General features: G+C 40.5%; 20 protein-coding genes, 10 long non-coding RNA genes and 1 pseudogene across 45 annotated transcripts; 17 read left to right on the top strand and 14 right to left on the bottom strand.

Annotated features, from left to right (window-relative positions):
* Positions 1-40,321: 40,321 nt before the first annotated feature.
* Positions 40,322-43,718, top strand: LOC308394506 (OX-2 membrane glycoprotein-like; the record flags this gene model as incomplete). The annotated part of the gene is made up of 5 exons (XM_080878863.1): positions 40,322-40,331; positions 40,447-40,785; positions 40,911-41,237; positions 41,395-41,496; positions 43,648-43,718. The coding sequence occupies 5 exons, from the start codon at positions 40,322-40,324 to the stop codon at positions 43,716-43,718; spliced, it is 849 nt and encodes a 282-aa protein (XP_080734989.1).
* Positions 43,719-43,862: 144 nt separating this feature from the next.
* On the top strand, positions 43,863-48,186 carry LOC308394508 (nectin-4-like; annotated as a pseudogene). Its single transcript has 6 exons — positions 43,863-44,030; positions 46,798-46,882; positions 47,062-47,399; positions 47,514-47,840; positions 48,005-48,087; positions 48,178-48,186. The product of its transcript is annotated as a nectin-4-like (transcript).
* Positions 48,187-49,041: 855 nt separating this feature from the next.
* On the top strand, positions 49,042-68,546 carry LOC308394130 (nectin-3-like). The gene is made up of 8 exons (XM_080878303.1): positions 49,042-49,173; positions 50,786-50,868; positions 51,009-51,138; positions 52,513-52,836; positions 53,635-53,964; positions 56,677-56,961; positions 57,301-57,402; positions 65,568-68,546. Exons 3-8 carry the CDS (start codon positions 51,069-51,071, stop codon positions 65,570-65,572), a joined length of 1,116 nt encoding a protein of 371 aa, XP_080734429.1. The 5' UTR covers positions 49,042-49,173; positions 50,786-50,868; positions 51,009-51,068; the 3' UTR covers positions 65,573-68,546.
* Positions 68,547-85,188: 16,642 nt separating this feature from the next.
* On the bottom strand, positions 85,189-92,946 carry LOC308394509 (B- and T-lymphocyte attenuator-like; the record flags this gene model as incomplete). The annotated part of the gene is made up of 6 exons (XM_080878864.1): positions 92,839-92,946; positions 89,613-89,936; positions 85,685-85,726; positions 85,482-85,607; positions 85,373-85,407; positions 85,189-85,290 (listed from the first exon to the last, which is right to left on the bottom strand). Exons 1-6 carry the CDS (start codon positions 92,921-92,923, stop codon positions 85,189-85,191), a joined length of 714 nt encoding a protein of 237 aa, XP_080734990.1. The 5' UTR covers positions 92,924-92,946.
* A 16,302-nt stretch (positions 92,947-109,248) lies between these two features.
* Positions 109,249-110,767, bottom strand: LOC308394138 (uncharacterized protein). Its single transcript, XM_080878311.1, has 5 exons — positions 110,682-110,767; positions 110,501-110,542; positions 110,301-110,423; positions 110,185-110,219; positions 109,249-110,106 (listed from the first exon to the last, which is right to left on the bottom strand). Exons 1-5 carry the CDS (start codon positions 110,710-110,712, stop codon positions 109,780-109,782), a joined length of 558 nt encoding a protein of 185 aa, XP_080734437.1. The 5' UTR covers positions 110,713-110,767; the 3' UTR covers positions 109,249-109,779.
* A 4,075-nt stretch (positions 110,768-114,842) lies between these two features.
* Positions 114,843-127,520, top strand: LOC308394569 (splicing factor U2AF 35 kDa subunit-like). 2 transcript variants are annotated; one of them, XM_080878944.1, is made up of 8 exons: positions 114,843-114,937; positions 117,121-117,208; positions 118,873-118,939; positions 124,004-124,053; positions 124,586-124,684; positions 124,783-124,916; positions 127,061-127,153; positions 127,242-127,520. In XM_080878944.1, exons 1-8 carry the CDS (start codon positions 114,894-114,896, stop codon positions 127,348-127,350), a joined length of 684 nt encoding a protein of 227 aa, XP_080735070.1. In that variant the 5' UTR covers positions 114,843-114,893; the 3' UTR covers positions 127,351-127,520. The 2 variants fall into 2 exon arrangements, with proteins under 2 accessions (XP_080735070.1, XP_080735071.1); XM_080878945.1 differs by lacking the exons at positions 114,843-114,937; positions 117,121-117,208 and adding an exon at positions 123,258-123,324 and having other exon boundaries at positions 118,882-118,939.
* Positions 127,521-128,272: 752 nt separating this feature from the next.
* On the top strand, positions 128,273-138,935 carry LOC308394568 (cystathionine beta-synthase-like). Of its 2 annotated transcripts, none has more exons than XM_080878942.1 (15): positions 128,273-128,524; positions 132,033-132,293; positions 132,628-132,734; positions 132,918-133,052; positions 133,150-133,229; positions 133,964-134,168; positions 134,247-134,386; positions 134,481-134,606; positions 134,725-134,809; positions 135,608-135,713; positions 135,835-135,912; positions 135,996-136,130; positions 136,284-136,392; positions 136,689-136,773; positions 138,145-138,935. In XM_080878942.1, the coding sequence occupies exons 2-15, from the start codon at positions 132,040-132,042 to the stop codon at positions 138,276-138,278; spliced, it is 1,779 nt and encodes a 592-aa protein (XP_080735068.1). In that variant the 5' UTR covers positions 128,273-128,524; positions 132,033-132,039; the 3' UTR covers positions 138,279-138,935. The 2 variants fall into 2 exon arrangements, with proteins under 2 accessions (XP_080735068.1, XP_080735069.1); XM_080878943.1 differs by having other exon boundaries at positions 128,290-128,524; positions 134,295-134,386.
* A 3,298-nt stretch (positions 138,936-142,233) lies between these two features.
* LOC308394387 lies at positions 142,234-145,199 on the top strand. Its single transcript, XR_013971204.1, has 2 exons — positions 142,234-142,924; positions 144,645-145,199. It is a non-coding gene; the product is annotated as an uncharacterized lncRNA (long non-coding RNA).
* Positions 145,200-147,083: 1,884 nt separating this feature from the next.
* LOC308394037 (uncharacterized protein) lies at positions 147,084-166,997 on the top strand. Its single transcript, XM_080878153.1, has 10 exons — positions 147,084-147,261; positions 148,791-148,936; positions 156,783-156,864; positions 157,102-157,237; positions 157,572-157,774; positions 157,901-158,037; positions 158,199-158,340; positions 158,432-158,713; positions 159,059-164,537; positions 165,906-166,997. Exons 1-10 carry the CDS (start codon positions 147,136-147,138, stop codon positions 165,920-165,922), a joined length of 6,750 nt encoding a protein of 2,249 aa, XP_080734279.1. The 5' UTR covers positions 147,084-147,135; the 3' UTR covers positions 165,923-166,997.
* A 1,485-nt stretch (positions 166,998-168,482) lies between these two features.
* On the bottom strand, positions 168,483-190,106 carry LOC308394412 (vascular endothelial growth factor C-like). 2 transcript variants are annotated; one of them, XM_080878728.1, is made up of 9 exons: positions 189,990-190,106; positions 188,151-189,116; positions 180,475-180,715; positions 178,528-178,718; positions 177,381-177,511; positions 177,160-177,260; positions 174,973-175,107; positions 174,405-174,606; positions 169,275-171,129 (listed from the first exon to the last, which is right to left on the bottom strand). In XM_080878728.1, exons 2-9 carry the CDS (start codon positions 188,250-188,252, stop codon positions 171,018-171,020), a joined length of 1,215 nt encoding a protein of 404 aa, XP_080734854.1. In that variant the 5' UTR covers positions 188,253-189,116; positions 189,990-190,106; the 3' UTR covers positions 169,275-171,017. The 2 variants fall into 2 exon arrangements, 1 of the variants encoding a protein (XP_080734854.1); XR_013971209.1 differs by lacking the exon at positions 189,990-190,106 and having other exon boundaries at positions 168,483-171,129; positions 177,164-177,260; positions 188,151-189,219.
* Positions 190,107-203,079: 12,973 nt separating this feature from the next.
* On the bottom strand, positions 203,080-204,057 carry LOC308394294 (trace amine-associated receptor 13c-like; the record flags this gene model as incomplete). The annotated part of the gene is made up of 1 exon (XM_080878550.1): positions 203,080-204,057. The coding sequence occupies one exon, from the start codon at positions 204,055-204,057 to the stop codon at positions 203,080-203,082; it is 978 nt and encodes a 325-aa protein (XP_080734676.1).
* A 2,342-nt stretch (positions 204,058-206,399) lies between these two features.
* LOC308393870 (trace amine-associated receptor 13c-like) lies at positions 206,400-207,386 on the bottom strand (the record flags this gene model as incomplete). The annotated part of the gene is made up of 1 exon (XM_080877890.1): positions 206,400-207,386. The coding sequence occupies exon 1, from the start codon at positions 207,375-207,377 to the stop codon at positions 206,400-206,402; it is 978 nt and encodes a 325-aa protein (XP_080734016.1). The 5' UTR covers positions 207,378-207,386.
* A 2,411-nt stretch (positions 207,387-209,797) lies between these two features.
* On the bottom strand, positions 209,798-210,775 carry LOC308394510 (trace amine-associated receptor 13c-like; the record flags this gene model as incomplete). Its single annotated transcript, XM_080878865.1, has 1 exon — positions 209,798-210,775. The coding sequence occupies one exon, from the start codon at positions 210,773-210,775 to the stop codon at positions 209,798-209,800; it is 978 nt and encodes a 325-aa protein (XP_080734991.1).
* A 22,346-nt stretch (positions 210,776-233,121) lies between these two features.
* Positions 233,122-234,907, top strand: hemk2 (HemK methyltransferase 2, ETF1 glutamine and histone H4 lysine). 2 transcript variants are annotated; one of them, XM_080878729.1, is made up of 6 exons: positions 233,123-233,435; positions 233,517-233,603; positions 233,703-233,793; positions 233,864-233,947; positions 234,031-234,172; positions 234,257-234,907. In XM_080878729.1, the coding sequence occupies exons 1-6, from the start codon at positions 233,311-233,313 to the stop codon at positions 234,370-234,372; spliced, it is 645 nt and encodes a 214-aa protein (XP_080734855.1). In that variant the 5' UTR covers positions 233,123-233,310; the 3' UTR covers positions 234,373-234,907. The 2 variants fall into 2 exon arrangements, with proteins under 2 accessions (XP_080734856.1, XP_080734855.1); XM_080878730.1 differs by lacking the exon at positions 233,864-233,947 and having other exon boundaries at positions 233,122-233,435.
* On the bottom strand, positions 234,639-246,229 carry gart (phosphoribosylglycinamide formyltransferase). The gene is made up of 23 exons (XM_080878727.1): positions 246,097-246,229; positions 245,837-245,930; positions 244,237-244,386; positions 243,545-243,640; positions 243,292-243,466; positions 242,543-242,654; positions 240,179-240,247; positions 239,914-240,039; positions 239,729-239,816; positions 239,564-239,649; positions 239,308-239,476; positions 238,723-238,954; positions 238,351-238,445; positions 237,901-238,010; positions 237,607-237,805; positions 237,262-237,513; positions 237,028-237,180; positions 236,659-236,862; positions 236,415-236,573; positions 235,878-236,008; positions 235,523-235,664; positions 235,320-235,435; positions 234,639-235,217 (listed from the first exon to the last, which is right to left on the bottom strand). The coding sequence occupies exons 3-23, from the start codon at positions 244,379-244,381 to the stop codon at positions 235,023-235,025; spliced, it is 3,054 nt and encodes a 1,017-aa protein (XP_080734853.1). The 5' UTR covers positions 244,382-244,386; positions 245,837-245,930; positions 246,097-246,229; the 3' UTR covers positions 234,639-235,022.
* A 3,010-nt stretch (positions 246,230-249,239) lies between these two features.
* On the bottom strand, positions 249,240-253,104 carry LOC308393520 (uncharacterized protein). The gene is made up of 5 exons (XM_080877341.1): positions 253,005-253,104; positions 252,533-252,819; positions 250,058-250,324; positions 249,824-249,976; positions 249,240-249,649 (listed from the first exon to the last, which is right to left on the bottom strand). The coding sequence occupies exons 2-5, from the start codon at positions 252,804-252,806 to the stop codon at positions 249,477-249,479; spliced, it is 867 nt and encodes a 288-aa protein (XP_080733467.1). The 5' UTR covers positions 252,807-252,819; positions 253,005-253,104; the 3' UTR covers positions 249,240-249,476.
* A 5,371-nt stretch (positions 253,105-258,475) lies between these two features.
* On the top strand, positions 258,476-285,350 carry LOC308394454. Its single transcript, XR_013971217.1, has 3 exons — positions 258,476-258,662; positions 280,646-280,709; positions 281,695-285,350. It is a non-coding gene; the product is annotated as an uncharacterized lncRNA (long non-coding RNA).
* A 125,333-nt stretch (positions 285,351-410,683) lies between these two features.
* Positions 410,684-872,985, bottom strand: ncam2 (neural cell adhesion molecule 2). Of its 3 annotated transcripts, none has more exons than XM_080878982.1 (17): positions 872,834-872,985; positions 574,548-574,622; positions 554,646-554,852; positions 537,703-537,846; positions 535,143-535,280; positions 515,275-515,392; positions 505,909-506,078; positions 490,107-490,252; positions 474,706-474,856; positions 472,877-473,064; positions 471,929-472,025; positions 466,005-466,178; positions 459,550-459,669; positions 458,323-458,444; positions 454,073-454,247; positions 425,375-425,582; positions 410,684-413,863 (listed from the first exon to the last, which is right to left on the bottom strand). In XM_080878982.1, exons 1-17 carry the CDS (start codon positions 872,883-872,885, stop codon positions 413,749-413,751), a joined length of 2,400 nt encoding a protein of 799 aa, XP_080735108.1. In that variant the 5' UTR covers positions 872,886-872,985; the 3' UTR covers positions 410,684-413,748. The 3 variants fall into 3 exon arrangements, with proteins under 3 accessions (XP_080735108.1, XP_080735110.1, XP_080735109.1); XM_080878984.1 differs by lacking the exon at positions 872,834-872,985 and adding an exon at positions 695,314-695,427; XM_080878983.1 differs by lacking the exon at positions 872,834-872,985 and adding an exon at positions 630,684-630,762.
* On the top strand, positions 545,225-547,470 carry LOC308394593 (uncharacterized protein). Of its 2 annotated transcripts, none has more exons than XM_080878986.1 (4): positions 545,225-545,390; positions 546,195-546,389; positions 546,478-546,554; positions 546,811-547,470. In XM_080878986.1, exons 1-4 carry the CDS (start codon positions 545,361-545,363, stop codon positions 547,448-547,450), a joined length of 942 nt encoding a protein of 313 aa, XP_080735112.1. In that variant the 5' UTR covers positions 545,225-545,360; the 3' UTR covers positions 547,451-547,470. The 2 variants fall into 2 exon arrangements, with proteins under 2 accessions (XP_080735112.1, XP_080735111.1); XM_080878985.1 differs by having other exon boundaries at positions 546,301-546,389.
* LOC308394594 lies at positions 565,458-567,984 on the top strand. Its single transcript, XR_013971248.1, has 4 exons — positions 565,458-565,544; positions 566,010-566,088; positions 566,467-566,562; positions 567,325-567,984. It is a non-coding gene; the product is annotated as an uncharacterized lncRNA (long non-coding RNA).
* On the top strand, positions 642,902-644,772 carry LOC308394116. Its single transcript, XR_013971118.1, has 4 exons — positions 642,902-642,951; positions 643,319-643,471; positions 643,835-643,922; positions 644,509-644,772. It is a non-coding gene; the product is annotated as an uncharacterized lncRNA (long non-coding RNA).
* Positions 768,468-821,317, bottom strand: LOC308394595. The gene is made up of 2 exons (XR_013971249.1): positions 820,862-821,317; positions 768,468-771,641 (listed from the first exon to the last, which is right to left on the bottom strand). It is a non-coding gene; the product is annotated as an uncharacterized lncRNA (long non-coding RNA).
* An 18,252-nt stretch (positions 872,986-891,237) lies between the features above and the next one.
* On the top strand, positions 891,238-894,012 carry LOC308394127 (uncharacterized protein). Its single transcript, XM_080878298.1, has 4 exons — positions 891,238-891,464; positions 892,269-892,463; positions 892,552-892,628; positions 892,885-894,012. The coding sequence occupies exons 1-4, from the start codon at positions 891,435-891,437 to the stop codon at positions 893,522-893,524; spliced, it is 942 nt and encodes a 313-aa protein (XP_080734424.1). The 5' UTR covers positions 891,238-891,434; the 3' UTR covers positions 893,525-894,012.
* A 1,064-nt stretch (positions 894,013-895,076) lies between these two features.
* LOC308394020 lies at positions 895,077-896,037 on the bottom strand. The gene is made up of 3 exons (XR_013971080.1): positions 895,947-896,037; positions 895,495-895,630; positions 895,077-895,212 (listed from the first exon to the last, which is right to left on the bottom strand). It is a non-coding gene; the product is annotated as an uncharacterized lncRNA (long non-coding RNA).
* A 55,080-nt stretch (positions 896,038-951,117) lies between these two features.
* On the bottom strand, positions 951,118-952,382 carry LOC308394139. The gene is made up of 3 exons (XR_013971122.1): positions 951,797-952,382; positions 951,598-951,706; positions 951,118-951,524 (listed from the first exon to the last, which is right to left on the bottom strand). It is a non-coding gene; the product is annotated as an uncharacterized lncRNA (long non-coding RNA).
* A 26,992-nt stretch (positions 952,383-979,374) lies between these two features.
* LOC308393740 (uncharacterized protein) lies at positions 979,375-984,372 on the bottom strand. The gene is made up of 5 exons (XM_080877695.1): positions 984,285-984,372; positions 981,991-982,042; positions 980,974-981,129; positions 980,645-980,740; positions 979,375-980,494 (listed from the first exon to the last, which is right to left on the bottom strand). Exons 3-5 carry the CDS (start codon positions 981,085-981,087, stop codon positions 980,255-980,257), a joined length of 450 nt encoding a protein of 149 aa, XP_080733821.1. The 5' UTR covers positions 981,088-981,129; positions 981,991-982,042; positions 984,285-984,372; the 3' UTR covers positions 979,375-980,254.
* A 62,113-nt stretch (positions 984,373-1,046,485) lies between these two features.
* LOC308394010 (uncharacterized protein) lies at positions 1,046,486-1,051,854 on the top strand. 7 transcript variants are annotated; one of them, XM_080878101.1, is made up of 7 exons: positions 1,046,816-1,046,982; positions 1,047,383-1,047,592; positions 1,047,697-1,047,757; positions 1,047,869-1,047,917; positions 1,049,486-1,049,641; positions 1,049,845-1,049,937; positions 1,050,880-1,051,854. In XM_080878101.1, the coding sequence occupies exons 5-7, from the start codon at positions 1,049,570-1,049,572 to the stop codon at positions 1,051,192-1,051,194; spliced, it is 480 nt and encodes a 159-aa protein (XP_080734227.1). In that variant the 5' UTR covers positions 1,046,816-1,046,982; positions 1,047,383-1,047,592; positions 1,047,697-1,047,757; positions 1,047,869-1,047,917; positions 1,049,486-1,049,569; the 3' UTR covers positions 1,051,195-1,051,854. The 7 variants fall into 7 exon arrangements, with proteins under 7 accessions (XP_080734228.1, XP_080734225.1, XP_080734227.1 ...); XM_080878102.1 differs by lacking the exons at positions 1,046,816-1,046,982; positions 1,047,383-1,047,592 and adding an exon at positions 1,046,486-1,046,792; XM_080878099.1 differs by lacking the exons at positions 1,046,816-1,046,982; positions 1,047,383-1,047,592 and adding an exon at positions 1,046,486-1,046,792 and having other exon boundaries at positions 1,047,869-1,047,913.
* Positions 1,051,855-1,085,695: 33,841 nt separating this feature from the next.
* Positions 1,085,696-1,089,150, top strand: LOC308393816. Of its 2 annotated transcripts, XR_013971029.1 has the most exons (4): positions 1,085,696-1,085,727; positions 1,085,805-1,085,983; positions 1,086,062-1,087,990; positions 1,088,373-1,089,150. It is a non-coding gene; the product is annotated as an uncharacterized lncRNA (long non-coding RNA). The 2 variants fall into 2 exon arrangements; XR_013971030.1 differs by having other exon boundaries at positions 1,085,699-1,085,983.
* Positions 1,089,151-1,096,301: 7,151 nt separating this feature from the next.
* Positions 1,096,302-1,104,290, top strand: LOC308393426 (histone H1-like). Its single transcript, XM_080877188.1, has one exon. It carries the CDS (start codon positions 1,099,350-1,099,352, stop codon positions 1,099,791-1,099,793), a length of 444 nt encoding a protein of 147 aa, XP_080733314.1. The 5' UTR covers positions 1,096,302-1,099,349; the 3' UTR covers positions 1,099,794-1,104,290.
* Positions 1,104,291-1,106,836: 2,546 nt separating this feature from the next.
* LOC308394263 lies at positions 1,106,837-1,108,413 on the bottom strand. The gene is made up of 2 exons (XR_013971149.1): positions 1,107,998-1,108,413; positions 1,106,837-1,107,615 (listed from the first exon to the last, which is right to left on the bottom strand). It is a non-coding gene; the product is annotated as an uncharacterized lncRNA (long non-coding RNA).
* A 20,031-nt stretch (positions 1,108,414-1,128,444) lies between these two features.
* On the top strand, positions 1,128,445-1,139,130 carry LOC308394648. The gene is made up of 5 exons (XR_013971268.1): positions 1,128,445-1,128,559; positions 1,128,845-1,128,943; positions 1,134,123-1,134,453; positions 1,138,488-1,138,583; positions 1,138,659-1,139,130. It is a non-coding gene; the product is annotated as an uncharacterized lncRNA (long non-coding RNA).
* The last annotated feature ends 14,303 nt before the right edge of the window (positions 1,139,131-1,153,433 follow it).

Here is a 1,153,433-nt window from a genome sequence, read left to right on the forward strand (position 1 = left end):
TTTATGGCTTTATCTTATAGAACTCAATATCCCCGTGCTGGGCAAACAGGTTTTGCAGCCGATTGAGCTAAGATTTTAAAATTATTCACATAATGAAAACCTATACTTTGTCTCGGGCGAGTTTCCCATTCAAATGCATGTAACAGTGAGAAACACACTGTCTTGGCGAAAGAAAGCGTTTTCGTACAACTTCATATAAATCGCTGTAACTTTTGATAGAAGACTCAGACAAACATGTTTATGGCTTTATCTTATAGAACTCAATATCCCCGTGCTGGGCAAACAGGTTTTGCAGCCGTTTGAGCTAAGATTTTTAAATTATTCACATAATGAAAACCTATACTTTGTCTCGGGCGAGTTTCCCATTCAAATGCATGTAACAGTGAGAAACACACTGTCTTGGCGAAAGAAAGCGTTTTCGTACAACTTCATATAAATCGCTGTAACTTTTGATAGAAGACTCAGACAAACATGTTTATGGCTTTATCTTATAGAACTCAATATCCCCGTGCTGGGCAAACAGGTTTTGCAGCCGTTTGAGCTAAGATTTTTAAATTATTCACATAATGAAAACCTATACTTTGTCTCGGGCGAGTTTCCCATTCAAATGCATGTAACAGTGAGAAACGCATTGTCTTGGCGAAATAAAGCGTTTTTTAACAGCTTCATATAAATCGCTGTAACTTTTGATAGAAGACTCAGACAAACATGTTTATGGCTTTATCTTATAGAACTCAATATCCCCGTGCTGGGCAAACAGGTTTTGCAGCCGATTGAGCTAAGATTTTAAAATTATTCACATAATGAAAACCTATACTTTGTCTCGGGCGAGTTTCCCATTCAAATGCATGTAACAGTGAGAAACGCATTGTCTTGGCGAAAGAAAGCATTTTCGTACAACTTCATATAAATCGCTGTAACTTTTGATAGAAGACTCAGACAAACATGTTTATGGCTTTATCTTATAGAACTCAATATCCCCGTGCTGGGCAAACAGGTTTTGCAGCCGATTGAGCTAAGATTTTAAAATTATTCACATAATGAAAACCTATACTTTGTTTCAGGCGAGTTTCCCATTCAAATGCATGTAACAGTGAGAAACACACTGTCTTGGCGAAAGAAAGCGTTTTCGTACAACTTCATATAAATCGCTGTAACTTTTGATAGAAGACTCAGAAACACATGTTTATGGCTTTATCTTATAGAACTCAATATCCCCGTGCTGGGCAAACAGGTTTTGCAGCCGTTTGAGCTAAGATTTTAAAATTATTCACATAATGAAAACCTATTCTTTGTCTCGGGCGAGTTTCCCATTCAAATGCATGTAACAGTGAGAAACACACTGTCTTGGCGAAAGAAAGCATTTTCGTACAACTTCATATAAATCGCTGTAACTTTTGATAGAAGACTCAGACAAACATGTTTATGGCTTTATCTTATAGAACTCAATATCCCCGTGCTGGGCAAACAGGTTTTGCAGCCGTTTGAGCTAAGATTTTTAAATTATTCACATAATGAAAACCTATACTTTGTCTCGGGCGAGTTTCCCATTCAAATGCATGTAACAGTGAGAAACGCATTGTCTTGGCGAAATAAAGCGTTTTTTAACAGCTTCATATAAATCGCTGTAACTTTTGATAGAAGACTCAGACAAACATGTTTATGGCTTTATCTTATAGAACTCAATATCCCCGTGCTGGGCAAACAGGTTTTGCAGCCGATTGAGCTAAGATTTTAAAATTATTCACATAATGAAAACCTATACTTTGTCTCGGGCGAGTTTCCCATTCAAATGCATGTAACAGTGAGAAACGCATTGTCTTGGCGAAAGAAAGCATTTTCGTACAACTTCATATAAATCGCTGTAACTTTTGATAGAAGACTCAGACAAACATGTTTATGGCTTTATCTTATAGAACTCAATATCCCCGTGCTGGGCAAACAGGTTTTGCAGCCGATTGAGCTAAGATTTTAAAATTATTCACATAATGAAAACCTATACTTTGTCTCGGGCGAGTTTCCCATTCAAATGCATGTAACAGTGAGAAACACACTGTCTTGGCGAAATAAAGCGTTTTCGTACAACTTCATATAAATCGCTGTAACTTTTGATAGAAGACTCAGACAAACATGTTTATGGCTTTATCTTATAGAACTCAATATCCCCGTGCTGGGCAAACAGGTTTTGCAGCCGTTTGAGCTAAGATTTTTAAATTATTCACATAATGAAAACCTATACTTTGTCTCGGGCGAGTTTCCCCTTCAAATGCATGTAACAGTGAGAAACGCATTGTCTTGGCGAAATAAAGCGTTTTTGAACACCTTCATATAAATCGCTGTAACTTTTGATAGAAGACTCAGACAAACATGTTTATGGCTTTATCTTATAGAACTCAATATCCCCGTGCTGGGCAAACAGGTTTTGCAGCCGATTGAGCTAAGATTTTAAAATTATTCACATAATGAAAACCTATACTTTGTCTCGGGCGAGTTTCCCATTCAAATGCATGTAACAGTGAGAAACGCATTGTCTTGGCGAAATAAAGCGTTTTCGTACAACTTCATATAAATCGCTGTAACTTTTGATAGAAGACTCAGAAACACATGTTTATGGCTTTATCTTATAGAACTCAATATCCCCGTGCTGGGCAAACAGGTTTTGCAGCCGTTTGAGCTAAGATTTTAAAATTATTCACATAATGAAAACCTATTCTTTGTCTCGGGCGAGTTTCCCATTCAAATGCATGTAACAGTGAGAAACACACTGTCTTGGCGAAAGAAAGCATTTTCGTACAACTTCATATAAATCGCTGTAACTTTTGATAGAAGACTCAGACAAACATGTTCATGGCTTTATCTTATAGAACTCAATATCCCCGTGCTGGGCAAACAGGTTTTGCAGCTGTTTGAGCTAAGATTTTAAAATTATTCACATAATGAAAACCTATACTTTGTTTCAGGCGAGTTTCCCATTCAAATGCATGTAACAGTGAGAAACACACTGTCTTGGCGAAAGAAAGCGTTTTCGTACAACTTCATATAAATCGCTGTAACTTTTGATAGAAGACTCAGACAAACATGTTTATGGCTTTATCTTATAGAACTCAATATCCCCGTGCTGGGCAAACAGGTTTTGCAGCCGATTGAGCTAAGATTTTAAAATTATTCACATAATGAAAACCTATTCTTTGTCTCGGGCGAGTTTCCCATTCAAATGCATGTAACAGTGAGAAACACACTGTCTTGGCGAAAGAAAGCGTTTTCGTACAACTTCATATAAATCGCTGTAACTTTTGATAGAAGACTCAGAAACACATGTTTATGGCTTTATCTTATAGAACTCAATATCCCCGTGCTGGGCAAACAGGTTTTGCAGCCGTTTGAGCTAAGATTTTAAAATTATTCACATAATGAAAACCTATTCTTTGTCTCGGGCGAGTTTCCCATTCAAATGCATGTAACAGTGAGAAACACACTGTCTTGGCGAAAGAAAGCATTTTCGTACAACTTCATATAAATCGCTGTAACTTTTGATAGAAGACTCAGACAAACATGTTCATGGCTTTATCTTATAGAACTCAATATCCCCGTGCTGGGCAAACAGGTTTTGCAGCTGTTTGAGCTAAGATTTTAAAATTATTCACATAATGAAAACCTATACTTTGTTTCAGGCGAGTTTCCCATTCAAATGCATGTAACAGTGAGAAACACACTGTCTTGGCGAAAGAAAGCGTTTTCGTACAACTTCATATAAATCGCTGTAACTTTTGATAGAAGACTCAGACAAACATGTTTATGGCTTTATCTTATAGAACTCAATATCCCCGTGCTGGGCAAACAGGTTTTGCAGCCGATTGAGCTAAGATTTTAAAATTATTCACATAATGAAAACCTATTCTTTGTCTCGGGCGAGTTTCCCATTCAAATGCATGTAACAGTGAGAAACACACTGTCTTGGCGAAAGAAAGCATTTTCGTACAACTTCATATAAATCGCTGTAACTTTTGATAGAAGACTCAGACAAACATGTTTATGGCTTTATCTTATAGAACTCAATATCCCCGTGCTGGGCAAACAGGTTTTGCAGCTGTTTGAGCTAAGATTTTTAAATTATTCACATAATGAAAACCTATACTTTGTCTCGGGCGAGTTTCCCATTCAAATGCATGTAACAGTGAGAAACGCATTGTCTTGGCGAAATAAAGCGTTTTCGTACAACTTCATATAAATCGCTGTAACTTTTGATAGAAGACTCAGAAACACATGTTTATGGCTTTATCTTATAGAACTCAATATCCCCGTGCTGGGCAAACAGGTTTTGCAGCCGTTTGAGCTAAGATTTTAAAATTATTCACATAATGAAAACCTATACTTTGTTTCAGGCGAGTTTCCCATTCAAATGCATGTAACAGTGAGAAACACACTGTCTTGGCGAAAGAAAGCGTTTTCGTACAACTTCATATAAATCGCTGTAACTTTTGATAGAAGACTCAGAAACACATGTTTATGGCTTTATCTTATAGAACTCAATATCCCCGTGCTGGGCAAACAGGTTTTGCAGCCGTTTGAGCTAAGATTTTAAAATTATTCACATAATGAAAACCTATTCTTTGTCTCGGGCGAGTTTCCCATTCAAATGCATGTAACAGTGAGAAACACACTGTCTTGGCGAAAGAAAGCATTTTCGTACAACTTCATATAAATCGCTGTAACTTTTGATAGAAGACTCAGACAAACATGTTCATGGCTTTATCTTATAGAACTCAATATCCCCGTGCTGGGCAAACAGGTTTTGCAGCTGTTTGAGCTAAGATTTTAAAATTATTCACATAATGAAAACCTATACTTTGTTTCAGGCGAGTTTCCCATTCAAATGCATGTAACAGTGAGAAACACACTGTCTTGGCGAAAGAAAGCGTTTTCGTACAACTTCATATAAATCGCTGTAACTTTTGATAGAAGACTCAGACAAACATGTTTATGGCTTTATCTTATAGAACTCAATATCCCCGTGCTGGGCAAACAGGTTTTGCAGCCGATTGAGCTAAGATTTTAAAATTATTCACATAATGAAAACCTATTCTTTGTCTCGGGCGAGTTTCCCATTCAAATGCATGTAACAGTGAGAAACACACTGTCTTGGCGAAATAAAGCGTTTTTGAACAACTTCATATAAATCGCTGTAACTTTTGATAGAAGACTCAGACAAACATGTTTATGGCTTTATCTTATAGAACTCAATATCCCCGTGCTGGGCAAACAGGTTTTGCAGCCGTTTGAGCTAAGATTTTAAAATTATTCACATAATGAAAACCTATTCTTTGTCTCGGGCGAGTTTCCCATTCAAATGCATGTAACAGTGAGAAACACACTGTCTTGGCGAAAGAAAGCATTTTCGTACAACTTCATATAAATCGCTGTAACTTTTGATAGAAGACTCAGACAAACATGTTTATGGCTTTATCTTATAGAACTCAATATCCCCGTGCTGGGCAAACAGGTTTTGCAGCTGTTTGAGCTAAGATTTTTAAATTATTCACATAATGAAAACCTATACTTTGTCTCGGGCGAGTTTCCCCTTCAAATGCATGTAACAGTGAGAAACGCATTGTCTTGGCGAAATAAAGCGTTTTTGAACACCTTCATATAAATCGCTGTAACTTTTGATAGAAGACTCAGACAAACATGGTTATGGCTTTATCTTATAGAACTCAATATCCCCGTGCTGGGCAAACAGGTTTTGCAGCCGATTGAGCTAAGATTTTAAAATTATTCACATAATGAAAACCTATTCTTTGTCTCGGGCGAGTTTCCCATTCAAATGCATGTAACAGTGAGAAACGCATTGTCTTGGCGAAATAAAGCGTTTTTGAACAACTTCATATAAATCGCTGTAACTTTTGATAGAAGACTCAGACAAACATGTTCATGGCTTTATCTTATAGAACTCAATATCCCCGTGCTGGGCAAACAGGTTTTGCAGCTGTTTGAGCTAAGATTTTAAAATTATTCACATAATGAAAACCTATACTTTGTTTCAGGCGAGTTTCCCATTCAAATGCATGTAACAGTGAGAAACACACTGTCTTGGCGAAAGAAAGCGTTTTCGTACAACTTCATATAAATCGCTGTAACTTTTGATAGAAGACTCAGAAACACATGTTTATGGCTTTATCTTATAGAACTCAATATCCCCGTGCTGGGCAAACAGGTTTTGCAGCCGTTTGAGCTAAGATTTTAAAATTATTCACATAATGAAAACCTATTCTTTGTCTCGGGCGAGTTTCCCATTCAAATGCATGTAACAGTGAGAAACACACTGTCTTGGCGAAAGAAAGCATTTTCGTACAACTTCATATAAATCGCTGTAACTTTTGATAGAAGACTCAGACAAACATGTTTATGGCTTTATCTTATAGAACTCAATATCCCCGTGCTGGGCAAACAGGTTTTGCAGCTGTTTGAGCTAAGATTTTTAAATTATTCACATAATGAAAACCTATACTTTGTCTCGGGCGAGTTTCCCCTTCAAATGCATGTAACAGTGAGAAACGCATTGTCTTGGCGAAATAAAGCGTTTTTGAACACCTTCATATAAATCGCTGTAACTTTTGATAGAAGACTCAGACAAACATGTTTATGGCTTTATCTTATAGAACTCAATATCCCCGTGCTGGGCAAACAGGTTTTGCAGCCGATTGAGCTAAGATTTTAAAATTATTCACATAATGAAAACCTATTCTTTGTCTCGGGCGAGTTTCCCATTCAAATGCATGTAACAGTGAGAAACGCATTGTCTTGGCGAAATAAAGCGTTTTTGAACAACTTCATATAAATCGCTGTAACTTTTGATAGAAGACTCAGACAAACATGTTTATGGCTTTATCTTATAGAACTCAATATCCCCGTGCTGGGCAAACAGGTTTTGCAGCTGTTTGAGCTAAGATTTTTAAATTATTCACATAATGAAAACCTATACTTTGTCTCGGGCGAGTTTCCCCTTCAAATGCATGTAACAGTGAGAAACGCATTGTCTTGGCGAAAGAAAGCATTTTCGTACAACTTCATATAAATCGCTGTAACTTTTGATAGAAGACTCAGACAAACATGTTTATGGCTTTATCTTATAGAACTCAATATCCCCGTGCTGGGCAAACAGGTTTTGCAGCCGATTGAGCTAAGATTTTAAAATTATTCACATAATGAAAACCTATACTTTGTCTCGGGCGAGTTTCCCATTCAAATGCATGTAACAGTGAGAAACACACTGTCTTGGCGAAAGAAAGCGTTTTCGTACAACTTCATATAAATCGCTGTAACTTTTGATAGAAGACTCAGACAAACATGTTTATGGCTTTATCTTATAGAACTCAATATCCCCGTGCTGGGCAAACAGGTTTTGCAGCCGTTTGAGCTAAGATTTTTAAATTATTCACATAATGAAAACCTATACTTTGTCTCGGGCGAGTTTCCCCTTCAAATGCATGTAACAGTGAGAAACGCATTGTCTTGGCGAAATAAAGCGTTTTTGAACACCTTCATATAAATCGCTGTAACTTTTGATAGAAGACTCAGACAAACATGTTTATGGCTTTATCTTATAGAACTCAATATCCCCGTGCTGGGCAAACAGGTTTTGCAGCCGATTGAGCTAAGATTTTAAAATTATTCACATAATGAAAACCTATACTTTGTCTCGGGCGAGTTTCCCATTCAAATGCATGTAACAGTGAGAAACGCATTGTCTTGGCGAAATAAAGCGTTTTTGAACAACTTCATATAAATCGCTGTAACTTTTGATAGAAGACTCAGACAAACATGTTCATGGCTTTATCTTATAGAACTCAATATCCCCGTGCTGGGCAAACAGGTTTTGCAGCTGTTTGAGCTAAGATTTTAAAATTATTCACATAATGAAAACCTATACTTTGTTTCAGGCGAGTTTCCCATTCAAATGCATGTAACAGTGAGAAACACACTGTCTTGGCGAAAGAAAGCGTTTTCGTACAACTTCATATAAATCGCTGTAACTTTTGATAGAAGACTCAGACAAACATGTTTATGGCTTTATCTTATAGAACTCAATATCCCCGTGCTGGGCAAACAGGTTTTGCAGCCGTTTGAGCTAAGATTTTAAAATTATTCACATAATGAAAACCTATTCTTTGTCTCGGGCGAGTTTCCCATTCAAATGCATGTAACAGTGAGAAACACACTGTCTTGGCGAAATAAAGCGTTTTTGAACAACTTCATATAAATCGCTGTAACTTTTGATAGAAGACTCAGACAAACATGTTTATGGCTTTATCTTATAGAACTCAATATCCCCGTGCTGGGCAAACAGGTTTTGCAGCCGTTTGAGCTAAGATTTTAAAATTATTCACATAATGAAAACCTATTCTTTGTCTCGGGCGAGTTTCCCATTCAAATGCATGTAACAGTGAGAAACACACTGTCTTGGCGAAAGAAAGCATTTTCGTACAACTTCATATAAATCGCTGTAACTTTTGATAGAAGACTCAGACAAACATGTTTATGGCTTTATCTTATAGAACTCAATATCCCCGTGCTGGGCAAACAGGTTTTGCAGCTGTTTGAGCTAAGATTTTTAAATTATTCACATAATGAAAACCTATACTTTGTCTCGGGCGAGTTTCCCCTTCAAATGCATGTAACAGTGAGAAACGCATTGTCTTGGCGAAATAAAGCGTTTTTGAACACCTTCATATAAATCGCTGTAACTTTTGATAGAAGACTCAGACAAACATGTTTATGGCTTTATCTTATAGAACTCAATATCCCCGTGCTGGGCAAACAGGTTTTGCAGCCGTTTGAGCTAAGATTTTAAAATTATTCACATAATGAAAACCTATTCTTTGTCTCGGGCGAGTTTCCCATTCAAATGCATGTAACAGTGAGAAACACACTGTCTTGGCGAAAGAAAGCATTTTCGTACAACTTCATATAAATCGCTGTAACTTTTGATAGAAGACTCAGACAAACATGTTTATGGCTTTATCTTATAGAACTCAATATCCCCGTGCTGGGCAAACAGGTTTTGCAGCTGTTTGAGCTAAGATTTTTAAATTATTCACATAATGAAAACCTATACTTTGTCTCGGGTGAGTTTCCCCTTCAAATGCATGTAACAGTGAGACACGCATTGTCTTGGCGAAATAAAGCGTTTTTGAACACCTTCATATAAATCGCTGTAACTTTTGATAGAAGACTCAGACAAACATGTTTATGGCTTTATCTTATAGAACTCAATATCCCCGTGCTGGGCAAACAGGTTTTGCAGCCGATTGAGCTAAGATTTTAAAATTATTCACATAATGAAAACCTATTCTTTGTCTCGGGCGAGTTTCCCATTCAAATGCATGTAACAGTGAGAAACGCATTGTCTTGGCGAAATAAAGCGTTTTTGAACAACTTCATATAAATCGCTGTAACTTTTGATAGAAGACTCAGACAAACATGTTTATGGCTTTATCTTATAGAACTCAATATCCCCGTGCTGGGCAAACAGGTTTTGCAGCTGTTTGAGCTAAGATTTTTAAATTATTCACATAATGAAAACCTATACTTTGTCTCGGGCGAGTTTCCCCTTCAAATGCATGTAACAGTGAGAAACGCATTGTCTTGGCGAAATAAAGCGTTTTTGAACACCTTCATATAAATCGCTGTAACTTTTGATAGAAGACTCAGACAAACATGTTTATGGCTTTATCTTATAGAACTCAATATCCCCGTGCTGGGCAAACAGGTTTTGCAGCCGATTGAGCTAAGATTTTAAAATTATTCACATAATGAAAACCTATTCTTTGTCTCGGGCGAGTTTCCCATTCAAATGCATGTAACAGTGAGAAACGCATTGTCTTGGCGAAATAAAGCGTTTTTGAACAACTTCATATAAATCGCTGTAACTTTTGATAGAAGACTCAGACAAACATGTTCATGGCTTTATCTTATAGAACTCAATATCCCCGTGCTGGGCAAACAGGTTTTGCAGCTGTTTGAGCTAAGATTTTAAAATTATTCACATAATGAAAACCTATACTTTGTTTCAGGCGAGTTTCCCATTCAAATGCATGTAACAGTGAGAAACACACTGTCTTGGCGAAAGAAAGCGTTTTCGTACAACTTCATATAAATCGCTGTAACTTTTGATAGAAGACTCAGAAACACATGTTTATGGCTTTATCTTATAGAACTCAATATCCCCGTGCTGGGCAAACAGGTTTTGCAGCCGTTTGAGCTAAGATTTTAAAATTATTCACATAATGAAAACCTATTCTTTGTCTCGGGCGAGTTTCCCATTCAAATGCATGTAACAGTGAGAAACACACTGTCTTGGCGAAAGAAAGCATTTTCGTACAACTTCATATAAATCGCTGTAACTTTTGATAGAAGACTCAGACAAACATGTTTATGGCTTTATCTTATAGAACTCAATATCCCCGTGCTGGGCAAACAGGTTTTGCAGCCGATTGAGCTAAGATTTTAAAATTATTCACATAATGAAAACCTATTCTTTGTCTCGCGCGAGTTTCCCATTCAAATGCATGTAACAGTGAGAAACGCATTGTCTTGGCGAAATAAAGCGTTTTTGAACAACTTCATATAAATCGCTGTAACTTTTGATAGAAGACTCAGACAAACATGTTTATGGCTTTATCTTATAGAACTCAATATCCCCGTGCTGGGCAAACAGGTTTTGCAGCTGTTTGAGCTAAGATTTTTAAATTATTCACATAATGAAAACCTATACTTTGTCTCGGGCGAGTTTCCCCTTCAAATGCATGTAACAGTGAGAAACGCATTGTCTTGGCGAAATAAAGCGTTTTTGAACACCTTCATATAAATCGCTGTAACTTTTGATAGAAGACTCAGACAAACATGTTTATGGCTTTATCTTATAGAACTCAATATCCCCGTGCTGGGCAAACAGGTTTTGCAGCCGATTGAGCTAAGATTTTAAAATTATTCACATAATGAAAACCTATTCTTTGTCTCGGGCGAGTTTCCCATTCAAATGCATGTAACAGTGAGAAACGCATTGTCTTGGCGAAATAAAGCGTTTTTGAACAACTTCATATAAATCGCTGTAACTTTTGATAGAAGACTCAGACAAACATGTTCATGGCTTTATCTTATAGAACTCAATATCCCCGTGCTGGGCAAACAGGTTTTGCAGCTGTTTGAGCTAAGATTTTAAAATTATTCACATAATGAAAACCTATACTTTGTTTCAGGCGAGTTTCCCATTCAAATGCATGTAACAGTGAGAAACACACTGTCTTGGCGAAAGAAAGCGTTTTCGTACAACTTCATATAAATCGCTGTAACTTTTGATAGAAGACTCAGAAACACATGTTTATGGCTTTATCTTATAGAACTCAATATCCCCGTGCTGGGCAAACAGGTTTTGCAGCCGTTTGAGCTAAGATTTTAAAATTATTCACATAATGAAAACCTATTCTTTGTCTCGGGCGAGTTTCCCATTCAAATGCATGTAACAGTGAGAAACACACTGTCTTGGCGAAATAAAGCGTTTTCGTACAACTTCATATAAATCGCTGTAACTTTTGATAGAAGACTCAGACAAACATGTTTATGGCTTTATCTTATAGAACTCAATATCCCCGTGCTGGGCAAACAGGTTTTGCAGCTGTTTGAGCTAAGATTTTTAAATTATTCACATAATGAAAACCTATACTTTGTCTCGGGCGAGTTTCCCCTTCAAATGCATGTAACAGTGAGAAACGCATTGTCTTGGCGAAATAAAGCGTTTTTGAACACCTTCATATAAATCGCTGTAACTTTTGATAGAAGACTCAGACAAACATGTTTATGGCTTTATCTTATAGAACTCAATATCCCCGTGCTGGGCAAACAGGTTTTGCAGCTGTTTGAACTAAGATTTTAAAATTATTCACATAATGAAAACCTATACTTTGTTTCAGGCGAGTTTCCCATTCAAATGCATGTAACAGTGAGAAACACACTGTCTTGGTGAAAGAAAGCGTTTTCGTACAACTTCATATAAATCGCTGTAACTTTTGATAGAAGACTCAGAAACACATGTTTATGGCTTTATCTTATAGAACTCAATATCCCCATGCTGGGCAAACAGGTTTTGCAGCCGTTTGAGCTAAGATTTTAAAATTATTCACATAATGAAAACCTATACTTTGTCTCGGGCGAGTTTCCCATTCAAATGCATGTAACAGTGAGAAACGCATTGTCTTGGCGAAATAAAGCGTTTTTGAACAACTTCATATAAATCGCTGTAACTTTTGATAGAAGACTCAGACAAACATGTTTATGGCTTTATCTTATAGAACTCAATATCCCCGTGCTGGGCAAACAGGTTTTGCAGCTGTTTGAGCTAAGATTTTAAAATTATTCACATAATGAAAACCTATTCTTTGTCTCGGGCGAGTTTCCCATTCAAATGCATGTAACAGTGAGAAACACACTGTCTTGGCGAAAGAAAGCATTTTCGTACAACTTCATATAAATCGCTGTAACTTTTGATAGAAGACTCAGACAAACATGTTTATGGCTTTATCTTATAGAACTCAATATCCCCGTGCTGGGCAAACAGGTTTTGCAGCTGTTTGAGCTAAGATTTTTAAATTATTCACATAATGAAAACCTATACTTTGTCTCGGGCGAGTTTCCCCTTCAAATGCATGTAACAGTGAGAAACGCATTGTCTTGGCGAAATAAAGCGTTTTTGAACACCTTCATATAAATCGCTGTAACTTTTGATAGAAGACTCAGACAAACATGTTTATGGCTTTATCTTATAGAACTCAATATCCCCGTGCTGGGCAAACAGGTTTTGCAGCTGTTTGAACTAAGATTTTAAAATTATTCACATAATGAAAACCTATACTTTGTTTCAGGCGAGTTTCCCATTCAAATGCATGTAACAGTGAGAAACACACTGTCTTGGTGAAAGAAAGCGTTTTCGTACAACTTCATATAAATCGCTGTAACTTTTGATAGAAGACTCAGAAACACATGTTTATGGCTTTATCTTATAGAACTCAATATCCCCATGCTGGGCAAACAGGTTTTGCAGCCGTTTGAGCTAAGATTTTAAAATTATTCACATAATGAAAACCTATACTTTGTCTCGGGCGAGTTTCCCATTCAAATGCATGTAACAGTGAGAAACGCATTGTCTTGGCGAAATAAAGCGTTTTTGAACAACTTCATATAAATCGCTGTAACTTTTGATAGAAGACTCAGACAAACATGTTTATGGCTTTATCTTATAGAACTCAATATCCCCGTGCTGGGCAAACAGGTTTTGCAGCTGTTTGAGCTAAGATTTTAAAATTATTCACATAATGAAAACCTATACTTTGTTTCAGGCGAGTTTCCCATTCAAATGCATGTAACAGTGAGAAACACACTGTCTTGGCGAAAGAAAGCGTTTTCGTACAACTTCATATAAATCGCTGTAACTTTTGATAGAAGACTCAGACAAACATGTTTATGGCTTTATCTTATAGAACTCAATATCCCCGTGCTGGGCAAACAGGTTTTGCAGCCGATTGAGCTAAGATTTTAAAATTATTCACATAATGAAAACCTATTCTTTGTCTCGGGCGAGTTTCCCATTCAAATGCATGTAACAGTGAGAAACACAGTGTCTTGGCGAAATAAAGCGTTTTTGAACAACTTCATATAAATCGCTGTAACTTTTGATAGAAGACTCAGACAAACATGTTTATGGCTTTATCTTATAGAACTCAATATCCCCGTGCTGGGCAAACAGGTTTTGCAGCCGATTGAGCTAAGATTTTAAAATTATTCACATAATGAAAACCTATTCTTTGTCTCGGGCGAGTTTCCCATTCAAATGCATGTAACAGTGAGAAACACACTGTCTTGGCGAAAGAAAGCATTTTCGTACAACTTCATATAAATCGCTGTAACTTTTGATAGAAGACTCAGACAAACATGTTTATGGCTTTATCTTATAGAACTCAATATCCCCGTGCTGGGCAAACAGGTTTTGCAGCCGATTGAGCTAAGATTTTAAAATTATTCACATAATGAAAACCTATACTTTGTCTCGGGCGAGTTTCCCATTCAAATGCATGTAACAGTGAGAAACGCATTGTCTTGGCGAAATAAAGCGTTTTTTAACAGCTTCATATAAATCGCTGTAACTTTTGATAGAAGACTCAGACAAACATGTTTATGGCTTTATCTTATAGAACTCAATATCCCCGTGCTGGGCAAACAGGTTTTGCAGCCGATTGAGCTAAGATTTTAAAATTATTCACATAATGAAAACCTATACTTTGTCTCGGGCGAGTTTCCCATTCAAATGCATGTAACAGTGAGAAACACACTCTCTTGGCGAAATAAAGCATTTTCGTACAACTTCATATAAATCGCTGTAACTTTTGATAGAAGACTCAGACAAACATGTTTATGGCTTTATCTTATAGAACTCAATATCCCCGTGCTGGGCAAACAGGTTTTGCAGCTGTTTGAGCTAAGATTTTAAAATTATTCACATAATGAAAACCTATACTTTGTCTCGGGCGAGTTTCCCATTCAAATGCATGTAACAGTGAGAAACACACTCTCTTGGCGAAAGAAAGCGTTTTTAACAGCTTCATATAAATCGCTGTAACTTTTGATAGAAGACTCAGACAAACATGTTTATGGCTTTATCTTATAGAACTCAATATCCCCGTGCTGGGCAAACAGGTTTTGCAGCCGTTTGAGCTAAGATTTTAAAATTATTCACATAATGAAAACCTATTCTTTGTCTCGGGCGAGTTTCCCATTCAAATGCATGTAACAGTGAGAAACACACTGTCTTGGCGAAAGAAAGCATTTTCGTACAACTTCATATAAATCGCTGTAACTTTTGATAGAAGACTCAGACAAACATGTTTATGGCTTTATCTTATAGAACTCAATATCCCCGTGCTGGGCAAACAGGTTTTGCAGCCGATTGAGCTAAGATTTTAAAATTATTCACATAATGAAAACCTATACTTTGTCTCGGGCGAGTTTCCCATTCAAATGCATGTAACAGTGAGAAACGCATTGTCTTGGCGAAATAAAGCGTTTTTGAACAGCTTCATATAAATCGCTGTAACTTTTGATAGAAGACTCAGACAAACATGTTTATGGCTTTATCTTATAGAACTCAATATCCCCGTGCTGGGCAAACAGGTTTTGCAGCTGTTTGAGCTAAGATTTTAAAATTATTCACATAATGAAAACCTATACTTTGTCTCGGGCGAGTTTCCCATTCAAATGCATGTAACAGTGAGAGACACACTCTCTTGGCGAAATAAAGTGTTTTTTAACAGCTTCATATAAATCGCTGTAACTTTTGATAGAAGACTCAGACAAACATGTTTATGGCTTTATCTTATAGAACTCAATATCCCCGTGCTGGGCAAACAGGTTTTGCAGCCGTTTGAGCTAAGATTTTAAAATTATTCACATAATGAAAACCTATACTTTGTCTCGGGCGAGTTTCCCATTCAAATGCATGTAACAGTGAGAAACGCATTGTCTTGGCGAAATAAAGCGTTTTTGAACAGCTTCATATAAATCGCTGTAACTTTTGATAGAAGACTCAGACAAACATGTTTATGGCTTTATCTTATAGAACTCAATATCCCCGTGCTGGGCAAACAGGTTTTGCAGCTGTTTGAGCTAAGATTTTAAAATTATTCACATAATGAAAACCTATACTTTGTCTCGGGCGAGTTTCCCATTCAAATGCATGTAACAGTGAGAAACACACTCTCTTGGCGAAATAAAGCGTTTTTTAACAGCTTCATATAAATCGCTGTAACTTTTGATAGAAGACTCAGACAAACATGTTTATGGCTTTATCTTATAGAACTCAATATCCCCGTGCTGGGCAAACAGGTTTTGCAGCCGATTGAGCTAAGATTTTAAAATTATTCACATAATGAAAACCTATACTTTGTCTCGGGCGAGTTTCCCATTCAAATGCATGTAACAGTGAGAAACACACTCTCTTGGCGAAATAAAGCATTTTCGTACAACTTCATATAAATCGCTGTAACTTTTGATAGAAGACTCAGACAAACATGTTTATGGCTTTATCTTATAGAACTCAATATCCCCGTGCTGGGCAAACAGGTTTTGCAGCTGTTTGAGCTAAGATTTTAAAATTATTCACATAATGAAAACCTATACTTTGTCTCGGGCGAGTTTCCCATTCAAATGCATGTAACAGTGAGAAACACACTCTCTTGGCGAAAGAAAGCGTTTTTAACAGCTTCATATAAATCGCTGTAACTTTTGATAGAAGACTCAGACAAACATGTTTATGGCTTTATCTTATAGAACTCAATATCCCCGTGCTGGGCAAACAGGTTTTGCAGCCGTTTGAGCTAAGATTTTAAAATTATTCACATAATGAAAACCTATTCTTTGTCTCGGGCGAGTTTCCCATTCAAATGCATGTAACAGTGAGAAACACACTGTCTTGGCGAAAGAAAGCATTTTCGTACAACTTCATATAAATCGCTGTAACTTTTGATAGAAGACTCAGACAAACATGTTTATGGCTTTATCTTATAGAACTCAATATCCCCGTGCTGGGCAAACAGGTTTTGCAGCCGATTGAGCTAAGATTTTAAAATTATTCACATAATGAAAACCTATACTTTGTCTCGGGCGAGTTTCCCATTCAAATGCATGTAACAGTGAGAAACGCATTGTCTTGGCGAAATAAAGCGTTTTTGAACAGCTTCATATAAATCGCTGTAACTTTTGATAGAAGACTCAGACAAACATGTTTATGGCTTTATCTTATAGAACTCAATATCCCCGTGCTGGGCAAACAGGTTTTGCAGCTGTTTGAGCTAAGATTTTAAAATTATTCACATAATGAAAACCTATACTTTGTCTCGGGCGAGTTTCCCATTCAAATGCATGTAACAGTGAGAGACACACTCTCTTGGCGAAATAAAGTGTTTTTTAACAGCTTCATATAAATCGCTGTAACTTTTGATAGAAGACTCAGACAAACATGTTTATGGCTTTATCTTATAGAACTCAATATCCCCGTGCTGGGCAAACAGGTTTTGCAGCCGTTTGAGCTAAGATTTTAAAATTATTCACATAATGAAAACCTATACTTTGTCTCGGGCGAGTTTCCCATTCAAATGCATGTAACAGTGAGAAACGCATTGTCTTGGCGAAATAAAGCGTTTTTGAACAGCTTCATATAAATCGCTGTAACTTTTGATAGAAGACTCAGACAAACATGTTTATGGCTTTATCTTATAGAACTCAATATCCCCGTGCTGGGCAAACAGGTTTTGCAGCTGTTTGAGCTAAGATTTTAAAATTATTCACATAATGAAAACCTATACTTTGTCTCGGGCGAGTTTCCCATTCAAATGCATGTAACAGTGAGAAACACACTCTCTTGGCGAAATAAAGCGTTTTTTAACAGCTTCATATAAATCGCTGTAACTTTTGATAGAAGACTCAGACAAACATGTTTATGGCTTTATCTTATAGAACTCAATATCCCCGTGCTGGGCAAACAGGTTTTGCAGCCGATTGAGCTAAGATTTTAAAATTATTCACATAATGAAAACCTATACTTTGTCTCGGGCGAGTTTCCCATTCAAATGCATGTAACAGTGAGAAACACACTGTCTTGGCGAAAGAAAGCGTTTTCGTACAACTTCATATAAATCGCTGTAACTTTTGATAGAAGACTCAGACAAACATGTTTATGGCTTTATCTTATAGAACTCAATATCCCCGTGCTGGGCAAACAGGTTTTGCAGCCGTTTGAGCTAAGATTTTTAAATTATTCACATAATGAAAACCTATACTTTGTCTCGGGCGAGTTTCCCCTTCAAATGCATGTAACAGTGAGAAACGCATTGTCTTGGCGAAATAAAGCGTTTTTGAACACCTTCATATAAATCGCTGTAACTTTTGATAGAAGACTCAGACAAACATGTTTATGGCTTTATCTTATAGAACTCAATATCCCCGTGCTGGGCAAACAGGTTTTGCAGCCGATTGAGCTAAGATTTTAAAATTATTCACATAATGAAAACCTATACTTTGTTTCAGGCGAGTTTCCCATTCAAATGCATGTAACAGTGAGAAACGCATTGTCTTGGCGAAATAAAGCGTTTTTGAACACCTTCATATAAATCGCTGTAACTTTTGATAGAAGACTCAGACAAACATGTTTATGGCTTTATCTTATAGAACTCAATATCCCCGTGCTGGGCAAACAGGTTTTGCAGCTGTTTGAGCTAAGATTTTAAAATTATTCACATAATGAAAACCTATACTTTGTTTCAGGCGAGTTTCCCATTCAAATGCATGTAACAGTGAGAAACACACTGTCTTGGCGAAAGAAAGCGTTTTCGTACAACTTCATATAAATCGCTGTAACTTTTGATAGAAGACTCAGAAACACATGTTTATGGCTTTATCTTATAGAACTCAATATCCCCATGCTGGGCAAACAGGTTTTGCAGCCGTTTGAGCTAAGATTTTAAAATTATTCACATAATGAAAACCTATACTTTGTCTCGGGCGAGTTTCCCATTCAAATGCATGTAACAGTGAGAAACGCATTGTCTTGGCGAAATAAAGCGTTTTTGAACAGCTTCATATAAATCGCTGTAACTTTTGATAGAAGACTCAGACAAACATGTTTATGGCTTTATCTTATAGAACTCAATATCCCCGTGCTGGGCAAACAGGTTTTGCAGCTGTTTGAGCTAAGATTTTAAAATTATTCACATAATGAAAACCTATACTTTGTTTCAGGCGAGTTTCCCATTCAAATGCATGTAACAGTGAGAAACACACTGTCTTGGCGAAAGAAAGCGTTTTTGAACAACTTCATATAAATCGCTGTAACTTTTGATAGAAGACTCAGACAAACATGTTTATGGCTTTATCTTATAGAACTCAATATCCCCGTGCTGGGCAAACAGGTTTTGCAGCTGTTTGAGCTAAGATTTTAAAATTATTCACATAATGAAAACCTATACTTTGTTTCAGGCGAGTTTCCCATTCAAATGCATGTAACAGTGAGAAACGCATTGTCTTGGCGAAATAAAGCGTTTTTGAACAACTTCATATAAATCGCTGTAACTTTTGATAGAAGACTCAGACAAACATGTTTATGGCTTTATCTTATAGAACTCAATATCCCCGTGCTGGGCAAACAGGTTTTGCAGCCGTTTGAGCTAAGATTTTAAAATTATTCACATAATGAAAACCTATACTTTGTCTCGGGCGAGTTTCCCATTCAAATGCATGTAACAGTGAGAAACGCATTGTCTTGGCGAAATAAAGCGTTTTTGAACAACTTCATATAAATCGCTGTAACTTTTGATAGAAGACTCAGACAAACATGTTTATGGCTTTATCTTATAGAACTCAATATCCCCGTGCTGGGCAAACAGGTTTTGCAGCTGTTTGAGCTAAGATTTTAAAATTATTCACATAATGAAAACCTATACTTTGTTTCAGGCGAGTTTCCCATTCAAATGCATGTAACAGTGAGAAACACACTGTCTTGGCGAAAGAAAGCGTTTTCGTACAACTTCATATAAATCGCTGTAACTTTTGATAGAAGACTCAGACAAACATGTTTATGGCTTTATCTTATAGAACTCAATATCCCCGTGCTGGGCAAACAGGTTTTGCAGCCGTTTGAGCTAAGATTTTAAAATTATTCACATAATGAAAACCTATACTTTGTTTCAGGCGAGTTTCCCATTCAAATGCATGTAACAGTGAGAAACACACTGTCTTGGCGAAATAAAGCGTTTTCGTACAACTTCATATAAATCGCTGTAACTTTTGATAGAAGACTCAGACACACATGTTTATGGCTTTATCTTATAGAACTCAATATCCCCGTGCTGGGCAAACAGGTTTTGCAGCCGTTTGAGCTAAGATTTTAAAATTATTCACATAATGAAAACCTATACTTTGTCTCGGGCGAGTTTCCCATTCAAATGCATGTAACAGTGAGAAACACACTGTCTTGGCGAAAGAAAGCGTTTTCGTACAACTTCATATAAATCGCTGTAACTTTTGATAGAAGACTCAGACAAACATGTTTATGGCTTTATCTTATAGAACTCAATATCCCCGTGCTGGGCAAACAGGTTTTGCAGCCGATTGAGCTAAGATTTTAAAATTATTCACATAATGAAAACCTATACTTTGTCTCGGGCGAGTTTCCCATTCAAATGCATGTAACAGTGAGAAACGCATTGTCTTGGCGAAATAAAGCGTTTTTGAACAGCTTCATATAAATCGCTGTAACTTTTGATAGAAGACTCAGACAAACATGTTTATGGCTTTATCTTATAGAACTCAATATCCCCGTGCTGGGCAAACAGGTTTTGCAGCCGTTTGAGCTAAGATTTTAAAATTATTCACATAATGAAAACCTATACTTTGTCTCGGGCGAGTTTCCCATTCAAATGCATGTAACAGTGAGAAACACACTCTCTTGGCGAAATAAAGCATTTTCGTACAACTTCATATAAATCGCTGTAACCTTTGATAGAAGACTCAGACAAACATGTTTATGGCTTTATCTTATATAACTCAATATCCCCATGCTGGGCAAACAGGTTTTGCAGCCGACTGAGCTAATATTTTAAAATTATTCACATAATGAAAACCTATACTTTGTCTCGGGCGAGTTTCCCATTCAAATGAATGTAACAGTGAGAAACGCATTGTCTTGGCGAAATAAAGCGTTTTTGAACAGCTTCATATAAATCGCTGTAACTTTTGATAGAAGACTCAGACAAACATGTTTATGGCTTTATCTTATAGAACTCAATATCCCCGTGCTGGGCAAACAGGTTTTGCAGCTGTTTGAGCTAAGATTTTAAAATTATTCACATAATGAAAACCTATACTTTGTCTCGGACGAGTTTCCCATTCAAATGCATGTAACAGTGAGAAACACACTCTCTTGGCGAAATAAAGCGTTTTTTAACAACTTCATATAAATCGCTGTAACTTTTGATAGAAGACTCAGACAAACATGTTTATGGCTTTATCTTATAGAACTCAATATCCCCGTGCTGGGCAAAAAGGGTTTTGCAGCCGATTGAGCTAAGATTTTAAAATTATTCACATAATGAAAACCTATACTTTGTCTCGGGCGAGTTTCCCATTCAAATGCATGTAACAGTGAGAAACGCATTGTCTTGGCGAAATAAAGCGTTTTTGAACAGCTTCATATAAATCGCTGTAACTTTTGATAGAAGACTCAGACAAACATGTTCATGGCTTTATCTTATAGAACTCAATATCCCCGTGCTGGGCAAACAGGTTTTGCAGCCGTTTTAGCTAAGATTTTAAAATTATTCACATAATGAAAACCTATTCTTTGTCTCGGGCGAGTTTCCCATTCAAATGCATGTAACAGTGAGAAACGCATTGTCTTGGCGAAAGAAAGCATTTTCGTACAACTTCATATAAATCGCTGTAACTTTTGATAGAAGACTCAGAAACACATATTTATGACTTCATCTTATAGAATTCAATATCCCCGTGCTGGGCTGTTACGAACTTGTATGTCCATGTGTTTGTTTGTGCAGGTGTTGTGTTTTTTCTATGTTAATTTAGCTGTGCCAGGGCCCTGTTCCGATTGGTGCGTGGATATACTGCCCCGGCGTGATTGGATCCAGCTGGAGGACCCGCCTATTAAAAGGAGGCTGGAGTGCTACAGCGGGAGAGGTCCTCGCGTTTCTCCTCATCACCCAGCAGTAGTCCTGTGGTAGCCGCTGGCTGCAGTATACGCTTGACAGTTGTGGAAGTGGAGTGGGTAGGGGTGAGCTGCCGTTTCTTTTGATCACCCGTTTTCTCCTGTTTTGAGTTAGTTAAGGAGGTCAGACTGTCTTTATTTTTGACTTTGTTTTGGTAAGGTCAGGGGTGCGGGATTTGTGTAGGTTTGTTTTGTTTATTGTTTTGGCCTTGGCTCACCCTGAAGTGTTGACACTCCCGTTTTGGTTCTCTTTATTCACATTGTATATAAATCACCTCACATCTAACGGATTTGTTTCGTGTGACTGCTTGGGTCTTGGGGGGGAAGCGAGTGCCTCGCTCATGTTATGGCCTGGCCCTAGACGGGTCGTAACATGAATTGGGGGCCCGTCCTCTGCCTTTTTCTGTGGGTTTTCGCGTGTGTTTGGTCTGTTGGCAGTTTTCTTGGGTGTGGGGGTGGTAGGTGTTTGGAATTATGGAGTTTTCTTTGGATGATTTTGTTACTTCGCCTTCATGGGATAAAATAGTGAAGTGCAGGAAAGCGGATTTGCTTATTCAAGTGTCCTATGGTGCCCGCAAAGCGGAGGTTAGGGACGCTTTGTGTGCAGAGCTGGTGGAGCGAGGCATCCTTCCTGCCCCGAAGGCAGCTGTAGAGCAGCCTGATGGCGGGGGTGCTAAGGTGGCTCCGGAGGCTGAGCCGGGGCCGGATGCCAAAGGGCCTGTTAACGTGCTACCAGCCAAGGCGGACTCTGATGCAGCCGAGGCGGGCTCTGATGCAGCCGAGGCGGGCTCTGATGCTGCTGGGGCAAAGATTGAAGCAGCTGGGTCTGGTACGGCCGGGGAACCCCTGGCGGGGCGGTCTACGGAGGATCTCCGTTTGACCCTCCGTATAAGGGAGGTGGAAACCCGTGCTAAAGAGCTTGAGGTACAAGCAATGCACCTCCGTGTCAGAGCTTTGGAGCTGGAGCGAAAGCCCTCCACATCTGCCTCTAGTCATCCTAGTACGTCCACCGCTGTCCCAACAGGTTTTGACATCACTAGGCACGTTAAACTGGTTCCCCCGTTTCGTGAGGCCGAAGTGGATTCCTATTTTAACGCTTTTGAGCGTATAGCGGCCGCGTTAAGCTGGCCGAAGGAATTTTGGCCGCTGCTGTTGCAATGCAAACTGGTTGGCAAAGCCCAGGAGGTGTGTACCAGTTTATCAATTGAAGATAGCCTGGATTATGACATCATGAAGAAGACTGTGTTGCAGGCATATGAGCTCGTCCCAGAAGCCTACCGTCAAAGATTTAGGAAGTGTGAAAAAACCGCCAATCAGACATTTGTGGAGTTTGCCCGTGAAAAGAGTCGCTTGTTTGAACGATGGTTGCAGGCCAGTAAAGTAAAGGATCTCGAGGGGCTGAAAGAGCTTCTTTTGTTAGAGGAATTCTAAAAAATGTTTGCCGGACCAAGTAGTCATTTATCTGAATGAGCAAAAGGTGACCTCACTTGCTAAAGCGGCAGTGATGGCTGATGAGTTTACTCTCACCCACAAAACTATATTTTCGGCCGCTGTCTCACAGAATATCAGGGTGGGACAGGAAAGGAAAATAAAGTCCCCAAAGCTAGGACCGAAAGATAGACAGGAGGATGGTGTTAATCATGTCGCGAACCCGGACATCTGATCGCTGTCTGTCCTGCGCTCCGGAAGAAAGAGCAGCGCAAAGGCTCTAAAAATCCAGCGGGCGTAGGTCTCATCAAAGTTGTCCCTTTGCCTAAATCGCATTCCACTCTCACCCGTGATTTGCACCATGCGGATGTGGAAATAGAGCCACGTTTTAAACCATTTATCACGAAAGGCTTTGTTTCTGTGACGGGAGAAGAGAGGGATAAAGTGCCTGTTACTATTCTTCGGGACACAGGTGCGCATCAGTCGTTTATGTTGGATAGTGTACTGCCATTGTCAGATAAAACTGCTTGTGATTCAGATGTGTTGGTTTGGGGAATTAAGATGAGCATTCTTCGGGCGCCGCTACACAAGGTGCATTTGCATTCGCCCGTGAAAACGGGGCATGTTAAAGTTGCGGTGAGTTCCCAGTTGCCTATTAAAGGGGTTTTATTTATTCTGGGAAATGACTTGGCTGGTGGAACAGTTTTTCCACCGCCTGAAGTGGTGGAAACGCCTATTTCTTCTGTCACTGATGTTGCCGCCCCTTTATCAAGAGTGTTTCCTGTTTGTGCTATTACTCGTGCGCAATCGCGCAAATTTGATGATGTTGTGGATGTTGCTGACACGTTTATGGCGACGCTAGAGGAAAGAAAGTCTCCTAGCCGTGAGAGTGGCAGAATAGGAAGCGGAAATGATGTGACAAAACTGATGGCAGAGCTGGATGAGAAATTGAATAGGGATGCATTGACAACCGCTCAGCAGAATGACTCATCACTGGCTCCCTGTTTTCTATCTGCAGCTAAGAGTGCAGGAAGTGAATCTCCCACTTCTTATTTTGTGCAAGATGGAGTTCTTATGAGGAGGTGGTCCTCTGACCGGTGTGGTTTGCCTGGTGCTACGCAGGTGGTGGTGCCGAAGCCACATCGAGGGCAGGTGCTTAGCTTAGCGCATGATGCCAGCATGGCTGGACATCTTGGGGTGAACAAAACTTATCATCGGGTGTTGCGCAACTTCTTTTGGCCAGGGTTGAAAGCTGATGTGGTGGCATATTGCCGTACCTGTAGCACATGTCAGATGGCGGGGAAACCTAACAGACCCATTCCACCTGCTCCGTTACATCCTATTCCAGTAATAGGTGAGCCGTTTGAAAAAGTAATATTGGCTTGTGTGGGTCCCCTGCCAAAAACTAAATCCGGACACCAATACATACTTACAATAATGTGTTCAGCAACAAGGTTCCCGGAGGCAATTCCACTACACACGCTGAAAGCAAAACTGGTGATAAAAGCACTACTTAAGTTTTTCTCTACTTTCGGGCTTCCAAAGGTTATTCAAACAGACCAAGGAACGAATTTTACTTCAAAAGTGTTTGCACAGGTTGTGGAGGAGTTGCACATAAAACATGTAAAATCCAGTCCATACCACCCAGAAAGTCAAGGTGCTCTGGAGAGATTCCATCAAACCCTCAAAGCTATGCTGCGCAAGTTCTGCGCAGAGTCTGATAGAGAATGGGATGAGGGTCTGCCGTTATTGTTTGCCGTCAGAGAAACCACTCAGGAATCCTTGGGCTTCAGTCCGATGGATCTGGTGTTTGGACACGTGGTCCGCGGTCCCCTCCGCCTTCTGAAGGAGAAGTGGTTGTCAGAAACTTCTGAAACCCAGCATAATGTTCTGGATTATGTTAGCGGACTTCGGGAAAAGCTTCACCTTGCATGTCAGTTAGCTCGAGAAAATCTGTCATATACGCAGGCAAAAATGAAAGCTCGTTATGATAAAAAGGCTGTTCGTAGAAGTTTTCAGCCGGGAGAGAAAGTGTTGGTGTTGCTGCCTGTGGTAGGGTCCAGTTTATTAGCTCAGTTCGCTGGCCCATATGTGGTGGAACAGAAACTCAGTGACAACAATTATGTGATCCAGACCCCAGACCGCCGGAGAAAGTCTAGGGTTTGTCATATTAATATGTTAAAATCGTATCACTCGAGGAGTCCTTCGGGTGCGCCGTCTCCAGTGTGCGCCGCTAGTGCTGTTTCTCCTTATGAACCCTCCGATGACGGGCTACTCCAGAAAAGTGAAGCGCTGGGTAGCGGCCGATTGAAAAATTCGGAGATCTTAAATGATTTAGACACATATTTAGCCCACCTATCTGAACCCGCTCGAGCTGACATCACTGATCTGATAAAGGATAATTTATCACTCTTTTCTGACCATCCTCGTCAAACTGCTGTCCTGTGCCACGACATTGACGTGGAAGGACATAAACCGATTAAGCAGCATGTGTAACCCTGGTTAACATAGCTAACAACAAATAAAAGCCTGTTAGTAAAAACAGTCATAAGAAATATATTACAGGTGATAAATAGTCAATAAATAGATCATAATGGTTAGAAAATTCATTAAAAACATCAGCAATGATATAATTCATGGTATAGGATTTCATTTGTGTTTAAAAACATGTTAAAAGGGTACAGAACTTGCTAATTCATGGTGTTTTATGTTAATTCAGGTAAAATGGCTAAAATATGTGTTGACTCTTATTGTGAAAGGGCACGCTGCAGCGTGACTCCTGTGATTAGCCACACCCAATCGGGTTGTTCCTTCTTTTTGATGCTCGAGAGGGAGAAATGCAGACAGTCCTTGCAGAGCTGCTGCTTAAATGAGTGAAAAAATAGTAAAAATAAGCCAAAAATCTACTTAAAGCCATTTTTGTACTCTGGAGAATGTATTTTTGTTTTTCCGACCTGTCCTTGCCTTGGTGACGTTGTGAACATAACCGAACGGGACTTGGTGAGTTCAGAAATTGTCTTTTATTTCATGCAAGAAATTTTTGTTGTATTATATTGCTCATTTCATGCAAATGGAGAGCCAAGGTAGCAGATTTATGTTGTTTTATGTTAAAAACGGTGGATTCGTGCTTAAACGACACACAGGCTGCAGTTCAAAGGCCTTTGACGGTGTTTCAGCGCGCCATATTGGCATCACCTCATTTACGGCTAAATAAGCTGGAAAAAACGGACTTTTACTGTTATTTAAGGGCTACCCGTGTGTTATTTTCGAATGTTTATGCACTTTATTTTGTTGTTATGGTAGGCCATTAAGGTTTGGATCGGGAAATGCTGAGCTAGAATCGGAGTTTGATTCGCTGAGCGAGAAACAAGATGGCGAGCCACCCACGGACCCATTGAACTGTACCGAGCAGGAAAAAGGAAAACGCCCCCTGCTGGACGTTGAGCTCTTTCGCTGATAAAACTGGTAGGATTAATCCATACACCTCTGCAAAAGAACAGCGGACTTTTCAAAGCACTGGATAATCATTCGGAGTAATTCCAGGACTAATAGTTAAAGGACACAAAGACAACTTTATTTTGTTTATTTGTTTGTTTAAGGGATTTATTCAGCCTTTTGCTGAATTGTTTTCAGTTTTACATTTATTTATTTATTTTTGTAATTTATTTTGGTCAACCTTACATTTTAATGCTGTAATGGTGTTAATGGAAGTGTAAATAATTTTGTTGGGTTAAAACAAAATAAGAACTGGTTGAGAATTTAAAGGTGAACCTAGACCAAGATTAAATTAAATCTTGGGCCTAAAGAACTGAACTTGATTTAAAATAACACTGATCTATTTGCATTAACACTAAGGATAAACTTGAACTTAGAACTTGAAATAAATAAAACAATAACCTAGGTTGAGAATAACATCCTTCTAAAGCCAAATAAAAGGTTTTGAGATAAATAGGATGAACTAACAGAACATACTGAACTAAGAAGGGGAAAGAAAACATCTTGTTTTCCTTAAATGTGTGATGTTGAATGTTTTATGTAATGTGTCTATAACTGTCTATTCTCTGTCTTCACAAAATAATAAGCCGGCAATTTAAACGTATTTACTGGTCTGTGGTCTTTATTACATGCTACGCTCATTACTGCTCTAGTAGTCGAACCTAACTGGTCCTAGTATACTGTAACGACTCCAGAAGTGTTACACATGCTTATCGAGTGAACCCAGTGAAAAGAGCGATAATGCAGAAGGAAGTTGACTATCTCTTAGAACACGGTTTAGCCTTTCCGAGCGCCAGCGCATGGAGTTCACCGTGTGTGCTAGTACCAAAACCTGACAACACTCCTCGGTTTTGTAATGATTACAGGAAAGTTAACGCTGTTACCAAACCTGATTCATTTCCTCTTCCTAGAATGGAGGATTGTATTGATAGAGTGGGATCGGCATCTTTTGTAACCAAACTTGATCTGTTAAAAGGTTACTGGCAAGTACCTTTAACTCCCAGAGCCTCTGAAATATCTGCTTTTGTCACGCCAGATCATTTTCTCCAGTACACGGTTATGCCGTTTGGGTTGCGTAATGCACCCGCTACTTTCCAGCGCCTTATGGCCAAAGTACTGGCGGGCGTGAGTAACTGCGATGCCTACTTGGATGATGTTGTCATTTACTCATCCACCTGGTCTGACCACTTACAAACACTCTCCCTCGTTTTCAGCCGTTTTCAGAAATCCTCGCTTACACTAAACCTAGCCAAATGTGAATTTGGCAGAGCCACCATCACATATCTGGGAAAACAGGTGGGTCAGGGACAGATACTGCCGGTGACCGCGAAAATACAGGCGATCGTTGAGTTTCCAGTCCCACAAACGAGAAGGGCGCTGCGCCGATTTCTAGGAATGTGTGGTTATTACAGAGGTTTTTGTAAGAACTTTGCCACTGTTGTCGTTCCTCTCACCGATTTGATCAGTCTGGTGAAGCCTTTTGTGTGGACGCCTGTTTGTCAGACTGCTTTCGAGTCCGCGAAAGCATTACTGTGCAGTTCCCCTGTTCTTACGGCACCAAATTTCATGTCCCCTTTCAAGCTCGAGGTTGACGCTAGTGCGGCTGGTGCAGGAGCTGTCCTTATGCAGGAGGACCATTGCGGCGTGGATCGCCCAATTTGTTACTTCTCAAAAAAATTCAACAAACATCAGATGAACTACACTACTATTGAAAAGGAAGCCCTTGCCTTGTTGTTAGCCCTACAGCATTTCGAAGTGTATATCGGATCCAGCTCTATCCCTGTACAAGTGTTCACTGACCATAACCCATTGGTATTTCTCTCCCAGATGCAAAACTCAAATCAGAGACTTATGCGTTGGTCCCTTCTTTTGCAAGACTTCAACCTGCAGATCAAGCATAAGAAAGGGACGGAAAATGTCATCGCGGACGCCCTGTCGAGAGCAATTTTTTAGGTCAGGAATTAAACAATATGAGGATTGTTTAATTCTTATGGAAGGGGGTGTTACGAACTTGTATGTCCATGTGTTTGTTTGTGCAGGTGTTGTGTTTTTTCTATGTTAATTTAGCTGTGCCAGGGCCCTGTTCCGATTGGTGCGTGGATATACTGCCCCGGCGTGATTGGATCCAGGTGGAGGACCCGCCCATTAAAAGGAGGCTGGAGTGCTACAGCGGGAGAGGTCCTCGTGTTTCTCCTCATCACCCAGCAGTAGTCCTGTGGTAGCCGCTGACTGCAGTATACGCTTGACAGTTGTGGAAGTGGAGTGGGTAGGGGTGAGCTGCCGTTTCTTTTGATCACCCGTTTTCTCCTGTTTTGAGTTAGTTAAGGAGTTCAGACTCTGTCTTTATTTTTGACTTTGTTTTGGTAAGGTCAGGGGTGCGGGATTTGTGTAGGTTTGTTTTGTTTATTGTTTTGGCCTTGGCTCACCCTGAAGTGTTGACACTCCCGTTTTGGTTCTCTTTATTCACATTGTAAATAAATCACCTCACATCTAACGGATTTGTTTCGTGTGACTGCTTGGGTCTTGGGGGGGAAGCGATTGCCTCGCTCATGTTATGGCCTGGACCTAGACGGGTCGTAACATGGGCAAACAGGTTTTGCAGCTGTTTGAGCTAAGATTTTCAAGTTATTCACAAAATGAAAACCTATACTTTGTTTCTGGTGAGTTCCCCATTCAAATGCATGTAACAGTCAGAAACGCACTGTCTTGATGAAAGAAAGCGTTTTTGTACAACTTCATATAAATAGCTGTAACTTTTGATAGACGACAAAGACACACATGTTTATGGCTTCATCTTATAGAATTCAATTTCCCCGTGCTGGGCAAACAGGTTTTGCAGCTGTGTGAGCTAAGATTTTCAAGTTATTCACATAATAAAAACCTATACTTTGTTTCTGGCGTGTTCCCCATTCAAATGCATGTAACAGTGAGAAACGCACTGTCTTGGCGAAAGAAAGCGTTTTTGTATAACATAAGATAAGAGAACTTTATTAATCCCTCGGGTGGGTTCCTCTGGGAAATTCGTTTTCCAAAAAAGCACAGCACCGACAGAAGTTAGAGTTACAGAATATTATATATATATATAAAAATACAGAGACAATATAAATAAAATATACGAAGGGGATAAATAGGAATAAAAAATAAAAATAGAAGTGAATTGCACATTTCAAGTATTGTCTATTGCACTGTTGACTATTTACAAAAGTATTGCACAGTGAGGTGAAGAGGCACTACAGCTTAGTTGTTCCCCTCTCCTTTGTCCTCCTGTTTCCCCTCCCTCTCCCCTCCAGAGAGGAGTTAAACAGTTTGATGGCGTGTGGGACAAAGGAGTTTTTAAGTCTGTTAGTTCTTGTCTTTTGGAGAAGCAACCTGTCACTGAACAGACTCTTCTGGTTGTTAATGGCCGTGTGCAGAGGATGCCTGGCATTGTCCATAATGTCCATCAGTTTCTTTAATGTCCTTTTCTCTGCCACTGTCACCAGAGTGTCCAGCTTCATGCCGACCACAGAGCTAGCCCTCCTGATCAGTTTCTCCAGCCTGGATGAGTCCTTCTTTGCTGTGCTGCTCCCCCAGCACACCACAGCATAGAAAAGTACTCCAGCAACCACTGACTGGTAAAACATCCTCAGGAGCTTCCTGCAGATGTTAAAAGACCTCAGCCTCCTGAGGAAGTACAGTCGGCTTTGTGCTTTTTTTATACAGGTGCTCTGTGTTGCATGACCAGTCCAGTTTATTGTCCACCCACAGCCCGAGGTACTTGTACTTGTTGACCACCTCCACCTCCTCCCCCTCTATCTGAACCGGCAGTGGACCTGCTCTAGACCTCCCGAAGTCCACAACCAGTTCCTTAGTCTTTGAGGTGTTGAGTTGCAGGTGGTTTGTGTGACTCCATGCGACAAAGTTCCTCACCAGACTTCTGTACTCCTCTTCCTGATCATCCCAGATACACCCCATGATGGCTGTGTCGTCTGCAAACTTCTGAATGTGGCATAATTCAGAGTTGTAGCAGAAGTCAGAGGTGTACAGGGTGAAGAGAAGAGGGGACAGCACTGTTCCCTGTGGTGCTCCTGTGCTGCTGACCACTGTGTCAGACGTGATGTCCTTCAGCCTGACGTACTGTGGTCTGTCGGTGAGGTAGTCGGAGATCCAAGCGACCAGGCAGGGGTCCACCTCCATCCTGTTCAGTTTTTCCTGAAGCATACAGGGCCGGATGGTATTAAAGGCACTGGAAAAGTCAAGAAACAGGATCCTGACCGTGCCTTTTCCCCCATCCAGGTGTGAGTGGGCTCTGTGTAGGAGGTACAGGATGGCATCCTCCACTCCGACACCCGCCTTGTATGCAAACTGTAGTGGGTCCTGGGCATGTTGTACCTGTGGTCGGAGGAGGTTGAGGAAGAGCCGCTCTAGAGTCTTCATAAGATGTGACGTCAGTGCCACCGGTCGGAAGTCATTCAGCTCATTGGGCCGGTTCTTTTTGGGGACCGGGACGATGCAGGATGTCTTCCATAGGGCGGGCACTCTCCCCAGTCGCAGACTGAGGTTGAAGACTCGTTGTAGTGGCTCCCCAAGTTCAGCAGCACACGCCTTTAGCATCCTAGGACACACCTTGTCTGGGCCTGCTGCCTTTCTGGGGCGAAGCTTCCTCAGTTGTCTCCTGACCTGATCCACTGTGACACTGGGAGATGTTTGGGAGGGGGGGAGATGTCTTGCTGCTGAGAGAGGGATTGGAGGAGGGGGGTATCATGGTGTCAGGAAGGGGGGGAAGCGAGGGAGGTAGGAGAGTGGGGATTGGACTCTGTAGTGAAGGTGAGGGTGAGGGTGGGGGGGTTGTGGGCTGGTCAAACCTGTTGAAGAAGTTGTTGAGTTCGTTTGCCTTCTCCACAGTCCCCCCCACTGTGCTTTTCTTGGTGTTGTGGCCTGTGATGGTTTTCACCATTCCAGACCTCCCTCATATTGTTCCTCTCCAACTTCTGTTCCACCTTCCTCCTGTAGGTGTCCTTTGCTTCCCTCAGGCAGCGTTTCACCTCCCGCTGTGCTGCTTTCATCTCCTCCTTCACTTTGCTCCTGAAAGCCTTCTTCTTCATGTTGAGGACAGCTTTGACTTCCTGTGTTACCCACGGTTTGTTATTAGGATAACACCGTACCGTCTTAGCAGGGGCGACCGTGTCCACACAAAAGTTGAGGTAGTCTGTAAGACAGTGTGTCGCCCCCTCTATGTCCTCACCATGTGGGCTCAGGAGCACATCCCAGTCTGTGGTGTCATAACAGTCCCTCAGAGCATCCTCCTTTTCTGGGGTCCACCTCCGGATGGAGCGCGTTGTGACCGGCTGCCTTTGGACGAGGGGTGTGTATTGTGGCTGTAGGTAAACCAGGTTGTGGTCTGACTTCCCTAGTGGGGGGAGGGGGGTGGCTCTGTATGCATCTCTCACATTAGCATACAGTAGGTCAATTGTCCTGTTGCTCCTTGTGGGACAATTCACAAACTGGTGAAAAGCAGCCAGAGTAGAGTCCAGTGTGGCATGGTTAAAGTCTCCAGATATAATAATGAAAGCCTCTGGGTTTTGTGTCTGAAGTCTTGCTGTGATTGTGTGTATTTTCTCACAGGCAGCTGTTGCGTCGGCCCTCGGAGGGATGTAGACACACACACAGATCACATGACTGAACTCCCGAGGTAGATAATATGGCCGCAAGCTAACAGCTAGCAGCTCCAGGTCCGGACGGCATACCGAAACTTTAACGGAGACGTGTCCAGGGTTACAGTATCTGTTGTTAACGTAGACAATGAGTCCCCCCACCTCTGCTTTTTCCGCTGGCCTGCGTGTCCCTATCATAACCAGGTGAATCAGGTTATGATCTGACCTATCAAGTGGGGGGAGGGAGGAGGAGCTGTATGCATCCTTGACGTTAGCATACAGTAAGTCTAAAATTTTCTCTCCCCTGGTGGGACAGTCCACATATTGTTTGAATGTTGGTAGTGTATTGTCCAGTGATACATGGTTGAAGTCACCCGAGATCACAATAAAGGCACTCGGGTGCTGAGTCTGTAACCGAGCTATGGCAGAGTGGATAGTGTCACATGCAGCTGTGGGGTTAGCAGAGGGAGGAACATAAACAGCCACCAAGATGACGTGAGAGAATTCCCAGGGTAAATAATACGGCCTGAGTCCAACAGCACACAGTTCAGTGTCCGGGCAACAAATCCTTTCCTTGATTGTTATGTTGGCAGGGTTACACCACCGGTTGTTAACTAAAACAGCAAGCCCACCTCCTTTCCGCTTACCACTAGCGATGCTGTCCCTGTCCGCCCGAACAGTGTGGAAGCCTTCCACGGAAGCATTCTCATCGGGAATGTCCTGGTGCAGCCATGATTCGGTGAAACACATCAGGCTACAGTCTCGGTATTCCCTCTGACTCCGTACCAGTGCTGAGAGCTCGTCGATTTTAATTTCCAACGATCGCACATTTCCCATCACGATAGACGGCAGACACGGTTTATACCTCCTCCTCGCTTCGAGCCTCCGCTGTCTCACCGTCACCTTTTTTCTTCTTTTCTGTCCTTGACCTCTGCATCCCCGATGTGTTTTCCTCCAAATTTCAGCTGGTACTTCTGCGGGCCTGGCCAGCGAGCCGGCCGGCATCAGGGCGATCAGCTGATAAGTTGAGTCATGCGCTTTTGTATTGCAATAGCACTTTCAGTTTTGTTTAAAAACTGTTAGGTTGAATGCCAGTGTGTTTCTAGGTAATGCTGATACTGTGTGGTTTGTTCCATGCTGGAAGCCGATCCTGAGTTCAGTATGATTGAAATGGTAAAACAAATAAACCACAAATGCAATATACAGTGGCTTGCAATAGTATTCGGCCCCCTTGAACTTTTCCACATTTTGTCACATTACAGCCACAAACACAAATCAATTTTAATGGTAATTCCACATGAAAGACCAATACAAAGTGGTGTACACATGAGAAGTGGAACAAAAATCATACATGATTCCAAACAATTTTTACAAATGAATAACTGAAAAGTGGTGTGTGCGTAATTATTCAGCCCCCTGAGTGAATACTTTGTAGAACCACCTTTATCTGCAATTACAGCTGCCAGTCTTTTAGGGCAGCGGTCCCCAACATTTTTTGCGCCACGGACTGGTTTATGCCCGACAATATTTTCATGGACCGGCCTTTAAGGTGTCGGGGATAAATAAAACAAAATAAAACTAGTACCGAAAAAAAGAAAATTTATTCATAACACACGTGAAAAGACCAAGGAAAACCGAGTTAACAATAAAAACGATAACAAAATAACGCTGAAAACCAATAAAAACCCTGAAAACTATACATTTCACATCTGAGCCTCAACTCTAGCGGCCGGGTACCAAACGACTCACGGACCGGTACCGGTCCGAGGCCCGGGGGTTTGGGACCGCTGTTTTAGGGTATGTCTCTACCAGCTAGAGACTGGTAGAGACATTGGTCTTTCACGTGGAATTCCAATAAAATTGATTCATGTTTGTGAATGCAATCTGACAAAATGTGGAAAAGTTCACGGGGGCCGAATACTTATGCAAGCCACTGTAGTAATTATTTTGTCATCAAATTCGTAATGTTGGTTAACACACACACCCCCCCCCCCCCCCCCCCCCCCCTCTTCAGGTGCAGTGCGAGTTTTGTCTCAGATGGGCACATTTTGGATGTGCTCAATAAGAGAGCAGCCTGGTCAAGTACTTGTGTAAAAAAATGTGCATAATTTGTTATGAATACTGTTTCTTTTTCAGTTCTTTCTCCCTGTGTTCTGTTGGATCTATAAATGTCAAATATATGTATCTGTAAATATATTCAATAAATATATACTGTAACCATAATGGAGTGAGTTCATTGTCAAAGTTTATATAGTCAGGTGTTCCAATCACTTCAATGGTGACAGCTGTATAACTTAAGTACCTTGGCATGCAGACTGCTTCTACAAACAAGTGCCAAAACATGCTAGCTTTATTATAAACTAGAAGCATGCTCTGATGGGAAGAATTACGTGCCAAAACATGCTACCTTTGTTAATAAGAGCAAGAAGCATAATTCTGATCGGAAGAATTACGTGCCAAACCATGCTACTGTTGTTATTATAAGCTGGAAGCATACTCTGATGGGACGAATTACGTGCCAAACCATGCTACCTTTGTTAATAAGAGCAAGAAGCATAATTCTGACAGGAAGAATTACGTGCCAAAACATGCCACCGTTGTTAATAAGAGCAAGAAGCATAATTCTGACAGGAAGAATTACGTGCCAAACCATGCTACCGTTGTTATTATAAGCTAGAAGCATACTCTGATGGGACGAATTACGTGCCAAACCATGCTACCTTTGTTAATAAGAGCAAGAAGCATAATTCTGACAGGAAGAATTACGTGCCAAAACATGCCACCGTTGTTAATAAGAGCAAGAAGCATACTCTGACAGGAAGAATTACGTGCCAAACCATGCTACTGTTGTTATTATAAGCTAGAAGCATACTCTGATGGGACGAATTACGTGCCAAACCATGCTACCTTTGTTAATAAGAGCAAGAAGCATAATTCTGATGGGAAGAATTACGTGCCAAAACATGCTACCTTTGTGAATGTGACCTACAAGCACACTTTAATGGGTAAAAAGAAGTGTCAAACCGTACTGGCTTTATGAATATCAGCATACTGTGATGGGCAAAGTTAAGTGGCAAACCGTCATACCATACTTAAATTTGTGCTGGAATTATTGTTTGGCAGCAGAAATGTGCATAAATTATGTACAGTAGGACATTTTGCCAAAGTAGGGCAGTTTGTCATAAGGCAGCGTAAAATTATCCTACTGTTAGGACGGTTTGCCAAAGTAGGACTGTTTGTCAGGGGACACTGTAAAATTATCCTACGGGTAGGACGTTTTGCCATAGTAGGATGGTTTGTCAGAACACCGGCTCGAAGAGCCATTTCGTTCGCAACCGACCCATCACTAGTAAACACAGCACACCGGTGGGATGTGCAGCATGAGTGCTCTCTGCTCCTCACAGAGAGCTGACTGTGATGATTCCTGAGGTCCAACAGACACCTGATGATGATGGTGATGGTGAAAAACTCTTTCGCACATTTACAGATTGGTGATTTCTGGGTCAGTTTGACTGGGATCTAACATCATTGACATCAGTAAGTCTCAAGTTGATCCATGACTGATGTATCAGTTTTGATCTCTGTCATATTTTGTTTTTTCTCACAGATTCTTCCTCGATCACTGTAATAGCTGCAGTAGTGGTGTTGGTCTTTGTTCCTTTCGTTGCTCCACTGTGCTGCTTGACGAAAAAGACAAGAAGAGGTACCTTTCACATGTGGTTTAATGTGTGTCTTATTGTAATGCATCTCTTTCTATTAACATGATAATGATTTATGACTCCAAGAGCCTAAACCCACATCTATCCAGTAATAGCTGCAGATATTTATTTAAACTACAAATCCTTCTATCACTCAGTGATCTTTAGAGGAGTAAAACAGCAGAAAAATCAACCAATAACATTCATGGGTAAGACTGTTTTCCTCACTCAGTTTAGTTCAGTACATTTTAAATATATTTGGGTTTTTTTGGGTTTTTTTTTTTTATCTGAACAATCAGAGCACCTATGAAGAAGAATAACGACAAGGTGAACAAACACCAAATTACAACAATCCAAAAAACGATCAACGTAAGCGTGTTGCTTACAAGACGTAAGCAACACGCTGTGGTGAACACACAGCTCACAGCAACACAACTGTTTAATATGAACTTTCTGCCAAGTGAGTTGATCTTAACAAATGCACCAGACACAGAAGCTAAACGCACATAAGCTAAAGGAATGATGTTTTACTGTGAGTGACAGAACTTTTGCACAGCTCTCTGAAGATCCCACTACAGCATTTGAGTCAGTTTGAGCTCTTGACTTTGGGTCATTGCAACACCCCGAGTCCTTTATTTTTTAGACATTTGCTTGGAGATCTGTTAAGGCTCGTTGTGCCTAAACATGACCCAGTTGGGGCTGAGCTTTAGCCACTCTTCCAGATTTCAATTGTTAATTTTTATTTTTTTAATGCTGATATTTCTGACACTTTATACTTTAATACTAGATTTTTTTTAATATTTGTCTGTTTTGTTTTGAATGTCACACTCCAGCGCTCCGTCCTCGCACAGTCACAATAAGGCTACGTCCACACGTACACGGGTATTTTTGAAAACGGAGATTTTCCGTTTTCATTTTAAAAAATAATCCCGTCCACACGTAAACGCAGAAATGAAGGAAAACGCTGCTACGAACATGCCAAAGCAACAGGTGGCGATATATTCCTAACCGTGTAGAAATGTTGGCCAATCAGAAGTCTAGAAGCCTCGGTGGGAAATAGTAAACAAGGATGGGGCATAGAAGCAGAACCGAGTCGTATGTGTGGAGGGACAGCAACTGTGTGTGTATATGTAAGCATTTAAACACTGCAGAGAGTACAATTAACAGTAACAGTATTGTAGAAATTAATTTCACCAAAACAACGTGGCGCACAGTGTGACATCAAAAAAGGCGCACACCTTTGACACTGCGTTTTCTCCGTTTTTCTCGTCCACACGTAAATGCAAAAACGGAGTTTTCAAAAATATCCACCCTGGCAGGCGTTTTTAGAAATCTCCGTTTTCAGTGACCGAAAACGCCGTTTACGTGTGGAAAAAAAGGTGCAAACGCATAGAAAAATCTGCGTTTTCAAAAATACCCGGGTACGTGTGGACGTAGCCTCAAGCTGTTGAATCCTAAATTGTTTGTTTGTTTGTTTGTTGTTATTGGTTTATTTTCATTGCAAAAGTGTAACCCATTGTGTAACCCATTCAATCAGGAATTATGACAACCTCAATCAGGATTTTTTCTTTAAGTATTTTTATTCATCTTTTCATGCCTAAAGATTGAGGTTGTCATAATTCATGCATGACAGGATGAAATAACAATAATTAAAATGACACATGTCGTACATCTATAGTAACATTAAATGACCAGAGTTGTGATGGAGTGACACATCAGTGTCCAATGTAGTGGTTTATGTGCAAGTACACCATCAACACTGACACAAATACAAGCAAACAGCCTTTGAATAGCTGTTCACTGTAGTGACCTCTATGCATGAAAGGGTTAATGTAATTAACTGTATTTTTAAAAAAAAATGATTTAGTTATTGTCAGGGGGAAATTGTATATAGTGTGATCAGCTTCATGAAATGTGTTCTTTTATTGAACACTAAGCAAATGTCTATGTGACTTTTGACATGAACTCTTGTGTGATAAACAACTAACAGCTTCCTCTTTCTGTAAGAACATGCAGACTTAGAAAAGGGGAACCTCAGCTCTGAGTTCTTAGAATAACTCTGTTATCTTTGTACACACAGACACAAGCTTGTATAAATAAAGAACGCTGACAGTGATACAGCGCGAGTCCGTGAGTGCCTCCTGCAAGGAAGAGCGCTCTGTGACCGTCCTCGCAAGTAAAAGACAACTGCAGTGTTTGTGTTTTCTAACTCAGGTGTCTCAGCTGAAGAACTGCGGGGTGATGTTTAGAAATCCCCTGTCAGTTATATTAGCCTATATTACAGGATTAACTCGAACATGAAGCCGACTACAGACTTAAACATCTAACACTAACATTGTTTTCATATTAACTAAATGATAGCAGATTAAACTGCAGTGGACATACAATCTAAATTAGAATCTGAACTTGTGCTGCTGTTGTTGTTCAGTCCTGTAAATTACTGAACAAGTCCTGATGTCGTCTCTGGTTAAGATGATTGTTTTGGAACAAAGTAAACAGAGACTTTAGAGGATAACTATGCTGCTTCATAGTTATGTGGAGATGGAGGATGTTTTCTCACCTGATACAGTGATATAATGGTAGAGTTACCGAAGCTAATAGGCATCACGTTGGCTCTTTATGTCAAGGCTGTGTGCAGGCAGGCAGTATGGAGGAACCAAACGCAGGACTCATAGAGGCAAACCGTGAAGTCAAAACAGCTTTAATGCTGAACTCAAAAGTAACAGACTGAAAATACAAAAATAACCTTACACAGGCAGGCAAACAGAACACACAGCATAAGATGAGGGTACAGCGTGACGCTGAACACTGGAGGACACACACTATAAATACACAGGCAGGAACATGAGGGAACAAGGAACGGGTGGGAACACAGTCGGGAGAAGTTAGACCTAACAAGACAGAGCAACCGAAACTAAAAATACTGAAATAGGACATGGACCTTCAAAGAAAAACAGGAAATACACAGACTGGACTCAGAGACGCTATACAGACAGAACAGAGGGAACACACGGGCAGACACTAAACAGAGGGAGCACAGAATCAAAACCCTTGGAACTAAAAAGTCTAATAAGAATAAGCTAGAACGCAAGAACATAATAATAGTAAGAAACACAAACCGCTGGGTCAAAAGACCCAGGACCGTGAAACTTTAAATAAAAATACCCTACAACCAAAGGCCTCCTCTGCATTAGACTAATGGGAACTTGATGCAATAGTAACTCTAATTATTAGGCGAAGAAGCATGAAAAGGGAAGAAACACCCACGCTTGCCTGTGAGTGTTAAAGCTTAGTGTTTCTTGTGTAGTCTGTGTCTATATTTACTTTGTTTATCTCTGAGTGTTATGCCCAGAGCACTTTAACTAAAACTTGACCATTTGCAACAGTGATGGCACATGGTCACATTTCTACCGCTGTTTAATAAAGTTGATTAAAAAGCTGTGGCTAAAAACACATAAGAGGGTCAAAGGTTTTAACATCCAGCCTTTTATGTTTAAAATGATACAGAGTGCTATAACAGAGCTTATTCATATTCTATAATAGTAAAACATCTTTATTCTTAATCAAAGATAAATTGAGTCTGCATAAACTGAATGAAACATGAAGTTTGTCAGTCTGTGCAAATATTCACGTTAGAAACAAAATTATAGAAACAGACCCATAATGAACACAAGTGCAGTCATACAGCTCTGCGACACCACAAACACATAGTTGGTTTTCTTCGTTCTCAGATATCTGATATACAACATTGAAATATCTGTTTTAATGCAATAATTAATGAGACTCAGAATGATCCAAAGAGTCTCAGATTAATGTCTGCATATTACAGTACATAATGCTGACTTTAATAATGTGACAAACAGCAAAACCACGGTCATGTGTGTGTGACATCAGGTCACGACCAGGCCATAACTGATGGGATAATTTGTTTGAGGTAATATTTTTTGCTTTTTGGCATTCCTGTTAAAAAGGATGTTTTTTGTAAACTTGTTGAGGATCTGATACAGACTACTGAGAAAGCACAAGGAAGTGATCTGATGCAGATCCCTTCCTTGTGTTAAAAAAAAGAATTGAAGGAGAAGTCAATTGTTTTCGTTCAGTTACTTTTTAACTCAACTGTGAGTGTGCGGTATGTCTGCCCTGATTTCTGTGTAGTTTCAGTGTGCATTTATTCACTTACTACCAACCTTTTACACCTTTTGATATCCAAAAAGGTCTCCTATTCATCTCAAACGTGTTACTTTGCAATAGCGATGGCAGATTGTGTGCTTGTGTATCTACTTTTTGTGTGTGGAGTCTTTCAAACAGGTAAGGAACAGATGCTTCAGTAGCCAGTCTTTCTGTTTGCTGATGACTGATTCATTTTTCTCTGTTAAAGGTGCAGCAGCAGTGATCCAAACACAGCAGACTGTGATGGCAGCAGTGGGAGAAGATGCTGAATTGAGCTGTCAGCTCTTGGAAACTAAAGACGTCCTTCAGGTCACATGGCAGAAAAGTTCAAATGATGTGGAGACAAATGTTGCCACCTACAACAAGTACTTTGGCCAGAGAGTGAATGACGGCTTTACAGATAAAGTTAAGTTTAAACATGCTGGTCTATGGAACTGTTCCATAGTCATCAGGAATGTGACAGAGCAGGATGAAGGATGCTATCGCTGTCTGTTTAACACTTATCCTGAAGGAGCCTTTATTGGTAGACCCTGCCTCCAAGTCTATGGTAAGAACTTTTACCTTCTTCAAATTACAATAGGCTCCAGCAAAAAAGATAACAAATGAAAATTTGTCAGATGTTGATCGCATTTTAAAATCATTTTTCTTAAAGTGTTTGTTGATCCTTCACAGAGCTACACGAACCTGTTGTTGATGTCAGAGAGTCAAACTCTACTGAAGAGTGGGTTGTATCTTGTTCAGCCACTGGTCGACCTGCTCCCACTATAACACTCAGTGTCTCACAACAAGACCTCAACTTCTCACAGTACAACACTGTCAATGTTTCCAACACCAACGCTACATTCACTGTCACCACTACAGCTGTGCTCTCAGGTTCACTTAAACAGAGCACACAGGTGGGATGTGCAGCACGAGTGCTCTCTGCTCCTCACAGAGAGGTGATGGTGACGGTTCCTGAGGTCCAGCAGGTGTATGCTGCTGCTACTGCTGATTATAATGGTGAGAAACTTTTTCAAAGTCACAGATTTATAGAGTGATGCTATCTGAGTCAATTTGGAGCTAATAACAATGACTTCAGTAGGTCTACATTTCACTGTGATCCATGATTGATGTGTCAGTGTTAATCAGTGTCATATTTTTCCTGCTTTTCTCACAGTTTCCTTCTGGATCATTGCATCAGGTGTAGCAGTGGGGCAGATAGTCTTTGCTTGTGTAGCCACTTTCATAGCTGTCCTGCTTAAAAAAAAGACAAGAAGAGGTAACTTTCACTCTTGACTTATTTTGTGTCCTATTTTAATGTGTCTCTTCCTATTAAAACAGAATGCTTTATGACTCTTATATGTGACCTACACTGACACCTGTCTAATATCTGCAAATATTTATTATTTAAAAGTTTGAAATCCTTCTGTCACTCAGGGACCCTGAGAACAACAAATAAAATACCACAAAAATCAGCCAATGACATTATTGGTAAGACAGTTTGATAAATATCCATTTTCTACATGTTTATTTAATAATTCTTTGGAAGATAAATCGATGTGTCTTTGTGTAAGTATTAATTTTCCTCCCTCGGTTTATTAAATCTGCACCACATAGACACCAATATTGGGAGATGTTTGCTGGGTTCAAATTTGCATGTATGGATTCAGTGTGTGTAGAATCTCTAGATTCGCTGACTCTTTAGTTGACTGAACCCCCAAAATGTTTCTTTCACAGACTGATGACCCCTCCACATCTTTACTTCTCTAAAACTCAGCTTCCATCTAAGGCTCTTTACATACGTTTTATACAGCTCACTGTAAAATGTTTATCTTGTTTTAAGCACTTCAAAAAAAATACCAATCTTTTGTTGCTGCTGTCTAAAATGTTCTGCATTATGTTGCTAAAATGAAATAAATTTTTTATAGCAATAAAATATCTAAAATATAATATTTTATACCTTGCCGTTATACCATGTGAGTTACATGCACACTTTAAATGCGTGGCATTTTTTTTTACTGTTAAACTGAATACAGTCTAACAGCAGTTAAATACAGTGCAACAAGGATCACCTAAAACCATCAGCTGTAACTCAGACGTAGACATAAATACATGCCTCAGAGTAACACAGAGTTGGAATGTGAACATGTGTAACTTCTGGTAAAATTATTTTTAAAGATGTACCTGACATATATCCTATATCCCATCCTCTGCTCTGTCTAAAGCTGTAGAAAGATTAAAATAATTTGGCAGAGGACTGATGATGGTGAAAATGATGGTAAAATGATTTCCACTTCACTAATATTCTACTTTGTATTCATGGTGCTAAAATAATTCAGTATACAAAGGAGTTTGTGGTTGACTCAGTGACTATGAGCTGCCAAGGGCCCTGTACTGTGAAGCTAGTTTAACATACCCAGGATATCTTTCAGTAACACAAAGCTGGTCATGAACTTGCTTAGCTAATCAAGGGTTTCCCCTACACGTTCACATGAAAGGGATGGTGTTGGAAACAGTTTAAATCCACCTCAAAAATATGAAGAGGCTACACACATACCACAGACTGAAAGAAACAAAAGAGCTGCAGAAAAAGCGGCGGTGTGAGGTTACGGTCACAGGTACATTTTGGTGAACGTAGCTTTGGCCTTTAGTCTGAACGTAAATAGTGTTTCGGTATCAGTAAAATAGGAGCTTTTCAGAAACTCCTGCCAGCCCATTTATCGCGTAAACATGCAAACAAAATTCCTAAAAAACATCAGTGTGTGTGGACATAGTTTGAGTTTAAGTAAGAGTAAAAGCATAGCAGAGTAATATTTTAAAAGTGAGTTCTTTAAGTGCTTTTGTCAGTATGCCTGGAACAGAGTTACAGTACTACATTAATAAAGTTGAGACTACTTGAAGATAAGATAAAAAAAAAAATAAAAAAAAGTGACAGAGAGAGATTGAGCTGGAAAGGATGTGCAGCTGGTTAGCGTGGTTAACTATAGGTTCAAGGTTCTTTATTTGTCACATGCATAGTTATACAAGTATAACACACAGTGAAATGTAGCCTGACACGCTCCTCGACATGTGCAAAAATTGGGGGGGGGTGTAGAGGAAGAACATTATATATATATACATGTAGTATGTACACTGGGTGAATGTGCAGTAGTGCAGTAGTAGCAGCAAGCAGGTGAATTCTGTACATTAATATGAATAGACATCTGACATCTGACTATTTTACAGGAGCGATTAACTACAGCGAAAACTGCTCAGTAACAAGGAGTACTGTTAGGAGATAATGAATGAAGCAAGTGGCAGAGCAAGGTAGAGTGAATCAGAGTGTTAATGAATCAGAGAGTGGAGAGAATTAGTAAAGAGGAAGTGAGGGCAGCTATGATGAAGACGAAGAGTGGAAGGCCATTGATCCTGATGACATGCCTTTAACCAGGATCAACCGCAGGTATGGAAGTGTCTAGGACAGACAGCGGTGGACTTTTTAGCCAGACTGAGGATGCCTAAGGAGCGGAAAAGAAGTGTACTGGTATCAGTTTTCAAGAACAAGGGTGATGTGCAGAGCTGTAGTCACTACAGAGGAATAAAGCTGATGAGCCACACCATGAAGATATGGGGAATAGTTGTTGAAGCTAGTTAAGAAGAGAAGTGATGATCAGTAAGGAGTATGACTTTATTCTGAGAAAGAGGAATACAGATGTGACGTTTGCTTTGAGAGTGTTGATAGAGAAGAATATAGAAGGACAGAATGAGTTTCACTGGGTATTTTTGGATCTAGAGAAGTATGTGAGGATGGGCCAGGTCATAAGACATAAGGATGTGAGGCAGTGCTGAAGCGAACGTTTTAGTGACAGGTAGGTTCAGGAAATGAGATTACATCAGTGATCAGCTCTGAGCTCCTTCTTGTTTGCAATGGTGATGTGGCTGACTGATGAGATGAGGCAGAAGTCTATGTGAACTATGATGTTTGCAGATGATACTTTGATCTGTAGTGACAGTAGGGAGCAGATGAAGAGCCTGGAGCAGTGGAGGCATGCATTGTAGAGAAGAGGAATAAAAGAAAGACAAAATACATGTGTGTGAATGAGAGAGAGAGACAGGTGGAAAGGTGAGCATGCGAGGAGTACACAACTGGGGTCAGCCATCAGGTGGACTTGCAGAGTGTTGGTGTGACAGAGGAGGATGCTGGCAATAGACGGAGCTGGAGGGAGATGATCTGCTATGTTAACCTCGAACAGGAGGAACTGTTTTATGCATGACTGTAGTGAAAATATTTTTCATGTTGTTATCTTTTATACTTTTAATAAAGGATATGTACTTACCTCTGTCTTGTTTTGAATCTCACACTCCAACGCACCATAGCTGTAACTTTGCCATAACACAGTGACAATAAACCTGTTTAATCTTGAATTTTTTTGTAAGGACATGCAAGTTGGTTGTGTTTTATTGTGTGGCTCGCAGTTTTTGAAGCACTTTAAATTCTAATTTAATAAGACAATATTATTATTCAACGTTTAAAAAAATATTATAAAAGATAAAAATGACACAAAATGAGGAACATAAAAGATTCTGCATGTCGTGTGTCATTCTGCAGACCCACCATCTATCCTGCTGCTGTTTAATGAAGGTAATCAGGTGGGACAAAGGTACATCAGAATAATATTGCTGACAAACCCCTGATGGCATTCACTGACACAATTCTCTGTTTATTAACATCTCCCATAATTAAAAGTTGCATTTTATTCTACATGAACACATTTCATCATGACTAATTGGATAAATAGTTTATGTAAGGTTTTTTCTTTCCTGTTAAAAATTCATCATGTGCGATTGCTCAGGTTGTTTCAATGATCTTTACTTGAGGATCTGATACAGATTACTGGGAAATGGCAAAAATATAAATGTTTCTCTTGCTTTTCACTTCCTGGGGATACAAAAACAGAAAGAAAAGCAACTTGTTTTTCTTCAGGGTTGTTTTTTTAGACTTGTCTGTGATTGTGTGGTATGTCTGCACTGAGTTTGCATATATTTTTTCACTATAAACTTCTTCATTGTTTTATACCCATAAAAGTCTGCAGCTCAACTAAAACAATGTCACTTGCAACGATGATGGTACGTTGCGTTCTTGTATACTTGCTTTTTGTGTGTGAGTCCTTCCAAAACATAAGAAGCGGATGCTGCTGTAGCCAGTGTTTCTGTTTGCTGCTGACTGATTCATTTTTCCCTGTTAAAGGTTCAACAGACACAACAGACTGTGCTGGCAACATTCAGGAGACAATATAAGATAAATCATTTCATGTAATTTATTTCATAAAAACACTAAATACTGCTTTGTTTTGTTATTTTATTTAATCCCACAAAAATATGGCTGATTTTCTTTGTGGCAAATTAGATATGCTGAGGAATTATTCCACAATGCAAACAATGCGTGAATTTCTTCTATTTCTTTCAGCAGCAGGTGCTCAGCTTGGCCACTGGAGGTCTCTGTTTCTTCAGGTTTCCCAGAGTAGAGTTGAGAGTTTTGTAGACATCAGAGACTGAAACTAAACAGAAGAGAAACAGCATCAGACCATTCTGCATTTAACTGATGGGAACCAGAAGCGGCACAGTAATGAATGCATATCATTTTCTCAACAAAGTCTGCTGTGCAAGTCAGGTCTCACACACAGTCACTGTCACGGTTCGGGGCAGCGGCCGTGTGAAGAGTGGAAGGACTCAAATGCAGCACTTATTCAGATGTGAAGGGTGATTTATTAACAATACCAGACATAAAGTGGAGATGGCAAACAGAACTAAGGACGAACTAAACTGGGATAAACTACACAAAGGAGTGGCAAACCTGAACATGAAGGGAGAACAGCAGGGAGAGCACGCAGGGGATTTCACAAGGTATGAATACAGACGACGCGACGAGGAACAGAGGCAAACACACACTATAAGTACACAGAGAGACACTGGGAAATCACACACAGGTGGGAGACACAGCTGGACCTGATTAACCTGACGAGACAGGGGAACACTAACACCAGGGACCAATAGAGGGAGCACAAACCCAAAACCCAGTATCTAAAATCCCAAAACACAAACCATCCCAAAACAGCCCAAGAATAATAAAGAGAATAATAACAATAAAGAACACAAACACAAAGTTACCGAGTCATGGTCGCAGGACCATGACAGTCTCGTTTGGTGCCAGCTCATATAGTTCGGTACGCTTGGGATGTTAAATCTTCAGGGATGAATATTTAGAGGTGGTGTAACTTAATGCATTTTGTTTAAAAAAAAGTGAGCAATTTGTATGCTTGTTGTATGGCTTGTTGTATGTAGTATGTTTGTTTGTTTTTAAACAGTGTGAAACAGACAGAGGTATACCATGAAGTTGCTCGTCACTTCTTTTGTGGTGTGACACCCTACATTTTATTCTCAGGAAGCCAAACTAGCTTTGCAAAAGTAAATAAAAAGCAGGACGTTTTGTTGCTTTTAGTGATTTTAAGTGCTTTTTCTGCGTTGGCTTTGAGCGTGGGAGTAAATGTGGTCACATTTGCTCAAAATAAAACTTTTCCATTTTTTTTTTTTTCGCACTCAGGAATCTGCAGTTCAGCTACTTGCAGCAATGATGCGACAGAATGTGCTTGTATATCTGCTTTTTGTCTACGGAGTCCTTCCAGCAGGTAAGAAGCCGGTTCAGCAGTAACTGATGTTCACATTAGAGGTACAACAGGTGAAACGTGTTTGCTTTTGTCTATCAATCTTTGAAAAGAAAAGAAAAGCTGAGGGAGGTGGCATCTGTTTCTTTCACTCAGTTTAAGTTTGTTGCATGAAATTCTTACTGTTCATTTCCTCCATGCAGCTCTAACAGCAGTGATACAAACACAGCAGACTGTGCTGGCAGCAGTGGGAGAAGATGCTGAACTGAGCTGTCAGCTCTTGGAGACTAAAGACATCCTTCAGGTTGCATGGCAGAAAAGTTCAAATGATGTGGAGACAAATGTTGCCACCTACAACAAGTACTTTGGTCAGAGAGTGAATGACGGCTTCACAGATAAAGTTAAGTTTAAATATATTGGACTACAGAACTCATCGTAGTCATCAGGAATGTGACATAGGAAGATGAAGCCTTCTATCACTGCCTGTTTAACACTTATCCTGAAGGCTCCTTCACAGGTAAACCCTGCCACCAAGTTTATGGTGAGAACTTTTACCTTCTTTAACCAACAACAAGTGCCTCAAGGAGGACATAAATGTGTAGGCAGCTTGTGTGTTTGTAAGAGCATGTTGATAATATTTCCTGATCCTTCACAGAGCTGCATGAACCTGTTGTTGATGTCAGAGAGTCAAACTCTACTGAAGAGTAGGTTGTTTCCTGTTCAGCCACTGGTCGACCTGCTCCCACTGTAACACTCAGTGTCTCACAACAAGACCTCAACTTCTCACAGTACAACACTGTCAGTGTGTCCAACACCAACGCTACATTCACTGTCACCACTACAGCTGTGCTCTCAGGTTCACGTAACAACAGCACGCAGGTGGAATGTGCAGCACGAGTGCTCTCTGCTCCTCAGAGAGAAACGATGGTGATGATTCTTGAGGTCCAACAGGTGCATGGTGGGAATGACGATAATGATGATGGTAAGATGGTAAAGGAAGGTACCTTTTTCAAAGTCATTATATATATTAGGGTTTGTCACTACTCTGTAATCCTCATGTCTAAAATTCTAGATTTTAAATTAAGTCTAATATTTCCTGATTTCTTTCAAGTGTTTTATGTCACATTTCCATTTGTTTTCTTCCAGATTTTACTTGGATCATTGTGTTGGGTGCAGTGATCTGCGTTTGTGTTGTTGCTGTTGTCACTATTCTTACAAACAGGAAAAAGGTAAGTCTTTTAAATGCTATCTGAATTAATCTAACACCTTTGCTACTGTAGCCTAACTCTTTGGTTTGACTCCTTTGTTTTGTCCTGCAGCTGCTCTAAAATATATGATGTGATTCAATCCGCAATCAAAAACACATATGGCTAAGATACCTTTGTCATATTGTTATTAGAAACCCTGATGCTCTCAAGTTTTTTTACTATATCTGAAACCTATTGGCTGTCTTCTGTATTTTTCTAGCAGACAGCTGATCATTGTATACTTAACATACAGTACTTAACAAAATGCATTTAATCAAACTGAATCAGAAGGTCTGATTGTGTTTAATGTGTTCTGAAGCTTTGAGAGTTTGTAATTAAATTTAATTGTCTGGATGCATGTTTGTAGCTGTGTGTCTTTATTTTTTTGTCTGTGTGTTTATTTTTTGTAATTTTTGTTAATACAATTTTCACATTGATTTTTATTTTATTTTCATGTTTTCTGTTCATAAAATAAATCATTTTATATAACTGCTTCCACTTTGTCCATGTAATTGTTTTCACCTTCATATTTACTGCTGCTTTCGGTTACATTTAAAAGATGTATATAATGTAACAAAGGTTTAGGCCACTAAAAAAACAAAAAACAGGTTTGGGGTCATGACCTTTTTCAGAATAATCTAAAATCCAAATTCAACAAAGAACAGAAAAAAGGTTTTTAATAACTCATAAATATTTTTAATTTTCCCTTTATTAAAAAAGACGACTTAGTCTACTTGAATAAACACTTTAAATAAAATAAATTAAGGTTATTTTTGAGCTTCTTTGTGGCAGATTAGCTCTAATAACGAATGGTTGAACCTGTGCAGTTGATTTCTTGAACTGCAGTTGCGCCATTCGGCCTCTGGGGGTCTCTGTTTGTTCATCTTTCCCGTCCTCAGAGGGTCGTTTGCAAAGTTCATGGGCTGAAAAAACGCAGAAGGAAACAACACGCTGGAGTATTGGTTTAATGTACGAGCTGTGGATTATACTTTTCCAGTTTCACCTCACCTGACGCACAGGGCGAACGCCGGGTCCCATTTGTCTTTGCGGATTAAACTCTGTCAGCAGGTATTTATTTATTTTTATTTTTTTCCTTGTAAATTCTGAGCAGTTTTAAGTAAGCACGTGCGGAAGGACTGAAATATTTTTAAAGGTTAACGCTTGCATGCTTTGCATTTGTTTCTTTGAGCGTTTAAATTGAACCCACCTGCTGTCAAATTCTTCACAGCATCTCTAACTTTGACCTTAACCTTCATAGCGAATGACTGTGATCGACTTAAAATGACTTGGATTAATATAAACTCAAACTTTATCACACTTTTCCTGTTTTGCACCTGTGACTAAAGTATTTTAAAGGATTGATATTTACTTAGATATGCTTACTGATATTTACTGTGCATTTTTCATGCATTGCACTAATCTGTCCCTATTATTTTATACTATAGTATTATATAGTATATTATTAAGTACAGTGATTTTCTCATGAAAAGAGAATTCGTTTTGTTATTTGAAAAATAAAAATGTGATAACTTTGTTTTTAAATGTGGGGGAAATTATCTTTGTGTGTGTGTTGTTGTTGTTGTTGTTGTTTTATTTATTTATTTATTTATTTTTAGAAATCTGTTCAAGATGTGTTCAGTCTGTCTCCTGAGGCTGGATTTTGGTTGGCACCCAGGTTTCACTTCCTCACTTGTTGATCTTGAAATGTTGTTGTCAGTCAACTTCTAGCTCCCTCGCTGTCTCTTCCATTGATGACTTGCCTTGGATGTGAAGAAAATTAGGCTGGACTTTCACAATAAAAGCCTACATCTGTTTGGCCTTGTTGACTGAGTCTCCCAGCCTACTGTGAGACATCAGTATGGCTTTATAGTGGAAAAGTGATTTAACTGTTGCCCAACAGGAGCAGGCAGCTTGTTTGAAGCCAGATGGCTGACAGTGTAAATGGTGCAAAATAATGCCCGTAAAAGCTGTGAGGTCTGGACGTGGTCTGTCTTGTGGTTTAGGCAGGTTTCTCTTTACCAGTAAGTCCACTTCACCTGACTCAGAGCAAGTTTAATCAAAAGTCACTTTGTGCCAAATTCCTCCAGCCTTTTTCTCCAGGATGCGGAGAGCTGATGCAAGCCAAGTACAATTCACAAGTAAAGCCACAGTGGTGACTTTCTATTGTCTCTGTGAAACAATGAGAGCAGAGCTATGCCAGAGTATGATGTTTACAGCTTACTCACTGCTGGGCTCGGCTGGTGATTGCACACCCTCTGCTTTGCATGTCCTTGTGCATGCTGTGCTCACCTTAATGACTCCCTCCAACCTCCATCTTCAGCATCCGGCCACTGTAATTCCTTTGTGGTTGCAGGTATCGATGTCGAAACCTCAGGGCTTGATGTTGTCTAGACATGTAAGAGGTGTGCTTGTGTTGCGTTGCCAGATAATTATGGGCTCACCGGAGTGAGCGCATGCTGTTGATTAAGATATAAAACCCCCTATTAGACCCCAGGTAATGTTCCTTGAATCAGCATCTGTTGTTGTTGATGCTTACAAATCGCCATAGCAGCAACTTTTAAAGGAAACTAACCGTGGGATGCACAGATGTCCAAAAGAAAAAAGAATACTAAAGAAAAAGTTTAATTTCTTATGATGCTGACGTCTTTGCTAATGTCCTCCTCTGGCTTTTCCATTACAGCTGACAGCTTCCCAAGAACATGCAGGATCTACAGTTCTGACCAGCAGCGGCTCAACAAGTAGAGCACTGGACAGCTGACAGGGGTATGATTTTTAGGAATATTATTTCCTTTTTTCTTTGTCCTGTTTATTTAGCCAGAAGCTGTAAAAAGTGCTTAACCTTGAGGTTTCCCCGCTGCGATTAAGGTTGTGGTCAAACTCCCTGACTGCGTTTGTGTGTGCAGCTGCAGTCTGGATGTAAGATTGGGTCAGTACTTGAGTCGGTTACCCTGCTTCAGTGTGCGATGTGTGGGTCCTCTATCCCGCTGCGTCTGCTGCTCTGGATCGTAGGAGCAGCTGTCTCTACGACGCAAGGTATTCCAGATACGTGTGCGTGTTTAATTTTTGAGTTTCTTCTTTTTTTCTGTGTTTTTGCAAAATGATTATAGCCTCCTTTTTTACATGATGATTACACTTGCTGCTATAACCAAAGTTTCACAATGGCCTAGGCTGTTTTCAGAGCAGACTGTTAGCTTACAAACTGTAGGCATGAGATTGCAAAAGTCAGAAAGAGAAAACTCTAACTTTATTGAGTTCGTTTTTGTTTAATGGTGAGCTTGGTTTTGCATGGAATTGCCTCTGCAAGAAAGTAACTGCATATGTCCTGGTTTGTCTTCATATTACTCTTGCTCTATATCATAGCTGTAATTATTTTTTATTTTTAAGAGTTAAAAAAAATGCAATTATCTAAGATTGAAGCAGTTGTGCCCAACCTGTTTGACTTCTGTTTCGTGTCGCTGATGTGATTATTTCTACATACCTTACTAGACTCATTAGTTCGATGCATAATTGCACAATATTTTTGCACAGCAGCAAATGTGTTTATCAAAAGCTGTTTATAAAAAATGGAATTAGCCATCGTGTCATCACCAGTTGGTTGTGGATTTTATTCTAGGACTTTTACCCATTGCTGTTTTATTTTTTTAACCACATCTGACAAGTTAGAAGCCGAGCACAATGCACTGTCATACAATAGCAATGAGGTAGCCTCACACCACGGAAGACAGTAATTGATAGTCTACCCTACTAGCTTACTCTAAGTGGGACCAGAATTTAATAAATGAGTTCCACAATGTGTCAAATAACACTTGAAACTAGGGATCTGGTTGGTTTATTGGCGTGCTTCAATAAACCAACCACAAAGTCTGTACTGACATATCAGTAAAATTTGAAAAACCCTAAAGAAAATTTAGGGAACCCTATTTTTTTAGGGTTCAGAATAAAGATTTTAAATTATATTCTAATTTTATTCCATCTAGTCATAGAGTTCAGGAATCTGATCTGGAGGTCCCCTCCTCCTTCTACTTGTGATGTGTAATGAGTATGTCCTGGGTAAACCCAGGACACATTGGTGAGATTATGTCTCTTGGCTAGCCTGGAAACACCTCTGTATTACCCCACGTGATCTAAAAATGGATGGATGGAATTTTGTATTTTTGTGTAAACTTCATTGTAGGTTCTCCATTACCTGGGCATTAAAAAGGCCAATCAGACCACTTTTAGTCAAACATAAAAAAAATTTTCCAGAAAAAAACAAGTCCAGATGCCCCCTTTTCAAGCCCTCACAACTTTGTAATGCAATAGGGTTTTGTTTTTAAATTCAGTGTTACTCTTACTTCCCCACATAATTACCAGTGAAAAAGTCTTTAGAGTTACAGGAGCTGACTCTGTGTTTGTGCCTTACGTCAGGTAAGGTTTTAGGTCCCGCTAATCTGACCGCAGAGGCAGGTCGTCCCTTACTGCTCGGCTGCAACATCACTACGGAGCCAGGTGATATGGTCTACCAAGTGCGCTGGCTCAACAAGCACCACAAGCTCATTCTGGCGTACGAACAGGGGACGTCGCCCCACATCAGTCACCAAGACCAAAATGTGCAGCTCACTGTCTCTCATCACAACGCTAGCTACATAACCTTCATGAAAGTGCAGGCTGCTGACAGCGGCTGCTACCACTGCATCTTTGATGTTTACCCCAAGGGCACGCAACAAGGCTTGGCGTGCTTCAATATCATCGGTGAGAGTAAATCTTACAAATATGTCTAAAATGAGCTTTAACCTCAGAGCCGTTTTTAGGAATGTTCCCATTCTGTCATGTCTGTGGAAGTGACTGAACTTTGAGTTTCTTGTAGGTGTTTAAGCTCTCATCTGAGAAGCTTCTTCAGTTCTAAAACCAAATGATGGAGAGTCTCAGGTATTTAAACCCTAGTGGGACTTGTTCTCCTGGAACTGAAGAAGCTTCTTGATTGAGAGATAAAACCTCTTCACTAGCCTCCAAGCTCCTTAGACCCATTCTGCAATAATATCCTTACTGGTGGTTCTCATAACATCCCCTTGATTCTGTTTTCTTAAAAACAACAGTCTTCGGTCTGCATTTTTCAAGGTAGCAGCTCCAACTGACATTTGAACTTTTGTGCCTTTATGATAAAGTCAAAGCCTCTTTTGCAACTGTGTTTATTTGTGGAAGTCACATTGCACAGTATAAGCTTTGTTTTGCCTGAGGGCAGCAAAATCCTGTAAAACCGGAAGTAGCAGGTTAAAGTCTGAACTCTCAGATCAGCAGGAGCAGGAGAGCCCACCCAGGCTGCTAACCTTAGTGCTTTCTGTTGTTACTGCTAAATGTGCTCATACATTATTCTTATTTAAAGACCATCTCTTATACCCTAAAAGCTGCATGGAGTTAATGAATATCAGTGTAGACAGCTACTTTTCCATACTAGATGACTATAAAACACTTTGGAGCAACTCCTGTTATTTTAAAATCTGCTGTATAAATAAAAATGACTTGATTTGGCTACAATTTTCTGTGTACCAGGAAAAGTGCATTTCGATGGCAATAAGACTGCCATAAGTGGAAAGCCGACCACCCTTTCATGCTGGTACAGCCTCCCTGGCAGGGTCCGACAGGTCTTGTGGAGGAAGACAGCCGAGCAGGGTGACACCACCACTGTTGGCTCCGTTGCTGAAGGCAACCATTACAAAATAGAGGAACAGTTCAAGGGTCAGGTCAGCCTGAGCCGAACCCTGGGACACACTGAGTTGACGATAAAGGCTGTCCGAACGGAGGACGAGGCCTGCTACACCTGTGAGTTCCACACGTACCCAGATGGCACCCGGGCCGCCACCACATGCCTCTCTGTTTATGGTGAGATCTTATTTTTTTGTTTACTTGGTTGTTTTGTTTTGTTTTTTACTGTATTTGGTCCTTGGAAATTGTTCCCTATTAGGTGATGAATTCTATGTTATCCAAAGTCTGTCATTACATATAGCTGACAAAGTTGTCATGACATTTAGTCATTAGCAACTCAGTAGCCATATTTAATCAGCGCCTCTATATATGGCTAATCTCCACAACCCCAGCTTTGAATATACTCTTCAAAGTTAAACTACAACCCTCCTCGCTCGAATTGAGACAAGCAAGGATCATACACTGGATGATTGCTCAGGCGCTATTTCAGGCAGGCAGTAGCCATGATAAGTAGTCATGGTAGCTTATCTTATTACCATGCCATGTCAGCTGATACCCTTCTACACATCTTATTGGTAAATCTCATATAGAGCCCCCAATTTAAGTTGCCTTAGCTTGACAACAGCTGCTACCCACCTGCAAGCCACTTTGCAACCCATATCTCCCACAGAGCCTACTTTCATGCTTGTGAGTGTCGTACCTATTATATGTGTTGGCCCTTGCTGCTGCTCTCCCAGCCTCCAGTTTTCCATATATACACATAAAACGATTGGGAGATCCCACAACAGAGCAACGGCAATCTTCTCATTGAAATACACAAAAATCTCTGTCTGTTAGTTTCTTTGACCACCAACTTGTCCTTCAGAATTAAGAGTTGAGGAACCAAATTTGTCACACAGGTATATCTGAGACCCCTGATTGTTCTTATCTATCTCATATATTGTGGCATAATCATGTTGCCGTGCAACTACCTAGCAACAAGCTAAAATTGCATGTTTTTGTTGTTTTGTTTTTTTTGCCTTGTTGCATCTATAGCACCTTGTGAAATTATCCTTTTGCTATTTCGCACTAACATATCAATTATACCCACAAATCCTGAAAGATCTAGCAATGTGGGTTTTTTTCTTTTTTGTGTTTAGACACATAGAACAGCTTACAGGTACAAACAATACTGGAGCATGAGCATTTGCTAGCAAATATAAACTAGAGCAGATTAAAAAAAACAATTTTCTTTTAGCTTTAGTTGTATTAGGAGGCACACCTACAATTTTCATTTTATAATGGGAACACTTAATAATAATAATAATAATAATAATAATGATAATAATGATGAAGATGATGATAAGACTATTTCTGGACATCTGGAAATGACTAATGTGAGCTGTTTCCAGGAAATGTCAGATAAATATTTCGCTGGGTGTTGACATGGAAAAGTGTTTCCATCCTTTCCATCAATCTGTGCCCATTGTTAGTGTCATTTAGAATAAAAATAATATGTTGGAAAAAAATTTAAATGGCATGGGACCTTGAACTGACCAAACTGATCATTCCAGTTCAATGAGTAGCGCTATTGTTAATTTCCCACGCGGAACATGGATCTCTGAAAGTAAAACATATTATTAATATTACCAATCCTGTATTTGTTTACAGGAACATTTATACAGTATGGGTTAGTGTCACATGCTAGAAAGTTAAACTAGTTTTCTTCCCTAAACCTGCTCCTAACTTTAACCCAGAACATGATACACAAAAGAGGAAAAACAAGGTGTGGCTGTAAAGTTCGGGCTAAATACACTGGTGCTGGCGCCTTTCTATGGTCTCTGCCTTATCTTTCACCCTCTCGGAAAAGGGTCTTGACATGTACCACAATGAGAATATACTGAGGGCTGAGAGGAAATGTGTACTAGTGTATGTGTGTGTGGATCCTGTATATAGCTCAGGAAAAGGAAAAGCAGTGTATAAACAAACCACAGGCAGCTCAAAGGTGAGAGGTACTGGAGAGGGTCATTAACTACTGTTCTGATCTATTTTTCCCCTCAGTGAGAGAGAGTTGCTTAGACCACTATTACACTTTTACACATGAATTATACTTCTGCATCAGATCTACTCAGTAACTTATGCCAGAACCAGAGTCCCATTTTAATTGTATGCTGTGAGCTTCCACGTAACCTGGCCTGCGCCTCCTGAGAAGTGTAACTGCATTGGATCAGTGTATACCACAACTTGACTTGAATGGTGTGCAAGATTGTGGTATAGAGAAAAAAAGGAGTTTTGGGTTAAAACGTCAGTTGGGACGTAGATTTCCATCAGAAGACTAAATGTAGCTCTAGTGATCATGAGCAAAAGTTCCAGGAGTGAGAGTAGTTGCTGATCTTCCTCTGTGAGTGCGTGTGTGGGTGCTTTTGGAGTGATAATGAGAGAGGGGTGTCACAGAGGGGAAAGTGGTGATTAATGTGGGATCAAGCCCAGGGGATGAGTGGTTTACTGTTTCCCTAGACACAAAGCCTAGTGTGTTTGTGTGTGTGCGTATGTTGCTTTCCTAACAGGCTTTGCTTTTGTCTGAACTGTTGGAAGCAGACACCAGATCCAGACACACACATAAACACACACACAGTCAGTAAAAGCTGCTCTGGCTCTGTTCTCCGTCTGGCTTTTGTTTCCAGGCCTGTCGGAGGACGACTTGTGTCACTGTGTCGTCGGGGCAGAAAGATTGACAGGCGATGTTCTCTGTTTGTCCATCTTCATTAGGAAGGCAGATGAGCAAATCTTTGTTTTCTGTGGTGTAACTAAAAGAATACCAAAAAAGAGTAACACAGAATGAAAAAATGACCTAAGAAAAATTGCAAAATAAACTTCAAGCAGCCATTAACTCAGTCTGTCTCTCTACAGTTTTACCCAAACCAGAGGTGAGCCAGGTGACCTCACCTTCAGGGATCACTGAGGCCAACTGCACGGCCAAGTCCCGGCCTGCAGCGGAGATCATGTGGAACGTCGGCAGTGACAACCGAACCCTAGGCCCACCATTTTCGTCGGCCTACGAACAAGGCGACGGTACAACAATAGTGACGAGCACGCTACTCTTCCAGTCTGGGCTGTTCAGCGACCTGTCCATCAAGTGCATCGTGCACCACCCGGGTTTGAATAAACCCCTGTTGATGTCCCTCAACACAAACAGTGAGGACCTCCTGAATGATGTCTTGTCCTGTCACACATTATAGCAAATATAATATGCCATAATGTGTAAAAGCTCCTTTACTAGGAACAGGAGCTTTTGTTGACAAATGTGAATTCTCTGCTATTTTAGTGCTGGGTAATTATGGCTGCTTTGATGGGGTCCCGAATCCTGTAATGCCACATAGTACGGGAAGGATTATTTTTAGTACAGAGAACCTTTCTTGTCTTACCACATCACCTAACATGTTTATTCCAGATGTCATACATAATATATATCCTACTTTTAGACATCATCTGTGTTTTGGAGGAAATGTGAGCTTGTGTGTTTGTGTGCCACAGTGGGTCCAGCCATGGTTATCCTCATCTCTGTGTGCGGTGTGGCAGCGGTCCTCCTCTTGTGCTTGTGTGTGTGTCTCTGCAAGTGCTTCATCTGTACGGATGGTGAGTCTAAAATCTAAGCTTTTTTTTTTTTTTTTAAAAAGCTTCACATTTGCATTTCTTAAATAGCATTCAGTTACTGGAGTGCTAGGATTTAGCTTGACGCAACAAGGCCAGCTTTGCCGTTTAGTGGTGTCAAAAGGCATTTCAGAAATGCAGTGAGTGTAGTTTTTGCAATAATAAATTACAGCCTGTCATCAAACATAGACTAACTTCTGTTACGAGACCATATGAAGATTTCCCTTATATGGTTGGCACTCTCAATCCTAGTAGCTCCAGAAAACATGGCTGAAGAAAGTCCATGAGAAGCCCTTTGAGGTATTCCCTCAAAGTTCAGCAAAACAGTTATTCTGGGAAGCCTTTATGAGGAACCATGTAATTATATATGTCAAGCAGAAGAAATTACCAGACTTTTTTTTGTTGTTGTTGTTTTGTTTTTTTTTTATTAAATTCTGCTTTACTTAAGGTTTTCTAGGCTTTCCTTTATCACAGGATGTCCATGATGTGAGAAAAACCCTCAGTGCATATGCAGTGTTTGTCTAGTGGCCTGCTGTGCTGGCCAAGTTTTGAGTGCCTCTTGTCACCGTGACTGTGATAAAGTGTCCACATTTCTTCTGGTTACATGAACAGAAAACATCTTGGCATTTATGGACTGTGACATACCAAATCAGCCTCCAAGAACTACAGTGGCACAACTACTGCTTCAAGGACTGACAGATAAAACTTGTTTTCTTTTCAAAGTTAAACCTAATTATTTTGTCATTTGTAATTTTGAAAATGAACAAAAAGGGGGAAAATTATTGAATGCTTGTATATAAAGGAGGTAGATCATATATCATTACCATTAACATTTTAGCTAGTTTTAGCTCAGAGTTTACTCTCGTCACCCCTATTTTCTAACATACTTACATACTTACTATATATATATATATATATATATATATATATATATATATATATAATTATTATTTTTTTTTTTTTAAGATTGTTGGTGTCTTCACTACCAAGTTGAAACAAATGTGACTCTAACTTACTCTAACGTAGTAAAGATTTACAACACTGACAGCAAAGATGTAAATATTTGTTTTTGTAGCAATGGGAGAATAAATAACTTCTCAAAATGATGAGCAAACATCAGGAACTGAAAAACAATTTCAAGAAAGACATAAAAGCAGCTCCTCAATTGACCACTTCAATCAGCCTTCAAAGTGGGTCAGTTCCCAAAGAAATATCTTTGGAGCATAAAACAGTGTTGGTCTCTAGAGCTAATTTGCCCCTTCTTGGTGACAATGATAAGTTACCAATTTCTGATATTTTGATTCTGATAACTCATTTGTGTCTTTACTAATTTTTTTTTTCAAGCCCTGTTTTTGATGAAGATAGAATCCCATTTTATACCACAGATAGTATAAAAGTACAGATGTACCTTACTAACCAAGCTAACTAGCCAGCATTAGTTGGTGACAGTTGGTGATGTCACAGTGGCATCTTTAACTTAGTCTTTGGAGTTCAAGTTGAACTAATTAGAAATTAAGAATGTGGGTTTTTGTATTTGTATTTGTTTTTTGTTTTTTTTTTAGTTCCCATTGGGCATAAAAAATGTGATTCTTTTAGCTGACATTATTAATCCATTGTGTTTTGCAGACAGGGAAAATAATAGGAATACAAGGAAGCATAAATTGCTTATTAACAATAAATGCATAGCCTGAAAGATACTTAGCTGCCAGGAAGGAAACCATTCACAGCTTAGTTCTGCCAATGTTAATAGCTGTGTCTGCCAATTTTGATTACAAAAAAGGATATTACAGTTTATATTTTTTATATATATAATTACAGTTAAGTTGGAGATTTCTGATGTTTCAGCTGTTTTTATTATAACAAAACATGAAACACACTAACAGTTACCAGAAAACACCCTCTAAAGGTCAATATTCAGCTTCTTTTCACACTTAGGCGACATGGCAGATGCCTTCTCCGAGGTCATTGACACTACCTTCTCTGCTGTTAACACCTTTCCCACAATAATGACTGAGTGAGTTGCCAATGTAATGTGGCATGTGGGTGGTTGCCCATTTCCCCCTTATGATAAATTACCTCCACACCAAAGGGAGCCAGGGAAACTCTGGCTTGTGCTGTATTGACAGAGGCCTTGGCTTGAAGCTGGTGTTCTGGCTGGCAAAACAAAAGCTGTAAAGGAAGAAAAACAAAAGTGGAGCTGATGTGTCAAGGTTGGGTCACATGACTGTTCTTGACATCCATAGCTAATACAATCTCACGCATCAACAACAGTCAAAAAACTATAATCCATTATAGCTTAAATATGCCATCCCCTCATGGACATTTTCATGTTTGATTTTTCAAAGATTTTTTTTTCAATTTTTAAAAAAAGTTTTCAGCGATGTTGTAAAGGTGGGAATTCACTGCACTGCACCCTTGTCACCTCTTCATGTCAAGTTTCAAAGCTAGGTTTTGCCCACACAAGAGAGTCCCCATTCATGCTGCTGATATAAGGGTGGTTCTGTTTTTGTCAGGAACACTCTTAAATACTATGTTAGCAGTGTGATTGATTGTGCCATGTTTGACCAGAAAATTGAGCTTGGGATATGTTGAATAGATTGCAGTGGCTTCGTTGTAAAAATAGATTTTTCCCAGGAAATGAAGCCCTTGTTTCCTTGAAACATTCCTTGAACCACAAGTTTCCTTGTTTTCCAACTATGTGGGACTTGAGCAGAATAACAAGTGATTGTGCCGATTGTCTGGAGTTAGCAGGCAGAAGAAAAGACCCTCTTTCTTGGTCTAATCCCTGAGACTAAGAAAGAAGGCAGACATTAAGGGGGCCTGGATGAGGGAACTGTGACAAGTCCTAAGCTGAAAGGCTGCCCAGTTGATAACAACGTCCCCTCTCATACTCAGCTGTACAGACACACTCTTACCATATGTATTTCCCAGTCTTGGCCAAGTTGGGATGTGGAGCAAACACAGGCTTTTACTGTGATGTGATTCAGATTGCAGTTAAAGCTGTGATGCAAAGTGTCTTTGTTTTTACTTTTAGATAACCTGACAAGTTTTGTTTTATTTTTTAAAATCAGACAGCTTCATGTATACTGATCATTTAATGATTTTATGATATCACCTGATGACACAGTGATTAAGCCAAGATCATCGCTGTCATTAATAGAAAATTTAATTCTAGTTACAGGATCAATTCACAATATAAACATAGTATCACGTGTAAAAATTCAGCTGCAATGCATCTTTCCCATACTTGGATCTAGTTTATACATATGGATCAAGAGTTATTTGCATATGAAAGTAGAGTACTGTGAAAAACTCTTGACACACAACTTTGCAAAAACAATCTTAAATAGTATCTTTAGGTAGATTGTTGCTAGTATTTTGCAAAACAAAAAAACAATTTCTTTCCATTTCTTTTGTTGAATCTGTGAAAAATGCCAAAGATAACACAGTTTGAAGGGCAGAAAATAGTATTTTTGGTGACTACCAAGGTGATTCCCAAAGAGCTATTAGCTGAAAACTGGTTATGTCTGCATGGTGTATGGTGTGCAGTGTGTCCTTAAGAAATCTGAGGAAATTGGACAAGTGGAGGACAAAAGAAGAAGTGTCATGCCTGAAAGACTATACAGCAGATGAACAGTATCTGAATGTTGTCTCCTTAAAAATAAAAAACAAATCACACAGAACCTGAGACATCTGACTCTTCAGAAGGCTCATCAGAAACGATCTCAGTGGAAGGTTAGCTCAAGTCACGGTCTTGAGGAAAACTGGGAGTAAAAGCTGAGGTATGCCAAATTACACAATAACTGGACTGAAAATTAGTGACAACAGGTCTGATGGAGTTAAGAGTTCAAGTTTGAAATTTTTGCTTCAAATCATTATCAATATGTACAGAGGGGGGCAGCAGAGAGGTAAAATAGTGCATTTCTACAGCCATCTGTAAAAGTCCCAGGCACAGTCATAGTTTGGGGACACATTTCAGCCAGTAGTGTTAGTGATCTTGTCAAACTTGATGGAAGTATGAAAACAGAAGAGTACTGTCAGATTGAGATTGACCATGCAATACCATCTGGAAAGCATCTGGTTGGAAAAAGCTTCATTTTTCAGCACGACAAACACAGTGCCAATGCCGTAAAAAGGTATCTTCATAGAAAAACACACAGTGGAACACTCAGTCATGGATTGGCCTCTCCAGAGCCCAGACCTCAACATTATTGAAGTACTGTGGCATCATGTTGACAAGAGAACAGAACAAAAGGCAGAAACATCCAAAGAAGAGCTTTGAATGTCCTTTAAGAAGTCTGGAAACCTATTCCTGAAAACTACTTAAAGAAATGACTACAAAGCTTCCTAAGAGAGTTCAGGATATATTTAAGAATAAAGGTCATCATACAAAATACTGACTTTCAAGGTGATTAGAATGGTTTCTGGTTTCCCTTTGTAGCACATTCAGTGCGCATGCGCCAACCAGCGTGCAGCCTGTTACAGTCGCTCCTGCTCAAATAATTTCCCCCAGGGATCAATAAAGTATTCTGATTCTGATAGTCCACTTGAAGTCCAAGTTCTTTTGACCAGCTGTTTTTGAAATGGCGTTGGCTGCATGAAGGTTAAAATCTTGTGTAGAGAACAAGCAAGAGATTTAATTTGATTAAACGCAATCTAGAAACTCTTCTCATGGTAATTTAGTTTTTTATTAGCTATTGTAAATTTATCTGCTTTTGTCTCCTGGCACGCAGGAGAGGGAGTCTTCAATCGGGTATGAGCTATCCAGACATCCTGGCAATACTGGAAGCATAGAAAAGCTAGTTACTTTCCCCAGCACTATGCCAGCACACTATTCAATGGGTTTTCAAATTGGGCCAGTTGTAGTTTACAAAGAATGAAACAAACATGAGTGACATTCCTTTTACAAATCAGAACGACCTTCTGCTAAGTTTGTCTGTGTTTCAGTCCTGCTAAGGATCTAATATTGCTTGTTAACATCCACCTTGTAATTGTAATCTTGTCTGTCATTTTTGTAGGCATGGTCGCTGCATGTGATTTGTCGGATTTAGCTACACATAAGATGCTAGGGGACCTGGCTGTACTCAGCTTGCACTGTTATGAGAGCAGAACTGTTGTTAATGAAACCATGAAATCCACCAAAGAAATAGTCTCCATGCAAGTCTTGTTTTTACATTACTTTTCCTAAATATATCTGTGGAAAAATAGTAACAACCACAGTTAAAACATCAGTTTATGCATTAATTAAAAGTATTAATCTAATTTATAAGGACTGGGAAGGATATTAACAGCATAATCACCCAAACCAACAAGAACCATCATGTTTTGATTCAAATCTTGCTGAGTGCTGGAAACAAATTACAAAATAACCTCTTTTGGTGAATAACCAAAACAAAACAAACTATAGCAGGTTACCATGTGTTTCCAAAGATGCTCTGACTAACAAAATTAAGTTTATGGCTTGTAATGTAATTTGCCTTAATATTTCCTACCATGTCATTTTTTTAAGCAATTCACCTCAGGACATCTGTACTTCCTCTCTGAGTTAGAGGAAAAGCTGAAAATCCTGCACTGTGCACCAGCCGGTCTCTAAAACTATTGCTGACAAAAGTCTCTGAAATGCCCAGTTCCAGAGAAACCCACTGTGAACCCATTGAGGTACTGTAATGTCTGCGGTTGAAGACAGACCATGAAAAAGCCACAAATAGGCCCCGGTAGTTCCTGCTCAAACAGTGGGTGTAATTCGCACTCTGCCTGCCTCGATCTCAGCTGGGAAGAAGGACCAAGGCCGGGGCCTCTTCCAGTAAAATGTTGCTGGTCTATTTGGGGCAGTGTTTGCATGATTTTTGTCGTGGTTGGGTGGTGATATGTGGACCGCAAGGTCTGCCGCTGGCTGAACTACAACTAAAGATAAGAGTGTGAAATCTTTAATCATGGAAAGAAAATGTTTTCAGTGGCATCTTTTAATCTGAGGCACCAGAGGAAATATGGGGCTGGCACCACATCCGGTCCAGCACACAAACACAGTTACCACTTGAATCATGGGGGCAGAACTGATAGCTCCCAAGATATCAGAGGGAGGACAAAGGAACAAACTTTAGTCTCATGTTATCTTAAAAGGAACACAGCTTCCTAATGTGGAGAAGGTGACACCTACTGGTTGCCACACTGAAACAACAAACAGCTTTAACAAGCATTAATTTCCATCTGCACTAATGATTTTCCACTAACTCACAGCACAGTTAACCTGTCGCTGATGCTCTAATTGTCTTTTAGCCTCCATGTGTCGATTTTGCAGTGGTGCTATAGACTTTCCTAAATAACTCACATTACTGCCACATGTAGATTTAGGTGTGGCAGGCAATTATGTCTGTGGAATTCATGCAGTGTTTCATTATTTTGTGTATGTGATCTTTTTAGATATGAGGGGGCGTTTTGGGGATTTTGTGAGTGCACAGACGTGTAAGGGCTTGCTGTGTTTCTTTTTGCATTCCTGAGTGGGATTTATATCAAGTTAATACACCCTGTCGCCGATGATATTGTGACATTTTTACATTTAGAAATACTCTGAGGGCTTCTTTTTATAGACTAACCTCAAACTCCGATCTTGATTAATAAAACTGGATGATCAATCAAACAGTTATGTATAGCCACAGCTTAAGAGCCACTTTGGATTTAAAATTACAAGACTGAGTTTATAAACAGTCCAGTTACTGACAATGCCATATAGACTGGGATTTTTTTGGTCAGCTTGTGTAACTCCTTTCAATGTCTCAACCGGTATTTTTGATGGATTGACATGAATGTTGCTCATGTCCTAGTTGCTACACCCATCTTTCATATCATGCTCCTTTTTCAGTGGTCTTAAATGCACATACTAAAAACTACGTTTCCATAAAGCTATGTTTTATGAAAATGGCTATAGACTGGTCCATTAGCTTTTCTTAACCCATATAATTATCATAGCATATGTATGCATGTCTGTTCAAGACTTCTCCTAGACACATTACACAGTCTGGATGGAACTTTTTACCAGGATTATAAAAATCTATTTAGCTTCTGGGAATTATGTTTATAATTCTCAAATCCTAATAGATCATCAGCTGATGTCAAAATGAGCAAATGTTACGTATACGTGTACCTTGTTGTCATTACCTGTACGTGTACATGTATGTGTTTTTATATACATTTTGCGAACTTTTTTTAGGCCAGTGAAATGTTTCGCTATTCAATACCTGTAAATAAGCATTTGTCAAACAGTGACACTAATAGTGCCTGTCACTGACTACTTTGTCTTAGACAATATGAAACTTGCAAAGAAGAACAATAAGTACATGTTTTTATTATTCATTTGCTTGGTTAAGGCGATCGTGGCTCAAGAGTTGGGAGTTCGCCTTGTAACCGGAAGGTTGCCGGTTCGAGCCCCGGTTTGGACGGTCTCGGTCGTTGTGTCCTTGGACAAGACACTTCACCCGTTGCCTACTAGTGGTGGTCAGAGGGCCCGGTGGCACCAGTGTCCGACAGCCTCGCCTCTGTCAGTGCGCCCCAGGGTGGTTGTGGCTACAATGTCGCTGCCATCACCAGTGTGTGAATGGGTGGATGACTGAACGTGTAAAGCGCTTTGGGGTCCTTAGGGACTAGTAAAGCACTACACAAATACAGGCCGTTTACCATTTTGGTGTTGTGAGTTTTTGCATTCTCACTTCATACACTTCATACATATAATGAAGATAAAAATGATAACATGATAAACTGACATACACACCTGTGTTTTCATGCATGATCTAAATGAACAAGTGCTGCAGGTCTGGAAAAAAATACCAATAGGGTGGGTTTTGGCCTTAGTGTTGTTGGTTTCTTGATAGTGGTTTAAAATCGATGGAAAACTTAACGAGTGACTAATGGACCAATGTCCTAGAAACCTGATGTTGCCCTCATCAACCTGAAAAAGTCTCTTTACTAATGAAATCTAAACAACATCCTACCAGGAAAAGGCGGTTACAGTCTGAACAGGACATGCAAGGCTGTCAAGGAAGGATTGTGTGATAGATTTTGAAGTGGAAAATTAAACACTGAAAATTTTCCGGTGTTCTTGGGACAAAGGTGCAGGCATGGCAAATAACTTTGTGTGTCTGTCTCTTTCTATCCAGACTGATTTGGAGTCTGCCCTCACCGCTGCTTTGATGAAGGTCCAGTGAAGCTCTGAGCCTGACCTAGCTGCTCAGCACCGTGCCCTTCAATTCAGTATTCAGAGGAAGGAGGAAGGGAACAGAGCTGAGCCAACACTGGGCTGAGCTGGGAGGGTACTGCTAGTGTGGACACCAATTTACTACAAAGTAAACAGAACTAAAACCACATTATTTAATGCTAGTTATTATACTTACGGTAGAGCACTGGAGATGTTTGTTGATGAAACCCTTTTATATAAAAGATAGCAAGGCTGAGAGATGCAGAAGTAGATGTGGCAAAATGGAGCTCCAGTGGTGAGATTAAACAGTGCTTCCTCTCTTAAGAAGTCGTTGTAGTGTCTGTACATGTGTGTGTTTGTATGTGTGTTTTAGTTATTCTCTGATGTCAGAAAATGGTGTGATGAGTTATATATTTTTTCAACTTTCAGTAGCTATATGATTGCATGAAGTGTCATGTAAATTTACAGTTGTGGTCAGAAGTTTACAAACACTCATCTAGGGTATGAATGTCATGGTTATTTGAGGATTATAATGATTTCTTTGAACTTTACTTTTTCCAGGGTGGAATGATTGTGCAATATAAATCTTTAATTACTTTAAAAAACAAGACTTGAGTGAACAAGTTTGATCTGATTTTGGATTTTCTTTAATCCACACAGGGTCCAAATTACACAAAGCTTGAAACACCATACTAACATTTGGTTAAGTGTCCTTTAGCAAGTTGCACTTTAGCCAGATGTACTTGGTAGTCATCAAGAAGCAAAAACCGCTCTTGTTGCCAAAATTTGTAGACTTCATTTAAGTTGGTTGGTTAGCTGACACAGACCTGGCTTTAAAGTGTTGTTCACAAATTTTCAGTATGGCTGAGGTTTAAGAAGACCATTCCAACAGCTTCTTGTCAGCCCGTTTATACCTTCCAAAACCAGTTTTGATGTGTGTTTCATTGTCCTGTTGGAACACTCAGTTGTGTTGTCAGTCAACTAAATGTTGATTTGAGGTGAAGTTGCAGAATTTGGAGGTAGTGATTCTCATTCATTATTACATTTACTCTGTGGAATGCCCCCAGTACCACTGGCTGCAAAACAGTCTCCATGCCTTGTGTCATTGTGGCTAGACAGCTCAATCTTTGTCTCATCTGACCATGAAACTCTTCTCCAGAAGGCATTTGTTCCATGCGGGCTGCTACAAATTTTAGTCGAGCTTGAAGGTGTCAGTTTTGGAGCAGAGTTGGCATCTTAGTCCATGGTGATGTAAAACTGGCCTCACTGTGGACAGTGTTGCTGGTGTTCCAGTAGTTTCCAGCTCATGGCACGCTTGAGCCTTGATGTTCCTGAACATCCTAAGCAAATTCCTCAAATCTGATGGTGACACTTTTGGTCTTTTTCCAGATCTTGGCAAAGTGGTGATGCATCTGAATACCTTGTACTTACTTGCTTGAACAGTCTGCAGTTGTTTAAAAACGGCTTCAAGAGACCTTCCCAACTTGTAGATATCTACAATTCTCCTACTTAGAACTTCTCAATTTTTACAATATTGGTAAATCCAATGAGTGCTGAAAAAACAAATCCTTTTTTTGCTAGCAATTGAAATTACCAGTTGTAGTCAATTATGATGACTAGTGAGACGTTAACAGGCTTTGCTCTTGTCAAGTTAAAGACAATGTAAAACCTTTAGCGCCACTTATTCAAAGATTTAAATAAGGAAATGTATGTATATGAGTCTGTATGCATGTTTGAGCCTGTGTGGATTAGAGAAAATCCAAAATAAGTTCAAACTTATGGAATCCTGTACAATCATTCTACCCTGGAAAAAGAACAGTTCAAAGAAATCATTGGAAGCCCAAAATTACTATGACATTCATGTCCATGATGAGTGTTTGTAAACATCTGACCATGACTGTAACTACACTTTTCTATATATATATATGCATATATATGCATATATATGCATATATATCTCTAAAACCCTTATATAGATCACTAAACTAGAAAAAATGTTGATGTCACATATATGTAGGTGTCATCAGATATTAACTGAAAATCTCTTCAGAATTGGAAGACCAGAGGCACAAACAAACGTGACACAGAAAAACCGAAACCACCAAAACCGTTTGGACTTTGTAATTGTGAAAATACTTTGTTTCTGAACCTTTTAAGGTGGCTGAACATTTCAAGCCACATCACTTGCTCTTTGCCTGATTGCTGTGGGACACCAATATCACCACTGCGAAGCTGTTGCTTCACCTGACATCCCTCCATTTGTGGTTGTGATGTAGAGAAGAACGATGGCTAAAACGGCACCAATTGTGAACTTGCAAGTTACGGGAAAGTAAAAAAAATCTGACTTTTAGTAAACGGGCCCGTGTGAGTCACCCTGAAGGATGGTTTGTGGTGGAAAAGAATGAAAAGTTTGTTATTTTTAGCTGCTGCCTGCAGGACAGAGACGGGTGGTCGACCTGTAACCTTTGTGTGCTCGGTGGTTAACACCGCCCAAACAATTTCTGTGCACATGAATCCTGAGAATTACTGTTTGCATAACTGTCTGAGAGATAGAAGGCGTTTGTGTGTCTTTCTATGTGTCTGGGTGAGTAATCTGAGTTCAAAAGAAACACAGAGTGCATCTATGTCTATGTGTGTGTTTGCATTTGCTGCCATTGCTGTACAGTATTATAATTTACAGAGTTAAACTGTAGGGAGCACCAGTGCTAGGTTTATTGGCCTGCATGGGCAGTTATTGGTTTATCATAGAAACTCAGAGTATAATGCTACAGTGAAGTCTGTTATCTTTATATATAAACACAGTTTGAAGGTTTAAATATTAATAAATGTCTTTGATGATAAGAAGCTAACAAGCTGATTGTGTTGCTTTTACAGTGTTTTTCCTTTTTTGTATCAATAAATCTGTTAAATAGTGTCCTGCACTTGTGCTGCAAGATAAATCTTAAGCTAATGTGGATCGGCACTGGGTTAAATAAATAAAAAACTTTATCTGCTGTCTTTTCGCTGCTTCTTTTAATTGATTTTGCTGAATATCACAATAGTATGAAGTGATACCCTCATACTAGCTTGGATTCTTTTGAGATTGTTTGGCAGTGATGTATGGGGACCGTGGGTGTTACATACTGAAACTCATTTCCTCCACAGCCCACTGCTGTGACTGTACTGTTTTACTTTCAGAACCTGTGAGTGGTATAACGGCATCTCCTTCTTTGGAAAAAAAAAAAGAACAAAAGAATAAATCTGTGACTAACCAATGCAAATATTTTAAGATTAAAATAGCTTTAACCAGTTTAAAAAATTTTTTTTTTTTTTCGAATATTATTTAAATGACTCACTTGTGAGTCAATTTTCACACCAAAAAAAACCTGAAAGTGTGCATTGAGTTAACCCTTACAGTTTGTATGCTTTTAAGCTTAAACTGGATTTTGGTTTCATTTTGAATTCAATTACCACGTATAAACTAACATCATTGGTTTCCTATTATTTTGTTTCAAAACGGCTGCTATGAAATAGGTGCATCCATCCACTTTCCACTCTATCCAGTCTGGGAGACGAACAACCATATGCCAAATAACCTAAACAAGCATTTCTTTGGGCCGTGGAAGGAAAGTGGAGCAGCTGAAGGAGTGTCGCCATGCAGTTCTTTAAGTACAAGTCAGGTATTACAACACAATGGATGCCTAAAATAATCACACTATTTTCAACATCTACAGTCTTTTTCATAAGACTCTATGCAGTCCTGGGAAAAGCTAAGCAGACAGTATGATTCAGTAGTCTGTGGAACCACCTTAAGCAACAACAACTTGAATTGGTGTGTTTGGCTTTTTCTGTCTCTCGTATCATTATGGAGGAATTTTTGCTCAGTCTTCTGTACAACGTTGCTTCAGTTCGTTTACATTTGCAGGCATTTGTTTTCTTTTTCAGCCATTCTGATTTAGATTTGCTGCTGTGCTTAGGATCATTTTCCTGGCTGTGCCAGGCTTTAGCTCTCAGACAGACAGCCTCACATCTAAGTCTAAAACACTTTGGTCTATAGAGGAGGTCAGCTCAGGGCGCCCAAGTCCTGTGGCAACAGGAATAACCCCAAATCATCACCTCTCCACCACCGTGCTGGGGGTGTTTGTGCTGATATACTGAGTTTGATTTTTGCAAACTTGGAGCTATGCATTATAACAAAACATCTGTACTTTGCTCTTATTTGTCCAAAGGACATTGTTCCAGATATCTCGTGGTTCTTTCAGATGCAACTTTGCAAACCTAAACCATGTTGCCATGTCCTTTTTAGTGAGAAGAGGCACTGTCCCAGAAACCCCTCCAATCAAGCCATACACGTTCAGTCTTCTTCCTGAACTGTGTTGAGCATTTAGCATGCTAACTGAGGCCTGTAGAGTCTGTGGGGTAGCTCTTAGATTTTTTCAGTTTCAATCTGAGGTAAGGGGATTGTAGAGTCATCCATGTAAAAAACTGTGGCATAATTTGCAAAAAAAAAAAGCTTCAGATCTTCTGTTTTTATAGAGGTGCTCATACTTAATTAGCTGATCAGTTAATCAAATACATTTGATTACCAGCACCTCACTGCTACTTACCCTCTTAATTCCAGTGGAAGCAGTAAGGATGTACGCAGTTTTTCACAGGACTACATAAATTGTTATTATTATTAAAACTGTCTTTACATGTGACTTGCATATGTTATGAAAACAAAAACAATGTCTTCTGCTAATTTTTCTGGGGGTTTTTTCTCGTTTTTTTCTTGTCTTTTTATAATACTGTTTTTATCTTCTTTTTTTGTTTGTTTATGTTTTTGGTTTATTTATGTTTCTTCCTGAGGTGAAGCATCTAACGATTTTTGTTTAGTTTCCACAGTAACAATGACAGGAAAAAAATTCCAAGTAGCTCACTATATATTTTCAGTGTTATCAGTGACCCCGCTGTTATTAAAGCAAATAATTTGACTGAAAACATTGACTGTTATACCAAACAAGATTGTTATACAGGCTTATCTGGCGGAAACAATGTCCTTTTCTTGTATATTTTACAATAAAAGCACTGGACCACTAACAAGAAATTATTTTACTCATTGCTCAACTTCATTTTAGAATATTTTAAGGATTTATTTATTCAACTACAGCGTGGCAGAAATAAGATATCATCAGGCCAGCTGGCTGCTAAGTGCGAAACAGAGGTTTACTGTTCTGCCACTAGAGGGCGACCTTGTCTAACTTGATTTAAAAGTCAAAGACGTAACCCACACATCTGTCCAACTTCAAGTACACTTTTTTTTTGGGGGGGGGGGCTCAGTTTCCCTACCTCTGTTATATCTGCCCCTCATACAGTATACAATTTCACATACAATCACACTTCCATGTTTATTCCCCCAAAGAGGCAACGGGGTGCTCTGAATGTGTCACATGGTGGCCGGTGGGCGATGTGTTATCTAAGGTGGGATGTTTGTGAGTATGTGCTTGTGTGTCTGTGCCAGATTTTGCAGCAAGGCACGTCAACTTTTAGTACCTATGAAACCACAACGTCCTACAGGTGCCACATACTCCATGAAGGCCTCCACTGTCAGTCTGACCCCGTCTACCTCTGCAGTACCCTCTGCTCACTATAAAGTAGTTATTAGAGGCCATTTTGTCCACATTTAAAAATAAATCTTACACTTTTTGTAGCTTTAAAACAGCTGCAAACTGCTTTTTTTGCCAATGTTGGTGTCGATTATATAATCTTTATCAGATAAGCACTGTGGTTAAAGCCACAAATTAGAATTTCAAAGCCTAAACTCAAGCGCTTTCCTTTTAGTGTTATTTATATACATGTGTCATTTACAAGCATGAATGTAATGTTGCTGCAGGCTGGGTATCATCAGTGTCAAAGCATGTGACTAAGAACAACATTTTCTTAATATCCGTGAGATTGCGTTTGCATCGTGGATTCTGCATGACTGAAAAACTTTGTTCTTCTTTTTCAATGCTAATTCTCTGTACTCTTCTGTACTGTGCATGATTTAAATTCTAACACCATTTAACTGGTGAGAAATTGCCCTTTTTTATTGTCTGTGAACGTCAGTTTAGAAATGGTTCCTGTTCCAGACTCAAGGTAACGTAAATATGGGAGACTCAAGAGAATTTCTTGGTTCATTTTTTTATAAGCGTCTGTAGCTGGTTTCAGTCTGAAGTGAAAGGTGTCACTTCCTGCATTCAAGGTGTAAGAAAGTACGTCACATCTTTGGATGAGCCAAAGTTAAAAAATAGGGGGGCGAGGTTTCATTGACTGCGCCAAGCATGTGATTCTGCACATGCTGTGAGTAATCCAGACAACGGAAAGTGAAAAATATGACATAAAAATCACATGCTCTCAATCCCCACCTTCCAAAGTCCAAACTGTTTATGATTCTCAATTTAGGATTATAACTTGAGAGTATATTTCAGGTTAATTAGCAAGAACCAGCATGTAGCATGCATCGGAAACAAAAACATGTAAGTCAAACTAATAATGGCTTGAAAAGGCTGCTCTGTGGTGCGGTGGTTGGCACTGCTGTCCCACAGAAAGGATGCTATCTGGTCAACTGGGGCATTTCAATGTAGAGTTTAAGTGTGCTCAGTGTGCCTGTGTGGGTTTTCTCTGGAGTATAGCGACGATGTGTTGCACTGCATGAGGCAAATGGTGTTCACACCAGATACTGACCGGTTCTGGGTCCCCAGACCCCCAATAGCACAAAAAACTGCACATTCCAGGGTGGCCTTTTGTTGTGGGCAGTCTGAGGTACACCTGTGCACTACTCATGATGTCAGATCAGCATCCTGATGTGGCACACCTGTGAGGTGGGATGGATTATCTCAATATAGCAGATGTGCCCACTACCACACATTTGGACTGATTTGTGACCACTGTTTGGGAGGGATGGTTATATTGTGTATCTGGAATGAATTTTAGGTCTCTACGTCCATCCCATGGGGAATGGGAGCAGTAACAAAGGTGTTGCGTTTATATTTTTGTTGAGTGTAGTATCTGAAACTAGGCCCAAACATTTAGCCAAGGTTTCTGCTTTTTAAAATAGCCATCTTTCATAAGCTGCACTAACTATCACACATAGCATTCTGTGATAATGGCTTTACTATTAGCCTGCAAATTATACTAGTAACAATTTTTGTTTCCTACAAAGTTTGGTTTGTGCAGACTAGTGATGGGTCGTTTGCGAACGAAATGGCTCTTAGAGCCGACTCTTTGAAGTGAACAACGCCAGCCGGCTGTGAGGTTTTTTTTTCTTTCTCTCACCCTCTCTCTCGCCCTTTTTTCCGCTAAACTCCACACACGCGGCCTATACTTTGCGCAGGCCAGAGGGGGGAAGGGGCGTTAGTTACACTCGCAGTAGCACAGGAACAGAGCCAGAGAGAAAGAGAGCGAGGGACAACAACGTCACATTAGAAAAGTATAGTAATCATCCACTATTTTCAGTTGCAAATGATAAAGGATTCAGAAATCATGCAGGCCCATATGACAGAGAATGTGCATCTTCTTTTTGTTTTAATATTTAAATTTATATTTAATTGTGTTGTGGTTTGCAGTGTTTTGTGTTGTTTCACATTATTTGTTTAAAAGGAAAAAGCTGAAAATTTAAATAGTTAAAAGTTTAAAATGTAAATAGTTGTTTTTTGTATTATAAGATTTATTTATTACATTTTATGTGGAGTGAATAAATAAATTATATTTATGGTGGCCCTTAGAGACAAAGCACGTACAAACTCCAAAACACGTAAAAACTCAGAAGCACGTACAAAAGACAACAGAAGTGCTCCAGGATGCTAGGGCGCAGTGTTGAGCTTTTGTTACCTAGTGGCTACACAAGCCAGGAAGTATCAACAACCGGATTTGGTGTGTGGTAGTAACGGGTAAATGAACTTTTTTTAAAAATTATTTGAATAAATATGAGTGCTTGTCTATAAATACACAAACAATACACACATGCTTTCAATTGTGTAATTTAAGTGATCTGGGTAGCTCTGTTTTGGAAGTTCAGCTAACGCTAGAAATGTGTTTTGGAGTTTGTATATGCTTTAGAGTTTGTACGTGCTTTGTCTCTAGGGGCCATATATAAACATATAAATAAAACCACTTTTTTTACATTAGTAATTCCTTTTCTGCATAATTTTATATTATTGTTAATGATAAATTAATTAAAGCAACAAAACAGCCTGAAGATCCGGTTCGGAGCCGAAAGAACCGGCTCTTTTTAGTGAGCCGAGCCGGATCTCTAAAAAGAGCTGGAAATCCCATCACTAGTGCAGACCTAGGGAAGAAGCATATCTTCCCTTTGATTTCACCTGCACAAGTGCCAAGGTAGGTCTCCCCTGCATAATTGGTTTTCCCTGCATCGGGAGCACGCGCTGGGCTCTTCAAATCACGGGCAAACAGTATCCCACATTCTTGATTTTTAGTTCACAAACACTTCTCATAATGACTAACTACTCCTGACATTTTGGAGATGTTAGCTCTTTATACAGTAAAGTTACAGTGGGATGCAAATTTGTCCCCCGGTTCAAATCATGGACAAACAGTATCCTACAGCTGTTTATGTTTTTAAACCCATTTTGCACAGAGAGGCATTCTTGGAAAAATGTATTGACAGCAATGTTGAATATTATTACACGGGGAAAAAATAACTACACGTAAAATAATTACACCGTGACACCTCTGTCTTTCTAAATGGAGGGACAGTAACTGCGTGTGTGTATGTAAGCGTGTAAAACTTGAAGATAGTCAGATTAACAGTATTTTGTCTCTATCTGCCATTCTGCAATTCATCTCATGTAAACAGTTTTTAAAAAATGTCAATTTTCGTTGATTCAAAACGCTGTTTACATGTGGATGAAACAGCTGCGTTTTCAAAAATACCCGTGTAGGTGCGGACGTAGCGTAAAAGAGTTAGTATTTCATTTTATTACTACCTGTAATTTATTGCAGATTACTTGTATTTGCTTAATTGTTTACTAAATGTTTGAGGTGTGAAATAAACTGCAATGGAGCAAAATAGGGGTGTGTGTGGTTGGAGGATGTGTTTGTGTTTGTGCCCGTGCGGGGGGGGGGGGGGCGAACATTTTTCTTGTAAAACAAAGGGGGGCCTAGCAAAAAAAGTTTGGGAACCACTGGGTTGGTGCAACATGGTAGTAACATTCCTTATTCTGATGCTTGATATTCTATGCTCAAAAACACTGGACCTGAGCATTGCTGTATTGTTACAAAAGAATGTTCTAAATATATTTCATCAACTTTTTAAAATGTTTCACAGTTATTATTACACCATTACCCCAACTGTGATAGAAAATTATGGGTGCAATCTGTAAAATACATCGTATTACTGTTTTATTACATTGCTGCAATGTTGCACAAGTGTCTCATTGCGGTTTGGTTAGTTTGTCACAATAGAGCGATGCTGCGACAATATCACCATCTGGTTATAATGGAAACTTTCCAAACTATGAGCTAATGCATTGCAGCCATTGTGCAACGTGTTGTAGTGTGGTTTATTTTAGACACATCAAAGTATTTTGTTATGTTGTTATTTAACAAGTAACTTTTGAAGTAAAATTTAGTTTTCTTAGTGCAATAACAGCTGTGGGATAATGAGTGGAAGGCTAACTTTATGAGTTACATCTTCCTTTTCTTTTTCTGTAAAACCATTGGAGCCGTTGTCTTCACATATGCTCATGTGGTGTGTGGTTCAATTCTACTTCCTGCTCCCAAATGCAAAGACACTCAAATAACAAAGAAGAAAAGCTTCTTTAATCATCAACGACAGAGAGCAGCGATGCAAACACACTAATTCAATCATAAATACAGTCAAAGGTCCTGTTTGCACAGGATGTGTGCAAAACTGTTACCTGTACAGGAAGCAAAACTATTACCTTTCCAATGTGTCATACACCACACACACGCACGTACACACATGCACACTTACGCACACACACATGCACCCGCAGTCTTTGCAGACTAAACAATAGTGGTTTCTCAAGTAGGAAATTTCACTTCTACAGTTTGATTTGATTTACAGGAATTCAAAAAATGCTAAACTGGGTACACGGTAACACACACCAGTGAGACACCAGTAGATTTAAATAAGAAATTGTAGCAAGGCTTAGCTCACACATCAGTAAAATATGCTGATTATAATAAATTGAGCTTTACAGACTGATTTTAGAGCATTTCAGACATGAGGATCGTCATCATACATCGTTGTCATAGATATGAGTGTAGAGCTCCTGACTTGGTTTTGTTGTCTTCCTCGGTTTTCCTGGATAACACAGATGAAAGGAAGTCAGTTCATCTTCTCAGGATCATGATAGTGAATGTGCATAGCATGACATAAGTATTAACTTTATGTGCAATTTTAATTAATTAATTAATTAATTGGGGGGGGTTTTGTTTTGGTTTTTTTTTACTATTTTTCGGTTTAAACTTTATCCTTTCAGCAACACAACCAGTTCCTCTATGTACAAACCCAAACATCTCACCTTTGCAACCTTGCTTCGATGTAACACATATTAATATTACTACGGTGACAAATACCACACTCCCAACAACACGGTATATGACTGGCCAGAAAGTGTCAGCAGAAGTTGTATTCACTGCAAGAAATCAGAGGACGATTGATGTAGCATCAAAGAAGCAGTGATATAAAAATTAGTGTGGGAAACATAATGTTCGCAAAACAAGGCAAACAAAACGGTAAACGGAAGTCTCTTACCTGGGCCCTATTTCAGGAAGCCGGTTTAGTGCAAACTCTGAGTAAGTATACCTTGAGTTAACGAAAACTCTGGGTTTTCGGTTTCACAAAGCGAGTTTAGATTAATTCTGAGTGAGTTATGACGACACACTCCGTGAAGCTAACCTGCCCCCTAGCAGGTTTACTTCAACTAACCCTGACGTTCTCCGCCTCTTTGTCGGAAACCTGACTGTAGGAAGTGTCAGACATGGCGTGTCCCTTCCTTGAAGAGCCAGTAGATGTTGAAGCCCAAATTCTCCGCAGAGCTCTCCGCCGGGAGAGAGTGATCAGAGCGCGTTTGGACATTTTATCATTTCCTGATGATTTCCTGTGTGAACGTTACCGTTTTTCAGCACAATCTACAATTTATTTGAATAACATCCTCAGGCCTAATATTGCTCATGTGACACATCGTGGACATCCTCTCAGTTCTGTACATATTATTTGTATTGCACTTCGTTTTTTTGCAAACGGGAGCTTTCTGTATAATATTGGTGACGCTGAGCACGTTTCCAAGGCTACCGTCTGTCGGGCAGTCAGGAATGTTACAGTTGCACTGAAACGTCTCCTGTACTCGTTTGTGGTGTTCCCCGGTCATAGACCCACAAGATTTATCAAAGAGGGATGCCACAAAATTGCAGGTAGCAGGATGAACAAAACTTAATTCATGATGTGGTGATACTTGGACTACTACTTAAATTTTACATTTATTTTCACGGTTCCCAGGCGTGATTGGCTGTATAGATGGCACTCACATTCCAATCATTGCTCCTTCAGTAAATGAAGGATTCTATGTGAACAGGAAGTCTTTCCACAGCATTAATGTACAGGTACATAGTTCCCTGTAGCATTTCAAACTAACAAATTATTTCATTATTAGTAATGGATGCTAATTTATGTTCTCTGCACTGTGAAGATCATATGTGATGCTGCCAACATTATCACAAATGTGGAAGCCAAGTGGCCAGGCTCTGTGAGTGGTGGTGGTGGAGGACCCCCACCTGTTTTTCGGGCCTCCGCTTTTTTTCTAGTGGCCATAATGGGTCACATTTGAGCATACAGAGTAAGCAAATATGTACTTGTAATGCTCAGATAATTTCAATAAGTGCTTACAGAGGGGAAATTAATGTAGCCTCTAACTGCAATTGATTTACATCGGACAAACAGACCAAGCACTATGGCTCATAATACAATTACACCATACCTGTTTGGACTATATTTTTATATTTAATTTTTACTTGCTGCCAGGAACGTTTGGGGCCTGTTGGGTTGCACCTGCGCTCACATCACATCACAAAATAAAATGTATGAAATAAAAAATAAAATATAATAAAATAACGTGTTAAATGGGTGGAAATCCCTAGATCAATGTTTAAATTAACACTCACGCATTGACTCTGTCGGCTATGTTTTGCCATGCATGCTCCCTTTCTTTTGCAGCTGAGGCTGTGTTACTTTTTTTCTATATACTGCCATCAGAATTTCGGCCTCAAGCGCTGTAAAATACATTGACCGCGCCTTCTTTCCCTCCGTCTCCATGGTGACTCGCTTAATCTGTGCTCCACTAATCAGGGCTTTATGTATCCTCGTGCGTGCGCTTAATTTGGGGTTAAAGCAACTCCGCGTTGATTGAACTAATTGTTATCAGCCTTTCTGAAACCGAATATTCCGAGTTGGACAGTTCGGGGTTACTCAACCCTGAGTATCGTTTTTCACTCTGAGTTTTCTAAACCGGCTTCCTGAAATAGGGCCCTGGTGCCAAAGTTGTCCACAAAGCTGTGGTGAGCTTCACATTATCTGAAAAAGATTTGAGCTGTTTGTTTTTCAGAAATCATATCATAAATCAGATTATCTGAGAATTAATGAGGGATGTTGAATGAATTATTCTGTAGCAGGAAAAAATAAAATCATGTAGTCATCATTTAGTCTTGATATGTATAAAGGATCACTCACCGTGGACATTGACAGTGATTGCATGACTCATACTCCCTCCACCATGACACTGATACTGACCAGAGTCACTTCTGAGAATGTTTTGGAAGATCAAATAGAAGATCCTTGCTGACTTGTTTAAAGGTTTCCACTCTGTTTTAATGTGATTGTCACTGCTGACATTGACGGGGACATCTGTTTTCTCAAGTTTATACCAGGTTACTGTTGGTAGTGAATCACTGCAAAAAATAACTGTGCAATTAATCCTAAGTTGATGTCCAAGTGAGGCATTATGAACTGTGTTGTGACGTACTCTAATTTCTGTAGAACAGTCAGAGTCATCACCTGCAGAAACAAGAACAACAAAATATAGATTAGGAAAGACTGAGCATATATTTACCTAAATTAAGTTTTTCTAAATCTATCTGAATTAGATCACAGAAAAAGCTTTATAGGTTTCCATGCTGCACCTGTGTCACTAAACAGTACAATCAGGTTAGAAAGTCAGTCTGTGGTGTATTTATGGTTTGAGCACGTTGCTGCTCTGAATTGACTGAAACAAATTCTTTAAAAAAAAAAAAAGAAACAAACAGATTTAAGCCTTTTAAACTTTGGAATATTAGAGTCTGACTGTTTTTAGGATTTGGAACTAAATGTTCACAAAGTGGTTAAATATAAGTTTCCTTTAATGAGTCCAGTCCTTCAGTACAGATTTGTTAAAAGAATCATCATTTTCAAAAAAGTTTTTTTTTTTAAATTCAGATTTATATTGATTCAAGATTGGCACAGTATTGTGGTATTGTTGTTGCTACTATTAACATATCTGGAAAAAGTCTAAAAATCATTCACATGTTGAGCTAAAATCTACATCATAGCATCAAAGACCATTTCACAGCGTTTTGTCCTTCGTGTTGAGGCTTTTGGTAGACAGAGGGTGTGAGCGCTGCACGGTCAAGCCTTTTGGTGCACCTTAAGAATACTATAAAAAAAATACTAGACGCGTGCACTGAATTAACATTTAAGGTAAACAGTAAAGGATATTTACAATTTTGTAGCTGTTTTCTGCATTTTGCACCTGTAACAGTGCAAATATTAAACTCAGTAGGGTTCAGACTGAAATAGAGCCATTTAAAGTTAGTAAGAATCACTTACTCTGAGCATCCGGAGTGATAATGAGGACTGGGAAGATCAGCAAATAGAGGATGGTCCAGCACAAGTAATGTTTCATGGCAGACATTTAAGGAACCAGCTGTGTACTTGTGTAAAACCTGTATGTGCTCTGTATGTGACAGTGCATGATATATGGTTGACTTCACTTCCTGTTTCTGATTACAGGGGTCTTCGGATGCATAATAGTGTTACACCCAGTATGTACCTACCACAGCACCAACACACCTTGGTGTATTTTTCAGGTTTTTTTTTTTTTACTTTAGTGCTTTACACGAACACAGTATGAGAATAATTCATTATCATGATCTAGAAAAATCAGTATTATTTAATTGCACAAAATGACTAATATTACATCCTAAACTTCCAAATGAATCACTAAAACTACAGGAGCTCATCAGTCAACAATGTAGTTCTTTCTTCTTTCTTTTGTCCCTAGCCAGCGGTTGACAGGAGAGGTTGTCCACAAAGCCAATACATTGCTGTGTGTACCGTAGGGTTTCCATCTTGGTCAACAATGCATTTCCAGGCCAGGTGATCTCTGGCCTTGACCTTTGCAACTACATTAATGTAGTTGGAAAGTGAGTGGATAGCTGATATGGTACAGACAGTGTGTAAGACATTAAACGATAACTGTTATCAGAGGTGTGGTTTCACAACAGTACGGATGTCATGGATGTGCACTGACACCACTGAGACTAATTTTAGTAGCAGGTTAATAAACATTTGATAAACCAGTGAGCATTAATGGCAGGATGATTGTGTGCATAGCATTGGCTGAAAATAACAGCACCCACATTCTTGGTAATGAACTAACATGCCAACAGAACAATTGTGCAGCTGTTTAACATCATTTTGTAGCAACACTGGAGCTCTGCAGCACACAGGAATAAGGCCGATACAAAATTTTGGAAATAACAACAATTTGCAAAAGAAAAAACACACAAGCATTTTAGCAAATCAACAGTTCAACAGAATGTCTTCTATTAGCGTGGATAATATTTTTTAACCTCCTGCAAAACCTATTTATTAATGCATTTTAGAAGTCCTTCATGCAGGTGGCGCATCTATGTAAATACATCTGTCAACTGAACTAGGGCGTAGAGCACAGGTGTCAAAGTCAGGTCCTCGGGGGCCGGTGTCCTGAAACTTTTCCATGGGTCCCTGCTGCCACACACCTGAATAAAATTAGTAGTTCATTAGCAAGTTTTTAAAGAACTTGAGTGTATGTTGAGGTGCCAATTCAGCCACTTGTTTCATGTTACAGCAGCTCATGACTAAATGAACATATTTTAACAAATGGCAGGATTGTAAAAGAGGCTATGAAATGTTAGCTATGTCCACACTAGCCTGGATAGATTTGAAAACGGCGTTTTCATCTGAAAATGCTCCGCGTCCACATTCAGTCGTTTTCACAGAGTTGTGCGTCCACATTGAAAGGGCCCAAAACGCTTACGTTCAAGTCCTACACATGAGCAAAAGCGAGTGAGAATTAAAGAATTTGAAGAAAAGCTATCTGGAGCATGTACAAACTGATATTAATCTTTTTGTAGGGCTGTCAGAATTGAGAGCAATCAAAACAACTGCTGTACAATGCCCTCTGTGTTTAATTGGTCACATGACTGCATCACATGACTAAAATGTGTCAACATTTTAGAAAGTCTGCCTTTTTGATTGTCCACACTGCGACGGGACAGCTCCGTTTTGAAATCTATGTGTTTTTGAAAGCATTTTCAAAACGCTGTGTTTTTCCTTGGGGAAAACGCCATCGCAGTGTGGACGGGAGGCCAAACCGAAGAGAGAAAACAAAGCGTTTTCAAAGGAAAACGCATTAGACGTAGCCGTTATCCAGTGACCGTAAAAGTACTAAAGAAATTTTGTCTGCTATTGCCAGTGTACTTGGTGCAAATATTGTGGCAAGGAGAATGTCTGCAATGTCTGCAGATGCATTATAACAGCTGGAATTGGACATGCATAGGTGCAAATCATTTTTAATTCAGTGTGCGGAGTCAGCTGGCTGTTGTCAATCAGATGGTGTTTGGTGACTTTTTTACTTCAACTGAAAACTACAGGCAGAGCAGCAGATATTTACAATTACTGAAAGACTACTTTGCAAAACAAAGAAAAAATGCCTGTTGAAAAGCTTGTGTCTGTGACAACTGCTGTGGCAGGTTGTTACTCAGGAGTTTAGTTTCTAAACTGTCATTGCATCACTTACCAACAGGCTATACCCATATGGAAAAGATATATATAAATCTTATAAAGTTTGTATCTGTCTTGGGTGAAACTTGTATGAAAAGCATATAAGTATGAAAACAGATATAAAATCCCTTGAAAAATTATATAATGAAACTTGTATGTTTTGGATACTTACTAAAACAATATATGAAAGTAAAGTACTTTCATGAGTGATTTACTCATGAAAGTACTTTACTTTCATGAGTAAATCATGTAAGCCTTATATGATTTACTCATGAAAGTGGCCACTTTAATGAGTAATCACATATAAGTTTTTACTATTTCTTTTCCATATGGGTATGCCCAAAAGTTATGGAATTTGACCATGTCGTGCTGCCTGTTGTTAATAATGTTAATGTCATCAGCTCCATTCGGGCAAAGGCAAAGCAACACCGAAGCTTCAGGTTGTTACTGGAGGAACGCTCTGCCGAGTATGGGGATGTCCTCCTCTATACTGAAGTCAGATGGTTAAGTCGAGGTAAGATACCAAAGTGCTTTCTTTCATTCATCTGGAAAATGAGGGAGGAGGATACCACACTATAATCTGATGAAGGGTTGCTTCTTGATCTTGCTTCCCTGACAGTTGTAACCTACAGTTACAAGGCAGAGATTAAAAAAAAAAACTCTTGAGAAGTGAAACAGGGATATGAATGAATAAGTAATATCTTTGTATCTGCACTGTTTTAATTTAGTGTGAGATACATGTCTTTGCAGTGTATACAGACATACAACATGCACTTGGTGCAGTGTCCCTGTGTCTACCCAGCTGACTCAGTGAGGCTACATGTTTTTTTGTTTTGATTTTGTTCCTGCTCTCACTCTTCCTCCCTATTCCTCTGTCTCCTGACTGCCTGGGCAGAGCTCATCTCAGGCTCCCGCCATTGGCCTACGCACCTGGCTGTAATCACACACCTGAGGCTCATTACCTGGCAGTCTACGGTCTCATCACTGGACCGTTACTGACTCTCATTAGCAACAGGGCTACTAGCACTAGGTTAAAAGTAGTCAAAAAAGGCCAATTATATTTTGGACCTCAGAGGGGTAACCCAACAAATCATGAAAAACTAGGTTTAACCTTTTGTTCACGACAGTGTAAATTTAAGCATGTAACAATTAGATTTTTTTTCTAACAAAAAACAGTTCAACTTAAATTAGACTTGTGTTTGTAAATGAACCACCCCGTGGTTTGTAGCTTTCTGGATTTTATAGTTACTGGGCTACATATTTATTTATTATACAGGCTATACAGTAGATTAAATCAGCATTCAAATGTGTTATTTAACTAAAGTGTTTAATTATGTGGGCTACAGAAATAATTAAGTTATAGACTATATTTATATGAAACGTGTATATTTACTGGATTTTAGTCATTTTAACCATATGTAACACCTGCATATGTGTTTTTAAAAAGGCTTTGATTTTGCCACCCCATTTGATTTCCATGCCATTCTCATGCCACCCTAAGAAAATTTCTTTAGATTCGCCCCTGGTTAGTGAAACCCAGCTTAGTGAGTTCCCTGGTGTTCTTAGCGGTAATTCTCTCATTTCCCTGGACCTGCTCCTGTGTTTCCTGAATGACTGCGCTTGTGTCTTTGGAGTGAAGCCAGTTTGCGTGAGGAGATTCGGAGTGCGGAAATGGAGCGACTGAGCGAGGAAGTGGAGCGTGTGGAGTGAATGGAGTGAGGATCAAAGAGCAAGTGTGGAGAGTGTGTTTCTTCCCTCCATCTGCTGGGGATCCCTGGAGCCCTGTCTGTCCCCTCACGTTGTATATAGTTCACATGGTGCTTTGTGTAGATAAAGACTGTTTTCTGCTTTGATTCCAAGTCTTCATAGGAGTCCATTCAGTCAGCCCTGACACTTGCAAGTGAACTAAATATTTTTTTGATGTGTTAATGCAAAATGTTAGTTGTGGACAACATCATTTTGTAAATATTCAGGACAAACAAGCTTTTTGGGTTGTTTGAGTTGAAATTAGGTATGAAATATTAGAAAGCATGAGTAGCTCTCGGGGGGGTTGGGGATCCCTGCCTTAGAGTATCTGTTGGTAAAGCTAAAAGCTAACCATTAAAACCAGCACACATGTTAACCCTTAATAAGATTTAAAAGAAACTTATCCAGCTGTTTCAAGGTGTTTAATATGAGGAGTGAATCAGATGCACACTTAATGTAACGGCTGCTGTTATTGTGTATATATATATTTATATTCCTTCATACATTCTTATATATTTCTATACTGTGTATTGTGTATTTTGTTGTACAGTTATTTTATTGTCAACTTTAATTTATATTTTTTATCTTATTCTTTCCCAGTTAAATTTACCCTTCATTCTAATTTGTGTTGTACAGTTATTTCATTTTTAACTTTTATTTTCATATTTTACTTTATTCCTTCCTAGTTAAATTTACCCTTTTTAATTTTCATATTTATTTCCTATCTTATTCATAGCCTTTTCTTTTTTTCTTTAGGTCATGAGCAGTTGTCTAAGCATTTCACTGCATATCGTACTGTGTATGACTGTGTATGTGACAAATCAAATTTGAATTTGAATTTGAATGCAAGCCATTTATTGTGGACTGAAAGCAGGTTGTACAAAACTTAAAACAAGTACAAAATAATAAAAATGGACAATGAACCAAAAACTAGAAAACATACTAAGGCTAACAATAGTAGGATAGAACAGACACTGACAAAGGACAAGGAGAGAGAGCAACTTTATGTGCAAAGAAGGGCAATTAGGGGAAGTGGACAGATGGGGGGAGATGGGGAGGATGAGACAGTTGAACAAAGTCAAAAGCAAAACTGAACACAACACATGCAAGACTAGCAAAATAAAACAGGAAGTAGGTAATTAAAGGAACATCTAACAATATGATGGAGAATAAACAAGATATGGACAAACATGGGGACGAAAAAAACTAAAATAAGGAACAGAAGACAGAAACTTCAAGAAAAAAAGCCTTAGGCTATATAACAAAATCAACAAGAAATAACTAATAGAGATTTAAAAAAAAAATTGTTTAATTATGTGACTAGAAGTCAGACAGAAAAAATAAAAATGACAGAAATTGAAAGTAGAAAAACTGAAAAGGCTGGATCGAAAACTCCAGGATTCTGACAAGCTAATGAAATAAACTGGGAAATTAGCCACAGAGACCAAAACCATTTTCTTGTACCATCCTGTAACCATGTTTATTTCTGCTGTAAACTTTGAGACCGCCTCAAGTGGACATTTAAAGAATTGCAGGCTTTGGCACTTGGACATCATTTTTCAGCCCTGGAGATGACTGCTTATGGTTTACAGGTTGTATTTTATACTTCAAGTAAATCTTTGCATCACCTGCTAATTGTACAGCTTGTGGTTGGGAGCAGCAAACACAACATAGCTGCTCTCCTCCTCGAGCAGGCATATTGCCCTCCTTGGTCAATATGCCTGTTCATCATATCTTGATAATGTCAGCTCATTGAGTTACGATGATGGTGTCCTTGTTACATCTCCGAGATCGCAGAGCAGAGGGTCTTCCTCTTTCCTCTTTCCAAGTGCTTGAAGATGACTTTTGAAAAGAATTGATCCACCATGGGGATCTCCATCTGCTTTAAACATTCAAAAATGTTTGTGGGTTAACATTATTGATGGAAAAATGTGATAAGCTTGAAATATTTTATATCTTACCTGATTTTCAACTTGACTGTCTTTCTTTGGCTTCCCTGCAGGATGGACAGTTTACATGTTCAGTACGTCTGGTGATGTTTTATTTTGAAGAGGAGAGAGAACAGCTCACCTTTACAGCCTCGCATTGATATGACAGATATGATTATGACTATGATGACGAATGTGGTGATCCCAGCAGCAGAGTACACGTACAGCAACAAGGTTTCTGTATTTTCAGGAACAGAAGTCGTGCTGACTGCAAGAAAAACAGGTTTCAGTCAGTTTGGATTTAATAAAGCTACAACAACACAAATTATATAAAACCTTTCTTACCTGTGAGATTATTCTGTGTAACAGTGGTAATTTCACCATGATCTGTAAAAACAAAACAGGGAAGCTGTCTGAGATCTGAACAACAGAAAAATATCATGAGATTCAGAAAAAGTCCACTGTTCAGGGGAAAAGTAATTTGCATGAACTCCAGCAGTTCAGCAAACTGTGAGTGAACCCGTCCTAACACAAAGGGAAACCTAAAGCCACGTGTATTAATTTCATGTCTCCCTTTTACTGTCAGATATTCCACTGCTCTTAAATACTGAGCTCACACTTTCTCCTGTAAAAAGAAAACCTTTAAGAGATGATTTTGCTTTTCACCCAGAAGCAGTTTAAAAAATAGCTGTCAGATGTTTGCTGTGAGAATATCAATGTAGTTCAGTCCACCACTGGCGCCCTCTGTTTTTCACCAGTGAGAGCAGTTTCACCCTGAGCACATGTGACAGATGTAAATGAGAGTCTGTGGAGATTATTCTGCCATTGTGGGGGGTCACACACACTGCTGAGCACTATTTTGAGTTGCTACAGTAACAGTTTTCCAAAATGGACTAGCCTGAAGTCATAATTTTTGTCTGACTTTGAATTCGGTCTTTGTAGTGCATGCTGCACTGGTGTCCGCCAAGCAGTAAATTCACGTAAGTAAGTCATCTGTGGTGTGATGGCTGCAGTTACAGCCACACATATTGGGTAATATCCACCAAACATCACAGTGCTACAATCAGTGATGGGAATAATGGTGTTAAAAGTATTGGCATTACTAACACCATTACTTTTTTCAGTAACAAGTAATCTAACTAATTATTATTTCTATCGTTACAAGGCCATTATCATTACTAGCAGAAAATGCAGTCTGGATTTTTTTCAACACACGGATGGGTGAAGCTATCTTTGTCTTACCAGGAGCTAGAGGGGCGAAACAATTGTACAAGTGCTACTGCCTGGCTGAGGAAGAATAAAGTAGTCTGTAAACTGTAAACCAATCACATGACCAATTTAAGATGACATAGCAAGAAGATGCCATGTCAACCCAAGACAACCCCGAGTCTCTATTTTTGTGTTAAAAGTGGAAACTTCAAACTATGTACCAGTTTTTAAATGTTCGGTAACAGTAAAAATATTAAACTCAGCCATGAATAGAGAAACAACAGCCTGTTCAGACTGCAATGGAGACATTTAAAGACAATAAGGATCACTTACTCTGAGCATCCAGAGTGAGGATGAGGATTGTGAAGATCAGCAAATAGAGAATGGTCCTGCATGAGTAATGTTTCATAGCAGACACTTACAGTGGGGCAAAAAAGTATTTAGTCAGCCACCGATTGTGCAAGGTCCCCCACCTAAAATGATGACAGAGGTCAGTAATTTGCACCAGAGGTACACTTCAACTGTGAGAGACAGAATGTGAAAAAAAAATCCATGAATCCACATGGTAGGATTTGTAAAGAATTTATTCGTAAATCAGGGTGGAAAATAAGTATTTGGTCAATAACAAAAATACAACTCAATACTTTGTAACATAACCTTTGTTGGCAATAACAGAGGTCAAACGTTTACTATAGGTCTTTACCAGGTTTGCACACACAGTAGCTGGTATTTTGGCCCATTCCTCCATGCAGATCTTCTCGAGAGCAGTGATTTTTTGGGGCTGTCGCCGAGCAACACGGACTTTCAACTCCCGCCACAGATTTTCTATGGGGTTGAGGTCTGGAGACTGGCTAGGCCACTCCAGGACTTTCAAATGCTTCTTACGGAGCCACTCCTTTGTTGCCCGGGCGGTGTGTTTTGGATCATTGTCATGTTGGAAGACCCAGCCTCGTTTCATCTTCAAAGTTCTCACTGATGGAAGGAGGTTTTCAGAATCAGAATCAGAATACTTTATTGATCCCTGGGGGAAATTATTTTTTGTTACAGTGCTCCATTTTAAACCAACATTAAGACAAGATTTTGGCTCAAAATCTCACGATACATGGCCCCATTCATTCTGTCCTTAACACGGATCAGTCGTCCTGTCCCCTTGGCAGAAAAACAGCCCCATAGCATGATGTTTCCACCCCCATGCTTCACAGTAGGTATGGTGTTCTTGGGATGCAACTCAGTATTCTTCTTCCTCCAAACACGACGAGTTGAGTTTATACCAAAAAGTTCTACTTTGGTTTCATCTGACCACATGACATTCTCCCAATCCTCTGCTGTATCATCCATGTGCTCTCTGGCAAACTTCAGACGGGCCTGGACATGCACTGGCTTCAGCAGCAGAACACGTCTGGCACTGCGGGATTTGATTCCCTGCCGTTGTAGTGTGTTACTGATGGTGACCTTTGTTACTTTGGTCCCAGCTCTCTGCAGGTTATTCACCAGGTCCCCCCGTGTGGTTCTGGGATCTTTGCTCACCGTTCTCATGATCATTTTGACCCCACGGGATGAGATCTTGCGTGGAGCCCCAGATCGAGGGAGATTATCAGTGGTCTTGTATGTCTTCCATTTTCTGATGATTGCTCCCACAGTTGATTTTTTCACACCAAGCTGCTTGCCTATTGTAGATTCACTCTTCCCAGTCTGGTGCAGGTCTACAATACTTTTCCTGGTGTCCTTCGAAAGCTCTTTGGTCTTGGCCATGGCGGAGTTTGGAGTCTGACTGTTTGAGGCTGTGGACAGGTGTCTTTTATACAGATGATGAGTTCAAACAGGTGCCATTCATACAGGTAACGAGTGGGGGACAGAAAAGCTTCTTACAGAAGACGTTACAGGTCTGTGAGAGCCAGAGATTTTCCTTGTTTGAGGTGACCAAATACTTATTTTCCACCCTAATTTACGAATAAATTCTTTACAAATCCTACCATGTGGATTCATGGATATTTTTTTCACATTCTGTCTCTCACAGTTGAAGTGTACCTCTGGTGCAAATTACTGACCTCTGTCATCATTTTAAGTGGGGGAACTTGCACAATCGGTGGCTGACTAAATACTTTTTTGCCCCACTGTAGTAAACCAGCTGCCTACATGTGTAAAGCCTGTATGTGCTCTGTAGAGACAGTGCATGGTATCTGGCTGACTTCATCACTTCCTGTTTCTGATTACAGGCGTCTTTGTTAATAGTGTTAGAGTTTGTGTTTTGGAGGCTGATACACTCAGTATATATCTACCACTTGAAACTTTGGGCATTGATGAGATTAAAACAAAAGTTGTTTGTTTGTTTTTTTCATTGCTTTAGAAGAAACACAGAATGAGAATAATTTGTTATAATATTTTAAACCTAACAGATATGGAGAATATTTAATGTTTTTTTAATCGCAAAAACAATTAATTTTACATTTTGCATTTCCAAATGAACCACAAAAATTTCAAGAGCTCATTAGTCATTCATGTAATCGGAAAGTGAGTGGATAGCTTGTTGCTGTACGTGATATGTACACATAGAGCAACAAGCCTTCTGTGTTGTCAGGAGCAGAAGTTGTGCTGACTGAAAGAAAAACAGTTTTCAGTCAGTTTGGATTTAATACAGCTACAACAACACACACTTAACGTAAAACCTTTCTTACCTCTGACATTATTCTGTGTAACAGTAATTTCACCATGATTTGTAAAAACAAAACAGAGTCGCTGTCTGAGGTCCGAACAGCACAAAAAATATCATGAGACTGAAAAAGACCACTGTGCAGTGTGAGTGAAGGTTTCTTAGAGAAGAATCCACACTCACCGTAGACATTGACAGTGATGGCATGATGGCATTATATAAAACCTTTCTTACCTGTGAGATTATTCTGTGTAATAGTGGTAATTTCAGCATGATCTGTAAAAAAAACAACAACAGAGAAGCTGTCTGAGGTCTGAACAACACAAAAATATCATGAGATTCAGAAAAAGTCCACTGTTCAGTGTGAGTGAAGGTTTCTTAGAGAATTATAATTGGTGAAAAATCCACACTCACCATAGACATTGACAGTGATGGCATGACCCATACTCCCTCCACCTTGACACTGATACTGACCAGAGTCATGTCTGAGAATGTTCTGGAAGATCAAATAGAAGATCCATACTGATTTGTTTAAAGGTTTCAAATCTGTTTTAATGTGACTGTCTCCGCTGACATTGACGGGGACAATAGCTTCCTCAACTTTTTTATACCAGGTGACTGTTGTTGGTGAATCATTGCAAAAAAATACTGGGCAATTAATCCAAAGTTGTTGTCCAGCTGATGCATTATAAACTGTGTTGCGACGTACTCTAATTTCTGTAGAACAGTCAGAGTCACCTGCAGAAGAGAAATTATACCAAACACATAAAGAAGAACAATTAGAAATTAAGAAATGTTTGATGTTAATTTTAATTTAATTAAGAACATAAAACAATATATTACACAAGAGACTGATCAAAGGTGTTTAGACAATACATTTATATAAAGACTGTTTAATTGGACAAAACAAATAAATATATAAACAGAAATAAAAATTGTGCACATTCCTATAACCTTTCTAGAAAGATATTAAAAGTATAATGAATACTCACTGTACAAAAGAAAGAAAAAGTATAATTTGCAACAATAAGATCAAAAGAGAAGTAAACATGAGGTATGACAGACATCAAAAATGGAAAAAAAAAATCTAGAATAAAAAGTGTCACTGGGTGACATTTATTTGATGATGTCATGACAGGCTGTGTGGCAGGCAGGCAGCAGGAGTGGTGGACCAAAAATGCAGGACTCTTGGAGACGGGACTTAAATTCAAAACCCAGCTTTTTTGCTGGAAAAAACTCTCAATCAATTAAACTCACCAAAACAAAAACAAAATCCAAAACTCTACGGACTGAATTGGAACAGAGAACCTAAACAGGAGCCAATCACACAGCAGCTAGAGGGTAGCAACATTGATGACATGACAAAGAGTAAAGGAAAACACAGGGCTTATATACCCAGGGGAGTAATCAGGGAATGGGAAACAGGAGGGAGACACAGCTGGGAGGAATTAGGGCAAACGAGACAAAGAGACGTAAAAGTGAATTCACTGACATAAGTCATGGACTTTCAATGTAAAACAAGAAACAAGTAACAATGATGCAGACTGAACTAAATCTAGAATAATGATAGTGAACACAGCACAACTAAAGAATCAGAACATAAATCCTAGTACAGAAAAAAACACCAAAATATAAGAAAAAGAAAATGTTGGGTCAAAATGACCCAGAACTGTGACAGGAAAAGTAATTTGCATGAACTCCAGCAGTTCAGCAAACTGTGAGTGAACCCATCCTAACACAAAGGGAAACCTAAAGCCATGTGTATTAATTTAATGTCACTGCTCTTAAAAACTGAGCTCACACTCTCACTACAAGATCCACCAGCAGGTGTCACGGAGCCGTTTATCATATGACAGAAAAACTGGAAGTTTAAACTTCTGTGACAGCACGTATCATTACTGTCCTCTAGAAAACCTTTAAGAAATCATTTGCTTTTCATTTTGTACCAAATAATTTTATGTTGAGAAGAATAAGATAAACCCTGAGGATTCACAGTAGTTTAAAAAAGAGCTGTGAGAATATCAGTATAGGCAGGTCCACCACTGATGTCCTGTGTTTTTCACAGATGGTTTGGTGGAGGGTCAGTGGTGGAAGGAACGATGACTAAATCTGGGAGTTAAATTCTTGCACCCACTATCAGATTCTACACTGGTGCAGTGGGTCCTGGGTTCCTCCTAGTCAACAACAGTACCCGGCCTTATGTGGCGAGAGTTTGCACATGAGAGGATGAAAGAATTTGCACCACTGACTGGCCTCCACACCAACCTGACATAAATCCAACAGAACACCTGTGTAACATTATGTTTCAGTCCATCTTACACCACCAGGTTGCACCTAAGACTGTCCAGGGACTCAGTGATGGCCTGGTCCAGATCTGGGTGCAGATCCCCAGGACACCATTCCTTCCTCAGGAGCATGCCCCGATGGTGTCTGGCATACATTCAAACATGTGGGGGGTGGGGGTCACACAAACCGCTAAGCACTATTTTGAGTTGCTACAGTAACAGTTTGCCAAAATGGACTAGCCTGAAGTCATAATTTTTGTCTGACTTTGAATTCAGCCTTTGTAGGTCGATAATTTTCATCTCCAGTACAAAATGTGGCATCCTTGTTATTCCTAACACACTACCCAGTCCATAGTTTTCCCCATTGAGATTTGTTGCATTTTCAAAGTTTTCCTTTAATTTGTTTTTAGCTGTATAGTTTAGAAATGACTATGCACTCCAATCTTAACTAGTGCACAGAAAATGTTTCACAGGTTTGTGTCCACCACACAGTAAATTCAGGGAAGCAAGTCATCTGTGGCGCATCTGTGGTTTGACACTTTGCTGCTCTGGGGTCTGAGTTGGAACCAATTCTTTCTTTTAAAACAAGTTTCATGTTCAAATTTCTGAACGTTAAAGGCTGGGTATTTTTATGATTCGCTCAAAATGTACAAAAAGAGACTAAATATGAGGTGAAACAGCTGCATTGTGACGTTTAATGAGTTTCTGTTATGTCAGAAAAGTTGAGGAAAAAATATTCAGATTTTATATTGATTCAAGATTGGTACAGTAAGTGGATGGTATTGTTCTAGTAATTAAAAATGTATTTTATTAAAAGCGGGTGTGAATGTGAATGCAAATTGTTGCCTGTGTCTGTGTTAGCCCTGCGGCAGTCTGGCAACCTGTCCAGGGTGCACCCTGCCTCTCGCCCCAGGTCGGCAGGGTTCCAGCCCCCGCAACCCTGAAAAGGGATAAGCAGAAGCGAATAGATGGATGGATGAATATTAAAACATCCAGAAAACCTCTAAAGATCGTCCACATGTGTGAACTCAACTAAAATCTCCAGCATAGCATCAAAGACCATTTTACAGTGTCTTGTTTTGTCCTTCATGTTGAGGCTTTCTTTGAAGGCGGAAGGTTTGAAGGCTGCGCGGTCAAGCCTTTCAACGTGTCCTTTTCAATTACTATAAAAACTACTAGATGCCTGCTTTGGGTTTTTGTGTATAGCAAAAGATAAAGGATATTTTAAACCTTTTACAGCTGATTTCCACAATTTTCGATCTGTAACAGTAAAATTTTTAAACTCAGCCGTGAACAGAGAAGCAGACGTGTTCAGACTGAAATGGAGCTATTTAAAATGAATAAGAATCACTTACTCTGAGCATCCGGAGTGAGGATGAGGACTGTGAAGATCAGCAAATAAAGGATGGTCCTGCACAAGTAATGTTTCATGGCAGACATTTAAGTAACCAGCTGTCTACGTGGTTAAAACCTGTTTGTGCTCTGTATGTGACAGTACATTGTATGTGGTTGACTTCACTTCCTGCTTCTGATTACAGGGGTCTTTAGATGCATACTGGTGTTAAAGTTTGTGCTTTTGAGGCTGGTGCACCCAGTATATACCTAACACTGGCAACATTGGAGCAGCACACAGGAAAAACACACTGAGATAAAACCTTTAGTAAGAAAGTCCATTTGCAAGAGAAAAACACAAATCAAGAGACTGTCTTTTTCTGTCAGAGTGTTATTATTTTTGCTAATTTCTGGCTAACTCTATACTTATGCATTTTAAAAGTCCTTCATGCAGGTGGTGCATCTATATAAATACTTCTTTCACGTCTCAGTCTTTTGCATTTGTTGGCAACAATCACCTTACATCTTCATCTCTAGCTACACTGGCCATTGTGATCTCACCCACAGGTTTGAGGTCTGTTGTTTTGAATTCTTGACTTTTTGAAAGGTGCCGTTTTGTTGTTTGTTTGTTTGTTTATTTATGTATTTTTAACAGAGTGTGACCATATTCAGTTCACAGGATTAGGCAGACTAGCTCATTTAGTTAGGCTAGCTTGATTAGTAAAATGCTTATCCCTGTGACACTAGATAGCATGGTACCTTTAGCTAACTTAAAAAAACATTCTTAAAATAAAAGGAACTTTCTGGAAAATCTGGACAGCATACTTCTTAGAGCAGGAGCCTCCAACATGTTGTTCCTTTTCAAATACATTTCAAAACTTGTGTAGTCAAATTTGATTGGTCAATCATCAAACCAACTTATATGTACGAGGAATCAAATTCATAGTTTTTCTATCAAATGATTATTTGACAATTAGGTGTCAAACAGTTGCAATGCTGTCAAACTTGATGAGTCAGTTTTGATGGGCAGTACGAAGAAGGTCAATGCCGCGACAGAGGCCTTGTTGAAAGTGGCAAATCACTCAATGAAGCACTAAAAGCCCTTCACTGATGGCAGGATTGTAAAGGAAACTATGACTGCATGGCTGAAACGTTATTAGGTGACTGGCAAGGAGTATGTCTGCACTGTCTGCAGATGCATTAAAACTGCCGGAATTGGACGTGCAGAGGCGCAAATCATTTTAAATTCAGTGTGCTGAGTCTGTCGACTCCAGTGATACAGCCCAGCTGGCTGTTTTCATTCAGATGATGTTTGGTGACTTTTTTACTTCCACTGAAAACTACAAGTAGAGGAGCAGATATTTACAACCACTGAAGGACTACTTTGTAGGAAAAAAAAGATCCCTGTTGAAAACCTGGTGTCTGTGAAAACTGATGGAGCACCTGCTGTGACTCAGGATTTAATTGGACCCGGACTTTCTTAAGTTTCTAAACTATCATTGCATCACTTACCAACAGGCTCTATGCCCATAAATGATGGAATTTGACCATGTCATGCTGCCTGTTGTTAATAATGTTAATGTCATCAGCTCCATTCGAGCAAAGGCAAAGCAACACCAAAGCTTCAAGTTGTTCCTGGAGGAACGCTCTGCCAAGTATAGGGATCTCCTCCTCCACACAGAATTAGACGGTTAAGTCGGGTTAGATACTGAAATGCTTTCTTTCATTGATCGGTGAAACCGAGGCTTTTATGGAAGTGAGGAAGGAGGATACCACACTATTATCTGATATTACCTGAGTTGCTGCTTGATCTTGGTTTCCTGACAGATGTGACTGAGAGAGAAAATTAACCGCCTGAACCTACAGATACAAGGCAAAGATAAAAACATATTTAGTGTGAATGCTTTTGAGAAATGAAACAAGCACATGTAACGAAATCATAATTGAATAAATAATATCTGTGTATTTGTAATTGCATTGTTTTGTTTTGACAGCATTGTTTTAATTTAGTAGTGCGAGATACATTTCTTTGTAGTGTATACAGACATAAAACATGCACTTGCAAGTGAACTAAATATTTTTGTGATGTTAATGCAACTTTTAAGTTGTGGATACCAACATTTTTGTAAATGTTCAGGAAAAACAAGCTTATTCGGTTGGTTTGTGTTGAAATGAAACATTTGAAAGGATGAGTAGCTCTCAGAGGGGAAAAAGGTTGGAGACCCCTACCTTAGAGTGTCTGCTGCTGAAGCTGAAAGCTAAACATTAAAAAACAGCACACACGTTAACCCTTAATAAGATTTAAAAGAAACTTATCCAAAAGCTGTTTCAAGGAGTTTAATGTTAGGAGTGAAGAGGCAGACTGAATGGAACTGAAAGCAAGTCATTTATTGTGAGCTGTACAAAACTTAAAACAAGTACAAAATAATAAAAATGAAAACAATAAACTTAATGAAACCAGAATCTAGAAAACATACTAAGGCTAGCAATACCAGGATAGAACAGACACTGACAAAGGACAAGAGAAGACAGCAGCTTTATATACAAAGAAGGGCAATTAGGGGAAGTGGAGACAGTTGAACAGAGTCAAAAGCAAAACTGAACACAACACATGCAAGACCAGCAAATTAAAGGAACATCTAACACTGTAAAGGAGAATAAACAAGATACGGGCAAACATGGGGACGAACAAAACCTGAAATATGCAAGAGAATACAAACAAGCTAAAACCATGGACAGAAGACAGAAACTACAAGTAAAAAGACCTGAGGCTACTGATTTAAAAAAAACTACAACAAAGAATAACTAATACATCTGCACAGCAGTGCTGATTTTCTAACACTGGAAAATAACTCAAAATGTTAGAAATATTCCAGTGTTAGAAAATCAGCACTGATCAGTGTTAGCCATTGTTAATCTTCAAAACTGACTAGGTTACTTTTAAACATATAACACTGTCAAAAGTGTTAATTTAACACTCAACAGTGTTTAACACTCAGAGGTGTGGGCCCATATAGACACTCTCCAGTGTTAATTTAACACTGGAGATTTTGCTGTGTGTGAAGGTTCTCAGTCATCCAGGTCATCGTAGTCAAAGGAGCTTGCAAAGAAAAGCGTCTGGACTTCTTTAAGTTACTTGAAGACGTTTCACCTCTCATCCGAGAAGCTTCTTCAGAACTAACCCTAACCCTAACCCTTCTTCAGAACTGAAGAAGCTTCTCGGATGAGAGGTGAAACGTCTTCAAGTAACTCAAAGAAGTCCAGACGCTTTTCTTTGCAAGCTCCTTTGACAATAACTAATACAGATACAAAACCAAAATACGACTACAACAAGAGTCAGACAGAAAAATTAAAAATAACAGAAAATGAAAATAGAAAAACTGAAAAGGCTGGATCGAAAACTCCAGGATCATGACAAGCTAATGAAATAAACTGGGAAATTAGCCAAAAAAACAGAAGCATTCTCTTGTATCATCATTTTATCTATAAGGACTGGCTTTTGGACACAGCCTCAAGTAAACATTTAAGGATCTGCAGGCTTTGGCACTTGGACATCTTTTTTCAGCCCTGGAGATGACTGCTTATGGTTTACAGGTTGTATTTTGCACTTCAAGAGAATCTTTGCATCACCTGCTAATTGTACAGCTCGTGGTTGAGAGCAGCATACACAACAGATCTGTTCCTCTGTCTCTCTGCCCACGCGGATTGGTCAATATGCCTTCTCATTATCTCTTGATAATGTCATCTCAATGTGTTGCATTGATGGTGTTCTTCCCTTGTTACATCTCCGAGATTGCAGAGCAGAGGGGCCTCCTCTTTCCAAGTGCTCAAAGATTACTTTTGAAAAGAACTGATCCACCATGGGGATCTCCACCTGCTGTAAACATCCAAAAATGTTTGTGGGGAAAACTATTGATGAAAAAATGTGATAAGCTTGAAATATTTTATATCTTACCTGATTTTCAGCTTGACTGTCTTTCTTTGGCTTCCCTGCAGGATGGACAGTTTACATGTTTAGTATTCAGTATGTCTGGTGATGTTTTATTTTGAAGAGGCGAGAGAACAGCTCACCTTTACAGCCTCGCATTGATATGACAGATATGATTATGACTATGATGACGAATGTGGCGATCCCAGCAGCAGAGTACACGTACAGCAACAAGGTTTCTGTATTTTCAGGAGCAGAAGTCGTGCTGACTGCAAGAAAAACAGGTTTCAGTCAGTTTGGATTTAATAAAGCTACAAAAACACAAATTATATAAAATCTTTCTTACCTCTGACATTATTCTGTGTAATAGTGGTAATTTCAGCATGATCTGTAAAAAAAAACAAAACAGAGAAGCTGTCTGAGGTCTGAACAACACAAAAATATCATGAGATTCAGAAAAAGTCCACCGTTCAGTGTGAGTGAAGGTTTCTTAGAGAAGTATAATTAGTGAAAAATCCACACTCACCATAGACATTGACAGTGATGGGATGACCCATATTCCCTCCATTTGACACTGATACTGACCAGAGTCATGTCTGAGAATGTTCTGGAACATCAAATAGAAGATCCCTGCTGACTTGTTTAAAGGTTTCCACTCTGTTTTAATGTGACTGTCTCCGCTGACATTGACGGGGACAATAGCTTCCTCAACTTTATACCAGGTGACTGTTGTTGGTGAATCATTGCAAAAAAATACTGGGCAATTAATCCTAAGTTGATGTCCAGCTGATGCATTATAAACTGTGTTGTAGAACAGTCAGAGTCACCTGCAGAAGAGAAATTATACCAAACACATAAAGAAGAACAATTAGAAATTAAGAAATGTTTGATGTTAATTTTAATTTAATTAGAACATAAAGCAATATATTACACAAGAGACTGATCAAAGGTGTTTAGACAATACATGTATATAAAGACTGTTTAATTGAAGACTAATAAATATATAAACATATCCATCATATTGCAACAATAAGATCAAAATAGAAGTAAACATGAGGTATGACAAACAGTAAGAATGGGGGAAAAAAAAGATTAAAAAGAAAAATCACTTTGTGACATTTATTTGATGTTCAGTGGAAAAGTAATTTGCATGAACTCCAGCAGTTCAGCAAACTGTGAGTGAACCCGTCCTAACACAAAGGGGAACCTAAAGCCATGTGTATTAAATTCATGTCTACCTTTTACTGTCAGATATTCCACTGCTCTTAAATACTGAGCTCACGGTCTCACTACAAGATCCACCAGCAGGTGTCCCGGAGCCGTTTATCATATGACAGAAAAACTGGAAGTTTAAACTTCTGTGTTTTCAGGACAGCACCTATCATAACTGTCCTGTAGAAAACCTTTAAGAGATGATTTTGCTTTTCACTTTGTTCCATTTGAGAGGCAGAACATAAAATCAGAAGCTTCAGAGGAGTTTAAAAAATAGCTGTGAGATTTTTTTCTGTGATAATATGAGTATAAGCCGGTCCACCACTGGTGACCTGTGTTTTTGACAGATGAGAGCAGCTTCACCCTCAGCACTGTCCGGTATGCATACAAGCACGTGGGGGTCACACAAACTGCTGAGTACCATTTTGAGTTGCTGCAGTGACAGTTTGCTAAAATGGACTAGGTCTGAAGCAAATGGTTTTTTAATTGGATTTTCAATCTGTCTTTGAATTCGGCCTTTGTAGGTCGATAATCATCATCTTCATTACACAATGTGGCATCCTTTCATTCCTAACACGTTACCCAGTCCACATATTTCCCATTGAGATCTGATGAATTTTCAGTTTTCCTTTAATGTTGTTAGCTACAGATTAGAAATGACTGTGCACCCCATTTACCAAAATTACTAAAGTAATCTTAACTAGTGTTCAAATTTTTAAATATTAGAGGCTGGGTGTCTTTATGATTGGATCACAATGTTCAAAAAAAGAAGCTAAATATGAGGTGAAACAGCTACACTGTGACATTTCGTGAGATTCTGTAATGACAGAAAAGTTATAGAAAAAAATTATATTGATTCAAGATTAGCATAGTAAGTGGATGGTATTGTTTTAGTAATACTAACATATCCAGATAACCTCTAAAGATCGTCCACATGTATGAACTCAACGAAAATCTCCAGCATAGCATCAAAGACCATTTCACTGCGTCTTGTTTTGTCCTTCATGTTGAGGCTTTCTTTGAAGGCGGAAGGTTTGAAGGCTGCGCGGTCAAGCCTTTCAGCATAACCTGTAAATTACTATGAAAAAATATTAGTTGCCTGCTTTGGATTATTGTGTATAGCAAAAGGTAAAGGATATTTTAAACCTTTTACAGCTGATTTCCACAATGTTTGAACTGTAACAGCAAAAATATTTAAACTCAGCCGTGAACAGAGAAACAAAGACGTGTTCAGACCAGAGGTGGGACCAAGTCATTGTTTTGCAAGTCTCAAGTAAGTCTCAAGTCTTTATCCTCAAGTCTCAAGTCAAGTCTCAAGTAATGTCAGGCAAGTCAGAGTCGAGTCTCAAGTCACTGGTGTAAAAGTCCGAGTCAAGTCACAAGTCTGAAACTTTGAATTTCAAGTCCTTTCGAGTCTTTAAAAAAAAAAATGAAAAAATAATGTTGCAGTTATGCTAAATGTAAATATTAGACCATGTAATTTTAAAATCTGTGTTTTTCTCAACACATGACAAAATAGTGAACTTAGAAAATATACACAAATTGTGAAATTGCACCTCTTTAAAATGCAGCTCAATTAAACCTAGCTCCAAGAATAATTTTCACCGACAGTTCTGAGATAAGCTGCATGTTATTCTTGGATGCGGTTGTAGGACCGGCTTTAAAATCGCATGACAAAAATATCATACATATTAAAAAAAAAACTGTATCACCAACGTAGCCTGGACAACATTTGCTAGTTAGATGAAGTCAGCTATCTCATCTTAGCATATTTATATGCATATTTATAATCATACGCTTCTTGGAGTGAGTGCATACACTCATGAAGTTTAGTAACTTCAGGTCACTGCAACAAGCCCAGGTACAGTTTACCGACGGATGGGTGCAGGACCTTGAAATGCACCGTGTAGAAAGTAAAGACCATCGTACGTATCATAAGTTTACCAGTCTCACAAATCGTCGTCATAAATACACATTCGTTAACCGTTTATTAATAGGACCTTTGAGCTCAATGGTAATCAATTAGTAGTGGAAATAATTTCTGGTAGCATCACAGAAATGTAGCAGTGACAATAATACTGTATGCTGTAATCGTACTGGGCAATTAGTGATACAAAACAACTGTTTTATCCTGTGAATAAAAGTATATGTTTTTGTCAATGTACCATAATAACAGAAGCGAAACGCAATATTGTGTCAGGACAATTCACTATTTATGCACAATAAATAAAGGAGCATAGCGCGACAATTTCTGTTCAGCGCCAGACTTGCTTGTAACCTATATCACTAATTATGTTATGAAAATGACGCATTAACTACTAAAAAACACTGACCTTCGTGTAAATGCTTGGAGCAGACTAACCTGTGAGCTGGAGTGTTCTGGGACGTTATATTTGGTCTTTGAATGGCTGCAATCCAGTCGCCTCTTTGTTACTTCGGAAACATGGCTCGAACAATTTCTCTTCAACGACGTAATCCGATAACAACCGATCTCTTTACCCGTCAGCTTCTCGTGGCTGTCATGTGACCGGCTATTGCAGTTAATAATACAACAGCTTCTTGACATTTTTGTGTTTCTTTTTATCGCTGTGTGACTGATTTCAATTGAAAGCCTGCGTGCGCTAGTACCGCTTGCCACGAGTTCCCAGAATCCTTTGCGGTTCTACCCGTGAATGACGTCACATTTTCAATCTCTATATAATATGCATGTTAAATTTTATATTTGGGGTAAAATATCAAGTCTTTTCAAGTAAACCGGTTCAAGTCCAATTCAAGTCCCAGGTCATTGGTGTAAAAGTCCAAGTCAAGTCACAAGTCTTAGAACATTTTTTCAAGTCAAGTCTAAAGTCATAAAATTAATGACTCGAGTCTGACTCGAGTCCAAGTCATGTGACTCGAGTCCACACCTCTGGTTCAGACTGAAATAGAGCATTTAAAATGAATAAGAATCACTTAATCTCAGCATCTGAAGTGAGGATGAGGACTGTGAAGATCAGCGAATAAAGGATGGTCCTGCACAAGTATGTTAGGAGGTGGTGGGTAGGTGTACTGTTGTTGTTTGGGTTTTGTTTTCCTTTTGGTTATAGGTAGGCGAGGCGGGGCTTGATGGCATTCCAACACACCTGCGACGCATCGGACGTCATCAGTGAGCGCTTTTAGGGAGCAGAGTCACGGACGTCTGGTGTCGGAGTATTATCGCTGTCACAAGTGGTAACGAGTTAGCACAGGCTGCATCTGTTGATTTTACGCTGTGGAGCTGTATGTTTTAAAGGATCCACGTTTCGCCTACTTTTCTTTGTCTTAGCCTGTTCCATCGCCTGCCCGCCTACCTAGGATTTTGTGTTGGCTATTCTGGATCCGCGACGGAGTGCTACGTACCATCAGGCGGCGATCACCGCAGCGGCTGTGGTTTGGGGTGGTCAAGTAAGCTCTCCAACTCTCTCTGTCCACTTGTGTTTAACGTTCGGCTATCAACGGTATGCCATAAACCCTGTTTTGTTCCCTGTTGTCAGGTAGCTCCGGTGCGTCTGCTACCTACCTGTATGCTTCGGCTCCATCTCATCGGCTCGGTGTTTTCCTGCTGGCACATTTTTATTTATCACTGTATATAGCCCTTTCCCTTGTAAATATTCCCCCTTACTCGTGTATATAAAAACTTGCATCACAAACTATTCTGCGTCCGTGTGTGTTTCTGCCACGTAATCCATCTGTGTAATCCAGCTAACCTAACAGAATACTCCGACCATTTTTGATGGATTCGGCAGAACACACAGGTCCCGCGTCCGGCGATTTACTCCAGAAACACGAGGAGTCTTTGTCTAGTTTGTCTCGGCAGTTGGCGGCGTCCGAGCAATGGGCAGGCCGAGTTAATGAGACCCTGTCGGCCATTCAAGAGACTTTGGCTCGGCTAGTTCCTCCTACTGCTCCCGTTGTTCCTGCTCCCCCGCCCATACCGTCTGCCTCACTGAGTGTGGGCTCTGTTCGTGACCCCGCTCCCCCGGCTCTGGTGCCTTTTACGGGAGAGTTGGGCCGTTGCGGGGGTTTTTTGATTCAGGTTTCTCTGCTTTTTCAGCGTTATCCCCAAGCGTTTTCCAATGATGCTGTTAAGATTTCTCATGTTATCGGTGCCCTTCGTGATCGTGCTTTGGACTGGGCCGAGGCTTATCTCGCTTTGCATCCCGTGGAGACTGTCACGTATGAGCAGTTTGTTCAGGATTTTCACCACCCCCTGCGCTCGGACGAGGCCGCGCGGCAACTGCACGGGCTCCGCCAAGGGGGCCGGTCGGTGGCGGAGTTTTCTATTGATTTCCGGGTTAAAGCCGCGGAGACGGGGTGGGGTGAGGACGCGTTGCGCGGGGCTTTCGTCATTGGATTGGACGATCGCATGAAGGATGAGCTCGCCACTCGTGACGAACCGGAGAGTTTCGAGGCTCTAGTTAATCTGGCTATTCGTATCGATAATCGCCTTCGCGAGCGTGAGAGGGAGAGGGGTGGCCGGGTCTGTGCTGGAAGTGCTGAGCGCGCCGCGGTGCGCACAATATTCCGTCCTCCTCCTCCCGGTCCGGCCCGCGCACGGTCTCCTCCGGCGTCTGCCGCTGAGGAGCCTATGCAGTTGGGTCGTACACGGCTGACGCTGGAGGAGCGTCGGAGGCGGTTTGAGGGACGGTTGTGTTTGTATTGTGGCCAGTCGGGCCATTTTGTGTCCACCTGCCCGTTGCGGTCAAAAGGCGGTGCCCACCAGTAACTGTGGGGGTACTGGTGGGTGGCACTTCCTCTCTTTCCCAAATTCCCCGCATGCAACTTCCTGCTGTCGTTAATGCCGCGTCTGGCGCTTTCTCTACTAACGCGCTTTTGGATTCTGGCGCTGAGCAGAATTTTATTGACGGCGGTCTCACGAGGCGCCTCGGGATTAAGACTATACCCTTGCGGGTTCCCGTCTCTGTTGTGGCTCTCACCGGTCAGTTGCTGCCCTCCGTCACTCATGAGACTGAACCGGTTTCGTTGATTCTTTCTGGTAATCATCGTGAGGTTCTTCGTTTTTTTGTTTTTTCCTCCCCGGAGTCTCCCATCGTTTTAGGTTATCCGTGGTTCGAGCGTCATAATCCTCATATCAATTGGTCCTCCCGTCGCATTGAGAGTTGGAGTAGCCACTGCTTGTCTCACTGTTTACAGTCTGCTCTTCCGCCTTCGCCTGTCTGCTCGTCTAAGCTGGCGCCCGAGGAGGTGGATCTTTCGTCTGTACCTGAACAATATCATGATCTGGGGGCGGTTTTCAGTAAACGCTGTGCGCTCTCGCTTCCCCCCCATCGCCCTTATGATTGTGGCATTGAACTGTTACCTGGAGCTCCTTTGCCCACCAGCCGGCTGTATAACCTCTCTGGTCCAGAGAAGGCAGCCATGGAGAGGTATATTACGGAGTCACTGGAGGCGGGCCTGATTCGTCCATCGTCTTCGCCGTTGGCGGCGGGTTTTTTCTTTGTGGATAAGAAGGATGGATCTCTCCGACCCTGCATTGATTTTTGGGGTCTTAATGACATTACTGTGAAGAACTAATATCCTCTTCCCCTGATCTCTTCTGCTTTTGAACCTTTACAGGACGCGGTCATTTTTACGAAGCTGGACCTTCGCAATGCGTACCATCTGGTGCGCATGCGCCAGGGAGATGAGTGGAAGTCGGCCTTTAACACTCACCGTGGTCATTACGAATACTTGGTAATGCCTTTTGGTCTGACGAATGCGCCGGCAGTGTTTCAGGCGTTGATTAATGATGTGCTTCGGGACTTTTTGAATCGGTGTGTGTTCGTTTATTTGGATGACATCCTTGTTTTTTCGCGGTCGTTTGAGGACCATGTTCAGCAGGTGCGCAGCGTTTTGCAGCGCCTCCTGGAAAACAAACTTTTTGTGAAAGCGGAGAAGTGTGAGTTTCATGCTCATTCTGTGTCGTTCCTGGGCTATGTCTTTGCTAAGGGGCGGGTGGGGCCGGATCCTGGCAAAATCAGGGCGATTGCTGATTGGCCGACTCCTTCCTCGCGCAAACACCTGCAGAGGTTTTTGGGGTTTGCTAATTTTTATCGCCGATTTATTAAGAACTTCAGTCAGATCACCCTTCCGCTCACCCGGCTTACGTCCTCGGCTCGAGTTTTCTGTTGGTCTCCTGAGGCCGAGCAGGCGTTTGCTCGGTTGAAGGAGTTGTTTTGTTCCGCGCCCGTTCTCGCCCACCCGGATGGTGCCAGACAGTTTATGGTGGAGGTGGATGCTTCTGATGTGGGTGCGGGGGCGGTGTTGTCGCAGCGCTCGTCCGATGATGGCCGTCTCCATCCGTGCGCATTTTTTTCGCGGCGGTTTTCTCCGGCTGAGCGGAACTATGACGTGGGTAATCGTGAGCTGCTGGCGGTTAAGCTGGCTTTGGAGGAGTGGCGTCACTGGTTGGAGGGGGCGGAACAGCCGTTTGTGGTTTGGACGGACCATAGGAACCTCTCTTATATTCGGAGTGCGAAGCGGCTTAACTCCAGGCAGGCCAGGTGGCAGCTGTTTTTTTTTTTAGCCGGTTCCATTTTACGATCTCGTTTCGCCCAGGTTCTCGCAATGTTAAGCCGGACGCTTTGTCCCGTCAGTTTTCCCCCGCGTCTGAGTCTACGGGGGTGGTTCCGATCATCCCCTCGTCTTGCGTGGTGGGGGCCGTGACATGGGAGATCGAGAGCTTGGTGCCCCAGGCACAGCGGCAGGATCCGGACCCGGGTTCGGGCCCGCAGGGTAAACTGTTTGTTCCGGCGGCCGTGCGCGCGCGTGTCTTGCACTGGGTGCACACGTCTCGTTTTGCTTGTCATCCTGGCGTGCGTCGTACGGTTTCCCTGCTACGGCGCTCCTTTTGGTGGCCCGCTTTGGCGAGGGATGCCCGCGAGTATGTGCTGGCCTGTGACACTTGTGCGCGCAATAAGAGCCGTCACCTGGCCCCTCCCGGGTTGCTGCATCCCCTGCCTGTCCCTGGTCGACCTTGGTCGCATATTGCAGTTGACTTTGTTACCGGGTTGCCGCGTTCCGCTGGTCACTCGGTGATCCTCACCATTGTGGACAGGTTCTCCAAGGCGGCGCATTTTGTCCCTCTGTCTAAACTTCCTTCTGCCCTGGAGACTGCTCGCGTGCTCGTGGATCATGTTTTTCGGTTACATGGACTTCCTTTGGACATTGTGTCGGACCGGGGGCCTCAGTTTGTTTCTCGGGTGTGGAAGGCTTTTTGTACCGCGTTAGGAGTGGGGGTGAGCCTTTCCTCGGGCTATCACCCACAGTCTAATGGACAGACTGAAAGGGCCAATCAGCAGCTGGAGTCCGCCTTGCGCTGTGTGGCCTCCTCTGACCCCGCTTGCTTGGATTGAGTATGCTTATAACTCGCTCACCTCGGCAGCTACGGGGTTTTCTCCGTTTGAGGTCTGTCTGGGATATCAGCCGCCGTTGTTTCCTTCTCAGGAGGCGGAGATTGCGGTTCCGGCCGTGCGGGATCATCTACGTCGCAGTCGGAGGATTTGGCGCCGGACCAAGGCGGCGCTGCTCCGGACCGTGTCTCAGACTCGCCGGGCTGCTGATCGGAGGAGAACGCCTGCGCCTCAATACACCGTGGGCCAACAGGTTTGGCTGTCCTCTGCGAATGTTCCTTTGAAGTGCGTGGCCAGGAAGCTTGCCCCTCGCTTCCTGGGTCCTTTCACCATCCAACGCATCATCAATCCTGTTTCTGTGAGGCTGCAATTACCGGCTTCTATGAGGATTCATCCTACGTTCCATGTTTCTCAACTGCAGCCAGTCTCTCACAGCCCGCTGTGCCCACCCGTGGAACCTCCTCCGCCCGCCCGGGTGGTGGACGGGGGTCCTGTCTATTCAGTCCGGCGGCTGCTGGATGTGCGCCGTCGTGGCCGAGGTTTCCAGTTTCTGGTGGACTGGGAGGGGTATGGCCCGGAGGAGCGCTCCTGGGTCTCGAGGGCCTTCATTGTGGACCCAGCGCTTATTGTGGATTTTTACAGGAGGCATCCTGACAAGCCTGGAGGACCGCCGGATGGCGTTCCTTGAGGGGGGGATACTGTTAGGAGGTGGTGGGTAGGTGTACTGTTGTTGTTTGGGTTTTGTTTTCCTTTTGGTTATAGGTAGGCGAGGCGGGGCTTGATGGCATTCCAACACACCTGCGACGCATCGGACGTCATCAGTGAGCGCTTTTAGGGAGCAGAGTCACGGACGTCTGGTGTCGGAGTATTATCGCTGTCACAAGTGGTAACGAGTTAGCACAGGCTGCATCTGTTGATTTTACACTGTGGAGCTGTATGTTTTAAAGGATCCACGTTTCGCCTACTTTTCTTTGTCTTAGCCTGTTCCATCGCCTGCCCGCCTACCTAGGATTTTGTGTTGGCTATTCTGGATCCGCGACGGAGTGCTACGTACCATCAGGCGGCAATCACCGCAGCGGCTGTGGTTTGGGGTGGTCAAGTAAGCTCTCCAACTCACTTGTGTTTAACGTTCGGCTATCAACGGTATGCCATAAACCCTGTTTTGTTCCCTGTTGTCAGGTAGCTCCGGTGCGTCTGCTACCTACCTGTATGCTTCGGCTCCATCTCATCGCCTCGGTGTTTTCCTGCTGGCACATTTTTATTTATCACTGTATATAGCCCTTTCCCTTGTAAATATTCCCCCTTACTCGTGTATATAAAAACTTGCATCACAAACTATTCTGCGTCCGTGTGTGTTTCTGCCACGTAATCCATCTGTGTAATCCAGCTAACCTAACAGAGTAATGTTTCATGGCAGACATTTAAGGAACCAGCTGTGAACTTGTGTAAAAACTGTATGTGCTCTGCATGTGACAGTGCATGATATGTGGTTGACTTTACTTCCTGCTTCTGATTAGGAGTGTCTTCGGATGCATACCAGAGTTACCAGAGTACCAGAGTTTATGGTTTGAAGGCAGAAACACTCAGTCTATATATACCACTTGAAACTTTGGGTATTAATCAGATTAAAACAAAAGCGTAGATTTTTTAAATTCATTTCTTTACAGGAAAAACAGGATGAGAATGAATCATTATAATCTTTTTTTTAAATCTAACAGATATGGAGAAAATATTATAGTTTTTACTTGCACAAAATGATTAATATTACATTTCTATTCCCAAAAGAATCACAATAAGTACAATAGCTCATTAGTCATTCATGTAGTCAGAAAGTCAGTGGATAGCTGATATGATACAGACAGATAACCATTACTGTTATCATAGGTAAGTTTCTCAAGAGTTAATTCAAGTCATGGATGTGCAACAGAAGAACATCACAGTGAGTGCATGACAAAAAACAAACAAACATTCAAATCAATACACACAATCATAAAAATCTCCAAAAATTTGTTTTGTACTACGACTTAACCTGACTACAGCTTCTGTGACACCTCTGTCTTAGAGGACAGTTTACTCATGTGTCATGCACACAAATACAGTGACAATAATCCTCAGAACAATGATCATCTCTCTCTCCCTGAGTTTGCTATACCTGTATATGGCTCTTAACCCACATCCCTGCAGAAGTTGTACATCTTTACAGATCTGGTCACAAATCTACATTTTTAGTATTTTAAAATGATGCATTAATATCCCAGCGCAGATATATTTTCAACAATTTTTACTGTAACACAAAAACAGTGGGAACCTAATTTTAGTAGCATGTTAATAAATATTTGGTAAACTAATGAGGAATAATGGCAGGATGATCGTGTATATAGAATTGAACTAAAATTCACTACAATGTGCACATTCCTGCTAATGAACTGACATGCTAACAGGAACAGTGCTGTTGTTTTACATCATTCTGACACAGCACTGGAGCTGCAGCACACAGGAGCAGTGTTGGTCAAGTTACTTGAAAAATGTAATCAGTAACTAATTACGGATTACTTCCCCAAAAAAGTAATCCCGTTACTTTACTGATTACTTATTTTCAAAAGTAATTAATTACTTAGTTACTTAGTTACTTTTAAAAAACACGATTTACAACCTGAATAGGTGATAAAGTATGGAAAGCAATAGATCTTTCAGTCCAATTCTACTTTTTCTGCATAATCCATCATACAAAATGTAATCAAATGGAAAAGTCTCTTTTTAAAAACTTGGTTTATTAGTTTTAACCTTTTAACTTTATGCATCAAGCAAAACTTTAATTATATGCAACATTCTCTGACTGGAAGAAATTTGTTTAACATTTAAACCTATTTTCTACACATTCCAGCACATAAAATAAAATATATTTTTGTTTACACTCACTCCTTCAAATAGATGCAAGTAAAACACGGCAGAAAATAAATAAAATCAAAGACTTGCGGTCCTGTTGCTATATTTTCACCTGTATAGCAGGAGTGGCGTAGGCGGAGGTTTGCCCTGGTGCAGGTGTGCCGCAGGCGGTCAGTTGAAGAATCCGTGAGTTTCTCTGTGAGTTTCCCATTATGTCGTAGCGCACTCGGTGCTTGCTTAGAAGTTTGGGGGGGGGGGGTGTTTCGCTGTAAAAAGAAGTTTTGTTCCCACACACAACGGACACTAATATTTTTGTCACTTTTTATGGAATCAAACTCAAAATAAGGTCAGTACTTCCACGCTTTAAACGCTGCACGCTCATACTCTCTCCTGCACTCAATATATTATCCATTGTTGATCTGCACACAGCTGTTTTCACGAATGTTGCACTCGCTTACGTCACTGTCATGAGACATTCTCGCAAAAAAATCACGGTTTTAGTAACGCAGTAACGCAGCGTTCCTACGGGAAAGTAACGGTGATCTAATTACCGTTTTTGCAATAGTAATCCCTTACGTAAAGTAAGGGATTACTATTGCCAAAAAGTACCTGAAAAAAGTAATCGATTACAGTAACGCGTTACAAGTAACAAGTAACGCGTTACTGCCCATCTCTGCACAGGAGTAACCTACAGAAATAAGTAATGCTGACTGATATTACCAGCTAGTTTGGTATTATTTTCAAGCCTTTACTTTTTGACATGCTGCTATGTTATTCCTGGTGTAAACTTGGACATTTTAACTACAAGGATTGACTTTTGTAGTCAACCTCAAGTGGACATTTGAGGAACTGCAGTTTTTGGCACCTCTGTCATTTTTCAGCCCTGGAGATGACTGCTTATGATGCCACATGACACAAAATGCTTCTATTAAGCACCATTTGAGGCAACAGCTTTGGTGTTAGAATCCCTAACAGCTTTAAATCTAAACACAATGTGATGTGTGTGCTCAGACCATACTCTTTGCAGTTTGCTTGGCACAGGTTGTATTTTATGGTTGATTGACGTTGTAGGTGTAATTTGCTAGGTACACTGGGTGGTATTGTCTGTGCTGAGACATTGTGCCCATATATATCAAACATGCTCTAACACAGCTCTTGTTAGTGTACCCATTGTAAGTGACATGACATCTGGTGAAGAATCTCAGCATAACTCTGCTAAATCCCAAACTGAGCAGAGGCATAATCAGCGAGAGTAAAAACACTTATGAAAGCTTGTAGGCTTTTAAATATTGACCAAAATGTGAGGGTGCTGATTCTGCTATTTAAATTATTAACAAGTCTTCAGGATCTCAGGTAAACAAGGTGTGATGGTCTGTGCGGTATAACTCAAAGATCAAAGAGCAGTTTTTACAGAAGTGATGAGTTGTGTTTTTGGTATCCACACTCTTTACTTCGAGTCTCTGCATTCCCTTCTAACTGTCCTTCAGGTCTCCTCTGGTGGAGTTACACCAGCTTCAGATATTCATCAGTTGTCCTCTAGTGTGATTTAGTCAAGCAGTTCTTAGTCTTTATGCCAAACGGATGGCTGCGTACTCTGAGGTCTCTTCCACCTCCATCCGTGGCCGATTAACCCGCTGAGGCAGCTCGTGGTTAAGAGCAGCATACACAACAGAGCCGCTCTCCTCCTCCACGGTGTTCCTCTGTCTCTCTCTGCCCACATGACTCGGCCCATAAGCCTGCTCATTATCTCTTGATAATCTAAACTCATTGGGCTGCCTTGGTGGAGTTTTCCTCTTGGTAGATCTCCGAGATGGTGCAGCATAGGGGCTTCCTCTCTGTGAGGGCTCCAAGCTGGGTTGAGGAAGAGGTCGCTCCACCATGGGGATCTGCATGTACTGGAAACATCCAAAAATGTTCGAGTTAAAATTATTGATGGAAAAAATGTGATAAGCTTGAAATATTTTATATCTTACCTGATTTTCAGCTTGACTGTCTTTCTTTGGCTTCCCTGCAGGATGGACAGTTTACATGTTTAGTATTCAGTACATCTGGTGATGTTTTATTTTGAAAAGGCGAGAGAACAGCTCACCTTTACAGCCTCGCATTGATATGACAGATATGATTATGACTATGATGACGAATGTGGCGATCCCAGCAGCAGAGTACACGTACGGCAACAAGGTTTCTGTATTGTCAGGAGCAGTCGTGCTGACTGCAAGAAAAACAGGTTTCAGTCAGTTTGGATTCAATAAAGCTACAACAACACACATTATATAAAACCTTTCTTACCTGTGAGATTATTCTGTGTAATAGTGGTAATTTCAGCATGATCTGTAAAAAAAAAAAACAACAGAGAAGCTGTCTGAGGTCTGAACAACACAAAAATATCATGAGATTCAGAAAAAGTCCACTGTTCAGTGTGAGTGAAGGTTTCTTAGAGAATTATAATTGGTGAAAAATCCACACTCACCATAGACATTGACAGTGATGGCATGACCCATACTCCCTCCACCTTGACACTGATACTGACCAGAGTCATGTCTGAGAATGTTCTGGAAGATCAAATAGAAGATCCATACTGATTTGTTTAAAGGTTTCAAATCTGTTTTAATGTGACTGTCACCGCTGACATTGACGGGGACAATAGCTTCCTCAACTTTATACCAGGTGACTGTTGTTGGTGAATCATTGCAAAAAAATACTGGGCAATTAATCCAAAGTTGTTGTCCAGCTGATGCATTATAAACTGTGTTGCGACGTACTCTAATTTCTGTAGAACAGTCAGAGTCACCTGCAGAAGAGAAATTATACCAAACACATAAAGAAGAACAATTAGAAATTAAGAAATGTTTGATGTTAATTTTAATTTAATTGAGAACATAAAGCAATATATTACACAAGAGACTGATCAAAGGTGTTTAGACAATACATTTATATAAAGACTGTTTAATTGAAGACTAATAAATATATAAACATATCCATCATATTGCAACAATAAGATCAAAGAAGTAAACATGAGGTATGACAAACAGTAAGAATGAAAAAAAAAAAGATTAAAAAGAAAAATCACTCAGTGACATTTATTTGATAATGAGTGGAAAAGTAATTTGCATGAACTCCAGCAGTTCAGCAAACTGTGAGTGAACCCGTCCTAACACAAAGGGAAACCTAAAGCCACGTGTATTAATTTAATGTATACCTTTTACTGTCAGATATTCCACTGCTCTTAAATACTGAGCTCACAGTCTCACTACAAGATCCACCAGCATGTGTCCCGGAGCTGTTTATCATATGACAGAAAAACTGGAAGTTTAAACTTCTGAGTTTTCAGGACAGCACCTATCATAACTGTCCTGTAGAAAACCTTTAAGAGATGATTTTGCTTTTCAAGTTTTACCAAAGAATATTATGTTAAGAGGGAGAATTTGAACCCAGAAGCTTCAGAGCAGTTTAAGAATGCCTGTGAATTTTTTTGAATTAATTATTAGACATTTTTACCAAGACAAGAATTTGATAATAATAGTTATGCTTTAAGTGAAGTCCATATAAACCTGTAATTGCAATTTATAAAAACATTACTTTTAGCTGCTGTTGTCCCACAGTGTTTCTGTCGTTTAACATTCACCATAAAAAAATCTTTTAGCAGGCGTGTGTTTAGGCAGAGTCCAGCATTATGGCAGACAAATATTTAGGTCCCACCTTCATGATTACTATTAATATTAGCACTGACAACTGTATCACCTTTAGACCACATTTAAAGACACCTTGTAGTAGACCAGAGTGACTATAGCAAGTAATCTGTAGAAAAAGGTGTTTTAATAAGCATTACTGTGAGGGGATATTTAGATTGTCAATTTTTTTAAATATGTGATTAAGACCATTGATACTTTTTAAACATTTTTTGAAACAGAAATTTTACAGGGATGTGAGGCTTCATTGGGCCCAGACGAGTATTGCATCATCGCAACAGGTGACCATGTCTGTGTTATCATTGTTTCTCCTCTTGTGTAAATACACAACATACTGTAGTAAATACTACAGTATGTTTGTGATCATTGTCATGAGGGAAAATCCCTCTCTGAGCAATATTCTTGTGAACAGGAGTCTCTTAGTATTTTTATAAGAAATACTGCCACGTAAACAAATGTATTTAATTATCTACACCACACCCTTTATTCTTACGAAGCCTGATATCTGCCCATTCTGACGCCTCACACTGTGCGGTGTCTGTAGCGGGCCTGACCAGATCCACGTAAAACACAACAGATTTAATCTGAGCCACAGAAATATTTTGATTTCATTTAACTAAAGATTTTGAAGCCATTCATCAGCATTCTTTTTATCAGCGTTGGGCGAAGCTATTTTGTGTTTTATGAGCAGTTTATTTGTCACTTCATGTCTCGCCCACTCCAGTCTTTTTGTTGTGTGTCTTTCTGTTTGTCTAGACCATTGTTGACCTTTGGTTTTGGACAACATTGCTCTTCCTACTCCATTAAAACCACTGCTGTACATCTTGTGTCCTCTCTAGGAAGTTGCACAGTTTCATTTCTTACTTGTGTGGTCAATTCCTTTTGACACAGACCCACAAACACAGCCTCTCCCAGTCCACACAGTCTTTTTAACCTTATTCATAACTAAAAATTACAGCAGCTCTATTATGTCTGATTCACTGATGTTATACTTTTTGCTTCCTAATTTTCAACTGTGTTTCTTTTTAATGACGGCACACACAAGATTAAATACCTGACACTTCACTTTTAATATTTTAGTTATATTAAAGGAGTGCGCTCATTTGCGTATGTCACTATACTGGCTGTGAATAAAGTCACGTGCATCTTACGTTTCCCATGAGAAATTAAAAACAGGAAATTACACGGAGCTAGTATCTCCCCTGATCCAAACCATCACACACATAAAAAAGCACAAGGAACATAAAGTAGGCGATTAATTGAGCTCTGAGAATTTCTTTTTAATATATATGATCTTTTCCTCCTGTGCAAATTATTTCCATCAAGCTCCCACACGTAAGAAACCCTGCTGCTCTGGGAGAACAGAAGCAAAAGTTTTAGCATCTGAAACAGAAAGCTCTGCAGATGTTTAAAGGCAGGCTGTGCCATTTATGGCAGAATCTGCCTTCGATATCTGATACCACTGATAGTTTGAGTTTGAGATTTTGAGATCTAACTGAATTCTGCCTCTGATCTTTTTTTAAAGCTGCACGACTGGCAGCCACTTTTCACTCAAAAGTTATATCATATGTGGATGTGGCACTTTCCGGGTCACAACCTTTAAAAATATCAGGCCAACAGCTTTTATCAGATCATTTCCAGTACGATCGCAAACACTTTACTTCTCAGCCTGACTGCCTGAGAAGAGAAGAAAGCAAATATTCCACAAATACTGAGACGGCACAACACGATCTGTACAAAAACATCAACTTACTCTGAGCATTTAAGGTGAGGAGCAGCCCAACCAAGATGGACACATGGAGGATGGTCCAGCATCGATTAGCCCTCATGATGCTGAGAAAAGCTCCCGTCATTGTCCAGTAACAGCCAGCCCAAGGCAGTAATGTTCCTCCAAGCGCATTATTATGTGATAAACCCAAAAGAGAAACACTGATATGAAACTTGCTCCTTCCTCTTTCTGCTCACTCCTTTCCCCTTATCTCTGTCTCTCTCCCACCCTCTGTGTGATTGAAGCTGGGGTGTGTACACCAGTGGGTGGTCTTGCTTCTGCAAATCTTGCAAGTCAAATTCAGTGAAATATCTCAAAAACAGGGGGTTCCCACATGAGCCCTCTCTCGCGCACACTTTTCATTTCAGAGTCTTGTTTCGCTCTGTGAACCTGTGCACCTTCATCATCACTTCTGGGTAGAGTGTGTGGTTTACCTTCTTTAAGCTGACTTCCTTTCCCCTCTCCTTTCCTTTTAAGTTGCCGTCTGCCTCTCCTGCAAACTTGTGCGACCTTGTGCAGAGCACTGTGGTTTGAGCGGAGGGTGTACATTGCTCTGAAGAGGAGATGGGGACTTTGTGGCTTTAATGCCCACTCTGTTGACATGTGTGTGTGGTTGCTGTTTTGGTAAGACCATCAACCCGTGGACCCCTTATCTGTCAGTCAATCACCTTCAGTTGGGTTTTAATGGAGTCCTCTGGGAGGTTTCTGAAGATATAAATCACCCCAAAGATGTCAGGGTTGCTTTTTTATCTTTTGAATAGAAATATACTGTGGTTGGGAGCTTCACCTATACTTAAAAGTACACTGAGCTTTTTTTCTTTTGCCCATATCTCTCAGCTTTGGCCACCAGCATGTGGAAAAGTAGCTATCCACTTAAAAAAAATAATCTGGCTGTTTTATAAGTAAAAGTATAATTCTAATAGCCTACTTTGTAATGCTGCGTCCCAACTGGAAATAAATTTGCTTAATTTTTTCCAATTCTATATCTGGAAACTAGTCCTCATTTTGGTGGGGAATAACGTAAAACTACTTAATCAAAGGGGAATTTTCATGCTATTCGAGAAAATTAAAAAAATGGCACAGCGCTGTTCACCCGAGGAGGGAACTAATTTCTGAAACAACAGCGCTGTCAGCCGGCGGTACGGCTAAGTACAGGATGAAAACCATACGCAAGCGCCCACTCTTTACGTAATGACGTAACGAGGACGTTTCCGACGACCCGAAAATGGCGGAGTACCTGGCATCCATTTTCGGTACAGAGAAAGACAAGTAAGTTTTGAACAGTTTTCAGTCAGTTTTAAATATTATTCGTTCTTAAATTCGTATAAGATATCGCTTTTATGTAAAGTGTACTTGCAGTGGTTCTATTTTGCCGGCGGTGGGGCTTATTTTGTACCCACAGCTCAGCTGCATGTCCCAGTCAAGCTAACCTTAGCAGGAGGAAGCTAACGTTAAGCTAACGCTTTGAATGAAACTCATGCCCTGGCTACTTTGCAGCCTTTGCGTGCTGTTAGTTTGCGCCAAAACATTCAGTTGTTTTAAATGTTTCCAGTTTGTGCGTGCACAACTGGAGTGTATGTTAAGTGTATGTTAAAGAAATTTTCAAAGAGAAGAAGAAACCGCTAACGCGTGGCCCGCTCAGTTAAGAAGCTGATTAGCAGAGTACCTGTCTGGCTTGTATTGTTCCGCCCCACCGGTGGAGTGCAGCAGAAAGCATCTTCCACTATGTGCCTGCTGAAGTCTTAAAAGTAGCTTTAAGTTAGCTATACGTTTATGTACTGATGTGATGATTTCCACAAGTAGGATCTTTGGTTTCGTACGGGTGAAACACAACAGTGGTTGAGATACCCAAGCAGAGCCAGAAACGTACATCCATTTGTACTGTGCGTATTAAGAGGCTAGAATCAATGTAATTTAATTCCCGGACAAACTTTGATCAAGTATCGCGTTAATGAAAGATCAGTAAGTAGGCCAGCCGTAGCTGTAATGTTCACACGGTCTACTATGCGACTGATGTCTTTCAGTACTAGTAGTGAGCCCCGCAGTGCTTCATTGCTTCAGTCTTATATGAAAAAGACGTGACTTGGTGGTAATGATGGTGAAAAAAAGTTGTTCCTATACACCAAACAAATGAGTAACATGTATTTATTGTTCTTCTTACACATTCATTGTATAAGACAAAGTAATCCGTTACAGGTACTATTAGTGTTGCTGTTTGATGATCTCTTATTTACAGGAATGCGTGACTTGTCCCAAATAATTAAAAAACAACAACTGAAAATTGTTTAGAAAACTGTATTTACAAACAACAATGTACACATATTGTAGATGCTGGTTTTGACATAAGCTGCTACACATAATATATATATAATTTCAACAGATTTATGGGTCATAAAGTATAATTCCCAAATTCATTATAGTTGTTGATAACCCTGGTAACCTAAGCAGTTTATATAGTAAGTTTAGTCCATATTGCATCATTATATTAAGATTATCATTTGTATACAATCAACCAATTTCACAGAGAGCTATGAGTTGATTAAAATGCTTTTTAATAGTTAAAAGAAATGCAAAATATATGTTTTGGAAGTTTTTTGGTACCTTTTTTTTCTTCCCACATCTTTTCGAGTATGTATTAAATGTAAAACGCATAACACCTCTGCACCTGGTGTCTGCACTACTCTGACATTTCACATGTCCTAAATGAAGCAGACACAGACTTTCGTTTCCTGACTGGGTTTTGCCCTGACTTCCTCTGGGAGTGGATGAAGTTCCAACTTCTTGTATAACTATGACTCCCAAGGACCTGACGGTCATGGCCCTGATACTTTTGGATTTCATTCTGTAATGCACCCCTCCCTCCCATTTTAGACAGGCTATGTAAATCTGGTCTTTCTGTTTTGCAAGGAAGCGTCTGTGTTTTGTGGACTTAGCCAGACGTCAGGCCTGGTCTGGCAGCGACAGCACCTGCAGGACTAGAGCATCTACAACAAGTTATCGGGTTGTGAAGCGTAGTTAGTCTCATTTTCTAACTTTGTTGGCTTTATGGTCTTTAAAACCAGCCTCAGATGTTAACAAACCTTCAACCAAACCTTTGTATTTATCACAGTCATTTCATTCGTTATCTTACCAGTCGGAGTGTGCAGCATTGTGCTGTTTCTGTGCAGTGTTATGGGTGTGGTTGTGTTACTGTAGTGCAGCTACTGTTATTGTATGTTGCATCTGTAATAAAACAGTTATTGTCTATTGCTTATAAAGGTTATATCTCTACGCTCCGTATTAGGTTTTGTCTATAAACGGTTTAAGACCCATCACTGATGGTTCAGAACAAACAGGGTAGTTGCATTCTGCTTTTTCATTAGTTCTGTTAATATGTCAACATTCGTACACCTTAGCAACACCCAAGGTCAGATTCTAAATATGTGTGATAATGATTTTTCTTCTTTTTTCAGGGTCAATTGTTCCTTCTACTTTAAAATTGGAGCTTGCAGACATGGAGACCGCTGTTCGAGATTGCACAACAAACCAACCTTCAGCCAGGTGGGTATCCCAGCAAAGTACCTTTTTAAATTGATGACTTTATTGCATGAGGTCGACCACGAACCCTCAGCCCTGCAGTACACTGATAACCCAGTGTACCTCCTGACCCACTTAGGCTATGTTCACACTGCAGGCGAAAGCGCATCAAATCTGACTTTTTTGACCCTATGCGACCCATATCCGATCATGGTGTGACAGTGTTAACAGCACAAATCCGATATTTTCAAATCCGATCTGGGTCACTTTTGTATGTAGTACTGAATCCGATACATATCTGATGTTTTAGAAAGCGACTGCTGTTTGAATGGTCATGTCGCATTAAATCCGTCTTTTACGTCACTGACACAAGACAGACACCAATTATCAGTGCCCGAGAAGACATCGTGAACGCTTCCTGGCCATCCAGTGAAACTGCTGGGAAGACAACGTTGGAGAAACGTGAACATTTTATTTGTACTGTATAATCTGCAGATTCTGACAGACAACTATACTTTGAAGCACTGCTCCTCTCTAAAACAGCAATAAGGATAATTATCAGGCCATATGTAAATAACAAAATAACTTTATAACTTAAAGCAAAACTGGGAAACGTAAAGTCTGAAACAAGTGTTTATATTAAGGGCCATCAGTCGAACAACACTGTTTGGTCTGGGTCTAAACAGAGCGTGTTGTGTGTGACGTCTTCTTTTGCGCATGTAGGCCGCTTTGAGTGTTCACACTAGAGCGCGTTTGCTGTCACATTTTATTTGTAGTGTGAATAGCAGACAAAAAAAACGGATTTGATCAAAAAATCGGAATTGAACATTAAGACCTGCAGTTTGCCCTCTTGACTTAATGAGTTGCATGCCGTGGCCCTGAAGGATTTAGACACAAGAGCATAAAATTGCTCATATGCGCTCAAAGTCTTTGTGGTTTTAAAGTTATGTTAGGTTTGCATGGTGTGTGTAAAAAGTGAGGGTTTTTCTTGGCTCAAAATGAGCCTTTAGAAGTGGCTACGCTCATAAGCACAATTGGTCTGCATGCATAAAGCAATGAGTCTGTTACCCTAAAAAGTGTCTGTGAATTTTCCTGTTAAATGTATCCCATGCGTGAGTATATTTGATCTCTTTTACAAGAGAACTTGTCCTGGTTCTAGTGATTTTCATTCTGTGGGTGGGTGTAAATGTGAGAAAAGTGTTCTGGTCATTGTCCTGTTCATGTTATTCCAAACTCATGTGCTTTGTTTGTCTTTGCCTTAATGTGTCACTGACTTCTTGTTGATCATTTTCAGTGTGGGGGTTTTTTTTTTTTCATTTGTTTTTTTTTTTTGTGTGTGTGGTATTCAGTAACCTGTGTTTTGAAATTGGGAAAAAGTTGGTGCTTTATGTTATGTGAAGTATGTGAAGTTGCGTGAGGTAGGTTAACTGAGGTTACTGTGAGTGTGGGCTAAAATGTAGAGAGTGGGGAAGACATGGCAAACTTGCCGCAAACACACGGCCAGCCTACATTCCAGTGTAGTTTTACATTGACCCTAATATGTCACACTTATCACATTTCTTTTTCTTTTAAATGTGCTAAAGCATGATATTACTGACAGGCTCAAACTGAAGTCTTTGTTACCAGAAAAGGTTGAAAACCTGACACTCCTGGCTCACCAGATGCACTTTTTCTTGTTTTCTCCACAGACCATCTTGATTCAGAACATCTACCGCAATCCTCAGAACAGTGCGCAGACAGCCGACGCTTCTCGCTGTAAGTGAAACTTTCATCAGCAACGTTTTCTTGCTCTGTTTCCTAAAAGCACTGGTCCAATATAAAAGCACATCCAAGGGACTGCTTCAGCCTTCTTCACTGGAGAACTTGTTCGGACCCCATTATCTCCCACGAACCCCAACACAGTTGATGTGTAATATCTAACCCTGTGGTTCCCAAACTAGGAAGGCACAGTTATGAGAGTAATGGTCCAGCAGTGCTGAATAAAATGACACATGGGTCTCTGAAGCAAAGCGTGGACAGTACAACTGCCAAAAAGACCACAAAATATACTGAGGCATATCTCAGTCTCTGCTTCACCACAGTGTGTAATGAAAATGGACCACTGTGTCGTATAATGCTATGCCTCTTTTCCACTAGCACCTGCTGAACTTGGTTTCAGCTGTTTTACATTAAAACTGAGGACCACCTTAACATAGACATAGACATCGACATCGTTTTAGTAACGCGGCTCGAAACTCCCATGACGTTGTTTGCACGTGACACAAAGCAAACCTCGAGCTCCCTACGGATTCTGTCATCAGCCATCTCAAACACAACAACGTCTGCCACTTAAAAAAAAAAAAAAGTACCTCCTAACAGGCACTACCACCTAATGGAAAACCATAAAAATATAGTCGAGTAAATTATTCCACATTAAAAAATAAATAAACATGGTTATACTCAAAATAATGTGCAGTATATTAAAATGGGTTTCAACAGGGAGAATAACAAAAGTCTGCACTTTGTTGTTCAGTCAAAACAAGTTCAAACTTTTTAAATTACGTAGGCAGTTTTTAAATTGCTGCCTTGGTGGAGGTTTGTGCTTCCTGAGTACTTGTTGCTTCTTATTTGTTATTTTTCTTTAGGTTCACATGCTTAAATTGTATTTCTGTATTGATCACTAAAAAGCTGTTTGGAGTTTGTGAGAAAAAAGTGTGTATAAGATTGCATGTGAGGGGTGGCCTTGAAAAATGTTTTTATCTACTGATGGAGGCCCTGCAGAAAAAGTTTGGGAACCACTCGCCTAATACAAACAAACAAAAAAGCATGAACACCTGCTTCTGATGCCTCTGCTTTCACGTAACTCAGAATGCAGTAAACAACCGTCTGACCAGTGACACTAAAGCAAACAGTGCTTACAAACTGTGCTGATTATGGAAGAAATGAGATCAGTAAATATGTCGAGCCCAGTCTGGCAGAGCTGAAGCAGACCCTCTCATGCAGGTAGGTTGGTAATGGAGTCATAGGCTGCCTGTGGATTGAGAATTAGCTTGTCTATTTGTCTTTGGGCTCTGTGTTCAAACTACACATCCAGCTAGCTTTGACAGGCCTGTATTTGGTTTAATGTTGATAGACTGTCTTTTAATACACAGCTACTCTGTACTTGATAAATTAAAAAAACAAATAGAAATTTGTAGTACTTGAAGTGGAGCTATTATGCTTTTTCTTATAGTCTGTTATATATGTACTTTTAAATGTTGTCCAAAGTTTCAGATAATGTGAACGTGTGAGCATATGGACAAGTAGTGCCTGTGTGCCTTCAGACTACTCTGAATGCTCAGATTCTGAGAGTTTTTTTTATACTCTTGGTTCTGTATGATGTCATAGAGAGATGGGTATAGAAACGCCTCCCACCTGCTGCTCTCGTTATGAGAGGAAGCTGATCAGAACAGTTTGCTTAAAGAGAGGGCTACAGGAGCCAAATCAGATAGATGTAGAAAGATGGTGAAATGGGCTTTTGTGCCAAAGCATGAATCACGCAGAACTACCCTAGTAGGAACCAAAAATTAAAAATTTGGAGCTTCAAGTGAGCATAATGGGTACTTGTGGTTAGAGCTGGGCGATAGAATGATAACGATATGTATCGCGATATAACTTTTACTCGATAGAGAAATTAAGCTATCGCGATAGACCTCGCCGCTCTTGTCCTCTTAAAAAAAAATAAATAAAAAAAAAAAAGGTCAGCCAATCTAAATTAAGTAGCGCAGAGCCGAACCAATCACAGCCGCAGCGTCACGTCGCGTGACTTGTTACGTACAGCACAAGTGCCAAGCCGCACGTGTGTTTGTTTGGGAAGCAGCCAGCGGGTAATGGAGCCAGCGCGTAATGGAGGAAGTGGAGAGTGTGCCGACTAGAAAAATCAACCGAGCGTGACCGAAGAGAAAACAGATGATGGTTCCAACGCCAGAGAGATTGTCGAACGGAAGAGCCATAGAAGTTCCGTAGTGTGAAGGTACTTCGGCTATTTCAAGTCTGACAAAAAACAGAGTAGCGTGCACTGTAAATTGTGCCGAAAGCAAGTCTGGAAATACAATAAACTGGTGCATGCGTCACACTGTGCGCCACGTTATTGTTTCGGTGAAATGAATTTCTACAATACTGTTAATTCTACTCTCTGCAGTGTTTAAATGCTTACATATACACACAGTTACTGTCCGTCCACACATACGACTCGGTTCTGCTTCTATGCCCCAGCTTTGTTTACTTTTTCCCACCGAGGCTTCTAGACTTCTGATTGGCCAACATTTCTGCACGGTTAGGAATCTAGCGCCACCTGCTGCTTTGGCATGTTCATAGCAGCGTTTTCCTTCATTTCTGCCTTTATGTGTGGACGGGATTCTTTTTTAAAACGAAAACGGAAAATCTCCGTTTTCAAAAATACCCGTGTACGTGTGGACGTAGCCTCAGTCTCTGACTGGAAGCGCTAATTCGTCATTCGGCTTTTGTCAGACTAAAGTAACTGTTAAAACAGTTTGAAAAGCTAAGCTATACAACAAGGAGAGATTGAGAATTTCCTTTTAGTTCTCAGTTTATTTGATATTGACAAAAGTTAGTCAGTTTTGTCTGTTCTTCTGTAAAACAAACTAAGATTTATTTTTAGAATTAATATTTTGTTTCTAAGTGGAATTGACAATTTAGTAGTCTGTTTCGTTTGTTCTGTTTTGAAACTTAAACGCTTTAGCGGCTGCCTTTTGTGTAGTTTGCAATATTTGCCTTTATTTATCTGAAAAAGTCTCATGTTCCTTAAGTACATCTACCCTGTTGAACTTATTATGGGAAATAAATATTTAAATAAAAACAAGCTGCTGATTATTTCACATTTTACTTGTGAGCAACAGCACATTTAAATCTTACAAATATAGTTATTTGGCTTATATCGTGATAGATATCGTTATCGCCTGAAATGAAAAAAACATATCGTGATATGAAAAAATCTCATATCGCCCAGCTTTACTTGTGGTGGATTTAGAAGTAGAATGGGAGGCAGAGCCTTCAGCTTCCAGTTTGGAATCGTGTGACAGACAGTATCTCTACTTTCCTTTTTGATAAGTCATTTGGTTAGGGCTGGATCAGGTGACCCTGAATCCTTCCTGAGTTATACTGCAATAGGTCTAGGCTGCTGGGGGATTCCCATGATGCATTGAGTATTTCTTCTTCTTCTTTTTTCACTCCCTATGTGTTTATACACCTCTGCATTTAATTATTAGTTATTATTAATCTCTGGCTCTCTTCCACAGCGTGTCTTTGTCCCGTCTTCACTCGCTCATCCCCAACCGGTTGCAGCAGATTGCCGCCCCTCCCTGAGCCTGGTTCTGCCGGAGGTTTCTTCCTGTTAAAAGGGAGTTTTTCCTTCCCACTGTCGCCAAAGTGCTTGCTCATAGGGGGTCGTATGATTGTTGGGGTTATTTTCTGTTTTTTTTATTGTAGGGTCTTCACCTTACAATATAAAGCACTTTGAAGCAATCTGTTGTAATGATTGGGGGCTATATAAATAAAATTTAATTTTAATAATAGATCCACTTCAAAGAAAAATCCAAGTGAGGCTATAAATGTTTTAAAGAACAAGTTCAGATTATCCATTATTTTGAGGTGAATCTTTAATGAATGAATGAATCTTTAAGCAGAGTTTTCATCTAATGAATCAACTCAGAAACACTTTAAGAGACTAAACAGGTGTGATTGATGATCTGTTACCTCCAAAATTAAACTTTGAGTCAAGCAGTGTTCTTTTAGACCTTTATTAATATTACAGCCTTTTCATGATGAGCTAAAATATTCAAAAGCTACATTATACAGCGTGATTGTGCAGTCTTGCCTTCTTGTACCACAGATCTGCTATATTAAGGGGAAAAACAGCGGAGTGGTCTATTTTTTATTTTTTTATTTATTTTTTTGAGATTGTGCAAACGGGTGTAACCATCACATGATCAGCAGGAGCAATTTCACAACAGAAATTATCTAATAACATTGTTTTCCTCCCCAGCTCTGTATTCGGTTGGATTTATATCACAGCAGTTTACGTTTTGTATTTCAGACCATTTCCCTCTTGAACATTTACCTTCATAACCTTGAAAACTGCCCAGTCTGCTGATGCTTACACTGTAAGTTCTCCCTTCATCCGCAGGACCCTCCAGCACTGACTGCACTTAATTCATTATACCACACCTCCCCACATCAAATTTGGTCAAGTATAGAATTGTGTCCTCTGTACACACACACACACACACAGAGTTTTTGGGCCTCATGCTGTTTTGCATGTTTTCCAGGCCTAAACTCCAATTAGCCCAGTCAGTGTCATGCACTGATGTGCAAAGAGCAGCTTTTCTTTCACTTCCTTCATTTTCAAGATGTGATTAAACCAAAAAGCTATAATTAAAGTACTGTTTCTGGGTTTTCTACACTTAATGTTTTCATACTGAGTGCACAGTGATTGCTTCTGCATTACTGAAGCTGGCTTCTACTAGTGATGCCCCCGACTTAGTCAGGGGTTTGTCATTAAAATGCATATTTAATGTTAGGATCCCTGTGTACTCAGTGAACAGTTCTGTAAAGGTGGCAAAACACTGCAAGAAAAGTCATTTTAAAGTAAATCCACCAACCTGGAGAAGACTAAAGGGTTTTCTTGTTAAAGACAGTTTGTGTAGCATCTCCTTCAGAATCTTTACTTTATATTATTAACAGGGTTTAGCAAGATTTGATGTTGCTTAACATGGTCTGAGTTTTTAACCACCAGTGTCTGTCTAGCTTTGACATGACTGTCCCTTTTTGGGCGTTTTTTAGGTGCCGTCAGCGATGTGGAAATGCAGGAGCACTACGATGAGTTCTTTGAGGTGAGTGAACTTTTGTTTCTCCTTTGTGTCCCACGTGTGGCACTGTTGGACGTCATGAATGTGTTATCTGCATATTTCAGCCAAAAAGAGCAACTGGGGCAAGGTGTTATTGACAGTGTATTCATGAAGCAAGGATCTTTTATTGGTTTAGAGGGGCTGGTATTTGGCTAACTAATAACCCAATAAAAACTGATTGTGAGTTTATCATGTTCATAGGTTTTGAATATGAGATTTAAAAACAGTTTTTATAATATGTGTTGTAGAGATGATTGTTTGTAAAGGTTAATAATCCTTCTTAGTTGTTATATAACTTATTACTCACTGATTAAAAGCCACTCAGCATGACTCCACAATAATAACATTACTTACTACTACATATTATTTACTACACAGTTTTTACATTACCGCCGCTTTGTACTTTGGTTAGTTTGTGTGGTAGGTTTTCCTGGTTATAAGAGGTGCAATATAAGAATAGAACTGGTTTGACAGGTTTCGATTGTGCCCCCCCCCCCCCCCCCAATATCCAACACAGGAGGTGTTCACAGAGATGGAGGAGAAGTATGGAGAAGTGGAGGAGATGAACGTCTGTGATAACTTAGGCGACCACCTCGTCGGCAATGTCTATGTTAAGGTCTGTTTTAGGATCTTGGTTTATTTAAACGGGGTTGAATTGTTATGATGAGCTTAAACCAGTAATTTCCTAAGTATGTGTGTGTCTTTTGGGTGTAGTTTCGTCACGAGGAGGATGCAGAGAAAGCCGTTATGGACCTTAACAACCGCTGGTTCAATGGCCAGCCCATCCACGCAGAACTCTCCCCAGTCACTGACTTCAGGGAAGCCTGCTGCCGTCAGTATGAAATGGGGTGAGTATTGTGAGAAAACGTGTTAGTGTTTAATGAAAGCATTTTACTGTATTTAATTAACCAGCTGACTAATAGACTATAGCAGCGGTCTCCAACCTTTTTAGCGCCACGGACCGGTTTATGCCCGACAATATTTTCACGGACTGGCCTTTACAACAAAATAAAATTAGTACCGGTACCGAAAGAAAGAAAATGTATTCATAACACATGTGAAAAGACCCAGGAAAACCAAGTAAACGATAACAAAATAACGCTCAAAACCGATAAAAACCCTGAACATTTCACACCTGAGCCTCAACTCTCGCGGCCCGGTACCAAACGACTCACGGACCGGTACCGGTCCGAGGCCCCGGGGTTGGGGACCGCTGGACTATAGGAAGGGAAAAAAAAGTTTTTTATCTAGAGCCAAACCACAACAACAGTTGCCCCAAGATGCTTCATATTGTAAGATAAAAACCCTATGATAATACAAGAAAACCTCTACAATTGGACAACCTCTATGAGTAAGCATTTGGTGAACGTGGGAGGGAAAACTCCCTTTTAACAGGAAGAAACCTCTGGCAGAACTGGAGGGGCGGGGCTGTAGTGAGTAAAAAAAGGAGTAGAGGTTAAACTTTCTTAAAACAAATACTGCATGTGCATTTAAGAGAATTTTGTCACTTTGTACTATGTGTAACATCGTATGCTCACAGTGTCACATTAGTTTGCTGTTAATGCTGGCACTATCGGCCTCTTTAATGCTTGAAAGGTTATATACAGGGGTGCACATAAGTGGTCTGCAGGTGCGCTGTCAAAATAAAAAACGCGCACTAGATAAGAAGTTGTCCACTAGAGTGGGATTTTCACGGCATATTCTGCACCACATCGCTGTGCGTTCATCATTTGTTTGAAGCCAGCTCACCTCCTGCAACCACTTTTCCAAGAATACGCACTCCTTTTGCGCTTTGGACTCCTGACATTTCTTTGGAGGTGGAGGAACACCAAAGTAATTGCTTAAAGGAGCCTGCTTCTTTGACTTCTTTAAGAGTTCTAAACAAATCTGTCCTCCTCCAGAAAATCTTATGTACGCAAACGCGTGTTGCAACTTCTTAGCTGGTGTGCGTCTTGTTTTATTTTGAAGGCGCATATACAAATACAGGCCAGGCCATTTACTTAGACAGTCTACAAGATAATGTAGACAGTGTCATCCTGCCGCTGATGGATAGATGACAGAGCCTCACTGTTCACCCTGGAGCCAATGCTTGTCTACCAATCAAGGATGCTAGCCTCAGGATGCAGCACTCGAAGCAACTGTAATGGGCCTGTCTCCCTGAGTGTAAAACAATCACATTTAACTAAAAGGACAGCATCAGCTGACACGATGATGGCACAGAGCAAAGGAGAAGCGTGCACATGTAGTTACACTCTGTCCTTGGTCAGTGATAGGGTCTTTGCGATCTTTTCCTTTACAAGTCCCTCTGTGATTTTTTTTTTTTTTTTTTTTTTTCCATTGGATCAACGGGGTTGTTTGCTCTCCCTCAACTCTGGAGGCAGATAAAGATTAGGTGTTCTGCTTGGTGGGTTGGCAGGGCTCCTCAGAATGTGCGACTATGAGCCAACTTTTCCTCGTGGCACAGATCTACAAAATGCAAGGCCAGCAACGTTAACCCTTCACATCCTGTTTTCCTGTGTTACATACTGCCAAGCTAAGTCACATTGTTTCACACTCTAAACCGGTGACTGTTATTCATGCATTTATTACATCACATCTGGCTTTATCGTTCACTTGTTTATGCAGAAACTCTAGAATGGCGTACTCTCACATCACACAGTTGCTGATCCAGCTCCCTGATGAATCCAGGGTCCATTTTAAGATTCTGGGTTTGACTTCTAGAGCTTTTCATAGGCAAACATCAGCTTACATGAGCAAACTTTTAGATCCCTGAGTTCATGTGATCAGAGCCTGCTGGCTGAGTGTCTTGGGAACTCATCTTCTTTACGAAAACTAAAGGAGACAGTTTTGGGCTTCTGGAACACTCTCCTTCTGAGAGATCTGTGACTGGAACTTGATAATTTATATTCTGGTGTTTTGTTTGAAGCACTTTGTGATGTTTATGTAGAAAGGTGCAATAGAAATCAAACTTCACACACTTGCTTACTTACAGAGAGTGCACCCGAGGTGGCTTCTGCAACTTCATGCATCTGAAACCAATATCAAGGGAACTGAGGAGGGAGCTGTACGGCCGCCGCAGGAAAAGGTCCTGTAAAGCCCGAGAGCAAGACAACTGCTTTTGTGTATGGCTTTTAAATTTGAAAATAAATATCTTTTGCTCTCTTCTTTACCAGACACCGCTCACGCTCGCGCTCCCGGGAACGACGTTCCCGCTCCAGGGATCGACGGCGGGACCGCGAGAGGCGGAGGTCGAGGGATCGAGAACGCTCCGGAAGATTCTGAAAGTAGACGAGATGGACCCACCAAAATTCTCCCCCTAAAGCCCAACAGTGATGACAGTTATTTTGTTTTTTGTTTTTTTGTGAATTGTTGGAAGTGTTCTTTCTCTTATTCCCTTTTTTTTAAGACAAGCTTGTGCCGCTTTCTCAATAAAAAACAGATTTGTAACTGCATCTGCACCGCTTTTCTTCAAGACTCAATCCTATTCTAGGAAGGATTTTATTATGATTTATTATTACTCTGCTATATTTTTATACCAAAGCTGCTAACCAGAGACTAATTTTAAAGCTCCTTCGTAGTCTGTCAGACTGTAAACTTTCCTTCACACAGTCACTAACAGCGGACAACTGTTGCTGCATTTTTTTTCTGGTAAATGGCTGATGCAATGCTAACTAATCAGCCTGTTCTTTTACTAGTTCCCTTTTTTGACACTTCGCTTAAATTTGATGTGATAAATATTCTGGTAGTTTAAGAAGGGGAAAAAAACCCCCTCTAAATTAAGTAAGAAAAAATTATCTCCAGATAGATCTCAAATCTAAACTTATTTTGTCATAGTATTGATTGAGCAATTAAGATGGTGGGTTAAGATCCACTTAAGATGGTTTAAGTTTAATGTGCATAGTCTGGAGTTATAAAGATACAAATACTACAATAAAGTACAAATACATCAAACTTCTATGCAAATACAGTACATGTGTTGTACTTTTAAATGCTGCTTGGGAGTTGAAAAGTATTTTATTTGTATTTTTTTAAGAGAATTTATAAGTCTAGTTACGTTGTCAAAAAAATAGATTATTAAACCCTTGCTTACTTGAATTCAAATGTTAGCGAAAAAAAGACGTTCATGAGAAGCTTTCAAGTTGTTACACGCGGTGTCTACGTGCGCGGGGGTGTGTTTGGTCAGTAAAAAGTAAACAGGTGCCACGGACTACTTTACCTCAGCGTTTTTTTCCCCCTCAACCCCTTTTAAAGAAATCTCCGTACAGCCCACAAACAGACGCCCCCACCGCAGCCAATAAGAGCGTCTCCCTAAAAATTCTGCGCTCCATACAGTTTAGTCCACGTGCGTCGGCACGTTAAAGGCTTGCTTTGTCGGAAGTTGATCCCTAGGCTGTGCAGTCGTCTGCTCGTCGTACCGGAGTACAGTTTTCTCGCAGATTTCAAGATAAATCTCCAGGTGAGTGAAAATAAAGCCGCCTGACACAGAGAATGGAAACGAGGAGAAGCCGACGTATTTAAACACTTTTTTTCGAATTAAATTAATTTATATTTTCCCATGGGCTGATAGAAAGCTGCCTCCAGCTCCTCAGTTCTGATGCAACATTGTAGCTGCGCAGTTCAGGCTTTTGTTGGACCTTTTCCAGCCGATGTGTTATAATTCAGGTGTTCGCATACACACTGCGGTGTCCTATATTTATTATATTAAATTATGTAAGCATTACTGGGGGGTTTTGTTTTTATTTTTTTTTACAATTAATCGCTTTTTTGCTTTCCCCCCCTTTTGGTTACCTTTTGTAGTTTGTCTCCTTTGTATCCCGCCACATCATCTATTATTTTCAAATGACGCAGCGTTTATTTCTATCATGCTGTTTCCGTGCTCTGGTTCGTTTTGAGCAATGCAGCCAAGTGAGATTTTTCCCCTTTTTTTGTCTTAAATCTTTTTTTCCCAGAAAATTGTGACAACCTTTTTCCTTTTTTTCTTTTTTTTTTTTACTTCGATAGCCTTCAGTGTTATCGTTAAATTGTTTTATTAAAAGAGGCAAAAACAACTATTTTCCTGCGACCTACACTGTCCTATTAAAGGTTATGCATGTGGGTGAACCTTTATACGGCCTTTCTATGGCCATCATTACTGCTATTCGCATTGGCACATCATTTGTGATGGCTCAGTGGATATCTATAGTGTGCTGTTGTATTGCCAACAAGCAGATACTTCGGTTGTGTTTGTTGCTGCCAGAGCAATTAAATGCTGCAAACCATAAAGGGATGCTGCAAGTCATAGTCACCACTGGACTCCCAAGAGTGGTGAACATACCATTGGTGCTTTCCTTTTTCTTTTCTTTTTTTCCTTTTTAAAGCAGATAAACGTATGAGGGGGGATTTTTCATTAGAGTGGACCGATGTTGCCAAACTCTGATTTTTTATGTTTCTTTAGCCTGGGACCTTTAATTAGGGATTGGACTCTTGGCTGAAGTATGGTGTATTAAACCAAACTTAAGTTTAAGCTGGGCAAATCCTCTTTCAAGTCTTTCTTGCCCTGCAAGCCTGGCTCAGACTTGTTTTGTGTGTGTGTGTCCTCCACCAGGAGGATCATATTTCCCTGTTAAACCCTGTAAGGCCGACACATACCACACACATTTGCCAGCATCGATGTTGCAAGTGTTACTGTAATTAGCAGTGTGCCTAGCAGTGGTTGTAAGGAAAAGGTAGGGTAGGTGGTTTGTGCTTCTGTTTAAATTTTGATAGCAGATCAAATGCATGTATCATCGTAACGGCAACATTCCACAAAAGCGCGTGAAAGCCAGCTCCACTCCGTGTAGAGCAGGGAGCTGCAGGCTTAAGAAAATGTGTTTAGTCCACTCCTGTGGACATTGTCTGAACTCATTCTGCAGTCAAAGACAGGGGCCCCGTTGTAACAGCTGGCCCTGTCGGTGTGTGCTCTGTGTGTTAGTGAAGCCTCATGTGCTACCATTGCAGCTGGGGGATGGGAGGGAAACAACAGGATGTAGTAAGAGGAAAAAGTTGGGCTTGTAAATCTGTGGCAGTCTTAGCAACTGGTACTTACCTTACTTTATTCTGTTCTGTAGTTTTGTTGTTTAACTCATTGACTGATTGATTTAAAGTCTTAAAAAGTTATCACAGTGACAGAAAGTAGTAAGATTAAAATGTACTGAAAGTTTGAGAAGCTCTTGTTGTACTGCTCTCGTGTTTGGAGTCATATAACCGTCACATGAAATGGCAAATTATCATGTTGCAGAGGCTGTGACTGTGACTGAGGTTTGTCTTGTATTTACAAGTGAAATTTTAAAATTGTAACTTGTTTTCCAGCTAATCTTTCTTTTGTTCCTGCCAGTTTAGCCAAACTGCCACTCAGTGGTTTAGCTCTCTTCCTGGAAAGTTATTGCTGAAGTTCATGTCAGGTATTTCACCTCGTCCTTAATTACCCAGCTTATTTGTCAAATTAATGATCAAAGACTGGATTTAAAGCTTCCCTTTGATCTCATCAGACTCTTAAACACCCGACTCAGATTTAAGGTAATGCTTAACATTTGGTTAGCCATTAGTAGCATTTATAACCAGTTATAACTGATTACAAAATCTTTTTATGGTTTAGATTAACTACATTTACAAACAATGAGAAAAGCAGTAATTTTCTTTTCTGTAGATCCTCAAAACGGATGCGTGCCTGTCGGTGTTGTGTGTCTAAATCTTGATATGTGGGAACAGCAATCAGTCTTATGATTTATAAAAACAATACTGCTTACCAACCCCCTAAAAAGAAGCTTTTGTTTTTTCCTGTGGAGAAGAAATGATGAAATATTAACTGAAGTTTTATCAGCCCCACCCCCCCTTGCTTACTCCCACTTTTGCTTTCTCACGTAGCTTTGATAAGGGCAGAATTTGGCCACTCGTCATGACTAGGCTAAACTAGACTAGACTGAAAAGCGGTGGTAGATGGAGATGAGCTGTGGATTTGTTTTAGCAGTGCAGATGTCACTCAGCATTAATAAAAGAAAGGAGTGGTTCAGTGTTTGCTTTGCACTGTGTTTGCTGATTGGTGAAGTTGAATGTAAGCTTTAACAGATTGTCCTTTAGCTCACATTTGTCATCTCTTGGAATTTTTTTCAGGTTATCTTATTTACAATAAAAATAGCCCTTTTATATTGTACGGTAAAGATGCTACAATAATAGAGAGAAACCCTAACAGTCAGACACACCCCGTGATCACGTAATTTGTGACAGTGGTGAAGAAAAACTCCTTCCTTAACAGGAAGAAAGCTCTGGCAGAATTTAAAATTAGAGAGGGTCCTTCCCAAAGCTGGTTCCACAGCTGTGGATAATCAGTCCAGCACTTGTGACTGAAGTATCTCAACTTTAAGTTGGGTTGCCATAAAATCGTGCATCAAACTTGTCCAAATATCCAACAAGAAACCCATCCAAATTTTAGCATTACCATGCATTCATGCGGTTCTTGGATGGTCGGATTTCCTTCATTTGGAAATTGTTCCACTTACAAACATGACACATTGGATTTTATTGCTCAGAGGGTTTAAACTGCACTTTAATAGTTATTTCTGTAAGATACACCTCAGTTGTCGAAACTATTGGTGATAACTTTTCTAAAAAGTAATCGAGGTCACACAAAGAAAGTGATTGAAGGATTGAGCCCATCTCCTTGGTATAAACTCACAGGGTTGAATATTTTGAGCCCAAATGAGCAGTAGAAACTGGAGCTATTTAGTTAATAATAGAGAAATGCATCATGCCTTTGATGCAGGTTGCAGAGAAGGAGACTACTGCTTGTGTCAGTCAAAAACAACATTATGAAAGTATTTAATTTCCTGGCTGTCAGCCAAGTCACTGATGATGCAGGAAAACTTATCAGAACATGCTGTAAGAACAGTGTGTTACATAATTGGATAACTTTACAGTTGTTTTTTTTTTTTGTTTTTTTTCCCCTTAAGTTAAGCAATGCCATCAGTTCCCTCATCCAAAGAGACCACAGTCAACAGCCCTGTGTGTCCACACGCTGGCAAGCTGCACGGCTTCAGCAACGGAGAGAACCTGAAGACGGAGGAGGAGTCGCAGGAGGCAGCCAGAAACATTCAGATCAAAACAAAGAACTCTTCTCCCGAAAGGAAATGGATCCGGCCCGACCTTCCCAGCCGCTGCACGTGGAGCCTAGAAGCCTCAAAATCCGACTCCCCCCACACTCAAGTTTCAAGGTCAGCGTGCCAGTCAGATATCCACTGCTTCTTGCATCTCAGCACTGTTGTATTGATCTGCTGTTACAAATAAAAAAACTGTCGTAAAGGCGTTACACTATTTGTTTAAAGCTCTGAAAAAGAGGCTGTTATTTTTGTTGTTGTTTAGACTTCTCAGACCAGTGAAGTGAGTGGAAATGGGTGCTATTATCTCACACTAGTGATAGCAATAAAAGACAGTCTTAGCCTGATAAAGAAGTGATTACCGTCCAGTCTATCTGCACAGCCAGACGTGGCGCTTCTGTTTATCATCTCGCTGAGGTTTCTTCTTCTTTTTTTCCCCTTCTCCTCTCAGGACTGTTGCACCAGCCATTCTCCCCAACATCCTGAACAAAATCGGTGACACTCCCATGGTACGCATCAACAACATCCCCAAAGCCTTTGGACTCAAATGTGAAATATGTGAGTCACACCACATTCAAGCCGAGACACATTCAGAAGTTGGTTACGTCTGCCTGGTTACTGTGCAAACTTGTGAGCGCTGGTTGGGGTGTGAGCGTTTCTTCAGATCACAATTGTATCTTAATTGTTTCATTTGGCTCCTGTGATTTTTAATATGTTATTGTGACACTTTTTTTGGTGTAGTGGCCAAGTGCGAGTTCTTCAATGCGGGCGGCAGTGTCAAGGACAGAATCAGTCTGCGGATGGTGGAGGACGCTGAGAGAGCCGGGATCCTCAAGCCAGGAGACACCATCATAGAGCCCACCTCTGGAAACACTGGTAATCCCCTGCATGCGCCTGTGCTGGTGTGAAAAAATACACGAAAGCCTGTGCTGATAATGCCACTCAAATCTGCTTCTTTCTTTTGTTCCTTAAGGTATCGGACTCGCTCTGGCTGCTGCAGTGAAAGGCTACCGTTGCATCATTGTCATGCCAGAGAAGATGAGCATGGAGAAGGTGAATTTCCTGTCATATAGAAACCACAACTCACAGAAACATGGCAGGTTTTTTTTTCTGTCAGAGTAAAACATGTCTAGACTGCTACAGCTAAATTGAAGGGTATGATTTCCTGATAGAAAAGTGCGGTTTCTGTTCAGAGGGGCTTTTCCTGAAAATGTTGCGACTAAGTATGCAAATCGCAGCCTGTTATAGAGGCAGAGGTCACGCTTTAGCATTGCTGTTGCATCATATGATGCAATCTTTAAAAGCTGTGCAAAAATATAAATCTAGTGTACATTTGTACAAAATGTTCAAAGTTTTTGTTTGAGGTCTATATTATATCTTATCTTGTTTTTTTGTTTTTTTTTGTTTTTTTAAATAATCATATATCTTATGTTTTGTTTCTAAAGGGATTTTAATAATATTTTCTGATTATTTGTTCCTTTTTTTTGTTCAATTTTTTGAACATTACAACAAGCTCAGTATTCCTTTTTAATTTCTTTTTTTAATGAATTTATTTTATTAATTTATTCTTTTTTTTCAAGCTGTTTTTCCACAGTAGCTTTCATTAAATTACATTAAAATAAAAACATTAGTACCCTTTTAAAAAGACTACTGTTCTTCAAGCTTACTGCATATCTATTAATTCTAATGAATCTTGAATGTTTTAAAGAACAAATTCCTGTCGGTGTTTCTCACTGCAGTCAGGCCATCGTGTACAAGTGTTAATATTTGTCAGATGTTCTCGACAGGTGGATGTCTTGAGAGCACTCGGAGCAGAGATCGTACGTACGCCCACCAGCGCCCGTTTTGATTCGCCAGAGTCTCACGTGGGCGTGGCCTGGCGCCTTAAGAACGAGATCCCCAACTCGCACATCCTGGACCAGTACCGCAACCCGAGCAATCCCCTGGCTCACTACGACACCACAGCCGAGGAGATCCTGGAGCAGTGTGAAGGTACGAGCATCCTGAGCTGTAAAATTTACAGAAACTTCTTCAACGGCATTATTGCTTTTTCCTTAAAACTCACTTTAGAAGTTCACTGGAAATCAAGTCAACAAGGTTCTGTGTTTCTGCTGACAGGTAAGGTGGACATGCTGGTGGCTGGTGCAGGCACAGGAGGGACGATCACAGGCATCGCCCGCAAGCTGAAGGAAAGATGCCCAAATATCAAAGTAAGCTCTTTCTTGAGATTATGTTTCTCCTCTTTTTTCAGATAAATATCTGCTGAGCTACTTGTGGCTTATGAATGGTGTGTTTTGTGCGCAGATTGTTGGTGTTGATCCTGAAGGTTCAATCCTGGCTGAGCCAGAGGAGCTTAACAAGACCGATAAGACCCAGTACGAGGTGGAGGGCATCGGGTACGACTTCATCCCCACCGTCCTCGACAGATCGGTTGGTTCAAGCGGCGTCTATAATCCCATCTCCTTTTCATGAATGCTCCTAAGTGAGCATGGTAATGTCGTATGTTTAATATTACTTTTTTTTTTTCTTCCCCCGTCAACATTTCCAGGTGGTCGATACGTGGTACAAGTCCAACGATGAGGAGTCCTTCAACATGTCTCGTTTGCTGATCAGAGAGGAAGGCCTGCTGTGCGGTAAGTCTTTGTGGTTCCTGATTTAGGTAGGCTCTTCTACCCCGGGACTTATTAGTTTTTTATTTTTTTAGTGGCCAACACACAGCACTTATTTCAGGGCCTGTTCTGAGGTAGTGACTTGTGATTGGCCTTGAAAAACAATATGGAGCTTTATGCTGATTGGTTCGATTCATTCATTTTTTGATTTATCCTACCACTGATGGTCACAAGAGACTTTGCTTCAACCAGGACAGGCAGGAGGTGGAACTAAAATGTTTTTCATAGTTTCACTCTGGTTAGTTTCTAAAGCTCTGAAACTCCTCCAGAGCCCAGTAGATCACCACAGGAAGGTGCTCCTTATAAACAAACGGCAGAATTCATCCTATTCGAGGGGACGTGGGTGTGAATGGTTACTGACTGGCATACAAGACAACAGAAGAAGCACAAAGCCTCCAGGAATACTTTTGCTCCCAGGGAAAAGCTTCATGAGGAAGATGTTGTGGGTACCTGGGTGCCAATTAAGGCAAACTAACCTACCGGCGATCGTGGCTCAAGACTTGGAAGTTCTCCTTGTGATAGGAAGGTTGCCAGTTCGAGCCCCGGCTTGGATAGTCTTGGCTGTTGTGTCCTTGGGCAAGACGCTTGACCCTGCTGGTGGTGGTCAGAGGGCCCGGTGGCGCCAGTGTCTAGCAGCCTCGCCTCTGTCAGTGTGCTCCAGGGTGGTTGTGGCTACAATGTAAAGCGCTTTGGGGTCCTTATGGACTAGTAAAGCGCTATACAAATACAGGCCATTTACCATTTTGCTTTTTCCTGTAACAGGAGGCAGCTCGGGGACGGCCATGGCAGCAGCTGTGCATGCCGCCAAGGAGCTGAAAGAGGGCCAGCGCTGTGTGGTGATCCTGCCGGACTCCATCCGCAACTACATGTGAGTTTCCATATATGTTTGTGCTAGAGGTCCTTCAGATATATGCAGACAATTTGTTTGCTTTCTTTGTGTAAACACAGATCAGTCTTTTCTTTATCTTTTCTTCTTTACCCCCCTCAAGGTCAAAGTTCCTGAGTGATAAGTGGATGGTCCAGAAGGGCTTTTTGAGGGAGGAGGACCTCATGGTGAAGAAACCATGGTGCGTGTCATTTAAAAAGACCAAATCTCCAGTTTTTAAGTCTCTCTCTATGTACGCTCATTAAACATGCCGTGTTCTCACAGGTGGTGGAACTTGAAGCTGCAGTGCCTGAACATGTCTGCCCCGCTCACTGTCCTGCCTACCGTTAGCTGCCAAAAGACCATCCAGATCCTCAAGCATAATGGCTTCGACCAGGCGCCGGTGGTCGATGACACAGGGTGGGTGTGCTATAGGTAGAAAGATTAGCTTTACAACAGAAAAGCACAGAATATTAGATCTTCACACATTCCTGGAAGCTGTGTTTTAGACCCTGAAAACCTTATCCTTGACTAACCTTTAACTTCACTTCTTGTTTATGTTTTTGTGTGTAGATTGATCCTGGGCATGGTGACTCTAGGCAACATGCTATCTTCGATCCTTGCAGGGAAGATCAACTTGTCAGATCCTGTCAGCAAAGTGCTTTACAAGCAGTTCAAACAGGTTAGTTTGGTTGGAAATTTAATGGATTTTAAAGACTACTCTTTTGATTCTGATTGGCTGAGGATGATCTCCAGGTAGGGAGAAAAAAAAGGATTGTAAACTTGCTGAACTAGAAAATTGGGGTTTGAAATAAGACTTGTTTTTAGTGCTAAAAAGACAAATTTGTGTTATGTTCTGTTCCATTTCTTTGTGTATACAGAAAGTTTTACTGTGACAGATGTTGTGACAGCTGTGTATATATCTATATATTTCTATGTATCTTTATATCTTCAGCACATCCTCTTATTTTAATTCAGATCACACTGACTGACAACTTGGGAAAGTTGTCCTCGATTTTGGAGATTGACCACTTCGCACTGGTGGTACACGAACAGATCCAATGTGAGTACAGCAATGCACACACACTGCCAGAAGTTTGTGCTGTGGCTGGTTGAGCTGCTGTTGTCTGTGGATATAAGTCTTGACAATCTGTGCGTTTAAACTATGACCAGGGGTTAGTGATTCAATGTGTAAAAACATTGAGTTTGTGTATTTGCAAGAACCACATTTTTAACAGCTCTGTGAGCTCAGTATATCCGCTTCCTGCTGCTCCTTGCTTGAGTATAGATGCACAAGCTCAGTGTGAGAATCTGGGGGCAGGCTTTAGATGACCTTGACCGTCCAAGTAGAGACAATTTAGCAAACAGCAAGCTTTGTCAAGGTTACATTTAAGCAGGCTTTTTTTTTTCTTCAGTATTGAAATCCAAAATGTGCAGGCTGAGAAGGAATCTTCAATCTTTATCTTTTTCCTTTGGCTGCACCCATTAAAAGTGGCCCTACACCTAACATCCTCCTTTGTCACACCAACCCTTTGAAGGGTGTAGTGAAATAGGATAAGCAATCTTTTCTGTGGTCTTCCTCTTTTCCTCCTGCACAGCAGCTTCATAATAAAACCAATTCTGCATCTTTAAATTGATCAAAGATGGACAAACAGACCTATCAATCAAACTTGCACTGTGCAACTTTTATCATCCCCATATGGCTGTCGGAGTGGTTACACAGACCAAGTAGGCATTAATTTAAAAAGGTTGAACTGTAAAATACAGTATACCTGCCACTGATCGTAATCAGCTTTAGATGGCGAGTAAGGCGCACAATGTGGTGTGATCAGCTACATTTATTTATTCTCCTTCCCCCCCCCCCCCCCCCCCCACCCCCCCCACCCCATACTGCACATTCTGGCATGAGCACTCCCTGTTGCTGGTAAAATGGAGCTCTGACAGCAATAAATAAACTCCAGAAAGGTGGCAGCTACTGTTACGTGTCAGCTGATACACATGTGTAAGTGTAATATTGCTGATGTTGAACCTAACTGACATATCACGTGCATATTTAGAATACTGCATGTGTCTCATTTACATTCGTATACTGACCATAGTATGTGACCATGCTGCATACTGGATCCTCAGCATCAAATGGCTAAGGGACATGACTGTCCATTTGGCAGCTAAAGAGACAATTCCAACAGAATATTGAAAAGTTTAAAGAGCCCACTTGGCTTGTTCCACTGCCCCCTAGTGGCCAGAGTCCTACATTACAGTTGTAGGAATTATTATTATTATTATTATTATTATTATTATTATTATTATTGTTATTGGGGGTTTTTTTTTAAAGTTTTTAGTGGAAGCACTGCAACACTTTGATAGTTGAGTTAAAACCTTTAGACTAATAATTGCTCTGATACTATCTTTTCTACTCCTTGTCCTCCACCAGACTTGACTGATGGCTCTCATAGCAAAAAGCAGATGGTTTTCGGGGTGGTGACAGCTGTCGACCTGCTCAACTTCGTCACAGCCCGGAAGAGGCAGGAGCGCTCCATGTCAGAATCCACCGATGAGCTGAATTAAAAGCAAAGACACTACAAGCCTTTACATTTCTTACTTTAGAATGACAAACACATTGACATTTAGTTTAGTGTCTTAAAGATGGCAGAAAGTTTTTTAGAAGTTTTGGTTTGAGTTTGGCTCTTATTTCTCTCTTTTTGAATCATTTTTGTATGTTTGACCTTGAGTCTTGAAGTGTAATAAGCAGAATACTTTGTTCTACTGTCAGCTTATGATGGGGGTTGTTATTATTGCTCAAGCCTGTAGTGCTCGAATCTTTTATAAGTTTTGTTACAGTGTGTAGACTTTTATTGTTTTGTATCGGACTTGAAGAGAGGCTGCGAGGAAAGTAAATGATTACATCATCACTTTGGCTTTGTATACCAGACAGGAATACAAAAGTCACATTCAATTCATTTATTATGGGAATTGCTGTGTGTATGTGTAAAATATGCATATTATATTTTCATTATTGCTCGCTGTATGCTGATTTCATGATTGTGTGTACACAGAATAATCCATGTCAGGTAATGTGAAATCTGAATATAATCATGGTGTTATTCAAGTGTAAAGTAGTCTGGACTACTTAATCTTTGCAGTGTCTAGGAGAAAATATTTTTCTATGACATCATTTTTCCTTAATGGATGTATAAGGCTAAATAAAAATTACACTCTGTAGCAGTGTGGCTTCTTTTTTCCCTTTGTCACAATTTGAGGAAAAAAATATTCAGAAACAAAAAGATGCTTAGGGAAACTTAGGAATGAGGTTAGGTAGGTTGTACCTACTTTGCCTTCAGAACTGCCTTAATTCTTCACAGCATAGATTCAGCAAGGTGTTGGAAACTTTCCTCAGAGATTTTGGTTCATGTTGACATGATGACACCACACAGTTGCTACAGATTTTTCACCTGTACATCCATGACTGGACTCTCTTGTTCCACCACATCCCAAAGTTCAGAATCAGAATCGTGTTTATTGGCCAAGTATATGTGCAGACACATACAGGGAATTTGGTTCCGCTAGATGGTGGCTCTCAAGCACAGCAATGTAAATCTCACACACACACACACACACACACACACACACACACACACACACACGTGTCTATATATACACATTACACATACATACACAAAGCTGTGTAAACCAACTATAAATAACAAATCTAAACTTATATACATAAAATACAGAAATGAATGAGGTGGAATGAATACTACAAAATGTACATAAGGTGCAGCTGCAGTCTGGCAGTGGGAGCAGTGTGACAGGTCAACTGTTAAGAAGGGAGATGGCGAGGGGAAAGAAACTATTCCTGTGTCGGGTGGTCCTGGTCTGCAGGCTTCTGTACCGTCTGCCAGAGGGCAGCAGATCAAAAAGTCTGTGTCCAGGGTGTGAGGGGTCTGTGATGATTTTCCCTGCCCGTTTCCTGGTTCTTGAGAGGTACAGATCCTGGATGGAGGGCAGGGGCATGCCGATGATCCTTTCTGCTGCCCGTACAGTCCGCTGCAATCTGCTCCTGTCCTGTTTAGTGGCTGCTCCATACCAGACTGTGATGGAGGAGCACAGGACAGACTTAATGACCGCAGTGTAGAACTGGATCAGCAGCTCCTGTGGAAGACTGTACTTCCCCAGTTGTCTCAGGAAGTACATCCTCTGCTGGGTCTTTTTGAGGATGGAGTTGATGTTGGTCTCCCACTTCAGGTCCTGGGAGATGGTTGTACCCAGGAACTTGAAGGTCTTCAGAGTTGACACAGGGCTGTCTGATATGGTGAGGGGGAGCAGAGTTGAGGGATGTCTCCTGAAGTCCACTGTCATCTCTACAGTCTTAAGAGTGTTCAGCTCCAGATTGTGCTGACTGCACCAGAGTACCAGCCGCTCAACTTCCTGCCGGTATGCAGACTCATCACCATCTTGAATGAGGCCAATGACAGTGGTGTCATCTGCAAACTTTAGGAGTTTGACAGCCGAGTTCTTGGAGGTGCAGTCATTAGTGTAGAGGGAGAACAGTAGTGGTGAGAGGACACATCCTTGAGGGGCACCAATCCTGAGGGACCGGGTTTCAGAGGTGATCTCCCCCAGCCTCACTTGTTGCATTCTGTCTGTCAGGAAGCTGGTGATCCACTGACAGGTAGCTGGTGACACGCTGAGCTGGGAGAGTTTGGAGGAAAGAAGTTCAGGCACAATGGTGTTAAAAGCCGAACTAAAGTCCACAAACAGGACCCTGGCATAAGTTCCCGGGCGGTCAAGGTGTTGCAGGATGTAATGCAGCCCCATGTTCACTGCATCATCCACCGACCTGTTTGCCCGGTAGGCAAACTGCAGAGGGTCCAGCTGGTGGCCTGTAATGTCTTTCAGATGGGCTAACACCAGTCGTTCGAAGGATTTCATGACCACAGACGTCAAGGCGACAGGTCTGTAGTCATTCAGTCCTGTGATGGTGGGTTTCTTGGGAACAGGGATGATGGTGGAGCGTTTGAAGCAGGAGGGAGGTCGTTGAGTCTGGGTTGGAGAGGGTGGTGGTGGTCGTTGAGTCTGGATTGGGGAGGGTGGGGTGGTCGTTGAGTCTTGATTGGGGAGGGGCAGGGTGAAGGGGGGAGAGGTGGAAGGTGTGTTGGGGGTCAATGTCTGAAGCAATGTCCCTGGGGAGGGGAGGGTGGGGCGTGGGAGTCTGTCCGTCTCAAACCTGCAATAGAAAGTGTTTAACTCGTTGGCCAGGTTTTTTTTTTTGCTTCAATAGTGGGTGGGGGGGCGTCTGCAGTGTTGGGGAGTAACGGAATACATGTACCGCCGTTACGTATTTAGAATACAAAATATGAGTAACTGTATTCCGTTACAGTTACCGTTTAAAAAGGTGGTATTCAGAATACAGTTACTTTGTTGAAATAAACACTGCGGTACTTTCCTGTTTCATTTTGTCGCGGGTCAGGACTGTTTGGGTTTTGTTTGACAGCTACGTTCTTTCGTTCCAGGCGGCAGCGTTACGGTTGCCATGGTTACAGGGCGACGCTCTCTCTCTCTTTCTGCGACTGTGTGTTTCCTGGGTGAGAGAGCGCCTTTTCGTTGTTGTTGTTGTGCTAAGCTAACAGGCAGAATGCTACAAGCATAGCTCTAAAGAATGTAGCATCAAAGGCAGTACAGACGCCGCGTCTGTAGCTGGTGATTTCCTGCAGGCCCCTCCACACTGACGCAGGGTCGGTGGCTGAGAGCCGTTCTTCCAGTTTCTGGGAGTAGATGCTTTTAGCTGCTTTGATCTCCTTGGTCAGTGTGTTCCTGGCTTGCTTGTACAGGGCCCTGTCACCACTTCTGTAGGCATCCTCCTTGGCCTTACAAAGAAGTTGCTCTATTGGATGGAGATCTGGATCACTGTGGAGGCAGTTTGAGTACAATGAACTCATTTTCATATTCAAGAAAGTAGTTTTAGATGACTTCAGCTTTGTGACGATGTTTGAACAGTGGTCTGTTGGTACCAAGGAACCAAAAGTGCACTAAAAGCATCACACCCTGACATTATACCACTTAACAGCAGGTTGAACCATTCACACAAAGTAGGATGGATCTGTTTTTGTTATTTACACCAAATTCTGATACTTTCATCTGAATTTCACAAATTTGAGACTGCCAAGAACAGTCAATGTTTTTACAATCTTCCATTGTCCAGATCTAGAGAGCCTGTGTGACATGTAGCCTCAGTGTGGTCTTCTGCTGCTTCAGAGATGGTCTTCTGCATATAACAAGTGGTTATTTGAGTTACTGTTGCTTTCGTATCAGCTGGAAGCTGTCTGGCTGTTCTCCTATAATTGTTGATATCAACAAGGCACGTTTACTCATGCAGAAACATGTTGAGTTGCTGCCATTTGATTGGCCGAATAGATATTTGGATTATCAAGCAGTTAAACAAGTGTACCTATTGAAGTGGCCATAAGTGTGATTTTTTTCAGTAGTGTTAGGTGGTCTTTACATACACTGTCAAAACCAACCAATGACAATATTCACAATCATATGCATTGCATTACTAGATTCTAATTATTAATTAATTGACGTGTGTATATATCTATTTAATGTTGCAGCCATTGTTACGGTGGCTGGGAAGTGCAAATCGCAACAAATTAAAAAACTGCAACAAATAAAAAACAAACCACAACAAATTACAAAAAGCCCACAACAAATTACAAAAAGCCCACAACAAATTACAAAAAGCCCACAACAAAATACAAAAAGCCCACAACAAATTACAAAAAGCCCACAACAAATTACAAAAAGCCCACAACAAATTAAAAATCCTTGACGGAAAGGGATTGTCTGAAATACCGGAAGTGACACAAGCGTGATGTCACGAGAGGGGGCGTGGTCAGGGTTTTTGGTTGAGGCGCCACATTTCTGGGCCGAACAAAGCGCTAGCGAAAGAGCGAAAGTACACGGATAACACCAGCTATGGTTCGTACTTGCTGTGCGGTCGGTTGTAAAGTTAGATCGCACGACCGGCAAGGGAATAAGGTTGAAAATGGTTTATCTTTTCATTCTTTCCCCACCTGGAAGCAACATGAGGCAGCTCATGTATCGGATGTTACCAAACGAAGGCGTCTAGCCTGGATAGCAGCTGTGAGACGAGCTGATATCCAGTTCTCTTCCATCTCCAAATATCTGTTGGTGCTCCAGACATTTTCATTCCCGTAAGTTATAGATATGTTCATATCACTCTTTATCCGGTCTTTAAGTCTGACGTCACTAGCATGGGCTCAAACGCTGCTGCAGGTCCATAAATCACAGGATCACTGTGGCATTACTGAGAGTTGAAAAACTGTCTAAAGTCTTTCATCTGTAATAAAATTATCAGCGTTCTGCTCTACCATGTGTAACAATTGAGTTTAACATCCAGGCATCCATGAAAACGAAACGGAATATATGACATTTAACAGAGTTAGAAATTAGCAGGAAGTTAGCTCGCTAGCTTCCATCTAAATGAGGGATTTTGGAAACAAATTCAAACGTACAACTCTGCTATCACTTCCAACATAAATGAAGACAGAAAACTAAACAGCAGTGACGTTTGTAGGGCACTGTGAGTAAAATGCGTTTGATTTCCTCCCGAACATTCAAATTAGTGCAATCATAAATTCATTCATGAGGTGCAAATTAGAGTGAGAACACGTGGAGGCTCTGGCTACGTTCACACTGCACGCGAAAACGCATCAAATCCGACTTTTTTGACCGTATGCGACCCATATCCAATCATGGTATGACGGTGTAAAAACAGCACAAATCCGATATTTTCAAATCCGATCTGGGTCACTTTCGTATGTGGTACTTAATCCGATACATATCTGATGTTTTAGGAAGCAACTGCTGTTTGAATGGTCATGACGCATTAAATCCGTCTTTTATTTCACTGACACAAAACATATGCCAATTATCAGCGCTGGAGAAGACATTGAGAACACATGAGCGCTTCGTGTGCATGTTGGGAAGATAACGTGAACATTTTATTTGTACTGTATAATCTGCAGATTCTGACATAAATCTGCAACTATCCTTTGAAGCACCGCTCCTCTCTAAAACAACAATAAGGATCATTATTAGGCCATATGTAAATAACAAAATAACTTAAAGCAAAATTGGACAACGTAAAGTCTGAAACAAGTCTTTATATTAAGGGCCATCAGTCAAACAATGCTGTTTGGTCTAAACAGAGCGCGTTGTGTGTGACGTCTTCTTTTGCGCATGCGGGCCACTTTGAGGGTTCACAAAGGACTGCGTTTGCTGTCACATTTTATTTGTAGTGTGAACAAGCAGACACAAAATCAGATTTAAATAAAAATAAAAAAAAAAAAAAAATCGGAATTGAGCATTAAGACCTGCAGTGTGAACGTAGCCATAGTGAGTTCAGTGCATTGATGTGACATTGTCCTGAAGGATTTAGTTATTCTCAATGGTTAAAGAAATTGCAATTATTTATTCATATTTATTATAAATAATCCTAATTATATATCTTGCTTCCATGTTTGTGTCCTGTGTCACAAAAAATAAATTTTTTACTATAATACATTGATTAATGACCTGCAGAATCTCCTTATCATATTACGTGTCCATAATTGTCACCTAAAGTCAAACTTTATGCTTTCTCCATCTTGAAAGTGATGACATCCTTGCATTACATACTTTAGGTTCATTTTCTGAAGGCAGGTTTCTGAAAGAGAACAGGCAGATTTGGAATATAACATGCAGCGTTCTATAGATGGATACATAAAAAAATGGAAAATTACATGTATGTGCTAACTTTCTAAATACTTTGTTACATTTATGATAAAATGGATTTGAAAGTAGATAAAACAAATTTATGTCGGCCTTGGCTCATTAGAGTCCTTGTCTTTAAATTAACTTTGTATGTTTCAGGTACTGCACTCTCAAAGACTGAATGAACCAGCATTGGGTCATTGTGAGCATCACAGGGAAGGTTGAAGCCGCCCACTGCACCTGTATGGCCGGAGTCCTGGAGACCTGCATCCATGGCGCTGCTCTTCTGTTTAATGTAGAAGCAACAGTGCAGATCTGTGGCACAAGGACTGTTACAGATGAACCTGCATACTGGGGTTTTCTGGGTAATATGACCAAGATACAGCCAGAGGTTGGCCATAAGATGGACTTCTCCTCTTCAGCTGACCAAAAACTGCTCTCAATCAAAACATAAACAGACCATCTGTAGTGACAGGTAAAAGGAGCCGTCCTCAAAAAAGAAAAATCCCACCTGCTACTGTGGAGGAGTTGTCACTGCTATTGGAATCTTTGCTGGAACACAGTAAAGCTGTGGGTTGTGGGAATGACCCATAATGTTTTATATAAGGGTCTAGATTTATGCCTGAAGTGCACTGCCGTGTAAATAATTTGCATTTACTGAATATGTACTGACTGAGTACCACTGTTCAAAAGTTGAATAAAGAAACAAACTAAGTTTTGCTCTTTTTTTTTTTTTATTAAAACCACCTTACAGAACATCACATCAGTTACAATGTAGAATCCATGTCATAGTTTATAAAGGACAAAATGTTTACACAAAATCATGACAGCATTTACACGATATCACCCACTACTAACGTTACTTTATTTACTATCAATTACTTCAATTTATGTTCTGAAAAATTACCGCTATTTATACAGCACAAGACTAAAGAATATTTAACAGGAGCAAGTTTCATTTTCCCCTGGTTTTACTACCACACTGTTCACCAAAACGGCAGCAAACCTTCACCATCTTATCCAGAAGGGTCACCTCTTCACCCTCACATGGAAGAAGTAATCTGATTGGCATGGTGGTATGTTTGAAGCAGGTCCCTTGTGTAGCGCTGGAACTCAGTCACGATGTTTCATCCATTTCATGGGCTGGTTTGCTGCAATAATGCCAAATAATTAGTAACTCTATAAATAGAAGGTAGTTCTGCAAAATCACTCAGTAGGATGTTTTTTTCTAATTTTCTATGACCTCAGAGTGCATCGAAAATAAAACTAATAGGCTATAAAGATATGAACATATTTAGAACTTACCGGAATGAAAATGTCTGGAGCACCAACAGATATTTGGAGATGGAAGAGAACTGGATATCAGCTCGTCTCACAGCTGCTATCCAGGCTAGACGCCTTCGTTTGGTAACATCCGATACATGAGCTGCCTCATGTTGCTTCCAGGTGGGGAAAGAATGAAAAGATAAACCATTTTCAACCTTATTCCCTTGCCGGTCGTGCGATCTAACTTTACAACCGACCGCACAGCAAGTACGAACCATAGCTGGTGTTATCCGTGTACTTTCGCTCTTTCGCTAGCGCTTTGTTCGGCCCAGAAATGTGGCGCCTCAACCAAAAACCCTGACCACGCCCCCTCTCGTGACATCACGCTTGTGTCACTTCCGGTATTTCAGACAATCCCTTTCCGTCAAGGATTTTTAATTTGTTGTGGGCTTTTTGTAATTTGTTGTGGGCTTTTTGTATTTTGTTGTGGGCTTTTTGTAATTTGTTGTGGGCTTTTTGTAATTTGTTGTGGGCTTTTTGTATTTTGTTGTGGGCTTTTTGTAATTTGTTGTGGGCTTTTTGTAATTTGTTGTGGGCTTTTTGTATTTTGTTGTGGTTTGTTTTTTATTTGTTGCGGTTTTTTAATTTGTTGCGATTTGCACTTCCCAGCCACCGTACATTGTTGACTTTAAATATTTACATAATGCTCAGCAGGGTGATAATAATGCAACTGATGTGCAAAACCAAAGCTTCAAAATAAATAGTATGGAATTTAAAGTACAGTAATTGCATCTGAAAAATCTGGAGTGTGTAGAAATACTGAAATAATCATATTTCGGGTGGGGGGGGGGGGGGGTTGTGCCACCTCACGCCCCCCTTCTACACACGCCTCTGACTAATCTTTAAAAAATGTCAAATTGTATCATTGTATATTGAAATTATAATTATTTTACTTTGTATATTTTACATTTTTTCTATTGTTGTATAGTAGTAATGGGACTAATAAATGCTATCTTATCTTATGACGTGTAAAAAATTGTATATGAGCAAAACTTAAGTTAGACCAGTTCAAATGCACAATAATTTTTTCCAAGCTTATAAATGGGACGTGAACGCAAATGTTAAGTCATGTTTGTGTTCGCCATGTGGTTTGTGGCGCATGTAATGGTGTTCTGGTAGCACCGTAATTACCGGGAAGATAGCGTAACTGGGCATCTATAAGTTGTCATAGGCATCCCGCCCTCCCATCGGCGCGTGCTGGTCTAGTAAATGAGCGCGTCACTTCACGCTCCCGGTATCCAATCAGCGCTGTCAATGCAAGTCGTTGACTGTGGCGATGTATGTGTTGTGTGCTGGCTGCTACGAGCGAGGCTAGACAGGCAGTATGGCGGAGGAGAGCAGTGTGTACGAGTTAGAGGGTCTAGAAAAACAATTGCAGACTTTGTTTAGCCGCTACTCAAGCGATGAACTCCGAGGCGACAGCGAAGCGTTCTGCTTTGACTTTTGCAAGGTATGGAGCCGTAGCTGAAGTTAGCGGCGTGCTTGTTGTCAAAGATAAGCATATATGTTAGCCGACTCCCCTCCCCCAGAACTACTAGTTACACACGGCTAGCATTAGCGGCTAAGCCCGTTATCATTTAGCTAACTAGCAGTAGTCGCTTTAAAAACAAGCATATTTGCGTGACAAACAGCGTGTCAAGTAATCCGAGCCCGCATACACACGATTTTAGCAAAACATGCGAGCCACTTAAGCAGTGATTTAGTGACAGTGCATGATTTCAGGCTGACTTTGCTAATCGTATGAGCCAGCTAGCCCAGAATTTTCTTGCAAGTTAGCATGGTTGTACGCTGAATGTTTACTAACTACCCGCTGGTCAGGATTTTGCACGATTACACTACGTTTTGGCAGCGAATACGCTGAAATTGGGTTAATATTTGTTATCCTGTGCTGTCGGGCGTTTGTTTTACAGCCCACCTTTCACAGCAGTGGGAAAATAATTCCTGCCATCACTAAATGGTCTCACAGTGGTTGCATCTTATGCAAAAGCGCATTGGAATGGCAGTAACTAATAACCCTGCACTGTTAACAACAGAGAGATAAAATCATGTTTGCCCAATTACTGACACTAGAAATAGCCAGGCGTACTACTTCCTGTTGACAAATCCCAGCTGTAAGCCATCCAAACTTTAAAAGTAAGCATTAAACGCGTGACGCATAGGCATATGTAATTTGACTTGATTTCTTTGGAGCTGAAGTTGGGGTGCTAGAGCTTGGGAGTATAACAAAATGAGAAGTAATTATTGCACCACATATTTTAAAATGATATCACACATGGTATTGAGTTTGTTGTTCATAAAGAAGGTGCCAGACTCGGGCTGTCATGCTTTGCTAACATGGTTACATTTAGCTTAGTAGGGAACTAATTGTTGCAGTTGGATGAGGGCCTAAACCAGGGGTGTCAAACTCCAGGCCTCGAGGGCCGGTGTCCTGCAGGTTGTAGATATCACCCTAGGTCAACACACCTGAATCAAGTGATCAGTTCATTACCAGGCCTCTGGAGAACTTCAAGACATATTGAGGAGGCAATTTAGCCATTTATATCAGCTGTGTTGGATGAAGGAAACATCTAAAACCTGCAGGACACTGGCCCTCGAGGTCTGGAGTTTGACACCTGTGGCCAAACTAAACACTGGCTGAGGGTTAACACTTCACTGCGTTCCACTGCAGATGAGCTGGATTTCCACCATTAGAGGGCAACATAAGGATTAGGATGTCATAGGTCAACTGTAAACAGATATTGTTTCGTGATGGGCCTGTAGTACATGTTCAAGTAAAAATAATCTAGGTAGCTGTCCAAAACACACAGATCTAAAGTATAACATGATATAAACAGATCTTTGTAATCGAGTGCGATTAGAAGCATCAGCAGTGTACTTGCGTTTGCACTCAAAACCTTTAAAAATGCCATATCCATAGAGATGCTGTGCAATTGCACTTTGTATTGTACTTTTGTTTAGATGTTGTTTTTGTCTTTGCAGCTGGTGGAGGAGTACGCCTCTCGCTGGCAGGTGCTCCTGCCTCAGCTCAGGATCCTTGAGATTGCTCTCTGCTATTTTGCGCAAGCCTCATCCTTCTTCACGTCAAACTGTGATCACGTGCTCCGCACACTCAGTAGCCTGGCTTTGTAAGTACCCAGTCCTACCTAAAAAGGTTGCTTTCAGTCTTTGCTGATCTAAATACCTCTCACAGATTTGCTGTGATTTTTGGTTGTTTCCAGGCTGAAGTTTTCTTATCTTATAAGTAGTCTGGATTATTTATAAGTGCTGTTGTAGCTCGTACTTACACTATATAAGTCAGAGGAAAGCAGCACCTTTGTTTCCCAAACATCCCTCTTTTCTGGATAGTTTTGCTTGTAATGTAGACAAAGCCAGACACACATAGTTGGACACAAAGTTGAATTGTTTATTAACGACACAGCTGCCTCTGTAGCATGGGCATGGTGCGGTTATGAAAAGTCTGACACGGAGCAGAAAACCCGTCCCTACCACAGAAACAATCCCCTTCTACCACCTATGCAACAATCATGTAAAAGAGTACGGAGAATTTACAAATGAGAAGAAAAAAAGATCTGCCAGGTGCTCAAAATAAACCTCATACGCAAACTCTAGAACAGGCTTTTCTCTGCAGTACGCCATATAATAAAGACTCATAAATATACTAGCGGCCAAATATATGTTTTCACACATTGGTCAGAGTACTCGACTCCAGGGACACTACGCCCAGCTGAAAACACTTCTCACAAGTAGAGTTGCCTCGTTTATATTACGCGTCAGACCAAAGTATTGGAGGAAATTTGCAACGTAGCATACCACGTTGCGCCAACAGATATGTGGATGAACCGAACAGCACATCCTTGTATGAGCTTAATGGAGCGCGTCATTTAAGACTGCACACTCTTCAGTCGATGTTCGTAGACAGGCTAGTTTCCTGACGATCATACAAGACCAGTAATGATAGCCGGGGGGCCTCAGGAGGCTTTTGCGTGACTGCGTGGGGTCATTTAGTTTGTGTCACTAAGGGATAGCACCTTGTAATTTATTAAATTTTTGATTATTTAATTTGAATGTAAAAAAATAAAGAAATAGTACTTTCAATTTGGTGATTAAATAAACCAGTGACTTGATTTACGGAAAATACACTATGTTGTGATATACACTGTTATGGGGATAAGAACGACATGATTTTGGTCTTATCAGTACAACCAAGATGGAAAGTAAGAAAGCTAACAGCAGCTTGTGCTAATGCAGCTCTGCATGACTTGTATCTAGAAATTTGTCATTGGATCTCAGCTGTATTGGCTTAAACTGACATAATAAGCACTTGACCTGAGCAGTGTGTGACCACATTTTGCACAGGCGTGTGGTCTGCTGGTGCAGTGTTTGCTGCACTTGACAGACTAATTTCACTGTGTGTGTGTTTCACACAGTGCGAATTGTCATACATGATCATGAGTCATTAAAAATATAATCTAATCACTTCCTTTCATACTCAAAGGTTTGAAATGGCTCTAAAATACACAATAAATATTAGCCTCATCTTTTGATTGTTTCCTCTGGGTTTTTAATTAATTCTTTTTAGTTTTGGAGTAGTCAGTCCTTCTGATTATATTTTCTTCTCCTGCTTAAATAGCTTATAAATTAACTCAGTGCCATCTTCAAATGAAGGAAAAGAGACAAAATTAAGAGGCATAGTTGTTTTTAAATAATGATTAGAAGAGCACTGGTTTGTGCACATGTAGCTGGAGCCCTGCTCATTTCCTATTCTCCTAGTGATCAAATATTGATGGTGGACCGCTGCCATTTCTGTCTGGCTGCTATAGACTTTTCTCAGTTTCTAGTTTAAGAGAAACATTTTTAGACATAAATAATTGTTATCTCGTTAAACAACCACTGTTAATGTTAAAGATGGGAAGTGCTGATAGCATTAATATTACTGTTTTATTATTAGCCATAAGCCAGTTCCTTAATGATAGCTTGGCAGACAAATAATATGGGTAATTGCTAATAGTTAAAAATCAAAGGTTAATGTGTGTACAGGCCAAATTAACATTTAGGATAACTGTTTAATACTTCAGTATTGTTGAAATAGGAGCCTTACTGACCTCACAAAGTTCCTATTAAGACCAGGGTATCAGTTTGCTGTTCCAAGTGTTCAGCTGCTAGTGAGGGGAAGGGGCTGTGTGCCTGCCTGTCTAGTAAGGGTGTGAAACAGAGCCTCAAATGTTATCGTGGTATTTCATAGGGCACTTTGATATAATGATATACATTAAGTGACGATATGAAAACGTCTATCGTTTCATATTACGCTATCGTTTGCTTCGTGGTGTCGTGGTGCCGTAAATATTGCTGTTTACGGCAATATTTTTTCCTCTTTTTGATGGTCACTGTAGTGGCTCTATTAATTTCTTAAAGTTCTCTCTTTCTCTTATATTGAAAATAACCACACTACAGACGGATAAACGACTGTTTTTACGCATTGTTGTTAGCAACAACAACGGTAAAGCCAGCGTGTAGCTCCGCCGTCTGCTTGTTTATTTTCCACATAAACCTTTCACAATAAAGCTGAAGGTCCTTTTGAGATTTTTCAAAATAAACTGAAATAATGAGAAACAAAAGGACCAATCAAAACAAATCGAAGACCTTATTTCTAAATGAGGGGCTACCACTGTAGCATGGACATGGTTTGGTTATGAAAAGTGTGACACAGAGCAGAAAACTGTACTATGCGAATTATGCAGGAAACCGGTCCGCACCTCAGACTCAAACACGACAAACCTCGTCTACCACCTATGCAAGAATCATGTGAAAAGGTATGGAGAGAGTTTATGGATGAGAAGCAAAAAAAAGAGCCGTCAGGTGCTCAAAATAAACCTTAGACTCAAACGTTAAAACAGGCTTTCCCCCACGTTGTTGGGAGGATAAATATCTTATATCGGGATATGAGGTTTTGGTCATATCGCACAGCTCTAGTATTTCAAGAAAATTATTAGAATAATTATATTTCTTGAAATATAGAAAAAAAAAAAAGCTGATATATAAAAATTGTTTTATTGCTACTCTCAGCTTGCAGGCGGTGGCATTTTTAAGTGTAAGTAAATGAAGGGCCATTTCCATCCTTCTCTTCCAATGAGCTTGCCATTGTTGACACACTGCCTAATTTGAAGTGTGACTCTATTGCCACTTGGTGACAGCAGCAGTATTACAGCTCAGTAGCACAAGTCAAATGTAAGCTACAACGTAGCCTGGGTAGTGTTTTTAAGTAAAAGCATAAAAATAACTCCTTAACACTTACACTCAGCTGCTTAGAGCCCTGCTTTTCCACCATGTAGCGGCATCAGTAACTTCCATTTTCCATTTGCTCTTCCTGTCATATGTAGTGCAACTAGCATGTGCTCAAGTGATGCTCTGGAGTCAGCTGTTTACATTGGGTCATACCTTCTGCTAGTATCTTCTCCTTTGTAGTCTGATTGTAGTCGATAGTGTGTCTATTGATTTTTGCTTCAAGTGGCAAAATACTAGGGGTGCAACGATACACAAAATTCACGGTTCGGTTTGATACTTTGGTGTCACGGTTCGATATTTTTTCGATACAAAAAAAGTTCATGCCTTTTTAATTTGTCATTTATTAAAATTACAAATGTATATTTTAACTCAAAAGTACAGTTTTTAAATTTAATGTTGCTGAAACAACAAAATAATAAAAAAAAAATCTATCTGATCAAGAAATCACTCATCTTTGGAAAAGAGAGTTTATTACAGAGAAGTGGCTCTTTCCAAAATAAAAGCTATACTAGACGCTTCTTCTGGGCTATATTTCTCAGCAGCATATTAAACATATCAGGTCCCCATAAGGAGAATCATGTCCTAACGGCTGTTTAAATGACTCGGGTAAAGTTTGTAGCATGCGTGCTTGTTGTTTTTGTCTGCTTCCACTTGTCTTTGGGCGATCGTGGCTCAAGAGTTGGGAGGTCACCTTGTAATCGGAAGATTGCTGGTTCGAGCCCCGGCTTGGACAGTCTCGGTCGTTTTGTCCTTGGGCAAGACACTTCACCCGTTGCCTACTGGTGGTGGTCAGAGGGCCTGGTGGCGCCAGTGTCCGGCAGCCTCGCCTCTGTCAGTGCGCCCCAGGGTGGCTGTGGCTACAATGTAGCTTGCCATCACCAGTGTGTGAATGTGTGGGTGGATGACTGGATGTGTAAAGCGCTTTGGGGTCCTTAGGGACTAGTAAAGCACTATACAAATACAGGCCATTTAGGATGATGTCGGCGTAAATGTGCCGTCATATTCGTTGTGTTCCCTCTAGTGCTGTCAGCGTTTACCTCATTAAAATGACATTAACACCATAACGCCGCAAATCTCTCTTAACAAGTTACCGCGGATCGCCCCATGTGTGGTGCTGGACTGCGTCAACACGTTAATGAGCAAACTGTACTAACACTCTAGTTCCCACCATTTGAGTATTGCGTGGCACTTCCGACATACTGTTTTACTTTTGTCCATAACGCGGCTTATCTTGGTTTTCAAGCTTCACATGAAAACCAAGATAGTTCCTAACGCCAGATCTGAATGAGGGTGGGGAAGGTTCTATTTCGGGTAGCGTTGAGGCAGTTGCCATGTTGCAACGAGCTTAGCTTCTAGGGGTGGGTTTTTATAATCGATTTATCGATTAAAATCGATTCTGGCTTCTGGAATCGATTTTTTTAATATGAATTTATTTTGCCCGAAATGCCAGAACCTCAGGTGAAACCCCACAAAATGTCAACAACCACCAAACAGCTAAAACAGTGAATGAGAGCAGGAACACGGATTCTACACAAAGACGTAAACACAAAGCGCGGACCGCAGATCAGAATCAGTGAGATGTCGCCTTTCTCACCCGACGGGACGGACACGGTCGGGGCTGAAAGAGCCGACAGGTCGCTGATTCTGATCTGTCGGCGGGTCCGCGCTTTGTGTTTACGCCCTTTTTGTGCTTATTCTAAAGCTGTTAGTTTTTATCTCTCTCCAAACATTATTGACTGAACCAGCAGCAAAAGAAGATCCAAACTACGCTTCACATAAACACCGTCATGAATTCACTCTGACTTTTACTGTTTTGCTTCCACCACAATAAAAATCACACTTCATGCAGCGCTTTCTCTCTCTCTGTACTTCAAGAACAGTTTCCCGTCTAAAATCTTTTTTCTGCATTATTCACTTGCTTGTTACGCACAAGTCTACCGGTGTTTACAGGCTGTCGGCCACTGTTTTTTTTCCTTTTACATACTTCCGAAAAGAAAACCTAATTTCTGCTGTTCAATACTGAAAAAATTTAAACTTTTTAAAATTATGCAAAACGCTTAGCCATAAAACCGCTGTAACATCAGAGGTAATGTTCATAAGTTGATTAATGATTTTCTCTCGTTTTTGATGTACTGCAGAATATTTTTATAAAATCCCAGGCCAGGAAAATCACCTTCATGTTTTTCTGTGTTTTATCTTCAGCTACTTTGACACAAAGGCATCTGCTATGATGCTTACACATTTGATAAAGTCTTGTGTGTGTCAGCTTCCTTTTTATAGATACAAAAATATGCAAATGTATTGATCTGAATTATAATATTTCTGACTGTCAAAATTTCCCAGATTCAAATCGAATGAAATTGAATCAAATCGAATTGAATCGAATCGTGGATCGAATTGATTCTAGAAATCAGTGACGATACCCAGCCCTATTAGCTTCTGTCTTGCTAGCTTGCGCTGCGCTCAGTGGATCTGCACTCGACAGTGCAGGCTAGGCGGAGTAGTCGAACGCAGATCCACTGAGCGCTCAACACAGACAGCATCATCAGAAGAAAAGTTGATAAAGTAAACAAAAATTTGTATTGTTTGATACATATGCGTACAGAACCCAAAGCACTTTATCGAATGGTTCAATATCAGTAAGAGTATTGTTGCACCCCTACAAAATACATATGTTGTTTTCACAGAAACAGTTTTCTTGCATATTTTGCGAACTTGTGCTTTGTTGGAGGTTGTTGAAGAAACTCAATTTTCAGGTACGGAATTATGATCGGAGATTGACATGCAGCTCTTGCTCTCAAACGTGCCTGGGCTAGTGTTGTTGTTATGCATAACGGAGACGATAAATTCATGATATTGCTATAGCAATATACGATATGGCATTCCTAGGTGTTATTAGGGATGATGTGAAATGGCACAGCACTGAAGTTTGCAGCAATCCTGTGTGAAGTTGTCATTTGGAAGAGGCAAAGATGGCACTGTTGGTATAAATAGTGTTGTAAATAAATGACTCTAATCTGACAACCCTACGTGATATCTATACTGTTTGTGGTACTTACGGTACATAAATACTAGGGGTGCAACGATACACAAAATTCACGGTTCGGTTCGGTTCGATACTTTGGTGTCACAGTTCGATATTTTTTCGATACAAAAAAAATGTTCATGCATTTTTAATTTGTCATTTATTAAAATTATAAATATATATTTTAACTCAAAAGTACAGTTTTTAAATTTAACCCTAACCCTTGTGCGTGTTTTTTATTTTGACAGCGAATGCGCACCTGCGGACCACTTATGTGCAGCCCTGGTTATTTAGCTTGTCAGAAATTCTTTTGTCCATGAAACCATAAAGCTGCACTTTCTTTTTGCCTTATAGTCTGATTTGTCATAACTTCTCCGTTTTGTGGTAAGCTTTTCTTTGGCTGTCACTTCTTCACCCTGACCTGTCTTATTTGGCTCAGCAGAACTAAATTATATATCTGTCTGTGAAGGTCATTGTAGTCAAATATATATCCTGCTGCTTTTACACACGCACTCACATAAGCTCAGCGATTCTCTGCGCGATCAACCTCTCACATGTTTAAGCTGCGTGAGATTTCACTTGTCATGTTTGCATAGTAAGCTAACAATTAATAAGACGATGTCAGAGGAATTGGTGCGCAAATTATCATCACTCACAGATTAGTGCTGTCGCTCTCTATACACAGTTCGCGCGATTGCAAAGTGAAAGCAAAAAAACAAGCGCAAATTCAAACGCGATTTCAATATGTCACATATTGACAGTGGCTCACCGATGCCAATGACATAATTACCCAGCTACATTTCCGAAAGAATGCAAAAGCATTGACATATATTTTTCCTTCCTACAATCCGGTTGTTCAGTGATGACGCGACGAATCCTACTTCCGGGTCTAAAGTAGTCTGCATTTAATATGGCTTTTGTGTTGTTAACATGTTTAATGTTATGTATTTTCTTCTATTTAATCTCAAAAAGCTCCTAAAACAGTCAGTGATCCCTGTTGACCTCCCTCGGCTTTTATTACCGCTAATCATTTATTTAAGCTCAGTTTTTAAAACCTTAGGATGTAACTGCAGCCCAGCCCATGCAGCAGTATATGAATGACTAACCTCGTATTGTGGATGGATTATCTCAGTTGTTCTCCTGGCTAAAGTTTGGTCCTTTTACAGCATCCTGCCATGCGATTACATTTGTTCCTGACCACCGAGAACACTCACGTTAACTTTTATCGAGTGGAAAAAAAGTTAGCTTGTTTATATTATGCTGTGTCGCTAGCGGTCACGTAGCACATCATTATATACCAGCTAGCCCAACTTCAGTAACCCTACAAACGTCACTGCTGTCTTCATTTATGCTGGAAGTGATAGCAGAGCTGTACGTTTTAATTTGTTTCCAAAACCCCGCAGTCAGGACATGCTATATTGTATTTAGATAGAAGCTAGCGAGCTAAAATATCGAACCGTGACACCAAAGTATCGAACCGAACCGTGAATTTTGTGTATCGTTGCACCCCTACTAAATATATCCATCAACCCTTTATAGTTCATCACGTCCCTCAATAACAGAGTTCCTTAGAGCCACACAGATAGCTAGTTTACTCGGAATATCCAGATTTAAGTTTTAAAGTAGCTTGGAAATGAGCATTTATTCCTTTGATTTCTCCACAGGAGTGTTTTTGAGTTGCTGCTTTTCTTTGACCAGAACGACTTCTATCAGGAGCCACTGAAACACTTTACTGATACATTCCAGGTGAGAATAAAGAGCTTATTATCTTCCCAATAGAACAGTGAATGCATGTTTGTCAAATCTGATTATGTTCATTATCATTCATTTCACTGCATATTTTGTTGTCAGGGCACTCCATCATTTGGGCTAGACCTTTGCTGCTGTACCTAAAAAGTTATTTTGTGGTCCCATCTTTTATGTACTCTGTGGCACGATAGCGCAATTAAGACACTTTTGTGTTTTTTCTTTATTCTCCTCCAGGAATGTTATTTGGCTCTTGCAAAGCACCAGAATGTTCACTTACTTCAGGTGGAGGGTTTGGTTCAGGGCGGCGGGCCTTGGGCCAACCCGACCGTACAGGCAATCCTCAGCGAGTCCAGTTTACCTCAGAATGACGGTCAGTGATGTAGTTATTATTTGTAGAAATGCTAATACTGGAGTAACTGTAACACACCAGCTACCTTTAAATTTTAATCAGCTGTCTTTTAAAAATTAAAAGAAAAATTTATAATACCATACTTTGTTTTTTTTTTCTTAATTAATAATAATTTCTCATGTTCTGTCAGAAATCAACCATTTCATTTGCTGAATGGAGGAAAGTTAGGCTTCTGCTCCTCCAGAGGCCATTGTAAATTCTTAATGCTGTCTGCAGGTTATCTAACATAAAACTGTGTTATCACTGGTTGTTCTCATACAAAGTAAAACTCTGTTCTGACTTGGCTTTCCTTCAGTGGATGGATACATCAGCTCTCAGCTGCCGGTGTTCTTTGAGCTTCGCGTGCGCTACCTTTTATCCTGTGAGCGTATTGCTGAGGCTATGGCCCTGGCTAAGTGTTGTGCTCGGCATCCCAACACAGGACAACACTTGTTCTTCCTCCAGGTCTACCTCACGTGGCTTTACAAAACTTCACAGCATGACTGTCTACATAAAGAGGTGGGTAGAGTGCAGTAATAAAATACTTTTTCCTTCCGTGTAAACTTACTCTGTGGACATGCTTGTATTATATACGTCTTTACTAAGACTTGCCTGAACTAGAAGTCATTTTCCAATGTTTTTTAGGTTGCGGATCTTAATGGTAAAAATGCAGTGCACATCATCTGTAACTTGGAGTTTGAAGAAACGGATGAGTTACTGTTAGCTCTCATCACAGCCTTTCTGTCCCAGCAGCTCTGGAGGGGAGATATGTACTATTTGTGGTAAGTAAACAGTATTATAAACAAATAACTTTTTCAAATTTATTCTAAGTGAGGGCTGTTCTACAAATATTACAGCAGGCGAGTTATTTTTAATGCAATGTTTACATCCCTACATCTTATTATCAAGAACAGATTTTACTTCTTTCTCCCCCCCTTTGCAGTGATCTTGTGTTCTTGTGGACTAAACTTCATACTCGGTTGAACACATCCAAGCAAGTTCTTCTAGAGGAGACTCGCCAGCTGATGCTGTCTGCCACTAATGTCAACTCGATCTTCCCGTTCATCAGATCCATACTGCAAGAAGTTAGACCATATAATAACACGTTAACTATAATAATATTATATATATATTCATGGAGATGAATATTTAACTCCTTTGTTTATATCTCATTAGGTTGGAGACGATGGTATCCAGCTTTGTGTGGAGCTCTGTGCTAATGCACTGAAGTCTTGTCTTCCCTGTGATACCCTCACGAAATCACTAATCTACAAAACCATTGCCGGCCTGCTACACAATGATCTGGAGGTATGCCGGGCGTGTGCTCTTCTCGTCTTCTTCTTGGAGCGCACTGTTGAGTCCTACAAGATGGTCTACCTTCTTTACATGCATCCTGATCAAGAGTACGACGCAGAGTACAGCTCTATTGGAAATAATGTTCGCTTTGAAACGCTACAGGTTGGGCATCTTTTTTTTGTGTGTATATATTAACAGACTGAAGTTTATTTTAAGAAAAGTAAAGTCTTAGTAGTATAGACATTTCACTTGTGGAAATAAATATATTCCTGTATCTGATAAATTTGCACTATTCTGTTTCTTCTTCCTACTTCTATTTATTGTCATAAAAGCTAGCTATAAGAAGAAATCCTTGTCTTCCAGTAGTTGAATGGCTTGCAAATAGCTAAGTGGTTAAAATACAAGTCTACAAAGTTCTAAATCACAGTGTCAGATGTAGTAATTAGAAAATTATCCATGTGTGTAGAAATGGTGCTAAAAGACTTCATTCTTTTGTTCTCTTCTCAGGTCTTGAAGAAGGATCTGTATTTTGATCCAGAGTTTTGGAACCTCATTGCTTTGAGGACCAACTGTTTGAAGCTGATGAATGAGAAAGTGGTTAGTGCTGCTCTTGAAGAAATCATGGAGGACAAATGGATTTCAAACTACTGCACCAAAGACTCTGCTTTCCGATCAAGTGTGTTGGCATGTCAGAAAGGAAGTAAAAGTGTACTTCAGGCAGAAGCTAAAAAGCGGCATCATAAAGAGGATACGAATGCTGCATCAAAAAGACTAAGGATGGGCACAGGAAAAACACCAGTAAATGTTGATCACAGTGCAAAGAAGAAGGGCAACCAGGGGTCAAGACCTTTGAAAGAAAGATCTGCTGAACCTTTGAGGCGCTCATTTTGGCAGCTAGACAGAATACGGGACAGTGTAGGCCAAGCTTACGAACAACATAGACGCATTACACGGTTGTCTGAAAAGAATCTCCCAAAACGGAGAATTAGAAAACCAAAGTGGCTCCTAGAAGACTCGGGAACTCTTGAAGAGAACGTTCCCCTGAAGGTCAAAAGACATGGGTTAAAACATGACAAGCACCATCGATCATCTCTCAGATCAGAAACTGGTCGTATCAGGAACCATGCCAAACACAAATCTTCAGTGAACCTTCAGTTAAATGAAAGTGAAGACATTAAATACCAGAAAGGGTTTTCTTTGGATTGTTCTAAACCAGATTCTCCTCCACAAGTAATTCTGGAACTTTCGCTACCAGACAATGAACTTGTGGGTGCGTTTAATGAAGATGTTTGCAACCGAAAGAGAGGGTTCCCACAAGTGCTTCTTTACAAACCTACTGTGAAGCTTCCTGCAACATCACCACTCGTCAAGACTGTGCATCGTAACAAGGTGATTCTCAGAGCACGGGATCCATCCATATTTGTCCAGCAGTTGCATTGTTATGCAAGGCGGCAAAAAGGAAAAGGAAATGGGCTGAATATTCACAGCTCAGTATCCACAATCACACGGTCATCTGTGCACGGTAGCCCTCCAAAAGATCCGCTTTGTGGAGAACCTGCCACTGAGACAAAGGATACAATTGGCTTTCCAGCAGCAGCAGTTAAACATAGAGGGTCCTCAGTTGGAGAAATTCAGACTTCTGTCTCAGGAAAGATATCTTCAGTAAGAGAGCTCTCTGAGAAGTCAGCTTCTGAAATGGGAGATACCACAGCGTCTTCAGCATCAACAGAAATTCCACGTTTAGATGAAATCCGCGAAGTTTCCACCATTGCTTCAGCAGAAGAGGCCTGTGAAGAGCCCACTGTTGAAATGAAAGTTACTATTGCCTCGAAATCCACGGTTTTAGGCAAAGCTCCAACAGCAAAAGATGTCTCAAAAACTGAAGTTTCTCAGACTTTAATATCAGGGAAAAAGAAAGTTACTGACAAAGTCCACCCAGTTTCCAATAAAGGGATTGCTTCCAAGTCTAGGAATGCTGATCGTGCACAGTCACAGTGTCAAGATAGAGAACAAGAACTTAACTCTTTCCAGACCGAGAGTGAAGAAGGCAAAAGCGATGTTTCTGTGATAGATCTCACAACGGTTTCACCTAAAGATTCAAGAGGACATGTGCCTTGTAAAAGTGACTCAAGTTGGGGAAGAAATGAAGCCGCTCTAAGGAAGTTAACCAAAATTGAGGCTTCATGTACAGACCATGACAGTATAAGTGACATATCTTCGCTAACACTAGTAACAGAGATGGTGACTGATCTTCCCCCTGGGCACCTTACTCAAGACCTGGAGAATGAAAAAGAGCGAACTCCAACCAATAGTGCCTCCAAAGACTCTAGAGTTGGAAGTAAACCTAAAAATCCTCAAAATATACGGACTACCTCCAGCTGCTCTTTACAAGAACAGGAGGCCTTGGAAGTTGATGGGACAGTGCAAACTCAGGATGGCAGTTTAGATACATGGGAGAACAGCGAACTTATGGAAACGCCACAAGAATCGGAGGAATCCAAGTTGGAGTACTGTTGTACCTTCTGCAAAAAGGATTTCAAGGGAACTCGTGTTGTGGCACATGCAATGTTCCATTATCGTAAAGATGAGTGCATGTTCTGTGGAAAAGTATTCACGGATGACCTCCAGGCCATGATGCACCTGTCTGATCATATAGAGAAGCTAAAGAGGATTAAAGCTGAAGAAAATGGGGTGCCTGACACCAAAGAAGTCTCAACACTTAAACCCAAAGCTAAGATGGCAAACACATCTTCTGGGAGTCAGAGTAAGGGGAGACCAAGGAAATCAACTGCCTGTCCTACATCAGTAAGCCCACCACCTGAAAGCAGAAAATTAAGATCCAATGACAAGCCTGTGGATGGTTCATCTTCACAAGAGAAACATAACACGTCTAAGCACCTTAATAGTAAAAGTCCTGTTCACAAAGTAAATGGGCATATCGACAAAAAGAAGGAATTTAACAGACAGAAAAAGGATGTGGAAGCTATGCAGATACTTGAACAAGATGCAAATATAGGCTCTTCTGCAGCAAACAAAAAGTTGGCCTGTTCCACAGAAGATAAATTAAAGGTGAAAGCTACAAAACAAATTTGGAAAGTTGTTACAGAAAAAAATACAGAGCCCCAAGAGAAAATTAGCTGTCCCGCAGATGGATGCTCTTTTTTTACTGACATTTCAAAGAACCGTGTTGCACTTCTATACCATGCACTCGATGATCACTACGGTGAGCTGAAACCTTTAGAACTGGCGTTCCATGTCGGAAACAATAAATGTAGTATTTGCATGAGGGTTTTATGGAGTTTCGAACATTTTCAACATCATGTTGAAAGACACAGATGGAGTCCAAGGCATCCTTGCCTTCATCAGGGTTGTACTGCCAGGTTCAAAAGCGGAATGGAAATGAGACGCCATGCCAGGAAGCACAGTCCACTGCAGGCAGTGTGCTGCCTCCCTGGATGCTCTCATTTATTTATTTGTCTTTGGGCACTGAACCTTCATGAAAGAGAACACTATGCTTCAAAATCTACTAATTCAGACAAAAACACAAATGCACAAACAGGCGACAAACTTGATGATGCATCAGCTGGGAGGCAGCAGCAGAGTTTGCCAGATAGTCTCACCGCTGCAAAGAAGACAGAGAGTGTGAAGACTGCACTAAAGTTACCAGAACAGGCAAGTCAAGAGTTGTTGGTAAGAATACAAGATAAAGCTGCTCCTCTCTCCATCAGCAGATCATCTTTGATAAAACAGAAGTTGAAAAAGAAAAACGAGAGCAAGAATTCAAATGTATTGAAGAGTCTTTCCAACAAGGAAACCTCTGCACAGCCTACTGATTCAAGTAATAGATTAAGGCATAATTTGAGAAAAGGGCAAGTAACAAGTACAGCCCTGATGGCTCCCAAAATTCACAAAGTTATCTCATCATCATTGTTAAAACACAGCAGCAAAGTGAGGCATAACCCGAAGCAGAAAAAACAAATCAAAGTAAACACAAAAGGTCCTAAAAAAAGAGGTCGACCACCCAAGTTAAATAATGCAATGGATGATGAAAAGATTAACGCTGGTCAAAAGGGTGAAATGGTGAAAGAAAAAACTGCAATGGCCAAGGCTCAGAAGAGCCCTGCCCAGCTTCGAGAGAAAGCTGTCAGTGCAATGGAGAGTAACAAGCTAAACAAAGAGAAAAGTCAGCAGGTCCAAGATGGAGGCGAACGTAGAGCCATGTCAACCAGCAAATTGAAGAAATTGGTGGGCAAGGAGATCAGAAGGAATTATGTCCAACTAAAGTCTTCATCATTTAACAGTTCAAAACCATCAGGCATCACCAACTCTGGAATTAAAAAATACAGGTCACTAAGAAGATGGGTTAAAATTAAAAATCATTCTGCACCTTCAGATCTCAAGAAGACAAAGAAGATTGCAAACAGTAACAACAATGAGACTTTGAAGAAAAACCCAAAACCTGCCTTAAAAAGCCATGCCACATCCAAATCTGCTGTCCCACAAGTCGAGGCCAAAGGAGCCGCAGTAAAAGGTTTTGCTGATGATGAAGTAAAAGTAAAGGTGGAAAACAAAGACTTGACTAAAAAGGTTACTAGTGACTCAGAGCTTTCTGTCCCAGCTCCCTGCTTAAACGTACCTCCCACCACTGAGAAGGCACGCAAGTTAAAAACAGAGGAAAAATCAAAGAAATCACTTGTTATAAAAGAAGACAAAAAAACAAGGACTGCTTCCTCAGACTCGAACAAGGAAAAGAAGCACAAGATGGTAAATGATGAAGTCAACACGGAGACTGTCAGGAGGGATTCCCAGACTAGAGAACCAGCCTTAATACAAACTGTTGAGTCTAAATCGGAAGTCCCACACGTTGAGGCCAGAGCAGCAGAAAGTTCTGCTGATGAGGGAAAGGTGAAGGTGAAAAACACAGATGCGACACACAATGGCTCCTGTGACTCTGTGCCAGCTAACGGCTCAGGTGTTCAACCCACACCACAGAAAGTGCAGAAACTAAAAAGGGAGAAAAGGTCAAAGAAATCAATAGCAACAAAAGAAGGGAAGACTACTCGAACTGCTTCTTCACACTCAGGCAATGTAAATAAGAAGCACAAAAATATTAACAAAAGAGGGAACAAAAAGTCTGTCAAAGCAGATCGCAGCAAAATGTCTAAAGAGAAAAAGACGGCAAAGTCAAAATGCATTCAGCAAAAGGGTGACTCGGCAGAATCTGCTCCTGTTGACGAGGAGGGAAAAGGAAAGCAAGAAGACTCAGTTGCACCATTAGACAGCTCAGTTTCCTCCACACCTGCTGCTACTTGTGACATCCTACATGAAAAGACTTGTCTACCTGCTGCGCCTGAAGGAAGCAAGCCGAAGGTAACAAATAAGGAAAAATCCCAGAGAAAGAAAGCCCTAGACCCCAGTAAAGCAGATAAGAAGCGAAAGCGTGTTCAGAAAGATGACGCAAAGACAGTGAAGAAACATCGCAAAGACAATGCGGCTCAGTCAGGATCTAAGAAGCCTGCAAAGTCTAAATCTGAAGTGCAACCGCTTGCTGAGGCCAAAGCGATGACTGATGGGAGCCCAGTGGGTGATGGAGAGAAACCTTCTGCAGAAACGGCACAGGCTACAAATAATGGACCTGGATACTCTGTGATAACAAATGGACAGATGTCAGGTGACGCTGAAGACACAAAGGCCTCTGTGTGCAAGAACACTCTTGCAGAGTACAGCAAAAAGCCGTACATGCGTCTGCCGCCTACAGCATACCTGGATGAGAAGTACATCACCATGCCAAAACGAAGGAAGGATGCGTTGTCTGTCCTGGTGTCTCAGATGAGCAACGATTTAGAGCAGGCCTGTTTGACATCAGCCGTGCAGAGACAACGATGTGCCAACTGTTTTGCCACGTTCAACAGTGTCGAGGAACTGCAGAGTCATCGCCAGCTGCAGAAATGCTCAGACCTCTTTGGATTTGACTCCGATGACGAGGGTGAGTAAGCTGTCTTGGCTACTGATGGAAATCATACTCTTAAGTTTTTATGCAATACATAGTGGTCCAAATCAGTAAAAAATGGTGAAAGAGAAACATGCTTTTCAGTGCAGAAGTTTATAAACAGTCTGTGCATAGTCATAACAGTCTGCTGCACATACAGACAAGTGTTTAAAGAGTAGAACAAATGAGTTTGTCTATCTAAATGGTATAATTGAAAAGAGGTGCTGTGGGTGTGAGGTGTGTTCTAATAATGTTTCTTGTGTTTTATTGATGCCAAAGTTCAAATATGTGAATTTATTTATATATATTAGAGTGACAGAGCCGTAAGACTTTTCTTGCGTTCAGCTGACACTATCACTCACTTTTAGTAAACTGACTTAAAGAAAAATGACCTGGGTAAACTTTATTTTTATTTTTTAACAGCCCTCTGTATGTTTAGTATTATTAAAATTCACGGTTCGGTTCGATATTTTTTTCGATACAAAAAAATATTCATGCCTTTTTAATTTGTCATTTATTAAAATTATAAATATATATTTTAACTCAGTAGTACAGTTTTTAAATTTAATGTTGCTGAAACAACAAAATAATTTTAAAAAATCTTTGGAAAAGAGAGTTTATTACAGAGAAATGGCTCTTTCCAAAATAAAAGCTATACTATACGCTTTTTCTGGGGTATACTCTCAGCAGCATATTAAACATATCAGGTCCCCATAACGGCTGTTTAAATGACTCGGGGTAAAGCGTGTAGCATGCGTGCTTGTTGTTTTTGTCTGCTTCCATTTGTCTTTGCACTAAGATGATGTCGGCGTAAATGTGCAGTCATATTCGTTGTGTTCCCACAAGTGCTGTCAGTGTTAATCTCGTTAAAATGACATTAATGCCATAACGCTGCAAATCTCCGTTAACGAGTTAACACGGATCGCCCCCGTGCGTGGGGCTGGACGGCGTCAACACGTGCGTGGCACATCCGACATACTGTTTTAGTTTTGTCCATGACGCCATTACCTTCAGGGTAATGCGTCACATGAAAACTAAGATGGTTCCAAACGCCAGATCTGAATGAGGGTGGGAGAGGTTCGGGTAGCGTTGAGGCAGTTGCCAACCGAAAGCACTGTATCGAACGGTTCAATATCGATACGAGTATTGTTGCAGCCCTAATATGTATGTATGTATTTATTTAAGTGGCTTTTTTCCCAAGGCTGATTTAAGTTTGTGAGGGGTTTTTTTTGTTTGTTTTTTATAAAGAGCTGCATGGTGCTTTATGTAGTTATTGTAAGGCCAGGATGTTGTAGGATAACATTATTTTATGATTCTAACATAATTTTCTCTCTCCTGTTCTTTCCTCCTCTTTGTAACTTTAAGGCATCGTGTTTAATTGAAGTGAAAAGAACTGAGGCTTGGGATACAACACCTGTGGACCTACATGGAGCCCAAGGATGGATTGTACCTCAGCAGATTAGTGCACTCTGAATGGCTTGCTTGTTACTCTGTGCAAAGACTCGTGCATCTGGAGATGCACAGCAAGAACTGAAAGGCTTACCGGATTTCTGCTGTGGGGTGTTTCTAAAGAGTAAGGCCCGAGAGCAGCCTGATCTAATAGCCAATCAGTGCAAACAGCTACTGAACTGAATCCCAGTCAGTTTGTGAGAAGGAGAGATACTGAAGTGCCTGCTCTGGAATTGCCATGCTGTTTTCCAGCTGTTATACCTGGTTTGGACGCTAAGCATTGTGGGTTAAAGACAATGAAAGCTGTTGAAAGCTGTGAAAAAACAAATAAACTGACAAGGCTGTTGCTGTAATAAGGATACATATTTTTCACAGTAAGCCATAAAATATTATTTGCTTTTTGCACTCTTCTCATAAAATTTCTCAGTTAATTTGTCCCACCCTTGACTGGTAATGGTGGGAATATACAGTGAAAGAATCCTTTGCAAGTTCATGCTGATTTAACATGCTAATTTAGACAGTCTAATCTCTAAAGTTGTAAGATTGTGGTATCAAAGTCCTCTTTGAGAAGTTTTTATTGAATATTTCTTGTTTAAATACTAATTGTATTTCTTATTAAAAAATGTGGTTGATTAGGTCTAAGCTGCTTGACCTTACCATGAGCAACCAGTAGGAGTCAGTGCTCACCAATCTCTTAATCAGTTAAAAGTTTTATGTTTTGGTTTTCTTTTGGCAGTGAATTCAATATTCTTTGCTCTTTTTGCAACATAAAAAGCTGCTCGTGTTCTTTAACACTGTATGATATAAAGAAATTGCTTCATTTTCAATCATATCTGGAAAACTGAACCAAGCAATAACTGAGACCCACCAAAATTTGCCAGTATCCCACTAATTTATTGTTGGATTTGGTTCTTTATCATAGTTTGTTTGTAATTCCCTGACAGTTCAGGAACTGACCCTCTGGCTTCTATTTAATCATGTAATCGTAATTTTTTTTTTTTTTTTTTTTTTTTAAACCACAGAGACATTTTTGATTTCTTTATTCAGAGAGAAACAGAAGCGGCAGGAATAAACAGTTTAAAGTGTTACTGGGAGGCCAAACCAGTCTTTTCTCAAGCAGCAGCAGGTTATATTTATTTGTTTTATTTTCTATCTTTTGTAAATATTTGAAGAGTTTCAATGGCTAATTATATAAGGGGATATTGGAGCTGGGTTTATATTTTGTTCTTGAAGAAAAAAAATAAAACTTATTTCAAATCGTGTTGATTCTGCTGGTCTAATATATGCGAGACATATTGCCTTTAAATTAGAGGAAAGAACTGCTTCCTCCATAATTATGAAATGAAATACTTTACTGCTCTGGATAAAAATATGACACAGACGGTAAAGAAAATATTACATTATGTCCTGAATGGAATTATAGTATCATTTTTACCTTTTTGCATGCCTTTAAGCCCATGTTAATATTAAAGTTTCAAATATTTTCATGTGTTTCAAAGGTGTGTTTCTACAGAGTGGTACGTAACATGGCTATGCAATAAATCATATTGCAGACTGTCATGGTCAGAACAGCCTAGTAAGATATTGGCTTATAGTGATATGACCCTCATCTACAATAATTATATACATCCATTCGCTTCCGCTTATCCTTTTCAGGGTTGCGGGGGGCGCTGGAGTCTATCCCAGCTGTCATAGGGCGAGAGGCGGGGTACACCCTGGACAGGTCGCCAGTCTGTCGCAGGGCCAACAACCTTCTAGTAGTGGGTTGAACTTCTGCCTTCGGATTTGTCCTAATTCTTCATGGCACATATTCAACAAGCTGGAAACATTCCTCAAAGGTTTTGGTCCATATTGACATGATGGAGTTACACAATACATCCATGATGTAAATCACCTGTTCTACTACTCCTCAGAGGTGCTCTGTTGGTAACTACTAACTGTAGGGATACAGTGAACTCAATGTCATGTTCACGAAACCAGTTTGAGATGATAATGACAACATGATGTGTTATCCTTTTATAAGCAGCCATCAGAAGATTGGTACACTGTGGTCATAAAGGAACGGACATGGTCAGCAGCAATAATCAGGGTCTCAAAGTGTATCAAGACAATATTGCCTATAACCGTTACATCAACAACAGCCTGGCACCAACAACAGTGCCACATTGTCCTTTAAATCACCTTTCATCTTTCAGCAGGCATCTTGACCATCGACATGGCTTTCAGTTGTTGTGACTGGCCACTTAGAGGTTTGTGTTAACAAGTAGTTGGATAGTTGCTCCTAATAAAGTGGCAATTTGCCAATTAAGGAGTCAAACATCTCAAGAAGACTCCCAGCGTTGGAATTTGGATTCAAAAGGACTCTCAATGCAAAACCAAAAATCTATCTGCGAGATTATGGGACCATTAAGGGTATGTTGTGTGTGTAAGTCGGGGGGGGGGGGGGGGGGGGGTGTTCTATTCCACTGCGGGTCAGTGGGCAATAAAGCCTTGATTAAGGGTATATATGTTACCAGTAAAGACTATGGCAGTGATGATCAAAGAAAAAATGCATTAAGGAGGTAGGCATGTTATCATCCAACCCAGCTCTGAAGAGAAGAGTTCATAAGAGTCAAAGCATTCATAAACTTTGATAACAGATGGACAAAAGAAAAATGAAGCTGCATCAGGTGACCCTGAATAGTCTCTTAGTTGTGCTGTAGTAGGTCTAGACTGCTGGGAGCTTCACATGATGCACTAAGTGTTTCTTCCTCACTCACTTTTTTCTTTTCGTTCACTATGTGTTTATACACCACTCTGCAATTAGTCATTAGTTATTATTAATCTCTGGCTGTCTTCCACAGCATGTCTTTGTCCTGTCTTTCCCCAACTCATTGCTGATGGCCGCCCTCCCTGAGTCTGGTTCCGCCAGAGGTTCCTTCATGTTACAAGGGAGTTTTTCCTTCCCACTGTCGCCAAAGCAGTCCTCATAAGAGGTCATATGACTGTTGAGGGTTGTTTTTCTTTGTATTATTGTGGGGTCTTTACCTTATAGTACAAAGTGCCTTTAGACCACTGATGTTGTGATTTGCCATTGAATAAACTGAATTGAATTCAAATGAAGTGAAATGTATTGAATTGAATTGGTCATGTCAGAGATATCTAGACGGACTAGATAGTGATGTCCATGGTTTCCAGTTTTCAAAATTGTGAAAACTGTACAAATTCCTGCATTTATGTAGCTGAGGCTTTCTGTGTTTAATGTTAGTAACTACTGTTAATCACCGCAATCAGATAATAATGTAGACAGATGGAGAAATCAGACACACAAGTCCTGAGCCCATTTAAGAGGCTGACGGTCACGAAGGCCAGACAGAAAGCCGATATCTTTGTTTTCCATGACTTAATACTGTTTGTTGTCTTTAACCCAGACATAGTAAGAGTGAGAAGGCTGAAGAGGAGGGAGAAGAAGAAATGAGAGACCACATAAATAGTCAAATTTCCCCCACAGGTGTCTGTGTAACTAAATAATGCATTTTTCATGCATTATGGCTTTTAAAGGCACCAGTAACAATCTTCCAACTCATTTTGTCAATTATTATAGTATATATGTATTATATTTATGTATATTTAGATGCAGAAAATGGAAAGCAATGTAGCAGAACATTGTGCAATAAAATACATATTATACCTACTGTATTTCCTTGGCTTTAGAAAAATTTGTTTTAATTTAAAAGCAAACCAAAAAAATGATTAAATTAGCACATCTACAGCACAGACATATTAGACAGACAGGGCTTTAAATCTCTACTTCAGAACTACTTTTAAATATTAAAGCATGATAAAGTTCTCTATATCTATATAGCTCAAAACTGCAATAATTACCACAATGCAATAAATATATGTTGTTTTTAAAAGAGCATTCTATGTGTCAAAATAACCTATTAGAAAGAATATTTTGCAGGGTAGAAAAAAGTAAAAAGACATGTAAATTGTTTTGTTCTACAACAATATTTAGTTATGAGTGACTTAAATACAGAATGTTACAAATCACTTTTTTAAATATGACAAAATTTAAATATGTACAAATAACATTATTTGGAGCATGTGAAGTTAAATTAGTAGAACACCCAGAACTGTACCCAAATGTTAACTTCAGTCACGACTGGATTCAACCATGCATGAGAGAAATCTTCAAAAAGCAGCGCTGCAGTAGAGGCAAGTATTAACTGGTAAATATAATAACAGTTGGGAGTGTTTCAGTTATCATTTGATTTAACAGGGTCTGGTATGTAACCTCTACTGAAACAGCACTAGAGCTTTTTTTCATATAAAATACAGTTTTATCATCAGTCTAATTAAAAAAAACAAAACCCTTTCTTCAAAGTAAAGTATGACTATAAGGCCCCAGGGACCGTTCAGTCGCATCCCAAGTATTTCCCTCAGCCCCTCAAGTATCTCGTCTCTCAGGGATGCCAAAGTTTGAAGTTGGCTGAAGCTTTTTTTATTTTTTCAAAAAGCACAGAGTCTACTCTGTTATTATCTTATTCCACTTTCCATTTCACGCAAGTGTGAGCGGTGCCTCTACTGTAGGTTGGTGGCTGGATTTCTTGCTCGAACACGTCGCAAGGATGAATGCTGGCTCAGTCTGATTGGTCCATGTTCACTGTTGTACTTTTAGCTAGTCTCTGGGTTTAATCGGTTGTTTCCAGCTGGGATCATGTTCTAAACAATGTTAAGAAGACAACAGTCCCAGAGAGTCAGATGCCTCTCCACATTGGGCTCCTTTTGACTGCTTTTCACTCTGTGTGGCCGGCTGCTTTGGTCTTTTTGATCAGGGAAGCGCTCTAATCCTCCTTTTGTTGATAGAGAAGCAACACTGCTTCTTGCAGTGGTACTTGCAGTCTGTTGTAAGTCATCACATGTAAATATGTAGGTCCACTTCCTGCCCTTTTGACTAGAGACATTCTCACCTTTCTGACCTTTTGTTTCCAGACTAAACAGCCCAATAAATGGGAGGTATGCAGTCCTGCTCCTGCCTTTGGTTTCTTAATTCCACTCAGACCTCAGGTGGTTGGGGATACATTGACACACTAGGCGGCTGTAGTAAAATCCATCCTGGCACATGCGTCTGGGGTTTCTGCATGGCAACCTGTAACAACTAGAGACAGGAAGGGACAGATCAAGAGAAACAGAGGGGATCAAGAGGTAGTGTAAAAAATAATAGAAAAGGAAAATAAGATAAAGAAAAGAAATGAAAGCAGGAAAAGAAGACAAAGGGGGAAATGAAATGAGAACATCCAGAAAAAGATTTTTGAGAAGGGTGAGGTTGAGAGTGGGAAGATAGGAACAGAAGAGAAATACAAAGGAGATTATTTTTGTCTTGGCATGCTTACTATTGATTATTCAGATCATCATATCCCTTTTGGGCAAACCTTCATCCAAGTTTTGTTTGCATCAAAGGACTCTGTGTGTGAGGAAAAAAAGAGGGAGTACTTTTCCGGGGGGAAGGGGGGGGGGGGGGGGGATTGAAAACTCTCACTTCAAAATCACAGTAGGTGTACGGTCCTTTGTGAGCCACCTCCTGCGACCAGATGTTAAATCAGACTTAACCTTTTAAAGCCCAAACTATGAAGAAATTACCAGAAAATTATTTTTTTCTTTTTGGTAAATGGAGGGTCTGTTGGACCTTATAGCAAATGTTTTAAATAAAATATTTATGTATGTATGTTTAAGTTTTAATTTCTGTTATATTTACATCTGACATGTTTTTCCTGCAAGTTATTGCTTAAGATGTGCCACATACTGGGATGAAAAATGATGTAAAGTCTCAAAATCCCATATGTGAAATAGGATAAACTAGGCATTAAAGGTTAAGTAAAAAAGTAAGTAAGAAAGTGAGAAAGTGAGCAAGAAAAGAAAAACTACAAAAAAAAAGTGGAATTAGTTTGCTATTTGTGAACTATGCCTGTAAAGTCCGTTCTAAATGACTACTTATCCTTTGTCAAACATAAAAAATGCAAATGTCAGCAAAATAAATTCCAAAACTTAAATGCAGCTTAAGGATTGGTTAATTTAACTTCTAGTTTTTATTTGCGCATCTGAATTAATTTGACTTGTGTGCAAACACTTTAGAGATTCTGCAGGAGACATTTACTGTGTACTTAACTAGGAAGAGACAATTTTTTAAATTTAATTTTAAGTTCCTAGGCAACTCCTAAATGAGGTATTCAGGGCATGGCCCCCTGAGAGGAGGCCCTGGGGCAGAACCAGGATACACTGGGGAGATTACATCTCTTGGCTGACTTGGGAATGCCTTGGTGTCCTCCCCGGAAAAGCTGGAGGCTGAGGGAGGTCATGGGTGTCTCTGCTTATGCTGCCCCCATGTTCCGGACCCAGATAAACAGGATGGATGAATAGATATTTTATGCTTTCATATCATTTTAGATTAAAAAAAATGAGTAATAATGACTGAATAGACAAAAGGTGGCTAAAATGGAGGCTACAATTTTCCACAAAGAGTGAATTTATTTCAGCCCCCCTAAGCTCAGAAAATGTAGAAAACTGGCATTAAAGGTCACTTGCACGTAAATCCGTGAACTTTACCACATGGAAGGCCACTAATGTAAAAGCCGAGGTCTGCGGTTGTGTTTTCTTTGTGCCTGTCACTCCATCTGTCTCTGAGCTGGTCTCTGTCTGCTCTGATGGTTGCTCTGCTCACTGTCATCAAGTTCACCCAGTCTCCTTCTCTGTCTCTCTGCAGGCCTCTCGGGTCAGGGGAAGGTTGATCCCTTGCATGCTAACTGTGGGAACCGAGGCATGCACGCAAAACACACGCAAATATTTAGAATGCCTCAAGTCCATAAAAGGTCACATGGAAACATGTGAGCAAAAGAAAATGGAGGGAGATGTTTGTGTGGAATGTTTGACGTCTCCATCGAGAGTTGTTTCTCTTAATGCTCTCACTCTTTCCATGGGTGATGGCACCCCAGTGGGTCACCAGCCATTGGAAGCATCACGTGCAGGAGTAGCTCCCGCAGTGTAAGCCACTGTTTGAGGGAGCAAGTATGGAAGTGGCTGTGTACATATTGTACTCAGATTGCAGCACAACAGTGAAAATCTACACCGTGTGCAAACTCTTTCCAAAATAAAACTCCCATATCCGCAATTCTAAAACACTGAGCCAGTTTACCAGTCGTTAGTGCCAAGTTGTATGTTTTCAGTGATTGTTGTAATCACTCTCCAAGAGATCACCTCCTGCTGTGGTTTGAATAAATGATAAATGATTTCCATTGGCACAAACATATTGTCATGGTCTCCATTTCCTGGTTAAATTTGATTTCTGATCCCTGCTTGGATTTAGCTGATACTGTTCACTTTGTTACTGTCCCCTTTGTCCTCACTTCTTTGTCCTTCTCTGTTTTGTCTGTGTGTTGGCTTCTTTGTGTGTTTCAAGTATTTGTTTTCCCTCCTTTTATTATTGTCACCTGTGTTCAGCTGTTTTCACCTGTAACTAATCAACCCTGTGTGTGTGGTCTGTCTGATATCCTCGTGTTGGTTATGTACCAGCCATGTTATAGTTTTGCAACTTGGAAAAAAGTCCACAGGGTTAGGTTAGGGTTATGGGGTTAGGATTACGATTTGGTGTGCGGTGTTACAGCGTTTCCACGTTTAAAAACTACAACATAACTATATTGTGACTGGTCACTTTTGATGTTGATCCTGGACCAGCATCCAGGAACAACTTTGACACAACAATCAGATTGATTAAACCAGTTTACTGAACTTTGTGTATTTCTGTTTTTTTGGAGCAGGCATTAAAGGCTCAGATTGGTTTATTTAACCCACCTCATTGTTTTATGTTTGTGTCCTTTAAATCTCTTTCAGAGATTTGTGTTCTTAGCCACATGTGTCAGTCAGTGCATTTACATAATACAGAGGAAGTGTTTAGTTGGGGATTTTTCTTTTTACATTGGAACTAAGAAGAGGGATTACTAATTCCAGTGAATTGTTTGGATGACACATGCATAGCAACCAGACTTGGATACTGCTTTTAGTGTGCGTAAGTACACTTTATTGGTGGTTGCATGTTGGATTGTGATTTTAAACCAAGAGGAGGGTATTTTATGTCACATAGAGACAGTGACAGAACAGAAAGTAGTCTGATGCCAGTGGAGGTGTAAGACATCTGTGATTAGTGGTGGATTCAGGTTTTTTAAATACAACAATCAACTATTAACAGATATAATTAAAAACCTAATTAATGTCTTTAATTAAATTTGTCTGTGGTTAAATATTTTCTTTGATCAGATAAGGTTCTCTTGAGTTTAGTTGGCAGACGCCCACAGTGTGGATACCTGAGATGAACAAACCAAACAGCCACTTTGGCTCAAAGCCAGTAGCAGGAGTGGACTTCTGACTGCTTTTTACACCTACCTGCAGGTGTTTGGGTTGAACTTCTTGCCCTGCCGCATGCACGACTCATGACTCTCTCTGCACTGACACAGACAAGTATCTGGGTTCAGAGGCTGATGTCCGGGACATTCTGCAGCGCACACACAGCCGCAGAGATCATCATCCCACCTCTGGCCAGCAGGGCATGACTTCCCCTCGCCCTGACCTTCGCACTGGCATTCACCTGAGAGAAGATCACCGAGAAAACCGAAGAGGGAGAAGGATTTTATGAATCAAAATGAAACTTTATCATATATTGTGTCACACATGCCTGACAGCACTGTCGGGCTAAGTATTTGATGGTCGTGTTTCTACTTGTAAGACATTTGCATGAAGCTATCTTCCCCAAACTTCCCTGTATCTGTGTATTTTTGTCTCTCGAGCTTGCTCATTTACTGTCAGAGTGATGGCTTCATGGCGCATTTATTGTAAACTGCTCACAGTGAATCCAAAGGCTTGAGGAAAACTTAATTCTCAAGAGCTGCACATTACCATTTTGCACAACGCAGCCAAAACATATTTAAATACAATAAATGAAACCCTTGCTTACAAGTGTTGTGGTCCAGTTTCCAGCCTGGATCACAGCTGGCTTCAGTGAGTCCATTTTGACAGATGCATTCACATGTGGACTCTTCCAGAACCCGATTGGGCCCACAGAGAGCCAGAAGGCCAGAGTCCAGCACTTCTGGAAAACATAAAAAAGTGAAAAATTGTATTCTGTCAGGGTTTTTTTTCTTTTTCAGATTTATGAAATATTGTGCAGAGTCATGATCCCCAGAGGATGAAACACTGTAACTGTGAGGTTGGCATTTTCCCAGGAAGAGAAACAGATTCCTTTAATGTTGTTTCAGGAAGGCCATCCGGTGTTTGGCACTGCCCACTGTGGCGATCCCTTACGAATAAGGGAGCAACTAAAACTAGCTCATCTATACAGACATTTGATGGATTGTCATGAAATATGGGTTAGGGTTAGATGTTCAAGTTCCCCAGAGGATGAAATCTAATGCCTTTGATGGCCTCCTGATTACATTCAGGTCAACATTTTAATCTGTCCAGTACAAAAGATTCCCTGCAGCTGTACCTTGAACTAAGATTTGACTTCATGATATGTCAGCTAAACATCAGCCTGTTAGCATGATAGTATTATGTTTGCAGCCTCCCAAAGTTTAGTGCTTTCATGGCCGTCAGTTTGGCAGGCAGCTACAGGAACTGTGGTTAAGTTGCAGAGAGACTGGCATTTTCTTTTCTTAGGACACATACCTGTGGTAAATCCAAAGAAGAGAATAGTTTTTGGTTTACACTTATACTAATGTTGCCTGTGGAAACAATAGTTCAAAGACGGACCTCTCAGTATAGATCAGATGAACAGCTATGAAAATGATAAACAATAATATATGTCAAGAGAGGTTACTTTAATGTAAAAAAGAGTGGTAGGAACTGTAGTTCACTACATGATTGTACAAGTAAAACGGCACAAAAACATTCCTGCTACAAATGAATAGGCAGTACCTCAGGGAAAGATTTGCCACCCAAACGCCATCATCATCACCATCATCATCATCATCTGGGTGTTGTTACTCAGTTTTTTTTTTTGGTTCACATCCCAAAACGTGCTCAGTGGAAGTTTTTTGTACTATTGTGCATTCCACTTCAGAGCCGTGACCCAATTAAAAGGACATGTCTTGTTTAAAGGACATGCCTGAGTTTAAAAAAACAACACTATTTCTAACACGTTGGAGTGTCCGTGCTGTCCATTACGGAGCCCCACAGGGGACATGGGAGAAAAAAAATTGAGACGGACTTTTGCGAGATCTCGCAAAACTATCTCGGGATCTCGCAAAACTTTTGCGAGATCTCGCAAAAGAAACTCGGGATCTCGCAAAACTTTTGCGAGATCTCGCAAAACTAGCCGCATTCTTCGGACGCCGGCTCGAAGCCAACCGGGAGGTCGAGGCACGATGTGCCGGGAAAGCAGTGTTCCTCCCGGCTGTAGTAGGTCTAGACCTCCCGTTAGCTTCGAGCTAACGGGAAGAATGCGGCTAAAACTTTTGCGAGATCTCACAAAAGTTTTGCGAGATCCCGAGTTTGTTTTGCGAGATCTCACAAAAGTTTTGCGAGATCTCGCAAAAGTCCGTCTTAATTTTTTTTCCTCCCATGTCCCCTGCGGGGCTCCGTAGTCCGTACTGCAGAAAGGGTGGGTCAGACAAAAATATCAAACTCTGCAGTGAGATTTTGACCCATGAATTAATCTCTGTTTTTCATGTCATCAAAATGACGCTCAAACTTTGACATCCTCATTTAAAGGCTTTATTTGGAACATAAGTCAGCCTTGTTCACTGGATTTACCACTTTGGTTTCATTTGCCAAAAAGTTTACTCTTCTATGACTCTTTTTCCACCATTGTAGTTCTGGTACCAATGCAGATCCCATTCTGTGTTGGTGCCTTTTGAGTACCAGGGGCTCAAGAGGATTCAGAACCAATTATTATGTTGCGTCATTAGGAGAAGTTGGGGTAGTGGTCTCCTTGGCTCTGGTGCTAGTCTTTTTTCAGTGCAAAAGGGTGGAGCTAGTTCTAGATTGGCCATCTGCGCCACATCAGTGGAAAAACTGTAATTGTCAGTTTTGTCTATAGTGGGTGTCAACCACATGCTTGAGAACCACTGATGGACTAGACTGAATATGCATCAGCATGAGTAGAAAATGACTAATTTGACCAACATGACTCATGCATGCTTACCTGCCTCTCTCTCAGGGTAGTTTATCGTGTCTGCAGAGACGCACACACAGTTTGCTGGATCCCATAAGCCCGAGGCACAGGCACGTTCAGGAGGAGAGCACCTATCAAAACACAGACACGCACTCACGCTATATTATAAATGCATGGATACACAAAAGAGTGAGTCATGAATGGCTGTAAAGGCACCCACACGTCACTCTTCACCTATCACTCCAACTCACAGGCGATCTGTTGCTGCTCGTCTGATGATGGAGCGGAGTGGCCGCTTGGGGAGGCAATCGCATGAAGTGTGGTTGATGAAGGTTACCGTGACAGCAGTGTAATCCAACCTGGACTGGGATCGTTCCATCAGCTAGGAGTGGGAAGAAGAAAGTTAGACGTGCATGTGTGCATAAAAATCTGCATTGTGGAAGGAATTAGTGTTTGTTCTTTTCTTTCCTGTTCTTCTGCTGCAGTACTGCTGATGTTTAGATGCTGATGTAATTGTTGTAAGATTGTGCAACTGTGCGTGACTCAACTGTGTATATTGTCTTAACATCATGTCCATTTGCAGCCAAAGGCTGTCCCACTGGAGAAGGGTGTGTTGTGATACAGACAAGCTGGTTACATAAATGGGCAGATTGGTTTCTGTCCTCTTTCCTGATGCAGTTTGTGGCGCAAGAGCATAAAATCTGGAGCAGAGTGTTAAATAATTCAAGCGCTGAAGAGTGTACAAGATACGGTGGCCCTGAGAGGCCAAACGGCCTGCAACTTAAGAAAACACCAGCAATAAGAAAAACGCTGCAAAAGCACACAAAACACAAAATAGGAAAAATGACAACGGAAATAGGAAAAACTAAAACAGAAATAGGAAAAAAAAGCTGATTTCCAAAAGTACAAAGGAAGTGTTTCTGGGGAGACAATAACCCGACGGACCAGTTGTAGGAACCAAAATATGTTAAGTATTGTGCTGGGAGACACTTAAAAAAGTGGAGGATTTATCGGTTTTGTGAGGAAAGAAAAGATGAGAGGTAAGTGTGTTAACCTAACCATTAACCCAAAAATCTGTCATCAGTATTATATGAATCATGATAAAACACGCCTACCATGTTTTGGGTTCCTGGAACTGGTCCGTCAATGGTTATTGTCCCCCCAGAAACACTTCCCTTATATTTTTTCCTATTTCCCTTGTTGTTTTTCCCTATTTCTGTTTTGTTTTTTCCTATTTTTCTGTTGTCGTTTTTCCTATTTCCATTATGTTTTGTGTGCTTTTGCAGCATTTTTCTTATTGCTGGTGTTTTCTTAAGTTGCAGTCTGTTTGGCCTCTCAGGGCAACCATAACAAGATGTTAGATACAAGGAGGTAAAATAGAGACTTTGCATGGCTTACCGTCTTGTTCACAAGAGCGTAACTTGTATTTGTGCAGTAAAAAGCTTCGTTGTTGCAGCATCCACTGCAACGATGCAGTGCCACACAATGAGGGAGGTAGAATTGACTGGTGGATTCTGGGTATTCTTTAGCGACTTCAATGCACACCTCTCTGGGCTGGCACGAGGTTCGTTGGATCTCCTCCAGGATGACTGAAAATACAGCCAACAATGCATGACAACAGGAACTGCACCCCTCTGTGAAGGCCACACCAGACATCTTTGAACCACACCTTCAGTTTAATTCTAAAATTACTTAAACACAATCTGAGATGCTTATAGCTTAAAGATCCACCTTTAGCAACATTCACTTCAAGCAACGGTATTCTGTATGGCTTTATTAGTCGGTTACATCATTATGGAGGAATTTGGACCCACGCTTCTTTACAGTGGTGCTACATTTCATTGAGGTTTGCGGGAATTCAGCTCTCTTAAGTTCCCAGCACAGCATTTCAGTGGAGCTGAGGTCTGGACTTTAACTGGGTCGTTACAACGCCTTGATTATTTTCTTTCTCTGTCATTCTGTTGTTGACTTGCTGCTATGCTTGGGGATCACTGCCCCTTACATCATCTGGTTTGGGCCAAGCTTTAGGTGTGGGACAATGGCTTCACATTTGACTCTAGAACACTTTACAGAGGAGTTGATGGTTGACTCAGTGACTGCAGGGTGCGAGGTCCTTTGGCTGCAAAACAAGCCTAAACCATCACACCTCCACCTCCGTTCTTGACAGTCAGTATGAGGTGTTTGTGCTGATATGCTGGGTTTTCTGTCTATCACTTTGGTCTTGTCTGTCCAAAGCACAGAAGTCTTCTGATTTGTTCAGATGCAACTTTGCAAACCTAAGCCATGCTGCCATGTTTTTTCAGAGAGAAGAGGCCTTCTCCTTAAAACAGTTTCAAACACATCATACATAATTGTACTGCCGTTATCTTTAATATTGAACATGCTAACTGAGACCTGTAGAGTCTGAGGTGTGTTTTTTTCACTCTAGGCATTGCATGGTCTGACCTTGAGGCATCAATTCTTTGGATGAGTGGAGGCTGTCTTGAATGTTTTCCACTGGTGAGTAATCTTTCTCACTGTAAATTGTTTGGAAATGGCTTTGCATCCCTTTCCAGACTGATGGGTAGCAACAATTGCCTCTCTAAAGATCATTGCTGATGTCTTTCTTCCCTGGCATTGTGTGAACACACACCTGAATGCGGCAGATAAGCAAACTTCCAAAATTTCAGCTTTTCTCTAGAGGTGGTCACACTTGCTGATGATCAGTTAATCATGTGCACTTGATTAGCAGTGCCTGGCTGCTACTTCCCCTTTTAATTCTTATGGAAGCGGTAAGGGTGTATTCAGGGTTTTACATACTGCTTCTGCATGTGGGTTTTTTTTTTTTTTGAGATAGTGAAATATTTACCGTGTTGTTGTTCACATATTTTTCCACATGAGTGTATAAACACCCACCTGAGGATTCAGAAACCACATTTGGGATAATTCTCGCCACAATTTGTTTCTGCAGAAGCACATTTTTGACATACAGCTGCTCAGTGAACACAACAGTAATTTCCATTGTATGCTGGTAATTTATAGGTAGATTCTGTTTGTTTCCCCCTTTCTTCGTTTTTCTGTTTATTAGAGGTTTTAGGGAGAGGAAATGCTCATTCTCTGCAATACCAGCTACTTTTTCTGTCTCCAGTACAATGAAATCCATCTGTTAGTCCTTAAAAAACACAATTGTGTGGTTATGTCACTGCTACATTTTTTCCACTTTGCCAGTCTGTTCAAGTATTTCAGACTGCTGTGATTGAAAGGCTGACATTAGCAGCAATAACACTGTCTTGACTTCCACAAATCTAATGATTCTGAAGAAATAATAATAAACAGACTACCTCTGTGCAAGCCATCAGTGTTTACCTCGCCAAGTGTCATCAACTTTGTAAAGAGCCTCCTCCCTCATCGGAACCCACATGTCCTGATTGTTAGCGTTGAGTAAAGGGCTCATTGAAGATGTGGATAAAGATGATGAAGAGGGGGATGAAGAGCTGTGCCATGACCTCTTCTTTAGGCACTGCTGAATCACACTGTATTCAGGGTATAGGAACTGTAGAAGGTCATCCACACTTTTTATTGTCTCCAAACTGAGCTGGTCATTTGACTGGAACAGAGCATGGGGGGGAAAGAAGAATAGAGAAATTATACTTTTTACATATGTAGTCAGCACAAAGAGTAAAAAGAGTTATGTAGACAGAAAATGAACCTAAAAGATGATAAACAAACGTCACAAATCTTGCAGCTAAGAGGGTGTTTTGGTTGTGTAATAAAATAGAAATTATTTAAAAACACTCTTTTTATAGTTTGGCTTCAGAACGATTTAGTTGTGTATTTTTGGTGAAAAATGGTTTGATACAGTGGAATTTACAGCATGGAGTTTGCTGGTTTGTTCTGGGTAAACAGTGAATACCTCAGCTGCCAATGTGTTGTAACATGTTGTTTTTGGCTACTGTTAGTTAAGAGCATGCATGTCCTCTCTTCACCTGCACACACTGCTATTTTTTAATGACAAAAAAAAAAAGAAAAAAAATCCAAAGCAGGAAAACTTAATTTGAGAATACACATAGGGTATACATAAGTCTACAAATAAATACACAGTATATATAGCACTATGTAAAAGTCTTGAGTCACCTTCATTTCTTTGTATTTTGCTAGGAAATTGGGAAATAGGTGCAGCGATTTATTGAAATAACAACAGAGTTTGTGCAATTCTAACAAGCTTGAAAGTCAATATTTAGTATGACCACCTTTATTCTTCAACACAGTCTGAACTTAAGAGAGTTCAGAGTGTGTTGAATAATAAAGGCACACTCTTCTAATTTCTATAAGTAGTCTTCAGGAATAGTTCTCCTGGCTTCTTGAAAGACATCCAAAGCTCTTCTTTGGATGTTTCTGCCTTTTGTTCTGTTCTCTGTCAACATGATCCCACACTGCTTCAACAGTGTTGAGGTCCGGGCTCTGGGGAGGCCAATCCATAACTGATAGTGTTCCACTGTGTGTTTTATGTATCCAGGTATGGTTTTACTGCACTGGGAGTGGGTTTTTCATTGTCTTGCTGAAAAATTAAGGTATTGCATGGTGGATCTAAATCTGATGGCACTTTTTTTGCATACAAGATTCCATCAATTTTGATAGTCCCCAAAACAAGTGGTTGAAATGCAGCAAAACCATGACAGAGGCTCCACCGTGTTTTATAGATGGGCACTCACCGTCCTACCTCTCTCCTAACCTCCAACATATCAGTTATGATTTGAATGAAACCTTTAACATTTGGATTCATCACTCCACCACATGTGTTGCCCCCTGTTTTCACTCCAGTTCTTGTATAATGTGGCATACCTAAGCCTTTCCTCCCTGTTTCTCCACCTTAAGCCTTCTTGACAGCCACCCTTCCACTGAGATTATTTCTGATGAAGCTTCAGTGAACAGAAGATGGATCAACTGAAGGTCCAGATGCATCTCTTAGGTCCTGTGTCAGGTCTTTGATTGCTTTCCTTCATATTTCTTAAGGACATGACTTTCAGATATGGTTCATCTGCTGTAGATAGGTTTTAAGCCTGGCACTTCTTTTTTCCTCCACTTGTATAGTTTCCCCTAGTTGTTTCAAGACATTGCACATCGTGCTAAAGAGCCATTTTATGCCTGTCAAACTGTGTCATCTTTGGCATTTTTCATAGATTTGGCTACAAAAATGAGAACAAGTTTTGTGTTTTTGTGACAGCTGCTGGTAATAAAGTGCCTAAAGATACAATTTAAAAGTGGTTCTTTGCTAAGTTGTCTTTTATGTGCAGACAAAACACTGCTTAATCCCTTCAGTTAGGAGCCTTTTTATGCTTGAATGATTCATAGGTCAGTCTCAACTGGCTTAACAAACAAAAAACATTCATCTGAAAATTAGCAGGTACACAGACAATAAGTGAAAAAGCAGCCAATGTCCAAAGAAAAACTTTGAAAGAACTTCAGAAATCCTGGATAACTATAGCTCAATGGCACTTTAAAAAAACTACAAGAAAGTCTGGCTGCTTAGAAGGAAAATATAAAGAATTGAGGGGTGACTCAATGGTTTTGCGTAGTACTGTATGAATCATCCAGAGTTACTCTACTATAATCTAAAAACAAAAGACAGAGCTGGAAATGAGCATAACAGGTCAGCTTCCATTGAAGCCTCCTATGTAAGAGCTTTTGGAGTTTACTCTAGGACAACACTGGGCCTCCTTAAATAGACAAACGTAATGGAGATTATTCAATGTGGTGGATGAGATCCATACAGTAAATCAGTTTAAAGCAGATATCACTCTATAAACCCTTCCAGCTGTGAGTCATTCCCTTAATGATTTTCCCGCCATCATGATAAACGACTCTCTTCTGTTTTAATAGAGTAGATGAAAGATGAGAGATTAACGGACTAATAGACGCTGCTGTATTATCTGACTAAATGTCAGCAGGGAGTTGGTCTTTGAGTGTCACATTTGAAGTCTTCCTGGGAACATGGGTGGGTTGTTTAATTTCCCAGGCTGAGAGAGAGCAGACTGGCACAGCTGGCACTGCCTAAACAGAAACTGGATCTCTGCAGTGTTATCACTATTTCCATTTATCTCTTTCTGTCTGCCTCCCCCCTCCTTTTTCATTTCCCTCCATCCGTCTTAACAAATATCAACATACTTTACTGTCATTATTAACCTCCCCTTCATAGCAGTTTTTTATGTCCACCTGTTACTATAAATATGGAATTCTGAATTTAGTGTAAAAACAAAACTGCATAAAAATCTGTATACACGAAGCTCCAGCTTGATGATCCATGACAACTTCATGGTGCCACTACTGGAAATAAGAGATGCTGTTTTTAGACCATATCTGCTTTTGAGATACCTAAGTTAAAAGAACCAACACTGGTCTTGTTTCCACCTCAGTGAACCCAGAACCTTTAATCCCAGCAACTTTTTTAATGTTCTTTCAGACAGTTGTTTGTCTGTGTTTCTCCCCAGTCTCTAAAGGCCTGTAGACAGCTGTTTTTACACATGAGTCTCCTTTGCACTCCGTCATCCCCTGAGCTGTGCCACACGTGTAACTTTTGTTTTGGATGGAAATAGCTGTCAGGTGATATAAATCTATCTGACAGCCATTTTGCACATTTATAAACTATAAAATAGAGCTGAGTGCATTTCTAAAAATATAGTTGATCAACTTCAGCAGAACAGAAAAGAACATACTTGCCCTGTTTGTACGGAATTAATTCAAGGATCTTTTGATTTCCTATTAATCTTTTGACCAACCTAGGTTGCTATTTAAAACCAGTAGAAAGAAAAGTTTGTGGTATATTTACTGTAGAATTGTTTAGCGCTGTACTTCTCATTACAGAGCAGATGACAGACTCTTCTCTCTCATTTTGCCCTTTTTCTCCTGCTCTTCCTCCTCTCTTGCATTGTTAGTTGATCACATAACATGAGGTAATCGCTAAGGGACCGTGAAGTCATAATTGACTGATCTTGCATCCATTGTGTCTAACATCAGGCATTGCTGGCATATAGACACACACATGTGCACACACCCATTCATTTCTCACTCTTATTATTATTGCTGTTGTTGTTAGTAGCTGTAGTAGTAGTAGTAGTAGTAGTAGTAGTAGTAGTATTACAACCACATTAAGTCTGAAGTTATTGTGACTTAAACAGAGTTTAAAAAAGATACATACACGTATGGAAAAAGTGCTCAGAAGAAAAACAAGTCCTCTATCTTAAGCGTGAAAAGCACTATGACTCATTGTTGTCATAGATGTTTTTGATAAGTCTGAAGTTTTTCACTTATGCACCGAGCAGCTTCCACTAAATGAGGTCTACTTTCCTAGAGCAGGAAACCAAACACTGAACCATTTCCTGGCTGGCTCGTAAACAGCCTTTGTTGTCAGGTAAACTTTCAAAACCATGCTGACTTTTGTTTTTTTCTTTCTTTAGTCATAACTTAATAACATCACAGAAACAAGCAGTTGCTTTACAAAACAAAACAAAAAAGTTGTGTAAAACAAATGCATTATATAAATGCATATCTTCTAATTTTGTGTAATGAAAAGCAAATGATAACCTCTATATTTAGAAATCTACTCCATGTTTCTGTGATCATACTATTTGTATGATTTATTAATAAGTTGCTTTCTAGAGGCTGCAAGGATTCTTCTTATAACTGGTTCTTAAAGTTTCTTATAATTTGTGTTTTAAGCTTTTGAAGGATTTAGGTGTCCCACAGGGATCAATACTTGGCCCCCAGCTGTTAATGTTATACATTAATAAGTTATATTACAATATAACTTATTAATTAAATATAATAGTTATATTGTTATACAATATAAATTATCTGATAATATCACACAATCTAAACATTTTACAAAGGAACATCAAATGTTCACTTCTATGCGGATGATACCATCTTGTGTGCAGCCAGCTCTATGGTGAGGAATCTTCATGTTTTAAGTTTTCACTGAAAGAAAAACTGTTTGCACTTGACTACTGTTAGTTTTGGAGTATGCATTTGCATTCAAGCACCTAAGAAGATGGTGTTTTCTTTAATCTTAAGTGCATTACACTTTTTTTTGTTTACATAGTATACAAAAATGATGCCACTTTCTTTAGGTTCTGATAAATCTACCAAATTTGATTCACATGATACAATCTGGTGGGAAACTAAATATATTCCATGACTCAGTAAAGTAAAGTAAAGTAAAGTGTGCGTGTTAGTCCCCATAGGGAAATAGTTCCTCTGCATTTAACCCATTCACCCAGTGAAGCAGTGGGCAGCCACCAATGCAGCGCCCGGGGAGCAGCGTGTAGGGACGGCACCTTGCTCAGGGGTACCTCAGGGTAGCCGTTCAGTGGAGTCGAACCTCAGTAGCTTGTAGAAGAAACTTTGCCAGCAGTAACTGGAAGCAATTGTTTTCTCTATGACTATCAATCACATGCATTTTTGTGGAGGAATTCTCTTTATAGTGCCCCATATATTGAGGTTTGTGGACATTTGTTTTTACGCTACTTGCTTCATCTCCCACACAATTTTTTTTAGGTTGAGGCCTGGACTTTAACTGGACTAAAGCATTTTATTGTTTTTATTTTATTTTAATTTATTTTTAGCCATTTTATTATAGTCACTGCTCTATTTGGGCTCATTGTCCTCTTACATCAATGGTTCCCAAACTTTTTTTGCTTGGCCCCCCTTTGTTTAGTAAACAATTAAGCAAATATGAGTAATCTGCAATAAATTACAGGTAGTAAGGAAATACACTACTAACTCTTTTACGCTACGTCCACACCTACACGGGTGTTTTGGAAAACGCAGCTGTTTCGTCCACACGTAAACGGCGTTCCAAATCACCGAAAACTGAGATTTTTTAAAACTCCCTTTTTGCGTTTACGTGTGGACGAGCAATACAGAGTTTGTCACACAACATCACGCTGTGCCACGTTATTGTTTACATGAGATGAATTGCAGAATGGCAGATAGTCAGATTAACAGTATTTTGTTTCTATCTTCAGGTTTTACACATGAAGTTACTGTCCCTCTATTTAGAAAGGCAGAGGCATCACGGTGTAATTATTTTACATGCAGTTGTTTTTTTCCTGTGTAATAATATTCAACATTACTATCAATACATTTTTCAAAAAATGCCTCTCTGTGCAAAATGGGTTTAAAAACATAAACAGCTGTAGGATACTGTTTGTCCGTGATTTAGACAGGGGGAACAAATTGTGGCAGGATCAGCCTCATATTATCTGTATCCCACTGTAACTTTACTGTATAAAGAGCTAACATCTCCAAAATGTCAGGAGTAATTAATCATTACAACAAGTGTTTGTGAGTTAGGGTAAAAGGGAAAACCAATCATGCAGCAGAGACCTACCTTGGCACTTGTGCAGGTGAACCCAAAGGGAAAAATATGCTTCACCATATTTTCTAGTCTTTGGCTTAGAATGAAGTTGGTTTGGAAACATATTCAGCTATGCTTTATCTCCTGCTTTGCGTTTGTGTGGTGCTAGCAGTGTCCGAGCATTGTCCCCCCCCCCCCCCCCCCCCCCCGGCATACCACCCCCCCCCCCCCCCCCCCCCCCCCTGCAATGGCTCTGCGCCCCCCTTAGGGGGCGGGCCCCACACTTTGGGAAGGTCTGTCTTACATGATTCAGTTTGTTTGACCACTAAAACCAAGCTTTGGCTGTTGGACAGATTCACATTCAACTGCAGAATACTTTGGTATACAGAGGAATACATGGTTGACTAAATGACTGGAAGGTATCCAGGTCCTGTGTCTGCAAAATAAGCACAAATCATAACTCTTCCGCCACCATGCTCAAGTTGAATTTCCTGTGACGTCCCAGGATTGTGACATAGTGACAAACATAACATAATTATTATTAATGGGATGACTGTGGCTCAAGAGGTAGAGTGGGTTTTCATCTCAGAAGGTCAGTGGCTTAATCTCCGGTGGTTCAGGTGTGCATCCTTGCGTGTCAAAGTATCTTTGGGCAAGATATTGAACCCCAAGTGGCCCCACTATATCCTTTTTAGTGTGAATGTTGGGTTTAAAGCACTTATGCACTTTATTTTTCATTTGACTGTATGTATTTTATGCTATTGAAGTATGCCAGTGTACCACAAGAATGAACACTGTGTTTTTCCCCTAAAACATAATTGTATTTATTTTCCAGTTGAACATTTTAATGGCCATTGTTATGCTCATGATGCCATTATTGAAAGCTTATTCCAAACTCCATTTAGACAAAATGTTTGGTTTTCACTGCATTACTTATCTGTAATGTTCCTACTCTGCACAATAACAAAATTCAGGCTAAAGCAAGGCATCACTGAGCTCCTTGCATTTTGTTAAATAGCTTATAGTGTGAAAACACATCATGAAGGAGCAAAACAATTGCTGGAAGATTTAATATTCACAATTTGATGACATATATGAGACAGCTACAACAATAGCTAGTTGAAGTTCTGCAAAAGTTACATGTCCCAAAAAGTCACTGTTGGTTGGAAGGCATCAGGTTAGCTGTGTGTTTTTTTTTTATTTTATTTTTTTTATTAAGGACATGCTATCAAGCTTAATCAAGTTTAAAATGAACAACTGGAAGTTGTTAGGTTTATATACCCCATGTGGATTTTATTGATTTTATGATGACTCCATTGTGTAAACCACTGTGATTGTTGGAAATGTTGCTTGTGTAAAAAAGATTACATCTGTGAGATTGCCTAAGTAAATACAGCTTAAATAACGCAATCCTTACAAAACGTATTCTCACATATAATGTTTCAGTGCTGACGGTGCAGAGGACAATCTCAACAGTTGGGCAATCTGCTGTCTGTGTCTACGTATCAAGCACATAGGTTAATGGTTCTTTAATACTATTTCTATAACATCTGTGTGCCATCCATGGAAGCATCTACAATTCTTTGTTCATTCAGCTTTTTCTCTAAAATGTTCATCGTTATGGAATCGATTGTAAGAAAAACTAACATAATTATCATGTTGTGAGGTGTGAAGTGTAAATACTTACCTGTGTGCCCATGTCTCCAGATTGGTAATAGTCTGTATAGTCTTGTCCTGAGCACAAATTGCTGATATTAAGCATCCATAGGAGCACAGCTGGTATCCACATAGTGAGGATATAGAGAGAAGGGGGGGAAGGAGAGGAGATGTCAGGACAGAGGAAGAGGAAGTTGGCGGATTTAAAGCTTGATGTAAAGAGAAAGCCAGGAAGGAGGAGAGGAAGGTGGAGGATAAGGAAAGAGGTTTCCGCAGATTTTATAGGTATCTCTCAGCTCCTCTCTTCATTCTATCCTGGGACGAAGTTGCTCTTCTGGCACAGGTTGGTTAAATTTGGGAAATCAGCTGAATAAATCATGATGAGGAAATCTACTCCTCTTCCTCGTGTCAAACCACAGCTCGTTCTCGTGCACGCTCTCTCTCTCTAGCCTCTCCTGTCGTCTCGCTGCTCTTCCATTCTTGCCGTTGGCCGTGATGTCAGGTGTCTGTTAGTCGCTGTTTGTCTCAGTTTTGTCTTCACTTTGTCTCCTCTTTATATCTTTCTTGGCCTTGGCCTGGACCTACTCCTCGGTCTCTGGCCCTTTTTTGTTTGCTGACTCTCGCATTTATCTCCCTTTTTCCTCTCTCCAGCCTTGGTCGTCCTTGTCAGTCTCCTTTCCTCGCCCTTCACACTTGTGTACCTCCTCGCCTTTTTTATCTGTATTTTTTTCCTCGTCTTTGCACAACAGCTGTGCTCTTCCCTCCCTCCTCTCTCTCTCTCTCTCTCTCTCTCTCCCTCAGATTATTTCTGACTCTTTATCTGTCTCCTCTTTCTTCCCCAGAAAGCTTCAGGGCACAGCTCTGTCTGTCTGTCTCTCTGGATTTCCCCCCTCCTGCTTTCTGAATCAGTCCCAACTTTTCTGTCAGGGTGTGTGATCCTTAGAAAAGCATCAAAGGGAGTTGAAACAATAGAAAGTGGCTTATTTAAAATCCTGCCCTGAAAAAAAAAATAGAAGAGAAAAAAAAAGAAAGGAAAGAGTCAGTCGTTTTAAGTTCCAGTCCAAACAGAGTGAACATGCGTCCTGTTCGCAGGCGTCCTGCTGGAGTGAATGAGACAAACAAGAATGGCTTGTATTTAATGGGCGGGGTAAAGGATTTGAGAGACATGGTTTGTACAGCTGATTATACTGACCCCCGCCACCCAGCCCAGAAATTGCAGGCTATGCAGCGCCTGGGCACTGGCACATTTTCCCTTAGCAGATGCCATCATCTTCTTTATTTTAAGATTTAAATTCACTGGACAGACTGTTTCCCCCCCGCTGCTGTGGGTTCTATAATTTGATTCTCTCAGACACATAACACGCTGAACTGTCACTTTTTAAAATCAGATTATCCTCCCACATTCCCCATCACTCTTCTGTTTCTCACACAGTTGTTATCGTGACATCTTTTGTCATTCTGTCTCTGTAATTCCTGGTAACGGGAGCAGCTGCTGGTGGGGAAGAAAAAAATGCGCATGTTCGCTCACCTGGGAGTGATGAATGTGAGTTTCCTAACTGCAGCTCTAAGTGCCTTTTTATGAGCTCCTAATACCTTTGCTGCCTCTCTCTCTCTGGTTTATCTCAGCTGCCCCCAGTTCCTGTCGATTTCTCTTCACCCCCATGAGCACTATTTCTTTGTCAGGACTAGTCTGTGTGTGTGAGAGGCACATATGAAGCTCTCACACCTGCAGCTCACAGCCTTTTCTGACATTTTTTACCCCTCTCAGGTTCCATCTTTGCCTTTTCTTCACTCTGGCTTTCACTTTTTTTTCCTGACCACCTCTGGTTTTGTCCCTTACAGGTCCTAAAAAAAGACAAACTTTACATACCTCCTTAACTATACTGCCCCAAGGCTGTGGGCATGTGTGTCACGGAGCAGCAGGAGGAGGAGGAGGAGGAGAAGAAGGAGAGAGGAACAGCAGAAGGAGCTTTTATCTTTTTCTATATTCTGAAATCTTTTTTTCCACTTTCCCCCTTTACCGACAACTATAAAGTAAATTATGGGGATGTCAGGCAGACAGACGGTATATAGAAGTGGAGAAAAGGCAGGAGGAGGAGGCAAAGAGAGGTGTGTCTGGGAAACGCTCGAATGAGAAAACATCCGATTTTTGGGCCAGTCACTGCCAGCCTTTTGAAGGATTAGATGCGCACGCATGCATGCAGGCACATGCTGGCAAGTGCCTGCATGCAGTTTGCTTTATGTGTCGGAATCTGCTCAACCAAACTCCACATTCCAGTCATTGCTTTCCCCTCTTCATCATGTGAGCACAGAATTACTAAATAGAGATCAATATGTGAAGAAGGGCTCTATCAGCATGATTCTGTGGCACCACCCAAGAAATCTTTTATAAAGAGAGCGATAACCAGCTATATAAAATTCACCAAGATGCTTACAATGGTGTCGTCTGTTTTCTTTGGGCTGTGAAGGGAATTTGACCTCACTGAATCATTTATTAATTGATCAGAAGGTCTCCGGTGGCTGACAACAAAACCAAAGATCCCATAAACCTACGCAAAAGTGACGTCAGACATGAATGACATGACATTTGAAGGAAAAATTAATTTGTATAATTTGATGGTGGTGGTGTGCATGGTGTTCTTTCAGAAATATCAGGTGACACAAGCTACTAACCAGTTTAAAACAGTTAGACGGGTATGTGCTGTGGATGAAGCATAAACAAGGCTACACAGTAAGGCTAACAGTAATTTAACAGGCTTTATTCACCGAGCTGTCAAAATGACACCTCAAGCAAATCTTGTTATGAATACAGCCCAGATAGTGGACATATTTGGCCCAATCTGGGCTACTTTTGGTACCTTCGCCTCATCAGAGAGCAATATGGCCGTAGCCAGACTGTCTTGAGTCAATTCCCCTTAGTCATGGCCAAATGTAGCCCAAAGAAATCTGTAGCCCAAAGATTTTCTTAGTACTTCATAAGAGTCACATTTTAAAACTTGATCCATGAAAGGTTAGACCATCAAGAAAATATGTTTCCAGCTCAGACATGTTAAAAATGCATGCAAGAAATTAAATGGCAAAAAGATATAAACCGCAGGGGAATTTTTTTTTGATTAAAGATCTAAAAGACATCTGAGGCCTCAAAGCCATCGAAACTAACATCCTGTTACATTTGGTTTGAAAGAGAGTTAAGCAAATGTCTTGTTGACACTTGGACATTGTTTCAAAAGTCCACATGTTGTAGTGTATGGCACATTTTAAAAATTATATATAGATTATTTTGCCATTTATAACCACTCACTGAACACTTGCTAGGTACCATGTGACTCTCTAATGAGCCAATCACATGGAAACAATTTTAGACACGTAGACATGGTTAAGATGACCTACTGAAGTTCAAACTGAACATCATAATGGAAAAGAAAAGAAAAGAAAAGTGATTTATGTGACTTTGAACGTGGCATGGTTGTTGGTGCCAGACAGGGTGGTCTGAATACTTCAGAAACTGCTGATTTACTAGAGTTTTCAAAAACCTTTACCTTTAGGGTTTACAAAGTATGTTTCGAAAAAGAGACAATATCCAGGGTGCAGCAGTTCCCTGACCTCTGGCGTCCCTTGTTGATGCCAGAGGTCAGAGGAGAAAGGCCAGCATGCCTCAGACTGAGGAAGGCAACAGTAACTCAAATAACCAATTGTTACAAGAAAAGTATGCAGAAGAGCATCTTAGTTTGCAAAAGAGCCCCCAGTATGGTCTTCTGCCACTCCTGTCACCTAAGAACAAGACACTAAGGCCACATTTGACAAATGTTCACCAAAATCTGACAATAGAAGAACATTTCTTCTGATGACTCTGAGAATTTCTGCTGTGAGCATTTAGATTGTAGGGTCAGACATGAAATCCTGCCTTATATCAATAGTTCAGATTAGTAGTGGTGGTATTTTGGGCCCTTAGCATCAAATGAGCGTTGTTTAAGAGTTACAGCGTATGTGACTATTTCTGCTGATCATGTCCATCACTTTAGGACTACATCTTCTGATGGCTTCTTCCAGTAGGATAACACACCATGTCACAAAGCTCTAATAATCTTTTTTCTGTTTTTTGTCTACATGATAAAGAGTACACTGTATTTAGATGACCTCCACAGTCACCAGATCTCAATCCAACAGACCACCTTTGGCTCATGGCGGAACAGGAGACTCTTACGTATGAACATTATGCATTATGAGTGAACAGCCGAGAAATCTGCAGCAACGGTGTGATGCTATCATGTGAGTATAAACCACATTCTTTGATGAATATTTCCAGAAGGTTGTTCAATCTGTGCAGTGAAGAATTAAAGTTGTTCTGAAGCCAAAAGCAGGTCAAATCCAGTACAAGTGGCCAGGGGCTATCTATAAGAAAAGGTTTTTTCTTGGGGGTCATGGCTTATTGTGCGTTGCAAGTTGGCCTTAGGCGGAAATTCAGAACTTATTGTTTCCACTAGCACAGGTGGCACAGTCCTAACCAATGTTACCTGCCAGAAAACTACATGTGAATTTGAATCTCCTGAAAGCAAAAGAAATATCCTCTCTCTTTGTTTTTTGAAGAAAGTTGCTGTTTTATTTGTGAGAGCTACAAAGGCTAGCTGTGACAAATGAGCCTAAAATCAATGTGGCAGGTGACCTGCAGCTGAAATATTAGAGCAGTGATTCTTGAGATAAGGGACAAAACATGTCCGGCAGATAAAACCCAATTATGTGGTTAAAAATATGCATAGAAGTGTTAACCCAACTGCCTAAAAGACAAACCAAGGCAATGTTTATACAACAAAACTATGATTTTGCATTTTTTATAAATATATATTTATTTTAAATGGTACAATACATTACCAGTACCTTAAAAATCCATTGTCCAGAAGCAGGTGTGATAATATTAAAATACAGAAAAAAAAATAAAAGTAATGTAAAATTAAACATGTTCTCGTCACTAAGTATATAAGTCAATACCTTATATAATATCAAAATATGCAATTGAAAATTTATTTTTAAATATTTTTTAAGTGATTAAAATCGTGTCCAGAGTTTGTGTCAACACCGTCAGATTTTTTTAAATGTACAAATAAATCAGGAATTATTGTGGGTAGCTTACACTCTGAGGACCCCTTTACCACTTCCTGTTTGATACACATGCCATGAGGTCACTGCTGTGATAATTTGTTTGTTTTTATTTCATTTATTGCACACCTTTCTGATAAAACTCTGTGTCACAACCATAGTGCGTCAACACCAAAGTCGATGTAATCCAAGGTTTAATTATTTTTTCTTGTAAAAACAGCCTCATTGAGGTAGATTGTTGAGGCCATAAGCAAATGATGAAAAACAAGATGGCTTCTGTCAGAAAAACATGTGTTATGAGAGAAGTAGGGTATTTTGTCAACACCATCAGATGTCAACACCATCAGAATTTTTGTCTGATGGTGTTGACCCTTTTTCTAATGCTGTTTTTACTAATATTTCAGTCATATTACTTCCTGTGTATTTTACTGATATTTCTGCTTCACAGATGTGTCAAATATTATCAAATTTGCCTTATCTTGAATCTAATTGTTTATGTATACATTATTAATCCTGTAGGAAAATGCTTAGTACTCTGCATTTAACCCATTCACTCAGTGATGCAGTGGGCAGCTACCAATCCAGGATAGCCTCCGTTCGTTGGATTTGAACGCCCAACCTTTCGATCATGTGGCATCTACTGAGCTAGCTGTGCCCCGAGAGCTGTTCTTTAAGTGATGATGTATGAATCCTGCTACCGGGCCCAAACTACTCTGTCATTTACTTTTAAATGTGGTATAATTACTTTGAAAACATATGTGCATAAACAATAGAATAGAGAAGCTGCTAATAGTCAAAATAGCTGAAACAACTTAATTTAAAATATATATTTCTGCATTTCTTTGTGTCTGACGGTGTTGACAAAAACCTTGCACTTCTCCAGCAAAAACATAAATTATTAAAAAATGTTACACCTGGGAGATTGTACCAAAACATGGTGAGACAGCCAAAACTTTGTGTAACAATTATATGTAAATATGTTTTTGAAAAATTAAAAAATATAATTTAGAAAATTAAAACCTGTTTTGTCCCTAATCTCAGGAATCACTGAGAGGTAAAATTGTGAATTAGTCCAGCTTTCAAACAGCAGGCAAACCAAATAGTATAAAGGTTTGGGTTAAAATATTCAGCTCATCACATGAGTTGAATTAAAAACCTATTTCTTATCGAGTGTAAGCCCCAAAGTGAACTCTCCTCTCTGAGTTATGTAGTACTTTTAAGAACTTCTTACTATAACCACTTTTGAAATGGTGACAAAACATTTTTAAATCATAAATAACTGAACAAACAGAGAAATGTGGCTGATTTAGAGACACAGTGGCAGAATCACTGCTTGCTAGAGCCTGAACAATTGCACAGCCACACTTGCCATTACTGAAGCAATGGTGTCTTTATTCTGTCAGAACAAAATCCCAGATTACAGAAGGAACGAGTTCAGGTACAGCACCTATCCTACAAAAGTAATCAGAAGTCAGACAGCAGTCTCTCTTTTCCCCCCCAGCTGTCCTTGTGAAGTGCTGATGGTCTCTCTCGACATCCTGTGCTCAACATTAAAAAGGGCGCCCTTTGCATTAGGCAGTGAGAGAGCCTACACAGCGGTGCCATTGTACTCCCAAATTGTGGAAAAACCACTTCCTCTGTTTTCAGTGTCTGCTGCAGTTCAGAGCAGTACTGCTGTCCTCTGCTACTGAGCTGATGTTGATGAGACTTGAGGCCCTTCAACTGCTTCCTCTGTCTTGGTCTTTGTTCATTAATCTCTAAGCACTAACTTGGACATTGTGCTGTAAATGGTCATAGCATGAGTGCAGAAGTGCAGGATGGAAAGTGCTGCCGATATGCAATGTTCCTTCTAATTTTTCATGTGTCTGAGCGAACACACACTTTTATCATAACTCTGGTTTTACGTGGCCCATCAACACAATTTAAAAACTGGTATAAAGGCCACACTTTTTCTGTCAATTGTTCCGTCTGTCCTGCTCACATCTCCAATGGTTGTACACCATTGGAGGTGGCTTCACTCCACATCAACCACGCCGCTTTGCTAGCGAAAACATTGGTGTCGGCACATAAGGACGCTGTCATTGCCTGTCAACAATGCTGATTAGCTGCGTATATACGAATGTGAATCGCATCATTGGCTGGACTATGGGATGAGGTGGCATCATTCTAATCCCATACTGGAGCAGCCAGTCACTTACTGACTAACACTACAAAATAGAATTGTTAATGTATTTATTTTAATTTCAATTCAGGTTAGATTTTTTTTGTGTGCGCAATGCAGATTTTCTGTGCGCAGAGACCGTGCCAGCAGTGCGCAGCTTAGAGGGAACGTTGCCGATATGTGGTTTTCTTTCCCCAATAAAGCAATAAATTATTATTATTTATTTATTTATTATTGGCAACACGGCAGTTAGCACTGTTGGATCACAGCAAGAAGGTGAGTTCAATTCCACCATCAGGCTAGGTTTGCATGTTCTTTTCGTGTTTGTGTTGGTTCTCCCCGGGTACTCTGGCTTCCTCCCAACATCAAAAGACATGCACTTTGTGGGGATAGATTAATTGAAAAACCTAATTTCCCTATAGGTGTGAATTGAGTGCGAATGGTCTGTCCCTGTGTGTTAGCCCTGCGACACACTGGCAAACTGTCCAGGGTGTACCCCGCCTCTCGCCCTATGACATCTGGGATAGGCTCCAGCACCCCCTGCGACCCTGAAAAGCGGAAGCGAATGGATCAATGATATATTTATTGATTTTAAAAGTACAGTTTTCCAATAGATGGTCAATTTTTCCCCCTTCAGACATGTGAAAGAGATGCAGATTTCTCTAAAACGTGCTACGCCTCGCTACTTTTTACTCATTTACACCATCAGCTGGTTGTGTGCTGGTTTACCAGCACACAACCAACTTCCACATTGGTTGTGTTACCGATATGCAAATTGGAGAGTGCCCTCTGTTGGACAAACCCTTTATAGATGAAGGGTGTTTGTCCCTGCTTCTGTTTACTTTAAAATTTTCATTTGGGAGGGGGGTCTACAAAACACTAACATTAAAGGCGTTCAAACACTGTACTCACCTTTTCTACATGCATTTGTTCACACCAAACGCATAATTTGCTGGACAAATTTGCTGCATTTATTGTTTGGATCAAGCGGTACTGGATATTCATTGACATTTTAGTAAACTGGTAAAAGAATCCTATTTCACCTCAGACACACAGCTAAATGTTGCTTATGGTCAGTCGGCTCTCTGAAATTATTTCTTTGCCGCCTCAGATTTGGTCCCAACTCTGCCAACAAGAGCTCAAACTGCTCCACTGACGTCTCAAAATATGTACGAATATGTACGAAAGCATCCGTGATACAGCTTTAAACCATGAAATGATGAACCCAGAATCTCTCTTTCTTCCTTTTTAAGATGAATGCTATGCAAAATCCAAACTCTTTAAGCGTGTATGTAGGTTACACGACAAATTTGAGCGCTTCAGAATTTCATGGGTTTTTTGGAGCGTGCTCTGTGCATAAAGGCCTTTAAGGCTTCAGAATGTTGCGTACACAAACCATTTGGCTATGTTACGTTGGCTGCATCTTTAAAATACAGTCTATACTGAGATTTCACGTTGAGCTCCATAATCAGTCTTCTGAGTCATTTTTAAATCTTTGTCAGAACCCCTAAGACTGTATCGTGCTGTGCAAACAAACCAAAGAAAAAAGCGAAGCTGTGTTCCAACCGTCTATTTGTTCGTAGGCAGTTTCACCCACAGATGCCTGGTATTATAGCATGAATCGCGCCACCAGGATTAGAATATAGAAAATATAATATAGAAATGTTATTTGTTTCATGTTGCCATGAATAGTTCAAGACTTTGAGGTGATACGCTGAGTTTTTTTGGGTTTTTTTGCCTGTAAGTTAGATTTTCTTTCCTTACAAAGCTGCAAAGAGGACAAAGTTAGCTTAGTACAGTTTAAAGAATGAAAATAGGGGGGTGGAGTTGGTCTGGCTGGATCAGAATGTAACAAGAGTCTTATTTATACACTCACTGCAACCCTGAACTTTTTAAGACTCAGCAGACAGAGGTGTATGCGAGACCCAGTCAAATTGGACGACTGGAAATTCTGGAAGGTCTGTGACCTTCCAGCTCCTCAGTGCAAACTCTGTGATGATGGATTGTGTGAACGTGTGAGCAGGCATCATGTATCCTACTCCTGCCTTTTGCATGCTCTATTCCAGTAGCTCCCCTCACCTAAACCAAACAGAGTGTTCTTCCCTGTGTCCAGCAATGAAAAGGTGTCTGACATTAATGCACAACAGTGGAAAATAATTTGATAAAGTCAAAATTCACTGTGCGATTTAAGGATGGTGCTGTCCTGAGAGCATTCACCCAAATAATTGCCTTAGAAAATTTTAAAAAATCCTAGATTTTATTTAGCGGGCAGAAAGCAGGATACCTTCCCAACCATCCCACTGACATCAGCAGTGTTGGTAGGCAGGACGACGGTGTTGAACTGTTTGGCCCAGCAAGACGTTTCCATTTCTATCTGTCAACAGCAAGTTACAGAGAGTACCTGGAAAAATTTACACAGGTACACCAAGCACCTGTGATTTATGATTATTTATAATCCTGAGGTAGTAAACGAAGCATTAAATTCTGCTTTAAACCTGCTCAGCCAAAGCCTCTGACAGCAGACGGATGGCCTTGGATTTGACTTGTGCTTTGGCCGACGCAGCCTGAGTTTTTGAGGATTTAAATGTCCTTTCCCAACGTCCCTCTCGGTTTGATGTCAGCGCCCTTGTTTGACTTATCTTATGTCTATGAGTCGTGAGATTGTCATGCGGTGTTGTAACGCAGTCTGCGGGCGTGTAATTAGATGCTTGGTGGATTCAGTGTAATGACAGCTTAAGTTAACAAGACCTTCAATTACATTACGGAAAACTCCTAGTTAAACTGTTTATTTAAATCATTAAAAAAACTCAAAAATGTAACTTGCTTGGGACCCTCTGTGATGTTTATGGTTGCTTCCTGTGTCCAGCACATTGGTTCTCTTCCTGTACTACCTGTAGTCTCTCCACCTACACAGGAAGTAGAGCGCACATAGTCAGATAATCCTGAAATCATCCCTGAAGCTGGCTGCTGCAGTTTTCATAACCTCTAGGATTTGCCTTTGATTGTGTCATTAGACCTCCCGGGTTATATGTGCGCATCTAACTTGCATTCGCATAGACTCTCTGACACAAACTCCTATGTCTTTGATTTCATAACATGTGCATCGAATTCTCCTACTCAATCATCTGATGCCTGGTTAATGCTGTGGATGAAGATTCCCTTTCCTTAAAAAGCAGTAAGGCGGCAGATCACGCCTCCCCATCATCGTGTTATTTTACACACCAGACACCCTGAATACTTTCTTCTTGGTGTCTGGTATATGCTTTTTCTGATATTTTCTGGAATTTTACACCATAACTGGACTGGAAAGACGTGAAGGATCAGCATTCATGAGGAGATAGTTCATGAGCAAGACAAGAAGCTGGTGCCCCCTGCTGGCTAAACCACAAGACTGCACTGAATTTAGGGCTGGAAACAGTATAATTACAGGAAATTATAAATAAATCAGTACTTATATAATCTTTTTTACTCTGTTTGAGCACTCTCTTAATACCACTTTAAATCTAACATTCACACTCTAATAGGGCAACTCAGGGTTTAGCCTTTTGTCCATGGATACTTCAACAAGCTGGGGATTGAACCACCAACCTTCCTAACAGTAGGCAACCTGCACTCAATCTTAATGGAGTTAGTGATTACTGTAAATCCATATTAAAGCAAGGGCAATGTGCAGCTTATTGTTTATGTTCCTTAAATGGATCCAACATCCTTTAAATACAGCACTGCGTTTATTTCCGGTGCCAGTACAGTAAATACCAGTTCACTGAGCAGAGGGTCAGGGTTTGTCATACAAGTACAATCTCTTTAAGGCTTTATATTTTTTGAACTCATTCCAGTTTGGGAATGAGGAAGTTCAGTCCCTGTGGGAACAGAGGTAACACAGATGTGGTTAATTTGATGTGGATGACGAAGCAACTGGCGGGAAGATCTGAGCTTGGTGGATAAAAGGAATTACTGGCTATAAAATCTGGTGAAAGCGGCCCATCCCTTTCAATCACCCAAGCCAGCTGCTGTGGCGCAAACAGCACCACGGTGTTCATGGAGAGGATCATTGCTGCTGGGCTGGAGCCAACCTGGGCACAGTTCACTGGGAATTCTGCAGAGCGGGAGGAGATACAGCAACGCTCAGTTCAGGTACAGCGCTGTGAGAAAGTTTTTGCATCTTTCTGAAACAGATCGGATACTGTCAGGGGTAGACATTTGTTCAAACACAAGTAAGAGAACAGATGTTGAAGAGAGGTTAAACATTAAATCAGCTTATCTGATCTTTCACACACTGGGATAAGAATACAGAAGTATATCATGCTTTATCTGACATCACAGACACTGAAGTAAAGAATGCATCATTATATCATGCTTGTCAAACATCTCAGACACTGAGGTAAGGAATGCATCATGTTTTCCTTTAACAATAGACTTGGTTAGGTGATTCTTCAACAATAGGCTTGGTTATGTGAAAATATATGAACACACAAAATATAAGGCATACTTGGTTAGAATATAAGGCACACTTGATTATATTGTATTATAGAGATTTGGTTATAATGTATAATGTAGAAAATCTCTAACAGATACTAATTACACAAAGATAATCCAAGTAAATAAAAAAATGCAGTTTTCAAATTATAATTTAGTGAGGGGGAAAAACGTACTTGTGTGAAAATTAATTGCCCCTAAAGCTGATAATTGGTTGGGCCAACCCTGGCAGCAAGAACTGCAATCAAACATTTGTGACAATCGAGGAGTTTGTCACAAACTCTTTGCAGAATTGTTGTAATTCAGACACACTGGAGGGTTTTTCAGCCACAGCAGGTCACTCCAAACCCTTCATTTTGTTTTTTTAAACCATTCAGAGGTGGACTTACTTCATCGTCCTGCTGCATAACCTGCTGAAGTGAGTTTCAGGGCATGAACTGATGGTCAGGATTTTGGGGCAGAGAGCAGAATTCATGGTTGCATCAATTACAGCAAGTCATCCTGAAGCAGCAAATCAGCCACAGACCCTCACACCACCACCATGTTTGTGTGTTAGTGTGATGAATTTCATTTTCGTCTATGGAGAATGAGACCTGCAGTTCTTTAGATGTTGTTCTAGGTTTTGTTCTGACCTCCTGGATGAGTCATTGATGCGCTCTGGGAGTAATTTTGCTCAGCGAGCCTCTTGGAAGCTTTACCGCTGTTTCAAGTTTTCACGATAATGACTCTCACTGTGGTTCACTGAAGTCACAAACTCATTTCTGTGGACTGAAAGATATCAATGACTTTGTCTCTCATCTGTTTCTTTAGATTGTGGCATGATGTGTTGTTTTAGCCTACCTCACTTTGTCAGACAGGCTTTATTTGAGTGATTTCTTGATTCAGCTGGTCTGGTACCAATCAGGCTTGGGTGTCACTAAAGAATTTGAACTCAGCTTTCCCAAAAAAAAAAGTGGTTAATCACATTTAATTCATCATTTTACAAGAAAAAAATCCCCCAACTAAGTAGAAAGCAGGAAGGGGATAAATCAGTTTTCACAGCACTGTATCTATCAGTATTTACATTTCCAGTCATGTATCTGTTTGTACTATAGCCCTAATGAGGCAAAGAACAGTGATCAGTTCAGTTTCAGTTTTCAGTTTTATTTGTCATATGCAAGTTAGCACAGGGTCAACATCGCAATGAAATGTATTTGACGAGCAGAAGACAGTCACTCAGCAGAATGGTACAGTAGAAGAAAAAATAAATAAAAATAAAAAATAAATAGAAAAATAGAAAAGAGCAAAATATTAATAAGATGTAGTAAAAGAAAAAAATAGATTTCCAGTTAACTGACTAAATATAAGTATATATAAATATATGTACACACTAGTGATTAAGTGATTAAAAAGGTGATGCTTAACGCCTCTGCCCATTCTAAATATGGGTGGGGGCTGTCACACCTTTGCAGCGTTGGTTACTGATCCTGCTCACCTCTTTGACACAGGAGACACTAACTTTGAAACTTTATTCATATGAATACAAACGAAACCAAAAGAAATAGCAGGTTCTTTCACATACATTTTACTGAATGAGGTTATCAATCTACCAACTGACAAGCTGCTTAGACTATCTTTTAGCTAGCACTGACATGATGCTCATTAGATATTTTTACCTTTAAATCAGCAACACCAAACAGACACCATGTCTTCAACATTATTATTATTATTATTACTATTGTTTTTAAATACAATCAGATAAATGTTAATATTATAGGAGAACATGAAAGCCCAAGAATCAGTAGTCAGGGGTCATGCCCTTTTTCTTTTTTCTAGTTTTTTTTCCTTCTTCTGGTAAAATATATAACAGAATAAACCGCAGACAGGACCACTGCTGCCCTCTACAGGTTGTTTGCACTGATTTGTTGTGAATAGCTTTAATCGTCAAACGTCATGCAGCACTGAGCAGGGAACATGCTGCTGGTGCATGATGGGTGTAGAAAGCCTGCTGTTTCCTGTCCCATAGGGTCTAAAACAGGCAATATATGAGTTTACTATTATAGTTAGATGACATGCTCACAGACCTGGAGTTCAAGAAGCTTCAACAATGAAGTCAGAAACCTTTTCAGCAGAATAGATTTCACATATAATAATAATAATAATAATAATAATGGATTGGATTTATATAGCGCTTTTCAAGGCACCCAAAGCGCTTTACAATACCACTATTCATTCTCTCTCACATTCACACACTGGTGGAGGCAAACTACAGTTGTAGCCACAGCTGCCCTGGGGCAGACTGACAGAAGTGAGGCTGCCATATCGCGCCATCGGCCCCTCTGGCCAACACCAGTAGGCAAGTAGGGTAAAGTGTCTTGCCCAAGGACACAACGACCAGGACAGAGAGCCCAGGGATCGAACCGGCAACCTTCCGGTTACAGATGCGATTCCCAACCCCCTATATGAACATTGATCCTAACAGGTTCATTGTTATTGTTATTATTATTATTATTATTAATATTATTGTCTAAATAAGAAGTGCAAAGAAACTCTACTTGAAAGCCAAATCATCACATTGATAAGAAAATCTGTTCCATGTGTTTACTATGCTGCCGTCCACCTTTAACCTCTAAATACTCACTTATGTTGATAGTTAGCACTCAGACATGTGCTGGAAGTATTGTGGTATGAGTTAGTTTGTTGCTGTGTGCAGGTTGTATGGATCCTTGAGAAAGCACAGGGTGATACGAGTTTGGGTATTTCTGTTTTTATTTCAAGGATTGTAAATGTGGTTTGTTAGACATAATATTGAACATGTTGAGAAGATTTTCAGATTGAAAGAGTAAGACGGCTGCAGGTATTTCTCATACAATGACAATGTTTTTGATTCAGCAAAGTAAAGTCTGAAAGAGCCCTTTACAGTTAGTCTGTGTGACAATAAATGACAACATAAGCAGACTTTAATACCTTCACAGGGATTATGCAGACAAAAAAAGCCATTAAGAGAAGCTGACTAACCTCTTTTATTGCAACTTAGCACATATTTATGATGAGTTACATTAAAGGTCATATAGTGCAAAGCATGCATTTAATTCCTGCAATTTTCAGGTGCACAAGAGATCTGCATGCAGAGTCACTATCTGCGCGGGTCTGCGCTTCTGCTCATTATGTACTAAACACAAAGTGATGCTGGGCAGATGAACACCCACATTTAAAGGTGAAAATTTAGGTGAAAGTTGTATTGCGCTGCCTACAGGATTTTGACGTCTCTGGAGTGAGGCTGCAGTATTCTGAGGCTGACAATGAATCTGATAGCTCTTCTAAACCAGGGGTAAAACAGAACATAAATCACAGGGTTCACACAAGCATTTATTAGCATGATCCAACACACCATGGCGTACGAAGGCAAGCTCAGAAAGGTGTCCACACCTGCAAGGGAAGGATAATAATAAGGGCAGAAGCACATTACAAACACAGCTATCAAAATCCCGAGTGTCCTGGCTGCCTTCAGCTCTGATTTTTTAGCAGCTGGAGCTGCTCTCACAGCTGCCTGCGACTGAATGGCACGCACCTGAGAAACAGCAACCACAAACACCCTCATGTACAGAACAAACATTACGCCACAGGGGCCAAGAAATGACAAAAAGAAATCTACTGTTCCTGAAGTTCGGCTGATGAACACAACACACTCCCCGTGACAGGAGCTGAACCTGTCTGGCCACCCTATGTGCTCCATGAGAATGCAGCCATTGTAGAGAAGAGAGCAGGCCCAGCAGACACAGACTGAAAGCTTCACTCTGTTCACTGTGATCTTTGAGGAATAGAGCAGAGGGTCACAGATGGCTATATAGCGATCTACAGATATGAGCACCATGCTGCCCAGAGAGACAGAGATAAGGCAGTAAGACAAATAAGGACTGAGAGCACACATCAGCCTCCCTAGCAGCCAGCACGTCTCGATGTAGCGCAGGCCCTCGATGGGCATCACCAGCAACCCCACCAGCAGGTCGGACATGGCCAGGGACAGGAGCAGGGCGTTGGTCGGGGTGTGGAGCTGCTTGAAGTGGGAGATGGAGACGACCACAAGCAGGTTGAGCACCACAGTAAGCAGTGAGACTGAAGCCAGCAGAGTGTAGAGAAGAGCGGCCTGGGAGGTGGGTCGCAGCAGCCGCCTGCAGGAGGAGTTGAGGTTAGGGAAGCAGAGGGGAGGACCTCCAGTGCCGTCCATCGGGGAGAAAGGGAAGACCTGCAACTGTGCTCGAGAATCTTCATTTATCTTCTTCAAACACACACCGTCATTTTTTTCTTTTTCTTTTTTTAAACATGAATGATGAGACTTCTTGTCTTTGTTTTCATCACCTCTCCTTCTTCCTCAACCTCAACTCCTATATATATTCAGCTGGGATTTAATTTAGTTGAGCTTTGAGAAAAGTTTCAGAAATGTGCTATTAACCAGTTACTTTGTATATTAATATTAATCTATAAGTGGTCCTTCCGAAACCTTTCGCACCTTGGAATTCGACTGGGTTGATACTGATATAACAATGAAAAACACCAGAATGTTCCAAAACTGTAATTGGAGCTGTGATGTTAATTCCAGAGTAGCTTTGCCGGATGATTCTAGAGTAGTTCACAATTTAAAAAAGACCTAATTTGTATGATGCTGGGCCTTGGTGCTGCCCTTCAGCCCAAGACAACTCTCTCTTTAGGGTCAACCTGTCCTTAAAGCGACTGGTCTTCTTCTGATTGGCTTCCCCTAGCAATCAATATGTTTCAATTAGGATGTTGCAGGGGAGAATGCTGTGCTCAATGCTAGAGATGGACATATCTGCTCTAATGGACTTGATATAGATCTTTGATGATCTGAAACATGTAAGTGAGACAAATATGCAAAAAATAAGAACTCAGGAAGCGGGTAAAAACCTTTTATGGCACTGAATGTGCTGCAGATCAGGAAGGTTGGACTTGATGGTCCTCTCGACTGAGTGGACCACCCCCCTAGGAGCCAAGAGGTCTGATCGGGTGCAGTTTGGTACTCCCTCTAAGAGTCCTCTCTATAGAGCAAATGTAGAAATTCCAAAGTCCCCTCTAACACAAGCAGAAGTTTAAAGTCACTGATGCAGTAGAGGTGTTGATGGGCTTTCTTCACCAGGGTGTTAACAGAGTATAGGACCATTTCATCTCCTGGGAGATGTAGCAGATTTTCCTTTTCTGGACTTTGGTGCAAAGTTTTCCATGTTCCAGGAGGCTGTAATATATTGACTTATTCTGTTTTACAGCAGGAATTTTGAACTTAGATTTTACTTTAATTCATTTCAGCTGCAGTGCGCACAAAGTAAAAGGAGTCCAGCAGGTTATTTGGGAGCATTCATCTCAGTTGATGATGCACTAGCTATAGGAACAGAATAATATGAACACCGTGAATTGCATTCATATGCAACACCACATACTGTGGATCAGTGAAACACAAATTGGGGGTGTTTGTTTATTATTTAGGTATCTGTGTTATCTGTCATGTAGAGAAATCATTTTTTCTTTGCTCTTGTAGAAATAAGCAGCACTTCAGCATTTTTATGCCTACAGATAAAAATGACTCAGTCACAGGTCTGGACTGATATTTGCTGAAATGGTATTTGCCTTGATTTATCCATTAAATCCAACATTTGAATTTTTTCTCTCCCCTGACTCATACACCAAACATTGGTGTATTAAATTCTTATCTTCTCTTTCACGGGGGATAGAGTGCCTCGTATTAGTTAGGCACACAGATGGGAATTCTCTATTACTTCAGTTTAGATTTGTCTGTATTTTTGAGCCACTGTCGAGCTGCTGAGTTTCACAGACCTGCTTCATGCAGACACCAGGAAGTGGCTTTCTTTGTTGCAAGTCTGCAGGTAGCAATCTGGATGTGTGATGTTCTACGAACGAACTTTGGTGTCGCTTTTTCCCTCCATTTCTTGAGGGGACGGTGTATTTCACAGTTTGTTTTCACGTTTATTTAAATGAAACGTGGCAGAGACAAAGACCACTGCAGATCAGTTATTGTTTAAAAACACAGCTGGAAGGACAAGTACATAAAAGCTCCAGTGAAATGCTGAATGACAGTGAGAATAATTAATCAGCATTTGCCACTGCAGAGGGTAAAACACACATAGTTTATCTGAAAAGGCCCGCTGATCAGCCTGTTTAAAATCATGCATGCATTTATTATATTGCATCACAGTAATCTAGCATTTACTATTATTGCATTCACAGCATGTGGCTTCACGTATGTGATATTTTTGTACAACTTGTGGTTATATTTTGCAGTAAACTATGCAGTTTTTAAAAATGTGAGTATTCTGGTAGTGACAGAATTCATCAAGATGGACTTTAGATTATATAGCTTATAGTCATTTGAATGATTTGTAGCTTAGTATTTGCATGTGTATTATTTCCCCAATAGACGCAAGTGTGGTGAACATTGTTTGATCGTGAGGCCACTGTGAAGGATCTCTGTGGAGCAGTGGCATAGTTGTTTTTGATTATTCTTTTAAGAAAAGACTAATGACTGGTTTGTTTTACTGCTGCCTACAGGATCTTGACATCTCTGGAGTGAGGCTGCAGTATTCTGAGGGTGACAATGAGTCTGATAGCTCTTCTAAACCAGGGGTAGAACAGAGCATAAATCACAGGGTTCACACAAGAATTTGTCAGCATTATCCACGAGAATAGAGCGTAATAAGGTAAGCTCATAGAGGTGTCGTCACCTGCAAAGGAAGGATAATAATAAGGGCAGAAGCACATTAGAAACACAGCTATCAAAATCCCGAGTGTCCTGGCTGCCTTCAGCTCTGATTTTTTAGCAGCTGGAGCTGCTCTCACAGCTGCCTGCGACCGAATGATACGTACCTGAGAAACAGCAACCACAAAGACCCTCATGTACAGAACAAACATTAAGGCACATGGGCCGAGAAATGAGAAAAAGAGATCTATTGTACCCAAAGCGCGGCTGATGAACACCACACACTCCCCGTGACAGGAGCTGAACCTGTCTGGCCACCCTATGTGCTCCATGAGAATGCAGCCATTGTAGAGAAGAGAGCAGGCCCAGCAGACACAGACTGAAAGCTTCACTCTGTTCACTGTGATCTTTGAGGAATAGAGCAGAGGGTCACAGATGGCTATATAGCGATCTACAGATATGAGCACCATGCTGCCCAGAGAGACAGAGATAAGGCAGTAAGACAAATAAGGACTGAGAGCACACATCAGCCTCCCCAGCAGCCAGCACGTCTCGATGTAGTACAGGCCCTCGATGGGCATCACCAGCAACCCCACCAGCAGGTCAGACACAGCCAGGGAAAGGAGCAGGGTGTTGGTCGAGGTGTTAAGCTGTCTGAAGTGGGAGATGGAGATGACGACAAGCAGGTTGAGCACCACAGTGAGCAGGGAGATGGAGGCCAGCAGAGTGTAGAGAACAACGGTCTGGGAGGTGGGTCGCAGCAGCCGCCTGCAGGAGGAGTTGAGGTTGGGGAAGCAGAGGGGAGGACCTCCAGAGCTATCCATCGGAGAGGAGCGGTCCATGCATGTGCATGCAGTCAAAGGGAAGAGGTTGAACTATTTACCAGGTTGTCCCTTTATCCTCTTCTAACACCACCCTGTAATTTTTACAGGGACCCAACAAGAGTGATGTAACTCCCCTGACTGAGCATCATCATCTTCAATCTCATCTTCATCCCCTCTGTTTTCTCTGTTGTCGTTACAGTTACAGTACACTTTCAAATAAACTGTACTTTACAAACACTTTAAAAGTTAAATTGTTTATGAGCTGTAGGTTAACAGCTCATAAACTGTTAAACTGGAGCATTTTACTCCAGGCAAAAATGCTCTAAAAGTTTAACAGGGACTTTCATCACTGTCTTAGAAGTTGCAGCTTTAAACACTAATGGGTCATTAAAGCCCTTTAGTGTTTCACTTAACTGTCTGAAAAGACAGTTATGAACAGGATATAAGAAGCACTTCAAAGTACACTTGTTATCCTGGTTAGCCAGGACTCAAAAGCAAATATTGACACCATTGCTTCTGAAGCCACTATTACTACATCTTTTTGAGCAGTTTGAACTAATGAGTGTTAATTGGTGACTTCAACAGAATTTTATTACATTTTGGGGAGCCTAATCTAACCAGACCAGTGGCTAGCTTCTCATTTACTGTAAAGATGGCAGAGTGGGCTCAGGCTATTCTCCCAGCTATATGTCAGGTGGTGTTTTTAGTAATGTGAAGTTACTACTCACTGAAGAACAGTGTGAGACTGCACGCTTAGATCCTATATTATTCCAACAATCATTCACTGACTGAAAACAATTTCGGTCTGAGACCTCCTCCTACACAATCAAGAGCGCAGCAGCCAAAACTGGCACACAGTTACATCTTAGGCCTCTGATGGTTCTTATCTATATCACATATTGCCAAGCAACCACCTACTGACCAAAATTATCCATTTGTACCACTCATGCATTTATAACACCTTATAAAACACTTTTCTGCATTTGTGTCTATATACACAAATGCAGTCATACTACACCTATATATATGTAGTATGATGTCATCACTTTACCTACCTAACAACAGACTAAAGCAAGATTTATATAATACAGCAGGACAAGTAATACCAGGGACCCACAATAATAGGATTGTAATACAATCAACCCCATATTTGTTTTCTATTTATGCATTTAGGAAATAAAATCTGTGATTTTCCCTCTTTTGAATTCTTAGTTGTTATGTATATTTGTTAGACTTGGAAGTTTCAGGTCATCATATAAATTTTAAGATTTTTTATATTAAACAAAGATAATCTTGAATTAATACAAGTTCAGCAAATTCAGCAAGTTTGACAGTTACCAAGCTTGCTAGGGTGATTAATTATAATAACATTTATTCCGTGAGGGCTCTTTCACAAGTGCCTAATGTGCGTGTTTCTACCTACCTACAGTATAGATAGATACACACAAATGATTATAATTAATCACTTTTTTCATTTGTTCAAGAAGCTATATCAAAAAACCCAGAAACCTTAGTAGAATAGATTTCACATATTAACATTGATCCACATATTATTATTATTACTACTACTACTACTACTACTACTACTACTACCACTAATAATAATAATAATAATAATAATAATAATAATAATAATAATAATAATAATAATAATAATAATAATAATAATAATAATATTGTCTAAATAAGAAGTGCAAAGAAACTCCACTAAAAAGCCAAATCATCACATTGGTAAGAAAATCTGTTCCATGTGTTTACTATGCTGCCGTCCACCTTTAACCTCTAAATACTCACTTACGTTGATAGTTAGCACTCAGACATGTGCTGGAAGTATTGTGGTATGAGTTAGTTTGTTGCTGTGTGCAGGTTGTATGGATCCTTGAGAAAGCACAGGGTGATACGAGTTTGGGTATTTCTGTTTTTATTTCAAGGATTGTAAATGTGGTTTGTTAGACATAATATTGAACATGTTGAGAAGATTTTCAGATTGAAAGAGTAAGACGGCTGCAGGTATTTCTCATACAATGACAATGTTTTTGATTCAGCAAAGTAAAGTCTGAAAGAGCCCTTTACAGTTAGTCTGTGTGACAATAAATGACAACAACATAAGCAGACTTTAATACCTTCACAGAGATTATGAATTAAAAAAAAAGCCATTAACAGGAATCAAACTGACTAACCTCTTTTATTGCAACTTAGCACATATTTATGAGGAGTTATATTAAAGATTGGTGCATGCATTTAATTCCTGCAATTTTCAGGTGCACAGGAGATCTGCATGCAGGGCCACTACCTGCGCGGGTCTGCGCTGCTGCTCATTATGTACTGAACAAAAGGTGATGCTGGGCAGATGAACACCCACATTTAATAATTTTTTAATTTTCATGGTAAATTTTCACCTTTAAGTTGTATTGTACTGTCTACATGATTTTGACATCTCTGGAGTGAGGCTGCAGTATTCTGAGGGTGAAGATGAATTTGATAGCTCTTCTAAACCAGGGGTAAAACAGAACATAAATCACAGGGTTTACACAAGCATTTATTAGCATGATCCAAAACAGCACAGCGTAATAAGGCAAGCGTGTAGAGGTGTCCACACCTGTAAAGGAAGGATAATAATAAGGGCAGAAGCACATTACAAACACAGCTATCAAAATCCCGAGTGTCCTGGCTGCCTTCAGCTCTGATTTTTTAGCAGCTGGAGCTGCTCTCACAGCTGCCTGCGACTGAATGGCACGCACCTGAGAAACAGCAACCACAAACACCCTCATGTACATAACAAACATTACAGCAAAGGGGGCAACACATGACAAAAAGAGATCTACTGTGCCTGTAGTGTAGCTGATGAACACAACACACTCCCCGTGACAGGAGCTGAACCTGTCTGGCCACCCTATGTGCTCCATGAGAATGCAGCCATTGTAGAGAAGAGAGCAGGCCCAGCAGACACAGACTGAAAGCTTCACTCTGTTCACTGTGATCTTTGAGGAATAGAGCAGAGGGTCACAGATGGCTATATAGCGATCTATAGATATGAGCACCATGCTGTCCAGAGAAAAAGAGAGGAGGCAGTAAGACAAATAAGGACTGAGAGCACACATCAGCCTCCCCAGCAGCCAGCACGTCTCGATGTAGCGCAGGCCCTCGATGGGCATCACCAGCAACCCCAAAAGCAGGTCGGACACGGCCAGGGACAGGAGCAGGGCATTGGTTGGGGTGTGGAGCTGCTTGAAGTGGGAGATGGAGACGACCACAAGCAGGTTGAGCACCACAGTAAGCAGTGAGACTGAAGCCAGCAGAGTGTAGAGAAGAGTGGCCTGGGAGGTGGGTCGCAGCAGCCGCCTGCAGGAGGAGTTGAGGTTAGGGAAGCAGAGGGGAGGACCCCCAGTGCCGTCCATCATAGAGAAAGGGAAGACCTGCAACTGTGCTCGAGAATCTTCATTTATCTTCTTCAAACACCCCCCACCTTTTTTTTTAAACATCCTATGAATGATGAAACTTATTGTCTTAAACTTCATCACCTTTCCTTCTTCCTCTGTATAAATTCAGCTGGGATTTATATTAGTTGAGCCTTGAAAAAGTTTCACAACTGTAGTGTGTTGTACTCCCGAAGCCTTTCACAACTTGGACTTTGACCCATTGGGTTTATGCTGATATAATAATGGTAAATGGCCTGCATTTGTATAGCGCTTTTCTAGTCCTTAAGGACCCCAAAGCACTTTACACTACATTCAGTCATTCACCCATTCACACACACATTCACACACTGGCGATAGCAAGCTACATTGTAGCCACAGCTGCCCTGGGGCGCACTGACAGAGGCGAGGCTGCCGGACACAGGCGCCACCGGGCCCTCTGACCACCACCAGTAGGTAAACATGGGGTTAGTATCTTGCCCAAGGATATTTAGCATGCAGCCAGGAGGCAGCCTGGGATCAAACCACCGACCTTCTGATTAGTGGCTGACCTGCTCCAGCCACCGCATTATAATGAAAAACACTAGAATGCTCCAAACCTGTAATTGGAGCTGTGATGTTGATGTTGATTGATTGAATATGTTGAATTCTCCCAATTCTTTGAATCTTTGGGCTGAAGGAAGGACAATACTCGGTGTATAAATGCTCAATCAACAAATCATTTATTTCCATACAATTCAACAGTCAGAGCATTACAACGTCCGGACGGGAGAGATGCTACCAGAGGGTCAGGCACATGTCTCAAAATGGTGACGGGTTGCTCAGCTTTTTATAGTCTCTAGTGGCCCCCAGCTAGTCGTAAAAGCCAAAACATCACATTTTTTCTCTGTTACAGCGCCTAAGTTATGACCTCGGCAGTTGTTTCTCTGCTTTCTGTAAGGTGGGGGTGTGGAATGTGGTCTATCTATCTCCCCTGTCTTTAGACACAGAGTCTCCTGCTTACAACCTTCTCTTCATGATTCAACAATTAAGCATGTCAAGAAAACAGTGTAACACATTCCCAGCAGATCAAGGATACAGAGTGATGCACATTTATCTAATGAACTAATATGTGAATATGTTCTGTTAACTCAAAAGTATAATGAGAACTAAACTACATACAGCTCACACACTCTATATTAAAGGGTATAATGTGATCTACAGCAGTATTCTAATTCAACTACTCTGATTACATATATAAGGTAACATATAATAACAGAATAATCTAATAGTAAACATGGGGTTAGTATCTTGCCCAAGGATATTTAGCATGCAGCCAGGAGGCAGCCTGGGATCAAACCACCGACCTTCTGATTAGTGGCTGACCTGCTCCAGCCACCGCATTATAATGAAAAACACTAGAATGCTCCAAACCTGTAATTGGAGCTGTGATGTTGATTTTACACTAGCTTTGCATGATTATTGCAGAGTAGCTCTGCATAGCTGACGGTTAAAAAATACCTAATTTTTATCATGCTGGGCCATGCAGATGGGTCTGCTGGGCTTAAAGCTAGAGAATGAAATATCTGCTCTAATGGACTTTATATAGATCTTTGATTATCTGAAACATTGTAAGTGTGACAAATATGCAAAAAAAAGGGACCCAGCAAGGGGGCAAAAGCTTCTTCACAGCACTGAATGTGCTGCAGATCAGGAGGACCTCTTGACTGAGTGGAACACCCTCCTAAGAGCTAAGAGGTCAGATCAGGTGCAGCTCGGTACTCCCACTAAGAATCCTCTCTATAGAGCAAGTGTAGAAGTTCCTGAAGTCTTTCAATCCACTGATGCAATGAAGTCTTGATGGGCTTTCTTCACCAAGAGTGAATTGTTATCCTTTACGCTTACTTCCTATTTAACTGAGAACATCTTAATCGCAACCATCATCATATATAACTATTTCTCAAGACTGTGGAATTTTAGAATGAACAAAGTTACGAACCTGGAGAAAGCCAAAAAAAAGTGGTCTCTAGGAATATTAAAATTTGACTGCTCATCAGTGTGTTGTTTTGATACAAATCGCATATTACCCTTAATCCCTTTTTGTGCCACTTATCGAACATACTGCGAGACATTCCTGGAACAAAGTCTTTGTTTCTCAGTAAAGGAGTCAAGAATGAAGTGTAATCTTCTCGACCCAACCTTTTACGCATTTCCCCCCAGACCCTTATTGATTGGGTTATTCTTAATCCCCATTTGTAATATTGTTTTTTTGTCACAGACAACTAAGCTCCAAAGGGAATAAGGTAAAGTGGACCAAGAGTCTAGGTGAGAGTGAGAATTTAGATAAGCATATAGCCACTTCCATAAGACATGGCAATGACATGCCCAATTACAGGGAGTGCAGAATTATTAGGCAAATGAGTATTTTGTCCACATCATCCTCTTCATGCATGTTGTCTTACTCCAAGCTGTATAGGCTCAAAAGCCTACTACCAATTAAGCATATTAGGTGATGTGCATCTCTGTAATGAGAAGGGGTGTGGTCTAATGACATCAACACCCACCCTCAGGTGCGTGTGCATAATTATTAGGCAACTTCCTTTCCTTTGGCAAAATGGGTCAAAAGAAGGACTTGACAGGCTCAGAAAAGTCAAAAATAGTGAGATATCTTGCAGAGGGATGCAGCAGTCTCAAAATTGCAAAGCTTCTGAAGAGTGATCATCGAACAATCAAGCGTTTCATTCAAAATAGTCAACAGGGTAACAAGAAGCGTGTGGAAAAACCAAGGCGCAAAATAACTGCCCATGAACTGAGAAAAGTCAAGCGTGCAGCTGCCAAGATGCCACTTGCCACCAGTTTGGCCATATTTCAGAGCTGCAACATCACTGGAGTGCCCAAAAGCACAAGGTGTGCAATACTCAGAGACATGGCCAAGGTAAGAAAGGCTGAAAGACGACCACCACTGAACAAGACACACAAGCTGAAACGTTAAGACTGGGCCAAGAAATATCTCAAGACTGATTTTTCTAAGGTTTTATGGACTGATGAAATGAGAGTGAGTCTTGATGGGCCAGGTGGATGGGCCCGTGGCTGGATTGGTAAAGGGCAGAGAGCTCCAGTCCGACTCAGACGCCAGCAAGGTGGAGGTGGAGTACTGGTTTGGGCTGGTATCATCAAAGATGAGCTTGTGGGGCCTTTTCGGGTTGAGGATGGAGTCAAGCTCAACTCCCAGTCCTACTGCCAGTTTCTGGAAGACACCTTCTTCAAGCAGTGGTACAGGAAGAAGTCTGCATCCTTCAAGAAAAACATGATTTTCATGCAGGACAATGCTCCATCACACGCTTCCAAGTACTCCACAGCGTGGCTGGCAAGAAAGGGTATAAAAGAAGAAAAACTAATGACATGGCCACCTTGTTCACCTGATCTGAACCCCATTGAGAACCTGTGGTCCATCATCAAATGTGAGATTTACAAGGAGGGAAAACAGTACACCTCTCTGAACAGTGTCTGGGAGGCTGTGGTTGCTGCTGCACGCAATGTTGATGGTGAACAGATCAAAACACTGACAGAATCCATGGATGGCAGGCTTTTGAGTGTCCTTGCAAAGAAAGGTGGCTATATTGGTTGCTGATTTGTTTTTGTTTTGTTTTTGAATGTCAGAAATGTATATTTGTGAATGTGGAGGTGTTATATTGGTTTCACTGGTAAAAATAAATAATTGAAATGGGTATATATTTGTTTTTTGTTAAGTTGCCTAATAATTATGCCCAGTAATAGTCACCTGCACACACAGATATCCCCCTAAAATAGCTAAAACTAAAAACAAACTAAAAACTACTTCCAAAAACATTCAGCTTTGATATTAATGAGTTTTTTGGGTTCATTGAGAACATGGTTGTTGTTCAATAATATAATTATTCCTCAAAAATACAACTTGGCTAATAATTCTGCACTCCCTGTATGAAAAATTTAATTTAGTAAGCCTAAGCCTCCCCTATCTATAGGCAGTAGTAAAGTTCCAATCCTTAATCTAGGTTTCTTGCCACGCCAGATAAATTTTGAAAAGGCTTTTTCTATATCACAAGAAACTTTCTGGGTGATCAGTAAAGGTAGCATTTGTAGGGGATATAATAAACGCGGGAGAACACTCATTTTTATTAAGTTCACACGCCCCATAAGAGAAAGCGGCAATTTTTGCCATCTATCGAAATCTTTTTTGATTTTTATTATAACTGGTGATAAGTTCAGTTTCCATAAATCTTTAAGAACTGGTGGAATGTTTAGCCCAAGGTATGTAAAGCCGCTGGGGGACCATTGAAAGGGATTAGAAATATCTGGCAAAGAGTTAATCTGATCACCCAGCAGCATGACTTCTGATTTCCCAAAATTAATTCTGTAAGCAGAGAATGAGCTGAACTCATGTATAGTAGACATAATAGCTGGTGTTGATTGTTCTGGTTTTGATAAGAACAGCAAAATATCATCAGCATACAATGCTATCTTATGATTTGTTCCACCCACTGTTATACGATGCACATCTTGGTGCTGGTGAATGGCCTCAGCTAGAGGTTCAAGTGCTAATGCAGGAGAGGGGACAGGGGACAGCCTTGCCTCGTACCTCTTTGCAGTGGAAACGCTGATGCTTGTACACCATTAGTTATTACACAAGCTTCTGGAAGTTTGTAGATAGTTTTAATCCATGCAATAAAACCCTCACCTAAGCCAAATCTTTCTAACACATTAAATAAATATGTCCACTCGATTCTGTCAAATGCCTTTTCGGCATCTAAAGATATACCATAGGCTTTATAACGCTGAATTCTAGAGATGAATGCAGTGCGTTTTATTCAGAGTGAGTGACAACAATCCAACAATAATCCCCTTTGTGCTCCCAACTCCCGTGCAGTGTCCATTCCTCCGTGCTCCACGTCTTGAGTCTGCTGCCCTCCTGTGCTCCACTTTCCTCCTGGGGAAAACAACAGAGGCAGCCATTAGTACAATCCCACGGTCGCGGCAAAGTCACACTAACTATAGCTGGAAAACTGATGGGTAGTAACGCGTATTATCCAGCTTTGAGGAGCTCTCAGCTACACTCCTATGTAACTCCGCTGACGAGCCTGATCAGCTGCAGGTGTGTGTAATTCTCCTCCACAGGTGTGGCCAGGCGGTGAAGCCGGTGACGGCTGAAGTGGCCCCTCAGACCCTCCAGCGGAGACAGACACGTGACCGGTATGGAGACCTCTGGCCAAGGGAATGCTGACTATGACTGTACAGGGCACACAGCCGGCTCATGATGCTGCAGCTCGGCCTGTGCAGTCCTCTGCTGGCAGACTGAGCTTCTCTGAGCATTCAGCAGAGGATGGAAGTGGCAGTGTTGCCGGCTGAGTTACAGGCCATGCTGCCATGGGCTGAGCTACAGTCTGGACAGCTATGGGCTGAGCTACAGGCTGTGCAGCTAACTGTGCTACAGGCTGGGCAGCTTACTGTGCTATAGCTACAGGCTCGGCAGCTGACTGAGCTTCAAGCTGGGCAGATGACCGAGTTACAGCTACAGGCTGTGCTGATGGAGAAACTAATAATGGCACAGCAACCGCAACAATTTCCAGGAACCCAGAGCTAGCTGAGGCCTCCAGTTCAGTCACTGTGGAAGCCCTGGAGTGAGGAAATGTCTTGTGGCTGTCAGGCTTAGCTAAACATAGCTCAGGTATCGGGCTCTCCAATACCGGGCACTTCAACACATCAGCAGCCACGAACTCTCAAGTTCTCAAGTTCTTTAACATTAGTAAAGTCAGGAGCTTTTTCCTCCAGGCTCTTCTCCTCAGCCAGTACTTACCTGCCTTCTCTTTTCCATCTTAGCCCTCTCTCCACCTCTGCAAGCCTCTTCTTCTTTGCCTGTACTCTTATCCTTTCCTCCTCATCTCTTTTCTTCCTTTCTTCCTCCTGAATTTTAACAGTCACAGGGAGGGAATTTGCAAAATTAGCAGAGCCAATTTTACTCACCATAGCGTCTTGGGCTGCTGGAGTGGTTAGCAGGGTGGAGGCTGCCATAGGTGGAGCAGATGGCTGAACTTCAAATGGCTTAGCCGATGGACAGGCTACTTTAGTGTTTGCAGTCTCACAGTCTTCTGTTAACAAACAAAAAGACGGAGTGGGTGGAGAAAAATTGTCCTTATTACTCACCACAGCCGACAGTTGGAAAGTCCGGGAATCCGGCTGCAGTGAGGAGCGCCGAGCGGCGCTTCCTTGACGATGCCGGGGTCGGCGTGTCAGGCTGAGGATCCGCCAGCTGGCCAGGCTGGGAGAGCAGCCTGAGTTGGAGAGTGGAGGGTGTTAATTAAGAAGTCAGCGACAATTGGAAAGAGACGGTCCATTACCCAAGGGAAACAAGCCAGTTTTTCCCGCAGCTGCTTTTCCACTGTGCGACGCACTTTTCCCCGCCAGCTACAGGTCGCAGAGTCCGTTAATTTTATCCATCACCTCCCTCCTGAACCTCTCCGATGAGTCTGCTGGGTCCATCTGGCTGGATCGTTCTGTCACGGTTTGCCAAGGCAACCCGTGGGGAATGTGGGGATGGAGGGCCCAAACGCTGGACTCTAGAGGTGAATGCAGTGCATTTTATTCACAATGAGTGACAACAATCCAACAATAATTGCCTGTGCGCTCCCGACTCCCGTGCAGTGTCCATTCCCCTGTGCTCGACGTCCCTGCTCCCTTATACTTGAGTCTGCTGCCCTCCTGTGCTCCACTTTCCTCCTGGGGAAAACAACAGAGGCAGCCATTAGTACAATCCCACGGTCGCAGTAAACTCAAACTAACTGTAGCTGGGAAACTGACGAGTAGTCACATGTACCATCCAGCTTCGAGAAGCTCTCAGCTACACTCCTATGTAACTCCCCCTGACGAGCCTAATCGTCAGGCGTGTGTAATTCTGCTCTGCAGGTGTGGCCAGGCTCCAGGCAGACACACCCACACATGCCCACATAGATCACCCACATACACAAACATGGATCTGGGTCACCCAGAACCAGGTCCTCAGAGAAGCTCATTCTCATTCCCACCACTTCACACTCAGCTGTGAACAGTTCCAAGCCGAGCTGGAGGCTATTACCCGATGAAGCCAACAGAATCACATCATACGCAAAAAACAGAGATGAGATCCTGAAACCACCCAAGTAGAAGCCTTCCGCCACTTGGCTATGCCCAGAAATTCTGTCCATAAAAATTATGAACAGAATCAGTGACAAAGGGCAGCCCTGGTGAAGCCCATCACCCACCAGGAACGAGTCCGACTTATTGCTGGCTATCTGGACGAAGCTCTTGCAATGGTTGTATAAGGACTGGAAGGCCCGTAGCAATGGGCCAGACACCCCATACTCCTGGAGCACCCCCCACAGGATCCCTGAGGGACACGGTCGAATGCCTTCTTCAAGTCCACGACACACATGTAGACTGGTTGGGCAAACTCTCTTGCACCCTCAAGTATCCTTGAGAGGATGAAGAGCTGATCCAGTGTTCCACGACCTGGAAAAAAACCGGATCATTCCTCCTGTATCCAAGGTTTGGCTAACGGATGGACTCTCCTCTCCAGCACCCTGGCATAGGCTTTCCCAGGGAGGCTGAGGAATGTGATTCCCCTGTAATTGGAACACAACCTCCTGTCCCCTTTCTAAAAGATGGGAACCACCACCCCGGTCTGCCAATCCAGGGGTACTACCCCTGATCTCCAAGCAACATTGTAGAGGCGTGTCAACCAAGACAGCCCTACAACATCCAGAGCCTTCAGGAACTTGGGGCGGACCTCATCCACCCCAGGGGCTCTGCCACCAAGGAGCTGTTTAACTGCCTCAGTGACACCTCTGGTGTCCACCATTTGGTTTGAGGATTACCACCACGACAGTGTAAAGCAAGTGTTCTTAACAATATTAATAAGTCTGCAGTTTGTTACAATCCACTTGGCAATTGTGTAAGTCAGTGTTTCTGAGGTAGACTTACTGAGTCCCTGATGCTCCGTGAGTGGTTTGTCGCAAGCTGGGTGACATGTTAGCCAAGGTCCTAGCAGCATCCCAGACTAACATATGCTTCACCTCAATGTGATATTTTAAGCTGGAAGTACCTCGGTGAAAAGAAAATTCATTCTTGCACATTGTGCATAATACTTTATGTCGGTCGACTGTTCCATCTTGTTATTTTTTTAATACTCAAATTTCCCAATGTGCATTTAATAATAATAATGGATTGGATTTATATAGCGCTTTACAACGCAACTATTCATTCACTCTCACACACTGGTGGCAAGCTACAGTTGTAGCCACAGCTGCCCTGGGGCAGACTGACAGAAGCGAGGCTGCCATATCGCGCCATCGGCCCCTCTGGCCAACACCAGTAGGCAGTAGGGTAAAGTGTCTTGCCCAAGGACACAACGACCAGGACAGAGAGGGCGGGGATCGAACCGGCAACCTTCCGGTTACAGATGCGCTTCCCAACCCCCTGAGCCATGGTCGCCCCATTTATCATTTTCCATATTGAGTTGAGTGGATCAGCTGCCCATCACTACCAGATCAACTGCCCATTTGCGCATGTAACTGTACTTGGACAAACTGCCCGAAATGCGTTGAAAAAACATTGCAGTGATTTTGAGTCATTTTGCACTCGAGATGCATTAATTGCGTTAAAAATTTGAATCGTGTTGACCGCGATGGCAGATTAATTTGCGTTAATTTTGACAGCACTAATTCATATGCAACAGCACATACTACATACAGTAAAACACAAACTGGGGCTTTTGTTTATTATTTAGGAATTGTATCTGTATTATCTGTTATGTAGAGAAGTCATTTTTTCTTTGCTCTTGTAAAAATAAGCAGCACCTCACCTTGAGGATTTTTGTGCCTACAGATGAAAAAAATAACTCAGTCACAGGTCTGGACTGATATTTGCTGAAATGGTATTTGCCTTGATTTATCCATTAAATCCAACATTTGAATTTTTTCTCTCCCCTGATTCATACACCAAACATTGTTGTATTAAATTCTTATCTTCTCTTTCACGGGGGATAGAGTGCCTCGTATTAGTTAGGCACACAGACGGGAATTCTCTATTACTTCAGTTTAGATTTGTCTGTATTTTTGAGCCACTGTCGAGCTGCTGAGTTTCACAGACCTGCTTCACGCAGACACCAGGGAGTGGTTTCCTTTGTTGCAAGTCTGCAGGTAGCAATTTGAATGTGTGATGTTGTATAAACGAACTATAGTGTCGCTTTTTCCTTCCATTTCTTGAGGGGACGGTGTATTTCACAGTTTGTTTTCACCGTTATTTAAATGAAACGTGGCAGAGACAACGACCACTGCAAATCAGTTATTGTTTAAAAACACAGCTGGAAGGACAAGTACATAAAAGCTCCAGTGAAATGCTGAATGACAGTGACAATAATTAATCAGCATTAGCAAAGGCAGAGGGTAAAACACACATAGTAAAGGTCCGCTGATAAGCCTGTTTAATCATGCATGCATTTATTATATTGCATCACAGTAATCTAGCATTTATTATTATTGCATATACAGCATGTGACTTCATTTATGTGATATTTTTGTACAACTTGTTTGCAGTAAAATATGCACTTTTTTAAAAATGTGATTATTCTGGTAGTGACAAAATGCAGAAAAAGTCATCTTCATCAAGATGGACTTCTATAGCTTATAGTCATTTGAATGTTTTGTAGCTTAGTATTTGCATGTGTATTATTTCCCCAACAGACACTAATGTGGTGAACATTAGTTTTTACTGGGACCCAAGAAGAGTGATGTAACTCCCCTGACTGAGCATCATCATCTTCAACCTCATTTTTCTTCCCCACTGTTTTCTCTCTTGTCGTTACAGTTTTCAGCTTTTGAGTACACTTTCAAATAAACTGTACTTTACAAAGGCTTTAAAAGTTAAATTGGTTATGAGCTGTAGGTTAACAGGCCATTATAAGTACCCCAGGCAAAAATGCTCTAAAAGTTTAACAGGGACCTTCATCATTGTCTTAGAAGTTTAGTTTTAAACACCAAGAGGTCATTAAAGCCCTTTAGTGTTTCACATAACCATCTGAAAAGACATAGCTATGAACAGGATATAAGAAGCACTTCAAAGTACCCTTGTTATCATGCTTGCCAGGACATAAAAGCAAATATTGATATCATTGCTTCTGAAGCCACTATTACTACGTCTTTTTGAGCAGATTGAACTAATGAGTGTTAATTGGTGACTTCAACGGAATTTTATTATCCGACCAGTGGCTAGCTTCTCATTTACTGTAAAGATGGCAGAGTGGGCTCAGGCTTTTCATCCAGCTATATGTCAGATGGTGTTTTTAGTAATGTGAAGTTACTACTCACTGAAGAACAGTGTGAGACTGCACGCTTAGATCCTATATTATTCCAACAATCATGCATTGACTGAAAACAATTTCCGTCTGAGACCTCCTTCTACACAATCAAGAGCGCAGCAGCCAAAACTGGCACACAGTTACATCTTAGGCCTCTGGTGGTTCTTATCTATATCACATATTGCCAAGCAACCACCTACTGACCAAAATGATCCATTTGTCACTCTTAAGCACTTATAACACCTTTGTACTTGTATGTCTATATATATATCACGTTACCTACTTAACAACAGACTAAAGCAACATTTACAGTTGAGGCCAGAATTATTAGCTCTCCAGGAATTATGGAACATTTTCCTAAACTTCTTCTCAATGTTTGCAGCATTGATGAAACTTGATATAATCAAACATTCACCAGTGCTATTTAGTAGCTTTTTGTACATTTTGCAGTGGAAAATACATTTTTCGGTTTGCCTTATATTAAATACAGTAAAACATGGTGTGGTTTAGCCCCATGTGAATGTTTGCTTTCAAAACACACCTACAGTAATTAACCAGTCTGCTTTGAAACCACACCTCTGCAGTCACTTTGCTTCCTAACACCATTCAATAAGCATAAAAAGACTCCAAGGAAGAGGGCACTTGAACACATGAGAGGGACTACTGTCACAAACCATGCCAAAGACAAACGAAATCGGTCTTGAGCTCAGAAAGAAGATAGTACAGGCTCATGATAAGGGGGAAGACTGCCATTTCCAAGCGATTCACAGTGTCTAGAACCGCTGTATGTTGCATCATTGCCAAGTACAAGGAGACAAATTCTGTAAGAAACATACCTGACCGTGGCCATAAGTGCTCTGGAGAGGAAAATAGTCAGACATGCCAGCAAGGAACCCTGGACATCTGTCAAGACAATTGTTGCTGACCTGGCCTCTTCTGGAGTTGATGTTTCAAGGAACCCAGTTGTGAGGGCTCGTCATCATGGTGGGCTTCAGGTCCATCGTCCCAGAAGAACCCCTTTACTCAAATAGCAGCACATCACAGCCCGACTGAGGTTTGCTCGTGAACATTTGAAAGGTAAAGACGAGTTTTGGAAGTCTGTGTTTTGGTCTGATAAGACTAAACTGGAACTGTTTGGGCACATGGATGTTGCTTATGTTTGGCGAATAAAGGGACAGGCCTTCAACCCTAGGAACACAGTTCCCACAGTTAAACATGGTTTGGGGCTATTTTGAAGCCTCAGGCACAGGGAGACTTGTTCGGGTGGATGCCATCATGAAAAAAGAAAATTATGTTGACATTTTGAGGGGGGATATGTAAAAATCTTCTCGTAGTCTAGGCTTAGGTCATTGCTGGGTCTTCCAACAAGACAATGACCCAAAGCATACATTGAAATTAGTCCAACAGTTCCTCAAGGATACCAAAACCAAGATCCTGGAGTGGCCCGCACAGAGCCCAGACCTCACTCCTATTGAGAATTTGTGGCAAGTGCTCAAAGTGAATGTCCATGATTGGAAACCATGCAATTTAGACCAGCTAGAAAGATTTGCAATGGAGGAATAGACCAAAATCCCTCAGTAGACCTGTGCCAACCTAGTAAAGACCTACTCTCAGAGATTGTTGTTGTTTGTGGTTCAGAAAGGGTACAGTATTGTCTACTATTAGCCATAGGAATAATAATTTTGGATGTCTCATTTTTGCCCTTTCTTGTTTCAATTCGGTGTATCAATAAAATATCCTAATTAAACTTAGTGGACATTGTTATCTTGGAAACAGATACACTATAAAAACAAATACTTGTTGTTAGTGGTCATTTCTATATTGAAATCAAGAGTGTTGTCTAATTTCACAAGGGCTAATAATTTTGGCCTAAACTGTATAAAGTACAGCAGAACAAGTATTGCCAGGGACTTTAATACAACCCCATATTTGTCTTCTATTTATGCATAAAAAAAATAACATCTGTGATTGGCCCTCTTTTGATTTTTTAGTTGTTTTGTGTATTTGTCAGACTTAGAAGTTTCAGATCATCATACAAATTTATATTATTTTATATTAAATTTTTTTAATATTAAACAAAGATAATCCAGAATTAATACAAGTTCAGCAATTTTGGCAGCTACTAAATACACACAAATGATTATAACTAGGGCCGTCAACGTTAATGCATTAACGCGGATTAATCAGTCATCTCGATTAATGCAATTACATTTTTTTTAATGCAATTAATATATCTGGAACTCAAAATCCCTGAAATGTTTCTTTCAATGCATTTTGGGCGGTTTGTCCAAAGTTTGTCCATTCTGCGCTCCAGGTTTTGGCCTGGAGCGCAATTAAAAATTTTAATCATGTTAATCGTGATGACACGTTAACGTTGACAGCCCTAATTATTACTGATCACTTTTTTCAATTTCACTAGTCCCATTCAGGCCTGGTAACTGCCAAACTTGCTTAATCAAGAAATCACTTAAATAGAGCCTGTCTGACAAAGTGAATTAGGCTAACAGATCTCAAAAAGCAACACATCATGGCACAATCTAAATATACTGCTGAGAAACTAAGTCATTGACATCTATAATTCTGGAAATGTTTACAAAGCCATTTCTAAAGCTTTGGGACTCTGGTGAACTACAGTGAGAGTAATTATACAGAAATGTAGAAAACTTGGAACAGTGGTGGAGCTTCCCAGGAGTGACTGGCCCATGAAAATTACTCCAATAGTGCATAAACGACTCATCCCTGAGGCCACAAAAAAACCCCAGAACAAAATCTACAGAACCACAGGCCTCAGTTGCCTCTCACTTAAGGTCAGAGTTTAGAAAGAGACTGGACAAAAATGACATCCATTAAGGAGTTCAAGGAAAAAAACACTGCTGACAAAAAACAAACAAAAAAACAAACAAAAAAATTTTGATGATCCCCAGGACTTTTGGGAAAATATTCTGTAGACTGATGACACTTAGTCTCATCAATTTTTGGAGTGTTTGAGTCCCGTTGCATGTGACATAAAACTAAAATCAGATTGAGATGCTGAGGCATGACTTTAAATAGACAGTTCATGCTGGAAAACCCTGCAATGTGTTTGAGTTACAACAATTCTGCAAAGAAGAGTGGACCAAAATTCCTCCACAGCTATGTGAAAGACTCATTGCCAGTTATCACACTTGATTACAGTTCTTGCTGCCCAGGTTGGCCCAAACTATTTTTAGGTTTAGAGGACAATTACTTTTCACACACGGCCATGGAGATTTGGATAACTGTCTTCCCTTAATAAATGAAACTGTCATTTAAAAACTGCATTTTTTTATTTACTTGGATTATCTTTGTGTATACTTAAAATAAGTTTGATGATCTAATACTGGCTAATAAATGTTGAGAGACTGAGTTTCAACAGATTTATCACAGTAGTTAGCACCATGACTGCCACTTCTGTAGAAATGGATGACATTGGATTTAGCATTCACCTTCAGGATGATTTTGAAATGGTTTCATACAGGAATTATCCCATATCCACATGGTGCATAGGGAAGGGGAACATTGAAAGTGCTTTTACCTTGTCATGTTTCAAGGAAGACATGAAGCTAAAGGCGAGGCGCAGTGAAGATGTGTAACAGGAACACTAAAACAACAAATTATGGCAACCAAACAGGTCATAGTATTATACTGGAAAGCTTTTATTCGATTCAGAGCAGTAAAATAAACTGTTGTAAATGTCAGTAGGCACACTGTAAACAGATGGCAAGTCTAGCTGCTAAGGTTTTACTGTAATCTAACAATGACATTTATTGCAGTGCTGAAAAAAAAACACCAACTGTGCAGGATTATGGTTGGTGAGGCATTTTAAGCACGTTTTTCTCCACAGTATGATTAGAAGCGGGTATTACATGTAAAGTCTGCACAGACCATCCAAACTTTGACTGTTTAAACAGGCGATCATAAAAAAATGTTTACCTGTCCTTATGTGTTGTGTTGCATCATTACAGTATATTTGTTTTAACACCTCAGATTGGCCCAGTGCCTCGGTGGCAAAGAAGTGCTACCTAACAGAGTCATGATGAAACAAGGAAGCTTGCTAATGAGAGGCACCTCACTGGTATTAACCACGGAAGGCAGTTGTTTTGCTGATGGGTGAGAAGCTATAATTTGATCTCAAAGGTATTATTATTTGTGTGTATTAGTTTAATGAGTTTGCTGAATGTTTTGGGGGATTAGGTGATGGAGGGGTCTGGGGGCCAAGTGAAGCTACTGTTGTAGTCTGTTAAAAATTACAAACCCAATTCTGAAAAACACTCATATTTCCCTAATAGAACATAGAAAACATAAAATTTTGAATTCTGTGGCAGCAACATACTGCAAAACATTGAGATTAGGGGGGTGGGGCAACAAAAGGTTGGGAAAGTAAATATTACTAAAAGCAAACAGATGGATGAACATTTTCTAACCAGATTGATTCATAGGCAACTGATCAGTGACATGATTGGGTATAAAAGGAGCATCTTAGAGAGGCAGAATTTCTCAGACCTTTGGGGTTCGTCAAGCTGCAGTAAATGTTTCTAATATGTGAAATTGTGAGGACTTTGAATAATTTATTTCCTACAGGCCATAATTTAATCAAAAGATTGAGAAAATTTGGAGAAATCTCTGCGCAAGGGATGAAGCCAAAGATCAGTACTGTATGCTTGTAGATCACAATTTTTGGCCTTCAGGCAACAAACTAAATGATTTTGTGAACCTGGAAAAACTAGCTAAAATAAAACAAAAATATTGAGTAAATATCTTTAGTTTTAGTATTTGTTAGTTTGGTAAAAGCAAAGCTAAAAAACAATTTACCTGATTTGGGATGAGTGTTTATTGAGACTGATATCTATCTCTGGGGCGATCGTGGCTCAAGAGATAGCAGTTCGTCTTCTAATCAGAAGGTTGCCAGTTTCAGCCCCAGCTCCGACGGTCTCGGTCGTTGTGTCCTTGGGCAAGACACTTCACCTGTTGTCTAGTGGTGGTGGGCAGCTGTGGCTACAATGTGGCTTGCCATCACCAGTGGGTGGATGACTGAATGAAGTGTAAAGTGCTATACAAATACAGGCCATTTACTGAGCTGATTGAGTCAGCTGCTTTCAAAATTTTATTTTAATACCTGTACTAATTTTCCTGCTTCCTTGTCTCTGACATATGCCCTCCGTAACATAATTATAAAGACTAAAACTAACACTGAAACTAATAAAAACTCTGAACTAAACATAATAAAAGAATAAACTGAAATAAAAAAAATCAGCTCTGGAAACTAACTGGAACTAAACTGAATTGAAACCAAAAACCAAAATAAAATAATAAATACAAAAAAATGCTAATAAGAAAAAACCAAGACTATAACTCTGTACAAAATTAGTTTTTTGTACAAAGGGAAGGGTGGCCATTTTAACAAAACGAAATTTTCATTTTATTAATTCATTTTATGTATTTATTTATTTGTTTAACTTTTTCAGACTAAAAGAAAACAATGATGTATTGCTGGCAAAATATTACACTGGCTTGTCAATAAATAGATGAATTTTAGTAGATTAAAAAAAAATGTAACATGCCTGTAAATAATTCCAAAATGCAAATGATCCTGTTTTGGGACTACAAATGTTTCAAATAAGTAAAACACCCAATACATTGTTTTAATGTTGTTTGTTGTATAAATTATTAAAACCACCTTTTGTTTTATGTTTATTTTGGTTAGGAGTGACGTCACCGTGACGTTGTTGTATATAGGGCTTTGCCGCATGATGTCATGGACGGAGGGGGGCACGCCCCCTCCCGCCATGACAGTAGGCCAGACAAAGCACATGGAAGCGTCAGCTATGGTTCGTATGTACTGTGTTGTCGGTTGCAACGGTAGATCACACAATAGGGAAAGGAAAGAAGCTGGAAAATGGGATCTCTTTTCATCGTTTCCCCTCCTGGAGGCAACGGGAGGGATCTCATGTATCCGATAATACTAAACGAAGACGTCAGGCTTGGATTGCAGCAGTCAGACGAGTGGATATCAAGTTCTCTGCCATCCCCAAACGAGAGCAATTGCCCACCTGAGAATTCATGTTGAGCGAGTAATAGGTAGTTTGCGTAACAAGTTCAAAATGCTACCACTACAATGCCAATCCGATTACTCACATCATGTGAGGGTGAAGACACAACACTGCTTGATAAGATTGCTAAGGTGTGCTGTGTTTTGGTGAATATGTGCCCCAGTGTGGTTGTCAAACCAGGGCCAAATGAAATTTGCTCTTTGCTCGTATTGCATGTACAGTTCATTGTAAATAATTGTACTTTCTGTAAAGTGGTTTCAATAAAACAGAAAAAAGTATGTTTATTTTTTTATTCAAGATCCGTTCACATGTACTTAGCAAGTACATACACATGAAATGCAAACTATTTACATGGCAACGCACAGCTGGCATCAATCGTGAACCGTTCATCTAGAGCAAATTTTGGGGCAGGTGTTGAGAAGTCAATGTTATGTGCAACCTCTGGCTGCATCTTGGTCATATGGTCAATGTACTCACAACGTGGAGGCTTAAAAACGGCCAAATCTTGTACCCAACCGTTTGTGAATCAGATGTGCGCCTCCAGGGATTTATAATTACGAAAATGATTTCCCCACAGGCAAGGTACGCGAAGATATTGGGATAGGACAACAGCGGTAGGCTGTCTGGGTTTCCACTCCACTGCCTTATTTCATACAGGTCCACATTACCGATGCACGCTATTTTTTCCAAGTACCGTCTCTTGGCTTCTGGGCGCAATCAGTCACGATACAGCCCTTTTGCGCTGATTTTAAGCATGGTTCTGGCAGTCCCGCTTCCAACACCGTGGCCCTTTCTCAATATGCGTACTTGTGTGTACTTGCGTTCTCGTGATACGTCATCAGTCGGAGACCAAGTACTGTTCCAATTCGAAGTACGCATCAAGCCGAGAACGCGAAAAAGTCCCGGATGTGTTCTCACTCCGCCCGTTTTATCGAGCATGCATCGGTGGTGACTGTCACTACCCGATCTGTACCGGAAACCCGATCGGTACCCCGCATGCGCGAAAGGTGTCTACTTCCGGTCGAAGCATTTTACGATAGTTACAGGTCAGAGTATCTGTTAACTCATTCACTGCCATTGACGTCTATAGCCGTCAATGGCAGTGAATGAGTCAATGGGTTTAACTCATTCACTGCCAATGGCTGGCAGTGAATGAGTTAAGAATAACAAGTATCTCTTAAAATGTTTCCGATAATGAAACATTTAATATAATGTAGACAAAAACAAAAAAATAAAAAGATAGTGACAGATCGGGACTCCCGATCCTTACTGCGCATGTGCAAAGTCGGACCGTACAAATCGGGTCTACCCGATCTGTACCGTGCATGTGCAGGGGTTTTCTTCTTCTTCTGTTCGTTTAATGGCAGTGTACTCCCCAGTGTACGAGGGCACCACCACCTGCTGACTGAGCGAATGAACCCTATTGTAAACTAAATTAGCGTCATTATAAACGTGTGTTAAATTTGATTTAGTGATAATCGAGTGTGTTTATGCTTGTCTGTGTGGAGAGGATTGTTGGAAAAGTGATGATAATGTCCGCTATCACTGTCAATTGCCAGTAAACACTTCATCTGGCTGCTGAATCTTCACTTGACATATTATAAAGTCTGTATTATTAACTCTGTCATTAGGCACCATTCTTCTTATTTTACGGCGCTGTTGTTCAATCGACGAACGCTCTCTGTTGAGGAGAAAAGCAAAAATTTGTTGCGGATACGGATTATCCATTGTTTAAATGTCCCGGTAGTCGAAAAGGAGGCAGAGCTGCTGAGAAATGCTAAGAGCTAACTGGGCGCTAACCGTGTCATTCAAATATATTGAATGTCGCAATGTTGGCAAAGAGAGGAAGTGACGTAAGATTTGCGCATGCGGGGTACCGATCGGGTTTCCGGTACGAATCAGGTAGTGACAGTGGCTGTATCCCAATTCAGGGTCTGCAGCCTTAAAGTACGCAGCCTCAACGGTCTTCAAGGGCCGCGTACTCAAAGACCACTAAGGCCGGAAGTGCGAGGCTTGTGAAATGGGACGGTCTAGCCTCCGTCGCGCTGCCCAGGTTGCCTAGCAACCATGATACTAACAGCTGGAAACGTTTCATACAGCTTTGTTTGACAGAAATGAAGAAGAAAATCTTTTGTTCATTTGTTTGTTTGTTTCTACATGAGCTTTGATCATTCTCTGTAAAATGAAGGTCAGCTATTGAAGGCGTATATTTTAAAGTAAAGGCTTTAAAACCAAGTTAGTACAAATGTCACTAATGTCACATAACTTTGCCGACATGTGGCCAACAGTAATGTTTTAATGTTCTTCGTTATTAAGCATTTGCACATAAATAAGTGACATAATATTCAGTACTTACTTAAAGTTTACTCTTCGGGCGCCCCTCATCCGCCGTTTTTTTTTCGGTAAAATTATCGTAATCGGCCTTAAAATGCGGCCTTTAAGGCTGCAGACCCTGAATTGGGATACAGCCAGTGGTCGTGTCCAAATTCATGGGCTGCATCCTTCTGAGGCCGCATTTGTAGACCGATTACGTCACAGCGACGCGCCGAAGGCTGTCCAAATTCGTAGACTCCTCCGAATGCAGCCGACAAATGCGTCCTCCTTTTCCCCGAATTTGAAGGATGGGTCAGGTGTGTCCTTCGTGGCATACCATATCCCAGAATTCATAGCGCGGCCCAGCCAAACTCCAGTTTCCAACAATGTTTCCAACTACTAAGTTTTAAAATTACTCATACTAATCTTTCTGGGTCACAAAATAAACTTTTAACATATTTTCAGGCGAGAAAGTAGCTGTGTAAACATCAAATATCTGCTCGGTTTATCAAGATATCGCATATTTGCAAAAGTGCCTCGACGTTTTCGGAGACGTCTGCTACCCACCAGCTCGATAGCTAGCCGGGAGCTCGAGGGTTACTGATGCGGCCGAGAACGGCACAACTCCCGGCACATCATTTTCAGATCACCGCGGACTGCTCGGGTTAAACGTAATATATAAGTCACTTAGACAACCTAAAAATGTTATTGTTGGGCTTTTTTTCAGTGTTTTGTTTGTTCGTGAGTAAATCGGTTTGGCTGAGATTAAAGTTATTAGATTAGATTAGATCAAATAAAACTTTATTAATCCCCTGGGTGGGTTCCTCCTTGGTTTTTACACAGCTGACTAAACGTCAAACAGAAAACTGATTAAACAGAAGTATGAGACAGTCGAGAATTTACGCCAGTGTCCTGTTATATTTTAGATAGCAAGGAGCAGACGGCTGAGTTTATTAAACTCCACCGAGACAGCGGTGACGCTAATCAGAAGGCTAGACCGTCCAATTTCACGGCCGTTTACTTCCGGCCTACCCGACCTTCTGAGGACCCGGCCCACGTAGACCGCGAAGGCCGGGTCTATGGGCTCAAAATGTGGTCATAAATAGTTTGTACTTGTAAATCAGTCTCGTATGTGTAAAAAGAATTTGTGTGTGTATAAAAGATTTGTATGTGTAAAAAGAATTTGTGTGTGTGTAAAAAAGATTCGTATGTGTAAAAAGAATTTGTGTGTGTAAAAAAGATTTGTATGTGTAAAAAGAATTTGTGTGTGTGTAAAAAAGATTTGTATGTGTAAAAAGAATTTGTGTGTGCACAAAAAAGATTCGTATGTGTAAAAAAGATTTGCGTGTGCGTAAAAAAGATTCGTATGTGTAAAAAGAATGTGTGTAAAAAAGATTTGTATGTGTAAAAAAGATTTGCGTGTGCGTAAAAAAGATTCGTATGTGTAAAAAGAATTTGTGTGTGTAAAAAAGATTTGGGTGCTTTTTTGAACTGATTTGAACACACAAATCTTTTTTACACATACAAATCTTTTTTACACACATACAAATCTTTTTTACACACACACAAATTCTTTTTACACATATAAAACTGATTTACAAGTACAAAATATTTATGACCACGTTTTGGGCCCATACGGGTCCTCAGGAGAATGCAGTCCATGAATTTGGACACGACTTGTGTGGACTTGGTACAGCTAAATATCCCAAAATGCATTTCGTCCAAAACTCAAACGCGGCAATGGCGGACGAGCGGGGCTAATAACTTTTAAATATTACTCTTTCTGGGTCACAAAATAAACTTTTAAGTTATTTTCAAGCGAGAATGTAGCTGTGTAAACTTCAAATATTGGCTCGATTTATCAAGATATCATATGTTTCCAAACGTGCTCCGACGTTTTCGGAGACGTCTGTGACCCGCCAGCTCCAAAGCAGACAGCGAGGTCGAGGATCATTAGAGCCGGCGAGAACAGCGACTCCCGGCACATCGTTTTCACCCCCCCGCGGTCTTTTCGCTACTCAGGTTAAACAAACCCCAAACCCCAGTAGCTGTCTATTGTATTGAGTGTCCACTAAAATAAAGGCGTTCTAACATCTCACCTGCTTGTTTTTATTAAGGTATGTACACGTATGTACATGTACACTATTTTTATTAATAGAGCTTTCACTACTGAGGTTAAACATGATATATAAGTCACTTAGATCACTTCTAAATGTTAATGTTTGGTTTATTTCAGTGTTTTATTTGTTCCTGAGTAAACCGGTTTGGCTGTGATTAAAGTTAAGCTTCATAACATATTACTCACAGTTAAATTAAGAGGGGACGGCAGTAAAAGCTCTGGACCTGTGACATCATCAAGTACGCTGGTGTTCCAATTGTACAAGCCCGTGCTCGCGTTCTCGCCAAGTCCGGTCTCGCCGAGAACGTGAGTACGTACTCGCGTACTTTTTTTTTTATTTAAATTTGCACAGAACAGTACAACAATTATGGCAATCTCTACAAACATTCTATTTTCCCAACATGAAATAGTATCAGAACAGGCTGAATTCCAACATATAGAAGATAGATAATGAACAGGAAGTACAAACAACAACAAATAAATAAAAACAAACCCCAAACAGAATCAAAGCAAGCAAACAAACAAACAAACAAAACAACAACAACAACAACAACAACAACAACAACAACAAAAAAGACGTTATACCTTAGGGGTTTTCTAGCAGATCTAGTTCAATAATCATATGATTCAGAACCAGAGCTTGGTTTTTTGTCCATAAATTTAACAGATGAGAGGAAGAGGCAGAGGTCTTTGTGAAAAGTCAAAAAGGACGGCTTTGTTTTCAGAAAACGACATTTGTGAATGAAGAATTTGCCCATAATTATTACATTTAGAACATTTTCAAGCTTCTTTTCTTTTCTTAGAGAACCCAAGATAATATCATTTTTAGAAAATTCAAGTAAGTTTGGAATCTTTGGAAAGAGCCAGTAGTGCACACAGGGCTTTACAGAATATACAATTATAAAATAAATGTTCTGTTGATTCAATATCCCCGTCACAAAAAGAGCAAGAATTATTATCAATAGCAAAGCGACGTCTGAGAAATTCTTTGGAAGGGTAAATACCAGAAAGGATTTTGTAGTGGACCTCCTTAGCTTTGGGAGGAATGGGAAGTTTTAGGTAATTTTTTCTGATCTCTTACTTTTGATCACTAGAGAACAGATGTGAGATGGAATTTGGATTGGATCTATAAGGGAAAAAAACATTAGTAAATAATTCCCTAATTTGGGAGTTTTTTAGACTGTTAGCTGTAATGTTATGCCCATTTACCAAGAGTTCAGGGAGGTCAGGGGATCTAGTCAGGGTTTTGAAAAAGATTATATGCTGTACATAGAATGTTTTGAGGGATAGCCTTAGTAATTTTTTGAAATTCTTTGTTATTTATTTGCAGATTATAATTGGTGGTGAAATCTTCTAATAAAATTTTACCTCAATCATTTAACAAATGCATCACACTCGCGTACTTAGAATTGAGAAAGGGCCAGTGTGTTTGTTTTGATTTGTTGCCTTCTGACATGGCGCCGCGATCCCACAATACACTGCGGCGTGACGTCAACTCCAAAGCCCTATAAGGAAGTACAGCGAGAACGTCTCCGGGGCTGAGCTACCTTTATTTTTAGCATGAGTTTAGGCATATTGTCATCAAACATTAAACAGTGGCTCTGCCGAGCTTGATTCCTTAGTGTGGGCCAGCAGATGGAGGAGCGGATATTTAGTGAGCTGTAGAGTGAGCATGAGTACGCCGCTTTATTCCCACGCTGGACGAGGAGACTTCCGAGAGGTTTACGAGCCGGCGGAGGACTCCTTCCTCCTGATTGATGCTCTGGAGAAAGACGCAGACCGGCTACAGCGGATGAGGTAGCCATAGATCGAGTATTATTTCCAGTAGACACACACACATTTTTATCAGAGTCTTAACTGCCTCTTCACCGTTTTCAGCCCGTGTGTATGTTTGGAGGTGGGCAGTGGCTCAGGAGTGGTGTCTGCATTCCTGGCGTCGGTGGTGGGACCTTCGGCTTTATATATGTGAGCCATTCTGGTACCTAGCAGCAATGTCCAGCCAATGGGACTTACTGATGTAGAACATAGCATCCAGTTTCATGTACGCATGCATTTATGTTTCAGTTGCACTGATGTGAATCCTGCAGCAGCACAATGCACAGCAGAGACTGCTTCTTGTAACAGGGTGTCCCTGCAGCCGGTGATCACAGACCTGGTAATCTTTAGCTGCTCTTATGGTTTGGGGTTTTCACAACCTGCATATCTGAATGTTGTTCCTCCTGCAGGCTGACTCTCTTCTCCCCCAGCTGTGTGGGAAAGTGGACATACTCCTCTTTAACCCTCCCTACGTGGTTACGCCTTCAGAAGAGGTGCATCACATAGCTCAGCAGGGTTAATGAAGTTCAGGCATGGTGCATTAACCTCCAGTTACTCAGTGGGTTTTCTTTTTCAGGTGGGCAGCACAGGCATCGAAGCCGCCTGGGCTGGAGGGGAGAGAGGGCGAGAGGTGACAGACAGATTTCTGCCAGCTGTGGTGCAGCTGCTGTCCGATAAAGGGCTGTTTTACCTCATCACAATTGCTGAGAATGATCCAGGTTGGTTGACTTTATTCATTGCAAATTATTCATTGTAAGGAATTGAAGCTTGAATAGTTGTTTCCCCCCCTTTTTCTTAACCAGAGGAGATCATCCACCTACTGAGCCAAAGTGGCTTGAAGGGAGAGTCCTGTTTGTCTACAAGAGCGAGAAACGAGAGGCTGTCCGTCCTGCGTTTCCACAGGAACCAACAAACATGACCTCCTTGGACATGTTTGTCCAGGATGCATTTCTTTTAGCCCCTGAGGTAGAATTCAACAAGAGCAAATCATGGACAACTGGACAGCTGTTGAATCTCCAGAGGACGAACAGCATGGGAAAACTGCAAGGAATTGGATCAGTCAAAGGATATTTTTAATCCAAGCTGGCTCCATGGAAGGACATTTAGTCCTAAATGTCCTTCCATGTAGCCATGGACAAAAAACAGCCACTATAAAAATAAATGATTGAAATCCTTATAATTGACTGTTTGCATTCAACCACAGTTTTTATTATCAAGTCACCAATGATAACATTCAAAACCTCATAATCAAGCATTCAGATACTGTAACAAGAAGGCTCATCATGCTAAATCTGTTATTTAGTGAGTCCAATGCAAATCTACAAGATATATGTGGAATGTAGTTAATGCAGTCATTTATCTGGGTTTTTTCAAAAGCTTTAAGTGACCCTACAGCACATGTGTACAAAAGTCAGCTGAAGACTTTTTAAAGAGTAAACTTTTTCTACTCATCACTCTGTTAGTGCCTCAATTTCTCTAAAACCAGTTTTGTGTAACGGAAGTAAACTGGAATTGCTGTAAACAGCACATAATTATTATTAATTTTTTTATTTTTTTTATTTTTTTATTTTAACTTGAGTGAGATTTCCAGCTTATGCGTCCATCCTCTCCAAGGCTCACAGCGCCGCTCGCCACCAGCTCCAGAGCTGCAGGGAAGGCTCGGTGCTCGGCCTCTCTGATTCTGTCGGAGAGACTCTCCTCTGTGTCGCTACCCAGCACGGGCACCGCCTCCTGCACGATGATGGCTCCTGCGTCCACCTCCTCCTGATCGAGTACAGAAGCCACAGCAAAATGTTAAACTTTCCTGCCTCCCACGACTCTGCTTCTTGGTTTTCACATCTGAACTAAACACAAGCTCCTACTTACTGCTACAAAGTGGACCGTGCAGCCGGTGACCCTCACACCAGCCTGCAGAGCCTGTTTCTGAGCGTTCACACCCTTGAACGAGGGTAGCAGAGACGGATGGATGTTCAGCAGCTTACCTGTGACAACAAACGCACTGAAACTGTAAGAAAACTTAAATCTCTCTGATATTTCACAGAAGAAAAGATGCGCTTCAGGGAGCCTACCATTCCATTTCTTGACAAAGGTTCCAGTGAGGATCCTCATGAACCCAGCCAGACACACCAACTCCACCCCAAATTCTTCCAGCACGCGATCAATGGTGCCATCGAACTCTGCGCGGCTGCCATATAGTTTGTGGTCTACCACCTATTCAGAGCCAGACAGACAGGTTTTTCCCCCAGAAAGTGTGCACACATGGATCAGACCACTGCTTAGGGTGTATTTATTTATTCATTTAATTCCAAACTCACATCAGTGAGCTCATCCAGACTTTTTAAATCTCCAAAACCCCACTCAAAGTTATCATAAATGCATTTTTTTTCCCCCCAAGTTAAGTGAAAAGCTACTTCTGGTTGTTACCCGGGTCTGGATGCCAGCCAGTGATGCTCTTTTCAGGCCTTGAACTCCTGGTTTGTTGGAAATCACCACCACAATCTCAGCTGAGCTGCACGGACGCTTGGCCTGCTCTATGAGGGCCTGCAGGTTTGTGCCTAGGAGAACAGAATAGTCATTTATTTTTAGACACCAGTTTAAAAAATATGGTCCTTCATTATCTTGACTCTGAAGGAGCAGACATACAAGGATACAACTTCTCTTCTCCTTCGCTTTTTTGCACACTACATGTGACCTCTCTCCAGCCGCATACATTTAAAACAATTAGTCAGAAGGAAGACGTCCTCACCTGACACTGTACTTCAATATTTTGGAAAACAAAATGACTTTCAAATTGCAAATACCTTGTCTAGATGATATTTTGTCACTGAAACATTGCGCCTGATAGTGGCAATGTTAGACTTATAAACTCTTCTGTTGCTTTTATGTGACACACACAGATTTCCTAAACCACTTTTCAAATGGTACTTGCATGAACTCATTTCACCATTATTAGAAACACACCTGTGCCAGAGATGAGAACGCCTACTTTTGTCCTCTTGCGTGGTACCATGCTGTTGTCGTGACAACCCCCATTCGCCTCGACTGCCACCTCTTTGCTGGAGGCCTGTCCCGCATTGAGCAGGCTGTTTTTCAGGTTGCGGACCACCACAGGTTCGGCCCCTGCGTGAACACAAAGTTCATTTTTAGTCTCTTTTGTTTCTGTCCCGCCAGCCTGTTTTTAAGCATCAGCATTTCACAGTCTCACCAGGTTCCTTGTGGGCCAGCGAACCGACAATCCAGGCCTCCTCGTGGGCTTGAAGCTGGCTCAGGACCCTCTGAGCGTCCACGGGGGCGACCACCAGCACCGCTCCCAGGCCGCAGTTGAAGGTGCGGGCCATCTCCTCTTCACTCAGACCTCCTTCCTTGTGGAGCCAGGAGAACACTGGGGGGATGCTCCACTGAGAGGCATCTGTACCGTGCATAAACCGTGTAAATAATCAATCAGGAGGTGCTGCAACTGTGCTGAATATAAAAACACTTCTGTTAAGTGTTTTTATACATTCTTATTCTTCCTCTCCACATTGTTCAGGTCGTTGTCTCTATGCTATAGTTTGCGTTTGTGCTTTCGTCTCACCTAAATCCACAGCCAGCTCCTGTGGCAGCACCCGTGGGATGTTCTCCAGGAGTCCCCCACCTGTGATGTGAGCGTAGGCTTTGACAGCACCGCTGCGCAGGATCGGCAGGAGCAGGGGGCTGTAGATCTTCGTTGGAGTCAGCAGAACCTCCCCTGGAATCAGAATTACAAACAATTGAGTTCAACTGTTAAGGGTAACCTGGAGGAAAGGCACACTTCATCTCTTTGACTCACCAACAGTCTGTCCTGACTTGCCAAAGGGAGCAGGGGAGCTGTAGCTGAGCTTTGCCTTCTCCAGGATTTTACGGACAAGACTGAAGCCGTTGCTATGAACCCCAGAGGAGGCCACTCCAATCAGCATGTGCCCCTCAGAGATATCCCCCAGTCTGGGCAGCAGAGCTCCTCGTTCCACTGCGCCGACGCAGAACCCGGCCAGGTCGTACTCTCCCGGAGGATAGACGCTCGGCATTTCAGCCGTCTCACCACCTGCAACAGAAGCAGATGGCATGAACTCAACATAACGTCAAGACCGGATCTACCTTACCTCATAAGCCTCAAATGGTATGTCTTGTTTCTCACCCAGCAGCGCGCAGCCGGCCATTTCGCAGGCCTTTGCGATGCCCCTGACCACCGAGGCGGCCACGTCCACATCCAGGCTACCACAGGAGAAGTAGTCGAGGAAGAAGAGCGGCTCAGCACCCTGTGCCAGCACATCGTTTACACACATGGCCACCAGGTCCTGACCCAGAATGCCGTGCTGCCCGCACGCCTGGGCGATCTGATGATTTAAAAAAGAAAAAAAAAAAATTAAAAGAAAATCCAAACACTGCTAGGTTTACAGGCTCTATTCTCCTTAAAGGACTGAAATCCCACCTTGAGCTTAGTCCCAACTCCGTCTGTTCCAGATACAAGGATCGGGTCCACAAATCCAGCCGCCTTCAGGTCAAAGAGCCCAGCGAAGCCTCCGAGCTCTGCATTACATCCTGGCAAAGACAGAAAAACAAGTGACTCATTCGTTCTAGTTTGTTGTTTAGACTACGGCTGCTTTATCTGAATAAAACAGATGTAATAAAAATCACAGCATTTAATGACTACAATTACTGAAAAGGCAGGAAAACGCGTTTTCTAATTAGAAAAAAGGTTTCCATCAGCAGAAGAGGAAGAAAATAAAATGAGGTTTACAGAGTGGCATTTAAACAATTTCCCCCCAATGTTGTGGGTTTGACATTCGATCACAGATACAAGCGCATAAGCTGTGTGTAAACACAATACAAACCCTTTCTTCCTTTTGTGTTCAATTTCTGCAGATAAGAACAAAATTACCAGAACGGGAAGTTGCCTTGGCCAGGGGTTTGATCACGTCCACCAGCCTGTTTCCGGCAGCAATGTCCACACCGCTGTCCTTATAGGTCAGACCTCTGTCAGAGACAACTGATCAGCACTCACTGAACTGTGACAGTCGGTAATATCGTGTTGGTCTGCAGCTGCTATCACAGTGAAGCTAATGAAAGAGGCTAAAAATCAGTCGGGAATTCCTCACTGTGAATTAGATCAGCTACATGACAACTTAATTAGCTGAAGATGAAAATTAATACCCGCGGAAAGAAGAACAAGGACGCAGTTTATTATTCAAATACATGATATCCAGCAAAGGAATGAACAAAAGCACAACAGAATTTTTAGCCACACACACACCTGTGCTGTTTCAAGTGAGCGATGGCTCGGTGACCGATGTCGCGCCTGTACACCGCGTCCGGGAAGCCAACTGCCGCCACACCCTGATTGGCCGCCTGCAGGGCCAGCTCCAGAGACGACTTCACTGCAGTGACAGACAAGACCCGCCCGCCGCTGGAGACCACGCTTCCTTCTTTCAAGGCTGTACCGGCATGGAAAATCTGCAGCCCCATGTCCTGAATCAGGGACAACCCTGAGGAGGAGCCAAGGTGTTACACTAATAGTTCCAAGCACTATAACGTGCGCAAACACAGTATATGTCCCAAAAATCTAGATGTAGTGTTTTCAGTAAAGCACTTGCAGAAATTAATGCATTACATTAACTTGATCATTTTTTGCAATAAAATGTGCATGTTTTTTTTTTTCGATTGCAGAATTATTACATCCACAGAACCACAGACTGAAACATTAACATGAAGGAAAAAGGAACTAGAGTTTTGCACATGTACAGACTGAGAGGCTCACAGAAAAAGTGAAGCCACACTCCATCTTCACTCACAGACGATTTTAAACAAGACTCCTGCTGAAATCGCGGATTTCCTGTACCTGTGATTTCGACTCCTTTCTTGTAGGAGCCGGGGTAACCGCCACTGGCCATGACCACAGTGACTGCAGAGCTGTCCTGGTGCCACACGGGGGCGTTGGAGGCCAGTTTGCCATTCATGGTGTTCATGATCACTTCATATAGGTCGCTCTGCAACAGCGGCAGCAGCACCTGGAGGAAAATGGCAAGAGCGGAGAGAAACGCTTAGTTTTAAAGAGAGGAGATGCAAAGGTGGACGTCTGCCTGTGAAACACACACCTGACACTCGGGGTCTCCGAAGCGGCAGTTAAACTCTAGCACCTTCGGGCCCCGCTCTGTCAGCATCAGGCCTGCGTACAGCACGCCTGAAAGACAAGGGCATAAACGATAAGTGAAAATAAATGAAGGCTGCTGCAGCAAACATTGACTACAGATGGTACTCACCCACATAGGGTGTTCCCTCCTCACGCATCCCATCCACAGTCTTCTGCAGAACAGTCTCTGTGATTTGCTGCAGCAGGTCCTGACTCACCTGTACCACAGTGACAGAAAGCAGCTTAACCATTAGCCAGCAAAAACTAAAGTAGAGCACAAACAGGGTGGTGCAGAACGACTACAGTTAACGTTACCTGAGGGGTGGGGCAGTAAGCTCCCATGCCGCCTGTGTTTGGGCCCAGGTCACTGTCCTGCAGCCGCTTGTGATCCTGTGCAGGGGGCATCTGTGACACCGAGTGGCCGTCGCTGAAACACAGGCACTACAAAACCAGAGCATGCGGGATAAGCAGTTTGCCAATTTTGATGGAAGAAAAAAAAATATACACGCACATGTATATAAAAAAAATTCTTAAGTTTGTTTAAGTTTTCTCAGACTTTAACTTAAACTATTGCACTCACAGATACTTCCTCTCCCTCCAGAAGCTCCTCCACCACCACCGTCTCCCCTGCAGATCCAAAGGCTCCGTCCTTGAGCGCACAGTAAACACAGCAAACTGTTGACACTGGAAGATCCAATTACCTCCCCCAAAATTCTTCAACAGCTCAATATATCGGGTAAAAAAAAACTCCCAAAAAAACAAAACAAAAAACCCCAACAAACTTCTGAGACTCCACCAGCGATTATTCTACTGACTAACCAGGCGACTCTGCACCAGAGGCTGCTGTGCAGCTTTAAAGGGAAACAGTCTGAGAGAGAAGAAGAAAGGCGTTTAAAGGCTTCTGCAGTTCAATTTCTTTTGGGAGGATACAGGGCAGAGAAGCAGCTTTGCATAAACAAGGCACACCAAAGTCTAGAAAAATGAGGAGCTGCCTACAGAAATATAATCCACTGCAGGATTTGTTTAGCACACAAAATAATGGTAACAGATTACGACAGCTGTGTAGCATGTTTCTGCCATCAGAAAGAAAAAAGTAGCACGTTATAATTCACTTCACTGCAGCACTTCTGGATGCTCACAACAGGAAACACGATGCAGCAGATCAAAGCAGATGACTTTGACCTGGAAGAAACGTGTTTGAATACTCAGTGAAGCAGACCTTAATCGTGCTTTCCTGAGTAGGTCGGAATTCCAGAGTTTCCAGCAGGAATTGCAGGGTTTTTTTTGATGAGTAAATATTCTAAATTATGTTAACATTAATGAGCAGTCATCTGTGCCTGCACTGCTACACTCTACTGATGCTCAATACTAACTAGAATAGCACTTTACCCTCTCGTCCAACCCTGGTCACCACCCCAATGCCAAACTCCAGACTTAAAACTGTTAGTTTGTGAAATCCCATTTTAATGTTTACTGAGGTATTTTCTGTGTTTTATTGCAGGAATAGTTTGAAAAATTCCTCCAACATTCCTCATGCTAATAGTAAATAACTCTCAATAATATAGTAACATACTCTGTTTTGCATTCCTGTTTAAAAATTACTTCCCAATACTTCCAAAAAAGAAAAACACCTGAAAACATGGAAGCTTGTTTCTGCCACATTTCTCCTCCCCCTGTTTTTTGGCAACTGAAACTTCAACATAGCTCAAAACTGACAAAAACATGTTTTTTTTGTCAAGTTGGTAAACTCAAACTGTGATTTTGAATTATTACATTAAAATTTAAATGAAGTAACATGAAATTTTGAATTACGGATGGCAAATTATTTTCTTTTTTTTCCTTAAGTGGCAGAAAGTTTCAGCTCACAGTAGCAACGTTTAACGTTATACTTCATCAGGAAATACACGTTAGCTTTCTGTTTGAGACAGAGACATTGTTGGTGCCAAGTCAGTTTTGTTCCTTAGCCGTTTCAAAACTTTTGAAATGTGAATGTGAGAGTGACTGAATAGTGGCATTGTAAAGCGCTTTGGGTGCCTTGAAAAGCGCTATATCAATCCACTCCATTATTATTGTTATTATTAAATTACTTACGAGTTTAATTTGTCAGCAACTTTCTGCCAGCCCTCTCTCCTTGCTTTTGCAGCCTTTGCAGTGTTCCCTTGCGTTCTGATTAAACTCTGAAACTCCTGAAATCCCTCACTCAAGAGTTCTTGCTCTGCTGCCGAAAAATACCGAGCCGAGCGCGCTCCGTCGACATTTTCGCCGACCAATCAGAGGGTTGCCGATCAATGTTTCTACTATCGATGCGTAGCCCCTTTTACGACACCCAGTGATGTCACATTACTGCGTCCAGCTGTACTAATCGTCAACAGCAGGTGTGTTCGGGGAACCGGATTAGCGAGCTCACGGTTAGCGCGATGGTTTGGTCTTGGATGTAGTGAGCGACGTACGAAGAACGGGCCCCTGAACCATGTCCTTCTCAAAAATAAATAAAACAAGGTCCATTGTCTGCAAATGGTGTAAAATCTGCATCTGAAGACATTAAAAAGACTGAGGAGTGCGCCATAACAGCACAGCTACAACATAAAGGTGAAATTAAGAGGAAGAGCAGAGTTGGCACTAATTCCCACCCTTTTCATATACACAAAGCAGTTTGGTCCAACATTCATATAAAAATAATGATTACAGCAGCTTTAAGTAGCCCAGAAATGTGCTGGGAAATGAGCATTGAGAACATTACATACATCACTGATCTAGGAGGACTGCTCTGTGGGCAGCTGTGACTGAATATTCAAAAAGGAAGCTTTTACAACACTCATTCATCTATTTTCAATTAAAAATTTTAGCCAAATACTGCTGCCCATTTCCCCCTCTTTCCCCTCCTTGCTATAACATAAGGCCAGGGATTAATGAAGAGCTGCAGTATTGCTTAATAGCCTCACACCTTCATAATGTCCATCACGGCCTGACAGGCCTCGTCCTGATCTCGCGCCACGATCACTCCCTTCCCTGCAGCCAGACCGCTTGCCTTCACCACCAGAGCTGGAAAGTCGGCCCTGGAGAATCAAAGAGATGAAATAAACCTGGATAATGTGCAACAGGAATCTTTTCTCTGCCTCCCCGCTGCCGCCACAGACATACACTGAACAGATGCTGATACTGAGCATAAAATGTTTTTTTTTGTGCACCATTTAACATTTGCAGTGCGCGCTGCTGTTGGGGAATGGGTTTGCGATCCGTATGGATGAAGGCTGTCAGAATATGGCAGCTGTTGTTCTGCCCAAGATGCTTTACATGACCAGAGAAACGGCTCTCATTGAGCGCAAGACATTTTTTTTCCCCTTTTACCCTCCCCTTTGTCGATAAAAGTAACAAATCTGTTTATGCCGGATTGCTCCGTGCGGCTTCGCTCATCAGAAAGGCGGTCATTACATCTTAGATCATTAACTCATGAAACCATCTGAGGAAGGAAACTTCCATCTTCTTTCACGGTGTCGCTTTTTATGCGTTTCACGGCTCTAAAAACAAAACTTCGCAGCCATAGACAGTCTTTTACCGTAAACAGAAAACCCCATCTCCAATCCCAACTACTTCTTCAATTAAGCTGGACCAAGACGAGTTTTCAACAGTCCAAAACCAGAACTGTAAATTTAATGAAGTGTATTGCCTCACATATCCTTCTATAGTACTGACGTGCGGATGTAGTGACAGGCCTGCTGGGGGTCGGTGAAGGACCCGTAGCGAGCTGTGGGGATGCCGTGACGTTCCATGAAGGCCTTGGAAAAGCTCTTACTGGCCTCCAGCTGAGCTGCTTTGGCTGAAGGACCAAAACATGGAACTCCTGCGGCCGTCAGGTCATCCACAATACCTGAAAGAGAAGCAACAGGTGCATTTAATATAAAAATCATACCCATCATACAAGTTTAAACAGACGGCCGGCACTTACCTGCTGCCAACGGAACTTCAGGTCCGACCACAACCAGCCCCACATGGTGATCCTTGCAGAACTGAGCCAGGATGGTGTGGTTGCTCACTGATACCTCTGCACAGAGTGTGAGCACTTAGACATCATTCAGTCTTCAGCTGCTTGACGGTGTAATCAGCATGGCATACCGAGCATATCCCATTAGGCTAATTATGTAATTAACTCAATCAGTGCATTAATTAATACATATCTGTGCGAGCGTCCTCATCGTCACCTTAAACAGAGGTGCTGTAAAAGTTTGTGCTATATTTATTAAAGCTCTTAATGAGTAACGCTAATGAAGAAGGATATGAAACGCAAAGAAGTTCATCTGTAAGATAAGAAACTTAGAATGTTGGCAAAGTGCAAAAACGTGTCATATCGCAGCTTTAGTGTGGAATCTGTGCAGCTACCCTTGCATAAAGCAGGCAAGCCAATTCCTCCGATTTACAGGTTTGATGCTTTGCAGCTTCTGGTTTAATGTGATGTGCATAAGTCTTGAGTCATCCTTCATTTCTTTTCATTTTGTTAGGAAAATGTGTAAAAGGTGCAGTGATTTACGCCACAGCAAGACCTTCGAAAATTGTCTGAACGCTTGTGTCTCAGAGGGACACCTGATCTTCACAAAGCTGCCCGTCACTCAAGTATTAATATAGAAAACACTTCCCACTTACCAGAATTGCTGATTTTTCCACAGCCGGCCGTGCCCGCGTTACCCGGCGCTACCAGAACCTGCTGAACCTGTGGCGACTGGGCCAGCTTCCACGCCAGCGCGTGCTCCCGCCCGCCGCCACCAACCACCAGCACCCGCCCTGCCATGACACCTGAGCGGCAAAAGAAGAACAACACCACCACCAAAACTCATCTTGTCATCCACCTTTAATTGACAGCACTCGTGCCAATTTAATTGCATGCAAACGGTGACCTATAACTGCACAGCTGCGAGGAAGCGGTGACCTTTTCAGTCAGCCTGCTGCTCTCATATCATCTTGTATCGCCGCAGTAACAAGGATCCAATCAAGCAGAACATAAACACAAGTCAACAATTACACAGAATGGTCACCAGGCAAGGCTAAATCACCAACAAGTGGAAACACAGGCTCAATTTGCATAGAAAAATAAAACCATAACAGCCACAGTGTGGCTGGGCAGTTATTCGGCAGTCCCTCCATTTTTGGAGTATTCATCCAATGCATTTTTTTAAAAAAAATCCCTGTCATGGAAATTTAATTAACAAAGCTAGCAGACACTGTAGTAGCAGTAAAAACACCTTTAATTCTTCTATCGCATGCATGAGGACAGACATCAGTCAGGGGGCACTGAGAGCCGTCTTTGAAAATGAACAGTACTGGCCTCTTTTTAATACAGTCAACAGAACAAACGAAGGCCTTAAACAGCTGTTCCTTACAACTGCTTCCCCAAGGAAAGAGTTTACAATCCTTTACAAGAGCAGTCTGGGGTGATAAAGTCAAAGTACTGTTACTAAGACAATATGTGACCAATACGTAAAAAAAAGTCCAACATATCCCTTTTACTTCAAACTATTGGGAATCTATTAGAAAGCAGGATACGGATATAAAACAGCTGAAAGGGACTACAAAGTTGTTTGTTGGCCCTTGAAATCAAACAAACTGGGGTCAGAGTTTAAACCATCCCCATGTGCGCTGACCTGAAACCCATTCCTTGAACCCTGGGAGGTTGTGCAACTGCATGGTTTGCTACAGTAAAGGCCAGTTTTTGCAGATACACTGCATCAGTGCAGTGACTTCAGGGATAAGACAACACAAAGGCGTGTGTGTTGCACAGTGGTTGCGCATGCTCAACAATTAACCAAATCATCGGGTTTGATTGAAATCACTCCGCTCATGTGACTCGCTTTTAAGATGCACGAGTCCAATAAGGGTTTAAGAAAGTTTTTTTTTTCTTGAGAACCTTCACTGACAAAGCTGTTTATACGCTGTTACACAACATGCTGCGCAAAATGATGCATTTGAAACTGGTATTACTGCACTGGCATGTGCCAGAATGTATATGAATGAATTTCACTGCTATACTCTGGGAAAACAGTGAAAAGGTGGCAGCATGTACACAGAAATCCATGCATTTATTCTAGAATAACAAAAAAAAAAAACATCCACTGCATTTCTAATAAACTTTCTTGGATCGTCTGTGCAATGCATTCAATCCCATTCTTTTCCACTAAGAGTACATTCAGCGACATTACCGCGTTAAACTGGGTAAAGTGAGCATGTCGCGTGCCATTTTAACACTTACCTGCGCGTGTTAAGTGTATGTGTGAAGCAGGAATTAGCCGGAGCCCAGACCAGGACAACAGTCAGACGTGTAGCCTCTGCTCCCAGCCCGCTGACTGACCGAGGGGATGCAAAGTATGTCATCACACACACATACAACACACCACGTGGATCCAATGTAACAAATACATATTCACTATACGTTAGCAAACGCTACGAAAAGTTAGCTTAAAGTGCTACGAAGCATAACAAAGTGTATCGGCGTTTGTGTTCGCTGCTTACCTTTATGTGTTGTACAAACTAATCTGGGACACTTTTTTGGGGAATTCTACAACTTCCTCGGGGTGTAACTGGCAAGTGCATCATGGGAATTGTAGTTTGTTCGCCATCTCGTGCTAGTGTGGCGACCATTGACTGTAGAAAACACAGTCAATGGTGGCGACTCGAATTAGGAAAACCGGTAAAGGCAACTAACTAGATGGTGATGACAGCAACACCTGGTGTAACACCCCAGGAGAGATTGCCGGCGCAAACGTTGTAACAGTTATAAAAGGCACACAGGCTCGTTATTATCGGGCAGAGACGAGGCAGGTCAAGTTCATCAAACAAAGTTTATTGGACAAAATCACTAAAATTGTAGAGCTGAAAAAAAGAACTTCTTAAGTAGCAGGGCTGGGAATACCGAACCGTTAATTAAGACACGTTATTTACAAACATTACTTAAAATAACAAGGTTCAGTAAAATGATCCTGTGTAGTCTGTCTACAATCCTCACTGCAACTTAAATGGTGCGTAATACCCATTTCCCGGTGTGTATGCTCACATGCATCAGAGGGAATTCCACTACACGTGCCTAGCCCTCACAAGCATAGTGGAGCAACCCTCCACTAAAGCAAAATAAACCCATAAATCAATATATATTAAACATAAAACAACTCAGTAAATGAGATGCAAAAGAAACAAGAACCAACAAACACAATTAACCAGTACTCAGAACAATGTGCAAGTCCTGGAACTCAGTGAAGATTAAAGAGAACGACAACTGCAAGACAACAGTATCATCACTTGTATGTAAATGTACATTATTCACATGTGTCACTACTTTGCCAAGATCTGGAAGAAAACCTAAAGTATTACCCTCACGAGAGGAAATTGGTTTCTGGTGCAACAGCGTCACTCCACACAGTGTAGAATGATGCTGCCAGAGCTTTACATCTGCTCCAAAATTGACACCTTCAAGCTTGACTGAAATTTGCAGCTGCCCACCTGGACTAGTTATATGCTTTCTCAAGAAAAGTTTTATGGTCAGATGAGACAAAGATTGAGCTTTTCAGCCACAATGACAAGTGGTATGTTTAGAGTAGTAAAGGTGAAGCTTTCAAACCTAAAAACACTGTACCAACTGTCGAGCATAGCGATGGTAGCATCGTGCTGTGGGGCTGTTTTGCTGCCAGTTGTACATTGCACAAAGTGGATGGAATGATAAAGGGCTACTTCCAAATTCTTTAACTTCACATGTCTGTCTGCTTCCCAGGTGTTTTTGGTAACTAAAGCTTGAGCTTTACATCACTTCCACTTTTCCACTTTTGTGAGATCACCGGTCTAGTCCAATCATCTTTCTGCCGGCCTTCTTTAGGCCAATCAACCTTCACTCCGTGTACTTCAAATCTCACTGCACATCTGTCATTCTTCTTTGCAGACACCTATTTGCAACCCACCTCCTCCCTATCACCGCCTCTCACTCATCATTCAAGCCTCCATCTATTTCTACCACCAGCGTCTAGACTTCAGGGGTGTCCTGCTCTAGTCTCTTTCACAGATGGGGTTACGTTCTGCTATGCTGGGCCATTGGAGTTGCCAAATACCTGAAATTGAATTCTGTACATCTATTAATTATGCTCAATTCCTTCTAGACCTGCTAGAAGGCTGAAATCTGGGCGTTCCAACAAGTAAATGATGTTAAATACATGAAACGTGCATTTTGAATAGAGAACGCAGACTACCATTAAGCTTCTGAAAATCTTCCCAAAGCCCTGCTTAAAATTTGTGGACAAGGGATAAAACCTGTGTTTTGCCAAGAAGCAAACCACTTTAACTGAACTCAATTCAATACCAATTCTGCCAGAGTGGTGAAATATTTGCCCAGAATTATGTCAGAAGATTGTTGATGGCTACCAGAAGCATCTGGCTGAGGTGCAACTTGCTTAGGGACATTTAACCAAATATTAGCGGATGTATATGCATGTTGTTAGCCCGTGCGGATTAGAGAAACTTGTACAAGTTACTAAAGATGTATACTGTACAATCATTCCACCCTGGAAAAAGAACAGTTTACTTAAAAGCCCCAAATTACCATGATATTCATCCTCATGGATAGTTTATGCAAACTTCTGAACTTTACATTCAAACCATCACATAATGCTATTGGCATCCCTATAATGTTAACCTAATGCAGGCTTTTTAAAAAATATCTTTTTATCCACAAATTCTTTAATTTTGATCATAGCTTCTAAAAAACGATTCAGGAAACACTGACAAACTTTAGGAACGATCACAGCCATATCAAGCTGGGATAACAAACGCAACATAATAAGTGTTAGAGTTGAATTGTTAAATGTTTGTCATTTTTATGTTTACCATTTGTACAGTGTTTTAACTCTGATGAAAGAAATTCCACTGTCCTTCCCCCCAGATTCTCGAGGTTCTGGTGGGGGCTGTAATGTTTTATTGCAGATATATCCTATCTGGAAGATCTGCTTCGTTTGATGTAAGCTTCCTGCGTTTACGACCCTTTGGTCAGCAGGAGGTCTGACACACACACACACACACACACACACACACACACACACACACACACACACACACACACTCTTACAGAAGTTCACACATACACATTTACATACAGTCCTTGTCTTTGTAACCAAAGGGGGTTGCAAGGGGAGGTGTTTAGTAAACTATTGTTTGAAGTTTGTCAATAAAAGGCAGCGAGAGGAGGCCACCATTGGGGTCATTGTCGTGCTGGACACAGATGAGAGGCCTCCCTTGCACAAGTAATCGATCGATCGACTGTCTTGTTTTCTTCATGATGAATACGTCTCTAGAATTAGCGGGGTTTGTGGAAACACAGACCCAACAATAAGTTATACAAAAAGAATCCACTTTTCATGCAAGTGTGACAGTTTTTTCCTTCTCAACTGTAGCGATTTGTAGCGCCCTAACTGCAGCGACTCCATCACTTTTAATGTGGCTTTGGAAGCAATCACAGGAGATTAACCTGCTGATAGAAGCTTCTTCACAAAAGCACATAACAGCTCTGAAATACATGCTGGAGCTGTGCCATTTATTGCTTTTTGCAAGCGATCAATAAATTCTGAAAGTCAATCTTGAAGTTAACATGGAGATGTGTAAAGTTAGCAAATAAGGGCTGAGAGCAGGGTGGGGGCTTTTAATGATGTTGTCTTTAAAACAAAGATACAAACATGTACATCTCTTAAAATGTGATTTCTAATCAATGTTGCCACAGAAAAATGGACAGAAAGTCAGAGTTCACTTTGAGCTTTGATTTAAATCTGCTGATCTTAAACATTTGGATCAATACAAAGTGTTATTGATAGTATAAATAGATCTTCAAGCTTTAAGTCCATCCACATGTGGCAGTGCGGTCACAACAGAGGGAGTTCAGGAGCATCGAGGAGTTCTTGTCCCAATTCTGACTCTCTTATGGCAAACAATGTGACGCCTGAGCTGTATGCTGCAGGGATCCTGATGTGAGTCATCTTGGGCTGATTATTTTCTTCTTCTCCTTCCTCCTCCGTGGCCATCTGCCTCACCTGACCTGAGGAAAACAGGAAAAACAGTGTCAAATATCACATCGGGCACAAAATGTAAATGTAGAACACCATGATGACCATGTTGTGAGTAACAAATGCTGCACTGTCCAACCCGAGAAGAAACAATAGACGTTCGTCTTCTTCAATACCAATTCAGTGAAAAGGAGCTGCTGCTTTACCCTCGACATCCAGGGCCTTCCACCGTGGGTCGGACTGGCTCTCCGAGAGGCCCGACAGGGAGCAGTCGGGCGTCAGTCGCTGCAGCACGTCTTCTCGACGAATCAGCAACATGGATTCACTGCAGAGTCGCTGGTGCACCTCTCCCTCGCTTACTACAACGCACAATAACCAACACCAGCATGAGGAGCTGATTCCTCTTCCCTATAAGCAGCTATTTCCTTTCCCTTACTCACCTACATCTAAAGGATTGGTCATAAAGACAGCGTTGGATGTGACTCCGAATATGAGCTGGTGGTGCCAGGCGTCGGGCACCTCCTCACCCTCGGGTACAGCCAGCTGCATGTTCATGGTCGCCACGGGAACAGCGCCTTTTCGGATCCAGCGGGCGAGCCAGGGGACCAGTCTGACTCGCCTGCTAGGGTGGAGGTGGAAGAATCGGCCCGTCACCTGGCCTCCGCTGGCCTCCTGCGCTCCCTGGATGAGCTGGATGTGAGTCGCACCTGAAAGAGCGGGATGAAACGGGACGCCGACATTTATCGCATCTGAATCATAACAGTTGAACAAAAAGTACGTGTCACATCCGCTCAGAAGCTGAAATGTCGGTGTAAAAACTGTGTAGCAGAGCCGAGAAAGTCAATTACAGCCTCTCCTGCGAGAGACATCAAACTCTTTGTCTAATTCAATAGGGTACTTTTGAATTCGCCTGGTTGGCAATGCAGCCAGCTGTCACACTTGTGGGAAGCAGCACTTATGGGTTCAAGACATTACAGAACGGGGCAGTTATAGTCCCTGTTAGCATCTGTGACACCCCAGATATTACTGTCTGTGGAGCTAAATTAAGATATGCACCTATACCACACTTTATGTATTAACATTTCATTACCTGAAATGTCATGGAACAGCTTGCCGAGAGAGTGAGAAATTTTGAGCTTGAGCCAACGGCTTACAGTGTAATACCTGCCAATTTAGGGGGAAGCTTTTAAATTGCACAAAAACACACATTTTTAGGGAATTGTAAATGCTAAAGAGACTGCATTTATGTGGCTTTTCTAGTCTTAATGGCCACTCAAAGTGCTTTAACACCAGAAGCCACGCTCGCCCGTTCAGGCAGAGGTTTATAGTCTAGATCAATTCTGTTTGAGCTGTGTAACCTTCTCGGTCCCCTGGGTTCTTGAAGCAAATGGCCAAAAGCAGCCCTTGGGATCATTTTATGCAGCCCGTGGAGCAGAAAAAGGAAAGAAAGCAGTACTGTATGCACAGGTATAGCCAAAAGACATTTTTTTAACATCTGCGGTAATTTTTATTTAGCAACATTGCTCTGTGTTGGTACCTCATCACCGCTTTCATTTGAATGTGAGATGGATATAGAACTGCAAGACCCCCTACTGCCAGCACCAACGCCATGCAGAATAGAGCAGGCATCACTAAAAACAGATATTAAATAGTATTAGTTAAAAAAAACAACATGAAAGGAAGAGCTGGGTTGCAAAAAGGCTTGCAGGGGCAGCTTAAATAGGCTGCTCACTTATTTGGCAAGGGGTCACCACAGCGAATGGATCCACAGATTTGACATCAGATGCCCATCCTGATGCAACCATCCCCGACTGGAACTCAGAATTCAGTAGCATGTGACCTCTTCAGGCTGGGTTTGTTTCTCCTTTTGGCAAATGTTTTCACCACTATACTGAGGGGCACTACAAGAGATTTTTCAATGGGATGTGAGATGTATAACGTAGGCCAACACTGAGCTCAGCCGATCTGCAATCAAGACAAATCACAGTTTAATTCCATCTCTCCAAGCTGTCCACCTGACAGCTTTTGTTCAGATTTCTTAATTGTCTATGTCGCTTCTGCAAGAACTCAGAGGACCACGTGCATTGTTATTACATCAACTTGTCAGCAGTCAGGACTGAGATTTGTTTAGTAAGGCGTAGCAAAGAAAAAAAAAATCCTCTTATCTTGGAAGAAGCAAGCACAATAAAGCACAATAAGAAAATAGACCCTCATGTTTTGCATCAACTACTCGTTGCTACATTCTTATTAAAGAGGAATCAAGACTCATTAGGGTTTACACAAAAACATATTCCAGTATGGAAAGAGGGATTCTGACCAGTTTAAGTGCGCACACATCAGACACATTCAGCTAACGGTAAAGACTTCCTGTAAGATGGCACTCAGACAGTTAGAGTGCTCCCCACATCTCCACCACCCTAAGCCTCAGTATGGGCTCCTAACAGGTTGTATGCCATGTCCCTTGTTCTACTCCATGATTGCACCCCATCCACCACAGCAACACCATCCACAGATGACACCACGGTGATGGGGTTCATGTCTGTGTGAGATGAATCGGCCTGCAGGGACGAGGTGGTGCAGATGACGGTGAGGTGCAGAGACAACAACTTGTTTCTTTTGTGTGTGGTGCAGCTGCACAGTGGCAAAAAGTCGTCTTTAGAGGAACTCAACAACACTCGCTGTGTCAGGAAATCCCAAAAACATTTTGTCTGACTCATCACACCCAGACAATGCAGTACAATAAAATCAAGGACAATGTTACTTCCCCACAACTATTTAAGCATAGTTTTCATTTATTTTGTATATATTATTTGTATCCTCTTTAGCACACGGCATTTTCTGCACATTTATGTGCACTTTTTGCGTAAAACAAGCACACCCCTCTCACTCTCTTTAGCCATGTTTAGTGTTCTCACCAGCTTCACTGCGGGACAGCAGGTAGTCCGGCAACGGTGACTCGTTCCTCCGCAAACGGGTTTGGACGCAACGGTCAGCTTCCTCCGGGGTCACGTCTACTCCGAGCGCCTTCAGCACGTCCACCACAGCCGTGGCCCCGCAGGCGGACGCTCCGATCTGCAGGGCCTGCATCTCCAGAGCCTCCTGGACGGACCACAGCATGGCTTCATCGGCCCCTGCCTCCTCATCATCCTCACGACCTCCCCGCACCTCCTCACACACAGCCGCCTCCATCTGAGAGCCTCACCTGGAATATAAGTAAAGGTACAAAGTCAAAGTAAAACACCTGCAGCCATTAACCATGTAGCCCATGAATACGGAGGGGAGAGCTTAACGAGATCCAACACATATGTGCACCGAAATTACTCCTCATAGTCCACTCGGGCCAGTCTAAACAACGGATTTATTTACGTTTATTTTACATGTCCTCACCATTTCTCACGCTGTCAGACACAAACCGACAGCTGCAGCTACAACAACAGTGTGCGCATGCCCGTACTGCGCGTGTTCTGCTCCTCACCGCTTTCTTTACCAGCAGGGGAGAGGAGGAATGAGGCGACTGGCGCCCCCACTGGCCGCTTTCAGCTATGACCCACGACCACTACAAGTGCATCTCTGCAGGCTGAAGGCATTTTTACACCGAAAACAATTCAGTTTGCATATCTGTCTACAAACCGTGTTTATAAAGTAGTACTGCTGCATTTTAATGTATTTGGAGATCTGCAACAGACTTGTATTAAATCATTTTGGCGTATCCAAACAATTGTTTTTTGTTTTTCAACTGTGCATGCTCTTTAGATTTTTTTTAAATTCATTTATTTATTGGTAAAGTCTAATCTGGTCTTATTGTACTTGAGTGTAACCAGATGTTTGTAGCTCGGAGTAAAGTCTCTGTATGTACATCCATTAAGGCATCGCTTATAGATTTTAATAATGATTCTCCTACCTTTCTGAAAGTGTATTTGACTTGGTTTGATGCTGTGAAGTTGTTCTGTTTAACCACTGAATAATAATTTTGTCATCATCCACTTTATTTGTCTTCTGTGCTCTTTCAGGCCTTTGTTTGTAGCTGGCCATCATTCTTTTAATAATGCACAAGATTATTGATCTAGCCACTCATAAAGTTGTTGCTGTCTCTCTGACAGGTTTTTCTTTGGTTTCTTTGGTTGATCTTTGGTTTCACTGAATGATGGCCTCCCTCACTTGCACCAACATCTCTTTGTACTTTACAGTGTAGAGTATGAAACAACAGGAGAGCAGGCCTCACCTGGCCATGAAACTACTTGTCAGTCAATTGTCCAATTATTTCTGGGGGTTTGTGCATAAAAATGGCAGTAATTCCTAAACACTCAGCAAAATACTTTTGTTAAACACTTGAATTAAAGCTGAAAGCCTGTACTTCAGTCACATCTTGATTGTTTGATTTGAACTCCACTGCGATGGCGTACAGATGCAAAACTACAAAAAATTGAAGCCTTTGTCTAACAAGTTATGGAGCTGACTGCATGACCACAAAGCCCGGACAGTTTTCCATCAAGCCAAAAGATGTCAGTGTGGCTACATGCAACTGCAGCATGCAGAAGCGCAGCATGTGTGGTAACAGCAGATATGTACGTGGTGTCACAATGTTTGATGCTTTGTGAAAGAGCCTGAGGCGTGCAGCACGTCGCCGATGGCCGCGTCTTCTTTTTGCCGTGCACGGTTATCACAGGAGGAAGGGGGGGGGCATCGGGGTGAAGTGTACAGAGAGCAGACAATCTGAGGCATTAAAGGAAATAGTGTAACAAGGCCACTGTAATCAAGATGGTCTTTTTCTCTTTTAATGTGCTAAATAATTTTTCTCGTTGAGCTAAATTTTGAGCCAACCTGGTTGCACGCCGCACAAATGAAAAGCATAACAGAACAGTTCAGGATAGTCAGCTCAGAATCATCCAAACAGGAAGTCCCACGGGACGTCACTGTTCTCCCAATTATTTCTGACTTAAATTCTACAAACAGCCAACGCTGGCTCTGCCTCAAAAACACATGAGAAGCACATGGAAATAAAGTAAGCCAGCTCTCTGCTCAATGCCATCTGGTGGCTGGAAAAGAGAATCAGAGTTTGCAACCGAAAGTGACCTGCGCTGGAAAAAAAGAAAAAACCCCAGACTTTAAGATTTGTATTTGATTAAGAAAGCCTAATTTTTATTCCCCTTGCACACCTTGCTTTGATCTCTCCTACAGTAACTTTATCTGTACTGATCCAGGATCACCCATCAGCATGTGTAATCACGAACACCAAAATCCTTGTTGGTATTCGCCTCACCCTTACTTTCGCCAGGTTTTCTCTCAGTTGCAGCAACTGGCTGCTGGAAACACTACAAGCAAAGTGTGATTAAAACTGACGGGCTCGACGAACGTGACCCGGCTGCCAATAAGCCAGCCAGGAGATGAGGTAGATGGGATGGGATGAAAGACAGAAGCAACCTTGGCGTCACCATTTTTTTTCACTTGCAGATGTAGCAGAAGCTTAAAGGGAGTTTCCTTCTAAGCCGTCTAAGCTTTAGCTCTTCGTTATCAAGCTTGCCAACAGATATGCAGATCAATATTTTCCTGAAGTGGGCTATGAATAATATGAATACTGTGGGGGTAAAATGTGGGATGTGCTAGTCATTTTAGCAGATAATTCGGAAGCTGCGGCGACTGTACAGAATCAATAGCTTTTTCCTGTGAAAGCATTAAACAGTGTGGATATGCAGCAGCTGTAATATGATAATGCTGTGCTACCAGCAGACTGTAATGTTGTGCAGCCGTGAATCCAAACGGGTGACCAAGTGCCATCACAGGCACATTCAGCCGAACTCCAGTATTGGGACTAATGCGGCTGTTTACACTAGTTCTCAAGTGGCTTTATCTGAATCCTGCTTTACTTGTTACATAACCGCTCCCAATGCAGAGACCATCAAAAGTAGATCCTTCATGCACTTTCAGTTGAAACCATTAAAGAGATTAAATGAGAAGGATTTAGAAACCGTGCTTCACGGGCCCAGTCTTTCATTGAAACACCAAAGCGGTTTGATTTAGCAAACAGCTGGATGGAAACGCTTTCTTTTAGAGGTCTGCCGTTTCCCTGAACTTTCCTGTCCTCTGGATGACCTTTTGGGTGCTCCACCATCCACTCACTTATTTTTGATTTTTTTATTTTATTTTCCAGATTTCTAAAGTATGAAATACATTTGTGAATATAAACAGCACCAAAGCCTATACCTACTGACACGTCATTCATATTTAATGATGCATTTCTGTTGTTGTTGACTTTGCCTTTCATGAGTAAACTGCAAATCACTGAGGCTGGAGGATGAATAGGTAGTTTTTTCCTCTGTGAATACAGACCATTAATAAAGAGACACATACAAGCTGAAGATGCAGCTGTGTGCCCGTCTCATAAATAAATAGTAAATAAAATAAACGAATGCACTGATCACAAATTAACAGTGACTGCTGTGAGGCAGGCTAATGCAGATTCATGCATCTACTGAAATAGAGGTGCAGGTTAAAAAAGTAAAAATGCCACATCTTTGGCTTCACATTTGTTAAGAGTGAACCATTACAAATGATGGTGGGAAAATAAGAAATCAGGACGGAACCTTGTTAATTGCTTGTTATAATGCAAAAGTTTTCCCCAAAATGTCAGACCACAGTGCCCAACAACAAATGCTTTAAGGCAAGGACACACACAGCTCAATTTAATCTTAAAACTCACTTTTCTGTCCAAACAAAGAAGTTTAAGGGCACTTTTAGCTGAGACATCTTAATATAAAAGAAGATGTCATTTTAAAGGCAGTTCTTAGTTATTCTGTAGGATCACGAATCGCTGCTTTAATTAATAGAAAAGAAACGTATCAGTATGACTTAAATTATAAGAAATAAGATTGTAAAATTACAGAAAACGACAAAGAGAAAGCTTGTCTAAATTCAATTCAATTCAACTTTATTTATATGGCATTGTTGATGATTTCCTAACTATATGAAGAAACACACAGCCTTCATTTTCACTGCTGAGCAGATAATTGTGGTCAGACAATTACATCCACTCATCAAGAGCATGAATGTAACAGTAATTCGGGCCTTTTAATAATTTCTTTGAATTCTTTTTGCAGGGTTGAATGATTGTACAACATATGTCTTTAATGACTTAATGACTGGATTAGATTTGATTCTACTGTATTTTATTTGCTGTCATTTTAAAAGTATATTACTCAAACAATGAAAGGAAGTTTGGCATCCAGTTCAAAGTGCAAACAATATATACATGCGTTGCTATCAGTGATCAGAGTTTAGCAGGCTGACAGCAGTGTGGAAGAAAGTGCTCTTCAGTCTGCTGGTTTGGGAGCAGAGGATCCTGCACTCCTTCCAGAGCGACGCAGAGTGAACAGTTTGTGGTTTGGATGTGAGGAGTCTTTATGATGTTGTGAGCAGTCTTCAGACTGTGATTCCAGACTATGTTAGCAAAGGAGGGGAGCTGAGTCCCAATGATGTTTTGGGCAGTTTTCTCAACTCACTGTAGAGCTGCTGTTAAACCACAGTACAATGCAGCTAATCAGGATGCTCTCAGAGGTGCATCTGTAAAAGTTCAGGAGACATTTGAGGGTTTTCTTTATCAGGCTAATTGTATTGGTGTGCCAAGTGAGGTCATCGCCGATGTGGACTCCCAGAAGCTCAAAGAGACACACTGCCACCTCACTCCCTTAGATGTTAAGTGGAGCGTGTGATGTGTCACTGTATCATCATAAGTCCACAATAAGCTCCTTGTTCTTCATGGTGTTAAGGGTAAGATTGTTAACTCCACACCAGTGAGCCAGATGTTCCACCTCCTTGCTGTAAGCCTCCTTGTTGTTCACACTGATCAACCCCACCGTTGCAATGTCATTTGCAAACTTCACAGTGGTGTTTTATACACACACAGGAATGCAGTGATAGATTAGCAGTGAGTAGACGAGTGGATTGAGTATGCAGCCTTGTGGGACACTGTGGTTAGCGTCAGAGTAGAGACGATGCGGCTGTCTACTCTAACAGGCTGGAGTGTGTTGGGTGTAGTCCAGTTGCAGAGTGCTGATGCCCAGCTGTCTGAGTTTGGATGGTACAACTGTGTTGAATTCTACAGTTCATCCTGTTAAAACTAAAGCTGAATTTAAAACCCTTCTCCTCACATACAAAGTCTTAATTAATCAGACTGCATCACAGCTTGAAGATTTCATATTAGGGCTGCTCGATTATGGCAAAAATGATAATCACGATTATTTTCACTGAAATTGAGATCTCGATTATTTGACGATATTTATTTAACCCTTTAAGACCTACCATAGAACCAAGTCCGCCAGAGCTTATATTATTTTTTTACATGTTGTAGTGCCATTTGTGGGAGCATTTCAAGTTGCTATACAACTTTTATAGCCCATATTTTAATAATATGTATGCACTAAGTCCATAGTAATTACATTAATTGCAAAAAAGTGCAATAAACTACAAAAAAATTGAAAATCGTTTTTGGTTTTTTTTTACATATATTTCTACTTGGAGAAATTTAAGAGGTTTATCCCGCAAAACTGTGAATACAAAAAAGTTGCAAAAAATAGTTTACAACAACAGGAAATTTATTTTGAGTGTCTTCATAGTTTTATTTTGGAGATACACCAATTTTTATATACTGCAGGAAAAACAAAAAAAACAATCCTATGATGCAAATTTGCAAAGAAAACCGCAGGTGCATCAAAATAAACTATTTCCAGCAGTGCAATTTGAGTTCCAAGCATCCCAGAAACTATTCAGAAAAGTCAAACATGACCAGTATAGGCTTTTAAGGCTACAAGTAAAAAACTACAATTTCCGCGAAAATGACGTCACTTCCGGTTTCGGCCAGGAAATGGCGGACATGCGATAGTTCGCACTGACCTCTGTTTCACTGTGGGAAGTGTTACGAACAGCTGATCGGACCGGCAAAGCTGTTTCTGGAATATTATGTTTTTGTTCCTGCAAGCGCTTTTTATGCAATTTTTGCAAAGCTTTGTGTGGAAGGAAACTGTGACCGAGGACAAGCTGATGGCATGAGATGTGAGTACAACTCCTCTGGTTTATTGCGTTAGCTTACAGGGTTCGTGTTCTACAGGGATTTAAAAATAGTTACACAAAACGGAGCGTGCTGCTCTGACCGGCTTTAAAGGGTTAACAATGACTTTAAAAAATAATATAAAATAGTGTGCAACACCACTGAAGTTTTTTTTACCTCTCTTTTCAACCAACGGCAGTCCCTCTCCTCTCCAAATAACTTCTGCTTAGCTTTCCGAGCTTCCCTCGGGTCCTCTTAATCAGCGGTCTCCAACCTTTTTTGCGCCACGGACCGGTTTATGCCCTCCAATATTTTCAAGGACCCTGTTTCATATCATCGTAATAGACCACTTTGCTCTCTAATCGCAGGCTTGTGTGGTTCCTCGAGTTTTTAAAAGTAGAATGGGAGGCAGAGGGTTTGGCTTTCAGGCCTCTTTTCTGTGGAAACCTCTCCCAGTTTGGATTCAGAAGAAAGACACCCTCTCTACCTTTAGGATTAGATACAAAACTTTCCGTGGATCAGGTGACCCTGAACCCTCCCTTAGGGTGTGGGGAACTTTTCATGATGCACTGAACACTTCGTCCTAGTCTTGCCACTACTGCATATCATTGAATTTTACCTTCTCTCTCTATGTAGTAGTCCATTTTTCCCACATTCACCAAGTCCTTGCATATTAGAAATATATCCTTTTCTCCAATATTGTCGGGCATAAAGCACCTTGAGTCAATTGTTGTTGTTAATTGTTGCTATGTAAACAAAATAAAACTGAATTAAATGGAACATAGAATTGGGTTGGGGTACTTGACTAGCGTGCTTAGATGTCACAGGGTCTATAACTCTCCTCCTGGTGGCTGACACTGTAAAAGTCACTGCTGAGAATCAGTTGCTACCATTTCAATGTTGCATCTCTTTCTGATTCTCAAGACAGTTGTTGGTATGTAAACAGCTACATACATTTTCTAGTAGCTGTCTATTAAAGTGAACAGCTGGAGAGCACTGGAAATTGTTTTCTCCTCTATTACACAGTGACCACATTTGATTTTGCTGATTCAAATCCACAAAGAGCCAATGTCGGCGACAGCTCAGTGTGAGCCTCCAGGTTATGACTGCAAACGAGGTGCAGAGCTCAGAGATGCTTTGTGCTACACCAGAAATAAAGAAACATTCAGTTCTGTAATCTTTGCCTCTTTTGTGAACACTAAATGTGCAGGAAAAATGGAAGAAACTGCAAAACTGTCAGCTGTTTACAGACCTGTGGTCGTCCCCTTGGAATAATACGTTAAACAGAGTCTATTTAAACACTATCTCTATGACCCCTTGGTACAGAGCAGCTCTGCAGGGATCTACAGGATTAACCAGCGCCTCTGAGGTAAGCTGAATCATAATAAACAGCAGCAACGCTTTGAAAATACCCATAACGGCACATTAGCATTGAAATGAGGTGGCACTTTTGTCAGTAGGTAGTTCTGGGTCACGGAGACAAACGCTGAATACTGCCGCGGGGACGACGGCACACACTCAGCTGTCCTCTCCACAGCCCAGTATGCCTACATCGCTAATGTCAATAGTGTTAACATGGCGGCTCGTTTGCAGAGGAGCACGGGATGAATTTGCTCAAAGCGCTGGAAGCCATCCATTTTTTGGAGAGAATTCACATCAACCCTGCTTCGTACTATGGGCTACATCCATGGCACTTCTACTCATAGGCTGTAAAATTTTAAGGGTTCGCACAAAGCCATGAGGTCTATGAGATTTGCTCCTTATATTCTTCACTTCAACTGGCTGTAAAACATCTCCCGCTGTTAACTTACCTTTATATAGGCCATTATGGCAGGCGAGTGCCTGCCCTCTCCGGCATGTCCCCCTCGTCTCCTGCAGTAAAAGTTCTCCGGATTTCAATAAGGCAAGTGCATAAATAATGAGACAGGGCATTTAGTCTCCACAAAGACAGCATTCCTTGTCTTTTGTCAAACGCATAATGTGGATTTTGCACTCCAGGAAACACTTAAGTGGCAGCTCTACGGGATTGTATTCAGAGTCCAAGTCACATAAGAGCAAAATCACAGTCTACCACTAATTAAAACGATAGAGGGAAACAGAGCTGAATCGGAGACACACACGGTCCTATAACTGCCAAGCTCAGCTGTCACAAACCTGTGATTTTTTTTTTAATGGTTTATTCAAAAGCCTGTGCTCTGGAGTGGATACTGTATAGCACAGGTTGTTCTTTCAGTGGCAAATAAAAGGTTTCCTTTTTTTTATTACTGTTCTTTTATTTAGGAGCCTATTACAGCGTGTTCAGCCACTCGGAGCAACTGCAGTCGCCATGCTGCGTGTCAGGCCCTCCTTAGTGAAATTTAATCGCTCAGGCTAAGTCATACTTTCACATATTTAGAACAGTTAAATTACATACACCCATGCACAATTAACTCAACCGGTTGTAGAGAATACTCTCGATACTTCCTGAATGATGTCGACACAGTTTAGCAATTAAACAGCAATGTAAAGCGTTTCCCAAGGAAACGGAAGGCACTTCCTGTTGTCCGTCCAAACAGCCGATGTGAAGTTTGCATGAACAGCAACGGCAACAGCTTGACAAGAGAGCGGCAACAGCTGCACGGCTCGTTCATGAATACAAATCAAACCGTGTGCCACTTTCAATTAGGCCTTCGAGGGGTACTTGTGGGAAACAATTCACAAAGGAGAAGATGTGACATGTTTCATCACTGCGTCATGTTTCACATGCGGTACATGCAGGAAAACAACGTGGAGTCATTATTTATGACTGTCTGATGCGCCTAAAAGTTGTTGTTTGGGCATTTGTGCATAGTGTTGCAAAAAAAAAGAGAGAAAAAAGAAAGAAAGGGCTTTACAGCCCATTATCACATCTAACCAGGATCAGATTCAGCTTAGCCTGACGACCAGAGGAACGCACGCCTAAGCTTGATGTGCAAAAGCTGTACATCATCACCTTACTGCAAAAACAAACTGTCCTTGGCAGATAATGTTCCATAAAGTTTCTCGAGCCGGCTGATTTTCCTCTCTGCGAGACATTTGTCAGGTTTCCCTGACACCGGGACAATTTCTGCTCCTCGCTCGTACATCACGGCGCAAAAGGCTGATGAGTTCTTTTCTGAAGATGTCAGCCTAAAATAGCCGTGCTGACATTCCTAATCACACACACGACATTCACGAGGCGAGAGGAAAACTTTCCATCTGCTCCCCCCCCCCAACTCTTAACGGACCGATCTCTCACACGCCGATGTGACTGAAAGGTGCTCTTTAGGTTCAGACACCTGCATCAAGGCAGCCTGCCATTAGCGTATGATGCGCACTGTGGTAGCTGTCACTATAGCTGAGTGTCTCCACAACAGAATGCCATTTTCTCTTGCTTTGTTTCTCCAGACCCCCCGCTACTCGGCCCACCGTTTAGCTATCAACCTCTGACATTTGTCAGCTTCCCTCCAAAACACCCTTTTCAGTACAGAGGAAGAAGTATTAAATGTTCAGGGTGGCTTCAGACAGGTTTACAGGAGGATGAAACACTTTGTGTCGTGCTTTTTTTCCTGCATTAGCTGGGAGAATCTTGTCAGTTCTGTGTGACGAATGTAGTAGTTTCAAAAGTTGAAACCCCCCCCCCCCCCCCCCCCCCCCCACACACACACACACACACACACTAAGCAACTACTCAGTCCTCCATGAACTTTATCTGAAAGTACTGGAATACAAAACAAGGACAGGAATATTGATGTGAGGGAAATGAAAGGCTGCATACTGAGCTGGTTAGCTTACTGACCGATCTAGCCCATAGTATGTTTTTCCTTTCATTGACCCAAACTGTATATTGACACAATGGGAATGCTGTAGGATGGCGCTTCTATGGTGCTGCCACGGAACAAGGCCATAGAAAGTCCTTACTCCATCAGTAGGACCGATATCAGCTTCTTTTGGGCAAAAGGATGAGGAGAGCCACAGGAGAGCTAAAAAATTATCTCCAGCAGGACACTGGTCTGAATGTCTCTGACCAAGCAACCAGAAACAAACTTCATGAGGGTGGCCAGAGGGCCCGATGTCCTCTAGTGGGCCCACTGCTCACTGGCTGGCACCGTGGAGCCCAATTGGCATTTGCCATAGAATAACAGAATAAGCAGGTCTGCCACTGGTGTCCTGTGAGAAGCTGTGGAAAATGTTATTCTGCCTGTATCATTCAGCATGACTGGTTTCATGGTGGGTCAGTGATGATTTTTCACTTAGATTTTTGCGGTATCTTTACATTCAGTCCTGTGTAGGTGATCCATTTGTTTCTTACACATTATACAGCCCATATGAGTATAGCTCTCCAGCATGACTTTTCCCCCCATTGAGATCTGATATGTGTTCTAAATTCCTTTATTTTTTGCAGGAGTGTGTCATTTAAAACCTTTCCCCCCTGATTAGCATCACTGAGAAATATAGATGCTTCAATATAACTTAACCAGCAATAAAATAGTTGTAAAGTATTAATATACATTCGTAAAATAGAGTACCCGTTTGTACTTTGTAACCAAATTTGCACATAGACTCAGCCTTCATTACTCAGACCCTTAAACACCACCAGGGCTGGGGCTGAAAGAATAGAAACACTATCAGATTCTCCCGTGTCTTAATCATAGAGTTGTGATATTCATAAGTCCATTAACTTACAGTCTGCATTTTTTGTTTGTTTTTGTTTTGCTGTCTTTCCTTCCTGGCTCCAAATAGCTCAGACTTTATTAATATTTAATCTTACTGACCAACGCATGTACAGTGCTCACACGTTCATGCAGTACACTGCCTTTTCTTCTCAGACACACTCACACCACTGCTTCGTCTGCAGCATCTGTGTTACATTCAGTCTATAATGTGGTTAACCTCTTCATTTTTTCCCCATTTTTCTTCTTTTGTGAAATCATCTGCTCTGCTGACAGTACACTTATTCATAACTGTGATCGGTCCGATGCTGCCAGCACCACCCCAATCACCCCTTGCAAACGTGCAGGGGAAACCCCGGGTTAGCTTAGTGTGCTAATAATCAGCTTTGTGTGACCACTTATCCTGATTGCCAGTGTTAAGCCAGATAACAGAAGGATACACTGCGTATTTTAATACATTTCATAATACAGGGCCCAGGACTAGCTTCCCTGCTATCAGACTTCTAGATTAGGTAGCAGGTGTGGTTTTAGCTCAGCTGCAGGAAGTCAGGTGGGGCAGAGTAGTTCAGAGAGCCGTGCCAGGTGGATTAATTGGTGCACCAACTGTGTGTTTTCTAATCAACTTGGTGCGCTGGGGCCTGAGAACGAACACACACACACACACACACACACACACACACACACACACACACACACACACACACACACACACACACCTAAAGAAACGTCGCAATTAATGCCGCCTCATCTACTGTATGCTCAGTTGAAAACACTTGAGTTGTTATCCAAGTTGAGTGCACTCTGGTAACACTGGTCAAGCACCACTGGAGCACACAGTTTTGTGTTTGTTTGCTTGCTGTCCGGCTCAGTCTCCACCACAGGGGTAATGGGGTCTTCTGCTACACAGATGTTTTGGGTTTGGTCCACCTTTTTTTAGATGAATTACAAGCTAAGTTGTCACACAATGCTCTCTTCTGTTATCCCTACTGTGCTCCACGCCTACTTACACAAAGATGGAGGCAGCAGTGGGGAGAAAAGACAAAGGAACTAGCGTGACCATAAATGACAGCAAAATGCAGTAGAGCAGCAGTGTCAAACATAAAGCCCAGGGGCCAGAATTGGGCTGCCAAAGGCTCCAATCTGTGCAAATGTGAAGCAGAGCATACATTTTGTGCTTGCAAGTGTATTTTTACAGGTTTTGCAGCTTCTTCTACTGATAAAGCGCTATACAAATACAGGCCATTTTTACCATAAAGAGCTCCCCCCCACATGTCACCAAAGTAAAAAAGTAATGCAACAATTAATAAATAAACAAACAATTAAATGACAGAAAAATACATTTTTTTTCACTATCTACTTTAAAATGTATGCTTCTTAAAGTGGTTTCACAGCCCAAAGACAGATTTCATTTAGTACAGCAGCATTTGTTATCATATATTAAAAAAAGAGATGTATTGAATAAATTCCACTTCTTTTTTTATATTAAATTATTTTAGGCATTAACTCTTTCTCCGTATGTATCTGGAAGTACGACAGGATCTTAGCTCGGTCCACACCCTCTATTGCCTCCCCGTGTATGAGGAGAGGAGCGTGTTCTGTCTTTCTGGACCTCCAGCATGACCAAAGAGGTCATTGTGGATTGCAGGTGTTCAGGACGAGCTTGTTGTCTAAGCACCACTTTGTCAAGTGTTGGTACATCCTCTCTCATCATTATCCGATACGAGAGACACCACTGTGGTATCATCCGCAAACTTCATGACTGTGTCAGAGTGAATATGGCCAGGCTGAGCACACAGCCCTTTATCTAATGTTCCATAGAAAACCGCACGCTCCTATACAACATTAAACAACTGTTTTTTACAGCGTGGCTTAAACAAACTTTAAGCTTGGTTGAAAGCAGTCAATATGAATTTCCATGTCACTAGTAGCCATTTTGAACAGCAATGACAAACAATATTGACTTGCTGATGTGCTCCTCTGTTCGGTCTCCACAATGCAGAAAGAATATGTGTTGTTAAGGGCTCGTAAACTGTAAACAACCAGTTATATAATCAATAAATGAATATAAAACAACTGGAGATTGCTGGAGCTCCAAAGGCATGTAAATGACAGATATATTAAAGGGAATATTAAAATGCCATACAGAAGACTTCTGCATTGCAAATCCTCTCTTGTTGCCACTCACCTTTTTTTTTGGTAAACACGTCGAGTCGTCCTCATGTCCTCATTTTTCTCATCATGTCCTCGCCTCTGACTTCCTCGAGGAGGGCTCATTGTTCTGAAGTGATTGGACCTTAAAGGAGCAGACTCTGTATATGAGTTTATTTGTGTTTGACACAGAAAGCAGGGTGGATGAGGGAGGAGGAGCATTTGTGAGGGCCCCATCTACCGATCTAGATTCAATTTCTATGCAAATTTGACGACTCGTTGTGGAAGAAGCTGCCTTTGTCTTGCGTGGGCAGGCGAGGCCGGCTTAAGGTGTCGCAACGCTCAGGAGCCGTGTGTGCACGGGCAGCGAGTGTGCTCATATTTTCCCCAACTGACAAACTTGGCGTGTGATGCATTTCGGTGCAGCAGCTAGCAACTGGAAGGCAATACTTTACGCGGTGGTGACAAACAGCTGCAGGGGGAGAATCACACCTAACTGGTGGAAGAGGCCAGCAAACTAATTGTGAGTCTGTGGGGAAATGTTCCTCTCAGCCAATGGGGCAGAAACCTGAGCGCTCATATTTCTTGGCCACTATATCACCCCCCGCCCCCAAGCATCATTCACGTAACAAATATCACCATCTGCCTGTTGCGGTGTTTCTCAAAAAAGCAGCCTGGGCCCTGCGCCTTCCATCAAATGCTACAGGGGGACAGTGTGCACACTGCAGTTAGTGGTTGTTTGCCATGATGGTTAGCTGTTGTTGTTGTCCATAAAAAATAGTATAGAGCAGCTGAATGAGCACAAATGCAACAGGCGCCGTGTTTCCAGGCTGTACCAACCTTGAAAGTGGAAGAGAAAGCTGCTCCAAGATTTTGAAAAGAAAATATAAATAGCAAAGAGATTTTCCCGCCTCGCATTTTCATTCATCTCCATCCCACACACACACGCCCACTTATGCACGCTTACAGAAGGGAACTTTGTGTGAGTAGAGAGAAGTGCAGTGACCCCCATTTCACTTACGTGTTCCTGGATTCGGACGTAGGGTGGGTGGGAGGAGAGCGTATGCAATATTGCCTTCAGCTCCAGTAATCCGCTGCTCTGCATTTGTTATGTGTGATTCTGGTGTGAGCAGAAACTACCTGTGTATTCTGTGGGCAAGGCTGCATCACACCTTCAATAAAATCTTCCTTATCGCTATGCAAACATGCACTGAAGAAAAGTTTTGTAGTCTTGCCATCACGGGCAAGCGAGCAGGGCCAACTCCTCGAGTTAATTATGTGCTCAGATGGTCTCGCTGACACATGGTACTGTAGATCAGTGGTACTCAAAGTCCCGCTTGGGGGCCACTTGCAGCCTATAAAAGACTTCTAAGAGGTCCTTGAACATTTTCCAGGATGAAACAAGCCCATCTTGGGCTGCTGAACCACCTCCTACGTCCATGAAGACGGCAGGATCTATAATTAATGTCTGATAACTTCATCTGCAGTTCCAGTGATTTCATTACCCTTCTGGAAGCAGTTCTCCCTAAAGAGGGTCAGTCTTCAAGTAATAATCCGTTGCATCATTATTTTAAAAAATTTCTGTTTTTCTACACTTCACTGCTGATTGCACGATGAAGCTAATTCAATTAGCTCTTCTAAGTGCTCTCAAGTCATTACTTGGAAAGATTTCCTGGGAAAGTGATGAGCTGAATGTTTACAGAAAGAAATGGCAGCAATTTAAAAATGAGAAGAATGGGTAAGTGATCGGGCAGGGTTTTCTGTGGGCTTCCCCATAGAAAACTCATACAGGGGCCCCAAAGGGCACAACTGCCTGTGTGGGTGCACCCACTTGGACACTTGGAGTCCCTGTGGGAGAAATGTTTGGCCTGCTGACAAACATTTCCTGGCACAATATGTACAATAAGGAAACACCTTGTTATACATAATATTATATATGAACATGTTTTAATAGACCGTCAGAAGTATGAAGCAGGCGATTGATTCCATCCCAGAGTAAAATCAAAGTCTTACTGGATCTTGTAATACGTCAAAAGAACTACAGAGGTCAAATTTATCAGATGATATTCAAGTTACTGCAACAGAATAACTTGATTTTTTTTAGCTAATTGTTTCAAAGTGCCATGTATACATTTGCCTAGCAATTTAAAGGCCCTGGTTTAAGCTTGGGGCTTCTGGTGTAAAGACCCGTCAAATCTCTGTATGCCACCAACTGGTGCCCAGTGCCACCAGTTGGGCCATGCACTGTGCAACTTACATTTGACTTCAGTACTCGTGCCCAGTGGGTGGGCTTGCTGACTGTGGCCCCACATGGAGCCCCAAGTGGGCATGTTTGCTGGGTGCCTATAGTACTCATTCTATAGTGACTTGTCAATGTCAAGGTAGGCCACACTGAAGAATATTTTACACAACTGTAAGTTACACATCCAATAAACTAAGACTACAAAATAGTGAATTGAGTCTCCAAGTTAATTAGGAAAGTGTTTATTGGGTTATTTAACAGCCACTAGAGTCACCTCTTAGAATTATTCCTGGTTATTATAAAGCACTTTTCAGACTCGGTGTTTATATCTCTTTTTTCATTTCAAGTCCATGTCATAAATAAAGCCAAATATCCTGAATAAAACAGATTTAAGGTCTCAAACAGGCCTCAGCTCACTTTCAGACTGGTTGGCAACCCTGCTTAGGAAAAAGGTTCATTATCTGACGGGCTGATCAGTCTTTGCATTATGCTGCATTAAACTGATTGCTAAAGTCTCTGTCAACAAACTGGTGGTGCTAGTCAGTAAGTTATTTGACTAGTTGGTGGGCGGTTGCAAGGAGGTATACAGAACTGCACTGAAAACCTTCTACCTGAAAACCTGAAAACTAGCAGATTGCCAAAATTGCTTGCAGTTTGCAACTACATTACAAATCAGATCGTTTTTACCCTCAAAGTTTTACTCTTTTACTCTGAAGGAAACCCATCTTCATTTTATATTTGCATTGTCCGTCAAGTGGGTTTATTGGTTCAACAATCCTCTCGCCAGCAGGGAATACCGGTCTTGTGGCTTGTATGACTGAAACTAAACAGCCAGTTTGGAAGGACCCCAAGAACACATGCTCGAGTGAACAATGCTTTGATTGCAGAATCACTACAGCTCTGCCTCCACCAAACCAAAACAGAAAAATACATCTCAATATGTTTCATACTGTACAATCTGATTAGGCCAGAAAGTGATATGTATGAGCCATAAAATTATGGGCCTTCATTTCCGTCATGCAGATAGAAATCTAAGAGGGATGAAATGCAAATTACCGAAGCAGTAAATGTGTGCCGTGTTAGTGACACGCCTGGATGAGCGAAATTCCCCTTAATGTCATGCATTAAGAAACAAAACAAATAACCAAAGACGTACTGGAGCATAAAAATAAAGCATGAAACATACTCTGACACCCTGAATATAATTTTTTTACACATAAACCCAGAGTTGACCATGACAAGTAGATTGGATTAACGGGCACAATTAAAGAGAGGAGGATAAGAAGTGATGACACATTCAGCAAACCGCACATAATACTGATTCAATATTCTAAATACATCAACTTTATTTTAATGCAGACATGCATTTTGAACCTTTGCACTAATTACTTCACTTCCTAAAACAGGAATTGGGATTCATTTTAAGTTTAATTATCTGTGCCCTTGTTTTTCGTACAGTTTGATGTTTACTCTGCTGAGAAAACAAAACACCATCAGTCTTCATCATTGCCAAGCAGAGCATACCACAAAACCTCTCTCATTGCCAAGACGATGAGAGCAGATGATGAGCAAAATCTTTTATTATTTTGGAAGACTTCTCTTTGATGTGGCTTTAAAAAAACCCCAGCTTTTCTCTAATGATTGTGCAGATGTAGAAATACACTTCAAAACTGGGAGTGCTTTGTTTTATCCAAGGTGGTACATGAACTTTAAAGCTCAAGTTAAAAAGAAAGAAAAATGACATTTTAACAGCTGAAAATACACCAAAGAAGACATGCAAAGCACAAAAAAAGAACTAAATTAGCACAATCAGGTTCCAAACACACCTGCGGAAGAAGAAAGAAAATCCTCTCTTGATCGTTTTGTTTCTTTTCAATGAGACTTTTTGCACTGCGGCGATTTTGCCCACCAAGAACTTGTATTTTTTTTTAATGCAATCTGCTTCTGTCAGTCAATTTAAAAGAAATTGCACATTTTCCTCTAAAATCATCGCCATCTTGCCTTTCAAGTCTCTCAGAAACTGTAAAAACTCAAGAGTCTCCAGTATTGGCGAATCAAAATCACGCCGCACCGCTGATGGCTGTTTCTGAACCACTCAGAGCTGTTAACCTCGTTTCATTCTCGGGATTAATAAGCATCAGAAGAAGCAAAGCCTCTCAGGGTGCTGCTGAGATCTTTGGCTCAGTGGAAGATTGCTCTACGCTCTCTTTCTCCCAGCTGCCTCCCTTTCTCGCTGGGTGTCTCATTACAGTGGTGCAGCACCAGGTAGGGTAGAATCTGTTGGAATAGCCACCGACGGTCATTTTTAAACCTCTCTCTCTACTTGTAGATCTGTCATCATACCACACAGGGAAGACATTTAAATAAAAATCTAATTAATAGACTGACTTTTATTGGCCTCTATCTAGATATAGATATTGCATCAGGGAGTTTCTAAATAATTAGCACCTGCACCTAAGGTAGCTAGGATAAAAGATATGATTAATCACCATGCATAGCATGCATGTGCAGCTCATATCTTTGGTTAAAATGTCTTTGAAAATACATGGGGTACAGGAGATGTGAGCTTCTTTTTTAATATTTGCAGGCTTCATTTTGTGCTCGATGATGACAGGAATCCAAGGCAAGGTGATACGATCATTAAGTTTCACAAGTTTGCTCGTAAAAATCAGAAACTTCAAAGCCCTCCCACGGGGCACCAATTTCAGCACTGCAGCTACTTTTAGATTCCTCACTGGGAGTTCTGTTATGACCATTTGTGCCTCTATGGTGTGGACTGGATCCTCCTTTACTACGTCAGAACACCATCCTTTCATTCTGAATTGTATTTTGTGTAAGAGGATGAAATTGCAGGGAGTTCTGTCTGGCGAGTAGGGCGAACGTTGTGTGGTACGGCTAAAAAAGCCCACTATTTTTAATGACACGCTATAGTTCAGGACATTTCACCATGTGTCTATACTGACAGGTGCAAATTCGAAGTAGAGTAATTCTTTGCAGACTGAATTATACCACTCTAATTATAATTACTGTTAATGACAAAATATGAAAAAACATTTTTTTGTATGTGCAACTCTGACAGTTTTGCTACAGTGGGATATCTTTAGCAAAGTTTGCTAAGCCTAACATATCCAACTGTCTGTCTGTGTCCTGAAAAGTGCTTTTTGATGGCCAGCAGGAGGGGACTCCTCTGGTTGTTTCCCCCCAAAAATGCTGCTCTGAATTCCTATCCAATTCCAACATTTAAGGAGTTTTCACACAGGAAGTGATTAGCTTATCTCACATTGTTTGGCGCTAGCAGTCGTTCCCTGCTCCAGTTGTCTGGGCAATTCTCTAACCTGACCAATCACGTATCACCGATCAACACCATCCTTCACTCTCACTGGTAGTTTCTAAAGTTGCTTGCCTTCAAGGTAAAAAAAGCTTATCTTGGTACCCGCTCACTTCACAAGCCACCAGTTATTTTGCCCATCGTTGGGTTCAGTGAGTGTCGACTTTCTCTGGACTCTTGGCACAACATTACTGCAATTCGCTTGTTGTGTGGTCTTCCTTTAAGCCAGTGCTGGAAATGAGCAGGTAAAAGCCAGATGTACAAGACATATCAGGACATCAGATTCTCTCAATTTGAGATAAATACAAGGTGTCCTTTTATGCTAATGATAATACGTAGAGCTAACCGTCCTTTTTCTGTAGAGTACTGGAGTCAAGAGTGATGGTAGCAACTTAGGACCCCATTATGACTTGCAAATTACAAAGCTGATGTTAAATTAACATAAACTCTGCAGTCGCAAGCTACTGTTTCTGCTGGACACTTCACCATTTCAAATTCAAAATTCAAATTTTATTTGTCACGTACACAGTCATACACAGTACGATATGTAGTGAAATGCTTGGACAACTGCTCGTGACCTAAAGAGAACAAAAAAGGAAAAGGCTATGAATAAGATAGGAAATAAATATGAAAAATTAAAAAGGGTAAATTTAACTAGGAAGGAATAAAATATAAATTAAGGTTAAAAATGAAATAACTGTACAACACAAATTAGAATGAAAGGTAAATTTAACTGGGAAGAATAAGATAAAGATAAATATATAAATTAAAGTTGAAAATAAAATAACTGTACAACAAAATACACAATACACAATATAGAACTATATAAGAATGTATGAAGAAATCTAAATATAAATAAATATATACACAATAACAGCAGCTGTACAAGTATTAACCGGAAATGAAGAATATAGTGACCAGTGTTGTGCAAAACCAAAGTCCAGAAAGTCCAGTGTGTGTGTAAGAACCATATGTGTGGGTCAGTACTGTGTGGTGGTGTGATTGAGAGACCGTATCGCCTGCGGGAAGAAGCTCCTCCTCAGTCTCTCTGTGTTGGTCTTCAGGGAGCGGAATCGCTTTCCTGACCTCAACAGAGAGAACAGTCTGTTGTTGGGATGGCTGAGGTCCTTCACGATCTTCCTGGCCTTGGTCCAGCACCGCCTGCTGTAGATTGAGTGCAGGTCAGGGAGCTCGGAGCGGATGGTGCGCTCAGCTGACCGCACAACCCTCTGTAGAGCTCGTCTGTCCTGCATGGTGCTGTTCCCGAACCAGGTTAAGATGTTTCCCGCCAGGATGCTCTCTATGGTGCACGAGTAAAAGTTCCTGAGCACCTTGGAGGGCAGTTGGAAGTCTCTCAAGCGTCTGAGGTGGTAGAGACGCTGTCGGGCCTTTTTCACCACGGTGTTGATGTGACAGGACCATGACAGGTCCTGCGTGATGTGAACTCCGAGGTATTTGAAGCTGTCCACTCTCTCCACTGGGCACTCGTTGATGACGGGGGTCTGGTAGTTCCTCTCCTGCTTAGTGCTGAAGTAATTTATTGATATATCATTTAAATGATATATCAATACAGATGCTCAGAAATTAAACACAGATTATCACAGATTAAACCGAGGAAGCTTTTGCAACAGTTTAAAAAGAAAAAACTCTTTCTTTACTCCAGATTTTGACTTCTTCTCCTCCTGTACCAGGAGATACCAGGAGTGGTGATACCTATCGTTCAAGAAAATATTGCAAAATACCTGGAGCAGAAATGGGTGTATAATGATGTCACTGGTGGTGTGTGAAGGGACAAATGTGGTGGTTATACTGAGATCCCTAGGCTTCAGTTGTACTCCGTTGTGAATATGGATACCTGGAGAGTGGAGACTCAATGGCCCAGTAGTCGATCCTGTTATACTGATATAGCATCCACTGTCTGGGGTACGTGTGTAGTTAGGGTTAGGGCTAACAGACTAGAGCTAACTGTCCTTAGCAAACCATTAGCACCCCATTATATCTCACAAATGGCACCATGTAACAAAGTTGAGGTCAAATTGCAGTGGAGTCAAGACCCTAGCACAGGGGTCGGCAACCTGCGGCTCTTTAGTCCTTATAGTGCGGCTCCGCGTGGTTTGGGAAAATAAATTAGAAGTATTTAGCTGAAGTGTATTTTATTTATGTTAGTTCTTTTTTAACTTGTAGTTCTAAATTGGAAGATTATTGTAATATTGAAATATAAAAATAAAATTATAGCTTTGCGACAGACTGGCTATAAGGGTGTACCCCGCCTCTCGCCCTATGACAGCTGGGATAGGCTCCAGCGCCCCCCGCGACCCTGAAAAGGATAAGCGGAAGTGAATGGATGGATGGATGGATGAAATGTAAAAATAAAATTATATTCTACTATTTTTCATTGCTCAAAATAAGCATCACACTTACGGAAGCCGGTATACCCGCCTAAATGCCGTGCATTTATCGAGACTTTCAACCCCAGGTAGGCCATTTATGGATCTTCGGATCCACATTATGTCAGCAGCTGTTCTCCACCATGAACTATGTTAAAAACAAACACCGCTCACGTCTCACAGATGACAGCTTACAGTCCTGCGTAAAGATGAAAGTGACTTCGTACAGCCCCGATTTGCAGACGCTGTGCGCAGAGGTTCAGGAGCAGCAGTCCCATTGTAAACATACCACGGCAGACCCGACGATGTTTCCATGAACATGCTTTTCAGCATCTCTTTATTGACCACTTTTCACACACGGCTGCTTTACGCACACAGCCGGCTGTAGGTTTTCAGCTCACAGCCCGACATATACCAACAACACGCGTTACTGTAATCTGATTACTTTTTTCAAGTAACGAGTAAAGTAAGGGATTGCTATTGCAAAAACGGTAATTAGATTACCGTTACTTTCCCGTAGGAACGCTGCGTTACTGTGTTACTAAAACCGTGATGTTTTTGCGAGAATGTCTCATAACAGTGACGTAAGCAAGTGCGACGTTCGTGAAAACCATTGACTGTAGAAAACATGGACGACGCGACAGCTCCCCAAAAATGAAGCTAAAACGTCTCTATCGCCCCCTGGTGTCTGGCTGCAGTATAGGTCATAAACCCCGCCTCCTCCATGTTGGCGGATGGGACTTGGGTCTGACTAAAATAAATTCTCCTCCTGGCTCCTTAGATAATTTTTTTCCAAAGATTCTTTCTTTTGTTATCAATAGTTCTCATCATGCTGATTGATGTCCGAGAGGTCTCCTTTCCCATAAGTTTGATTCTAATTCCTACCGCGGTGATGTTAAATTGGGGTGAAACGTCATTATAACAGCTTTGACTGGCAGCTGCAGTCGCGGAGAAACTTGCGTATCTCTGTCCGGAAATAGCAGATAGAGCGTAGGCTCTGAGAGGAGGGCCAGCGTTTACGTTACGAAAACACGACCGAGTGTTTTAGCCTGAGGTGTTCTTCAGTAAACTGGACTACCCGACAGAAGGACCCGAGGCCCCGCTGCACTTTTTCGGTAAGTTAAACGTGTTTGTAAGCTAATCCGTAACTACCGTCCTTAGCTAGCTCCTGAGACCTAGCTAGCTAAAATGAGCACTCGGCTGTCAGGGTTCGTTTAGCTAATCCGTGCAGGGGAATGAATTTACTAAAGAAATCAAGAGAAACGCTCCGGGCTGCTCAGTCACTAATTACTGTTACTGTACTTTTATTACAAGTATTATACTGTAAAAGCAGCAGGCTGCACCCTGCTTCAGCTCCTGTGCAGAGCTGATTATTAAATATGTGCAAACAACAGCATGTTTTCAGTCTCTTGCCACATCTGTAAAGACAGTAACATTTTTTTTAAAAGCTTGTACTTCAGTAACTCCTCATTAATCCGGAACTATGGTTTAAAGTACTGTAGTGTACTGTAATACTGAAAAAAATGTAAGAGAAGAACTTCAGATCCTGAGTGTGTGAGGACAGAAGAATCAGCTTTATTTCAATATTGAGGGATAAAATTTATATCTGAGTTTGATGGTTCTGTTGTCTTTGTGATTACAGGAGCTGCCCTCAGATTCAGACCTCAGCTCCATTGAGTGACAGCAGACAGATCATCCAACATGTTCACATGTTAACTGTAAAATGAACTGATGAAAACAGTGCAAAGGTTAAAGTACCACACGTGCTGTAGTGAAAGCTGCAGCTGTTTTATTGATAAAGTTAAAGACAAAAAAACAAAAGGATTAATCACTCATGTAACTGTGTCACTATATATCAGCATTAACAGGACCTCAGTTTGTATCTCAGACCTGCACAGCTTCTGTTTTAAACACTTGATGTACTCAGCTGCATGAAGAGCATATGAGATTTTCTCTAACACAATTAAATAAAACCTGATGAAGGTCAAAGGTCGTCACTTGTATGTTGAACTACAAACTTGTCATCTGGAATTTTTTCACAGTTTTTTTTACACATAGTGTGTTATTTACCATAAAGTGATGCAGAGTTATTCATACCAGAGTAATGTAACGGAGCGGAAAGGCTGATTTTATTTCCAAGATGTTTTGTGTTTTTAAAAGGAAGGAAACCTTCCTCAAAACGGGCAGAGCAGTGGAGCCGCCAAGGGAAAGCACACAATTTAAACTGTAAGATTAAAAATATAATTTATTATATTTAAATAGTTAAAAATGTAAAATGAATTAAAACAACCTTGGCCAAGGGATAACACAATAAAAATCAATAAAACACAACATCACTGCTTCTGCTCTCCCGCAGTGCACAAGCTGGCTCTTGTCGTTATTGCCGTCTGACTGCCCGCTGCGCGTCCCTAGTCGCTGGTGGTGGCGCGTCCCCAGTCGCTGGTCATGTCTCCTAACGCCCAGCTCCACCAGCCCCTTCGGCTTGCAGGCGCCGCCACCTGGCACCACTTACTCCTGGCCGTCTCTCAAGCCTCTCGGTCGAACTCCTTCCTTTAGTCTGCCAGGCCCTCTTATTGGCCTCTCTGGGATCTCTCGCAGGTGTGATCAGTTTATTATCAGGTAGGGGCGGAGTCTTTCCAGGACAAGTCACCAAATAAATACCATTAAAACATGCAGTAAAACTCATAAAAATAACCCAATGTACAATATTAAAATATTAAAAAGGTAAAACGCAGCAAAACATGCATAGTAAAAAAACTTAGATAACTTGTCCCTTTCCACCCTGTGACAGTAACCAGAGAGGATCACATATTTTTAAATATATAACTTTCTACAGGACTGAATATAATATCTTTATGTAAAAGTCCGGAGCCTCTGGGGAGTATCCAAGTATTTATAACATTACACAAACCAAAGGTCTCATCACAGTGTTCATGAAATGCTGGGTTTATCCATCTCCTGGGGCGGGCCTACAGAGGAACTCTGAAGATTTCCCTGTGAGGGAGCTGCTGGCGAAGATCATGAGTCCTGCTTGATCAATGCGATGAGCTTCAGTGTTCCTGGTGTTTCTTAAATGAAGCCTCTTTCAGTGGGTCAGCAGAACTTCTGGCACAGGACAGCTGTGATGAAAGAAAAGGAAGAAGTTTCTCCAACCCTCTGGACCCAGAAACCCAGCTTGGTTCTGATGGTCTCCCTCACTAGTTTCTCTCCAGGGTGAATGTAGCTGTTATACATAATATGGATTATTATTAAATGAAAAGAACACATTAGACTACACTACTGAAACGTTCTGCTGCTGTTTTTAAAGTTTCCATGTTACCAGGCTGTAGACTAGAGATTTAAACAGTTTTAGATCCATTACACTCACAGTCTTATGTTAAAATCTCAAAGGACAGCATTATATTTTTGATATTAACAGTAACTCTGGGCCTCTGTGGAGTGTGCAGCTGATCTCATCGCTGTCTAAAAATGGATAAAAAAACATAAGTGTTAAAGACTATTAAGCGTAGCAGGTGTGTAGCATCGCTAACTAGTTAGCAACAAGCCTCCAACACAGTGCGTATGCTAGCGGCTAATGTAGCAAACGAATTAACAACAGAGCGATTTTAGAACTATAAGATGATAAACTGTGTGTCTTTTTTTATAACAGTGACATGGTTGTATTTACCTTAATTAAACGAGTCGTCAGTCGCGGTAAACCGGCAAAAAACTCGAACCACAGGTGCTACGTAAAAAGTGTAGGGGGGCGTGTTTGCGGTCACGTCCAGCCAGTGTTGCCAACTCCTCAGTAAGGAAAATCGCTATTGGCTGTCCTAAAAGTTGCTAGAAGTCGCTAAATGACGTCATCGCCTAATTTGCATAATTGGTCATGCTAATGTAATTGTGACCTATGTTGTTGGAGAGAGAAATAACATCGTGGAAGAGACATAAAGTGAGTAAAAAACGTCCTAAATGCATTTAGAATTTATTTAGAACTACAAATTAAATTTCTTTTAGCAATTATTGTTTTTTTTAATGTCACAATTCCAACCCTGCTCCTTTACCCGGGCTTGGACCGGCAAAAGTGACCCGAAATAGGCACTCTGGTGGAGTTACTTTGTGTGTGTGTGCTTATAAGTAGTTTTAAACCTTGTGATTCACAAAACAGCATAAGAGTAAAAGAGTAAAAGAAGAACTGACTGCATTGCAGCACCCGCTGCTTGTTGAGAGTAAAAGCGATACGCGCTTTCACGTCTTTTTAAAAAAAAAAAGTCGCTAAGGGGTCTGAAAACTCGCTAAATATAGCGACAAAGTCGCTAAGTTGGCAACACTGAGTCCAGCGGGTGTGTGGGCGGGAGTGTTACACAGTCACTCCACCTCAAGTCACTACTGCGCAGACTCTGGCTCGAAATTTGCAAGATGGCAGCCTCCACAAGTGGGATAGTTTGGCTTCATTTTTGCACAATGGTAGGAGGCGGTGTCGCGTCGTCCATCTTTTTTCTACAGTCATTGGTGAAAACAGCTGTGTGCAGAGCAACAATGGATAATATATCGAGTGCAGAGAGAGTATGAGCATGCAGCGTTTAAAGCGTGGAAGTACTGACCTTACTTTAAGTTTGATTCCATAAAAAGTGACAAAAACATTAGTGTCCATTGTGCATGGGAAGAAAACTTCTTTTTACACCGAAAACCCCCCCCCCCCAAACTTCCAAACACCGAGTGCGCTACGACATAATGGGAAATTCACAGAGAAACTCGCGGATTCTTCAACTGACCGCTGCGGCACACCTGCACCAGGGTAAACCTCCGCCTACCCCACTCCTGCTTTACAGGTGAAAATAGAGCAAAAGGACCGCTGAGTGTTTGACTTTATTTAGTTTCTGCTGTGCTTTACTTACATCTATTTGAAAGAGTGAGTGTAAACACACACACAAAAAAAATATTTTATGTGCTGGAATGTGCAGAAAATAGGTTTAAATATTAAACAAATTTCTTCCAGTCAGAGAATGTTGCATATAATTAAATTTTTGCTTGATGCATAAAGTTAGAAGATTAAAACTAATAAAACAAGTTTTAAAAAGGGACTTTTCCATTTGATTACATTTTGTATGATGGATTATGTAGAAAAAGTAGAATTGGGCTGAAAGATCTATCGCTTTATCACCTATTCAGGTTGTAAATCGTGTTTTTAAAAAGTAACTAAGTAATTAATTACTTTTGAAAATAAGTAATCAGTAAAGTAACAGGATTACTTTTTGGGGAAGTAATCAGTAATTAGTTACTGATTACTTTTTTCAAGTAACTTGACCAACACTGACAACAACACAACAGCATAGATAGCACAGACGTTAAGGCGGCGAGGCGTGATTGCGGGTGCCGCTCAGGTGTGTCCGCCTCCCCTGCAGCGGCTGCAGACCACGCCCCGCCACACACATTAACCTGGTAAAATACATATTTAGGCAGAAATTTGCAAATATCTATTTTTCATATTTCAGCAGCATAGTGCTTTTTTTCCAATTATTTTTTTAAAAGTCAGGTCAAGGCTCCAAAAGCCCAAACGTGATATGAGGGTGGCGGCTCACAACAGTTTTTGCTTGCTACATGGATCATTTTAGTTCAGCTTTCCTTTTGTTATATTTCTTTAAGAGTTCAAAATGTGTTAATTACACAAATAAAATGTGATTTTCTCTATAGCACTTCATGGATTTCATAAGCAACACACCTTAGTTGTTCACACAAAGTATAAAGGTAAAAAACAATATATACAGTGCTATCTTCATTTTAGGTGTCAAAAAGTATTTGTGGCTCCCAGTGTTTTCTTTTGTGTGGAAACCGGGTCCAAATGGCTCTTTGGGTCTTAAAGGTTGCTGACCCCTGCCCTAGCAGATCCTCATGGACATGGAAAGTATAATCCCAAATTTCTCAGCCAGGTGATTACAGATTGTGGCCTCTTCAGAACATTTCTTCACAGGTTAAAATATTCCAAAGGGTACTGTGTTTAAATGTGATGGCAAGATCTCCTAAACAAAAATCTATATGGGGCAAGTTGGGGAGAGCGACTGGGGTCATGTATGCTGTGCTTCTCTCTTGGCAGCAAAAGCCAGGGATTACAGTGAGAAAAGTGTCAAGTAAGAGACTAATTGCTGTCCTGTTACAGTTTCAACTTGTTTGCCTTTTTTGTCATCACTTTGCCAAGAGGGTGCACGGCGTGGACACCCAAGAATTACGCAACGTAGGATTTTCACCAGTGCAGCAGCAAGGAAGCTGAGGGTAACCAGTGGCAGTCAATATTTTTAAACTGTAACCCCAGTGTTAGCTTATTCAAGTTGATCTACTATTGTCCACATTTAAATGAGACTTGAATAAAGTTAGACTGAATATAAAATCATGTTGTAATTATTATGGCATTTTTCCTGAAATTAGAAGAGAGAGTAGAGCGACGAGGATTGGTTTTATTTAAAACTGCTCAAGCTTGAAGAAAGAACAGTGAAGTGTAGTAGCCAATATGTTTTCATCTGACAAAACAGAGGGTGTGCTGTGAGACAGTCCAGAAAGTAACAAGTGGTGAGTTTAAAAACCTTATCAGACGCCAATAACTTTGCTTGGTTTGGCCCAACTTTTTTTTGTTTTTTCAGTGGACCTGTTTTGCCAGACCCTCGCTGTGCTGAGACTCCTGCTGTGTTGGCTACAGATTTCCCTGGAACGAATGAGGGAATTGTATTTTTTTCCCCAGCCTGAAAATCCAAACATGAAAAGTAAATCCATATCTAGTTCCACAATGTTTCTGCAAAGGCTTCTCTTTATTTTTTACCCTTTTCAGAAGTAGCTGAGCACTGGGTGTGCCAATGAGGAACTGGTGGTGCACTCCAAACAACAAAAAAAAGATGCAAGCACATGAAACAAGCACTTAATTATAGTGAGGAGAGGTACCTGGACTTATTCATTTTCCGTAGTGGGGGGAAATTATAGTTTCTAGTAGAGTTTGGAGAAAAAAATAAGCAGAAGTTAAGTTTATTAAAAAAAAGAAAGAAAATTACCTGTTTTTTACATGCACACAGACTGAAAATGTAACACTCGTGTTTTTGACCTTGGTTGTGTGAAAAAGTAATAAAGCAGTTGGGTGGCCTAGTGGGCATAGAGACCTTCCTTTATCAGAAAGGTCGCAGGTTCTATCCCAGCCGACAGCAACTCTGTATCCATCAAAAGCTGTTTATCCTCTGCAAATGTCCTTCAGCAACCCGGCGAACTGCTTCCTGCTCACCCACTGCCGCTCTGGCTGACAGCTCCATATCTTAAAGGTAAACACATTTCAACATCACCTGTGACCTAGCAGGGTACACATTATCTAAACAACACTAATGAATATTAATGTCTGCCCATGCCATGTCTATTATGTCGTTTATTCATCTTAAGGATTTCCTAAAGCAAAGCCTCAGCACCTCTCCCATGTACCTGGATTCAGCTTGATCGACTGGCTCGATCGAGGCATTCATCAAACGTCAGACTCTTTTGGCAAAGTGCAACCAGTCTCGGCCTGAATTATGCAGAAGGAGAAAAAAAAAGCTCTAATATTTCTCCCAAAGCCGTTGGTCGATGTTGTATCAGCCGACCCATTTTTATGCTTCTGCTGCTACTGTAGTGATTAATTTTCTTCAAAGTGTTTGAAAACCCATAGCGGAAATAACTTCAGAAGTCCCCCTCAACTCCAAAAATAAAGTCCTTACAAGTTTTAATGTGTCACAGCATTTTTTGGGGAGGGGTGGGTAGGTGGGGTGGGGGTCCAGAGTGTGGTAAACACAGCAATTTATGCATATCCGGTAAGTCAAAGCGCCATGCAGACAACCCGAAATACTGAAGCTCCAACTTGTGACACTAATTATGACATGTCAATGTGCTGAGCATTTACATCTGATTGAAAGCCCTGCGGCAACAGCACAAAGAGTGCAGTTGTTGCTGCTGTAAGCCACTAAGCCAATTTGTCAGAGTAAAAATCAGTAAATCTTTCTCTTTTTCTGTGCTGGACTCCCCCGAGAGTCATACAGTATAAACTGGTGTGAATGCAGACAAAGACAAAGAGGCGAGATAGAGAAAGAAGAAGGAACGCCAGGTAGAGCAAAAGGGGATAAACATTGTTTATGATCCCTTTTGTGCAAGGTCCCAATTTTAATTAGCTCCCAGCTCACGAGGATTTCAGTCAAGGTCCCTGGTTATGTGCAAATTGTTTTATTTGGATTCTCAGCAAGAACCTGCTCTTTCCTCATTGTTTTCTTTTTCCCCCTCCAGCTGCTGATATTCCATAAAGGGAGCTGCACCGGAGACGCGAGCTGACCCCGCTGAGAAGACGTAAAGGCTTTGCAGCGCAGCCAGCGTGGAGGGAGCCAGGCTGGACACTGGCCATGCTTCAGATTAAACGCCATAATTATTAATTCTGCAGCCTCTAATAGAATAGAATAATGTGCCAGTTGCCAAGAGACCGCTCCGCGCTTTCTACGTGGAGAGGCTTCCTGAGACAGACAAGAATAGAGCTTATTCGCCGTGAGCACCGAGGTGAGGAAATACAGGAAAGGGCTTATGAGAGGTTTTTGTTCCAAACATAAAATGCTCACTTCTGGGGAAAAAGTTAATAAAATTTTACTTTTACTGTAAAAGAGCTTTATTTTAGAGAATGGATGATTATTTTAGAAAATGCTGAGAGTTAGTCCTCCAACTATGCAATCCTATCAGTCATTTGTTCCCGCTGTCTACAACATACAGTGAAAGAAGTTGTGAAACAGCAATATGGTGTCACAAACACAATCAGCCCGTGTGCTACACAGGAAGTCTAGTTACAGGCTTTTTCACGTAGCTACATCTTCTAGTCTTTGGCTTGTCTGACCCTGCCCCTGAACCACTCCTGCTTCAAAGGACTCTTGGTGATTACTTTCACTAGAGGCCATCCTTAACCACCTGGATGCTGCCACTCTGGCTCTTCCTTTCCCTTGTTTTTTCAACTTGGTAATAGATATTCTGTTTAGGTTCCTAATTAGTAAAAAGACTAAGGACTCAAAGACACAAAATCACATCTGCGCTGATCAATAAAACTGTGTATAACAGTTGCAATCCTGTCTTGTTCCTTGGTCCTGCAAGATATCTGCAAATGACTATCAAACATTTGGTAAACTTTGTTTTTCTGTGATTTGAGCAACAGGCTACCATTTAGCCACAACCCCAATTCTAAAAAAGTTTGTATGCTGTGATAAATGTAAATAAAGACAGTGGCAGTGGTTTGCAAATTAAGGAAAACCCACATTTTACCACAGCAGAACACAGAAAAACTGTTATCGCCATAACAGTCATCAAAAAAGTTTGAGGGAGAGGGAAACAGCTAGCGTGATGTACCAAGTTTTCTTTTAAAAGTATTAGTGATAGCTAAAGACTTCCCCAAAGTGTATATTTAATATAATCATATTTTTAATTATGCTGATATAATTATACATGCTGTCATGTTTCTGTAACAAGTTTCAGTCCATGTGGGTGATTTGTTTGTATGTATGAAGAGCAGCACTTTGAAGATTAACCTTTTCTGTAACTTTATAATAAATCTATTATTATAAGACATAGCAGCTATATATTATTTCCTTACAGATTTCAATTGAATTTGTGTATCTTGTTAAGCCGTACCAGTTTCATTCTGTTTCCTTTTTTTATATCATTGCGTATATGCTGTACTGTGCAAAAGTTTGAGGTAGTTCATGTTTGTTAAAAGATTTATCCAATCTTTCCAGAGGACAGGGTGAAATTTCTCTGTAGAGACTAGAGATGGCACGATACCACTTTTTTATGTCCGATACCGATACCGATATCATAAATTTGGATATCTGCCGATACCGATATGAATCCGATATAGTGTGTTTTAATCAATAAAACTGTTTTTTTAAAAATATCTTGCTGCATTTTGTATAAGTTCATACTCAAGTTTAAAACAACAACTACACTAAAGCTATTCTGTTATACCTATATGCAAAAAAAAAAATATTTATAGTTCAGCAATACTGATCAATCTAATAAACTTAAACCTACACCATCCTCCCTATTCTGGTATTTTAAAGAGTACTTAGCGTAAATATTAAGCAACCTAACTAATAGGGTTCCAACTCCCAGCAACAACAAAAATAAATAAATAAAAAATAGGGAACCACCCCTCACGCTCCACCTCATGATGCTTAATCAACGTAATCAACCTTAATTTGATGCAGTGTGAAAAAAAATGCACAGAAATCAATTATTTTTCAAGAAATATTAAATAGATTCAACATCTTTCTTCAACAAAATTGCAGACTGTACAGATGGTACCTTCCCAAAGGAAAAAGTACTATAGCTTACTAGGGTATATATATTAGACTTAATAGTTACTATATACAGTAATTGACTTCTATTCATTTTACATCAAATTAAAACTTTCGGTGTAAGATTCGGATAATTATTTATTAAAAGCTAGACATTTTAAATGAGAATAAGAAAGAAAAGTATGTCTTTGTGCCCCCTTTTCCCTGTTAATGCCCTATCGGCCCCCCTGGCTAAACTTTGCTAGATCCGCCCCTGCACAGTTACCAGCGTCAGCTACGTAGAAAAAGATCCTCGAGTAGAAAGTAATAATAAATAAATTCTAACAACAGCTGATCAAGCTTAAACGTGCTGCTGTTGTTTAGCCGCTGGTTTCCTCTTTCTGGTGCAAAGTGGGCCAAAAACAAACCAGAGAGATGGACTCGCGACAGAAAAGCCGATCAGCTGATCATTAAGCAGTTTCATGATTGAAGTAGCAGCAAGAAGAGGCAGTCGCTCCATATATCGCTTGTTAAGCTTAACGCAGGAATGCTTTACAAACATTCAGAGATGGACTTACACACTTGCTTTACTTCTCTCGGGGATAACTTTGTCGGAGATGAAATGCCGGGTTGCTAGCGAAGCTCCACATGCTATCCAGACCACCGACAGGTCCCGCATGCCACAGCCGCTCTATCACGTGATGCATACTGCTCCGACGTGCTAACGTTCTGAGGTGAGTTACGGCGTGTTGCAAGTTTTGTGAGGTGCTTTCGTGATATTTAATGGATCGGATTACATTTTTTATTTTTCTCCGATATCCGATCCAGTAATTTAGGTCAGTATCGGACCGATACGATACGTAATATCGGATCGGTCCATCTCTAGTAGAGACAAAAACTGTACATAAAAGATGGACATGTCTACCTATGTGAGTCAGAGACAATGATCATGATCAATATGGCTTCTGCGCTCCATCTCTGCAATAGAGGCAACATTACTGCTTTGGCCAACACCATGGTGTTGTTTTGGAGCCACAATGGCTGTATTTGGACAAGCGGCAAAAAAAGGCTCAGTCAAAGAGATAGCAGCAGTATTTGCCAAAACCTTCACCAGATTTAGTGACTCAAATCACTACCTCAATCTGAAGAAAAAGCAAAGCAGAAATTGCAAAGAACCTTGGTGTGATTTTCGTCTGAGCTTTAATATTAGCTCCGCTGTCAAGACCAACTTCTTTCAACCAAGGTGAAAACTTAGCCACCCGCCACATGACTTGGAGAGCTTAATTCATGCTTTTATTACCTCTAGTCTAGACTGTTGCTAGGTGTTGCCGGCAGAAATGTTATGATCACATCATACCTCTATTGGCCTTCTTATACTGGCTTCCAACCCACTTCAGGATCCAATTTAAAAAGGTTTGGTGCCCCCTTAAAACGTTTGAAATCCTACAATCCTTCCCAAGCACAGAGGTCTATGAACCAGCTGCTCTTGGATATTCCTAGAGCAGAGCCGATAGAGCCTTTTTAGTAGTGGCTCCTTAACTTTGAAACTACTTAGCTTTTTACATTAGAGTTGTCGATCTCTCAGTCTTTTAAAAACCTATTTATGCTTGTTTATTTTTGGGTCTAGTTGAGCATGGTATCTTAATTACTTTTATTTTGTTTTATTTGATTTTTACTGTATATTTATTGTTGCTTTTGAGACTGTTGGTGCATAATTTGTATAACTTGTATAGCACTGTGGTCAACTGATATTGTTTAAGATGTGCTGTAGAAATAAACTTTGACTCGACTGACTCGACTATAGCCACCTACTTCAGCATTCACCTGCCAGTCTATGCGGCCATGCCCTCTAACTTTAAGCCTTAACTGCATTCAGATGGATAGATGGGTGGAAGTTCCCATTTCACAAAAAACAAAAACCCTAAAATTCAACACTACATCCATCTTTATGTAAAACTGACACATTTGTTTGTTGTGTTTTGTTTCCAATGCAAAAGAAATGGGTTCAGTCACATTTCTGTGCTCCATATTGGAGCCAAATTGATTTCTAAGTAAATTGTCAGAAAAAAAAATGAAGAACTCTGAGTACTTTGTGGGTGCCCGGTCACGGTGTGAAATAAATCAAACTGACATCAAAATTAATCATGCGCATTACCGAGAAAACAGCCGACCCATTTGTATTTGGCACATTTTCCAGGGATGCGAGGGTTCACGTGTTAACTAAAAAGTTGCTGTAATGTGATTCAGAAAATAGCAGAGGGACTTTTTGGGTGTTTGTCTGATGGAGCATTAGTTGTTATATACAGGGAGTGCAGAATTATTAGGCAAATGAGTATTTTGTCCACATCATCCTCTTCATGCATGTTGTCTTACTCCAAGCTGTATAGGCTCGAAAGCCTACTCCCAATTAAGCATATTAGGTGATGTGCATCTCCGTAATGAGAAGGGGTGTGGTCTAATGACATCAACACCCTATATCAGGTGTGCATAATTATTAGGCAACGTCCTTTCCTTTGGCAAAATGGGTCAAAAGAAGGACTTGACAGGCACAGAAAAGTCAAAAATAGTGACTGCCAAGATGCCACTTGCCACCAGTTTGGCCATATTTCAGAGCTGCAACATCACTGGAGTGCCCAAAAGCACAAGGTGTGCAATACTCAGAGACATGGCCAAGGTAAGAAAGGCTGAAAGACGACCACCACTGAACAAGACACACAAGCTGAAACGTCAAGACTGGGCCAAGAAATATCTCAAGATTGATTTTTCTAAGGTTTTATGGACTGATGAAATGAGAGTGAGTCTTGATGGGCCAGATGGATGGGCCCGTGGCTGGATTGGTAAAGGGCAGAGAGCTCCAGTCCGACTCAGATGCCAGCAAGGTGGAGGTGGAGTACTGGTTTGGGCTGGTATCATCAAAGATGAGCTTGTGGGGCCTTTTCGGGTTGAGGATGGAGTCAAGCTCAACTCCCAGTCCTACTGCCAGTTTCTGGAAGACACCTTCTTCAAGCAGTGGTACAGGAAGAAGTCTGCATCCTTCAAGAAAAACATGATTTTCATGCAGGACAATGCTCCATCACACGCGTCCAAGTACTCCACAGCGTGGCTGGCAAGAAAGGGTATAAAAGAAGAAAAACTAATGACATGGCCACCTTGTTCACCTGATCTGAACCCCATTGAGAACCTGTGGTCCATCATCAAATGTGAGATTTACAAGGAGGGACAACAGTACACCTCTCTGAACAGTGTCTGGGAGGCTGTGGTTGCTGCTGCACGCAATGTTGATGGTGAACAGATCAAAACACTGATAGAATCCATGGATGGCAGGCTTTTGAGTGTCCTTGCAAAGAAAGGTGGCTATATTGGTCGCTGATTTGTTTTTGTTTTGTTTTTGAATGTCAGAAATGTATATTTGTGAATGTGGAGATGTTATATTGGTTTCACTGGTAAAAATAAATAATTGAAATGGGTATATATTTGTTTTTTGTTAAGTTGCCTAATAATTATGCACAGTAATAGTCACCTGCACACACAGATATCCCCCTAAAATAGCTAAAACTAAAAACAAACTAAAAACTACTTCCAAAAACATTCAGCTTTGATATTAATGAGTTTTTTGGGTTCATTAAGAACATGGTTGTTGTTCAATAATAAAATTATTCCTCAAAAATACAACTTGCCTAATAATTCTGCACTCCCTGTAGACTCTAATGGGATTAAATCTGCACTGCACACTGAAATGCTGCTCTTTAGAGGTTCCATTAGCAAGCACCACAGATGTTGCTGCCATGATGGCGACCCTTAATGAAGACGGTCAAATAAGAGGCCGCATACCATTCTGCCGATTATATATATATTTATGTTGGGGTTTAGTTTGTTTTACAACTTGGAATCACCCATCAGTTTGTTTCTGATCAGCGGCAGGCCTTTCTACCTTCTGGGTTTGATTAATGCATCAAAGCATGGCCTTTGGTTTTGATCAGCACGCCTCGCAAAACAACAATAAATCTTTTCAATCAGCACGGCTCCCTTTCTGTACACCGACACACCTTCTGGAAGGACTCAAATCAGTTTTGCTTGATTTTGAAACTCGGGAATATTTGTGAGACGCCAATAATAGATTCACACATGAATTAGAGACTGCCCTGACTTCCTCATGTGGACTGTTGCAATCAGGAAATACCCCTTTAGGATACCTCACGCTCACCATCGAACAGACACGCAGCAGCTTCTAACCCCACAGATAAACCTGTTACATTTTCATACTGCCAACACACACACACACACACACACACACACACACACACACACACACACACACACACACACACACACATTGCAGTATAGAGCTGTGGGAGCTTCAGTGAAAGCGCGACAGGAAAATGAATGATTGAGAATAAATAATCACGGCTGTGCAGTCTCCAAGGTGACAACACGTGAGCCTCCTTGAATGTGAAGAAAGACTCTCAGTAGCCTTCTTCTTATGAATGAAATGCACTTCACTAAAAGTGTGCTTTTAGTACAGAGACATGAAGCAAATAAAAATGTTATTGGGATGTTATTTCAGTCTGTAAGTGCATCTAAATTCATCCCCAAAAGAGAGTAAATGGGAAATCATGTCAAAGCCTGGTTTTGTATACCACTGTGAATAGTGTGGCGACATCAGTGGCTGAGCTACTATCGTCAGAAGTCCTGACGGACTTTGTGGATACTGTTCCAATTTTGCAAATGGTCCCAAAATTTAAGGTAAATCCTTCTTAAAGCCACTTGCATCACATGAATTTGAATGAGGCGAGGGGAGTCTTTACAGAATTTTAGGTCTAAAGCTAACAATTGTTTCCTTTAATCCACTGTTTTTGATTCATGTGGGATCAAAATAAGGACCTTATCATAGTTGTTAATACTAGGAAGTGAGGCAAACGACAAAGAAACTTTAATGAAGGTTGGAAAAAGGGGAGAATACAAGGCTCTGGAAAATATAACATGAATTAAACCAAAGAAAAAATAAAATAAAGCTGAACTGAGGCAAATAACACAGAGGCATGAGAAAACAGTAAAATACAACTTTATCAGTCTCAGGAGGAATTTTGTTCCACTCTTCTTTAAAACAGTGATTTATTTCACTGAAGTTTGCGGGCATTCATCTGTGTGTAGCTCTCACAGCATTTGAAATAAGTTAACTTCTGGATTTTGGGGCATTGCAACACTTAATTTTTCAGCCATTCTGTTTCAGATTTGCTACTGTGTATGGCATCATTGTCCTCTTACACGATTCAGTTTGTGCCAAGCTTTAACTGTCAGTCAGATGGCTTCACTCCTAATCTTTGGTATACAGAGGAGTTCAGTGACAGCAAAACAAGCCCAAATCATCACCCCTCTGCCACCGTGCCTGACAGTTGGTATGAGGTGTTAGTGCTGATATGCTGGGTTTGGTTTTCACCACATGTGCTGCTGTGCATTCTGTCCAAAGATCTCTGATTTGGTTTCATCTGTCCAAAGTCTTGGTTTGTCCAGATGCAGCTTGCAAACCTAAGCCCTGTTGCCAAGGCAACCCTTATGTGTGCAGTCTTGGTTTTTTTTTGTTTTTGTTTTTTTTATAAATGTGCTGTCATGAACTTTAACATTTAACATGCTAGCTGAGGACAGTAGAGTCTGAGATGTAGCTCTTTGGGGTTTTTTTTTTTTTTTTTTGCAGTTTCTCTGATTTCCAGTTCTGACCTGGGAAGAATCTGCTGGGGCATCCACTTCTGGGAAGATTGGCAGCTGTCTTGAATGTTTTCCACTTGTGTAGAATGATGGACTTCAGATTGTTTGGAAATTACCTTAAAATCCCTCCAAGATTGCTGGGCAGCAATAGTTGGATCTCTAAGATCACTCCTGTTGTCTTTTCCCAGTGGCATTGTGTCACCTGAGTGCTGCAGACCAGTAAAATGACAAAACCTATGATTTTATAGAGGTGCTCACATTTGCTGATGATCAAATCAGCTGCATTTGATTAGCAGCACCTGGTAGCTATTGGACCTCTTTATTCCTGTGGAAGCAGCGAGGTTGTACTTTATTTTTCACACACTGGTTCTGGATTTTGACTTAGCTCTTGTAAAAGAAATAATAGCACTATTTAATATGGTTGGTTGCATTTATCTAGTTTTAGAACCTGCTGAGGATCAGTTTTTATGTCCTTTACGTATTTGCTTTTTCACATGACTATAAATATAAATTAGGAGTCAATAGAGAAATTAAAAATATCCAAGTGGAAACATTCACACCAATGGAATTGCTAATTACTTAACACAGGGAAAAAACAAAGACAGGGAGTAAAACAATCAGAAACACACAGACAAAAATGTCTAAAATAAATAAATAAAATAAAACAGGAGTTAAAACATACCCCAGAAACTCTTGTTTTTAATCTTACATGTTATTTGGTTGAAAAAAGTTTTTTTTTTGTTTGTTTTTTTTAAAAGCTCTTGTAATTTTAAACTAGAAGAAAAATTAGCATTTTTCTTAAAAAAACTTAAATGGTTATTCAGTAATTAAACTACATAGATGGGATCATAATAATAATTGCATGAGACAAAACATTAACCATTTTACAGGATTCGCTGAACTTGTTTTTAAAGAGGAGGGACTCTTATTAAGTTATTAAGAGTTAAGAAGTGCAGACTGAACTGGAAACGAGTTATTCATTTTAAGAAGAGGGTTGTCTTTTCTAAACAGAGGTTGAAAGTGCACATAAGTTTTTGCTTAATATATTTAAAAAAAGCACTTAGTCTTTGTGCACACTGATGGGTAACAAAGGTTGCATTACTTGTTTATTATGGACATTTATATTTATTATATTCCTTTTGATATCTACTAAAAGCAAATGTTAAACATTTTACAGGAGATGGCGCTGGCACTTGGAGGCTTAGTGTATGTGCTGTTTCTCTAACACAAGAGATTTCATATATTGTCATATAAATGGAGCAGCATTGGAAGTCTTTTGTTTAAAGCACAACAGCTCTATCATTTCAGAATACACTGGGGCTGGAGTACCATAGCGTGACACTAAGTAATACACATCTCAGCTGGGATGCCCCAGTTATTCACCCCTGCACAAAGCATGAAGAGGTTGTTGACACTGCGGCGCTCCAACGATCCAACACCAGGCGGACAACGCTCCAAGTGGCATAAGGGTCTCAGAGCCCTGACGTGGTGTGGCAGTGCTGGGGGAAAGTGTGTGTCTAGGGAGGGGAGGAGGTCCTCATACCCTCATTGTTGACCTATGACTCACATCCAGGGACAGTACAAAAACATATAGCAAAAGAAATTGGCTGGGAGGTGAAGTTGCCCCACTGGGAGAGGGTGATAGTGAACTCTATTACAGCGAGTGCAGATTGAACTGTGAAAGGAGCAGGAGCACCGGGCATGAATGGGGATGAGAGGATTAATGTGTTAGAGAACTTCATGGAGGTGATATGTGGTAATATGGAGGTGTCAACAGGCATGTATGAAGTGGGTGGCGTGGTTCAAACACACACACACACACACACACACACACACACACATATATATATATACACATACATATATATATATATATACACACACACTTCTTTCTTAAGTCGTCTTGGCATGGATTCAACAAAGTCCTGGAAAGTCCTCAGAGATTTTGGTTCATATTGATATGACAGCTTCACACAGTCATTGAAGATTTGTCAGCTGCACATTCATGAGGCAGATTTGGTATTCCATCACATTCCAGAGGTGCTCTGTTGGTTTGGGATCTGGAGACTGTGGAGTACAGTGAACTCATTATTAGGTTTAAGAAATCAGTTTTTTGAGCTTTGAGACATGGTGCGTTATCCTGCTGGAAGATAAGAGCAATGTGGTCATAAAGAAATAGACAGAGATAACAACAATAAGCTGGTAGCCTGTGGTGTTTAAAATGTGCTCAACGGTCCAAAATTTGCCAAAAAAATATCCCCTGCAAGCCTGAATTGTTGATACAAGGTATGGTGGATCCATATTTTCATGGTGATACCAGGCTATGTTGTTCCAGTCTTCTATGATCGCATTAAGCTGACAGGAGTGGTACCTGGTATGGTCTTCTGCTGCTCTTGAAATGCTCTTCATAACTTGGTTATAATGAGTGGTTATTTGAGTTACTGTTGCTCTACTATCAGCTTGAAGCAGTCTGACCATTATCCACTGATCTCTAGCATCATCAATGCATTTTCTGACCCTTCTTGTCATGAATCGCTGTGCGGCAGGCAGGAGTTGGACCCAAAATGCAAGACTCACAGACTCAGGAGATGAACTCAAAAATCACAGCTTTTTTTGCTGGTAGGACAAACTAAACTAAACTGGGAAACAACAAACTAAGAACACACAGGGAGATCCACACAGCATGAGGGACAACACGACACTGACTCAGAGAAACACAGGGTTTAAATACACTGGGAAGTAACGAGGGGAATGAGACACAGAAGGAGGGCACAGCTGGGAGAAATCAGGACTTACGAGACAAGCAAAGCAGGACACATTCACATAAGACACGGACCATCAAAGTAAAACAGGAAGTTTCACACAGAGACGCGAACTTGACACAGTGGGGACAGCAACTAAGAAACACAGAGACATAAACCATAAGGCAGAGGTTTAAGAACCAAAATACACAGAGGGAAATACTCAGCTTGGAACACAAGAGACTAGACTAGAGGGAGTAACAAAAGACCAACCATGAGAACATAATGCACAATGCAGAGTGACAGAAAACAAGAAACTCAAACATGCAAAGACCGCACCCGATTCATTCTGCAGAGCAGGAACAGGACCCACATGTGACAGGCAATACAGTAAAACTACTTAGTTGCCATGCTTTAATCACTTTGTCTTTGTTTCCCCCCTCCAGGTAGCTTTAATTTCTAAATTTGGCTTTTTAATCACATGATCCTTGTCAAACAAATGAGTTTTCCATTTTCATAACAGATCCACTCAAAACCAAATTTAGCACAAGATAAGGGCCTTTCATAAATGGCGACGTATAATTGAGTAAAGCTTATAATTCAGTATCTATAAATTATGAAGTTACTTCATTAAGTAATATTAATAATATAGAAAAAAAAGCTATCAGGATGTGTTCTGGTTTAATGATTCATGATATGTAAGCAATAGGTAATATCCATCGTAGAACTTTATCTTTTTCTGATGTTTACTTACATGTTTAAGCTGTACTAAAGAAAAATGTGGACCCAGCGCAAATGATCTTTGACTCTGTAAAAGTCTCAAGATGTTTTTTTTATCATGATTACAGGTAATTATATGCTGCTGACAGCATTTAATGTAACCACAGTACCTGCAATTACAGAGGTACCTCTTTTTTCTTCCTTGCAGGGTGCTTGTACTCTGAATGGCTGAGTTGTACTTCAAAGACACATTATATGATTTTAAAGATTACAGTTACAGAAACGGAAAACATGTATTTCTCTGTGGGGACTCTGGAGTATTTGAAAATTGAATGTTCACAATGCTCTTCTAGGTGATTTATCTAAAGTATATAATCAAAATGTTCTCTGACTCTGCTTATGAAACAAATGAAAAACATTTCAGTTTTTTACAATATTGGCAGGCTTCTATTTTTAGATGGCTTCCCAGAAGCCTTATTTTGAGCATGTGCACTTGCATATCTGCAATTTCTTGTTCAAACAGCAAAGAACAACTTTTGTGTCAAACTTAGCAATCTTCATGATATGTAACGGTACCAGAGACAAGAAGCTGGTCCCCATCTACAACCCAGAGACCAACGAGCAGTCAGTGGACGGGTCTGCAATGTGAAGTCTGCAGGAGTGCGAACAGGAGCATGTTTGTTTTTCCTGTTTTTCACAGAGTTTGACCGTCTACTTCACAATTCACAGAGACGTTAGTGCATCTCAAGATGGCGATAAAATGGCAATGAGCCAGATCAGTGTGCAATTGAATGAGGTGAAGTTGGCATGTAACTGTAATAAATCTGTGAAAATTGCAAATCTGTTGTCTTCTGTGCACACATATATTCACATTAACTACTTACACAGAGAATTCAGCCAGAAGCTCATAGATTTGAAATACATATTCTAAAACTCATTCAAAAACAGTGACAGAGCTGTTGCAGAACTGATTTAACAGCAAAATGACATAGGTGCTCAGCAACTTTGCTTTTAAATTGGAATATAACAAGAATACAACCAGTCGGCACTTGAGTCATGCTCTTGTAAAGAGAAATGTTGCAGAACAGTTTTTGCTCCCTGGTGCAGATTGACTTAGATTGACTCACTTCTTTTATAGAGTAGATGGCATTTACTCGCAAACCTTCACCAGTCCGCCAGAGAGTGATTGCAGCTAGTCTAGCTAGCTTGACAATAAACAACACTAAGAATGTGAACTTATTGTAAATAGAAATTCAATTCGTTTCAGCCAGATGAATTTGGCGATCTATCTTTGTTTAAGCATGAAGTTCGAGTGGCGGAGAATGGGTAGCCAGAAAATTGCTGTTGAAAGAAACAGGTATATGTAGCACCAAGTTTGGACTCACTTAAGTCCACAAAAACCATTGCAATGATAGTTAAGCTGTCTCTTCACCAGAGCAGTCATATGGAGGGAAGAGCAATCTGGCAGAGACTGGAAGCACAAGCTGGTCTTTAAAAACTGCTTGCTGATGAAGAAATGACAAAGAGGTGAATGAGATGCACCGTAAACAAATCTGAACAGCTGACCCAGCGACCACCTGAGAGAAAATGACAGACTACAGTACATTTTCAAATCTGTACCACAATGAGGTTTCATAGAGAGATTAATTGGCTCTTGATGACATCATACAGAGCCCTAAGTCTGGCTCACAGGGGCTATATGCACATAGTCTGACCTCATTTTTTTTTTTATATTAACATAAATCCTTATAACATCATATGTACAAATAATGAAGAGCATAGTAGGTACAGTTTGTCATTGTGATAAGGACAAAGTATTAAATTTTTTTTACATTTAAACTAATGGGACAGTTTGTGTTTTTAAAAGTAAACCTTTAGTCTTAATATTTTCCCTTAATTTAAATAAGCTGAGCGATGTGAAGCATGAATGAAATATGACATACATATGCAAATATAAAGGAGCTCTGTATAATAAATGAGTGTGTTCCTGTAAGCGCATTGTGCTTACTTCAGCAAGGCTTTGGGTTTATAATTTAGCATGATGACATGTTCCCAATGCAAGGGAGAACAGAGCAGAGTCAAACAGTAACTCAATATAATGAAACAGAAATGAGGAAAAATTAGAAGAAAGAGGCAATTACACAAACAAATAAGAAAATAAAGAAGAAAATGTAGAAATAATAGAAGTCATAGGTCGCAGATTAAATTGTCTAAATGTGTATACATGCATATGGACTCCAATTTCCTCTCCGTAAATACAGAAAATTAAAAGGCTTCTAAAAATATAATTTGTGGGCCTGATGTGGTTGTGGGATGTTAGAGGTTGCAGTCATCGAGGTCAGAACATTGTACATTCATTAATTTTTTCCCCGTGTGCAGAAATGATCTTATTAATCTCTATTAACCGTGTACAAAACCGACCGCGGTCCTGTAATTACTTCCCCACGCACGCAAAATGACAGACTACAGCACGTGTACGAGTCGGCACCGCAGTGCGGCTTCATAAAGACATAAATGAGGATGGAGAATTGTGCTGTGTTTTCATGTCTAAGTACATAAAGTACTTGCTGTCTCATCAACACCGGGGTCACATTATAGCTCCAATTTCTTTTCTTTTTTTTACACATTAATTATGAACATTTCTGCTTTTGTAGTGTATAGTTGCTTTTATTTTATTTTGCGGGTTAGAATGGCAAACTACTGCAAAAACTAATTATTTTAACACACTCAAAAAGCCTATTCTCTATGCTGCTAGTGTGTAAAACATTTCTGAGAAGCATTATATAAAAAATATGTAGTTTTTCAGTTCTTCTGGCACTGAGAGACAAAATACAGAAAGACAGACTGAATGAAGATGCTGCTCTACAAGCGTGAAAAGAATATCTAATGGAATTCCTTCAAACAGAGTTGTTGCACCATGAGTTAAAGTTCATCATTCTTCAGGATACTTGCATTATTTTTCATTTGAAGCTTGGTCAGCTGCCCTGTGCCGACTTTCTACCTGCTTGTGTGGGCAAAGTTCAAGTAAACTGAACTTTGACTCAAAATATGATGACCTTCACAGCATACGTCCAGGCAGAATGGCAAGTATAGGCTACTGAAGAAATGAATTTAAGTTGTGTTTCCACCACAGGGACTCTTGATGAAGTTTTAGGAGATTGGTTTTCTCCCACATAAGTCACTGCTTTCGAGGTGAGACATGCAGTCCTGAACCACATCGATAGGTCAAGTATAGCAACTGTAGGCAGTTTTATTTAGTTGTTGTCTGCTGTGCTTCAACTCAGAGAGAATGAGCTACAGGATGAACTCACAATGAAGTCTGTGTGGACAACATCCAACAAGAATTTGAGATACAATAAAAACATCCACCCTTACTGACCTCACCCTGACTCTCACCGATTGCATCGTCTTGATTCTTTTCTTTTTCAGCTATTCTGTTGTAGATTTGCTGCTGTGCTTTGGCTCATTGTCCTGTTGCATGACCCAATTTCAATAAAGCTTGAGCTGTCAGACAGATGGCCTAACATTTAACTCTAGAAATTTTGGCATACACAGGAGTTCATGGTCTACTCAGTGACTGTAAGGTGCCCAGATCCTGTGTCTGTAAAAGAAACAAATCATCACCTCTACACCACCTTGCCAGACACTTAGGATGAGGTGTTGACATGCTGTGTTTGAGTTTTGTCAGATGTGGTGTTGCACATTATAACCTTCTTCAGCCTTTTTCTAATTGTACTGTCATGAACTTCAGCATTAAACATGCTCAGGCCTCAGTCCCTTTTTTCCAGTTTTTCTGAAAAGCCTTCAATATCTAGAACATTGCGATGATACCTGGGGCTAGGAAAAATATATCTCCCATATTGGCTTCTTTTTATTGGTTTCCTGTTCAATCCAGAATGTATTTTAAATTCCTTCTCCACACATACTAAATCTTGAATAATCAGGCCCTGTCATAACTTAAAGACCTCATAGTATCCTACTATCCCAACAGAGCACTTTGCTCTCAGATTACAAACTACAAGCAAGCCTAAGCCTTTATTAGTTTCAGATGTAGCCATTCTTGTATTTTGCTTGTTTACATTATTGTATTTTGCACAACTCTGTTGCTTGTGAAGCTCGCACACAAGAATTTCACTCAAATGTGCTGTACCAATGTACCTGCACATGTGATGTGACAATAAAAGTGATTTGATTTGATTTGATTAAAAAGTAAAATGGGATACTTCTCTTCTGTGGAACCAGCTCCCAGTTTAACTTTTGGAGATGGACATCCTCTGTACTTTTAAGACTAGGTTTAAAATCTTCCTTTTGGATACAGCTGAGAGGGCTATAACAGGTGACCCTCAATCCTCCCTTAGTTATGCTGCAAAACAATTAAACTGCTTGGGAGGGCTTACCATTATGCACTGAGCATTCCTTCTTCACCCACCTCTTTTGACATGGCGTGTTTATATACCACCTTCTATTTAATCATTAGAAATTATTAAACTCAATTAATTATTAAAACACCAGTGAACTGGACACAATTGCTGTTAATCACATGCATTTGATTAGCAGGAAATGGCTGGCATTAAAGCGCGCGCACACACACACACACACACACACACACACACACACACACACACACACACACACACACACACACACACACACACACAGTATTAAAGTCTTTCGGCAAAAGCATCTCTTTCTACAACTTTCTGGTCTTATTGGTTGGAAAGGCTTTAGGAAGTCTGAATATATTCCCTTAAGGTCCCTGTTTGCTTTATATTCGGAATGACTCTGCTGCAGTTTATTCAGTTGTGCATTCAGCTTTAAAGTAAAAAAAAACAAATGACACAATCCAAAGAATGCTCTAAAACTCCCTGATTTTATTGTATAAATCCTCCAAGAACTACAAACCAAAGATGGAACTTTTTCTAGTAAAGTTTGTAGTCACAAAGCCGTATGCTTTTTTTTTTTCTTTAGAAATACTTTGATATTGAGGCCCTGATAAATACAATTCAGTGGGGACAATATGAGTCTGTGCTTGATATTCTACTGAACTGCAAGCAGCCATAAAAAGCTTTTACAATACTGCACAGGAAAGTTACGGACATGTTTTTAGCCTAACAAATTACAAATACACTCCAGCAATGGAAACAAGTTGATGTGGTCTCCTACCGATCCTTTGTTTTCTGCTGGTCTCTCTCGACTCTGATCTGATTACTAGTATGGAACTCATGTAGCATTGGCTTTGTCAGTCATTTGTCACGCGTAGGTGGCAGGTCCGGTTTCCTGCTTCTCTGATGGACGGGTAGGGGCCATATCCGTACATCAGCTCCACGTCTATACATCAACTCCCGGCGCCTCATCTTGTTTGGAAATGAAAGTCTTTATTATTGATTTTGACTCTGACTGTACATCCGTCTCCAATTTGTACCCCATCCCTCCTTGTCTAATGCTGTCTATATTAAGCCAACTATCCATCTCCAGTCTTTGCTCACCGTCTGAGCATGAGTGAATTTATAAGTGTGTGTGGGTGGCGTAGTGATGTGTTTTATTTTTCCTACCCGTGGTTCTTAAGCCTTAATGTTCTGACAAGTAAAAAACACTGATGAAAACTGGTTTCCCAGATATAACCTGAGGTTGGTACTACATTTAAGATTTCATATATATGCATATATTTCCTTCCACTTTCTTTCTACTCTGTCTTTTACTAAGTTTCTTTTTATCTGTCCATTACTTCTCTTTAGTGGTCGATGCCTTTTTCAGAACACTGTGTGACTGCAGTGGCTACCACTGGTAACTCTACAACTAAAACTCTAGGTCTGAAAAGTAAATAGAAAATGTTTTATTCCCTCAGCAGCTTCACAAGTGAAGGTCAGAAATGGGAAAAGGTATAATTTCCAACCTCTTTGGAGGATGTTTTGTTGAAATGAAAATATAATGTTCTGCTCTAAAGATAAAAGCATCAGCCAGTTGAGACATGGTGGTTTCTTTAAATGTGCTCTCCTCTCACACTATTTATTGTTAATGTGACCTTAAGGGAGTTAAGATGCCCTTAAGATGCCCAACGGATTTACTTTACCAAATGGACCATCCCAGCCTTGCTGTATTGGTCTATTTGATTCACCTTTTATTGTTTATTTTATTTTCACTTGCTAAATACGGGACAGACTTGACTGGGGAAAAGAAAGGGGACAAAGAAAGAGGGAAAGAAAAACAGCGGGGAAGAGGGACAGGGATAAAGGGCAAAAAACAAACAAAATAAGCAGACAAAAAATACATATATCAATCACCTGGATCACCTGTTGAGAAAGAAAAAAGAGAAAACAAGCAGAAGAAAGAAAAAGAGCAACATAATAAACAACATCACGATGATCTATGGGAATATCACAGTAAATGCTAAACATTATTGTGCAGCACGTAAGATCGACAGCACACGGTGTGCTTTGAGGTAGGAGCCAAAAAGGGTGTAGTTTGTGTGTGTGAGCACCCGTGTGTACACCTGTGAGCATGAGCGTGCTTGTATTTAAAAGGTTCCTTCATGTAATGATCTGCTAGAGGGTGTGGGGGGGCCACAGCCCCGTCCTCCAGGGCATGAAGCAGGTATGGAGGAGATCAAAACTCCAGACATCCAGAGGCCCTCAGAACACAAGAGACCAAGGAAGACCAGTAGGCAAACATGGGGTTAGTATCTTGCCCAAGGATATTTGGCATGCAGCCAGGAGGCAGCCTGGGATCGAACCACCGACCTTCTGATTAGTGGCTGACCTGCTCTGCCACCTGAGCTACAGCTAACCCGACCAACAGAGGGGCAGCTGCGCCACTATCCCAGAAAGAGCTGAGGACAGCCCCAGATGAGGGGTCACTCAGCAGCCGCGGAGCAGAAGCCGGGGGGGGTGTTATAGTGACGTGCCCGTGAGCTCCACCGGCAGCCAGCTGTGCCAGAGTGACCGAGCCCCAGGCCGAGAGGCTGAGGGCACCCCATCCCCGAAGTGGGGTGACATTCACAAACGCTTGGTCTTGCAACGCCTTCTGGAAAATAAGTTGTTTGTGAATGGAGACAAATGTGAATCCCACATTGATACAGTCTCTTTTTCTAGGCTACATTGTGGTGAATGGACAAATCAGGGCAGATCCAGCCAAGATCCAGGCTGTAATAGATTGGCGCATACCAACTACCTGAAGCAGCTCCAAGCTTCCTTGGGTTAGCCATCTTTTATTCATAATTTTGGAAAGATTGCCCTGCCTCTAAACTGACATCTTCCAAGATAGCCAGTGGAATGAATCGGCAGAGAAAACCTTCACCACTCTTAAGGACTTGTTTGCTGCAGCACCAGTGCTCATTCAGCCAGATACTAGTCAGCTAGTGTCTACTACTAGCGTCTCAACTAAAGCCCACTGTTTCCAGTCCGAGTCTAAAGACGGAGTGGAATTTATCGGACTATCAGCTTGGATTCTGTACAGAGAGGCTGTCCAGAGGTTGTTTCCTCTTTTTGAAAGCCACTTTAATAGTTTTTTCATATTGCTGTAAACTCACCAAACTGCATTCTGTGTTTGAATCCTGCCTGCTCTTGAAGTATGACAACACCAAGAGGCTTCTGGAACCCTTAATGCAGTCTTTGCAAAATAAATTGCTGGAACCTGAATGCATCACGGATATTACTTTAAAACCTGATCACAGCTCACTGCTTTTTTTTTGTAGGACCAAAGAACAAAAATAAATGTCTAAAATACCACCGTAACTAATAATTTTATCATTTGACTGGTGGTTACCTAGGAGCCACCCACACAGGTGATTTTACTCTCTAAGGTTAATTAGACCACTTGTCATAAGTGCATAGGTGTATACAGTGGGGCAAAAAAGTATTTAGTCAGCCACCGATTGTGCAAGTTATAAATCATATAATACAAAAAAACAACTATTTACATTTCAACTTTTAACTATTTAAATTCAGCTTTTTCCTTTTAAGCAAATCTAGAGTGAAACAACACAAAACACTGCAAAGCACAACACAATTAAATATAAATTAGAATATGCAAAACAAAAAGAAGATGCACATTCTCTGTCATATGGACCTGCATGAATAAACTTTCTGAATCCTTTATCATCCGCAACTGAAAATAGTTGTGGACCATTACTATACCTTTCTAATGTTACGTTGTTGTCCCTGGCTCTCTTTCTCTCTCTCTTTCCCTCCTGCTCTGTTCCTGAGCTACTGCGAATGTAACTACCGCCCCTCCCCCCTCTTCCCAGCGCAAGCACAAGGCTCGTGTGCGGAGTGAAGCGGAAAAAAGTGCGAGAGAGAGAGGGTGAGAGAAAGAAAAAACAAAAACAACACTGCTCCCAATAAGGAGCCGGCTCGAGTCGTTCACTTCAAAGAGTCGGCTCTAAGAACCATTTCGTTTGCGACCGACACATCACTAAACAGTTGCATGTTATGGACTTGGCCTCAAGGATTCGTAGTTCAGATTTAAAAGCACTTCATGAAATGAATTCCGTCATTTTCCATTCGTTCTGCAGTTTGTTCCAAGCCAAGGGTGCTAAATGGACAAAAGCTCTTTTACCAAATTCAGTTCGGGCAAATGGAACAGAAAGCAACAAGTAACCATACGGACGAAGAGAATACTGACCAGCATGTTTCATTGCGAGCAGGGAACATATATAAGAAGGCAGCAACCCAAGTATTGCCTAATATATAAAACTGTATAAATGAGAGTTCCTCTGACTTATCAAAGCAGGCCATCCTACCTGAGAGTATACAGTGGGGCAAAAAAGTATTTAGTCAGCCACCGATTGTGCAAGTTCCCCCACTTAAAATGATGACAGAGGTCAGTAATTTGCACCAGAGGTACACTTCAACTGTGAGAGACAGAATGTGAAAAAAAAATCCATGAATCCACATGGTAGGATTTGTAAAGAATTTATTCGTAAATCAGGGTGGAAAATAAGTATTTGGTCACCTCAAACAAGGAAAATCTATGGCTCTCACAGACCTGTAACGTCTTCTGTAAGAAGCTTTTCTGTCCCCCACTCATTACCTGTATGAATGGCACCTGTTTGAACTCATCATCTGTATAAAAGACACCTGTCCACAGCCTCAAACAGTCAGACTCCAAACTCCGCCATGGCCAAGACCAAAGAGCTTTCGAAGGACACCAGGAAAAGTATTGTAGACCTGCACCAGACTGGGAAGAGTGAATCTACAATAGGCAAGCAGCTTGGTGTGAAAAAATCAACTGTGGGAGCAATCATCAGAAAATGGAAGACATACAAGACCACTGATAATCTCCCTCGATCTGGGGCTCCACGCAAGATCCCATCCCGTGGGGTCAAAATGATCATGAGAACGGTGAGCAAAGATCCCAGAACCACACGGGGGGACCTGGTGAATGACCTGCAGAGAGCTGGGACCAAAGTAACAAAGGTCACCATCAGTAACACACTACAACGGCAGGGAATCAAATCCCGCAGTGCCAGACGTGTTCCGCTGCTGAAGCCAGTGCATGTCCAGGCCCGTCTGAAGTTTGCCAGAGAGCACATGGATGATACAGCAGAGGATTGGGAGAATGTCATGTGGTCAGATGAAACCAAAGTAGAACTTTTTGGTATAAACTCAACTCGTCGTGTTTGGAGGAAGAAGAATACTGAGTTGCATCCCAAGAACACATACCTACTGTGAAGCATGGGGGTGGAAACATCATGCTATGGGGCTATTTTTCTGCCAGGGGGACAGGACGACTGATCCGTGTTAAGGACAGAATGAATGGGGCCATGTATCGTGAGATTTTGAGCCAAAACCTCCTTCCATCAGTGAGAACTTTTTTTTTTTTTTTTTTTTTTTTTTTTTTTTTTTAAATGACATCAGAAACAGCAGTATGCGACATTACGTGATGGCACAGCTTCAGTTCATCCTTTGTCATTTTTTTTTTTTTTTTTTTTTTTTTAATAAATAGGACAGGGGGAATGAATGAGAGAGAGGGGGGGAGAGAAAGAAAGAAAACCAAAGGGGAGAAGAGACGGTGAGAAGGGGGGGGAAGAGAGAGAAAAAAAAACAAAAAACTCCTGGGTCACCTGTATGGAGAAAAAAAACAAAAAAAAAAAAACAAACAAACAAAAACAAACAGAGGAGACAGCAAACAACAAAGAGCAACATAATAATAGAGAAAACAAAGCACCATCACAATAAACTAGCTAGTCATAGATATCAGTATTTACTAAGTAATAAACGATATTGTGCAGCACGCAAGATAGACAGCGCACAGTGTGCTTTGAGGCAGCAGCCAAGAAAGCTTTAGTCCGCGTCTGTGAATACCCATGTGTGCATACCTGTGTGGATCAGCATGCTTGCATTCCAAAGGTTTCTCCATGTAATGATCTGCTAGGGAGTGTGGGGGGGGCCACAGCCCCGTCCTCCAGGGTGTGAAGCGGGTATGGAGGAGATCAAAACTCCAGACATCCAGAGGCCCCCAGAACACAAGAGACCATGGAAGACCAACAGAGGGGCAGCCGCGCCACTGTCCCAGTAAGAGCTGAGGAGAGTCCCAGATGAGGGCTCGCCCAGCAGCCGCGGAGCAGAAGTCAGGGGGAGTTGCAGTGACGCGCCCGTGAGCTCCGCCGGCCCCCAGCTGCGCCTGAGTGACCGAGCCCTAGGCCGAGAGGCCGGGGGCACCCCACCTCCAAAGGGGCCCGAGCGAGCCCCAGGCCCCAGGCCCCGACAAGCGGCCGCCAAGGAGTGAGCCGGTGTGCACCCGGACGCCCACCCCCAGACACAAAGAACCACCAACACACCGACACCTGAGGGAGTCCGCCACCGGCAGGGGAAGTGGTGGTGGGTGGAGATAGGCCTCCAAACCTTGGAGGGCCTGAGGTGTCCCCAGAGAGGTGGCGTCTGATACCCAACCTGACATATAGACACAGACATACAGGCACACACAGACACAAACATCCATTCCCACCCTCATGCTCTCATATGCACTCACTCCACACTCAACCAACGTGGAGACAGACATAAAGAGACGCTGTACACACAATCACACTCCCCAAGCGTACTCTACAAACCGGGTCTAGGTACCCTTGCCCCTGGAGGGGGGAATTGCACCCAGACCCAGGTGGTGTTACCCTTTTCCCTGCGGTGGGGAGAGGCAGACCACCCCGACTCCGCAGCAGCAGGGAGGCCCCACACCCCAGACCGCAGTCGGACGGCCAACTCCTCCTACTAGCCCTCCCGCTCCAGCAGGCCGCAGAGAATGGGGGTGGGAGAAGACTCCAAACCTCCCTCCACCCGCTCATTGTAGTGTTGATGCATATGTGTTCTAAGGTGCAATTAAAACCCAGGAGGGCATGGAGCTACCTGCCATGGAGCAGCAGGTAAGCGCATAGTCCCTCCTGCTAACCCTCAATGACTAAGTGTATTTAAAATTGAGAGGTGGGCAACGACGTCAGGGGTGAGGTATACACCCTGATGGTGATTTGGACTCCGTGATTGTGCCCACCCCCAAGATCCTATATGTATGTGTAATGAGAGTGTGAATAATGTGAATGTCTAAGTTGTGGGATAAAATTGAGGCAGAGGCAGCCAGAAGGGGACAGGGGGGGGGGGGGGGGGGTAGCCTCCTCTGCACCCTGGTGACATACCCCCACTCCAAGGCCCTGCATGTGTGGGTGGTTGTGGAGGAGCGGGAAGAGGGAGGCAGCTGGAGATGGGGAGGGAAGGAAGGGAGGGGCAGGTAACCCCTCCCTGGGGCCAGCTCCCCCGCTGACCCCAGTAGGCACTCCCACCCTCCGCGACCCGCCAGGGAAGGGGGGCCCAGGCCCATCAGACCGGGGCCCAGTGCAGTAGCGCCCCCCGGCTCCACAGAGCCCTGGACAGTCCACCCAACCCCACCACAGAGAAAACTGCACCCACCCCACCAACCACACATCTTCCAGACTACATAAGACGGTAAACGCCCAGGCTGAGATCTTCCTCCACCTCTCCTGTATCTCCCCCTCCTGCAGAGAGTTCCTGAGAGAAGAAAGCTCCTGCAAGATGTGACCATCCCCCCCACCAGTTGAAGAGCCCCCCAGGCGGCTCGATGCACCGGCGGCACCCTGCTCCAGGGCCGGGCCCCCATGCACCCACCCGCCCACAACCCCGGCAACACACCAACCAGGACCCGAGCCCCCGAGGCCCGGCCCGGGCCCCAGCCCAGAGACGGAGCGCCCCCAAAACCTCACGCCCATCCCGGACCCACCCAGGGGCAGCCAGGTTGCCAGGTCAGTAACCCACGTCCGTCAGCACAAACCCTCCCCTAGCCCCGCTCGTCGTGTTTGGAGGAAGAAGAATACTGAGTTGCATCCCAAGAACACATACCTACTGTGAAGCATGGGGGTGGAAACATCATGCTATGGGGCTATTTTTCTGCCAGGGGGACAGGACGACTGATCCGTGTTAAGGACAGAATGAATGGGGCCATGTATCGTGAGATTTTGAGCCAAAACCTCCTTCCATCAGTGAGAACTTTGAAGATGAAACGAGGCTGGGTCTTCCAACATGACAATGATCCAAAACACACCGCCCGGGCAACAAAGGAGTGGCTCCGTAAGAAGCATTTGAAAGTCCTGGAGTGGCCTAGCCAGTCTCCAGACCTCAACCCCATAGAAAATCTGTGGCGGGAGTTGAAAGTCCGTGTTGCTCGGCGACAGCCCCAAAACATCATTGCTCTCGAGAAGATCTGCATGGAGGAATGGGCCAAAATACCAGCTACTGTGTGTGCAAACCTGGTAAAGACCTATAGTAAACTTTGACATCTGTTATTGCCAACAAAGGTTATGTTACAAAGTACTGAGTTGTATTTTTGTTATTGACCAAATACTTATTTTCCACCCTGATTTACGAATAAATTCTTTACAAATCCTACCATGTGGATTCATGGATTTTTTTTTCACATTCTGTCTTTCACAGTTGCAGTGTACCTCTGGTACAAATTACTGACCTCTGTCATCATTTTAAGTGGGGGAACTTGCACAATCGGTGGCTGACTAAATACTTTTTTGCCCCACTGTAACTCACAGTGGTGAGTCTGAGATTTACGGTTAGTGATGAACCTCAGAGAAGCATGATACACAGTATCAACCATTCGAAGACATTGAGCAGAAGCATTCGTATATAGAATATCTCCATAATCCAGCACAGGCAAAAATGTTCCAGCAACAGCAAGCCGCTTCTTTGTATTAAAAGAGAAACAACTTATTTTGAAAATAAAATATCAATTTCAACTTCAGATTTTTCACAAGATTCTCTACATGTGGTTTGAAGGTGAGTGAGTCATCAATTAAGATTCCCAGATATTTATACGTGTGAACCAACTATTTTATTACCTTGTAGCGTGGTTACTGATGGGATTGTTTTGGGCCCATTTCCTTGATTTAGAAAACAACATCAGGTTTGTTTTGTCTGCATTGAGAACACGTTTAAGCTGAAGTAATCAGTGCTGGACAGCAAAAAAGGCTTTCTGCAAGGAGTCAATGGCTTGGACAAGAGTTGAACCATAGCTGTAAATAACTGTATCATCAGCATAGAAGTGCAAGTTTGCATCTGGCACATTTAGACCAAAACTGTTTATGTAAATGATAAATAGAAGGGGACCTAATACAGAGCCCTGTGGCACTCCGTTGTGCACTGTAACAAAGTCAGAACATAGACCGTCAGATTTCATGCACTGAGACCTATTACTGAGGTAGTTCGAGAACCATGCCACTGCTCTCTCAGAGAGTCCTGACTGGAAGAGTCTAAGTTTTAAAATACAATGATCAACAGTGTCAAATGCTTTTGACAAATCAATAAAAAGGGATGCACAGTGTTGTTTCTTATCAAGTGCAATAGTAATATCATTTACCACTCTCATTGCAGCTGTTATAGTACTGTGAGTCTTCCTAAAGCCTGATTGATATTCAGATAAAATGGCATTGGTGTGTAAAAACTCCTTTAACTTAGTTAACACTGCTGAGGAACAACAAAAGCTGATTTCCATACTGAGGGAATTTCATTTGTATCCAGTGTGAGGTTGAAAAGTTGAAAAGTGTTGTGAGAGGCTCTGCCACAAAATCAGCTGCCAGTTTCATGAAGTAAGGATCTAGTAAGTCTGGCCCTGGAGATTTTCTAGGATCTAACACTTTAAGAGCTTTACAGACCGCACAGAGAAAGGAAGAAAGTTAAATGGGTGACCAGTGTACACCGGAAGGTTTGTTCCAGATTTTACAGAGACTGGGTTCAGAGAGTCAAAGAAAGAGCCAGAAGATATAAAGTGCTTGTAAAAGCAATTCATAATCTCCTTCCTATCATAAACAGGAACAGAATCCTTAAAAACATAGATGGGTAGAGCATGGGAGCTTTTACTTGCTGAAAGAGACTTAATGATTTTCCAGAACTTCTGTGGATTATTTAGGTTCTCAGTGGTGACAGACAGATAATATTCTGATTTAGCCTTCTTAATAGAGGAAGTACATTTGTTTCTTAGTTGTCTGAAAAGAAGCCAATCAGTGGGGTAGCCTGTTTTCCTAGTTTTGGCCCAAGCCAGGTTACGTTCATGAATGATGTCTGTGAAGGTTCTCAGTCATCCAGGTCATCGTAGTCAAAGGAGCTTGCAAAGAAAAGCGTCTGGACTTGACCTTAGAACTGAAGAAGCTTCTCGGATGAGAGGTGAAACGTCTTCAAGTAACTTAAAGAAGTCCAGACGCTTTTCTTTGCAAGTTCATGAATGATATCAGCCAGCTCTGGCGAGAACCAGGCTTCACTTAAGTCGTTACAAAAGACACCCAAGGATGAAAATTTATGAGGAACATTTGTCAAAATCAAGTCAATCAAAATAGACTTTTCAGGGCTTTTGAGATTTGGCTGAGTGGGTAAACTGACCAGCTGGGTAAGATTGATAGAGTCACAAAAAGATTTAAAATCATCTGAAACAGGTTTGAGCCAATCCAAGTTAAAGTCACCAGCTAAAACAAGCTCACCATAATTTTGTCTGGACAACAAAAGGTTTAAAGAATGCAGAGCTTCTGTGGAGGCAGAAGGAGGTCGATAGCAACAGGCAACTGTTATGCAAAGATCCTTTGCAATATTCACATTCAGAGCCAAAAATTCCAATTGTTTGCAAATGGATTCTGATAGAACTATTGTAGTATCAAATTTTGACTTAACATAAGCACCAACACCACCACCTTTCTTACGCCTATCGGTACGATAGATATTGCATCCAGCCATGCTAATATGTTCATCAGATATATATTTAGACAACCAAGTTTCAGAAATGAGGACAATATCTGCATCTGTTGACTGAACCCAAATCTTGATCATATCCATCTTGGGTAACAAACTGCACACATTAAGATGAACTATCTTCAGCCCAGGTGAGGATTTAAATTCAGATGGTGTCTGACTACATTGCAGCTCAGGGCTGGGTTAAGTTTCACATTACCCGATAAGAGCAGTAGTAAGACAATCAGAAGTCTCTGCTTTGTAACATTACTTACTGATTTTGACTTGTGAAATATTGAAACAAAGCAGAATTTTTCATAACTAATTTTGTAATCGTACAAAGTAAATGTGTAAGTGTAAATGATAAAAGTGAAAAGGTGTAAATGATAAATTCATGTCCTGTTCCAAATACATTGGAAATTGCACAGGATGTACAGCAGCAGTGACGCATGTAGATCTGGGAACCATGTCTCGCAGAATGAGGACACTGTTAAATGTGCTCATCTTAGAAAAATTTAGTGTCCCAAAGTCCTCCACAGCCAATAAGCAAAGTAAAGTTTGCTTATTGGCAAACTTTACTTTGCGAATATTTATTTTCGTTTTTCCTGCAGTATATAAAAATTGGTGTATCGATAGATAAAACTATGAAGACACTCAAAATAAATTTCCTGCTGTTGAAAAATATTTTGTGCAACTTTTTTGTATTTACAGTTTTGCGGGATAAACCTCTTAAATTTCTCTAACTAGAAATATATGTAAAAAAAAAAAAAAATCAAAACAAACAAATTTCAATTTTTTTGTTGTTTATTGCACTTTTTTGCAATTTATGTAGTTATTGACTTAATGCATACATATTTTTAAAATTTGGATTATAATGGTTGTATTGATGTATAGCAACTTGAAATCCCAAAAATGAATTCCCAAAAATGGCACTACAGCATGTAAAAATATAAAGATAAGCTCTGGCGGACTTGGTTTTATGGTAGGTCTTAAAGGGTTGAGTAATCCAAAGTATTCAGAATACGTTACACTGAGTAATGTAACAGAATACATTACAAAATACATTTTGGGGCATGTATTCTGTAATCTGTAGTGAAAGGTAGTAAAAGTAACCTTCCCAACACTGGAAATAAGTGCATGTTTTAATGGGTGAAAGAGACATGTTTTATAAAGCACTTTGAGTGCTCAAGTAGAGAGAAAAAAAACTGATATATAAAATCCAGTCCTTTTATCAAAATGCTCAATTTTTACTTTAAAGATTCTTCTTCATTTCTGATTTGTGTTGCTCTTTTCACAGTTCACTAGTCAGGTCTGCCACTTACATTTAAGCTACAACTGCTGGATTATGCTAGCCAAACAATCACATGGGGGTTTATGGAACTGGAAACATGTGGAATGCAGAATACACATTTTTCCATTGTGATAGGTGGTTACTAGGTACATACATACATGGTTTAGGTGATATACTGAATGTGTCTCCCTTTAATTATTCAACTGTTTCCCGCAAACCACATACCAAAAGCTCTATTTGATTAAAATCTGGTGACTGTGGAGGCCAAGTGATTCTCTCTATTATTGTGGGGCCTTTACCTTACAAAAAAAAAAAAAAACACCTTGATAAGTGATATTGTGATTTGGTACTTTATTTAAAATGTTATCTATCTATTTATCTGGCTTCAACAACAATGTCGTTTGCCTTTATTGTGTTTACATGCCTAAATGCATTGTGCTACTGCCATGTGATTGGTTGATTAGATATTTTCATTAACAAGCAATTGAACAGGTTCCCCTAACAAAGTGACTAATGCTGCAATGCGCATTATTCAAAAATGTGCAGCTATTTCTTTAAACTAGGTGACAAACTAATGATGCAATAAAACTAGATGCAAATATTGTGGAAAGCAAAACAACAACAAAAAGAGGAAATCTGACAGAAAGGTTATTTTTTTCATTCCAATTTTCACATTTCAGTGCATCTGCAAGGGATTGATGCTCTTCTCGTCAATGAGTTTAGCTTGTTTACTTTGTATGTGTATACTTGTGTGCGAGTGTCTCTGCCCGCTTACAAACCCTAACAGTAATTTGTCAAGAGATTCCCATCAGTATCTGGAACAATTTGGTCATTATTGGGTCTGTTGTTCAATCAACTTATTTTTTCCTCCTCATTTGAACACATCCGCGCTTTAAGCTCACCGTAATTACTTCCCTTGTGGTTGTTGCTTTACAACTCGCCATCTTGTGGGGGAATTTCACTGGCGCCAGGGGCATAGAGACAAATAAGGAGGAGGGAGCAGAGGTTGAAACACAGCCTGTGGATTGTTCTTCCCTTCCTATGCTAGCATCTCTTTCAAAACATCTCTGAGCAAATGGATTCAAGGGATTAACCTCATCTAACATTTCCTCCACACAACTCAATGGCATCATCTCTTATTTGTTTATGAATGCGCCCTCCCCCCCCCCCCCCCCCCCCCCCCCCTCACTTTAGTTAACGCAGTGGGAGTTAATGGAATTGTTTTGATGGTGATGTATGGGGGATTGTGTGAGGAGACAGATGGGGAAATGTAATTACGGATGTTTCAGGGCTTCGGGGAGAAAAGAAAACTTGTCACAAAGGAGAGTTCAAGAAGCAAAGACAGCACCATTCGTCATGTGAGACAATAGTCAGAGAAAATTAAATCAAAGGATTTTTACATAAACCGCTTTCTCTTAAAATTGCGTTTCACCCGCAGCACAACGGAAAAGTATTTTGTCATTATCTTGAAGAGAGTTATGTAATATAGTTTTGCAAAAGCCTTTGTTGTTTTGCTTGCTTTGATTTTATATTCGAGTGTACTTTTGGAAAAATAATGAAACAACCATTAATGTTTCCAAAGACAAAAAGGCAATTTATGCTGATTTTTATTTTTTATTTTTTAGATGAGGCAGTGTGAGCATTACTGTGGATGGATTCTATTAAAGTAAATGAATACTAGGATGTATTGTCTGAAAGTCTTCCTTAGGCACACAGACTTCTACAATCTGATCTTTTTCTTGTTGTTCTTCTACCTTTCAGCTATTGATTTACTTCTGTGCTTTGATTCCTTGCCTTATTAACTCGCCCAGCCTTTCCAAGCTTTATACTATGACCTGGAGTTAAAGTGAACTACCTGGAAATGCTTTCCAGCACTTTCAGTCAATGACCAATTAAATCTCATAGGGAGGTAAATGTATATTATTGTCGAATTAATTTATTTTTTGTGTCCTGCAGCCTGGTATTACTTCCAGTGACAGTGGAATAAAATAATAATAAAATAATGGCATCCCATCGCACTCTTACACCCACACCATCCCTGCGATGCGTTCATGGTGCAAATGTAAACAAAGTTGTGGTCACAGTACTTCACCTTCTACTACATAAGTAGTTGGGGAATTTCAAATGCAGTTATTAAACAGTCATAAAAAAACATCTGTTTGTGGGAAGTACAGGTGTTGCATATTTAACTAACAGGTCAGTGAATATCAAAGTAGTACCAGAGACTAGCTAATAAGCTCAAAAAAGTATATAAAATCAACTGAAGTTCTTAGAGATGCATGTACTGCTACACTTGATCTTAAGGTTCTCTCAGCAGACGGAGGGGTGATCTGTCCAGGGTGTACTCCACCTCTCACCCTATGAGAGGCTCTATAGGCTCCATAGGCTTTTAACAAATGACACCTGAGGGAACATTGTGTGCCCTCAGATCATGGCTGACAAAGTTTAATGTTGAGAAATGTTGATTTGCTTTACTTAATAAAAACTGAATAAAGTGTGATATAGTGAATATAAATATTATTTTTTACTTGCAAACATCACTTATCTAAGGATATGCTAATAAATACAAAATTCTTTAAACTGGAAGCTGTGCAGCTGACTGTTTCTGAAAAGCTGCTCCTCTACCAGTGCAGCCTAATGACTTCAATGCTGATGAGATTTGCATAACTGAAAATGTGACTATCTCAAGCTCTCGTCAAAGTTACTTGCTATCATTATCAAAATAAGTCTGCCGTTATTAACTCGGGACCCATTTAGCGCTGTCTTTGAGGATTTCTTTGAATGTTCCTAATTAGACAAGCAGCGGCTGCAGCTTCATCAGTGGACAGCAGACAGACACCCAACTCAAACTCATTCTCAATCATTAGATAAGGGGAAACGAGACAGGAAAAAAACAGAACGTCACAGAGCTGCTGCCAAGTTAATTGCAAAAGATTCCGGGGCTAGAGAGTGCAAGCACTTCACTCATACTGGCAACAAAAAACTGATGTGTGCAAGCTGTAAACTGATATATTATTAGCAAGTGTATCTTCAAACTACAAACCTCAGCCAACAAAATCACTGTTAAACATTTAGTATAACAATATTTACATTTCCTACTGTTATGTTTTACACAGAAGAGGCTTGTTAGGCTGATATAAGCTGTCAAGAACAAGCTGTTTGTTATTTTATGGTGAAATCCGTTGTTTAGAGGTTGCTACACCAAAAACCTCCTTTGGACTGCTTTGGCCACTGGGGTCACCCTGAGATAGCATGGAAAATACTGCTCTGTCTGCAAATTCTCACCATTTACTCTCTAAGCTGTAACAAAACTTGAAAAAGAGTGATGGTTCACAGAGATAAATATATATTCACATGCAGTCACACCAGGAACAGGATTTACAGGCCTTTCTCTTCTCAGAATATACAGTATCTCACAAAAGTGAGTACACCCCTCACATTTTTGTAAATATTTTGTTATATCTTTTCACGAGACAACATTGAAGATATGACACTTTGAAGTACACCTCCAAAAAGACCTAAATAAACTGAGGATAAAGGTACTTGACTGGCCAAGCATGTCTCCAGACTTGAACCCTATTGAGCATCTGTGGGGCATCCTCAAATGGAAGGTGGAGGAGCGCAAGGTCTCTAACATCCGCCAGCTGCATGATGTCATCTTGAAGGAGTGGAAGAGGATTGCAGTGGCACCCTGTGAAACTCTAGTGAACCAACAGAGTTAAGGTTGTGTTGGAAAATAATGGTTGCCACACAAATTATTGACACGTTGGGCACAGTTTGGACATTTTCACCTACGGGTTTACTCACTTTTGTTGCCAGCAGTTTAGACATTAATGGCTGTATGTTGAGTTAATTTGAGGTGACAGCAAATTTACACTGTTAAACAAGCTGTACACTGACTACTTTACATTCTATCACAGTGTCATAGGTTCAGTGTTGTCCCATGAAAAGATACAATAAAATATGTACAAAAATGTGAGGGGTGTACTCACTTTTGTGAGATACTTTACATGTTCACCCAATGACTTGAGGCTGTAGCACTAAATTTCTCACAGAATACACACTCTTCCCCTACAACCAGTGGTTGCCTAATGGTTGCCAACAGGTCTCTGGACTTTTTGACTAAAGCCTTAGTGTAAGCTTTCCTGACAACCAGATATAACTTTTATTAATCATAGCTGTTTCTCTTTTTTCCAAATATTGGTCCCGGGAGCCGCGGAAAACTCAACTGGGGAATTTAAAAAGGAGTTACAAGTAGCCATTAAAAGTGTAATAAGCAGGGGGGAGGTAATCATTGTGTGGAATTAATTAAATTATCAGTAAGTCAATAAGAAAAGACAATAAGAATCTTGAGTTTTCAGAAAACCTGCAAGAAATGAGAGACAGAACAAATGCATTAAGTTATATATAGCGAATGACATAACTCAGCAGTCTTAATAAACAACACAGCATGTTGAAACCCGCTATGCTCCAGATGCATGAGAGGCAATAGGCAGGACTACGACACAGAAAAGCAGGTAGAAAGAAAGAAGTGGATGATAGATAAAAATGATCTAACATGACTGAACGGCAGATGGGTCGAGCATGAGCTCACACTGAAGGAGACAACAAAGACAGGGTCATGACACAGACTCTCTGAACCAGTGGGAAACTGGGCTCATGGCGAGCTTCCTCTGAAACGATAACCACCGCACTGCACAAACAAACACACGACGAAACATTTTCAGTTCCTCCTCTTTCCTCTCTTACAGACACAGTCTGTCAATCTTCCTGCCCTCTCCTTTTAACCTTTCATTGGACATGTTTCATGGTGCGAGTAAAGTGGCCGTCAAAGCTGTGGGGAGGAGCAGGTCACAGAGGGGTTGGTAGGTTACTTTGAGGGCATGGTGGTATATTGAGGCGGTATTTTACTTGATGCGAGCAACAGTCTTGTTTCTAGCTGTTCAGGGCCATCTTTGGACCCTTGTATTGTCATTAGATCCTACTATGGCCGACAATAACAGCAGAGAATAAAGACATAGAGGCATACAATTCAGTGGAAAGGATAAGTGGATGAAAAACCCACTACAAGCTGAAGTACTCTCATCAATTAATTACCACATAATGCAGGTTTTTGTTGTTGAATGTGTGCCATCTTTTAATGTGCATATTTATCTTTGCTGTGCAGCCAAGATGTTTAACATGTTAAAGTCCTTGTGATTTTTCTGATTGAAGAATGCTCTGATAAATTACGGAAGGTCACTAATGTAAACTCACAATCCCAGCAGATCTGCTGATCTCAATACCAACCACAGCTCAGCTAATACCATGCGACACATCAAGTTGGTATATAAATCCTACAGTAGCTGCGCATCTTTGCAACCCTTTCCCACATCTCCCACAAGTCTCCTGTGGCTGAATTAATCACCATAAAATCTAATGTCACTGCTCTCTATGGTTCTGTTCTCCACTTCCAGCTGTAGTATGATTCCATTCCCAAGACGAAACCATACTACCAAATATAAAAGACCAAACTGGAATTTTGCAGAGGTTTAAAGTTATTTTTAAATACAGGAAATATCAATAAAATTACAACAGACTGAATCAACACATTTTTTCTCTAGATAGTAAGACCCTAAACAGTCACAAATGCAGGATAATTTCACACATATGCAATATTTTTTTTTATAGAGAAAAGTGATCAATTCTATTTTAATACTGTAAATATACTTTAATAGTGTAAATACGGATATAAAAAGTATATAACATCTACAAGTGTTATATACTGTCAAAATGCTGTTTTTGACACACGGGATTTATTTGTGTCAAAACCTTTAAAAGTTTTCATTGTCAAACTAAATCTTCATCATTTGATAATTTCTGTCATTCAACTACATATTTCTTTGTAGTCTTACATAAATGAAAATTTCTATTAACTAATGAAGTGGTTCTACAGCAGCAGCAGGTTTAAAAAAATATATAATGTCTAATAATAATGGTGTATGAGATCACTATTATTACATTATTAAAAAAGTAATAAAACACTAATATTACATGTAAATCATTCAGTGTTTATTTAATACACATTGTGTTATGTGGAATCATAAATTAAATCTACAAAGATGTGGTTATGTTCCTCATTTACCCTGAGCACACAAAGACACTGTGGAGTAGTTTGTTTTCACTCAAACGAACACACATCATCCTTCTACAATTAAAGATTTCCCCAGGTTTAATGTTTCAGTACCTGGATATGGAGCCCCCGCTATACACGGTCCCAACATCCACGTCTGGTGGTCAAAACAGAAACAGCTTTTCTGTCACTTAGAAATTCATTTCACATCTTCAAACCTACCTCTGACAATGGCTTTCATTGTGTGAATCACTGGATAGCTTAAAATATGCAGGTAGTAGGAATCATTTAAATAAAACTGATAAAAACAAACACAAAATCCACTCTTCTCAAACTCCCTACCGCTCATAGGTATTCAACTGATGTTAAAGGGGCCACAAGCCACAAAAGGTTTAGAATTACTGCACTACAAGTACTCCAGTGCAAATGTGTATTATTCAACTGCTGAAAATAGTCCACAACAAATGCACCATTTATGCCTGTTTCAGCAGCACTTGGTAAATTCAAAGGTACCCAGCTGTTTCAGTAAATTACACAGCTTTTCTTTTTTTTCTTTTTTTTGGAAAAATGAAACTATCTGCAATCCATGTTTAAAGATTAACATCTTCAGTGAGAAGAGCGCAGGCGTGAGTGTTACAAACAGCATACTGAGAAAAACATTGCTGTTTTTGGTGTTTTTTATGGATTTTGTGGAGAATTGCAAAAAATGTACATAGAGGGGAAGAAAAAAAGCATCTTTTAATTGCATTTCATTGCAAAAGAATAATTATAAAAAGCTGATGTCTACACTAAAACTGGCTATAAATGAGGGCCGCTGTTATGTGAACTAAAACATCATGCAACAAATACTCTGAATGTTTGTTAATAAGTAGCAGTAATCCATTCTTTCAGGAGATTTAGCTATGATGACATTGTAAGACAACTAAGCAACGTCTGACTTCTGCACTTGCTCTACACTAGTATGTGTGGGTGGCTGCCTGATAAACGCACTGCCAGAGCATGTCTTTCATGGTCCGTATATAAAACTTATGCACTCACTAGCCAGTTCATTAGGTACATCTTTTGCCTTTGTCACTGGGATTTTCCTTGTGGCATAAATTCAACACTATTCACATGATGACATCACATGGTTGGTTTTAAACTCCCGTTTGTCCACATCCCAACGATGCTCACGACCTGAGTTGTGTTCTGATGTTGATATGACTAAAACCGCATTTTGTGTTCTTGTAATTATGATGCCATCTGGTGCTGTAAGTTGGAGGATTCATATCATTGTTAACATTGTCTTATTTCAAATACTGTGTAATATTCCCAGTGTGAGCAGGAGGAACTGAACAATGTGTAGTGGAAGAAGTGCACTGATATTTAGTTCGTTATATGCCATTCGTTATAGTTGTTATAGGAACTATAGGAAGTGTTATTAACACCAAAACATGCTGAAAATGTGAAATGCAAATAATTGTACTGTTCAATACTGTCCTCTGTGACTGATATATTAGTACACTCACTGGGAACTTTGTTAGGTACTTGATCAGACCCCCTTTTGCCTTCAGAACGGTCTTAATTTAACAAGGTGCTGGAAATATTCCTCAGAGATTTTGGTCCATATTCACATAATAGTATCACACAGTTGATATGAAACTAATGTTCCACCACATCCCAAAGGTGCTCTGTTGGACTGAGATCTGGTGACTGTGGAGGCCATTTGAATACAGTGAACTCATTGTCATGTTTAAGAGACCAGTTTGAGATGAGCTTTGTGACATGGTGTGTTATCCTGCTGGTTGCACTGTGGTCATAAAGGGACAGGGTTAGCAACAATACACACGGAGGCTGTGGAGTTAAAATGCTCATTTGGCACTAAGGAGCCCAAAGTTTGCCAGGAAAATATCCCCCACACCATTACACCACCTGCACCACCCTAAACCGTTGATGCAAGGCAGGATGGATCCATGATTTCATGTTGTTCACACACCTCAGATGAGGCACCATATCTCCAACCCATCCATGTTTTTTCATGTGAACTCTGGCATCAACGATGCCTAAAGAACTGCAACTCAAGGAATATTTTCTCTTTTATAAGTCATACCACTGCCTCAGACCCTTCCCCAGAGATGGTTAGTGAGAAAATTCCAGGTGATCTGCACTTTCTGAAATACTCAGACCAGCCTGTCTGGTGCCATGCCACATTCACAGTTACTTAAATTACCATTCTTCTGTATTCTAATACTCATGTTGAATCTCAACAGGTCATCTTGATCATGTCTACATTTCTAAACGCAATAAGTTGCTGCCATATCGTTGGCACATTAGATATTGTTGCACAAGTTCACAGTATCCTTGGTGTGAAAAGGGCCTTAAAACTGGGAGAGACTAAATGAACACCAGTTGTGGAAAAACTACCATACTGCTCACTGCGTAATTTACTAGTCATTTAAATAAGAAAAATTAATAAATTTAAGGAAATAATCAGAAAACATTCAAAAATCAATCCTTTTTTGCATGCTGGCCTGGTAATATGTACATGCATGTGAAGAATGCACTCCTGTGACGTGGTTATATTTTAGTTTCGTCTGACAGCTGACATACAACTCTTCGTTTTTGGAGGATTCTCTCAGACAGTTGCCCTTTGGATCATACCTTCAAAAAAAGACATAATTATGTCTAACAACTTAATCCAACAGTGGATTACTTAAATATTTTGCAAATTGCTATTCTCCCAGCTCAAATATGATATCACAGTCATTATTGTGCATTTATTTCTCTCTAAAATCCATTTTGAGTTCAACCCCTTCACAGGCGGTTTGATCCCCATGTAATCATGATTAAAAAGATATTGTATTAAGTTCTTGTACAAACTGAATGATGTAATGTCCTTGGTGGAAGATCATTTATTAAACATCTTATTTTTACACAAAAGTATTTCATGGTCAAAAGCGAACTTTATTTAATCTAGTTTCTCAAAAATATGCAACAACATTAGGATTTGATAAGACTTTAATATTTTTGTAAATTGCACATGTAGTTTAAATAACATTAACCTCATATTTCTTGTTATCATGAAAATGTTATTAAAGTCTATCAAGTCACATGATTGAACTCAGCATTATGGGGTTGAAAATGGTGGTTGAAGGGATGATCAGCATATTTTAATGTGATATGAATTTAACCTTGAAATAACAATATAAGGTTGAACAGCAATGATGTATTTTGTACTACTTTTTAGGTTTATTCTGGGGTTTTCTTTGCTGCATGTCTGAGTTGTAATATTTCTTGATGCATTTTGGATTTATCTTTTCTTCAACTTTTTTGTACACAATGTTTCTTCAGTTCATTGATGTTTGTAGATATTCATTTATTTCAGCTCTCTTAAGGTCCCATCACAGCATTTCAATCAAGTTAACATCTTGATTCTTTTCTTTTTCAGCCATTTTGTTCTAGATTTGACTCTACATTATTTTGGTATACAGAGACGTTCATGGACAACTTATTGAGTTGTCCAGTTGTCAAAGGCCTCAGGTCCAGCAGCTGAAAAAGAAGCCCAAATCATCACCATTGTGCTTCACAGTAGGTATTATTTGTTTGTGCTGATATGGTGTGGTTGGTTTTCTCCAAATGTTGTACTGTGCATTATGGGCAAAGATTTCCAGTTTAATCTGGTCTGTTCAAAGGACATTGCTCTAAAGGTCTTGTGGTCTGCTCAGATGCAGCTTACCCAAAATTGTTTATTCGTGCTGTGAAAGCAAAGGTTATCTTAACACCACTGCACTTAGCATGTATTCACCAGCTAAGATATAATATGTCTAAAAATTGTGATTAATCATGAAATGGGGTAAAATAATAAATACATGGAATTTGTTAACTTTGAATAAGACTAAATAAAATTTGATTTTTTTAATGATATGTCCACAGATAGTTTACACTAAGCTATTCTGTCAATTTGCATAAATTAATCACACACATGCAGTCAAGTGGAGTAGATCTGAAGATTGAGTGGGCTACCGCAATGTTGTTCTCACTGTTGGTGCCAGGTTAAAGGTCTCCCCGTGGTTCCTGGTTTACTTTATGTTTAGCTTTCCCAGTTTAGTTTAGTACTGTTTTCGTGTTCCACTTTTTGCCAGCATTAAAGCTGTGTTTTTGAGTTTATGTTTTGTCTCCGTGAGTTTGCGTTTGGGTCCTCTCCTGCCTGCCACACAGCCGAATCATAACAAATGGTTGCACTGTTTAAACATGTTGTTTGTAGCTGCACCAAATAGTTCAGAAATGTGCACTTATGCCTAGTGTTCAGAGTTGTATACTTTGAGAGTTTATTTTTGGACATTCTGAGAAGTCTGGGTTTGAAACCAAACGAGTTCAGTAAACAAGCTGTTACCAGATAAAGCACAAGGAAATAGTATACTTTAAAGCGTGCGGGTCTAATCTGTTTTCTTGGTTATATCCCAGCATCACATCCTATTTAGTAGGGGGGATGTAGTATCAGATAAATGTTAAGAGGTAGGAACGTTTCTGCTGGGTTGTTGTGGGGGGAGGGGGGTGAAAAATAATAAAGGACACTCAATGGAGTAATGGCGCGTCTCGTGTGTCTGTGAGTTATGTCTCCAGTCAAATAACATCCATAACCTCAAATAACGGAACAGGCTTAATGACACTACCCGCGCTTTACGCCGTGTGTCGGAGCGCTGAGAGAAGATGGAAAAAAGATAAACAGATTTCTTACGACATGCTACGGACTAGCCGCTTAAAATTCCAAAGTGCTGCTAAAATGGCCAAAGCATCTTTCTTATCCAAAATCATCCTGGCCAGTGGTCATAACCCCCGCACCTTATTTAAAATTTTTAACTCAGTGGTTAACCCTTGCCCAGACCTTATTCTCAGGCTCTTTGTGAGCGATTTCAAATTCTCTTTTTAGATAAGCTCTCATCTCTTAAGTCCTCCCTTCCCTCTGTTTCATGTCCTCTCCCAATTGATGAGTGCATTTCAACTTTCCACCAGTTTGAACCTGTGTTACTTTTGACTCTTAAGCGGCTAGTTGATCAAATGAATAACACCAATACTGTGCTTGACATTCTTCCATCTCGCATAGCTAAGGACTGTTTTGATGTAATTTGACCTGTAATTTCTTATGAACTTTTCCTTGCTCTCAGGCTGTGTTCCTTTGGCTTTTAAGCATGCTGTAGTCCATCTGATTCTTAAAAAAAGAAACTCTGACTGTTATGGCCTTTTAAACTACAGACCGATCTCTAAGCTTTCGTTCTTGTCCAAGATCCTGGAGAGACTAGTTCTCTCCCAGCTCCAGGCGTACTTGGACACTTCCTCTTGATATTCGCGCCTCTGATTCTATTGCACTGTTTAAATCACGACTAAAACCCTTATTCAAGCTTGCCTTTCCCTCTAGTTAACATTTCTATTATGATTTTATATTATGCACTTTTATGCTCATTTAATTCCTTGTTTGTTCTGTATCTGCTGTTTTCCTATGTATCAGTGACAGCTGTCTGCTTGCATACCTAGCACTTGCTTTGGTCCTATTTATATTATCTTCCTTTTATTCTCTATGTTACTTGTTAAGCACCTTGGCATACCCTTGGTTTTAAGTGTGCTTTATAAATAAAGTTTATTATTATTATTATTATTATTATTATTATTATTATTATTATTGTTATTATTTATTATAATAATAATAATAATAATAATAATAATAATAATAAAGCAACAGGTTATTAAAAGAAATCTCTATTAACAGAAAAAAGTGCATTAAATTGTTTTGAGGTCCCAGCCATGACCCCTGTTGTCCTCCACACTTACAAGGTTAACCTGCCTTCTCTTGCCTGCAGATGTTGCTGCTGAGGTTTTTAAATTAGAATTCATATTATGCATAATTTCATTTTATTTCATAAATTCACAGTTCAATGTAGTCCCATTTTTCTTACACTGGACTTTTGGTGCAGCCTCTCGATTCACCCTCATCTCCCTTAAAGCCACACCCACTTTTTTCTTATTGGCTGCCCCTCACAAACAGAAGGTTTGAACTGCAGTTTGGTGGATCTCCCTTGATCACAGCCAGAGCTATATGCCTGAGATGACTTCATTATTCGAAACTTAGGAAAATAGGGAAAAACATGGTCGGTTTACAATAAAAGAAGGGAAATGCAGTCCAACTCGATAACTTTTTCATGCAGGATAAATGTCAAATGTTTGTGTTTCACCTTAAACTAAGATCATTCCTCAAAACAAAAAGAACAAAAACAAAATGACACTTTTCTTAAAACCCTGTTACTTTTGCATTTGAGGATTATTATTTTTTCCACACTGTGTGAGACAAGCCCTTTCATACACAACAAATATTTCAGCAGGCATGATCGTCAAACAAATAACAAGTTATGAAGTACAGAAGTGCTTTTTCAGAATAACATTTTGACATGCTCATGAAGAATTTACAGTGAATGCTCTCAGTGAATGCTGCGAAAATACTGCAGCAGTGCGGTGGCTCAGTGAGAGCAGCTGGATGATCTGGGCTCAGACCCTTGCCTGGTTGGCAAGCATCAGTCCTGCTGAAGTGTCCCCGAGCAAGACATCCAATCTTCACTGCTGACCCCAAAGATCTGCCAGTTAGTTATATCACCCGTGAAAATGCACAAGCACATTATGAACTGAGATTTTCTGCAAATGTTCCACTGGCTGGTTTTTGTCCTCCAGCAAAGTGCCTCTTGATGCACTGGCATTTAACCTGGCTCGCGTCTGTGTATTTCCACAAAGCGTGAGTAAAGGGGCGATCAATGAGGCCCTAAATGAAGATGCTTCATTGGCTGGTTGGAGTAATGGGGCACAGAGAGGTGCCATGCATTTGGCTGCCTGCGTGAGATGTCTTGAAAGATAGATGGAGAATGAAATCACTCGTCGTCATTTCAGCTCTATTATTTTCAGCACTTGGTCATTCTGCCATGATGGCCGTCAGAACGTGACGCCTAAGCAGCTCCACATCGCAGCACTGGCAAAGCCAAGAAGTTGTGAACTCTAAGGCTGAGGAGAAAGGAAAAAAAGATGCTCAGAGCTCATTCTGTCAGCTTAAGGAAGAGATGTGTTTCAGCTGAGATAAAACAAGTCAGCTCATTGAGGTGCATTCTTATCGCGTATCTCCTAAAGACACTGGGCGATCCTGTGGAGAGTTAGAGAGGCCGTCAGATGAAGCTGTGATTTGTAACTTTCACCTTCCAACCAAAGAGAGGGGGATGTGAGACTGTAAATTCTGCCCGAAGGCGCCAAATAAGAAGAGAAGCACCTTGTATTCCATGCATTATCACGGGATCTGACCCAGTCATGCTGCATATATTTATGAATAGCGGCTCTTCTGAGGTGTGAAGAGGGAAACGGAGCATCGGCGAGAGCAGGGTAAAATTTATTGTGCAGGTGCAGGCTTTTTTTTCAGCTTGAACTGACCAGGTTCAGCACAGTGCCAGGCTCCTCTCAGCAGCTGCTGCCATACACATGAGCGAGATGAGTCATTCTTGTGTCGGGCTAATTTGCAGGTTTCCCTTTTAAGTGCTGGAGTTCGCATGAGAATAACCTCGATCCTCGTGTGCCACGGCGCTCCGCTCGGGTGCTTGGCAATGCAGTTCGGCCTTAGTCTCCTTGCTCAGCAGAGAGGTAGAAAGGAACATTAATTCTTAACCCTGTGGGAGGAGCAGCGGAGAGGAAGGAGGGCGACTGCGAAATCCATCTCTGTCTCGTCCCCCTTGAGAGCTGAAAGGTCACTCAGCTGTCAGGAAGTAAAATTCAATACCTCAACCTTTCAAGCATGTCTCTATCCTCCATGTCCTTCATCAGAGCTACACAATCCCTCTCTGATGCATCCCTGACAGGCCCCGGCTTCTCTCTGTATGGACAGTTCGTGTTCACCGCTGCAACAATCCACATCCATCGACAGTCACCGCTGACAGCCACACTGATATCCGCTCGGTGTAACAGGTTGCATTAGCACAGCCGAGTACATCTTAAACTGACCTAGACATTATCCTTACCTGTGTAGAATGGCATTTATCAATTGATAAAGAAATGTTTGAGACCACAAATTATTAGGTACTTGTATTATTATTAGGGGCGATCGTGGCTCAAGAGTTGGGAGCTCGCCTTGTAATCGGAAGGTTGCCAGTTCGAGCCCGGCTCGGACAGTCTCGGTCGTTGTGTCCTTGGGCAAGACACTTCACCCGTTGCCTACTGGTGGTGGTCAGAGGGCCCGGTGGCGCCAGTGTCCGGCAGCCTCGCCTCTGTCAGTGCGCCCCAGGGTGGCTGTGGCTACAATGTAGCTTGCCATCACCAGTGTGTGAATGTGTGCGTGACTGGGTGGATGACTGACTGTAGTGTGAAGCGCTTTGGGGTCCTTAGGGACTAGTAAAGCGCTATATAAATACAGGCCATTTACCATTTGTAATCTACAGTATTTCAGCATTGAAAACAGCAAGTGAAGATGAGTTGACTGCATGTTTTTTTTATCTCAGTGGGGTTGAGATGAATGTTGAGAAGGAAGGACCGGTGTGATTTGGCCAATGCGCTTGTTTGACAAGGTTAAAGGTCCAGGATGTTAGGGTGTAGCTATTCCGTTGAAGCATTTTGTTTTTTTTGCAAATCTTGGTCTTGATTTTTTACTATCCTGTGGAAACAGTGTTTTTTCTTTTTGTAGCGCTGGCTTTTGGGGTTAGTAAGAACTTTTTTGAAGTCGAAGTAAACCTGGTGTTAAAATCATAAAACCTTTTTAGGATTAACTTGTCCTGTCTTTCTCTACTCACCCCAACCAGTCACAGAAGATGGCTGCCCCTTCCTGAGCCTGGTTCTGCTGTCAAAAGGGAGTTTTTCTTTCCCACTGTCGCCAAGTGCTTGCTCATAGGGAGTCATTTGACTGTTGGGGCTGTCTCTCTGTTACTGGAGAGTCTTATATATCTCAATATAAAGCGGTGACTATTGTTGTGATTTAGTGCTAAAACAATTAAATTGTATTGAACTGAAGTGGTTCATAGAAGAAAAGAAACTTAGAATATAAATACGCTTGCAATCAACTTGCAACATCTCAGGAGGAAGCACAATACAGCTCCAAATAAAGTCTTACACATCTCAGGAGGAGATTTATGCTTTATGCAAACAACTCCATCCCCATGACTAACAACCAACTTAATCATTACTAGACTAGACTTTTAACATGCACTGTTTTTCCACATCCTTGGTAAAACATGCATAGGCCTTTGAATGACTACGCTCTTTGTCACAGGATCAGTTATGTCAACTAAAACTTTGTGACAGGTTCGCATAAAAAAAAAAACACTAAAAAAAGCAAAAACCTGGCCAAGATCTCCCGAGTCGACCGTGTAAAGTTACTGCCTGTTCATCAACAGTGTCCGTGAGTTTTGAAGGGCTCTGTTGTTTTGTTGTTTAAAGGAGTGAAAATGACAGCAGCACAACAGAGAGAGCCAGCGCTTTGGTTGTTGCTCTTTGATCATCAACCATGACGGCTGCCTTTCATGCCACTTTGAAGAGAAAGGTTAGGGAGAAAAATACATAGACAAAGTGTTGAGTTAAAAAAACAACAACACATGCACACACACAGAAACACAGAGACACATAAACAACATCAATACAAACACAGATCCCATCTGCTGTGAAAAGAAATGTCATTGTGCAGGCGTGCAGAAACGCATTTCCAGTCGACACTTTATATACAGTCAGAAGCAGGATGTAGCATTACATTGGTCCCTTGATAAAAAGCAAACACAGGTAGGGCTGGCAAGTATCTGCAGCTTCCTGCAGCGCTGGATGTGTTGTACAATACAAAAAAAGACAGGAGCAGACATTCCTCAGACTGACTCCGAGGCATAGGGAGCAGACTTGCTTATCCAAAGTTTCACCCCCACTATCCCACTGGGAATAAGAGCAACCATACAAATGCATGCAGGATGCAGACGACTCTGATTCTCACAGAGCTTCATTTTGAATTCAGGCTGAGATCGAAGAGTTGTCTAAATTACAGTGGAAACAAAGAGTGTATTTTTTTCCAAGTATAATGGAGAAACTATTAAAAAAACATGTTACAGTGCATTTAAATATTATACACAGATTTAGTGATAACATAGTTTAGTAGGCACACTGTTTACTAACAGTACATCTTTGTTAGCTATCTAACCTTATATGCTCTGTATGTAGACAGCTAGCTAGATTGGCAGCTACCTAGCTAGCTAGCTAACTAGGTAGATGGTTACTTTGTTGATCCCATGAGATAAATGACTGTTACATTAGCAACAAAAAGATTAAAGACAGAAATAGTACAATCTGCAATAAAAACTACATTATTAGAAACACAGATGCATGCTGAAGGCCTTCTTACATGAGGTAGTGCAAAATTTTATATATAGCATTGACAAAATAAGAAATAAAGATATAAAGTTAAGGGGGAAAAGATAAGACTGATAGTGTGCAAAAAATAGTGTGAATGGCATTAATAAATAACATGCACACTCTAAATCTCAAAACAGCAGCAAGAAGGTTTGTCACAGAAATGTGTGGGGAATCTTATGTTCTGGCAGGTCTGGCACAAAAAGGAGAGTTGTTTTACAGTTTTATAGAGAACTGTAGGAATGATGTCCTGAAGCGTTCTTCATGGCAGCAGGGTTGAATAAGGCTGAGGGAGTGTAGTGTACTATGGTGCAATGGGTTGTCCATAAAGGAGAGCAGATTGTTCAGTGTCCTCCTGTCCCACACTGACTCAAATGCCTCCGGATTCTGGTGAATGATGGTTTGAGCCTTGTGGATTAGTTTGTTCATCCTGCTGGCATCTCTGGCACTGATGCTGCAAGCACTAAAAGTAGCAAAGTAAATGGCATCCGCTACCACAGCCTGGTAGAAGATCTCCGGCGTCTTGCTGCAGACATTGAAAGATCTGAGCTTCCTCTTAAAGTGGAGTCTGATTATCCCCTTCTTGTGCAGTATCACTGTTGGTCCTCTGGTCCAGCCAGCTATCCAAATGTAAGCAAATTAAGTTCTAAATAAGAGGTAACTATATCCATCGTGATGCTGGCCATTAAATAGTAAATGAACTGGTTCCTATAGGATATAGTAGTTTTTCTACCCTGCTTAAGCAGTGCTAAACATGCCTCATTCACCCATTCATACTTATCCATACCAGCACCTTTTCTCTTTAAGTTTCAAACTCTATAAACGCATCAGGACTAATTCGCTATTCAGTATCTTGCTAACTGTACACAGAGACTGTACGTATGTAGTAGACAGAGTGTGAGTTACATGGTAAAATGGCAAGTGGACTGCTATTTATTAAAATGCCCCAATCAACTGGCTGGAGACTGAATTCGACTGATTCCAGCATTTTCAGCCCAGACTGGCGACTGGCAGGTCAGCCTCAGGTACGTCAGTTTATCAGCCGATCTGTTTCATGACAGCCACAAGCCAGCAGTCTCAGTACGAGCCTCGGTATGAGCAAAATATCTGGAGTAAGGATTATGGAGAGTGAAAAAGAAAAAAGGGCTGATGTCCTGTTATCCAGTGACGTTATAAGAAAATGATGTACCTGACATCTCTTGTTACATAAATCTGTTTAAAAGCACCTGCTTTTGTTTGCCAAGGGAAAATATGCCAGGTAAGTGTGGATATACAGCAACATATTTTCAATTAATTATCTGTACTAGAGTTTTTTTTTCTTGTTTAAATTCACTGCCATTTTAGAGAAATTGTAATGTTTGATAAGTTTTATTATCAAAATAATATTTTGTGTTGAAGGAAAGTTGATTTTTGTTTGTATATGCTATGAAAACTGGAATTGGTAAAAAAAAAAAAAGATAAGAATATCTCTTAACAAAACTGGAGCACAGACCTCATTTGAAAGTCTGTTAGTAGAATTACACATGACAAGTCGTACTATTTGTCAGTGGCCCAGTTCAGTAACTCAAGCTGTCTGCTGGATGTCATATAGCCTGTCATCAAGTTGTATCAGCATGCACCTGTCAGTCAAAATAGCCACGTCAGTAAATGGTTATTTCTTCTGTCAACCTGTCTTAGGAATGCAAGTGTATTTGCCACTGGAGCTGGCCTTCAGCGGCCGTTCAAGTCACTGGTCTAGGGACTTCTTTAGTGGCTTCATTTTCAACCCCTGGGAGTTATTGCTTGCTTGTAGGCAGCTTTCTAGACAAATCTGGACTGCTACTCTTATGCAGTTGTGAGATATTAAGCATGAAAAAAATAAGAGGCATTCATGACTTAAATCCAATAGAGTCATATATCTCTGGACTAGAGGTTTGTCAGTCTTTTTTTCCTATTTTGCACCAGATTTTCCGTTTAGATTTTTTCAGCTGATAAGAGCTGGTGCTAAGATCACAGATTACAGGCTGAGTTTTACTCTTTGAACTGCTTGAACCGCTGTGAGCCATGCTACTAAGTTGTTTCAATTACCAGTAGTCTTGCTTAATGGTTAGAACATGGTCCATTTGTCAGATCTGAACACTTGAAGATGTTGTCTTCACATCCCATAATTACTTTGTGTTGGGAAACTACAATCTCCACATTATTCACGTCCACAGTGCATAATTGGTGTTCAGAGTTTCACTTGATTTCATCAAATTTTGAGAGGTTTTGCCACTCTCCTCAGCTGTCATTGGCATAATAACCTTTTAGTTCCACTTCTATTTTTGCTAGCAGGGTCTCAAACACTTAATTACAGCGCTGCCTCTCACCCGACACCCACATCTCTTTGATCCATTACCACGGTGGAGCTGTGACACTGACAGCCAGGCATGCTCAGTCCAGCAAAGCTTCACAGCCATCTAATCAAGCCCCTCACCATCTTTTTATGGACATGGCACAGCAAGGACTGGTGGGATAAGCCTATTGGAAATCAAGTCTCTTCCTACAGCTGCTGGGACAATGGAGGGAGGCCTGCAGATCGGTCAGAGAAGCTTAAGAACCACCCAGAGCTCTGTGTGTGTTTACATCAATATCCTGCTTCTCTGGGAACCAAAAGAAAGGACAGAGAGAAGGGGATGGAGAGGGGGGGGGGGGGGGGGGGGATACAGGAAGAAAGGGCAGAAGCGAGGTGGGGTAGACAAAACAGGAAATAAGGGAAAGGTGCAGAGAGCAAAAAGATGAAGGAGGAAAGGTAATAAGCAGAGAGGGAGACGCAGAGATTGATCTGGAGAAAAGGGAGTTCAATGCTAAAGAGGGGGGAGGGAGGGACATTGAGCGGCATTAGTAACAGAGAGACAGAGAAAGGAAGAGAATTTGGAGATAAAAGGCACTGAAAAGAAGAGGATGTGGGTGGTGGGTGGCACTGCTAAAGAAGAAGAAAAAGGATAGAGAGGGAAAGAGAAAGAGAGAATTCCCCTGGGAAGGGAGCCAGTTCAGTTGAACAATAGGGGTGCATAGCAGTACTGATTAGGGTGGCGAGGTGGGAGATGACAATATGCTTACTGCTGTTCTTTATCCGGACTCGAGCGCTGCCAGTGCAGAAGGCACTCCACACTCAGCAAGACACTTTCTTTCCAACCAGCACTTTGGGCAATTAACCCAGCCACCTGCTGCTTGCCAACAAATTGCTTCTCGTCATTGCCAATCCGTCTCCGGTGAAGAAAAAAGGCAGCTGAGTTAAAACATCAAAACACTCACAACTCTTTATTTTTTTCCCTTCCTTTCTTCAAATGCATGACTCCAGTGGATTATATAGATTTATTCAAATGACTAATGAAGGAAGCAGTCCGAAGGAATCCATACTGAAAGCAAAATCTGGACCAAGCTAACCTCGATGACCGATGGGGCCAGATCTGGTGTTGGTGGGATTGGAAACATCTGTGGAAAAAAAGATTGATTAAAAACAAAGCATGGACTCTTCAAATCTATTTTTCACAGCGAAAGTAACACTCGGAATTTATCCTAGATGCCTGTACAGCACAAGGTTTGCTTGTTTAGACTTACACTTGCATATTTCTTTGAGTTATCCTGTCACAGTAAGGCAAGGGTTTGTGAATGTCAGTTAAATAAATACTAATAAATATAAATCCAAACATGTCTTAATTAGAAGTTTTGCAAATTTTCTGTTTTTCTTTTCAAACATCTCATAGCATTTTATATTTAGTAAAAAAGTAATAATATTGAAAAGAGCCCAAATGAATTGAGAGAATTAAATGTTAGCTCTATTCAAGTAGAAAATAATAATGCAAAAAGATCTAAGATAATAATGTGACCGAAAGTCAATAAATTAAACTGAGGTTATAGTGATAATAATGCTATATAGAGCTATTTAAAGGTTTTTTTCTTTACTGCCATCCATCAACCAACTATGTACTGGTTCTCATCTGGGTTCAGCTCGCAGGGACACCTGTCTGAGCAGAGAAACAAAGACTTCCCTCATCCTAGCCATCTCCTCCAGCTCATCTGGGGGGACACTGGAATGATCCCCAATCATGTCAATCATGTCTTTTCAGCGAGTCCTGGACCTGCCCTGGGACCTCCTCCCGATAGGATATGCCCAGAATACCTCACCTAGGAGGTGTCCAGGAAGCATCCTAGCTAGATGGCCAAACCACCTCAATTGCCTCCTTTCCTTAAAGGTAAATACTGCCCAGCGTCAGTTTGCAATCAAATGGGATCAAGTTGGCAATTAACTCTAATCTGTTTATATTATGGTCATTAACTGTGAAAAATTAAGAGAAAAGTGCAAATCTGCTGTTGTCTGCATGAACAGAAATTGATGCAATTGCTGCAAGATCGCAATTTAACTGCAAAAAGACACAGGTAGTCCCTGTGCTTTTATATAATATAAGCAGAGTCCAACCAGTTGTGTCGACACACGTTGTAGACAAGTTGCACTTATTGGTGCAGACTGGATAAAATCATTTCCATCATTGGGAACCAACCAATTTTTCCAAGTCACAAGGAGGCTGTCATCTTGTTTTTACTGTAGCGTGGTAGAGCCTTTACTATATTTTAGGGAAAAACCACACAAGAAATGAAAAAGTATTCAGCGAATAGATTTGAAACTATTAAATATTCCATTTCTTACATGTTTCTTTGATTAGAGCCAGTTTGTGGTTGTTGGCCAGTAACAATGAATACAAATGAATGCACAATAAATTTAAAATGAAAAAACATCAAAGTGAAATGTAACATCTGAAAATGCAATTTGGAGGATGAAGGGATGCATTCTGGGCAATGCACGTATGAATTAAAATAAAACTATTGTATTAATCATTTGCAGCATTGTGTTAGGATTTAAAGAGCAATCTAATCCCAACATGGGAGCTACTTTCTAAAATAAAAAAAAAATTAAAAATCCTCATTCATTAACTCCACTTCGCATTTATAATTAATCCCACACTGAGCTTCGCATGAAGCAGTAAACAAACTTGATCTCACATTCGTGTAAATGTGAGTGAGGGTGGCACACATATAAATGCACGTGTGCACACATGTTGGTGTGAGAACGCCTGGGGATTCTCAGCAAACATTGGCACACGCGCATAAGTATGAGAAATTTTTATTTGCTTGGTGAGTGCTCCCTGTTGTCCTTCTGTGAATAGGCCAACACAGCACACCAAGTGTTGACAGTCTCTTAGCTCTGGGAGTAAGGCTCCTTCAGGGCGTTCCTGATGGCCGCCTGACACTTGCTTCCCTCTTCACTGTCCATGCATTGATGCAATATGACCTGATCTCTGTCTCTGCTGCACTCGCTACCTCAGCCCTCTCACCTCACTGTCTCAGACTCTTCAACACCAATTTCCTCTCTCTCTCTTTCACTGCCACATATTTTTTGACTTTTGCTATTCACTCCTCCTTCGCACGCGTTTCGGTCACCTAGAATCTTCTATTCGGCCCTAAAAACAAGGAAAGCTGCTCACCCCGAAGAGAGATTGCTCAGCTCTCTGTGCCTCTGCTGTGTCAGAGGTTAAGCTTCTCAATCTCTTCTTCTCTGAAAGGCAATCTTTGTCATTTTCTCTGTGGATCTCTGAAAAGCAACTGCTGCAGCACCACAGTCCACAGCAGACAGTCTAAAGAGTATGCTATGCATCAGGGCAGCATTGGTATTATTTCAGTGGATCACACAGTATAATAATATGTCTGCCTTCTGAAAATATGTGCATCTTTTTTTAAACACAATAATTAAAGAAACCAGCATCCCCTCATTCAATTTTAAGGTTTTAGTCATCAAGACACACAACAAAATACAGACAGTGTGCGACAAACTAAATACACTGACTTTATCTTTCTCTCCCATTGTTGGAGAAGAATTCAGGCCCAGTCTTCTCTACATGACTACTTCAGTTTATTAACCCTCTGGAGTCAAGGGAATAATTTGGCTGTTTTTGACCGGTTTTGATTTCACCTTTATATTTCGTCTTTAAAAACTATTCACCTTGCTTTGTTTGTTGTAATTCTTTTTTATTTTTCGTTTTCCCATTCTGTATTAACAAAGTGGACCTGAATGGATAGAAACAAGTAACCTAGAAGGAAAAAGTTTTATTTTTTTGGACCACGAGAGGAACTATGGTAATGCATAAGGAAGTCATGGATGGCAAAGAAGTGTGTGAGGGCAGCTGACAGATGGATTCAAGGTGGGATAACATTAGGAATCAACTCTGATCCCCTTGTTGTCTAAAGTGGTGATGGACAGGCTGACAGATGAGGTCAAACTATGATGTTTGCAGATACATTGTGTTCTATAGTGAGAGTATGGAGCAGTTGGAAAAGACAGTAGAGAGGTGGAGGTATGCTCTGGAGGGAACAGGAATGAAAGTCAGTAGAAGCAAGTCAGAAAACATGTGTGACTGAGTTGAAGGTAGATGAGATTATATAGCTGGGGTCAACCAAGTAATGGACAGTGCACAAGACAGATGAAGAAGACAGCACAAGAGAGAACGTGGGTGTATACAAGCTTCAAGGGTGACAGAGGGAGAGCAGCAAGAGTGAAAGGAAAGGGTGAGACCTGCTGTGATTTATGGCTTGGAGACGGTGATACTGACAAAAAGACAGGAGGGCGAGTTGAAGGTGTTAAGATTCATTGGGAGTGACCAGGATGGACAAGATTAGAAATGAGTACGTCAGAGGAAGAGCCCAGGTTGAGCAGTTTGGACACAAAGTTAGAGAAACGAGGCAGAGGTGGTCTGGACGTGTGCAGAGGAGGGATAGTGGATATATTGTACAGAGGGTGCTGATGATGGAGCTGCCAGGCAGGAAGAAAATAATAAAGCCACAGGGAAGATTCATGGATGTAGTGAAGGAGGATATGAAAAGGTTCGGTGTGACAGAGGAGGATACTAGGGATGAGGTGAGATGAAGTAAGAAGAAAAAGAAGAAGTCGCTACATCCACCGCAAGAAATTTAGCAGTAAAACAAGTAAAAAGACACGTGTAGGTAAACCCTACTAACTGTGTATTCAGAGAAGAAGAGACAAGAACTTTCCCTTTAGGGGATAACCTCCAACAAGAAGAACCGCATAACTGTGTCCTCTGAACTCACTGGAAGACTAGTTCTGAGGATGAGATGGGGGGTGGGAATATGAACTTTTGAAAGCCCATTACTGGATCCATCGTCTGCCATTAGAGCGCCCATCACCACGGGTGTTAATTTTTGGTAATGACTCATTATCTGAACTCCACACTTCTAAGGCCTTCTAACTTCCCTGCTGCATAACTGAGACAGCGCTCTTTCTCTGGAATCTGAGTGGCTGTGGATGAGCTTCTTGACCTCTGATTGCTTTGGAAAACTGCCTGCACTGCCTTTTAGAAAACTCACTACCAATTTGGCCCTCTTAAGCCTAAGGGAATCCACACACAAATCTTTACATCTGTCCTTCTATTACATTATTTATCTGTAAACATACCACTTGGCTTGACACGTGTAAACAGGTGCGATATCGCTAACAGGTTGCCCATCAACAAACCGTGCCCATTCGAGTTCTTCTACGCTCGTGAAATTGTCGTTCTGCTGTGCTGAAATTGCCTCACCCTGGCACTGAGGGAGATATGTCAAAAAATTGCTTGCCTTTTTTTCTCTCCCTCTCTATCTCTATTGTGCAGTTTGCTGAAGCGTCCCAGACAGACCTCGTCCACACCTAAGGCCATACATGAGTGGACAGCAGAAGAAAAGAGGCGGTTTTTAATCCAATATTACGAGCACGGTGGCACTGCAGTGGAAAATTACTGGGGTTTTTTACATGAGGGAGATCAAAGTCATTGGTCTTATTCTGCCTTTGGTGCTTGGGATTAAATTTACCCTCTTTCCATGGCCTCCTGATCGCCTAGCAACATCAAAGCAGAAAAAAAAAAGCACAAGCATCTGATTGATCAGAGAAAACATTTGTCAACACACTCACTTAACCAGGCAAGTCTTAGGAACAAGGAAGAATTAGAAAAAGAAAATTCAGCAACGGTCAAATAGACGGCTAGATATAAATAAAAACTTTCAGCGAGTTGGCAGTAGCTGCCATTCAGTTGGCTTCTCCAAAGGCTTAGCAAAGATCCAGTTGGCAGCAGACTGTCTCTGCAGAGCACAGATGGATTAGAAACCGACAGTCCAGACCATGCTAGCAGGCGTCAGAATGACAGATGTGTCGCTAAGGCCCAACACATGCTTTATGAAGGTCTTGGATTAGCTAGAACTCTCCGGCATGGTGGGAGCTGTGTGCACATTTCAGAGGATGCCATGTGAATCGTTATGCCATCTCACAGTTTAGTCAAGTGAGGAAAAAAGGCTGGGATGCAGGAAAGTGTGCAAACACATTTCTAAAAAAAAAAAAAGGTCAGTTCTTCTATTTTCCCTAGTAATGATTTCCCTATTTTTCCAGCTCAGAAGCGGCGGGCTTTCCTGTTGCCAGCATTTACGCATATATTTACAGGCAATTTAATGTTATACTTACATCAACTTTACTGTTTTTCATAAAAAAGCAATGAATAGTCAAAAAGACTGGAGGATTGCCATAAAAAGTTCCACACTTTAAATGGCAAAAAAAAGAAAAAAAGTCATTTAATTCCAATGTTGTGTGTGAGAGGTGAAATGAGTTTTTCTGTCCTGTCGTATGAAGCTGCTCGACTGCGGTTCAGGGAGGGTGCGGGGAGAAAGAGTTCTGGTGAAAAAAAGTAATGATTTTAAATGGTCTGAAAAAAAGCAAATAGCTGTGGTTTAAAACCATAAACTGACAGAAATGGGGCTACCTGTGAAAACAAAACAAAAAAACGCAAAAAAAAAAAAAAAAGAAACAACCAGGGGAGGAAAATGAAACAAGCCAAACAATGAATAAATAAATAATTAAGTAAACAGCCTGGGCTCAGTATAATACTTGCATAATTCCAGAGGCAGAGAGACACTAGCCAGAGTGATCAAAAGCAGCACACGTGGCATTGCCAAGTGTGACCCATTGGATTTAGCATCGCTCATTAGCGGCGTCCTCTCTCATTAACCGACATCTGTATCTTAATTAGGCAAAAGAAGACAGGAATAGATGCAGGTGGCTGTCCAGGTCGGCTACTTAAACATCCAGGCAGCGTTTCCCCTCATCGTTATTGGAATTTTTAACAACTTTTATATAGTACGCGGGGCACTGAGCAGCAGTCCTGTTTGGATTTCTAATAAGGCAGTACTGCTGTTCTGGTTTGCCAGGGCTTTTGCTGGAAAGTGACTTCAAAGAAAAAACAGCAGTGTTTGGTTTTTCATTCGAATCTTTAACCCTCAGGACTGTGCAAACTTCCTACAACCCTATTAATGCTAAGATTTCATGCACTGCTAACATGGCCTCAACGTGGAGCTCAGTTTAACTTCCATATGAATCATCTGATTTCACATAAATCAATAAGAAAATGGCTTCTTCATTCACAAATGCTTAGTCTTTTCGTTTTTCTTTTCTTTTTTTGGAATAATGCTTAACAAATAAGCAAATAATTTATATGTTATTACTTTTTGCATCACTTAGCGTCTGGGGACCACAGCCAGTGTTTCAGGGCTTCCTGTTCCCAGCACTGGTTACAAATGTATATCAATTAAAAGTTTGCTTATAAAAATTAAAGGTGCAAGATCCTCAAATAAATTCAACCACAAACACCAAGGCCTGATCATACATTACTAGAGAAATCCCCAAAATATTATCTCTCGCCTTAAGATTTGGGCTATTTATATGCACATATCATGTACAACGATTAAAGCCAGTAAATCAAGATATGTAGACATGATTGAAACGGATTCATTGAAGTAAAAAGTGAGAGTCAAAACAGGAATGAAAGAATTTTGTAATATTCAATGTGGCATGGTTCTTGTTTCTAGAGAGGTCAGTTTAAGCATTTCAAGTTCGAGGTGGAAAATACTTTAAGAGTCAGAGAAGAATAGACAGACTGGTTCAAGATAAAAGAAAAGGCAGCAGTAACTCAAATATCTTTGAGATATTCAAGGTATGCATATGCGCATCTCTGAACTCTAAAGCAGATGGGTGACTGCAGTGGAAAATCACATGAGGTCTGAATCCTGTTAGTTGAGGACAGAAAATGAAGCTACAGTGAGCTCAACATAATTGGTCAATTCTTGGTTGCAAAACTGATAAATGGTTTGATGACCCTTAATAGCTCATGATGATAGAATCAAAGTTCAGCACAAATCATGATGGCATGGATCCATGCCTTGCCAACAATTCTGGGAAGGTTTTTTGCCAACCAATGCTTGAGAAGCAACCACTCTATTGAGGTTTCTCTTGTGATGTCATGTACATATTAATCTAGAGTTGCACAATTAAATGGTTTCCTTGGTGAAAAAATGTATATTTCTTGTCTGTTCGGCAGTGGTTCTTGGAGGCTTCTTGCTGGAAATTGGTTGCAAAAGAATGAGGTGTACCAAAAAAAACCTCCCAGTGCTTTGGTTGCTAGTAAATTGCCAAGATGCATATAGTTTGTCATATTTCTCTGCAAAAACTGGATAACTACTGGCCCTGTGGTAGTAAAACTTTAAAAAGTGCACACAAACCAGAAGTTTTTGTAAAATCTTTTTCTTTTGTTGGCTGCAGCGCTTAGGCACAACTTTCTGAAGGCAAATTCACAGTTTCACCTACAAGTCCATCACTTCCTTTCCAAATACCTCAACATAAAAGATGAATGTAGGTTTATTTCAAGTGTTGAAAGTGAAGCTAATGTAAATGTTCCTTAAACATGAATTTGTTTTAATAGCCTGCAGGATTACTACTGCAACTACTTCTCAATGTATTTATGCTCCCAGTAAAAAACTTTCCTGATTCGTTTATAGTCTCAGTCTTTAGCTTAAAGTCATAGTTACTAATATGTCACTGCTTGCAGTATCCTCTGTTTCTCAGTCAGCTATAAAGGCCCCCCTTATTAAAGGGGGCCACCATAGCGCTTGTTTTATTTGGCAGATTTTTACACTAGATGCCTTTTCTGATTCAGCCCCACCAAGAGAATTGTGTCTCCTCCTGGGATCAAACCTTTTGCTTGTTAGGCAAATGTGTAAACCACTACACTATCCCTCCCGCTACTCATGGATGATTTCAAAAAGCTAAGATAGTCAAAACACTCAGTTTGAAAATGGGATTGCACAATGGGTGACATGGCTACACGCAAGGTTTATGCACAGCTCATTGAAGCAACAGGAGATTTATCGTCAGGGGTGTGCAGGAACTGCAAGAAGTCATGGTGTTAATATGGACCACAATCTCTGAGAAATGTTTTCTCTTTGCAAACAAAAATAGATCAACCCATTACAACCAAAGGGTGACAAACAAAGCGGCAGTGAGCATGTGATGTATCTTTATCATTTATGAGCGCTAAACTTTGAAAAAGTCATTCTTTGCACAGCTAAAATAAGAAACCATTAACCAGAGAATAACCTTTAAAATGCCATTTTTCCTTATTAAATATGACATGACAGGTGCTCTGGATTCTTTGTACCCACAGTCTTCTAAATCCTTTGCACTGACAGATGAATGAGAGAAACTGCTGAAGGCCTCTTCATTCCCAATTACGATTCTACTATTATTATCCATAATGTATTAGCTATTACTGATATTAATCAATTATGCAAGTGGTTGGAGATACTGTAAGGTAGGGCAGGTTGGAACGATGCAGAGGACCGCAATTTGAATTTTAACATCATCTCTCTTCGGTGTTTCGTCAAACGGACAAGCAAATTGGTTTTATGACATTTACATTGGGCAGTGCGACCAGAAGAATTTACAGACGTAGTGTTCAGACACATGGCAGGTGTGTGAGTGTTAATTAGTGAGAAATGTAAAAGCCTGCAGCACAGTTTGTATTAGAGCAGATGGGAGGACCATACCTCTGGTTTACAGGCTTTCACGGCACAGTAACAAATATGATTTATCACTGCAATGAGGATAATGGACTAATGGTCATTTGTTATTTAGTTTATACGAGCTTGTATTTTTTTTGTCTTCCTGTATAATATAAATGAGATGAAGTTATTTACCGGCAGACATGTCACCTCATAAAATACTGAGTCACACGAAATCAAACAAACAAGTTAACTGTTTCATCTTTGTGTTGTAGGTTTATCAGCAGCTAAAGCCAGACCCTGCCTTAGTCTTTGTTTGGTGACAGTTAGGATATTTCTGAGTTGTTCTAGCCTTTACAGTGACAGGACAGTTGTGAATGCGTGACTGAGGCATGTTGTATAAAGGGCTTTGAGGGTTCAAGCTTTATATAAGAACCAGTCCATTTCCCATTTACCAATAATCAGGGAATCACAGACAGGAGAATATGAGAGGAGGTCAACACATTCAAGGAAAAGCAAATAACAAAAATACACAAATGAAAAAGGAAAGAACATAAGAAGAGTAACACACCAAACAGAGGGAGGCAAAGGCAAGGAAACACTGTAGACATTAAGAACAGCAGAATCAAAGACACAAATCAAAACTCAACAAAAGCACTACAAGAACCTGTAATGATGGCATCGTCACTCTTTGAAATGTTGGCCTTCTGCTGGATTTGAATCTGAAAGAGTCTCCACGAACTGATAAATGCTCTTTGGACTGTCGTGTATACCTGCTAATGCAGCCTCTGTAATTCTTCTGCAGGAAAGAAAGACATGGAGAACAAAAAAATCTTTGAAAGCAAGAAAAAACAAGACCATTATCACCGGGATTCAAACAGGAGTAACAGGACTTTTCAATAGAGACCTCTGCGTTTGCTGAAATGCGGTAGATCGATTGCAGTGGAAATCTTTCTTTACAAATTACAAACATGGCGCTGAATTAATAACTAGAAATTACTGGGTATTCTTAAGAAGTATTGGACTCTTGGCTTTTTGAAATAACTATTTAGAGCAACCATGCATACAAAAATCCCTCTCACGGGGCAGCTTTAAGCTTAGAAAAGGTTCTGGGTATAGCCTGCTGCAACTCCAACTCTATGCACTACACATTCACCTACCACTGGGACTTCCACACACTCTTTACCTCGCTGTAAAGGTCACTCGACTTCCTGCTTGGGTACTGAGCACATACAGTGCTGAATCATCCATAACAAATATGATCTGATGGGGAAAGAATAAATCTACAGTAATTTCGAGGGCATGCAGCAATAACCTTAAAGTGAAATCTAGTCTTTCACCACTATACAGATCAAGTTTACTTAACACAGGATCTGAACATATGCAAGAAATCACGAAGTGTGGAACCAGGCAGGTGAGTTAAACAAGAGGTTAGAAGATTTTCAGCAATAACCATCAAATTGTGGACCCTAATGCTGCTGCCTCGAGCATGGAGGAGGGCAGCTGATGAACTAAAGAGCCTCAGAGCTAAAATCAAAATCCAGCAAACTGAAAATTAATTAGGTCTATGTGTCATTACTAAGAAATGTGCTGTGGGACTCAACACAGGCTGTACGTGTTTAATTAGGCTCTGTGAATCTTTGATAATCTCGTCCGTTAAAGACGCAGAAAGGCAGACTTTCCCGAGCGTCTGTTGTACAGCTGCCCTCAAATCGCACCGTGGGGGGGCTCCTCCAACACGTTCCACATCTTTCAGTAGACCATCTGCTGGTTCAAAATACCCCAAATATCATTATCAGATAGAGCATCTCCCTATCTTTCAAATGCCTATTGATGCGGCCTTAATACTTACAGCAGCCATGATACTGACACGGATAAAAGCATCCATCAGGTGGGAAAAAGCGACTATTTATTTATGCATTACATTAAGTTTCCACATGTATCCCGCACACATAAACCTGCTCTTGAGCGATACTCATCGTATCTAGATGGCGTTCTGCCTGTCTCATAGTCATCAGTCCTGGCTCGATCTGCATTACGTCCTCCACTTCCTCCCTGCCTGCTGTACCGCTCTATCGACATTCAGTCAAGCTGACAGATGTTTCAGTCACCTGGGATTAAAAATGAGGCAGTGGTGATGTATGGCCTCCATTGTGAAGGATACCATTTTTAAAATGGCCCTACATATTGAACAAGGCATGCAAACCACAATAAAGTATAGTGTAAATTGAAAGCAGCTGAAGATATTTTATGTTGTGTCGCTTTTAGAAAGAGCTCCAGTGTTTAAGAACTTATTAAATTGACTTATGGTATTACACGAGTCCTTTACTCTGGCACAGACATAGAAATTTCTCTAAAAGGAGAACTTGTGGACAGTGCTGTCGTTCGCTACCATGTAAAATCAGTTTTCTGACTTTAAAACCAGCCTGGACCTTTTATTGCTTGTTACTTTTGCTCTTTTCAACTTTTTTATACTGTGAACTGTCTAATAAAGCAAAAGTGGCATGAAAGTAGTCTTTACAAAGTCATTTACACTGAAATGCCCCAGGGCACGATATTACATTTAGGAGAACTTGCTGGAAATCTGCTTTTAAAAAGCTACTTTCTGGTGAGTTTTTGGCACAGGAGGGTGTACATGCTCTTTCAGGGGAATAAATGCAATATGCTTTTATTTTTCCTTTTTCTCCTCCTAAGTGAATTTCAATTATGGGGATAAATGAAAAAGCATTATGAAACTTAATCAACTTAAAGTATCAAAGAGTACTTTCTTTCGCTGGGTAGATCTTGTCATGTCACTTTAATATTATTTTTTATAAATACCTCTTAAGTACAGTCATTTTTATTTATTTGTACTTTTTACTGTATGGTAAATGGGACACTGGCAGCTTTGCTGTTTTTCTACATGTGAGGGTTGCTGTTTGCTTTTGAGGTAATTTTACGCTTCCTATTGGATACACAATCTGTGACCTACTTTAACATGTCAGCCCAATAGTTCACTTCTTCTGAACATTTGCAATCATTATGTATGTCATATGTGTCATATGTGGAGTGTAAGGGTGGTGACCCAAATGCAGGATGCAGGAAGGGCTATTTATACAGAGAGCTGATTAGAGATAGACAAACAAGAGCATAACAAAGGGAGTGTTGCATGCCCAGATACATTTTAGAGGTTTATATGAGGAAATAAAGGCATTCGGTATAAAATATTTGGCAAATCAAACAAACATGACTGATTGATTTCCATAGCAGATTGGTCGAGGTTAACGATGGTCACCTATGGTGACCCAGAGTTTTTGAATTTTGTCTATTCAATAATTTTTATTTTTTTTATTTTGAGAAGTGGTTTATGTTCCTAGTTTTCTGCTAAAAATGCTTTGTGTTTTTGTTAAGGTCAGTTTAATCATTGTCCCTGGTGTCCTCCATGTATAGCTTAGTCTCTGTCAGTGACATCCCCTTGTTTGGTTGTTCCTGAGTTATTTTGTAAGTCCTTACAAAATCCTTGTGCCTTATTTATTTACCTCCAGTGTCTCATTAGTAGATTTAGTTCAGCTGTGTGTTTCCTGCGATGTCTCCTCTATGCCCTCATCACCTTGTGTATTTATTCCCTCAGTTGGTCTTAGTTCATTTATTGCATTATCCTGGTTCCCGTTCCATAGCCTTTATGATCTCTGTTACTCTGTTTTCCTTTCAGCTAAAGATTGCTTTATTGGACATCTGCCTGTCTTTGAGTCTCCATTTGGGGTCTTCAGTCTTCACTCATTATGACACAGGCTGATGGTCGATGAAGACAAAGATGGAGGATACGTTAAGATGTGTTCAGGAGCAGAGAGCAGGGACTTTAAATGTAGGAATGATGATTTGTAAAGGCTTCAAGGCTTCAAGGTTCAAGGTTCAAGCCTGTGTCATAATGAGTGAAGACAAGTATAACACACAGTGAAATGTAGCCTAACACGCTCCTCGACATGTGCAAAAATTGTGTGTGTGGTGGGGGGGTATAGAGGAAGAACATTATATATATATATATATATATATATATATATATATATACGCTGAACAAAAATATAAACGCAACACTTTTGTTTTTGCTCCCATTCCCCATGGGATGGACGTAGAGACCTAAACAAAAATATAAACGCAACACTTTTGTTTTTGCTCCCATTCCCCATGGGATGGACGTAGAGACCTAAAATTCATTCCAGATACACAATATAACCATCCCTCCCAAACAGTGGTCACAAATCAGTCCAAATGTGTGGTAGTGGGCACATCTGCTATATTGAGATAATCCATCCCACCTCACAGGTGTGCCACATCAGGATGCTGATCTGACATCATGAGTAGTGCACAGGTGTACCTCAGACTGCCCACAACAAAAGGCCACCCTGGAATGTGCAGTTTTGTCTCACAGTAAAATGCCACAGATGCCACAAGCAATGAGGGAGCGTGCAATTGGCATGCTGACAGCAGGAATGTCAACCAGATCTGTCGCCCGTGCATTGAATGTTCATTTCTCAACCATAAGCCGTCTCCACAGGCGTTTCAGAGAATATGGCAGCACATCCAACCGGCCTCACAACCGCAGACCTCGTGTAACCACACCAGCCCAGGACCTCCACATCCAGCAGGTTCACCTCCAAGATCGTCTGAGACCAGCCACCCAGACAGCTGCTGGAACAATTGGTTTGCACAACCAAACAATTTCTGCACAAACTGTCAGAAACCGTCTCAGGGACGCTCAACTGCATGCCTGTCGTCCTCATCGGGGTCTTGACCTGACTCCAGCTCGTCGCCGTAACAGACTTGTGTGGGCAAATGCTCACATTCGATGGCGTCTGGCACGTTGGAGAGGTGTGCGCTTCACGGATGAATCATGGTTCACATTGTTCAGGGCAGATGGCAGCTGAGAATGTCCCAGTTCTTGCATGGCCAGCATACTCACCGGACATGTCACCCATTGAGCATGTTCGGGATGTGCTTGACTGGCGTATACGACAGCGTGTACCAGTTCCCACGAATATCCAACAACCTCGCACAGCCATTGAAGTGGAGTGGACCAACATTCCACAGGCCACAATTGACAATCTGATAGACTCCATGCGACGATGTGTTGCACTGCATGAGGCAAATGGTGGTCACACCAGATACTGACCGGTTCTGGGTCCCCAGACCCCCAATAGCGCAAAAAACTGCGCATTCCAGGGTGGCCTTTTGTTGTGGGCAGTCTGAGGTACACCTGTGCACTACTCATGATGTCAGATCAGCATCCTGATGTGGCACACCTGTGAGGTGGGATGGATTATCTCAATATAGCAGATGTGCCCACTACCACACATTTGGACTGATTTGTGACCACTGTTTGGGAGGGATGGTTATATTGTGTATCTGGAATGAATTTTAGGTCTCTACGTCCATCCCATGGGGAATGGGAGCAGTAACAAAGGTGTTGCGTTTATATTTTTGTTCAGTGTATATATATATATATATATATATATATATATATATATATATCACCTGCACTCATGTATATATCATGTATATATCTATCCACTTAGCACTTTTAATTCTTATTCTTATTTTTATATTTTTATGACAGTATGTTTGCACTGAAGCACCGCAGCAATTTCCTAATGTTGTAAACCTGCTCAACATTTGGCAATAAAACCCTTTCTGATTCTGATTCTGATATATATATATATATATATATATATATATATATATATATATATATATATATATACATATATATAGTATATACATTGGGTGAATGTGCAGTAGTAGCAGCAAGCAGGTGAATTCTGTACATTAATATGAATAGGCATCTGACTATTTTACAGGATAGACAATATAAACATATTTAAAATTAAAGGAATTTGAAATGTACATTGTGCCTTGGTTTAGTGTCTGGAAGAGAGTCCTGTCTCAGTCAATTATAGATGATGTGAGAGGGCGGGTGTGTGTGTTTAGGGCCCGGATGGCTTGGGGATAGAAGCTCCTCTTGAGTCTCTCTGTCCTTGCCCGGATGATGCGGAACCTTCTACCAGATTGCAGAAGTTGGAACAGTTTGTTGCCAGGATGGGACGGGTCCTTCAGTATCTGCGCTGCTCTAGTCCGGCATCTCCTGGTGTAGGTGTCCTGAAGCGGGGGGAGAGCAATCCTGCAGCAGCGTTCTGCTGTACTGATCACTCTCTGGAGAGCTTTTTGGTCCTTCACACAGCTGTTCCCAAACCACGATGTCATGTTCTGTGTGAGGATGCTCTCCACAGCGCCTGTATAGAAAATCCTGAGGATCTTTGGAGAGACCCTGAACTTCCTCAGTTGTCGTAGGTGATACAGGCGCTGCCTAGCCTTTTTGGTCTGGACCTGAATGTGGGCAGCCCATGTCAGGTCTGAGGAGAGCTGATAGAAAGAAAATATACATGTTACAAATAAGAGAAATTGAGTAGGTGTAACCTTGAGGGAACAGTATGTGGATAGTTTTGTGGCATCAAAGAGAGTGTCGGACAGGATCATGAGTTTGAAGCTAGTCATGATCATGAGATGACCATCTGACCATCTCAGAAAATCCTTAATAGCAATAATGCAAAAAATTCAGATCCCTGCTGTCACTGGTTATCTCAAAATATATTTGAGAGCGTTACCATGGATTTCATTTTAGACATTTTTCTAGAGACCATTTCAAGATTCCTTTATCTCATCAGCTTCTTCAGGTCATTCATAGATTTTAAGGTAAACATCTGGTACTGTGGTTCTACTAATATGGATTGCCAGGAGTGTATTTAATATTGAATGATGGATGTTTAAAGACATCAAAATATATTTAGAGACCTGATCAATGCAATTCAGTTTAATTCAGTTTTATATATATGGTGCGAAATCACAACAACAGTCACTTCAAAGCACTTTAAAAACTACAATTTTGTACAGGAGAAGCAGTTTCTTGCATGATATTCCCCAGGTATGGCACCATGAAGCAATTCCAATTTAACTTTATCTGAAAGAACCCATAATTAACAATAAGTTAATATTTTATCCAAAATTTCTAATGTTTCCTATCAGTTCCTGAATATGAATCTTTGAAATACTCATATTTATGTACGGCAGCCAAAGCATAGCTGGCTGTCGTGCCAACATAAAATGCAAAAAGAAGCGCTTGTTCTCTGAGCAGTATTTACTTTTAAGGGTAATAGTAGAGCATTTTTTTATATATTTGTTTTGTTTTCTAGTTTTTTGTCTTTAGTTAAGCATAGTTTTACAGATAAAAGATCTTTTATGAGGAAAATGAAAGGCAATGGGAGAAATTAAGGCCCCGAATTTGATAAATATTAGAATCTGCTATAATCTTTGACTGCCATCCATAAATATTTCAAAAATTCATACTGGGAAAATAAGAGTGAGTGCCATAACAACATTTTGCACAAAATATTAGCAGAAATTCACTTTTTCTTCTACCAGAAAAATGTCTAAACCTACCTTCATCAAAGTGTCCTTCTTTGAGAAACCTAACCACTGACATTTTGCATAAAACCTATTAATAAATATATTTTTCCCCTGGGAGTTTTTTTTTAGGCTAGTTAGTTTTTCTTTGTCTAACTTTTTTTGTTTTTATAATAATACAGTCGTGTCGGTGTGTGTGTGTTCAATGTGTCACAGAAGAAGTTCAGAATAGATATGACAAGCAAACACAACACATTGTGAAAGCAATTAACTCACAATCATATTGACATCCCAGTCTCAGTAAACATTTTCTCATCAGAATAATTATTGCAGTGACAAATTTGACCAAATTGTTAAATCATTTCACATCAGGTAGATTTTTCTAAAGTCACATTTTTATTTTAATTGCTTTTAGTTAATTAAAATGTTTTTTTCCATTCCTGATTTTAGTTCATAATTACATTTTTGGTCACTGTAATAACTTTAATAAGACAGAACACAGTTTTGAATGTTGCCCAATTACAAAGAAGCAAAGCCATTTTTTTTTTCACATCCTTCTGAGGGAAATTCTTCATTTATCCATCCATCTCCTACTCCTTATCCAAGTTTGGGTGCTGAACTTCAAACAGAGATGCCCAGATCTTTCTGCCCAGCCACCTCCTCGAGCCCCTCCTGGGGGATGACGAGCGTTTAAACCACCCAGGAGACATAATCTCCCCACAGTGTCCTGGGTCTGCCCAGGGGCCTCCTCCCAGTAGGACATGCCTGAAATGCCTCGCTGTCCTGGGGGCATCCTAGACAGATGCCTGGACCACCTCAACTGCCACTTTTGGATGCCAAGGACCAGGGGCTCAAGTCTGAGTCCTTCACGAATGACTGAGCTCCTCAAGCTAGATAGCTTGAGGAGGCTGTGCCCAGACAGTGCTTGAAAGGAAACTAATTTTAGCCAACTGTGTCTGCAATCTTGTTCTTACAGCTGCCACCCACTAAGCTGAAGGTACATAGATAGACCAGCTAGCTCGGCTCTCTCATTGCTGTGTTAGACATTGGAGAGACGGTGATCCAAATTTCTTCCATTATGTTCCTTTATTTGTGGAAACAAGCTCACAGTTCTTTAAGGAGACAACAGTTATAAAGGCAAACTTGTGATGGACAGATTTCTGGCACCAGCAACATGTGCCTCTGTTTACAGACATGAGTGTAATAGACCTCTATATCATTAACCAGTCCACTGAACTGGCTAATAATATGACTTACATGAGGGAGGCCAAACCACTGGGTGCCAGTTAGGTTTTTCAGTTGCCATCAAATCCACACTGTGCGTTGTTAGATGCTTGCTTTTATTCCCCGTGCAGACCCGGGTTATAGGTAATACTCGAAGCACAAATTAGTTTCTTTTTTCCATTTAAATTTGATTTGAATGACAGGCAGAGCAGAAAGGCAACGTGGTTTACTTTGGCAGCCAGCTCGATGTAAATTCGCAGAAATCAGCATATGCAACATGGAAGTCAATTTAAAGAATTGTTGAAATTGTACCTGCGCTCTTTGATTGGATGATTAACATTTGCGATCACCCACTGCTCTTGCCAACAACAAAACAAACCGGCAAACTTCTTTCCGTGCCACTCCTTCGGTCGGAGGAATCCGGGAGCTTTTGATTCCACATTAACACCGCAGCCCGGGGAACGCTCTTGCATTCATAAAAAAACATCATCCTACTTAGTATCGAAGTCTTCGCTCCCAGTGATTCTAATTGATTCCCTGTGGAGTTGTGCCGCTCACTGGCATGACATCAGAGATTACGAGGCATGACTAGCAACGCTTTCTGTTCTGGCAGTTTGAGCAGTAACTGTTTGCACATGTCAGTGACAGTTTTCGCGCTGCACGTGACTACTTATTTCTTCGGTGTAGGTTTAAATCTACTGTTTTGATATGGGGCCATTCGATATTGCCATGAAAACACAAATGCACCCAATAATCACAGAGTGTGTGTTTGTGCGTGTGTATGTGTGTGTGCGTGGGGGGGGTTTAACAGGCAAGGCAGACTGCTATCACAACAATCCAGCCCCTGTGTGCCTCTCAGAGAGCTTGTTGGACGAGATGTGATAATAATTACACGAGAAATCCAACAGAACGAGCCGAGCCTGCCAGACTGATAGGGCGATAAGGAATTGCTAATGCAAAAGTAATAAGAAAAGGCGAGATGAAGAGCTCGCTAAAATAAACACCTCATTTATTTCTTGCAAGTTGCTTAAGGATTATAGCATTTTGCTGCGATTACAAAAATACAAATAATGAAATCACAATGTTAAAGCACCTTCTATCTATAATTTATAGGTGCCTGAGGAGTTGGAGTTGGAATAAACAAGACTCAGTTCCCCACGAGTGACATTCAAAGCCATTATCTTTGATTAAAGATTTTTATAAGCCTTTTTCTTTCCAGCATATGAGGATGGTTTCTCAAAAAAGCAAGCGCACCCAAATTAGATCAAAGCAAATTGCAAAACACACTAATGCATCGGATTAGAAAATGATTTTCACTTGTATTGGACTGAAATCACAGCTTATAAACATACGCACACACACACACGAAAATAAAGCAACAAAATATTAATTAAAACTAAAAGCAAGATCATTTTCATCGTCACTAAAATCTCAGGACCTGGCTTGTGTTCTGAAGCTGCTAAAACTGATATGACTAACGCCACATTTGGCTTTCTGATGCCATCTGGTACAGTACAGTAAGTAGTAGGATTCATGGAATCACTTGGCACTGCTTTTATTTCAAATACTGAATACTATTCCCAGCTTTCAAGATAAATCACATACTTGACACTATAAGCAGGATGAATTAAACAGTGCTACGATGTGATCTGTTCAGTCTCTATAGGGAGTGCATTAAAAATATCCCCATACACTATTGCTAACACTGGCAATGTGCTTAAAATATGAAATAATAACTGTATTGCTGTGACTTCTGTGACCGACCTATTAGTACACTCACTGGACAATTTTTAGTGTCCAGTGATGATATCATTTGAGTACACATCTTAAACATCATTTGAGTGTCACGTTTAAGAAACCAATTTCAGATGATCTGAACTCAGAGTAATAAAGAATAAAGGGATGGACATGGTCAGCAACAAGTTAACCTGTGGCATTTAAATGATCTTTGGTTAGTCTTAACAGACCCAAAATGTGTCAAGAAAACCATACCAACACACCGTCAGCCAGAACCACTCATACGAAGCAGTGTGGATCCATGCCTTCATGTTGTTTAGGACCTACCATCTGAGTGTTGGAGCAACTGAAATTGTAAAATTGATTTTCATTAGATCAGGCAATGGTTTCCTAATCTTCTATTGGCCAATTTTGGCGAGGCTATGTAATTTTCAGCCGCAGTTTCCTGTTTTTGCACATCTGCAAGTTTTGATGGGTTGTGCATTCAGAGTTGCGCTTCTGCATACGTTTGTTGTGAGATTTTTGAGGTACTATTGCCTTTAGATCAGCTTTAAGCAGTCTGGCCATTCTCCTCTGACCTTTTCACCCAAACAGCTGCCACTCACTGGATATTTTCTGTTCTTCAGACCATTCCCTGTAAACGCTGAAGATGTTTGTGTGGGAAAATCCCAGCAGGTCAGCAGTTTCTGAAGTGAAACAGCCATCAAAATCATTTAAATCAGTTTTCGACTTTTCAGTTTGAACTTAAGACAAAGACGATGTAAACATGCCTAAAATGTACTGAGTTTCTACTATCTGACTGAGCTAATGAGCAGTTGAGTAGGTGCAGTTGAGTAATATTAGCAGTTAGAGAGTTAGAGCCATTTGAAATGACCTAATTACAGTATAGTTCATTAGTTTTAAATCTATGAGAACCACTGTATCTAGGTTGATCCTCCTCAAAAGCCTTAGGTCAACACAGAAACTCTCTGTGTATCTACATTCAGATAAGGTACTGAGCTGCAGGTCACCCAGAATATGGAACAACGGAAAAGCCGCCAGCAAAAACAGGAAGCCAATGTGGAAGTGTGTTCCTCATGGCCATTTGAGGCTGGACTACTATGTAAACTCCCATGTTAAAATAGCCAAGTTTAAAGCATTAATATGTGTGAATGTGTGTGTGAATGGGTGGATGACTGGATATGTAAAGCGCTTTGGGGTCCTTAGGGACTAGTAAAGCGCTATACAAATACAGGCCATTTACCATAATATGCAAAAACCTCACCTGTTTAAAAAGTTTACATTTTGCATTACTGGGACTGTTTTTGCGTACAGTGTGCGAACTATTTCACCTTATGTTAGAGAAAAGTTATATGGATCACTATGAGGTTAATTTATCTAACAGACTATCACATAAATCTATATTCCAGATTTGGGAACTGAATAATGAGGATTTTATTTTGTAAGTTAAACTTACAAAACCAAGTTTGTTATTAACCATACCTGCTAGCATTAGCTGAAAACATATCATTCTGCATTTTCATCCAAACATGGTCACTTCTGGTTCTAATGTGAAAGCAAGGCTTCAAGACAAGAACCAGTCACTGTAGTTATACATACTGCATAAAAGACAGGACACCTAGGGCACTGGTTTAGCTCAATGCGTTGAGCAGGTGACCACATGCCATACGGCTGAGAACGGCCAACCCAGGTTCGAATCCGACCCATGGGTCTTTGCTGTATGTCTGCCCTGCTTTCCTGTCCTTTCTCCACTCTATCCAAAGCTGAAAAGGCCCAATAAATAAAACACAGGTCACCTTCAAACAAACGCGTTAACTTTTGATAATACTTATGGTGATATACTCTGGGGGCAATGTGCTCCATTACACTGTCAGTACTAACAGCTGGATTGTACATGTGTATTATTAGATACGGTGAGATATAAAAACTAAAATCAGTGGTTAAACATGATTTCTGAATAAACACTAGTTAAATAGCTGCATGATGGGAAATAAATTTATTTTTGGACATTTTTCTAATCCAACCGTTTCCAAAGTGACAAACACAGCACTACGAGGAGCAAACTACATACAAAAATTCTTTTCAGATTGTTGCTTTAACAGTGCCTATATTTTCATATCATGCTTTTAAATGTATCAAAACTGAACAAGAATGTAATTATCACATTATGAATCCTGATAAATATGCAATTATGCTTCATTATGAGGATAGCTCATAGCTGATGATGGTCCTACTGAGGTATCTCCACACAGCAGTGAGAAATAGCATTCCAGTGAAAACGAGGCAGCTTAAAAACTCCAAGCACATCCTTTAGAAAGCATACTGTTTATGTGCCATTTTAGCAGCAGAACAGTCTCTTCATTCACAACACATTGCATCAACTTTGAATGTGTTTCCCATGCAGCCCACCACAGCAACTCAGCTGTTTTCAAATGAACTCCAGAAGGTCACTGGGCAATGCTTGTCCGCAGTGGCCCGAGGAGACGAAGGGGTGGGTGGGACATCCCCTGTGCCCTGTCTGGCCCTGTAGAGATTACCAGCGATGTAATAGGATCACCCAGTTTCAGTAATGGAACACAGAAAGGCTAAGCCCTGGCTTGGGCCTTACTAACTCTGGAGAGCACCACCAAGGCAAAAAGAAAAAAACCCACATATATGTTTAGCTTCTAGGTCAGAGGAAAAGGAAGCTTACCTTAGCTCAGACATAGGCAAAGATACACAGTGGTTTCTCTGCACTAAAAAATAGGACGACCACTAAAGCATTAATGGGAAGTGAATGGACTGCGATGGCTGTGAAAGGGATGGCTTTGGATGGATTTGTTCGTACAGCAGCATTGTGTATTTCATGTTACTTAATTGGCTCATTTGCAAACTGATTCTAAACATCTGAGCAATACTGTAGTGGCTGGATCATCTGTACTGTCATGCCCGACATGACTGCGCTTACTGCAGAGTTGCACAAATAATGTCTCCTTTTTTATTGAAAACTCGAACGCTGCAGATAACAATCAGCCCAATATGTCTGAAATATTGAGGATAAATAGTTTTTCTGCGGTCTCAAGTTATTCCTTATGAAAATACTGAAGGAGCAGCACATTCATCGTTTTGATAATGCCAGGCTTGTCACTGTGTTGAAAGACAAAAAAACATTATTTTTTTTAATTTGGTCTCCTGTGAAATCCCAGTTTTGCCTTAAACAAGTGAGCTGTTTTCTCAGAATTGCTCCCGTGCACTCTGCGGTTGCTCCCCTGAGTATAATGCTGTGCGATCCTTCAAAAGGTTCTGAATTTGTACTGTCAATAGATGTTTTGGTTCAGCAGGGGAATGTTTTTCAGAAGCAATTTAATCTAAAAAGATTTATTGCTTCATTCATCCTCCTAAAGGGTGGCTCTCACAAGCAGAAAGAATCCCCTGTTCATGAGACAGTCCTGCCGCTACTCTCTTTCGTGGCTCTTTAGAGAGGTGACTCCAGGTTAAACTTACTTTGGCCAGCTGTCACCAGTCTGCTGAGTTGCTATAGCAACTGCATTTCATTGTTCAAACGAGATGCAATGAAGTTAGGCGGAGAAATCTCAGAGCTACCCTGAGGCGTCTCTGGAGGACAAAACCAGAGACATTATAAGCAGAGACAAGGCTCTCAAAGAATCCTGAATATAAATCTGTGGGAGAGTTCAGCAACACCGAAGATGGCGGCTGCCCAATAACTGCCCCAGAGACTATGGTGACGTCTTCAACAGGCAGGCCATGAAACATGTGAACTAAACCTGTTGCATTGATTCAGGGACACAGCTTAGGATCACAGTAGTTTAAACTATGATATCAGGTATTTACTTGAAGGCAGGTATATGGATAACTGTGCTAATTGTAACTTTGGTTTCCTGTATCCATAAATTGATTTAGCATCACATCTGTTCAAGAGTTCTCAGCCGGAAAAGGGTGGAGTGCCCACTCCGGGTCGGGGATGAGTTCCTGCCCCAAGTGGAGGAGTTCAAGTATCTCGGGGTCTTGTTCGCGAGTGATGGGAGAAGGGAGCCGGAGATCGACAGACGGATTGGGGCTGCAGCTGCAGTAATGCGGACGCTGCACCGGTCCGTCGTGGTGAAGAGGGAGCTGAGTGTAAAAGCGAAGCTCTCAATTTACCGGTCGATCTACGTCCCTACCCTCACCTATGGCCACGAGCTGTGGGTAGTGACCGAAAGAACGAGATCGCGGATACAAGCGGCAGAAATGAGCTTCCTCCGAAGGGTGGCTGGCCTCTCCCTTAGAGATAGGGTGAGAAGTTCGGCCATCCGGGAGGGGCTCAGAGTAGAGCAGCTGCTGCTCCACATCGAAAGGAGCCAGCTGAGGTGGTTCGGGCATCTGACAAGGATGCCCCCTGGGCGCCTCCTGGGTGAGGTGTTCCAGGCATGTCCCACCGGGAGGAGGCCCCGGGGCAGACCCAGGACACGCTGGAGAGATTATATCTCTCGGCTGGCCTGGGAACGCCTTGGTATTCCCCCGGATAAGCTGGAGGAGGTGGCTGGGGAGAGGGAGGTCTGGGCCTCTTTGCTAAGGCTGCTGCCCCCGCGACCCGGCCCCGGACAAAGCGGATGAAAATGGATGGATGTTCAAGAGTTTAGAAACTGTCACCAATGCCCATAGTGCTATAAATGAAATTACAATTTTGAAAACTTTTCAAATGCAAAGTACAGTAAGAGTAAATCTGTGTGGAAAGTTACACAAGAACTGCACTGGTGGAGTGATCAAATCTTTGTCAGTATGTGTGGAGGAGGTCAGGAGAGAGGTAGGGGGGAGTATCAATAGCCATTTGGAAGTTCTGTCATGGTTTGGAGCTGCATTTCAGCCAGTGGCATTGGAGATCTTGTCATAACTGATGGAATTGTGAACACAAAAAAGTACCATCTGATTTTGATCCACCAGGTAATACCATCTGGAAAGGAATCTGATTGGACACAGCTTCATTTTTCAGCATGACAATGATTCCAAACACTATGTCAATGCAGTAAAAGCACACAGCAGAACACTATCAGTTATGGATTGGCCTCCCCAGAGCCTGGACCTCGACATTATTGAAGCAGTGTGGGACCATGTTGACAGAGAACAGAACAAAAGGCAGAAAAATCCAAAGAAGAGCTTTCAATGTCCTTCAAGAAGCCTGGAGAACTATTCCTGAAGACTACTTAAAGGAATTACAAGAAGGCCTGCTTAAGAGAGTTCAGACTGTGTTGAAGAATAAAGGTGGTCCTATGAAATATTGGCTTCCAAGCTCAATAGACGTGTACAAAAGTCTGTAAATCACTGCACCTGTTTTTCATTTTCATAGCACATTCATCAAAGAAATGACGGGTGGCTCAAGAATTTTGCATAGTATTTTAAATTCCTTCTTGGAGTGTCCTATGACTTCTCACCATTTTACATGTTCAGCCAGTGTCCATTCACATTACCTTCTTTCAGGGTGGAAATGGGAAATAAAGTCCCGCAGTGTCTCTCTCCTCCCACATGCATCTGTCTGTGCCACCACTCAATTAGCGTTATAGCGGGCGGATAGCACTATGTGAAGCTCATTCCTTTAGATAGCTGCCACAGAATAACTGCTGGGAGGTGTTGCTAAGATGTCTGCCAAAGGGTAAGACTTATTCCCTTTTTTTGTTTCTTTTTTTCTGAGTCTTTCACTAAACACTCAAAATGAGTGTGTCAACCAACTCAAAAAGAAAGCACCAAGCTTTCACAAGCTTCCAGTATAGAAAACTGTTTCTCAAAACAGACCACTTCTGTCTTTCTCTGTCTTTGGGTCTAGAACAATAACCATCTGTTCTGACAATTTCCCAGGAAATAGCATCTGAATTTCCCCTTAATGAATGCTCAGGCACTGCAAGTATAGTCAACAGTGACATGGTCCTGGGGTGCTAATGAAACCTGAGGAGGGCAATGTGTGTGTGTGTGTGGGGGGGGAGTCAAGAGCTTCATTAGCTGCATCTAATCCATTCATTTCACACCATTTCAAACAGGGAGGTATGAACAATGCTTCCCAATCCAGCTAATGTTTCCTGGAGCTAAAACTATTTAATGCCTAACTTCTGGAAGGGGACACTGATGCCTGAGTACAGGTAATGAATACACAACACACTGTTAGTGACGAAAGAGGAGCCCTTTAAACGAGGGGGGGAACTTGGAGCCCTAATGTGCAAGGAAAGCAGGAAGAAACCTTGATTAGCCAACCGCTGTCACCTGGCAACCACGACCATGCAGTTTGTTTACTACATCTTGAAGTCGTTTAGATTCCTTCCTCGTCCCTCCTAACGATTCATTATCGCATTGCAACATTTAAGTGTTTTCCACAGTGATGCGTGCGCACACATACGTGCACTTCAAAATCAGCTGCTGGAGAGTGTGAAGTGGTGTATAATCCATCAGAAATCACAACTCCTGCTGAGAGTCGCACAGCAACTTCTCAGTATCCAGTGAGTCAGCTTCCCCTTTCGCCCACACAGGCCAAGCACTATCTAGCCTTTGCACTGAGACAACTGACCACTGTAATTATAAAAGGATATATTGTCACTTATTTGTCATTCAGTATGTATTTATTATACAAACTACTGTTTACTAGTGTGAGTCAGTGCGATGTCTTAAAACACAGACATGACAAATGGCATATTCTGTTCACTTGCACCCACTGCACATTCTCAGTGGAAAAGAAAACAAAAAAGGAAAACTTTGCTAGCTGTTCTGATCAGAATGTGTTAATTTCTGGATTTTATTAGCTGCTATTTAAATAGGCAATTCTATAACAAATGACATGCACACTCACTAGCTGCTTCCCTAGTGGACATGTTTTTGCCTGTAGAGTTGTCTTAATTCTTCTTGACTCCTCAGAGATTTTGGTCCATATGTCACAACAGCATCAAACAGTTTTGTCAGTTGCTCATCCATGATGTGAATCTCCTGTTCCTCCACATCCCAAAGGTGCTCTACTAGATTGAGATCTGGTGACTGTGAAGGCCATCTGAGTACAGTGAACTCGTTTTCGTGTTCAAGAAACAAGTTTGAGGTTGCTGGAAGAAACCATCAGAAGATGTACGGACACAGTCAGCAAGCATACTCAGGCAGGCTGTTGTGTTTAAACAATGCTCAGTTCATAATAAAGGGGCAAAAATGTGCCACGAAAATACCTCTTACAGTGTTATACTATCATCAGACAGGAATGAACAATTTTTAGGTCGTTTATACCAAATTCTGAGCCAACTATTGGAAGATTACAACAGAAAGCAAGACTCAGCAGACCAGGCAAATGTTTTCCAGTATTCTATTGTCCAGTTTTGGTGAGCCTGTGTAAATTGTAGCGTTGGCTTCCTGTTCTTAGGTGAGAGAACTGGCACATGGTGTGGTCTTCTGCTGATGTCGTCAATCCACTTCAAGGTTCAGCATGTGGTCCATTCAGACATGCTCTTCTGCAAATGTTGGTGGAAACGAGTGGCTATGTTACAGTTTGGAGGAGGACTCAAGCGCAGGACTCCGGTTCTGATGCTCACAAGAAGGATTTATTTACAATTCACCAGGTGTATATACAAGAAGGTGCGGGGGGTGCTATATACAGCTGAGTGAGGGAAGAAGGGGTCTCCAGGGAAGTCCAGGGGGAAAGCACACGTTCTTCAGATCATCCACACACATGATCACAGGCTCACACTCTGACACTGCCACACGGGAATCACATGGGGAAAAATCCAGGAAGCTCTGTAGACAGGGTTAAGTACGACGCACAAAGGAAAATACTCTTAACTAGACTTGCTGTAGCTTGACTTCACTAACGCATGGTAGACAACGATCCAGCGATGAACAGCAGTCGCCTCCTGGTTTAAATGCTGATTGTCCTAATGAGACCCAGGTATCTCATCTGTTGAGGGCGTGGGCCGAGGGCGTGAACCCACAATGAGTTCCGCCCCGGTGAGAGAGAGAGCTGATCAGCGTGCAGCTGATCTGCCTGGCCATGACAGGCTATTTGAGTTAGTGTCGCACTTCCTATCCGCTCAAATCAATCCGGCCATTCACCTCTGACATCAGCAAAACATTTCCACCCAGAGAGCTAATGCTCACTGGTTATTTTCTCTTTCTCTGTGATCCCCAAAGATGCGTGTGTGGAAAAATCACAGTAGAGAGGCAGTTCTTGAAATACTCAGACCAACAATTATACCATATTAAAAGTCACTTAAATTACCTTTCTTCCCCATGATGATGCTCGGTTTGAAATTCAGTGGTTCGTCTTGACCACATCTGCATGTCTAATTGCACTGATATCAACATTGAAATCAGACAGAAATAAACTGTGGGCTCATGTGTTTCAGCCTGTAGCCTTCTTTCAAGAAGAAACACAACAGATGTCACTTACATGATCAGATCTCACCTTCTTTAGTTTGCTTGGTTTGTTTGCCATGACTAACTTAATTTTTCAAGGATCTCCAGCCCTTATGGATTTTTTTTGATGCAAGCTGCGACTTTTTCTCCTCCCTCACCTGACAGAAAGTCTGCTCGCTCTTTGTTCCAGTCCTCCCTGATTTACAAATTGAGCAATGGGTTCCCTCTCATCGTTTAATGAAACGCAGACTTCAGCAGTGTGGACTGATGCTCTGTCTCCCTACATGTAGCTAATAAATTTGCGACTGAGGCTCAGAGATGCAGAGGGAGAGAGTGAGATGCGGCTGCAGGCACGCATTGGTAGGATGAGGTGGGAGGTAATTTACATATTCTTATATTTGTGGACTCCAGCAGATGAGGCAGGTGAAGAGTTGTGAAATTCCTTTCAAAGAAACAAAACTTTGAAGGTTAAAAAGGTTAGTTTTTGTCAGGCCCGAAAAGCAGACACTAAGACATGCAGTACACTGTTGTCTCCTCTCTTTTGCACTTCTTGAGTGATTTGGGAAAAGCTGCACTGGAGTGGTGATGTGGACTCATTACCAAATTCTCTTTAAGATATTCACTGTTTGTGTTCATTTAAGATTAGCTCCTTGACAGGTCATAAAAAAGCTTATGTGACTTAACCTTTTAATTTGATAGTCTACTTTTTGACTTCACGCTAAAATCCCACTCTAAAGAAACCACTCAAATGCAGCAAAGTTTGTTTTAACCATGTGTGTCTGTGTCTCCTGCGTCATGTCCAATTGGTGTGCGGATTATCTCCTGCAAATCCCTGGCAGCACAGACAGACAACTTGAATTCTGTCTGACAACATTTTGTTCTTGCGGCAGCAGATCTCCAGGCCTTTATCAGCAGATGGAGTTTGTTCAGTTGTCTTGGATGCGGTTTAATTGGTCATAAACAATCAAGTCATGTTCTGTATAGATATTTTTCAGTGAGCTTAACTGCAGGGTTAGAATAAACAGTCAAGTGCCATTTGAATCTTGTGCAAGTAAACACTAATGAAATCCAGCACAGTTAATTCATTCCCTAAAATTATACGAATAGCATTAATAGCATATTAAATACATTAAAACTGTGTTTCATTTAAAGAAAATCCTATTGACCATAAATATTTAAAATATGCAGTAATTTCACACAGAAATGTAATGGGAGGGGGGGGACAGATAATCTGAATGGTTTACCCCAACAGACTGGAGATAATTTAGCCCAACATTGCTGAGTTCTGCGCTACAACAGGCAGACAGTTTTGATAATATACAGCGATGGTAAAGTGACTGTAAGGTTTTATGTATCAGGACCAGTGTTGGGTAAGTTACTTTAAATTAGTAACTTAGTTACATTACTAGTTACTTCTATCAAAAGTAATTCAGTTACTTCAAGTTACTCGTTACTTTCAGAGTAACTAGTTACTAGGGAAAGTAACTTTGGTTTTACTCAGAATTCTCTTGTTAATGTGTTGCTTCCATAACTGGATACCCAGCAAGACTGCCAGTCTTCTAGCTTGCTTACTTGCCACAAGTGCACTGTGCCACCTACCAATAGAAAGGAAAAAATAATGTGCACATTTCCACGAGAGAAATCCCACACCTTATTCTATCCTAGCCTGTTTTTTACATCCAACACAAAAACTGCAGTCGTGGTGCTTTCGATTGTACTCAGAACTCGGAAATTCTGCCTTCTGAATAGGAAGATGTAGGTAACACCAGACTGCAGATGAGCTGCATACAGAGCTGGACTGGGACAAAAAATCATCCCGGGCATTTTGACTAGAGACCGGCCCACCATTATAGGAAAATTCATAAAGCCTTTGAATGAAAATAAACACTGTTGTGACAGTGATGTACACTGTTCTGATGGTATATATGCATCAATCTATCAATTGTTTGTTGCAAGACTCAGATAATTATTTTTTTAAAAGTGAGATATTTTAAATGAGAATAAGAAAGTATTTCCTTGTGCCCCCCTTTCCCTTTTAATTCCCTACATGGACCCCTGGCAACACTGCTAGACCCGCCCCTGCACAGTTACCAGCTGTCAGCTACTTAGAAAAGGATCCTGGTGTTATTTGTCTCTCAGAAACTGTTCATAACTTCCCTTCAACTCATTCATGTCACCTAAAAGGTAAACCTGTTTCTCCATCACCTGTTCAGCTCTGATGATTCAGTAAGGGCATCTCCTGGTTAAATCTTCATGTTTCCCTCTCACCAGATATCCAAACCGATATCATGACCAGCAGCTTTTACAGCTGTGGCTCCAGCAAACATCAGCTGATACTAGAAATTAATATTAAATAAATTCTAACAACAGCTGATCAAGCTTAAAAGTGCTGCTGTTGTTTACTGCGACATCCGCTGGTTTCCTCTTTCTGGCGCAAAGTGGGCGATAAATAAACAAGAGAGAAAAGCCGATCAGCTGATCATTGATCAGTTTCATGATTGAAGTAGAAACAGGAGAGGGAGGGGGAGAGGATAAGAGAAGAAGAGGCAGCTGTGCAGCGTAAACACAGAATAACTCCAGCTTTGTGTCTTTTTCATTGTAGCTGAAGTCCGGGACAAACTGTGTTCCTTTTCACCTAAATACGAAACGCATGATATTTTCTCTGAATACGAGACGATTCCGTTTTTTACGGGACGGTTGGCAACTCTAATAATTAACCTTATGAACAAAATAAAGTTCAACATCAGTAACATAGCACCGACCCAGCTGTATAGAAACTCCGTCATGCTAGCTAGCACGCAGTACGAAAAAGTCAGCATAACGAAAATAAACTCCACCTAAACTTGGTTCATATCTGACCCAGATGGACTGCAGGTTATAACTTCTTACCTGAAGTTCAGTTCACCTGACACTCTCGGAGCAGCGGCCGCTTCGGGTCTCTCCTCCTGCCTCCCTTTTCCTTCATCCACCTGCTGGCCTCCACCACTTGCTAATGTTACTGAATCTGTGGAAGCTCCGCGATAGCCACCACACAAAGTAACGAATAACGACCCTATCTAAATCCCAGCAACAATTAACGCGTTCCCGGTTTTGGCATAATAACTAGTTACCGTGCTCGTTACCACAATAATAACGTAGTTACTGTAACGCGTTACTTAATAACGTGTTAGTCCCAACACTGATCAGGACATAATAAATAATTAATACCATCTGGTCTTTAGCATGTCAAAAAAATTAACTGCAGTATTATGCAGAGTCCTTATTTATTTAACAAACAGTGAGCCAAAATGCAGAAGCAGTGTGTGTAAAACTAAGTACACCCTCACCGCTTCCATTAAGGCTCAATAGCAGCCACATGCAACGTTATTAAATGATCGCCAGAATGTACGTCTTTAAAAGCAGAGGTTTTGGCAATTTGGTGGCCTGGAGAATTCCGATGTGTGGGAGGGGCTGTAAATGTATTTAAAATAATGAAATTAAGTAAATTCAAATGACCAAAGTCCATCATCCTACAGAGGAAAACATTCAAGTTTATTACCCAATTAGACCTCTCAGCTTATCAGATTGTTTAAATGTTCATAGAATCAGACCCAACTATGCAGAGGGTGCTTTCAGTTATTGATCTTTGGAACACAGTGCATTCTGACCTCAGATCAGTTATATCTGTGCCAACATTCAAAAGCAAAAAGTCCAGACCTCAAAAACGTTTTATTCACACGCTCAACAGCTGTGTTTGTGTGTGAATGTATTTCTTACGTTTTATTTTTGCTGTTTTCACCACCTTGTAAACCTACACCGGATGTTTTTGTCTTCTGTGTTAAGTGCATTGTGTTTATGTATAATGAAATATGCTCTCTATAAATACAACTGCCATTGCCACTTAAGACACTAACATATTAAATGTTAAAGATATTTTAATTAAATGGTAAAATGGCCTGTATTTATATAGCGCTTTACTAGTCCCTAAGGACCCCAAAGCGCTTTACATATCCAGTCATCCACCCATTCACACACACATTCGCACACTGGTGATGGCAAGCTACATTGTAACCACAGCCACCCTGGGGCGCACTGACAGAGGCGAGGCTGCCGGACACTGGTGCCACCGGGCCCTCTGACCACCACCAGTAGGCAACAGGTGAAGTGTCTTGCCCAAGGACACAACGACCGAGACTGTCCAAGCCGGGGCTCGAACCGGCAACCTTCCGATTACAAGGCGAACTCCTAACTCTTGAGCCACGATCGCCCCATGGCTTTTTCTAATTTTCTAATTAGAAAAAGACTGAAGAGTTTTGGCTTGTTTGGAAGGGTTGCCAGATGACAGCTTCTTCTATCTAAAAAGAAAGTGACAGCATGAGCAATAGTGATGTGCGGATCGATATTGAAATATTGTTTTCTCCGATACCAGTTATTTATGTTCTAGAATCAATTCTCATATTAAAATATTGATATTTTAGTAATTTGGGGTAAATTTGCAGTTTATCACTATCAGGAACACAGTGGAAAGAGGCTATAGCATCGTCTAACTTGGAAGGAACTACTTCCTTTTCCCCCTTTCATAGTCATATGCGAAATACGGCTGTCGCAGCCCCTTGGCGTGCTCACTCACAACAATGGCTGAGCGTAAATGGAGTCATAAGTGGACTATTTTACCTCCAGAAACAGCCAAGACGTGGTTTGCGATACATGTGGCAAGACAGTGAGGTGTTGTGGCAACACCACTAACCTCGTCAAACACCTCAGAGTAAATCATATCACAGAATATGACGAGCTTATGTTGAGGCGAAATGAAGAGGAGGAGAGGACAGCGACAGGTGCTGCTAGGGCGAGACCGACGTCTCTCACGGAGTCCTTTAGTGCTGCAGGCCGATAACGTGTTGAAATAGCGCACAACTAAAGGTTTTTTATTTCTATATGATAATTCTACATTATTAAGCAATAAGTAGTCGGATGTGCTGTAATCATTATGAAGCTATAATTTGAAATACAATGAAACATTATGTGTTTGTACAAAGTATCGGTATTGGATCAGTATCGTCGATACCACCCTGAATTTTACTTGGTATCGGATCGGAAAGGAAATCAGTGGTGTCGCACATAACTAATGAGCAAACCACAAGTCATCTGGAATAAATAAACAAGACCAAAGTGAAGATGTCTGGCTATATTATACAGAACCATGTTTAGAGAAAACCAATCGGAGAATATCAGCACAAACACCTCATACATACTGTTAAGCATGGTGGTGGAGGGGTCATGATTTGGGCTTGTTTTGCAGCCATATGACCTGGTAACCCTGAACAATGATCCCAAGCACAACACAATTACTACAAGCTACTGCTTCTAAAAATGGTTTTACACAGTATTACATTTTGGGTTGTACTGAGTTTTGCACACTATGCTTCTGCATTTCAGCTTAATGCTTGTTCAATAAATAAAGACAGTGTTATATTTCATATGTTGCTGTTCATCCAAGGCTGTATTTAAACCTGGAAAATGGTTTATTATGTGCTGATAACATTTGTACATATATTTTTTCAATGCTCTTGTGCACAGTTGTGTGTAATTTCTCCCGTGAAATTGTGTACTTTTTGGATGAATCCTATCAGTTAATAATAATAATAATAATGGATTGGATTTGTATAGCGCTTTTCAAGGCACCCAAAGCGCTTTACAATACCACTATTCATTCACTCTCACATTCATACACTGGTGGAGGCAGCTACAGTTGTAGCCACAGCTGCCCTGGGGCAGACTGACAGAAGCGAGGCTGCCATATCGCGCCATCGGCCCCTCTGGCCAACACCAGTAGGCAAGTAGGGTAAAGTGTCTTGCCCAGGGACACAACGACCAGGACAGAGAGCCCAGGGATCGAACCGGCAACCTTCCGGTTACAGATGCGATTCCCCCCTGAGCCACAGTTAATTATCTATTTAAATGCAAACGATGAAACAAAATGTGTCGCCAACTAACTGGTAACAGTGATACGTTTTCCCTAGTGAGACTTTTGTGTTGCTTATTACAATTGGCAATTGGTTAAAACAAAAGTATAGCAAAGAGAAAAGAAAAGAAGTGGAAGAGAGCTTTGGCAAAAATAAGCTCACCACAGGGTGCACCGTTTTCCAAAACTGGCTGTTGACCTCCATCTTACAGGGTGTGAGCAAGTAACGAGCTCCCGGGAGATCGGCACATGAAAAATACATCTTTTTAATGGTACTCTTTTATTTTTGGAGTTAGAGGGAGGTCGATTTGCACTCATTGTTATGATTATTCATGAATTTGCAAAAAGCTTGCCGCAGAAAAAGACAAATCAGTTGCTCTTTGACCCGTCTTTGAGTTCTCCAAAACACATTCATTATTAGAAACATTTTGTGCTCCCCTGTGTTCACTGCAGACCTACTTAAGTTCTTTCTGCAGATGTACAATGTACTTAAAGAGATTCAGTGATTCTTTTGTAGATTTACGGCTTGAATTAGACCTGAAATTCTCAGCAGAGTTGAAAAGGGACTGAAATCAATACAACAGCTGCATGTATGCACATTAAAACATCTTACAGGACGTGTTTCTGCTTCTCAAGGTCTGCTGCAACATTAGAATGATAGGGCAAGAAATTGATGCAAACAATATGAAAGCATGGATCCTGGCCCATATCTATGGCGTTATTTTTGTGCCACTATTCTGAGCGCACTTAAAAAAATTTGCAGGTGCAAGTGTTGCATTTTGAGGAGAAATTTATTTTGAGCGAAGAAAAGCTAAATTTGAGTGAACAAAATTCATTGCTGCGTGGAAAAATGTATTTCAGTGTTTGCTATTATCCACACACACACAAAAGCAGCCCCTCTCGCTCAGTTTTTGCATTTGCACTTGTTCGCAATGTGTTGCTTGCACTCTCAACATTTCTGCCTGTGCGCGCTCAACTCTTTCTGTACACCGTTATATTTGTGCCACAAAACCAGCCAATCACAGACTTGGATGCAAAAAAATCTGATTGGCTGTTTTGGTCTCCAATCAGCTCGTAATGACAAAATGCAATATCCCAGAATCCATTTCGTCCAAAACTCAAATGAGGCAGTGGCAGAGGAACACAGAGTGGCGGAGTTTGAAATATTACTCTTTCTGGGTCACAAAATAAACTTTTAAGATATTTTCATGCGAGAATGTTGCTGTGTAAACTTCAAATACCTGCTCGATTCATCAAGACATCACATATTTGCATAACTGCTCTAACGTTTTCGGAGATGCCTGTTACCCACCAGCTGACCGGGTGGTCACTCGGGTTAAACATAATATATAAGGCTGAACTGACAAAACCACCACCAGGTATTATAGGAAAAACCATAAAGCCTTTGAACTAAAACAAACGGTGTTGTGACAGTGATGTACACTGCCTTGTTGGTATATATGTATGGTTTGTATCACCTTCATGTTTCCCTCTCACCACATATCCAAGCCGATATCATGAGCAGCAGCTTTTACAGCTGTGGCTCCAGCAAACATCAGCTGATACTAGAAATTAATATGAAATAAATTCTAACAACAGCTGATCAAGCTTGAGCGTGCTGCTGTTGTTTACCGCAACATCTGCTGGTTTCCTCAATAAACAAACGAGAGAAAAGCTGATCAGCTGATCATTGATCAGTTTCATGATTGAAGTAGCAACAGGAGAGGGAGGGAGAGAGAATGAGAGAAGAGGCAGCTGACAGCGTAAAGACAAAATAACTCCAGCTTTGTGTCTTTTTTTCATTCTAGCTGAAGTCCAGGACGAATCGCGTTCCTTTTACCCTCAATACAGATGTATTGTAATCAGTCCAGCCCAGAGTTCATCATGACCAATTGACTAATCGCTGGTGGGTAACAGGCATCTCCGAAAACATTAGAGCACTTTTGCAAATATGTGATGTCTTGATAAATCGAGCAGAAATTTGAAGTTTACACAGCAACATTGGGTGCCATTTTTCTCCAGTCTCTTTCTTATTGTTGAATCATGTATACTCTGACCTTAACTGAGGCAAGTGTGGCCTGCAGTTCTTTAGATATTGTTCTGGGTTCTTTCTTGACCTCCTGATGAGTCAGTGCGCTCTGTGAGTAATTTTGGTAGGCCACTCTTTTAAGTTTTCTGCATTTGTGGATAATTATTCTCACTGTGGTTTACTGAGTTTACGGATTCTCAAAACCTTAGAAATGACTTTTTATTACTTCTTTACACAGGGCCAGGTAGGGGTGGTTATTTTTTGCCCTTAATAAATGAAACCATCATGTATAAACTGTATTTTGTATTTACTTTGTTAATCTTTGTCTAATATTAAAATTCATTTGATTAACTGAAACATGCAAATGTGACAATTATGCAAAAAAAATCCCGTAAGAAATCAGGAAGGGCGTAAATAGTTATTCACAACACTGTATCCTAGTGTCTCATATGACATGACCCAGGGCAGAATAATTACTGTAGAAATAAAAAGTGGTCCACCAATAAAAAGCACTCATTTAATTTATGACACCGTGAACAGTCCTATTTATTTGAGGACTCAATTAAATTATCTGATAGTGTGATAACTGCAATAGTAATTAGCGTTTATTGTAATTACAGAGCACGATTCAGATGAATAACTCACCAAACGATTCAAGCGCTGCCTACGTAGCATCATAAGTCAAATTTATCCATAGGTTAATAATATATTTCAAAACCTCATACTGCGCTTCAGTATAGTTTCACCGCAGTGCACTGCCTCCAGCATGGAGCGTGATTTAAGAGAGTTTCAGCTGACAGAAAGGAAATCACTAAAAGCCACAGACCTCTTGCAGTATGGGGGAAACATATATATTGGAGCACTTTTATGTATCATAGTAACACAGATAACCCTCCTTTCTCTTCTCTGATACACAGTATATCTCTTTAATGGTATTTTCAATTAACAGATGTGAGGGATACAGTCAAAGATGGATACGTATAGCTGAGATCATGGGGAAAATAACAGATTTGAGCAATAATTCATTTATTTATTTTTTTTACAGTAACACTTTCATGTGATACGAGATAAACTAAAGCAAGGGTAGATAGTATAGCCGTGCTTGTTTATATGTGGCAGCTCAAAGATAACTTGCAGCACCTTATCTGCTGCAGCGCTATCAAAGAATTCAAGCAAATTCAACACAGGGTTATAGAAGACGAAGAAGGCTTACTTTTATACCCTTAGGAAAGCCCTTGCTGCTACCTTTTTCAGACTTTTCTTACCAAAGGAAAATAATATAAAATTAAAAAAATCCTTTCTTCTAAAACCCTCTTTTCCAAGACGGAAGGCAAAAAAAAATCCCAATTCAGCTAATGAGCATTAAAGGGTACACGTCTCATTTGATTGTGAGTGGGTCAAAAGTGGACGTGAGTGAACCTCAAAGGATATGAAATCTTTCATCTAAATGAGGGAGTTGCCATGTAATGTGACTTTTGTTTCCCTTACTGCCTCTAAATGTGCCTTTGTATTCAATTATTTCACAGCATTCTACGTCTGTGTTTGTAGAAGCTCATTAATGCAAAACCACAATTTCCCGCTGCACACCATTAAGATAAAATATTAGAACAAGGAGCTGATAACCACATATTATGCATATCATGGGCTTTTAAGACTTGCAACAACCCCAGGCGGCTGATATCGAACGCTGTCGCCAACTAATCCTAACCTAATTTAAAGTAACAAACTGTAGTGGCGTTTTAATTTGGAAGTACAGAACAACGGCTGAATCCGTGCTGATTCTGCCACGCTCAGTGCAGCATAAGACTGCACCACGGTCCCACCAAGAGTCTACAACTCTCCGAGGCATCCTGACATTTCCATATGAACTGCATCTGGCTAGGTTCACAAGCAACTTCATGCTCCCGCCTCACTCCCCCGTCCTCTTCCTCTTCCTCATTGCTGTTTGTTGCAAAAGCATTTGTGAGTCCAAACAGAAATGTTAGATTGCACCCGGGGGATACAAACGACATCGCAACAGGAGCAAATTGGGAACTGAATGAAAGAAAAATCAATTATGCCAAAACCCCTTATTAACAATTAGTGCCGGTGAGGGGCCTTTCTCTTGCTTTTGTTGCAGCTGATTGTTTTGAAAGTGGCATCCAAGGCAGCTGGGGTTGTTTGCCTATTGTTTTCTATACTGATTGTCAGCGCCCGATGAGGAATCCTGACGAAGACAATTTCCAGGTCTGCAAGTTTTCCAGGAGACAAAGTGAAACTAGTGGGTCATAAGGTTAGCGTTAACTACCACAAAGATCTATAGGGTAATTACAGGTATTATTAAGTATTCAATGAAGCTTTCTCCAAATGAAGATGACCAAATTCAATCCCCCCTCCCCTCTATCACTGTGCACTGTACCATATCACATTAAACTCTGAGCTGGTCTTTAATTGAACACCAATCAGACTTAATTTAGCACTGAAAAAAGGTAACCTAATAGTGTTCATTTAGAGTTTAAAGGGGGTAATATATCAGGACTTTAAGTGGAGCAAAAACTCTTCAGCATCCACAGCTAGCAACTCTAAACGCTAATATCAGAATTGTGCCTAGAGAAACAAATGTGTCTTGAATTATTATTTGCAATGTAATAATAATTCACCGCCTCTCCATGGATTAAGAATTTGATGCGTTTCAGCTGACCAACTATGACTGGTGAACGGCTAATCCGCCCCGGATATATCTAATTAGCCTGCCCCTTAGCTTGACCTGCACCTTTCCAGAAATGTAATTACAGGCTGCTGCAACGCAGACCACAACAACTGTGATTGTTTCTCTTGGTAGCAATATGTCATCTAAACATGTTTATCAATGCAAGAAATGAAACAAAATGCAATGTGCAAAGAGCTTTGACTGAATATCTGTAAGAGCAGCCACATGTTGTGCTCTCATTTTCAAAGCTCTGCAGAAGGACTTCCAGGTGTTAGGGACACCACAGCGCCACGAGCTACAGTGTTACACCCTCTGCTGTTTTGATTTCAGGCAAGAAACAAGTAGTAGTGGAACTGACCATCTTTGACCGACACACCCAGTTCATTCTTAAACACATATAAAAAAATATATGGTCTACTGAGGTTTCACTATGCTTCTGCATATTGTTTGGAAATGGGTGAAAACTTAAAATTATATAAATTAATAGAAAACAATAGAACGAAAAATATTCTTGTAACAGTGCACATATAGTGCATTTAGTACAATTGGCTTCAGTTGAGGTATTTCAGCTTTTCTAATGCTAATCAGCTGCTCCTGTTTGTAAACCCGCTTGTTCCCATGATTACGCATCATACCTCATCATCATTATTAATCTATGTATTAATTTTATGTATTAGTGATCTATTTGCTGTAATCATCTATCCTTGCAGTTGTTTATTACACAAAATAAATTATATTAACTATATAAATTATAGGGCCGATTTGGTGATCGGCCCGATTTTGGCCTTCATCGTGCATCGTGTAGTATACGTGGGGTAACGAGACACGATTAACACCTCACGACCAGCTCCCGATCATCAATCGCTCGTGACGTGTCACCGCAGCCGCTCACACTGCTCACGTGCAAACACGTAAATGTCGGTGAAAAAGACGGTGCAGCACGGCAGTGCAGCGTGTGATCTGGACACAAGCGATGGAGGCACAACTTGTAGAACTTTGGAAAGCTCATCCGAGCCTTTTCCATGTGGCGTCACAAAATTATCACGACGACAACAACCGTGAAAATAGTTGGATTTACATTGCTGCTCAATCACAGCTGCCTGATCAATGTTTTTCATTAGCAATTTAGCAAAGTTGATGGTGGTGGTGTGTCTGTGTGAGTGAAAGACAGAGAGGGAGAGCGAGCGACAGATTTTCTGTTATAACCTTCATTTTATGGAGGCACAGTGTGAGCACTCAGGTCGCATCAGAGTATAGTGTGAGACCCTGCATCGTGACCTACCAACTTCTAACCCCTGCGAGTCAATCGTGCAGTTTGAGCAGGAGCTGAATAACGTGACTGAAAAAAACCGCACAGTGTTTGCCCAGCTTTAGGTGTACTGTCGTCAGAGACTTGCACAGCAGTGTCGGTGTTTGTTTCCCTGTTGGCCATGCTTGTTGGAGAGGGGCTGGGAATTATGTTTTCAAACAAAGCGTTAATTCCATAAACATTTATAGACTACTTTTGATTCTCACTGTATTACGGGACAAAGTGCGTCCCTTATTAGCTCAATACGGGACGTGTACTTTTGTTTCTAAATACGGAACGATTCCGTTTTTTAAGGGACGGTTGGCAACCCTACCTGATGCTGCTGAAGTGAAGTAGAGCAAAGTTACAGAGGTTTTATTAGAGACACAGTTAAGCGTTTTCCAATTTGGCATAATTTTAAAAAGTTTAAATTTCTTCGAAGTTAAACAGCAGAAATTAGGCTTTCTTGTCAGAAGTAATTTTTTTTTTTTTAAAAAAAGCAGCAGTCGACAGCGCCGTACACAATGGTAGACTGGTGCATAATCAAGAGAATAATGCAGAAAACAGAGATTTGAGATGGGAAACTGTTCTTGAAGTATACTGAGAGAGAGAGAAAGCGCTGTGCAAGTGTGATTTTATCGTGGTGGAAGGAAAACAGCAAAAGTAAGAGCAAATTATTGCCGATGTTTATCAAATGTGAGGCGTAGTTTTTGATCTCCTTTTGCTGCTGGTTCAGTCAATTTTGGTCAGAGAGTGACAAAACCTGCAGCTTCAGAATCTGTGAGATGTCGCCTTTCAGCCCTGACGGCGTGTCAGTGTACGTGCCGTCAGGTCCACACTTTGTGTTACGTCTTTGTGTGGAATCCGTTATTCTCCTCTCATTTACTGTTTTAGCTGTTTGGTGGTTGGTGAAATACTTTTGTGAAGTTTAACTTGAGATTCTGGCATTTCTGGAAAAATACATTTATGTTTAAAAATCAATTCAGGATTTTATGAATCAGTATCGCTTTATTCAAGCTAAAAATAGATTTTAATTGGAAAATTGATTATCAAAACCCACCCCTAGTTTTTACCCTTGACTCACCTCTGCCTGCCATCTAGTGAGTATAGACTGTCAGCGCTAGCATGGCTAACTTTTAGCTACTGTTTACCTCTTAATGGCATGTGTGAAGCATAAATAACTATTTCCTCTGGAGGAGGCTTTAAAACATTGTGAAAGGAGTCTGATATGAGTTGATGAGTCAGTGTAGCTCACTGTCCGCTAACAACAATACTAAGGGGAATTGTTGATGATTTCTAGAACTTTCCAGTCATTAAGCCCCGCTGTTTTTGCCACTGTTAGCTGCTGTTAGCCAGCGTTACTGAAACTTTCTTCAAAGCAGATCTAATGCTGTCAGACTTCTGTCACTTAGTGACTTCAAATAATTTTTATTATGGTTTATATGTTGTGTGTTTTTAATCAGAGATGGGCAGTAACGCGTTACTGTAACCCGATTACTTTTTTCAAGTAACGAGTGAAGTAAGGGATTACTATTGCAAAAACGGTAATTAGATTACCGCTACTTTCTCGTAGGAACGCTGCGTTACTGCGTTACTAAAACGGTGCTTTTTTTGCGAGAATGTCTCATGACAGTGACCTAAGCAAGTGCGATGTTCGTGACAACAGCTGTGCGCAGATCAATGACTGTATAAAACAATCTTTTATAAATCTTTTATACAGTCATTGGTGCAGATCAACAATGGATAATATATCCAGTGCGGGAGAGAGTATGAGCGTGCAGCGTTTAAAGCGTGGAAGTACTGACCTTACTTTAAGTTTGATTCCATAAAAAGTGATAAAAACATTAGCGTCCGCTGTTCACTGCGTAGGAAGAAAACTTCTTTTTACAGCAAAAAAACCCCCTAAACTTCCAAGCAAGCACCGAGTGCGCTACCACGTAATGGGAAACTCACAGAGAAACTGCCGTATCCTTCCACTGACCGCTGTGCACACCTGCACCAGGGTAAATCTCCGCCTACCTACTCCTGCTTTACAGATGAAAATAGAGCAACAGGACCGCTAGTCTTTGACTTTATTTATTTTCTGCTGTGTTTTACTTGCATCTATTTGAAAGAGTGAGTGTAAACACAAATATATATATGTATATATATGTATATATATGTATATATGTGTGTGTGTGTGTGTGTGTGTGTGTGTGTGTGTGTGTGTGTGTGTGTGTGTGTGTGCGCGCGTGTGTGTGTGTGTATACAGGGCTCTAGACTAACTTTTTGCCATGGGCGTACCGGTACAATAGTTAGGCGTACACAAATTTTATAATAATTTATATAATATAATGTGTTTTTCTGGATACACTGTGCTTTTTCAGCATTCAAAGATTGATGACACCGTGTCAGAGCACTGGCTATGAATTTCAGAAGGATCAGGCCTTAACTTAACAGAAAAGTTAGCAATAGTTCTTTTCCTATTACAGCTACATCCACTTCTGTCGTGCCTAGGCTGCTCACTAGGGATGGGTATCATCACTGATTTCTATAATCCATTCGATTCCGGTTTTCAAAGTCCCGATTCAATTCAACTTAGCCTCAGACAGTCAGAAATATTATAATTCTGATCATTTATCAGTACTGACTTCTTCAGAATTGTGAACATCACAGCAGATGCCTTTGTGTGAAAGTAACTGAGAATAAAACACAGAAAAACATGCAGGAGATTTTCCTGGTCTGGCTTTTTATAGCAGATAACCTTAAAAATATTCTACAGTGTTCTGCATATAAAGTTTAAATTTCGTCAGTATTGAATAACAGAAAAATAGGCTTTCTTGTCCAAGGTCATTTAAGTGAAAAAAAGAAAAGAAAAAGACAGCAGCCACAAACAACGGTAGACTGGTGGGTAATAAGTACGGAAGAGGATTAGGGCCACTGGAAAAAAAAAAAAAGAGAGAATTCTGACTTTATTCTCAGAATTCTGACTTTTTTCTCAGAATTCTGACTTTAATCTCAGAATTCTGACTTTTTCTCAGAATTCTGACTTTAATCTCAGAATTCTGACTTTATTCTCAGAATTCTGACTTTTTTCTCAGAATTCTGAGAATAAAGTCAGAATTCTGAGAATAAAGTCAGAATTCTTTTTTTTTTCAGTGGCCCTAATCCTCTTCCATACAAAACAGCAAAATGCAACCAAATATTTTTTTAGTCGCACCACTGAAAAATTTGGTCGCAAATGCGACCAAATTTTTATATATATATATATATATATATATATATATATATATATATATGTGTGTGTGTGTGTGTGTGTGTGTGTGTGTGTATGTATATATATATATATATATATATATATATATATATATTTTTTTTTTTTTTTTTTTTTTTTTTAATGTGCTGGAATGTGCAGAAAATAGGTTTAAATATTAAACAAATTTCTTCCAGTGAGTGAATGTTGCATATAATTAAATTTTTGCTTGATGCATAAAGTTAAAAGATTAAAAGTGATAAAACAAGTTTTAAAAAGGGACTTTTCCATTTGATTATGGTCTGGTAAATGGTCTGTATTTGTATAGCGCTTTACTTGGTCCTAAGTACCCCAAAGCGCTTTATGCTATGCACAATCATCCACCCATTCACACACTGGTGATAGCAAGCTACAGTGTAGCCACAGCCGCCCTGGGGCGCACTGACAGAGGTGAGGCTGCGGGACACTGGCACCACCAGGCCCTCTGACCACCACCAGTAGGCAACGGGTGAAGTTTTTTGCCCAAGGACACAATGACCGAGACTGTCGGAGCCAGGGCTCGAACCGGCAACCTTCTGATTACGAGGCGAACTCCCAACTCTTGAGCCACGATCACCCCACGCTCATACAAAATGTAATCATTTTGTATGATGAATTGTGCAGAAAACAGAAAAATTCAACTAATAAAATCAAATTCTCATGTTCTGGTTTTGTACAGGGGCTTATTTAAAGTTAGCAGCACAGTTCAGCTCACTTATCTGTGTAGAGGATATGGCTGATCCGACCTGGGTTCCCCGCGGGCCAACTGGGCGACCCCTGACATCCAATCACAGCTGGTGAAAGGCTGGTCGGGCAGCAATGAGCAGCTGGCTTTGTCACATTAGCCATGACCATGTGTGACCCCAGGGTGGCTTGGCAGGTTGCTGCCTTACCTAGAGGCATAGGAAGCAGCTAGGCGTGGGGATCGGGCGAGGAAATGAGCCAGAAACAGTAGCATCTCTGACAGGACACTACTGGACTACATGAAAAAGATGGGCATGCAAGCGTGCATTCACCTCAGCACGCACTATTTGGCAGCCAGCTGAAGCAGATGTTTTAGGCTGATTTGATGACTTGGTTGCTCAAGGGGGTTATTTAGAAAAAGATGTCATGGTCAAATGTGGTTTTAGCAATGTGTAAATGTGTGTTTATGGAAGTTAAAAAAATATTGGCTGGCGATGCACACCTTTGCTTTTCTGCACATCTTCTACATGCCATAAATAGTACAGATTAATCAGTTACATACGACGCTGGAAGTCAAAACTACAGTCATGTGGAGAAGTAGAAGTTCACATCATGTGGAAGTTGTTACAGCAAATAAACATTTAATTTCTTCAAAGGACTACAGATGATTCCAGATGAGGAGGCAGAAAAGAGGAGCTTCATTTCATTTTTCTTGTAAAGTGATCTTGAGCAATAGTTCTTTCAAAGTCTTTCAAAGATTTATTTTGGACATCACCTTTTTTTCAGTCCAGTCTTTGTACCTGGCCATTTTCAGGGGAATTTTTTCTTCACTAAACGGTGACCTATAAATTGTTCAAGGATTCAAAAGGCACCTAACTGAAGGGACGAACCAGTGTTGCTTCTACACGTAACACAGCGGTCCCCAACCCCCGGGCCCCGGACCGGTACCGGGCCGCGAGAGTTGAGGCTCGTACCGCACAGAAAAAAATAAATAACTTACATTAATTTCATTTTATTTATTATCTGACTCTGAACAGTGTTTTATTTTGAAAAAGACTGAATTCTCTCATTTACTTCCGTCTATGACTGACTCTTGACGCATGTCAAGCTACATTAGTAGCTAATATTAAACCTACAAGCTAGCAAAATGAGTAAAAAACAGATGTCTTTGGAGGGTTGCTTTGCAAAGGGAAAAAGGCCCAGTGAGGAGACAGAAGAAGAGTGTATGACAACCACTAAGAAAAAGAAAGCTGCATTTAACAGACAACACCAAAATACCTACTTGAAATATGGATTTATCGCGACAGGTGATTCCCACGCACCAAGCCCGCTCTGCATAATATGCGGTGACCGGCTCTCCAATGAGCCAATGAAGCCTTCAAAACTGCTTCGTCACTTGGAGACCAAGCACCCAACATTAAAAAACAAGCCTTTGGAGTATTTTGAAAGAAAAAAAGCAGGAACAACAGGGACAGAAGCAATTACTGAGGGCCTCCACAACAACAAATACAGGTGCACTGAGAGCATCATACTTGGTGGCTAACCGTATTGCTAAGGCTAAAAAGTCATTCACTATTGGTGAAGAATTGATCCTTCCTGCCACTAAAGCCATTTTGGGGAGGTGGCGGCTGAAAAGATAGCACAGGTGCCTCTGTCAGCTAGCACAGTTACTCGTCGCATTGATGAAATAGCAGAGGACATTGAGACACAGTTGTTGGAGAGAATTCATTCATCACCATGGTACGCTTTGCAGGTTGATGAGTCTACAGATGTGGACAATAAGGCAATACTGCTTGTTTATGTGCGATACAGTTATCAGGAGGATATGTTGTGTGCACGATCGTTGACAACCAAAACCACAGCTGCAGAACCAGTCAGGTCACTGGATGATTATGTATCAGTGTTACATCCCCACATAAAAGCTAGGCAATGAGGGTGGGGGACAGTAACAGTTGGATCCGGGTGAAATGAAAAGAACACCAGGCAGAGGTATTTAACACAAAATCTTTATTATAATCAAATACCTCAACAATCATATAAATGGTAACAACAAAAAGAGACAACACCGCTGCTTTAATGATAAATCAGACAGGTCAACCCAAAGAGAGTGACCACTTCAACAAAGAAAACAAATGGTAAATGGCCTGTATTTATATAGCGCTTTACATATCCAGTCATCCACCCATTCACACACACACATTCACACACTGGTGATGGCAAGCCACATTGTAGCCACAGCTGCCCCGGGGTGCACTGACAGAGGTGAGGCTGCCGGACACTGGCGCCACCACCAGTAGGCAACGGGTGAAGTGTCTTGCCCAAGGACACAACGACCGAGACTGTCCAAGCCGGGGCTCGAACCGGCAACCTTCCGATTACAAGGCGAACTCCCAACTCTTGAGCCACGATCATCCCCGCAACTATAACAACTATAAACAACTATAAGGCTTCAACAGAAAAAGACAGCAACGCTGCTAGTAACAATACCGAGGCAGGCCAAACAAACTAATGGAGGCCGCCGTCACTTATGGGAAACCACCACTCAGTTAAGCACTACTCACAAAGAGCCACACACAGTGGGGCTGGTCACACACAGCAGGCCATTTCCATACCTAAACCAGTATCACCCACTGACAGTACCCCCCCCCCCCCCACACAGAGGGAAATCCACCAGAAGCCTCTCCCACCTCCACACTGCTCTTCTCCAGCTTATATCACCTCTGAGGGTAATTGGTGGTAAACGAGGGCAGATGAGCAGCAGGTGTGTCCTAAAGGAGAAGGCAGGGGCGGGGAGGGGCAAGAAAGAAGGAGGAGGAGAGGGAGAAGACAACACCACGCCCACACACTCCCACAGCCTCACAGGATGTAACAATCAGGAAAACCTAAATGGGCTTTTTGTGTCGGCATATGCACAGACGGAGCTGCTGCCATGACCGGACGGCTGTCTGGTTTGACTACTCGGATTAAGGAGGTTGCACCTGAATGTGAATCTACACATTGTGTCATTCACAGAGAAATGCTGACAAGCCGAAAAATGCCACCAGAACTTAACAGCGTATTGAATGATGTTGTTGGAGTTATTAACCACATCAAAGCACACGCCCTCAAATCACGCCTGTTCGAGCAACTTTGTGAGGAGATGAACGCGGAGCATAGGCGCCTTCTCTTGCACACAGAAATAAGGTGGTTGTCCCGAGGGAGATCACTCGCCAGAGTTTTTGAATTACGAGAGCCGCTGCAGAGATTTTTCTCAGAAAAGTCACCGCTGGCAGCACATTTCAGTGACAAGGAGTCAAAAACTCGCTTACATATGCGACGTATTCGGCCTACTAAATGAACTCAATCTGTCCCTTCAGGGGAAAATGACAACTGTCTTCAAGTTGGCAGATAAGGTAGCTGCATTTAAAGCCAAACTGGACTTGTGGAGACGCCGCGTAAACAGTGGCATATTTGACATGTTTCAAACATTGGCTGGATTTTTGGAAGAGACTCTGCCTGAGCAATCATTCTCCCAGCTAGTGCACGATCACCTGTCTTTGCTTTTAAAAGAGTTCGAGTGCTACTTCCCAATCACAAAAGACCAACGAACCGACAAGGAATGGATCCGCGACCCATTTGTCAATAAACCGGGTGAATCCAGCTTGTCTTTGCAAGAAGAAGATCAACTGTTGGAAATCACAAATGACGGCGAACTTAAAAGTATGTTTGAGACATCAGCTTTGCCGGTATTCTGGATAAAAGTCATGGCAGAATACCCCGAGATTGCCACAAAAGCACTAAAAACCCTGTTGCCGTTTCCAACATCATATCTGTGTGAAGTGGGGTTTTCTGCAGTAACAGCGATGAACACAAAATTGAGGAGCAGACTGAACATAAGCAACACACTTCGGGTGTCATTGTCCCCCATTACGCCCAGGTGGGACCGTCTCATTGCAGAGAAACAAGCACAGGGCTCTCACTGATTGAGCGTTATGGTGAGTTACATATTTTCTTGTACTTTTATATTTGTTTTGTAGTTGTGTGTCCTATTTTGAAAGAAATGTTTACGTGTTACCATAGCAACCAGAGTATTAAGGGGGAGAGAGGAGGATGTTATTCTCAATGTTATTGGTGCATTTCAGGAGAATGCTGCTAATAAAGTTACACAATTACACAGTGAATTTGCGTGTAATATTATATTTACAAAATACCACAGTTTTTGTCTTGGTCGTATCATTTTATTTTGTTGTATTTATCCGTGACACCTGCCAGTCCGTGAAAATATTGTCTGACATTAAACCGGTCCGTGGTGCAAAAAAGGTTGGGGACCGCTGACGTAACAGGCAACCTAGCAGAAAAATAACTTTAAATTGTAGCTTTAGGCACATTGTTATCAGCAGCATGTCACAAAAACACACAATTCCCATTTATTTAGTTGAATGTATGAAAAATGTCGAATATTTGACAGGCATAATATAGTATTTTTGGAACAAGGTGATGCTCAAAGAGCTATTAGCATGAAACCCTGTGCCCTTAAAACATCTGAGCACACTGGACAATTGAAGGACATAAGAAAAACAATAACAGTTTGCAATTTGCAAGAGCTTGACTGAAAATCAGTGGCAAAAGGCGGTGAAGTGATTAATCCAAATTTGAAATTTTTGGTTCAAATCATCATCGGGGAGGGGGAGGTACAACAGTGAGTGTGTACAGCTATTTGTTTTCACTCACTCAAACCATGCTCTGCGATGCTCAGCCAACCAAATACACTGGCAGTTCAGAAAAAGGGATCATGTTGACAGAGAACAGAACAAAAGGCAGAAACATCCAAAGAAGAGCCTTGAATGTCCTTCAAGAAGCCTGGAGAACTATCCCTGAAGACTACTTAAAGAAATAACAAGAAAGCTGCCTAACAGAGTTCAGACTGTGTTGAAGAATAGAGATGCTCATATTAAATATTGACTTACAAGATTTTTAGGATTGTACAAACTCTATTTCAATTCAATTCAATTTTATTTATATAGCGCCAAATCACAACAAAAGTCGCCTCAAGGTGACTATTTCTAGCCTATATACTGTACTTCCATGTGCATTTGCACATATTTTAATAAATCCCTGAACTAAAATCACATTTTGCACATTGTAGGGAAATGGGGGGTAGGGGTAAAGATCAGGGCATTTGGAACAAGTCATCACAAGTCAAAGTTATAGTTCACATATGTATAGTAGACATATTTAGCACAGACCAAAGACAGCTTTTCAGGAGAAAAGCCTTTTACTACCTGTGGCAGAAATGTTCTGGTTTGAGGTTTGTTTACTGCCTCAGGGACTGGACACCATGCAGCACTGATTCAACTTTTATTTTACATCATATCACCATAATGTGAAGCTATTTGTCCTAAAGTAGAATTTGAGCCTGAAGTGGATCTTTCAACAGGATTATGTTCCTAAGCACACTAACGAATCCACTAAGGAATGGCTCAGAACGAAGAAAAAGGAGGCTTATGCAATTGCCGTGTGAAGAAAAAGAAATGTTGTGGGAGGATTTGAAACAACCAGTACAGTAAGGAAACCCTGAAACATTTTGCATCTGACAGAATTATGCAATGAAGAATGGTCAAACATTTCAGCAAACCGGTGTCAGAGACTGCTGGACAATTATGCAAAATACCTACCATGAATTATTTCTGCTAAAAGAGTGAATGCCAGCTTCTGAGGCCAGGGGTGTCACTACTTACAACAAAAGAGCTATCACTTTTATCTGCAGACACAGGTTCAACAGGGATCAGCTGTTTGCATGTTCAAATATGCCAGAAAACCAACCATTTGCTTTTACCTTTTCACAACTCTCCTTTCCTAACATTCAATTAAACAAAGTATTTTTACAATGGCTGTCCAAAGCTAACATGCAGGGCATTAAAAATGGATTTTAATGGGGGTTCTTATTCCAGTCCATCATTAATAATAGCAAAATACCACAAGGGTAATGTCCAAATGTGAACAGACGACATAAAAAGTGGACAGAGGTTACCGCAGGCAAAAAGACAGCTAGGAGCAATATAATGAAACTTTTATAAGATGTAAAAGCTGCTTTAGAGTTTGGCCATGACCACCTTATTCTTTTAGTTGGCCTACATACAACAAAGGCAGGTTGAATCCCGAAACTCAGTTTCCTGATAAGACAGGAGCATTTTAAGAAGCAAGCCTACACACAATGAGACAGAGCATATGATTTAACACGTCGGGCTAAGCTGGGTCAGAATAGTAAATGAAACTCGACCTTCAGAAAAAAAGCAAAAGTTCTTGTGAAGAAAGAGAAGCTCGAAGTCAAAGTAAAGCCCCAGGCTCGACCCCTATCTGACAGCATATGAAAGGACAGGAAGTGGTAAAGGGAGAATAAGCACCTGTTAAGATTGGGAGAACAACACAGATTGAGAGATAAAGACTAAGGTGAAAGAGACAGATACACAGGGGGTGTTTCTCAATCATTTCACCTTACAGCAAGACACATAAAACAACACGAAACAACACAAAATGGCTTATTAAGGGGGAAACAAACAGGAGTAAAGTAATCATTTGCTTTATAACTTTATCATCCTCTCCTGTAATTGTGGAGGAATTTTGGCCCACATTCCTTTACATAATTGCTTTATTGTATTGAGATTAGCAGGCATTAGTCTATACACAGTTATCTTACAGTTGTCACGGTTCTGGGTCCGTTGGACCCAGTATTTTGAGTTTATTGTGTTTTGATTTAAGTTTGCATCAGGGATTGTGTTCTTGTTCTCTTGTCGTGTTATGGTGATGAATATGATGTCTATTATGAGAGTTCCATGTTTCTGTTTGTCTGGGTTTAAGATGTGGGCTTAGTTTCATATGTCATTTCCTGTCTGTCTCTCTATGTCGAGCCTGCGTGTGATGTTTTATTGTGAAGGTCTGCGTCTTATGTGAGTGTTCAGTTTTACCTCTGTCTCGTCTTACGGATTATTCCCAGCTGTGTCCACCACCTGTGTGTAATTCCCGTGTTTCTCTGTGTGTATTTAAGTCGTGTCCTCCGTCATTGTAGTTGCTGGTCCGTCTGTGTAACCACCGTGTCTCGCTCGTGTGTTCACCCTGCTGTTAACCATCGTCTGCTTCTGCTCGCCCTGCTTCATGTTCATGTTCTGGTTTCTGCGCTATAGTTTAGCTGTTTCCCTGTATAGTTTAGTTCGAGCTCCATTTGCTGTTTGTCCTCATTTTGTGTTCAATAAACCACCTTCACCTCTCCACTACTGCCTGCGTTTGGATCCCCCTTCATTTCCTCCACACGGCTCCTCTCACTCGCCGTGACAGTACGGACCAGCCACAAGATGGATCCAGCAGCTTTGTCTGGAGAGAGCGACCTCGCACGCATCCGACGCCTGATGGACTGGGTAACCCACACCACCAACGCAAGGGCAAGAGTGGTGGGGTTAAAAGCCATCGAGGCAATCCTGGAAGGAAATCCCTACCTCTGCCAGCTTAAGGGAGTTTCAGGCTTAATCTGCAACCTGCATAAAGCCCGGGGGGTGGTGCGAGCTCGGGAATCCACAGACTTTGTCCAGCAGCAGCGGACTACGGCCGCCCCGGAACAGTCACGTCAGCTTCTCCCGCCGGAGGTTTTGCCCGGCCCGCCGGAGGTTTTGCCCGGCCCGCCGGAGGTTTTGCCCGGCCCGCCGGAGCAGTCGGCAGGGAGGAAGCGACGTTCGCGTCACCGGCGCGGCACCCCACAGCCGGACTTCAGGATGTCAAAACAGTCGGCTGTGGTGGGTGAAGCAGACACTCTTTTTGTTCCTTTTTACCCAGATGCTAGGTCTATTTCTTCTGGAGCTATTTTTTTGTGTCTCCTCTAAACATGATAAGGATTTCTCCGTCTCACCCATGACCATTGCTCCTAAGACTGCCTTTGTTGAGCCGACTTTTCGTGCTAATGACTATGTTCACGCTGTTGTTCCCATGCCCGGAGTAGCTGAGCCTAGCACTACGAACATAGGGAATTTAAGTGTAAGGGAAGCTTTCTTGTCTCTGTCAGTTCCTTCAGGGAAAGCTATAAACCTTTCTGAAACTGGTTTTTCTGACCATATTGTTCCATCCTTACTTTCACCTCAGTCTGTAGCCCAGCTGCCCTCAGTTCAGTCTGTAGCCCAGCTGCCCTCAGTTCAGTCTGTAGCCCAGCTGCCCTCAGTTCAGTCTGTAGCCGCTTCACTGCCTATAGCTCTGTTGCCACCAGTTCAGCTGTCTGCCCACTCATTAACCCAGCCATCATCCTCGAAGCCTCATCACAAGCAGGGAACACACTTCATACAAACTTTAGCTGGTTCACTTAAGCTGGCCATCTCAGAGACAGTTGCTCCCTCTAGGGCCTCCCCAGAGGCTGGGTGTCAGTCACCAGCCAACTCTGGACCCCTAGAGGTCAAGACACCAGCACCAGCAGCCTCACCGGAGAACTCACCTGAACAGTCTCGGCTCTCAGCACCCCCTGAGAGCTCAAGTGAGTTCACCCGTCCGCCTCAGTCCTCTGCTGAGTGTATTGGGGAACACTTCCAGCCCTCTGAGGACTGTATCCCACTGTTGCTGCCTGAGTCTAGCCACGGTGCTGCTCAGTCCCAGCCAGTGTCCACACTGGCAGAGGTCTCCGTACCTGCTGCTTCAGAGACTGCTTTCACTGGAGGGCCTGAGGAGCCCGTCCAGTCTCAAGTCATGTTAGCTGGGGGTTCAGGTGAACCCAGCCAGCGTCCTGCCTCGTCGGCTGGAGGGCCTGAGGAGCCCGGCCAGCCTCAAGTGTCGTCTGCTGGGGGTTCAGGAGAACCCAGCCAGCCTCAAGTGTCGTCTGCTGGGGGTTTAGGAGAACCCAGCCAGCCTCAAGTGTCGTCTGCTGGAGGGCCCGAGGAGCCCAGCCAGCACATCCTCACACCTGCTGACGGTCCTGGAGGACCCAGCCAGCACATCCTCACACCTGCTGACGGTCCTGGAGGACCCAGCCAGCACATCTCCACATCACCTCCTGCAGCGTCGCTGCCGTCAGGTTCCGCAGCCGTCCCGCTGCCGTCATCCACGCCTGGTCCAGCCTCCGCTTCTGTCTCGTCGCCGTCATCCACGCCTGGACCGGCCTCCGCTTCAACCTCAGTCTCGCCTGGACCGGCCTCCGCTTCAACCTCGTCTGGTCCGGCCTCCGTGTCTTCAGCTTCGTCTGGTCCGGCCTCCGTGTCTTCAGCTTCGTCTGGTCCGGCCTCCGGTCGGTCCCCAGAACTGTTTGCCCGTCGCCGCCATTGCTGTGTGCATGGTCGGCCCCCTGACTGTGTTATGGACTAGTGAACAGTCGTGTTTTGGTTCTGGACTCTCGTGCTCCTGGTTTTTTGTGTTTCGGGCCCTCCTTCCTGGGCCCCCTCCGCCCGCCCTGGCTTGGTGCTTGTGCTTTTTGTTTGGGGCTGTCGGGAGCCAGCCCTTTGAGGGGGGGTACTGTCATGGTTCTGGGTCCGTTGGACCCAGTATTTTGAGTTTATTGTGTTTTGATTTAAGTTTGCATCAGGGATTGTGTTCTTGTTCTCTTGTCGTGTTATGGTGATGAATATGATGTCTATTATGAGAGTTCCATGTTTCTGTTTGTCTGGGTTTAAGATGTGGGCTTAGTTTCATATGTCATTTCCTGTCTGTCTCTCTATGTCGAGCCTGCGTGTGATGTTTTATTGTGAAGGTCTGCGTCTTATGTGAGTGTTCAGTTTTACCTCTGTCTCGTCTTACGGATTATTCCCAGCTGTGTCCACCACCTGTGTGTAATTCCCGTGTTTCTCTGTGTGTATTTAAGTCGTGTCCTCCGTCATTGTAGTTGCTGGTCCGTCTGTGTAACCACCGTGTCTCGCTCGTGTGTTCACCCTGCTGTTAACCATCGTCTGCTTCTGCTCGCCCTGCTTCATGTTCATGTTCTGGTTTCTGCGCTATAGTTTAGCTGTTTCCCTGTATAGTTCGAGCTCCATTTGCTGTTTGTCCTCATTTTGTGTTCAATAAACCACCTTCACCTCTCCACTACTGCCTGCGTTTGGATCCCCCTTCATTTCCTCCACACGGCTCCTCTCACTCGCCGTGACAACAGTCCCATCACAGCATTTCAGTCAGGTGGAGGTCTGGACTTTGACTGGGCCATTGTAACACTTTAAGTCTTTCTGTTTTCAGACATTCTGATGTAGATTTGCTGCTGAGCGTGGGATAATAGTCCTGCTGCATGACCTAGTTTAGGCCAGGCTTTAGCTGTCGGATTGATAACCTCACATTTGACTCTAGAATACTTTGGTATACAGAGGAGTGACTGCTGAGTGCTTAGGTCCTGTGGCTGCAAAACAGGCCTAAATCATCACCTCTCCATCACCGTTCTTGGTAGTTGGTGCGAGATGTTTGTGCTGACAAGCCCTGTGGTTTTCTCCAGACGTGGTGCTGGGCATTATGACCAAGCATCCCCATTTTTGGTCTCGTCTGTCCAAGGGAGCATTCTTCCAGCAGTCTTCTGGTTTATTCAGATGTACTTTTCCAAACCTGAAATGCTCTTTTTAGAGAGTAGTGGCTTTCTTCCGACTATCCTTCCAAACAAAGCATACTTTCTCAGTCTTTCTCTAACTGTACTTTCATGAACTTTAACATTAACATGCTATCTCAGGCCTGTAGAGTCTGAGAGGTAGCTCTTTGTGGGGTGGGTTTTATTTTTTTTTTTTTTGTTGTTTTTGTACCTTCTCTGTGTTTTATGTGGTCGGACTTTTGTGCGAATTTGCTCGGACGTCATTCCATGAGACCATAAAACTACCAAACCTTCAGCTTTTATACTGGTGTTAACACTTGTTTGTCAGTTAATCAAGTGCATTTGATTTGCAGTGCCCAGCTGCAACTTACCTACTTAATTTCTCTGGAAGCAGTAAGGGTATATTTACTAGTTTTTCACAGGATGACAAAGAGTCCTTTGAAAGCTATCTTCTTCACATGACTGCATATCTATTTGTAAAATACAGCACTGAATCAAAATTGACAGGATAGACAACACAGTGAACATTGAAACAATCAAAATCATTTTTAAAATCACAAAAGAACACCACCATCTAACACCCAAATTGCTTTATTTGGTTAACAGAGATTGTTCCAAGTGCAGATAGACATGCATCCATTCAATTCAGGCTTGCAGGGGACTGAATTATATACCGACAGTGACAGATGCTGACTCCTGCTTCATATTCACCAAACAGACTTGAAAGTGTCATTTATCCTCACGTCAAGCTGAGTGTTCTGAAGCAAATATTTCCTAAAATACCAAACTATGCCTTTAACCACCTCCAAACTGATGTCTTTTATCCTTGTATCATACAACTGTCCTGAACTTATGGGTGTGTTTTTTTAAGCTGGGCTGCACACAGACCTACTATATACATGAAAGCAAAGAGAGATTGCTTTGAGGGTTTAACTGTGGCACAGCTGCAGGTGCTCACTTAACATTAACATTACTTTGACATTTCAAAGGAGGAATGATCTTGCATCACAACTCTGACAAGGCACAACAATGAGGAACGGACCAGGAAACAGTGAGGATCTGTTGGCTGAATAAAAAAAAAACAAGAACAATAATGAAAAACAGAACTCTGCATGGCAGTGACAGTCTACCTCTAGCGGGCATTTCTACTCTCATGTCTATTTAACATGCATCCTGCTCACTTTGATGAGGCAGGGTTATGATAGACACAAAAGTTAAAAAAAAAAAAGTCAAAAAATAAGAAATGTGTTCTAAACAATGATGACTAAAGTATCCTTTTAGTATTGGGGTGACTCCTTTGCTACATTATTGCTAGTTTATCAAATACAATAAAGACAGGACATCTCTAAACACAACTCCTACAAACAGACCTGGAGAACCCATTTAGTGAAATGAAAATCTTAGAATCTGTCGTTACTCAGCACAACAAGCCATGGAGAAAGAATATTTTTAGCCTCTAAGATCAGCTGGTAATTTAAGGGTGAAATAAAAGTCTGAAGTTTTCAATCGATTGCATAATTTTCAATCATGATGGAATTGTTTTTGTTTAGAGAACAGCAATTAGTCAAACCCTGATTTACAAAATGTGTTTAATAGAGTGAATCATGGATGGCACAGGCAATGCAGAGTTCTGAGGTTTTGAAGAAGTGTTCTTGACTCTGTTAATGCTCCAAGAGGTCTTAAAACTACCTTTAAAGAGTGTGAACCTCGCCAATCCACAGTCAGACAAAGTGGTACAAATGGAAGAAAATTCAAGCCCATTGTTGTCTTTTTGAGGAGTGATTGACCAACAAACAACCCTGAAGAAGTGTGGCTTGAAAGGTCACAAAGGAACCTATTGTAACTCGTAAGCAACTGAAGGCCTCTTACAGTGAAGTGATGCGTATACACGGTGATAGACTGACAACATTTTCAGGGTCTTTCACCCTGTGATAGCTCAGAAATGCTCCAGCACTCCTGTGACCATGAAATGGATATACGGAAGAAATGGATGGAACAAGCATATTGTATCAGTGGCTAATGTTAATGTTCTTAAGTACATAATCAGGTTAATACTGAACAACAATTGTGTGCATGGCAGTGGTGCAGTCAGAAGCATTCTATTTTAAGAAAGGAAAAAACACTATAGAAAAAAAATCACATCCCACCCTATCAGCAAATTCAAGGAGAAAATATCAGGATATCTCTCCATGAATTGAATCTCAACATAAAGAGGATGATGCCTGGCAATAAGGCAAATCTCCTGAGCACCCAAATTGTTCCACAAAAGGAAATTTGAAAAAATAACTATGCAGTCTGCCACTTGGCTGAGTTGCTGTATCACTTTGCAATAATACAACTTCCAGTTACTTACTGCTCTTTATTGCAACTATCAATATGCCTTTAAGAAGAGTGTATGCCTATTTACTCTGCAAGTAGTTATACATATATTACAATATATAAATATATACATCATGTATTCTATATATGTCTTTGTGAAAGGAGTCCAACATCAGTGAAGCTCACGTCTGTCCAATGACAGCGATACTGAGGTAAGTTGTTGAGGACTTTTCAATCAATAAGCACTGCTGTTAGCTTCTGTTAGCTGCTGTTAGCCAGTGTTAGTGAAACTTTCTTTGAAGTGGATCCAGCGTTGTCAGACTCAGACAGTGGATAAACTCTAATACGATATGTGAAAAATAAATACATAAAAATTGCAAATGTGACATAGTGTTAATCTCCTAAAAACCAGTTATTGTTTTTAGCTGACTTTTGTCAGCTGTTCGGAGACATGTCTAATCAGATGACAGTAAGTAATGTGACAATATCAGGAATAAAAAAGCATGTTTAGGCACGTTTGTGTGTGTTAGAGCTCTGACTTCAGTTCAAGAGATGAGGATGAAGATGTAGAGGAAGAGAATAAGGTGGAGATGAGAAAGGAGAGAGAGCACCTGATAGCAACTAACTACTAAATGCACCTTTAAGAACGACTTGTTCTTTCACAAATATTTGTAAAGGCAAACTAAGCTAGATGCCTAATGTTATACAACTATGGCAATGGGACTGAAAATGCCTTAATTCAAAAACCAAGAGGCTTCTATATTACTACAGTCCTCCTTACATCAAATAAATTAAATTAAATTAAACAAATAACTAAGTTAACCCAATTTCTCTATTTTTCTCTCAAATATATGATTTAAGGACACATTAAGGACACATTTATGCAGATATAAATCCTTCACAAACCTTTTTATGCAGCTTTATATCCTGTAGCAGATATACTGTATGCAGATCCAACAATCATCTGAATGGCAATTGGAGCTGGAGCAGAGCCTGTTCTCTTGCAGTGAGAATATAGCTTCATATTTCCAAGCAGCAGGAGCTTATATAGGGTTCACTAAGGAGTATCAAGAGCCTAAAATGTAAAGTTAACAAGGTGGATTTAATCATCTACATTATGAAAGAGCTACTGCTGCCTCAAATATCTGCACTTGGTTTTAAAGAACATTATCAGTCAGTGACTCATCAGCCATTATTTCTATTGAATTCTCCGTCGTATATGGTGTTAAACATGTATTAGAAATACCGCTGGCACCATTACCTCAGGAGTCCCTCGGAAATAAAGTGTGAAAGAGACGACAGATGTTCCACATGCATTAGTGCTCCTCCACACTGCAGCACTGGAAAGCACATTTAGCTCAAAAGCTTTAATTCTTCTCAGCATGAATGTGTAAGGTTGCTTTGTTCTTTAATGAGGACATTGCATTGTTTAAAGCAATTACAGCAATTGACCTAGTAGAAGCAGAAGACATTACTTTTCCTCATTTTTCTGTCATATGCACACTTAAATATACTGATGATCAGTTTCCAGTAATTAGATCAGGGTATGCGCAAGTACTCTCTGTTAACCATCGGTTGTCAATACTGAAGTCCGGCCTGCCAAACCTGCTTGCGAGGGGCAGCCAATCAGGAAAAAGGTGGCTTAAAGGTAGGGTACATCTTGTTTCAGACAGTGGATGACTCGTGGAGCTTTAAAAAAGGCCCACTATAACATAATTAAGGATTATTTGACAAAACACCAGAATAAATATTTGCTACCAAGCATACAATGATAAAATATTTCTGCAGTCCTGGATTATAGCAAAGAATGATTACAAGTACAACATTTTCTTCCTTAATTTTACGTCACATTTGCTGTGAATCTTTAACTATGCTGGGAAATAGACGGTTAGGATCTGGTTGAAACCTATAAGGCATAGAAGGGAGAGTGGCTCAGTCGCCACTTAGTTGGCTGCACCTGAATGATTCATAGGAATTTAGAGACATAAAGCTATTTCTGTTTATGTAGTGCATCTGTCACCTTTTCAGAGGGTGGACATCTCATTTTGATTCAGGATCCATATAACATATAAAGTAATGGATGTGTGCACATCTGTGTGTGTGTGTGTGTGTGTGTGTGTGTGTGTGTGTGTGTGTGTGTGTGTGTGTGTGTGTGTGTGTGTGTGTGTGTGTGTGTGTGTGTGTGTGTGTGTGTGTGTGTGTTTTGTTCTGGCTTTCTGGACTCTATGGTCTCCAAAATTAAAGTAAGTTAATTTAGCGGTCTATTGAGTAGTCCATTCTATTTCCCATCACATCCCAAGGTGACAGCATGATACTCCATAATACACTTTGCTGTTGTTTTGAAGAGAGAGCAAAGGGAAGGAACGGGCAAAGAGATGGCTGGTGTGTTTGCTTTGTCCTCTCCTCATACACTATAGTGCTTTCTCTGACACAACCTGCTATTACAGCCCCTCTAATCAGATTTACCGAGCGAGGCCAAATGCAGGGCTCCTATCTTGACTACCTTAACACAGCGAAATGGGTAAGCCATCAGAACCCTCTTTGGACAGGCAGCTGAAATAACAGTGATCACTCCTGACAGCAGCGCATAAGTGGAGACTGCACTCACATTTGGCACGGTATTCAAATGTCATTTCACCTATGACGCGCGCTAAAAGGTGATGGGCGTCATCTTTCTTGCCACACAGGTTGGCTGTAGGCGAGGACTCAGGGGACAGATACTGACACCAATATGAATCGCAGAATGAAATTGAACAGATATGTTGATGACACGCCACAAATGTCACACGGGCAAGGTTGACGCTCAGATGTGCAGTGTATAATTAGATAATATTTGAGGGCAAATTGCTGTGTTGATGGGTTAATGCGGCTGAGTCAATAGCAATAACAAGTCCAAAAACAGGTCAAGTATCATCTGAAAAATGATGCAGGAAAGTCTGCCCATGCTCAGTGAGATAATGCTTTCAAAAAGATGCAAATATAATCAGTTTTTCATAATCAGAAGGTAGGAAAGTTTAGCATGTTTCTTGCTGCTTGTGAGCAGATAATTTCAGTAACAGCATATATTACAATTGGGAATTAGTAAGACAAAGGAAGGAAGCAGAAAAAATACATATAATAAAGCCAAATAGCTGGTGTTTGGGGAAGTTATGACATGATAACAACAATGATGAAATGTGACACTTGCGACAATTTAAAATTCATTAACAGGAATTGAGCACCACAATCTGGTTACCACAATGTTTTGCTCACAAAATCAGACAATAAGTAGTAATGCACTCTATCGTTCGGTTATTATAAAAACCAACTCTTGCAATTGAACTGAAACTGTAACAAAATTTGACCTTTATACTGGTGAGTCTAAGGTATAATTTTGATATTTTCACTTTCATAATTTAATTAAAGATAGTCAAAGGAGCTTGCAAAGAAAAGCGTCTGGACTTCTTTAAGTTGCTTGAAGACGTTTCACCTCTCATCCGAGAAGCTTCTTCAGTTCTAAGGTCAAATGGTGGAGAGTCCCAGATATAAACCTAGTGGGAGTGACCCCCCACAGAGGGACATAAGGACCCCCTGATGATCCTCTAATCGCCTGAGCCAAGGTGTGAAACTGGGCGTGGGTCCCAATCAGCCAGAGTTTCGGGTGTGTTCATTGTGAAACCTGGCCCCACCTTATCCCTCTAAGCCTGAAGGGAAAAAGAAGGAACACACACATGTAAAGGAAGCACTCAAAACGTGCGGCTATCCTAAATGGGCGTTCTTAAAGTCAGCAAAGAGGCACAGAAAAGAAGACCAGACACCAGCGAGGGAGGATAAGAAGGACAGACGCAACAACATTGTCATCCCCTATGTAGCCGGTGTATCAGAGAAACTCAGGAGAGTTTTCTCCAAGCATGACATCCCGGTGCATTTCAGACCCAGCAACACGCTCAGACAGAAACTGGTTCACCCGAAAGACAAAACGCCAAAACACAGACTTAACAATATGGTGTATGCTGTACAGTGCAGCGAGGAATGCCCAGACCTCTACATTGGAGAGACCAAACAGCCACTTCACAAGCGCATGGCACAACACAGAAGAGCCACCTCCACAGGACAAGACTCAGCAGTCCATCTGCATCTTAAGGATAAAGGACACTCTTTCGAGGATGCCAATATTCACATTTTGGACAGAGAGGACAGATGGTTTGAAAGAGGAGTGAAAGAAGCCATCTATGTCCACTGTGAGCGACCATCTTTGAACAGAGGCGGGGGTTTACGACACCAACTCTCTGCCATCTATAATCCAGTTTTGAGATCCCTCCCCAGACGCCTTAACGCCCACTCACATCCTGGGCCATCTGACCTCAGGAATTCGCATGATAAGGTGGGGCCAGGTTTCACAATGAACACACCCGAAACTCTGGCTGATTGGGACCCACGCCCAGTTTCACACCTTGGCTCAATTAGAGGATCATCAGGGGGTCCTTATGTCCCTCTGTGGGGGGATACTCCCACTAGGTTTATATCTGGGACTCTCCACCATTTGACCTTAGAACTGAAGAAGCTTCTCGGATGAGAGGTGAAACGTCTTCAAGCAACTTAAAGAAGTCCAGACGCTTTTCTTTGCAAGCTCCTTTGACTACGATGACCTGGATGACTGAGAACCTTCACAGACTTAATTAAAGATACAGACACAGATGCACTGCAGTAAACAGATAAAACTGAAATACAATAGAATAAATGTCAGCATAAAGCCAGGGCTCTTATAGTGTGACCTATCCATACACTATTTACACTGCTATACATATGTTTCATCCAAAGTTTGTGTTATACTGTCATATACAGTCGTGTGAAAAAGAAAGTACCTTAGTTCTAATGCTTAACTAGGTCACGCCTAGTTAGACCAAAAACCAAAAAACAACATTTTGTGTTTTGGTTATTTTAGCCATTCAGAGGTGGACTTGCTGGTGTGTGCTGGTTCTGGTCATTGTCCCAATGCATAACCTAAGTGCTCTTGAGCTTCAGGGCATGAAATGATGACATAGAGAACTGAATTCGTGTATGACTGTTGGTATGATGTTTTCTTTATGAAGTGCTGTGTTAGTTTTCTGACAGCTGTAATAATGGATTGGATTTATATAGCACTTTTCAAGGCACCCAAAGCGCTTTACAATACCACTATTCATTCACTCTCACTGGTGGAGGCAAGCTACAGTTGTAGCCACAGCTGCCCTGGGGCAGACTGACAGAAGCGAGGCTGCCATATCGCGCCATCGGCCCCTCTGGCCAACACCAGTAGGCAAGTAGGGTAAAGTGTCTTGCCCAAGGACACAACGACCAGGACAGAGAGCCCGGGGATCAAACCGGCGACCTTCCGGTTACAGATGCGATTCCCAACCCCCTGAGCCACGGTCGCCCAACTGAACACAACTCAAACAAAAAGCTCCAAAAAGTTCAGCTTTCGGTTCGCAGTCCAAACAATATTTTCCCCAAATTTTGTTTGGGTTTTTTTTGGCAGATGTGAGACACTCTCGTAGTTTGGTTTAGTATCTGATAGTCATTTAATGTAATAATGAATAACAAAATATCGGAAGTTGTATTTGAATTATTTTATTTTATTGCATTGTGTCCTGATTTATGAAAAAATAAGGTATCAACCCTTTCTTTTTCACCATGACCATAGCAGTTCAGACTGAGAATAAAGAAGTATCTCCTTTCAGTTTGAATTCATTTCACCACTCCATCACAGGGTAACCTCAGAGAGACTAATAACCATGATGCTCATTCTACACCTATCATCCATGTCTAGATTTTTAAAGAAAACTAGAGCAACTCAAATTACCCTCACCAGAAACCCAGAACGTGTGAGCAGTGATGCAGCAGTACTAACCACTACACCATTCATTTATGGCACCACAACATGTACTGCACTCATGTGTCTTGTTTTAGGAACTTTGTGACCCAAAAGTCTCTCTGAGAGACAGCAGCAGGTAGTAGGAAGCGTGATCTAGCACTGATCATTACATTAGGTCACTGTAATCAAGTATGCAACATCTAGATTTGCATACATGTTAGTACAGCTGCTTTTGAATCTTGTGCATCTTGTATTCTGGCTTGAGAGAATAAAGTAAAGGTCAGTTTAATGCAACATTATGATACAGCATATCTCTCTACATGGCAGTCCTGATCCCAACATTCCAGCCAAATTAAAAAAATTCTCCCTTATGCATGTGTACACTGACAGCTGTAGATAGCAAGAGCCACTAGGCTTTTTTTTATTGTACTTTTTAGTCTGCTTAGAGGATGCATGCACAGTTGGTGCCCTTTAAGCACAGTGTTTATAACGAATTGGTGGGTAAGGAGAAATTGGCACATAGCCATACATACACACAGCCTGAGGAAATTTACTTTGAGCAGACCAAGACCTAGACAAAGACTAGTGCTTGAAAGGAATGATGGCAGGACAAGTGACCACAATATAACCAAATAGCAAAGCCACAACAAGATACATGAGAACTTTTATTTAGTAAAACAGACAGTAGTGCAACAACAGATCCAAATGATAATTGTGACAGTGAATTGGCGAACCCTATTTGTCAAGAATTCTGATTCGGAGGAAGTCCTAAAGTAATCATTACCCAAGAATAAAAAGTGAGTGAACATTTCATTCATTTCAGTGCCACGCACCTCAGGCAGACTCAGGCTCAGGGAGGGCAGCCATCTGCTGCAACCATTTGGGTGAGGGGAAAGAGAAGAGAGGCAGAACATTAGGTATTCAGAGATTTATAGTTAGCTACAAATTAGCATTCATCTGTGTTTCTTAGGCTCTTTTTGAATTATTCCATAGTCACTGCAAAATTCAAAGATAAAGCTATTTGAGTAGGAATGAGACAATTTGGATTACCTACCTGTGATTTAATCTCAGTGCTTATGGAGCTACCACTGCAAAGACTAAAATGTCAGTAATATCAGTTAACTATCTGCAGAAATATTACATCCTGTCTCTACAAAGCTGGACAGGAATGCCATCGAGTGCCATGCTGACAATCAAGCGAAGACAAAGAAGCTGCTGCATGAGTCATTTCTCAGCAGGATAAAGTGAGAAAGCTGTCCACGGCCCACCTGATCCTCACATTAAAATATCACTGAACCTTCAGAGGAGTACAAGGTGTAGAGCAGATTTTAAAATCCTTCATCTCTCAAAGAACCAGATGCGTTTCCTTTGATCAGATCAGCATATCTCCCACAGCTCACAGCCATGGAGGACTGAAGCTTATCTAAAGGCAAGAGGAAAGTTCTGTCACTTAATATATACAGTAGGTGGGTGTTACATCAATCCAGCTATTTTCTTAACCGCTTATCCAAATCAGGGTTGTGGGAGTGCCAGAGTCTAAACCTGGCTGTCAAAGGGCAAGAGACAGGGCACAAACTCCACACAGTGAGGTCTGGAGTAGGTGTGGGTGTGCCACTGTCTGCGAATACATTGCACTCAAGTTTGAAAATGCATTACTGTGAAATACTGCCTATAAGTAATGTAAGTAACAAAGAAAAAAACAACAACAACACAATTTTCTGATATAGTAATCCCTTTTTTGCCCGATAATGTATGTTTTGTTCACTTTGATGCATATTCCCCCAGTTAACCTCTAGCCAACAAAAAGAACAATGGACATCTTTTCATATTATTCCTTGTAAGTGATTGATACAGCAGAGGAAGGAGACAATGAGATAAGGGCAGGAGTATCAATCATCGTTTGCGGAAGGTCATCTGTGTGGACACTGAAACCATTTCGTCCCTTTACTTGAGTTTTAAATTTAGCCTCCTGTCAGCTTCAGTCTGGATATTATGGCAAAAGATCCCTCTTACAGTAATTAAGTTGACCTTCAGGATGCTGATTATTCCCCTACACGTTCTTGTATGGGTTGGCTGTATGTTAATACAGCCATATTATGCAATCCAATTGATTACACCTTCTTAATTAGTTTGACCTAGCTCAGTAACGTGTTCATGTTCAGTCAGGAAATGCACTTAAGACCAATGCTATGAAAACTGTCTAACATATAATGAAAACAACAGTAGCTCCTTGTTCCTAATGACTATTTTCATGCTCTTATCTACCATCTGCTGCACTGACAAGGTGTTGCCTCTCCGTGATGCTTAATTATGTCCTGTACAGTGGCAGAAATGCATTAGTGAAAGTGCTGTTCCCTGGTTCATGCACTGAACTCCACCTTTTAATGCCGTTCAGCTGATTAAACCATTGCTTAAAAGTTAATAAAAGTCGAGCATGCTTTTTCTACCGTTGTGCACCCCTAGCTACATCCACCATTAAACATTTTCATTGTTGCCTAGCAGCAAGAAGGGAGACTGATTATGAAAGAGACCTCTAATCATTCCCTTTACTCGAGTGACATTCAGAAAGTGCTTGAAAGCAAATCCTTTTGAAATTAATTCAGTCTCAGCACTTACATTTACTTCACATATTGTATGCCTGTATAGCAATTCTGGCTGTCTGTTTTAAATCGTGCATGTATAGGCATCCTAGATTGTGGCTAACACAAGCTGTGAAGGGTAAACTTTTAAGAAACATGCCTACCAGGCCATCTACGTAAGGACTTATGTAGATGAATGGGAAGTAAATGAATGGGAAAAAGGTTATTCCAGCACAACAACATGATTGGCTTTCTCCTTCTGGTTTGGTCGTTTTAAAGCAGATGATTGACTTCTGGAGTTTATTGGCAGGAGTGGTAGATGTCCTACAGTCACCAGCTGATGGAATTATCTCATATATATATTAAGGATTTGTTAAGTGCTTTCTCTCTGATGTAACTTGGCTGCACTCATACTAACTTCAAGGTAAGTCAAAAACTTTGTCGTCTTTTATCTCTTTTATGTCTTTTACCTTTTACCTCTGTTTTGCATTATCTTGCTGGAAAAAGCCATCAGAAGATGGGCACACTGTGGTCATAAAGAGATGGATGCGCTCAAAAACAATACTGCATTGTTTAAACAAGCTCAGTTGGAGCTTATTTAAATCCCACTAACAGCCTGGAGCATTAATAAAATAAAAACGATATGGACTCATGGTTTCATGTTATTTATATTAAATTCTGCAGCAGAAATTCACACTAATCAGACCAGGTAACAGTTTTTCAATGTTCTTATCCTGTTTGCATTGTAGCCTTATTTTCATTTTTTCATCTCTTAGCTTACCTGTTCTCAGTAGAACACTGTGTTATCTTCTGCTGCTATAGCCCACATGTTTCAAGATTCAATGTGTGGTGTGTTCAGAGACGCTCTTCTGCATACTTGGCTGTAATTACCATTACCATAGCATCTCCCTGGATATTTTCTTTTTTTCAGACAATCCCCTGTAAACCTTAGAGGTGGTGGGAAAACATGTCATGCTAAGTTAGTATAAAGATTCCTGCAAAGAAACAGGCTCAGAACTGGATAACTATACAGTAGGTCTGCATGTGAGCTCATGCTTATTTGCCTTGATATCAATACTGCTGACTAAAATCTCTACAAGTTATCTGAGTTCCCTGAGTGGATTTCCTGCTGAACTAAACCTTAGTATGAGAACAGTTTGAATACACTGGTGCTTGGTAGGTGGCATACAGTGTATAATGAAAACAGCTGCCAACGGCATTGGAAAATGACACAGAGGAAAACTGCAAGAGTGTCTATGCGCTGTAAATCCAAAGCAAAGAGTTTGAAAGGTGCTAAAAGGGATAATTTTCATATGCAATCAGATAGTATTAAAATGTTTAGAACAGCTCCAAGTTTAACTTCTAGCCTTCAAAACATTCACTGTATGTAGGCACGGCTCTGTCTGTGCTACACTATAGCCTTCACACATATGAAGTGGTTCCAGGCTATGCTATTGCAAAATAGAGCCCAAATGGCATATGTTTTTTAAGACTGATATCGATATGTGATTATTTAAAAGTCGGATATTCTGATAAATCAGGTGATACTTTTTTTTGTCAGACTCACAAAACAGAAATAGATTTCAGTAATATTTGCAGTTATATTTGTACAGTTATTAATTTACACATTTATTAATTTAATCTCTGTCCAACTGCTCGGTTCAACTTGTTGTTGTTTTTGTGGATTTCCAAACACATGTTGCCAACAGGGAAGTTTCAAAGTGCCTGAAATGGCTGAAGGGTGTTTCTCTTCTTTACCTTTTACATTTTCATTTACCAGCCATTACAAATTCCAGTACAGACAGGTTGGTAAATAGCTGATATGGGCCGATACTGGCTTGCCAATTAATCACTTAGACTCCGATGCAACTGGCTTGGCACTGATTGAGAAATATCCTAAATTTCAACATGTTGGTAAGCCAAGTGATATGCTGAGAGACTGCAGAGTACAGAGTATATGCAAATGTGTTGCACCAGCTGCTCCCTTAGTTCTGTGGAGCCAAAGGCTGATTTGGTCAAGTACAGTAAACCTTGACTTCATCCTCACCCTGTTACACTCTTAAAACTGTAATCTCATTACATTGATTACAGTAAATTTCATTTTTATTTTATTTTTTTAAATTTTGTTGGTTTTTGACAGATAACAGATGACAGCGAATGTTTCTTCTGGGACATACAGAGAATAAGTGGTAAAGCACACACATGATTCAACCAGGAACTTCATCACATCAACAAAGAAACCCTGACTCTCCAATATTGCTCAACAAGCAGCTTCTGACTGTTAACTATGCTTGTCATGCAAATTATTTCCATATCACAGTGCATCAGTTTATCAAGAAGCTGAAAATATGAGGTCAGCCTTAACTACACTACTCCCTTAATGACACAGCAATGCATAATATAACATGTGCGCTTGAAAACATCCACACTGCTTCAGCTGCTGTTTGGTTTACAGTGTGCTGTTTCTGCTATGACACCATTATATTCAAGACAAACTATCTGCTTTGCAAAACCCAACTCTACCGCTGTGCTGTGGGATCTCACCATCAATTATTCCTGAATTTCCTTAACCCCAAAGTCACCACTGTAGAAGTGACAACTCAGTCGTACTGGCTAGTTGTGAGCAATCATTCAAAACATCACATGCTCTGAAATCACGATACTACGCTGCTGATTCAGACAACGAGGCAGCAACCAGATCATGGATCTGAATATAGATATTTCATCTTTGCTGGATGCCTCCCCTTTGATAGTCTTATGCATATTCATTAGCCGTGATATCCACCAGAAGGTTATTATCCATAAATGTCACTCTGTAATTAATTAATCCTGTCTGCTGGTTGCTCTCCCCGCTTCATTAATGAGCCAAGTCTAGCTGATTGTATTCATATTCATGTGTCCAAATATACAGCTCTATTTCAGATTCAGATGCCAGAATATTTCACTTCATTAGCAGCAGGAATCGCCGGAGGGCCATTTGACAGGCAGGATCTGCATTCTGAGTTTCCTGTCAGCAGTGTGCTCAGGATCCCGTTTGTCTGTTTGGGTTGTTACAGTAATGAGGGAGCACATGGCTCTGGAGTCAAAAGTGAGGGGAATCTCTTGGTCAATGAGGCAAAGTTTACTCACATCGGAATGAGAATCACCTTCGACGGGTAATGCGGTCCAAGGAGATGCTTATGGGGGTAATTTTGTGCTGTTTAGCAAATTGATTTTTAAAGCTACCCCAGAGGCACATCTATTAATGTTGGTTTGAGTTTTAATAAAAATCCAATATGAATTTGCACAAAGCCGAGAGGAGTAACTCTGGCACATTAGGCTAATAGAGAAGAATAACGCAGCTCACGAATGGCTTGCAAATAGTTTGACATTTACCCTGCCATGCACTCAATTATTGGCTGAGAATTTTATCCTTAGGCTCTGCTCAGTTATGCATGGTGCTTTCTCCAAATGGTAATAATCTATATGGGCTTTAAGGGAAACAGTAACACATGCCCTGCTGATATGTGGCCAAAGTGTGTGCTTAGCAGCATGGCTTAGCGCTACGAGAGATAGCATCATAATTGAAAAGTCACATGTCAAATCCCCCAACATTGTCTGGATGTAAAGTGTTCTCGAGTAAAACACTAAACCACTCATCGCAAGCTGATAGGAGCATGAGCAAAATATATAACGCATCAATGTAAATTGAAATACTTGAGCGGAAGGATTCTTTTGTGTTTTCCAGGGCTTCTGATTTAAATCACCTGCAGCTGGATCTCTTATATTAAACTACAATCCCTCAGCAGTTTTCGAAAGCCATTGAGTACACTGGCTTGCTAACTTTAGGAAAACGCCAACTGATAATAGAGATGAGCAGCTGGTGCAATACTCTTCATTAATGACACTTAGACAGATGCTTTAGTTTTACTTGAAGTTGGCTAAAGCTTCTTTTAGTCCTTTGCTTTAGTTTGATTAAAACAGTACATTATGAATTGCTATTTGGGCTGAATGCTAACCTCAACCACCTGCTAATTTTTCTCAGACCTTAGTTTTGAGCAAATAATAAACAAATTAAATGTGAACAGTGCAATAAATGTTTTGGCAGTTTGCTGGAGAATTCAGGTGTATATAGCGGACATCCCGGGAAATCCATCCCAAAATGGTGCAATGCTCAGAGAAACTTGATAAAAAAATTTAAGAGCTGCATCTCAGGCTCTGTTGGCCTCAGGTAGCATTTTAAATGATACAGCTCATGACAGTGCAATTAGAAAAAGAATGAACAAGTATGGCATTTTTGGAAGAGTTGGTCACACTGCGTAACGTTGTATCTGAACAAACCGCAAGACTTCTGGAACAATGTCTTTTGGAGAGATGTTTGCTCACGATGCACATTTGGAGAAAACCACACAGCATATCGGTGCAAACACCTCATATCAACTGTCAAATCACAGTGATGATTTGGCCTTGTTTTACATGCACATGACATGGGTACCAGAGTATTGTAGAGTCTAATGTGAGGCCATCTGTCTTACAGCTAAAGCCTGGCCTATGCAACAGGCCTCAACCTTATTGACATATTAACTTAAGAAAGCTGTATATGAACCAATATTGCAAAGGAGACTGAGCCAAATTTCCACCACAGTGATTTGAAAACTTTCCCTTTCTGTTAAATTTAGTTCTACAAGCTACTGGGGTGTACTCTCTCTCACACGGTTGTACACAGTGTTACAGTGGTTTATCCTGATGTAAAACATCACCAAAATTCAAATGATGATTTCTGCTGTATGAAAATAATACCTATGTTACAACAGCCATTACATAATTTAAGACTACCACAAGAGCTTGTAGAAACATTGTTTTTTGTTTTTTTTAATTAATTAATAACCTTACATAAAAAAGCAAGAAGTGGTATGTCCCAAAAGCAAACCTCAGGCATGCCTTTATTCCCACCCTGTCAGTTATAGACAATTGTCAGTTAAGCCTTGGCAACATCCAGAGACTCTTGCACTGCCACTGCAAGGTGAGTACAGGTTGCAGAGAAGGAGAACACCTGTAAGCCAAAAGCTTCTGCTTGAAGTACTCTAAGGACTTGATTTTGTACTCGTGCCTGAGGACAATGACAGTGAGGTTGAATATCCTAATACGGTCAACAATGTTTGGTCTGTGAGCTCAGCAGCCCCACTCAGCTGCTGTTTAAGCCTTTTGTTTCTAAAAGAACAGCTGATCAGAAGAAATTTTAATCTTATAAGGAGGGTGGCTTTATAGGGATAGGAGCTAAAACTCATGAATTGAAGGGCTTCTCCAAAGCCTGGCATAAGATAAATAAGGATTATTTTGAATTACAAATCATGCAAAACTAGTCTAAAAGACATCAAGAATAGGAATATGACACTGGAAATGTTCATAAATGCCCCCTTAAAAGAATGTAATTACTTTCCCAATGACGCTGGTCCTGGTTGTTGCTGTTTAGATTAAACACAAAGTTTATGTCACGGTTCGCGGGGCAAGCCGTGTGGATTTGTAGTAAGGACCCAAAAGGCGGCAGCTCTGGTGCAGGTGAGTGTTTATTTACAGCAGTGGGTACAAACAGCAACGGGGTGTGAACATGAAACCGAAACCTAAACTGGGTAAACTAACAACACAAACCAGGAATGACGGTGCAGGGAGGTCCGGGGAAATACATACAGGGAGACCGAGGGGAAACAACACAGACGAACCAGCGATTACTAAGACAGAAAATACAACTTAAATACACTCAGAACACAGGGAGATTACACACAGGTGGGAGACACAGCTGGGAGTGATTAACATGACGAGACCAGGGAGGCAAACTGAAAACACTCACATAAGACGCAGACCTTCACAATAAAACAGGAACACACGGGGGGAACAGGGTAAACACCAATTAGAGAACAGAACCAAAATCGCGAAGAGAAAACACAAAATGCTGGGTCAAAAGGACCCAGGATCATGACAGTTTAAAGCAGACACTGACATCATTTTTCAGTTCATAAACCAAAATATTGGACAAATTAAACATATAACATGATGATAATGTAAGTCATTATCTACTAAAATTATTAAAAGACATATATCCTCAGTGTTTGTTCAAGAAAATGTCATGATAATCTAGCTGTGATGACGTATTCTCTAAAGCACAAATGTCACACTGATGTTGATGCAAGATGAAAAATTGGGAAATCACTGAAGTCATTAGTGGTTCATCTTCATCTATAATAAATTTCCCAGTGATTGACATCATCATCTCTGAGGCCAGGGTAGTAGCTTAAAAAAAAGGACTCCCAGTGATTATGAACTAATGAAATATACAGAAATACATAAAGGTTAAAAAAAAAGAATAATTATCTGTGATATGTGTGATAATATGTGATCAGCACCCCTCCCTTTGCCAGAGGAGGCCAGCTGATATATGCCACTTTGTACTACAGCGTGTGGTGAGTCATACCTCAGGTCTTTCGGTGAAGAATGGTGTGGTTAATTGAAAGCTCCTCTGGGTCTCAGTTAGGACTGAATCTTGTTTGGCATTGGAAGCACTTTTTCCCTGGGAAAAATCTATAGTAGATTAAAAAAATATCTTCACATTTATTAACTTTGAGCACATGGGATTATCTCAAAAAACTACACGTCAGCAAGCTCAAATCAAGGCACTTTTTCTAGATGATACATGTTTCACTGGAGAGCCGTGTGTGAGCTCATTAATCCCAAAAGCAACGAATTACCATGATTAGCTGACATTAGCTGTCTTTAATCAAGCTTTGTGGTTAATGCACTCTTAAACAACTCTGAAAGGACTCGAGGAATTTAGTGCAGTGCAGACTTTACTGACTTTCAAATTTTAAAAGTTTCTTGGTAAGTTTCTGTTTTTATAGCCGTCTGAAAAGAGGAAAACTTAATGCTTCAGCACTGCTATTAACTAATTGCTCTTTTGTTGACAGTTAGCATAATGTTAGCTACTGAGTGACAAGGCCTGATAGAAATAAAGCAGGATTGCTCAGTCTCCAATGCAATTTTTGATAAAAGCAGTTGACGCTGTATCTTTTATAGTAAAATCAGATAATTATCCCGTGTAAAAATACAGTAGTTGATGTGGTTGTTATTAGTTGCTGTTATTTTTAGAGCAGCTATTATGCCCTTCTGTCAATTTCATGCTTGGTGCTGTTGTTCTATTACTCACATTTATGCCATGGCCAAATGTAGATAAAAGCCATATCACTGTTTTACCAGCCCAGCTGCTTCTGCAAATGAAAGCAATTACAACATTTTATTGTAAAATACTGCACAGAGCATCACTAATTGATGATGATGCCTAATTGTGTAAGATTATCCAAGGGTGAATATTTTCTTTAAACTCCACAAGCGGCAGCCGTTTTTCAGTATTGCGTATTGTATTTTCATTTTAGAAAGGAGGAGATTCCTAAAATTCATCCTTCCGCTTTCTACTGCGAATTTGGGTCGGGTTTTTTGGGATCGAAGTCTAAAGCAGAGATGCCCAGATGCTCCCTCCCCCCAGTTACTGCCTCGAGGGCTTTCAGGGGGATTGTGAGGTAACTGAGAAACATAATTTCTCCAGATTGCGTTCGTCTGCCCCAGGTCCCCGCCCAGTTAGACATGCCCGAAACACCTCGCCTGGGAGGCATTTTAATCGTATCCCTGAACCACCTCAAAGCAGCTCTGCTCCGCATCCCTCCCAAAAACCTTACCTCCTCATCCCATCGCTGACGGTGAGCCTAGATACAATGGGATAAAGCTCATCTCCACCATGCGAATCTGTAATCTTATTCATTTACAAATCCGTTATGTACTGAAACTGAGGTGGAACATAGTCAAGTGAGAAAAGATTGGGTGGAGAATTAACACCTTCAAGTATGTAGTCAAGCTTCTTAGCTGGTAAACTCTGAATTGTCCAATCTGAGCTAGGGATGAGTTGTTGCCTTAAGTGGATGAGTTCGGGTATCTTAACTGGTAGTAAAATATTCTCTAAAGATATTGTATAAAAGGCCCCAAAGTTCATACCGGAATTAGTTCCTGTGTACTGACGGTTGCTTAACCTCGCACTAATGCTATTTAGTTGCATAGTGTGAGCAGTTTGAAGTGTATTATATTTTTCTGATCTTTATATGTGATTATGTTAACTATGTTGTATTATGTTTATATTTGAGTATTTGACTTGTCTATTCTCTTTATTTATTGTTATTTCCCTTGTTTATTTCCTTTGTAGGAAACCACACACACACACACACATAGACACACACTTGTGTACACCCGCTGTGTTTACAGCCCCAGAGATTAAGTGGTGACAATAAAGTCCCTCAAACGGAACCTCAAGCTCCCTTCTTCTTTCATACTCTGGGACAATTTGGCCTTAAGTGGTGTTCTGGCCGACACACCGGGGTGACCGTAGTGCTCAAAGACGGAATCAGTGCCACAGCCGTGCCTATCTTTGATATCTCCACTACAGATATTGCTTATAAGACCTATGCCTAAAGATAGATTTAATGGATCCTTTACAACATTAGGAAACATAAACGCTTACTAATAAGATTCTGGCATATAATCCCCCCATGTCTTCCTTCATCCAAGCAAAGAAACTCAAGTGTTTCTCTGGAAATTTTTTATTGTGTGAGGAAAGCTTTCTGTCATCTGGCTCTAAAAGCCTTTTCTCACCACTTGGATATATATGCACAGACTCAATTATGCTTCCTGTACAGTAGCGCCAAGCTTTATAATGAAAGAGCCCCGCATCACAGCACAGAGAGATAAAGTGACCAGGATACGTGACTTCGTCACGATTTCCGTCCTAATGCATTAATCTGTGTCTGCTCCGAATATCAAAACGCCTTTCTCACCTGAGCTCAACGCACCGCGGTGTTTCTCTTTTTTAAGGCGCTGCATCAGTTTGAAAAAGTTACAACCTGAAGTAATTTAGGCCTATTCCCTTGGAAATATCTGGTGTGCCCTTGAACATTGAGTCCGCGATGCGAACAGCCATAAAGCTCTCATTTGTCATCTGGATTGTGTCTCGGTTCCCCCCAGAGCTGGCTTGTCGGGACAAAGAAAGAGACAACATGAGGGCTACTTTATTGCCTGATGTTTAGTTGCTTTTAATAAGAAAAATAGAGTTTGGGCCGCTTCATTTTCTCCCACTGCAATTTATGTTCCCAATTCCACTCCATCTTTTTTTGAGTGCACTGTTTCCACCCTGAAAGCTGATTTTAAAAGCTTCAGCAGGTGATGTGACCTCATCTTGAATTTATAAAGCATAAATCAGCGAGTTCTTGAAAGCGCTGAGAATTCACTGCCTACCTGCTCCCCTTTGCGCCATTTAATAAGGTTATATTGAGTCTGACAGGTGTGAATGAAAGCAGTCGTGTTATGGCATATTCATCTCTGTTCCCCCCTCTTCAAGTCAATGACGGTATAGGCATGTAATGGCTTCCATAGAAATGCTAAGTGAAGCTTCTTTGCTGAAATGACTGGTAGAAGTGCTTATGAAGGAATTACAGAGAAACCTCAGTCCCAGATACACGAATCTGCTGAAAAGTCAAACACATCTTCTTTGCACCAAAACATGGCGTGCCTCCAAGTTTTCTCACCTTTTCAACCCTCCATGCAATTCTCAAGGTGCTTGCTTTGCTCCCAGCATTAAATATTTGTATCCATCCTTCATGGTACGCTTTTACTTTACCACGTGCTCCAGCTACCAGTCAGTTTCTAAACCTACGAACGGTCAAAACAATATTGATCTTCAAGTTATATTCTGTAAAATTCATGGCTAAATGTATTTATTGGGGGGGGGGGGTTTGCACCAATACCAGTTTGTACAGAAAGCTTTTTTTCTTTAGTAGAGATAATTTCTCTTCTGCTCAGGATTTTAAGTGGAAGAGGGAAGTCAATTCTTTCAAACAAGAACAATGAATTTTATTGTTAATACTGCACTATGTACGTTACATACACGCAATCCTAATGTGTGCAACTAGAATAAATATAAGATAACATTCTTATGACTGTCTGGTTTTTTTTAACTTACAGATATGTAAATAAATATGAGGGATAAATAAGAATTGGACAAGAGATAAACATATATCATTGCAGTCAATTTACATTATGGTTCGAGTGAATAAACATCAGTCCCAGACTGATATAATGACTTCACTATTCTAATAGAATAAGCATTTCTCTAAATTTATAGTAAATAAAGGCTAAAGAATACAGTCCTGCTTATTGCATTAGGGTTAACAACCCACAAGACCCACAGGATCCATAGTTATGACCTTTAATCTATTGATTTGTGTTGCCGAACATGATTTTTCAGTGTTCTTTGTTTTCCTCAACACCGTCTCATTTTGGTGATCAACAAAAACTTTATGCATCTGACATTAAATATATATTTTTATTCAAATGCTTTAGTTGCAAATTTAGGTTCACTGACATAAAAAATAAAATAATACAAATAAAATGCATGTGAGAGGATTATCCCATGTTTGGTTTAAATGCAGTAGTTGGCTAGTGAATAGTAAATTTGGAACCACTGGTGCACAATTATTTTAAAGTGAAATGGGTCTGTGAACCACAGCTCCTCCTTACAAAATCTATAAATATACCAGTCGAGACATAATCACTGCTCTTAGTTTGCCTTGCTATGCAAGACAACTGCAGAGATAACTGATATTGAGCCCAGTCACGACTTTTGTTTTTGCAGCACTCCTGCGCTCTGTTTCGTCATCTGTCTGGTCAACACAGCAGAGGAGCCAAACAGAAAGCACAGGAGCAAAGTGAAACAACAACCGCACATACTCAATTAAACAAACAAACAGGTATACAACATAAATATTAGTGCTGTCAGCATTAGTCTCGTTATGCGGTTATGGCATTAACGTCATTTTAACAAGATTAACGCTGGCAGCACTAATAAATATACTTAATATTCCATACTTCTGCTTACTTTTAGTTACATGTTTTTAGTGATTCTCCTGAGGAAGCCACTATATCTTTAAATAACAGTGTTGTTTGCCGCTAAATTCATGTTCAAAAGTTAATTTTGGGCTTTTCCATTCTATCAAAGTAAACATGAAAGAAAACGTCACCTGACTGAGGGTAAACATCTGGCTTAGAAAGATGCCAAACAGTGGACGAAATCTCATTATGATCCCTCCTTAAGGAAACCTTATATCACCGCTCCACCTAGTCGCAAGTTCTACAAAGTTTCAACTTTCGAACTCTCGTGTTTTACTTTTTCTCTTTGAGGAAAGTGCCGTTGCAGATTTATTGTATCATAACTCTTGAATGACAATTAGTACAGCTCCAGTATACTCACAGACATACCGTTCTCTTCCCATCTCCTCTCCTGACAAATCAGGAGAGATGGACCTCTGCGGGGAGAGTCTGAAATAAAGCAGATTAAGGAAGCGGAGGGTTGTACCTGCCAAGAATCTCTCTGCTGGATTTGCCCATGCGGCTAAGAATTTGGGGAAGTTTCAAAAATTAGCCTGTGAACACGCCTCATGATGGAATTCTCTGTGCAAGCATGTGAGAGGAGGCGTTTAAGTGCATGTGTGCTTGTGAGTGTCTGAGAGAGAAAACTTGAACAATGGCATGGAGATTTCTTCCACTTCTCTAACTTCTCTCATAGTTGGGATTAAGGTGCTGTCTGCGCACAGTGTCGTGGGACTCTCTGCAAACGGAAAGATTAGAGGGAGAAATATTACCTGAAGGCTTACTCTGCTATCTTTTCACATTTTGCCTGACTTCCGTGCTGTGTTGAATGTCCTTTAAACACAGTGTGCTTATGTGTGTGTTTGTGAGTGGTCCATCCCTTCTGTTGTTTGCCAAACTTCCTGTCTAGCAAAAATAAAAAGAACCTGCAGAAGACTGCCAGCCAGTCCACCATGTGACGAAAGGAAGGAAAGTGTCTTCTCTTCTCTTGTGATTGTTCAGCTCGTTCCCACCCTCCTCCTCTGCACCCCTCTTCTCCCCCCCTGTGAGCGGCCAATATCGCTCCTCTCTGCATCTCCTCATCCAAATGAGGCTCAGTGTTTGATGTGCAGACTTCCTTTGAGCCCCTGTGGGAGATGAAGTTGAAGTTTGTTCCCCTTGTTAACAGAGACCCTTGCAGCCAGGATCCAACAGGCAGCCCGCTGCTTCCCTCCCTCCCTCTTGTAGGAGGGAGACGTCTGAGAAACGTTATCTGCTGACTTCAAATGAGCGCTGAAGAGGGGGCAGCTTTGTTAAGGAACACTGTGGCTCCTCCGTGCTATTCAGAATTGTTTTAATTCCTCCTTTGAGCAAAGCTCCTCAGTCGCTCTGGTTTTTATCATTAAAGCACTTCTTCTGTTTCGTTCGAAGGGAGGCCAGATTTGGATGCAACACAGTTGCTGCCTTTAAAGCGGGTGTAATGAAGGTTTAGGAATGACCTTGATGAGAATAGCATCTCTGAAAAAAAGGAAAAAGGAAAAAAAAAGAGTTTCGTCGACTAGAACGCAGGGAAAAAATTAAAAGCTATTAAAGTTGTGTCTTTGTGGAGCAGTCTACTTTTATCACAACTGGACCAGACTAAAGTGTAACCCATTACGCTGGAGAGGATTATAAAGAAATGTTCGCCCAGTATCAGTGTCCTTTGACTGCATGGTGGTCAGTGTTACATTACCTCATTAAGAACTTGTGCAAGCTAAAAATGTGAGAAACTGCAACCAAGATTTACAACCAAATTGAATGCTTGAACTAATGATGGGTTTATGTTTTTCATTGTTCATTACATTTTCTTTTTTCTTTTTTTCTTTTTTCTTTTATTTTCTTTTTTAAAAAAAAAACAAAAAAAAAACATTTTCTTTTTAAATTTTTGCAGGCTCTCTTTACTGCTTGGACTCAGGTCTAATTCACACAAAGGGTTTGGAATATCGAGATAAATCACTTTTTAATTTAATACAGCCAAAAATTGTACCATACAAATTGCAAGTAGGTCCCCCTCTCTATCTACCAGCTCTGAGCAGAAAGCCAGGTGGACCACGTCTCAAAGAGTGCACTGACTTCAATGTCATGTTCATAAAACCAGTCTGAAATGATCTGAGCTTGTTGACATGGTCTGGTATCCTGCTGGAAGCAGCCATCAGAAGATGGGTACACTATGGTCATAAAGGGATGGACATTGTCAGCAACAATACTCAGTCTTTGGCATTTAAACAATGACCAGTTTCTACTAACACGGTAAAGTATGCAAAAAATATACCACACACTGTTACTCCACCAACAACAACCTCAACTACTGATACAAGGCAGGATGGATTCATGCTTTCATGTTGTTAAGTTGTGTTTCTTAATGTTTACAGGCCTCCCAAATACTGCACAGACTTTTTTAATGACCTCAGTGAACTGCTGTCTGTGATCTGTGTTGATTTCGACTGTGTAATTATTGTTGGGGATTTTAACATCCATGTGGACAACCCTCAGGACAAAGGGACTAAAGATCTGAGCAACACTCTGGGCAACTTTGGGCTGACTCAGCATGTAACAGAGGCCACACATAACAGAGAACACACTCTTGACCTACTGATCTCCAAGGGCCTGAGCATTTCAAAGGTTACTGTGTCTGATGTGGGCCTGTCTGATCATTACTGTGTTTTCTTTGAAAGTAAAATCTCAGCCCACACAAATATATCAACAGCAGTGATCACAAAACTGTGTATAACTGAAGACAGTAGTGAGATCTTTAACCAGGTCTTCCCATTAACACCTGGCCTGTCCAGAGGTTCAGTCAATGAGCTCGTCAATAGCTTCAATGCTAAAACGTTAAATGTAATGGATACAATTGCTCCCATTAAGGTGAAGGTTATCTCTGGAAGGAAAAAGTCTCCATGGAGAAACTAGCGAAAATGAAAAAAGAGAGTGTAGGAAAGCTGAGCGCGGATGGAGAAAAACAAACCTCCAGGTTCATTATGACATCTATAAAGAGAAACTTCACAATTATAATTTACAACTGAGAAGTGCAAGGAGGTCCAACTTCTCTGACATCATCACTAAAAACAGCCATAATGCTCGGGTCTTATTTTCTACAGTTGACAGGCTAACAAACCCTCCTGTGTCAGTGGCAGCTGAACTTCATTCAACCATGGCCTGCAATGACTTTGCCAAATTCTTCACAGAAAAATCCAAAAGATTAGACAAGCAATTGGTACATCAACAGCAGATCCAGGATATGTACTGTGTCCACCGAAAAACTGTTTAAACACCATAAAACAGTTTCACCCTATTAACAGCAAAGACCTGGAGGACATCATAGGTCAACTGAACTCCTCCTCTTGCTGTTTAGATGTCCTGCCAACAAGTTTTTTCAAAAAGGTCTCAAAGACTTTGGAGTCAGACCTGTTACAGATCGTCAACTTTTCTTTAATATCAGGTGTGTTTCCAGAATCACTAAAAATTGCTGTAATAAAGCCTATACTGAAAAAGGACAATCTTGACAAGACACAAATGAACAACTACAGGCCGATTTCAAATCTCCCATTTTTAAGTAAGATCATTGAAAAAGCAGTTTCTCAACAGCTCAGTTACTTCTTAAAACAGAATAACTGCTGTGATGCCTTCCAGTCAGGTTTTAGACAGAACCACAGCACTGAAACCGCTCTGACCAAAGTGTTTAATGACATATGTCTGAATACAGACAGTGGAAAAATGTCAGTCTTAGTTTTACTGGATCTCAGTGCAGCATTTGACACAGTTAACCACAACATATTACTCAAACGACTGGAGAACTGGGCAGGTCTTTCAGGAACTGTACTAAACTGGTTCAAAACATACTTAGAAAACAGGAAATACTTTGTATCAATAGGTAACTTCACATCTGAGCAGACAAGTATCACATGTGGAGTTCCCCAAGGTTCCATCTTGGGACCCTTTCTGTTTAACATTTACATGCTCCCACTGGCACAGATTATAAAGAACAACAAAATAAACTACCATAGCTATGCAGATGACACACAAATATATATCACAATGTCACCAGGAGACCGAGACCCTGTACAGGCTCTTGGTAAATGCATTGAGGAAATTAATGACTGGTTGTGCCACAATTTTCTCCAGCTAAACAAAAACAAAACTGAGGTAATAGTCTTTGGCGCCAAAGAAAAACGATTACAGGTCACCAGAGAACTTCAATCTATACATCTAAAAACCACAAACCAGGCGAGAAATGTGGGTGTAGTGATGGATGCAGACCTAAACTTAGAAAAACACATTAAGACAATAACAAAATCAGCTTACTATCACCTCAAGAATATTTCAAGGATAAAAGATCCGGGATAGCTAGGGCAGGGATAGCTCAGGGATAGCTCAGTAGGTAAAGTGGTCGCCCCATGATCGGAAGGTCGGCGGTTCGAATCCACTTAACGGCTACCCTGAGGTACCCCTGAGCAAGGTACCGTCCCTACACACTGCTCCCCGGGCGCCTGCTTAGTGGGCTGCCCACTGCTTCACTGAGTGAATGGGTCAAATGCAGAGAAAAACAAGTAATTTCCCCATGGGGATCAATAAAGTATCCATTATTATTATTATTATTATGTCTCAACAGGACCTGGAAAAACTAGTCCATGCATTCATCTTTAGTAGGCTTGATTACTGTAACAGCATCTTTACAGGTCTACCTAAAAAATCAGTCAGACAACTACAGCTCATTCAGAACTCTGCTGCTCGAGTCCTCACTAAGACCAAAAAAGTGGACCACATCAGTCCAGCTCTGAGGTCTTTACACTGGCTGCCTGTGCGTCAGAGGATAGACTTTAAAGTTCTGATGCTGGTCTATAAAGCTCTGAATGGTTTAGGACCAAAATACATCAGTGACCTCCTGACCCAGTATGAACCTTCCAGATCTCTCAGGTCATCTGGATCCGGTCTTTTATCAGTTCCCAGAGTCAGAACCAGACACGGAGAAGCTGCATTCAGCTTTTATGCTCCTTATATCTGAAACAAACTCCCAGAAAGCCTCAGATCAGCTGAAACACTCAGTTTATTTAAATCCAGTTTGAAGACTCACCTGTTCTCAGCTGCATTTGAATAAAGCACCAAATCCGCACTTAAGCTTAAATTTCAAAACTTACATTTTAACTATTGATTTTATCTACTGTTCTGATTTTATCTGTTTTGATTTTATATACTGTTTTGTTTGTTTGTTTGTTAATTAGTTAGTTAGTTTGTTTGCTTGTTTTAATCAATTTTAAATCATGCTTTTTATTTGTTTTTGTTTCTAATGTCTCTGTAAAGCACTTTGAATCACCTTGTTGTTGAATTGTGCTATACGAATAAACTTGCCTTGCCTTGTTTATGCCAAATGCTCACCAGACCAAATGTAACAGCAGAAACTGAGACTCATCAGATGAGGCAACGTTTTCCAATCTTCTTTTGTTGAGTTATGATGAGCCAGTGTGAACATTAACAAGACATCTTTGTCAGGAGAGAACTGCTGCTTACTGGGTAATTTCATTATCAAAGCCTTCTTTGTAAACGCTAGAGATGGTTGCGCCAGTGGATCAGCATTTTTTGAGACACTCAGAAACACTCACAGCTGTCTGGCAAAAACAACTGTGTCAAGATTAAAGTCACTTAAATCACCTTTCTTTCCCATTCTGATGCTTTGTTTTAACTTCAGCAGATTATCTGTACCTTGTTTACATGCCTAAATGCACCGATCTGCTGCCATGTGATTGGCTGATTAGATATTTGTATTAACAAGCAGTTGAACAGGTGTACCTAATACAGTGACCAGTGAGTGTATATGCTAACGTATCATAATAACATTTGAAACTGGTTTAAAATGATTTTCACAAAGGCCGGCCTACAACTTTTCATTTAAGCCTTGGAGGTGCTAGTTTTGAAACATGACCTTTTCATTATGCTAAACTTACCTGTGGCTTTGTGGGCTAAAGGGATAAACTACTGTATAAATAAAAATGTTTGCTTTTAAAGCTTTTTTGCACACCCACATATAAGATGGAAAGTCGGTAGAAAGAAAAAAGTGAGATCAGGAACGACAACGTCTCGCTGTCTTCTACCAGGACATGTTTATTTACAGCGGCCAATGATAGGAGTCACAAGTGTTCCACAGGTACGTACAGAGAGACATCAATAGTTCCCACCTCCTGCACAAAGCACACTCAGCGGGGACAGTCCAAGGGACACGGGGAGCATGGGGACAAAGAGGACACATACTGTACACTGAGCTCAAACACACCTGTTTTTTTAACCCCCCTTTTACAGAAAAAAGGGCTGATGGATGATGGAGGAGACAGAGAGGAAAGGAGGACGAGAGAGGGGAGGAGAGGAGGGACCAGAGGAGAAGAAGGACAGGGGTGGGGGGGTGGGGGGTTAGACTTATATTCAAATACAAAAGAACATGTACAAATCGTATAGCCCCCAGGCACTGTGCTCCCATATTTACAGTGATCGTAACAGGCAGCGGAACCACTCCATGGCAGGACCATCCTTTAGAGATATGCAGGTACAAGGGCTCGCTGTGAGAAAACAAAGCCAGCACTACGTAAGTCTGAGATAAAAACCAGTGGAGTCTGAGAGGCAGGGAACAGTGGTGGAGAGGGGGGCAGGTGGGGAGGACAGGAGGGGGGCTGGCAGACACATGGAAGGAGTGCTGCAGCCTAGGGAATTAATCACTGTCGAGAGCTACATAATCAGGTTTTAACTATCAGAGCACACCCCGGAACTCGGCGTGAGAGCTCTCGCCAACTCGCACCACGGTTTAAAAAAATGTTTTAAAAAGGAAACACTCCATGCACTTAGAGCACTCTGACATTCACACTTGGCATGTGGTCATCATCACCTTCGCATCATCACCTTCGCTTGCCACATGGTGCACCATGGAGATGGAAAGTGTACTCGCACTTTATTATAAATAGGTAACAACATTAAAAAATAAATATAATAAATGCCAGAATAGCACTTAACTCTTTAATGTAGTGTAAGGTTTGGAATCTGGAGACTCTTATTGTGGAAAATTGAAAAAAAACAAAAAAACAGTAAAAATGGGAACACATCCTCGCAAACATACAAATGGATTAACTTACAGTACGTGCAGATACATTCAGCGGACATACATGCAACCTGATTCATGTAGACGAGTGTAGTTACCCATGGATGTATGCACACATACATGCGCACACACACAGTCATGTAATGATTCATGTGATGCCATCAGACCACTCAACAGCCTCGACCTGACATCTAGTTGTACTAGGTAGTTGCACACGTCCGTTCCTGTCCAGTGTCGGTGATTAGAACCCACAACCCTATGACTACGTTTCCCAGAAACCACAGCATCACAATACAATTCAATCTTATGACACATTCTGTGGCACAAAGCAGCTAAGCTGTGATCAAAAGTTCATTTGTTGGTCTACACTGCTACAGCGACTTTGGGCCACAAAAGGGGGGGTTTAAAAAAAAAAGAAAAAAAAAAGAGAAGGCACACTAATGCCGTAATTACTGCCTCCATTGAAATGCTGTGAAATAGCCTCAGGACATGGGTTTTTCTTAAGGGAAAGCAAATGACTAGGAAAAAACAATATTACACCATCACTGAACTTTGGACCAAAACACAAGAGAAGGAAAAAAAAAGAAGAAGAAAAGAAAAAAAAAACAGCCAACAGCTTTTCATCCAAGGAGTGTTCACAAAAAAAAGAAAAGAAAAAGCCAAGCCTTTTGCATTTGGAAAAAAGGACACATCCTTTAGGGTATATTTACATAAAAGCTTTGTAAAATACTCTTTTTTTTTCATCTATGTACAACACGTGACAACATCAGAGAGAATAGTGACCAGACCAAAGAAAGAAAAACGGCATCAGAGGCCAATCTGAGGCAAGAATAATCAAAGAAACCAAAGTTTATCATTTAAAACAGACATGACGTAAATGTTGATTTATTTCTCTCGAGCATACCTTTTCTCTTTTGTTCCCATGCCTTGAGTGGTACCTTGCTGCTACTTCTGCTTTTACAGATAGCAAAGATTACTGGTCAGGGCACTCACGGGGACGCCTTTCAACACATTAACATAATTTTTTCATTACTCATTGTATACCAAAGTGTAAATTGACTTGCAGTGCGGCTAACCTCTGGCAACAATATACGACACATTACGGTGTATGCAGCTGATGAATAAAACATTCTTATGCGCACATTGTTAGAGAGTGAGACGCCTGAAGAGCGCCAACAATATTCGGCGTCAATTTAAAGGCTTTGCTAACAGTGACATCAATGCACATGTGTGGTTTTTGTACTGTATACTTCATAGACTGCAACACACTCTTCCTTCTTGTGATTTTTGGATACTGTTGAGTACTTATAAAGAGTCGCAAAAGCCCTTCTGAAATCAAACCAAACCAAATATTAGGCCTAAAGTCTTCTGGAAAAAATTAATATTGTTTCAGGTAGAAATGCTAGCGAAGCCTGCTAGCTTAAAGTACAATAACTGAGAATTTGTCTTTGTAAGCTAGGCACCTAGCTTGGCTATCACAGGCATAAAAAGGATGTTGTAGAGTAACACTCAGGCATGGAAACAGGCTTAAATCACTGTGACATCCTGCAGTGAAGGTCAGCCCATGCATTGCTCTTACAAAGACAAAAAAAAGCATTAGCATTGAGATATTTGGGGCACACCAGCGTACCAGCTTATGCCTCCGCTGGTGATTGTCTTTTTTGAGAGACATCAAAGAGGAGAGTGCTAGAAACACCTTTCAACTGCATGAAAATCCCATGTGGGGTGTAAAACAGACAAATAAACAAACAAAAAAAAAAAACCCCAGAATCTGAGAAATAATACTTAAGGCAGAAAATAATATACAATCATTGATCAACAAGAGCTTTCCACTGATGCCATGTTTGTAAGAACATGATACATTAATCACTCAGGGTGTCTAAAAGGTTGACACTTTCTTCCTTTCTATTTTCTCTCTATTATTTTTTGTATTTACACATGCCTTTCTCTGGGGCATTGCTATAAACAGATATGGTATTTTACTCCACTATTTTCCAGTGTTGTAGTTTCTCTGGGTTTTGGTCTTGTGATCCGAATGTTCTTTTGGCGGCGGGAGGACCGACCCTTTTACGCTTTGCTGTCGTCGGGCTTTGTGTGGATGCTGTTGTCACTGTGCACTTTGATTTCAATCGTATCCGGCTTGAGAACCTCTCTTCCATTTTCTTCCTTCAGCGGTAGCTTCCTGCAGAGACACAGAAATGCACAACGTGGAAGTGAAATACGCAGTTTGTGCATTTCAAAGCTTGGTCATTACAAGAACTTAAAGCATACATACCATTATTGTGAACAGACGCACAATAAATTGTACATAAAGCAGAGCTGAATTACTGCTGTAAGAGAGTTTAGGCTTAATGGTATTCTTCAAAAAATGTGTGCCTAACAGCATTGAACTCCACCTTATAGACCTTTCGGTGTGTGAATGAATTGCCTCCTTTGGGATTAATAAAGCTAAATTTAATTGAAGAGAAAAGGCAGCAGGAATATTAAATATAACAGCCTCCACGGGGCTTCACAAGGGGTTAGAGAAAGCCAAATTATTCCTATTTTGCCTGTGTTTGGTCTGGATGGTTGGAGAGCTGATCAATTTGTCAGCTTGTGTTTGTTTTCAGTGCTCTAGATGTCTGATGAGGATGGAGATGAGACATGAATAATTATAAGCAACGTGACTTAGCAGGCTTTTTACAGGACTTTCTCCATCTGTTCACCAAGGATGAATGGCATCCACTTCCGTTTTTAAAGAAATCAGTGCACACATATGGTACATAGACGCTAAAGTATTTGTTGGTTTCAGCAATCTGTGATAGTTCATCTATTCCCAACTAAGCCATACTATGTATGTTCAGGAATAGCAATGTAGATCGATCGATTTGCTTTGGTCCTGAAAGAATACTTTAAAAGAATGGCACTGATTGAAATTAATTTTATTCAGCATAATCATTCTGTTATCCTTATTTAGAACCCAAATTTTCTTTTACGTTATTATTAAAAATCCTTATTATCTTACGCTGTTTCTAACAAGTCAATTTCTTTAGGTTTCCCCTCCCTAATGGCATACTTTTTCTGACTGACATTCCTCCCAAAAAACACCACATGTAAGCCTCAACCCCATATTGCACATACAGCAGGAAATGTGGCTTTGGCTAGGCCTAAGATGAACCCTATAACACCAGAGTTACACAGGTCTACAGCCAGATCAGTGACCATCTGACAAATAGTCCCAAGTAAATAATATGTATTACCCAAACGGTTGCAAGTAACCGCAGGAGGTTGCTGGCTGATGCGCCTTGGACAAAACTGGTTGCAAAGAGTTTGCTGCACCAAAAACTTCAGTGCAATTTCTTTGGCCCCAAGTAGATTGCCACTGTCATTCGCACTTTGCATTTTAATCTCAAAGCTGTTATCAAACTTGAAAAGGTGTGACACAAACTGGAAGTGGGGAACGTTCTCCAGTAAAGCAGAAAATGTGCCGTATTGCCACATCCAACATATTTCAGAAGGGGCAACTTTTACTGTGAAAGCAAAAGCTCTCTGGTTTCACTTTCACATTCTTGCTACCACTTGCTAGTGTTTGCAACCAAGTTGTCATCTTCCTTGCAACCTGTTGGTGAACAAAATCATTGCTCATGACTCGGTAAATCCAGAAACCATTTGCCAAACGGAATACATACTCTTCTATAGCAACCTGGTGGATGCCAGCTTCTCAGTGACTAGTCTTTAGGCCGGCGTAAATGGATATGTGGCAATCACATTCACATATGTCAGCAACCACTTGCAACTAATGATGGAATACAACTTGTCATCTCCCTGCGTCTGAAACATTTGCTTTAAAGATAGGGACAAAGTCTGAGACCACTTAGTCTGCCATCTTTACATCGACACTGGTGCATTAAGACAGGGATAAACCAACAATAAGATTGAGTCAGTCAGTTTTCCACTACACAAAGGTGTTATACTCGCTTATGCAAGACTGAAGGAGACAAAGTTCATAATTTTTTTTTATTATAAATTTATAAACAAAGATACAGCGAGTTCATTTCATTAATAACCACCATTCTACCAAGACCACTGCAAATCTGCAGCTTAAAAATGAGTCGCCAGAGCTTGAAGGTGCTGCACACTCAACCTTAAAGTTGGGGAAACTGGCATTCAGCTGAGACTGAAGAAGTCACTTGGATGAGCGAGGAAACATTTCTCCCACTGAAAACCCTACGTCCAGATGAACAGGATCAACTTTTTTGGACTGCAATAACTTCAGAGCTCGCACATCTTCAATATGGTGCAAGTCTGACTCATTTTGAGACGGATAGAAAAGGAAATAGGCACGGGCTATTTGACTTACTCACAGCCCTGTTTCAGGCACGCTTGTTCATCTAATCTTCCACGAGTTTTGTTTTGAGTAATGCAGCAGAAGGACATCACAGCTTTATCTTTATGCTAATATGCATCAGTATGATGAAAATCCAACCAGCTTGTGCTTCAAGCAATATGATATATGAGAGCTTTCATCTGCATTTGGCTGATCTGGCTTTATCCAAGTGCGGTTAATACAGGCAGTGGGTCAGAATAAAGTAATGCTGCAACATAATGAGACCTAAAAAGTAGCATTTTCTAATATCTTTTGTTGTAATGACCCACATTTCTATTCTAATTTGACTTGCACAAATTCAAACATGCAAAATGACCCATAACTAGGGAGTAGCTATTAGAAAAAAGCTATATTATTCCCCCTTCTGCGCCATTACAGGTGGCTTCTTGCCATTATGTGCACTCTGTCAATCGAATTAGTATCCTTTGATGTGTTCATATGCCAGGAGGACAGACATTTCAAAGAAATATCTATCAGCAGTGTCAAATCTCCTCATCTTAGCCTCTAAAACACTAAAGCCTAACCAAAAACCACTTATTGACAAACCAACAGGGACACATTCACCGAAAAAATACGAACCACGGGGGGGCTACCCATGTAAAATCAAACAGGCGTCTGTCTTTTGTCATTTCATTTTGGGGAATAAAAACCCTGCTCTGAAATTTCAGCAAGGGATGTCTAAATGCAATTTTACTCTCAGCGGTAGCTTGCGCCTACACCAAACAACCAAAAAAAAAAAAAAAAAGAGAGAGAGAACAAAATAAAGTAAATAAACAAAAATAAAAGAAAGAATGAGAAAACAGATGACAATTACAGAAAATGCAAAGCGAACGTGGCACTGAGTTGCATCTCTTCCTGCTACACAGCCCTTTCTTTTACCCTGCGCCTCTTGGAAGTAAGACAAGTTTAATAAGGAGATCAATAAGGAACTTTGGCTTTTACATTGATTCACATTGTCAGAGTCCTCTTGCTCCTAATATGCGCTTCATTCAATGCGTATTTCTCCAGTTCTATCAAGACGTTGAGGGAAAAAAGAAGGGGGGGGGGTTAAGTCACAAACAAAGAAAGGTATTATAGACCTGTACCAGGCCAGTATTAATAACACTTGACCTTAAAGATTCTCATTTTCCGGAGTTCATGAAGCGGTTCCACTTTTTATTTTGCCGCTGCTAGTCTGTCATGACTCAGAGACATAAACAATCTGTCAAATGAAGGTTCTAAATGAAAAGCTCTATATTGTCTTTTGAGTATAAAAAAAATCATTTGGATTTTTTAGAGCTTTTTAAAAATCTTTTTTATTAGTGTTAATGGTAGATATATCCACATGATAAACATTTCCCGGATGACTCATACATTAATTCTTGGAGCAGAACTTCTCCTTTGAAAGAATACTTAATTCGAGGCTGACACGACTCTCTAAATAAACACGAACCTGCAGCTAGCAGGGGTTGACCGAAACAGCTTGTTGTTTTACTAATGCAGTTCTTATACAGCTATTGACATTTAATAAAACATTGCATATGAATCAGTCATCCCTGCTGTCATTGAAATGTATTCATTTAACTAAATAATTCAATTTTTTGCATTGTTTCTTTCTTCAAAGGTCTGAGATATCTCATCTAGTGCATCAGTGGACACTTTTATTATTCCCATTACTGGATGTTTTCACTGTGTAAACGCTGAATTTCCTCGACTAAATTGTCAATTTTAAAAGGCACTCTACATCAACACAAAATCACCCTCAAATTGCCATGCTGGACGTTTTACCAAGCTCCGGGAGAGTTCTTCAGTGAGCGAGATCATGAACGTAAAACAGTAACCCTGCATGATACTGTACCTAATAAGCCCAAATATTGCAACTGGCCAGAGGGGGGTTCCCCCTTTGGTTGATTGGTGGATGTAAAAGTTCCTGCACAGTGAAGCCAATTTCATGTCTCATTAGCTCCATGCAAACCTAGATTTGACTTATACTCAGATGGGGAGGTTTCCTCAAGTTCTGCGAAGGCTCTTGCTGTGCGACGTTTCCTGTTTCTTCAGTGAGGAGGCAAAATCAAAACAATCCCGAATCCATTTACTGAAGCAAAGTATCAGTACAGTTTGGAAGAAAAAGAAAAAAAAAAGAAGAAGAAATTATATCAAAAAAATATTGGAGAGGCAACTGTAACTGTTAAAGCGTCTGCAGTTGGCATACGGCATGCTCTTTGCCTTCTCTGCAATTTGATAAACTCCTTAACATAGTTGTACCGTTTTAGTTATTCAAATGGTCAAAAAAAGTGCAATGAAAAACATAAAACTACTAGAACTTCTAGAACTACTTGAGGTTGGCGTTAATAATTATTGATGGGGCTCTGTGTGATGAGAAAGCAATATTTCGCATGCTATATGTTGATTCAAATTATAAAAAATTGCAGTCATACATCTGCCGTAGCCCCAACTGGTTGCAGCAGATGGCTGACTCTCCCTGACCCTGGTTCTTCTGGAGGTTTCTTCCTTCTAAAAGGGAGTTTTTCCTTCCCACTGTTGCCAAGTGTTTGCTCATAAGGGCTTCTTTAATTTTTATTTATTTATTTATTTATTTATTTTTTTTTGGGGGGGGGGCTGTCTTTTGGCTGCTGCCTTCAAGAGTCACCACAGCAGATCATCTGTCTCCATCTCACTCTATCCTCAGCATCCTTCTCTTTCACACCAATCCTCTGCATGTCCTCCTTCCCTATATCCATGAAACTTCTCTGAGATCTTCCTCTTTTCCTCCTGGCTGGGAGCTTCATCTTCCCTCCTCTGCACATGTCCAAACCATCTCAGCCTTTGTCTCCAAACTGCTTAATCTGAGCTGTCCCTCTGACTCCGTTCTAATCTTGTCCATGCTGGTCACTCCCAATGAAAATGTTCAGCTCTGCTACCTACAGCGCAGCCTCCTGCCTACATTTCCAAACCATACAGCTTCAAAGTCTCTACCATCTTGTAAACCTACCCTTTTCCTTGGTTGGGTTACATTTTCCTCTATCACAACAGCACTATGACACAAATCTGTTTGGCACAAGGATCTCGAGATATCTTTGCTTGTGCAGTATTTAACATTGTGGCCACAGTTAAAAGCAAAAATTGTGTAGATAGTTTTTCTCCAAATGCTAAAAAAAAATAGAGCCATTTGGAGTCATTTTTCATCACTGTGAACATACTATCTCATGTGCATATACTGCTTGTTTGTCCAAAAATATGCACACACCATCAGAAGTTCAATTCAAAACATTGTTTGGCACACAAGGCAAACAGCAATGCTACTGGGTCTTGACAAACCTCTGATTATGCTGCGAGAGCCAGCAGCTGTGTGAAGATATGTGTGAAGATATGCGTGATATCAGAGTGCGTATGCAGATACGTATTTGTAATCTGTAAGCTTCTAAGTGACACCAAAGCGCAGCAGGGGCGACTTGTTCTTTCCTCTGCAGACATTAATTAAGCACATTGCCATCTATGGCAGGCCATGAAGGCAGGCTACAATCTTTGCTTTTTCACTGTGATAAATTAGGTGGCTTGCAGTCTTAGCTGCGGTATGTGCCTGGAGAGTTTGTTTACACCCTTATCAAAATCTATACACGTATATATATTTTTTTCCAGCAAACATTTTTTTTTTGTTTTAGAGTTGGCATCCGGGATCTTACTGTGAATTTAGAAGTGGAAGTCTTTGTCAAAGGCACTTTGACGGAGCTGCTGATGGACAATTTGGCTGTTTACATGTGGATCAGACGCCTTGTTCCCTGACCTGATGTAGAAATGAGCTTGTTTACACGACTGTGGAGTAAGAATGTAGGGAAACGAAGACCAGACAGATATATGTCCTTTTTCTCATTTTTACACGGTCAGGTATGCTCCAGCCAAAGCCTTTTAGCTTCTCGAGACAAGCAGATTTCTGTTTGCTCTGGAGTTAAGAGTACTGTGAGCTCACACTTAATTAAATGTCATCCACCTCAGTCTGCTGCTCCAGAATTTGAAATTTATGTGCTCTCTACATGTCAATAGCACAGACTGTCTTGTCTTTCAAAAAAAATTGGAGAATCAAGAGGCTCCGAATCCCTGTAATGATGTTTAATTTTATTGAAACAGGAAAACAAAGGGAGAAAAATGAATGTGCTTGCGCTGAACAATACATTATGGAAAAACATGGTGAAGAGCTAATTAGACTAGGACTCCTGGTATATTCTTGAATGACAGCAAATGTAGTAACAATAATTCTTCTTTGATTAATTCACTTTACCTTTAACTTCACTTTCTCTAATGCAGTATCCTTCAGCTAAACAAAGTTAAATTTACATATGCAAAATATAGTTATACTTTCATTTGTTCCTCTTGTTTTGCTATATTAGATATTATTAATGACTTAAGGTGTCACCAAAGTCATAGCTTTAGAACTCAGAAGCTATTTCTGGTGATTTTTCAGTGAATTTGCCTTTTTTATTTTGATAATTTTGTCGTGCCCTTAAGATTTTAGGCTTTGTATGGTCGATGCTAAGCACTGTGGAACCATTAACATGTCTGACAAATTTCTAGGCTAACATGGTACCTCTGAGCTGACGCTAGGTAAGCTAGTCCCCTGATGCTGACTTTTTTTTTTTTTGCATCTCTTTGCATTTACAGATTTCAAAGTGTCTTTCAACTGGTTATTTCGTTTAGGTCCTTTAGCCCCCCACTTTTTGTTTAATTCAAACAAAAATAATCAGCTTTTTTTTTCTTTTCTTAAGAGTACGTGTGCACATGCACAGTATGTGGGGTTCGAGGTTGCTTTTGTTGTCTTTGCTTGGACTGCCAGTGTCCAGCTGGAAAAATTTAAGATAGCGTCAAACCAAGTTTTTCATTGCATTGCTTATCACATTATACGTATGGGAGGGGACGAACTAGCATAGCATTACAACAGTCCCAGTAATTGCTAACTTTAGGTTTTTATCTACCTGCTTCAATTATAGGACACTAGTAGGAACGAAGTGTGTTCAGACTTCATTTGGGATTCGTGTGACGTCAACAGGGGCAAATAAAACACTCTGACCTTCTTTTTACGCCATTGGTTTAGTACTCCATGTTGTTAGTGGACAGGAAGTCATCATGAACAACACGGCTGACTGGCATCTCAAACAGATTTTTCTTTAGTGACTGACACTTCTGTAGAAATTCTTTCTTGCTCCATCCCCAGGCTGCCATGGCCTTAACTGTAATCTTCCATTCTGTTTTATATTTCCTGCCGTGAGTCATCAGGTATATATAAACACTTTCAAAAGTCTATCGACTCCAAGCCAGATCTATCACTGAGCCTCTACTCAAACTTCTTAAGCCTGAATAAACAACAGACTTCACCAGACGCCCCTCCTGCGCCACCTCAACGGTTAAAATGTCACTGTGACATATCATCAGCTTTACTCAACACTGACTTTTTGTCTCTGGGTAAAAGATTATCAGCAGCTGTTGTTTTGTATTAAACGTCAATACCAAACTGTTCTTCTGGGTTTCTTGCCAGCAGGTTACTGGAGAGCCCGACAGGGGCACAAATCTATTTCTGGTTCACTGACTGACAGGATGGGACTGGAGCTGGCTGCACAACTATGACAAGCAATGAATATTAGGAAGGGAAAAAAAACTTCCAGAAAGAAAAAAAAAATGAACACAGAATCCAAATTAAATGCAGGTAGAAAGAATATGAATCAATTTAAGTTTCCCTGCATAAACATGTATTTACTTTTTCTGTCTTTTGCCTGAATAGTGACTTTTTAAGGTCGTAAGGGGTTAAACAGTATAGCTGGAGTCACATTTGACTTGATGCTACAGACTAGAGGTCCATTAGGTGTACCAATTCTCTTCTATCTCTATATGGGTCCCATTGATATCTCAGCACACTGTTAAGAACTTAAGACTGAAACTGGAAGTGAGGACTTTTGAAGTCAACAGTACTACTTGAGTCTTTCAACTTTCCCTGAAGCAGCTATGCAGCCCAGTGTGTGCCGCAGATTCATAACAGAAAGACACCCACACACTCTCTGTCGTGCGTTTGTCCACTAGCCTAGCTCCAACTTCAAAATAACCCTGCACTGCTGGGTGCGTGGTCGCTCTGCTAACCTTCAGCACCACATTGAGGTTGGAAAACTGTCTCTATAACCCCGAATATCAAAAAAAAAAAATCTGCTGTGTCAGAAGTGAACTGACGATACCCTCCAGATTTTCTTCTTGGTTCCAAACCAGCCCACACACTCCTCAGCTCACATCCTCAGAACAGACACCCAGCACACACTCTGATCTGTGCCACTCATCACCTTCCTAATTTGAAGTTCACCCCATGCTATTTATCACCGTAGATGCTCTCCATTGATGTTATTATTGACACTGTTGCTCACGCTTCGCTAGTCTTTACAACTTATTACCCCTCAGCACCTTCAGACTTGCACTATTGACATCTTGGAAACTCAGTTGGAGTTGTATTATTTCAAGTGTTATCTTATTAGTCTCCAGCTCAGTGGCATGACTCATTGTAAAGCAGACCACGGCATTTACTCCATTCTCGCTACACTAGTTCAAAGAAGTTATGACCATCTTCACTGCCAGTTATGAAACCAATCTCTCTGCAGAGACACGGACTGCAACAGGACAACAATCAAAAGTGCTCAAACAACCAGAAAGTTTCTAACAAGTACTGTAGAATCTCTGAGGTACTGTCAGATGGACTCAAGTACCTCCTTCATCAACACAACCGTCATTCAAAATGTGTTCTTTTGGCATAATTTTAAGCTTGCTGTTGATTAGCCCTGTCAGTTTTAAATAAAGTTAATAACAATGTGCTGATCATAGATTGGTCCATGTTTAGAATTAGTAGCTTGGTTTATATGACAATTTCAACCACTTGCCTTTTAGCGATTCTGACTTCTCTGCTTGCTTCTACTAGATTTTTATGAACTGCAGCATTTCATATACATGTTAGTGTTGATCCATGTGTGGGGGTGTCATTTCCTGTGAAATCCGAAAATGTTGCCGGTAATTTGGAGCTATTTGTGATAACAAGAAGTCCTCCAACTAAGTTTGTTTGTGCCAACTTTTTGAAAAGACCCATGTTAATGTCCCTGGCACCACACGGGGAGTGATTTCATTTCAAAATACCTCCAGTGTTTTGGAGTTCGAGCCTCATTTTTAAGCCTCGCTTTCCATTGCTGTTTGATGTCACCATAAAAATCTACAAGTACTTTTTGGTTTTTTCACATTCACACGATGGCTGCAGGTCTCGTACTGAAAAACTGAAATAGATGTAAAAATAAAAGGTTGCAGAAACATCTGTGGGGTAGTTTTACACAGGAGGACTAATTCAGATGCTAAAACTCAACAATTAAAAGGGAATGCCCTGAATCCAAGTCACATTTAACTGCATGTGTCTGAAGAGAAAACCACGAGATTCTGTGGTGACTGGGCATAATAATTCTATTTAATACAATACGTTACACTATTACTATAAACACTATGGTTTAAGCCCTGAGCTTGATTAACACTCATACAAGCATGTAATTACATTTACAGCAATATAACCTTTAGATTTATATGACCACTGATGCCAAAAAAATAGGAAATTTAGGATTCATCTTTTACTCAAAATTGAAATCTCAATTTTGTTGGTTTTAAAGACTCCTCTGTAGGTGGATTTACTTAAAAGAGGAGTGTTTTTAAGTTTAATCGAGTCATTTGTGTTATTTTAATGAAAAAGCCATCGAGTTAACCTGAAAAGCAAGATAGTATTTTATTCATTGCAATAATGCAAATGATGTGAATGAAGTGACCTGAAATATTTCTTAGCAGTTAATTAACACAGTTGCATGAAACCACTGACATTGACTTTTCTGAAGTAAATGAAAAAACAGGCACAAAGAATTTTTGATTGTTCTTTCTATCGTGTTGGAGTTTTCTCTCGTCATTTGCTCTACCTCATGAAAGTGAGATACTACACTGCTGAAGTATGGCTTTGACAACGTAAATCCAGTGTTGCTATTGCTGCAGTAATCACCTGATTGCCCAACTGACTCTATTTTAACAATCAGTCACTATGTACCTGTATATCGTCACCTGGACCTATACTACCTTTAGGACTATTTTGTATCATCCTGCTGTACTGTATGTGACTGTGACACTAGTCACATGCACACATCAGACAGAGTGTAAAGTCTTGTGTGAGTTGCTGCTCTGTAGATTCCGTGTGCTGTCTGGGCAGGCAGGCAGTCAGCCCTCCAGTGTCGCGAGATTAGTGACTCAGCAGAACTCAAACCCCTCCCTCCTCCACCTCCTCCTCACATGTGCCCCCTCTCTCCATCTCAGACACTGCTGGCACACTGACAGGCACGGCTGTGGCCAGTGACTAAGACTCTGTTTGTGCTATCTCACAGACACCGCGATGTAGTTAGCACCCTGCATAAAACAGTGGGACTACATTTTTTTTAAAATCAGTTGTACCATGAATTTCACGGGGGTGGGCTTCTAAATTGCATGCTGTCTGATGAGGGGGAAACAAAACAAAGAAAATGGTTTTCAGAGATGCTTGTGGCAACACTCATGGACTATTAGCATGCATATAGCAAGAAATAAAGGCGGGTACACACACACACACACACGCACACACAAGACTGAAAACAAAGCGTGACAGCACAAAATGTACACGGTTGTACATGCATGTAACGAATGCACGCTCACATAACGCATGCAAATGGATACTTAAAAGGTGAACTTGCTTCACATCATGTAAAAGGCACTGATGTAAGTGAATAAGACGTAATCAAAGACATACTGTGGTTGAAAGGGTGGCTGGGCGGCTGTTGTAGGTGTACCTACAGTAAATGGTAAAAAGAAATCTCCTTTTCTCATTCAGACTAAATATATATATGTATACATAAGAGGAATGAACATGGCATGAACAGCTAATGTTATTGCTCAGCGAGTCACTCGGGGATGAGATCCTTGAAAAAAACTGTTTTTTTTTCTCCTTTTTTGCAGGCCTTATTGTTCATTTCTGAGAAATGCGAAGGCTGTTTTTTGTTCTCTGTTAGATGTTTTCATACCAATTTCTCAAAATCTTTGTATTGACTTGTATTCACCCATTCAGGGCTTTCAATTTATTACTGCGCAAAAATTATACAGCGAGAAGAAGAAGAAGCATAACCCTCAGCCATAAAGATACACCCACAGCAGATGTTCCCTCTTCAGGCATGAGCTGGCAAAATTGATACTGTCACTACACAAAATCAAACGCTTGGACTGAAGCAGTCAAAGGTTTCAAAAAAGAACAATGCAAAGAAAACCAAAGGGGATACTCACAGATAGGCGGCCTTCCCCTCCTCGATTTCTTTGCCCTTGCCGCTGGTGGCTGTTTTTTTGCTGCACAGGGTGCGCGTGATGCACATGAGCAGGCCGCAGTGACGCAGGAAGAAGCAGCTGACGTCCACCAGCACGAGGAGCAGCAGCAGCGCTCCCAGGCCGAGGCCCACCACCGCCCCCAGCCCCAGACCGCTGAACAGGGATTCTGCTAAGGCAGTGAAACACACAGGCAGACACACACACACACACACACACACACACACACACACACACACACACACACACACACACACACACACACACACACACACACACACACAGCAAGGATAAAACCACTGTTAGCAATTTGGTTCGCTGACTTGTTCTCTAAGACACGTTCAGAGTTTAGGGTCAGATTGGGTGTGGGATCAGTGGAGCTGGAAGGGATTCATTCTCTCACTCCTGTGTCTTCAGGCTGGACGCCCGCAGAGTCGAGGCTGGAGGTCAGCTTCCTCCCCGGGAAACTATAAAGCTGTACCAAACTTTTACTCCAAGGTCAATGAATTCCTCCAGAGCCAGTTGGATGGTTTCCAACACACAGATAAGTCCTAATCCACAATTCCTCAATGCGCACAATCCTCGGAGGAGGGTGGAATTATCTCGATTATTAGCGTAAATCCACCAAATCTCCTCCAAAACAAATCAGTTCTTGCCTTATAAAGTTTCTTCTGTATATATATAGTTCATTGAATGAAAGTTTGAAAGATTTTAAATAATTGAACAAAATGAGATTTATAGTGCTCCAAAATAGGTGGAAATGTAACAAATGTGGCTTCATCTTCACTTAGAATACAGTAAACGCTTCGTAAAACTGAGCATTTAATTGGCAGAGAGGGCAAAAACAAAACAGTTCTTCTCGGCCATATTTGCCCTCGGGCCTTGCATCTACCTCCTGTATCATGTGCTAAATGTGAACATCACACAGGTGCAGAGGTTGGCGTACACGTTCAGCTCTGCACTGAAGCCCGAGTACGCGTTAAGCATTGACACACTGATGCTCTGGCCACTTCGTCCACTGTTTTATACCTCGCAGCACTAAACAGAATCACGTCGGGAATTAAATTAAGTAAATGCTCTCTCTCAGAGCGGTCAACACACTGCTCTTAAAAACACGCAGAGATCTCGGCTCAGTTGGGTACAAGCAGCGAGGCCTGCTTCCATTTGAAAGTAATACAAAAATGAAGGTAGTGCAGAAAAGAGACGCTCCCAGTGGGTGTCTCTGAATGGAGCTGTGGCCTTAAGTGATCCTGGGGTTGAGAAATGGAGCATCCACTGCAGGATCAACGCTGACAGCTGGAGGTCGGACCTTGCCAGAAGTAATCAGTGATGGAAGAGTGAGAGTGAATGACCTTTTCTACTTAGGTACGCTCTCATCTGCGTGTTCAGTAGCCTGTAAGTAAAAAAAGGGAGATCAGACAATAATGGGAAGGTGTAAGCACTCAGAGGCAGCTGAGTGGTGTAGTCTGGCACCTCCAATTTAAAAATAAAAAAATAAGTGAGCAAGGGGAAAATGCTGCAGGAGGCTTTGTTCGACTTCCTGCATCCTGACAAACCAAAGAAAATGCAAGCTGAACGCAGGAGGTGTAAGCCGCCTTCTACCTATATGTTATATGTTTGATAGAAAGATGAATTTACACACATGAACCATTTGGTTTTTCAAGGGGAAAAAAAGGAGATGGTTTTATATCTCATTCTGGATGTTATCCAATTGAATCTGCGCTAAACTGTGTGGGGAACTATACACTGTTTGAAAGCACAAAGCCTCAGGCTAATCAGTGTAAACAATTTCAAGGTCCAGATAGCGCTCCTACAACAGTTTATCTTTGATAACAAGAATTTTAAAAAAAAAAGGTCAAAACCTGTGAGGCAGAAAGCAGTTTGAGTTTTAATCTCTTAAAAATACCAGATCATTTTCTCTCAACAATACAACTTAATAGCACGTTACACTTCATTCTCCAGAGTATTTACCTGCTTGCTAATTGATGAAGTACCAACCCTCCAACCTGCTACGACATTTGTTCGCTGCAACATGCTAAGGCTTGACTGAACAGTGACAGATAAGTATACCTAATGATTCGGTAGCTTGTTGAACCACCTTTAGCAGCATTAACTAGAAGTAATTGTTTTCTGTATGATTTGATGAGTCTCTCATGTGGTTGTGGAGGAATTTTCGTCCACTCTTCTTTACAAAGTTGCTTCACTGCAGCAAAAGTCCAAATGATATGCTGATATGTTGTGTTTGGTCTGTCCAAAGGATGCTGCTTGAGAGGTCTTGTGGTTTGCAAACCTCCACCATGCTATGTTCTTTTTACAGAGAACCTTTGTCACAGCAAATCTTCCATATGAGCCAAACTTGTTCAGTTTTTTCTAATTGTGCTGTCACAAACATTAACATTCAACATGCTAACTGAGACCTGTAGACTTTGAAATGCACCCTTGGGCTAGTTGCAGTTTTTCTGAGCATCGTATGGTCTGACCTTGGGGTGAACTCCGTGGAAGATCATGGTGGTGTGTTAACACAAACCTAAATGCTCCAGACCAGCAAACCTCAGCAAGGTGATCACACTAGCTGATAATCAGTTAATCAAGTGGATTTAATTAGCAGTAATTGTCTGCTGCTGCACTCTTACAGTTTGAGTTTTAATCTCTTAAAAATACCAGATCATTTTCTCTCAACAATACAACTTAATAGCACGTTACACTTCATTCTCCAGAGTATTTACCTGCTTGCTAATTGATGAAGTACCAACCCTCCAACCTGCTACGACATTTGTTCGCTGCAACATGCTAAGGCTTGACTGAACAGTGACAGATAAGTATACCTAATGATTCGGTAGCTTGTTGAACCACCTTTAGCAGCATTAACTAGAAGCAATGGAAGCAGTGAAGGTAGAAAGAGTCATGTGAAAACATTATTTGTCACATGAGTTTAACACCTGTGACAAAGTGTTGAAAGAATATGGACGGTTTTTAACTCTCAGCGGAGCTTCAGCGCTTGTTTGCTTTTAGCAATAAAGACGCGTTTGGAACAGGAAATGGATAAGTGCTAATGGGCTGACAAGAAGGTGGAGAAGTCTATGTGCCTTTTAGAAGCTGAACTTCATGTGTAACATCCGTGAAGTGGTCCTTCAAGAGTATGATCTCCAAATGTATAAAGGAAACAATTTGGAAAGAGGCATGTATTTAGGCATGGTCTGTTTTCGACACACTGTGGTTTACATATTTGAGGATGCAGGAATCCTTATACTAGTGTCTTTTTGCACCATCCAAAAAAAAAAACAGTGATACAGTCCCCTTCTCGCTGAAAATGCCTTTCGTTTAAAGCCAAGAGCGAGCACTTCAACCTCAACTACTGTTTCAAATCCAGTGCGGTGGAGTATGGAGCCAAACAAACAACAAAAAAATGTGTGAATTCCCAAATACTCCTGCACCGCACAGTGTCACGACCCAAATGACTCTTATGTCAGTGACTTTGTTCTTGACTTAGAGCTGAGACGGCAGACAGCGGATCCTGGCAGCGAGTCAAAGCACAGCGAGGCACAGACAAAGAACCTTGTGGCAAAAGGAACTCTAATTAAAACTTTGCATTTTCGTGGAATCAGAGGGATTTGGGATTTGAAACTTGTCGACTGAATCAATATTTTCGCTGCGCCGAGGGCTACAGTTTTATATCTCACCTTTTGAAAGTCTGTCTAGGTTCCACTGGCTTCTAAAGTCACAGATTGAGAAATGGTAAACAACACCTCTACAGCTCCCAGGAAGCATCCACATATTCCAGAAAAGTCAGAAAATATCAGTTCATTCTTTAAGCCATACTTAACTGTTTGTCATCATCACACAGCTGTAGCTTCAGGCTTTCAAAGCAGTCACTCTGTCACTGCCACAGTCTGCTCTGTGTCTTTAAGCTTTAGGTGCTCTCCCTTGACGATGGGCCATAGACATTATACAGTGTCTATGTCATAAAACTCAAGGCACTTCTGAGTAAGGATGGGTACCGGTATCCACATAAACGGTAGTAACCAGACTGAAAAGCAGTGCACATTTCGTTGCTTTATTTCGGTGCCTTTTTTCCTTCTAGCCAATCATTTTACCTTTCCAAAGATAGAAGGCGGGCCCAGGTACGTACGTTCTTTAAGAGCAGAGGTACAGATTAAAAATGCCCAAGGTGAAGCGGTCAAAAGTCTGGCTGTATTTCACAGCAAAAGATGCAAACTCAGCAGCCTGCAACAAGTGCTTTAAGGTGATACTGTGCAAAAGAGGTAACACCTCGAATCTGATGAAACACCTGGCGACACATAGCGTTTTTTTAAAAGCTGAGAAATGCACCGTATTTGATAGCTTGCTACGAGCCCTCACACCGTGTGCATCTACTGCGGGTGTGGTGCCTGTTCTCGGACCCGGAGTCAGCAACATCCCCCAAGAACCCGAAGAGTAGAGTCCTGGCCCCTAGGCCTGCCAGTGTAGCAGAAATGCGGATGGATGATGTTGGCAGCAGCAGCAGCTTCTCTGGGTCAGTAGCTTAATGTTGTTTGTGTGTAATTTACATTGAGTAGGCTACCCACGTTATTAAATTAATGCACGTAAGGTGAACTAGCAAACACCATCGTAGTTACATGCGGCTGTCTTCTTGTTTGATAGAGTGATACCATATATGCCCTATAGCTGCAGAAAAGTCTAACATTGTTATCTTTTTACAAAAAAAAACAGTTAAACACGAGAGGTTTTTGGACAAAGTTTTCGTTTTCCACTGTTTAAGGACCGATCCAACCAAAGGAAGTATGTTGTATCGACACAAAAGGCTAACTTGGTTATCATTTTGCAGAAAAAAACAGACTGCTAAAAATAAAAACATAAGAGGTTTTTGGACAAAGTTTGTGTTCTCCATTCTTTAAGCACCGGTTTGGCACCGTTATCGGATAAAACCTAAAAGATACCCATCCCTACCTCTGAGCTACATGACCTTAACACCGGATCCATTTATTAACACTTTTATTCTGCCTTTTGTTAACAAATGGCTAAAAATGTCATTATGAGAGTTTTTCCTGTGTTGTACATTTACAGTAATCCCTAAGGTGTCATATTTGATACATAGAGTTTTGTGATTTTTTTTAAATGTTTAAAAAAAATGGCAGATGTAGCAAATATGACACAAATAAAACCCCCCCCCCCCCCCCCCCCCCCCCCCCAAGACTTCGAAGTGTCCCGATAAAGTTTTTTTTTAATTGTCTTTTTTTTTTCTTTTGAAGGGATGCCAGCAAAAAGTCTTGAGCCTGAAAGACAGAAATCCATAAATATCAGGCTTCCATCCGATAAGGAGTATTACACTAAAGTGCTTAGCAGCAGCTTGACAGTTTGAGGTTGGATTGATATGTTACATGCTTGTTTACTTGTAGCTGTTTTTCCAGCCATTTTATTCGATTTATTCCCAGGTTCTGAAGTGATTTAGGAAAAGAACAGTGTGAGCTGTGCTGAAACACACACACACAATAGGGCTGTTTCTGGATAAAGGTATACCTCAGAATACTTTTATCAAAACTGAGATATCAGCTGTTCTTGTCAGCATTAAGAGTCCTCAGTGTCTGCTGTAGTTGACACCTCTATGGTGGTCCTAACGTGCAAAACAAATCCAGATGAAATACTTACAACAACAAAAAATGATAAAGTACAATAAAATTAAAAAAACAAAACTACCCGACATGCATTAGAACTGTTCTTAATTTGCACACAAAATAAATGCATGTTTCAGGAATTAACGGTAACTTTGTTGAGTCAGTGACTGTTACTGTTTTAGCGAAACCAAATCATAATATATTTAATATAATATAATACATTTAATTTATTATTAATGGATTAATATTTTAAAATAACATATTTTAAAACGTGAACAACTTATTTAGGACGATAGCCACAGAGCAATGTCTTCATATAAAAAAAACCCAAAACATGTCAGTTAGACAATTGAATGATGGTGAAAGCATGCCTAAAAAAAAAAAGCTTACATTAAAGTCAATACAAAAGAAGGAGAAACAGAGCAGAAGAAAAAGACGTCACCACACTGATATCAACAAGCACCTGATCTGTTAGCTCAGGAAGGCGATCAGCCCAATTACTGGAAGAACCTCCATGAGCGGGATTTTTGCCAAGAAATGGTGATGAAAGCGATAAGATCAGGAAAGCATTAAAGGGTATCAGTTTCATATCATATCATTCATATGTGTTATTCAATAAATGTTGCCAGTGCATTAGTCAATTTACAGATTCAAATGTTGTTTCCTAAGAAAGGCATTGTATTTAATGTGATTTTAATAGGCTCATCTTTGAGTTGAAATATGTGCGTTTGTATTTTCTAGTACAGCGCGTACTGCCAGTGCATCATCACTGCTTTGTACGTATGGTCTGAGGTCATTTAAATTAGTTTGCAAACAATGACCAAATTCAGTATGACAACACTGACGAATTTGGGACTTGATTATGTGACACCATCAGTCATGGATTGGCCTCCACAGAGCCCAGACCTCAACATTATTGAAGCTGTTGTAAAGGCTCACCTTTTAGAACATTCACTTCACCAGATGCACCTTGTTTCTTTTCCTCACCTTTGATTGGGTGTGGTGCTTGGCCTTAATTGCACTCACCTATCACTCGTTATATAAGGACTGCACTCACCTACCCCTCACTCTTTCTTCACTCCGCCCTGGCAGCTGAGGTGAGTTTCTCTTTGAGTTTCCTGAGTTCATGTATCATTTTGAGTTACTTAAATCATACTTTGTCCTTTTTAGAGAGAGCAGTCCATGTGTGTCTTTCTTTCCTTTACCCGTTATACAATAAAACGACAAAACCTGCAAATGATTGATGACTGCTTATTCTCATTCTAATCGGATGAGCCCATGATGATGACTACTGAAACCCTGAACCTTCCTTCCTCCAAAACAGAAGCAGTGTGGGATCATGCTGACAGAGAACAGAACAAAAGGCAGAAACATCCAGAGAGTTCAGACTGTGAAGAATAAAGGTGGTCACACCAAGTATTGACTTTCAAGCTCATTAGAATTGTACAAACGTTTTTCCCCTATATACATTTCTATGTATGTGTGCATAAATTTGAATACATCGCTGCACGTAAATCCCAAAACGAATCAGGAAAAAAAGATGTCTCAAGACTTGCACGGTACTCTACTCTTAGAGCTACGTTCAAAGGTTCAAACTGTTGTTAAAGGAATCCGACTGGCATTTATATAATCTCATTCCTGCTCTTCAAAGTGCTTAAGATTACAGTTTACCCAAAGCCATATGGTTATATAGCCGTTTATTCAATATACTTAAAGTGCTTTATCTATTTCAGATCCATAGTCACTTCCAATTTAGTGTCACCAGTTAACCCAAAGCTACTTTCGGCTGCTCCTTTTTTCACAAGGTGTCACCACAGCGGGTACCCCACATATTTGATTTGGCAGGTTTTTTTTGGGGTTTTTTTTTTTGTTTTTTTAACATCACAAGCTCTTCCTTGACACAACCCCAAAGGGATTTGGACATGCCTATTTATTTTTGTGTGTGTATCTAAACTCATCTTTCAATGCAAGCTTTTACAATTACAACTACACTTTCAGGTTAGGGACTCCGCTGTGGCTCTGTAAAAGTCTATCAATTTTTATTACAGAAAATTTTCAGCCTTCACCTTTACTATATGAAACGGGTCAGATCTCTGCGTAAGAAATTTTTAAATTGCTTTATTTAAATATAACAAATGTGTGTCCACAAGGCACATCAGGAGAGCTGCTAGAATGCCTTCCAATAATATGCCGGGAAGAGAGAAACATGCACATTACTGCTTACATGTGATCAACTACTATTTCCTGTTTTATTTGTTGGTGATGCCCAGTTTTTACTAATGTGCAACAAACGCTCATCTGGTCACCTAGAGTTGCCATAGTTGATTTATAATATCAGAGTAAAGAGAAGTAATGAGGTCATTTCTGTTGGAGGGTCTTTCAGGAAATAGAGGGCAGTGCTGCCTTCCCCTTGCACTGAGTGATCACCTGCACTCAAACTGATGCAACGGCAGCAGTGAAAACCATCCTCTGTAATAACCCACAGGTCAGAGTGATAAACTGCCTGCGGGGCTTTGAGGGCAGAAGTTGCACTATGGATGCAAATACCCTTTGCTGGCTAAGAAAGGGAATTTTCATTGGATTTAAAGCTATTATTTATTCAAAGGCATGCTTCATTATCAAATGAAACAAAAAAAAAAACTGCCATGCTTTACGTCTGAGTCACGTACCAAGTTATCTACTTGGATAACAAAAAAGGTTTGCTTCTGATCTTCTTTGAACTTTCTACAGTGCCAATAAAAAGGCAGTGATGTGACTTTTCACTAGTAGAAATGCTTATCATCTGTGATGCTGGCATCTCTTCTGGCACATGTTTCCCACAATTTAGACATCAAGAAAAGGTATCTGAAAGCTATCGTTTGCACTTGCCTTTTTGTATTTGGATATCCGGTCATTAAGTCTGACGTCACTAGCCGTGTCTGGGCCTAAACTCCGCTGCAGGTCCATATATCAAACGATCACTATGGCATTACTGAGAGTTGAAAAACTGTCTAGTCTTTCATCTTTAATAAAATGATCAGCGTTCTGCTCTACCAGGTGTAACAATTGAGTTTAACATCCAGGCATCCATGAAAATGGAATTTATGACATTTAACGGAGTTAGAAGTTAGCCAGAAGTTAGCTCGCTAGCTTCTATCTAAATACAATATAGCATGTCCTGACTGCGGGGTTTTGGAAACAAATTAAAACGTACAGCTCTGCTATCACTTCCAACATAAATGAAGACAGAAAACTAAACAGTGACGTTTGTAGGGTTACTGAAGTTTGGCTAGCTGGTATATAATGATGTGCTACGTGACCGCTAGCGACACAGCTATGTTAGCATAATATAAACAAGCTAACTTTTTTTTCCACTCGATAAAAGTTAACGTGAGTGTTCTCGGTGGTCAGGAACAAATGTAATCGCATGGCAGGATGCTGTAAAAGGACCAAACTTCAGCCAGGAGAACAACTGAGATAATCCATCCACAATACGAGGTTAGTCATTCATATACTGCGCCGGGCTGTAGTTACATCCTAAGGTTTTAAAAACTGAGCTTAAATAAATGATTAGTGGTAATAAAAGCCGAGGGAGGTCAACAGTGATCACTGACTGTTTTAGGAGCTTTTTGAGATCAAATAGAAGAAAATACATAACATTAAACATGTTCACAACCCAAAAGCCATATTAAACTCGGACTACTTTAGGCCCGGAAGTAGGATTCGTCGCGTCATCACTTATCGACCGGATAATACTCCAACTGAAAACTCCCAAAATCAATGTTTGTGCCTTCTCTTCCCCATGATGTTCCAAAATCAGGTGCACTATGATGCACAGGACATATATCCAACATCATTCACTATGCAGAAAGGGGGAGAGAGTCTATCTTTACCTCTGTGTCTATGGTTATATTTTCACTTTCTGTATCTGCAAATGAGGCCATACTGCAGCATCACTGTGCTTTCTCTCTCCAACTTGAGGTCTGCCTAATAGAAACGCAGACAGGCAGTCCAACACTCGTGTGCTTGGCGCAGTCATCACTTCTGTATTTTGGACTGAGGATGGCAACAAATTTGACTTTATCTTGAAATTTACAATCTGGCTGTGGGCAGAGCACATAGACATGGAGATACTTTTTGGCTAACAGTTCCTTAAGAGTGTTTTGTTGATGTCAAAAAACAAATGGTGGCTAATTTTTCTGTTGTCACATTTTTATTTTGCTGTTAATTTCCAGTATTGGCTGACTAGTATTATAATTTTTCCATCCTTGTATCTTCAATCCATCCATGACTCAGACATAAATTCAAAGCATTGCAATAATTACTATGTTCCATTTTGTCCAACATTTTTCTTTCTTAACTACAGTTTAAATGAAGTCTTTTTTGGTCTAGAGTTATTAGTCCCTCGTACAAAAATTTCATATTTTAAAAGAGTGTTTCTTAAGTGCTGTTAAACAGAGCAAGGAATTTTTAACACAGCTTTTTCAAGTAAACTAAAACCACCTTTTCTTTCAAAATCTTCTCATATCCTCCTTTCTTCATTATTCCTTCCAACAAGATGACATTCCCTTTTCCAGATGCACCAAAGCAGCGTAACTAAATAATAATATTTCCAAGACAGTGTTTCATTGTGGGGGCTGCAGTGTTCTTTGGGTTATATTCCTCTCACTTCTTTCTCCAAACATAAGCAGGATCTCTGTGGCCAAATAGCTCTAGTTTCATCTCATCTGACCAAAGGATGCAGTTCTGGTATCTATACTCTTTCTCCAGGTTGCCTTTAACATACTTAAGTCTGGTTTAAAGGTGTCTCTTCTACAGAGTATTTCTTAGTCTTCAACCTCTCAGTCCATTCCTGAAGATGAGCAGGGCTCTAGTGCTAGTCTTCTTTGAGACTACAATTCCCAACTTGGCTAAATCCTTCACTACTGTCTTGACAAAGATGTTTTAAACCATTTATCACTTTAAAAAAAAAAAAAAAAAAAAGGAATCACGTAACGTGCATTATAAACAGTGCAAGTTATACTCCAGAAAGGCAATATAAAAGAAAAACAATTGAAACAAACCAATGTTTAATGTAAAATGAGACGCTCATGTATTACTAACATGTGACAAGTTAACATCTGAAAAACTAATAAACACTGAAAAGTGTGGCGCGTTGCCGTGCATTATGAATGACGCACACTGTTTGAAATTTAATGACAGCCACTAAAATAAAAGTTCAAATGTAAAATAACAAAACAATAGATCATCCTGCTGTTTTCTTAAGGTTATCTGAAGTCAGTTTGCGGAAGCATTAGTAGGAAAGACCAGACCTCCTACTTGCTGCGTCCTCCAGCTTATCTGGGGAAACATTGAGTCTTTCCAAGGCCACCCTATAGAGGTAATCTCTCCAGCATGTCCCGGGTCTACGCCAGGCCTCCTCATGGTACAGTAGGACAGCGGTCCCCAACCTTTTTCGCACCACGGACCGGTTCATGCCCCACAATATTTTCATGGACTGGCCTTTAAGGTGTCGCGGATAAATACAACTAAATAAAACTAGTACCGGTACCGAAAAAAAGACGATTTATTCATAACGCACGTGAAAAGACCCAGGAAAACCGAGTTAACGATAAAAACGATAACAAAATAACGCTAAAAACCGATAAAAATCCTGAAAACCATACATTTCACACCTGAGCCTCAACTCTCGCGGCCCGGTACCAAACGACTCACGGACCGGTACCGGGGACCACTGCAGTAGGACATGCCAAGCTAGAACACCTTAGCCATGATGCAACAGCCTTAGCTGTCTCCTTTTGATGTGGAGGTGTAGCGGCTCCACTCTGAACCTCTCCTGAATGACTGATGTCCTCACCCTATTGCTAAGAGAGACCGCTGTATCTGCAATCTCATTCTAATAGTGTAAACAAAAAGACCAGGGGCCCGTTCTTCGTACCTCGCTAAGTAAGTTAGCTGGATTTGATTGTTGACGATTTCGCGTGATCTTGGATCGTTCGGTTCCCCGAAGCTCATCCGGGACTTGCTGTCATAGCAACAGAGCCGTAAGCGTAAACCTGCTCGGGAGCAGGTTTACTTTATGTAAACAGGATTAGATCGCGGCCACGCAGGTATGTCCGCTTCATTTATACGAAAGCAACAGCGATATTCCACCACTGTTTCACCATAAATAAATAACATCAATGTAACTAAAGACAATGCAGCACTTGATCCTTTTATTGATGTCACACAGATACATACAGGTCATTTCCTAAAAAAGGGAAATGTACTATTAACATTCTATCACATGTATGTGATTATTACAGATGTAATTCATATTTCAGAGTAGCAATTGCAAATTACTTTGTAATCAAGATGGGAGACCACGGCTATAAAAGCGAAGGTGGATTTGGGAAGCCTGTCGCAGCCATGTCCTGTCCGTATACGCGAGCCACCCATTGCGGAAGGTGCAAGATTGATAAGGAGAGTCCTCAGAATTCAGCGTATATTGCGGGACAGACAGGATCCGTTAGCTCAGCGCGACAGTGTGCTCATAGAGAGATATCGATTTTCCCGTGAGGATATTATTTACTTAACCAACTTGTTGACGAGGGGGTGCAGGACCACCACCTGTCTTTTTTTTGCTCTGCCCTTTTCTTGGTTGCTGTTATAAACAAACAGATCATTCCAGGGTCTCTTTTCAAGAGACGAAAAGCAATATAAGTGATAAATATTACCATTCTGTAGAATATTCTTATATTTCACTTTTACCTGTTCCCATGTTCTAGTGGGTCCTGTTGTGGCTCTAATGTGAAAGGGGATATAATATAACATATTATAATATAATATAATGTAATATAATATTGGATAATATAGTGTGATATGATAAATCTACCCTACCGCCTACTGGTGTTGGCCAGAGGGGCCGATGGCGCGATATGGCAGCCTGGCTTCTGTCAGTCTGCCCCAGGGCAGCTGTGGCTACAACTGTAGCTGCCTCCACCAGTGTGTGAATGTGAGAGTGACTGAATAGTGGCATTGTAAAGCGCTTTGGGTGCCTTGAAAAGCGCTATATAAATCCACTCCATTATTATTGTTATTATTAAATTACTTACGAGTTTAATTTGTCAGCAACTTTCTGCCAGCCCTCTCTCCTTGCTTTTGCAGCCTTTGCAGTGTTCCCTTGCGTTCTGATTAAACTCTGAAACTCCTGAAATCCCTCACTCAAGAGTTCTTGCTCTGCTGCCGAAAAATACCGAGCCGAGCGCGCTCCGTCGACATTTTCGCCGACCAATCAGAGGGTTGCCGATCAATGTTTCCACTATCGATGCGTAGCCCCTTTTACGACACCCAGTGATGTCCCATTACTGCGTCCAGCTGTACTAATCGTCAACAGCAGGTGTGTTCGGGGAACCGGATTAGCGAGCTCACGGTTAGCGCGATGGTTTGGTCTTGGATGTGTCATTTGATCTTGGATGTAGTGAGTGACGTACGAAGAACGGGCCCCAGACCTCCATTAACAGATTAGTGGCGCTTCTCAAAAACAATGCGCCATCTGGTGGGAGATAGCTGCATAACATTTAAGACACGATTTATCGTCATTGGGCATCAATTAAAACTTTTACAATTACATTAAATGACTAGTAAGTCTGGTCCCGGCCAGTGACAACAGTGACCATTAGGCGGCTAGTCGTGCACATCCCTAGTTTTTAAAAACATCTCTCACTAGTCTTTTGTCCAGTGTCTTTGAAATCATCCTACCAGGCTTGTTATTATACTGTGTGTAAATTGGAAGATAACTCACACTGTTAACTTGATGTTACAAGTTTTGAGCATTACAAAGTTAAAGCACATCATTTCACAGTAGTGGTTTGTGCTATGGCTCAGTTCAAAAGGTCAACATTTCAGAGGGTTGATAATGCTGACCCTGAACATTTTTATCTGTTACTGTATGCAAATAGAAATAATTTATGCTTTCTAAAAAGAACAGCATGTGAATTATTCCCATATGTAAGATCTGAGTTCCAAATTGATGCTTAAATGGTTCAAGATATGTTCATATCTGCATAGATGCTACTTTATATGTTAAAGTAAGGAATTCTTTTTATCTTGCAGCTACCTGGCAAAACTTAGCAACACATTTTCCCCAAAGCATTTGTGTAAAAAAACAATTGTGTGTTTTTTAAGACTTAAGTTTTCAAAAACTTTTGACTTCTGCACACCCAGTGTTCATTAATTCTTATTTCTCTGCTCTATTAACTAGTTTACTTCCTTCTTCCGATTACTTGTTGATATATAGGCCCATTAGTACCATTCGGTGGCTAGACATCCAGCTTCTTGCGTGGCACCTGAAGCCATTCATACACATCTTTGACAATACAAACTCATTAGGTCTGACCAGTGATTGACTGTCTCTAGATGGGATCTATGAGAAAGTGACTCAATTAATGATGACCAAACGGGCAATCATTGATTAAGAAGGTAGCAGGCTGCGATAAACATCATCATTTGTGGAGGGGAGCAAGTCTTCCTCCTAAGTGCTCACTTTGCGATGTGACGAGGAGTGGAGAAGGGGAGTTTTTTTGAGGACATCCTCAAAAAACTCAACATTATAATTAAATCCTCTCTAGTTCGCGAGAGATGGATGGGTTCTTGTTTTCCGTCCATTTTCAAGGAGGAAGCAGATCAGCCCTGATGCGATTCAAGTGCCAGCGTAGAGGAAATGAAAAACCATGGGAAATTACTCTTAGGTTCGAAGAATATGGCATCCTTAACAATCAACCTCAAAAGACTTCAAAGAAATTCAGCTTCCTTTTCTGTAATTGCTGCTGTCTGGGGTTATGGCTTTTTAAGGAGTAATTCAAGTGTCTGTACCTTGATCTTTGCAGTTACAATTCAAAGTTTAAACTCTGCTTAAGCAGTTTCCTATGCATGAACAAAAGTTTAAAAGCCAAAAGGTTACAATGCCATGCAACCCCTGAGTGTTGAAGGTCCTACAAGACCCCACCTGAATCTTGCTGTACTTCACCACCAACAGTCACTTCCTGCTGTTGTTGTTGGTTAACAATGTATTGGCTTCTTTTCCATTGTTTTTCCTCTCTTCACTTTGCCCTCCTATCCCAGCTTCGGTATCTAAATAGTATTTTAACAGTGCAGTGTTGATTCATGACTGTTCCCTCACAGTTCTCAGCATCCCGACTCCCCAAGTCCACAAGATCTTTCTTGACTAGAGTTGGGATATCGCCCATACAAGCTGGTTGCAATCAGGCATCATTTCTGAAAATACTTCTATATTTTTTTCTGCCAAAAGGGCTTTCAGAAACTTAACTTTGTGAATATCAAGTGTTTTCTTTCTCTCCCAACAGAATCTGTCCTTAGAAGGTGTTTGGAGCTGAGACTCAATATCCTTGAAATGTTCAAAAGGATCTTTAAAAAAAAAATAAATTAATAACTGACATCAAGGACAATACATGCAGATTTAAGTGTTTGGAGATGGAGATGGTTTCTTTACCCAAGTACTTTTTACCATATTGAAAGCCAAATGTTTTAGTGACACACTGGAAATGGTGCCACAACAGGTATTAATCTCACAATTCAAGTGGATTCAGAGACACCAACATTCACACATGCATATATAGTCTTATTATCTGTGCCTGCCCATTGATCAAATGCAGATTAAAAGCAAACGTGGCTAACGTGTCCTAACTTGGTTCAGCCTGTGTGTGATTAACAATATCTAAACTGCAATTGTAGCGTAAAAATATATAAAATGTTAAAACTTGGGAATCTTGGATGATTGAAAAGGATTTTCCCAAAAGCCTCTTTGCAGATCAGCTCCATGTTGCTGCACCTTTTATCCATTTCCCAAGAAAATATAAAGAAATCACTTGTGGTTAAAGACTTTTGCACAGTATTTCAGAATGCAATTGAATGCCACTGCACTTTAGTGATTAAAAAGGCTAGTCTGTGCATATTTATTTATTTGCATGCCTATTCTCTCCTTCAGTGATCTATAGTAATGCGCCATTACAACCGACACTGATACACTAGAGAGTGCACTCACTGAAAGGTTTTGTCAATAGCTGGTCGTTTGCACACTGCCACATCCAGAGCAGAGGGATGTCCACCCAGACCGGACTTTGTTATAGGTAATGTGAAGCGACATCATCCCTTCTGGACAGTTCTGAATGTAAATGTAAAGTCTTTGTATGTATAAGAATTTCGTCATTGCTGCTACGCGCACACAAATGTACACCTATGGGAACTACAAATCCTAGTTTAATCCCTGGTCACGGGCAAAACAAAGATCAGACAGTCTTCAAACACCATAAACCATCTGTGTGAGCCATTGTTCCTGCTCGCTTTCCTTTGCAGTAGCTGACATCAATTTTGTCTGATGTTAAAAGTGCTCCCTCGGAAATGCAATCTTTTGATCTCGACAGGATTATCTTTGTTCCATGAATAAATGAGGAAGTAAACACGTAAACACCACCATTGATCTCCTATTATATTGGCCTTCTATACCCCAGTAAGTATTACAATCCGTATATTGACTGTGGTGCATTTTATACAAGGCAAACAAATGTAGGTCTTGGATTAAAGCTTTTACAATTAAAATCCCTGCGGGTCAGCTTTGCTTGTACATCTCTTGATGTCTGACAGTTTTGTCAACTTCAGTCTGAATTTTCAGCTTTAATCTGACAATCTTTCCAGCCACACATTCAGCAGCAGATGCAGTTGTTATTTTGGAGTGGCAGTTTCAGAGCAACAGTACTTCAACTGATTATACCAAATGACGCAATCCACTTTCATATGGAGAAAAACTGAGCAAGGACTTCAGAGACTGCAGTTAGTAAACATAATGTAAATGATGCTTTATTATAATGCTCCTTTTAATCTCACAAATATATATTGGGAAGTGTATCAGCTGGTTCAGTATCAGCAGTAACAGCAAGTGATCGTGTTGAGAAAGTTGCATTTTTACACACTAAATGATTGAACAATAGTTTTCTTCATTACACTGCTTGGCTTTCATTTTGAAAATTGATGAAAGACTTGATTTATGTAACGGGCAGCTATAAAAGTATTCATTTCCCATTTTGATTTGCTGGCAACACTTCCAGGAAGAAGTTTCATTTGAGCTCCACGGGGGAGGAGAGAGTGCTGCCTAGATTATTTCTTCAAGTGCTTTGATGAGATTATTACGCACAAAATCTATGATGCCTGTTACTATCAAAGCTTTTTATGGCACATGACTGGAAAGAGAAGAAAGCGAAAGCCAGGAAAGAAATGCGGCAGCCACAACAAAGCTTAACACAAGCAGTGTCAGACTATATCAGGCCGCAGGGGCAGATTTAGGCATACTCGGGCATCATCGTGTCATATTTTTTTCTTTTTTATGTAAGCGAGAGTACAGCGATCGGTGCCAGGTGCAATTACTGTAAAAGCCTATGTGACTTTAGTCGCTTTCCACACAAAACAAATAAAAACAACGCCTTCTGTTAGAAAAGGTTTTCTTTTTTTATAGTCCTATGTGTCAATCTGGTGTACTCCGAGGTTACAAAGAACATGCATAAAATAAAGCAATAAAATGCTGTTATTACTCTTAAATTGGCCCTTGGTTGTTTGATATGCACCACAGCATGAGGCACTGATGACATGATGCATTATGGGACTCAGAGAAGCCTGTTTTAGTGTCACCAAAGTTTACAGCTTATCATGTCTACATGAATGAATGAAAGTATTATTATAAAATATTACTCACAGTAAGCAATAACAGTCATGTTCATTTATTTCCACAAGCACGAACCTAATTAAAATGATTTTCTTTTCTGTTAGTCCGTGTGTAACCTTGGCGACTGCTAACACTTGTGTCATTTAAAATCATTGCAGTACAGACTCGGATCACAGAATAAACAAATAACCAAAAGATTTTTCTAATGTTTACTGTTTATTTAGTTTCCATTCTTTATTTTGTAGGCCTGTGACTAACGTTTGAGGCTTTGTGTTATCTGGGAACACATACTGGTGGAATCCCATCTGTTGTCACTTGCCTTGCAGCCATCAGTGTAATTCTGATTGATTCAGTAGCTTGCAGAACCACCTTTAGCAGCAATCACTTGAAGTAATCATTTTCTTAGTGACTTTATTAGTCTCTCATATTGTTGTGCAGGACTTTAGTCTCATTCTGTGATACAGTGTTGCTGCAGTTCATTAAAGTTTGTGCACACTTTTTTATGCACAGCTCTCTTAAGGGCCTAAATTAGCATCGATCAGATTAAAATCTGGACTTTGCGTCATTGCAACACCTTGAATCTTTTTTCTTGTTTTAGTCATGATTTCGTCTGATTTGCTGCTGTGTTTGGGATCATTGTCCTGTTTCTTGACCAGTCTTTAGCCAAGTTTAGTTGCTGGACAGATGGTCCCACATTTCACTCTAGAATACTTTGGTATACAGAGGAGTTTGTGGTTGACTCCATGATCCATGATCTAAAAGCTCAGACTTTAGACTTCTCTAAACACAATTCTGGATATTTTGTTTCTACTCTTGGCTCTGTGTTCTGACAAATGCGGAAATCGTTTACATGGTGATCGCAGGTACACAGGTCTGGCTGTGAGCGCAAGTGGAGCTGTGTTCAATTCTTTTGATTTTGAAGGGCAGCCAATCAAAAGAAAGCTAGCTTTAAGGGAACAGGAACCAGAAGGTGTTGCTTCTGACAGCATAACTTGGGTACAGTTATGCTTTTTGTTTTTAGGATTTTATTTTATGTTATTTTATAGACATGTGGGACAACGTGCCTATAAAATAACATGGGAAACATGTGGGACAGTTTTCCAATTTCACTGTACTACTGTACTAATTGTGACTGTGCAATGAAATAAGAGTTATCATATCTTATCTTATGGTCGCGTTTACTGAGCAGTGAGTTTTAAAGCTGGAGCTTGAGCTTAGATTGAACAGAAATTATGCATTAATGTAGCAATTCCAAAATCCAGCCTTTTCTCATTCCCAAGTTGACCAACAGAAACATGACTGGGATCAGAAGCTTTCAATCAGTGATTTTCACTATTCAACTGTTTTCGCGCTGCTTTCAAGCCATTGTGTAAACGTCTAAATGCATTTGAAAAAGGAGACTGCAAAAAATCTCTCCACCAAGAAAGCAGTTTGGTTGACAAGCCAATAAAAGAATAAATAAATACAAACTGGTGTTAGAGAGACAATGTTGTAACTGGGTAGGGAAGAAGGACAGCTTAGTGGTTGAGAAGGTGAAAAAAAATATTTTCGTTTGAAAGAAAAAACTAAAATAAAATAAAAAGATGGAAAGGAAAGGGAGTAAATTGAAAAGTGTTGCAATCAATGGTGTTTTTCTTAAAGAATTCTCTGTAAGCAGGACGTGAAGAAGGTTATTCAGCCTTTTACAAACTAAAATAGGATGGAGAAAGCAGATGGATGAGGAGGAAAAAAAGAAAACACCTACTGAATACAGTAGCTGCATAACACACCGAGAGAGAACTGAGGAGAGAATGGCTACTGGGAGATAGAAAGTACCGATATAGCCTGACCCTATTTTCTGTTTTGGGAAAAAAAAAGAAATAAACACAACAATTAGAAAGATGGCCCGCAACTGAGACTAGGAGAGATTTCACTTCTAATATTGTTCATTGGGATAGATGGACTTCTTTATGTCTACTTTAAGTCACTGAAGCAGAGAATGTAAAGGTGGAGTCTTTCCCTTTTTCTTTGCTAAAGCTGTATGATCAAATCAATATGATTTTGTCCGGAAGTATCAAGATGCTTTTGGTCAATGAAAGTTAAACCTTAAAACAGATACACCCAAGCTATCAGCTGGACTGGGTCAGTGGTTTAGAAATGGGAGTAATTAGAGTGTCCTGTGAAATATAACCAAGAGACAATGTTTGATAAATGACTGAGTTCTCTGTGAAAATCCTGCTCCGTCCTTGCTGCGGGACACGACAGCTTCCTACCCTCTGTGTCTACTGTAAGCCCCTTTATTGCCTTCGTAGATGGAAAGCTCAGCCGACTTATTCTTTCAAACAAACACATTAGGAGGAAAAGTGTTTTTTCCCAATTTCACCCTCTTCTCTCTCCCAGGCTCTTTCCCACGATGCACCTAACAAGATAGGACAGCCAATCGAAGTGACCCGCCTTAAGCTTGCCGTTTCCCTTGTCTTGTTTGCTGTTTGAAAAGAAGCCCACACTCTTACAGGCTATTTAGCCAGTGCAATAATGACAGAGGCAAACATCCAAAATAGCATAAATGGATGCGGTAAAAGGCTCCGAGAAGAAAGCAAAACAACACTGAAGCAGCCGTCCTTTGATTTTTTTTTTTCTTTTAAATCACATGTGAAATTGGGGTCTGTACGCCTGCATGGGATCAATGAAAGAAAAAACATTTTTATGTTTCTGTATCGCTTCACATATATTCCAGCTTCAAAGTGTATCCATGTTGCATGTTATACACTTCAAAGATATTTTTGCTTTACTGTGCATGTGTGCATTTGCATAAGTGCATGTTTAACAAACTGTGGAGGATTTAGTAAAACAAAACACTGTAGTTAGCTAAAAGCTAGAGTTTTAGCTAGCTAAAAGTAGTAATGTTTTTAAACAATAACGTTAGGCTAACAGACTTGTGGCATTGTTTTGTGATTATGTGTGTTCAATGTTCCTATTCCCTTTCAGGAAAATTTAATTTATGTGTTGTCAAAGGTTTGTCAAAGGTTTGTAACCGAAAAAAAGAAAATTTATTCATAACACACGTGAAAAGACCAAGGAAAACCGAGTAAACGATAACAAAATAACGCTGAAAACTGATAAAAACCCAGAAAACCATACATTTCACACCTGAGCCTCAACTCTCGCGGCCCGGTACCAAACGACTTACGGACCGATACTGGTCCGAGGCCCGGGGGTTGGGGACCGCTGCTTTAGAGCAGTGGTTCCCAAACTTTTTTCGTTGGGCCCCCTTTGTTTTACAGAAAAATGTCCCCCCCCCCCCCACCCCGCGCACACGCACGCACCAACACGTCCTCCAACCACACACACCCATATTTTGCTCCATTGCGGTTTATTTCACACCTCAAACATTTAGAAAACAATTAAGCAAATACAAGTAATCTGCAGGTAGTAAGAAAATAAACTACTAACTCTTTTACGCTACGTCCACACCTACACGGGTATTTTTGAAAACACAGCTGTTTCGTCGACACGTAAACAGCGTTTCGAATCACCGAAAACTGAGATTTTAAAACCAAAATGGGTTTAAAAACATAAACAGCTGTAGGATACTGTTTGTCCGTGATTTAGACAGGGGGAACAAATCGTGGCAGGATCAGCCTCATATTATTTGTATCCCACTGTAACTTTACTGTATAAAGAGCTAACATCTCCAAAATGTCAGGAGTAATTAATCATTACAACAAGTGTTTGTGAACTAAAAATTAAGAATGTGGGATACTGTTTGTCCATGATTTGGAGAGCCCAGTGCTGCTCCTGACAAAGGGAAAACCAGTTTTGCAGGGGAGACCTACCTCGGCACTTGTGCAGGTGAAACCAAAGGGAAGATATGCTTCACCATATTTTCTAGTCTTTGGCTTAGAATGAAGTTGGTTTGGAAACATATTCAGCGATGCTTCATCTCCTGCTTTGCGTTTCTGTAGGCGCCCAGTGCTAGCAGTGTCCAAGCGTTGTTTTTTTTGTTTTTTGTTTTTTCCTTTTCATGCCGCACCCCCCCCCTGCAATGGCTCTGCGCCCCCACCTAGGGGGCGGGCCCCACACTTTGGGAAGGTCTGCTTTAGAGAGTCTTAGCTTACATGTGTGTTTATTTCATATTTTCAGTTGTTACCCTCCACGGCTAAATAAATCAGTTTCAGTAATGTATGGGCTCAAAATGTGGTCATATATATTTTGTACTTGTAAATCAGTTTTGTACTTGTAAATCGGGATTTTTATGTGTAAAAAAAGATTTGTGTGTGCGTAAAAAAACATTTGTATGTGTAAAAAGAATTTGTGTGTGCGTAAAAAACATTTGTGTGTGGACTTAGCCAAAAAAAACCCTGCAAGTTACAAGTACGAATTTTGACCCTATTTTTCTTCCTTTAACCTGATTGGTCAATGCCATGTCAATCACAAATGTAACAATCCAATCAGAGAACAGATGGGTTTGGCTGTCGGAGGGGCGCTTTTTTGAACTGCAGGTCCTTGAAGGGTGATACAGTTTGAAGCTGGAGGATCTCTATATAAATATCCGATAGCAGCTAGGTCCCCTAACTTTCAGCAGCTGTTGAAAGGATAAATCTGTGTTATATCAGTGGTTAGAAATACCATTATTACTTTAGGATTAGTTTAACACAAAGTCAGGGCTGACCCGGGACCATTGCTGTGAGTCACAGTGCGCAGCATAAAAGTCCTTTCACATCGGATGCAGGAAGTGCTGCAGCTACCTGTACTAGATGCACCTGCTGCTTGTCGTTTCTATCTCTGACTTTATGTCCTCTACAAGAGTTTGTTTTTTTTGCTAGTTCTTCAAATGTTCAATAAAAACATGTATGCTAATTCATAACGAAGAAAGCTTTGTAATGAAGACTGTCATTTCCAAAACACTGTCGTCGTCGCCGTCCCCCCGCGGTCCGCAGCGCTGTCGAAAAGGCTGTGGAAGTCCCTGTATTAAACACGTAGACCTGTGACACAGAAACCACCAAACTCAGACGACCACAGACTGTTTTCCTTCGTGGTGATGAAGGAAAACGCTGGGTTTTTCATGTAAAAGGGCATTTATTCCCTTCAAAGACCTGCAGTTCAAAAAAAGCACCCCTCCGACAGCCAACCCCATCTGTTCTCTGATTGGATTGTTACATTTGTGATTGACATGACATTGACCAATCAGATGAAAGGAAGAAAAATAGGGTCAAAGTTCGTACTTGTAACTTGCAGGGTTTTTTTTTTTTTTTTTTTGGCCAAGTCCACACACAAATCTTTTTTACGCACACACAAATTCTTTTCACACATACAAATCCTGATTTACAAGTACAAAATAATTATGACCACATTTTGAGCCCATAGTAATGTACTGATATACAAGAATGGACATAAGGGGCTTCTTTCAAAGAAAAAACTATGGTAGTGCAATATGGAAAATGTTATTTTAGATATTATGCTTTGTATGTTGTTCAGTATATTTCAATGCAAACAGGAGGAATTTCAATACACAGCAGTATATTCACAGTTTAAACCAGATACTTACATACACTTTATGGAAAACACAAGAACATTTTTTTACTGTACAACATCAATTTAGAGTAAACCTGTTTTGTTTTGGATAAATAAATATTGAAATATCTTTTGAATTAGTTAAATGTCAGAATAAAGAGAGAGAGAGAGAGAGAGCTGTCTCTCTTTTCACTTTCATCAAATTTAGGAGTACATATACACTAAGTTTATTGTTAATTAATAAGAAAACTCCAGACGATTCCATTCTGAGCTGAAGAAGCTTCTGATAGGTTAGTAGAGTCCATGGCTGTATCCCAATTCAGGGTCTGCAGCCTTAAAGACCGCATTTTAAGGCCGATTACGTCACAGCGACGCGACGAAGGCTGTCCCAATTCGAAGGCTGCTCGAAATGCGGCCCTCAAATGCGTCCTTCATTTCCCTGAATTTTAAGGACGTGGCTTCATGGCCCAATATATCCCAGAATGCATAGCGCGGCGGTGGGTGTGGATAATTTTGCCGAAAAAAAACGGCGGATGAGGGGCGCCCGAAGAGTAAACTTTAAGTAAGTACTGAATATTATGTCACTTATTTATGTGCAAATGTTTAATAACGAAGAACATTAAAACATTACTGTTGGCCACATGTCGGCAAAGTTATGTGACATTAGTGACGTTTGTACTAACTTGGTTTTAAAGCCTTTACTTTAAAATATACGCGTTAATAGCTGACCTTCATCTTACAGAGAATGATCAAAGCTCATGTAGAAACAAACAAACAAATGAACAAATGATTTTCTCCTTCATTTCTGTCAAACAAAGCTGTATGAAACATTTCCAGCTGTTAGTATCATGGTTGCTAGGCAACCTGGGCAGCGCAACGGAGGCTAGACCGTCCCATTTCACAAGCCTCGCACTTCCGGCCTTAGCGGTCTTTAAGTACGCGGCCCTTGAGGATCGTTGAGACTGCGTACTTTAAGGCTGCAGACCCTGTATTGGGATACAGCCTAACTCTTTGTTTTGTCGAGGCTCCACCTCCTCTGTCCTGATTGGATGCTGCTCAGAGTCCGGCTAATTGTTAATCAGCAGAGCACTACTTAAGGCCTGTGGAGCTGTGCTTCTGTGCCCTCTGGCCATTTTGGTTGCCATACCTGTACAGGCTTGCATGCCTTTGTGATTTGTATGTGCATTGTTTTCATGTTCAGACTGCTTGTAGGGGAGAGCTGCCTTTTGTTTTGACATCCCGTTTTCTCCTGTTTATGTGTTGTTAGGTAGGTTATGGTTATAGGTTGTGTATTTTGTTTTCTTTGGAGTTAGGTAAGTTTCTTTTATTTTTACATCTGGGATGTTTTGTTTGTTACGTTGGCCTTGGCTCTCCCTGAAGTTATACCTCAGTCTGAACCCAAATCTCATCACCAGCATTAAATAAACCTTTTAAAGTTATCATCTTGGCTCCTCCTTCACTATCCACCTTTATGTTCGTCCATTCAACCCCCTAGACTAGCCAGGGGACGTAACACCTGTGGATCCATATAAGGCAAAACACAGAGCCTGTTTCTTTGACATGGGAAAATCAAGAGATGTCAACCAAAACACCAGGAAAAGAATTGTGGAGCTCCATAAGTGTGGCTCAATTTTGAATACAATTTGGTGCCATTTACAATTGATAGTTTCTCTCTTTACTCTTAAAGTTAACAAATATGTTTTTTATATTTATCAATCTAAAAAAAAATAAACATTTAGTCTGATTTGATGTTACAATTAAAAAAGTGTTTGTGTTTTTACCTGAAGAGTTTGTAAATATCTGGTTTCAACTGTATATTTGATGATGTTGGTGTTTGGCTTGATTGTCAGCACAAAGAGGGAGAGAGAGGAACGACGACAGAACAGAGGTGGAACAAGAGCAGGTGAGACAGATGTTAGTCAAATGGTTGTTTACCAAAAGTATCACCGTATCATAGTCATACTCATGTATCTCGTACCTAGTGTTTCTTTTTAGGTTTGTTATTTTTCAAATTCTATATTTATTAAGTTATGCAGGCTTGTTTGCACAACAAGGCTAAATAATTATATAAACTTTTCTCAATCTAAATAGTGGACTTTATAATAATGGATTGGATTTATATAGCGCTTTTCAAGGCACCCAAAGCACCTTACAATACCACTATTCATTCACTCTCACATTCATACACTGGTGGAGGCAAGCTACAGTTGTAGCCACAGCTGCCCTGGGGCAGACTGACAGAGGTGAGGCTGCCATATCGCGCCATTGGCCCCTCTGGCCAACACCAGTAGGCGATAGGGTAAAGTGTTTTGCCCAAGGACACAACGACCAGGACAGAGAGCCCAGGGATCGAACCGGCGACCTTCCGGTTACAGATGCGATTCCCAACCCCCTGAGCTACGGTCGCCCCTTTTTTGCAATGTATGTAATTACTATGCACTTAATGCAGACATTATTAAAATTTGGGCTATAATGGTTGTATTGATGTATAGCAACTTGAAATGCTCCACAACATGTAAAAATATAATATAAGCTCTGGCGGACTTGGTTCTATGGTAGGTCTTAAAGGGTTAAGTTGCATATGTTAAAAACATACTACAGCTAGCAAAATAGTTGGTCAAAATTGCAGCTGTTACTTCGAGTGAGCATTTTGCTGTGTTCAGTTTAAGACAGCACTACTCTCACTAAATTCACATGTTATACAAGTACTCTACATAGTGTACTTGCATAGTGTGTATCATACAATAATAGTATCACAATTAAGAAACAGTCACAGTCATAGAAGCTAGCTCAACTTGCTAGTCAACACTAGCAGTAAATCATAACAATTTTCCAATCAAAAGATAATTATTTATTTCTAAAGATAAACCTAGAACAAACAAAAAGAAAAAAAAATCTAAATGAATACTACACAGAAGATGCTGCAGTAGCTGTAACCATCTTTGTCTTTAGAATTTTCTAGCTTTTTTTGCCCTCCCCGAACAAAAAAACAAGAAGGCTCAAGTCAAACTATCAGGAGAGAAACAAGCACATACACTGTTATGCAGCAGAACAGCGCAGTCTCAACATAAGAATACCCAAGACCAAGAGCTGAAGAAGTTATCTGTGTCTGTATATTGGCTTATGTAACCGTGTGCGTGTCGCTCTTTCAAATGAGAAGCGAGCTCGACTAGAGACGTTCCATCTGCGCTCCATTCTCAATGAATTTCAGCAGAATTGCAAAGCAGCACCACAGGAGGACCATAAGATAAACAGCGAGAAAAAATAAGAAGAAAAGAATGATATTTTAGAGAAGAAAAGTACAGCCTGAGGGTATTTTCACTCGTGCTCTGCTGGGTTTCTTTGAAGCGAACCGTGGTGTGATTGTAATACTTGTGCTGTTTATTAGAGCAGACGAGAATGAAGCCCTAGCAAGGATGCCGACAGTCAGAGTACCTGAACAGGAGAACGGTGATACATTTACAAGAACCTTGAGGTGAAAGCATAAATAAGAACAGTCAAAAAATATAATTCTGATAAAAACAAAAAGCAACAATATTAGCATCTTGACATGTTTGGCCAAATGCCAAAAGGGGCAAATACAATAATACAAGGCACATTCTTTACGGTGACAAATCTTAAAGCAGAAAATACTTGGCATTTTTGCATGATGAGTGGCTACAATCTACAGTTAGATTGCTGACTATTCTCCAAATGCTATTTTTTGATATGCCATCATTACAAGAAATTTTGTTTTGGCCATTTGCTTTATAACCACCGCTCAGTTTATAATGTTGGGAAATATTTACATCCCTTACATTTTAGGTTCTTTTTTTGGCCAGTAATTGGAACAACATTAAATATGTTAAATTTTCCCTTAGTTCCTGCTTGCATTTTATCCAGGGACATTTGAATAGAATGTCCAAACACATGAGACTGACATGTTCTGGACTTCTTTCCAATGATTTCTAAGCAGAATTGTTGTTGTTCATTTTCTGAGATTAGATCCTAAAAAAAAAAGTTAGATTTGACTACTGTAATTCATTATTATCAGGTGGCTCTGAAAGCTCCCAGAACAGCTTTCAGTTGATTCAAATGTTGAAGTGAGACTACTGACAGAGACTAGAAAGACAAATCATATGTTTTTCATCTTGGCTTCTAGAGTTTCTAAAAGTATAATGGGAGGCTTCAACTTTCAGGCCTCTCTCCTGTGCAACCAGCTCCCATTATGGATTTGGGAGACAGACATCTCTACTCTAAGATTAGGCTTAAAACTTTCCTTTTTTAATAAAGCTTATAGTTAGCGTTGGATGATATGATCCTGAACCTCTCCTTAGTTATGCTGCATTAAGCCTAGGCTGCTTTGAGCTTCCCATGCTGCACTGAACACTTCTTCACTCACTTCTTCTCACTCTCCATTGGTTTATACACCATTAATCATTTTAATCATTAGTAATTATGAAACTCTGGCTTTTTCCTATATTGTCTATGTGTCTTTTGTGCTGCCTTTCTAATATTCTAGTGTCTTTACCCTAGAATATAAAGCCCCTTGAGGCAACTCTGCTCCTAATTGGTGCTTTCTAAACAAACCTAAGTTGAAACGAATTTAACCACAGGTGCTTTCCACATCCAAGTTTCATCCACTTTTACTGCTCCATCATATTACCATGTTTTTAGCAGCATGGCTCAAGTTTCACAGGCAGAAAACAACTCTTTTTTCCCCATCAGGACTTCAGCGTATGTAGCACTAGCCTCAGGTAGGCAGACAGAAGCAGATGGGTTACTCCAAGGCGAAGCATCGTGAAAACAAAGTGAAAGACATCTTTTTCTTATTTTCATCTATAAAGACTCAAAAGGAATACTATAAGCAAACTACTTCATTATTATTTCAACAGCATTTGTATAGAAAAGATACTGTCCAATGCTGTCCCAGCGATCACTGTGAACACTGGAACTGCTGACTGTGTCGCTAAATGGGCCACATTTATAGTCTTTCTGTTTTTGGGACACCGACATCCACCTGTCCCTTTCACCTCATGCAACTGTGTGCGTCTTGTCTCTCAGCTTGAAAACCTGTGGTCTCGACTAAGCACTGGTGTGCACAAGCCCTGAAGCAGTTTTAAAGGGGACTGCACTAATGCACTGAAGTCAAGGCTGCTGCTCAAGCTTCCTGTAAAAAAACAAAACACTCTTCCCTTAATCGTTTGAAAACGTGATCCTGATAATGGAAATCGCTATCCGAGTACAATATATTTTGGGAGCATGATCCTGTTAGAGATTACTAGTTTGAATAGTTCATCCTTTACAGCTTCTTTCACTTTGTGGAGTATTGCTCTAACACTTAATATCTGTTCTCCAAACTCTCCAGTTAGTTGTTTTGTTTGCTCACTTTTTCTTATGCCTTCAAAAAACTGGCCAAATGTAGACAATCGGCTGTCAAACTAAGGACGTTTTGGCTTTTCACAGAGGAAAAATTCTCAGCTTTTCAATGCGCCTTTAAAAAACTTCGGAGTAAAGTGCTTCTCTGTGGGATTTAAACCCCATTCGACAATCATACAGAGAGAAATCTGTTGCCGGAGAGGCCAGGGCACTATTTCTGAGATGACAGCAGCATCATTTGTCCAGAAAGCAAAGCGGCAACAAGGCCTGCTGCGTTTTCAGGCTCGCTTTATCTTGACTGGAACATCTTGCTCTCCTGCTTTTGTTATCGTCAGCGCTCCTTCTAGTGGCACGACTGACCCACCACTTAACACAACAAGTTCAAAAGTGTTCTTTGGGGACTTTCAAAAGGCATTTAAGAGCAACTCAAAAAGGCATCTATGAGAAAGTGGAAATGTTAAAAAAGGGCAAATTACAAGCTGAAGTTTTCCTCTATCATGCTTTTACCTGTAATGTCAGGTTTCTGTGGCATGAAGAACTGATAGAAGGTGGGCTCCGACAGGCCTTTCACGTTGCGCGCTGTGATTTCCACTTCATATCTCGTGTTCCACTGGAGCGGGTGCAGCAAGGCATGGTCCTTCGCACCTGGAACGAGCTTGGTCATCCACTGTTCCTCTTTATCCTGGCGGAGGGAGGGGTAAGAGAGGGATAGAAAGATAAAGAGTATCAAAAGACACCCTTATTACCTGGTTTTAATCAAAGCTCTATGTTTCACTTTGAATCAAAGGCGATCAGCGAAAGTGTTGTTGTATTTGATAAACAGCAATTTACCCTTTGTGTTTTTAATCTGGGAGTTTTGAGAGTTACTACAATCAGGCTCGGTTGTGAAACGCCCCCACAGATGTGTTTGAATAGGTATAAAGAAACAGTAATCCTGAGCCTGTCATCGGTATCACACAGTTCTCTTTGTGGCCTCAGCCTTTTGTCTCTACTCCTTCCCGAGCCTTCATAAAGAAACCAACTGCAAACAAAGCACTGGAAACTGAAGAGTCAGTCTGAGAGTGTGGCGCTGAAAGCATGCTAACTGTACTGTGTGCTTATTAGTCTCACCTCCTTGGCAATTTTTTCCTCCCTGAGTTTGAGAACCATTAAAAACGGGATTTTACAAAAGTCAAGGTGCAGGACTTAAAAATATGTAACATTTCATCTGAATTGTAAAATCCTGACTAACGAGTCTGTGCAAAAACTGTGTAGCAATCCCAGCAGATCAGCTGATCTCCATGCCAACTCACATCAACCAATGGATCGGGTCCCTTCTACTGTAGGGCTTGCCATTTAAGCTACTTTGCAACTAAATCTACAAGCTGCTTTGCAACCCACTTCTATCCCTGTACTTTTCTGCATTCGCAACTCCATCTATTTCGATAAGATTCCCAAACCACTGGCAGAATTGATAAATGGACTAGCTCTTATATAGTGCTTTTGTACTCAAACACTCAAAAGCTTTTATACAACATGCCTCATTCACAAATTAACACTCATTCACACAGTTACTTTTTGTAATACCTAAGTGCCTTCTATCTAACTTTCACACACATTCACTCAACCATGAACGCATTGGAGGGTTCAGTATTTTCTGCAAGGCATGCAGACTGGAGGCTGGAGCAAGCAAAGCGCAAACCACTAACTTTCAAACTAGGAGAACCTGTTCTATGGCCACCTCATAAACTGAGAGAGCAGATCCTGAACATGACAGAGCCTCCACCGTGTTCTACAGATCGGTATAGATACGCACTCTAGTACCTCTCCCCTGACCTACTCTGTACATTTTGACAACGACATTCCTAAAATTTCAAGTTTGGATTTATCAAAACACAACAACAAACAAAGTCTGGCTCCAATCAAGAAATGATGATACTTAAAATATCAGCAAAGATCTCTTTTATGTTGACTCAAAAACACACATTTTCAGGGTGAATCTTCATGAGGGTCAGCAATGTCATGTCTGATGTCAGTGAGGTAGCAGAATAGAGTCAATACCTCCAATTATAAATGCCCGCAGATAAAAATAAGAATCTTCTGCCTAAAGCGATCCCTACTGAAATGCTGTCTGCTTTCAGGCTCTCTGTTCCATCCACAGTGAAGCAGTTTGTGTGTTCCTGACGCCAGACAGGGGCATTAGATTAGTGGGGTGTGAAACATCTTCACTGGCATCCTTTTCGGCCTCCAAAAGCCTCATTGAGACTCCCTGACCCTCTTTTCAGCAGCATGGTTTTATTATTTTAAATCTCTGCCGCTTTCTCAATGAGACAGAGAAATGCCTGCTTGGACACATTAGCACTGGGGAGATAGGAGATTTGGACCAGCCTAAATCCACTTAGTCCTGTGGAGAGTTTTTGTGCGAGTGCCATCTATTCTGCTTCCTGGCCTCAACTCAGTCGCTCCTCTTATCTTGTGAGTTTAAGCTGCTTTTTGCATTTTAACACACACACACACACACACACACACACACACACACACACACACACACACACACACACACACACACACACACACACACACACACACACACACACACACACAATATCAACTACTTGCTCACGTGTGTACCCCCATTTAGAACAAGTGAGTGAAACAGGGGCTGAAAAAAAGATACTCAAGAAGCATCATCTAGTAAACTCAGTCACAACATGTCAAACTAGAGAGTCACACACACTCCAGTGGAGGGAAAAGGCATTCCCAGTATTGTGTGCCATCTAATGACTGTCAAAAAAAAAAGACATACTTGGAACTATTAGAAAACACTGACTTCTGCTGAATTTGTTGCTCTCATTTTTCTTGATTTTGAAAATAGTTTCTAAAATCTGCCAACTGCGATGGGTTTATTGTTAAAAAAGCCTCAGTGACAACAAAAATACATTGATTGAACAAGTGAAATCTACTTAAAAAGTGTAGCAGCAGAAAACAGTGTTACCAATCACTACAGGTTCTCTATGCCAAATCAGATTAAAGTTACTGGACTCTGAAGCATAAAAAGGCCCCCAACTCAAAGGATGAACTAGTGTCTACACATAACAGACAACGTAGTAAAAAGAAAATAACTAAGTTGTCAGTTTGTTACTAGCAGCCTGCCACAAAAACACATTATTTGTTCCCATTTCTTTAGATGAATCTATGAAAATGCCAAAGACTACACAGTGTGAGACAGGCATGAAATAGTATTTTGCAACAACAAAGTGATCCCAACGAGCTATTAGCTGAAAACTTGTCATATTTCAACATGGTGTTGTTAAAAAAAAAAGATGAACAGTATCTGAAAATCATGTCGAAAATCAACAGCCAGGAATGATTTTACATTTACATTTACATCGGAGAAACCAAACAGCCACTTCATAAATGCATGGCACAACATAGGAGGGCCACCTCGACAGGACAAGACTCAGCTGTACGTAGGCATCTAAAGGACAAAGGTCATTCTTTCGAGGATACCAATGTTCACATTTTGGACGGAGAAGACAGATGGTTTCAAAGAGGAGTAAAAGAAGCCATCTATGTTCACTGTGAACGACCATCTTTGAACAGAGGGGTGGTCTACAGCACCAACTGTTTGCCATCTATAATCCAGTTTTGAAAAACTTAAAGAAGTCCAGTCGCTTTTCTTTTCAATCTTAGAACATTCATAACATTCATAGAAAAACAAACAGTGGAATCCTATCAGTCATGGATTGACCTCCCCAGAGCCCAGACCTCAAGATTATTGAAGCAGTGTGGGATCATGTTGACAGAGAACAGAACAAAAGGCAGAAACATCCAAAGAAGAGCTTTGAATGTCCTTCAAGAAGCCTGGAAAACTATTCCTGAAGACTACTTTCCTGAAGAAATGACAAGAAAGCTGCCTAAGAGAGTTCAGACTGTGCTGAAGAGTAAAGGTGGTCACACCAAATATTCACTTCCAAGCTCATTAGAATTGTACAAATGCTGTTTTTGCCTTATATACTGTATTTCCATATATATTTGCACATTTCAGTACATCCTTTCACTCTTTTCCCCCATTTTCCTAGCAAAATGAGGTGGCTCAAGAGTTTTTGCACTACTGTAATTCACTAAGCGGGCATAAAGTGGTACTTTCTTTGTATTTCAGTTTTCACTGTGTCCTTTCAGGTTTCTCTCCAAAAAGCAACAAGCATGTGTAATTTGCTACCTGGAAAGGTAGCAATTGGGAGGTAAACTGCTGACCTAAGGATGGAAAAATGGACGAGTGACAAATGAGTAGTGCCGTTGATTTAATGTGACCATTTCACAACGAGGACAAAAAGGCAGTGAAATGACTCACTAAAACTTTGAAATGCATTGACATGACATGAAAAACACCCTTAAAAGCAGCCTACTACAATTTAAACTTTGTGCTTCCAGCTGATTAATGATACAGAAATACAAATGGAGGCCAGTAAATGAAGGTTTAAAATTGCAGCAGCATTTCAGTCATCCTTTCTCAAAAAAAAGGTTAAGAAAGATTTTTCCTTTTTTTTTTTTTTTACAAAACAAGTACAAAATGTGAACCTTCTACCTGTGTTAAATGTGCCTGCGTTTATTTACCTTGCGCATTAAATGTGGATGGGAGTGACCGGAGCAGGGATACATTAATGAAGGTATTAATGTATCAAACTGGACTTGCCACTTATATAGGCTCGATATAGTGGGGCTGTCATGAGAAACTTGAAGGCAGCAGCTGTGTTTAACTGTAATAAATCACTCACAGTCTTGTACTTGACTATATACTCCACAATGGGCATCCCTCCGTCGTCCTGCTTGACCAGCCCCAGCCTGTAGGCCCTGCCCATGTCCCTCTGCCCATGGACTGCTGGCGGACTCGGCTCTCCTGAGGAAGACATGAGGCAGAGGCTGAGATGTAAAACAATGTCTTTGTGTGAGTATGTGTGTGTTGGAATGTGCATTCCCAAGGAGGGGGGCAGGTGGCAACGTGACATATGAGATAAGGATGCAGTACAAGGAGAAAGAAGGTTTAAAGCTGAATTAAATTCATATTACAAGGTAACTCCCATTGCCTGGCTATAATTAATGTTGACTCCAGGTTTTTATTATTCACTGTATTTTGCTAATTGGGTCTTCTTTCTAACATTCATTCTCGGAAGCTGCACTGCTGTATATTATTAAGGATGGAAACACTTTTCCTGTGGCCTTGCCTGGATTTACTGCAATCCCGCCGTGCCAGATTGCTAGAATAAATAAAATGCTTACCGTAAACCCCTGCAGTGCATAATTTTTAATGCAGCAGTTTTACATCAAGACACAAATTTGACAGGATCTATTTCCAAGCCCAAATAATCTGAATTCATATCAGAGAAACAGGAGCAGGAAGCCGTCTCTGATAGAAACATGGCAAGGCTGCAGAGGATTGCAAATAGGCTTCATTTCACTAAGGTGCTGGTGCCTTGAATAGATTCCTGAAGAATGTTTGCATTCCAGTCACGTGGCTTTATTATGATCTATAGTTTCCACAGATGTTTTATTTCATCTGTATTTTCTAATCCTAACAGCTGATATATGCCAGTAGCTAACAATTAACCCAGTATAACTGCTATCAAACTATTATATATTAATAATATATTATTTCATTCCATACGTTGTGGTCAGAAATGTACATATACTCCTCATGGGCATGAATGTCATGGTATATTTGGACTTTTAATGACCTCTTTGAAGTGTTCTTTTTCCAGGGTAGAGTGATTGTACAGCATACATCTTTAATAACTTACTAACTGGGTGTGCTTTACACGTTTGTTTTTTGGGGGAATTTTCTAGCAAGTTGTACTTCAACAAGATGCTTTTTGTAGCCATCAACAAGTCTCTGGTGTAATTCTTGCTGGAAATTTGACCACTCATGCCCATGACCAGTGGATGTAAACTTTTGACCACATATGCATACGTCACTGATTCAGATTTGAATAAGTAAGCGGACTTACGGATGGGTAAGGTCTGGAAGGTTTCCGTGTGGCTGAAGTCGCCCTGGCCCTTTCCGTTGACAGCTGCCACTCGAACCTCGTATGTTGTGTTGGGCTCCAGTCCTGTCAGCACAACTGTGGCTGCAGAGACACAGGAACAGACATCGTGTCACCTGGAAGCAAGTGGTGACCATCCATCATGCAGATAGCAAAGCAAGTCATTAAGAAAGGGAGCTGGTTATTTTTCAGAGGGTTTCCAGTGTCATTGGAAGACAAGGAAAAAAGGGGAAATGGCAGCCTGCTGTTTAGACCTCTCCAACTAGTATCCACCTGTAGGCTCCTGTGCCTATATGACTTCCCCAATTTATTTGCAGGAAGTGTAGATCCCAAACTTTAATAGCTATATTCTGCTGCTAATAAATTATTCAAAATCTCACTTGTCTGACTGAAATATGTTCAATGCTTTATTGACCTGTTAAAACTAACTAGTTTAGACAGTTACGCCTACAATTACAGGTTGGCAAAGCAGGCTTTTATAATAGAGATAGTTGGTATGATGGGAATAATGGTGCACACTTTTAAAAATTGTGGACTTTTAAAGGAAGGTATTACACACTCTTGAGCACATGAATCCCAAACACTTCTAGAGACTTCCTGTAGAGAAGGTAACTGATGATAACTCCCTCCCCACTACCAAGAACTACCTGGCATTCATCTTTTGTTATTGTTGTTGTTTTCACTGACACTATTAATAGGAACTCTGAACTAATGTAATTGCCAGCCAGTGGTTGGTAGTGAAACATGGGCTCTTGCTGTTGTCCCATATTTTCTCATAATCCTATTTCAACCTCTTCATTTTCGCTCCAGATTGCTTCGCTGTAGTGGATACCGAGTAGCAAGCTGAAGGGAATTTTGTGCAAGGATTTTTATATTTCCCCCTGATGAGCTACAATCACACTGTATTTCCAACATATCATGTAGGCGCAATACAGTTTGGACTTCACTGCTGGTTCATTTCTCTCTGTTTTGTTCTAGAAGGGTCAACATAATAGCTGTTTGCACTTTTTTTAATGGTGGTGGCCATTGATGAATTCATACTTCTGACAATTTACTGTACATTTACAGCTGGACCAATCACTGTAACACTCAGGTCTCTCAAGGTTAGCTGAAACAAGAGACCTTAAGATTGAGTTGTATGAAGTACAGTAGATAATAGATCCTGAAGCACAGACATAGGAAAAAAGGAGGGCGCAATCAACCGTTCAAAGAGTTAATAGAAGTATGAAAAAGTTCCTGCAGTCCAAAAGCATCTACATTAAGAAGGGCATTAATTAGACTAGTACTGATACTGCAGTTTTCTGGCCTTACTGAACAGTCATAGAACTTTTTACGCTATAAACTACATGCAAAGTCACGTTTGAAAGCCTTTTAAAGTGTCTGTGTGGTTCAGCATCTTGCCCAAGGACTCTTTGACATGAAGACTAGAAAAGCCAGGAATTAAACCCCGACATTATGAAACTTCTACCACCATACTTACAACCGTTTAAATTAATCTATTGCACTTGTTTTTTTCTTTATATTGACTTAAATGCATTATTATTGCTTAGTCTGTGAAATATAGAGAGCTAGATGCATGCAATGAAAGTTAGATTTTCTATCTATCTTAGGTCATTTGTTCCAAGACTAAAAGCTTTAACTGTGGTTCTAAAATACAAGGGAGCAACCGCTTGACTCTGCTAAATGATCAATAATGAAAAACATAAGAAGATTTAGAAACTCACCTTCAACAAAGTCATAGCAAACAGTGTAGTGGAAGAGTACATGTGCCTCTGACTCTAATGAAACCACAGTAAAATATCAGATAGAATATTAATACGATAGTAACTCGGAGAATTGTGCAATGCGTCACGTTCGTACTTTAAATTACATCTAATATTGAAGAAAACAGGCAATCTCATTATCAGACCACATTACAGATTCCTATTTAAATTCTACAGTCACTTGAGCCCATTTACATAACCGTCACAACTCAAAAAATCTGGGAGAGAGTGTGTAGTGTAATGAGCTTGAGTGAAAGTTGTTGTTTTTGTTAGTCTGCACAAATTAAATACTTGAATGGTAATAGGTGCTTTTGCAGTTCTTTAGTCCTGGAACTGAAAACAAATTCTGCAATTTGCAGCCGTGCTAGGTTCATTCCAGGCTGTAAGCGGACATTTCAATTTGGGCAGAAGCATTCAAATGAAACGAGGCCAGGCGTCTCATTATATGGAAGGGTTTATTGTGTAAGGATTTTTTGCTGAGGTTATCTGAAATGGCTTCTATGATTATATGACGACACTTGGTGTGGCTTGTAATTAGTCTGGCTCACTTTAATATTTCTGCTTTTGCATACAGAGCTAAATGTATCTATATTAAATTGACAATCTTGTGCATTGTTCCTTTGTTCTTCTACACTATCTGCTTATATGTGCCTATATGTGATGTATGTATTTTTAAGTTCACTGCTGAAGTGCTAGTTCCTATTTAGTATTCACCTCACTGCATCTCCATACTGTAATTGACTCTGAAATGAGGGGATATTAGTGATAAGCCCTTCAGGTTTGTCAGGCCCGCTTATCACCCGACCATTCGTCCTCTGGCTTTCATATTCCATCCATCCATCTATCCATCCATCCTTCACCTCATGGTGTACTTTTCACCAACAGGCTCAGAAATCAATTTGCAGTCATAAAGCATAGGAAGAGGAGGAATGCGATCTTTCAGCTCAGACAGATTCTGGCGCTCTCCCCATGACGTGTTTGAGTTTCTTCATGACCCAACAACATCTCAGAGCCAAGGCTTTGAAGGAGCACATGGCAGCTCATGCAATACGGTGGAAACTTGGAGACCGTATTGCATGAGGTGTTAGTTGGTGTATGTGAGGTAGACAGAGAGAAATATTGATTTAAACTAGATAGGATAATCTGGTGTGTTGAAGCATAATCTTCACAGTCTGATAACTAAGTTTGAAACTATGAATAGAAGATAGAACATTTCTATCTTGAAGTTCATGTGCTTTATCAAAGTGGAACTGGTAAATAGCAGTAATTACTTAAGGGTCAATAGTATATAATCTATGTGAATGTTTTTCATGTATTTAATGTGGGAAAAGAAAAGAAACAGCTTTCTTTATATTCAACCGAGTTTGAGGAGGTCATTTAATTATTTGAGTTTATTGATTAGTTTATCAACTAGATTAAGTTGACAATGCTTTCACAGTAAATTATTTACATTTCTGTTTTTTAATGTATTATTTAGATAATTTAATATTTATGTACTCATCTTTAAAACAGTGAGAATAACTTAACTGTTGTGTGGATCCCTCATATTTACTCACTGACTATATATAAAAGACCCTGAGTCCTTTAATTGTTTGTGAAGTCTGGATTTGAAGCTTCAACCTGAGCTTGATTGGTTACATTGTAACCCAGGTTCTCTGAGGGGAGAGAATATCGGTATATAAATCCAATTCTACCTTCCTGGTTCCTGTTACTTCGTTTAGAAGTACCGTACCCCCCCCCCCCCCCCCCCCCCCCCCAAACAGCCCTTTTGAATGTCTCCCTAGTATGGCCACAACACCTCACTCTTGGAACACTTTTTTGCCACATGTACAATGGGGCAAAAAAGTATTTAGTCAGCCACCGATTGTGCAAGTTCCCCCACTTAAAATGATGACAGAGGTCAGTAATTTGCGCCAGAGGTACACTTCAACTGTGAGAGACAGAATGTGAAAAAAAAATCCATGAATTCACATGGTAGGATTTGTAAAGAATTTATTCGTAAATCAGGGTGGAAAATAAGTATTTGGTCAATAACAAAAATACAACTCAATACTTTGTAACATAACCTTTGTTGGCAATAACAGAGGTCAAACGTTTACTATAGGTCTTTACCAGGTTTGCACACACAGTAGCTGGTATTTTGGCCCATTCCTCCATGCAGATCTTCTCGAGAGCAGTGATGTTTTGGGCTGTCGCCGAGCAACACGGACTTTCAACTCCCGCCACAGATTTTCTATGGGGTTGAGGTCTGGAGACTGGCTAGGCCACTCCAGGACTTTCAAATGCTTCTTACGGAGCCACTCCTTTGTTGCCCGGGCGGTGTGTTTTGGATCATTGTCATGTTGGAAGACCCAGCCTTGTTTCATCTTCAAAGTTCTCACTGATGGAAGGAGGCTTTGGCTCAAAATCTCACGATACATGGCCCCATTCATTCTGTCCTTAACACGGAGCAGTCGTCCTGTCCCCTTGGCAGAAAAACAGCCCCATAGCATGATGTTTCCACCCCCATGCTTCACAGTAGGTATGGTGTTCTTGGGATGCAACTCAGTATTCTTCTTCCTCCAAACACGACGAGTTGAGTTTATACCAAAAAGTCCTACTTTGGTTTCATCTGACCACATGACATTCTCCCAATCCTCTGCTGTATCATCCATGTGCTCTCTGGCAAACTTCAGACGGGCCTGGACATGCACTGGCTTCAGCAGCGGAACACGTCTGGCACTGCGGGATTTGATTCCCTGCCGTTGTAGTGTGTTACTGATGGTGACCTTTGTTACTTTGGTCCCAGCTCTCTGCAGGTCATTCACCAGGTCCCCCCGTGTGGTTCTGGGATCTTTGCTCACCGTTCTCATGATCATTTTGACCCCACGGGATGAGATCTTGCGTGGAGCCCCAGATCGAGGGAGATTATCAGTGGTCTTGTATGTCTTCCATTTTCTGATGATTGCTCCCACAGTTGATTTTTTCACACCAAGCTGCTTGCCTATTGTAGAGTCACTCTTCCCAGTCTGGTGCAGGTCTACAATACTTTTCCTGGTGTCCTTCGAAAGCTCTTTGGTCTTGGCCATGGCGGAGTTTGGAGTCTGACTGTTTGAGGCTGTGGACAGGTGTCTTTTATACAGATGATGAGTTCAAACAGGTGCCATTCATACAGGTAACGAGTGGGGGACAGAAAAGCTTCTTACAGAAGACGTTACAGGTCTGTGAGAGCCAGAGATTTTCCTTGTTTGAGGTGACCAAATACTTATTTTCCACCGTGATTTACGAATAAATTCTTTACAAATCCTACCATGTGAATTCATGGATTTTTTTTCACATTCTGTCTCTCACAGTTGAAGTGTACCTCTGGTGCAAATTACTGACCTCTGTCATCATTTTAAGTGGGGGAACTTGCACAATCGGTGGCTGACTAAATACTTTTTTGCCCCACTGTATTACAAACCACGTCTCAGCTGTTTGTGGAGGTAAAATACGTCCGCACAATTACGCTCAGCCATTGTTGTGAGTGCGCGCCAGGGGTCGGCCAGACATTTATACAGCCGTATTTCACACATGACTATGAAAGGCGGAAGAGGAAGTAGTTCCTTTGAATGTAGACAATCCGAATGTTATAAGTAAGTAAGTAAGTAAGTAAAATTTATTTATATAGCACATTTCACAGATAAAAATCACAAAGAGCTTGGTGGGTTATAGTTTCTTTCCACTGTGTTCCTGTTAATGATAAACTACAAATTTACTCTAAATTACTAAAATATCAATATTTTAATGTGAGAATCGATTCTAGAACATAAATGATTGGTATCGGAGGAATCGATATTTCAGGATCGATCCGCACATCACTAGCGCGGAAGTAGGATTCGTCACGTCATCACTTAACGACCGGATAATCCCATGCGCCTTATGGTCCGAAAAGTACGGTAAAACAGCATGCTAACATGTTAGTAATCTGCTGTATAGGAGATGTCCTTCATAATCAGTTCTATACTAGACACAACTGTGATTGCCAAAATGATCATCAAAGGTCTGTCAAATAAGACATGAAACAACCAACTATGACTACAAATTTCTTAGGAAAGTCTTTACGTAGGTTGTAAATTAAGTAAGAATTGGGTTTACTTAATGATGGACTTCAGTGCAGTCAGATAACCCCTTCAAATCAGGATTTTTTATTCCATAAAGACATTATAGAAAACTGAAAAACGCAAAAAACACATGAAACCTGAAAAATAAGAAAGCATTTTACACATCATTAGACTGTAGAAAACTCAGAAGGCTTATAGTGAAAATATGAGTAAGAATCAGTTGTTTACAGTGTTTTCAACTTGCTGGTATATTCTGGTAAAAAATCTTGAGATTTCCATAAAATAAGCTGAGAATGTAAATAGATTCATGCTTTTTCATTGATCTGATAAAATTCAACCTGCCTGAGCCATAAAATGAAAATGGGTATGGAAAAGAGTTGAAGAGGGCTTTTAGCAGACTTCACAATAACCATATGTAATTGGGTCAAACTTAACAGCGGATAAATGTTTTTCCCATTTCACTCAGTCAGTGTATATTACAGCGATTTTTAGGGAAGGTAACTGGCATGAAAAAAAGGGGGGGGGGGGGGGGGGAGAAGCGAAAGCTGTGGATAAAAATAAAGTTTACACTTACTCTGGACACTGTGTGACTTGACATCCCTCCAGTCCTGTGAGCCCACCTCCTTGTACTGGACCAGATAGTAGTTGATGGGAACGCCTCCATGAGAGTCTGGCTTCATAAATGTTACGGTCGCTAGGCGCTGGGAGACAGCTGACAGACGAACTGAGTATGGATTCGATGGCGCAACTGGAAACACAAAAAATAAAGGCATGACACAAACAAGCAGACAATTTCCATGTAGTTGTTTTCCTTTGCAATCGTGTTGTTTTGCTATGAAATAAGCCTTGTCTAATCCACTTGCATGGTGTCAGAAACAGAATCCTGTTTCACAAACTTAGGAATGAATTCAAAACAACCTTTTCCTTTGCCTTATGCACTGACTGTGTAGAGAAAGGAAAAGACTGAGTAAGGCTGAAAGCACCAGATATAACCTTTAATTTTTCAGTTGTCATGCATCAACATCATTCATCATGCAACTATTATTTAAGAGTAAATCAGCGAATACTTGATGAGGAATTATAACTACAAACATAGGTCTAAACACGATAAGATAACCTTTATTAGTCCCACACGTGGGAAATTTGTTTTGTCACAGCAGGAAGTGGACAGTGCAAAAGTTATATAGCAAAAATTAGAATACAATAAGAATAAAATACTGTACACAACTGTACAGAATAGAATAAAATAAAATACTATATACAGTAGAATAAATAGAATAAAATATACAATAGGATAAAAATAGAATACAAATGCTTAATACAACTGAGTAAAAATACAACTTTGTCAGATAAAGAGTATTGCACTTAGTGTTATTGCACATGTGTGGATGTGTGTGTTTGATCAGTTGGAGTCTTTGTTGTGGAGTCTGACAGAAGTGGGGAGGAAAAACCTGCGAAATCTCTCCGTCCCACACCGTGGGTGCCGCAGCCTGCCACTGAAGAAGCTGCTCAGTGCTGTCAGAGTTTTCTGCATGGGGTGGGAGATGTTGTCCAACAGGGATGAAAGCATAGCCACCATTCTCCTGCCACTCACCACCTCCACTGGGTCCAGAGGGCATCCTAGAACAGAGCTGGCCCTTCTGATCAGCCTGTTCAGTCTCTTCCTGTCCCCGGCAGAGATGTTGCCACCCCAGCAGACCACACCGTAAAAGATAGCTGAGGCCACCACAGAGTCATAGAAGGTCTTCAGGAGTGGGCCCTCCACTCCAAACGACCTGAGTCTCATCAGCAGGTACAGCCTGCTCTGCCCTTTCCTGTAGAGGGCTTCTGAATTATGAGTCCAGTCCAGTTTGTTGTTCAGATGAACACCAAGGTACCTGTAGCAGTCCACAGCCTCAATGTCCATACCTTTGATGTTCAGTGGAGGATGTTTGTGCCTGCGGAAGTGTACCACCAGCTCCTTGGTTTTACTGGTGTTGATGTGGAGGTAGTTCAGCTGGCACCAGTCCACAAAGTCTTGGGTCAGTCCTGTGTACTCCTTGTCGTCCCCATCAGTGATGAGGCCGACTATTGCAGAGTCATCAGAGAACTTCTGCAGGAAGCACTGGGTGGAGTTGTGGGAGAAGTCTGCAGTGTAGATGGTGAAGAGGAACGGAGCCAGAACCGTTCCCTGTGGGGCCCCCGTACTGCAGACGACCCTGTCCGACACACGGCCCTGAGTTTTCACATACTGTGGTTGGTTGGCGAGGTAGTCCAAAGTCCAGGTAGTGAGGTGATGGTCCACTCCACAGTTCTCCAGCTTGTCCTTCAGGACCGAGGGAAGAATAGCGTTGAAGGCACTGGAGAAATCAAAGAACATGATTCTCACAGTGCTTCCAGCTGTCTCCAGGTGAGCGAGGGAACAATGTAGGAGGTGAATGACGGCATCATTCGCTCCAATGCCAAGCTGGTAGGCAAACTGAAGTGGGTCCAGTGATGAGCTCACCAGGTGCCGAAGCTGAGCCAGGACCAGCCGCTCCAGGGTCTTCATCAGGTGGGATGTCAGAGCCACCGGCCTATAGCTGTTGAGGTCCTCGGGGCGTGAAGTCTTTGGCACTGGTACAACACGGGAGGTTTTCCAGAGCTGTGGGACTCTCCCCAGCCTCAGGCTCAGGTTGAAGATGCGCTCCATCACCCCACACAGTTGGTCCGCGCAGGACCTGACGACCCTTGAGCTGATGCCATCTGGGCCCACCGCCTTCTCGGCATTAATCCTCCTCAGTTCCCTCCTAACCTGGGTGGTTGAGAGAGACAGGCTGGAGCCTTGTGTTGAGTGTGTATTGGATGCTGTTATTGGGGGTGGGGAGGAGTGAGCAGGGTGAGTAGAGGAGGTGTGAAGCAGTGTTGCCAATTTAGCGACTTTGTCGCTATATTTAGCGAGTTTTCAGACCCCCTTAGCGACTTTTTTTCTAAAAAGCGACTAGCGACAAATCTGGCGACTTTTTCTGGTATTACTGGAGACTTATTTATGACGACTTTTTGACGTGAAAACACGTATCGCTCTTACTCTCAACAGGCAGCGGTGCTGCCTGGGGCACCTCATCCGTGTCAAAGCACTCCCAGGCGGAGGATAGTCCTCCCCCAGCTGCTATCAGGGCGAAGCCGCTGCTCCCGCACTGACTGTAACGCAGTCAGTTCTTTTACTGTTATGCTGTTTTGTGGATCACAAGGTTTAAAACTACTTATAAACACACACTCTCACACACAAAGTAACTCCACCAGAGTGCCAATTTCCGGTCACTTTTGCCGGTCCAGGTCCGGATAAAGGAGCAGGGTTGGAATTGTGACATTAAAAAACAATAATTGCTAAAAGAAATTTAATTTGTAGTTCTAAATAAATTCTAACTGCATTTAGGACGTTTTTTACTCACTTTATGTCTCTTCCACGATGTTATTTCTCTCTCCAACAACGTAGGTTACAATTACATTAGCATGACCAAATATGCAAATTAGGCGATGACGTCATTTGGCGACTTCTAGCGACTTTTAGGACAACCAATAGCGATTTTCCTTACTGAGGAGTTGGCAACACTGGTGTGAAGTGTCTGAGGTGTCAGAGTTCTGATGTTTGTGGCCCGAGATGGTTCTGAGGCCTCTCCAGACTTCGCCAACGTTTTTTTGCTGAAACTGGTTCTCCATCTTCTGCCTGTAGCTGTCCTTCCCATTCCTTATCAGTCCCCTCAGCTCTCTCTGCACCCTTTTCAACTCCTCTTTGTCTTTGGATTTGAAGGCCCTCCTCTTCTGCTTGAGAACAGCTTTAATTTTTGGGGTAATCCAAGGTTTCTTGTTGGAGAAACACCACACAGTCCTGGTAGGTACGGTGTTATCCACACAGAAATTAATATAGTCAGTAATGCATGTAGTAAGGCTGTTGATGTCCTCTCCGTGGTCGTCACAGATCACCTCCCACACAGTCGACTTAAAACAATCCTTAAGAGCCTCCTCGCTCTCCTCCGACCATCTCTGTACTGTGCGGGTGGCTGGTGGCTCCCTGCGCACTAAGGGCTCATACACAGGGACAAGGTGCACCAGGTTGCGGTCAGATCTGCCCAGAGGAGGGAGAGGTGATGAACTGTATGCCTCTTCTGCATTGGCATACAGTAAGTCCAGTGTTCTATTGTCTCTGGTTGGGCATGTCACATACTGGGTGAAGGTGGGAAGCGTGGAGTCCAGTGAGACATGATTAAAGTCCCCTGATATTATGAGAGGGGCTCTCGGAGATTGTGTTTGCAGTCTGCTGACCACTGAGTGGAGAGAGTCACAGGCTGCATCCGCGTTGGCTGAGGGGGGGGGGCATACGCTACGAATGTGCCCAGCCACATTATTAATGAAGGAAAGAAAAAAACTATAAAGCATTTAAAATGTTTATACATTATGCAGGCAATACATCCCATTGTTGGTGGGATATTTCAGTCTAGAACAAAGAGCCAGAAAGACTGACTGTTTGACTGACTCAGATTTCCACTCCCATCAGCTGATAAGAAGCAAGCACCAGCTGATGGCACCGCTGATACCCTTATACACATCCTACTACCCAAGCTACTGAATTTGCTCCTAGCTTTTCAAGCAGCTTTGCAACCCACCTCCACAAAAGCTCATTGTTTTCATGCTGTGTGTGAATGATCAGCCATTCATGTCATTCATACCAGCTCTGACCTGTGCTGCAATGTAGTGGGGGAGGGAATTCTTGTGTTGGAGGGTGCACACTGCCAAACAGCAGATACTGCAGAAGGATAAAAAAAAAAAGAAGTCTTCTAGCGTGAGTAATTTGACTAATGTAACAAAACAAATGGGAGGACCTCAGAGTACAGAGGCAATTGTCTTAATATTTATGGACCTAACTCTGACATTTACACAGCAATAACCAACTACACTGAATGTATTTTTGATCAAAGATAAATGGCACAGTGCCACCGTAATAAAACTAAAGACAGACATTGTAAAAGATTATTTTTCTATATTTGGTAAGCTTTCAAGGGTTATTTAGGAGAGATGTAATAATTCAGCTTATACAACGCCTGAGAGGAGCCTGTGTACTTTAATTTTAGGTGAAAAGATAGGACATTAAAAACATAACATTTCTATTCATGCAGATTAAAAGTGCAGGAGCTGTGTTAGTCTTTTCTTTTAGCTGGAACAGACAGGAACAGAATCTATTCTGCGCAGGATGAGGATAGATATATTAAGAAATGGCCACAATGTCAGGTTTCTGTAAGTAATTTCTATTGTACATCATTTCTTTGCTAGTTTTCCCTCCTTTGTGTCACCCATGTTTAGTGTGCAACACCTTAGCCTTCCTTGATTCCTAGTTTGTTTAATTGCTTGAGTTCTGCTTTTTTTTTTTAAATCCAGTACCATATTTTTTTATCTGTTTATATAGACACTGTGTTTTGCCTGCGTGCCGCTCCACCTGTCTCCCTGTGCATGACCACTACCTCATTGTGGGTTAAATATTTGGATTATTGGACTATAAATCCGTTCTCCTGCTGTTGCCTCCAAGATTGTTCTAGAACTGGGTGGCAATAAGCAGTGTCCATCTTTGTTCTCCTTGATATTAAGCTCACTGCAATAAATGCTTCTGCGTAAGACCTCTGAATATATTTCCTGCACAAATAAACCTTGACTCTAAAAACTTCCTGACATCACTGCCATATTAAACCTAGCCGACTCTAGACTCTAGCAATTTAATAGACAGCAACTTATTTTATTTTCAGGTAAGTTGCCACATCACTTGACTGCATCACTTGTCCTTGGATATGTTTTTGATGTGACTCAAGGTGTTTTGGTTGTATTAGTGATTCTCACTTAAAACATCAAGGCAAAATTCAGAACAGTTTGACTCACTACAAACACACTTCCACCCTCAGATTCTTCTATCAGTTTATGATCGAGCTATGAAGACAGTGTATTCTACATAAGGTACGTCTCAAATATCCGTTAAGAACACAAACATGTTCACAGTGTGTTTTCTTGCGTGTGCCTGAGTGTGTGTTGTGCTGAATTGTAAGAGTCACAAACTCTTCTAAAACCTACTGTTTCCTGCAAGACGACATTTTTGGTCAGCTTTTTGCTCACTACTTTTTTCTTCCTTAGCTAGAGCAATTCAATCTGCACTAAAGATAATTAGACTGCACTATTGTGTATTAGCCCTCGCTACCGTAAATTAGGGAGTACTTCAGTTAAATTGCGAGGGGTATGGTAAATCAGCCAGCACTATTTGAGATTAGGCGAGGCTGAATAGGGGTTGGGAGTTGTAGTGGAATTTATCTTCCTGAGAATTGCAAATAAGGCTATTACCATTAGTAGAGAGGTAGAGGGTTACAAAGTAGTTGAATGGCTGGAGTTACTGGGAGAGCGGTTATTGAAAAACTGCAGGGTCCCTGAGACGTCCACATGTTCTGGTCTTGAAATTGAGTTGCTAGCCTCATTAGCGCATTAGTGGCAGTTCTGCAGACTCACCTGCCTGGGCCAAAATGAACTCCTGGTATCGAACTCCAATGTTGTTTCTGGCCGTGCAGTTGTAGCGGCCAAAGTCTCTGTCGGACATAGGAGTCACCTGGACGCAGATAAACAATACAGTCGATCACAATTCATATTAAAACTAAAGATTTCACTTGGACTTTTCTGCTTTCGCTCCAACTGTGCTCGATATATAACTGTGCTTTATATACTAAACATGCACTGAATAATATGTGTTTTTGGTGTTCATAGGACTGATTTGAAACAGAATTATACTGATATGCTTTGGCATGACCTTAAAAACACCTTCCAGTGGGGCTGATTTGAGACAATTCTGCAAAAACGAGAGGATCAAAATCTTCCACAGCCTTATGAAAGACTTGAATGCTTCATTGCCGTTCTTGCTGACAAGATAACCAGTTATTAGGTTTGGGGGGTGATTACTTTTTCACACAGGTCCATGTAGATTTGGATAACAACTTTTTCTGTAATAAATGAAATCATCATTTAAAACTGAGTATGGGTGTCTAGTTTTCATGACTTCTTCAGTTAAAAGCATCCTTTATGACAAACTATTCACAATGACCACCACTGGGGTTTCGCTTACTTCCATTAAACTGGGATGCCAATAGAAACATCAAAATCTGAATTTTGTCAAATTTTTGAAAACTATATCAGTGTGAGTAAGTCTTCATAAAGAGCCATCAGAATTTATTTTCTTTTTAAACTCATTAAACTACAGGTCTGTCTTCCACTGTTGTTTTTATTGTTTATTTAATTGTTTTTTTCCCTCAAAGAAGAAAATTCAATTCATTACAAAAAACTCCATTTCTTTTGCACCTCTGTTTGATAAACCACACTGACAGAGTCATTATTAAACTTTCAAACACATTTTTTGTCTCGTGACCCTAAACCTAACCTGGCTGCCACCGGAGGACTTGAACTCACCTCCAGCACAGACTTGCCCTCGGCGCTGTGCACCCTCATGTTGGCGGTTCCCTCTGTGGAGATAGTGAAGCGCTCTCGCCTCCACAGCATGGTGGCAGGTGGGTTGGACATCACGTCGCAGCTGATGTTCACCGGATTTCCCTCCCATGAATAATAAACGGTGTGGTTGGTCAGGAACTTTGGTATATCTAAACAAAACAGAGTAACGTCACTTCTTGCACCCACCTCGTTTACATGGAAAAGGAGCTTTTTAAAAAAAAACTAAAACAAGACCTGAATTGCTAAAAGAGTAATTGCTGGTGTGTCTGGAATTTGTGGCAGCCAATTAAACACTCAAATCAAAGGTGGAGCTGTGCTGGATGATCAAAGATGTAAATAAATAAATAAATAAATAACTTGCTGAGGCTTCACCTTAAAGAGAAGACAGGGGGGAAAGCATTTAATTGCTGCTTCCTCAACTCCTTCGGCAGTGTAAAAAAAGAAAAACTTAATTGAAGCTACCTCACGCTATGGGTGGGGGTCTCCATTGCGATCGTGCCCCCCAAGAATAGGAATAAAGCATGCAAACAGAAGCTCATTGGCGCCGGCAAATAGAAAGGGCAGTAATGGACGACTGCGGCGGCGAGCTGTTGTGCGGATTTCTTTCGGCCCGGTCGGCCCCGCTCAGTCGGAGAGGCATTATGGTTGTTTTATGCTCGCTTGCAGGATTCCATTAAAGAGATTGATGCCTGGCTCTCTGTCACAGCCGAGGACGTGTTATCCCCCTGCAGCCTGCAGTGACTTAGTAAATGAGTTCATTAGTTCGGTGGCAACGGCTGGCTCAGCCCCTCCACACTCAGACTCACAGCCTGTGTCTCTGTGCAGAGCGCGGGCGCGAGTTGTCAGCTGTGGCTCCAGCAAAACAAGTTTGCAGTGTAATGACAGCAACTTTGCTTCACGGTTAGAGAGTGGGTGCATGAATTTGGGATTGTTTTTTTGCTACAAGTTTTTCCTAAAATGTCAACTTTTCAGGAACCGTGCAAAACAAAATTTTGAGGGGAATCCATGAACTCAAAAAGTCACCTCAGTATGAAAAGGAGAAAATTGGTTTTCATGTGACAACGCAGATATGGTCTTCATTTTTCCCTCGCTGTCTCTTTGGATATATTTGTTTGCCTGGCCTAGCTCTTTGTTGTTCCTCTGAGCTTCAAGGTGGAATCAATTGCTACCCAAAGAAAAAGGAAAAAAAAAAACTCCACTGAACCTCGCTACTAATGAACCTAATCATTCTGAGGCCAAAATGGAGATCTTTGCTTCAGAGCTCATTAAGCAGGGGAGAGCCCGCCCCAAATAACCCCAAACAACCAGCACTGAGGAATGGATGCACTCGTTGGGAAGTAGCAAAGCTGTCAGCAGGAGAAAAAAAGAAAGGCGATGCATGATATCCTCTCACTAATTAACCCTTCTGGAGGCAATGTGCGTGGTGGGTGACTTGTTTATAATGATATAATGCATTTCAGAGAGGGAAAAAAAGATGAAATAGCCAGACTACAAAAAGAATTATTAGAACTGAGCGTGAGTGAACTTTTGAACTCTGCTTAAATGTGTTTATGTGTCCCATTTCCACAGCAAGGACCGCAAAGAGCCGATAGAAAGGCAGAAAGGAGAAGCTTGTAAGAGGCTGTAACAGGTGACCAGGGCTCTGCAAAAACAACACTCCTCTGCATTTTACCCACAGGCAATGTTAGGCAACTTGTTGTTTGAATATCTCCAGTTCTTGGAAGCCTGCTGTGGAGTACATGTGCACTCTAACAAAAAGTGCGTGCATGGCGTTTAATGGGCGCGCTTACATTCAATGTCCAGGAACATGCTCTTCTGATGACCTCCGATCCTGCTGAGCGCCTCGCAGTCAAATCGACCCAAGTCGGAGAGCCTCACGCCGCTGATGGTCAGCACCGACTTGCCGTGACGCCCACGAACTTCAAACCTCCCATCCTGGCTCTGAGGACACAAACACAACAATAATTTTAAACTCAAATCCAAATGTAACAGACAGCTTAAATGGCAGAAGTTTCAAGTAGTAAAGACAGCATATGTACTAGTAATCCCAATAAGCCTATAGCTTAAGCTTCAAACTGTTCTAAATGCTTCATTTCAGACAGTTTTCTTTCTACTCTTGGATCTGTATAATGTCATAAAGTAGGATATCTTTTTATGTGGTCATTTCAGACACACACGTCTGGCTGAGATCACAGAAATCATAACATGCTGATCAAACCTTCTGTTTGGGAGTGACGACGTGTCAAAAGAGAGTTCAGTTCAAGCAAAACAGAGAATGGAAATAAAACCAAACGCCCCAAAGGAAAAATACAGCAGGTCGTCTTTTCACTCTCTGACTTTTTCCCAAACAAGACACGGATTGCCTACTTGGTCTCTTCTTACTGACAACAATAAAACCTGTACTGGAGACACACACTGGGTCTCAAGTTATTGGACGTTAACTGGAAAACTGCCACCGCTTCAATATACTACCCACTATACTACAAGTTAATCCTTGTCTTAAATATGTACAAGGTCCTCAATATGCTATACTCATTGTCCAGAGATATTGAATTTTATTCAACATAGTAAAACTTGAAAAAAAAATGTAAAAAAGTAAAATAAACTGTAGAAACACCTTTCAACTGTTATGAGTATCGAGACTGCATAGTTTGTCCACCAGAGGGCACTCTGGACAACTTTTCTGATGGAAACATGTTTGAAAGGCTGTAAACCAGGGGTGTCCAACTCCAGTCTTCGAGAGCTGCTGTCCTGCAGCTTTTGGATGCCTTCCTACTGCAACACAGCTGAATCAAATGATTAGATTACCTCTTCAAGTTTGCCATCAAGTTTGGCAAAGGCCTGATAACAAGCCATTCAATTGATTCAGGTGTGTCGGAACAAGAATGTCTCTAGACTTGGATGAACAAATAATGGCAAACAAGTACACAAATTAAATACACATAGCAAGTGTTAGGGAAATGTTATTTATGTTTCATGTATCTGGAAGAAGAAAATATCCTTGAGTATCACAATATTGGAATTTAAATCAGCAAATATAAGTACCGGTATTGAAAAACTTAGTCAGAATTTACTCAACTGTCTACCACAATAGCATAATTTAAAGTTAAATGTACTTCATTTTATGATAAAGTTTATAATAAATAAACTCAGAAAAAATATAAATATAAAATATAATTACAAATGGTCAATTAAGACTATTTGCACACATCTCTTAAATGATCGAGAGAACACATTTTTTTTGTTTTGACCCATACATCACACGGTTACATGAAAGCTGTTTATATCAACATCTGAACAACATCAAGTCCACCTCCAAAGCTGCATGGCGACCTGTTGCTCGCTACACCAAATCACACACCAATAGGAAACAAACATGGATAGGAAACCAATATCAAATATTAACCACCTCACTACTATCAGTGTTGGGGAGTAACGGAATACATGTACCGCCGTTACGTATTTAAAATACAAAATATGAGTAACTGTATTCCGTTACAGTTACCGTTTAAAAAGGTGGTATTCAGAATACAGTTACTTTGTTGAAATAAATGGATTACACTGCGGTACTTTCCTGTTTCATTTTGTCGCGGGTCAGGACTGTTTGGGTTTTGTTTGACAGCTACGTTCTGTTGTTCCAGGCGGCAGCGTTACGGTTGCCATGGTTACAGGGCGACGCTCTCTCTCTCTCTCTCTGAGACTGTGTTTCCTGGGTGAGAGAGCGCCTTTTCGTTGTTGTTGTGCTAAGCTAACAGGCAGAATGCTACAAGCATAGCTCTAAAGAATGTAGCATCATGGGCAGTGTAGTCCGTGTTGCAGGGAGAATGGACTGCCATACACGTTATGGGTCTGTGAGCGCGAGGAGCGAGAAAAAGGGGAGTGGAAAGGTACGAGTTGTCATCGAGGAAAAACGGGAGCTGGAAGCATGTAAATATAATAATAACCACTGCAGCCAAGAAGAGAGCCTGACGAGCCCAGTTGTAAGTAAGCTATTAAGACTCGACTGTACGCTGTGTTCGTGTTTTCCTCCGAAAACAATAAGTTCCGTTGGAGCAGCCTTTCAACGCCTCTCTCTGTCTCTCGCAAGAAAAGTTGACCCACACAACAAAGTAAAGCTATTTTTCGGCTACAAGCCGACAGGGACCCCGCCGTATTAGTCAGAGGTCCCTTTACTACAGTTCGGAGTCGCGGACCTTCAGTAATAGTAATAAATCACACAGCAATAGTACATTCACATTGTTGTAAAAAGCATGATAATATATTAAGTAATCCAAAGTATTCAGAATACGTTACTGTCATTGAGTAACGTAACGGAATACGTTACAGAATACATTTTGGGGCATGTATTCTGTATTCTGTAATGGAATACATTTTAAAAGTAACCTTCCCAACACTGACTACTATACACTGTTGGGATCATTAAAGATGAATAATGATATGAGTCTATGAGTCTATAAGACTGGCTCTTTTCTATATTTAGAAAAATACAGCATAGATTCAGAATTTAAACAAGAATGGATAAACTATATATCACAATATGTGGTAAACAAGTATACCTTAATATTAATTAGTTAAAATAAAAATGAAAACTTACATCAATTATAGTCATCGGCACTAATTTAGTGGTTTGAATTAGTTTGAGGCAGCACATAAAAAATAAACAGAAGTGAGCATATGAAAAAAATATAAATGCAAACAAGAATTCAAGCCTAATAAAATCAACTTTTTAAAAATCCCATAAGTATTTATTTGCTGACCAGACTTAAAAGAAAACAGTATTATGCCGTTAAAATACAGAAGATGCTTCAGAATATCAGTTAGTTTTAACAAACAGCCTTGATAAAGAAAATATTCGCAAAGAGGCAAAATATGTGCCGCTTTCTGAGGGATTTGTTGGTTGCAAAAAGAACCCAGATCTCTTTGTTTCACTCTGATGATCTTAGAGAAGATTTTAACAATGCTGTTCAGACTGTTGCGAGGCTGTGAACCCAGCTGATAGAAGAAAAACTCAAAAGAGTCAACGCTGCAGTGTCATCAGAAAATGTAATCAAGACTCTGTTCTCCTGAGTGCTTCTGCATCCTTCAGTGTATGTAATAAAAAAGTAAGCAGTATTAGATGTATCCTTGCATACACAGAGAGCCTGTGGACAATCCTACGGGGTCAGAGAGACGGTCATTTGCTTCCTGCTGTAATGGTTTTAGATGTTGTTCTTTAATGTTTTATTGTTTTTATTGGCTCGCTCTAATCTGGCCAGGGGGAAAAAATTGAAAATTAGCCATTCTGCCAGCACTTGTAGCTTTACAGTAACGCTGAATAATGTGCATTTTTAAAATACAATTTAAAACATATACAGTCTTTCCTAGCGAGTTGAAACTCAGGTGATGGAATAAAGCCAGAAATGAAGGTCAGCTTCTAGCTGTGAGCTCTGTTTGAAACTTCCAGACAGAACGGGGATGCTAAATCTGGAGAAGATAATAGGTCCAACCGTGAATATGATACTATTTTTCATTCATGGTTATGTAAAACTGGAGAAATGACAAAGCAGAATCCAGGAAGGCTTCGGGTCTGTCGCCAACTAATTTAGAGAAAGTTGTTGGTCCAACTTTGTTCTTGCCACCGAGTGGCGACCCCTTGATCCATTTTGACACCTCCCTTTGCAGGCAATCGTCACTTGTCACAAAGAGTCAGGGTTAATGCAATAAACTGTCGATTTATTACAAGGTCATTACATCTGTATGAAGACAGATGGTATCAATTTGAAGCAACGGGTCAATTACGGCAGACGAGGCTATCATTCCAGTAATCGACATTCCCCCGTAATGAGAAAAAACACCTCAGGAGCATCCCCGCTGCAGACATGATACGGCCATAAGCCTTCAGACTGTTGCCATCAGATAACCTCCGTGACCCCAGAGAAACTACTTTTCAGTGATGCTGCCTATGGATGCAGAGTTGACACAATAGAGACCCGCAGCAGAGGATTTGAAGGTCACAGACAATAGGCAGAAGAACCGTTTCAAACATTACCTTCCATCTCCGTTTCGGCTGATTTCGAAGATAATTTATCTCCTGTTGACACAGAGAAAGACTCTATATCTTTGTGTTATGTGAAATGATATATCATCGCAACGTTAACACTTGCACAGGAAACACAAGTTTGATTCATTATTGCTACTTCATGTCATGAAGTTTGCTGACATTTATTTGCACATAAGGTATCGCCATGAATAGGAAACACAGCTTTAGTTGAGCTCTTATTATTCATAGAGGCTTGGTGTGCTGGAGGGTATTTTTAATGCAAGTACCCGCCACACCACATATGACACATTATGATAGCGATCTCTCCCAGCCTCTTGAAGCCTCCGTGCACAAAAAAGACACAGCAGCAGCAGATTATGATTGAGCTATCACTGCTAAGTAACACTGAAATGGCACACTGAAATAGACTCACATAATCACCAGTGCTATGGGTTGTGTAGCTGCTTGTAGCAAGACAACAAAGGGATCATGATCAGGGACATGTCTGAGGGGTGAAAGATTGGTCAACAAATGCACTGACACATTTAAGGAAGCTTGGGATTGAGGTGAATGTTAACCAACCCAAAGTCATGATACCACTCCAAACTTTCATGCATCATTGCCAACTAATTAGTCAATTAATAGTAAAAACTAGAAGAGATGGTTTTTGGCTCCAGGCTTGATTTAAAACGGGGTTCCAGTTAGTAATGAAGATGTGTTACTAATAAAGGAATTATTAGAATTTGTGAAAAAAAGGAGCGGGAAATCTGAGGCTGAAAGTCAAATTGAGTTTCTATTAAATCTGTTTAGTAGATGTTTATGCCACAGGGCTTTGCAGGCTTTTGTAGCGATAACTGGAGGATAAAAAAATAATAATCCTGTGGCCATACAGAACTATGACGTTCTGTGTTTTGACAGTTTGTGTTTTCAGTTAGTTATCTTCAGGTACTTAGCCACAGCTCAGTTGACACAAATTAAGGCTATATATGTAACACATTTTGATATTGACCGACGTAATCTTACTTACTTGCAGCAGCACAACAGAGCGATGACATAGAGGATTGTGATCAGGGACACATTTAAGGGGAAGTTTTAAAATGTCTGGCTAAAAAAATAGAACACTATTAGCTTAACTACAGCAGTTTAATTTCTGATTATTCCGTTTATACATTTAAGTCCACAAGATTTTGTACAATTACACTTTTACAAACAAGAGTTTTACAAACAAGCTTACGATGTTCCCCCCTCTGGACACACAGCGAGGATGTCAGGAGCAGTGTTGGGTAAGTTACTTTAAATTAGTAACTTAGTTACATTACTAGTTACTTCTATCAAAAGTAACTCAGTTACTTCAAGTTACTCGTTACTTTCAGAGTAACTAGTTACTAGGGAAAGTAACTTTGGTTTTACTCAGAATTCTCTTGTTAATGTGTTGCTTCCATAACTGGATACCCAGCCAGACTGCCAGTCTTCTAGCTTGCTTACTTGCCACAAGTGCACTGTGCCACCTACCAATAGAAAGGAAAAAATAATGTGCACATTTCCACGAGAGAAATCCCACACCTGATTCTATCCTAGCCTGCTTTTTACATCCAACACAAAAACTGCAGTCGTGGTGCTTTCGATTGTACTCAGAACTCGGAAATTCTGCCGTCTGAATAGGAAGATGTAGGTAACACCAGACTGCAGATGAGCTGCATACAGAGCTGGACTGGGACAAAAAAAATCGTCCCGGGCATTTTGACTAGAGACCGGCCCACCATTATAGGAAAAATCATAAAGCCTTTGAATGAAAATAAACACTGTTGTGACAGTGATGTACACTGTTCTGATGGTATATATGTATCAATCTATCCATTGTTTGTTGCAAGACTCAGATAATTAATTTTTTTTAAAGTGAGACATTTTAAATGAGAATAAGAAAGTATTTCCTTGTGCCCCCCTTTCCCTTTTAATTCCCTACATGGACCCCTGGCAACACTGCTAGACCTGCCCCTGCACAGTTACCAGCTGTCAGCTACTTAGGAAGCACGCAGTACGAAAAAGTCAGCATAACGAAAATAAACTCCACCTAAACTTGGTTCATATCTGACCCAGATGGACTGCAGGTTATAACTTCTTACTTGAAGTTCAGTTCACCTGACACTCTCGGAGCAGCGGCCGCTTCGGGTCTCTCCTCCTGCCTCCCTTTTCCTTCATCCACCTGCTGGCCTCCACCACTTGCTAATGTTATTGAATCTGTGGAAGCTCCGCGATAGCCACCACACGAAGTAACGATTAACGCATTCCCGGTTTTGGCATAATAACTAGTTACCGTGCTCGTTACCACAATAATAACAACGTAGTTACTGTAACGCGTTACTTAATAACGCGTTAGTCCCAACACTGGTCAGGAGTCACTGCAGCCACTGCTGTTTTTATTCCACCTACTGGCAACCATGTGAACCTCACCAGTCTTATTTTTCTAACAGTACATGTCTTCAGCATTACCAGTGAATAACTGTGGAACAACCTTTGACGATTGCTAATACTTTAATACTTTGAACTCCTTTGTAGACAATGACTGCCTAAAGTCTATAACTCATGGACATCCCAATGCGATGGTGTACAAAACTGACAAATAGACAAAACTTTTAAAAAAAGTGTTATTATCAAAAAACACAGGGATCTGAATGCATATCACACATATATGTAAAAAGCACACTTCAAGTTCATATGTAATGCTAAAGTAATTTCTAGGAGAAGGTGAGCCGTAGCCCCAGGCTATATCTACAGTAAATGACAGCTGAGTGTAGTCAGAATTTTTCTAATAGGACACAATAATATTTGACAACTTCTGTGATGAGGTGGCCCGCCATTTCTACTTACAGCACTTTTTCAAATGAGAAAAAAATATACTTTTTCGCCCTGCACACATAGCCCTAAATTGCATTACTGTTTCATCATGTGATTTTTTTTGGCAAAATTATTTGTACAGCCCCCTGGATGGTCACATAAGAAATAATAAGCCTAAACATAATACTTCCACATATAGCTTTAGTTTAACCCTTGTGTGGTGTTCGTATTTTTGTTACTCAGCCAGTGTTCATGGGTCTGGTGGACCCGCTAGAGTTTTGGCTTTCCAAATTAACACTATCAAACAATTTTATGTTAAATTACTCAACAGATGTTTACTTCATCCCAATTACAAGACATATGAACAGCAAACATGGTTAATTTTTTCCCTTTACCTTTGTTAGATCACATTTATGAATTAATGTGCTTCTCGTTTTTCTTTTATATAAAATGTTATAAATAAATCAGTTATAATCAAGTGGAGTGAGTGGAAAGACACAACACATTTACACGTGAAAAAATAATTAATTGTTTAATTTTTCTTTTGAAAAAAACTGAACACGGGTCTCACAGACCCGAACACCATACAAGGGTTAACATAGCACACAAACCCAAGGCTCATGGGTGAGTTTGAGTTTGAGCCTTTCATCCACCAAAACCTCTTCTTCATGTGGACTTTGTTGATCTATGTGACTTACAGGTCTAGCTGCGCTTTAGTACTCCGCCTCACCACCCGTATATTACATTTGTAGCCATAGAAACTAGAAAAAGGGAGGTTTAGTTTAAATATGTTCCTTTTTTTGAGGCCATCACCCTTCTTCTGTTTTATGTCTGCATTGCTAAAATCTTGCATTTTTCTATATTCCAATCTACTTGCATGTTTGCATACTGAGTGTGTATTTGTGTGTACCTTCTGCACACCTTCATAGATTTCCCCAGTAAATCAATGCACATCCTGCCCCTTCTACTGCCCTCCTGTCACAACGCCCCCCCCCCATCTCCCCACCTCAGGTAATACTCATTATGTGTCTAAGCCCCTTAAGCCTCGGCCCTGAAGCCCCCTCTTCTGAATCACACACTCTTTATGTTGTCGCTCGCAGACTGCTTGGGCATTATCCTGTTTAGAATGGCTTATCTTTGCTCTTATCATCGCAATACTATCAACCAATGAGGTGAAGCGGCGTTTAAAGGCTTGGATCTGGTCTCTTTGTGCTGCCACTGCAGACTTTGCTTGTTTGCCTCGCCAGCTGAGGTCAATGGGATTGAGAGTGTGTGTGTTGAATAGGAATGCTGAGGGGGAAGGAGAGGAAATCTTCGAGGAGAGAGCTTCTGAGTCAGGAAATTACTTGCTAACACCGCCGCCTCCCCGCAATCCATCCACCCGCCCCCCCATCTCTGCCAACTGACAGGGTCTGTGTCTAGAGACGAACTCAGCCCCCAAAGCACAGCCTGTTTGATATGCAGCTCAGTCGGACGGCGAGGCGAGCGGCCAGAAGCAAACACAGCAGCGACATGCACGCCCATGAACTGCACATACGTGTTGCTGCAACGGCACACTCACTGCAGGTACTCTGCGCACACGAGCAGCAAACAACATAAAGACATATATTATAAGTAAAAAGAAAGAAGGGAGTTTAAAAGGATGGGGGAGATGACTAACGAACAAACGGGTAGGCATGAGCAGGCATAAAAGGGGCAGACACATATGAAATCCTGTCTATAACTGATCCATAATTTCACAATAAAAACCAGGCATGTCATGTGCCACATCAAAACACATGAAGCTATATCTGAAATGCAATCTCTCAAATGGAATTCTGGAGCGTGTTCCAGTGTTATTTCAGTCCAATTGTTGGAGAGTTTTCAGATATTAAAAATGTCAGCTGTAAATGTCAGCGAGGCTGGAAACACAGCTAGTCTAATTCTGGCAAGTGCAGCTAATTCTAACAGTTGGGTGCTGGGGCTGAACATGGGGGTCTTCATATTTGCACAACTATAATGATTACTGCATCACCTCAACCTCAAGACAACAACAAAATGACATTTAATAATGGCTTCTTGGTTGAAGGAAATGGAGGCCAACGAGGGGTTTCACATGGGATGCGACAGGAAATGATTTGCTAGACACTGCTATTATCTATTTTTGGGTGTTGCAGTGACTGAGGGCCTGTACTGTCAGGCAAGAGACTTCAGGCTTAACCCTGATGTCTTACTGGCCAACAGTGGTTCATTTCTTTCTGAGTACAGTGCCTCTGTAACTTGAGAGACTGGAGAAGTTATCTTTGAGATAACATGTTAACTGACTGATCAATTGTCTTTGAAAATAGCTTCAAAATTCCTTGAAGAGAGTAAGAGGCTTTTTAGTTTTTAGAGACCAAAACCTTTTGGCTTTCTCTGACAAGCGTCAGTGAGGGAAAATGTCTCAGAAAGGGTGGAACGTTTGTGCTTGATGCCACCAATTTCAGAGCAACTCCATTGTTATTTAGGGCCTATTACAGCAATACGGATTTGAGACACAGACTCATTGGCACTAAGGCCTTCTGCCTGTTGACCCTGCAAGATTTGAAAGAAGGGCTGCTGAAGGAATTCTACCGTATTGCTAAAAAGTCTTGAGTCACCCTTTATTTCTTCATATTTTGCTTGGAAAAATCGGAAAGAGGTGCATGGATTTATTGAAACATTGGGAAAAATATATGGAAATACAGTGTATGAGGCAAAAACAGAGTTTGTACAAGTCTACAATCTTAAAAGTCAATATTTGGTGTGACTGGCTTTATTCTTTAACACAGCCTAGACTCTTTAAAGTTGAAATGTATTCATCACACATTGCTTTGAAACTGACACACGCTTACAGATGTTCCAGAAATCAGTTGCTAAGGTAACCTACCAATATAATTACTACAAGGTCATATGTTAATCAACAGTACTCATTATTCTCACTGGTAGTTGCTTCAGCCTCTCACTCGGGAGTTGAGAAAATTTATGTCAAGTGCAACCTACTTTCTACAGTATCGGGTCACCATATTGCTTCCAGTGTGTACGCAGCTTTAGAAAAGCTTTCTTGTCATTTCTTCAGGAAAGTAGTCTTCAGGAATAGTTCTCCAGGCTTCTTGAAGGACATTCAAAGCTCTTCTTTGGATGTTTCTGCCTTTTGTTCTGTTCTCTTTCAAGATGATCCCACACTGCTTCACTAATGTTGAGGTTGAGGATCTGGGGAGGCCAATCCATGACTGACAGTGTTCTACTGTCTGTTCTTCCATCCGGGTATGTTTTTACAGCATTGGCGGTGTGTTTGGGATCATTGTCATGCTGAAAAGTAAAGCTGTTTTCCAGACACTTTCTAGATGGCATTGTATGGTGGATTATGGTGGATTCTCAGCTTATAATTCCATCAATTTTGACAAGATTTCCAACACCACTGGCTGAAACGGAGGCCTAAACCATGACTGTGCCTGGGACTTTGTTTTTCTTCCATATATCTGTTTTTTTAAGGACACACTGCAAACCATGCTATGTTTTTGGCTAGTAGCTCTTTGGAAATCAAGTTTTTAGTATTTTCCATTGTATGACAGGCTGACCATAACGAAGATACAATTAAAATTTTTTTTATCTTGTCTATTATGTGCAGGCATAAGACTGGTTCAATCCATGAGCTAAGTGCCTGTGTGTGTTTGAATGATTCGTAGGCCGGTGTTAAGTGGCTTAACCCCAAAAAGTTTTTTTCCAGGTATTAGAAGTGGACTAAAAACGCCTGAAAAAGCAGCAAATGTCTAAATCTTTGAAAGGCCATCGAAAAGCCTAAGAGAACTAGTGCTCAAGACCCCCTAAAAGAAAGAAAGAAAAAACACTCAAAAAACCCACCAAAAAACAAGAATGTATGGCTCCTTCGAAGCAAAATATAATGAAATGGGCGGTCGTTCAAGACTTTAGCGCAGAACTATACTTTTATCGGGGCGATCGTGGCTCAAGAGTTGGGAGTTCGCCTTGTAGTCGGAAGGTTGCCGGTTCGAGCCCCGGCTTGGACAGTCTCGGTCGTTGTGTCCTTGGGCAAGACACTTCACCTGTTGCCTACTGGTGGTGGTCAGAGGGCCCGGTGGCGCCAGTGTCCGGCAGCCTCGCCTCTGTCAGTGCGCCCCAGGGTGGCTGTGGCTACAATGTAGCTGCCGTCACCAGTGTGTGAATGTGTGTGTGAATGGGTGGATGACTGGATATGTAAAGCGCTTTGGGGTCCTTAGGGACTAGTAAAGCGCTATATAAATACAGGCCATTTACCAGGCCATTTATACTTTTTTTATTTTCTTCAAAGATTGCTGAAAGAATAAGGCTATATCTGTCGTATACATCCATAAAGTTAATAAAATGTGCCCAGAGATGACTACTGTCGGGACAATCACATTGAACTAAAAATAACATTGAACTGAAGTGAATATAAACAATGAGCATAGTTTGAAGAGTGAAGTCGCTCAGGAAGTGCTTTAAACCTGCATTCTTTCTAAAGACAAGCCAGAGGTGACTCTTCTGGTTCCAGGAAAGGCATGCAACGGTACAAAAACTGATACTTCCCTCTCTTGTTTTATGCCCTCCATAAAAAATTTCTTCAAGGCTTTATGTTATCAGTCAATAGTTTCAAGTAATTTTTAACCAAGCAATATGTTTACTTTGTAAATGACAATTGCATGTAAAAATACTTTTGAAAAACTAGTTGTTACTGTATGAGTGCCATGCATTCTCTTGCAAAAGAGCAAGATAGCAAAAAAGAGTCCACCCATCCATTTTCTTCCACTTATCCAATTTGGGGTTACAGTAGGGCTGGAACTACTCCCAGGTGTCACAGGGTAAGAGCAGTGGATACCCTAGATAGGTCACCAATTTGTTGCAGGGCTAACACAAAGAAACAGACAAGCATTCACAAACCTACGCCCGATTTAGAATATCTTTGGACTCAGACACGGGCCCCACACAGAAAGGCCCCGGCCAGCTGGTGGATTCAAACTCAGGAATGGCTTGTTCTGGGGCAGTGGTGCTAACCACCACACCACTAGGCGAGGTCAAAGTGGCATTTATTACATGCTAACATACATGGATTTGGAATACATACAGCTCTAATTGCAGTGTGGTGTACTAACTGCCCCCTCAATGATTGGGGGTAGTGAGTTACTTTGGTAAGCCTGTCAAACTAGACAGCTTTTCTTTTTCTTCAGCAACTGTGTTACTTTCAGTCTTTGTTACACGTGCCTCATTATGTGGTTTGCACTTCTTGTGAGAGAACTGCAGCTTTATACCTGTCTGCTTTCTTTTTTAAAATTTCAAAAACCTGGGTTTACTTGCCAGGTTATTAATCACAATGGTGTGACCGCTTCACTGCAGTCTTTCGGCACAGAGAAGTCAGGAAACAATTGGTTGGAGTCTTCTTATTTCAAGGTTTAGCTGTGAAATCAACAGTTGAATCACAGCAAATATGTCAATCTTTTCAGAAGTCATCTACACAAAAGCACGGAGTTAATGACACTTGCTCTCTAGCCTTGGATATTCTGAATGACTACAACAGCAGACAGTAACTTTGATCAGAAGCAAAACAATACCCGAGGTGTCACAGAATGCTCTGCCTCGATTCATAATTAAATTCCAGGAACTGCATCCCATTATGCACTCATACCCTGGGTCAGGGTGTTAGCCTGACAAAGAATGAAAAGGACGGAAGCAACACTATGTAGTACGTAACATTACATGTAGGACTTTCCGAAGCTTAACAACTCTAAACGGGAGACACGTGTGTGGCGGCTGGATATGCAGATTGGAGAGCAAATTGAGAGAGGAACATCCTGCTTTAAACCTAAATGACTGCTGCCATCCATCACGCCTCGCACTGCACGACTCATGTTTGTCTTTGCGTATGTTTAGGTGTGTTGGTTTGCACTGCGCATTTCCATAATTGCATTTGCTGTGGGAAGAGAAGCACTTACTCTCATTTTCGGCTGTGATTTATCAACCCGAGCGATTCGAGCCAATGCACACACCCATTTATCTCTGCGATGACCTTTTTCCCCAGCAAAAGGAACGGCTGCCATCTTTGTTTTTTGGGGTTTTTTTCTTCCTCTTTTTTAAGCTGCTTCTTACCCCTTGCCATGGAAGCGAGTATGGTTTTGACATTGATGGCATGCCATTCAGGAATAATTACTATTTCAAGAAAAGGCTTCTTTCAGTTTGTCACTTGTGTGGCTGTTATTATGGAGAAAGTGAATAATGGATGCTGGGAGAAACAAGTAAAAATAGAAGCTTTGTGTTGCTTCGGTTAAACTGGATTGAATATAATGTCAGCGAGTCTGAGGGAGGTACTGAAGACAGAAAGAAAGTACAAACTAAAAGATTTGACCTGAAAACTTCAAGGTCCTGGCTTCCAAAATAACCAAAATAAAAGTGTTTACTGATTTCCCTTGAGATAATAATGTGAGTACAAGGTGAATGTGCATTTGTTGTTTGAGGGTCGCTCTCTTTGAGGCTTCACAGAGCGTGAAAATAAAATCTTGTCAAAAGGAAAAGATCCGGATCAATCACTCTGTAATGTACAGCAGTGGCACCAATGAATGGCTGTAATTGCAACATTTCATATAAGGCAGATGGGAATGCTTTAATTTTAACGGTGCAACATATACGAGTAATTAGCCGTTACTGTCTGCTGTTGCTTTTTTGTAGTCCGCGGCAATAAGAACCAAGACTTGGTTTTTGTTCATATATATAAAAAATAAAGTGACATTTTAATGGTCACCATGACAACAAAAGCTGGTATTTTCTCTGTAGCTCCAGTTAAGCGACTCCATGACCTCGTGGGGTTTGACGGAGAATTTTAGGACACCTTTCCTTCATTAAAAAAAAAAACAAAACTCATTAGTGAAACTCCTTAGAGTTGACATTTGGCAAATCCGTGGCTCTCACTAGAGAGAAATTGTAGTCATTTCATAGCCAAAGATGCATTTCAAACCACAAGAACACACAGCCACGAATAAAGATTTGTGGATTCAAATGACACGTTTGTTTCTTCTCCTCATCTTCTTCTTCGGTCGTGGGTGAACTCAGTGAAGTGTGGTGCTGCGTTTTGCTGCACAGTGACTGCAGTGTTTTGATTCACACCACTGACTGACTTTCTCCCATAGCAACAGTGCCCGAGGCTCACTGGTAGAGCCATCTGCCGCGCCACAATGAGAGACAAAATGTGACTTCTTCGAAACAAAGCTATAATGAAATTGAATGAAGCGATGCTTCCATAAAACCAGCAGCGCCTCCGTCTTCACCCCTCTGTGCATTACCAGTACGTGCACTGTTTTATTTGGCCCAGGACACACAATCTGTGGTTGACTCTCTAATGATTGGATTCTTTTAAGTCAGTTTTTGTACCTGTGATTATAATCAAAATACAATTTAAGTAGCTCCCATCCATATACATATGAATACTGTCAAATCTGTGTCTCATCTGTAATGTAGAGTGATCAGTTGTGACAATAAACTCAGGCATGTGACATAAGAATCGAATAAGATCAGTTGTGGAAATTGCCTTAACACATATCACCCACCTAAAAATTGTAGCAGAACAAGTAACAATAGCAGTGACACTCCCCGATGACTGTGGTCTCTCAGAAGACTATCCAGGTAGATCCTGAGCTGAAAACCTAAGGGTGTTTTTCCCTCCTCATTCCAGCAACACAACAAACACAGTAAACTAGACAAAAGACTCACACGGATGAACTTTCCACAGGATTCACCTTTACAGAAACACATAGGCCAGGGATGTCAAACTCATCCACTTTAACTGATAAAACTGCCCAGACATTTCTGTCATTTAATGGTTTATCTATTACTGAACTACTTTCGTGTGGTATGAATGGCAGTGTCTGTATCAATAGGCAAAGCTGTAAAACTTATGAAAATACAGTTAGGAGTTTAAAATCTGTGCACTTCTTCACATTTTCCAAAGCCTTCCAGTCGGCCAGATCGGAGTCTTTGCCGGCCTTATTCTGGGCCCTGGGCCTTATGTTTGACACCCCTGACATAGGCCTTACCTAAACACCCACAAAAGCAAGAGGTGCCAGACACACCCAGACGTCACATGAGCCTGTTAAGCAGCACTAAGGGGACTTGCACAGTATTAGGCAGGTGTTTTAATGTTTTGGCATATGGCTGTAAATGCATTTGGTATGCAACCCCAGTAAATTTCCCATAAATCCTTCCTGCCTAAGTCATATCCTTTGAGCACGACACTCATGCCGTAATTCCAGCCTATGCTGTACGATGATGAACACAAACACACACGCACAGCCAGATGGGCTTTCTGGCAGCTTCTACCTTGTCTCCGTCCACGAAGGTCTGACCGTCGCTGGCTCTTCTCCAGGAAATGTCAGGCAGAGGCTCGCCCTCAGCCACGCAGGAGATCATGGCAGCGCTGCCCTCTACGGCTGTCACGTTTTTCAGCTGGGTGATATGGGGCTGGACTGGAGATCACAGAGGACAAGCGGGGGAGAGAAGGTAAATAAGAGGAAAAAAAGTGAGTAGAGGGGAACAGATTTGAAGGCCAGAAGAAAAGGTGTGAGTAAGGAAGGAGAAGTGAATAAAAGGATGAGCAGGAGAGAAACTGTCAAAGATCTAACTCATAAAGTGAGTTAGAAGATGAAGGCTATACCATGGGGTTTAAACACCAAGCTGATGCATGACTTTGGTACTGACAGAGTAGGCCAAGATAATTTATACAGTGCAGTCATACTCTACAGGTTTGATATAGTGAGAAAGCATGGCCTCTGGCCTATTTTGCACACACTCATTGGACTAGATGAGAAAACTGACTTTGCTAAAGTTTGAAAGAACAAATCAACTGATCCACGTTTTTTATTTTAAATGAATACAGATTTCTGTCTGGAAGGATGCCTCTCCAGCACCGTGTGATTTGCTTTTGGCACAGAGTGAGCACCGCGATAAGTGCTGAAAAGCGTGCCGTTGGGGGCTGGTCCCTGCTCGCCTCCCCCTGATAAGATGCTCTAAGCAAGCCCTGAAACCTGATGCATGTCAAGGGCATAGAGCATGTCACATGAATCATGGATTACTTCTTTTTTCCCCCCACACACACTGCACTTACGTTGTTAACAGGGTGCTTGCAAAGTAGCATGGCATAAAATCCGAAAGGCAAAGGGAAGTGAACAGGAAATAGTGACTACTGTACTGAAGGCTTTTAACACCGCCCGGGGGGAAGTGTTTGGCAATTTCACATGGCTTCAACCTCGAGGTGAAGGAGCCATCTTGAGGGATTTTGGGAGCTTGTCAAAACATGGGGGTCACAAAAACATACACACAGGCAACCAGGCAAATATTCCTCTGCCTACAAGGACTTTTAGTAAGTGACCAAACTGCGTAGGCACAAATAACCAACAAAGATGGTTAGACAAAATTAGCCTGAATCTCAACTTTAATAAAAAAAAAAGGTTTACAGTAACAATAAACTCACTAAAAACATTCACGAAAATGGCTCGATTTAACTTACTGTATTCATGAGAAATTCACAAGTTTTGTTATTGGATGGTAGATGAGACATGGTTTAAAGGTTTAGGATGATATCACTGCAACAGCCCTTTAAAAAGGTTCTTGGTTTGAAACAACCCTTCTGGAAGTAATAAAAAAATCATTAAAACTACAATCATAGGTGGGAAATGTACACAGATGCTTCACACAGAGAAAAAGTTGAAGTACTGATTCAACTTCTTTACTCAAGTCAAAGTGAAAAAGTTCTGGCTCTGAATGAATGTACTTACAGCGTCAAAGTAAAAAGCAGCTCTTTGAAGGACTTTTCAAGCAGCTATTTTTGTGTAACTGACCTTCGTTTCCTGTCATGATGTCACAAACTGTACTTTTCTCTGTCATAGACGGGTTTGCTTTGCACTCGTTTTCCCCGAATATGTTATTTTGCCTCTTTCATCTCTGTCTCAGATCCCTTCCCTTCATTTAGGTTCAAATCAGTTTGATATCGAGAAGGCGCGCAGTGACAGGAAATAACAATAGCAGCCCTCACATATCTTGAAGCAAAAGTAATAAGGCTCCTTTGAAAATGTACAAATGTTGGGAGCGAGAGTAAGAAAAAGCTTACTTTCTCACTGTGTCAGAAAAACAAAGGGTTCTAGTAAGTTGTAGATACTTGGGGATACCTAGGGATTAGCGAATGGTCAGCTGCACCAACAAAGAAAACAGCCAATAAACAAGAAAAGGGGGTTTGTCAGATTACTGTATTTGGAGATAAAATAGTAAGATATAATTTGAGCAATTTAATCAGGTATGTGAAGAGGTTAATGTGGGCTGGATAATCTAGCTGTACTCTAACTGTACTGAGAGAATTAATAAGCAACGCAATCTTACATGCATTGAAGCAGGTTAATGCATGTCATTCTTGAATGAGTTAATCTTTCATGTGCTGCAGCCTGGCATTGCTTCTAGTGACAGTGTGGAGTTAGTGCACAGTGGTGAGAAAATAATGACATCACACAGCCCCGTTACACCCTCCAAGGTTCAAGGTTCAAGGTTCAAGGTTCTTCAAGGTTCTTTATTATTTGTCACATGTATAGTTATACAAGTATAACACACAGTGAAATGTAGAGGAAGAACATTATATATATGTATATATATATATATATATATATATATATATATATATATATGCACATATAGTATATACACTGGGTGAATGTGCAGTAGTAGCAGCAAGCAGGTGAATTCTGTACATTAATATGAATAGATATCTGACTATTTTACAGGATAGACAATATAAACATATTTAAAATTAAAGGAATTGAAATGTACATTGTGCCTTGGTTTAGTGTCTGGAAGAGTCCTGTCTCAGTCAATTATAGATGATGTGAGAGGGCGGGTGTGTGTGTTTAGGGCACGGATGGCTTGGGGATAGAAGCTCCTCTTGTCACGGCGGGGTGCGCCGATGTGTGTGGAAACAGGACCCAAAAGCAGATGATGACGAGGAATTGTAATGATTAACAGAAAGGTGAACCTTTAATGCGATGACGGCAGGGAAATGAACCAAGAGACCAAAAACAAACAGGCAAAACACTAAGAAACAAAATACTAAATGGTACTGAGACCAAAACCTAAACTATGACTGTGGTGGAAAAATAATAAACAAAGACCATGACTAAGACTAATAATACATAACAGATGAAAACTAGAACTATGACTGAGGTGAGGTAAACAGGCTAAGACCATGACTAAAACTGTGACCCTGGTGAGATAAACAGACGAACCGACAATGGCATGAAGAAAACAAAAGGCTTAAATACAGACATGAGGTGATATGGGGAAGTGGGGACACATGGGGGAACAGCTGACAGACATAAACCTAATGACAGGACCAGGAGAGAAAGCTAAATACAATGAACAAAGAACACATGACATTGTCAAAATAAAACAGGAAATACTAACAACTAAACATGACAACACAACTCAACAGACCCAACACGTGATGAATAAATACCAAACCCCAAAACATAGAAAACCCAGGAACAATAACCAATAACTGCCTAAACTAAAGGCAAAATAGGAAATAACACAAACTAATAACATATCAAAAAATACAAAGAAAACTCAGAGTGCTGGGTCGGAGACCCAGCCTGTGACACCTCTTGAGTCTCTCTGTCCTTGCCCGGAAGATGCGGAACCTTCTACCAGATTGCAGAAGTTGGAACAGTTTGTTGCCAGGATGGGACGGGTCCTTCAGTATCTGCGCTGCTCTAGTCCGGCATCTCCTGGTGTAGGTGTCCTGAAGCGGGGGGAGAGCAATCCTGCAGCAGCGTTCTGCTGTACGGATCACTCTCTGGAGAGCTTTTTGGTCCTTCACACAGCTGTTCCCGAACCACGATGTCATGTTCTGTGTGAGGATGCTCTCCACAGCGCCTGTATAGAAAATCCTGAGGATCTTTGGAGAGACCCTGAACTTCTTCAGTTGTCGTAGGTGATACAGGCGCTGCCTAGCCTTTTTGGTCTGGACCTGAATGTGGGCAGCCCATGTCAGGTCTGAGGAGATGTGGACACCAAGATACTTGAAGGACTGCACCCTCTCCACTGGAGCTCCATTGATGATAATGGGCTTGTAGTCTCTGTGCTGACCCCTTCTGAAGTCCACCACCAGCTCCTTGGTCTTGCTGACGTTCAGCTGGAGGTGGTTGTCCTGGCACCACGATGCCAGATTCTTCACTTCATCCATGTAGGCCGCCTCATCGTTGTTGGAGATGGCACCCAACACCACTGTGTCGTCAGCAAACTTCACAATGGTGTTGGAGCCATGGGTGGCCACACAGTCTGAAGTGTAGAGGGAGTAGAGCAGTGGCGAGAGGACACATCCCTGATGTGCTCCTGTGTTGATGGTGATGCTGTTGGAGAAGCACCTGCCCACCCTCACCACCTGAGTTCTGCCAGTGAGGAAGTCCAAGACCCATGCACACAGACGGCTGTTAAGTCCCAGATCCCTCAGCTTTGTGAACAGTCTGCAGGGCACTATTGTGTTAAACGCTGAACTGTAATCAACAAACAGCATTCGCACATAGTTACCCTGTTTCTTGTCCACGTGGCTGAGAGTGGTGTGTAGGACGTGGGCGATGGCATCCTCTGTGGATCTGTTGGATCTGTAGGCGAACTGCAGCGGATCTGTGGTGTCTGGGATGGAGGAGGAGATGATGTTTTTCAGCAGCCTCTCAAACACCTTCATTACTACCGAGGTCAGTGCAACTGGCCGGTAATCGTTCAGGGATGAGGGTTTGCTGTTCTTGGGCACAGGGATGATGGTGGATCTTTTGAAGCATGTGGGGACCACAGACTTCGCCAGGGACTCGTTGAAGATGTAAGTGAACACACCTGCTAGCTGGTCAGCACAGCAGCGCAGCAGACGGCCGGTGATACCGTCTGGCCCCGCCGCTTTCCTTGTGTTCACTCTCCTCAGTGCCGCTCGGACGTCATGCTCCGCGATGCTGGTCACCGGTCTCTCGCTGATGACATCACTGTCCTCGGTAGTCAGGCGGTAGATAGCATTAGCCGCCTGGCTAACCTCGAAACGGGCGTAGAACCGATTCAGCTCGTTGGTGAATGCAGAGTCGGCGTTGATCGGCGCAGTGTCCCTGGCTTTGTAGTCCGTACTGGTGCGTAGTCCGTGCCACATACTCCGTGTGTCGCCCTGGTGGAAGCGGGACTCCACACGTTCCCGGTACCTGCGTTTGGCATCTCTCACCGCGCGCCGCACGCCGTATGAGGCCGCTTTGTAGGCACTCAAATCGCAAGTGGCGAGACCTGCGTTGTAGGAGGCGGTCCTGGCGTTTACTGCAGTGCGGATCGATCTGTCCATCCACGGTTTCTGGTTTGGGAATGTGGTGACTCTCGCAGTGGGGATAATCTCCTCCGCTAGCATATTGACGAAGCATACTGCTACTTCCGTAAACTCGTTGATGTCGACTGCGCATGCTCTGAACATGTCCCAGTCTACGTCGTTGAGTGCGTCCTGTAGCGTAGCTTCTGATTGGGCAGTCCACCGTTTTACTTCCTTCGTGGTCACGTCTTCCCTCCGTATGCTTTGTTTATACTGGGGAATGAGGAAGATGGCGTTGTGGTCAGACTTCCCAAAAGCCGGGCGTGAGACAGCTTTGTAGCCCTGCTTGTATGGCGTGTAGCAGTGATCCAAAATCCGATCCCCTCTCGTTGGACACGAGACATGCTGGTAAAAGTTTGGCATGACTTGTCTGAGGTTCGCTTTGTTAAAGTCTCCTGCTACAATGAGGGCTGCGCCCGGGTCCTTGTTTTGAAGCGAGCTCAGCACATCATGTAATTCGGACAAAGCCATACCTGTGTCCGCTTGGGGTGGGATGTAGACCGCCGTGGCGAAGACTGAGGTGAACTCACGGGGCAGATAGAAAGGGCGGCACTTAATGCTCAGGAACTCCAGATGTGGCGAGCAGCCGCTGGAGAGAGTAGAAATGCTCCTGGCATCACACCACTTTCTGTTTACCATGAAACACACTCCCCCACCTTTGGTTTTGTTCGACTCTGCCGTTCTGTCCGCGCGGAGCACAAAGAATGAATCCGACGGAGTTACGGCCTGGTCCGGCACGGTGGGGGACAGCCATGTCTCTGTGAAGCACAGAATGTTGCAGTCCCTCATGTCACGTTGGAAGATGACCCTTGCTCTTAGGTCATCGAGCTTGTTCTCCATGGATTGTACATTGGCCAGTAGGATACTGGGCAGTGGTGCGCGATGCGCCTGCTGTCTCAGTCTGTTCCTAATACCAGCGCGTTTTCCCCGGCGCTTCTTTGTTCTGCGCCTCGGATGAGCGGCCCGTCCTCCAGACATTAGTTTTTTTCTTTTTATTACTTTGATGCGTTCATGGTGCAAATGTCAATGAAGTTGTGCATGTGTCAAGCTAGCACTACAGAAGACGAGCTTCCATGAATGGAGTAAAGAATTTTTAGGTGGCAGGCGATTGCAGCTCATCAAACATCATCAAAAGTTGGTAAGCTAACGGTACAGTTGGGAAACAAAGGGGGATTGCACTTTCCACAACCTAGCAGCAATACTGTGGAATGGTTTACCTCCTCTACGCACCATCGACTCTGTGGCTTCTTTTAAAAAACAGCTGAAAACACATCTATTTAGATAGACATCTTGGTCATGTTCTTGTTTTTGTGTAAAGCACTTTGTAACAGATTCCTGTAAATAAATTTTACTTACTTACTACTAGTCTAAGGAGCTTGGAAAAAGAAAAGCATCTGGACTTCTTTAAATTGCTTGAAGACGTTTCACCTCTCATCCGAGAAGCTTCTTCTGTCACAATCCTGGGTCTTTTGACCCAGAGTTTTGAGTTTTAGTTTATGTTTAAGCCCTTCAGGTTTTCTAAGTTCATTTTTTATCATGCCTAGGTTGTTCTAGTTCTTTGTTATTAGATTCCCCTTGTGTCTTCCGCCCATGTCAAGTCTCCCTTCCCCTTCATGTGTTTAATGTCTGTGTCTTACGTTTTCAAGTTCAGGTTGTCATGTCTGCGTCTTATGTTTCCTGTTTTATTTTGAAGAGGTCTGGTGTTCCTGTGTTCATCGTGTTAAGTTTTTCTCTTCCACTGTGACGTCGTTATGTTCATGTGTCGGCTGTTTCTCCATGTGTTCCCACTTCCCTCATTATCCTCCTGTGTGTATTTAGTCCGTGTGCTTTCAGTCATTCTTTGTCAGGTCGTCTGCTCATCCATGTCACAACTTCAGGTATCTATGTCAGTTCACCATGTTTAAGGTTTTTTCATGTTTAGTTTTAGTTCACCCAGTTTAGGTTATTGTTTAGTTTCATCAATGCCCTTTTGTTTGTACCCTCTTTGCTAGCTTCAATAAACGGCTTGTTTTTTGTTAAATCCACGCCACGTTCAGTTTTTGGTCTGCGTTTGAGTCCTCTTTTGCAAACACATACAGTCTGCCCCAGCCAGACTGTGACATCTTCAGTTATAAGGTAAAATGTTAGAGAGTCCCAGATTTAAGCCCTATGAGAGTATCCCCCCAAGAGGGACGATGGACCCCCTAATGATCCTCTACCTATTTACATAAGCCAATGTGTGAAAATAGGTGTAGGTCACAATCAGCCAAGGTTTCCTAGCTCCACCCTATCATGTGACTTCCTGAGGTGCATTGGTGACCTCAGGAAATCACACGATAGGGTGGGGGCTACGTTTCACAATGAGTTCACCCGAAACCTTGGCTGATGGACCCCCTGTCCATCGTCCCTCTTGGGGGGAACACTCCCATAGGGTTTAAATCTGGGACTCTCCACCATTTGACCTTAAAACTGAAGAACCTTCTTGGATGAGAGGTGAAACGTCTTCTAGCAACTTAAAGAAGTCCAGACACTTTTTTTCCCCAAGCTCCTTAGACTACAATGACCTGGATGACTGAGAACCTTCACAGACATACTTACTACTAGTTGCTGTATTTCTCAGGGAGAGTAACAAATGTTAACGTTTGACACAGACATTTTTTTCAAAGATAAGAATTGCTCAGCGAAGTGAAACTTTTTGAACTGGAAATGCAATCAGATATTGGATCCATACATGATGTGTTGAATTATGTTTTTGTGAAACATCTCACAAAACGAACTGAAGTATAGGAGTTTTGCATTATTCAAGGTTGCATGAAAGTTCTGCACTTTGACAAAAATGTCCAACTTAGTAGACATTTATGGTCCCAATAAATTGAGTCATTGGGTTTTTTTTAATGAAGAATGTTTACATATGGCATGTGGTATTGTAATGTTAGTCAGCTAATAGCCAAGCAGCCAAGGAGCTAATGAGTCATCTCATTTTTACATTTTTTTCTTGACTTTTGGCCTCCCTGTGAGTCCTGAATCTAACATCTTCCATATGCCAGCATGTGCAGAAAGTATCTTATCATTGATAAGACACTTTTATATTTCTATAAGCATTTTGGATATGATTGATGCCTTGTGCCCGGTCTCAGTGCAGTTATACGAATATCGGCAGGCAGTAGGGATGAAGCAAACAATAAAAAAGAAAATCACTTAACAATAAACATCTTCTCAAATCCCAGCACAAACAACCACATTAATGGCTTATTTACGCTACAACCAAGTCCTCAACTCGTGTTTTCCTCAATCAAGTCAAATAGATTTGCTGGGAATAGCAAGGATAATTTTACTTGTTTCAACAACAAATCAGAGCACTTCAGAACTCATTCAGAATCAAGTGTCCTTTTCTTGAAAATAGTGCAACAATCTGCTTGATTCTGTTTTGTGTCAATACAAAAGGCCACATAGAGAAGAGGCGAAATTATCTCAACCGTCGGGTTTTTCCCCCCCTTTTTTTGCTATAAGGCCCCATAATGAGGCACAATTTCTTTGTTAGGATGATGTCTGCAGAGTGAAAGATGTTAAAAGCATCATGTTCTGACAGCTCTTCGTGTGCAAACATACAAATACAGATTCAAAACGATCCGACTGCCAAACACAGAAAACTGTTAATGGCTGAAACTGGTCTGAACCAGTTCTACAGTTCCTATCCACAGCTGTTTGCCTCAAATGCCCTTCATCATAAAAATATTAAATGAAAAAACTCACATTTGTCAAGCGTGATGCACAAACCACTCTGCAGGGACTGCTATTAATAATGTTTTATTGAAAACATTTCCTCTTTAAATGAGAAGCGTTCTTTACGCTAAAAGACAAAAATCCTAAATTTATTTGACCTTGGATTTTTACTAAGTGAACTTTATTCTTATTCAGTTTGTAAATTCAAATGAACTTCTTTAAGTTTCTCTTAAACTCAGCATGACAAAAAAACTATTAGTATTTTACTCTAACACATGGTAATACCTCTAATTACGCTTAATTATTCTAATTACAGGTATTATAATAATTGTACTTGCAAATGTTGTATTTTGCTACTGCACATTGTCAGCCCTGGCAGGCTCAATCCTAACCATAACCCATGAAAAAGCCATTAATATGTCAGAAAGAGAAGAAAGTGGCATAAATGTACAGTTTGTCACATTGTTAGTTCATGAAAGACCAAAAAAGATGGTTTGCTTTGACGCCTCTTGGCAGACAGTTAATGCAGGAACAAGCCTGCTTATGCAGCTAAACAGTATTTTCATCCTCTCTATAGTAATATTTGACATAAGGCTCTTTTCCCACCCACTGACAGGTATCAGAAGGTAAAATGTGGTACTGACTGTATCTGATAATTATAACCTCTGCATTTGTTGTTTCAGCTGTGCCAATCCACAAAGCAAATGTCAGCACAGATTCTCTCCTGTCATCCCTGATGCCTCTTGTAATGTTCCAGAGTTTAGAGGGTTTAACTGAAAAATCATTTTTGTTATTTTTATGGTGATGTAATTTACTGTCTTTGCTGTCAAGACTTGTTCTTGGCTACATGCATGAAGAAACAGAAATGGTAGATTCAAGTGAACATACATAGGGAATAAACCCCCCAGAAAAGAATGTATTTGTGATGTGTTCAGTGAACGTGTGCAAATTACAGAATGAAAAACCCATTAAAGTGGGTGCTGTGTTTCATAGACTACTGACAATGGGGGGAAAAAATGCAAACTGTGGCAAACGCTTAAGAGTCTGTCTGCAGATAGATGAAAATCTCTGCTTCTGTGATAAATGTCTCCCGGTACAGCTGCTGAGTGTTGCAGGGAAAATGTAGGATCTGCTTACTCTTTTTCTGAAACCTGACATTTACTGTTGATGCTTCAGATAGCTGAAGAATTATCTTCTATCAAACTGTATCGCTGACAACATTTAGCCATGGAAGCTGTCAAAAACGTATACTCTGCTGGTCAAAAACTGTTGCTGTAGCTAACAAAAGTTACTGTGCAGCAATGCTTAGCTAACTGCTAATATTGCTATCCTAATATGATGAGAGCGCCAATCATAACACTGTGTTTGTTAGCACTCTTTTTTCAAAGGGATCTCTTTCATTCTAAGACTCTGTATTTGCATTCAGAGACTTTAAAAACATAGCTTTGCATGCTGCCATATAAATGGGCTCTTTTAAAGAGTGTCTGAAACAATCCATTTTAGCACGTTTCTTACAGGTCACCTTGCTTACAGCCCATTTTCTTCTTCTTTTCACAGTCTTTGTAGAAGCTTTTGCTTGTTGGCATTTTCATAATTTACATAAAAAAGATAAACTTATAAAAGATAAACGTGCATAAAGATTGCAATCCTTTTTCGTTCCAATCTCGATAAAAGTGACTTATAGCTCATAAAAATCCCAAATCCAGTATCTCAAAGTGTTCCTAAGATCAATCAGGATATATACACTCAACAAAAATATAAACGCAACACCTTTGTTACTGCTCCCATTCCCCATGGGATGGACGTAGAGACCTAAAATTCATTCCAGATACACAATATAACCATCCCTCCCAAACAGTGGTCACAAATCAGTCCAAATGTGTGGTAGTGGGCACATCTGCCATATTGAGATAATCCATCCCACCTCACAGGTGTGCCACATCAGGATGCTGATCTGACATCATGAGTAGTGCACAGGTGTACCTCAGACTGCCCACAACAAAAGGCCACCCTGGAATGTGCAGTTTTTTGCGCTATTGGGGGTCTGGGGACCCAGAACCGGTCAGTATCTGGTGTGACCACCATTTGCCTCATGCAGTGCAACACATCGTCGCATGGAGTCTATCAGATTGTCAATTGTGGCCTGTGGAATGTTGGTCCACTCCACTTCAATGGCTGTGCGAGGTTGTTGGATATTCGTGGGAACTGGTACACGCTGTCGTATACGCCGGTCAAGCACATCCCGAACATGCTCAATGGGTGACATGTCCGGTGAGTATGCTGGCCATGCAAGAACTGGGACATTCTCAGCTGCCATCTGCCCTGAACAATGTGAACCATGATTCATCCGTGAAGCGCACACCTCTCCAACGTGCCAGACGCCATCGAATGTGAGCATTTGCCCACACAGGTCTGTTACGGCGACGAGCTGGAGTCAGGTCAAGATCCCGATGAGGACAACGGGCATGCAGTTGAGCGTCCCTGAGACGGTTTCTGACAGTTTGGTTGTGCAAACCAATTGTTCCAGCAGCTGTCTGGGTGGCTGGTCTCAGACGATCTTGGAGGTGAACCTGCTGGATGTGGAGGTCCTGGGCTGGTGTGGTTACACGAGGTCTGCGGTTGTGAGGCCGGTTGGATGTGCTGCCATATTCTCTGAAACGCCTGTGGAGACGGCTTATGGTTGAGAAATGAACATTCAATGCACGGGCGACAGATCTGGTTGACATTCCTGCTGTCAGCATGCCAATTGCACGCTCCCTCATTGCTTGTGGCATCTGTGGCATTTTACTGTGAGACAAAACTGCACATTCCAGGGTGGCCTTTTGTTGTGGGCAGTCTGAGGTACACCTGTGCACTACTCATGATGTCAGATCAGCATCCTGATGTGGCACACCTGTGAGGTGGGATGGATTATCTCAATATGGCAGATGTGCCCACTACCACACATTTGGACTGATTTGTGACCACTGTTTGGGAGGGATGGTTATATTGTGTATCTGGAATGAATTTTAGGTCTCTACGTCCATCCCATGGGGAATGGGAGCAGTAACAAAGGTGTTGCGTTTATATTTTTGTTGAGTGTATATATATATATATATTCTATACAATATAAAAAGAAGCCTGTCGCACTTCTGAGGTGTTATTGAAGCCTGGGTTGTGGTGTTCAGGTCAGGCGAGGTGGCTGGCCAATCAAGCAAAGTAATAGTATGGTCAGCAGATAATTTGGTAGTAGTTTCGGCACTGTGCCAGGTGATAAGAAATTGGCATCTCCACAAAGCTCGCATGCTCTAAAATCACTTGGTAGACAGCAGTGTTGACTTTGGACCTGATAAAACACAGCAGTCCATCTGCCAGCACCTGAACCAGCAGATCACATGTCACTCTAACTCAGGCGTGTCAAACTCAAATACACAGTGGGCCAAAATTCAAAACTGGAACAAGGTCGCGGGCTAACATTAATATTTATTGGGAAAAAAAATCTTCCTCCAGATTTAAGAATGAATCTCTTCTAATGGACTCAAACAAGTTTTGCTGAAAAACAGAATATGGAACAAGGAAAGCTTAATACTAAACAATATATATATTAGTTGTATAATACCAGTAGGCCAGCTCTAATAATAATTTGGTATGGCTCGCGGTATGGCCAAATTTGGCCCGCTGGCCAGAGTTTGACACCTATGCTTTAACTCATCACTGACTTCATTGTAGACTTCAAACACCTTGGATTCTGCTCTTTGCTCTTCCTCCAGACTTTAAGAACTTGATTTCCTAAAATACTGAACTTACTTTCATCTGAAAATAAGAATGTGTCACAGAACCTTTGGTTTAGGAGTGTCTTGATATAAGGGGTGAAACAGTTGTTTGTTGGCTCTGACAACATGCACATGTTAGTAGGTGTACAACAATCACCATCACACAAACGTTCATGCTATTAGCAACAACATTTGCTAAAAGCCATTAAAGAAAAAAAAAAAAGCAGATCTGAAAGGAACAAAATTAGTTTTGCAGGTTTGATGGATTTACATTTTGACATAATGGTGGTAGATAACTAGTAAAGAGGAAACTCTCACCAGATCCCAACTCACGGTTGTTTTTTTTTTTTTTTCTTTTTTTTGGGGGGGGGGGGGGGGTTGGGCTTAATCAGGTCAGTTAGTTATAACCTTTAAAAAGAAGCACCCTTTACCTCTAAATTTGGTTGAAATGTGTGATGGAAAATTTTTGTTTCACCTCATCTAACCTCTGCGTACTATTGATATGCAATTGTAAATTTCTTGTATAACGAAAGAGTGTATGAAGACGGGAAAACAAATGACTTTAAGATTTGCTCAAGGCCATGATACACTTCATTATCAAGCTGGTGCCTAGATGATGGCGAGGATTTCACTCCCAACCACTGAATAGACAAAGATTGTATCCACACAACGGCTTTAAAGGAGCTGTTATTATTTTACCTGTTGGTCAACGCTGGTACAAACCCCGTTTGCATTGTATTGATCCCTTTGCAAGGGTTTAACTTTCTTTCAATAAATCTCAGAAAATCTGTTTGGTTTCAATGCTTAAATTATTTTTCCGCAACAAAAGAGAAGAAGTGATTCATGATTTTTTTTCTCAAAAAAGAGCTTGGCATTTTTACTAAATTAAATAAATAAAATCTTATCCATACATCCATCCATTCGCTTCCGCTTATCCTTTTCAGGGTCGTGGGGGGCAGTGGAGCTTATCCCAGCTGTCTTAGGGCGAGAGGCAGGGTACACCCTGGACAGGTCGCCAGTCTATCGCAGGGCTAACACACAGACACATTCACACCTCTTTTCAATTTAGAGTTTCAAATTAACCTGTCCCCACTAAATAAAATCTTATTTGGTTGTGAAATGTTAGAATGTGGACATATAATGTCGACTAGCCCTGAAAGTCATTTTTTAAACAATAACAAATTTAGTTTTATAAATCTCATGTCATTATGTGCTTCTGTCACTGGAAACAACATTAGCAGGGCAGCGGGCCTGATGGCAAGAATGGCCTAAGCTCTAATCTCCTGTTTGTTTGATATTTATATTTTATTCCTACATAGCTGCCGTAGAGCACCCACAATTTGGTTTTAAATGTACAATGAAAATAAAAGACTATTCTCTTCTCTTCTATTGTTGGCATAGTTGAACTGTTGATAAAATACACCGTTTTACTCTTTAATAGAATTTAAGATATGTTTTCTAGACTATTTTTTGAACGAAACTGATGAAGACAGCATTTAGGTTTTACTTTTTTTTTACCAAATCTCAGTGTTGTTTAGAATTCTCCAAAGTGATCTGTAATATCTTCTCAACAATATTTGCTGGGTAGGAAAGTTAGTGGACCAACAAAGTCATAAAAGTCATTAAAGTAAATGGAAATCCACAGAGAAATTGTTGAGATATTTCAGTCCAGACTAAAGTAATAGAGTGACCAACCAAGCATCCCTTGAGCCACTCTTCTAGCATGTCTAACAAGTACATGCAGCTATTCCTTAATAGTATGGATTTTCTTCTACAGCAACAAATGACTCATTGCCTGAAAAGCAGGACAAGTTGACATAATCCCCGAAGACTGCAGGCTTCAGCCTTTTACAGCTCATGGACTGCTCTTGCAACTTTACAGAGCAGCCAAAAGACACACTATGTTTCCTGGAGGCCCCCAGATGTGAACATCTTAGAGTGTATAAAAGCAAACACCTAACAACAAACATGTGCAAACAGATCTGTGAAAGTGCCACAGAAAAAGATGAGGCTCACAATGGGTTACAGCGCCTAAACACGAGTGAAGCGCACATACACACCTGCACACACCTTGTCTAACTTAAAATTCCTGTTTTCCTCCTGCCTGTGCTGTCAAGGGTAATAAAACTAACTTACAACTGCGTTCTCCCACCACACGGCCTGGAAGCAGAACTCCTCCCACCCCCTTAACTTCTTCATTTAAATGTGCATTTTGAAGAACAAGCGCTTTTCACATCTCCAAAGGATGTTGATGACTTGAGCACAAATCTCCATACATTTTCATGAGCTAGAAGCAGCGCTATCACGTCGATCTGTGAGGAAATAGCTGGCAGGTTTATGAAAATATAAATTGAAATTTTTTATGAGGAGCGCAGTAATTGAAATATGAAGCAATAAATGAAATATTTATTTTTTAACAGAAATATATCACTTTGATAAAGCTGTTATTGGTGTGGGCCGACTGTCATATTTGGACATTTTTTTCTGCATTTCTTTATAAAATGGAATTTGTGGATGTCCTTACAATAAAGCTTTATGGATCAACATAAAACACTGTTTACTGTCATGGGTAATGCTATTACATTTAAAATCTTTGGTGGGGCACCAAATAACAGATAATGGAAAAAGAAAACAAACCCTTTAAAGTGATAGGAAGGGATTTTTTTATGTTAGTCCTGGTTTGGGGAGATAGAAGGAACAACGTGGTTTTTCTTACACTTATCAGTTGGTGCTCAAATAACACTAAAATGTTCCAAGAAAAAGTCCCCCAAACCATTACACACCAACAGACTGAACTATTGATATGAGGCAGGACAGCACCACACTTTCATGTGAGTCGACCAAAGACTGACTCTACCAGGAGAAGAAATTAAGACAATTTTTATAGTCTTCTGTTGTCCAGTTTTGGTGAGGTGTCTGTAGTTTCCGTTTTTTAACTGACAGGAGTGGTACCCGTAATTATGAGCACTGTTGAAGAGATGTATATAATAAAGTGGCCAGTGTCTGTAGAAAATTAGAAAATTAAATTTAATTAAACCTTATTAATATTTTATATATTGTTCTAAAACCTTCATATTTCTTGAACATGTCTTATTATATTTTGATTTTGATCCACAGTGCCTCTTACCTTATGGATCTATTTTATCTTGTTATATTATTGTATATTTTCTTTTACTAATCTTTTTGACATTATTTGCACTATTTTTAATAGTTGTGATTAATATCTGAAAATTTAGGATAAATAAACTGTATCTTATACAACTATAGTATTTTACTCAGATTGCATGCTTACCAAACACTTTGAGGAAGAGCTCTCTTTCCTGGGATCCTGCCTTATTGGTGGCTCTGCAGGAGTAGGTGCCTCCATCACCCTGCCGGATGTTGCGGATGGTTAACATGCTCCGCCCGCCATCAAGCCTGTTCAAAATGTACTGGTCCGATGGCTCCAGCTGCTGCCCTTTCCTGCACGAGTGAAAAGCAGAGGCACATAAGTAAGGAGTGGAAATATTTGGCAACTACCTCAAAACTGACACTGAACTCCTAAAATATGAATGCGTCAGTACACGTTTGATGTTACAGATGTATAATCTCTGTATTTTGGGTGTCAACCGATCCCATAAAAATCAGGCAAAGTGCAGACACCTCGGCTTTGAAACTATTTCTATCTATAGCAGGTAAACAGGTGAAAACATGACGGCACTTTTTATAGACACTATTTGAAGTGTGATGAAAGGATTGTTTTGGATAAACAGATCAGGCAATAATTGAAATAACAATTGCTCGATGAATAGTTTGTTGTATGTCATCAGAGTTGTGAAACTCTGCCATGCAGAAAAGTAACATCTTTATCGTGTCAGTTACAGGCCTGCCAGCACTCACTAGTGTTGCTGTGAATGTTTTCTTATGGACTGCAATGCTCACTAAATGACTCCGGTGTGGTGCGGAGATGCATTGCTGACTTAATGTCTTTTCTTACTGGGCTCTGTGGGGAAATTATCCAGAAAAATCAAACTGATAAATTGACGCATGTCTATATTTAAGCTTCATAACAAAATCATAATAGTCTGACGCATGTTAGCTGCCTCCTCCGCTTGTTTATTTGCAGCTAGTTAACCAGGCGTGTAGTCTAAAAGGTTCAAGGGATAGCTTTGTTTTTTTTGATTTAGACAACAGGTCCTTTTACAGCATTTGTAAGTCGCTAAAAATAAGATTAGCTTAGTTACTGAATTCATGTAGGATCAAGCAGCAATGGCACCCAAAACACGGGAAATACTTGTTTACATACATTTAATTTTGTAGCACACAAATTTAATTCTCTGATATGTAACCAGAATTTTCTTTTAAGATCTACTTTCCTATACTGCATATCAGCAAACTACAGACAGCTGAAGTTTGTGTTTAGTATGTGAATACCCAATACAGCCCAATACTTTACTTGTGAGCTTATGGATATTACAACAAAACAAACTTAGTATTGACCTGGGGGACACAACATGGGAAGATCGCTGATGTTGCTCTCCATGTCCTGGATTTGTAAATACGTACCTTTGGTAACATGGTAGCATTCTTACTATGAAAACTGATAATACTGTTGTGCCATTTATGAATATTAATAAATAAAAATGCCAAAAAAGGACAAATTTGGAAGGGACTCTTTAAAACTAACATATACAAACCAGTGTGTACAGTGCAGATTTAACTAGACTTTGTTTTGCATATTGCATTTCCTCAAATAAAATAACTGCAGCCAGTTAAAAGCTGTGTCTCTAATAATAATAAACACTTGGGAAGTGGTTGATGCAAACAAATTAAAGCCAGACAAAATGAATGTTTGTTCATGTCTGTGTCAGTTTAAGTAAACTGTGAGAACATGGGTGCAGCAGTTTCTGGGTTGCTCTCTGGCAAAAGTAAGATCTCTACAGAGATCCAAACTGATCTTTATTATGTGTGACTTACTGCGCTCTGCAGTTTTATCAGTACATGCATTAACTTTACCAAAGCAAATGGAAAGTTTTTTAGTGAAATATACTACTTATTAAAAAAAACCTTAAAAACAAATACAGGCCTGCCTTTGATCCAAGCCCTGGTTACTACTTCCTTCTGATAACTTGTGAAGACCCTTCTTCTGTCATAAAACAAAAAGTTATTGCTTCAACACAGCTTTTCTCTACTTTGTTGTTATAACTAAGCTTTATTGGAGCTTTTCTAGTACTTATATTTAATTTAAGCTCTATGAACGAACCCTAACAAGTAAGACGTTTATGTTCTGGGAGTTTTCATGTAGGATAGCATGTTTAAACTTGAACAAGAGTGCCACAGTCACCATTTTTTGCCCAATTTATGTATTAATTAAGTAAAAATTGGATTTCAGACAGTTCATTATCAATTGAAAAATGGCTCATTTACTGCAGGGTTTGCACTTAGTTTTTCTCCCCAATTCTCACTCAGTGAAATATTTAATCTGCCCAGGGGATCTGAAAGGCTTACATATAGTTTTATGTATCAGTGTGAATGTGAAGCAGAGCATAAACGGATGAGATTCTCGAAATTAAAATCATTAAGGGTTTACATAAACGAACACAAAACAGATAAAGCTGATCTGATGTTTGCAAATGTGCTTCAGCATATTCAGTTGTGATTCATTATTAATCTGCCCCACTCGCAAATATAAAGAAAAGGTATGAAAAGAGATAAAAAAAAATAACATTTCGTTAAATATGGACAATAGCATCTTGTTTTTTTATTTTATTTTACAAGTTATTTTATGTAATAAATTCAGAACAGATATATCTCAAGTCTTCAGTTCAGGCTGTTGTATTATTCACAGTGTATATTTTACTGTTCCACTAAAAAACTCTTATTTTTTTAGAGATTTCACATGAGGGGATTTGAAGACTCAGACACAAATAGACACGAGTGCAGTTATACTGCGTGGTGAGCTCAGCCTCATTGTACTGTAGGAAAAGCGAGAGGGAGGATAATTGAAAGTCGTCAGAGGAAACACCAAAGCCAAGTAATAATAACTCTGGTGAGCCAAAGAGGAAATGAAGAGAGGCCTCATCTTTGGAATGGACAGTGGAGGGCGTGCTGCAGTGCTGAATGTCATTATACTGACTGACTGCTGACAGGTAGTCCATTACCCAAGATGCACAGAGGATGAGGTGAAACCTCGCTCTGACAGGAAATGCAACGGGAGAGCCTGGAATTAGTTAGGAGGGGTGGCATCAAAAGAAAAACTAAATTGGAATGTGATGCGTTGTTTATACCGAAGCCTTTGTTGTGATTTACGCATTTTAATTCTGTAGTCTGGGACTGACACACAGGACTTATTGACCTGGGAAATGAAACAGACTACACAGAAATGTTTGGCAGTCCATGGTCACTAAAAAAGTTCAAAATCTGCAGTCAGCTGAAATGAGACCTTGACAGGTGATTTATATTTTATTCAGTCAGCATTAAAAAAAATAGTACGTGAGCATTAGAGTGAAGTGGGAGCATGCAAGAGTACCCTTTCAAGTAAACCTCGCAGGATGGTATGCTGAAATAAAACATGCAGCACATTATGTACATTATGCAACTGACATCCACTGGGGTTTGGGTGTATTTTAGCTCCATGCTAAAGCACGTATGATATGTGTTATGGTTTTATGGTTTTTCTGTTATGCACTTTTTTCATTTCATGGTGCTAAAAGTGGCAAAACAATTCATAGAAAGAGGTGGATGTTGCTCCAATGTCACCATAAGCCTGTATCTAACCCCAAATGTTACGGAATCAGTCTATAACTGACTGTGCCTGGTCACTGATGACCTTGTACTGTGACACATCTCTTTGCAGTATGGAACTTGACCTTGAACCTTTCTATCTATTCTATTTCTATATAAAACAAGGTTGTCAGGACAAAATGTTGTCCTGCAGCAACTATGTTAATATTTGTTTACTCATTTTTTAGTTTTGATTTTTGCCAGTTTATCTCAAATAATTGCCATTTTTCATATTGCCGATTGCAAGTAATTGCCAACTGGACTCCGTTTAGCTGCAGACTGATTCCTACTGATTCTTAGTGCTCTCTTGATGTACCAAAGTTGCTTTAAAGACAGCAACTGACTGCGAGTGGTCTTCAAAGGCAATGAGATCACAAGTTCGTTTCACAATGTCTTGTTAATATTTTTTCCAAGTATGACTGTGTCATAATAGGTTAAAAAGCACTCGCACAAAGTTAACATGCTAATTCAAATGGTGATGTTGAACTTGCAATTTTCATGCCTCTGATAAAGACTAAGGTGTCTAGGTCTGGCACAAGGTTGTGCCATTATCTACTTGTAGCAGGGTAGTGGCCAAGCCACATTACTACAGCTACACTCCATGAGACTAAAAGTGTCACAAAACCCCAAAATATGTCAAAATAGAATCTCAGTATGACCCACACTTTGAGAGCGAATGACATACTGCCAATGTGCAAGCCTAAGAACCACAGAGCAATGAAAATACATGTGCACAGCAGGTTTTAGTGCCTCAACCTGCTATGTTAGGACACAAAGTTACTCCAATCACATTACAGTAATCCAAAGCATTACTGTAAAAACAAATCAAGTAATCATATTAGCCAGTAATCCCTCACTTATCCCTTTCCGACACACTCACCCATTCAAACCTTCAACTGGTACCGCAAGTTCTTCAATTATCTGCATGATGAGTACTCAGATAAAACAAAATCAAGGGTAATGTTTTTTCTGTGCACTTGGGCTACAATCAGCTGACTTCAGCTGATGTAGTAGGGGAAGAAAAATAGCAGAGCGGTGTCCAGCTTTCATTTTTCGCACAGTACTTTCGACAGCATGCTGTCAAAGTGAGCAGTGAAGAACTCAGACTGATGTCAGAGTATATGCTGACCCCAGCCAAGCATCTAAAGCTTCATTTTCAACAGGCAACAAAAGCAGTTACGGCACCTGTTCCTATCACAGAATCACTGTGGCCGTAACATTTTTCTTTGAAGTGCTGCATTTTAACTTTGCCCTCGGCTTTGTGTGAATTCTTAAACACTTACAAAAAGACCTTGTGTGTGTGTGTGTCCTCATTAGGATAGGCCAGGATGCCAGTGTGTGGAACAAGGCTCATATTGTTAAACGGCAATTGTGTGCCAATGCATCTCAGGTGGTTATGCGAAATAACACAAAATTAATGTGATGAGTGGTGTTTCTAATTAATTTCTACAGGTATAATTAAGTAACATAGCATTTTAACCTTTAAAAAGTAACGAGTTATGTGTAATGCATTACTTTTTGGTGTAATAACCCCGATCTGTTAATGCTCCTAACAAGAATCACTTTGCAAGATGAAAGAATTAGGCTCAAGGATACCCAAGGTAGCGTAAGTGTAATGTCAAGGGGTTCTGAACAAGCATCCAAGTGTGACGAGCTGGGTGTCACCATTATGGTGACCCCTGGTATTCCAGCAGAAGCCAAAATACACCTTGGGCATATCTCTGAGAGACCAGCAGCTTTAAAAAACAAAAAAAACCAAAAACAAAACCTGGAAGAATCTGAGCACTGGGAATGAAAACAGGCTGCCTTCTGACCTGAAACCGCAACACTTCAGAACGGGGGTATCAAATATAAGGCCCAGGGGCCAGAATCGGCCTAGCAAAGCCTCCAATCTGACCCACTGGAAGGGTTTGGAAAATGTTATGGAGGGCATACATTTTAGACTTTTAGATGTGTTTTCATAAGTTTTACAGCTTCCTCCAGTCATACTGCACCAACGTAAATAATTAGATAAACCATTATGAATTTATTTGGAATTAACAGTCGCAATGAGCTAACAGAACGTTTTCTGTAATTTTACATGTGTATTTCTTACAATTTAAGCCCAAAGCAGCGTTTCATTATCATGTAGAAAAACTGAGATATATTGTTGAAATTACACTTCTTTTTTAAAATTAAAATATCTCAGGGATTAAATGTGTGATTAAACTTCTTTACGCTGACAGAAATAGGAGTTTCACTGGTCCGTCCCACTTAAGATCAAAGTGGGCTGTGCATGGCCCACAGTGTGAAACGAGTTTGACTTCTCTGCTGTAGAAGAACAAAGAATAAAGTCTCATTAGCTCTCGGTACTACGCTGAGTTTCTCTGAGACTTGGTTTAAACCTTTCTTGATCTTGCGAACATCAAATTTTGTGAATGGCACATCTGACCATGCAAGAGAATTTTATTAAGAAAAAGGTTTAGTCGCTTACTTCTGTGGTTATTTTTAATTGCCTCAGCACATCAGTGAGCACCATGTAAGAGTGAATGCTTCTGTATCTAAGCCTCTTTCATTCTGTGATACTATGAGAAACCTATCAAGATATCTTATTTCCCAGGCTCCTCATTTTAACGGGCTTATTGTGAAACAAAACTCACAACGTCAAACAAAACTCACTTTTACACTTAAAGCAAAACTGAGACTGAGGTCGTTAAGCTGTCACAGGGATTGTCTCAATATAAAAGTAAGGATGGAGATGTGCACTTTGCCATCTTCACACTGAAATATTCTGCAAAATATAACGCCAGCTGTTAAATCATTAAAATTACATTTCACTGTTGTGCTCCAGAGCTGAAAAGCCAAGGTAAGACACCCCGGAGTAAAAGTAATTCCTACTTTTTTGGAGCCCCAAAACAAGGGAGCAAGATGAATGAGGTTTACAAAGTTTAGGCTGCTTCCAGCTGTGCGTCACCTTTCAAATTTTGTTTGTACTTCACAAAGTGATGCATGTGCCTCATTTTTTTCTGCTGTATTCAACCTCTCTTTCAAACAGACAGTTCAGTTCTCATTACATCTGTATTACTCACAGAGATGATGTCACATGAAATGCAGGAGTGAAGAATTCACCTCGCTGTGCTTCATCTTCTGCAGAATTGTGCAGCGCTCCTGTGATGAAGGTAAGCGCTCTGAGAGGTATGTGACCTCTTTGTTAGGGTGATGAATAAAGGCATCTGTGTTTACCATTGATGCACATGCTCAGCATCGGTTTATGTGCTTTTATCTGCTGCACAGCACTGACCAAGTTACTTAAAAGTACAATAATAATAATAACAGATCATAGGCCCACATCATAATTATGGACTATGAAAGCATTAATTAATGCCCTTTGCTACAGTTCAAATAATGCTCAGCTGATATATTAACAGAGAGCTAATATCTGCTGATATTGGCATATATTCTTTGAATGCCACAAACACAGCTGTAAATGAGTAATCCATGACTGGTTGCCCCTTCCTGAGTCTGGTTCTGCTGGACGTTACTACCTTCAAAAAGGCTAAAAAAAAAAACTACATACAGCAGATGAACAGTTTCCTTAAGAAACAGAAAAAATTCCAGCAAACACCTGACGCAGGATCTGAGAGATGTATCTGGCCCTTCAGTTGATCCATCTACTGTTCACTGAGGCCACATCAGAAATCATCTCAGTGGAAGGGCGGCTGTCAAGTCATTCTTAAGGAGAGAAAACAAGGATAAAAGGCTGAGATATGTACACAAGAACTGGACTGAAAATGTGGAGCGATGAATCCAAATTTTTTGAAACTTTTGGTTCAAATCATCATCAATGTGTATGTAGAAGGTCAGGAGAGAGGTACAACAGTGAGTGTCTATGACCATCTGTAATACATAGTGGAGGCTCTGTCTTGGTTTTAGTTGCATTTCAGTTATTTGTGTTGGAGATCTTGTCAAAATCCATAAAATTATGAACACAGAAAAGGACCATTGATTGATTCACCATGCAATACCATCTAGAAAACATCTGATTGCCATTAGCTTCCTTTTTCAGCATGACAATGATCCCAAACACACTGCCAATGCAGTAAAGCATACCTGGATAGAAAAACACACAATGAAGCACTATCAGTCATGGATTGGCCTCCCTAGAGCCAAAAACATCCAAAGGAGAGCTTTGAATGTCATTCAAGAAACCGGTAGAATTATTCCTGAAGACTACTTAAGGAAATGACAAGAAACCTGCCTAAAAGAGTTCAGACTGTGCTGAAGAACAGAGGTGGTCACACCAAAAGTGGAGCTTCAAGGATGTTAGAATTGCACAAACTCTGTTTTATACTTTATTTCCATGTATGTTTGCACAAATTTCAATAAATTGTTGCAGCTATTTCATTTTCCATTTGTACGTGGTAAATGGTGGAGCTCAAACTCTAGTGGGGAACCAAAATATCTTAATTTAAGACTAAACTAATATGTTGTTGAATTGTTGCCCTCTTTTTGCCCTTTAGAAACGTTGCCAAGCCCACAGTATTTATTTTACCAAATTAACTACAAAATATAGCAATTATGAGGAGCCATGAGGTCACTTGTAAGTCATGTTTGTTTGGATTGTTTATAACATTTATAAAGACATCATGTCTCAAGAGAAGATACTACAGGCTTATTTTCAGTTTATTATGTTTATTCTAGGATTCTATTAAAGTAGCTTTGCGTGATTTCAGAGTTCAAAATAACCCTCATTTATCTCAAACTGGGCCTTTAAGCCCCCTTAAATATAGAGATGGTTTAAACAGCAGGTGGGTAGGGTCAGATCTATAAGCCTGAGCTGACCACAGACCAGGCAGGGATATTCATTCTCAGTGACATCACACAGAGACAAAAACAGGCAAAAAAGAGCTTTGGTGATTACTTTTACATGCACGGACCTCATTACTTGAAACGTGTTTAATATGAGCATCCACAAACTACTCTTTCCAGTAAGTTCCAATAAGGAAAACTGGGGGGGGGACGACACCATTTTAAGCAAACACTAAAAACTTCAATGGAACAACAATAAAGTGTTATCAATAGATGCTCAGGTGCAAAGAGCTTGTTATGATTGCCTGCCGAGTGGGTGCAAGCTAATTGCTCGATGTCAAGCTGTAGAGAGGATAGTGGAGTGTCAAATGCTCTTCAGGTGCAAATTTTCGCTCTGTTGCTATGTGCCATGGATATTACTGTGTGGCTGCTGAGGGCAATGTGCGAGGGTGGACTATAAATTCCTCAAAACTATGAAAGAAAGTTGCTCTGAAAACAATATATACACATTTGTACATAGGCACGAATGGGTAGTAGGGAACATAATAGCCTGTATTATTTGAAAATTAAGGTTAAATTTGACTTAATTAAGTGACTTCAATCCAGTAATCAATCAAGCAGTGCTGTTTTTGTCCCTTATGTTTTCTAACTGAATATATGGCTATTTAAGGAGTTGAACCTTTTGTGTATGATGGCCTTAATCATTTGGTTCAACATCATTTCCTCTCTTAGATGGATACAGCCATTTTTTCCCAGTCTGGAGTGGAAGAGTGGGCTCGTGTAGAGCTCAGCTCATACTTTATGGGATAAATTGGGGCGCCAATGCAAGCCAGGTTTTATCGCCCAAAATCAACACTGAGCCTCACAAATGCTGTTGGAGCTGAATGGGAGCAAATCCTCAAAAGCAGGCTCCAAGAATCTTGTGGGAAGCATTCCCATAAGTGTAGGCGCTGCTATATCAGCAGATTAATTCTCATGGTTTTGGAATGAAATCATATTAGGGTAGCACTTTCGGGTGTCTACTTGGGGATAAACCTATCCTACATCCTTGAGGGAGCACCAATATTCTTTGGATGTCTCCCAATCCCAATATCTCTTTGAACTTTACCTGTGCCATGTGACTATGGGGTCCGGAGATCCAGAAGTGATGCAAGTAAAGGTGACAGATTCCTGGTAGTCAGCTGTGGCATTGAAGGACTGCTGGAACACTGACAACACTGGAGGGACTGCAGACACACACAAAAAAAAGAAAAAAAGGAAATAACACATGGCGCTATTAGATCCTGAGAGTTAATCAAATCAATCCGGACTGAAAGCTAAAATTGGACTATAATCTAGCAAAACGTTCAGTATTCATAATGCTACATGGTGCAGGATTTTCACAAGAAGCAAATAAAAGACTTTCATGAGGATTGAATTGGCCTTGCGAGTGGCCTGTATGCAAGCGCTGGAAAAACGCTACTTCTGCTGGTAATCCCGTGGGGATTTCAAATAACATTTTGACCCAGCTTTGGTAAAAAAAACCCACAAAGGAACCGAATACACTGACGTGAGGCCATTATTCTATTGTGTGCCTCAGAAATGCTCCGTTAAATCTATATAAACAATGGCAAGACAGAAAATGTGTTTCAACATGAAAAAAAAACAGCTGTGAAAACTAACGCTTTCCTTTTGTGAATAAACTATTCCTGTCAAGCGCTCGAGCTCTGACAATTGTTCCTCTTGTCAGGCCAATTTCTGCAGAATCAAAAGCAGAAGTGCTTTGCTGCCCTGATTTTATAGGTCTGTGGTTTGATGGACATGCAAATGCAAACTCTTTTTTTAGGGCTACAAATGACTCGTATTTATTTACGCAGTGCTTCTTTCACTTTTCTTGCAATCAAAGTGAAATACGACAAGGACGCCCTTTGACAAATCTTTAAAATGTCTTCACAAATCATATTTACATATTTTTTGTTCATCTCCTATGGTTTATGTATTTTTTAAAGCACCTGGATCTTGATTTCTAATAAGAGTTTTCAGATGTATTTTTTGGGCCACCTGACACCACTAAATTCAAGAGAAAGGAGAAACTGGGACTCATATATATGTACAAAACAGATGGATAAATAGAACCAGAGGCCTGAAGATTGATGCATTTGACTTTGGAGTGAACATTTATTTGCTTCAGTGCCCATACAACAGAAAAGCTTGGACATCAGAATCAAGAATGAACAGATGTGTCCAACATGATTTCATTTTACCGATAACAATGTTTCAAACAGTCACGATGGTACCGTACCTCATTTCACTGTATATAACCCTCATCTGCATGATGTAAGAGACTGCATCAGTCTCTTACATCATTGTGAAGGAATTTTGGTCCAATCCTCTTTAGAGCATTTATTCATACAAAATGTATTATTCAGGTCATTTAGATTTGTAGGTGGTCTTTTATTTACTTCTTTAGGTCCCACCACAGCATTTCACTTAGGTTAAAGTCTGGACTTTCAGTTTCAACCATTTTATTGTAGATTTGCTGCTCTGCTTAGCATCATTGCACTGCTGTGTGACCTAATTTGAGCCAAGATTTAGATTCACATTTGACTCTAGAATACGTTGGTATACAGAGGAGTTCATGCCCAGGGTGCCCAGGTGCTGTGGCTACTAAATAAGCATTAATCATCCACCACTGTGCTTGACAGCAGCTATGACGTGTTTGGTTTTCACCTAAGTGGCCAAACATCTCCACTTTGGTTCCGTCTGTCCAAAGGACATTGCTCCAGAAGTCTTGTGGTTTGTTTAGATAAAGCAAACCTGACCCATGCTTCATGTTCTTTGTAGCATTCCAGGCAAACCACACTTATTCAGCCTTTTTCTAATGCTACTGTTATGAACTTTAACATCACAACAACGTGTTAACTGGGAGCTGTAGTCTGAGTTGTAGCTCTTGTGTGGGGAGGAATTGTAATTGTCTTTGTCACTGCAGAACGATGGACTTTAAATGCACTCATAATTCTTCCCTGACTGATAGGCAGCAATAATTCCTTCTCTAAGGTCAATACTGATGTCTTTCCTCCTCAGCACTGTGTTAGCACACACCTGTAAGCTACACGTGTGCACCCTCTGCAAACGTTCTGCTTTTATAGAGGTGCTCACACGTGCTGATGATCAATTAATTAACTGCTACCTATCCTCATAATTTCAATGGAAGCAGTAAAGGTGTACTTAGTTTTTCACTGTAGCTTGCCATCGCCAGTGTATGAATGTGTGTGTGAATGGGTGAATGACTGAATGTAGTGTGAAGCGCTTTGGGGTCCTTAGGGACTAGAAAAGCGCTATACAAATGCAGGCCATTTACCATTTTACCATTTCACAGGACTTCAAAGATTCTATTACTCTCAGTCATATATTTTTGCACAAACCATACCAAACTACTAGAAGTTCCCTTTAAATTCCTCTTTGTTTTTGCATGTTTTGCCACTGCATGTACTCTCCTTTGCTAAAATATGCGGTTATATCTGTCTAACTAACTGACATGCATCAGTCAGTGTCCACGTAAATGCGGCACGCTTTGCTAATCTTCCACAAGCAGCTGCATTGGCATGCTGGTAAACAGCAGAGGCCTTGATGACTTTATCAAGAGTATATGGTGAGCGCTGTCGGGAACATGTAGTGTGCCCCTGTCATGCAATCACCTGAGGGCTGTCATCTTGTCATTCAGTGAAAGGAGAGCGGAGGAAGAGCAGGCTTTTCTTCGTCACAAGGGCATGACAGCTTCATGGTGCAAGCATGTTTATCAGGCATCTCAATCCGTTTCACAAGCCTGTATTTACGCTGTACTTTGACTACCACTGTAACTGCTCCGCTGTGGTCCTGACTAGTCACAGTAAGTGATTAATCATGTCTGGAGCAGCTTATTGGAGCTTTGGAACATTTACTCCTCTATTTTGCTTCTGCTGGGCAGTTGACGACTATAGGTGAAAATCAATTAAGTGCACTACCTGAAATCCACTGAGTTAGAATAAGTGAACCAGTGAGTTGCAGTACTGTTGTTGATGTCTGTGGTTTAAGCTTTGAATTCAGGTCCATGAACCACCTAAAGTATCTTTGTGGCCTTTTGTTGTATTGTTTGTATAGTATTTATGGGTTTGTGTTTTCTACTTATTTTTATTTTTATTTCATTTTGACTTTATGTTTTGAATTTAGTTTAGTTTCCAAATTAAATTTTCTTATTTCAATTCAGTGTTTTTCAGAGTTATTGTATGGAGGGCATATGTCAGAGGCAGGACTGAGAAAAAACAGTAGGTAAAATCAGAGGTAACACAAAAAATAAACACAGAAACATCCACAGCCTTTTGAAAGCTGTTGACTCACAGGTTTGTTTCCATTCAGAGTCTCAATAAACATGTTTATCAATGTGTCATCAGTCAAGGTGTCATAAACTATACTACCTCTATCTTTTTATTTTAGTTTAATTCATTTTCCAACTCACAAAATTATTTCAGTTAATTTGCTTTTTTTTTTTTAGTCTAGCTTTTTTTTAATTTTTGGTTTAGTTTTAGGCAACTATAATGTAAATTCTTTCCTATCTATTATCAAATTATAAAGATACTTCATGCACCATGCATGAAGAAATGCATTGTGGGTAAGCAAAAGCACAGGCTGGAAGGATACTGGATCAATCCCATCACATCTGAAGGAGAAGATCAATGCTATCTCCACTTCTCTGTCTTCTCTTGATGAAAAGTCTGCTTTGCATGTTGAAAGGTCACCAAACTCCTCCTCCTTCTCTTTTTTCTCCCTTCTTTTCTAAACGAGGACCATCTAAAAGGTACGGGAGGAAAATAGTAAAAACGACTGAAGTCCAGACAACACGATGAGGACGTGCTATATTTATCAATTAGCCCACCAACTGCACCTACTGCATTTGCATAATTTCATCCGATTACAGCGTGAGCACAGTCGAGGTAAAGGAAATACTCGGTGTAATCATGTCCATCATGTGTTAACATCCAGATAACATCCAGCACACCTGGATACAGGCTGATGTGTAGGTTTAAATCAAGGTTTTAGCTTTATAGAAGCTAAATTTCGCTTCTTCCACAACGAGCTACCAAAATGAGGCATGTGCTGCCACCGGTGTGTTTACAAGATCTGGTCTGCTTGTAATTAGAAGGCATTAAATTAAAACAAACAAAATGCCCCAAATGCAGCAAATTAAAAACTGAAAATTTGTTCTGTGTGATCAAACATGCACTCATTCCAATTCTCTAATTCTACCGCCATCTCGATATTTGAGCAAGTTAATTTATTCTCTAAGAAGAGGATCAACAAAACATTAGACCAACGCTACCCACACAGAGGTGTTGGAGCACATGAATGATGAAATTGCTGAAAAATGGGGACGCTTGCTATTAGGATCCAAACAAAAACCTGCTTCACAGGTACTGCAACTGGCAGCTGCGAAAGAGATTTTTTTCCCTTTGATCACGTCGAAAGGGTTGAAAAAGCTTGAAAGGTCTCACAAAAAAACAAGCTAAACGTGTTTTTAATATTCAAAAAATGTAAACAGCTCCTCAGTTGGGGGTTTTGGAAGTTATTGAGAGATAATGAAAGGAATTTGTTCTCCAAGTGATGACATCCAGAGGACACTTATTCCACCTAGATCTAACCCCCCCCAACAACTCAAAGATGAAATTAAATATTAAAAATAGCTTCAGGACTCATTAAACTGCTGCTTTTTGATGAAGAACAGCGGTAAAGCAGGTAGACTTGCCTTTTTTAAAAAAAAAAACATACTGTGGATAGGGAATTCTATCAGTGCAGAAATGAAGCAATGCTTCTGTTCTGTAGTCTTTTTTTAAAGATCAGTTACACTAACAGCACCAGTGTGTATTACTATGAAGAAAAATACATCGGTACATCTACAGTTCCATAGTGTCTGATCTATGTGCTATCTCATGTTGTCTATGTACTGTTTCTCCTAAAAACAAAGAAAAAAATCAATGAAAATCTCCTTTTTTTGTCTGTAAAATCAACACAATATGGAGTGCACGCACACACACATTTTAGGTGCAGAGAGCTTTTCAGGGATAAAAATGGCCTAAGCAATAATCAAACACTATGAGTCCTTTCCAATAGTTCTGACTCTGCGAGTGAGATGAGCAAGCATCTGGCTGACATGATAACCATTGATTTCCAAGCCAATAGATCTCTATTCTCCAGTGTGTGCCCTCCTCCCCTCTCTTTTCCTATGCAATACGCTCCCACATCAGCGGGCCTTGTTGAAACAGGCCTGTTAATGAGACAAACTGCCAAGCAAGGAGACTTCAAAAGAGCAAATCAGCAACAGGGTTTAAGCATCCAAAAAGAATCTGGCAAGCTTTATGAATTCTTCATGTATTAGTCATATGCTTGAAACTTCAGAGGCTTGGGCGAGATAATGCGAGGTTCACAGACATGCCCACCAATGTGAGAATACATGAAAACATATTTAAAGATGACTCATTTTAAATGCAGGAGCTGGAGGACTTGTTTTCTGTTAGCCCTCTAATTAGCTTCAATAAAGTCAGGATAGCCCGTGTTTAGAAGTTGTGAAATCTTCTTGGTTAATGTCATGACTCTATTACACCTACTACAAATTAAGTGAGTCAGTGTTTTGAGACGAGACCCCTGCTGGGTTCTCTATTCAGGATTTGTTTCGTTTTCTAGATTAACACACAAGTTGGAGCCAAACCAGCCCTGATTTACAACTGGGAATGTAATGTAACAGAGATGGGTATTTATATTCCCTTATTGCACGCGAAGCAGTTTTGATTGATGTTGCTGCAAAATCATGTAAGAGATCCTGAAGGACACAGCCAGTAGTTTCACTGACAGCTCAAAGGGAGAAAATTGTGGGGCTTCGTGTTTGAGTGAGCGAACCCACAATTAATTGGATTTGTTGAGGAAGAATGCAGGCAAAAAAAATCAGGAAGTTATTTCCATTTTACATCATCATCGGTTGCTATAGAAACTGGCTGCTGTGGCTATTGGGTCAGAGATGAATGAAAATCTGTGTTAAAGTGTTAAAAACGAATACAAGTGGCAGATGACAGTGCCGAACACTACAATCTGAACCAACTAATCCAAAAATTATTGGAAAGTGGAATTATTGGAAAGAAGTTTTTTGAAAATGTACTTATTTTCTTGCTGTGCATTTTGTAATTTATGGTTTATAAAAGTAGACACTAAATTCAGTGACTGAATGTGTTCACAGGTCACAAATCAAGCCAGAAGGGGGGTCATTGTCCCATAAACATGAATATATTTAAAATCATTTTTGAAGCTAGATGAGCTAGAGGAGGAACCATGCAGATTTCATCTTCAAACTTGACATCTGTCCCTCATATACATTCTACAGTCTGGCTCCATTCAAGGGCAACAAAATCTGTCTACCACAACCTATTAAGCTAACTAGCTTAGTAGCCCCTTAAAGCTACTTCCTTATTCATTAGAGCTCACCACAGTACATAGTTCCACATACACCTCCTCCTGTAGATTTATTCGCAGATTTGTGTTAGGTGAATGTGTTAACCACTACAATACAGGCCCGCTTTGTCGTGCTTATACTTACTGAACCTAGCAGTACTGGACTTTCTCTGGGTTTTAACATATTGTCTTAAATTTGTCTTAAGTTCACATAAGACCAGAGATGGGCAGTAATGCGTTACTTGTAACGTGTTACTGTAATCTGATTACTTTTTCAAGTAACAAGTAAAGTAAGGGATTACTATTGAAAAAACGGTAATTAGATTACCGTTACTTTCCCGTAGGAACGCTGCGTTACTGCGTTACTAAAACCGTGATTTTTTGCGAGAATGTCTCACGACAGTGACGTAAGCGAGTGCGCCGTTAGTAACAACAGTTGTGTGCAGATCAACAATGGATCACATATCGATTGTGGGAGAGAGTATGAGTGTGCAGTGTTTAAAGCGTGGAAGTACTGACCTTACTTTGAGTTTGATTCCATAAAAAGTGACAAAAACATTAGCGTCCGTTGTGCGTGGGAACAAAACTTCTTTTTACAGCAAAAAAACCCCTAAACTTCCAAGCAAGCACCGAGTGCGCTACCACGTAATGGGAAACTCACAGAGAAAGTCGCGGATTTTTCAACTGACCGCGGCACACCTGCACCAGGGTAAACCTCCGCCTACCCCCAGTCCTGCTTTACAGGTGAAAATAGAGCAACAGAACCGCTGAGTGTTTGACTTTATTTATTTTCTGCTGTGTTTTACTTGCATCTATTTGAAAGAGTGAGTGTAAACACAAAAAATATTTTATGTGCTGGAATGTGCAGAAAATAGCTTTAAATGTTAAACTAATTTCTTCCAGTCAGAGAATGTTGCATATAATTACATTTTTGCTTGATGCATAAAGTTAAAAGATTAAAACTAATAAAACAAGTTTTAAAAATGGACTTTTCCATTTGATTACATTTTGTATGATGGATTATGTAGAAAAAGTAGAATTGGGCTGAAAGATCTATCGCTTTATCACCTATTCAGGTTGTAAATCGGGTTTTTAAAAAGTAACTAAGTAACTAAGTAATTAATTACTTTTGAAAATAAGTAATCAGTAAAGTAACGGGATTACTTTTGGGGGAAGTAATCAGTAATTAGTTACTGATTACTTTTTTTCAAGTAATTTGACCAACACTGCTTAAGACACATATTGTAACATTTAGTGTAAATAGATGGTGCAAACTTTTGCTCACCACCAGGGGTCAGCATTTTTCCAGGGGTATGGTATTTATTTTTCGATTTTTCCTGCTGTTCTTTTATATTTGACATGTCTTATTGTTATCCTACTGCTCAAAAGGCTTTGCCTTTTCCCATGCTGCCAAATATAATAATGCACAGCAGTTATGATGTGTTAGTAATGACTTAACAGGCTGATGTTCCCCATCTTGGCTCTATATTTAAGTTTAGTTGATATCTATTCAACAAAGTATATGCATGTTATGGAAGTTCCTTTAAATTTTGGTAACAGCTTTAGCTCATTTTGGAAGGCTGCAAACTACTTTTAACCGCAATAAATTATAGTAAGTGAATTTCACAAACCATGACAGAAAGCAACAAACAAAAGTAACAAATGGTGAAAATGTGCCAAGGAAATTACAAAAATGGAACTCAAACTGTTATGCAACTGTGCTTTATATTTTCATTTGAAAAACAGCATGAATGGTTTTACAACTTTGTTAGTTTGTAAGTAACTTTCTGTTCTATTGAATCTTTTCAGAATTTTTCTTTAAATTATGTTAAATATAGTCAATAAAAAGCTTCCTTGACTCATATGTGGATACTTTTGAGATCACTTCCTGAAATGTTCTACATTCTTCTAGTCACCAAGCTGTTTTTGCCCTCAGGTTGATTAGCCATTCAGCAGGTAGCCTCCTTCTCTCGATACACCATCATCTTCATCTATGGTCTGCTTTGATGATACGCTGGAGACTGGGAGCTGCAGCAGGTCAGCAGAGCTTCATTCGCTGCATGCTTGCGGGGAAGAAACCACTCTTTTATCAACTGACACATGAATATTTATGACTTCACATTGGTAGGGGAGTATACAGTAAGTTATTTCAGCTCTGCTTCTCGAAAAGAAAATGTTGTTCTGCATCACTGGCTAAAGTAATGTCTGTTAACATGTTGCTGAAATAGAGTAGACACTTCTTCTGACGTGCTAAATCAAAAGAACAGCATGACGTATTGTTGCTGCATGCTGAATATAAAAGCGCAACGCCCAACTTGAAGATGGTTATCAAGTTCAATTCTACTTCACAATAAAAATTAACTAAAAAGACAATGCGGCATTCAATCAGCCAATCATCTCAGCTGGTAACTGGATGTGCAGAAACCAATTCAGGAATAAAATTTACAATTTTGTGCAGAAACTATAAAAAAATATTGTTTGACTGCTTTTTTAACAAAATGCACTAATTCAAGAGGCAATCTCACATATACATAAAATGACTCAATGAAATAATCAACATTATTTTGGGACAAAACACGCTAAATACTCTTTTTCCTGAGCATGCCTGCACTGTGCTGGAAACCTTTGTTTTTGTTTCCTTGACAATGTCACTAAATAAGATGCTTCTGCTGGCAAAGTCTATATAATAAAGTTGGCAATGTTCCCTCTAATTTTTCATGTGTCTGAGCAACACACAAACTCCCTGAGCAGTCCCTTGGACCACTGTGAGCAACAGCAGACGTGTGCACTGTGGTCACGCCAGCATCGAATCCATCCAAGTTACATGGTTTATTAAAACAATCAAATTACAGCATTTACATTTATGTTAGACTACTTTTAATTAACTGCTTTAGCCCACTTACAATGAAAAATTAAAAAAAAATCTTATTCATGACCTGTGTAGTATGTTAACACTATTGGAAGTAAAAATAACTTGAACTCCAAGTTTGAAAACACAACTTTCTTTTTTCTTTTTTAAATAAATAAATAAATCCGCACATCCTCCTCAGACACAGTGGACGTCAGTGCGCACACTGTGTCTGAGGAGGATGTGCGGAAGTGCTTCAGGAAGGTGAACGCACGCAAAGCTACTGGTCCGGACGGGATTCCCGGCCGCGTCCTCAGGTCATGCGCGGCTCAGCTGGCTGGAGTGTTCACGCACATCTTCAACCTTTCCCTCTCTCTGTCTGTAGTCCCAGCCTGCTTCAAAATGGCCACCATCGTCCCTGTACCCAAATCCTCCACCATCTCCTCATTGAACGACTGGCGACCTGTAGCCCTGACCCCCATCGTAAGCAAATGCTTCGAGAAGCTGGTCAGGGACTTCATCTGCTCTGCACTACCCGACTCACTGGACCCTCTACAGTTTGCATACCGCCACAACAGGTCCACTGATGATGCCATAGCCCTGACACTACACACTGCCCTGTCACACCTGGAGAAGAGAGACACGTATGTGAGGATGCTGTTTGTAGATTACAGCTCAGCATTCAATACCATCGTTCCCTCGAAGCTGGACAGGAAACTGCAGGATCTAGGACTGAGCAGCTCCCTCTGCAGCTGGATCCTTAGCTTCCTGTCTGACAGACGCCAGGTGGTCAGACTGGGCAGCATCACCTCATCCCCCATCACACTGAACACTGGTGCTCCACAGGGGTGTGTACTGAGCCCTCTCCTGTACTCACTCTACACCTACGACTGCACAGCCACTAACAGCTCCAACATCATTGTGAAGTTTGCGGACGACACTACAGTGGTGGGTCTTATCACCAACGGTGATGAGACGGCTTACAGGGAGGAGGTCAGCGCCCTGACCCACTGGTGTCAAGACAACCATCTCACCCTCAACGTCGCAAAGACAAAGGAGTTGATAGTGGACTTCCGGAGGTGCAGAGAAGTACACACCCCCATCACCATCAACGGTGCTGCTGTGGAGAGAGTGAGCAGCTTCCGGTTCCTTGGAGTACATCTGGCTGAGGATCTTACGTGGTCAGTACACACAAACAAAACAGTGAAGAAGGCGCAGCAGCGCCTCTTCTTTCTCAGGAGACTGAAAAGATTCGGCATGAGCCCCCGCATCCTCAGGACCTTCTATCACTGTGCCATTGAGAGCATCCTCACTGGATGCATCACCACCTGGTATGGCAACAGCACCGCCTACAACTGCAAAGCTCTCCAGCGAGTAGTGCGGTGCTCTGAACGGATAATTGGAGGTGAGCTTCCCTCCCTCCAAGACATCTACAGGAAGCGCTGCCTGAGGAAAGCGGGGAGGATCATCAAGGACTCCAGTCACCCCAGCCATAAACTGTTCAGACTGCTTCCATCAGGAAGGAGGTTCTGCAGCATCCGGTCCCGTACCAGCAGACTGAGAGACAGCTTTTTCCATCAGGCCATCAGACTGCTGAACACGTCATAGACACCTCAGCTTCACTACTGGAACTTCAACATTATGCACTCCACACTGTATATAAATGCCACTTGTTCTGCACATATTCAACTCTGTATATTTTATATATTTTATTATTATTATTATTTTTTTTTTTTTTACTATTTAATTTGTAAAAATGTGTATACACACACACACACACACACACACACACACACACACACACACACACACACACGTAGGAAAATATTTAGTATACACATCCAGAAATGCATACACTATTATATATTGTACATATATTTATTAGTTTCAGGTTGGCCATTCTTGTATTTTGCTCGTTTGTGTTATTGTGTTTGCACATCTCTGTTGCTTGTGGGGCTCGCACACAAGAATTTCACTCGCATGTGCTGTGCCAGTGTGCCTGCACATGTGATGTGACAATAAAAGTGATTTGATTTGATTTGATTTGATTTGATTTAAAGCTCTGACTTGTATTATGAGTATGAGTCTGTGGTCTGGGAGAGAGTCCTGTAACTCTGTCTGCAAAATACAGTATATAAGGACCAATGTTGGGCAATTAATTATATAGTTACTTCCTCAAAAAATTAACTGAGTTATGCAAACAACAAAGTTTTTTGCAGCTGTTTACCTAAAAATGCGGCCAAGGCGTTTTTTTTAAAATAAACATTTCAAACTATTTACAGAACAATCAGCTGTTCTGCATCAAAGTTGATGCCACACAAATCATTTGTGCCACTCCAAAAAATAATTTCTGTCCACAAAAAGGAGAACAACAGCCTGATACCTGCAGGCCTGACAACAGCAGATGTATCACTCCTGTAACACCTGTAACACTCAGCAGTCGCCTCATTGTTCTGACACACACAACAAAACTATTGACTACACTACACACTAACTACACAAGATTCGCACTAAACGTCACAAATCTCTCACATCTCTAAACACCGCCGTCACTCCTAAAACGTCCCCCTTCCTAAACAATAAATGCCATGTTGCCATATCATTTTTTGATTGGTCCACATGGTACATTTTTCCACCAATAGGAAAAGGTGGGTTTTTTTTGGTGTTGTTTTTGCTCACAGGCCGAGAGTGCTTTCGAGCGTTTTCCTTATAAAACACCATTTTTACGGTTTCTTCCCGCAGTAAATATAAACAATGATAACATTCAGGAAGAAAACCAAACATTGCATATATTTTAACTCTGGTTTTACGTGGCCTATCAACACAATTTAAAAACTGGTATAAAGTCCACACTTTTTCCGTTAATTGTTCCGTCTGTCCTGCTCACATCTCCAATGGTCGTACACGTTGTGATTAACGTGGCTTCACTCCACATCAGCCACACCGCTTTGCTAGCTAAAACACCGGTGTCGGCACATAAGAACGCTGTCATAGCCTGTCAGCGACGTTGATTAGCTACATATATACGAATGTGAATCACATTACTGGTGGGACTATGGGATAAGGTGGCATCATTCTAATCCCATATGGGAGCAGCCAGTCACTTACTGACTAACACTGCCAAACAGAATTGTTAAAGTTTTAATTTTAATTTCAATTCAGGTTTGATTTTTTTTTCTTTGCGCAACATAAATTTTCTGTGTGCAGAGACCGTGCCAGCAGTGCGCAATTGCGCACGCGCGCACCTTAGAGGGAACATTGTTGGCAAGGTACTTGGAGGTTGGCCTAAGGGCTTTTAAAACTTATTTCAAACATGAAGTGTTGTGCTGAATTCATCCCTCTTTAAACTGAGCTGTTATTCATTCAGAAAAATATTCTGATTAAGGAAATGTAAAGCTTAAATGAATGGATTATAAGATTTACTTTGATGGATACGCATTGATACAATTTTGAAATTATACACGTTGAAAACGTAAACATTGCCATCCTTTTTCCCAATTTTCCTGTCTGAATACAGCAAAGTAATGTGTGAAACCTCATTCTGAGGTCTCAGGTTGAGCATTTCAGCCATATTGTTGTAATTTAGTAACATTCCATCAGGGAATGGAAAAATGGTTAGCTCTGATTTACTATATTTGATGGGAGTTGTACAGCATGTTTGGATTTCATCTTACAGTTTCTGTTTATTTCATCTTATAGTGTCTGTTGATTGTGTCCTATTAGCAAAGACTGGCACTTGTGAAAATTGTGAGGTCAGTTGCTAAAGTTGTTTGCATATGAGCATTATGAATTGACCTTTGGTCTTTGATGGCAGACTAATTGTAAATAAGTGTACCACACAGGCTGCCACTGGTTTCACTTTTTCCTGCTCCTTTTTTCAGAGAGACCGCTCATAACTTGCTGCAAAAATACATCGCTTTATTCAAGTAGTTTATGACCTAGAATGGTTGTGAAGCAGAATTCAGAATTCAAGGTGAAACTTGCACATGCAACAGAGTGAAAGGTGTTAAAAAATGAACCATAGCAAGAAATGGGATGAAACTAGCTAGTATGACATTTCAAAAAGCAGTTCAAGTGAAGTTTTATATAGATGTGTCCAGATTTAGCTTCTTTTCATTGTTGGCTGTAACTATATCTTGGATAAGAATCAACGTCCAGTCTTATTTGGGCACAAATGAGTGTTTCAAGTTTCCCATGTTACACTGATAGAAATTAGGATGAATCCAAACATGCCCTGTAGCTGTATCAGTTTAGTTCTTCATAATTTCTTCTTCTCCTTTTTTCAGAATTCTATAAACACAGAACTGTGTTTCTACCTTTTTTCGCCACAGTTTGTGTCTTACTATGCTGCCAAATCCCCAGGCGTCACAACAGGAAACCGTTTACAGTCTGTAGCTGACAGATAAAACATGTACCCTGTTGTACTCATTGACACACCTGAGGCCCCTAGCAATCTACTTAATCTCCATCTGGTTGTGTTGTCTGACCAATGCAAGGTGTCAATACAGTAGATCTTCTAGCTGCCCCTGTGGCTTACTTTGGAAAATCTTGGCACGAATAGTACTTCTTGCTCTAATTTGGTTTCACAGTTGCAAAGGAAGGGACTAATCCTAGTCAACACTACTGAAGTGTAATGCTCTACAAATGAAAGGCAGTGTTTTGGGGATCAAATAAGACTCAAGTTCTAGCCTCTTCCCCAGCCTACAAAAATAGCTCTTCAGATGAGATGTAGCTTAAGGGGTTGAAATGGAAATAACTGGAATGCAGCTTTTACTCTCAGTTATTTGCTTGTTCAAATAACTGAGAGTAAAAGCTATGGTATGGGTGCAATATGGCTTTCCATAGTTTAACTGCACAGTGCCTCGTACACTTTAGAAAACTCCTTAGGGACTATTTACACCATCAGGAAGAAAGAAAACGTGGATGTAAGTCAGATAGAGATGTCAGAGGAACCATAAGGCAGCACATCCACTGCTTTGTTCTTGGATACTTTGCATACTAACATAGATTTGTTGAAAAGAAGCAGAGCAGCAGTTTTTCAGATCTCTAAGTATTACTGTGAAGAGCTGAGTGGATGACATGTTCACTTTCTACAGAAAAAAGATGGGGAGCTTATACTATTTGTCTGCCCCATGACACTAGGTGACATTTAAGCAAATGCCCTCTCAGTCTTTTCTACCTTCAGACCAACTCTTTTATGCTAGAGGCTTAACTACAAGTCTCTCTGAACCACTGCTATCTCAGAACTAAATACCATGATGGCAGTTTGAGAAGTTGTGCAAGAAAAACATCAGTTTGCAGTAGTAGATCTTCTACACTACTTGGAGGCCATGCAGCTGTAAACACACAATGGTTTGATTATACAACCTGCTGAGACAGAGAGCAGAATTAACATTTACTGAGGCAGGAGGGGTTTAAGTGACCCAACGAATGTACTGTTTTTCCCAGCTTTGTTTTGGTTTCCACAAATTTATGAATTAAGTACCTAGCTATTTAGGCCTTTTGTTTGTCATTTGCCAGTAGGTAAATTTATTGTTTGAAGCTGGTCAGTTTATGTACAAAGGTCATAACAGACTTTAAACAGACACAAACAACTGTGGAATAAAAGCAGCACTACCACACACACTTTTCCTGGTGTGAGGAGTGACTGGCAGTGAGATAGAAAGAGAGCAGCGAATGTTTTAGCTTGCTATAATTGGGGAACATAAGTGGACAGGTATCAGCTGAGCAACCGAAGCTTAACTAGATTAATGACTGCACCTTTATAGCAAATGTGCACCTTTGGGGTGTATGTGAGACCAGTCTATGTAGACCCATGAGCCCCACAGTGGGCCCCTTACTTTTAAGAAATGTGGGACATATGTTGGCCTCACATGGTGGGGCTGTGTGGACAGGACAAATCCACAGTTACTTCATGCAGGCTTCACAGCAGTTTTTTTTTAATTTGGATCCCCACAAGGGTTTTCTGAGTTCAAGCACACCTGCTTGAGGCCCAAATGGGAAAAAAATAATTTGCCCCTAACCACATATCCCCAGAGTTCACGCAGAGTTGCCCAATGTGTACCAGCATAGGCATGTTTGGTGGTTTTCTTTCCCACTGCTTATGGCCAACAGTGGTCAGTTTAGTCCAAACTGCCAATAATAGCAGATGGTTTACAACCCAGCTCTGCACCAGAGAGAGTAAAGTAACATTTGAGCCCCATTTGACAGTACTTTGGATTTTGGTCAGTTCGTGGCACCAAGAGGAAAAGAAGTACTGCTTGTATAGTGAAATCAATTCTTAAGTGCTATAAACCTGCATTCCTTCTAATGACCAGCAAGTAGCGACTCCTCAGGTTAGCTTAATCACTAGTTTCAAAATCTTTCTATTGATGAAAGAGCAGTCCTCACTCCTCACATACCCGTTCAATAAAATGAATGTGACTTGACGATTTAAAATGGTAGACAACATCTTAATGGAGGACATATCATTGTTCGTGCCCACTTTTACAGTTTATATCGTGAATGAGCAGTTGCATCAGAATCATCCAGTTTTATTTCCTAACTTCCAGGTGGACAGCTTTAAGGGAACATTTCGAGTGCTCAGAAAAAAAGGAGACAAAGGCGCTGGTGTAACAGATGTCCCCTAGTCTAGTGGTACCGTACCAAAACTCATTAGTTTCAAGAAGACTTATTTAGCTCTAAGTGCTTTATATATTTCATGAGGACCAAATGGTGCAGCTTTTGTCTCACTCATGCAAAATGTTAAAAGTCTTCACAGACTTGCAGAATAAGTCTCTTGGAGGCAAAGTGAAGTTCACTTTAATGCATCTCCCTCTGGGTGTGGCTCCCTTACGGAGTTAGGATGCTTAGCGAGGTCTGGTCGCCTCAGCACCACATGGCGAGTGTCGTGTCGCTGCAATAATAGGTCGTGCCTCATTGAGCAAGCTTATTGGATCTTCCTCAGAAGTGAGGTAAGTGGTGTGCTAAATTGAATGCAATTCATAGTTTTTGGCGGAGGCTTGATCTGCTATTACATTAGGAGTGAGAGAATTACATAGGCAGAGACAATACTGCAGCTGTTCAACCGTTACAAGATGCTTGTGGCCGTAGTAAAATCACATTTCAATCACCTCAACAGTCTCAGGTGACTCACGGTAGATGAGGACAAATGAGAAAATTAATATGACATCCTTTGATTTTTGGGGCCACAGAGCCCGAAGGCATCGCTAATTAAAATTTTCAATCATACTAAAGAACAGAGAGAATTACAAACTAAAACCACACCCCATAGTAGCCAGTAGACCAGCTAGTAAGTATTTATAATTCACTGAAACTGAATCTGTCAGAGCTGACAGCTCTTTTCTGATACTACAACTACAGGTCCATGCATTCAACCTGAATTTCCATATGAGTTGCTGCACGACTGTAGGAGCTGTTTCAGAGTCACTGCCTTCACTCTGCAGATGATCAAAACTCTGCAAACACTCAGTGAAATATGTCAGCTTCATGCTATAATACTCTACTAATCTTAAGTAACTGTTAACAAACTGACAGCTTACAGGATGCAGCTATTTTACCCCCAGTCTCCAGACTTAACAACAACAAACTAGAAAACAAAAAAATTAAAGGAACCAAATTAGTGCTAATTAATTATACGAATGATACCTTGTTATATTTTATCTTTTTCTGCAGTCACAGAGAAACGGTACTGCTAAACTAACCTTGATCATGTATTATGTTTTTAACCTTGGGCACCTGCAACCCTTAAGGTTTTGTAAGTCCAAAAATGAAAAGAATGAAAGGCGTTGAATTTTGAGAACAACAACAACAATACTGCAGAGAGGAAATTCATACCTTAATGTATGCTAATCTATTGATACTATGTGTGCAGGAGCATGGTCTGCAAATCTGCAAAGCTAAGTTTGTAGTCAGTACCGGTACAATGTTGGCTAATAGCTATAAAACAAAAGTGGTTGGTGGTATTGGATACACATTAAAGTATTGGTTAACATTAAAGCACTTGTGTGAATGGTTGAATGAGGCTTGCAGTAAGCAAGCACTTAGAAAAGCACTAAATAAGTACCAGTCCAAATATGATGTCAAGTCACCCGCAGCACAGATGCCCAGCAGTCTAATAATACTGGTGATTTAGTTTTTTTGATTTTTGCACTATCTAAGAGAATCCTCTGAGATTCAAATGAGACATCTCTGTCCCATTTGAATTCGTCTTCCTCCCCTCAACCGGTAGGATGAGAGAGGGTATGTCATCTGAATGTGATACAGGTCTCGTTGTTGATGGCAGTTTTGAGTAACTAAGTAACTGTCGTCACTAGGGATGGGTACTGGTGTCCGGTGCCATGATGGCACCGGTTCTGACATAAACGGTAGTAACCAGACCGAAAAGCAGCGCACATTTCGGTGCTTTATTTCGGTGCTTTTTTTCCCTGAGCTGTGATACACTTCTAGCCAATCATTTTACGTTTCCGAGGATAGTAGGCGGGGCCAGGTACATACGTTCTGTTAGAGCAGAGCTACAGATTAAAAATGTCCAAGGCTAAGCGGTTAAAAGTCTGGCTGTACTTCACAGCAAAATATGCAAACTCAGCAGCCTGCAACAAGTGCTTTAAGCTGATACTGTGATACTGTCAAAGGAGGTAACACCTCAAATCCGATGAAACACCTGGCAACGCATAGCGTTTTTTTTAAAAGCCCAGAAATGCGCCGTATTTGATAGCTTGCTGCGAGACCTCACACCGAGCACATCTACTGCGGGTGGGTTGCCTGTTATGCAACATCCCCCAAAAACACGAAGAGGAGAGTCCTGGCCCCTAGCCCTGCCAGTGTAGCAGAAATGATGACGGATGATGGTGGCAGCAGCCGTTCTTCTCTGCGTGAGTAGCTAATTTACGTTGAGTAGGCTAACCACGTTATTACATTAATGCATGTAAGGTGAACTAGCAAACACCTTAGTAGTTACATGCGGCTGTCCTCTTGTTTGATGGCAGATACTCCCTTCACCCTGGCCAAAAAGGCTAAAATGACCAAAGAAAAAGTGGAAAACAGTTAAACATGAGAGGTTTAGGACAAAGTTTGTGTTTTTTCCATTGTTTAAGCACTGCTTCCAGCCAAGAGTGATACCATATATGCCCCATAGCTGCAGAAAAGGCTAACATTGTTATATTTTTACAAAAAACAGCTGAACATGAGAGGTTTTTGGACCAATTTTGTGTTCTCCATTCTTTAAGCACCGGTTTGAGCACCGTTTGAGCACCGGCACCGTTTCAAAAGTACTGATTTGGCACCGGTATCGGATAAAACCTAAACGATACCCATCCCTAGTCGTCACCCCCAACCGGTCGCAGCAAATGGCTGTCCCTCTCCGAGCCTGGTTCTGCCTGAGGTTTCTTCCTGTTTAAAGCGAGTTTTTCCTTCTCCTTTCTCTGTATTATTGTAGGGCCTGTATGATACAACATAAAGTGGCTTGAGCTGACTCCTCTTGTGATTTGATGCTATATAAACAAAACTGATTCGAACTGAACTGAATTGAATTAAACTAAATATCTGCCCAATCATCTCTTGATGGTACTTTATGTGCGTGCCATCGTGGCCATGAGTAACCAGGAATCCGGATTTAATCCTGTAGAGGAACCCTTGGACACAGCTACTATATCCAAGGAAGCCAACAGTCACACAAATTACCCAATCTCAGTTCAGAGGGGTTATGATGAAAAATAACAATACCGAACTCGTTGGGGGATCTGTAACTGGAATGGGTACAGCTGAATTCCTTTAATAACCATCTATTGGGGGGTAAGTCAAGCAAGGGCGGTATTTCCAGAGTGTTCCAGAGTGCTTTACCGTATCTTATACCTGTGTTACTACACTTGGATATTTGGACACTTTAGATATACACAACACAGTGTTGCCCTTGTTATTCTTTGCTGTTGTAATCTTTTGTTTTAAAGGCCTCATAATTTTTGTGATTTGTTTTTTCCTGGTTACTGGTATCGAGTTTAAAATTCTACCAATGTTATAACTCCAGCACACCCTTGGAAACGCTGAGGCAGAAATTACAGCAGGGGAATCCCTCCATCGTCCTAATCCATTAAAAAAGCTAATTTTGCTTGCTATCCACATTGCTAAACTTTTCCCAATCTGTCACTGACAAATTCCCCAACTGTCAAGCTATACTGAGCACAGATCCACACAAAACCGTCACTGTTAAATTGCACTGAAGTTCTGGCACCCCGATATGTCAGCATGTATCAGCAATGTGTCTATTTTAATCTACAACAACTTTCCAACTGCTAAACAAGCAGGACTGTGCCAGATCTGTATGTATGTTCAGACTTTACAGCACTAAACTATCAGCTGTTTTGTAGCCATTACACTGACTATTAGGAAAAACAAAGATTTTAGCACTATGGATATTTTTTATTTGGGTGAACTGAATCTCAGTCTGCACGTCCTTGCCCATTTACCCTGATTTTAGTTTTGTGTCCTCCCTGAAGATGCCAGTAGACCACACTTGATTTTTTACTGCAGAAATCTTGGTTATTGTGGTCCGTTGGCAGCTAGACCTCAACATTGCTCTTGTCCATAAAATCCTGGAAATAACCTTAAACAATCTGTTATTGTTGTACATCAGAATGTCATCACGAATTCAAGTAAATGTTAAAAAAATCCTCACTCACCATTGACCACCACTGCAATGTCCACAAAATCGATCTCCCCGCGTGCCTCTACGCTGGCTTCACAGCGGTACACACCCTCGTCAGCCTTGGTCACCTGATGGATCTGCAGGTTGTTGTTTGGCAACACCTGGAACCTGCCTTCACAGCACACGTGAAAAGGAGGACAGAAGGACAGCCGGAGAAAGGCAGAAGGGGAGAGTGGAAATAACAAAAGAAAAACAGCATACGATAGGGAGAGAAGCGAGATAGGAAAGTTAGAAAAACAGCGGGAGAAAATTGCCATCTCCACTCTTCAGTAGTTAGACTGTCAATCTTCTCTTCAGCACATTTACCTGATAAAGTCCACACAGATAAACACTTGCGCAATTACAGTTCCACACAGTCTCCTATTGTGGCCACTGGGAGATTGGCCGGGATTGCTCGGGCCTCTATCTCATTTCTCCCAAGCAAATATATTTATAACCACGAAGCGTAATTAGAGTGAAATGATTAAAGGAAAAAAAACATTCTTCTCCATGTTTCATCATTACCTTGCTGCTGAAGATTTGAATTTCAATTAAAAACCGTGACAGATTCAAGGGGTCACTTTTTCTAATCTGTTCAGGCATGTGTTTTGTCTGGAAGGAGGACGGGGAAGCGGTGTAGAGAGTTGTAAATCAGGGAAGAGGCGAAGACGAAAATAATGAGTCCTAGTCTGCAGCACCTGCTTTCTATCAGGGAAGACTGTTACTGAAAGTGAATCTTTCTTTTCTTTTAATATTAAGTAGACTACTCTTCTGACATTTAGCACTATTAGCGCTGAAAAGGGTGGTATTACCAGAAAGAGCTTCATAAATGACATACATCAGCCTTCCCTCGAATAGGATGGAAGATGATAGACAATAGTGCCACATAAATACACCCATTAGCTGGCTTTTTCCCAAAAGATGCAGGGTGTGGGTTTGCATTTTATCTCATGGGAAGCGGTATCTTCGAATGTCGCTATCCAACTGCTCAATAATCCGTCCTCTCAGCTGCTTGTTAACATCGTCTCTGTCTGAGTTAGACGCCTCCCTCCGGGGCTGATGGGGTTTCTATTCATAGAATTTTAGACTTTTGTCTTATTGTGAATCCACACAAAAGAAGGGAATAGCATTTCCCAGAGACCTGAATTTTTGCCACATTAGTGAGCCTTTTCAATGACCGAGAGAGGGAAACAGTTGGGCAGGCTGAGACTGACAAGCTTTTTTTCCTCTCAATAATTAAGTGTTTTTGGCATATTTACATTCGTCATGCAATCCTTTTGAGATTATCACTCACATGCAACTTTTATTATTACCATAAATTACTAAAATATTCAATATCACTATACACACTGACTATTCACACTTAAGCAGTGGTACTTTATCCAAGTACTTTCTTTGACTAGAGACTTTGGGATGATTTGATCAAAAGCATTTCACACTTAAAAACAATATATGTATGTATGTATATATATATATATATATATATACATATATATATATATATATATATATATATATATATATATATATATTTGTTTTGTTTTTTTAACAGGAATTTACCTTTAACACAAGATTAAACAGATACATTATATGCTTATAAACAAAAAACAGATAACTTAAGCAGATTTAGCCAGAGGATGAGAAAATGAATAACGACATATAACCAATGCCAGGAAACTGTATTTCTGTGTGTCTGAAAGAAAAAAAATACTGAATACCGCTATCGGTCTCCTGTATTGGTCACGCACTAGCCTAATACAGTTAAATATTTGTGTGTTATTAGGCAGGTAGTTTTCAGCACTGGAGGCTCCTACTTCTGTTTTGTTAGCCATCTTCTTCTCCTTGGGACTTTGCACATTTGTGGGCGTGCAACTCAATCAGCGTGACCATTGACAGGAACGATGTATCATGTATTCATGCATAAAGTAGAAAACTGCTCTTTACTACTCTCAGTGGACAAAAACCTTTACCAGGATTATATTATATATGCTACTGGCCTGTTACCAGTTAACCTAATCACATGAAAAATGTTCCTGCAGCTGTTTCTTTTTAGCATTACTTAATCGCCCTTTGTCGCCCCTGTTGCAGCTTTTTTTGAGACTAGTTGCTGCCACCAAATTGAACATGAGCAAATATTTTCCTTAGAATGGTGCATTTTTCTCACGTTAAACACTTGATATGTTTTCTGTTTTGTGCTCACAAGATTTGAAAAACTTTGGATTCTACTTTTATTTATATTTTTACAGTATATAGCCTCTCAAATTTTGGGCAATTACAACTCAATTACTTTTAAAGAACAGTCATTGATACTGATCTTTGATTACCTACTGTAATTCAGACTTCACATCCCAAAACATAACTTTATATTGTGTCCCTGATCTTGAGGCCTTCTGAATACCTTTGAGCTAACCTAACAAGCCATTCTTTGTTTGGTCACTGCAAATGACAGAGCAGTAGGATGTAATTTCCCACGGCAATTAAAAAAAACAAAAGAACAAAACCAAGAAATGTAATGAAAAAAGTCTATACGTGAAATCAGGGGGGGCAAAACTTACTGTGGTGCTCCTCAGTGATCTCTTTGTCCTGGTAGTACCACACCACCACGGGCACCGGGGAGCTAATGACATCACACACAACTTCTGCTGTCTCACCATAGCGGAACTCCTGCGGTGACTGAACATCCTGGAATGTCAGCCTCTCTGCAAGATCAAACAAGATGGAGATTGAACAGCTTTTTCCCCCTCTCTGAGCATTCAGAACAGACAATTTATTGCAGGTCTGAACATCAAAAGGAAAATAAGCAGAAATTGTTGCGCTTTTACTGCCCTCTTAACTCATTCACTGCCAGCCATTGGCAGTGAATGAGTTAAACCCATTGACTCATTCACTGCAATTGACGGCTATAGACGTCAGTGGCAGTGAATGAGTTAACTATGACTGTTTGGAGACAGAACATAAAGTTAGGGCTTTAAAAAAATTGTTTCCTTCCACTTGTCTTAATCTTGGCTGTATCCTGTGAGGAAGGAGTTTGACATTTTAAAGTACTTTGCTGTATTTCTTGATAATATGGGTTAACGTGTTAGGGTGACCTACTAGCTGCTCATCTTGTGGCTAGGCAAGAACAGTCCCTTCAAAGGTACAACAGCTTTTTTTGTTTCGAGAATACAACTCTTGAATTTGTGGCTACGTCCACACGTACCCGGGTATTTTTGAAAACGCAGAGTTTTCTATGTGTTTGCACCTTTTGTCCACACGTAAACGGCGTTTTCGGTCACTGAAAACAGAGATTTTTAAAAACTCCGGCTAGGGTGGATATTTTTGAAAACTCCGTTTTTGCATTTACGTGTGGATGAGAAAAACGGAGAAACGCAGAAAACGCAGCATCAAAGGTGTGAGCCTTTTTTGACGTCACACTGTGCGCCACGTTATTGTTTCGGTGAAATGAATTTCTACAATACTATTGCTGTTACTTGTAGTCTCTGCAGTGTTTAAATGCTTACATATACACACACAGTTACTGTCCCTCCATACATACCACTAGGTTCTGCTTCTCTGCCCCATCCTTGTTTACTATTTCTCACCGAGGCTTCTAGACTTCTGATTGGCCAACATTTCTACACGGTTAGGAATATATCGCCACCTGTTGCTTTGGCATGTTCCTAGCAGCGTTTTCCTTCATTTCTGCGTTTACGTGTGGATGTGATTATTTTTTAAAACGAAAACGGAAAATCTCAGTTTTCAAAAATACCCGTGTACGTGTGGACGTAGCCTGTAAGTATACAAGAAAAAATGCAGCCATTATCTGAAATCATGAAGTCAAGTAGCACATCTGAATCAATTTATAGCCTAATTTGCAAACGGATTTGATGGTAAGGAAAAAAAGCCATCTGTGATTTTAGCACAGAAGCACCACATTATCACATTTCTGCAGAAATGGGAAAAAAAAAACAACACGCTGATATGGATGACTTAATAGCTGCTATCCACTAGTTCAGGGGTGGGCAATTCCAGGCCTCGAGGGCCGGTGTCCTGCAGGTTTTAGATCTCACCTTGGGTCAACACACCTGAATCACATGATTAGTTCATAACCAGGACTCTGGAGAACTTCAGGACATGTTGAGGAGCTAATTTAGCCATTTAAATCAGCTGTGTTGGTTCAAGGACACATCTAAAACCTGCAGGGACACCGGCGCTTGAGGCCTGGAGTCGCCCACCCCTGCACTAGTTCCTAGTGCAGCACTTAAATTATAAATAACTTCATAATTTAAGTGAACATTTGATCTTTTTTGCAAATGTAACCACCCATCCTACTTCTTATCCAATAATTGGCGGCGGGTGGTGTGGCGGTACAGTGATTAGCATTGACATTGCCCAGCAGATGGCTTCCAATTCAGGCTGACGACTAGCTTAAGTGGTCATTCTAAATTAGCCACAGCTCTATGGTATTGCATCACCTGGCTCCACAGTAAAAAAAAAAAAAAAAACAGCAATGAAAGAGAGTAAGAACATAATTTTTCCACTATGACAAACTGTTTTTTTTATATATATAAACCATGTTACCACAATGTTTTATTGGGTGCAACAACAAATCTGAGTTAAACAGATTTAACATAAGATTAGTTAAGAACGACTGCCAATTCATTCTGAGTATGACATCAATGTTTTGGGGTTTTTGTTTTTATTTATTTTTTTCTTTGGGAATCTTCCAAATCGTCCAGTTTTTTGGATCAACAAACCAACAAAGGGATGACAGACTACCAGTGTTGGTCAAGTTACTTGAAAAAGGTCATCAGTAACTAATTACTGATTACTTCCCCCACAAAGTAATCCCATTACTTTACTGATTACTTATTTTCAAAAGTAATTAATTACTTAGTTACTTTTAAAAAACACGATTTACAACCTGAATAGGTGATAAAGCGATAGATCTTTCAGCCCAATTCTACTTTTTCTACATAACCCATCATACAAAATGTAATCAAATGGAAAAGTCCCTTTTTAAAACTTGTTTTATTAGTTTTAATCTTTTAACTTTATGCATCAAGCAAAAATTTAATTATATGCAACATTCTCTGACTGGAAGAAATTTGTTTAACATTTAATAATAATAATAATAATGGATACTTTATTGATCCCCATGGGGAAATTACTTGTTTTTCTCTGCATTTGACCCATTCACTCAGTGAAGCAGTGGGCAGCCCACTAAGCAGGCGCCCGGGGAGCAGTGTGTAGGGACGGTACCTTGCTCAGGGGTACCTCAGGGTAGCCGTTAAGTGGATTCGAACCGCCGACCTTCCGATCATGGGGCGACCACTTTACCTACTGAGCTATCCCTGCCCCCTATTTTTAAACCTATTTTCTGCACATTCCAGCACATAAAATATATATTTTTTGTGTGTTTACACTCTCTCTTTCAAATAGATGCAAGTAAAACACAGCAGGAAATAAATAAAGTCAAAGACTAGCGGTCCTGTTGCTCTATTTTCACCTGTAAAGCAGGAGTAGGGTAGGCGGAGGTTTGCCCTGGTGCAGGTGTGCCGCAGCGGTCAGTGGAAGAATCCGCGAGTTTCTCTGTGAATTTCTCATTACGTCGTAGCGCACTCGGTGTTTGCTTGGAAGTTTAGGGGGTTTTTTCGCTGTAAAAAGAAATTTCCTTCCCACGCACAACGGACACTAATGTTTTTGTCACTTTTTGTGGAATCAAACTTAAAGTAAGGTCAGTACTTCCACGCTTTAAACTAGAGATGGCACGATACCACTTTTTTATGTCCGATACCGATATCATAAATTTGGATATCTGCCGATACCGATATGAATCCGATATAGTGTTTTTTAATCAACAAAACAGTTTTTTTTAAATATCTTGCTGCATTTTGTATAAGTTCATACTCAAGTTTAAAACAACAACTACACTAAAGCTATTCTGTTATACCTGTATGCAAAAAAAAAAAATGTTTCATAGTTCAGCAATACTGATCAATCTAATAAACTTAAACCTACACCATCCTCCCTATTCTGGTATTTTAAAGAGTACTTAGCGTAAATATTAAGCAACCTAACTAATAGGGTTCCAACTCCCAGCAACAACAAAAATAAATAAATAAAAAATAGGGAACCACCCCTCACGCTCCACCTCATGATGCTTAATCAACGTAATCAACCTTAATTTGATGCAGTGTGAAAAAAAATGCACAGAAATCAATTATTTTTCAAGAAATATTAAATAGATTCAACATCTTTCTTCAACAAAATTGCAGACTGCACAGATGGTACCTTCCCAAAGGAAAAAGTACTATAGCTTACTAGGGTATATATATTAGACTTAATAGTCACTATATACAGTAATTGACTTCTATTCCTTTTACATCAAATTAAAACTAATTAAAATTAAAAAACAGATAATTATTTATTAAAAGCTAGACATTTTAAATGAGAATAAGAAAGAAAAGTATGTCTTTGTGCCCCCTTTTCCCTGTTCATGCCCTATCGGCCCCCCTGGCTAAACTTTGCTAGATCCGCCCCTGCACAGTTACCAGCGTCAGCTACGTAGAAAAAGATCCTGGTGTAGAAAGTAATATTAAATAAATTCTAACAACAGCTTATCAAGCTTAAACGTGCTGCTGTTGTTCAGCCGCTGGTTTCCTCATTCTGGTGCAAAGTGGGCCAAAAACAAACAAGAGAGACGGACTAGCGACAGAAAAGCCAATCAGCTGATCATTGATCAGTTTCATGATTGAAGTAGCAGCAAGAAGAGGCAGTCGCTTGTTAAGCTTAATGCAGGAATGCTTTACAAACATTCAGAGATGGACTTACACACTTGCTTTACTTCTCTCGGGGATAACTTTGTCGGAGATGAAATGCCGCTCCACATGCTATCCAGACCACCACAGGTCCCGCATGCCACAGCCGCTCTATCACGTGATGCATACTGCTCCGACGTTCTGAGGTGAGTTACGGCGTGTTGCAAGTTTTGTGAGGTGCTTTCGTGATATTTAATGGATCGGATAACATTTTTTATTTTTCTCCAATATCCGATCCAGTAATTTAGGTCAGTATCGGACCGATACCGATACGTAATATCGGATCGGTCCATCTCTACTTTAAACGCTGCATGCTCATACTCTCTCCTGCACTCATTAATGATCCATTGTTGATCTGCACACAGCTGTTGTCACGAACGTGGCACTCGTTTACATCACTGTCATGAGACATTCTCGCAAAAAAATCACGGTTTTAGTAACGCAGTAACGCAGCGTTCCTACGGGAAAGTAACGGTAATCTAATTACCGTTTTTGCAATAGCAATCCCTTACTTTACTCGTTACTTGAAAAAAGTAATCGGTAGCGTAGTAATGTGTAGTCTGCCCATCTCTGCAGACTACACATATGGAAAAGAAATAGTAAAAACTTACATGATTTACTCATGAAAGTGGCCACTTTCTCATTACTTTCATACATTGTTTTAGTAAGTATCCAAAACATACAAGTTTCATTATATAATTTTTCAAGGGATCTTATATCTGTTTTCACTCTTATATGCTTTTCATACAAGTTTTACACAAGACAGATATATATAAATCTTATAAAGTTTGTATCTTTTCCATATGGGTACAGACAGGATAGAAGGCGAGCATTCCTTCCATGTCTGAAGAACCAGCGAATGTGAAGTTTGCCAATCAGATCCACCTCATCCAAGACACTACAAACATAAAAAACCCAGAGTTTGAGGTGTCTTAACAGGACTTCACATACAACAGGTGACATCATTGTGTCAGTGTGACAGACCAACACTGCTATCCATAGGACTATTTCAAAACTATAATATTATACAAACCCAGCGTGCACACATTCACTGTTGACATTCAGTGCTTGAATTCTCAATAACACCCCTTGTGTGCACAACAACCACGTTATTAAGCATAGCTGTCATGTTAAATAATGCCCATTGGTTCCCACCGAAAGCATTTGGAAAGACACGCAGGAGAAAAATTATGCACAGTGCAAACTGACGATGAGCTTTTACTCTGAAAATCAAACAAAGCAAAAGCTTAATCCCTCCTTGACTGTTTTTCTGGGACACAGATAAGGCAAGTGTGATGAAACAGCACCAGGTGACAGCAAAAAATAACTCGCTTTAACTTGCTGCCAGTTATAAAAGAATCAATGAGCAGAGTTATTCTGCAGCCTTACTGTTTGAAAAATTTGACAAAAGCACAGGCAGGCTTTGATTCACTCCATCTTGGTTTCAGCATTCTTTAATAGGTTCCCCTTGGTGCTTGTTTAAAGCTGTGTCCTCTTCCTGGCAAACATTGGGTGTTTTACGAGGACGCCGTTCTTGGACCAGCATTTCCCCACAAAGATCTCACACGAGCTCTCGTCGAACCCCACTTTCCTTGGCTTTTGATGTGTGTTCGGGCTGGCTCTGCTAGCGCCGCAACCACCTGCTATCACCTGCGTGCTATATTGTGAGGGTGTGAATAAATCAGCTACAGCTCCTCTATCAGTCCCTTCCCTTAGTGAGGCTTCAGCATTAGCATTTTGCTCTGTGATTTATGCCAGGCTGCTCCCCAAAATGAGCTTTCACTCCCCGGCTGCATCCTCCGCCTGTGAACGTGTCTGGCATCTCAGTGTCTTCATTAACTTCAAGGATGCCTTTGCGTGATTTTGTCATTCACTCCGTTGGCTTCTTATCATCCACCCTCCCCTCCATATGTGTTCTTTTTATTTGCAAAATCTGCTTTCTCCCCCTCTGCCTCCCTCTCAGGTTTGAACATTCTGGTGTCACTTGTTCCTTCTGTTTGTATCCATTTCCTGTCTCTTTTGTAGTCGTGCTGCTCTACAAGAGAATCAGTAAGGGAAACATCCTCTCTGGAGTAACACTCTACTGCACACTTGACACTGGCGAATTGAGAATGTACTCAGTACTCTGGAGTTTCTTTGCTGTCGTTCGTAGACACATCACTGCAAAGATAACTGTCTGATAAGCTGACGAGCCAATTTCCCTGGACCTGCCTCAAATGTGAGACAGATTTGTTTCTGTGTGTTCTGGCCAAATTAGCTGGTTTTGGAAAATGAGCTTGTGCAGCATTATTGCGTTGTCCATTAATAAACTAACAGGAAATGAAAGGCTTAGACATTGTACTGGCTCACTCTATAATGACTATGAATTTTCTGTCACTGAATACAGTTGAAAACAGCACCATATTACACCAGCTAATTGATGTTGCGGCTTTTGTCACCAAAATAGGTTTTCATGATTTTGTGACAGTAAAGGGTTTATCTTGAAATAAGAATCACTTTGATGCTTACATTACTTATACTATTTTGACTGCATAAGTCTGGTTATGCTAACAAGTACAGGTAAACTGCTTGCAGTACAATATAAATACCCTGATGGTGTGGAGGGTGGAACACTATTATAGGCCTTAATGGATTCCATTTTAGTTGGCAACAGAGGAGGGATTACTAACTATTTTCGGTGAGTAAAAGGACATGAGAATGACAATTACTATGCTACCTAGCTAACAGCTAGATAACATGTGTTACATGTGACCTTGCATGTCGTCATTCTTCATTAGCAGAAGAATTTACTGTTAAAGAAGTTGCATACATTCACGAAATGTGACAGCTGACTGAGTTCTCCAGGCTTCTTGAATGACATTCAAAGTTTAACTGTTCATCTGCCAACATGATTCCATGCTGCTTTAATAATGTTGAGGTCCGAGCTCTGGGGAGGCCAGTCAATCACTGATAGTGTTCCTTTGTGTGTTGTTCTATGCAGCTTTGATTTTACTGAATTCCCAGTGTGTTTGGGATTATTTTTGCCAACCAGAAACTTTCCAGATGGTATTGCATGTTGGATCAAAATGTGATGGTACATTTCTGTGGTTGTAATTCCATCAGTTTCACAAGATCGCCAACACCACGATTGGATTCATCAGTCCATAAGACCTGTTGCAACTCATTTTCAGTCTGTTTCTTTGTAATTTACCCTATTTCTCTCCCTTAAGAATACGGTAGCTTATGGACTACTTGCACTAACACTTCCGCGTTCTATGTAGTCCTGCCCCAGTGCTTCCGGTGCGGTTAAACCATGGCGATGTTCTACACTCGCTGCCTACAAGAGCTCCCAAAATTGAACATCACCGATGTTCATCGGATTTGCAGAGTGACGACTACCCCCGCCAGCAAATTAGATAAAGGATTTAAGTTATATGCTGCATCATATATACACAACTACGAAGGTAAGAAAACGTAAATTAACCGACAAAGAAACGCTAGCTAACGTCAAATGCAAACACTACGTTACTCCGCTATGTCCTTCATTTGATGTCAGTTCTCTACATTACATGTTTTCTTAAACGGTGTTTTATGTCGTCCTAAACTATAGTTGAGGTTTTCTTAACTAATGTCACTTTTGTAGTTAGACACTGTTATAATGGCGTTAGGTAGTTGGCTAACTATGGAGGTAGTTAACTACCTAATGCTACTCTTGCTAAGTGTAAAATATATATGTTTAAGACATGCTGAAATGAGTAATACAGAAATAATGCTAATGGTACTTGTATCTTTATTCAGTGTCCAATAAAGACAGGTTGTCAGGGGAGGTCGGTGTGAGAGCCCTGTGCTACAGGTCAATGAGGAAGAGTGAGGCACCACACAGACTAAGTGTAGGCAGGAAGCTGTGTAAAGTTGTTAATCCCCGTTCAGTGGGGTTCAGTTCATTTAAGCATTAGTTAAGTTCATTCCTAAAGGCCCATCAACTTGAATGTTTTCCTTGTCTCCCTGCTTTATCACTCCTAATTTGACTAGTCAGATAGTTAAATCAACGTGTGTTTGGGTGATCAGAAACATTTGACAACAAGTTAATACTGCAAATATACACAATCTAAGTTATTACAGTTATCAAGCATGGTTAAGTTGTTTTAATAGGGAGAGAAGGAAACACTAAGCATTCAGGAGGGTGCGTAACCATAACACTGAACTATGTTCCTGTTCGGCTCTTCCATGAAGATGTTACATTTTTAATTTTCGTTCTTTCTTCTTAGATTAAGCTTCTGGATTCATCGCCGGTGATACTGACACATAGCCAGTGCTCCTGTGTGGCAGGCGCTGTTATGTGCAATCACACAGTGGCATTGCTCTTCCAAACAGCACACTACTCACAACTCAGAGTGCCGGTTGTCCCCCCTGTGCATAGCTGCACGGAATCTGAACAGCAATGGCACAAGCCACGGACAGTGGTAATTTAAATGAGGTTAAAGTTTTTGAATTAGTCCATGTTTACATATGAACAGCAACACCATCCATAGTAAATGTGTCTTCTGTTAGGGTGTGAAGCCAGGACCCATCAACTCCATGATCTTCACTAAGCCAGTACCAAATAGGATGGCCCAGACTGGAGTACGGTAATTACATTTGTAAAATTTGGTTTCACGTGTTACAAATGTATGTTGCTATTTTTTTCATACATACATGTGTCAGAATAGGTATTAATTTACATACAACATTACACTTTCTGAAGACGGCTAACTCAGTCATGTACATATACATCCCAGTCTCTAACTTATGCACCACTGTTTTACACCTTTTAGTTTTTAGTTTAGTTGTTGTTCAGTATAACAACCTTCTTCCTTACATTATTGTCATTGATGTTTTCTTTAGGAGTGGCTTCTACAGAGGCATGGTGGGTCCGTTACCAGATCCCTGCTTGTTCAGAATAACGGAGGCATATGCAAAATTTAATATTGAGGACAGGCCACTTGTGACCACAATGAACATGAGACCTGACAAGCCCCTTGTGGAAAGTGCCTTTGGGCTGGTGCAGGAGGGCAGTGTTCTGTCATATCAGCAGCCGGTTTTGACAACCCGGTACATCACACTACACCGCGATGCACCACCAACACCGCACTTGCCTCTGGAGGGGTATGACATCTTGCCATCAGATTGTGTGTTTGTGTGCTCAGAAGAAGAGCTTCTGCATCTGAAAAGCTTGTCTGTAACTCTGGAAATGGCTCACAAAATAGAGGAAGCTACACGTGAGCAAAGCTCTTCGTCTGAGTGGCATCAGCTCTGCAGGCCCAGAGTGACTGCCTCTAGGTTTCGGGAGGTGTGTCACGTCAGAGGCCAGAGCTCGGCCGAGTCACTAGCAGAGCGTATATTGAAGGGAACAAGGCAGACAGCAGACATGAGGAGAGGAACTGAGATGGAGCCTGCAATAGCAGCAGAGTATAGTAGGCTAATGAATGTTAACTACTCACCCTGTGGTCTGGTCATTCACCCCATTGCTTGCTGCATCTCCTGATGGTGTTGTTTTTGACCCCAATGAATCCCATATGGAAAAGATATATATAAATCTTATAAAGTTTGTATCTGTCTTGTGTGAAACTTGTATGAAAAGCATATAAGTGTGAAAACACATATAAGATCCCTTGAAAAATTATATAATGAAACTTGTATGTTTTGGATACTTACTAAAACAATGTATGAAAGTAATGCGAAAGTGGCCACTTTCATGAGTAAATCATGTAAGCCTTATATGATTTACTCATGAAAGTGGCCACTTTCATGAGTAATCACATATAAGTTTTTTACTATTTCTTTTCCGTATGGGATACCCCCAGTTTGGCTTCATCGAATTCAAATGTCCCAATGTACAAAACTTTATTGACTGCAAATATGTGCAGATGGAATGTGGTACCCCTAAACTAAAAAAGAGCCACGCATATTACTGGCAAGTGCAAGGACAACTGCTCATCAGTGGGATGCAGTGGTGTGACTTTGTTGTGTGGGCACAAGAGGACTACCTAGTGCAAAGAATATACATGGATACAGATGTGCACAATGCAATCAGAGAAAAGGCAGACTATTTCTTTTTTTACATATATATGCCAAGATACCTGTGTTTGAAAAAATGAACAGTGAAAACATAGCAAAAAGAAAAACAGATCCTTCAGGCTGGCTGGAACAAAATAACTGATGTTTTATTTTCAATATATTTCATGAATTCTTTTGTTGTTACATGTTACCTTTATGTGACATCAATAAACTGTTATTTAAGCAATGGCATCAATTTAATTTTTAAAAACACACATTAAAACGTTGAATTTGTGCAGAACTTATTTACATGGTAAGTATTTAAAACTCCATGCCTAGCATACTGATATACATTTAGACAATAACACAACTGAACTGTAGAAAATGACAAATGGTATTTTTGATGTTCCAAAAGCTCAATGTCACTTATGATTTTAAAACGATTTAGTGATTTACTTTATAATTTTGATAAACAGTTTTGTTGAATCTGAATAGTAATATAGTAATATAATTAAACAGTATTATTAACATTAAACATTTGCAATGAATTTGAATTATCAATAACTGCAACTCAACTATCAGCACTCAAGTACCAGTTCTGTAATCAAGTATTGTCAGCTGAGAAGGAAGAAATTCAACTGTAGTGGCCTCAGCTGCAGGTCATTTTCCATAAGTTACTGGCACTGGTGTCTTGGGAAAAATCCATCTTGTCTCACTTAACCCATTTTTTAACTAATGCTGTGTTCTGGTAATTTGACAGCATACATGCCACTGCAAACAGTTGGTTGATATTATAAACAGAGGTGGGACCAAGTCATTGTTTTGCAAGTCTCAAGTAAGTCTCAAGTCTTTATCCTCAAGTCTCAAGTCAAGTCTCAAGTAATGTCAGGCAAGTCAGAGTCGAGTCTCAAGTCACTGGTGTAAAAGTCCGAGTCAAGTCACAAGTCTGAAACTTTGAATTTCAAGTCCTTTCGAGTCTTTAAAAAAAAACAACGAAAAAATAATGTTGCAGTTATATGCTAAATGTAAATATTAGACCATGTAATTTTAAAATCTGTGTTTTTCTCAACACATGACAAAATAGTGAACTTAGAAAATATACACAAATTGTGAAATTGCACCTCTTTAAAATGCAGCTCAATTAAACCTAGCTCCAAGAAAAATTTTCACCGACAGTTCTGAGATAAGCTGCATGTTATTCTTGGATGCGGTTGTAGGACCAGCTTTAAAATCGCATGACAAAAATATCATACACATTAAAAAAAAACTGTATCACCAACGTAGCCTGGACAACATTTGCTAGTTAGATGAAGTCAGCTATCTCATCTTAGCATATTTATATGCATATTTATAATCATACGGTTCTTGGAGTGAGTGCATACACTCATGAAGTTTAGTAACTTCAGGTCACTGCAACAAGCCCAGGTACAGTTTACCGACGGATGGGTGCAGGACCTTGAAATGCACCGTGTAGAACGAAAGACCATCGTACGTTATCATAAGTTTACCAGTCTCACAAATCGTCGTCATAAATACACATTCCTTAACCGTTTATTAATAGGACCTTTGAGCTCAACGGTAATCAATTAGTAGTGGAAATAATTTCTGGTACGAGTTACAGAAATGTAGCAGTGACAATAATACTGTATGCTGTAATCGTACTGGGCAATTAGTGATACAAAACAACTGTTTTATCCTGTGAATAAAAGTATATGTTTTTGTCAATGTACCATAATAACAGAAGCGAAACGCAATATTGTGTCAGGACAATTCACTATTTATGCACAATAAATAAAGGAGCATAGCGCGACAATTTCTGTTCAGCGCCAGACTTGCTTGTAACCTATATCACCAATTATGTTGTGAAAATGACGTGTTAACTACAACAGCAGACTGACCTTCGTGTAAATGCTTGGAGCAGACTAACCTGTGAGCTGGAGTGTTCTGGGACGTTATATTTGATCTTTGAATGGCTGCAATCCAGTCGCCTCTTTGTTACTTCGGAAACATGGCTCGAACAATTTCTCTTCAACGACGTAATCCGATAACAACCGATCTCTTTACCCGTCGGCTTCCCGTGGCTGTCATGCGACCGGCTATTGCAGTTAATAATACAACAGCTTCTTGACATTTTTGTGTTTCTTTTTATCGCTGTATAACTGATTTTAATTGAAAGCCTGCGTGCGCTAGTACCGCTTGCCACGAGTTCCCAGAATCCTTTGCGGTTCTACCCGTGAATGACGTCACATTTTCAATCTCTATATAATATGCATGTTAAATTTTATATTTGGGGTGAAATATCAAGTCTTTTCAAGTAAACCGGTTCAAGTCCAATTCAAGTCCCAAGTCATTGGTGTAAAAGTCTAAGTCAAGTCACAAGTCTTAGAACATTTTTTCAAGTCAAGTCTAAAGTCATAAAATTAATGACTCGAGTCTGACTCGAGTCCAAGTCATGTGACTCGAGTCCACACCTCTGATTATAAACATGTGACATGGTAATGATGCTATCAAAAAGTTTGTTCTGTTTGATCCTCCTAATGACTCGCTCCACATGTACCCTGAGTCTGGCTATGGCCTGCGTCTCCTTAACCTGGTATGCTGGCATCTGCTTCTGCTTAGATAGAAAAGGTGGGCAGTACACTTTGCATTTACAACAATCAGTGATTAGGAAGCCCTTACCTACCATCACTGCCATGTCTTCAGTCAACTTCTCAGCAATGCCTGATTGTTTGAATAGTTCCTTGTCACTAACCGAACCAGCATACAGATTAGAGATGAAAAGTAAATATCTATTTTGTTTTCATTAAGACTGGAAAAACTTTCGAAATTTAACTGATGGTGACCTTGGTATATTTTAAACAGTTAGCTTGAATAGAACTTAGGTGTACCTGGTATAGAATCGGATGTCAGTGTCGGAGCCAGCAAAACGCTGTAACCCAAATTCTCGCTGGACACGTAACTCCTGTATTTCCTTCCTCAGAGTCTCCACGTCTTTGGACAGGTCTTCTGCAGCTGATGCAGATATGTCCAATGCAGACGGCTCAGGGACTGAGCAGTAGTCATGATCTCTTGTAAGACTTTGCTCTTCTTGATCGTCAGGAGGAACTAGTTCAGGGCGTCGCTCCGTTCTCTCCCAAACACTACGCCGCGGTGGTTCAACTTTATAGCCATTCCACTCAAAAAGTGTTGGTACAGCACCTTTAATAAGCCTCCTTCGACCATCGAGGGTTGTTGGCTCTATGAGTTGATCACTGGCAAAGTGTCTGCAGCAGACCCTGGTGTGAGAGGTGATCGTGAAATGATCCCGGCGTATGTTTACCGGCCATTGTCTTCTCAAGTCGGAATGGGTCGGAAAGGCATGAAAACTTAGTATGCCATTAAATTTGGCTGAAGCTGAACAAAGTGGGACACAGCAATGCTCGGAGTATTTCTTCTCCTGTTTTTGAAAATGTTCTGTTTTAAATACTTTCCTTTTTATACTCATTCTGAAGCGACATTAGCATAGCTACCGATAGATAAGCAAACGTACCGGAAACGCACAAGCGGTACTATTTGGAAACGGAAATACGTCACATGCCCTAGTGCAAGTAGTCTATTGGCAGTCACTAAAGACAACTTTGAAAAACCTCCACAAATATGACTAGCTACTTGTTCAGAAAATGAAAAAAAAAGGAGTGGCTCAAACAGTAGTGCTAATATAGTAGCAACCATACTGCATTACACTGGAGTACTAACAGAAATCAAGCTAGCAGGCACAGCACACAGAACAGCAATGTTTTTGCTTAAATGGCAATCCTAGCATGCTACATTCTCACGTTGACAAATGTACATGCTAACCAGATAATGTTCTTATGGAGAGCATCAGTGTTAAATATGTTATCTTGCTAAAATTTCCCAAGTATCACTTTCTGTAGCTAATTGGCCATAAACCATGGTGCATAAGAAGCACAAATTTTGAAATGACTATAGATAAAAAGCAAATTGGTTACTTAACTTTTCTTGTTGTTTAGGACTCAAATGTCAAAATTTCATGGCAAGATTTGCTTTTAGATTTTACAGTTCTAATTAAAATTAGAAATACTAACCTCACTGTGGCTTTGGTGGAAAAAACTGAATCAGAGGATCCCTGAATTAATTAGTTGCCATCTCAGGGAACATGTGTGTACTAAATTTAATGTGAGTTAGCACAAGATTGGCCACTAACTCATTGCTAGCTACTGCTTTGTTCATCAGACTGTGGACCAGCTTTTAATTCCAAACTGATCTGACAATCCGTGCTGCATGATTACATCTGGCCATCATAGAGAAGTCAGCAACTGCGGAGAAGATGTCAACACTTGGTCTCCCACAGGTCATGAATTTCATGTAGAACATGTTGCAGCACGCAGGTCTGTGCACCGTGCAGAGGAGTCCTCGCCTGTTCCGACTGTGCGCTGGCAGAACACCTGGCTGGATTTTAGGGTGGTTTTCATCCGCCTGCTGCTCATGGAATCTACACTGAGGACCCCAGTGAGTGATGCCTGGTTACCATGGAAACAATGATTTTGGGGAATTGGTTATGTGTTGAATGAGGCAAAGGCTGAGTGGTGGCAGGTGTGATTGAAGCTGTGATGTCTCCCCTAATGGTTCGCTGGGAGAGGATGAAAAGGCAGCCACACAGCAGGTGATGATTTCCAGAGTGTGTGTACATATAACTGTGTGTGTGTGAGTGAGCTCTGGAATCAAATCCATGTACGTTTTCTCCAATTAAACTTTGTGTAGACTCCTGATCAAAGACTCACACCTCAGAGGTCACTTGGCTCTTATGTTATCTTTTGTGCTTGTAGCTTTTGGAATCTTTGTCCTCTCACCTGCGAACAGAGAGAGTTCTACCTATGATCTTTTTTTTTTAATATGAACCCTGCTCTCGCAAGCATTTTGTCAATAGACTAATAAAAAAAACTTGGATTTCTATAACCCACTTTAAAGTGTTCCACTAAATGACTTCACACCTTGATTTGACACCAAATTCTCTTGAATAGCAGGCTAATACTAATTCTACACAGATACAGCCATAGATACAGTATATGGCCTGTATTTGTATAGCGCTTTTACTTACTCCCTAAGGACCCCAAAGCGCTTTACACATCCAGTCATCCACCCATTCACACACAGGTGATGGCAGCTACATTGTAGCCACAGCCACCCTGGGGCGCACTGACAGAGGCGAAGCTGCCGGACACTGGCGCCACCGGGCCCTCTGGGGAGGCCGATCCACGACTGATAGTGTACCACTGTGTTTTTTCTATCCAGGTGTGCTTTTATTACACTGGTAGTGCATTTGGGATCATTTTCCTGCTAAAAAACAAAAAAAAAACAAAACTAATGCTAATGAAACACTTTCCAGATGGCACTGCATGGTTGATCAAAATTTGATGATACAGTTCTGTCTTTATAATTCATCAATTTTGGCAAGATCTCCAACACCGGTGGTTGAAACGCAGCCTCAAACCATGACAGAGCCTCCTCACTGTTGTACCTGTCACTTGAATTCTTCTCTATAAACTGATGATTTCTGAATCAAAAATATCCAGTTTGGATTCATCGCGCCATCAGACTTGTTGCCACTGATAATCAGCCTTTTCTCCCAGTTTCCCTTCCTTGACAGCCACCCTTCCACTGAAATACTTTCTCCTGATGTTTCAGTGAACAGTGGATGGATCAGCTGAAGGGCTAGATGCATCTCTCAGGTCCTGTGTTGGGTTTTTGCTGGTCTTTTCTTATTTATGTCCTTTTCTTAAGGACATGACTTTTAGACACAGTTCATCTGCTGTAGATAGTTGTTTTTAGGCTTGACACTTCTTTTGTCCTCCACTTGTCCAATGTCCCCAAACTGTTTAAGTACACACCGCACATATGCCAAGTTTCCAGCTAATAGTTCTGGGAATCACTTTATTGGTGTAAAAATGCTATTTTATGCCTGTCAGGCTTTGTTAGCTTGAATTCCTTTCCACTTAAATCCGCATAAAACATGTGTTTGTGTTTTTTAGATCTACATTGTAATTTTCCCTAAGTTGCACAAAGCTCCCTGCTCCAGGAGATGATCTTAGTGAAACCAACATGTTTTTCTCGTTTTATTTCTAAATTAAATCACAGCAATAAGCTAGTGGGGTTTCAGTCGGATGTCTTGCTGAACAACAATTTAAAGATGCAAATTCACTGATTACTGCTAGAATGGAATCAGTAAAAAAAGAAAAAAAAAAAGGTCTATAAACACCAACACTATTTCCTGGGCAAAACATTAAGTTTTTTCCCAGGAAATAGTGATTGGTCAGCAAGGCAGGTAAGTCAGTGCCCGATCTCTCATTATTCCTGACAGGATCTAAATCCTGTGGCATTGCTAGCCGTCATTATAATTTAATCACAAGAATCAGTCTAACTCACACAGTCACACACAAAGTCAAAGGTACATGCATCTTAGAAATCTTAGGTTTCTAAGATGCATGTGCACACACAGAGAGCTAACGCAGCTTGTGGCTGTGGAGAGGGTAGAGAGAATATGAATCAGCTGGTTGTCCTGGTGATCAAAAGCTAATGTGAGATGTTTATTCTCTTCGTGTCCTTATGTTCCAATCTCCTTAGGAAGCAAACACAGAGCATCTGTGGGTAAATGTGTCAGCTAGTGTGTGTGTTATCAAGCTTACGGTAGATCTCCAGCACAACGGAGGCCTCCTCAGTGTGACCACTGACATCGGTGGCCTGGCAGCGGTAGATACCCGCATCTTCGATGATGGCATTATAAATAACGAGCTTGGATCTGGATGCTTCTGTGTGGAGCGCCATTCGCTTAGAGGCCACGATGCGCTCGCCCTGGGGGTTATACCACTCCAACTTGACCGGCTCGCCGATAGCTAGGAGCAGAGAGAGAAGGAGATATATCAAATAAACTGATTACAAGGAGTGTATTTTACTCCGTTAGACCGGCAAAGTAAAGATTATGTCACAACACAGCATAATGTTTACATTCATTCGTTGAGAAAGAGCAGTTTTCATGATTACTCACATTCACACATGAGATCTATAAAGAGGGCAGTTTTAAGTGCATACTTTGCACCTTCTTGACCTTCAGCAGCTTTATGTATTTCAAAATGAATCCAATGAGAAGAAGCTGCAACAGTTTCAGCAGTTTAAAGCCTCAAGATTGCTTGTGAAAATATACCAGATTGCCTTTGAGTACCATGTACTTGGCATGGCTATACCGGAAGACCTGTAGCAGATAACTAAGTTTGCTCACAACTGTGTCCCCACCCACTCTGTAAAAACAAGCTTTTACAGAGTGAAACTTTTACAACTGAAGCATCCACAAACCGAAAATGGAGTAGTCCAGGTAGCTCCACAGCAACTAACATTAAAGTTAACTTGAATTTTACAGTTATGTTGAAATAAAAATCAACTAATTATTTTAATTGAAAACATGAAGGCTGCAAGCTGCTTCAGACCTGCTTAAAAATGTTTTCTGGAAACTAGTCATTATTATCAGAGTTCAAAAATATCAAAGCATCAAAACAACAAAGTGGTCCAATTATTGTACGTATTTTCAGCTGATTCATAAAATGTGATTCAGCCTCTCCAGTACAATTTTCATATTTTTGTAGGTTTCTTTTAACTGGACAAAATGATCAATTAGTATGGGTGCAAAGTAATTGCCATTATGCTGTAGGGCACATCTTAAGCTTGCTTTTGACCTGTCAATGAACAGCCCATTGTACCCAAAAGACATTCAGCATCAAAACAATAGTCAAAGGCATCAACCATTTCAAAGACTTTTCACATGATGCCTACAAAAAGAAAATCTGGTTGCTAGGAAGAGGTTTTCCTCACTGAGCCTAGACTGAAGCAACTCAACTGCTTCGTTTGGCAGATCCAAAACTCATTCTTGGTTATTTAACCCTGGGTAAATGAATAACTAGGGGAGAGATGAGCTATTAGAAGATGGATCTTCAAAGTCCTCATCATTAGAACGGTGTGCATCTGGAGACAAAATATAATAAGACGCTTCTCTCTCATCAAATAAGCCAACAGAAATATTTCTGTTGGTATTTCTATTGGTTTTCATCATCTAAATGTGAACAGGTCTGATTGTGATGGCAGGTTAGCGTAACTAAGTAACTGTCGTCACCCCCCAACTGGTCACAGGAGATGTATGGCCCCTCCCTGAGCCTGGCTCTGCCATAGGTTTCTTCCTGTTAAAAGGCATTTTTTCCTTCCCACTGTCGCCAAGTGCTAACTAATAGAGGGCAGTTTGATTGTTGGGGTTTTCTTTGTATTGTTGTAGCATCTTTACCTTACGATATAAAGTGCCTTGAGGCAACTACTAATGTGATTTCATTCTGCATAAGTAAAATTGAATTTAGTTGACAGATGATTTGGTTTTTGAACTGTATCCAGAAATACTGATTTAACCAAAGTATCACAGTGATTCTGTGGCTCCATCCATGCCACCAAAACCCAAAGCTCTTTGTCTTCCTATAGTCCACACTCGGTTTTCGACACAACCTGGCAAACTGAAAGTGCCCATGACTTGTCTTGGTTGCCATTTTTATGCTAAAATAAGCACACCTTTTTTTTCCACAGAATCTGCGACGGTTTCATCCTGTTTGGATGTAGTGAAACATCCACAAATATAGCACAAGAAAACTTGTGAAAAAACATGATGCAATGAGCAAACATGAGGAAAAATGAACATTACTTTTTGAAATCATTAAAGAACAAGTGTTAGGTTTCATATAGTAAAAATGACGCAGGGGGTCAAAATCCCAATTGAATACCCTTTATTTCATTAGATATTACATGTGAGTACTTTCTTGGTACTGTTTGGTTTGCTCTGCAGAGCTGAGGACCATCTACTGTCGTTGCTGGAACTAGTTTAGCGAACAGACGGGCTGAAATTACATGATTATGTCATAATCTTGGATTTACATAGCTAATAACTCTGTACAGGAACAGGGACATATGCAGTCCATAAATTCCACTCTTGTTCCTGTGTTTATGCACAGCACTCCTACGATTGCAAACACGGATAGATTCTTAAACATGGGTGCAAGCAGTAGGCCTGCTGAAAAGCTAACCTGAATTCTGATTAAAATGGCGCCCATATGTACCTTGTGAAACATGAACTCATCTGGCTACTGTAGGAGATGATAGAACCATCTGCCCGCAGCAGGTGCTGCTTGCCTGTAAATTCTGCAAATAAAAGTGTCAGTGTGGAGGGCCATTACTTGGCCCATCAATCAGGCAGAGACTGGAACAAGAGAGGATACAGACAGAGGCTTGTCCAGTTAGGAAACAAAAGATAGAGGAAGAATAGAAATGGCAGACACTGTTATATCATATCATAATAGAAAAACGGCAGTATGACCCCTCAGAAAGAGGGAGTAGAAAGCAGACAGTCAGAATTCCCTTTCCCCCCCTCTCTGCTACTGTCTGTAAGATGCCCTTGAGCAAAGCTTTTATCATTCAGGTGCACAGCAGCCTGCATCAGAGGCCTGCAATGGCTCAGCTCACAACAGGCAGGAGTAACTGTGAGGGGATGGCTTCAGGTATGACTGGATTTTTGCTAGGGAAATATGCGGATTATAAAAAGAGCATAGAGCTTAGATAAAAATCTATTTTAATGGCTCACAAACACAAGAAGGTACATGATAACAAAGTTCCCTCTTGATATCCATGCTTCCAAAACGCCGGCTCCAGCTTACATACCCCAACTCCGATCATCATCACATGTTTCCAACAACCATCAGCGTTGCATGCTTGGCGTGTGCTGCTCATTAGTTTCAAAGCCAACAAATCTGATGAGGCAATCAAACACGAGTGTTGCTCAAATCACATTACAGCACCAAGCGTCCCGGGCTTTCCGACCGGAGGCTTGTGGGGAGCAGATAAGCGTCTAGCATCCCCGCGGCCGTCTCTTTATACCTGTTAGTATCCCAACGTTATCAGCACTTTCCATTTTACAGTCTGTTGACAGCAGAGACAGTTAAATATGCTCACACTGATGCAGCTAGTGTGGTGACAGGCCATTTGCTTCACAGATGATCTGAGAAGACAGGAGTGCAGAGCGTGATGCCCTGTTTTTCACGCTCAGCCCTGCCTCCCCTCTGTGCGTCTTTACAACTGCATGAATAGCTTGTGGAAATTTTCTGTCGAACAGCTCTGAAAATCTGCATAATCTCTGGTGTTATTACTGATTTCTGCTGGAAGACAATGACCGTCTCTTCTAAATGTTGTGCGGTAAGACAATGATCACTTTTTCTAACCGAAACGTCTACTGCGGCACTGTGATTGAATGACAGCTTAATCCTGAAAATCACAAAGAAGTGACCCTTCAGATGGAACCGGGACAAGCGGAAAGCTTTGTGTCCTCCTTGGCAGTGAGAGAGCAGCTGAAAGAAATACCGAAGCAATCTCCTCAGCTCCTGCACAGGGTAGATTATTGATTAAGGAGGCCTCTTGGTGCCAAAATTAGCTGAGCACAAGCCTAAACACTCTCAGATTCCCACAGCACCTGGCATTGGGGTCTTGGTAGAAATTGATTTAGGTCTCCAGGGAAGTAGATAGCAGCAGAGTAAAAGGCTGACCAGGGAAAGAATCTCACCGGTCAGCGTGTTTATGTGTGCCGCTTGGTATCAAAATGATTGGTTATATATCTATCTCTGTCTACTCTGTAATGTCTAGCCACTGGGAAAATGCAGGTCTACTGGGACGAGGGATGTGGCCCTCCCTGCTTTGGTTATCTGAAGAAAACATGGAGAAACACATTAGCTGCTGGATCTCGGCAGGCTACCGAGGTTGCTTTTGTAGCTGTCTCCTGTCTTCTGCAGCAGCCAACACTTGTTCTGGCTCTCTGCCACTTCAGTCACATGGGAGGTTAAACACACACCTAAACACCCATTTATCCACCTCCTTTATCCACCACGGAACACCGCCTTTGCCTCCGCGAACACATCGGACTACAAACACGCACATTACCAACTCCGGAAGACGATCAAAGCAGCCAAACGTGAGTACAGGGACAGGGTGGAGCAACAGTTTGACAACCCTCGGAGTATGTGGCAGGGACTAAACACGATCACAGACTTTAGAGGGAAAACCAGCACACCGCAGACCACGGCCTCTCTGTGTGAGGATCTAAACGTATTCTACGCTAGATTCGACACAGCGAACACCATGAGACCGGACAGTGTGCGCACCGCGGATGACGTCAGTGCGCACACTGTGTCTGAGGAGGATGTGCGGAAGTGCTTCAGGAAGGTGAACGCACGCAAAGCTACTGGTCCGGACGGGATTCCCGGCCGCGTCCTCAGGTCATGCGCGGCTCAGCTGGCTGGAGTGTTCACGCACATCTTCAACCTTTCCCTCTCTCTGTCTGTAGCCCCAGCCTGCTTCAAAATGGCCACCGTCGTCCCTGTACCCAAATCCTCCACCATCTCCTCATTGAACGACTGGCGACCTGTAGCCCTGACCCCCATCGTAAGCAAATGCTTCGAGAAGCTGGTCAGGGACTTCATCTGCTCTGCACTACCCGACTCACTGGACCCTCTACAGTTTGCATACCGCCACAACAGGTCCACTGATGATGCCATAGCCCTGACACTACACACTGCCCTGTCACACCTGGAGAAGAGAGACACGTATGTGAGGATGCTGTTTGTAGATTACAACTCAGCATTCAATTCCATCGTTCCCTCGAAGCTGGACTGGAAACTGCAGGATCTAGGACTGAGCAGCTCCCTCTGCAGCTGGATCCTTAGCTTCCTGTCTGACAGACGCCAGGTGGTCAGACTGGGCAGCATCACCTCATCCCCCATCACACTGAACACTAGTGCTCCACAGGGGTGTGTACTGAGCCCTCTCCTGTACTCACTCTACACCTACGACTGCACAGCCACTAACAGCTCCAACATCATTGTGAAGTTTGCGGACGACACTACAGTGGTGGGTCTTATCACCAACGGTGATGAGACGGCTTACAGGGAGGAGGTCAGCGCCCTGACCCACTGGTGTCAAGACAACCATCTCACCCTCAACGTCGCAAAGACAAAGGAGTTGATAGTGGACTTCCGGAGGTGCAGAGAAGTACACACCCCCATCACCATCAACGGCGCTGCTGTGGAGAGAGTGAGCAGCTTCCGGTTCCTTGGTGTACATCTGGCTGAGGATCTTACGTGGTCAGTACACACAAACAAAACAGTGAAGAAGGCGCAGCAGCGCCTCTTCTTTCTCAGGAGACTGAAAAGATTCGGCATGAGCCCCCGCATCCTCAGGACCTTCTATCACTGTGCCATTGAGAGCATCCTCACTGGATGCATCACCACCTGGTATGGCAACAGCACCGCCTACAACTGCAAAGCTCTCCAGCGAGTAGTGCGGTGCTCTGAACGGATAATTGGAGGTGAGCTTCCCTCCCTCCAAGACATCTACAGGAAGCGCTGCCTGAGGAAAGCGGGGAGGATCATCAAGGACTCCAGTCACCCCAGCCATAAACTGTTCAGACTGATTCCATCAGGAAGGAGGTTCTGCAGCATCCGGTCCCGTACCAGCAGACTGAGAGACAGCTTTTTCCATCAGGCCATCAGACTGCTGAACACGTCATAGACACCTCAGCTTCACTACTGGAACTTCAACATTATGCACTCCACACTGTATATAAATGCCACTTGTTTTGCACATATTCAACTCTGTATATTTTATATATTTTATTATTATTATTATTATTATTTTTTTTTTTTTTTTTTTTTTTTTTACTATTTAATTTGTAAAAATGTGTATACACACACACACACACACACACGTAGGAAAATGTTTAGTATACACATCCAGAAATGCATACACTATTATATATTGTACATATATTTATTAGTTTCAGGTTGGCCATTCTTGTATTTTGCTCGTTTGTGTTGTTGTGTTTGCACATCTCTGTTGCTTGTGGGGCTCGCACACAAGAATTTCACTCGCATGTGCTGTGCCAGTGTGCCTGCACATGTGATGTGACAATAAAAGTGATTTGATTTGATTTGATTTATTTGTCACGCCACGAGTCCAGGTTAATTTCAAATAAGAAGAAAAGAGCTGCAGTAGGTGTCGTTATTGCTGTTTGTTTTCCAACTGTAAAAAAAACCCCAAACTGGTTACAATATTGAATACTAATAAAGTCATAATTGTTTTTAATGACACTTAAAATAGTTTGGAAAGTCTTGCTGACATGATTGTGCTAGTGTCTTCAAATAACAGGCAATAATTTCCCAAGTTTTAAGAAATTTACATCTTCCTGAATGGACATTAATGAGACAAAATGTTTAATTGACATTTAGGCACCTCTCATATCTTTTGCTTGAAAAATGAGAAATCTGTGAAGCAATCTATTGAAACCTGACAAAACTACATGGAAATAAAGTGTATAACTTCTCTTTAAGTAGTCGTCAGGAATAGTTCTCCAGTCTTCTTGAAGGGTAATCAAAGCTGCCTTTTGTTCTGTTCTCTGTCAACATGATCCCACACTGCTTCAGTAATGTTGAGGTCCGGACTCTGGGGAGGCCAATCCATGACTGATGGTGTTCCACTTCGTGTTTTTTCTATACAGGTATGCTTTTACTGCATTGGCAGTGCGTTTGGGATCATTGTCGTGCGAAAAAAATAGATACTTTTCATCTGCTGTAGATAGTTTATTTTGTTTAGGGCTGGCACTTTTCAGGTTTCGTCTAATAGCTCTTTGCTGGTGCAGGAAGTATTTGCACCAGCAAATGCAAATAAAAGATATATTTAAGGGCCTGTCAAACTGTGTTAGCGCTGGCATTTTGAATACATTCAAATAAAGTCAACTCAAGAAACTGGAATAAATTATCTGTTTTAGTGACAGGCTGCTAGATACAAAACTAGTTCTTTCCAAGTTGTCTGTTATGTGTAGACACAACACTGTTTCATTCCTTGAGTTAGTTTTTGGATGCTTAAATGAGATGAGATGAGAGATGAGATAGCCTTTATTTGTCAGTTGCAGGTCTTTTGCCCACAACCGAGATGACAGACTGTACATACAATACACAAACATCACATTGGGGAGACAGGTCAGGCTAGGTAGCGAGGAAAAAAAACATCGAAATGTGTAACACAGAAGGATAATACAGGAATGCACAGATATCAACACACCATAGCACAATAAACACAGACAGCAACATGGGAAAGAGTTCCAGTGTGTACATCTGATCTGGGACTGCTACAATCTTTCGACTGCGCCTCCAACTGACCCGATGTCCACATCATAGGGGAGGTAAGCATTGGAGGTGGCTTCTGGGGTAGGGAGGGTGATGCGTCAGTGAGTGCTTATCAGTATCAGTATATGTATATGTGTGTGTGTCCATAGTTCAGCTGAGACAGTGTCCTTCGCCCTGCTAAGTAAACAGTCTTCCAGCCAACCCAGGTGGCCTTGAATGGGAAGAAACAGACTAAACACAGTTGTTATCAGGGTGTTTTGTTCAGCTCCGGCCTTGCAGCTGGCGCCAAAGGGGTATGCGCATAAGTGATGGTATTTTTTACTTTAGTGCGAACAGCTCATATGAATTTCAAAGCAGTTCTACAGTCCAACACTGGTCTCTCAATCTCCCGTTGGAGAGCCGCGAGCTTCGCCATACTTGCGTTCTGTGATGTTGTCATTTCTTGTGCTCAAGGAGCCAATTTCTGAGAACTCACGGCAGTGTGCCTCCCCGAGATATTATCCAATTTGCGCCCAGAGAGATGTTATTCCAGGCTAGCCCTTCCGAGATGTATCCAGTCTGCAGTCAGAGATCTTATTCTGAGTATTCACAGCAGCCGTAGCCTCTCCAAGATCTTATCCGTGCTGACCCAAGCCCATTTTGAGAAACTCACGCTTCTCCCATCGTTCCAATCCCAGCGGGCAGCCTTGTGGGGGTTTGAACAGCCGGTTCCGCTTTCTTAATTCTTCGATAAGTCAGGGCCAAGCCAGCTCCGATCAGCCAGAACCCTGTTACCATGGTTCCGAATAGGTAGATATCTTCAGCACTCAGGCTCACCCAAGCACAAACTTCTCGTTGAGAAAGGGGGTGTCAAATGACTCATAAGTTTGTTAAGTCGCTTAACAAACTGGCCTCAAAATAAGTAAGGAGTAAAGAACCAACGTCCAAAGGAAAGTTGTCAATGACTCCCGAAAAACCTGAAGAACTATTGCTCAATACCACTTAAAAAAAAATGGCTCCTTCGAATCAAGATATAAACAAATCAAGGGTGACTCAAGATTCATTCTTACAGTACTGTAAGAATCATGAAGGTATGTTATGAAGGCTGTTAATGTTTATTGATTGACTGGAGGTACACTACTTACAGCAACTACTGGTCACTATGCAGTGTTTAAAGATGGCTGTTGTAGTGTAAAGTCTAGCAAAAATATATAATTTGAGCTACCAATGCCATACGCCACCTGGTGTGTACCTGTGAGCACTGGCAAAAATGATGGTATTTGACTTCATGGCAACAGTTTCAGAGACCAGTGAGATGATGAAAGATCATCTATTACGTTTGAAGTTTGCACAGCAGGTCCATGGGAGGTTAGCATTTTATCTTCTGCTGTCATAGCTACTAAATAAATAGCAGAAATACATAATCAACCAGGTTAATGCACTTGACTAGTCAGTGGCACTTCTTCAAAGACTGAAGTCCACCTATTTCTTGACAAAAAGGTCCAACGTTTTGCAGTGGGCTCCTTTGCAACTCTCCCTCAGAGCCTCATTGAAATGAATAAAGGGGCTGAATTTTTTTATTTAATGGCATGAACGCAGCTTTATGCTGTGAACCCAATACTGACACTGGGAGTCATTTCAGTTTGCATTTTCTGCATCATATCCCTGGTAAAGTACCGTAAAAGTACTGGACACAAAATATTTTACTTTTAAAGAGATAAAATAAACTATTCTGAATATTTTAAAAGGAAAGTTTAATTATGGTTTGTAGATACTGTGTTAGTAATGTTTTTAATGTAGCATGCATTTTTTCCAAACCATTTCCTCAAAATGTATAATTACCATCCAAACAAATCTTCCCATTTGGTAATAATCCTTGGCTTTCTCACCTTATTGTCTTGCCAGTTTTCTCCAGTTCAGCAAAAAAACTCACGCTTCCTGTTTTCACGGGTTCGGGACTGCATTAGCAAAAAAACAGCCCATTAAAGTGACAATGGGCTAGCAATAATTAAATGAGGGAGTTTTTGGTGGGTGTTGTTTTTGTTTTTAAAGGTAAATGCAATTAGCACTGTCAGTTGGCAACAATACTATTTGTACCTGGGATGAATATTCAGTGTGGCTATTTGCACCCATGTATAGCACAGTGTACAAAGCACGACAGACACAAGCATCTACCATAGCCAGCAATGCCATTTTCATCCACACACACATTGCCAGAATGGCTTTCCAAAATATGGATAATGTTGTGAAAGGATTTATTTTAGTCCAAACTATTTCTACAAGAATCATTCATATCTCTCAGTCTTCAGTCATTCATGTTTTGTTTTGCTTTTCCTGACCTGTGAGATCTTCAGGTCTTCGCTGTCTCCCGTCATCTCATGGTCTCAAATAAAAACTTCACTGAATGTCATCTTTATGGAGTAAGTTTATTGAAAGAAAATGTGCTTAATTTATTCTTTTGTGTATTAATAAGAGCTAATTCTGCCTCTCATATTCTCTTTTTAAAGCAAAGGTCACTGAATAGATAGGACTTCATTTACTCTCAAGTCAATGGTCTATGTTTTAGAAGAGTTTGGTGAAAATGCCAGTGCATTAATGATCTATGTGATAATTAGCTGTAATAGAAATACTACGAAGGTCAAAGTTCACAGATCTAGTCATTCTTGACCTTTGTAGCAGCAGCTGAAGACAGGATAGAGGAGCTAAAGAAGATGTGAAGGGGGAAGGCAACAGGAGTCTCCAAACTGGCGGAGTGTTTCCAGCAGATCACAGAAACGACATCAGGAACATTTCTGTTCCTGATGTCAAGCTCCCGGGCCTCTGGTAGAGGACCCGAGCTTGAACGATAAACAGACCACCTGCAGGACAAGTGGGAAATGTATTTGATATATATTCATTAATTTTATAGAAAGTCTTTATTATAAAATTATTATTTAAAACGGGACCAGCAGCCTCCTTAAAGGTGTCTTGTTTAAGTCATTGCTCTTTCCTAATAACTTAAACCCTTGCATATTATTCGTACTTCATCCCTTCATAGTACACTGTAAACCCCAACAGTCTACCTGACTTATAAAGTTTGTGGATATAACAATTAAAATTCCTCACAAAGTTGAAACAACTTAAAACTTTTCTGTTCGGTTAACGATTCAAACAGTTATAATTGTACATGGCTTAGAAGTTAAGAGTAAATACTGCTTTCTTAATTATGATTTTTGAGTAAATGTTTTTTTCCGAGCTCCGCATGTGGACGTCATGACGTCATGACGTCTTCTCTCTAACCTGAACGACGTTGACAGAAAATTCTGTTCAATATGGCTGCCCTTCTCGAGCGACTGGAGAACACATTTGGAGAAACTTGTAAGTAAAACGGAACCTTCGTTATGTTTATTTTTTCCGTAAAAAAGCAAGTATATTAATATGTTGCAGCCAATAACTTGTTTTCGAATGCGCTGTTGTGTTAAAAAGCACAGACCCAGGTGGTGAATAGTTGTTCGCGGTTGTTCGCGCTCTTTTTCAAACATAGATTATGTCGTCAGTTTTACAGTTTTAACCGATTAAAACACAGTTTTACGAAGAATCACACATAAAGAAAGGGTCTTAGTGATATTTTAACGACCCCTTGCCAACGCAAGAAAGTTGGCGTTTTTACAACAGCAGCCTCATTGTTCGGCAGGTTTTTGTTTTTTTTTCTTCTCATTAGCATCATTCAAAAGTGACTTAGCTAGCAGTGGCAACTTCTATCTAAAACAATTGAAATATAGCAAGGTGTTGTATATTTAGTGTGCTGATAAGGTTTTCAATATTTTTATTTTTTCTTCCAAGGCTGAAGGCCAAAGACAAAAAGACAGAAGAAAAAAAAATTCAGACTGCAATTAATTTCAGGTGGAGACAGTAAACACAGGTGAGTTGAAAGATCTATTGAAGAAACCATTCATTAAGTCCCTTAAGGTGAAGATTTCATATATTGATAATGATAAAATTAACACAAATTAAAAGTTTCACTGATAAACACACAATTTTTCCTTGCTTTGAACCCCATGTTCTATATAGATCACAGCTCTGATCTGGAGAACACTATTTTAAAATACTGTGTAGGGTTTTTGTCAAATGATTAAGAAACATACTCTCTGTCACAAGAGACAGAAAGGTTGTATCTTAAAAGAAAAGTCTCCAAAATTTAGTAGAGTCTGATGTCATGCAGTTTCATAAACATGTATTCTCCCCAAAGAATGACACCTGAAAACTTTGCGTTAAATGAACTTTTCTTTTCCCTTTTTAGGAGGCGCCTGATATCAACGTGAAACGCACTGCAGTACTTCGTGCCCTTCCTGTATACCTGCGGGAGGAGGACCCAGAATTCTTTTAGACATGTAATGTAAGTGTATTTTTGCATTACTTAAATTCTGCCAGTAAGATAAAATGCTATGGATTTTTTTAAATACAATTTAATACCCTAGCAGCTACCAAATTGTACAAACAAAATACCCTCTCTGTAGAAAACCCACACACACACAGGTCAGGAGCAGGGCACAGGCGTATCACAGCACTATGGCTATGCTGCAGGTGGCCCAAAAACCAGGCTGAAGTCAAGATTTAGTTTCTTTTTGAGATAAAGTCATGAAATAAAAAATTACTTTTTTTTTTAGAAAAATAATAAAAATACAAATTATGTAATGCAAGAAGCTAACACGTTAATGTACATTTTTCAAAAAAAGTAGAGTACCCTAACTCGTTACAAAGTAACCCACTACACTGCTGAATGTTTTGCTAGATTACAGGTCATGCTTGTCACATTCTCTCAAACCAACCTTACTTATTTAATTGGGGCGATCGTGGCTCAAGAGTTGGGAGTTCGCCTTGTAATCAGAAGGTTGCCGGTTCGAGCCCTGGCTCCGACAGTCTCGGTCGTTGTGTCCTTGGGCAAGACACTTCACCCGTTGCCTACTGGTGGTGGTCAGAGGGCCCGGTGGCGCCAGTGTCCGGCAGCCTCGCCTCTGTCAGTGCGCCCCAGGGTGGCTGTGGCTACAATGTAGCTGCCATCACCAGTGTGTGAATGGGTGTGAATGTCTGGATGACTGAATGTGTAAAGCGCTATACAAATACAGGCCATTTACCATTGATACTGTGTCTATTCCAGGCGGACGCATTGGATGAGTCGACCCTCATTGACACTCCAGTTGCCCTTCTCACAGTGGTTACCGACGGCGCTTCCCAGTCCAGTCCATTTTACTTCCTCAAGCATGGCTGTTTTGGTGAAAGGCGACTAGGTGATGCGTGATATTCCCAGATTTGCAAATGCATTTGCTTTATTGTTTGGCTTGATCTATGCTCTGCATTTAGACTACCCCAGGAAGCTGGTTCACACATTTGCCTTAGTCCAAAATATCTTCATGGGGCTTGATGACGGCAAACCCCTGAAACCCCTGCCTACATGCTCTTAAGGAATATAAGGCAATGTTTGTTAGGACACGCACTCTGTTACTGAGCACTTTGTTTGAAGCACTTTAAGCACTTTAAGTTTACTACAGGCTTTGGGTGGATTTAACTCCATCAGTTTACCTAATTTTCCTATACTTGACTGCCTTATCTGGTTATTTGGAAGCTGATCGTCTTTGTACCCATTTTAAAAAATTGTTTTTCATTTCTATTTAAAAAAAAGTGATTAGTATTTGACTTTTTGTTTTGCATTTTTGTGTATTTTGAGAAAGATGCAATTAGGACTGATGTCGTCCTTCGTGAGTTTATAAAAAGATAAATGTTCTACACAGAATTTATAATGCTCACTTTATGGTGCCGATGTCCATGTTAGTTGTTTTATAAAAACATTTGTGATGTTTTTAAATTTTCATGAAAAAATGTTAAATAAACAAAATGTAAAGTAACTGAATTTCCGTACTTTTTTTTTTTTTAGTAGTCTACACTCACAACATAATCAGATAATTTGAGTTTAGGTTGTAATATAATTGCATTGTGTTGCATCAAAATAATAAACTACAAGAAACACAAAAATATTGAAATTAAAGTATACAGTCTTTGAGTAAAGCTCAATTAATAAAATATAAAATATAATTTAAAATTTTTAGGTTAACAATAAATACAAATTTTGAGTACCCCATACTTAGAAGATATGAGTTTTTGTACTTAAATCTTTTGAGGTAATCAGTTTCCACAAAAGTTTTAAGTTCAGTCAACTTGTTCGGGTTTACAGTGTATAATCCTAGTCAACTTTAACCTGGGCCATAAATATCCTCACAATAAGTGTCTAAATTGGACTTTGAGCATTGATAAATGGATGGTTAACCCTTTGTGAATATTTCATAGAGCAGGGAGAGTGCATTCCAACACTCATTTTGGTTTATTGGAGAAAACCCTCAACTATCGCACAAAATCATAACCTGTTTTACATAAGACATGAAAACATATTAGTCATACTGCTTTAAATATAATTAAAGAAATGTTGGGATTTATTATTGAGTGATGTATAAACCTTACAGCTGTTGAACACTGTCCTCATTGCTATAGCATAAAAATCCTCACATCTACAATAGCTTATGTTAGCCGCTCCCTTATTAACAAAGGATCATGTTGGATCTTTAGTTTCGAATGCCAAACCTGATGGAACAAACAAACTCTTCTTTGGGTGTACCAGAAATGGCTCTTTCACATATAAAGTGAAATGCACAAGATTTACTACAAGGTTGGGTGCATGGCCAAACATTTTTGTCACACTAGCCAATTCTGATATATGTGCACAATCTGCACCTGCGTCCTGTAATTCTTCATTTTTTAGTTGTGCAAATGTACAGCAGTTGTGAGTGCTCCCCAGACGGCACACTTGGACTGCACTTCCTTTGGTCTATGCAGTAAAAAAGCATTCATGCGTGCCACAGACCATAGGGAATAATGGGTTTCAGAGCACAGCAGTGCCAGAGTAGCAATGCATCTGAAAGAGGCTTTATGGTTTTTTACTGTTTCATTGTTTCAAGATCGCCCCCGTGACCCTTCAAAGACCAGCAGGTCTCTGCCTCAGTGGGAACTTGGGCAAATGTAGTGGGGACAAAGAAAGTTCTCAAGGCAGTGCCGAGGTTTTCCGCTGTGCCATAACAAACACACACAGACACTGCATCTACAGTTTCACAGTTTCCCTGAAGGAGTGCCTAAAACCACAATTATCTAAAATAGATAACCCTAACCCTAGGTATGGAGCAAACTTGAGTCAGGTTTGCTCCAGATCTTTTGACTCTGTCAACAAGTTATCCAAAACTTAGCTGATGAGCTTTATCGGGTAGGTGGGAATGTGGTGGGATCAGACATTACTGTAGCCAGCAGCAACACCATAGCGGTGTCCCAATTCCTAGACCGCATCCTTCAGAGGGCGCATTTGAAGGCCGATTATGTTACAGCCAGGCGACGAAGGCTGCTTCAAATGCGTCCGACAAGGAAGGATGGGTTGGGTGTATCCTTCATGGCCCAACCTATCCCAGAATTCATAGCACGGCCAGCCAATTCCAGTTTCCAACAATGGCAGCAGCTATCTAGTTTTAATATTACTCTTTCTGGGTCACAAAATAAACTTTTAGCATATTTTCAGGCGAGAATGTAGCTGTGTAAACTTCAAATATCTGCTCGATTCATCAAGACATCACATATTTGCAAAAGTGCTCTGACGTTTTCGGAGACATCTGTTACCCACCAGCTCGATAGCTGACTGGGAGGTCGAGGCTCACTAGAGCCGGCGAGAACACCGGACTCCCAGCACATCGTTTTCAGACCCCAGGTCTTTCGCTACTCAGGTTTAACATGTTTGACTTTTTCATTGTTTTATTTGTTCCTGAGTAAATCGGTTTGGCTGAGCTGGTGATGCAAATCTGAAGGCTAGACCGTCCCATTTCAAAGCCTTCCGGCCTTCTCGGTCTTCGAAGGATCCGGCCCATGTAGACCACAAAGGCCAAGTCCTTCGAAGGATGTGGCCTAGGAATTAGGACACAGCTCATGACTGTAGACAGTAGACTGGGTTTCATGTTTCTAAGCACTACCTGGTGCGTCAAAGTGCATAACATCTTATTCCAAAGTAATTAAAGTGACTTTCCTAATAAAAAAGTAAGAACAGAACTCTCAAAAATGACGTGCTCATGTTGGATCCCACCGAGCTGACTGCATTTCCTTCGACTGGGAAAGTTGTGCAGTTTGCATTAACAGCTGTTTCATGGACCAACATGGAGTTGGTCCATGTCAATCAAATGTAATTGATGCACACTTACACAGCCACGCTTAGCAGAGCAGCTGAGTTTTCTCTATCATTTTTACTTGAAATTTGTTTGGAGAGTTGGAAACCTTCTTCTATAGGCTGCTCCCTTCCCCACTGTCAGCACAGTAGATCATCATCTGCCTCCTTCTCACCCTTTCCCTACTATTCTCCGCTGCCACACCAACCACAAATCACGATCTAAAGAAGCCGCTAAGAAACAAAGCCATGCCATGTATCAGTGTGCAAAGGTTTAAAAAGCCATTTCTGAGGCGTTTTGAAATAAATGAAATTGATAAAGTTTCAGCTGAAATTATTTAAAAGAAAGATTTGAGATCAGACATGAATAATGCAAAAGCACTGACATTCAGCCAATATGATAAAAGGATTCTTCCTTCAGGCTACCACGTTGACTCACAGTTGACCATATTTTGACCTTTGCTTTAATGTCTTTAAGAAAAAAGAGAGGTTGTAATCTTTTGATATAAAGAATGTGTCTATCAGTAACCCTCTGGCTTGTTCTTCATGGCAAACTTTTCAGAACAAGAAAGACAGGCATCAAATACACAAATCACTTCAACTCACATTCTTTTTGTCTTTTTAAAGAGAAACGTACTCATTCCTGCTCTCCAATCCGTGAATCAGCATACGACACAATTGCCTCTCTGCCCTTTCTGATCCTTCCTTTTATTGATATTGAAGCGGGTCAGGGCTGTTCGGGGTTCTGTTTTTACAGTTATGTTTTGTTTATGTTACCATAGTGACGGGTGACGCCCTCTCGCTGCGACGGTGTGTCCTTCCGGGGTCAGAGGGCGCCCTGTGTGTTGTTGTTGTTGCTGTGCTGTTGCCGCGCTGAGCAGTTAGCTAGCGGCAGTGTTCTTCTGGCAGATGTAAATAAATGGCTGTGCTCCCTGGCTAAGAGGGCGGGGGAGCAAGACCGAACGGAATTGTGTCTCCTCCTTGTCTGAGCTCGCCACAATATTGACATAGGCCTAATTCATTCGGTGCTATGTGGCGACTGAAAGGTAAAAAAAAGTCACTTTACTTGTTTGCGGGTGGGTCTCAGTTTCACTGAGTTTTCTCTTTTTCTTGTCTCTCACTGTTTCTCAGTTGGCAGAAATGCATGTGAATATGGTAAAACTCAGGCTCGGCGTGGCCGCCTGTGGTGAAAAAGGCCAAAAGAAAGCAGCGTGTGACACAAACACCTCCTCCCGTGCACTTTGACAGCAGATGGTGGCAACTTATCTCCCACCTACATCTACAATTCTTTTTCAAAGCCTTTTCCATTCTTCTCACTTCTGAGCTCTCCACAGTGAAAGCTCCAACTTTTCAATCTTTGCCAGTTTGATTCCATTCGCCTCGGTTATTTTTCTGTTTTTTTTCTGTCCCACCGAAGCTCGTATTAGACTTCGATGCCCCCTGGATGCTCCTCCCAGTACGTGTATCTAGTCCCTTTGCTGTTAGCTCCACACTGAGTGTGTTGGCAGGGCAGAAGAGGCAGTCAGCAGGGGACGGCCTGGGCTGCCAGAGTGTGCCGCCACCCCACTGAGCCACTGGCTCCCACCATCGGGTTTTCTGCTATGTTGATATGATGTTCAGAGAGGACAATGAGAAGGAGGAACGGTAAGCCAGGAGCATCCCCCCCGACCCCGTGTGGATTGAGTCACAGTGGGGTCGAAGAGTCCCTCACCATATGGAGGTTATGGATTGTTTTATGTTATCTGTCAGAAAAACAGACATTCATGAGCGATGATATAAGACTCCCACCGTTGCCTCCAAACAGTCACAGATACAATACATATGCATAATATTAAAAAGAGACCCTTTATGGTCATTTTCAACGTCCTCCTTTTACTTCTTTGACTTTTGCACCATCATCAAATCAAAATAATGCTTGTTTATCTGATACTGGGCTGTAGTGAAGTGAAAGTCATTTTATCTCTTCTCCTTTTAAGGTGTATATGATATCCTCATGTTGGTATTGTTCCTGAATGATCATAATAACATCGGTCTAGGATCAGCATTGCTACTGACCAATCACATTGTTGCTTTGGAGTGTTGAGGAAAAAAACAATGAGGAATTTGGTAAGCATTTAAATTCTTTGTTAATTCATACAGTATAATAAATATGTTATCAAGTTAGGTTTGCTGTTAGCCAAATTTAGATCACCCAGGATGGTTTGCTAGTGAAGCTTTAGCTAACTTCTTGGCTAATGCTAACTGAAAGCTCAGACAATATGATTGGTCCAGTGCAATGTTGATCCTAAACCAGCTTTGTTATGACGTAAGAAAGGAGTGTCAAACATAAGGCCCGGGGCCTAGAATCAGCTTGGCAAAGACTCCAGTCCAGCCTCACAGGATGACTTTAGAAAATGTGAAGACGGGCTTAACTTTGTGGACTGTTAAATGTATTTTAATAACCTTTTTTTTTTTTTTCTTTTTTTTTTACAGTGGGTCTACAAAAAATGAAATTTTTGTGAGTTCAGTTTTGTAATTACAGGACATAATCAGGTCAGCTTGTTTGTCTTTATGTTAACAATCCAGTGTTCACAGTTTTCAAGATATCATTTTCGATGTTTCTTTGATGGTCGACATCAATAACAGCTCAAGCTCATTTAATTTTGGTGAAAATCAAGTCAAGGTGAAAATCAATTTTTGCTACCAGTTTGTTATGGATCAATAGACCTTCGGGCACATGAGTTTGGCTAAGCATTTGAGCTTGACCTTCACAAGGGTTCACCGCACAAGGAAAAAGCTGACCCTAAAAAATATTCTCAACAAATCATATCACGTAATATATCATATGAGTAGAGAGAGCTGTACAATACATGTTTTATTTTTTCAATATGACACACTCCACCTCATGATGCTTAGTCGACGTAATCAACCTTAATTTGATGCAGTGTGAAAAAAAAAATGCACAGAAATCAATTATTTTTCAAGAAATATTAAATAGATTCAACATCTTTCTTCAACAAAATTGCAGACTGCACAGATGGTACCTTCCCAAAGGAAAAAGTGCTATAGCTTACTAGGGTATATATATTAGACTTAATAGTTACTATATACAGTAATTGACTTCTATTCATTTTACATCAAATTAAAACTTTGGGTGTCAGATAATTATTTATTAAAAGCTCGACATTTTAAATGAGAATAAGAAAGAAAAGTATGTCTTTGTGCCCCCTTTTCCCTGTTCATGCCCTATCGGCCCCCCTGGCTAAACTTTGCTAGATCCACCCCTGCACAGTTACCAGCGTCAGCTACGTAGAAAAAGATCCTGGTGTAGAAAGTAATATTAAATAAATTCTAACAACAGCTGATCAAGCTTAAACGTGCTGCTGTTGTTCAGCCGCTGGTTTCCTCTTTCTGGTGCAAAGTGGGCCAAAAGCAAACAAGAGAGACGGACTCACGACAGAAAAGCCGATCAGCTGATCATTAAGCAGCAAGAAGAGGAAGTCGCTCCATATATCGCTTGTTAAGCTTAACGCAGGAATGCTTTACAAACATTCAGAGATGGACTTACACACTTGCTTTACTTCTCTCGGGGATAACTTTGTCGGAGATGAAATGCCGGGTTGCTAGCGAAGCTCCAAATGCTATCCAGACCACCGACAGGTCCCGCATGCCACAGCCGCTCTATCACGTGATGCATACTGCTCCGACGTGCTAACGTTCTGAGGTGAGTTACGGCGTGTTGCAAGTTTTGTGAGGTGCTTTCGTGATATTTAATGGATCGGATTACATTTTTTATTTTTCTCCGATATCCGATCCAGTAATTTAGGTCAGTATCGGACCGATACGTAATATCGGATCAGTCCATCTCTAGTTAAAACATTGCACAAACAAAAAGGGGTGTTTGACCGGTCTGGCGATCATAGCACTGAATGTCAGTGCTATGATCAAAGTGATAGGGACAAAGGTTTAACACAAACACACGGATATCAGATTGTGTTTTCTTTTAAAGCCAACCTTTCTTCTGATTGGCTCTCATTCTGCACTCATGACATCACAAAGAGCCAAAGGAGGGGGAAAAAAGTTTCAAAGAAAGAGTATAGAGAAGTTTAAAAAGAATAGCTCGTGCAGGTGGGGTGGGTGCCATGCCATTTGTGTACCTGTGCAGATGAAGAACTTGGATTCTCCGACACTTAACTCCACTTTGTTCAAGGATATAGACACTTGCAGGGCGGCTGTAAGAGAACAAAAGAGAGACAGAGGAAGAGCGGATAATGGATTAGTTATTGCAAGTGAGACTACAAAACACAAAGAAGTTTCACATTTGTTGACTGGATAGACATAATAATAGAAAATTGCTCCCAAAACGCATCACCTTCCACAGCAAAGTAGGCTGTTTCTGTCCCTCTTTAAGAGATTCTGTTACATTATCTGTTTGCATCACTTGTGTGTCGGGCTTACGTGCATGAACCCTTGCCGTATAAAAAAAGCGCTCCTCAGATGTGTTTTTGGCTCGTTCTTGTATAAGAGGCATTGTCAGAGCTGAAAAGAACAGTTTATATATTCTTATTCAACTTTAACTGCTTTTCAAAGTTTCCGTTCAACAGAACAACAGACGCCTATTCCGCCGCACAAAGCTCAGAGACAGATTGGCTTGATACCTTCTATTAGGCACATGGCTGTTTGTGACAAGCTTGTCAGTCAGCCTCACAATGAACGGGATTCCTTTCAGCCTGAGGTAATGCTATTTGCTGTTATCTCTCTCGACAATGGTATATGAATTGAACAACAGTGCAATGCGGGATTTTAAAAGCTCAAAACGAGCAGAAATCGGCAAATAACTCAATAATGCCGGTGTTTTCTTTGCTTGCAAAACTTGTCATGCAAGGCTTTTTACACCCTCGCTAAGATACACCAGACTATTGTGCGGGGGGGCAATATGCTGCCTGGAGGACAGTAAAAACTTGCAGCGGGTGGCAGTGACAGAGGCAAAGTACAATCAGAGGCCATTTGTCGGTGCTGGTCCATTGTAAGTGGCACTATAATACCACACAATAGGCGATCCAGTGAAAGTTTTTAAAGGCTGCAGTGAAAGGCAGGTATCTGAAGTATGTGAGACTGTGTCAGAGGAAAACGGGAGGAGGAAAAATAATAAAATAAAGCAGGAGCAGAGATGCAGCTCAACAGCACCGTGGAGCTGAGTGTGTCTACATGTCTAATGTGATGAGCGGTGATTGGCAACTCAGTGGGGACAGGGTCAATTTTAGGCCAGGGCCTCTCGACGCAGCAGTAGTCACACGGCATCGTGAGACATTTTGATGAGCCTGTCATGTCTCAGCTCCTCGTTCTCAGCCCTTGGAGCTGCGAGTCTAGTTAGAATCAAAATCAAACCCCACACAGATACAAACACACAGGCGCACACAGGCACGCAGATGAAGGCTGAATAATACTCTAATGGATGTTAATTCTCTCTATAACACTGGGAACTTAACAGGGCGGCTGTCAATAATTGAGGAAATGATGCAATGATTAGCTGCAGCTTCTCCAGGGAGAATGACTCTAACCAACAGCAGCGCCACACTCAAGCTGCTATCACTGGGAGAACTCTGTCATAACTGGGTGCCACCTATAGATGGCAGTAAAGAGGCACTGCCACATTTCCATGGTGGGGGTAGAGAAGCAGCTTTCAATACATTTGATCGTTTCTGCAGTGCAGCTCGATTGTTACGATGTCAAATAGTCAGTGGTGGAAGTTCAGAGACTTAGTGGGCTCATTCGTATTGGGTGGATTATTTTCTTTTGGTGTTGCACAATGAAAATTCAATAGAATTCAATAGAAAGTCCATTCCACTTGCAGAGTTTGAAGTAGAAACAATTACTGTACCACTTTCACACAGAGCTATAATTTGTATAAAGTACAGTTTTTGTGCTTAGTGTCAACTAACTTTGGACTCCACTGCTAAATAACAGAAGCTAAAGTTTGAGCATGTTTGGTTGCTTCACCAGCATCTAGAATTCAATTTTTTAAAAATGTTTTTCAGCTCTGAGCAGTTCACTTGCCCACTTTGTGCCATCATTGTGGCAGAGGGAACATCCATCAACAAGACACTCAAAATAAAAGCCACGTGACACCTGTGAGTACGTTTAAATTGGCCACTAATTGCCTGATGTGAAAGCACAGTAGACTTCAAACATACGTGTAATTAGTCTGGAGTATAGCTACACACACCACTACTGTCTACACACACATATACACACACACGCATTGTTTCAAATGGATGCAAATGCTATTCTTAGGTTGATTAATCATGTCTATTTAACCCTGTGCCCTTCCGCACCAGCTGCCTTTGACTTAAGGCAGATTCCAAACAGTGCTTCTAGCACTTTAACGGTTTTCAATTATTAATTGATTCTGGTCTGTTCTTGCTGTATGTGATTGATCACATAATAAGTCGCTCATAAAACTCAGTGGGAAAAAGAAAAATTGCCTGATTTTTTTTTTCTCCCCATGCTGCTGGAATCTTAGGTGTGAATCATATAATTAAGTCGAACCTGGGGAACATTAGTGATCAGTTGGCATTTTTGAGCTAGAATGCACAACATAGAGTCCACACGGTGACTATACATTGACATTTTAATGAGAATGCTGATGGGATTTGGAATATAGCATGGGATGGGAGAATTTGTTTACTCAACACTGTCTCGCCTGGAGGGGACACAAAGAGACATGCTATTTATATCAATTTTCCGGCATGGAATGTTTTTCGGCTGCATTCAACCGGCTTATTACAGAGCTTGGGTCAATACGTTATGTGCCTGGTAGCAATTATCAGCTCCAATTATTAGCTCCTTTGAGAAGCTTTGGAGACAAGCAAAATAAGACAACAAACAAAACCATTGATTGCCATTTGTAATGTGTCAGAGGTGGTCAATACTATACATGACTCGCCAGCTTTCCTAACAACAATGAGACATGATTAATTCCAGCATCAGTTATGGTATCTGAACTCGGCAACAAAGGTGAGAAAAAGCACAATGTTTGCCTCAGAGTTGCCAGATTAATACACACAACTGGCTGGTCATAGTACTCAGGAGGGCTACTGAAAAAATACAACCTAATTTTAAAAAATGAATCATAACTTTCTTGTGAAAAATTAAGAACAAATTATCCTCTCCCACTTATAGTGTTTGCCAATACCCTCCTAAAGATATTTAGAGGGTATTGGCAAGCAGAGGATAATGGTCCCAGGTACCCATGTATGTGACACTAATGCAACATTTTCTTCTTGGACATAGCTTGGCACTGAAATGTAGCATGAAGCTCAGGAAAGTTGAGTACAGTAGAAAATGCTCCACTAACTTTGGGCACGTGGCTTTCACAGCCTGGATTCATGTGTGACTGTAACGGCTCATTATCTCACAGAGAAATACCTGTAATAGCACAGTAGCCCACATGTTTGCATTCAGTTTGTGGGAGTACAAAGACTTGATTTTGTCAGATGCATTCAGCATTTAGAACAGGTTTTAATGACTGTGTCACTTGGTAATCTCATTTTTGCAATAGCAAAAACTGACAACCGATAGTTGCAGACTGAAAATCTTTCTCATTTGGTAAATCAGATACCATCCATCTATCTATTTACTTCCACTTATTTAGTTCAGAGTCACAGGGTAGTTGGAGGCTATCCCAGCTGTCCAGGTACTGTCCACCCTGGATAGTTCAAAAGTCTATCAGAAGGCTATCACAGAGAGACAACTATTCACGCTCACTTTCACACCTTTGGCAAATTTAAAATTGCCAGTCAACCTAACTCAAGTAAGTCTTTGGACTACAGGAACATGCTAAAATAACCAGAGAGAACCCAGGATTTTAACCCAGACTATGCTGCTGTGAGGTGGCATTGCTAACCACTGCACACAGTGTGATTAAGGCATTTACTGTAAATTAATTTGACATTGCATGTGGTCAAAAGTGCAACAAATGTTCATAAAATGTAACAGGAAGCAGCTCTGTCACTGTCAATCTTCCTCCCGCATTCTAACATAGCACAAATGCTCTTTTAAGTCCAAAAGGCAAAGCTAGATGCACCATTAAGGGTGAATGGATCTAAAGTCCCAAAAATTAGTGAAGTGAAAGACTAGTGTTGCATTTTCTCCCAGGTGGTATAATCACAGGTCCACGAGTCCTGGAAAGAAAATAAGCTTTCGGTGATTTTCCAAAGAGTGGGTAGCTAGCTAGCTAGTACAAATGTGGGAACTTCAGAAAAGACAACTTTTAAGCCTTTGAGCATAAACCAAAAAAACAAAAAAACAAAAAAACTGTATATGCTTTGCAGTTGTTTCTCGTTTTTAATTGTTTTTTTTTTTAAAAAACCCACAGCTCTAGCTCTTTAGGAGTACAGGGTGAAGGTTAAATGATTTTCAGTACAGGTGCTTGCCGAGGGTCAGTCAGCGAGGTAGTTCTGCAAGTGCCATGTGAATCATAGACAACTGTCATCATATGGCAGAGCAAAGACACTGAAAATGGATGAAAATTCAGCCAAGAGAGCGTCTGAGAGAGCGAGGGGTCATACAGAACACGAGTGAGTGTTCTTCAGCCGTTAAGTGGTTGACTCGAATCACTTCGAGTGCCCCCGTCCATATTAACCACATTTACAGCAAATAGAAAAACAGAGGGATTGCTTTACAACTGCAGCTAAACACAGGGATGCTGCTGGCATGTTAGCAAAGCTTTGTGGTGAAGTCCACAGTTTAATTGAGCATGTAAACAGCATGTGTAAAGTACAGTGCAAGAAACAGTGATGGAGAAATAAATGCTAAATTAGCCATGTGCTTGTGTTGCTCATGCAAGGCTAATTAGCCACAGGGAGATGCCATGGGAAGGCCTGGTTAACATGAAGACCATAATATTAAAAACGTGTTGAGGTAAGGAGCTGTCGGCAAGAAAAGTAGGATTCATTACAAGAGAGGGCAAGTTATTTCACAAGTTAAGTTTTACAGAAGCTGCCTCATGTCTCAATCACTGGATTTCTCAATGGAAGTGATTAAGGTCAGCCGAGGAGGAGCTGACAGAGCTGGCCTTGTGACATGATTCAGCGACATCTGGAAGCGGTACAGCAGGGTGCAGGAACTTGCCAGCAGCTAAGTTGGTGTGACTAAATCTAGAGCAGACTGAAGCGGGCTAAACGCACCGTTGCATTTAGCAGCAGGATAAATCCAGTCTTTGATTGACAGAGTTGAGAGTGTCCAATCAGCTGGAAGCGAGAGAGAGGGATGTGATTCTGTAATCCTGTACTCAATAAAAAAAAAGAAAAGAAGAAGAAGCCCCATTAAAGCCATGGCCAAATAAGTGCACCGCAGAGAACATGCTTTTGTGTGTTTGTTTGTGCGGCTGTACATATAAGAACGCGTGGGGGTGTATATGCGGTTTGGGCCTTTACTTCATTGTGTGTGCGCACACGCAGGTTTTTTTAAGCACACAGAGCAGCGAGGGCCCGAGGCAAAAATGCTCTGCTTTAATTGTGTGTGATTTTGTGGAGACATTGAAGGGATTTCTTCCCTTGAACCACGGAGACGGCGAGAGAGACACACGAGTGGGATAGAGCGAAAGAAGGAAGGAGATAAAATACTACTTACAATGTTTTGTATTCACCTGAACCTGCATGTCTTACACACTTCTTCAAAGGCGTTAACAAAGGGCGACAAAAAAGGTGTTTGCAGCAGGAAATCATCGTCAAAAACACTAAACAGGCAGATTGTTTTTTTTTTAAGCTTCATCGTCTCTAGGTGAGCACTGGCACACGGGACTGAGCGATGGTGTGAGTATATGAAAGTAAAGACTATGATCTGGCTCTTACTTTGGTACTTTCAGCTCCTGTTTCTGTATTTTTATTGGTTATTGTGACACAGCCCCCCCAAATTAAGTGACATTAGGTCATTGTGCATACAATCTGCACAGCATTATCACTTTTTATTATTTGAACCTCAACCTGGGTAGGAAAAAAACAACAAAACAAATATCCATGTTCTTAATATATACATCTCTGTCAAAATATATAATATATATCTTGACAGAGACGTTGACACGACAGGTCAAAGGTGACCAAAGTTGCTCTACTGGATAGAACAAAGCAGGGGTGTCAAACTCCAGGCCTCAACAGGCGGTGCCCTGCAGGTTTTAGATGTGTTCTTGATCCACCACAGCTGATTTAAATGTCTAAATTACCTCCTCAACATTTCTTGAAGTTCTCCAGAAGCCTAGTAATGAACTAATCATTTGATTCAGGTGTGTTGGCTCAGGATGATATCTAAAACCTGCAGGACACCAGCCCTTGAGGCCTGGAGTTTGACACCCCTGGAATAAAGTCTGGTGACTATGGAGACCATTTAGTCTACAGTAATTTCACTGTCATGTTTAATACACGGACTGCTAATTATATAGCACTGTCGTGCTCTGGACACCCAAAGAGTGTTTTACTATAAGCCGCATTCCCCCAATCATGTTAGCAGTCTGGCTAACATTTGTGCACACCCTCACAAGGATGCACATGGTTCAGTATCTTTCTCAAGGATAATTTGGCATACTCTTCCAGTAGATAGGCGTACTTTACTTCCTGAGCCACAGTCGCCCAAACTACTTTGTTCTCTGGCAGACTGTTGCATTTTAATGATGTCAGTTGGTATTAAGGACCCAAAGTATGCAAAGAAAATATCCTCCACACCAACACATCACCACTAGCAGCCTGAACTGTTGATTGAAGGGGGGATGGATCCATGCTTTCACGTTGTTTATGTAAACTTGTGATCCTACCAAATCTCGCAACAGAAATCAAGACTTATCAGACCAGTTGGTGTTTCTTCAACTTTTAATTGTCCAAGTTGATAATCCTGTGTGAACTGTAGTCTTAGTTTCCAGTTCTAAGATGAGAGCAAATTGTGAGACCTGGTGCAGTCTTCTGCTACTGTAGCCCATTGACTTCAAGGTTCAAGGTGCTGTGCATTTAGAGGTACTCATTTGTATACCTTGATTGTAACAAGTGGTTAAGTTACCATTGAAGGAGTTGGCCTTTATAATTTTTATCCTGAGGAATGTTTCTCACTGGATATTTTTGCTTTTTTCCAACATTCTCTGTAAACCCTGCAAATGTTTATATGCGAAAAACTTCTAGAATACTCAGACCAGACTGTCTGGCACCAGCAAATATGCCACATTCAAAATCACTTAAATCACCTTTCTTCTTCACTGATGCTCAGGTGGAGCATGAGCAGGTCATCTTAAACATATCCATATGATTGAATGTACTGAGTTGCTGACATGTGATTGGCTGATTAGATATTAACAATTGAAGCTAGCTATGGGGATCTGGTGGCTCTGTTATGCTGTGGGCTATGCTTTACTGGCATGGCATGCTTTGAGTCCACTTGTGGGACTAATAAAGGTATATCAATATAAATATCAATATCAATAGATAGCAGAACACCAGGCACCCTCATTGACATTGAATGACCTGCTGAATTACCTTGACAGTCACCAGATCTGAACCCACAACAATGTGCACAACATCACAGTCAACCACAGTCATCAAAACACACATGCATTAATATTTCTTGGAAAGCTTGTGTTCCAGTAGAGTAGCAGTAGTGGAGATTTAATGCCATACTGTGCAGCAATCTTATGGCAGCACAGGTGACCATGTCAGTTTCTCCTGTCTTAGTGTCAGTTGGTAGCCTTTTATTATGTAAGAAAGTGAAAGCATTTTTGCTGTAGGACCTTGACAATGAATAAGCACTTGATTGAAAGCAAAGCAGTAACCTTTTACTGGGAACACTGAATGCTGGAAAAGAGCTACAATGCAACGCTATTACAAAGATTAATTTCCTCCAGTGCAGCAAGGACGCTTTCATAGTATCTGGATCTTTAATTCGCATAATATAGCAATGCTCCTGTGAAATACTTGTTGCCAATTTTGCCTGTGGATTCATCTGAAGTTGTTTTGAAGTCTGTCAAAACATACCTGTATGTCTGCCAATGCTGCCTCCCTCAGTCCCCTGCTCTATGTATCTGTCCCTCTACATAACAAGCCTGCTTTCATGCTGCAGAGGAGAGGATAGAAAAGGAGAGCGTCGGTTCTACTCAGCCAACCATATCCAATCGTACCGACATACAGGCTCAGGCCACGTGTACAGTCTCAGGCACAACCCACAGCTACCTATTATCTCACCACTTTCCCGCACACCTTCTCTGTATCTCTGCTTTTTGCTCACTGGCTGCTTTGCGATTTAGGTTCCCATCCTTAAGCTGCTGCGCATTGGGCTGAGGCGGCCGTGACGGACCACTCACTCTCTCTCTGCAGTCACGGATGCATACGTGTTATGTGGCGACATGCAAATGCACAGATGCGTTGTTTCAGACAGATGTGAAATCTTCTGCTAATTAGCACGAAAAGGCAAGATGATCTTATCTAGCAGGTGGCCATAATAGCATGTTTTGCTCATTTCACCACCACTGGCTCTCTATCTCCCTGTGGCTACTAGGCAGAATGAAACACTGTTTGTGTTCATATATATGGGTTGCTACAGTTCGCCTCTGGATCTTATTAACAAGCCCATTAGCATTACAGTAAACACCATACACATACTGCCTGTTATTAAAAACTTTGCTGTTTTCCAGTCTTATTGCATGTTGGTTTTTGTGGCTCACATTGTATCAGAGTGGAGAAAATATGTAAGCTGCCCTTAGGGCACTTGCTAAATGAATGCCATTGCTTTTAAAGAAAGCCCTAAGAGGACTGGCATGAAATTTCATTAAAGTGATATTTCTTAAAAGTACAGAATTACTTTACTTCCTTCTACCATAATTTTATATTAGCCCCCCTAACTTTCTTGAGCTACTTGCATTTATTAGACCCATAAATATTTTAGATCAGAGTAGTCTTTGTGATTGTGAAAGACAAACTGTTTTTGTCAAACGCTTTTAATGATGATAGAGCCTAAGGCAAGGTCGATAACAGGTCAAACAGCTCCCATGTTCAGGTTGTGTAGCTCCCAAAAGGAAAGAGGTGTCTGCATTCATTAGGTCTACACTTCTCTGATAGAAAATGCAACTTGTCACGTCTTTGTCACTGGAAACAATGAATTCGAACAAGAGAGGAAGCTTGCTCATAACTCAGAGATACTTCAGCAGTGGCTGGATCATAACAGATTCTGATTTGCTATAAATCTTGTAATTAGTAAATCAAAATGGGCAGCACAGTTGTGTGGTTAGCACCATTGCCTCCCAGCAAGAAAGTCCTGGGTTTGTCTTTCCATGTGGAGTCTGCATGCTGGATCTCTGCGGCTTCCCACAGACACGTCTGGTATCTTAACTGGTCATTCATATGGAGACGAATTTCAGAAATTGGACCTGTGACATCTGAGATAGCCTCCAGTCCAAACCGCAACCATGAATTTGCTAAGAGTAAGAAAACAAATGATTCAGTCAAAGATTATGCATGTTTTCAGCTGGGTGTTCTTTGCCTATCTCAACAACTCCTCATACAATCTACATCAAATTTGGCATTTGACGTAGATCAAGTGCAGTATCATGTTTGAGATCACGGAGATGATGTGAAACATCTCTGTAACCTCGTAATAATGGCCAGTACCATTAAAATGGCAAGTGCAAATTATACTGCGAAAGTCAAAGGATCTTAAATGCCCCCTCAAAAAGAACTAGCAACCTTGGTAAAACATTATATTCTTCTGTATTTCTTAACCAAATTCTCAAAACAACTGGTCCAGAAAACCCAGATGCCCTCTTGGATACAGCACTCCAAAGAAAAATGTGAAGGGAAAAGTGACAGAAAGTCAAAACAAGAAGGTATGAAGTTGCCTTATGTAGTAGTAATATTCCTAAAGGACCACATGTTCCACAAATCAATCACCAAACTCGTGAAGCCAGACAGACAATCGAGGCTGTGTCAGAGGGCAGATGAGTTACCAGAAGGAAAAGCACAGAGCCCCAAGTGGCAAGGCAATCACCAGCTATGATAGAAATAAGGGGAGTCGAACAACAGGGCTCCAATTTGAGTTTTCAATTGTTACCTTGCAATCAGAGTGTCTAGATGTCAAAGGTGATGGCAAATGTGGGGAAAGAGACTCTCCAAATGACATCGGAGTGCATCGAGAAGCACACAAAAGCAGGTCGGCATGCAGATCCCAATGTTTAGAGCATAAAATCTCCAGCACATAAAAATACACCACCGCCATCCCAAAGTACCTCTCAGACAAACACGCTCTGGTACAACCTTGGTATTGTCTCATGACCTTTGTCTCCCCTATCCTCCATCACCAAAACGATTTCTATTCCAGATTGTGCAGTAAAGTGCAGCCTCACACTGTGACAGAATAAATCCAATTTTCTTGGATATTGTGTTTGTATTTATGGAAACATAAGGGGGGAAGCCAGCCTTTAAGCATAGGTGCAAGATAATGCCCTTATCCTCATTCCCTTTCTCAAAACAGAATCATGCTCCACTGGAAATTATACAGAAGCTCTGACCATTTCATTGCTATTTTGTTTCTTTTTTATCCCCCACTCACTCAGCACGCCTGAGTCCTGTGACTAATCTATTAGCCTTATATTTTCTTATCTCTGTCACCCTACCATTTCTGTTCCTCTATTTCCTTCCTTTATCCTTTCTCTTCTCATCGGGCTGCAACCTGTTTCTCAACATGGTGGCATCAGTGCGCTTCAGGGATTGGGGATAATATTCATACCTTACCCAGACATGATAAAAAAAAGTTTTTCCATTTTATTACACAAAAAAAAAGCCAAAAAGTTCTCAAACAGTGTCAATCAAAAATCTTCTAATTAAAACTGATGCTCGGATAAGTACAATCAAGGTGTCAATCCGTCACCTCCTCAGTCTGTATGCCAGCCTAGATTGCTAATGATGTGTTGATCAGGTGTAAAATTGCACTACAAAGGTAGAAGAAGAAGAAGAAGAAGAAGAAGAAGAAGAAGAAGAGCATCGCTGACACTGTAAATGGGTCGCTTGAGTGAGTTTTTTCTTTCTTTCTGAGGAATGTGGCAGCTTTCTTTTAGGTATTAATAAGGTCATCCATCAAGACAGAAAGGTTCCAGTCAAATGATCAGGTTAATAAGGCCAATTATAATGACCAACCATTTTTTCTGCATACAGACAAGCTAATTAAATATATATTCATGAGATGCCAGTGCTGTCACTTTAGTGTCGCTTTGCAATGTGCGCTGAGAACTTTCCAAACTACGTCCTCGGAGTCGACAGAAAAGGACCGTTTTTAGGTGACGTCACTAGCTAATCACTTCAGATTTGCCTGAAACGCAATACAGGGCTGATGGCCTGCTCCTCTATTACACGTTTTACACCCCAGATTCTAAAGAGGACTTTACAAATGTGTCATATGTTCACACACATACACACAGAGGCAAGCGACGGCGACCGTATGTGGCTCAGGAGGTCAGCTTCTAATTGGAAGGTCACTGGTTTCGTTCCTGGTTCCTCCGGTCTGTGTGTCTAAGCGTCCTTGGGCAAGACACTGAACTCCAAATTAGCCCCGATGTATCTATCGAAGTCTGACAGTTTGCCTGATAGGTAAAGAGAGCTTAAGGCACAGCCTAAAGCTTTGTATGAATGAATGAATGCCCCCTCTGAAAATAGTCTGAGTGCTGAGTGAAAATAGAAAGTACCAGTCCATTTACCACTCACTCTCATATGATCACACGCAAGGTCATTGCAACTGACCTTAGCTAAAGGATGGCTTAACATGGAAAGGACCAGGACCAGGAATCACACTGACAAACCTGTGAGTATGTCACCCAGCCAATCACTTGCATTACTGTTCTTAAATTCTCTAATCCCATTAGAGTTCTGCTTCTTCTTTTTCTTTTGACTTTTACCTTTACGGGTTGCCACAGAGGATCATCTGCCTCCATCTCACAGTATTCCTAATATCCAGTCCTCCCTAACTACATCCATGAATCCACCACTTATTGTAAATAACAACCGCAAACCTCCACCAAGGCAGTCTCTGGGCAGTGTTCAGTTTTAAAGGAATCATACTGTATATTGCATATATTCTTTTTTTTTATATATATATTTTTAATGTTTAAGAATTTTGTAGCGCAATACTTGACATAATTTTAAGTATAATTATTATAGTTTTTAAGGGGCTATAGTACATGTGTAGCACTCATGTCATTGTTTAGTAACATTTGTTTAAGTGTAGTAATGATTATCATGTGAAAGACATTTTTGATATTGAGTTTATTTTATTTTCCATTAAAATAAGATGAGTGTTTTGTATTTAAAGGGTTCTAGCTTGTAATTGCAATCTCCATAACAAAGTCAGCATAAAATAATTGTTGCCATTAAAAATGCAGGCACCTGTTTCATAAAAGACATTTTATGAAAGTTTGACCTCATTTGACCTTGAAGAAAAGGTCAGAGGTCCAATGTGATATTTAGAATCTCCACATATCATATGTCTATATGTTGTCAATACAAACAATGGCATTAAGAAATATCGCTTTATTAAATAGGTCTATATAGCATTATTATAGCTTTGATCTTCACATCATTCTATTGACCTAGAAGTAGAGGTCAAAGGTCATATCTGATCTGATATTTTAAATCTTTACATGGGACTTTCAATATGATGAAAATACCACACTAGTACGAATCATACTTCAAGTTATGAGGCTTTTTTGTCAATTTCAAACATTAAATCATTAGGCTGACCTTGAAGACCTTGGACCTACTTGTACACCAAATTAAAGTTTAAAAGTTAAAGTTATCAGAATCCATGTTTACACTATTATCGTATAGTGTATAGTTATATTATTGTGTAGTTTTTTATAATGTGCTATAAGCACGTGTGCACTGTTTCCAATTTCGTTATATTATGTATAATGACAATAAAGGCTTTCAATTCAATTCAATGTTTACAGACATAATGACACATCTACATGCACACAAACATTCCCCAAAACAAACAGAACCTCATTGGCACATGCAATTATATTGTAGGTGGTACACTGGTGCAATGGTTAGCACTGTCCTGTCAGAGCAAATAGGCTCTGGCTTCTGACAGACTGGAGTGTTTCTGTGTGACATTTGGGCACACGTGAGGTTTCACTTTACGCTTGTAAATAGAAATGACTTGACAACGGATCTCAGGGGATTTGGCAATGGCATGCAAAAGTATGTAGTGCATTGAATTTAAAGGTTAAAAAAAGTATTATTTTTGATGGCAAAGGCTAACTTCAGACTTCACTAATATTGCTGGATGCGGAAAGGTTCATCCATCCATTCGCTTCCACTTCTCCTTTTCAGGGTCGCGGGGGGCGCTGGAGCCTATCCCAGCTGTCATAGGGCGAGAGGCGGGGTACACCCTGGACAGGTCGCCAGTCTGTCGCAGGGCCAACACATAGGGACAGACAACCATTCACGCTCACATTCACTCGCACATTCACACCTAGTGGCAATTTGGATTTTCCAATTAACCTATCCCCACAAGCTGCATGTCTTTGGACGGTGGGAGGAAGCCAGAGTACCCGGAGAGAACCCACGCAAACACGGGGAGAACATGCAAACTCCACACAGAAAGACCCCGGCCTGATGGTGGAATTGAACTCAGGACCTTCTTGCTGTGCGGCAACAGTGCTAACCACCGTGCCACCGCGGAAAGGTTCAGGTTTACATAATTACAATTAGATCAGAATTAAGTTCTGAGCACACCTCTCCATGCCACTACTGAAGACTGTGCTCTCTGATCTCTTTTGACTTGCCTCACTCAATCACCAGTGTTTCTCAATGTTTCTATGGCTGCCCTCCTCCCCGAAAATGGAACGTTTTCTCATGTTCTGCAAATAATATAGAAAATGCATGACTAACGTCATGGTGTTCAAGATAATGGACCCCAGTATATGTTGGTGAAGGGTTTGATCATGAAGATCTATTTGAAATTCAAAAAGTCCCTGCCATCAAACACACACTACATATTGATCTTCTGAAGAGGGTCGACTGAGTTCACCTCATTGCTACGCCAGCCCCTGTATAAGTACACTGAGATGAGGGAACCCACGTGCAGTGGGAGGCTTGTCCCGCCTCTGTGGGAGGAGGTGACTCAATTGAGTTTGGCGAAGAGTGATTCAGTTATAAGACCTGGAGGACTGGGAGGCACTATCTGATTTCGGAGGGCCACTGGGAGGAAGCCTCGAAAAATGAGCAATGAAGAAAAAGAAAAAAGCAAAACATGAAAAATAGAGCTCATTGTGTCAAATCCTGCACATTAAGGTGTGTTATTTCACAAGCTAGAAAGCCAGTTTCAGAAGAGACAATCAAGCAGGAAAATGCAAATAGAGGATGAGTGTCACGACAAGGAACAGCAGTCTAAACACACCAAGAATTACATTGGGCTGCTGTCAGCAGGAAGACCCCTCTAGTAAACGTATGTAGGCGTTTTGCCCGTCAGATTCACTAAAGCATGAAGCGAGAGAGCGGCTCGCTGCTGATGCCACTCTCCCACCATTCTCCGCTCATTCTCCTCGCTCTCTAAGAAAGAAGCAGAGGCAAATAAAAATAGAAATAATCCACTCCCTTGTTCAGCCATTCCCCTTTGCCAGCTGTTTATGTGTGAATAAGGTCATTTCGAAACACTTCTTTCTCTCTTTTTTTTTTAAAAGCTAACCAGTCACGGCAGTTTAAAATACCGGTTAGCTTGGGTTCACTTTTCATCGCAAAAGAAAATACAAAAGGGATATGCACATACGAGGTGATGGCGTAGAGGAATAATACAGTGGTTACTGTGGGTGGTTGCTAGCAGACTTGTCACACCGGGAGCTGAATCTTTAACAGCAGCTCATTAGTGCACCTACACTATGTATTTGTGGAACATCAGAATATTCACACGGGACGTGATTAAAAGCTTGGTGGGTGAACACAAGCAGAGCGAGTGTTGACCTTAATGACAAGTGTGGATTGTTTTATGCATACTTTCAAGCAGGCGCATCATCACAGCGCTTCCCGATTGCAACAAAACACATCTGTTGGCTTAATTAAGGGGCTCGCTTGCTTGAAATTTAGCCCGCGTCGGTCACAAAGTGACCCTGGCTTTTCATATCCGGAACAAGCTTCCTCCACCGCACAAGGGATGCAGGTTTCATCGAACCCCAAAAACGTTTCCCCTTTGGAACGTTCGGCAGATTGGAAACAAGGGTTGAACAAAGTGTGATTTTTAACATAAAAAACGTTCACTTCTGTAGATCGAAATCAAACATCCACCATTGCTCGAGCAACAGTTCCAGAACAGCTTCACACGACACAAAACAAAGATTTGCATTTCTGCTTTTCTTCTGGCAAAAAGGTGCCCGCATTTTCTTGCTTTCAACCTCAATTGGGAGCTATTCTGCGTTCTTTGAATAGAAACTGTCATTTGGTCTCAGCTGGCCAGTGATGCTCGGCTTTGACAATATGCAATTCAGCTGCGCAGACCGCCCCAAAGTACAATTGTAAATTCTCAAAGAGCGACTGCAAGAAAAGACTTTGGACAAACATGTCAAAGCTATATCTGCCTAAACATTTTAAGAGGATAGGATGCGGGATTTCTGAATATGCGTAAACCAAACACAAATAGCCACCATCCAAATCCCCACCTTGTTAAATATGATGATGATTTTCATGTTAATGTAGACTCTGGGTTGAAAGGAATAAAAAAAAGAAGAAAAAAACCCTCCTCTGGCACAAACAAGAAGGAAACATCTAAAGTGATCACTGAGGTGTGCCTGTCTGCTACACCTCTAAGGGATGTTATCTTTAATTCTCATTCATGCGTGCCGGTGAATGAGCCGAGCAACGTGATTTTTTTTTTTACATTCGTTTCTTCTTCTTTGCAGAAGCGATCATTGCCGCGGGGATTGAAATGGCACGGTGGTGGGCTGATTATTCTCCTGCCACATCCTGCCGGTGGCTGTGACACAGCCATTATCTCAGGCCCGTGGATTAATTCAGTCACAAAGGAGAGGTCAGCGGCTCCTGCCAGGCCTGAGAGAGAGGAGGCTCTGGGGGATTATACAAGGTGGAGTCAGGCACAGCAGAACCATCTTCTGCCTTCTTGGGCTGTGATAAAATTCAAAGGTTTAAGGTCAAGAGTCTCTCTAATTGGGAGGGTATGTCCCGTGACAATCACTGTGCAGACCATTAAGGCTGGAATTTTCTGCTAAATGATCCACACTGTAAAACGAATTACATTCATTTTCTAAAATTTACAGCTGAATGGGATAACGATGTTCTCTCAATCTAAGTATGAATTGGACTGGATTGTAGATCCCAATTACACTAACACTGGAGACGAATTGACTCTGTGCACGTTAGCATAAGCTACTTCCGGTGCGGAAACTCCTGTGTCCTATTCGCTCCTGGTTTACGGTCCAAAACAAGTTAAGCAAGTGAATGAATCAAGCGGTGATTTACATTTCTATAGATGTCTTGGGCATTTACCCAATATATCTATAAATGATGTTCATCGACTTGTCGATATTTTTCCCCGCGCCTCAAAGCAAAAGAGAAAATGGATTCAAATGTTATATTTCTCCTCGTTTATCGCGGGTGTTATGTTCTAAAAATAACCAGTGATAGGTGAAATCGAGTAGCCAATTTTATTTTTTGACGGTGCAAAACGTTTCGTGTACATACAGTACTGCACTTCAGAGTCACACTGCTAGCGATCGATGCAGCGATTCTGTACTGTACAGGAGAGACGTCCCGGAGGAGATCGTCTGCAGCGATCAGGACGCAGGACACAATGTGACGTAAAAATAAGCATGCAAACTTGCACTAAAAAATCTGCAAAACAGCGAGGTGAAAGGTGAACCGCGTTATTAGCGAGGGACCACTGTAATTTTTAAGGTAAGTCACAACATACCCTTCATACATACTAATGTATAGAAACCCTTACCAGCAATCATTCATTTTTTGTGTGGCTTTTTTCACAGTTTGTTAACATGCTGTATAGGTGTGTACTTGACTAGCTGATATCGACATAACGGGGAAACATCTGGTTTGACTATTCTTCACCTGTAGTTTGAATGCTGAACATTTGCCTGTTTAAATCATAAGACCAGTCACTATACAGAGATGTGCTTCTGAATGTGGACGATGTGTCTTCTGCTGCAGTAATGCAGTTCTGCTTGTGTTGAGTGATGTAAACAACTGATCGATCTAAACTCTTTAAACGTCAAAATTGATCATTAGATTTTTTATGACACAACAGTGGCGAGTGTTCCCACCTTCTGCTCTTTGTAACTTAACGCGATCTTTCCGTTTTCGAGTTTTGGACATGATTTTGGAGTATATCTTCGCAGTAGCGATTGACCGCAAAGTAAAGCTACCGGAAACCCCACATCTGGTCTCAAACCAGGAAGTTAGCATTTTCTCGTGCACAGGGTCTATACACAGTGCTGCTAAGGTAGGGTTTGATGTGCCATTACAATAAGTTGTGTTGCCGTATGGTTTTGAATTTAAATGCCTTTACCTTTTGTACAGCTTCCACAGCTACTGTAATAAAGCAAATTAATGCAGTAAATAAACAACTATATCCTGTCTAGCTACAGTGAGTTTAATGTCGGGTTTTCATTAAAATACGAGGCTGAAAATGAGGTTATTTTTTTTTCCAATTGGGCTCGCCACACAAAAGAAAAATCAGAGCCCGAGCTAATGTCATTCTCTTCTCTGATCTCAAGATCAGTGATTCAAAGGCTCAACCTGTATAACTCGCTTTTCAGCTTGTCCAATTCCTCCCACTTCAGCACACTTTTGTATTTCTATTTCCCTTTCTACCCATCACCCTTAATTTTATTCAAGTCAAAGCCTTTCATCTTTCCCTTTTCTTGCTTCGTTGTGCAATGAGTTGTCTGCTCACCTTTTTTCTGTGCGATTCCTTTCGGATATCATGTCTCTCTGTTATTCACTCCGTCACTCTCTCTCGCTCTCTCGGTTTCTTGCTCTCTGACAGTTTCGTGGCTGCCCATGCAGCGCTTGTGACAGAAGCTGACACCAACTGTCACTGTGGCCCTGGCCAACGAGGAATTTAGAGTGCCAGGACCAGCCACCACTGAGTCAAGTCATGCCAGTATAAATGTTACTCAAAACTTTCTCCCTCACTGTTTCCCCTGAACCCTGTACCGTAGATGCACGTTCATTTTACCGAGGAGTCAAGGGATAAAAACAGTGGATCAGTGGCACTGACGGTCATTTACGAATGACACGTGCAAAACTTGTACAGCAGCTATAACAAAAGAGGGCAAATTGTCATAATGTGAATGGACAAAGGTTCAGAGCCACATCATAAAACAGCTTGTAATGTCTGAAACTAAAAATACGAGATTATGCAATGCTGGGAAACAATTTTAAAACTCTATTTATATCCAGCTCTTAGGAAGCTCAGATTAGACATGTTTTAGAAACATAGCATAGTTAAGGCAATGGCAAAACTAACAGATTCATTCATAGTTTTCAGAATAACCTAAATCCTCCTACTATACAAGTGATATATGTGTTAAAAAACCAAACAAAAGAACCCCCTTTAGCCTAACTGAGAGGCGCTGTCGTGGTTTGGGGCAACATTTCAGATGGTGGTGTTGGGGATCTTGTCAAACCAGTGCAGTAAAAGTATACATGTACAGAAAAACACACAGTGGAGCTCTATCAGCCATGGATTGACCTCCCCAGAGCCCGAACTTCAAAATTATTGAAGCAGTGTGGGATCATGTTGACAGAGAACAGAACGAAAGGCAGAAACATCCAAAGAAGAGCTTTGAATGTCCTTCAAGAAGCCTGGAGAACTATTCTTGAAGACTACTTAAAGAAATTACAAGAAAGCTGCCTAAGAGAGTTCAGACTGTGCTGAAGAATAAAGGTAGTCACATCAAATATTGACTTTTAAGCTTGCCTGTGTGCAATAAATATGTGGGAAAGGTGGTTGGGTGGCTCAAGATTTCTGCACAGCAATGTAAGGGTAGAATGTAAAGATGTTGCCTGTGTTTGGGTTTTGCAGGTATTGGCCATGAAGCAAAGTTCTGTGGCTGCGATGCCATTGCCTGAGGATCTATCGGTTATTTTCTCACAGACTCTTATCAAACAGACATTTAGATAATTTGATTGAAAAAAAAAATCTTAGAGGATGAAGTCTGCTTTGTATACAGCATTTAACAGAAGAGCAAAGCTTCAGAGCCGAGGACGTTTTTTGAGGGACTGATAAAGGAATCAATTATGTTAATGGTTAATTTACAACCACTCTGACAAATGATCATGCAAGTCCAGTGACTTTGAAGAGCGTAAACCAGGTCTGTTATATTAGCCAGAACACTCCTGAATATTGCACTTCACTTTTAAAAAGCTAGTCATGGATATTTATTGATTAGCTTCTTTTTTTTTAACAAAAACATGCTTTACTAGGCATGCACTTTTTTGTTTAGTGCTCCATATTGATTGCATTCAGGCACTGGGCATAAGAAAGAAGTAAAATGTACAGGATCAGTGCTTGATGTTGCAAATGAAGCAAGCATCTTGAATATTTTATCGTGGAAAAAAAAGGGATGTGCAATGTGTTTGTGTACACCAAATTCCTATTATACCACCGTCATCTAGAGGGGGTGTTTGTGAAATCGCATCTGAGACTAACACCTCCTGCAGCGCAGAGAAAGGTCAACTCATTATTTAATTTGAAGCTGCATCTTTGAAAACAAAATAATGTAAAAGGAAAAAAAAAACGAATGACCTGACTTTGTGGGAAACGTACTGATTTGCATTAAGTTGTGGATGACTGGATAGATGCCTCGCGTACTGACAGAAGCTTTAAGGCACTTTAGCTGTGCATACAGTAAGTAGGTGACAGTTTAATAGGCTAATTAATAGTCTGCGAAATCTGCATGTGGCACTAGCGTACAGTGTTGAATGACTGCTTGTATGGCAGTTTTTCAGTAAACACATTAAAGAAGGATCCATCACTGAGCTCAAATACCAACTCTCCACCTCACCCCACCCCACCCCGCCGTGACGGATGATAATAGCGAGTATCTATATCCATACACAGGCTCAGCTATGCATGGCTTTCAATTAGAACCGTCAGCAGCGTGCACTCTGTGCTCCATAAAGGTAAGCAAACAAATCAATATGCATGGAGGGGAGCGCTCCTTTATAACATTAACCCTGAATGCATCTTATACCACTGTATATACTGAAGTGACAACTAGAGCCCCCCCAAGGCAAAATCAATATTTGAGCAAATGCATCCACAGGACATTTGACACACTGTCCTTTTTAAAAACGCACAACACGAGATATGGTTTTCACAAACACGGTGCAATCAGAGTCATACACAAGCCTACATAGAGTACAGTGCACCACTGCGAGTATCCCTGACTTGGATAATTGTTGCCTCTGTAACTCAAAAGACAACATATCCCCAAGCTTTAGAATTAGCATATTCATTATTTAACTGGGGAGCAGCTGGCTAATTGGCAAATGAAATGCTTTCAATAATGTTCAGATGAGAAGCAGAATTTGATTAAACTGAATCTGGGGAAATTTTAGGAAAAAGAGAGAGAGGGAGAAAGAGAGAGAGAGGGAGAAATGAATATAAATGAGTGAATTGAGGAGGGTAAGAAAAGAAGATCTCTTTTGGGACGTGAGCAAAGTGACAGTCTATGTCATAAGCGCTGCCATTGTGCAGATGTACCGACTCTGCGGTGTTTGTGTGCAAATAAAGTAATTCGCAAGTCAACAGAAATGCTTCAAAACACGCTTGCAATTATCGCAATTTCCCATCCGGCGCTATCCGTAAACCCTCCAAAAAAAAGGGAGACGGAGGATATCACAGCTCAGTTCTGGCGCAGGTACTTCTGTTTTAATGGACTGCCGGAGCCAACTGAGTCATGTCAGCTTTCTAAATCAGAAAAGGAGGCTTGGGGGTGAGGGAGGGGCGTTGGATACGCTCGTAAAAATGCCCCCGCGATTCTTGTATCCGCTCATTCGAGTTAATGACACGTGCTCTCAGGTCATATATCAGCGTCTGTTTGATCCTGGTCTAGGATATTAAACTTTGATGGGTTCCCGCGTTCATGGTGTACCCGGTGTACCTTTGCAGAGGACAGTGCAGAGTTCAGTCAATATGTGCACCCATCTCATAGCCAACTGGAAATGACTTATAAATGCAGGCCAAAGTGTTGGCACCAAGCTGACACACAGCTTCATCCCAATAATGCTTCACATGCCATTTTGCCAATTTTCTGCCACTCGTGATCCGCAACAAAAGGTGACACGTGTCAGCAGGGTAGCGTCAAAGTACCGGGAGAGTGGAAGCAGAGCAGCGGGGCACTCGTACAGCAGAGATGGGATGGGGAGGGCGTGAGAGGGACTGGGCTGACGCACAGCTGGGTCATAGCAGCAGAAGCTGGAGGTGGCCGTCAGCTGGCAGCCTGCTAAGAGTTTCCCACCAGGATTCCTGTGCTGTGGCTGTGCTGTGGATAGCACACCACCGGTGTGCCACAATCACTACTGGCCTGCTGCTGGGAAATACTGTAAGCCGGCATGCTGCGGTGGTGGGTGACAGCCTGCCATCTGAGAAGCTAGCAGTTAGTACCCACACTCTGCCAAGATTCATGACAAACAGGAAGCAAGCAAATCAGCGCTGCAGCTTTTCTCTTCTTGATGTGGGCATGTTGATGCTCGAAAGCCCATTACAGGTGTTGCCATTCGTGCTACCGAGAACTTGGCTTCTATATTTGCAGATTCAAGGGTTGTCTAAAAGTGGAAAGTTCTCCATCACACAGTTTCTCAACCTGTTAAAAACAATTCCCGCAGTAAAGCATTTCTCATACACTTATATAGAAGTTGGACTTTCTGCTGCCACCGTCAGACACCAAGGTGAAGTTGCTAGCACTGTTGCTTCAGAGGAATAAGGCTTCATGTGTTCTGCCTGTGCCTGTGTGGGTTCTCTCTGGGTACTCTGGCTTCTTCCCACAGTCTAAAGATATGCATGTTTGGTTAATTGGTGATTCTAAATCTGGTGTAGTTATGAATGCGAGTGTGGATGGGCTGTGTTAGCTCTGCAATGGATTAGCACCCTGTCAAGGTTGCACTTCCCTCTCTTGCCCCATGACTGGGATAATCCTACTTAGGCCCTGAGTCTATGTCCCTTTTTATATATACAGGTTAAGTTAAACTTTGCATAAAGTCTTGCTCACTTTTAAATTCCACAGCAGCTACTGTTCCACAATGTGATTACCTTGCACTCTCTGAATAGTGGAAAATTACAGTGAAAACTCTCTATAAAGCATTCTGTTCTTTATGTCAAGCGTTGAATATACTTACCCAAAGAAACAGCTGAATATGTCCTTGAAGGTACTGATTGCAATTCGTTAGAGGTACTGATTGTGCATTTGAATCAATTTTGGAATAACTTATTATTTCTTTGAAGTCAAATACAGAAAAAAATGTCCGTTATAATATTAAATGTGTACATTTATAGTTATGCATTCTCTAAGTCTCCCCTTTTACAGCCAGAACAGGTCTCAATGGCACAGATTCAGGAACTCTCTAGAGGTCCTGTGTTTTTTTTTTTGTTTTTTTAGGACAGCAGCATCTGCTCCTTTGTGTTGAGAGATGGACTCTCGTTGGATTTGTTCTGCACAGTCCTGCAAATGCTGGATTGGAATTTAATCAGGTGGCCCAATCAATGTATTGGACTGTATCTCTCAGAGGAGTTTTTTGCAGCATACACTGTCCTGCTGCTGACATTCGGGTAGCACACGGTGTGCAAAAATTGCTTGGTGGGTAGGTGGGCAGTATACGTGACCCAAGGTTTGTTAAACGGACGTTAAATTCTAAACAAGATGACGCTATGCCTGATCTGCTTACATCAAAATACTCAACAGCAAACGTTTGAAACCACTTCGTTTGGGTGCAAAGGTGGATCATCTTTTTCCGTGCTCGCTTTAATAAAAGCACTTCTTCGAACACACTCATCACAGTGTGTTCTGACGTTACCTCTGTTGTTTGTTTTCCCATTTCCCACTTTGCATTTAATTGAATGCAGTCACTAGTGGATGAGTGCTGAGTTAGCTGACTGTGACGACCCTTTGTTTTTGGTGACTGAGCGCAGGTTGTTTCCACACAATCATTAGTAAAAGCCAGCGCTAACATTTAAAGATGAAGTCCTTGCTATGTAACAAGATGCAAACGAGCAAATCCACTGGAGAGACCAGTGCATGTTTTTATTTTTTACCATTGCCGGTGGTGTTGATAATAGTGTTTGTTCTTGGCCAACGCGTGGGGATACAACACGGGCTCCCACAGCTGGGCCACAGTGGCTTGGCGACAATGGGCATCCCGGGCGGCTCCGATGCAATGCAACAATTGTTTGAGGGAAGAGCAGAAAGGAGTCAGGAGAGCACAATCTCTTTATTTCTGATTAGCATTGGAAATGAGCTGTGCCATCAGGGCCTGTAGAGAGCTTTGAAGAAAGCAGCAATCTAGCAGCTTTGTTGATAACATATATATCAATGGAGCAAGTGTGTGTATCTGTGCAAAAGCAAGATGGGTGTCTGCTGCATTCTTTGAAGACAGTAACCATATGTAACTTCAGCACTTCCTGACTGTCTACAGTGCACTTTGTAGCTGCTATTGTTTACACTGTAGGGGCTAAAATAACTTCGACTATCAATAAAAAAGAGAGTACGATTTCAGTTTTCCAGTCACCCCTCATCTCACTTTTCAGTGTTAGCCAATGCAAAACCGCAGCTCATTATCAGCAGCACAGCCTGTTTAATTATTCATACGAGCCTGCTCACTCTCATTGTTGTATGAAGTCCCTCTTCCCTCAGTTTTGTTTTCTTTTTTTTAATGCTTTTAAGAAAATCTGTTTCCTTGCAGCCTGTGAATGGCAGCTTGAACAGTTTTGGCTGGTCTTGGTCGTATGTTTGCGCACGTTTGTTGTGCATACGCTCACTGATCAGAGGGAATGAAGGAGCACTCCGAGACCCTGGCTTTTAACACAGCAAAGCTTCGCTTGGAATAATGATGAACTATATTTCGGAAATATGTTTCAAAGCAAACGCAGATGCGGGCTAGGTCTATATCAGCTCTGCACATACTTTGATTTGTTGTTTGGGTATGAAAGGAGCCACGAACTGCAGTTGTAAGGGTTGTTGTGGCATGCATACAGTTGACGAATAAATAACACTGGCTACCACAGGGGAGGCTCCGATCTGTAGTATTTCTTATACCTCCTTTCATGAAAATCTGTCTCCAGAAACATTCCAATACATCCTCCTCATCTTAATACTCCTCCTCTTTCCTCTGTCATCCCCCACCCCCTTCCCACTCCCAACTCTTCTTTTAGATTTCTTTTGTTTCCATAGAAACTGGGTCTTGTCCCATGTATTCTTCTCTCATGGCAGCTTCCTTCCCTGCTGGATCGGCCTCGGAAAGAGTATCACTCCTTTCAAATAGGCAGCAGCAACCTCGCCTGCAGCTTGTAATGTCTAAAGGGGATTTCCATCACTCAAATGTAGGCAAGAACATGCTATAGTTATGCATAACTACACTAAATCTATGCAACACTGACAAAGTGGCACTATATTATGGAGCACTGTAAATGCCTAAAATAAATTAATTGTAATAAATGAATGAAATAAATGAATTAACATTCCAATTTTATAGTATTAAATGACTGCAAAATTTTAAGCTATATTTCTATCATTTTCACACCTACACAGCCTTCTGTCACGAGTCTGGCTTTAATAAACAAACGCTGTACTCACCCTATAACACGATTTAAAAAAACAATCCCTCCATTTGCATACAGAAACAAAAATACTTTCATAAATTTCACAAGAAACTGAAGAAATTAAGTACAAAATAGAAGCAATGCCAAACGGAAATAAAAAAAATCAACAGTGTGCTTAATAAATTTATTAGACCTGTCATAAAGCACAAATATTTAATTCACTAGCTGGGCCCACGTCCTCATTTTATGTTTGACAGCGTTGCAGTAGGTAAAGGTGAATGGCTTGGACATGAATTGAGCTGCAGTTTGGCGAACTCTTGGGGACTGGCGGATCCCCGTGTACTAACTAGAAGCAAAGAAGATAAATAATTGAAAAGGGGAGGGGGAGGGGCACGTAAACAAGAATGAACAGCTTGTAGGACTGGGGGAACCTATATAGATGAGAACCGGAGGCGTGGTCCCACTCCTGAAATTGCAATACTTGGGGGCAGGGATAGCTCAGTAGGTAAAGTAGGTAAAGTGGTCGCCCCATGATCGGAAGGTCGGCGGTTCGAATCCACTTAACGGCTACCCTGAGGTACCCCTGAGCAAGGTACCGTCCCTACACACTGCTCCCCGGGCGCCTGCTTAGTGGGCTGCCCACTGCTTCACTGAGTGAATGGGTCAAATGCAGAGAAAAACAAGTAATTTCCCCATGGGGATCAATAAAGTATCCATTATTATTATTATTATTATTATTTTTTAATCTCCAAGAAATGTGTCAAAAACTTGTTTGTACTTTTTAAAGCCTGAAATTATGGATAATTTATTTAACCTTCTGACAAAAAAATTAATCAATATTAATTTTCATGTTTTATTTTCAATTTGTTTCACATTTGCTACATTTGAGTGGGGGGGAAAAAACACACGTTATAGAAGTCTCAAAAACTCACAAAGTCTGTATACCCAAATTTATTCCTATTCCTTTTTGGTTTGTTTATTTATTTTTTATTATGGCAGTTTTAGTCCTCCATACTACAAGTGCCATGGCTATAAATATATAGAAGTTCTTACCAAAGTGCGAGTTGGCCTATTGGCTTCACTGTTATGGATCAGTTACAACCACAATATTCTTCAGCTTCACACTGGATGCTGTTCATAGACCTACAGAAACTGACATGCCCACTACAAATCAAAACCACCACTTAGCATCAAACCATGCAGGAAATTAAATACTCAGGAAATCAATAAAATGGAACACCTGGGATAAGTGGCTGTTAAGAAAACGCAAATGAAAATGAGTTTTTATACACAAGTCATTCTACATTTTAATGAAAAGTCATTTTTATATTAAAGTTTCTAAAAGCCCAGTTTAGTTTATTTTAGTTTTAATTTTCAGAGAATTTTATACAATCAACATAGATTTATTCCAGACGCCAAATCCTTTGATTAATATTTAGTAACTTCTCTCTTTCTTTTCCAAAAAAAAAAATCAAAAACCCCTAAGTTACCAGATGATTGTTGACACACTATAAACCCATGTGTGTAGAAACTGTGATTAATTAACAATTTCTTATTTCCAGTGATGGTCCTGTGGCCTTTATCCAAAAAGGGCAGCGCTGTCAGCGAAAGCTAATGGATGGGATGGTAGATGTGTTTTTTGCGCTGGAATCTTGTTTGCGTGCTTGACAATAACAAGATACAGATTGGTGCTTCGATGAAAATTTTGCACGAGCTCAGAATAATCGATGACTTTAATGAAGCCAAAGCAACAAACATGCTGACATTCTGAGCTCACACGGTGAACAAATCCACAGTTGACGCACAGTTCACCACAAAGGCCAGATCAAACTTTTCCAGTTTTAGCTCGCTTGACCCTGCTAATACTCGTTGGCCTTCACTGACCCACATAGATTACTGGGTCAGCCAGACTGGCCCCAGGGTTTAAAGATTTGTGGGCTGTCATGGCAATCGTAAATATTTCTGGCCTATCCTTTTATGACCTGACCCTGTGAGCAGGTCAGTTAAGGTGCAATAGGGGTGCGATAGCAAAGAAGAAGCCTGACCAGCTGCTGAGCCATGGCCACAACCCCTAGTGACACTGACATCTTTCCAGACAGACGGACAAAATGAAGTTTACTCATGCCCTGCAAAAGGGCCCATTATTGCTGGATCTGGCTGCACATTTCACTGAGCTGAGGATGCACTTACTGTATTTTTGACACTTCAGCAGCATGAAAAGCAAGCACCTTTCTTCATGTTCGAGTGGGCCCTGTTCACCTCACACCACACATGTTCAGAAGTGTATTCAGCTATTTTTTTGGTCAGATTTGCAGCGAGACCAAAGTGCTCCCTTTTGTGAGCGAAAAAGCAAAGGGAGGGCCAGATCAGCGAGCGCGTGAGGCAAGCTCGCCTTGCAGCTGAGGGACCGTTTGATAAACCTCCCATAATTAAGTTTACAGGCTGATTGTTGTATTTTATTTGCTAAGCTGACACTTGTCAAAATAGAACATGCATGGCTGTTGGCAGCACACAGTGGGGGATTTAACCAGGTTATTAAAGCTTTAACCCATTTTCAATTCAGTGTGTGCTAAATGGATAACAACCACGGAGATGGATTTCCATTTTATCCTAATTCACTGGATCATTCCTACATACTCCATTTCCCCGATGGTTCCCGTTTCAGAACATCCATCTGCATCAAGCATTTCTCTTTCATCATCTGTTAGTATAATTTCACCTCATGCTCTGAGTACTGAAAGGAATAGAAAGGCGCTTTTCATTCAGGGCCGAGAGAAATATTTGCCACACAAAAAAAGAAGAGCAATGGCAGAGACGGGCGCATCAGGATAATTAATAGTGATTGTGAAATTAATTACCGCTTGCTTGCTTGTAACCTGTTAGCTTTAATGACATGACACTAACAAACAGATGTACGTTTTAATACTAAAACTCCAAATGGTGCTGCAAATCTGTGCTGCAGTTTCTTGTGTGATTGCACTGGATACGGTATCTGATGGACTGAAATCGGTAAGGCTATAAACAAAAGTTCTTTCAAATTAACACGGTGGCTTCCAAGACCTTTAAGTCCAGCAGCACCAACAGCGATAAGAACTTCTATGTGGAGATACAAAAAAAAAAAACATGGCCGAACAAGCTGCAGGCTGATGACATTTTAATAGAAGCTTTAATCTGCTTAGGGACAGGGAAATAGTCAAGATGCTCCAGATATGATACCGCAATAGTTCACTGTAAACCCAAATGCTCAGCGTAATTAAATTTTAAAGCAGTGCAAACTTAATTTGAACTTAATTTTTCCACCTACTTTAATATTTTGAGTTTCTGTGACCTTTTTCTCCCTTTTGGAGTTGATGGGAATATTATTTTTTTATTATTAACTCCTACTATCTTTTAGATCAGGTAAAACCCAATTATTGCATTTCAGAGTACTTACTTTGCTTGTGTCTAATTATGCTGTAGCATCCAGGCTGAACTTGTATAAGTTCTGGGTTTGCACTTGCAGAAGTGCATGTGTGCTCTGCTTACTTAATAATAGCTACAATACTGTATAAAAGTCTTGAGCTAACCAAAATGGTAAATGTGTCGGATTTATTGAAACATGTATAAACACAAATGGAAATGCAGTATTTAAGGCAAAAACAGAGTTTGTACAATTCTAATCAACTTAAATGTCAGTATGTAGTATGATCACCATTATTCTTCAACTCATTCAAGTCTGAACTCTTTTAGGCTTTCTTGTCATTTCTTTAAGTAGTCTCTCAGGAATAGTTCTTGATGTTTCTGCCTTTTGTTCTGTTATCTGTCAACATGATCCCACACTGCTTCAATAAAGTTGAGGTTCGGGCTCTGGGGAGGCCAATCCATGACTGATAGTGTTCCACTGAATGCTCCTCTATCCAGCTACGCTTTTCCTGCATTGGCAGTGTGTTTGGGATCATTGTCATGCGGAAAAATTAAGCTGTTCCCAAGCTGTTACTTTCCAGATGGTACTAAAGATATGGGAACAAATTGTGTTTTTGCAGCAGGCTGCTAGAAACAAAGTGACTAAAGATACGAATTAAAATTGGTTCTTGGTAAATTTTCTATTATGTGTTGATACAAAACTGATTCATCCCTGGAGTAAGGTGCCTTTTGAGTGGCTGAACAAACCAAAAATTCATTCCTCTGACGGCTTTTTACTCATTTTCAGTGCAATCCCTCTAACTGACCAATTTCAGCACCGAATTAAAGTACTTTAAAAGGCTTTCTTCTTTAAAAAATTACTGATGTCTGATTCCAGTCATGTACATATAGCACAGCAGTTCAGCTAGTGCATGCAGGGACGTAGATGACAAATGATGATGATGATGATGTCTTTATGGAAAATTTTAAAAAAGAGGATTCTAATGCTAGTGTGTTGAGCATTATTGTGCTGACAGATTAGACACCATTGGTGTCTGGGCATATGGCAACTCAGATCTCCATTAACCTGCCAAAACACCCAAGAAAAACAGTAGCAATACCATTTAAGCCAACTCATAGTCCATTAATTCAGCTAATGATTAACTATATCCTAGCCTACAGTAGGGTTCAATCAACACGACATAGCTCACAATTCTCTAAACAGCTCATTCAATCAGTCAGTTAACGATCCACTAGGGTAAATCCAAATCCTCTAAGAAAGATGGAACAAATCGTTGAAGAGTTGCACATCACTGATCAGGCCATTAAGCCTAAACAACACTGTGCCTGTGACTTGAAAAGACAGCAGTGACATAATGCTGGGCTGCTGGTGGGATGACTCAACAGAGAATGAGCCAAAACCTGAATCTGTTCCAGCGCTGCCCTGTGTGAGAAAACAGCTAATGTTTGGTCACGTCTGGAATGTTTAAACAGATGGAAAAGAACCTTTTCCGCCAATCCTCATCACCTGAAGGCAGCCCTGCCCTATTTAGCCGGGCCCTGCGCAGGAAGCAGCACCTACATACATGCAAACAAATACCCACACATCTCTCACGTCAAGCCCCTCCTTAGTAATTCCCCAAGCCTGCAATAAATCAAACCGCACCTGCAAGAACACTGACCCCTGCCATCCAGGCAACCTCTGCTTCTGCTCCCCTCCTCTCATTACGCCATCTGTTTTCTCTGCAGAGCCCTGGACTCCTTCATTACAGGCCCTGCCGTGCTCGCTGGTGAGCCCCCCAGGGCTCGTTATCGATAGCACTGCACTGAGCAGCCCAGCCGATTGGAAAGGCTCGCCACCGAGGCTCAGTGGACGCGCGGGGGCAGGTGTGGAGGATTCATTAGAGCCCAGTGGCACCACTAAATCTGATGCAGCAACTGCGACTTATTCCTCAGTCTGATAGGAGGAATTTAGTGGAGGGGAGTCTTTTTTTTCCCCACTACCCGCTCTCTCCTGTGACGTGGGCACGAGAGGAGTTGTAAACACTGGGCTCTCCACATGAAGATAACGGTGGCAGAAGGTTATCTGCGCCACAGCGGGAATGATGTATGCACGGTAAATACGGCAGAGTGGCGTGCTATTGCGTGCGCCTCCCACTCTTCCTTCGCTTCTCACTCACGGCCTGATGTCTGCGTGTCTCCCGGGCCCTCATCTTTACTGATCTGATCTACGGTAAACACCGAGAGGTGTGTTGTTCTGCCGTCTCGGCTGAATTCGGCGCTCAGAAATCGCCTGCCTCTTCTCTTCTCTTTAAACTTAAAGTGAAATCAACCCTCACAACCTCAAAGGGGCCTCCCTTAACTCCTAAAGCATACTCACCTACCACACACACTCGCACACAGAAAATCACACACCTGTTTCAATTCAATTCAATTCAATTTTATTTATATAGCGCCAAATCACAACAAAAGTTGCCTCAAGGCGCTTCATAGATACAGAGAAAAACCCAACAATCATATGACCCCCTATGAGCAAGCACTTTGGCGACAGTGGGAAGGAAAAACTCCCTTTTAACAGGAAGAAACCTCCAGTGGAACCAGGCTCAGGGAGGGGCGGCCATCTGCTGCGACCGGTTGGGGTGAGAGAAGGAAGACAGGATAAAAGACATGCTGTGGAAGAGAGACAGAGGTTAATAACAGATATGATTCAATGCAGAGAGGTCTGTTAATACATAGAAAGTGAGAAAGGTGACTGGAAATGAAAAACTCAATGCATCTTGGGAATCCCTGGCAGCCTACGTCTATTGCAGCATAACTAAGGGAGGATTCAGGGTCACCTGGTCCAGCCCTAACTATATGCTTTAGCTGATGCTTTATGTTTGGCATAAACACTTGTACACAACCCCAGTGGATACTTCAAGTGGCCCTTAACAACAGACCACTGAATGCTGATTACAAGCTCTCCACTAGCTAGCTCCCTCATTATCATGTCTTTAATTTGGACCGAGTTTATATCCTTTCCTGCCGCGTCGCTCCTTAAAGCTTCTGCGGGGCTCTCGGTTGTGTTTACCGCTTCACTTGGTTGACTGGGGACTTAGGAAAACAATGCCCCTGTTTACCCCACCCCCGGCAAGTACAGACAGTTTGTCTAGCTGCTGCCTTGACAGCGTGTCCTCTGGCTGAAAAGATGATGGTGGGGGAAAGAGAAAGAGCTATCACTGGGAAACAAAGTAACAATATAGACAGCGTTGGATGTGTAAGTGGATAGTAGCTTGCCCTTATGAGGTAATAGGAAGCCTAAGTACATAGATAGAAACTCTATGCAGAGGCACACAAACAAGCTACTTGCTCTCTTCACCCCAATTTCTGTCACTGGACTGCTGTGCCCTGCAGAATCTGCACCATCGATCTATCCGGGCGGACTAGAGTAAATGTACAATTCACAATCTGTCTCCTTGCTTCTAATTTCCATTTGAGCGATTGGCCGGTATGGCTGGAGCATCGCCCAAAGGCTGAAGTCCATGGAGAGCGACTCTATTGTCTAGTGCTTTATTTATTCCTCTCTGGGCTAGAAAATTCCGGCTCCCTCGCCAGCCACCACCCCTCAGCTCGGCAGCCAGCAGCAGAAGAAGAATGGACGCCACAGAGGAGCAGAGGGAGCTGTCTGCTGTGGCTACATCAATTGGTGTCTGTCTCACAGGGGCCGGAGGAGTTGTGGGTGTTTCGGCGGTGCCTTGAAAGTCCTTGGGCCGTTTTCAGGTTCACTGGCGAGAGTTTAAACTGCTGGGATCTTGGAGGTAGCTCAGAAAAAAGGAGATTCTGCTACTTCTACTCCATTTTCAGACTACCTCGTAGGGCTTGGATTTATTGCGGGTACCAAAAAGGCATGTTATTGCAATGTTCACAGACAAATTAGCATTTTACACTTGCATGAAACCACAAACACCACAGAGAGCCAGAATGTCCTTCCACTGACAGTAGCTTCTATTTCAACAGAGACCAAAATCACTGTCAGCAATTACTTGCAACATAAACCTCATACATCAAATCTCCTTCAAATCGTACTTCAGGCTTAGTTCAGACTGCTAAGCCAACAGGATCGTCACAGTTTTATTTCTGGGGTAGGATCCAGCTAATGGCAACCTTTGCATGTTCCCTCTATGATTAATGTAGAGTCTGAGTCATCATTAAAAGAGGCCGGCCCAATCTCACTTTGTCATTTAAGCCTTTTATCTCTTTCCCACTTCATTGTCTCATTGTCCTAAGTGCAAATCTCCAAGGACATTAAAGCCACTGGATTCTTCAGTGCATTTTCAATTGGGAAGACAAATCTTCTCCTTGCACAGCATTGCCCAGGACAGTTTTTACCTTAATATCTATGACATAACAAGCGAACATTTTTTGAGACAGAGGCATTTTGGTAATCTTACTATAATGACTGTAGCCAATGTATGTATGTCTGACTCCTCCTAGACAGCATCGTCCGTCTGGATGAAACTCACTACATAAACTGCCCAAATTACCAAGATTATCCACATCTATGCAGCTTAAATCCTTAAAAATTATTTATATTTTATGTGCAGTACCAGCCACATAAAAACTAAATATATAAATCTGTAAAAGGACAAATTATCAAAATCATCAACAATGTACACGTAGAGTTCAGTTACTTAACACACCAACATATATATTTGTATTAATATATATAAAATTATTTGCAATTACATAATATCTATTGGTTTCTTCCTGTTAAAAGAGAGTTTTTCCTTCCCACTGTCACCGAAGCGCTTGCACATAGGGGGTCGTATGATTGTGGGGGTCTTTATCTTACAATACAAAGCGCCTTGAGGCAACTGTATAAAAATAAAAACACAAAAAAGGAGACATAAATTTGTGACATGTGTGCCTGCAAACAAACAAGATTAACTAAGTATAGTAAATACAGATTCATCCCTTTAATTGATGTGAAATGATTCCTTTTCTTTGTGGAAGGACGAATGTATGAAAAGGTAAAGAGAACTTCTTAGCAATAATGGCTTCCCTCCTGAAAGACTTAATTTGACCATTTCTGCTGTTAAAGATGAAAAGTTACTCTGACACTAACCTGTCGTTTTGAAGTGTTGAGTCCGCTGCAAGCACAGAATGTGATGGATGTTGATGGCTGCGTCTACCACATACATCAATGGCGCACAAGGGAGCAGCTTTGAATAGTCAGCGCTCACTCTTGAAAAGGTTAACTTACAAAACAGTGGTGCTATTAGTGGTAATGGGGGAATGGAAGAAGAAGTCAACAGAAGGGAGAAATAAGGTAAAAAGCAGGCCTGTATGGACAGGAAAAAAGGCGAAGAAAGTGTTGAGATCAGACTTTGTTCTGTCACTTTTCTAATAATTCCCATGGCCGTGTATTACCATCTGCCTGCAGCACACTGCAGGGCCGGCGCTGGCTGCACACGTGTCTGTCTGCCTGTGGCTCTGCCAGAACTCCATCTACCTGCAGTGACCTAACAGAGCACCCGTCTGCTTAGAACTCCCCCACCTAGTCCAAACCTGGCTCAATTAGACCCTCTGTGTGTGTGTGTGTATATATGTGAGGCTTGTGCTACGGCGTATCCGTGCAAATATTTTTTTAAGTATGGCCGGTGTGCTTTTGTAAATAGAAGTGAGTGCGATGGCCAGGTGTCACCATGTGTGTCGTAGCAAGACAGCAGCCGGGGGGACATTAGCTGTCGAGGAAATGTAAGGAGGGACAACCTCATGCTCACTGTCCTTCCCCGTCGACCAATGCTAAGCAGGCAACAGATGGCCTGCTGGCATACTAAGCTGTATAATAGTTGCACTCAAACACACACACACACACACACACACACACACACACACACACACACACACACACACACACTTTGGTAACTAGCATGTCTATGTCTTCTGAGAGCTGCAAAGTTGCAAATCTGTTTTTCATCCCTCTCCACCTTTAGTATTGCCAAGCACACAGTGCGGTGATGTCACACAGTACACTAGCGGGTTAATTTGCTGGTGTTATCTCTGTGCTCCTAACACTCATATGGATGCTGATGCTGTGTGATGATGCAGTGATGCAGGTATGTATTAAAGTCAGAGGAAGGAGTCCTGCAATCAGCTGAATGCAAAAACAAGAAAACACCTCTTTAGCCTTTTTTTTTTAAACTAGTCTGTCTTATTAATTTGACCTGTTAAGCAACCTGGTGTCATCACAAAAATATACTATAGGCATTTCAATTTGCAGTACACAAAGATTTGTAAAGCAAACTACATGAATCAACATACATGAAAGGTGTTTGAGGATTTTGGAGAAGTCCGCTCATGTGGCCCACCAGGATCATCTTTCTTTTTAGCCTCTCTGTCTATGGACTGCAGATGCTTCATTTATGTCACTAGGGTAATTTCTTTCTTTTTTTTTAAATTTAATTTGTATTTGATGGACCCTAATTGGCATTTGCTTCCTGACGTTTTAATACAGGGCTAATTTACTCGTTTAAACTGATGTATTTTGTTGTCACCGTGGAAAGGAGGAGATGAGGCAGTTAGTGCTCTGTGCCACCAAATTAACACCTTCAAGATCCTATTCATTACAGCCCAGGCAGGGGGAGAAAGCACATCCACCAGGCACCCCCAACCCTTTAAAAAGCAGCGCTGAGTCACAGATCACATGCTCCTCCATCAGGGATCGCCTCACATGCGGACTGTGACCTTGTTTTGAAATGCTAAAGAATTCCACTAGCCATTAACTCAAGTCATGCCTTTGGTTTTGGTGACTCATTAACTTCAATTCTCCGGCTCCACAGTTTGAGAAGCTCGGGGAACACATGAAACTAATGCGAGCGTCTGTGAGGCAGAAAACAAAAGCAATTGTGAGCTCCTGAATTCAAAATGCCGAAGTGTGTGCAGCTAATTCACCATCCACTTAATGAGGAGGAGTTTTAATGAGTCGGGGATACGGATATATACACACATACGTTATCCCAAATTGGGGTGGGGGTGAGGCAGAAGCATTTCACCCCAGCGCTGATCTTTTGGGACAAAGAAAAACAGCGTTTGTCTTCAGATCCATAGAAATTCTTCACAATACAAATGATGGAAAGCTTTTGGAAGATATTGGATATCAAAAGTGAAGGGAAACCTGTGAGGTCCCCTCTAACTACATAACTCATAGAATGAATGCACATTTTGAGGTATACTGTAGATCAAAGATGAATCTTTCATTCGAGCCCTCTTTATTTATTAACAAATGTACAGTCAAAGCAGACAACCTGTAGGACTTCTGAAGTCAAAAGCTGTGAAGCAGCTTCTATTCTCTATTCTTCTCTTTGAATTTTGGCTATAGAGATTTTCTTTAAAGATTATGGAGGTCAGGTATTGATGTTGGAAGATATATATGCAGCGCTTATCTTATTGGCGGAAAAGAGCAGTTATGCTGTGAAGTTCAGTCGATAAAAAAACCCCAGATTGACTGCATCTATCTTTGTTTATTTTCTATGATTTCCTTTTCGGACTTGAAGATGTCAAACCGTGTTCGCCTTTTCAGTTTTTGTGGCGTAATAGATAATTACAAGTAATAATAATTAGCATTGATGAAAAGGAGTAGCAACAGTGTTTACAATGCAAAAACAGACACATAATGACTGATTTAAAGAAGATACACATAGCATTGGTAGAGTGCAACAAATAGAACGGGGGATGGATGAGCAGTAAGCTGCCTTACACAGGATATCCAACCACATCCTCCTTCCTTAAGACATTTGGATCCATATGGTACATAATCCACTCTGTTACTAGGTCACCTGACAATATTTAATTTTCTTCAATTTTAATCAAGTTAGTTTGCAAAGAAATCAAAATCACTAGTGACACTACAAAGAACTTGTACTGAATGTAGGCCAGTCATATTATATCAGTACCAGAACTGACCTAAAGTATAGTATATGCAAATCAGTATTTTCATACCTATAGTTTGTTTTCTCTGGTGCAAATCAGTTGTTTAGTTTGTAAACTTGTAGCTTTTCACATGGTTTGGTTTCTTTTCACACAGAGAAAAATCCAAGGGAACTCTAAGCGAACCAAAACGCGGTACTACAAACCATGTGAGAATGTTCAGTCCAATTACTGGCCAGATGTGTTTGGGGCAGGATGTAAATACAGAAAGAAGGTGCTATGCTTCAGACTAATTTATGTTTCTTTGATGGCTAGCTCCTAGCTCCAGAATAGAAAGCATACCTTTCTACAGAAAGGTGTTTAACTCAAACTTGCAACATACACCTGGTACTTGGGTCGGATCAAGGTCGGATCACATTAACACCATAAATAATCTGCTCTGGACTTCATTAGGAACCGAAACGAGGCCAACTGCTCCAAAGGGTCTGCAGTTGTTTTGGTCCGCACCAGAATGCGATAATCATGTTCACGACTGTACAAACAACCGCAGACAAGGGGGAAAACAAACCACAGTTCAATTTAAACAGATCACAAACACAGCAGGCTGTATAAATATCCAATGACTCTTTGTTCAATGTAGAAGTCAAGAGTGTAGAGTCCTTCTTCCTGCATCACCATCAAATGTTGGGTGTAAAATGTGTTGCCAAAATGTTACTCAAGTCAGTTAAATTCATATTTCTAGCACCAAATCACAACATCAGTCTTTGTCAAGCACTTTATATCTTGTACATGGGAATGTAGTACCAGTGGATGACTGAACAACTTTGCTGACCTATACCCATCAAGTGAAAAAGATGAAATGGAATGGACAAAGGCCAGTTAAGTTCTCCCAACCAAACAGTACTTTGTCTTGGCTTTGTGTAGTGCTGTGATCAAACTGGAGCTGATGCACAAAGTTAGAATCACAATATTTAAAACACAGTCTGCTGTATCATTAATACGACACTTAAACTCAAGGGTGTTCCTATTCTTATAGCCCCTGATAAGCTGAGACAGCAAGTGGGAGATGGAAAGATACAATATGGATGGTGGACAGGCAGATGGACGGATAGATGGTAAAATGATTCATTAAGTCAACAGATTCTCCATTAATTTTCTGTGTGCGATTGTCATCCAGGGCCCGCAGATGCTACTAACACGAACATGCTAATGAGTCATTCATATGTGACAGGGTCTCGTTAATTTCTCATTACCATAGATCATGGCGCATGTCAGCTAACACGGTTGAATATGACAGCTCCCTTCAGTGCATATGTGTGTTTGTTTGCACACACTTCCTCATCATGGCGAGCGAACAGCTGTATGCCTGGTAAAAAGAGCTGGGAACACAATGAATATTATTTTTAGCTTCAAATAAGCTTTGCGAGCTCAGGTCTCTCCTCTTGTGTTAGGGTAAATATATTTTGGTGCCAAAAATGGCCCATGTGCCGAAACCTGAACACACTCCAGCTTCGTGGGTGGGCCGAAACTCGCCATAGTGCGATGTACAAGCTGATTGGCTCAATGGCGCGTGACGGCTGAGGTGATTGGATCAACAGTGCGTGAGATCCACTTCGATCGGGTGAAGTGACCACCGGCTGAATGCAGGAGGCACAGCTGCTTTTGAAGCTCGCGACTCTCCGTTCTGCCGCGCATTCCAGCGCGCACACACCGAAGCACACATCCACTGGTGAGCATGCTGTAGCTCCATATGTAGCACCATGCTGTGTTGCTCTAGGGAGACATTACCATTTAGAGTAGGGGGAGCGATCCAGCAGTGCTAGACAGAGCCATGGCTCATGCAGTGGCCAAGCTCTCTACTCAGGAAGCGACACTCCTCGAACACTGCCTGCCTGTTGTCGTCTGTCCTGATGCCAGCAAACTATTAGCTGGAGTGTTATCCATCATGAAACTTCTCCTGGTTTGGAAGCAAAATTCATCCTCTCCATTCCTGTTTTGAGGATGGGTTGTCTTTGCAGCAAGCACAGGGACTCACACATCTGAGAAATTCCAAAGAAAATTCAGAGACATGCAACCTCTTACTGTGATTATGTGTATATAAGTACCAGCTAAGTCACCTGGCCAGGCGGCAGAAACTCAACAGGTATATTTGGATGATGTCCAACAGAGGCTGGAATATAATCATCTTTTACTGAATTTAAAACTGAAAAAAAGAAAGCTTTGAATGTGTGTCTCTATCAGGAAATGTAGTAAAGCATAGCTCACATAAAGATTTTAAAATCAAGTCAAGGAATGAAGAAATAGAGGAAGTCAAAGATTTTAAGTCTTTAGGACTAGTTGTAGATCCGCACGTCAAATCTGATGAGCATGTGAAGACGATTTCAAAGACGCTTTAAAATCATTCAACATCACATATCCACTTTGGCAGCTTGCTTATCTATGCGCTGCATGATATTTTCTCATTTTTCATATTATATGACGGTGTGAGTTCAAGCATCATGTTTATAAATAAGCATCTGTCATCTTTATACAACCAAACTTTCGTTTGCGTCATGAAAATACAGATTTTTGTGGGAAACTTGTGTTGCTGGTTCAAAATAAAGCAGTCAATCGGTTACCAATTAATCTAACATACATGTCTTTGCACTGTGGGAGAGAGCTGAGGTACCCAGAAGGACCCTAACCAGCCAGGACCTTCAAGGAACCAACCGACAGTGCTAACCACTACACCACTGTCTTACATTCAAAATGGACTTTACAGAAAGAAAAATATTTCATCTACAAGTACTGCAAAATAGACTTAACACACAAAGTTCTAAGGTTATTTCAAAGTCAGAAGCAGTTCTTTTAATACCTACTTGAGTCCGGCTTCAAAAGTTCCCACTGACTCGCATATTAAAATATAGAAAGTGTACAGCAGAAAGAAGCATGTTTACAGACTGATTTACACAGTAGTACAAATAAGGTATGCGTCTCCTCCTCCATAATGACTTTAATAATTGTATAAATGAATAAAGTCTGCATGAGGAGTGTGGTGGCTTTGAGTGACATGGGGATGCAATCACAGAGGCAGATAATTGGGAGCATTTTGAATGCAAATATCTGACAAATAATAATAGCAGATCATCTAAGGTGAATCTATGGTGCACAATTAATTAGCCATACATTCCATTAATGCATCTTTTCAACCAAGCTACTATTAGCTAAAAACAACTCAAGCCTGTCATCCAAACATGGTCATATCTGACTCAAAAACTATAAAAACTATATGGTGCCATTTCAAGTAATGAACTTGAGGCTTTTAATGGGTACTCCATTAATAAGTTGATAACGTCACAGCAACAGAATTCAGTTTTGCATGCACTGTATTGAAGAAAAATATATATAAAAAAATGAAATTCACACCTGGAAAAATTTGGAGGTATAGAAGATAAAGGAAAACTTTGCACACATGCAATAATAAATTGAATGCATGGCTGTAACCAACCATTTTTTTTTGGATTGGTCTGATTGGGTGGCTGTAGCTCAGGAGGTAGAGCTGGTCATCTGCTAACAGAAGGTTGGTGGTTTGATCCCTGGCTCCCCCAGTCTGTATGCCAAATATCCTTGGGCAAGATACGAACAACTTGTTCCTTGATGCATCCATCGGAATGTGAATGTGGCTGAATGTTAGCTAGAAAGCACTTAAAAGCATAGAAGAAAGTGCTAGTGTGAATGGGTGAATGTGGCATCTTGTATAAAGTGCTTTTATCACTCCAGGAGAGTAAAAAAGTTCTATATAAGAATTGCTCCATTTACCATTGGGTTGTGTTTTAGATGAGGCGACTCAAAACTGGCTGGTTGTGAATCAGCCAGAGTAGGACCAGAGCCTATCGTCATGCTCTTTTAATTTCAAGTGAAGGAATAATTCTGTATTTTACACACAGATTCAATATTCCTATGTGCAGTTGCTTCTGCAAAAGAATGAAAATGTACAAACTAGTGTTACTGCAACTCTAGAGTCTAGTTGTAGAAGTGTGGTCTTCTACAACTAGAGGAAAAATTCAGAACCTTACTAATTTCTGTTGAAGGTAAGCACTGATTTATTTTAACGTGTCGCATTTTAAACGTGAGGAACAAAAAATATTGAAGAAAAAACAATCAAAGTCAGTTAGCGAGCGTACAAAAGAGTATGCGAGTTACGACCATCACAGAAGCAATCTGAGTAAGAGATTCGACTGCGATCAGAATAAATGAGCTGCCTTTGAAAAGGACCTTTCCTCTGTGAGATTTCTGTTAGCTCAGTCTGGCTTTCCCTGATAATCATACCAAATATTCCCCCTGCCTGTTTTTCACTGCTGAATCTGTGTGTGTGTCTGTGTGACATTTTTTAGCTCTGTTACAGAGCAGGAAGCTGACACAGGCAGCAGGCAAAAGTGGACTGAAACTGTCATCACACTGCCACTATAATTCACAACAATGATGGGTAATTTATCCAGGCTCATTTTCCAGGCTGATTTACTAATTGAACCTGGTAGGAAAATTGCTCGGGAGCAAAAAGAAAAGAGAAAAAAAAAGAAAATAATAATCAGACAGAATGATAGGGTACAGCGTCAGAGCGGGCTACCGCTAAATGACTGATTAATTACAGATTAAATACAGTTTAATTGATTTTAACTGATGCCGAACTTTGGGCGCAGTATTTAGCGTGTCAGGTTCTCCGGATTTAAAATCCTGTTTAGACAGAAGCTCTTGGATAATTTTAGCAACACATAAACAAGCAAATGTGCCCATCACACCTTGCCATAGTGGTGCACACATATGCGACACAAACAGACACACACTTCTTTTCTTCTCTGTCTTTTCCATTTAGTATTTTCAAGTAGAAATCTCGGCACTCAGCAGGTGCACACATTCATCTGAATCAACAGCGTACACTGAGTGAGCTTGCAGCGTGCACAGTGAAGCCGGCTATCTGGCAAACATAAGCAGAGAAAGAATATGCTGTGGGAGAAAGAGATCGCCCTGCGCACTGTCTCTCTGCCTGCCCTGTGCTTATCGGTGGCGGGGAGCTGGTGGCAGGCAATGGTGGCCCGTCACGGCTCTTTGGGCTGCCAGGAGATGGCCATTATCGCTGGCACTCCATGACTGTCTGCGCCACTATCGCCACTCCACAAGGTTCCTCTTTATGTGGTGAGGGATATTTCTCCAAAGTGTGTGCCCATGTAGCGTGTGTGAGGAGAGGAAGGCATCAAGGATTGAAGCTTCCTTCCATCTCAACACAGAGATCAATACGGGCTGAGAAAGGAGGGGGATGGGGTGAAAGCTTTTTACTGGTCAGAGGGCTGCCAACACTTTCCACTGTGGCCTGAACTTTGACTTGAGCTGGCACAAAGTAATGAAGTTTACATTCAGGTTAGTGTTGAGCGGTTCATAACAATTTAGGACGCGATCGAAAGGCTGTTTTAGAAGACAATGAGTCCTTAAGCAGGTTAGGTTTATCATAATGGCCATCTTAGTTCATTCCCACAGCTCATGTTTCATGATTATAGCAGTATCACAGCAGCAGAACAAATTACACTAGTTAGCAGTGTTGTGAGGTACTGCAAATGCAAAGCAGGTATTAGACGGGACATCACTTCATATTCTTTACTGTTCACTGGTTTCACCTTACTTAAGCTATTGTGCAGAGGTCTGGGGCAATAACTATAAAAGTACATTACATTCACTTTTTACTCTTAAAAAAAAGCAGTTCGAATCGTCCACAATGCAGGTTATAGGGATCATAGAAACTCACTATTCTTGCAGTCTGAAATATTGATCTAGTGAAATTCCAAACAGCACAAATTCTGTTCAAAGCAACAAATAATGAACTACCAGGTAAGGTACGTACTACCAGAAAAAGCTTTTGTGTTTCTGTGTGTGGAGTGAAGCTGTGGAACAGTTTGAAGATGGAGTTGAAGCAAAATCCAAACATAAAGCAGTTCAAAAAGAGTTATAAAGATATGATCCTCATGAGTTATAAAGAAAAGGGAAAATGTTGAAAGTCAGTGAATGTCTGTTTAGGAAATTTTAAGTTAACATAAGACTTTATTGATCCCACATGGGGAAATTTTTTGCATCACCTCAGCTCAGGTACAGATATCAGAAGGAAATACAAAAATACAAATAAGTACAATCAGTGAAAAGAGTAAGATAATACACTATATACAATGGTAGCATACACAGTATGTGATTATGGATATGGTTGGAAATATGGAAGACATAAACTATATAGCTTGACATAACTATTGTACCACTACTATTCCTATTTATAGACATGTACACACACACATGTACACACTAAATATACATATGTATATGCCTGCACATGTCCATACACATGGAACGTCCATTATCTATGAAGTGGTGACCGTGGATGTTCACAGTGTCCAGTGACTTATGACATCGTGATTGAGGAGTTATAGAGTCTAACTGCTGTTGGGATGAATGATCTGCGAAAGCGCTCCTTCCTGCAGCGAGGGTGTTTCAGTCTCTGACTAAAGGAGCTGCTCAGCCCACTCACATACTCATGCAGTGGGTGATGTGGGTTGTTCATGATGGATATCAGCTTTACTAACATCCTCCTCTCGCCAACCACCTCCACAGACTCCAGGGGACATCCCAGCACGGAGCTAGACCTCCACACCAGTTTGTCAATCCTGCTCCTGTCCTTGTCCATGCATCCAGTCCCCCAGCAGGCCACTGCATAGAAAAAGGCAGATGCTACCACAGTGTCATAGAATGTCCTTAACAGAGTCCTGCAGACTCCGAAGGACCTCAGTCTCCTCAGCAGGTGGAGTCGACTCTGGCCCTTCTTATACAGGACGTCTGTATTTGTAGTCCAGTCCAGTTTATTGTTGAGGTGAACACCCAGGTACTAATAAGAGTCCACTATCTCAATGTCTTTCCCTTGGATGTTCACCGGTGTCGTAGGGGGTGACTTCCTCCTGAAGTCTATGATCATCTCCTTTGTCTTGCCAGCGTTGATTTGGAGTAAGTTGGTCTCACACCAGCCAAAAAAGTCACTGATGACCCCCCTGTATTCCTGATCATTCCCGTCTGATACGCATCCAATGATGGCTGTATCATCTGAGAACTTCTGTAGATGGCAATCGTCCGAATTATAACAGAAGTCTGAAGTGTAAAGGCTGAACAGGAAAGGTGAGAGAACCGTGCCCTGTGGTGGCCCTGTGCTGCAGATTACCACCTCGGACACACAGTCATGGAGCCTCACATACTGTGGTCTGTTGGTAAGGTAGTCGATGGTCCATGCAGTCAGCTGTTTGCCTACTCCAGCTCCCTCCAGCTTCCCTCTCAGTAGTGCAGGTTGGATGGTGTTGAAAGCACTGAAGAAGTCCAAAAACATGATCCTCACAGTGCTCCCCGCCTGCTCTAGGTGAGAGAGGGATCGGTGTAACAGGTAGATGACAGTGTCATCCACTCCAATTCCAGAACGGTAGGCGAACTGCAGGGGGTCCATCACTGAGCCCACCAGTGGCCGAAGGTGGTGCAGGATGAGCCTTTCCATGGTCTTCATCAGATGAGAAGTCAAGGCAACAGGCCTGAAGTGGTTGGGCTTCCTGGGGTGTGCTATTTTTGGCACCGGAACCACACAGGAAGTCTTCCACAGTTCAGGCTCAGGTTGAAGATGCACAGGGCCACCTGACAGAGCTGCTCTGCACAGTCCCTGAGCAGTCTGGAGCATATTCCATCCGGACCTGCTGCCTTCCTTGCCTTCATCCTCTTGAGCTGATTTCTCACCTGATCATCTGTGAAGTAGATGTGAGGCTGGGCTGGAGTGGGGGGTGGGGCTGGCTTTGTTGTGGGTAGATGTGTGGATAGGGGTGAAGCAGGGTTGTGGTGAGAGGAGAGCTCAGGTGACAATGGCATTGCACCCGGAGGGGGGGGGGCGGCAACTGGAGGGGGTTAATGGAACCTGGTGGGTGGGAGAGGTGATAAGTGGACCATTGTCAAATCTGTTAAAAAACAGATTCAAGTCGTTAGCCCACCCCCGGCCAGCCAATTTTATGATGTGATATATATTTTATACCAGAAATATGTTCGTTATTATTACTGCAGACTATATTAGCGGGATTAGTGGGATTACATAAGTGTGCACTTCTTCCCCCTCCTTTTCGATATATAACTGAATCTGAGCAGTTGAAGCAATATTGAAATGTATTAGCTTTATTTTGTATAGCATTTTGTTCTCTTCTTTTCTTTGCTAATGAACTTTGTATATTGTTTACATGGCTGAAATAAATTAATAGACAAGCAAACAAACAAACATTGTGGGTATTTTTGCAATACCAGGTAAATAAAGGGCCATTTTAGTAGTGTCAATGCAAATTTACTACTTTTAACTTAATTTAAAGGCAGCTTATGTAGTGGAAAGCAGTGTGTCATTAATTATGCAAATTCCAATGTCTCCTTTCAGCTTTAATGTATTTCTATAGTGTTTTTTTTAACCTGGACTGTAAGTGTGTCTCTAAGGCACATTGGGTTTGAATGTGATATAGACTATAAATAAAATAGATGTGACAGTCGGCACAAAAACATTCTGACATTATTTTTAAAGTGTATGTTTGAGCTATATTTTTGTCATCCCCCCCACCAAAAAACAAAACATATTTTAACACAATTCAGCGGGCTACATGCTGAATTTAGAGGATAGAAAAAAAATCAGATCATGCTGTTAATGATCTGATACCAATAATAGCTGCGGTATTGATACTGTCAATATTTGGATCAATCCGCCACCTTCTACTAATTAGAAGTTTAACTAGACTGTGAGCAGTGGAGGGGTCAAAACCACATAAAGCACTTTGGGTATTATGTATCTTAATCACTCTGTAAAATTGTGAGGGTGTGCTGGGTATGACAACAGAATAATGAGACGTGAGGTTTCTGCGAAAACAATGACTCCCTCAACTTTTTATCAAATGCTTGGTGGAGGTTGCTTCTGGTGAAATTGGTCGCAAAGACGGTGCTCCACTCAAAATCCTGTTTGCCAGCAGATTGCCGAGGCTGCCTGTAGGTTGCATGGAAGATGCTGGCTTGCCAGCAATCAAATGTTAACAAACCACTGAATAGTAGTGAAACTTGGAAAAGCCAGAAATGAATGACTTATCCCTTACGGGTGAAACTATCAAGATCCAAAAGGTGTGACTGCTCCTTTTTTTAAGAGTTTCTATTTTGCAGCTTTACAGCTGGTGAGGATTTGCAGACAAGAGGTTTTTAATACAGCACTGTTGTTCTGACTTAATTAAGCTAGCAACAGGAAGAAGTCTACTTTCAACCACTTGCCTTCTGGTCAAGGTGTACACATGTTCCCCTTACTAATGTTTAGGCCTCCATTACTGAAACTTAGCATCTCAGCTGACCCTTCTCACCCTGGACACAGTCTGTTTGACCTGCTCCCCTCAGGCAGGAGGCTCCGGTCCATTCGCACCAGAACCTCTCGCCATAAGAACAGTTTCTTCCCCTCTGCTGTTGAACACATGAACAATAACCGTATGACTGTTCCCACCACTAACACATGACCCTACGCTGTGTTCACTGCATCATTCCATGTTTGGCACTGATCACCACCTGCACTCATGTATATATCATGTATATATCTATCTATCTATCTATCTATCTATCTATCTACTTAGCACTTTTAATTCTTATTCTCATTTTTATTTTCATGTCTATTTAAGCTTAATTTATAACAGTATTTATAACAGTATGTTTGCACTGAAGCACCGCAGCAATTTCCTAATGTTGTAAACCCGCTCAACATTTGGCAATAAAACCCTTTCTGATTCTGATTCTAAATTTCATAGCAACTGACAACAACCTTCCACACCCACTTGCAACTAGTCAAGGATTACTTACCTTTCCCTAGGGACAGTTACTTGCCAGGTGGTCCCAGCCATCTTGAGGCCTTCATTCTCAAACTAACTTGCTAACTGTCTTTCGAAACAAAAAATGCAGATAAGGCTGAAAATGTTTTAGCTTTGCTTAAAATTGGTCATAAAATATTAAACAATGTCAAATCTTGACCTGCTGGCGGCACAAGAAGAAAATCTAAGAAATCATAATGTGGAGTGAATATCAGCACAGAAGTTTCATAGAAATCCATCCAGTAGTTGGTGAGTATTTTACTGAAACTACAGCAGTATAATGTTACAGGAGATGGCACGAAAAAAAAAGTCAAAGGAACAAAGTGAAAGAGTCAGCCATTGCAAAATGTGGATATTCAAGTTTGTGTGAGATGCAGAGAGAGTTCACCGGGTGATTGACCTGCTGCTTGTGACACTAGATGAAAAGATGCCCTGATAAAAGGTACCTTTTATCAGGGCATCTTGGTTATTCACTTCAATAATATTCTATCCTGTAGCTGCAGAAAACGTTCACATACAGATAAGATATTAATAATGCTTAAAAGCTCATTTGATCCTCCAGAATCCAATATTAAAACGGCACGCTGAAACACTAAAGCACAACAAATTACTAATGGCAGCAGCCTCTCCATATCTTACGCTGAACTAAACAGAAATCAGAAAATGCTGCGTTTTCCCCGGCTGCTTGTTTTACAGATACATCCCTCAGAAAAACGATGCAGTAAACATGCAAAGTATTAAGGTTTTCAGTTCAGTAAAAAAAAAAAAATAGCCATGAGCACAGAAAACTTAACCGCAACCAATGCAAACATCCTCATTTTTATTTCACTTTGTGACTCTTCTCCAACTTCTCCTGATACAAAATTAAGGTGCATTAATGCAGTCGTCAGCCGCTGCGCCCTCCCCACAGTCCAATCATGTTTGCGTCCTCAGGATGGGAGATAATTACAGTAGGAGAGTTGACACTAAACTCCCGAGCACTGCTTTGCACACAAGCATGCACGTGTAAGGGCAGAGAAAATTTAGGGATGTGGGTGCAACAACCACTTTGTTCATCAGACGGCCGCTTTAAAGTGGGCACAAGCTGCCCTCCTCCTTGTTGTGGTTAATTTTGGATTTCAGTTGAATGCATTCTCTAATTTCTGTTTGGGTGCAACAAAAAGTAAGTTTTGCTGTAAACCTTAGAAAAATGATGTACACTGATCGCGTCATCCTTTCTTCTAATTCAGCTCCTAAATAATCTTTCTACTGTACAAGCATTTGTATGTATGTAATACAAGCATCTGAATCCTGGATAATCTCTTCTGCATGGTGCAGAATATATAATCGGTCATGTGAATTGGCGTATAGAAAAACAAAGCTTCTCTGTAGCATAAACACTAAGCATCGCAAAGACAGTACTGTATATTAAAGGCCTTTAATGCCTGAGTTACCCTGAGCTGTTTTTGAATAGGAAAATGCCACCAAATAAAATTTTAGCTCAAATGAGATAAAAGTGAAGTTGGATTTCTCATTATGCGCTCATTCATTTGTGGCCACTCGTGTTGAAAGCTAAGGAGCTGCGCGCCTGATCACCCGAGAACCTTGTGCGTCGAGCCTGCAAAACCAGAGCCGTCACTCTGCTTAGACTGCGCCCTTTCCTCTGGAAACACTTGCTGTCTTACTAATTTGTAGCACCTGGATATGGCATCAAGTCCCTGCAGTTTGCTAATTAGCAAAACTCAGCTGTCGAGTGAGCTTCTGAATAGCTGGAGAGGAAGCCTGCAAACAAAGTGTCACTTTGCCATGATATTTCCCTCATGCCTCAGTTGCATTTTTGTTTCCCTAATCAGCTGCTTCCAAAAGTGTGGGGTTATTAATGGTACGCTAATTTCTGTGTCCGGGTGTGAAATGGGACAGGAAGTGCTGAAACAGGGACAGATTTTTGCTTTTTTCCCATTGTGCCGTTGTAATTTTTCACCCAGCACGCTGTTGTTTAGGTGTTTGCATTAATTTTGCATACCTCCTCCCATGCTTTCCCCCCCTTCGACAGCAGCCTAACGCAGGTGCCGATACTTAGGCCAAAGAGCAGTTATGTGCCGCGTACACCTTTAAAAGTCAAGGTAATGTATGTTTGCTTGCAGAGATTAGGAAGTAGGTGTTAATGGGATGATAGGGTACAGACTGAGTGCACCGGTTCCAGCCTCGATCTAAAACTGTGGAGCAGCTTTACATGATGTTGCTCAGGAAATAAATATCTGCCAGGAAGAGGGACTGACAAATAAATAAATAAAAGTCACGACACGCACAGCTTGTTCCTGTCAGTGAATGTGTCATATACTGCCCTACAAATCATTAAAAAAAGAGCTGGGTGCAGTGTATATGTGTGAATGGATGAGCACAACTCTGATTTGTCAACATTACTTAAGCACAACATCACTTTTGTGGAGGTTTTAACCAGTGGTCCATCAATATGTGTGGTTCTGCTCTATATTCATCAATGCAGAGAGATTTAGCTGCATTGGCACAAAACCACAGATCAGACCCAATTTCAGCTTGATGTGTTGGGGTGGGGTGAAATTGATACAGCTGTCAGCAAACAATCTTTTGAAATCTCCCTGCCTCTGTGTGCGATCCCTCATCCAATATTAAATGGCTTCCAACCATCCACAACATAAATGCCAAAAAAGTGCACATTCAATCTTGACACTCCATTAGAAGTCCTCAAAATATTAATCACGAAACGCGATGACATCTAAGAAGGCATCTCGAACGTGGCACTGGCAATAGTAGCTGATGCCAACGCCATCTGGACAAATCCCATCTGAATATCGAGTTCAGACAGATGGCACTAATGTAGGTAAACAGTAGCTGGACTTTGGAGCTTCCTAAAAAGTTTAAAAACAGCTTGTTGCTGTCTGTGATTAATCTTGATTTTAAAACAAATATAGAACTGAAAACAGAACTGACACAGAGGCTGGTGGGTCAAAATGATACATAGGCAGGCAGACTGAAGTGAACAAAAAGCGAGCTGTTTATTGAAGAATGTGGGCAGGTTTGAATAAATGTTGAAAACATAGAGTACAAAGAAAACTGAAAACTATAACTACTTTAAACCTAAACTTTGAACACTAGGAAAAACTGAGCTTGGGAACACTGGGAAGGAAGAACAACAGGTCGTGGAGAACAACGTAGAGGCAATGTGTACATGTAAGGGTAATAAGAGAAAGTGGAGACAGCTGGGGAGACTGAAACAGATGAACTGAATCACAGAAGACAAGACAAAGGGATCAAAACTAAAAGCAAAGCTAAAAGAACACAATGGAGGGAACACTAAGGGAAGAATTAAATTCAAAAGCAACTTAGAACTAAGAACTAAACATACATATACACATTACATGAACCAAGGACCAAATGGAATATTTAAATTATATTTAAATAAGTCAAAAGTTCAAAAGCTTAGAAATGCTGGGTAACAAACACAGGACCATAACAAGGATATGGTTGATTTTTCATCTGATTTGATTTCACCCACTGAAAAACACCACAGTGGTTCCAGCCCCACTATGACCTTAAAATTGATAAACAGATGAAAATGGATAGATGGATGGAGCAGTTATAATCTGGTAGTTAAGTCTGACGTCACTAGCCGTGTCTGGGCCTACACTCCGCTGCAGGTCCATATATCAAACGATCACTATGGCATTACTGAGAGTTGAAAAACTGTCTAGTCTTTCATCTTTAATAAATTGATCAGCGTTCTGCTCTACCAGGTGTAACAATTGAGTTTAACATCCAGGCATCCATGAAAACGGAATTTATGATATTTAACGGAGTTAGAAGTTAGCAGGAAGTTAGCTCGCTAGCCTCTATCTAAATACAATATAGCATGTCCTGACTGCGGGGTTTTGGAAACAAATTAAAACGTACAGCTCTGTTATCACTTCCAACATAAATGAAGACACAAAGCTAAACAGCAGTGACGTTTGTAGGGTTACTGAAGTTTAGCTAGCTGGTATATAATGATGTGCTACGTGACCGCTAGCGACACAGCTATGTTAGCATAATACCCATCCATCCATTCGCTCCCGCTTATCCTTTTCAGGGTCGCAGACTACTTTAGGCCCGGAAGTAGGATTCGTCACGTCATCACTTAACGACCGGATTGGTGATAAACAGAGAGAAGCCCAGAATATGCTGACAACCCTTAGTGGTCATTTTAAGAGGTTCATTTTAAGCTGGAAAAAAGTCAGTGGAAAAAAATTAACACCATATGTGGAGAAGTACTAGGAAAACCACTGATTTCAAAGATCAAGAGCTGTAGCCCAATGTGTTTCCATATAGTGTATGTCCATACTGTAGATGGAACTCATGTAAAAGGGCGGGGAGGCACATGGATTAGAGGCCACACCACTTCTCCAGCCTCCTGCCCCCTGATGCAGATTTTTGTTGCTGTTGTAAAGTGGCCTCACACCACCCACTGCTTCCATTCAACAGGGTGGAACAACCATTGAATCAGATGATCGCTACCTAGTAGCAGGAAGAGAAGGCCCCTTATTGGATATATGCACAGGACTTAAAATCATAACAAGCATTTGAGTCTCGCCTATAAATGTATCTGTACTGCATTTGTTTCAAATTGAGCAGAGAAGCTGGATACAACCAAATCATCTCAGAGTGACTACCTGTGCCAAATCTGAGAAAATGTCACAGAGCTCACAAACTTGGATGAACACAAACACGCTCAGGATTTATTATCTTTTCCGTATTTACCTTGCTATTTTCATTTAAACATCATGACGAGTCAGCAGAGTGCACACAATCAGGGTATAAACTCAAATTCCCTTTTTCTCCACCAAAACCAAATCAGAGCAACAGTTGCCTCAAGATGCTTTATATTGTATGGTAAGGTAGCCCTTTCAGCAAGGGCCTGGCAACAGTGGGGAAAAAAAACTCCCTTTTAACAAGAAGAAACCTCCAGCAGAACTAGGCTCAAGCAAATGACCCACCTCTTCCACTCTAAGACAAAAAACTATATTTTTTCTTTCAGACTTGGACCTTGTCATCCATCTTTTCCTGTTTGATACCCGAACTCATCATTGCAAACATGATCATGTGACCTCAAAAAGGACACTCTAAGCAGAGGATTAAGGCGGGGTGTGGAGGAAAAGGCAGCACATTCAGTCGTTGTGGGGTGACACTCGCTAATAGAGCTGTAATCTGGTGTGCGTTGACGCCAAAACTCACGTAACTGTGTCAGTGCCCACTCTTGCGGTGTGTTTGATGTTGTCAGAGAGCGAGGCAGAGCATGCACGCCTGACTGTGCTTGGAGCGAATGTGCGTGTGTGTGTGTGTGTGAAAGAGGGGAGGAACTGGGTGTCAGGGGACAGGGGAGGGAGGAGGATACGAAGGCAAAGGGGAAGGCAGCAATCAAGGCTCAATCTGCACATCCTCTGCCCCCAATTAGTGTATGAGGAGTATAATAAGCAGCGGCTGACACCTCCCAGCGGAAAATGACATAAACAAAGGGGCATGTGCGAAACCAGGAGGAGAAGGAGAGAAGTGTCGAGTAGGAAAAAGGGAAAGAAAGGAGGTGGAATCAATTCTCAGCTTTGCGCCTCAGGCCACGGCATGTCATCACATCTGTATCAAACCTGTCAGAAGCTCTCGGTCTACCTGTTGGCTGAGCGAGCAACCACTGAGAAGAAGAGAGGAAAGTGACAGTGGGTGAGAAAGAGAAAACAGGAGGAGGGGGAAACAAGACGGGAAGAGATCCGGAGGTGTGAGGGGAACAGGGAGCAAGAGGAGCCAATTGTAGGCAGCTGAGTTGTGACTAAAAAGCTTTTTGTCTGTGGTTTTTCCTTCTACAGAGGTGGGTTTACCAACTTGAATCAACAGCATACATACATTTGAAGAAGGGGATGCGTTTTAGAACTGAGCAAATTAGTTAAGGCTTCTATGTAGCAAAAAAGAGCAAATTAATACAATAAAATAGCTAAATAATGTTGTTTTGCAAAACAGCATAAGGCAAATGATAAATTGGACAAAGACATTTTTAAAAGCCAACATACAGGGCCTAGATCTAATAATCTGTTACAAACATTTTCTCTCTGAATTCGATCAAGGCACAAGTGTGCGTTAGCAAGTGCATGGTTTATTTTAGACCTCTTCACTTCGATCCAATAAATAGTGGTGTTTCTCTCACAAGTGATGGTTTCCGAGTGCTTCTGTTGCTGTCTTGGCACTTTGCTAGAATTGGCCAACTTCTCTCTCGAGATGACGCACTTGGGCTGCCATGAGAGTGGGTAAGGGTTCCTCTCTTCTTTAGCTGGTGTGCCATCTGCACTGGTGGTTCGGTGTTGCTTGCACCACACAGGAAAATTATCAGTTTTCTCCCTTCACTGATTTTTTTTTCCTTTTTTAATCCCCCTGGTTGTCAATCAGGGCCTTATTTGTCACACTCTCACAACTCCCACCATCCTGCAGCCATGCACCTGATTTTTTTGGAGTGGGCACATTGCCTGTATGGGTGCATTCAAAGATGCCTTCTTCTTTTTCTTCTTTCACCTGCCTCCATCTCACCCTATCCCGAGCATCTACCTCTGTTACACCAACCCTCTGCAAGTCCTCCTTCACTACATCCTTTCTCTAACATGCACATGTCCAAACCAGTACAGGAACTCTCCAAACCATTCATCATTGCAGGTCTCGCTGCCATCTTGTAAACCTTTCACCCTGACCCTCGTCTCCACCCGCTTCACCCCACGTACACTTTCTCCTTTACCTTCACCTTTCTTTGGATGGTTGACCTCGGGTATTTAAACTCATGTACCCTCACTCCTGTGCAGTCTTATTCTACAATTATCACCATATCTGAGCCATTGCTATAAGTGATGAGAAGGCATACGCGGACATGACTTTTACTATAAAAGTTTGAATAGTTTTAAATATTTTATATGAAGCTCTTTCTTTTTTTCTTTTTTTTAAAGGTGAGGCTCAAATGCAAAGTGGGCATATCATGGATTTCCACTCCAATTACAGATTTGCAAAGTCATGACAGCACTGTCACATCTAGTAAAATCCCTTCCACATACCCCTGATGAAGCAGCTTTGAAGTTGGCATTGAATATTTAACAATTTTAGGAGTTGTAAAGGTTCAGTGTTTGTGCTTCCTTACCTGTGTAAACACAATATTTCATTAGGGGCTTTTTTTGTGCTGAATCCTTATCTACAAAAACTCTCCAAAAGAATCAGCAGCCTAATGGTAGCGATTCTTACAGCGGAGTTAGAAAGTCAGTGCAAACATGCGCAAGGAAGTGCATGTTTTTGAGGTTGTTGACAGGTGTGTACGATACAGTTTCAACAAAACCTGATTTATCAATCAGCTCTTTGCTTCTGGCCTCCAACTGAGTGAGTGTAACTACAGCACAGCTGAACATTTTGCCAAAATCTTTGTCTCTATCACACCGCATCTCTTCCTTCTGCTCACACAGAGGCCAACGCACCAGTGAGATGTTATTTTTCATCTCACTCGCTCTGTTGGAAATCTCCCTCGGGCAATTCGTTGACTTCTCTCTTCACATTGAATTTGACAACTTCACAGCCAGATGTTGAAGACAAGATCATCTTTTAATTAACCTGGGACAAACTGCTATTTCCTCCTTGTTTTTTCCTTCCTAACAGTGCTCAGCTAAGCTCATATACTGTCAAAAAAATCATCCCAAACAACACAGACAGGACCACAACAGAGTTTAGCAACTTTTGTGAGTTAACCTTTAATTAACCTACATTCATCTACGCTAGCATAAAAGAAAATCTCGCAAATTGCTCGCTGTCTTTCATGTGATCCACGCAGCTGCATAACAAGGTGCATCAAAAAGTAACTGAATATGGAAGTTGCTGCATGTTTTTTCTTCTCTTTTGAAAATAGTACCCTAAAGACCTGTCCAACATAAGTGATATGCTCATATAGCATCGCTTTAGAGTTAATCAATGGGCTGCAAAATGACATGTGGACATGTGTATTTTGCTGTCAGCCAACACTATTCTTAACTCCTATTGTTACAGTAGTACCTTCAGTTTTTCGCATCAAAGTAGAGAGTGACTACTAAACTGACATTCCTCAACAGATGATCCTTGAGAACCAGGAAGACAGCTGGGGTCCTCCAAACCAATGGGAATTCTAATAATCTACAGTATTAACAGCACATTTCCTGAAGCAAATAGAAGCTAAAGAGCCAAATGTTTTCTCTCAGTGGATGCTGGAAACCATTAGTCACATTATTAGATGCTCACAAATACAACCCTGGATTGACCTGATATTACAGGCCACTGACTGATAACAAGTTTGCCATAATAAGTATATATATATATATAAAAACACCCAGCACGCCCATGCGGGCGGTTTTTTATCCTTCAAGCTCGGGTCCTCTACCAGAGGCCTGGGAGCTTGAGGGTCCTGCGCAGTATCTTAGCTGTTCCCAGGACTGCGCTCTTCTGGACAGAGATCTCCGATGTTGTTCCCGGGATCTGCTGGAGCCACTCGCCTAGCTTGGGAGTCACCGCACCTAGTGCTCCGATTACCACGGGGACCACCGTTACCTTCACCCTCCACAGCCTCTCGAGCTCTTCTCTGAGCCCTTGGTATTTCTCCAGCTTCTCGTGTTCCTTCTTCCTGATATTGCTGTCATTCGGAACTGCTACATCGATCACTACGGCCGTCTTCTTCTGTTTGTCTACCACCACTATGTCCGGTTGGTTAGCCACCACCATTTTGTCCGTCTGTATCTGGAAGTCCCACAGGATCTTAGCTCGGTCATTCTCCACCACCCTTGGGGGCATCTCCCATTTTGACCTCGGGACTTCCAGGTTATACTCGGCACAGATGTTCCTGTACACTATGCCGGCCACTTGGTTATGGCGTTCCATGTATGCCTTGCCTGCTAGCATCTTGCACCCTGCTGTTATGTGCTGGATTGTCTCTGGGGCATCTTTACACAGCCTGCACCTGGGGTCTTGCCTGGTGTGATAGACCCCAGCCTCTATGGATCTTGTGCTCAGAGCTTGTTCTTGTGCTGCCATGATTAGTGCCTCTGTGCTGTCTTTCAGTCCAGCTTTGTCCAGCCACTGGTAGGATTTCTGGATATCAGCCACCTCCTCTATCTGCCGGTGGTACATACCGTGCAAGGGCCTGTCCTTCCATGATGGTTCCTCGTCTCCCTCCTCTTTCTTGGGTTTCTGTTGCCTGAGGTATTCACTGAGCACTCGGTCAGTTGGGGCCATCTTCCCAATGTATTCTTGGATGTTCCTTGTCTCATCCTGGACTGTGGTGCTGACACTCACCAGTCCCCGGCCCCCTTCCTTCCGCTTAGCGTACAGCCTCAGGGTGCTGGACTTGGGGTGAAACCCTCCATGCATGGTAAGGAGCTTTCTTGTCTTTATGTCAGTGGCTTCTATCTCCTCCTTTGGCCAGCCTATTACCCCAGCAGGGTAATATATATATATATATATATATATATATATATATATATATATATATATATATATATATATATATCTGTATAGTTCCAAAGCAACGTAACAATCATTTCAGTGAACTTAATGTACACTTACAAAAGTATAGACAAAAACCCTAATGACTTTCTTATGAGCAGGCATTTGGTGAAACTGCCTTTTAATAGGAAGTAAGCTCTAAAAGAAGCAGGCTGAGGGAGAGTGAGCATCTGCTGCAGTGTGTTGGGGGGCTGAGGGGAAAGAAAAGAGATCAATACGCATGTTTAACTTTATTTTGTCTGTATTTCATGTGGTGGTTCTCCCTCATGAAAAAAGATTTGCTGGATTTCGTGTACAGTTTATCTGCTCTATAGATGACCTAGTTTAGTTTAAAAACAATTGCAAGCTTGGCATAGACAGACACAAGAAAAATGCATTACACGGTGCATCATTTACATTCCCAAATGAAATGCCTTACTACCCACCCAGAGTTCACCAAGAGTTAAAATCTCCTTTTTTTAAAAATACCACAGATTTTTACATAAACAAACAAAATGAGAGAAGAATTTCCATAGCAAGAGCGGGGAGAAACAGAGGTTGGGTCATGCAGTAGGGATTCGTGTGGCAGCTACATGTGTTTATTGTCCAGCGAAAAGAGAGCAGATGTAACAGCGAGGGAGATGATATCTCAGCGATTACCCCACCCACAGGGATAACTATCTGCAGCAGCCAGGAACACAGAGAGAGAAAGATTTGAGAAAGAGACAAAAACAGGCAGAAATAAGGGGTAGTGAGGTAAAGGAGCTATGGGAATAACAATACCTGATTGCTGAGCTGATGCATTGCATTTGGTGCTGTTTTTTCCCATTGCCCAAACAATGCCTGTTTGTCCCAGAAACGCGTAGGAAACAATCCTGGAAATATAGCTCAGGACTGATATAGTGATATAGTCTCCAAAGATAACAAGAGATGAGATATTAAACTCTGAATGGCTTTTTCCGCCTTAAAAAACAGCTATTCCTTTATTTCTAGCGAAATTTCTACAAAAAACATGAGGACGAATCCCCAAATTAAGTTTTTGTTATGCCATCACTTTATGCTTTTTGTCAAACAGACCAACTTCTCTGACTAAATAGTGAGCAACTCATTGTGCGTGTCCTGTTGCTCAGCCTCACAATCATCTGTGGCATCTTCCATTTGAAACTTGGCTCCCACGCCCTTCTTCTTTGGAGGAATATGTGGCACGGAGCTAGCCATTAGCAGTAGCTAGTGCTGAGCAAACGTAATTGAAGCAGTGGCAGGCTGGCTAATGCTGAGCTTAACACAATCCCTAGCCCCAGTCCCCCATGCTAATGTGATGGAATGTTTGTCGAGTTGTCCCTTATTGGCTTGTTAAAGACACGAGAGCCTGCGAGAGCCAAAGGAAAGCGAGACAGAAGGGCAGCTAGAAGCGAGAGGAGAAACAAAGCCAAGAAGGGTAAAGGGAGGGCTAACTGCTGAGATGAAAGGAAAGTAAAAACTCTTGTCAAACATCAATAAAAGAGACAAGAAAGTCGAAGCAAAAGTGAAAAAGCAAAGGAATGAATGAGTGGGATGTTGTGTACTCTGGATAGTAGAAAAGCTCAGAGGCCTCAGAGGCCAGATAAGCAGATTTCTTTATTCACCAGAGTTAACTGAGTTGTAGCATCTGATATATTTTTTTATTCATTTCACGATTTTTTCTCACGAGAAATATTAATACCTTGCACTGGTGACACTGATCAATGTATTTATCTATCCATCTAACTATCTTTCTCTCTCTCTCTCTCTCCCTATATATATATATATATATATATATATATATATATATATATATATATATATATATATATATATATATGCAGCAGTCTCAAGATTGCAAAGCTTCTGAAGCGTGATCATCAAACAATCAAGCGTTTCATTCAAAATAGTCAACAGGGTCGCAAGAAGCCTGTGGAAAAACCAAGGCGCAAAATAACTGCCCATGAACTGAGAAAAGTCAAGCGTGCAGCTGCCAAGATGCCACTTGCCACCAGTTTGGCCATATTTCAGAGCTGCAACATCACTGGAGTGCCCAAAAGCACAAGGTGTGCAATACTCAGAGACATGGCCAAGGTAAGAAAGGCTGAAAGACGACCACCACTGAACAAGACACACAAGCTGAAACGTCAAGACTGGGCCAAGAAATATCTCAAGACTGATTTTTCTAAGGTTTTATGGACTGATGAAATGAGAGTGAGTCTTGATGGGCCAGATGGATGGGCCCGTGGCTGGATTGGTAAAGGGCAGAGAGCTCCAGTCTGACTCAAACGCCAGCAAGGTGGAGGTGGAGTACTGGTTTGGGCTGGTATCATCAAAGATGAGCTTGTGGGGCCTTTTCCGGTTGAGGATGGAGTCAAGCTCAACTCCCAGTCCTACTGCCAGTTTCTGGAAGACACCTTCTTCAAGCAGTGGTACAGGAAGAAGTCTGCATCCTTCAAGAAAAACGTGATTTTCATGCAGGACAATGCTCCATCACACGCGTCCAAGTACTCCACAGCGTGGCTGGCAAGAAAGGGTATAAAAGAAGAAAAACTAATGACATGGCCACCTTGTTCACCTGATCTGAACCCCATTGAGAACCTGTGGTCCATCATCAAATGTGAGATTCACAAGGAGGGAACACAGCACACCTCTCTGAACAGTGTCTGGGAGGCTGTGGTTGCTGCTGCACGCAATGTTGATGGTGAACAGATCAAAACACTGACAGAATCCATGGATGGCAGGCTTTTGAGTGTCCTTGCAAAGAAAGGTGGCTATATTGGTCGCTGATTTGTTTTTGTTTTGTTTTTGAATGTCAGAAATGTATATTTGTGAATGTGGAGATGTTATATTGGTTTCACTGGTAAAAAATAAATAATTGAAATGGGTATATATTTGTTTTTTGTTAAGTTGCCTAATAATTATGCCCAGTAATAGTCACCTGCACACACAGATATCCCCCTAAAATAGCTAAAACTAAAAACAAACTAAAAACTACTTCCAAAAACCTTCAGCTTTGATATTAATGAGTTTTTTGGGTTCATTGAGAACATGGTTGTTGTTCAATAATAAAATTATTCCTCAAAAATACAACTTGCCTAATAATTCTGCACTCCCTGTATGTATGTATGTGTGTATGTATGTGTGTATATATATATATATATATATATATATATATATAGATATAGATATATATAGATATATATAGATATATATATATAAGGTGGCCACAATTTCCACCTTTTGGGGGTGGGTGGGGGTTACATTTTAAGAGAATTACAAGCATAAATTTTCCCACGCTTTCAGAAAATTTGACATATAAGAATAAGCAGTCATTAATCTTCAGATATGAAAAATGCATCCATGCAACCCTACAGATATTTCTAACAAGAGTCATTTTGGCTTGTAATAGTAGTTAAAGCACTGATCTAATAAATATCACTAATAAATTCCATTACGTGTACCAATAAGCCACGCAAGTCAGAGAGCATTTAAAATGAGTGCAGAGGGGCTCACCTAAATGCAGTGATCATTAATGCTATCTATCACATGTTCCTGTCTCGCATCTCTGCTATAATGTGGCTAAGCTGAGTTCTGCAGGCTTTGGTCCTGCCCGTAGAGACCAAAGCCTGTACTTCCTTCTTATTCTGAGGAATGAGAAAGAAGTGCAGCACTAGTTTTGTGTATTGCCACTTGACCTGCTCTGAAGCATCACACTATGCCACAGCAACCCAGCTGCAGAGAACTGTGATTTCTTCTGCGTGACTATGAAAATGGCAAAAGACATGAAGGCAAGGACTGGATCAGGTCAAGCATGTTCTGCCGGTTGCTAATGGACGGCATGGGGACTGCAGTACAGCACAGACCCCCCCAAGAGCTACCATAAAACTTTGATGTAAGGCTAAATGCTCTCTACCAAATCCCCATGGAAAAAAGGAAATGTAAAAAAATGATGGTTACTCAACAAAAACGAATGGCAGGCTTCAGTGTGGCTTCTTTTTTGGCTCTTGTCAAGGTGTGGAGTCTTAATAAGCTCAGCTCGGAGACAAATGGATTTAGAGATGGCGCTTATTGCACCGATAATGAAAGGGTGCTTTTGCTGGTGCAAACAAACAGAAAATAATATAAATCAATAAAACCAAAGCGTGGTTGTTTTTCCATTCACAACATCGAGCTCCTCAGTAAAATAAAGGGAGAGAATATTGCAGAGACTGCCTCTGCAAAAATACATGACTGTACTATTGCTGAGGGAAATCAGGTTGATGAATGACTCAACATGTTCTGGCCATCTCCTCTTGTTAAAGAGAAAATGATAGGACAGAGAGCAGGGATTAAAAGTCTCACTTTGCTGGACTGCCTTTAGAGAAGATGATCTAACTCTAGATGTACTTTTATATTTACACTTAAAAGCTTAACCATTTAGTTTTTGTGGATGAGGCAAAAATTAACTTTAGCCACAGACCATGTAGGTTATCCTTTACTAATCTGTCAACTTTACACACAAAGTTCATTTGCTATTTCACAGTTCTTAATAATTTCAGTATCACTGAAACCTTGTTTTAAGATAAAGTCAGAAAAATAACATTCTCAATTTGTTGCCAGTTTATTAGCTTTAGCTAGTTAACCAATTGATGTTTCTAATAACTTGTCAAAATACACAATTTCTGCTACCGCTATTAGCCCATGAACTTTGATAGTTTACAAGACTGGCTTTCTTGAGAAAAATACTACATCCCACACCAGGGCTGGACTGGGACAAAAAAACGGCCCGGGCATTTTGACTAGAGACCAGCCCACCAGGTATTATATGAAAAGCCATAAAGCCTTTGAATGAAAACGAATGTTGTTGTGACAGTGATGTACACTGTCTTGCTGGTATATGTATGATGTCTATAGATTTTATATCAGATAAAAACTTTGGTTGTAAGATTCAGATAATTACTTATTAAAAGCGAGACATTTTAAATGATGCATCTGTCACTGAAGGTGCTCAAGAACTTCTACTCCTGCACCATCGAGAGCGTCCTGACGGCAAACATCTGCACCTGGTTTGGGAACAGCACCAAGCAGGACAGACGAGATCTGCAAAGAGTGGTGCGCTCAGCCGAACGCATCATTCAATCAGAGCTCCCTGACCTCCCATCTACACCAAGCGGTGCAAGTCCAAAGCTAGGAAGATTATGATGGACCTCTCCCATCCCAACAATGGACTCTTCTCACTGTTGAGGTCTGGGAAGCGCTTTCGCTCCCTTAAGGCCAAAACAGAGAGAATGAGGAGGAGCTTCTTCTCCCAGGCTATTCGGGCCCTGAACCAGGTGTAGGACTGGACTCTCACACACATCACCACACGCACCACCACACATTTCCTATAATCCCATATTCCTATTCCTATAATTTATAATCTTTATAATCTTTATAATCTCTTCTGCTATTTGCACATTCTTTACTGTAAATTCCTAAGTTAATTTGTAAATTTTGTAGTAACCTGTAAATTGTAAATATTGTAAAACCTTTCTTCTGTCATTTAATGGTCGGGCATTGTACAGCTACAAGCATTTCACCCCCATGTCATACTGTGTATGGTTGTGTGTGTGTGACAAATAAAATTTGAATTTGAATTGAATTTGAAAAATGAGAATAAGAAAGAAAAGTATTTCTTTGTCCCCTCCTTTCCCTGTTAATGCCCTACCTGGCCCCCCTGGCAACACTTTGCTAGACCCGCCCCTGCACAGTTACCAGCTGTCAGCTACTTAGAAAAGCATCCTGGTGTTATTTCTCAGAAACAGTTCATAACTTCCCTTCAACTCATTCACGTCACCTAAAAGGTAAACCTGTTTCTCCATCGTCAAAGGAGCTTGCAAAGAAAAGCGTCTGGACTTCTTTAAGTTGCTTGAAGACGTTTCACCTCTCATCCGAGAAGCTTCTTCAGTTCTAAGGTCAAATGGTGGAGAGTCCCAGATTTAAACCTAGTGGGAGTGACCCCCCACAGAGGGACAAAAGGACCCCCTGATGATCCTCTAATCGCCTGAGCCAAGGTGTGAAACTGGGTGTGGGTCCCAATCAGCCAGAGTTTCGGGTGAGTTCATTGTGAAACCTGGCCCCACCTTATCATGCGAATTCCTGAGGTCAGATGGCCCAGGATGTGAGTGGGCGTTAAGGCGTCTGGGGAGGGATCTCAAAACTGGATTATAGATGGCAGAGAGTTGGTGTCCTAAACCACCACCTCTGTTCAAAGATGGTCGCTCACAGTGGACATAGATGGCTTCTTTCACTCCTCTTTCAAACCATCTGTCCTCTCTGTCCAAAATGTGAACATTGGCATCATCGAAAGAGTGACCTTTATCCTTAAGATGCAGATGGACTGCTGAGTCTTGTCCTGTGGAGGTGGCTCTTCTATGTTGTGCCATACGCTTGTGAAGTGGCTGTTTGGTCTCTCCAATGTAGAGGTCTGGGCATTCCTCGCTGCACTATACAGCACACACCACAATGTTAAGTCTGTGTTTTGGAGCTGAATACAGCTGTGGCTCCAGCAAACATCAGCTGATACTAGAAAGTAATATTAAATAACTTCTAACAACAGCTGATCAAGCTTAAACGTGCTGCTGTTGTTTAACGTGACATCCGCTGGTTTCCTCTTTCTGGCGCAAAGTAGGAGATAAACAAACAAGAGAGAAAAGCCGGTCAGCTGATCATTGATCAGTTTCATTATTGAGGTAGCAACAGGAGAGAGAGAATGAGAGAAGAAGAGGCAGCTGACAGCGTAAAGACGCAGAATAACTCCAGCTTTGTATCTTTTTCCATTGTAGCTGAAGAACGGGACAAACTGTGTTCCTTTTCAGCTCAATATGAAACGCGTAATATTTTCTCTGAATACGAGACGATTCCGTTTTTTACGGGACGGTTGGCAAGCAACATCATAGCACCCGCCCAGCTGTATGGAAACTCCGTCATGCTAGCTAGTACGCAGTACGAGTTATTGTAACTGACTGTAAAAAGTCAGCACAGCGAAAATAAACTACCCTTAAACTTGGTTTATATCTGACCCAGATAGACTGCAGGTCATAACTTCTTACCTGAAGTTCAGTTCACCTGACACTCAGACCGGCGGCCGCCTTGGGCCTCTCCTCCTCCTGCCTCTCCTTTCCCTCATCCACCTGCTGGTCTCTGTGGAAGCTCCGCCATAGAAACCACCACAAAACAACTGAGTTATTTTTACACATTGGCCAGCATCTGGCCAATCCACCAGCTTTCATTGTTTATACAGTTACAAAAAAAACACCCAAAAAACAAAAAAACACCCATCGGCCCATAAAAATGAAAAATCACCATCAGCCCACCGGGCAAATGCCTGGTATGCCCAATGGCCAGTCCAGCTCTGTCCTACACACTTGCTACTGAACAAAAAGTGCCCCCTGGCCCAAAACACCACTCTATACTCTAAGATTGTACTAATCTAGAAACCTTGCACATGCTAACAAATCCTCTTGTGTTTTAGGTTGTGGAAAAAAATGACCACAAACCTACAACGATGTTGATCTGGCAATGATCAAATCTCTGACTAAGAGATAATTATGCTACTGATCACCACAATATTCGGGTATACCAATACCACGTTGTTTACATGTACATAGATTGCTTCTATGATCTTTTCTTCATCTTCTTCTTCCGTTGTTTTGACTCAAAAGTTCATGTACATCTAAATCACCTATCACTTTGGATAAGTAAAGGCATATTTTACATTTTGCAGAAGAGGCAAACAGATATGGGGAAGTACAAAGCTGCAAGATTTCCAGTATAAGAAAACAAGAGAAAACTGTTTCTCTGAAGTAATCCCTATAAAGTCTGCAAACTCCTTGGTTCTTCTTTTGTTCAAATATTGATTGCTTCGTGAACCCTGATCCTTTGATATCTTCATTTCTATAAGTTCAACTGTGCGAACATCAAGGTTTCAGCATCCGTCCTTATTAGTAACAAACCTACCAGTAATCTGTGTATAGCAATTATCCTGTTCTTTAAAACATGATGCCATTTTCTAGTCCTGCTGACATGATCCTTTAAACACAAAGTACTTTCATCTTGTTTCTGAGTTTCAGCAGCTGTCTGGATGTCTGAAATAAAATGACTCTTCATTTCTAATAAAACAGTGAAGCAGGTAGAAAAAAGTGTTTATACAGTAAATGGCAGTAAAAGCACATAAATTTGCTTCAGAACAAAATCAATAGCAGAAGACTCTATGCATCATTTGAGTGTTTTTCCATTTGCCTTGTGCTTCTCAGTTGCCTGTAAAGTTGAACAATTTATTAAGATGCTGTACTGTATTGATTTAACAGCTCTACAAGACCTAACTCTAATTATATCTCTGACCTGTTCATTATTTTGAATTACTCAGGCAGATAAACCTGAGGGGGTAGGGCTAAATAAGTATATACTTCTGCCTACTCCTTTTCAAACAAGTACATGGAAATATGTTATGAAATGTTGGTGAATGTATATGTCTGAAATAAAAATGAACTGAACTGAACTGAGATTACTCCTTTTAGTTCTCTTGGTAAGAGTTCCAGAACTCTCTTATATATACTCTGATGTGGACTGCCTGCTTAGCTTGCTGCATACCTGAATGTACATATCTGAACACATACCTTCCAGAGAATTTATGTTTTTCCTTCTGATTTCTTTCATACCTGAGTATATATATCATTTAAAATTAGTATTGGGACCAAATTGGTGTCAAGAGGTAGATCCTTAATTTGTTGGACAAATATACGACTTTTATAGTTTTGTCAAATGATTCAAATTAAAATCCACTAAGGTTGTATATAGATACAACCTTAGTGGATTTTAATTTGAATCATTAAAATGTGAATGGAGTGGAGAATTTTAGCTTTATCTGGTCCATCCATTCTCTTCCACTTATCCTTGTTAGGGTCCCAGGGTGGCTTGAGCCAATTCCAGCTATTATAGGGCGAGAGGCAGGGTACACCCTGGACAGGTCACCAGTCTGTTGCAGGGCTAACAACTAGAGACAGACAACCATTCACACTCACATTCACATTCACACCAATAACCAATTAACCTAACCCCGCTAACTGCATGTCTTTGGACTACGGGAGAAAGCTGGAGTACCCAGCTTAATTTGACTTTGACTGACAAGCAGTTTCATGGCCAGGTAAGGCCTTTTGTCTTTTTATTTCATGACAAATGAAGCAGACAAAGTATCTGAAGTTCCATAGCTTTTAATTGTTATTTTAAATATGAGGCCCAAAGAGATGTGAGTGCAACAACCAAAGCAAACCAATCAGAGAAATAAAAACATAAACAAAATCTGGCATATGCTTAAAAAAGAAGAAATGGATTGGCTAGCTCAGCAATACCAAAAGAGCCCAGAAGACGACTAAAGTGGATAAAGAAAGAATTATTTCAAGTCAAGAACACTCAAGGAGGTAGGTATGTCACTGTCTAAGTCTACAATTAGTCACCTCCACCAATGGAAATGGTTTACAACGAGATGAAAACAACAGGAAGACTAGCTTAGACTTTTTGCCAAAACACCTAAAAGAGCTGCCACTGTCCTGCAAATGAGTGGCATATTCTTCAATTGCCAAGTCACGTACCTGAGCCAACCCAACAGTGAATGCTTTTTAGTTATTTTAGACAACTGTATGCACAGGCCCACAAACAAGCAGAAACTGAAAGTGCTTGCTGAGCATCTCAAGGGAGGAAACGCAGCACTTGGTGGTGTCATGGGATGTAGATGTCAGGTCACCCACTGCAAAGGATTTTCATCCAAGTGTTAAAAATGAACCTTATATTTAATTTTGAGCCTGAGAAAATGAGGGACTAGCTGTAAAAATGCCTGTAACTTCTAAACTGTTAAAGCAAACCAGAAAAAGAAAAAAGAAAAGAAACCTTTTGAATTAAAACTGAAAGTTTGTGCTTCAGTCTTGTCTTAACTATATGATCCACTATGGTGGTGTAGAGAAGCAAACCTACAGAAATGATCTCTTTGTCCAACAAACTATGGACCTAACTATATATGCAGCACTGACTCCTGAGAGCCTGAGAGGCCATTTTGCACTGAATCCAAACACAAATCACGAATTCTAATTTATTCAATTTCGGTATTACAGTACTTGAAACACACTGTTCCCCACTATGCTGTTATACTAGAGCACTTCACAAGTCTAATCTTGCACATGCTGTACAGTACTACGTGGCTGCGTAAACACTAGTTTCTGACAAGAGCATATAACTTTTATTTCTGTACTAGCATGACTGCTATCAGTGTCCTCTTCAAGCTCCTCTCACTGTATTTCTGACAACCTGATAAAACCAAATACTGAGCATAATGGAATATTTAGCAGTTCTCTACAGCATGAACTCTCCACCTTACCAGAGTGGTAAAGCGGCTTACCAAAGTGAGCTTTCTCACTCAAATATAGGTTCTAGTGACTTAATTTCAATCTTTCAGAATAATTTTCAAAGTCTCAATATCTATTTAGCAGGATATGGCGAAATTATTTGAAGTGAGATCATTTGAGAGTAAATAAAAAAGAAAGACATGAATGAAAAGGCAGAAGCTAGATGCTTTAGACCATGAAGCTAAACACTCAAACTAATATTTTAGGTTGTTACGGCCCTAGCTGGGCCTCCTCCTGAAGGTGCCTGTGTGGGCGTGTCCCACCACCTCTTCTGCCTGAGGTGCCACCTTACCCTCCTGTACAGCTGACTCCCATCAGCAATTAAAGGTATTTAAGCCCAGAGCAGGGTGAGCTCTGGGCCAGAGTGCCATTTGTGTGGGTACAGCTAGTGAGCTGAGTGTTTTGCGGTGTTTCCGGCTAGTGAGCTGTGTTTTGTGGTTTTCAGCTAGTGAGCTGTGTTTTCCTTTTGACATTTTGCATTACTGACCAACGCCTGAGTTTTGTTTGTGTTACTTTTATGGTGATAGCGGCTTGTCCGTCTCTTTTAGTTTAATTACTTCAATAAAACTGTTTTATTTAACTGTTTCGCCTCTTGACTCCTTTTTCTGACCCGGCCACTTTTGTTACTTCCCCCTCCCCGCCTAGACCCCCCAGGGGAACGTAACATAGGTCTATTTTGCTTAATAGTCCTACTTGTTGTGTAATTACTCTGTTGAATAATTATTTTGTGTTTATTGTCTGTCCTGCATGGCCAAGTGGAGACAGGACAGATGGTGCACTTTGATGTGCATGTATGCTGGCAACAGCTCAGATCCTCGCAGCTCCTGACAGCCTTCGGCCATCACAGCTGGGATGTAGAAGGAGAGCGAAAAAGAAAGAGAGGGGGAGATGGAGAAAAAAATCAAAATCAAACTTTACAGGCAATCGATGGCATTTCTGATGGCTGAGGATTAAGGAATGATCCCTTTCTGACTGAAAGTGGAAGTTTTGTGATGATGCCAGAGCTGCTGTTGGTCACTTGGAGTTAGAAAGGAATTTTTTCTCTAACCTGTGAGACTTGGATTACATCTGGAAGCTCAGCATGTTTTTGTGTTACAGCAACACTGCTTTATAAAACTTTTGGCAACACATACACATTTACTTTTATGTGTTTGTGGAATCCTTGAAACCTACTGCTGCTACTGTTGTTTAGCTCTCATCATGTTACAGAAGAGGCATGGGAAGCTGAAGATATTGTAAATGTAACCAGACACACATCAGGAAGATTGTAAGACAGTGGAGAAACAAAATGACCACTTCTTCTCTGTAGCTAAACTACTAGCTAGTAGTATATTAGCCGACCTTTGTGTTAGCTAATCTTAGTGGGTCTTTACCCACTTTTTAATAACATGTTTGGTGTTGCATGTACATAAATACAGATTGGCAAATGGTGGCTGGCAAATAGCTTTTATGTGTTTTTAATGATATGCAAACTACCCATCTATGATAATTTCCTGTGTGAAGCTGTTACAGCCCACGTATAGCATGCTAGTCTAATTAAAGCTGTAACATTTAACGACCCCTCAGGTAAACGCTGAATTGGAAATGCATTCCAATAATGCAGTTTAATGTTCTAGTCACGATTAAGTGGTCATTCCTGTGCCAACAGGAGAAATTCCCTTCTCATTTTCCCACTCATCAGTTGGATGACAGAGAGTCTTGGTCCAAGTAAGGCCAAAGGTGAAAACATCTCTTGACCCTCTGCAGTTTGCTTCAAGATCAAATCTGGGAGCAGTCATCTCCATACCAAAAAGAAACTTATTCCCATTTTAATAGTAAGGACTCCACTGGTTTGATTTAGCCATTTCTAACATGATTCAGTACACTGAAAAAAAGGGACTGGCCATCTCTTGGATTTATGTAAGCATCTTGCATGTATTTAACACAATTGCCTCATGTTTTAAAGATAAATGTAACTATATAGTGTAAAAACTACATGATATGCAGAAAGGGTGTATTAAATTGTTCATATCATGTTCAGGTGAAGTAAGTCAATAAGATAGCAACGTTAAATCTCGTGAAACCACGCGTGATTTCATCTCGCGGGCTTTGGATCGTGGTTTAAAAAATGCATCCATCTCAGTCAAGTCGAGCAGCCAACTCTACGTTTTTTGGTATGTCTTGATTTTTTGAATTAATGTTTACCATATTTCAGCCAAATGTAGTTAAACGTCTAGAGTGCCGCCATGTAACATGCTAAAAAAGAGCCGTTAGCTGATTTGCTGTTTTATCTGTTGTCAAAGAATTGGCGCTTTTTCATTTGAATTTGTCTTTGGCACAAGAGCCGTAATATCACATTAAACCTAATTACGAGGCACTCTCAACATAATTTGGTTTTCTGTGTGAATAGATTTGCCAACTGACTCTTCAGTTACATTGTGTATTTACTGCACCGTGGTGTTAGTGAGATTTTGGACATTGAACAGCTTAAGCTAATATCATCAGTGGCATTATGCTAGCTTACATCCCTACCCCTCCTGCCCTCACCTGCTGTCCGTTTGTTTTTGGGGTTTTTTTGCTGCACATTGAGAGATGACCTCTATTCTGCATTTCACCAGGAGTCAGCTGATGGATTGTGGGTTCAAGGTGTTATGGTAAGAAAGTATATTCTATTTTCGCTTAAGGTTTCTGTAACTTAATTATAATAGATTTTTTATAGTTATTAGGTGCATGCATACTCAAATAGACCACCCTATTAATACAACTGAGAAATCCAAAATCTGCCATAGGTTTAACCTGTATGTATTGTCAGAAAGGTGATTACTGGACTCACATTAATGCACACTTGAACTAAAATGAGGTTGTAACTTGTGGGTTCTTGGGTTGCAAATCAGAAACAAACATCTTTGGATTTTTTTAATCCCATAAGATCTGGAAACACAGTTTATATTCAACAAAACATTGCTGATTAACCAAGCACAGTGCCTGCTGTTATTTCAAAATAATTTTATGTCATTTTAGATGAAATGCAGCATTCCAGTGCATCCCAACCATGCCTTTACAGTCAAGGTTTCTGACGGAGCTGAGTTTCTCTCTGACAGTCTGCTGAAAGTGTTTGCAAAGTGATCGGGGGAACAGGGCACAAAGCTAAAGGATGTAGCTGCCATGATGACAGTAAGAACTTTAAAATTCTTTAACTACAAAGTGTATATGTATTGCATTAGGTCAGTAAAAGATTTTTATGCTGCATCCATTGAAACAGTCAACTATTACCCGTGAGTACTGATTCCACCGAAAGGATGCCATAATTTTCGTTATGCATTTACTGGCCCACTGAGAAAAATTTATCTTTTTAAAAAAAAATAAATGTTCTGGAAACTATATATCCATAAAGTTGATGTCAAACAGGAACTTTTGATATTTCTTTGTAGATGCTGGTGTTGCATGTTGACTGGTTTAAGTTTTTGTCTGGGATCATTTTCTTCTGTGCTACTGAAAAGTTCACAAATCTCTGTTTTCTTTGTTATAATACTTTAGGATGACATTAATGCTCGAAGGGAGTCTCATCAAAGTGCTCCGCATCTGTGTGAAAGACAATTGCAACATCTTGGTGCAGGAGTTCATGGTGAGTGTTTTATGAGTAGATTGTGGCTTTGCAACTTTTAAAAATGCATTTAGTTATCCACTTGATCCTCATTGGACTGGTTAGGACCAGTAGTCCTCTTTAATAATTTGAAGTTCACATGAGGCCTGGTAGTGAACTCGGCCGCCCCCCCTTGAGGCCCCACCCCCCTATATTAGGGGTCACATCAGTGTGAAAAAACTTTAAATTTGTCATTCTAGTGAACAAAGGAAAATCCCCCCAATATTTAGCTTTTGTTTGAAAAAAAAAAAAAAAAGACCAACAGCTAACCAAATTGTGGGGCTGAAAGTCTAAATTCTAACATCTTCTGAGTGACATAACCTGGATTTCTGATGGGCCGGTGTCTTTCTAACAAAAACTAATGTAAAGCATTTGAAATTATTATGTTTTTCACTCTGTCTTAGAAACTCTGTTAGACCATGAATGGCAGCATGGCAGGCAACTCTTTGGCTATAGCTATTTACTATGTTGCTTGCATTGGTTTAAATTACTCTAACATTAGAACTGGTAGATTCAAAAGAGATGAGTTTAAAAAGGAATCTTAAAGAAATGTTTTGTGTTTAACCAGGACTTGACTGAGGCCACTGCACAGATTGAGAAAACCACAATGAACATCTGTCTCCAGAGGATGCACCAGGCAATGACTTTTCTGATGTTGGCATCATCATCGAGGGTATAGTAGTTCTTCAAGATCTGGATAACGTGACCTTTGCAGTAGCCATGCTGTTTGGACCTTTTTTATTCCTTCAATATGAGTTACCCATCACAACTCTGCTACACTTTTGAGGTGATTCAAAGGGTGGTAATGGAGTTGGATGCAACTCAGCTCTCAAGAAAAACTCACAACTAAGACAAAACTGCTTCTGCAATGAAAGCTCACTGTTATGCATGCAAGCTGATCAGCTCTAGGTGAGAGGACATTTAAATCTCACACTTGTTCTGCTGCATTTTTGAAGCTCAATTCCAGGAACAGATCGCAGGGTTCATTTTTATATACTCTGCAACTGCCATGAGGACGAGCCGTTTTTGTTGTTGTTGTTTGTTTTTCCTTTTGCTCTGTACAGCATTTTGGCAGCATTTTTAAATTTCTCTTTGTATTTTTTCTTTCTTTTACTAGTGAAGAGATGTAGCATGAACAGTTATGCAGTCTAAATATCCCATATGGGTCGTGTGAAATGTTATTTTCAGTTTCATTCAGTTGAAGTAAAGAACGTTGAATATTTCTAAGTGTGCTGTTTTGAACCAAGATGTCACAGTATGATCAGTGCTGTAATTTTTGACAGTCACTGTATCAATGTTATTTTTGCATCTCTTGAATAAAGGTTTTGACCTGCAAGTGCTAATTTCTTTAGTTATTGGGGTAAAATGGGTAATGTTAATAGGAAGGTGTTTGCCAATTCAGTAACCTAATTTAATGTTAATGGAAACTAACATTACCTCAAATTGTTTAGTTATAATTGTTGTTTAACTGAATCTTGACGTCAGAGGCCTTAAATAGAATGTTTTGATTTGTTCTTTCCCAACATTTTTCAAAAGAAACAGTCTAATTTCTTTGCTGTGATTGATTCCAGAGAACACGGAAGAACTGACATTATTTAACTGTTGATTTATGTAGATTCAGTGGAGGAGTAATGTCAGTTTAATTCTTTACCTACTGTCAATGCAGTGAAATTAGACATTTTGTTTTGAAAGGTTACTGGTGGATGCCAGCAACCATCTTGGAAGAGAACAATACAATCTGTTATAAGGCCTCCATTTGAAAATTGTATATTTGATGCTAGAATATAATAGCAAAATGTAATTTGAAGATAACATGTAGCATTTAAGTGACCAAGTAGTATTGGGTAAAAGTTATTGAATGGTGTTGGGATAAAGTGAGAAAATTGTGAAGGATTAAAATATTTCAAGAGCTCAAATTACTTCATCAAAACATGTTTAAGTCACATTTTATCAACACAAATTGCACAGGTTTATTGAACATGAATAAATTGTGTTAATTTAACTCAATTGTTTAAGTTGCTGCCAAAGCAAAACATCTGTGTGCAACAAATGTCCACCATTGAATTAAGTAAATCCAACAACATATTTTTTTCAGTGTAGCTGCTTCTGCAAAGATGCTACAGGTATTGTCAGTAAACACGTCCACCACCTCATTTGATAACTGACAAACATGCCACAGTATGTGAGACTGGGCAGTGGTCGTTTTGATTTAGTGACGTGCAATACAGTCTCTCCCAGGCGACTGTGCTGTCTCCATTCCTGTTCACCTTGTGCATCTTATATTCAATTTGTAGTCAGCAGTGGTTGGCTGTATTAGTGATGAGCAGTAGCAGTGGAGTGGTACAGGAGAAATCATATGCCCTTGAATGTGAGTAAGACCGAAGAGATGGTGATCAACAGCCACAGCAACAGCAGGCTCAACTGGAAGACCAACAAAGAGGCTGTATATAAGAAGGGGATGAGGAGTCTCTGCTTACTAAGGAGGCTGAGATCCTTCAATGTGTACAGCAAAATTATATAGATTTTCTATCGCTCAGTTGTAGTGAGTGCAATGTAATTTGCTGTGGTCTGCTGGGAGGGCAGGATCAGTAGCTGGTGACACACCAACAGACTGAAGAAACTTGATCAGGAAGTCTGTCTCTTTAATTAGGTGTAAACTGGACACTTGTGAAGCCATCATAATTACCCATTATGGATAATCCTGACCATCCTTTGCAGCACTTACTGGACGTCAACGGAGCACTTCCCCTTCACAAAAGTATTCAGCTCCACTGCCACAAGGATAGATACAGGAAATCGTTGGTACCACATGCTGCTATCCTTGCAATACAATATATGGCAGAGAATCATCTCTCAGATATTATTATCATTATCATTATCATCATTATTATTTAACAACTCTTGTACCAAAAGATTTTTCCACATATGGGATAAATCGTCCCTGCTGAAAATAAATAAATAAATAAAAATAAATAATAAATAGATGAAAATAAATAAATTGCTAAAAATGATGTTAGGAAATCTTTATTCAAAATAAAGTAAGGTAAACCTCTGATGACATGGCCATTAGCAAACTTAATTTAATAACGTAGATAAGAAAATTTGCAACCAGGCTTAAATTGTGTGCAACTGGAATACTAGTTGAAAAAGAAAATGACTACAACTGCAGGTGAACAACATCATTGAGTAAAATATGTGCAGCATGGCAAAGACTAACATCCCTTTTCGGCATAGTAATAACATCTTAGGTAATGCATTAATAGAGGCAGTCAGCTATCGATGTTCCTACCTCTCTCCTGTTAATTACCTCAGCTGTCCAGTGGAAGTGCCAAGCCAATATAAGTGATAATCATCTCAGCGCTCTTGAATGCTCACTGGTCCTCGTGAGTATGATTTCAAAACCCTCTGACCAGGTGATCAATACGGTTGAGAATAGAGACGTTGGTGGACAAAGGACAGTCACACTGGAATCTTAAGATTCTGTGCCATTTCAATTGCAGCTTCAAGCCTAAACACCAACCGATGCTCCCTCACTTACTTCTGTTTCATTAATCTGTCAACATATCAGCCAATCTTTAGGGTAAACTAAATGAGTTTCACCCTCTGAAAGTGAGCCAAATGAGCATTTTCAGCTGCTTTGTGACAACTCAGACTGATGAAACGCAGTGAAAGAATGTTCTTGCCACCTACAGCATTCGCACAAGTGCGAACACAAGCACAGCCACATCCCTTTATCATCCCGTGATAAATTAATTTAGCATATTTTTATATATCTGACAGTCCTATTCGTCACATCACATCATTGCACAGAAAAATCGAAGCCTCATAAAAAAATAGAAGCCTCTCAAGCCTTTGAGAAAAACTCAAAGTGAAAATAAAAACACCTTAGCTAGATGGCCACACATGCTGGAGAAGGAGCCTGTAATGAACACCTCTTTTACATTGTAGCTAAAAATAACAGTTGCAACATAACATGCAGTTGCATGCATGGATCTTTGTTGTCACTGGCAAGCCTCTAAAAAAGGCATTGTTGATTTGCTTGTCATGGTTTCCACATAATAGAGGTTTTTTCTTTTCCTTTAGCACCAGCTTGAGTTTAGCATCAGTGTTTCTGAGTGAAAATGTCCAGAGAATTACTGGATAGATGCAATGAGAATTGGCAGTAATCCCTTTTAGGATGAATTATAATAAATGTAGAGATTCCCAGGCTTTTTATTTAATGCCACCTTAATGTAAAGTAATGCAATTTCTTCAACATCCATCCATTCATCAATCTATCAATTTTTTTCTCACACTTATCTGAGTCTGGGTCATGGGGGCAGCACTCTATACAGGGAAATCCAGACCTCCTTTTCCCCACCCACTTCTTCTGGTGGCATAATGTGGCATTTAAACGAGACATAGCACAGCCAAGAGACATCTCTCCTGCATTTACTGGTTGTGCTTGGAGATCAGCTGGTTGTTATTTTGTGGCATTTTAAAACACGTTTTGCCAGCATGTAAGTTGCAGAGTGCCCTCTGATGGACAAACTATGCAACATCAGCACTTGTGACATGCCTGAAGGGTGTTTCTACTCTTTCTTCTTTACTTTTATCGTTTTCCTTTATTGGCTGTAAAAATGCAAATACTGATATATCAACAAATAGCTAATATTATCTGATATATCAGCCTCATTAATATATCAGTCAGTTATTAAATGTTTGCTAATTAGCAATATTAGCATGCCAAATGACCAACATTACACTTGACAGACATTAGCATGTTAGCATTGTCAGTAGGAGCATGAAACCTTTCTCATTTCAGCATTTGCTTCACAGAGGGTGAAAATTATTCTCTCCCAGCCCAGTGCTTATCTCAATATTTAAACATTTATTCATACTCTTACAGCAGATGTAATTTTGATAAAAGTGTGAATGTTATAGAAACCTTTCAGAGGAATTTTATTCCCTGAGTCAAATCAAAAGATGGAGATTTAGGTTTTTTAGATCAATTTTAAAGTGGTGGTTATGGAATAGGGCTCAACTGGTGTCATGACAAAATGTGACCTAATAGATATGAATAACCTTTGAGAGATGTATATTGCATTACTTTTCAGAGACCAAATAACATTCTTGATTTGCATGCTGCACCAATTCAGCCTCTGCTGAAGCCTTTGCAGTGCTCACCCTAAGCTCATGCAGACGTTATTCATTCAGTCATATATAAGCTATACACAATACACTTGTCTGAATATCTATCAAATAAATAAGAATAAGACGAAAACCCCCCCAAAACAAAACCAGTCCTAAACTCAATCAGAATTTGGATGGGTATGTGCAGAAAAGATGCAATGAGAATTGGAATGAAACAGAAAAAGCATAATGCTAAAACCGCACGCTGAAAGGATAAAACTGCTTAAGCATTCCATATTAAGTGGTTTCTGCCTAGGTTTTGACTTTTTTATATGGTAAAATTCTTTATTGCTAACTCTTACTCTCATCTAAACGGAACATTCACTGTAGCAATCATTGCACCTACAACACAGTCCTGTATCTACAATACTGTGGAAACGTCTTGAGCAACCCCTCATTTTTTTCTCTAGGAAAATAGGAACTACTGTAATTGTCGGGCTATAAGCCGCTACTTTTTGCACAAGCTTTGAACCCTGCGGCTTTTAGTCAGGTGCGGCTTTTCTATGGATTGTCCATGATGTTTGTCATATCGTAAGACGATTTGTTTTGTTTGTTCCGCTGTTGTACGGCACTACGTTGCCTGGCGGAAGGGCATGTGATCAGACACACAGTATCGGGGTTCAAGAGTGGTATGTTGGTCACGTGTCCATCCGCCAGGCAACATAGTGCTGTACAAGTAGCGCGAAAAACAAACTTCAAATTAACGCTACGCGTTCAGCGGGAGTCGTGGATGACGAGTGGCGATAAACTTGCGAAAAGCAAGTTATGCTCAACTCCACCGGTGGAATCTGACAGCGTGGAAAAGTGTGAAAACATCCATGATCACCAACGGATTTCGAAGGGCTGGACTGCTGCATGATGGAGAGGAGGACACTGCCACGGCCCTTCAGAGGGTGTTCGACTCTGACACTGACAACGAGGATTTCTTTGGTTTTGTAAGTGACAACGAATGAAAGAAGCTGAGAGTGGATGACGTAACCATCCTGAGCCTGTTCGTATCCGACACTGGAGAAGAGGACTTTGGTGGTTTTAGTGCGCTGGAAGATGGTGGTGAATGACTGAATTTTCTTCTTGTTAAAGCCGTGTCACTGCACCTGAGCCTAAAAGGTAGTCTGAATCTATTTTTCTGGTGTGCTGTAGGTTATTGTTATGTACTACATTTGTTACTCATTTATGAAGCACAGTACATGTTTCGTACTTGTAATTACCGCTACTTATACATTTACCTAAAAAGTTATGCAAATATGTACCTAGAGCTGGGCGATAGAACGATAACGATATGTATCGCGATATAACTTTTACTCGATAGAGAAAATAAACTATCGCGATAGACTTCGCCGCTCTTGTCCTCTTAAAAAAAAAAAAAAAAAAAAAAAAGGTCAGCCAATCCAAATTAAGTAGCGCAGAGCCGAACCAATCACAGCCGCAGCGTCACGTCGCGTGACTTGTTACGTACAGCACAAGTGCCAAGCCGCACGTGTGTTTGTTTGGGAAGCAGCCAGCGGGTAATGGAGCCAGCGCGTAATGGAGGAAATGAGTGTGCCGACTAGAAAAATCAACCGAGCGTGACCGAAGAGAAAACAGATGATGGTTCCAACGCCGGAGAGATTGTCGAACGGAAGAGCCATAGAAGTTCAGTAGTGTGAAGGTATTTCGGCTATTTCAAGTCTGACAAAAAACAGAGTAGCGTGCACTGTAAATTGTGCCGAAAGCAAGTCTGGAAATACAATAAACTGGTGCATGCGTCACACTGTGCGCCACGTTATTGTTTCGGTGAAATGAATTTCTACAATACTGTTACTGTTAATTCTACTCTCTGCAGTGTTTAAATGCTTACATATACACACAGTTACTGTCCCTCCACACATACAGTGGGGCAAAAAAGTATTTAGTCAGCCACCGATTGTGCAAGTTCCCCCACTTAAAATGATGACAGAGGTCAGTAATTTGCACCAGAGGTAAACTTCAACTGTGAGAGACAGAATGTGAAAAAAAAATCCATGAATTCACATGGTAGGATTTGTAAAGAATTTATTCGTAAATTAGGGTGGAAAATAAGTATTTGGTCACCTCAAACAAGGAAAATCTCTGGCTCTCACAGAACTGTAACGTCTTCTGTAAGAAGCTTTTCTGTCCCCCACTCGTTACCTGTATGAATGGCACCTGTTTGAACTCATCATCTGTATAAAAGACACCTGTCCACAGCCTCAAACAGTCAGACTCCAAACTCCGCCATGGCCAAGACCAAAGAGCTTTCGAAGGACACCAGGAAAAGTATTGTAGACCTGCACCAGACTGGGAAGAGTGAATCTACAATAGGCAAGCAGCTTGGTGTGAAAAAAATCAACTGTGGGAGCAATCATCAGAAAATGGAAGACATACAAGACCACTGATAATCTCCCTCGATCTGGGGCTCCACGCAAGATCTCATCCCGTGGGGTCAAAATGATCATGAGAACGGTGAGCAAAGATCCCAGAACCACACGGGGGGACCTGGTGAATGACCTGCAGAGAGCTGGGACCAAAGTAACAAAGGTCACCATCAGTAACACACTACAACGGCAGGGAATCAAATCCCGCAGTGCCAGACGTGTTCCGCTGCTGAAGCCAGTGCATGTCCAGGCCCGTCTGAAGTTTGCCAGAGAGCACATGGATGATACAGCAGAGGATTGGGAGAATGTCATGTGGTCAGATGAAACCAAAGTAGAACTTTTTGGTATAAACTCAACTCGTCGTGTTTGGAGGAAGAAGAATACTGAGTTGCATCCCAAGAACACCATACCTACTGTGAAGCATGGGGGTGGAAACATCATGCTATGGGGCTGTTTTTCTGCCAAGGGGACAGGACGACTGATCCGTGTTAAGGACAGAATGAATGGGGCCATGTATCGTGAGATTTTGAGCCAAAACCTCCTTCCATCAGTGAGAACTTTGAAGATGAAACGAGGCTGGGTCTTCCAACATGACAATGATCCAAAACACACCGCCCGGGCAACAAAGGAGTGGCTCCGTAAGAAGCATTTGAAAGTCCTGGAGTGGCCTAGCCAGTCTCCAGACCTCAACCCCATAGAAAATCTGTGGCGGGAGTTGAAAGTCCGTGTTGCTCGGCGACAGCCCCAAAACATCACTGCTCTCGAGAAGATCTGCATGGAGGAATGGGCCAAAATACCAGCTACTGTGTGTGCAAACCTGGTAAAGACCTATAGTAAACGTTTGACCTCTGTTATTGCCAACAAAGGTTATGTTACAAAGTATTGAGTTGTATTTTTGTTATTGACCAAATACTTATTTTCCACCCTGATTTACCAATAAATTCTTTACAAATCCTACCATGTGGATTCATGGATTTTTTTTTTCACATTCTGTCTCTCACAGTTGAAGTGTACCTCTGGTGCAAATTACTGACCTCTCTCATCATTTTAGGTGGGGGAACTTGCACAATCGGTGGCTGACTAAATACTTTTTTACCCCACTGTACGACTCGGTTCTGCTTCTATGCCCCAGCTTTGTTTACTTTTTCCCACCGAGGCTTCTAGACTTCTGATTGGCCAACATTTCTGCATGGTTAGGAATCTAGCGCCACCTGCTGCTTTGGCATGTTCATAGCAGCGTTTTCCTTCATTTCTGCCTTTATGTGTGGACGGGATTATTTTTTAAAACGAAAACGGAAAATCTCCGTTTTCAAAAATACCCGTGTACGTGTGGACGTAGCCTCAGTCTCTGACTGGAAGCGCTAATTCGTCATTCGGCTTTTGTCAGACTAAAGTAACTGTTAAAACTGTTTGAAAAGCTAAGCTATACAACAAGGAGAGATTGAGAATTTCCTTTTAGTTCTCAGTTTATTTGATATTGACAAAAGTTAGTCAATTTTGTCTGTTCTTCTGTAAAACAAACTAAGATTTATTTTTAGAATTAATATTTTGTTTCTAAGTGGAATTGACAATTTAGTAGTCTGTTTTGTTTGTTCTATTTTGAAACTTAAACGCTTTAGCGGCTGCCTTTTGTGTAGTTTGTAATATTTGCCTTTATTTATCTGAAAAAGTCTCATGTTCCTTAAGTACATCTACCCTGTTGAACTTATTATGGGAAATAAATATTTAAATAAAAACAAGCTGCTGATTATTTCACATTTTACTTGTGAGCAACGGCACATTTAAATCTTACAAATATAGTTATTTGGCTTATATCGTGATAGATATCGTTATCGCCTGAAATGAAAAAAACATATCGTGATATGAAAAAATCTCATATCGCCCAGCTCTATATGTACCCATAACTTGTTTTTCAAAATATTAATAAAAGGGATGTGTCTCCATACAGCCATCTCTTTCCTGACAATTCCTTTTGTGCATATTCTCTTACATATGATAAGTCAACATTGAAACACCTGCGGCTTTTGGTCAGGTGCGGCTAATGTATGTACAAAACAGGATTTTCCCCTGATTTTAGCTTGTGCAGCTAATATTCAGGTGCGCTTTATAGTCCGGGAAATACGGTAGATATAGTGGGGGGGGTTTAACACACATAGCAATTCAGGAAAAAAAACTAAGTTTTTACAATTCTAACCTCCTAGGACCTGGCGTCCACATATGTGGACATCACATTTTGGTTTGGCTAGACCAAAATACGAAATTTTGCTCTACAAGGGCCTGATAGCCACTTACGAGGACGTTTTACTGTCACTGTTCTATTGAAATTTAAAGTGAATGTCCTCATATATGGATCTCATTTTTCTCAGAAACAAAAATCAGGTAAAAAAAAAAAAAAATCACATACTTCTTTGTTTATACATTCATCAGGTCACAATCGGCCCAAATGGCAAAGAGAAATTCCAAATGCATGCCAAGAAAGAGTTCGGTTCTTAGGAGGCTAATGAGCTTGAAAGTCAATATTAGCTATGACAACTTTTATTCTTCAACAAAACCTCAACTGTCTTAGGCAGCTTTCTAGTAATTTCTTAAGTAGTCTTCAGAAATAGTTCTCCAGGCTTCTTGAAGGGTATTCAAAGCTCTTTTTGGATGTTTCTGTCTTTTGTTCTGTTCTCTGTCAACATGATCTACAATAATGTCAAAGTCTGGACACTGGGGAGTCCAATCCATGACTCATAGTGTTTCACTGCGTGTTTTCTCTCCAGGTATGCTTTTATTGCATTGGCGGTGCGTTTCAGATCATTGTCTTGATCAAAAATGCTTCCAGATGGTTTTGCATGGTGGATTATAATTTGATGATACTTTCCCACATTCATAATTAAATTAATTCTGAGAGGTTCCCCAACACCTCTCCCTGAAATGTACCCTCAAACCATAACAGAACCTCTACAGTCTTCGACAGATGGCTGTAGACATTCACTGTTGTACCGCTGATTTTGAGTCCACTTCTTACGTAATTTCTTTTACCTCAGCCTCTTCTCCTATTTCCCTTCCTACAGCCATCTTTTCAAATTCAAATTTTATTTGTCACACACACACACAACCATACACAGTATGACATGGGGGTGAAATGCTTGTAGCTGTACAATGCCCGACCATTAAATGACAGAAGAAAAGTTTTACAATATTTACAATTTACAGTTTACTACAAAAATTTACAAATCAATTTAGGAATTTACAGTAAAGAATGTGCAAATAGCAGAAGAGATTATAAAGATAAGGATTATAAATTATAGGAATTATAGGATTATAGGAAATGTGTGGTGGTGCGTGTGGTGACGTGTGTGAGAGTCCAGTCTTATAGTGACGTGTTTGGGAGAGTCCAGTCCTACACCTGGTTCAGGGCCCGAATAGCCTGGGGGAAGAAGCTCCTCTGTCCTCATTCTCTCTGTTTTGGCCTTAAGGGAGCGGAAGCGCTTCCCAGTGAGATCATCTAGGAAAAGGCATTGGTGATAGTAGATGGAACAATCCAAGGGCTTGATACATCTTATACTGTAAACAGCTTTTCAGCTCAGTCACTTATTTTATCCTCCATGTTAAAAAATGACAAGAAAGTTTGGCTCCTTGAAAACAAAAACAAAAAAGAAACGAGAGCTGGCTCTAGACATCTGCACAGCACTGTAATTCCAAATCTATATCGGAATCTCCTTCAACCTGTCATCCATAAAAATTTCAAATAATGTCACTTTTTCTTTCAGCTGAGGAGAGTTAAGTAGTGTGTAATCGCAACATCTCAGAATAATCTGTACTCACAGATTTCAACGCTTGTCTCTCTGATAAAGCTCTCCGATAGCGATCTGGTGAGCCAGTCTAATTAAATCGAGCCAACTTCTGACTCAGACCACTTTCATGTTTCACGATGTTGAAAATGGATTAAGACTGACCATAATGAATTCCTCTGGCTGCAGAAGTTTACATTACAGAAGCAAGGTGTGGGTGGGAGTAGGGTCGAGTCTGAGCTTAATCTCATCCACGGATGTGTTAATTGAATCATTCCAACTGCAGCCAATAATCCAACAACCAGGAAATATCTCCGCCATCCTGTCTTAAACACCCATTTTACATTTATTACCAGGATGAGACTCTTTGCTCAGCACACTCACTTGCACTTATCTTTCAGTAGCTGAAATGGGTTTCTCACACAGGCTGGTTTTGCAAACCTTGGGAAAATGTTGTAATTTGTCTTACTGTTTTGCTAGTTACCTTAAGCTCTTAAGATGAAAAGTGCAACGTTCATCTTTGAGCAAACCATTAGCCTTGAAACCAACCATGAGTTCCTTTAAATTAAATAGTTCTTGCTAAGGCTAACACAAAATCTCCTGAAACTCTCACAAGTTTCTTTTCTGACTTTGTTTAAGCGATAAATCTGCTTGTCTCTTGGGTAAATGCACTTTTGATGCACGCTGAATCTCAATGGCAGGGATTTGCATGAATGAAAGGCAATTTTGAGAAACCTTAAATTCAACATACGCATACACACAACAACAGGCGCCTTTAAAAACAGCTGGCAAAAGTTGATAAGAGCCATTTTGTACTTCAAAGTCCTTGTATATGAACCATTTTTTTAAGATCAGCAATTTGTTCCAAAAGCAAGCTGAAAATTGCCCATGGACATCAGCTTTGAAAAACCAACTATTTTTGGAGTCATGCTGCGGTTTGTTGTCATTGTTAGAAAACAAACTCGAGGGGAAAATGCCCCAATGTGTCGCATCGCTGTAAATGATTCTTCTGTCTTGGGATCTAGGCTGACCTTAGGGAATAGCAGGCCCAAACTACTTTCCCATTTAATTAAAGCGTTCCAATGCCAATGTTTATTTAAAAGACTGATTTCTTAAATGAAGATCTAAGAATAAGCAGGAATATGCAGAAGTTTGTTGTATTTTTAAGTGAAAGGATCTCAGTGATGGATATATATAAAAAGGGCATACAGTAGCAATCCAAGAAAATAACATCTTTAACGTAGCTTAAATTAGTGGTGCACACACTATGCTAAACCTTTACCAACATTACAAAAACAGCTCATTACTGATTCACAGTGCAGGATACAATGTTCATAGAAATCCCAACAAACAGCTCGACATCTGTGTAAAGTCAAATCAAATGGATTTGCCATATAAATATTTACTCTTCTTCTGCTGCAGTCAGGCTGTGGCTGACAAATGTGGATCAGTGCCCAGGAGAAAGATTATGCATGCATGTGCTGCATTTATACTTTACATTGTATATTTTTAGTGTGTTGCAGCAGCTATCAGCAGAAGGGCAAAGATTTCAGAAACAGCCCTGTTCAGTGTCAAAAAGGTTCTGTTACATTAAATGTCATATAAGAGGCTACATTAAAAATATATATATATATATACATATATACTATAATATAGTAACAACAACAGTAGCAACATTTGAAACAACTCTGGAAATGGTCTGAAATGCAGTCCTAAACCATGACAGAGCCTCCACTGTCTAAAACAAGGCTGTAGGCACTCACTGTTGTGACATGACGTTCAAATAGTGTCTATATGCTGTAGATGGCTTATTAGGCTCACCAAATCTAACTTTGTTGTCCTCTTATCCGGTTTCCTATTTTTTTTGTTTAAGGATACATTGCACACTATTTGGCGATATGCCAAGCTCATTGTGAATCATCTTGTTGGTGCAAAATAACAATTTTATGCCTGTCTTTTCACATTTTCACAGATTCAGCTAAAGAAACAGGAGCAAATAGTCTTGTTGTTCAGAACATGCTTTTGCAGAATTGTCTGTTATGTGTAGGTGTGAAACAGATGTCAACTTAGAGTTGAGTGCCTTTTATATACTTGATTGACGAACAGGTCAGTGTTAATTACACTGTTCCAAAAAATAGTAACGTCAAATTATTTTACTGTGTATTTTACAGTTGCGTACTGTTTTTCTAGAATATCATTACATTTACATAAGTAGACTGTGATCTGACACGTCAAATGTAAAATAACATACCATCACTGTAAATGTAATAAAACACAATTAAATATATTTTGTTGTACATATGCATATTTAGATCGTAAAAATACGTCCAGAAATGTCTCCCATCATGCCTTGGGACATGTGCTGCTGTTTAGATGTTCTTGTTTTATTGTTTATGGTTACGTTACTTTTAACTGTTATCTTGAATGTTGTGTTTACGTCGTGGTGCAGCATCACTGACAGTTGTTGTTTCGTAGAGAGAGTGCTGTACCATGAGTAACTTCTGTTGTACTGTTGTTGAACCTTGAGGCACATAGTAGCACTGGCAAGTGTTTTATTGAAGAGCTCCCCCTACCAGCTTGGAGTTAAATAACAAGCTCAATCTCTCTCTGTGAGCTTCCTTGTTAAGATTTCTCTGCATGCCACAATGTAAAGCATTGCACGGACATGCTGTGCTAATTAAATATTTTGAAAAAGAAATGTAGAGGTAGGAGTTGCAATAAATATAAATAACATGACGCTAAGCTTTGGCCAATGAATGTGAACTAACAACAACAAGGTCGCAGGTATGGCTGCGACCGTAGGAAAAAACCCTAATATGAAGGTGTTTTACTGTGAATTTGACAGTAATGTTCTGTTCTTGTAGAATATCATTAAAGTTATGTAAATAGACTTTGACTTCACATTTTGAATGTAAATGAACGTTAAATCACTGTAATGTAATACAACATAATTGTCATGATTATTAAATGTATCTGTCCGTACATATGCATATTTAGATTAAAATAATTCACAAATGTATCATGATTTCACAAATATTTGTCCGTTATTTGAAAGATTGAACTGTTGAATTCAAATGTAATGCTGTGGAAAAGTATATAACATGATCCCTATAAGCTTGTGTTACATCACATAAGTATTATTATCGTTGCTAGTTAGGTCGTTCGTGGCTCAAGAGTTGGCAGTTCGCCTTGTGATCCGAAGATTGCCGGTTCGCGCCCCAGCTCGGACACTCTCCGTCGTTGTGTCCGTGGTCAAGACTCTTCACCTACCGCCTACTAGTGATGGCCAAAGGGGCCGATGGTGCGATATGGCAGCCTCGCCTCTGTCAGTCTGTCCCAGGGCATGCAATCAATTGTTATTTAAACCAACTGTTAACTGTATATTTCTGTACATTTACGTATTATGATTGTTGTTTATAGGTAATTTCATTGTTTGATCACGTAAAAATGTTCCTAATTTAATGTCTAAAAGCACTTGGAAAAGGCAGAATCCCATGTCAAATTAGCGCAACAAACTCTATTTTCATTACTGAAAATGACCGTATTTTTATGGGACAGTTATTTTCTGTTATTTTACGGTCGCATTTTGGCGCCCCAGCTGCCGGAATATTACCGTTGTTTTAGGATGTTTTTTTTTAACAGTGTAGGTTAATAAGCAGAAAGAAAATGTACTTGGAAATGCTTGGGGACAAGGACGTACTCAAAATGAGTAAAAGAGTAGCCAATGTCCAAACTTTAAAAGGCCTTCAGAAATCCTGTAGAACTATCCAGTTGTTCAGTGATGACGCGACGAATCCTACTTCCGGGTCTAAAGTAGTCTGCGTTTAATATGGCTTTTGTGTTGTTAACATGTTTAATGTTATGTATTTTCTTCTATTTGATCTCAAAAAGCTCCTAAAACAGTCAGTGATCCCTGTTGACCTCCCTCGGCTTTTATTACCACTAATCATTTATTTAAGCTCAGTTTTTAAAACCTTAGGATGTAACTACAGCCCAGCCCATGCAATAGTATATGAATGACTAACCTCGTATTGTGGATGGATTATCTCAGTTGTTCTCCTGGCTGAAGTTTGGTCCTTTTACAGCATCCTGCCATGCGATTACATTTGTTCCTGACCACCGACAACACTCACGTTAACTTTTATCGAGTGGAAAAAAAGTTAGCTTGTTTATATTATGCTAACATAGCTGTGTCGCTAGCGGTCACGTAGCACATCATTATATACCAGCTAGCCCAACTTCAGTAACCCTACAAACGTCACTGCTGTTTAGTTTTCTGTCTTCATTTATGCTGGAAGTGATAACAGAGCTGTACGTTTTAATTTGTTTCCAAAACCCCACAGTCAGGACATGCTATATTGTATTTAGATAGAAGCTAGCGAGCCAACTCCCTGCTAACTTCTAACTCCGTTAAATGTCATAAATTCCGTTTTCATGGATGCCTGGATGTTAAACTCAATTGTTACACCTGGTAGAGCAGAACGCTGATCATTTTATTAAAGATGAAAGACTTTAGACAGTTTTTCAACTCTCAGTAATGCCATAGTGATCGTTTGATATATGGACCTGCAGCGGAGTTTAGACCCAGACACGGCTAGTGACGTCAGACTGAACAATCGGATTGCTTAAGACCACTATGAAAAATAGCAAAAAACCCTGGCTTCTTGGACTTTTGCACTGCATACTGTGAAAAAAAAATAGCATTCATGCTAAAGGCATTTTATGACAGTTGAGGCAAATTTGCCTATGGGTGAAGACATTAATTTATTCTCTGTGTGCCCTTGAATATTTACCCCATACATTTGTGCTCTCAATTACACATAAAATATGCACCAATGTCTAGCGGCAGATACAGAGCACAGTGTCAATAGCATTGAGTTGTAGCCACATTATCAAACTTTAATGTAATGACTACAGTGTTTAGAAATAATTTGTCATGTCAGTACTGTTTAGCTAATGTCTATCTACAAAATGTAATACCTCAAAAATGATATCAAACAATAAATGACGCTTGTGTCTTAAGGCTGCATTTTCCTACCTTTCCCACTCTCATTAAAAGACTCAAGCCAACGCTTTTAATTCATCTATTATGCCTTCCAACTTCTCCTCTCTCCGTAGTAATTGGCCTTGAGTCCATTTGCTTTTATTAAAGATATCAATCTTTAACAATAAGTCATACATACAGTGTAATTTTTTTTTTTTTTTTTGGAAAAAAAAGGAGGTTTAGTTTGGTTTTTCTCTAGCAACCAGCAATGCAGATTTTCACTCTAACGCCAGTAAATGATGTGTTTGTTGAAGACCGCTACTGGCTGTGAACAAATACAATTTGCTTTTATGGCAGCAAAATGGTGTATAAAAATTGACTTTGGTGCTACAAATAATTCCAAGCACAACAGCGTATTCAGAATAGTTCGATTAATAGAGCTCAATATATGATGCACCGCCGGTGCAGTCGCTCATACTTTACAAGGTATTCCTTTAGCAGCTACACAGGTCACAAGGGATTATCCCTCACATTACAGGCTCATCAAACAACTGAGCTGCAATCTCAGCTAAATGAGTCATGTGTAAGTGGATCGCCCACAACAGCGGTGTAACAAATATCTTGACATATTAAATGCACAAGTTAGCTTGAATTTACTTAACAACCTAGCCTTTTGGTTACAGGCATTGTTTTATTAAAATCAATTGACTGCTGCACGTTAACATCAGCAGGGGTTGGGATTAATTAGTCTACACCAGCAGGCAGCGGCTCGTATAAATATGCAGCACAGCAGTAACAGTTGTTAACAATTAATATGACAAACACTTTATCTCTGAAATATCGTCAACTTGCTTTGTTTTTTCTTCTTTCCTTCTGAGAATTCCTGAAACCACACTATTCCCCAACTTTCACCAATCTCAGAGATAACAGGTGGCTCGGTTGTAACACGCCACAAGGGCAATCTGAAAATGACAAATGCACTATTAGGATGATTGATGGTGCACAGTAACTTCTAGTGTTGGTAGGTTTTGGATTTGGCAGTAGCAAGTATGGTTGGCAAGAGCTGATTGGAGTGTTGTTTGTCCACTCATGAAGCTAATGCGGCTCTTGGCGCCTCTTCAAAATTAACACAAAAGTGTTAGCAGTGATAATGTGGGCTTTAGTAAACAACTAGAGTTGATTTTTTTTTTTAAATTGTACGTAGGCCTATTAAAAAAAAGTTAAGTGCTTTTTAAAGGTAAAATGCAATTCTCTTGATTCTTTTTTTAGCTGTGATGTATCAGAACTACAAGGTCGCAGAACATGATCAAAATGAATCTAAATTACCAAACGGATCATGATGTGTGGATTCAGAGCTGTTGTCTGCACGTCCGTATTCCACTTCCTTTCACACGCGTCCACGTCCTTCATAAATACCATCACTCCCGTTTGGAGTAAATGAAACTTGTGTATTCATTCATATGCTACACACAATTATTTGTTAAGCGACTCGAAGTAGAATTTTCAACAGAGACGCATTCCTCTCATTTGAATTTAGAAGCTCAGTTTATTGTGTGCCATGTGCCATTTTCTCCCAGAGTCTCTTCAGAGTCGTGTCTACAATCCATGAAATGAACAAAATGGCTCAGAAAATGAAAGGATTACCATAAAATTACATCCAAATAGTGCTGATTGCTTGATGAGCATCTGTGGTGCCAATTTCAAGCCCTCGAAATCCATGTCATCTCTCCACTGTAATGTGCTTCATTAACTACTCCCTGCTATATTTCCCAAACCACTTCATGTGCTATAGAATATCGTCTCTTTGATGTGGCAGTAAATATGATAGATTCTCTCCAAAAATAAAAATTGGACCACAATTTTGCCATCATACACTGATGGCTGTGATTGGCTTTCTCAGAGTGGCCTGGTAATGTGACCATGAGGCGATCGCTACAGTCATGATGAACTCCAAAAACACAACTGCTCAGGGGAGTTTTGTGAATTAGCTGAAGGAGATCAGCGATTACAGCGCAGTCTCTCTCTTTGCCACTATTTCATACAGAGCCTGCGCACATGGATTACCAACAATCAATATTCAATTTAGCTCGTATTGCTTTGAGTGTGGGTTTGCTTACTCGTCACTGTGTGAGGAGTCTGGATCTTCAGCTTGAGGTGACTGTTTAAATTTAAAGTGTGTGTAGTGTATGGGGTAAAAGAGCAGAAGGGCACAAAAATAAGGCTTAACAGTCAAACAGTTGGAACTACCCTTCTTTTTCTTGACAGGCCTGATTGTAAAACTCATCCTGCATAATGATACTTTCCCTGTTGCTACAGTTATGTGACAAAGAAAGTTTTTGTAGGATTCTGTGCAATGCTGTGAAAAACTAAGCACACTCTGTGACTTAAATTCTTGCACAGCACTTTTAATATCAATAAATTCATTCATAATATTTTTTGGGATGACTTTGTCATATATTGTTGTGAAGGAATGCACACTTGTTTGCAACAGAAACATCTCTTCTCTCCATCACTGCTTTAGTTAATTGAGGGTTGCGGGTATTCATTTATGCACAGCTCTGTTAAGGTCCCAAAGCATTTTAGTTTGAGATCTGGACTTTGATTGGGCCGCTGCAACAACTTAATTCATTTCTTTTTCAGTTTTTGCTGCTGGACAGATGGTCTTCTATCAAATATCTAGAATACTTTGTTATACTGAGGAGTTCGTGGTTGAATCTGTGAGTGCAAGGTGCCCAGGTCTTATGCCTGCAAAACAAACCGAAATCATTACCTCTACACCACTGTGCTTATGGTTTGTGCTGAAATGCTGTGGTGGTTTTCACATACATGAAGCATCTCTACTCTCATGTATCCAAATGATATTGTTGCAGCAGTCCCGGGAATTGTTCCGATCTCACAGGTAAGCCATGCTGCCATGTACTCTGTAGAGAGCTGAGACTTTCTCATGGCAACCCTTCCAAAACCAGCTGCACTTATTCAATCTTTTTCCAGCTGTTCTGTCATGAACTTTAACATCTAACATGCTAACTGAGGCCTTTAGAGTCTCCAGTTTGGGCCAGCTGTCTTGGAGTTTGTTCAGATTTGTAGCACTGTTTTAACACCTAGCTGAATGCTCGAGACCAACATATGCCTTTTAATTCATATTGTAACTGTATGAGTGTACTTATGACTAGTGTTGGTCAAGTTACTTGAAAAAAGTAATCAGTAACTAATTACCGATTACTTCCCCCCCAAAAGTAATCCCGTTACTTTACTGATTACTTATTTTCAAGAGTAATTAGTTACATAGTTACTTTACTATTGTAACTTTAGTTACAATATGAATAGGTAATAAAGCAATAGATCTTTCAACCCAATTCTACATTTTATGCATAATCCATCATTTAAAATGTAATCAAATGGAAAAGTCTCTTTTTAAAACTGGTTTTATTAGTTTTAATCTTTTCACTTTATGCATCAAGCAAACGTTAAATTATATGCAACATTCTCTGACTGGAAGAAATTTGTTGAATATTTAAACCTATTTTCTGCACAGTCCAGCATATAAAATAAAATAGTTTTTTGTGTTTACACTCACTCTTTCAAATAGATGCAAGTCAAACACAGCAGAAAATAAATAAAATCAAAGACTCAGCGGTCCTGCTGCTCTATTTTCACCTGTATATCAGGAGTGAGGCAGTCGGAGGTTTGCCCTGGTGCAGGTGTGCCGCAGCGGTCAGTGGAAGGATCCGGCAGTTTCTCTGTGAATTTCCCATTCTGTGGCAGCGTACTCTCGGTGCTTGCTCGGAATTTTAGTTTTGTTTTTTTTTTGCTGTAAAAAGATGTTTTCTTCAGTGAACAGCGGACGCTAATGTTTTTGTCACTTTTTATAGAATCAAACTCAAAGTAAGGTCAGTATTTCCACGCTTTAAATGCTGCACGGTCATATGCTCGTTATATTATCCATTGTTGATCTGCACACAGCTGTTGCCACGAACGTCGCACTCGCTTACGTCACTGTCATGAGTAGGGATGGGTACCGGTGATGGCACCGGTTCTGACATAAACGGTAGTAACCAGACCGAAAAGCAGCGCACATTTCGGTGCTTTATTTCGGTGCTTTTTTTTCCCTGAGCTGTGATACACTTTTAGCCAATCGTTTTACGTTTCCGAGGATAGTAGGCGGGGCCAGGTACGTACGTTCTGTTAGCGCAGAGCTACAGATTAAAAATGTCCAAGGCGAAGCGGTTAAAAGTCTGGCTGTACTTCACAGCAAAATATGCAAACTCAGCAGCCTGCAACAAGTGCTTTAAGCTGATACTGTGATACTGTCAAAGGAGGTAACACCTCGAATCTCATGAAACACCTGGCGACGCATAGCGTTTTTTTAAAAGCCGAGAAATGCGCCGTATTTGATGGCAGCAGCAGCCGTTCTTCTCTGCGTGAGTAGCTTAATGTTGTTCTTGTGTGATTTACGTTGAGTAGGCTAACCACGTTATTACATTAATGCATGTAAGGTGAACTAGCAAACATCATCATAGCTACATGCGGCTGTCTTCTTGTTTGATGGCAGATACTCCCTTCACCCTGGCCAAAAAGGCTAAAATGACCAAAGAAAAAGTGGAAAACATGAGAGGTTTTTGGACCAATTTTGTGTTCTCCATTCTTTAAGCACCGGTTTGAGCACCGTTTGAGCACCGGCACCGTTTCAAAAGTACCGATTTGGCACCGGTATCGGATAAAACCTAAACGATACCCATCCCTAGTCATGAGACACTCTCACAAAAAAATCATGGTTTTAGTAACTCAGTAATGCAGCGTGCTTACAGGAAAGTAACAGCAATCTAATTACCTTTTTTTCCAATAGTAATCCCTTACTTTACTCGTTACTTGAAAAAAGTAATCAGATTACTGCCCATCTCTGCTTATGACATAACTCTATTGAATAGAGTGAAAACTTTCCTTTTAACATAACTGTATATGTAACACACTAGGAAGGCTTTATCACTTGGAGACCTGCTGACATGTCTTATATAAGGTACATAGGTGTGTCCAGATATATAATTAATTTACATTGGAATAATGATCATACATTATAATCTAACAGACCATCAACACTGTTGTAGTTATTAAAAGTTCTGAGTTTATGTCTGAGTGGAAAGCATGCCCTTTAAGGGTTTTCTTCAGTTTCTCTGAAAAATGCACTCTCATCTCATTGTGTCAAATATCGCCATTCTGTCAGATACTGGATTCACAAAGAGACAAACAAGGCGTCCTTTGGCTTATATGCTTTGATGCAATGGCCTGGGCAATAGACCAAGAAAAAAATGGTCACTTTTCAAAGGATGTAAACTCCCCTTTCAGAAGCCAATAGTTTCCCAGCCAGACCTAGAGACTCTAGCTCCTGTCAAATTCTGGGAACTTTGTGTTTTGTTTTCTTTTATACGCCCTGTTATACTCTTATTACATTTGCTTTGACCTGCTTCTTGGTTAGTCTTAAGCACTGACACGTTACAGTTGTATATGTGTGACAAGTTGGGACTGACACATTAGTCTCACTAATTATAAATAAAACAAAACAATGTGTCACAGCAGGGATGCCAATGGACACCCTGTGAGCTCTGGTGAGATGCAGCAGCTTTGACAAATTGTCAGTACTTACAGTTCCTGGGAATGCCAAGAATTTTTTCAGGATATGAATCAAGTTTATGGATTTGTGAGTCTTTATTAATCAGTTTTATCAAATATCAAATTGAGTTCCTGTCAGTGGGTATTGCTTTCATCCAATGAGAACATTACCAAGGTGGCTGGTTTGTTAGTCAGTCACTGATGGATATATTGCTGGGAAATTTGCAGAAACCTTCATGATGTGCAGACATAATGATGTTTACAATCATGACCAATAAGGGACTACTAAAAACTGAATTGCAAATAAATGTGCTTCTCTCATCATCATTGGTAATTACTTTTGTGATTTAGGTCTAAACTGTCTAAACATTAGATTAAAATTTAATTTGTTTTATATCACGGTTTGTCCACATCCTTCCTAACCTGACATTTAGTACTAATTATGGTAGCAACTGCTATTGCTAACAAATGCTAATATTAACTGCCAAACATTGTTGTCATTATTTAGCTAAAATTTGCAATGATGACAACACATTTAGCTAGCGATAGCCTAATAAATCTTTTACTTTAAATTTTATTATTTCATGAAAAATATTAGTTCACTTTAAATTTGATGCCAGCAACACGTCTCAAGAGGTTAAAAATGCAAGTGAAAAAGAAACAGCTAGTTAGGTTAACTAGCAACAGGTCTGTAACATGACTGGGTATAAAAAGTGCATCTTACAGAGTTTCTCATAAGTAAAGATGGACAGAGGTTCACCAGTCTGCAAAACAACTGTGTCTACAAATTGTGGAAATATTTCAGAATAATTTTCCTCAACATATGCTCCATGAATACATTTATAATGTTACATTTACAACAGTGTTGCTTTTAACAGAAGAGTCCAGGTGTTGAATTGGCCTGTCTGCAGTCTAGACCTTTCACTAATTGAAAACATTCAATGATGATCATGAAAACAAAAACCTCTATCAGACAAAAGTGGGATAACGGTCATGGTAAATGGCCTGTATTTATATAGCGCTTTACTTAGTCCCTAAGGACCCAAAGCACTTTACACTACATTCAGTCATCCACCCATTCACACACAACATTCACACTCATCTTCCAAATATCCAGAAGTCCTAGTCTCCTACCTTATTGACAGGAGTCCATAGAGTAGAGGATGCTATATAGTGAGAAATTTGATGCTATAACAGCTTTTTTCTTTTTCAAAATGTTGCTGCCATAAAGTTCCAAATGGTTCATTCACTGTTTAAATATTTGATATGCTTTCTATGTTGTATATAATCTAATTTGGATTCCTGTCTTCTCTGTCCAAAATGTGAACATTGGCATCCTCAAAAGAGTGACCTTCGTCCTTTAGATGCAGATGGACAGCCGAGTCTTGTCCCGCCGAGGTGGCTCTTCTATGTTGTGCCATGCGTTTATGATCTATAATCCAGTTTTGAGAACCTTTCCCAGACACCTTAACACCCACTCACATCCTGGGCCTTTTGACCTCAGGAAATCACATGATAGAGTGGGGCAGGTTTCACAAAGGGTTCACCCGGAACCTTGGCTGATTGTGACCTACACCCATTCTCACACCTTGGCTCGTGTGATTCGGTAGAGGATCAACAGGGCATTCAGGACCCCCTTGGGGGACACTCCCGTAGGACTTAAATCTGGGACTCTCTACCATTTGACCTTAGAACTGAAGAAGCTTCTCGGATGAGAGGTGAAACGTCTTCAAGCAACTTAAAGAAGTCCAGACGCTTTTCTTTCCAAGCTCTTTAGACTACCATGACCTGGATGAGTGAGAACCTTCACAGACATATAGTAGCAACTGCTACTCCTAACCTACACTAATGTAATTAATAGGTAAACACTGTAAACATTAGACATGTTAACATAACCACTGTAATGCTGGCAGTTCACTTAGCTAGCTTTACCTTTTTGTGATGGTAGTTAGTAATATCTTTTGGGAAGCAGTGACTAATCTTCTGGTTTGTGAAGCAACTAAGAAATGAAGTACTGTAATAATGAGGCCTGTGTGGTACTCATCCTCATATTCCCCTTAAGTAATGCTAAGGGACCGCAAAAGTACTTACCTCCTTGCAGCACCAGGTAAAATTTTTATATGTTTCATATCATGATAATATCTCTTGTAAAATTATATTAAGGGCCAACTAACAAATGTCAGCATGCTAAAACATTGACTAAAAAAAGTAAAAATTGCGGAATATGGACGATTTAATAAGTATAATGCTGATGTTAGCTTTAGCATTAGCTTTATTTTGTTGTAGTTTGGAAGGCAGCGACTAATGACTTCTAATAAAGACCTACATCTGTTCATTTCCGATATTTCACACCCAAGCCTTAAAAAAAACAAAAAAACAAAACAAAAAAAAAAAAAATGCAACAACACAATGCAGTAAACAAAGCTGTATGACAAAGCACTGTGCAGATACTATACATACGTGACAGAGAAGGAGGGCGTTTTATTCGCAGAGAGGGAAGCAGAGAGATTTGGGGCTGAGCAGAGACACCTAATGTCACAGTGACAGGTGATAAAGATAAGCTTGTCATGCTACTGGAGGCTTCCTCATTGCACCGATGCACACACCTCACTTCTTGCTGACAGATACACAATGGAGCGGCAAGCGTTAGGAGAAAAAAGAAGGACTCACTTTAATTTTCACCTCCTTTTTGCACCGTCCACCCCCCTATTCCCACCATTACAATTAGCACATGAGTGCAGTCACTTGTTTGATGTAATTTCAGGCAAAACTAGCACGGTGACATGGTCCACTAGTGCAGGATTTTGCCCCAAACTAATGAAGTCTCATGCCTGTTGAAATCAGTTATCTAGGTTACCATGGTGATGGTGAGACCGCCACAAAGACGGGCCTTTGTTTCAAAGCGAAACTCAGTCTGCAGTTACCCCCTCAGGCCTGGAAAAACAGCTTCGAGGATCGAGGCGTGTGTTTTAATGTTCTCACACATCACATAATCATGAACAACTTTTTAACAGTGGTTTATTACAGCTGTTGTCAATCAAGTGCAGCTGAGGATGACAATGGAAATCTGAATTCATGTGAAAAACATGGCGGCTGGTGGTGGTGTTGCTGCTTGATAGACTCGCATATACGTAACTAGCTGTGTGCATCTCTACCTTCCCGGGCTTACGCGAGCACCTCGAGCGCCTCTTTATGGATATATCGATTGTGGCCAGCTCATATACAGTGGTCAGCGCTGGGCATCAACAGAGAAAGGTCACTATCGTCCATCAACTCCAGTCTGAGATTCGTCAATGTATTATAAAGCGCGCTCTCCTTGCCAGAGGTGAGAACGAGAAAATCTATTGACCTAAATTAGTTGACGGGCTGGTTTCAGGAGTTATGTATGGGTTTTATGGTATCATGATGGGCAAAAAAACATAAAAAAACCCCCAAATCAATACAAGCCAGTATCAAAGACCCTAGGTTATATTAAAATATGTTGAAAGCAAATAGAGCCAACAGCTCGCCAAAGAATTTTTAAGATTTTTTTCTTCTTTGTTTTTGTTTCTTTTTTAAAGCAAAAGTTGCTGTGAACAAGCTGTGTGGTATAGATGCACTCAGATTTTTCATACTGTGCACTGAAGCTGATGTATAATTAACAGAATAACAAGAAAATGCAGCAAGTACAAGTCTGATATTATTTCTTCTGTTTTTTTGTCTTTATTTGGTCGAGGCTGGAAATAAAGCATCGCTCTGGGCCCAATACGGACCAAAGAAAGCCTTTGCAGTGCTGTAGAAAAATGGCAGAAGGTGCCACTGTTGTAGAAGCTTAGACACAGTGTGCGAAACACCTTTCTCTCCTTGCTTAAATGTGCTTAAAGCCAAGGTGCAGTGCATCCTAGAGCACGAGGCAAACGCGGTGCGCAAAGAAAGAAAAATGAACACACAAATTAATCGGCGACAGCTGTGGAGTTGCTGTTAGTGGATATGGGCATGTGGGAGGAAGGGAATGGCATGTAAATGAATTGCTGTATGCTCAATTAACACAAAATCCCTTTGTCTTCGGGCTCTGACCAGGGCAATTTGTGGGTGTTCAGCTGAAAATGTGGGGAAATGATTAATTAAGTAGCCCAAATGAAAATGAGTGGAGAAAATTGGCCTCTTTGTCTTCAGAAAGGAGAAGGGTGAGATTCTGGGGGCTCAAACGGGGAAAGGGGCAACATAGAGAGGCAAAAACGTACTCGCTTGTAGGCGAGAAAACGGGGGTGAAAGGACTGATGACGTACTCACCTCTAAATGACTGAGACCAAAGGCCAGGCTATAACAGCTCTAATTACACTCTGGAAATTGCAGTCATTGTGCAGTAAATAAAAGAGGCAACAAGGTCAGTGTGCATGTTAGAGAGTCTGTGTGAGGAGGACAGAGATAGAGAGGGATTGCAGGCTTTCACTACTGCGTGTGTTCCCATAAATCAAATTTTCTTTTAATTATACACACACAAATTAAAGCAGTGGTGATAAAAACCCTGTGAGTTGAATTTGAAATGACGCGAGGACCATTAGGAGTTCCGTGTTATATGGCCTGCAGGGGATATGAAAATAGTGTGGTTATGAGCCAGCAAATAGACACATCCCATTCAGAGCTCATTCGCTCCGTGGTTTAACCGCACTAGTCTATTTACAGCATGTCAAACGCCTGAAGGCACTTTGATTTTCCCTTGATGGGCTGGTTGGTTGGAAAGTGGATGTTAGAGAAGTTTGACAGATGCAAAAGGAAGATTGATGCTACTTCAAAGCCGCTCTGGAAGGTGTTTATTGGAGTGGGAGATAGCACTAGTTAAATCAGCCATCTTTGAAGTCGTGCAACAAGTGCAGGTGAACGGGCAGTCGTGTATGTGTGCCTCTGTGTTCTGTGCGTGAGAAGAAAGTGGGGGAGAAGAATTAGCACCTTGTTAGTGGACACTGCAGAAAATAAGATTGGATAAAGGACGTTTCTCCCTTATTACAACCGAAGCCTGTTGCACACACTCACTCTACTCTCCTGTGAGTGCTATTGCACTGTGGTTGCTAACCTTTATCCTGAACTGCACCATCCATGATTTAGCTAAACTGATGGCAGTGTTGGGTCATTGAACACAAATACTAGCAAAGAACTTGAGAAATACTTAACTTATAAAGTGCAGTTGCTAAGTGACACCAGAAGGAGGTGCCTCCTTTCTTTTTGTTGTCTTGACACACACACTCTTCACAAATTCTTATCATAGTTAGTTCATGTAGTGCTATGAATACCAGGAATTGAAGTGTATGGTCACTGTTAAGTATTGTAGAGTAAAGTAGCAGCTGTGGAAGTGTTTAAGTGTTGGATACATTTATGAGCGTCCCCCAGAGCCCAGCTAGCCTAGCTGCTTTCCCGGACTCTCTCATCATTGCTCTTGGGGACTTTAACAAAGCCAATCTGAGCCATGAGCTTCCGAAATATAAGCAGTATATTAAATGCCCGACCAGAGAGGAGAGGACATTAGACCACTGTTACAGCACGATCAGCGGGGCCTATCGCGCGGTGCCCCGCGCTTCACTCGGACTTTCTGACCACGTCATGATCCACCTAATCCCCGCGTACAGACAGAGGCTGAAGCTCTCCAAACCTGTCGTGAGGACTAAAAAACTGTGGAGCAACGAGGCTGTGGAGGAGCTTCGCACGTGTTTGGAGACCACAGACTGGGACACATTGAAGGCTGCTTCTAACAGCTTGGACGAGTTTATGGACACTGTCACCTCCTATATCCACTTCTGTGAGGACAGCATTGTGCCATCACGCACCAGGGTGAGTTATAACAATGACAAACCCTGGTTTACTCCTAAACTCAAAAAGCTGTGGCTGGAAAAGAGAAAGGCGTTCAGAAGCGGAGACAGGGACTGCTACAGAGAGGCCAAGTACAGGTTCACTAAAGAAGTGGACATTGCTAAACATCAGCACTCTGAGAAGATGCAGCAGCAGATCTCAGAGAATGACTCGGCCTCTGTGTGGAAAGGTTTTAGGAATATCACAAACTACAAGCCTAAAACCCCCCACTCCACTGATGACTTGCTCTTAGCCAACACCCTTAACGACTTCTACTGCCGTTTTGACGAGCCATCAGGCAGCCTTCACACCTCCAACGGCCCCAACAATAGAGGCACTTTGGACACTAATTCCCCCACCTCTCCCCCCTCCATAGAGCCATCACCACCTTCAAACTGTTCACCTACAACACCCCCCTCCTCACCCCACACAAAAGAGGATTTCACACCACCTCCTCCCACCACAACTCTTCATATTCATGAAGCAGATGTGAGGAAGCAGTTTAAGAACCTGAATGCTCGGAAAGCTCCCGGCCCAGACGGCGTGTCTCCTGCCACCCTCAGACACTGTGCAAACGAGCTGGCCCCAGTGTTTTCTGGCATTTTCAACTCCTCACTGCAGGCATGTCATGTGCCTGCCTGCTTCAAGTCCTCTACCATAATCCCTGTCCCCAAGAAACCTAGGATCACTGGACTAGATGACTACAGACCCGTGGCTCTGACATCTGTGGTCATGAAGTCATTTGAGCGCCAAGTTCTCTCCCATCTCAGGACCCTCACGGCCCCCCTCCTGGACCCCCTGCAGTTTGCATATGGAGCCAACAGGTCTGTAGACGACGCCATCAACATGGCCCTACACTTCATCCTGCAGCATCTGGACTCCCCAGGAACCTACGCCAGGATCCTGTTTGTGGACTTCAGCTCTGCCTTCAACACCATCCTTCCAGACCATCTCCGAGGCAAGCTTTCCCAGATGAATGTGCCTGATCCCATCTGCCGGTGGATCACTGACTTCCTGACGGACAGGAAGCAGCATGTGAGGCTGGGAAAGAATGTCTCGGACTCCCGGACCATCAGCACCGGCTCCCCTCAGGGCTGTGTTCTTTCTCCTCTGCTCTTCTCCCTGTACACCAACTGCTGCACCTCCACCCACCAGTCTGTCAAGCTAATCAAGTTTGCAGATGACACCACCGTTATTGGGCTCATCTCGGACGGGGATGAGTCTGCCTACAGGAGGGAGGTTGAACGTCTGGTGTCCTGGTGCAGCCACAACAACCTGGTGCTGAATGCCCAGAAGACAGTGGAGATTATTGTGGACTTCATGAAGCACACAGCCCCTCTCCCCCCCATCATCCTGACTGACACCCCCATCACCTCTGTGGACTCATTCCGCTTCCTGGGTACCACCATCACCCAGGACCTGAAGTGGGAGCCCACCATCACCTCCGTCATCAAGAAAGCCCAGCAGAGGATGTACTTCCTGAGGCAGCTGAAGAAATTCAACCTGCCAACACGGACGATGATGCAGTTCTACACTGCAATCATCGAGTCCATCCTCACCTCCTCCATCACCGTGTGGTACGCTGGAGCCACTATCAGGGACAAACAGAGACTGCAGCGTGTTGTGCGCTCTGCTGAGAGGGTGATTGGCTGCAGACTCCCATCTTTGCAGGACCTGTACACCTCCAGGACATTGCGGCGTGCAGCTCGGATCTCAGCTGACCCTTCTCACCCTGGACACAGTCTGTTTGACCTGCTCCCCTCAGGCAGGAGGCTCCGGTCCATTCGCACCAGAACCTCTCGCCATAAGAACAGTTTCTTCCCCTCTGCTGTTGGACACATGAACAATAACCGTATGACTGTTCCCACCACTAACACATGACCCTACGCTGTGTTCACTGCATCATTCCATGTTTGGCACTGATCACCACCTGCACTCATGTATATATCTTTCAACGTAGCACTCTTAATTCTTATTCTCATGTATATATCTCATGTATATCTCATGCACATATCTTTCTACGTAGCACTTTTAATTCTTATCCCTACTTTTATTTTTTCATGTCTATTTAAGTGCTATTTATGACACTATGTTTGCACTGAAGCAAAACCTGCTCAACATTTGGCAATAAACCCCTTTCTGATTCTGATTCTCTGATTCTGCTTGTTGCTAGTGACATGAAGATACCAGAGCTCGACTAGTTTGGGAATTTCAAGACTGATACCGATATTCAGTGTTTTAAAACTCAGTTTTCCAATATATCGGCTGACATATCTGGTTGCTGTGTTTGTGGTAATCCAAATAAGTTTGTTGCCAACAGGGAACTTGGAGTGTGCCCCCTGGTGATGAACAAGCTGTGTAGTGTCACCATTTATGGCTGAAGGGTGTTTCTTCCATCTCATCTCTGCTTTTAAACATTTTTTTTAATCAATTTATAAATTCTGATCAGTAAATAGCTAATACTGGCCGATAATATCAACCTGCTGATATGGGATGATCTCTGGTTGAAGGTTATTTCTCCATCCTACTGTAAAACCAACAGAAATGCAACCTGATCCTGTGTGAGGAAAAACAAACTAATTCTAACAATGGATTTAATTATATGTACAAAGGTGAAAGCACAACCAATCTTCAGCAAATGCCCGAGTGTCACACACAAAAGAGAACACGCACACACTTTTTTATACTCGCCTGCAGGTTCCCCAGCCAGATTGATCTGTGCGATCGGCCAAGATAGCCGGGAGTGCCGGCCACATCTATTCACTGAATAAGTGCTAGGACAAGCTGTTCTTTCAGGGGCCAGCCGGGCAACAATAGGCCTTCTAATAGCTCCAGTTTGTCTCAGTTAAGAGCAACAACCTCCCCCCTCTTTTTCCGCTACATGCGCGCACGCACGCACACGCACACACACACACACACACACACGACTTACACCTCTAGCCTGTTGCTGTGTTGACCTAATAACTCCTCAATCTTATTGGGTTGTTTTCCCTCTTGGTTGCTCATCATGGTGTCATCTTTCATTTGTTTTCACTGTATGGTTAAAATAATGTGAAGCTAAAATAAAAAATAAAAACACTGAATCTGTGCTCCCGCTTTAAGCAAGATCCTGACATATGACCTTCCCCGTGTAGGTGGGCAATATGTGGAGATAATAGATTCTCATTACAGTATAATAAAATACATAAAGGATGATGAAGATAAAATATGAAAAATACCTCCTGGCCCTGCATTTTTACCTGATATTAACAGTACTTAAAAATAAGGAATAGAATAATCATCTGGAGTTAAAAAATTTTTAAATCCTTGTATTAAAAACACCTTTAATCTTCCACTGTGTATGAAGCTTTTGTTTAAGATGATACATTTTTATTCCCAATACACAAACTATATAAAATTGAAAAAAGCTGATTTGTGCCAAAAGGTTAAAACATAACACACACATACATACATATATCTCTGAGGGATAAATATGTGTGTGTGTGTGTGTGTGTGTGTGTGTGTGTGTGTGTGTGTGTGTGTGTGTGTGTGTGTGTGTGTGTGTGTGTCATCCAAACCAAATGTGAATTGGTGGCCACAAAACCCATCAGAAATTATGATTAAGTGCATACATGCCTCAGTAAGCACATCACTATATTGGAGGCATGTTTCCAATGAGCACGTTGGTTTCTTGTAATGTAATGCATTATTGACTACTTTTTGCTAAGACTCGAGCTCCCTCCCACAAGGCCACTGCTATGCCTAACTGCATTAGTTTAAACAGGATATGACATTTCCATGCTGCAACTCACAAACAGAATAACTGAGTATCACATATGGTGGATACACACTAATTGACAGATGATCCAGTCTACCTTTCTTTCTTTCTTTTTTTTTTTGCATTGCAGAGATTTTGAGGTTGTTCACTGCAGTGTGAAGTAGGCTAAAAGTGGGGCGCAGCAGGCATGACGAGCAGAGAAAGAAAAAGTAGACAAACAAACCCCACAATTCCCATGAACAGAGAGGCAAGAATAAGCACCATCCACAACCTGCCATCACTTTGTTGTGGGTCCTTATTTTCATTTTGTGGTATAGCAGAGAGGATGATGGCTCTTTTACTCTGAAAATTAGCCCAGTGTAAACGGTTGTGCATACTTTCTAGTTGACCTCCAAGGCTAGATCAAAAATAGGACAGCAACCGCCTTGCGAGAAGGAAAAATCAGTGACTGAGTTTGGCATTCGACTGCAAGTTTAATGCACAGGTTGTCCGATGGGAGGTTTACAAACAGCAGTCGAACTCGGACTGACTGCAATCATTTGAATTGCAAGAGAGAACTTAAATCACGTGGTTTCGATTCCTGTATGAAAGCAAAGTTGCTACGTCACTATTTGTGGAGGATTTTCTTTATCAGATCTATGAGATTCTGGCTTGACTCTGAATGTTAGTAGTATTTCTGTGGATACAGACAGTAACAGATTTTTTTTTTATCTTCTCCAGTTTATTACAGTTATCTCCATATTATCCAAAACCGGTTGCATGTAACTGCCAGTTTGACCTCATTCAATAGCAGACTGACTCTAATTGGTGCACCGAAATCGCTTTCAACTGGCAATTTACTCCAAGTCATTACAAACAGAGTAGTAACCATTTCAAAGGCAACAAGATCTCAAGTTCATTGCAAAAGATCACAATAACTATGGCAGTGTTGCAGCCTTCAACCACTGATTTCCCCAGATCACTGCAGCAGAACAAGATCCTATTTGCAATTTAAACACGGATGTAAATCATATACTGAAAAATAAGCGTGTACTTAAATGCAACACTGTTGAATTATTGATACTGACAATATAAAAATCAAGTGTCAGTGAATATGCCATCTTCACAGGTTCTTTATTTGCTGAAAACACAAGACACTGCACATTTTCTCCTTTATTAGGCGTCTTCATGTACCATGCGCACCCACCGAGCAGTATCTTGCTCAGTTTACTTTGTTTTAGGAGAAATGGAAAGATTTAAGGTTTAAGAATAGTTTTCCTTTTGAGATTTTGTTTCTAACAACTGCAAAACTAAAAAAAAACAAAACAACTTAAGTCTATAAATAAAGAATAGGAACATACATTTTTTTTAATGCTTATTTTAATAGGTCTTTATTTACAAATCAATGCTAAACATAATGGAAATACTCATTGTACTCACAGTACTTGAAGTACACTTAAAGTAATATGGTAATTTATAAATCAAACTTGAAAATATTAAAAGGAGTCTTTCAAATGTTTAAGGTAAACAGACATACAATTTTAAAAAGTATGAATTATTATTATTATTATTTTTTAATTTTAGATTTGCAAGACTGTTTCAGACAAATATAAACTGCAGCAATCGACCCTAAACTGATCTGTAGCTTATTTTTAAAACAGCTTAATTTTACAGTGGTTGGGCAATTTTTCTGGAGGATTTTTTTTTTCTTTTTGTGACATCTAGGTAAATGTAGAAAAAAAACCCTCAGAGGTAATGTGCATCTTTGGGAAATAAATTCACTGAATTAGTGATGTAACACCAACACAGAAGAGAAATACCCAAGGCTTCGACCACTCATACACAGGTTTGTTTTTAAAAATAAGATTTTTTTTCCATGTTCATTTTCTAAAAAAGTTGATAAAATGTAAATGATAAATGGCCTGTATTTATATAGCGCTTTACTAGTCCCTAAGGACCCCAAAGCGCTTTACACAACCAGTCATCCACACATTCACACACATTGCTGATGGTAAGCTACATTGTAGCTACAGCCACCCTGGGGCGCACTGACAGAGGCGAGGCTGCCTGACACTAGCGCCACCAGGCCCTCTGACCACCACCGGTAGGCAACGGGTGAAGTGTCTTGCCCAAGGACACAACGACCGAGACTGTTCCAAGCCGGGGCTCGAACCGGCAACCTTCCGATTACAAGGCAAACTCCCAACTCTTGAGTCACGATCGCCCCATGACAATTCAAAAAATGTCTACATGACAATTCAAAAAATGCCCTCAGTGTAAACTTAACCATAGAGAAATCCTGACCAAAAGATCAACCAAAAGCCCAAATACTTGTGCAGATGAGGACAGGGCCTAAATTTACACTTAGTGTTTCTAGTGTTGACACATGGACCGCAGCTTATGCCTTTATTGGTGTTGACCTTGCCTCTTTGATATTTTTGATCTAGTGAGAAAAATCTATCTCTATAAGCCGCTGTGCATTAGTGGATGAGATCAGACTGCCTTTATCCACTTTTAGCTTTTTCAGTCGATATGCTAACAAAAACACAACCCTCGAGCTCAGGTGTCAGTCACATATGCACAAGCATACTGATGGATCCATACACAGCTGTACCCGTGGGGATAATTCAGGCTTTTCCATCACTATTTCAGTTGTTGACTGTTGGATGCGACACCAGGTTGTCATTACCTCACTGGTGCAGCTCTCGCCTGCCTCTTTCCTTCCATCTACCTGCATCTAGAGCCGAGCTAAGTAGCCACTTGACACATATTCCTCTGGCAACATTGCTTTTCATGAGCATATTCTCAGTGCTTGTAAAATGATCTGTTTTATGGGCAAAGAAATGCACGCAAAGCTTAAAAGATCCATAATTATGTTCTTAGAGGTTTTTTTACAGTAATATAATGTGTACCAATGCATATAATACAAAAAATACCTCTTTTAAACACCTTACATCTTTTGAGATTGCTAATAATTCCAACACACTTGACACCTGTTCCAGTAATCCATCTCTCTTGTTTTTTTGTCTCAAGTCGTTTGTGGTAGTAATGATTGCAAACTGAAGCCAAAGAGCAAAGTTTCCTTTCAGTGGTCTGACTTTAAAAGATGTTCTGTTTGCAGAAAAAGCACCATCTTAATGAGCTACGTTGTACACATCAATTGAAAAAGAGGACCATTAAGCGATCATGCATCCAGCTGAAGTATGGTAGTAGGGCTGGGCGATATATCGAGTTTTTTAAAAATATCGATATATTTTCATACGAGATATAAGATGTGACAATATCGTTTATATCGATATAGTCTATGTTACGTTGTGGAGCCGCAGGTTTGCCTCTCTTTCGTCCACTTTTGTCTCTACGAAACGTTACTCGGCCTCGCCTCTCCTTCACTGAACACAACTCCGCCTCCCCCATAGCTTCACCTGCAGGCAATGACAAGATGAAAGCGGAAAATCTCCGTTAGCGAGTTACCGCGGATCGCCCCGTGCGTGGGGCTGGACGGCGTCAACGTGTTAGCGAGCTAACCGCGCTAACGACATGCAGCCCGAAGGGGCTGCACGGCCTAAAATCCTTTCATTTTCTCAAAACTCGACAGTGCGCCTTATGTATGAATTCTGGTTGTGCTTACTGACCGCGAACCGATTTTATGTGGTGCACAGTGCTCAGCAATCTGTCAAAAAATGTTTTAATATGACTTTGCTAAGCTAAGGAGCTGCACCGCTTGATGGAGCCGCCTCGCGGAGTGATACGTACTGTGCTTCAACGTAATATTACCGTACTGTGTGTGTATAAGGACCACAAATGGCACCTGTTCAGAGACGTGGTGCAGCTGTGAAATCTGTCTCTTTGTTATTATGCTCAGCTTCTATTAGTTTACATTTTGACTGCACAATTGTGAGCTTTTTGTTATGCACAAAAACAACATTGTTTTCTTTTATTTATGGACCATGATTATTTAATAAATGCTGATAATTTATTTATGAGTAATTTCTTCATGTACATCTACGCTGTATGTAAAGAAAATGCCCGTGTGACATCTGGGACACAGTGTGACTAAGAACTCTCTTTTTGTTCTTAACTTATGGCTTTTTAAAAAAAAATATTGAGATATATATCTTATATCGCCATGCAGCTAAAAAATATCGAGATATGAATTTTGGGTCATATCGCCCAGCCCTATATGGTAGCATTCTTCAGTGCTGCTTTTGGAGGAGAAAATCCATCTAAAAACTTGCTTAGTCTCCGTTTTGGGAAATGAGAGACCCTAAAGCAAGCTATATGCAATTTGAGGTTAATGGACTAAAACATGTAAAACTGCTGGCATGTTCCTTTAATTAACATGCCCACATGTACAGACTGGAGTGCATTTATTTGTGTTTATGTTGTGTTTGGTGCATCTGCAACCATTACCAAACAGGCAGGGAACAGGTGTGCCTTCACTAAGTAGCAAAGCCGATTGCCAAAAACTGCAGTTATTCAAACTACCACTTGAGGCAGGCCATAGAGAGGAGGTCAGCTATTATAAACCCCCATTGGGACAGAAGTAAGCCTGAAAACCCAACAACCACCACTCGTTATAGAAGGATGTGTATTTCCAGACCAGTTGGTTGGTTAGTCTTTATTATGGGTGTGGCCACTTTAAAAGACCGCATCGTGTTCATTGTTCATCGTTGTTCTAAAAAGCACTGCAAAAAGTGGACTGCTCAAGTTCCTTTCGGGCTGGATTTTACAACCTAAAATGTTTTATCCTAATTAAGATCAAAGTGCATCTTGCTAACCTCGTTAACTAGGATTAGCGTTAGCTCACAACCACAAAGTTGACCATCTTCTCCAAAATATGCTGAGTTAAAAAAAAAAAAAAACACGACTGTGACAGCATGAAAAAGAAAGATAAGCTTGAGGAATGTAAATATGAATCAACAAACCAATGTCTTTATGATGATAGTTACAAGCATCTCCTATATACCGTCAGCACTCCTCACATTATATTTGAAAATGCAAGCCTCGCCCACTGATTTTCTCTTGTTTTAAACAGCTGTAAAGCCACTGCATGGTTGTGTGGCTTCGAAAAGGCCAGTGAAGAAAGACACTGACTTTATAATGGATCTTATACATCTCCACATAGAGCTCTAACCCCTCCCATCTGGGAAATGTCTGTTCTTCTGTGGAGTAGAGTACCTCACTGCGGGAGGTAATTTTTTTTTAAACTATAAATACAGCTGCTAATCATGTGGGCACAGCTGGCAGCCTTGACTCCAACACCTTTCCTTCTTCTCTCCTGCACAAAGTGGTGTCAGTAATATAGCCTCAACTGCACACTGATTAACCTGCACTGAAGAATCAGAATCTCAGAAGCCAATTTAGCTTCAAAGCTGATTTTTATTAAGAAAATATTTATTGAAAATTGCAGTAGCCAGCTAATGTAATTCATATCTCCTTTGCGTCAAAACAAAAACAGTTCAAATCCAAACCTCAAGTCACGTAGCAAAGTTACGACTGCTTCAGGAAAGATGGGCAAAATGACAATCTAACCGGCAGGCTTCCCTCTCACCCGGTCTATTGAGAGCCCATTACACTGTAATCCCGAATGTGGGCTCTGACATCTCCGCTACCAGCATACGTGGGCGGAAAGGAACAAGTGAACAAAGGACAATGCAGCTTGTAATCCTGTTAAAGGATTAAGGGCTGGAGTACATGCGCACACACAGACACACATAAAAGACATACACTTTTTGTTTGGGAGCATCCCTCTGACTTACACTTCTTCATTAACCCCCACACTCGGACTTAATACCATTAGAGCAAACAATCCGAAACTCCTATAATCTTAAAACGACCTTAACTCTCGACCTGAGCGTAAAAGCAACCGACATCAAAGAGTTGACGGAGTAGAAAACACTTTTTTTTATTTTAAAAAAAAAGCCTCATCTCATTTTGGACATGACTCATCTCTAAAAGAATGAAATTACATTAAAGCTTTTACTGTCTCACAAACACTCACACATGTGCGCAGTGACAGCACAAACACAGTGACTCATATGCAGTTTGAGCCTTTAGGCTATCCACTTGTCTTGTGGATGATCTCAGACAAATTTGTGCAAAGAGATAAAACAGAGATTCTGTGAATGCACACGCACGCGCGCGCACACACACACACACACACACACACACACACACACACACACACACACACACACACACACACACACACACACACACACGGAAAAAAAACAAGAAATCATTGGATGCCCACAAAAACAACACAACTTCCAGCAAAGAGGCATTAAGCCACACCAGTTGTGAAGCGGCCAGAGCTATTGTCATGAAGCCCTAAAAGCTATGAACCAAAAAAAAACAACCCAACTTTAATCTTTAGACTGCTGTACCATGCTGCTAATGATCTGATCTGAAGCAAAAACACTGTAACGGAGCAGAATCGAACTAAAGTATACTGCTATATACCCGGCGAGTATATATCAGTATAGGCAAGACCAGTGCTTTTGCGACTTTCAGATGAACTCCAGCTCCTGTCTGCCCACCCATTCAGATTCAGTTTAGCCGTTTCAAAGAGTTCTCATTTGCAAAGATGTTATACCTCCAAGCCATTTGCTGCAACACTTTGTAGGCTGTAAACACAGCATGAGATTTTTCCTTATTTGTGATCTTAGCGTGTTAAGCAGGCAGGTTATCAATGGAGCCAGGAGCGGAACAGTCTATAATTTACTAAATGTCTATTTAGCCTAATTCAGCCTTGTTAGTTTTTGCACTGAGGTATCAACGATTCATCTGGCTCTGGTTGCTAGCTTAAATCGATATGAAGTATTACCCAAATTACAAGGTTCCCTTGTTCTGTATAATCTTTCACTTTCACTTAAGAAAAAGCAGTATTTGTCGTTAACATCTGCAAAGTACGAAAATGCTTTTAAATGTAATATAAAACGAAGGTTAATGATGATTGTTTTACTTTTACTTATATCCGGAGATGTGCAACCAAATCCTGGACCTGAATTGAAAAGTGTCCAGACCCCTGCCGATTTTAAATCTCAGCCAGGGTTAAAATGTGTTCATCTAAATGTACGCAGCTTATTACACAAGATGGACTTGGTCAGAATTTGGGCGAAATCGACAAACGCGGATATTGTGATTATCTCCGAAACTTGGTTGTCCAAATCTATTACAGATGATGACATCAACATAACGGGATACAATCTTTATCGCACAGATAGGCCTAGGAAAGGTGGAGGCGTAGCAATTTATGTTAAATCAAGATATGAAGTATCCATTGTTTTATCTGTATCTATTCCTAAACAAATGGAATTCTTGGCTTTGGATATTAAAATAGTAAAGTCTCTTTCTATAACAGTTGTTGGGTGCTATAGGCCTCCGTCTGCTGTAAAGGAAACTTTATTATCTCTAAAGCATCTTCTGTCCAAATTAAAATATAACGAACTTCTATTGGCCGGAGACTTGAACTGGGACTGGCTGAATATAGCTTCTGATGAATTTAAATCCTTCTGTGACTCTGTTAATCTTAGCCAGTTGGTCAACCTACCTACAAGGCCAAATATAAAGAGTCCTGACAAATCTACTTTGATTGACCTAATTCTAACAAATGTCCCTCATAAGTTTCTGTCTCTAGGCGTGTTTTGTAATGATTTAAGTGATCATTGTGTAGTTGCTACCAGTAGGAACACTAAAATCCCTAAATGTAAACCACGTATCATCTGTAAAAGAAATTTTAAAATATTTAATGAGCAAGCGTTTCATTATGACTTGTCTATGGTAAATTGGGAAAACTTGAGTCTGATACCAGACATCCATCTGGCTTGGGCTTATTTTAAAGAAATTTTTATGAAGATTTTAAATAAGCATGCACCTGCCAAAAAATTTAGGGTCAAGGGACGGGAGAACCCTTGGTTTTCATCGGAATTATCAGAGTCCATCCATCAGCGTAACGTGGCATGGGCAAAAGCTAGGAAAAACGATTCCCTGACTGACTGGTTAGACTTCAGGAAATTAAGAAACAAATGCACGACACTTATCAAGAAGGCTAAGTCAGAATATTATTTATCTGTTACTACAGAAAACCTCAATAACCCTCAGAAATTTTGGAAAGTAATTAAGTCCTTATCTATAAATAAAATATCACAGGCTCTTCCAAAATTCATTTTAAAAGATTCTGTCCCAGTTTATGACAGAACTGAGGTCTTAAACAGCTTTAACAAGCACTTTGTAGCTACTGGTTTTTTATTTAACTCTGTTGGAGCAGCCCCCATGATTCCCTGCACAGAACCCCAAACATATATTGGGGAGCTTTTTGATTTTTCTCCTTTTTCTGTCCAGGAAGTGCATAAAGCTCTTAAAGCCTTAGATCACAGGAAACCCCCAGGGCCAGACTTAATAGAGCCCTATTTTCTGAAAATAGCAGCTGATTACATTGCACAACCTCTTACGATCCTTTTTAATCTTTCAATCCAAAATAAAGAAATTCCACTTGTTTAGAAGTCTGCTTTTGTTACGCCAATACTAAAAGGAGGCGACCCGGCCATTTTGACTAATTACAGGCCAATATCAAACTTGTGTGTTTTGGCAAAAGTCCTTGAGTCTCTCGTCAGTGAGCAATTAAAAGAGTTCTTGTACTCTAATGAAGTTCTTTCAAAACTACAATCTGGGTTCAGAAAACAGCATAGTGCTGTCACGGCTGCCACAAAAGTGATAAATGACATACTTGTTGCTCTTGATAAAAAACAGCACTGTGCTTCTCTCTTTATTGACCTGTCAAAAGCTTTCGACACTGTGGATCACGCCATTTTAAAGCATAGGCTTCTTTCTTTGGGGCTGTCTAGACATGTTGTCTCCTGGTTTACTAATTATTTGAGTGACAGGACTCAATGCATTAAATGTGAAAATCTGTGCTCAGAACTTTTGAATATTCACACTGGGGTGCCACAGGGTTCAATTTTAGGACCTCTGCTGTTCATCATGTATATAAATGATTTGGGACAAAATGTGTCCAATGCTAGTATGCATTTTTATGCTGATGACACAGTTATTTATTCCTTTGGCTCAAACTTTGAAAAGGCAATAGAATCGTTGCAGAAAGCTTTTGACGTGGTTCAGCACACACTTCTGGAGCTGAAATTGGTTCTCAATGCTGAAAAGACAAAGCTAATGTTGTTTTCAAACATGAAGAGATTTCCTCAAACTGTCCCCTTGGTGTCCACTCTTGAGGGAAACCTCATAGAAGTGGTGCATACGTATAAATATCTTGGCTTTTTAATTGATGATTCTCTGACCTTTAAACCTCACATAGACAATCTTGTGAAAAAACTCAAACTAAAATTGGGATTTTTCTTTCGAAACAAATTTTGCTTTTCTTTTGAGACAAAAAAGCGTCTTGTAAATGCTACATTTTTATCTGTTTTAGATTATGGTGATCTGCTGTACATGAATGCTTCCGCCCAGTGTCTTCATAAGATTGACTCAGTTTATCATGCCTCCTTACGGTTTATTACAAACTGTAGGGCCTTGACCCATTGTTGTGATCTGTACGCTCGAGTGGGATGGCCTTCGTTGTCCTCCAGGAGGTTTGCTCACTGGTGCATCTTTATTTATAAGGCCCTGCTTGGACAAATGCCCACCTACATTTGCGATCTGCTCACACGGAGAAGTACTGTTTCTTACAGCCTGCGTTCAAGCGATCTTTTATTGCTCAATGTTCCATTTGCCAGAACTGAACTGGGAAAGAGGGCTTTTACTTATGCTGCCCCTTTCACATGGAACATGATGCAAAAAGACTGGAAGATAGCAGATCTTATTTCATTAAATGCTTTTAAGTCCAGATTGAGAGAGCCAGAGAAAAATGTTTTTAAAATGTAATTGTTATTTATAATATGTATGTAACTTTGTAATTTCAACGTGTTGTCGCCTCTTGGCCAGGACTCCCTTGCAAAAGAGGTTTTTAATCTCAATGGGACTTTTCCTGGTTAAATAAAGGTTAATAAAAATAAAATAATAACAGGAATCCAGGTCAGTGCAATCATCCTCAGTGTTTGGGCTTGTCATCTTGATTTCCTTTGAGGTCAGTTTCTTTTTTCTTTTTCCTTTTTTACAAACTCTTGTAACATTCTTTTTATCTCAGTTGCATCACATCTTATTTTCTGTTTTCCTGCTTTTGTTTGATATTTTTATCAGTGGGAAAACTTAAGGCCTGACAGTGTAAAGAGGAGACAACAACACACTCTATATGACTAACACACCAAAAGGTGTCAACTCCAAAAAGTTGCAAAGCACAGAGTACAAAGTCAACCCCCCCCCCCCCCCCCCCCCACACACACACACACACACACACCAATGATTAAAAATACTGAATATCAATCAGCAGTATAGTTGTACAGTTCTTTGCCTTACCTTATGATGGCAGCAGAAATGAAGCATCACCATTGGCCATATGAATGTGAAGATATATGAGAAGATGAGCAGGTATCCCACAGAGATCCACAGAGAGAAGGTGGGAAAAAAACAGAACGAGATTTCATTAGTAAGCAAACTACGTTTTTTATATGTTACTGACTTCTTTGTGAGTGTTACAGAATCTATCGAGTGCAGAAGTTGTGTTAAACAGCGACCCAGTTTCCACACACTGCAACACTGAAAGTGACATCATTGTATACACGCTTGGTGCCTGCAGTAACAGTACATGCTGCAGTGATGACTGACAAAAGTAATAGCAGGAGAGTACACATTATGATTAGTGATTAAGTCACTGTCCAACGAGGTAGTACTGTTAAACTGTGGAGTGGTGTATTTTTCTTAATAGCCGACTGTGCTTGTTAACTTTGCTTGTATGTCATATCATAGATCTGTAAGTTAATTTATCATGTTATATATCATTGTACACAGTCAGATGGCCAAAACATCTACTACATATAATATTTCTAACTGTAAGGATTTGAATGCTATAAAAATATTTCCTAAAACTACATAATGTTAATAATCCTGGTGACCTACGCAGTGTATATGGTTAAATCAATGCAGATTGATTAGTGTGTCCAGAAGACATAGATACACATGGTATATATAACAATGACTTATATATCATGATCAGAAGAGGTGAGCCGATATTGAATATTATACGTATGCGCAGTGATTCTTCGTGTTTTTTAAATTTTTAATATTTGTCTTATTTTTCTTCTGAGCTCTATCTCAGCCAGCGCACTACTGTTGTAGGCTGAGTAGGCCATCAGCAGGTCAAGAGTTTTAAGCATGCAAAGTGTCAAAGCTGGAGCTCAGAGTTCTCGCACAAGATAATGAATCCCAAATTACCCCTGAAGAATCCATGCGGCCGTGTGTTGGTTTGAAAATGCAGTGTAAACTGATAAATGTGGTTTGTAGTAAAAACCTCTTTGTGTGCTCATTTAGTACCAATTCACCGATCAGTTTGTTAGGTCCAAGACCTCTTGTTAATCCAACTATCTAACCAATGGGGACCTGATATGTTTAATATGCTGCTGAGAATATAGCCCAGAAGAAGAGTATAGTATAGATTTTATGTTGGAAAGAGCCATTTCTCTGTAATAAACTCTCTTTTCCAAAGATGAGTAATTTCTCGATCAGATAGATTTATTTTTTTATTACTTTGTTGTTTCAGCAACATTAAATTTAAAAACTGTACTTTTGAGTTAAAATATATATTTATAATTTTAATAAATGAGAAATTAAAAAGGCATGAACATTTTTTTGTATCGAAAGAATATTGAACCGTGACACCAAAGTATGGAACCGAACCGAACCGTGAATTTTGTGTATCGTCGCACCCCTAATGTTATATATATATATATATATATATATATATATATATATATATATATATATATATATATATATATTCTGCAAAACCTGTGATTAACTAGGGCAAAAGAACATGGATTTGCCAATTTGGGGTTAATGTTTTATATGGGTTTTTTTAAACATTGGGGACGCATCATATTTTTTACAGAAATGTAAGAAAATTCAATAAATGAAAGAAAACCCATTTGTTAGTTGGAAAACTGTACAAACCACATTGCAAACTATTTTTGGATGTTTTGATTTTGGATCTGCAGAGCTGCTGTGAACTGAAGGGACTGACTTGATGTAAATGCAGCAGTAAAGCTGCTTAAATGTCACCGAATGGAAAGCTGACAGTGGGAACAATGAGTCAGGTAATTTCATGGATATCTGGCTTCGCTCTCTCCACTAAAACTCATAGCACTATAGTAAAACAAAGTTCACTGGACTGTTCTGACAGCTCAGACAAACATTACATTAGCAGTCTGAGTCCACTTTGAATTTACTGTCGCTGGAATGTGTCAATGCGATCTTCCCTTCAAATTAAATGTCCTGTTAAAATTCAGAGCTTTTTTTTATGTTCCACACACACTGATTTACCTTAAAACATCACTCTGACACCATTCTCATAAACCTATAGCATGTTTTGCTTTAACTCCTTTCACATGATGAGAATTGTCCTGAAAGGTCGTCTTTTATAACTTTCCGAAGACTTTTGGTTCCAAAATAACACAGAACTCAAAATTATCCCACTGTGGTCTCATGCCATGGCTCTTTTTCATTTTCATCACCATTATTTCACCGAGGTGTTCACAAAACGACAGCAATCATGGGACAAATTCATCTCACATTACTTTCCAATAAGCTCAGAGTACAGGCTGACACCGAACACGGATTCTTGAGGGACAGATGTTATTACACCGTGTCATCTGGATCGGGATGGGAAGAATCGGGCCTTGGGGTCGGACGGCAGTCAGGAGGAATTTATATCTTTTCTATCACAGTTATTTTACATGCTACATCTGTCTCAAGGAAGGGCAGCGATGTCTGATTGTCTCGTCAACATAAATCTAGTAAATCAGTTAAATGTGGGCTTGTCTTCACGGGCTGGGGCTTTATTAAAGTTAACATTTCAATATGTTAATATCATGCTTTAGCAAAAGCTGCTTCATTGTTATCAAGGGAGCAAATTACTCTGGATCACAACAGAACTGGAAGTAAAACTGATGGAATTATTATGCACACAGGAACAAAAGATTACTACTGTGTGAGCCACAATAGTTTGGGTAATTTTACTACTTTCACTTTCAGGATTTAAAAACGTTTATTTGCAAGCATGATAACTGTTAAAATTTTAGTCTCAATTCTAAAACTTTGGAAATCACATTAGGCCAGATGGAGCACAGATATCGCTGCCACATTCATGTTTAATACTTTGCAATTATCCGCTTGTGAGATGACTATTTGTCAAATTATGCACATTATAAATCAGGCTATTAAGAGTACAACCTCCTGTTCTCTTGTTGCTTCCTCTGGCCTCACTAATTTCTACTCTGCTGCCATGCAAATTCAGTGCCATTGTCAAAAAATAGTAGACAATAATTTCTTAAACCTATAGTCAAAGCAATGCTTACATAAGCCTGGCCTACACTGTTAAAGCTAACCTACCCTAATATCAACAAAATCATTGTAGCACACTGTTTAAATAACATAAAGCTAATTACACATTTTTATATTTATGTCAGGAATAGATTTCATTGATTCATTGATTTTTTTTGTACAGTCAAATATCTCAAACTATATTATCTCTTTCACATTTTAAAAAAATCATAATGTTGGAAATTATAAGTAGCTTAGTGTGGTAACCAGCCTTGTTAGTAGACTCTATTGTTCCTTTTTTAAAAGGGATGAAGTTGTTGTCTTCAAAGTGAATCCCCACATTTCCACACAGTAATGGAACGATGACCGGAGTGCTGTACATGAAAAGTATACAGCTCCAAGAAAAGTGACACAAAGATCCAGAATAATTGAATACAATACTCAACATTAAAATAAATTAATAAATAAATATAAATAAAAACAATTAATACAATAAAAGCAGACAATAAAATGCAGTCGTCTATGAAAATGCCACACTGAAGCCAAATGCCAAGATCTAAATTTATTATGTATACTGTCTGAGCTGCAGGGGTGTGGAGAGGTAGATTATTTCATATAGCTGGTGCTACTGCTGTAAAAGTTCTTCTCTTTAAATTTGGTTTCAGGTTTGCGTAAGAGCATCTGGTTAGATCATGTTAGAGCTCTTACAGGTACGCAAACGTAAGTGCACGTAAGTACGTAATCCATTATATGCAGGGGTTTCAGATTTGGTATGCAAAATAACAACTACTAATTGTTGATCTCAGTAAGGTTTTCAAATTCATGAGTTGAAAAAAAATTCACCCTGTAGTCATTCTAATATTTTGTTGTTGTTGTTTTCAAAACAAGGATTTCAAAGTTACAAAAGACTAAATTGTTGTGGAGGAAACCCTAAAGATAACAGTATTATGTGAGTCTAGTACCGACCAGATTGATTGTTTTAGAAACTTGGGTGGATGTACAAATTTTAACTGGTCTTGTTTACTGTGTGAAACTTGAGTCTATGGATGCACATACACCTTTTACATTTTCAGTATGTGCGCGCTCTTTGCCTTTGTATCCCAGTGTTTAACATCCAGTATTTGGATCATTCAAGTGCCACTAGTTTATTTTTCAGTGTCTAACATCCAGAAGCACAGCTCCTGCCACCATTGTTGGGCCACAGTATTTGCTGGTACTGCAATTTTCATTTAAAGGGGAAGTATAACAGAAAACATGAAAACAATCGTTTTACCACAGGCCTGATCACTTGATCGTGGTTACATCATCAATAAAAATAAAATCCATTATTCTGATATATTTCTATTTAAGTTGATGGAAAATGGAACATCATAGGAGTTCAGTTTCAGAATTGTAACAAGCCAACATTATACAAACCTGACAGCAATTAGTTAAAAATGTTTGTGAAGTTTTACTCTACTTTCTTTGAATATTTATGATGTTGATTTGATTTTTAAGTTCATTTTAACTAATATTCTGAAGCACTTGAAGCACAGTATCTAAATTATATTCAAGATTTAATTCAACAATACTGTATTAACATACACATAGTGAATTAGCATTCCTTAAATAAAGGCATAGCAACATGAATCAATCACGTTAACTTCTTCCTGTGTGAAAGACTTACTCTAAAACCAGGATGGTACAGGTTTTATTGTAACCTCAACCAGAACTTTTGTGGGGTCTTTGTTAACCTCACACGAAAATCATAATTAAATAATATAAACGGATTCAAAATAATACAAAATAAGTCAAAAGTTGAGAAAAATTACAACATGTATTTAAACCAAGTTCACTTGATATTTTCAGTTAACTGTTTCTACAGAGCAGGTTTGACCTTATTTCTGATTCATATTTTAAACCTACGAAACATAAATGACTATATATGGACTTTCACCACACTGTACTTTTTCCTTGTTGTGAAAATGTTGTTGTGGCTGAAATACAGAACAAACCCATGTTTAAACTTACCATAAATTAGTGATATTTCCAAGTTTCCTTTCTCAGTTTTTAAGACAATCAGGATAGGGTGTCATCATTGTGCTGAGTGAAACTGAATCATCACATACTATCCCTCAATCTGATGAACAGCAGCTCATGATACATGATACAAATGAACCAGAGCAGCTGTTCCTGTTTAACAATGACCTTTCAATCTCTATTATTGCACATGCTGACAACAGGAGACACAATGCAAAAACTATTCCCCAAAAAGCTGTTCCACTCAATAAACCAGTTTGAAAATTAGTATTAAATTTGGAAACTACCTGTATTTACCAAGCCATTAGAGGAAGCATAGTGTAAGAGCCCGGAGGGAACACAGGGAGACACAAAATGAAATACTCAAGCTCGGTTTTAAAGGCAACGTTAGAAGGGCAAGCCTCTTATAGTAACATAATTTCATGCCTGAAGGTTCAGAAGTGCCCGCAAAGGTACACTATGCTTATTCATAGTGTTTAAAAAGGTGTACTGCAATTATCATAATATGATACTAAGTACCACAGGTAGAAAAATGGATAACAATCACCCAAACTCACTGGTGCGAGCCCAGCTTCGTGAGCCTGCTTTGCTCGTCAGCCCGTGAAAAACCCACATGCCAAATATAAAAACATGTGAGTTGATGCTTTTTGGTTTTAGCACCGACTCCACTTCTTGACAGGATAGAGCAGAGGATGTAAGGCCCACTTCAAAGTGCGACGTAAGGGGTACAAGCTTTACATTCAGTTAATCTGACCTGTGGGCAGTGCTTTAGCCACTAGCTCTAATGTTAATCCTTTTACTGTGCTGCTCTTCTCTCCGGCCCCCGCACTGCACTACACAGTCCACTGATCCTGGTGTCAAAGGATGCTGAACCCCTGAGACGTTTTAAGTCGGCTTCTTATTGTTTCCAAAACAAAATCAAATACAGACTCTCTTGTGTCCTTCCAGATACAATCAGGGTAGGAATTCACAAAAAGGGGCTCTATCTTGAAAATTGACTGGACTGGAGATGGTTTACCACGAACTACAGGCACTTCACATGCGCTACAGGGTGTCAGCACACTGCCTCTTTCTGCTAATTGCTGAGTGTGAAAAGCAGCCATGGAAAGCCAGCTGGAGAACGTCTGGCTGGGTTGACCTCATCAGCCTCCACCGCTTTTTTTTTAAATCTATTTTTTTCCAAAATAAAAAATTGATTTTTAACAGCCTTTGCTGTCATCACATCCTAACTGGTGATTTTACTTAGTTTTTAGTTTTCCGGTTGTTGTTGTTTTTTGTTTTTCAATATAGCGTTACCAGCACATGTGAAGACTAACTTATGCAAGATGCCATATTTGTGTGAAAAACATTTAGCAAAACAGTCTTTTCACTAAATATGAGAGAATCTCAGGCTATGAATTAAAGATGGACTTAGTCACAGTGACACCAGAACTGATAGTAGCAGTATCTTGTGATACAATACTTCTAAATACTATACTAATAATATACTAACTATACTAATACACTAATCCAGACAAAAAAATTACTAGTGCATTAAATCATCTGCAACAGTATTGATACCTCCTCCAACTAGCACACAACATCACATAGCCCCACTGCAGACAGACAGTCCCACAACCTGTTCACTTGGGAGCACCTGAATACAATGAACAATGATGCAGAAACCTTGTGAATCATATTAAAGACTAAAACCCCAGTGTTATGAAGGATTTTGTGAGGTCAGTAAAGTTCATATTTCAACAGTTATCAAAACTGTTAACCTGGCTGGCACAAACTTTAAAAAGATAGCTAATTAGCGAATAGCCACTTTAAGGGAGCGGCTAACAAGTGTGGCTAACTGTTTAAAAAAATATGTCATGTTTCTCTTAAACATACTGATTAAAGGTGAATAAAGCCAATGAACACCTAAGCAGAAACTTTTCCTGGGTACTGCCATCAAGTTTGCATTGTCATGACACTAAAATTTCAAAGAGCATTGTCATCCTTTGGTTTAAGGCATCTTTGAGTTGAGCTTTTCGACCATTACAGTTCTGCTTTTTCATGATGAAATGTCATGAGTTAAGGGTAGGAATTAAAAAAACTCAAAAGGCAGCCATGCCCTAAAGTATAGCAACCTTTGCTAAAATTTTCTACTAAACACAGGACAGTGTACACACTGGAAGCTCTGAAGCTGATGACTGGTTGCTTAAAGACCAGGCTCCCGTCGCCCAAGTGACCTTTCTAATGTATTTGCTACTCGATCATATGTCAGTCAATGGTATTTTTCACTGTCATTTGTAGTTGCTTCAGTCGCTCACTTGGAAGTAAGAAAGGGTTATGTTCTGCTCCGCCCACTTCCTATCGCCCATGGCTATTTTGCCCAAAGTCACTTAAATTCATGGAATGTGATTCGTTTTCTATGTTCACTGTGGATTGCTGCCCAGCGTGTATGTAGCTTTACTTACAAATGAACACCATGGTTTTTGGCCATAACTGAATATATGTAGCACCTACTAATATCTATTTCTTTCTTACATTTCTTTATTTACGCTCTGTACAGCACTTGGGTCAACTTAAGTTGTTTTTTTAAATGTGCTTTGTAAATAAATTTGAGTTGAGTTGTATTAAAAAAAAATAAACTGACTTCTTTTTGCAAACTTGGAACTCACCCCTTCCTTGCCATTGTTTATCGATAATCTGTGCTAGGAGACTGGCTAGACATTACTAACCTGACTTTGACTAAGTTAAAAAGAAAAAAAAGAACAACACACTGTTCTTTCCTTTAAACATAAAAAAATATTTCATTACATTACAATCCAGCTCATCCACCTAAGCACGTAGAAAACTCTATGCAGTGGTATTGACATGGTTCAACAGTATTTATGTGTAATCCCTGAAGCTTTGCAGATGATAAAGCTACCCACCAGCTCAGTTGTAGCTACTGGCTCAATGCTTACACATGAATGTTTTATAATTTCACAGGAGCTTTAAGGCCTGATATTCCACTGTATCATCTTCAGTGCTCTAAGTGCCCTCATTTCCTGAAGGGTTTGGGATTTCTTTTAATGCACTGTACAAGCCTAGAGTTGTAGTATCTATGATCCTTATGTCTCCCCCTCTTACACACACAAAGACGAATGAACACAGCACTAATATGGCCTGGCATTTGCTGTAAACATTTATCTGCTTTCATAGCGATCGCTGTGGCTGCCGTGACAACCTGCAATAGACATCAAAGACAGTGGCGAAGCAGGTCATGAGAGTCTCAGCGAAGGATTCATTCCTAGTAATAGCCACACACACTCTAAAGCCTCAATTGCACATGCCTACACACACTCCCACCCTTTGAATATTAATGTGGCTACTTGCTGGATGTCAGTTTACATCATGTGAAAGAAGCCACTGACGCAAGTGCAGGGAGGTGCACACACTTGTTTAGCGCAATGACTTTTATTACAGGAATTAGAGCTTGCCATAGGTATTAAAGGTACTGCGCTGCAGTGGTTTGAATCATATCTATCTAATAGACTACAATTTGTTTTAATGTAAATGGAAAATTATCTTTACACACTGAGGGTAATTATGTTCCACAGGGTTCTGTGCTAGGGCCAATTCTGTTTACATTATGTTACATGCTTTCCTTTAGGCAGTGTCATTAGAAGACAACCATCTTTATCTATCCATGAAGCCAGGTAAGACAGACCAATCAGTTAAACTGTAGGAATGTCTAAAAGACATAAAGACCTGGATGGAAGCTAATTTTCTGTTTCTAAATTCAGATAAAACTGAGGTTATTGTACTCAGCCTTAAAAACTCTTAGAAATGCCATAACTAACCAGATACTTACTCTGGGTGGCATTACACTGTTCTCCAGTAACACCGTGAGGAACCTTGGAGTAGTTGTTAACAAGGATGTCCTTCAATGTGCATATTAAACAAATATGTAGATATTGTGTATTTCTTCCATCTGAGCAACATCTCTAAAATTAGAAATATCCTGTCTCAGAATGATGCTGAAAAAACTAGTTCATGCATTTATTACTACCAGGCTGGACTACTGTAATTCATTATTATCAGGATGTCCTAAAACTCCATGAAAAGCCTTCAGTTGATCCAAAATGCTGCAGCAAGAGTACTGACAGGAACTGGAAAGAGAGAGCATATTCTCCTATCTTGGCTTCTTTTCTCTGGCTCCCTGTTAAATCCAGAATCAAATTTAAAATCCTTCTCCTCACATACAAGGTCTTGAATAATCAGGCCCCATCATATCTTAATGACCCAAAAGTACCATATCACCCCATTAGAGATTTTCGCCCTCAGACTGTGGGCTTACTTGTGGTTCCTAGAAAAGTAGAATATGAGGCAGAGCCTTCAGCTTTCAGGCCCTCTTCGGTTTGGATTCGGGAGACAGACACCCTCTCTACTTTTAAGATTAGGCTTAAAGCTTTTCTTTTTGATAAAGCATGAAACTACTCACCGCAGACTGAAGCACTAGCTGAGGGGAGGGGAGAGGCGCGTTTCCGTGGGAAGTGTTATCCATTTTTGTTTAGAGACAGCAGAGCTAATAGCAGCTAATGAGGTAACAGTTAGCTCTTGTGTTGCAATGGGATCTGGGCAGTGTGACACCCGATAAAATTGCAGGGGACAGGAAGTTGTTAGTTGCAAACGAGGGGGTGTGAAGTGTGAAATGGACAACTCTATACATGAACTACATCCAACTGTGCAGTCTGTGGAGAAAGACGGCAGAAGTGTTGCTGAAGGGTGACAAATTAAGGGACAAAAACAACATTTTCCCAGTAACAATGAACAGTTAGTGCCAACCTTTACACAGTAGATTAGAGTAAGTTGCCACAATGAAAGTTTTTAGTGATTTTGCAACAGCCCAATATTTGTTGCCTTAAAAATCGGATATATCAGACAATATTGTTTTTCTTTCAAGTACAGAAAACATAAACAGACCAGTGGCGTGTCTAGAAAATTTTTGTTGGGGGGCCAGGTAGGGGCACAGATTTGGAGAAGGGTGGCAGATGTAATTGGCAGATAATGTTAAAAACAATTCTACCAACCGTTAACCATAATTCAATAACCCTGTAAACCTAATAACCGAATTTGCTTTTAACTCTTATTAGCATGAGATTTTAACCTCTACAGTGCAAAGTTTTTAGATACTGCGTTGATAACGTACAAGAGATACAATCAGTCAGTGTTTATTCAGCAGTCAAGGACATCAATATTTGCATAGTATTTTTACTGACATGTAGTGCACATGTTTTGGGCAAAAACATTTTTGAATATTAAAATACGAACATTTTTAACATACAATTGGCAAATTAGCCAATGCCAATGCAAAACCAATGCCTGTTAAAAAAAGAAGAAGATAATCTTCTCACAAACTGGTGTTTGATTTTGAAACAGGAAAAAAGTGGGGAAACAAATGAAAAGACTAACATTTGAATAAAACCTGAAAGCAAGTAAATACTTTATATGCTGCCTTATGGTAAACTTTGGTAATATGGATGTATAAACAGTGTTGGGAAGGTTACTTTTAAAATGTATTCCATTACAGAATACAGAATACATGCCCCAAAATGTATTCTGTAACGTATTCAGTTACGTTACTCAATGACAGTAACGTATTCTGAATACTTTGGATTACTTAATATATTATCATGCTTTTTACAACAATGTGAATGTACTATTGCTGTGTGATTTATTACTATTACTGAAGGTCCGCGACTCCGAACTGTAGTAAAGGGACCTCTGACTAATACGGCGGGGTCCCTGTCGGCTAGTAGCCGAAAAATAGCTTTACTTTGTTGTGTGGGTCAACTTTTCTTGCGAGAGACAGAGAGAGGCGTTGAAAGGCTGCTCCAACGGAACTTATTGTTTTCGGAGGAAAACACGAACACGGTGTACAGTCGAGTCTTAATAGCTTACTTACAACTGGGCTCGTCAGGCACTCTTCTTGGCTGCAGTGGTTATTATTATATTTACATGCTTCCAGCTCCCGTTTTTCCTCGATGACAACTCGTACCTTTCCACTCCCCTTTTTCTCCCTCCTCGCTCACAGACCCATAACGTGTATGACAGTCCATTCTCCCTGCAACACGGACTACACTGCCCATGATGCTACATTCTTAAGAGCTATGCTTGTAGCATTCTGCCTGTTAGCTTAGCACAACAACAACAACGAAAAGGCGCTCTCTCACCCAGGAAACACACAGTCGCAGAGAGAGAGAGAGCATCGCCCTGTAACCATGGCAACCGTAACGCTGCCGCCTGGAACAACAGAATGTAGCTGTCAAACAAAACCCAAACAGTCCTGACCCGCGACAAAATGAAACAGGAAAGTACCGCAGTGTAATCCATTTATTTCAACAAAGTAACTGTATTCTAAATACCACCTTTTTAAACGGTAACTGTAACGGAATACAGTTACTCATATTTTGTATTTTAAATACGTAACGGCGGTACATGTATTCCGTTACTCCCCAACACTGTGTATAAAGAACAACACTGGCTGATGATGAAATACAGTCAGCTGGCATGGTGACACTGCCAGTATTAATCTGCAGGGCTGGACTGGGACAAAAAAATCGGGCATTTTGACTACAGACCGGCCCACCAGGTATTAAAGCCATAAAGCCTTTGAATGAAAACAAACGCTGTTGTGACAGTGATTTACACTGTCTTTTTGGTATATGTATGATTTCTATACATTTTACGTCAGATAAAAACTTTGTTAGCAAGATTCAGATAATTATTTAATAAAAGCTAAATATTTGAATTGAGAATAAAAAAGAAAAGTATTTCTTTGTGCCCCCCTCTCCCTGTTAATGCCCTACCTGGCCCCCTGGCAACACTTTGCTAGACCCACCCCTGCACAGTTACCAGCTGTCAGCTACTTAGAAAAGGATCCTGGTGTTATTTGTCTCTCAGAAACAGTTCATAACTTCCCTTCAACTCATTCATGTCACCTAAAAGGTAAACCTGTTTCTCCATCACAGCTCTGATGATTCAGTAAGGACATCTCCTGGTTTCATCTTCATGTTTCCCTCTCACCACATATCCAAACCGACATCATGACCAGCAGCTTTATAGCTGTGGCTCCAGCAAACATCGGCTGATACTAGAAATTAATATTAAATAAATTCTAACAACAGCTGATCAAGCTTAAACGCGCTGCTGTTGTTTAAACATCCGCTGGTTTCCTGTTTCTGGGGCAAAGTGGGCGATAAACAAACAAGAGAGACGATCAGCTGATCATTGATCAGTTTCATGATTGAAGTAGCAATAGAAGAGAGAGGGGAGATAAGAGAAGAGGCAGCTGTAAAGACAGAATAACTCCAGCTTTGTGTCTTTTTCCATTCTAGCTAAAGTACGGGACAAACTGCGTCTCTTCTCAGCTCAATACGAAATGCCTAATATTTTCTCTGAATGAGGGACCATTCCATTTTTTTAAGGAGCTGTTGGCAACTCTACTAACTAACCTTATGAATAAAATAAAGTTCACTATCAGTAACATCATAGCAACCGAACAGCTGTATAGAAACTCCTCATGCTAGCTCGGGCAGTATGAGTTATTGTAACTGACTGTAAAAAGTCAGCACAACGAAAATAAACTGCACCTAAACTTGGTTTATATCTGACCCAGATAGACTGCAGGTGATAACTTCTTACCTGAAGTTCAGTTCACCTGACACTCGGACCGGCGGCCACCTCGGGTCTCTCCTCCTGCCTCACCTTCCCTCATCCACCTGTTGCCTCTGTGGAAGCTCCGCCATAGCCACCACCAAACAACTGAGTTATTTTTACACATCGGCCAGCATCTGGCCAATCCACCACCTCTCATTGTTCATGCCGTTACAAAAAATAAATAAATAAGTCATCAGCCCACCGTGCAAATGTCCGATGGCTAGTCCAGCTATGTTAACTTGTTAACCTTTCGCCGAAAAAATGTTTTCTGCGGTGCCGTCTTTCATGCTTGGCTCTCCTACCTTTGCTAACATGATGCAGAAGCCGGTGCTGCATTCACTTACCCTCGGATATCTGAGCTTCACTGTGAAACCATAATCGTACATTTGATATTTCATTAAATTTTATTGTTTTAGCTTCGGGGTGGCACCTGGGGTGGCCAGTCTGGTTGGGGGGGTGGCCTGTGCCCCCCCAGGCCACCCCGCTGGACACGCCACTGAAACAGACTTCCCTAATATTTGTCATCTAGTTATTTATGACTTCTTGCTAATATAATATGGCAATGTAGTTAAAAGTAATCTTATGTCATTGGCACAAAAAGCCGCGAATTATTCATTTGTGCTCTGCTTGACTATCTTTGGATCAACTGGTTGTTGTGTTTGTGGGACACTATGCAACATCAGGGTTAGATTGATTTAAAATGAACTGCAACAATCAAAAAATGCCCCTTAAAGTCATTAAGAACAGAAAAGAGTTGAAATAAATGAAAAGTAAAAACTAAACTAACATCAAATAATGTGTTAGCATTCCTGGCTAATTGCCGTAGATTAATGCGATCGTGCTTGAAATGTCTTCAAGAAGCTTGAAGTACTCCAGCTGCTTTCTTTCCAAGCTCCTTAGACCTCCATGACCTGGATGACTGAACATGACCTACACAGATACTGCTGCACAATTTCTCCTTCATTCAGATCTCCTCACTCTCTTCTTTTGCCCTTTTTCCTACCCCTCAACCCCAACAGGTTGTGGCAGATCTGCCCCTCCCTGAACCTGGTTCTGCTGGAAGTTTCTTCCTGTTAAAAGTTTTTCCTTCCCACTGTCAACAAGCACTTGCTCATATGGGGTCAGTGGGCAGGTCGTCTGATTGCCAGCAGTTTATCTGTATTATTGTGGTGTCTTTATGTTACAATATGAAGCACTTTATTGTTGTTGTGCTTTATAAACAACTGAATTGAATTGAAAAAGTAGGCCTAAATTCAGTTGCACTATTAACTTTTCTTTATTGTATCTGACTTATTAGTAATTTTCATTTTACATGGCCAGTTCAACTCACATTATTGTAACCTGTGTATGTGCCATGTGAGAATTAAGTATGAAGTGTAGCTACAGTAACTAAACAGGCGTGAAGGCTGAATCGGCTGGTTGGGCCATTTCATACATAACAAAGCACCTGTTATGTGTTATTTCTTTCTCCTTCACGTCATCTCCACATATCACTGCCAGCTTTTAGCCTATCACCACCTCACCCATGTGCTCTTTGGTTTCCTAAGGAGGCGGCACGTGCTGCAGCCTGACTGCCCTGAAAAGCAGTCCTATTATAAACAACCAGTGACATTTCCTTAGCATAGACCTGGCATTTAGTGTGATAGATTTATTGACATTTGCTGTTTTATTTTTTTCCCCATCTTATAGTACTGGCTCACTGCAGCTCTTTAAAAAACCATGCACACACCGCAATTCAAATCCTCCACTGCAACCTACTCCATGTCCCTTCACTCTGATTCTGTGTGTTGTTTTGACAAACGGCAATGTTGTGCGGCTGTGAGGCGAGGGCGAGTGGGGGGGCTTACAATCCTGCACATCAGCATGCAAAGGAGACTTGCCCGTGCCGCTACGTGCATACTGAGATGCTGCGGCTCCTGCGACTGCCACTGTGCAAGTTTATAGATATTTCAAAACCATAGACTCATAATTACAGCATATTTTGATTATCACGGAAGCATAAAGCCATAATGGAAGTTGTATTTCATAGAACGGGCCAGCTTGAATAGTAATAAGCAGTGAATCTAATGGCCTCTGAAGAGGACACACAGAGTCCATTAATTAGTTTCCTCGCTCTGTAACTTGAAATAAAGAGGCGCAAAGGGGAGATGCAAGGCACTGATAGCTACTGTGGCAGAATAAGCCAAACAGCATCCATCTAGGTTTGGGCAGTACCTCTCTGCATGCGTGTTCGAGCGTTGCACAAGGTTGGTGTTTAGAAGGGGAGATGCCCTTAATGAGAGAGCTGCAGGCACAGACATACACACACATGCGAAGCATCTTCTATCAGTGTTGCTGTCTCACCTCATTTTGCTCCTTGCTCCTTCTGTCTCTGTTTATTTGGCACCAGCTACCCCAAATCGGTCCCTGTGTAAAACGTCCAATCGTGCCTGCTTTCTCTTCCAGCTTCCTGGCTCAAATTAAAGCAACACCTGGTAGTTTTACAGCGTTTACTACTGTATTTTACTATGCTGTATTTCTTCCATCAGGTCAGTGCCAAGTTATGGGGATGGAAGTTTCTACATTGGACCTTGGGTGATTTTAAAAGAAAAATGGCTTGCATTGCTTCAGACAACTCCCCCCCCCAAAAAAAACCAACAACAAACAAACAAAAGGTTCTCTCTGCCTTGCTGTGATCTAGCCGAGCTCAGTGAGTAAAGATTGTATACTAAAAAAAATTGCCAACATTCAGATCAGATACACACTTTTGTCTCAACATAATGATGAGTGCCAAGCAAGGAAGAAAATACAGTCTCAGAAAACACCACCAATTCTTCGCTAATAAGTCTCTTTCACAGCTTCTCCTCTTTATTTTTGAATTAAAAATAGTCCCTGACTGTTTAAACTACAAAAAAAAAAAAAATCACATTAGATCTGTGAAATATAGAGTGAGGCAGAGCCAAGGGGAAGGTATCCAACGCAGAGGCAGAGGGCAACACGACTGGAGCTTCTCCTTGTTTTCAGTCCAAGTCTCATCTGGCAATTTGGGATTTTCAGTAGCTTTACATGATATCGCCACTCGAAGACAATTTTAAATATAAGGTCATTTTTCTTGTCCCAGTTGGAAGACCTAATAACTCTGCAATGCTAACAGGTATTTGAAGGTTAAAGGACACTGGAAGCAATGTACCACAGACCGTGTAAAGGACAACTGGCCCCCCGAGTGCAGAAGAAGCTTTGTTCTGCAGTAATAATATAGGCCTGGACCAGAAGACGGAGCAAATAGCAGGTGGAGGACGTAGCGAGAGAGACAGTAAAAAGTAAATTGGGACATGTTGAAGGATGGCGAGCCAACAAACCCAGGAATGGTGCGCAAATAAAATGGAGGAAAATTAAAGACAGAAGGTAAACAGGAGCAAATTGCTGACAATTAAACAAAAGATCTGCGGGACAAACACAAAGAGAGGAAGCAGGAGAAGGGAGGTGGGCAGGAGGCAAGGCAAAGATAATATAAGAAACAGGTCAGTGAACACTGCCCCTTTCCCCTCTTACCCTGCCCTGTCTGCCACAGGCAGTAATGCTGAGCTCTGTATTCCTCTTCCTCCTGTCTTCACTTGTTTAACTGTTCCCCCCATTTCCCTTCCAATTTCTTTATTTCCCCTTCCCAACTGTCCTCTCACCTCCCCCTTCATGAACTGTGAATAGCAAAGAAGTTACATCCTGGCAGCTTGCCTATCCCTGCCTACCAAACTGCTTCTTCTGTGCCAAATTTCATACAGCCTAAGGAATATGTCCACACACCAAGGTCAAATAGCGCCCGGGCAGGCCGTATATCACTGCCAACAGTAAACACCTGCAGAGCTCAAATCAAACCTCTTCTTCTTTATAGAGAATACATTCTGATCATCTCACTCAAGTGATAATCTGACAATACTGACAATATACTCACACACAACAAGATATTAAAGTACAATCTTTGGATATATAACAAAAAAGGCTGAAAATCCTCACTTAGCTTAAAGTGTAACTAACAAATGTTCTGCATAATTGTTGGCAAATGGCTCCTGTCCCCAGAGAAATTAAGTAGGTTGAGAACAGCGTGGCTAACTGTAAATACTAAATATGTATAATGATATCTGTGGCTCTCAGAGCGCTTACATTCATGAAGATTTCAATTTGCAAGAAAAGAAAAATATGGAATATTTTTCATAGGTTTAAACAACAGATTTTATATAAAAAGAACATCAACTACTGGTATAAGAATCCTACTGTGAAGCCGCTGTTTAAGTATTCTGGTCATAACAATCTTTTTCTTTTTAAATCCCTGAACCATACCCCGCTTTATTGCCTCTTTTACACTAAATGTTACCATAATTAACCAAATGAGCATTATCTCAGAGTAAATAAGACTTGTCACTTGCGGCCAAGATCATAAACACATTAGGAAAATGTTCACTGTATACTTAGAAGTAGACTTATGTTCTTACTGACTTCTATAGAGTCTGACAACTTTTTGATACAGAAGCAATCGGCCCCTGCTGGCCATTAGAAAGAATCCAGGCTTAATGAGCTTCACGAAACCAATGACGGTCAGGACAGGAACTTAATGACCCAGATGACATGTTGTGGTTGCTGAGAATAAATACTATGAAAAGGATTTCCACGTTGTCATTTCTTGGGTGATAACTTCACACTGAGATTCTGACAAAAGAAAAGTGTAAAGCATCTAAAAAGCACAGACAGATAAAATATGTTGTAAATGTAATTTGGTTGCAGACCGCCCTCAGGAGATTGTGTTAAATGACACATGCGTCCTCGCAGATAGAGGTCAATATTCTAGCATAACTAATGGCACCATTGTTTGTACAAAGGGAAACATACAGCACCGTAACGATGGCCTCACATCAAGCTCCAAATTGTGCCCCAACCATCGGCTTCCTTTGCCTTCTATGGCGACCGCTGCCAATGACCGTCACATCTACTTTAGCAGCTAATGGAAACCAAATCACGAGCACGAAATGGTTACAACTGACCAGCCTTTCACCCAATCCTCTCTGACGCTAACACAGAGCTCCCCCACGTGAGTCATTCTAACATTGTTTTCACATCTGCTGCCAGTGTGTTGCGGTACTCCTCCCATATTCGACACACTAAATTGCCCTTCATTACAGTTCGGGGAGATTTTGAACAGGTGTTGTGCGAATGTTTGATCCCAATTTGAAAACGACATTTTTCTCTCACCGAGGGGGTGTGAGTTGTATTTTTGTCTAACATGCAGGCAAATGGTCATTAAAACAAACAAAGAAAACATAACAAAACAAAAAAAACCAATACTGATCCCACATTCGATATCTCAAATCATTGTCTGCCTTGTAGAGATGAGTCCTGAAAAGGCAATGCTTTTTCAATCATTCTTGACTTTTTTTTTTAAACCACAAATATGAATCCTGAACAAAACATATTGATTGGGTACTTTTAGAGGCAGTGTGGGGACAGGGGATGGGTTTTTATTTAAAACAAGCATGGGACTAGGGTTGTTAAAGTTGATTAGTATCGATTCTCAGATACTGATCAATGTTAAAAATGACTATTAGACAGATTAGATACTCATTTTCAACAGGATTCATATCAGCAGTCATGTCTTGGCCTACTACACTTGACACATAACTTTATACAGCACATCTGCAGACAGGCAGGAACACAGCAGCTTGCAATAGCAGCTAAAGTAGTTAACATTCATTCAGCAACACTTTAAGAGGAATTACAGAAGGTCAGTTACCCTCCCATTTAAACAACACTGAAATATCAAACAGTTATTATAAATGTTAACCTGGCTGGCGCGCATGTTAATGTTAACTGCTTAACTATTAGTAATTACCCACAAACCCAAGCTTCAGGGGGTCACAAGCTAGCGTACTCCTAGTGCTGGTCCCAGTCCTGGATAATCATGTCTAGGAGCAGCCAAAGGGGTTTAGACCATTACAAACTGGCTGATAATCGAAAGCTGAGGTGTATTGGTCTGATCTCTGGATACCTAAACTGTCATTAGGGACTGTGAGATAAAATGTTGGACCAAACACACATGCAGAATTGCAATCCTGGGGTTTGGTTGATTACAGCTACAGTAAGTAGAGAAAAGGGCTCCTCTCTTTAAAGAAAAAAAAAAAAAGTGTTTCCCCATTGTCTACAATTATATTGCTCCATCATTTCACTCAGCTAACACCTTGCTTATTGTTGGCAATACATTTTGCTATCAAACTCCAATGTATAAAACTTTAAAGGTATCTCAGTTTCAAAGATAAATTTCTTTATTCCCTACTGCTTTGGCCCAGTATCAGTGGAGGAAGGATGTGTTTGTCCTGATGAATTAAAAAAAATAATTGCGTTGAGATAAATGTTAAATAATCCTCCAGCAAACTCCGCTAAGCACAGGTTTATCGGTGGCTATCATAAACACTTGTAATAACTGCCCTTCATCTGGGGACAAAAATTGCCTCATGAGCTGCTAGGCGTATTCTCAAAAGCTTCCCTCTATCTTTAAGCGTTTCTGTTCACAAACCATCACTTATCCTTATCTTCTCTTTTAGGAAAGCGAGTGCTCACTCCCCTGGGGTGGACAGGTTTCTCTGTCAGGTGGGATGGTAGATGGTATTTATCTTGTCATCTGGGATGGACAGGGGATTTATTTAACGCGTTAAGAATGGTAGGATGGATGGAGGTTGTCGGTTGTTAAGGATGTTTGTCTCATGACCAGTTCATAAACACCAAGGTAGGATATCTGCATCAAGGATGGGCTATTTAGCAATTTTATGTCTTAATGGTTAAGGATAAAAAATTTCAGCTGTCTATGGGCTGCATTTCAATATTGAACTGAATACATTGATATTTTCAAAGATACTTGTTGATAAAGCTTTTGGTTTGCTGTTAACTATAATGGATTGGATTTATATAGCGCTTTTCAAGGCACCCAAAGCGCTTTACAATGCCACTATTCATTCACTCTCACATTCACACACTGGTGGAGGCAAGCTACAGTTGTAGCCACAGCTGCCCTGGGGCAGACTGACAGAAGCGAGGCTGCCATATCGCGCCATCGGCCCCTCTGGCCCACACCAGTAGGCGGCAGGGTAAAGTGTCTTGCCCAAAACTATCTCCCATCTTCACACTGTACAGAGTTTTCATGAAAAGGCTTCAGCTTTCCTAACTTTCTTTGTCTAATTTTGATCAATTATCTGGAAAATTAAATCAAATTCATAGTGTCAGAAACCAGCCACTGCAAAGAGAAATGTAAGGTTGCTAGATTTAGAAACTAACAAATTATCAGCAAATACTAAAGTAAAAAGACAATCTTGGATATTTCTCTAAATTTTCTCAGCTCAGAATTCAGTTTTATATCTCAAAATGTTTCAAATAATATAAAAAATACTCAGCAAATCGCCAGTGGTCTTCTTTACTATTTCACAAACCAGTAATTCTGTTTTCTGTTGTGCAACCACAACATAGGATTTGAAAGTGAAAGAACGATATAGCATAGTTATACAAACTCCAATACGATTGCGTCCAATACAAACTCATGTTTGCTCTTTTTGGGGTTTGATGTACTCCTGTGAGAAATAGCTAGTTTGTAGGAAAATAATTTTCAGAGTCAGCTCATCTAAGTTCCTGTGAGAAAAATGGTGAGGAAAATGGACCTTTATAGATACTGCACAAAATACCAAAACTGTAAACTGCATCTAGGACAGAATCAGCTTAATAATACTGCGAACGCAACATTGGTTCATTTTAAGTACCTTCTATATTTATAGCATGATTGCTTCCTCTATTAGCTTGCTGTTAGCATGCTGAGTGTTGTTAAAGATGGGTGTACATCTTTAACAACACTCTGAGCTGCACTGATGAGTAGGCAGACTTTAAAGCAATGTCACCGTCATGTTTTGATAGATTTCTGTCAGTGTGTATGACTGTAGTATAAGGTTTATATTGTTACTTGGCAATTATGTGTTCAGGTTGTGTTAGAGAATAGTACACAAGTGATGTAACAACTATTGTATCAAATTACATTCCCCACGTAATAAGTAAGGTATTGAATGTAATTTTACTTTTTTTTTCTTTTTTTAAAAGTAACAAATAATGTGTACCTAGTCATTGCTAAATAATTACTCATTTATTTACAGCACAAGGAACAGTCATGTTAAGTAAGAGATCCCCCAAACATCGCCAGTTATTCCTAATGATCGTCACGAATCCAATCCCCTAACAATACAATGATCATACAATTCCACAAACTGCTGTTTACATGAAAATATTGATTGGAGCAGCTTTAAATACCACATTTACATAATTATCCATTAAATTCCTAACTAGTTTTCCAGAGAAGCATGTCTTGATTACAGGTTCTCCCCCTCCCTTCCACTTGTCCTTCTGTCTGCATGGCACTGACATTTAACTTTCTCTTAAGAACGGCAAGATGCATCTGGAGAGTGTACACAAAAAGGTGACTGCAGTTTAAAATCAGGTCAATGCTATGGACAGCAGTTTGCTGTTGGAATGGTATAAATTCATATGAGCATCTGTCTACCCAGAGAAGTGCTGCAATATAAATGCTGTACATCACAGTGGCTTTACAAAAGGATATAACAGAGGTATGTATTTTCCTCTCTGCAGGAGACACAAAAACAGACAACAATTTCACAGCAATTTAAACAGGCACAATATACCAACAGAGCAGAGGATGTCAACGTAAAACCACAAAGTAAAATGGATAGAACTCAAAAGACAGAGGAGCTGAAAATCCAATAATGGCGTCTGCATTTGTTGATGTTCCTCCAATCTCGCCAAGTGCCGTGTCAATGACGGGGTCACGGATGCCACGACTGGCTGCAAGTTATTTTGGGCTTTGCACCAATCAAGCGCCCAGCACTCTGACCCCTTGTATTTCCAAAGCCTGCTGAGTATCGATCAGACCACCCGCCACTCCAGGTGTCCTTCTTCTCATCCACTGAGTCATTTGTGTGCAGCAATGAACCCCCCCAGCAAAGTGAAAGTGAAAATTGTCCCCTGCATTCTCTGGTTCCAGGTGGGTGCCCTTTTGTTGTGGCATTTTGAGGTTACATATCTTACTTTCCCATTTTTTGGCCTTTGATTGTTTTCTGGAGGTGCTGCTGATTGTGAAAGAACAATCTGTCTGTCTGCCTTTTCCCCCCCTTCTTTTATATTGTGATGTATGTGCTGCAGCTGCTACAGAGCAAAAAAAGATTTTCTATAAACAAACATCAGGATGGAGAGTTTTTGGGGAATTTAACATGTACATCATTAAATATATAAGCCTCAATCTTATCTTTTGTTTTCCTGTATCATTCAATACTTAATTTCTGAACAACATCATGTACAAAGCTTTGGTCAAATCACGTGTACATACAAATGTTAAGCTTTTAAAAAAAAAAAAAAAAAAAAAAAAAAAAAAGCTTGGTAACACGAATGCAAAGTTCTGTTCTTCAAAAACTCTGAATGTATTGACACAACTTGATTTCACTGTTGAAGTAGTGCTTTACATCCAAAAAGTCAACAGTTAATTGGCATAATGTTGTTACATTGTCTGTGCATGCGTGCTAATGTCTTGTAGACAGTTGGCTGTCTACAAGACAGCCAAGAATAAAGTGCCACTGTATTCTTTATTTCAAAGCCTTTTATACATTGCAATATTAAAAAAATATTAAATATTAAAAAATGACATTACCCTAACGCCATCATTTTTGTGTTGTCATTGCACATAAATGGATATCTAAAATAATCCTATTCCATATGTATTTTCATTTGGGATACAAGAAATTACATTCATAATAATCTTTTTCTTTTTGCACACTTAGTGTTGAGTCACAGAGAGACCAGTTGAGCCCAGTGGTGCACAGAAGGAAACAGACAAACAAACTGAAATTAGGAATGGTTCATCAGTTCTTACAACATAATCCGGTGATATTTCCATATTTTTTCTTTTTGTCACTAAATCCCATAAACAGAAAACAATGAAGTGACTTAAGTATTATGTGGAAGCTAAAGACTGACATGCTGCAGCTTATCCCTCTTTAGCATTTCCCACTATTGTTCTGCATATATATGTGTAATAAAGCAAATACGATACATTTTTATAAATGTAAGTATGCAAAAACAAACACATTGAGTGGCAAAGACACAAATACAAAATGCCTCTAAGTATATATGTGGAATTTTGCATCTTAGTCAAAATTTAATATACTATTTCTTTTTACAACTTTACAATTGTAAAATTTGCAATTATACATTTTTTTTTACTGGATTTTTGCAGTAAAAATATCATTTTGTTTAAAGAGCTTGCACATACTGGTAAAATTACAGAAACATTAAAAAGGACCAATATTGTTAATTTACAGAAGCTGTGGAAAAACCTTACATTAGGTGATGTAAGGTTTACCTTAAACCTTAAACCTGGAATGATTACTAGCAACCTGGCATCACCATCATCCATCATTCCAGGCAGGTAATCCGTTAATACATTCACCACCCTGTTATTTGCAATCAGCGGTATCCTTAACTCATGTCTCATGTCTTAGCTTACCACCCACTTCATATCAGCAGCTTATATTTTGAGTGTCCTCATGTCCTACATGTAACTGAGTTTTGATAGTCTCAGGTCACTGCTAGTCACTTCCTGGGTGGACATCGCTTTACTTGGACCACTGCAGGTAAATTACTCCGTCCTCAGACACAAATTTTACTGTGAAACATGTGCAATATTATGCAAAACTGTATCCACCAAATATGGGGACTCATCACAAACTCAAAGCCAACTTTGTTTTAAGAAATTTCTCTCGGTCTAAAGTCTGAAGTTGCAGTACATTAAGTTGCCAGTGTCTGTGGAAAGAAACAACCCATTAGCAACGATTTCATCAAAAACACAAAAGAGCGAATGATCTGTTTAAAACAGCGCTCTTTTGATTCCAAGTCAATCATTAATAAGTGCAGTAATTGCTCCGTTACTCTCTTGAATTCTGAGCAGCCTTTTCTTGACAATCCATGGCAGCATATCCATTACCACTGGCTGCTTCACAGTACAAGTCACCCAGCTGAGCGCTTCTAAAGCGAGGTAATGACAGCAGGACATTCTGTTTTCATTAGGAGTACTTAATGCTCTGACAAGCTACTAAGAGGGTGAACAGTGAGGCTGATATCAAAGTGTATTACACGCATGCACGCACTGTTTTTCCTGTGAATCCCTTTTTGTTGAATGGCTACAGCAAGACAAATGAAACTATAAATAGTATCAGAATGGTATTTTTCTTTTTTGGTTTCCATGAAAATATCTCTGACTGAAAAGATCTGACAAAAACAAAATCATTAACGTCCCTCTGTTCATTTTATATACGCCGAATAATCAGAACACAAAGTAAACAGGCTCTTGTCTTGTTAGATTACTACATCGCCTGCCCTCTGCTTTTTCTTGCACGACTGACAGGAGAAAGAAGACGCTGTGTAACCTCTGAGAGCTAATCGCTTATTTGTAGACAGACCACTGATTTAGGTAGCTTTGCTATATCATTAAGAAAACCTTTAATAAATTTTTAGCGGATCCATTCCTTTAGCTGATTTGAGTGTTGCTAAACAATTTTCCAGCCGCACCTTTCCACCCACTGACACTTCAGTTATAAAAGCCCATTTTCTTAATTCTGAACTAATGTTTCCTGCACTCCACGAAAAGAACTGTATTTTTTTTGTTGCTACTTATGATGTACAACAGATTTCTGAGGACTCCTCAGGAACCTTGCGCAAATTAAATAAGAAAAAACAGAAGGTTGCTAGTTTAAAAGACAATATAGTGCATTTGTGTGTGCGTGAGCAGTGGCAGCAGTTTCACAGCAGCCTCGCTCAGAGTAGTACGTTTCCACCTACACACTGCTTGTGAAATGAATAGTATCTGCAGGCTATTATGGCAAAGAAAGGAGAAGGATGTGAAGTTGTGAGAGTAACAGACAATGAGAAGACATACAAGGGTGAGGAAAGAGTGTGGGTGAAGAGTCTATGGCGCAAAGGACATAACAAAAGTGTGTGCACCAAGAGAGTGATTTTTTGTTTCGTTTCAGTTCTCCAGATGTCTCCTGGCTTCTAGGCACGGGTTTCCAAACATACCTAGAGCCCAGTTGTATTCTGGTCTCTAGGTATTTTCAGGGACATGCTGCATACGAGGTAATTTGAATCTGGATCCCTCCTTTAGTACTCTAAATCCTCAGCAATGGAAGACTTTGCTTTCTCTTCCGTCTGATTGCCACCTAGCAAGTCCCCATCTAGTCATTAAGCTCTCATGTGCTCTGTCTTATTCTGTCCTACACGACGGCAGACAACCACACATACACACTCATGTGCACGCATTGCTCTTTAGCAGGGTTTCATCCTTAATCCCCCCTCTCTTAATGCTTGTTTTCCAACTGTAAGCCCATGTGGTGTGCCTGGGATTCTGCTGGCCCAGTCTCCCCTGTAGATATCATAGCTAAGCTTAGCTGAAAGAAGAAGTGACAGAGCGAGCGACAGTACCACAGAGAGCAAAGATGAGAGAGGGGCCAAGCATTGCCACAGGCTGGCGAGCAGGTTAAATAATGAGAGGAGGGGAGAAGGTATCACAAGAGTGTGTTTGGCTACTGATACCTCAGTAATGCCCTTGCAATCCTGCCTGACTTGTAGTACGCAGTCCCGGTGGTGTTGCTGTAGAAATCTCCTAAATCCACAGTATTTTGTATCCAAGTCACATTACAAACATTTGACTTTGCAAGTCATCAATATCTGTGGTATGGCTTAATCAGTGCTATGTGTGAACCCAGGGATACGGAGCATTTTAGATGCACTGATAATCTCAGCTGCTCTGGGATGATGAATGAACAATGAGTGGCAATTCAAAAAACATGATAGGTGCAATTAACCAAACAAAATGCATATCACTGTGTGGCTAATTTAACATAATTTTTCCAGTGTGATTTTCAGATTTCACATTGTGTTCATATTTAGTCTATTATATTTTTCTTTATGGTGAAAGCAGAGCTTCCTTCTCAACCATAAAGCGAAACCATTCTTGGTGAAATAGCGGTAGCGCTGATCTCAGAGTGGCAATATCCTCAAAATGAAAACTATAATCTTTAGAAATTCTTGTTGCTTCTTGCCTAAAATTATGTTAGTGTTTTCATTTTACCTTTGTTTTGAGGTCAACTGTGAAATTTTTCAAAGAATTGATAAGTAAAGTAAAAGAAATTTGTAAAAAAAAAAAAATCTATACCGTTCATATAAATAATAAACACAGGATAGGGGTCTACTGTTTTTGTAAGCTTGTCATTTTTCATGTTTCTATCTGGTTTTGTCATCGTCCTAAGGATTTGTATATTCGACTTTTAACAAATCTTGAGTCACTTCTTATTTCTTCAAGTCTTGCTAAGAAAATGAAAAATAGATCCAGCTGTTTACTGAAAGATGTGCAAACATACATGATAAATACATAAATATACAAGGAAAAACGGAGTTTGTACAGTTCTACCAAGCTTGAAAGTCAATATTTGGTATGACCACCTTTTTTGTTCAATACAGTCTGAACTCTCTTAGGCAGCTTTCTTGTAATTTCTTCAAGTAGTCTTCAGGAATAGTTCTCCAGGATTCATGAAGGACATTTAAATCTCTTCTTTGGATGTTTCTCTCTTTTGTCATGTCCCCTCTCTCAAGATGATCCCAAGCTCCTTCAATAATGTTGAGGTCTGGGCTCTGATATCTCTTATTTCTGGCCCTTTTTGTAGACTCAACTAAAAAAATTGGAATAAATGATGTATTTTTAAGGAAATCTAGCAAGAAAGTGCTTATTTTGATCGCTTTGGCATTAGCAGATTGCTCCAAACACTTGCTGTTTAATCTCTGAGCAATAGTGAAACATAACTTTCACCTTCAGAGTGAAAATTGTGACTTACTACTGCACCCGAAAAGTTCTAAACAGTGCAACAATTTCTCTGAAGGTTAGCAGCCTCCAGTTATGGTTTACAGTTTCTCTACCATTGGCAGGTAGTTGGCGAGTGTCCTCCATGTGAACTACAGGTGATGGCATCAACCTGCTAGTTACCAACGCAACCACGAGAAGACTGTGCAGCACCACATATCTCTTTGCAACCAATTTCATGCTAACAACTGCCAGCAACCACTCCCAACAGGTCTATCAATATAAAATTTTCCTTTGCAAACTGTGGTTGCAAGATAGTTGCCATCTGGTCCCTAGGCCTGTGTGGCTGGGGCCTTAAGTGGCTATTTGTGGAACTGCGGTTTCCGGCAATTTAAAGGGGGAAAAAAAAAGCTAAAGTTGTAGCCCAATTATATCTATAACTATTTTGCTTCATATATAATCAATTTTAATTAATTGGCTCTTTGAAAGGGTTCATCCACATCTCATTGTCTTCACTGACTAACAGCAGACCTTGAGTTAACGTGTCCAAGATCAAAAGTGACCTTTCCTGTTCAAGTACACCTAAATATAAAAAACAGCTGACTGGAAAGAAAATTGATTTTTTAAAAGTGTTTTCAGCATTGAGGTCACTGAGCTGTCCCAGAAAATGGTAACAAACAGAGCTTTTCTTTCACTGTATCTGATACTGTGATTGGCATTAGCTTCAAGGTGAAAAATCTGTCAGACAGCTAGAAAAAGCAGCACCACCCAGCAGACACGCAAACAGGTGTTATCTCTGCATTTCACCTATGGTGGATTTATACCAGCTTTGTGGCCTTCTGCTTCCATGTGTGTCCTTGTGTGTGTTCAGTATGGATTAAAGAACTCATCCAAACTCCTGGGACACCAAGCAAACATTCACCTCATTCCAATACCTAACTGTGGCATAGATATAATGAAACCTTTCCTGGTGGATTAGAATTTGCAGTGTACTTGTCAGTATTAATTTTACCTATTACACTAATTGTGTAGTTTTTGTGCAAGAACTCCCTGAATATAAAGGCTCAAACAGGCAGAGAAAATGTTGCTGGGTAATGTCGCATATCATGTATTTGGCAGTCCACAAGTTTAATATTAGCATCCTGGCAACATTTACTGGATTGCGCACAAAAACAAATACACAAGCTGAAGCATGTATGCAAGCACACTTGAAAGCAGTCGAACAAGAGCACCCTGATGAAAGGCTGATCTTTTGCTTGACTGATCAAGAAAAAAAAAAGCAAGTGTGCAGCAGAGGACAAACACTGCAGCCTCTCATCAGTGGAAGTCAAAGAGACCAGTGCTGTCTTTGCTCTGTGGTTTGAAATGGTCTCAGTTGGCAACAGTCCTTTCTCCCAAATCGGCCTAGATGTGGTATCGATTTATGTTTTTGCTTCATGCCAGGATTCCCTGAGAAAGTGGAAATGTTCGAAAATGCTGGCGGAGTGTGTGGGGACAGGGGCATGTCTGTCCGTCTGTATCCATGTGTGAGAGCCTGTGGGTGTGTGTATGTGTAAATGGGTGAGCTGGGATCAGGAGCTTTTCCCCCCACAAAACTTGAGACAGATCCATAAAAAAGTCGCTGGTGATGTGAAATCTTGCAAAGTCCAATTATAACACTTTTCCCCTGGTCCGCTGGGTAGATTTTCTGGTAAATTTGACACAATTAGTAATGCACATTTCTTTTTTTTTTCTTTGTTTTGTTGTTGACCAAGTGCAAGTGCTCAGAATGAATCTCTCTGTCTGGCTGCGTTTCCTGGGAACAAAACAAGTGGGGTCCTGTGATGAATGGAGAAAAATGGTCTCCATGCAACAGTTAGGGGTTGAATGTAGCTTTAACAGCTTATTCTTCACCAGCACACTACAGCTTATTCCATCAATTATAGTTTGTGCAAGTACAAGGCAAATGAGGCAAAGAAACCGCTCAGTCCAGGGAAACAGCTTTGCCATCAGCCAATATGAGCTCATCTGCAAAACAACACCATAAACCATTTGGAAAAATATACAATCAGGCAAAATCCATGTCAGTAACTCAGTGCATTTAGGTTTGTATACATGGTTGAGATGACCTGCTCAAGTTTAAATTGAGCATCAGAATTGGTGAGAAGTGTTATTCAAGTTACTTTGAACATGGCATGGTTGTTGGTGGCATGAGTGTTTCTGAAAATGCTGACCTACTGACCATCTCTAAGGCTCATAGAGAATGGTCCAAAAAGAAAAAAAAATGTTAACAGTGAATTCAGTGAACAGCAGTTCTCTGAGTAAAAATGTCTTGCTGATAGGAGAATGCCTAGACTGTATCGACCTGATAGTTTGATAGCTGGCAAGAGTAACTCAAGTAATCACTCAGTACACCAAAGTATTCAGAAGAGCATCTCTGAAGCAGATGGGCTACAGGAGCAGAAGACCACACCAGTTGCCAGCCCTCATAGCTAAGCTCAGAACCAATGATACAATTTTCATTGGCTCACCAAAATTTCACAACAAAAGATTGGAAAGATGTTGCCTGGTCTGAAGAGTCCTGCAGGTTTTAGATATCACCCTGGGTCAACACTTGACACCTGGAGTTGGACATCCCTGCTTTAATCCATTCACTCAGTCCTTTGGGATGTGGTGGAATGAGGAATTCACATCATAGGTGTGCAATCAATAAATCTGCTGCAGCTGTGTGATGCTATCATGTCAATATGGACCGAAACTTTCTAGGTTTGTTTCCAGCTCCTTGTGCAACTTGTGCCATGAAGAATTAATTGCAATTCTTTATAAAAGCCAAACAAAAGTACATGTTGGGTGAAGAAATTAAAACTTGGCTTAAACTAAGAAGGTTTGGTGCCAGAACCTAACCATTTCAACAAAAATCAAAGTGAAACTTTCAGAATCTCCTAGTCAAAACTTGGCTGTGCTTTTATCACCTACCTCCTGTCACATAGTCTATCTCTCTTTTACAGTGCTTTAGTATAAAGTGAGGCAAGCATGGATTGTTTAAGATGGGAGGAACCAATGAGCCATGTGGTCATTTCTTTAAATTACATCCATCCACACAAACAGGACAGCAAAGGTTTTTCAATGGGTTTGAACAAATACATTAAATTAAGAGTCTGCAACACAAGATGTATTTTAAAAATCTTTCACATGTTTTGTTCACTATGTCCTCAAAGACGATTAAAATTAAGCTGTCTGAGAAGGTAATAGTTGTTTTGATTGCTTGTACTGAATCCATACATTTACTAAATAAATTCACAAAGGAGAAGAAATCAGTGCTGACAAGGTCAGACCACCAAAGAAAATGGTAACCCAGCCCAGTGAGAAAGAAAATGTTTCACTGCGTCTGTCTTCCCACACTGCTTGTTCCAATCAGTACAGCCACAGTCATGCTATTTGCAGAGGGCAAAGTAGAGTAACACTTAAGACTGACACCGCTACTTTAGACTATTTTCTGATTAATTCACACCATTTTGATTTAAATATCTGCCTTCCAAGTCAGCAAAAAACAGTCTAGCATGGAAGTGCTCTCGATTACTACAACATGCATGCAAAGACAAAATCTAGGGTGTGTGTAAAAATGCCCATCTCTATCAGAGGTGACAGAAAAATGCTTTATGGACCTAAATATGACTAACAATTGTTCTGCAAGATATTGCCCATGAACTCTGCACATGTGTTCTCAGACCATAATGATCTAACTTCTGTCAATTCTGGTTATTAGCGATGAGTAGTTTGCACAGAATTAGCCTTGCCCGATGCCTTTAAAAACCAAAAGCCCTCCGAATGGCTGTTTTAGCATCAGATGGAATCATTAGATTTTATGTTGCCATAAAGCTATGGTTGCTCATCTCTTTTTATGGCATTTCCAGCATTGTGAATTGTAGTACCTAAAGCTGTGATAAGGCAGTCCATGGCTCCATCCTACCCTGCATGCTTTACGAAGAGGCCCAGCAGGGTTGGATGAATTTTATGGTACTTAAGCTATTCTCATGCCATACAAACAAGAGGTCTTCCTCAGAAAAAAACATTACATTACAACGGACAGGGCTTTTAATAGCTATGTATAAGGAATAGTGTGCTTGAGGAAACTGGTAAATGATGAAAGAATATGCTTTAAGAGGAACTGAGCGCCTCATTCTAGGCCCTTCACAAATTGAAAATACATATCCCTCTCAGCCATTACCCCATGACCACTGAAATACCAACCACTTCAAAGCTCTTTCAAAACATTGCACAGGCATTTTAATGCCCTGATATTACACCTGCTAATATCAAAGTTTCACAGAGTCATGGTTACACATGTACTTCTTATTTTTACATCTGTCCCAGAAAATTCCACGGCCACTATCCAAAACTATTACTACTCCAACAGTCCTAAAAATTTTATTCTAATATAATCACTTTTACTACCTGTTCAGACAGAAGAGTTCAGTCTAGAGTAATTTAGTTTAAAGTAGAATATTTCCATCTGCTGTAATTTATACTCTGTACAGAACACAGCAGGCGTTGTTAATGGTAACAGACATTAGATTTATTCAGTCATACACAGCATGAAAGGAAGCAGGTGATGCAAAACTGGGTTGCAAACTAGTCTGCACAGACACCAGCAACCGTAGGCAAGTTAAAGCACTTATACTTGTCTGTGGGCTGCCTGAACTAATACCGTGGTCAATGTAATGTAATGGCTTGGGACACGAGGGCCAGGCAAGAGAATAATTATCTTTTTCTTTTGATTATTTTAGAAAGGCTAACTGGATTGCAGTTGAGATTTCTAAAGGTCACTTGATTGCTACGCTTACTGTTGGCAAAGGAATGTAACTCATGTTGCAGATACGGAATGGAACCACATTCAACTGACCTGAGCAAAGTAGAGCAACTCTTGAGAGTTTTTCTAGTAGTGCTGTGTTAGGCTTTTGGCAGTGTACCCCACTGTGAATTACACTCTGTTTGTGGCAGATAATGTGTGAGTAAAACCATATTATATTGCCATTATTAATACCATAATATATAAGATGCTTATTTGCAAATTAATACTTGCGATAAATAATTAGCAATGCAATCTAATAAGTCTATACAGACAGTGACACAGACAGAGAAACTCTGTCAGTCATTGCAGAATAGAGGTTAGAGTTTTCTGGCTATCATTGAGTGAAATCAGTTGCAAAGAGGGTACTGCACCAAAAACCTCCGTGTGGTTGCTTTGGTGTCCCTGTACCTCAGGGGGTAGAGCACGTCATTAACTAATTGGGAAGTTGGTGGTTTGATCCCTGGCTGTTCCAGTCTGAATACCAAATGTCCTTTGACAAGATACTAACCCCCCGTTGCACTCCAATGCTCTTACGTAGAAAAAAAAAGTGCTTGTATGAATAAGGCAAGTTGTATAGAGCACAGAGAGCTCAGGTCGGGTAGAAAAGAGCTAAAACCAGTCCATTTACCATTTAGTTTGGAAAACATCAAATTTGTATGCAAACCTCACCAACTACTCACTGAGTGGTAGTGAATCTTGGAAACTATGTGAGGCAAACTGGAAACAGAGAACTCTTGGCTTGAAGGTAGGTTGAATTTGTCTGTCATCACTTAAAACCAACATGTTTCAAAGCGTTTGTGTCGCTCTCTTCACAATTTTACTACCAGTTAGCAAGAAGTGTTGTTGTCTTCCATACAAACTAAAGGGAACTGCTGCAATCTATCACCTACCAAAGTAATTAAAATTAGGCTTCTTTTTTTCTCCACAGCATCCTCTGCGTGACCATTTTTACCCAGTGACAGTCAGCCACCACTTGCCAATTGACCGGGGGAATATATATTTATATTTGAGATCTGAGGTTACCAGGTAGTCAATCACTGGTCTCCAGGCTTGCATAACTGGGGAATTAGTAATCGATTGAACAGCGACTGCCTCCAACTATTCACAACCACTTGGGAAATATGCATTTTTTATTAGTGAGCAGTGACACTGCCACAAAAGGAACTACTTGGGGTAAGGAAACACAAGATGGGATAAGACGATAGGTGATCAGCTAAACGTTCAATGCACCAACAAGGGGATTTTAAAAAATTGATTACACCTGGTGATTTTAATTTGTATTTTGTTTCAGTTTAAAGCTGTTACAGTATCATACTTCATATAACCAGCTCACTGTTATACAAATAAAATCCCTGTGAATGTGAATCTCGGAAATGAGTCATTGATGGTTCAAGTGCAAGAAGGTTTTTCTGTTCAAAACATTTCAGAGTGAGTTGTTGTCCCAAGTGTTTAAGTGATACAAGGCTGATTCTCAGTGATTGAATTTGTATTTGTTTTTCTTGTCATCTCTGATGCCCCTTGGAAGTAAGAGCCGTCTCTATAGTAACGGAATACTAAGTCTGCCAACTGCCAACATGGACGGCCCTGCACGGTCCACGCCACCCACAAATCAATCGCCACTGAATCCATTCAATAAATGAATTCTCACCACTAGCCTCTGAAACTCAGATGCTGTAAAATTGCTGATGATTGCTTATGAAGATGAACACTGACAGAATATTCATGAAGTGGTCAGGGTCAATACTGCTACAGAGGTATAAGACATCCTTCACTGACGTAAATAATCCCTTTTAAACAGCGAATAAAAAAGTGAAACAGTGTTGTGGCCATGACAAATGTGAGGGGTACAAGATATGAAATCTCATGGGGGCGGCTGTGTAGCAGCAACAAACAATATTAGGAACGATAGCCGTATCCTATTGTAGATTAGGATTAGCAACGCTTCTCCTGTGTTTATGATTAAAGTGTGGCTGAAAAGTGCTGCATTTATATTGCAGTCACCATTCCACACAATACACACTCGCCTGATTGTTATGAATAACATGACACAGAGACTGTTTCACTAGCGGGCTAATAACAGTGACAATGAGTGTATTTTGTGAGGGGAAAATGAATTTGATGCGATTGGTATTCACAAAAAGAGCAGGGAAAAGGTGTTGAATCCTAAACAGCTTCCCATACACCGCATTTACTGTAGAGGATGGTTAGAGACTCTTTAAACTAATTCAGGCATGCATTTCAGGAGTTAAAGGAGACCAGTCATAAATCTGGTCCATAGGCAGTAGTAAAGGAGGCCTCTGCAGATTATTTATGGATTATTTAAGGCTTTTCACAGAAAAATGGCTTCCTGTCCCAGCTTTCTTCAAGCTCATGAGGCAAGAGTCGATGACAGAGACTGTCCTTTGTTTCAACCTGTCTAGTCACTTGGGCCTTTTGAGCTGTCACCAGGATATCCTACAGCTAAGAAGAGCAACTTTTAGCCCAATTAAGTAACATGTGTTAGCCTGCAGGGAACTGGTAATCAATGGTGCTCAATTGAACTGAACTGTATGGTCTTGAGTGACCATCCTTTATCTTGGCCTACTTAAGTGCCCTTGAGCAAGATAGTAGTGTCTACAACCAGAACTGCAAAGAAGGATGATAAAATTAGAACACATTCCCCATCTAGGTCAAATTAATCTACCCATTGCTTAAAGGGAGTCACTCTACAACCAAAGCTATTCTACATATTCCACAAAAAATAAAAATAAAATAAAATAAAATAGAGGATAACCTAACTTGGGATATTAGTCCAGCGGCAGCAAAGCAGGGTTAGTCATCCTGACCTCGGTTTAGGACCAGCTCTTATTCCACCCACACCAGTCAGGACCCTCTGGCACATCTAATGCATTATGTAGAACCTCCATAAGTTCAAGGAAGACAGATGCCCAGGGCATGTCATCCACTGATTAAGCTGCTTATCCCATGTGTACATTTTTTTAATGTGCAAATTCTTAGTGGAAATTAGTACAAGAGTGCCCACTGATGTGCCACGATAAACTGTAGTTCCAGCATATGCTAGACGATGTTAGAAGAAATATGGGGAAAATAAAAATGTGGCTAGATTTGAAAGCAGGACAACAAAATGAGCATGTGTTTACAACTGTGGTTTCCAAAATGGGCACTTCGGCAACCTGTTACCCTGAAAATTGGTAAATGCCAACCTTTATTTCCTACCATCAAAGTAAACCAACCATTAAATGTTACACTTGGCAAATATAGTACTACCCAAACAGCTCCTTATCTGCAGACATACTTCTGCTGGTGAGAAGAGAGACAAAGACAGTGGGGAGTTTATTTCCCACTTATAACACGAAGAGAAAATGTTACTGGTACATTGTGCATAACTTAAAGAAATAATTATTCTGCAGACAAATATTCCCCATCTGTGTTAAATGGATCAATATTATTGCTATTTAAAATACTTTATATTTTGCTTAAACCCCAGTAACATATCATGTTCATAGCTCTATTAAAAAACAGACCTACACCTGCGCGGACCAACTGTGTGGGGTGATGGAGCACCTCTTCAACCTGAGCCTGAGGTTGGGAAGAGTCCCACAGCTCTGGAAAACCTCCTGTGTTGTACCAGTGCCAAAGACTTCACGCCCCAAGGACCTCAACAGCTACAGGCCGGTGGCTCTGACATCCCACCTGATGAAGACCCTGGAGCGGTTGGTCCTGGCTCAGCTTCGGCGCCTAACAAGCTCATCACTGGACCCACTTCAGTTTGCCTACCAGCCTGGCATTGGCGCGGATGATGCCGTCATTCACCTCCTACATCGTTCCCTCGCTCACCTGGAGACCGCTGGAAGCACTGTGAGAATCATGTTCTTTGATTTCTCCAGTGCCTTCAACACTATTCTTCCCTCGGTTCTGAAGGACAAGCTGGAGAACTCTGGAGTGGACCATCACCTCACTACCTGGATTTTGGACTACCTCACCGACCGACCACAGTATGTGAGGACTCAGGGCTGTGTGTCGGACAGGGTCGTCTGCAGTACGGGGGCCCCACAGGGAACGGTTCTGGCTCCGTTCCTCTTCACCATCTACACTGCAGACTTCTCCCACAATTCCACCCAGTGCTTCCTGCAGAAGTTCTCTGATGACTCTGCAATAGTCGGCCTCATCACTGATGGGGACGACAAGGAGTACAGAGGACTGACTCAAGACTTTGTGGACTGGTGCCAGCTGAACTACCTCCAGATCAACGCCAGTAAAACCAAGGAGCTGGTGGTAGACTTCCGCAGGCACAAGCATTCTCCACTGCAACCACTGAACATCCAGGGTATGGACATTGAGGCTGTGGACAGCTACAGGTACCTTGGTGTTCATCTGAACAACAGACTGGACTGGACTCATAACTCAGACGCCCTCTACAGGAAAGGGCAGAGCAGGCTGTACCTGCTGCGGAGACTCAGGTCGTTTGGGGTGGAGGGCCCACTCCTGAAGACCTTCTATGACTCTGTGGTGGCTTCTGCTATCTTTTATGGTGTGGTCTGCTGGGGCGGCAGCATCTCTGCTGGGGACAGGAAGAGACTGAACAGGGTGATCCGAAGGGCCAGCTCTGTTCTAGGATGCCCTCTGGACCCAGTGGAGGTGGTGAGTGACAGGAGAATGGCGGCTAAGCTGTCATCCCTGTTGGACAACGTCTCCCACCCCATGCAGCAGACTGTGACAGCACTGAGCAGCTCCTTCAGTGGGAGACTGCGGCACCCACGGTGTGGGACGGAGAGATTTCGCAGGTCTTTCCTCCCCACTGCTGTCAGACTCCACAACAAAGACTTTAACTGAACAAACACACACATCCACACATGTGAAATAACACTAAGTGCAATAATCTTTTCTGGCATCGTTGTATTTTTACTCAGTTGTATATAGCATTCGTATTCTATTTTTATCTTATTGTATATTTTTATTCTATTTTATTCTACTGTATATAGTATATTATTTTATTCTATTCTGTACAGCTGTGTACTGTATTTATTCTTATTGTATTCTAATTTTTGCGTCATAACTTTTGCACTGTCCACTTCCTGCTGTGACAAAACAAATTTCCCACGTGTGGGACTAATAAAGGTTATCTTATCTTATCTTATCTTATTTACATTTTTAAAAAAGCATATTAAATATACTAATTACACAAGAAAAAATTGTTTAAATATTGAAATTGAACAGTGGATGACACAGTTAGCTGTCAATATCTACAGGGGATTAAAAATTTGTATTTAAAACAGAAAGTTGTGTGTTAGCAAAACAGCTGGTTAAACTCCATATTTGGTCAACTAAATGACTTCTGGGAGATGCTAATTTGAAAGTGCTGCTGGTGCCTGCACCTGTTCAACATGCCTGTTTTATTGAACGAGACATGGCAGGAGGCGATGTCTTCTTTCCTTATTAACATGATAAAGAAGTTATTAGAAATGTTTTCACACTAGACTAACTCCTCTACGTGTCATGTTGACCAATGTGGTTAATATGAAAAAAAAAAAGAATCTGTCACAAATCACAGTGTGGTTGTTTACTTGTTAATGCTAACTCTATAGCTTGTCTCACAAAAAAGTCTCCTGTCACTTCTCTCATCAAAGACACAATCAGAAAAGGCTGCTGTCCTTAAAGCTGGACAAATTCAAGCCATTATTAATGGGACAAAAGTATACCCTCAAAACACTAAACCCATGCATTTCAGTGTCTCAGTGGTCAAGCAAGGTCACATCTACTTTCAGAAACAATAAGACAGTAATTTAAAGGATGAATGGAAGCAAAATTAGCTTTATGACTAAACAACGAGTTAAAAAAAGAATAATCATCTTTACTTTGGTACATTTTAACTGATATCTGTTTTTAGGTTTCACCAGATGAGCACTGCTTGCTTTGCTTGCCCCGACACAATGTCGCTGCTTTTTATAGTGCTCTTTCTAACTCTGCTTTTGTATGTGGGTGAATGAGCAACATAAATAAATGCTTCATAAAATACTTTATGTAAGTGAGAGTTTGGATGTTAGTTTATGTGTTTTACTTTTTCGTGTTGGGAAAAACTACTGAAAGTTATTTCCTGGTGCTTTGGCCCATTAAGCAGAGAGGCAGCACTAATGTTTTAAATTGACTGCCTTTATATATTTTATAATTTCACCAACTATGCAATGGGCTTAACACTTCAAGCCAACTATTCACATAGCATTTGTGAACTACTAATGTAGGAGATCTCATGGTTTTTCCAGTGTCCCTTCTCACATGCACAGCTCTTGTCCACCCACTCCAGCAGAACTAAGCATTAACTAAGGAAGGACGACAAGGTCGCTGCTTTATTGACAGCACTTGCCACCATTGATCCTCATGAGGCGAAGAGCACAAAAAAAGTGATGAACAGAAGAGGAACAAAATAGACTTGCCAGCAAAGTAAATCACAATTGAATAAAGCATTCACTCTCATTCTCATTCTCTCCCATTGAGATTAAGTGACTATTGTTCCAGTAACCCTTAATCTGATCAGTGGTGAGTACTGTATGAGCAGAGGGAAATGCATAAAGGTGAAAGAGAGGCATGTGCCCTTACAAAGCAAACAAAGCATGACCACTCATGCTGTGAATGCTCCAATTACTTGCACAGGGGTGCAACAGTTTCTAATGATCCACAGATTTCTATCCATCGTTAATCATCCTTGAAACTTTTTTTGTTCCCACTGAGCAACCGCGGAGTAATTAGTTAAGTTATTTGGATAATTGCCTTGACTTGAACTGCAAGATTAAAGCGTGCACAAGGAAGATGACCACTGATGAGATAAAAGACAATGGTGCTAATAAACAACAACAATGGGTTTTTCCCAGATTCCCCTAAGACAAAACAAAAGAATGGCTGAAAAACTTTGTTGCTTTTTGTCTCTAATAAACTTAAACAGATTGCGTTGGCCTGAGTTGGCTTCCTTCGGGAGTTCTGATAGGGAGTGCAGTTTCTTTGTGTTTGAAATTGACTTGTTGTGAGGGATGTTTATTTGGCTTGCAGGGACTCACAGGGACTTGTAACCTCAAGGTATCACTCATTTAACTTATCTCTACAGCACATTTCTTTTTCAAATCTTTTTCCATTTATGAACTGGTAACCATGGCACCACAGCCTTCACTTTTAGCACTATTTCCTATCAGAAGGACTTTCCTACTCAAATCTACTGAAAACTTTAAACCAGTACCTTTTGAAAATAATCAATGCTGCTTCAATTATAGCAAAAAAAATTGTTATCATCTAGGAACCCAAAATATTAAGCAGGTAATAGAGAAATAGGTTTGTAAAATCATTAAGGCAAAAGAATATATATGCTTTTAAAGCTTAACAACATCGATACACTGTTAAAATATTCACAGATCATTTATCTTCAGTTTGTGTATTGTATATTTTTAATGTTGTGTTTTTCTCTCACAATAAAACTGCTTTCACAAGCATCATAGGTATATATATATATATATATATATATATATATGACATAAAGACAAGAAAGCTCCTTACCATGCATGGAGGGTTTCACCCCAAGTCCAGCACCCTGAGGCTGTACGCTAAGCGGAAGGAAGGGGGCCGGGGACTGGTGAGTGTCAGCACCACAGTCCAGGATGAGACAACGAACATCCAAGAATACATTGGGAAGATGGCCCCAACTGATCAAGTGCTCAGTGAATACCTCAGGCAGCAGAAACCCAAGAAAGAGGAGGGAGACGAGGAACCATCATGGAAGGACAGGCCCCTGCACGGTATGTACCACCGGCAGATAGAGGAGGTGGCTGATATCCATAAATCCTACCAGTGGCTGGACAAAGCTGGACTGAAAGACAGCACAGAGGCACTAATCATGGCAGCACAGGAACAAGCTCTGAGCACAAGATCCATAGAGGCTGGGGTCTATCACACCAGGCAAGACCCCAGGTGCAGGCTGTGTAAAGATGCCCCAGAGACAATCCAGCACATAACAGCAGGGTGCAAGATGCTAGCAGGCAAGGCATACATGGAACGCCATAACCAAGTGGCCGGCATAGTGTACAGGAACATCTGTGCCGAGTATAACCTGGAAGTCCCGAGGTCAAAATGGGAGATGCCCCCAAGGGTGGTGGAGAATGACCGAGCTAAGATCCTGTGGGACTTCCAGATACAGACGGACAAAATGGTGGTGGCTAACCAACCGGACATAGTGGTGGTAGACAAACAGAAGAAGACGGCCGTAGTGATCGATGTAGCGGTTCCGAATGACAGCAATATCAGGAAGAAGGAACACGAGAAGCTGGAGAAATACCAAGGGCTCAGAGAAGAGCTCGAGAGGATGTGGAGGGTGAAGGTAACGGTGGTCCCTGTGGTAATCGGAGCACTAGGTGCGGTGACTCCCAAGCTAGGCGAGTGGCTCCAGCAGATCCCGGGAATAACATCGGAGATCTCTGTCCAGAAGAGCGCAGTCCTGGGAACAGCTAAGATACTGCGCAGGACCCTCAAGCTCCCAGGCCTCTGGTAGAGGACCCGAGCTTGAAGGATAAACCGCTCGCAGGGGCGTGCTGGGTATTTTTTTTTTTTGTTATATATATATATTAGAGGTGCAACAATACTCGTATCGATATACAAATTTTTTTATTTATTTTATCAACTTTTCTTCTGACGATGCTGTCTGTGTTGAGCGCTCAGTGGAACTACGTTCAACTACTCCGCCTAAGCTGCACTGTCGAGTGCAGAGCCACTGGAATCAATCTGCTATTACTTCATGACTGAACGGAGTCAAGTTGGCAATTACTTGTTTGTCATAATACAGCAATTAACTGTGATTAATTTGTAATAAACATTGCAAATCTTTTACTGTCTGGTTCAAATCCAGCCACAACCCAGATTAGAAACATAAAATTCAGAAATTCCTCCGCAAACACTGAATAGTTGCTACAGAATGACAGTTTAGTTGCAAACTGAGAGTAACCGCATTGTTTGGAGACAGGCTGCTTCCCACCAGGCATTCTTTGCAATCATCTTGAGATGAGGTGGTCTTAAATTTTGGCAGCTGATTGCATTTAATGCAATCACAGAATCTCACCCCAACAGGTCGCAGCAGATGGCCCCGCCCCTCCCTGAACCTGGTTCTGCCAGAGATTTGTTCCTGTTAAAAGGGACTTTTTCCTTCCCACTGTCACCAACGTGCTTGCTCATAGGGGGTCATATGATTGTTAGGTTTTTCTCTGTATGTATTATTGTAGGGTCTACCTTACAATATAAAGCACCTTAAGGTGACTGTTGTTGTGATTTGGCGCTATATAAATACAATTGAATTGAATTGAATTGAATAGAAGGGAACTGACACTGACACTCCCCTTTGGTGATAAACACATCTGATTTTCTAGACGTGCCTTTGTCACTGGTATGTAGTAATTCAACCCATCTAACACTATATAGATCTTCTCTATTGCCTTCTGCCTGAACACCCTGTTTCAGCACAAAGCAGAATTACAGCGCACAATGACATCAACTTGCTATTTTCTTATGATTTAAACTGGCCATAAAATCCCACATGCAAGTCATCAACATTTTCTTCACCTGCATCTATTACCTTAAAGCTTGTGTTGGTATTCTTCTGGTGACTTTTGGTTTCTTCTACCAGTTTATTAGGATGTGAACCTCTTGACTTTCCAAAATTAACTAAATTTGCAAAAAACTCAAGAAAACATAGTATTCTCTAAGACTAATAATAACAATAGTGGATTGAAATTAAGAACAAGGTGTAAACATAGTACATGGTTGACCTTTAAAGAGACAGTAGGTGTAGCAGTGGGCCCTCTGAATACTATCACCTTTCAACCATCTTAATTGTATATGATGTTATTCAGTATTTAGCCTTGGTTAAATGTTATGTTGAAAATTATTGCGCATTTATTGATTTGAACTTCTATATAATTGAATTACAAAGAATTGAATGGGTTATTAGCAAACATATGAAAGTATTTGCACTTATTGTTTAGCTCTTAAAGTCCTTAAATAAATGAACCGTGTGTTTTTAATAAGTTCTTTATGAAACATACTGTCTCGCACATAAACACAGATAATAAAAGTTGAGACTGAAAAAAACCCCATGATGCTTAATAAAAAATTCTCAATAAAACAAGAAATTAGTATCCCAGGTTTTCACCTCAAGTTATACAACTGAAAATGATGAAAGGTAAAAGACTAAAGATATGAGGTGTCCCCATGGGAAAATAGTTTGTATTTAAATAGCTGAGACTATTATACCGACCTATAAAAAGCACTGAAAAAAATCAAACATAATAAAAAAAACTTCAAAGCAAACAAGTCTTCCCGTTGCCAACAGAAAGTTCAACGTTTCCCCACGGACAATATCTGCATTGTTCTGATTTGCTGTTTCATTGAAAAGACATGCTGCCTGCTTTACCCCTGACATGGCTGGCCTGCCTATTATATAATTAGATCAAAAAACAAATGTTAAACCCTCACATCAAAGGCTCGATTTGAAAAATCCATCTCTCCAATTGTGGCTGATTAGCGATCCTCCAGAGGCAGTTGGGAGGCAAACGTGTGCTGGGGTGTAAATGAGATTGGGCTCTCCTCTTTTGCAGTAGATGGGAAAATAGACCAGGTAGAAGGATTCGAAACCAGGGTTCACCTCTCTCTTTTTGCAATCCTCTCTCATGCTCTCCCTTGCTCTGCAGCCCTCTGCTCTCTTTTTTCTCTTCCTAAATACGCCTCCTCCACCTCCTCCATCCCTCTACAGTCCCACTCAGTCTTTCTCCCTCTGTTTCTTTCCTCTACTGACTTGTTTTTAATTTGCTTGACCAAACAAATGCTACAGCACTAGAAAGGCTTAATTACCAGATAAACCTGTGGGCGGCTGCTCGGCTGTGATATGTTGGCTGACCGGTAACCAAAAGGTTCCCGGTTCCATCTGCAGTGTTAAAAGAACAGAGTGGCTCTGCAGTAAGACTAGTGGGTGGCCAGTACTGCATCATCCACATCACTCAAGAGCTTTTGAACAGGCACTGTATCCAAACTGATCCAAAAGTGCTTTAACAAAAATGACCCTGAACAACTATTTAATAAGATACATGTGGGTGGGTTACAAGGACTTTCTGATGAAAACAGTGGCAATTTCACAAAAAAATATTAGCATTTTTTTTAAACGGGTTAAGCGGTCTCATTTAAAAAAACCAGTGTCATTAAAGTGCTACATAACAAAGTGTGCAAGTGCACAAAATGGGACTGGAGTAGAGTGTAAACACATTCGGTCCAAGTGTCGCAGGAAGATCAGGCGCAGCTTAGCTGGCATGCTTTCCATTTTCAGATTTAGCAGTTTGCATGCTTTATGTTTCATATTGTCAGTATATATCTGTCACTGTCAAGTCGAGGAAATGAGGTCCTATACGTTAGTGGCTATTTCAGTCCCCTGGGCGGGCAACGGAAAGTGTTGCTTGTCAAAGCAGCATCACAGTGGAATAGTTATATTTTGAGGGAGAGGTAGAGCCCCAGGGTGCAATAATTTCTGTATCATTCGGATTCAGATTTTAGGAAAAATATTTGTGCAGAAGAGTGGATTGGTTAATACGAGCATATTCTTGTTTGCCCTAAGCTAAACTAACAATGATAGTTCTCTGTATCCCAGCTAATTCAATAATCAGTTCTACAAACAGTTACACTAAGTCACATATACACTGCTTAACAAATATATTCGACCAATCCACTTGTTCGTTCCCTGATGGTTAACCCAGCAGTATGTACAAGCTCTTTAATCATATGATATTTTTATGCTAAAATATAATTATTCTTATGCATGAATGTTTTAATTTGCTCCTTTACAATGCAATTTCTGTTTTGTGTTGTGCTTTATATGTATTATTTCTACATTGCTGTCTTTTCCTTACAACATAAAGCACCTTGAACCGACTGTTTTGAGTTGGCACTATATAAATAAAACTGAACTGAACCGAATTAAAGTTAAATTACATTTTACTGAGAGATAATCAGAAAGGTCCCAACCGCTATGATGACAACCCAGAGAACCGAGCTGCTGTATAAGAAATGGTTTAACTGGAAAACATTTTCCGAGAGTTTACCCATCTGAGGTGGGAAAAAGAACAGCTTGTGAGTTACTGCTTGGTCCTGACAATGTCTGTGACAGGTAATATTAATAGATATGAATTAAGAGCCTGACTGTTGTTGTAACAGGTACACAAATGCATGCATCTCATTTTGCGTGTGCTCACAGGAAATTCTAAAATGCTTAAAAATCTCAGCCAGGAGTCTAAAGCTACAAACCCAGCAAACCCAGAAACTCAGATAAACTTGTGAGTCAAATGAATAACCTCATACAGACAGGCCTGTGTGTGTACCTCTGATGGTGCACACTGCAGTGAGGACATCTGCACTTATAACTGATAGGTTATCATCACTGAATCAATGACTCCCACAAAGACACACATGCACACACAGTGCAATGTGCTATAAATTATTGCGGGGAGGATCATATCCAATAACAGACTACTTGCTCTGACTCAGAAGTGAGCGAGGTAGGAAACGCTTAATGAAAAGGCAGGTTATGTGAGTCAGCCCCCTGCAGAGTGTCCTCCTACAGTCTGCTACATTACGTCTGCAGCCTTCTCTCAGCAGCAGCTGTCCTTACAATGTGTTTAAACCAAGGAGCCAAGTAGATCTCAGTCACAGGCCTTTATGACTAATTCAGGAACAACAAGCAAAATAAACTTTGCACAAAAAGTAAGGAAATTTGTGTTTGATCGATTACTTCTTTGTTGTAACAGCGATTCATGGTGATAAATCTCTTTAAACGGTGCCACATTTTTGAGCAGCATAGCTGAGTACATGGATTGAGCAGCAACTGGGTTGCACCCATGAAAAACCCACTGGCAAATCTTCTCTGCCAGTGTCAAACAGCTTATTTTGGTTTGAGAAGTATTGCTATACCAAGGAAATAATCAACCAAAAACAAATTTTCTTACATTTTGTGCTAATTTTATTCCTTTGGCTGTGGTGCCACTATACATGGCTTGCACCCATGGATCATTTGGACTACACCAAAAACTAGCTGTGCTCGTCAATGATGGAAATGATGTCACTTAATTGTTACTAAAAAATACTTAGCCAGCTAACAAGTCAAATAAAACACTAATATGTTATAGCATGCTTTAGCTGTTTTTAGTGTTAGAAGGGTTAAAAAAAACAATCAGTGAGGAGTAGTGTCCTTCACATCAATTCAGAATATGGACAAATGGCCTGCTGTGACTAATTTTAATTGCCAAGCTTTTATTGGTTGATCCCTTTTTAAGGAGGGGCACAAAGGTCATAAATGCCCTGAATGCAGAGCCGATTATTTAATAGTATCTAAAATTATTAATTAGAATCACAGCCACAAAGGAGAATCTGTTACAGGTTGATAATCCATGTAGCAACTTTTCATTCATTACACGATGTGCAAATTTCAGCTACTGAAAGTCATGAGTCTGATGTTTTAATAATACCTCCACGCTTTCCCACTGCTCCACACATGGTGTTAGAGGCCCTCCTGTCGCTGTTTTTACTTTTAAATTAAATTATCCTCACTCCATTATAAATGGGATTTCATTTTTTTCCACTCAGTGATACAGCACTCTGGTTCAGGAGAATAAAAAAATACCTACATTTTACTGTTTCATTTGAGACTTTAGTATCTCGTGCTCAAAATCAAAACCATCTCAGAGAGACACATCCTCTTTTAAAAGCCACAATCCATCATTGCGAAGACAGACACAGAAGGAGCACATGAAATATGACTTGTTCACTGGTGTTTGTGGCATTAACTTTATTTTTCCCACTTTCAGTGCAACAGTGTTGCACCTGAAAATAGTCCCCCAACCGTCATGTGAATATTAGCGTAATAATGCCATATAGGTTCCTCACATTCATCTTCAGCTTGCTATTTACAACTGTGGATTACAGCTTTCCGGCTTTTCTTTGATGTCGGTGGGAGCACAGTGGGAGAGAGCGATGCAAGGAGAAACATACATGGGAGAAAAAAGTGTTTATGTGAAATTGCCCAGCACTTTACTACTAATGTGCTGGAAGAAAGCCATAAACAATGGTGATGTTATGTCTTTAAAACTCCTCTCAGCAAGTTTATTACATAAAAAAATATTAATATCAGCTTCACAGCTGCATAAATCACGCTGTTGGGCTGCGGCCGTGAGACACAGCCTGCTCTTAATAATAAGAGATGCCACACTTTTTTCTCTTTTCCCAAAAGAAGCTCAAGTGGCACGTTACGCATGCAGGAAAACAAATCAAATAAATCAAATCTAAAGAGCAAAATATAAAGTGGCTCACCGAGCCTCACTCAAAGGTGTAAAGTGATTATAGATCAGGTAAAGAAACAAGACAAAAAGCCTTAAGAAATCGCTAAAATGCAACCATGCTGAGTGCATTTAATCATCATCAAGATCAGGCTCTGATACCACTCTGACACTCTGAGTGGAATATATATTAATGGCTCTTACCTAATTCATAAAGCATTTGAAGTAACTCTACCATTATATATACAAAGAATCAAAGGATCATGCATACTAGGATGTCGCCCCATAAGATGGGACGACATCCTAGTATGGGTCCCCAGCGCTACACTCACCAGTATATACACGTATTGTTGAGCTTCATAGGAAAAATTACAAACTCATTAATGACGTACTTTTACCTTCCATGAAACTGTTGACTTTTATATGATTGGAAACAAAACAGCGAGCCTTTTACCCCAAGAGCTGAAGAGTTGAACTGCCTTGGAGTTTGGAAATGTCTGGGGTTCAGCCTAAGTAACCACCAGCACAGTCAAAACCTGATTGGCTGGTTCTTCAGCCTCTCCAACCACTCCAATGTTTTGTTAGAGAGCAACAATGATGTCTCTGACCAGCCATCACCCTCTACAACTTAATTTTATGATTTTATCAAAAGCTGAAAAGATGAATATTGCACAGCAGCAAGGAGCTATTATATATGACTTCCATTCGCAGGAAGATTCAATTCGGCCACAAAAGGAACCGTCCATTATGACAATCATAAATTACTTCTTGATAGGCACCTTTGTTCTTATCAGACGTTTCCAGCGGGTCTAAAATTTGCTTTATGCATCATGTATGGATGTATGCACTAAAGTGGCGCCGTGAGTGAAGGCTTGCATGAGAAACTGGGCTTGTTCCGAGACAATCAATTTAACTGTGTTTGTTGACGCGCTGCTATCCTCGCCCGATTAGCTTCTGAAATGATGTGCAAAAATGTGTGCTGCTGTCAGTTTCAAACTGTTAGCACGTGGTGGAATCTTAGAGAGTCTAGCATTCAGCACCATCTTCAGCTGAGACAGAGATGTAAGCTGAGCGCTCACCTTTCAAGAAGAAAATTCACACCTTTCTCTGTCTTCTCTCCCTGTGTTAAAAAAAATAAACCACTCATCTATTTTACAATTTATATCCCAAAAAACTTCTGTTAATTCAGCTCATATGTCTTTCATACTGTGACTTTCCTTTTATCATGGTGTTGGGCGGTCACTCTCACACTCATTACTTGTGTCTTTTTGCTTCTATCTCTTTTAGACCTCCCTTTGAAAAGCATACTTTTATCTGACTGGCTAACTTCCAGAAGCCTGCTGAGGGACAATAAGCAGTATAAGCTGTAGTGCTTGTATGCTGTTTTTCCTTGATATTAATTATATAAAAGGGGAAACACTGGAATCCATCAGCAGTCTGAACCATGAACTTTGGGTTCACACAAAATTACCCCTTGTGTGGAAGAAAATATAGCCACTAATAGGAAAGTGATGTTGATTGAGGAGAGAGCCTAAAATATAATTTCAGTGGCCACCACAGCCTCTTCAAGTGCTCAATCCACAGTTCCGACATGATCAACTTTTCTGGCTTATGTACTATATCGCACAAAAGTACTGGGCCACAACTCTTAAACTTTGAATTCAGGTGTTTTGAGTCTCATTGAAACAGGTGTATGAAATCAAACACCTAGCCACGCAGTCTGCCTTTACAAACACCCGTGAAAGACTGGTCATTGTATATAGAGCCAATATTAGCTATTTACCCATATATCAGTGCCAGCACTTATAATAACAGACAAATTTAAATCTAAAAAAGTAAACACACAAGAGAAAGATTCTTTAACCATGTTATGAGTGATGATGTTGCCTAATCTGCCCACCAGAGGTCACTCTGCAAATTCTATTGGCAACACGTGTTTGGGCACATGTTTGACACAAATACAACGAAAAGGTCATCCAAACAGAGCTGTGTGCAACTTGTGACAACAAAACCAGATTAATTCTCAGACAGGACTTATAAATATCTACACGTAAAAATTTTAATGTGTCTGAAAGAAAACAAATATTGGCCAATACATCAAATTTTCAGTTCAGCAAATATTGGTATCAGTATCAGTCTTAAAAATCCTACATTGCTTGGGCTGAGTGAGCACACATAAGTTCATGTGCGTGGTTGAACGCCACTTTTGCAAATTATTTTGTGAAATTTCTTATCACCTAAATGTTCCACAATCAACTGTAGGTGGTATCACTACAAGGAAGGACGTTTTCTGTGATTTCAGGAATCACAGAAGTTCAGCTGTAAAGTGGCAGACCACATAAAGTTAGAGCAAGGTCACTGAGCACTGAGGCCCATAGTGCATTGGTGTAATACTGTAGGTGGTCCAGTACTTTTGTCCACATACTATACCAACCTATCAGACATGCCTCCTTGAGCCCTGTGTGAGATCACTGTAGGAGGATCAACATTTCCCATTGAAACCCCATACAAGGGCCCCAAAGGGAAAAATTACTGTGGGCTCTCTGCAGGTATACCCATTTAGGGCCCTTGTGGGATAATTGTCTGCCCCACCCACACAGCCGCACAATTCATCCACAGCTACCCACTGTGGCGCCCCAAAGACATGTTTGCTTGAGAAAAATCACTGAACAAATGCCAAACAAATGTACAAACACTAATTCACCAGCAGGAAAAGAAAAGTGCTAAAAACACTTGCCTTCCTTTAGATAAGAAGCAAAAATGCCAACAATACAGCTGAAGCTGTCATGATCCTGTATTGTATTCATCCATCCGTTTACTGTTTCAGCTGCTGATTAGCTCATCGACGCAGAAGTGAGGCAACTGCTCTATTTCTCCTTACCAAACTCTCAGAGATTTCTACTCAGGAATTTCTGAGCATCATGACTCGATTATTAATTATCTTCCTCACCGCTAATATGGACATCCCAACAGAACAGAGACAAAAAACAGAAAACCCCATAAAAGCGCCACTTCAAGAAGGCTGTGGATGTGTGCACCTGTTTGCCTGCCTTTGAACACCCCTTTGTACATTTTGTTCCTCTGATTCTTATTAAATGCACACAATTAGAGAGCCATTAAATGTAATGAAATAAAGTGCAAGGAGATGCCATTAGTCTGAGAGCTGGCCTGATTGAGTCAAGCGTAAATCAAGGTGCAGATTAAGTAGTACTGTGAACGTTTCTGCCATTAAACTTAGAGATGTGCTGTCTTTGTTTTGTGGATGGCCGTAAAACAATAGGGCACCTTGGCTGTATTGGGAGGCCCACACCAAGTGTGCAAGAACCCCACATTATTACATTATTGGCAACAAAGAGTTCTGGGGCCAAATCCATATAAAAGATATGACTCACAATTACTCATGACTAGAGGCAATGGTGGAATTACACCTGTCACTGAAAACTGTCTACATAGTTACACACATTTATGGAAAGAAATGTGATGAAAGACGGCAATTATATTAAATATGCATTTATTAGAAGTAAAGTTCATGTTTGATTGACATTTGCCCACCCACCTATGAAAACCCATATTTTACTTCACCTCTAATTCACACAGCACTTTCTGTAATGGCCCTTGCAGGTGTAATAGCTAATCCCTGGTATAATGTTATCAATTTGAGCACAATTTCTGAATGAAAAGGGTAGGCTTCAATTAAGTTATGGAGCTTGCTCTTAAAGCCCTACATATGCACAGGTCAGCCTAATGCATCTTTAAATGGCAAAAGCTCCTACCAGCCCGAGATACTAAACTGCCAAGAGAGGTTTATGGTCCACCTCAGATAAAAGATTGTGGCACTTTTCTGTGATGCAGGGTTGTTGTCAGTGGAGCAGCTTTCCTCATATTTCCACGGGGGATGAAGGAACATGCTGTTGCAGGACAGGAGGAGAATCAACAAGATGATGGGGGAATGTGGAGGGAAGAGAAGGAAGCAGAGAGGGGAAGAGTGAGGACGCGACCACAGGAGACGGATTACCTAAAGTTGGTTATACAGCAAGACCATTATCACTCTTGTTATGGGGGGATTTTCATGGAATAAAGCTCCTCATCTCAGTTTATTAGCCGTGGCAGCCAAAGATGACATAACAACAGCAATTCAGAGAATGGGATGTTTGGGGTTGTTTTAAATTTAATTGATATTAGATTAAGTCTTATTTTTGTACATTGTACCCAACAACACTTAGAACTGGGAAAAGCCTGGATAAATTGCTGATTTTTTTAAAACCAAAATAATTGCAATATTGGCTTTTCCCATGTACTGGAAACTGGAAATCTGATTGCAATTACTGGGATTAACATCCAAAAAGCTGCCACCAAATTGGCCAAGGCTGGAATACTCTGAAATTGTTATGAGAAAACATTTGCTCCATCTGATAAAAATAACGATAGGAAAAGCAAAGAAGCCCAGTTATTTTCTTTGGCTGCAGCAGAGCTTCATTTCAGAGCAGATAGTACATCATAGTTAATGTGTTGCCGATTTGCCCTCTTGAACTTCACCCAGAGTATATCATAGTCTTATCGTCACAAATGCCTCATTCACTGGGACCAGCAGTAAGTTTCTCTCTGATAAATGTATATTTCATCACCTGAAAATATAAATCACCGTTACCTCCTCTCTGCACAGAATGCAGCGCAACAGCTTTTGCAGTGAGGGCGGTGCAAGGGTTGATGGATTTTGCATGAGTGTACAGTGTTGACAGGGGAAGGATCACAGGGGCACATTAACATCAACATAAGAGGGAAAGTGTTTGCAATGCTTTTGGAGATGAAACCCATCTTTCTCCCCAGTAAGAGGCAGCACGATGTGGATCTGTCACTGCTAATCTTCTGCTTGTCCACGCATGGCAAAGCTTTACAAACAGCTCATCAGCACCGGGGAGTCAAATGTGCCCGGATGCATGTATGCATGTTTGCACTGTGAGTGCTAGGGAACTCAAGCGTGTGCAAATAAAAGTACCTATTAAACTGCATGGAGAGCACCATGAAGACTTTAAAAAAAACAAAAAACTATTCTTCCTGTATTAAAAAGAATGTTTTAATATAAAAGGTCAACTATACAAACTTTTAGCCCGGTTTAAGCCCAGGTTTGAGTTTTTTCCTCATTTATCCTTACGTCATGAACCAGATTCTAACCATTATGTGCTCAGTGAGTGTGCTGACCTCCATTTCTGAGATTGGTCCAATACAGGGACAGCCAGATGTCCTTGTTGCCACCCCAGAACATCAATGCCCCTCTAAGGGGTGGAGGGGACTTGGTGAGGCCAAATAACCACATAAACAGCACAGGATTACATGCATTCTTTGAGGTTTAGCCCAAATAGGGGCAATGGCAGGACATGGCTGCTCCAGGGGGGTGCCTCCTGTTGATAGTCAGTATCGCTCCCTCTCCACAGGGTACCAGGCGCTATGATACCCAGAGAGGGGAAACAGGCCACTTTGAAGGTTATCAACCAGCCAGGAACTGCAGGAAGTGAGGACTGTTTGAAATAAAACTGGCATGGCTAGTAATGGCTCTGACAAAAAATACATTCAAGTTTCCTTATGGACTCATCTGTTTTCCACATTTAATTCAAAAGCTAATCAAAAGTGTAGCATGAGACACAGAACACAGTTTCTTCCCCTCTGCTGTTGGACACATGAACAATAAACGTACGACTGTTCCCACCACTAACACATGACCCTACGCTGTGTTCACTGCATCATTCCATGTTTTGGCACTGATCACCACCTGCACTCATGTATATATCTTTCTACGCAGCACTTTTAATTCTTATTCTCATGCATATATCTTTCTACATAGCACTTTTAATTCTTATTCTTACTTTTATTTTTTCATGTCTATTTAAGCGCAATTTATGACAGTATGTTTGCACTGAAGCACCGCAGCAATTTCCTAATGTTGTAAACCTGCTCAACATTTGGCAATAAAACCCTTTCTGATTCTGATTCTGATTCTGAGAAGTAATAGAAGTGCCTGGAGATCTTTTAAAGTTTGTGACTCCAACCTCTTGCCAACTATAAACTGTAGAAACTGCACTTTTCCACAAATAACTGTTGTCTCATATCCAATTTAGGCTTTGCCCCGTTGTTTTTCCTTGTCATCAGTTGGAATTACTGTACTAAGCTAACTGATGCTTTCGAGACATCAGCTGAGGCCAGGCAGGCGGCGATCACCATTATGGCAACTTCAATAATCTCAGTGTCGAGGTGTGCTGAAATTTGGAAAGATTCATTATTTGGATGCACCAGTTCTACAAACTGCAGCCTCTCCTTTACAGTGTCACTTATCGGATGAAATAAGAACAACAGAAATCCAGCAGAGCAAGCAAAACATGAATGAACATGAGAAGCGTCCCCATGAATATTTCAGTTCTGGTGTTATTTCTGCTCTCAGTCCCCCTCTCTCAAGAGGATCTCCTTCTATTTTGGTCATTATGACCCTTCCTCCAGCTCCAGTTTCATCTTGAAATATCTTTGCAGCACGAGAGGCTTAGAAGGTTGTGAAAATCTATATTATTTAATGTCCTCATACAATAAACTCCTGTGACTTCTTATCACATAGCCTCAAAATCCACAATAGATTGTCTACGTCCATGGGATTGGCTGAGCTTCATCATGCTACCAAGAAAAATATTCAACTTAAAGTTTGTGTGATATTTTGTTGCACTTACACATTAAGCCTAATTTGTGTCACAACTTGAGTCAAATAGGACTGGAGAAAGCCTAAAGGAGGGGAAAGCAGCAGCAATATCCTCTCATTGAACAGAGGAGGCAGCAATGCCGACATGACTTTAAGGCAGAAAAATCATGAAGATATTGTGGTGGAGGTGGGTTGCTAAGTGGCTTGCAGAAGCAGCACCATGTGTATGCACGCTAAAGCAATTTAATAACTATATGCAGAAAGGACATGTGACGTGGGCTTGCATGGAAATCAGCTAATATGCCAGGACTGCTGCCTACCAAAAGAACAAAAAAATCAAAAATCAAAAACATTTTACAGTACATAACATGAGAGCAGAGCATGAATGTCTGTGAATCTTAGATAGAAAACACTTAGACGTTAGATGTTTTTTATGAATGGGGGATTGGAAATGTTGTTTAGAACATTTTGCCCAAGTAGAGTACAGAAGCGCTAAATAAGAACCAGTCCATTAATCATTTAGCATATTATGAGTGTTGATATTGCATAGTTTGTCCACCAGAGGGCACTTTGCAACTTCCCTGTTGGCAACATGAGTTTTGAAAGCCAGAGAACAAGAAATGCATAAATTATTCTGATAATAAACTAGATAATTTTTAACAGCAGTCATATTATCTTAGTAAGGACTGATAAAGAACTATACATATACTGCATATACTTTTTTAAATTGGTATTGATATCAGTATAGTTCTTAAAAATCCTACCTTGATATGACTATTTAATACATAAGCCAAAATATTCATTCCATGTGCATCCATGTGTTACATAATTGGCCGGAGCATATCTTAGATGGAGGCGGGTTATTCCCTCGATAGTATCACAACGATAACACATAGAGACAAAAAAATCATTCACACATTTAACCAATTTGAAAATCACCTTTTCACAAAACATGCATGTCTTTGGATTCTGAGGGAAGAAACGTAAACTTCAATAAGGCCCCAACCAGCCAGTGGATTTGAACCCAGGAACTTCTTGCTGTGAAGCTACAGTGTGACCTATTTATGCATCACACCAGTCTGTGATTATCTACAACTACTCCGTCTGCTAATGAGGGAATCGAATATTTTAGTAACTCTTAATTAGAAGTGAAATGCAACATGTTTACAGCATAGGGGTCAAGAGAATATGTAGCACACACACGCAAGAACATATTCAGGTGGGTGTGCTCAGAATAAATTAAGCTTATGAAATAATCAAATTCACATCCAATTAAGATGCACTTGGTTGTTTGGAGGACTTAAGATGAGCTTTAATGACGTATCAGATATTTTGCAAATGTCTCTTTTCAGATCCTGTAACTACAAAAAAAAGTCTTTGATTCCTATTCATTAAGTTAAAATGTTAAAAAAAGCAAGTGGAACATAAGCTGCTTGGGATATTTTTAGATTACTCCCAGCTTCATCCCTCATGAGTCCAAGTCGAGCCTCACTGTGCAGCCTGAAAACAGACTACCTTCTAGGGTGATTCTAGCTGTGGTTAGCTCTCCCCATCAAGATCAGCTTGATCGCATGCAGATGCCCACTGGTATCAGCATTAGCAAGAGGTATTTCTATTAGATTTAGTCACAGTCCTGTAGTCTGCCCCTCCTGCTTTGTAGCGGTGTTTGCACTTTGTCCTAATAGAGCAAAAAGAGCACCCCTTGTCTGAGCAATTTAAAAAAGCAATTTGTTCTCTTTCTCCCTCTGTTTGCTTTTACTGTGTTCTGGCCCAGTGCACTGGGAGCAAGCTAACCTTACATAAATTACTCCTAGTGCCTATGAAAATGTCAACAAGATGGGCTAACTTCTCTACTCCCCTGATGGTGTCTATAGACAAAATGTATGTGTGTGGCTCTGTGTGGGTGCAGCACCCATGCAAAATGCATGCACATGTGACTGAGTGAGCGCCCCCTCACCATGTGAGTGAATCTCTCACTTGTAAAAATATGATTGTGTGTGTGTGTGCGGGTGAACGTGTCAGGCACCAGGTTGGAGGCGGGGGGACAGCCGGGGTGGCTTGCTGACGAGGATGGATGAATGTGAACATCTCTTTCACGCTCCTTTCACAGCGGCTGGGCTGATTCATCTGTCTGAGATGCCTTTGTCATTTCGCTTGTCTGACGCGCACCCCGACCACTCCCACTGATGGATCATTCGGAGCCCCCCCACCCGCCCGCCTATGAATGCATCTGTGTGCGGCGCACGGTCATCGCTGGAATCGCTCCTCCCGCTGGGCACGTGGGAGCGCGCAAGCCTGCGCGGAGCATAAATGTGCATTTGTCAACACGAGTGGACATCCTCCGTTCCTTTCTACAATTGTGTTCTTCATTGAAATCAAACAAGTGGTGTTTTTCAAAAACAAGTGCGTGAAAACAAGTATGGAAATACGGTCTCACGCTGCTCTTGCCCACTACAAATGGTTCCTCTCGGCAGGCGGGTACCTTCTAGCCCCCGTCACCTGCTGCTTTCTCCCACAAACTGCCTCTTAAGCTCTTTTTTATCTGTCACCATCATTTAAGCAGACACTCACATGCGTGCATAAAGCTTCCTTCACACTGAGTTTCACTTTGTTTTAATCTCATTCTGTTCAAAGACAAAGGCCACAGTGAAATGGAAATTAAAAGGCATCAGTTTGCTCTTTCTTCACTTTATTGGTTTCAAAATCCAGAAGCCTTTTTCTCTTGTGTGTGTGTGTATTATTGTGCATTGGAATTTACACCTTTATGGGATACAGCGGTGGACCAGATAAGATGTGACAGTGGTGGGAAAGGAAAACAATCAGGGTTGACTGTTTGCCAGGTTTGGAACAAAAGCAGGTATCTTTTCTCCCCTGTGAAACATCCACAAGCCAGACCAAAACATGGATTACACTCGGCTGAAATCTACTCCCACAGCGGGCTGAAATTGCTCTCTCTAGAAAGACTGCCTGTTCTGGGATTTGGCATCTTGTCAAGTGTCCCAGTGTGTACCGTGTGTATAATGGATTGAGTAATACTGTGAGGTAAGTCAGGAGTGGCAGAAATTGGGGTTATATAAAGTAGGTCTATGTGTGTATCTATGAGCTTTTATAATAAAGGGACAACAAGACAGAGCACGATGTGTGTGTGTGTGGTGTTTGCGTGTGTGTGTGGTGTGTGCGTGTGTTTTAAAGCAAGCCCTGTTAAGAGTAGTGACTTCAGCACCATGAACAGCTCCTACAGTCCTTTAGACCACACATACTGCTTGGCCACAGTATTAAAAGTGCTGTGAATAGCACTAGCCATCTCCTTACAAAGCATTCACACGGATGTTTATCTTACACATACCACACAATTATACACTGGTGCACACTCCCATCACACCACAATGAGGCTGTCTATCTATCAGGACCCACAGGATCTGTTGCTAACATCTTACTTTGGCTAACTTGTATTTAGGAGGCATTTATGAGAACATTTCGAGATGTAAGTTTGTCAGCTGGAAAAATCATTAATATTTATTCATAATCCATAATCTGCATTGACACTTTAGTTGACTTGAAATACATTTTTATTTCAATCCACTGTTTTCATTGTCTTGTTGTTTATTTGCACACTAGTTTTCTTGCTAATACTGGACTTTGGATATTTTTTCATGCTGTGCACGGAAGCATCTTATCCCAGGTTACGCAGTTGAAACACTTCATGGTTCAGTCACGCCCGCGTAAAAACAGGAGGGCAAAAGCAATTAGAAAAAATTTAAAATCAGTGGTTGGATTGATTTTCTTCTTCTTCTTTGTTTTTTGTTTAAATTGAGTGACCAATTTGAAATACTTGCAGCTCAAAAATTGAGACGATTGCAAAGTTGAACTGTGCAAACATTCTCTGACAGGTTTGCAAATAACTGCTGTCTAATTCATAAATGCAGAGAGATTTCCAGCATGTTGCAATCAATCTGAGTCAGTCTGCTCCGATGAAAATCATGCCTTTGTAATACGGGACTCAAATCACATAGTTGCCAGCTGGTTTTTCTTATGGTTCTATTCTTATATAAAAGCAAGGTTGCCAACCACCAATATTATTTTTGCAGTTAAATTGCCATCCTGCAGCAACCTCCCTATTTGTGGAGGAATTATAGAATTTGTGTTACAAATCTACAAGGCTCTGGCTGAATTAAGAGTCAAAGTAGTTCATATGATTTTCTGTGTATGTAAGCCACACCAGATTTGTGATTCTTGCTGATTCACTGCAAACATTGGATCCCAAATTGATCCCATTAAAATGATAGCTGACTTGTTCTGTCTTCGTGCCATTTTATCACAACTTCAAGACAGCAGCTGACGGCAAGTGAGACCTGCTCCCCATCTTTAAAGCAAATGTTTCAAAGGCAACGAGATTGTAAGTTCATTGCAAAAAAAAAAATCACAATCATCTTTGGTCGTGCCACAGTCTCCTGCCACCACTTACTGGCGTAACAGTAGCATTAAAAGTTAGGCAGACATCCGGGAGCATCCTACGCTTAAAATTAATGAAAAAAAAATGGTATCATCACACTGAAGTAAATGCAGAAGTGTGACTTTCATCCGGCATTTTTTTTGTTTTGTTTTTCCACTGGCGTGTTGAGTGCACAAAAATCAGACAGTCAAAGCCAAACTGTGCTCTCCATCAGCTCTTGAGGTAACTCCAGGGTGAGATATTCAGCAATCAAGACACCTTTTTACGCAGATGATCACAAAAAAGGATAACCCTGTTAATGTCATATCTCCAATCATTCAGACAGAATGATTTTGCTCACTTACCAGAACAAATGACTAAAACAAGCTACGAAAAAAAAATCAAGGCATGTCATGTCGATCGATACTTGCCACATAATTCTGGTTTATATATAATTAACTCTAATAAGATACCTCAACAGGAAAACAGATGGATTTCTATTATATAGCTCATTAACTTCCTAACATAAGTTTTGTAGTGTTACTTCACAGACATGAAAAGAGCCCAGTCGGACAGAAAATCAAGAAATATAAATATATAATTTAGCGATTTGATTATTGGCTTGTATGTTCAATTTAAAGTTGAAAAGAAAACTTTAAAGCTAAAACAGACAAAAAGACTGAAACTAAACTTAATTAGGCTATTGATAGGGGTTCTTCCATCTGCATGTGACGTGTGACTGAAAGTTTCAGAACAGTAAGCAATTCATTGTCTCGCTTATTTGCATTGCGACACTCGTGGATGCGATTATCAACTGAATGAAAGGAGGAGGAGGAGGAAGAGGACAAAACCTCATTACCTTAAACGGTCTATACGTTTTTGTTTTCTCCATGATGGCGTCGGATTTAAAAAAAAAAAAAGAAGGCCACGAGCAGCAATTTATAGCAGCCGTGAAGAAGACTGACGCCACCAGCTCTTTCTTCAACAAGAGCTCTAATAACAGTCTTATCTACTTTTCTGAGCAATTACTGAAATGGAGGGGAACCCGTGCCCGCGCGCACACAAACACAAAAATGCGTGCATACACATTAACACATAATCTACATAATCACCAGCGGGTCAGAGCGGCTGTGTGTGAAGCTGTCTTGGAACTGATTGCGTGAGTTTCTCACATCGTGCGTGTGTGAATGGTTTAACCTGTGTGACCACAGTTTGGGGCAGCAGTAAGCGACAGTTACTCGAATTACTGTCTTAATTGGAGCGGTGGGGAGAGAGGCCACAGATGACCGTCCCCGTATGGTCCCGGAGGGAGGGAAGGATACATAACCCCCACGCACCCTTTTTGCTCTCCTGGGGAAACACACCCTTTCGATAAAACTGACTTTACAATAGATCCATTCAACTCTTCCACCCTGTGTGTTTATGATAAAGAGATTGAAGAATAATAGTAACCCAGGAGTATTTTGCTTCCAAGTGTGTCTTCATAATTACAGCAAGGTGCACAAATCTACACACATATGAGGCATTTACTCAGAATAATTAAGTCTTGACAGCTGGTTGGCTATTCTCCAATAATCTTACTAATGCATGTTCCCACCAAGTGGCTGAGCTTTCATTTACCTAACTGCAGAGACATTTATTGTTGTTTTTGTGTTTAATAGGTGTTAGAGTTAATAAATCTAAACTTTTCTCAGACTGTGTTATTTATAACTTTGAATTTCCATATTGATCATTTCTAACCAGGCATGTACCAGCACAATCTATCAAGGGTATGCAGGGTCTTCTTGGTCATCCCCCAATCTACAGTACTGCTGTAGATAAGAGTCCCTATTTCAACCTATTTCAATTCTCATACAGTCGAAAAAAGCAGACACATGCAGCTGGGTCCATATTTTTTGGTCAGTAACACAGTTTTTGTAACTTTCCCTCTGTACAGCACCACATGAAATTCTAAATCAAATGATCACAATGTGATTGAAGTGCAGACTTCCAGCTTTAACTCAAGGGGCTTTACCAAAATGTATAAGATTAACTGTTTTGGAATTACAGTCATTTTATGCATAATCCTCAAATTTCACAGGATCAGAAACATAACATTAGTATTAAATATAAGGCTTGTTTTTAACACTTGAATGAAAATCCTTTGAAGTCAATGACCGCTTCAAGTCTAGAACCCACCAAATGCTGTCCTGGGTTGCTGCTTGATGCTGAAAAGCATGCTCTGTTTGGCTGAGATCAGGTGACTGACTTGGCCATTGAAGTCCCATTTCTTTGCATTGGGTTGCGTTTGAAGTTTGATTTGGGTCATTGGTCCATTTGCTGTGAAGCAATGTTCGATCAATTTTGCAGCACGTGTTTGAATCCGAGCAGAGAGTATTGCTCTGTGCACTCACAGGGCCACAACATTTCCTCCAACGTGTTTGACACATGATGTGGTATGCTTCACATCATGAGCTGTCTCTCTACTTCTTCATACTTTTTCTGAGCTGTGCAGTCACTTCTAAAAGTTCCCTGGAAAAGTCTAAATCTAGTCTTTGTCTTGATGCATGTTCAATCATCCAGGTAAGGACTCAATTAAGCGATGAAACATCTCTCCTACTGAAAACGCAACATCCAGACCTTGACAATGATATGCCTTTTTTTTTTAAAACACCGACTTAATTTGGTCATCTTGCATTTTATTTGCCTTCTGTTGTCTTTTAGGACCTATGGTGTTGCTGAACTGGTCATTGCATTCATTCATTTTAAGTATCAGATTGCTGATTTGGCCTCTCCTAAAGTTTTTGTTGCTTTCCCGATAAGCTTATTTTAATTTTCAGCTCAATGATGGCCTCCCTCACTTGCATTCACAGCCAATTTTCTCATTGAATATAAAGAGAACTGGCCTCACCTGGCCATGAAACCACTTTCCAGTGAACTGTGCAGTTAAAAAAATGTCTGTAATTATTTTTGTATAGAGGCAAAATACACTAAAAATGCTATTAAAGTTCATTTCACTTAAAATCAACAAACTGTGATAATTACATCAAGCTGGTGATGAAGAAGAATAGCTGATTTAATATAACTAATTATGATATCACTGAAGGTAACTTAAAACTCAGTCAACTCAACCTGCCTCACTGTATAGTGGCACAATTACTGCTGTGAAAATGATGGATATGTTCCATTTATAATGGGCTGCATTTATTTGAAAAATGACTTTCGGCTCTGTGGGTTTCTGTGGTACTTGTACTATATATTAGAACAATACCCTATAATAAAACATGGTTGGAACTCCCTTCCTCCTCATAACTTCCCTTTAATCTCCTAAACCATTTAAACCTGCCTGGTACCTTCAACATTTCTTCATGCGCATTCCTTTGCGCAATGAACAACACAATGAACAGATGGTACAGTGGCCACTGTGACAATTTTCACCTTCAGTCTTCCCTTCATTGCTCAAGCACATCATTTCCACTGACAAACAGCAAACGAGCAGCCAAGTGGAGGAACGTCCGCCGTCTTCCTAACTAGAAGGAGGGAAGCTAACAAGTCTCATCGCGAGGATCGCGAGCTGTCAGATCAGATGCGAGGGAACATGCTAATTGGCTGACACCACGCTCATCCTAAGGAATTATTTGTGAACGTTCCTCAGGAATTTTTGTGGGCTTGATAAAAAGAAAGAAAAAAAAAAGGAAAATGTGTTGTCTTTATGCACAGTCAGTGTTTCGTCTTCTTCTCCTTTTTTTGTTTTTTTCAATTTTATCAATTCAGAGCTTCACATGTGTGGCTTTCTGACATTCTAGCAAGCTTTAGCCACACATAAACGCACACACACGCATCTGACGACCAACTGGGACTTCACGGTTCAGTGAGCAAGTGCATAAATAAGCTTGAGCTCTGCATGTAGTAGTGTATATGCGCGTGGGGACGAAGAGAAGCAGGCGTCTGTCTGTCTCCTGGGTACTGATGTATGCGCTAACCACCACTGGCATTTCCCCTCGCTTCCAATCGTGGCTCAGGTAATTGGATCCCTCACAACTGAGGGAGCGGCGTCCTTCTGCGACACAGCAGAGTGTGTATTTACATCGCTACATGTCGGTCAGTCTGTGGCCTTAATGCTAGTTGGGAAAGGTGTTTGGCTCGTCTCTTGGAACGCAACAGAGCATGAAGATGATTACCTGCAATGATAGCGGCTCCAGTGTTGACTCCACACAACGGGGAGGATGAAGCTGAATGATGGCGCGAGTCGCAGCCCGCGCTTGACAGGCCACAAGCTCAGCCTGCTCTCGCTGAAAATCCCAGCAAATCTGTACTTTTACCTAATAAACACACAGCTAAATTGTCATTTTGGGCAAATAAGTGGTAAAAAAAATGTTCAGCTTGATATCAATACAGAGTACTTCAATAGAAGCTGTCATTTGCTAAAGGCTACATAAAAGTTTTACTTTTTTTTCAAAAGGACAAGTCTTTTATGCCATATTGACGTAGCAGTTTGCCACATCATCCTCAGCTTCATTCCAGGTGATGCAGTTTCCAATTACTTTTCTTTGATTTCTATCACAAGTTAAATTGGCCATCTCTTTCTACAAGCCCACGGCAAGTCAACTTGTTGTTTATCTAACAAGCTCCGCTGTATCAATTACCACACTTTCTCACAATAATAGCTTCTAATCTCTCCTATAATAGAGAACAACTTATCAAAACTACACCTTGGGGTATCTCTTGTTCCAAATGGCATGTAGCTACACAGATCTATGGATTTATGCCTTTAGCTACCGTGGAACTAACGAAACCTCAGAAGAACAAACAGATGCAAAAATAATAATAACAATAATAATAATAATAATAAAACAGTCATTTCTCTGGCGGTGTTAATCTTGTTAACGCTCACTGTGTGTGATTCACGTACACGGTTTTTTCAGTCGCACAGGTGAGAAATCCATCAGAGAATCACACCAGCAGCAGCTGAATTTTGAAAGAAATGGGGTACTCAACTTGTTCTTCTGAATCAAAAAGATTCCTTATGGTCATGAAATAGAAACACAGCAACTCTTAACATACAGCTAATTACTGGCTTGTATTTGGCATTTTCTCATATTTTGGCATTTATCATGTTTTGGATTAATCCCTCTATGATGTGAACTCAAACACTTGGCCATACTTGCCAAGAATGCTTTATTTGTTTCACCCTGAGAGAAGTGAATACTTGAGGACATATTGCCATGATGTGTATCTGTCATGTTTTTGTTGCTCATGGCCAGATGAGCAACGTATTAATGGATGCTATTAGTTTGGTTCACTGGTGTAAAAGGTACTAAAGACTCACAACTAACTTTGTCATTTTTTTTCATGCGACACAATCATGTTCTGGACAAAAGTAAAATAGATGATATGTGCAGAAGTCGCACCTGCAGAAGATGTTTGGCCGTGCAGGCCTATGCCATGAAGCTCCCGGCGCAAAGTTTACATGCTGATGATGATGCCAGAGGACATTTAGATGTCTGTAGTTTTTCAGATAGAAGGACATTGGCTGCTTTTTATCCACTGTGAGCCCCATCACTTGTTTCCTAAATGCTTCCACTCTCCAATAATAACACTTGCAGGTGATCATGGAATATCTTCGAGGCAAGAACTGACTTATTGGAATTATTATACTTATTGGAGTTTTCCTATACCTTAAACAAATGTATCTAAAGAACGAGGTGATTGGATTTTATGAGTGAAACACTTGAATTCAAAGACTGAGGCATAGTTTTGTCCGTATAGTGTATGTAACTGGGTGGGTTAATTGTACAAGACACAAAAACTTAGTTCAACTGAAGAGCGTAACCTATGTCAGCTTGCTAAAGCAGATCATGTCTCCCATGTTGACTTGAAATATGTTAACACACTATTATTAAGCACTAGAGCTAATTAAAAATATTTTTCATGTCTTCTATTTTGCATATACTTGGTCTTAAACACTTGTGCGGCTCTTTTGTGAGGCCTATAAAAACGCATAAAAACTTGGATAAGTTCTTCACAGTCCTGCTGAGACATTAAGCCTGTTTATTCTTGACATATTCTCAAGGTGATAATAGGCTGAATGTGTAACACTTTAAATGCTAAATGTTAAAAATTAGACTCACTAATGGAGCCGTGTAAGTCAGATGCTCATCAATAGGTATAAACGGTCAATAAATTTAGCATTGCTGGTGAGAAATACGAGCACTAAACACATTAGCTCATTTTGTCACAACCTCTGTATAAAAAGCCAAAGCAATTACCGCTCTTAGTCTGAATTTCTCTACTTTGTCCTTCGATAACAAGCTAATTTCTATGCATAACAATATCTACTATGGCCATTTTATTTCATTTATTGTTAATTGTGAGAGTTAATAGGGCACTGACGGGGCTTGTATATGTGAACAACCCATCAAACTGACAGTGATTCATGACAGGGTTCAGATGCATGTAGCATGTAGATGAACATACATTAAAAAAAGGACACATATTTCTGTTTTTGAGTGTTTTAATTAATTTCCTGTGTGTATTGCTGATGAAAAACATCTGCTTTGATAACAAAAAAGAAGAAACAAGGAAAGATATTGGCCAGAGGTGCATTTTATATAATTTTCTCCCTTGTGTGATTTAGTTACTCAATTGCTTTTAATTAAAAAAAAATAATAACGCCCACAGTGCCATGAATAGATACAACTATCATTATCTCCATTCTGACAAACACGCTGAACAATGACCATATCGCAGGCCTGCTTTATATTTAACAAACAGTAAGCTCTGACGAACACTGTTTGCCAACATGTCCACCCATCAGAGTCGAGATTCCCCATCAAAACCCGTGTTGTGACAGCAGTCTGGCACATTTTTGTCGCTGCTTTTTGATCATGTTTAGATACAGTTCTAAAGAGCCACTTTTTCCCAGTGACTTGGATTTGAAAGGGACAGGGAAAACAAAGCGGGCAGACGGGACAAAAGCTGCGGCTAATCCAAAGCTAATCATTGGTAATGGCAGACATTAAACACGATCCATTGACAGCCGCTGAATGCGAACCAAGCATACCTCGTTTATCTGTCTAAAGTCAATAGGGGGGAAATGCGGGGATGCACAAAAGGCATATCTCGGTGCCTGTGAAAACCCACAGTGCATTTCCTGTGCATAGTTAATGGAGACCCTCATTCAGTGCTGAGAATAGGGGTAAAACAACAACATAATTAAAAGTAAACACCCCGAAATGCCTTGGTCACGATGTTTCTGATCCTCTGCTCAAACAAATGCGCATGCAAAACAGGCAACAAATGAAGGCGTGGATACACAACGTTCAAACGTGCACACAGATTCCAGGCTTCTGCGCGTTCACCCACTCAGGCACCCCACAGAGGGGTATCAGCGTGGCAGCTGGCATAGCCCTGGGCTCTGGGAGTCTGTGGTTCCCAATGCTCAGTGCCTGGGGGGTGGGGGGTCTGCCACCAGGAGCTGTCACTCAGAGCCACAGGGGAGGGGCTTAGCAAGGAAGAAGATGATATCACTTGTTTACACTCCCCACAGGGGATCCGCGTCGAAAGGCGGCGGGTTGACAAATGTATCTGGAAGTGTCTAATTTGACTCTTCCCAGGAAGCCCGAGGGAGTTTAATATTTACTGACTGCATTAAACTTTGCTTGAATGTTAAGAGCTACAGAAAAGAAAAAAAATGTAAAAAAGGGCAAAACATTGCCTACATTTTCAATGTCACTTCTTCTCTCCCTTAAGGCTCCGAAAGAGACACTTCTGCTGCAAAAAAGGTGTCACTAAAAGACGGAATGAGGAAACTGTAAGGTCCCGTTTAATCTTTCATCACTGCTTTATGCATTAAGAAAAATCTTTTTTGCAGTAAAATATTGATGTACAAAAAAAGAAAAAATTGAGGTTTGACTCGCCCAAGGAGAGGACATAATGTCTCTGGTGTTCTGTGCGAATGCTTCCTGTCATCTCATTTCATCACACTGTTTCTATTTACCTACTTTTTTCTTTTTTCTTTTTGTTTCTGCTGTGTTGCACTGTGTCTTTAGCCTGGTGAAGGATACATGAAGGGCACAGTGCCCCAATTCTAGCTCGTGACCTTGAGGGGTTTTGTCTGACGGAAACAAGATTGTCTGTGGGAAAGAAAAGGGACCTACTTTGACCAGTGGCAAGGAAGACACGGTCTGCCTCCAGTGTCATTTGACGTTGACTTCTATTGCAGTCAAGCATTTACATACCCTGCCGCTCAGATAACAGATTCGCAACTTTAGAATACATTTTCTGTCTTTGTCCAGGCACCTCTTTTCCTTCAAAGTATGAATAATTCAAACTTTTACATATTTATTTATATAACTTGTGTACACACAGTATATGCATTGTCAGAAAAAAAAGTTACAGTGAGATAAGAACATGAGCAGATACACACTCAGCATTGCTTCAGAGCAATTCATCGTTTGCTGATGTTCTAACGCTTCACTCAGTCAGATGCTTAGGATTGTAGCCTGAGGTTAAATGGGTCGCTATGAGCAAGCGTTGAGTGTATCAGGCTGGTTTATGTGTGTTTGTTTTTGTGTGTGAGTCAGTAAAGTGGGAGTAGCTTTTGCAGCAATTATAGAACAATCCCTATCCAGCGAAAGCCTCAAATTTATGTGACAAATAAAAAGTAAACCCAAGCATGACCTCCAGGGGTGTTTCTGTAGAAGGAAAATGTAGCACATTAGCCACACGTGTTATATTAGCCCTGTCCCACTAACATAGATTCAAACCATTGTTTCCATTAGAAATCTCAGTCTGTATTTCTCAAATTGCTTTATAACTTATAATGTTGTTGCATCAGGGCAATAAAGTAATTTTTGTGCCATTTTTTTATTTTCCTTAATCTCTTTTTAATGGAGGAATGGGCAATTGGGCAAATATCATGACTCTTTCACCAGCTGTGTTTTTGGGTGGGTTTTTTTCACCTTATTTTGCTAATTTAGTGGCCTGTATCCTTAAATGTTTTGCTAAATAATTAACTCACAAAGCATGAAAAAAGCCCACAAGACATTAATGCTAATAGCATCCTTAAACTAGAGCTAGAATAACACACAAGCATCCTTTCAATAAGGAAGTCTAGTGCCATCGTGATGTCTCATTGTGTGGTCGATGTTACGCACTGTACAATAAAGCGCCAGTGGGGAAGTCGCCATTCCCATGCCCAACAAATTTCTTAGGGAACATGCTAGCACAGAGCATAAGCTAATTAAATCTTCCATTTGTTGCCAGTCTTGAGTTCCTGGTTACTGGTTTATCCACATCCTTAAACAGCACTTAGCTCACTCCCCAACTATTTGTTCATATAGCAGCTGCAAAGTATCCATTTAATTGTTTCATATAGGATGCTCTCCCCTTGCTATGTTGATGTGATTAACCAACATAGCAAGCAAATAATCATTAATGACACATTCCTAGTGGTTTCATACTCACTGGCGAACAGGCGTTGAGAGAAGAAACAGAGGCTTATACCGGACTGAGGCCTCAGTCACACAGGTCTAGAGAGACCAGCTGGTGAGGGGTAAGCAGTGAGAATCACTGTTCAAGCCTCTTTGTGATTGCTTTGGTCTGTGACCTATAGTTTACATGTAAGACTTGATGGCAAACACTTGCTAGCTAATCACTGAGTATGCATATGACACAAACCAAAAATGGAAAATGTTTGTCTTCAAAGTAAATGTTGTGCCTTACCACTGAAATCAACAAATTCTAAATGGCACAGCTTTTACTTTGAAGGTGAATGGTTTCTGGTTTTCACCGCAAACGCTCGCTAACTAAACTCCAAGCGTTGCAAAATGGAGTCTTCCATTCAAACTAAGGGTCACCTCGGCAATCTGTTCACAACCAAAGCAATCACACGGAGCCTTTTGCTGAACAACCGCATATCTCTTTGTGATCATTTTCACCTAGCAACAGCAAGCAGCCGCTCGCTAAGGCTTGCTAACTGGTCAGGTATAGTGTACAGTTTTCTGTAGTGACAGGTCGTTACCAGGGGGTCACTGGGCAGTCTGTCGGTCTGTATGGTTGAGACTCAGGAATCAGTTTAATAGCGACTGCCAGCTAACTACTCGTGATTGGTCAGGAAATACTCATCTTTCCCTGTCGAACCAGGCGGTGGCCAACCACTCATTTAGCCTAAGTGAGTGGAGAATAACATGAACATTGATGGTGTCATTATTATTTAGCATGCAAAGACTGAAAATAACATGTAAATTAACCTTCAGGTCAGAGAAGTGAAGCCGCTGCAGAAGTGTCTAAAATCAGCATGTTACTAATGGCCAGCAGAGGGCGACTTAGTTAGAATGAATAGAAGGCAAAGGGCAAAGACCCTTATTTGCTTTTGAATTGATTTGAAATCATGTTGTAATAAATGGATGCAACATTTATCATGAATAACTCCTTGATTATTGCCTTTAAAATAAAACTGAAAAACTTGTGACTTTTAGTGTCTAGATTGACTCAAGCTCCAAACACACTGGACCTTAAAATTCCAATAATGCAGCCCATTATAACTTTATTAAAATCATCATCATCCATGATTAAATGCATACTTCTTTTAAACTCCACACTCCAAGCGTGTAATATACAGTTACAGTGAAATATTTCAAAAAAGTACAAGGAGCCATGCCTGCCAGGTTAGTCTCGTTGTACAGCTATGCTACTAAGCAAAGCTTGTCGCCAGTAAAATGACCAACGTTTGCATAAACGGTGAAGTGTTATTCAGTTACAACTACAGAAGATGAGCACGACCCAAGTGTTGATGCCACCAGACAAAGAAATAATCTAAACAAATCAAATCTGCATGGCTATAAATTATTATTAATCTACTGGGGAACTGTAGATGTAGCAAATCCAAATAAAAGGCAGAATTAGCACTGGGGACAACAGTGTCAGGATATGAGAAATTCTGTATGTCACGATTACTTAATCTTCGGATTTCATTATCTACATGACAGATAATTCCACTTCCCCAGCTCAAAAACCCACCAGGAGCATTTCAGCCAAGAAAAGAGGAGCGACGCAGCGAGGAGACTGAAAGAGAGAGAGTCTAAGTGAGAAAGACAAGGCATTCCACGCAGCGCCATCCTCTAAGGTCTGTCAGCTTCATCTCTCTCCACCAATAAGACTAGCAGCTGGACATTTCCCAGAGGGCTCTGGACTGAGGTATTGGCCTATCAGGGTTGTTAGATTCTTACTTTGCCTTCTCTCCTTCTCTTTCCTCAGAGCACGAGGGCCGTCACACCTGTCAGACCGCCACCCGACATCTACACTAACAGCCTCCCAGTGATATAGCTCCCATACAACTTCCAAAGGCACACTGCAGATGGGGGCTTTTTTTTCCTGGTCGTGGCTCCCCACTCCACCATGTTTGTTGTCGGCAGGTGAGGCTTAAGTCAATAAGTGACTAGGATGTGGGGAATAGTGCTGTGCTGGCTGCATTAGTTTGTCATGTAACAGCTGCACTCTTAACAGTACCGATGTGCTTTTTTTTGGTTTGTTTTTTTATCAGTACCAGCAACTTTGTTTACGATTACCCTGCATGCATTCACTAACGATTCAATTATCCACTAGATTTGAAAAGAAGGAAAAAACTGTTGAAAGGTTGGATGCGCTACTGGTTACTGTGAGCCCAACTGAAACTAATCTGAAACACTGAAACACTCCCTTTGAAAGGCAAAAAAAAATTAGACATATTTTTAACTTAACCACTCAAAGCATGAAGACTTTTCAGAGAGCCAAGCAATACAGGGGATGCATAACAACATGTCATCTCTTTTGAAATGCCAAAAATAGCGAAGCGTGCACGGAGGAGAGAAGCTCCCACTGGATCCGCAGACTGTCTGCAGAGGAAAACTTAAGAAGCTCGCTCATTCAGTGCACTGGCTTCTGCAGCAGCCAAGCGAAAGTTCGCAGCACGGTGCCGCCACATGCACTTCGAATCTTTTAAACCCACTGCAAATCAACAACATGGATAACAAAAAGGACCCAAAAGTACAAGATCCATAGCGATGGGGCCTAATTTCATAACAAGCAAAAAGTCAAATAACAATTTATGCCTATGCCCCCAAAAAGCTGATGTGGTTTTGCAGGCAGTCCCTGATACTTGTGGCTAACCTTGATTTGAGGAAGTAATGTGAAGGTTGCCCCGGCCTCCCCAGAGGGTCACTGACATATCTCACATCAACAAAATGTGAGAGCCTGTGGGGTCCTTTGATTTATTACCACCCTAATTAGGTCACCAGAGGCCAAGATTCATTTGACAGGAAGCAGAATCAAAACGGCATCTTTCACCGCTTCCACCGCTGGCACCCACCCCCTGCCCACCCCTGCTCCTTCCCCATGCTAATAATACACATTTGCTCTGAGTGGCCTGGCCTCTTCTGGTGACAGTCATAATATATGGAGATCTCCCCCATACATATGGAAGCCTATGCTAATTGGAGGCTAAAGCAGCACAATTACAGCGGTAAACCTGGCGGAGGAGACTGTGCTACAAATCACTGTAGCACAGCATCGGTAATGACCGTTGCCATAAGGGGTGCTAGTGCGATGTCAAACACTGAAGAAATCATAAAGACGGTGAATAACGAGACCTGAGCTCTGATAAAACCCGCGCTGAGATGAATCTTTGTTGCGTCAGTCTAAGAGCTGATGCCGAGGCTAAACACCACATGGGCCGTATCATCTCACTTGTGTAGCTAATCTCAGATCTTGTGCATGATGCTATTTGTTATTCAAGTGGTGTGAGAAGTATACATGAATAAGAAACAGAAAACAAACCAAAAAAAGAAAAAGCATTGGTTGCACAAATCTGCACAAAGCAAGTCTGTGGCTCTGAGCTTCATATCCGTGTGTGGATGATGCAATAAGGGGAGTCAGGCCCTCACAGTGGCAGCGGGCCTCTCCAGTTCAGCAACAAAGCTCCAGCCAATCTCATCACCACTGACACCAGCAGTCATCAATAACCCTGCCAGAGGCTGGCGAGAGTGCCACTGCGCTTCCACCACATGGACACCTGCCCTTCATTCCCCTGCAAGCAGCAGGAAGGGGTGTGCTTTTGTGCAAATGTATATGAAGAGAGCAGATCCAGGTATAAAATTTGTACATTTGTATCCCCCGTAGGAGTCTTTGATTTTTGCTGTGAGCCATATTGAGCAACTGCTGTGCTGTATCTCTGTGATATGGAGGATTCTGTCTGTAATTATTATCTATCAGACAAGGATTTAAAGCCGCACTAGGCAGCTTTCCATGTTGGCAGCCTGTAGCGAGAGGCAACCGTCTGTGTGCGCCGTTGCCACTTCAATACCCTGAAGATGTATAATATGATGTCAGTGAACTGCACACTTGTGTTATCGCCCCGGAGAGTCTGTGATTACTATAAAAGATTCAAAGTAGAGAAGGATCTCAAAGAGTTCTATTTTCTCGCCACAGTGTGATGACTACAATTTCAAATTTCAAGTTACCCAAACAACAGCTGAAAACCCAACAGGTATTTGTTTTTCTATCAGAGAAAAACACAAACTTCACACCGGTAAAGAGCTGTGAATAACCCTTTTTCATTAAAAAGAAGAAAAATCATTAATACAAATCGCTATCAAAGTCTACAGAAGGTCATACACACCAGCAGCCTTGCTCAAGCCACATACAGTTCCTCATAAAAATACCCACCTTCAGAGATGAAACTAGCATGCTTAGAGTCTAATAGAAAAAAATGGGTCTTTTGAGACAATTTCTCATTGTGTAACATTTGTACGAAAGCCAACATCCTCGTAACTAGAAGAAATCAGTTGTTGCTAGGAGGTAGTACAACCACTGGGCCATCAATCTTAATCTCAAGGTGATTGCACAGGTCTCCTGGTGGGAGGCAACCCATCTCCAAACACTCAGTGTCCACAGAGAATCTCATAGATATGAAACAAAAATGCAGAATTTCCACCACAATAGTGACATAGTCGCTGCAGGATGGTGATTTAAGTGCAAAATTGCACAAGTATTTGACAACCTTGCTTCTAAATATAAACAGAATACAGCGTGTTCCCTATTACAAAGAGACGTGTCACAGTAGAGTTGTGCTCATCAGCACAAACTGAGTCGAGTCAGACCTGCTGCAATCAAAGTTCTGCAAATAATTGCCATCTAATTTATAGACGCAGACAGATTGCCAGCATCTTCCGATCAATCTGAGTCAGTCTGTGCTGATCAGCACAACTCTCCTGTGACATGTCTCTATGCAATAGGGTACTCGAGTCAACTGCTTGCCAAGTACAGTAGCTGTATTCTGATTATGTTCCCATTTAGAAGCAAGGTCGCTGAATGCCATTGCGAAATGTTATTTTCCTGTTAAATCGCCATCCTGGAGCAACTGTGTCACTTTTTCTTTGGTAAAGTCTGAAATTCTGTTTCATGTCTATTAAACATTGTTTGGACTTTGATTATAATTAATCAAAATGAAATTCTTGTTAATGTGAATTAAAAATAAAGACCCAGATTTTCAGTTTTCACTGACTTATCACAGTGTATCACAAACAGATTGCATGTAATTGGCGATTTGACCCCATGGACTGACTCTTGTCTTTTTGCGGTCATGACACACCAGTCAGAATCAGACCCACAAGTCAAAGCTTTGAGGATAGCAAACTGATTGTATGTGGTTACAGATCTGGGGCCCGTTCTTCGTACGTCGCTTACTACATCCAAGATCAAATGACACATCCAAGATCAAATCATCGCGCTAACCGTGAGCTCGCTAATCCGGTTCCCCGAACACACCTGCTGTTGACGATTAGTACAGCTGGACGCAGTAATGTGACATCACTGGGTGTCATAAAAGGGGCTACGCATCGATAGTAGAAACATTGATCGGCAACCCTCTGATTGGTCGGCGAAAATGTCGAAGGAGCGCGCTCGGCTCGGTATTTTTCGGCAGCAGAGCAAGAACTCCTGAGTGAGGGATTTCAGGAGTTTCAGAGTTTAATCAGAACGCAAGGGAACACTGCAAAGGCTGCAAAAGCAAGGAGAGAGGGCTGGCAGAAAGTTGCTGACAAATTAAACTCGTAAGTAATTTAATAATAATAATAATAATATATTGGATTTATATAGCGCTTTTCAAGGCACCCAAAGCACTTTACAATGCCACTATTCATTCACTCTCACATTCACACACTGGTGGAGGCAGCTACGGTTGTAGCCACAGCTGCCCTGGGGCAGACTGACAGAAGCGAGGCTGCCATATTGCGCCATCGGCCCCTCTGGCCAACACCAGTAGGCGGTAGGGTAGATTTATTATATTACACTATATTATCCAATATTATATTACATTATATTATATTGTTATATTATATCCTCTTTCACATTAGAGCCACAACAGGACCCACTAGAACATGGGAACAAGTAAAAGTGAAATATAAGAATATTCTACAGAATGGTAATATTTATCACTTATATTGCTTTTCGTCTCTTGGAAAGAGAGCCTGAAATAATCTGTTTGTTTGTTTATAACAGCAACCAAGAAAAGGGCAGAGCAAAAAAAGACAGGTGGTGGTCCTGCACCCCCTCGTCAACAAGTTGGTTAAGTAAATAATATCCTCACAGGAAAATCGATATCTCTCAATGAGCACACTGTCGCGCTGAGCTAAAGGATCCTGTCTGTCCCGCAATATACGCTGAATTCTGAGGACTCTCCTTATCAATCTTGCACCTTCCGCAATGGGTTGCTCGCGTAAACGGACAGGACATGGCTGCGACAGGCTTCCCAAATCCACCTTGGCTTTTATAGCCGTGGTCTCTCATCTTGATTACACGAAGTAATTTACAATTACTACTCTGAAATATGAATTACATCTGTAATAATCACATACATGTAATAGAATGTTAATAGTACATTTCCCTTTTTTAGGAAATGACCTGTATGTATCTGTGTGACATCAATAAAAGGATCAAGTGCTGCATTATCTTCAGTTACATTGATGTTATTTATTTATCGCTGTTGCTTTCGTATAAATGAAGCGGACATACCTGCGTGGCCGCGATCTAATCCTGTTTACATAAAGTAAACCTGCTCCCGAGCAGGTTTACGCTTACGGCTCTGTTGCTATGACAGCAAGTCCCGGATGAGCTTCGGGGAACCGACTGATCCAGGATCACGCGAAATCGTCAACAATCTAATCCGGCTAACCTACTTAGCGAGGTACGAAGAACGGGCCCCTGAACTCAATCTTTGAAAAGACAACAAGGCTGCATGTTCATTGCACATGGTCACAATAATTCTGGTCTAACAGTTAGATGTAAAGAGCTTGCTGCTCAGCGATACCTTAGCTAACTCAAGTCTGGGATTGGACCAACTGCCGAAGTTTTACTGTGTTATCTGGATGCTACTTAAGTCACATTTTCATAAACCTATGTCTGAGTGATTCAAACATACTAACAAAGGTTCTAAAATGCATATCTACCAACATATGGTTACAACATGGTGGTTATGTCCATCTATTTTATGCAGTTCATTATTATAATGCTACAATACTGTTTTTTTTTTTTTTTTTACATTTTACAAGTGCAGCACAAAATTACTTAATGTTATTCAGTTATATACCAAAGGACATGACTATTTATTGCACAGTGAGCACAGTAAAATGGTAAAAAAAAAAAAAAATTTTAGACACTATAAAGAACTTGGAGCATTTGACATTGTGCCGCTGTCGTGCTGCTTTTCCTGTGAACATACAGACAAGGTGGACAAGGTGTGGATGATATGTGATGTTACTTTCTTTAAACTGTCTCAGTTTGGGAAAAAGAACTCATTTATTTGCAACACTTAGATCAGCTTTATTTGGTGGCAGTTGCTACAGTCAACCTACAGTCCCTTTTTTAGTGGAATTAGCTTCCCCAGTATCCCCCCCCCCCCCCCCCCCCACCCACACACACACACACACACACACACACACACACACACACACACACACACACACACACATGTGTATATATATATACACACACACACAGTATTATACAGTATTTACATCTATCTGACACAGAAATGCATTGTCTTTTAAACATGGTATAAATTTAGTAACAAAGTCTCACTTTCCTATGCGTTACATTCCCTTGAGGTTCCAGCCAACAGCAAGCGCTGCTGGAACAAAGCCACAGAAAAGAGGCAAATCACTTCTTTCAAAGACCCCCCTAAGGGACTGTGTCTTGGATGATACAGTAAAAAAAAAAAAGGCCACTGAGGGGCTACCAAAGCCTCTTTGCTGCCACAACACACTTCCCACTGCAACTCCCTCTAGTCACCTCATTTCTCTTCTTCCCTTTCAACAACCCTCTCCCCATTTTTTTCTTTCCCATCCTGCCATTCCTTTAATCAACACCCTCTGACTCCCACTTCCTTTGCTCCTGCGGAGGCCCGGATGGATGAACATTGCTCACTTCTCCCTGGGGGGGAAATGAGACACGTGGACACCCACTGTGGTACACAAGCCACAGGAGAGTGTGTCAGAAGACTTTAGACAGGAACCTATCAAATTGCTTCCCTTTTCCATTAAAGCCCAGGAGCAAATGAGCGACGGCAAGCGGACAGGAAAAGAAGATGCGTAGAACGACGCTGTTAGAAGAAAAAGAGACGTCTGAGGATCTTTTAGACTGGCAAAGCGAGCTGGAAAGTGAAGAGACTAAGTGCCTCAGACTGCACTACCATATGATTCTGCTTCGCCATTAGCTAGCCCTGGAGAAAGCAGGACCAGAGGAAAAAAGGAACTGGCTAGCGTCCCTATGCATTATTCACAGTCCTTTTTAATGGCCATTTACAGGGTTGTGAAATTTGGCACTGGAGCGCCACAGGAACAATGTCTTTGTTCCAGAAGTCTGCAGCGATATTTCTGCTATTATTCAGACTGCCAAAACCCACTTCAGAATAAAGTTTTTGTTCATGTTGCCTTCCATTGTTTTGACAGGGCATTGTTAAATTTGTGAGAATGGCTTTATCTGCAGTTATAGATTCACATCAGAAAGTTTGAGCCTCTCAATCTCTCAATGCGAGTGGAAAATATATTTATATATCTTTTAAAATTAGTTTAGCTGAGGATGAAACAAGCTGGACGATGTAATCTTTAAATAATACATTAAGCAAAAGGAAAAGAAAAACCCTCTTGCTGTCATTTAAGGCTAAGCAGATTTTGATGGAGTCTGACAGTCAAGATATTAGCGACAATTATTTTTAGGCCTGCTTATGAGTACAAGAAGCAAAAAAAGCTGGATGCAAATATAATTAGAATACTTTGAAAAGCCATTTGGAGGTGCTAATACACAGATATGTCATAATGTGTACCCATCACTGTGCAGATAATATTTACCATATGTCTTCCTAGAATTAGGCACACATTTGTACCACTATGAGTCTGCAGGTGTTCATGTTTTTAATGTAATCCGTGGTGTTTTCTTCTCAGGAGAGATTTTTGTTCTCGGACTTTAAGTCAAGCAACACAAGTACCTGCAGCACCAGGCCTGGGGGATAGTGCTCTCTTAAGAGAGCAAATGTCCCTTCGCCCGCTGTTGTTCCACAAGGTTAATGAAGCATGAACATTGTTAAAACACTAGTAGCTTGTAACTGAGTATATATAGAGTTTTACTAAGCACTAATACTAATGACAGCTGTCATTTCTTTTTTTTTCTTTGTATTATCATAGGGTCTTTACATTACAACATAAAGCACCTTGAGGCAACAGTTTTTGGGATTTGGCATTATATAAATAAAACTGAATTAAATTTTATATGTTAGAGGGAAAAAGACCTCTGGAAGGAAGCAATAATGGACACATTTTAGTGTCAGCTGAAGAAAAATAGTGACAACATATTAGCAAGTTCTCTTCCTCTCACTCTTGGTGGCAACCATCATTAGCAGTTAAAGCAAAGAGACAATAATGAAATGACTTGGAAAAACAGCTCCTATAAATAAATCCTTTCTAGGGTTTATAGATAATAGTCTTACAAGAGAAAATATATGAATAAAATGCCTTGTTGGTGCCAGAGATGTGAGGAGAAAGGTCAGGCTGCTTCGAGCCTATAGCACTTGTTAAAACCAGGGTATGAAAAGAGCATCTCCGAAGCAGCAGCAGAAGACCACACCAGGTGCCACTCGACTCAGCTAACAACAGGAAACTCACTTGTCACTTGGATGAGTGACGAAATGTTTCTCCCACAAAACGCTACGTCCAGATGAACAGAATCAACTTTTGGAAACAGGAAACTGAGGCTGTACTTCACACAGGCTCAAAAAAATGAACAACATTAGATTGGAAAAAAATGGACCTGAAGAATCTTATTTCTGCTGTGAAATTTCGATGGTAGGGTCAGAATTTGGTGTGAACAACACAAAAGCATTGGATCAGTTCTGCCTTGTATAAACAGGTCATACTGGTGGTGGCGGTTTAATGGTGTGGTGGATATGTGTTGGCACATTTTGGCTTCTATTATTGCTGCTGACCATGTCCAACCATTTATGACTACAGTGAACCTCAAATCATCTTTTTCGACTTCCTCAATAAGCAGCTCTTAATGAAACAGAGCACCTCTGGGATTTGGTGGAACAGGGATTCTCATTTTCTGTAAGTACCTTCATAACTGTTTTTAAACAATGTGCAATTTATATTTATTTAAACACATGTAATCTATATTAACAGATAGATAGATACTTTATTGATCCCACAAGGGAAAAATATTGAAATGTACCATAAATTACAAACGCTTTACATCTGAATGTATAAAATACACTTTAACAGTAACATGAGCAAAATGTCTATGTTTCTAGAATGAATTTTAAAAAACCCAACATCCAAATTCCCATGCATGAAGATTACAGATTACAGTGTCATTTATTCAATATTAATGTCCTTAGTTCAAACTCCAAACATTACCATTAGTAATGTTTGACGTTCTTCTTCTGACTCTTGGCCCTTTGTTGAAATAGATTTTCCATCCTCTCGCTCCAACGTCCCATTTTTCACATTAACGATGTGACACCCCCATAGTTTAATCTAATAAGCATGAATCAGTTGATTGATACGGTCCTGTCAGGAAGAGGACTTCTAACGTGACAGAGACGATAGCTAATTCAATATAGCAGCCTCGCAGTGCTATGTGGCAAGAGGTTGGACTAAGTATGAAAATGCTTCAGAGCTCGTGTGTGTTTCGGGTGTAGTGGGTGACTTTGCGAGACATCTGACTTTGTGACGTCCTTTGTGGCCTCCATAGCTGTCAGGGAAAACGACAGGCGCTTATCTCCTTCCGTCTGCTGGCTTATCTACTGCTCACCTACACATCGATGGGAAATCAATGTGAAGCCTTCAGTGCGCAGTCAATATAACAAATGACCAATTCAAGCTAGCACTTACAGCTCTCCTGAAAGAAGCCCTCACTCATTGCCACGGGCCTGATGCTGAGCAGCGAGAAACGTGCAGGTTCAACCTCATCGGGAGCACACGTACATACACGCCAAACTGCAAACCCCACGTGATAATGTGGGAAAGGCTGCAGGGCACGGTGTTTTTAGATGGGTGGAGACAACCCTGAAGACAGCCCACAGGCTAGAGACACTTGAGAACTACACAAAGAAACAAGGAGACGCATAAATAGCTTTGGTACTCTAAATCTAAATGTACATTTGGAGTTCAGTGAAATGAGAGTATTAGAAGAAAATATTAAGAAAATGGAAAATATTTCAACTGAAGTTGTTTTGCCTATTACCTACCATGGAGATTTCACAAGATAGTTCACAAGCCAATTATCATACCAAAAAAAACCACACGTTTTAAAGTGTTAATAGTCCCAAAAAGCGGGGTGTTAGTTGTTCATTTCCAGCTGCTTGGCAAAATCATTCCCATTTCTGCATGTATGCACAGCACAGCTGGAAACAGACTGTGATAAATATATTTGGATGAGTCATTCAACCTACGGAGTGTGGATCAGCATGCCCATTTTAGTCTAATAAAGCCAGAGGAAAGGTGGCTTCATTCAGGCATTTAGTTATTCTTCTAAGACACGCCGGATCGTCTCCACTGCATGCTCGTTGTCTTTACTTTCATGTCATGGGTTGATTTTCTTTCTTTTAACATTTCAGGATAGGACGTGTCAAAGGTCCTCCGTCTCCCTTCCACGTCGCAGAAACATTCCTCAAATCCTCGCCCCCTTAAATGTGTCAGACTCACAAAGTCAGGTCCCCGTTGCAATTGACCTTCTGCGTCTCTGGGAAGAGAGGAAGAGAGCGCAACGACAGGACGACACTCCTGCTGAGAGCTCAATCAATACAATACCTGGGAATCAGAGAGCAGTTAGCGCCTTCCTCCCCTGGTAGCAGAGGTGATCTTGAAACCTTGAGCCTGTATTTCACAAGCAAGGCATCAACAAACAGCTTTGAAAAACAAACACCGGAGCACAGGCACTATAACTTTATATATCATTTCATTTCATTCAATAAACTTGAATCCCCTTCAAATCAACTATCTGGTGACTATTGTACCCCTTGTTTGGGCTAGTGTGTAGTGAGTGGCTCAGTTGCTAAGCTCTCCTATTTAAAAATATCCAGTATCTGCTATTTAACAACCACACAGCTCTTGACTTATTTTCACCAAGTGCAAAATAATGGATAATATGAAGCTACAGCAGGAGGTTCACATTTGACATATTCTTGAACGTACCCTTTTGCTCTTTTTCTCTGTCTGAGAATGGCTTTCAAACAGTGCTAAGACCTATTTCAGTATTCGATGGTCAGCATGTTGACACTTTGATTTGATGGCAACACATGTGTTTACAGTATGAGTACCATGGTGTTCAAGTTAAGTCCTAGAAATGCTCATAAAACAACATTTATGTTATATATTTTAGATACTCTTAAAAAATGTTTTACCCTCGTTGATGGAGAACACCAGTCTTATTTTCAGCTGAAGCTGTATGCACGGAGGTACAACAGTGAGTGTTTACAGCCATCTATGAAACACTGGGGAGGCTCTGTCATGGTTTGGTTTGCATTTCAGCCAGTGGTTGTGGAGATCATGTCAAAATTGATGGAATTATGAACACAGAATCCAGATCTTGATCCATCATGCAATACCATGTTGAAAGAATTAGATTTTCAGAAGAGATCCCAAACACACTCCCAATGTTGTTAAAGCACACCTGTATGGAAAAACTGTATCAGTCATGGATTGGCCTCCCCAGAGCCCAGACCTCAACATTACTGAAGACGTGTGGGATCATCTTAACAGAGAACCAAACAAAATGCAGAAACATCCAAAGAAGAACTTTGAATGTCCTTCAAGAAGCCTGCAGAACTATTCCTGAAGACTACTTATAGAAATGTGAATACAGGTCTCGTAGGTATTAGTAAGCGCTTAATTCATCATTTATATATCATTACTCCTCCTTAGTATGTCATTTATAAATATAGATATGTTTATCCATCTGTTACTGTTATTGTTGCATCATGTACACCTTTGACTGCTAGTAACAATTATAATCATAATCACAGTCATAATGATATATCTGTACATATAAATGACATGCTAAGGAGCAGTAATGCTATATAAATGATGAATTAAGCACTTACTATAAATTACTAGTACCTTGGTAATAATGCCACACTATTAAGCTTTATTAAGGTACTAGTAATTTGTTGGTTCAAGACTATTGCATAGGATCTCAATCCTCACTGCGTGAATAAAATTCAAACATTTCTTTAAAAAGCGTTCAACTGGTGAAACAACGAATAGCTTGTTCAGTTTACTTTTGGCTCCCTTTGACAAAGCACTGTAGCTGGAAATGGAGAGTTTGCTATTATTAATGTTAGTATCATAACTGCTATGCTGCCAATCCCGAGGGGCTCTTTTTGCATGAATTTTCAGGGACTTTGTGTTCACTTCTTTATTGTTAATTGACCTTGGAGGAATTCAGCTGATACCCCTACTGAGCCACAGCTGAATTCAACACTTACAATGGTCGCCTTGTTCAAAAGAAATGCAAACAAGACACCCAGCACTTGTTAAAGTCATACTGGCACACACAGAGGTCTGTGATTTAGGCTCTGTCGTTAATTGCAGGGATTTTACTTTAACCACGAGTCTCTTAAGTCTTCATGTGATTTAGAAATGATGCCAGGGTTAGTAACCTGACCTAGAAATATTTTAAACAAGAGACTGTGACTTCAAAAGAGAAAGTCTTTCTCCCCCTTAGACAAGAGGACGAACCTGAGGAAGAGAAGTGATTGCCAAGCTAGCGCTCATCCATCCTTCTCTGCTTTAACATCTGTATCAAATGTGCAATCAGAATCCTTTATGACTGAACACTTGAGTTTTATGCATCTACTAACACACGATAAAGACATGACAAAAAGTCTTGGTTCATGTGAAATACACCCTGAAGACAACAAGGGTAAAAAAGCGCTGACAGAAGTGCGAGGGAGGAGAATGCTGTAGTTACGCCGCTTCCTCAAATGACCCCCCACTTAAAAAAGGCTTTTAATATATCTGCAGCCAGTTTAAGCTTGGATGATAATATGTGGCAGTAAAAAAGGCACTTAGAGCAGTAATGTGCGATCTTTGAGGATAAAAGGTAACCTCTCTAACTCCTGGGGAAGGAAATTACAGGGCACACAATAAATTCTGGTCTGCTACGATTTGCTATTAGTCTGGCTGTGTTTGAGTGAGATATGGCACAATAGAAATGGAGGGGAGAAAGTGGGTTGAATGAGGATTGGCCATAAATTTAAAAATGCCATTTGAAAACAAGTTTTATACTCAGGAGAAGTGATGCAGCTATTATGTTTTAATACCCAATGAGTTGGAATGTGTTATTAGAAGGGTTCAAGGTTTCTCTGGCCGAGGTTGTCTTGTTCTTTTAGATTTTATCAGGATTTTTTTCTTCTGCTCTCCAGGCACTTCCTGTCACATCCCTAAAAACTGTGATGGTAGGCCAACCGAGTTCCTAAATGAACGCTGGTGGCAGGCTAAGTTATTACTGTTGCATGAGTGCACCAAAACGAGTCGACCAGTCTTGGATCTGCACATTTAGTCGATAGTAAGGCAGTGATAAAGATTTTAGGGGGGGGACGGGGACGTGGTGATTGGAAGAAAACAAAAGAAAATATGAAACTAAATCAGAGATATAATTTTGACAGTAAAGATTCAGATTAGATATGCAGTAATGTATGCATCTTTACGTCTGCTGGATTTGATGCCTTTTGGGTTAAATTCTGTATTCTCATTTTTTTGAAGTCAACATGTTTTCTAATTCTGCTGTGAGTTTAAATTGGTAAAGATGAAAAGCAGAGCGGCTGTATAGAATAGAAATTAATTTTAAAGTGGTAGAGGAGGCAGTATGTTCTGATAAGCAGGAAGACTCTCGTTACTGGATAAATCAACCACCTCTAACAGGTTTCTGACAAGCAGAGCCCAGCAGAAATTTCCCATTAATCATTCATTGAACTTACCAATTACTACACATTTTATATACAAACATGATGGCACAAATATGGACTGTAAATGAATGATGGATGAAGGCACAGGATATACACGACAAATGGAAATCACAAAGTAGTCATAACCTAAAGAATATCTTGCTGTACTGTTCATTTTACTCTAAAATCAACACCATGCTGTATGAAATAAACTTGAAATTAGTAAAAGAGAGATATTTTAATGTGTCTTATTAAGTTTTTATTGTTTTAAGTACGAAGCAGGAGAATTTTCTCATAGACAGAACTGCAGCATTTGTAATTTTCTTGGCTGACACTTTTAAGCATGCCCTGCTGAAACTAATGTTTGCTAATTCTGATTTTGTTTCTAAGAACCATGGCTCACAGCTACATAATCAACTTTCCTTCAGTGCAAACTTTTAAAGTTTGAAGAATTTTTACAAAATGAAAAAAATTGCAAAGAATTTCTCCCTGAAACAACTGAAAATGGTGCTCTGCTACTGGAAAGAAGTGAGTTCCTCTACATCCACCTGACGAATTGCACCAAACAAAGTGCAGCAGATTTCTAAAACTAAACAAATATGAGGTGCTTACAGAATTTTCCAGCATATCTATAAGTTTACCAGATACCAGGACATCAACCCTTTTCAACTCTTCTTTAAATGTTTCCTTATAGCGCTTTGATCCTTTCACTGCTCATACCGAGAATCAGAGCAAGGCTGCAAACCTTTGGATAGCTCTGAGGTCTGGCTAGCTTTAGCTTTAGCCACTCTCCCTTTGTTAGCTTCTTCAAACTTGCCATATTGTGATCTGAGAGTTAAGTGTTTCATTAGGTTTTGTTACAAAAGTTGTAGTGATGTTTACGATTGTTTACTTTGTTTCTTTCTCACTAACAGTCATAGGCACAAGCTAATAACATGTTAGCCAGAGATGACTATCTGCCTGTATGCCTGCATACGTCAAACACACCAGATCATAATCACATATAAGTGATACTCACTGGCCTCTCAGTGGTCCAGGCACACTGAAAAATTCCCAGGTCTAATCTCTATGCAGTGGTTCAGTGATCTCTATTCACAGACTTCTTTTTAACCATGAGAAAGAATGCAGTCTTTACTTTTCAGAGCCAAAAGTTCTTCAGATGATCCTGCATCTGTCATTTATACAGAATCAGTTGGCATGAGCAATGTTTCCAAACGCTTCCAAAACTTTAATTACTTTTTTTTTTTTAAATGACATCAGAAACAGCAGTATGCGACATTACGTGATGGCAGAGCTTCAGTTCATCCTTTGTCATTTTTTTTTTTTTTTTTTTTTTTTTTTTTTTTTAATAAATAGGACAGGGGGAATGAATGAGAGAAAGAGGGGGAGAGAAAGAAAGAAAACCAAAGGGGAGAAGAGACGGTGAGAAGGGGGGGAAGAGAGAGAGAAAAAAAAAAAAGAACTCCTGGGTCACCTGTATGGAGAAAAAAAAACAAACAAACAAAAAAAACAAACAGAGGAGACAGCAAACAACAAAGAGCAACATAATAATAGAGAAAACAAAGCACCATCACAATAAACTAGCTAGTCATAGATATCAATATTTACTAAATAATAAACGATATTGTGCAGCACGCAAGATAGACAGCGCACAGTGTGCTTTGAGGCAGCAGCCAAGAAAGCTTTAGTCCGCGTCTGTGAATACCCATGTGTGCATACCTGTGTGGATCAGCATGCTTGCATTCCAAAGGTTTCTCCATGTAATGATCTGCTAGGGAGTGTGGGGGGGCCACAGCCCCGTCCTCCAGGGTGTGAAGCGGGTATGGAGGAGATCAAAACTCCAGATATCCAGAGGCCCCCAGAACACAAGAGACCATGGAAGACCAACAGAGGGGCAGCCGCGCCACTATTCCAGTAAGAGCTGAGGAGAGTCCCAGATGAGGGCTCGCCCAGCAGCCGCGGAGCAGAAGTCAGGGGGAGTTGCAGTGACGCGCCCGTGAGCTCCGCCGGCCCCCAGCTGCGCCTGAGTGACCGAGCCCCAGGCCGAGAGGCCGGGGGCACCCCACCTCCAAAGGGGGCCCGAGCGAGCCCCAGGCCCCGACAAGCGGCCGCCAAGGAGTGAGCCAGTGTGTACCCGGACGCCCACCCCCAGACACAAAGAACCACCAACACACCGACACCTGAGGGAGTCCGCCACCGGCAGGGGAAGTGGTGGTGGGTGGAGATAGGCCTCCAAACCTTGGAGGGCCTGAGGTGTCCCCAGAGAGGTGGCGTCTGATACCCAACCTGACATATAGACACAGACATACAGGCACACACAGACACAAACATCCATTCCCACCCTCATGCTCTCATATGCACTCACTCCACACTCAACCAACGTGGAGACAGACATAAAGAGACGCTGTACACACAATCACACTCCCCAAGCGTACTCTACAAACCGGGTCTAGGTACCCTTGCCCCTGGAGGGGGGAATTGCACCCAGACCCAGGTGGTGTTACCCTTTTCCCTGCGGTGGGGAGAGGCAGACCACCCCGACTCCGCAGCAGCAGGGAGGCCCCACACCCCAGACCGCAGTCGGACGGCCAACTCCTCCTACTAGCCCTCCCGCTCCAGCAGGCCGCAGAGAATTACTTTGCCTTATTTTACAAACCCTAACCCTGTCATATAAAGAAGCTGTGAGCAAGACAAACCTGTTAATACCTCTAAAAATAGTATTGAATGAGGTCAATCCTTCAGTCTACACAGACCAAATATATTTTACAGGGTAAACAAGTTGTAATTTTAAAAAATTGAAATTGTTTGCAAGAAATAATGCTGCTGACAAATAACCAACTGTAGTCGCCTTTAGTGGCCCAACAGTATACATTATCTCTGCAGTTACAGTTTGGTTTCTAGACACATTATATAAAATGATCTCCAGTTTGACAAACATTGCCATGGGTATCATGTTGGTCACTGGAGTTAAGAAAAAGAAAAACAATGGATTCTGTGCCTAATACTTTGGCCCTGGAAGTGCCTAAGACCTTCAAATCACTTCTTGTTGGCAGGTCAAGACTTCTTCGTTAAAGTTTTCTGCTCTGCTGGTATTGACAAGTGTTCCAGCCCTTCTTGATTTTAATTTGCATGAGAAAAAGACGTGACATTAAACATGACAGCGTTCCAGCAGTTGACCTGTTTCAATCCAGAGAGATGTGAGCTGTGTTATAAACCAAAGGCTATAAGCTAAGGGCATTTTTGCACCAAGAATTTTAGGCGCTGCCAATGCTGAGCTTCCTTAGGTTTGGAGAGAAAATGCACAGAGTGGAAGGAAAACATTTTCTGAGTGAAAGTAGGTCCAAAGAGTTGATTTAAGTTCAGCAGCAGACTGGTCCTTAGGTCCTTTTACAAGGTTAGCTAGAGCTTCCTCTGACATGTTCAGAATCTCAAGCGTTTCCCTACACAGTCGTCATACTGGACCTCCAGAGTCCTGCTCCTTCTTAAGTGACACCTTAAAGTAAGTGTAGCCAGACATGATTAAATCTACATTTTCCTGGTATTGCACAGATTTACATCTCCTCAAAGAAGAGTACAAGCTTCGACTCAGACAGGAGCCTCATATCTTACAAGTAGAAAATAGAGGAGCAGTTTTTCAGGCTATGTTCCTGAGTGTCTGCATCTGCACTGAAACATCAGAATGTAGTCATTAAAGTCAACCTTTTTCACTCTAACAAACTTAAAAGTATCAGTCGACAGCTGCTGTATCATTCACTGAGGCGCTGTCAAGGAAAATGCCTAAAATATACACAAAAATTAGTTGAAACCGTGCGTTCACCAAAACCTCGCAATAACTTGTAGAGGAAAAAGAAGAAACAGAATTAATAAAACAGTCACGTGCCAAGCAGCGCCTCATATACAGCCACAAGGTGGTCCTCGATAGAAAATGCATGAGCTCATTTCTGCCATAAAACCCAAAAATATCATTCTACTTTCTCCTCTCCTCCATCCATGGAATTTTTTTTAAAGCAGCCTCTGAGCAGCCTGTTGATTTCCTCTTTTCAAAGGTGATAAAAATTCATTACATGTGAGAACATTGCCACAACACATGCACACACAGGAAATGTCATGAGTTTCAATCAAACGCCCTCCCAGTCACAGCCACTGAAGCACCACGGCTGTCAGTGATGAATTGCTTTCTGCATGCATTCGTAATGTCCCTGCATCATCACAACAGGATACACACATCTGTCATACTTGAATGTGAATAACAACAACGCCTATTCTCTGCAGTGGAGACCATATGTGGTGCACACTGCACAGGTATCAATTACTGTACAGTACATTAGAGAGATGCAGATGGTGTAGATGCTGTAGAGGGTGGACAGCCGTTTGGAGATGCTAGCACAAAGACAAACAATTGCTATGACGTCTATGTGTGTGTGTGTGTGTGTGTGTGTGTGCGCTGAACAGTGACTTACCTATGTAGATAATCCACATGGGACGAAAGCATGAAACAAAGAGAGAAAAAGAAAGTAATTAGTTCTGTGATACGGTTTTTCAACACAATATCAAGTAATACCTCCTACAAAGCCTTATTAGGAAATTGTGTGATACGCTTTTGCAAATATTAGTTTATCTTTGATCTAAAACTATTGTTGGAAGTCTCACAGCTTCAGCTTTTACACAGTGGAACCAGCTTTATGTGCAAGCAGTCACACAAACCTGCACTCTCCTGAGGTACTCCTTGATGATTTTTACTCCACTAGTCAAGAACAAATTAGCATCTTTGCTAGCGCTCCCGCAATCAGGTTGTTCAACTGGGAATCATTCAGGAAAAAGGAATAAAAGGCACTTGGAAAGTTTATTTTCCCGAGCTGTGATCAATGGAGGGCAGAGGAGAGAGGAAGACACACGCAGAGAGGTGGGGGTGGGGCCTCCGGGGGAAACAAGCTATGGCACAAGCAGTAATTAGTAAGCTTGTAAAATAAAGCAAGGCAGGCAGCGTAATGATTACCAATATACTTCTGATGTCCTTGCTCTGTTGTTTGGCAGATGCAGAAGGAAACTGCAGATGATGACTGAGGGTGTTTAAGGCAGGAAGAGATAAGACAGGGTAAAAGCTTATGTATAAATCAACAGTTGTTATAATTAATATTATAAGGAGGGGTGACAAAACAAAAGATTTTGTTTTATTCTATTTGATCTAAATAATGATGAATTTGGAATTTATGTGCTCTTCAAGCTAAATGGGCCTCGTAGTTTATCACTGTAAAAGAATATTAGAATGCTGTGAATGTCAGCTGTTGGTTGCCATTATACTGTTTCTAGAGGTAGGATCAAAATAGCGGAGTCTTGCAAAATTTATGTATCAAATCAATACAGTCATGCTTTATTTTATCACATAAAATGAACTCTTTGGAAAATTAAAATCACTTGCTTTTGGAGTACATCAGTTGTCACTGTTGATTTTTGTTGTTGTTTTTATGAGAGATTACAAAGACGGCAGCCAGCAAGAAGGTGAAAGTTGGTAAAACAAAGATGAAGAAACAAACAGAACAGCGCAGTCTGGGTTTAAGTCAAATATACAGACCTATTTTTTTATTTTATAAAAAAGGCTGGGACAAAGGAAATGCACGTGATGCAAGGGATTTGTATGAAAGTAAAATACTCTATATCCTGGTAACATTAGCTGGAGACGGCAAAGCTAGCTCAACTGAAAAACCATCAAACACAGCTTGATAAAGCTACTTCCCAGTTCAGAGCGAGCTAAGGCAATAACACAATCCACCACCTACTTTATGTGCAAAGAGGATGACCGTTGTGGAAAAGGAGCACTTTTATCAAATAGTCAAGATACTGAAACCCGGACATGTGACACTGTCTTCATGTTTTTCTTCATAGACACCGTGAAGTGTAAATTTGAGGACAGTAGAGTATGGCAGAAACTTGCATTAACACAGGCAGTGTATTGACAATGTTGGTCTGCTTGACCATTTTGTCCCATTTTGCTGCAGTAAGAATAACTGAAGTGAGAAGAGCAGACTTAATTTTTTTTTAATCTTATTAGATAAAACAGATATTGATAAAGCAAACATGTCTGTAAAAGTTTGAAATCGCAGTAGTATGGTATCATGAAAATATAATTCTGTACATATGGCATGGTAAAATTTATGCTAATACTTTAAACACTACACTGAACAATCTCAGTGTGAGTGTTGTTAAACATCTACCTCAATTTCTTTTGGTTTCTTTTTTAAACTGACAAAATATCAGCTTTTGTCACACGTTACCCACTTCTTCCACTCCCTGGTTACAGGAATGCTGCTGAATGCTGCCCTGAGACTTTGTCTGGACGCTCCGCTACTAGCAAAACACAAACAGTGAAAACCAACCACAAATTCATAACAATAAGCCAGTACTGCTCTGATTCAACATGAAAGCACGCTACAGCTACAATCAGTAGCCTGTTAGTTTTTTTCCCCTAAATTCATAACCATTTACAGTATTAATCTATATTCATGATGAACAGCGCATTAATATATGATATTGCAGAGAGGAACCATGGCAACTTTCTTCAGTATCAATCAAAAGATCTCAATAACTGTTCAGTTCAGTTTAATGTTGTTCTTCCTTTTAAACATAAACCAACAGGAGTGACATGTGTAATCATTGCTTTCTTCATTGCTTACTAAAAACAAAACAATTACTTTGATTTGTTTGGCTTTCCCAGAGATGAGCGTCTATGATATACAGCAACGATTTCAGTTTACATGCACACATGTGAGCCTCTAAACTGCAGTACAAACAGAATAAAAAGTGTTTGTGTCTAAGAAAACATAAAAGATGGGAATGTGAGAGAGGAAGGGAGTATAATAGATGTAGAGGAATGAGTCATCAGGTCAAGGGTTTTCTAGACAGTTTCTAATAGATCAGCCTGACACCTTTAGTTGCCACCTGTGTCCATGTGTCTTTTTTTTTTCTTGGCCATGACACAGTCACATACTTCCTCCAATCATCCCTGCTACTTCCAATATGATGGCTGTCATTTATCTTACAGCTGCCAGTCATGTTTGGTGATTTGATGGCCCTGGGCCTGAGGTAATACACGGGCTACAAAATATGTGAAATGGCAGGGCTGAGGCTTAAATGGTCCTTCAGAGGTAGAATAATCCTCCAGCCACACTTTAGTGCTAAGCCAGAGATCCTGTTAAGAGTGATTCCAAAATGGCTTTCGAATATTACCTCCACCATGGCTGGATTTGGATATTTACAGCACTATTCAGGCAACTTGCCCTTGGGTGTGATTTTTTCCCCATTTGTTTTCCATCATGGCAATCATTTCTGACCAGTATGTTGTCAGTGGTTTTTCAGAGCAATTTAGTGCGTGTGCTTACAGCCATAGCACCTGGGAAAATAAGTTTTCACACAAAGAGAAGCAAAGACCAAAAACACAACTGCACAACATCAGTACATTACACCTTTTAGACAGCCTGTCTGACACTCAGTGCAAAATGGAAAAGGTGTCATACATCTGCATTTCCAACAAGCTGGTCTAACCAAGTGCTGTTTCTACTGTTTCAACGTTGATTTAAATAAATGGGTTTTATTAAAAATTTGCAAACAAAATCTTGAGAAAAATCACACCAAGCTGTCATTGTGAAAACACCCTAAAATGTCAGTTGCACGCCCTCACAACTTTCACATTTCTTCACACAACCATGTCAGTTGACAGACTGCCAGAGACAGGAGCCTAGCAAAGAGAAAACAAGACTGTGAACTGTAAAAGAAGTGCCCTTGGTGCCATCAAAACTGCAAGAGATAGGAATGATTTTAGACATTAAATCCATGTGCTTTGCTGCAGCATCAAAAGATATATCGGTACAGCAAGCAAATACAGTAGCTTAGACAGTCAACAGACCAAGCAAACCCGCAACCAGCACTGCCACGCTGCTAGTGCGTCTTCAAACACAAAGACCCATCCAAACGTCAAAGAAGCCAACATTTTTTGGACAGATTCACGCTGGTGTCAAGTCAACAACAGTTAACTGAGAATAAAATAAAACATATGTCACCGAAAGAGACCCAAGGCAGACACATGACAATCTGGAAGGATTATAGCTCTTAGCTGACTTGGGGACACCCTGGTGTCCCTTGGTGGTCTGTGCTAAAAATATTGCCCCCATGACCTGAAGATGGATGGAGGGATGGATAGCTTTCCAACGCTCTACCTTAACTATCAATGCTATTACATAGTTGCATATATAAATGTTATGATAACAACAGGACCTTAACTGTACCCATCCAGATTGAGTTTCTAGGAACTTGGAGTAAGGTGAAACCTCCACTGATTGTCCTTTACTTTCAGTCTTGGAACCTATTAGGATTCTCACTAATGCAAAGCCTGTTTTGCACCCAACAGTGCTTACCTGTATGGAAGCTAAGTTTATTAGTCACCAGAATTCCAACCATAAACCTTCCTGTAACAATCTGCTGGATCTGCATATTTGTATACACACAACTACTTTACTGTAAAGTTTCAGCAACCACAGATGAACTTACCGGCTAGAAAAAAGGACAATTTTAATATGTTATATTGGGAATTCAAACGTGTTCTTGTGTGCAGCTTCCACATTTTTGAAGTGTTTCAAGTAAGAATAAACTTGGCTGCCTGTGATAACTGCAGATTATAGGGTGCCAGCCATCACTAATCGCTTTAGAAACACCGCAGGGTATCTCGATTCATTTGAGGTGTGAATCTGGAGGTCAGATGAAGAGCAATATTCAGAAGAGGTTCATGGTATTCATACCTCTTTCCTCCACTAATGGGCCACAGAACACATTATCCTTCACCCATCTGGCGTATTTGCTTACCTTCCCAAGTGCACTGAAGGGATATTAAGAAAGAGCAACCGCTAAACAAACTTTTGAGGACACTGACGTCGTCCTAAGGGGGGCATTAAAGTGAACCTGAGACAACAGCTCATTTCATCACAAACCAGCAATCTGAGTATTTAGGTGCTGTGAGCTGCTATTGATCGAGGCAGATAATTGGGTCCGTAATGGAAACAATGCTGCAGGTAAAGCTCCACGGGGACCTTGCAGGGGATTTGAATATGATGAAGTGCGGCGCTGATTGTGCCTCGTTGAGAAGCTGTCAATGTGTCATTTCACATTTTTCCCCCGCCATTTTCACTCCTCCCTCTCCCTCCACTCATCCACCTCTCTGTGTCAGAATATAGCATGTGTGATGACATCTAATTATGTCAAAATCTAATGGAACCTACTTACCATTACTACAATATTATCAAAATAATGAACAAGGGTTATAATCAGCAGAAGGATCTAACAATAATCAGACATACAATGGATAGAAGGCTGCATGATTATGTCAGAAATACTCATCTTGATTAGTTTGTTAAATATCATGATCTCAGCCATTAATCAAAATCATTTATCGCTGGTTCGAGAAGAGGATTATTTCATTATTTTACCATTTTACTTGCACCATATTTCGAAGCTCGAATCTGCTCACACTGACAATTTAATGTCTGATTTTGTGGACACTAGAGTCCTGCTGATTGTAGGCTAGTGTTTACAATATTGATTTGTTTGTTTGCCTCTCAAAAGTTAGCATTACTATCTTGATTAAATGCAGCCTCTAATGGAGGATTGTAGTGCAACAAGCCTGACTCAACTTTTGCTGCAGTGCAATCCATTTTCCCCCAGCAGCGCAGAGCTGTAGTCAATCAAATACATGTAAGAGAGCATTCCTGATAGATTGCTTTGTAACGCGAACAACTTAAATCTGCTTTTTACCTCGTGATAATCGATAAAAAGATGACTGTAAGAACTTGACTCATGCAGCGTGACTGAGGAAGGAAAATAAAATCCTGTCTGACAGTTTTTATAAAGCTGTGCATTGTTTTGCACAGATTTAGAAGAAAAATTAAACAATTGAATACAAATAAAGCAAAAATAAAAACTTGTGTAACCATTAGTCAAATCAGCACTTGAGGATTGTATTTCATCATCACTACACCCGAAGGAGCACTTTCACATCAGTGCTTACTTTTTTTAAAAATAAAGAGTAAAATAATGTCATTCTTTCATCCTTTCATCAGGTCCATCAGGCTTACCAACCAGAGATATCACAAAAAACTTGACGTCTGATAATTGTCTTCTTCTTTTTCTTTCAGCTGCTCCTAGGGGTCACTACAGCAGATCATCCGTCTTCACCTCACCCTATCCCTAGCATTGTTCTCTACCACACCAGCTCTCTGCACAACTTCCTTCACTGCACTGATGAACCTCCTCTATGGCCATCCTCCTACCTGGCAGGACCATGTACAACATCACAACTTTTTAACACTCAAATAGTTACAGCATCATTTGTTTACAGAACTACTTCTTGCCTTAAAATATATATTGGAAATGGATGGATGTGACACACTGCTGCCGCCAGAATGTGGCTAGTAAAACAACTAAAACAGTAGAAGAACATGCTATTGTTTCCCCACGGGTGATCTCTGGGTGTGAAAACATGAAAGTGCCAAAAACTGCAGTTTTTTTCAAGTGCCACTTGACATTGGCCCCAAAAGCGAGTTGGCTCGCATGGATTTCCATGTTAAAAATGGCTGACTTGAGAGCATTAAGAAGAATATTTGCAGTTCAATACAAAAAATAGTTTCAGTTTCCTGAATAGTTTGCCCCTTTCACAATATTTCTAAAGAAAGTGAATTTAAAAAAACAAAACAAAACTCATCCATCTGGACACTGGAGTTAGGAGAATGGCTGCTTTGATTGGCAGATGTCCCGACACAGACCGCTGGAGCCGAGCCATCTGCTACGCATCGCCTAGCCTAATTGGAGTCACTGACCTGCACATCTCAACCAGTCTGTGCTGTTGGTGCCTTTTGGACCATTATCTGTCTCGTTGTGCAGTGCAGACCATTCAAAAAGTTTGTGCTTTAGACTTAGTGACTCGACTTATGACACAACAGTTAATGGATTTAGCCTGCTAACCAATCTAGCAAGCTAGCTGATAACTTATCACCCCACCTTACTGTCCATTTATGGTAATTTATGGCTTAAAAAAACAAAGAACTAATTAAAAATTGCTAATGTTGAAGCTTCAAGATGTGTGGTTCAAAACTAAAAGGTGACGTCTTTTAAACCTTCTACGCTAAATAACAGGCATTAGCCCAGTAGAGCCTGTATGGTAGAGTGAAATTAGATGCTACCGTACAGACAAAAGAAACCTGTAAAACCAAATTACTTCAGTTCAAAGTATCTTGTATGGAAGTCCTTTAAAAAATGAAAATGAAGAAGTCGAAAATTCGCCAGGTAAGGCTACCATGTTAAAAGTCTTTGTAACTGTGTAACTAAGCACAGTTATTCGAGAGGCCTTTTGCATGCAGAGCATATAGTAATGATGAAAGCAATTCAGTGTGATCAACTTAAGGGTATGGTAATAAAAGGAGTGAAATCCATTACAGTAACCAGCTTACTGCAGAAGACGATTAAATGAGTGCTAGTCAAAAGCAGAGTTTCAATTGCTTTTATAGATTTGAGCATGTCATTAGTTCAAACACTTCATGAAGGCCAACATCAGCTGTAGATCAGCTGATCTCAATAACTTCAACAATCAGAATCAATAAAAATTAGTTCTTCATTTCTTTAAGGGTTAGGTGCAAACTTACCATGATCTCCTTAGAATAAAACAAAGGAAATCCCCAAAATTGTCAAGGTATATCAAAACATAATATTTTCATTACCAGGTTGTCTTTTGAACTCTTGCAATCTTGTTTCACTATTTCTTCAAAACTTTTCTGAAAATGCATCACTTCAGCTTCATATGGCATCTCTTCATTATCATTCTGGAGTGAAAAAGGTCCACATTTTATATTTAGAGCCATGTTTAAATGAAGTACTTGATATATGGAACACTTCACTCCTGCCAAAGTACATTACACACTTTTAATAATGGAAACATAAAATTAGAATATATGTTATCTGTAAATGATGGTTTGGGGTTGGCACAAAGACTTACAAATCAGTAGAATGGTTACAAGCGCATCCACAGGATCTCTGGCAACTTCCTCCACATAAAACACTCAGAGGTGTCACCTATTAAGACTCCCCTGACACCCAAGGAGATCAGGTTTACGTTTCAGGATAATGTTAACATCAGCCAAGGGCAAGCCATGGCCTTTCGGAGTCAAATTTGTGTTCTACAGGGAAGCAATTCAGCTTTTTTTATAATGGGGGCTGTGTGTCCTTGATAACTACAGTAGAACTCAGCTAAGTATGACTCAGTTTCCCTGAAGGCGAAGTAGCAGCTGATACAGAAAATGACACCAGAATAAGAAGAAGAAATTTCAGGACAAAGCTCAGGTTTGAATTTGAAAGAAAAATTGGATTTAACAGAGACGGATAGAGATGTGGTGGGTAATGAAAAAAAATCTCTGGGTGAGCAGAAAGCAAATATTTTTTTTAGATAAAGAAGGATCTGAGAGAGAGTGAAGATTCTCCATCTTGATTTGTCAATGAAAGAGAGAGAATAAGACAGAGGTTGAGGGAGTAGGGAGGCAGAGGTGATTACGCAGTCCTTCCACGCTCAGAGTGACGTGCCACAGACACCCATCAAGGAGTTCGTTGGCAGAATGCATTAAGTATTAACATGTTGCTGCAGTGCAATAAGACCTCTCCAAAGGCCTCTGCACTACATGCTAATTTCATTACTGCAGCTATGCAAGAGAGACATCTTTGTATGGAAATGAGGGCGCTCAGTCTAAGTAAATTACAGCTCGTGCCTGCCGAGTGTGTGATTATGGATGTATGGTGTTTTTGCTGTAACACTCATTCAAATGTGTAAAGCATTTTGAGTTGAGTTGGGCATTGAAACCATACAGGAATACTCAGGGTTTAAAGATAACTGCAGAATAAACTGTTAGATATCTATTAGATTTCAAAGCTTAAACCTTAAATCCTGACAGGGTTTGGTGTAAAAAGTAAAATGGCATATGGCACATGACTGAAATGCTACACAATATTTAATATATTATCAATATTTTAGGGAATATGCTGACCTATGAGTCATTCAAGCATAAAAACGTAAGGGAAGTCAATGTCAATGTCATTCCCAAAGAGCTATTAGCCAAAAACTTAGCCAATGTCAGCATGGTGTGCAGTGTGTCCTATATATTTTTGAAAGATCACATCTGTCCTGGACAACTCTAGGACAAAACAGTGGCTATAAACAGCCACAAGTAAAACATTGTGGAGGCACTGTCACGGTTTGGGACAGAATTTCAGAGAGTGGAGTTTGGGATCTTATCAAAATTTATAGAAATATTAATGCAATTATTAATGTTATCATCTGGAAAGTGTGAGATTGGCAACATCTTTATGTCTCAGCATGACAATTATGTCAAACACACTGCCAATGCAGTAAAACAGTTTCAAATGTCCTTAAAGGACCCTGGAGAACTGTTCCTGAAGATTGCATAAAGAAATTACAAGAAAGTTTGCTTAAAAGAGTTCAGACAGAGTTGAAGGATAACTGTGGTTGTATCAGATACTGGCTTTCATGCATGTCGAAACTGTCCTAATTCTGTTTTTGGCCTCATATACTGTATATATGTGTATCCATGCATGTTGAATGTTCGATATCAAGAAATGAGGGGCAGGCCAAGACTTGTGCACAGTAATCTTTAAATCATGCCAGACATTTCTTTACACAAAATGAACAAATTGTTGCATTTGGAGTGAAAACTTAACAAACTTTGGAAACTGACAAGAATTAAGCTGACAGTCAATCAGTTGGCAGCCAGATTAGGTTCTATTGATCTCCACAAGGGAAACTAGTTGACTAATCAATATCCAGTGATTGTTTTTAAATCACAAGTCACGGTTTTGTTTTTACTGGCCGCTTGGTTAGATTTAGGAAAGAACTGTTAGAAACATTTCTTGGGTACTGGGATGATGAGTCCAGTTACAATATTTAACTGGCAACCTTAAATGGGATTACAACTGTAATCCCTTGCTAAGGTTTTGCCTGTACACTGTTCATTTTAACCACCTTTAAAAAATCAAGAAGTCACGTGTATGGAAACAGATGTCATCAAAGACCTTTTTTTTAATTACTGTGGGGCATCTTGGTAGCCTTAACCAGTCACTTATAAAAAAAACATCTTAATGAAGTATGGTTTGAACTCTGTTCCTTGCAATTTCCTTTAAAAGTATTGTTGATTAATCAGGGTTCAACAATAATAAAACCAGACGTTTTTAATAACCTTGGTAGTTACATTCGTTGTTATTGCCAGAAGCAATCCAGCTACAACATACAGCCTACAAAACCTGATAATATTCAAAAGCCACTGGCGACACTGGAGGACTTTAATTTCCTGAGTAAAGACAGCGTATACTGTATCTTTTAAGATATAGCATTAGCATTTTCTAACTAATTCGATTTTATATCAGTATGAGCCACCATTTACATGTAAGTTAATGACGTAAACCTGCTGGTTTTAGATGGTAATGTCACCTTGACATGAGATGAAGTAAAACTGCAACACTTTAAAAATATTTGTGTATTAAGTGTGTGGATTTCCATTTAATGGCAGACGTAGAATTTACTTTTTGAAACTTGAAATTACCGGTTTAAACCCAAAAACTGCAAATGCAAGACAGACTGATGACAAATAAGTGCAAACTGTAGAAGATGTTACAAACCTACACAGTTGATGCTTATATAGTGTTGATATTTTTCCATACTTTCTAATTCATTCGCTCTCTAGACCTGTCTCTCACAGGCAAACGGTCTCATTCACACAAGTCAATGAATCAATCCCTCCTTCCAATTCCTCCAACTAAGCCGTTGATGCCAATTTTCCGTTATAAGTCAAGTGGGAGTTTGACTGACTTATCTTGCAGCTGTCATGGTTATATTTAATAAATGAGACTTTGTTTTGTAGTTTGCGTAAGAAGCCGTGGATCTTCCAGTACTGTAAAGATGTGTTAAGAAGTCATTTAGTTAAGCATGGGACCTTAAAATTCTCTATGTAAGATGTGAGGGAAAATCCCAAAAGAGTGAGTCGACTTGCTTCCAATAGACATTCTTTCATAAATACTCAAAGAACAAGCAACTTTACCTTGAAATAAGTTAGGCTTTTCATATGAAGACTTTGTTGGGATGTGTTTACAGTAATTCCATGAGAAAGGAGATTTATTAGAGGCAGACAGAGAAAAGTTTGAAATCTTTGAATGGGTCACAGAATCACTATCGTCATCTTAGCTAGTGATTTTTTTAGTTTACTGTAAGTTGATGGGTCTTGGTTGAGCATTATACTTTCATGAAGAGACTGTAAATGGTCAGTGGCCCTCTAATGAACTGGTTTCAAGTCTTATTGTAACAGCCAACAAGATATATCTATATATATGACAAATACTCCTAAGGCCTGGGTTTATTAACATGTTAAATATAATATAGCCATCATATCTGTGGTTAGCCTAGTGATTAAACAGATAGTGACTGCAACCAGTCATATTCCCAATTCCCTGAGCAATGGTAAAATGGTAAATGGCCTGTATTTGTGTAGCGCTTTACTAGTCCCTAAGGACCCAAAGCGCTTTACACATCCAATCATTCACACACTGGTGATGGCACGCTACATTGTAGCCACAGCCACCCTGGGGCGCACTGATAGAGGCGAGGACACTGGCGCCACTGGGCCCTCTGCCCACAACCAGTAAGCAGCAGGTGAAGTGTCTTGCCCAAGGACACAACGACCGAGACGGTTCGACCTTCCAATTACAAGGTGAATTCCCAACTCTTGAGCCACGATCGCCCCATTTTCCACCAAGCTAGTTGCTTGGTGAAAAATGGTCACACCAAAAATGATCTTAAAGAGGTATACAGTATTGCAACAAAAATATCTTGCAATTGCTTTGGTTGATAGTAGATTGCTGCAGTTCCCTATAGTTTGCATTTAAAAGGTGACTTGCAAACACTTATTAAGTGGTAGACAAACTGGAAAAATATAACAGTGTATCCATACAAACAGCAAAAGTTGCACCTTTTAAAGCATGTTGGTTGCAGTGTTAAGGTACAACTTTTACCTTGAAGGCAAATATTCCCCATTTTCAGTCTGCATTGCACTTCTTTAAGTTTTGCTACTGCTTGACAAGTGTTTGACAAGTTGCCATTTTCTACACGTGCTACAGTGGACCATGAAAATTTACCAGCAACCAAAACAACTGTTTTGGTTGCTGGTAAATTTTCCAAGGTTTTAGGTGAAGGACCCTCTTTGCAACAAATTTCACCAACCATTCTCTAGGACTGTGTCATGGAAGCCTTATCGAACACGAGATTATCCACATCAAAAAGTATTTCAATTTCATTTTTTAGGGGAAAAAGATACCGAAATATAGTCAAAATGATTTGAGCATTATACGTCAAAGTGTTAGATTGTTTTGAAAAATACACTTGAACTGTTTCCACTGTGAGCCGAGAGATTTATAGACAAAGCATTTTCTTTAGAGACTGTGCAAACATTTTTCATATATTCTGACTGCCTGACAGTAAACTAGAGTAGCCACGGTTATAGCTCATGATTTATTTTTGATTTGAAAAGATCCGAGATACATTGGAGGGTTTTTTTTTTCCAACTACAAAAAAGAGATTTAAATCAAACAACTTTTTCTGTTTGTGTCAACCAGCAAATAAAAATTAGGATCAATAAAAAAGAAGCACACAGCAGACTAAACACAAAACGATTATGTCAGCCACCATTTCACTGCTTACTAAATTGTCATTTGTCGATTGTTCACAACAGTCATCACCAGTGCTCCCACACAAAACCTCATCGGCATGTATGCCACTCATCACTAGAGTGCCATTCAAATGCAAATAAGCATCGGGGTATTTGTAGCTGTGTCAACTCCTAGTTTTTATAGCTGACCAGGTGTATAAACACTACACAGGGTCGCAGTCTATTTTTTTCTCTGTTAGTTTGCTTTGTACTTTTTAATTATTGTCATTTTTAACTGTTGTTGAACTGCACAGAAACACTTTATGCTCTTGTGGCTGATATTTGATTCAACCAGCATGCACTAAATTAAGTGTAACTATTTCATTTCTTACCTGTGCAAGGACCACAACATTTTCCGTTTCACTGTTACAGTATTTTTGGACCATAACTATGAAAGTGACAAATGAGTGGGGGACCTTGTTAATTGGTAAAGACACGGGTGGGATGCCAATATGCTAATAGGAATTATCAGTATTTAAGGCTGCAGTAGAAGCTTTGAAAACACCTGACAGCAAAAATTTTTCTTCCTCTGTTGGCTTAAGGCCACTGCATGGTCCAGCAGAGCAACATAAGAGGCCCCAGTGGGACAAATCTGTTTTCAAGGCAGGTCAGGTCTGAATACCCAATGTTGTTGGCAAGTGACCACCAAGGTCTTTCCAAAATGGAGGCCAACGTGTCCTCCAGAGATGGCAACACACGCTTATATAATATCTGCTCTCCCTGAGTTGAGGGTAGTGGCAGAATTGTCCTGCCTGTAAGCATCATCACGTATACTGTATTTGTAATGTCTTTGTTGTTCAGTCTCATTTTTTGATTTCATTCCTCTTCTACCACCATCAGTGATCACTTTAACAAGGCTCTAGAGAAACATCTGAACTCTAACCAGGAATAAACTCCTTTGAATATTCAACTCCAAAACAAAAGGATGCTAACATTGATCTATTTTTGCCAGATGGGTCTGTTTCCCAAGACATTAGCCACAAGAACACGTTAAGCTAACAATACAGCAAGAGTGTTCAGAAGTTTCTTTTGGAGTCTTTCTGCCCCCAAATGGTGGAAAATCATTTTCTGTACTGACAATATTTTTTTGTTAGCGCTACTCTGTTGTGTTTGATGTTGGACTCTGGCAGCTTGTGCCTGTGGGTGTATGGGTTTATGATCAAAGGTAAGATTTTGAGATTTTCAGGCCCAGCCTTTGCAGGAGGGGTAAGCTCTACAATGACATTTTTCTCTCCAATCTTAGAATCTGCACCCAGCATGCCATGTCCCCATTTATCGGGCTCAGACATTTTTGAAATGATTGGCAATTCTTTGTTTAAAATAGATCTCTTGAATTTGCACAGCACAAATTTTTGGGTGGCTTTTTTTTTTAGATTTAATACCATACAATATTTCCATATCACACACTTTTCAATAAATATGCTTGTTTCCTGACACTGGTTCTTAGGCCACCTCCACTGACTTCTTTGAGAATTTACTCAGAGAGAAAATCTCACTCTCTACTATTTCAGGGCCTTTCTCTGACACATTTAAAAAAATGGTTGCATGGGGGTAACAGTATCAGCTACATCCTTCATGGTAAATGGCACAGGAAATACAGGAGTTCACTTTTCAGCCCAGTTTTCTCACATGACTGTAGGACTTCACTATTATAGCAAAAAAATTGTTTTGATTATTATTGATTACCATTATGTATCACGATCATTCAATGATTTCTGCGAGAAAAATGTTTTAAACACACTGTCACATAGACATAACATTGCATTCACACTCATGTGGCGCACCATTCCTGTTAATGTATAAATCTTGGTATCCACATTAATTTGATCCTGTTTATTATCATAAATTCACTACATCTCTTAGAACGAAAAAAGTGAAAAGATAAAAAAAAAAGATAACTTATTTTAAATCACCAGGGCACTGCCTTCACCTTTACACTGTGCCCTGTTCCTGTTTATTAAAACATCTCTGCAGGCAATGAAGTCGTTTATTCAGCTGACCTTAGTGCATCTCGTAGAAGCAAAGCATTTCTTTATATAAAATATAGTCTTTGACAGTCACTCCTGTCATTGTAGCTGCATGCTATACGTGAATAAACTTATAGTAAACTATTAGTCCCCCTTGCATACAGTGTAGCCATAGCCTCGTCACCATATGAGGGGATAACATATCATTTGTCCATCAAGTTGACTGTTTTCCCAAAGCTTTAGTGACTCAGCATGTTTGCTGGACAGATCTTTGCCCGGCTGGAAAGCAGTTGTGTTGGTGGTTTCAGGCATCTGTGTGAAAACATACAGCCTCACTTTTTGTTCTTTTTCTTGGGTACTATGCACAAATTATTCTGCTACTTGTTTGTGTTTTCAGATGGGTAAATAAGTTGTGGTTCAGACAAAACACTACAACACTCTGCATTTTCTTCTTGACAGATAGATAGATAGAAGCATTCATCAAGGCCAAAAAATTACCTTTGTAAAAGTAAGGAAGAGATCAGAGAAACACCCTTCAACCTTGTTGCATGTTGATGTTGCACATTCTGTCCACCAGAGGGAACTCTGTGCTATGTGTAGCCACAGCTGCCCTGGGGCAGACTGACAGAAGCTAGGCTGCCATATCGCGCCATCGGCCCCTCTGGCCAACACCAGTAGGCGGTAGGGTAGATTTATTATATTACACTATATTATCCAATATTATATTAGATTATATTATATTATGTTATATTATATCCCCTTTCACATTAGAGCCACAACAGGACCCACTAGAACATGGGAACAAGTAAAAGTGAAATATAAGAATATTCTACAGAATGGTAATATTTATCACTTATATTGCTTTTCGTCTCTTGGAAAGAGAGCCTGAAATAATCTGTTTGTTTGTTCATAACAGCAACCAAGAAAAGGGCAGAGCAAACAAAGACAGGTGGTGGTCCTGCACCCCCTCGTCAACAAGTTGGTTAAGTAAATAATACCCTCACGGGAAAATCGATATCTCTCTATGAGCACACTGTCGCGCTGAGCTAAAGGATCCTGTCTGTCCCGCAATATACGCTGAATTCTGAGGACTCTCCTTATCAATCTTGCACCTTCCGCAATGGGCTGCTCGCGTATACGGACAGGACATGGCTGCGACAGGCTTCCCAAATCCACCTTTGTTTTTATAGCCGTGGTCTCTCATCTTGATTACACGAAGTAATTTGCAATTGCTACTCTGAAATATGAATTACATCTGTAATAATCACATACATGTAATAGAATGTTAATAGTACATTTCCCTTTTTTAGGAAATGACCTGTATGTATCTGTGTGAAATCAATAAATGGATCAAGTGCTGCATTATCTTTGGTTACATTGATGTTATTTATTTATGGTGAAACAGTGGTGGAATATCGCTGTTGCTTTCGTATAAATGAAGCGGACATACCTGAGTGGCCGCGATCTAATCCTGTTTACATAAAGTAAGCCTGCTCCCGAGCAGGTTTACGCTTACGGCTCTGTTGCTACGACAGCAAGTCCCGGATGAGCTTCGGGGAACCGAACGATCCAAGATCACGCGAAATCGTCAACAATCAAATCCAGCTAACCTACTTAGCGAGGTACGAAGAACAGGCCCCTGATCACAGCAGGGTTGTGCATAACACAAAGGAGTAATTCACAACTTGTGTATTTCTTTTGGCAATTTTTACCTTTATTGGATAATGAAGATCAACAGGACAGAGAGAGACATGCAGCAAAGGCCCACAAGGTTGGATGTGAACTCATGCTGTTAGCTTTCTGGCTTCAATCACTGCCCTAAAGGAGCACCTCTAATCCATGCACTGTTGTGACAGCAATACGCTTATTTTTAAACTGCGCACTGTCATATTATGTTGAGACTGATAAGAGCAAGTAGGGAAATTTGATTGTTTGTTTGAGTGAAAGAAAACACAAAAATAAGCTTTTGTGTTGGATTTTCAGCTCACCAAATAATGTTTTGAGTCATGCTGTACATCAGTCTTTTAACATAGTATTATGACATTCAGGAAACTTGAACCTGCACGATGCAGAGAATAGCCGTAGTTGGCACATGCAGGCAAAGGACTGCATGTGCCAATCACGGCACACGAGAACTTGATTTGCTTTTACTTTGCATTCACACATTTTCTGTGTTGTTAGAAATTCTAGTAATCGTGCAGCCCTGACTGACTGTCAGTCGCAGACACATTTATTATGTGCCGAAATAAAGCAAACAATAAAGTCAGGTTGGAAAGAATCTACTTTATCATTTTGATTGCGTATTTCAGTCACTCTCAACTCCAGAGAACTGCTTTGTCTTCACAGAAAATGACAAAAGCACATTGGTGAAAACCATTTTAAACCAATCAATTTGAATCCATTTAAAAAAAAGGAAAGAAAGACACATTTTTTTCCTGTAAAAAGCTGAATACAAGACTTAATTGTGTCATAAATATTCTCCTTCTCACTCACTATTTTTCCAGGAAAATGAATCTTAACAGTCGACTACACAGTAGAGCGAAGAATTACACATTAGAGTGAAATGGCTTAACCTACAATAGCTGAAAGTTTCGTTTCCCTTGAGGTTTTCTCCTTTTATACTAGGAGGTGCTGCGGGGGCTTTATTTCGGAGAAAAACGTAGTACTTTAAGGTCGCAGCTAAAAAACTGCCAGAGAAGAAGCTACACTGAAGGCTTAAGCAAAAGTCTAATTTTCAGGTGCATTTGAAGGTTGTGCCTCAACGTTTTTCCCCGGCACAATGTCATCTTAACTTTTTGTTCACTACCCAAAGACGTTTCTAAAGTCTGAGTGCATACGTCTAAGTTGAGTTTTTTCCCTTTTCTAACCCCTTCACGTGCAAATTCAATAAAAGCGGCAATGCAGAATGATCTAGAAGACACAATAAAGATGGCGTGTTTGCAAATTGATGACAGAAAATGTGCAGTGGCTCACTTAAAACATTTGTTTTTAAAAACATTGTCCTTTATTTGAAGGAGAGCCCAGTTTCAGATCAGGATAACTGGCTTTAATAACCTAATTTCTTCACCAGTGAAAGAGGCAGGTGTAAATGAGAGACACTGCCAATCTGTCACACACATTTAATTACTCTAGTAGGCCATTATGATTTAATAACAGCGATGCTTTGGCCCTTATGCTCTCAGAGGTCCTAATTTTACTTGTCACAGCTCTGACTTTATTGCACGGGGATGCTTTCTAAACAGTATCTTAAGTGAAAAGCAGGGAAAGCTGATTCATTTTGAGATCTGGATGGCATAAAAAACAATCCAGATCTTCTGGATAATACCTCATGGAGGGGAGGAAAACACAGGAAACAGTGAGTCAGCACTCCAGCTCATGTGTGAAAATCCTTCCCCCCTAAACACCAGCTGGGTGTAGGAACCGGCTGTCAGCAGAGGCCTCGGCAGAAAACATGCTCATAACCCGGAGGTCAATGATGTAGAGGCAAACTTTAACCGATTCCCCCCATGGGAACCATTAACAAGTAATTTCATCTCATTTGTGTACAAGTGGTCTGTGAATTAAACACCTGCCAAGCACCAAATGCCCCGGACATTTGTCTCAGTGGATTAATCAATAAGGGTAACAGTAACTTAATGTACAAAAACATTTCTGCATCATGTTAATCAATCCTTAGTGTTGCCTCTTTAAAGTACAACTTCACAGCAGTAATCATCTCAGGGCACTTGAGTGAACGAGAGGAGAGCGGAGGAGAGGTGATCAGTGCATCATAAGAAGTCTGCCTTCAGCCTAACTGTATGGTGCATATCTGACGAATGGTTCAAATCCACCTGATCTTGCTAGTGGCTTTATCAAGAGGGAAAGTTTGAAGCCTGATGATAAACTAGTCTGCCTCTTGAACCTAAACTGGGAGCTGGTTCCACAGGAGCGGAGCCCCCACAGGGTTCAGTGCTAGGACCCATTCTGTTTACATTATACATGCTTCCCTTAGGCCATAGGTGTCAAACTCTGGCCCGCGGGCCACATTTGGCCCACAGCCTAATTACATTTGGCCCGCGAAGCCATACCAAATTACTATCAGAGCTGGCCTACTGGTATTATACAGCTAATATATATATTGTTTAGTATTAAGCTTTGCTTGTTCCATATTCAGTTTTTCAGCAAAACGTGTTTGAGTCCATAAGAAAAGATTCATTCTTATATCTGGAGGAATAAATATATTTCAATAAATATTAACGTTAGCCCGCGACTTTGTTCCAGTTTTGAATTTTGGCTCACTGTGTATTTGAGTTTGACACCCCTGCCTTAGGCAGTATCATTAGAAGACATAGCATACATTTTCACTGCTATGCTAATGACACCCAGCTCTATCTGTCCATGAAGCCAGATAACACACACCAATTAGTTAAACTGCGGGAACGTCTTAAAGAAATAAAGACCTGGATGGCCGCTAACTTTCTGCTTCTTAATTCAGATAAAACTGAGGTTATTGTGCTCAGCCCTGAAAATCTTAGAAATATGGTATCTAACCAGATTCTTACTTTGGATGGCATTACCTTGGCCTCCAGTAACGCTGTGAGGAACCTTGGAGTCATTTTTGACCAAGATATGTCATTCAACGCACATATTAAACAAATATGTAAGACTGCTTTCTTCATTTGTGCAACATCTCTAAAATTAGAAATATCCTGTCTCAGAGTGATGCTGAAAAACTAGTTCATGCATTTATTACTTCTAGTCTGGACTACTGTAATTCAAAAGCCTTCAGCTAATCCAAAATGCTGCAGCAAGAGTACTGACAGGGACTAGAAAGAGAGAGCATATTTCTCCTGTTTTGGCTTCCCTTCATTGGCTTCCTGTTAAATCCAGAATTGAATTCAAAATCCTGCTCCTCACATACAAGGTCTTAAATAATCAGGCCCCATCTTATCTTAATGACCTTGTAGTACCACATCACCCTATTAGAGCACTTCGCTCTCGCTCTGCAGGCCTACTTGTTGTTCATAGAGTATTTAAAAGTAGAATGGGAGGGAGAGCCTTCAGTTTTCAGGCCCCTCTTCTGTGGAACCAGCTTCCAGTTTGGATTTGGGAGACAGACACTATCTCTATGTTTAAGATTAGGCTTAAAATTTCCTTTTTGCTAAAGCTTACAGTTAGGGCTGGATCAGGTGACCCTGAATCCTCCCTTAGTTATGCTGCAATAGCCATAGGCTGCTGGGGGACTCCCATGATGCATTGGGTTTTTCCTTTTCAGTCACCTTTCTCACTCACTATGTGTTAATAGACCTCTCTGTGTGAATCATACTTGTTATTAATCTCTGTCTCTCTTCCACAGCTTGTCTTTATCCTGTCTTCCTTCTCTCACCCCAACCGGTCGCAGCAGATGGCCACGCCCCTCCCTGAGCCTGCTTCTACCGGAGGTTTCTTCCTGTTAAAAGGGAGTTTTTCCTTCCCACTGTTGCCAAAGTGCTTGCTCATAGGGGATCATATGATTGTTGGGTTTTCTCTGTATGTATTACTGTAGGGTCTACCTTACAATATGAAGCGTCTTGAGCTGACTGTTGTTGTGATTTGGCATTATATAAATAAAATTCAAATGAATTAAATCGAATTGACAGCCTCAGCTCCGCCTTCCATTCTACTTTTAGATGAACTAGATCTCTACACTGAGAAAAAAAATGCTCCTAATTTCACAGAACAGAAAAAGTCAGTTTACTTGTCATGTCATGTCCAAGTAATGACTGCATTATCAGGTCTGTAAGAGTCAACCTGTGTCCACAGACATCCAGTCTAAGACTGCTAACCTGACGATCATCATCATCGTCAGAAAAGTGTCCAATTGTTGGATCTTTATTTAGATAGCTAATTATAATGACACAAAACCCTGCCAGACTTATGCAATTGGAATTCTTCTTCATACAACAGTTGTGTTCAAACCCAACATGTCATTAAAATCTTTATTCTAATTAGCTAATTTCAGTTGCTTAATTTCAGTTTAGCACAACAGTCACACTTATTGACAGTTTTAATTCGGTTTTGTTAGCGTTGAGTCTGGCACCTGTTTAGCTCATTGAGTGCACAGGAGCCTCTTAAATGACCACAGATTACGTCTTCTGTGTGCACTATTCCCTCTTTTAAGTAGGATTAAAAAGCAAAAAGTATCAGGTAATTAATAAGAAAAAGTTAAATCAAACATTAGATGACTTTGAAAAATGACTTCAAAAACATCTTTTGTGTTTTTGTTTCTTTTTCTTTCTTTATCTTGGAACCCATTTGGAAAAGCTCAAGCTTTAGCTTGGTAGTTACAGCTTAGAGACATTTTTGAAGCACATGTGCCAAAAAATTTGAAGCATCATGTTAGTCTCTGATCCCATTCTCCCCTTCCTCCAACATTTCCTGTGATCTCTTCAATGACAGCTATCAAAACAAAGACCTGAAAACACTTTCAAAAGGAAAACCGCCAAAAGTCAGAATTTTGAGCTTTGCAAATGAAAAAGAATGCAAATATTGGCCTGTCACACAAAACTATTTTTTTCTAAACAGTCTCTTTTATTTATTTTCTGTTTCTTTTGATGAATTTTCATATTTTTCACATTGTAACAAGCGAGTTAACCAATAAACATCAATCAACGATAAATTACATGTTGCATTTTTCTGCAAGAAGGTGCAAAGTGAGATCAAGTATAGAGAAATAATGGATAAGGGTGAAAAGTGCTCCAGGCACCGCTTACCTTAAATTATATGCTGTTTTTTCATATCAGAGCATTTCAGTAGAAGAGGAGCCCAATGAGACAAGCGTTCCCAAAACATTTCCAAGGATATTTGTTGTTAAAGCCAAACTGAGTATCTGTTGGCATTTTGCTGGTGCCAAGTTGATAAAGCATAGAAACAAACATAATCTCCTCTATAGGTTTCTGTCATTGTAGCTTTAGTTCTAAGTAAATAAGGCAAAACTGAACGGATTTCACTAGGGGATGTGAGGCACCCACTTTTAGAGCCCTTGTGTTTGACTGCCTGTGTCTGTGCCAGAGAATAAGATATTTCAAAAACACATATAACAAAATATCTCATTTGCTTGGTGTTCAGCATCCCCTATCTGGACTGAAAAGACAGGAAATGACAAAGAAAAGCTTGAGAAAGAAATCATTCGTCTACTTCCCTTTGTGGGATCGAATTGGGTTTTGACAAAAATAACCTCGCTTTCTACGCTGTAGTCTTTTTTCACCCCCGTCACATTTGCTGTATAACTAAATGAGTGGGTTTCGGTAAAGTGTGCACATTGTTTCAAGGGATTACATGTTTCGTAACAGAAAGTAAGGTAAATCTCAGAGTTTTTCTTTCCACGGCTTCAGTAGGAGCTCACTTTGTTGTCTGCTGTTCACAAGTTTGTCCTGAACGCAAAGTTGCTAAAATCAGTGAAACCACAGAAGTTTGTGAAACTGCACAGTGCACTTCACCTCTGTCAGTGAGTCTGTGGGCCGTCCAGCTGTGCTCTGTGTTTGTCTGTGTGCACCCAAGCATGTTATGCTCTAACTTATCTTCATGCGTGTGTCTTCTTTCACACCCTTGGGGGGTTGAGGAGGAGGAGGGGGGGGGTGGACTGAGTACAGTGACTCCATCATCGATCGATTTCACTGGATGATTCGTCTTCATTAACGCTGAGCAGTATTAAAGCAATCCCCGCGGATGTGTGAGAGACGAGAGCGAACGAGGGACTCTGGGATTCGATGCGCTGTGTGCCACCGAATTTGCCGACTCATCTCAAATGCAAAGAGGGGGTCAAAATGCTGCCAGGCGCCATATGGCTGCACGCTGACAATAAAGACAGCCATGTCTGGGCTTGTTTTGGAATTTATTTGATTAAAAACCACTTTAAATAAAGTTTAAAAGACCTGAGAGATGGATGGAATTGAATTTTGCTACTTTCCTTTCAATATTTAACATCACCTGAATGATAAAAATGACAAATTATGATACTAACAAGCTTCTTCCGTTATAGCCTAATAGCACTTTTAGCTGTAGCCCTGGGCTCCACACTTATTCATGAATGCATCGTGCATATTTGTTTAATGCTTACAATGAGCTAATGGATACTGCATTAAAGCTAATCAGGAAATAGAAACATCCACAGATAAACACCATAAATCCATGAAAGCAGCCTGAGGTCGTAGGGTTGTCAATAAAATCCATACCCAGATACTACCTGATCGTAACGTTTACTGGTTTTGGTAAATGGCACGTGTACTGATTCCCATATAGCGCTTTTCTCCTCTACTTGGGCACTCAAAGCACTTTATACATTCACATTATACATTTGTATTAGTATCATTATCAACACTGCTGTCTTTGCCACATCCTGTTGACACATAGCTTCACAAAGCACCCCAAGAAGAGAGGTGTTCACAACACCCGGGCTTGCTCAGCATGGCAAGTGCTACTGCTAGTGTCTTGCATACAAAACAAATGACCAAGGAAAGGTCTTAAACTTATATGCGAACAATACTGTAAACTGGAAGTAATGAAGTCGAGGAGCATAGAGAACTTAACATCTTCAAGCTGTGATCTTTGGGATAGCTCAGGTGGTAGAGCCGGTCCTCTACTAATCAGAAAGTTGGTGGCTTGATCCCCATGTGCTCTAGTCTGCATGCCTAAAATCCTTGGGCAAGATGTTAACCCCAAGTTGCTCTCTAATAGATCCATTGGTGTAGAAAGAGCATAGAAAAAGTGAATGGGTGAATAAGGCAAGTTGTGTAAAGCACTTTGAGTGCTCAGAGTAGAAAAGCGCTATATCCTCCTGAGAACTGAGGAAAAAAAATCTTCCCATTGAACTTTTTGTGATTTTCTGTCTCTTTGGAGCTAAAAGAGGCCACCCAAACACACGAGACATCAAGGGAAAGCCCAGGATGCCCTCTATTTACCAAATCAGGACTTAGTAGAGTCCATTACAAAGGACATAAAATTATAGGCTGCTTCTCAGGAGAGCAAAAGAACCAGTCCATTTACCATTTATCGGGAGTTTAGAGACCTCTGTAAAACCTCCCGTTTAAACCTAACCATGCAAAAAGTGAATCACACATATGAGCATGCAAATCTTATTTTGTGGTTTGGCTTTCGTTCCATGGTGGTTTCTGATTACTTCCAGAATATACTATCATTGTGTACACTTTCTAAAAGGTCACTAACGTTTCATGAAATGTTCTCAAATCTATTTTGGCATCAGCTGCTGTACCGTTACTGCTCATGTGCTCTAAATTACAGTCAGAGCCGATAATTGAATCCCCGGCAGCGATTGTCGACAATCAAGGGCATCGCCGAGCCGTCATCCAACTCATTTGAGATGAGTGGTTATGACACCGAGTGGGAGCTTGGGAGTAAAAACAGATTCAACACTGACCTTTGCATACAAAGAGAAATTGGCATATACATGCTGATATGTGTATGAAAGTGGAGGTCATGGATTTATCATTTCTCCCCCCATAGCGCCTCCAGCATCATATTTCGCCGTGCCTGTTTGTAATTGACCGTAGCTGACAGACACCTGTCCCATGCTGACCTACTCCATCAGCAGGGCAAGGGTGCCACTAGGGCCGACTGTCACTCCCGATCGTGTTAAGTGACGGTCAAATGCAGCACACATAGTCAACCACTGGAACCTATTAGCCGTCTTACAGCTCTCACATCAGGACTCGCAGAAAAACAGGCGAAAAAGGTGCGCGTTAGCGAGTGCGTGACGGAACAATGTGCAATGATGTGATTCATTTGGAGAGGTGAGGAAGCAGTTGAGTGCACAATTGTGTGTGTGCATGTGTGTCTGAGCACGAGGGTTTGTGTAAAATGTCAGCAGGGGAGTTCAAGGTTCACAGGGAGTTCAGGGCATATGTCTCTCTTTCTTGCTTCCCCCTCCGCGTCCTATCCATCCTGCACACACTTGACAGCCGGTTCTTCCTGGTTGCAGAGGGACCCCAACTCAATGTATGTGACTCGCGATTTTCCTGTCGCATCTGCAGGGCACGGGGTGAAGAAACAAGACGACAGTGGAGCGAAAAGACGAGGAGAAAGCAGGAGTGGCAGTGCGTGCTGAGGGACAGCTGGTTGCTGCGGTTTATTTCGCTGGTTTTTTATTTCACTGATAGTCGAGTTTATCGACCAGCTGTCAATTTTACTATACTGTAGGCACAGTACAAGGTGGCAATAAACGCCATCTGGGACTGCATGAGAAACATCTCAGTGAAGCTCTGTCATATATTTTCTGTCTTCTTCAGATACTGACAACTTCAAGTGATACTAGTGTAAGAATATTTGAAGGAAAAAAGTAGGATTAACTGGCAGGTGAGATAGAGCAGGGTGTCAAACTCATTTTACATTGCAGGCCACACATAGCTCATGTTGCTATCACTGAAAAGAAGTTTGACAGACTTAATACCCGGGATGTCTTAGTGCATGAAAAACAAGTGCAGCACTACATCTCAGTTTTTTTTCTGTATAGCAGAGAAATGTTACTCTGGTAAATGAAAAGAAATCTGTCAGCATGAAATACATGTGCAAAATAACAGAAAATGTTCTGTTAGTTCATTACCTGCACTATCCTGTAATTATAAACACAAAGATGCTGTTTGATTTATTATTATTACTGTGGACCCATTAATTTTTTTTTAAAAAAGGACAAAGATAAACAAAAAAAGAAACTAAAAAAAAGAAAAAAGAAACTAAGAATAATGGCCACCTTTTTTCTCATGATTCCTGATTACATTGCATTACTGATTCACCTCCAGCAAAACACCCGATCTCATCTTCATCGAGGCTGGGAAGCTATTTTTCTGCTCAAAATTCCTAAATAATTTATGCAACATTAGGTATGGATATTAAATGATTAGTAAATAAGTTATGAATCCTAAATTGTACTCACAATTTCTAAGCCATAAATGATTCACCGGACACGTGTTGAACATCCCATAAACGGCACTTATTTTGCAGCTTGCTCAGCTCAAACTGCTCTATTAACACTAAACCATATGTGAGATTCATCTGTGTCCTGTATATCTACTTTCCAACAGTATTATGAGTGAGAATAAAACTGCTACTAACTGGCTTTTGAACACATTTCAAAGAGATTAATCATGCTTATGAAGATAATTCAGTTTCACTCTGTGCTTAAAACCCAGTGATTTTGCAGCATTCAGTAATGATAATGTTCCTCAATCTCCGTTAGACAATCGCACAGAAACTTGATGTAATGTTCCTCTCACCTAGCACTGGAGCAACACATTCCGCCTAAAAATACTTCTTCACGGTTTACACTTATTATCGGATCCTCTGCTGTTAGGAATGCTGTTAGACTTAAGATACGGGAAATGGGTCTCCCCTTCACTGTTTGCAATTTTTATTGAACCACTAGCAGCAGCAATTAGACAGAATTCAGTAATTAAGGGCATAAAATGCAAGAACGTGGAACATAAAATCAGCCTTTATGCGGATGATGTGTTACTCTCTCTCCAAAATTCACAAACCAATATCTCTGGGGTGATTGAATTGATAAACTCTTTTGCAAGAATATCAGATTACTCAATTAACTGGTCAAAATCTACAGTTCTACCGATTAATTGCTCCCTCCATAATTCCTCTTCTACACCACTGCAATCGGGAAATATAAAATATTTAGGTATTAATGTTTCTCCCAAGCTTGCAGATCTAACTAAATTAAACCATATCCCACTTTTAAAGAAGGTAGAAGATGATCTGGCTAGATGGAAATGTCTACCCATATCACTCATGGGAAGGGTTGCCGCTATAAAAATGATGGTCTTACCAAAAATAAATTATTTATTCTCAATGATCCCAACTAAACCGCCACAAGATTGGTTCAGATCTCTAGATTCATGTATGTCCAAATTCCTTTGGAAAAATAAACCCCCACGTATAAGCTTAAAAACACTACAAAAGACCAAGGATAAAGGAGGACTAGAACTGCCTAACTTTCAGCACTACTTCTTAGCCAACAGGCTTCAGTTTATCTCAGGATGGCTAAAACATACCCTCTTAGATGAACCTTGGCTAGATGTAGAACAAGCACTTTGCAATAATCTAGAGATCTCAGACCTATCATTTATCAGCTCAAACATCCAACGACATGAATGCTTTAAAAGCATCAACATCAGCGCTTCTCTGACAGCATGGTGGGAGTTTCTAAAATTGACAGCGTCTTCATTAATCCCATGCAAACGTACACCTATCTGGAACAACCCTGACATATTACAAAACAATAATATGATAAACTTTTCAGATTGGAGTGGTAAAGGAATCAAATATTTAGAACATATACTAGAAGGAACAGAATTTATTTCATTTGACAGACTAGTTACACAATATGGGATCAACAAGAAAAGATTTTTAGAATATCAACAAATTAAATCCATAGTAAAAAAGAAATTTAAACCGGGTCAAGTTGAACTACAAACACCACCAAGTGTGGTTCAATTTCTTACTCTTAAAACCCCCAAATTACTATCCAAAATATACAGAATGCTTTCTAAAACAGATGAATCAATATCACTTCCTATTGCAAAATGGGAAGCGGATTTATCAGTTAACTTAGACCTAAACTTCTGGTCTCAGATTTGCTTAAAAACCTTTCATCTAATTAGAAATCCCAGTCTTCAATTAATTCAATACAAAATATTACATAGAGTGCACTATACAGGTCATCGGATGTTCAAGATGGGCTTTACGTCTACCAACAACTGCTCACACTGCCAAACCAATTCACCGGACAATTATATCCACGCTCTTTGGTTCTGTCCACCAGTTCAGAAGTTTTGGCGCGAGATATGTGAAGACTTATCAAAGTGTCTGAAATGTAACATTCCAACTTCCCCTTAGTGTGTTTGTTGGGCAGCTTAGATAATGTCACTTCAGAAAAGAATATCGCCCATATGGTTTTCACTGCCCTGTGCATAGCCAAGAAAACAGTCCTCATGAACTGGAAAAATAAAAATAATCTTAATTCTAACCAATATAGAAATTATCTATTAGATTACATTAGTCTTGATACAGCCTCTGCCACCACATCAGATCAATTGCTCTGGGCTCCTTTGATCAGCTCCATCACCTAGTGGGGATGGGGGGTCATAGTTTGGTCCCGCCTTCACTGTTGTGATTGGTGTGGGGGTAGGGACAGGCTTAGGGCGTCGGGGGGTTCCCCGGAGGCATTTTCCTTGGGGGGCTCAACCCGGGGTAGCGGTCATGTCCGGTTAGGGGCTCTGTTGGCTCTCAGGTGACTGTTTCCTCGCGGCTGCGTGCAGCGGGACTAGGGGAGGGTCTGTGCTGACGGACGTGGGTTACTGACCTGGTAGCCTGGCTGCCCCTGGGTGGGTCCGGGATGGGTGTGAGGTTCTGGGGGCGCTCCGTCTCTGGGCTGGGACCCGGGCCGGGCCTCGGGGGCTTGGGTCCTGGTTGGTGTGTTGCCGGGGTTGTGGGCGGGTGGGTGCATGGGGGCCCAGCCCTGGAGCAGGGTGCCGCCGGTGCATCGAGCCACCTGGGGGGCTCTTCAACTGGTGGGGAAGATTGTCACATCTTGCAGGAGCTTTCCTCTCCTCAGGGGCTCTCTCTACAGGAGGGGGAGATACAGGAGAGGTGGAGGAAGATCTCAGCCTGGGTGTTTATTGTCTTATGTAGTCTGGAAGAAGAGCGGATGGTGGGGTGGGTGCAGTTTTCTCTGTGGTGGGGTTGGGTGGACTGTCCTGGGCTCTGTGGGGCCGGGAGGCGCTGCTGCGCTGGGCCCCGGTCTGGATGGGCCTGGGCCCCCTTTCCCTGGTGGGTCGCGGAGTATGGGGGTGCCTACTGGGGTCAGCGGGGGAGCTGGCCCCAGGGAGGGGTCACTTGCCCCTCCCTTCCTTCCCTCCCCATCTCCAGCTGCCTCCCTCTTCCCGCTCCATCACAACCACCCACACATGCAGGACCTTGGAGTAGGGGTATGTCACCAGGGTGCAGAGGAGGCCCCCCCCCCCCCCCCCCCCGTCCCCTTCTGGCTGCCCCTGCCTCAATTTTATCCCACAACTTAGACATTCACATTACTCACACTCTCATTACACATACATATAGGATCCTGGGGGTGGGCACGATACACGGAATCCAAAGTACCATCAGGGTGTACATCCCACCCCTGGCGTCATTGCCCACCTCTCAATGTTAAATACACGTAGACATTGAGGGCCAGCAGGAGGGACCATGCGCTTACCTGCTGCTCTCTGGCAGGTAGCTCCATGCCCTCCTGGGTTTTAAATGCACCTTAGAACACACATGCATCAACACTACAATGAGCGGGTGGAGGGAGGTTTGGAGTCTTCTCTCACCCCCATTCTCTGCGACCTGCTGGAGCGGGGGGGCTAGGAGGAGGAGTTGGCCGTCCGACTGCGGTCTGGAGTGTGGGGCCTCCCTGCTGCTGCGGAGTCGGGGCGGTCTGCCTCCCCCCACCGCAGGGAAAAGGGTAACACCACCTGGGTCTGGGTGCAGTTCCCCCCCCTCCAGGGGCAAGGGTACCTAGACCCGGGGCTTAGAGTACGCTTGGGGAGTGTGATCGTGTGTACAGCGTCTCTTTATGTCTGTCTCCACGTTGGTTGAGTGTGGAGTAAGTGCATATGAGAGCATGAGGGTGGGAATGGATGTTTGTATATGTGTGTGCCTGTATTTCTGTCTATATGTCAGGTTGGGTGTCAGGCGCCACCTCTCTGGGGACATCTTAGGCCCTCCAAGGTATGGAGGCCTATCTCCCCCTACCACCACTTCCCCTGCCAGTGGCGGACTCCCTCAGACGTCGGTGCGTTGGTGGTTCTTTGTGTCCGGGGATGGGCGTCCAGGTACACACCGGCTCACTCCTCGGCGGCCGCTTATCGGGGCCTGGAGCCTGGGGCTTGCTCGGGCCACTTCGGAGGTGGGGTGCCCCCGGCCTCTCGGCCTGGGGCTCGGTCACTCAGGCACGGCTGGCTGCCGGCGGAGCTCACGGGCGCGTCACTGCAACTCCCCCTGGCTTCTGCTCCGCGGCTGCTGAGTGAGCCCTCATCTGGGACTCTCCTCAGCTCTTTCTGGGACAGTGGCGCGGCTGCCCCTCTGTTGGTCTTCCTTTGTCTCTTGTGTTCTGGGGGCCTCTGGATGTCTGGAGTTTTGATCTCCTCCATACCTGCTTCATGCCCTGGAGGATGGGGCTGTGGCCCCCCCACACCCTCTAGCAGATCATTACATGAAGGAACCTTTTAAAAAACAAAAAACAAGCGCGTCCATGCTCACAGGTGTACACACGGGTGATCACACCCACAAACTACACCCTTTTTGGCTCCTACCTCAAAGCACACTGTGTTCTGTTGATCTTATGTGCTGCACAATAATGTTTAACATTTAGTATTTACTGTCATATTCCCATATATCATTGTGATGTTGTTTATTCTATTACTCTTGTTCTCTTCTGCTTGTTTTCTTTTTTCTTTCTCAGCAGGTGACCCAGGTGATTGATATATGCATTTTTTTTCTTTTTTTTCTTCTTTTTTTTCTTTTTCTGCTCATTCTGTTGGTTTTTGTCTTTTGCCCTTCTCCCCCGTCCCTCTTCTCAGCTGTTTCTCTTTCCCTCTTTCTTTCTCCCCTTCTTTCCCCCAGTCAAGTCTGTCCCATGTTCAGTAAGTGAAAATAAAATAAACAATAAAAGGTGAATCAAATGGACAAAAAAAAAAAAAAAAAAAGAGATACAGGAAATGTTTGGTTAAAAGAAAAAATGCTTTAACAGATTTTTTATAGCAGTAATTTAGCAAATGTTATCGTGAAATTGTGAAATTAATTGATAATTCTGATGAACGAGTAGAGAATTATCACCTCAACCTCTTCATCCTGGAACCTTATAACAAGTCTGAGCTCACTGTTTTGTTCACAGCTTCATTTCTAGTGCTGTGGGCATCTGTTTTCAGCAAGAAAAAAAAACCTCTACTTATTTACTCCACTTTACACAAGCTCACTATGAATAGCAGAGAGACAGGTAGCAGCTAGCTTATTAAGATGGTGGAAAGAAAGCCAAAACAGCAAAAGCAGAGATTAACGCAGACGGAGAAAGTTTCACAAATGGCTGCTCTATGCTGGCTCCATAAATGAGTCACCCATCACAGACTCCAATGTTAAAACACCCAACTTAACAACAGATGTAAACAAAGGCTAGCGTAAAAACTGGTTGTAGTCCATGCCGCTTTTTTCCAAATTTGAGACTGTGCATGACGTCCATATTTAAATATCACATACAATTTCAATGTTTTAAAGCTTAAAGTTCATGTTTTAATGTTTTAAAGTAGAAGCAATTTACCGTTTTCTTTAAGTATGCTCACTTTTGGTACCAATAAATCAACAGGTCAATGGCTGTCACGCCAACTGGAGGCTACAAAATAGTTGTCTGTAAACCAATGAATAATGTCTCAATACACGATAATGTTTCTATTTACCAAATATATGTTAAACAATAGTTTCACATCTTGAATGCCCCTTCAAGCGGGATTTACAAAGTCAGAGCAGCCGCACCAAAAGTGTAAAAACTTGTAATCTGTCTATGAATGTCGGCTGTGTTTTTAAAATACCAAACCTGCTCTGCAGCGCTACTCGTGCATGAATGGCTCTACTTTGCATTATAGCTAAATAAATCCTGTTTTTTCTTGCCTTTCCAATTTTTTTACTTTCATAATGCATTCAACTCAGGATCAGATATTTGACTCCTGAGGTAAGCAGAATTAGGCAGCAATTCAAACTTGACTCTGTAATTCTGAAATAATTGCCAGGAAATTCACATTTTTGAAAATGACGTGTTTATTGAGTTTTATATTAATTAGTATGTTTGAGCTTTAATTTGTATCATATTTGCTACTTATGTATTGCACAACATATTTAGGTTTTCAAGGGAAAAGAAATTCACACTAAAGACAAAAGTCTTAAAAACTCAGACTTATATAGAGTATGAACTCTTTGTGCTGTTTCATAATGCCACAAAACTCAATTACGCCATGTTTTTGGAAAACTGAGATTCACAGCTGACAAAATAATCTAACTTTGAGAATATGTGATCATCATGATCATCATGAGATGGTGTTGAAAGATATCATAAAATCATACATGTTACATTACAACAGGCTATTTTCTGCCTGTTTGTTCAAAAGTTCAGGCTCAAGAGCTCCAACAGCTTCAGAGCATCAAACTGAGGTTAGAGCAGTTTTGTCAAGGTATAAAAAAACAAACAAACTCTGAAACCCATTTCAGTTTCTACAATATCACCCTAATTACGGTGTGCACTCCAAATAAAATTACAACCAAAAGAACATTCATGACGGCGATTGACTGTTCACGATTTTAATAACTGCACTGTCAAACAAAAATCTAAGACATAGGTCAAATGATTTAGCTCTTAAAAGCAGGAAAGAAGTACAAAAACCTTAATCTGGGGCCCTTAATATCCAATTTCTTAAAGAATAATGCCCACTCAGTCCTTTCCCACCCCTCACGCTCTTTTTATCTCTCCTGAGGCAGTCCAGCCTAACGATGCTTAATGAGCAGGAGACTGCTGGGTGGGTCATCAGTGGAGTAGAAAATCAGCTGTGTTCTCTGCCTTGCCTTGTGGTCTTAAAAGTCACCTTGGCCGTGCAGACGTGTGAGGCCCGACTCCTCGTTGCCGTCACCTTGGCCTCGGAGCTGCACGCTTCACCTGCTCACCATTCATGCAGCCAAGGAGTCTTTCAGACAAACGCTGGAGCTTAGGGGGTAATAATATCCTACATATCATATCATGAGGGCACTCGGGCCATATGGCTATGAGAACCTTGTTCCTGTGATTTATTACGGTCCCAGTGATTCCTCTCTGATGGATGGCTAATGGAAGCTGCTGGACACAGACTTTGTTGAGTAAAGATGCTCCTATCTGCACTGCAGTGCGTCATTCCAGCACACTGGCCTACTGTGTAGGAGGCACGCGCCCCTTGCACTTTTAAGATTCGCGTGTTCGACGTTAAGATTTGTGCACCGTGTGCGTTTACACAGTAGAATTTCTGTCTGAGCTCCACCAAGGCACAGATGCGTCTGTTCTCTCACCAAACTCTTTCCCCAAGCCTTCAATCAAGCCGGCACAGCAGCCCACATGCAGTGACAGTGCACCACGAAAACTGAGCAGAGCCCCGCAGCTCCCAGCTGGAGCACTTTTCTTGAACAGCATGCGTACAGGAAACTGTCACTGTCAGAGTCAGTGTACAATATTGTTACTAATAAAAAAACAGTATTGGTTTAAAATATGGTTTTGGAGATACGATTCTCCTTTAAATTTAAATTCTGTAACTCTAATTAAGCTCGACGTAGATTATAAGCTTGTTTGGGTTTTTTTGTCTTTCTTGGTTTTAAATGCCTCCAAGGGTTAATTAGTTTCAGTATTATTATGAAACCCAACAAGCAGAGCCTTGAAATAACCTTGGGTAAGCTTCTTTGACGGCCTTTCACCAACTCTGATGCCTTTTTTTTATTTATGTGCGACTGTCAGCGGCTGATTTGTGTGAAGCTGAATACGCTCCAATTTTCATTTGAAACGCAGCAATTGTTTTCAATGAATCTGTCTCGCTGTGTTGTTTCTGTTTTCCTTGTCAGCTTTTTGTTGACAACAGCATCAACAAGTAAGGTTGATGCATGCCTAATCAAATTGACTAATAATACATGCCCTTTAATTATTCCTCCCATGACTCCAATAGTTATCAGATATCAAAAGTGCAGTCAGGAACCACTTGAGCTGCATTCTAACCAGATGTTAAAAAGGCATACAGCATCTGTGTCCTTATATCACAATCCTTACTCCTTTAATTCTAATTAATAAGGGAGCAACATGTCTGGGTATAATCCTAACATCCCTCCATACAAAGCTTTAGATAAAACAACATAACAAAATGAAATACTTGCTTCAGACATTACCCATATGGAAAAGAAATAGTAAAAAATTACATGATTTACTCATGAAAGTGGCCACTTTCTCATTACTTTCATACATTGTTTTAGTAAGTATCCAAAACATACAAGTTTCATTATATAATTTTTCAAGGGATCTTATATCTGTTTTCACTCTTATATGCTTTTCATACAAGTTTCACACAAGACAGATACAAACTTTATAAGATTGATATATATCTTTTCCATATGGGTATATTTATGCCTCATTTTTTTGAGGGTAACCCTGTGTGGTTCAGCCCAACAGCTAAAAACACAAAACTAACTGCTGTATCTGTAACAGGTTCAACAGTTTGTGAAGAACAAATCCGAATGGAGCTGGTTTCAGAGCCGCACTCCACAGTTTGCATGTGGGATTATTTGGACTTGAGCCAAACGAGAGACAAAAGCCCATTAATGTGAACAAGCTGGAATGGTTCAAAAATAACGAGTGGCAATACAGCTAAGTATGACAAGCATGGTTATTGTGGCACTAAAACCTTTTTACTTTTTGTATTTCCTGAAAGTTAGGGTTAGTAAGTGATATAAAATTCTATACTAATAATAATAATGTGATTATTATGGGGCGATCGTGGCTCAAGAGTTGGGAGTTCGCCTTGTAATCGGAAGGTTGCCGGTTCGAGCCCCGGCTTGGACAGTCTCGGTCGTTGTGTCCTTGTGCAAGACACTTCACCCGTGGTGGTGGTCAGAGGGCCCTCGCCTCTGTCAGTGCGCCCCAGGGTGGCTGTGGCCACAATGTAACTTGTCATCACCAGTGTGTGAATGTGTGCGTGAATGGGTGGATGACTGGATATGTAAAGCGCTTTGGGATCCTTAGGGACTAGTAAAGCGCTATATAAATACAGGCCATTTTACCATTATTACAGGAAAGCACTGATTGAACCGATGTATATGCAGAGGTTGCAAAGACATGTGCAACATCTCTCTGATCTCTGATCAGTAAAAGATTGGTGTCTGAGATTTAAAAAAATGGTGTTTGTATTGAGGGTTTGCAGACATGTGGCTAATAATCACATGATGTTAACTTGTTTGCCATTTTGGATATGTGACAATCATGGTGACAATGTAGGATCAATGAGGAGACAGCAGCGTGGGCGTAGGGTCTGGTTTGCACCCGTCTGGCAACCACTGGTCATGAGGGAGAAGTGAGCATTCCCCAACCGATTGACAAAGACTTGTCTTGGTTGCTAGCACATTGGTGCTGTCATAGTTTGAATGGAAGTGCACTTGTCTACAAATACCACTTCTACTCTCTGAGCTGTAGTAATGCAGACAAACATGAAAACTATAGTTAACTTTGGTGAACTGCTAGCATCCAAAGCAATCATTAGGAGGTTTTTCTGTACAGCACCTTCTGTGCAGTTGATTTCATCCAGTGACTGCCAGAAAGCTTCAGGAAACACTGCTGACAAGTTGGGAAACATGTGTTTCCCTAGCAACCACTGGTGGCATCACATCCAATATGGCAGACAAATCTTGAACAGTGTCCCAATGATAAGGGAATCTCTTTTAACTGTTAGCTAAACTGCTAGTAAACAACTTTTTCTTATCCCTACAATGAAATGATTGTTATTTATAAATATCTGAAATGATGAGAGTGAGCCCTGAAGCAGCTTCCTGTCAAAGACCAGATTTATATCAGATTGAGATGCTGTGGCATGACCTTATACAAGCCATTCATGCTGGGAAAAACTTCCAGTGTGGCTGAAATAAAACAATTTTGCAAAGAAAAGTGGGCCAAAATTGCTCCAAAGGGATGTGAAGGACTCACAAACTCTTGATTGCAGACCTTGCTACCAATGGTGACACATCCACTTATTAAGTTTAGGGCGTAATTACTTCTTTATACAGGTCCAGGTAGATATTGATAACTTTATTCCCCTTAATAAATGAAATCACCACTTAAAAACTGCATTTTGTATTTCGTCTGTTTATCTTTGTCTAGTATAAAAGTTTGTTTGACAAACACTCACTGAAACATGTGTGTTTGTTGTTCTGTATGAGACAAAAAAAAGCAGCCAAACAAGCAGCTGTGTCACTGTTTACAGTATATATTACCATCAATATTACAGATGCATTGTGAACATCTGCGACAAGAGGCATTCACAGTGTCTCTGCGTTGGGTCTGCTTCTATCCTTTCCTAGTCACAACTTACTAAGTGAAAGATCATAAAATCTTTATTATTTTGCTCGCTTGCAGCAGTGTGCTGCTGTTTCTCAGTCTGTTGCTTTTATCTGTCACTACAGCGCTTTGCGGAGATGTAACAAACTTCTACACCTTCGTTATCTTTAAACTTATGTGAAGGTGTATTAGATAAGCAAGTCCCCTCATTAAATAAGAATGAAAAAAAAAAAACCTACAACGCTACAATTCCATTTAACTCTGACCCTTTACTTCTTTATTACGAATCACAGCAAACCGCGGGAGAGAGTGCTGCGCCGGCCTGAAAACCTTTCAACTAATTCCGCCTATTCAAGTCGCTTCTTCTTACCTCCTTTGAAAGTGCCGGTGTGGTGGGTGTCGCTACGTACTTTGTCACCCAAGGCTAGTAGCAGACAATAACTGGCTGTTTGTAAATCCACTGGAGAAAAGCATGACTAACTCACTCACTTGACAGGAGCTGAATAAAGCACTACACGGAGGAGCAGATGAATGCTATAACCGGCCCAAGCATCGAGGCAGGCACAGTCTGCAACATCAGCCAGCTGTGGGGTTTTTGAACACGAACCCCTTACATCATGTACCACATGACGAGTTCCTCGCCATCGTGAACTTTTACTTCATTCCAAAGAGGTGAGCCAAAAAATGGATGAGAGGGACAAGCAAACATACTTCACTACTATGACAACAGGTGCTGGAAATGCAGAAAACACAGAGGTTAGCAAAATGCATGCAGTCGTCAGCCTCTCAGACCTGACGTTCAGCCTCCACTTGCAGATGTGACAACTGCCACCTGGGAGCAGGTCACATGATTAATGCTAATTAATGCTAATGCCGTAAATAACTCGATGACAGCCCAAAATTAGCTGTTATCTGTTAACCTGCTGTGGTGTTTTCTGCAAGCCTGTGTGCACTCAAACAGATAAATCTGAAGAGATTTGAACAAATCCGACAAAGCATTGCATCTTCCTTCTAGACGCCCTGTCACGTCTGTTTACGGGGATTATAATGTTTGGCTTTCAGTCATGGAGTGTAGTATTATTTATTTAAGCATCAGGGCTTACAGATGTTACGCACACGCATGGTTCAGACACAGCTTGTTTCTAAGGTTATGTAACGACTGCTCCGATGGAAGGCGCCTTTACGCAGTCATTAGTCAACTACAGGAGCTCTTGGACCAAGCAGTTCTAGGGCACACTTACCCTAGAGGTAACTGCCCACTGGGGAGCTTCCTTTAGAAAGCAAACACACTCACCTTCGAGATCTTTTTCCACGGAAAACTAAGATGATGTATTAATAGTGTCGCAGGTTTCCTGATGATGTTGGACTTGAAAAGGCATTTTAACAATGAGTAACACTGGCCAGAGTATTTTACTTTCTTCTGATCTTTTTTCATCTGATTATTTTTCTCTCAACATTTCTTTTCTGTGTGTGGATGCACAGTGAAGCAAACAGTTTTAAAGGAAATGCCAGTGAAAATAGTGTCATTTCAACTTCCTCTTTGAGAGTACCAAAGCATAAAGCCTGAAAACTGCCTACTATCAGCTGTGATAGCAACAAATAAGGGTCACAGGAAAGAGAAAGAAAGGTCTGTCTTCTTCCTACTGCATGATCAAATGTTAGATTGGCTTTAACATGGGTTTATGAAGACTAGGGTTAGGGGTTATGACCCCTATCTACCCCTCATATTCCGCTGTGACATGACGGAGTCTGGAAAGTTTGGCAACAACATTCTGGAATGTTGGGACTTTAAACCAATACTCAAATGTTGTCGCCCAACTTTCTGGACTCTGTCATGTCACATCATGCTGGGCCCTGTGTCGTGGACATAGACCATCTCAGGTATGCTGGTTCTTCTCTAAAACATGTCTGTACAAATGTTTCACAATAAAAGCCACAATAAAAGGAATGCAGAGCTCCTGTGGGCTAAAATGACAAAAGGCTTTTAATACCTATACCCTAGAAATCCTGAATGTTCTAAAAACAGTGTGGTTCAGTACATTTGAATTGACAGGAGTAGTAAAAGAACTGAAATATGGCCAGCTATTCATCACAGGGATGAGAAAAGGCCAGTTATCTTCAGCAGGTGAGATTTAAAAAAAAGAAAAGAAAAAAAGAAAGAAAGAGAGAGTGAGAGAGAGAGAAAGAGACGTTTAGTAATTATTTTCTTTTCTTCCAGAGTTAGAAAAAGAAAATTTTCCTTCCTTCTCCTTTTTTACTGGTTAACATAAGGCCTGCCGACATAAGCTCAGAGTGTGTAATATTTCCTTTCTTGTCAGCCTATTAAACGCATGAGATGAAATTTTAAGTCAGTCAACATGGCGTAAATAACATGACAGTTTTGAGCTTTCCCTGCGTAACATATGCTTTCTTAATGAGTTTCTAGCACAACAGTACAGAAGAGACTACGCAGAAGTATGCAAACTGCAAAAACAGTGATGAGGCTTTGCTCCACAGCACTCTGGCAGCCCTACACCTCTGTTCATATAAGCTTAGTGGAGCTTAACAACCTCCACTGTTTGTGTTTTGTTAATGACAATAAAGATATTAACAAACTGAGAAGGCAAGTAAGCTCATTTAGAAATATTTTGTTTTTACTTACATTTTTTATTTATTTATTACTAAGGAAGACACTGGCTACACAACTAAACAGAGAAAATAAGCCAATAAAGCACAAGTTCTCTACCTGGCTGTGCATGTTTTATCAAATCTAGCAGTGTTTTCTTCATAAGCTTCTGTTTTGTCTTTTGTTTTTTAGCCATGAGCCACCATGGAAAGGAATATGAGGACAGAGGGAAGAAAAACAACAATAATAAAAAGGGGTAAGGATTACTTTAGTACTTCATTTTGAGCTGCTCTATGTAGAAAAACTCCTGCTTCTTTGTTGTTGTTGTTGTTGTTGTTGTTTTTGGGGGGTGGGGGGTGCAAACAGACTTTCACTAAAAAAAGGGAAGTAGTGTCAAAACAGAGTGACACGCAATTTCGCTCACTACATCTCCCGACGACGCCACCAAACACGAGTAACCTCTGGGGAGCCCCCACCCCCGACGCTGGGGTGTGTTTACGTGCGGGTGTCTCTGGGTTAATGTGAAAATTGAACACCACTCCCAGGGTCAACACTCAAACTCCTCACCCCTGCTTCAGCAAGCCAAATAAATATGCATGCCTGCGCTCGGCTTCTTTTGCATCCTTGAACTACGCCTGTCTTCGCATATGCTAATGACAAGCTGGAGAGGGAGAAGGCGGGGGGACGAGTGAGGGCCGGTAAGCGGAGGGGGCTGCGTTGAGGAGAGGCCAGCTATCCCTGGCGACCGCACGCAGGTGTTTAAGCTCGACTGAGCGCGAGCTCGTCCCCTTGAGCAGGCCAAGGTTAGCGCTGTGTTTGACTTCGACACCTCACCTTCCTGTAGCAGCTCTGCAAGCCCCTCCAGCAGGTGGAGAGAAGGAGGGGTGTGTGGGGAGGCGGGAGGGTGGGAAAAGAGGAGCACTGCGTGCCAAGGGTTTCTGTGTGTGTTTGCACAAGGGATAGACAAAAAGGGATGGATGGAGGTCAAGCCGGCATAACAGAGGATCCGTACATTAGCTCTTCAAAAGCGGGCGACTCAAGTGGTGGAAAAGAGGCCAGAAATAACTGACGCTGTTCCAGCCAAATGAAAAAAAAAAACCCAACTCTTTACTCGGACTACGCAGAAACCGGGCCGCAATATAAAGACTAAATCCAGAAAAATGCTCATTTATCAAGGCACAGGTGAACCAGTTTGTCAAGTCAAATCTGCTGCTTGTTTTCCTCAACTTTACACAAGTTCACAAAGTGAAGTCTTCAGAACCATGACGACCTTCCGAAAAGCTTTTGTTTTGTCCCTTTCAGTGCAGATTCAGTGAGGGCGGGTGTTGATTATTTGCTCAACTCTTTTTTGTTCCTCTGCTGCAATAAAACTGAAGAGATGCAGACGCAGTGAAAGCTAGCGATGCACGGCCTATGGTTTCATATCTGCCAAGTCAGAACAGAAAGGTTTCTGTGGGCAGGATCTCAAATGGCATTGAGTTTTACTTGTAAAGACACTTTGAAAGCAGACTTCGATGTTTGATGCCAAAGCTGGGGAGTAATTATGACGAATTATCACGTATGATGGCTTGAAGTTTTGGAAGTCACAGGTTGTCACACACCGCAACTGGAGCCTGTAAAGCAAAACTGCCTGTTTTTTTTGTTGTTGTTCCCTTTTTTGTGATGACACTGATTGATGATTTGAAATATGAACTAACTTTTTTTTTTTTATCGCCGCTTTTGTTGCATGTTCGTCCGACTTTTATAAGCGTCTTTCATGTTTATCAACACCGGCAGGGGGCTGTCATTGCAAAAATAAATGCCGCATATCTCCCTGCCGCTTTTACTATAAGACCCAATGAAATAAATAATCCTCCATAAAATAAAAAATGATTAAAAGGGTTGCGTTTCATTGCGAAAGCGAGCGTCGTGACATTTACGGTGCTCGTGTAAAGTTGTATCGAGCGGCATAAAAAGTCTGCCTCGTCTGCCAGAGTCAATTTGAAAGTTACGAGCTTAGAAAACACTGGGCCTCCTAATTAAACACCCAATCAGGAGCTCTGATATTAATGGAGTCCACTTAGCTCTCCATGCTTTGTCTTTCTGCTAATCTACACGATCAGTTTTTTCCCCTGCTTGCCTCTTCTTCTGCTTGTGTCTTTCTCTTTTCTTTTTTTTTTTTACTGCAAGCGTGTGTTAGCATGTACAGTACAATATGTGTGGGTGCATCAGCTGCACGTGTGTGAAAGTGGGTGCACGTGTGCGTGGCTTCTGGAGGACTTCTCTGCAGTGTCTAACAGCTCGGTGGCAGCGATTTTTCATGGATTACTACCTCTGCTGCAAAAAACACCCAAAACATCCACACATGAAGAGCAAAAAGACTAAGAGCTGAATGAAAACACTAATCTCTTCTCTGTTTGATCTTGATTAAACATCTTGCCAGATTTGTACGATTATGGTAATCACAGCGACTTTTGATTTTGGCAGAGGGAGGGAGGGGAAGAACCCCCCCCCCCCCCAAAAAAAAAAAGAAAAAAGAAAAAACGAGTCGTATCAAACGGGCTGAGCCGATTACACAGCTTTGACGTTTTCCTTGAAGACGGAAATACATCTGAAAATGATGTTTTGCTGACGCTGAGGCAACAAGATGACACAACACAAGTGGCTCTGGTTGCGATTTTGTACACATCTAAGGACGGGCGGTTAAAAATAACTGGTTTCTGGTGAGAGCTGACGATGGTACAAAGTAAATCAAAGTCAAAGCTAATGGCATCCTGTGTGTTAGAAGGGTTTGATTACCAGTGGGGGGTTGATCTGTCATTCTCCCTCCATGATGGCACCCTTTATTCTCTCCAACTGTGCAAATGGCATGACGGATTAGACATGAAATGCGTGTTTTGTGCGAAAATGATAGTTTGGGCTAAAGGGAGCCGGTTTAATTCATCAGAAACCAGAACTGGGAGTCCAAAACCACTTTTGTCTGCAGTGCTAAAGAACTGCAGTGTGGATACAACCCCAAATTAGGACAAATTTGCGCCAGCGTGTTGTGATTTAAATAGTAAAAGAGAGAGAAGCTTACTTCCACTTTGGTCTTAAGTTGGACAGACAACTAAAACTCCACTTTCTATTGGTGTAAGGAAGTTTAAGTACACATTTAATCCCTGAGATATTGTCGAATTTAAAAAAAAAGAAGAAGTATATACACCAGTGCTACCCCACAGGTACAAACGTAAAAATCGTATGCTACTTCCTTCTGAAGGTGGTCGCATTCACAAGATTTTCAGAAAACATGACCTCTGAACGTGAGTTAAAGGTCATTGAGATTTAAACTCATCCAAGATTTTAAGTCAATGCACCAATGGTCTCAATTTCAAAATCAGAAAACCTGACCTTGGATTTTCACACATACTAATGTGACCTCAGACCTTGACCTTGAGTTTAAGGTTACCAGGATTCAAACTGAGACTTTTAGTAGCTGCACCAATGCTATTATTTTCAAAATCCTACGTTGCCTAGCTCTCGAGTTATTGCATTCACAAACTTAGATGTGCATGCCACCCGCCCACCCGTGGTGAAGACAGTACCACATCGCAAAAATCTTTCAGCACGACTCTTTGGGCTTAAATTTGGATTGGAGTCTGTGCTGGTCCCCAGGTCTTATGTTTGACACCCGTGCTTTAAAACATTTCCAAGCTTGCTCATTTCCGCTAGTGGTTACAGTTTTTTCTTAAATCCTCAATAATCCATTGTGGAGTCGTACTTTCAAGGGGACAGTTTCAGGAAGTGGACTCGGGAAGAGCCCCGACACTGCTTTTTTTTTTTTCTGGAATCATGTCACAGGGTTGAAACCTCTCACTCCAGAGATTGGATATGATGGTAGAAGGGTGTCGTGTCAATCTGAGGACACAGCACCACGCCACAACTCTCCTCTTTAAGCCTTTTCAGCTAAGAAGCTACATGCACAGAAACCCACTGTAGACAAACACTTTTTCTTTTTCTTTCTCTGCACACACACAGACACACACACAGACTTGGCTCAGGACACAATGGGTCCTGTAAAAAGAGGGGCTCTGGTGCCGAATATGTCACTGTGCCCTGAGATGCTATGTTCAGGCACAGCCAACCAGCAGGAAACATTTGCCCGTTTCACCTGCCTGCCTTGAAACGCTGTATTCCTGTCAGAGTCACACATTCCTGTCAAATGTTTAAGCCTTCCCTCCTACGTCCCCCGCCGTGCTTCTAGCTTCACATTCGATTGACAAAGATGTGGAGGGAGGAAAAAAATAAATAAACAAATGAATACGAGACTGCGCCCGTGTTTGCTCATGTCATCCACACAGTTACATGAAAATAGCATCACAGAACATCTGCCCCCATCCCCATCTGCCGGCACACTAACAGGGCGAGGCAGAGCTGCGCCTCTAAGGGTGAGGGAGCCACATTTCAGGACCGCAGACAGCGGCAATGCTAGATGCAGTGTGTCGGGGAGATTCAGAACTGGCAGCTGGACAGCTCCCCCCCTCCAGCCTGCCTCCTGGCTGGCCCAGGGCGGAGAAGAGGCCAGCTGGGCTGAAGATGTGTGATCTTCAACCTGCCTGAGGACCAGTGGGAGCTGGGGATGAAACAACATGGAGACGGATCAAAGATAAAGACAAAAACAAACAGAGAAACAAACTGACACATGGAAGGGTAGGTGAGAAGAAAAGAAAAAAATCTTTGAGCAGCATCACATCCTTCCCCCAGAAGGAATGAATGTCCTCTCCCCGCATCTGCACGAGGTGCACTGAAAGAAAGCGATTCACTAAGTTCGCTAAGAGTTTTTTTGTGGCATCATTTCTCCTGCCAAAGATGAGCATTTCTGTTTTAAGTTGCTCTTATGTAAATCTTTCTGTTTAACTGAGCTACAGCAAGGTTACTAACATAAGTTTAGTTCAGTCCAGCAGCTTTAAACGACTATATTTTATTCTATCAGCTTCAAAAATGTCAAAATAAGACCAAGAAAAATGTCTTCTCCTGGGATGACAGTGGCTCAGGAGGTAAAACGGGTAGTCTACTAAGCAGAAGGATGGTGGACAAGTATCCTTGGACAAGATACTTAAACTAGATTTGGATTCATCAGCACTTAAGTATAGAAAAAAGGGCCTGTATGAATGTGTGTGTGACTGGGTGAATGAGTCTTGCAGTAAAAGGCACTTTGAATGCTCAATTAGACTACAGCAGTTTCTTCCAGGAAGCTAATTATGAATGTTGTTATTCTCTTGGATGGATTAAGAAATAAAAAAGGGTAAAAAAAACCGATGCTACATACACTTGGATGGGCTGTCCAAGAAAAGTACTTGTTTGGGAAAGTGCTTTGCTTATAAGTACTTTCCACTCTTTAGAGCAGGCCTCACGTCATAATGACGCAGTGGGCCAAGGGCTCAGAGAAGGTCTTCTTTTAACATGGTAAATGGCATGTATTTGTATAGCGCTTTACTAGTCTCTAAGGACCCCAAAGCGCTTTACACATCTAGTCATCCACACACACATTCACACACAAGCTACTGGCAAGCTACATTGTAGCCACAGCCACCCTGAGGTGCACTGACAGAGGGAAGGCTGCCGGACACTCTGACCACCACCAGTAGGCAATGGGTGAAGTGTCTTGCGCAAGGACACAACGACCGAGACTGTCCAAGCCGGGGCTCGAACCGGCAACCTTTCAATTACAATGCGAACTCCCAACTCTTGAGCCACGATCGCCCACAACATCCACCCAAAAGGCCTATGTTCCATCTAATTTTAGGGTGACATAGAAGAATGAGGATAAATATGCCCAGTTAGGAATAGCTTTCAGAACTGGGTGGCTATAGATCATTTCAACATGTGAGGATCATCTCTAATTACATCAATATTACAAGAAAATCTTTTTCTGCATATCATTCCACACCCTGTATCAATGAGGATACAGAAGACTTTCCCTTTATATGAAATACCAGCATTGACACTAGTCTAAGAAGAGTTCACATGCACACATCTATACACACACACCAAGTGTCCTTCCTGTGAACCTTGTAGTGACAGTCTAGGGACTGTGGTACAGTGGGACAGTGGCCCAGAGGTTCAACAGTGAGCTTGTTATGCCAAGGTCGCCTTTTTCAGTCTCACACCAGCTGGGAAAATCTATGTGGGGAAATTGAGTGAGAAAGACTTTCCGCTCCCTTAACATTTTCCGTAGAGGTGTCCTTGAGCAAGATACTGAAGCCCACTTGGCTCCAGGGGAATACAGGAGTGTCCGACAGTAGTAGAAGGCAGTTACAGAGCAGCAACAGTGTCACTATGCGTTATAGGCTGAGTCTGAAAGAGGGCATAGTGGTAACAGAGGACGAGAGCTCAGCCCAACATTTGACAAGTTGTTTTTTTTCTCTCTCTCTTTCCAATAACTCGGTGAGATGAGGACTAGTGAGCGCGAGTGATTTTCTTTGGGAGTAACGAATTGCGAAAGGAGTTCAAATTATTTCAAGGGAACACCAAGTTCAAGGACATCCTGCTGCACCACTGCTGCCTGCCTGCTGCCTGCCTGCGCATCTGCCAAGAAGAAAGGTACGGTGGAAAGTGAGTGTGAAATCAAAGAGCCAAAGTACATCGGCAAAAGAAGAGCTCAAGTTAAAATAATAAGGAAACACTGACAGGGAATCCTTTAGAAATAATGCCAGAACAAAGCAGTGGGATTCAAGGTTGGATAATCTATGTCATATTCTGACACTTTAAAAGAAAAAAACTAATATAGGTGGGAAAATATGCTAGAGGTATTCTTTGATGTGAATTTAATTTTAAAGTGATTCACGATAGCCTCTGTTTCACTGCAGTTTTTAATCCTTTAATAAATATTTATTATACACAGGACAGCTCGCAAGTTTAGGGTTACTTGAAAATAAACTTGTTTTGGGGAAAAAAGCATCATATTTTTTCCCACAACCTAAAAAGTTTGTGGGAATCAGAAAATGCCATATGAGCCTACACAGGTATATTATTTAGAAATCACCACTCCTGTGTTCCAGTAGCACACTGAGTTACCTAATGTAAGTTTGCAATGGCAAAAGAACTGATCAAAGCCATTACTTAGACACAGCTGAAAACTGTCGTGCTGATTAAAGAAGCAATTAATTTGGTTATTCAAGTGTCTTCGCAGAATCACTAACAAGATACTTGAGGACTGCTTGGCACCATATTATTGAGGATGATGAAGAAAATGTGATCATTTGGGGGTGTTTTGGTGGTGCTGAAGTGGAACATTAGTACAGGATGAAAGGGATCTTGGACAAGAAAGGTTCCATTTTGCAATCTTTGGACTCAAGCCTATTTCCTCCACAAGAGGACAACAAAACAAAGCAAAACTCCAAGCTTTGCTAGAGCTATTTAGAGGCGAGGAAGTCAGCTTTTCCCACTGGCTAATGCTCAAAATGTCAAGTCTTTTGAACTGTAGTGGGAACCTACAACACAATGGACAATTATCCCATCGACCTATTTTCTTCCACTTATCAAATTCAAGGTCACAGGGGGCTGGAGCCTATCCCAGCTTGGACATTTATTCTATGAAAGTAAAATCTTAAGATGCCTTGATTCTTGATGCACCAATCCAACTTTTTCCAGGTCTTTAAGTATCTGTCAATAGTGAGTGCAGAATCAGTACCAGTATTTAATTAACAAGCTGTATGCATAGATGTGAGAAAAAGGCTGGGAGTCACTCCTTCAAGTGTAAAGTATCAGGTTTGGCTTGAACAGTGCTTTATACTTTATAACTTCATACGTAGGGATGGGTACCAGTATCCGGTGCCATTATGGCACCGGTTCTGACATAAACGGTAGTAACCAGACCAAAAAGCAGCGCACATTTCGGTGCTTTATTTTTTACTGAGATGTCATACACTTTGGATTCTAGCCAATCATTTTACCTTTGCAAGCGTAGTAGGCGGGCCCAGATACGCACGTTCTTTTAGAGCTGAGCTACAGATTAAAAATGCCCAAGGCGAAACGGTCAAAAGTCTGGCTGTACTTCACAGCAAAAGATGCAAACTTAGCAGCCTGCAACAAGTGCTATTATGCTGATACTGTGATACTGTGCAAAGGAGGTAACTCCTCGAATCTGATGAAACACCTGGCGACGCTTAGCGTTTTTTTTAAAAGCCGAGAAATGCGCCGTATTTGATAGCTTGCTGCGAGACCTCACACCGAGCGCATCTACTGCGGGTGTGGTGCCTGTTATCGACCCGGAGTTAGCAACATGAACCCGAAGAGGAGAGTCCTGGCCCCCTGCCAGTGTAGCAGAAATGATGACGGATGATGATGGCAGCAGCCGTTCTTCTCTGGGTCAGTAGCTTAATGTTGTTCAGTTTACGTTGAGTACGCTAACCACGTTATTAAATTAATGCATGTAAGGTGAACTAGCAAACACGTCGTAGTTACATGCATCTGTCTTCGTGTTTGATGGCAGATACACCCGTCACCCAAAAAGGCTAAAATGACCAAAGAAAAAGTGGGAAACAGCTAAACATGAGAGGTTTTTGGACAAAGTTGGTATTTTTTCCCCATTGTTTAAGCACTGCTTCCAACCAAGAGTGATACCATAAATCCCCTATAGCTGCAGAAAAGGCTAACATTGTTATCTTTTTACAAAAAAACAGCTAAACATGAGAGGTTTGACAAAGTTTGTGTTCTTGATTCTTTAAGCACCGGTTCGAGCACCGTTTAATCACCGGCACCATTTCAAAAGTACCGGTTTGGTACTGGTATCGGATAAAACCTAAACGATACCCATCCCTATTTACACGACAGTGTAACGAAATATAATATAAATTTATTAAAACTGCATTCAATGGTAAAGTGTTCTGATCTCTCTGAGTTTTTTCAGATTCTGCCATTAATCTTCTGTCCTCTCTTCTTCAACTTTACCTTGTGGTGTGCCTCAAAGATCAGTCCTAGGACCTGTCTTGTTTACATCCTGAGTGATTTTGATTATAATATTGCTATGCAGATGGCATCAAATCCCACATGTCAACTTATCTCTCTATCCACCTTCCTACCAAGCTGTGTCTCTCTGGCAACCTTATCTCCAGGGTGACTTAGAAGCTTGCAGACATTCTATCATCTTCAGTTCGAGCAGGTCTTACTTTTGATCAGGCGTTCAGTTTTGATGCATCTTGTACAAACCTGCTTAAATCATCTGTGTGTGTGTTTCAGTCTGAAACGTGGAATGGTTTTCATTAATCACTGATCAATAATTATGATTCATTATTCCTTTACCTGGGAAAATCGTCTTTGATTGCATAAAGTCAGTCCACAATCCTGCTGGAAAGCTTCTACAACCTCAACCCCTAAATGAGGAAATGGATAGGCTCAATACAGCAGGAGCTCAGCGCAATTGGCAGTCCACAAATATAATCAAACAGTATATGAGTGACTTTGGTCTTTGCGATGCATGGCGCTCCCTTCACCCCAACAGTAAGGAATATACTTTCTTTTCACATGTCCATCACTCCTACTCTCACCTGGATTATCTCCTAGTCAGCAGCTCACTGCTGAGTGACATCTCAGACACTGAGATTCACCCTATAGCTGTCAGTGATCATGCTCCTGTATCTTTAACACTAATACACAAGAATAATACTACGCCAAGTAAAAACTGGAGATTTAATACATTACTACTCAAAGATGAAGAGTTTATCAAATACTTACAAAAAAGGACTATATTTAAGCTATAATGACATCCCTGGAACATCAGCATCTGTCACAGCACGGAAAGCTGTGATGAGAGGTAAAATAATTTCTTTCTCATCACATAAGAAGAAAACAAAAATGTTCAGGAACTAGAAAAAAACATCAAATCCTTAGAAAAAGCCTATGTGTCCCACCAAGATCAAGAAATATTGAACAAAATACGCAAAACAAAACTAGAATTAAATGAAATCATTAATAAAAAGACTCAATTCTTAGTACAAAGACTTTGCCTCCAAAATTTTGAACACGGTAACAAATCCGGACAATTTCTAGCTAACCAGTTAAAAATCCATAAAGAAAAAACAACCATATGTGCTGTTAAAGATTTATCTGGGAATACAATATATGACCTTAAAAAAATGAACAACATTTTTAGGGATCTTTATGAAACTTTATATACACCACAAGTAAACCCATCGAAAAACAAAATTGATCAATTTTTCGACAATGTAACTCTTCCAAAATTATTAGACACCCAAGCAATGGCACTGGATTTGCCACTGATGCCAGGTGAACTCTAGGAAGCCCTGATAAGCATGCCCAATAATAAGGCTCCAGATCCAGACGGCTTTCCTGCAGAATTTTATGAAGAATTCTGGACGATTCTAGCACCAAGTTTTCACAGAATGTTGCAGGAAATCAAGGAAAATGGCAGACTACCACCAAATATGAACTCTGCAAATATTAGTCTCTTACTAAAACCAGGCAAAGACCCTGTATTTCCTTCAAGCTATCGTCCAATAGCCCTTATAAATGTAGACCTTAAAATAATCTGCAAAGCTCTCTCAAAGAGACTGGAGAAAATAACCTCCCTTTTAATTCATCCTGACCAAACTGGTTTCATAAAAGGTAGGCACTCATCAACAAATACACGTAGATTACTTAATTTAATAGACTACTCATACAGTAAAAATATTGAAACCATAATATTGTTTCAAGCAAAGGCATTTGACAGAGTGAACTGGAAATTTCTATTCGCAACTTTACACAAATTTGGTTTTGGAAACTCTTTCGTAAGTTGGTTAGAAATATTATTCCCCAACAGCTTGTGTCAGAACAAATGACCAAATATCCCCCAGCTTCTGTCTCCCGAGGGGCACCAGGCAGGGATGCCCACTCTCCCCTTCACTGTTTGCAATTTTTATTGAGCCACTAGCAGCAGCAATCAGACAGGCTACAACAATTAAGGGCATAAAATGTAAGAATGTAGAACATAAAATGAGCCTTTATGCGGATGATGTGTTACTTTTTCTCCAAAACTCACAAACCAATCTCTCTGGGGTGATTACATCTTTCTCAAAAGTCTCAGATTATTCAATTAACTGGACAAAATCTACAGCTCTTCCAATTAATTGCTCCTTCTATAATTCTTCATCTACCCGACTGCAATCTGGAAATATTAAATATTTAGGTATCAATATCTCTCCTAAGCTTGCAGAATTAACTAAATTAAAACACATCCCACCTGCACGCCACTGCAACCCCCTCTGGCCTCTGCTCCGTAGCTGCGGGGTGACCTCTCGTTTAGGGCTCTACTCAGCTCTTCCCAGGAGGGTGGCACGGTTCCCCCCCTTTGGTGGTCCTCCTCGGGTCCTTGTACTCTGGGGCCTCTGGATATCTGGGGCCTGGATCTCCTCCATACCTGCTTCATACCCTGGTGGACGGGGCTGTGGCTCCCCACACTCCCTAGCAGATCGTTACATGGAGAAACCTTTGGAATACAAGCATGCTGATCCACACAGGTGTGCACACAGGTGTACACACGGGTGTTCACAGACGCGGACTACACCTTTCTTGGCTGCTGCCTCAAAGCACATTGTGCGCTGTCTATCTTGCGTGCTGCACAATATCGTTTAATATTTAGTATCTACTGTTATCTACTGCTAGCTAGTTTATTGTGATGGTGCTGTTTTTTTTATTATGTTGCTCTTTGTTGTTGGCTTTCTCTTCTGTTTTTTTTTCTCCATACAGGTGATCCAGGTGTTTTGTTTTTGTTTTTTCTTTCTTCCCCCCCTTCTCACCGTCTCTTCTCCCCTTTGGTTTTCTTTCTCTCCCTCTCTTTCTTTCATTCTTTCTCCCTGTCCTATCCCCCAGTCATGTCTGTCCCGTTTGTAGCAACCGAAAATAAAATAAATTCAGAATTATAATAAAGGTCAATCAAATGGACCAATATGGTAAGGCCATGATGATCCACTTGGTAAAATAAATCCGCTTGGCATCTTTCTTGGCCTTAAGACAACAATTCTGCTGGCTAAAGATCCAAACGGGACACAAAAAAAACAAACAAAAAAAACACATCTCACCTTTAAAGACAGTAGAAGGCGATCTGGCTAGATGGAAATCTCTACCCATATCACTCATGGGAAGGGTTGCCGCTATAAAAATGATGGTCTTGCCATGTCATGTCTGCCCCGTCTGTAACAACCGAAAATCAAATAAATAAATAATTTTTTAAAAAAAAGAAAAAAAAGGAAGCTTCTAACCAGGTACTAAAACAGGTCTACATCCATACGTAACTACTAAGACTCTGAGGTCAACTCATCTATGCTCCCGGTCCACTGGCCCACTGTGGTAAAGATAGAGACGAGGATGAAGCTGAGCTATGTTACTGCCAAAAGCTGTGGGTAGTGACCGAAATAACAAAAGAATAACACAGTGGACACAGTCAGCAGAAATGAATCCCCTATTATGGGTTTCAGGCTCTTCCTTAGAAACAGAGGAGCTAGAAGAGGTGATTCAGGCATTTCTCTGAGATGCCTTGCCAGACCAAGATGAGGTCTTTGGAGCCTGTCTAACCAGGAGGAGACTGCTGGGTTGACCCAGGACATGTCCAAGTTATTACATGCCTCGGCTGGTTTGGGGCCCTTTTCACATGTCCCCCAGAAGAGCTGGAGGAGTTGTCTGCAAAGAGGGAGGTCTTACCCTCCATAATCTGCACTAACCAGACAGTCTGGTAAACCATACTGTATGGAGCGCAAGATTCAACCAGTTGTTTAAAGTCAGTGAAATTGAGTAAGCTACACTAATCAGGGGAGGCAGTTAGACAACGAGAGGCTGAGTGTGCTTTGATGCAAGCAGACAGGGCCTTTTCTGAGGCATTCACATGAATTAGACTCAAAGTGAGGATCGTCATAAACTGGCACACCTGTTCCTTCCGCGCCCCGAGGACTGGCCCTCCCACCGAGCTGAGTACAGTAGCACTTCAGAGGCTTGCCTGGAATCTCTTAGAAATTTATGGACTACAATGTTCACTGCTGTGCTTCTTAACTAGCACTTGTTTCATTGTGCATTTGCTCTGGTTTACAGTCTGTATTGAATTATACTAAAATGCTAAATTAGGCCTGATAAACAGCTTTTCTGCTGAAGTTTGTGTCTGATTTCAGTGGAAAACATCACAGAGCTATTTCCAGCGTCGCTAAAACAGCCATTTCAAAACATCCAAAGTTGGTATTAGTCTGTCACAATTATTGGTATTCAAAGGAGTTATATACTAATCAGAACTGTATATGACCACATGATGTGATTATTCGAATATGGTCTTTTAGTGAAGATTTACGTTAGATTAGATCAACCAAAAAAATTGCATTTGTGTGTTTGGAAGGTGCATATCTCACCTTATTGCATATTTAATAAAGGAAGTGTTGTCTTTTGTCTTCTGCAGTACTGTGATGTGTAAGTAAGTTCTCCACATCTCAAAGGAATCAAGCTTTAAGACGACACAGATGAAATTTATAATAGCTGCAGGGATATTTTTGGTACTTGGTAAATGATGGATGTATAAAGTGGTTCTACAACAGAAACAGCAAGAATCCTACAACATATCAGTTTCCTAAAGACTGTCGATATAAAAATGTAAACCAATCACGCAATTTTTACTACAGTTGCACCAAAATATTCATTCATGATTCATTCATGGGTAGGCTTTTGTGCTTTTCTTATGTATTAATATGACCTGTAACCCCCATCCCTCTCACTCACAGCAACCACCACGAACTTCTGTTCACTCTGTTGTTGCCTATTATCAGTAGATTTCGCTGTTTTCCCCTCATCCCTTACCTACTGCTTCACAATGAGGAGCACAGAGGGCAGTGGTGCACACTGGGAGATAAAAAAAATGTAAATTACCATTTTAACTTTCTTTCTGAGTGATCATTTTATATGTAAATGTAGGCAAAATCACAGCACAACCTTTGCTGAGGGAAGGTTGGTTATTTTTTCTAAAGGCCAAAAAAAGAGATTATTTTGTAAATCCTTTAAAAAGATAACTGTGCACCCAGCATCCATATTAGTAGGTACATGTGTACAGTCGAATGCAGCCCTGTCATAAAGTTTACTCTTATTCTTACAGGTAGCTGTTCATATTCATGTGCTACTCAATGAAAAAGAAAAACAACCTCTTTTTATTCTTCTTTATATCATTCTGTGCTCTCAGCTGTTGAAACATTAAAAGCCTGCATTGTTGAAATCTATCAAATTCCCAGAAATCCGGCTCTTCTTAAACTGCACACTGTTCCTGCTTAACAAATAACAAAAAGAAAAAGAAAATGCCTTGGTCACCCTAAAGCAAAAGAGTCCTTGTGATACCACTGAAGATCCAACAGAATGCCACATACAAAAACAAGAAGAGCTCTCAGAGAGTATGGTCTTGCAGCCTAGGCCATGAGCCCTTTTCACGGTCTCAGAAATACAGACATACAGATCTAAATTTCAAGTTTTCTTCCACTGAGTATGATCCACCTCCCTGTCAGATTTTATGAAATACAACCTTGTGGTTTTCGTTTAATCTTGCTAAAAGATTATAAGGGCAAACAAATGTCACCTTAGCAGAGTAAAAAATAATAAATTCTTGCACATTTTCTTTTTTTGAGGCAGAATTTTGTAGAGACCTGCAGCATTGTGCAAAAGCACTTAGTTATTCCTCCTAACTTTATATTTTTCTTTCAAACAGCCAGACTGTCATTTTTTAAAGTGGTCTTCAGCAATAGTTTTCCAGGCTTTTCAAAGCGTTTCTTTGGACATTGGCTGCTTTTTCATTCATTTTCCATCCAGTCCTAGTACCCAAGCATTTTCAGAGGAATGTTTTTGTGCTTGTTAGTTTGTTAATACACTTAACACTGAGCTGTGAATCAATTCAGCATAAAAAGGCCACCTAACTCAAGGGATGAACCAGACAACAGACAACTTGGCAAAGACCAATTTTAAATTGCATCTTTAGGCACTTTGTTACTATCAGTCCTGTTCCAAAAAACACATACTTTCTTGCTGTTTCTTTGGTGGAATCTGTGAAAAATATCAATTAAAAAGTGACAATAGATCGCACTTTTCTGCCAGCAGGATGAATCCCGGACAGCTATTTGTCACAAACCTGGTATATCTCAGCGCGGTGTGTACTGTGCCCTTAAAAATTTTGAGAAAACTGAACAAGTGGGGGATAAAATAAGAAGTAGCACACCTAAAAACCTATCTACAATAGATGAGCACAATTGTAAACTGTCATTAAGTTAATAACAGAAAAAAATCCCACAAAGACCTGAGAGATGCATCCGCCCGCTGTGAACATCTACTGTTCACTGAAGCCTCTTCACAAATAGTCTCAGTAGAGGGGCGGCTTCCAAGAAGCCGTTCTTATGGAAGGAAAGTAAGTAACACAGTTTAACACTATCAGCCATGGATTGGCCTATCCATATATATATATATATATATAAAAACACCCAGCACGCCCCTGCGGGCAGTTTATCCTTCAAGCTCGGGTCCTCTACCAGAGGCCTGGGAGCTTGAGGGTCCTGCGCAGTATCTTAGCTGTTCCCAGGACTGCGCTCTTCTGGACAGAGATCTCCGATGTCATTCCCGGGATCTGCTGGAGCCACTCGCCTAGCTTGGGAGTCACCGCACCTAGTGCTCCGATTACCACGGGGACCACCGTTACCTTCACCCTCCACATCCTCTCGAGCTCTTCTCTGAGCCCTTCGAGCTATATATATATATATATATATATATATATATATATATATATATATCATGCATGTTTGCACATTTCCCTTTAATGGGCCTATTTCTTACTTTCACCTAGCAAAATATAAAGAAGTGAGATGTAGTTCATGACTTTTGCAAAGTAATCTATGCAGTCACTTCGGTTATGCATGTACGCTAACTCACAGTGAATTTCCCAAGTGCATGCCTGGGAGTCATCGAAACATAATGTATGCAAATATAAAGTATAAATGGATGAAGCAGAACATGATTAAGTAAATAAAGCCTACAATTTCATAACTTGAGGGAGGATTTGTGTTTTCATATGGAAAAACATGACTTTTTCCCCCTGTTTAAGACCTGTGTTTATCTATGCAGCTCTATGACTTACTGTTCTAATTGTGGCTCTAGTGGTCAGTTCCCAGATGCTGTGCTGTCAGGAATGAATCAGGTGATACAGAAAAAGAACACACTTTCATAGCTGGGAGCGGCACAAGATACTGTTAACCTTGTACTGTTGGGCGCTGAGCAAAACTGGGGATTAAAACTGGGGATTAAATATTTTGCTCAAGGGTACATGCAGAAAAAGTTGCTGATGGAGAGGAAAACACTTCTCCGCAACTAGATTTTCCCAGCTAGTCTGGGATTTATTTCATGCATGCAAAATGTGCAGAAAATAGGAATTAAAGTTTTCACATCAAGGATGAGAGACAATGGCCTCCCGTCATCTCCCCGAGGAGAATTATTTGAATATCAATACGGGATCCCGTCTGTTCGAAATATCCCATTTCAGCCACAATGAGACATGGAATATTTTGGAGGTAACAGAAAGGAAGCGAGAGAAAGACGGTAATAAAGAGAGAAAAGCAGGATCGGGGATAGATACACAGACTCAGATGGGTAAATAAGACAAAGGTGGAGAAAAGACTGCGGAGCAGAGGGGAAAAGAGAAAGAGAGATTTAGTTTTGACAGGAGGCAAAGAAAGACTGAGGGAGCATGAAAGCGGCAGCTCATCATTAGCGGCGTCACTCCCTTCCACCTCCCTCTTTGTCATTCACAGACACATCTGCATCCGAGCATCTAAACATTATTGAATAGCCCACGGAGCTGTGAAGCGGAGAAGACAGGTGGAATTGCATTCTAACGCCTCCAATTAAGCCGATCAATAACGGCCTGTTGGAGTCTTGTGGGCAGCATGAGTGGAAGGGAGATGGGAGCCAGGGGGAAACAGAGGCGCGAGGGTCGGGGGCATAATGAGGAATACCGCAAGGGCTGATCCAGGAAGAGACAAAAGAGGGAGGGGGGGAGGGGGGAACAAAAGAAAGGGAGAGGATGTTGGAGAGCAAAGAAATTGGATAGAGAGGATTGTTTCAAAGTCAGATGAAGGATAGAAGAAAAAAGTGGTGAAGAGTGATGAACAAGAGGGGAAGAAGAGGGAAAGTTTGATTACGGCAGATGGTCAGATTATTATTGTGCTGCGAGAAGAGCTGAGGAGGGCACAGGTGGACAGAAGAGGGGGAGAAAGCAGGGGTAACACGCCACTTGAGCAGAAAGAAAACAACATCTCGCCACTCTCCTCCCCACCCCTGTCAGTGATTTCCCCAGAGAGGAGGCGGAGGAAAGGAGCAGTGGCAGGGAGAGAATTTTGCTTGTGGCTGAAAATGTCTCTTTGTGTCTTACTGCTGTTGTAGTTTAACAGCATCCAAATGAGCAGGGGCGTCATAAATCAAATAAAATTTAAAAAAAAAAGACTTTTAGGTGTCGTGTGTCTATCAGCTGTTACGAAATCATGCTCTTCTTCACCCCATTAGGTTCCCTCTTTGTTGTTTGGCTTGTGCATCAGCAAATAACACGAGAACAAACGCCAGCAGAGCGAGATGCATCAGGGATAAATGGCATCAAGCGGAGTCACCACTTGTGTGTTTAATCGCTCTTTGTGAGGGTGTGTGTGCACGCGGGCCTCTGTTTGCGAAGTGATAAGCTTGACTCCAAAAACATGCAAAGCACATTTTTATTATAAACACCAGAACTGAATCTGTGCAAGCAAATAAGCCATTTCATGCTCAGCAGGAGCTACAGGTGTTGACCTGAATATGCATGCATTCACATACACTCAGACACACACACACACACATCTGTGCGCATGAGCGCATAAATCCGAACGCCCACAGACATTTCTAAATCCAACTTTTTTTAATGCCATATAAGAGCAAATTACCATCATGTTTTTGCATTTCTTGAACCATTACTAGACCACCGGTGCTGCTACGCTGTCCGGGTCCTGTAATTTTACTTCATGAAAATATTATATTGTGTGTTAAAGCCTTATTCACTAGATGGTTCAGCATGCACCCTCTGGTGTGTCACGGTTTCATCCTGGCCACAGTTACACCTGCCTCTGCAAGCCACTTTGAGACCCATTTCCACCCCGGCTCCTCCATCTTATGCTGCAACCTCTATTCCAGAGCGTGGTACAATGTGTAAAATGAAGCTTATGCAGATGTTCAATAATGAAGATCAGTAATTACTCATCTGCCTGCTTTCCTTGGTGTTTGGCTGCTAATCTATTCTTTGCATTACTACTGCTTTCCCACACTGTCAAACTCCAGGCAACATTGTTCTAGTCCAATCATCTTCTTCCCTGTCATCTTTGAGCCAATCAGCCTTGAATCTGAGAGGTTTAAATCTTTGTCATTTTCCACTTCAAACTCGTGTTCATGGAACTCACCTCCTCCCTGTCGCCACCTCATATCAGTCAGAGCTCCATCTTCATCTTCACCAACACAAGCATCAGTTTCTGTTATGGTCAATTCTTCCAAATAATCTTTCCTTATTGAATTATAAGTCAAATAAGATTGCAAGAATTTTAATCCTATGAACCCATATTTCACCCACAAAAGAAAAAACATATAAAATTGCTCTATGTTTTAAAATTTATGGATGCCAGACACCTTGAAAAAAGTTGGGAGGAGGGCAACAAAAGGCTGGAAAAGTAAGTGGTGCTAAAAGAAACAGCTGAAGGAGCATAGTTGGCAGCAGGTCTGTAACATGACATCAAAATAGCATCTTAGAGAGGCAGAGGTTCACAGCAAAAAAAGACTGTCTACAGATTTTGGAACAATTTCAGAAAAATGTTCCTCAATATCAGCAAACGAGCCTGAGAATGTGGAGAAATCTTTCTATGCAAGGGGCAAATGTCAGTGTTGGATGACTGTGGTCTTTAGGCCATCAGGTGGCAGTGCATTAAAAACGGAGATCATTCCTGTCATGTAAAAGACTCAATAGGCTCAGGCAGGGGAAAAGTCATTTGATCCAGAACTGACCCAGGACTGCCGAGCACCTAAAATCCTCTATCAGACAAGTCCAACTGTGTTCTCCCAGAAGTCCTCAGTTTCCAGCCATCTATGGCACTGCTGTTAAAAGAATACGTTACACAATAGTAAACATGGCCCTGTGTCAATGTTTTTGAGACATAATGCTGCCATCCAATTCAAAAGGAGTTCCACGTGAAATCTATTTAGGTCTCTCTCTGGAATACATGTCTGCAAACATGTTGCTTAGCTTTGGCAACTGCTTTGCCGGATCTTGAGTTAAGATCAAAAAAGTAACAGCCAGGTTACAGGCATTAGAAAATAACAGCTTCACATTTTTATTGGTAGTTGTTCTCAGGTTCATTCTAAACTTCAAGTTATGCATATCACATAGGTAGGCTGTCAAATTAATTCCTCTTAGTGGCAACACTTGTGATGTATTTATGTCACCCGCAGCCTTGACAAATAAATTCTCCCCCAAGGTCCTCTTCAGCTGAGACAGAAGCTTCGCTCTATTTTCACCGGCATTCTTGCAACAGAACATGACTTTGAATTTTGTCACCCAAGAAATAAATTCTTTTTGAAGGTATATATCGAGCGTGAGTGAATCATTTCTTCAAAAGTGTCTGCTGATTGAAAACGAGCACAATTACTTTATATGCAATTCAGTGACAAATAATGTAAGTCCAAAAAAGAGTTTAACCCCAATCCCATGTTTGTTGCACTATGGAGTAAAACCTTATTAGTGTCTGAAAAATCACATTAGTTTTTGTTTTAAAATTCGGCGTCTGCATTCGAGTGTGACACTCTTTCTTCTAAATCAGCTTTTCCATTAGCTGGAGTGAGGCACTCTAAAGTCTCCGTTTATAACAAAACGAAAGTTTTAAAAGGTTGTCTGCCGTGTTGCTTCCAGCCTGGCCCAGCCATGACGTGGTACTCTGGGATCTGCTATCTGATTGGCCGTTTGCCAGCGGCACACAGGACGGGGAGGTGTGGGGTGCACGGAGCGTGCTGCTTTGCAGCAGCGAGAGCGTTCCAGATGGCTGTGATTTATGAACCTCTCCGAATGGTGCGACTAATGAACACTACTCGACATGTGTTTGGGATGGAGGGACTGTGTTCGGCCATCACTCTGTCTTCGAGGAGAGGGTCTCGAACATTGCTTCATAACTACTAATGGGTGCTGAATGCACTGCAGATACAGCCATGCAACCCATCTGTTACATATGAAACCAAAACAAACAGTGATGAAACAGTGCTTCATGTGCAAACATAAGGATAACAAATTACTTCAATTTGCATAATTAATTAGATGAATGTAATGAAATATTAGGTCAGAATGGAAGGTCTACCACTCCCCATTGTTTGCACCTGGGCTACATTTCTGTTGATGTTAATTGAACACTATAAGCCGTTCTGTATAATCCACAAACGGTCTACACTGTCACTTCATGTAATGCCAGAATCCCCCTCTATGATCTGACAATCTCTAATCCAGCAGTAATTATTTTTGTCAACCACTTACATGATTACTGAGCTATTTTTACAGTCGCATGGATGATTCCAGGTGCTTTTATAATAGCAGATAAGTGTAATCCCATTCCATGAATGTGTTGCTCCTGCACCCTGGCACCGTGCTATCCAGTGCTATGCTCCAGGTGAGCATTAGCGAAAAGGTAAAAGTGATAATGCACGGTGTATTCAAAAATGGCAACTTTTAAGGAATTAAGAAAATCGGTCCCGTTTATAACAAGGTGTTGTTTTTCTTCTTAACATTTTTTTTATATAAATATGAACTGGGTTTTGAAATGGAGTCAAATGTTTTCTTGGTTTATGGAGGCCCACGTAATCCTCGAACCAAAGCAAACCATGCAAGTTATAAGAGATTAGAGAACCCCTGTTTCTTTCATAGTCCAAGTTAAGAGCTAAACGCCTGGCAGTGAAATTCGGAAGAAAATAACAAAAAAGTTCAAGCTTATACATGCGCATACATACAGTGCTCTGTTCCTGATTTCTAATTTTACTTTCACCTGTCAGATCATTAAGAAATAGTAAAACAAAATCGATATTTTAAGTCGTTTATTAAGAAAAAAGGGGATTGCATGTGACTATTAGCCTATTATTTGGAAAGCTCAGTTTTATTTCACTAGCCACACCCACATTACTTTGGGGAAACTTTACTTTTTTACATACATGGTAACTTCACTGGTGATAACAGCTTACCCCATGCCAATAAGCAAAGATCAGGCTACGTGACAGACAGTGATATAATTGCATCTGACCAATCAGCCCATAGCTTTTAAAACTTCTGTATTCCTGCATAATTTGGCAAATTCGGTCCCCCTTACCCAGGATTTCTAGAAATGAGTGAAATAGTGGAATGGAAGTTGGTGGGACCATATCTGATGATATGCCCTGTTCACCTAAAACTAGCACAAATGACAGCAAGCCATTTTTAAACATATACCAGAGGCATGTAGTAAGCCATATTCAGGGTACATTTAGAGATAGCACAATATATCATAAATATATTTATATCTTTATATTTACCCTAAACCAGATTTGATAACTTCATTGACCTTGATGTGCAACATAAAAATTCAACATTTTTAAAAAGTCACATAAGTTTAAAAAAAAAAAGCACCTGTAATATCCTTGAAGACCACTCGAGCACATCGTGGTGGATCCTTATATAAATCATGACCAAAGTTTCAAATAATGTAGTCAGGGTATGGACACATATTCCTTATGAGAGTAACGCTTGGAGTTCAAACTGCTTTGCTTCAGGTTTTCTATTCTCGGCTCCATATGACGTCAGAAGGAGTGAATATCGTTAATGTGGTTGTCTCAGGCACACAGTTCTGGCCAGTCAACCTTCTCCATTATTCCGTCTATTCTCTTCAACTTATCCAGTTCAGGACAATGGTGGCGCTGGAGCCCATCCCAGCTGATACCGGGCACACCGTGGACATGTTACTAGTCTGTAGTAGTGCTAACACAGATCCAAATAACCATCTATACTCACATTCATACCTAAAACCAAAACAGAGCCACCGTAGATACCGTAGTAAATATAACTATTAACTAAATATACTGTAACTCTGGATGAATACCTTTAGTCCTTTAATCTTTTACTCACACTTTCATAGCTGTAAATATATTAGCTTTGCAGCTGTTTATACCTTTTACTTGCCTGCTATTTATAATCTGCCTCAAAAAAGGAATTTCAAAAATCCAACAGTTTACTTTTTGAGTGCTTGGACATCAACATTGCTTCAAAACACACTTGAAAAGCCTTTTACAAAGTCCATCAGTGAGGAATAAAAAGCATCGCCAGACCTCCAACACAAACACTATGTATTATTTCAGGTATTGCATATTTACTCTCCAGCAAAGTGCACTCATCAATAGAAGTTGCTCTCTGTTATTTACGAACTGCTAAGGACTATGGAAAGCATATACTTAGATTTTTTTTTTCTTGCAGTGCTGTGCCGGATGATATGTCTTGGTGAATGGAAACAGACTTTCAAAGCACAGCAGGAGATGGAAGGCTGCCACATATGGGTTTTTTTTTTAAACAGTATATGCTTTCTCAATCAGCTCCTAGGGGAGGTTGAGCCTTTCAAAGGCGCACAGGCAACACAAGCTATGGCTATATGTTGGCATGGTCTATGTTTAGATTCTACACATATCTTTTACACATGTGCAATTACATAATTATTGCCTCTAAGTGAGATTTGAAACATATTTAATAAAGATGTTTTCATACGCAATGAAAAAAAAATGCCAGGAGTTGAGTTTGACAGAGTGAAAAATCTCTTCTGCTCCCATAGGTGTCAATCTTCTGGGGGTTTTTTTCCAAGCCATGCTGTTCTAGGGGTGGGATTGTAAACAGACTGCCTCAAATGTCTGAGGAAAAGATTTAATTCTATTTTTTGAGTCGTCAGATTCAAATTTATTGCATCACTAGTCCTTATTTTTTCTTGTCTTCTAAGACAGTTGCAGATTAAATGCAAATGGATCATGCAAATGGTTCAGCAGCCAAGCAGCTGAGAGGTTACAAGGTAGAAGAAAAATCAATTTTGCTGCTGGTCTGATGAGGTTTATATGCACTTTTCAGACTTTTGTATAGATTACACAGAAATGTGATTTTAATGCAAACTATTTTCTGGTGGGGACCAGCTGAATGGAGACTTGATGATGAAAGCAAAGAAACAACCAGAATTGGGATGTGTGTTAGACTGTGTCTGCACACACACAAACACCATGAGACCAGCTAATCAGGAAGCGATAAAACTGCTAATTTTCCTTTGGACAGCAATGCTGGCTAGCAAGTGCTTTTCCCATCCATCACTGTCAAAGTTTACTCTATACTCTAAGCAATCTATCAGACTTTCAGTAAGTAAAATCTTTCTATTAAATATGAAAGCATTTTGCTAACTGCCAAATAAACTCCACCAATATCCTTTATGCTACTCTTTTATGCATCCAATTGTGAAATTGAGGAATGATTGTGAGTGCTCCATTTAGGCTACTCTAGCCTGCCTACCGTTGTTGATGTCTCTGCAACCTACCTCGACCCCCTTTCTTGCTGTGTCTGACTTAATCAGTGCCATGTTTATTGTCACTGTTGTGAATCTGCAGATAGAAATATCACCTTTTGTTGGAAGTGTCTCTCATTATAGTAATATTACACAGCCCTTTGACTTCAAAGCAACACATCAAAAAGTTTAATATGTGCCAAGTGTGAAACTTGTTTAGACTTGCATTATTAAAGGCCCTCGTTCTTATCTTTCTTTCCAAGGCATAAATCATTTAAGGTGCATTACTGACTTCAATTTAGTTACAATATGCTGATGTATTCCTTTCCTATAAATAAATTGTCCATTTTGCTCTAATAAGGATTATTATGGCAGCCACTTAACAAGTGCCCTCTGTATTTGCTCTTCTCAACACCAGTGAAGTAGCTCCCTTATTTGCATAGAGATGCTACAATGGTGATATGCTCTGTTAATCACCAGACGCCGTCTCCAGCGGCAGTCGTCTGAGTCAGATAGAGAAAGGAAGTTTTAAAGTCAAGTGGGAGGAAACAGAACTGCAAGGGAGTAATCATGTGGATATTACTGTGCAAAAGACATTCTACAAAGGCAGTTGAGAGTTAGAGAGGTGTAATTTTCCAACAGCAATGAGGACGACCAGATAACACCTTAAATCTGCCAAAAGTTAAAACTGCAATAAAAAGGACAATCGTCTGGTCTAAATCGTAGGAAGACTTTTGAATCTTTATTCTCCAACATCACACACAAAAAAAGTGTACAGTATTTTTTCTGCTATATGTGAAGAGCTCTTCATCAAGAAATTCCCAGGCCATCGATGACTTCTGCTGGTGGTTGATCTCATCTGCTTTCATATAGATACCCTCTTGTATTCAGAATCAGAATCAGAATCAGAATACTTTATTGATCCCTGGGGGAAATTATTTTTTGTTACAGTGCTCCATTTTAAACCAACATTAAGACAAGACAGACAATACACTAACTAAGAATAGTACAATATATACATATATATACATACATACATACATACATAAGTCACTCATAAATAAATAGCTGAAAAAGAAACATGTGTAGTTATAGCAGCAAACAGTGTGTTAAGTGGATGCGTTGTACAGGGAGATGGCCACAGGCAGGAATGATTTCCTGTGTCATTCAGTGGTGCTTTTCGGTAATCTCAGTCTCTCACTGAACGAGCTCCTGTGACTGACCAGCATGTCATGGAGTGGGTGGGAGGTGTTATCCAACATTGTCTTTATCTTGGACAGCATCCGCCTCTCCGACACCACCTTGAGGGAGTCCAGCTCCATCCCCACAACATTGCTGGCCTTACGGATCAGTTTATTAAGTCTGTTGGCATCTGCGACCCTCAGCCTGCTCCCCCAGCATGCAACAGCATAGAGGATCGCACTGGCCACAACAGACTCATAGAAAATCCTCAGCATTTTCTGGCAGATGTTGAAGGACCTCAGTCGCCTCAAAAAATAGAGACGACTCTGGCCCTTCCTGTAAAGTGCTGTGGTGTTTTTAGCCCAGTCCAGTTTATTGTCAATGTGTACTCCAAGGTATTTATAGTCCTCCACAATGTCAACACTGACCCCCTGGATTGAAACAGTGTTTTGATAGTATTGATTGGATGGGCAGAAATTAAACTGGAAAACATGGAGATGAGATGCACATGCACTAATGAGTGAAGAGAGAGTGTTTAGAAGATGGAAGAAAATTAGAAAGATGAGGAAGGATGGAGGACAGTTAGTGAATCAGAAAGTGCAGAAGATTAGTAAGGAAGAAATGGATAAGAAGAGAGGTGACAGTCAGTGAGCAGCAGTATAGCTTTGAGAGTCTTGATGGAGAAGAATAGAGAAAGGCCAGAATGATGTCTTTGTTAATCTAGAGAAAACACATGGAGCAGGTGGAAGAGAGCCTGGAGAGGTGAAGGTATGTTCTGGAGGGAACATGAATGAATGTCACTAGAAACAAAACAGAATACATGTTTGTGAATGAGAGGGAGACAGGTGGGAAGGTGTGAGGAGCGGAGGTAGTGAAGGTAGATGGGATTAACAACAATTCAAAGAAATGCACAGCAGACAAAAAAGGTATACCCTGCTTTGACGGGTTTGGGGGCTGTGGCAGTGACAAAAGTACAGGCCAAGGTGGAGGAGGCAGAGCTGAAGATGTTAGGATTTTCAATGGGAGTCACCAGGATGGACAAGATTAGAAATGAGTCCATCAGAGGGACAGCTCAGATTGAGCGGTTTGGAGACAAAGTTAGAGAGACAAGGCAGAGGTGGTTTGGACATGTGCAGAGGAGGGATAGTGGATATATCGGACAAAGGATGCTGAAGATAAAGCTGATAGGAAGGAGGAAAACAGGAGTCTCAGAGGAGGTTCATGGATGTAGAGAAGGAAAACATGCTGAGGGTTGGTGTGACAGAGGAGGATGCTAGGGGTAGGGTGAGATGGAGCAGCTAAAAAAAGAGAAAAAAAGACGACTTTAAAATACAAAGTCTTCTTTGCGTTGCAGCCGTTTATGTCAGATAATGAAATTATTTTTCCTATTCTTGAAGAAAATGTTTGAAATACCAAATCATTCACAAGCTGTAAAGAAACATATTTGCTCATAAATGGATCTGGCTGCTGTTTGATGGAACAGGGTGTCATTTTAAGAACAGGCCACAGAGAAATAATGAAAAATAACCTATTCAGTTAATTCAGTTTTTTAATGTTGATTAATGAGCAGTGTACCTTTTAAATAAACAAATAAACCAAATTTGATGAAAACTGAGGAAAAGCTTGCAGTTAAACTAATTCTTTATTATTTGGCCAGAAACATCCATTAACAGCCTTTTGATTTCAAAGGTGAAGAAAAAATATGCGTGGTATGTGCTTCAGGGGCTGGAAACAGAGAGGCTGAAAAGTCTGGCTCCAAGTTTGTCTGCTCGGGTACGTTATTTACAAGAACAACATAGTTGATGTAAGCACAAGGCAACACTCAGACAAAAGGTTTGGCTGGCTCAGACCCAATTACGCACAACCGTGACAGCAAGAATTGAGAGATACACCAAACATATACGAGCACAGACGCAATTTGCCGTGCAGCATGTGCATTACATACACACGTGTATGCTGAATTTATCTGTGAAGAGGAAAAATCTGAACGAGGCTGATGCCAACATGCAAACAGGCATCATCTCTTCCTCTCGCATGCAAACAAACTCACACAAAGCAACAAGAAGAGCTGAGACAGGTAGAACCCACACCGCAGTGAGACTTACTGAATTTTTCATTATGTTTTTACTGGCCTGTCAGGAGCGTTGGTGATGTGCAGTGTGTGTGTGCGCGCATGTATGTGTTCATTCAGTATCTGTGTCTCCATATGTGCAGATCTGAACTGTATACATCTGTGCTGCCTATTCTTGTTTTTATATTTTTGTCTAAGTGTTTATGTGGGTGTTTGGCTGGGCCTGACAGCCTGTGCTTCTGATGGGCTGTCAAGGCAATGCTCAGAGGAGAGCCTGTGACCAGCTACAATCAATTCATCAGGGCTCGATGATGCGCCAGAGAACAGGCGGGTCACATGATGATTTTAGCAGGGTGTTGAGTTTACTTCTAGTAAAGAGAAAAAATATATTTCAAAGGAGCTGAATAACAAGTGAAACTCCTACAGTATCTAAAAACACCCATATCTACTTTATAAGACAACATTGTGCGCTACTTGGCACTCTAGCATACAACAGATCAGCAAGCTTGGTTTTGGACTTGTTAGTATAGCACTGTCCTTAATAATTTGCAACTTATGGTGCAATACAGATAGGACCATTATCAGGCAGCCATGCCCAAAAAGACTACAAATTTGGGGTTTATTTTACCAGCTGGAACTCAACAAACATTACTTTATAAAGTTGTACTGTTAGTTGTACTAACAGTCAGCCAGGGAAGCTGTTCGACTGCTAGTTAACAGCCATAAATATTCAGCCAATCACATGTGATTTATACATGTAGACATGGTAAAGACAGCAACAGGCAACAGGAATTCAAACAACTACATGTTAAAACCAAGGTATGCAGAACAGCATCTCATCATCTTCAGTAGCAGAAGACCACATCATCTGGGTAAGCATCTCGGTAAGGTGGTGTGGTCTTCTGCTTCTGCTACTACATCTTCAGATGGTGTGGTCTTCTGTACCATGTCACAAAACTTAAATCATCTCAACCTGGTTTCTTAAACAGGGTGTTACATCCGCTGTACTCAAATTGTCTTGAGAGTCAGCAGATTGTGGTGGAAAAGCAGATTTTCACTATGGATACTCAACCTAAAAGTCTGCAGGCCAAAATTTCTGAGGAATGTCTCCAGCACCTTGAGACTGTGCCATGAAGAAGAAGGCATTACCAAGGTTAAAGGGGTCTAACCTATTACTAGCAAGGCATACCTAATGAAGTGATGAGTAAGTATAGCTATTTAACTTGAATAGTAATGATTGTTTGAAGTGGTGTTTCTCACCACCTCTCAAATATTTACTCTTCTTTTGGTATTCACTGACTCCTGAGGGAAACACCTGCCTGATGGGAAACTACACTATTTACCAGCTAGTTGAGCATTTTGTTTGATCGGCTGCCACTGAGTTTATCACAGCTGTATACAGTTGCCTACACCTGTCCAAAAGAGGGCAGATAACAGAACTGTCAAAAATTAAACAGCAACAAGAGCTGAGAGATGCAAAAACATTCAACAAAACCAAATATTTGTTAAATTTTGACACTCTCCTTACCTAGATATTTGATAAATTTTTAATATAAAATTATTGATCAGTGTCTGCTTTAAATTAGCAACTTTTGTTTGAAAGCATCGCTTTTCAAACATTCTGTAGTAAAACACATTTACATCTGCAAAAAACTACAATCAATATTTCATATTCTATTGAAAGGGTGGAAAATGAACGTGTCAGGTTTTTCCCCAGCAATCGCTATAGTAGCTATTGATTAGTATTCAGCCCTAATATGGGCAAAAAGTGTTACCCCTTGAAATCGAAACAAACAATAGAACAATACACACACACACACACACACACACACACACACACACACACACACACACACACACACACACAAAAGAAACATATCTGCCTTACAAACGACTTTTTGAATTTTGGCCAATTTAACTTCTAATTTAATCATTGTTGCGGGTTTTTCAGAGCAGAGCAATTAGCCTCAAAGTGCTTCGAAAACAATTGCTGGTCATTATTTTCTCTTGCAATATCTTATTACTGAAAGAAAACAATGTTCTCCTGTTATGACTGAATTACTAATAATGGGTCTTCAATTCAAAAAGATAGAAAGACTGTAGAGAGAAAGAGATGTGTGCTTTTCTCCCAGCCTCATTCAGCTCTAATATATGCTGGAAAAGTCAGGTAGACACTGGCAAGCTTGTTAGAAGCCTAGCAAACCAAGAGCTGTAGCGGTGCCGAGGTCAGTTTCTTTTCCCTGTGTCTCTCCTCATCCTTGCACCCACTCTCTCCCTCTCTCTGGTGCTTTTTCTTCACTCCCCCCCCCCGAACTCCACCCCAAACCTGAACTCCCTCACCTCCTCCCCCAGTCTCAATCCTCTCTGTTTGTTTATCTGTCTGCTTGTTACCCTCTCACTCCATCCTCTCTTCATGTCCCTCGCTTATTTCCCCCACCCCCCACCTCCCCTTCCAGCATCTCCCTCAGTAACAGGTGAGTTCCCAGAACTAATTACAGGAGACTATCCCAGGGTGCAGCGGGGGCCGGCTCATTTGCAGGCGGAGGGAGCGCGAGAAGGCTGTCTAATAACATTTTCTACCGCCTGATTAAAAACAGCCCATAAATCACTTGTTCACATAGGTCTATGTGCACGCACGAGCATTTGTACACACACGCGCAAACCCAACACACACACACACTCGCACACATTCTCAGATAGAGCCATCAGACTTGCGCCTTTAACACACACCAAAATACTGTACGACCATATTTGAGTGCCTGAGAGACGCACACATACCCACACACAGTCACTGTCTTGCTGCCACATAAAGCCAGCATTAATTAGGATGTTTATACTTATATATAATGTTATATTGCAGTTATAGATTTTATATAGTTTACAGAATGCCTGCAGTTTTCTTCCCATTATGATTTGCATGATGAGAACGATAACGACCCCCAGCAGGAATTTAAACAACGGAAACGATCGACGTCAAGACGACGCAACTGCAAAGTGATCGCAGCGGACGAGCGGGGAACTCATTAACACGTCTCATCTCGTCAACACTCACACCCTCCCCATTGATCTTCCACATCGGCCGCGTTTGCTGTTTACATCTTCCTTACATGACTGAACAAGGAAATGAATATGGGATGGACCGTATTGTGTCACCAAGTGGATGACAGGTGGACACATTAATAAATCTGCAAACACACCTCCTCTCCTTCGCTATAATGAAGTAGCGGTAAGACGCCACAGGGGGTCTGTGTCGCTGAGGTCGTCTTCTGGGTCATTCTGTAGGTTTCTTTTTTTCAACGGATCAATAAATCTTCAGGCCTGTTAAACTGCAATTTCCGTAAGCCTGATTGGACTGCTTTAAAACTGCTTGTTTGACCAATAGCCTTGATGCTAAAGATAATCAATAGATCATGTAAAAGCAAATACAGATCTAAGGTATTGCCAGCTCGAAGACCCTTCGGACTATGCAAACCTTCACCGGAGTACAACTACAGGGTTTAGCTTTTTTTTCCGGCAGATGTATTGTAGATATTATTAATATGGAACCTGGAACTACTTAATGTTCTGCATTAATTTCCCTAAAAACTTGTTTAGTCAGATACAAAACTTTTGGCACATTGCCTGGCCCAATAACTTACTAATTGTTCATGCTTCAAGGTCTTTCTGTATCACTTCACAGAGGAAGAAGACCAACATGCAGAACCAGGAGGCAAACAAAAAATTCCTAAATTCAACCTTTAACACAGACACGCGCTCAAGCACGAAAAAGCAGTCAGTGAAAGCGAGCAAAGCCCTTTAGGGGCAATAAAAAGAAAAAGCAATATCCGAGATCATACAAAAAACATGCCTAGGGAGGTCAATGGGATTCATGTGGAGTAGGGATGGGTATTGATAAGATTTTCACGATTCCGATTCCATTTTCGATTCTGTTTAACGATTCGATTCTTTATCGATTCTCTTATCGATTCTTTTTAAAAAAGGAGAACACACAGGTCGATTAGCTTAGAACTTTGTTTTATATCTTATCTTTGAACAAGATAGAAATTTAGGAGTAACATGGCCTTACAAACCCAACAGTGAGATCTTAAGGGATCCAGCCTACGGCTCTTCAATGGGTGTCACAGGGTCCCCAGGAAAAAAAATTGTAAATGTAAAATAATAAAATAAATATTCTTCTGTAGCAATAACAAAGTATAACATAAATTATTCAGTAGCAATTACACAAGAATATCCAGTAATGTCCCTGCCTACAATTAAACACATTCACTTACCGATAATCGGGGCATCTGCTGTGGCAAACGGGTTCAAGCCTTTTACCACAAACTTAGTCACTGCTTGTGACATTCGTCTATTCTGGCCTGAAAGGAGACGCTACCAGTAGACTGCAGCAAGAACTGCCAGCATCTGAGCCAGCCAGACTCTGCCTGTCTCTCTCATCATGGTCACCTAAATGCACAGTAATGGCAGGTTTTGTAATAAGGGAGATCACGCAAACATAATATGCACTGTTAGCCGATTATTTACCTGCCGCATTAACGGCATTAACGTTACCGCTGCTGCTGGGTTGAGATTCACGAATCCGGAGCGGAATTAAAAACATAACATTCATTTAAGGTCATCGTGTGTTTTGTGAGCAAATGCTTTTGCATATTCGTAGTGTTTCCTCCCTTAAATGAATATCTACTTTGCAAGTATTGCAAGTTGCCCTGTTGTCATCCGTTCTCGTAAAGTATAACCAAACTTTTGAGCATTTAAGCCGCCGTTTTTCCTGTCAGGTAAGTGACGCTCCGCGACGTGGTGACGTCATTCGGGGCGACTGGAATCGATAAGGGAATTGTTTGCAAAAATGGCAAACACTTCCAAGGAATTGAACCAGTGGGAACCGGTTCCCAACAAGAACCGGGTTTCGATACCCATCCCTAATGTGGAGTAAGTACTAGGAACACTTGAAATGATTGGAATGCTTGATGGCAAGTGTTGCAGGAGTGATTAGCTGGCTAGGAACCCCTGTAGCAGGTGAAATGCAGGTGATATTTCTGAGGGCTGGGCAAAGGGGGCTTCACAGGAGCGAAAACTGAATCTAAATTTAACAATCCAAAACCACGACACCTTCTTAGCAGTGAGAACTTCAAACTTCAAAGAGAACATGAAAGGCATTGGTGGCTGAATAGATTATAGAAGAAATACAAATAATTTTTGAAAAAGACCTCTTTTTCCAAAATGTGTTATGCTACATCCTGACATAAATGAAACCTGTGGAGTTTTAAATCACTAGTAATGTTATGGGTGCTTGTGTTTTAACCGAGACAATGATACCTAAATGACACGCGCACAGCATCATGGCGAATAATAGTAAGACTGTCATACAAAAGGATGTTACTGAGCTTTCTCTGTCACATAGGTGGCTGTCTTTTAACCTGACGAAATCACCATGGTAACTTGGTGATTACATTGGTAATTACATTATGCGGTCAGGAGCAGATTATATGTGTTCAGAGTGTTGGTTTAAAATCATCCAGAAGTGCCATGTTTTCACTGATTCTTCTATGTACAGTACGCTTCCAGTGCAATATGTCACCACCATCAACACCACCGGATGGAGACCAGCTGTAAAATTCTGCATTTATTCAATTAGAGATGCAGAAACTGCATATATAAAAAATATATTAAAGAATGCAAATTAGAAAAATGATCAGTTACATATACAGCTGTGCCTGAAAGCAAAGCTGTCGATTTACCGGTAGATCTACATTCATACCCTTACCTACGTCTAGACTTATAGTCAAAGCCGCCTAAACCAAGGCCAAGACAATACCAAGACCAGGGGGTATCGAGACCAAGACAAGACCAAGACCAAGTCGAGACAAGACCAAGACCAAGTCCAAGACCGAGACAAAGTTGAGACGAGACCAAGACCAAGACCGAGACCAAGGCCGAGACCAAGACCGAGACAAAAAAGTCTTTAAACTGCAGCCAGATGCTGCTTCGTTTACGGGTGTCAGGCATATTTATGTGTTTTTGCGATGCACTCGCACAGCCCTCCTAACTGCTGTCTACTGTCTCCCTCACTTACTGAGAGGACAGATACACGCTCCACTTGACTGTCGTGTCTCTCACCCTCTCTGTTTTTCACATAATGATATTATCCTATATCCTCGCATGTGATTGGCCACAATATGGACTGATTGGAGCATAGCTGAGCCACTGTGTGAGAGCTGAGCAGCGAAAGGAAATTAAGTGAGGAGCCGGCTCTCGCTCAATGGGAGTCAACTCTTCTGATTCACTACAAAGCACTCTCTAAGCACGGGTCTTAGAGCTGATGCTTTTGCGCATGACACATTACGTTGTGTGTCATGGATACTGTTAACTCCAGAGGTGAAGCTAGACATTTTATACACCCGGGGCTTAGCCCTAAAGGGTAGTATGCATGTGGGATGGGGGGGATTTTGAATTTTGTTCAAAAAAGAATGACTTCATATAGGAAAAAAAATATATATATCACATATGCAGGACACCTTAAACTAGTTAAGCAGCAAGGCGGAACAAAATCAGGGCTTTATCAAGGCACGAGGACTAAACCCCAACCAGACCCAGAACTGATCCAGAATTAAAACAGGACTACAACAGTTCAAAATCAGGACTACTGAGGAATTAAAAAAAAGAGAACAAAAACCAAAACTAGATGATAGTAGCACTAAAAATCATCATAGACCTGCACTACACTTATTTTTTAATTCTACCAAAGTACACTATTTAGATTCAGAAAAGTTTATATAAATATTTAGCCTTGTTGTGCAAACAAGCCTGCATAACTTAACCTCCTAAGACCCGAACTCTTTCATGGCATGCATTTTTTATTTTTCTTTACTATTTGGGTTGATTGGGACCTAAAGAATGTAAAAACAAAGAATTACCAGATTTTTTTTTTTTACCTCATTTTTGTTTTTTGAGAAAAATGAGATCCACATATGAGGACATTTGTTCCAAATTTTGATAGAACAGTGGCAGCATAATGTCCTCGTAAGTAGATATCAGGCCCTTGTAGAGAAAAAGTATTTTGGTCTAGACGTCCCAAAACGTGATGTCCACATATGTGGACGCCAGGACCTAGGAGGTTAATAAACATAGAACTTGAAAAGTAACAAATGGTATCTAAAAAGATACACTCGGTACTAGATACATGTTTTGATGAGTTTTGACAAACAACCATTTGACTAACATGTCTGTCTCACCTGCTCTTGTTCCATCTCTGTTCTGTCCTCATTCTCCATCTCCCTCTCTGTTCTTCTCTCTCCCTCTTTGTTCTGGCAATCAAGCCAAACACCAACATCATCAAATATACAGATATTTACAAACTCTTCAGATAAAAACACTTTTTTAATTGTAACATCAAATCAGACTAAATGTTTACTTTTTTAGATTGATAAATATAAAAAACATATTGTTACGTTCCCCTGGGGGGGGGGGTCTAGGCGGTGAGGGGGAAGTAACAAAAGTGACCGGGTCAGAAAAAGGAGTCAAGGAGGCGAAACAGTTAAATAAAACAGTTTTATTGAAGTAATTCAACTAAAAGAGACAGACAAGCCGCTATCACCATAAAAGTAACACAAACAAAACTCAGGCGTTGGTCAGTAATGCAAAAAGTCAAAAGGAAAACTCAGTTCACTAGCTGAAAACCACAAAACACAGCTCACCAGCTGGTAACACCGCAAAAACACTCAGCTCACTAGCTGGACCCACACAAAATGGCACTCTGGCCCAGAGCTCACCCTGCTCTGGGCTTAAATACCCTTAATTGCTGATGGGAATCAGCTGTACCGGCGGGAAAGGTGGCATCTCAGGCAGGAGGTAGTGGGACACGCCCACACAGGCACCCTCAGGAGAGAGAGGCCCTGCTTAGGGCCGTAACACATATTTATTAAATTTAAGAGTAAAGAGAGAAATTGTATGTATTTCTTAATTGCAAATGGCACCCAAATTGCAATTAAAATTGAGCCACAATTCTTTTCCTGGTGTTTTGGTTGACATCTCTTGATTTTCCCATGTCAAAGAAACAGGCTCTGTGTTTTGCCTTATATGCATCCACAGGTGTGTATTCTACTAACCTATCAGAAGCTTCTTCAGCTCAGAATGGAATCGTCTGGAGTTTTCTTATTAATTAACAGTAAACTTGGTTTATATGTACTCCTAAATTTGATGAAAGTGATAAAAAATAGACAGCTCTGTCTCTCTTTATTCTGACATTTAACTAATTCAAAAGATATTTCAATATTTATTTATCCAAAACAAAACAAGTTTACTCTAAATTCATGTTTAACAGTAAAATGTTTTTTCCCTAAAGCGTATACTGGTGTTTTGAAATTCCTCTTGTTTTGCATAGAAATATACTGAACAACATAAAAAGCATAATATATAAAATAACATCTACCTGAGTTTTTTCTTTGAAAGAAGCCCCTTATGGCCACTGTTGTGTTCATCAGTACATTACTGAAACTGATTTAAAGTGCTTTGTTTAGCCGTGGAGGGTAACAACTGAAAATATGAAATAAACACACATGTAAGCTAAGACTCTAAAGAAACAGCATTGTTGTTGTTCAGCTTTTCATTTTGCCACTTGTTGATTCACTCGAAGAGCAAGTAACGTAATATGGGTCAAGTGATCAGTTTGATATCAATCTTTTGTGATACACCGTCATATTTACATTATTTGCACAGTACGAATGGTTTTCTTTGGTACCTGGTCAAACTTAAGCTCTCCTCTGTCTGCCTGGATGCACAAACTCACAGGCAGCAGCTTCTCCCCCCTCGCTCACGTGCGTAAGTGCTGTGCTCAGTCGCCTAGTGCCTGAGCTCGGATCATACCAAAATTAGGGGGAATTTACGAATGTGCGCTATGTGCTTCGAATATTGTGTGTAGTTTTTGTTTTATACAGTTGTCAGTCAGGCCTCTAACGATGAAACAAAATACACTCCAAAAGACCCCGGGCTTCTGAAAAAAATGACCTGGGCTTAAGCCCAGTAAGCCACCCCCACGCTCCTCCGATGGTTGACTCCAAATCTCCCGACCACTATGTCGATCTGAGACAGCAAGACCAATACAGCGAGACCAAGACAAGACCGAGGGATCCGAGACCAAGACAAGACCAAGACCAAAGTCCGTCGAGACCAAGATAAGACCAAGACCACGTAAAAGTGGTCTCGAGACGTCCAACTCTACCTACGGCCACGAGGTCTGGGTAGTGACCAAAGGAATGGGATTGCATATACAAATGACAGAAATGATCTTCTTTTGGTGAAAAGAACGAGAAGCTAGATCATTTGGGAGAGGCTCAGAGTAGAGCTGCTACTCCTTCAAATTGAGAGGAACCAGTTGAGGTGGTTTTGTCATCTAACCGGGTCATCTCCAATGCGCCTCCAAGGTGAGGTGTTTCAGACACGTCCCAAGGCAGGAGGAGCCCCCAAGGCAGACCAGGACATGCCAGAGAGATTACAGCTTTAACCTTTCCTTGTGTCTGCCTGGAAGAGCTGGAAGAGGTGGTTTAGACTGCTGCCGTTGTCACCTGGGCCCAGATGAATGGAAGCAAATTGTTTTGATCACATATTCATGACGCTTAACATCCTATATGAAGAAGCGGTGTTGCATTCCATTTTTTATGCTCTTTATAGATCTTTATCTGATAATGTCTCTAGTTATTGATGTCGTGCAGAAGAGTCCAAGTCAAAGAATGCTTCAAATGCCACTTTTTATGTGAGCACACATAGAGCCTGAAGCAGAAAGATTTAACAAAGAAAGCTTTCAGTCTCTGTTGTGATACTTGTTATTAGGGCTGGGCCATATTATACCGTTCACGGTAATACCGGTATAATGTTAGGCAACGATAGGAAAATGAAATATCGCGATAGAATGGGAGTAAAACGCGCATGCGCGGTGCCTTTGTTTTCATACGCACATGGCCGATTGTTGAGTGAAACAGATGAACCAGAATTGGTTTGTAAAAATGGTGCAACTTCCGTGATGTGGAACTGGTTTGGTGTTTGTCCGTCAGATACACAACAAAGCACATTTTTTTGCAGAGCATGCAAGCGGCCGTTGTTATTGTCATATTTGTTGGACTAAGATGCTCTTAAATCTAGGAGTAATCTGGGTCCTAAACTCCGTATGCTTCAGGTCAAACAACACTGCAGCATCACTTAGAGTTAAAAACTGTCTAAATTCTTTCATCTTTAATAAAACGATCAGCATTGCTGCTTTACCAGGTGTAACTATAAAGTTTAACTTCCAGGCATCCATGAAAACAAAAGTTATTACATTTAACGGAGTTAGAAGTTAGCAGGAAGCTAGCGGAAGTTAGCTCGCTAGTTTCGCTAGTTACCTAAGCATGATATTGCATGTTCTGACTGAGAGATTTCTGAAAAAAATCAAACGTACAGCTCTGCTATCACTTCCAACATAAATGAAGACAGGAAACTAAACAGCAGTGATGTTTGTAGGGTTACTGAAGTTGGGCTAGCTGGTATATAATGATGTGCTACGTGATCGCTAGCGACACAGCTATGTTAGCATAACATAAACAGTGAAGCTGGAGGACGAACACTAACACTTTTCCACTTATAAAAGTTAACGTGAAGGTTCTTCATGGTTAGAGACAAATGCAATCGCATGGCAGGATGCTGTAAACGGACCAAACTTCAGTCAGGAGAACAACTGAGATAATCCATCCACAATGCGAGGTTAGTCATTAATATACTGCAACAACATGGGAATAGAGCAGCTGCCAGAGAATTCAACATTAATGAATCAATGGTACAGAAGTGGAGGAAGCAAGAAGAATGAGTTTAATAAAGTTTGATTTATCTGACTGCTTTGTTTCGCTTAATGTGCCTTATAATCCCGTGCACCTTATGGTCCGAAAAATGCGTACTGCACACTGCAGTTTAATGTTGCAAAGCACCTCTTTTTAACTTCAGTGGATATTATACATGGTTATGCTCAGGATATGTCAGCCCATTTCTACTGGAAATGCCTTTTGGTTAAACTTTCAGCAAGGAATTTGCATTTGCACTGTTACATTTTTATAAAGCTTTAATGTACATAAAAACCAGCTTCTTGTTTAAGTGAAAATAAATGGAAGGTTGTCTTTTTGCGCTAGTAATGTTGTGGAGTTGTATTTTGTCTCGCATCAATTATATCGTCGGTTATATCGTTATCGCAAATTTTCAAATATATATCGTGATAAATATTTTTGGCCATATCGCCCTGCTCTACTTGTTATCTCTGACTTGGGTTCTAGGTTGTGTCCATCCAGCTAATGCAGAGAAACCCAGACTATTTTGAACTGGCTTTGCAGTACGCCCCTCTAGGTATGTTGAGATTTGCATTCTCAATTTAACTTCTTGTCATCAAAGCACATGTGAGTTATGGATGGCTGATCAGAAAAAAACAACAAGCAATTAAAGCCTTGTTTCCCTCAGTTTTATGTCAGTTTACACTAAATAATCAACCCTGTCCTCCAAGATTGATATCAATGGTGGTTAAAACTAGAGATGGACCGATCCGATATTACGTATCGGTATCGGTCCGATACTGACCTAAATGACTGGATCGGATATCGGAGAAAAATAAAAAATGTAATCCAATCCATTAAATATCACGAAAGCACCTCGCAAAACTTGCGACACGCCGTAACTCACCTCAGAACGTTAGCAGTATGCATCACGTGATAGAGCAGCTGTGGCATGCCGGACCTGTTGGTGGTCTGGATAGCATGTGGAGCTTCGCTAGCAACCTGGCATTTCATCTCCGACAAAGTTATCCCCGAGAGAAGTAAAGCAAGTGTGTAAGTCCATCTCTGAATGTTTGTAAAGCATTCCCACGTTAAGCTTAACAAGCGACTGCCTCTCGCTCTCCGGCTGCTACTTCAATCATGAAACTGCTTAAATGATCAGCTGATCGGCTTTTCTGTCGCGAGTCCGTCTCTCTTGTTTGTTTTTGGCCCACTTTGCACCAGAAAGAGGAAACCAGCGGCTGAACAACAGCAGAACGTTTAAGCTTGATAAGCTGTTGTTAGAATTTATTTAATATTTCTTTCTACACCAGGATCTTTTTCTACGTAGCTGACGCTGGTAACTGTGCAGGGGCGGATCTAGCAAAGTTTAGCCAGGGGGGCCGATAGGGCATGAACAGGGAAAAGGGGGCACAAAGACATACTTTTCTTTCTTATTCTCATTTAAAATGTCGAGCTTTTAATAAATAATTATCTGACACCCAAAGTTTTAATTTGATGTAAAATGAATAGAAGTCCATTACTGTATATAGTAACTATTAAGTCTAATATATATCCTAGTAAGCTATAGTACTTTTTCCTTTGGGAAGGTACCATCTGTGCAGTCTGCAATTTTGTTGAAGAAAGATGTTGAATCTATTTAATATTTCTTGAAAAATAATTGATTTCTGTGCATTTTTTTTCACACTGCATCAAATTAAGGTTGATTACGTCGATTAAGCATCATGAGGTGGCGCGTGAGGGGTGGTTCCTTATTTTTTATTTATTTATGTTTGTTGTTGCTGGGAGTTGGAACCCTATTAGTTAGGTTGCTTAATATTTACGCTAAGTACTCTTTAAAATACCAGAATAGGGAGGATGGTGTAGGTCTAAGTTTATTAGATTGATCAGTATTGCTGAACTATGAAATATTTTTTTTGTATACAGGTATAACAGAATAGCTTTAGTGTAGTTGTTGTTTTAAACTTGAGTATGAACTTGCAGACTTGCAAAATGCAGCAAGATATTTTAAAAAACAGTTTTGTTGATTAAAAAAACACTATATCGGATTCATAGCATCACTGGCATTACCCAGCAAACAATGGCCACTTTTTCTGCCTCGCACACTGACGCAGGGCTATTTTTCATGACTCCCACTAGTTTAAAATGGGTGAACATGTGGAGTTTGTGGTCAAAGCACATGAGCTGTTGTCAGATGAAGGCAGAAAAGACTTTTTTTTCCCCCAAGAAACTCTTCTAACACTTTCGCAAACCTGTCATACACTTTCAGTTTGATGGACTTCCTTGGTGAGCCCAGCGGAGTAAAGCAGAGTCTGATTCGAGCATCGGGAGGTGAAGGTTCGATATCACGGCGTGCAGGCTTGCTTCTTTGACAAACAGCAGCGGGGAAAATAGCGTTACAAGATAGGTGTCAAGAGTGAGGCGAGAGTGAAATCTGAAGCGACTTTACAGTACAGCTCCCGCAGAGGTGGGAGCAGCTGATTTCTCCCGCTGCTCACATGTCAAGCTGTTTTCGTGAAAGTTCACGCTGAGCCGCGGCTCGCACCACCCGTTTCACGCAGACGTACACCCAACGCATGCTGTCAGATAATCAGCATACCGAATCGCACGACAAGTCGCCGGATTGTAAAATGTAATGAATTCTTAGTTTGTGCCGCAGAGATCAGTGTATTCAGAAATTTACATTTCACATTGAACTCAGCGGTGAGCGTTACACCCTTGAACTCGCTCAGTGCTCATTTTCAGCTTTTCTTCCTTGCAGCTTTATACAATTTCTCCCAGAAAACCGCAGGAGCTCTGCAGCTCTGTGTGGCCAGGAAGATGCCGCAGATGGCTGAACATGTTGAGTACGGGTACAGTGAGTGTATCTGCCTCCCTGTGAGCCACTGATGGACTATCGGGCTGTCTCATGATCACTTACTGAAGTAGGAATCCCGCCAAGTGATTATGATTAGACTATAATCGCGGGCTAGCTGGGAGGTCCTGATTTTGATTCAATGTCTGAACTTTTCTCTTCCACTCATCTGATTTTCTCGTCATTGCAGGGATGGCTGAAGGTTAAATTAAAACTATTTTTTTTGCAATTATCTCAAGATTTCAAGCCAAGAGCTGGCCATAACACCGCACTAAGGGATTCCAAGAAATTTCAAATATGTGTGTGTGCGTGTGTGGGAAAGAGAGGGAGAGACTCTGACTGCATGCCTGCGTGCATGTTGTTTTGCATATAGTTTTGCTGATGCGGGCAGATATGGGCACTGCATCTTCACTCAACGTTCTGAGCCTTGAGCTAGAAAGGGGCACAACCCAAAAACAGCAGAAATCAAAGCGTAAGCAAAATCCTGAAATAAATATGCTCACAAACAAAAACACACAGCCGCAATCCCCCTACCTCCTCCCCTCGTCTGGCTTATAACTCATTTTCCACTTTAGCAGCTCCTTGCAAGAATCATATTTGATTTACACACATACACACAGTGTCAGGTTTTACAGTGGGATAACCAAAGCGAGCCGCGTATCCTCTGCACACACATACACACACACGGAGAGAGAAAGCCCTGTCGAGAAGATGCAGTACTCAGGTGATGAAGCCTCAGAGTCACGTTTTCCAAATCTATAAAAGGTAAAAGACTCCCATTTAACAACCTTGGAGTGACACAGCATCCACCAGAGTCTGGGCCATGCGTCACGCTGAGCACCATGCGCTTCCATCACAGCTAACACTTTCAACTAGCCACAAAATCAGAGCCTGATACCTCTCCACATAACAAATCAAGGCACAGCACAGTCTGGGATACTGTAGCAACTTTGTCTTTCTGTTTCCTGTTTTCTCAGGTTACACAACTGAGGAGTTATGTAAGCCCTGTGCTAAAATCGGGGCAAAGCAGATGTGCCACACATCTACCTACCTACCTACCCAAAAATGATAAAGAGAGCAGGCATACTCAGGGGATCGGTGGAGCACTGGGGGGAAAAAAATCCCAGGCTTGTGTTTGGGTAACAGTTTGTAACAAGTCAGAGCTGAGTGGGACGTCGTTGTGCTATTAATAAAAAGAATCGCAAGCTATTTCTAGAGCTTTTATCAGTCCGTGAGTGACGTGAGAGACACTCAACTGGCGGTGACAGTAGTTGTTTCCGAGGATCCTCAGTCAACACAAATGTATGCAAAAAATCCCCAAAACGAATAAGATTTTTCAATTATTGCAGTTAAAAAAATAATAATTCTATGTAAATTTCACCAATTTTGGTACAGAGCTCCATGTTTTCATTACTTCAGTTGTGATGTTGCTTTTAAAGAGAAACAGCTTGGGAAGAAAAACTGAAAAAAATGCTGGTGTGGTGGATATGCATATGAATTTATGTATAAATTAAGTTTTTAAATTCCTGACAGATGGAGCCTCAGAATGTAAAAATTTAAATGTTGCAAAGTGTCAGTGTGTTGTGTCTGTGTTCAGTGCTGTGAACAACAACTTGCTTTTTTTGCATTCAGCTGCTAGTGAGGGGAGGGGCTGTGTGAAGCTGTATGTCCACTGGAGGAGGTGAACTGTTGGCACCAACGCTGTTAAATGAATGTCTAGTTCAATAGTCATTTTTGGTATTGATTTGCTTCGCAGTATTGATTTTCTGGAACCCCACTTGCTAGATACTGTAAGCCAGTCACTTATAATACTGTAAGACAAAACATGCTGTGCCCATAACTCATCATTAAAACAATTTTTAATTAACTATAATAGCTTACAATGATTGTCTACATGGCAAATGAATACTACATCTTGCTGCGTTCAGAAGATTCTACTTTCTACTCCTACCACTACAAGTCTCATTCATCTAAACACACATATTCAGTTTCCTTTTTGCCTAAGCACACATTCAAACACCAGTGGATACATCGTGTTCAGCATTTTGCCACAGGTACTTTGGCATAGATATCAGAAGAGTCCGGGATTGATCCACCAACCTTTCAACTGATAGTTGACCCGCTCTAAGACCTGAGCTACAGCCGCCTTATTCAACAATAAACGTAGCTGGAAACTCTTCAGTTTTCTTATCAAATTATTTTCTGAGAAGTGTTCTTGTATTTGATCAAATATGCCTTTCTCAAGTTGGCAACAACTTTAAAGGAGGACTGGTAGGACCTGTGAATTATGTTGCTGTGTCTCCAGACAGTGGAAGGAATAACAGATTAAAAGTGCAATATAGTCTAAAGAGTTTTAAATCAAATTATCTTCTATATACACACACACACATTACCAATCCCTGGCTGCTCCTGATTACCATTTATTTGTATGAGTTCCCCTGCTTCTGCTTTGAATTCACCAGACTCAAAGCGTATGGGGTTGTTCACTTATATTTTCCATGATAAAAACTGATAAGCTATTGCTTTTTTCAAAAGGATTGGGTGATACGGTGAAATCATATTCCACCTAACCCTATGTCACATGTGATAATCCCTTTCTACCGACCTCTGAAGTGATCATTCAAGACATTTTCTATTTCTTTTGCTTTTTTGACAAAGGTATCTCCACTTTCAATAAATGAAGAGCTTTGTTTGTTGAGTGCAAAGAAGCTTTTTCTTATCAATTTTTGCTGTGTTTGACTATAGAAGAGAATGGTTACATTTTTGGTTACATAATTCCACTTTTTATTGCATTTCTGTCTACCATGCAACCCCTTTTGACAAAAATGTAAAGCCCCTGTAGCTTTATTTGTACTAACTCCACATACGGCTTGAGCAATAATTGTTTTGAAAACATTCTTTTTGTATTTTTGGTATTAATTTTTTTTGACAGGTTCGGATTGGAAGGAGCAGAAGCGGTGATCGGTATTCATAAAGCTAACAGACAGTCATTCTTGGAAGGAGGAGGACCAAAGTGAAGGAGAAAAGCAAAATTGTGTGCTGCACTGAGACAATAGATCAATAGGACCGGTCTGCAGCGTGGTGTAAATTTGTTACACTGTACTGTATCTCTGGCAAACAACACAAGGCAAACTTCAAAGTACAAACAGTGGAATTCTTTATGTCACATAGGCAGAAATAAATTGCTTATAGGGTACTGTGCAGAAGTTTGAGGCACTAAGTGAAGACGCTTCAAAAATAATGCAGTGAATGTTCTTTCGTTATCTCTAACTTTACAAAGTAAATGGAAGCACATCAAATCTGTGTCTGATGTGAGCGTACTTTGCCTTTAAAATGGGACCAATTCTCTTAGGTAGAGTTGTGCACAGTTTTTCAAGGCAGCCTGGTCGTTCCAAACATCTTGGAGAGTTCTTCTTTGATTAAAGCTCTCTCAGAGTCTTCTGTGTCATGTAATCCCAGACTGACTCCATCATGTTGAGATCAAGGCACAGTGGGGGCCCACGCCATCTGTTGCAGGACTCCTCGTTCATCTTTTCACTGGAGATAGCTCTTTATCACTTTGGCTGCATGTCTTGGCTAAAACACTTGCACAGTAGAGTTGGCGTGTCTGTCTGGTTGCATTTCTGCACAAATAATGATTTCACATGAAAAATTCAGAACTGGCTAAATCCGTGACCTCAGCCCCAAAGACTTGCACACCGGCTGGTGCATTTTTTAGATTCCCTGCAGTCGTGTGATCGTGTTTATAAAAAACAGTAAAAGCAACGAAAGAATTTAACATTTAAGGCGTTTCAACAGTGTTAAATTTCTTTTGGCCATGAAATGATAATTTCAACTCACGGGCTGTTTTTTTTCCCCCCCACACATAATTAAACAGAGTTGAGAGTAAAAATATAAACTAATGCTTCACTGAATAGCCTAGTGTTCACCTAAACTGAATTTAGATCCTTTTTGTGATCAAAACTAGGGGATGGAGGTCATGTTCTTCTTTCCCGGCCTCTCAAAAAATTGTTTGAAAACCACTGCACTAAAGGAACTTCAATACAAAGTCCCTCTTTATTATTTTTCATCATTTAAGTGTAACAGTCAGAAGAATTCATTATGGAAGAGGACGTTTTTCCACTAATTTAAACTCAATAGATGGAAATGAAAAAATAAATGTTTTTTTGGTCTTTTTGTATTCATTCATCAAGTCCTCTTCAACTTGATGAATGGATTCTAGTAGAGGAACAAATGATGGATGGAAACAACAGCCGTGTTTTATGGCTGATTTCACTGAAAAACAAGTATTTCAACTTAATGGCGAAACTGAGGGAAGAATCTAAAGTCAATAGACTTCATCCCAAGAGGACCATCAGTGTGTGTAATTTTATTCAGTGGTTGTTGAGTTCTCTCAGAAGCAAAGTAGCATACCAACCAAACATCAGATCCACACTGCCATCAATACACTGCTATTAGAAGTACATTAGCATGCAGAGTACAGTGTTGGTCAGGTGTTTGAATACACTCATCATAGGCACTCTAAAAAAACAAGAATCCGACGCACAACTTATTTATTTTGGATTTTCTCTAATGCACACTACAATACAAGGCATTTGTATTGTCCATGTGGGTAGCTGCAGATTTTAGTCAAGCTTGAGGGTGTTGGTGCAGGGGCATTTTTATTGGTCAGCACTCTCGTGGTTCATGGTTCTGTTAAACTAGCTTCACTGTGGATGGTGAGGCTGGTGTTCCAGCAGTTTACAGTCCATGGCAGACGGGAGCCTTGGTGGTTCCCAGATTGTTCCTGAACATCCTAACCAAGTTCCTCTCAGCTGAAGGTGACAGTTGGTGTCTTCTTCCAGACCTTGGCAAAACGATGACACAACCAGATAACTTGCACTTCCATACAATTGTTTAAACTGATGATGATGATGATGATGATGATGATGATCAGTTATTTAGAAACACTCCTAGAGATGTTCCAAACTTGGGTAAATCTACAGTTTTCCTTCTTAGATCTTCACTGAGTTCCTTTGATTTTCCCATTGCTCATATCAGTCCAATGAGTGCTGCCAAAAAATTCCTTTTTATGCTGGAAAGAGAAACTACCAGCTATAGTCAATAGTGATTATTAATAAGAAGTCATTAGGCATTGGCCTTGTCAAGTTAAGAGATACTGCAAAACCTTAAGCACCAATTACTATGAAGATATTTGAGCCTGCATGTATAAATTCAAACGTGTGCACTCAAAGTCATGAAAGACGATTGCCAGCCATCATTCATCTTCCAGCTGTGGATTAGATCAAAATGAGTGACCTTGTAAATGGCTTTTAAATACCCTGCAACATGGCAAGCATTAAAAAAATGCTTTGACTTAAATATTTTCTAAAACTGCTATTGTGCAAAATGTTAAAGTGAGACAAAGAACGATTCATTATTCTCTCGCTGTATGTATTTGTACACTGTGTTACGCCACAAGCAAATATTCCACGCCAGGTTTTAATTAACTAGACTTTGTGACAAAATATGAATCAGTACTGTATGTTTTGTGTCCAGTGAGTTGAGTGATTAGTCGTCGTGTTAATCCTCGCTCAGAGGCATGCTGTTGTGAGGGAGTTGGTTGCTGTGTTTAATCTCGGGCATTGCAAAGATAATGATAAGAGTAAAGCGGGCCTCAGGGGCGCACCACTTTCCACGTTTGTCACCAACCATTTCACGCTGTTGTCAAACGAGTAAGTGAGAAGAAATATGCGAGCCAATAAATCAAGAATCTGAGATGAAAGGAAACAATGTCACCACATTCTGAATTTTTAATTGTTATCATTTATAGATTCATATGGATTGAAAATGTCACATAGCAAACTGTATGAGCACTTTAAGAACCATCCAGTGATTATTGTGTAATTCACAATCAAGCATGCACAAAGGCACAAAACGATATGTATGGTGCACTTTGAAATGGGCAAAAAAGGAGACAATGCATGGTGCTAATTGAAGCTGGATGAGCTTGGGCAGGCCTTTGAACATTAAGAAGGGAGGTGCAAAGGTGGGGAAGCAGTGGGCAGAGTGTTACAATCACACAGGTTATTTGGGGACTCTTGGGAAAGTAGAGGGGGACCTCTGTGAACTCCTCATTTCTGTAGGGCTTTATGTAGCGTGACGGTTCCAAATGAAACTCCCCGATCATGTGGGAGTGCTCTATTAATTTGTGGCTCAGGCCGCCACCTTGGGGAGATAGCTGCGACAGCCAGTGCTGCATTCCCCTTTGCAGCTTCCAGCAAAGCTTCTTGTTGCTTATTGACTGAGGAGGCGCACTGCAATGTTTCTTCACGTCCACGGCTGCGGCTTTTTGCCTCAAGAGCCGAGACGATCTATCATTTCTCTGGTCACCTACTCCAGACTTTACAGGATGGATGAAAAGCAGCGTGAAATAAAAGCAATCTTGGTTCTCGGAGCAATACACAGGCTTTAGCTACCTTGAATTCACACTGTTCCTACAACATGGCATGACCTGAGAAATCTAATCTGGGTCTGTTACAAAGTTGAAGTATGACCACAATAACAGGAATTTCAAGCCAACAAGATAGTAGGGTTAGAAGCAACCCTCTTGGAATGGGTGCCAAAATTGGATGAACACGCACCTTAAAAACAGATTTTTCAGCTGTGAATTAGTTTAACACAAGGGTGAATATGCTGAAGTTTAAAAGTGTTAGAAAATGCTCGCTGTTAGTTTTGGATTCCGTACATCATGTCACAAAATTTCAATCCCATGTTTCCCTGAATGCTGGGATCATGTTTCGGTTGGTGGGAGGCTCGGTACATTCAGGACTGATCCAAAACAATGAGTGAACAAGATCACAAGACTCTCTTAAGACTCAGACCCTGAAGCCTACATGGTCACATGAAAGGACACAGGCAAACTTTCCTGCAAAAAACTCCCTCAACTGCTTCTCCATATTTCAGTGTTCATCCAGTTCATCCATTAAGTATGGATAAGCAACTTGAATGTGGTCTGAAGGAAAGCAGTGGTAAAGATCCCTACTAGAGATGGCACGATACCACTTTTTTATGTCCGATACCGATACCGATATCATAAATTTGGATATCTGCCGATACCGATATGAATCCGATATAGTGTTTTTTAATCAACAAAACTGTTTTTTAAATATCTTGCTGCATTTTGTATAAGTTCATACTCAAGTTTAAAACAACAACTACACTAAAGCTATTCTGTTATACCTGTATGCAAAAAAAATTATTTCATAGTTCAGCAATACTGATCAATCTAATAAACTTGAACCTACACCATCCTCCCTATTCTGGTATTTTAAAGAGTACTTAGCATAAATATTAAGCAACCTAACTAATAGGGTTCCAACTCCCAGCAACAACAAAAGTAAATAAATAAAAAATAGGGAACCACCCCTCACACTCCACCTCATGATGCTTAATCGACGTAATCAACCTTAATTTGATGCAGTGTGAAAAAAAAATGCACAGAAATCAATTATTTTTCAAGAAATATTAAATAGATTCAACATCTTTCTTCAACAAAATTGCAGACTGCACAGATGGTACCTTCCCAAAGGAAAAAGTACTATAGCTTACTAGGGTATATATATATATTAGACTTAATAGTTACTATATACAGTAATGGACTTCTATTCATTTTGCATCAAATTAAAACTTTGGCTGTCAGATAATTATTTATTAAAAGCTAGACATTTTAAATGAGAATAAGAAAGAAAAGTATGTCTTTGTGCCCCCTTTTCCCTGTTCATGCCCTATCGGCCCCCCTGGCTAAACTTTGCTAGATCCGCCCCTGCACAGTTACCAGCCGTCAGCTACGTAGAAAAAGATCCTCAAGTAGAAAGTAATATTAAATAAATTCTAACAACAGCTTATCGAGCTTAAACGTGCTGCTGTTGTTCAGCTGCTGGTTTCCTCTTTCTGGTGCAAAGTGGGCCAAAAGCAAACTAGAGACACGGACTCGCGACAGAAAAGCCGATCAGCTGATCGTTAAGCAGTTTCATGATTGAAGTAGCAGCAAGAAGAGGCAGTCGTTTGTTAAGCTTAACGCAGGAATGCTTTACAAACATTCAGAGATGGACTTACACACTTGCTTTACTTCTCTCGGGATAACTTTGTCGGAGATGAAATGCCGGGTTGCTAGCGAAGCTCCAAATGCTATCCAGACCACCGACAGGTCCCGCATGCCACAGCCGCTCTATCACGTGATGCATACTGCTCCGACGTGCTAACGTTCTGAGGTGAGTTACGGCGTGTTGCAAGTTTTGTGAGGTGTTTTCGTGATATTTAATGGATCGGATTACATTTTTTATTTTTCTCCGATATCCGATCCAGTAATTTAGGTCAGTATCGGACCGATACGTAATATCGGATCGGTCCATCTCTAATCCCTACATTCAGCCTTTCTGTGCATGAATGAGCGGGACTATGAAATGTGAGGAATCTTACTTCACATGGAAAGACAGCATGTCACTAAATGTATCTTCTGATCCAAGCAAAGATAACACAGGTTCTTTAATTACTAAGAAATTCTTTGTGTATTCACATGGAGGCTCATATCCTTGGGAACTCTATGGATGGTGGGTGGGAAGACAACATTCCCATCGTACTCACAGTGAGAGTAGACCAGCAAGGATGCTGCGCAGATATACAGAGTAATTAAAAACACGCCTACACTTTGTCTGGTGCACCTTATGAGCGCCTGCAGGATGATTATTATAACTTTGAGAGATAACAACACACTCAAAACAACAAATTCATGAGCACCGTGGTTCAGAAGAGACTCAAGCAACATAAAATCCATAGGTGTTAATAACTATATTGAGAAACGGAAAAAAAACCCAAACATCATTAGCTTTCCGGGTAAATAACATTAAGCATGGATGCTGCTTGAAAAGCTTCCCACGTAGGGGGAGAACAGGATATCTTCCCCCTACAGACCCTGGTGATGAGATTCGTGTGGGAGGACCACGAAACAGAGCGAGCACATGAAAAGAGGAAAAAATGAAAGAGGGGGGAGAAAGTGAAAGAAAGAGGACTCAAACGAGTAAAGGATAAAAACAAAAATAAGCTGGCCCATATTGCATTAGGAGATTCTGTTTGAAGATTGTCTGGCATGGAGAGGCAATCAGGAGAGCAGAGGCTGCTTGGCCTCACTGTGAGCTATTCTGCTGCGCTGCGACCACATCTCAAGTGTCCCTCCTCCTCCTCTTTCCCCAATCTCCCTCTCATCTATCGCTCACTCTCCTCTCATCTATTCCTCATCAAGAGCGGCCTCCCATAAACAACGATATTGGCCACCGGGCAAGAAATCTGAGAGGAGTGATCCCTTTTTCTGGATGGTCCCTGCATCATTTCCTAGCAGAACGAATTCCACAAGGACGCCGGCAAACCTAAAGTCTTCTAATGCAGGCAGGTACCAGTGGGGAGGGGGAGTGAAAAGGAGGGAGGAGGGGGGCTACACCAGTTCACTGCTTAAAAGACCATTAGGTATTGTAAGATGTGATTGGCAGCTGGGATGATCTCCTTGGGCGGGTCAGCACCGGGACCACACGCTATTCACTAGAGAGTCCATCAATCACAATTTGGCTTAATTAACCAGCAAGCATGGCAAGCCAAGGGCCCACTGTCTGGATGGATGGATGGATGAATGGATACAAGGAAATATGATAGATTCAATACAACACAGTACAGCAGAAGATAATTTAATACTGTAAGCCCACAGGAAAACTCAGATGGCAAGGCAAGCAGAGAAAAAGAGGACGCAGCCAACCGAGCATCTGGTTCACATGACTCAGTATAGCTTTTTGGTTTGATTTTTTTCCATCTTCGCCTTATATGAGAGCTGATTTAATGTATTTATTCCTGCTATTTTATTAAGGCTTCAATCCTGCGAGGGCTAAGTTACCAGTGATAATAAGATGCGACCCTACCGCTATGGAGAAACAATAACAAGAACAATAAAATGTAAGTAGTTTTTTGATGTGTGAGTTACAATGCTCTTTTTCCGTTCATTGGAAATACTTGGGAGAATAATTTTCATAAGCAAAAACAATAACCAATGATAGCTGGGATAGGCTTCAGCCATCCCAAGTGCCTGAATTGCATAAGCGGAAGAGAATAGTTGGATGTACTGTGAGCTTTTCTGTACAATAAGGGTGTTCTGGGTTAATTTTGATGGATATTAAATCTACCAGTGTGGGTCAAATGACGGAAAGGGGGTTCAAGGGGGAGTGTCTCAAGAACTGTCTATGTCTCTGTCACCTTTTCCCACAGAGACAGGCACCTGCTGGTCTTTGAAGGATCACGGGAGAATCTCCAAAAAGTGCAATACTAAAATAGCACAGGACTGATCGTATGTGATGCACTTAACGATCATACACAGGTCAGAGAGAGACAGTGTCCTGATACAGACACTGAAAGAGTGGCATGGTGGTGGAGTGGTTAGCACTGTCACCTCAAGGTCAAGGTCCAGCAGTATGTTCACTTAACTCATGATTCTAAATCGGTCATGGATGTGAGGTAGATGAAGCATGTAGAACAAAGTGCTGTATGAACACATGTATAATCAAGCTTTGAGTGATCAGTAAGACTATATAAATACAAGTACATTGCAATCATTCCACCCACTATCAAAATAAGCTAAAAATAACCAAATTAGAAGCCATTCATTTTAAGCTAATAGAGATTTATTTTGAGTCAACTGACGTTACACTAAGAGCTAACTGAGATTAAAACAGATCAAACGAGGGGTTGGAGGGAGTCATAAGATTATAAAAAGCAGCTGAGGTGAAATTTCTAAGAGTGTGAGAAAGACATTTTGCAAGTCCTACACACAGACTTCCTACCACTGCTTTGAGAGTTTGAAATAGGAACGTTTTGTGTTATTAGTGTTAATTAGTGTTGAATTAATTAATAATTAATAATTGATTACCTAAGTCAAGTTGTTAAAGGAGGACTTTTTTTTAATGATATAGCAATGAGGACAGTATTTAATGGCTGTAATATTTATACATGGTTATATAATAAATCCCAGAAGCTTCAGAATGTTCTTGTCATTTTCACTTAAACTATATTTAATGATTTTGGATGTTGTGTTTTCATGTCTTAGGCAAAACAAAATACGATATTGTGTGAGAAAGCATTTTTCAAGGCTTAATCGTCTTATTACTGCTGGTTGCCGGTTCGAGCCCCGGCTCCGACAGTCTCGGTCGTTGTGTCCTTGGGCAAGACACTTCACCCGTTGCCTACTGGTGGCGGTCAGAGGGCTCGGTGGTGCCAGTGTCCGGCAACCTCGCCTCTGTCACTGCGCCCCAGGGTGGCTGTGGCTATAATGTAGCTTGCCATCACCAGTGTGTGAATGTGTCTGTGAATGAGTGGATGACTGAATGTGTAAAGTGCTTTGGGGTCCTTAGGGACTAGTAAAGCGCTATACAAATACAGGCCATTTACCATTTACCATTTACTGGTGTCAGACAGGGTATGTACTAGAGGTACACGATACCACTTTTTTATGTCCAATACTGATATCATAAATTTGGATATCGGCCGATACCGATATGAATCCAATACAGTGTGTTTTTTAATCAATAAAACTGTTTGTTTTTAATATCTTGCTGCTTTTTGTATAAGTTCATACTCAAGTAAAAAAAAAAAAACACTAAAGCTATTCTGTTATACCTGTATGCAAAAAATACACTGCACCCAAAAGATTTCATAGTTCAGCAACACTGATCAATCTAACAAACTTAAACCTACACCATCCTCCCTATTCTGGTATTTTAAAGATAAGCAACCTAACTAATAGGATTCTAAAACTCCCAGCAAAAAAAAAAAATAGGGAACCACCCACCCTCCACCTCATGATGCTTAATTGACGTAATCAACTTTAATTTGATGCAGTGTGAAAAAAAAATGCCCAGAAATAAATTATTTTTCAAGAACAATTAAATAGATTCAACATCGTTCTTCAACAGAACTGCAGACTGCACAGATGGTACCTTCCCAAAGGAAAAAGTACTGTAGCTTACTAGGGTATATTAGACTTATTAGTTACTATATACAGTAATGGACTTCAATACATTTTACATCAGATTAAAACTTTGGGTGTAAGATTGGGATAATTATTTATTAAAATGAGAATGAGAATAAGAAAGAAAAGTATGTCTTTGTGCCCCCTTTTCCCTGTTAATGCCCTATCGGCCCCCCTGGCTAAACTTTGCTAGATCCGCCCCTGCACAGTTACCAGCCGCCAGCTACGTAGAAAAAGATCCTGGTGTAGAAAGTAATATTAAATAAATTCTTTTTTTTTTTTTTTCTTTTCTTTTTTTTTTTTCTCTTTTCTTTCTTTTCTTTTCTCTTTTTGTGTCATCTGCAGAGCAGTGAAAGTGTATGCTATGCTTTCTAATGATACTGTCTAAGGAAGGCATGTATAATGTAAACACAATTGGTCCTAGCATGGAACCCTGTGGAACTCCATAATTAACCTTAGTGTGTCAAGAGGACTCTCCGTTTACATGAATAAATTGGAGTCTATTACATAGATATGAATCAAATTTCAAATGAACTTTTGATTTGAGGCTATTAAATAAATTCTAACAACAGTTTATCAAGCTTAAACGTGCTGCTGTTGTTCAGCTGCTGGTTTCCTCTTTCTGGTGCAAAGGGGGCAATAAACAAACAAGAGAGACGGACTCGCGAAAAAAAAGCCGATTAGCTGATCATTGATCAGTTTCACGATTGAAGTAGCAGCAGCAGAGAGAGGGAGAAAGAAGCAGTCGCTCCATATATCGGTTGTTAAGCTTAACGCGGGAATACTTTACAAACATTCAGAAATGAACTTACACATTTGCTTTACTTCTCTCTGGGATAACTTCCTCGGAGATGAAATGCCGGATTGGTAGCGAGGCTACAAACACACACAGCCGCTCTATCACGTGACGCATACTGCTGCGACGTGCTACGGTTATGAGCCGAGTTACGTCGTGTCGCAAGTTTTGTGAGGTGCTTTTTTGATATTTAATGGATCGGATTACATTTTTTATTTCTTTCCGATATCCGATCCAGTAATTTACATCAGCATCGGACCGATACCGATACGTAATATCGGATTGGTCCATCTCTAGTATGTACACATTCTAATTTGATCTGTAGTTCAAATTTTGGTATGAACACCATATTTGAGGGAATTCCTGGACTGGACTTGGCCATTGACCGAAAGGCATTGGTCAATAAAGTTGCTCTTTATACTACAAAGTTGCTGCAGCTTTAACCTCTTTGAAATTGACACAAACCATTACTATTATTGGATCAAATATGAACAGCTCCTCTGTAAAGTCCTAACGTCCTTATAAACTCCACACTATCCTGCACCAGGAAGATCTGAACGTTGTTGCAGAGACTTGACACTCCTAAACACTTCACCACTCCATCATCCTTACAAAGCTCAACAAAAATTTATTGCCAGTATTTATTCTCAGAGATGAAGATATATTTCAATCTGTACTAGAGCTTAACTGATATAGAATTTTAAAGACTGATACCTACACTGATATTCGGTGATTTAAATATCTAATATGCCGACTCATCGGCCAATACTTATTTTCTTTCTGAGAGATGAAACAAACTGATTTCCATAACATTTGTAATTTGTATAGATTTATTTACTTATTCACACTCTGCCCAGCTGTGCTTGGATCAGCAGTGTTGTAAACTGGGATATTGTAGAGTGCCCTCTGGTGGCCAAACTATGCAACATCAAAACTAATAATAATAATATATAGCAACTCGTGTTCACTCTTTTCTTTTTCACTTATCAGCAGCAAATAGCTAATATCGGCTGACAGTATCGACCCCTGGATCATTCGGAAGGGTTGGAATTTGTACTACATAAGCATTCAGGTACAAACCTGCCAAAACTAAGTTTTAGAATCCAAATATTTTTCACATATTTCACACAAATTCGCAACACACACACACCTTTAAGCGTGCTTAAAGTGATTGGAGCCACTCCCTAGCTTGTCTCGTCCCATTGACAGGTGTATCCAAAAAACCCCACACCACTCTCTCATTAGTGTCTGCTAGCCAGCACAGCTACAATTAACATTAATCCTTTCCTCAATCACCATGATGGACTATATTGACATCCACCAGTCTCCATAGGCCCACACAGCTCAGTCAACACGGGGCCAACATTCATCAGAAGCAGGTTGAGTAATACTGTTCTTTGGCTGTCAATAGATGGCTCTTCTTCATTATGGTTCTACCTATCTCTCAGCGTTCGCACATTCAGCTGTCTTCTAAGCTGTCATCCATCTGTGTCCATCCCACTGCCTTCTGAATCCAAATTTCTTCTGTCATTGTGTTTGTACACCTCCACTCTGTCACCTGCTACAGTCTCTTACGAAATAAAAAAAATCCTTTTTACCAATGACTCATAAAGAGGGTTAGCATAACTGTGCGCGCATCTGCTGAGAAGCCTCCAACCAGCGTCTGTACCAATTTACCATCCATTTCAATGCATCTGTCCAATTTCTGTGAAGTTCTGTCTCTTCTTCACTTTTGGGCCATATCCTAGTTTTTACAGAGCTCAGGCTGTAAAATCACAGAAAAAAATCCACTCAACATATTAGCAAAAGGCACACTCTTAGGTGTATTTTAGATGTTTTAATGTGGTGCAAATTTCATTAATGGGATAAAGAGAGGAAAAATTAAAACTTCCTGATGCTGAATGCTTTGGAAAAATAATTGGCAGCGCTACGGAGAAAAATAGAAGAAAAAAAACATATGCGCCATCATTATCACTTCAAATATGTGTTAGTCAGGGCTTGACAGGTGTACGTGACTGACAGTTTCAAAAAAACTGAACAATTTGTTTAAAAGAAAATCATCAGTTTTAAGTGACTTGCTATACCAGGTGCAGCGTAATACAAAGGCAAGCACAGGAGCAGAAAGAGAAGCTTTTGTAAAGGTTTTTGTGGGGTTATGTTTCTGTTTCATGTGGCAAGGTAATGGTGGTTATTGAAGCGTGAATAATACATATACATTTCTGAACTACTCTTATACTTAACAATTTAAAAAACACTTATTTTTTGTCTGTTACATAGAGAAGAAAAGGAAAACATTTGGACATAGGGATAAGCCTTCTTTGTTGCATATAAACACTAAAGTGCAATTCATGTGTTGCAACGTGTCTGTGTAATAAAATTTGCAATTAGCAACTCTATCAGCAGATCCAGTATTTCTGCCAATATTAGCTGTTTGTTGAGGTCTCAGTATCAGCATTTATAAAACCTGATGAATGTAAATTAAACAAGTGGACAAGAGACAGGAAACATGGTCTAATTTTACATTTCAAATATCATTGTTAGTATCATTTTAAAAAACATATAATAGTTGGGCAGTAGTTTTTTTAGCTAAAGTCTTGCCCATTTTATTGGCGGGTCATCTGTTGTTTTAACATTGGAATCGATACATTTTTCTTTTCTCAAATTAAAAAGCTTGTAAAAGCTTAAGGCAATTTCCAAGAGCTCTACTAACTTTTAAATCCATCTGATTAAAACCTTTTCACGTCAATACATGACGTGCCAAGAAGGCCAGAGTTTTGTATATTGTATTCTTCCATTGTAGTATTTTGACTTTTGTATTCTCTTACTAGCTTTTACTCCTGGTTGGTTTAATTGTATTTATATCCTCAGACCTTATTAGTTAGAGTTATCTTGCTTCTATTCCCGGCAATAGTTTGTTATATTGAGTCATCTTGCTTAAATGTTTGTCTGTGTCAAGTTTGGATGCTTGGTGTTATTTCCTGTTTTATTTTGATAGTCCCACTAGCCTCATAACCTTGTAACCTTGTAGATAAATATTGTCTGACTCTCCCCTTGCCATTTGTTGTGTTGTCCCTCATGCTGTGTGCCCTGTGCATTGTTTATTTTTTCCCATAATTTCCTGGTTTGTAAGTTCCTGGCTCCTGTCTTGCCTGGGTTTTGCATTTTGTTCCATTAGTACCTGCTCAGATTGACTTGCTCGCCACAACTGGTTTTCCATTACAATTTAGTACCTCTAAATGTGCGTGGTCCTTGCCACAGCAATGCATCCGAGCATCTTGCAACGTAATCAATATGCATTCCGAACCCTACAACAAAAGTAGACATTGAGACAAGAATATACCTGCTGCTTGATCTACAGCTTTTCGTCACACTTGGGGGAACATGGCATTATTTTTGCAGCTATTTCCCCCATTGCCACATATCAAAAATGGTGGTTTTGATTTTTGCGAATGAGACGCTCACATGAAGTGATGCTACTGACCAGCCAATCGGTGGCATGCAGTCTGACAATGTCGCATTTTAGTACCTGCTCCGATCGCTTGGAACCCCGGCCAAGCAGGCACTAAAAAGTTACCTGGTACCAGGTACTATGACCTAATGGAAAAACCTGAAAATGGTCGCAAACCATGTTGAGTTGATCCGAGTTGGCACTAATGGAAAAGGGGCATTAAAGTCCTGTTCTCCATGTCCTGTGCATGGATCAAAAACCTGCCTTCCACACAGCATTACATGATAACAGGATTCTGTTTTTAATGGCTCCAGTTTGGCATCTTTCGTGGTTTTCTGTTTGTTTTTTGACAGATTTAACAGATGCACATTAATGTTATCAGTGCTAATCAACATTAAATCAGTGTACATACACACCTACAGTTCAAATAGTTCAAAACAGTAAATTTATGACATCAGATAACACCTTTGCGTTCCTTCACCAGCTTTCCATGAACAGCTGTAACAATGTTAATTTTCAAAATAAAACAAAAATGTGAAAACATGGCTTTTACAGCTCACTACAAATGGATAGATAACACAAAATGGTGGCATCATCTGAGTAATATGGGTGACATCACCAAAAATAGTCAGTTTTTCAACAGTCTGTCCTAAAAACAGAGCAGCCAAGTCAAAGAATGCGATGAGCAGGATCTCTTCTCCAATTTAATGCTGCATTATGTCATTTAAATTTAAAAAAAAAAGTCTCATGTGATTCACGTCAGCCCACTGTGAAGCAAAACCCAAGGCGTTAGTGCAGATATTAATGCGGTTTAAGTGGGTCACTCAAAACATACAGCACAAACCAGAGCAGTTCTGAAACACTGCTGCCATTTGCCTGATTCCTCTCTTCTTCATTTAATCGTGCCTTCCGGCACCCATCCCCAAAAGTCAGGCCGAGACCGAGTGGGTTGCATCCCGTGAGGGAATCTGCTTTGGAGAAGTGGCCTGTGAAGTAAGAGTGTGTGAACGCCTGATCTACAGAAATAGAGTGAGCATCAGTAGAGGCAGAGGAAGACCACTGTTACCACTTTCCTCCATCCATCTGACAGTCAGCTTCAGTCAGCCAGTGTGCCCACTGATTCTGTTGTCACCCTGGCATCCTGGCTCTGCCTATTAGCCTGCTAGTTAGACTGACATTTAGACTGGCAGGACACACATAAGCAGGAGCCAAAGGGTCTCCTGCTTGGCGAGCACCAAACTGATGTAAAGCAGTAGACAAACCCACAGGAGTGCGCGGAAACATGCAGCAGCTGCCTCCGCCAATCACATCAGTCTGGCCTAATTTGATTCCATCTCGACAGGATTCAATTACATTTTATTAATTTTGGCACAGTGAGACTCCATAGAGTTTGATTCAATCTCTGGCAATGCAATTTAACTAGATGCAATCAGATTCACTTGAATTGAATGAATTTTTAAACATAATCTCTTCCTGCCTTCCTACACCCACCCCACCCCTCATATAAATCTTCCTGTTGCTCACTCCATCCTGCCTAATTTTCCCTTTCTGGGATTCAGAATATAGGATTTAATGAGCAATGCCAAGCTCCTCCTGCAAGAAGACCCCGACTGCTTAGTGCATTTTCTTGGCTTCTGCTTGGGAGAGACTCCCCGAGGAGAACATTAGTCACTTCCATGATAATAATGGGTAATTTGACTGAAAAGAGACTGAGGTTGGCAGAGGGCATTATTGAACATGCTGCTGTTTTTGCTTCATGGATTTCAAATGACTTGAGGTTTTTCAAAATATGCCAAATGTTCACATAGTGGAGCGCATTGCTGGAATGCCATTTATCCCCTCCGCACCTCTGATATAACTTAAGTTACTTAAAAGCCCAAAATGTGTCACTACAAGACAATCAGCCTCCTTATAAGCATGAGCGTACAGCTATCTTAACCCCAAATGCTAATCGTGTTTACGGAGTTGCAGGCTGAATATGGCTTGCAAACAAACAACACTCCAAACTACCTAAAAGCAAGAGAGTTAATTCCATTCACGAGTCTGCAGATGATCATTAACCTTCCCAACAAGGATTTTACACTCATAGAAGGATTCTGAAACTTTATACTTCCAACCACAGATGAGCCGATTGTTATTGTTAATGTTTTTCTCTTTTGATTTTTTGTTGTTGTTGGTTTTTTTTTTGGGGGGGGGGGGGGTGATCTCTTTTTTAGGTACTTTTGACTCTTGTAGTAGAAATTAGAGTTTGGTGGATCAATCCAAATATCGATAGTATCGATGTTAACGCTGGTATCGGTATTAGATCGACACAATACCCAAACTTCACTTACACTAGTAGCACCTAATCAAGAACCAATCCTGCACATTTACACTGAAAGATAGGAGCTCGTCCCCAAAAAAGTAGCTGCAATCATTTATATTGTAGCTATGGGAAGGGCGCACCCACACAGAACTCTCGGCTGTGATGCCCCCACCCCACTAATTTCACTACATATTCTCTAACCTCCTTCTCAAAAGGCACAGACAGAACTGGTTCCAAACTGAAAGCAAAAAAGGTATTTAAAGGCAATTTGATTCTCTTTGTGCTCACTTTCTGTCTGATTGTGGTGCTCAGTGGTCTTTCTAAATTCTCTTTGTGATCTTTGTGGTCATTTGCCATTGCTTTGTCGTTTTGAGGATCTTTGCCCATCAGTTATAGCCTCTTTGTAATAGCTTTCTTTTCATTTTAGCTTGTTTTGCAGCCATTTCACTGACATTCTTGCAAGAAAAAAGAAAAAACTTTCACTTGGAGCAGGCAGCCTGGTCCATGGACGCCCTGATCCATAAAGCATTTTGTTCTGTGGCACTGTGGTTTTTGTATAGATAGTGGGGTTATTTACAATGCACATACATTTGTATCCTGGAGCTGTTCATCGCAGGCAAGGTAACACAGCCTACGCTTTAATAATTTAATAGTTCTTCAGTCTTTCAGTTTGGAAAAAGAAAAAAGTAAGTTGCACATTTAGGAAGTAAATATATATATATATGTGTGGCAGCGTCATATCTAAAAGTGTCTGATCATTTCCTTTCCTTTATTTCTGTCATTTCATTCCCAGCAAGCTGACAAAACCCCTGCAGCACAGATGCTTGGCAGTTCTTTGTTTTTCACGTATCCAGGTGTTATAACACTCTCCTCCTGTCTTACACGCCACGTACAAATTCGATGCTGGGGCTCGCACAGATTGAGTGCTAAAGGGCACAACGAATAAAAAAAACAAAACAAAAAAAAAAAAACTTGCAGGCAAATAAATAGCATATCCATAACACCGAGATTGCCCTTTGTACAATCCAGAGCCCTGCTGACTCTAGCCGTTCCTTAAATTGATTTCTCGTATGCAGCTGCCTCGAGGGGGCGATTCCATTTTCATATATACACTGGCTCTCTTTATATGTATGCCAGCACCCCCCCCCCCCAGTTTATTAGTCAAAGAGAGACACAGGCTATTTCATTTGTGAATAGCTTTGCATGCCTTTAAGAGGAGTTTATGACTGGTCTTGCATTTTGTTAAGAGCGATGTGCGGCATGGTGAGAAACTTTTGGGGGGGAAAGAAAAAAAATTTCTGACATTAACAGCTGCTGTAAAGACAATTCATTCATGGCTTGAGGATGAGCGCAACACAAACGTGAGGCCAAGTGTGTGACCCTCGCATGCTTGTGAGCAAGTGCACAAACCGAAGCAGGATGTAAGCAAGCCTCCAACATGCTTAAGCCCAGAATCAGTGTGTGTGCAGTGAGAGACACTTAAGTGCAGGGGCATAAATCTTCCAAACCCTGAGCCACTGACATTTCCCTCCCCAAGAGACACTGCGAAATATCTTAATTACGCCACTTAACATCACATCGGTGAGTCCCGGGTGAGCCCGAACGAGCATATAATTCATTGTACTAAGCGTCTGTAAAAAGCCAAATACATACACCTTCGAGGATGCGAGTGCAGGGCAGGAGGCGAGCTGGGACTTCAAAGCAAATGTTTTCCTTCAGGAGCCCAGAGAAGGCATCTGCAGAGTTAGTGTAGTAGGAGTACAGGGCATCGAGCTGACTCCTGGAAGAAACCAAAGCTGTCGATGGGAAGTGGTGGTGGTGTGTGTGTGTGTGTGTGTGTGTGTGGTGGGGGGGGGGGGGGGGGGGGGGGGAGTAAAACCTCTTTCTGGCTTTACTCCCTTCACTGATGGATTAGTGTCTGTTCAAAGGCCCCACACTGATAACAGACACAGAGAATCGAGCATCCTACTCATACTTCTACCCCTTGACTCAGAAGCAGTCTTATAATTTGCCTAAGAGCAGATTGTGAGCATTGTCTAACAGGTCAATTTGTGTGGACTTTGCTATCACACTCACATACACACACACACACACACACACACACACACACACACACACACACACACACACAAAGCTTGATAAGAATGGAAATTGGTTTGGGGGTGGGGTGGGGAGGGTGGTGATGTAATACTCCTGCAACAAAAGGGAAAAATAAAGAGTGCGATGAATATCCCAGTTAGGGCTCTATGAACAGTAGTTGCCTATATGTGTCTTTGTTTGACCTCAGCTGGGATTAAATGTAATAATATACGAACGCTCTGAAGCAACGCCGCTCTCTGAACGCGCCCTCTTCATTTTCCTCTCTATCATAACCCAGCACTTTCTAACAGACTATTGATTAAGCCGGTAGAAATATGAGCTGCCGATAAACTGCACAGTCCTTTTGGAAGTGTCAGGGATAATAAACTGTGGGTGTCTGTGGCCCAGTGTGTCTCGGTCAGGTATGCTTCCCAGTCCTTTGCTGTTGTCAACCAAATCAAGTGCACAGTAACTGGGTTTGAACCCAGAGAAAGCATCTACTCCCTTATACTTTAAAACCATACAGCACTTCCTTTAAATCCACTTTTACCTCTTTAAAACTGTGGCACACACAAACAACTTGATCTACCATTTCCATTTTGCTTTGGAACCCTGTAAACCCTCCTCCAGGACCCCCCCCCCCCACACACACACACACACACACACACACGCACTTTGAGATCCACTCCCCCTCCTGAAAGACTTCAAAGCAAAAACTTGCAAAAGCAGTATCTGAATGCAACATACTTTAACGACTCGTGGCTTATGGCTTCACTCTTGGCACCACTTTGCAGCGCTCTACCCCCACCTGCCGTTGTGCGTCAGGAAGCCAGAGTGGCCACACTCAAAAAAAAAAGACGAATGTCCTCCTAAAACTCACTCGACTCTTATTTTCCCTTATATTTTAGTTCTTTGGTTTAATATGAACAAGTGCACAATTCACACCAAGGAAAATGATCACCTTGTGCTGCCCTGTCTTTTTTATTTTTACGTGTACTTATCCAGACGGTGGATTTTCAGTATTTTCCAGTGATTGTAAAGCTTCGGAGACTCTCAGCGAGCGACACGATTAAGAAACACAAGAACGATAATATTTTTAAGGCAAAGAAATGCATCCGCGTGCACGCAGCAGCCACTCAGGTTACATCTTTATGTTGCCCACAGGCTCGCTGGAGCGCGCTCACTCGGATCAAACCGTCACCCCCTTACCCCCTCCCCTCTCCTTCGAATCAGGTGCGCGACGCACGCGGAACCCAATTAACGGAGTAAGTGTAACTCTGCTGTCTCAAATAAGACTAATAAGAATTTTTTTTATCCACACACACACAAAAGAAGAAACTTTGGGAAGCATCACCGCGTCATTAATCTCACATTATCTCGCACTGCCTGCGCGCGAGGTGCAGACGCTGATGAAGGTGTTGACAAAAACCTCAGTCCATGACAGTGTTTTCTCTACAGTGCTCCTCACAAGACAGAGTGGACAGCGACGAGTGAAAACACACACACTAATAAACACACACGCGCGCGCGAAAAAAGGCGGTGGTCTTTGACAGATATGAGTGGATATTGACGTCTTCACGTGCGCTGCCGGTTTAAGTTGGGAGGAATCAGTGATTAAAGCGGAAAGAAAGGAGAGCTGTTTGCAAATAAGAAAATACAGCAGCGATGTGAAACATGTTTGGTTTTTTTTGTTGTTTTTTTTTTTAAACTAATTGGAGTAAGAGATGATATCCTGGGGAAGTATGGAGTGCACTGCAACACCCTAAAAACCCCACAGGACCCCGTCAGGATCCCTCTTTTCAGCAGGAAAGCATCCTGGCCCCCCTGCAAGACGTGCTTCAACTACAAAACAACGTCCACTTAAACAATCCACCCCTCTCTCTCACACACAAACACACATACACACACTTACATTCACACTCCCTCTCTCCCCTTCAGCTCGCAGCCCTCTCTCTGGCTGCTGCAGACCGAGATGGCAAAATAACACTCAACTTGTCCACAAAGTCACTAAAGCTCGAGGATTGCCACACACTCCCGCGCGCATCCCTTTACCTTGGCCGCCGCAGACGAGCACCCCGAGGAGATGGACGAGTTTGAAGATCATTTTCGGGCGGGTTTCGGGGCTGCCGGACGCCGCTTTGAGCTGCTGTAAAAAAACGACAAGGGCGACAAGCACACACGTTCGGCTCCGTTCATCCGCTGTCTTGGGCTCCGCTTGGCGACTGATTTGCCTCAGCTCCTTTCCTTCCCTTCCTTCCTATGCGCGCGCTCCCGCCTCCCTGCTCGTTCACCGTGTTGCTCTGCGCTGAGTCCCCCCCACCACCACCACTACCTTCACACTCCAGCATTATTCTCTCCAACCTCACTGCTGGTGGAGAAGCAAAGCTACGATGGCTTCAGACATGTGTTATGTTTTTGCCTGACTTTATTGGCTTCTTAAAAAAAACAGTTAATAATAAGACATCTTTAATCAAGCACAAGTTTATCTAGTAATTCTGAGGACCCCCTTGTCTAATAGCTGACCTCACCTCACCTACAATCCACCCTTTATAATCTTTTGTCAGAGAGCGGGCAAATGAAGAGGATTTATGCGCAAAACTCAGAGCTTTCTCTGCAAGGCCATTTCATATTAATGTCCTAAATCTTATCATTTATTCTTAATTAGCCCCGCAATAGACAGGTGTACTTTTATCCACTTTTAACGTAGATTTTCTGTGTTTTTACATATATAATTATTTATTTATTATTATTATTATTATTAGCAGTAGTACTACTACTACTTAATAATAATTATTAAATTTATATATTGTTAGTATTTTTCCTCTTCTTCTTATAATTATTTGTTTATTTTTGTATTTTATGTTTATACTTATTTAATTTTTGTATTCTTATTCTGTCCTTAATGTTGAGCAGTTTGGTCAGCACTTGCTGTTTTAGTACTTTATAAACAAAGCTGGCTTGGCTTGGAGACCTAATCAGGGTGTAGCCTGCGTCTTGCAGTTGACCCCATTCCCCCCCTTCCCCCCCAACACACACACACACACACACACACACACACACACACACACACACACACACACACACACACACACACACATTAGTTGTCACCCCAGTTAAGTGGAATGGAATAGATGGATTGACTAATCACTTATTCTTAATTAGCCCTGCAATAGGCTGCTGAATGTCCAGGGTGTGCCCGCCTCTCACCTCTCAATGGATGGATGGCTCAAACAGTACCACTGTGCATTTACATAATTTACACTTCAAGCAACAATAAATATAACAGGTATTGCTGCTAAGGACAAACGCATTCTCAGCCAGTCAAAATCTCGATGCCACGCTGCACAGCAGTTGGCAGACAGTGGTGCTCTGGTTCGAACTGTCACCTCACAGTGGGTTAGAATCTGCTGAGGACTTTCAGCATGGCGCGTTCCCATGCTCCCTTTTCTCCCCCACAGACCAAATATATGCATGTCAGGTTAATTGGGGAATCTCAATTGGATGTGCCTGTGAATGTGAGCATGAATGGTTTTCTATCTCTCTGTTATGTGGCTGTGTGACACCCTGTCCAGCGTGTACTCCACCTTTCTCACACTGACAGCTGGGGACCTATCCAGAACTGGATAAGCAGTTAAGAAAATGGACTTGAAAAAGCATTTTTGTGTCTTCTTAAGCTTTTCCCCTCTGATAGAATAACTCAGATATAGCTTCTTGTACATTACCTGCCCAGCTTAAACAGAAGCCAAACAATATGATCACTACTATGTACTCAGACATTAAAAAGTGGACAAACTGTCAGCTGTAAAGATGAATCTTCTCAGTAAGATTTTGGTTGAATCACAAAATGTACCTTAAAATATTGAACATCTTATTTTTTGCCAAGAAGGCTGCAATTTTGCCATGTTGTATGTACAACAGTACACTTATAGCACAAAATCAAGGGGGAAAAATACAATTTTAAGTATGTTAGGAAACTACTTCAGCAGTTTGTCTAGCAGCTGAGGACCAGTGTTACATAGTTTGTCTACCAGAGGGCCTTGTGCAACTTTTATGTTGGCATCATGCATGTTTGCACTGCCACAAAAACCAGTTGATCTGAGCAGAGCTGGGCAGGGTGTGAACAAGCAATAATTTATTCTTTAACTGCACAGTCATAATATCCTAGTAAGGGATCATAAAGAACTACACATAACAAATGTTTCATATAATGTCTCAGATTTTGTAATCAAAAAAATATCAGTATTGGTATCAGTCTTAAAAGTCCCATATTGGTCTGGTTAATTCTATTCATTATATTAATAAATAATGAAGTAATGATGTTTACTAAATGGTTAATAACTGATTTGTTGATGTTGTAACGTTTCACTAGATCTTTACAAATACTGTAAATGATTAATAAATACTCTGTAGTTGATCTATTTGTAGAATTTTGCGCTATCTGGCTCTTATAAACTTGTATCTTATGTTTATAGTATATAATCAGGCAGGCTGGATTATATTGGTCTAAATGGAAAGATTATGAGTCTTTAGTTATGTTCAGGAAAAGATCATAATCGATAAGCATCATATATTAGTGGACACTTCTGCTACAGCCTCATTGATTAGTAGTGAAACCTTCATCTGAAATCAATAATAATATTTGGTAATCACTAACAATTACAATACATTATCTTAAGTTTAACATGGGATAAAAAATTGACTTTCTACCTCTTGCAAGGCATAGCACTAATACTTAACCATATAGAAACTAGTTAAATCAACTATAAATTGAAAACTTACTTGCAAATAAATTAAATTAATAATTTAAGACTAAAATGACTACTAACTGATTCTTAACTTACTTATTACACTTATTAACAAGTGTTAATGCAGTTTTACAAGTATACTTAAGCATAAGCATACAACCTCTTATACAGGCAGACTTGAAGCTCTCCTGCTGAGAGCAAATGGGGTGTTGAATTAAAACTCTGAGTAACTGAGTAGCCAAAAAAAGAGTAAGTTAATGAAATGTATGGTGTCTTAGTTTGAGAGATATTGTGTATTTTATTAATGCAGCCTCAATAAACTGGGCAATAAAGAAACGCCTGAAGCTTCCCTTAAACATTTTGTAAAAATCACTTGATGGTCTGAGGTAACATGGCATTCAATTGCAGGATGGACTTCAACCCACAGTGGCCTCTTCGGGTTCCATTTCAGGATAACAACAACTCATTTTCTGCTCATAATTTGACCCATATTGCTGTGCTCCTAACGGACATGTGTCAAAAGGGCTCCATGGCTGTAATTCCCCAAAGTCGCCTGACAGACTGATGCAATGAAGGCAACTGCGGCAGATAAAGAAAAGTCCCGACCTACCTAACAGCCATCCAGAGGTGAGTTGTCGGCTCTGGGATTTTGTTACGGTGCAATTTGTGTCAAACTTTCTAAGTGGAAACTGGGAAGGTGTGAAAATGAAGAGTAACAATCGTTTCCCAGTGAGGTCTGGCTGGACAGCAGATTTGTATTTTAAGTATTTAACAGACCATTGGCCTCCTAAATTCAGACTTTCTTTTGCAACTACAACAAGATTCATACTTTCTTTAATTTCTATTTTTTCTTAAAATTGTTATAAAAAAAGAAAATGAATCTGATATAAAAGAACTGAACCTTCATGTATTTCTACTGTGTTGAGAGTTGATAAAGTCAAATGTGAATAATCATTCCTTGAAATGTATGATGTACCTCCCCTTTTTACACTTTTGGAAAAGCTTTAACACTCCACTAATTTCTGTTACTGTTGCAGCATAACAAAGTCTTCTGCACCGTAATATCTGTAAGCTAACTGTGACCTTTGCAATATCACAGCCTATACCACATTTCCTCAAGCACTGTACATTTGGATTGGTATTACACCACTACATGATGGTTTTGATGTTATTATGCCGTGTCCATTCTTTGGTAGACACTATAGCATGAGAAAATATATGATTTTAATTGTTTTAGCCCCATGGCTGATTTAGTAAAGTAAAATGTCTACCTACTCTTTAACAGGTTGATAAAAGTGCAAATGTAATGCAGAATATTCTAAGCCCTGCATGAACTACCCCTGACATTAACTATTCTACATTTATAAAATGTTTTAAAGGAATAGAAGCTTTGCCTGTAGAAAGAAGGTCTTGGATGCAAATGTAAGGTTTGGTCTGTTACTGTCATGGTCCTGGGTCGCTGACCCTTGTTTTGAGGTTATTGTTATTATTTTCTAGTTTATTCTGATTTTGAATTAGTTCTTTGGGTTTAGCTCTTGTGTTAAGTGTTTTATTATTCCTACCTGTGTTCTCCCCTCTGTGCTCTGTTGGTGTCTCTGAGTTTGTGTTTGGAAAACAGTCTGTTTTACTTTGAAGGTCTGTGTTTCGTTTTGCTCATTAGTTTCAGCTGTTTTTCCTCCTGAGTGTCACTTCCTGATTAACTTGTGTGTGTGTATTTATAGTGAGGGTCTACCTCTGCTCCTCATTGGGTCGTCTGCATTCCAGAGTTTTGTCTGCTCAATACTTTGTAACATAACCTTTGTTGGCAATAACAATGTTACAAAGTATTGAGTTGTATTTTTGTTATTGACCAAATACTTATTTTCCACCCTAATTTACGAATAAATTCTTTACAAATCCTACCATGTGAATTCATGGATTTTTTTTTCACATTCTGTCTCTCACAGTTGAAGTGTACCTCTGGTGCAAATTACTGACCTCTGTCATCATTTTAGGTGGGGGAACTTGCACAATCGGTGGCTGACTAAATACTGTTTTGCCCCACTGTATGTGGTATGACCACCTTTTTCTTCAAGCATGAACTATCTGAAGCAGTGTCCCCACTGGAAGTGGCCTCGCAACCAGAAACTATAACTGGTTTCATAACTCCATCAGACCTGTTGCCACTGATTTTCAGTCCAGTTCTTGTATAATGTGGCATACATCAACCTTTTCTCCCCATTTCCCTTCCTGAAAAATGGCTTCTTGACAGTCACCTTTCCACTGACAATATTTCTGGTGAGCCTTTGGCTAACAGTAGATGGATCAGCTGAAGGGCCAGATGCATCTCTTAGGTTCTCTGTCAGGTTTTTAGTGGATTTTTCCTATTGCTTAAGGACATGACTTTCAGATAATGGGAACAAATGATGTGTTTTTGTGACAGGCTGCTAGTAACAAAGTGCTAAAGATCCCATTTAAAATGGGCACTTTCTGTTATGTGTAGACACAACACAGTTCATCCCTTGAGTTAGGTGCCTTTTTTATGCTTGAATGACTCGCAGGTCAGTGTTAAGTAGCAAATAAACAAACAACAACACATATACTTTTAAAATGGTCAGACACAAGGACAGTGTCCAAAGAAAAACCTGGGGAACCACTTAAAAAAATCCTTTCCAATTGCCTTGAAACCAAAATATGTAGAAACGAGCACTTGGTTTAAGACTTTTGCAGAGTTCTGTGCAGAGAGCAAGATGAACTAAAAACTGATAACTTTGAATTTATATGTATTTATGTTTAAATACACTCTATAAGCTACTCTTCACACTTTCAGAATGGTAAGCATACCAGTGTCACAAAAGCACTGTAACTGCATTTAGCTTTAATAAGGCACATTTTCCTTTTCATTTAAATGTATAACAACATAATAACTCCTGTCAGGGCATGTCCATTCGTACTTTAAAGGCTCAGTCCATCTCAGAGCGAGCATGTCACTGGTGTAGACGTGTCACTCCGCTGTTGCACAGTATTGCATAATGCAGCTCCTTTTGTGGTGGGGGAATAAAAGACTAAGTGTTTTGCACCAAGTGGAAGAACTTGTGGCCTATCTTGAAGTCAGACCGTCAGTGATCGCTCCATCATGACGGCTGTTGTTATGCAGGCCTAGTTGCCGTAGCAACCAAGTTAAATGGCTGTATTGAAGAGTGGTCCTCACATTGGAGTCTTATGCACAGATAATTAATTGTTGAGGTCTTTGTAAAGCTTAACTTGTCATCGCCACTCGATGAGTGCTGTAGATGGATTTATCACTTGAAGATGAATCAAAAGCATACAGCAGTGTAAGTTTGACCTGCAATTATAATGCCTCCATCAGAAAAAGACCTGCGATTTCCTAACACGTAAGAAACACTCACACAATGTCATGTTTTATGTCAACATAACATGATCCATAGGGTTCTCTTGATTTCATTTCACTTGCTCAAAATAAATGTGCACTGAGCTGATTTGTTCTCCAATAAAAGAACTGAACCTTCATGTATTTCTACTGTGTTGAGAGTTGATAAAGTCAAATGTGAATAATCATTCCTTGAAATGTATGATGTACCTCCGCTTTTTACACTTTTGGAAAAGGTTTAACACTCCACTAATTTCTGTTACTGTTGCAGCATAACAAAGTCTCCTGCACTGTAATATCTGTAAGCTAACTGTGACCTTTGCAATATCACAGCCTATACCACATTTCCTCAAGCACTGTACATTTGGATTGGTATTACACCACTATATGATGGTTTTTAACTTTGTGTATTTCTGTGTATAGTTATACAATGTTATGGTCTAGTTTAGCAAAGGGCACAATATAATACTGTATACGATACATAATAATAGAACCATCTCAGAAGGCAACTTCTGAGATGACCTGCTGAAGAATTGTTTTATGCACTTTGAATTGCTGTGGAATATTTATTACATATTTATTAAATTGTCAAATATCAGATTCCCAGGGACAGTATTTCAGCATAGTATCCTATTAAAATACATGAAATCTCTGTCTGTATGTTTGTTTCTTTGTCCCTCAGCTTCTCCTACATGATCAGGAGTTGGACAACCAAACTTGGCACACAGGTGCATCTTAAGCTCCTTAAGGCTCTTATCAGTATCAGCTGTTATGCATGTGCATGTACTGGTAAAGATAAATTTACATACAATTGGTTGAGGAAATAATTTTATGCGTTACAGTTTGATGGAAATAACTCTAAAGATATAGCTGAACATTAAAATTACAATGAAACTGAACACAAAGATGATGTGCAATGAATCTGTTTTAAAAAGTGATGCAGGTGAAGAGACTTCAACGTTTTGACAGAATTAACTCTGTTGGGGATGGGGGGATGTGACAGGGGCGCCGCTATTGCTCACCTGGTTGAGCTGGAGATCTATTCATCAGGTCAGTCATTTCATGTACCAAAGGTGCTTCAGGGGCTTGGGGTTGAGTCCGCCTTAGACCATTTGCTGTGTGTCACTCCCCCCACTCTCTGCCTGCTTTCTTGTCAACTCTGTGAACTCTCCTATAAAATAAAAGCTAAAATGTGCCCAAATAAGTCTTTTAAAAAAAGAGCAATGTGACAGGTGGTCTTCCATGAGATTACAGTGTTTACTATCTGGCCAAATACACATGAGAATACAAAGCTCATATCATGCTCTTTCTTCTAAGATTTGACACACGTACAGAATATTGACCTGTAGGTACAGGGATGAAGCAACCCCCCCCCCCCGCCTTTTCTTTTCTGTCCTTCAAAATAGATTGAAAATTCTCTCACCATTATATATCTGTAAAAAAACACCCTTCTGTGTTCCTTATATATATATATATATATATATATATATATATATATATATATATATATATATATATATATATATATATATATATATATATATATATATATATATATATATATATTCTTCATTAAGGCAAGAGACGGCAGGTGTACAATGCATGTCAACCATGGACTCACTTCCCAATATGTCACCCTCTGCTTTGCAACGTTGAATATAAGTGAGACAGACACTTCAAGAGAGTTATGCACGTCATTAACTAAAGTGTCTTTTCTCTCAGCTGAAAAGAAAACATTGTGCATTTGGTGAAATTGAGGCGGTGAAAAACAAGTTAAAAAACGCTTGCCTCAGCAACTTCTCGAACACAAAGCGCGCTTTATATTCAACACAAGAAGAGAAGGATTATTATGATTAATGTGGTGCATGGATGTTTTTAAATAAATGACACCGAGCCCAGCCACAGGGACATTGTTGATTCTGAAAAATTACATGTGGTTACAGTTGTGCATATACAGTAAATAGTCCAAAGTGATGTAGACTTAGATAAATTGAATGCCTGTCATCCTAGAAAGAAATTCCAGATGGCCGCTCCCTTCAGAGCATGCTCAGCCTGTTTCAGCCTGGCACGCTGAGCTGATACATTAAGAGAATACAGAATCTGAATTTGTAAAATGTGAATGCAGTGACATCTCTTAAGTTTCGTTACCACCACGACAGCAGACAATCATACGTGTCTCTAAGGCTATATAACCACAATGGCAAGTTCACATTCATTTGTAAACTCTAGGTGGCCACATCAGCAAATGAATGACCTGATGAATAGATTATAAAGTCCTCCGTCTCCACAGCCCCCCACCAACGCCTACATGTGTCCCACATCGGTCTGCTCCCTTCCTGTTTCCTCTTCTTCCTTCTCTCTGAAAGATGTTTGCCCTCTCTCTCCCTCACTCCTGCTCTGGTGTGGCAGAAAATTTATAGTACTGTGCTGAATTCCTGGCACGGTGGTATACTTGTGGTGCTGGTGTGTTTGCATTGCTCTGCCATCATGAAGAAACTGAGCTGTTTGTGTTGGACGTGGAGCTAATAAATCTGTTAGGTTAATGAAAGCCAGGAAGAGCAGAAGAACCAACTGAGCCTATATATGTATTGTCAGGACTATAAAAACGAGAATGCTGCATATGTTTACACTATTTTCCTTGTGCTATTGAATATACTGCATTTACACCACATACTGCTTCCCAGCAGACTTATCGTAGCTGTTGAGGCCATAGGCAACAGCTACGAGAGTATAGAGTATAGAGCTGCTTTTCACGATGCATTTAACTCAGTACTATGAATCAAACACACTCGAATTAGCAACCAGCTGTCAAAGATAATCTCATGTGCTATAATCATGTAGTTAAATAGGACTTTATGTAACATGTTCTTGCAAAGATTTCACAATAAAAGCCTTGATAAGAAGTGAAACCTTTTTCAGCAGATCATCTCGCAATATCTCGCTTTATTCTATATTTGCATTAGTGACGCATATATAAAATAAATGTCTGGATCCAAAAAAAAAAAGACAAAAACATCCAAAAAAAGAGGCAACAAGGAAAACACAGTGAGAGAAGCAGAAACAAGGTAGGTCGGTGCTAAAATTATCCCACAAAGATGGAGGGAGGACATAGAAACTAAAGACACACCAGGGAGAAGTGTAATAAAACAAAAAATGAACTCTGACACTAATGAGGGGGGAACGAACACAAAGGAAGTAAAAATACAGAGATCCACAAGGAATAACAATCTTCAAAATAAAACAGGAACTATCCAATAAAACTGAGGTCACAAGAGACCATAATAAGAGGTTTCTGTTACAACTTTGCCACAAAGGTTGGAGAACTGCTCAGAAATAGTTAATCAGAATTGAAAATGACAAGGATGCTAATGCTAACCAACATGAAGAATATATCAGTTCTCCACATAAAGTGGGGATAAAAGAAAAAGACGTGCTTACGGGATCTCGTGGGATCAAAAAGGACAGCAAAGCAAACATGGCCCCTTGAACTAATCATGTTAAGTACGCATCAGCAGTTAGCACTGTGACACCATCTTACTACAAACTTGAAAATGAAACGAAAGGAGGTGGAAAGTAAAACAGAGAGGGTGTTCATGTTAAGGGGCTAATAGCTAAAAAACAAAACACATTTTATTGGCTTGATTTTAATGAGACCTCAGAAAACAGAGACAGTGAGAGTAAGTCAGAGAAACTAGTTACTCCTTCAAGGCTGTTCGCCCTGACTCAGCACACAGCGTGGACAGCGCTGAAGGATCACTGAAGCCCTCGGTGATAAAAATGGCATGCAGCATATACACACACACTGCTTCTGTGAAAGACTTTCACACCTTCTGCATCGTTCTGCTGGGTGATACTACAAATCTGCAAAGTGCCTGTTGATATCTTAGAGTTGAGTCTGTTTTTCAACATTTGGATCCTCACTGGTATCCTGCACACATAAATTGATTACAAACACCTCGGGTAGTTGTATTTGGACATTCTCTGAGTGCTGTATTGTACAAAAAGATGCTTGTGGGAAGTGCAGGTGGTGGCTTTTTGTGTTGCTATGCGACTACGGCAAATTCTGTATTAAAAAAAGTGTTGTTTTTTTTTTAGTTAAAGCTGAAAAGCTGAGGAGTCGTTTAAAAAAATGGATGCAGATTTCCATGTTACCTGTTCGCACTCGTGCTTTCGTGCCTCTGGGAAGGCTTTTCTTTAACTCTTAAAAGGTCAGTCTCAAATAAGGCCTTCATTTAAAGCAATTTCTTTTGCTTCTCAAAAGCTGGACTGCGTATTTTTAGTAGAAAACTGGCTGTGTCCCAGTGACCTGAGTTTCTTCTCTGATCTATGCCTCACAGACTGTGACTTTTTAAACTTACTGCTGGCTGTTGGATGAGGTGTAGGAGTTTGGACTCATTTTAAAAAATTGATTTAAATGCTCCCGTCTCCACTAAACTCTATCGTTTTTAAAAAATAATAATTTATTTTTAACATTCGGGCTACAACCCTGCTGCTACGAATTCTCATCTACAGTCCACCAGAAATGAGCAAAATGTTATCGTGGAATTTTCAAATCCTGTGTCCTCAGTAAGTGTGGGAATTTGAGATGTTTTAAAAAAAATCTGTAAATAGCCCCTCTGATGACCATGATCAAGCTCTCCGTCATGTTTGGCGACAGGGTTTTTATATAGAACAATATTAAAATGAAGGAAACTGGTTTTTTAGACCTCAAATATGAAACATTTAAGACCTTCAAGTCACTCATTTTGGTTCGTCTGGAGTTCACGTCTGATTGGTACCAGAGTAAACAAAAGTATGGTTGAAAAAAATACCTGGCTGAGTGATTCTGTTCTGGCTTTCAGGAAAGAATGCATCCAAGCTCCAACTATGGTTGCAAATTTTGAAATCTTTCTTGCTTAGATTTCAGGATATGGTTGGACCTCCAAAGATGGCATATTTTTCATTTTTTACTTTTTTTTAAACTAATCAAAAGCCAAAGTTTTTGTTTGATGCAATAAATTCCAAAATTCTAAGTCCTAATCCTGGAAAAAGTCCTGAGGCATGTTAAACAAAAAACTCAAAGATTTCTTCTTTAAAAAGGCTGAAACTATAACAACAAGTATCTTAACTTCCTGGAAAACCTCTTTGTTAATTAGCCTGATACTGTCACCTTTGAGGATTTTAAACCAGTTTGATTTGGCTGTGTATAAATAACATTGAATTGAATTATTAAAAACAATCAAGTATGTAGAATGTTTGTTACTTTGAGCCTCTGAAAATTGTGTACTATATGTAAAGATGGTCATAATTCCTAAAAAAAAAAACAAGTAGTTATTTTTCTTAAATACTTAAATAGTCCACTGTGGTGGCACACAGAGGCAACATGAGAAAAAATGTGTTATAAATAAACTGTATCTAATGTATATCAAAGCAACAGCTTTGCCTAATTTTAGTTGTTATCTGCTCTCCCAACCTTCATGTCAAAATAAGTTGGTTCTCTAGTCTTGACCCAAAAAACCCAAACAGCAGTCTTCAGTGGAAGAGCTTCATGTTCCAGAACTGAAAGCTCCACATTAGGTCAGGAGCACAACCAGGATGGTGCTCTCTATTCTTAATATTCATGTGGGCATGCATGAGTTCCTCCTTCAGGGTCAGAGAGTCAGTGCCGAGATTTACTCCAGGTCTTCGGGCGTTTGAGGCAGAACACCGCAAGATAGCATGTGATCATGCTATCTTGCGGTGGCTCACAGCACATGGAAAAGGCTGAAATTATTTGGAACACCAGCACAGTCAGCTGCTCTGCTTTCTACATTTGGCTCTGTTCAACTTTGTCCTTTTCTCCAAAATGAAGTTCAAATTGGAAGGTCGGCAAATTGGCAAGTGGGTGCGGTCTCTGAATCTTTTGATTGGACCTCATGTACCTTAATGTGGCTGAAATGAACAAGGCATAGAGCTTGTATTTTGCTTTTCTAGCCATTCATGTACTAGACACATTTTGAAAACATTGAAGAATCCCACTATGTCAAATTGCTTCACATCATGTGGCTAAAAATCAGTTCTTCGAAAAGAACATGCAGTACAGCACATACCCTCATAAACCTGTTCATCACTGAGAACAGAAGCACATCCTATCACTGATTCAGCTCCATCTGAGGTAAACATACATATTATAAAAATGTCCTGTAAGCGTGTGATTGCTATGTCGGTCGTGTAATCACTGCTGCTTACTGCAGAGAGCTGGCAATTTGGTCTCGCGGGCTGACTGGCCTCAGGATTTTCTTCCACTTGATTTTGGGAAGGTGAAACAGTTTCCTGTTCCTCCGTGCTGTTTGGTCTGTGCTGTTATTGTAGATTTAGCTCTTGTCTGTGTTCTCTGGCTTGAATAAACACGGTGAACTATACATGGAAAAGTCTTCATAATCTGCCACTGTTTGACCAGCTATTTTGATTTCTTGAATTTTCCTTGAGTTCCATAATAAAAACTGTATGAACCGCTGTGGCAGAATGGCTACATCTATGATTACAAGATCCACATTTAAGAGCTTCAAAGTATTATTTGGGATCATGCCTACAAACCTTTATGTAATAAATCCTGTTTGGGATACTGTTGGAGCTTTTTATACATTACTGGCACAGTCTTTGGCATAGTATCAAACATTAAATGTTATATTCCAAGTTTCTATATTAATCATTATCTTTGAGACAAAATTGTGTCATTATGTTTGGTTTAAAACTTTACAGGATGTTATTATAATTATTCAGCTGGAGGGACGCTGTTCTTCTGTGACTGGTTGTTTTATGTAAAGGAACTTTATAAACTCTGGGAAAAGAGTTCACAGGTCATGTGGGAGGTAAGCTGTTACACAGCGGTAAACTTGATTAAGTTACCTGTTCAGTGCTTTTTGATTGGTCTGTAGGGATGGGAATTGATACGGATTTAGCAAATCAGATTCCATTATCGATTCAATTCCTTATCGATTCTCATTGGCTCGGCTTTGAGAGTCACCTCCATCTCTGAGCAGCATAATGTATCAAAGACATTGCATTCAGTCAAGTTAGCTGTATGCCGTGTGGTCAAATGTTTGTGCATGTATTTATGAAGTATTTCCACTCTTTGTTGTGATCAGTGGTGGGTCATTTCTCAAAAAAAAAAAAAAAACATTACATATATTACACTGAACATCTTGATGCATTCTCAATCATCCAGGTAAGTAAATCTCCAAAAGCTGATTCTGTTCATCTGGATGTAGCGTTTTCAGTGGGAGAAACATTTCGTCAGTCATCCAGTTGACTTCTTTAGTCTCAGCTGACTGCAGGTTTCACCAAACTTATAAACAGTACATTTGCATAATGACTGAAACCAGCCCACTGAAAAATCTACGTCCAGATAAACAGAATCAACTTTTGGAGAATTACACAGAACACTTTTCTTAAATGTAGTGTGGTACGTTACTTAATTACTCCCAGGAGAAAGTAATTCGTTACACTTCTTGTTACATTAAAATGACCTGAAACAAACTGTCTCATAGTCACCATTTCACAATATAAAGCTATAGACTGCAGCCCAACACACCTGTCCTACTGAGGACACACATATGATCTTTCTCTTATTCAGACATGAACATAAAGGCTACAACACAAATCAAAGAAAAAAAAACAGCTCTAAGAGACATTAAAGCGATCACCACGGTGATTCTGCTTTGGAAACATGAAAGCCTGACAGCCACTTGGCTGTCGCGCTCTCGTCCTTTGCAATAAAAATAAAAGTAATGTCTATATCCACACTGTAGACTGAAAGATAGTGGAACTCTCTACAAGAACTCTACAAGAACCAGTTCTCGATTCCCATCCCTATTGCTCTGCAGCTAACAAGCACTCTAAATATATTTTTAAGTCCTCTAAAGTCTGATGTCATGATCCACGATGTATGCAGATATGTTTATCCAGTCAAATAAATCTACAATAAAATTACTGTGGTGCAATATTGCTTTATAAAGTAGAATAAATGAGAAATCTGTAGCGCTTTATTACAATAAATTACTCAATTCCATTGTACAATATACTGTCTCACTTCTTCTCCGTGACTCATTTTACCCAACAAGCATTTCATTGTTCACAAATGTAGATAAAGCCACTGTTTCTCTTCACTTGTTTAACACAGTGTGTTTGTCCTTAACTTCTAAGAAGTTCTGAATGTATCTGTTTCTGGTTAATGTTTTTACATCTTTTAATAAAACTTAAAAAAAAAAAAACCATCAGTCACAATAACGAAGGGCTGGCACTTATGGTGCACTTAGTCTGAACGTGTCTGTGTATTTGTATTTCTCATTAAAGAGTGTCACACACAACTTTTGGCACTTTCATAACCAGGAGAAACATAGAAAGGTAGGATTCATCATTTAGTGTGTCTGAAAGTGCAATATTTATTATTAATCTTGTCAAGCAGAAACTGTAAGTACTTATTATTCTTTGAAAAGAACAAGACAGATGTCAAAGGAGGAAAATCTCATCCTGAAGGAAAGCCTTTCATTATTATGTTCGTAGATGCTTATACTAGACAGCAAAGAGAAGATGATTTGCGGCTTAAGTCAAAAGCATTACTTAAATCCATCAAACATCCATTAAACTTCATTTTTAATCTCAGTCCATTGATCGAGAGTTCTGCAGATCAACAACTGTATCAGAGCTATTAAAATGGCTCGACCTGTTTGATACAGGTTATATTGTGAAAGCCAATTTGACTTGCTGAGCAAACGGTAACAGTAATACTTCTTATTCTCGGTTGAAAACTCGATGGAGGATGTCAAAGTAAATTTTTCCTGGTTATTAAAATATACTTTTTAGTCAGCGGGAATACAGTAATACCTCTCTCAGAGCATTAAACAGAAGAATGCAGAATTCTTCATTCTTGCAGGAAAACCTCAGGGACACGACACTCAGCCAGGATCTGCTCTAAGCACTTTTCTATTGAAAGGCACGAGGAACTGCAAACTTGCAAACTCTTCTCACTCCATCCATAAGTAACTTTTTACAGCCTGTCATTTACCTTGGTCACACAGGAGCTGTAAAAATTCATTTGTTTACACAGTTAATGAGCTAAGGGTGTCATTAATTTTACACCGCATTTAGGACTTTAAGCTGTCTGGACCTACAATTATGCAGCACTATTGATGGGACATCACATTTTCCCCCTTAGCTTTTTTCCTGATAAAACTGCTATCGAAAACACAGAGTTAAGAAACATTACTAATATTAAAAGCACTTTTAATAGTGTGCATATTCTGCCTAACATGCAATATAAAAATAGCTGGTCATGCTGCCATTTAAAGCTGCACTCTTCTTCTAAGTTACATCTAAGCCAAATTATCATGTTTAAAGTGAAAACGTTAAGTCCCTTTTTTCAACTAGTGAGGTGTTAGCATCTTTAAATCCTATATATAGATCCAAAAATCTGCGGGTTTTTGTTCAGCATTGGTATTCTCCTTGAACTCTCTCATACAGGCCATTTTTGTCCAGTCTCTTTCTTATTGTTGAATCGTGATCTTTAACTTTAACTGAGACATGTGAGGCCTGCAGTTCTGGGTTCTTTGTGACCTCATGGATGAGTCGTTCTTGGAGTAATTTTTGTTGGCTGGTCACTCCTGGGAAGGTTCACCGCCATTCCAAGTTTTCTCCATTTGTGGATAATGGCTCTCACAACGATTCACTGGAATCCCAAAGCCTTAGAAATGCCTTTGTAACCCTTTCCAGAGTGACAGACGTTATAGACTTTGTTTCCAAAGTGTTTCTTTAGACTGTGCCATGATGTGTTGCTTTTTGAGATCTTTTACACTTTGTCAGATAAGTTCTGTTTAAGTGATTTCAAGATTAATCAAAGTTAATTCATGATTTAACAAGGGGGTCAATTTTCACACAGGATCACGTAGATTTGCATATTTTTTCCCTTTATAAATGACATCATTATTTCAAAACTACATTTTGTATTTACTCAGGTTATTTTTCTCCAGCATTAAAATTTGTTTGCTCATCTGAAAAAACTGAGCATGACAAATATGCAAAAAACCCAAACAAACTAGGAGATCATCGCGCAGTAGATGACTGATTGATTTGAATAAAAGTGAATAAAGTTTCAGTATTCACAAAGCTTCCTACCACTAAAAGTTCCTCACAGTTTTGAAATCCTTAGAGATTTCAAGAAAATTCTTAGAGCTGTGGCATTTTCTACAAATTTATACTGAAAGTTAAAACTAAATCCTGGTCATGATGAAACTTTTTCATAAAGCATTTTAGTCCTTAAAACAGGGGTGCTCAATCCCAGTCCTCGAGAGCTACTGTCCTGCAGCTTTTAGATGCATCCTTGTTCCGACACAGCTGAATCAAATGAATGGCTTGTTATCAGGCCTTTTCCAAACTTGATGGCATGCTGAAGAGGTAATCAAACATTTGATTCAGCTGTGTTGGAGTAGGGATGCATCTAAAAGCTGCAGGACAGTAGCTCTCGAGGACTGGGATTGAGCACCCCTGCCTTAAAAGATTTCCTGAGGTGAAAAACTGATAGGGGTGAAAAAGGTAATAAAAAGACAGAGAAAAATCAAGATATGGGGGAAATATGATGTTTATCTTGAACAAATATAAATAAGTAAAGGTTTCTGATGATTACTGATGTTTAAGTGTGTGCACTGAATTAGGAATCGACCAGATTCATGTCAGTGTATACTCCTCCCCACCTGCCCCACTGAACAAACAGCCTGTCTGTGCTATTCTGTACAACGAATGAGGGGTAGATGTAATTCTTGCCTTTGATGCATGTATGCTGAGTCTTCCTGTCCATCCTGGGCCCAGACACAGTGCAGCTCTTTGTTTTGTTGTTGCTGGATCTAAAAGGGAATTTAGATGAGGGAACATTTCCTGATACAAATGAGTTTTTAGATGGCATGTAGGAGGAAAAGTTCAAAATAAGTAACTACCATTTTGGTTGGCTCCTCATGCTGGCAGCCATGTGGGGTGCCTCAATCATTGGGCACGAAGATCATTCACTCTCACCGTTTTTTTGCCATCCATATTTCTCCCCTTGTTGGCTGCTGGAGGGCTTGTTTTGGAGCTGACTTATAGTCAATCTCTTCTTCATCTAAAAACTCAATGTCAGACCCTGATTAGACGGTGCTACTACATGTCACCTGGTTGAGCAGGTGACCCATGTACTAAAGGCTAGGGGCCTCAGTTTAAGCCTGCCCGTAACCATTTCCTGCGTATATATTCAATTTTATTTATAAAGTGCCAAATCACAGCAACAGTTGCCTCAGAGTAATCAGCACTTGATATGGAAGATCTGATTGGTTAGAAATATAAAAAATCTCCCTACCTTCCTGCCTACTGTTTGCACTGTTATTGTATAAAAGGCCCCAAAGTTCATAGAATAGTTTTAGAACTATTCTATGAACTGGTGTTTATAAGTTTATATAAGTTCATTTAATATTCAGTCTTCTGTCTGTCTGGGTCAGCCCACCTTCTAGGGACATCATCCGGTTAGTAAGGTGGGCAGTTTAATGTCGGATGAGCAGTGTTGGTCCGGAGGGGGTGCACTGATTCCTGGGGAATGTTAGGTGTGCGTGAATGACAAGTAAGTAGTGACCTGTGTTGTATTTTGCTTTTGTTTGTGTCAGTACTGTAGTATGTTACCATTTAGGCGCTAATGTAGTCCATAGTTGGAGCGGTAGGCCACGCATGCAACGCGTGAGTTCACCCTCATTTCATAAACTAATTTATGTTGTTAGCTTACCCCGGTTTAGCTTTGTTGACGCATGTACGGTCGCTCGTATGTCCATAATGTCAGTCCTGTGTTATGAGACCTACTCTGTATGTGATGCTTGTGATTGTTTACTTTGAAGTAGCGGAGTTTGTAGCGAACAATTAGGTATGTGGATTAATAAAATAGCGAACGAAGTATGGCGTCCCGCTTGCCCTTCACAATAAGAGCATTTTAGCGGATTATAATAGGGGACGCTTTTATTTTGTACAACTACCGGAAGTAGTTCCTGTGTACTGACGGTTGCTTAACCTCGCACTATTGCTATTTAGTTGCATAGTGTGAGCAGTTTGAAGTGTATTATATTTTTCTGATCTTTATATGTGATTATGTTAACTATGTTGTATTATATTTATATTTGAGTATTTGACTTGTCTATTCTCTTTATTTATCGTTATTTCCCTTGTTTATTTCCTTTGTAGGAAACCACACACACACACACACACACATAGACACACACTTGTGTACACCCGCTGTGTTTACAGCCCCAGAAATTGAGTGGTGACAATAAAGTCCCTCAAACGGAACCTCAATCTCCCTTCTTCTTTCATACTCTGGGACAATGGACTACTTGCACTAACACTTCCGCGTTCTATGTAGTCCTGCTCCAGTGCTTCCGGTGCGGTTAAACCATGGCGACGTTCTACACTCGATGCCTACAAGAGCTCCCAAAATTGAACATCACCGATGTTCATCGGATTTGCAGAGTGACGACTACCCCCGCCAGCAAATTAGATAAAGGATTTAAGTTATATGCTGCATCTTATATACACAACTACGAAGGTAAGAAAACGTAAATTAACCGACAAAGAAACGCTAGCTAACGTCAAATGCAAACACTACGTTACTCCGCTATGTCCTTCATTTGATGTCAGTTCTCTACATTACATGTTTTCTTAAACGGTGTTTTATGTCGTCCTAAACTATAGTTGAGGTTTTCTTAACTAATGTCACTTTTGTTGTTAGACACTGTTATATTAGCGTTAGGTAGTTGGCTAACTATGGAGGTAGTTAACTACCTAATGCTACTCTTGCTAAGTGTAAAATATATATGTTTAAGACATGCTGAAATGAGTAATACAGAAATAATGCTAATGGTACTTGTATCTTTATTCAGTGTCCAATAAAGACAGGTTGTCAGGGGAGGTCGGTGTGAGAGCCCTGTGCTACAGGTCGATGAGGAAGAGTGAGGCACCACACAGACTAAGTGTAGGCAGGAAGCTGTGTAAAGTTGTTAATCCCCGTTCTGTGGGGTTCAGTTCATTTAAGCATTAGTTAAGTTCATTCCTAAAGGCCCATCAACTTGAATGTTTTCCTTGTCTCCCTGCTTTATCACTCCTAATTTGACTAGTCAGATAGTTAAATCAACGTGTGTTTGGGTGATCAGAAACATTTGACAACAAGTTAATACTGCAAATATACACAATCTAAGTTATTACAGTTATCAAGCATGGTTAAGTTGTTTTAATAGGGAGAGCAGGAAACACTAAGCATTCAGGAGGGTACGTAACCATAACACTGAACTATGTTCCTGTTCAGCTCTTCCATGAAGATGTTACATTTTTAATTTTCGTTCTTTCTTCTTAGATTAAGCTTCTGGATTCATCGCCGGTGATACTGACACATAGCCAGTGCTCCTGTGTGGCAGGCGGTGTTATGTGCAATCACACAGTGGCACTGCTCTTCCAAACAGCACACTACTCACAACTCAGAGTGCCGGTTGTCCCCCCTGTGCATAGCTGCACGGAATCTGAACAGCAATGGCACAAGCCACGGACAGTGGTAATTTAAATGAGGTTAAAGTTTTTGAATTAGTCCATGTTTACATATGAACAGCAACACCATCCATAGTAAATGTGTCTTCTGTTAGGGTGTGAGGCCAGGACCCATCAACTCCATGATCTTCACTAAGCCAGTACCAAATAGGATGGCCCAGACTGGAGTACGGTAATTACATTTGTAAAATTTGGTTTCATGTGTTACAAATGTATGTTGCTATTTTTTTCATACATACATGTGTCAGAATAGGTATTAATTTACATACAACATTACACTTTCTGAAGACGGCTAACTCAGTCATGTACATATACATCCCAGTCTCTAACTTATGCACCACTGTTTTACACCTTTTAGTTTTTAGTTTAGTTGTTGTTCAGTATAATAACCTTCTCCCTTACATTATTGTCATTGATGTTTTCTTTAGGAGTGGCTTCTACAGAGGCATGGTGGGTCCGTTACCAGATCCCTGCTTGTTCAGAATAACGGAGGCATATGCAAAATTTAATATTGAGGACAGGCCACTTGTGACCACAATGAACATGAGACCTGACAAGCCCCTTGTGGAAAGTGCCTTTGGGCTGGTGCAGGAGGGCAGTGTTCTGTCATATCAGCAGCCGGTTTTGACAACCCGGTACATCACACTACACCGCGATGCACCACCAACACCGCACTTGCCTCTGGAGGGGTATGACATCTTGCCATCAGATTGTGTGTTTGTGTGCTCAGAAGAAGAGCTTCTGCATCTGAAAAGCTTGTCTGTAACTCTGGAAATGGCTCACAAAATAGAGGAAGCTACACGTGAGCAAAGCTCTTCGTCTGAGTGGCATCAGCTCCGCAGGCCCAGAGTGACTGCCTCTAGGTTTCGGGAGGTGTGTCACGTCAGAGGCCAGAGCTCGGCCGAGTCACTAGCAGAGCGTATATTGAAGGGAACAAGGCAGACAGCAGACATGAGGAGAGGAACTGAGATGGAGCCTGCAATAGCAGCAGAGTATAGTAGGCTAATGAATGTTAACTACTCACCCTGTGGTCTGGTCATTCACCCCATTGCTTGCTGCATCTCCTGATGGTGTTGTTTTTGACCCCAATGAATACCCCCAGTTTGGCTTCGTCGAATTCAAATGTCCCAATGTACAAAACTTTATTGACTGCAAATATGTGCAGATGGAATGTGGTACCCCTAAACTAAAAAAGAGCCACGCATATTACTGGCAAGTGCAAGGACAACTGCTCATCAGTGGGATGCAGTGGTGTGACTTTGTTGTGTGGGCACAAGAGGACTACCTAGTGCAAAGAATATACATGGATATAGATGTGCACAATGCAATCAGAGAAAAGGCAGACTATTTCTTTTTTTACATATATATGCCAAGATACCTGTGTTTGAAAAAATGAACAGTGAAAACAGCAAAAAGAAAAACAGATCCTTCAGGCTGGCTGGAACAAAATAACTGATGTTTTATTTTCAATATATTTCATGAATTCTTTTGTTGTTACATGTTACTTTTATGTGACATCAATAAACTGTTATTTAAGCAATGGCATCAATTTAATTTTTAAAAACACACATTAAAACGTTGAATTTGTGCAGAACTTATTTACATGGTAAGTATTTAAAACTCCATGCCTAGCATACTGATATACATTTAGACAATAACACAACTGAACTGTAGAAAATGACAAATGGTATTTTTGATGTTACAAAAGTTCAATGTCACTTATGGTTTTAAAACGATTTAGTGATTTACTTTATAATTTTGATAAATAGTTTTGTTGAATCTGAATAGTAATAATAGTATAATTAAACAGTATTATTAACATTAAACATTTGCAATGAATTTGAATTATCAATAACTGAAACTCAACTATCGGCACTCAAGTACCAGTTCTGTAATCAAGTATTGTCAGCTGAGAAGGAAGAAATTCAACTGTAGTGACCTCAGCTGCAGGTCATTTTCCATAAGTTACTGGCACTGGTGTCTTGGGAAAAATCCATCTTGTCTCACTTAACCCATTTTTTAACTAATGCTGTGTTCTGGTAATTTGACAGCATACATGCCACTGCAAACAGTTGGTTGATATTATAAACATGTGACATGGTAATGATGCTATCAAAAAGTTTGTTCTGTTTGATCCTCCTAATGACTCGCTCCACATGTACCCTGAGTCTGGCTATGGCCTGCGTCTCCTTAACCTGGTATGCTGGCATCTGCTTCTGCTTAGATAGAAAAGGTGGGCAGTACACTTTGCATTTACAACAATCAGTGATTAGGAAGCCCTTACCTACCATCACTGCCATGTCTTCAGTCAACTTCTCAGCAATGCCTGATTGTTTGAATAGTTCCTTGTCACTAACTGAACCAGCATACAGATTAGAGATGAATGTCACTGGACCATGTGGAGCTATGCCAACCAGGGCTTTCATCGTACAGTGGGATTTGTACGAAGAGTACATTTCACTTTGGAGAAGTGGTGAGGATGGTGTCTGACACCTCAGCTCTGTACAGTCAAGGATCATCTGGGTGTCTGAGAAATCTTTGAATTCCTCAGGGAGGTAAGCTTGCACTTCTTCACGTGTAAGCCAGATGCACTGAGACCCCAGTGCGGTGGCAAGAAAATTTGTCCATGTTGCAATAATGCGGCTCACTGTGGACTGGTGTATGTTAAATCGGTGTGCCAGGTCCCTCTCCTTCAAACCAACTGACAGGAAAACCAGGAAAAGAAAAAACTCATCAATTGGCTGTAGCAGCTGCCTCTGGAAGGTGAAAACAAAAGGGAAAATGTTACTCCTTAAGCTATGAACTAGTAAAATTATTCTTTTCTTGGCTAAATGTTTTGTAATGGTTAGGCATACCATACTGTACCATGGGGTAAACAATGAGGTGCTGTAGTGCACAGGTGTATGTATGTAAAGGATACTGAGTCTAGCATACATACACCTGTGTATGTATGCTACTGTACATAAAGTAATGTTATTGTACATAAATACAATAACATTACACCTCTAGTTCTAACTACCAACAAACCCATAACCTACTGTTGATGTGCGTGCAGGTGTCAACACTTCTTCGTTCCGATTGGCAGCTGACTTGGCTCTTGAAACCCGGATCATTTTATAGATGCAAGGCTCAATCAAAACCCAGAATGCCATCAAATGATCATAGCTTGGAAATCTATTCACGAGAGAGACATACATCATGTCAATCATTAATTAACATTACACACTGACATAAAAATAATGTGAACTGTGACAAATATGCTAATGGAATGCTGTATAAAATAGTCTGATTAAGAGTATTTGGTGTTGTATTTTACCTGTAGCATTAGGATATTGTTTAAATACTAAAGCATCTACATAAAACATACAATCAGCAGAGAAAAAGTAAATTTCTATTTTGTTTTCATTAAGACTGGAAAAACTTTCTAAATTTAACTGATGGTGACCTTGGTATATTTTAAACAGTTAGCTTGAATAGAACTTAGATGTACCTGGTATAGAATCGGATGTCAGTGTCGGAGCCAGCAAAACGCTGTAACCCAAATTCTCGCTGGACACGTAACTCCTGTATTTCCTTCCTCAGTCTCCACGTCTTCGGACAGGTCTTCTGCAGCTGATGCAGATATGTCCAATGCAGACGGCTCAGGGACTGAGCAGTAGTCATGATCTCTTGTAAGACTGTGCTCTTCTTGATCGTCAGGAGGAACTAGTTCAGGGCGTCGCTCCGTTCTCTCCCAAACACTACGCCGCGGTGGTTCAACTTTATAGCCATTCCACTCAAAAAGTGTTGGTACAGCACCTTTAATAAGCCGCCTTCGACCATCGAGGGTTGTTGGCTCTATGAGTTGATCACTGGCAAAGTGTCTGCAGCAGACCCTGGTGTGAGAGGTAATCGTGAAATGATCCCGGCGTATATTTACCAGCCATTGTCTTCTCAAGTCGGAATGGGTCGGAAAGGCATGAAAACTTAGTATGCCGTTAAATTTGGCTGAAGCTGAACAAAGTGGGACACAGCAATGCTCGGAGTATTTCTTCTCCTGTTTTTGAAAATGTTCTGTTTTAAATACTTTCCTTTTTATACTCATTCTGAAGCGACATTAGCATAGCTACCGATAGATAAGCAAACGTACCGGAAACGCACAAGCGGTACTATTTGGAAACGGAAATACGTCACATACCCTAGTGCAAGTAGTCTATTTGGCCTTAAGTGGTGTTCTGGCCGACACACCGGGGTGACCGTAGTGCTCAAAGACTGAATCAGTGCCACAGCCGTGCCTATCTTTGATATCTCCACTACAGTTATATTTATTTAACCCTTGTATGGTGTTCGGGTCTGTGAGACCCGTTTTCAGTTTTTCTCAAAAGAAAAATTAAACAATTAATTATTTTTTCAACCTGAAATTCATTGGCTTTGGCTTATTTTCTGTGAAGAACATAAATCCGAACCAATTTTCAATGACCTTATACTGTACCTCCCCCCACGCATTTACATTACATACAAGGTGTTCGGGTCCACTGGACCCAGGTCTAATAAAAGTGTTGAAAGTGTAGGTCCTGTGTTCCCATACTCTGTCTTCCTCCTTTCTGGTGCTGCTGATAGTGTTTTCTTCTTCTTCCCCTCCTGCTCCCGCACAAAGTTGCAACATTGTTGAAAATTCAACTATCAACACCGTCTGCTCTTACATTCCTGCACATTTTACCCTCTTTCTTGAGGGATCCAAATTTTATTTTCTCATACCCTGTCCCACCTGCAAATTAGGGGCATAATACTATAAATAAGACTTTGCCAGTGTGGTTCTTTATCACAACTGATCAAGATGACAAAAGATTATCTGCTGCGAGGGCCATCCAGTTGATTTTGGAAGAGAGAGGGGCTTCAGATGATGATGTTGACAAAGAGGTTTCAGAATATTTCACATTTCTGAAAATTCAGAGTCTGACAGTGACTTTGAAGAAGAGGATGAGGTTGAGCACCATTTAGTAACAAAACGAAGACGAGTACCCCATCTGCAGCCAGCTCCAGGACCAGAACAAGCCCACCAGACAGCAAGTGAAGAAATATGGATGTCAATAACTGGTGAATTTGAATGGTCTTCTTGCCCAAGAAATGAGCCACCCTGCAGAGCTGTTACTGTGATAAGCCAGGGCCAACACGGCTGACAGTTACTCATGTGCAGGACATCAAGTCTTCATTTGAGCTTTTCATCCCAGATTCCATCCAGAAAATTATTCTGGATTGCAGTAATCTAGAAGGAAGGTGTGTTTTTGGAGAGAGGTGGAAGGAGATGGACCAAATTCATCTAAGAACCCCAAAGGCCTACTTTGGGGTTTTTATCCTTGCAGGAGTTTTCAGGTCCAAAGGGGAATCCACAGAATCCCTGTGGGATGCAGAAACCAGCAAGAACCTTTCCGTGCATCAATGTCTCTGGAAAACTTCCACAAAATTTCCAGGATTATCCGTTTTGATAACCGAGACGACAGACCAGCTCGACGGCAGAGAGACAAGCTAGCTGCCATCAGGACAGTGTGGGATAAGTGTGTGCACCACCTCCCCTGTTTTACAACCCTGGGCCTAATGTCACCATTGATGAGCAGCTGATCCCATTTAGTTGTGAAACATATTGCTTCACGTGTAAATGTGTTGTGTCTTTCCACTCACTCCACTTGATTATAACTGATTTATTTTTTTATAACATTTTATAAAAAAACAAAACAAAAAAAAAACGAGAAGCACATTAATTCATAAATGTGATCTAACAAAGGTAAAGGGAAAAAATTAACCATGTTTGCTGTTCATATGGTTTGTAATTGGGATGAACTAAACATCTGTTGAGTAATTTAACGTAAAATTGTTTGATAGTGTTAATTTGGAAAGCCAAAACTCTAGCGGGTCCACCAGACCCATGAACACTGGCTGAGTAACAAAAATATGAACACCACACAAGGGTTAAGGCAAAAAGGCCTCACGTTCTGAAAAGTCTTCATCACCGACTAAATCTTCCTCTCTTCTGAAATTTGAGGATGGATCAAGAGATCAGTGGTTTGATGTCTGGCTCCACCTCTCCATGCATAAAAGTGTCCTTTGGGACTCAAACTGTACTGATACTAAGTTGTAAATGTTAAATAAAAGTGCTTCACTACCAGTGTTGGTCACTTGAGAATAGTAATTAGTTACTAATTACTGAAAGTAATCCAGTTACTTTACTGATTACTTGTTTTCAAAAGTAACTAGTTATTTTATTACTTTTTAACAACATGATACACAACCTGAATAAATAATAATATTAATAATAATAATAATGATTATAAAGCAATAGACCTTTCAAACCAATCTTTTTCTGCATATTTCATGATATAAAACTGAATCAAATGAAAAAGTTTTTTTTTAAATTGTTTATTAGTTTTAATCTTTTAACTTTATGCATCAAGCAAAATTTAAATTATATGCAACAGCCTTTGACTGGAAGCAATTTGTTTAACATTTAAACCTATTTTCTGCATATTCCAGCATATAAAATGAAATAATGTTTTGTGTTTCCACTCACTCTTTCAAATAGATGCAAGTAAAACAGCAAAAAATAAATATAATCAAAGATTCAGCAGCACTAAGTCCTGTCACTCTTAAGTCTATTTTCACCCTTTTAGCAGGAGTGGGGCCAGTGGAGGTTTGCCCAGTGCTGCAGCGGTCATGTTAGTGGGGGGATCCTCTATGAATTTCACATTCCAGTGGCAGTGTACTAGGTGCTTGCTCAAGTTTAATTTTTCGCTGTAGAAAGAAGTTTTCTTCCCACGCAGTGTACAGCGGATGCTAATTTTTTTGTCACTTTTTACAGAACCAAACTTAAAGTGATGTCAGTACTTCCACGCTTTAAACCCTGCATGGTTGTACTCTTTCTGCACTCCATATTATCCGTAGTTGATCTACACACGTCTGTTGCTGCCACGGATGTCGCACGCTCGTACGTCATTGTCATGAGACATTCTCACAAACAAAATCATGGTTTAGTAACAGTAATCTAATTACTTTTTATTGCAATAATAATCCTTTACCATACCAAAAAAAATCAGATTATGCGTTACTGCCCATCTCTGTTCACTTCAGACACTACTACTGTTTGAATATATGTGTGTGACTTGGTGACTGAGACTTGCTTTAAGAAAGCTTTTGAGTGCTTAAATTGAGTAGAAAGGCATCATATAGTACCAGTCCATTTACCGTTTTAAAATGGCTCAGGATCTCTGAGTAGAGAATCTTTTCGTCATCTTGGTCAGTAAGGAGCCACACATTCAAAGCTACATATTTGTTGTGTCCCACGTGTGATGGAGCATAAGAAAAGAAATAATCAAATAAAACTGAAAGTAAAATGTGTGGGAATGTGGGAACAGGCAGGTGTAGGTGCTTGAATCGTAACAGTGTTGGAACATTGAGTGGGAAAAGCATGAGAAGAAAGAAAAAAACACCACACAACGGGCACATATATACAAACAAACAGAGTGAAGGGACACAGCATCTCCATAATTTCATGACCCACCGCATAAATAAAAGTGTAGGGGGTGTGAAGTAACTGGAAACATGTTATTTTATACGTTCTTCAGAGAAAATGAGCCACATTAAGAAATCTGAGGTTGAAAATATGCGTAACATTGCACAGGCTCTCCTGTATTTACAGGATACAGATATTTTTTGTTAATTGATAGAACGCTTCTTTATCTTTCTTTCTTTAATTTAAGTTTCTATTTCTAATAGATAAATAGACAGTTGAACACAAAGTTCCTGTTTTTTCACCATTGCTTTTTTTCCTTTGGTGTAGTACAAATTGCAGTCTAGGAGGTTTTTATCGGTAGGAAGACCTGTAAAACTTACAACACTGTTAAAAGTTTAAAATTCACCTCACTTGCATTTTCTAAAGATGCTCAGTGGTTTCGACTGAAACCTTTGGCCCCCGTGCCTCATGTTTGGCATCCCTGCATTAAAGGATCCAGGTCTGACTAACTGAACTGTCAAATCTGGAACGTGCATATTTGAGTCATGTTAGTTTCATGATGTCCACACTCCAGAACTAACCTTCTGAACTGTTTTTGCAGTCTTACATTTGATCACATGGTCAGTTACATTTGATGAATTAATTGGCAATAAAGTTGCCACCATAATGCCAATGGTTAGATGGAAAAACAAAAAAGAAAGTACATTTCCTTGAAACACTTCATAACCAGAGGTAATTAAACTATATTGACAGCAGGTGTGCTAGTAATAATAAATAATACAAGCTAAACACTTTATTATGTTAATATCATATGAGCCATATAAGATTAACTGCTAGAAACACAAGCATAGGAAATAAAAGTCAGCAAGCATATAAGTATCAGCAGAATTTACCTACTACACAGGTAGGTGTGTGATTTGACACATTTTGCAGGTTAAATATGGCTCCCAATTTATTCAGTAGAGATGCTCATTACAGAGTTCTCAAAGTACAACCTGCAGGCCAACAAACAGAGAAAGGAAATAACACTATTGTACTTTTCATTCATCCCCAGTTCGTCTCACATGGCATGATAAAAAGCACAGAGGATGAGCGTTTCTTTTGAATTTGAGCTTGCCTGTTTCAGACATTAAAGCAGACTGAGCCTTCCCAACTTTCCTGTTGTCTCTGTGTGAAATGCCGTTGCTCTAATGGTTAAAAGGAAACTGTGATTCAGTGCAGCGCCTGCAATTAACAAGCAAAAAGCACCATTTTGTGACAGAAACATTCAAAACACTAATTAAATGTGACTGATGTGTGTCATTTTCTTGTGGGTAGTTCGCTCATGTGCCGGCTCACTAAATTGGTACTCTGTGATCAAAACTTTGAGAACCCCTGGGTTAGAGTATTCATAATTATACTATTTCAACACAGTGAATTCTGTGATTAGCTCTGTTAGTTTTCCATTCTTTCCATTACCAGTTAGACTGCATTTCTTCCCCCTTTTCTGACCAACCAGTCATGTTTCAGACTATTTGTCATACCTAGCAACATAACCAGCCATACCTCCTCACTTCACCACAGGTAAAGGCTTAATTCCCCTCCTTGCTCAGTGTTGCCCAGAAACGTTTCCTTTATAACTCTTAAGCTTAGAGTCTTGTTAAAAATTTTCAAGTGGTTAAGTTGCATCCACACAGAAGGCAATTTGCTCATCGCTTTGTTGCTGATGACTTGTCACCAGCTGTCATTCCAGGCTCTGGTTACCAAGGAAACCCTCGTTTGCTAATCAAGGATATCCTGCGTTCTCACTGGATGATGATATGAAGTTGGTGCTAGTGATGATGTTCACACAGGTTTTGGTTGTTGTCATTGAATATAAATTGCTATTTATTTGATAAATGCAATAGATGGATAATAATAGTTTTTTTTAATACTGCATGTTTAATGCTTATTTAGTTTTTATGTTAAAAAATAAAACAAAGCTATTTATAATTCTGTTGCACAATGGACAAGAAATGGATTTGTATGTGCTCTGCAGTATTTTTTTCACAATGTATAATTATTTGATTTTCTAAACATTCAAAATAAGATATGAGGATTGTAATTACTGAAAATGTCTTTTAATTGTATGAATATATTATTTAGAGCATCTTGTTAGCTTAAGTGATGCAACAGCAATTATAAACACTACTTTACCATATTTAATTATTTATAACTTCTATATATTCTATGCTCTCAATATTGCTGCCTGCATAAGGATAGAATATGCTACAGGCTGATGGAGGCTTTACTGTCCGTACACAGTGCTTGACAAATTTATGAGACCACCACACAATGTTAGGTTTATACCCACTAAAAGTACTGGTAATTATGAAAATAATTCCTTATGTTTCTGCAATATTTAATCCCCCAGTATGAAAATGATATTTTGAAGCTGGTAGATTAAATGTTAAAATGATATTTGTAATGCTAAAATTTTATTATTTTTGTTATCTGTGAATTTTCAAACTTTCAGTTTTACAAAAAAAGGCAGAAAAAACCGTGAAGCACGTTATTATTAGTTTTGGATTAAGTTGCCAAATTAGCATTACCTATTTGCTTAATCCTAAAAAAGAAAGAAAAAGTTCTATCGCTCCACAACTCGTCTCAGATTTGGGCATAAAAATCTGAAGAACATTTATTTTATTTTAAATCTTTTAAAGGCTTAAAGTTGCTGATATATATATATATATATATATATATATATATATATAAATATATATATAAATGATGCCGAAAGAAATCATAAAAATGAGCATATAAAAGGTCAAATTTCTTTCCAATAATGTGCACTGTTTGACTGTGACTGACCCGAGGAAGGAAATGAAAAGGAGACACACAAAGAAGAAAGTGTTGGATATGTGAGAAATGAGGAATCAGAACAGTAAGAAACATGAGAAAGGAACAAAAGGCATTATCAGGCCCAGAAACTAATGATACGGAAGTGATAATGGCAGCATTTTTACTCTCAGGTAATGGCCAGGAACAAAAGACATCTCAAGAATGTAGCATATCAGACTGAAGAAGCTCTTAAAGGTTTGGTTGTATCTGCACTTCATTTTGTTTGGTTTAAACCAGTGGAGGAAATGTCATCTGTTTTTTTTCTCTTCCCATTCTGAATTTCCCGAATACAACTTCTGATTGCAATGACAGGTGATTCTAAAGAAATGGTAAAAGCTTGCTTTCTTTGACTTGGTTTTTGGTTCTGTGGTGTTGTTTTACTGCTTTTCCGGTTGACAGTTTTCAGCAAACAGACATAAATCCACTGCACACTACCTGCAGTTACAAAATCCACACAGATAAAGGCAGTGCCTAGGTGGCTGAATGTGCAGCGTAGAATTTTAGTGAGCTAAAGAGCCAAAAATTTTCCTCATAAGCTGATGGAAATGAAATGAAAGCCGAGAAAATATTGGTCTTACGTTTCTTCAGGTGGATACAAGTAGTATGAATGCTAACAATACACAAAAGGATATGAAGAAAACTGTGCAGGTTGAGACCTCGGAAAAGTTAATATCTTGGTTATCTATGTTTTTCTCGTTTTTTCCAGATTGTATTCTACTTCTGAACCTCAATTACCACATGTAATGACAAACTAATGATGCAGCACGAGTGTTGCCTTTATTTGCAGACTCATGGAGCCATTCCTGAACATCCCTCGAGAAGCGGTGGGTGTGTGGGCAGTGAAGAAGGGGTTAGGTGCGATTACGTAGGGGAGTCTTGCAGAAAGTAATCCCCCAGCGGCATGCCAAGCGAGCCTCTCGGTGGTCAGAGGCTTTCGTCAGCTCGCTCATTAAAGCCCCCTATCTCTTCTTCTTTCGGCTTCAAATTGCCTTCCCAGCCTCATACTGCGGTGGGGCCAGAGGGTCAACAGATTATCTTCTTAATCCCGTTAATCCGTCCTCACATCAGTCCGGGATGATTCTCACCATAATTGTATTCGCCGCTGCCTCAATTAGAAAGAAGCAGGGGTCTGAGGAAATGAGGTGGAATGAGACGTCAGGGAGGATCAGCAGCAAGAACGCACATGTTTTTTTTTTTTCCTGTAGTGTGTGTGCGCGTGTGTGTGGCATTGCACAAGTAAGGAGCAACCCAAAGTTCATGTCTGAGGAAACCGGCTGGGTTAGCTCCTTGCTGTCAGTGAAAGTGTGACAGTAGTTCAGTGAAGTGCAGTGACGACAACTCGACTGATTTGTGGTCCAGTTGCGTAAGGTGGCTCAAGCTTGAGGACTGAAGCACTCGGTGCAGTAACACAATCAGCAATTGGAAATGTGTGTGTCAAGACGTGTGAAAGACACAAAAGAGCTGCGTTAACATGTGTCCGGCACTGAGAGGTGATGAAATATGTAAATAACATGAGTTCATAGTGCATGTATCTGTGAGCTTCTCTCTGCTCCTCCTATTATCCCTGTCAGTATGATAAGTCAAAGGTTAACCACTCCTAATGGGTGGACATTATGTTAATTAGACGATCTATTAGCGTCCTGTCAGATTAGGCTCAGCTAACACGAGGCTGGGTCATAGGGCGAGAGGCTGAGAAAATCAAACAGGGGTTTTAGCCTCTGGAGAACTTTTCTTTCCTAATGGTTCCACACTGTGTGGCAAACTGTCTTCAAGCTGGGGGTGATGTTATAGGTAATGGCCAGGAACTAAAGACATCTAAAGAATGTGGCATAAAAGACTGAAGAGGCTGTTAAAGGTTTGTCTGTGCCTGCAGTTTATTCAGTTTGAATACTAGAAGATTGCTTTGTTTCGCATGGTTTTGGTTTCTGAAACAAAAGCTGTTTTCGTGCACAAACTCCAGAAAAAAAACAGGAGAATCAAGTTGGGACACTGTCCAAAGTTGTCACATCTGAATACAACACAATGTGATCTGCTTCAACGCGATTTGCACTTCTTCAAAAAGCTCTCTTATTGTGAATTCATCTATTACCCGCACCAAATGGACATTAGACAAACTGTCAATGACAGAGTTTGAATGTTAAAGACACTTTAATGTCCAGCTAGGTCAGACTCCTGTCTTCTCATGTGTGACAATGGTTTAAAATCCATGGATAATAAATTCATAATCCCTGATGTCATTCTCCCTAGCTACTTCTCCAGTTCCAAATCCCAAATCATTTCCATCCCACATGGAATATTTTATTCCTTCAACGCTCTGGGGTGTCTCAGTCTCTCGCAGCTGATCTTACAGCTAATCTAGTTTTTGTCAATGTAAATGAGCACGTTCCAGGTATAGAGCCATCTTGTCCTGTATTTAAAGTAAATTCCAAGTTTAAAGTATTCCTTATTGATCATAATCTGGGCCTTGTTAATCCCTCAAGGTCATTCACATGAGTTAAGGTAAAACTATTGCAATGGTAGTTAATGGTACTGTACAAGTTCAAATCCTGAGTGCTCTAAGGCTTCAGAAATTTAAGGATCTGGCTCACATCCCAGCTTTACATTTGGCTGCAAAATGTGTGAGGTTACAGGTCAGTGAAGACACCAAGCTGCACACTTACCACTCCTTGATGTTCATAAAAGTCACAAACAGATTTGGTGACCGAAGATAAGATGAATGGATGGATGCCATCACTGGGAAGTGGCAAGAATTATAGACTTGCTCGTATTTCCCATGCTCTGCTGTTGAGAGCAGTAGAGAGCACAGGGAAGAAAAGCTGAATATGATAGCCAGTCTGGACTTCAATTTTCCATTATTTCATTTTTTAGCAGCATGATTCTCAGTCCTGAAGAACTTCAGGTTATCAGATATCAGAAAACCTGTTTTGTTGTTTTAGGTTGCTGTACAGTTTTTCCAGCAGGAGCTTGTCTTGCACTTTCACTCTTGACAAACTGCACAGTGCACTATATAGTTGGACCTTTCGGTGCGGTTATTTATTTGTATTGAACGACCTATGCTGCACAAACAAACTGCACCAAGGGAATAAATGGTCCACAGTAGGGTCCAAAAACAGTACACAAGCATTTGATGTTTGATGTCCCCAGAGGAAGAGAAAAAAAAGCTCACTTTCAATGTCCATTCATTCCTCCATCATTTTAAAAGTGTGCATAAGTGCTATGAATGCAGAAACTGAATATCAAATAAAGAGAAAACTGAAGTGCTGCAAGGCTCTTAAGGCTAATCTGACAGGTGCTCTTCAGATGCAAGCTCAATGTTAAAAGAAAAGGTTGCTGAGGCATGTTTGTTGATTCTCTTCCTGGAGAATTGCTACTATAATACTACTATCCGATTGTTCAGTCTGACGTCTGGGTCTAAACCCCGCTGCAGGTCCATATATCAAACGATCACTATGGCATTACTGAGAGTTGAAAAACTGTCTAAAGTCTTTCATCTTTAATAAAATGATCAGCGTTCTGCTCTACCAGGTGTAACAATTGAGTTTAACATCCAGGCATCCATGAAAACGGAATTTATGACATTTAACGGAGTTAGAAGTTAGCAGGGAGTTAGCTCGCTAGTTTCTATCTAAATACAATATAGCATGTCCTGACTGCGGGGTTTTGGAAACAAATTAAAACGTACAGCTCTGCTATCACTTCCAGCATAAATGAAGACAGAAAACTAAACAGCAGTGACGTTTTTAGGGTTACTGAAGTTGGGCTAGCTGGTATATAATGATGTGCTACGTGACCGCTAGCGACACAGCTATGTTAGCATAATATAAACAAGCTAACTTTTTTTCCACTCGATAAAAGTTACCGTGAGTGTTCTCGGTGGTCAGGAACAAATGTAATCGCATGGCAGGATGCTGTAAAAGGACCAAACTTCAGCCAGGAGAACAACTGAGATAATCCATCCACAATACGAGGTTAGTCATTCATATACTGCTGCATGGGCTGGGCTGTAGTTACATCCTAAGGTTTTAAAGACTGAGCTTAAATAAATGACTAGTGGTAATAAAAGCCGAGGAAGGTCAACAGGGATCACTGACTGTTTTAGGAGCTTTTTGAGATCAAATAGAAGAAAATACATAACATTAAACATGTTAACAACACAAAAGCCATATTAAACGCAGACTACTTTAGGCCCGGAAGTAGGATTCGTCGTGTCATCACTGAACAACCGGATAATAACATTATTATATTATTTTACAACAAACATAGTGCTTCAGGAACTGTTTTTTTTTTCTTTTCGGTTGTTGAGCAGAAATTGGATGGATAGGATTTCTTTTTTTTTTTTTTTGTGCAAGATTTGATCACATTTCAATTTTCACTGAAACAGATATCTCGTGAATTGATAATCTGCATCATCTACAATTTTCATCCTCATGATTGTCTTTGCTGCTGGGTTGTTTACATACATTTCACAGCTCAGTGTTATATTGTATATTTTATTACATTATCGAAGGCAGTGTCTTCGTGATTATATTCGGAGTGTGCAGCGCCCAGGGGCCCCACTTATCCACGCTGCCCCAGTAGAATTAATATGCTTCTTGATATGACCAGGGTTCAATGCTCAGCCTCAGGTGTCTTTTTAATTACTGTTGCTGCTTCTCGTTGTCTTGGTCACCTGTCTTGGTGGGTACTACCGGTAGTTGTAATTTTTCCTCTCTACCTATACAAAACAATCCCTACGTATTTTCTGGCATAAAGAAAAGCACAAAAGGATAAACAATCTGAGAGAAATATACCTCCTGAGGGAAAAAGCACAGTGTGTCTGCAAGGAAATGGATCAGAGTGAAACTGTAGGTGTTGGTTGTCATCCTTGTGAATGGATTACTCCTTCATTCTCTTTGACCTTCAGTGTCTCCATGTCTGCCGGTGTGAAGTCAAGCTCGGGTGACCTTTGGATTTTTACACAAGACTCCTAGCCTACTGACGTAACTCTTATCTTTTTCTGGTGCTGATAATGCCTTTCCTCCCCCCACTCGATCTTGATGTGGAAAAGTCAGTTTTCCTCATATCGCTAGATGCAGTAAGAAAGATTATGGCTCGGTGTGGGTGAGTGCACGTGCCTGTGTGTATCTGTGTGGGTCTAAGCACAATAACCTGTGCATCTGTGAAAGACGGAGAGAAACAACATGAAATTGGTTAAATTGCCACAGTATCATAATGGCTCCTATTTTTGTTCAGAGCTTTTACATCTGAATCAGAGTGTGGTAATGACCTGTCTTTGTCTTGAAAGAGAGTTTGTCTTTAAAAACCTCTGCGCACAAAAAGGAGGCGACAATAATGTGTGTACTTGCAGCTCCTATTAACCAAACCTCAGTCATTTGCTAATGCAAAATGAAGGTAAACAAAATATGAGCAGCTGTACTGTGAACTCAATAGACCAACAATAGACGATGGCAGAACAAGCATAACATTTTAGCTAAAGTCTTTAATCTGTGATTCTACAAACCCTGACCTTTGTTTGGCATGTCCACTCTTTACGCTAACACCTGCAAACTACAACAGACAAACAGGGAAAAAAAAATCAGTCTTTTATTGCTTTTATTACCTCAAAGTGTTTCTTAACATAAGGCATGTATATGTTGCCTTAAATACAACAAATACAACTAAATACAACATTGTGCATTTTTTAAAAAAATTAAGAGTGCCATGAACTAAAACTTTACATACATTACTTAAGGATGTAAAAATGTGGTATGTTACAGTATTTCATTGTGAATTGAAGTAAATTACCATTGGCTATAACTAGCTTATTCAGTATAAGCAACCACAATTATGGAGTAGAGATGTTAACACGAAAGGTATCCAGATGAGTATTATCAGGGCCGTCCACAGGGAACCGCAGACGGTGGTAGAAGAAAAGAAAAGTTCTCTATCAAAGTTGGATTAGAAAAGTAGGAAAAGATGCACAAACCAGAGGGATGACCACAGCATTTAATAATGGAGGAATGTTCATTCAAGAACTCGGGAGAGCTTTACAAGGAGCAGATTCAGCTGATGTCAGTCCATCATGAGCCATCACGCAGAGAAGTCTTCAGGAAATGGGCTGCAACTGTTGCATTACAAATATCAATCAACTCCTGAACCAGAGACAACATCAGAAGAGTCTTACCTGAGCTGAAGAGAAAAAATAAGTGGACTGCTGCTCAGTGGTCCATAGCGCTCGTTCAGATGAAAGGACTTTTTGCATTTCATTTGGAAATCAAGGTCCCAGAGTCTGTAGAAAGAGCAGAGAGGCACAGAATCCAACCTGTTTGAAGTCCAGTGTGAATTTTCCACTGCCTGTGATGATTTGGGGTGACATGTGAGCTCACGGTGGTGGTGGTGCTGGTTGGCCCACTGTGTTTTATCAAGTCCAAAGTCTAAGCAGCTATCTGCCAGCACATTTTGGAGTTTTATGGGGATGCCAATTTCCTTTTCTAACTGCCACAGTGCCCAAACTACTACCAAATGGTTTGCTGACTATCATGATCCTGTGCTTGATTGGGTAGCTAACTTCCCTGAGGTGAATGCATTGTGAAGAGGAAGATGAGAAACACGTGACCTAATAATACAAACAAGATAAATGCTACTATCAAAGCAACCACAGCTACAGTGACCCCTCACCAGCGCCCATGTTAAAGGAGCCCCAATCAGTTATTTAGAGTAATATAAATGAAGATACTTTCCAGACGTTTGACATTCTTCCTTTTTTGATTGATGAGCTGTTGATTTTGAGCCATAATTTTACATGTAATCAACATGGAACATCTGAAAGGTTACATTTGTGAATTGAGTTACAAAATGTACTTTTTGAATGACATTCTAGTTTTTTGAGATGAAATATTAAAAAAAAACAAAAACAAAAAAAAACACAAAGTCAAGCGACAACCATTTTGCTTTACTTGAGACTTGGATGTCCTAGTTTATATAGTCTATTTGAAAAAACATAGCAAGAAAACACAGATACTTATAAGTATATAAGAGATTTACGAACTAAGAGGACTCCCACATACTCTCAGAAAGTGTAACACTGCAGTTTCTTGTCCATGATGTTTTCCACTGAAGTAAAAGACCACAGGACATAATTTATTTGTTTATTAAGTTTTACAGAAACGGTTAACAGTTCGGTCATCAGCTCGCCCCCTGTAGCTATATACAACACAAAAAGTCTCAGTTATATCTTCCTTCATAAGAGAACTGAAGTGTATATATTTAAATGAGTTTTAAATGTAACGCTAAATTCCCTAATTACTTTCACCATTATAAAGTCATTTAGTTACTTTCCAAAGAAGTAACTGTATCTAATTACGAAATCTTACTAAAGTGCACAACACTGATCTAATAATATCAGGAAGCAATTTGAGAAATTGTGAGAAAGCGCACATTAGAAAGTTAACGTGAAGCCACCATGAAGCAGAAAATCATAATTAAAATAAAAATTTCAATAGACGTGCACCAAAAAGTATAATATGTGCTGAACGTACTAATTACATTAATGTGAAACTGCAGTTTATATCTAGACTTTTCAAGTTAGACATCTCTAAGAACAGATAATCCACAGAGCTGAGACTCCATGCGGGCTCATTTACAGGCCAATCAAGTTTTCTTTTGGATCTTACTGTTATGTCAAGAGGACGTTTTATGGTCCTAATATGAGACTGGGCTGACAGACACAAAAGTAGTCAAATTTAAGAAGAGAATCTGGTCTCGTTGTTATGTTAAATCAAGTTTTGTCATTACAATTTGGGCAGGGGAAGGGATAAAGCAGATCTTTCCTTAGGGTATGAACCAAAAACTGCACTGAATAACAGTTTGAATCATTTGTAGTCCTAAAATCAAGAAGTCTCGTAAGAATTAGATATCTCATAACATAACATAATTACTGATTCAATAAAGAAAATAACTATAAAGTTTGCAGGCTAGAAAGAAAAAGCCTGGTTCAGTGTTTACAGTCGCCTGGAATGAAGCTACAACTGATGCTCATTGCTACCACAGAGCATTATACCTGCTGCACTGTGTCAGTAAATAGTGTACTCTAGGTATCCATTTTCTGCAGGCTTTTTTTTACAGTACATTGGTTGGTAAAAACCTTGAAGATGCAACTACAGAGCCATCACGCTTACATTCATCCCTACATTTGCTGACAACAGCTAGTTTAATAGCTTTCCTACAGTACGCATCTCTCCTACACATTTGGCGGATGCACTTCTCTTCAGGTTTATCGTGCAGAACAATACCACATTAAAGAAGAAGTTAAACAATTACCAGCTATTTTTTAAACCACTTGGACACACAAAAAAAACAACAGAAAAAAGGATTTCGTCAATGAGGCTGTGGCAAACATTTTGTTCCAGATGAAAAGAGCTGATGGAGACGAAGAAAGAGAGCACAGTGTCTGAAAAATAGGGAAACTGCCACATGCAGATGAATGACCTGAAGACGGGAGGGCAGAATTTACACCATTGTTTGCTTTTCACACACAACACTACCAGACAGGCGATCTCTGGCCCTGTCAGAGCTCATCTGGAGCTGAATTAAAGGTTCAGGGAGGGGAAAAAAGCAGTACTGCAATAAAACAAGCTAGCTGAAAAAGGAAATGAGATCAATAAAGCTTCGAGAGAGTCAAGATCTGATGGGGCTGAAAACCATGTTGAGCTTGTTTTCACCTGCTAAGTCTCTACCATTAATCTGCAGCACAGCATTATGGATTATATTGCAGATTGATTTGCCAGTGTCTCACATTTGGTAGCACAGCACTGCTCTTTAAAGCCAAAACTGCACACGACATAAATTCTGGGAATGTGTGAATCTGCTTTTCAGCAGTCTTTCACGTGTGTTTTTGCTGTGTAAACACATTCGTAAAAGAAATAATGTGTGTGAAAACAAAACGAACAAATGAGAAAGGCAACAGCGACCGCTATCTACCCTGGGGTTCCTGCACCATTTTAAAAATCACACTCATTGCTTTTCAAGGACCGTTTTAAGAACAATTTCAAAAAATGCATTATATATTTGGCCTTCATAAGCAAGTCTTAACCACTCATTGGATAAACTGGCATTAATAGAGCGATGGTGAAGATGTGCAAACCAATAACTAACTGTCATACAGTCTATGCTTACAGCACAGGCTTAAATGTTCTCAACTGTTTTCAATTGTACTTGAGTGTGATTAAATTGTTGGCAGACAGATAAAACCAAGACTGAAACATATATTTGGTAAATATTTGTTATTGTTGGTTTATTTCTTATCTATCTGCATCAAGTATGGTGTAGGTCAAGTTTGTTTTTTTTTTCATGACTGGCAGCATGGGTCTGCAGCAGTATTTTGACCAAAAGAAGCAGGGACACATCACCATGGCAACCAAGAAGCTACAAGAACTAGCTATTGTATTTTAACACAAAACCTTGATTTTTTTTCTAAGCAGAACCAAGACGTTTTTAACGCCTAAACCAGGGGTCGGCAACCTGCAGCTATGTAGCCGCATGTTTCCATGAAACATCGTTACATTTCAGCATCTCTTTATTGACCACTTTTCACACATGGTTGCTGTACGCACACAGCCGGCTGTAGCTTTGCAGCTCACAGCCCGACAACACAACAGCAGAGAGAGCACAGACTTTAAGGCGAGGCGTGATTGCGGGTGCCGCTGAGGTGCGTCCGCCGCACCTGCAGCGGCGCTGCAGACCACCCCCCACCACACACATTAACCAGGTAAAATACATATTTAGGCAGAATTTTGCAAATATCTATTTTTATTTATTTTTTTTTAGCAGCATAGTGCTTTTTTTCCAATTATTTTTTAAAAGTCAGGTCAAGGCTCCAAAAGCCCAAAGGCTATATGAGGGAGGCGGCTCACAACAGTTTTTGTTTGCTACATGGATCATTTTAGTTCAGCTGGGTGTCTTTCCTTTTGTTATATTTCTTTAAGAGTTCAAAATGTGTTAATTACATAAATAAAATGTAATTTTCTCTGTAGCACTTCATGGATTTCATAAGCAACACACCTTAGTTGCTCTGTGGATTCTTTTAAAAAGCAGTTAAAAACATTTCTGTTCAAACAAGCCTTTTGTTGATCTACGTATTTTATATTCTTTACATTATTTACATTTGATCTTTTATATTGATTGTATTGTTTATTTTAATCTTTGTGTACAGCGCTTTGTGACTGCCTGTCTGTTAAAAGCGCTTAATAAATAAACTTTACTTACTTACTTACTTTAGTTGTTCACACAAAGCATAAAGGTAAAAAAACCAACATATACAGTGTTATCTTCATTTTAGATGTCAAAAAGTATTTGCGGCTCCCAGTGTTTTCTTTTGCGTGGAAACCGGGTCCAACTGGCTCTTTGGGTGTTAAACGTTGCTGACCCCTGTTATAGCCAAACATCAGGCTCTCGTCTACCCAGTATCACAGCAAAACATGTAACCAGCACGCCGATCCAACATGTCCACGATTTGCGACTCTAAATTGTGAAATGGACATGCATGCAGAACTTGCAGTAAGCTACAGTAACGGCAAAGGGAGATATTTCAATCCAAAATTAAAGCATTTGGTAGATCATAAGGAAATTAATTTTGAGGGGTGAAAAAGTCAAAAAAGCTATATGTCATTATGGTTCTCTATACGCTATTGTGGATGAATGGATGGATGCTTTTAATGTTCCCTATCTTTTGCTTCTCGCATTTTAAAGATAGAAATGTCCCTGAAATCACACCTTGACTTCACAGCTTCCTCACAGAAATTACACCTGTCTTTGTTTGCTGCTTAGTGTTTCCAAATGACATATTACATGTTTTATAATAACAGTAATAACAACACACACATCTTCTAATTGGATCAGTAGCTCTAGGCCTGGTAACAGCTTTTGCCCTTATAATGTCTCAGTTTTTCCTTTCTCTTTGAAGACACACAGACATCTAACTGGCATAACTTTGGCCTAGACTGTCTCTCAGAAAACACACGTACAGACACACTGTCAATTTTCCCAATATTCCTAATACTATGCATTTTGTTATTTTCTCTCATTTTGTTGTATCTTGTCAGTCATGTTTTTCTCTGTCTGCTTCTTTGAGCCTGATAGATTATTTATAACGCTCCTTTTTTAGTCTAGACTTCACAGATGGTTCTATAAACACGATAATCAAAGCCTTTGATTTCCCCCCCCCCCCCCCCCCCCCCCTTTTGCTTTTCTCTTGGGGTTTGTGATCACATCAAGAGCATGCTCTGCATTGTTACAAAGCTTTGGTATGGATCACTCAATCAAGTTCTCCTTTTGGACTTCACAATGATGCTTTAATTTCTTATTGCTCACTTGCAGTTAACATTCGTCAGCAATGCTAGTTAAACCCAGAGAAGAAACATCACATATTTAATCTCATAGCCTGATGGGTACCACAGTTAGCTATACAGCCCTATGAAAAAGTGTTTTTTGCATATTGTCACACTTACATGTTTCAGATGATCAAATAAGTTGTTAATATTAAACAAAGATGAGTAAAATGCAGTTTTAAAATTATGATTTCATTTATTAAGCAGGAAAAACAACCTGGTATTATTGATGGTACCATCATCTCTTCTGTCTATCAAATGGCTATCTGAATGGCTATCAAACCACATTTTCCACCTTGGAAAACCTTCATGTGGCTAAATGTAAAAAATTCTGTAAAGAAATGATTAAATGCAGTTTTTAAACTGCAAAATGCAGTTTAAAAACTGCATTTTGCACATATTTGGTTACCATTCTCTCATAGTATAGAAAGGCAACCCGTATTCTACCATATTTTGTCTGATAATCTGAAACATCATCATCATCAACATCTGAAAAAGAGAGAATAGTGCAAACATTTCTAAATGTGCAGCACCGTAGATACAGACAGGGGTTAAGTGAGGATGTGCATTTAAAGAAATAGTCTGCTGTGGTGACTACATTTGCTCCTGCTGCTCAAAAACATCAGGTCATTTGCAAACTAGGTATCTATTCAACTTGGAACTATGCACTATGAAAACTGTGATATGATAAATGAAGGGCAAGATTGTGCTGAAGTTAAATACAGTTAAGGTTTGGGCTAAGTAACCTTAATAGCTGATGGCAGCTGATGTGTATTTCTGGTTAAGACTTCTTGAATGGTAAAAATGTATGTAAAAACATAGATGTTGGGTGAAGACACTGGTGAGTTACAACCCACAACATTTTCCCTGGCTATAAAAACCCCCATGCAGCACTCTCAACATTGATTTACAGCAGCCATCAATCAGCCCTCCCCAAGTTGGAGAAACTTTCACTCATGGCTGACATAAAATGATATTATTGTGGTAGGCCTGGGCTGGATTGTCCCTCTGGGACCTGGATGCAGCGGTGATTTTGGCCACCCTTACTGTCCCCTCCACTCTGAGTCGCACCCCCTAAACAGAAGTGGCAACAGGACGGGGATAAAACAGTGCACCCAGGGAGCTGCCCCCTTCGCGACCCGCTTCTCAAACCATCGATCTCACTCACGGGCCCCCGCACCGGCACATGGATCTCCCTGATTGAATTCCTCCTGCTCCTAACAGATCTGCTGGTGTAGGCTTGCTTGCTAGCAAGAGGCAAGACATTATTTAAGTGGATGAAACCTGATATGAATCATTCTGCCATGGTTTTTGCTGAATGACTACTTAGCTCACTTTTTATGAGCTAAAAATAACTCTTGTTTACGCTCACACTGACATGCCTTAAAAAAGCCAATTATGGACGAGTATCAGAAACTTCTCTGTCTCTTCATCCACCTATGCTATGTGCTCCCTTTGTGTCTGCATATGTGTGTGTGCCTGTGCATTTGACAGGTGCCAGCAGGCCACACGATTTATCCCGCAGTAAAACACTTGTTATGCAAAGCACTTATTAAAGCGTCAGCAGGGAGGATCGATAAACCATTCTTTACGCCAACAACTTAAGAAAACCTGGTCACGGAGAGACAGCGTGCAGTGGTTTGCTGTGATATATGGCATCAGCGGGTCAAAATTAATTTACTGATGCGAATGTGAGAAACGCCATGCCAATAAAGTGGCAGGGAGAAACTATTATGAATCAGCTTGCCTGGCTGTCTGTAACCATAAATACTAAAAACATCATTAGAGGCTTAGAAGGGAAACATCAATTCTAACGATTATTAGCACTGGAAATCTATGAGACTGAGGAAGTACAAGTGAAAAGAGCCCACGGGACTTTAATGACTACCAGCAACGAGTGTTGGTGAATAATGTTTGTGCACTAAGTACATAATTGTGTGTTTGTTTACAGAGGAAGTGAAGAGGGAAGTGATGGAGATGAAGTTCACTCCTGTAAGTGACACAGTCATCATGTACATTTGTAAGTGTGACTAAGCACTCCATGATATTGCAGCAATGCTGCATGACACCTGTTGTTGCTGCTCTGGAGTAAGCCTGAGATCATCATTCACAAATCCCCCGTCATTCCCATCAATCAGTTTCACCACTCTTGGAAGAGCTCATTGATCTGGGTCTGCAGGTAAGAGGGGCTTCCATTTTCAGGAGTGCCTAAGATCATTGTCGTTGTCTCCCAAAACAACTGACTAAATTCCCTGAACCAAATTCACACTTTTTAGCCAGCACCTTGAACTTCTCTGAGAAGTCGGAAATTAATCAAGTATAGTATTCAATCACTAAATCTAGTAAAAAAAAAAAGAAAGGCAAATAAATAACTACTAATTACTACTACTAATCCAAACGTAATTATGGACTATACAGTTGTTGTTTTTTTCAGCTTTTTGTAAAAAAAGAAAAAGAAAAATTTAAGGATGACAACAACAATTACAGAAACATTCAGGAAATGGTACTTATCAATACTGTGACCACCTAATACACCTTATTAGGTGGTCTAATAAATGTGTTAATGACTGTATATTGATATAGTTTTTAAACATGAAAGGTATTTGTTGATCTCATAGCTTGCCATTTTAAGTTCAACATTTGTTTTTAACCTGATGTCAAAACACCAGGGTTGCAGATGAAAAAATTAACCAACATCTCTAAACACTAGGGGTGGGGGAAAAAATCGATACTGTGTAGTATCGTGATATTTTGTTTGCTAATAATGTATCGATACAGGGACAGCAGAAATCGATATTTTGTTACAAAAAAAGTTTTTGTGGACTGGAACACGCTCTGACTTCAGAGCATGTTGATCCTTTTTCTGAGCAAGAATCCTGACATTCCTTCACTGTCCAAATGTATTCAACTTTTTTTTGGCAGCAATAAACATGACAGTTTACTTATTTTAATTTAAGACATGTTTTATTTTAATTAAGTTTAAAACTTTTTTATTTAATGTAAAATTATATTTTGTTTTAATTTACTTTCAAATTCTTCAGTTGCTGAATGGGCTGCATAGTTTTCATAAATTGCATAGTTCAGAATAGCTATAATTGTACCAGATGGTTGCATTCAGTTAAGTTGGACTAGTCTGTAATACAAACCGTTCAAGTTTGTCAACAATAAAACTGACTGAAATGAGAGAAAGACTGAGTGTGAGACTTTGATATTAGATAAAATGAATATTGATAAAGTTTACCTTTATGTACAGAATCTGAATATCGCAAAATATTTTAAAAAATTGCAATAATATCGTATCGTGCGTTAAGTATTGTGATAAGATCGTATTGTGGGATGTATGGTGATTCCCACCTCTACTAAACACCAGTACAAACAATACAAAATCATAATTACAGTCAAAGTTCCTGTGTCCTAATGGTTGACTTAGTCAATTATCCTGCACAGCTTGCATTCATTTATTTATTATAAATCTTTTACTAGTTTCTCTAATAGCTTTAAAGTTACTTTCTCTATACAGCGCTTTTCCAGCATAGAAGTTCATAGAGTACATCTGCACATATATCAAGCACATCCCATATGGAAAAGATATATATAAATCTTATAAAGTTTTTACCTGTCTTGTATGAAACTTGTATGAAAAGCATACAGGAGTGAAAACACATATAAGATCCCTTGAAAAATTATATGATGAAACTTGTATGTTTTATATACTTACTAAAAAAAATATATGAAAGTAATGAGAAAGTGGCCACTTTCATGAGTAAATCATGTAAGCCTTATATGATTTATATATGATTTACTCATGCAAGTGGCCACTTTCATGAGCAAATCATATATGTTTTTACTATTTCTTTTCCATATGTCTGCTCAATCCTTTGTGTAATCTTTGTCACGCTGTGCATTTAACCTTATCTAATACTATCTTGCATTTTTGTCTTCATTTGTAAGCCACCAGTATACCTTCCTGTATTTGTCATTGCTTATATACTGCCCAACCTCTTTAACATGAACAAGCACATAATAAAAGTAAAAGCCCTGGGTTGATTACAGAGATGATAACCACCTAAGTGTGACCACTTAGGGGCATTGCTGATAAGGAAAGGTAAGGGAAAAGCTTAACCTGCTTAGCAACACAGGCCCTTGATCTTCCTTATGAAAAAGTTGTTTACAACAGAATTATGGTACCCAGAAAAATCCGGAGCACTGTTAGATGATGCTGTCAGCTCAAAGGAGTCAGCCAGACCTGAACTTTTCATGGTCAGAAGCTGCCAGAAATGTTTGTTCCTTGCTGTTTTCCTGGCTTTGAAGAAAGGCTTGTGACAGGTGCAAAATGGATTCAAGCTGGAGTTCAACAAATTTTAAAAAGAATTCAGATTTTTAGCACAAGAAAAACAGAGAACAATTTCCCAGTGAAATTCTAAACTGCAGACTTCAAATATATTGTTTAAACAGTCAATATAACAAGCAAGTAAGGATAATGTTTATTAATAACTATTCTTTTCTTAATACAGCATTATTAAATTCATTATATTACAAAATATAAACTGATGTGTTAACACAGCAATTGTTTGCTTATGGACTCTTTAAATAATATGTTACCAGTGTTGGGGAGTAACGGAATACATGTACCGCCGTTACGTATTTAAAATACAAAATATGAGTAACTGTATTTCGTTACAGTTACCGTTTAAAAAGGTGGTATTTAGAATACAGTTACTTTGTTGAAATAAATTTATTACAGGACGGTACTTTCCTGTTTCATATTGTGGCGGGTCAGGACTGTTTGGGTTTTGTTTGACAGCTGTGTTCTGTTGTTCCAGGCGGCAGCGTTATGGTTGCCATGGTTACAGGGTGACTCTCTCTCTGCGTGTTTCCTGGGTGAGAGAGCACCTTTTTGTTGTTGTTGTGCTAAGCTAACAGGCAGAATGCTACAGATATAGCTCTAAAGAATGTAGCATCATAGGCAGTGTAGTCCGTGCTGCAGGGAGAATGGACTGCCACACCCGTTATGTGTCTGTAAGCGAGGGAGGGAGAAAAAGGAAAAGTACAAGCTGTCATCGAGCAGAAACGAGAGCTGGAAGCATGTAAATATAATAATAACCACTGCAGCCAAGAAGAGTGCCTGACGAGCCCAGTTTTAAGTAAGCTATTAAGACTCGACTGTACACTGTGTTCGTGTTTTCCTCCAAAAACAATAAGTTCCGTTGGAGCAGCCTTTCAACGCCTCTCTCTGTCTCTCGCAAGCAAAGTTGACCCATACAACAAAGTAAAGCTAGTTTTCGGCTACGAGCCCAACACGGAACCCACGGTATTAGCCAGAGGTCCCTTTACTACAGTTCGGAGTCGCGGACCTTCAGTAATAGTAATAAATCACACAGCAATAGTACATTCACGTAGTTGTAAAAAGCATGATAATATATTAAGTAATCCAAAGTATTCAGAATACGTTACTCTCATTGAGTAACGTAACGGAATACGTTACAAAATACATTTTGGGGCATATATTCTGTAATCTGTAGTGGAATACATTTTAAAAGTAACCTTCCCAACACTGTATGTTACATATGTTGATGTTTGAGTCAAATCATTCTTTCAGGCCTAGTGTTCAATGTCAAGGGTAAAAAATATCTCTATGCTCGCTGCGCCCTCTCTCCCCCGGTACACTGCGCAGAAACACCTTGCCACACAAACTCCATTTGGCCGAAGCAGTGAGTCGGCCTCCTGTCTCCTTTACGGTCGAAAAAGATATCTACTTTAATTTTTTAAATAAGTAATAAAGAAATTATAATTAGTGAAGATTGATAAAAGTTTTTGTTTCCATACCATAATCAGTTCTACTTATATGCTATAAGGACAAAAGTAGACATTACAATTATAGGAAATGAGCAGCTATGGACAACCATGCCGTGAGGTTTTTGTGCTGCTGTTAACACTTGCATACAGATGAGCACAAATTATTAGTTTGTTTATTTTTTTTAATCAAAGAAGCTCTTTTTTAATAGAGCAAGTGATTTTCAGAATCAGAATCAGAAAGGGGTTTATTGCCAAATGTTGAGCAGGTTTACAACATTAGGAAATTGCTGCGGTGCTTCAGTGCAAACAGTGTCATAAATAGCACTTAAATAGACATGAAAAAATAAAAGTAGGGATAAGAATTAAAAGTGCTACGTAGAAAGATATGTGCATGAGCTATACATGAGATATATACATGAGAATAAGAATTAAGAGTGCTACGTAGAAAGATATATACATGAGTGCAGGTGGTGATCAGTGCCAAACATGGAATGATGCAGTGACACAGTGTAGGGTCATGTGTTAGTGGTGGGAACAGTCATATGGTTATTGTTCATGTGTCCAACAGCAGAGGGGAAGAAACTGTTCTTATGGCGAGAGGTTCTGGTGCGAATGGACCGGAGCCTCCTGCCTGAGGGGAGCAGGTCAAACAGACTGTGTCCAGGGTGAGAAGGGTCAGCTGAGATCCGAGCTGCACGCCGCAATGTCCTGGAGGTGTACAGGTCCTGCAGAGATGGGAGTCTGCAGCCAATCACCTTCTCAGCAGAGCGCACAACACGCTGCAGTCTCTGTTTGTCCCTGATAGTGGCTCCAGCGTACCACACGGTGATGGAGGAGGTGAGGATGGACTCGATGATTGCAGTGTAGAACTGCATCATCGTCCGTGTTGGCAGGTTGAATTTCTTCAGCTGCCTCAGGAAGTACATCCTCTGCTGGGCTTTCTTGATGACGGAGGTGATGGTGGGCTCCCACTTCAGGTCCTGGGTGATGGTGGTACCCAGGCAGCGGAATGAGTCCACAGAGGTGATGGGGGTGTCAGTCAGGATGGTGGGGGGGCTGTATGCTTCCTGAAGTCCACAATAATCTCCACTGTCTTCTGGGCATTCAGCACCAGGTTGTTGTGGCTGCACCAGGACACCAGACGTTCAACCTCCCTCCTGTAGGCAGACTCATCCCCGTCAGAGATGAGCCCAATAACGGTGGTGTCATCTGCAAACTTGATTAGCTTGACAGACTGGTGGGTGGAGGTGCAGCAGTTGGTGTACAGGGAGAAGAGCAGGGGAGAAAGAACACAGCCCTGAGGGGAGCCGGTGCTGATGGTCCGGGAGTCCGAGACATTCTTTCCCAGCCTCACATGCTGCTTCCTGTCCGTCAGGAAGTCAGTGATCCACCGGCAGATGGGATCAGGCACATTCATCTGGGAAAGCTTGTCTCGGAGATGGTCTGGAAGGATGGTGTTGAAGGCAGAGCTGAAGTCCACAAACAGGATCCTGGCGTAGGTTCCTGGGGAGTCCAGATGCTGCAGGATGAAGTGTAGGGCCATGTTGATGGCGTCGTCTACAGACCTGTTGGCTCTATATGCAAACTGCAGGGGGTCCAGGAGGGGGGCCGTGAGGGTCCTGAGATGGGAGAGAACTAGGCGCTCAAAAGACTTCATGACCACAGATGTCAGAGCCACGGGTCTGTAGTCATTTAGTCCAGTGATCCTAGGTTTCTTGGGGACAGGGATTATGGTGGAGGACTTGAAGCAGGCAGGCACATGACATTCACCATTGCATTTAAAAAAAAAAAGACTAAATGATTTCTGTTTACACACAAATAGGCTCTCTGTGTTAGCCCAGAGATTGGCAATCTGTCCTGGGAATCCTCTTTCACTCGCCCAGTGGTATCTGAGCTAGTTTTTTTCAGAAAGCACAAAAATGACCAGTGTCAATATTATTACACTACTTAAAAACTGACCTTTTCATTAATTCATACCACAAGCTACTGTGCAATGATGTGCTTTAACTTTATAAATGCTTGAAGCTTATAAAATCTTCCAATTTACACACTAAAATTCTAGGGTTTTCACTTGATAAAACATCATGCCTAAAATAAAAGAAATCAGTTTAGACTTAAGAAAAAGAATTGTTGATGCTCACAAAGCCAAAGATTGATATCTGAAGCTATCACAGCGCTTCCAAGAGTGACAAGTATCATCAAAAAATTCAAAGAGAGACACACAGTGTCTCTTTGAATTTACAGACCTTTACATAATATTCAGTGCTAGAAGTTGTATTTTCCTTTCCTACAAGGAGTAGTAGTTTTTTTCTTTTAATTCAAACCAAGCCTGGCAGAGGTAGGAAACGATTTCAAAGACTCTGGAAAGAAAACTAGTGAGAGATGTGTCTAAAGACCTCAGAACAACTGCCAGGTAGTGATGGGTCGTTCGTGAACGAAATGGCTCTTAGAGCCGACTCTTTGACGTGAACGACGCGAGCCGGCTCCTTATCGCGAGCCGTCACGTGGGTTTTTTTTCTTCTGTCTCTCAACCTCTAGCACTTTTTTTCGCTTCACTCCGCACGTGAGCCGTGTGCTTTACGCTGGGAAGAGGGGGGAGGGGCGGTAGTTACACTCAGCACAGGAACAGAGCCAGAGGGAGAGAAAGAGAGCCAGGGACAACAACGTCACATTAGAAAGGTTTAGTAATCATCCACAACTATTTTCAGTTGCAGATGATAAAGGATTCAGAAAGTTTATTCATGCAGGTCCATATGACAGAGAATATGCATGTTCTTTTAGTTTTCATATTTTAATTTATATTTAATTGTGTTGTGGTTTGCAGTGTTTTGTGTTGTTTCACTTTAAATTTGTAAAAGGAAAAAGCTGAAAATTTAATTAATTAAAAGTTGAAATGTGAATAGTTGATTTTTGTATTATATGATTTATTTATTACATTTTATGTGGAGTGAATAAATAAAAGTATATTTACGGTGGCCCCTGGAGACAAAGCACGTACAAACTTCAAATCACGTACAAACTCTGAAGCACGTAAAAACTCAGAAGCACATAAAAACTCAAAACGTACAAAAGACAACAGAAGTGTTCCAGGATGCTAGGTGCAGTGTTGAGCTTTTGTTACCTAGTGGCTACACAAGCCAGCAAGTACCAACGACCGGATTTGGTGTGTGGTAGTAACAGGTAAATGAACATTGTTTTTAAATTATTTGAATATATATGAGTGCCTGTGTATAAATACATAAACAATACACATATGCTTTCATGCTTTCAATTGTGTAATTTAAATGATCATGGTAGCTCTGCTTTGGAAGTTCAGTTCATGCTAGAAATGTGTTTTGGAGTTTGTACGTGTTTTGTCTCTAGGGGCCACCGCATATATTTATATATAAACATATATAAATAAAACCACTTTTTTTTATGTTAGTAATTCCTTTTGTGCATAATTTTATATTATTGTTAATAATAAATTAATTAAAGCAACAAAACAACCTGAAGAGCCGGATCAGAGCCGGATCTCTAAAAAGAGCCAGAAATCCCATCACTACTGCCAGGACACTAGTGAGTGAAATAGTTATCATGAACTGACTTGTTGCAGCGGTGGCATCTTTAGTCCGACCAGAGATGGGCAGTAACGCGTTACTTGTAAACCGTTACTGTAATCCGATTACTTTTTTCAAGTAACGAGTAAAGTAAGGGATTACTATTGCAAAAACGGTAATTAGGTTACCGTTACTTTCCCGTAGGAACGCTGCGTTACTAAAACCGTGATTTTTTTTGCGAGAATGTCTCATGACAGTGATGTAAGCGAGTGCGATGTTCCTGACAACAGCTGTGTGCAGATCAACAATGGAAAATATATCGAGTGCAGGAGAGAGTATGAGCATGCAGCGTTTAAAGCGTGGAAGTACTGACCTTACTTTGAGTTTGATTCCATTAAAAGTGACAAAAACATTAGTGTCCGTTGTGCGTGGGAAGAAAACTTCTTGTTACACCGAAAAAAACCCTCTAAACTTCCAAGCAAACACTGAGTGCGCTACGACATAATGGGAAATTCACAGAGAAACTTGCGGATTCTTCCACTGACCGCCTGCGGCACACCTGCACCAGGGTAAACCTCCACATACCCGACTCCTGCTTTACAGGTGAAAATAGAGCAAAAGGACCGCTAGTCTTTGACTTTATTTATTTTCTGCTGTGTTTTACTTGCATCTATTTGAAAGAGTAAGTGTAAACACACACAAAAAAAAAATTATGTGCTGGAATGTGCAGAAAATAGGTTTAAATATTAAATAAATTTCTTCCAGTCAGAGAATGTTGCATATAATTACATTTTTCCTTCAGGCATAAAGTTAAAAGATTAAAACTAATAAAACAAGTTTTAAAAAGGGACCTTTCCATTTGATTACATTTTGTATAATGGATTATGTAGAAAAAGTAGAATTGGGCTGAAAGATCTATAGCTTTATCACCTATTCAGGTTGTAAATCGTGTATTTAAAAAGTAACTAAGTAATTAATTACCTTTGAAAATAAGTAATCAGTAAAGTAACGGAATTACTTTTTTGGGGAAGTAATCAGTAATTAGTTACTGATTACTTTTTTCAAGTAATTTGACCAACACTGAGTCCGACCCGCTGTTTCACAGATGGTTGTTAAGGCAGGCGTATGGGTAGAGGCTCGATTCCACACAAATGTGGCAGTAGAAGTGAAAAACCTTAGTTCAAAGATTAAAAGGTGTAACAATATAATACATGTCTGTTTCTTTTCTTTACTCCTTTTTAATTATCTATCTAAACACAGTTTGGAGAAAGAGATGAAAAAAAGACTCAGGTGGGTGAGAGTTCTACTACTGAGTTGGTGATGGAAACACTGATACAATCAGATAAAAAGCTTGGCAGCATAAGAGCTGAATGGATTGGACATTTTGTTCTCAAATGAAATGTCTTTTCGATTTTTCATTGCTAACAAAGATGAGACGAAATTCCAAAATCCATCCACTGTTTTGTCTGCAGCACAAGTTAGCATTCCCTAATCTGTAAATCAATGTGACCTTTGAAGTTGGAAAGCACTGCATTAACATGTAACAAGAATATTCATTTTCCGGTTGGTTGTGGCGACTAAACCTTCATGCAGATGTAGTAATATGTATGCTTTAAAATGATCCTACATCTTGCATACAGAGTAGAAAAAACCATCAAAGTGTTCTCTAACACAAAGAAGAATTTTCCCTCCATTTCTGCCTCTCTCATTTCTATTTAGAAAAAAAACACCAATACATTATAACTAATTATGTTTAAAGAGCTACTCGGCCCACTGTAGAAATCAATAATCATCTCTGAAGGCATGATATTGATTCTTTTCTGCATATTTTTGGCTTAATACTGACTAATTAGTGCCTGCTAGCTCTTTATATTATATGATGAAAAATTACGTAACAGCATGAAAGGTAAGGCTCAATCCAGAAAGTCCACAATTTCCCTAGTTAAAACTTTAGAGCCGATGCAGACCGTGTCTGTCGATACTATTGAGCCAATCAAATAATAGCATAGATGAGTGATTAGTGGTTAACTGTCGAACTGAGATCAATCTGACTGAGTGATGCATAAAAAAGTCTCTGCAGATTCATCATGAGGATGTTTACATCTGCACATACACGTATGTTAATCTTTCAGCTGTCGTGTAGTACAAATTTTTAGACTTACAGACAATAACGTGAAATCTAAGAGACAAATCCTTCAGCAAAATAAAAAGCTGTTGTTCTGACTTTATGCTTTCCTCTGTACGAATGAGTTTGTACTGTGACATTTACTTAAGTGCTGCATGAATGCAGCTCATTTAATAATTTAAATGAGCTGGTTCAAGTGTGTCTGATTCATGTTTGAATGATTCACTTGTCACTGTTCTACAAGTTCCATAACCTCACTTCTCTTTCGTCATGTGGAGATGGTGAATTCTGTCAGAGTGGGCTGCTCCCAAGCGCCTTTCTTCTCTTTTTTCATATCACTGAAACCAAATCATCATCATTTTTGTGAAGTGTTTTAGACCAACATATCCTCCCGGTAACATATGTTTAATTAAAGGTGCTGAGTTTTAGGACAGTGTTGTTACCAGTGTTGGCTAAGAATGACAGCTGTAAAGGGAGCTTTATACTCAAATTACATGTTAAGAAATTCAAAAGGGCATTTAGGTGGATAAAAGCTTCAGTCACACCAGTGTGGCTGTGAAATGCAAATGCTTTTAACTTCACAGCAGGGGAGAGTCTGAAGGAAAAGTCACTGGTGTTGATGAGTGTGTAGAGTTTCAAAAGTGAACTTTGTCTTTTATGCTCAGAAACCGTTTGATCATGCTGTTCAAACTCATCTTGGAATAGCAAAATGTACATCATCAGTACTTCTGGTAAATGCGGCCCCATGCAGTCGTGGAGGGAAACAATCTGCACTAACTCAACGCCCGAAGTGATCAACACTATGTATTTATTTTGTATATGTCATATGTCTCTGCAAAAGAGAAAATGTTTCACCGGTGACAAATGTTAATACAAGAGAGGGTCACCCACCCAACAATGAATATGTGTGCAGCTGCAAAACACTTCCTGCTGTCCATTTGCAGGACGCACAATTCCATTAGCATGTCCTCACCCCCAAGAATATTTACTTGAGGCGATTCCTATTTATTTATCTATTTGTCAGCATGTGGTCGAAAAGGTTGATGAAACAGCAAGTGGTCTACCATTTATGTGGGAATAATTATATGGAAATGGTATTCACAGGCCACTGTGTTGCTCTGGAGCAGATGCTATTGAATTGACGGCAGCGAAGTGACTGGCAGCAGCGGGAATAGATTGTCCTGAATGATTTGCGTTTCCCTCCAAGCCAGGCGTGTCACCAGTCGGCCTCGGCCTTATCTACGTGTGGTTAGCCTTCTGTACGAGCCGCTTGGAGCGCACGCTTCTCACAAGCATGCCTTGACAGGAATCGGTCAATCCAAATAGGGAGATGTCATTTTCTGATCTGCTTTGCTTTAGCATTGGATTTTCATCAGTCCCTGGTTGTTAGAAATTTCCCTTCCTTTCTTTCTTTCTTTCTTTCTTTCTTTCTTTCTGGTTTTAAATTCACTGAGTGAAATAAAAACAGTAGGTAATTTTGGCTTTAATTGCCACTTGGGAAGAAGGGAAAATTACTAAAACATGCTCTCGACAAGACTACTCACAGATCTTGATGAAAGCAAAAATAGCTGTAGCTGTGCGGTTAGAGGAGATCTAGATCCACTGCTTCAATTCCCAAACTGTTAATATTAATAAACGCTGTGTAGAATATCTAAGCAGGCTCTCCTGGTTCTGAGTGTTATGAGGATCAAATTTAGTTTTAGTACAGACAGCATTAGTTCCTTGGATTACATAATATGTGGTTACTACTGAGGAAACACATTCAAAAAATAACTGTCTTTCTAAATGTAAAAAGTACACGCCTGTAGACCTGAAACGTACAATTTCAAGGATTATCTGCATTTGTGATGTTGCTCAATATCTAAAAAATGTTGACTGGTTTAACACTTTGGTCCAATCTACAAATATCAGTAAAAGGAAAAAAAAGAAAATGACAGAGATGAAGCCTATAAGCTTTAGTGAGCCTCTGATTTCTCCTTATCACTGAATATTTCTGCTTGACTTAAATTTAATGGAACTGCTGTTTTCTAAGCGCAACCTTTAGAAAAAAATATGTAATCCTCATACTTTGTTTAACTCTTCTAATTTGGAGCCAGTAGGCATTTATTCATGCTTTAATACTGTTTGGGGCTGGGCTCTGGGGAGCCCAATCCATGACTGGATTTGAGGCAGTGACTAACAGCAAGAGGAAAGGGTACCAGTGGCTAAGATGTAACACAGTAGTAAATATATTAGAGGTTTATCTAGGCATCTGGAATACCCAGCTATAACTGTGAGGACACATGTTGATGTTTATGTGATAGGCTAAATTTTACTGCATTTCAATTTTCATTGAGTCAGTCTATTTGTTTCCACACTGAATCTGAGTGAATGTAAATACAATAAAGTATCATTAATTATGCAATTTATACATTGTTTAGAAGTCTTTAGTTGGTCAAAATCTAAGATATGGGGGCGATCGTGGCTCAAGAGTTGGGAGTTCACCTTGTAATCGGAAGGTTGCCGGTTCGAGCCCCGGCTTGGACAGTCTCGGTCGTTGTGTCCTTGGGCAAGACACTTCACCCGTTGCCTACTGGTGGTGGTCAGAGGGCCCGGTGGCGCCAGTGTCCGGCAGCCTCGCCTCTGTCAGTGCGCCCCAGGGTGGCTGTGGCTACAATGTAGCTTGCCATCACCAGTGTGTGAATGTGTGTGTGAATGGGTGGATGACTGGATATGTAAAGCGCTTTGGGGTCCTTAGGGACTAGTAAAGCGCTATATAAATACAGGCCATTTACCATTTACCATATTATGCATTTTATTTACTTTACTAGGTTTTATATAATGAGGTGTTTTTAAAGCAAATCCATAAAAAAAAAACTTGTCCAGTTTAGTGTTTGTAATTAAACTTTTCTGGATTTTACTGAGTAAAGCCAAGAAATGTCTGCAATGTCCTGTTTAAATACAAAAGGCAAACACGTCTTTGTCTACCTTTGCAGTTGTCAGTAATTACTGTAGCATCCTGAGGGGGTGTGTCAGGAAAGCTTAGTCAGAAGTGAAGCCTATGGGCGTTAGCTAAAATGTTGAGCATGTTGTACTGTATAATAATGAGTTGCAATTGTTCCATTGTGTTTACTGCTCTGTGGTACAGCGTCATTAATCTAGCATGACCTGGACAACTGACTAATGATCCCTTTGTCATCAAAGTCTTACTTTACACATTAATAAAATAGAAAGCTGTGAAGCAAAGCTCTGCTGTCCAGCTAACCTTTGTTAACAGTAACTCTGCTCTTCACAGTGTTTTTTTTTTTTTTATAAAGTAATGACAAAGTCTAAAATAATGAAAAATTATCCTATTTGTGTAGCACGGTTACGCTATATGGTGCCTGTAGAATATTTTCAAAGGTGTGACCTTACGGCCTCATTAGGATGGCACATCAAAAACAGAATTTCGAGTTTTATTATGCCGTTGCCAAATATAGGATGCTTAAGAAATATGGCAAAAAAAGAGAAAGAGAAAAGAATTACATGCCTGGTAAATTTGCTGCTATTGAAATTGATATCACTGAAAATAGGTACATATGAAAAACTAAATAAGATTTTGAAATGTATGATAATCTAATTTAAAGATCAGTAACTAACAAGTTAATTTTTCATGTTTCATTGTAGGGTCTTTCTCTCTCTTGTGCTCACGTTTATTGGAATTATTACCAACATTGGACAGTCTTGCCATGGGGGCCACGAGTGGGGGCCAGCAAATTTTTGGGGGGTTGACATTGCCCCGTCCCCAGTGTGCAAACATGTTGAACAGTTCAACATCACAACTTGAAATACTTAATATTTTATTACACCTACAATCCTCAGGCGACAAAGCAGGCTGTCTCTTTCCCTTCAATATGAAACTCTTTGTTATGAAGCCTTAACCCTCTCAAGGCAGGCGTTGCAGATTTGCAACAAGTAAAAGCTAACAACCTGATTACCCCACATACATATTTTATGAGTTTTTTTTACTCAGAAGTACCACTGCAGGTATTCTTTTGTGCATTAGCAACAAAAACTTAATTTGAGCCTGAGAGGATTAAAGCAGTGGAAGACATTACCCACACAAACACTAAGACAGTTGGAACTAGCTTGTTGGTGATTCCACATTTTTGTTCACTACTTCATCATGAATAAAATGCCATTAATTAAAAATACTGATTATGATTTGTCTGACTTACAGAACTGTACAAAAGTCTTGCGCCTCTTATTCCTTTCTATTGTGCCTCCAAGTAGCCAGACTTTCTTGCAATTTTTTAAGTTGTCTTGAGCAACACTTCTTTAGGTTTTCTGAAAGGTTTTGGACTGCTTTCTCATTTTCAGTTAGAGGAAAAATTCACATGAAACTATAGAAAAATACCTACATTTTGATAGACATAAATTTGTATTTTTGCACCCTATCGTGATTCCCATAGAGCTATTAGCTAAACATGGCATATCTCACCATGATGTGTAGTGTGTCCTTAGAAAAATGTGGAAATTGAGCAAGCAGAGGGCAAAAAACCCCCAAAAAAACAAAACAGTGAAAAGTCGTGTCTTCAAGAAACGGGAATAAATCGAGTAAAGGCCTTGGATCTGATAATGCACTTGATCCATCTACTGTCTGCCAAAACTCCATAAGAAATGGTCTCGGTGGACAGGCACCACCACACAAGAACTGGTCTTGTGTGGTATTTGAAAGTCCCCAGGGGTTCAGGAGAGAGGCACAACAGTGAGAATCTACAGCCATGTGTGACATATGGTGGAGGCTATGTCGTAGTTTGAGCTGCATTTCAGCCAGTGGTGTTGGAGAGCTTTTCAAAACTGATGAAATTATGAACACAGAAAAGCATGGTCCGATTTTGACCATGCTTTTCCATCTGGAAAAGCATCTGATGTATTTGAAAACAATCATGAAATTCCATTCAAGTTAATTGTAGATGGAGAGCTATTTGGGAGGGAAAGAACAAGCAGTTGTTGTTGAAAGATTATGAAAATTTAGGTACTTCGGAGGTGAGACCCAGACAAGAGGAACTACAAAGAATGATGATTGGAAGAGAAGAATAACAAACTGTTTGTGGTGGCATTCTCCTAAACAATAGATGTTGGGACTGAGACAAAACTTCCCCCACCCCCACAAATGATAACACAGCCACTGGCCCAGGGCTTTAACTTTATTGTTAGACAACGTAAGTGTAGGGGGGGAAAATGACATGATGCAGCATTTACATGAAGTGGAGAATTAGATCATAATGTACAGAAGACACATTTTAAAAATCTAAATTGATAAGAATATAACAACATTGTTCAGCAGCTTTAGGATTGTAAAGGCTAATCTACCCCAGCAGATTTTATTAATGGAACAAAAGCATACATTCCCATTTGCAGCATTTTACACTGGGGCAGTAGCAAGTGTTTACTTAACTGACTCCATCCATTTAATTCTAAAGAGTCGGTCTAAGTAGTGCTTATATTCAGAACTTTAACAGCAGACTTAGGACTTTCAGTCAATTAGAGAAACACTACATGATAAAAAGGCTGAAGCAGGCAGAGGTACTTGCAGTTAATTGATTGGTAACCGAACAATGCACACAATGATGTACAAGCCCCCATTTAATTACGAGTATTGTGGGGGTGGGGTAGCTTAGAGAGGCTCAGTGAGAAAGAGTTTATTTTTTTAAGCAGGACCTCAGAGGTTGTCTGAACTAAATAGTTCCCCCCCCCCCCCCCCCCCCCCCCCCCAAATGTTTAAAAAATTATGGCAAGAGTAGTCGAAAACTGCATAAACCTGCAGATAACTCATTAAAGGTACGGTGGTGAGTGTGGCAGTAGCAATTGATTGTAAAAAAGCACATTTGCATTTTACTCAGGAACATTACTGTGAGCTCCGTTCCCACAATCTGCATTTAATTTGTGCAGCTGTTTATTTTTCAGTTTGTTTGTTTTTTCCAGTGGGCTATCAGGCTTAATCAGACAATTTCACATTTTCATACCAAAGCAATATGAAATCATTACGACTACCACTACCATTATATCTTTCAAAAAGTGTTTCTGGTGCAGTGTACTGAAAAAGCCATATAGTCATGTAGGCTGGGAACTCTTTGAATGGCGCTAAGTGCAAATTCAAAAGCAAAGCACAAACACATCAAGACATCATATTTCAGCACCCTGTGGCAAGCCACTTTTATTATATACTATAAACATAGGTATCCAACATGGCTTGGCTTACTTCAGTTACGCCTGGCTCATAGGAGGCCCTGATGAATAACAAAGATAAAAAGAAGGGTAGCGTTTTAATTCAGAGAGACTTAAAAAATGCAATCTAATTAGTTTCAGCACAGATGCAGGCTCTAAAAGGCTACTGGCACCCTTCCTTCAACAAGAGTATCTGCCAGTTCAAGCCTTTTGTGTCTTCTTGCACAGTAAATGCATACACTTACTGGCAATGGCCTCATCCCAGCCTGATACATACTGCATATACAAGTCTACAAATGCATGCAAACACACAAACATAGGTTAAGAAAATACTTTGTATGGGCATCTTTCTGCAGCAATGGCTAAAATGAGCCTGAAGCCATGCTTCGTGTGTTTGTGTTGTTGAAAAAGCTAGAACACGTACCTTAATGTGCCACGAACAATTTGGAATTAACCTCCACATGACCTCTGAGAAATGAAGAATGATTTCATCAGAAAAAAATGTGTTCAAGAACAAATGAACAAGTGTAGTTGCTGCAGACACGGCTGCAGTGACATCTTTAACTTTCCAATCCAATCATTCTTGTGTTATCTGTAATTGCACTGGCCGAGCTCAATTCTGTTTGTTGAAACTAGAGGTCAGGCCAGGAGGTTTACTGAAACAGCGCTCTATTGGCAAGTTGCACCTCCAATCTTTGGCTTCTAAATCCACTCAGTAGCTCCAGGGGCAGGTCGACTACAGACTGTGGCTAACGTTTATTGAATAGACACTGACACAAGTCTTCATATTCAGTGACTCCATTGCAAAATAGTCAGCAGCAAATTGATGCCCTAAGTCGATCATAAATTAATCACCTTTATAGACCTGCTAATGGTTTTCTAATGGAAGTGTCTGTGTAACTAGTAAACATTGGCATTTACATGATCCTCTCAAATAAATTACATTTTTCCATGCCCCGGTGCTATTATTTCCACTAAAATAGTCATACTGAATGCAATGCATCTGGCAATCTCTGTTATTATCCCTAATACATTTTCAATGTTCCTTGCTGTTTTTTAATCTAATAGGATTTTTTCACCCCTGTTGTAAGGGCTGGGAGTCAATCTCTAAGATGTTATGGCAAATATGAAGCCCCACAAAAAGCATAAAATATTACTGATTGCCTTCAAAAACCACTGCTGCTGTGATGAAATTCTTTGTCTTCTCATGTGTGACATTGGAGTCTATCTGAAGGGCACCAATATAATCTTTTTAACTTACATCATTCTGCTTTTCTGTAACCTTCAACAGGAAAATTGCTTTTGTTCCTGACACGTGAAAAGCCTTGATTTGTTTCCTGTGTGATAAAAAATTATATAATTGAATAAAGAAGAGCGGTGATGACATGAAACTTTAGGCTGTTGAATGAGGAGTCGAATGGTCCTACGAAGCACTGTGATTGATTCTGATGGCATGTTTTGTTGAAAACAGGGTGAACGTTGTCTTTGTGATGTCAAATTTAATTCATATTCAAGACTATTTCATTCACCAATTCATAATTCACCCTTTTTAGCTTTTTTCATGGGTTAAATTTGTATGTTAACAATGCAACTAGAAAAATAAATCTTCTTCAACTCTCTCAGTTGACGCTGACAAAATATGAACTATTTTTGTGTAAAGAATAAAGTATCCAAAGGGCATTTGCTTCCTGAGAACATCTCTTCCAGTCCCCTGTATCAACAATTTACAACTGTGAGCAAACTTGGCTAACTTAGAAATGGACTCTAATAACCACTAATGTGAACAAATGACTGAACCCTCACATGAGGGCAAAACAAAACTTTATGTGACTTCAGACAGCATTTTGTTGGTAACAGTGTTAGCGAGGAGGCAAGCTATGGATAGCATGCTAATCTCTACAGAAGACGGAACAAAAGGTGGACATAGAGACTTAGATAGTCTTAGTAAATAAACAAGCTAAAGTAAGCATGCTAAACTCTACGTTTGGTTTCGCTGTGTACAAGGAATCTCAATTTGTTCTAAAAGATCTTGAATTATATTCATTCACTTGCTGTTTGGTATATGTCTTTATACATACATAATAAAAATTGTATTTTATTATCACTTACTATTTTATTATTTAAGGAATAATTATACAAATGTATTTAATTTTCAGTTACTTTATGCCACTAATACAAGAAAAAAATAAATTTTTAGGCAATTTTGCATATAGCGGTCATACACTGAAGGTCAAGATCTTTTATTCTGAAAGAAAGCGTAGAACAAATTGAGTTTTCAAAACTGGATTTCACACATATGTAAGGACTCAACATCTGGGGATCACTTTTGATCCCAAAGCAATTGCACAGGTCATCTGGTAGATGGCAAGCTGTATCCAGACTAACACAGTGTCAGATTGAGTGGTAAAGGTTTGCAAATAACTGCCATCTAATTTATGTATGAAGACAGACTGCCAACACTCATGGTGAATCTGAGCCAGGGAGTGGAACTTGTCTGTGTTGTGTCTTTTTTTTAATAGGAAACTGAACTCAATCGCAAACCGATAGCAGACCGACTCCTTATTCTTTATCACTGACTAAACACAAAAGCAAAAGCATGAGGAAGTGATTGGTCACTGCATTTAAAAGATCCAGCATAAGTTGCAATTATCTGCATATGCAGATAGGTCACTAGCAAATTTCATATGAAATCTTAACGAAATAACACATTACACAAGAAAAGGTATTATGTTTTCTTGTTAAGTTGGAAGATATTAATAAGATATTATAAGTTATTTAAATAGGATTTAAAAGTTTTAAGTATGAGTTTGTAAATAAAACAGCGTACAGAAGTGCTCATGAGTGCTCATGTACAATGACCCTACAATCGTCGTCTCAGATGTGAGGTCTGCAGTTGGGCCCTTCTAGTCTATAAAACTGAAATAATCTTGCCAGATGTCATTTCAGCTGGAAAATGAAAAGTCGCTGTCTAGAAACGAGCAGCTGGCTTTTGTCCACCTGTGAAATCAGAACTCCATTGTGTCAAAAATCAAACATTTAGAGAGGTAAATCTGTTCCAGTTCTCACTGTAGCCTGCATACGTGCTGTGTGGGAATGGAAGCTTTGCAAGCAGAGCAACAGTGGGTTTTAGTGAACAGTCGATTTTATCTTCTAGCAGTTGCAGAAAAAGTGAAAAGGTCACAAGAATGTAGTAAGGATACTATTAAACATGCGTGATTCTTTTAGAAACAATCTGGATTATTCATGCTGAACATACGGAGGGTTACCTTGGATACTTGTACAGGTGGTTTGAGGATATATGGCATCATTCAGTGGTGGTTTGTGGGTAGAAATTAGTTCCCCACCCCCTTTACTCCTGCCGGGAGCGAGCTAAGGTCGCAAATGACTGCGGTTGCCAGACGCTCATATTTTACCTTCTCATTAGCAGTAAAGGAGGACAAGGTAATTACTGTGTTGGAGTGGCAGCTAGGCTCTGAGGTAAAGCAAGGAAGCTCCACATGATGAGATGTGTATTTTACCGAGGCTGGAACCCCAGTCGGGGCGACAAGCCGACAGAGAGTAATCTAACTGCTAAACTGTGAAAGGAAATCTGTGCACTTGCTTGCACGCACGTCTGATTCCTCCTAAGATTATAAATAATACACAGAGTTCTTTATGTAAACAGCTCAGAAGTTAGACCTGCCCAATTATTTAAACTGAGCCAAGAAGAAAAATGTACCACATGCATTAACGAGAAAAAGAAGCAAGAGGAGACCAGGTCAAAAGTCTGAATGCATGCTGGTGTACTAGCTGTGCTACTACTCTGTCTTCCTTGTGGCATTCACTGTGATCACACAGGACAATATGACACCAATTACAGCAACAAAAGCTGCATGAAGATCAGACATTGCAGATACACCATGCCATAGCTGGTATTCCCTGCAAATGCTGGCTAGACACCAGGTTCGAGCCAAACCCCCTTCACGTCTTTAAAAATGTAAAAGATGAACGGCTCAGGTTATCTTGGTCACCTTTTGAATATATATTTGTTCCAAAGCTTTGACATTTTCTTTATTCAAAAATCTTTTCATTCTTTGCTCAGTTATTGACATTTTTGCCCACAGGAAGAGATGAATTGGAAGTCAAGACTGAAAGAAAGGAGATTCCTCACACTCACTCCTTCCTTGTGCAGCAACTTCCTGTTTCTGACTGGTAGTTTTCATTTTAAAAAAAATAGTGGGGCGCTGTTTTAATCTGCGTTGGTGAAAGGAGACAAAGATATATGCTCGCCCAGGTTTCTTGATAAAATTTGTTTCTTGCTATTGTGCTATCCAAAACGTTTCATCTCCTGTGACTGTGCACACTTGATTGCTTCTTTTCAAACAGATATTTTTACTTTAAGCTCTGTCAAAAGCACAATAAAAACCCTTCCCTTTTTTCCCCTCTTTGTGAGTGAGTTTCTACTGTTTCTTCCTGCGTCTTCAATCGTGTCTTCTTCTGTTTTCCTGCACTCACAAACTCAAATGCCACCTGATCAAGGATTTTTCTGTCAATACTCCTTGAACCAGTCTGTGAACATAGTTATTTAAAATCTACTAATTCTCAACCCATCCTCACGCTGATCTCTACAACGTTTAAGAAGAGTCTCAATTAACCACCTGTTGGTTTTACTCCTCCACCATTGGTTGCATTGGTTGCCCTGTTTGATTTTTTTCAGAGGCTTATGAGAGTTTGCTTTTATACGCTTTGGTCAATTTTATTTTCAACAAATGCATACAAATGTGTGTGTGTGTGTGTTTCATTTTTCCTTGTTTCCAGCCAACATACAGTGGGGCAAAAAAGTATTTAGTCAGCCACCGATTGTGCAAGTTCCCCCACTTAAAATGATGACAGAGGTCAGTAATTTGCACCAGAGGTACACTTCAACTGTGAGAGACAGAATGTGAAAAAAAAATCCATGAATTCACATGGTAGGATTTGTAAAGAATTTATTCGTAAATCAGGGTGGAAAATAAGTATTTGGTCAATAACAAAAATACAACTCAATACTTTGTAACATAACCTTTGTTGGCAATAACAGAGGTCAAACGTTTACTATAGGTCTTTACCAGGTTTGCACACACAGTAGCTGGTATTTTGGCCCATTCCTCCATGCAGATCTTCTCGAGAGCAGTGATGTTTTGGGGCTGTCGCCGAGCAACACAGACTTTCAACTCCCGCCACAGATTTTCTATGGGGTTGAGGCCTGGAGACTGGCTAGGCCACTCCAGGACTTTCAAATGCTTCTTACGGAGCCACTCCTTTGTTGCCCGGGCGGTGTGTTTTGGATCATTGTCATGTTGGAAGACCCAGCCTCGTTTCATCTTCAAAGTTCTCACTGATGGAAGGAGGTTTTGGCTCAAAATCTCACGATACATGGCCCCATTCATTCTGTCCTTAACACGGATCAGTCGTCCTGTCCCCTTGGCAGAAAAACAGCCCCATAGCATGATGTTTCCACCCCCATGCTTCACAGTAGGTATGGTGTTCTTGGGATGCAACTCAGTATTCTTCTTCCTCCAAACACGACGAGTTGAGTTTATACCAAAAAGTTCTACTTTGGTTTCATCTGACCACATGACATTCTCCCAATCCTCTGCTGTATCATCCATGTGCTCTCTGGCAAACTTCAGACGGGCCTGGACATGCACTGGCTTCAGCAGCGGAACACGTCTGGCACTGCGGGATTTGATTCCCTGCCGTTGTAGTGTGTTACTGATGGTGACCTTTGTTACTTTGGTCCCAGCTCTCTGCAGGTCATTCACCAGGTCCCCCCGTGTGGTTCTGGGATCTTTGCTCACCGTTCTCATGATCATTTTGACCCCACGGGATGAGATCTTGCGTGGAGCCCCAGATCGAGGGAGATTATCAGTGGTCTTGTATGTCTTCCATTTTCTGATGATTGCTCCCACAGTTGATTTTTTCACACCGAGCTGCTTGCCTATTGTAGATTCACTCTTCCCAGTCTGGTGCAGGTCTACAATACTTTTCCTGGTGTCCTTCGAAAGCTCTTTGGTCTTGGCCAAGGCGGAGTTTGGAGTCTGACTGTTTGAGGCTGTGGACAGGTGTCTTTTATACAGATGATGAGTTCAAACAGGTGCCATTCATACAGGTAACGAGTGGGGGACAGAAAAGCTTCTTACAGAAGACGTTACAGGTCTGTGAGAGCCAGAGATTTTCCTTGTTTGAGGTGACCAAATAATTATTTTCCACCCTGATTTACGAATAAATTCTTTACAAATCCTACCATGTGAATTCATGGATTTTTTTTTCACATTCTGTCTCTCACAGTTGAAGTGTACCTCTGGTGCAAATTACTGACCTCTGTCATCATTTTAAGTGGGGGAACTTGCACAATCGGTGGCTGACTAAATACTTTTTTGCCCCACTGTATCTTGTACTCTACATTGGACAATTAGATTTTTTTAATAATAAGATATTTCCAACTTTGTGCCAACAGTTTGGAGAAGATGATTTTCAGTTTCACTGTGACAAATGCTCAGTTTGTTGTTAGTGTACTTGATTCACCTCTATGAAATGGAAGACTCACTGTGACCTTACAACCCAGTATCAAACAACGCAATTTTGGCTTCATTGTCAGATTCAGAGACAGCAGCGCTGGGTAAAAATATGCTATCATTCATTTAAATGGAGCAGGTCCACTGACAAAAATAATTTTCTAAGCTTTTTTCAGACTAGTCACATAAAATGTAATCATACATATCAATCACATTATTGAAACCACATCTTAACAGAGTATTAAGATGTATCCTTATTTTGCAAGGAAAATGGGCAGAAATTTATTGAAAGGTGCCAACATGCAGCAGTGGGTCATGAATTAGAACCTTTATTTATCCTTCAATGGTTCATAGCTGAGTGTTAATAAACTAAAACCGTCTGGAAAACTATTGCACAAGACCACATTTAAAGAATTACAAGAAAGTCTGATTCCTGGGAGGCAAAATATAAAGAAATGGGGGTAACTCAAGACTTTTTGCACAGTCCTGTATGTCATCTTCATGTCAACAAAACAGCTCTTTTCTTTCAGCACATGGGCATTTGACCACGTGGGGTGTCCTGTGATGATGTTTGGGTTAATCCAGTGATGCTTGATCGGTGGGACCTGCAGGACTTGGAGTTGAGGTGAACTTCTTGAAGTTTTTGTCCTGTTCCTAGACCATTTCTGATTAATATATTTAGAATAATAGGCAGACTGTCCCACTGGAGGAGACCACTGCTGTCATGAAGAGTGCTTGATCAACATGGTACATGGAATGTTAACTCCCACATACTCAGGTCTCAAAAGTACTTTATATTACGATCTAAAGACTCAACATGATTAAAAAGAAACCTCTACAAACACATGTTCCCAGATGAGCAAGGACTTGGCATCTAATTATGTTGTGAGCCTTGTTAATATATTAAAATAAGTAATAATCAGTGTTGGGTAAGTTACTTTAAATTAGTAACTTAGTTACATTACTGGTTACTTCTATCAAAAGTAACTCAGTTACTTCAAGTTACTCGTTACTTTCAAAGTAACTAGTTACTAGGGAAAGTAACTTTGGTTTTACTCAGAATTCTCTTGTGAATGTGTTGCTTCCGTAACTGGATACTCAGCAAGATGGCCAGTCTTCTAGCTTGCTTACTTGCCACAAGTGCACTGTGCCACCTACCAATAGAAGGGAAAAAATAATATTTCCACGAGAGAAATCCCACGCCTGGACCGTCGTTGACCGCCGCCATGATTCTAGCCTACGTCACAGCGTCATGTGCGCTTTTTACATCCAACACAAAAACTGCAGTCGTGGTGCTTTGATTGTACTCAGAACTCGGAAATTCTGCCTTCTCAATAGGAAGATGTAGGTAACACCAGACTGCAGATGAGCTGCATACAGGGCTGGACTGGGACAAAAAAATCGGCCTGGGCGTTTTGACTGACCGGCCCACCATTATAGGAAAAATCATAAAGCCTTTGAATAAAAACAAACACTGTTGTGACAGTGATGTACACTGTCTTGATGGTATATATGCATCAATCTATCAATCGTTTGTTGTAAGATTCAGATAATTATTTTTTAAAAGCTAGACATTTTAAATGAGAATAAGAAAGAAAAGTATTCTTTGTGCCCCCTCTCCCTGTTAATGCCCTACCTGGCCCCCCTGGCAAAACTTTGCTAGACCCGCCCCTGCACAGTTACCAGCTGTCAGCTACTTAGAAAAGGATCCTGGTGTTATTTGTCTCTCAGAAACTGTTCATAACTTCCCTTCAACTCATTCATGTCACCTAAAAGGTAAACCTGTTTCTCCATCACCTGTTCAGCTCTGATGATTCAGTAAGGGCATCTCCTGGTTTCATCTTCATGTTTCCCTCTCACCACATATCCAAACCGACATAATGACCAGCAGCTTTTACAGCTGTGGCTCCAGCAAACATCAGCTGATACTAGAAAGTAATATTAAATAAATTCTAACAACAGCTGATCAAGCTTAAAAGTGCTGCTGTTGTTTAACGCGACCTCCGCTGGTTTCTTCTTTCTGGCGCAAAGTGGGAGATAAACAAACAAGAGAGAAAAGCCGATCAGCTGATCATTGATCAGTTTCATAATTGGTGTAGAAACAGGAGAGGGAGAGGGGAGAATGAAAGAAGAAGAAGCAGCTGACAGCGCAAAGACAGAATAACTCCAGCTTTGTGTCTTTTTCATTCTAGCTGAAGTCCGGGACAAACTGTTCCTTTTCACCTCAATACGAAACGCATGATATTTTCTCTGAATACGGAACAATACCGTTTTTTACAGGACGGTTGGCAACTCTAATAATTAACCTTATGAACAAAATAAAGTTCAACATCAGTAACATCATAGCACCCATCCAGCTGTATAGAAACCCTGTCATGCTAGCTAGCACGCAGTACGAAAAAGTCAGCATAACGAAAATAAACTCCACCTAAACTTGGTTTATATCTGACCCAGATGGACTGCAGGTCATAACTTCTTACCTGAAGTTCAGTTCACCTGACACTCGGACCGGCGGCCGCCCCGGGTCTCTCCTCTTGCCTCCCCTTTCCCTCATCCACCTGCTGGCCTCCACCACTTGCTAATGTTACTGAATCTGTGGAAGCTCTGCGATAGCCACCACACGAAGTAACGAATAACGAGCCTATCTAAATCCCAGCAACAATTAACGCGTTCCTGATTTTGGCATAATAACTAGTTACCGTTCTCGTTACCACAATAATAACGTACCGGTAGTTACTGTAACACGTTACTTAATAACGCGTTAGTCCCAACACTGGTAATAATTCAACTGTAAATTTGTTCCTCCCGACTACTTTTTTTATTCTAATTCACCATCTTGAGTAACTTGAACAACTTGAAACCCACAGTTTTTTTGTTTGTTTGTTTGTTTGTTTTTTTGGTGTATGGCTCACTGGTACAAATCTCTAAAGCCAGCTCTGGAATAAAAAAAACCTTATTATCAAATGCAGCAGTCATGTAAGACTTCAACATTTGGCTGTTTTAGCTGCGTAGTCAGCTGTTAACATTTCTTGTTCAGTTTATCTGACTTTCCTGCAACCCTAAAATCTATTTTAAAAACCACTCAGCCAGGGCTGTTATGATAAAGTTCTGACAAAGCCCATGGCCACAGACTCATCTGCTGTTGCTGATCCTTGCAACGGGTGCTTGAACAAATGTCAAGGTTTAATTAAATGAAGTGTTATTAAATTAAAATTGATTCGTATTTTCTACAGACTACTGAACATGGTACGTGGGACTGAGCCAAAAGACCAAAGTTTGCATTTGGTCAGAGGACCGGAGGATGGCACATTAAGATGCTGATACGACCTTTGGCATTTCACAAAATAGATAGCAACCAGAGAGTCATTAAGATGTAGCCTGTAATGGGGCTACTATGCAGTGATCTTCAGGGGTAACAAGTAAAATCCCCAATCTTCATCACTCACCCACCTACAGACCCACATGAAGCTCACTACTACATAATGACTGCCTAGGGCATATTGTTCACATCTGGAAAATTCTTTTAAATTTGTAAGACTTAAGCCGCTAGTATAATAAAAAATTGAGGCCAGGAATATCACATGGCATTTAGTCAAAACCTCGAGCCAACACAATACATGCATACATTTATAAATGGAAACAATAACGAGCTCATACCATTTAAAATAAATAAATAAATAAAAATACTTGAATCCCGATGCCAAGGCAGGTAAATGTCCTTGTTATTACAGGAACAATGTCCCCAGAAGTTTAATGATTAGATGGTTTGAAACGTTCTCCCTAACAAATCCAGCTCTAATGACATCCACCCATTGTGCTGACACACCCTGGAAGCCTTCTGCAGCTGTTAAAGAGGCACTATGATGTGTTTTTTTTATTCAACACACAAGCTTATTTTAGATTTTAGTATTAGCCACTAACACAACACTAATAGGCATAACATTATTAATTTATTCTGTGCTGAGCTGAAATCATTACATAGCTACAAAGATAATATAAAGTTGTGCATTGCTTATGTTCCTGTTTTGTTCACTAGCTTTTTTTAATGAATCCAAATCACAAAAACTTGACCTTTTTATTGAAAAACTCTAAACAGTATATTTGTGCTTTAATAAGAATAAATGGTCTTAGGGTTTTTGTCAAAAAGTGCACATATTCATAAACAGCTGCTTTTTAAGACTGGATGTTCTGTATGTTACCAACTCAAGATTATGTTTGTCATTGCCAAGTAAAGTATTTCACATAATGAATTTACTAGTAGTTTGAGTCTAATTGAGCAGTAATGAGAAGGCTGTTAAAAGCAGTACTAAATGGCCTAATTGTTGTAAAATAAAGCCGTGCAAAATAAAGCACGATCAAGAGCTCTAGAATAATTGAGAAAAGAGGCAGTATGCAGATATTATGCATGTAAGGTAATTAATGGAAGTTACTAATTTTGCATTTGGGTGTAGTCAGTGTCACTACTGGCAGCATGAGGTAATATCTGGAGCCTACAAAGGTTGCACAGGTAGTCCAACTCCTCCAGGATGACACATCAGTACATGCCATTGTCTCCCAGCACAGTCAGACAGTTACTCTAGGAGAGTTGGACAGGGCTGTAGAAGGTCGGTAACCCATCATCAGGACCAGGATCTGCTCCATTGTGCACAGAGGATGAGCGTTGTCAGCGTTACGAAATGGTCTCCAGCAGGCCACTGGCCTGAATGTCTTTGACCAAACAACCAGAAACAGACCTCATGAGGGTAGCCTAAGGACCCGAAGCCCTCTAGTGGGCCCTATGCTCACTACCCCATACCATGGAGCCAGTCAGGTCCACCACTGGAGTTCTGTGCTTTTCACAGATGAGCTTAATTTCACCCTGAGCATATTTGACATATGTGAAAGGGTATGGAGAATCTGTGGTGAATATGATGTTGCCTGTAACATCACTCAGTATGACTGGCCCATTGCATATCCATGGAGGGAAGCACAGACCTCTACAGCCTAGGCAGCGGCACCCTGACTACCATTAGGTATCAGGCTGAAATCCTTGGACCTACTGTCAGACCCTTTGATGGTGCTGTGGGTCCTGGGTCCCCAGTGTTGTCACACATGCACACAAGCACGTTGGGGCCATACAAACTGCTGAGTTATTGCAATGAAATTTCATTGAAGCAGACTCACCTCTTATATTATTTTTTTCACTCTTCATTTCATCCCCGTGTATGTTGATAATATTAATTTCCATCAAATGATGTGGCATCTTTTCATATTTCACTCATCCCAACACATCCCCAACCTTTTGACCTGCAATGCAAAATAAACCAAAATGTATACTGGGACCATTTTTGATGGGGAGGGGCTCAGCACCTAAATAAAACCGAAAATCTAGCTCACTAATGTCATTGATGCTGTAAAAGGGTGTATTTTAACTTGAGCATGACCTTTTTCATATGAGACTCAAAGCGCTCTTTGTTCCTAGACCTAACCAGATAGGGTGTCAAAACAACACCTACAAATGTCCCAAGACAAGACTTGAAATCCAGCCCCCTCACAAAAATGAGGTATGTCTGTGACTCTTCCATCCTAGCATGAGTCTTCTGATGTTTGAAAGTTGATGTCAGTATATGTCATTTCAGGAACACTTGGAGGAAGAAACATTTAATATTGTTGTTTAGTTGTAGGACTTTTGATGAATGCCTTTCTTAAAACTGCCATAATGTCACGCATTGTAAGCACATCCAATCTTCTTTCTTTGTCAAATTATTTAGGAAAATTTGTTTTCACTTTCAAGTGAGCGAGCAACACACAAAGCCTCCTGTTCAATATAGCTGAGGTTGTTTTTATTATAAATTCTACTTCATATATTAACAGCAATTTAATATTGGATGTGCTGCATAATTTACATGTAATGAGATTTGATTTACAGTCAGACAAAAACACACCCCACAAAGATATTGACCAGGGTGCTGCAGGCTGTACACCCACAGATGATTTCAGGGACACAGACTGCAGCACCTTTTCAATCATTGTCCGGATAATATTGGTAAAGCTGATGTGTTTGAAACAAATTACAGATGGGAGCATTTAATTTACAGCTGCGCACCCACAGATGAAATTGGATTTAATTGCCTGTGTGTACCGCACTTGCATTGTTAAGTCTGCAGCCGAAGTAGCGCTCGCAATATTTGACATCCTGACACACTAACTAAGAAACCGCCAGCATTACATCAGAGGGAAGCCATTATTCCCCGGTTGTGGGAGTATTGTGTGTGGCAATGACTTGTGTCATGTCCCATTAATAATGGTAATGATAGCATTAGGGGGGCACGATGGGATGTAATTCAAAGATCTGCAGAGTGTGAGTGACAAGGTCATTCAAAATGACAGTAAGCAGGCCTGACAGTTCGTCACAAGGAGGAATGTGCACTTTGCTTTTTCAGGTCGCTCACAGAAGCGTGGTTTCCACACTGTAACAAAGTTTACTCTGTTATAAACCAATAACAAGTGGCAGTTGTGTTGTTAACATATGGTGCATTAGCTTTTCCATCCATATTTTCCTCAGGTTGCAGATTTTAGAGTTTTCTGCTGTGAGTCACCAGCAGCAGGTGTGTAATACCTGGTGTGAGAGTGTCTAATACTTTAACGAAACTCTGCCAGCTAATATGATTACACATATTTCATCAACATGAAAATGAACATGGTTTTACGTGTTCCTTTGGAGTTAAAATTCCCATATTGAGCTCTCACTTAGGAAAAAAATCTAAGGTTTTAGCTGAATTGAAAGTTCTTCATAAATTCTATATTTAGCTGGTTGTCTCCTATCAACAATTACATGTTGCATTCATAAGCACTATGTAAACACTAATAAGGTTTTTAATGCAAATATTTGTGTTGATATGAAAAACTTTGGCTTTGAGATGTTTTGACTGCAAATGCTCCTTGGCATCTCAAAGGTATGTAAATAACCATCAAGAAAATCATAAATGTCTTAGAAACCTGTTACTAAGCAAGAAAATGTCATTATCCTCACACTGTTTGCTAACCTCTATTTGGGTTAATTGTGTTCTGTTTTTTTTTCAAACCACAGCTCCCCTAATCTTTTTGGGAGTATATTAACTATGTTGTTGCCACATTTTTGGCATTGAGGTGTAGAAAATCACCTGAGCTTTTACAGCCTGTGTGTGTGTTTACATCTTAGCTAATTTGCACCTTGATGTGAAATTAGCTATTAGCATTTTCCATTTGTACAGAAACCACAGATCATTAGGCACATATGGAGTTATACACTCATTAGTTACACATTGATATTGCTGATTTGGACCCCCTGTTGCCTTCAGAATTGCTCAACTTCAAAAGAAGTGTTGGAAACATTCTTCTAGAGATTGGGACATGGGACTATTACATTCCTCCACATCCCAAAGGTGCTCTGTTGGATCAAGATCCGGTGATATGGAGGCTATTTAAGTGCAATGAACTCATGGTCATGTTCAAGAAACCAGTATGAGATGATTTGAGCTTTGTGAAATGGAGCATTATCCTGCTAAAGGATCCATCAGAAGGCAGGTAAACTGTGTTCATAAAGGATGGACAAATGGGCCAAGAGTTAGCAAAAAAAAAAAAAAAAAGTACTAGCCTGAACGGTTGACAAAAGGCAGGATGAATCCATGTTTTTATGCTGTTTACACCAAATCCTGATCCTACCTTCTGAATGCCACAATAGAAATAAAGACTCATCAGACCAGGCAACACTTTTCTGTCAGTCTTATATTGTCCAGTTTTGGTTAGTCTGTCCATGTTGTAGCCTTAGTTTTCTGTTCTTAGATAACAGAAGTGGAACCTGCTGTGTGATGGCACTTTTATGCAAAACTGAATGAATTTTGCATTTAAACATAAAAGGAAATGCAACTCATAATATTGCAATCAATATGAACCATGTGAAGTTATATAGAGAATAATCAATGACAGATATCAGATTGAACAGGACGAAAACAGCTGTGGTTAACAATATATTTCATTCTCTTTGGATCATGCTGGCAGCCAGATCTTTGGTTCTGTATATAATTTAGCTGCGAACATCACCCATTATTCATCTAACAGAGGCGCTCCCTAAATTGACGGAAAGAAATTTACACACAGTAAATCACAACTTTAGCCACTGTCAGACGATCTTTCTATTTCGCCAGTCCTTAATGTGTATGTTCTTGGCAGAAATCACTGTTTTAATTTCTTATAAAGCAAAACACTGTTACGTGTAGGCTGTGTGCAGACAGAAATCGTGGACCCAAAAGTGCAGACACTCAGAGGCACAAAGTAAACTTAAAAAAACCCCAGCTTTAATGCTGAACTAAAAAGATACCAGAACTGAGACTTTAAACATAAACTCAGGCAAGCAGACAAAACACACAGCAAAATAAACAGAAGATCACAACACAGACACAGATGTCGTGTCCAAATTCATGGGCTGCATCCTCCTGAGGACCCGGCCTTCGTGGTCTACGTGGGCCGGGTCCTCAGGAGGTCGGGTAGGCCGGAAGTAAACGGCTGTGGAATTGGACGGTCTAGCCTTCTCGATCTACTCCCGCCCTTAATTCAGAGTATTTCCGGTCGTCAGCGCCACGGCACGAAAATCGAAAATGGACCCCGAAATCTTTCTCCGTTTTTTGTGTTCTTTTTTAATTATCAACGATCTAAAAAAACTGTGTCGCGGTCGTCATCGCCGGCATGTTTTGTATTCCAGGCTTATCAGAGAAAATCATATCCAGGTAAAACTATCAATCTAGACGCATTTAGGAATTACTTAGCTAGTTTTATGGATAATTTCAGTGACTGAATGACGGCGGTCATTCAAAATATATGAACAAAATCTCTTAGAAAATGTTCTTCTATAAGTTTACATTTATTTTCAGTTATTCATATGATCTGTTACTTATTTTTGTACATAAAATTGCAGTAAAATTGTCAGAAAGCCAAAAACAGGGTTATTTTTGAGTTCACAAAAAAGCTTAGCTACACAGATGAAATGTATAAAATGTTATTTCTCAGTGTTAGTATATTTTACTCAAGCTTAGTAATCAGACTAATGCTTTGATGTCATAAAATAAATGAAGTCATACCTTTCTATTAAAACTGTTTATGCTGTTCTCCACCTTTTCCTTAACCAGACAAGGCCGTTGTGCTGCAGAATTAACCAAAGTCCTGGACCGTTTTTTTAGCCAGGAGGATTCAAGGCCTGATTTTCGGCTAAGCAGGGAGTCTCTGGCAGTGTTGTTAAATCTCCTGAACCAGGATCGGCGGCATGGATGGGGTGCCACAATTGAGATCCTGGTGTTTCTTTTCTGGTTGGCATCCTACAGGGTGGTCTCAAGAGTGTTTGGGATGCCGCGTTCTACTGTCCACTACATCGTCCACCGAGTCACGAAAGAGGTGTTGGCCATTCGCTACCAGGTCATCCACCTCCCAACAACCCCAGAGGACCTGGAGGTAGTGTCCCGTGGGTTTGCAGGGCTGGCACGCCACAGAGCCTTTAAGAAAGCGGTGGGTGCAATCGGCGGCTGCCACATACGCATCAAGTGTCCAAGTGGCCCTGATGGTCAGTGCTATAGGAACCGAAAACTGTTTCCATCAATCATCTTGCAGGCGGTTTGTGACCATTGGGGCCGCTTCATCGACACATACGTGGGCTGGCCTGGGTCGGTGCATGATTCCAGGGTGCTCCGCCACAGCCCACTGTACAGACAGTCAGTCTACCCTCCTCCAGGGCATTTCATCCTCGCAGATGGAGGGTACCCATGCCTCCAGCGTCCACTCCCCCTCATCACACCCTACAAGAGGCCAGTCCAAGGTGTGGGAGCCCAGCACTTTGACAGCCATCATTCCGGGGCACGCTCCATCATAGAGCGTGCTTTTGGGATGATGAAGAACAGGTTCAGGGCCATCTTCCTGCAAGCGCTGGAGGTGCACCACACCTTTGTACCTCATGTAAGTGACCACCCAATGTCAAATTAATTGTGTGTGTGTATACATATATATATGTATGTGTGTGTGTGTGTGTGTGTGTGTGTGTGTGTGTGTGTGTGTGTGTGTGTGTGAAAGAATAATGTGTATATGTATATCACTACAGGTAGTAACAGCATGTGCCATCCTCCACAACATTTGCCTCAGTGCTGGCGACATTGTGGCTCCTGAGGATGAACCTGAGGAAGATGGAGCAGAGGATGATGAGGGGGAGGCTGGATTGGAGGCAGTCAGTGGTGCTCTGTGGCGGGACCAGCTGTCTGCTGAGGTGTCTGCCCTGGAGGAGGTACCACTAGACCATGACTACTGTTAACAGGCAAGTAAACATTTATCTAAGCATCTTTTTTAATACCACTTTTTCAAACTGTTGTCTGCTACAGAGTCACAAGTATTATACTAGTAGTGAATCCACTTTCTCTGGTTTGCATATTTCTGAAAAACCTCTTAGTGGTGTGGCAGCCGTCAATTGAGTCAGCCCTGCAAACCCGTGGATGGACGATGCAGTGGACAGAGGGAGGAAGCATCCTAAAACTCTTTGCAGACCACCCTGTGCGATTCTCCACTTTCTGACCAGAAAAGACAAACCACGGGTCACAGTCGCAGCACCCCATCCATGTCTGATCTTCTTTCGGCAAATCCAGCAACACTGCCAGAGATTTTCTGTTTGTGTGATCTTTCAAAGTATATTTGAAAGAAGAAAAAAAAACGGTCCAGGAACAGGTCACTTTGGTTAATCCTGTGTGAAAATTTGTAAATATTTGTATATATTTTTCCTTCTCTGACTAAAATTCATGTTTTAGAAATATTCTTGTTTTATTATTATTTACCTTTGAAGAGTTTTAAATTGACATTTAAAGTTTATGTTCATACATGTTAAAAACAACCAAATAAAATGAGTTCAGTGAAATCTGTTTTCATCAATTTATTCATAATGAAAAACTTAAAATAACACATAGAAAAAGGTAAGAAATGTATTAAAAAAAAGAATATCTGAAGGCACAACCAATTTGGGAACTAATTTTCATTAATCAAAAACTTTTAGTATGACATAACAAATAGAACAAAGTAAGAACATATCTTAATATATTTTTAACTTATTTAGGAACTAATCTTTCTAGTATGGAAAAAAGTCTGTCCATCCTGTCCCTGCTCTCCTGTTCTCTCCTCTCCTCAGCCTCCCTTTGGTACTGCATGTCCTCTCTGATGAGCTCAAGGAGCTCATCCTGTCTTTCCCTTCTCCTCTTTCTTCCCGTTGCTGCTGGCTGACCTCCTTCCTCATCTGTCTCCTTCTCCATCTCGCTTTGGTCACCCACTGCTGTACTTGGCCCTGGAGTGTCCTCAGGGAGAGAGGAAATAAGGACAGGGGGCCTAATGGAAGGCCTCTTTTTGTGCCGCCATCGTTACGTGAATGAAGTTCTGTGCAATGAATTCTGGGCTGGCAAGCTATCGAGCTGGTGGGTGACAGACGTCACCGAAAACATCGAAGCACTTTTGCAAATATGCAATATCTTGACAAACAAAGCAGATATTTGAAGTTTACACACCCACATTCTCGCCTGAAAATATGTTAAAAGTTTATTTTGTGACCCAGAAAGATTAATAAGAGTAATTTTAAAACTTAGTAGCGGCCGCCATTAGCCAGAAACTGGAGCTTGGCTGGGCCGCGCTATGAATTCTGGGATATGGTGGGCCACGAAGGACACACCCGACCCATCCTTCAAATTCGGGGTAAAGGAGGACGCATTTGTCGGCTGCATTCGGAGGAGTCTACGAATTTGGACAGCCTTCGGCGCGTCGCTGTGACGTAATCGGTCTACAAATGCGGCCTCAGGAGGATGCAGCCCATGAATTTGGACACGACCAGAGAAACACAGGGCTTAAATACACAGAGGGAGCAATCAGGGAATGGGTAACAGGAGGGAAACACAGCTGGGGCAAATCAGGCCTAACAAGACAAGGGGAAGCGAAACCAGATACATTAACCTCAGACAAGGACCTTCAAAATAAGACAGGAAACGTGACACAGACTGAACTAAAGACACAGACTCACACGCACTGCAACAGAGGGAACAGAGACGTGGGACCAGGGCAGACACTGACTGGACACGGGGATATAGGAACTAAGGATACACAGAGACGCGAACTAGACAAGGGGATACAGCTGACAGGGGAGACAGAGCAACTAGAGAAGACAGAGACATAAACCATAAGACAGAACTCAAAGAAACCAAAGACTAGAAACTATAAATAATAAACTCAAAAACCCTGGGTCAACAACCCAGGCATCCTAACAAACACAGCACCACTAAGAGTAAATCCTCAGATTGTGATTGAGTGTGACCATTAAAATAGTGTAGCTGCTGCTCTTTATCACTTGAAGATGAATTTCAGAAATATGATTATTCATTTCGGTGGTGTCCCCGAAAGACCCTTCATCACTGTAATTAAAATATGTTTAAAATAAGAAAAAATGTTTTGTTGTTTCTCAAAATGACAAGCTTTATTTAGTAAGTATATTTAGATTTCTTGTATTTTCTGTGCAGAAGCCACTGTATTTAAGTTTAAACAACTTCTTATGCAAGTTTTGCCTTGGGCAAAGAACTGGTTTTGCCCAGTATTCCCAATATTGAGGATCTACTTTGTTTACTTGCCATTTGTAAGATAGAGAGAAAATACATTGTTTGCTGCAGATTTACCTACAAGGTTGTGGTCCCGATTGCTAACTTCATGTAGCATATATAGCATATATCCTGGAACTGTCACGGCTCAACGGCACGAGGGAACAGGGATGGACACAGGCGCAGAAACCAACCCGGAAGCGAGGTGACAGAAAACAAATGATTTATTTCCGCCCACAGGTAAACAAAGGTGAAACACAAAGCGACGCCACCACACTAGTGGCGCGTAGGATTCGTCGGTGATAATGAGGGCGACCTAGACACCTCTAGGAGACGGCTGAACAGCGGGGACAGCGGGGAGGTAGAAACAGGACTAGGTAGGGGCCGGGGGCATTGGTTTCAGATGGAGGGGACAGGTGGAGCGGAAAACCCGGAAGCGGTCGAGGCGTGGGGAGGCAGGCAGGTGAGCGGTGGGCCGGCAGGCCACGTTGTGTAAGCAGCTGGCGGCCCAGGTCCAGGAGGACGGGAGCGAGGGGAACAAGATCTCCACTCCGGGTGCTATCGCTGAGGACAAGAAAAGACAGGTCAGTCATCACACGGCGTTAAGACAAGGTTTAGGATGCTCCACTGAACTAACATGGGAATAGCAGATACTCAGGCGATGAGTGGTTGAGAGCGCAGGTCTGATATACCGCTGGCACGATTGCTCACAGGTGGTCAGCCAGGGAGGGGCAACCGGACTCCGCCTAAAGGAGGAGGAGCCGCTGTCTGAGACCTGCAGGTGCCCAACCAGACCATGACAGGAACATACTAATAATGTATCTATGATGTCTTACCTCCAACAGTGTCCAAGATTGTGGCGACCGTGGCTCAGGGGGTTGGGAATCGCATCTGTAACCGGAAGTTTGCCGGTTCGATCCCCGGGCTCTCTGTCCTGATCGTTGTGTCCTTGGGCAAGACACTTTACCCTACTTGCCTACTGGTGTTGGCCAGAGGGGCCGATGGCGCGATATGGCAGCCTCGCTTCTGTCAGTCTGCCCCAGGGCAGCTGTGGCTACAGCTGTAGCTGTCTCCACCAGTGTGTGAATGTGAGAGTGAATGAATAGTGGTATTGTAAAGCTCTTTGGGTGCCTTGAAAAGCGCTATATAAATCCAATCCATTATTATTAAGATTGTGTTGTTTCAATGCTTCAAATCACAGCGTAGTCGGCATTGGGGTCTTTTATTTTGGAAACTTACTGGCTTGTCTATTTCTCTGGCTTACTTACTTCCCTCGTAACCTGCATTTGTAAAAGTCAGTTTTCTCTGGGGTGGAGTCCGGTGGGCTGCCCCGGACTCAACGGGGCTGGGCGATGCTGCTGCTGCGGGCCCCGGTCCGGATGGGCCTGGGCCCCCTTGCCCTGGTGGGTTCCAGAGTGTGGGGGTGCCTACTACTGGGGTCAGCAGGGGAGCTGGCCCCAGGGAGGGGCCGCTTGCCCCTCCCTTTCTTCCCTCCCCATCCTCAGCTGCCTCCCTATTCCCGCTCTACCACACCCACCCACCCAGACACGCGGGGCTTGGGGTGCAGGTATGTCACCAGGGTGCAGGGAGGCACTCCCCCTCTGTCCCCTTCTGGCCGCCTGTGCCTCAATTTTATTCTGCAACCTAGACATCCACATTACTCACACTCTCACATAACACATACATATAGGGCCTTGGGGGTGGGCACGTTTTACAGCATCCAGAGGATGGTCGGTGTATTCCAACCCACCTCTGGCTCTGGTGCCCTACCCTCAATTTTAAATGCATATAGACACTAAGGGTTTTCGGGAGAAGCCGTGCTGCTCTCTGAAAGGAAGCAGGAACCATGCTCTCCTGTGTTTTAAATGCACTTTAGAACAGCACACAGCAACACTACATATGAGCGGGCGTAGGGAGGTTTGGAGTCTTCACTCACCCCCGGTTCTGTTAGCCCTCAGGGCTGGGGGGCTGGGAGGAGGTGCTGGCCGTCAGATTGGGGTCTGGGATGCGGGGCCTCCCTGCTACTGCAGATAAGGTGGTGGTCCGCTTGCCTCCACCCCAGAGAGAAGGGTAACATCTCCTGGGTCTAGGTGCGGCTTGCCCCTCTGGGGGCAGGGGTACCTGGACCTGGGATATAGAGTATGTTTGGGGAGTGTGACTTTCTGTGCAGCGTCTATTCGTGTCTGTCTACACGTTGGGTGAGTGCCGAGTATTTGGTTGTGTATATGGGGGTGGGAATGCACGTTTGTGTCCGCGTGCACCTGAAGCTCGGTCCTCTCAGGCACAGCTGGCTGCCGGCAGAGCCCGCGGGCACGCCACTGCAACCCCCTCTGGCCTCTGCTCCGTAGCTGCTGGGTGACCTCTCGTTTGGGGCTCTACTCAGCTCTTCCCAGGAGGGCACAGTTCCCCCCCTTTTGGTGGTCCTCCTCGGGTCCTCGTACTCTGGAGCCTCTGGATGTCTGGGGCCATCTCCTCCATACCTGCTTCATACCCTGGGGGACGGGGCTGTGGCTCCCCACACTCCCTAGCAGATCGTTACATGGAGAAACCTTTGGAATACAAGCATGCTGATCCACACAGATGTACACACAGGTGTTCACAGACACGGACTACAGCTTTCTTGGCTGCTGCCTCAAAGCACATTGTGCGCTGTCTATCTTGTGTGCTGCACAATATCATTTAATATTTAGTATCTACTGTTATGTACTGCTAGCTAGTTTATTGTGATGGTGCTGTATTTATTATGTTGCTCTTTTTTTTGTTGTTGTTGGCTTTCTCTCCTGTTTTTTTTCTCCATACAGGTGATCCAGGTGTTTTGTTTGTTTTTCTTTCTTTCTTCCCCCCTTTCTCACCGTCTCTTCTCCCCTCTGTTTTTCTTTCTCTCCCTCTCTTTCTTTCATTCTCTCTCCCTGTCCTATCCCCCAGTCATGTCTGTCCCGTTTGTAGCAACCGAAAATAAAATAAATACATAATTATAATAAAGGTCAATCAAATGGACCAATATGGTAAGGCCATGATGATCCACTTGGCAAAATAAATCCGCTTGGCATCTTTCTTGGCCTTAAGACAACAATTCTGATGGCTAAAGATCCAAAAGAAAAAAAAAAGTCAGTTTACAGTCAGATGTTAGTTTCTCAGTCAGATCCAGCACTCATTCATCAACCAATAACACAATCATGACCAATGGGTGATGTGATAATGGCTCCGTCCATCTTCTGTATGATTTCTTCACAGACTTCAAGAGAAAAGGTTTTTCTCTGTGGAAAAAAGTTTTTGCTTTTCCGTCTCCTGAAAAAGTTTGATTTGCCAGCTGGCTCAGTTGGTAATGATTTATTGATATGATTGGTTGGTATGGTGATAGACAGATTGGTAACCTGAAAAGATTTCTTTTTTTAAAGTTCCGTAACTTTTCCGAATTATTTTCAAGGACGATCTCCCAGATGGTTTTATGTAACAAACCATCTGGCCTGAAACGTAACTACTCTCTCCTGTGCCCACTTAGAACAGACAAAAATTTGCAAAAGTCATATGAGAAAAAACACTACAGCAAGAAACCCCCGCCTTACTGATCCTACTTCTTCAGCCAGATGTATAAACTCCAGAATTTCTCAGTAAGTCAGATATGACAAGGAATACTATTTATAGCCAATGGTTGTACACTTAGATTTACTTCTATTTTTCAAGGTAGCTCTCAAAGAATCCAAGCAGCAAGAAGGATTCTGCTGAGAGAGCTCCTCTCTCTAATACATGAAAGCAAGGGGTGTAAGAACAGACTGTGATCACAGCAGCAAACACTCTTGAACACAGAGCTTATCAATAACATATCCACAAACTCAGCCAGATAAACAGGATCCTCAGCTAACAGGTAAAGGCTAACAGTGCACCAAGTACAAATCTATGAACATAATTGGATGTTTCGATTCTGTTATTCAAGCAACAGGATGATACAGAAAACAAATCAGTGAGAGCACATTTAAGCTGATGTGCTCATGACTTCTGTGTGTTGCCTCTATCTGCTGTATTTTAATTACCCTTTTCGAACAGGGCAATTTCTTGCTCCCCTGAAAAGGTTTAGCAGTCTTAGCCAATGTTTTTTTTTTAATATTACAACCTGAATTCCAAAAAAGACGCATCACCATGTAAATAAAGTTCTTGTGAACTTGTGAATATCCCTTGAACGTCTTGAGAGGTACATCTTTGTCCAAACATCCACTTGAACTCAAGTGTGACCCAACCCAAATATGATAGTCAAAGGTCTCTGTGTCCTCATAGAAACACATTTTTGGTCATAACACAAGAATCCATATAAATATTTTACTTTGACTCAAAATTTTATGCTTTTAATGAGATTTTATACATAAAAGGTCAAAGGTCAACTTGCCACTGGTTTGTGAAAGCTATTGTGAAAAGGTTATTCTAGTTTGAAGTTGTTTAAAGGTACATAGTGTAAAAACTCTCAGTAAATTGCAATTAACTTAATGCATTTCTTTACTCCTCCCAGTTAAAGTTTATAATCCTACAGTGGACAAACGACTCTGACAATTAGTCTGCTTTTTAACTCATCTGTCAGTATGTGTCAGTGTGTATTTACTCTGGAGAAGGCTGTAAAACTTTCTGAAAGGTGTCTGATATGAGCTGATGAGTCAGTGAAGCTCACTTCTGTCTGATGACAGTGATACTGAAGTGAGTTGTTGAGAAAAAGTTGAATTTTTGCTCCTGCTGGTTTTGCTGCTGTTAGCCTCTGTTAGCTGCTATTAGCCAGCGCTAGTAAAACTTTCTATGAAGGAGCTGTAAGATTGTTGAACTCGTACACTTAGTGAATAACATTTCATATGACGTGAGAATGTAATTAAACTTTTTACCACAGAAAAAGTGAGATTTTTAGGACACTCAAGCCTGATATTAGCTGGCATAATGTTAGCTTATAACCAGCTGTTGTTGTTGTTTAGCTGGCTCGTTGATAGCGGCACAGATACAGAAGGGTTGCATGTGTAATCTGCTGACATCAAGAATATTGGGGGTAAATAAGTATATTTATGCATGGTTTTGTGCATTAGAGCCCTGACTTCACCATAGAAGATGAGGCTTGAGGTGAGCAGAAAGAACATCCTGGAAATGAGGGAGCAGAGAGTAGTGGCGGAGGAGGAAGACCTTGAGAAAAGAGATGATGAAAATATACAGGTATAAATGTTAAATGGGCATATATAGATCTGCAAACTGGCACCTGGTCCTATCTGTTATGTGAATGCATCAAAAGTTGATACAAAAATATGCTTTATTTATGATCTAGTGACACCCAGCTCTATCTCTCTACCAAACCTAACTCTACTCTTCCTCCACCCTCCCTCATCCTCTGTCTAGCTGAACTTAATTCTTGGTTCTCCTCCAACTTTCTTAAACTCAACAGCAATAAATCGGAACTTCTTCTGGTTGGCACTAAACGACTGCTATCCAGAATTAACAATTTCTCTCTCACCATCAATAACTCGCTGGTCCCTATCTCTCCCTCTGTGAAAAGCTTGGGTGTCATTCTTGTAGTGTTCTGTTGCAGAGTGTAGCAACTCCGATCAAACACCAAGCTAAACCTCTGTCAATGAATACACGAGTCCGAGTAGAGTTGACCTTTTACTCAGAATCTTCATTTGACAAGCGGTGAAAACTGTAGTTGAAAAGAAATACAGAATAGAAAAAATGATCGTTTACATAAATATTGCATCACGAAATAACTCAAAATGTGACCTTACACCTTCGTGTTAGCTTTAGCAACAGCAATGATCATCAAAACTGCCTTTTTTAACATGTACAAATCAACCTCCATGAATCACAAACAAAATATAATTTTTAACAAATACCGCTATTTATGCCTTTTTAACACCTTCATCATGAAATATATACACTTACGGCGTTGCCTGAACAATGTTCCCAAGTGGATGGCTGTGGATAAGTCTCAGAGCAAGACCGCATGTCACTCTCCCTCTTAGAGATCCAGGAAGAGGAATTAAACAGGAAATGAAGCAATACAGGTAGCCCACCAGGAAGTGAGGTTATTAGCAAGTTCACCTTCAAAATTAAAGCTTCTTAACATTTTTAACTCTTTTTACTGTTCTTTCTAACTTAAATACATACAAAAGAATTACTTTAAGCAAACATTAAAGATAAATGAAATAAATGCCTTTGAGGCATCACACTCCCCGCCTGGCCTGTGTGAGGCCACTATGAACTTGAATGAGTCCAAACAACAGTCCTTAAATCAGTCCTTAGGCAGAAGAAGAACTACTTCTGCAACTGGCCTAAGGAAGGTTCTTGTGTCACCTTGGTCGGTCGTTTTTACTTCAACCTTTCTCACATGTCCATCCTTCCCAGGAAAGGTTGCTGTGACTATGGCCATGGGCCAGTAGTTACGGATGGTCTGCTTGTCCCTGAGGAGGACCAGATCCCCAACTTGAAGGTTTCTGCGTGTCACTGTCCATTTTTGTCTTTGTTGTAAGGATGGTAAGTATTCTTTGCTCCAACGGGCCCAAAACTGGTTTGCGAGCGCTTGAACTTGCCTCCATTGTTTTGTGAAGAGGTCCTTGTCTGTGAAATCTCCTGGAGGAGGTGGAACTCCTGATTTCTGTGTGAGGAGCATGGCTGGTGAAAGAATGAAAGGTTGGTTTGGGTCTGTAGACACAGGTAGGAGTGGACGTGCATTGATGATAGCTGTAATTTCTGCCATTAGTGTTGACAGCACTTCATGGGTCAGGCGGCTCTTTTGCTGCAAGAGCATTGAATCAAGGATTCTCCTGGCAACACCAATCATCCGTTCCCATGAGCCTCCCATGTGGGAAGCATGTGGAGGTCTGAAGTTCCAGCTACATCCTTGCCTGCTGAGGTACCCCTGTACAGTATTACCCATCTCCAACTCCTTGCTAGCTCCAATGAAGTTGGTCCCACAATCAGACTGAAGTTCCTTTGCAGGGCCTCTGAGAGCGAAGAACCGCCTGAGAGCATTTATACAGCTAGATGTGTCCATAGACTCAATGTGGACGGCCCTTGAACTCAAACAACTAAACATCATGGCCCACCGTTTGCTCTCTGCCTGTCCTCCTCTAGTGCGTCTGGCTACAACAGACCAAGGTCCAAAGACGTCAAGCCCCACGTATGTGAAGGGAGGGTAAACCTTGAGACGTTCCGGCGGTAAGTCAGCCATACGTTGTTCTTCCGGTCTCCCACGCAGCTTCCGGCAGATTACGCATTTGTGTAGGACTGAATTGATTAGTCGCTTACCACCCAAAATCCACAGTCCAGCTGCCCTTAGTGCACCTTCTGTGAGATGTCGACCCTGATGTCTCACCTGCTCATGGTGATGTCGTACGAGCAGTAAGGAAACGTAGCTGTCCTTGGGTAGGATTACTGGGTTCTTTTCTTCACACGTTAGTTGAGAATGTTTCAGTCTGCCTCCAACGCAGATGAGACTACTCTCCAAAGTTGGACTGAGTTTATGCAACGGGCTGTTTGTGGGCACCACTTTGTTTGCTTGGAGGGCCGACAGTTCCTTGGCAAAGGCTGGCCTTTGTGCTACTTGCAGAATGACATGTTTCGCTTGAGCTATTTCACCCACAGTACGAGGTAAGCGGCATGTGTGCCATCCTGTACACCTGCTGTTTTGGTTTGAATGTTTGTGAGATCTTGCCACATGGATAAGGAAAGCCACAGCTCGCCGTAGAGAGGTAAAGGTGGAGAAACGGCGAAAGCGATCAGGGGTAAGTACAGGTTCCTTCAGATGAGTAGTGTAGGTGCGTACCTGCAGTCGAATCTCTGAGTCATTTCCCGGGTCGATGAGCTCAAACGTCTCACTGGTTTGTGTTGTTTCTGCAGATAACTGATGCAGGAATGAAGGTCCGGTGAACCAAGAACTCTGGGTCAGATGGGATGCAGGCAGAGATCTGGATGCATGGTCCGCAGGGTTTTCTTCCGTGCACACATAATGCCATTGTTCTGGTCTGGTAGAATGTCGGATACGTTGGACTCTGTTATGGACATATGTGTAGAAGCGTTTTGTCGTATTACAAATGTACCCGAGTACCACCTGACAGCATCCAATTTCAGATCCAGCTCCTCCCGGATGAGATCCGCCATTTCTACTGCAAGGACAGCAGCGCAGAGTTCGAGCCTCGGGATTGTTGGTTCAGACTGGGGTGCTAATTTGGCTTTGCCCATAACAAATCCTACTTCCACTTTTCCATCCTCCTGGATGGCTCTCAAGTAAGCGATAGCCCCAATGGCCATAGTTGAGGCATCTGAGAATACAAACAACTCTGTGCGCACAGCTTTGGTGAGCGAGGTTGATGTGTATGCACGTGGCACATGAAGCTCCTTTAGGACTTGAAGAGAATCTCTCCAAGTTTCCCATTTCTTCAGCTTGTCTTCTGGGAGAGGTGCATCCCAGTCAGTCAGTTCCGAACTAAGTTCCCTAAGAAGAGCTCGTCCCTGGATTGTGACAGGTGCCAGCATACCCATCGGATCAAAAACACTATTGACGGTGGAGAGGACTCCACGTCGAGTGAAAGGTTTGATAATAGTTGATGCAGAGAATGTAAATGTGTCTTTTCTGATCTCCCAAAGCAAACCCAGGCTGCGCTGCATGGGTGCTGTCTCCCCACTCAAATCCAGATCCTTGATGAGCGGGACACAATCTTCTGGCGGGAAAGCTCCAGTGACTGCTGGACTGTTCGACACAAACTTGTGCAAGCGGAGGTTTGATTCAGCAAGTGAAGCCTGAGTCTGTTGGAGAAGGTTGATTGCTTCTGCTTCAGATGGGAGAGACACCAAGCCATCATCCACGTAAAAGTGCCTTTCCACAAATTTCATTGTGTCGGCACTGTACTTCTGGGCACCTTCAGCAATGGCTCTTCGCAGACCATAGATGGCCACAGCCGGAGATGGTGAGTTGCCAAAGACATGAACCCTCATGCGGTAGTCGATAACTGCCTTGGTGAGGTCGTTGTCCTCATACCACAAAAACCGGAGGTAGTTGCGGTGCCTTTCATGAACCAAAAAGCAGTGAAACATTTGTTGGATGTCGGCGAGGATAGCTACTCTCTCCCTTCGAAAGCGTAGAAGGACGCCCAAGAGAGAATTGTTGAGGTCGGGACCAGTCAGAAGCACGTCATTGAGGGAGACCCCGCAGTACTGAGCGCTGGAATCGAAAACCACCCTGATTTGGTTGGGCTTTTGTGGGTGGTATACCCCGAATGATGGAAGAAACCAGCACTCTTCATCTTCCCTCAAGGGTGGTGCCACCTCTGCGTGACCGTTGGCAATGATCTTCTCCATGAATGCCACATATTGCTTCTGCATCTCAGGTTTCTTCCTGAATTGGCGTTGCAAGGATTCAAACCTCTTAACCGCATGCTCTTTATTATTTGGCAAACGTTGCCGTGGCTCCTTGAACGGCAATGGAGCAACTCAACTACCAGTGTCATCTCTGTGGACATTTGTATCCATGATCTCTAGGAAGAGGATGTCTTCTATTGATGGAGCAGGTTTGTTATCATGTTCAGATTGGTTAAACACCGTGTGTCCTAGCATCCTCTCTGGCATTTTGTTAGACTTGCTGAAGCTTGGCTGCGTTTCTTTGACATGCATGAAACTTGCACAGGGCTGAAATATGGAATGGCGACCGCTGTCTACCACATGGGTCTTGAATGTGTCCACCGTTGGCTTATGCACATTACCTAGGCACACCTCCCCTATCACCACCCAGCCTAGATCGAGACGTTGTGCAAAGGGAGCGTTGTGTGGCCCGTTAACTTGCTGCCTGACCTTGTGTGCTCTAAGCACGTCTCTCCCGAGCAGCAGGAGTAGCTCTGCTTCTGGGTCTAGATCGGGGATGTGTTTGGCTATATGGTGGAGATGAGGATGATGCAAAACAGCACCTGGTGTTGGGATTTCAGCTCGATTGTTAGGGATTTCAGGGCACTCAAGGAGTGGTGGAAGAGGTATGAGCACGTTGCCGTTCAACGACTCTATCTGGAATCCTTCTGCCTTTCTGCCATACGTTTCGATGACACCGGAGCATGTTCTGAGATGGTATAAGAGTGGTTCGTTCTCCACACCAAACAGCTCAAAGAACTCTGGCCTGGCTAATGAGCGATTGCTCTGGTCGTCCAGAATTACATAAGCTTTAATGGCTTTGTGTTTTGAATGTTTGGGGTAGACCTTTGCAAGGCAGATCTTAGAGCAAGAACGACCCCACTGGCCGGGGCCACAAACCTCTGTGCAGCTGGTTCTAACATCAGTTACATTAGAGTCATCTTCTCCCTCCCCGCCGTTCTCTTGTGGTGGTGGAGGAGCCTTGGTGAGTTGAGGTTGTGGGCCAGGGTGCATGGCTGCATCATGATAGATGCTTTCACACTCTAAGCATTTCACAGAAGATTTGCAGTCTTTGGCAACATGTGAAGTTGAAGAACAACACTTGAAGCATATTCCTTTCTGTTTTAGAAAGGCCTTCCTGTCATCGATGGGCTTGTTTCTGAATGTCCTGCATTTTTTAAGTGAGTGAGGTTTATTGTGCAATGGGCAGTTCTTGTTAGGGTCGTTGTTGATTGTAGAGACATCTGTTTTGTGAACCGCGATAGACTTGTTGGTGTTAAAGCTCTTCATAGGTAATCTTTCTGGTTTTGTGGGGTTTGCGCCGTTGCTTTGACGAATAAAGCTGGGGTCATTTCGCTTCTTTGCCTCATGACAGACAAAGTTACAAAAGTAACTAAAGGGAGGGAAGCAGCCCTTATTCTCTTCTTTGTACCACGACCCAGATGACACCCACTTCTCCTGGAGCCCATATGGGAGCTTGTCTACTATGGGTCCAATACCTCTGGAAGTGTCTAGATATGACAGCCCAGTGAGGTATCCATCCTCCTTGGCGCCTTGTATCTCCATAAGCAAATCCCCAAGTTCACGTAATCTGATGTGATCTTTGGCTGCAATTTTTGGAAAACTGTCAAGTCTCTGAAACAGTGACTGCTCGATCATCTCAGGGGCACCATAGCAGTCATTCAGCCTCTCCCATGCCTTGCGCAGAGCCAAACCAGCATTATTCACATGCACTGAGCGTATGCATCTTATTTGCTGTCCAGACTCTTTTCCTAACCATTTGGTCATGAGGTCTAATTCTTGTGTTTCTGTAAGTTGAACCTCAGCCACAGCATTAGTGAATGAGGACCGCCATGCACGGAAATTCTCTGGCTTATCATCAAATTGGTACAGTCCTGACGTAACGAGATCACGTCGCGCCAAATATTGTGCCAGAGGGTCTGGTGGTTGTGACACGCTCACTGGAAGCATATGCCGGGGTGTTTGTGATTGAGCACCTATATACGTGCGAGAGTTTGTTCTTTCGACGTCGGTCTTCAATTCAGCTCTGGTCAGTTTAGACAGGTTTGTTGTGGGTGGATGCGTCCCATTATCCACTTCGGGCTTGGGCTTGCTATTGCTATGTTGGAATTCCGCTAAGCTTACAGGTGGATGCCATGTTCTGAAACTGTCTTGTGATTCTGCACGGTCTACAGATTTAACAGGTGGGACAGATACTGGTGCAAAGGTAGACCGATTCTGATCATTTTGAGAGCAAACATATTCACTAGTACGTTGCAATCTAAGCCTGTCTTCTGACTCAGATTTCACATTTTCTACATTTCCATGCATTTCTGCTACATCTTCTAACACCTGTGCTTCAGCGATGGCTGCGTCTGCTTCACGATTTAATGTTAGCACTTCCAGCTCTGTATCAATTCTAGCGGCTTCCAACTGATTTTGAGCTTCTCTAGTTTTCCTTTCTGCTTCTCTAGCAGCCTTTTCCAATTTTAATTTAGCCTCCTGGCTAGCATATGATGCTCGTACCTTAGCAGCTTCTGCTTTAGCTCTGGCACGAGCCGCACTTACAGATGATGCTGATGTCACGTTGCTCCTGGTATTTGATACCGATGACTTGTTGCTTGCTGCCATCACGAACACGTAGGACCATCGAGTGCCGCCTTTTCACTGTAGTGTTCTGTTGCAGAGTGTAGCAACTCCGATCAAACACCAAGCTAAACCTCTGTCAATGAATACACGAGTCCGAGTAGAGTTGACCTTTTACTCAGAATCTTCATTTGACAAGCGGTGAAAACTGTAGTTGAAAAGAAATACAGAATAGAAAAAATGATCGTTTACATAAATATTGCATCACGAAATAACTCAAAATGTGACCTTACACCTTCGTGTTAGCTTTAGCAACAGCAATGATCATCAAAACTGCCTTTTTTAACATGTACAAATCAACCTCCATGAATCACAAACAAAATATAATTTTTAACAAATACCGCTATTTATGCCTTTTTAACACCTTCATCATGAAATATATACACTTACGGCGTTGCCTGAACAATGTTCCCAAGTGGATGGCTGTGGATAAGTCTCAGAGCAAGACCGCATGTCGCTCTCCCTCTTAGAGATCCAGGAAGAGGAATTAAACAGGAAATGAAGCAATACAGGTAGCCCACCAGGAAGTGAGGTTATTAGCAAGTTCACCTTCAAAATTAAAGCTTCTTAACATTTTTAACTCTTTTTACTGTTCTTTCTAACTTAAATACATACAAAAGAATTACTTTAAGCAAACATTAAAGATAAATGAAATAAATGCCTTTGAGGCATCACACTCCCCGCCTGGCCTGTGTGAGGCCACTATGAACTTGAATGAGTCCAAACAACAGTCCTTAAATCAGTCCTTAGGCAGAAGAAGAACTACTTCTGCAACTGGCCTAAGGAAGGTTCTTGTGTCACCTTGGTCGGTCGTTTTTACTTCAACCTTTCTCACATGTCCATCCTTCCCAGGAAAGGTTGCTGTGACTATGGCCATGGGCCAGTAGTTACGGATGGTCTGCTTGTCCCTGAGGAGGACCAGATCCCCAACTTGAAGGTTTCTGCGTGTCACTGTCCATTTTTGTCTTTGTTGTAAGGATGGTAAGTATTCTTTGCTCCAACGGGCCCAAAACTGGTTTGCGAGCGCTTGAACTTGCCTCCATTGTTTTGTGAAGAGGTCCTTAACTCTTTTTACTGTTCTTTCTAACTTAAATACATACAAAAGAATTACTTTAAGCAAACATTAAAGATAAATGAAATAAATGCCTTTGAGGCATCACAATTCTCGATAGCACATTATCCTTTAACTCACATATCAACAATATTACACGTGCAGCATATTTCCAACTCCGTAACATTAATCGCCTCCGCCCCTTCCTCACACCTCACGCCACTGCCATTCTCATCCATAATCTTGTTATCTCTAGAATTGACTAGTGCAACTCATTATTATTTGGCCTTACACAAAAATCTATCAACAAGCTCCAACGTGTCCAGAACTCTGCTGCCCGTATTATTACTAGGACTTCTTCTACCCACCACATCTCCCCAATCCTGAAGCAACTTCACTGGCTCCCGGTCAAATTTCGCATCCATTTTAAAATAATTCTGTATACATTCAAGGCTATTCATTCTCTCTCTCCACCGTACCTCTCTGACTTATTACAGATGAAGCTCCCATCCCGCTGCCTCAGCTCTTCATCTTCTCTTTCTCTCTCTGTTCCCTCTGCTCATCTGATCACAATGGGAGGGAGGGCCTTTAGCTGCTCTGCCCCTCGACTTTGGAATTCCCTACCCCCGGACCTCAGAAATATTAGTTCATTCTCTCTTTTTAAGTCCACCCTCAAAACTCATCTGTTTAAAATTGCCTATTCTTAAATTTCTGTATGTTTTAACTTTTATCTTCTATTTTTATCATTGTGTATATTTCCAGTTTTTATCTGTTGTACAGTGTCCTTGGGTGCTTTGAAAGGCGCTATTTAAATAAAATGTATTATTATTATTATTACTATTACTTTGAGGTTTTGCTGATTAAAATCCTGTTATGTAAATCTCATTGTGTTTGCGTAGATCTTCAAGAAGAGCAATCTGTGAAGGTTCTCAGTCATTCAGGTCATGGTAGTCTTGAATACTTGAAATGAAGATAACTGGATGTTTTCACCTCTTATCCATGAGGTTTCTACACTTCTAAGATGAATGACAGTTCCTGATGGATAGTTCCAGGTATTTGTCCCAATACTCTGCCTCACTTTCAAGCGTTCAGTTTATCATGCTTGTCTGCACTGTCTTATTGTTGGTCAGGTAAAGCTTGACAATTGTTGAGCCAACATCTGGCAGTATTTTTGCAATGGTCAGATAAATCAGATAAGAAGGTCACCTATTTGGACTTTAGTTTGATACAGCGTGCAACATCAAATCTTCAACCATTCAGAAAGGCTCAGCCGAGACTGATGCCCCTGTGTTATGTGTAAGGATTGCTGAGGCTTACTGTGTATTACAGAGTACATGATCTGCAGCCTGGTGATGATCTGTTTTCATAAGCTGATCTCTTTTTGCAGACATGACACATACAAGATGTAAATTTTAGAATGTGTAAGAAGAAATAAAACCTCCCTTAAAATTGAGCTGCTGTGCTTCTACCGGAAAACAGAGATCTTATTCAGTGTTTTTACTGCATAGCATTTTACTCCGAGTCATTTCTGTGACTCTGACTTTTTCTCCAGCAGAGCTGACAACTTTTACTGTGTTCCTACTATAGAACTGATACCTTTTACCTCAGAGTAATGACATCTCCATGGGGGGCACATCTTTCTCTAATAGCTGAGTTTCTGTTGTGTAACATCCTACGGTCGTCGTCTCACAGGTGAACAAACATCTTTTATTCAGAGCAGTGTTACCGCAGTGTATCTGTCCAACTTTAATGCAACAACAGTTGCTCCAGCTGCAGGAGCTGTTTCTATCTGATTGAGTGAGAGTGCCATTGACCTTCAGCCATTTTACAGAGACTGTATTAAAAAGGCCCAGCCAGAGCCCTGATTTTATGGCCGAGCCTTCCCAAGGTCCCACTGACCTGATGGATATTACGAGGATAAATCAAACTTTCATGCCAACACACTCATCCACAGTAGGGGATGAAGCATGACTGTGTGCTGAAGAATGGCATGACTTGGAGTTAAAGAGGGCTTTGTGCATCTGTGTGTCACTGTGTGTGTAAGTGTGCCTTTTATGATGTTTCCAGTCCTGGATTCAAAGGAAAGTAGCTGGTTGGCCATTTTATTTTGATTGGCTGGGCCTGACGATTGAAGTCTTTAATTTTTGGACTTTTTTGAATCGAACAACGAAAGTACTACTTTCTTATTTACTTATAAGTAGCACTTAGTATTTATTTAATCAGAGATTTCTTTAAAATAAAAAAAATAAAAAACATATTTACTGTACATTTCAACAACTGATGTATGGACAAAGGTGATGCCGCAACTTAAAATTGCCACGTGTCATCATATACAGGCCTCTGATGATTATGACGATGCCCAGCATTGAGATGGCAGATTTTGTTTATTGATAGCTATAAAACAAAGTGACATTTGACAACTTCACCAGCACCATGAGAAGAAAGAGCCACATACTACTGTATATTGTTTTTTTCTCTAGTTTTCATGCATTGGTTTTTAATACAAATGGGAACATTTGACAAATGTACAAATACATCTAGCTGTAAAAAGTAAGACCTTGACATCACTCTGCTACGGTCTATTACAGCATGCTGGTAAACATATAAATATCTAAAAAGACTACCTGTCAACAGTGTAACCGTTTGGCTAGTGTTAGTAAGGTGAATGAGGTAATGAATGAGGTAAATACTCAGAAAAGTTACTTGGCACTCAAGGGTAAAAATCATTAAATCCAATTATTGCTGCAATAGAGTACTCAAAAAGGGGTCCATTTTGGTACTTTAATTATAAGCTTTTACTTGCCAGGATGTATTAAAAATAAGTGGTCCTTTTCAGTTCTTGAAACCTCAGGTGAACTACAAAACATGAAAGATTACATTGGATATTTATTTCTTTAACAAAAACTAAGTCAAAATGCACAAGCAATATTAAGAAAACTAAGTATACCCTTACTGATTCCGTAGAAATTAACAGGGTAAGTAGCAATCAGGTGCTGCTAATGAAATACACTTGATTACTTGATCATCAGCGAGGATTAGCACCCAGTGTGCAAACAATCTAAAGTCCATCATTCTACAGTGACAAAGATTATTTGCCAGTGGAAAACATTCAAGAGCAGTGCCAGTCTTCCCAGTAGTGGATGTCCCAGCAAATTTATCTCAAGGTCAGACTGTCCAATGCTCAGAGGAACTGCAAAAAACCCAAGAGCTACAGCTCAGACTCTACAGCACTCGATTAGCATGTCAAATATTAAAGTTCATGACAGTACAATGAGATCACTGAAATGGCCTCCACAGTCGTCAGATCTCAGTTCCATATCGCACCTTTAGGATGTGTTAGGACGAGAGATTTGCACTGTACAAATCTGCAGCAATTGTGTCCAGGATTTCTGCAGAATGTTTCCTGCACCTTGTTAAATTCACGTTATGAATTAAGGCATTTCTGTTGGGGACTCCAACCCAGTACTAGCAGCATGCACTTAAGAAAATGTTTTTCTTTATTTTTCATTGTGTTTGCGGGTGCCAGTGAAACGCATTAAAAAATTAACAAGTTAGCACATAAACACTCAGATTTGACAGCTGCTGCATGTATAATTTGCCAGCAAGCAGCCTGATCTGTCCTAATTGTGTTAACTGGTGCCGTGGACCACCTAAAGGAGCGGTGTCATTACTGTAAAAGCATTGAAGAAAAATGTTCTTTAATGTGGATACATCAAGTTAACATTAACAATGCTGACACACAGGGTGAGTGAGAGGACAGTGGTGGATGGCAGCTCTATTTTCAAACTGTCCAGAGTCTCACATTCAGGGGCATTCAGGGTTTGTTATTCTGGGATTTAAGCTTCAGTGTGTGTTGACAGCTTGATAATGCTGCCCTGATTCAGACAGCAAGCTGTGCTCCTCTGGATTTACCAAGAGCAGATAGTCTTAATGAGATGTAACTGTAACTTCCAGTTTCCTGATTATCACTCCTAAAAGTCTTCTTGTGGCTACAATATCAGACATGAGCAAGTGTTAGATGAGAGGAGAATACTTGTTAGACATCTGACAAAACCAACAGTTTTGGTCAAAACTAATTTTATGAAAGTTGGGTAAAACATTAAATGATGATGTTGAAGCTAGAGGATTAAGCAATCCAAAGGCTACCATCTGCTGCATGCTGTCCACATATACTGTTAAGGACTCGCGCTTCCAAGTAATTATAATGTCTTTGTTTTTTTCCATAGGGTAAAAGTGCTCTTATATTGCATAAACACAAAAGCAGAAGAAAAAGAAAGCCTAGAAAAAAACATCATTAGTGAAAAATAAATTGAATCTGTTGCAAGACTTTAAAAAAAAGAAAAGATTTACTGATTTTAAGCTGAACTTCAGATTTTCACCACAGTGTCAGACGGGTTCACTCAGAACTCGGTGGGCAAGTGCTTTAAACATATGATTACTGATAATGTACTCCCAGCCGGCTTTGCTAATCGTGGCCTCTCTCAGCATCATGTGTGCTTCCTCTGCTTCCCTCCGTGTGTCATTCGCAGAGATGAGAACAGAAGAGAGAGAGAGAGAGACAGACACAGACGAAGTGATGATAATGTTTCTTGAGCTGATGACAGCTTGTTCCGAGGTTATGTAGAAGCTTAACAACTTTTAATCCATTGAAATGGTTTGTTTGTCAAGACACTTATTTAGCCTCAAATTCCACCCATTTAATGCACATAAGAAACTTTTGGTATGTGTACTAGTTTTTCATGCCTCTTTTCCTCCTGTGTTTCTGCTGGAACCTCCTGATGTACCACGTAGCATTGAGCTGGTGCTATGTCTCCCTGCATATAGCAAAAGAACTTCTGAGTGGGACTCACAGATGTGGAGATAGTGATCCTATGTTGTTGTGTTGTGGATGCAAGAATATTCATAAATGAGGCTGAGGTTTTCAGCACTGTGCAAAAATTTTGAGCCACCCGTCATTTCTTTATTTTTTGCTTTCCAGAAGCCAGACTTTCTAGACTTTTTAAGTGGTTTTTGGGATTAATTAATTATCCAGACCTGGATCAGATTTTGACCCACCATTCAAGACCAACAGCTTCATTTTACAGCATGACAATGATCCCAAACACATTGCAAGTGCAGTAAAACCATACCTAGATAGAAAAAAACCCCGTAGTGGAACACTATCAGTCATGGATTGGCCTCCCCAGAGTCCAGACCTCAACTTTATTGAAGCAGTGTGGGATCATGTTGACAGAGAACAGAACAAAAGGCAGAAACATCCAAAGAAGAGCTTTGAATGTCCTTCAAGAAGTCTTGAGAATTATTCCTGAAGACTACTTAAAGAAATGACTATGTTAAAGAATAAAGGTGGTCATACCAAATACTGACTTTCTGACAGTTTTTGCCTTATATACTGTTTTTTGATGTATGTTTGCATGTTTCAATAAATCACTGCACCTATTTCTGAGCAGAATCTCAAAAAATGAGGAGTGGATCAAGATATTTGTACAGCACTGTAGATTGACAGCTAAGCCATTTAAATGTTTAAACTTTTTATTTCATAGAAAATATTTAAAAATATGGGACTTTGATGAAAAGCTGTGTAATGTCAGAGTGGTCGCCTCTACAAACAAATCCTCATCAAGCAACTTCGCATTGCGCCTCTCGGCTCAATATTGTCATGGATCGCTGTGTGGCAAGCAGGAGGAGGACCCAAATGCATAACTCACAGACACGGGGATGAACTCGAGAAACACAGCTTTAATGCTGGCACGGCAGAACACAGGAACGTGAACACATGAGAACTAAGAATACTGGGCCAACATGGCCCAGGATCATGACAAATATATTGTTATAGCTTATTCTTCCTCAAAGCATCACCATCACTTTTGCGTCCTTGGCACTGTGGCAAATAAATGAGAGCTATCATTTCTTGTTTTGTTTGTTTGTATTTTTGGTGTTGGAGCAGGGAGGCTGGGGGAATAATTTGAATAATAATAATGGCTAGTAATCTTTTACTAAAACAGTCTGTTTTGCAAGCAAAAAATATATATAATTAGCTTCAAAAATTCCTGTCCATAGTTCACTTCCTTTCCCCAAAGACGCTCTCTCTTAGTCGCTCAGTTTCCCATAGCAGCATTTCCTGTACCTTTTTATCATAAATCCATTTCTGTTGTTATTGGGTCAGACTTACTCTCCAATGGGACTTCATGTTGCTGTAAAAACCAATAAAAGAGAGCCCCTGGCAAGTTTCCAGACAATTTATCATTGCTGCTAAATGTAAGCAGGGCACTGTGGTGTTTTTTTTACAAATTTAAAGGCAGGTTATGGAAGACTGTGAGTCTGTGTGTGGAAGCTCACACAATTTCAAACACTGTTTAAATGTGTCAGTCAGGCAATGTTTAAGGACTGACAGCACAGACTCACAGTGTATCAGAAAGATGTGGAGATATCAAGGGGTATCAGCTGGGGAAGGGTGACATACTTTTCTGTGCAGCTTCTAAAAAAGTACATGTTACTTGGGTAAAAAAAAGATTTCTTGAAATAATATTAACATTGAGGCAAAGACAGTAAATATTCCACAAAGACCAAAAACTACTGCACCGCTTGTTGCTTGGATTGATGACAATTAATTAAGAGTTTACTATTTAATGAAAAATTCTTTTGATCTAACTTCAGATTTCTTTTTTAATTCCAAACATGGGTCAAGCTGTAAAAAATGCTGGATCCTACAACTTTCCTAATCCTACTCAGCAGCCCCTTTTATTATGCTGTGCTCCTATCATATCAGTATTTTCATTATTATGACTTCCTTGCTCATAGATAGTATTCATATCTTTGCCCAAGTCATAATTACTCCAGGTAATCTTGGAAGGAATGGTGGGTATGCTGAATATGGATGCATGATGTCAGTTAAGTCCAGTGCTGAATACAATTAAGGAAGACGTTTCACATATAGATACATTGGCTAGCAAATTACAATAAGTTACACATATTCACCATTTAATAAATTCTTATTAAGTGACACATTAGTGTTCTGTAAGTCATTTGTAGATTGTGATATCTGATACTGTTAATAAACTGTCTCTTTGTGTCTCCCTGCATCAGGTTAACCACCTGTCCAGAATGTACCCTGCCTTTCACTCTATGGTAGCTGGGATAGGCTCCAGCCCCCAACAACCCCGATAAGGATAAGCAGAAGAGGATGGATGGATAATAAGCACCCAGGTTTCATATTTTAAAGTTGCCTTCTTTTCAAACGAAACTACTACACTTACTAGAGTGTATTCTTGAGTGATAGGTAACACCTTTAAAAGAGAGTGAGAGAGTGCTCTTCAGATGTACACATTCTGTTGCCATTCAGTGGCAGAAAACAGCAGGGGGAAACTACTACTACTTTATTACTGAAACACTTTGGTTTCTTGACATTATCTGTTGGAAAAAAAAATCAAGGGTTTTTTTTTCTGTAAGAATAAATGAGCAGCCTAGATGTGGAGCTGTATAAGATTTTATATGTAAAGTTAAGTTGTGGGCAGAGGTTTTCATACACTCATCATGAGCATGACCTGTTCTTTTTCCAGGGTGATTGTGCAGCATACACCTTTAATGACTTAAAAAGCTAAAATTGGGTGAACAAGTATTTGTTCTAATCTGCACAGTGTCAAAACTACACATACAGACTCTAATATATGTATACACTCAATTTTTTAATAAATGGTTCTGAGCTGAAAGGTCAAGGCCTATTAATTTCTCATTCTCAACTGGTAGTTTGTCTTTGCCAGCATAAAAAGGATTTGTTTGACAGCATTTACTGGACTGATCAATGCTTAAAACAATGGGAAAGTCTAAGGAACTCATTGAAGATCTAAGGTCTAATGTGAAGACCTTCCAAATGTCTCTTTGAGCCATTTCCAAAAAAACTGCAGGTTCAAAAGATCATCAGTTTAAACAGAAAGAAGCTTTTGCTCCAAAACCTTTAAGCTTGACTAAAACTTCAAATGCCTTCCAGATGCCTTCTGGAGAAAGGTTTTATGGTCAGGCAAGACAAAGATTTTAGTTATGTTTGAGAAGGCGAGGCTTTCAAACCTAAGAACACTGCATCAGCTGTCGAGCATGGTGATGGGAGCATCATGCTCTGGGGTTGTTTTGTTGCAAGTGGTACTGGTACATTGCATAAAGTAGATGCAATAATGCAAAAGAAGGACTATTTACAATTTCTTCAATTTGACCTCAAATCAAAAGACAATTAAAAGTTTGACACAGTTTGGTGATCCAACAGGACAATGATCCCAAACAAAAATCAAACCTAATCATGAAATGGAAAAAGCAGACTATCATTAAGCTTCTGGAGTGGTCTTCCCAAAGTTCCAACTTCAATTTATTGAAAATGTTTGAGACTGCATGTGTACTTTTGATTAGAGAAAATTCAAAATACATTCAAACTTGTGCACCTAATTCTTGTTTTTCAAAGTCATAAATGATGTATACTGAACAATCATTCCACCAAAAAAAAAAAAAAAAAAAAAAACAATTCAAAGAAATCTTTAAAAAACCAAAGATAAGCATGACACTCATGCCCATTAAACTTTTGACCACAGCTGTATCTCTAAATATTGTGATACTGGACTTATGGATTAAATGGTGTCAAGGTGGACTGGTTAAAAAAGATGTTATGTTTCTGAAACCTAATCACAAATTGCTTCATTTTAAACTGACTATTAAGATTTATGATAAATACAAAGATGTCATATTTAAAAAAAATATAAAAGAGTAATGGCTGCTCTTGTGGTACTTCCGCCTTATGAGAGTCACACTGAACAAGCCATGGTATTAATTCATGTATAAAAGTATGCTATGAGTGCTCTGCTTGGGTTTAGAGATATTTAATAAATACATGGTATGGGTGACTCAGTTTGTTGACCCATCTGTACGCTACAGTTCAACAGCTATGATTTCAAAGAACTAAAACAGGGATGGCTACTCGTCAGTGGTGCCTGCAGCAGCAGTTAAAAGGCTTTTCAGGGAACACGTTTAGTTATTGGGCTAACAGATGCAGAGCATGGTAGCGCAGAATACAACGTATACAATTTTAGCTGTCTGATGTAGATGTGAACACACAGCCATTATGTTTGTCTCTCTTCATCAATATCACCCATCCGATGTGAGACCATGTGCTTCATCATGACACTAGTATCACAAACTGGGGTTCAAGTGAAGTCGCACACTACAATAACCAAAAGGTGATGAATAGTCCTTAAATAACAAAAAGTCCACAACGATGAATAAAATTCAATTGAAATAAGGCATGAGATCAAACCAGGAACCTTAGGAGAACCTGAGATTAAAGAAAGGTGGGGGATCACAAATATTTCCAAAAGTTTCACATTTATAATGAATACTGGCCTGACAAATATCATTGTAGTCAATTTTTTTAATCAAAAATTGAAATTATTCCATGTTTTCAGCCTTTCAAACGTGAGGATTTTCTGCTTCCATTGTTTTGAATAATAGTAGCTTTATTACCTCAATTAGCTTTGGATGGTTGGTTGGACAACAAATAATCTGAATATGTTATCTTCAGCTGGGGGAAACCATGATCGGCATTTTTACAATTTTCTGACATTTTGCTGATGATCCATGGTCAATTAAACGTTTAATTGCACCCCTAAATGATACACTTGACCTAATCATTTAATCAAGTATTTTCTTATTTCATGATTTAAAATTAGGCCCTTGTAAGAACATGTTTCTGATAACATGTAGTAGAATATACAGTACAGAACATTCAGCATGGACTCCTTTAACAGAAACAGACATTATATATCAGTAATCCATATTCAAATGAAAATGCAGCTCTGAGATGAGGAAAAACTTACAGATAATGTTTGAAACTGTTTTCAAGTCTGAGTTAAGTCAAGTCAATGTCATTCATACACAATCGCACGCTCGCTTAAATGTGAGAATATCAGCAAAGTCCACAGGAAGGAATGTATAAGAAAACTATTCTTAGTCGTTCTTGGAAATAGTTTTACAGCAAAACAAATCAAGCACAACCTTGGAGTTCTGCTGTGGCACAGTGAAATGCTTCCTCGTTGCATGGGTGGAGGAATGAACATGACATGAACACCAAAGAAGGAAAATTATGATAAAGAGTGCGGACAGGTCCATCATGGTTAGTTAAAGTAACACAGGCTCAAATTGAATTTGTTTTGACTCCTCCTGTCAAGAAAATCACTAATTCAGGGAGGATGGCTAAACTCTTGCTAATGAAACAAGTGTGAGTCCATGTGCCTTTGGTTTATAAGCACAGTTCTGTTTTTTATCGTGGCTCAAGAGTTGGGCGTTCGTCTTGTAATCGGAAGGTTGCCTTTTCGAGCCCCGACTCCGACAGTCTCGGTCGTTGTGTCCTTGGGCAAGACACTTCACCCGTTGCCTACTGGTGGTGGTCAGAGGGCCCGGTGGCGCCAGTGTCCGGCAGCCTCGCCTCTGTCAGTGCGCCCCAGTGCGGCTGTGGCTACAACGTAGCTTGCCATCACCAGTGAGTGAATGGGTGGATGATTGTGTATAGTGTAAAGCGCTTTGGGGTCCTTAGGACCAAGTAAAGCGCTATACAAATACAGACCATTTAATGCGGCAGTGTGAAAGTGAATGAATCAAATCTGAAAAAAAAAAGTTTTTTCCAAAACAGAAAACAAAAGTGTGATCACACACAAACAGGATCAAAGTCCCGTGGTGAACTGCACCAACGAATAACCTGCATTCAGCTGCCAAGACGGAGATGTAGCCCTGCTTTGACATTTGAGAAGAAACAAAGCCAAAATACTGTATGCATGACTGACAGGATGTTGGGGATTTGCCCTTTGTGAGAGCTTCTCTTATTGGCTCGATGATTTTCAAAGAGGTTAGAGAATGTCAAGCAAGGAAGCTATAGTAGGCTCTGGCACTGCTCGAGAATAACACCAACTTGTGCTACAGACTTATCAAAGCGTTGTTTTTATTAGTTGAAAAGAAAGTTGAACGCTGTAGCTAAAATGAATAAAAGATCAAATACGTGATTATATCTGGTCGGGTGATTATATCCAGCCTTAACTGCACTGTTATATTGCACAATGATCCAAAATATTGAATGTGAAATGTCACCAAGACTAACGACTCCATTTCCAGTTAACTGTGAACATTTTCTGGTCATGATGGATGTGTTTATAGTGTGGCAAATGACCTTGACAACAGATGGTGATTATACTTTCACTATTTTTTCCCCCTTTTCTTTGTAGCCTTCTCGCAGGCCAGCAACACAAAGCAATTAACGGAAATACACAGCGAGCTTCAGAGAGATAGCGCCATGTTAAATACTTGACAAAAGAATTAAAGTCTTCAGTGTTTCATAGAGTTAACCAGAAATAAATTCACCTGTCTTCACATGTTTATATGCACTGCTGGGTTTAAACAAAAGAGTTTAGGTTCTCATTGCAAAATCACCAGCCAGCCTAGCAACCAAAGCTTTTTGCTAATGTCATCTTCTTTTTTTTACAGATTGGACCAACATGACTGGGGGATAGGACAGGGAGAAAGAATGAAAGAAAGAGAGGGAGACGAAGAAAAATAGAGGGGAGAAGAGATGGTGAGAAAGGGGGGAAGAAAAAAAAAGAAAAACAAACAAAACACCAGGATCACCTGTATGGAGATAACAAAACAGAAGAGAAAAATAAAAAAAGAGCAACATAATAAACACAACACCATCACAATAAACTAGCTAACAGTGGATAACAGTAGATACTAAATATTAAATGTTATTTTGCAGCACGCAAGATTGACAGAGCCCAATGTGCTTTGAGGTAGCAGCCAAGAAAGGTGTGTGCAGGAGGAGATCCAGGCACCAGACATCCAGAGGCCCCAGAATACAAGGACCCAAGGAGGACCACCAAAGGGGCAACTGTGCCACCCTCCTAGGAAGAGCTGAGGAGAGCCCCAAACGAGTGGTCACCCAGCAGCCACGGAGCAGAGGCCAGAGGGGGTTGCAGTGACGTGCCCGCGGGCTCTGCCGGCAGCCAGCTGTGCCCAGGGACCAGGCCCAGGGGCCAGAGGCCTGAGAGCACCCCACCCCCCCGGAAGCTATTTATTTAGCTTTATTTATTTAAAGCTAAATAAATAAAAGCTCTAAAACATAGTAGAAACACCTTTGTGGAGCCTGAAATGAAGTTAGGTGGCGGTGGTTCTGATGGCTGGCAAAATAACACAACGGCTGAGAATTAAGAGCTGAAAACTTTGTTTAAACTGTTTCTTTGTAAATATGCATAAATATTTACATATTTAAATATTTATATATTCATAAATATCGAATCAGCAAATCAAAAGCTAGCTAGCTACATACATTGCCAAAATTGCTAGCCAATACGATGTTATCCCATTTTAATGCCTCGACTGTTGTATTTTAGACATTGCTATATTTATTTTTGGGACCGAGAATTAACTGTAGTTGGACCAGACGCTGGAGTGCTAATTTGTAAGGAAATGCTACCAGATGTGTGGGCAACATAGTCGATGAAAAACAAAGCCAACGCAGAGGTGCTTTAAAACAGCATTCTTTATGAAGACCATCAGATGGCTGGTGGTTGGAATTGATTTTCAGTCCTATGGAAAATGTCTTGACCTCTGTCAACACTGTCATGATGAGTCAGTCATTCATTTTGACTATTATATGATATAATATAATAATAATATAATAATTATAATAATGATATTAGTCAATAATGTCGCAAGTGGTTTTACAGTCAACCCTGCCCTTTCTCATCACATCTGTTTTTAATTTAAATTTTTTTAACCAAGATAGTCTCCAGACTTCAAAATGGAACACATCGATCTCATGAAGATAGGTATAGCCAGCTTTTACAATGTCTGTGGTTAGCAAAGTGTTCCCCATAGAGACACAGATACCTTCTATTACTATGTAATATGCGAATTTAATTCTATTTAATGCAACAAAACATAAACACAACTTGGTCTGTTAGTGTTGTAGTATTTGTCTCAGCTGCTCTGTTATTCAGATGGGGTAAACAGCGGGTAGCTCTGCATTTTTGATTTGGCAGACTTTTATGCCCCATGCCCTTCCTGACACAGCCCCAAAGGGATTTGTGTTTCCTACTGGAACCAAACCAGGGATCTTTTACTCATTAGGTGAATGTGAACACAATACTATTGATACTTGAATAAACACTGCTCCAAAGGGCAACGGCATCACCAACAGAACTGATCGCTTCTGGCCTTGGTGGCGTGGACACTGAAAGGCTTAATACAATTTAAATAAGTGGGACCATCCCCCCAATATAACAGGCTATAACATGTTTATTTCTGTGTAAAGTAGATTACACATTAGAATCTACAGGGATTGACTCACTTAATTAGCCATTCAGGGAACTGCTGCTTTTGCGGTTTTGTACCTGCGTTGCTGTTATTTCACTGCAAAACAATTACTGGCAGTCAGGGTTGCTTTCTTGGAGTTAACTTACCCTCATCCACTCAATTTGAACTATGAGGGCCACAGTCATTGCCTGCCTCAAGGCAATTTTCAGCTACATTTCTAGGGAGGTACAAATGAGGTTGCGGCATAGGCTTTCAGAAGGGTTTGGGATTACGATGTACACATGGTGAAGATTTAACACAAAAGTTATGGTTTAGCTTCATTTTGCAGCCCTGGAAGTTGTGGCTTTGGCACAAAGACAAGCTGAGAGAGATGGTAATGTCATTAGTTTAAGTTATGAACCAAAACAACAGAATAATTTCATAGCATTTTACCGTGCAGTTATAGAGAAGTTCAGTCAAAACCACATATATCAACCACAAAATAATGCTAAAGGAACTCAACGGATTACAGCAGTCTGTAGGGCTGTCTGTGAATTAACTGTCTGTGAATCATAAATGTCTCCATAAAATACCATGGCGATTTATCTAGTAATAGCTCAGAAATTTCAGTCTTGACCAAACTGGTGGACCACCCAACAGCTTCGTATTGACGTCCCCAGAGCCATGCCACTAGCATGGAAAAAGAATTAGGTAATTTACTGTGCCTGAATGTCACTTGATCAGATTGCTTGTGATTGTGCATCTTCTTTTCAAGCAATTTGCCTCTTAACCCAAGCCTTTCATATATTTCAACACAAAAAAGCAACCATAGAGAAGCAAAGCAGCTTTTCATACACTTAGGTTTATATGTATTTGGACAATGAGACACATTTTGCAGTTTTTCCTTTGTACACTGTGACAGTGGGTTTTTAACTCAAACAATCAAGATGAGATTTAAGTGGAAAATTAAGAGTGTTTTCAGCCTCTAAAGCAATTGGTCAAACTACCATAATATTAAATAGAAGTACTGTTTTTAATACTTTGACTGCAAAGGGTTTTCCTCCTTGTTTGTGGGTCTCTCTGCCATCAGTTCTTCAGTAACTAAAAAGCATGCTTTATTGGGTTGAGATCCGGTGACTGAGTTTGCCATTGAAGATTATCCAATTTCTTCCCTGGAGAACATTTTGGGTTCCTTTTGCAGTGTGCTTTGACTCAATATGTTACATTTTCTGGACTTCCTGGTGGAATTCATTTTAAAATTGTATTAATAACATTTAAAGCTCTACATGTACAAGTATATAGCAGAGCTACTGACACCTTATAAATGCAGCTGGCCTCTCCAATCATCTGATCAGCTTCTCCTAACTGTTCCACAATCTTTTAAAACCAAAGGTGATCACATCTTTAAGGTTGTAACACCTAAACTCTGGAACAGCCTTCCTCAGGTCAGCTTAACCTGTGGTTCATTTCAAAGGACTCCTGAAAATTTTGTAGCTTAGCTTTTCTTTAATCTTTTGCCCATTGTGTGTGGCCTTTTGTTCTCCTAATATGTATGATCATGAGGTGTTTCTCTCTTTCTTTGTATTAAGACAGACTGTTTTTTTTTTAGATATTTTCCACCAAAGTTAATTAATGTTGGAGTCTTGGACATTGATATGCCACCTCTACACTGAAAAAAATGTTTTGTTCAATTTACTCAATTTTTTTATGACAAGTGGTTGCACGAAATAAATTTGTTTGAATCCAGAAATATTTTTTAAGTACACTGAATTTAATTTAAGCGAGTAAAACCAACATATATTTTTAAGCTACTTTAACTTAACTGTTGTGGATACGTCTTAGTCAAATATTATTAGTAAGTCCAACTAAGGTCGTGTTAAATGTACCAGAATAATTTGTTTCCTTTACACTTATGTCCCAAACTTATATTCAAATCAAATTGTTAATTTCTCTCTATTTCAATTAAGTTAAGTTTACTTAAAAAAATATTGCTTACCCTGATTTGTAGTTTTTAAAAACGTCAATAATGAAAACTACAACATTCTTTCACATCATTTATTAATGCAAAATTTGTTGCAAACAGAATAAGAATCCACATCTCTAAGGGAAATTGCTGCAATTTGTATAATACAAATTACAAAACTTTTGCCTATGAACTAGTAGCTTTAAAAAGCTGTATTCAAACAAAACAGAAACAACAGACAAGAGAAATGTTAACCAATGTTTCTCTTCCTCTAAAAAAGAAAAAAAAAAAAAAAAAAAAAACTCCTTACATAAAAGAATAAAACACTACCAGCAGTATAATGTATCACAATTAGAAACTGATGCATCCACAAACTAACCAGTTTCAGACTTGCTGTTCTGCGATCCATATTTAGAAATTGCATTTTAATAAGGTAATTAGACTTAAAATTAAACTTGTGTTTTCCTTACTGCTTATTGACCACTGTCTTTCCATTCTAGTCCTTCCTTGAAGATTCTGAATGTTTTACATATTTTCTGACCTAACATACTCGCTTCAAAACAATTAATAGTCTTTAAAGTGTTACCAGTGTGCTGCAGTGTGGTAATCATGAATGTTTTTTTTTTGTTTTTTTTTTTATCCGGTTGAGTTAACACTGATTATACGCAGGGCAGCAGCTATAACTGAATAATTACAAAGTTGCTCTTCAAGCTACTCAAATGTACCACACGTGAAACATTCATTATTGAAAGTTAAAATGTTCAATCGAAACATAACACAGAACAAATGATGGTTGTACAAGAGTTTCACTCCTATTCACAAGAGCACCAGTCATTGGTAATTTACATAACAGCATTCTCTTGATGTGTTATTTTAGAAATCTTCCTATCCAGTAGCAATTTTGTTCTTCAGCCCAAAGACTTTGGGGGAGAGCTTTTCACCATCGAATCCCATCAACACTTTCTAAATGAATTCATAATAGTCCTTCAATTCCTTGGGGAAGGCTAGGTTTAGTGCATAGATTACTCCAAGCATCAATGCACAAGCTTGGGCCAGAGATCCAATGTTGTCCATGACTATCTCCCCTTCAACAAATATTCCAATGTCATCATAATGTCCATTTTGTCCATCCTCCCTGTTGATGACATAAATGCCCATGGTGTGCTTCTTCAGGTCTCTCTGGATATCATCTCCTTCAATGTCCTAAACATTTAATAAAAAGGTAAAAGAAAAAACAATTAACTCCAATCTAGTCGTGTGTGTGTGTGTGTGTGTGTAATACACACACACACAGATATCTATCTAAAAAGTGTGTGTATAGATGACTTGCTTACAATGACTTAAATGACTTACAAAGAACTCCCGAATAAGGCTTCCGTCCTCTTCACCAAGGTAGAGGCAAAGTGCCCTGAGAACTGCTTCCCTTTTCACTTTAACATCACTTTCAGCCTGTTTAAAGAGAGTTGCTGATTAAACCAATTTGGAAAAAAGAACAATGTCTGACATTCGCAATAAGTAAATTTTATCATATGTCAGTTCAAACATAGTAAATAAAATTTATATATGAAATTTCAAAATTTAGATTGCTTGGCTGGTCACCTAAAACGGCTTATTGGACTCACCAGTGACCTGCCACTTAAGACAAAAGAAATCCAAATAGAATTTGCAATATTCAGATTTACCTCTTGCATGATCTGCAAGTGGTGGGCAAGTTTCTGCCCAGAAACACCGCCCTTCTTCTGGAAAACTGTCATCAACTGAGGTGTAATTCTGTCTAACTGTGCCGCGAAGGTCATCTCCAGTTGAAGTGTTGTAATACACTGGAATTCAGCATTTACCTGTCTCTCTCTCACACACACACACACACACACACACACACACACACACACACACTCTCACACACACACACACACAAAAAAGAAGACTGGTGCTTAATCATTGGTATGATTATTTTGTTATTTCTTCATTAAATGCTACAATGCAATTGCCATCACTTCATAAAGCATGATTATCATATGGGTTAGTATACAGTGCATGAAGGATGTTACTACTGTTAATCAAAGAAGAAATGAATGGCATCAGTCCATTTAACGGGTTTAAAGGGTTTTAAAAAGCAGATATTTGTCTGTTTCAGGTGGTTGGCAACACATTTTCCTGTGCTCTTTGTCCACTGGTGGGAGTGTCTCACCTGTGAGGTCAGCGGGGCAGAACTCTGCCATCAGCAACAGAGAGCAGAGAAAATTTAGATGTGCAACTAAAAACATGCTTGCCATGTAAGCCCCAAACATCTCTGAAATTGCTCTGCAAACTTCAGAGTACTTATACTTCAGGAGTCCTGTGGGTACCGTAAAGACTCATGTATGCAAACAAACCACATTTTTTTTTGCAATCTGATCCTTTTTCTCTTGGCTGTTTCCTTCAGGGATCACCACAGTGAATGATCCACCTCCATCTAACCCTATGCTCTGCATCCTCTTAACTCACAAGAACTAAATTCCTGTTTTTCATTTCACTTTCGCAAGTTTTTTTTCTTCTTTTGTCCTGGATAAAAGAAATTTAATCATATATATTAATTGATATTAATTAATATCAATATTAATAATCACAAGAACCCTTAAGATGAGATAGATAAACTTGTCCCTGCAATACTGTGACAAATACTGTTGTGATAAATATGTAAGGAATTTGCATGTACTTACCAAAATAACACCATCTTCTTGAATAAACAGTAACACATAAGGGGAAGAAAATCTGCCAGAAAAGGAAGACAAATAAAAATAAAAAAAAAAACTTTAGAAAGACAAACAATTACCGTTTCCAAGCCATTAGTGCATTACTTCATGATACTCCCTTGTAACAAAACAAATCTTACTTGTGCCTCTGTGCAAACTACAGATGGCACGATACCACTTTTTTATGTCCGATACCGATATCATAAATTTGATTATCTGCCGATGCCGATATGAATCCGATATAGTGTATTTTATAATAAATAAAACTGTTTTTATAAATATTTTGCTGCATTTTGTATAAGTTCATACTCAGTTTTAAAAACAAAACATTAAAGCTATTCTGTTATACCTGTATGCAAAAAATACACTGCACCCAAAATATTTTATACTTCAGCAATACTGATCAACCTAAAAAACTTACACCATCCTCCTTATTCAGGTATTCTAAACAGTACATAGAAATATTAAAACTAACTAATAGGACTGCCAACTCCCAGCAAAAATATTAGGAAACCACCCCGCACCCTCCGCCTGATAATGCTTAATTGACGTAATCTACTTTAATGCACAGAAATCAATTATTTTTCTATAATAATTTGATTCAACATTTTTCTTCAATACAGTTGCAGACAGCGCAGACAGCGTACCTTCCCAAAGGAAAAAGTGCTATATGTACTACTATTACTAGGGCATATATTAGACTTAATATTTACTACATACAATAATGGATCTCTATACATTTAACCAGATCACCACTTTGGTAGTAAGATTTAGAATAATTATTTATTAAAAGCTAGACATTTTAAATGAGAATAAGAAAGAAAATTATGTCTTTGTGTCTCCCTTTCCCTGTTAATGCCCTACCTGGCCCCTGGCAAAACTTTGCTAGATCCGCCCCTGCACAGTTACCAGCTGTCAGCTACCTAAAAAAGGATCCTGGAGTTATTTGTCTCTCAGAAACAGTTCATAACTTCCCTTCAACTCATTCATGTGACCTAAAATGTAAACCTGTTTCTTCATTACCTGTTCAGCTCTAATGATTCAGTAAAAACTTCTCCTGGTTTCACCTTCATGTTTCCTTCTCACCACATATACAAACTATCATGACCAGCAGCTATTACGGCTGTGGCTCCAGAAAACATAAGCGGATACTAGAAGTAATATTAAAAAAATTCTAGCAACAGCTTATCAAGCTTAAACGTGCTGCTGTTGTTTATCTGCCGTTTTCCTCTTTCTAGCGCAAACTGGGTGACTAACAAATGAGAGAGACTAGCGACAGAAAAGCCGATCACCTGATAATCGATCAGTTTCATGATTGAAGTAGCAACAGGAGAGGGAGGGGGGAGAATGAGGGAAGAAGTTTTAGCTGTTCAGCATGAAGACACCGAATAACTCCAGCTTTGTGTCTTTTTTCATTCTAGCTGAAGTATAAAACAAATCGCTTCCTTTCCCCCTCAATACAAAACTCCGACAGCCAGTCCAGCTGTGGCTCCATACATCGGTTGTTAAGCTCAACATGGAAATACTATGCAAACATAAAGAGATGAACTTACACACTTGCTTTACTTCTCTGTGTTAGTTTTCTCTGAGATTAAATGCAGCGGTTTGGAAGCACGTAGCGAGGCTTTAAATGCTAAACCAGACCGCTGACAGGTCTTGCACTCAACAGCTCTATCAAGTGAAGCAACTTCTTTTCTGAGTTAATTTCAGTTCTGACAAACATCACTCTCAGTGCCTTTTGATCTCACATTTTTGGCAACCACTGAGTTATTCTCCTCCACAGTTTACAACCATTATTTTTTTCTGCACAAAAGACGTTGTGCAATGCCAATCCTACTTATTTCCTACTGCACCCCTGACTGTGCAGGTGCGTTCAGAAGCCCCCTCCCCCGCCCGACTATTCCTTAATGCCAATGTTGTGGCGGGAGGGACGATTTCTCCACTTAAAACTGCAGGCGACTGTACAGTGAACTTTACAGCTAACTACAGAGAAATTGCCTCGTTCCATAATTTGTTAGTACAAAGTGTGCCACAAGAACTAAGCTAAAAACATATGACATTTTAACGCATCAATACAATTACTCTTTTAATAGAGCAGTAGCTAATAGAGCACATAGCTAGCTTAAGTCAAATTCATGACAAAGTTCAGAGGTGTACAACTACTTAGACTTCTTTCTCCATGTGCACACGTCTTAAAGAGTCAACATGCTTTGACTGAGGTAAAAAAATAAAACAAAAACGACCGTAAAAGGTTTACTTACCGAAGCTAGACCACCTTTATATGAAGTTGTGCGATTAACTTAAGCCCGCTTGCAGCACACAAAGAGTCCGCTTCTTCAGTCCGCGTGCAAAATGGTGGCCTGTCCTAACGCATGCGCAAAATGGCCCAGCAGGAGGCTATGAAAAACATACTTAAGCATTTTGAGCTACATTTAATTAACTAAAATTAATTGGATTAAAACGCAGGGAATGTATTCTGGAGTTACTCGAATTATATATGTAGACAGGAATTACTCATTTGAATTGAAAAGATATACCAAAATATAATATGCTATATTTAAAAGGAGACAATATCACTTTTTTCAGTGTAGTGTTCTTATCTTGGCAAGATATTATGAAGAGTTTCTTTTTACCCATTTTTATTTGCAACATCTGTTTGGAAAATTCCAGGAAAGAGCTTGTGCACGTTCAATACTTGTAATCAACTCTACTTATAATCAACCCTGTGGCTTAAGTTGTCATTGATTAATGAGGAGACGGACATCACCTGGCCACTAAAGCGCTTGTCAGTCAATTTTCCAATAATTATTGAGTCTGAAAACTGGAGAGTATTTAGAAAAAGTCTGTCATTCCTAAAGGTTTAATGCAATTCTTTTGTCAGAACCCTTGAATTAAAGCTAAAAGTCTGTAATTCAATCATGCCTTAACTGTTTAAATCCAAGTTAACTCTGGTGGTTTACAGAAACAAAATTATAAAACTTGCATCACTGTCAAAAAATAGATGGACCTAACTGCTTTTTGGGGTATTTTAAATGGTGAACATGCCCATGGTTGATACAATTGCTGAATAAAAATATAGAAGTTAATTTACATGTAAACCAAAGTAGCATGGCAAAAATTGCTTGTTTTTTTTTTAATGTGTGTGATGTGTGAACCTAATTTAAACGGGCTAGTAAAATTCATGTTTAATTACAGATGTCACTAATAAGCAGCCAAATGTCAAAGACTGTGTGTGATATGCCCCTCATTTTCTCCCCTTTCTCTCCTTACATGCCTCATTTACTGATTAAATATTGATAGCTCATTAACCAGCTTCACGTGTAAGTGTTTATGTTAATCCCAGCACATCATGATAGTGTATTTTTTTTTTATCTTAAAATGTTAAATTTAGTATTTGTCTTGTGATGCCAACTGTTAATACAATATATAATTACTCACATGGAAGTTCAGTGATGACCGCACTGATTTGAGATATTTTGCCCCATAAAAATATGATGTTTTGAGGTGATTTCTTATTTTGGTCCACTCTTTCAGGCTGACATCCATACCCAAGCTGAAAAATGGCTGGGAATGGGTGTAAAAGCAGTGTGTAAACACTAGATGTTTGTCAGATCACAAATAATTAGCTTCCCCCGTGCCTCAAGTTCAAACATATTCAAACAGTAACTCACCTCACCTTTATTTGATAAAATGCAGCAAACCTGGAGTCATTTACTGGAGCATGTTTATGTGGAACAGTGCGTTCCAGACACTGATGTCAGGTAAAGAAAATGACTTTAAAAACTATAAATAAACAAGTCTTCACTCTTTTTGGAAAACAATTTCTGCTGCTGCCAGGCAACTAATGAAGAGGGCAGAAATGTGTAGGAGAAATCTAATTTCATTTAAAATTTCAACACTACACCTTAAGAAAACACAAGGCATTCAATTTAATTCACTATGTGCTCCCGGATAAACAAATTGTAAAGTTTTTCAAAAAACACCCCCCCCCCCCCCAAAAAAAAAAAACCCAAAACAAAACAAAACATCGCTGAATAGAAGAAAATGAAAAATATAGCCAGTTACCATGGCGCTTTTTGTTGTTGTTGTTGTTGTTGTTGTTGTTATTCAGCAGAGTTTCTGATTATGAATCAGGATTGGGCTTCATTATTTAGCACACAAAGACTGAGAGCAAGCAAAACATCCACCCACCTCCTGGCCTGTGTGTTACCAATAAACAACACAGTCAAAAGGCTTTTCACTCCAATAAAAGACCTCAGAATACACAGCAGACAAGCTTGTGCATAAACAAGAGGATGCAGAGCAGAAAGCCTGATTATTACCTTCACTTGAAGAAATATTCTGCAAGTGGAGGCTGAGCTAAAACCGCTGATTTTTGTCCCTAATAGTATTGAGATCTAAACAATTAGAAATAGATTTTTGGATATAAACAGCATGCTGAGTTGTGGTAAGAATATTTCCCATTGGCTACAATGTTAACCAGAGGCAGAGGCAGACATTTGATACACCCGGGGCTTAGCCCTAAAGGGTAGTATGCATGTGGGATTTGAGGGGGGTGGGGTGGGGGGGGGGTAGAAATGACTGAAAAAATCAGAATCAGAATCAGAACTACATGATAGTAGCACTAAAATCATAGATCATCATAGACCTGCACTACACTTATTTTTTTTAATTCTACCAAAGTACAATATTTAGATTGAGAAAAGTTTATATAATTATTTAGCCTTGTTGTGCAAACAAGCCTGCATAACTTAATAAATGTAGAATTTGAAAAATAACAAACCTAAAAAGAAACACTAGGTACGAGATACATGAGTACCTATGATACGGTGATACTTTTGGTAAACAACCATTTGACTAACATCTGTCTCACCTGCTCTCTCTCCCTCTCTGTTCCTCTCTCTCCCTCTCTGTTCCTCTCTCTCCCTCTTTGTGCTGACAATCAAGCCAAACACCAACATCATCAAGTTTAATTGTAAATGGCACCAAATTGTATTCAAACTTGAGCCACACTTATGGAGCTCCACAATTCTTTTCCTGGTGTTTTGGTTGATATCTCTTGATTTTCCCATGTCAAAGAAACTGCTCTGTGTTTTGCCTTATATGCATCCACAGCTGTGCCACCAGTTTACTCACATGGACTCTACTAACCTATCAGAAGCTTCTTCACCTCAGAATGGAATCGTCTGGAGTTTTCTTATTAATTAACAATAAACTTAGTGTATATGTACTCCTAAATTTGATGAAAGTGATAAAAATAGACAGCTCGCTCTCTTTATTCTGATATTTAACTAATTCGAAAGATATTCCAATATTTATTTATCCAAAACAAAACAGGTTTATTCTAAATTCATGTTGTACAGTAAAAAAATGTTCTTGTGTTTTCCATAAAGTGTATGAAAATATCTGGTTTAAACTGTGGATATACTGCTGTGTATTGAAATTCCTCTTGTTTTACAAAGGAATGTACTGAACAACATACAAAGCATAATATATAAAATAACATCTACCAGAGGTTTTTCTTTGAAAGAAGCCCCTTATTCTTGTGTATCAGTGCATTACTTAAACCGATTTATTTAGCTGTGGAGGGTAACAACTGAAAATATGAAATAAACACACATGTAAGCTAAGACTCTCTAAAGAAACAGCATTGTTGTTGTTCGGCTTTTCATTTCGCCATTTGTTGATTCACTTGAAGAGCAAGTAACGTAATATGGGTGAAGTGATCAGTTTGATATCAATCTTTCGTGATACACTGTCATATTTACATTATTTGTACAGTACGAATGATTTGCTTTGGTACCTGGTAAACTTCACTCTGCCTGGCTGCGCTTCTCCAACAGCGCACTCGCAGGCAGCAGCTCCCCCCGCCCCCTCGCTCCGTGTCTAAGCTCGGATCATACCAATATTAGGGCGGATTTACGCACAGTCGTAAATTCCCACAGTGTGCACTATGTGCTTTGAATATTGTGTGTAGTTTTTGTTTTATACAGTTGTCAGTCAGGCATCTAACTATGAAAAAATTACACTCCAAAAGACCCCGGGCTTCTGAAAAAACAACCCGGGCTTAAGCCCAGTAAGCCACCCCCCCCGCTCCGCCACTGATGTTAACATAGACACTAAAGCCCTAAAATGCAGAGCTATAGATAGCCTTAAGCTTGATATTCAGGCATAAACATTTCACCTGTCTTTATCAGATATGTTCAGCAATATAGGATAAATCTTTGAGGGTGTTCCAGAGGTGTTATGTTGAAGCCATTCAGCTTCCTCAACTTGGGAATCACGCCAAAGTTGGAAAATTTGTTCTTATTTTTCTGAAATATACTTTACACCAAATGGTAAATGGCCTGCATTTGTATAGCGCTTTTCTAGTCCCTAAGGACCTCAAAGCGCTTCACACTGCATTCAGTCATTCACACACACATTCACAATGGCAAGCTACATTGAAGCCACAGCTGCCCTGGGGCGCACTGACAGAGGCGAGGCTGCCGGACACTGGCGCCACCGGGCCCTCTGACCACCACCAGTAGGCAAACTTGGGGTTAGTATCTTGCCCAAGGATATTTGGCATGCAGCCAGGAGGCAGCCTGGGATCGAACCACCGACCTTCTGATTAGCGGTTGACCTGCTCTGCCACCTGAGCTACAGCCACCCCATCACGTTTTTCATTAACAGCTCAAAACTATATGTGTTTTGAAAAATACAAGTGAAATACACAGTACAGAGGGGATTTTGGAGCAGCTCTCTTATACTTTGGAAAGTCGAATGGATGTTGAATTAGCCTAAGCATAGCTTTGGATAGGCAAAATCAAATCAACGAATATAAGAATCAATGGGAAAAATGGGAAATAGATTGTCAATTATACTTGAATAGGTATTTTACTGTGAAAAAACAATGAAATGGTAATTAATGAATTTGTTTGGTAACATTTATAATATAGCCTGTGACAAAGGGTGCTATTCCCTCTAATTTACTTTGTCTTTTGTGTGTGGTTTTTTTTTTTGTTGTTGTTGTTGTTTTTACTAAAGTTACTACTTTGTTATCGTTGTTACACTAGGGTAACAATTCAATATTTCACAGAAAAAAAAAGTCTAATTAATTATAAGTAATGTGTCACTTCTGGATATTTTTTGGGAAAAAACAAATGTTTTACACCTTGAATACTTTCAAGTTCTGGCTGTAATATGGAGTGCTTTTACCTTGCTTTGATACATTTATGCATTATATTAATGTACTTGATAGGGGTTTAATTATTAACTATTTAATCCTTGTTTTACAAATAATAATGTGATCAAGACTGTCCTTCATACTTACAGAAAAAACTAAACACAGCATGGATCAATTTGATCTTCAAATAATCAACTTTTATAAAAAGAAACCAAACCAAAAAATGGACTTCTTATGGATATCTTATTTGTGTGGTGCTTCCACAAATAAGCAAATAAGATATTTATTGTAGATTATTTTTCAAGCACGTCAATAATTTAACATAGCAAACCCTTTAAAACATACAACTCTTTTTTTTCCTTTTCAGTAAAAACCTGAATTATTTACTTGATTGTACACTCAAAAGTATTTATGTCCAAAATGCTGACGTCAAGTAATTTGATTACATGTAAATTGTTACTTGTAGAAAATGTTAAATATATTGGCATCAGGTTAAATTAAATGCACTGATTTTTATACGTTCAGTTTATACCAAGCAAATTTCCCCTAATCATCAATTATTTGACAAAATAAATAAATCAGCTTTTTAAGTTTTTATATTTCAGCTGCATTTTATTCCAAATTATTGCTTTAAATAAATTAAAATATTCCCTTTATTCTTTTTTTTCTTTTAAAAAAAACATACTTATTAATTCCACTTTAAATCGGGGTCTTTAATCTTGGGTAGTATTATAAAGTTCCCTCTAGCACAGATGCTGTGACTGTCACTGTAGTAGTGACATTTCTCACATTTAGATCCAAACTATGTTCTTTTCCTACATCCAGCCAAACAGCTAGCTTTAAAGCAGTGTAAACAAGCTTACATGAACACAAAACTGTCTGAGCTAAAGGTTAGTGGTTTGTATATGATGGTTTTTATAAAGCGTTACCAAAGTTATGTAGTCAGGACTTGGCCAGATAGTGGCTGGTGTCAGTGTGGCCCATCACTTTTGTAATCTAATAATGTTTTCAGAATATGAAATAAAATGGTAAGAAGAGAGGAATTTCAATATGTAATATAATTATGTAACTAGTTTGCATAATTTTCAACGTTTTTGTCAGATGTATTACTTACAGATAGAGATGGCACGATACCACTTTTTTATGTCCGATACCGATACCGATATCATAAATTTGGATATCTGCCGATACCGATATGAATCCGATATAATGTTTTTTAATCAACAAAACTGTTTTTTTTTTAAATATCTTGCTGCATTTTGTATAAGTTCATACTCAAGTTTAAAACAACAACTACACTAAAGCTATTCTGTTATACCTGTATGCAAAAAAAAATATTTCATAGTTCAGCAATACTGATCAATCTAATAAACTCAAACCTACACCATCCTCCCTATTCTGGTATTTTAAAGAGTACTTAGCATAAATATTAAGCAACCTAACTAATAGGGTTCCAACTCCCAGCAACAACAAAAATAAATAAATAAAAAATAGGGAAATACCCCTCACGCTCCACCTCATGATGCTTAATCGACGTAATCAACCTTAATTTGATGCAGTGTGGAAAAAAATGCACAGAAATCAATTATTTTTCAAGAAATATTAAATAGATTCAACATCTTTCTTCAACAGAATTGCAGACTGCACAGATGGTACCTTCCCAAAGGAAAAAGTACTATAGCTTACTAGGGTATATATATTAGACTTAATAGTTACTATATACAGTAATTGACTTCTATTCATTTTACATCAAATTAAAACTTTGGGTGTCAGATAATTATTTATTAAAAGCTAGACATTTTAAATGAGAATAAGAAAGAAAAGTATGTCTTTGTGCCCCCTTTTCCCTGTTAATGCCCTATCGGCCCCCCTGGCTAAACTTTGCTAGATCCGCCCCTGCACAGTTACCAGCCGTCAGCTACGTAGAAAAAGATCCTCGAGTAGAAAGTAATATTAAATAAATTCTAACAACAGCTGATCAAGCTTAAACGTGCTGCTGTTGTTCAGCCGCTGGTTTCCTCTTTCTGGTGCAAAGTGGGCCAAAAGCAAACTAGAGACACGGACTCGCGACAGAAAAGCCGATCAGCTGATCATTAAGCAGTTTCATGATTGAAGTAGCAGCCGGAGAGCGAGAGGCAGTCGCTCGTTAAGCTTAACGCAGGAATGCTTTACAAACATTCAGAGATGGACTTACACACTTGCTTTACTTCTCTCGGGAAAACTTTGTCGGAGATGAAATGCCAGGTTGCTAGCGAAGCTCCAAATGCTATCCAGACCACCACAGGTCCCGCATGCCACAGCCGCTCTATCACGTGATGCATACTGCTCCGACGTGCTAACGTTCTGAGGTGAGTTACGGCGTGTTGCAAGTTTTGTGAGGTGCTTTCGTGATATTTAATGGATCGGATTACATTTTTTTATTTTTCTCCGATATCCGATCCAGTAATTTAGGTCAGTATCGGACCGATACCGATACGTAATATCGGATCGGTCCATCTCTACTTACAGATAGTAGTCTTATATTATCATGCTACTACTTAATTTCCATAGAGGTTTATTTTTTCGTTCTTACAGCTAAACTATGTTAATAATGTTAGCACTTGAATTACACAATAGTATTTCACTCTGCATTCACACCCTCATCATATTTGCAGTGGTGCATTGCACTTCTTAAGTTAAATCTGTTGTACTGTAATGTGGGAGAGAGAGTGAGGTCTGGGAAGTGTGGCTAACTGAAGCTGGTAATGAGCCAGGAGGAGAATCATCCTATTCCTGTACTTTAAGTGATGTTTTGAGCAGAAACTTTGATGAGTCAGAGCTGACTCATTTTTGCCCATTTACCTTTCATGCTTAATAAAATGTGTCCAAATATTCCTCTTTCAGTATTAACACTTTGCAGTAATACAGGAGAACCTGCTGAAGAGACATGAGTCAAGGGAGAAGCAATTACAAGTATTTTACACAACAGTGATCTTAAGGTAGCAAGGTCAGACAAAAATACAAACTGTAATTTTAGAAAACTGAGTCAAAAACACAGACAAACCCGGAAAGGAAGACTGATTTTATTAGACAGAAAATAAGATAGGGGTCTTAGGAAGAAAAAGGGGGAGAGAAATCAGATAGGACAACACACACTAGAGAGAAAGCCAGGGACTATTTTAGATGAAGGTCTTTCCATTTGTCTCTCTTCATTGTGGCCGCTGCTACACAAGAAAAATCATGCAGGTCAGAGCTGTTTCAGACCAGGTGAAGTCTACAAGTGATTTTAGAAAATGAGTTTGTAATTATCTCTCCACATAAGCTCAGGGCAGATGTTTGTAATAGGGTTGTCCTTTTTTATTTTTCCATAATGAAAAAGGGGCTTTGACACACACACAAACATAAAACGTCCAACAATGCTTTTGAACAGAGAGTCCTTGACTTCAACCCAGTTGGCCTCTGGATGTTGCCATGAGGGCTTTAGCAATAACTACATGGCCACGTTTCCAATAGATGTTCTTTTGTTGTCATGACTTTTAGTGCATTTGGCAAATGAAAAGAGAGGGGAAAAATGTTTCTGCAGGCTTGTACAGAAGCTTTAATGTTTTACAGATTCATGACTACTTCAAGCTAAAATGCACTCATTTCATTACATAAACCTGTTCTGCTGCACATTTACATAAACATCTAATCCATCAATCAAACAGCATGGACGTGCTTATCACCTGCTGAAGTTCAAATCAAGCATCAGAGTAGTGAAGAAAGGTGATTTAAGTGGCTTTCAACCTGACCTGGATTTCGGCACCAGATAAGTTGGTCTGAGTATTTCAGAAACTGCTGATCCGTTGGGATCTTCCCATACAACCAGTCTGTAGGGTTTGCATATAGAAGAAAAATATCCAGTGAGCTGTAGTTGGCCAGAATGCTTTGAGCAGACAAGAAGTTGACAATAACTCAAAATAACACATGTACAACCAAAGTGTGCAGAAGAGACTGCACAACGTCTCGAACCTTGAAACGGAGGCGGAAGACCACACCAGGTACCACTCCTGCCAGCTAAGAACAGGAAACTGAGGTTTCAATTCACACGGACTCCTCAAAATTGGACAAGAGAAGATTGGAACAATGTTGCTTGTTTTGATAAATTTCTCATTCTGGTGTGGTAGGATTGGATTTGGTGCAAACAATGGATCCATACAGTTGAGCTGGTGCTGGTAGTGTAACGGTGTGAGGACTGTTTTCTAGGCACACTTTGGCCACCACTAACTCATCATCCGAGCTGAGTAGTGCTGCCGACCACGTCTTTCCCTCTATCACTTCAGTGTACCATCTTCTGATAGCTGCTACCAGCAGGATAACACACAATATCACAAAGATCAAATCATCTCAAACTGGTCACCAGATTTCATTGAAATATGTGCTTTTATTTTCACGTTTAGCTAAACTCAAGCAGAAGCAGAAACATTAAGAAAGACTTCACTCTAAATGGGTGTGTGTGTTTCAGAGCTCTGTTTATTCTCACTCAGTCTTGCTGGGACACTTAATGGAACTGAGCCATCACTAATGTTATTAGTTACACCTGTGCTTGTCTGAAACAGCCAACGTGCCTGCTGTGAAAAAGGCTTCCTGATCTGCCACAAACATATAAACATACACTTTTAAAATTTCTGATTTGGAAGATCAGAACAGATTGTTTTTTCCCCTCTTTTTTTTTGTTTTTCACAACTTTCTTACTGTCTGACATTTGATACTAGGTAGGTAGTGTGCAGTCGATTTAGCTGGTGTGTTTTTTTCTCGGCTTGCTTTAGCTTGAAACAAGGCTGATAAGAACAGTTACACTAAACCAAAACAATAAAGTTGTGGGTTATAAAACTAAAAGACTCAGCTGAAACCCACCAGAACATTTAGTTCCTTTCAGAAGTGCAGAGTCAGATCATAATCATCTGTAGGTTTGCTACTTTAGGCTTTCTCTTATCTGATACAAACAACATAAGCTCTTTTCAGACATCAGACATTGCTGGCTGATCCTACAATGGCCTTGATTGCTGGAACTATCCAGAGTATTCAAGAATTTGAGACTTCCTCATTACTCATTATCGCAGGATTTCATGATCAAAGTTATTGTCAAAAGCCAACCTTCAACAGGAGCTGAAGTTTTGTTTGCTGCCTCCAGCAGCATAGCAGTCTTTCCTCTGAGTTTATTTAACACCGACAAAAAGGATTGCTGATGATCTTCAGCGTGGTCATTTATGGATGTAACCCAACACAGCAGGGACTCCTTTAATTACTCGTAATTATCAATTATCCACAACATGAAGGCGGGACCTGTCAGGATCTAGGCATACACATTGGGTAGTCTCTTTGCCACCAACACACACAGAGGCGTTGTTCTGAGAGAACAAAGCATACTGACTTGACGTACAGTAAATTCAAGGTTAAGCATGTATTAATGTCAGTGCACCTGACGTGTGCTGTATTTGCATTGGCTTCCTGTGTAAGCTTTACACCTTCTCTTAATCTTACCCTCTGCCCTAGGAGGTTATCCTTCAGTTCTTAATAACTACAGGCCCAATGTGAAGATACATTTATATAATAAATGCTGCATTCCATTTTTCTCTCAAAAGGTCTCTCTTGAAAAAGATTAAAAAGCTCTTTGACCATTTTACCTGTAAAATACAGAAATAAAGATTATGATCATTAGCAAGGCCATATTTATTTACTGATACAAACTTTATTAAACTTTAGTGAATGGATCAGACAATATGCGATGCATAAAGTCTGATGAAAGTTCATCTGTTTGTTGCTGCTCAATGAGCCTGTCTCCATGTTGGAAATGATGTTTTTATCAGTTATTGCTGATGGCTATAGCATTCCTGTGTCTCATGTGTAAATGCAGAAACTCTCCTATCACTCTGTATAGGCTCATGCTAAAGCTTGAAAACTACTTTAAAGTCTATCTGTATTCTGGAGTGATGACCGCACCAGTGAATGATGGAACACTCGACATCAAAGGAGAACGTGTTGGATATTCACGAAGGCTCTGGGGTGTGTATGGACTCATATAGGTGCTGAAAAGTGGGAAAAGCCTCATATTCAGACAAAACTGACTACATAAATAAAATAAATGAAAACACAAATAATTAACTAAGAATTTATTCTTCTTCCTGCTCCTTTTCATGCATGGAAACAGTGTTACTTTAATTGAAAGGAAGGTTGTGTATGGGAATGCATTACTGCTGTACCATGTGTGAAACAAAAAAATAAAATAAAAAATTTAAAAAAATTAATAAAATAATACAATTATAATAACAAATAAAATGTCTGTTAAACTTACATGCCAAACTCAAACGAAGTAAGCCTGAAATGTGTGATTTGACGAGTGCAATTTCCAAAACAATTGTGTTTTTGATGAGCTCAGTAACTCACAGAGATGTACACACTGCATGTCTGAGTAATAGTTTATGCAAAAAATAAAAAGATTAAAGAAGCCTTAAGAAACCATGCCTTTGCATGCATACAGTCTGCTTTTATAGCTGTTTTTAATATTCGCCACCATCCACACGCTGCCAACACTCAACTTTAGTGATTACATAATTTTTAGTCGTCTGACCTTTTCCCAGGTGTTTTCTAGAGTTAAATGCCTGACTGAATTTACTTGCTCGGTCAAGCCCTCTGTGTGCCTGCTTGTATGCAGATGTGTCGCCGCGTTTCTTCTTTTCAACATCAAGAAGACGGGTAATATTGTTAGAGCCTGAATGTTCACATTATAATGGTGCAAGGTAATGGTCATTGGCTTTGATCAATATAAAAAAATAAGAGGGTGGCTTGAGTATCTTTTGTGGGCATGAATATAACTGAAAGTGGTATCTTAGCAAGATAAAAAATAATATAAAATACAAAATAATCAACAGAAAGAAGCAAAATAGAAATTATTTTGTAGTTTAAATCTGTTTTCAGGTGGTATGATGTTGAAGTTACAGCAATATGGTCCAGCATTTGACTCTAATGGGCGCCTCAACCCCAGTCGACTATGGCAGATGGCCTCCCCTCCTTCAACCTGGTTTCTTCCTTTTAAAAGGGAGTTTTTCCTCCCCACTGTTCCCAAGTTCTTGCTCAGAGGGGGTAGATTCATTGTTTGGTGTTTCTCTATATTGTTGTACTCACTCTACACCTACGACTGCACAGCCACTAACAGCTCCAACATCATTGTGAAGTTTGCGGACGACACTACAGTGGTGGGTCTTATCACCAACGGTGATGAGACGGCTTACAGGGAGGAGGTCAGCGCCCTGACCCACTCGTGTCAAGACAACCATCTCACCCTCAACGTCGCAAAGACAAAGGAGTTGATAGTGGACTTCCGGAGGTGCAGAGAAGTACACACCCCCATCACCATCAACGGCGCTGCTGTGGAGAGAGTGAGCAGCTTCCGGTTCCTTGGTGTACATCTGGCTGAGGATCTTACGTGGTCAGTACACACAAACAAAACAGTGAAGAAGGCGCAGCAGCGCCTCTTCTTTCTCAGGAGACTGAAAAGATTCGGCATGAGCCCCCGCATCCTCAGGACCTTCTATCACTGTGCCATTGAGAGCATCCTCACTGGATGCATCACCACCTGGTATGGCAACAGCACCGCCTACAACTGCAAAGCTCTCCAGCGAGTAGTGCGGTGCTCTGAACGGATAATTGGAGGTGAGCTTCCCTCCCTCCAAGACATCTACAGGAAGCGCTGCCTGAGGAAAGCGGGGAGGATCATCAAGGACTCCAGTCACCCCAGCCATAAACTGTTCAGACTGCTTCCATCAGGAAGGAGGTTCCGCAGCATCCGGTCCCGTACCAGCAGACTGAGAGACAGCTTTTTCCATCAGGCCATCAGACTGCTGAACACGTCATAGACACCTCAGCCATTCTTGTATTTTGCTCGTTTGTGTTGTTGTGTTTGCACATCTCTGTTGCTTGTGGGGCTCGCACACAAGAATTTCACTCGCATGTGCTGTGCCAGTGTGCCTGCACATGTGATGTGACAATAAAAGTGATTTGATTTGATTTGATTTGCAGGGTCTTTACCTTATAATATAAAGCACTTTTGAGGTAGCGCCTTATGTGATTCGTTGAATAAAATTGAATTGAATTGAATTAAACTATCCACTTGACCCATGACCTCTGGGATAGACGTCAGCCCAACTATGACCCTGAATCGGATAAGTAGAAGGAAATGTATGGATGGAATCTGATAAATTAAAATAAAAAGCCCAATATAGATATAATAGACGTTACTGACAGTGACACTTTAAACATTGCATGCTACCAGCAGGTGTGCAGTGGCTATATTTACATATATCTCACACATACATAAAGAGACACAGCATCACTGAAAGCTAGAGCTGTAAAACTAAATCTTTAAGCAGATAAGAAAATACAGAACCGAGTAAAGTGGATGACATCGTCAGTTATTGTTGAAGTGAGCTCCTGCACGCTTCTCGCCTTTTTTAGTCAGCCTGCGCTATGAACAACAAAATATCTCCTGGGGCCTGCAGCTAAAGTGACATCCCCTATAATCAGCCCAGATCTATTTTCCTTTACTAAAGACAAATTAGACATTGGGCCTTTTATCACCATTTAGCTGAAATTATTTAGACAATGCTTTTCTGACAGAAGAAAAGCTTAGAGGGTGATTTACACGCCACACAACTTTTTAATTCACTGGGTGTCTTCTCTCTAAGTCGATCACTGCGCACACCATCTGTAATTAGATGCCAGTCATAATGATGAGAATCTTTGTAGTCGTGTTTGAATTAGATTAAGGTAGTGTGTGAATTAGATTTAAATCTCCCAATAGCCCGGTGTAGGCGAACGTCATTAGGCCTGCTTATGAAGCCCTCAGCCATTCCATTAAGTTGTTTTCTAATTAATTTCAGAGTGTGTGTTCAGTGTGTAAATATCACAGAAAGAGGAGACGTTAAGTTTGAAAAGTCATCTGCAGCAGCTAATGTATTCTCATTGAGTCTCCGCATACAGAAAAGATATAGCACAGAAAAAATCCATCCTGGCCTGTCTTCAGCTCCTAGAAGACGCAGAGGAATAACACATATATCTTTATTGGACCTGAGTGAAGGAACACTTTATTCTACATGTGACTTTCTGATGTGGATATGTGCGTGCAGTACTAGCCGACCCTCCTGTTTCACAAGCCCTGCGATGATCCACAATAATTTGCATGTTATAGCAGTAAAAGAAAAGAGATGTGTTCGAGTACTTTACATAAGGTGCAGTCTGCCTCATCAATCAGAATAAACACACCAACAGAGCTCCAAGGAGGCCGCTTATTAATGTTAACTGAGTGTTCTCTAAAAGCTGGATAAAGATGTTTTTGCACATATCTACAAATGTGTTTAGTGGAATAACAAATGAGTCATAAAAATGTGCTTTAGATGCCATTTCCAGAGGGAAAATGCACACTAGACACTAACAGGTGACGGAGCTTGCATTTCTGAGACTATTTTGTGGTTGGTGGTGCAGATAACTTGGCAAAGGGGCAACATGACATTACATTAAGACATTTCCAGAGGAGCATTTGATGGCAGAAAATGATTCTAACAAACATCTGCAGAAGGAGCAGCAGTTCTTTTTTCTTTTTTTTAGCATCAGTCTTTCAGAATCAAAGAACGAGAGCTTCTTCCCAACACCGTCATTTCACACGAGCATTCAGTGATCACACGGGGAGACATTTATCACAGAGGAGGTACCGCCAGCAATTTCCTCACTGGCAGCAGCCTCAACAGACCGAGATGCAATGCAGCAACTGCTGCTATTAATGTTTTCCTTCAGTTTGTAGTTTTTAAATTTGCATCGAGCCATTTATTTATTTATTTCACTTTGTATGTTGATAGTAGAGCTGTCACATCTGATTACTTATCTCTTTTTTTTTTTTTTTAATCTAACTGATAAAGTTATAGTAAAAGACAAATTCAGAACAAAGCAGTAATTTATGGTGTAGATTAACATCACAGTGCAGGGTGTATCAAAGAGAATTTCAATTTCTGATTTCAAAAGGATATTTTTTTTAAAGTAATGGCTTGGAGTGAATTTTAAGTTTTACATAAAAATGCTTACAATGTTGACAAACGCTCAATATGTCCCCCTCAAGATAATCAAACTCATCATGCACCTTTTGTTGATATGAGCCAAATATTTTACTGCTACTATTCATAACCATCATCATTACCATGGCATTAATAACATAATCTACAGCATTGATATTGCATTCAGATGTTTAAACATAATGGCACCATATTAACCTTTATTAAAGGTGCAGTTATAACTATTTTTATACACACGTTGCAGTTTGTGCTTATTAAAGAGTTAAAGCTCAGTCAGTAATTGAAGGTCAGAAGCTTCGTCCGGCGCTATGTCCAGACGATCTATTGTGCAAAGTGACTTAGAGCTATGGAAGGATTGCCTACACGCTTACAAGACACATATGCCATATTATTCATTATTATCTTGTATTCGTTTATATTCTTTTTATTAAGCTTTGAGTGGTGGCATTTGATTAAAGCATTTATTCAATATATTACATATATAGTTTCAGTTAGGTTGTTACACATATGAGAGTGGCTCTGTCTGGTGAGAGGTCATGAGTCGGCGAGGTGAGACAGAGTGCATTTGAGGTCAGACACACACCCACACACACACATCGTAGGTAGATTCATTTCTAGGTAAGAGTTTAGACATATTTTGCAAGCTTGCAACTGCATTTTGTGCCTGCATAAGTGATAGTTTGTTGTAGGATGTGCTCTGATGTTCCGGAGATAAGTGAGGGTAAGATGAGCTACCGGATGCGCCTGGCATGGAGATGAAGAGAATGTTCCTTTCAAATGTGTCAAAAGTCGTTAACAGAACATTTGTGGTTTTAACTTATGCATGTGATGTATCTGCTTGACGCATGAGGGGGCGTAGGAATACCCTGATGTTATAAAAACAACTGCTTGTGTATTTTTGGGCGAAGATTGATGCTGAGTGTGTGACAGTCTTCATCTCCCCACACGTGTGTTCATTAAAATCATCGTTTGACCTAAACTCTCCTGGACCATCGTTGTTTTTTTCTCATCCTCAATATTCTGGACACGCGACACTTTGCAAGCATGCCTGGAGTCACTGATGTTTTTTTCTACCTACCGGCAACCGCGTGAAACTCCCAAATCTGCTCTTTCTAACATTACATGTTTAGATCGTTACTGCAGAATTAAAGCACTTTAAAATGGATGACTGTGTTTGATAACCACAGTATAACATGGTAAAATATTACAATTATTGTGGCATTATTGAAGAAAAAAAAGGGGAAAAAAGGGGGGGAAAAGGAAAAAAAAGGAAAAAAAAAAAGGAGAAAAAAGAAAAAAAAAAGAAAAAAAAGAAAAAAAGAGAAAAAAAGAAAAAAAAAGGAAAAAAAAAGAGAGAAAAAAAAACAATTATTGTGGCACCCTAGTAGGTAGTGCAAGTTGTACTAAAACAGCATGTGGCTGTCATGATGTTAGTTTCTTGTCAAGTATGTGTTGAGTTTTGGTTCTTGTTTTTAAATGATCTCTTTTCTCGTGACACTAAAACGTGTTGACATTCTCCTGGTGCCTGTGCTTTTCCTTCTTTGTCTCCCTGTGTTACTTCTAACAGTGTCTTTTATGTGGCAGTCTCTTCTGGCTGCTATTCTTCCTTTGTTTTCACCCTCCTTTTTATTTCTTACCACTGTTGTAGTCTGCTCCACCCTAATTGTTTCCACCTATGTCTCAGTTTCAATCAACCCAGAGTGTGCATACATACTTTGTCCCATGTTCCCCCCTCATTTTCCTTGGTCTTTGTTTCTAGTGCCATATTTTCAATTTGGGTTATTCATTTTGGGCAATGCTTTTTGCTTTTTGTTCTTTGTCCTCATGTGTTCTGCATTCAAGCCCCCCATTTATATCAAATCACAAAAGAGGGAATCCTAGCAAAGAAATGTTTGCTGTAGTCACTTCCATATGCTATCACTTCATTGTGTTAAACTGCATGTTAACAGAAATATCTAATCCAACAATCAGATGGTAGGCTTTAAAAGGAAAAAGATGCTTGTCTGTGCCTCTGCCTTTGTCTATGAATTTGTTCATTTTACATGTTGTATTAGTTTTATTGTTACATTTATGTCTAGTGTCACCTCCCCGTGGACATATGATTGTCATATAATACTGGCGATCAAATCTGTCATGGATATTTTCAAAACTGGGGAGTATTACCTCCTTCTGTCCTGTCTGGAGCTCTCACCAACATTGATCCATCACTGCTGTCTATTATTAACAGCTCATGAGGCAAGGTTGCATGCTACTTTAAACATGCTGAGGGAACTCCTTCACAAATAACACTTAATCTTGATGACAGTTAATTTGGTAATTTTTTTTCAAAGTGTAGAACATCAGTTTAAGTCATTATTAAGCAAATTACAGATTTTTAACCCTTTTCAGTCTGGTTTCAAAAGCAGCACTCCACCGATACTGCTCTATAGCAATCTTTTATTGGCTTCTGACACAGGGTCAAGGTCAAGTTTATTTATATAGCACATTTCCAAACAGTCAATGTTGCACAAAGTGCTTAACAATGTAAATAGTAAGAGGATATGTTCTTTAATCATGTTTTAATCTCAGTGCAGCCTTTAATACTGTTGAGCATAATATTTACAGATATTTTACTTACTAAGATTTTGGTATCTCTGGCTCTAAGTTACATTGGTTTTCTTACTATTTAGAGTTTCTCTGTCATCGAGAAAGTTCATCTTGCCTGTCAACCTGTGGGGCCTTCCACAAGGTTCAGTCCTGGGTCCACTATTATTTTCTTTCCACATGCTTTCCTTAGCTGCCAACATTCAATCTGTTATTAACGTTCCTTATCAATTCTACATTTGTCTGTATAAGACTGATCTCCCTATCTGTTTAACCTGAACTAGTAATTGACTCTCTAGAAGTTACCTTGTTTTAAACACCAACAACACTGAGACCATTATTACTGCCTCTCTTACTGCTATATCCTGAATCAGTCAGGCTCTTGCTTCTTTTAGTTTATTTGCTAAGTCTAGCATTCAAAATCTTGGCATAGTTCTAATCTGGACCTATAGCCTATGTGTCTGCATCTTTCATTTAAGAAACCTTTCTAAATTGTGAATTATTCATCATATGTATCATTGGCCTTAGACTACTGTCGTGTCCTGTATAAACAAATCATCTCTATAACTCCAAGCTATACAAAATGCCGCAGCATAATGTGTATTATTAACACATTCTAGCAAGCGAGCTCACATCACTCCCATTTTATGCTCTTTACATTGACTCCCAGTTGATTTTGAATTCTTTTTCAAATTCTTACATTCAGAGTACTAAATGGCCAGGCTTCAGATTATCTGTCTCAGGTTCTTGCAAAATGCACATCTGCTTGCAGTCTTCTTCACAGGCTAAGAATTTGTTAAATGTTTCTTATGCACAACTGAATACTATAGGGACACAGTTTGTAGCACCAAGGCTTTGGACCAATCTACCATTGCAACTTCAACTCTGTGGACTCTTAAATAGCAGTTAAAAACCTTTTTGTATAAACAGGCTTCCTGTTGAGAATTTTATTGATTGTATTTCATTGTCTTATTTTAAACTACCTGTTTATTTTATTGTGTCTATTTGTTTCTTTTTATCGGCATCACTTATTTTCTTATTTATTTTACTCTTTTCAGTTGTCACTGTGAAAGGGGCTCAATAGATACATTTACTTACTAATAGCGAGTTTTTTCATTACTTAATAATTAATCTTTTTCAATGTCCTGTGTATCGATTTTTTGTGTGGCTCCTGTGACTGTAACTAAATAAAATAACTAAGTGTTGTATAGTAAAGTAGGACAGCTTATAATTAAGATCCTTAATTATAAGCAATAGTACATAAATAATAATAATAATTAATCATAATACTATATTCTATATTTAAAATATACATTATCAATAATATTATTCATAATGCATTCAATGTTACCAGCAGACAATATTTTAATATAAAATGTAACTTGTTTTGACTGATTTTATTCAGCTGGGTAGTTAATCTTTAATATTGTCTAGAATAAATTTTTGTAATTTAAAAGCCTGACGGGAAAGACTTCATAGTAGATTCAGCTGGATGTCTTGTAAACATAGCATTACTTCTTCCTATAATGATGTTCATATCTACTGTCCCAAACAACCTAAAAAGGAAATAAAATACAAATAATCACAGGCTGATGAAATATATGTATGCATCTGTAGCTGCAAGGGAAAAGCCAGGGCAATCCTTCAGTCTGAAATCCTATAGAGAAGAATTGTAAAGCTGGAATTGAAATACCTAAATATGAAAGTACACATACATCAAACTGGGATTCACAACACAAAGTTACTTTTCTCCGCTGGAGACAAACAAACAGATACGAACTAAATCAGAACACGAGCATGACGGATGAAGGTGCACCGAAATAAGTGGGCCAGGTGCCACAGGAGAAACTCACTGACGCTTCCCTTCACAAATTCAAGAGAGAGCGGTTCTTGTTTTGAAGTTTGAATTACTGAAAAAAATGTAAATGAAGGTGCTTTTATTAATAGATGAGTAGGAGAACACAGTGACTTCACTCGGGAAATGTGAATGTCCATTAATGGAGCATAGAGCATTAGTCAGCAGCATGAGGAAGCCCCACAAGTTCAGAGAGCTTTGTGAATAGTCCGATTGTTTTTATAATGTCAATCTGTTACAGTAGCTAAGCAGTAAATAATCTTTTTGTATTTTATGTAGCAGTGCATACTATTTCTACATTCAAAACAAAGTGCAGCTTATATAGGAATATTTTACAAGCATAATTTCTGTTTTAAAATGCAGAGATTAACAGAAGTAAAAACAGGAAGGTATTATAGTGCTTTTGATGATATTTAATCACTGTTTGCACTTGTGTGACAGAATATGGTATACTTAATTGCTTTTCCTTTTAAGAAAACAATGCAGCTTTGGGTTTTCTTTAGGTTTTCTTCTGCAAGGTACCCTTTTTTGTTTATCTGATATGAATGTGAAGCTATCCTGCATATAATTAGCGTAGTTTAGCATTAATACCTGGAAACAGTGGAAATAGCTACTCTGTGTCTAAACCTAGATAAGGATGCCATCAGAACTGATACTTAAAATACCTTTTGATACCAAAAGTCTGATAATGTAATGCTACTGTTTTATGTACCAAGTAAGGTTGTTAAAAAAATATACTTGGATACTAATTGATATTAAAAGTAACTATTGAAATAGATTCTTGTTTGCAAAGGTATTGATCCCACCAGTGCCATCTCGTCCAGCTGGCAGAGAGGTGCATACAGGCAGACATACAGCAGCTCACTAACAGCTGAACACATGAACAGCAGCAAAACAAACTTGGCAAACTATTTCAAAGACTGATAGCCCCGTCTTCATGTGAATTTTCATGACCATTAAAATGTTAAAATGTTAACATATTGTTAGCAATTTAACTATTAACAATTACCTTGTAGCCACTTTAGCATATAACATATAACACAATTATTTGTGTCTAAAAAGTGGAAAGTTTCTCTTAAAATTCCAGATAAAGATAAAAAAAAAAAACCTCTACCAGCTCTATTTGATGAGCAACAAAAACATGGAGACCAGTCACAAGAAGGACAAATGAATTCAGCATGGACCAGCATTGTTCTAAAATTCTATGGTATGAGCATTTTACTGGGCATCGGTATCAACTTTGAAATTTTAATATTATGACCACCCTAAAAGTGAATATGTTTTATACCCTTTTATTTAGTTACTATATTATGCACAACATTCACATATCTATGCAGAGGGATATATAGGTGTATATAAGCAATAAGCTTTGCTGGGGCTGCAAAGACATGGTAAGGAACAAACCAGCACAAACAAGAATGCTGGAAATTACCTAATCACTGGAAATTTCTAGCTAATAAACTGATTGTCTTTTCCCCCTTTTATGCATCAAGTTTGATTTATGCTAGGGGAGGTATTAAGGTTTATTTGTCCTGCATTCATCAAGGTGCATAAGCGCTTTGGTTATTTGTATGAAAGAGACAAACTACTTGGTGAGTGTGGGAATCCTAGAAAGGCTTTTAGAGTGATTTATGTGTATTTAAATGTAAGTATATTTGGGTACAAATATAGAAAAACGCTAAAAGAATCTATTATTCAATGACAAATACTCAGTTGCTGTCAAAAAATATATTTTTTATGTCTAAGGTTAAAAATATTTTGGTACTGATGGCTCCTCTCTTACCTAAATTTACATACGGATTTGTTTTGCATAAATGCCAAGTACTTGAGCAAAAGGATTTTTATGCACTTTGTAGGCAGGCAGATGCATTTGTCTCTTTTTTGAAAAGCAACACTAAATGTCAGTGATGCAATGCAAGGGAGATAGAAAAACATTTCCAATTAACATAAATTGTAGTTTCAGTGCGCACACATCAATTTCTGAGTAGTGAACCCACATGACCAGCAGCATAATCTCACTGTCTACTAACCTCATAGTCATTTTACAAGAGAAATTACCAACACAGAGAAAAAAAAGGATACTGGGGCAAGTTTCGTCAATTATGATGATAGATATAGAAAAGAAGTTAAATGAAGCATGCCACAAGAAAAATCAAAAACATGGATGAAATGTTATGCACCACAAAATGCAACTGGTATTTAAATGGCAACCTCAGGGAGGATGATGAAAATGTTAACAATTTAGTCACCTGAAAAATAACATCATGATGATCATAAAAGGCTTTGCAATCAATGTGATTAATTCTTACAAAGCATGAAAGGCAGAGTTGCAGGTTGCAGAGCGGCTTGCAAATGCTTAATGGCTATGGTCAGAATAAAGGAACTGGGATAGAGTTCAAAGGGTGACATTGAGGCCACCAGTTGATGTGAACTGCCCACTAGCAGACTGCCATGGTCACTCACGGTTTACAAGGAAGATAGCAATTGGTAGCTAGCTAACCACCAAGTAGTAGAAAAACTGTGAAGGAAAAAATGTGAAGGAAACTGAAACAGAAACCGTTTGTCTTCACAGTAAAAGTTATGCCTTTTCACTAAAACCAAAACATTTCAAAAGGCACAGCTTTTACTCAGAAGATGAACAGTCTCCTTTTCTAGTTTGGGTTGGGCTCTTTGCCATTTTAGAACAGCTTAGCAAGCAGTAAACAAGTGTTTGTAATCCAGTCAGTGCTGTCCATACAAACTATGGGCAACCGTGGTAATCTCCTAGCAGCCAAAGCAATAGAAAAGAGGTTTTTGGTTCAACATAGTATACAACTTTGCAACCAATTTCACCTAGTGACTCCAAGTAAGCACTTGCAGCCACTCACTAGTCAGTCGGGGAATAATAACTTTTCCCTAGGAACTAGTAGCCACCAACTAGTCTATTGGCCTGTGTGACTGGAGCCAACGATCGGTTGTTATCAGCTCTGTTTATTTTGTGTCTGAGCTGAATTATGTAAGCTTGTAATATAACATGTGTTTTATGTCTACTGCTAATTCTGACATTGGAAAGGTAAAAACCTGGCAGATTAGACAGACTTAAAATAGAAACCCTGTTAGACCACATTTCAAAACTGGAAGGTGATTAACGGGGAGAGATGTAATAGCTATATTTTTCCTCCCTTTGGCCAATTGGCTGTTTTGTTAGAAAAGAGATACCAGAATTAGAGGATATTCTATCTGGAGTCAGGCTTCCTCAGGGCCATGTCTGTTTCAATGCGGCTGCCTTAATGCCTGGTTCAAAGACTGAACAAAGATAAAAGCCTGGAGAGTGGGGAAGCACAGGAGGGGTGGGAAGTAGATGATGTTGTTTGTCATTGCTTGTTAAAAACAAACTGCTGAAGATCATTGAAGGTCTGGCGCTTTCAAAACTCAGACCTCAGGCCTTGAACAAAGCAAGTGAGGGAATGAGTCCCTCCTAATCAAAATGAGAGTCCTCTCGCCCCCATATTGTTTCCCTCTTGGGTGGTGACTGATGTTGCATGGGTCTGAAAATGCATCGTGCAGTCCATTTCGAGGCATCCTCAGGCCATCTTGCCATCATGTTGTGGGTCAAAACAGCTCTTAAAACAACATCTTCATAAATTTAGGACATCATTGGAATGTCCCGGACACCTGAAAATGTTTTATCTTCAGGCATCTAGCCATCTGAGTTAAAAAAAAAAAAAAAAAGGTAGCGATGTCCAGTGGCTGCAGGAAAGAGCATTACTGAATGTCTGAACACCTCAGCTCAGCACAGCAGCAGCAGCCGTGTTAGAGGTATAAGACTGAGAATATTGGAGGCAAAAATGATGTAAATTATGGAAAAGTGCTATTCAAAAGCAGCATCCAAAATCAATGGAAATGACTTTTGGGGGACATTAACTTGGTACGATTTCATATGTTGGTTAAAAGGCAATTTCCATTAGTGTGTGGTCAAAGTGGAAAGAAGAAAAAAACCCTGCCCTGTCAATCTACATCAGCCTGAGATTCATTGGAAATTCAAGCCATGAAAATGTAAATGGGAATTTTTCCTTTTTATTAAATGGTTGTAATTAATTCCTTAAACAACAGAGGACTTCTTCCTCCACACATTAATTTCATTGGTCTTCAGAGGGATATCTTAGCCTTTCCAGAATTAGCACAATTAACCACCGCTGAATAACGATCACCGGGCCATTTGAGATTGCTTCTGGCTTTTTCTTCTCTATTTCAGCAACATTATATCTAAGTGCCCGACAATAGTGAGCCCATATTTGTTCAATATATGAATGCATGAATTATTGATGCTAGCTGCTATATCTGTTGCCACTTCCCATGGGTACTGTCATTTCTTCATAATATTAGATAATGAAAAGAGTGAAGAGAAAGATCTACAATTTTTCTTTTAAAAGGCCTGTCTCCAGCTGTCTAAAATCTTTCTTAAAAGCGCTATCTCCTCCGCTGCCTTCTTGTACTAACGAAGCAAAGGCAAAGGCTCTCATAAAAAATGAAAAAGCGTAGTGTTGAGATGGAAAAGAATATTTTTACTGTCACAATCTGCAAAATGTTGACAATCCAAGTAGGTTCATGCTGTTCTATAGTATTATGCAGCAAAATCCCTGATGTAGATTGTTTTTGTCATACTTCAAAGAAACACCATCTTTAGCAGGATTTTGACATTGAAGGGGACGTGTGTGAATTTTAACAGGACTGGGAGAGGCTCTGTTTAGTTTGGGCTGAGTTTACAATAACGCACTTTCAAAAGTAGCTGGTTTACCCCACACTGTAGCTGACCCCATGGCCTGTGTGATGCATTGAAAACGTCAGCTGTGACATGCCTGTAGCCACTGCTGAACATTAAACAATAAGGCTCCCAGGTGGGAGAACTGTCTCATGCATGACAAGACAAGCTCTATGTTACTCCGACCTCTTGTGCTTGAAAAACGTCTGAACTTCTGTGTAGAAGTGACTAAAGAAAGATACTTTCTCTTTATATATTCTTTTTTCTAGTGTTCCAGACCTCTTGTACAAGAATTGAGCATTCAGATTATTAAATCATAAACACTATGCTGTAAAAGATGTATGTTTTCTCCCACTGGTTTTGAACTCCATAAATTGAAGCTTAAATATTAGCATTTTTACTTTTAGACTGTTAGTTCTTTGGACTAAGAAGCTTACATGGATGGAGTGCTAATTTACCATTAAATACTACACTGTAAAAAAAATTGTAATATAAAAGTATTTTACTGTGTATTTTACAGTTTTGTACTGTTTTTCTAGAATATCATTAAATTTACATAAATAGGCTGTGATTTTAAATTTTAAATGTAAATTAATGTAAAATCACTGTAAATGTAATAAAACATAATTTTCTAGTTTGTTAAATGTATCTTTCTGTACATATGCATATTTAGATTGTTAAAATAAATTCACAAATGTATCATAATTTCACAAATATTTGTTCGTTATTTGAAAGACCGAACTGTTAAATTCAAATGTAATGCTATGGAAAAATATATAAAATGATTCTTATAAACTTTTTTTACACCAAATAATTATTATTATTGTTGTTCTTTAGGGCGATTGTGGCTCAAGAGTTGGCAGTTTGCCTTGTAATCAGAAGGGTGCTGGTTCGAGCCCCGGCTTGGACACTCTCGGTCGCTGTGTCCTTGGGCAAGACACTCCACCTACTGGTGATAGCCAGGTGGGATTATTAAAATGAAATTGTAAAGCGCTTTGAGGGTGTCAAAGAGCGCTATATGAATGCAATCCATTATTATTTAAACCAACTGTTAACTGTACATTTAAGTATTATTATGAAGCGCCTTGTGGCGACTTTTGTTGTGATTTGGCACTATATAAATAAAATTGAATTGAATTGAATTATTCACATTGCCGCATTCATTGACCTTGTTTATAGGTAATTTCATTGTTTATTCACATTAAAATGTTCCTAATTTAATGTTTAAAAGCACTTGAAAAAGGCAAAATCCCATGTAAAATTAGGGCAACAAACTGTATTGTCATTACTGAAAATAACCCTATTTTCTGTTATTTTATGGTATTATTTTGGCGCTCCAGCTCCCGGAATATTACTGTTTTTTTTTAGGATTTTTTTTTTACGGTGTAGCTAACACTGCACATGGATGTTTGTACTCTGCTTTTTAAAGAGAAAATGATTCTGACTGGGCCGCCACTATGTGGATTTTATGGGCCCAGATATAACCAAGCGTGGTCTAAAATATGGAGTCGCAAGTTATCAGTTAACACTAGCTACTTTGATTAGCAAGCTGTATTACAGTTTTTTCTGAATGCTTAAACCCTAACTGTGATTCCTGTAGCACAATCTCTAAAACTATTCAGACTTATAGCAAAACCACTCACTGAGTTTGCAAAACTAAAAGCACAAAAACTGCTTTGCACTCAGTTTGCAATTTTGTAACACACACTTTGCAAAACTGTAGGCACAATTCACTGCACAACACTCAATTACCAAATTTCCAACACACTCCTAGCAAAAGTATACACATGTATGGCTATCATTAACACTAACTTGCCAACTGTCTGGCACACTTTCACATGTGAAAACTTTTTTAGATAATTCGTTCACTTTGCAATCAGCCTAAGCACTATAATACAGGTAAGCTGTGTGTGCGGAGTACAATGGAGGGAGCAGAAAGAGTGAGAAGTAGAGGAGGCCGAGGAAGAGGACGTGGAGGTGAAGAAGTAGGATGAAGAGGACGACAAGGACAAGGAGGAGCAAGAGGAAGACGAGGAAGGGGGAGAGGAAGATGAGGAGGGGGGAGAGGAAGGGTAGGAAGAGTAAGAAATAGAATTGCTGATGACATCAGAGCTACAATAGTGGACCATGTAATCAACCGTGGAATGACCCTGAGGGTAGCTGGCCAACGGGTCCAGCCTAACTCGAGCCGCTACACTGTAGCAAGCATCATAAGGACATCTTGAAATGAGAATCGGTGAGTACAGTCACTTCGCACAAAGATTTGTAGCACTGCCATATGCCAATGAGAAACACACCAATACCATTGATGTAAAAATACTGAAATTGTTACTTTACAGAATTGCTAGATGACCAGATGCTGGGGCAGAGGAAGCATGTTCACTGCAGACCAAGTAACCCATATAGTCATTATGGCGATTGCAAATAATCCTATACTTGGAAATAACCACTTGTGTTTGTTTTGATGTGTTTGAATAAACACCAGTACTTGAAGTTTGGATCCCTCTATGCTTATGGATCTATGACAGAAGTATGAGCTCAAACTGACATAGCCTACCTTGTGCACAGAGAAAGCAAAAGCCAGATGTGTTTTGTATTCATACCATCAGTGTGCAGTTGGCGCATTGTGTGCTTAGTAGATGATGGCTTGTGTGTACTGTTTGATACGGAAACACCATTTTTACAAAGGTGTGAAGAGTTAATCTAGCTGTGTTTGCTTTTGCAAGAGAACTACAATGTTTTGATTATTGGGTGACAGGTTTTCTTATTTGTGTGAAGAGTTTTGCAAAATTAGCCAATAGTTACAAAAAATGTGCTTAAGCAATCAGAAAAAACTGTAATAAACTGTGCAGGTGCAATACATGGGACAGATACTCTGGTATATCTGTAAATGACTAGCAAAATGCTCCAAACTTACTTACCACAGTTGAAGCACAGACTTCTGGGATGGTCTCTACCACACATTAAGCTATAATATTAATCAGATAATCCATTAAAAATGATCAGAAAGAACCGGACATTGTATACACAGTGGAGAGCTCCAGTTTAAATATACCTGTGGGCTACCTGGCTTTGTCAGCTAAATGTCAATCAATATGGCCACACCTCTAACCCAGAGGTTTTATGAAGAGGCCAAAGCCTCTTTTTAACATGCTTTATTAATACTCTAAATTTAGCTATTTTAATATGAGACACTGGTGATAGCCTCCCCTTTTAAGCTAGTGTTTACTTCAGTTTTGAGCTCTGAACGTTCAAATTTTTGCTGTAGCTAGTTAGATCAACTAGATACAGAAATAGATAAATAACTAAATAACTTCTCTAAGACCAGCAAATTTGTTTTTTTTAGCAGCATTTCAATGTATGCATCTCATTGTCGACATAAACATAAATTCATAAATTGCACATGATGCCACTTTCTGTATAATACTCTTAATGCTTGTTTGTTTTAATTTGGGTTTATATAGGATCCAACTACAACTAAAGAGAATAGACTTCATAAAAAATATGCAGAGACTAGTATTTTAAAACCTTGTCTTTTGGATTTGGGGATCTATCAAAAGTAACACACGAGTAAAACACTACAATTTACTCACTAAAACTGTCTTCTTAAGCTTTTGCATTAGCAGAGATGAAGCCAGCAAGTAGCCAAATACTCAACACTGTCACATCCCTAAATAGGTGAGGTTAATAGCAATTGACAGTACAGTAATTGACATGTACAGTTGTCACAAAGTGTCAAATTTGCCAAAGAGCAAGGCTTTATTTTATTATACCATGCTGTAAACATTATGGGATAACTTCTGAAACTAGTCAAGTGGCCATGTAAGGAACTGCAGTGGTTAGTGCTTCTCTTTAACCCTCTCAGGCTCAAATTACAGTTTTTTCTGATTGCTTAAGCACATTTTTTGTAACTATTGGCTAATTTTGCAAAACTCTTCACACAAATAAGAAAACCTGTCACCCAATAATCAAAACATTGTAGTTCTCTTGCAAAAGCAAACACAGCTAGATTAACTCTTCACACCTTCATAAAAATGGTGTTTCCGTATCAAACAGTACACACAAGCCATCATCTACTAAGCACACAATGCGCCAACTGCACACTGATGGTATGAATACAAAACACATCTGGCCTTTGCTTTCTCTGTGCACAAGGTAGGCTATGTCAGTTTGAGCTCATACTTCTGTCATAGATCCATAAGCATAGAGGGATCCAAACTTCAAGTACTGGTGTTTATTCAAACACATCAAAACAAACACAAGTGGTTATTTCCAAGTATAGGATTATTTGCAATCGCCATAATGACTATATGGGTTACTTGGTCTGCAGTGAACATGCTTCCTCTGCCCCAGCATCTGGTCATCTAGCAATTCTGTAAAGTAACAATTTCAGTATTTTTACATCAATGGTATTGGTGTGTTTCTCATTGGCATATGGCAGTGCTACAAATCTTTGTGCGAAGTGACTGTACTCACCGATTCTCATTTCAAGATGTCCTTATGATGCTTGCTACAGTGTAGCGGCTCGAGTTAGGCTGGACCCGTTGGCCAGCTACCCTCAGGGTCATTCCACGGTTGATTACATGGTCCACTATTGTAGCTCTGATGTCATCAGCAATTCTATTTCTTACTCTTCCTACCCTTCCTCTCCCCCCTCCTCATCTTCCTCTCCCCCTTCCTCGTCTTCCTCTTGCTCCTCCTTGTCCTTGTCGTCCTCTTCATCCTACTTCTTCACCTCCACGTCCTCTTCCTCGGCCTCCTCTACTTCTCACTCTTTCTGCTCCCTCCATTGTACTCCGCACACACAGCTTACCTGTATTATAGTGCTTAGGCTGATTGCAAAGTGAACTGATTATCTAAAAAAGTTTTCACATGTGAAAGTGTGCCAGACAGTTGGCAAATTAGTGTTAATGATAGCCATACATGTGTATACTTTTGCTAGGAGTGTGTTGGAAATTTGGTAATTGAGTGTTGTGCAGTGAATTGTGCCTACAGTTTTGCAAAGTGTGTGTTACAAAATTGCAAACTGAGTGCAAAGCAGTTTTTGTGCTTTTAGTTTTGCAAACTCAGTGAGTGGTTTTGCTATAAGTCTGAATAGTTTTAGAGATTGTGCTACAGGAATCACAGTTAGGGTTTAAGCAATCAGAAAAAACTTTAAGTTTTTTGTTGCTAATGCACAACCAAGTCCTGCAGAGGTACTTCTGAGTAAAAAAAACCTCATAAAATATGTATGTGGGGTGGTAAGTGGTAATCAGGGTAAACTTTTGCAAATTGGCAACGTCTGCCTTGAGAGGGCTAAAAGGATAGCACTTTTCTAATAGCATGTCAGGGCAGCTGTATTTCTGTTTTATAAGAGGTTCCAAATGGGTTTGTAGATTTACGGTCCTCAGTCCTTCCTTAATAACCGCTAATTCAATACTGAGAGATCATCTGAAAGAGGATTTATTGAAATACAGAGATCGAGTAATAAACTATTTGGCAGAGCGGAGTCCAGCAATGGTAGGAAGTAGGACAGGTGCCCCAGGAGTCTAAACGCTGGTGGTGGCAGAGATGAAACAAGTGGAGATTTGGATGAGAATCTCTATCTGGAATGGATGAGGTGGAGACAAGGTGGAGTCTTATCTCAGCCAGACAGAAGAAGCACTGAGATTTAAAGCACACGGGACACAGGCTGATTGGTTCACTGAAGACGGGCAAGAAAATGATTGGACCAGAGTGATGATGACAGAATTAAGGTTGACAGCATGGGAAAGTGCGAGTGATGTAAAGAATAGAGTAGCAGCCCAGACACCAAGCCACGCAGGCGGATGAGTGAATACAGTTCTTCCTTAATGAACTTACACGTGAGCTTCATTAACACTTGTGTGAGAAAAACATCAGAAACAACAGGTTTAGGTAGCAGCTTTGGTGTGTCAATTATAATAACAGAGAAATTTCACAGATGCACGGCTCATCATGAACCTTGGGAATTCATCTTGAGGAAATGAGTAATAAAAGTATAAAACAAAGCTGAATGCACCTCTGTGCAATGTCACTGAAATGATCTAAAAGTTTCTTATGATCACATAATCGATTTATTTAGAGGGTTTTGATCGAATTAAAAAACAACAACTATATTATTCACGTTTTTAGCATTTAAAGTCATGATGATGAGTTGTGCTTGTTAATCCAGTGACATCAGTCAGAGACAATTCAACAGGCACTGCTGAGAGAGCAAATTCCCACATGTGTGGTTTGAGGGATCTGAATGGTGTGGGCATCAGAGTAGGCTCAAATGAGTAACTGTGAAAGGTTATAACTTCCACTCTGTACACCTGCACAGATAAGACAGGATGTTTTCCATCTACATATAGCCACTCTGAATGCCAATCGGCAAGTGCATGTGGACTCCAGTGCCCTACCTGAACTAAATCCTTGCTTAATTTACAATTTCTTAACGCACTTTTTTGCGATTATACCTTCTTTTCCCGCTCTCTTGTTTTTACATTTGAATCATTTGTGGTTCAGCTTGATTGGCTCTTGTCAGATTTATTGAAAGTACAGTTTATCTGCTGTCAAGCAACGCTGATGTTGAACTCAAAGCAACCTCTAATTATTTTTTACTTTGCCAAGCCCAAGTCATCAGTTTCATCCGTCTTGGTTTCAGTGGATGGGTTCCAGGACCTTACGTGCCTTTTTTTTCTGCTTCTATAATCGCAGACGACGAGACATCGCATTACGCCACTTCAGGCACGTAAGTGAAGTTTCACCCATCTCATACATCAAAGATAAATACCAGGCTTTGACATCAACCATCAGAATAAAAGAGCAGGGGCATCTTTCTAGACTCATCCCTTTACACCAATATTCATGTGGATGGAAATCCATCTTAGACGAACCAATTCCTCCACCGACAGCTGCCTCCGTAGACCATAATGCAACACAGCAAGAGCAAATTTATTTATTTTTTTACTGTCATCTGTTCTGAGAAAAAAAGCCATCTTTGACAGCTTTTCTTGTAATTTGAAGAACCTGGGGCAGCCCAAAGCATCATCACCATCTTATCTATTTGATGCTTTTGAAATCTGTCATTTCCTCCACCTCTACAACAGGTTATTGCTCATTCAGGGCTTGGGAAAGGATAAAGTTCAACTGAGTTTGGGGCGATACTGACTGCAATATGCCTGATAGAGGCAAACTGGTGTCAAGGAGCAGGTCTGTGAAGCATCTGAGTTGGAAAAGTACAAGGTACTTAAAGCCTTTCATTGTGGGTGAAGTCAATGCTGTTAGCACAAACAGCCTCATTGCCTGGTGGATTTTGTGGGTGTGAGGCGAGAAGAAGAGGTCAAGTACATAAAAAGCATCTGCTCGCATGTAGATTGAACAGCATCGTCAGTTTGGTTAACTCTTATCAGCATTCCCGTCATCGTTTCAACAGCAGCTACTAATTTGAATATATTTATGAGATTTCAAATGAAGAGATCCAGCTTTATAAAAATGTACCCACACGTTTCTTCAGAATCCTAATTTATTATAATCATGCCTAAAATCTCCTCAATGACTCCCTCCACTTATCTACAAATGCCTGTGAATTTGCAGTGCTTATGTCATTATGCTGTTATAAAGTGGAACATCAGTTCAAAATATCTAGACATAAAAAGGAAAAGAGCTCTTAGTCTCATTTTACCTGGCTTCTATAGATCTACTCCTGCTATCCTTCTTCATTTTTCCCCAAGGAACCTGGATCTTGATAGACTCAGACAACCGTATCAAGCCACCGAATGACACAGTCTTTATTACATGCATGGCAACTCGGGGGAGGTGTCCACAGAGAGGATATGATGAGTTAATGGCAAGAAACTATGTTTGATATGGGATGGCAGTTGTTGTTCAGTGTACCTCCATCACACTGTGAATCTTGCAGCAACTGTTTGATCAGCAGAGACTTGACCACCTGGGAGGCTGGGGCTTTAAATTTCCACCCGCAGTCAGTTGGTAGAGAACATGGAGTCAACTAGCTGGACATCCAGATCCCACGAGGTCACCGACTGCATGAGGCTGAACACCAAAACACAATGCAAGCCAATTACCAAAGAGAGTAATAACAGAATAACATTTAGAAACATTCATGGGAATACATTTAGAACACCTGTGATAAAGTTGTAGACTATTTAACTACTAACAAAAGCTCACAGTGTAGGCAATTAAATGATAAAGAGGGTTATTAGTGGACATTAGTTTTTGATGTATGTGCTTCAGCTTCTTTAATGACAGAAAGGTGTTGTATAAAGGTGTCCATCTACCTAAAGAAGTTAAATTCGAGACTTTTTAAGACATTTTTAAGACATTTTTAAGACCTCTTTAAATGAAACTAAAGACAATCGATTAAAAGTTATGAAAATACACATTAAAAGTGAAAATATACTCTTTGCATGTAAACACATTGATATCACGTTAATATAACCGTTAAGGTGAAGCAAGTTGGGTTCAAATCTTGTGAAGGCAGTCGGCCTCCTGAAAGCAGTGGCTGTTGTATCAAACTAGCTTTTACGTTTTTTCGGGTCCTAATACAGAGCTCCTCCCACCTTATAACAGGAAATGACTTGACCTTCTTGGGAATCTATGCAAGTTGGTTTTGGCTCTCTTTGTTCATCTTTAAAGAAGGCTGGTGCCAAATTTGTTCTCATTTGCCTTTTTAAATTGTGCATCTATCCCTTGTTTAATGAGCATTGTGTTTTTGCGTTTTTTCTCATATTTAGTTTATACTTTATTTAGCTGCTATATATACATTTTATGCAACAGGATGGAAACCCATTCAGGGTGTACACCGTCTCTCTCCCTGTGGTAGCTGGGAGAGGCTCCAGCCAACCCACCCCCTAAACCTTAAATTGTAAAAGTAGAACAGAATGGATGGATGGATTAACATCTTGGCTCAGATAAATTGCTATTATGTGGATCTCCTTCCTTTTTACATGCTCTTAAAATAACATTTCCACTGACAGGAAGCCAATACTTATACTAAGGCTAGTGGGACATTAAAACTCCTTCTTTCCATCTACAGGGTGTTAGGATGCCTGGGTCGTTGACCCAGGATTTTGAGTTTATTATATTATTTATCATTTCTAGTCTTTGGTTTCTTTGAGTTCTGTCTTATGGTTTATGTCTCTGTGTTCTCTAGTTGCTCTGTCTCCCCTGTCAGCTGTATCCCCTTGTCAAGTTCGCGTCTCTGTGTTATGTTTCCTGTTTTACTTTGAAAGTCCGTGTCTCATGTAAATGCGTCTGGTTTTGCTTCCTTTGTCTCGTTAGGCCTGATTTGCCCCAGCTCTGTTTCCCTCCTGTTACCCATTCCCTGATTGCGCCCTCTGTGTATTTGCCCTGTGTTTCTCTGTGTCCGTGTTGCGATCTACCGTTTTCTATGCTGTATTCTGTCTGCTTGCCTGAGTTTGGAGTTTGGAGTCTCAGTTTTGTTACCTTTTTTGAGTTCAGCATTAAAGCTGTTTTGAGTTTACATTATGCCTCCGAGCGTCTGCACTTTGGGTCCACCATTCCTGCCTGCACACAGCCTTCACATAACACAGGGTGGGCCATTTATATGGATACACCGTAATAAAATGGGAATGGTTGGCGATATTAAAGTCCTGTTTGTGGCACATTAGTATATGTGAGGGGGCAAACTCCTCAAGATGGGTGGTGACCATGGAGGCCATTTAGAAGTTGGCCATCTTGGATACAACTTTTGTTTTTTCGCTAGGAAGCGGGCCATGTGACACATCAAACTTATTGGTAATGTTACAAGAAAAACAATGGTGTGCTTGGTTTCAACGTAACTTTATTCTTTCATGAGTTATTTACAAGTTTCTGACCACTTATAAAATGTGTTCAATGTGCTGCCCATTGTGTTGGATTGCCAATGCAACCCTCTTCTCCCACTTTTCACACACTGATAGCAAAACCGCAGGAGAAATGCCAGCACAGGCATCCAATATCCATAGTTTCAGGTGCTGCACATCTCATATCTTCACACCATAGACAATTACCTTCAGATGACCCAAAAGATAAAAGTCTAAGGGGGTCAGATCGGGAGACCTTGTGGGCCATTCAACTGGCCCACGACGACCAATCCACTTTCCAGGAAACTGTTCACCTAGGAATGCTTGGACCTGGCACCCATAATGTGGTGGTGCACCATCTTGCTGGAAAAACTCAGGGAACGTGCCAGCTTCAGTGCATAAAGAGGGAAACACATCATCATGTAGCAATTTCAAATATCCAGTGGCCTTGAGGTTTCCATTGATGAAGAACGGACCCACTATCGTTGTACCCCATATACCACACCAAACCATCACTTTTGTTGTTCCAACAGTCTTGGAGGGATCCATCCAATGTGGGCTAGTGTTAGGGATGGGTACCGGTATCCGGTGCCATTATGGCACCGGTTCTGACATAAACGGTAGTAACCAGACCGAAAAGCAGCGCATATTTCGGTGCTTTATTTCTGTGTTCTTTTTTCCCCTGAGATGTCATACACTTTGGATTCTAGCCAATCATTTTACCTTTGCAAGCGTAGTAGGCGGACCCAGGTACGTACGTTCTTTTAGAGCAGAGCTACATATTAAAAATGCCCAAGGCGAAGCAGCCAAAAGTCTGGCTGTACTTCACAGCAAAAGATGCAAACTCAGCAGCCTGCAACAAGTGCTTTAAGGTGATACTGTGCAAAGGAGCTAACACCTCGAATCTGATGAAATGCCTGGCGACACATAGCGGGGGGGTTTTAAGCCGAGAAATGCACCGTATTTGATAGCTTGCTGCAAGACCAAGCACATTTTCTGCGGGTGTTGTGCCTGTTATCGGAACCGGAGTTAGCAACGTCCCTCAAGAACCCGAAGAGGAGAGTCAGTGTAGCAGAAATGATGACGGGTGATGATGGCAACAGCAGCCGTTCTTCTCTGAGTGAGTAGCTTAATGTTGTTTGTGTGTAATTTACGTTGAGTAAGCTAACCACGTGATTAAATTAATGCATGTAAGGTGAACTAGCAAACACCATCGTAGTTACATGCGGCTGTCTTCTTGTTTGATGGCAGATACTCCCTTCACCCTGGCCAAAAAGGCTAAAATGACCAAAGGAAAAGTGGGAAACAGCTAAACATGAGAGGTTTTTGGACAAAGTTTGTGTTTTTTCCATTGTTTAAGCACTACTTCCAGCCAAGAGTGATATTATATATGCCCTATAGCTACAGAAAAGGCTAACATTGTTATCTTTTTACAAAAAAAACAGCTAGAAATGAGAGGTTTTAGGACAAGTTTGTGTTCTCCATTCTTTAAGCACCGATTCAAGCACCGTTTTAGCATCGGCACCGTTTCAAAAGTACCGGTTTGGTACTGGTATCGGATAAAACTTAAACGATACCCATCCCTAGTTAGTGTCAGACCAATAGCGGTGGTTTTGTTTGTTACCTTCACCATTCACATAAAAGTTTGCCTCATCACTGAACAAAATCTTCTGCGTGAACTGAGGGTCCTGTTCCAATTTTTGTTTTGCCCATTCTGCAAATTCTGTGCGCCGATCTGGGTCATCCTCGTTCAGACGTAGCTGTAGTTTGTAAGGGTGCCATTTGTGAGTAGCTAATATCCACCACCGAAGGGATGTTCAACTAATGCAACTCCCAGTGACATGCAGCGAGTGCTACGCTGTGGGCTCTTGCTGAATGAAGCTAGGACAGCCACTGATGTTTCTTCATTAGTGACAGTTTTCTTGCATCCACATTTTGGCAAATCCAACACTAAACCAGTTTCACGAAACTTAGCAAGCAGTTTGCTAACTGTAGCATGGGAGATGGGTGGTCTCGTAGGGTATCTTGCATTGAAATCTGCTGCAATGATTCGATCCACTCCTCACGTGTTAACCTCTTCGACATGTTAATGGCTGTGAACAAAGAGAAACTTGTAAATAACTCATGAACGAATAAAGTTACGTTGAAACCAAGCACACCATTGTTTTTCTTGTGACATTACCAATAAGTATGATGTGTCACATGGCCCTGTTCCTATTGAAAAAACAAAAGTCCAAGATGGCCGACTTCTAAATGCGTTACTTCTTCCATGGTCACCACCCATCTTGAGGAGTTTGCCCCCTCACATATACTAATGTGCCACAGGACTTTAATATCACCAACCATTCCCATTTTATTATGGTGTATCCATATAAATGGCCCACCCTGTACATGCGGCTAACAGAGTCCTGGTTTTTATCGTCAGTTTCCCAAGGAGTATTGCAAGCCCTACAATGACCCTACAGGGAATTTTTTTTTTTTTTTACACAACCTCCAAGTAATGGTTGGCTAATGTATTTTACCTTACTACTATCACTCTGATATAGCTGATATAGGTATAGACATCTAAACTTGTTCCAAAAATAATGTGACCATAATGCGTTATAGATTAAAAAAAACAATTAGGAAGCTCTCTCTCTGTATATAAATGTATATGTATATACAGTATGTATGTATAGAGAGAGAGAGAGGGGGGGGGGGGGGGGGAGAGCGCCCAGAGTGATATAGCCAAGCTGTATGCCAAGAGTGAACAAGACATCGATTCAGTGATCCACACCACCAGGATATACAGCAATGATATCGGATTGTCATTCGGACTGGTAACAAAGAGAGGGAAGGTAGTCAGAACTGAGGAACTGAGGAGATCGAACTAACAGAAGGCAACATTGCAGACATAGAGGACAGCTACAAGTACCTGGGGATCCCACAGGCAAATGGGAACCATGAAGAGGTCGCTAGAGAAGCTGCAACCAAGTACCTGCAGAGACCCTCTGCGATGGTAAGAACAAGAGCCAGGCTACCAATACCTACGCCCTCCTTGTGATCAGGTACCCAGCTGGGTAACAACAAGAAAGTGCTGCAGTAATGTCACCAAAGGAGGAGATCTGACATCAAGACAAGGAAGCTCCTGACCATGCATAGAGGGTTTCACCCCAAGTCCAGCACCCTGAGGCTGTCCGCTAAGCGGAAGGAAGGAGGCCAGGGACTGGTGAGTGTCAGCATCACGGCCCAGGATGAGACAACGAACATCCACAAATACATCAGTAAGATGGCCCCAACCGACCATGTGCTCAGTGAATACCTCAGACAGCAGAAACCCAAGAATGAGGAGGAAGAGGAGGCACCATCATGGAAGGACAGGCCCATGCACGGTATGTACTACCGGCAGATAGCGGAGGTGGCTGATATCCAGAAATCCTACCAGTGGCTGGACAAAGCTGGACTCAAAGACAGCACAGAGGAACTAATCATGGCAGCACAGGAACAACAAGCTCTGAGCACAAGATCCATAGAGGCTGGGGTCTATCACACCAGGCAAGACCCCAGGTGCAGGCTATGTAAAGATGCCCCTTAAACAATCCAGCACATAACAGCAGGGTGTAAGATGCTAGCAGGCAGGGCATACATGGAACGCCATAACCAAGTGGCCAGCATAGCATACAGAAACATCCATGCCGAATATGGCCTGGAAGTCCCGAGGTCAAAATGGGATACGCCCCCTAGGGTGGTGGAGAATGAGCGAGCTAAGATCCTGTGGGACTTCCAGACACAGATGGACAAAATGGTGGTGGCTAACTAACCAGACATAATGGTGGTAGACAAACAGAAGAAGACACAAAGTGTGTAGATCAACTGAGGCTGAAATAAAGTAACAAACTGTTAGTCTGTTACTGAAAGAAGTAACCTGATCCTTTTTTGACATTATTATTTTTAGTAGTAGAAGTAGTGGTTGTGGTATTCTCCTTATTATATATGGATATAGGCACACACATCTTTGGTTGATATATGACTGCAAATTGTAAAGAAAATGCACAAAATAAATGCTGTATTTACTTTTTTTACGTCAGTATATTGAAAGCCATTTTGCTACCTCTTTCGCACAAAACATGACAATCACTTCGATTTTGGTGACATTACTGCAGCACTTTCTTGTTGTTAATGTTTTTAATGTCTGTCATCATAATGTCTTCATTGTTGTGGTTATAGTTGTCTGACAATCTCCACGAGACACAAATGTTCGGAAATGAGAATAAACTATAAACAATATTTAAGGCTGAAAATTCATTGTTGACCTCAGAAACAATATTTTTCTAAACAATCACACAAGGAATACCTCCCAACTACCTGCTACCTAATTATCTTACCCATTCACATCTGAACACCATAAGCATTTTCTATATGTTTTTTCTTTAACTTGGAAGAGCAGTTTGCCGTCAATCAAGGCAACTTGCTTGGGGCCCCAGGCTCCTCTGAAGGCTGAAAGGCTTGAAACTAAAGCAGGGGCTATGTGCAAAGTTTGTATTGACAGTCAGAGCAACCTGATATCACGGCAAAGAGTATGATAGACAAGCCAGTCCACCATGTAAATTTCATGCTTGGGAGAGGTAAAGCGTGAAATGGACACAGTGTACCAGCATGTCTAATATACGTTTTACCTAGATACTGGGTTGGAAAGGTTGACCTGACCTCCCTAAGGGCGCTATGCCTGACTCCACTGCAAGTGGTATTTATGACTTAAATGTCAAAACTGATGCCAGTCAATGAAAATAAAGAGGAGCTGTCCTTATGATGAAAAAAAGGAGTGATGAGAAATGAAACGACAGTCGAGCAGTAAAGATAAGATATAATGCTATATAGCTAGATCCTGCGAGTCGCTAATGCAACTCCGACCTACACTATATCTTTCCCTTTATTTCCTTTGGCATTTAACATTAGTTAACTCAGCTCGCAGACCAGCCTGTAGCATCTCCGCTGGCTGTCATTTGATCAAGTTGAGTATGGCTAGCCAACAGTCAGAGACATGGCACCTAGCTAGCAAGCCAATAAAAGTTAAAAGCCAGTATTAAACACCGTTTAACCAGTCAGTTTGGTAATCTACCAAAACTATTACCAAAATAAATGTGATATCTGCCATTTTTAGATAAGTTTTTTATGCATCGTTTTGCAGGACACTAGTCATGGGCAAATCTTCAGAGAAAGTTTTTTGTAGCTGACTGATGAAAGCTGTGTCTGACAGAGCTAACTGTCAAGCTGCGAATGCTAAGTTATGAAAGTCTAATGTGAAGAAATCTGGACATGCACTCTACAAAGGTGAGTGCTGTAAGTTATTGTTACAGTGCTCTATGTAGAGTATGGGGTGTTCTATTATATTTTCCATATTGGCAAATATAATAAAATATTGGTAGCATAGACTTAGTGATTTTATAATATTGAACATGTTTTATGCAAACCTAAGTAGACAGTGCAGGCTCCAGCACATAAGTTTAATCCTCTGTATTTTCAAATGAAAAGGAAAAGGCGCCATCGTTTTTTCTAAGATGGCTCCGGTGAGGACAGCTGCCGTCGCTCAGTGTCCTCCTCAAATTTGCGTTCTTCTTATGTTCGCTGTTTTATTTCTTAGTTTCTTTGTAACCTGTAATGCTTTATCACCTGTGACAAACTCTCCTGGACATTCATCAAAATTTTAATTCCGGACCTTCACCAACTGACTTTTTTGTGAATGGTGGTGACTCACCTTGGCTTCCTGGGCTGAAGAAACACTGGAGAAAAAGGGGGAGAAAGAGCCGAGATTCTGGTCAGGCTGAGAAACAGACAACATCGCACCCCGCTTCCCAGCATTCTCTAGCAAACGTCCAGTCTCTAGAAAACAAGCTGGATGAACTAAGGGCCAGGATAACATTCCAAAGGGACATTAAGAGCTGTAGTGTGGCTGGACCCTTCCATCCCTGACGTGTCCATTGTCACTGAGGAACTCTCCATTCACCACCGGGATAGAACAAAGGACTTGGGTAAATGTAGGGGAGGTGGCGTGTGCGTAATGACCATCAAAGGTGGTGTACTAATGTACAGACAGTTTTGTAGAGGTGCTCTCCTGATCTTGAACATCTTATGAAGAGATGCAGACCTTATTTGACCAGGGGGTTTACAGCAGTATTCTGTACTGCTGTTTATATCCCCACCAACCCCCCACGCTGAACCAGACTGGCACTGGATGAACTATTTGATATTATCGAACGGCAGGAAACGTTACACCCGGAGGCTGCTTTTATTGTGGCTGGCGACTTTAATAAAGCCAACATGAAGAACGTTTAAACTCCGTACGCAAATGCTAACAAAGCCCGCCCCCGACTGGCCTTCAGCAAACCAGATCACTCCTCGGTTATGCTTCTGGCAGCCTATAGGCAGAAGCTGAAAAGCGAACAGCCCATGGCGTGTTCGATTCAACGCTGGACCAACTAATCAGACAGTGCCCTGCGTCACTGCTTCAGCATCACAGACTGAGAAGTCTTCCGGACTGCCACTGACAACAACATCAACAATTATGCTGAGTACCTAACAGACTTTATTCACAAATGCATCAATGACATTGTACCACGGGCTATTGTACAAACTCCAACCAGAGGCCGTGGGTTAACGGAGAGGTCCGCACAGCACTCAGAGTGTGGACTGCAGCCTTTAAATCTGGAGATCCAGGTGAATACAAAACATCCCAGTATGCCCTCAGGAAAGCAATAAAGATGGCCAAGGGACAGTACAAAGAAAAGGTGGAACTCTGCTCCAGCAACTCTAACACCAGGAACATGTGGAGTGGTTTGAAGACCATCACAGACTACTGCACATGGGAAACAGCGGCAGAGTGAGGGAGGTAACTTTTCTATCTGATGAGCTTAACACCTTCTATGCATGCTTTGAAAAACATCTATCTCAGGAGCATTTGCTGGAAGAGGACAGCTGCCCTTTTCAGATATCTGAAAAGGCAGTCATGAGTAAATACTTTAGGAAAGTACACTCGGAAAGCTTCTGGACCAGACAACATTCCAGGTCGTGTTTTTAAAGCATGTGCCCACGACCTGGCAGATGTCTGCACAGACATTTTTAACCTTTCCCTGCTCCAGTCTGGTGTCCCTGTGAAGTGCTTTGAGTGCATAGACAAAGCTCACATCATATCTTTACTCCCTTCTTCACTTGATCCACTCCGGTTTGCCTACAGGCCTAACAGATCTACAGACGATGCAATGTATACCAATAGTACTTCACACTGCCCTCTCCCACCTGGACCAGAAAAACACATATGTGCGGATGCTATTCATCGACTATAGCTCCGCCTTCAACACCATCATACTCCATGACCTGAACATCAGCTCCTCCCTGTGCAGCTGGATCCTGGACTTCCTGATAGACAGACCTCAGGTGGTTAGGATCGGCAGCATCACCTCATCCACACTCACACTCAGCACAGGTACCCTCCAGGGATGTGTGCTCAGCCCCCTGATGTACACCCTGTTCACCCACGACTGTACAGCAACACACAGCTCCAAACCATTATCAAATTTGCAGATGACACCACCATCATCGGCTGCATTTTGAATAGAGACGAGATGGCACACAAGGCAGAGGTGAGAGCCCTGGCATCATGGTGCCGTGTCAACAACCTGCTTCTTAACATCAGCAAAACCAAGGAGCTCATCGGGGATTACAGGAAACTGCAGAGAGGAGGCCACACCCTGATCTACATCGAAGGAGCAGAGGTGGACAGAGTCAGCTGTTTCAGATTCCTGGGCATCAATATCAGCGAGGATCTGAGTTGGTCACACCATGTTGGTGTGATCACAAAAGCAGCAAGACTGCGGCGCCTGAGAAGATTCGGCATGAACTCCAGAATACTTACAAACTTCTACAGATGCACCATTGAAAGTATTCTTACTGGCTGCATCACCACCTGGTATGGCAGCTGTAACAGCTCTGCAGAGGGTGTTGAGATCAGCACAGCGCATCACCAGGACTGAACTGCCAGCCTTGCCGGATCTCTGTAGACCGCGCTGCATGAGGAAGATGCAACAGATCCTCTCTGATCCCAGCCACAGACTTTTCACACTCCTCCTGTCTGGCAGGCGGTTGAGGAGCATTCAGACCCACACTAGCAGATACAGGGATAGTTTCTGCCCAGAAACCATCAGGCTTTTGAACTGCTGACATTCTGCACACATCATTACACACTTACTACAACTACTGGACTCTACACACGGTCACTTCAACCATTTTAAATCCTCACTGCACAAGTTTTTGCACAAACTGTAAATACCAAACAATTGTCTTAAATTCTTTAATATTTAATCCTTTGTTATTTTTTTATTATCATGATTATTCATAGCACAAGCACCAGAATTTCATTACAGGTAAATGTGGCTACGCTGTTTATTTGAAACTTGAAACTTGGGAAGTTAAGACTCTTTTTAGGGGTTTTTAACTTTCATCTTTGCAACCCTGAAAATAACTGTAGTAATAATAGTAATAACCTCTTCCTCCATCTTCCTCTTATGTTGTATTCCAGGAAACTGTCTACTAGAGAAGGTACAAGAAGGAAAACAGGTTTAAAAAGTTTTCCTGATTTCATGACTTTACATTGCACACCATCAATGCTTCCACAGTGAGGCTTGTCATTAATAATAAAACTTGTGTTGCTCATGACAGGAAGGGGAGGAAGCAACACAAAGTAATCATTAGTTTTTATAAATCTCTAGCTCTCTTCCGCAGTCTGTCTTTTGTCCTGACTTATTCCCCCCACCCCACGTCTGCTACGGCCAGTGGGGTGGGATGCCCTTCCCGAGCCTCATTCTGCCAGAGGTTTCTTCCTGTTATATATTTTTTTCTTCCCACTGTCGCCAAGTGCTTGCTCATACGGGGTCGTCTGTAGTGTCTTTACCTTACAATATAAAGTGCCTTGAGGCTTCTGCTGTTGTGATTCAAAACTATATAAATGAATTGAAGTGAACCCAAACATTAGCAAGCACGTGCAAATTGTTCTGGCATTGCAGGGTCATTACTGTGAATTAAAAGGAGTGTGATTGTGAATATTTGTTCTCTAAATTGTGTCAAAAGCATTAACTAACATAGGCCAGATTATTAGAGGTTATTAGCTAATGTCTATGAGCCATTAGTCCTCCTCCATCTTTTGGATGTCAGCACAAAAGCTGAGAGAGGAGGACAGAGAAAGGGAGATACAGGGAAGTAAAGAGAAACAGGGATGAATGGATGTGTCCATTCATCCCTGTTGTTACAATGCCAAGGAGGCGTCTGTTTTGATTTCACATAAGTCAGTAGTGTGTCATACAGTTATTAAATGTGTATTCTTCCCAACCTGATTTAATAACAACTTATGTTACAAATGTGCCTTCTTTACAGATACTGAAGTTAACTTGGAAAACCAAGCTGTTTAGTCAGTTAACAATGAGCACATTTGAATTGGAGAGCCTCATGTCCCATGTTGAGGTGGAAACAGTGTTGTGCATGTCCCTCCTCTTATCTGCTTTGCTGCAAATTGTTCTTTAACTTACTCGGGTTGATCGTAGTTCAGCTTTGCTTCAGGTTCCATAAACGGTTCACTTTAGAACATGCCCATTATATTGAAAACATCCATCAGCCTATGCTGAGTTACGAAAGTTAGATGTGAATTTAGGCCTTGGTCTACAGGGAGTGCAGAATTATTAGGCAAGTTGTATTTTTGAGGAATAATGTTATTATTGAACAACAACCATGTTCTCAATGAACCCAAAAAACTCATTAATATCAAAGGTGAAGGTTTTTGGAAGTAGTTTTTAGTTTGTTTTTAGTTTTAGCTATTTTAGGGGGATATCTGTGTGTGCAGGTGACTATTACTGTGCATAATTATTAGCCAACTTAACAAAAAACAAATATATACCCATTTCAATTATTTATTTTTACCAGTGAAACCAATATAACATCTCCACATTCACAAATATACATTTCTGACATTCAAAACCAAAACAAAAAACAAATCAGCGACCAATATAGCCAAGTGCGCATGCGCCAACCAGCGTGCAGCCTGTTACAGTCGCTCCTGCTTTTCTCTTAGTTTAGCTCTTTTTTCTTACGTATTCTTTTTTTTTCTGACTTGTATTTTCCTCCGTTTTCTATCTCTTACTCAATCATGTGGATTGAGAGAGTTTTTGTTCTTCTGGTGGCCGTGGAACTGTTACTTTTATCATGGAACGGGACCGCGGCACATCTCCTACACGCACGGACTGTTTACTCCAGAGATCAGCTGATCGCCCTGATGCCGGCCGGCTCGCTGGCCAGGCCTGCAGAAGTACCAGCTGAAATTTGGAGGAAAACACATCGGGGATGCAGAGGTCAAGGACAGAAGAGAAGAAAAAAGGTGACGGTGAGACAGCGGAGGCTCGAAGCGAGGAGGAGGTTTAAACCGTGTCTGCCGTCTATCGTGATGGGAAATGTGCGATCGTTGGCAATTAAAATCGACGAGCTCTCAGCACTGGTACGGAGTCAGAGGGAATACCGAGAGTGTAGCCTGATGTGTTTCACCGAATCATGGCTGCACCAGGTCATTCCCGATGAGAATGCTTCCGTGGAAGGCTTCCACACTGTTCGGGCGGACAGGGACAGCATCGCTAGCGGTAAGCGTAAAGGAGGTGGGCTTGCTGTTTTAGTTAACAACCGGTGGTGTAACCCTGCCAACATAACAATCAAAGAAAGGATTTGTTGCCCGGACACTGAACTGTGTGCTGTTGGACTCAGGCCGTATTATTTACCCAGGGAATTCTCTCACGTCATCTTGGTGGCTGTCTATGTTCCCCCCTCTGCTAACCCCACAGCTGCATGTGACACTATCCACTCTGCCATAGCTCGGCTACAGACTCAGCACCCGAGTGCCTTTATTGTGATCTCGGGTGACTTCAACCATGTATCACTGGACAATACACTACCAACATTCAAACAATATGTGGACTGTCCCACCAGGGGAGAGAAAACTTTAGACTTACTGTATGCTAACGTCAAGGATGCATACAGCTCCTCCTCCCTCCCCCCACTTGGTAGGTCAGATCATAACCTGATTCACCTCACCCCCCGCTATGTGCCAATTGTGAGGAGGGAACCTGTGACCACCAGGACTGTTAGGAGGTGGTCAGAGGAGGCAATAGCGGAACTACAGGGCTGTTTCGAGGTGACCGACTGGGAAACACTCTGTGAGCCTCACGCCGAGGACATCAATGGGCTTACTGAGTGTATCACAGGCTACATAACTTTCTGCACCGACTCCATTGTTCCAGCTCAGACTGTTCATTGTTACCCAAATAACAAGCCGTGGGTGACTAAGGACATCAAAGCCCTCCTCAACAACAAGAAGAGGGCTTTCAGAGGGGGCAACAAAGAGGAGGTGAGGAAGATCCAGGTGTTACTAAAGGACAAGATCAGAGAGGCTAAGGACAATTACAGGAGGAAGCTGGAGTGGAAACTCCAGCAGAACAGCATGAGAGAGGTGTGGAGGGGCATGAAGACCATCACTGGATTCAGGCCAACCAACAGCAGGGGAGCTGAGGGAGGTGAGAATAGAGCCGACGAGTTGAATCTGTTTTTCAATAGATTCGACACCACAGTGTCTGCTCCCACCCCCACAACCTCACCTGCAGTCAGCCTGGAATCCAGAGCCACACCACTGTGCCAGCCTCTCTCTTCACATGTTGCCTCCTGTGAGATTCCTGACACCCCTCCCCCACCCATCACCTTCACTCAATACCAGGTTGAGATGCAAATGAGGAGACTTCACTCAGGCAAGTCTGCTGGACCAGACGGAGTGAGTCCCCTTGTCCTCAAGACCTGTGCCCCCCAGCTGTGTGGAGTCTTTCATAAACTGTTTATGCTGAGTCTGAGTCTGCAGAGGGTCCCGGTGATGTGGAAGACATCATGCCTCGTCCCTGTACCAAAGACGCCTCGTCCCAGTGGCCCCCAGGATTACAGGCCCGTGGCACTGACCTCCCACATCATGAAGACCCTGGAAAGGCTCATCCTGGACCAGCTGCGACCCATAGTAAGACCACACCTGGATCCCCTTCAGTTCGCTTATCAGCCTCGTCTCGGAACAGAGGACGCCATCATCTACCTGCTCAATCGTGTTTACACCCATCTGGACCAGCCGGCGAGCACTGTGAGGGTCATGTTTTTTGACTTTTCCAGTGCTTTCAACACCATCAGGCCGACCCTCCTGGGTGATAAGTTAGCAGCGATGCAGGTGGATGCTTCTCTGGTGTTCTGGATTGTTGATTACCTGACAGGAAGACCACAATATGTACGTCTCCCACAGTGTGTGTCTGACAAGGTGATTAGCAACACAGGGGCACCACAGGGGACTGTCCTCTCCCCCTTCCTCTTCACCCTCTACACCACAGACTTCAGCCACTGCACAGAGACCTGCCATCTTCAGAAGTTTTCTGATGACTCTGCGGTGGTTGGATGCATCAGCAGGGATGATGAGACAGAGTACCGGGCTGTGGTCGACTCCTTTGTCACGTGGTGTGAGCAGAATCATCTGCAGCTCAACGTGGCAAAGACCAAGGAACTGATCGTGGACTTCAGGAAGACCAGGAAACACTTGACCCCTGTTTCAATCCAGGGGGTCAGTGTTGACATTGTGGAGGACTATAAATACCTTGGAGTACACATTGACAATAAACTGGACTGGGCTAAAAACACCACAGCACTTTACAGGAAGGGCCAGAGTCGTCTCTATTTTTTGAGGCGACTGAGGTCCTTCAACATCTGCCAGAAAATGCTGAGGATTTTCTATGAGTCTGTTGTGGCCAGTGCGATCCTCTATGCTGTTGCATGCTGGGGGAGCAGGCTGAGGGTCGCAGATGCCAACAGACTTAATAAACTGATCCGTAAGGCCAGCAATGTTGTGGGGATGGAGCTGGACTCCCTCAAGGTGGTGTCGGAGAGGCGGATGCTGTCCAAGATAAAGACAATGTTGGATAACACCTCCCACCCACTCCATGACATGTTGGTCAGTCACAGGAGCTCGTTCAGTGAGAGACTGAGATTACCGAAAAGCACCACTGAACGACACAGGAAATCATTCCTGCCTGTGGCCATCTCCCTGTACAACGCATCCACTTAACACACTGTTTGCTGCTACAGCTACACATGTTTCTTTTCCAACTATTTATTTATAAGTGACTTATGTATGTATGTATGTATATATATGTATATATTGTACTATTCTTAGTTAGCGTATTGTCTGTCTTGTCTTAATGTTGGTTTAAAATGGAGCACTGTAACAAAAAATAATTTCCCCCAGGGATCAATAAAGTATTCTGATTCTGATTCTGATGATTCTGATTTCTTTGCAAGGACACTCAAAAGCCTGCCATCCATGGATTCTGTCAGTGTTTTGATCTGTTCACCATCAACATGGTGTGCAGCAGCAACCACAGCCTCCCAGACACTGTTCAGAGAGGTGTACTGTTTTCCATCCTTGTAAATCTCACATTTGATGATGGACCACAGGTTCTCAATGGGGTTCAGATCAGGTGAACAAGGTGGCCATGTCATTAGTTTTTCTTCTTTTATACCCTTTCTTGCCAGCCACGCTGTGGAGTACTTGGACGCGTGTGATGGAGCATTGTCCTGCATGAAAATCATGTTTTTCTTGAAGGATGCAGACTTCTTCCTGTACCACTGCTTGAAGAAGGTGTCTTCCATAAACTGGCAGTAGGACTGGGAGTTGAGCTTGACTCCATCCTCAACCCGAAAAGGCCCCACAAGCTCATCTTTGATGATACCAGCCCAAACCAGTACTCCACCTCCACCTTGCTGGCATCTGAGTCGGACTGGAGCTCTCTGCCCTTTACCAATCCAGCCACGGGCCCATCCATCTGGCCCATCAAGACTCACTCTCATTTCGTCAGTCCATAAAACCTTAGAAAAACCAGTCTTGAGATATTTCTTGGCCCAGTCTTGACGTTTCAGCTTGTGTGTCTTGTTATTGTTATTGTTGGGCTTTTTTCAGTGTTTTGTTTGTTTGTGAGTAAATCGGTTTGGCTGAGATTAAAGTTATTAGATTAGATTAGAAAAAATAAAACTTTATTAATCCCCGGGTGGGTTCCTTCTTGGTTTTTACACAGCTGACTAAACGTCAAACAGAAAACTGATTAAACAGAAGTATGAGACAGTCGAGAATTTATGCCAGTGTCCTGTTATATTTTAGATAGCAAGGAGCAGACTGCCGAGTTTATTAAACTCCACCGAGACAGCGGTGACGCTAATCAGAAGGCTAGACTGTCCAATTTCCCCAGCCGTTTACTTCCTTGGACTTGTCAAGTCAAAAGAGGCTGTAAAAACCTTCAGCACAATTGATGTTTGTATAATTTTGACCCTGTGTGGATTAGAGAAAACCCAAAGTAAATTCAAACCTGTGCACCCAGTTCTTGTTTTAAAAGTGTAAGCTCTACAATCATTCCACCCTGGAAAAGAACAGTTCAAAGAAATCATCGAAAGCCCAAAATTACCATGAGATTCACGCCCATGATCTCAAACCTTTTATCATAACTGTATGGTAAATGGCCTGCATTTGTATAGCGCTTTTCTAGTCCATAGGACCCCAAAGCGCTTTACACTACATTCAGTCATTCACCCATTCACACACATAAGGCATAACTGTATGCCAACTGTAAATTGGAAAGGTAGATTGATGCAGCACTACTCACTGCAGAGATAACTGCAGTGTAACTGCTCCCTCATTGGAGAAAAGATGCACTGTGCCAGTGTTCCTCTTAAAGAAAGGCATATGCAAGCCTTCCTTTGGCATGTAGTAGCATATGGTATAGTGCAGCGAATGTTTAATGTAAAAAGCCAAGTTTCTCACATTGGCCTGCAGGTTTTCTCTTTAAGAACTATAAGGAGAGAACTACATCATAAAAAAAAGAAAGTTTTTGTGGCCTGGGGTGGGGATGTTCCAGGAACTAAGTCAGAGAATACACTTTTCTAAACCAGCAAAACACCCGCTGAGCCACAGAGGATAGAGTCAGAATGCTACTGGTGCCAGTATTACTTTTGCTGTCACTAAAAATAACTGCCATACTGAAGCAATAATTTACTAGGTGATTGAGACACAAGCAAAACAGGGAAAAGGCAGCCAGGCTAAATATTATAATTAAGCAAATAAGAATCACAACAAGAACATAACAGGACAGGAGATTAAGTCGCTCAGAGAAAAGGTTGCAGAGAAAGGCTTTGACTCAGTGGGGATTTACAGAAAATGTAAGGTAAGGCAGATCATCTGTGTTGTATTACAAAATCTGGAAGGGGGATGTTAGAAGTCAGTAATGGAGCTGCTGCAGTGACTGACATGGATATTACATGATGCTGATTATGAATTCTCACCAGCACACTGGCAGTGTCAAAACCAGCTTCTCTGAGTCACACTCAAGTGGGATGGAGTTTGGAAAAGCTGTGTGCAATTTTCTTTCCTTCTTCATTTTCTTCTTATCCCCCTGTGTGGCAGCAGATGGGGCTCCCCTTCCTGGAGACACAGACAGAGACACAAAAACATGATGCTGCTGAACAACCCTCTAGACAACCCTAGTAACCAAAACCCCGGGGAAGCTGCTGGAGTTCAGTTCCCCTCGTAATGAAGTGGAAGCCTCATTTGAACATGCCTGAATGATGGATTTACTGTTCGTTTTCATCTGCAGCATTTCAATCAGTGGCCTTAGAGCACAGATATGCCACATTTGCTGCAATATTAATTTTAGTTTTGGAAATGTTTGTTTCAATTTTCAATTTTTTCTTTTTTATATATAGCTTGGAGACGGTCTGACAATTTCGTGATTATAAGGGCCAACCTTCAAAAGAATCAACCCAGGGTCAAGCTCAACATGCTGGCAGCGATCCAGTCTGCTCCACTGTCCTTTAGAAAGAAGCCTTATTAGCTCCTGGCGTGTTTTTCTGTAGCTGACCCTGTGCGCCGACCTTCCAGCAGAGAGGGACAGGCAAAAACAGAATTTCTCAGCAGGGATCACTAAAGCATGTAATTCATTCATTAATCCTTCTCGCCTCTGATTAAGAATATGTGTGACTGCTAAGTGAGTTAAATATGCATGTATTATAAATGTTATGAAAATACTGAGGCTTTTTGTATTTCCCTAGTTAAACTTTAAGCAAGTCAGAAAATGAAATCGTGCAATGGGCTTTGGCTTTTTTCAAAGTTTATGGAGAGCAAAAATATATTTCACTAATACAGTTGTGTTACCATACATGGAAGAAATAATTACAGCTTATATATGGAAGAAAACAAATAGTAAACACTGTTTGTGGGTCACCATCAGACCAGGCATGATTGTTTTTTAATGTTTTGCTGTAAAATTTTGTTGAGACCAAGGCCTAATATCCTGTTCTTGGCTGACATGAGAAGGGACCCAGTGTGGTCTTCTGCTTCAAGGTTCGATGTGTTGTGCATTTAGATGCTCTTCTGCCTTCCTTGCTTTTAAAGACCTCTGATGTCAAGGATTGTGTCCCATAGAACTGCTGCACAGTGGACATTTTCACAGAAAGGAAAGTAGAAAAACCAAGTTAGTAGAAGAGACTAAATAAACACAGGTAAAAGCATTAACACACAAGAAAAAAAAACCTACTAAAATAAAACAATGAAATATGGAAGATGTTGGAATGATACTGACTCCCAAGAAATGACCCATAGAAAAAGTAAGAACATGGCAGTACAGTATTATTAAAGTGTTTTTTTTTTCTTTTTTTAGAATTAGATTGTTCCACATTTGATGTCAAACATCTACTGTTACACCTCAAAACCCCTATCTGTAGTTTTTACAGCTTGTTACAAATTAATCCGAGATGATTATGACAGCAATAAATCTAGTGAAGTGATATTCTGTACCCTTCAATTTTAATTGGCAATGGCATGTTGATGAAATGTAGACACTAAAATATGCAAAGAACGTATATACCGCAAAGGTGTGAGGTCAGGACAGACAGATGGTTTCACAGTGTGAACTGGAATGTGCTACAGCATAAAAATCTGGCACCAAGACTCATCCCCTTAAAGCCCAATCAAGTTCTTCTCTCCAAGATGTAACTCATCGCATAATGTGAGTCACTGTGGCTGACTTATCCCAGCAAACACTGACATCAGTAACCTATACCCTCCAGGCTGCCTAATTGTGATGACTTTGCAACAAAAGACACGTCACTGCCTTTAATTTAATTAGCTTCCATCTTTATTGGCGTAATTGTTTGTGACAAGACGTTCGCCTAGACATAGACTAGGAGGGTGACGGGGTAAATTATATGGTGATGAGTAACTAATGTGTTTCTTAATCAAACTGGAAGCTGATGGGTTATATATGGATCAGCAGCTCGTTTCAACAGAGTTATCTTGGGTGAATCTATGAAGAGATTCCTGTGTGTCTTCTATAAAAACATGTTAGTTTTTTTCCTCCAGTGAGCTTCTGTGCAGTTTGGATTTGAAGACAGGTTGAAATTTGGTTTTATGATTTGTTTATTTCTTTAGAGCTTTTCAGATGTGCCAAGCTAACAAACCTGACTACCTCTGATGTGTTGTATGCATTAAAGCAGTCCACTGGGCTCCTCCAACTGGCTTGTTTGTGATAACCCAAGAGGACTGTGAGCACTGAAGAGATACAGCAGCTTAATTCTAGGGGTTTTGCCTTCTGTTTAATTAAAGCCCCCTTTTCACATGAAGAAAGCTTTGAAAAACTTAAATATTAAATAGCGCATTTGTCTTCAACAAATGTGCCTGTTTAAAAACATCCAATCAATTCAATATACTTTGCGGGTAAAACTGAAGGAAGGCATTCATCAAATATGTAGCCTGTCTAAGTGCTATCCGGTTGTTCAGTCTGACGTCACTAGCCGTGTCTGGGTCTAAACTCCGCTGCAGGTCCATATATCAAACGATCACTATGGGATTACTGAGAGTTGAAAAACTGTCTAAAGTCTTTCATCTTTAATAAAATGATCAGCGTTCTGCTCTACCAGGTGTAACAATTGAGTTTAACATCCAGGCATCCATGAAAACGGAATTTATGACATTTAACGGAGTTAGAAGTTAGCAGGGAGTTAGCTCGCTAGCTTCTATCTAAATACAATATAGCATGTCCTGACTGTGGGGTTTTGGAAACAAATTAAAACGTACAGCTCTGCTATCACTTCCAGCATAAATGAAGACAGAAAAGTAAACAGCAGTGACGTTTGTAGGGTTACTGAAGTTGGGCTAGCTGGTATATAATGATGTGCTACGTGACTGCTAGCGACACAGCTATGTTAGCATAATATAAACAAGCTAACTTTTTTCCCACTCGATAAAAGTTAATGTGAGTGTTCTCGGTGGTCAGGAACAAATGTAATCGCATGGCAGGATGCTGTAAAAGGACCAAACTTCAGCCAGGAGAACAACTGAGATAATCCATCCACAATACGAGGTTAGTCATTCATATACTGCTGCATGGGCTGGGCTGTAGTTACATCGTAAGGTTTTAAAAACTGAGCTTAAATAAATGATTAGCGGTAATAAAAGCCGAGGGAGGTCAACAGTGATCACTGACTGTTTTAGGAGCTTTTTGAGATCAAATAGAAGAAAATACATAACATTAAACATGTTAACAACACAAAAGCCATATTAAACGCAGACTACTTTAGACCCGGAAGTAGGATTCGTCGCGTCATCACTGAACAACCGGATTGAAATGATTGGTTTGGTGTTTAGTCAGGAGAAAGTGATTCTAATTTAAACTGTCTGGCATGTTCTCTGCTTCTCAAAGCAAACACTGCTCTGAGCAGCGACACTGAGGTCTTAAAGGGAAAGTTCACTTCATAAAGAAGCCTTCTGTCAGTACGGAGTGGGAGTTTTTTGGTGCGTACCCTCTGAGTGACAGACTTCATCCAGCAACAGCCAGCAACCTCCATCACCCACTACAGGCCAAGTGGTTGGCTAATACATATTTTCTCTTGTGACTGGAGGTTACTAGGGGATTGCCAACTGGTCTCTAGGCCAGTGTGATGGAGTCCTAAGATTAAAAGCAATATACAAAAATACCCATGCTGTAACATGCATGTCCTATTTTCCATGAACGTTTGAACAGTGCCAGCATTTAGATGCAACCTTAATACTAAAACCCCTTGGCAATCTAAAAATTGTGTACATTATGTGTGAAGTTTACCATGGCTTTGAAGTGTAAGTAATTACACCTCACCATCAGTGAAACAGTGTTGAGTCATTTCATGTATTTCTGCTATGGAATGAAACACTTTACATTCAACAAAAAACTTTCAGTGATTGGTGAAATGACAACTTAAGCTAGAATTTATTTATTTATTTTACCGGTTAGGTGAGTATGTCTCCAACTCCAGCAGAAGATGGTGCTGTAGCAATATTCTTGGACAGAAAACACATTTTTATACCGATATTTTAATCAAGACAAGACAAACAGACTAAAGCTGCTACAGATTGAAAGCGATTAGCTCGTTGAATATTGCTTGGCAGTTCCTGGACATTCCAGACTTTCTTGCCTAGGTAATGTCTAATCTATTTAGTATCACATCAGTCAAGGGTATTCTTCATTTGCACTGCTAGATGTTTCATACACTCAGCTGGAAGTTGATAAAAGTTCATCTCGGGTCCCACCCGCTTCCTGTCTTTCTGGAAGACAGGAAGTGGGTGGGACCCGAAAATCGCTTGCAGTCGCAGGATGTCCTTCACTTTCTGTTGTGTCTGGTCATCACATCACTTTCAATGTGGATGCAGCTTAAAGGTATGGGAAATTTTTGACCAAATTTGTAGATGTAAACTTCCACAAACCAAAAGAAGAGGACAATCTAGCATCTTGAATTTGTGATTATAGTCCTTGAATAGGCCAGGCACTTGATGTGCTTGATGGCTTTTGGAGCACACAGATTTCCTGCAACAGTGAAGTATGCGTTGATGGTAGTTGCTAGACAGAGCTGACTTACTTCTGACCCTGAGGTTGTGATCTTGTCATACAATGAAGCAAGCAGTGGATTTAATCCAGTGTCAAAAGAGAAATGTCTTGCTTCACTGGACTGATGATCACTGAACTGAAAGATCTGACGCCTGCCAGATTCTGACAATGCTATCAAGCCTCCACTGATGTTGGCTAGCTGTAATGCAACAGGTGATTTTAGCTCTGTGAAGATACCAGCTAATCCCTACAGGCGTTATATTGTTATAAAATTTTGTCCTGGTTTCTATGAATAGATACCTATTCTTTTTCCTTAGAGGAAATATGACAATAGACAGGACTTAAGGATAACAAGGCCGACCAGCAGTAGAAAGCTGAGATAACGAGGTTCCTGACAGACAGCTAAGGTAAGAAATCGCAGAGAACTCGGAGCTCCCCTCTCATTACCAGTTCTCACCCTCTGATTCCAGAGCTAACTGTGTTTGCTTGATGTAGAGAATATGCTGGTGTGCAAGCTGTGACATCTCCTCGACAATGAGCTGAGGATGCCAGGAGCTTGTTTTCCATTTTCATGACAGGCTCGGATCAAGTCGAGCTGACAGCAGTCAGTTTTAAGATCAAATGCTATGGACATAAATAATGTGGTTGTTGGGATCAAACACAACAAGATCATGAGTAGATTTCTGGCAGTAAGTTATTTTTCATTTGACTGAAAAAGCTTTCTCACTATTGCGGACAGATCGTTTCTGTATGGGCGAAGACCAAGAGAAAAGAACGTCTGGGCAATAAAGTTCTCTCTTTTCCATTACTAGTTGGATGAAAATAGTTTCCTAACATTAAGAGGGGGGAGCACTATATGTGGTTATCTTTGTTCTTATTTAGTTTAACGATGAGTGTGTCAAGATTCCAATTTAAATGCAAATAAATCTATCCAGTGTCGACTGAATTAACAAAAATTGTTTGTGTTTATAGAAGAATCAACAAATACCATAAAAAGAAAAAAAACAATTGGTCTTTAGCTAATTGTGATTAATCTTGTCAGTCTTGCAGTCATTTTTTAAGGGTGCTCTCCACTTCCAACTTCATCTGTCTTTCTGTACTTCCAGAAAATATAATTCTAACTAAAAGCAACACAGTTGCTGAAGCCAAAGTCAGTGAGGAAGCTAGCCAAAATGCCAAATCTGTGCATAAGTAGGTCTGACGACAAAGTATTATCTGGGAAAACTACAGATTTTGAAATGCTTAACAGCAGCCAACAACTATGGCATGTTTAAAGTCACTTAAGTCAACTTTCATGTGCATTCTGATCTTTCTGCTCATTCCAAGCAGACTGCTTTGAGTTAAATAATAAACAGACTGGTAATGTAGCACTTTTCTACTCTACCAGAGCACTCAAAGCATTTATACAACTTGCTCATTCACACAAACACTTTTTCTATGCCTAAGTGCTTTCTATCTAACATTCACACACAATTGTACTCCAATGGATGCATCAGAGATCAACTTGGGGTTAGTATCTTGCCCAAGGATATTTGGCATGCAGCCTGGAGCAGCCAGGGATGGAACCACCAACCTTCCAATTAGCAGATGATCTGCAGTACCTCCTGAGCTACAGCCACCCCAGTTGTTGCCACAGATACTTGCATTAACAAGCAGTTGAATGGGTCTACATAATAATGTAGCCAGTGATCATATATCTCGCATAATCTATAGATCCTTGACAGGAAAAAAAAACATTGCATCACCATCTACAAAAGATGATAGCATTTTTCAAGATAACCAAGAGTCAATAGGCTGTGTTTTATCTGTTACCCTAAACATAACCTAATTTAGACCAGGTTAGGCTGTGTAGCATTGGTCACCAACACGATGCTCCCCGACAAGAAGCAAATCACCATTATGACAATGAAAGCCAATAGTTCAGTCACAAATCCTGCTTTGCTGTTTGGGCCAAACACCAACAGACAATTTAGGGCCTTTAGTTTTATAAAGATGAATATCTTTAGGGTTAAACAGTAGTGAGATCAACTACAGTAGTGAGAGAAAGCTTGCACAGGCATGTGGAAAACTGAGAAATTTCTCACAGAGAGCCAGAGCCTTCTCTTCTTAAGTCAACAGTGCCAACATCATTGCACCACTATCCCACCTGACCATTTTATATTCAAGACAAGGGTCAATTATCTGCCTGTTATGTCAAAACCAAACCTTTTTACAGCTTTTAAAGGAGAACAGGTTGCTGAAAGTGACAATATTGCTCAATGTCTGTGAGGGAGAGGTAATGCTGAGAAAAGCATGTATGTGTTGGTGTATCTTTTCTAAAAGCCTCCTGGTCCATTGGCACTGAAATGAACCAATATGTCTCTTCACAAACATTGAGGGGTTAATAGGATGTTCACCTTGGGGATGCCAAGCTGAGAAAAAGCCCTCTGGGGAAAAATCGTAAGCACCCCCCCACCTTTAGATGATTCTCTGCGCAGGGTGCCTGATTCATGAGGACAGCAGACATTAAACTGTAATGGCCTCGCCTCGGTTTCTTACATTTCTTCTGCTAAACTCTATAATTCTAGCACTTGTTAGACTTTCTTACCGAGTGAACAAGAAGCAAATCAGGACTTGTGTTTTAGTGCCTACCGCGAGAAAATAATTTGAAACAGATGAGCGCTTGTATTGAGCTTATTTTCTCTCACCCTGACATGTTTGTAAATGGAAACATGTTATTTTGTAGCTTAAAATTGAAAACCTTGTTTAGTCTTACTATAACCAATATTTTAGAACAGCAGTCCTGAGTTAAAGTTTACATACACTCATTGTGAGCGTGAATGTCATGGTAATTGGGGTTTTAATGATTTCTTTGAACAGTTCCTTTTCCAGGGTGGAATGATTGTATAGTGTGCATCTTTAGTTACCTTATAAAACAAGAATTTCATGCACTGGTTTGAATTTATTATAGATTTTCTCTAATCTGCACATGGTCAAAATATATACAGAGGAATTCAAAGTTGATTCAGTGAATGGAAGGACTGCAAGGTGCCTAGGTCATGTGGCTGCAAAATAAGTCCAAAGCATTACCACGAACATGTTAGACAGTTGCTGTGTATGCTGTGTTTGGCTTTCTCCAAATGTGGCACTGTGCATTATAACCAAACATCTCCACTTTAATCTGATCTGTCAAAGGACGTTACTCCAGAAGTCTTGTGGTTTTGTTCAAATACAACTATTATTTGTCATTAGTAGTTGTATTGTAGAGGTATTTATGATATAAAACGTCTTGACATGACTGCTCTTGCTGCTGCTGGACTGGTGCTATATAAACAAAACTGCACTGAATTAAGTTGAATTAAATATATTATTTTAAGGGAATAGAAGTCTAGAATCTAAAATACATTACCTGTGACCTATAAATGTGTGGATTCTCCCATCTGGTAGATGGGTGAACTTTACTAGACAACCTTGTCCTAATCACAGCCACCTTTAATTTATTTTAAAGCAATCATGTAACACAGTGAGGATTAGTGGTGGACTGCAACTGACAGAGGCCCCTTTGACACACACAGAAACTCCAGCCAGTTTGGAGAGAAGATAAAAGGTGCTTCTCAATATTTGCCTGGTCACAGGTGTGACAAAATGTGGTAAACTACAGAACTGTTCCAGTAATGTTTCGTGGCAGCATCATGACCAAAACCTGCTACTTTTACAGGATGGTTTCAGAGACTATACAGAACTGCTTCAGTACAATACAATACATGTGTGAACACCATATAAAATATGCAATAATTTCTTTACTGCACTGTGGCTATGTGCAGCAAAATGTATGGAAATTGATTCATGTCTTAAAATACTCTTTTGAGATTTGCTGACAGGAAGAGAAACTAAGATGAACTAGTTTATACAGTGTAGACAGCAGTACTGTAATTAATGTGAATTTTATGTTTATTGATTTAATAAAAAAAAAACATTCTCCCCCTGCAGCTGTGTACATAAAACCTGTTTGACAAACAGGTTTCATTTTAAATTTGGTGGATAATCTCGTCTGAGCAGACTGCATGTTTATGTCACTGCTATATTAATTAAGTTAATGATTAACATGAGGATATAGGCGTTAATTTGATAGAATCACTGTTTGATGTATGCAAACTCGTGGATACAGTGTGATAGCTAGTGATATTAATTAGTTTTCTTTATGAAGCAAAACTGGCAGCATTCATCTCAGTAACTAATGTCTGTGGCATTTGTCCCTGTAATTTAAAACTATAATGCGCAGCCAGTAATTGCTGTTATTGCCAAGAAGGTAAAATAAAAAGCAGGTTCATAATTTATAGGTTGAATATAATTTCTTTAGGTTGACAGGTTTTGCTACAACTTACCACACCTTAATAGGTTGAAAGAAACAAAAAGATGGCTTAATTATTCAGTTTTTCTTGTTCTTTTAATGTCTCTGTGATTATAATGGAAGAACAGCAGCAGAAAATATAATAACTTACTGGATTTTTCATAAGAATGGAACTCTTTTTAAATAGGTCTCATTAGCGCTTAATTTTGATGGGTAGTGATTTAGTAGATACTGGTAGAGAAAAGTCTGTGGCCTAAAAAACCTTTTTGCAGGGCTTGCAAAGAGGTTAGCAACACCTGACCATTTTCAATTCCAAAACAATTGTACGGGTCACCTGGTGGGAGTCTGTTTCCAGACAATTGCGATCTGACTCTGACTGCAATCACTCTCAGGTTAGCCAAGGTTTGCAAATAAAACACCTATGAGCAGAGCTCACCTGTGACACATCTCTTTGCAGTAGTGAACTCAACTCAACTGGTTCCCAATTGGTTGCATTCTGGTTGTATTCATGTAATAAAGCAAGGCTGCTAAGCAAATGTGTTATTTTGAAGTTAAATTTAAGTCCTACAAAAACTATGTCTCTATTTGTAGGCAAATTTCTGGATTTCTATTTCAGATTTTTGAAGTTCCAGCTGGACTTTGAATGTAAGTAGTTAGTATAACTTATGACTGTGCATTTCTATGTAGTTGGCAACATATCTGCAACAGACAGCAAACAAGCATGTCCATGTAATATCCAACTTCACCCAAGAAGTGATAGCTGACTGAGTCTGATTGTCATAATGCCATCTTAACACAAGTTGCTTTCAAAATAGCAACCGTCAAATCTGAGTGGTCTCAGATCTGGTCTCCATCTTTGAAGCAACCATTTGAAAGGCAAGATGATCGCAAGTTGTTTGCATTCGGTCCTAAGGTTCCCAACCACTGTTCTCTCTAGTGTGACTGTTGCATCAGCAGTCCACAGGAGAACAAAGATGGGAATACATCTACTGAAATTCTGTCTCATAACCATCTGAGTGAATTAGCTTTTTTTTTTTTTTTTTTTTTTTGCTTAACAGTAACCAGAGGATGGAACAGAAAGTCAAAGTTGTGTGACACTGGCTGTCAGTCCACAGAGGTTAAGTCAGAAATTAGCTCTGGAATTCCCAAGAAAAGTACAAATAATTTACTATATCTGCTGGTTTAACAATAGAATGTCCTCTTTTTAACGTATTTCATGTTTCCCCTAACAGATGCAACTTTCCGATGTTGAGGCTTTTGCCATTTTTAAGCACCTAAGGAGCTGTCTTGTGATAATTTTTCCAGTTTTTGATTAATTAGTAAAGTAATGAAGTAATTTTTTCAATTAGTAATGAGTAACCAAGCACGTATATCAACAAACCCATCCAATATTGCTAATGGAATGCTGGGCATTAAAAAAAGCCACATGGCTCTCCACCACTGACCTCTGGGAATTTTATAAAATCATTATGGCCCACGATTAAAAATTCTGAGTGATTGTTAGTGCCTGTGTGGAGTACTTCTCCAGTTGACACAGTTAATTTGGCCTGTTTTGGGAAATAAAGTTCATAGGAAGCATAATGTCTTGTCAGCACCATTGGCTAATACAGACCTTCCCAAAGTGTGGGGCCCAGAGCCATTGCAGGGGGGGCGCGGTATGAAAGGAGGGGGGGGGGGACAAAACGCATAGCTGAATATGTTTCCAAACCAACTTCATTCTAAGCCAAAGACTAGAAAATATGGTGAAGCATATCTTCCCTTTGGTTTCACCTGCACAAGTGCCGAGGTAGGTCTCCCCTGCAGAATTGGTTTTCCCTGTGTCGGGAGCAGCGCTGGGCTCTTCAAATCACGGACAAACAGTATCCCACAGTTGTTTATGTTTTTAAACCCATTTTGCACAGAGAGGCATTTTTTGAAAAATGCATTGATAGCAATGTTGAATATTATTACACATGAAAAAAGAAACATCCATCCATCCATCCATCTTCATCCGCTTTGTCCGGGGCCGGGTCGCGGGGGCAGCAGCCTAAGCAAAGAGGCCCAGACCTCCTTCTCCCCAGCCACCTCCTCCAGCTTATCCAGGGGAATACCAAGGCGTTCCCAGGCCAGCCGAGAGATATAATCTCTCCAACGTGTCCTGGGTCTGCCCCGGGGCCTCCTCCCGGTGGGACATGCCTGGAACACCTCACCCAGGAGGCGCCCAGGGGGCATCCTTGTCAGATGCCCGAACCACCTCAGCTGGCTCCTTTCGATGTGGAGCAGCAGCTGCTCTACTCTGAGCCCCTCCCGGATGGCCGAACTTCTCACCCTATCTCTAAGGGAGAGGCCAGCCACCCTTCGGAGGAAGCTCATTTCTGCTGCTTGTATCCGCGATCTCGTTCTTTCGGTCACTACCCACAGCTCGTGGCCATAGGTGAGGGTAGGGACGTAGATCGACCGGTAAGAAACAACTACAGTAAAATAATCACACCGTGACGCCTCTGCCTTTCTAAATGGAGGGACAGTAACTGCGTGTATATGTAAGCGTGTAAAACCTGAAGATAGTAAGATTAACAGTATTTTGTCTCTATCTGCCATTCTGCAATTCATCTCATGTAAATGTGGCACACAGCGTGACGTGAAAAAAGGCAAATACCTTTGATGTTGCAACGAACTCTGTATTCCTCGTCCACACGTAAGCGGAAAAAATTAGTTTTAAAAAATCTCAGTTTTCGGTGATAGGAAACGCCGTTTATGTGTGGACGAAACAGCTGCGTTTTCAAAAATACCCGTGTATGTTTGAAGGTAGCCTAAAAGAGTTAGTAGTTTATTTTATTACTACCTGTCATTTATTGCAGATTACTTGTATTTGCTTAATTGTTTACTAAATGTTTGAGGTGTGAAAGAAACCGCAATGGAGCAAAATATGGGTGTGTGTGGTTGGAGGATGTGTTCGTGCATGTGCGTACGCACGTGCGAGAAAGGGGAGCGCGAACATTTTTCTTGTAAAACAAAGGGGGGCCTAGCAAAAAAAGTATGGGAACCACTGGCCTAATATATCAGTCCATCCATGCGAACAGAGCGACAGGCAACCCCACACTCACCCTCCTATAATCATTTTAACACTTAACATAATGAGGATCTCTTGGGTGGGGTAAAGCTGGAGTAAACCCATGTAGGCACAGGGAGAACAACTAACGTGGTGATTCCCACCCAAGTCCTTTTAGTGACAGTGCTAACCAAAGCACCTCTTTGTTGCCCATTGTAGACCATGTAAAGCTTTATATATGAACGTGTGTAATGATGGAAACCTGTGGCAACTGTCATTCCTGCTCGCCCACGCTCCCTGGTGCCCACAGTTTTTGTCCTTGTTATACAAAAGGTTTAGGGTAAAGTACATGATCTGACCCAATGACCACTGTGTGTGAATAATAGCAGCTAACTGTGTATGTTTTAATTTACAGGCAGTTCTCAGAGAAATGACGGGTGCAGTCAGTTTTATAATTTTACTATACAAGATCATCCTCCTACATTAACATGCCCTGAGATATGTCAGGCAACAACAGGGGCACAACTTGGTGGAGAGGGAGCACTGCATGACTGAGTCCTTTGCTATTCAAGTCACTACTTTATTCAAAATCAGTGCTGAGCATCTGCAAGCAGTGTAGGGGATAACAATTCCCAAAACCACTTAAAGCCATTATATTATAATTACTTATTCAGATATTGCTGTGTTACCACAACCTGATTTTCTAGGTAGGTACATGTGCTGCAGGTCACAACAGATCCAACGAAAACTGGAGGAGGAGCGAGACGTGTGCTTTCACCAGCTTGGAAGTTTAAGATACAAAGAGCATTTCGTGCAGTGGAAACTTTGTAATGCTTTCGACCGTGAAAAACAGATTTAATTTATTGACGCGTCTCATTTGCACTCAAAAAAGTCAACTAAGGCAGTTGTTTGATTAATTCAATAGACATTTGTCTATTTAACATGAACATATTGAGTTTAGGTTTTTAAATCATTATCAGTTGTTGGTTTAACATAAAATAACAAAAAGTTTAATGAACTAGATTTGCATTCTTCAGTTCAATTAAATGTAATTATTTTAAATCAACAACTCTAAAACCGATGCCTAGTGCGCATGCTCAAACTTCCCAAAAGTGAAGAGGCGGGAACGCGGAGAAGTTATATGTGTTCAGTGGACTGCCATTTCCCTCTGCGGAATCTTCCACAATACAGGTAAGTAATAAATAACTCAAAATATCTTAGTCAAACGAAGTTGTTTTGTCCATTAATTGTTTAACAATGTTTTTAATTCCAAATGTGTAAGTTGTCATTAGACAGCGGGAGTGGAGCAAATACAGTGAAAATCTGGTATTAGACGGTGCCAATCGGTACCGTCTAATACCTGATTTATAATCCGCTCTGGGTATATTTATACTATTATTAGCATTTCCACTTCATTGTTTTTCTTTTTTTTTTTTTACCCGTTTTTGCAGTTAGTCTTATAGTGTTTTTAGCGGTTATTGATATGTTTAATTCAATATTTAACACGTTTGTAATTCACTTTCAAAGTAAATGAAGTTAGCTAAAGCTAGTATGGTTGTCTCATTGAACTTCTACCTAGCTCTGTTAGCATTCACTTTGGTTTTAAATGACGGTTATTGCAAGACATGGTCTTTGTTCACTTTTTTTATTATCATTTGCATTTTTTCTTTCTTTCTTTCTTTCTTTCTCTCTCCTTTTATTTTAAGCATTCGGCCTCTCACAGTAATGCAAGTTAAACTAGCATGCGCGATTTGCTAAATATTAGCTGTGTCCAAATTCAGGGGCTGCATCCTTCGAATTGACTTGATGCTAGTGCATGGGAAAAAGAGCATAAACACGAGGTCAGAGGAAAAGGCAATGGCGGATAGTTATGAAAATTGCCTGTGGGACCTTTACCGCAACTACCAGCATCTTTATTGCATAGTGTGAAACACTGCTATTACATTTGGCAACAGATTGGATATTTATCTGTGAATTTTATATTGCAAGAGGTATTTATATGTATTTGTATTTTTTTTATACATTTGCAACAAAGTAAAAAAAAATCCACTGTGGAATTTTTATAAAATAATTTTTTCTGTTTTCTTTACCATAGTAACACCACAAAGAAAGCTGACCCCTTTTTCTGATTGTTTGTGCCTCCTCTTTAATACATGGTAAGCCTTTTACCATCATATATTTTTTATGATAGTTTTATGATTTAATCAAAGTGAAAAAAAGGTGCCAATAAAACTATCCTTAAAACTGCTTTTCTTTTTTTCTTTCAGTGACTTGTATGTGGCAGTGCAAGCGTTGTTCCATCAGGGAGAGTAGTAGGTACAATTATTGAAACACTGTACAGGGCTCGCAAAATGGCTAGCCCGACGTCCCAGGGCTAGCGATTTTTCCAGTCGGGCTACCAAAATCTATCTCTGCCCTGCCCGTCGGGCTGTCATAAGAAGGAAAAATATATGTCAATGCTTCTGCATTCTTTCGGAAATGTAGCTGGGTAATTATGTCATTGGCATCGGTGAGCCACTGTCAATATGTGACATATTGAAATCGCGTTTGAATTTGCGCTTGTTTTTTGCTTTCACTTTGCAATCGCGCGACCTGTGTATAGAGAGCGACAGCACTGATCTGTGAGTGATGATAATTTGTGCACCAATTCCTCTGACATCGTCTTATCAATCGTTAGCTTACTATGCAAACATGACAAGTGAAATCTCCCGCAGCTTAAACATGTGAGAGGTTGATCGCGCAGACAATCGCTGAGTGTTATGTGAGTGCGTGTGTAAAAGCAGCAGGATATTAATTGTAGTTCTGCTTAGCCAAATAAGACAGGTCAGGGTGAAGAAGTGACAGCCAAAGAAAAGCTTACCACAAAACGGAAAAGTTATGACAAATCAGACTATAAGGCAAAAAGAAAGTGCAGCTTTATGGTTTCATGGACAAAAGAATTTCTGTGGCTGCAACATGATGAGCTAAATAACCAGGGCTGCACATAAGTGGTCCGCAGGTGCGCATTCGCTGTCAAAATAAAAAACGCGCACAAGATAAGAAGTTGCAACGCGTGTTTGCATACATAAGATTTTCTGGAGGAGGACATATTTGTTTAGAACTCTTAAATATGTCGAAGAAGCTCCTTTAAGCAATTACTTTGGTTTTCCTCCACCTCCAAAGAAATGTCAGAAGGAGTCCGAACCACAAAAGAAGCGCGAAAGTGATTGCAGGAGGTGAGCTGGCTTCAAACAAATGATGAACACACAGATGTGGTGCAGAATGTGCCGTGAAAATCCCACTCTAGCGGACAAAAACAGTGCCTTTTATATGGATGCAAACGTGCGTTGCAACTTCTTATCTGTTGCGCGTCTTTTATTTTGACAGCGAATGCGCACATGCGGACCACTTATGTGCACCCGTGTAAATAACATAATGTTCTGCCGGGTGTGTTGTTGGTTTTCCCTCGATTTCTGAGTCGACAAGCGCCTTTGTTACTGGGACCAGTCATTTTAAGAAAGGCCCCCATTAGAAATGGATTATTGCTCAGTCTGCAATATCTTTCCCAGAACAAACACCAATTGCAAATAATATACTAAAAATAAACCTGAAAAATCTGTTTAGAACAGCATACTGTGTTGCAAAGAGTGAACTACCACTGGTGCAATTTAGCAGTCTTTGCAAACTTCAAAAAGCAAATGGCCTAGATCTTGGTTCCACTTGCCTCTTACTTGTGACTTTAGTGGAAATTTCAAATTCAGTATCTGACACAGACTGATTCATGTCCTACACAGACAGCACTGATGTCTGCATGGTCTTCTAAAAGCAGCTTTAGTCAGCTTAGATGTGAAGTGAGTGAAATATACAGTTGCGTTTTTAATCAATGTATTTGTTCTCTATTGCAGATTGAGAAGGAGTTTCTGCGAATCACCACAAAGCCTCTGCTATCTACTTTCTTTGCCGAGCTTGACCAATACGCGCCACGCTTAATGGAAATCTTTCTGACCAAAGGAGGGACACGTGGAAAGAAAATAAGAGGTCTCATGCTTGCCATCTCCAAGGTTTGTATTAGGATTGAGTAGACTTTGTCATAGGCAGCAAAAATAACTTTTATTTGGAGATGAAGTTGTCAATTTTGTTTCGGCTTAACAATTGGTACATGCCAGGTTCTAACCTAAAGAATAATTATGCAAGTTAACTGATTACCCTAGCTTTAAGAAAAACAGACTGGTTTTGGCTCATATTATCTCCTCCTCCTCTCCAGCATGACAACATCCATACCAGACGAGCATGCATCTTGAAGTCTTTGTGCATCCACCTAAACGAAGACTATGAGAAGTTAATAAAGGAGTACTTGGTGAGCCATTGTGACAGCATGTTGTCTGTAACATTCTCATACAAATTGTGACGTTGCCTCAAATGCAAATCATTAAAATTAAAATTTTGAGATTAGCAACAAGACACCTGGTATTGGGGAAAGGATGTCTTGAATACCAAACAGTATTAAGCGTTGCAATAAAGAATTTCTGGAATTTGGTATTGGAAGGAAAGAAATTTATGCCTACTTAAACTTGATACACAAACATACAATGCATTTAACATGCATCAAGACTATATTGCTTTTGAATCTGTACTTGGATTAAAACAAGTCCTGTTGTTTTTTCATTGTTATGGTCATCAGTATTTGTAAATAGAAATGTCTATGAACTTTGAGCTGTTTAGTACTAACACTTCTATACCTGTTTTATTTTAGCAGCTGAGTTAGCCTTTTCTCGAGTCCTGTCCCCCTAAGTTACTCTTGCTACGTCCGACAAACAAATGGTTTCCTCTGCGCACCAATGGGTACCCGAATGTGCGAGCAGACATGCTTCATAATGTTCGGTACATTTACCTGGGAATGGGGCCATACACACTGTTTAATCCATTCACGTTGTTTTTGACTTTGTGAATGGAAAGAACACAACTCCTCCAGACACAATCTCTCGGCATATCGGTGGGCACACCGCTTCTCCATCTTGCTTGAGGTTAATGTTTGTCAGACACAGTAACGGTTGCTATAATGTGTAATTGGACAATGGCCCTTTCGGGGGAGGGGCCGGTGAGAGGTCAATTATGCCACCTCTTTTGACATGAGAGGTGTATTTTATAATTTATGTATTGGAGTAATTACTAACAACTACTTTAGTGGTGTAATTTTCTGTTTATTACTTTGACTACTTGGATTTCATGAACAGCATAGAAACAGTTGTTTAAACAATCTCTTAAATTTTACTTTGTTGTCTTATACTTTTTCATGTAGGATACGGACAGCGAGGCAAAAAGCTGCATGGAGCAAACTGTGATGGGGGTGTACGTCATCCAGAAGGAGGGTGCTGAACCTGAAGATGACCCAGAGGACGTTGGTGTCGTGATTGAGGGTGTGGAGGCTAACACTGATTTGGGTAACATTGCACAAGCATGTGCTCTGTTGTTTGGACTCATATACTGTTTGAACCTGAGCTACCCACCAGAACTTAAATGCACCTTTGAAGTCCTCCAGAAGATACTTTTAAATCTTGATGGACAAAAGCTGTCTTCAAAGGTACAGTTTCTGAAAAACAAGCTTATGGGGTGAGAGCACTTGAAAATGACTGATAGGTCTTGAATGGTTCATTGGTGCAATGGTGATTTCCAATATATAATGTTAATATTTGAGTTGTTTATATTTTTTTTCTTTCATTTAAAACATTTTTTTTAAGTTTTTGGATTCTCTCTGTTGGGCAATTCACCTTTTATACAGCACTGCAGATGATTTTTGTTTGTCCTTATATAGATGGCTCAAAATGGATCAGAAGTACTGACAGAAGTACTATGTTGTGTTTATGTATCAAGGTCCTGTAAAGTTTAAGACCACTGCCACCTGTTAAGTTCACTGTATTATTGTTTCCATTTTGCTTGCTAGCATGTTTTAAAACACAGCAAAACTATATTGCTAGCTGTGGAGGACTGCAACCAAAATTAAAAAAATAAATACAGAAATATAAAAATTGGTCAAACTAATAATTATTTCAATGAGATACACCAAACAAATATAGATTTTCATCACCTATGGAATTTTTTGTTGTTGTTGTATTGCCCCCAAAATATTTCTAATTATTTTATTTTATTTTTCCAAATTCACACAATTCGATTTTGTCACATGTTTTAACTTGCCAAGTGGGAGATGTATTTTTATCTTTTAGTTTAATTTTTTAAAATGCAGTCGATATATTGAGCAAATTTTGCATCTGTTTTCAGTTGTGGAAGCTTTGGTTCCAACATATTACCTATGTAAATAAGTATTCTAACATTTTACCTTTTGAAGTATATGCTTGCAGGTGTACAAAAATGGTAAGCTTTTATATTGTCCACTAAATCCAGTTAATAAAGATAATGTTATCATAATCTGATTGTGACTTTTTTTGTAAAGTAGTGGGTTTCTAAATGTGTAACAAATGTAAACAAATCTAATTGAAATAATTTGGTTGAAATGAGTGAGATCATTGCCTTGATTAACAAAGTAGTTGTTGAAACAACAAGATTTAATTCTGTTTTCCTAAACTTTTTAAATTGTGTAGAATGAATTAAAACAAATTTCACTCTACATACTTAAATAAATCACTTCAAATCAATGTAAGTATAGTATGTTGATCCAACGTAATCTGATTACATTAAACCACCAAATGCTAAATGTGTTGGTTTGACATGATCGAAAAGGGTTTATTGTACTTGGTTAAATTGTGTGCAAAAAGGGTGCCATGATTAAATTGTGTTCATCCAACAACAGATTTTTTTGAGTGTGGCAGCATGTCTACAATGTGCAACTTACCCAGCAGGTAACTTTATTTCTCAGAAGCAACTAATAACAGCTCTGCTCATGGGAAACAACGTTGACATATCTTTCATTTGCTTTCATTTATTTTGCTTGGTTATCAAGCCTTAAAGGAAACCCTGGTAACATCACATTCCAACCAGAGCATGCACATTTTTAAATTATTATTAGTTTATTATTTAATTTCTTTTCCTGAGAATTCTGCCCTGAAAGAAAAACCTTTCACTTGTTGAAATTATAGTCATCTGCTGCCATTCAAATACAGGTTATAATCTGTAACACTTTTCATGCCTTTTCAACAAATTCAGTCAAGGTTTAAGAGGGAGCTCTGTGAATCCGTTCACCTTCAGATAAGAAAAACAACGCCAGCTTTTCTATGCTGCTGAAAGCTAAAGGAAGACCTCCCAGTTTCTGGTCCACACAATTTATTTCACTCCAACTCAGGTTCATTAAATTCAAAGATTTGTACTTCAGGTAGCATGATAACAATAGACCACTAGAAACCATAGTTATTCTGTGCTGTACTGCTAGATTTTCAGCTAATACTCCCTAGTTCAATCTTATGTGAATTGGACCTTTATTAAAAGATATATATAATTTTGCAATAAATCACAGGTTGCAAGGTTGTCAACTTTTGTTAAGTTTCCTGGCAAATGGGTGATTGACACCACATAAATAAGCAGCTTTAACAGGCCTGCATATTAAACATCACCAGTTAACTCCATGAGCTTTGGATTAAGATACATTTCTTATCCCTCTGTGCAATACCACATCACATTTTAAATCAGACAATAAAGATGTGATTGAAGTGCAGACTTTCAGATTTCATTCAAGGGATTTAAAAAAAACAAAACTACATTAACTGTTTATGAATTACACCTGTTTTTATGCACATTCCTCCCATTTCCAGAGGTGTAAAAGTATTTGTGCAAGCTAACATAACAGGACACATTACATGAATGAAAATACTTTGTAATTAATGACTGCCTGTGTCTAGAAACCATGGAGATCGCCAAATGCTTTTTCCTCCTTTGAGATGGTTTGTTGGGCTGAGATCAGGTGACTTCGCCATTGAACAATTTCCAATTTCTTTGTCTTTAAGAAACTCCTGGGTTGCTTTTGCAGTATGCTTTAGCTCATTATCTATTTGCTGTGAGATACTATCCGATCAGCTTTGCAGGTTTTGGCTGAATCTGTGCAGAGAGTATAGCCCTGTACACTTCAAAATTCATCCTGCTGCTTCTATCAGCAGTCACATCTTCAATAAACATCTGTGGCCTGGTTCCACTGGCAGCCATACATGCAACATCCGTGTCCCCAGCATGAACTTTTATTTATACTTCTCTCTTTCCACAAACTGTGGTACAAGTACATTTAGGTTTCATCAGAATTTTTCCATAACTGTGCATGTGAATGTCTTTGGTTTTGTGGGGTTTTCTGTTTCATTCCAGTACATGTTGTAAGGGGAGCAAATGTATTAATATGAAGAAATAATTGTTTTTATCTGTCATTTCCCCTAACACTCATGAGATTGAATTAGAAAAGATTCAGGGTTCATGAACTCATAGAAGAGATTTGTTGCTCTTTGAGATGTTTTCTGGCAAAGTCTAATCTGGAGTTTCTGTTCTTCCAGAGGTTTTCACCTTCTCATAAATCCTCTCTATTTGCATTCATTGTAAACTTTCACAGTGATACACCTACCTCCTTCCGAGTTTTCTTGTCTTGGTTAGATGCTGCGAAGAGAAAGAAGGCTGCGATCACATGCATTGGTTGCCTCCTGCGCTCTATCAGGCCTCTTACTGTTGCTGAGCTGGCCAACATAGTCCTTCTTTTTAACAATGTGCCACAATGGCGTCCCCTGCCTCCCTCACTTGCACTGAAAACCTCATATTGATAATTCAATTAAAAATACAACAAATCCAAGTTCAGCACTTTAGAAGATAAAAGATTAACGATCTTTTATTTGCAAAGAAATAATGAGGAAAGAGGCCTCACCTGACCATGAGAAAGGTTGTCGGTCGATTGTCTAGTTACTTTTGAGCCTTTAAAATAGAGGGGACTGTGCTCTCATTCGTTGCGAGTACATTGCTTCAGTGCCTTCGACTTGTGCGACTTGTTGTGAATTATTGATTCAATAATGTGTCCTGTGTAGGGTTCAAAAATAAATTCTGGAATCTTAAAGACTTGACTGATGGCTTGGGTAAAAATTAACTTACACATTCATTTTTTTATGCATTTTAATGAAGCCTCGTGTGTCATCCACTAACTGTTGCAATCATAACCCTCTACTTCTTAGCACAAAATCCAACAAACAGCTTAAGTCAACTGTCAGATCAAACACCTGCTACAGTTTCTGACGTGTACATAGGACTAGTCACTGCTGTTAATGTTCCTTAATATTAATTACAGGCAAAAATATTTTCAAATAATTCATTTTTCCTGCCTGCTACACAACTGTATCAACATGTACAGTTGTGTAGCAGCTTTATTTACTTTATTGTCAATACATATGCCAGTATAATGTGGCATATGTAGGGGAGCTGTGATTTTCAGCTGCAGTACATTTCATCAAAAATCTCTGATGTGAAGTGACCATAAGGCACATCACCTATGAATGACATTAAGCTACCTTTTTATGAGATAGACAGGCAGAAATAGTTTCACAAAGACAGCTCTTGCCTTCAGTGTCATTAATATAATATCTCTGCCCTTCAGTGGCACTTTATTATTAATCAGCAGCAAGAAGCAGGGCTTTTAAAATCATCCACTAGGGGTAAAAAAAAAAAACACTGCTCATGATTAGGTGGTTAAATGCTGCGCTGCATGGCTACATTTGGGCCTATCCTTCAAGTTATTAATGCGTAGGCAGTTTGCTTCCACAGTTCTTTGTGTCTGTTTGCATGCAAAATGCTACAAATCTGGCTGGGTGTGGATTTACAGGTTACTTAGGCAAGTCTAAAATTTCCATTTAAATGAAACTCTTTGGTCACATCATGCACTGGCAAAATGTATTTCTTTATAACCCTTCAGATGTGTGTTTTATGGATTAATCTTCAGTTATCACATTGTTTAGTAAAACCCTCTATTAAATAAGGCATCAAAGTCTTTGGTTTTGTGGGGGTTTCTCTCTTTTTTTTCCCGATACATGTTTTAATGGGATTGGATTTAATCATAAAAAGAACTAATTGTTTTTATCTCTGTCATTTCCCATAAAACACACGAGACTGAAATAGAAGAGATAAATTTGAACAAAGGGTTCATAAAATTGCAGTAGAGATTTGTTGCTCTTAATAGAAAATGAATGAGAACTAATCCCACATGATAGCCAAGAATGTGTGTTTTTCTTTTATTTTTGAAGTGTTTTATGACAACTGAAGCAACATAGTTTTTTGTTTTTTATTTTTATTCTTAATCATTTGCAACCCTGAAAGAAAGTCAGTCATAAACACAGAGGGTGGGTTAGATTAGACTGGCTGTCATCAATATGGCTTTAGCCATGATCGTCACCCTGTCCCTAACACTAGCTCATAACGTAGCCAAGGAGTGGCTCTCCTTGCTTGAAAGAAAGTGTAATAATATCTGTCATCATTCATTCCTATTTGACCTATCATTTGTATCGTCCAGCCTTACAGTGTTTTATGTGATGCTGCAGAGCGTGACCTCTGTTAGAGACGGGGAAGTAAGATTTACTCGAAGGTTCGGTGGATGAATGGTGTGTCATTTAGTTAAAGATTAAAGCGTGGGGGAGTAAGCCAACAGCCAGGCAACAGAGGCGTCTACCATTGGGTGGCACCGGTCCTCCCACCAAATATCATTAACTTTTAATAACTTTATCAAGTATTTTACTGTTTAATGCTGCACATGTGTCTGAAAATTGTGTTTTCTACTCCAGTTTTCTACACTTCCTTGAAATCAAGACAGGGCAGAGAGGTCATACGGCCTCATTCTTGTTATGTTTTTGTCTTTAGTCCCTGTTTACTGCTGTTGAGTCACAAAATTGCCCTTTTGTCTGCAGCATCTTGCATTCAAAGCAAATCCACAATTTTGAGTCAGCCATGACACAGCAGCATCAAAGGTCATCTCCAGACACCAGCACCTTTGTCATTATTAAACTTTGGTTGGGAATTACAGTACAGGTAATAATTTAGTTTAGTTCTGCCGTAATAACCCTGTTTCATTCATAGACATTATTCTTTATTTCCATTTTTAAAGAGCATCATATTCTACATTAGGAGGCAGGGAGGTGCGGTAGTGGCATTTTTAATGTAAAAGACAGTAGTGAGATGCAGAAAATATCTTGTTGTGTATCTCTTATCAACTGATATAATCATTTATATATATATATATATATATATATATATATACACTCAACAAAAATATAAACGCAACACCTTTGTTACTGCTCCCATTCCCCATGGGATGGACGTAGAGACCTAAAATTCATTCCAGATACACAATATAACCATCCCTCCCAAACAGTGGTCACAAATCAGTCCAAATGTGTGGTAGTGGGCACATCTGCCATATTGAGATAATCCATCCCACCTCACAGGTGTGCCACATCAGGATGCTGATCTGACATCATGAGTAGTGCACAGGTGTACCTCAGACTGCCCACAACAAAAGGCCACCCTGGAATGTGCAGTTTTTTGCGCTATTGGGGGTCTGGGGACCCAGAACCGGTCAGTATCTGGTGTGACCACCATTTGCCTCATGCAGTGCAACACATCGTCGCATGGAGTCTATCAGATTGTCAATTGTGGCCTGTGGAATGTTGGTCCACTCCACTTCAATGGCTGTGCGAGGTTGTTGGATATTCGTGGGAACTGGTACACGCTGTCGTATACGCCGGTCAAGCACATCCCGAACATGCTCAATGGGTGACATGTCCGGTGAGTATGCTGGCCATGCAAGAACTGGGACATTCTCAGCTGCCATCTGCCCTGAACAATGTGAACCATGATTCATCCGTGAAGCGCACACCTCTCCAACGTGCCAGACGCCATCGAATGTGAGCATTTGCCCACACAAGTCTGTTACGGCGACGAGCTGGAGTCAGGTCAAGACCCCGATGAGGACGACGGGCATGCAGTTGAGCGTCCCTGAGACGGTTTCTGACAGTTTGTGCAGAAATTGTTTGGTTGTGCAAACCAATTGTTCCAGCAGCTGTCTGGGTGGCTGGTCTCAGACGATCTTGGAGGTGAACCTGCTGGATGTGGAGGTCCTGGGCTGGTGTGGTTACACGAGGTCTGCGGTTGTGAGGCCGGTTGGATGTGCTGCCATATTCTCTGAAACGCCTGTGGAGACGGCTTATGGTTGAGAAATGAACATTCAATGCACGGGCGACAGATCTGGTTGACATTGCTGCTGTCAGCATGCCTATTGCACGCTCCCTCATTGCTTGTGGCATCTGTGGCATTTTGCTGTGAGACAAAACTGCACATTCCAGGGTGGCCTTTTGTTGTGGGCAGTCTGAGGTACACCTGTGCACTACTCATGATGTCAGATCAGCATCCTGATGTGGCACACCTGTGAGGTGGGATGGATTATCTCAATATAGCAGATGTGCCCACTACCACACATTTGGACTGATTTGTGACCACTGTTTGGGAGGGATGGTTATATTGTGTATCTGGAATGAATTTTAGGTCTCTACGTCCATCCCATGGGGAATGGGAGCAGTAACAAAGGTGTTGCGTTTATATTTTTGTTGAGTGTGTATATATATATATATATGTATATGTATATATATATATATATATATATATATATATATATATATATATATATATAAATTCCCCACTCGCCCCTGTGGGCATTCAATCCTTCAAGCTCGGGTCCTCTACCAGAGGCTTGGGAGCTTGAGGGTCCTGCGCAGTATCTTAGCTGTTCCCAGGACTGCGCTCTTCTGGACAGAGATCTCCGCTGTTGTTCCCGGGATCTGCTGGAGCCACTTGCCTAGCTTGGGAGTCACTGCACCTTGTGCTCCAATTACCACTGGGACCACCGTCACCTTCACCCTCCACATCCTCTCGAGCTCTTCTCCGAGCCCTTGGTATTTCTCGAGCTTCTCGTGTTCCTTCTTCCTGATGTTGCTATCATTCAGAACCGCTACATCGATCACTACGGCCGTCTTCTTCTGTTTGTCTACCACCACTATGTCCGGTTGGTTAGCCACCACCATTTTGTCCGTCTGTATCTGGAAGTCCCACAGGATCTTAGCTCGGTCATTCTCCATCACCCTTGGGGTCATCTCCCATACATATAACCATCAGGATGATTTAACAGCTTATCCACAACAGGCCCACGTCAAGGCTGGAGTCTCTCCCACCTGAGAGGGTGTGAGGTAAAGTACACCCTGGACAAGTCACTTGTCCATCACAAGGCTAACACAGAGCGACAGACTGTCCCACATCCACACCTGCAGCCAATGTAGAAACACGAATTAATCTAACATGCCAGAGTAAAGTTATGCAAGTTATGCCACACGGAAAAGAACCTTCTTACTACAACACAGCCGTGCTCACAACTGCTCTGGAAAAATGCACACATCAAATGATTCCCAAACCAATCATTTATTTAATCAACAGTAGGCTGCCAGAAAGCTTTGCTGCCATTACATGACAACCAACTAAGAGGTCATACCATTGCTAACTTGACACATGTATGAGGGTTTGATGCAAGAGTCCCATTAATAACTGCATATGATACCTGCAGGGCCTCATTTCCCATCATCCCCACAGCCAGTGAATAGTCAGTCACTGTTAGGGCTTCTAGGTTTGCTGTTTGCCACATGACATTACAATATTTTTAGAATATCCACCATCGGTAAAAGAAACATTAAGGGTTGATACCCATAAATAAACACTCCTATTTTATTTCAGTCTCTAAAATGCCTGGGTAACATAAGAGTTAACAAGCCCAAGTTAAGTGTGGATGAACGAAGTTCTTTCACAGTCTAAAGGTAAATTTAAAACACTCCACCAAGTCCTCCTTTGCACCAATTAACTCAGCCCAATATTCCTTTCGCTGCTGCCTCATCGCAGTATTGAACATTTGGAAATGGCGTAGTACAAGCAGAGAAGAGTACAAATTGCCAGTTGTCTAGAGGGGAAACTGGTATAAATTAACTCCACTTGCAACATCATTTACAATTGCATTAGGTACAAATACTTGAAAATTGCTTTTTCATTGTGATCTAATGGCTTTTAATTGGGAAAAACAGTTTAAGTCTCCAGAGGAGATGTGATGAGGTGTGCCTACTGCATATTAAATCCTTGTGTTTGTGTGATGTCATCTTGTCATAACAATCCAGGAAACAGTGCATGCTCAATCCTACAGCCTGTGATTTAAAAACTAAAGATAAGTGATAAAGATAAGCTGACATTACAACCAAAAAACAACCACAAAAAAGTTACTTTCATTGTTTTCTGCTGTGCTGTTTGCACAAATTATCATCTCTTTAATACACACAAAAGTTTCACTTTCACACCTTTTTTTTCTTTAGCACTGAAAGCATTTCTGTGTAATTACAAACGGCAGTAAGCACAACTGTTACTCAAACCACAGTGTGTAGTGTTCATGAGACAAAGAAAAACACAAACAACAGTGGCTATTCTGAATATGGAAAGCACCAGGTGATGATACCAACACCATTAAGTGTAATTTCATCCTTTCTGGGGGATTATGGAAGATTATTGCTGTATTCACTACAGGATGTGTCTGAAAGTAAAAAGATTCAATGTTAAATTCATGTCTGTGACAATATGGTTGTTGAACTATGTTTACATCACAATAGAGCTGAAAAATTATCTTTGATACAGGATGATTTACAGTAGAGATTTAATGGGAATGCATATCAACCAGAAAAGTTATATATAAATAACTCTTGTGTGATATTGTTAATGATGCATAAATTAGCATAAGTAAAAGCAATTTGAATTATTTGCCCTGTGCTACTAACAGCTGTATCATCTCCACTATCTATTCTTTTTGTATGCAACACAAACTGGTTGCCTAATAACCAGAAATCCTTAACCTCTCTTCTACATCCATCTTTCACTCTAATATCCATTCAAAACAGGAAGTCTTACAACCACACAGCTATCGTGTAGTCTCTAAATTCATTGCTGTATTCCATTCCCAGAATTTGGCACCAACATGAAGGCATGCATCTATCCTGCCTTGTGTGAACAGTCATGGTTCTTGGTGGTAAAAGTGTGTGGAGGATGTCTTCTTGGCCCACTTTAGGCCCCTCAGTACCAACTTAGCATCGTTTAAACACCATAGCCAGATAAAGCACCATGTCACAAAGCTCCTGTCATCTCGAACTAAAGATGAGTAAGATGAGTAAGTCGGCTTGAAATTACCTAGAGCACCACTGGGATATAGGACAATGGAATATTCACATTGTAGACATGCAGCCAACAAATTGTGTGCCGCTGTCATGTTAGTGTGCACCAAAAATCTCAGAGGAATGTTTTTAGCATCTTGTTAAATCTGTGCCATGGAGAGTAAAGACAGCTCTGGAAGCAAAAGGCGAACCACCCTGGTACTAGCAAGGTATACCTAATAAAGTGGCTAGTGCGTGTGTGTAAACAGTTGATTAAAAAAGTAAGAACCTTCTGTACTGAGGGGATCTGGCTCTGTTATGCTGACCGTAACATTTTGTGGCATGGTTCAGGTCCATTTGTCCCTTCTCAGGGAAGGGTCACTTCTAATCAATACAAAGCTGTTCTGAGTGATAACATATATCCTATAAAGAAACACTGCTGTTCTGATGGGACTGGTTTGATGAGTGTGAAAATGAGGTAAACCATATTCTTTGGCTCTTGCTGTCATCAGATTTCATCCCTGTTAAATCCCTGTTAACTTATTTTGGGCAGCATTATCATCAAAACACCAAACAGAGATAATATCTACAGAAAAGGCTGGTGTTTATCTCTCCACTAGAGACAATCCCAGGCGAAATGAATCTGTTCTGGCAGTACATGGAGGCCCAACACCTTACTAAGATATTCTAAGTGGATTTACCTTCAATATGTCACCCATATGTTTGTATTTACTCTAAAGAGAGTGGGCTTCACAACCATTTAAGTGGATTTCTACAATCTGTTACAAGGGTGTCTTACACTTCTTCAGGCAGTCTGAGGTATGAGTCAGCTCTGTTCAGTGGTTGTATGTGTTTGTAAAAGTTGTGGACTCCTTGTGCTCCAGTCCCTTAGCTCATCCCTGCAGACTTCTATCAGCCTGCTAGTAATGAACTGCGTATCTGTGCCACTGCCCTCCTTTGACATGCCAAATGGATAGATCTTTCCTTTATCTTCCACATTCTTAAAATAAATTACACCACACAAGTAAAAGACAAGCAATTCCGCTGCAGCAGAGATTGTTTGCGTTCGTCCCGATTGTGTTTTTTTTTATGGCTTTGTTTGGCAGCGATCTCTCTGACTTCACTTGAACATTTCCTCCCTCTCCAAAGTTAAACATGCAAAATGTTTGTTTCTATGATTCATGTTTTGTTTGCCATAGCAAACGTGTACACACAGATAAGCAAACAGCGCTTTCCTCCGACCGAGCTTAAGCAGTTGACTTTGTTCATTTTTCATCAGCAGTGACTGAAATTCAAAGTGTCGTCAGATAAAGTCCATGTGTCTACAAAGCCTCTGTTTTTATTAATTAAAAATGGAGAGTTATTTTCGAGTGTCAATCTTTTTTTTTTATTTTTCCTTCTTTTTCCTATGCCGTGCCATGAATAGCATTAACTGGGTCTTACTGCGGCAATGGTATTGAGATACTGGTGATAAATTTACCCCTGGAAATTCATATTGATCTTTAGGAACAGTAGGCATTTCAGTTCACAAACAGGTAAAAAAAAAAAAAAAAAGAAAAGCAGGTACCTCTTTTCTAGCTGTCAAGTATGTAATCTTGCTAAAAAAAAAAAGATGACTGGTTTTGTTAGCCGTAGCTAGCAAATGATACCCAGTGACAATGATTTTGAATGTTTCAGGCTCATTTGTTTTTACATCAATGTCTAAACACTGAAAATATAAAAGCAATGAGTTAAAGAAAAAAACTATTGTGCAAAAAAAAAAAATCCAAGTGTGAAGTCCTGCAGTTGTAGCAAACACAACATGCTAAAGTGGCTACGTTAGGCTGGTCCACAAGTGAGTCAATCATTGGAGACTCCCAAGTTAAAACTGTCCATGTCATCAGGACAGGTAATTAATTTATTGTAAACTTTATTCAAAATTTCATTAAAGCTTAAAGTTATGCATAATTAAAAGAATGGCTCTTTGAATGGTAAGTGGGTGCTGAAACAACTGCACCTGCTAGCTTTCTGCTAGCCATCATCTCAGTTATTTCAAATCACTAAAATTGATCTTTTCTATATATTTGGGGCATAACTAGAAAATAATCACTTGTTGTGCTAATTTTACGTACAATCCATGCTGCAGTTTAGTACTTGATAGCAGGAATTTGCATTTGCTGGTCTGTACAGTTGTCAGTCAAATGTCCGATTACTTTTGAGCCTCTGAAAATGGGGGACTGTGTATAAACATTGTAGTAATTCCTAAGCAGTTGACACAATAATTTTGTTTAACCCCTTGAATTAAAGATGAAAGGTATCTACTTCAATCATATCTTAACTGTCTAATTTCAGAGGCAAAATAATAAAAAAATGTCCAAAGAGCTAACTGTAAAACTGATTTTGGGTGCTGTTTTTACCAGATTTAATGCATTTTTCAGCCCAGCAAAGGTAGTGTGAATATTTCCTGTGTTTAGGTATCTGTAATTGTACAAAGCAATCTTCTAATTTGGGGGAGGTCATATGAGAGTCACTCATTAATTTTCATGAAATGAACCTGCTACAAATAATAGCCCTTCCCGCCTTCATTACAGCTATACAGGGGGGAAATGTCATATAATTCCTCTTGTTTTAAGTGTATTAAAGCTTATATTTATGCATAATTGTGATTATAAATGACTGCTAACATTGCTATTAATAGAGTGTCCGTACCTGTATGCAAAAATTCAAAGTATGAGCATGAGCGAGAGTAGTTAAAACATGGTAATCTCTGGTTGGCCGATGTTTGTTTGAAGGTCAGAATATATGTAGAAGTCTGTAATTATTTGAAAAAACATAATTTTCCATCACAGCTATGCAAGAGTATAGATCGAGATATAGATATTAATAACCACCCTAAATGCCACAACATTAACATAGGTTTATTTGCCCTTTAATAAATGTGTTTGAGTAACAAAGTAAAAGCTGTAATTTAAAAGAAATAACACTAAAGAAGGTTCAGCTCCCCAGACTCTTCAAATCTTGTAAAACTGCCCAGAGCCTCGTAACAAGACGTCATCAGGGCCACAGTTTCATGAGCAGCTGAGGGGGATGCTAGTTAAATGCCTCAGAAAGTTTTACACTGTGAAGGGGTAATACATATATATATATATATATATATATATATATATATATATATATATATATATATATATATATATATATATATATATATATAGGGCCTTTCATCACTTGCACAGGTAACTTTAAAAAAAATACTAAAATTATATATACATATATAATTTTAGTATTTTTTTTAAAGTTATCTGTCAACCCTGTGAGTCAGAAATGCTGAGCTCCATGTTGGCTAGAGGGAAAATAAAACTGACACAGGTGTCAGCTTCACTCGTCTTCTTCAGAATTCAATTTTATACTGCCAATGAAATTCCACATTCACTGCTATTTTTAGATAGCACATATACTGTATTGACTCATTTCCTTATGCAAATGAATCCATTAAAACAGTTATTAGGAGAAAATCCATTATGCTCATGTTACAATGGCTGGGATGCATGTCGCTGTTATTCAGGTCAAAGTTTTTGGTGGTGCTATTATGACTGCCGAGCAACAGCGAGCTGGCGAGGCGAGGGCCTTTCATCACTTGCTCATTTGCCAACATCTGGATATGGTCTTAACAGTCACATTCATGCTGTTTATTTCCATATAAATAAAGCACATCCATTAAAATTGGGGTGTGAATTTAATCTAGAGGCAGGTATATCTGCAATATCACCCCGTTATTTGTGTGTGGGGGGAAATATACAGCCACTGCAAATACTCCCAGCTCATTATTTTTGTTATATTTAATTCATGTTTGGCATAACTTTTTTTTTGCGTGGGAGCCAGTCCCCCAAAAGGAAACTTGTTACAACGCAGACTTAAATCATGGCTGTGTTCAAGCACAAAGTCGATGATCATAGCTGATGGAAACAGCTTAAATAAGATGCTGATTTTGGGCGTTGTATATGAGAACAGCAGGTAATCACATTTGATCATCGAATTGTCTGCTGTTGAAATTCAATCACAACACAGGTCATGACCAAAATGACCTCATCGTGAAAAGAACTGAGGCGTACAGGGGACTTCTTTACTGCTGTGAAATCGCTTTCTCTGGCATCTACTTAGCCAGGCACAGATCAGCTCTAATCACAGTCAACATAATGGTTTTGAGAAGTCATTCCGGCTTTCCATCTTCGTGGTGATGGCGGAGAATTATGCATCAAATCCTGCTCCCGCCATCTCTTGAAGATGCTCACTGCACATTAAATTTGGATCATGTCGGATTATCCCAAAGGCCAGGGCACACTGTGAGCACCACGCTGTCCAAAATGACTTCAGCCTTCAGTGACCAAATGCATCAGAACCTCAAAAAGAGGACACAAAGCTTATAAATGTTGCACATTTTTCACATTTTAGAAAGATCCCTCCAGCTCAAGGCCCGGAAACAACGAGTTCCTGAATCTTTATCATTATTTATGAAAGGCTCTAACATTTAAATAAAAGAAACACACTCCCATTTAGCTTCTGTGTCTCCCTCACATCAGGTATATCACCTGTGGCAGCTGAATTTACCCCAAGCTTAGTGAGGAGACAGTTTTTAGACAAGCAGAGCTCAGCATCACTGGGTTGCTCCAACCCCTTTCTGCTCTCTCTTTTGCTGTCAGGTACATCTGTACATGAGTTTGTTTTTGATGCTTTGTTGCCGTCTTTGTGAAAGACAAACTCTGTCGCCTCACAACATCTGTTGCATGCTAATTCCTTGCCAGTGGTGGGCGGCTGTAATGTTTTCGGTGCTTTTTGAGAGTGCCACAGGGCTAACAAACAAGTTAGAATTTTGATTATGAAAGAGAAAAGAGGGGAGGGTTAAGAATAAGCCTTGTGCTGATCTCGGTGCGCTCGTAAAACTGCAGCAGTTGTTAATTTATTACATGCATTATTAAGTCTGTAAGTGGAGAAACAATTCGTGTGTCGACTCCTGCAAGTTAATGAAAACAGAAAAAGAAAATTAAAAGGGAAAAAAAGGGGTTTTTTGCCTGCTTGTCAACTTTCTATGTGACTCAGACTGTTGGGTTCAGATTGGGCTGTATCAGATCTCTGAGTGGTTTTTTGTTTTTGTTTGTTTTGTGTTGGTACTGTACTAGTCCAGGTAACTTGAGGTACTGTATGTTTTAATCAATTATTAAGAAGATCTGTCATCACCTGTATCTTTTCAGCTTTTTTAGAAAAGCTGAAAAGAGATAGCAGAGGTAGAGAGAGAAGTAAAGACCCAACTAAAGGACTCAAATGTGATCATAAAGCAAATCTGTTTACAGCTCGACAGCTGTTTGTTTTAGTATATTTTACTATTGGATGTCTTGATGCATGCTCAATCATCCAGGTAAGTAAATCCCAAAAGCTTGATTCTGTTCATCTGAACACTTGAAAACGCTACATCCATTTGAACAGAATCAACCTTTTGGGATTTATCATTTTAGTCTCTTTGCTCAAGTTTTAGAATTAGGGCCAAAATGTGTTGGACAAAGACACAGTGCTTGTAGTTCTGCCTCTGTACAGGAACACAATGGATTCTAAATCAAGGCGTCAGACAGTTTCATGGCCAGGTGAGGCCTTGCTTTTTCATTGCAAATGAAGCATTTGTATTTTAAAACTTTTCACTGTAAAGTTATATATGAGGCCCAAAGAGATGACAGAGAAACCAGAGAGAGCAAAAACTTTAACAACCTAAATCAACAAGGTCTTAAAGCTCTTAAAGGGTACAGAATACGACTACAGTCCATGATGGCAGAATTATTTCTATGGTTAAGAAGAATAATTGACCAAGTGAAGAATATTTTTGAGGAGGCAGATATCTCACTCTGAAAGTCTACAATCAAAAAAACGCCTTCATGAAGGGAAATGCAGGGAGTGTACAATGAGGTAAACCACTGGTTACACTCACAGGAAGTAGACTTTGATAGAAAACATGTAAAAGAGTCGACACAACTGCGGAAAAAACAAAAACAAACAAACATTGGACTGAAGAAGATTAACTGAAGATTGACTTGTACCAGAATAATAGGTAGAAAAATGTACTGAGAAGAATATGAAGGACCCATGAGCTGAAGCACACCACATTATCTCTCAATCATAGTGGAGGCAGTATTATGGCGTGGGCAAGTATGGCTGCCATTAGAATCAGGTGGCTAGTTTTCGCCGATGACACGACTGCTGACAAAAGTAACAGGATGAATTCTAAAGCGTGAAGCTTTATACTCTCTCCTCAGATTTAGCTAAATATAGCAAAACTGATCAGACAGCATTTCACAGTGTAAATCAATTTCTAGCAAAAGCATACAGGGGGAAAAAGTAGAGCTGTCCACCACAAGGCACAGGGGGCAGATTTAGCCCAAGAAAGGTCAGAATCAGACCAACTGAGATTTTTCGTACTAATTCATACTGATAAAGACATCCACCATTGTCATTCATACTACACCAAAGTAATTAAGTAATAGAAAAACAATAGAAAGATCCACTGTCTACTAAAAATTTTTTTTAACAATGGGTCCAAAGGGGGAAAAGGAACATTTTCTGTATTTTAACTGAAAATCAGAGATGTGCTGTTGAAATTGCACTTCTTCTTCCTATATTACAATGGGGTTTTGCTGGTTTGGCCAACTTAAGCTCATAGTGAGCTGCGTGCGGCCCACGATGTCAAATAAGTTTGACATCCCTGCTCTAGAATGACACTCCTAAGACATGAATCCCTCAGCAAAAATTATGTACCCCAAATTTAATCAGTCTTAAATTCCTTTTTATTTCTAAGCTTTTGTAACCTGCATGTCTTAACATTTAAATGGTAATTGCTGCAATGCCAAAGTTTACAATTTCCCCCATCTTTGTACACAATCACATCATTTCTGTACCATAAAAGTGTCATATACTGCATTTCAACGTTTCTCAAAAAACGTTTCCCTCCCTTTGTAGTTTTATTGATGGCTTAAAACACCAACATAAGAATTCACAGCTAATGTTCATGTTGGTTCAAATCCAAAAGAGTGTACTGCTAAAAATCTAATTTTCCTACTAAAATATCACAGAGCAATTTCACAGAACTTTACAAGCTTATTTATTTATTTATTTTACTCTTAACCCTGATGTAACATGCCTCATTTCTCTCTGAGAGGGTGGCAGAATTTTGATATTATATGCACTATAAAGTGGAAAAGATATTAGAATAGACAAGAAGAGTCAAACTAAGTCAAAAGCACCGCATGAGTCAACACACCAAATGAGCGTTATACTACAAAAGCAGCATTTCTTCTGCGTTTACTGTGAAGGCGGAAGGAACAAAGTGTAACTGCAGAGGTTTTTCTGACCCGTGGGCATTTTAAAGCCCTATGCGATGAAACAATGGGCTCCAAAGAACTTTTTAACTCAAACATTGAATCTTAGTGGGTGAAATATTGAATAAATAAAAGAACACACAGTCGCGCTTCAAATTAATATTTAATGTGCCGCGAAGACGCTGGTGCACAAGTTCCCCAGTATGCTTTTAGCACAGGACAAGTATGCGGTGGCCCACCAGCAGTCATTCAGATGCAAACAGAAGAGCATTTGTTGAATGGATAACTCAGTCTAACAATCAGAATATTTATGGCTTCCTGTAGATGGAATTTCCACTGGATCCCATAAAGTTTTGATGTCTAAAACTTTGATGAAAATGAATCACGTCCTCATTTTTTTTTCTCCAACAAAAAAATAGTGAAGTCAACTTGAACCTCTGTTTTTTGTTTTTTTGTTTTTTTATCTCAAAGGCTCTGTTTGCAGCAGATTTCAACTATAAAACTTCTTCTATTGCCAATTTATGGACAGATTATGACCTAATGTCTAAAACTGGACCTTTCCACATAAATAAAGCTTGTGATCGTTATTCTTGTCCTTAATTGTTTTGCTCTTCTCTTCCTCTTAAAATGCCAACACCGAGCAACCTTAGCTAACCTGAGTTTAATCACTAGTGAACAACCAGCTCACAGCACAACAAACTCTGTATGAACCAAAACTGGGTGTTATTTTGTTTTAGATGGTTGGCTCTAGACTTCTACATATTATTGTACTGTATCTAAAATTACTTGCTATGTCTTACTCAAGTCAACATTATTGTCACTTTACTTACACTCAGGTATATCATATACAAGCTGCTCTTTTGGTTACAGTACATTTTACATGGCCATATGTACATCAAATCACTATTTTGACTACCTTGCCTGTTTTAAAAAACACCTAGCACAATTACTTCTTGAAAGAAAGCTAAGAAAAAAAAGATACATATGTCATATACAGTGGCTTGCAAAAGTATTCGGCCCCCTTGAACTTTCCCACATTTTGTCACTGTCATGGTCCCTGTGCCTGCCCAGCCGGCCTCACAAGGCTACACTTGTGTTTTTGCTTTTTCTCTCTCTCCCCTACCACTCTGCCTGGGCGAAGCTCACAGCTGGCTCCCACCCTTGGCTCACACAGCTGTTGGGGATCAGCTGATGGCGATCAGCTGATTACCGATCTACTATTTGAGGCTGGGTCACAGATCCTCTCATCGCTGGATGATTGAGCTACTGACTTTATCTTCCCGGACCTGTGACCTCCCCGCGGTACGGACGTGTGTGAGTCGGATGTAAGGACGTGAGCGAGCGTGAGAGAGAGAGAGAGAGAGAGCCTTCCCCTAATCCCCTGGAACCCTGGACTTTCCCCCGTCACTGTATATAGTATTGCACTGGTGTGTAAATAAATCGTGTTCTGATACGTCAACCTGCTCTGCGCTTGAGTCCCTGCTTTCAGTTTGTGACAGTCACATTACAGCCACAAACATGAATCAATTTTATTGCAATTCCATGTGAAAGACCAACACAAAGTGGTGCACACGTGAGAAGTGGAACGAAAATCATACATGATCCCAAACATTTTTTACAAATAAATAACTGAAAAAAGGGGTGTGCGTAATTATTCAGCCCACTGAGTAAATACTTTGTAGAACCACCTTTTGCTGCAATTACAGCTGCCAGTCTTTTAGGGTTTGTCTCTACCAGCTTTGCACATCTAGAGACTGAAATCCTTGCCCATTCTTCTTTGCAAAACAGCTCCAGCTCAGTCAGATTAGATGGACAGCGTTTGTGAACAGCAGTTTTCAGATCTTGCCACAGATTCTCGATTGGACTTAGATCTGGACTTTGACTGGGCCATTCTAACCCATGGATATGTTTTGTTTTAAACCATTCCATTGTTGCCCTGGCTTTATGTTTAGGGTTGTTGTCCTGCTGGAAGGTGAACCTCCGCCCCAGTCTTTTACAAGTCTTTTACAGACTACAGAGATTTCCTTCCAAGATTGCCCTGTATTTGGCTCCATCCATCTTCTCATCAACTCTGACCAGCTTCCCTGTCCCTGCTGAAGAGAAGCACCCTCAGAGCATGATGCTGCCACCACCATATTTGACAGTGGGGATGGTGTGTTCAGAGTGATGAGCAGTGTTAGTTTTCTGCCACACATAGCGTTTTGCATTTTGGCCAGAAAGTTCCATTTTGGTCTCATCTGACCAGAGCACCTTCTTCCACATGTTTGCTGTGTCCCCCACATGGCTTGTGGAAAACTGCAAACGGGACATCTTATGGGTTTCTGTTAACAATGGCTTTCTTCTTGCCACTCTTCCATAAAGGCCAACTTTGTTCAGTGCATGACTAATAGTTGTCCTATGGACAGATTCCCCCACCTGAGCTGTAGATCTCTGCAGCTCGTCCAGAGTCACCATGGGCCTCTTAGCTGCATTTCTGATCAGCGCTCTCCTTGTTTGGCCTGTGAGTTTAGGTGGACGGCCTTGTCTTGGTAGGTTTACAGTTGTACCATACTCCTTCCATTTCTGAATGATCGCTTGAACAGTGCTCCATGGGATGTTCAAGGCTTGGGAAATATTTTTGTAGCCTAAGCCTGCTTTAAATTTCTCAATAACTTTATCCCTGACCTGTCTGGTGTGTTCTTTGGACATCATGGTGTTGTTGCTCCCAATATTCTCTTAGACAACCTCTGAGGGCAACTGACTGCACTCAGACCAAAGGGGGCTGAATAATTACGCACGCCCCACTTTTCAGTTATTTATTTGTAAAAAATGTTTGGAATCATGTATGATTTTCGTTCCACTTCTCACGTGTGCACCACTTTGTGTTGGTCTTTCAGGTGGAATTCCAATAAACTTGATTCATGTTTGTGGCTGTAATGTGACAAAATGTGGAAAAGTTCAAGGGGGCCGAATACTTTTGCAAGCCACTGTAATTAACAGTATTTTTTTGAAATGTGATCATTGCATCTTCTATAGAAATGCAGCATTAGCCAGGATGCTGTCAGACTCGAATCACAATACACCACTGTGTCATCTGCTGTGATCAAATGATCAAAACTCTACAGAGGCTTCATCGTTAATAGCTTAAACTACACTACAACGAAGGCCAGCTCTGACCAGCAGTCTTGTTGCAATTCTGGCAACACAGTCCTCCGCCTGTCTCTCTAATGAACCTACGGCATATTAATCCCTATCACTAATGAGGCTATTCAGAATGATAAGCTTCCCCATCATCCGCTAATGAACACATGCTAAAACTGCCTGGGCCTCTGCTACGCATACGTCAGGCTAGCCTAAATCACACAGCCGACACCTGGGTGACTGTAGTGACTGTACATCAGTGTCCCTGATAAACTGCTGCTCTACAGTCGAATATGATGTTTGTGTCAAAATTATGATTTGCTCGTGCAGAGTCAAAGGAAAATATGTTGAGTAATCCAATCAAGCCGCCACCACTTGCATGCGGAGACGTTGTTTAAAGGTTCACATTGCAAGCATTTCAGATAAAACTTTATATAAAATAAAAATGTGTGAGGTTGTCAGAACCACAGAGCTAACGTGTCACAACAAACAACCTTTTCAAATGCAGCAGTCCATATGAAATTAAGTAGATTACATTAAAAGGCATTTATTATTTTTTTTGCTTGTGAATTACGTAGCGTTGCAGCACTGAAGTGAAAGGTTTATGAGGTCTGACTCCCAGCATATGCAACAAAAACATTTTCATCAAGGTTAGGCGGGGGGGAAATGATAGTTTCAGTAAAATGCACAGTAAACATTTTGTCTCTCAAGCTTCGAGCTGCTTGTCAATAAACCTTTTTGCAACTAACAGATGCATTCATAAACCAGTGTCTCATTATGTAGAGAAAATAAATACGTCTCTGCCTCTATATCTGTAACAAACTGTCTATGTATTTGCACATTTTTTTGTATACATTCATTTTTCAGTCCCAAAGCTGTCGATCTGCTTGCAAAAGGGTGGAAAATGTATTGGGGTTTTCTTTTAATAATTTGATGAACTGCTCTTTGTTTTAAGCTTGTGTTAGCCGGTGCTGTGGTATGGAGTAATTCTGTTAAAGTTTTTGTGTTACACAAAATACCACCCAGAGAGGAGCTTACAAATCTTTTCCCCTCCCCCACCTCGGCGCCTCAGACCATATCACTGTCATGCTAATGCCTGCCTACAGACCGCTCGTTAAAGTCACCAAACCGGTTCGTAAGCAGATAAAAGTGTGGCCAGAAGGGTCTTCAGAGGCTTTACAGGACTGCTTCAACACCACAGACTGGAACATGATTAAGCAGGCTGCCACCTATAACAACACCACTGACCTCCAGGAGTACGCAGAGACTGTTACTGCCTACATCAACAAGTGTATTGAGGATGTAACAGTCACAAAAACCATAACTGTCCGGGCCAATCAAAAACCATGGATGACAGGAGAGGTCTACAGGCTGCTGAAAGCTCGGAATGTTGCCTTCAGAGATGGAGACGAGGCAAGCCTGAGGACAGCTAGGGCCAACCTTTCCCGTGGCATCAGAGAGGCTAAGAGACAGTACTCCAGGAAAATATCTCATCACTTCAAAGACAGCAGAGACTCACGGAGCCTGTGGCGAGGCATTCAGACCATCACAGATTACAAGCCCCCACCACAGACCTGTGATAGCACTATCCCCCTGCTGAACGAGCTGAACACTTTCTTTGCTCGCTTTGAAGTCCAAAACAGCACCACTGCACAGAAGACCCCACCCCCTCCTGGTGACCAGGTGATGACTCTGTCCCCGGACAGCGTGAGGAGATCCCTCAGCAGGATCAATGCACGTAAAGCTCCGGGTCCTGACAACATTCCTGGTCGTGTACTGAGAGACTGTGCAGTGGAACTCACTGATGTCTTCACAGACATCTTCAACATATCACTCATCCAGGCTGTCGTCCCCACATGTTTTAAAGCCACCACAATCATTCCGGTTCCAAAAAAGTCATCTCCCTCCTGCTTTAATGACTACCGTCCTGTTGCACTTACTCCCATCCTGATGAAGTGCTTCGAACGACTAGTCATGCAACACATCAAGACTGTCCTGCCCCCCTCCCTGGATCCCTTCCAGTTTGCGTATCGGCCCAACCGCTCAACCGATGATGCCATCTCCACTGCACTCCACTCGGCACTCACACACCTGGACAAAAATGACTCATATGTTCGAATGCTGTTCATAGATTTCAGTTCAGCATTCAACACCATAATCCCCCAACAGCTCACACAAAAACTGGTCCAGCTGGGGCTCAACACCTCACTGTGCAACTGGCTGTTGGATTTCCTCACCGGAAGACCTCAAGCAGTACGGGTCGGCAGTAATACATCCAGCACCATCATTTTAAACACGGGGGCCCCGCAGGGATGTGTGCTGAGCCCCCTCCTCTTCACTCTGCTGACCCATGACTGCACTCCATCATACAGCTCCAACCTCTTCATCAAGTTTGCGGACGACACAACGGTGGTGGGTCTCATTAGCAACAGGGATGAGACCGACTACAGAAGTGAGGTGAGACGCCTGGCCACGTGGTGTGCTGACAACAATCTCTCTCTGAATGTGGAGAAGACGAAGGAGATTGTTGTGGACTTCAGGAGAATGCACACCCAACATGCTCCTCTGACCATTGACGGAGCGTCTGTGGAGAGAGTGAGCAGCACCAAGTTCTTGGGTGTGCACATCACAGAGGATCTCTCCTGGACGTACAACACCACAGCACTGGCCAAGAAATCACAGCAGCGTCTCTTCTTTCTCCGCAAACTAAGAAGAGCAGGAGCACCAGCTCCCATCATGTACACTTTCTACAGAGGCACCATCGAGAGCATCCTGTCGAGCTGCATCACTGTGTGGTTTGGAACCTGCAATGCGTCCTGTCATAGAACCCTCCAACGCATAGTGAGAGCTGCAGAGAGGATCATTGGTGTCTCTCTCCCCTCCCTCCAGGACATTTACAGCACCCGTCTCACTAAAAAAGCCCTTTGCATAGCGGCTGATCCCACGCACCCAATGCAAAGCTTCTTCAAGCTGCTGCCGTCGGGGAGGAGACTGCGGAGTCTCCGGGCCAGGACCAGCAGACTGAAGGACAGCTTCATCCATCAGGCTGTCAGGAAGCTTAACTCCCTCCCGATTCTGCCCCCTCTCCCCTCTCTCCTCCACGGTCCTACTGAACTCTGTCACACACACACACACTTTCTAACTCACTCACTGGCCTGCACCAGTTACCAGTCACTTTGTGGAGCATTGGACTGCCACTACCTCATAAGACTTTGTTGTTACACTATCTCTTACCGTACATTACCAAATCTCCATTTGCACTATTTGCCCATTTGCACTACTCTGCCTGGTTTGCACTCAATGTCATTTACTCATTATATTGTATATTGTATAGCTTTCTTGTTATATGTAAAAATTGTATTGTATTTATTTATTTAAATTTTACTTTTTAATTATTTTACTTGCATTTTTAATCACTCTTATATTTAAATGTTCATTTGCTATTTTATCTAGGGATTGAGAGTAACGTAGTTTCTATTCTCTGTATGTCCTGTACATGTGGCAGAATTGACAATAAAGCTGACTTTGACTTTGACTTTGACAAAGCTACAGTTGCATCTGTACATGAAAATAAAGCTTGGACATGAACTCATCTTCATTGTGCTGTAAAGGGTTTCGGGGAAAAGTGTCTTCACAACATGACATTTTACATCAGTGACTATTGCAGCAGACTGCTTTTTTCCTCATGTCAGAGTATATGTCATCTTGATTGTGACAGTTTGACAACTGTTACCACTTCGACGCATTACATATCCCGCTTTTAACACTTTGGTACTGAGTTGTCAGCATCATTTCACTCCGTGTCTGAGTGTCACAAAGCCCACGGGGTGTCGAGATATAGTGCGCAGCAGTTAGTATTGAGGTGGTTGCCTGCAGCCCATCTGCTTACAGCAACCCCTCCATCACCAGCCACACAGCTCGCTACTGCTGGCGAAGTAAGTAAACAGCCTCACCCTCACCAGGACTCCTACCGTATCTCTTGGCCTGTATGGGTTGAATGATTTCAGAGGTGCAGTGATGTGCAGGCCCATCAATACAGAGTGTGGACAGCTAACAGTACTGTGCTGGCAGGATGCTTTAAACAGGCTTAGATGGACTGGTGATCTGGCAGCCTTGTTAAGTCCCTCTGTTCCTTTTTCAGCACAAATCAACCTCCCAGGAAGTCCTTCTGAGGAGAGCGCATACTCCACTGCACTCTTATTTTGTATTCGGGTGCTGCACTCGTTGCCAAAGGACATTTTCCACATTGGGAAGCGTTGGGCATACATGTGTAATTCCGCTCCAACATTCAAAAAAACATCTCAACAGATTCCCATCACAGTGGCTACCACTGTGGAAGACCATCTGTGCTGGCTGAGGAAATTTATAAGGATGCCTAATGGTAGACCATCAAAATCTTGCATGGTTCGCTGCATCTTGGCCACAGAGCTCCTTCACCTTTTTCCAAAGTCAAATTCAAGCACTTTTAAAGCATTTTCAAGGTTGTCAAGCAAAATACTGCTTTGATAAAAACAAATATTTGCATATATCGATTCTCAAAATGATGATTCTGCTTCACATTTAATCAGAAGTCTAACTGAGTTATCAACAACCAAATTTACATCACACACAATTACTAGACAAGTAGTCAAGACATTGTTTATTTAAAAGGTGAAAAATAGAGCAATCTTTAAGACAGTCAGCTTGAAATGGAGGCTGGTTATGTTTTTCATAGTGTTTGAATGGATGCGTACAAGCATGTTATAACAATTCATTAACATTTTCAACTACAACTACAAGGTCAAGAAACGTCAACGCAATAATTTATTCAGTTGAAAGTGGCAAAAACCCTTATAACTCAGAAACTGTGAGTCTTATAAGTGTGGTGGGTTTTTTTTCAACATATAGAAAGAATCACATAAAGAGAATATCACATCACACTTGACCTCTGACCAAATTCAGCAGATTGATGTGAAGCTCAAAATGATAAATTTAAACAAAATACAACACTGTTCCCTTAAAAGTCAATACTGCCCACAGAGTGAGCTGCCTTGATGGAGGTCTGCGCTCTAGGAGTGCTTCTTGTTTTTCATTAAAAATATGCAAAATGTGCAAATCAGAGCAAATCAACCAGAGTCAGCATCATAGGACCCTGTTCTGGCTCTGCATACTGCTCATCTTGTTGAACGGCCCTTGAACAAATCATCAATAACACTTTGTGACAATAACAATCAGGGAAGTTAACAAAATCACAATAACCTGAAATAATGTTTTAAGTGCAGTTTATGTCATCTAGTTAAAAACACTCCAAACACAAAATACCACAAAGTGAAGGTTAAGCAAAAAGGTGGTTTTTAAGTTTTCCCCACCACTTCCATTATATTGCATGTTTATACTATAATATTTCAAGTATAAATGCCCCTAGTCTAAAACAAGTCTACAATTAGAAACAATAGAGTAGATTCAGGATTATCAGTTCCTAAAACTGCCAGGTCACCATCTGCAGAATTGTTTCGTTTTCTTCTACAGCTCTTCAAATGAAATTGGACTTTGAGGTGAAGCACAGTTTTCCTTGTGAATCAGCTTTTTCATCACTGTGATCAGCAGGCGCGAGGAGGACCTTATTCTCTTCTATTCGCCTCTTTCAAGGTGTGTTATCTCCTCCATTTTACAGGGCCTCTGCTCATCTTACTTGATAAATGTGATACTTTTGCCGCCAGCAGCTGAAGAGAGGAGAAGACCTTTTGTGGGGGCTATGTTGAGAAGCCCTTCAACCATCGTGATCATGAATAACCTGTTGGGAAATCATCGAATGCTCTTTGATGGTCTCCACCAACACCTCCTTGTTGATTCTCTCAAGAGGACTGACTGTGTATAAGGATGAAGATGAGTTTTCCTACCTGCCACAGACAGAAAGGGGTTTGTTGGGTGAAAGTTCATCGTAGAATTTATCGAAACTTACATTTTTCTTAACTTCAAGTTCTCAGGGGAATCTGGTGCTGCCATCAGGTCATAGTCACAGAACTGTAAACACCCTCCGAAAGGAGACCCAGAACAGAGGTGAGTTTTGAGGCGCTAATCTCTTTGTGTTTCCCGAAGAGCGCAATCTCTTCAGGAAACAAAGCCTGAGTTTCTGCCCAAACTTTACCTTCCGCCTCACCACATCTTCATGTGATTCCCTAGGGCTTAAACTTTTGACTTTCACCAGGTCATCATAGCAAACTTGTAGAATTACTGTGGGAGGTGTATATGAGGGTAAAAGTCTTTAGTTGACTTCTTAGCTTCCTTATTCCCCTGCATAAAAATCCACTTGTTGAGTATAAAGTCAAATTTGTTTGTTGGCCAGTCATATTCCTGCTTTTTGTGTTGGATTAGATCCACAACTGATTTTATGGTGCCAGCGGCAATCCTAGATAAACCTGGATTCCCCCTGGTACTCCACTGGCTGCTTCCACCATACTGACTATCGTTATACTGCCTGTTGCTGACATGAATGTGGATGTGCTGTTTTAAGCATTGCTTATCTATTGGAAAATACAAGCAACTTTTCTCATCAGATCTCTTTCCCCCTGTAAATAACACTAAACACTGTTTCAGTATCTAAATAATGTGCAGATATTCAGCTAAAGGTGAGTCTTCTTCCCTGATATCTCCGTCTCCAGCCACACATCTGCATAAAAGGCTGATTTTATTATATTGAACCTACAGTTGTGTTCCAAAACCTCAGCACGGGTGATCGGTGCATGACTGTTATGACATTTCCACTAAACAGAGTGGCTCCAGGCCTGTAAAAGGGGTAAGGTCATGTTGCAGTGAATGAAACAGTCAATCCCTGATATTATGCCCCCCTGCCACATGCAATAACTTTCTCAAAACCTCAAATAATTCTGAGGGTCATTATTAAAAAGCAGACACTGATCTCTGTGCTACAGACACCAAATGTCAGTGGATATTGTGCTCATGTAAAGTTATTTCTGCCCATGGACAATGTTCAACATTTAAGCCGCCTCCTGAGATAGCAGTGTCTTTTACTGTATGTGATGGCTTGACATTTCCAAGCCATGGCCCCGGCATAAAACGATTACTTTAACCAAGCTTACTTTTGTGAAAATGAAATATAAAACAATATGCTTTCCCTTCAGCAAAAACACATCAACAACTGAAATTTAAAATGCCAAAAAGTGGTGGAGAGCAGCAGATAAGAGATTACAGTTAATTTTCCATTTTGGTTCACAGTACATAAACAGGATTTTACTTTGATTTTTTTGGGAAACATTTCCAAGCCTCAACTATTCTGGTATACTAGTGGCATTAATATAAATATGAAAAAAACTCACAGGCACTTTTAGCTGACTATGTCAATTACCTAAAGCTTTTTACGAACGCATTCAACTTTGCCTCTACAGACTCGTAAAAAAAACGAAGAAAAAAAAAAAACATAACAATGGATGCGCTTGCCAAGTAGTCATCACATTATAGTCCTCTCCAACGGCAATGACTCTGGCTTTCTGAAAACACACCTACGTCCTCGTGTCGCTATTTCAAAGTCAATCGTTGGTTTAACACATTTTTTTGTTAATGCATCACACAGGAGGGGGAAAGGTGTCTATGTGAAAGTAGGCCATTCGGAAGACTGATGGATTGCATTATGCCAAACGGGCCATTATGAGGGGGCTGTGGATCATAAACAAATGACATAACGATCACGGGGTGCTGTAGGAGTGGAGGGGAAGATGGGTATTCTATCTGGCTACATTAAATGCAGCACTTAACATGTTCTGTTACGATAAATCAAAAAAGCTGCTGAAGGGAGGCCAAGCCGGTCCACTACTTGTGTTCTTAAACATCAAACAGTCCATCTGAGCTGCCTCTGTATCACCATTTTGCTGTATTTTTCTTGCAAACATGCAAAAAAACCCGTCTTCTTCTATCTTGTTCTCTGTCTTTGTAGCAGCAGTTAAAAAGCATCAGAGCAGCTCGGTCATTCAGGGAGGGGGGTCTCTGTGATCTATGTTGATGACACTGACTTGCAAGCACCTACAGTCCCACAAACTCCATTTGGAGTGACCTTAGTCATAACCCGGTTTCACACCGCTGGCTCCAATAGATACCATCATTTATCATAAAGGATCCTCAAATTGGCCTTCTGACAGTGACTTCCACATCACAGATTAGTAAATCAACAACTACATACATACGGAAATATACAAATAGCTGTAATTTTCCGTGAGGATGGAGGCGCTATTAATCATAATAATGGGTCGTGCCAAGGTGACAGAGTTGTTAAAGGAACCTTTCCATTATCTAAAGGTTCAGCACTTTTCACCAGGTGTCTTTCAGCACAAAGGAAACATCCAGGCAACTAGTTTAGTCTCAGTCATTTAGCCTCATGGTCACTCCAGAGCAAATATGAGATGGGAACCCTACTGATACCTACCAACTATTTTATTTAAAAATAGGAAAAATCACATTCCAAGTATAGTGGCATATGAAGGTGGCAGACCAAAATAAAATGAGCTGCTGAGTTGGTAGAAACCGAACTATGTAGAAGACTGGATGGATAGATTTATGCAAATATTAAGAGTAGCTCACTTTGGGGATATTCTCAGTTTCTGTGCTATTATGAAGTCTACGTTGCTTTAAATGATTTGTTTTTGACTGTGCAGTATTAGCATAATGTCTCAATCTACTTGAATTTTAGAGCACTTAATTCCTTTAATTTAAATGGTCTATTCATTCTAAAATGTGTCTTGTTTTGGTGCTCAAGTAAAAGTCGAGCTCAAGAGAATCCAATATGTACCAAACCTGGGAACGCACAAGAAAACAATCGATATGTCTGTTCCACCACATCCCAAAGTTGCTCTACTGGATTTAAATTTGGTGACTGTGGAGGCCATTTGAGTACAGTGAACTCAATGCCATGGTCAAGACATCAGTTTGAGATGATTTGAGCTTTGTGAGATGTTGTGTTATACTGCTGGAAGTAAACATCAGAATATGGGTACACTGTGCTCAGGAAGGTGTGGGCATGGTAAGCAACAATAGGCTGTGGTGTTAAAATGGTGCTCAGTTGATACTAAAGGACCAAACTATATCAAGAAAATATCTCCCGCACCATTACACCACCAACAACCTGAACCGTTGATATAAGGCAGGATGGAGCCATGATTTCGTGTTGTTTACACAATTCTGACTCTACTATCTGAGTGTTGCAGCAGAAACTGTGACTCATCAGACATGACAAATTGCCGTCAGTATGAACATGTGCCCCCCCTCCCCAAAAGGTCACAGGTCACGCATATCTCACGTACTTTCTTGAAACTGTGCTCACATTGAACCAAATCCACATGTAGATGCTCTGTTCCTAAATGGAAAAGTATGGAAATGGAAATGTGAATGTAGGAGTATGTCTATGTATATCTCATGTGTGTATAGAGTGGCTATTTGTGGGGTTGTATGTCTCTGTGTCTGATCATCTGTATCCCTCTATGTCTTTGTCTCTGCATCAGTGTATCTATTATTACATGCAAATCTTACAGATCTATGCTTATAAAGCTGTTGTCCATTGGCTAATTAGGCCAAAAGCCAAAAGTGTGTGTAAATATATATCCCATCACATCAAAGCATAAAGTTTACACACAAAACACTTTACAAACTCCACTAATATTGGGATTTAAGATGATAATCAGGCATCTGTTTAATGTCTCGTGTATTTTGTTATCTAATGAGTTTTCCATTAACATTAAACATTCCAGCCCGCACATGTAGGGAAGCTGCCCTCTGTGCCCAGAGAAGTCCATTCAGGATGAAAGCATCAATGAAATCAATGAAACATAAATGTATTATAAGTGGCATAAATTAATCAAGTGTAGCTAATTTTGCACAACATTTAATGAGCCTACTTGTGTCAGTTACACCTTATTTAGTTTATCACCTGTTAAGTGATTAATACGCTACACCTTCTTAAGCACCTTCCCCACTTTGAAGTGAGTCACGATGATGTTTGATTACATATTTCAAGCTTTTTTCAACTTGAAGTTTTGAACAACTTTTTTTAATCCGTCTCAGGGCCAAATGAGCAAACTGGAGGCAGACGCAATCAACAGGCATTAAGTAGACAACATTTCTTCTTGGTTTTCAAAGTGAAGTTGTGTTGAGAAATAGTCAAACCTCACCGCTTTTAGGTTTGTTTACCGCACTTGAGATGATCTCTGCTCTTTAATCTACACTCGCCGGCCAGCCCCACGGTCGAGAATACGTCAATCAAAACTACAGCTAGGGGTGCCGGACATATCAATCCGCAACAATATCGTGATAGCGCAGAGCTTTATATCCCTTGTGGAAATGGTTGAGCAAATTCAATTTAATCCAAATGAGTTCAATTATTATTTCATGCAGTGTAATTTGAGAAAATATAATATAGAGTCATCATTAATATACTGTAGCTCAACATTCAAGTCCTGAATGAGTTTCTAAAATCAGTCATGGCTGAAATTTAAGCCATTTTGAAGTTTCACAAAGGTTTCACTGTGGCCTTTTGGGCCTTTCCTCAAAGTCCCCCACTGCAAAGCAACGGAAAGAGTCTGAATTTATTCATTCATTCTCTTTGTTTTCCTACAGCCACAGCCAATCGCTGCTTGTAACCCTGTTAGAAGAGCGCTGCACTGCACATCGGAAATATGAATTCAGCTGCCAGTTGCCTACATTTGGTGCCAATATCTAATATTTCTCTCCAACTTCCCAACACAAGTTTCACTGTTTCTCTCAAATTGTCTCTTATTGGCAGCACGGTGAAGTCTACTGAAACGCAAACTAATTAAATTGTGATTTATGAGTTAGAAAGTCTCAGAGGCAGAGTGACCCGTGTTCCATCTATTCAACAGCAGGAAAACTGAGGAATACATTACTTGGTTTAAAAGCAGGACTAATTTACTATAACGTCATTAGACAGCTAAATTACTGGAGAAATGTGTAAAGAGAGCATATTTCTTTATTTATGAGGGGAGCTGGGGGTCACATGATCAGCAGCGGGCTTGACTGTGGAATCAGCTCCATTTAGAAATCGTTTGATTCAGGTGAGGTGAACAGGAATCAATAGCAATGTTCTCGCTTACAAAAGCGCAGCCTCGATATGCCAGCGCTCAACACGCTGCCCTGGAGGAGAAGTCTGAAACACTGCAGCTGTGTTTATGTGCGCGTGTGACAAAGAGACTAATAAAGAAAAACATTTTTTGCCTTTTCCTGTATCATTTCATGTTCATGAGATAGGTGCCTTACAAGCAATTACTTCAGCTGTCAACTGTTCTTTTGAGTGAACCCAAAAGTTGGAAAGGTCAAGCTGAGTCTGTGTTTGTTCCAAAGGTGTATCGCAGACAACGCTCACATTACAATACAGTTTTGCATATAACTTTACAGACATTCACATTATCTGCATACTTGGCTGATTTTTACATACTTCCTGAGAAAAAAAAAGGTTCAGATGCAAAATATGGCAACATTTTGATCCATCAAAGGTCCTCCTTACAAATCAGGAAATCCACAAGTAATTATGAAGAAACAAAGTTTAATTGATCAACAACAACACTCACTCCACGTTCAGACAAGAGTGTTACCACATCAGCCTTATTTATCAAAAAATGATGTCTATGCCATTTATGTGCATGCATATAATAATTATATACTGTCATAACATGCCTTGCATGGTGGACTTACATCACCCTCCACTGTAATGAACAGTGCCTTGCAACCTCTTGCCCTATGACAGATGGAATAGACTCCAGCTCTTTGTAGCCCTGAACCAGATAAACAGAAGAAAATGGTTTAAAAAACAGAATAATAGACAAAAAAAAATTCAAGCTACCAAGTTTCTCATAGAAGACAGAACAGGAAGGACAGGCCAGGGTAAAACTGTGAATACTGACACAATTTAAACATTTTAACTGTTTTTCTAGTGTGAGCACATCTTAAACAGGTGTCATAAAAACACCCATTCAGTGTAAAACTGTTTGCCAGGTGCCTTTTCATAGTTCTTCCTATTTTTCCCATGCAACTTTACAGATTTAGCTATGAGGGCAGCCAGACTGGGCCTGAACACAACCTGTGGAGACACAGACAAAAGAATAAAGCTAAGCCTGCTGCTCTGCTACCTGTTGGGTTCACTGTGTGCTGCAGACCAGACAAGAAAAGTCTGATAAAACTTACTGGCGTGATTCATTGTAGAAGGCGGAAGACTCAGGGTTTTGCAGTCTATTTTAACGTGTCTAAATTAATGAGGCATGCCTTTCAAGGTTGTTTAAAAAATAGCTCTTCTTATCAAGAACTTTGGCTTTGAAGTGAATGCAATTTTAAGCAGAATGTGTTTTATAAACTTAGTGTCTTATAATTACATATTTCTACACTGTTCGCATAGTGGACTTGTATTTTGAAGACATTTAATTCTATAACAATGAGAAATACAATGCCATGCCTCTTGCAATGCAGTGTAAGTAATGTTTTTAGACAAGCTTTAATAAATGTGAAAGTATCCCTCAAGTTTTCATCCATTTCTAACAAAACGTGCAGCTGACTGTGGTTAAAAGTGCTACACCCATCATCCTCCTTCTGGGTATCGTGAGGAATACAACTGGGCAGTGTCCAATTTTTTCAAGTTACGCAAATGTATAGAAGAGTGCTTCTAAAATTACATTTAAATACCAGTTACAATCAGGTCCACACTTTAAAAAAAAAACTTGGATAAAAAACCTTTCAATTCATTTGATAAACAAATTGTCAGTGTGGATATCCTATGATTTGATTGAAATTGCTGTTGCATCAGATTGCCAATTACGACAAGTGTGTGATTACACCGATCGCTTTCAAAATGACCATCCCTGAATGTGCTGTCACTCTCGCACATTTAATTAAACCAATCAGAGAGTAATGTTCGCCTCTCAACTAGCCATCACACAAACACAGAGCCTCTCTTTCAATTGGCCATGCGCCTTTTATTGGACACATAACACATTACTGTGGGTAAAGTTTTATCTGAATACCTATTTCAAGCCAACTTTGGAATAGAGAATAAACACTAAAGAGTACTTTGAAAAGTAACCTTTTGTTTTTAGGCTTTTTTTGTTAAATTTGTGGTGATGAGTGGGGAAAAAAATGGCACAATTAAGAAGTTCACTCACTCTGCTCATTACGGTGAATAGAAGACCATTGTGTTTAAAGAACATTTGGTTTCTTGTTGTGCTTTAAATGTTTTAAATGACTGTGTTAACTGACTGACTGTGACTAGCAAGTTTCAAACTGTCACAGATCTGTGTGATGGCGAGTGGAGAGAGGGAAACAAAAGATCAGAACAGCGTGCAGAAAAATCAATTATCTCTGGAAGAAGAGCATAGTGGTAAAAGCACAAATGGAGATTCCACTTCATGTTTTATCACCTTTTCTCTGGACATTGTTTTAATTCATTTATTTTATGAAAATAACACAAACTGTGAAAACACACATTAAACATCTGTTGGTTATTCATCCCATATTTGTAGTGGCAGGTTTTGCTTCTTTATTTATTCGTTTATTAATTCGATTGTTTGTTTTTTAATTTAAATCTTAAATGCCATTGTTAGCCAAATGGTTGATGTGCAACTGTTGTTTCTTGGCTAGATGTTAAGTTAATGTCACGATTGTCAGTAGATGAAGGATGTGGACCCAAACGCAAGCACTGATGACAGTGTAGTTGTGAGAGAGTTTATTAATAAAGGAAGACAAAATACAAACCAAAGCAGAGCATGGCAGGGAACTACACTAACAAAACCTAAACTGGGAACAGCTACAAAATAAAAATACAAAAAACAAAAACCATGTGACTAGAAACTTGAAAACCTGAGATGTTGAACCTGGAACATGGAGAGACACATGGAGAAATACAGGGGATGACACACAGCCATGGAACACCGAAATCGGAAGACTAAGAACTTCAACAGTAAAAAAAAAACCCAAACCAAGAACTGATCAATCACGTTCAATAGTAATACAGAGAACAAAACACTGGGTCACAGGCCCAGGACCGTGACAGTTAACCATTAAAACAATATTAAGACAACAACTATAAAGTACATAATGTGAGATTAGATATATCTGTTCACCATCACATTAATGTACATATTTATTCAGCCAATCACAGTCAAGAGGACCTGTTGAAGTTTAAAATGAGCACCACAATGGAGAAGAAAGGTGATTGAAGTGACTGTGAACATGGCGTGGTTGTTGGTCTGTGTATTTCAGAGGCTGCTAATCTACAACACTTTCCCACACAGCCATCACTAGGGTTTAGGTAGGTAACTAGGTAACTCAAATAACCACTCTTTGCAACTAAGGTATGTGTCATGGTCTGGGTGAGTGCCTGTGTTTTTCCATAGAGCTGGCAGTTCCACCTCTGGGAGGAGCCACCTCGTTCCTGCATGTTTTCCACACCAGCTGGTAACAAAGCTGTCAGTATTTAGGTCCAGCGTTCTCAGCCATTCTTCGCCAGATCTTCAGCTAACCCTAGTTAGTGTAGGCTGTCACAGCTTTGCAAAACTTATAGAAAAGCTACTTTAACTTACTTTGTGCTTTTTCTTTCTCAGCTACTCACCAGACTGCTATGTTCCACCTCTGAAAATAATCCTCACCTCAGGATGCTGGACTTCTCGACAACTTCACAGCTACAGTTCTTGCTCTTTTCACTTGCCTGCCTGCCTCCCTGCCGCAGTAATTGGAACCACTTGGACCCAACCACTCCACGCTGTTTCTCCACCTGTGGCAAGTAAGCACCAACATCAGACTCTGTTCATGCCTGCCGCATTTCCTTGGACAACTTCTGAATCTGCCTCTCTCATTCCAGTGACTCTGACCTCCTTGGTTCCCACCTGACTTTCCCTTTGCCTCACATCACGGGAGCCCAGTCAGAGCAATGCTCTAATTATTCACGTTGTCTGCCTAGCTCCAGTTTTGCTTAGTGTTGTTTAGTATTTCCCGTTCTTGTCATAGCTCACGTTGACTTCATTATTCATTATTCATTCTTCTAGTTAAAAATCACTCATTGTATTGTCTCACTGCGCTGTAAATAAATATTGTTTCACACATTTATCCACACCTCCATCTGAATTCAGCACTTGAGTCCTTTTCCTCTGATTTGGCTGTTTGCCATGACAGCATGCAGAAGAGCATGCAAGCAGCAGAAGACCACACCAGGTTGTACTCCTAAGAACAAGTTGTGCAAATTCAGAAGCAGAAAACTGGAAAAACATTACCTCGTCTCAAGAGTCTCCATTTCTGCTGCGAGAGAGTGATATTATACCCCTTATGTCAAACTGAGTGATTTATGGCCCCCCTAATTGATTTATGACCCCTAATAAATTATTCATGAGCTCCGGAAGTAGGAAGTAATTAAGTAATAAAAATATGATACTCATAAAATTATGATATTCATAAAATTATGATATTCATAAAAATATGATATTCATAAAAATATAATTGATTATTTAGAAAGTTTCTTATATATCAAAATAGCATTCTTTTATTTCTTTAAGCAATTAAATTTTTTTTTTATTTTTTTATGCTCAAAAAACGCCATCTGGTGGCGGGTCAGTGTGTGTGTGTGTGTGTGTGCGCGCGCCCCCGCGCGCCCGAGGCTGTGTGTCTGGGCGCGCGGGGGCGCGCCCGTGTCTCCGGACCGTGCTCTCTCGGGCTCCGTGCTCATGTGTTTAAAAATGTATTAAACCATATTAAAATTGTTTAGTTAAACTTGTGCTTTTGTAACGTTCAGTATGGCCACAAACACATGCTGCATGCCTTGGGGGAAAACTTTATTTCGATTTATGCATTTGTAGATTTAGAATAAAACTCATACTCGGAAAAAACTCGCGATCCCCTAACCCTCCTTAGAAACATAAGCAGGGAAAACTCCTTAAAAAACCCTCCGCGTTTTCTCCAAAACCCTACAATAACTTGTTAGGGTGCCCCCTCTATTCCCAAAACCTTATATTCGATAACAGGGAAAATCCTTAGTCTTTTTTCTCAAATTCAGCGCCCCGCGGCTCCCTTCATGCTCAGCCAAACAAAGCCAAAACTCCTTTAAAAAAAAATTTCTCCGCGATTTCTCCAAAACCCTAGAATAACTTGTTAGCTACCCCTCTATTCCCAAAACCTTATATTCGATAACAGGGAAAATCCTTAGTCTTTTTTCTCAAATTCAGCGCCCCGCGGCTCCCTTCATGCTCAGCCAAACAAAGCCAAAACTCCTTTTAAAAAATTCTCCGCGATTTCTCCAAAACCCTAGAATAACTTGTTAGCTACCCCTCTATTCCCAAAAAAAAAAAAAGCGCTATAATCCAAAAACATTGGGAAAGCTCCTCTTACTAGCAAGCTCTAAAATTCAACCCACACTCTAAGTTCTACCTCGCTCTTAATCTCCGATCCACAACTTCTTGCAGAGCACAATTTTTTCCTGCTTGTTCGCTCCCCGCTCTGCTCCCGAATGCGCTGCTTACCTCGTTTGAAAATTCCCCCCTTAGACCAACTCCGCCTCACTGCGCCCCGCTGCCAATCACATAACCCTTGCACCGCTCCCTTTGCACCCCGGTTAGCCAATCGGCTCCAGGTCTGATTTTACGATCTCCCGCTGAGGTTAAGACTATCGTCGAACCCCCAGAAGACATCTGACTTCAGACGTATCAACAACTGGCGCCGCTCAGACTGCTTGCGAGTTCGCATAGGGAGCGGCCGATTTCAACAGCAACTTGCGTCTCTTTCCTTATCCGCATATCATTCGGTAAGTGTTAATCTTCCTCTCTAACTACATTTTTGCATTTTCCTTTTTACCATTCTGTCAATCCTTTCATTTAAAAAAATAAATAAATATCACAATGGTTTGTAACAGGTACAATACACCATCCATCCATCCATTCGCCTCCACTTATCCTTTTCTCAGGCTCGCGCGGTGCGCTGGAGCCTATCCCACGTACAATACACTTTAAAATATATATAAGCTCCACTTTTAACTCCCGTAAAGGTTTATACATTACATGTCTACATCACCTATCATGGCCTCATCGGGTATCTCATATCATCTTGTTATTGTTATGTTATGCTCCTTTGATATTTTGCTAGTTTGCGTGTTTTAAAACTCTTTTTGTTTTTCTTTATATTTTTAGACCCAGATGTGTTAACCTGATCCCTGCGAAACACCAGCTCTGCGTGGATTTTGACCGCGAGTGACCGGATGTTGTTTCCGGCCTGAGGTTGCCTGAAATGCCGTGAGGCTCGTTTGAAAGATTGCGCCCGAGACCAACTCCGCCTCCAAGGCATGCCTACCTTTAGCTGCCACCAGTGAGATATCAGAGCCGGGCTCCACATATCCAATCAGGAGCACGAGCAAGACAGCTTTTGCAGACTCTCCAGAAATATACAAGTCCTTACCAACTGCTCTGCAACCCAGTGTTTCTGGTCCCCTCACTAACATCGCTTTTTGAGATATTTTTTATGAACCACCAAAAAAGCTATTTTACCCCACAGTACAGAAGACTGGGTCTGAGGGCAGCAGCGGGGACAAATGATTGTAATGAAGCGACGGACATTTCATGGCTGGTCTTGCATAATCGTGAGTTATTATGTCATATGGTGATAAGTACATAGTTTTGCAAGAGGCATACAAGCACTGTGGAAAAAGTAATCATAAAACTGTTTTTGTGAACACCCTACGTTATGCTTTAAAAAATGTGATACATGTAATGTGATCATCAAAGAACATGATTTTTTTAAAAAAAAAACTTTTATTCTTATGCTTTTAAAGTATGTCAGATTATCTTAAAACACTTATTTGTATGTTATAATGTTTTTCTTACACCATGTGTAATTTTTATAGACACCTTATTCATTGTATCAATGTGTAATTATGTATCTTTTGATAAATAAATAAAATATTTAATCTTGTATTTGTGTACTTTCTGGTGATTCAATAAAAAATTAGTCACATATCACTCTGATAAACACAGATGGCTGAAAGAAATGTTTGATGGAACAAAGGAAACAAGTGTCTTGCTGCTAAACTTTTAAGTCACCATGGTTTAAATGAGAAAGTCTGTATGTAAAACATGAAAAACTCCATATCAGTGATATCTACAAAGGTGTACTCATTTCTTTGTAATGGTACTTTACTGTTCCAATGAAACAAAAAGAAAATCTCATTTTTAAAGTACATTTTTCGGCCATCCTGACCTATTTTCAGGGGCAAGAATGTTGATGTTAGACTGTGTTTTAAATCAGGTTGTGATCTTAAACTAACTATCACAGCACTGATTTCAGTTGTAATCTCAATTAGAATCCCAATTTGGCTTTTCTCCAGTCAGTGTTATGGTGAAATTTAACTTGTTCTTTTGTGTAATTGCACATGGCCCAGCAAAGGACCCCTTAGTAAGCTGTACAGCATAAGTTTTCAATTCACTTTTGTCAGAAAACTTCACAGTATGAGAAGTTACAGCACAGTTTCTCCAAACGTGTGGTTCTTTTTCAGCCAGCGTGCTTTTAGAGCATCTACATTAGCTCATGTAGTAAAAGTACAATCAGTAAGTGTACTTTAACATTTGAGATTCCGAGTCACTCTTGCTTAGATCATGTGAACTATATCATGAACCTTTTTTTGTATAATGCATTAAACGTGTTCAAATCAGTTTAGTTAAAATAAATTGAAAATAATCTAGAGACAAGCAACTCCTTTTTAGCTTCTGTTATGTATTTACCTCTCACACCTTAATCTAGATGTTAGTGTTCTCAGAGTTAACATGTCTCATGTTGCCATGTTGTATTTCTAATACCCAGCCTCAGTGTTCGCCCTGTTGACCCTCAAATCCAAACACCAATGATCTAGATATTCACAAAATTCATAAGGAGATTCTTAAGGTCTTAAGTTTTGTTGTTTTTATGTTTTACAAAAAAAAAAAACTTCACATTTTTTATATTTTTAAACGAAAGTGACATGCAAGGATATTTTTCTTTAGTGATGTTGCTTCAGCAATCTCAAATACTAATTATTCTGGGAATTTTTATGGTCAAACTATGTGATTTTCCAAATGTGTGTGTGTGGAGTAAAATGACCTTGTTCTTATGATGTTGTCACCGTGAATCATTTAGGATTAACAACACAAATTGTATCGATAGCAGAAACAGTCTTATAACTTATAATTCTCACACGTTACCGCTAGTTTTACAAACGCAGTCTTCTTCAGCTCTGTTTATGTAGCTTTTATGAAACTGATTTTCCATAGTACAAGTAGAATTTAATTTTTCTTTGCTCTCCAGTATAAATGCAATAATTTGCAGGCTTTTTACTGAAACTCTCACAATGCAACACTCAATGCTCAGAGCTTCATATATCAACAGCTCTGAAAATATCTTCTTTTTTAAAGTAATGTAGGACAGGATCTCTCACTCTCTGTGTCTCAAAAAAAACCCCAACTAAACTGGCAATCACCACTAAACAAATGAAAGTAGTTTATGGCTTTTTTATCAGCTGCATTTCTTTCATTTATGTATTGATCCCATTGTTTATTGGTAATGCTTTTAGGTCACTGTTTTAGCATGTCTGCCTCACACTCCATTTAAACAGTTTAACAGATAGTGGGGTCTGGTAAGGAAGTTGGGGGGAAGCAGACAACTCCACAGGAAGAGTCTTTTTGTCTTTTCTCCACTGTAAAAGATAGCAAGGCAGTGTGAAACTTTCTTTGCGGGAAAGACAAAACTGAGAGCCATGCTAGGCTCAGTGAGAGACTCTGCTCACCCTCTGCCCCAGCGATGGCAGTCCCTCACCAAGCTTGATTTCTGTTCTTTGTCTTGATTAAAGAATGTTAGCTACCGCTCATCGCTTGTCTGCAGGCTTTATTAAACGGAAAACTTCCACAACAACCTCTAAACAGTGGTTTATGGCTTTTTGTCACCTGCAACACCATGTAACACTTGGATGTTAGATTCTTTTACCAGTCAGTGTTGTTAGCCCCAACCCCCAGGCTCCAGGTGTCTGAGCTCTAACCCTGGCTGCCAAATGTCCCCCTGAGGCCTTTGTGCCTTTTACCACCAGACTAAGTTTGTAGTCCTATCTACTAATATTATTTTATTTTTTTTATTATAGCACAAGTTTCAGTTAGGTTACTACTTTGACTTCCTCAATTTGAGCACATTTCTGACCCGATACTTTATCAAGCTTTTACTCGAGTGTTTTTGACACTAGCAGCTGTACTTCTACTTAAGTGAAAATTGCCTGCAATTTTGCCACCTCAGTTGCCACTTTTCTGGAGTTTGTACACTTTTTATATTGAAACGTTCAACGTTTTACGTGTTATCCTTGATCACAGTTCTAAACAAGTTAACTTTCTTCACTTCAAAGTAACCCAAAAAAGAAACTATATGTCCAGTTCTCTTTACTCCAAACCTGGTTTAAGGCTATGCTGTTGTTGTGATATGGCCATACAAATAATATTAAGTTTAATTAATCTTTTAAAAAAATGGCTGCTTCATGGCTACCTGTTCAGAGAATTTGCAGACTTTTATGGAAACTGTCACAATGTAACACTCTCACTGTCAAAACAGGGTTGATCCATGTTTCTATGAACACTGATTAATATATCAACAGCTCTGAAAATCCTTTTTTTTTTTTTTAAGTAAAGCAGAACAGGATCTCTGTATCTCTAAAAATCCCAACAAAACTGGCAATCACCTCTAAACAAATGGAAGTAGTTTATGGATCTTTATCACCTGCAACACCATGTAACACCTAGATGTTAGACTCTTTTACCATCACATTTGCAAGGGTTTATGTGTTATCCTTGATCACAGTTCTAAATAAGTTAACTTTCTTGACATAAAAGTAGCCCAAAGAAGACAAATATATGTCCAGTTCTTTTTTACTCCAAACCTACTGATCGGAAAACATTATGTGATGCTGGAAGTTTTCATCCTATCCATCTGCAAAACAAGTTTACCTGTAAGCCAACACATTAGACGTAAGCAAATTTGTGAAATTCCTGAACAATGTGCTTTGTGGAGTAGCAGTAGTACTAGAACTAGTACTAGTAGTCCTAGTATTCTGCAGCAACCAGGCTTCAAGAGTGATCACTCTTCTGGCTTTCAAATGGTGAAAACATGTCACAGTCTTAACCGCAAATCAGAAATGTTGGTAAATTTAAAAAGGAATTTAAACGTCAGCTTTGACATAGACACAGACTTTATTAATGCCACACTCAGGAAATTCACATGTTACACATGATTTAGTTCACCTGCTAAATCCCCAGAGCAATAACCACATCAGCATCATTAGCCTGAGTGTTGATCCTCCAGGTGAGTGAGTGGAGTTGAGTGTGTGTGTGTGTGTGTGTGTGTGTGTGTGTGTGTGTGTGTGTGTGTGTGTGTGTGTGTGTGTGTGTGTGTGTGTGTGTGTGTGTGTGTGTGTGTGTGTGTGATCAGAGGTGAAGCTGCTTTCTGCAAAGTCTCATCAACAACATCTTTAGAAACAAACATCAACAACCAGGAAGAGTCTAAAAGCACTAAATATGAAACAGACCATTTACCATACCCAACACTGAGCTCCTGCACAGTCAGATGGAGTGAAACATAATGTCCCAGTGGTGTTCTGTTGGATTTAGCAGGTGAGCGTTGTTGCCAGTCAAAACCTTTTTGGAAACTCTTTACAAGAATCAATGTAATTATTTGTTTTACTTGAATCAAATGTATTGGTTTATATACCTGAAATAAAACTTTTTTTTGGAAACCCGTTACATCAAATAAAACTTTCTTGGAAAAGCATTGCAAGTTACTCATGCATAGGTGTTTTGCTTGTTTTAAATTTGTGCACTATTTATTTTTATTTTTTGTATTTTGTAATGAATCTCTAATTCACTTTTTCTTGTTGGCCTTGTTGTGTGTACCTCACAAGTCAAATTATACATTGTGATGGAGCAGTCACAATACACCCGCACGAGACACAGTTTGATTTTTCTAACACAGAGTTTGTATGAAGTTCACTTTATCAGCTGAAAATATTAAAGCCAGAACTTACAAGATCAAAAACCTTTTACTTCATGTACAGGGTTTCCAAAAAAGTTTTATTTCAGGTATATAAACCATTACATTTGATTCAAGTAAAACAAATAATTACATTGATTCTTGTAAAGTTTTTCCAAAAAAGTTTTATTTGATGTAACGGGTTTCCAAAATTATTTAATTTGATGTAATGAAACCAATAGATTTGAATGGGGTAAAACAAATAACTCGATTGATTCTTGCAATGCTTTTCCAAGAAAGTTTTATTTGATGTAACGGGTTTCCAAAAAAAAGTTTTATTTCAGGTATATAAACCAATACATTTGATTCAAGTAAAACAAATAATTACATTGATTCTTGTAAAGAGTTTCCAAAAAGGTTTTGACTGGCAACAACGCTCACCTGCTAAATCCAACAGAACACCACTGGGACATTATGTTTCACTCCATCTGACTGTGCAGGAGCTCAGTGTTGGGTATGGTAAATGGTCTGTTTCATATTTAGTGCTTTTAGACTCTTCCTGGTTGTTGATGTTTGTTTCTAAAGATGTTGTTGATGAGACTTTGCAGAAAGCAGCTTCACCTCTGATCACACACACACACACACACACACACACACACACACACACACACACACACACACACACACACACACACACACACACACACACACACACACTCAACTCCACTCACTCACCTGGAGGATCAACACTCAGGCTAATGATGCTGATGTGGTTATTGCTCTGGGGATTTAGCAGGTGAACTAAATCATGTGTAACATGTGAATTTCCTGAGTGTGGCATTAATAAAGTCTGTGTCTATGTCAAAGCTGACGTTTAAATTCCTTTTTAAATTTACCAACATTTCTGATTTGCGGTTAAGACTGTGACATGTTTTCACCATTTGAAAGCCAGAAGAGTGATCACTCTTGAAGCCTGGTTGCTGCAGAATACTAGGACTACTAGTACTAGTTCTAGTACTACTGCTACTCCACAAAGCACATTGTTCAGGAATTTCACAAATTTGCTTACGTCTAATGTGTTGGCTTACAGGTAAACTTGTTTTGCAGATGGATAGGATGAAAACTTCCAGCATCACATAATGTTTTCCGATCAGTAGGTTTGGAGTAAAAAAGAACTGGACATATATTTGTCTTCTTTGGGCTACTTTTATGTCAAGAAAGTTAACTTATTTAGAACTGTGATCAAGGATAACACATAAACCCTTGCAAATGTGATGGTAAAAGAGTCTAACATCTAGGTGTTACATGGTGTTGCAGGTGATAAAGATCCATAAACTACTTCCATTTGTTTAGAGGTGATTGCCAGTTTTGTTGGGATTTTTAGAGATACAGAGATCCTGTTCTGCTTTACTTAAAAAAAAAAAAAAGGATTTTCAGAGCTGTTGATATATTAATCAGTGTTCATAGAAACATGGATCAACCCTGTTTTGACAGTGAGAGTGTTACATTGTGACAGTTTCCATAAAAGTCTGCAAATTCTCTGAACAGGTAGCCATGAAGCAGCCATTTTTTTAAAAGATTAATTAAACTTAATATTATTTGTATGGCCATATCACAACAACAGCATAGCCTTAAACCAGGTTTGGAGTAAAGAGAACTGGACATATAGTTTCTTTTTTGGGTTACTTTGAAGTGAAGAAAGTTAACTTGTTTAGAACTGTGATCAAGGATAACACGTAAAACGTTGAACGTTTCAATATAAAAAGTGTACAAACTCCAGAAAAGTGGCAACTGAGGTGGCAAAATTGCAGGCAATTTTCACTTAAGTAGAAGTACAGCTGCTAGTGTCAAAAACACTCGAGTAAAAGCTTGATAAAGTATCGGGTCAGAAATGTGCTCAAATTGAGGAAGTCAAAGTAGTAACCTAACTGAAACTTGTGCTATAATAAAAAAAATAAAATAATATTAGTAGATAGGACTACAAACTTAGTCTGGTGGTAAAAGGCACAAAGGCCTCAGGGGGACATTTGGCAGCCAGGGTTAGAGCTCAGACACCTGGAGCCTGGGGGTTGGGGCTAACAACACTGACTGGTAAAAGAATCTAACATCCAAGTGTTACATGGTGTTGCAGGTGACAAAAAGCCATAAACCACTGTTTAGAGGTTGTTGTGGAAGTTTTCCGTTTAATAAAGCCTGCAGACAAGCGATGAGCGGTAGCTAACATTCTTTAATCAAGACAAAGAACAGAAATCAAGCTTGGTGAGGGACTGCCATCGCTGGGGCAGAGGGTGAGCAGAGTCTCTCACTGAGCCTAGCATGGCTCTCAGTTTTGTCTTTCCCGCAAAGAAAGTTTCACACTGCCTTGCTATCTTTTACAGTGGAGAAAAGACAAAAAGACTCTTCCTGTGGAGTTGTCTGCTTCCCCCCAACTTCCTTACCAGACCCCACTATCTGTTAAACTGTTTAAATGGAGTGTGAGGCAGACATGCTAAAACAGTGACCTAAAAGCATTACCAATAAACAATGGGATCAATACATAAATGAAAGAAATGCAGCTGATAAAAAAGCCATAAACTACTTTCATTTGTTTAGTGGTGATTGCCAGTTTAGTTGGGTTTTTTTTTGAGACACAGAGAGTGAGAGATCCTGTCCTACATTACTTTAAAAAAGAAGATATTTTCAGAGCTGTTGATATATGAAGCTCTGAGCATTGAGTGTTGCATTGTGAGAGTTTCAGTAAAAAGCCTGCAAATTATTGCATTTATACTGGAGAGCAAAGAAAAATTAAATTCTACTTGTACTATGGAAAATCAGTTTCATAAAAGCTACATAAACAGAGCTGAAGAAGACTGCGTTTGTAAAACTAGCGGTAACGTGTGAGAATTATAAGTTATAAGACTGTTTCTGCTATCGATACAATTTGTGTTGTTAATCCTAAATGATTCACGGTGACAACATCATAAGAACAAGGTCATTTTACTCCACACACACACATTTGGAAAATCACATAGTTTGACCATAAAAATTCCCAGAATAATTAGTATTTGAGATTGCTGAAGCAACATCACTAAAGAAAAATATCCTTGTGTTAGATTTGTATTGTTGATTGTCATTTATGCTTAGAAATATTTACTTATATATGCTTAGAGTTTTGTAATTAGTTGTAGATTGGTAGAGGTTTTGATCCTTGATAGTCTGCAAACTTTGTGTGTATTAGACAGCACTTTGGGAGCATGAGAGGTCATACCGTGTCTTATTGTTTTATGGTAGGATTAACGTAGCTACGTCTGTTCTAGTCTAAGTGCTCTTTGTTTAGATGAACTGCAGGACTTCCTCACCGTGTTATCTAGGATGAACCATCTAGGGTGAGGGGGAGGCTACCCTCTTCCTGACCAAGGATGTTTGACCCTTTGATCAGCAACACACACACACACACACACACACACACACACACACACACACACACACACACACACACACACACACACACACGGTACTCTTTGTTTGTATGTAGACGTCGTATGTTAATGAACCTATGCATATTCATGTAACCTCAATAAAAGGACAGTGTTACGGGAGGACGGACGAGAGCTACTGGGGTCAAGCGAAGGAACGGCGTTTGTCTGGTTCTCTCCCGTGCACGAGTACCATGAAGAAGTTTGCCTACTTGCGTCTTGCTTGCAGTGTAATTATATTGTCTTCAACGTTCCAGCAGATGGGTTCAAGCTACAAACCTATCATTAATTGGTCCTTCGATGCCGGAGCCCTGGAATCGCATTCACCGAGGGGAGGAGAGGCACGCTGAAAGACTGACGTCAGCCAGGAAGTTCCTGTGGATTCGCGGTCTGTCTTTTCTCCTCGATGAATGACGGTCGGCGGGATTCGGGCTGATATTACACTCTAAGCAATGCCAAGTAAGTTTAAAGAGGCCGACTCTATAACCGTGTCGTTGTGCAGTCTCCGCCACTGTGTGAGGCGTTGAGAAGAGCCCGACTCTATAACCGTGTGGTTGTGCAGTCTCCGCCACTGTGTGAGGCGTTGAGAAGAGCCCGACTCTATAACCGTGTGGTTGTGCAGTCTCCGCCACTGTGTGAGGCGTTGAGAAGTTCGCTACTTTGTGGAGCGATACCCGGGTTCCTTGCTACTTTGTGGAGCAAGAGGTTCCTCGCTACTTTGTGTGGCTAGAGGTGAGTTCTCCGCCACTTTGTGGGGCGTTGAGAAGTTCCGCGGGGTCCAGACTGTGCTGGACGATAGGCCTATTTTGTGTTGTTTTTGTTGTCGTCGTCGTCGTTGTTGTTGTTGTGTGGGTGTGTGCGGAGCAGAACATGTGGTCTGTGACACCGACTGTTGTTGTTATCATGGGTTTCTAAGCAACCAAGAGTGAGTCGGAGGGAGACAGACGTTTGTGCTGGACTTTGCTCCTGGCAGCACAAAGTATTTATGTAAAAAAGAGAGGGAGCGACGGCTCCACAGCTGCGCGGGTTCACGCGAGCGCGGTCACGCGGGTTTCACGCGGACCTGAGCCGTGCGGTTAATCGCAGGCTTAAAAATGGAAGAGATTAAAATGTTAGAAGTTTTCAGAAAACACACCAGCCTTGAAGAGCGTGTGGAGAAGGCCAGCCCACATCAGCAGCTATGCTCTGGTGGGTGGCTGTCCCCCCACCCCTTGCTGACACAAAACGTTAACTCTTCAGCCTGTGTGCCAGACCATAGACGTAATTGAGGTGGATAGTTGTTAAAAGTCATCTACATTACGCTTGTGGTTGCTTAAATTCAGTACGATGACATGTGAGGTGAAGTGATATAGATAAATATTTAAACTAATGAAGTGCATAGAGGCACTTGACCTGTGTGGAAGACTGTCGTCTTATTATGAACCATTGTTGAGATGTAGAGCACACCTGTGAAAACAACTAATATGCTGAACCCTGTATGAAACATCTAAAAGTACATGATGGAGAAGCTGAGTTGAATATGAAAGTGTAAGACTTTGCCGCTTTGGGCAGAGCAACTACTGTGTGATGTTGCGTTGCAGTTTTTTTTTTTTCTTCTGAGCTGATGAGCAGGCTACACATTATCAGATCGAGAGCTGTCTGAGAACTACTCTAAGAGAGGGAAACGGCGCTATGATAACTGTGATAACTGGAGTGTGCAGCGTTTCCATGGGCAGTTTTCCTGAATCTTGACTCTTGTGTGTGGAGTGTTCATAACATCAGCATCATGTTTTTGTTTATTTGTTTTGTTGGGTTGGAAATAATTAAATAAACGTGTGATCATGCCTATGGATCACCATGGCACATATCTCCAGCCATATGATTTATTTATGCAGATGACAAAGTGAGTGTGAATGTGTCTGACATCACAGTGTTTTTGTGCACTGTGCAAGAGTAATTGCCTTTGATTGTGAGTGACAGCGGTGATTTTGCAGGTCACCAGCTATTGTAAATAAAAAAAAAAGAGTGAATAAGAGGGAGAATTTATATTGTAGAAAAAAATAATCATAGGAAAAAGGTTTTGTGTTGATCAACCAAAAAAACAACTATAATTTCGTTTTCTGCTTTTAAGAAAGGATTGTTCACAAAAACAGAGAGAGAGAGAGAGAGAGAGATATGTGTTGATTAAGCAGTGATGATAATAATGAAAATGTCTTAGTTGTCACTTTCAGGTGAAAAGCAGACCTGAATCAATTTTCCACATGCAGCGGTCGGAAGAAAAGTTATAGTTTAACAATTGGAAACGTTCAAGCCAAGTTTCTGGCTGACTTATTTATAGCACGATCTGTCTCAAAACTCTCACTCTTCCCTGAAAAAACCTGATCAGCAGCGGCAGTATCGGAGCAGAGGCTGCAGAAGCAAAAGCAGCAGAAGAAGAAAGCAAACCCATCTTCCTGTCTGATTGAATGAATTCCACGGAAGGGCGAGCAAGATGGCGGCGTGAAGAGGAGTTTTTGTTCGAGCGCTTAGCACGAGACACTTATTTGACGTCTTTCTGGCTTTCGGGACTTTTTTGGAGATCAGCGCGCTAAACTTGCTGGATCTGAGGCCAGGGTCTGCGGCGGCAGCATGTTGAAATGCTCAAAAAGGACTGAGTGACTCGGGCAAGCCACATGCGGCTAGCGACATGAAAGAAATGGACCCTTCATGATGCGTTCAACGTGCCAGCGCTGTGGTGGGAAAGGCTCCATCATAAACACGCCCTGCGCCGAGGTTCAGGCCAAGAAGAAGAAGACGATGACTTCCAAGCCCAAGAAGGTCGGCCTCAGCGTGGGCGAGCTGATTGTGAAAGCCGTGGCCGCTCTCAAGAAGGCTCTGGCTGCCGGAGGCTACGATGTGGACAAGAACAAGGCCCGTGTCAAGACCGCCATCAAGAGTCTGGTGGCGAAGGGCACTCTGGTGCAGACCAAGGGCACCGGGGCCTCCGGATCCTTCAAGATGAACAGGGTTACTGAGACCAAAGCTAAGACGCCCGCCGCGGCCAAAGCCAAGAAACCGGCAGCAGCTGCTAAGAAGTCGCCCAGGAAGGCAGCAGCAGCAGCACTTCAGCCACTAGCACGAAGTCAACCGCATCAGAGGACAATAGAATGAGAGTGGTGAGAACACAAATTTTATTTTTAATGTGGGAAATCAAAATTTGGGTTAGCAAACCTGGGGAAAAGAAAACTGACTGCTTAAGTTGGAAAATTGAGACGGAGTCTGAAACATTGCGAAAATAGAAACATATACAAAATCACACACACACAAGCAGAACATGCATTAACCCTACTAACAATTCCAAACACAAAATGACTCATGAAGACTCATAGCACATTAGTTAAGAAATGATTAAATAATAGCAGAGAAGTGTGTAGGAAAGGCAGCTTTAAGAACATGCTCTGCTGGAGATGCAGCTCCACAGACATGCATTAGACCTGCCTAATAACACAAACACATGTAATGAAAATTAGCTTGTTATCTTTCATCAGTGTTAAAATAGTGTCAATTTAGCAGACACTTGTTATTAAATACTGAATTTATCCAATGCAAAAAATTGACTCTCCAGGTTGCAGGACAACAGTTTAACTTTTGTGAGAAAAAAGATCCTGGTTTGACCAACCAGTGACCAGACAATAAATTTAGTTGTTAAAATGGTAAATTGGGAGAAGCTTCCTGCTTGATTGAGGCAGCACATGTAATTTACTGTATGAGGGAAATTGTCTTTTGTGATACTATTTTGAACATGCTTTTCTGTCGTCCTGTCAACTTAGTGGGTTAATAGTTGATATGCAAATTAGTTGATCGGTTTTAGATTAATGAAAGGTGACTGAATTCTAGTACGAGTGAATGAGATGTGTTGGAGTTGTTGTGTGTTGAGTGGAGACTCTAAAACACTGAGTTTCCTGCTTTGATGTGCGAGTGAATCCTGTATTTAGATACACAACTCTGAATACGTCAGAACAGACTGTTTTGTGAAGTGCATGACAGCATGTCACATGTTTTATGATGAAGGGAAAAGGAAAATTGAATAAAATAGATCTGTGGCCTAAATGAGTGAAGAGCACAGACCTGGTAATTAAACTCATAGCTAATAAGACATTAGGATTATGTTGTGTGTTGTGCAGCTGATGGTTGATTTGGAGTGAATCTAGCTGATGATTTTTCTTTTGTTGTGAAGTCGAGCCTGCCGATTAGTATGATGGTATGATGAACCATGCTAATGGTATGATTTACCTGAGATGAGGAGTTTGTGTCATGACTTAACAAGGCCTTTTTATTTTGATACTTTCACAGTGCACTGAAAGTTTTGTTTGATAATCTCTGTTATTTTTCATTTTTATCTTTTGAACAGGCACTGATTTTGTTTGTCTATTTTCTTTTCTTTAAGCAGATCTGCACGTCGGGAATTAAAAATGCTACACGTCGTCGAGAAAATTGTGCCAAGTGAGTTCTCCACATTTAAATGGACTCTGGAGAAAGCTACTTATTTGGGACAATTATTAAATGACAGTCCCAGTCCAAAAGGATTCAGCGATGTAATCCAAACTAAAGTTCTTCTTTTTCTTTTTGAAATGACGTCATTTTGCTGAGAGTGGAAACTAAATGCGACGATAGGTTCCACTATCAGCAAAGAAAGAAAGAATGAATGCATGAATGAGTGAGTGAAAGGAAAACAAACTGACTGACTGGTAAAAGCTGACAAAAGCTGACAAGACTTTACTGATGTAACACGACTGTGTGAAGTTGACCCCCGCCTGGCAGGGGTGCAGATGAGTCTGTGTGTGCTTCCCTTTACAGAAGCAGAAAGATGACAGCAACACTCGAGGTTGCGTGATGATTTAACATTTTAAATGCCATTTTCTGTGTCTGTGAATTTACTATGTGTGTGTCATTCACTAGCTTGTGTGCTCACAGAGATATCTGTGACAAAGTATGCATACGCCTGCGCAAGCGCTAATATTTGCATTTTCTTTTCTTACAGCATGCCAGTTCTTCATGTGAATTGATGATGCGATTTATACCAGGACAACTGGTTGATGTTCTTTCCCACTACAGGATTTCTGGGTTTATATGTGAATGACATTCTTTCCACGGCTAGGGTTAGCTAACTTTATGGTGTTTTTATGGCACCTCTGGAACCTGTTGACCTGTGTCTGACCTCCGTCTGACCACAGTCAATGTGTATTGCTAATGTTTGTTTCTTTGAGAATGCTGTAGTAGATTCAGCTGAAGCGGACAAGTGACATGAGTAAAACAAATAAGAGATTACGGTGTTTATGGAATAGTTTATTATGGGCTCATTTGCTGGCCACTTTTGAACCCATAATAATAATATATGAGTGGAGTGACTTTGCTTAAGAGAAGTCACTGATTACATTAATGTTAACTGAGCACATGGGATGATCCATGTTTGAGGCGAATTATGGTAATGATAGTGATTTAATGATTTGAGAAAACCTGCACATGACACTTGTCTCGCCCGTGCTGAATGCGTATTACTTTTTTGATATAATTGTTTATACGTGTGAAGTTTGATTTTATTCCAGATTTTGTGTATGCAGGCTCCTGGTGGAGCCAGTTTTTAAGACAGGGATCCAGGTTTGGTGAGTTGACGCATGAGAAGTGTCCATACGTCAAGAGGTGGGGTCCAGGATTAACATTAAACAATGTTTACTATTATTGTTGCAGTGATTTGTGTGATTAGCCGTTTTATTTACAAATATTAAACCTATGCAAGTGGTGCATCCATGTTCAGATGAGGCTTTGATGGCCTATAAGTGAAGTTCACTGAACTAAAGAATGTGGTTTGATGATTGTTGACATGCTCTCCAAATAGAAGTTTTTCTTCTTAGCAAGGAAATACAGGTGCAGCAGTAATCTCCTGAGAAATCTTCAGAGGCCCAGTGAGAAGCGTGAACCATTCCAGGCATAGCTGACAGCCAGGCAGTGGTTGAGGTCAAAGGTCAAGCTGGTTGGGGCCCATCATGAGATCAGACCTTGGAGCCACAGCAAGGACCATGAAACTGCCTGCAAAATAGAGGAGAGGATCGTCCACAAGATGGGAGCTGAGGCCAGGAGAGAGGCTTCAGGAGGATCAGAGATCATCTTCAGCACAGCAGACATCACACAGAGAGCTGTGCTACTGAGCTTCCAGGAGATTTTAAATAAAATGAAAGATTCAATATTGACGCTGAGGAAGACAACTAAGGTGTACGACGTGCTCTGCCTTAAACCTTCAGCAGCGTTGGAACATGAAAACTCGTGGGATGAGGGGAGCGTGCCAAGCTCCATCGACAGCGCAGAAGGAGTTCGAGGATGACATCATGATTCTGTGAAAGCACAGGAACCAGAAGCTATGGTGGTGATGACAGCAGTTTCCTATGAACATCACCTAATGCTGTGCCACTATACTGTGCATACGATGACACTCTGAAGGCTGCTGGGATCATAACAGCAGTAAGATGACGGAACCCAGCACCCTTTCCACAGAGAGCTTTTTCTGCAGAGCGTGGACAATTAAGGAGTCATAAATATCCCCCTCACAAGACGAAGGTCTGAAGTCAGGTGATGGGGGCTGGTAATAGGCCATAAAACTAGAGTGCTGAGAGGTCTGCAGCTTGGAAATAGCTGAGACCCATGTTGACGAACAACAAAACCAACTGGTATGTTTGAATGTCTATTCTACATACATTTGGACTCTGGTCCTATGGACAGTGATGGAAACAACTGGAAGAGACATTCATGACGCCCTGCAGAGCTTAAACCACTCTGCAGAGAGACATGTGATGTGCACACCCGGAGGAAGCACCACCAAGCTGAGATGTTTTTGAAAATGTTACTTTTTTAGTTTCACTATTAAATTAACAATTTCTTTGGTTGCTCGTAAGATGCAGTTTGCCATGAGATGAGCTCAATGAATGGGGTAACTGCTAATACATTTATTAAACTGTGTACCTTTTCAGTAATTTAGGGTGATTTGACATATGCTGAGTATAAAAAGGTTTGCATTGAAACTGTCAGACATGAGGTATTCATACCTGGGAACTTTTCAAGCATAAAGGTCAAAAAGGGGGGAAATGTTAGATTTGTATTGTTGATTGTCATTTATGCTTAGAAATATTTACTTATATATGCTTAGAGTTTTGTAATTAGTTGTAGATTGGTAGAGGTTTTGATCCTTGATAGTCTGCAAACTTTGTGTGTATTAGACAGCACTTTGGGAGCATGAGAGGTCATACCGTGTCTTATTGTTTTATGGTAGGATTAACGTAGCTACGTCTGTTCTAGTCTAAGTGCTCTTTGTTTAGATGAACTGCAGGACTTCCTCACCGTGTTATCTAGGATGAACCATCTAGGGTGAGGGGGAGGCTACCCTCTTCCTGACCAAGGATGTTTGACCCTTTGATCAGCAACACACACACACACACACACACACACACACACGGTACTCTTTGTTTGTATGTAGACGTCGTATGTTAATGAACCTATGCATATTCATGTAACCTCAATAAAAGGACAGTGTTACGGGAGGACGGACGAGAGCTACTGGGGTCAAGCGAAGGAACGGCGTTTGTCTGGTTCTCTCCCGTGCACGAGTACCATGAAGAAGTTTGCCTACTTGCGTCTTGCTTGCAGTGTAATTATATTGTCTTCAACGTTCCAGCAGATGGGTTCAAGCTACAAACCTATCACCTTGCATGTCACTTTCGTTTAAAAATATAAAAAATGTGAAGTGTTTTTTTTTGTAAAACATAAAAACAACAAAACTTAAGACCTTAAGAATCTCCTTATGAATTTTGTGAATATCTAGATCATTGGTGTTTGGATTTGAGGGTCAACAGGGCGAACACTGAGGCTGGCTATTAGAAATACAACATGGCAACATGAGACATGTTAACTCTGAGAACACTAACATCTAGATTAAGGTGTGAGAGGTAAATACATAACAGAAGCTAAAAAGGAGTTGCTTGTCTCTAGATTATTTTCAATTTATTTTAACTAAACTGATTTGAACACGTTTAATGAATTATACAAAAAAAGGTTCATGATATAGTTCACATGATCTAAGCAAGAGTGACTCGGAATCTCAAATGTTAAAGTACACTTACTGATTGTACTTTTACTACATGAGCTAATGTAGATGCTCTAAAAGCACGCTGGCTGAAAAAGAACCACACGTTTGGAGAAACTGTGCTGTAACTTCTCATACTGTGAAGTTTTCTGACAAAAGTGAATTGAAAACTTATGCTGTACAGCTTACTAAGGGGTCCTTTGCTGGGCCATGTGCAATTACACAAAAGAACAAGTTAAATTTCACCATAACACTGACTGGAGAAAAGCCAAATTGGGATTCTAATTGAGATTACAACTGAAATCAGTGCTGTGATAGTTAGTTTAACTTGGTAAAACCTCAAAATCCCATCCTTTCGTGAACCTCGGGACCAAAAATGGTCCCGCCCCAAAAGTGCTCTAAAAATGTTATATATCAATATTTTTTTCTACTTTAAATTAGTCAATCTTTTAAAACTACTTCTGCTTAAAATATCCATGTCAAGTTTTAATTATATTTTCATTGTTTTAACCCTTTAAATCCCAGTTTTATTACATGAGCGCCCTGTTTTTTAGCCCCAAAAAACAAAAAAACTAAATATTTTCCAAAAAAAACATTTGAAGTAATATTTGTTTGTTATTATAATTAGGCCTTTAGATGGACTAAAGATTGGCACCAACAGTCATTTCGATCGCCTTTTATTTTTTTTTCCAGGAGTGCATTTCATAAAATGCACACTATCGACCACGCCCAAAAAGTGCTATAAAAAATTTATATATTAATATTTTATTCCACTTTAAATTAGCCAATCTTTTAGACCTACTTCTCCTTGAAATATTCATGTCAAGTTTTAATTACATTTCGCGGATTTTAACCCTTTATATCCCGGTTTCGTCACATGAGCGCACTGCTTTTTTTGCCCCAAAAACATAAAACATAAAACATAAAATATTTTCCAAAAAAAACATTTGAAGTAATATTTTATTGTTATTATAATTAGGCCTTTAGATGGACAAAAGATTGGCACGAACATTAATTTCGATCCGGTTTTAATTTTTTTTCCAGAAGCCAAAAATGTCCCCAGGCGGCGCTGCTGCTCCTGCTCCCCCGGGGAGGAGTGCCTCTGCCGCGGGTGTGTTTCGCGCAGCGCCGGAGCATATGGTTCGGTTCCCGTGTCTGCAGCACACACTTCCGCTACTACGTGAAAACAAATACGTCATTTCCTGTTGATTAAAAAAAAAAAAAAAAAAAAAATCAAACGAACCTAAGGGTAGAAAATGGTCCGGAACGAGCAGCGGGCCAAGCTGCTGCTGTACGCGGGAAATTAGTCTGCCTTTTCCGGGTATCTGTCTCGAGCAGGCCGCTGGAGAACATGTGTATGTTCCAGCAGGCGTCACATGTGGAGCAAGGGCGCCACCCGGTGGACAAATAAAAAAATTACAACTCTAAGGCCTGTAGTCCAAAACGAAACCTAAGCCGGAAACCTGACGATCGATTTGACCGTAATTTTTCTGGCGTGAAAAATAGCGTTTATAATGGGTTTCAATGGGGCACAAATCGGCCACGAGGTTCGATAGTGGATGTATGCCTTTTATTCAGCCATTTAAGCTCATTTAAAAAACTCAGACTGAAATTTTAAAATAAAATGGGGAAAAAATACATGTTTGAAAATTTGGCTATACTCCATTAAACACAGTGGAAATGGCGTGGAATTAAAAAACGGAAAGGCCACGAAATGGTCCCAGGTTCTACAGAGGGTTAAGATCACAACCTGATTTAAAACACAGTCTAACATCAACATTCTTGCCCCTGAAAATAGGTCAGGATGGCCGAAAAATGTACTTTAAAAATGAGATTTTCTTTTTGTTTCATTGGAACAGTAAAGTACCATTACAAAGAAATGAGTACACCTTTGTAGATATCACTGATATGGAGTTTTTCATGTTTTACATACAGACTTTCTCATTTAAACCATGGTGACTTAAAAGTTTAGCAGCAAGACACTTGTTTCCTTTGTTCCATCAAACATTTCTTTCAGCCATCTGTGTTTATCAGAGTGATATGTGACTAATTTTTTATTGAATCACCAGAAAGTACACAAATACAAGATTAAATATTTTATTTATTTATCAAAAGATACATAATTACACATTGATACAATGAATAAGGTGTCTATAAAAATTACACATGGTGTAAGAAAAACATTATAACATACAAATAAGTGTTTTAAGATAATCTGACATACTTTAAAAGCATAAGAATAAAAGTTTTTTTTTTAAAAAAAATCATGTTCTTTGATGATCACATTACATGTATCACATTTTTTAAAGCATAACGTAGGGTGTTCACAAAAACAGTTTTATGATTACTTTTTCCACAGTGCTTGTATGCCTCTTGCAAAACTATGTACTTATCACCATATGACATAATAACTCACGATTATGCAAGACCAGCCATGAAATGTCCGTCGCTTCATTACAATCATTTGTCCCCGCTGCTGCCCTCAGACCCAGTCTTCTGTACTGTGGGGTAAAATAGCTTTTTTGGTGGTTCATAAAAAATATCTCAAAAAGCGATGTTAGTGAGGGGACCAGAAACACTGGGTTGCAGAGCAGTTGGTAAGGACTTGTATATTTCTGGAGAGTCTGCAAAAGCTGTCTTGCTCGTGCTCCTGATTGGATATGTGGAGCCCGGCTCTGATATCTCACTGGTGGCAGCTAAAGGTAGGCATGCCTTGGAGGCGGAGTTGGTCTCGGGCGCAATCTTTCAAACGAGCCTCACGGCATTTCAGGCAACCTCAGGCCGGAAACAACATCCGGTCACTCGCGGTCAAAATCCACGCAGAGCTGGTGTTTCGCAGGGATCAGGTTAACACATCTGGGTCTAAAAATATAAAGAAAAACAAAAAGAGTTTTAAAACACGCAAACTAGCAAAATATCAAAGGAGCATAACATAACAATAACAAGATGATATGAGATACCCGATGAGGCCATGATAGGTGATGTAGACATGTAATGTATAAACCTTTACGGGAGTTAAAAGTGGAACTTATATATATTTTAAAGCGTATTGTACGTGGGATAGGCTCCAGCGCACCGCGCGAGCCTGAGAAAAGGATAAGTGGAGGCGAATGGATGGATGGATGGTGTATTGTACCTGTTACAAACCATTGTGATATTTATTTATTTTTTTAAATGAAAGGATTGACAGAATGGTAAAAAGGAAAATGCAAAAATGTAGTTAGAGAGGAAGATTAACACTTACCGAATGATATGCGGATAAGGAAAGAGACGCAAGTTGCTGTTGAAATCGGCCGCTCCCTATGCGAACTCGCAAGCAGTCTGAGCGGCGCCAGTTGTTGATACGTCTGAAGTCAGATGTCTTCTGGGGGTTCGACGATAGTCTTAACCTCAGCGGGAGATCGTAAAATCAGACCTGGAGCCGATTGGCTAACCGGGGTGCAAAGGGAGCGGTGCAAGGGTTATGTGATTGGCAGCGGGGCGCAGTGAGGCGGAGTTGGTCTAAGGGGGGAATTTTCAAACGAGGTAAGCAGCGCATTCGGGAGCAGAGCGGGGAGCGAACAAGCAGGAAAAAATTGTGCTCTGCAAGAAGTTGTGGATCGGAGATTAAGAGCGAGGTAGAACTTAGAGTGTGGGTTGAATTTTAGAGCTTGCTAGTAAGAGGAGCTTTCTCAATGTTTTTGGATTATAGCGCTTTTTTGGGGGGGGGGGGAATAGAGGGGTAGCTAACAAGTTATTCTAGGGTTTTGGAGAAATCGCGGAGAATTTTTTAAAAGGAGTTTTGGCTTTGTTTGGCTGAGCATGAAGGGAGCCGCGGGGCGCTGAATTTGAGAAAAAAGACTAAGGATTTTCCCTGTTATCGAATATAAGGTTTTGGGAATAGAGGGGGTACCCTAACAAGTTATTGTAGGGTTTTGGAGAAAACGCGGAGGGTTTTTTAAGGAGTTTTCCCTGCTTATGTTTCTAAGGAGGGTTAGGGGATCGCGAGTTTTTTCTGAGTATGAGTTTTATTCTAAATCTACAAATGCATATAAATCGAAATAAAGTTTTCCCCCAAGGCATGCAGCATGTGTTTGTGGCCATACTGAACGTTACAAAAGCACAAGTTTAACTAAACAATTTTAATATGGTTTAATACATTTTTAAACACATGAGCACGGAGCCCGAGAGAGCACGGTCCGGAGACACAGGCGCGCCCCCGCGCGCCCAGACACACAGCCTCGGGCGCGCGGGGGCGCGCGCACACACACACACTGACCCGCCACCAGATGGCGTTTTTTGAGCATAAAAAAATAAAAAAAAAAATTTAATTGCTTAAAGAAATAAAAGAATGCTATTTTGATATATAAGAAACTTTCTAAATAATCAATTATATTTTTATGAATATCATATTTTTATGAATATCATATTTTTATGAATATCATAATTTTATGAGTATCATATTTTTATTACTTAATTACTTCCTACTTCCGGAGCTCATGAATAATTTATTAGGGGTCATAAATCAATTAGGGGGGCCATAAATCACTCAGTTTGACATAAGGGGTATAATATCACTCTCTGCTGCGACATTCAGGTGGTGGGGTCATAATTTCATGTAGACAACAAAATTCGGACTTTTTTTTTCTCTCAGAATTCTGGAAAGGAAGGAAAAAAATATATATATATATTTTTTTTTTCCAGTGGCCCTAATCCTCTTCCGTAGATTGACTACTTTTTCTTTTCACATATTTATCTATTGCTAATACTTGCTGTGTTGTCTCACTCACGGTAACTATCACGTAATTTCTTCTTCATCTTCAGCGATTTTAATGGCAACACATTTAATTAGAGCAGGTAGTTGTACTGCCCTCTAGTGGAAGAGAATGTAATTGTTCTCCCCTTTACTCACGCTGTTACTTAGAGTACTAATCAGGTGGAACCAGATAATCTTCCACAGCACACCTGATCATTTCTCACAGCACACCTATGTGCTGCTGCATAATAGTTAATAATAATAATAATAATGGATTGGATTTATATAGTGCTTTTCAAGGCACCCAAAGCGCTTTACAATGCCACTCACACACTGGTGGAGACAAGCTACGGTTGTAGCCACAGCTGCCCTGGGGCAGACTGACAGAAACGAGGCTGCCATATCGCGCCATCGGCCCCTCTGGCCAACACCAGTAGGGTAAAGTGTCTTGCCCAAGGACACAACGACCAGGACAGAGAGCCCAGGCATCGAACCGGCAACCTTCCAGTTACAGATACGCTTCCCAACCCCCTGAGCCACGGTCGCCCCAATAGTTGGGAAACACTGATATAGACAACGAGAGCAAGTGGTTCCAGCACCTTCCTGATGCTGTGCAATGAAGAACTGAAGCAGTTTGAAAGGCAAAAGAGGGTCCAAATCAGCAGTGTGACGGTCTACCTTAGAGTGTCTGGTGAGTATATATTGCACAGCACCAAAGCCCTGCAATAGCCCAGGTTTGGGGATTTATTTCCTAGCCAGAAGGCGTTTGAGATTTTGAGATTACACTTCTGTTTTCTGAAGTGTAAAGCCTGTTGTTGATTCTGGGTGTGGTCCAGAAACACAATTTAAAGTTTAATGTTCTCTTCAAGCGAACTGGTGTATTCCCCTGTGTGTGCATCAGATGTGAAAACCATCCAGTCCACAGACTGAAAGCTGAATAATGGCTCTAGTTAAATGAGCTATCCTTAAGCTTTCTGGGTGCCACTTATCAGAGGTGTTGGTGCGGTCTGCAAGGGATACAAAATCTCTGCTTATTATTCAAAAGAAAGAAAATATTTAAAGGTAAAGATCTGTTAACAAAACAGAGTTCATTTAAAGGGGTTTTGATTTAGATTTTATCCTCTATGATGACTTATGATGATATATGTGCCGAGTGTGTGGTGAGAAATGGACCCACATGGAGGATGTGGATTCTCCAGATGGCAGAGAGTTTTGTTGACAAGAAACAGAAACAAAAAGCGCTCCACAGAACCGGCAGGATAAACCGTCTAATCCAAGCAGACAAAAGAAATGACTGAACTCAAGAAACTAAACTGAGATCAAAGGAAGCAAAAGAAAAAGGACACAAAACCTTGAAGGAACATGAGAGTGATGATGAATTATTTGACACTGCTGACCAGCAAGTGGAGAAATGTGAGGTATAAACACAGGTGAACGGTATTTCCCCAGACAAATCAGCCTTTATTGTTGATAATAATCATATTGACAGTTTACATTGTTATTTCTGACCTGTTAGCAGTTACTTTTGAGATTAAGATCTTTAAATACAGAAAACACACAACAGCGTCTGGTTACTGACTGGTCTTTAGGCCTATGTGAACAAGGCCTTACATGCTGTTTCCTCATAAATAACATATATATATATATATATATATATATATATATATATATATATATATATATATATATATATATATATAAATTCAATTCTGGGGGACCATTCTGACGAGTACTTCTGGTCTTAAGCATATTCAACTCATGCGTACTTTTAGTAGAAAGACTTTCATGTGAATGAATGTCTTTTGAACTGTCAGACTCAGCTGTTCACCATAAAATGGATTCACCCCACCTCCTAGCTTGATGATCCTGAATTTGTCCCAAATTAATGAACGTTTAATTTACATCATCAACACATCCTCAGCTTGGCACTGATGTGAGTTCCTTTGTGTGTCCCATCATTGGATTCCTCACCTGAACAGCATGTACCTCCATCTGCTACTCAACAGGAAATGCCTCTTCTTCAAAATAACCTCAGGTAAAAATCAGGACTAATATAACTCTCCTCGTTCACTCTTCCACCTACATGACCAGAGAGGAAGATGTGCTAGCACCAGACAAGAGAACGAGTCAAGTAAGAGGAGGCAGAAAGTGTCAAGTAAGAGCAAAATGTTCTCACTGCCTTCCCTCCATTGGAGTTCTGGTTAACACAGGAAATGGGCTTTTCAGATGGATCTTCTGCACTTCCATTTTCTGATTTAGATCAGATTCTTCCCGACAGGCGACTGCACAAATATTTTACCATGTTTTTTTCTAAGTGAATCTAGTAACAGGTGACTGGTACGTTCTCATTTCTCTGTCTGCTGCACTAAGCAGGTCGCTGTCCAACAAATGTCACTACAACTCTGTCCAGTGTGCAACAGTCACATAAGTGTGGCGACCTTTCTTTGCGCTTCTTCACAGAGGATTTACTCGGGGTTTGATCTACTTCTTTTATGTTTCCAGGAGGTTTGACTGAAAAGACTTTGATTCAAGAATTCCTTTTATAAATGTATTTGATTGGCAGTTTCAGAGTGCAGACCGATCAATAGGCCAACAACAGGTTTATGCAAACAAAACTGAGCTATGCAGATGTAAAGTGTGCAGCACAGGAACCCTTGGATACACACATAAAGACAATATGCAAATAAACAAGATTAATCAAAGGAAACACATTATCTGTTGTTGTTGGCACAGTAAAGTGAATATATGGTTTCTTTTAAATAATTAAATTCATGAAGATGCATGCTCTGTGAGGTCCCCGAAGTGAAGTATAAAGGCCTGCTTTCCACACAGGAAAACGTATATGTGAGTTGGACATAACCAGCAGCTCAACAGGGCAGATGTGACAAATTTCTTTCCCTCTAATCTGCTGACCCCTGGAGTTTATTTTCCACCTCCCGACTTAAATATTTCTTACGTAAGAAAAACATGAAAATATTGATCCACACAGAAGCGAGATTCAGTAATAAAACGTAATCTTTTATGCTTTTACCCACAAAATACATGAATCTTGTAACTGGATATTGTCTCTTTTTCAGCTGCTTGTACTTTTAGGTTATTTGATTCAAACCACATGCTGCCAGGTAAAGTATCAGAGAGACACAGAGAAAACATGTCAACATGGTTCAGCCTTGCTTGCTTTTTCTGGTTTTTAATAAAGATTTTGGGGCATAATTTTTGTTTTTTGTTGATATTTGCTTTTTTTTTTTTTCTTTGACAACAGAGAGCTGACTAGAATTGGGAGAAAAAAAATAATATAAGGTTTTTTTTATATACGTTTATTTTTACTTTTTGTTTTTTCAGATATAATGGCATTAATGCTACTGATGCTATTTCAACCCTCACTGATTAGAGCTGCTCAGAAATTCTGTTATTTGGAGTCTGGCAGACCGTTCCCTCAAAGTGCTAAATTCCTGAAGCTGTGCAAGGCCAAAAGTTTAATAGGATACGTGCTGTTTTGAAATAAATGTATGGTTTCTTTGTGTTGCTGTCAGATTATTAGAAAGTATTACATATGGTTAAATCTAACTCTAATGCTATTATCATGGTTCTTAAAATTTGACTAACTGATTGGTGTTCCGACTGGCTGAGCAATCTGCTTTAAATGACACAAAAGACTGACAAGTGGAAATGGTACGGTAGGTGATCATTCACATCTAGTGGAAATGTCATTATGGCAGTCACAGAATTAAAGGGAAAAAATAGAAATTAGTAGAAAAATTATTCTTCCCTTTCTTCCCCTAGCTGTTATAATAAAATTTACCATCTAGAATGCATGAAAAAAAAAAAAGATTTAAAAGGTTTAGTGGAGACTTAGCAGGATTAATGCTTTTATGTTGCAACATCAAACCACTCTGAAACCCTACAAAGCTATGGCTAGGCTAATATAAATAGGGTAATATGAATTCAGGTGTTCCAGTCACTTCCGTGCCACAGGTGTATAAAATCAAGCACCCAGGCATGCAGACTGCTTCTACAAACATTTGTGAAAGAATGGGTCACTCTCAGCAGCTCAGCGTATTCTGGTATGGTATTGTGATAGGAGGCTATGTGTGCAACAAGTCCAGTCGTGAAATTTCCTCACTACTAAATATTCCACAGTGAACTGTTAGTGGTATCATACCAAAGTGGAAGCGATTGGGAACGACAGCAACTCAGCCATGAAGTCATAGTCCACGTAAAATCACAGAGTGAGGTCAGAGGATTTTGAGGCTCATAGTGCACAGAGGTTGCCGATTTTTTGCAGAGTCAGTTGCTACAGATCTCTAAAGTTCATGTGACCTTGAGATTAGATCAGAACAGTGCATACAGAGCGTCATGGAATGTGTTTCCATGGAAACAGCTGCACCCAAGCCTTACATCACTAAGCACAATGCAAAGTGTCAGATGCAGTGGTGTAAAGCACGCCGCCAATGGACTCCAGGTGAATCACACTTCTTCGTCTGACAACCCAGTGGATGAGTGTGGGTTTTGCGGTTGCCATGAAGCTGTTTTAACTGTAAAGGGTGGGCCAACATCATACTAAACCCTATGGATTAAGAATTGGATGTCCCTGTTATGAGAAAAGCAGACCAGCCCTATCTAAGTTTGCCTTATGATGATTCTTTTTTGAAGTGTTAAAGTATTTGTTGTACAGGACAACATAAGCCCATATGAGGGATGGTTGGACTGATCCAAATACTGATAGTATCAATACCAGTGTTGATATTAGTATTGAATCATTACTGGGATGACAGGATCAATGCTTTAGTTTGTTTCTCTTCTCTTAGTTCAATAGGTTGCTCCAATTTCATCAAACAGTAGTTGTCTGTACAAACACCACTCTTCTCACACAAGCACACTTTTCTTCACCTCCTCTTCTTTGCTCTGCTGTGGTTTGTTGTCATGTGGTCACATTCAGACACAGGTAGGCTGCTGTGAGTGAGAAAGAGCAGCATCTCACCGAGATATTTTAGAGCTGTAAATATAGTCATGAATGTAGGAAGGAAATCTCTACTGTGGCCACAAAACCAGTTTTTGTAAACACTTGAAAACAAGAAGAAAACACTCTGTGTGGAGGAAAATCCCCCAAACAGACCCCCATCACAGAGACAGAGCCTGCTAACAGCCTGCTAATCTGGCGTCACTCAGATAAGCTGCTGGCCTTCGTCCCTTTGTCACCTCCACGACGAGCCGCATGCTCTTCTCCTCCCCAACGGGTTCTCGGCACCAAGAATTGTTAAAGTTCGTTCGATTTGGGTAAGAGAAGAAAGCAGGCTGAGTCCGGGGTAGGTGTCAAAAATAGTGATCTTTTATTGTACACACTTTGCGCAGTCAGTGTGGGAAGACAATTTGCAATACAATCCTTCCTCGAATGGACCGTCCCGTATCCTTATATTGCCATGATGACATCACAGTTAGATCTTTACTGGAAATGATAACAATTCCCCACCTCTCAAAAAGTTCTCCTTATATGGACATCAACTGCTACTTTAAGAGAAAAACAAGTGTGTATTATATTGTGCATTTTGTGAAAGTATATCTATCAGAAAAACTGTCCTCAGACAACCTTCCTATTCTTACTAAGTGTGTGTGTGAACGTGTGTGTCTTACATAAGTGTGTGCACGTTGTTACAGGCCTGAGTACGTGCCCAACTGCCTGTTACACAGGGCTGGGTCCAAAAGGACCCAGCAGTCCGAGCGGTTAACTGCTTAGGCAAATAGAAAGAATCATACAGAACGACAATAGACTGACTAGAGTACTGATAATCTGTGCATTAATATTTGCTCAGAGTAACATAGATGTGATTCAAAGATTATTCTGTTAACTGATTCAACAATGGTAAATGATTAATCAATGATAATTCTGATTATAACTGTGGTCATGAAAATACAAAATAAAATATCTCCTGGGCACAAGAGGCAACGAATTTCCAGGTAACTCATATAGTGGTGAAAGTAATGTTTCAGTCATGACTCATGGTCTAGGTTTAGCATTACTTATTGTTAATTTTCAAAATGTTATTGGTCGTAATTGGTACTTCAGCAGACTGATTACCTGTAGACTCTATTCAGACATTCAAATTATATATTTAGCTCACCGAATTGTGTTAAATAAATTATTTTATTGGAGCTGAAAAAATGTACTTCAATCTTGAAGTACAAAAATGTTTAAATATAGTAATCCTTTTATGTTAACAGTCTAATAAGGTTTTTGATTGATTGATTGATTGATTGATCATACTTTATTCATTCCGAGGGAAATTGGGTTAAGGCTGCCAGCCATGCCAGCACCATTTTCTTATCTAAATAGCAGATTTAAAACAACAGAAGTTGAGCCAAAGTCCTTGAAAAATAATGGAAGGCAAAATTCAGTCATTTAGTTGTCATTAAAATGTTTTCATATTAAGCAAACTGAAGATGCACTCACTTCATAAATCATGACACACAGCCCTCCCCTACATAAACTGCCTTAATATATTAAGAGTATCTGTACTGGTATGTTGTGTGAGTGATACTGCATATACTTGGTATCAAATCCAGCCCGTGTTATGGTACACCACTACTAAAGCCTGACCTTATAGTTGTGCTGCACATAATTAGTGTTTAAAGAAAAAGTATAAAACATTAAGCATTACAACTCATTAAAATGATGACAGCCTCAATCAACAAAGTTAGATGCTTGGACCTGGAAACAGGGTTGATACATCACCACTTAAAATGCAGATAGATTATCTTTTTTTTGTAATTGCAGCACTATTTTCACCCTTGCAGCCAAATTGTTTCACATCAAAGTAAGCACGTGAAGCTACAACAAAAGAGTGGGAGGTGGGGTCCAATGCCATGGAACTAACAGGGCAAAGGTTTAGGAATATCAGTTTGTGAATATTTCATAAACTGATTATGCAAAGCATAAAAAGCGTTGCAGCCTGACAGTAGCCACACTTCGAGTATAGGATAGAAATCATGCAATATAACAATCTGTGAAGCTATCAAGCAGTATGTAAAGGAACTTGATATAACGTCTGCATGATTTTATCCTGTATGTACCCTCTGCTAATTGGAACACTTTGGATGAACAGCATTACATTTATAACAATTATTATTATATTTACATTTATAACAACAATTTTAAAATTATTATTAATCTTTTTAATTATTCAATAATACCATGTTGTGTTTTCAGTTTTTGTTTCTTTCACATCATCCGTACGTAAATTAATGGTCACCAAAACTTGTACCTACAAGGGAATTTTGTTTGAGTCACAATTACATACAGAATGAAGAAGTAGAATAAAAGTCTTTAGATACCACACACAGATAGTGAAACAGACGGCAGTTCATGGCGGTAAAGCTGAGCACGTTTTCGATGACCATCGGGAGTGCATGAACCTTACAGCAAGTACTGCAAAATTTTATATAAAACTTTTTAATGCTTTGTGGGTATAATCGTTCCTATATTATAAACAGAAGACAGACAGAGGGATGGATGAATTACTATGAAGGCTGCAGTTTGAGGCTAAATGATAGTAAATTGATAGCCTGATAGTTAATTTAGATCAACATTCAAAAATGAATGAATACAGGGTACAACGTGTATTAAAATTGGGATTTTAAATTATTGATGAAAGTCTTCAATACACTAAGCATTGCATGCCTTAAAGGTCTCCTAAAGTTACAGGTTAAGTTTTTGACTGGCAGTGCCATACCAAATTATTCCAAGGTTTTTATGCACATTGACTATGTAATATCTACACATCTGGGTGTGTAACTGTTATATGTTAATATTATTCTGACGTTAAGTCAGGGTTTTATTTGTCTGACTATAAATACTCTGCATATATTTATCACGTTTTTATTTGTTGACAAAAGTGTTGATACATTTCATCATGGTTTTTGTCCTAGTGCATTTATTTTTTATGGAGTAATCGTCATGTTTTCGTCAGGAAATAAAAAGGTTGTTCATGAACTATGATGGCCAATAGAATTTACACTCCTGGACTTGACATAAAGGCTAGCTAAAATTTAATTTCAGTTCATTTAAAACAGTTTGGTTAAAATGGGCTAAATTCCTGTGGTCATAGCTCTGTAGGCCCAGCCATCCTTTTCACCTTCCGGGGCACACAGACGGAAAAAGAAGCTTATTTTTTCCACAAATGTTAAGCCACTATTTTAAAAAAAGAAAATAAAGTTAAAAAAAATAAAAATCAATTATTTTTGGACAAGCCTTTTGGACAGCCTTGCTGTCAACAGCAAGCAATTGCCTGTCTGTGAACTGGAATCACTGGTCACTTAGAGGCATTTGAACACCCACTTCAATCAATACTGCTTTCATACCTGTGTGTTAAGTATTGATCTGTGACCAGAATACCAATAGTTTACTTTAGCATAAAGAATGGAAAACGAAAAGCATGTAATCCCCACAGAACAAGCTTTTTAATAGGTTTAACATGTGCTGCCGGTGTAGGTGTAGGTGTAAATATTTGACCTGGTAAAAAAAAAAAAGACACGCAAGTGGTATCAACCTTCTTGTTTGACATTTGAAAAAACAAATAAGCATTTTGTCCAATTTGTCTGTTCCTTTAAAAACGTGAAGCTTTCACCCTTTATCCTGCAGCAAAATTCAGTTTCTCATATATCAGGCCAGCAAGAGGCATAAAGCAAAACATCAGTCATAACTGAAGATCTAAATATATGCGATTTCCATGAGAAGCTGCTCCAGTGCCTCTTTGCTCTTTGGGACGGCATTACTTCCACTTCATTTCCATCTGTTCCTCCCATTTACCTTACATTTTCATTCATGAATAGTGGCACGTGTGTTTAAGTGAAAACATGGTTTGCAGGTTATATTCCACATTAGCGTGTAAAAATATCATGTGGCACATTGTAAAGTCAGGATAAAGTGTGCCTAATAAATCACTTGAGAGGAAAGGCACGCTTATGATTCACAGTTTTGAAACTATTCTTCCAATCAGTGCAGAGTAATGAGTTGTATTACCATAAAACAAGAGCTATTTGAAAAACTGCTGCTCTGCCAGGTATAATGGGGAAAACTCGGCATGATGTTATGTAAATGAGGCAACAACATGAATACTTACTTATGATCAAGGCACAAACGGGTGACATATAAAATTAGGAAAAGCTGAACATTGTTTTGCCTCTGGTTTACTTTTCAAGTGTGGGGTTTCTCTTCTTAGACAGATGTAATATAAACTTTTAGGTGGAGCTATATTTTTAGAACTGATCCTGTTATAGTTGAACCCACATTAAAGCTTCTCAAATGTGAATTTTGCTGCTTTTAAATGACTGCACGTAAAAGGTTTCAAGGTTTTCACCTGCTACTAAGGCAATGAAGATATCATTAGCTGAGAATTTCTGATTTAATGACCACATATTCATTGAGAAAGCAGCAGTTTTAGTACTCGGCTGGCTCATGGTGACTTCACGTCAGACACAAATGGAAGTTTCGCCTAACATAATTACAGCTGCGTTAAAACCCAAATATTTGGCCCCTAAAAACCAACAGTAATAAGAGGAGCACAACTGATAGCTGGAATAATGTTACAGTAACATACAGTCCTGTGCAAAAGTTATGAGCCACCCTTCATTTCTTGATATTTTGGTTCCAATGAGCCAGACTTTCTTGTAATTATTTAAAATGTGTCTTTAACAAAAGTTCTCCAGAGTTTCTGATGGTCTTTCAAAGTTTTTCTTGTTTTATTTTTCACTGATTTTAATTGCATCTTTAAGAACTTTGTTACTAGTCATAAAGAAGATTCCCAAAGAGCTAAAAGCTAACTTCACTATCACTTGGCATATTTTGCCATGGTGTGCAATGCGTCCTTAAGAAATGTGAGAAAACTGGACAAGTGGAGGATAAAAGAAGAAGTGGAAGTCCTAAAACGCAGACTCTATAGAATACCTGAGAAATGCATCTGAAATCAGCTGATCCATCTACTTTTAACTGAAGCTGTTAGAGTTTGTATTGTTGATTGTCATTTATGCTTACAAATATTTAACCATGGATGCTTAGAGGTGTATAATTAATTGTGTAGTGATAAGTTGGGTGATCGTTAACAGGCTACAGAGGCTGGGTGTGTGTTCCATACTAGAATGCACACCTACATCCTGGGAGCATGGGAAAGTTCGTACCTTGTTTAATTGTTTTATGGTAGGATTAACGTAGTTACGTCTGTTCTAGTCTAAGTGCTTTTTGTGTATAAATGAACTGCTGGACTTCCTCACGGTGTTATCTAGGATGAGGGGGGGTCTACCCTCTTCCTGACCAAGGATGTTTGCTTGTGTGCTTTTATGACCCTTTGATCAGCAGTACACACACACACACACACACACACACACACACACACACACACACACACACACACACACACACACATCCAACACACACACACACATCCAACACACACACACATCCACCACATACGCACACACACACACAGGCAAGGTACTCTTTGTTTGTATGTAGACGTCACATGTTAATGAACCTATGCATATTCGTGTAACCTCAATAAACGGGCAGTGGTACGGGAGAACGGACGAGAGCAACTGGGGTCAAGTGAAGGAACGGCACTCTGTCCGGTCTCTCCCGTGCACGAGTAACATGAAGAACTTTGCCTACTTGTGTCTTGCTTTGCAGTGTAATTATATTGTCTTCAACGTTCCAGCGGATGGGTTCAAGCTACAAACCTATCTGAAGCCTCATCAGAAATGGTCTCAGTGGAACGGTGGCTATCAAGAAGCCAATCTTAAAGAAGGGAAACAGGGGGAAAAGGCTGATTATACATTATACATTATAATACATTATACATTATACAAATCTAAGTCGTAACATTGCTCTATGGAGCTGCAGATTTGGTTGCAGGTTAACATAGCTGGACTGGCCATCGGGCATACCGGGCATATGCCCGGTGACTTATTTTTTATTTTTATTTTGTAAGGGCATGAGCAATGAGAGGTGGTGGATTGGCCAGATGCAGGTCGATGTGTAAAAATAACTCAGTTGTTTGGTGGTGGCTATGGCGGGGCTTCCACAGAGGCCAGCAGGTGGATGAGGGAAGGGGAGGCAGGAGGAGAGCCCCGAGGCAGCCGCCAGTCCGAGTGTCAGGTGAACTGAACTTCAGGTAAGAAGTTATGACCTGCAGTCTATCTGGGTCAGATATAAACCAAGTTTAGGTGGAGTTTATTTTTGTTGTGCTGACTTTTTACCGTCAGTTGCAATAACTCATACTGCCCGAGCTAGCATGACGGAGTTTCTGTACAGCTGTTCAGTTGCTATGATGTTACTGATAGTGAACTTTATTTTATTCATAAGGTTAGTTAGTAGAGTTGCCAACGGCTCCTTAAAAATGGAATGGTCCCTCATTCAGAGAAAATATTATGCGTTTGGTATTGAGCTGAGAAGAGACGCAGTTTGTCCCGAACTTTAGCTAGAATGGAAAAAGACAAAGCTGGATTTATTCTGTGTGTTTACGCTGCACAGCTGCCTCTTCTCTCATTCTCTCCCCCTCCCTCTTCTGTTGCTACTTCAATCATGAAACTGATCAATGATCAGCTGATCAGCTTTTCTCTCTTGTTTATTTATCGCCCACTTTGTGCCAGAAAGAGGAAACCAGCAGATGTCGCGCTAAACAACAGCAGCACGTTTAAGCTTGATCAGCTGTTGTTAGAATTTATTTAATATTAATTTCCAGTATCAGCTGATGTTTGCTGGAGCCACAGCTGTAAAGCTGCTGGTCATGATGTCAGTTTGGATATGTGGTGAGAGGGAAACATGAAGATGAAACCAGGAGATGTCCTTACTGGATCATCAGAGCTGAACAGGTGATGGAGAAACAGGTTTAGGTGACATGAATGAGTTGAAGGGAAGTTATGAACTGTTTCTGAGAGACAAATAACACCAGGATCCTTTTTTACGTAGCTGACAGCTGGTAACTGTGCAGGGGCGGGTCTAGCAAAGTTATGCCAGGGGGCCAGGTAGGGAATTAACAGGGAGAGGGGGGCACAAAGAAATACTTTTCTTTCTTATTCTCATTTAAAATATCTCGCTTTTATTAAATAATTATCTAAATCTTACAACCAAAGTTTTTATCTGATGTAAAATGTATAGAAATCATACATATACCAACAAGACAGTGTACATCACTGTCACATCAGCATTTGTTTTCATTCAAAGGCTTTATGGTTTTAATACCTGGTGGGCCGGTCTGTAGTCAAAATGCCCGATTTTCTGTCCCAGTCCAGCCCTGCAGGTTATACTGGCAGTGTCACCATGCCAGCTGACTGTATTTCATCATCAGCCAGTGTTGTTCTTTATCAATATTACCAAATTTTACCATAAGGCAGCATAGAAAGTATTTACTTGCTTTCAGGTTTTATTCAAATGTTAGTCTTTTCAGTTGTTTCCCCACTTTTTTCCTGTTTCAAAATCAAACACCAGTTTGTGAGAAGATTATCTTCTTTTTTTAACAGGCAGATAAAGTTTTACATTGCATTGGCTAATTTGTCAATTGTTTGTTACAAATGTTCGTATTTTAATATTCAAAAATGTTTTTGCCCAAAACATACGTATGTGCACTACATGTCAGTAAAAATACTATGCAAATATTGCTGTCCTTGAATGCTGAGTAAACACTGACAAAGCACTGATTGTATCTCTTGTACTTTATCAACGCAGTATCTAAAAACTTTGCACCGTAGTGGTTAAAGTCTCATTCTAATAAGAGTTAAAAGCTCATTCGGTTATTAGGTTTATAGGATTATTGAATTATGGTTAATGGTTGGTAGAATTTTTTTTTTAAACATTATCTGCCAATTACATCTGCCACCCTTCTCCAAATCTGTGCCCCTACCTGCCCCCCCCAACAAAAATTTTCTAGACACGCCACTGTGCAGCATGCCTTTTTTAAATGGGCAGAGCCCATATAGTTCTTGGCAAAGAAGTAAATGAGCATATTTCACAGTTTGGAGCAGCGGCTTACGATGATATGAGGTCTTAAAGTTTCGGCAAAGGCCAGTAAGTGAGCCATGAGTCTTTTTATGGTTACTGCTTTTGGTAAGATTTTTATTCATTTTTTTAAATTAGTCTTGAAAATGAATACAAATGACTCTGGAGCCTGCTATATTTATTGTTTGATCGACTAAAAAATTTTCACATTGTTTTGTTTGATATAAATTAATATTTATCACAGCCAAATTATTCATTGTGGCTGTTTTTATTATATTTAACAAAATGTGTCTTATTCACTGATATTCAGAAATAAAGCAAAAGCACTGTCAGGGAAAGGTGTATACACTAACGTGATACTTCATTTGTTAAAGTTATTCAGCTCCTTCTTCAGAAATATCTAATGAGTCAATCACACGTGTAGGAAAATCCAGTCGTACCAGTTGTCTGGGTGAAAGCACCTTGTTGATGCTGGAGGCCAGACTGCTTACAGCTGATGCAGCAGTTTCTCAAAGAACCATTTGTTACAGTCATGTATGCAGAAGAGCATCTCTGTTAAACCTTGAAGCAGATGGGCTACAGCAGCATACGAATATACCAGGCACCACTCCTGTCAGTGAAGAAGAGGAATCTCAGGCTACAGTTTACTCAGGCTCACCAAAATTAGATGATGGAAGATTGAAAAAATCTTGCCTGGTTTGATGAGTCTTGATTTCTGCTGCAACATTCAGATGGTAGGGTCAGAATTTGGTATACAGTATGAACACATGACTCCATATTGCAGTTCAGGCTGGTGTTGGTATGCAAGGGTGTGGGAGATATTTTCTTGGCACACTTTGGGCTCCTTAGTATCAACTGAGCATTGTTTAAACACCACAGCCTGCCCGAGTTTTGTCCATCCCTTTATGACCACAGTGCGCCTGTCTTCTAAAGGCTGCTTCCAGCAGGATAACACACCCTGACAGCGAGTTCACCACTGTACTCAGACGGCCTCACCAGTCCAGTAGAGCACCTGTAGGATATAGGAGATTTACATCATGGATGTGCATTCGAAAAATCTGCAGTAATTGTTTGTTGCTGTCATGTTAATATGGACCAAAATCTCTGAGGAATGTTTCCAGCACCTTGTCAAATGTATGTCATAAATTTTTTAAAGCAGCTCTGAAGGAAAAAGGTGTCCAACCCAGTTCTAGCAAGTATTGGCAAGGTAATGGGTTGAACTAATAACGTATTGAGCCTGTACGACCTACTTTCAGTTAAACAAAAATCAGGTAATGATTTGGAAAAAAAAATGCATTTAGTACTGTCTTGGAAAAAAGCTAAAATGACATTCTTATCACATCCTAGGATATAGTTAATGGCTCAAAAAGCAGTACACATAAATGGATTTTATACAAACAAGGCGATTTTAGATTATGCAATTCACAGTGATCATATAAAAGCATACATGTACTTTACAGCTTGCCTGATGAAAGAAAATATGTGGGGGAAAAAAACACAAAGGCAGGATTTGAAATGTTCACCAGTACTGGAACTGCTGTTCCTCCTACATGCTGCACAATGTTGTCACCATTTGTGCTCTGATGTCTTGCTTTAGGGCAGGTGAGGATTCTCAGGAGGCAAAAATCCACCTCCACGTCTAACTTATCAAACTCTGCTGTCATAGCTCTCCATTTGCAGTAAAGTTGACTCTACATTCTGGTGTTGTTAGTGCTTTTTGCCTTATAATCCAGGCTTTGGTAGTGCTTGGAAGCAACATCCAGCCTTAAATGATCAAGACCTATCTTGTGCTTTTCCAAACAAAGCACTTGTCTCTCATTAATCCATTCAAACACTGACCTTGTCTCTGAGCATTTATATATATATTACTGCATCAAGCTAGAATAAGGACAGCCTACTCAAGAAGAGCTTGACCAGTTAAATCTAAAAATAATATGACTCATTTTAATATATCTCTACAAAGCCTTCTCTCCCATGAAGGATCTCTATTGTCTGTTTTCACTCATCTTATAATTTGATTCAACAAACAAAAAGTTCATCGTGTGCATGCTCCAGCAATGCCACAAACATCTTGTAGAATGTGATGAATTGCTGAAGATTAAACTACCAAACAGAATACAAAGTATTACAAATGAGCTCAACCTTAAACATCAGCAGTGGTAAAATCCAACATAATGCATGAGTAATATTACCCCATAAACAACATATATAACAGCAGCCCACTGACAGGGAACCGTTTTTCTGCAGTATAACTACTTTTACTTTGGATACTGTATGTAAAACTTGGTTCATCAACTCTGCTTACCTTTCTGTAAAAGTCACTGCGCACCGCTGTTACAGTCATTTGTCTTAATTGATGATAAATTTAACAGCTGCTCGGATTATTTTTTTACAGATAAACAGGGTTTTTTTGCAATCCCAAATGCACTTGATGTTTTGACTCGTGTATGCAGAGCAAAGAGCGCAAAAGGGGCTGACTGAAGTAAAGCATACACTGGAGGGTGTGCTGTGTAAGACACATAGCCCTTGCCTTTCAGTAGCCAGATGCATGTTGGAACAGTTAACAAATGGATGGATGCTTCACCGAGAAAATTAAATCCTTTTGTGGATAGCGCGCCCGATTTCCAGTTCCAGGATTTTCTGTGCCGGCCATGAAGACAACAATCATTGTGGGCATGAAGAAGAGACCTGACTGAACATTAAACCATGTAATTAATGGACAACCTCAACATCTTGGGTCCACAACCACCAAAACAATACTGTCTGAGGGCAGATTTCAGTGGTAGCATCCAACATACAGCGGCTGACATTACGGCTGCTACACGTGTAGCAAAATTCAAATAAGTGGACAATTTGGCTTTAAGGGGTTCCACTAAATCACCTAGCTGGCTCATTTTTTAACTACATTTTGCTTTTTGGTTTTCTTTGCAATGATTTATAGTCATATGTCTAGATAATTGTTTTAAATGGTTTCTAATTTAAAAACACCACCTACCCCCCGACCCATCCATCCCATATAGTCTTTCTTTGCTAGCTTTGCCCCTGCAGCTGCTGGGATGGGCTGATACAGCGGAGGAGAGACACTTTTACATGGAAAGATCAATCCTAACCTGAATGCCATTTACTGCATCAATCACAAGTTAGAACTTGTGGTCCAAGCGGGGTAAAAAAGGACGACGTGCTGCATATGACCCCTCCACAGGAAAGCTGAAAAAAAAGGGAAAAGCTTCCCCATTAAAGCAGATCGGCTTTGTGTGTAGCAGTCGATTTCTACTTCAGTAAAGCTGGACAGATATTCACAGATTCGAACTTTAGTTACAAAAGTGCCGTACTATTTATTTTTATACAGTTTTCTGGTTGATAGCACTTCGTGCTGTTGGATTTTGAGATAACCTCTTGTTAAATATTGAAGTTGGGATGTCTGGCCAAATGGCACTATGTGAAAGAGGGATTTATTTCTGGCATGTTAAAACAGCCTTTAACCTTTGACCCCCATGTGATTGCATCCTTCTGCAAGAGGAAAGGACAAACCATGAGACTGTGGATATTTCTCATATTAATTAAAAGCATTTAAAAGCATTTAAATGTTACTGCAAATGCAGTCGTTACATTTAATATCTGAACGTATTTAGCTGAAGCTTACTCAGCAGACTTTACGTAGACAGCAGCAATAAATAAGAAATAAAATAAGAGACTTCATTGTCTATATTTATTGGAAGTTAAAAGTGGCAAGGAAATATATGAGGGTGGTGCAGGACATATGAGAGAAAAATGACTCAGTGGTGAGGTGGGGGATGGGAGTGACAGATGTGTGGGGGTGGGATTACTGCATAGCCATGAAAACAAGGGTAACAGAAATTGGACTTTACCCATCTAGAGTTTGGTAAAGTCAGTAAAAGGGATGTGCCATTTCATGCCCAAAGAAACTGTCACAAGCCGAACAGGCAACGAAGGGAAAAATTCTGAAGAGCGCATCATTTTTTTTTTTTTTCATTCAATGACCCTGCTAAATTTGGCACAAGATATGAGAACGCATTGGATGATTTTATTATTGGCTGAATGTTGACTGCAAATGTGATTTACGGAGCCAAATTAAAAACAATGTTAAGAAAGTTAACTTCAACTTTTCCTCCAATTGTAATGATGAAATACTACTAATGTTGGTGCGTGTGAGTAAATACAAATGCATATATATGTGTGTGTATATGGCAATGGCATGCAGATAGATAGATAGATAGATAGATAGATAGATAGATAGATAGATAGATAGATAGATAGATAGATAGATAGATAGATAGATAGATAGATAGATAGATAGATAGATAGATAGATAGATACACACACATGCCATTGCCATATAATCCAAAGGAAGTCTAATTATGAGAGTGATAGCAGTAATTATAGTAAGAATCACCCTACTGGAAGACACTGGTAGCTGCAGAAATAAAATAAAGGTCAAAAGCTCCTCGGACAGAGGTTCTAGTCTGAGTACGTTTGAAGGTTTAGGTAGCACCATGATGAGGTTGGGGGGAAACTGGAGCACCAAAGTAAAGCTGTGGGAGAACTGGAGAGTGATGGGAGCGTTATCTGTAACTACTGTTGTTGTTGTAACCATTATTTTTCTGGCATTTGAATTACCCAAATACAGCGGTTATCCCACATATGGTCCACCCGTTAAAGGGGGACAGAGGGCCTCAGGGGCAAGAAGAAATAGACCTTGCAACGCTGGATTGTAAGATGTAAGTGATCTCTTTAAAAAGAGATCAAAGGGAGAATTGTGAGATTATTATACTATCTTATGCCACCTTATACTTCTAATCAAAGAATTGTTGAATCATTATACGGCTATAGGCCACATTATGCCTTGGATTAAATATTGTGAAATCATTGCACTGTTTTATGATGCATTATACTGCTGGTTTATAAGAAATACTGTTTTCAGAGAATCATGGCCTTATTTGTCTGATTAGAAAGAACAGAGCATACCGCACAGGAAGCTCACTGAGAGAGAAAGAATGTGGATGTTTAGGTTTTATGGAGGGGTGCTGAAGCTATAAGTATGTGAGAAACCGTCAGACACTTCGACATCTGGCAGACACCCTCCTGTCCACATCTCCTGTCTGGACGTTTATGCTCAAAGTGTTGTATGAAATAATGAGAATTGTATGGAATAAAGAGATTATTGATTGAGCATTTATACACCGAGTGTTGTTCTTCCTTCAGCCCAAAGATCAAAGAATTGGGATATTTAACAAAACCCAGGAGGCAATATGGCTGCTTGAAATAATTCTGAATTCACATTACTTACATGCAAAATAACCTTAGAGGGGAAAAAGACTTTTTTAGAGGTGTTAAGAGGCTTATCCGAGTTGAGGGAAGTGACCTTTATTAAGCCACAGGTTTCTTTACACTACGCACTACTTCTTCTGGAGATACGTGTCACAGGAAGATGACACAAATACTGCAGTTTTGACAAAGAAGTCCGGCGTCCTAGGCTGGTATAAGATTGCATTTTTAAACACTTTCAACCAGAGAGTCACAGACAACTTAACACTCCTTTAATATCAGACAGCCGCTGTTATTTTTGATGTGTTTCTTATATCTTGACGTGATAGCCTTGAAAATGTATCCAGTTTAAACATCTCAATAAGTCATCTGTGAGACATTTCTAAAAGGTACTTTTTTGTATTATTATTATTTCTGATGTTATTTTTAAACACTTAGATCAAACCGTAAAGATAAGTCATCAATCAAATTGTCAAATGTGAGAAAAAGCAAAAAAAAAAAGATGGTCAACCGAGACTGGAAATGTGGAGATGTGGAAAAGCAATGCAAAGTCAATATTCACTTAAAAAATATTATATGAAGGCACTGACTTTGAAGTGGAGAAGAAAATGGTTTATTTCACAGCAGGGGGTGGTGGATCATTAGTCACTTTTTGGAGCAAATAGGACTGGGGACAACCTGGGGGTAAGTCCCCAGTGAGGAAGTCCCCCCAGGAGCAAGATAGCTTCCAAGCGTTTTTTTCTCTTTGCATTTTCACTGCCAACAGGAACACTGAAGAGGTGGAAAAAGCCAGACACAAGCTGGTAATGCAGCATCTTGTTGTGAGCTATTATTTTTTATCTAATCCCGTTTCAGACTCTCCATTTTCTCTCTGCATTGCTTCTCAGCATGTTGAGGGGAAACTGGTAGCCTGCTAAGATTTTCATATTTGTCAAAATTGTATTGTACTTTCTCTAGTTGGATACAACACTTTGGTTCTTTATTTTTTCAGTCATTCTGCTACAGATCTGTTCCAACTCGTTGGATGATTGTGCTGTCCTAACTGCCTTTCAAATAGATGGTCTCACATTTGACTCTTTGGTCTACAGAGGAGTTCGTGGTTGACTGAGTGCCTGCAAGGTGTCAAGGTCCCATGGCTGCAAAACAAGACCAAATCATCCACCTCCACCACCGTGCTCTTGTTGACAGTTAGTATGAGGTGTTTGTGCTGATATGCTGTGTTTGGTTTTCTTTGTTTTGGTTTCCTCTGTCCAGTGACCATTGTTCCAGAAGTCTTGTGGCTTGTTCAGATGCAGCTTTGCAAGCCTAATTCAAGAGAAAGGGCTTTCACCTGGCAACCCTTCCAAACAAACCTTGCTTGCTTGTCTTCTAATTTTTCTGTCACTAACTTCAACATCTAACATGCTAACTGAGGCCTGTTGAGTTTGAGATGTAGCTCTTGGGTTTTTTGCAGTTTCTCTGGGCACTGCACGGTCTGACCTAAGCATCAATTTGCTGGGTTGTCCGCTCCTGACTTTGTGTTAAGGGCCTCGAATGCTCCACAGCAGCAAACTGCCAGAACTTCAGTAAAGGTTTTATAGATGTGCTCACACTTGATGGTGATCAGTTACCCTTATGTCCCCTCTTAATTCCAATGGAAGCAGTAAGGGTGTACTTAATTTTTCAGACTTTAATTCATGCAAAAACTCTTTTCCACTCATTTGTAGCATTTTTGGTACCATATATCTTTGCATTTTATTTTTACGCTCATCCTCTTTTGTGTCACCTGTTATTTAATCCTAACACATCTTTTTTCAATATTTACAGAGGTTAATTGCTGCAGTGTAGACATTCTTGCTGTTATTGTGAAATTTTGTCAGGCCACAAACAAATATCTGAGATGTAAGATCCAAACTCTGACATCTGAAGTGAAGTCGACTCTGCTTATCAGCTACTCGAGCCAAGCTTTGTAGGCAGCCAGAGGGTGCCTAAGAGTTGCCCAAGGCTTTCTCAGCCAACCAGCTTTCCTTGCCACTGCTGTACAGCAGAGCCAAAACACACATCTCACGACTGCAGCCAACACAAAAACTGAAGAGAGCACAATCTAAACTGAGAGTAAAATACATTTTGATAGGTAGCAGATTAATGGGATCTTTGACATCCTTTTTGTTTCCTGTGTCCTCTTTTAGCCATCCTTTAGGATTATTATTACAGTTTGTCTATACAGTAGGAATTTAATTAATTCACAGTCGTACCCGCTGTGAGATAATCTCAGTAATCTCTTAGCAATATAAAGAATCTTAATTTCAGAAAGTCTGATTTGGCACAAAAAGTGAGATCATAAAAACCAAGTTATGGCAGCAACTCAAACCTGCAGTAGCTGTGAAAAATGAGCCGCAAGCTCCAGAACATGCTGGGACTCTTTCAGCACTGTGGGTGAGGCGTGAATGTGATTCGCATTATGACCGTGTAATTACATCAGTTGCTTGTCAATAAAAAACTTACAGGAAATAAGTTTTGGTTGCTACCAGGTACCTCTGTGCCCAATTACCTGAAATTCACATTTTTCCACAGTCTGTTCCCTGAGGTCCAAGTGTCATTCATTTTTAATTGGACTTGTAAGTTGCACTCTTTTGCTGAGTGCACAAAAATACCAGTAATTTTGCACCCGTATCCTTTGTTGTCCAATTAGAGATGGCCACAACATGGTTCATAATTATTTTATTAATATTGGTGAATCTCCCCTTATGTTTGCTGTTGCAGATTAGGAAGACATAATCCTTTCAAGGAGCACACACTGACAGTAAAGTAGTAATCTGCTGTTCTCACCTGATACCTGCAAAGAAAGTTAGGATCAGAGGTCACGGTCAGCTTGCCACTCATTTGGTGGTGTAAGGACACCACAGCTGAGCAGATATCAGCTGACAGAGAAGGCTGGAGTTGTGGTGAGAGGTCAGGGTCTCATCCTTCAGCCTGCTGCCAGAACTGGATGTAATTTATCACCACACAAAACTCTAATGTAACCAAGGTCTCCCTGTCTTTGAAAGAGCTTATGGGATCAGTGGGTGAATCACTGTAATAACCAAAGCTTCCATGTCATTCACAGTCTGGCTTGTTTGATGCAATTTTTATACCTATCCTAGGAGCATGGCACTACAGGGAAGAGCAATGTTGGGTTCAGACTGAAATATCTAAAAAAAAAGAAAAAGAAAAAATTCTATCAAAAGGTTTATAATTCCCACACAGTCCACCTTTCTGGGACTGTTAGTCTCCTAATTTTAAAATTTTTACTCTTGTGCCAGCATCAGGCTTACATTCACTATCATGTGAATACAATTGTCTAGCACTATCTTAATTTGTACCAACAAAATGAATAACAGCCTGATAACATGCTGAACTAAACCCTAGACCAGGGGTCCCCAATCCCAGTCCACGAGGGCCAGTGTCCCTGATCCATCACAGCTGATGTAAATGGATAAATTACCTTCTCAACAATTCTTGAAGTTCTCCAGAGGCCTGGTAATGAGCTAATCATTTGATTCAGGTGTGTTGACCAAGGTGAGATCTAAAACCTGCAGGGACACCAGCCCTCATGGACTGGGATTGGGGACCACTACCCTAGACAGAACAAAATAATATTAGTGCTGTCACTAATATTGAGTTTGAGTCATTAAAATGACGTTAACGGCATAACCGCATTAATGCGGTAAATCTCCGTTAGCGAGTTATCGCGGCCTGCCCCATGCGTAGGGCTGCACGGCGTCAAAGCATTAGCGCGTTTAGCTCGTTAACGCGTTAGCGCCATCTAGCCCCACACGCTGGGGGACACCAAAAACAAAACTGTAGATGCAAATCTCCATTGATCTGGGGCTCCATGCTAAAATCTCACCCTGTGGGGTCAAAATGATCACAACAACAGTGAGCAAAAATCCCAGAACCACACGGGGGACCTAGTGAATGACCTGCAGAGAGCTGGGACCAAAGCAACAAAGACTACCATCAGTAACACACTATGCCGCCAGGGACTCAAGCAGGGGGACACGCCTAGCACTGCAGGATTTAAGTTAGTACATGTCCGGGCTCATCTGAAGTTTGCTAGAGAGTATTTGGATGATCCAGAAGAGAATTGGGAGAATGTCATATGGTCAGATGAAACCAAAATAGAACTTTTTGGTAAAAACTCTACTCTACTTGTGTTTAGAGGAGAAAGAATGCTGACTTGCATCCAAAGAACACCATACCTACTGTGAAGCATGGGGGTGCAAACATCATGCTTTGGGGCTCTTTTTTTGCAAAGGGACCAGGAAGACTGATCCGTGTGAAGGAAAGAGTGAATGGGGCCATTTTGAGGGAAAACCTCCTTTCAATCAGCAAGGGCAATGAAGATCAATCATGGCTGGGTCTTTCAGCATGGCAATGATCACAAACACATCGCCCGGGTAACGAAGGAGTGGCTTCATAAGAAGCATTTCAAAGTCCTGGAGTGGCCTAGCCAGTCTCCAGATCTCGACCCCATAAAAAATCTTTGGAGGGAGTTGAAAGTCCGTGTTGCCCAGCAACAGACCCAAAACATCACTGCTCTGGCCCTCCTGTCATGTTCGGATCAAATCTGACCAATTTACAACTTAAAACACCAATAAATATTGTGTTTTACATCTGATTGCCTCAAGACCTTATGACATCCTCCACACTATGAACTTGAACATAGAAAAGTGATGAGCACCTCTTTCATTGAATTTTGAGTGTTTTAATCAACTTTGTTACATATGTCGTGTTTCGGGTCAAATGTGACCAATATAGGAAATGAATGGAAATACACCTGGCCTGTGACCCCCTGAATGGACCACTCAATATCCACTGAATGACCCACTGAACCACCCATTGAACCATCCACTGAACGGAATTTGGTGTTCCATTCAGTGGGTGGTAAAAGCTGTTAATACTGACCGGTCAATTGTGATTGGAACACTAAAGTAAAGAGGTGAGGGTGCACACAACTGGAGGGCTAGAGGAGATCTTCATGGAGGAATAGGTCAAAATACCAGCACCTTGTGAAGACTTACAGAAAATGTTTGACCTCTGTCATTGCCAACAAAGGGTGTATAACAAAGAATTGAGATTAGCATTGAGATTATTTTTCCACCATAATTTGCAAATAAATTCTTTAACCCTTTAAGACCTACCATAGAACCCAAGTCCACCAGAGCTTATGTTATATTTTTACTTGCTATAGTACCATTTTTGGGAGCATTTCAAGCTGATATACATCAATATATTTCAGCTCGAGTGTGTGAATGTGTGGATGGATGGGTGGATGACTGGTTCTGTAAAGCCCAAATTTTAATAATATGTATGCATTAAGTGCATAGTAATTACATAAATTGCAAAAAAAGTGCAATAAACTACCAAAAAATTGAAAATCGTTTTTGTTTTTTTAACATATATTTCTAGTTAGAGAAATTTAAGAGGCAAACTGTAAATACAAAAAAGTTGCACAAAATAGTTTCCCACCACAGGAAATATATTTTGAGTGTCTTCATAGTTTTATTTTTGAAATACACCAATTTTTATATACTGCAGGAAAAACGAAAATAAATATTACAATGCAAATTTGCAAAAAAAAAAACAGCATATGCATCAAAATTAACTATTTCCAGCAGTGCAATTTGAGTCCTAAGCATCCCAGAAATGACACAGAAAGTCATAAAGTCAAACATAACTTTTAAAAACACCAGTATAGGCTCATAAGGCCCTGATGGTAAAAACTACAGTTCCGCGAAATGACGTCACTTTTGGTTTCAGGCAGGACATGGAGGACATGCGATAGTTCGCGCTGATGGACGTAGGAAGTGTTATGAACAGCTGATCAGATTGGCAAAGCATGTTTCTGGAATATTATGTTTTTGTTGCTGCAAGTGCTTTTATGCAATTTTTGCAAAGATATATATGGAAGGAAACTGACCTAGGACAAGCTGATGGCATAAGATGTAAGTACAACTCCTCCGGTTTCATGTGCAAAAAAAATTATTGCGCTAGCTTACGTGGTTGCAGTGCTTCCTGGAATTAAAAATAGTTAAGCAAAATGGAGCATCCCCGCTCCGACCGGCTTTAAAGGGTTAAAAACCAGACAATGTAATTTTCTGGATGTTTTTTCTTATTTTGTCTCTCATAGTTGAGGTATACCTCAAAAAGGTATACTAAATGCTTTTTTGCTGAAATTGCTCTTTCCAATCTTTTGGTGAGTTGTGTAAATTATAACATCAGATTACTGTTCTTAGCTGACAAGAGTGGTGCTCAGTGTAATCTTGTGCTGCTGTGTTCAGAGATGCTCTTATGCCTACCTTGTTTGTAACAAGCCTATTCGATTTCCCGTTACCTTACATTCAGCTCGAAGCAGTTTGGCCATTCTCCGCTGACCTTTGACATCAACAAGATCTCTTCACAGAAAACTACCGCTCATTCATAGCTGGACTGGCCATCAGGCATACCGGGCATTTGCCAGGTGGGCCGATGATTTTTTTTTTTTTGTAACGGCATGAACAATGTGAGTTGGTGGATATGCCAGATGTTGGCCAATGTGTAAAAATAACTCAGTTGTTTGGTGGTGGCTATGGCGGAGCTTCCACAGAGGCCAGCAGGTGGATGAGGGAAGGGGAGGCAGGAGGAGGAGAGACCCGAGGAGGCCGCCGGCCCAAGTGTCAGGTGAACTGAACTTCAGGTAAGAAGTTATGACCTGCAGTCTATCTGGGTCAGAAATAGACCAAGTTTAATTCAATTCAATTCAATTTTATTTATATAGCGCCAAATCACAACATAAGTCGCCTCAAGGCGCTTTATAGATACAGAGAAAAACCCAACAATCATATGACCCCCTATGAGCAAGCACTTTGGCGACAGTGGGAAGGAAAAACTCCCTTTTAACAGGAAGAAACCTCCGGCAGAACCAGGCTCAGGGAGGGGCGGGGCCATCTGCTGCGACCGGTTGGGGTGAGAGAAGGAAGACAGGATAAAAGACATGCTGTGGAAAAGAGACAGAGGTTAATAACAGATATGATTCAATGCAGAGAGGTCTGTTAATACATAGTGAGTGAGAAAGGTGACTGGAAAGGAAAAACTCAATGCATCATGGGAATCCCCCCGCAGCCTATGTCTATTGCAGCATAACTAAGGGAGGATTCAGGGTCACCTGATCCAGCCCTAACTATATGCTTTAGCAAAAAGGAAAGTTTTAAGCCTAATCTTGAAAGTAGAGATAGTGTCTGTCTCCTGAATCCAAACTGGAAGCTGGTTCCACAGAAGAGGGGCCTGAAAACTGAAGGCTCTCCCTCCCATTCTACTTTTAAATACTCTAGGAACAACAAGTAGGCCTGCAGAGCGAGAGCGAAGTGCTCTAATAGGGTGATATGGTACTACAAGGTCATTAAGATAAGATGGGGCCTGATTATTTAAGACCTTGTATGTGAGGAGCAGGATTTTGAATTCAATTCTGGATTTAACAGGAAGCCAATGAAGGGAAGCAAAAACAGGAGAAATATGCTCTCTCTTTCTAGTCCCTGTCAGCACTCTTGCTGCAGCATTTTGGATTAGCTGAAGGCTTTTCAGTGAGTTTTTTGGACATCCTGATAATAATGAATTACAGTAGTCCAGCCTGGAAGTAATAAATGCATGAACTAGTTTTTCAGCGTCACTCTGAGACAGGATATTTCTAATTTTAGAGATGTTGCGCAAATGGAAGAACGCAGTCTTACATATTTGTTTAATATGTGCATTGAAGGACATGTCCTCGTCAAAAATGACTCCAAGGTTCCTCACAGCGTTACTGGAGGCCAAGGTAATGCCATCCAGAGTAAGAATCTGCTTAGATACCATATTTCTAGGCTTTTCAGGGCCGAGTACAATAACCTCAGTTTTATCTGAATTAAGAAGCAGAAAGTTAGCGGCCATCCAGGTCTTTATGTCTTTAAGAAATTCCTGCAGTTTAACTAATTGGTGTGTGTTATCTGGCTTCATGGACAGATAGAGCTGGGTGTCATCTGCATAGCAGTGAAAATGTATGCTATGTCTTCTAATGATGCTGCCTAGGGGAAGCATGTATAATGTAAATAGAATTGGTCCTAGCACTGAACCCTGTGGAACTCCATAATTAACCTCAGTGTGTGAAGAGGACTCTCCATTTACATGCACAAATTGGAGTCTATTAGATAGATATGATACAAACCACTGCAGTGAAGTACCTGTAATACCTACAGCATGTTCTAATCGCTCTAATAGGATATTATGGTCGACAGTATCGAACGCTGCACTAAGGTCTAGCAGGACAAGCACAGAGATGAGTCCACTGTCAGAGGCCATAAGAAGATCATTTGTAACCTTCACTAAAGCTGTTTCTGTGCTGTGATGAGCTCTGAAACTGGTGTAGTTTAGGTGTAGTTTATTTTCGTTGTGCTGACTTTTCACAGTTAGAATATCTCGTACTGCGTACTAGCTACTATGACAGAGTTTCTATACAGCTGGGTGGGTGCTATGATGTTACTGATAGTGAACTTTATTTTATTCATAAGGTTAGTTAGTAGAGTTGCCAACCGTCCCGTAAAAAACGGAATCGTCCCATATTCAGAGACAATATTACGCGTTTGAGCTGAAAAGGAACACAGTTTGTCCCGGACTTCAGCTACAATGGAAAAAGACACAAAGCTGGAGTTATTCTGTGTTTACGCTGCACAGCTGCCTCTTCTTCTCTCATTCTCTCTCTCCTGTTGCCACTTCAATCATGAAACTGATCAATGATCAGCTGATCGGCTTTTCTCTCTTGTTTGTTTATCGCCCACTTTGCGCCAGAAAGAGGAAACCAGCGGATGTCGCGGTAAACAACAGCAGCACTTTTAAGCTTGATCAGCTGTTGTTAGAAGTTATTTCATATTAATTTCTAGTATCAGCTGATGTTTGCTGGAGCCACAGCTGTAAAGCTGCTGGTCATGATATCAGTTTGGATATGTGGTGAGAGGGAAACATGAAGATGAAACCAGGAGATGTCTTTACTGAATCATCAGAGCTGTGATGGAGAAACAGGTTTACCTTTTAGGTGACATGAATGAGTTGAAGGGAAGTTATGAACTGTTTCTGAGAGACAAATAACACCAGGATCCTTTTCTAAGTAGCTGACAGCTGGTAACTGTGCAGGGGCGGGTCTAGCAAAGTGTTGCCAGGGGTCCATGTAGGGCATTAACAGGGAAAGGAGGGGACAAAGAAATACTTTTCTTGCTTATTCTCATTTAAAATGTCTAACTTTTATTAAATAATTATTTGAATCTTACAACCAAAGTTTTTATCTGATGTAAAATGTATAGAAATCATACGTATACCAACTAGCTCGCTCATGACTGACGACCATGGGCGGCAAACCCCCGGTGCTTTAAAAAAAAAATTAATTTCGGGGGCGCACGCTGCCATGTCGTTTAATTTGTTCAAATCATGTTTAGCCAATAAAATATGTGGTTTAGTTTCTGTGTGAACGGGATGGTGGAGTCCTCACGGCCAGCAAGCTCCACCAAACACACAAACAGGAGGGAGAGGAAGATCAGAGAAGCAGGTACAGAGCACAAGCAGCAGAGCAGTAAATATGGGGGTATTTTAAATACGAAGGCAGACTAGAGTCTGCAAGAGTCATATCAAACAGACTTTAACCCTCTGGGGTCGACGGACGCGCCGGTGTCATGCCAAACTAGGTATCCCCGACAGAATTAGTTTCCCCTGCGTCGGGAGCACACGCTGGACTTTCCAAATCACGGACAAACAGTATCCCACGTTGTTGATTTTTAGTTTACAAACACTTCTTATAATGACTAACTACTCCTGAAGTTTTTGAGATGTTAGCTCCTTATACAACGAAGTTATAGTGGGATACAAATAATATCAGGCTTATCCTGCCACAATTTGTTCCCCCTGTGTAAATCACGGACAAACAGTATCCCACATTGCTGTGTTTAGCGTGTTTGGAGGCTAGAGTTAGTGTGTTGTGTAGTTATTGTTTTGTATTGTGTGTCACTTATGCAGCTGAATGTCACATTTGCTCCAAAAAAGCCATCAAAGGCAGATTCCAGTGTAAACGCTGTTCCCATATGGAAAACAGGAGTGATACACCTCCTTTTGTCAGACCTGCAGGGTTTAGGCCTGTGCTGTTCTCTTCTGTCTTATACTGAACACAAACTATTTTTTGTGACTGGCACAAATACTTTGTATGCCTTCTTATTTGATGCAGAACACCTGATTGTTCTGTAAATAGATTTAAATGGTTATATAAAAAACGCCTAAGGCCTTGGCTGCATTTTTAGGTAAATAGTACCAAATAACTTTGTTTGCAAAACTTGTGCATGAACCTGAAGTTCCCAAATTGATATAAAAATTGTTAGTTTTCAAAAAGTGTGTCCTCCTGAATGGGATTATAAGCTAACAAGCAGCGCTGTGTGTTTGGCAGATGGCAGGTCATGACGGACAGTTCAACTCTCATCCCACTCGTGCCACTTTTTGTTATAAATGTTGTCATAAGTGTGCTACATTGGTTGTGTATCAAAATTACTTAAAAGAAATCTGACAAAACCATGAGAAATTATCTGGAATAACTAATTTTAACATCTTCTTTCTTAAGGCTGTATTTTTAGCAACAACACTTTTTTTAACAACACAATTTTGTTTTAAAAACAAAATGGTAGGTTTATAAATGAGACTGAGTCTTATTTGATTTCCATGTTTTAGGTCTCAAACATAGTCCAGCATCGATGAACCATCAGTTTGGAAGGGTTACCGATATTTGTTCGTGACAACGAGACCAAACTCTTCTTAACATGTCTGGTGAGTATGCAAATCTACTCAATCTTCAGTTTTGGTTTACAGAGACTTATATGTACTGTTGTTAATTTTGCATAGGATACAGATCCAGTTGAGAGGGCAACCCAAGGTGTTAAAGTGGGCATCCTCACTGTTCTGGAGGACTGCGTAGGACCCAACTCGCAGTCCACAGGGGTCAACACTGCCATTGTTTTCGAAGAGGACATTATTCTTGATGATCTGCCAGACCTTCCCACTGCCTTTGCCTACCTGTTTGGCCTACTTTATGGGCTCAACATGGAGTTTCCCAAAGAACTCAAGTACACATTTGTTTGCTGTATGGAAACCAGATAGAAGAGTTCACATCCTGCCATCCGATGTTTTGAATCTGTTTGTTAGTGACTATCAATCAAGATAGGTTTGATATTCTGTCTGACAATACCACACCTTTAAAATTGGATGAGTAACACTTATTACAAAAATGTGACATTTTTGTTTTGTTTTTGGAAAAGGACTTTGTGGCTGAATGTTTTCAGTATGTTAAAAATGGCTCATCTCAAAACATTGTCAATGGGCAGTTGTGTTTGAACACAATAAAGTTATTTGAAAATCAACATTGTGTAAACCTTCATTAATACAACAGGGAGCACCTTATGAAAACTATAAAGGATACTTTTTCTAAACTTAAGGAATTTGGCAAAACAAAAAAAATATGTTGTGTAAACTTTAGGAATTACATTGCTGAAACAATAAAATATGAGTTAAGAAAAAGCAGTTATTAATCTTGTAAACACAAAAACATTAGTTGAAGCAACTTTTCTCCTAAACTTGAAATTATAAGTTATCCATCAGAACCTAAAAACATAAATGCAGTGCCTTGAGTTTTTAATTTTTTGCAACATTTTTTGTTTTTTTACAGTGAACAAACGCAGCAGAGAGGTCGAGTACAGTGAATCATATTAACTCAGATCATGATTATTTACAGTTTTAAGGGGTTTTTTGCTTTTTCTGACCATACATGAACAGGACACTATTCCTGGGAGACTGCAGTGATGCCAACTCCTGTTCAAATGAAATAACTCGATTTTTTAACTTTTTTTTCTCAGCAAGTCTATTTTTTGTTACCATCCTTAGATTCAGTATCATTCAGTCTTCCCTAATCACATTCCTTTCCAACTAAATAAAAAAAAAATACACTGCACCAGCAGCAGTGTCTCAAATGAATTCACTCTATAGGAGAAAATAAAAATGTAGCCATGCTTATTTCACCTGGGACCATGGGAAATAAATGAGAATGAGCTGCTTTTCATGTAATTACATGCTGAAGTTAATCCTACGTCAATGCATTTTAGATCATCAAACACTCAAATGGAAAAGCAATTGCGTGTAAAGTTCACTCCATTACATTCGGGTAATAAAGGCACGGGGGATGCAGTTCGGAGGCCAACAATCTAAATGGAATCTCATAGTTTCCCCTTAAATGTTTTCCTCACAGGCCTTAAGTTCCACGGAGAGGCTGATACAGATCAGACAGAACTGAAGAGGATAAAGTTCAGCAATGAGGGAATTCACAGCTGATGGTGATTTTTTTAATACATGGTAGGCTGCCATTTACATGCTCATGTTACTGTCTTGTTACTCTGTTGAAGTAACAAGAGAGTATAAAGTTTTATCTTTAGATTAGTGAAACTTGGACTTTTCAAGCTAACCGATTTGATGTAATTTTCTTTCATTTAAGTGCTAACAAATCCAATACTTAAATACTGCAGCTGCTGTATGAAGGGTTAGAGCCTTGAGTATCATTTTACCCATCACTGTATTTGTTTTTTGTGTTCTCTTGTCACATTTGATTAAAAACAAAATGTGGTTTTGAATGATGACAAAGCATCATTCAAGGCTCCAATGTGAATGATGTACTACAAAATAGTAGTGAACAAGGGGGCGATATTGCTGATTTGCAGAGCCCTGAGGTCCTCTAAGAAAAGCAAGTGGTAAGTCATAGGGTATGTGAAGGCCCATTGGATGCAAGAAGCAGGCCCACAAAGAGACCAGAAAGAGGCAGAAATGACCAAAAACAGACAAAAGCAATCACAAAACTGAAAAAATACAACATACATACAAATGACCCTAAAGTAATAACAATGACAATAAAGAACAATCATGAAATCTAAAATGACTAGAGGCCAAAAACTACAAGCTATGTAGACCACAAACAGTATAAAACAAAATACATAAAACAACCACAAAGAGTCACCAAATGGCACCCCCCCCCCCCCCCCCCAAAAAAAAGAACTATAATTTAAAAAATGCAAAACAGTTATGTAAAACATGAGGAATTTATCTCCATAAGCCAGAAAATAACCACAAACAAGTTCAACATAACAAAAAAGTCAAAAGAAAACCACAATAAGCACAAAAGTATGCTAAATTGCCACAAGAGACCAAAATGAACTACAAATACATGCGAAACAACTACAAAGGCTAGAAAAATTACAGAGATATGTAAAAAAAATCATAGTCAGGCAAAACACTGTAAAAGAGAAGGACAAAGTAGCAAAAACAAGCACAAAGAGACCAACAACAACCTGAAAATGAATTTAAAATAATCATTCAAAGATGTTAAAGACAAAGCTGTTACCATTACCATGTAACTATTTAAAAGACAAAGTAGTTCTCAAAGAAATGCAAAAAGGGAGCAAAATAAAAAAACAAATAACAAACACAAAGTGATGCAAAAATGACCGCAAAACAGTGGATGTGGGAACAAAAGCGAGAAGGGTGGGGGAGTGCCTTTGTCTCATAATCTGTCTGTGGCTAGAGGCTGTTTGGATTTACAAATGGAACCTTAATATTATTTTACATTAGAATATTTCAAGTTGTTTATTTGGCATTCAAGAAATGCATTGAATAAACAATGAAACTATCAATAATGTGCCGTTTGTTATTGCAAAAAAAAACAAATGCGAGTCTTACTCATTTTCCAAACGTGCCCCATTAAACAGTCAGTTCCCTCTGAGGTTCAAACTGAGAGGACATTTCTTCTTTTTCTGAACTTTGAACCCCATTCTCCCGCATAACCTCGTATAACCTTTTCTTTTTCTGTGAAAACTAGAAATCCATCAAAAAAGGAAAAAGAAATTCCACACACGTGGCCACATTTGCAGAATATTTGTTCTCATTTGGACCCTGTAAATTGTTAGATTTCATAGCCACAGAGGAACACGCAAGCAAATCATGACCATTAATTTTAAACACACTAATTCTACAAGACATATTGCCCATTTTATCAGCTTTTCCACTTGGTGTGTGTGTGTCACAAATGGAAACAGGCCCTCGCTGAAGACGGAGACTTGCTTTCTATTAACGTCCTCCCCGTTAACGCGCTGGACTGGCTCTGAAGCAATGATCCATGACACAAATGATTCATGAGAGCGTGACATGTAATGTTTTATATTGCTGCAATGAAACTTTTATAAATGTCACCAAAAAAGGACAGCAGGACTGCCAGGCAAAGCTGTGCTATTCATAGATGTAGATAATGGTGTCAAGGCTAGGATTGGGTGTATCTGGGCAAATTATTAATGAATGATTGCTATAATCCCCCCAGGCAATTTTATGTGAGGGGGGTATCCCTAGTAGAAGGGTAAGAAGAGTTATACACAGGTTCAAATATCAAATCCCACCTGGCAGCATATTAGATCACATTTAATTAGGATACAGATGAAATACCTCTGACATTGTTGCATATCATTGTGGCCTGTTCTTAATATGAGCTGTCACAAAAAAAGGTTGGTGGTTGGAAAAAGAGGGCAGAGGTGTCATTGCAGTAAAAGCTAATATGTATCAATGTCGTCTGAAAGTCCGGAGATTACGTGTACAACCAGTGAACATGAGGATCCAGCAATTTAACATTCCTTTTACAACTAATAATTAAAATAATCTGCCTATATGATGAACACAGTGCAGGCCAGTTAAAGAATAACCATAAAAGACTGAAAGATGAATAACAACTCTTTAGATAAAATTGTGAGTTTGCTGTTTAGGCTCCTTTTAATCTCTATAAAAAGTATATATTCATATAAATATGCAGAATGTTTTCACTTTGAAGTTTAGTCCAAGTATTGAAGTACTGAAGCAAAACATGGACTGCATAGATGTAGACTTGAAATAATCATACATACACTTGTGATGGGCATGACTATCATGGTCATTTTAGCCTTTTAATGATTCATTTAAACTGGTCTTTCTCCAAGGTTGAATGATTGTACAGCATACATCTTTAATGACTTTAAAAAACAAGAATTGGGTGCACAATTATTCATGCAGGCCCAAATCTATACATATGCTCACCTAAATCTTTTAATAAGTGGTGCTGAAATGATCTACAATGTCTTTATTGTCTTAACTTAACAAGGCCTAATAACTTCTAATGTGATCATGACTGAATAAAACTGGTAGTTTCTCTTTTCAGTGTAAAAAGGATTTATTAGACATCGCTCACTGGATTGACTAATACTGGGAATAGGAAAGTTCAAGAAACTGAAGATCTAAGAATGAGAGAATTTCAGACTCCAAGATCATCAGTGTAAACAACTGTACATAAATAGAAGTTATTAGGTTGTGTCAATATTTAACCAAGATCTGGAAGAAGACTCAAGCTGTCTATCAATGCATTTTTGTAAAGTGTGGCTCAGGGTGAAATAATGGCCTTGCTGAAAATCATTTAACCTGAAACAGCCACCGCGGGGGAAAAAAAGTCAAATTTGATATGAAAAAAGACAAAGACCATAAGAAAAAGTAGAAAACGAAGATGGAGGGCAAGGAGCACTTGATCTGTCAGCTCAAGATGAGACTCAATGCAATATGTGTTAATGGACAAACTTTGGAGTGTAGGCTAAGTGATAACATCCAATAATATAATACTAAATGGTCTGAGAAAGTCCTAAAGTTGTTCACAAACACTGAACAAATTTTCTCACAGCTGTGAGAAAAATTCATACTTTTTATGCACAGTTTTGTCCATATACACTTTGTGAATGAGGCCCACTGCAGTGTTAGTTATGTGCTTATGTTGTTGATACTGAACAGAGTATTTAAATGCCTGTGGAGCCACTTTGCCTCATTATCATATCATTCTGCAATGCATTGCAATATATCTGTTATAAGCCAATATCAGCTGATAATAACTGCCAGCTAATATATCAGCCAGGATCAAGCCAGCAAGAGCCGTGAAATATGATCTAATCAGAATCACACAGTCCTAGTAAGGTAGATTATGAGGTGAGTGCTAAAGTCTGATAAATAACACCTATGCCAAAAAAGTTTTGCTTGCGACCTTTAACTTTCTTGCTTGTTTAGTCATGAATATTTAAATTAGAAAAATACTAATGGCTCTAAGTTTTCAGGGACTTCACAAACCACAGACGGCACCAGCCTGGAGAATAGAGACTACCACATGAGACAACTTGTAAGCAATTAATGAAACTCAGTAAAAAGTGTAAGCTTTTTTATAAATGAACTTAAATGCTTTTAACATAACTTCAGGCAACTAATCATTCAAAGGGTGCTGTGCCTACAAGGTCAAAAAGTCCTGTTTAGCTATGCATGCAACTCCAAAAAGTCAGCTTTTCATGAGATAAGAAACAACCCACTTTTCTGAGTCGGTATAATTAACTTTAATGTGATTTAAGTTTTAGATGTAGGAACATACGATTAACACATATCTTAAAGGAAGACACATAGTGTGCACTGAATGAAAGTCACAGGTTTCTGAAAACATTTCCTTTATACTGTTACACATTCTCTGATAAATCAAGTCCAAGTTTAACATACAATCACAATCCTACAGTGGGGAAAAAAGGTTATGTAAGAGATTTGAAGGTTGCATGGTTGTTAGTGACAGATGGGCTGGATCTGACAGAAATTACTATTCCAGAAACTGCAAATGTATTGGAATTTTCTGGAAAAAGGGAAAATACCAGTGTGATTCTGGAGGAAAATACCTCGTTGATGCCAAAGGTCAGACAAGAGCTGATAGGACAGCAACAGTAACTAAAATAACCATTCATTACAACCAAGGAATACAGAAGAGCATCACATGGGCTCAGCAAAATGGGATAACAGACAATTGGAAAGGTGATGCCTGGGGTGATGTCTCTAATTTCTCCTACAACAATCAGATAGTAGGGCGAGAATCTGGTGTAAAAAAAAAACCCCAACAACGTGAAACTGTGCTTCAGGCTGATGGTGGTGGTGTAATGGTGTGGGTGATATTTTCTTGACACATTGTGGGACCCTTAGTAGATGTACCCATCTTCTGACTCCAGGGGATCGCCACGTCACCAAGCTCAGATCATCTCAAACGGCTTTCTTGAACCTTTTACTGTGGTCTCATGTCCTCCACAGTCACATGATCTTAATCCAAAGAAGCACCCTTGGAATGTGGTGGAACAGGAGATTCTCATGCTGGATGTGCAGCAGACGAATCTGCAAAACTTTGAGATGCTGTCATATCAATATGGAACAAAATCTCTGAGGAATGTTTCCAGCACCTTGTTGAATCTGTGCCATGAAGTATTAAAGCAGCTTTGATGGCAAAAATAGGGGTCCAACCCAGTACTAGCAAGGCATACCCAATAAAGTGTCTGGCGAGCATATATTATATACACCTTATAATGATCATATGATGGTACAGTTGGGAATAATGAACTTTAACACTGATTTGAAAATAAGGTTTGATGCTCTCAAAGTTGCGCCACTTACAAAGGATGGCATTTTTTAATATAGGAAACACTCAGAATCAATTATGTAACAGCTCAACAATATCCTTCAAAGGGAGAAACATCAGCATGGCCCAAAAACTCAGATGTCTTTTTTAATTTTCTGTTATTTGACCTGTGAAAAAAGCTTCTGTTTTGCAAAGCTGAATCTGCATTCTTTTCCTTGGAAAAAAGAAAAATCTGAGCTTCATCCATGAGAGCCGATGAGTCACAGATTGACTTTATGAACCCCCTGAATGTTTTGAACTCTTCTCATTCAAATGAGCTTTCTTTAATTATACCACCACCTCTTCTTTTTTTAAGACAGAAAGTGTGCTTGCATCCCTGTAAGATCTCCTCTGGCGAATTCACTGTATCCACAAAAGTTGGTCTGCCTTCCTTCCTCTGACAGCACAGAAGAGGAGCTCCAGTTTTTTCCTTTTGATGATTTCTTGGCTCTGGTGCTCATGTTCGCAAATCTAGGCTAAGATTACAAAAATAACACATTAATTCTGCTACAGATGGATTTCCTTTCACTCCCATAAGTGCCAAAATAAATGCATATGGGCATTTATTTTGATTCAGATGTGAAATGTGCCGATTTCTTTTTAGAGAGTAGTTTTAATATTAATCTGGTGTTTTGACATTTACCTGCAGCTCTAACTTAAAGCCAAACTCACATTTTGGATTTAAAACACGCATTATCTAGAGCTTTTTTCCATTTAATATTTAAAAAAAATGCTGAGAGAAAATAAACAACGTAGCTAATCAAGGTTGTGCAGGAAAGCGGAGTTTGATTACTCTTTTTAACAAACATGATGCTTCAATGTCCTTGAGCAAAAAGCACCAAATCACAACGGTGCTCATCCATGACCCCAGTCTGCACAGGTCAAAACTGGTAATGAAAATGCATTTGCACACCATCACAGGTTCCACAATACCTGGCCAATTTCCCCAAGTTGACTGGCAATGTAATGAGATGGACGGTTGACTCTCATATTGTTACTATAAACAAGGGCACTTGTTTTTGCCAAGTTATTCAATCTGCATAGCTCCAATTATTTATAATTAGCGTGTCATTTGTGCCCCAGGGCACAGCGACACTGGTAATTACAAACCTCATTTTACAAGAAAGCGTCATCCAAGTATCTCTGCACTGTGGCTGAGAACTGCTTTCAAGCTTTTATTTAGAGGCAGAGAAATATGATATTAGTGCTGATCTGCTTTTTACATCTTCCTTTGAGTCATGTTTGAAGATTTTCCTCACACAGAAAAGAAAAAAAAAAACGGCTTGCTGAAAAGACAACAAGAACACCTGCCACAGTAAATACTTTTTGTATTAACACTGATTTGTCATTCTGTGCTACAGCTGGTTCGTACAGGCATGTCCTCAGAGAGTTTTATAGATAAAGCACAGAAAATAAGAGAGTCTGCAGCCATGCTAGCAACTCTGTGTACCTGCACTTTGGCCACAGCAGTCCTATTAGAGCTACCATAATTACCAATTTCAATTTTCCTGTTACAAATGCAAAATTGGAATTTTTCTGAATAATATGAACATCCAAGGAAAAGCAAGCACTTTTTACACTGGGCAAAGTCATCTGCTAAAAGCAGTACGCTGAAATGTACTGAATACATTTTGCATCTTAGGGAATAAATGCCAAAATATGGACACATTCTATATTAAGCCCTTACAAATTTATATCTATATTTGTATAGATGCGAATTTGTTTCAGAATATTGTTTAAATGAAACCTATTATGATATAGTCATTTGAAAAACTAAGTATGCTCCACTCAGCAGCTAGTAGAACCACTTTTAGCAGCAATAACTGGAAGTAATGGTTTTCTGTAAGACTTTATCGGCCTCTCATATCACTGTGGAGCCTTTGTCGCACATTCTTTTTCTCTTCCCAGTGTTCCTTCAGTTCAGTGAGGTTTCCGATCATTCATTTATGCACAGCATTTCAGTCAGGTTGAGGTCTAGACTTTGACTGGGCTGTTGCAACACTTTGATCCTTTTTTTTTTCAGCTATTCTGTTGTAGATTTGCTGCTGTGCTTGAGATCATTGTCCTGCTCAATGATTTAGTTTCAGCCAAGATTTAGTTATTTGACAAACAGCCTCACATTTGACTCTAAATGACTTTGGTGTACAGAGGAGTTCATGGTAAATTCAACGAATGCAAAGTGTCGAGGTCCTGTGAGTGCAAAAAGCCCAGATCACCACCGTGCTTCACAGTTGGTTTGAGGTGTTTTCTCCACTTTGGTGTTGTCCCCTTTATCTTCTGATTTGTTCAAATGCAACTTTGGAAACCAAAGCATTTTCAGAGAGATGAGATTTTCTCCAGAGAACTTTTTAAATACAAGCCACAATTGTTCTGTCTTTTTCTAAATGTACTGTCATGAATTTTAACTTTTAACATCCTAACTGAAGCCTGTAGATCCTGAGATGTAACTCTGGGATTCACTCCTGTGAGTATTATACAGTCTGACTTTAAACTGAATTTCTCATTCCTGGGAAGCTTGTGGCATTGAGCTAACACAAACTTGAATGCTCCAGACCAGCAAATAATGATTCAGCAAATAGTTTGCTATCTGATCAGTGCAACATTATTTGGAGAAAGGTAGCACTTGTATCTCCTTGTTTTGTCTTTACTTGCTCAAAACCTTTTTTGCTAAGGTGTTGATGTTTAGCACGTTAGTGCTACTTAATGTTAAGCATGTTCACCATAAAAGTTTTGTATGGAAATATGGGGAAAAAATGACTATGGGCACATAGTAAGAATAATTTATACTTCTTTTATTATCTTAGTTTCGTATGTTAGCTTACTGCCTTTTTCTAATTAGCACTAACCAGTGAATAGTTAAGTACAGTAACCTACAAAAAAGGAACTCATAAATAGTTTGTTTTTTAATCATTTTGTTTTTTTGTTTTCTTTTTCTTTTTTTAAGCCTCAAAAACTGAGCTTTCGGATATGTTGAGGATCCAGTTATACTTAATATGATTTGAGAAAGCAAACAATGAGTAAAAGTAGGATTCAAATTTAGTCTAAGATGAGTGCTGAACTCTAGCTTTCTGCTTCTGTTTGTTTATGACTTCTCTTAAACCTTTTTGCTCCCACTCCTGTGAGCTGCTTTGTTTCAGGAACACTTCTGTACTATGGTTTTTAATACAGTGGAAACAAATGACTGCTGTGATCGCATTACACAAAATGAAATTCTTACATAATGGTGGGACTAGATTGCAATTCAGACAATCAACAAAGTGCAACAGTTCATTCTGATGTTCGCTTAAATATCTCTAGTACATCTCAAGAAAGGCAGCTATTAAAGGACATTTAAAAAAAAAAAAACATTAATAGTTGCTGGGAAATTTCAGCCTGGACCAAAGTGGTTGGATAACTGACTAAAACCTACATTACCGTCCCTGAAGCTGTGCCACTAGCATACTAATCAGTCTGCTACTTTCACAAAATCATTGCTGGATTATGAAAGCTCTTGAATCCTCTGAGCTGAAGTACTACAGGATATAACCCACCCAGACAGACAAGACTCAGACCATAACATATTTATGCATAAACAACATTTCTAGCAGCTTTTGCACAGCAAGTCATTTCATATCAGAATTATGGAGGTAACCAGTTCTTCTCTGTTGGCCAAAACGAGTTCTGAAATAACTCAAGGACTCTGACAAAAGATTTATTTATCAGCCCACAAAAACGAATTCAATTTTAATAAAACATTTACAAAAGTCAAATAAACCCCTTTAAGGGTGTAGGCAACAGACCTGAACATTAGGGTCACAGACATTTTTAAGCTGCCACTGAAATGCAGCTAAAACATTAATGAAATAACATTCAACAAGTATCCATGTTCAAGCAATTAGCTTGAGTCCTATTAACTCCTCAGAGTGGTTTATGCAATGGGAGGTTGATATAACTACTTGGAGTATTTGGGAGGTTTAAAAAAGTGCAGGTCCTTGAGCCTTGAGTTTGTTGTAGCTAATTATTCATTAACACACAATTGCCTTCAATTTGCATTATCAAAACGTGGACGGTTTTTGTGTTAGTTTTTCTACAAGTAGCAGCTTACCTCACATGCTGTCTCCTATCAGTTTCTACAATGTACATCCACAAACCACTCCTGTTAAAGGGAAATTGCCACTCCCATAAAATAGACAGCTATAGTTTCCAATGAATATGAAACAAGTGCAGCTTTCAGCAACAATGGCAGACTGTGGCTACGACATGGCAATATAAAGGATGGATGGAAATAGCTGTCTGTATGATGAAAGGAACGAGATCACTTTACTTTGTGGTGCTTTTTTAATTATGTCTATTTTCAGATTTGACAAATTTGATTTTGATGGGATTTTGGTATTTAGTTACACAAGCTCATTTTTTGTACCCAAACCCCAGCTTGTAACACTTGCAGTGTTTTTTGCCACGAGCCATATTGCTCCAGAGTAACACAGACCAAACTTTGCACTCCAGGGAGTCATCAGTAAGCAGTGCAACTAGAGGGAAGACTTTGGGGAACAACACGGCACAGCTTTGTTGACAATCAGCACAGAAACAGATTGTCATGTGTCTCTTTTGTTTTGCTTCGTCAGGCTCACTGTGAACACATGCATGTTACACCCCTGTGATTAGTGCCTCAGTGTGAGGCCTGCCCATCTTTTGTCTTTCATTTGAATGAATGAATGAAAAGTTTCTTTGATCTTTTCATTTATGAGTATGAAGGACTTCTTTTTCCTCCATAATATCAGAAATATGAAATATGTATTCAGCAAGGATTCCTATTGAAGGAGCTCTAAACATGAAAGAAAATAAACTATTCAAACACCTCAAAGGTGAAAAGGAGCAGAACTCTTTCAGACAACCAACTCAACATGTTGTTCTGTGACAGCAAATTGTCCAATCTGTATTACCACAAATTGAAATACAAAGCTAAGAGCTTCTCCTGTTCACATAGTCTGCGTACGTCCTCAGCAAATAAATAAATAACAGCCCTCTGGATTTGGAAGCCTCATTGTCAGATCGCTCTCCAAGAGACCTGGCAAGTGTTTCACCCAGAGGCTGTACTTTTTTTATTTAGCCATGCCTCTGTTCATGGTTGATCTAATTCGTGCCATAGCAAAAGGCTGAAAAGGTGTCAGCCAGGATGAGTTTTGACTGGCAGGTGGAACAAAATGATAGAATAGAATAGAATAGAATAGAATAGAATTCAACTTTATTGTCATTGCACATGCACAGGTACAGGGCAACGAAATGCAGTTTGCATCCATCCAGAAGTGCTTTAGTGATATAGATATATTACAATATATATTAGCAATAATATAGATATGTGAGTATATTACAGAAATGGGTCTATTATGGTATGTTATAATGTACACGGTATGAAGTATGTTGTGAATATTCTATAACTATAAGTATGTACAGGCTGTAGTGAGTACAAGCTATGTACAGGATATGAACTAGAGATGGCACGATACCACTTTTTTATGTCCGATACCGATACCGATATCATAAATTTGGATATCTGCCGATACCGATATGAATCCGATATAGTGTTTTTTAATCAACAAAACTGTTTTTTAAAATATCTTGCTGCATTTTGCAAGTCTGCAAGTTCATACTCAAGTTTAAAACAACAACTACACTAAAGCTATTCTGTTATACCTGTATACAAAAAAAATATTTCATAGTTCAGCAATACTGATCAATCTAATAAACTTAAACCTACACCATCCTCACTATTCTGGTATTTTAAAGAGTACTTAGCGTAAATATTAAGAAACCTAACTAATAGGGTTCCAACTCCCAGCAACAACAAAAATTAAAAAATAAAAAATAGGGAACCACCCCTCACGCTCCACCTCATGATGCTTAATCGACGTAATCAACCTTAATTTGATGAAGTGTGAAAAAAATGCACAGAAATCAATTATTTTTCAAGAAATATTAAATAGATTCAACATCTTTCTTCAACAAAATTGCAGACTGCACAGATGGTACCTTCCCAAAGGAAAAAGTACTATAGCTTACTAGGGTGTATATATTAGACTTAATAGTCACTATATACAGTAATTGACTTTATTCATTTTACATCAAATTAAAACTTTGGGTGTCAAATAATTATTTATTAAAAGCTCGACATTTTAAATGAGAATAAGAAAGAAAAGTATGTCTTTGTGCCCCCTTTTCCCTGTTCATGCCCTATCGGCCCCCCTGGCTAAACTTTGCTAGATCCGCCCCTGCACAGTTACCAGCGTCAGCTACGTAGAAAAAGATCCTCGAGTAGAAAGTAATATTAAATAAATTCTAACAACAGCTTATCAAGCTTAAACGTGCTGCTGTTGTTCAGCCGCTGGTTTCCTCTTTCTGGTGCAAAGTGGGCCAAAAGCAAACTAGAGACACGGACTCGCGACAGAAAAGCCGATCAGCTGATCATTAAGCAGTTTCACGATTGAAGTAGCAGCCGGAGAGCGAGAGGCAGTCGCTTGTTAAGCTTAACGCAGGAATGCTTTACATTCAGAGATGGACTTACACACTTGCTTTACTTCTCTCGGGGATAACTTTGTCGGAGATGAAATGCCAGGTTGCTAGCGAAGCTCCACATGCTATCCAGACCACCGACAGGTCCCGCATGCCACAGCCGCTCTATCACGTGATGCATACTGCTCCAAGTGCTAACGTTCTGAGGCGAGTTACGGCGTGTTGCAAGTTTTGTGAGGTGCTTTCGTGATATTTAATGGATCGGATTACATTTTTTATTTTTCTCCGATATCCGATCCAGTAATTTAGGTCAGTATCGGACCGATACCGATACGTAATATCGGATCGGTCCATCTCTAATATGAACAGGATATAAATATGAAAAACTATACAGAATATGAAATAAATAACTTTACAGAATCTGGGATATACAGCTATACAGAAATGGGAACTATGCAAGTTGTAAACAGTTGTAGGATTAAAGATTATCGAGTGTACAGAATGATTATTTACAGAGCTATACAGTAGTGCAGTTAAGATAAGTGAGGGTGTAGATAGTTTCTACAGAGGCTATATAAAGTGCTAGTGGTTGTGAGTGGTGGTTCAGTCCATGTTATTATTGTGTTTGAGGGTACAGTTGTCCATTGTGGGTGTGTGTATGTTCAGTCCATGAGTTTAACGTGGGTCAGATGTCAGGAGGCAGAGTTCAGGAGTCTGACAGCTGTGGGGAAGAAGCTGTTCCGGTACCTGGTGGTCTTAGTCCGGAGGCTCCTGTGGCGCCTCCCAGAGGGCACCGTGGTGTCATCTGCAAACTTAATGATGGTGTTGGAACCATCAGCAGGTCTGCAGTCGTGGGTGAAGAGGGAGTAGAGGAAAGGGCTCATCACACAGCCTTGTGGTACACCGGTGTTCATTGTGATGGTAGATGAGCAGCGGTTATCCAGCCGGACATGTTGGGGGCGGTTGGTCAGGAAGTCCAGTAACCATTTGCAGATGAGGGAACTGATACCCAGGTCTGTCAGTTTCCTGATGAGTTGTGAGGGGTGGATTGTATTGAATGCTGAACTGAAGTCTATAAACAGCATTCTGGCGTAGGTGTTGTTGTTGTCCAGGTGTGAGAGGACAGAGTGCATTGCGATGGAGACTGCATCCTCTGTGCTCCTGTTCCGGCGGTATGCGAATTGGTGGGGGTCCAGGGTGGGGGGGAGACAGGATTTGAAGTGTGCTAGGACCAGTCGCTCTAAGCACTGGTCCTAGTGCTTAGAGGTAAAAGCAAGAAAGAAGTATTTTACTATTTCACTCCCAGAAAACTCTGAATTATTCATACAAGGCTGGAGAAGTTTTAGCCATGAGGCACTTTGTAAGCATTTTTTTTTTCCTTTGACACAAGAGGCCAGTCAAGAAGAGGTCACCGTTAGATAGACCACTCAACAAGCCTTTGGACTCCCCACTGGGCTCCACAATCTGTCCATTTTTGAATTTGCTCGCAATTTTAGCTTTTAGAAATTTTTTTTACAGAAAGTGGAAACTTTCTACGTGTACTCTACTGAAAACAGTTAATGAATTTAGAAATCTTCAAACCTCTGTCAGGGCTGATTAACTCCTTTGAACATCAGTTG

The sequence above is a fragment of the Rhamphochromis sp. 'chilingali' genome (assembly GCF_963969265.1).
Source record: "Rhamphochromis sp. 'chilingali' genome assembly, chromosome: 3".
Taxonomy (NCBI): domain Eukaryota; kingdom Metazoa; phylum Chordata; class Actinopteri; order Cichliformes; family Cichlidae; genus Rhamphochromis; species Rhamphochromis sp. 'chilingali'.

What these genes read in the sequence shown, in the direction of transcription:
- LOC308394593 (XM_080878985.1), top strand. Translation starts at nt 545,240, where the DNA reads ATGGCGATGTTCTACACTCGCTGCCTACAAGAGCTCCCAAAATTGAAC. An exon ending in ATATATACACAACTACGAAG is followed by an intron (nt 545,391 to 546,300) that starts GTAAGAAAACGT and finishes TCTTCCAAACAG; the next exon opens with CACACTACTCACAACTCAGA. An exon ending in GGCACAAGCCACGGACAGTG is followed by an intron (nt 546,390 to 546,477) that starts GTAATTTAAATG and finishes GTCTTCTGTTAG; the next exon opens with GGTGTGAAGCCAGGACCCAT.
- LOC308393426 (XM_080877188.1), top strand. Translation starts at nt 1,099,350, where the DNA reads ATGATGCGTTCAACGTGCCAGCGCTGTGGTGGGAAAGGCTCCATCATA.
- LOC308394127 (XM_080878298.1), top strand. Translation starts at nt 891,435, where the DNA reads ATGCTGCATCTTATATACACAACTACGAAG. An exon ending in TTATATACACAACTACGAAG is followed by an intron (nt 891,465 to 892,268) that starts GTAAGAAAACGT and finishes CTTTCTTCTTAG; the next exon opens with ATTAAGCTTCTGGATTCATC. An exon ending in ATGGCCCAGACTGGAGTACG is followed by an intron (nt 892,629 to 892,884) that starts GTAATTACATTT and finishes TGTTTTCTTTAG; the next exon opens with GAGTGGCTTCTACAGAGGCA.
- LOC308394568 (XM_080878942.1), top strand. Translation starts at nt 132,040, where the DNA reads ATGCCATCAGTTCCCTCATCCAAAGAGACCACAGTCAACAGCCCTGTG. An exon ending in AAAGATGCCCAAATATCAAA is followed by an intron (nt 134,387 to 134,480) that starts GTAAGCTCTTTC and finishes TTTTGTGCGCAG; the next exon opens with ATTGTTGGTGTTGATCCTGA. An exon ending in TTTACAAGCAGTTCAAACAG is followed by an intron (nt 136,393 to 136,688) that starts GTTAGTTTGGTT and finishes ATTTTAATTCAG; the next exon opens with ATCACACTGACTGACAACTT.
- LOC308394037 (XM_080878153.1), top strand. Translation starts at nt 147,136, where the DNA reads ATGGCGGAGGAGAGCAGTGTGTACGAGTTAGAGGGTCTAGAAAAACAA. An exon ending in TCTGCTTTGACTTTTGCAAG is followed by an intron (nt 147,262 to 148,790) that starts GTATGGAGCCGT and finishes TTGTCTTTGCAG; the next exon opens with CTGGTGGAGGAGTACGCCTC. An exon ending in ACTTTACTGATACATTCCAG is followed by an intron (nt 156,865 to 157,101) that starts GTGAGAATAAAG and finishes ATTCTCCTCCAG; the next exon opens with GAATGTTATTTGGCTCTTGC.
- LOC308394412 (XM_080878728.1), bottom strand. Translation starts at nt 188,252, where the DNA reads ATGTGGATACCAGCTGTGCTCCTATGGATGCTTAATATCAGCAATTTG. An exon ending in AGTTGATGACACTTGGCGAG is followed by an intron (nt 178,719 to 180,474) that starts GTAAACACTGAT and finishes CTGTATTTTCAG; the next exon opens with TCATCCTGGAGGAGATCCAA. An exon ending in GAAACTGGACCACAACACTT is followed by an intron (nt 174,607 to 174,972) that starts GTAAGCAAGGGT and finishes ATCTTCTCTCAG; the next exon opens with GTGAATGCCAGTGCGAAGGT.
- ncam2 (XM_080878982.1), bottom strand. Translation starts at nt 872,885, where the DNA reads ATGATCTTCAAACTCGTCCATCTCCTCGGGGTGCTCGTCTGCGGCGGC. An exon ending in GCTCTTCCTCAAAGTGTTTG is followed by an intron (nt 490,253 to 505,908) that starts GTAAGCATGCAA and finishes TGTGATCTCCAG; the next exon opens with TCCAGCCCCATATCACCCAG. An exon ending in CATGTTCCTGGACATTGAAT is followed by an intron (nt 473,065 to 474,705) that starts GTAAGCGCGCCC and finishes TGTTTTGTTTAG; the next exon opens with ATATACCAAAGTTCCTGACC.
- gart (XM_080878727.1), bottom strand. Translation starts at nt 244,381, where the DNA reads ATGGCAGGGCGGGTGCTGGTGGTTGGTGGCGGCGGGCGGGAGCACGCG. An exon ending in GAGTTGGGACTAAGCTCAAG is followed by an intron (nt 237,806 to 237,900) that starts GTGGGATTTCAG and finishes TTAAATCATCAG; the next exon opens with ATCGCCCAGGCGTGCGGGCA. An exon ending in CGTTCTCATCTCTGGCACAG is followed by an intron (nt 236,009 to 236,414) that starts GTGTGTTTCTAA and finishes CTGTTCTCCTAG; the next exon opens with GCACAAACCTGCAGGCCCTC.
- LOC308394569 (XM_080878944.1), top strand. Translation starts at nt 114,894, where the DNA reads ATGGCGGAGTACCTGGCATCCATTTTCGGTACAGAGAAAGACAA. An exon ending in TGCCGTCAGTATGAAATGGG is followed by an intron (nt 124,917 to 127,060) that starts GTGAGTATTGTG and finishes GCTTACTTACAG; the next exon opens with AGAGTGCACCCGAGGTGGCT. An exon ending in TACGGCCGCCGCAGGAAAAG is followed by an intron (nt 127,154 to 127,241) that starts GTCCTGTAAAGC and finishes CTTCTTTACCAG; the next exon opens with ACACCGCTCACGCTCGCGCT.
- LOC308394010 (XM_080878102.1), top strand. Translation starts at nt 1,049,570, where the DNA reads ATGGAAATCTTTCTGACCAAAGGAGGGACACGTGGAAAGAAAATAAGA. An exon ending in TCATGCTTGCCATCTCCAAG is followed by an intron (nt 1,049,642 to 1,049,844) that starts GTTTGTATTAGG and finishes CCTCCTCTCCAG; the next exon opens with CATGACAACATCCATACCAG. An exon ending in AGTTAATAAAGGAGTACTTG is followed by an intron (nt 1,049,938 to 1,050,879) that starts GTGAGCCATTGT and finishes TTTTTCATGTAG; the next exon opens with GATACGGACAGCGAGGCAAA.
- LOC308394138 (XM_080878311.1), bottom strand. Translation starts at nt 110,712, where the DNA reads ATGGGTCATGCCATCACTGTCAATGTCTATG. An exon ending in TACACAGAATAATCTCACAG is followed by an intron (nt 110,424 to 110,500) that starts GTAAGAAAGGTT and finishes TTTTTCTTGCAG; the next exon opens with TCAGCACGACTGCTCCTGAC. An exon ending in ACAGTCAAGCTGAAAATCAG is followed by an intron (nt 110,107 to 110,184) that starts GTAAGATATAAA and finishes GGATGTTTCCAG; the next exon opens with TACATGCAGATCCCCATGGT.
- LOC308393520 (XM_080877341.1), bottom strand. Translation starts at nt 252,806, where the DNA reads ATGGAGGCGGCTGTGTGTGAGGAGGTGCGGGGAGGTCGTGAGGATGAT. An exon ending in GACCAATCCTTTAGATGTAG is followed by an intron (nt 249,977 to 250,057) that starts GTGAGTAAGGGA and finishes TGTGCGTTGTAG; the next exon opens with TAAGCGAGGGAGAGGTGCAC. An exon ending in GAAGGCCCTGGATGTCGAGG is followed by an intron (nt 249,650 to 249,823) that starts GTAAAGCAGCAG and finishes TGTTTTCCTCAG; the next exon opens with GTCAGGTGAGGCAGATGGCC.
- LOC308393740 (XM_080877695.1), bottom strand. Translation starts at nt 981,087, where the DNA reads ATGACCTTCGCGGCACAGTTAGACAGAATTACACCTCAGTTGATGACA. An exon ending in ACTTGCAGATCATGCAAGAG is followed by an intron (nt 980,741 to 980,973) that starts GTAAATCTGAAT and finishes CTCTTTAAACAG; the next exon opens with GCTGAAAGTGATGTTAAAGT. An exon ending in GCCTTATTCGGGAGTTCTTT is followed by an intron (nt 980,495 to 980,644) that starts GTAAGTCATTTA and finishes TTAAATGTTTAG; the next exon opens with GACATTGAAGGAGATGATAT.
- hemk2 (XM_080878729.1), top strand. Translation starts at nt 233,311, where the DNA reads ATGAGTACGCCGCTTTATTCCCACGCTGGACGAGGAGACTTCCGAGAG. An exon ending in GGACCTTCGGCTTTATATAT is followed by an intron (nt 233,604 to 233,702) that starts GTGAGCCATTCT and finishes TTTATGTTTCAG; the next exon opens with TTGCACTGATGTGAATCCTG. An exon ending in AGCCGGTGATCACAGACCTG is followed by an intron (nt 233,794 to 233,863) that starts GTAATCTTTAGC and finishes TTCCTCCTGCAG; the next exon opens with GCTGACTCTCTTCTCCCCCA.
- LOC308394130 (XM_080878303.1), top strand. Translation starts at nt 51,069, where the DNA reads ATGTGTGGGTCCTCTATCCCGCTGCGTCTGCTGCTCTGGATCGTAGGA. An exon ending in GGCGTGCTTCAATATCATCG is followed by an intron (nt 52,837 to 53,634) that starts GTGAGAGTAAAT and finishes TCTGTGTACCAG; the next exon opens with GAAAAGTGCATTTCGATGGC. An exon ending in CACATGCCTCTCTGTTTATG is followed by an intron (nt 53,965 to 56,676) that starts GTGAGATCTTAT and finishes GTCTCTCTACAG; the next exon opens with TTTTACCCAAACCAGAGGTG.